Here is a 1,153,433-nt window from a genome sequence, read left to right as displayed (position 1 = left end):
CGATCCAGTGCTGAAAAATCGTAGCACTTAATGGAAGGTCAGACATTTTGCACATAAAATTCACAATAGGATAGTAGCGCAGGCACATTCTAGACAGTTCCTGGTGTGCATGTTGCAGATAATCTTTCGCAGTAATGCAGGAGTACAGTTTGTTTTTTAAACATTAACAGATTTAATGTAGCTTGTCTTTTATTTCACTATTTTAATTATTCTCTGTTTCTTCCACAAATTGACTTGTAGACTATGTTTAAAAACAATTTCCAGGTCAGTCTTTCATGTGCTTAAATTCACCATCTCCCAGGCTTGAGACTAAAAGCTCCCATGGCCGGCACTGCAAACCCTTTCCCATTACACTTTCAAGGAGTTCAGCTCTATACATCGGATCCCTGCTCCATCCTCTGTGGCAACCCCTCCCCCTCCTTTCGATGTGCAAGGTGAGGGCTTCCTTTGTCATTCTTGAGGCCCAGGAAGAGGTGCGAAGGAGCGCTGTCCCGCACAGCTCTGAATGACAAAGAGCCGGACCTTGACACTGCCAGCTCCAGCCGAGCCGCTTTGACTTCTAACCCCAGTGTCTGTAGATTTCTACCAACTGCAGTAACATCCCAAACTGGAGTCCACTAACATTAGTGCATAACACAATTTTAAAAGCAAAGCATAATTTACTGTGAAAAAGAAATAACCAAGTAACATTCTTTACCTTATGTGATGAGGCTGGCCCCCACATAAGCAAACCCCCCAAAAAATAACTGCATATTGCAACTCGATGTGATAATTTTTTTCCTCAAGCCGAGCAAAGATAGCTCGGATTTAAACATGCATTTAGGCACAAATGTTGACAAAGTGCCAATGTTTGTGTGTGCTTTTTAATGGTCTTTTTTCCATATAATATACCTTTTACAAGAACACCATATGAGTAGCATTTCTTTGAATTAAAAATCTTTCATATCACGTGGTGTTCTGCTCCAAGGTCAATGACATAACTGTACATTAGTAGGTAGTATGTTTGCCTATAATAATAAGTTGTTTGACTACTGCTGAGATCCCTAACTTCTATTCTTGCCCATCTGGCATAATTTTTAGGCCGCCACTAGCTAGCTGGAGGTAGTTCTTCACCTAAGGGAGGACAACTGTGGCATAAAGGCATGACAATCACGAAAAAATGCTGGCACTGACACACTAGAGGTATTATTTCCAAACAGATGTTCCCCTCCTGCTTCCCACCGCCATGGTTCATGGATGGCCTTAATGGCAAAACTTTGTCAGTGCCAAATTCTATGTAATTATTGGCATGCTGGCATCCATGGCATATAGGGGGCACCCATCCACACTTTGAAAAAACGGGAAGCATCAAGATTCATTGATTAGGCACGCTATAAAGGATTTGAATATTTAATGAGTGTTCCTATAGTGCCTTTGGCTTTTGAGCAAATGAATGTGAAAATTGTGCTTCAAATGCAGCATTTGAGTCCATTTTATTCACAATGTTCTCAAGGGGAGACACCATAAACCACATCTGAACCCTTATATAAGAGGCCTGACTCACTTACTTTGCTCGCTACAATTCATGGCAAGTATTACTTTCCATCACTTTCAAAGATCACACCACCATCCTAATATTGCACATTTCTGTGTAGTGTTGTCATAGTAATCATACAACTATTTGGGAATTTCAGCGCTGTCAAATACTGTTTGCCATTATGATATAGTTATGTGGCCTCACTTACTGGGAAGATTCATTGCATGGTCTCTTCTTGTGATGCCATTAAGGTAAAAGGGTGTGTCATGTCACTGTCATTACCCCTGGCATTTTGGTGTGTCAACGTCCATGTGAAGTCTTTGTCGCAAGTGTAGCAATAAGTGCATGTTTAATGCTGAAGCCATATTGTAATCACATTATTGCGCACACAATGTACAGTAAACACATGCTGGACATATGCAGATATGCAGGAGCCACATGCCTGAGACGGCAGCTATGCAAACAATGCACAGAAAGCACACTATGGTGTTTGCTGCTCTGAACATGGCACTCCATGGAACTTCTGTTATGGAGGGATGTGCACTCAGTACTGAAGCTGAGCATGAGGAGCAGGTGCCACTAAAATTATGCATGAGGCACATCTTTACACGCTGTCTGGGCATGTTAGACGCTGTAGATGAGGGTAGCAACTAAGGGGCAGATTTACAAGCCCCTTGGGCCACGTTTACGCCGCCTTGCGTGACGCAACAGCGGCGTAAACATGGTTCATCCCTGCGAGGCATTTACAGCGTGACGCATCTAGGGAGATGCGCCACGTTTTAAAGCTTAGCGCCACAATGGGGGCGTTCCCACGCAGAGTGGGCGTTCCGGCGCCTGTGAGCCTCACAAAAGTGCCTGCGTGAAATCTACAAGATTTCACGCAGGCACTTCCGTGACGCTGCTATGTCAATTCCTTACGCCTGCTTCCTGACGCAGCATGTTGAGTATTGGGCGGCCCAGAGCATCGCTGAAGTCGCGTCGCGCTTGCGACGCGACTTCAGCGATGCGCCACCCTTACGTCACGAGATGCGTCACGCATCTACCTACCCTTGCGCCACGGCGCACCGCATTGTAAATGCGGTGCTTCTGCCGTGACGCAAGGGTAGTTTTGCGTGACGCATTTGTTCTGGCGTATCTCTGCTGATATGCAGAGATGCGCCAGAACTCGTAAATATGCCCCTAAAATTTCAAGGCAATCTTTTGCCAAAGGTATAATGAAGATAAAATGAAAACACAAAATGAAAACAAATAATGGTGTACAGAATGTGTCTATAAAACGGGTGACTCGGTTAGTAAGAAAGAATTTGTATTGAAAAAGAAATAGTACAATATTAAAACTAGAACAGAAAACGGGGTAAGTCAATTGGTAAATTATGAACAGGTCTCTGTACCCCCAAGCCGTCGTGTGACTGAATGGAAAGAAACATTTATGAAATTGGGATATTGCAAAACCGTAACAGAAAAATGGTGGCTGCATGCAGGTGCGCTGTAGGTGCTTTAGCAGATTCCTGACTTTACTAACTTTTCCAGCTGTAGGTAATGTAGGATTGTGGATGAGAATTTGCAGGTAACATTGCTACAACTTTTCTTCCTCTGAAGATAAGAAACCCTTCCGTGCCCAGTTATTTGAGGCAATCCTCCCCCATACTCCTGTTAAGCTGCGGGTGAGAGGCCCTTTGTCAGCCTCTGCGGTCAGACTGTGGCTGAGAATCAGGTGTGAATGTGCTCTATTCCGAGTTCAGCATAACAAAGGGTCGTGTGCATGATGCTCCCAGCTCCATTCAGACCTGCTCCACGCCCTGGCCCCGGCGCCCACATAGCAGCAAGCAATGGAAGAGAAACCCGGCAGCACAGGGCTGCAGCTGTTGGAAGGGAATCCGCTTGGGCTGTATGTATGGATGTCTGCACCCCTTAATGAAGCCGTATGCAGACAAGATTACCAATTTAAATTCCGGGTTATATTAAACTGTAACTTGAAGGAGATATTTCGTACTAGTTTATAACATGTTCTCAAGTGGATTTTATTTTTTCAGAACCTTTTACCATGCAATACAACTAACCCTACTTTAGAGGCAGGTGTCCAACAAAAGAATAACAAGTGCACCTAATCATATAACTCATTTTAAAAACTATTTTCTGTTTTATGACAACATATATTTCTCATATTAGGCCCTCTTTCGCCACATATACAATGCTGTGATACTGCAAGTTGCTAGTTATCTATATTTTAATGCTATACTAATTTGTTTATAATTATAAAATGTTTAGGGCTCATGTAATGGGCACAGCAGCAATCTGAATTTGACAAATCTATATCAGAGAGCTCCAAGAAGGATGAATATTCACACGAATAGCATAATTAATGGCTTAGCATAAAGCCAGGTTATTTGTAGTTCCAGGTCTGTTCAAAGCCTGTATACAAATAAGCATGTAAAGTCTGTAATGTGTGATTGTGAACTGTGAATAATTAATCTTGAGAGGATAGTGTAAAATGCTAAATTTCACACCTTGTCATCTGGGTTGAAACTCAGTGTTCTCCACTAGACAAGAAACATTTTGCAGATTGTGCACGTCGCTTTATCTGCACTCTTCACTATTACTCTCCAAGTTCCTATCACATCCTGGTTTCTGCATTACAGTCACCACGGAGGCTGCACATACTTTTCTGATTAAAGCGCCCCCTTTTTGGAAGCTCCTGCTACAATGAAAGTGTATTCAGTAGTACAAAGTCCAGCAATTCCTGGAAAATACAGGTCTAACCTTCATTGAACAGATGATTTGCTGCTGGGTTGCAGTCAGCCACTGTGGATTGAGACAAGAGGAATTATGGGTAGAGGTAGACAATGACAACGAGAAGGGGGAGGTTGATGTGGCCATACATAAACATGGAGTGGTGAATGCAAAACACGTGGACACAGGAGACACAGGGAAAATTAAACAATAAAACATGGATCTGAGAGAGACAAGGGCATCCATTAAAACAGGGAGACATAGATGCGAAAACAGGCACAGGAAGTCAAAAGAACATTGAGCTGCCTAAACAGTGATATGGTGAGATGGACATGGACAAATATTAACATAGAGAGACATGGACATAGAAAGACGTGCATATGGGAGGCATGGGTAAAGCAGGAAAACGCTTTTGGACAGAGAGAGACAATTGCAATGAGACAGGGTTGCATTGATTCCAGTACATTGAGACACAAACTTTGGGACATGAATAAATGTGCCCTGGCGAAGAGACACTGGAACAAGGAGTCACAAATTCCAAGACATGGCCTTAGACCAGGGCAATGGTAGAGAGACAGTACAAATAGCAAGGCAAACATATATCATACTGGGACATTGTAACTTTGACACTAGTTTAGGGAATTAAAAACCTTTAAGATAACAAGAGAGAAACGCTAGGACAATATATAAGGGCCTGATTCACAAAGATTACTTTCACTTTTGAAAAAATGTAGAATTTTGAGAACATTTACTTTTTGGCTAATCACAAAATTCGAGTCTAAATAACACTTCTAAGTACATTTACACTTAGATTTTGTAAATAGCCAAACATCATTAAACTTATTCAGAAGTGTAAATTACTCAAAAGTATAAATTACTCAACAGTGTACAGCCACCAGCCCCTTCGGCTTGGAGTAGACATGTATTGGGAATTGCCAGAAAGTAGTAAACATACTCAAATGTTTAATTACTCAAAATTGTGAACAGCCAAAAAGTAGTAAACTTACTCAAAAGTTTAATTACTCAAAATTGTGAACAGCCAAAGAGTAGCAAACTTACCCAAATGTTTAATTACTCAAAATTGTAAACAGCCAAAAAGTAGTAAACTTACTCAAAAGTTTAATTACCCAAAATTGTAAGTTACTTTTGTAAATCAGGCTGATACATGTGGCCCTTGGTCCTAATTCCCATGTCTCTGCGCCCAAGTGTATGACCATTTTTAATGGTCACAACCGGAGATGCGGGGCATCTGCGACTGCTAAAAAGGGTTGTTGCATGTATCAACCCTACTTCGCAAGTCGGTAGCCTGTCGTAGGGTGGAGTGTCATAGAGTATACTGTCGTAGGTTGGAGTAAAGTGTCATAGATTGGAGCAAAATGTTGTAGATTGGAGTAAAGTGTCAAATAGTGGAGTAAAATGTCTTAGATTAGAGTATAGTGTCATAGAGTGGAGTAAAGTGTTGTAGAATAGAGTCTAGTAGAGTGGCAAACAGATGAGTAGAGTGGTGAACAGATGAGTAGAGTGGTGAACAGCTGAGTAGAGTGGGAAACAGTTGAGAACAGTGACATAGAGTGGCGTACAGTATAGTACAGTAGGTTGGTGAAGAGTAGCATAGAGTAGCGTAGAGTAGAGGAGTGCACAGTGGATTGGGCTTGAGAAGAGTGGAGCAAAATGTTGTAGAGAAGGTTGCACCGAGTGGCATAGAGTGGGGTGGCATGGAGTGGAGTATTGTATAGTGGAGTATTGTATATCATTATTGATGAGGTAGGTCAGTTGCGACTCCACTAGGAATTGCAAAATGCAGCTGAGACACATTACTACATTTCCTTTTACTACTCACTAATTGCGAGTCATTAAAATTGACTAATTGCGAGTCGCAAATGAAAATGGTCGTAAATGTGGCCGAAAGTGCCATAAATTGCACTTTTGATCACACTGCAGCACAACCCCTGACATGTGTTTCACACTCATAAGAGCTCTTCAGAGAAGTATAGCTTTGTCCAGACACAAGGGAGCACCCAGTAAAAGTCAAAAGAAAACCCATTCAGGCATAGAGTGACGCATGAACGGGTTTACGGTGGGTATGGGTTTTATGGCTTTCAATGGAATTTTTAGCGTTTAGTATGGGTGTGGTATTTTAGGTGGCAAGGGATTTTGTAGGGTTTATGGTGTGTAGGGGTTTTTGAGTTACTAGGACATTTTTAAGGTTTTAGGTTTGTGTGGATTTTTGTGGGGCAAGGGAAATCTTATGGTTTAGGGTGAGTATACGTTTTTGGGTGATAAGGAATTTAAGGGTGCAGGGTGGTTACCGATTTTTGAGTTGTAGGGTTTGCCTTAGGGTTTAGGGTGGATATGTGTTTTTGGGTGGCAAGGGAATATTGAGAGTTTAGGGTGGGTATGGGTTTTTGGGTGGCAACGGAATTTCCAGGCTTTAGGCTGAGGATAGGTTTCTAGGTGATAAGGGCTTCTTAATATTTAGGGTGGGTATGGGTTCTTTGGTTGGCAAGGGTATATGTAGGGTTATAGGGAATGTGTGGGTATTTGGGTGGTAAGGGATTTTTTAGGGTTTAGGGTTGGTATGGATTTTTGGGTGGCATTGGACATTTTAGGGTTTAGGGTGGGTACGTTTTTTGGGTGCAAGTGCATTTTTAGGGTTTAGTGTGGGTATGGGTTTTTGGGTGGCAAGGGAATTTTCAGCCTTTTGGATGGGTGTGGGTTTTTGGATGATAAGGGAAATTTTAGGGAGTAGACTGGATGTGTGTTTTTTGGTGGTAAGGTACTTTTAGGGTTTAGCGTCGGTATCTTTTTGGGTGGTAAGGGTATTTTCTAAGGTTTGGGATAGGTATGGGTCTTTGGCTGGAAAGGGATTTGTTAGGGTTTAGGGTGGCATGGGATTTTTTATATTTAGGGTGGGTATGAGTTTTTGATTGGCAAGGGATGTTTTAGTGTTCAGGGTGGGTATGTTTTTGGGTGGCAATGTAAATTTTAAGGTTTAGGTTGGATTTGAATTTTTTTGGGCAAGGGAAATGTTAGGGTTTAGGCTGGGCATGGGTTTTTGGGTGGTAAGTTATCTTTTAGGTGTAGTGTGTGTATGTGGTTTTGGGTGGCAAGGGATTATTCAGGATGAGTATGGGTTTTTGGGAGGCAAGTGAATTTTTAGGGTTTAGGGTGGGTGTAGGTTTTTGAGTGGTAAGGGATTTTTCAGCATTGGGGATGGGTGTGGGAAAGAAATGTTTAAGGTTTAGAGTGGGTGTGGATTTTTGGGTGGCAAGTACAATTTATTGTTTGGGGTGGGTATGGGTTTTTGGATGATAAGTGAATTTTTAGGGATTAGAGTGGATGTGTGTTTTTCTGTGGTAAGGTACTTTTTTTTCGGGTTTAGGTTGGGCATAGCTTTTTTGGGTGACCAGTGAATTTTTATGGGGTTAGGGTGGGTATGGGTTTTTGAGAGGCGAGGAATTTTTTAAGGTTTGGGTAGGTATGGGTTTTTGAGTGGTAAGGGATTTTTGGGGGTTAGGGTCGCAAGGAATTTTTAGGGTTTAGCGTGAGTATCATTTTTTTGGGTAGCAAGGAAATATTTAGGGCTGAGGGTGGGTATGGGTTTTTGGGTGGCAAGGGATTTGTTAAGGTTTAGTGTGGCAAAGACATTTTTATTTCTAGGGTGGTTATGGGATTCTGATTGGCAAGGGATTTTTCAGGGCTTAGAGTGGGTATGGTTTTTTGGTGGCAAGGGAATTTTTAAGGTTTAGGGTGGGTGTGAATTTTTTGGGGCAAGGGATATGTTAGGGTTTTGGGTGGGTATGGGTTTTTGGGTGATAAGGTAATTTTTAGGGTTTAGGCTGGGTATGGGTTTATTGGTGGTATTGAATCATTTAGGTGTAGTGTTTGTATGGGTTTTTGGGTGGCAAGGGATTATTCAGGATGGGTAGGGGTTTTTGGGAGGCAAGTGAATTTTTAGGGTTTATGGAGGGTGTAGGTTTTTAAGGGATTTTTCAGCATTTGGGATGGGTGTGGGTTTTTAAGTAGCAAAGGAATGTTTAATGTTTAGAGTGGGTGTGGGTTTTTGGGGTGCAAGGACAATTTATGGTTTTGGGTGGGTATGGGTTTTTGGATGATAAGTGAGTTTTTAGGGATTAGAGTGGATGTCTGTTTTTCGGCGGTAAGGTACTTTTTCGGTATTAGGTTGGGTATACTTTTTTGGTTGACCTGTGAATTTTTATGGGGTAAGGGTGGGTATGGGTTTTTGAGAGGTGATTAATTTTTTAAGGTTAGCGTAGGTATGGGGTTTTGGGTGGTAAGGGATTTTTGGGGGTTAGGGCTACAAGGAATTTTTAGGGTTTAGTGTGAGAATAGTTGTTTTGAGTGGTAAGGGAATGTTTAGGGCTGAGGGGGGTAAGGGTTTTTGGGTAGCAAGGGATTTGCTAAGTTTCAGTGTGGCAAAGGAATTTTTATTTCAAGAGTGGTTATTGGACTCTGATTGACAAGGGATTTTTTAGGGTTTAGACTGGGTGTGTTTTTTTGGTGGCAAGGGAATTTTTAAGGTTTAGGGTGGGTGTGAATTTATGGGGGCAAGGGAAATATTTTTTGTTTCGGGTGGGTATGGATTTTTGGGTGGTAAGGAATTTTTTTGGGTTGATGCTGGGTATGGGTTTTTGAGTGTTAATGAATCGTTTAGGTGTAGTGTTTGTATTCGGTTTTTGGGTGGCAAGGGATTGTTCAGGGTGGGTATGTTTTTTTGGGTGGCAAGTGCAATTTTAGGGTTTAGAGTGGGTGTAGATTTTTGAGTAGTAAGGGATTTTTTAGGGTTTATGGTGGGTATGTTTTTTGGGTGGCAAGGGAAATGTTAAGGTTCAGGGTGGGTGTGGATTTTTGGGGGGCAAGGAATATGTTAGGGTTTTGGGTGGGTATGGATTTTTGGGTGGGGCAGGATTTTTTAGGGTTAAGGCTAGGTATGGGTTTTTGGGTGGTAATGAATCATTTAGGTTTAGTGTTTGTATGTTTTTTGAGTGGTAAGGGATTTTTCAGGATGGGTATGGGTTTTTGGGAGGCAAGTGAATTTTTAGGGTTTAGGGTGCATGTAGGTTTTTGAGTGGTAAGGGATTTTTCAGCATTTGGGATGGATGTGGGTTTTAAAGTGGCATACACATTTTTAAGGTTTAGAGCGAGTGTGGATTTTTGGGGGTCAAGGAAAATTTATGGTTTTGGGTGAATGGGTTTTTGGATGATAAGTGAATATTTAGAGATTAGAGTGGATGTGTGTTTTTGAGTGCTTAGGTACTTTTTCAGGTTTAATGTGAGTTTTTTTTGGGCTGGTAAGGGAATGTTCAGGGCTGAGGTTGGGTATGGGTTTTTGGGTGGCAAGGGATTTTTTAAGGTTTAGGGCCCCATTAGGATGGCAGACGGATCGCCCCCACCAGGCCAGCGGTAGCGACCGCCGGCCTCGCGGGGTTGATCCACCCGCCATCCATGCCGGAATGACCCCCCCGCCATATTAGTATGGCTGGGGGGTCCGCGGCGGACGGAATGACTGTCCACCGCTTCTCCGCCCCGGTCTCCTTGCGACCGGGTGGAAAAGGGTTCTGTATGGTGGCGGTGTCTATCAGACACCGCCAGCCATATTAGAATGGGCATTTTGCAATGCCTTTCCGTGGCGGCAATGCCAGCACAGAAAGGCATGCAGAGTCTGCTTTGGGGGCCCGTTGCAGGCCCTCAAGGACTCTGGGGGGCTGTGGGGTGCACATGGGGGTTACCTATGGTACCCCCCAGCAGTCCCATGCACAACATGGCAGGTACCTCGCGGTGCCTGCCATGTTGTGCATGGAAGTGCACAGCATGCCTTCCTGCCATTGTGGCAGGCGGTGCTGAGTGCACCGCCCTCCACAATGGTAGGAATACTGGATGCGCCTGCTACTGTGGTGGGCGCATCCTAATGCCAGCCACAGTACCCCCTCCCTTATGGCGGGTGGTCCATTTCCACGATGGGCCCGTCATTCTAATGGGGGCCTTAGTGCGGCAAAGGAATTTTTATTTTTAGGGTGGGTATGGGTTTCTCATTGGCAAGGGATTTTTTAGGGTTTAGAGTGGGTATGTTTTTTTGGGTGGCAAGGGAATTTTTAAGGTTTAGGGTGGGTGTGATTTTTTGGGGGCAAGGGAAATCTTATGGTTTTGTGTGTGTATGGATTTTTTGGGTGGTAAGGATTTTTTTAGGGTTTATGCTGGGTTTGGGATTTTGAGTGGTAGAGAATCGTTTAGGTGTAGTGTTTGTACGGGTTTTTGGGTGGCAAGGGATTATTCAGGATGGGTAGGGGTTTTTGGGAGGCAAGTGAATTTTTAGGGTTTATGGTGGTTGTAGGTTTTTGAGTGGTAAGGGATTTTTCAGCATTTGGGATGGGTGTGGGTTTTTAAGTGGCAAAGGAATTTTTAATGTGTAGAGTGGGTGTGGATTTTTGGGGTGCAAGGACAATTCATGGTTTTTGGCGGGTATGGGTTTTTGGATGATAAGTGAATTTTTAGGGATTAGAGTGGATGTGTGTTTTTCGGTGGCGAGGTACTTTTTCCGTATTAGGTTGGGTATAGTTTTTTTGTTGACCAGTGAATTTTTTGGGGGTAAGGCTGAGTATTGGTTTTTGAGAGGTGAGGAATTTTTTTAAGGTTATCATAGGTATGGGTTTTTGGGTGGTATGGGATTTTTGGGGGTTAGGGTCACAAGGAATTTCTAGGGTTTCGCGTGAGAATCATTTTTTTGGGTGGTAAGGGTATGTTTAGGGCTGAGGGTGGTTATGGGTTTTTGGGTAGCAAGGGATTTGTTAAGTTTCAGTGTGGCAAAGGATTTTTTATTTCAAGGGTGGTTATGGGATTCTGATTGTCAAGGGATTTTTTAGGGTTTAGGCTGAGTGTGTTTTTTTTTTGGTGGCAAGGGAATTTTTAAGGTTTAGGGTGGATGTGAAATTTTGGGGGGCAAGTGAAATATTTAGTTTCGGGTGGGTATGGATTTTTGAGTGGTAAGGAATTTTTATGGGTTGATGCTGGGTATGAGTTTTTGAGTGGTAATGAATTGTTTAGGTGTAGTGTTTGTCTTAGGTTTTTGGGTTGCAAGGGATTTTTCAGGGTGGGTATGGGTTTTTGGGAGGCAAGTGAATTTTTAGGGTTTAGTGTGGGTGTAGGTTTTTGAGTGGTAAGAGACTTTTTAGGGTTGAGCGTGGGTATATTTAATTGGGTGGCAAGGGAAATTTAAAGGTTTAGGGTGGGTGTGGATTTTTAGGAACAGGCGATATGTTAGGGTTCTTGGTGGGTATGGGTTTTTGGGTGGTGAAGGATTTTTTAGGGTTTACGCTGGGTATAGGTTTTGGGTGGTAATGAATCATTTAGGTGTAGTGTTTGTATGGGTTTTATGGGTTTCAATGGAATTTTTAGCATTTAGTATGGGTGTGGTATTTTTGTGGCAAGGGATTTTGTAGGGTTTATGGTGTGTAGGGGTTTTTGAGTTACTAGGACATTTTTAAGGTTTTAGGTTTGTGTGGATTTTTGTGGGGCAAGGGAAATCTTATGGTTTAGGGTGAGTATACGTTTTTGGGTGATAAGGAATTTAAGGGTGCAGGGTGGTTACCGATTTTTGAGTTGTAGGGTTTGCCTTATTGTTTAGGGTGGATATGTGTTTTTGGGTGGCAAGGGAATATTGAGAGTTTAGGGTGGGTATGGGTTTTTGGGTGGCAATGGAATTTCCAGGCGTTAGGCTGAGGATAGGTTTGTAGGTGATAAGGGCTTCTTAGTAGTTAGGGTGGGTATGGGTTCTTTGGTTGGCAAGGGAATATGTAGGGTTATAGGGAATGTGTGGGTATTTGGGTGGTAAGGGATTTTTTAGGGTTTAGGGTTGGTATGGATTTTTGGGTGGCATTGGACATTTTAGGGTTTAGGGTGGGTACGTTTTTTGGGTGCAAGTGAATTTTTAGGGTTTAGTGTGGGTATAGGTTTTTGGGTGGCAAGGGAATTTTCAGCATTTTGGATGGGTGTGGGTTTTTAAGTGGCAAAGGAATTTCTAATGTTTAGAATGGGTGTGGAGTTTTGGCAGGCAAGGTAAATTCATGGTTTTGGGTGGGTATGGGTTTTTGGATGATAAGGGAAATTTTAGGGAGTAGAGTGGATGTGTGTTTTTGGGTGGTAAGGTACTTTTAGGGTTTAGCGTGGGTATCATTTTGGGTGGTAAGGGTATTTTCTAAGGTTTAGGATGGCTATGGTTCTTTGGCTGGAAAGGGATTTGTTAGGATTTAGGGTGGCATGGGATTTTTTATATTTAGGGTGGGTATGAGTTTTTGATTGGCAAGGGATATTTTAGTGTTCAGGGTGGGTATGTTTTTTGGGTGGCAATGTAAATTTTAAGGTTTAGGTTGGATTTGAATTTTTTTGGGCAAGGGATATGTTAGGGTTTAGGCTGGGCATGGGTTTTTGGGTGGTAAGTTATCTTTTAGGTGTAGTGTATGTATGTGGTTTTGGGTGGCAAGGGATTATTCAGGATGGGTATGGGTTTTTGGGAGGCAAGTGAACTTTTAGGGTTTAGGGTGGGTGTAGGTTTTTGAGTGGTAAGGGATTTTTCAACATTGGGGATGGGTGTGGGAAAGGAATGTTTAAGGTTTAGAGTGGGTGTGGATTTTTGGGTGGCAAGGACAATTTATTGTTTGGGGTGGGTATGGGTTTTTGGATGATAAGTGAATTTTTAGGGATTAGAGTGGATGTGTGTTTTTCTGTGGTAAGGTACTTTTTTTCGGGTTTAGGTAGGGCATAGTTTTTTTGGGTGACCAGTGAATTTTTATGGGGTTAGGGTGGGTATGGATGTTTGAGAGGCGAGGAATTTTTTTAAGGTTTGGGTAGGTATGGGTTTTTGAGTGGTAAGGGATTTTTGGGGGTTAGGGTCGCAAGGAATTTTTAGGGTTTAGAGTGAGTATCGTTTTTTTGGGTATAAAGGAAATATTTAGGGCTGAGGATGGGTATGGGTTTTTGGGTGGCAAGGGATTTGTTAAGGTTTAGTGTGGCAAAGACATTTTTATTTCTAGGGTGGTTATGGGATTCTGATTGGCAAGGGATTTTTCAGGGCTTAGAGTGGGTATGGTTTTTTTGGTGGCAAGGGAATGTTTAAGGTTTAGGGTGGGTGTGAATTTTTTGGGGCAAGGGATATGTTAGGGTTTTGGTTGGGTATGGGTTTTTAGGTGATACGGTAATTTTTAGGGTTTAGGCTGTGTATGGGTTTATTGGTGGTATTGAATCATTTAGGTGTAGTGTTTGTATGGGTTTTTGGGTGGCAAGGGATTATTCAGGATGGGTAGGGGGTTTTGGGAGGCAAGTGAAATTTTAGGGTTTATGGAGGGTGTAGGTTTTTAAGGGATTTTTCAGCATTTGGGATGGGTGTGGGTTTTTAAGTAGCAAAGGAATGTTTAATGTTTAGAGTGGGTGTGAGTTTTTGGGGTGCAGGGACAATTTATGGTTTTGGGTGGGTATGGGTTTTTGGATGATAAGTGAGTTTTTAGGGATTAGAGTGGATGTGCGTTTTTCGGTGGTAAGGTACTTTTTCGGTATTAGGTAGGGTATACTTTTTTGGTTGACCGGTGAATTTTTATGCGGTAATGGTGGGGGGTGGGTTTTTGAGAGGTGATACATTTTTTAAGGTTAGCGTAGGTATGTGGTTTTGGGTGATAAGGGATTTTTGGGGGTTAGGGCTACAAGGAATTTTTAGGGTTTAGTGTGAGAATAGTTTTTTTGGGTGGTAAGGGAATGTTTAGGGCTGAGGGGGGTAAGGGTTTTTGGGTAGGAAGGGATTTGCTAAGTTTCAGTGTGGTAAAGGAATTTTTATTTCAAGGGTGGTTATTGGACTCTGATTGACAAGGGATTTTTTAGGGTTTAGACTGGGCGTGTTTTTTTGGTGGCAAGGGAATTTTTAAGGTTTAGGGTGGGTGTGAATTTATGGGGGCAAGGGAAATATTTTTTGTTTCGGGTGGGTATGGATTTTTGGGTGGTAAGGAATTTTTTTGGGTTGATGCTGGGATTTTTTAGGGTTTATGGTGGGTATGTTTTTGGGTGGCAAGGGAAATGTTAAGGTTCAGGGTGGGTGTGAATTTTTGGGGGGCAAGGGATATGTTAGGGTTTTGGGTGGGTATGGATTTTTGGGTGGGGCAGGATTTTTTAGGGTTAAGGCTAGGTATGGGTTTTTGGGTGGTAATGAATCATTTAGGTTTAGTGTTTGTATGTTTTTTTTAGTGGTAAGGGATTTTTCAGGATGGGTATGGGTTTTTGGGAGGCAAGTGAATTTTTAGGGTTTAGGGTGCATGTAGGTTTTTGAGTGGTAAAGGTTTTTTCAGCCTTTGGGATGGATGTGGGTTTTAAAGTGGCATACGAATTTTTAAGGTTTAGAGGGAGTGTGGATTTTTGGGGGTCAAGGAAAATTTATGGTTTTTGGTGAATGGGTTTTTGGATGATAAGTGAATTTTTAGAGATTAGAGTGGATGTGTGTTTTTCAGTGCTTAGGTACTTTTTCAGGTTTAATGTGAGTATCTTTTTTTGGCTGGTAAGGGAATGTTCAGGGCTGAGGTTGGGTATGGGTTTTTGGGTGGCAAGGGATTTGTTAAGGTTTCGGGCCCCATTAGGATGGCAGACGGATCGCCCCCGCCAGGCCAGCGGTAGCCACCGCCGGCCTGGCGGGGGTGATCACCCCGAAATCCGTGCCGGAATGAACCCCCCGCCATATTAGTATGGCTGGGGGGTCCGCGGCCGACGGAATGACTGTCCACCGCTTTTCCGCCCCGGTCTCCTTGCGACCGGGTGGAAAAGGGTTTATTGGTGGTATTGTTGGCAGTGTCTATCAGACACCGCCAGCCATATTAGAATGGGCATTTTGCAATGCCTTTACGTGGCGGCAATGCCAGCACAGAAAGGCATGCAGAGTCTGTTTTGGGGGCCCGTTGCAGGCCCCCAAGGACTCTGGGGGGCTGGGGTGTGCACATGGGGGTTACTTTGGTACCCCCCAGCAGTCCCATGCACAACATGGCAGGTACCGCGCAGTGCCTGCCATGTTGTGCATGGAAGTGCACAGCATGCCTTCCTGCCATTGTGGCAGGCGGTGCTGAGTGCACCGCCCGCCACAATGGTAGGAATGCTGGATGCGCCTGCTACTGTGGTGGGCGCATCCTAATGCCAGCCACAGGACCCCCGCCCTTATGGCGGGTGGTCCCTTTCCACGATGGGCCCGTCATCCTAATGGGGGCCTTAGTGCGGCAAAGGAATTTTTATTTTTAGGGTGGGTATGGGTTTCTCTTTGGCAAGGGATTTTTTAGGGTTTAGGGTGGGTATGGTTTTTTAGGTGGCCATGGAATTTTTAAGGTTTAGGGTGGGTGTGATTTTTTGGGGGCAAGGGACATCTTATGGTTTTGTGTGGGTATGGATTTTTTGGGTGGTAAGGAATTTTTTAGGGTTCATGCTGGGTTTGGGATTTTGAGTGGTAGAGAATCGTTTAGGTGTAGTGTTTGTATGGGTTTTTGGGTGGCAAGGGATTATTCAGAATGGGTATGGGTTTTTGGGAGGCAAGTGAATTTTTAGGGTTTATGGTGGGTGTAGGTTTTTGAGTGGTAAGGGATTTTTCAGCCTTTGGGATGGGTGTGGGTTTTTAAGTGGCAAAGGAATTTTTAATGTATAGAGTGGGTGTGGATTTTTGGGGTGCAAGGACAATTATTGGTTTTGGGTGGGTATGGGTTTTTGGATGATAAGTGAATTTTTAGGGATTAGAGTGGATGTGTGTTTTTCGGTGGCGAGGTACTCTTTTGGTATTAGGTTGGGTATATTTTTTTTGTTGACCAGTGAATTTTTATGGGGTAAGGCTGAGTATGGGTTTTTGAGAGGTGAGGAATTTTTTTAAGGTTATCGTGGGTATGGGTTTTTGGGTGGTAAGGGATTTTTGGGGGTTAGGGTCACAAGGAATTGCTAGGGTTTCGCGTGAGAATCATTTTTTTGGGTGGTAAGGGTATGTTTAGGGCTGAGGGTGGTTATGGGTTTTTGGGTAGCAAGGGATTTGTTAAGTTTCAGTGTGGCAAAGGAATTTTTATTTCAAGGGTGGTTATGGGATTCTTATTGTCAAGGGATTTTTTAGGGTTTAGGCTGGGTGTGTCTTTTTGGTGGCAAGGGAATTTTTAAGGTTTTGGGTGGATGTGAAATTTTAGGGGCAAGTGAAATATTTAGTTTCGGGTGGGTATGGATTTTTGAGTGGTAAGGAATTTTTATGGGTTGATGCTGGGTGTGAGTTTTTGAGTGGTAATGAATTGTTTAGGTGTAGTGTTTGTATTAGGTTTTTGGGTTGCAAGGGATTTTTCAGGGTGGGTATGGGTTTTTGTGAGGCAAGTGAATTTTTAGGGTTTAGTGTGGGTGTAGGTTTTTGAGTGGTAAGAGACTTTAGGGTTGAGCGTGGGTATATTTAATTGGGTGGCAAGGGAAATTTAAGATTTAGGGTGGGTGTGGATTTTTGGGAGCAGGCGATATGTTAGGTTTCTCGGTGGGTATGGGATTTTGGGTGGTGAAGGAGTTTTTTAGGGTTTACGCTGGGTATAGGTTTTGGGTGGTAACGAATCATTTAGGTGTAGTGTTTGTATGGGTTTTTGGGTGGCAAGGCTTTTTTCAGGATGGGTATGAGTTTTTGTGAGGCAAGTGAATTTTTAGGGTTTAGGGTGCATGTAGGTTTTTTTTACCTATAACCACACACCATCTCTGTGGAGACCTGTGCAGCCCTGTAATCACACATTATCTCTGTGGGGACCTGGTCATCACAATAATAACACAATATCTTTGTTTGGACCTGGGCATCAATATAACCAGTCACATGCAAGCTTTTCTGGGGGGCTGTGAACTTGACTATATTCACTATTCACACACTATCTCTGTGTGGACAGTGGTAACACTATAATCACACACATCTCTCTGAGAATTTAGACATCCCTATCATCACACACTATCTATGTGGGGAACTTGGCATCCCTATAATTACACACTATCTCTGGGGGAATCAGGGCATCAATATCATTTTGGGGAATTAAACATGACTATCATCACACACTATCTCACTGGTAACCTTGGCATGTCTATAATCACACACTATTTCTTTTGGGAGGACTTGAATATTATTATCATCACATACTATATATGCAGGGGCATGAGCATGTCTATTATAAAAGATTTTTCCGTAGAGAGACTTGAGCTTGACAGTTATCATGCACTTTCTCTGCAGGTTTACAATCACTATCTCATGGAAATGTGGGCATCCCTATTATCACACATTATCTCTTTGGGTGCCTAGTCTTCACTATAATCATATAACATCCATGCAGGACTTAAGCTTGACTTTAATCACACCCTATCTGTGCAGACAACTGGACATCACTATAATAACATATTATCATTACAGGGACCTAAGCATATCTTTATTAATACATTATCTCTCTGGGAACTTGACTATCATAACATTCTATATGTGATGACTTGAACATAACTATGATCACTAACTATCTCTGGTGGGATTTGAACATAACTATAATCATACAATTTCTCTGAAGGGACATGAACATGAATATAATCACACTTTATCTCAATCAGGACTTTAGAGTAACTATCATTAAATACTATATTTGTGGGGACCTGGGCATTAATGTAATGGCACACTATTTCTACATGAACATCAGCATGACTATCATCATACAATATTTGTACTGGGACTTGAATATGACTATCATAAAACTTTCTATGTGGGGACTTGAATATAAATATAATGACACTCTCTGCGGGGGACTTAAATATAACAATTATCACACCCCATCCCAGCGGGGACTTGTTTATGTTTTGCGATTTTTTTTAACATGACTAATCATTCAACATCATTGTGGGGACCTAAGCATTAATGTAATCACACAATATCTCTGTGTGGACCTGGACATCCCTATAATTACACACTATCTCTGTGGGGACCTGACATCCCTATAATTACACACTATCTCTGTGGGGACCTGACATCCCTATAATTACACACTATCTCTGTGGGGACCTGACATCCCTATAATTACACACTATCTCTGTGGGGACCTGGCATCCCTATAATCACACACTATCTCTGTGGGGACCTGACATCCCTATAATTACACACTATCTCTGTGGGGACCTGACATCCCTATAATTACACACTATCTCTGTGGGGACCTGACATCCCTATAATTCCACACTATCTCTGTGGGGACCTGGCATCCCTATAATCACACACTATCTCTGTGGGGACCTGACATCCCTATAATTACACACTATCTCTGTGGGGACTTTAACATTACAATAATCACACACTATCTCTGTGGGGACTTGTACATTACAATAATTGCAAACTATCTCTATGGGGACCTACACCCTTCTATAATACCACGCTATATTACCAGGATCTGCAGAATTACTGTCATTGTCCACTCTCTGTAGGGGGACATCAGCCAGACTATAACCAAACATGATTATATTCTGACACTGTTTTGGAGGATTTGAGCATGTCTAAAATCACACTATCTATATGAGAACCTGGGCATCCCTCTAATAACAAACTATCTCATGTGACTTAAACATAACTAGCATTAAACACCATCTTTGTGGGGACTTAAGTATAAGTAGAACCACACTTTGTCTATGCGGGGACTTGAACATAAGTATAATCACACACTATGCCTATAGAAACTGAGAGTGACTATATTTAAACAAAATTTCAAAATAATCACACATTATCTCTGCAGTGGCTTAAAATTACTATAATCACAGACTCTGTCAGTTGTAGAACATAACTATAATATCATACCATATCTCTGTGAATTATTATTGCACCGACATACAAAAAAATGATGCCTAGTAATGAGATTGATGAAACGGAACTAGGTAATCTCAACTTGGCTTTCCTATCAGACAACATCGCAGGATCTTTGGCCTCTAAATTAATTCAATGTTGTGTCGTTTCCTTAATCCTAAAAGTTTTTGAGCACTCAGTAACAGGCCAAATAACTGTACATCCCTTTCCAGGGACTACATATGCTATAGGCTTCTGCTGAAAAATGCATTATTATCACAAACTATATTCTGTCTGCTCATAGGACACAATGAGCTATTCACATATGACTAAACTATCATGTAATTTAAGTACAACTTTGAAAAATTACATTTAGCCATTTCTTTATGAAGACATTCAATCACAAATGATAAATATTGAGTAAGTCCCCACAAGGATGGTAACACATGTTCAAGTCCCCACAATGATGGTTCTGTGCGCGCGATCATAAAACAATATATTTGCAAATTTGAAGCAGGATCCTGTATTAGGAATTTTTTCTTAACATTTTTCTGTTATTGGCATATTTTTAAACAAATGGGAAAGGTTAGTCCCCACAAGGCAGGTGTTCACACATAGTCCCCACAAGGATGGTAACACGTGTATGGGTGTGTGTGTGTGTGTGTGTGTGTGTGTGTGTGTGTGTGTGTGTGTGTGTGTGTGTGTGTGTGTGTGTGTGTGTGTGTGTGTGTGTGTGTGTGTGTGTGTGTGTGTGTGTGTGTGTGTGTGTGTGTGTGTGTGTGTGTGTGTGTGTGTGTGTGTGTGTGTGTGTGTGTGTGTGTGTGTGTGTGTGTGTGTGTGTGTGTGTGTATACATATACACATATACACACCCACCTAGACACACTCACTCACTCACACTCTTGGTTATTCGTGTTTACTGATTGTATTACTAGATATGTTTCTGTTTATTTGCCTGGCTCATTTGCCTGGCTCATGTTTCAAATAAAAGCATTCTTCATTCTTGCTTTGCTGGCTGTCAAAATTGGGAGAACAACATTTGAATCAGAGTAAATATGCCACAGACTGATCTCAGATTTATTTTGCCCTTTTCACGTTATTAAATGCTCAGAAAGAGTTTGAATCAAGCCATTTTTATTAAATAAGTGGAACAATCAATGCAAAATAAGTTACTCGTTGTTTTAAAGATAAGTCCAAGGAAAAGGCTGAAATCTCTGAGATACAATGTAATTGATTTACAAGGAACTAAGGTGTGTTGAATATGTATCATCAGCAACAGTTCCAAAATCTGTTTTATTGACGTTATTATGGTGCAAAACCTTTTTTGTAATTTTGATTGTAGTAAGATTTGTTTGCACAATTCCATGAACAGAAGTACAAAATGATTTTCCCTGTATTTTGCAATGCGAAATTTGCCTGATGGGGCCCCAAGTAGGCATGAGAGCAAATGTGAAAACAATATTTGATATGAGAGAAGTTGTATTATTCTTCATCAAAATAGTTCCTGTTCTGCAAAGCTTCCTGCAACTCTGGCCCAGCCTTCCTGAACAGACATATTCACTTCCACCAACCTTCTAGACACCTCCACTATGCCAGTATGCCACCCTCACTCCATTATGGAGAGGATGTGGCACAGCAGCCAGAGCTGCCGACTCAGGAGCTGGGTATCCGGTTTCGAGTCTCTGCGTCAGCGCAACACCCTGTGATTCTGGGCAAATCAATATCCTCTTTCCCATGAGCAGCGCCTGGATACCCTCACGGGTGATGAGCGGCACTATATAATACGAAAATCTATAAACACACACCACGCATACACAAGAGCAGAGCAGCTGACACACCTTCTCGTATCTGGCCCATCAAGCTTGAGACAACCCATCAAAGCCCCCTCCTCCCTTCTTGACTTTCCCAAGAACCTGAAGACCTGGTCTTCGAGTAAGCCCACAGTGCTGGCTTCACACACCAGCTACAGAGCACCTAGATACACTCATGGGTGATTAGCACACTATAAAAATACTGATAACATAACATGACTACTTTACCAAGATGGAGGGCACCACCTTTAAAGGAGACACGCAGTGAATGATGTCACGATGCCTGAGACATCATCAAAGAAAACTACATTCTAGACGCCTCTTGCTGGTGATTGTTAGTGTTGCAAGACTGGGATAAGAACAGTTTTTTCCTGTTCACCAGATGGCACCTTTAAACGTTTGGAGTATTTTGTTAACATAATCAAAATGAGCAGTAGCGGCTCCTGGAGGGAGTGCTGTGGGGCGGTGAGGCGGGGCTGGGGAGGGGCAGGGTGGGGGGGTACTAAACTCCAGTGTATGGCCAAAAGGATGTAAGTACAAAAATAAATCAATAAAATGAATTAAATTGCGCACGCTGCTACACCAAATGGTGATGCAGCGTGTGCTGTGTAATTAGTTTTATTTACTCGTTTATGTACTTACCTCCGTTCGGCTGTACGCCGGAGTTTACTACCCCCCGCCCCACGGCCCGCAGCACTCCCTTCAGGAGCCGCTACCGAAAATGAGGCATGCACGCATGACCACATTCAGAATAGCTGATCCCACTGCATCAGAAGCTCTCTGTTTGCTTTTGACTTTGTAATGACAGAACATTTGGCATCGTTCACACAAGCCGAGTACATAGACGCTCCTTGGAGACCCCGAAGATATGCTTGCGAAAAGAACACAGAGGCGGGAAGCGTAAATAGCGAAAGGCATAATTAACAAAGGCAAGGTCATTTTCAGCAGCAGACAAAAGGGCCCATGTGTGAAAACTGGCAGCAGCTCACTTCTCCTGGGGTTATGCAGATATAGTTATGCAAGACACAATGTAATGTGCTGAGACAAGAGCCTTCCCCCTTGGTTCATTGTTAGGGCAGACTGAGGGCAGAGCTGAAGTGCATCACCGTTCATATTTTCACAGTGCAAAAAAAAAAACATAGTATGATTTATTGGATTGCAGAAGTGTTCTTTTTGCATTATTTCAGCAACAAGGTGAAGGTAACTTTTGTATCTCTCTTTTTCCTTTATTTTGTTTCACTGGCAACAACCCCTCTGACACTCTGTGGACAAGATTCAAAAATGTTTTTAGGTACCTGAGTTCCATTTAGGTGTAGAACGTCAATTTCTAAGGGTAAAATTTCTAATAGGTAAAATGCTATTTGTTGGACTATTACCACTGCCAATGGCATTTGAGAAAAAACACAGAAACCCATACCTTAAATGGGTATTCACAAATTTCCGGCAGGTAGTTTGCCACCCAAAATTTACCTGCAGATGTAGTAGTGGTAAATGTGTTTCCAGCTGTGTAAAAGAGGAGGGAATACATTAATGCTTAATACTCAAAGGAAATCATTGAGTAATAAATATATTATTTTCAGAAAAGATGTGATAGCTACCTTCTAATTATGCCACTCATTTTCTCTTTTAGATCTATTTTTTAATATAATGTCCCTAATCAAGCCTCTGAGTCATTTTGACATTCTCGCTCATCAGTGGTACACCCATGCAGACAAATCACTATGTTACACTAAAATAATATGCCATTTAATGCTATCTTCCTCTCAAAGTACTCATTTAATTAGCCGAGGTGCTTAGATGGCCTGAGCTGACTGGTGATGCTGTATTAAGCACCATTACATTTTTTGAAGGGGCTATTTCTTGCGTTTCTAGAAACAGATTAAATGCTACATAAACCTTACTTTGATCCCTAAAGCAAAGCAGTGACAAGTAGGCTTGAAAATCTTTAGTGATTAGTTATCTTGAAAGACTAATGATTATGGGGATTTTGTAGTAGTAGTAGTAGAGGCCTACACATATTGGGGTGGTGGGTGGGCGATGGGGCGGGGGGGTTTAGGGAGATCAAAAATAAGAAACTAATTTTAAAAATAACCTTACTTCACAGATTTGTCCCTCCTCCTTGTCCCTCAGCACTGCAGGAACAGAACAGGAAGCACATCCAGGCTCCCTAAGCCAAACACAACGCTGCAATGCAGTATTGTGATTGGTCTGAGTGCAGCAGTTATGTAGGTCCAAACGCAGTTTACCAGAATTTGAAGAAATTTGGAAGGGGGATCAAATTGTATCTTGTTGTCTAAAATCACTGAACTATACACAAGTAACATTAAATTATATAGAGAGATATTGGTTGTAAAACTAACACACACTTAAAACAGGAAATGGACAGTATTTAACATGTAATACAATGTAAAATTCTTGTAGCTGTGCAGGTAAACTTTTTGTTCAAAACAATGAATTACCTCTTAAAGCTGTGCACATCAGTGTTACGTGCAAATTATGAATGTATCCCTTAAAAGCTGTGCACATCGGCGTTATGTGCAAATAATGAATTTATTCCTTGAAAGCTGTGCACATCAGTGTTATGTGCAAATAATCAATGTATTCCTTAAGATCGTCAGCGTAATGTGCAGATCCATAGACCAACGTTGTTAGAGACAGGGCATGTTCTCCACCCAGGTTGTAATGCTGCCTGGGTGGGGAACATGCAAAGTGTGCATGAATATTTGGCCGGCCTCAGAGGGCCGGCCAAACATTCATGCGCACTTTCAAAGAGGGGCTCACCACTCCCCCTGCTCCTGTGTCAGAGCAGCCCCACACCGCCCTGTAAAGCTGCCGCAGCAGGACAAAATAAAATGCTAATAGACTTGCCTTATATCATTTTATTTTACTGCTGCACAGCAGTGGAGAGAACCTCCTCAGCTGAGCCACCACTGAGTGTAACCCACTGAAAACATATTTAAATGTGTGCACTGATGTCTATTTAGACTATGCTTGAGCTTTAGCCACACTGAAGAAAGAATAGTAAACCTACATGAATAATATTTTTTATATATGACTGGTACTTCATTTTACAGTTTCTACTTAAATTTGGATTGTATAAAGTATACCATTCACAAAACTGAACTTTGAATTAAAAAATATAGCTGCCTTGTTTGCAGCAGCAAATTCATTTAAGGGTCAGCGAAGAGGATCCGTATAGCGTCCCTCTGTTTCCATCAGTACCAAATTACGTGACCTTACACTGTAATACACTATACTATGACCGATCCAAAATATCAGCATTGAAACTTTCCACCTAGAATATATTTTTAGGGGGTGTGCGAAGTTTGAGTAATTTGCTTTTGTGTAATTAATTGAAATTTTAACAAACGTATGCAAAATGCGAATCCATCATTACTAGCTATATTGCACCGCAAAAAAACTCCTCGTGTAAATTTTGGGTGTGAGGATGTATTTAAACAAAGACACCAAGAAAAACAGGTGCTCTTATTCTTAGTGAAGACCTCAAACCCCTGGTACTGTACTCTAACAAGGCAGTCATTTCAACACTTCCAGAATGCCTTTGTGCACTGGTCACCCTGTAAATTACATTCCTTAGTGCCTTTCTGCCTTCTGCCATTCAGTTGTGCTAGCAGGCAATACATACCTGAGGCCAACTTTGACAATGATGAGTTTGACTCTGGCAGAGGGATACATGTTGCCAAAACTTATAGGAGAAATTGTTTGGGGCTGTGCAGAAATTGAAAGTAACTGCCCTTGAGGGGCCCATTCCACACCTTGCTGATTCCGTCAATTTGTCTAGCGAAGTGGAAACTTTTCCTTTAATAAGTCTGCATGAAAGTATTGATGTTGCAGTCATGACCAGTAATGTATTTCAAGTGCACATGCCTGAGAGAAAATCCATTATTGCTCTATTTTTATATAGTTATTATCTCGACCTAAAAATGCATTTGTCATTTAACTCTTGTCAGTTGTAAACAGATGAATCATTTTGGCATTTCTCATTTAATGTGAGGCCTACACTACGAAGACAAGCAGCATGTGAATTAGTTCATATGAGTAGCCATTGTGCTCTGAGTCAGAATATGTAGATTAAATATTTAAGCAACAACAGCAGCTCTGACATAGCTAATAGCAATTTGAGCTGAGCTGCCTCTGGATCAGAGTTGCAGGAATGCATATTCCACACCTTATTAACAAGATAATTTATGGTAAGAAGGTTGAGCAGTTGCCTGCATTAATCAAGTTTCATTTTCGTTTATGAAGAGTGTTGCATGTGCCTTGCAATATTTTCTGATGCAACCATATCGACTCTGCTTAATTTTTTATTTTTCCAGCTCGCATACTTCTAAAAGGAATTTTGGGGGTACGTGACCCAGTATCCCTATAGTACTGTTTTCCATATGTTTACATGCCTTTGCCTAAATCATCTAAACATTCCCCTAGGAATGTTCATATGGAATTAGTGCAGATAGAAAGGACTGTGGGGCATATTACCAAGCAATAGCGATAATTATCGCTATTGCTTGGTTAGCGCGAAAAAATTATCGCCGAGCTGCGGCGATTTTTATCGCAGATAAACCTTGGTATTACCAAGGTTTATCGCAAATGTGATAAAAATCGCCGCAATGCATGAATATCGCTGAAAAGTCAGCGATATTCATGCATTAACGAGCTAATGCTCCTAGCCATGTTATCCACCTCCCATTGGATAACATGGCTAAGAACTGCTCAGGGCAGGTGTTAGCTTTTGGAGATATTCGCGCTTAGCGCAAATATCTCCAAAAGTTGGTAATAGGAGATAGCGATGTTAGCGACTGTTTCCAGTCGCTAACATCTTGGCACGCCTACTTTGCATGTCATTAGTGATAAATATCACTGACATGCAAAGTGGGGCCCAAGATCGTCGCTATCTCCTACTAGCTGTCGCTAACTAATAGCTAGATAGTTAGGGATAATAAGGGAGATAATAGGGAGATAATTTTATCTCCACTTTCTTGGCTTTTAAAGCCAAAAAAGCGGAGATAAAACCCCTAGATAATATGCCCCTGTGCCCTTTGTGCCCTTTTACGTGAAGGAATTAGACATGGGCCAATGAGTACCCCTGGGGTACTACTTCCAGTACTCATAAATGTTTTTGTGAATCTGTCCCAAAATATAGATCTATCCACAGCAGGAGCGGGCTACCATCTATATAGCCATACATAGTCTGCTTCACTTGTCCCAACATACCTATAGAAACATATAGTTTACTAGCTTTCAGTATGTGGGCATATATCACAATATTCTTTTCTGATTGTGCAGTTATTGAACAACTTACAATGGCATAGGCCCTACAATAAAAGGTAAGCAAAAAAAGCCTAGATACACATTTATTGGCCTTCAAACCAAAACGCAGTGCAGATATTCACTACTACACGGTGTGGGATGGTATATTTGCCGTTCCCATAACCTATCCTTCCATTCCTAATTTGATGAACCCCAAATACACCTGAAAGTCAGTGTTTATAAGGACCTTTCTATATTTTAGTAAGGAGTGGGTCAAACTGGATTATTCAGCACACCACAATGAAATTATTCATCCTATTGCTCAAGTGATCATTAACTCCTCTGCTCATCTGGAGTGCCTAAAACAATTCAGAACTGTGATACCGACTTTGTTTAAATGCTTATTTCTCTCACGTTCCCATCCAAGCCACAGCAAGTCAGATTACAAAGACTTAAATATAATCAGAGGAATCAGATTTTCTGAAATGCAGCTGCTCTCCATTCCCAGGGGAATGTGAAGGGAGATAGAAATTCCACTAAACATCAAGATTCATATGAAACTCTCTGGATTCTGAAAGACCAGGGCAATCTAACTCTTCGCTCAACTTTAATAACCAAGCTTAGCCAGCAGAAGACACTCTCAGAGCATATTAAAATATCTTTCATGGTACACCTATTTGGCCAGAGTCCTGCCTCCTGCACTTATCAACTCTGGTATTTTTTTACATGGTTTTCTTTGCACATACCTAAATTGACTTTGATCACAAGGTGTGTTCATTAGCCAGTTTAAAATGAAAAAAACAAATAGACTAATGGTCTTTGCTCAGCAGCCAAGGCACCATTCCCCGGTGCTTATAACATACAAAATCCATTAGTAGCACCACGCTGAACTTGTGGCCCCTCAACCTGCATGTAAGAGAGCCCATCTAAAATCAAAAATTGGGTCAAAGTGGCCACAGGTTTAGAGCGCGGGGGAGTGCCGGCGGTTCCTGCGTTTCTTTTCCACCTCGCGATGGCCACAGGTAAGAGCAGAGAGGGTGGCCGCCACCCCCAAAACTCATTCCACCTGGGACGAATCACCCCCTTGCTAAGCCACTGTTGGGTCATGCATAACCTGCTACACACTTACCTATTCTATTAGATATTCTGTACAGAAGAACATTGCTTTTCCATATGTTTCCACCTGCATTAATCTTCCTGCAGCCATTGCAAAATGGGGTTACCCAATTCTGGTTTTTATTCTTCCTGCAGTCAATATGAAACCTTCATCTTTTTTTATCACAAAAACATATTAATTCATTTAATACTCAATCTTTGATGCACCACAATATGAATCCATCACTTATTTGAACCAGAGGTGGTCCCAAACCCCTGATTTCTAGTGAGTAAGAAGGATTGCCAGTTATCTCAGTGCATTGTTAAACATTTGTGATATATTGATATGTTATTTTTGAAAGGTCAAACTGGTCCTTTGATTACTGTCTTCATTATTAGGCTGCTAAAATAGTAAAATGTTTTACCACCAATTAATGCTGTCACCTGTAACTTTATCCTTGACTAGCAGCCCGCCCCGGCGTTGCCCGGGGCAGAAGGGGACTGGGGGCAGCAACGCAGCAGGAGAGGCGCAGCAGAGCGGCCATAAGCAGCAGAGCGTACTTACAGTGTTTCCTTGCTCTGGTTTTGTTGGTCCAGGCCGCTTCTGCCCACGCTCGTGTCCGCTGTTTCCCCCGACGTCCCGACTTTGAGGAAAAGGCTTCTGAGCACTCATGGCCCCCGCCCGTCCCACCGCCCGTCCCTTGGTGGGCACCCACGGCTCTTGTCCGTTGTTTCCCCTGACGTCCTGACTTTGAGTAAAAGGCTTGCGAGCACTCATGGCCCCCGCCCGTCCCTCCGCCCGTCCCTTGGTGCGCACCCGCGGCTGCTTCACTTACCTCAGCCGCCGCTCCTCCCCGCGCTGCTGAGTTAACCGCTCCACTGCTCCTCCGCTTCTCGCCGCTCCTCACCGCTTGTCCGCCGCTCGACGCTCCTCCCCGCCTGTCCGCAGCTCCTCCCGGCGCTCATGTCCGCCGCTCTTTCTCTTGCTCCTGAACGCCGCTGCTCCCCGCACTCCCGATGTCATCACGCACGTCACGGCCGGCACTACTTGCAAGGGACTACTTTTTTTTATTCCTAAATTTTTTAAAGAACGTATATTTTTTATTTTTATATAGCCTATGTCCTTCTGCTTGCCCTGAGGTTTTCAAAGATTTCTTGGGTGTTTGGATTGGTGGTGTACTTTTCGAGTTTACCTGGCTCAAGGGACACAGTTTTCTCTTCATAATAGTAGTATAGATAAACAGATCACTAGGAAGTTACCCTATCATGAAGTAATTAAGACAGCAAGGAAGCTTTTCCTACTAGTTCACATATACAACATATATGTAACATATGGAGGTTCCTCCTGCCACATTTCGAGAAATAATTGTTGATAAAAAAATTGCGATAATAAATGTATTTTTTCTGTCTCAATGGCAATATTTGCTCCTTGAGCTGTTAAATTATATATCTTTAAAAGTGAAATAAATATGTTTTTTTTGTAAAATGCCTATGTATTTCCCTGTCCTGTTCAAAATAATTTAATTCATAAGCTAATTAAAGTTGTTCTGCCAAACTGCGCATAGCTAATTTAATTTTCCTTTGGTATCTAGTAATGCTTCCTTTTAGAGTTTACAGAAGATTTTATTTGAAATCAGTAATTTCATGTAATACTTTGCAAGATGCCTCATCTCACCCATCATCATTCTTTAATCTATTTCGACTTTTAAAATCGTTAAGCTGTGCCGTCTACTCTGGGGATTTCTTAATAAGTACTTTACAATATTTCCCTGTGCGAGCATGATTTTTTGGGATTTGATGTCTCTGTTATGTCCTTCTCATGGCCTTGTCACCAAATGGCATTTAGTAGTAGTGTTTGTTATGGTTTGCTTCAAGATAATGGCAAAACCAAGAGACTCCATCAATACCACAAACCTTTACTCTTGATGCTAGATGAAGAACCTCTGTGTCACATGCAGTCTTACAAGCAAAGGCGGCCTGCTCTGGTGAGTGTGGTGAGGTGGTGAGTTGGAGTCAAGATAAGCAAGTCTACAAGAACGCTCAGACTAGATATAAACAACTTATATCCTCCGAAAAGAGCAGATATTATATCAGCCAAATTAATATGGCAAAACGTTCCGCCAAGAAACTTTTTCAGGTAGTCGACCACCTGTCTAACCCACCTAATCCCCCTCCTGACACCTCTCAATCACTCTGCAATTCCTTGGCAGCATTTTTTTCGGATAAAGTCACATCCATCTTTTCTGATTTTACTCCGCAACAGGGCCCTACCACTAATTCCTCTCTTGATCACAATACATCTGATTCCCCCACCTTCTCAGAATTTCAGCAGGCCCCCCTGAACTAATCACTCATTTAATTTCCACCATTAAATCTGGCTCACCTATGGACCCATGCCCACCGGCCATCCTTAACCTCATTCCAAAGGTTATTACACCGGCCATAGCCAATATTTGCAATACCATGTTTCATACTGGAATTTATCCTTCAGTAAGGAAAAATGCCATTATTAGGCCTCTCTTAGAAAAACTCACCCTAGACCCATTATTACCATCCAGCTATAGACCCATTTCGTGCCTCCCTTTCCCTGCAAAGATCTTTGAGAGCATAATGAATAGACAGCTGTCTGAATTTATTCATACCAACCACCTGCTGGACGATTCCCAGTTCGGTTTCAGACAGGGGCACGGAACTGTGACAGCCCTCATAAAGGCGGCCGATGAAATCAGAATGACCTTGGACAATGGAGGAGCAGCAGTCTTGATACTGCTTGATCTGTCTGCAGCATTTGACACGGTCGACCATACTATCCTGATCGACCGTGTCTCAGCTGTTGGTATCAGACATAAGGCCAAAGACCTCCTCACCTCTTTCCTGGTGAATCGTACCCAGGCAGTGAAATTGGGTTCATTTATCTCCCCCCTTTTCCCTCCCATGTGGGGTGCCGCAGGGCTCCTCGCTAAGTCCAACCTTATTTAACATATATGTTACGGACTTGGCGAGGGTGATCAAAGCACACGGCATTAACCTTACAACATATGCTGATGATACCCAGTTGGTCCTGTCAGTTCACCATGATGGTATCAAAGTGGCAGCCAACTTTCAAGAGGGAATGCGGGCCATTAGTGCCTGGATGTCCTCCAACTGCCTAAAATTAAACTCGTCAAAAACGGAGATTATGACATTTGGAAAACTTCAACCCAGCTGGTCCTCTAAATGGTGGCCCAATGAGATGGGTCCACCACCCCAACCCGTGACCAAGGTCAGAAACCTGGGCGTCATCTTCGATGACAGACTACTTTTTAACCACCACGTCAACTCAGTGGTATCTACCTCATTCTTTACATTGAGGAAAATTAAAAAGCTTCTCCCTTATCTCCCCCCCTCTGCAGGAAAAACCTTAATTTCCACCCTCATTTTTTCACGCACTGATTATTGCAATGCCCTCCTCCTCAATGCGCAAGAGAAGGTCCTTAACAGGCTCCAATTGGTGCAAAATGCCTCAGCTAGACTCCTACTGGCCATTCCTAAATTCTGCTCCATTTCCCCATACATCCGCCAACTGCATTGGCTACCGATTAAGAGCCGTACTAAGTTTAAGGTGTTGTGTATCGCCTACAAGGCCATTACTAACTCTGGCCCACAGTTTCTCAAACATGCCTTCAGACCACATGTAACACCTAGAACTCTTCGCTCAAATTCTGCATATCTTCTCAACGTCCCTCGAACAAGAAGGGCTAACTGGGGTGACAGGTGTTTCACCATCTCCACTGCTAGACTGTGGAATGCTCTCCCCCTCAGCATCAAAACTAGTCCCTCCCTCATTACTTTTAGAAAACAACTGAAAACCTGGTTATTCACACTCTAATTGACCTCTGTTCGTTTACTGCCCAATCCTCAGTGCCGAGACAGCCCCGGGTATTTGAGCGCTTTACAAATCACACAAACATAAACATAAACATAGGGTGTGGCAGAGGGGGAAGCCGACAGAATATGTATTATTTATTTATTTAATTATACCTATTCTTTCATCTCTTGACTTACCCCACCACCTGGCCCTACCCCAACCCCAACCCCGCCTCACCCCGTTTACCTCTGCCGGACGCCACTGCTTGCAAGGTATGTAATCTTCATTTGAGGTATCCCCACTCCTTTAAGTCCATGGTCTAAAGTACACATTAGTTCATATTTCGATATTATTTCCTCCTGTGCACCCTCAATACTCTGCATTTAGATCAAGAGTGCAATGTTGAGCTTGGCTGACAGGATACTCTTACACAAATGTAGCAGAATGCCCTATCTGCCAAACTGTTGATCCGCTCACTCTGTTATGAGTCAGGCTGACTGTCGTGTTTCTGACAGCAAGACCCCGCTGGCCCATCCATCTGAAACCTACACTGATGGCCTGACCGAATAGGTCCGTGTAAGAGCATTAGACCACCAGTTCTATTTAGCCGACGGTACAGTGTTCTTTTTTCTGTTTGGAACCACCAGGAATCTCAGAATTGTTGTTAAACTTATAACAAGTACATCAGAAATGTCAGGAACACCACTAACTGAATTTTACCCACACTCTACTTTAACCCACTCTTACAACAAGAACAAAAGAACTAAGAACTTTATATTTGGCTGAGAACAACTGTGTGTTTTCAGGTTTCCGATATAAACACATGGGACATGAAGCAGTTGCTTCAGAAAAATACACCAAGCTGTTCTCCATAAGTCCACTCCAGTATTCTAAATTCAACTTAGATAGGGCTAGTCACGTGGGAGTATCACCTTTCTTATATGTCATAGAGAGAGAGAGAAGTTTTCAAAATGAATAAATAGCAAATGATGATGTATTATTCATCCCCCACAGTTCACAAATGTGATGCACACTGCATGTCATGTATATATGATACTTGTAGTCTTGCCCACCAAGAGGGCAAAACATATGGGTCAGCTATACAGACCCCTTGAAATGTTCAGTTATAGATATTACTACCACAAGTATACTTTTCATCATCATGTGCACATTACATGGTTTATGTCAGAAGTAGTGTAACAGTACCACATCCCACACCAATTTCATCAGCACAGAAGCTGCATCACTAAATCACAGCAACTATGCACATTAGAAAGGCGCAAGGCATTCTCATCAGAATCATGCACAACCAGTTTGCAGTGCAGCACTCTGTAAAGACGTCTGCTGCAAAGGACCAAAGTTCAGCTAGAGTTGCTATGGAGACCTTTGGGGAATCAATGCCCGGCTGCAACCATAACCATGAGAATACCAAACTAGCCCACTGTGTTGTAGGCCCTTGTGAGAAAGTCGCCCTTTTTGCGCTGTTTGACTGATACGACTGTTAACTGACTCTGACTGTGCCCTGGGCTCTGCTAACTAGGCCCAGGGCCTGTGCTCTGATGAAAATGGTACATGGTAATTAGGTATGATTTCAATTGGCAATGACATACCCCTGCACGTTCCTAGTATATAATAAGGCAAGGGGGGATTCGAACAACCTATAAGTCCCTAGTATATAATAGTGTGTGGGGAGGTTTAGAGGCCCAGTAGATTTCTTGCACTGGAATGTGCACTACTGTGTTGCCTGCTGTTATTTCTAAAGGCAGCCCTGCTTCTCAGACTATCTTTGAAAGTAAGTTATATGGAAATTCGACTTTGGAATTAAAGATACTTCCAAAGCTGTAATCTACCTTATTGTTACATATAATATAAGTCACCCCAAGGTCTCCTTTAGGCGCCCCAGGGGTGGGGTGCCATGTAACTATAAGCATGGACATTATAAAAGATGTTTTAAATGCCCTGGGGAGGGAAAACTGCCACTGGCTAAGCCAAGCTGCTTTGATGAGGTGATTAGTGACCTGCATAGAGCAGAGGTTATCTGATGGGGAAGCTCTGCAGCTGCAGAGAACAGGCCAGGTCAGGGCTGGGTAAATCAAACTGGGCTTCAAAGAGAGTAGGACAGTAAGGAATGCCAGGCAGGCCTATCCCCCTCTTCCTGTATCCCCCAGCCAAACGGCAGTCCTGGGAATGGAATTTGCTGGGTCTGGAGGGGGAGTGTTAATGGAAATGAGCCACACAAGTAGGTTGGCTTAGCCAACTCTTACTCCAAAGGAGCGCAGTGCTTTGTGGGACAAGAATATGCCACACTTTGGAGGAAGCTGCCATGCTTTCGGGTGGCAGCCTGCCCCTCATTGGACAGGGGTGCTCACCCTGCTTGTCGATCATTGAATAAATATGTGAAAGCTGCATAGCAACTCAGATTTCCTGCCTGAAACTACAACAAGAAGAAGGACTGCCCTGCTGGCACCCTGGTCTGTACCACACAGGATTGCTCACTGAAGGACCGCTCCTATTGCACACTTGGAACTGTAGCCCAGAGGACTTTGCCTTGCTTTAAAAAGTTTTGGGGAATGGACTCTCTGAAAGCAACAGGTTAACAGAACTTCCCTGCACCATCTCCCTCATGAAGTCCCCAGCCTGGAGTGTGTCCAGTGGACTTTTAAGGATTTGTCCAGGTGCATTGTGGGAAATGTAGTTCCAAATTTCCAAGGACCATCTCAGAGCTTCTAGACCCTTAGATTTGTGTTTTAGACACTTTGAACCTTCAAGAGGAACTTCATGAAGAAGTTCCAGCATTTTGGAGAAGTTTGGAACAACTTTTGGAGAAAGCTTCATAAGTGGACCGACCCTATGTCGAGAGTAAAGCTGCAACAGCGATTCAGCCTGGATTTCAGGTTTGTCCTGCTGAAAGCTCTGGAGTTCAAGATGTCCGGGAACAAAGCCGGCAAATTCGCTGTGAATCTGACCTGACGAAGTGCCTTGCTCGCTGTCGAGAGAAAATTCTCCAGAAAAGTTTGTAAGTGTGAACGTAAAATTTTGGGGTCGTACTCAAACTTTGACTTTGTCACCGTCAAGCAGGACCAGATTTCCCCAGTTGGCGCGTTATGTTTTTGAGCACTAGAAAGTGGTTATTATTTAAAAATTGATATCTCCGCTTCTCTCTAGTGGATTTTATTTCGTTTTGGGGTCATTTTAAAGATAAAAATATTTCTTTCTTTTTTTAACCGGTGTGGGATTCTTATTGTGTTTTGTATCTTACTTATTTAATGTATTGCTGTTACTAAGGGCCATATGTATCATCATGACCATTTGCGATTTCTAAATAGCGATTTTTAAGGAATCGCTATTTAGAAATCACAAAATGGTATGTATGTAAGAAATCGCTTCTTTTTAGCGAACCCTTAACATTCCTAAATTGCGATTAGCAAATTGCTAATTGCAAATTTCCCATTCATTTCTATGGGCCAGGAGGCCCATAGGAATGAAGGGGAAATTTGCGATTAGCAATTTGCTAATCGCAATTTAGGAATATTTTAAAGGGTGCAGGGGTGTCACGAGAACAGCCTGCTACACCCCTGAAAATGACATGTGTGGGCATATGGCGCACATACATGCCCTAAGGGCATGTATGAGCGTCATATGGCACCTTTGGATTTTAAATAAATTGCTTTTTTAAAAGAATTCGCAACTTACCACCAACTAGAAGTTGGTGGTAATTTGCGAATCCTTATGGGAATTTTTGAATTAATTTTCCTTTGATACATTGCATTTAAGGAATAGCACAATTTGCGATTCCTTAAGTGCAATTGCAAAATAAGCAATGGCAAATTTTGCGATTCCTTATTTTGCTGCCAAAATGTTTCATATGTTTGCGAATTTCGGCCTTTGCGAATGCTAATTTGCTTGATACATATGGCCCTAAATGCTTTACATACCTGTTTCCTGAGTTAAGCCTGCCTGCTCGCAGCCAACTACCAATGGTTGAGCTATGGGCTAATGTATTGAAACCTTGTCCGGACCTTATATTGCGTTGGTGGCCTTATTGCTAGTGGTACCTGGATACTTACCCCTACTAATAACACCCCTTTCCAACAGCTGCTTTAAATGTGTTGTCAGGACTGATGCCCACTTGGGTTCAGGAGGGAAGCAGTTTTTGCTAAATATATCTGACAGCACTGTTAGTATTAATTAGGGTCACCATTGTCCCTTTTTGACTATGCCAATTTGGTGCAATCATGGTTCCTTATTAAACCAGCCTCCAGTTGATGCAGTATCTACAGATATGGTAGTGCGAGAGACACCCATGCAATGGTGTGTCATTAATAAAAAATAATTATGTCTAACAATGTTTAAAGTGTTATTCATGTAGCTCCAAGGCAGCTTGACTGAATCTGGGCAGTCAATTGTTTCATGCACTACTTTGTCCACTGCATAGCTGTTAGCTTATGAAACGTCACACTTAATATTTAGGCTTTTTAGCCACAGCAAGTTACATTCTAGAACTTACAATTTTACTTGTACCATTGGTAGCAATTGATGAACATTCTCAACCTAACTATTGTTGGATAAAATCCAGGAATTTATCACTCATCAGATGTTCTACTTGGTAACCATGACAGTGAAGGGCTTTGTAAAGGTTTTGGGGACGGATAGGGTTTAAAAGTTGTGTATAGTTTTTACACAGAGCCAGGGTTTATCCCTACACAATTTGGTGCCTGTTAAAATTTACAAATATTTGGGTAATGAAACCCATCCTATTTTCAATTTTGCATCTTGGAATGTGGAAAACATGCGGCACTGCTGTGTTATCCCCCTTTCTGATTTTTAGAACTCTCAAATTAGAAATAATACCACATAGGAGAGAAAATAATTTGTAAAGTATCAATATTTCCTCTTGCTGTAGAACTGCACAGTTATTTCTATATTTAAGGACAGTGGAATAAAGGCAGTTAGAGTGATAGGTGTTTTCAATTTGTCAAATATTTTTTACAAATTCACAGAACTTTATTTTTCATTATAGTGTGCCTACTGGGTGCAAGTCGCCCCCCCCCCCCCTTTCACACATACAAGACATGAAGCAGATTGTTGTCGTTCACCGCGTAGTCTTTTATTAAATCTTTAAGCAGTGTCATTTCTTTAATGCTTTATTCATCTTGATTAAGGTAGATCTTTAGATCTTTAAATACTTCGCTTATCCACATCACAGGATTCATTATAAATCTCAAAGTTATAAATTGTCATTATATTTGCAACCCGCTTTCCAAGGGGCCTTCTTCTTTACCTTCGGGCTGCGCCATCAGGCCCCAACCAAGATAGCCTGCTCTCCTTAAGTTGACCGCCCTCCGGTCAACAGAGCCGCAGGTAAATCAAATCTGCCACCACTTGTGACAACCATACCGGGGTATACCCCCTCGAATGATTATAGAGCTCTGCCTCTTGCAACCCAACCAGCTAGCCCCTTACTAATCGATGCTGGGCGCGTGCGTTTCAGACCTGGCCGGAAATGGCCGCTTACCAATACATGCCCCGAGGGCACTGACCACGAGGCTTCCGCCATTGTGACCCCCACAGTGGATTTCTTCCAGGTTAGCGCCATTAACGATGTGCTTCAACGCAGAAAATGACTGTAGCACTAACCGCTCAAATCTCTGCTTTGCGAGCTCTGCCTCTTGCAACCCAACCAGCTAGCCCCTTACTAATCGATGCTGGGCGCGTGCGTTTCAGACCTGGCCGGAAATGGCCGCTTACCAATACATGCCCCGAGGGCACTGACCACGAGGCTTCCGCCATTGCGACCCCCACAGTGGATTTCTTCCAGGTTAGCGCCATTAACGATGTGCTTCAACGCAGAAAATGACTGTAGCACTAACCGCTCAAATCTCTGCTTTGCGAGCTCTGCCTCTTGCAACCCAACCAGCTAGCCCCTTACTAATCGATGCTGGGCGCGTGCGTTTCAGACCTGGCCGGAAATGGCCGCTTACCAATACATGCCCCGAGGGCACTGACCACGAGGCTTCCGCCATTGTGACCCCCACAGTGGATTTCTTCCAGGTTAGCGCCATTAACAATGTGCTTCAACGCAGAAAATGACTGTAGCACTAACCGCTCAAATCAGCTAGCCCACCCAGAAAGCTGCTGTGCGTGCCCTGGCACAGTCGTATTTCAAAGTTACATTTCAAAAGGAAAATGAGGCGGCACGATAAAGGACGAAATTCAGTGATAGGGGTGCATATGCAGTGTACTAAATAAAACATACAAGCATCCGCACGGTCGTATAAATGCGGTGTATTAACTCAATAGGTTATTTTAAATTGCAGCTTCTTTGTAACCAATTACACAGTCTAAAACAAATGTACTCTCACATTTGACCTCCGTTATCAATTGTTTGCAGCAGATTTCCAAATTAAATAATTGCGTGCGTTTTAACTGTCACTCTGCTTTTCGAGCTCTGCCTCTTGCGACCCAACCAGCTAGCCCCTTACTAATCGATGCTGGGCGCGTGCGTTTCAGATCAGGCCGGAAATGGCCGCTTACCAATACATGCCCCGAGGGCACTGACCACGAGGCTTCTGCCATTGCGCTCAACATTCGCTGCTTACTTTCCCGGGCTAGGCTCCTTCTTCGGGCCTGGAAATTCTCCACGGCTGCATCTTTTCAGCTGCGCTTTTCCTCGACGAAAGAAGAGAGAAGATCATTTAGGCTATTAAACTTGCCATCATACGACAAATTACAGCTTGCTCCTTTGTGACCAACAACATTACATTACATAACTCAAATAACTGGGGACGTAAGAGCAATCGGCCACCCAGGCATCACCTAACACTTACCCTAAATAACTACGCTTTGAGGCCCTCTCCTTTCCTCCGTGTGCAACACCCAGCTAGCGCTGTAATTCCTCGCTGGTCTGCTGCCGCCGGAGCTGTTGGAAGAGGACAAAGAGGGTTAGTTCCGCCTCCCCCGAGGCTTTTGTACCCTCGGGGGAGGGAAGGTCGACCCTACCTCCTCTGATGACGTGTCTCCCTCCCCTATCCTCTTACCTCAAGGCTGTCTCTGCCGGCTCCCGCCCCCTGGTCCCACTAAGAGCGCCACGCTCCTAGGTGCGGGTGGCGCTGTTCATTTGTATTGTAGTTTTATACGAGAAGATGAAAGTATACTCCAGTATTGCATCTATGGTCATATTGTATTGTAATTGCATTTATACAGCGCTTTCTACCCCTAACGAGGCATCAAAGCGCATTTTTGATGAGTAGATATACAGATATGATACTATTCCATGATCTATATAGTATGAACAGTACAACATACCGAATTCACAGAAATTTGAGAAGGATGTGACATATACACAGCATGGCTTGAGTGTACACTGTACTCTTATGATTGAAAAGGTCAGCAAAACACTGGAACAGATCGTGGTTCAGTTTAAAATAAACTGTTCGACAAAAAACTCTGATGGAATAAAAGATCACTGCACGTTTGATTGAGGGTTACATTTTGTAAAGGAAAATTCTGCTTCCTAGAAAAGCTGCAAATAACTGCTGTCATTGTCCTGAATCAAGAAGCACAGCACCGCAGGTGAAGGCATAGCAAGTGCAGCGTCAAATCCCACCAATCAGAGAGCCATTATGGAACAGACAAAGAGAACCCAAAAACTAAGCTACATTCTGTTCTTATTTCTTGGATGCTTTTGTATGCCTGCTCTCTGTCAGCAACAATAGATTTGGCAGGAATAAAGCTCTATGACAGCCAGAACTAAAAGGGGCTTCTGTGGTCAATACTTTGGGGAGGGTCAAAAGAGATGTAAAACCATATGATTGTCAGGTTTGTGCCAGGTATAAGTTAAGGACCGCAGTAGAAATGCTTAACTGATTAATGATTAATGATCTGAGTGCTTTATTTAGCTCTTGTGCAATTGTTTGTAGCTTGGCTCAGCAGTGCAGGCCATAAGCAGAAGGCTGTTGCTTATGTAATCACTCTTTATTATACCAGTCCTTTAGAATAGATTTATAATTTATGTTTGGTTTAAAGCACCGCACTGCTGCTTTTTGGGTGGACTTTCAGACAAGTAATTCTACAAAAAGACAAAAAATCAACATTCAGGAAAACACAGACAATCACATCAGTCACAAGGGAAAATAGCCAATGGAGTGCCTCGCCCTTTATTCAGCATCTGTTATCTATCTATCTATCTATCTATCTATCTATCTATCTATCTATCTATCTATCTATCTATCTATCTATCTATCTATCTATCTATCTATCTATCTATCTGTCTGTCTGTCTGTCTGTCTGTCTGTCTGTCTGTCTGTCTGTCTGTCTGTCTGTCTGTCTGTCTGTCTGTCTGTCTATCTATCTATCTATCTATCTATCTGTCTGTCTGTCTGTCTGTCTGTCTGTCTGTCTGTCTGTCTGTCTGTCTGTCTGCCTGCCTGCCTGCCTGCCTGCCTGCCTGCCTGCCTATCTCACTGCCTACCTGCATGTCTGGCTATCTATTTTCTAATTATATATACATATCTTCATTCAATTTCCACACATTTTATGTTTACCACAAGCTGGTTTTCACCTTTTTAAACTTGACTACGAGCTTATGATGACCGACTAAAAGTAATATACATTTCTGTGCCAGATGCTGTCTATTTCCGTCACAACCTCCAGCAATCATCACCAAGGGATGTATGACATTACAACGCATACTTTTACAACGCATACCTTTACAACGCATTTTTTACAATGCAGCATCCATTACAATGCATTCCATTACAACGCATGCCATTACAACAATTTTTTAAAAACTACCTTTACAACACATTCCATTACAACGCATACTACCTTTACAACGCATGCCATTACAACGCATACCATTACATTGCATGTATGGTAAGTATTGGATAGTGTATGGGGTAAAAATTACTTTTCTAACTCCAGAGGGGTGCAACAGTAGGATAAGTGTTGGATAGTGTAGGGGTAAAAATTACTATTCTCATTCCAGGGGGTGCAACAGTAGGGTAAGTGTTGGATAGTATAAGGGTACTATGCGTTGTGATGGTATGCGTTGTAATGGTATGCGTTGTAATGACTGCATTGCAATGACATGCGTTGTAGTGGTATGCGTTGTAGTGTCATGCGTTGTAATGGTTGCGTTGTAATGGTATGCAATGTAATGGATGTTGCATTGTAAAGGTTTTGTTGTAATGGTAGTGCGTTGTAAAAGTTGCGTTGTAAAGGTGTTTCCCATCACCAAGTGGTTCACCATAGCTGTGCACTCATAAATGAGTCCATGCCAAAGGTCGTTCTGCTGCCAGTCCTCAATGCACCCTACCTCAGTCAAAATTCATTAAGTGTCACTAATACCGTCAGGCCAGGGCTTCCGGCTCAGTCCCTGATCCGACTCCTGCAATCCTTGCAGCTCAATCACCGGGTAAAGTCACCGCTTCTCTGACAGTCTCCGGGCTCACAGCTATGCAGGCCAGGGGCAAGCTAGTTGCATATCACTTCACAACCAGTTTTTGCGAAGCCAGCATGCACCAGAACAGTGGTGATGCTTGTCAAACGTGCCCGCACGTGTGTACTAACCTCCAAAGGTGATGTCTGCGGTAGAAAACCAAGCAATCAATGGATGATACCTTGTCAAAAGTGGAGAAAGGATCAATAAAAATAATCCACATAAGTATTTCAGGGTCCTCCTGTATAAAGGCTGAGAACTTTAAGACTGACATTTTCTGAAGCTATTTATGGCACGCCCTTCAAATGTTACTCCCAGGGGTGGAGTAGATTTTTTTCACAATGGTGATGTTCACATGTTTATCATGTGTAAATTGTTATTCATAGTCAATTCTCCGGTTAATATTTTCACGTTTTGTTTGATATTTGATTTGCATCTCTTTTTCTTCTTTGGTCCTCTGCTTGTTATTCATTTTTGTTATGTTGTTATTTCCTGTGCAAAACAAGTTTTTTCCTCTGCCTATAACACTTGTAAATAAACTCAAACCCCCCAAGCAGAGGGGTCATGGACAAATGATGCATGCTATCTAAGAGTGTTTCTTGAGTGCAGTAGTGACAGATGAATGCCTGAATATATACAGGATTATCATTCATGAATCCTACTTTCAAGGAGTCTTTTAACACATCACATCATTCCACTTCAGCTGCCCTTGTGCTTGAAATGTCGATTTATGGTCTAGTAATTTCTAGATTGGATCACTGTAATGGGTTACTCCTTTGCCCTTGGAACACGTGTCTTCTGTGCTTGTGTGCTGACCACAGTGCAGCCACCCCCTTGTTACCTGCCTGTGCATCCCTAATCATGCCTCTGCCGGTGGCTTCACTCCAGTTGCTGCCAAAGTCCAATGTCATTAGACATTAGCTACCGCCCTGTAATCTTACAGATGGCAATCAGGGTGTCTCCTGCCTTTTAATGTAATCCTTCTTTGTATGATTGGATAGTGTCCTTGATGAGCAGAAAGTGGCAGGAGCTGGAAGTCCTGTGAAGGGGGCCCTAGCTCCCTGAAGGGTATATTACTAGAATGCCTCCCCTCTATGTGGGTTATGCAGCTTGTTTTTCAGAGAAATTGAAATCTTCTAGGTAAAGGGATAAAACTCAAGGCAAATAGCTTTTATTTAAAGTTTATTTCAGGTGAAAAAGAAGATAAGATGTGTTTATGGCTGAGAGATGGAAGTAACTTGAAGGTCACAGGTATGATTCAAATGAAGGGTCATCTTTACCAGGTTGATAACATGAACCCTTAGGTGGGTTTATAGTAATACCTGTTATTTACACCACTGCAGCTTTGGTAAAACTGCAATAGAAAGCCTTTCATAATCAGTATCACTGTCATTATGAGTTAATATTAGCATTATTAGTATAAGTAATAAGCAGTAATAGTTGTAATTGTAGCTGTAGTATAAATAATGCAATAATAATAATAGAAAATATGATTCATTTTATTGGTATTATTAATATTTGCTTTTTATTATTATTACTGCTACAAATACCAATAATAAAATTAACCCCTTGTTGGCGGCGCGAATTCCACGCGACGCTGGGGGGCTAGGGGGCGGGCGCGGCTTTTTGGCGCTCATGACGGAACCACGCCATCATGAGCCACGGGGGGCGTGTGCTCATGATGGCGTGCTTCCGTCACAGCCCTGCCCGCTCATTAATTCGCCCACACAGGCGAGGAATTAATGCCGCGTGGGCGGAGCAGAAGCAGCATGACGGAACCACGCCGTCATGAGCACACGCCGCCCGTGGCTCACGTTGTGGATCCGTCATAATAAGGCAAGGGGTTAAAGATAATTAGTAGTATTACTGTGTTACTATTATAACTAGCACTAATACTTATTACTTTATTATAATAATTGTATTATTATAAATACTATTAATATTAATAGTGGTAGTAGTAGTGTTGTTACTTAACTATCTGTTCATCCTGACAAAATCAAATGATTGTCAAATGAGCCCTAATACATTTTCATATCTACATTAAAGTATGTATGGTGTCCTTGCTGTAACATGAATGAAATTGATGTAGACAGTCTCTTATGATGTCTGTTATAGTGCTATAAATGTGGTGTTCATGTATGACCCCTCATCCCTGTTACAAATAACTAACAATACAGGCATTTCAAGATTTGTTAAGGCTGTATGTGTTTAAAAATCATACATTTTAGAGTCTGGGACCAGAATTTGAATTTTTGTTACTAAGGTAATATTTTTGTCAGAATGCTCTTCTTGTCTATATATAAGTTATTACATGCTGTGACAGTGTAACTTTAAGGATATGGGGGTGCCCTGGGCAAGACATACTTTGGAAACCTCCTTTTGAGCGACTGTATTTTATGGTCCGTTTTCTTATAATTCTTGCACCCTGATGTCAAACAGGATTGAATACAATGTTAAAGGGAGAGATGGAGAAATAATTAGATGTGAGTAAGGTAGAAAATTAACTTACTCAGTGTCCCCTTGGAAAATGGGACCCTGGGCAATTGCTCAATATGCCATTGCCTTAAAACATCTCTGTGCTGTGATGTTTCTGTTTAAATAGCTCGTGGCACTAGCTTTGACTGGGCCAAGCCTACCACTATGTTTGCACCGTCCAGAATGCAAATGTGTTACTCTGAAATTCTGGGACTAAATGAGGGCCAGACTGGGATGGCAAACCAGCCCTGGCAATTACTTCTGACTGGCGGGTTGGGGAGGGTTGGCAGGAACACAAACACTGCTACTATGCTTCTGTTACAAGGGGTCAATTTTGCAGCACTGTAAAACCGGCGTCCAGTAACAAAAGGGCCCCCACTGGTCCAAAACTGCCCCCCACCCTTCCGGCCCACCGGGGAAATGCCTGGTGCCCGCTATGTCCAGTCCAGCCCTCGACTTAATCCATGAAAGGCAGACAGCACAAGTCGGAAACAGTGAGCGGGGATTGTCTCTCTCTGTTTCCAAGCCCTTCTGTCTGCAGTTGATGCATTTATGTAGTAAAATTCCGAGGTATGTGTAAGTGCTTTAGACACTGCTATCTCATAAAAACAGGAGCAGGGCTCCAGACTCACCCAGCACAACTGTTCATGCTCTACTACAGTGGAATGGGAAGACCGGATGCAGATAGCACCGGACGTTGTTATTGTGTATGGCTGAGATACCCGCCACCCCCTCTCAACCTAATCCCCAAGGATGGGAAACCGGAAACAGTTCTGAACTTTTGGAAGACGGGAGGGAGTGACCCTCCCGGCCGTATTTATTAAAATATGAAACAAAATTAAAACATTAAAATAACAGTTTCATATTATGTACAATTTCATTACCACATTACGATGTTTGGCTAACCTTAACATATTCTCTAATACAAAGGTTCTCCTAGCCGAACTAACATCCTACAAAATATTAACTTGCAATTTGAAATTGTACATCCTAACGTTTAAGGGCCAACGGCAAGGTCGTAACCGGTGTCAAGATCCCTAAACCAGAAATATGCCCCTCACTTGTGAGGGGCGACCGCACAGAGGTGTACCTCAAGTGCAACTACCAATTTCCCTTGACTTGACGGGGGCCCCACTAAACTCGACGCCACTTAAAGGTCGTCCGAGGACTCGTGTGAGGTATCTAGAAGGTAGCGTAGACCCCTCCCCAAACCCCACACAACTTACCACATCTGCCGTCGCAGATGTCCTGGCCCCGGGAAATTCCCCAGGAGAGGGCTGTAGCCCCTCCTACCCAGGAAGGGGCCTTGACCGCCTTTCCTTTCCTTGCGGCGGCCCATCCTTAGAAGGGACCGCCTCCCCGTTGAGGGGCCAATGGCCACCTCCCTCGAGCGCTCCCATCCGTAATGGGTGACGCCCACTCATAGGGATCTTCCAATTAGTGCTCACCGATCATGACCTTACCGCCCGACCAAAATAAATACGACAATTCTAAACTAAATGACTAAATTACCTAAAAGACAGTAACAACGACCACTTTATTAAAGCATGCTTACTGATCAAACACTAGAGCAGGATTACTTTATTTACAAAACATACCACAAATCGACCATTCTTTATTGCATATTCAAAGTTATCATGATAATAATCCCAACCTACAAACAAAATTAAAGTTACCACATCAAAACTTTATTCAAAACCACTTGCTGTCCTCAGGGGCTGGTGGGTGGGTCAAAATTGGCTCTTCGTTCCGTCTCGAGCTCACGTGCAGCGAGGAGGTGCAGCTTCAGAGCACAGGAACAAGAGGATGCTTTCTTGGCTTGTTGCTCCTTTTATCCGTCTTCAGGGCGGGCGTAAACCCGCCCCGGCCTGCCTCCAGGGCGTGGCCGGCCGCGTCAGTGTCTAGGCCAGCCCACTCCAGGGCGGGAAAAAGGCGCGCCCCGGCTACGCCGCTTCGGGCATACCAGCCGAGGCTCGCCTCCCACCCAAGATGGCTTCCCGGGGGGATCGTGGTACTCCACCATACGTTCGGGGGGACCGAATGGTCGCCCCTTTCCATATGGCTGAGATACCCGCCACCCCCTCTCAACACAATCCCCAAGGATGGGAAACCGGAAACAGTTCTGAACTTTTGGAAGACGGGAGGGAGTGACCCTCCCGGCCGTATTTATTAAAATATGAAACAAAATTAAAACATTAAAATAACAGTTTCATATTATGTACAATTTCATTACCACATTGCGATGTTTGGCTAACCTTAACATATTCTCTAATACAAAGGTTCTCCTAGCCGAACTAACATCCTACAAAATATTAACTTGCAATTTGAAATTGTACATCCTAACGTTTAAGGGCCAACGGCAAGGTCGTAACCGGTGTCAAGATCCCTAAACCAGAAATATCCCCCTCACTTGTGAGGGGCGACCGCACAGAGGTGTACCTCAAGTGCAACTACCAATTTCCCTTGACTTGACGGGGGCCCCACTAAACTCGACGCCACTTAAAGGTCGTCCGAGGACTCGTGTGAGGTATCTAGAAGGTAGCGAAGACCCCTCCCCAAACCCCACACAACTTACCACATCTGCCGTCGCAGATGTCCTGGCCCCGGGAAATTCCCCAGGAGAGGGCTGTAGCCCCTCCTACCCAGGAAGGGGCCTTGACCGCCTTTCCTTTCCTTGCGGCGGCCCATCCTTAGAAGGGACCGCCTCCCTGTTGAGGGGCCAATGGCCACCTCCCTCGAGCGCTCCCATCCGTAATGGGTGACGCCCACTCATAGGGATCTTCCAATTAGTGCTCACCGATCATGACCTTACCGCCACAGGCCGGATAGTTGACCGGCTATCCGGACCCCCCACAAAACTCCTACCTAAAGGTCATGTCTTAAAGTCTTTAGCCAAGCCATCAAGTCTCCTATGAGTAACTCGTTCCCCACCCGGGACAAGTGAACACCATCCCCCAAATACATACTGTCACCAGTAATACAACCATGCGAAATCGAATGCAGTGTATTGGAACGTAACAATCTACTCACTTTGTTATTGATTTTTCTTACTGAATGATTCAGAGCAGAAACAGAAATAGCCCCCCGCCATACTTTTCGTGGGATCATATGGGACCATGCAATCGTGCACCCTGGAACTCTCCTCGCCAACCAACTTACAGTGGAAAGCATCGCCTCAAGAAGAAGTCATCTACCAGTGGTGACCAAATCATTGCCCCCAAGATGTACTATGACTATAGACGGCGGTGACCTCGTCCGCCCTAGCAAACCCTCGAAAAATGATTGAAACTGGTCAATACAGAGTCCGCCCCTTCCGTAGAAGGACACCCTGTACCAGTATTCCCCAGCCACGTGAATCATATCACCTGCTTTGAATACGTCCGCGGCACGCCTCACGTATGAGTGGCCCACGACCCACACCTCCTCTTTCACAGCCGGTGATGTCTGACCGCTGGCCCGGTGTTGGGTCGACTGCATAGTCCGCCCCGCCTCGTAGGCTTGCGCAACTGAAACCAAACAATAACAAGAAGCGTGAGTACATCATTACAGCTTCACAACATGTGCAACCGCACATACCTTTTATAACAGTTGGAGGACCAACGCCCCACACGTTTAACTTGTTCGACATTCAGACCCCTGGCTGTAGCCTCTGTAGCAGCCCCTATCCGAAAGGAATGGGTCCCAAACTCGCCCGGGTTCAAGCCCGCAGCGGCAATCGACATCGCAAGCACCCGCTGAAACTGAAACCTCGTCAGTGGGGTGGCGTCAGCGTGTCTCAACAAAGTCCCCCCCCATGATGCCACCCTTTGTGCTAAATACTCCTCTACACAACTCACCGGGCACATGGAGGACCCGGGAATCCCTTGTATAATTATGCAGTCACCCATCGCACCCTGATCGGTCTTGGACCTGACGAACGAGACAGTCATTGTCCCCCCTCTGACCTGAACGTGCTCTCGGCACAGTCCCCCCATCACATCCTGCTTGTTCCTTGCCACTAGTTCGCTTACCCGCATAGCCCCATGGAATGCCAGCGTAAAAGCGGCTCGGAATAACACTGTTTCATACCGGGATGAACACGTTGCAGGGAGTATGGATAATAACAGGGCCAACCTATCCAGACCTATCGGGCGCCTTTCATCTACTCTGCGACCCTCAAGGCGTTGCCACCCACGTAGCGCTTTTTGCACAACAAAAGACGCAGTCGGGTCCTGGATCCCATGAGCCCTTGTCATGAAGGAAATGGCGGCCCGATGCCTCTGGGCCGTAGCCACTGATTTGCCTGCCTGATGTAAAGACAGCAGAAATTTTACTACTAGCTCTTCCTGTCCCCAAAGCTCTCCCCTAGCAGTCCCCAAAAAGGCCCAATAGGCTCGGAACGCCCCTTCATATGCCTTCCTTGTCCGGGGTGCTAAACTCTCTCCCACGAGGTTCTGTAGTTCGGGGCACCGAGAGACCAGAGAGCTTCTGGAAAGGGTGCCGGCACCGGGTCCGCTGTGGGCAGAAAACCCCAGAAGGCCTGCATACGAAAACGAGAAAGCGCATCAGCCGCTTGATTCATTACCCCCGGCACATGTCTTGCCCTAAATAACACGTTTAATTGTAAACACAATAACACAATTTCTTTGAGCAATCTCAGCATCCATTTGCATCGTGCTGCCTGGCTATTGATACACTCAACCACGGTCATGTTATCGGACCAAAACACCACAGAGTGATCTCTGAATCCCTCAGGCCAAGTTTTCAGGGCCACCAGAATGGGAAAAAGTTCAAGAAAGGCAATGTTACTGGTCAGCCCACACTCATGCCACCATAACGGCCATTTTTGAGCCGACCATTGTGTGCCGAATATGGCACCAAAACCAATGCTCCCAGCCGAATCTGTCCACAGCCCCAGCTCTTCGGAGGACACCGCCGGTTTATTCCAGACAATTCGACCATTGAACTCCGCCAGAAATGCCAACCAAATGCGCATGTCCTGGCGAACCTCAGCCGAGAGCCTCGTGCGATGATGACCCTCCTTCAGGCCGACCATGGCTTGAGCGATCGAGCGGGAGAAGGGGCGGGCCATCGGTATTACTCTTAGGGCAAAATTCAACTGTCCCACCAATTGTTGTAATTGATGTAGCTTAACCTTAGACTCATTTATACACGTTTGCAGGCATGCCCTGAATTTTAACACTTTGTCTTCTGGTAAACGAAAACAACCTTCTTCAGAGTCGAGCTCGATCCCCAGAAACTCGAGGCAAGTCGAGGGACCCACCGTCTTACCTGGTGCCAATGGCACGCCAAACTGTTTCATCAAGACACAAAATTCAGTCAAAGCCTGTCCACATGCCGGATCCCCGGCTGCCCCCAGAAACAAAAAGTCATCGAGATAATGCATAACATGTTGAAACCCCGTCTTCTTTGTGAAGACCCATTGCAGGAAACAACTGAACTTTTCAAAATAGGCACAAGATATAGAGCACCCCATCGGCATACACCGATCCATGTAATAGTGACCCTGGAACATGAAACCAAGGAGACGCTGGTCGTCTGGATGTACCGGGAGCAACCGGAACGCTGACTCGATATCAGATTTTGCCATCAGCGCACCGGGCCCCAGGCGATTCAATATGGCTACGGCCTCATCGAAGGATGCGTACCGCACCGAACATACTTCCGGGTCTATCGCATCATTTACGGAACGACCACGTGGGGCTGATAGATTATGTATCAGCCGAAACTCACCCGGGTCCTTCTTGGGGACCACCCCTAAAGGGGAACAAACAAAGTTAGCAACTGGTGGCACATTAAATGGACCGGCGACTCGACCTCGAGTAACCTCTTTCCCGATCTTTTCCTGTACCACGGACGTATGTTGCAATACCGATATTTGGTTTTTACATTTCGCTATACCCTGAAACTCCCCCACTGGAATGCGGAAACCATATGAAAACCCGTTCCGCAACACCCCAGCGGAAGCGTGATCCGGGTATTCGCTTAGCCAGGGAATCATTGCCATGGTATCAATCGGAGTAGGTAAAGGCGCCCCTCGGACTATATCAGACCTGTTTGGCGCCTCCTCTACCCCCGTTATCACCCGTTTTGGCTCTGCACATGGACTCAGGATGGGATGTTTGCCCACACCCACCACATTCGTGCCTAAATTTGCAAGACCCCTGGGGCCTCGTACATTTACCCCTGTTAAAGTTCCAACAAATCCCCCTTTTACCTGCGTTGCCGATCGGCCTCGAGTGGTTGTCGTAACTCGTACCTGATCGAAAGGGCGTCCCAGCATATTGGCGGGAGGATTCACCCACGCTACTCCCTACCAACGGCAACTTCAACATACCAGTATCCTCCATTTTGGACCAAGACACAGAATCATAACAATCCCAAGTTAAGTTTTTATCATGTTCTTTCGCTTTTCTGAAAATATTATCGTAACAAAACCATTGATTGCCCTCGTGTGATACAGAATACCCCATGATCCGTGTCTGATAAATCGGCAATTCGGACAGCAATTCGGGCCTACGTTCACCCATGATGGATGTAAAAATCCCCCATGCTCTGCCCCAAGTGCCAATGTTTTCATTTACCTTAAAGGCGGCCATCTTTGCGCGCCAAACACTCGGATGCATGAGCTCCTTCTGGCTCTTAACATGCTCCATCTCATAATGATCGGTAAGCAACGAGAAGATGTTTATATACTCATCTGCCCATATCTTCTCTTTAATAGCCAGAGGGACATGCTGACCCAACTTTTCCCTTCGTGAGGGTGCAGACTCATCCCTTGCAATCGGCAATGGCCGCTTACCTGAACCGGAAGCTGTATCTGCGACTGGACCTGTTCCAGGTGGCTTCTCTACTGCTGCAGCCGCTTCCCTTGTTTCACGCAGTTGCTTCATCAATACCTGCGCGTCGTCAGCCGTGGCGCCCTTGCTACCTTTACCCAACCACGCTGCTACTTGTGCTGCCAGATCGGGCGGCATATCCTCCCCGGACACGGGGGTGACCACCACGGGAATCGGATTCCCCTCTTCCGGTGACGGAGTTGGTTTCTCGAGTGGGGTACAGGGAACCGGGATGTCTCCCCCAGCTGCTCCCCTTCTGGGCCTCTTGCCTTTTCCTCCCGGAGCTGCTCCTGCCAAAGGACGTTTCGGTCCCCCTTCCTCATCTTTATCCGCCATTCGCCTCTTTAGGTCGGTCACCTCTTTCATAAGAACACGCAGCATCTGTTCGGTAGTCATTCGCTTTCCCGCTTTCTTGGGCATTCTCCAAACCGAGTATCTGTAAAACAAACAAGAAAGATTACAATGCTCAAAATTGGCTCTTCGTTCCGTCTCGAGCTCACGTGCAGCGAGGAGGTGCAGCTTCAGAGCACAGGAACAAGAGGATGCTTTCTTGGCTTGTTGCTCCTTTTATCCGTCTTCAGGGCGGGCGTAAACCCGCCCCGGCCTGCCTCCAGGGCGTGGCCGGCCGCGTCAGTGTCTAGGCCAGCCCACTCCAGGGCGGGAAAAAGGCGCGCCCCGGCTACGCCGCTTCGGGCATACCAGCCGAGGCTCGCCTCCCACCCAAGATGGCTTCCCGGGGGGATCGTGGTACTCCACCATACGTTCGGGGGGACCGAATGGTCGCCCCTTTCCATGAATGCTACTGGTTGGTACTCTCTGGTGCATTGACTGTTTCAAGCATATGTGAAGCCAAGTGCAGCAAAGTTACTGTATTCCAAATGTGGTTTCATAATGACCTACAACTTAGTTAACTGCATTGTAAGAGTATGTGATGGGGTGGGCAGATGCACATTCCCATGTAGTGTACATATCCACAATTGTTACTCAGCACCATCTTTGGTCATTGCTGTCATGGTGTCGTGGGCATATCTAACTGTACTTGCAAACAGATTCCACTGACGTACTAGGGAAAGTGAGACTCAGCATCAGACGCGGCCCTGCAGGTAAGAGCAGTGGGGCCGGGTTGGGGGGGATTCCACAGACCACCAAGAATAAATAATTAATTTTCCTTTGTCATCGTCTGTCGAAATCCCCTCCATCCAGCCTCATCCCCTCCACCCCCTCCGCCCAGCGGCTGCTTAGCATCACCCTTGTACTTACCTTTGCCACTCCCATTAGGAGTGATGGTTTGCTAATGCACATTTACTTGATTCAGGTACTTCTCTGGAAAGATATAGGTACCAGTTGTGCATACTCCCCAGTATTATTCACTAGAAGTCCGTTTTCTCTATTTGTACACAACTTAACAAATACACATCACTCACATCTGAAGGTTTAACCCCTCCCATGCTGATGACGAGCTCAGCTCGTCATCAGCCACAGTGCTCGTGTGCTGATGACGAGCTGAGCTCGTCATGGCCATTAGAACGCTCGCACGCTGGGATAATTCCCCTGCTGTGCTGAGCGTTCTAAGGAAACGGGTGAGCTTGTCATGAGCACAGGAGAACTGTAGCTCATGACGAGCTGAGCTCGTCATGAGGACCGGGGCGCTGTGCGCGCCCACCGCCCCCCAGCACAGCAGGAAAATTACCCCAGCAGCCAAGGGGTTAAGATTAGTAAATAATTGGGGGTTGCTGACTAAAATTGACATACATTGCAATTATTGAGCTGTTATGGGATCAAATAAATCCAGCAAATATAGTCTCTGCTTCAGAGCTCTGGCATAAAACCATCACTGTGCAAAAACAGTTGTAGAATACCCTATGACAGTGACAGGGTATATTGTCTTTGTGCCAGAACTTCCCTTAAGATTTGCATCTCTTAAAAGCGGAAACAGCACTTTTGGCCCTAGTTCTGGAGGAATGATCTGCAATCAAAAGTCATAAAAATGTGCATGCCTGTAAGTGAATGAGTTGCTAGTATTCAAAAATCGTTTCTAAGTTACTCATATAAAGCCGAGCCAGGAATAGTTTTCCAGTCATACTTGAGGAAAGGTTTTTAGAATGTCTGACTGGGCTTGCATATTGGCATTTACATCAGCATATTTTTACATATTATACGGCTACACCTACTGAAATGCCCATTTTGCCCTTGCCTTAAAGCATGTCTGTGCTGTGATTTTTCTGCTTATATATCTTGGGGGTGTACTATAAACAACTGTGCTTTGTCTGCGCTTTTGCGCACTGGCACATCATCTTATAGTTGTTCTCCACTGGAAAACGTACTTGCCAAACCCTTCCTCTACATCTCTTCAGTGCTTGGGGAGTGTTTAGCCTTGGCTCTGAAGGGCTTCTTCTTGTCCTGCAGTACCTCATTGGATCAAGGCTGTGATGATGTCAGAGAGGGTTTTATGAATATATGCTTGTGGGTTCTGTTATGTGTATTTGTAAAGTGCACTATTCTGGAGCAGAGCAGGTGTGTGTGCCTAGCCCTGCCTAAGTTAGGTTGGTTAATTAAAAAGCCAGGCTTTCAGCTTCTTTTGAAATTCAAGAAGAGAGGAAGAGGATCTGATGTGGACTGGGAGGTCGTTGATTTGAAAGACAAGGCCCATCCTCCGGATCTGGTTCTGTGTATGCGTGGTATGTGTTCGAGTAGGAGTCCAGTGATGCAAACATGTCTGGGTAGCTGGTGGATAGAGATGCGACTATTCAGGTAGGGAGATTGTACCACCTCCTCCCTAATATTGCTCCTTGTGTTTTAATGCTATGCATGAATAAAAGGACTTCAAGGTCACCTTTTATAAAGTCCTTGCATAAAGAAACCCAGCCAATGGTGCATGTTAATGAAACGTGCACGGTCAATTGCTTAATGAATCGGGATATTGTGTGTAACTAAAAAATGTTGAAGGGGAGAGAGAAGCAGAGCTTCCAAAGTTATCGATCTTGAAATCAAAAGGGAATGAGTCACTTGTGTCAATAGTCCAAAGCCTCAAGAGAATTGTATCAGAGACCCTCAACCACACAATCACAGTATGCGTTGTATATTTATGTTACACTCGTGTGGATGATTTTAACTCTCTTCATAACTGTCACTACCCAGACAGTGGGAATCCTAGTCAAGGACAGTAGACCACTTAGAGAACAGACACTTAAGTGATAGACCCAATGATGATGCTATCCACCAAACCACACAAGCGGAGAAGTGTGGCTCACTGGTTAGAGCAGACAGACCTGGAAGCAGAGGTCAGCCCGGGACCAGGGTTCAATTCCCTTGCTCTGCGGGGTCTTGAGTCCTAAAAATGTCCATGGACTCGATAATTCTCGCTCCGGTGCCTACTCGATTCATGGGTTCACACTCTGCGACTCTGGGCAATAGCTTGCTTAATCTCCACAACGGCCCCGCGCAGCGGGATGCCTGGCTTTCACCTTGCGGGGTTATCTCACAGGGGAATACCAGGACGGGTTCCCTAAGCAAGCGCTTAGAAACCGCTGGGTGATTTGCGCTATATAAATTCCTGTACATTTACATTTACCATATACTGTGAATTTGTGGTTGAGAGTCTCCAATACAATTCTCCTGAGGCTTTATTGCTGTCTAAAAACAGGGCAGGTTGAAAACACATCATTCACACATGGATTACTCGAATGCCGCATTCACATATTCAGAACGGATGAGTAATCAGTTCATAATTTTTAGAATATAGATCTCTTGTTTTAATAGTCTCATCAACAAAGTGAATTTTGGATGCAAATTTCCATGATGTGCTCATCTCGTGTCCCATCAGCCCAGAACCATTTTCCTTCTGGGAGTGCTTGCCTTCCAAATTAAAGGGATTGACAGCTCTAATTACATTGCGGTCTCTGCATCCATCCAGCAGTTTCAAAAATAGTTTGACAATATCACAAGCGCACAGTTAGTCTCCGGGCAGAATTTGCAAACTTTCCTCGAGTGAAAAAATATGCACCAATTTCTTTTTGCAAAGTACCCGCCGTTGCCTAATAGGAAATGCAGCCAACAGGGTTCACTCAGTACAGATTACATAAAGATTTGTATTCTGGACAAAATATAGAACAAACTAAGTATGCGGTTTTTGTTGTGTTTGCATTTTATGGAACCGAATAAAAAGATACAACTGTCTACTCTTTCACAGTGTGGTAGCTTATTTAATTCGGAGGCAAAATCGATGTTCTGTTCCTATTAGAAAGATACAGCCTGATTCATCATAGTGCCGTTTTGCGAGTTTGAAATAGCGAATCATAAGGAATCACTATTCCAGACTCGCAAAACGGCATTAATGTAGGAATCGCAAAAACAAAAGCAATTCCTACATATTCCTTATTTGCGATTAGCAAATTGCTAATCGCAAATAAGATAGCGATTTAAAGGGTGCCAGGGGTGTCCAAAGGACACCCTGTAGCACCCCTTAAAAGTAAATACGAACAGGTGTTGCGCACACACATGTCCAAAGGACATGTGTGTGTGCAACATGCAACTTAGAAAAATGCTTTTAAAAGCATTTTTCTAAGTTTTCGCTATTTACCACGAGGTTTGACCTCGCGGTAAATAGCGGGCCGAAATTGCGAATTCGCAATTTTAAAATGGATGATGAATTGCATTTAAGGAATCTCACATTGAGATTCCTTAAATGTAAATCATCGCAAAATAGCGAAATCGCTATTACCGATTTTTGCATTTGGGATGATGAATCCCAAATGCAAAAATAGAGCTCGCAAAGGGCCAGATTCTCAGAATCTGGCCCTTTGCGAGCCCATTTCGGCTTGATGAATTAGGCTGATAGAGTAATTAAAGCACAACAAGCATTCTTTTGTTATGTTATTCATGCAACAGATTTTCTTTTTCATAAATAAAAAGTGCTTGTTATTTTGTTGCCCTAGTTCCTAAATCCCTTTCCTCATTTTGGCCCTGGTGTAAAATATTTTTTTAATACCGGGTGTTTCTTTCCCATTATTTAAGCTGCAAAAGTGGTTGAAGAAAATCAATTTCAATTTAAAGCATTTTCCCAGAAAATCGGTATTTTGTGCTTTTTCTGGAAACATAGCTAAATGCATAAGTAAAAATATTTCCAAACTTCAAGCAAACGTATATTCACATAGTAAGCATAGGAAAACATATTTTCCAAGACTAGAACTTTGAAGTAGTACATATTTCAATGAACTCGGATCTTGCCTCAGTGAAATATGATGATCCACCGTCTCCCCTTTATGATTTTGCAATTATTTGTTTTGACTTTTGAAGAAGATGTAAAGTGTGTCTGCTCCGCCTATTAGTCTGTGTCGGTGCTGCAAGCAGATGCAGCAGTGTTCCCATGACTAATTGCCTCCAGCTGTGGCTTTAGGTGGTTCTCTCGCTGTGGAAGATGTGTTTCTCAGAAGTGGGAAAGGACACATTGTGTCCTCTGCTTGCATCAAGCTCCCCCCTTTCTCGCCCTTAGTTACTCATGCTAAACACTGCATCAGAACACCACTACGCTAACTTGAGAACAGGGCAGGACTGGTTGTAGCGGGCATCGTACATTTATCCGGAAGGCTGGAAGGGTGGGGCCCGGTTTTGCAGCTGGGGGTGGGTCGGTTTGGTTACTGGGAGCCAGTTTTGAAGCGTTGCTGCAATATCGACCCCCAGTAACAAAAGAAGCAGTTCATCATACTTGAAAATCCCCCACCACCCTTGGGGAGGGGGCCGCAAGTCCAGCAAAATTGCCAAGGCTGCTTTATGTGCCCAGTCCGGCCCTGCTTGAGAACCTTGTCTAAAGAATTTTTTTGAAGATTATCACAAAATATAAAGACTAGAGGGGTTTAGTCAGTACTTAATTTGGAAAAATCAAGACCAGGGCCCAAGGCACTTTATAGGTTCACTGTAACTCTGGCTTTCGACATGTCACTTTAATTTTTTTTTTTAAGTCCTCTTTTTGTCATTTATTTTACAGTATAGTAAATAATTAAATGCACCACTAATGAACCCTGCAAAAAATATACACACAGTGCTACCATGTGATGCTTTCTTGAATATACGTGCCAGTGTTTACAAATATGTCTTGGTGCCGAGCCCCGGCAAACACCAGCACAAATTAAGCTCTACTTGTAATCTTCCTTACCTCTGAAAATGTTCAGTTGTTTTGAAATGCCTTATCAGAAAACACAGCTAACACCAAATTCTCTCTCCCTCCCAGCTGCTGATATGAAAAGATTGCTTAACCCTTGAGAACACCTTATGTAATTCTAACCACAGCAAAACTGCAATCTACATGGAATCAGAATGCCAACCCTATGCTTTACCCAGTCTTCCATGCAAAGAATGGTGGGCCAAGGTAGTCTTCCTGTGTCTTCACACAATCCTGTGTTTCACAGCCTGACCACTCATGCTCCCTTTGTTTATTCTGACGCTGGCTAACCTCCCGCTTGCAACCATACACTGACCTCACCCTCTCCAGCCTGCACCACTACACTTTGACTTCTGTTGCTTTTGGAATTTGAACAAACTTGAACTTTGTGTAGAACAGCCTAGTGTCAGGAGCAGTGATCTTACCCAAGGACTCCTCAGGTCCCTAGAAAAGGTTAGATTAAAGTAGCATAATGTCTTATTTCTGATCGCTGTATTGTGGAATTCTTTATTTGGTTGCTTATGGTTGCCCGCTTCATTGGATCTCAGAGCACAACTTTGTGCTGTCCTTTCCCAGAGTCCATCTTGAAGAGGCATGATTAAATTATGGTCTGAAAACCCTAGTCTTCCCCCTTTCTGAGGTTCCCTAATCCCCAACAAAGAGTGGTCTGGAAGATAAGCCTCATCCTCTTCCCGGTGAGAGATTTCCATAAAATCACACCAGCCTTCCTCTTTTTTCTTCACATTATAGAACCCCTTCTCTTATTTTTCCCACTTAACCCCTCTCCCTGCTCACTCGTCTTTACTGTTTTTCCCAGCTGTTTATGATGTTTTCCTGCAGTAAGAGCTCATAATAGGAGGAAAAGTTTCTTTTTTTTAAATTAGCCAAACTGTTTTGTTTGTGCTGGAAATGGAAAAGCGAACGTGTCTGTTTGGTGAGTTGTGGGTGATCCTTAGGGCACCATTTATTCTTTCGCGGGTAGTCTGTCAAACTGCAGGTGTAGCAGAGGCCCTGCCTTTTCCAATACAGGTGCTTCCCACTTGCCAAATATACGGGTTGTAGCGGGTCCTGCAACAACTTTTTGAAAAAAGTGTTTTTGCCAACAGGCCAGAAGCACTGACTGGGCCTGGTTATGAGTTTGGCTGATGGGTTACTCCATCTCAAACGTGACAGATATATCACCCGCCGTATTATGAGTTCCACTATATCCATTGGAACTCGACATACGGCTGTTGGGATATGCTTCGCGTTTGTGATGGGGTAACCCGTCCCTCAAACTCAGCAAGCCAACCAGTGTGAAGCATGTTGAACAAACAAAGATAGCTCTTTAATTTGTGCAAGAACACCCTCATTAAAAATCTTTGCATTTGACATGCTCTGGGTGTTCTCCGTATGCACTGGGAATACTGTACTTTTTACCAGGCACTGGCCTAGAATACTATGCGCGTATACGGCGGCCATTTTAGAACTGGCATTGGTTGATAGGTCAGAAAGTATTCCAAATTCCTGACCAACCTGGGTTTGAGTTGCTTCATTTTTCATACCGTCCACTGCTACATGATGCCTTCAACCGGTTGTTCCCTTTTTTTAACCGGTTTAGTTGATTTTATTTATAGCTAAACTCACAGATTATCATGCAATTACAATAAAATCATGAAACACAATTAAAATTCAAATGTCCAATTCATTTCTGAGCCTTGGCACTTCTAACTATTCCAGGTCACTGATGTTTAAACTGGCTTCAGACAGATTTCCTCGCTGGAGACGTGATTCCATAACATTTGTTGGCGCTTTGAGCAGCATTGAGTGAAAAGTTGCAAAACATCATGACAGCTTCTTCGGATCGATAATTTACCACTACATCAGCTAAAGTAGTAGGCTATTACTAAATGGATCCGCGCCACTCCTGTATTGTGGAAGCTTCTGGAAGATTGCAAAGCACTGCATCTGCACACCAAGGATCACTCAATTAAGGCAACTGACATTTAAGAAATACCGTACTTCTTGCAGGTACAGTAATTCCGAGAATCTGCGGTCCATTTCCATTCTACATGGCTTCCACGACACTTCTCCAATTATTGAAAGGACGTTGCACCGGGGTGATTTTTTTTGTAACCCTCAAATCACATTTTTTACATTTTATTATTCCGAGTATTCAATACTTCTAAAAACAGATGGCATTTCAAGAAGTCAAAAAGAAGGTCTGGCAGAGCTGATTTACTAAAAAAACCTGTCAACGAAATAAAAAAGTATTGTTGTAGCTAGTTTCCACAAAGCACAGCATGAATGTACCGCAGTCCCCTTTCTTATCATCTTGTAAGTAGCATAAGAAAATGTATCCAAGGGAAGTAGCTGTTTGCACTGTACAGACTATTGTCAGACACCTCATTCAAGAGGATGTGGCCTAATGGCTAGGGCGGTCAACCTCAGATCTGGGGAACCGGGTACAAATCCCTGCAAGGACGTACGACATCCGGTGATTCTGGGCAAATCACCTTGGGGCACATGCATCATTGTCAATTGCATTTGCAAACGGTGCGAATCGCAATTTTCGACCGTTTGCGAATGCAATTGACAAAATTGGGATGCATCATGTTTTTCGCAATTTTAGAAATCACAATCACGTTGCGATTTCTAAAATTGCGATTGGATTTAAGAAATCGCAATTCGAGATTTCTTAAATGCAATGCATGAACATTTTAAATTTGCGAATACGCAAATAGGGAGAGGTAAATTACCATGAAGTTGACCTTCATGTTAATTTGCGAAAACTTTCAAAAATGCACAAAAGTGCATTTTTGAAAGTTTCATTTTACACGCACATGTCCTTGGGGCATGTGTGTGTGAAAAATGCACTTAAAGTTATATTTCAGGGCTGCAGGGGGAGGTCCTTTGGATCCCCCCCTGCTCCCTTGAAATTGCATTTTCAATTTGCGATTCGCAAATTGCTAATCACAAATTGAAAATGACTTCCCATTCATTCCTATGGGCCTCTAGGCCTATAGGAATCAATGGGAAGGGATTCCTTAATTGCGATTCGCAAATTGTGAATCGCAATTAAGGAAATGTAAGAAATCGCCAAAAAAATAACGATTTCTTGGTGCATAGCCGTTTGCGATTTCTTAATTGCGATTCCTTAATTTTCTCAATTAAGAAATTGCAAACGGCAACAATGATGCATGTGGCCCAGTATCTCCCTGCGCCTAACAATAATGAATATGTCCTCATGTAATGTAACTGATACCTTATACCTTCGGGTCAAGTTAGCGCTATATAAAACTCAGTAAAATAAAAAAAATAAAAAACACAGAGTACATAGCACGTATCTAATATTAAACCATGGCAGCTTACTTTAGAGCAGCAGCAATGCATTTTATTTTGTAAATGCCAGACAGACTGCTATCCTAGTAAACTGCCAGTAAGCTCATTATGTATTATCTACTGGTCAGCAGAGGAGAGTAGATCCCAGCGCTCACTTGGTTTCCCACAGCAAGGTGCAGCCCTATGCCTTCCCTAGGCGGTATCCCTATCTCTGCGGAAGGGTTGGATCCCCCTTCCTGTACGGCAGAAGGTTCAGGTGAACTGTTTTAGATTGGTTACCTACAAGTATCTTCTGCTTCAAATCCGGAGTAGGGTAGGTACACTTACCCAGTCCTGAAGAAATGTCAATGACCCGCCTGACATTTAGGGATGAAACACGTTGACCTTTTGAGCTATCCTAGTACATTACTAGCAGCCCGTCCCGACGTTGTCCTGGTATGAATTGCTGCCGACTAGTAGTATATTGTTTTGTAGGATTTCGTTTTGATAGCATTTCTTATCTGTGACAGGCCTGTGAAATGCTCCGATTCACAGTGCACTGCTGATGCACTTAAGAGTGCGCGTTCAGTAGTGTGTGAACTCGAGTTTCCCTACTTTATTTTTCCTTGCAATATTATATAGCGCGAACTCGACAACATGGCATGAGCACAATTTACATTACAGAAGAACACATTCATTTGTGGTAGGCACGGGGATACAAAACGAATTGCCTGGGATCACAGGATGTTGAGCTGATGCCGAGATTCGAACGTAGCTCCCCAGCTCTAAAGTTCGCAATTCTAGAACTTGTGGCGGGAGGTGTGTCTAAAAGTGTATGTTGGTGCTGGCCATCAATGAGAGAGACCTGTGCATTTTTTAAATGGGTGGTGAAAAAATATGAGTATGTTGCTGGAGATGTGGGCTGCCGTGCCACCAATGTACTTACTGGGGGAGGGTAAACACCCATTATTCCACAACTTTCTTTCCTCATATCATCACTCCGCATACTTTCATTACGAAAGTACCATGACTCCGCAATGCCATTATAATGCATGGCATTACATTTTATATGCTTTTACCACACATACATTTACAACGAAATTCGTTGTAAATGAATGAATGGTAAAAGCATGTTTTTTAAAAATGTTTGAATAAGGTAGGCATGGGTATATGTTTTGGGGTACTGAGGTATATGTTTTGGGGTGTTTGGGTATTTTAAGGGTTCAGATATAGTTTTGGGTTATGGGGTACAGGGGTAGTTTTAGGGTTTACGGAGAGGTATGGGTTTTGGGGTACAGGGGTATTTTTAGGGTTCAGGACTAGGTTTGGGTTTGGGGTTTAGGGGTATTTTTAGGGTTCAGAGGTAGGTTTGGGTTTTGGGATACAGGGGTATTTTAAGGGTTCACGGCTAGGTTTGGGTTTTGGGGTACAGGGGTATTTTTAGGGTTCAGGGCTAGGTTTGGGTTTTGGGGTACAGGGGTATTTTTAGGGTTCAGGGCTAGGTTTGGGTTTTAGGGTACAGGGGTATTTTAGGGTTAAGGGGTAGGTTTGGGTTTTGGGGTACAGGGTTATTTTTAGGTTTCAGGGCTAGGTTTGGTTTTTGGGGTACAGGGGTATTTTTAGGGTTCAGGGGTTGGTTTTGGTTTTGGGGTACAGGGGTATTTTAAGGGTTCAGGGCTAGGTTTGGGTTTTGGGGTACAGGGGTATTTTAGGGTTCAGGGGTAGGTTTGGGTTTTGGGTACAGTGGCATTTTTAGGGTTCAGGGCTAGGTTTGGGTTTTGGGGTACAGGGGTATTTTTAGGGTTCAGGGGTAGGTTTGGGGTTTGAGGTACAGGGGTATTTATAGGGTTCAGGGCTAGGTTTGGGTTTTGTGGTGCACGGGTATTTTTAGGGTTCAGGGATAGGTTTGGGTTTTGGGGTACAGGGTATATTTATAGGGTTAAGATGGGTTAGTGTTTAAGGGTGTTGGGCTATTTTAAGGAGTAAGGGTGGGTTATGATTATGGGGTGCAGGGGCATTTAAAGGGAGTAGGGTGGGATTAGCACACAATTTTAGACATGGCATGAAGGGCGTAACATACCACACGCCCCCAGCGTTTGTCACGCCCACAACACAACGCAGACACGCTCACAAAGGACTACTTTGCTGGCACGGTTCCTTTACCTTTTAAATGTATATGGTGGGCGTCTGCATAGCCTATGTCCTTCTGCTGCAACTGCCCTTTCCAACGCTGTATTGGGTGTTGTGATTGGTGCTGTGGTTCCTGAGATTACCCGCCTCAAAGGTTTGGGCTCTCTCTTTATTATATTAGTAAGGATTACAACAGAAAGCCCCACTGTTTTTATTGCTTGAAGGGGACCACCAGATTAAATCCTTCCTTTGTATCCCTTCAACTCTATTGATTCACTTGAGCACCACCCTACACCCATTCCCTCTCACTTCCAGTCACTATATGGCAGATCAAAAGGTCTCCGCTATTGAGGGGACCGTCAAGCATTGCTGCGCCGGCTCGACGAGGAGCGATCCATGATGAACCCCTCCTGGGCGTGTGAGGGCATTCAGATCTGATTGTTGGGATTCCCTCCCTGGGGCCTTGTGTTCAGTTCCCTGGATCCACCCTTGTGCGCCTTCCCTACCCCCAATTGGAACAGCATCCCTCTTTTGTGTTTACATTAATAAGGTATATATGATATAACATAGGCCCTGATTACCGGTGAGTTCGTGTTTTTTGACGTCTGTGTAAACCCTTTTTTGGTCATGGGTCGGGTGTTATTTATATTTTCCGGTAATTACTGGGTGTGCTAAATATCTTGATCTTCATTAAATTTCGGCAGGTCAAACATGGTGAAATGTAATGGGGAAAAGTGCAAAACATTTACAGAACCATGTAGATTTTAGTGTGATAGCCATGAACATTTAGATATTACTCCCCAGAAATAGGTGTTATTATATATATATATATATATATATATATATATATATATATATATATATATATATATATATATATATATATATATATATCACACCTGGTAAATAATGTACCACAGTGTAGCAATATATATATGATGTGATGAAAAAACACCTGAATTCTGACAAATTGGAATCAGGGCATACATGTATTGGATGTTTTAGTCATGTTTGCAATTAACATCAAAGACAATGCATTTTTTAATTCAAGATGATATGTATCCAATTTATCTTTGCAACAATGGACCAGCGTTGAGCCAACGGGTGATACCATAAGGCAGCAGTGGTTTGAAATGCAGCAGAAGCGGTAGTGGTGTCAGTGATGTCTGTTTTTATGCAGTGCTTGCCGTGGCATAACCAGTGTATCATGGGCCCTAGTTCAAGGAAGGAGATATCCTCCCCGACTCAATCAAGGTTCAGTGGCCCCTAGGAGCTCTGATCCTTAGTGCCGCTGCACCTATGAATACTACAGCCCTAGTGCTTGTTCTGATGTACACTCTGGTTTGCTTACTCCCACTAACCTCACATTAGACTGCCGATTGGTAATGATTGGAGGTCTGGCACTTGGGGTGTTATTGCACCCACAAACACCAACTCTGGTTGTGCAAGCAGTCGTGAAAAAGGATAGCTGTTTTTTGGGAATTATTATGCAAAAAACTACCAAAGTCTGAGGATGTCTGTAGGCTAATTTACAGTGAAACATATTGAAACCAACTAGAGTTTACCAGAAAAAAGACACCACTAGATTGGAATTGACTTACCTCATGAAACTTGAAACACATGCAAACTAGAAGTCAGAACAGTCTTTATTAATAAAAGCAAATCACTGGGCGCCATGATCCTTTTGAAAAGATTTGAGTTAATTTGTTAACAAAAACTGGGATATTTTTATTTTAATTCTTAATATTACTAATATTATTAATGCTATTATTATGTATTTTTTATTATTAAAACTGATAATATTACTTTTATGATTAATAATAAGAACAAACATGTTTCTTTAACTTCTATGTACACCGGATTGATCTCAACTTTTAATGTTTACGAATTGTTAATTCTTAAAATTCGTTCATAGAGGCTATGCTTCAGGCGATGTAAAAAAAATTAAAAATACTAAAGCTTGTAGAGCAGTGATCTCTATCTATTTCTTTTAGCTTGTGTGCTCTCTCTCGTCACTATACTTCTTTCTTTACCTCCTTCCATCTTTGTCTGTCTTACTCCTTCTCCCTCCCTCTTCTTCTTCTTATTCTTCCCTTCTGAGTTCCAATCTCATCAAATGGAAAAGATAAGGTTCATTTGCCACTCTTGATGATGAGCTACAGATAAGACACAGGCAGAGAATTTATAGACACAATTTCACCTGATAATAAAAAAAGACAGCAGATAACATTGTGGGAAGCAAACCACCACAATGAATAATGGATCTGGTATTATAAGGTAATAGTGAAAGGTTTCTCTAGGGAGCTGAGATGCTCAAACTTGTCAGAACTGACTGCTGTCCTCGCCCATTGCTGTTAGGCCGGATCAGAACTAAGAAGATAAGTACTGCGAGGCAATCTTGAAAAAAAACATGTCTAATACAGTAGGGAAAAGAGGAAGCATCAAGATGCCACGGTTTGGAAAACTAAGTCTGAATCATAAACCATCATCTGTAGAATGTTTATCAGAAGTGATGTCCATGCAGAGTCCTTGGCACGTGGTCCTCTATAGCTAGGAGAAAGGCAAACCATGACTAGCATACATCAAAAGTTAATGTTTAGTGTTGTACAGTGCTCAGCTCTCTTCTTAGGCTGGAGATCTGGTCAGATGGGGGATGGTCCTACTTGCTCTGTGCTGCATTAAAGCTGATTTCTACAAGTACTTACCTGTTGGATCTCGTTTGTACTTACTACAGTTAGCTTGCATCTATTGGGAGAATCTCACTGCTAAAGGAGTCGCCTCCCCCAGCAAACTCGGTCCCTGCTGGAAATCCAGAAGGCAGAATAAGCAGTGAGTACCCAACCAACAATCAATCACTGGGCCTCTTATTAGTGAATTCTTGAATTTGTAAGCACTTCTGAAGGAATTTCCGGAAAATTGAACCACCAACACTGCTTCTGGGATGCTTGGATTTTAGGATGCCATCAAATATGTAAGTTTCCAACAATCTATTGGTGATCCTGGACTAAATAATAACTCCCTTGTTGTGTATGAACAAGTCACTCTTGAGATTAAGGGTCGTTAGATCTATTGCACGAGTGTGCTGCTGCAGCCACTCAAGAGGCTGACACAACCAACACATGCCTATTGTTCTTCTCTTTCAAAAGTCCTCATTAAAGAGATCATTAAGGTTAAAATACATTAGTTTAATTGTGCTTTGTACATTTTACTCTGGAAAGTGCTATAATACAAATATAATGAACATCTATTGCTAATTCCATTGAATGTGGGCAGATTCATGGGTTTAGGGCAATCAGCAGAGACTGTCTGATTCTGATCCTAGTCTGTTATTATGGATTTGTTTACAGTTGTGAGTGAATGGAATAAATGTGACACACAGAAGGCTACAATGCAACCGACATGTCATGCAACTACGTTTGCCTTATTTCGCCTTAATTTCTCAGTGGTGAACAAAACAGACGTCTGCAACGCCTTCAGTGGGCTCATAAATGTGGAATCAAGTGGGGGGGATAACATACACAGCGGCATAGGAAGAGGGGTGCAGTGGATGCAGGCCGCCCCGGGTGTCATCGCTGAGGGGGGTGACAAAATGGCAAAGATATGTGTTTTAAACACATATTTTTTACATTTTGTCAAGCCAGGGTGACAAGAAATTTTCCGCACCGGGTACCACCTATCCTTGCTCACGGTCAGTCAGCATACTGAATGAAAAGGCAGAATGTCACATCTTCTATATAGTCCAAGGACTTCCATCTTTTTATGGTTCACAAATAGGGTGGGAAACGTCATGTTTGACGAAGGCTTGTTAACAATAAACCTTTCTAACGAGAGCAACACCATGACATAGGCATTACAATGACGTTATTCATAACGCCAGTGGTTGTGCAGATTGGCATAACCACGCCAGGAATTACAATAATAAAATATAAAATCACTCTTCAGTTAGCGCTATGAAGCTATAATTAGCCAAAAGGAGCTTTATAAATTTTCTTAAAAAAAACATAAAACCATCTCTTCTGTAAAAATCCATGTTGGCCTAGCATTATTGTTTTTATGTATTAAAAGCATTGAAAGAAGATCTCTTGAATTAAGGAAACTGCTGAGTTGGGCTCTAACCAAGTGGACAGGGAAATAAACAATCAATGTTTATCTCTAAAAAAAAAAGTTGGCATCCCTTTTGCTGCATGTTTATTGCAGCTGGAATACAGTTCTTAAACAGCCTTTTACTCTTGTCCCTGCGTTGTGACCTCTCATTTAAAATTCATTGTAATTAGAAAATATTTTCTGCTGTGAGACTCCGTTCTGCACTAATTAATTACAGAGATGTGTTAACAGTTTACACTAAGTGAGATCCGGCACTGACTGCCCTTCTCCCGAGGGCGCGGGAGAAAGATGTCTTTGACCAAAGCGGCCATTTTGTATCTAGGAAAGGTTAACAAGTCATTGCTGTGTAGGCATCGACGGGAAACATGCTCTAATAAGTGCCATAAACTTGTTATTAGTTTGTGCATCTTCATTAATCAGATGTGAGCAGCCGCGTGCCAATTAACCTTGCTCGTGAATTGCTTGTCTCAGGCATGGGGTTGTCAGCGAGGTCTGGGCTGTCGATAAAGGCGCCCGTTGTGTCTTCTTCGGGGACTTGGGGGCCGCGAGTTCAACATTCAACTCTCTTCCGCTTGTATTTAGAATGCAGCTCCGTCACAATTTATCACAGAGGAAATGAGGCATCTTTCACTTCCGGAAAATAAATGTGAGGATGCTGGAAAGCAGGATGGAGTGCAGGGCGGAAGACAAATATCTGTCAGCCAGACCCAAGGACCCCAGAGAGAGGGAAGAACAAAGTGTGCAATGCATTAAGCAGTTACCTTCTCACAGCGCTTGTTTTCCAAAGGCTATGGTCACAGTCATTTATTAGCGGTGCATGAGTCTTGGAAGGTTGATAATGTCATTATTTGAAAGATACTTTTCAAATTCTTACACTTCCATGACTTTCACAGAGGTGCTATGTAGCTCTCTTACCGTTGGGGGTTGAAGCAAATAATGTGGGATTTGAAAGAGAGCGCATCATACCAGACAACTTGAAGAACAATCTCACTGTGTGAGGAGGGGCGGGTCCTTGAAGATGCAGGGATGAGACTCATGCCGAGAAGTACGTACAAGGGACTTTTTAACGTTCCCCCCCCCCCCGCCCCCAAGAACCGACTTCCAAAAAAAAAAAAGTTGCTGAGGCTGATGCCGTTGTCCTGGGTGTTTTTTAAAGCGATCCGGAAAACCACTATTTGTGGTGGTTTTCAGCCTGTTTTTCCTGCCACCATGTGATATCGGCTACTCACCCGGAAACCTTGTGATGGGAGTCAATAACGTGTCACACGGTGGAATTGTGTGAGTTGGCAGGTATGAAATATAGGGGCATATTACCAAGCAATAGCGATAATTATCGCTATTGCTTGGTTAGAGACAAAAATTTACCACTGAGCTGCGGCGATTTTTATCGCAGATAAACCTTGGTATTACCAAGGTTTATCTCAAATGTGATAAAAATCGTCCGCAATGCATGAATATCGCTGAAAAGTCAGCGATATTCATGCATTACCGAGCTAATGCTCTTAGCCATGTTATCCACTTCCTATTGGATAACATGGCTAAGAACTGCTCAGGGGCAGGTGTTAGCTTTTGGAGATATTCGCGCTTAGAGCGAATATCTCCATAAGTTGGTAATAGGAGATAGCGATAGCGATGTTAGAGACTGTTTCCAGTCGCTAACATCTTGGCACGCCCACTTTGCATGTCATTAGTGATAAATATCACTGACATGCAAAGTGGGGCCCAAGATGGTCGCTATCTCCTACTAGCTGCCGCTAACTAGTGTTAGCGACAGCTAGGTAATAGGGAGATAATTTTATTTCCGCTTTCTTGGCTTTTAAAGCCAAAAAAGCGGAGATAAACCCCCTTGATAATATGCCCCATAGTCCTGTAATGATCGGGGTTCACTCAGGGTTTGAGGCAGATGACGACACACGCTAGCATATGAACAGGGCCATTAATTTATGCGGCAGGAAAGCATGAAATTATGCAGAACAGTTGATTAAATTATGCAGCAAGAAAATGCAAATTATGCAGCATAATTAAGGGCATTTTCTGGTAGTATTAATTGAATATTTTATAATTTCTTGTGATTTTTACTCATGGTAACACTGCCAGGGCAAATATTTCACATCATTAGGACCAGTTTAACATCCAAATAATGAAATAAACAACTGAAAGATGACCAGTTAAAATCTGCACATTATCCAGCAGATGATAGATTATGTGGCAAATGTATATTTATGCGAAAAAGCAGCAGCTGCAGAATTGCATAAATCCAGTGACACTGCATATGATCTTCACACACTTTCCTAACCTTGAGTGCAAGCAGCTTGTAAGCTCACACTCCATTTGACAGACAAGCCTGCCATTCATGAGGTATCATTGGCATGGTTAAGCTCACTCTGAAGTTGTGTTGAGGGTAAGGGTACACAGCCACCTGTATGTAGGAAGGAGACACATAGCACTATATGAAAACTCTATATAAATAAAGTGAAACATGTACAGGTTGAGTGCAGGTTCATTAGCTGACTATCCACTTGGAAGTGAAGCTCACATGTCAATAGGTATGTATGGTTGAACTCTCTGCCACCTAACAAAGAAGGAATGGCTGGCCCACAGAGCCAAAATGTGATTGCTCAGGCATCCATCAAACCCTCTGTGTACGGGCCATTGGTGTGCTGGCGTGTTAATAATGTTGAATGAATCTTAAGACAAATAATTACAACAGAAGAATTATTTAAAATAGCAAAAAGTTGAAAATATTTTAGACATATAAAGGAAATCACCTTTCTTCTCCAACAGCTGTCTATTAGACCATTTATGCAGGGCCAGGCTGGTAACAGAAACCGGCCCTGGCAAACTGCTCAGCTGCCCCTCCTGGGGTAAGGGGGAGTGCAGCCGAGCTGTTTGCAACGGCCGGTTTTGGCGATTTTGTTACAGGGGGCCGATATTGCCGCGCCCGGTAACAAAAATGGCCCCCCAGGGGCCCAAAACCGGCACCCACCCTAGCGGCCTACTGGGAAAAAACGCCCTGTGCCCGCTATGGCCAGTCCTGTTCTGCATTTATGGCATCACCAATGGGAGACTAAGAACCTGATTTAGAGTTTGGTGAATGCGATACACCCTCACAAATGTGACCTCGATTATGCCAGGGATGGGTCATATATTATGCCAGTGACACTGCCAACATGTGGTTTGGGGACAGATGCCTGAGACTTACAGTAAACTCACACAAGCACACACTTTCTCACACATAGACAAGCTCACATTTCAATGTTAACCCCTACAGAACAATTGTTTTCCCATATCTTTCTCCTCTTCTAATGCAGATCTTCTGCTCTGGCTCTACGGCTACTGCTATGACTTCTGCACCTGCATCAATTGTTTCCCTAAGCAGTAGATCCTGCGTGTAAAGCCCTGCTCTCATTCATATTTTAAATATAGTAGACATTGCAAGCTTGCAACATAGGCAGTCACCATACTGCAAGCAATGGACTGTTACCTATCCTGTGGTGCATGGTGTCACATTACTCTGCTATTAAGCCGAGGGTCATAATTTCAGCCCGCAACTCTCTCACAGAGATGTGGTGTAGCCACCTCCTAAAGTCATAATATCTTAGTTTCATCACAGAAGCAGGTTCAGAGATTTTGCCTCCACATTAAGGATTTGGAGCAGAAGGTTGCACCTCGGAACTGTAGAGTTATGGCAAAGACTTTTGGTAGGGCAGAGCCCAAACCCCCTTAAGATTGGGACATCACTGCTTAGGCTTTCCTATTGTGGTATATTACACTTGCGGTCACTGATTATATCTACATTTACAATGGAAATGACAGTGTCTCGCGGGGATCCCTGAGAGCTATTGTATTTAATAGAAGTTGATTGTCAAGGACAAAGCGAACCACCAGGAGACATGGGGTCTCCTCTGATATCACATTAAATGATGCATTAGCTTTTGTGTGCCTTATTTGAATTTTATCGTAGACTGACACGGTTGCTCATAAGTATCCTGTAAGAGGGGGGCGGAGCTAGCTCACAACTGCGATGGCCGCTTGGGCCCAGAGCTGACTATTGTCACAGCACTATCCTGAACTTATCCTGCAGCATTGGAGATTCCCTGACCACCTCTGCAGTGCCAGCGACAGCGGAGGACGAGCGGCAGCCGGCGATCTATTTGGAGGCGTGATCTGGTGCTTGAGGAGGGAGTTATACGGGGTGAAAGTGCGGCGGCGGCTGGGCCGTGAATCCCTGAGCCACATTGAGTGCTGACGCCGTGAGACGTAGTTCAACATGTGTCTGGAACTTTTCTCTTGAGGCATGGGTTGCGGTGGTAGGCTGCCCTGAGGGCCTGAAGAATGTGCACCTGCGCAACAGTGGGCAGGAGAGATCTGACCATTTGGAGAGCCCCAGTACCCCCCTGCTATATGTTCGATCTGCCCCGTGAGGTGAGCGCCAGAGGGGTGAATGGTGTGCGGTCACGGCTGCCGGGGGCCACATCGAATTCTGAATGCCACAGCCCGGAGTAGCCATCACGTGGTGGGGGACGGGGTGCCAGTGATGCGGACAGTGGCTCCCTTGTCCGGCTGTTAACGGGGGCTAGGCCATTGGCGACACTGGTGGTTGGACTTACAGGGGCAGAAAATTTGCTGGCGACGGCTGTGGGCGCTGTGAGGTGGAGAGGGGCGGGTTCACGATCCGAACCCTGAATATAGACGCTGGGGACTTGTCCTGGATAAACCACCTGCACCTCACCTAGTATTTTATTGTGGGGGTGCAGGGCTTGCGATTGGCCTCCGCCCCTCCGTTTACCTTGCTATAGCGCTGCATACACGCTCGTTGTGGTGTCTGCTGGGCCATTGTGCTGTTGTGCGGTGAGAGGAGTGGGCTGCCAATGGTCTGGAGCGAATATCAGCGAGCAACTACCCCAAAGCTGGCGGTGAGTGAGAGGGCAGTCTTGGGACCTACCTGGTGCTTAGATCGTTTTTGGTCCGTGGAGTGGCTGTGACACCAGAATTGCGACTATCAACCCTGTGTGATTGCGGCTCATCCTGTGGTGGATTGCGCTGGGTGGCCTAAGGCAGTGCTTCCCTACCTGCTGAGTCGGGTGATAGTGGAGCGTGTGTGCTCATACGCCCTTCTCTGTGGAACAAGATATGCCAGTTACGATGGGCAGGGGAGACAAGACGCAGACCCTGATGCAGAGGTCTAGCCCGGGACCAGGGTTCAATTCCCCGCCTTGGCGGGTCTTGGGCTCAAAAATTCCACGGACCTGATAATTCTCGCCTTGGTGCCTATTCTAATCATGGGCCCCACTCTGCAACTCTGGGCAATAGCTTGCTTAATCTCCACAACGGCCCCCACAATGCTAAGGATGCCTGGTCTCCACCTTGGGGGTGCCCAGGAGTGGACGCCTCACAGGGAAAGCCAGGATGGGTTCCACGGCGGTATTCGTACAAGCGCCTTGAGACCCTTGCGGGTGAGTAGTGCGCTATACAAGTATCAATTTACAATTTACATTTTGAGATGGCTGGAACCGTGTATGGACAGGGGTGTGGTTTGGGCGTTGCATGTAATGAAGGTGGAGGTCTCAGGGGACCTCTTTCTTGATGGGACGGTTCGGACCTTTGAGCAGATTGAAGGGGCTTCAGGTGGAGGCACTCTGCTGAATAACTTCCACTTTCACAGGGTGCGCAGGGCACTTAGGGCTCTGCTTGGGGAGGAAATGGAAGAACCCCCAGAAGTCGGGGAATTACCAAATGTTATTAAGACTGATTACCCCCCGAAAGAAGATCACAGCATTATACAAGCTCGCCATGACACATAGGGAGCATAAATATACCGCGGCAAAGCTGGCTTGGCAACAGGATTTGAATGTCCAGTTGGAGGACGCCAAGTGGACTTACTGCTGTGTGACCACTAGGAAAGTATCACTCCATGGCAGGCATAGGCTTGTACATTTCAAGTTTCTTAAGAGGACATACTACACCCCTGAGAGGCTATTCAGATATGGTTTGCGTGAAGACTTCAACTGTGAGAGATGCCTATCGACATCTGCTGATTTTCTGCATTTGGCCTGGCTGTACCCGGGAATACATTCTTACTAGGTGGACATATTCAGGGAGCTGGGGAGAGTGGTGGAAACTGAGCTAACACTTGATCAACTGATGGCACTCCTGGGGTACACTAAGTCTTTGCCCAAGGCTATGCGTAGGTTGGTCGACATGGGGCTTTTAATGGCCAAGAGACGAGTTGCAATGTGCTGGATGAGGGGCCCGGTGCCGACGCTGCAACACTGGTTCCACGACATGCTGTATTGTTCTACTCAATCTGAAACCTATAGTGAGTTGCTCCCGCCAAGGAGCCACCCGAAGAAGTTTTGGGGATTATATACCACGTATATGCTAAACAACACAAGGGTGCAGGGGGAAGATGCAGTGGATACAGATGGCGGGGCTCTGCAGAGGCTGACGAGGCTCCTTGAGGTGGTTGTACTTTCCCTCACCTGGTCCTTCCCTGCGATGTGTGGACCGATGCTGTGGTATGAGTTATTACTTGAAAGCTAGGTAGAAGGGCGCACTGAAAGTAGTTTACGCTTGTGAAGGTATGTGCCACAGGCAGATTGCACTAATCCCTGCAAGGGCATTGGGTCATTGTGGGGTTCGCTCAAACAACACTCCTGAGGGGCGACTGACTTTTCCCGGTTGCAATGTCTCTAGACTTTCCTAATTTCGCCGCCTGCCCGGACTGGGTTGTTGGCATTCCGGCTGTGTAAGATGTTTTGAAAATGCAAGATGTGAATTATTAGATGAAAGATGTGTGACACTGTACCATGGCATACTGATGTTTGCTGTTTCGCTAAATTGTATAAATAAATAAACAAAATTTAAAAAAGTATCCTGTAAGAGGGTTGGGCCTACAATTTCCAACAAAGGCAACTGAATTGACCAAGAAAGAGAGTGTGGCAATATTGAAAAGGTGAAAGAAAAAGATCAGTGAGAGAGGAGATGAGGAGACATTGTAAGCGAAAGAGTAAGAGAAGGAAAAATAGAAGCAGAGGCAGGACAGAGTTGTAATTTCTATGGAACAGAGGAGAGCATGACGCAGAAAAAGATGGAAAAAAGAAAAATGTGTGCGAAAGAATAATAGTAGAAGCTAATAACGACACCTTAATGTGGAAGTGTGTGTGTGTTGGTGGGCGGTGGAGGGGTCACTGGTTGATCTCACTGGCTGTGCTTTCTTTCCTGATGCCTTTTGGGATTGCTTCAAAGTGGGAGGTGTTTTATTTTTTTTCTTAATCTATTGTTGAAGCCTCACAGTTCAACTATTCTACTGTAATGCAGGAAACACTCCAGGTACTCAGGAAAGCATATTTAATGTAGGGTGCTTATGAGAGGAATGATAAGTGGCCCAGAGTCAGGAAGTAAAAGGAAGGAACATAAGCCTTATTATTGAGAGACTTCCTCTTTGATGTGACACTCTGAGAACTTGAATCAAACTTGTGTCATTGAAGGGAAGTCGTATAGTTTTCCAACAACAAGTTCAATGCATTCTTCCTGTATCAAATCAGCTAAAGTGTTTTACCACTTTGTGCAAGTCCGAAAACTGCATATTTATTCGTTTAAGATGGCGTAACAGCGGTCAGATTTGGAGACAAGATTTTTTTTGTTTGTTTGTTTTATATAGCACAAACTAGACTCGAATATATCAGGTATCAGAGCGCTTTTCATGAGCGACAGTTTTGTTACAGATGGACACATTCACCTTTTGTTAGGCACCAGGAGATTAAGGGCATCATTACTATGGCGGGTGGAATTTGCAATGGCAAACGCGACCGCCGGCATGACGTGCAGCGGTCCCGCGAAGGCAATTAGGATGCCACCGTCACCGTGGCAGTGGCATCCCGCATATGTCGCATTGCGGCAGGCGGTGCTGCAAGCAGCTCCTGCCACAATGCAATATATGCATGTTGTGCAGTGCCTGCCTCCTTGTACATGCCAATGTTGGGGGGTAGCACAGGTACCCTCCAAGTGCAGCCCCCTCCCATTTGGGGCCCGCAACAGGCCCCCAAAGCTAAAACTGCATTCCTTTCCATGGAGGACTCTCCGCCATGGAAAGGCATTGAAACTGGCACATCCTAATATGGATGGCGGTGACTGCAAGGCACCGCCACCATATTGAGGTCCTTTTCCGTCCGCCTCAGTGCCCCCCCGCCATACTAATATGGCGGGGGTGTACATGGGACATTTTGTGGGCGGATCGCCACCGCCGGGCCGGCGGTGGTGATCCACCCGCCATCATAATGGGGCCCTGAGTGATTTGCCCAGAATCACAGGATGTTGAGCATCATTGCCGAGACTCAAAGACGGTTCCCCAGCTTCTAGGTCGACCGCTCTAGCCGTATGTAAGACTACATCCTCTCCCCTTAAAAATGAAAGGATCACTCTCAGGGAAATGAAACGACCTTACATGTAGTTTTCTTAAAGATGGTCAGGCTGCCTTCGTGTAGATGGTGACAAAGAGGTTTTTTTGCAGATATCCCCCGGTAGATGTTTTTCTGAGTGTAACGTTCATGGCGCATCCCCAGTGAAAGTGACTTTATCCAAACGTTGGGGGAGAGCCCTTTCCTACGCCATAATTCGACCAGAGAAAGTTTTGCAAAAACTTAATAATAAAACCATCATTACTCTTGTGTTTTGAGAAGGATTTTCTACATTAGGGTCACAACCAATAAATAAATATCCGCTTTTTTTCACAGATAAACTGTATTATGTTCATAACCAATATTGCATTAAAAAGGTCATTATAGAAGTGTTGATCACAAAATTAAATTGATCTGAAAAGTATTTAGCCGCGTCAGCTAATCTCGATAAAGAAATGAAACTATGTGAATAAACAGATGCAAGGCAATCTCACTTCTCTACAGAGTGAAATACATTCAAAGTAATGCCAACGAGGGGATGTAAATGTACAGGAATTTATATAGCGCAAATCACCGATCGGTTTCTAAGCGCTTGCTTAGCGAACCCGTCCTGGTATTCCCCTGTGAGATAACCCCGGCAGGGTATCCGCAAGGTGAAAGCCAGGCATCCCGCCGCAAGGGGCCGTTGTGGAGATTAAGCAAGCTATTGCCCAGAGTCGCAGAGTGTGAACCCATGAATCTAGTAGGCACCGGAGCGAGAATTGTCAAGTCCATGGACATTTTTTAGGACTCAAGAACCCGCCGAGCCGGGAATTGAACCCTGGTATCGGGCTGACCTCTGCTTCCAGGTCTGCCTCCTCTAACCAGTGAGCCACACTTCTCCACTTGTGGCCTAAGGCAAAGGCGATCTATCTCAAACCTGGAGAACCGGGTTTGAGTCTCGGCAATGACCCTCAAACTCTAATGATTCTGTGCAAATCACTTATTCTCCTCGTTCCTGACAAAAATGAATGTGCAACTGGTGCTCATGTAAAGCGCTCCCATACTTGATAACTTCGGGTCAATTTCGCGCTATATAAAACTACAGGGAAAAAATTGAGCTTTTGCTGCCGTTTTCTTTTTAAGGTCGATAATACCACCTCAATGGAATTCTGTCTTTATTCAAGTACAACTTGTTTATATTATTAAGCGATGATTTATTAAACTGAATAATGCTATGCCCAAATTGACTTTGCATTCAAGCTTGTATCACACATATAGGTACCAATCCAATTAAATAAAGTACAATTTTAATGGCTGACTGCACAGCAAGCGGTATTGGTCCATAGAACTGAGGGTGTTAAAAAAGCTTACAAAGATATTTTAAATGCTTGTATTTCATTACCTCTGCAACAACATACGCTCGACTTTGCTTTTCTTAGTAAAGTTCCACGCTGACTGTTCTGACATATCCCAAAATCTTGTTTTTCGAGCTTGCAGTAAGACTATGTCGACATGTCCTTTTTACCCTTCGTACAGTTTCTCCTCTAATAATTCAATGTTTGACATATTTGAAAAAAAAATGCTTTGCAGCTGACTTCTGGGGCTGGCTCTGCAAACGGAGCCGCGGAATGACTTTCTAGTGGCCTTTAAAAAAGAAGTGTTGAAATTGTGACTAGATTACTTTCTTCACTTTGTCTGCTACACATCACTTTGTTTCCGCAATGTTATCAAAATGTGTCGGTTCTGTGGTGTTTAAGTTATTGTCCTCCTGCCACTTTCTTTTTTAACCCCTTCGGTGCTGATGACGGCTCCTAGTCGTCATGAGTCACGGTGGGCGTGTGCTGATGACGGCTGGGAGCATCATGACCACGCCCGCGATCGGAATGTCAAGAACCGGCGCAGAATTCCAGCTGCAGCCAAGGTTTTAACATACCATGTATTTGTAATTCGAGCATTCACCCAGAGGCTATCTTGGCACTGAATAACAGACGTTGATTGGTACCCAACTCAATGGTACTCATTTTCCCAACCTCAGATGGATGAAAGGCTGAGTGGACCCAAGGATTTGAACCTATGACCCTGAGGTCGAACGCAGACCCCTTCAGTGGACACATTAGTCCGCTGAGCCACCAGGCCCAGCTACTTTAAAGCGTGAACACCAAGATTGTGTTTTCAAGTTCACTAGGAGTGGAAGCATAATACTTTCAGCATTAATAGGGGTGGCTTATTCAAATCAGCAGCTATGGATAGCGCAGCCAATTAACCTACCTCTTTCCGCATTCCACCAAATGAGGTGGCTCGACCAACCCCTCTTCCCCTTATCTCTCAAAGTCAAAGGGATGGTTTCCTTGGTTATGGATTTGAGGACTTTTACATAATGCTCACCAACATTTGTAAGCATGCAGTGGTCCCTGATTGGGGCTAACACACATGTATTTATGAAAGTCTAGGCCAGTGGTTCATAAACTTTTGACTTCTGTGGACCTGCCCCTTAAGCATTAGTGGAATTTGGGTACCCCCACTGAGTCATTATTTGAATCAGGTTACCCCGGCCTTAGCAGTTGGATGATTTGAGCTTCAAAACAATACACAAAAATAGGGAAACAAGCATTCATCAAACAAATACAAAAATTGTGAAATAGTTAATTCACAAATATAAAAAATCTTAATTCAAATTTTAATAGGATGGTTGGGGCTTTTCTAAATTCAATTGAGACCACCCATTGACCATACTGTTGGCTGTTTATGTAATTGCACTGCTCCCACAAATTTTTATCAGGATTTCGACTTAATTTTAGCCTCCTATTTCACACATTGTGGTTGATGTTCCAAAACCTGCCATCACATAAAGCAAGATCAGGAGGCTGGGGATTTCCTGGAAGTAATTAAGAAGTGGGTTTGTCCACAACTTGGATGTTTGTTGTCTTAGTGCTGCATCTAAGCCTGAAGCTGAGTTGATAGTATTGACTGACATGGCTCTTGTAGCTGCAGTGTAATGCATCAGTGGTAGGAGCTGCCCTATTTTGAGAATGCAAACAAAAGTGTCTTGGCTTAGGGAGTTGCAAATGATGAGGAGGGGCAGGCGGTGTTTTGTGGGAGAATGGCTGTGAAGTCAGGTATGGGATGGTAAGGCCATGGATGCTGTATTGTTTCACTGCTTTTAACAGACAGTGTACTTTGTTTCAGATTCTTCAGTAATGGTTGATGTATTGTATGTCAAAATAAGAAGTGTGGATCCTGAGCAAAGTTTCTAAAATCTAGCATTTGTTTTCCTTACACTCTTGGAGTTACACATTGGTAGAGAGCTTGGATATTGGCACAACATATTTCATCAATGGAGTGCTGACTTGATATTGCTTTTCAGAGTTGTGCTCGGGGTATTGAGAAGTGTGTTGACTTTAGTTGTGGAGTGAAATATGGTAGTTCTGTTCATAAAGTCCTCAAAGGGATTGTAAAGTCTTGTTAGTGTTTTAAATGCAGGAGATGGTGATAAGAGCAAATATTTATTTGGTCAATGAAGTCTATCTGGGGTTGTGATGGCCATTCAAAAAGCTTGAAGGTGGTTGCTCTGTGGTGGAAAGAGGCATGTGGCAGGAGAGAAGTTCCATAGGTTTTAAGATGGCAGATTAGTGCACTAGGACTTGTGGCTTACAATGAGACATTCTTCTGTATTAGAACTATCATGCAGCTTATGTGCACAAGGACAGCTTCTACGATGAAATGAAGGCAGTCGTCACTTGGATAAAGGACAGCTTGCACAAGATTAACTCAAACAATACTGAAGTCCTCATCCTGGACTCCTCCGCCTCTGCCTGGGACAACTCTTGGTAGCCCTCAGTGCTTGGAATCTCCCACACCCAGGACCATGCACCAAACCTCTGCATCATCCAGGACTCCTCGCTGTCAATGAACTTCCAAATCAATGCCGTCATGTCCGTCTTCTTCCACACACACCGTCTCATTTGTAAGATCTTCAAGTGGATCTTGAAAAACTGTCCTCCATGTGCTTGTCAGCAGCACAATCAACTACGGCAACACACTATACACCTGCACCACCCATAAACTCCCAAAGAAACTGCAGACCATCCAGAACACCTCCACCAGACTCATCCTCAACATCCCACGCTGTAACCACATCACCGGCCACATGAGAGACCCTTCACTGCCTACCTGTCAACAGGAGAATCGCCTTCAAGCTGCTCAAGCACGCCTACACAGCCCTACACAATACCGGAGCTGCTTACTTCAACTACCGCCTCTCCTTCCACACCCCCACCAGACATCTCTGCTCCACCAGACTGGCCCTGGCCACCGTCCTATAGATCCACAAGACCACCGCTGGAGGAAGATCCTTCTCTTACCTAGTTGCGATGACCTGGAACTCCCTGCCTCTCCACCTCAGGGAATCACCATTGCTGCCGCAATTCAGGAAGGACATCAAGACTTGGCTCTTCGACTGAACTGCAGACACAGCCCTCCCCTCCCCCCTACTGCCAGCACCTTAGGACCCTCACGGCTGAGTAGTCGCGCTTTGATTGACATGTGAAGAATCAAACCATTCCCCTGTAATGAGGATTGCGTCACAATTGTGAATGGTGGTGAAGTATGTAAAGTCTGCAGCACAGTGCACTACTTATCTGTGGTGAGAGATACCTAAAGTCAGCACTTAATTTGAGCAGGTCATTGCAGGTGGAGCCCGCCGGCTTTCTTTTCAGTGAACTGGCGCATACTGTTCCTCATCGGACTTTGACCAAGAACAAGAGAGAGAAGTGAACACTAGGGGGGGAATAGAGAGTAAGAGAATTATGGGAAAACCGTGGCAGAGGGAGAAAGCAGGACACTGCAAGAGTGAGATAAAGAGGCAGGAAGTGTCTGGTGGTGAATTTAAGAGGCTTGAGGTGGAATCAAGACTTGTATTCGGCATGCCAACATTGAGAAAGGCTGGCCTTAGGCTGCTTGAGAAAACTTTGTGCACCACCACTTATTCTTTTACTACTTAATTCGCTGCTTACAGTGTTACATAGACTAGCTTCACAGGACCCACTCCCCAAGATAATGCAATGTTGGTAGCAGAAATTCTGTTTTCCAAGGCCAATCCTGTGACCATGGTACTTTGTTCTGGTACCCTTGGATAAAGTCTGATGGGGTGGAGGAGAAAGAAAAGTTGTAGGCCCTTGTTTAGTTAAAACAAATGGTGTCAAACATGCCCCTCTCCTCATGTTTCATAAATAGTGGGACCTCCAAGCTAAATCTCAGATAGCTAGATCCAGGTAGCAGTCTTTTTTTCTGAGGTCTAGGCATGAACTGGCACCTATGCATCCAGACCGAACAACCCAGAGGACATCATTATTCACCCGTAAATTACACAGAAAGACTGGGAGGATCATCATTAGAAATGGGACATATCAAGGCTCTGACACGTCTGCATCCAGTTGCACATAAACATCTTATGGCACTCATGCATTATCTGCAAACAACTAGCGAGACAACATTACGCATGACTGCAACTGGTGCGAAGTGCGGAAGAGTAAGCTTTAGAAGTGGGATTATTTCATGTAGATATTAAATATCAGACCAGAAGCCTCCAGCGGCACAAATGTATAGTAGGACATCCATACATCCTGTTGGAACAAGCACACAGATATCACTGTGCACTGTAAGTAAAGCAAAACAGCAGCTAATCCTTGTAATCCAAAAGGACCTTTCAGCTCTGTCTTCTGGAGGGCTGAACAAGCAGTTAAGCCATGAGTCTTTGATATGAGAAACGTGTGTTCTGAAGATTTGGTAAATCCTCCCTTATCAAATGTTTTTTGAACATCAATATTGTTCAAATCATATATTGTTATATATAATAAAATGTAGGTAATAATATATTTTGCAAGAGTAACGCTCATGAACATCAATTTGTATCCAGTACACTGTGAAGCATGAATTATGTATACATCTATTTTTACATTCATGCATGGATGAAATAGTGATATGAACCAGTATTTAATAAGAAAGGTATTGGAATAGCAGTAACCTCATATGTAAAAATTAATAATTCAATAAATCACACACAAAGGTATCAAAATGTCATATCCTGGCACTAGGCAGTAAAATGACTAACAGCTGAAATGTAGGCAGTAAAATGACTTAACAACTGAAATGTCAGTCTGTAAATGTTTTGCTATGCATGGTAAGAAGAACATATTTTGTTTAGGGTTATGGAGAGATGTTAGTTGTAGATTAGTGATTTTAGGTTGAATAGATAAGGAATGCGCTTTATTTCTCCTGTGATTGGTGAGCTGACAGGATGGGTGGCATTCACTCCATATTCCAATAACTTAATTAAAAACCTCAGTTTTACAATTACAGGTGGGCTCACAGTATTGTCACAATATGTTTAGATTAGATAACCATCCCACAGAGCAACCGCCGCAGTGGAGTGGAGTATATCTACATTTCTACACCATGGGAGAAAAGGCCATAGCTGCTACTGACATGGCAGGTCGCCCCCCCCCCCCTCTAAATGAGGGTGTCAATTATTTTCAAAGCTCAGCACATAGGAGGATGGGCTTCCATTCAGTCTCATTATTGAGGATTTAGGTTTCTCCAAAGGAAAAAAAAATCCTGTAGGAAAAATGTATGTATACAAGTGTAAATGAAATTTACACATTAAGACATTTCCACCTGGAAGAAATTCCATTGATTATAGTTTGCAAATTGGAATACTCCAGGGATTTCCATTACCACTCCTGGAATTATTTGTGAACAAGGTAAAATTCAGAAATGTGCAAGAAGCAGCCCCAAGTTAAGTAAAAAAGTACCCCTATATTTCCTTCTTTAGAGACATAGAGCCCAATTCCTAATTTGGCAGACGGAGTAATCTTCCATGGCCTGGCGGCGGACTTAACGTCCACCAGGGTGAGACTACTTCACCCACCAAATATAAAAATGTCCGCCAAGCTGGCAGTCATTTCTAAAGCCTTGGTGGGAACTGTCATCACAGCCATTTCTGTCAATGCTTTTTTAAGTCTGGTGCACGGCTCCATCAATCTAACGAAGTCTTCTACTAAACTGCTTTCTTTTTAAAAAGAAAATGCTCCCCTTGCCATGGGAGTCCTCTCTCATGGTGAAAGGAGCATTTAGCACTTTTCACTGCCCCTTACAGCCAGGATTTTACTGATAGGGACGGGCAGTGAAAACTGATCTATACTGCTCCGCATTCTAAATCAAATGGGTGGAACTAGAGGTCTGTCTCTGACGGCGCTTATTCCATCGGAGCTGTTTAATCATGGCAGATTGCTTACTGTCAACATATAAATCGCACCGTAGTCTTTATAAGTGAAGCACTTCATTTTCTCTATTGTTGCTCTAATTTAAAGTTTCTTTTGATACTGAGTTTTAGTTTCTGTAAAAGGTGCAAGTCAGTAGTGAGGTATGACTCAGCCATTTTTGAGTGAGATGAAAATTCTGCTCCTTCATCATTAAATTTGTGATAATGATGACACAAGTGCTATGTGGCCCTCATTGGACAGCTGCAATTTGCCTTGAGACGCCTGGGGGGGAAGGCCTCATCCCAAATCAGGAGGGAACACGTCAACAAAACCATGGTGCCTAACTGTGTAATAGTAAAAAAAAAAGATGGATGTATCTTGTTTACTAATCCCCTACCAGGCAGAGTCCTCGAAGATAGACTGCTGCATAAGCTTCAGGGAAACTGAAAGGAGAGTAATGTCTGATGGAAGGCTTAGAGGCATCCAGGAACCATGTATTTTTTGTCTGCCAGTGAAAAGCACTTAGTGGCAGCTTAAGATTTTTGTCATAAAGACGTTTCCTTCCCTGGAGTGTTTTGCCTCAGTGTATCAGCAACTGTAGATTCTGCGCCTTTGACACATTGGACTGATTTTTGCTTTGTTTAGGCACCTTCTCAAAGATTTGGGATCATACTTTTATTCACCAGCAGAATTTTCTTCCCTAAGTAAGGTGCAGAAAGACAGTCAGTGAATTCTGCTCCATATTAAAAGTTTCCTCTAGAAATTGGATACATTTCAGTTCTGAAAGCAAAATACGTTACTACGTCCATGGTGACCACTGGTTCCTTACGTAATCCTTGGGGCTTTAAGACATTGTTCATTTGCGGGTTGGTTTCACCTCTGCATTGGGTGCATTTGAGATTTCTATGATGGTGCATGACAATTATTAGACGTTCTACGTCTGATATAGGAAAGAGTACAATACAAGTTTTTGGAAATGGTGTCTTCAATTACTTTTGTTGGGACTGCTCTACCTTGTTTTCAATCTTTTGTTAATTTTTTGTTCATTTATAATAATCCTTCTAATAGTGAATTTGTACCTTTTTTTTAATAAAACATCATTTGAACCTCTAGGTTTTTTGTTATCCTTTAGCTATGATATTATTTGAAGTGTTATAAATTCCACCTTCATTTTCCCTAACTCTAAAGAGTAATTCTTAATCCTGTATATTTTTTCCAAAAGCTGAGATTGAGTGCACCTAGGGATAGGACTCTTCCTTTAGGTGAGGTCTCATTTACTAGTTTAGAAGAGCCCAATCACACCACACAGGAGGTTTTTGATTTTTCTCTCCCTCTCCAAGTATTTATTTCTTACAGAAAAATGAGGAGTTCCCTTTTAAGTACTTCATAGTGAATGGATGAAACTAGGTGGATTTCCAAGAATTGTTAAGTTTCCTTGTGTTGCTATAAAATGTAATACCTGCTGTGCCTAAATCTCGTTTATTGCATAACTTATCATTGTTAAACAAAGTTCAGTGCTAGATTTTGGACTACATTTTATCTAAAAATCAAAAGCACAATTTTCATAGATTATGTGCACAAACAGTTTATGAATCATTTCATTTGGTAGATAAAATATAGTATTTTGTAATATATTTTTTTTCTTCAGAGTTTTATATAGCATGAACTTGACCCGAATCAGGTATCAGAGCACTCTATATAGCACCATTGATTTTGGTTAGGCACGGGGAGGTTAAGTGATTTGCCCAGAATCACAGGATGTTCAGTGTCATTGCTGAGACTCGAACCCAGTTCCCCAGATTCGAGGTCGACCGCCCTAGCCTGTAGGCCAACTCCTCTCCCCCTAACCCTCCCCTCCCCTCCCTCTCCCCCTCCCCAACTCCTATCCTTTACAAATATCTTTGTAGACCTACAAGTGAAAATCTCTAATTGTGGCAGATATTCCACTGCCATAAGAGTCGGGCTATCAATGGTAAAATTGGAAATCATGTAAGTTTCAGCAGGTGATGAAACCTAGACAATTGTTTGTAACATTCACACAATCTAAACTTTCCGAGGAGTAGGCATTCATTTTTCTGGATAAATACTCTATAAAACATGCGTATATACACTTGGAAAAAAGACATCAATACATTCTGGAAGGATTTCTCCACCTGGAAAATATTTCCTTGTTAGTAATAGAGTACATTAAGGTATAGTAAATTAAGGCACAAGTTCACCTTAAATATAAATATATATCAGCACATTTTCTACAAGGGCAATATTTGACACATGAATATTAGGCTTAGAGATAAAAACCTTAATTTTTGTTGATTTTCGTGAACAGGACAGTTTTCTTGTGAATCCTAACGAAAGAGTACCTACATGACAATCATGCAGTTCAATAAGTTAATCTTGTCTCTGTTATTCTGACCCCCTACTTTAATGTTATTTTGTGCATCTTTGCTTTATATTACATCTGCAAGGGGCAAAAGAAAAAAAGCCAATGATCAAGCTATGATTAACAGATGTCACTAACATAACAATTCTGTCCTAAAATATTGGAAACTTAGAAAATGAATATTCCAGCCGCCTCTCTATCATCTGCCTTCTGTCACTGTGCAAGAAAGTAAAATATCTATGTTAGCCATCATTGTCAGAGTGACTAAGGGCTGACTTCCCCTGCTCTGGCAATGTGTACACAGTGCTGCTAATTACAAGATCTCCAGTGATGATCTCAGCTGAGAATCAATTAGGATACGCTGCTATTAATGTGACAATTGATTTGAATTAAGTGACATGACAGATACTAATTATACCAAGCAGTGGGATATACCCCTTGGAGCTAAAGCGATTGCACATTTCTAAATTAGTAAACTATTTTGACAAGCTGGTACTTCACTGATCATTAATGGTTGTGTGGCTTTCTCAGATTACAATTTTGTTCACAAAAGTCTGCGGTATTTTATGGATATACTCAAAGACATTCTAAGTGGTAGAGGATAGCATTGCTGATTAAATGATTAAATAAATCAAAACAGTTTTCAGAGAAGAAAGTCTAAAATTCACAGCATCATTGTGTAGTTGTTGTAAATCTCTGGATCCTCCATATATATTACATGTTAATCACATATACTTTATACAATTTGAGGTCTGTAAATAGGGTGTCATTTTTAACATGGTTTATTAAAGCAGGGAGTCTGAATGCCAAGCTCTGAAAAGAGAAGTGGACATGTAGTGACTAGTGCCTGTGCTTCCACTACCAGAAAAGAAGGACTTACAAGTGTAATTCTGAAAACTTCAGTGTCATTGGTAGCCTTCAGCCTTCCAAGGCAGGGTCTGAAGAAAGTTTACACAATTCACTTAGTATTCCCATGGCCGGGTAGATATGGTAAAGGTTTTTACCTTTTACTCTCTTCCTCTTCAGGACTGAGGATTAGAGAGTCTTGTGTTTTAAAAAAGAACTGGCCAACATACCATTATTTGGTACTACTAAACAAATGCCATCTGGCCTCCTTAAGTCACACGTCTTCTTTCTCAGATGTGTGATGGTCCAACATGTGATGTCACCTAAGGCTTGTATGACCAACGTAGTTGTAAAAGTCCCAAATAAAAAAATCTATATTACTTATAACAATAATACAAATTAGAACATTGGAATGTTGGGAGCTCCATTGAAAACAATGGAGTGCTCTGGGCTTATAATGGCTGGCATAAGCCTGGAGCTCCAACATTCCAATGTTTCTTTGTTCACAGCTCTGGCTGTGAACAGAGGCTTCAGGGAACCTTAGGGGATTCCAATCCCCTCACGCTCCCAAAAGACTTTGTTTTTTCTGTTAGAACATTCTGTCCTCTAGTGACAGAATATTCTAATAGCCTTATAGCCCTTCGTAGATGGGCTATACCGCTATTAAAGTCCCTCTCCCTTGTTAAAGGTCCTCGCCTTCGGCTCGGGGCCTTTAACGCTGGAGAGGGCCTTTAATAGCCGGTATAGCCCTCTACGGCGGGCTATAAGGCTATAATAACACCTCTCTTGAACAGGTAATCCATCCTTTAATCTTCAAATATTTCCACTTCCACATCCCTCTGATAAATTACAGGCTGGATGATCCCTGTGGTGTATGCAGTTCTGACATCTCTGTGTTCAGAGTGGGCAGGCAGGTGGGCTATCCACAGCACTCTCTTCACACTTGGTTGACAGTTGAATACAACGACCAGTAAATATATGTCAACTTCAATTTTTTTTACTATGTATAGATTTTTTTCAGCTAAGAAGGCAGATGGGTAATTAAATCCCATATCTTAATCATTTCACCCAACGATGTGATTAACTGCTGTTTTGAAACAAGTTGTGTATGTGTTCGATTTGAGGTTATAATTAAAAAGAGAAGTCATACAGAGAAGGGAGCAGCAGACCCTCAACTTTCTGTGAATTCTCATTGGGTCGGAGCCTCAAAACAGTCTTTGTCGCAGCCTTTGTCGCAGTTTTGGTGACATCTGCAGCAAGTGCATTAAACCAACAAGTGATCTTTCTGTCACTGGAACCTGCAACCAGCAGGGTACTCACAGCACACTGCAGCGGGCGTTCAACCTACTAAGCTAGCTCATTGAGATCGAAGCAAAAACCGAAAGGTGTTTGTGGCAAGTGCTAACTCACCAATCTATACATTGGCAGATTTTTTCAAGTTCCTATAGCTCAATATTTGGATTGATTTGAAATGTGTCAAAAAGGGTCTTTAATTTTAAGATTGCTGGACTCCCTCCAAATGGCACCCTTAACCTCTCCCATCCTTCGCAATACCACTCCAGCTCCTGATCTGCACGTGCTCTTCATCCCACCTTTTTAGATGGGTACTTCATAGTGACTCTTGAGAAATCTCCAGCTAACATCTCCAATCTCACTGATCATGCTGTCCATGCAATGACCACAGAGTTAAAAACAAACTCCTGTAGTGGCCAGGAACTCACAAGAATAGTTTTTCACTCAAATGCTCTACACCTAGTTAGTATTACTAATGGCAATGTTGAAACTATAGAAACAGAAACCCCAGAGAAACAGGGAAAAATGGGTTTAAGTTATCTGCTACATAAATATTCGGCTACCTTAGTAAAACAAAACAGAAATTAGTATAGGAAATTCATGTTTCATAAGCCCCAGTAATCAGACCATACATTTGAAGCATCCCCTCCCTGTACAGTGCAGATGAGCCTGCTCAGAATCAGAGCTGGTCCTTCCAACCTGTCACTTGAGATTTAAAACCCACCCTTATCTTTATTGCTAAGCAGTGTGTTCAGAAGCACTTCCGTGCATGTACAACTGCTTATTAAACAAAGCGCGCCACAAAAAATGACTCCATCCGTTGGTGAGCTAATTTGGAATTTATACCATTAGTTCCTGGAGTCTAAGGAGGTTTGTGAGATAACTCGGAGAAATTGAGCAATCTGTTTGTCTAATGAGCTTTTTAGGATGCCTGGGAATTTCATGGGCTGGACAAGCTAACGAGCATTAAATGAAATACACGAGCACCTTCTTTTGAGGGATTTGGGTAGTTAAGATTCACACACTGGATAACCATCTTTCTCAAGCTACATCCAGATCAATACCGATTTAGAAGAGGTTACATGAGGTCTAATGTGAGTGTCACAAAATAGATGTATGCCCAAGTTAATAACTTGTACATTTGGGCCATTGCACACACATTGTACATTGATTCTAAAAAGGGTTTTGTATGGGTCACAAGAAGACAGTGATTAAAACAAACTGAGCTTCACTATAGGTGCCAATACGGATGTATGACGGTACGCGTTGTACCGTCATACATCCGTATTGGCACCTACGCATCCCTTTACACCGCATCCCTTACAACGCAAGTCGACGACTTGCGTTGGGGGCGCGGATTTCGAATAGTATAATTTACTATTCTAACATCAGTCCCCGTGGACCCTAGGGAAGGTGTTGGGATAGTAAATTTACTATTTTTAATCCTTTAGCGCCCTCCAGCGCAAGTCGTGGTAACGACTTGCGTTGTAACGGCCGCGTGGTAAAGGTATCGCGTGGTAAAAACTTTGTGGTAAAGGATGTTTACCGCCAATACATAGTTGAAGAATGACATAATTCTTGAAATTGTACTGACTGACTACCTAGGATTGTTTTTGTACCCATTAACGATGGATTGTGGAAACCACTTGCACATTATTCCCCATGCTTTAAATAAGGAAATATTCTAAGAAGGGGGCAGTACTAGAAATCTTACTGGACAACAAATAGTATTCACTCTCCCCACACTATTGGACTTAATGCCACATCTTTTTCACCAAACTATTAATCCACCTGGCAGTGACTACTTCCCTAGTAAAGAGTTGGTTTTGTGCAACACATCCTGGCTACTGACATCAGCTCTAAAGACAAAAAATGTATTGCAGTGGGGTTAAAAGTTACTGCTGATGGAGAATCTAGAGTGAATTATGGAGAAGTTTTACACCGAGGGGTTCTCAGTGACACCAAATAGAAACTGAGAGCGGAGCTCAAGCTGTCTATGATGTCACACAGAACCCGGAAGTGAAAAACATCCCCGTAATTCACTTTTTACCCATCTATAATATTTTGATATGTATGGCTCCAAAATCATCTTCCCTGGCTTTCAACTCATACACAGGGGCAGAGGAGTAATGGGGGAGCCATATATAACAGCCTATCTTTACTGTCCTAAATTAAAAAAACCTTACCTGCAATTCCCAAACCAACCCCCACCACCTTCCCTGCCTTCCTTCCACCTCCTGCAGCGGTGCTTTCTGTATTCAGTAAAAGCAGGCAGGGCAAACAGGGAGGCCCGTCAGCCTGGCCGGAAGGCTTTTATCAGATCACAACAGTGGGCAACCAGTTTTAGTATTAACTGTTGCTAGAGGTTCTCTCGCAACAGTTAATACTAGAGGTTCTCTATGAGAGCCTTACATAACAAAAATACAGTCAGCCTGCATCCTTCCTTGCTATGGAAGGCATTCTGATGGGGGAATCCACTCATCTGTCCTTATCTTAGTGTTTAACACTGGTAACCTATTCTTCAAGAGGCGTCAGTGGTAATGGTTTGGCTTACATAAAGGCCATCTCATATTTGTTGTTACTTTTGGTGATAATAGTCTTCTTTTTAGGCTGATCTACTTATGCAAAATCTGTGCATCACCTATAAACCCTTAATGCTTTGGCTACACTTGTAAGATCATCATCAGTCGGGCCAATGAAGCATTTTTATATATTAACATGTATTTTTGTATTGTTTTATAGTGTATTGATAGAGGTAATTAATCACTTTACTCCTGGCAGTAACCTGGTGCTTATGATTTTACCACTGCATAATATTTTCCACTCCTGAGATGAGTAATTTGAAGCCACCAAATGTGAATTATACACCCCCTGATCTATTTCTATTCCTCATGTCTGCGAACAGCAAAAGTACTATCTTTATCATAGGAAGGCTCTAGGCTCCAAGGATTTAAGCAGGTCGTCGGGAGGGTGAGGGTGTGTCCATGTATTACTGGAAAAAGGATAATCCAATTTAACTTGGAATGTAATGACCATCTAAAGTAACTCAACCTTTTGTCTCTGTTGGACCTGGCCCTCTCTGCAGTGTCACCCCCATACCTTTTGCATTTACCCACCACTTTTTGCTGAATTAGTTTTGCTGGCCTTAGGACTCTGCACACTTTACAGCAGCTAACCAGGGCTAATGGAAAGGGGCGACCACTCGGTCCCCCCGAACGTATGGCGGAGTGCCTCGATCCCCCCGGGAAGCCATTTTTGGGCGGGAGGCGCGTCTCAGGCCTGCCATTGCAGCCTGTGTATGCAGTTTTTAAACTGCCATTTCGACCGGGCAAAATAAACCATTTGCCTGGCCTATACCTTTCTTTTTAAGGCATATGAATCCCCCCTTGGACAGGTTCGAAGGAGCCCACAGGACAGGCTGCAATGTAGTTCACAAGTGGGGCATGTAATTTGAAGTTTTACATGTTCTGGGAGTGAAACACTCTTACATTCATGTTTCACTTCAAGGCCTAACTCTCCTATAGGAAAACATTGAAGCTACCTTGCTGCATTTAATAACCTGTAATTTCCAAGTGGGAGCCGCTAATCAGTTCATGTTTGATGCCTTTGAAATTGTAATTCTTATGGTGACGTCAGATTTTAAATTCCAATTTTGAAAATGTCACTTTTGGAAAGTTGCCTCAGCAATTTAGTGGCTTTAGGCTGCCTCTAGGTCACATGACTGAATGAAGCTGACAGTTGTGCTTTGTGTATTTCTACTGGACAACCACACACACAATAGAGAGCGTAGGGGTGCTTGATGGGCCATCACTGCTAGAAGAAGAGGGTGTGTCCTGCCTCCACACAAAGTGCTACATACCCCTTTTAAATAGCCTGTGGCTAAGGCAGGGATGGCAGGATTACTGGGGACATCAAAGGGGAATCACTAGAAGCTTCTCCCACCTTCCAAAGGAAGAGCACCATGTTTAAATATTGAACCCCAGGCACCAACTCTTCAGTACACTTCTGGATCTCTGGATATTGTGCCAGGAAGGAGGACTGCTGTGCTGCTGAAAGGACTGCCACTCTGCTGTACTGCTGCTCTTAAGAACTGCTGCCCTGCTGTGCTGATCTGCTGCCCTCTTACCTGAGTGCGAAGAACTGGACCTGCATTTGTTGAACCCAGGTCCCCAAAGTAACTTCAAGGGCTAGTTAGTTAGCATCCTGACTTTAGCTTCACAGACAGAAGGCTCAAACAACCTTGAACCTAGCACCTGGACTCTGCCCTCTGTGAGTTTACCCTGACAAGTGCTTCCATCCCAGTCCTGGACCCTTGGAGGTGGACCTAAGGTGCTCTGTCAGTCACTTTGGATACAGTGGAACTGATGCACCTCCTCTGCTGCACGATGCAACCCTGAGCAGAACTGACACATCACTGCTGCTGCATGGATCTGCTCCGTTACAAAGACCCTCATCACATTGCACAGCCAGTTGCCTCATCTGAACTGTCGCTCACAATGTATCCTTGCTGCAGGTTCTCACATCCCTCATCGATGGTAGCCTCGACGATGACTAATGTAAATAACAAGGACCCCCTGTTCAGAAAATTAATTCAAAGTACAGGGAAATAGACAATGTAAACAAAATGGCAGATTATCGACATATAACAAGGGAGAAATCGTAAGGAAGACACCAAACTAAGTAAATATAAAAATATAAAGTCTCATTTAATAAGTAAACGAATGTTCATGGTTAAAAACAATCAATAAAATACACAAAATAAACCTGTTACATAAACAACCAAATAATTCAAAACACAATATATCCCATTAAAAATACATATAGCATAACATGTATTCGTGGCAAACAGATTGTATTGTTCGACGCGCGTTTCGGCGTTATTTGGAACGCCTTCTTCAGGGGCCACAGTAATATCAATGACATAGGATGTTGCAAATGGAAAGGATACTGAAATCTTCCTTTCTAAATCAAATTCTTGAGGAAACAATATGGGTTTCAAAGGTAATCGTTATTGACTCTCCTTAGGGGAAGGACTTCTTTGTGTGTAGTCAAGATAGATGATGTATCTATCTGGCCTGTCGTTCCTCCACTGATTCTATCGGAGTTGCCCAGTAACGGAAAACACCTAGCGCTCTGGCTATAATATTGCGGAAGATTTTGGGGTATTGAAATGATGTTTCTGTCAGATGCCTGGTATTGGGGAAAATATTGCAAACTTTGACGTAGCTACAGATAGAAAACGCGAGAATGCAGTCATAGAGCTCGTTATACAATCAATGTTTAAAAATGCCGTCTCCGGTCGGCCTTAAAAGAATAGTTGGCCGTATCTTAACGGTACCGATGTGTCCGTAAGAAGCAACCTGCGACACCCGCGCTGGAACAGACTGCTGGCGTCTCACAGCCATTGCGGGAAAGGACTCCTTTCTACTAATTCCATGAACTGTGCACCATGTAACTCTTAATAGACCACTAAATAGGGGCAGACACTGTGCCTGTAATTGCTTTCGAAATAGATTGGTAGGTAAGCTTTCCATTTCTGTGTTTTAACATTTTTTTTTATTTTTTTATTTTAGCATTGTAAATAAAGTTTAAATAAGAAGAAAGAATCACGCATATAATAGTTATACTTGTTTGCTTACTTACCCAATATATTATATATATATATATATATATATATATATATATATATATATATATATATATATATATATATATATATATATATATATATATATATATATATATATATATATATATATATTTATATTTCTTTATATGCTCTAGTGAAGCTAGTGTGTCCTAGGACCTAGTGCAAGGAAAGAAGTGGATCCCCTGGCTGCTGTTTGGATTTTAAAATACAGGGAGGGCTCCGTGGGCCCCTCTGGCATCTGAGAATTGGTGCCACTGCACCTGCTGAACCAAAGATAACTTCACCAATGTGCATATGGTACATAGGTGTTGATTTATGAGTAGTGAATGTATAATAACGCATATATCCTTACCTCGATGAGATAGCGCTACTCATTATTTTAGAGTCGATATTTTTGTGGGTGGATGGGATGAACTGGATATTGGATCAAAGCTATCCAACATGCAAATGGCCCTACATGCTCATTACTTCCAGCATCGTTGATGTGCACCCTAATCAACAACTATTGCATGTTCGTTCATTCCATTGCTGTTTTAATGAGTTGTTTTCAACAGTTTTCCCCAGAGACATGTTTATAAATTCCAAATATGCAGTGTTATTTAACCAATTGTGTTTAAATAGTTTTTCTTTCACTTAATTCAACGTGTTATATACATTTTATATTGGCAAACATTTGTTTGAAACATTTCGCTTCATTATTTTTTTTTTTAATGTAAGTGTGCCTGCAGTCACGTGCGCCAGAGAGGCCCACGCACATCTAAACATAATTAGCCAAATGTATGCATCTGATCGCGGTATTCGTTTACGTGGTTTCTGCGTAATGAGTGGATTTAAAGCACAGCCCACCGGAGTTTTATTTACACAAATTATTTCATGAATATTGAGCTCAAATTAATTTGTTTTGTTCTTTTTGGCATTTTTCCACACTCCACATGGTTCTGTAGCTCTGCAGTGAGCCATTCTGCCAGTGATCTAACATGACATGACAAGAAACTTCACTGACTTAACCTAATTATGCACACGAGATGTGCTGAGCTGACGAACAGGGTTTGGACACTTGGGGCCCAGAAGGGAGATTAAAGGCTTCGGAGAGACAGAAGCAACTTACTGCGGACAATATTGTGCTCATTGTGATATGATGTGATGAAATCTGGTCGGTGTCTCAGCGCGCCATAGTCCGTCATCTATTTTCAGCAGGCAGGTATTCATTATCAGGTTGTACAGCATCACGCTGTCACTCCCAACCCGACTCTGTTGGCCTCCATATTGTGCTTTCTCAAATATTATTTACTGTCGCCACCGTGCGTCAGGAATGAATGCGTGATAACGTCATTGGTCAATTCATCTGGACAGCTACTTGACTGACTCTACACACTAGCATTCTTAACACATAGAATGGCTGGTTTTCTATTCTTTTAAAATGTTCATTACAGTTCCATTATCACCTGGTTCCAGGATCTGTGATGCCAAAGTGCCAGTATTTTTCGCATGGTCGAATTGATTCCTAAAAGTTATTTTATTATAATGTAATTAAAAAATATTTTTAGATGTATTGTTACTCACAGGCCATTTTTAGCTAGAGACAGGGAGCAAAATATAGTTCAAAACTGTGCACCAACTTTTTGCGACCGACCTCTGATTTTGCACTGCGACTTATGTACCTATATGTCATATTGCAAAACCTTCAGTTGCTGGGAGTCACAGAATGAGCTGTTGTCAGTCAGGTCGCTATTTGTAACTCTCTGTGATTGGCTACAAACACAGTGATGGTGGCCAGTAAGGGCCATCAGACCACTTTCCTTGTGATTGCATTCCCATACCGGATTTTTCTTTTGGTAAGTATCCCATGTTCCTTCCTCTGATCTTTAAAGGAACCAGTTCTGCTTCAAAAAATCATATGGCCTCATTACATTGTCGGAGGCATTGACACCGATGCGTCATCAGTCCCACTGACATCAATGTCCGCGGACAGACCGCAGCATTACAATGTGGTTGGTTGGACCACATTGCTCGCGGGACTGACCAACAACTTCCAACAGCATTGGCTGGTCGGATCGCATTGTCCACAATGTTGGTGGTGCCTTCTCAGGCACTGCCGTGGAGATTACGATCCACCTTTCAGCCAACCATTTCATGTCGGTTCTTCCAGCATAAAAAAGCTGCATAAAAGGCATTTTTGGTGCCCCTAACAGCGACCTTGTCCCTTGTGGCCCTTTGCTACAGGCCCTGAGGCACACCTGTGCCCCCTGAACATCCCTGCAACATGTGGCAGGCGCCGCACAGTACTTGCCACAGGGTGCACTGATGTTTAAAAACATGCCTTTTGGCATTGGGGCTGGTGCTACAGCCCTTTTTCCAGGCCGCAGATCAAGCCTCAATGCAACGAGGCAAGTTTCTGAACACCTCCATGACTACCTGTAGGCCGGTCCCTTTATGTCAAAAATGCCAGTTGGATGCTCGTCAGACTGACACATTAATGAGGCCCATAGTTTCCAATTTGGGAATGTATTGGGAGGAGCATCAGCTGTACTCTAGACTACTGCCTGCTCCCCCCAACGGGATAGGATTCACAAACAGGAAGGCGGCCCATGGGACGCCTTCCTATTTACAAATGACTTACAGCTCTTTTGAGGTGTCGGTGACTGATCAATAGTTTCCAGCCACAAACCTTTGGTACATACCATTTCAACTCATATTTAGGAGAGTATGTTACTAATATTGTTACTATTATCATTATTATGATTATTAATTCTATTATTATTTACTAGTACTACTACTGCTAACTTTTATGCTGATTGAAATTCCCCTTATCAAAATCAAAGGGAGGCGCTTCATCCGCCATGTGTAAACAGGCTGCTACTGAAGAAGAAAAGGTCAGAGAGAGGGGGGAGAATTAAGCTGTTTTTCTTCCAATATCTTCAGATAAGAGCTAGTTCCTGCTCTCACAGTGCTCCCAATTCTTTGAGGGAGTACAATTGACTGTTAATTACACCTCTTGTTATGCACCATCACCTACAACTCAGGCCTATAATTACAGGGAGGATAATTAACAGCTGTTATTGCCACAGGTGTGGGTGATCTCAAATATTTATATCATTAGATTACTTTCTGCACATTAGTACCTTAGCATTCACTATAAAGCAGTGTTTCAAATCATAATTGAACAATTCTCTTTCTTTAACACCTAGTAATACACTCCTTTATATAAAAAATGAACAATCATGCAATCAATATGATGCTGTGTGTTCATTTATTCTTCTCCTGTATTTTCCACCATCTACATGGAGCAGATTACTATATAATCCAATTTGGACCAAGTGAGTGAAGGTGAACACATCTCTTTGTTTGATATAAGCTCCAGATATGTTTCTCCCTATTCTTTGTTCAGTAATTCTGATTATTACAGGGAGGTGTGATAATATAGGTTCAGTCCTACATAAATTAGTATGATAATCAAAATGACATTTCATATTAGTGCACCAATAATTGTATTAGGTTCTGATTCACAAAGCAGTGAGCACAATATTACAAGTCCATTTTCACCCTCACAATTGTGTGGCTGCAGTTTCAAAGCATGGATGGGGGGATTTTGGATGGATCGGTTCCTGTGGGCAAATGGAGGGCTAGGCAGCAATATGCGAAAAAACGTTTAATATTTCCTCTCTGAATTGTTTAGGAGACAGTGCTTCTTGGCCAGTAGTGATGAAAACACCAAAGTTTTTTATTTTCGGTTTGCTCTCCTTCAGGTTTCTAAAGTAGTAAATCATGACTAGGTTAAATAGATCTACACCTAATTAGAGTTGCACAAACAATGTGGAGGTACCCACTGGATGAGAAAAAGATTTTGGACTCACTGTGGTAGTAAACAGTGCCAAAGAACCATTAGGTTTTATTAAAAGACCCCTCACGCAGCCGGGACCACAGGAGACTGAAGCAGGTTGTAGCGGGACTTTCGTCTTGACAAAAGTGTGACTACAGGTGATTCCCCTCCCGGGCCCTGATACGCTGTTAAACACTGCATTCTAGTGTTTCCACAAGTTGGGTCATAAGTATCGACTCCTCTAATTTTTTCCACCACACCTTAGTGTGTGTGTGGAGATTTTGTTACTCACGTGACCATATTTTGCCGCTCACTTACCTTTTTTCACATGGTCCTGACGAAAGCCTTTTCCAATTCCTTTTTGGGGCTGAAACATGTAGACCTACTACAGACAATTAGTAGTCAAAACAACTCCACTAGTTGCGCTCTTAGAGTTTTACATATCGTGGGCCGCCACAAATAAACACATTTGGCAAGGATTCCCCGAGATATTTTTTACCTGCACATTATTACACCACACCAGCTCCGCTGTAATCAGGCGTCGTAGGACAACCAGGCGGCATTCGGCCACCCGGTTGGAACCCCAACGATGAAGCATGACACCAACCAGGTTGATGTGTTAGGGGTCTTTTAATAAAACCTAATGTTTCTTCCGCACTGTTTACCCCACAGTGAGTCCAAAACCTTTTTCTCATCTAGTGGGTATGTCCATATTGTTTGTGCATTACACTTGGGGATAGGGACATCCCCTTACCTTTCCTCGCCCCCTCATTTTTGTTTGACACCTTATTATAGTTGCCTGCCCCAAACCACTCTTTAAGCACCTCAGTGTTATGCATGCAAGAGAATGATGTTAATCCAGGAATACAAAGAAAACAAGAAATGAGAACAACGAAAGATGTGATTAGTGTATGAGTGAAATTATTCTTTGTTGGCCGAGTTTGTGTGCGTGTTTGCTGGGGTGGGTAAGTGGATCAATATGATAATAAGACAACAGCAGGAGGGATAAGTGAGAATATGGGTAGATCAATCAGTGACTTGGTCTGTCCATAAGTACAGGGTGAGTGAATTCAAAGATGAATGTATGACTGAATAACTGAATGACTGAATGATTCAATTGCCCGGTCTGAATCAGTTCACCTGGCTTTTATGGATCTCATGGCTGCGTTTGATCTGGTTAACCATGACAACCTGTGGAAAATACGTTTGGGGCTTGGAGGGACCCTAATATAGTTTATATCCTGCAAGACTTTCATGCAAATAGTGCCGCAACAGTTATATATTCAAATGACTATGCCTAACCTAACAGCTTTCAATTGAGTCATGGGGTCTGACAAGGGTGTATCCTCACCTCTTTTTTTGTTTTCCCTTTCTGTAAATAGGTTATAAAAAGCTTTGATTGATGCAAATGCAGACTGTCCACTTATAGGTTTGCACTACCTCCTTGTACTTCTCTGTGCAGACGACACCGTTTTGATGGCAAGGACGGCGAATAGTCTGCAAAGTCTTTTGAATTCTATTGACTCCTTCATGGGGGAAATAGAACCATCTGTTGACGTCACCAAATCATACATGATGCTGGTGAGGCCTCTGTCAGCTAGAACTAAGACGTTTACCATGAATCAGCATATATTAGCTAAAGTCAGGATTTTTCCCTATGTGGGGGTGTTATTTGCTACCAAACAGAGCTGGAAACCACTGATCGCTGTCAAGTACCAGGAGCTTAGGAAGTCAGTCTGTGCTGTTTTTAGCTTTGCATCAAGGCTGGGCAGTAGACCGCTAAATGCCTTAGTTAAGATGTATCAGGTCTATTGTGTCTCAAAACATTTGTATGGGAGTGACACCCAGGGTTTCCTTGCCTCTAATGATCACCAGACTGAGGAAAATTATTTCCTCAGTCACATTCTTTATGTCCTCCAGAACACATCAACTTGTGTGCATGAAGAGCTAGGTGTCAAGTCTCTTAACGATCAAATAGCTCTCCACCCATTACTAAGTTAGAGCAGGATGTGGTCCAAGGAGGAGCTTAATCTCAATAGTCTAATTATGAGAGATTGTATATCACTTGATGGTGCCCCAGACATAGGCTTCCTCGGGAACATGAAGGAAGCTTTTTCTGATTTGGGGAGGGAAGAGTTATTTAGAGGGCATTTGTAGAGGGTTGTTGCAATGTCAAAACCCTGCGACAATAGGTCTCCACTAGACACATTGCCCTTTATAATGTTTCCTAAATGTTATGATGCACCCAGGAGATCTTTTATTGTTCCTTGATTCAAGAGGTGAGGTATATTTCAAGTTCGCCTCGCTCTCTTATATTTACAGATGTTAGCAGATGAGTTTATTTTCTCAAATTTTGTATGTTTTTTAAGAGCTACAGTTTGCACATGGAGATTACAGGATGAATAATTAATTATGCTATATAGCCTCGGACTTTTTGGCTTCTACTGAATGCAATGTTTATTATTGTTTTTATGGATTTTTGTATATATGCTTTAATTGTTTTGAAACGTCAACCGAATATAGAGAATTTGAATATGATAATCATTCAACAGCTGGTGGGATTAGCGAGTGTAGGGGTAGATCAGCCAGTGACTTGGTCTGTGCATAGGCACGTGGTGAGTGATTTCAAAGATGCATGCGTGACTGAATAAGGTGATTCATTGATGATTTATTGGATCAGGTTGTAAAAGAATGAATGGATTAGTGACTAATTCATGGATAGCTCTAGCTAGTCAGATTTTGTCTGTTAAAATTAGTAGGACCTCTGGCTTCACTAGCAATGGGGTTCTACAAATGACAAGAATTATCGAAATTCCGGTGCAAATACTACACATTTTGAATTGACATGAAACATCTAAAATGTGAATTTACTGTTTCAAGTGTTCATGCAAATGAAAAAGAGTAGGGCAAATTGTGTAATTCTTCTGTTATTTCACATAACACGAACTTTTGCATGGATTTTTTCACTTGAGAAAGTAGTTTGACCAGAAAGGTTCCCTTTGAGGGACATTTTCGTACTTGAGCCAGTTTCATGCAGTATCTCTATTAGCTTTCCTATATGAGCTATGCTCTCACACAGAAATGTAATGAAAGGCACCATGGCAAACCTTTAGCTTCACCTAATTTTCCTGAATGTTGCGATATTTTTGGGAAAATTATGCCAATTATACACAGGCCTTGTAGTCACTTACCTTTTGGAGGTTGTTCATCAACTGGTAAAAAAATACAAATGTACTTTTCTCAAAGGTGGGACTACATACATTTCCAATTTAGGCACTGGATGTAAACATCCTCATAGGTAAGGGAGCTATACTATAAAGGGTTTCGCCCAGATGAACATTTTCACTTTAGCCAAACAGAAATAGATTGTTAAATGAGCAAATCTGTACCTGAAACATGCCACACTAGTTGCAAATGCTAAAATCATAACTGCATACATTGAAGTATGAAAAGAAAACCATCAGCCACCATGGCAGAACATTTGAAACTCTCTTTTTTCCACTCATTCCATTCCATTTTAGGTTGAGCCTGGGCAGCGCAAGCGTTGCTCTGTGAGGCATGACATATCAAGGTATGGATGTGAAGCTCCGCCCCCTCTCCGCCCATATATTTCATTGGCTTGTGTCATTGTCCACTGTAAACTGTGGCTATCCATTGGTAAATAGGCTTAATAATAATAAAGAAGTTTATAGAGCGCTATGGCTGCGCCATCCCGGCGTATTCCCTCCTTAGTACCACATAGTCTAATTTTATAACCTCCCATGGCTACACCCTCTATTTCATGTGTTGCTACTCTGTAGGCTTTAATTATAGTGTCTGAGCACTATTTTCTCAAACAGCTTTGTCCTGCCTGCTGTTGCAGGCAGGACACGCTCTCTCTTAACCCTTTAAAATTGCTATTGGCATTATAAATGAGAATGCCTTTTATTTATCTGTTTTAATAACAACACATAAATAAAATGCATTGTCATTTACAATGCCGATTGCTCAAACTCTCGTTAATGCGAGACCTGTTACATTGCAAATGCTTGTTACATTTCCTTTTAACTGTTTTCTGCTGTACCTTGCTGCTTCACCCCATAAAAAAGACCATACTGTTCTGTGTTATTTAGATGGAAGGCAACCACGCCAGTAAAATGTGTACAGTGCCATGCTGTTCCTAGGAAAACAGGATAATCTGGTCCCATAGACTAAACGCAATCGCATGTCTAAATGGGAGCTGGAATGTGAGGAAGGAGTTTTCAGGATAGGAGGGGAAGATAAGATCAAGGATAAATGGCTGTGTCAACATTTCTACTAGACCCAAGGTCAGCAATTCATAAACATATTTTGCCATATAATCTGTTGCCTCCTTTTGTACATTTTACCAAATACATTACTTAACCCTGACAGATATGGCACTCAAGTTTCTTCTCTACAAACAACCCCTCATCCAAGGGTAACCAAGAAAAACAGACAGAACATAAACCCCCATTCCACCTGCACAACAGTTCTTTATCCCTCTTCTTTACTCCTCCATTTGCTACACCTAGTACAGTAGTCATTTGCTTTTCAGCTATGTTTGTACTTTTTAAATCTCTGGGTATAAATAAATTACAAAGCTGGTGATTCATACATTAAACAGAACAATGTAAAATAGAAACAACTTGAGAGCCTAAGTTCCAAATAGGTACTTATAAAACATAAAACTGAATTGTGAATAGAAAAAAAGGCCAGAACAATATTTGACATTTGTGGTTTTTCTGATTTGCTTCCATAATATTGGTGTATATCTATTTTATCATTGTCCATATCGTTATATCTTTATACCAAAGAAGGAGCAATGCTTTTTCCCATTTTTTAAAATTTTACAGATTTGTATGCAAAAATGTTCTTTCCCTCCTAGGAAATAGGTGTGGATGTTTATAGGGTAGATTTGTATCACAGTGTTTGGACCTGTCAATATAGCATCCATTGAAGTTGAACATCACAGTGTTAATGGATGCACATACCATGAAAGTCAATGATACAAAAAAGTAGGCAAATCAAGAATGGATAAAGTCCGAATGAGGTAGAGGAAGATGCAGTCTAGTGGTTTAAATCGCTTACTGAGGTCTAATACCAGCTTTCCCGCTCGACTACAAAATTACAGTAGTGGGCTAGCATACAAGAAAACATGAAGGTCTTGACCGAGTCCCTCAACAGTGGAAGCTTTTATGACAAGTCTGGTTTACAAGGGACCTTGTGGCATGTGGAAGAGGTAATTGCCTCTTGAATCTTCCTTGTGGATTAATGTTTCCTACTTGGTTCTCGTTTGTTCTCATCGAGGTGAGCTATAAAGGCATAGCGGATTATTGCATCCGCAGCAGAGATCAGTGTTTGACCCTATAGTCCTAGATTCATGTCTAGCCTACAGAAACGAGCAGTATGGCCTTGCAGCAGGATAAGTGTCGCCTTGCTTTTTCATCCACCCTTGGTAATCGCCATTTGTAGTAAATAGAGTTTATCACCACCAGCATCCTTGTAACTGGGACAGGTCTCATTTGCATTGGTGTTCGCTAAATGATTTCCGTGCCCTTCCATCCCTACTTTAAATACTGTATCAGTATTTTAAAGCCAGGTGCAGAAGGGTACTTGTCTGAAAGATGGCAACCATTTGTTTATTCTTTTTTCTGACTGTTTGGATTAATTGCAGATAGGATCACCCTGAAGATCCCCTAGGAATGAATAATTACTGTGGTATTTTCTAATGCTCTCACCAAAATAACGTTTCACGCGGAAACTGCAGTTGGAGTAGTTTCTCTCTGCAGTGTTACTGCAGATCATGTAACCCTAACTTGTCCAGTTACTGATTACCATCAGAATTGGCACTATCCGAGACCACATAATGATGCGCTAGATGCAGGAAGACCAAGCCATCTTTCAGGATACTTTGGAGTGCACATTTGATCTGTTACAGTGCACACTACTAGATGTTCATATTTGTCCTAAGGCTACTAAGACTATCTGTCCTTCCAAGTCTCACATGAAGGAGGCTCCATGATTTTCAAGAGGACTACAAATCAGAAAAAGTGAATATACTCAAATCTAAGACATTCCTGGATGCATTTATTTAACCCCTTCACTGCGGCGGCTATTCCGCTGCAGTGCTAAGGGGGCGGGGCGGAAGAGCGGCGGGCGCATGCTGGTGACGGAACCGCTCCGTCACCAGCCGCAGTTGCGCTATGCTTATGACGGAGCGGTTCGGTCACGGCCCCGCCCGCTTAATAGAATGTTCAGCGCAGGCGCGGAATCCCCGCCGCGCAGGCGTTCCGAGCGGGCCGTGACGGAACCGCTCCGTCATCAGCACAGCGCGACCGCGGCTGATGACGGAGTGGTTCCGTCACCAGCAGGGGAGGGGTTAAAGCTTATTGTTGATATGGAGGCATGGTAGCTCCTAATTGCAGGAAAACAATATCTTTATGGGTTAATCCAAAATGTGATGTTGCATTGTGTGGTCCACCCTCAAATGTTAAGTGGCATCTTGGGGTTATGGGATTGGTGGCCTATGTTGCAGTCTATGTAGGTTTAAGAAGCGCAAGGTCTTTCAACACAATTAGCTGCAGAATATTGAGCCCAGGCAGAAATATGGGATCCATCATTAAAGTTAGAGGCATCTTTATCTCTGTGAGCCTAATTAAGTGTGCAGAAGACTAATTGCTAATGGCAGGGCCTTTATTGCTCATAGCTCTAAATGGAATGGCCACCTTTGTGGGAAATAATTACATTTTATAGTCCTGCCGCAAAGAGCCTTTCTTAACCATCCTATGGTTTTTCCAATTCGGATCTTTAGAGCAATTAGGAGCAGCGAAGTCGCCATCCCTTAAATCACATGTGCATTGTGCAGTTGCATTTTTAGCTTGTCATTGCAACAGCTGCAGAAGAGGCTGTGGCTCCTAAAATATTTCAACCGCTGTTAATCATTGCGAAACATTTGGCCTCTGCAGGGCACAGTTCGAAGAATGACTTTCCAGTGACATGAGTATTCAATGAACTGAGCCTTGCAGTCAAAAGCCACATGAGCAGGGCTCAGAATAAAAATTAGCAGTAGCTAGCAAGTCAGCTGCTGGCCCTGGGCTGCAGGATTTTTTGATGATCTGCTTATTAGTTTGGGCATCCTTGGGACTTTTCTTTGGGGCTGTTTATATGTGGGAAGAGTATCTGACACATCTTAAGGCAGTTCTGCCATGTGATGACTCACTTGAAGTCTATAATTAAATGATTCCTTCGAATAAATTCACAGAAATGCTAAATATAGCAATGCATACGAGGAAAGCTATTTCTATGTCAGTTTTTGCAGAATCTACAAATTGGCATTGCCCATATCACTAGAGGAGGTGCAAAGTGAAATATTTCAGAGTGTTAAGTACATGCTGTGGGGATGTAACAGTACATTTCTCACAGGATAAGAACGTGGTTGGTATAACCCTGCATTTCATCAGTCAATAGTTGATAAAAAAAGAGTACCATTTTCAGGGTTCCTGGATTGATAAAATGAACACCATGCCCATGCATACCATGAACCTCTTACACTCATATTCCCTGACTCTAACCCCAAACATCTGGCTGCAGAAAGTCCAGTATACTGACACTCAGACATTACAGATGCAAGTTTCCACAGGTGCTAACCTATGAATCCTGCACCAGGCTGTTTATGTTTTTGCATAGCCCATATGAACGTAATGGCATAACAACTCTTGAATAAAAATACAATTTTGAAGAATATTTTCAAAGTCGTGAATGACAAACCTATGTGACATTTACACATATTTGCCAAATTACAAGTATTGCCTTGAGTTACATAAAGATTTTGCACCTTACTTAAATTCTTCACACATATTTATGGGATGAAAAGAAAAAAGCACATATTCTGTTCAGGGAACATGTGTAAAACATTAAATTGGAAAAACCTGTGATCAGTTGCATTTTTTCCTGACCTTGCAAAAGTAGTTTCTTTCAAATAGGGAGGAGGTCATTATTTTCAGTAAAAGAGGCACACAAATTCACAGTTCTTCCGTCACATTAAAAAAGAAAAATGCTCACACCATGTTGAAACATAGGTACTCAACTTACATGACACATAGGTCAAATATTTTATTTCACTTATGTGACTCATATGGAATTTCATTTGCATTTCTTGTTGCTTTCTACGGGGAAGATTTATGAATGTTTAATGCCCGGTTACTTACCGGTAATACACATTATTCCGATTCCTGGTCTCCCCGTCCCATTCCTGAGCCCTTCCCTCCCTCCCTGGTTTGGGTTTTTATTTGGGTGATTGTCTGTTTTTTCGTTCTGGTTTTCTTTGGTATTTTCAGGATGTTGATTAGATGCACTTCCCCCTTTATAGTCACGTGATGGTGATGTCATCATAGGGGGAAGTGCAAACAGCTCAGCTAGGTAGGGGTTTCTGTACAGCAGACTAGCTGCTCACTTGTCAGGAATGGGACGGGGAGACAGGACGAGGAGGTAATGATACTCAGTGCAGCATCTAAAGCTGCTCCTCTGTGCGGCATGAGAGGCGGAGAGCAGGACAGCACAATAGCTACTAGGATATGGCATTGCTGCTCTCTTCTCAAGTTCTAGCACACTTTCAGGCTGCTTAAAGCCATGCATGCACATTTGTAAATGTAATTTTCATGATATGCAGAATTCTTAAAACGTGCACATATTATGGGTGGCCGGGTCTGGTGGCTCAGTGGGCCAATGCGTCCACTGTAGGGGGCTGTGTTCGACCTCATAGTCACAGGTTCAATCCGCGGCGAGTCCACTCAGCCTTTTATCCATTGGAGGTAGATAAAATCAGTACCATTGAGTTGGGTAACAATAAACATTTGTTATTCAGCGGCAAGATGCCTAGGGGTGAACGTGCGCCTTACAAATACACACGTTACAAATACACATGTTATGTGGCAAAGATGCTTGGCTCCCCACTGCCTTTTATAGCTCAATATCTTTTCCACCTCTGCTTCGCACCTTCCTAACGCACCTTCCTCATTTTGCACTCCCACTCATTGATTATCTTTCCCTTACTGAGCCGGCTGTATAGCCCTATCCCTTAGTCATTATTAATTCCATTTTAGGAATTGTTTTCGAAGAATGCTGCAATCAGCATTCTGCCGACGCTGAAGCGTCCCTATGGTGCCTCCGAAACGACCCCGGCATTGCCGCGCTGCCAGGTTATTTTGCTACTCCGATTCAAGTCAATATCACGCTACGTGAATCCTCTCTGTGAGAGTGGCTACTAAGTTGTCTCGTTAAGAACACTTTCGCTGGACCAATGGGATTCCAATGGATGGAACCTTTTTTAAAATTGTGGCGGCTAGGGTGGTCGACCTCGATGCTGGGGAACTGGGGCCTCATTTATGAGGCCTTGAGTCAGTTTTGCGCTTCCGATGCGTCACTTTTTGTGACGCATCGGCGGCGTAAAACATGCCTCCTGTTGCGCACTATTTACAAAGTGACGCATCTAAGCAGATGCTTCACTTTGTAAACCTCTGCGCTACATTATACCTGCATCAGGTATAATGTATGCAGGGGGGCGCACTGAGAAGTGACGCAGCGATGCGTCATTTCTGATAAATGAGGCCCCTGGGTTTGTGTCTCGGCAACGATGCTCAACATCCTGTGACTCTGGGCAAATCACTTAATCTCCTGTGCCTAACAAAAATGAATGTGTCCTTGTGTAACAAAACTGGTCCTCATGTACAGCGCTCAGATACCCGATTTCTTGGGTCTAGTTCGTGCTATATAGAACTCAAAGATACTGAATGATCTCATTTTCCAAATATTGACAATAATAACTTTTACCACTAACTAACACATGGTTTTCAAGAACTGGACACAGAACAAATTTTCCTTAGCTAATGCAACAATTTTGACACCTTCAGGGTACATACTCCACTCAAGTAAACCCATTAGGTCAACACTACTGAAACTCGCCCTTTGTAAAGTGTTGTCTTCCTATGTTGTGGCTATTTTGTTCTTCAGCTAATGCATCTGTTGGTTAAGAATTCTTCGTAAAAGATGATGCATTGTGTGATTAAAAATGTTTTTTCTTCCAGAGCAAAAATCAAATACCTATATATGTCCAATCTCTACAGTATATAGAAATTACTTTATGACCATGATCACTATGCTCACACAACAAAACAGTTATTAAGAACTGATAAAAATTGTGTCTGCGTACCTTGTGCAGTGTATTGGTCATATTGTAGACCGCTTCCTCTGAAGGACAGAACTGCAGACCGGTTGCCAAAAGCTGAAGATCATATCTAATGCAGGTCAGCAATAAACTTACAGAAGTAGCTCTATGCTTCCAGGCTGCACAAAAAGAGCCGTGGATTGGCCGTCCTTCCTCAGTGGGGGAGCCAACGTTAATCACGAGGGGAAGGTTAAGACATTTACCGTTGTACCCCAGTGTATCCATGAAGGACCCGATTCACAAAGATTGTACTGTGACTTACTCTTGTAGTACTCTCGGCTTCACCCTGATGTTCATGAGTAAGCCAGGTGCACTGAACAAGTGACAGCTACTGGTAGAAGAATATTTTAGAACTAGGGCCAATGATTCTTAGTGTAGGGCATCCCAGTGGGTCACTGGGAACAATGCAGCTACAGCACTATGCAACTGCCCTGAGAGATCCCAACTTAAATAAAGAGGGAGAAGTTGGCCTAACGGCTAGGGCAGTCGACCTCAAACCTGGGGAACTGGGTTTGAGTCTCTGCAATCTGACATCCTGTGATTCTGGGCAAATCACTTAATCTCCCTGTGCCTAACAAAAATTAATGTGTCCTCATGTAATGCAACTGGGGCTATAAAGCGCTCAAAAACCCGATTCGGGTCAAGTTTGCGCTATATAAAACTCTTTAAAACATTAAAAAATATATATATAAACAGTCCTCGCTTAGTACCAGTGGAGGGATACATTCCTTCTACCTTATGAATACATTGAGGTGTATATATTGTACTTATCTGTGTAACAATTACGGATATTCTTGACTATAGGGAACATTGCATGTGACTAAGTTGGACGTACTTAGATGCAATGGATATATTATGCCCTTCCTACACCATTTGCCAACAGGACACTTACTGATAAAGCCACTGTGTAGATGAAGCAATAAAACAGCTCTAAGGGGCTAAGTCGCTGGAAGTTTGATGTTGTAGGAAGCAGAAGATCACAAAGTTGAGCCAGCGGTGACCCTCCGGATGCGCCAGCATTAATCTCACAGGATGAGACGGTCTAAGCCACTGCGCATGTGCACAGCAATAATGGAGCCGGGGCTTGACGAGTGCTGATGCTACCAGGGATGTATAGGCTAAGGGACATATGATGCATGCACATACCATATGCTAATTCCTAAATGTGTCCCTGCTGCATGTACAGAGAAACACACATCATCTAACTGTGCAAACTTGAACTAAGCTCCATCTATCCTTAACAAATGAAAAGACTAGAGTGGAATGATATCGTATGAATGGTGAAAAGTCACACAATGCACAAAAATGCATAGGTCAAGTGGGACTTTGACCCCAAAGTGCAAAACCCAGCACCGTAGACCAGCATACATTGCAACATTAATCTGAGGACATTATAAAACAACTGTGCTAGGTTTCTAACTCAAACAAACTGTTAAGAGCTTCACAGGTGCAAAATGGCAGCATATTTTATAACCTGCCAATGTCTTTAACTCAGGGCAGGCCCGATCCAACTCATTTGTGTGCAAATTGGAGCTTACCACTCGTGCAAGCACATGTCCTACTGTGCCTCTTCAGACTTTTGGGAAACCTTCCTGGTTTTCTCTACATGTGGTAAGGTTATGTTAGGGTAGGTAAAAAAAAAAACGTTGTCAATTAAGTTTTTGAAATTCCACAAATCTATATTGTGTCACGTGAATTCAGACGAAAAAACGTACCACTGAGTGGTACAAAGAAACTTTTGTTGCACCTCATAGGCTCAGTTGTTAAAGATTTCTCGGTTTAGGTGTGACCTAAATTTTAGGTTCCCCGTTTGTAAGTGACTAACAACAATCAAGGTGAAGAGGTTATCTCTCTAAGGCTATCTGTTTCAGTGACACCGGCTCCTAAAATTAGCATGCCCTATTCAAAGTGCAAGCACTTTAAGGGAAAGCACAAGCACTTTAAAGCAAAATGATGCAGTTTGCTGAGGCAGGGACGTAACTTCCGATGGTGCAGCAGGTACAGTGGCACCATGGCCCAACGAGCCACGATTATTGATATATTTTGCATTTCATATAGCAGCCAGGAGGGGCAATTTCCTTCCTAGCACTAGGCCCCATGACACACTGACTACGCCACTGTGCTGAGGCTGACCTTCCCGACTCCCAACTGAAACCAGTGCCCCTGTCCGGAAGCATATTCAACAATATCCTTACTTTACCTGTTTTCAGCCCTTTACACCTCTGACATTTTAAAGCATTTTCCTTTGATGCAAGGCATTCCACTACAAGCACAGCTGTGTTTAGTGGTGGAAGGCGTGTGCCCGTCTGTACATTACATTGCACCATTACAGCTATAACCTTAGTGTGGGGTTACCTTTAATTGCTGTCTATGAAAAGGAACTTTGAAGTTGCTAGGAAACCATGTCCCCTCCCTCTCGCGATATTTCGAAACCTTTCATAAATGGGAGCCTTTTGACCTGGAGGGAGGGTAATTAGGAGCCTGCCAATCAGTGCTTCCGATACAGCTCACTGTCCACTGCCTATAGAGAAACATTTGGCACAAACCCATGGAAAGATGGCCTAGCAACGGAAGCGGTGTAAACACTAATGAGTGAAGGCTCGGCAGCCAGGCCCTTTATTTTGACGGGCATTAATCAATGAAGCTGCAGTTTGAGTCCAACGCCTGGATTCAGTCCTAGTATTTGATTTCCCCTACAGCAAGCGGTTCCCGTTAGATTTCATTAAATTACTCCTGAAGGGCAGATGGCTGTCGTCGGTCCTCTGAGCCCGCACTCTACGGCGGCGGCGTGAAAAGGAATCGCTTGACAACAGTCACGGCCCAAGCGTAAGCCAATTGTAGCATTAGAACTGGTGTGTGGTTCCGGCGACAAATGTGCCATTGGCAGCCGCTGTAATGCGCCTTATAAACCTCAGCGATAGGCTTAGCATTAAACTGACAATGGGGCACGCGGAATAGAATGCTTGGGTGCTTTTGCCACATACCCACAATCCCTGCCTACTCCATCTTTCACTACTGTATATAACAATGCTGTAAAATCTCTTATAAGATGTGAATAATCGCATGGATCCTACACACACACACAAATAAATATATATATATATATATATATATATATATATATATATATATATATATATATATATATATATATATATATATATATATATATATATACATACATATATACATATACATATATGTGTGCATGTATGCACATATCTATATCTATCCTCCCAATTCGGTTCCAATTACACGGGAACTGCAGCGCTCGTAGTCGGTGCGTTACCCTGCGGCTGAACCCACGCGCTTCACATTCACCAACTCTTCTATATCTATCTACATATATATATATATATATATATATATATATATATATATATATATATATATATATATATATATATATATATATATATATATATATATATATATATATATACATATTCATCAATTAAGTTTATGGGTAAAATGGAGCACAGTAGGGGTGGTGTGATGGTGTCGGAGGGACATATTTGTTATTAATCTAAAATGGTGCTCCCTTAAAATAAGAGGTTGTCTTATTGGTTCCCATACAAAGATAATGATCTACCTGCTCAGCACCAAAGCAAATATTTGTAGTGTCATTTAAATGTAAAACAGGGGACAGGTTTTGCAACTAAACTAGACCAAGGAATCATGACAATATGTTGAGTAATCGAAAAAGAACATTCAAACATACCACAATTATCCTTTTGATATTTGTAAGCTCATGAACTTAATGCAATTTTATGTGTTGGGTGACCTTAAGCCTCCCTGTGGCCTCAGGCGCAAATCACTGGAATGCCTTCCTACCTGTAACACTCACATATGCAATTGCAGTGCTATCAATATCATGACCTTTGACATCATTTACATCATGTACACAATCTCAGGTCATGCTGTGGTTGCAACTGTCATCACAGAAAAAAGTAAGACAAAGTTTACAACCCATTGGAGGTGATCCTGTACTTACAACACTGTGTTACCTATTGTGTCTATATATTATGTTTTAGACATTACTGTAACTCATGTCTCTTCCAATATTATATAGAAATAAAGCATGTTCTTGGCATACAAAATTAAGTTTAAGTATTCATTCCAGTAATATAATATGCTCATACTCTAAATTATTGGTTTTTGAATTACCAATTTTGAAGATTTACAATCATGTTTTGAAAAGAGGATGTGTTTCTAAAAATGTAAATTAATATGCAAATTGTAGTATACAGTATTAGAGTGTCCCAATCCATTTTTGTTTTGTGAACACACTAATTATGCCACACAGTTAATGCGGTTTCTTGGCCTCGTAAATTTACTCAATTATCAATAACGAAATACAGGTCAAAGACTTTGATTGTTTCATTACATGGATGTGGAAAGACTTAACTCAAAAGATTGTGAAACAGAAAATGTAAAGAAATGTAAACAAAATGAAAGCTCACAAGCTTTTGTGAGCTTTCATTTTTTTGACATTTCTTTACATTTTCTGTTTCACAATCTTTTGAGTTGAGTCTTTCCACATCCATGTAATGAAACAATCAAAGTCTTACCTGCATTCATATCGTTTGATGAAGGACAGACCAGACAGAGTTTGACTGAGCATTGCCACTCAAGGCATTTAGAAATTACCATTCAGATGAAATGCTTTACGTCTTGGGAAAATTATTAGTTGAGTGCTGTTTTGTTTTATTTGATGTCAAATCACTTAAAGGTTTGAACATTCTAAAATAGTTTTTGTGTTTGATTAAACAAATTGAATGGCACATTTTAAAACTAATATGATAGGTGAGCTGTTATGAAAAAAGACACATTTCATATGGCACTCTGTTTTTATCCTTATTGAATATATTGAATTCCAATTTCAAGTGTGTGATAAATATTTTAGGATTGAGATGCCAGTGGTAAATTCAGATTTACAATACCAGGGAACCATCTGCAATGGGCCATGCAAGTCAAAATAATCTACAAGCAGTAACAACTTACACTAGAAAACATTTACATATTTCAGGAATGACATTCAGATCTAAGGGCCTGATGCACAAAGAGATTTTGCAGTCACAAAGCCTTTGAACTACAAAACCACATAGTTTGCAGCCACAAAACACCATTGTTAAATGTACAAAAGCCATTTGGCAACTCAGAAAAGTTAATAAAAGGAGCAGGAAAGTGGTATTCCCCTCCAATTTGAAAGATGCATTTGTGTATGTCAATAGTTTAGAACAGTATTTGTGCTCACAAACTACTGGTAAGGTTGCGAAACCCAACGTGAGCTGATTTGCAAAGGAGACCAGTGCATGGTCTGTGATATTGTCTCTTCCATGTGATTTCTTTTTCCGTTTCCGTTAAAGGATGAAGGGCTGCTTTAAAATAAATAAAAGATTGAAATTCTTGAGAAGTCAGGAGTGAAAACCTGCAGTCCCTTGCAGGTCTTCATTCCTGCATTCAAATTCATGTATGTTGGTCCCAAATGCGAGGTCCATAGAAAATCAAATTTTCAGTGCGATTGATTAGTACATCAGTTATCTTAACACTTTTCCTTTATTCCTTCAATTAGTAGAAGAATATTTCACAAACATTCTGCAGACATAGGATGGGAAATAGCACTGATTTCCAAGAAGCATTTTAAACATTGATTTAAGGTTTGCTTATTCTGATAAGCAGGTTTGCCCACACTAAGTTGATTGCTAGTTGTTTCACTTGATGGCCTAAACCCAGAATCAATAGAAATATTTTCCCTTTTTTAAGCATTTAACATATATGTTTAAACCGGTGACCATGGAAGTCACCCATTCATAATTTAGTTGTTATCTAAAGCAAAATGTTCTGTTCACAAAACTGATACTGTGACTAAATCTATTACAGTGGCATTTATCCTGTAGTTAGGTAGACCTTATATAAATATTCATCTTGTGAGTTGACAAAATTGTCTCATATGTCTTCAAGATGTGGTAAATAGGAGTGTTTCATATGGACCACCTTAGATACTGGTACATTTGCATGGTAACAACCAACAATGAGGTGTTCTGGAAAAGCCCAAACTGGAACCTACGTATCTATCCAATTTAGGGTTATATTTAGGTGACCATATGTAATTAAGAGGAAGTGATGATAGAATTTCAGTAGTTGAAATGCATCACATTACTATTTGATTTACATTCTGGTACAATACCCAGCAGAGGCACCAACAATACCACTGATAACAGCAATACAGTCCATTTTCTTGTTCACTGTTTCTTTGCAGACCAATACCAATCATATAAAAATAAATCTTGGGCTCTCCTCCTTAAAAAAGGAATGTCCAGACTAAACTGTATGACTATATCTGCTGTGCGGGGTAACACCAGGGATGGGGCAGAGCATGCTCCAACTCACTGATGTGACTCAACCAGACAGAGAACATTTGGGAATTGTTTGAGTTTTAAGTGGAAATGAGCAAGCATTTTGAGCTGCATTGCCTCTTTTGTGGCGGGTCCAAGACTAATGTGCATATGGTTGGCCCATGTCTGTAATGGCACAATCAAACTAAAAACCTTATGGAATGGAGTACGCTCAGAGTACTACCTATGTTTCAAGCTGATTCATGTATTGCTTTGAAATATTTAGGGGGTCCAACCATCTTTAACATGATCACAACACTCAGGTGATTTCTGCTCCACCAAAATTATGTAGTGGAGCACTTGTGGTGGATCACTTATAAACATGTACAGAGCTTTGTTTAACTTCATACTCCATTGTGCATCGGATTATGCATACCTCTTGTTGGAACTATCAAGTATTTGGCAAGTGCTGTGCAATACTCTCCGTATTCTTGCAGGCCAGAACCAAAGGGTAGCAATGGGATGAAAGTTAATGCTTAGGGGATACCTATTACTTCCTAGCAAAGTTTAATTCAGCTTTTAATTCAACAAAGGATTAATAGGCCAATACAATAAATCCAGACAACATCGCATACAATTGCCATCTTATTTCTTTATTATATACATTTTCAATTTAAGTCAACTAATATTTAAATTAAAATAATCTGCTGTTTTAATATGCAATCTTTATAAATCGGTGCTTTGTTTATTTTACTGTTCAGCAACAGTGGCTTTAGGTTTCTGATGTTTCCTCTTGTACTTTCTTTTTCAATTTGTATCTATGCAATAGTTCTCAATAGTTTAAATGTACAATACACAGCAATTCAGAAACCAAAGTGGAGTAATGTACCACTCGTACCATTAAGTCTTTTTTTTTTGCAGAGACAGCATATTTTGTTCAGTCTACCCATGAATACTACACTCTAGTATGAAGATTACATAGGGTGACTGATTTTACACTTAGTTGCAGATCACGCAACCTTTTCAATGTCATTAACAAAATCAAAGCCATTGATTTTGTGAAGTCCTAATTCTTACAAGTTCCCAAGGATTTCAATTGAGAAACCTTGTAGCTTTGCGTTCCTCTTTTTGAACAGTGCTACTGCATTGACCCTGGCGACAAGTTATTAAAATGCACTGACCCAGGCAGCACATTATTAAAATGCCTCACAGACAAGCATGTGATATGTTGTGTAGCTGTTTCGAAGACGTTTACCACGTGTCATACTAACTGCTATTAATTATTGGCCGATTTTTGTCCCACGTCCTACTTAATTACCTTTTATATTATTCATAAAATCAATTTCATTGGTTAGCCATTTTTGAAAACATTGATTTGCATAACATATACTTCTCATTTAAGTTTTCATGAACTGTGAAACCATCAGGAAATGAGAGCCATCTAAATGTGTTCATCTTGCACTTCAATTCAGTGCATAGTTTGCTCAGTTTGACCAAATGGAGAATCTTGTAGAAAGAGCCTATTGTTATATACTTGTCATATGTGCTGAGGCATTCACACACAGATAGAAAATGAGACAGTATACTTAATAATTGCTGACAAATCTGCAGGTGATGTACATTTTTTTCACATATAAACTAAAATGTTAAGCAGAAGGCTTGGAAGTCGTATCCATACTCTCCTCTTTTACAATTATCATCAATACCATGTTTAAATTTTAACTTGAATTAGTATTGATTGACAAAAAAATACATGAGTAACATTATGTGATACACAAATCATATACTAACATTCCATTTGTTAAGTTAGATGCATAATTCTTTCTGGACAGTGAGTAGTTTGTTCTTCAAAATTGGTACAATGCTTGTCGGAACTTGTTGGGATACACAGAGAGAAAACCCCAGCCCTAAAGTGTACCCTTTACAGCAATACTAGACAAGTTTCAGTACTAATGCATTCTCAAAATCCTAAATAGTTTTGCTGATTGGTCTTGAAGATTCTTGTATTTATTTTTTTACATATGCAAGGACGCTCTTTAAAGGGTATCCTTGGTCATCCAATTTTCTTACATCCAAAAAGTCGATTTCTCAGTTTCAGACACAGGAAGGTGCCACAGATTCAGCTTGGAGCCAATGGTTGATCTGGCCTCTTAGAGGGGAAGACCTTAGCCATCTGTGCTGATTAACACCTTAATGGGCCTTCACGTGTGTAACAAAGTTCTCAAAGCAGCCATGTGATAGTCAATTGAACAAATATATGAGTCGGTAAAAGATATTTTAGGACGTAACTAGGTTGAGGTAACAATTAGCCAGTGTAAATAAATATACTTTTTGGAAATGTCTACCCAGCATTAATTAAGCTGGAGGAATGTTATATTAAAATTGGCATTATAGACTTTGCTAACAGAAACATTTTAAAATAAAGTTCAATTCCCTTTTGGTGGCAATTGACAAACGGGCAGGTCACACTGTGTGTCGCCTGCTGTAGGGTAAAATGTATATTCAGGCCAAAGAAAAGAGGAGGAAATAAACGGGTACTCCTTTCTGCAATGAAATATGCACTACCTGTCAGGAATTTCTGTCCATATCCATAAGGTTTATTTTCAAATTCTAATATTTGAATGGAAATGTACTTTCAATAAATATTGTCAGGTTTGATGTACACCTGAGCATATTCCTATTACCAGTGTACCTCAGTTGGAGTGATGGGTTTGTTCTTCACATAAAAAACTCCCAGTAGTGGTATAGATAAGCAGACCTCATTTGCCCTGGGATGTCAGAAAAGGAGGCTATAATCAAGTAAAATATGTCAAGATATACTACTTTATAGAAGATAACATTCATAATAGTAATAATTATCTAATGTTGCTACATGGCACTTGGTCCCACAATTTTTGCAGCTTCATGTGACAAACATAACAAAGGTTGCCTTCTTGCCAATGATAGTTGTTGTTTACGTTTTATTCAGTGAGAATTTTCACTCGTGTTTTTCAGTGGGCCATGAACTTATGCTGAAAACCTCATACCTCAACTCAAATTGTATTGACTAATCTTATTAACTCTTATTTTTCTGTAGCAATAATATTGTCATGGTAATAAGCATGTGTTGTATTAGAAATTAAAGTTCGTGAAAATGACCATGTCTGGTGAAACTGAGTGGCCTTTTCTGAGATAGGGTGCATGCATGAAAAGATCATATGCAAAATAATACTTGGGTAACTCTGCTGCCTACACAGATACCTGTACATTATAATCCAATTAGAGTGAAAAACTTCAATGATGTATTATACTAAAGTTAAGATGTCACAGTTATATATTCATTGTCACCCTTAACTTTAACCTGCTTACAAAAACATAAAAGCACGTGGTTTTATACTAAGCTGTACATGCAGATTTTAAATTGTTAGGCAGGGAAATACCTATGCGTCTATAATTATGTCTTGATCGGGGCAGGATGCCATGCTTTAAAGACAGTTCCCTTCAAAACTATAATAAATAAACATATAGCAAGTCAACTCAGAATTCCTTGACCTTATAAAGGCAGACAGCCTGTGAAGTGAGTAATATCTATGGTCAATCATTTGCAATTGTATAACAATACTTTAAATGTCTGTGTAGGAGTAACTTTATCCTCTATACGAACTACCTCTCTGACTTCTCCATTTACTAATTATTTGGACCATTAAACATTAATGACTACATTAGTTTCTACTCATTACAAATGCGTAAGATCAAGCAACCCTGTGCTTTATTTTTGCCCCCTATTTCTATGCTGCTGCTCACGTATTCAAATGAATAGCCAGAGTCTTCACAAATGTGCTCGGGATAGCTTGGTAGGACAGTTATGGGGTCAGCTGAAGAATATTGGAAATTGAGCAAAAGAAGGAGGCAATAGAAAATGTTGGGAGGTGGTGTTTAATTTGAGGAGGCGATTGCCAGGACTCAGCACTGGTACTCATTTTAAAGCACCAGGATGTAATTTTGAAGCTAACATTCAAGATTATTTGAATGTGCGATGCCAGCACAGGTGTACATTTTGCTCAAAAGTAACATCTCTAAAAACATTGCTGCCTGTAAATAACACAGACACCTGTATTCCAAGGATGGCACTGCTTCCATAAAGAAGGGGAAGGCACTGGTTGCACACAATGCCTCCTTCATGGCCCCCTCATACCCAAAGAGGGCGAGTCAATACCTTACTTCCTATTTGATGATTTGAAATAAGGTGGTCTAAGCCTGTACACTCTTTCTTACTTTTGTCCCACAGAATCTTTCAGTGATGTGGTAGTGACTAGCTGATCTGACTTTGGCAATGCTATATTTAGTTTAAGATTTAAAGCCCTTGCCAAATCAAGTACAAACTCCCGATTTGGCCTGTGACACATGATAATTTATGAACTTGTTTGAACTTGCACTTCTTCTATAAATTTGATATTACACATTTCAGAATACAAAGTAAAACACATCACTGAAAAAATTACTAACACCAAACGTGGAACAACTCATGAGTAAACAGTTTGTGAATACTTATGCAATTTTAGATATGTCAGCATCATCTTGAGGATTTTGGGGGTCCCTGGGCAAGAAATATTTCCCAGTCCCCTGTTTGCAACAACTTAGAATATCATTACACATTTTCTGCTAATCGTAACCTTGTGTTAACAAGTGATATTGACTCAATGTAAAAGACTCAATGTAAAAGGCTGAGATGCAGAAATACACCGAAGTGAGCAAAAGAGAAACTTCACTTTCCCAGAGCACCCTTCGAAGGAGGGGACCCTGGGCAAATGGCTGCTTTGCCATTGCCTTAAAACGTCTCTGAGATATGCGGAACAAATAGCCAAATGCAATGCATATATTGGTGCTCCTACAGTAACCTTGAAAATTACTTTAATGAAGGGATGTATGTTGCAATATGCATGATGTAGGAAAAATGACAAAAATACATAAAGGATGATAGTTGCAGCACCTGCTGCTGGCTGAGCTGTCCGTAGGAAGCACCAGAAGTCCATAACTAAGGGAATCTTGGGCCATGCCACTTATCTATATATTTATTCAAATTAGGCTTTGCGGGGAGGGACTATAATTCCTTTCCCTCCCTTTCTTCTATTCTTTCTTTTTCCGATTTCCATTCTTTGTTCACTCTCAGACACCATTTAACAATCTGGAGATATGAACTGGAATGGCTGACTTCCTTGGTATGTTGTCTACTCCCAGACCTGACTCTTCAGACATCACGAACAGTATCTTCTTGTTGCTGTGAAAGGAGGAGATGGGATGGGGATGAACCGAATTATGACACTACACACAACCTACCACGCTTTACCCCCACCTTCACACGTTCTCCCCACAACCGTGGCCAAATTGAGAGATATGACTCAGACAATCTCAAAGAAAAGAAGGCTCATCCCAGTCTTTCCTATTTGATCATCCATTTACTGATCTTCCAGTTAGGGAGGAGGAGGGACAAGCTAGGATTGAAAGAGTGAGGGGTATCAATATTCTCAGGAGTTCAACTGTATTTAGAAATAGTCTGGAACAGGTTTGCAAGAGGAGATGAGTTGAACCTTTTTATCTTTGACACCATGGTCCTGGCCCTATCACTATCTCAATTCTTAGGCCTGAAGAATTGTTTCATTTTTGTTTGGAACAGGATTGTGCATCCACCAGTCCCCAGACCAGTATATGTAATCTTTCTTGAATGTTGTCAAATCAATATCCACACCGCACATTCACTTTTCATTCACTTCTTATTTATATCCAGTGTTAACATATCTGTCTCTCAATACTAACAGAGCCATTATAATGCTGCTATCATTATAATGTGAGCGCTATTGCCACCGCGTTTGGTGGCACATTAGTGTCATTGTATCAAAAATAAACTTCGTTCTAGCATTGTTGAGTTCTCCTCTATCGAATAACGTTTCCTTTCATATGACTTTATTATAAAACGCTCTTGACCATAATACCCCGTCTGAAAGCAAATCCCTATCCCCACTGGAAGGGGATTGTAAAGGGGATTATAGTAAAGAGCCTTATGCTCGGAAACCATATGTATTGCTGGGCTTTAGAAAATAAAACCATTGAATGGATATAAGGTTGGAAAATAAGGAAATCCAATTAATGAAGCTTTCCTTGATTCATCCCTATGCAGAGCATCTTATTAGAAATGTGTCTCATTAAGCCAATGATGCAGTGTGACTCATTCGTTCAGTGTACCTCATTAGCCTCCCACCTGTAATCTTTAAAAGCTGGCACTGGATTATTAGGGCTATTGTATTCTTTAATTTACCCGTAATTCTCAATTTATTCTCTAGTTTTCCTAATAAATGCATCCCTCTGGGCTATTTAACTGAAGGTCATTCCAATGACACATTGGGAACTTTACAAATCCCCAATGCAATCACACTGCTGCCTTGGCAGTCATGCTCAAGTAAAGTTAATGAAATTATGATTTATGTGAATGGTTTTTGCATATTAAAATGCTAGGGAAAATGAAAAAACAAAAACAAGTAAAAAGTGAGAGGTACCTGTGCTTTTAGACTGTGCAGGTTTTCAGAAATATTGAAATAGTAACTTGTGCCCGGTGTTGGGGACACTTTTTTTTATTAACTATGACATAGAGATGCAAACCTATTCTAAAAAAATTGATAATGACATATAATATTTGTGTACTACATGCAAACTAAATCTGGGATTGCTTGGCAAGATTTTGTGGATAATCCATTGTATTTATACAGTGCTTACTACCCCTGACAAGGTACTGAGGCACTTTACTCTGGGCAGCGCTCTGCTCTGAAACCCAAGGTTAGTGGATAGTCCATTGTTATTGGTAGTGTTGGAACAGGGGTGGGAGCACACCGCTTCACCTCCCAGCAAGGTTCGCCCCTGGCATTATGGTAAATGCAGTTTCAGTTACTTGCTTGCTTCAAGAGTGCTCAAGTGTTTTGCCACAGTTGGCGCAGATAGTGCTGATCTCTAGACACGTGTTTCTGGTACTTTAACCGTCATCAGTAGAGATTACAGTCTTTCAAATTTGGGTTTTGCTGAGTAGGCAACTTTGTAATTACTCGAGTCAATCTTGCAAGCACACATGCTTGGTGAACTGCATTGACCACAATGCTCAGGGGCGACCTGCTGGGAGGTGAAGCAGTGTGATCCCACATTGGTTTCCTGTTTAAAAGGCTCCCTCGAGCCGGTTGAGCTGACGAGCTCATGGAGAGGCACCAGCGCCTTGAGAGGTACTGTGATCTGAGAATACTTTGGCACCCTCCTCAGCAACCCCAAATATTTGATGCCAAATCTCTACTGACGACGGATAATGATCCAGAAACACGTGTATAGAAATGGCCAGTACAACTTTGTAACTACACAGCCAATCCTGCAAGCACACACGCTTGGTGAACTGCATTGACCACAATGCTCAGGGGCGACCCACTGGGAGGTGAAGCAGTGTGATCCCATATTGGTTTCCTTATTGGCAGTGTTGGTTACTGGTATTAGTCTTGTGCACTCAAGCAAACCATTCCATACATTCACTCCACTTTCTTTACGTAGATTAAATTGATAGGAGTTAAGTGTAATCAGTGGGGGCAATTGAGGATTGTGAGTTAATGCAGATGTTTGGTGGGATTAATAGAGGATCTATTGGAGGTTATATAATGGTAAGTTGCAGGGGTATAGCTTTTGAAAAAGGAGAGGGTGTGATCTTTGAAATAAGGTCTGAGCATTAAGGCAAACATGCAAGTGACCTAATGAAGGTTGTGTCCAGAGAAAAAAGGCGCACAAAGGATTAAAACGGTAGAGGAGGGAAATTTGAATGGGAAAAGGAAAGGTGACGATCAGCAAGTTTAAGTAGAGATCAGTTTTTTGTGCCGGATTTTATGAATGCAGAGAACGCTTTTTTGAGATGACATGCAATTTTAGGATGCAAGACTCTAGAAAGAAGAACATTATTTGCATATGAAGATGGTGCTATATTTGGTACCTTTGATAGGCACTAGATTAAAGCAGCCTTTGGTAGGGGTGGGAGGAACATGCAGAGTTTTACTATGTAGTATTTAACTATGTGGAATTCAGCAGTTACATAAAAGCTCATGGGAAAATATGCAGCTTGTGTTGCAATTTAGAGCCCTTAGTGCCAGCAGTGCTGAAAAATCAGTGCAAACATCGCCTTGCATTGCAAAAGAGCATATGGCTATTCACATTGATGTTGCTGCTCCTCAAGTAGAAAATCTGCTAAAGCTGCAGAAAATCTACTTGGGCAGCAGTTCTCTGACCGTGATGGCCCTTTTTAGAAAATCATGCTAGGGGGCGCCAAATCTCGCTCGCATTTTTTGGAGTCTCGTGGGAGAAAAGGTTTGCCATGCAGCGATTGGCAGAATTTGGCAAGACCTCCATGTTCAAGAGTAATGCAGAGTGACCAAAATACCACCAATTTCATGAGTGAAATTAAACACTCCACTCACCCCTAGTCGTTGTGTGTTTTGAAAGGCTCCCACTTCAGGGAGGACAGCAGATTAGCCTATATGTTCGGTGCATAAAATAAGTGCTGCATGCAAACCTTGTAAGGAGACTCTGCAGATGTTGGAGCGGATGTATCCAGATGTGTGCAGCATGTTTAGAAAACCACAACTAAAAAACTATTTGATAAAACACAATTGTCCATTGATCATACTAGAATTTCAATTACCTAAATAATGAAATGTGAAATTAATAGGGTTGCGGGGTACGCCACTAAACACAAAAACTCTTGCAATCCAGACTAGGTTTGCACTGTTTCCTGTGTACTAAGACATGTCACCATCATAGATGGGTATTCCAGAGGATTTTTACATTATATGAGAGGTGTAGCTTCCATTGGTGCATGGGCACAGTGCCACTGTGGCCCAAAGTCATCTCTCAAATTATCGTTTTACTATGCTGACAAGATGTCGATTCGCATCAGACTCAACCAAACCTCTGGCAATGGTACCACTAAATGTATCAGTTCTGTGATAGTTATTTAGAAACAGATGCACATAAACTGTCAGAAATTGTAATTTGTACTTTTGGGCAACTACAGGTTCATAGATTAAGTCTATCTGGCTTTATGCACTTTACGGGTGTCCTGAATCGTCCTAGTCAAGAGCAAAGTTTCTTCCTTATGCCAACATTCCCCATGTACAATAAAACCTGAAATTTGGTCCAATTGTTCGATTTTCTTTTGAAAAGGACCCAAAGGCTGCTCTTCTTTACAAAACCTTAAAAAGTTGTGCAAAGGCTAGTCCTAGAGCATCTATGTTTCAAGGCCTGCTCCAAGCATGTTCCAAGACTCCTTGGATTGAACCCCTCACCACCATTTTGTATACTGTTCTGTTCACAAAAACACAGGGATTCTACTGATCTGCAGAACATTTTCTTTCTGAGATGTTTCTTCCATAATAACCACAAGACCTCTTCACTTGGCTCTCTACCTCTAACCGGAAATCCCATACTTTCATAAAAGGGCATGGATAGCAGGTATTTCCTGGTACAAGCATCTGTTCTATGGAATGGTTTTCCAGCACACCGCCCACTCAAAAAAAGCCTCTAATATTCAACAAACCGCTTAGTACTCTCGTTCTGAATGTGACTGCTGATGTGGGGGCATGCAAAATGATAGGGCTCCGCCTGCAGACTTTGAGAGGGCTCCCCATAATATCCCATATGTCACAGATATGCATTGGCCTTGGGCTGAATGGGGGCTACTGAAGGGCTGGGCGGGCCAGGGGTTGGCCTCCCTCCACCATGCCGCAGGGCCTGGTTACAACCTGGGCTGGTGTGTTCCATCAGAAGTTATTCTCATGAACCATATCAGACGGCCAAGCATATGGCCAAAGTGACTTGCAATATGCCCTGTGCCTGGTGCAAACATATGAACGACACACCATCGCATGCATATTCAGTACACACCCATTTTTATGAAGTTCAAATTTGGGGGCATATATGAAGAACAAAATCGCCGCTTTTCCGTCGCTATGCGATGGAAAAGCAGCGATTTTTACAACTCACAATTTACAAGGACTCGCCATCACGCTTTAGCACAAGTTTCCTTGAGTCAGGTGCCTTTTTGACCCTACTTTGCGTGTCAGCAATATATACATCGCTAATGAAATGCAAAGTAGGCGTTCCCAACCTAATCTGCATGGATTCCGTCAAAAACATATTTCGATTGGACAGTGACAAGGGAAAATTATTTATTTATTTAATTTCCCCTCATCATCGTTTGACAAAACAAAATCTGCCCCCCCCCCCCCCCGCTCCCCCCCACCTCCACCAGCCCCACCGCTCTTACCTGCCCGGGCTGTTTAAAGCCCCAACTGACATGATTTCACAAACATTGTAGAATGTGTTCTGGTGGTGAAATGTTTTCTTCTCCACTGTGGATGGCACTTTTAGTGAGTTCCCTATACATTTTAGCCATTGCACAATATCGATGCCGCTTTTTAATTTCTTTTTATTATTATGCGGTGAGGTGAACTCATGAATTGCAAAACGCGCTTTTTTCGTGATAGCATTTAGTTACATGTGTCCGTTTTCTTTCTTCTGGCATGCTGGGAAAGAGCGGTAGCTGTAGAAAGAAATTCACAACACACGAAAAACCATGCAAACATACACATACATTATATGAACCGTGTTGCATCCATTCTCCCTGGGAAAAAAAACACAGTGCGAACGACTTGCACTCTCGCACCCAATTTCATTTTGAGAATAGCGTCTTTTACAGTGAGACGCAAACATTAGAGACAATTCCCCCCTGAATTTAACCTCCGATTGCCTTCCACATCACGTTCCATACAAACACTGTGCCGCTTCGAGCGCGGGCCCGTTGCCTAGGAGACGTTGTCAGTGCAGACCTAAGATGGAGCTGCAGGACCAGTTTTCAGGCTGCGGCAATATGTCCTGGTTTTCTGCCCAGAAATAGATATAATAGAGAAATGCTTCACACGTGTGGAAACTACAAGTAATGCATAAACATTTCTCAATCAATCAGCAACTTTATTTGGGCTCAAAGGAGGCATAAACATTTTCTTCTGCCCAAATTAACACTTGCAGATTAACAAATCCACTCGTCTACACATTTTTATTTATACGTATAATTTTTTTTTTTATGTCATATTTTGAGGTCGAAAAACTGACAAATGGAAATTATTGCTAGCTAGCCAGGCTACTTTCGGTATTCTCACTTTTCTGACAACTTCAAGCATCACATCAAAAATGTCCACACATGAGTCAATGGAGGGACTGTGGATGGTGACAACTTGACAACTTGTTTACCAATGACACACATTGACATGTAAAGGAATGCCTGCCGCATGCCAGCGTACAAGGGACCATTGGAGCTTCATATAGAGTACATGTGACTCAGTCTGTGGGCCACACGGCGAACTGCGCACTATCATGCTATGCAAAGTTTTCTCGAAGTTCTCGTAGTTGTTTTGACACTTATAAACCAAACGAGTGTCTGACGCTTTAGTTATTTATTTATTTATTTAGTTATTGTAATCTCCCACATAATCTTGCGAAGTCAGAAAATGTTGTACCTAACAAAGAATTTTGTAATTCCCTGAATTTTCCAGAGGCTGGCTAATATATTTTGCCAACTCCCTGCCTACTGATGTCCTGCACAACATGGCTAGGCTATGAGGCTGCAGGGAATGCTGTTTCTCTCCTTCCTTCTGAGTGACAGCATGGAAGCCCAATTGCTGCTGCTCATTCACATCAACTCCTTTCCAGCTGCTAGTTTTCCCTCCAATGGCCTTCAGAAGTAGGAAAACAAGGAAGGCTGCTGCACCACTAAGAAAAGAGGTAAATGGCAGCCACCCCTGACCTCGCCCATCTGTGGTAAAGTCCCCCCTGCAGTGCAAGGTCCATCACTCCCTGGAGGTTCCAAGTACTAGGACCACAGAGGGGAACAGCATAAAAAATCTGGTTTACAGGATTTGCAGAAATCCTGGTTCCTCAGTATTCATAAGTCGGAATCCACTATGTAAATTCACACGTCCACATACAATGATGTAGGCCTGGAATCGACAGCAAAGGTCCACCGTCCATCTGCTGTCGATTGCAGTAGAATATATAAAAAAATAATAGTATTCCCAAACGCTAACTTTTTTATTCTTATTTGTATTTAATATTTAGTTTGCATAGTTAAAAGTGAGATATTTAATTGATATAAAATCTTTTTGTGTTTGTTTACAAATGGTTTAAAGTTAAAACAATTAAGATTGAATTTATTACTAATTAATATATATATATATATGTATATATATATATATATATATATAGATATATATATATGCATAGTTAAAAGTGAGATATTTAATTAATATACAATCTTTTTTGTGTTTGTTTACAAATGGTTTAAAGTTAAAACAATTAATATTGAATTTATTACTAATTAATATATTATATATATATATACATTTACTCACGCCACGGCTATATGGGTTTATATATTAGATTATCAAAGACATAAAATTTGTGATATATAAGTCTTCTGTGCACAATACTTTGTATATATATATAAGTGGAATTTTTATAGCACAAACCTAGTCAAAAGAGGATGGAGCCCTATGCAATGTCAAAGACAGGCATAACGTCAACAAGTAAAAGTCCAGGCAGCTGGTTTGTGGATTAATGTATTGTGATGTAGATTTATTAAAGAGGTGCATCTTTCACTCTTTCCTACATTAGAGAGTTTGGGACCTCCAGATTTATACAGTGTTGCAGATCACAACTGCATAAATGCAACATGCCTGCTTCCTTGAGTTTTTCTTTGTTTCCACTGCTTAATCTGTAATCTAATGTTGTCCTGGCTGTGGGTACTCCAAGTATGACCAGAGACGGTGAGCTTGTCTGCAAGATACGCAGGGGGTGCTGGGAGTCATGGTTTTGTAAATGATGCATCAGGTTTTGAAGATGGTGAAGGCTGCAAGGGAAATTAACCCATAAACACCTAGATGAGACATTCTGTGACATGTAAAACGTCCTTAACAGATGCTAGTGTGGAGTCTGAGAAGCTATGAAGCAGGGTATTACCACCACTGAGATGTGAGAGTGCAAGAGCTTGAACAGCACTTCTGAAGTCCCTTTCTGGAAGATATGGTTTCACATTCTTCTTCTTTCTTTTTTAAAGAATTTCTTCTATGAGGGCCAGGTTGTTGTTCAGGATAATTACAAGTGACGTTCAGAGAAAGTTAGGGCGTGACGCCGACAAAATTCATGTCATTGAGTCAGATTTGTACTATTTCCTCTTTTTTGTTGTTTCAAATAACAGCAATTCTGTCTTGCTAGGGTCGAGTTGCAGGTAAGCACTGGACATCCAGCTCTTTTAAGTAGAAAGTCCTTGAACGAAAATGTTGTGAAGGTAAGCATGCATAAGTACAGACTTCTTCTTATTACCTTCACATCCATGTATCTTGAAGATAAACATTTATGCTGTGTGACGTATAGTAAATCCATATTTATCTATATTCCCTTCTTGATATTTTGGTCTTGATATCTTGTCCGCAATATTTTTGAAATGCTCTGTGGTGGGGCTCCTAGGGAAGGGTTGTCTGGCCAAATCCTTTATCTTTCGTATCTCCTGGTTGTTTCTGTTTGGAGTTAGAGAACTAGGACTTTCTGTTACTATTAGGATATGCAAACTCATTTATTAATTGATTTGTGTCCTCATGTAAGGCAACTGGTGCTATGTAAAGAGCTCTGATACCCGATACCTTCGGGTCATGTTTGCGCTATAAAAAAATCTGTAAAATAAAGAAAAATGAGATTAATTATAACACCTAAATTCAAGGCTTTTTACATAGCAATGAACAACAGGTGTTGCAATGCAAAAATAAATTGGTATCTACATAGGAATGTATGTATATGTTATTTCTATAGTGTAACCTAGGCAAAAGGCAGTGGACCATTGTTCCTGTCCGAAGGCAAGTTTATTATCAACAAGTAATAGGAGAGGAAGCTGAGGCGTGGATGGTTCATGCACTGAGATATAGTGTTCTTTAAAGAGGTGAGTCTTCAACTGCTTTCTAAACTGGAGCTGCATTGGGATGGTCCTGATGGATACTGGGATATTGTTCCAAAATCTGGGGTGCATCGATGGAAAAGGTTGGTTGTCTTGTTTTTCCTTTCTTTAAGCTTTTTATTCTGCAGTCTGATGGCACCCTAACTACAGGTATGCCGAGAAACACCGGAGATGGTGGGATGATCTCCAATATAAATGGTGGTGCTGGTTGTGATGGTGTGGACCGGCAAGGGGAGCCAATGGAGTTCCATCCGGTTATGGGTGATGTGCTCATAGTTCTTCAGGCCTGGGATAAGAAGTGATGTGGCTTGCAGAATGCCCCTTAGCGGTGCCACTGGGGAGTCTGCGAGGCCATGCAGCAAAAGCATTACTGCTATCCAGATGCAAGAGTAAATGGACTTGAACAGCAGTTATGAAGTCTCTTTCTGGAAAAAAAATGATTTTACATTCTTTAAAAGACAGAGTTGGTGAGAGGCTGTCTTTCATTTTTGGCAATAAGTCCCTTGAGGTAGAGGTTGGTGTCCAGGGTGAATGTACGTGATTTGGCATTTGATTGAGAGTAGTGGTTCAAAGGTGTCAATGTTCATGTCATTGTACCAGGTTTGTATTGTAATTTATTTTTTGTTCTTGGCAAATAGTAGGGCTACTGTCCTGGTTCGGTCGAGTTTGCGGTAGGTGCTGGACATCCTGGATGATTTGCAAGCAGTGTTAGAGGCATTGTATGTATGAAGCGTAGAAGTGTTTCAAGTAAAGTTGTGTATCCTCTGCATATTGGTGAAGCTGGATGCTGCTAGTTGTGAGTGCCACTTTAAGTGGCTCTAGGTAAAGGTTGAAAATGACTGGAGACACTATGGAGCAAAAGGGGACTCCACATGTGATAGGGATCTTTCGTGACCTGGAGGTGCCTGTGTGAACAAAGTGGTGTTGGCTAGAAAGGTAGGCGGAGAACAGGTGAAGGGCATTGCCAGTGAACTCTGACTGTAGACAAAAATGCTGAGCATGGTAGGAAAAATATGAATACTAAAGTCAAGGAAAGGAGGAGATGAACACCAAAGTTTCAATTAAAGCCAACTGAATCTTTCTATTTTTTTAAATTACATGGACTAAACCATGGGTCACCACTATCTTAGAGACCAAATAAAAAAAGATATGAAAACTACAAGTTTTTGGCTTAGGCTTACAATTTGCATTGCATTTCTTAAATGTTTATGATTCGATAATCCTGCATCCGTGTGCCTGGGCAAACACTGATGTTTGTATATGCTTTTGTGCAGGTGGTTGTGATTGTGGATTGTTCATAGAATAAACACCGAACGGTCCTAATATAAGAGTCTATTTGCTATATATTTTTTTCTTATATTAGCACACGTGGACATTTCTTTTTTTAATGTTAAGACATACCTTTGTCTTCATCCCACCAAAATATGAGTGGGGTTTTTCATACGCTTTCCCTTCTGAACTGCAGAACCTATGCAAGCATATATTGGGTGAACATTGTGTCAGTCAACCCAAGGAAGATTTTAAACAGAAATTAAACAATATCCTTGTGTCAAGTCACAAAAAAACAACACAAGAATATATTTGGGAAGAGAAAAATAAACACAATCGTCAACTTTCTCTAGACCTTTGCCCATTCAAAAATGTTAGTCTGGCCACCATCATTTTCGTCTGCATTTGCTCTCACCACGTCCACATGTAGTCAAGAACTGCAGTATGCCAATTAAATATACATTGAGTGTACACGAAGTTCTTGATTAGTTGATCATAGCAAGAAATGTTGGTATCAACAGCAAAGACTAGACGTGTGGCTGTTAAACCAGCATTGGTTAATGCAAAATGTCATTAAAAAATATTTTGGAGCAAGTGAAATTCTGTCAGCTCCTCTGGAAATAGAGACCCAGGCTGTCAAAACAAACACCACACCAGCTTCCTTGTGCAAAATATACTTTGGACATGATGGGATGGCAGAATAGGCTCCGAAAAAGCTCTAATTAAATGTCAAGCCACTGCCAGTGCGGAACTTAAAAGACAAGGCATTCATAAACAAAGAAACCTTTGTACTTCTCCTAAGTGCTTGAGTGCTTTAGAAAAGAAGAGGTTTGGAGTTTACAGGCTGACCTTTTAACTCCCACCAAAGACCATTTCTGTTTCTTTAAATGCTCCATTCCCAGCTATGAAGGAATGCACTGTTTTGGGAAGAAATATTGAGCGGTTTAAAATGTCATCAACATCTTTAGGATTTAAAATCCGCATTAGACAAATATGCATCGCGACTAAGCATGAGCGGATTTTGCGGATTGGCAATCCGCGAATTTGCGGATTTGCGAACTTGCAATCCGCAAAATCCGCGAATTCCCGCGAATTTGCGGATTTTTTTTTTTTTTGTGTTCGCCCGTGTTTCTGCCAGTTCTCGAGGGTTTTTACAATTTCGCAATTTGCGAACTTACCTGTCGGGTCGCAAGTTTTGCGAACTTGTTGTTTCTACGTGTCCAACCTGTCTCTGACTACTCATGCCACCCTCTGGCCCACCCATGCCACCCTCTGTTTCATCACCACACCCTCTGGTTGTCCAGTGTACATTATTTTCGGCAAAGCAAAGCACACCTTCCCTGCCTCAAGTGACCTGAATTAATTTGGGGCTGATTAATGTGTCACAGAATATTTTTTTAGCTGGCACCTGCTTCCTTAGTGCGCCCTGATTAGTGATCTTTTGCACTTGCTAAGTGCTTTCATTGTTGCAAAATTAGTTACAACACCTGCCCTGCCCCAACTGACAATAATGAATTAGGGGCTGATTAATGGATTTTAACTTCCAGCCTGGCTCCTGCTTGTCTCCCTTAGCTGTAATTCATGACCTTTGTGGCATATGTGTAACTATTCTGAGGTTCAGAGCAGGGTCACATAATAGTTTCAACTGGCAACTGAACTCTGGAGGGGCCCCTCAGGAAGCACTACAGGAAATGGCTACTAATGATGTGCCTGAACTTTTGAACCTGGTAAGTAGTTACTTTCAGTTTTGCTTAGAACGTATTTCTGCAATTTCGCACTTATTCGCGGGGCGCGAACTCACGCGAACAGTGCGAGCAGTGCGAGCAAAATCCGCTGCTCGCGGATTTGCGGATTTTGCAGGAAATTCGCAAATCTCGCGGATTGCGGATTTCCCGAAAATCCGCAAAATCCGCGAGCGGAACGGATTTTCCGCCCATGCCTAATCGCGACTTGACATTGTTACGGTTAATTCATTATTCATCAGTGTCAATTAGTAACAAGATGATTGCGGGTATGCAGTGAGTTTTGTACATTTCCATGCGTGTGCTTCTCAAGATGTTATCAATGATTTATTTTAAATTACTGGATGCAAACAGGGAGAGGGTGTGGTCCAATGGCTAGGGCGGTCGATCTCAAATCTAGGGAACCGTGTACGAGTCTCGGCAAAGATGCTCAACATCCTGTGATTCTGGGCAAATCACTGTGGGGCAGATTTACAATTACTGGCGCATCCCTGCTAATGAGAAGGGATGCGCCAGTAATTGTGCGCCGCAGCTCCGACACCCATGATGAGCCACATTTACATTGCGGCGCACCATGGGGCAAAAACGGCACAGATGCATCACGCATCTGTGCCGTAAAGGAGTTGTGTCGCAAGCGCGACACAGCTCCAGCAATGCTCTGGGGGGCCTATTCTTCCAATGCTGCGTCAAGCCTTACGCCTGCTTCAAGCAGGCGCAGGGTTTTGACGCAGCATTGGCCTTCAAGTGACTATGTGAAATCTTGTAGATTTCACTCAGCCACTTTTAGGAGGCGTTCCTGCGTAGGAATGCCCCCCTGCGCAGGAACGCCTCCTTATGGCTCAGGGCTTTACAACGTGACGCATCTCCCAGATGTGTCACGTTGTAAAAACCCAGCACCATGGTGCAACTTACGCGACGCGGCTGCGTCACAAAAGTGATGCATCAGCGGCGTAAAAGAGGCGCAAGGGGCTTGTAAATCTGCCCCCCATCTTCCAGTGCACAACAAAAAGGAATGTGTCCTTGTGTAGGACAACTGGTGCTCATGTAAAATGCCCAGATACCTTTGGGTCAAGCTCGTGCTGTATAAAACTTCCCCCTCCCAAAAAAAAAAAAAAATGGGTGGGGTAATGCTGGCTAATGATTTAGTGAATTCAGACTGACTATTACAAACTATTGACTTTAGCATGTGGGAGTTGCTATCAAGCAGATTATTATTCTAACTGTAAAATGCACCATCACCTGTTCATAAAAGAATGCACTTTATCATCATCTTCAACAGGCACTTTAAATGTTTTGCTAAATGCCATGTGGATTCTGTGTTATATATGTTTTTCTATGTTCTAGAGTTATTGTTGATTTAAACTACATAGGGATGTTAGCCCTAACTCCAGTACACCTCCAAAGCTGAGAAGGCAAATGCATAAGAGCATAAAAGGCAGCCAACATCCTAGACAAGCTGCCTGGCTAGGGACAAGTACCTTTGAAAGTGTATGTGGTGCCAGTGGAAGCGTCATGCCGTGAAGAATTGTAGTTCAGCCACGTTAGCTAGATGCAGTGCTCTACCTGTGAAAAAATACTTTTCCGGCCCGACAGTTTTTTTGAGGAGTCTCCACCTCATATGGACAGGCACAATGGTGTATGCAGCCCCTGGAGTTCTATGCAACAATGACTCTAGCTTGTTGTGGCAAAGATGGCTTGAGCATCTGTTGACCATGGTGCTTATTTGCACTTCAACCTGTTAATTTCCCGCCTCTCTACGGTAACACCTGGCCGTGTAGCCATTACATTATAGGGTGTCTTCAGTTTTTCCTATGGCCTGACTATGGAGCTCTCATCAGCATAGAGAGACTTGTGTCACACATAGTGGACAATGCAAGGCACATCTTAGACACAAGTTCACCCCATTTCCTCATCCTTCTTGTCCTGTCAGCTGCATTTGACACAGTCAATCAAGCATCTGTTTTTAAAAAAAATGAGAGAACCGACGATCATTGGTAAGAGTTCTAAAATGACTTTCTTCTTATCTAGGCAATTGCTCCAACAACTAAAAGTTGTTCAACTTTCCTTACAGCTCATCTGACCTGTCTCGATGAGTATCATACCGTCACATCCTTTTTCCGCTGGTATTCAGTTTATACATTGAACCCCTTCCACTGTCTCCATCCTTTTTAGGCTAATAATACTGTGCAATATATAAAGGTTACTCTCAGGACATAGCATGCCCGGTACCGACCCTCAGAGAGATTCAGTCTTGGCTGTCACTCCAATATCTCAAACTGAACTAATAGAACTCACCCTTTCTCAATGCTCCACTCCTCTTGAATCTCAGTTTGAATCAATTACTTGCCTTCATTGCAGCAAGATAATCTCAATACAATACTAGACTCCTCTGTGGAATAAAATCCCTTATTCAATCAGATAAACTTTAAATCAGTAGTACAGTCACTAGGTATTTCAAGGATTAATATTGTAAATGAATTTACTGGCTTTGTGAGGGTTTTTCTGTACTCACACAACATGAGCAACATTGTATCAGTCCCATGCCTGCTCAATCTACCAGAGATAGTGATATTTATCCTATTTGTTACTGCATCCTAAGTCAAAGAAGCATTTTATGTGGAAGATGTATTTAATTTGGGCAGAGAGTTACTTATTGGGGGTATGCATGTGTTTAAACTCAAGAGACATTGGCTGACAGTGCAATATCACTTTGTCATATCATGAAAACTGAGATGCATCACTATTTAGCAGTTGCCTCTCTAAGCACAAAATGTGAAAAGACAGGTAAGAAGCGTGCTTTGTTAGGAATATGAAATCTCCTTGCAAAACGAGATATCACACTTACCAGGAGAACCATTAATGAAATGTCTCATATAAAATCCATGATCTAACTCTCATCCCTGCACTATGTGGCATTTACAATGAAGTGCCGGCCACATGGTGCAGGGACTGAGCCCACAGCCTAGGGCCAAGGGGGAATGGGGGCCATCTATGGGCCTCCAATGTCCCTTTCCACCTGCTTTTCCATGGCGGTTGAACTACCATGGAAAGGATGGCGGGGAGGGACTTCATGATCCCTACAGTGGTGCCTGGTAGACACCACCATCAATGCAGGGATTGCGTGGCCCTCCACCACACCGGCAGGCTCAAGGAGCCCGTCGGATGCATGGCGGTCGGTGTTTACGACCTCCATTACACGGCATGCCATCCTAATGTGGTGGGCGGTGAAGGTGGTCCAGATGGCAGTGAGACCGCCAATGACAGCCTGTCAGTGGTGGTCTCGTTGCCATTGTAATGACCCCCTAGGCGTGGCTTCATAGAACATCAGCATATTGGGACTGAGTTACCATACCACCTTAGTACCTGTGATCCAGAGTCCGACTAGCTAAAGTGCCTCACTTGCCATCCTAATCTTACCAGAAAAACAAGTGAATTGGCATCCCAGAACACAAGACACTCTATCCCCTCAGGGATGGTGGTAACAGAACACACCCTTTCACTCCCTCACTCGTACTTGTCCACAATAAGATAATCAAGAGACACAAAGGCACTTTATAGTATTTATCTAAACAACCGTGCCTTGAAATGTAGTACAAGTGGCACAATAAGAAAAAAATGCATAATAAAAGTACTAGTAGCATGGTCAATAAACCATATATTATAAAAGGCCCTGTCACGTTATAAGGCAGAATATTCTGAACCCCCCTCCCATCTACTAAAGCTAGATGATTATATATCAAATTATTAGCTGCAGACTGCAGTACATGCCGTAATACAAAAAAATACTTAAAACATCCCTGCACAATGTGGTAGGCACCATGCAATGCCTGCCACATGGTGCAGGAATGTTTAGGGGGCACCATAGGTGCCCCCTAAGGCCTATAACGGAGGACCAAGGGTAGAGGGGGGCCAGGCTAGGGTCCCCCAAAGTCTATTTCTGCAGGCCTTTTCATGGAAGGTTAACCGCCATGAAACAGCCAGCAGAACCAGATGTTGTAATCCCTGTGACGGTGCCTGATGTAGGGATTGCAGTACCTCCGACTGTCCAACAGGCTCCTTGAGCCCATCGGATGCATGGCGGACGGGCTCTCCGCCAGCCCACTATACGCCCACCGTCGTAACGCGGCAGGCGGACCTGCCACCCATGGCTGACGGTGGTGGTCCCACTGCCATCTTAATCAGGCCCTAAATCCCAGGAAAAGAATAGAACATGAAAACATATGCAGGATCCGTGTGAAAATACAATGTGCCACATAAGCAAGGGTGTTTATATAGTAACATGTGCAAAAAAAAGTGGCCTACAATGTACACAATTAGGCTAACATAGGGAATACTACAATGGGTCATGCAGGAAACACACAACACCACTTTCAATGAAACACTATCACACAAAAAATAATGCAGGAAGGGACTTTATTAATACCGTATGGAAACTACTATGAAAACAATTATAAATATTTAAACTATGTAAAAGTATCAATACATTCTACTTCATGCTAAAATGTATTATTTTATTTTAAAACATTGTATTACGTCATTTTCAAAGGAGTATCACATTAATATATATATAAAATAATAATTACAATACTTGTAATTAATTTTAGACATAACTTTACAATTTTTAATACAGAATAAAAACATTCAATTTTTGCTTATTTAGGTGGGGATAATTTTAATGTAAACTTCAGAAAAACATATTTTTCAAATAATGTAATCAAAATAATACTTTTGTTTTATTTAGAAGTAGGTTTTTAAATCTGTGAAATTTGTAAATTGTTCTATATTTAAGATAAATTAATTGACATTAATATTTAACATTAGCGTCTTTTTTTCTATTTTTTAAAAGTGTAATAAACTTTTAAACATTTACCTGTACTTTACCATAGAGAGATCTCTGCGCTGATTGCTGCGGTCTCTGCTAAGTGTGTGGAACGTCAGATATGTTCATACAGTCACAAGTAGTATTAACTTTATGATTGTATTAGACATTTACTGAGTCCACCTCATATTTCAGGTAGTTGGAACATATAAGTCCACAATTTTGAGTAACATCACATTCGTAAATGGTGAATAGCCAAAAATAGCACAATTACTCAAAAGGGTAAGCATACATTTACATGTAGAAAATTAATATATTTAGATGTTCCTTTGTAAATAGGCCCTTTACTGCTTACAACGTGGTAGAAAGAGTTATTTACAAACATACAATCCAGACAAGTACCAGCATTCCTCCAGCACAAGTTTACATATGCCTTTCTGTTATACTCAGAGCACTGTCCTGAGTACGACAAGGCCTACATCACCGTTAACAAAAATGATGGGCTCAATGAAAGCCACAGGAAAAACCAGGGGATCAACTTCTGTAATTAAAATGAACATAGCACCAGAGCATCACTGGTTCAAAATGAACATCTTTCTACTTTTAGAGAAAGACAAAACTTGAATGATATATTAAAGCCTTAAACTGAAGTGTATTTGTGCATTTCACCACATTATCATAACTAATGACAATGGAATCGCGTGTCTGCATTTTACAAGTAGATTGTGATATTACTTGACAACATTTCACTAAGTTCCAGTGATTAGGGACTCAGCTGAGGATGGAGATGTTGATAATTCAGGACTAAAAATTGATAGAATGTTCTGGTCAGTCAGCTCTTTGCATTGGAAAATCTCTTCTAAACTTCTGTGTGAAGTAAAGTCCTTTATGACCATTAGTTTATAGACAGGCACAATATATTGCTGTGAACATCACAACTACACAGTGTGGGTGCTGCAAATGTCAAAAGCACAGTTGCACCCATGTGAGGTGCCACACAAGTAGCCTAGACTTAGCACATACTTTCAATTAAGTACATCTGATGTGAACCACCTACAACTTGAGATCTAAAAGACATGTTGATGGCCATTTCAAACATCTGCTTCAACTTTAATCCTTTCTACACCATGCACAATTTACTTTTACCATTTTTTCAGTAATACTAATGTCATACAATCTTTAGAAGCAGAGCTCAAGTAGAGTTTGAGGTTCTAAAAAGAGAAAAGTAATTATTGCTTCTATGCACCACCAAAGCATGCATTATTACATATGCTGCACTATGCACATCAGCATACCAAGTATCATTACAAAGTTCTCAGAATTCACAATAGAGCTCATGACAATGTTTCTGGCCCCACTAGGAGGAGTGCAGAGATCTCATGCTTTCCCCACAGATTTTATAAAAACTGCAGGAAAATGACCCATTATATAGGAATCGGATGGATAATGATCAATCCACCCACTAATTACTGATTTATCAGGAATGTTCTCAAAGAATTAATAATCCCCATTGTTTCTAGACCCATGAAGATAACAGGATTCCCTTTATCGCTACCAGCATAGGTGCTGAATTAAAACCCTCTCCTCCTGGGTGCTTGTATTGAGGCCGTAGGTGAAGATTTATAGAAAAAATTTAGATATCAATTCTAAGAAAATAATGTGTGTATTAAAAATGTACGATTATAAGTAAAATTGATTGGAGACGTTTGAGGCTGAATATCACATCATTTAAATCATTGACCAAAGTGTATTTGCTGAAATACATCTGCTTAACAAGAAAAACATTGTTGAAGGGGCAAACTTAAAGGAGAATTTCCAGGTTAACTCCGGAATGCGCCTCTCTGCTAAAATAAAATTAACCCTCCTAGATTGAAATAGAAAAAAACTCTTAATTGACGAAATGGTCAGAAAATCTGTACAGCCATGAGTTAATATAATTATATTGATCTTCTCTAAATTAGCCCTTCATTTCTTAATTTAAAAGAAAATATCTGAAGACATCTTATAATTTACAATGTTCATCATCTGTAGGTATAATTAAACGCATCTCTTTATTTCAGATTTGACCAGAGGACAGGCAAATGTAGGCTCATAAAATTTCTATGCTTTCCTTTGATGAATATATCAATCATCACTATCGACCAGCAAGGAAACTAAATCTATAGCACATTTTTATTAGCCACCTTAATGTAGTATTCAATCATTAAAAGTAGAAGAGAACAGATTTCAAATGTTGCTGGCTTGACACCAGTTTTCCTTACAAGTGTACTAATTAACGTTATGACAAATTTACTTGCTGCTTGGCTATTTAAAGCTGAGAAGGAAGCTCACTTACTGATCAGTAATGATCTATTTTTACTCTAATGACTTTCACACAGTGCACTTGTGCATATAATGTGTGCTATGTTCTATAATCATAAAAGAGATGGTGGTCTGTGAAAACAAGAACAGTTAAAGGAGACACCTAGACGGATGAAGTTTGACAGCAGCTAAGAATTGTTAGGACAATTTGGTCATGCCATTGCAATCCACAAGTGAAGCTATTCTTTCAACCTGATTACGAGTCATGCAGAGTGGCACTCCTGAAAGTGATGCAACTCCGCCTGCGTTATTCAGGATTGGTGTTCAAGCATCTGGATTTTCCCGCAGCAACAACAACAGGCTTGATTTTACAGACTGGAAATTCTGGATTGTATATTCAAATGTTGATCAGTCAGATCAGACCAGGTGGAAAATAGGAGCTTTTATTCCCATGAAGTTTTTGTTCCATGCATTAATTGAACTGGAAAAACTGATTCCCCATGGTCGTTTCAGATTCAGTGGGGATTAAGGCATAATTGCACAGTACTGATGAAATATTTTTGCAAGTTACTGGTAAACACAGGGTGCAGAGTTTGTCCACTACCTGTATGATTCAACACGTTATCAGATGTTTAGCTTTCAACCATAACTTATGTTTTTTACTTCTACGAATTTCCGGATCTTGATATTCAGCATTGACAAAGCACGCACCCTCAAAAGATTCAGGTATTATGGTTGGGGGTCCAATTGTGACTTATATAGGAATGTTGCTTCAGTTATCTTTACTTGTAAGTTCAGACACAAGTGTGTAGTTACGGCCGGGTTGCAAGAATACTGGGTAGTAGACCGTTAAAAATAGTGAATAACACTTAACAATGGTTTTTCTGCACTTTTCTCCACATACTCCTCTCCAGCACTTTTTATCTGCTGCCAGTAGGCGAAATGTATAGGGCTGAAAATATTGGGCATGTGGCATTTCAGCTTCATTAATAATCCAGATTCGGCCCTTCACTTCCATTATCAACCAATTCTTCTTTGTTACTTTGGGATGTGGCCTTTTGTGTTAAACTTCTAAGAGTCCATCTGGTCTTCCACCCTCATCAACTCCATTTAAAGCATTAAAAGGTCATATTACATATTATTTTGACACCTAAATTCAAGGTCACTGGAATTATGCGATTCTGCAGCCACAGCTTTTTTTTTACATAATTAGGGATTTGCCACATAACAACAAAGAAAATGTATCTTGTTCAAATAGATCAAAAGATACTAAACTAGTGATGATACATGTTCAAGTGTATTGAAAGACCCTTCACCAAGGTTAACTGGTCATCTTCCAGTTCCTTATTTATGTTTCTGGTTATTAAACTGGTACTAAACTGGTGAAATCTTTGCCCAGAAAGTATTCCCATGTATAAAAATGACAGAATAATGAAGTTATACTGTCAAACAATGTGTTGCATTAGGTTGCATATTTTTTCTGTTCTTGCTGCATAATTTAGTGGATCCTGCCACATAATTTGGTGCAACCCTGCCACATAATTCCAGTGGCCCTGCCTAAAATCAACTTGTTTTGCAAAATATATGAGACAGTTGGATAATGATACATCCTTTATTAAGGAATCAGGAGCTGTATAAAAACTTTTTTATAATGTGAAGTACGCAAATGCCATGGTAAAAAAATATTGTGGTCGGCAATATTGACATTATAATGAAAAGCACATGGTATATATATTATTAATTAACATTAAAATATGTTAAGCAAAAATGTACATTATTTTTAATAACACACACATATTCAAATATAATGACATATAAACTTTAATTTATACAATTGTAATATTTAAAGAAAATATATACGCAACTCTTGCTGCAGCTCAACATTGTTACAAAAGAAAATCTCTGTCTTCAGCTGCATGGCTCATAAACCACACTGGTATTAATAGCAGACTTGTCCAACGGACTGCACATTTCTGAACTGCTAATATAGCCTTATAGCCCGCTGCCATTGTCTTCAAAGGAGCTCTCAACATTCCAATGTTCTAATACTGCAAATATGAATTCCTTAACCTATCTTCACTCTTCTAATTCCCCATTAATGACATGGAACCCCCATCCTTACCAATCAGCATCACGTACCTCCACTTTATGGACTTAAAATGCAAGCATCAAAACAATGGAATGAGGTAGTTTTTTTCGCAAACAACATTTGCTGCATCCTATAAACCATGCTGGTGCACTCAAGAATATGATTAATCGAAATCTGTATGCATCTCATTTGATTATATCTCATACAGAACCGTGTATTATTCTAGCAGGAAAGGGCAGCTGCCTGTAATGGGTTACCCTGAGTAATAATATGGTGCTAATCTTCTTGAATCACAGTGCTATTATTAAGTAGAGGATCACAGAGCCTTCAGACATAATTTGAAAACATTGCTGATTAATGGTCCTATGTACGGAATTATTGCCCTGTGGGTTTGTTTTCATTCGTGGAGGCATGCTGTGAATAAGTGCCTTTAGTCAGTTAGTTTTGAAGAAAATACTCCTCTGGAGCTGTTTGCAGGAAAGACTAAATATCAAAATGTTGTAACTAAAATTAGAACACTGGAATGTTGGAGCTCCTTTGAAGACAGAGGTTTGTGGCTCATGGCTTATATTGGCTGTTGGAAGCCTTCTGCTATAACATTCCAGTGATTGTCTTTCTATTTCTCACTTTTTAATATAGAATATTCTACCCTCATTGGGTGGAATATTCAAATAGCCTTATAGCCCTTTACCTCCGGCTGTGCCGGTTGTTAAAGGCCCTCTCCCTCGTTATAGGCCATCACCTACGGCTCTGGCCTATAACTCCGGTTCAGGGGCTTTAACAATCGGTATAGCCCTTGGCAGCGGGCTGTAAGGCTTTAATGATGCTCTTCTGAGCTTCCCGGTAGTAAGAATGATACAAGTAGTAGCAGGGATGGAATGTTATGTTATGCAGATTTGTAGAGGGCGCGTTCACCTGGGAGGGTATCCTGGTGCTGAGCAGGAGTGAGTCTAGCTACACTTAGGACTTATTGCAACTACTCGAAAAACAAGGTTTTTAGCTTCTTGTGGATTTCAAGAATACATGACTACATAAAACATTAGAATAATACCCCAATTGTCACGAAGAAAATCTTCATGGTACAACTCTGAAACTCTAAGCATTCTCAAAATGTACAGGTTCATGCAATATTTTTATGGTTCTAAATGCATCCCTGCAGAAGTGCTCGGGTTATTGCAAACAATGCTGGTTTGTGTATCAAGGCCTGGTAGAGGTTGCTTGCATGTAGTGGCTCCATTAACTGATGGGTGCAATTCTTTGACCAGGAGCAGGAAGCTACGATATCCCGGAACAATGTACAAAAAGTGGATTGACACAGAAGATCTATTGTCACTAAGATTCAAATAGCAGAGATATGCTGAAAACCCTCTGTATCATTCTAGGGTTGATTTTAGGCAAGTGCCACTGATGCTGACTTTGTCAATCTTGTCAACCCAGGTTATTTTGGGTAGGCTGCAGCCACATCAGAGGTAAAAATACAAGAGGTCTGGATCAGTGACAGCAAAGCAACAGCCCAAAAATGTAATGTTAAGTCCAAATGTATGGATTCTGTTTTTTCACCAGTTCAAGTGCTTTCACATGGGAGGACTCTAAAATTCTATCTTTTGGCATTAATATAGTAGGTCATACCATTTCGGGACTAGAATGCATGAGTTTGTAACCACAGAATCACTTTTGGACAACCACAAAACTTTGGATTTGTATTTGTCCTGCCTTTTGTTACCTCCTCATCTTTTCTGTTCTCTGTAACTCATGGGGATGTGGGCCCATTTGAACATCTCGTATGACTCTGTAATACCTCTGGCTCTGCCCTCTAACCCACTTTTACTTGTGCACTTACTTTTCCTGTCGTTTGCTGCCTCCAGCGTCCTTTTATACTTAGTTCCACTTTGATGAAATCAACAATGGCAAACTCCATGTCTGTTCAATGTGTCACACTTGAATCCCCTCCCTTATCCAATGCCCATCTATAATTATCATACATTCATCTGTGCCATAGAAGTAGAATCAATAATAACCACTGGAAACTGATACAGTGATCCAAGTTAAGCAGTCAATATGGAAGAGAAAATTGAATGGAAATTCCCCATTTGCGTCCGTGTTGAATGAGCAGTGTTTACAAGCGGATTTGTTTATCCCAAGATAGATTGGCATCTGAAAATCTGTGTACTGCAATCTTGTATCTTATATGCAAATTGCATCTAATGAAATACGGATAAAAAGAACCACGATTATGCATCATATGTTGAATCAATTTTGGAGAGTTCTGCAATGGAGTGAAAAATGTCTGCAATAGTAATTGTAGCAACTCAATTTATGCATGAGTGTGTCTAGCGTATGAGCATCTGCAAAACTAAGAACCTTCCTGCAAATAACACTGGGGTACATTTCCCACTTCTAGATGCTCACATCACCAAAACAGAATGCATGTCATAGAGTAGGCACAATAAAGAACAGCATTTAAAATGCGTGCATCCCCATATATTGGTGGCACTCCATGTTTTATGTGAGCATTCATCAGTCCATATATTGTTTAGCAATGATCTTTCAATCCACTAAATTTCAAACCTGTCTCGCTTCTTCAAACTATAGGCTAAAAGGCTGAACAGGTAATGTCAAACATGGTGTCTAGTCTCCTGGAACCGACTGACCTATTGGATCCACTTCAGGCTGGTTTTAGGCTAGTTAGTTAGGGTTACAGAGTCCTGCGTACTGCTCTTTATTCGGGAAACTGATAATGCACCAGCTTTGGTCCTGTTGTTCATATCCACTGCATTTTACAGGGCCATTCATGCTATCCTCTTCAATAGGCTGTTGACATTAAGGGACATATAATGAGTCAGCTGGAGTTGTACTGTTAGGCGAATATCACCCCAGCCGATCCCATGTGACCAGTTTTTCTACCCTGAATTTGTCGATGACGGGAACACCTTGCTTAATTTTATCAGATGCAATTTTACACAGAAGAGACAGTCCAAACACTTGAGCCACAAACCCATCCAAGTGAATCTCATTGGCTGCCACACTTTCATTTACCATCATCTTAATAGAGCAGGGGGTTGTTGGATTAGAAAAGTCTCCATAATTGGGGATGAGCATGCAGAAAATTATTTGTTAACCCAGGTTCTAAATTGGTATTCCCGTATTTAGGGAGTCTTTAACTCGTAAAAAATTACAAAGTAGAATAATAATTCCTGGTCTGGTAATTTTATACCCAATTCATAACTGGCCTCTAGGTATGTTTGGCACATAAATGGACTTAAAACTCCTTTTGTGACCTTTTGATTACCATGTTTTCCCTTTTCCAAATGTATTCTTTACCAAGGTACCTATCTGTGCAGTTAGGTATAGAAAATGTATAGAAACTATGTTTTACATACTTTGTCCCTCAATTTTGTTTTAATGATATTCAGTCCCATAAATATTTGGAATTCGATACTTCAAACCTACACTAACCCTGGGCGTAGTGTGCGTAATGGGGCTACACTAAGCTACTGAAAGTGGGTGAGAAACTACGGCCACCTACACACTTTGCGTAGCACCACTACGCGCCGCCTGCCCCCCTCCCCGTCATACCTTATTTTTGTTAAATAGCCTTACAAAAGAAAATAAAAAGCTCTTACCTTGTCCGCTGCGTCCGGGGCTCCCTCTTCTAATTGCGCCGCCGTCTTGGATGCCAATGCGCATGCACCGTCTTGGATACCAATGCGCAAGCGCGGCTGGAGGCGCATGCACATTTCTCGCGAGGGTTAGCCTACACCATCAATATCAATTATACATGCTGGCTGCCATACTACTTTAACTGGATCTTCAATGTTAAGTATTGAGGTATTGTTTTGGGTGAAGGAACATTAATGAACTTTCAAATTAATGTAATAAGCACTGTCCGCTTTCTTCAGCTGCTTCTTTTGAAAAGAAATGTTCTCCTCGTCCACCATAATTACATGTCAGTGCACGCAAATTCTCTTCCCAATATCTTCTCCAGTGTAGCTCCAGTGTATCCAGAACACTGTATCTGCAATTGCGTCAGTAGGGCACACAAAAGCCTCCAATGACTTTCTAAGATACACCAGAACCTCTTTAAGATTCTCAGGTGTGTAGCTTGTTCCAATTACCACACCACCAAACCTTATTTGGTGTTATATACTATCTGTCTAGGGTAAGTTCCTCCGAACATCATAGACCCTATTAGCTTTACACAATTTCAGATTCTCTCGTATTTTGGTCCGTGCACTTTTAGTACTGTGCTCCTGTCTCTGACATTACTACCCATTTGTTAAAAGTACAGAAAAAAAGAAGGTGATCTTGCTCACTGTTTCAGAGCTGTACTATCTGAAAATAAAGCACTAACTCAAAGAAATATCTGGTTAAATGAATTCACTTTATGCACTGCTGGCTTATAAAACTGGAGCTCGTTTCTGCACCACCAAAGCCATCATGGTACACCCCCATTAAATGGACAGTCCCCCGTGCTCTCCCATTAAAAGTGTGCCCATTGCAAGCACTGGCTCTGATATTTTTCTGAAGTGAACATTTTGCCAGTATGATGAATGCCCAGATGTCCCCTTGACTGAAATGCAATAATAAATTTCATGTCAGTGTATAAAACTAAATGCACAGGAGGTTTGAAAGAGTCCAAAGTATAGTGACCTATTTAATAGCAGGCCTGCACTGCTGCACTAATATTAAATGCGCTCTCTGATCTCAATAGCTCTCTGAGGCAGATCAAAACCAGGTTGCTCCTGGTACAGTACAAGGTGATCTTTCAACCATTTCTCTCCTTCTGAAAGCAAACCATTGTCAGTGCAGAATCTCTCCTTTCTGTCCGTTCCTCTTATGTATTTCCTCTTGATGCTTCTAAAGTAGGTTGCTTATATAGGGCGTGAAATGCCAAGACCTGAGAATCGCTCAGTGAGCTTAATGTTTGCCACTGAGAAGTGCGGCATTCTGAAGGTCAGAAATTCGAGATTCAACGAAAGGCAGGATCTGATTCTTCGGAGTACCTTACCGAAGTATCATATATTAGGTGATGGTAGTATCTGTTACTGCCAGCGTTTTGAAACATCCAAAGTATGCGATAAAGCACTATTAAAATTCAAGATGTTACTCTTCAGAATTTGGGTGATGGAGAAATTTTTGGATCAATTTTATTCTGTAAATTGTTTTGCAAAACCTTTCCTTCAAGATGCCAACTGATGCTGTTCGTACTGGTCCCATTCGCCCAAGTATTACAGAAATTCGTTTTGTGTTATTTGTCTTGTTTTCCTGGCATGCTTACTTACTTCTAGTTCCTCACAAATACTTCTAAATACAAATGAGGCACACATATGGAGGTTAACTATTTGCCCAAGATCACACAACGCTATCTGTATGCATGTAAGTATACGGTATTTCTATAGCACAAACCTAGCCAAAGAGCAATGGAGCACTGTACGTGATCAAAGATGAGCACAAAGTTACTGAGTGATAAGGGAGGTATCTGAGTTATGGAACGTTAATTCATTGTGATGTCGTTTTCTTTAAAGAGGTGAGTCTTCAACTCTTTTCTAAATTGGAGCAGTGTTGGAGTGGTACTGATGGATACAGGATGCTGTTCCAAATTCTGGGTTCATAAATAGAAAAAGTCTGCTGCCTTGTTTTATTTTTTATACTCTCCTTACTCTACAATGATGTCGTGCCTGTGGGTGTGCTGAGAACCACCAGGTATGGTGAGCCTGTGTGCAAGATAGTGGGAGGTGCTGGCTGTGATGGCTTTAGAAATGATGCAGATGTTTTGGAAGATGATGCTCGCCAGCAAAGGGAGCCAATAGAGTTTCACCAGGAGGGATGTGATGATATCATATTTCTTCAGGCCCTGGATAAGAGGTGCTGCGGTTTGCATGGTGCCCTTAAAGGGGTCAGTGTGGAGACCCTTTTATGGAAGACAGATTTTGGACCTCCTGGTTGCGTAGTTTGCAATGTATCTATTTGTTGACATCTAACTAGTTGAAATTACACTCTGGTATTGATGGTTGTTTCAATTTTTACTTGTGTTTTCCATTTGCATTTATAAAGAGCAAGTTCTACCATGCACGGTGCTTAAAGTAATTCATCACAATATTTCTTGCTGGCTTATAAATAATATAAAATGGAGTTCAATTATACAAATCAGGTTGGGACATAATCATGTGTTTTCTCTCAAGCTAAATCAGTTTGCGGGTCATTTATCATCTAAGGTTTACAGCGGCACACACATTTGATGAATTGTGCTTTTTTTCTAAGCATGCCTACATGTTTCAGAAATGATTTACGTTTGGATCCTCAATAGGTCTGGTTAACATAGAGATCATTAGTGGTGTGTAGCATTGATGGCATAAATGATCAATTGCAAATGGAGACCCTGTGGTCTATTCACATTGTGCTATTTACTATGCAATGATCTTATTCTGAGTTTATGCTATTTTGGGCAGATTGATTAAAGTAATTGGGGTCACAGTCGGTAGAAAGAGTATACTGTCATTAGTATGATTTTGTGTGGTTTTGTAGTGCACATTCTCATTGATCTATCCATGAGTGTTTGGTTCAAACACGGATTGTGTAGTAAAGAATTTTTCGCAGGTGTGGGCCTTCAATAAGACGGCATTCGATAAGGCCACATTGCATTGTGGTAGATGTAGTCCTTGCATCTTTTATTTCCTTTTTTTGTCCTCATTTGGCGGGAATATACTGCTAAATTCTCACTGAGTAAATCTTTCATTTCAACAGTTATTGCAGTTCAGTTTTGGCTGATTTAATCTTCTGACATGACTGACTGACTGACTGTAGGTATTTATAGAGTGCACTACAGCCAGTATGTGCAGGGTTGGGAAAAGAGCCATGTTTTAATTTCCTTCCTGAAGATAGATCTATTTGGTCAAAGTCTCAAGTGTGTAGGCAGTGAGTTCCAAAGTTTGAATGCCAAGAAAGAGAAGCTTCCCTAAAAGCTCTTCAAAGGATCTGAACCTTGTTTGCTGGTGATGCTTTTAACTGCTAAAGAGCTATTCAAGAGATAGAGTATATCCCACAGCACTTATGGTAGGTGTAAATTAGACCTAGGTGAAATTGTATTTACACCACACTAATCTCGCATATTTGCTGACAGTTGAAGTTATGATTGTTATGTGAAAGCCCCGAGAATATACCATCACACCACCTTGTGTGAGCGAGACTTCATTCAGGTACGAAACCTTTTGCGGGTGCAAGGTAGAACGTGAACAAACTGAACAATGGCTGTTCATCGTGTCATATATGAGTTTGCACTAAATATGGGCATAAGGATGTATTTAATGCTAAAACAAATAGCAACATTTCACAAAAAAATGCATAATATTGTGTCGTTTTTTGTGGATTTTGCATATTTTCAACAAGGCCTAGTAAAAATAAGCCTGCCTTCAGCTTTTTAATGCCCCCTACCTATACACTGGGTCACTGCCTCCAGTGGCTTGAAAACATTTATAGAGTGTTCTGACTAATCAATCAAAAGTCACCTTATCTTTTTGATAAATGTGCTGGTGAACATATTTCATAGTTTAAAGTTGAGTTAGCAATTTTAATTTTATTTTGCCTGACTTACTACAGTTTTTACTGTACTCCTGTCGAGAAAAGGCAGTTTTAGGATTGTCTTGGGTGATGTAGCATAGTGTGAAGAATGTCTTAAGCAGGGAAACATCTCTCCTCAAATGAGGGTGTTATTGCCATACTTGAAATACTTTTATGACTTGCCCCCTCCTGTTGGTATGTAAATGTAAAGGTGCTAAGGGATGGATTTAGAGCTGGGTGGATGCAGGACATTTGCCTAAAAGTGGTGATACTCTGTCCTCTCTATTTTAGAGTGTATTGAGGTCTACACATCACATTGTGGCAATGTTCAAAGAGTTTTAAGAATAGCCTTCCCAATCAACCTGGATATAGGTCATACTTTCTCTAAAGGCAATAGTCTTTGTGCTATATTTAACCCTGAAAGCAGGATCTGTGGGCCTGATTCACCAAGGGCCTCCACACAAGTAGCGGAGTCCTCACAGTCATAAGAGAGTCGCCACACTCGGGGCAGAATCTCCGCAATGAGAATTCTCATTGCGGAGATTCCGCCCTGAGTGCGGACACTCCCCGACGAGTGGGTGGGCCTCCGCAATGAGTGCGGAGACCCTTTGTGAATCAGGCCCTTTATTTTTTTTATTTGCATGTATTTACAACTGGCAAATAAGTGGGTATATACTTGAAATATCTATTTTTAATTAGAGTCACAGAGTTTCACAGTGATTGCGCGGTTGCGGTTCTGCCTTGTGCGCCATGGCCTGGTGCTGGAACATTTAAAAACCTAATTTCGCAGCCACTCTTGATCACGGCTGATAACTTCCCTCTGTAATCACTGAGCGAGTCGGGTCTGGAAATTCAAAGTTATTACTAAGATAATTGCATTTGAAAATGATCAAAATTATAGCCTTAAAACATAAGGCATTCCATTATTACCACTTTAAATATCAAGATGACCTACAGACGTGTTTCCAGTTCAGAATCTGAACTTGGCTCTTTAATTCCCAGTGGTTATGCAGGATTTAATTCTAATGTGATAAAAATGGATGTGCGTTTTGGTATGTAAGAGACTGCTTGCCAGATGCCTCTATGATTTTTCAAACAAATGACAGACCTCAGAAAAGAGCATTGGAGACTTAGGAATACAAAAAAAACTGCACAATGTAAATGTTCATTTCACACAACAATTGTGTATGTACAGACTGGCAAGCTACATTTGGCAGTGCAAGGATTTCACAACCTTGCAAAGCCTAACAAAAGCCAACTGGTGCATAAGATTAGGGAGCAAGATCACTTGAAAGCAGCTGAGCGGGTTAAGTACTTGTTGCTGCCATTGAGTATGCATGTGTGTAGCTTACAAATAATAGGTGTAAAGCCTGGTCATCCTTTTGAGGTTGATAAACAGAGAACCATTGTTTTGGATTGCCATAAACCTTTTAATCCAAACAGTACCAATCACCATACAAAATATTTAGATATTCAAAGACATTATTTAGATGCAGTCGAGACAATAAAAAGATTGACTTTTTTAAAAATGTTACAAGCATACCCACATCAAAGTACAGGTCATTATGGTGGGTTCACCCACTATTTTTGAGGGCGTCAGTTCTGTTCACTCCACAGTAGGTAGTAAAATGGAGAGGAGCAAAGAAGAATTGTGACATTCTTATTTGAAAGCATTTGAAACACTGTGGGGCATATTTACAACAAAATGGTGGAGCGCAGGTGTTACGCTACAACAACGCAGACAAGACGGAAGTCCTCATCCTTGGACCATCACCCTCCGCCTGGGACGACTCCTGGTAGCCCCCAGCCCTGGGCACCGCCCCCAAGCCAACAGACCACGCACGCAACCTGGGCTTCATCCTGGACTGCTCCCTCTCGATGACTAGACAAGTCAACACTGTCTCCTCTTCTTGCTTTCACACCCTCCGCATGCTCCGCAAGATCTTCCGCTGGATCCCAATCGAAACCAGGAAGACGGTCACCGAGGCCCTCGTCACCAGCCGGCTGGACTACGGAAACACCCTCTACGCCGGAACCACAGCCAAGCTACAGAAAAGACTACAACACATCCAGAACGCCTCTTCCTGACTCATCCTGGACATCCCTCGACACAGCCACATCTCCAGCCACCTGAGGAACCTGCACTGGCTCCCCGTCAACAAGAGGATCACCTTCAGGCTCCTCACCCACGCACACACGTCTCTCCACAACCTAGGCCCCAACTACCTCAACGACCGCCTGACCTTCCACACGCCCACCCGCCAGCTACGGTCCACCAGCCTCGCCCTCGCCGCCGTACCATCCGGAGAGCCACCGCCGGAGGCAGATCCTTCTACCTGGTGGCCAAGACATGGCACTCCCTCCCCATCCACCTTCGGCTGACCCAGGACCACCTCACCTTCAGGAGACAGCTCAAGACCTGGCTGTTCGAGCAGTAGCGGCCCCCCTTCCCCCAAGCGCCTTGAGACCCTTCCGGGTGAGTAGCACGCTATACAAGTGTTTTGATTGATTGATTGATTGATCAGTAGCCCCGCGCTCCGACATTCTGAAAACAAAAGGATTTGCACCATATTTACAATAATACGGTACACCCCAGAGTTTCCCCTAGCGCTGGCACTGATTTAGCTGTCTAGCGCTAATGCATACACCTTTGCACCATGCAAGGTTGCCTGTATTGCAGGGAATGATTGTTCTTGTGCAGGAAGGTGTTCCTTCCTGCACATAAACCACCACTAATGGCGATTTGTAACTTCTATGTGTGCAGCACATATAGAAGTTTCAACTCATCATGTTCTAATAATTGTTTATGTGCAGTAAGGGACTCCTTCCTGCACATGAACAATCACTTATGGTGATTTGCTCTTTCAATGTGTGCTCCACAATGCATCACACATAGAAACAGCAAAACGTGGAGAAATCATTCATTTCTCCTCATTGCTCCACTTTAGAACCAAGTTTTCCCTGGTCTTATTTTTGGGGCTGCCCCCTATTTATGCCAGCCATGTAAATGGGGGCAGCATCAAAAAGCGATGAGTGTTGCAGTGGAACGTCCACTGCCACACCCATAGCCAGGCCCTTTCATGCTAAGTGCTGCAGGAATAGGGGCATTATTAACAATGTTAACAATGTTTGAGTATCTTAATGCCAACTAGTAAATAAGATGAAAAGGTTATTGCCACCAGATCGTCACAAAAAGTGACCTTCTGATGGCGATGACCCCTTGTAAATATGCCCATATGTCTTTTTCACAGAAATGCTAGAAGTGCGTACTGGTAACAACGTCTCACATGCTGTAATCCTTTTTTCACATGTAAATAATATGATTATTATTATTAGCAAATCTTTCTGCACTAAAGCCATTTGTAAGTGATTTAATAATGGAGGCTAGTATTTTTTTGTATTTTTTATTTAACTTTGTTGGCATTTAGGAATCACTGTGGGCCTGATTCACAGAACTAACTTAAGACAAAGTCCTAAACTTACTTCTTTTGGTATTCACAGAAGTTAGGAATTTGTCTTAAGTTTGTCTTAAGACAAACTTATGACAGACCTAAGACAGACTTAATTTAGGATTTTGTCTTAAGTCTGTCTTAAGTTTGTCTTAAGACAAAATCCTAACTTCTGTGAATACCAAAAGTAGTAAGTTTAGGATTTTGTCTTAAGTTAGTTCTGTGAATCGGGCCCATAGACAGCATTTTCACAGGAATCCACTGAAGGGAGATCAAGGCTCCCCATCCCACCCCCTACAACTTTAAAGGAAGATAAGTGGCATCATCAACAAGTCACAGGTCATCCAACGGGATGAGAGAAGGGGAGGGTGGCAACATATCAATCTCAGGTAGATAGGTATTCCAATTCCAAAACAGAGGGATGAAAAGAGGAAAAAGATAACATTGAACAGGACCCCCCTCCACCATTCCTGTGTCAGGTCATCGTATCCATGAAAAATGGTGATATATACGTGGTTATCCCAGGCCTCCCAGTACGCACTCGGACATCGCCCCTTTACTATAGATCCCCAGTCAATTCTCGGGGACCAACTGTGCTCCCCCTCAGCTGCAGCATCCCACGTCCCCGGGCCTTTGGGTCCCTCAATTCAGATAGCTGTAAGACCATGCCAGGAGATCACCAGCAAGCTTATCATCCTTCTGACAAATTTCATTCATACTGCTTTCACAGCCACCCATTCACACGTCTCTTACCCATTCTTCTACTCGTGGGCAGAGGTCGGAGTCACTACGGAGGCAAGTATTATGCAATTTATTTTAGCATTTACTTTTAGAACTCACCTCCTATGAATACCACTTTCAAGTACATTTTATTTAGAGAACTGCCTGTTGCTCCGGGAAATCTATAGCCTTTGTGCAACTGCTGGTGTGGTGGTATTGAACTCTGCTGGGCATTCTCTCTCATAGCTGCATCTGATCAGTAAAGCATTTACAGCCGTATTCATGAAGGCTAAATCGGCTCGCAAAGGGCCGGATTCTGAGAATCCGGCCCTTTGCGAGTGCGATTTTTGCTTTTGGGATTCAGCATCCCTAAAGCAAAAATCGCTAATTGCGATGTCGCAAATGTGCGAGGAAATGACATTTAAGGAATCTCTATTTGAGATTCCTTAAATGCTATTCAACATCCTATTTCAATTTGCGATTTCGCTATTTCTAGGCGCAATTTACCGCGAGGTCAGACCTTGCGGTAAATTGCGAAAACTCAGAAAAATGCATTTAAATGCATTTTTCTGAGTTGCATGTTACACACACACATGTCCAAAGGACATGTGTGTGTGCAACACCTGTGTCACAGATCATTTGAGGGGTGCTACAGGGTGTCCTGTGGACACCCCTGGCACCCTTCAAATCGCAATCTTATTTGCGATTAGCTAATTGCTAATCGCAAATAAGGAATACTCCCCATTCATTCCTATGGGCATTTTGGCCCATAGGAATGAATGGCGAGTTATTCCTTATTTGCGATTAGCAATTTGCTAATCGCAAATAAGGAATCAGTAGGAATCGCATTTTATTATGCGATTCCTACATGATTACCGTTTTGCGAGTCCTTAATAGCGAATTGCTATGATTCGCTATTAGGGGCTCGCAAAACGGCCCCTTCATGAATAAGGCTGTTTGCTCTCTAGAAAGAAAGCACAGATTTTTTGGTGAAGAGAGAGTTTTTTCTGTCTGCCTGGCTGGTCTAATAATTGATTTCCCTACATGGGAGTGCAATGCCTCAAACGGTTGTGCCAACCAGGGAAACCTAGTGATGGGCACTCCACCCTAAAAGGGCGGGGTGGCAGTCACTATGGTATGGTGATCCAGCAGTCGGATCAAACGTTTGTGCCTGCCGAGCCAGTCCACACTTCATAGGTACAAACCGTTTGCTTCCCCTAATTCTAAATGGGGTGGGGAAGTGCCTGTATGATGAGGCAGGAGAAATGCTGATTTACAGTAGTTCTCATGCTCTACTAAGCCCTAAAGTACGCCTGTCCCCTTTTTTGCTCTATTTAAATGTCCACTTCTATCAATGTGTACATTTCTTTCTACTTACACTGTCTTTGAAAGCTTCCAAGTACACTGAAAATATTTTTTAAATCTGGCTTACACTTTTTGGCACAACTACTTTTTCTAATGCTAGCCTTTGTATCGAAATTACTCCAAGAATGTATCCAGAAATACCTGCCAAATCATGTATATAAATTGCATATGTGTTCACATATATATTGTGACCCCAGCTACAAAGCAATCAAGAGCTATTGAGTGCATTAGGGAAAGATATAAAAAGACTGAAAAAACTAAGTATTTTTGTGTTAACAACAGCAAATTAGATTTCTGCTCCAGCAAGCCCTGCATCTGCTCTAATACCTTTTGGAAAACATTTTGAACACACAAAAATGTGTGAGGTTTAACTTGTGATGGTTAAAGAACATCAGTTGCTATATATGCTATTTACCATTCATGTCATTGTACAACAGTCTTTTATTTTGTTGTAAGTTCATTTTCACAAACCAATCAATCATGTTGATGGTAAGATTGCATAAGGGAGCTATATTAATTTGTTAATGATAAAACAGCAAATGCTGATCTGTAGCCTAGCATGGCTACTGTTTCAAAAATGTATTCATGATTACATATTTTTAGTGCAAATGATCAGACTCTGTTCCACCTGCATTTCAAATGTGTCCAGTGACCTCAGTGTGGTGTACTGCTGATAAAGCACAAGGTCCAGCTCTTCATTTGAAATATGGTACTCATCAACCTCAACTAGAGAAACCCAGATGACCTCATGGCTCCACTCATTCCCCCTTTGAGATTCTTTTAGATCCCAAACTAGAGTAATAGGTCCAAGTCTCAGGAAAGGGCCAATGGCAAAGGTGAGAGTTTTAATAACCAATATAGACTAAGATGAAAGGACTATATTGTTTTTATCACATTCCACACACTAGGGCGCCGATTATGATGTTGGTCGGAAACTCTTCCGACTGAATCCGTTTCAGAATCGTTTCCAACCGAATTGGGTTGTCCGAGTCTGACCAACCTATTATGATGCTTCCCAATATCGTTCAGTCTGACTCGCATTGACTTCAATGGCAGCCTGTGCACCGACGAGAACACATGCTCCCATTAAAAAAAGGGGTGGTTGGGGAAAATCTTGCACGCTGTGGCAGGCGCCTCACGGTGCCTGTCTTGCTGTGCATGGTTGTCAAGAGGGGTCCAATGGGTACCCCCATGGGCCCCAACCGGAGGCCTCATGTTGAAGAGGGACCTGCTATGGGTCCCCAAAGTCAGATTCCAACAGCTGTTTTGTGTCAGGCAAACCGAATTGGAACGGCTGTCAGAATTGGCCATTGTAATCGTTCGGTTGGAAACCATATCCATACAGCTGTATGATTCAGCTCCGAATGACTCGGGCTGTCCGAATGCCATACTGAAACAAATTGGATAGACCAAACGGCTTCCCTGGATCGTAATTGGTTGCTCGCAAATCTATCAGATTCAGTCAGAAACAGGTTCTGAATCAGATTTGGAGAATCCGAAACCCATTTGGAGCCTTTCCGATCAACACTGTAATCGGCCCCTATGTGTAGAATGTTCTACGTTAAAATGGGAAAAAGAGACTAACATTGGAATGTTGGAACAAAACACCTCTACCAGCTATGAGTTGCATAAAGCCAACTCATAAAAAGAAAGTGACAACTTCAAGGATCTTGCGGTATGTATTTTTCATGTCGTTGTGTTCCAGTTAGACATTGATATGTTATAGCAATTGTTATGTGTGTGTCTTCGACACAACATCGTTCATGTATATCCTCACTGTTGCCATCATTTATGTCCTTCTGCAGATGGCTATACAGGGTTTTTGAGTCACCATACCATGATTTGGAGGGCCAGGTCTCAAGAGATGGCTAATAACAAGGATGAGGGGCTTTAACACCCAGCATAGACTAAGTCAGAAGAACTATTACATTATTCGAACATTCCACTCACATTCCACCCATTAAGGTAGAATGTTCTAAATTAAAAGGGAAATAATAGGAAGACTTACTTTGGAAAGTTGGGGCACAAGATCTGTTCTAGCTATGAGTTTCCTTGAACCAATCCACTGCTTCAATGGAACACAATCAACCTAGTGTTCTAATAATCAATAGCATAGTAACACATAATCCTATGTCAATGACAATAACATTCCACGTCTATAAGCATATCCCACAGTGGCCTTGTAGTTGAAGACAGGGCTACGGTTGACTAAAGGATTGGGGGGCAGTCTGGCTCCGCCGGTTGAATTAAGCTTCCCAGATTAGTATACGGAGACGAATATGAACTTTGTACCTATAAAGTTCTAACCCTGATATATAATAATCACATGTTCTAATTGCTGATTTTTCAAAATCGTGAGGTGCTTTTCACCTTGAAAAGTACTTTGAAGAGGATAACTGGACAAACAAGTTGCTAAAATAGAATATGAGTCAGTACTGAAGTCTTGAATCTATGACTGGCAAGCTACAGAACTAGGTTAAACATTATTCATATCATATGTACTTGTACTAATTAATACAAATATTTATGGATTTTTTAAATTTGATGAATTAATGTAGAACCCACATGCCACTTGAGACAGTTTCAAGGCTTATTTATTTGTGTTTGTATTAACATAAATAAATTCAAGAACATCGAGTCCCTCAAAAATAAGTTGCGCGGCATCTTGAGTGTAAGTTAAGCACCAGGTAAATAGAAATGTTGTGGGGTTAGCTATTTGCCAGGTTCTTAAGTAGCACCCCTTGTGCATAATTAGCACCATGTTCTGATTGAGCACTTCAGAATTGGAGATAAAGCCCTAATAGTGCATCTTCATCTTCAACCAGAGATACACAAAAAGTGAATGTGTGATACTTGCATCAATTAATTTTGCTGGGTTTTACTGATATAAACCTCCTGTGTCCAGTTTGTATCCAGGTTGTGATTCGGATTTGAGTGTTAATGGCTGCTTGCATGTAAATCTGGGTGCAGAAATATGTGCAATTGCTGCGTGTGTGGATATTTGTCTATTACACAATGCATTAAACAAGAGGCCATGCAAACATTTCATTAACACAAATGTGAAGGAAGTCTTGGAGCACCAATTTGTACATAAGGATCCCTTTCATCATTTGCATGAGAACATTCTTCAAGTAAATAGGGTATGGCTCACTATCATTGTACGAAAGTAGAGTAGTGTGTAGTCTGGCTGGTTAGGATGTACTATGTAATACTCTCCCAATACCCCAAAGATGGTCCTTGGATTCACAATAATAAACCCTTAGCTCAGTCCTAGTAGTGTGGCAAAGAGCAATAAAACAGATTTTGACATTAATTTAGACATCCAAATAAACACAATGAGGCATATATAACCAGAATTATGTTTTTTTTAAGGAAAAATTAATAACAGCAATTCAATACTGCAGAAGTTTAGCATTGCAGTCAATGGGCAAAAGCACTAGTGACAATCAGTCACTTGCAGGTTGAGTTGTGTTGAAACCAAGGAGGGTAAAGCTGATGCTGGTCCCAGGACCAAGCCACAACAGTCAGTTTGATTTTATCTGGCTTGAGAAGCCTGAGTGCAGTTGTCCTGGCTGTCCAAGGTGCTGAAGCGGGAGCTGTGGTGGAGCTGTTTTTACAGTTTACCTGGTGCTGATAGGGAAATGGGTGCCAAAAGGGCGAAAATGAAGCCTCTGCTGCTGTCAGCTAAAAGTGTTGTGGTGTTCCTTCAAGTTGCAGCATCAAGTAAAGGTGGTGTATATGGGACTGGCCACCAACAAACGTTGGCAGTGGTAAGGTCATCTAAAGTATACTTCGATGTCGAAAGGCCTAGGAAAAAGCAGTAGCCACCTGAAACTTGCTGGAGGTCAGAACTGATTTTCCACAATGGACTGGAACATTTACTTTTGGGCGATCCCTCTGAGGGCCAGATGGCAAACGATTCTTTGGTTCGGGTATGTTGTTTTACCTCCAGACTGTAGAGGACTAGTGCCACTAGTCCAAGGGATTCTGGAGTTGTCTTTGGCTCTCAAAGAGGACCCTCTGTCTGGGTAAACCGGTCTTTGGTATGGAATCAGACACAGTTGTGCAGTTCCAGGAAGTTTGCCACAGGTGCAGCCTTAGCTTTGTGCAAATTATGTTGACGCAAACACAGGACTTTTCTCAGTCCTTTTCTGCAAGTCGGATCATCAGAACTGAGGTTCTGGTGTCAGGGGTGCCCCTTATAACCGAGATATAGGGGCTTAAGAGATGTGGGGGCTAGTGGCCAATGGGCTACCAGCCCCAGTAGTTAATGTGTCCCTTAGAATATCACATTGGGGGTGTGTGTCAAATTTCCTACTCAGAACCCACTATGGTACAACTTTTAAAAATGGCGGAAGTCTTCCACAGCTGTGCAGATCAGGTAGCCCACCCTAGGGATGTGGCTAGCCTTCTGGGGGGGTGTACACCACTTGACTAGATAATTTTCCCATCTGCCTGGGTGCAAATGCGCCTGGGAGGGGCATGGACATCATTTAGGGGTCACCACTTGTGACAGCTGCCACCCCTGTCTTGCCCCTTGCTACCCCTGAAATTGCTTTTGCGACTCCTGGCCTTAGAGGTGTCAAAATCAGTTCCTGGAACACTGGGTCAGCTCTTCCTAATGGATGATGTTTGGACGGCCACTTGCCTGGTTTCTATCAATTTTCTTATTATACAATATTAGTGTAATAACAAAGGAATTTCAAAACCTGGAATATGACCCTATCTGGAAGCTAGGGTAAGTAAATAATGCTGTTAAATGTATGCTGTATGCATGCTTGTGGGTGAGACTGTGTTTATGTGTGCGGAAGTATGTGAATGTATTAGTATGTGCAAGCATGTGTGTGTGAGTCAAAGTAAAGGTCAAATGGCATGCGATGTCACTTCCAGTGCCCCAGGCATTTTGTTGAATTGACGTCCATGGTAGTCGGAGGGCTGTTTACTCCTTTGGAGGGCAGGCTGGATGCATATCAGAGGCCCTGGATGCTTTGAAGCTCACCGCCTTGATGTTCCACTTCACTAGCCATCTAGTCAGGGCGGGAGATGTCACCTCCTTCCCGTCCAGACCTTGGTTTCTTACTCCTGGGAGTGTTCATGCCTCCTGGTAGGGTATCAGATTCCTGTCTTGGTGGTAGCAGCTGCAGGCTGCCAGAGAGAGCACAGAAAAGGCTGGGGCAATCAGGTGGGAAACCTCAAAGGTAGCACCTGGGTGCATATCATTCCAGAGGTTACGTGACAAATTGTTCAATACAAAACACAACATACTTTGGCAGTACCATAATAGAGCTGGGTACCTCGGGAATTCCCGGGTGCCAGCCTATGTTATTCTATGGACGGCTGATCATTTATAGTAGTATTTAATTGAAAAGGATACTCTAGGGACATATGAGCTTTCACTTACATGTCCTCACCTTTAATATACTGCACCCTGCCTCCTGGGCTCAGGAGGCCTACTTTAGGGGTGTCTGGTATAAATTAAAGGTGCTTTGACATTGCCATACATACTGAGGGCAAAGATGAGTTTGAATAGGTTGCACTGCTTCTGCATTCTTCACTGGAAGGTCTGCTGCACCAAGGGGTGTTTACTTTGGTCACCCAGGGAGGCACAAACATTACTTCAGGCCCTGGTGACCCCTTCAACTCCTAGGCCCTGGGTATCAGTGGTACTTTCTACTTAGGGTTAACAATTCACATATATCAGTTTTAGGGAGAGAGCACTGGCACTGCGGCCTGGGCAGCAGGCTCCAGAGCACTTTCAGAATCAAAACCATCAGAAGTGGAACAAAATGTGTGGGGGGCGGGGTAACGATACAAAAAGGGCACTGCCCTACAATCATCAATGCATGTATTAATAAAAAATCATGTCCCTGTGGCTTTGTTGAATCAGTGCTGGGTAAAGAGGGGTTGTTGGACGTGGCTTTTTTTCTTTGCGCATTCTCCTCCAGATGTTTGCTGAACACTTTTTTTGTTGGCAGTTTACTGCCCTAACTATTTGGTTTCTGGTTCACATGATTGGGTGTATTTGGCAGCTGGACATTGTTTATTTTTCACAGGCAGTCACACAAAAGAGGGATTAGGCATTCCTGCATGGGCCATCAACTAGCAGTATGGGGGGGGAGGAGAGGAGCTAGGTGCAGTCCCACTTGCAACTTAGGCTGTACTCTGCCTTCACACAGATGACTTGTCACCACTGCATTGCTAATACAACCAGAGCAGGGGAGTCAGGAAAGCACTTCAAAATAAATTCTCTAGAAACTTCTCTTACTGCAAAGGAGGCTTCAAATATAAAAATAGGACCCCCAGACCCACTCTTCCATTCACTTAGTTTTCCTGTGGAAGGACTCTCAGAGGACTGCCTGCTGGTGTGGCCTGGTGTGTACCACACAAGGCTGCTTTGAGTCACCTGGAAGGACAGCGTTGCTGTCTGGAGACTGCCTTGAACCCCCAGAAGCCTGCACTGCTGTTAAAGTACTGTTTTATCACTTGAACCCAGGACTACCAAGAGCTAGTTGGCTGACTTCCTGAACAGAGCCTCAGGAACCTACACCTGGTCCCAGCCTGAGTGAGTTCTATCCCCCAAGTAGTGCCCCATCCAGTCCTGGGTCCTTGGTGGTGGTGCTAAAGGTGTTCAACAAGCCAGAAGCCATAACCTGGGACTTAAAATATTTTTGTCCAAAAACTGCTCTGAAAACTGAGAGAAGAACTGGACCAACCTACTCATCTATCTGTCCAAGGTGCACAGCCGGTAAACCTGACTTCATGACAGCTCTGACTACAAACCTCTTGACCGCAGGAAATCCTGTTCAGATGTCCTTCACAAAGGGGATCGGGCATCCTGTAACTTTATTCAGCTACAGTCTCCAGCTTTATCCAACTGAAGATTTCCAACTTCCATAAAAGAGACCAAGGGGCATGTTTACAAGTGAATGGCGAAGAGTGGCATTAAGCAAAAATTGATAACACCACCCTCCATCATTCTGAAAATGCAGGGATGCGCTGTATTTACAATCGTATGGTACATCACTGCGTTTTCCCTGGTGCTTGCATTAAACTCCGCTGCCTAGCGTCAATGCAGGCACCCTTGCACCATGGTGCAAGGGTGCCTGCATCGAAGGAATGCATCGAAGGAATGATTGTTTATACGCAGGAAAGTGTCCCTTCCTGCACATAAACAATCACAAATGGTGATTTTAACTACTATTTGTGCTGCATTGTGCAGCACACATAGAAGTTGTAAATCGTCCTTTTTTTATTTTTTATGTGCATGAAGGCACACAATCCTATACATAAACAATCATTCATGGCGATTTGCTGTTTCTATGTGTGCAGCACACAGAGGAGCAGTAAAAATGAGAAGAAAGAAAACATTTCTCCTAGTTTTGCCATGTAAAAAAACTTGTTTTCCTTGGTCTTAGTTTTGGTGCTGCCCCATATTTACACCACCCTTGTAAATAGGGGGCAGCATTAAAATCAATGGGTGTTGTGGCGGAACACCCACCACAACACCCATTGTTCGCCCCTTTCACGCTAAGTGTAGCATGAAATGGGGCATTATTTACAAGGCGGCATAAAGCCAGGTTAAGTGGCTTTACGCCGCCTTGTATTAAGGCAAAGGGCTTATCACCACAGGAAAATTTCACAAAGTGTCGTTCCTAAGGCGATAAGCCCTTGTAAATATACGCCTAATTTAGAAAATAGCAATCTTCACTGCAGCTTTCTCCAGTAGCTCCCCGATGATAACTCTCCCTCCTCACCCCGCTGAATTTGAACTTCTCAGAACATTTTCTTCAAATTTTGTTCTAAGTCAAAAGGTTAGTGCCAACTGAGCCTAATCCATGTTTTGTATCCGACTTGCACTTTATTGCGGTCCGACACATTTTTCGACTTTGACTTGCTGTGACGCGACTAGATGTCAGCGGTTGGTGCTTTGATCTCTTAGGCAGTAGGTTTTACTTTCCAACTTAAAAATATACTCCATTTTCAAAATAGGTATGGGATATTTCTTGTGTTGTGTTTTTACTTTATTGCAGTTTGAGTACTGTCTAAATACTTTATACATTGCCTCTAAGTTAAGCCTGCCTACTTTCGTGCCATGATACCAGAGGGTTAAGCACAGGTTAATTTAGTGTCTTTTGTTTTTCATCATGACAGGGATTGTGGCTGTTGTTTGAGCAGGGTTAACATCCCCACTCAATCAAAACCCAATTTCTCACAGGTACATTTAATTTACTTATCAGTCCTTAGTAAATGGTACAATAGGTACCCAAGGCCTGTTCAATAAATGATACTGGTGGGACTGCAGCACCCATTGTGCTACCAACTAAGGTAGCCTTTCAAAACATGTCTCAGGCCTGGCACCGCAGCCTGCAGAGCAATTTTAAACTGCAATTTTGACCTGCCAAAATAAACATTTTTAATACTTATAAGTCATTCCCTTATAAGTTACCTCTAAAAGCTCATAACGCATGGTGCATTGTCTTTAAAACGTTGGACATGTCTTGGTAGCGAAAAACTCCCAAAGTCATTTTTCACTGCTGTAAGGCGTATCTCCACCATTGACTAACACTAGGTTACCCTATATTCAATAAGTGATAAACTGGGATTGAGAGCAGACAGAGTTATGCAGTTTACACTTAAATGAATTATTATCTGAAACCCTCTTCAATGGTGAAATTACATTTTAAGTCACTATTCTGAAAATGCTACTTTCAGGATGCTGTAATTTTCTTATCCTTACAATTTGTGCCTTTTGCCACTGTCCTGAGTAACATGACTGGGAATGGCCTCACTGTTGGGGTTTGTGTATTGCTTCCAGACAGCAACACAAAGGGGCTAAGGTGTGGACAAGATGGGCCATCCTGGCAGGATGACTGGAAGGAGTTGCACCCAGCCCCACTTACATTTCAAAGGACATTGCCTCATGCACACACAAAGGAATCTGAGATCAGGCCTGCCTTGTCTTTTGTCACCCAAGGTTTCTTGGAGCCTTGACCTCGGAAGGGAAGAACTTTCCAAAACCAGGTGTGAGAGTAGGACAGGATGCCCCCCCCCCCGCAAAAAGGCCGGCAGCAGGTATAAATATGGTTCTCAAAGCTACTCAACAGAACACTCCGGGATCTGTGGACATTACAGAAGAAGAACTGACATGCTGCGTTTATTGTCTTGGAAGCAAGACTGGACCTACTTACCTTCATTCCACTGTCCTCATCAGAACACTCCTGGACATGCTGCTTGAGAAATTGATGTGTGAGAAGGAAGACTGAATCTACTTACCTTCATCCTAGGCTACCCTGAGTGACTCCAAGGGTCAGTTGGCTGAATTGTTTGGAGCTACAAGGACGGAACAAGCTCCAGAGGCCTCCCTACAACTATCCAGCTGGCCTGTTGCACCTGGACCTGCTTGGGCCTGCAGCTGGACCTGCCTGAGCCCTTCTGCGTTAGTTCTGAATGCCCTATAGGTGCCCCCAAAGTCCTGGACCCTTGGCTGGCATCAGTCTGAGCTCCTCCCAAGAAAAAAAGGTAACATTCTGAAGTTTAGGTTCTTCATTACTGCAAATGGGCCCCTTCGTGATCAGACTATGCCACCTGCAATGAGTAATAATGCAAAGCACCGGCAAAGACCTGCTCTTTGTGCTACAATGGCCACCAGCGACAACTGCAAATGTGATATCTGCAGTTCGTGCTACAGCAACGACAGCCCGCAGTGACCGCTGACTCAAAACTCCAGCAACGACTGTCCTTGATGCCCACACTACAGTGATGACAGCGCACAGTGCCCAGCTTGCTCTTTGCACTGTGGCAATGGCCATCTGTGATGCTCTCCCTACTCCTTGCAGGCTCATCCTCTGCGAACGGGACACTGATAACCAGACTTTGAGAAGGTAATTCTTTCAGCTGGACTAACCTGATCTCTGTATCGACCCGCGTACAATCGTGGTAGATCTTACCTTGTGACTGTTCCCTGGTCTACCATGACCAGATGACCACAGGTGGTGCCTTGTGTTTTTTTATTGTGTTGTGTTTTTACATAATTACTGTTTAAGTGCTGCATAAATACTTTGCACATTGCCTCTAAGTTAAAACTGACTGCTTTTGTACCACACTAACAGTGTATCTACCACAGTTTAATTTTGTGATTTTTGCGGTTCACCTTGACAAGGATTGTGGTTGTTGCCTGAGTGGGGCACCCACCTCCCTCAACCAATAACCCAATTTCTCACAGGGGCAAAGAGAGACAAATTATAGATGATGCCAAGGATTTACATTATGCAAACTCCATAATGGGGGAATCTGGTCGGTTGGAAATGTTCACACTCCTCCTGTGCATGGACAAAGGAGTGTAAGCACTGCTACTCTTAAGCTTTGAGAACTGTCAGGTTCATTTTCTAGCTTTTCTGTTCCCGTTGAGCACCAAAGTATCCATGGCATCCATAGGGGAATAGCTTTTAGAGATCCAACAAATATTCACAAAGGGAAAAGAAGACAGCACACAGTGCCACTATTATTCTTAATATTGCATTTATTGAGCGCACAGCTACCCGGAGGTTTCCCGGCGCTTGCCTTGGGAACCCGTCCTGGCTTTTCCCTGTGAGATAGCCCCTACAGGGCATCCCCAAGGTGAAAGCCAGGCATCCCGCCGCAGGGGGCCGTTGTGGAGATTAAGCAAGCTTAATGCCCAGAGTTGCAGAGTGAGAACCCATGATTAGAGCAGGCACCGAAGCGAGAATTATCGAGTCCGTGGACATTTGAGCTCAAGACCATGCCGCGTCGGGAATTGTGCCAAAGGCAAGTTGGGATTTGGCTTTATCATCCTATATAGTCACCATCGGTCAAAGACGAATGCTAGCACAATGGAGCACAAGTCTATGATTCTTATTTAAAGAAAAAGGATACTCATTAAGATCCAGACTACCTAAAAAGTCACTGGACACCCAGGTACACACTGTAGATTGAAAGATCTGTATTGGCTTAATATTTTCTAAGCTTAAAGTTCATCAATCCTAATCTACCCATAACTAAATGTTGGAAATGGCAAATAAGACCATAATAGGATGTTTGATAATGACGGCCACATTGGCTATGGAAAAGAGAGCTAAAACTTTGGTTTTAATTGACGGTGCGCCATATACAGAACCCATCTACTAAGGTAAAGGAGAGAGAGGGGAACATGTTTCAGGCTTGGAGCCAGCATGGATTACACATACTTAATAATTCCCAAAGGTTGCAGACAATCATTCAAAGGCTAAATGATCTTCTTGTATCCGGCCAAAGGGAGACACTTCAGGGAGATACCCCCAAAGACATGCATAGTCATGTGTGTCCCTCTATTCATTACAATCAATCAAAACAACTTTATTTTGGTCATCCAACCATAAAAGTGCAATGTGCTAATAAATACAAGATATACAGTTTTGCACAAAAGATATAAAATTATCAAATGAGTTCACACAGCCGTTGTACAGAATTTGATTGATATTAATATTGTAACTTTATCCAGCCTATCTTGTTCGATATATCAAGGAAGCTAACTTCCTCTAGTGCGGTGGGATAGGAGCACAGTTCTGGGGTCAATCCTATGCTCCAGAATAGCAGTGGCCATAATTTGGCCAAGTCAGCAATGGATTTCCTATCCATGTCCAGCTATTCGTTACTTTTTGTTAAAGCCAAGTCAGTGTCAGACATTTTTTGTATATTACCTCATGGTCTGACTGAATTCTAGCCAACATTTGAAGCATATTATGAGGTAAAATGATAATAAAAACACTATCCATCACACCAACTACATATCCTACATCTAAGGTTTCACTCCATTGTAAATATGCAATCCATATTTTATAAAGTTATCCACAATTAGACATTGCCCTGTGTGTTATTCTGCTGACAGGCTCAGAGAATTTATATTACTCTCCACTTTGATGTTAAACCTTACAAGCTCAAGACATGTTAGGTAGGTGTACATTTAACATGCCAAAATGTACTGACCAATACTAGATTTTTACAAGTATGATATTAAAACAATTGAAGTGTTTGTCAATTTAAGAGAAGCACACGAGGGCTAGGGATGTACACATTGTTTTATTTTATCTTTTTCTCAGAATACTTCGCAAAATTCAGTGAAAATTGTGCAATATAATTTAAAATGCATTTGTAGTTTAAAATATAACTCTTTAATGCTGTTTCTGGTTAGAGAGATAAAGGCAGGGAGTCAGGCTCAATCACTGCACCACCTCATAGAGTCACAAATGCGTTTCTTAGCATCAATATTGCCCTTCCCAAGTGAACAGCTGCCAAATGGTCATAAATATACATGAAAAAACACAAAAATATGAGAGGCAACAGATATGCAAGAAAGGTCAATTTAACATCAAGTCATCCATTTAAGTCAATTCCAAGATTGTTTGAAGAGTTCAATGTTGCTTTAAAAACTTCATCTCTTTCAGTCTTGAGAGTATAACGAACAGAAGCAACCAATGTGTTTTGCCCCCAGACAAGACTTTTCAGGAATTCTCTTTAGTCGTGCGTATGGTCAGCAGTATATTGCAAACCAGTCTATCTCCCAGTTTGCACAAGCAATCAGTAAATTGCAGAAACATTAATCTCAACCTAAAAAGTACTCTGTTCGGCAATGTTGTTCGGCCCACCGCATCTTAGTCAATGGACGCCAAAAGACGCAGGACTAATGAGAATCCCTGAAGAAGTTTTTTCTGGTTGCGAAACACGTCTGTTTGTTATACTGTCAAGACTGAAAGAGAAGAAATAATAAAGAAATATTCAAGCAACATTGACCTTTCTTCCTTATGTGTTGCCTCTCATCTTTTTGTGTTCTTTGCTGTTTCTGGCTAGAAATAGGTGCTAATAGGGGAAACAGCAATTACAACAACGGCCGAACTTTGCGTTGCCTTTGCAACGCAGTCAGAACAGCAAATGTGTCTCAACAACACATTCCCATACCATTATTGTCGCTACAACGACATGCCTTAGGGAAAGCAGCATTTATCTTTAAAGTCCAACACTTTCCCTACTTTTGCATCGACTGGAGTTGAAATAGTAAATTATACTGTTCCAAAGTCCGGTGCATTCACCAAAGCAATTCGCTGTAAAGATTTCCATGGCAAAGGAACGTGTGGCTATGATGCAATAGTTCTTCTGACCACGTTGTTAAGGAATGCGTGGTTTAGGCATGTTCGGATGTGTTGTATAACCGCTAGTAGGGGATCATAGAGTGGACAAAGAGTACACCAAAAGGGAATATCAGTACTAGAACAAATAGGATATCCAGAATAAAAGAGGCACACTTTTTTCTAAATGAACTGTGCACAGGTGTGTTTTCTACAGAGTGCACAATTGTAAGCTTTACATAAACTATATTATTCTGATCATTAGAAAGGGCTGTTTTAGCAATGAATTAAAAACGTTTTCCTGTGGGTTCCCTGCAAGACAAAATCACTTTTTGTTGGTGAATAACTTTTTCAATTGGATCATATGAATGTGTACTTTTTCTTCTTAAGAAATCTTTGTAATTTTCTAAACATTTGGGATGTCATTTGTATCAATATGTGTTAGATAGCATAGTCAGTTAATACTGTGACATTATGTGCAGCATAGTGTCACACTATTTGCATTTTCTTGATGCATAATTTAGTCACCATTATTGCATAATTTGGTCTTCAACGGCTGAATCATTTATGTGGCCTTGATCATAGAGTTATTAGAATACTTGCAAGGTTTTAATCCGCCCTTATTTGCTCGCCATGGTCTATTCATGATTTCGAGGCAAATGGCATATGTCCGCTGTTCTGTACAGATAAATAGGTGCCATTTTAGGATGTAAGCCAGCCTTTTTAACAATCAGAATAAATGTCCCAGTTTCTCAAGGGATTGAATGATTTGCCCTAAAAAACACACACACACACAATTATTGCACTTGGTGCTGACAGCTGGTACCAACCTTTATTGTCAGGGCCACAAATAAAATCGAGTTGAGGACACTTCCTCTGCCTTGGGCACACTCATGATGAGAATATGTTGTTGAGTCTGATGACAGCATTGTAACAACTTTAACCAATATGCAACTGATGCACATTGGATTCATGCAAAATATAACGCTGCCTTTTATGAGCGCAAGTCAGGTGCGGCTCGTATCAGGGAAGAAAGGTGGGGCGGGGGAGGGTGTCGGGAGGAGAGAGGGACGAGTTAGAAAAAAAATAAAAAAATCACGTCATGCTCTTCTGCACCTCTTTTCTTCATGCAGGAAGGCAGAGGCTCCAAGCCTGCCCTGCGGCCAATCCTGCTGTTGCTCTCATGCATGAGAGCAGCTTCAGGATTGGCCTGAGCGCCGATGATCTGCACACCAGGACAGACTGGAAGCCAGTGGTTGCTCTCTCCAACCCCAGCAATGCAGCTGTGGTTGGAGAGAGCTTCACTGCGCATGTGGGTTTGGTTGGCGTGAGACGACCAGCCACACCAAGATGCCTAGTGAATAGTAGTGCCCAACACCCCCCCCCCCCGAGTCTCGCATTACCCTAGCTCTGTAGCTCCGCCCCCAAGCCTCAGAACAAGAAACTGAAAACAATTGTAGAACGGGTTTCAATCCTGTTTTATTATTGTTTTCTTTTTCAAGTTTTTTAGATGCTGGCAGGGGGGCGACGCTGCTCCACCTTAACGGATGAGCCGCCACTGGTGCGAGTATGTCTCATATGTGTATTAGTGATACCCCAAACCATGACATGATCATATACCGAGGTTTCTTGATAAAATGAACAGGCACCTTTAGATGCAGATTTATGAATGTTTTCTTTGCGCTTACGAAAAAAGATGTGAACTATAGGAAGTAATTGCCAATGCAAATGTGAGCAATAATTCAAAAGAAATCAGCCCTAGTAACATGGAGCATCAGACAGTGAGGAAAGCTGAAAAGTAAATCAGGCTTTTTTGGGTAAATCATAGCTCTGTTAAAGGATGAATTGCTATGCTTTCGATAACGTGCACACTGGTTGAATTTTCTCAATTATAACATATATTTGGATGCCAAATCCCTCTTTGCTGCACCAATTAATGCATAGTACACTATTCAAAGGCCTTGCAAATTATGAAATGTCAACAAGCCACCAGGTCTTTTAAAGTAAGAAATCATTATGTACCCTATTTATCACTTTTTTCCTGGCAGCTTGGTGATTCTTCTACTGCCCTTTTAAAGATCTTGACAATGTCACAAGATGCTCCACACAGTACAGCATCTTCCACCTGTCAGCGCTCCCCTTAATGAGTATTGATGAAGCAGGCTGAGTGCAGAGCTGGTCTGCTCTCTGAAGGCTGTGGTTTAATTGTGTTTTGAAGCAAGACCTGATGTCCGAGTAACACAAGTCTTATTGTTAGTAAGTTTTGATTCACTAATCAAACTTTTCTGACAGATGATTTATTAAAAGACAATGGGCCCGATGTAGGTAAAATTGATTTACCGATTTTAAATTACCGAATTTTACCGATTCGGTAATTTAAAATCGGTAAATCAATGGGTCCGATATGTAGGTATTCCAGATGTGCTGGAATACCGAATCGGATGAATTCGGTATTTACCGATTCGGTAAATACCGAATCGGTAATGCCCATTCATTCCTATGGGCTTTGAAGCCCATAGGAATGAATGGACATTACCGATTCGGTATTTACCGAATCGGTAAATACCGAATTTCTCAAGGGTGCAGGGGGTGTCACTTTGACACCCTCTGGCACCCCCAAAACAGGCACGGGTGCCATGTGGCAGGCATACCTGCCCTAAGGGCAGGTCTGCCTGTCACATGGCATAGGTGTGCATGCACACATGTGCATGCACACCGGAATCGTTATTTTACCATCAAATAGGATTTGATGGTAAAATACCGATTCGTTAAGGCTCCTGGGACTCTGAAGAGTCCCACCTACATATGGGTGGCTCCGAATCGGTAAAATTACCGAATCGGTATTTTACCGAATCGGTAACTTTACCGAATCGGTAAAGTTACCGATTCTGTATTTTACAGAATCGGTAACTTTACCGATTCGGTAAAGTTACCGATTCGGTAAAATAGTGCACCTACATGTCAAATCATGTATACCGATCGGTAACGGCCGAAAATACCGATTTTCGGCCGTTACCGACCGACCTACATCGGGCCCAATGTGCACTGGTTTAAATGGTTAGTGTTAGCTCTCTTCATATTTTAGAGGTTGTGTTAGGATCAGGTGTCTGAGGCAGAAACACATTATTACACAAGTTCTGGGCAACTTTGCAAAGGCACTGAACAATTATTCACTGACACTGGTCAAAAATAGCACAAGCCTTCAACCAAAAGGACATTCACCAGCCCAGCTTTAAAAAAATTGAAACTTCAAAACATATAGTGCTATCTCGCAGAATCGTATTGAACCAAGCACTATATTTATCATGATTCGTGGTATGAGCAAAAGGACAGAGATCCTCCGACTTTACGCGTCTTGCAAAATGTCAGCAGGCAATGTGAATAATAAAATGTGATGTAAAGTGGCACAAAAAATCCTGACTTTCAAACATGTCAATCAAGAAGGAGGGCACTGGCCAGGAGGGCACAATTCTTGACTGAGTATGTTCTCTGGAGAGTTTTAGGAAGAGGAAGATGAGGTTTACAGGAAAAAGATGTCTTTGTCACATCAAGGCTCCCCTAGGCAAAAAAAGCAGCCTTCTGGAAATGTATTCTTGATAAAGTCAATGCAATGGCACCAACAAACGTTACTCTGGAGGAAAGTAATAATTGGTGCCATGATTACAAGCACAGGACCAAGGAAAAGTTGGTGCATAACCTAAGGCCTGCTGAGAGAATAGGCGATGTTCCTGACAGCGGGCAAAAGCAGGTGGCAGCAGTGAATGGCACTGAAATATTGGCATAATTGAGGGCACTGGCACTCGTGACAAAGAAGACACTCCCGGACCCGGCGGCGTGGGTAGGTCGAGAGGAATGACACACGGCATCTCAACTCCATACTCTAGGGAAGTTTAAACCCATTGTGCAGCCCGCCGGGTACTGATGATACCTGGACACTTTACACAATTGGTAGTTCCAGCATAACACAGGTACACTCACACATTAACCACGTTCTCTTTTTGTGAGTTTTTAGAGCAACACATTGGATAGTCATTGAGATCCTTTATACGTAGACAGTTACTCATGACATATGACTTTTTCCGAAGGTCCTGAAGAATCGCGAGACACTGTACATTAACGCGAGAAACATGTCGACCACTATGGACACACACTAACTAAGACTCATGTAGGAAACATTGCATTCCATCGAGTACTGGTTAATTTTCACATTTTAACTAGAGCAGGAGACCCCAGAATAAACTTTACACTGGTACTCCCAGCTTTATTTTAACTCACTGATATGTTTACGCACTACTGGCTCCACACCCACACTTCACCAAACAGCTGTTGGATAGAAGATCTCCGCCAAAGTGCCCCTCTTTGAGGTGTCGCCCGTTGGGTATTGCACCGCCGACCCAACGAGGAGCAGCCCAGATGATGAAGCATGACACCTGAAAGGGTGTGTGAGGGCAATACATCCAACAAAATGGATGCCCAACTCTAGGACTCACCGAGACCTACAACATCCAGATATCTTTGTGACACACACATTCCCCCATTTGAGGAACAGCACAGCTTCCTTTGTGTAACAGAAGACACTAGCCCATCTCAGGGTAGGCAAACTGGTCAACAAAAAATGGTAGCAAAAGACTTATGTGTCAAGACAAAGCTGTTTAAAAGAAGTATGTGCCAAACACACACCCTGACTTTGGTTGTTTTTGAGTTAGAAATTGCATATTTATACTGATGAATACTTCATGTCTCTTTACACATTAACATAAATGAAATATAGCAGGCTTCATTTTTGGGGAAAGTCCATTTTGGAGTGTTTATTAACATGTTTAGCCCAGGGTGGATGGTGTAAAACCTCAGTGGTGTGATCTTGGTGTAATGACCCAATAATCATTTAAAATAAGAAATGTGGAACCAGAGTGCATTGGTAAATCAACTTTTCAATATTTAGGGCTTAAAACAAAATAATAAACAATGTTTTAAAAAGAAATGACCACACTTTGAGCTCGATTCACAGAACTAACTTAAGACAAAATCCTAAACTTACTACTTTTGGTATTCACAGAAGTTAGGATTTTGTCTTAAGTTTGTATTAAGACAGACTTAAGACAGACTTAAGACAAAATCCTAACTTAAGTCTGTCTTAAGACAAACTTAAGACAAAATCCTAACTTCTGTGAATACCAAAAGTAGTAAGTTTAGGATTTTGTCTTAAGATAGTTCTGTGAATCGGTCCCAATGTCTCCTCTGTTACTACACCTTGTTCTCATGTGCTGACCATGTTCTACACCTTGTTCTCATATGCTGACCCTGTTTGTTTCAGTTGCTACCCATCCACTGCCAAAGTGGCGGGGCGGGTCGTAGGAGGAAGCTGGAGGTTGTTCATAAAATAAAATGAAATAAACTTACCTGATCACCACTGCTTCTGTCATCTGCTCCATCGCGCTCATCCTGCTTCTGGGCCCGGCTCCCAAACTGCACAGTGGCCAATCACGACGCTGCAGGAAAAAAGTATCAGGATTGGCCTGAGGGCTATGCATTTGCACTGCCAGGCAGACTGGGAGCCTGTGCCTGCTTTCTCCAGCCCCAGTAACCCAGCTGGGGCTGGAGAAAGCTTCACTGTGCACAAGATGTTTAGCCGGCCTGAAACGGTCGGCCAAATGTAAATGTAAATGTACAGGAATTTATATAGCGCAAATCACCACTTGTTTCTAAGCGCTTGCTTAGGGAACCCGTCCTGATATTCCCCTGTGAGATAACCCCAGCAGGGTATCCGCAAGGTGAAAGCCAGGCATCCTGCCGCGAGGGGCCGTTGTGGAGATTAAGCAAGCTATTGCCCAGAGTCGCAGAGTGTGAACCCATGAATGGAGTAGGCACCGGAGCGAGAATTGTCAAGTCCATGAAAATTTTAGGACTCAAGACCCGCCGAGACGGGAATTGAACCCTGGTCCCGGGTTGACCTCTGCTTACAGGTCTGCCTCCTCTAACCAGTGAGCCACACTTCTCCACTTCTCCAAACACCTCATGTGCAGTGAAGGGACAAGGGAGTGCACTACAGCTCCCCCACCACAGTGCCATCCTCCTGGACCTGCCCCTAAGACTCGTCAGAATCCTGGGGTGGGTCCAGGGGGATTAAAATTAAACGATAACAAAACGGGTTAGAAACCAGTTTTATTATTGTTTTATTTGTGTGTGGTGGCAGGGGCAGCGGCGCTCCTCTGCCCTAATGGCGGGGCCACCGCTGGTTTGTTTATGCTACGATTACTCACAGAAAATACACTCACCCGTGTCTGAATATTCTTGCTAAATTATTGACCTTTGGGTTATTTATTGCTGATACCTAATCCCCAGAGCCAAGCAGATGTTTTGGTCTTTGTGTGTGTCCTCAGTGGAGCAAAAGAAATTGTGTCAAATATTAGGATGCTATGACAAATTGTCAATGCCATCATGGACTTCATTAGCTAGATGATTAATTATCATCACCAATATAAGGCATTCTAGTACTTGAGGTGTTGCTTAATATCAATGTAAAATAATGTCCCATCTCTCCTGAAAACACTGCATTGTTGAAGAAAAGGGTAGGAATGTATATGATAACATCATTGTGTAATTAGTACATTACAATCAACTAGTAATCACACTCCATGTAGTCCTTTTTCAGGAAGTATGTTTGTTATATATTCTTCAGTCCCAATACATGAATATTCTGGCAAACTTAGAAGTCACACTCCAAATTAATAACATAATTGTATATTGTTTATAACATTTTAATAAACATATTCAGTGATCACACTTAAAGCAAAATATTTCTGTAGCAAATGTCCACATTAAAGCAGCCAAACATTAATGAAGGAGCATTCTATTGTGGCAACCCAATATAATGTCATTCAAAGGGTATAAAACAATATTCACATGTACATAAGTGACACAGATTGACAATCTTCCAAATAAAATATCTACTATTCACTTATGTTAGTAATCTATTTCAAAAGCTTACTTACAAATACAAATTGTTATTTAACATTCAGTAAAAATTACTAAATAAATTCATAGAAAGAGTTTGTGCCATCAATATGCTGTGAGCAGTCAGCATAATTTCAAATCAAAGCTGTAAAGGAGTAGTTTTGCTTTCTGAAATTGGCTTGTATACTATGGTGTTATAATGTACAAATGGCGCCGTCTTAGTTTGGTGTCCTGGCAGAGAGACACAAAACATTCTTACCATGATCATGTTATGCAGAATGAGGAATGGATGTAGGTATCACTGTTTAGAGAAAAATACAATATATAATATTTCAGGCTCTGGTCACATAAAAATTAGGTTTGAGATTAACATATATGTTACTGGACACATGTAAACAGAATGCACTTCCGCCCCTTTCACAATGACTGTCCCTGGTTAAAAAAAAGTGTTGGTTTGATAATAAAAAATAATGTGGTGACCAAATACCCTGCATACTAATGTAGTACTGCTTCATCAGCTTTGATATACTATGTTAACACAATTTTTAATCCAATTAAACTGTATGGTATATCATGCATATGAAACATAGGCAACATTTAAAAATTCCAACTTCACACACAGATTTCACACCCATCTTTATTTGCACACACATATATAACCCCAATATTGAATAGTAGATTAATTAAAATAAATTAATAATTATTTTAGTGTATACAATCTGAAGTACTTTTATTGGTCATTGAACCTTCATCCTCTGACCAATGTCAATTTCTCACCATGTCACTCCTAATGAATAGTTTGAATATTATTTAATGTTATGTTATACAGATTTGTAGGGGCAAATAAGAACACCATAACCGGTATCCTATTTAAAGAATAAAACATAATAATACATCCTATTTATTGCACATGTTGAGGAAGCTTTCATGGCCCCATCTGCAACGCAGATTGGGCTAGTGCTAGAAGTTGGTTCTAGCTAGTGCTAGAAGAGCTCTGGCTCTATCTTAATGGGGCATTTCCTCATTTGCATGGGCACATGACCCCATACAAATGAGGAAACTATTTTCCTTTTTGCCCTTGCCATGTTACAGATGGAGAAGCAGAAGCAAAGAAGCTGCCACAGGGGGCAGTGAGTGCATCAAAGTGTGGTGGCAAACAGTGCAGCCCCTGTGGATTGAAAGTGTTCCCCTATCGAATCAGGCCTCTTTGGCGATCCTTCTTTCAATAATGCGCTGCTACAGTGCAGGCTCATGTTTGCACTGATTCTCAGAAGGTTCTGGGTTATCTCCCCAGTTCTTGGTTTGTTTTTCCTTACATTAGTTTTGCAATACTAATATTAAAAATGTTACAATCCTGAATGGAATCTACCTTTATATCTACTTGATGCATCATTTCTTCAGATGCATCAAATAGTACCAAATGAGTGCAGATGTTCTATTGGTTTATTATGATCTACATTGTTGGGTATGCCAGCATTCCCATCCAAACATTGGATTGATAGAAGACCATTCTGTGAGTTTATAAGAGAGAAAAGTGTCTTCTAAAACCAGTGTCCGTCCACAGTGGGTATGATAAAGTTAAATTTACAATAGCATACTACATTGGAGATGCTCACAGATTTAGAAAAAAAACTAGTAGTTACCCTTAACACCAGGAATTTAGATCATAAGGCAATACCTGGGGTTCCAATTATGAGCCCCTTTCGGCCAGTCTTCTCCATAATCATTCCGAATTACCTAAAAGTAACATCCTCCTGGACCCATGGTTGATCACCACGTTCTTAATGACTAATAGTAGTAGGGTCTTCTTGAACCCTTAATATTCTGTATTTTTATTGACATTGTCCTGTATTGTGTTTGCAAATAATAACAGTGAACTACTCGTTCACTCATCACTACTTAGAGGTTTTTCTTTTTTAGGATTTAATCAATTTTTACTGATACTTAAGAAACAAGTAACAAAAACACTCGCTGGCAGTCTTTATTTTTTATAGGACAGATCAGGCCCTTTTTGTGCTTTTTATGGTTTTTTTATTTCTGTGGCTTTGCCTTTTATTAAGTATAGCTAATAAGAATTTGCAACCCTGCTGAAACATTTGCTAAATATTTATGAGAGATCACAACTCAAAGTATGCCTTCATGTGTTATGCTTTTCAAACAGGAGTCTGATTTAATTCCTTTTCCAGCTAAAGCTGCTCCCGATTCTGCGTTATGCTAATTTTTAGGATAGCCATCTTATGCTGATAAATGGCCCTATAGTCAGGAAGCATTTGCTTACACATCTATCTGAAAATATAAAGGATGTCAATATTCATTAATGGTGAGGATAGGTTCCTCAATCTGCGGCTTTCTACTAATGTGATTTTGTCTGTCATTGCACTGTTGATATCACATTATTCTTCAGACATGAAATCAGGCTATATATGAAGATGCATGCCAGAAAACATTGAGTGGATATTATTTGCATGTTCAACTACTGTAATGTTTAATTTTTTTGAGATGCCACATCAGGAGAGGCCCATGTAGGTAAGATCGTTGGCGTGGTGGGGCCGGGTGGAGGGGGGTTTCGACAGACAACGAGGGATCATTAACTATTTATTTAATTTTATCTTGTGGTCATCTGTCGAATCCTGACCCAACCCAGACCCACCACTCCACAACTCTTTCCTGCATAGGCAACTCTTGTGCCACACCATAAAATGAATTTTTACTTGGCTCTAGCAGCTGACAGTCACAAATGTCTGCTTCAATTCTTTGAAAAATAGTCTGCTTTAGGAGCTCAGCTAAATTCTATTACTAATGACCAATATTGGATAATATATGGATACCGGACCTTCAGATATTCGTAAGGTCAGCAGGTCCCCAGAACAAAAGAATCTCCCTTATTTATATCTTCAATCTTCTATAAATTCTAGCAGGATACTATCCTATGAAGAAGAGCAAGACTGGGTGGCAGTAGTATCGTTGGAAAGCATTATATTGCCAGTTCCACTTTTCACCAAAAATATGAACCCAACCATTTATTTTAAGGGCTGCACCTGGTTGTCATCACATGAAACTGTTTTCAAATGCATTGGTCATTCTAAAGCAAGAAGATGGTCAGTGGTGGAAGAAAGGCACCCATAGCCACCCAACTGGCCTACATTTTCGCTATCACGTCCTTTGCTAGTGCCTTCCTGCCATGCAGGTGTTTGTCAAATGTAGTTGCTTGACTGAACCAAAGGCCAGTGCATTCACTGAAATAATACAATAAGAGGTTGGACTATTTTTTTTGAATACCTAACCCTCATCAGGTACACCAACTCATACATTGAGTGTCTGTGTACAGGCCTAATCCACACATCTATTTGTGTAGCTAAAGGACACTTATGTGCAGAAATAGCATGTATGTAAATGCAAAGTAGTTATTCATAATATGTGAATTTGCACTTCAGAATTTATTTAAAAACCTCTAAGATTATAACACTATTATAAACTTTTTATGAATCTCAGGTACGCAGTGGGCATTCCAGGGTTTGGCACATGCAAAAGCTGGTGTACCACTAAACATAACTCATTTATGAGTATTTTCAATTATTTTCCCACTATGAAAAAAGTCAAAGACGTACTACATTTAGGGAAGGAGTAAATGTGTTTGCAGAATGAAAGAGAAAGGGGGAATACCCAGATAATAGATTATACCTAAATGGGTTTCTCCATTTGCCAACATGTTTTGTCAATGGTGAAAACATTATACAAAAAAACATATCAAGTGCAACTGCACATATGAATTACCTGTTAACATTCAGAAAAGTGCACCTGTTGCATGTCAGAATGTGCTAACATGTACTTGGCAAGTGCTGGGAATCTGCCACTGCCACAACTTCTCAGAAGAACTCCTGGAATTCTTTATGAATGCCAAGAAAGTCAGAATGTAGCTCTCATGGTAGACGTACCTCTATATGGCCACTTTTCTGGGATTCATTGCAATTCCCTCTGAAAGAGGCTTTGTGAAGTCATGGCAGGAATTTATCAAAAGATCTTACTAAGGAAGTACCAAAAATACAACAAATGGCTCTGCATATCAGAGTAACACAAAATAATTACTAGGATTTAAGAACTAACACATATTTCCATTCTGATGGTATGTACAGTAGTACAATCTTTTGAGGTTTTTCCAATCCTATAATCATGTTGAAAAAAAAGAAAGTCTGCTATTATCCTTTAAAATGAAGAACAGACCATTCAGTCAGACTGATAGCCGAGGGAAGCAAGGTTTGCTTCTCTCTGAAGTGCTGCCCTAATGGCCGGCATTGTTTATTACACACATTGCGGTGTTGAGCCAACACACAACAACTTCCCATAACAAAATGGAAAACGTGGTTTCCCAATATTGTAAGTGGTTGCGAATAGAACTGACTGTAATTATTTATAACCTAGTAATTACATTTAAGATCTACATAATATTGCTCTCTATTAAAGAGGCTATCTAGTGAAGAGAAAAAAGCTATTCTTTTTACCCAGACCTGCATCTCTAACCATCACCAACAGTAGGCATTCTAGGATATTGCATTTTTTGTTGATGTCAACTGGGTTTTTTAGATCTATTTTGACATCATTCACTGGATGGCTCCTTTAAGGTTTGTGCATTTGAAGCAAACAGAAGCTGGAAATGCTGAAATTAGTTCATATTTGGCATAATCTAAAATATATTTTCAGCTTGAAAAGAAAGGTTTTTTTATATGGATGGAGTGACAGGTCATCATCCAGTGTTGTCTGAGAAACACATTGAATGGCTCCATGCTTATGTCAATAGAGATAATTAGATATGAGCCAGGCTGCTTTGAGTTTTGATTTTCAAAAGAAATTAAGTAGTCATCAACTTGAATGTCTAATAATTTATAAAGCATTGGAAATCTGGAAAGAAAATATTCACAGCTATGACTCACAAGCTGATTTTACTGTTGTTGTCAGCAGCTCGGAAACCTTCTTCCATTTCTTCCTCTTCTCGGTCCTTTCAAATTGCGGAGGAGTCCTAGTGGGGATAGGAAAAGATTTTTGCACTTAGGGCCTGGTTTCGAGTTTGGTGGGTGTGTACTCCATCAAAAATGCTGCAGATACATTCTCCACTATTTAACATGTTCATTAGGATAAAATGCACTTGTAATAAGGCGGATGGATATTCATCAAGTTTGTGATGAGTAACTATCTATCAAACTCTAAACCAGACCCTTAGGTTTGAATTTAGCTCTTTACCTAACCGGGCTAAAATCCCTGGTCTCATGTCTCCCAACACCTGTGTCATGTATGTAAGGCAACCGATATACGTTAAGGCAATTTTGGTTGGGACCTTAAGTTCTGAGGAAACTCTCAAAGTTCTGTAGATTACAGATGACTTGAGCATTACCCTTTTATCTCTCATTCCAGCCTTTATAAATTTAGGATAAATTTAGGATATACCTTAAGCACATGGGGCATGATCAAGTGAATAATCGGAGGAGACCATGATCAATAATATGCATCCTCACCAATATACCTAGATGATTGGCTGCTCCATGCTCCATCCAGGATGCAGCTTCTGCCCAATCTACAGGTGGATTGTTCAGCCCTAAGAAATCATAGGTTCCTGCTGTACCATTAGAAATGCCAACTGGTGCCTTCTCAAGACATGACAATAATAGGGGACTGTTAGAAATGGGGTCTCTAGTTGGCAGAGGTAGGTACCTTTGTCCAAATAGGGACCCTTGCTTCTAGTCAGGGTAAGTGGGATCCACATTCTAGATATCTCCTGCCCTCCCCCTCCGTAGCTTGGCACGAGCAGACAGGCTTATCCAAAATGCAATGTGTAAAGTATTTGTACCAACACTCACAGTAACACAGTGAACACACCACAAATGAACATCAAACCAGTTTAGAAAAATGAAATACCTTTATCTAAACTGAACAAGACAAAAACAACAAATCCAACATACACAGTTAAAAATATGACTTTCAAAAGGTTTCAAGAACTTGTACCACAGAAAACTATGGATGGGTGACTTTTCACCAAAGTACCTGTAGACGCGTCAATGTTCACAAGCCAAACAGCCGGAGCGTCAGAAATCAAAGAGATGCGACACTCCTAAGACCTTGGGGAGGCGAAGCAACAGTCTCGCTGCATGCAGAGGAAGGGTTCCATCAAATCTGGTCTGTATGGGAAGTGACGCGTCGATTCTTCGTGACGGTTCCGGTTTGCGGGTGATGCATCGGAAGAACTTACTGCATAGGTACGATGCGTGGAAATCCAGGATGCATCAGCCATCGATGCAGCAGCATCAAGCGTCGCTGTGTCGGTCCTCTTCAGTGACGATCCCTAAATGTGTCTATTTCTGTAGTTCTTTGAGTTTCTTCTTGCTTCCAGCTCGAAAATAACAGCAACAACCTCCAGAGACCCAAAACTGGCACAGGCACCTCTTAGCAAGTCAGAACTCACAGCAGCAGAGTTCAGTGGAGCTGGGGGTGAAGTCTTTGTGCCCCTGAGACTTCAGAACAGGAGGCAGCACACTTCAGGCCCTTGGAGATCTCCTTCAGGCAGGGGACACAGCACACAGCAAAGTCCTTCTCGCCTCCTTGGCAGAAACAGTAACTGCAGGCCACCCACAGACACACAGCAAGGGCAGTACTTCTCCTCAGTCTCTTCAGCTCTTCTCCTTGGCAAAGGTTCCTCTTGATTTCCAGGTAGGATGTAAAGTCTGGGGTTTGGGTCTGATACCTATGTCCCAAACATGTCTTTGCTCTCTGACCCAGTTCAAACCAGTTCTGGGGGGCACTCTGCAAGTGCACAACAACATGAATTGTCAATGTGAGACTTGGCTCCAGACATACCAGAGGAGCGCAGAGCCAGCATTGTGGTAGGCAGGCACAGCCCTATTCAGGTACAGGTGCTACTTTTCTCACCACTCCAAATGCAGATTAGGCCTATTCAGCCTAGTGCTGACTCATCCAGACTCCTGGAGCCACTGCACCTCCCCACCCCCTGTCATTCCTAAGCCTGAGAGTGAATCCACAAACAGGCAGAGGGACACAGGCTGGTTGAACAAAAAAATAGCCACTTTCTAAAAGCGGTATTTTCAAAGACATAATTTAAAAACCATCTTTACTAACAATCCTGAGTTCAGGGATGCCAATCTAAATTTTTCTATCTTATCCCTATGGGAAGAAATGCTTGTAAAATGTTACAAAGCATTCCCCATTCTGTCCTAGGAGGCAAGATAGCCTTTCAATAGTGAAACACGAAATTGTCAGTGTTTCACTATCAGGGCATGTTCCACACCAGTACATGTCCTATCTTTCACATACGCTGTAACCTGCCCGGGGGGGGGGTACCTTGGGCCTACCATAGGGGTAACCTATATGTAAGAAAAGAGAAGGTTAGGGCCTGACAAGTGGGTGCACTAGCCAAGTCGACATGGCAGGTAACACACTGGCCGCAGGCACCGCAGTGGTATGCCTGAGACACCTTTTCAGGGCCACTCATGTGGGTGGCACAATCAGTGCTGCAGGACCACTAGTAGCATTTGATTTACCAGCCCTGACACACTCAGTGCGCTTTACTAGGGACCTACTGGTAAATGAAATACGCCAATCATGGGTAACTAATCACAATAGCAATTTACACACAGAGCATATGCACTTTATCACTGATCAGCAGAGGTAAAGTACCCAGAGTCCTATAGCCAGTAAACACAGGTCAGGACAAAATAGGAGGAAGAAGCAAAAGTTTGGGGATAACCTTTCAAAAAGGCCCATTTCCAACAGGGCCAGATTTCACACCGACCTGAATAGGGTGTTCTTGCCAGCCCCCAGGGCCATAGCCTTCTTGTCCTTGATGGTGAAGGCAATGAGGGGGTGCCTATTTTGGCTTCTGGGTTTCATGGCAGTGGCAGTGTTCACGGTGCCCTGGGCCCGTGTGCATCTCTGGCCTCTGTGGATCCATTTACAGGCTTATTGGGATCCAGTGTCTCAGGACCTTGATCAGCTGGTTCTGGTGTCTCCGGCCATCCTTCCCGTTCTGCACTGGTGAACAGTGTTGGACAATCTTTCCGGAGGGGTCCCATTGAAGTACAATCCTTCTACGCTCCTTACTACAGATGCCCGTGCTTTTGGGTGGTGGGCCATGTTGGAGGACAGCGTTCTAAATGGTCGTTGATCTCTGCAGGAGGGAGGTGTTCTTCCAAACGGAGGGAACTGACGGCAGTCTACAGGGCGATCAGAGGTTTCAAATGGTGGGGCAGAATGGTGTGATCCGGTCCAACAAGTGATGGTGGCTTACCTGAATCAACAAAGACCACCTGAAACAGACATACAATACATATTCCGATGGTGTTGGAATACACTCAGTGTGTTAAAATACCCCTCACACACCAAAAGGGCCCTTGGTGTCATGCTTCATCATCGGGGTCTTCCCGCCCCCGCTGCGGGACGGGGCAGTGCTGCGACAAGCGGCTACGCCGGAGCACCTTTTAATTGTGAGTACTATGTGAGTGATAATGGAGTGAGTGTCAGTGAGGTCAGAAGTGATGAACAGTGAAATTAAAGTTAAAAAATACCTGGCCTGGTGTTTAGAAAAAATTATTTAATAGGCACTGGCTGGTATCGTTAAAAGGGGTGAGGCGGAGTGCAAGATCGGGTTACTAGTCTTGCTCTCCTGTGTGGGTCAACATGTTTCGGGGCGACATGCCCCTTCGTCAGGACCGGGATGTATAGATCCCCCTGTCACTCACTAATGCGCTCCCACAGATAGAGAGTGTTGTGTTTGATCAATGTGTATAAATAATTTAAATACACGTGAAAGAAGCTCGGTCAGTAATACTGATGATGTAAGCTTATTGAATGATGAGACAATGCCCCATGAGCCAAGCTGGGCGAAGGGTATAGAGGGTCCAATCAACCCCCACACCTCAGTGCTTCCTCCTTCGTCAGTGGCTTCCGACCACGGAAGCCACTGACGAAGGAGGAAGCACTGAGGTGTGGGGGTTGATTGGACCCTCTATACCCTTCGCCCAGCTTGGCTCATGGGGCATTGTCTCATCATTCAATAAGCTTACATCATCAGTATTACTGACCGAGCTTCTTTCACGTGTATTTAAATTATTTATACACATTGATCAAACACAACACTCTCTATCTGTGGGAGCGCATTAGTGAGTGACAGGGGGATCTATACATCCCGGTCCTGACGAAGGGGCATGTCGCCCCGAAACATGTTGACCCACACAGGAGAGCAAGACTAGTAACCCGATCTTGCACTCCGCCTCACCCCTTTTAACGATACCAGCCAGTGCCTATTAAATAATTTTTTCTAAACACCAGGCCAGGTATTTTTTAACTTTAATTTCACTGTTCATCACTTCTGACCTCACTGACACTCACTCCATTATCACTCACATAGTACTCACAATTAAAAGGTGCTCCGGCGTAGCCGCTTGTCGCAGCACTGCCCCGTCCCGCAGCGGGGGCGGGAAGACCCCGATGATGAAGCATGACACCAAGGGCCCTTTTGGTGTGTGAGGGGTATTTTAACACACTGAGTGTATTCCAACACCATCGGAATATGTATTGTATGTCTGTTTCAGGTGGTCTTTGTTGATTATTTAGACGTTCATAAGAGGAGGATTAGCCCACCGCGGTGCCTTGTTGCACCACCTCTTCACTCCCTTTGTTGATATTTTTGGCTTACCTGAATCGTCAGGGTGGGATTTGGACCCATTATCTGAATGCAGTGGATGTTCCCTTGTTTTGCTTATTAGAGGGGCATTTGTTGTCTCTAGTGGTAGTACACATCTAGGGGGTCAACAATGAAGTGTCGGATGCTCTCAGTCGCTTCTTTCCTCCCTCTCAGTAAATGTCTCTCAACCAGGAGGGCTTTCAGCAAGTGTGCAGGAAGTTTGGTATTCCTTTCCTCGACCTGTTTGTTTCTTGGCCAAATGCTCAGATTTCCTGGTTTTGTACCCACATTCATCAGGTGGAGGCTTGAGGAGTTGATACCTTGACCATTTTTTTTGCCGTCCAGCCTGAATGCCTTTCCAACAATTACTCTGATTCCCCGTTTTCTGGCACGTCTGGTCCTGGAGTTCAGGGAGGTTATGTTGGTGGTGCCCTTTTGGCCTCAGCAATCTTTGTTCTCCACTCACAAGCTCCTATCGTTGTAGGGTCCCTGGTGGTTCCCTGCTTCTCCGTCCCCCAGAAGTCGCTCCCTTTTGCCCCTCCCGTGCCAGCGACCATCAAAGTGGAAGTTTTCACTAGGGGGCGGCAGCATAAGAGGCCTTCAGTAGCATTTGGCTTTGGCCATTCAACAGTCTAGCAGGCCTATGGAAGGCACTTGGGGGAATTCTCTAGCATTGGTCTGGGTCTCTTCAATTAACTACTCTGGAGTGTTGTAATTTCTTTGGGAGGATTTTGAAAAACATTTGGCAGTTTCGACCTTGCAGGTCCAGTGGGTTGCGATTGAGGCGTTTGGTTCCTTTTGTGAGAATTTGTTGAATGTGGAGGACTTGGTCTCATGGTTGCTGAGGGGTTGCTTTGTCTCATCCATTGGTATGGCCTTTGTTCCCATTGTGGGACCTGCCTCTTGTGTTGTTGGCTTTGGATGTGGCTCCCTTTTAGCCGTTGGACTTGGTGGACATCAAGTTTGTCTCCTTGAAGGTCGTTTTCCTGGGACCAACACTTTGGCCTGGTGCCTGGGTGAGTTCGGGCTCAGATGGCGAAGGAACCCTTCCTGTCTTTTTCTGTGGATGAGGTTGTCTCGTGTTTGGATTCCTCTTTTGTGTCTATGGTGGCTTCCCCGTTCCATCGTTCACAGAAAGCCACTTTGCATGCTTTGAGGGTAGAGCAGAAGTCCAGGAATAATCTTTTGTGGTCTTTGCTGGATGAAGGGAGGGCATGGCATATCTATCTGGATCATACCAATCCATTTAGGAAGTCAAACTCCCTGTTTGTTTCCATTGGGGTCTTCTCCCGGGTTGGGAAGGCCTATCCTTTGTCCATTGGTCATTGCCTAAACAGGTCATTGAGTTGACTTGCTCTCTGCCAGGGTGCAGGGGATGACGGCTTCCTATACTGAATTATGGGGGGTTTCACTGTCTGAAATTTGCAGAGACGCAACTTGGGCATCCTCTAATACTTTTGTGCGGCATTATTGGATCCAGAAATTTGCTGTGAGATTATACTAATTTTGGATTGGGGGGTTGCAGGCTGTGAACTCCTGAATTCCTGATTTCTGTTCCAATTAATCCCTTGGTTGCTGCGATGGTCATTGTTTCCTTGTGTTTCTGTTTCTATGAATGCGGGTGTGTTGCTTGGGTATTCTCATTATGTAATTAATGGGACGAGGACAGGCTGGACCTTGTGGTAATGCCCTATTACTTACCGGTAATCTTCATTACTCCTGGTTCCGTTGTCCTTGTCCCATTCGTTACTCCCCTCCCTTTCCCCCAGATGGCTTGCCTTCATATTGGGGCTTGGTAGTTCAGAAGGAATGCTGGGTAAGTACACCTATGTACTCCCTGTGGGAGAGGATGGGGTAGGGATCCAGAGTTCCTTTCGGATTTTTTCTGTCTGCAAGATAGATATATCACATTATGTAATGACTGGAACAAGGACAACAGAACCAGGAGTAATGAAGATTACCGGTAAGTAATAGGGCGTTAAATAGTATTAAGTAATGTCTTGGATGACAGACCAAGCCTTTGAATAACAATTATTATGTATTATAGTTATCTTGAGCAAGTATGTGTTTTGGTTTGTTTTCTACCAAGGGTTTTGAACAACACTTGAATTTGTGTCTACTGTTTATACGATAGAGATGGGTTTAGGGACTGAGCGAAAGCTTGATGGTCATTCAGACACTCACAGGAGAGGTGAAAACTCCCATTTCAGTGGGATCACAGACAACAGAATTACAGCTATCTTCATTACCACCGACTTGTTGGAGTATGTCAGTACATGGCACACTTACTCCATCCAACAGAATTGACTCATTTTTCATTACCGAACATCTTTCAAACCGGCCCTCACTAGCAACGTGGGAAGGTACAAAATATTTAATAGTTGAAAAAAAATTGCATATTTGACTGGCTCAGCTTGTGCTAAAAATCAACCCCAAACACGTCCTTTAACTGAAATTATATTGCATTTTGAAAAAAGTGGAATGGCAAAGTTCACCTCTGCCCTACGATATATAAAATGCACAGATCTATTGGAAATGCTGAGTCCTAAGTGGGTAAGCTTTTAGGGTAGTTAAATAAACGCACTGAATACATTCACTGTTTCTGCAATGCCCTTGAAGCCGCATACAGAGCTGATGAAAGCCACAACTGCTATTTATTTATATAGAAGCACGAATCGCCACTAACAGGTGATGCTAATGGCCTTGTGAGATTGCACTTTCCAGCCGACAATTACATTTAAATATGAATTCAGATCATACAACGCTCTTTGTAAACAACACTTCATGCCCACTTTCTTATAGGGTCCTAGAGGCTGTAAATATATCTCCACGACTGCATCAGAGAAAATAATCCAGCTGATTCGTTAATTGTGTTGACATCATGCATGGTGAAAGCTCACGTCGCCTCGTTTCACTCAAGCTGTGTCTGTTGTTTTATGCATGGCGAATGTTGCTTTTCACTGTGTGGCTTGGCTTGCATTGCAACCCATCTTCCACGTCGGCGCCATTTTCTATCTGCATGCCACATTACTGCTGAAAAGTTGTCGTCAGAAAACACACGACTGAAAGAGCCCTGGTCCCTTTTGGCAAGGCTGTGGCCCACACCGGATGATTTAAAACATGACATTCTGCAAGTTCCTCTGCTTGGCATTTGACCTTCCCCCTCGTGGCATATTTCTTGAATATTTATGGCACTATACTGACAACCCATTATTACACTGCATTAAAACCGAGAATTTATTGGTGGTCTTACCCGGATATATTAGCAGAAAATTCTTGCACGCTGGTGTGAGGAAAGTAAAGAGTCATGTCATAAAAGTCATATTCCCTTTTTTCAAATAAATATTACCATCATTGAAAACACACCTGGTATGCCAAAAAACGGTGTTTGTGCCTCAGTTCTTGGCTTTTTCTTGTAATTGATAAAATAGTATGGCAGTGAGTAGTTTAAGGGCTTATAAAATGTGTATGTGTATTCTGACGCAACATGCATGACTACTGAGAAACCATCAATGTTCTTGTGATATAAGACTGTCTTGAATGCACTCTTCAGGCTATATCTCCATCATCAGATGTTGTTTACATTCTGAGAGTGGGAATTGTATTTCTTTTGTTTCTATGAACAGCAATGTGTGGTATAAAATGGCATTTTTTTCTTCAACTGTCCATTTAAAATTAGACTGACTGTTAGATACGTCTGTTTAGCCTAAATACGCAATCGATTTCTGAGCGGTGGGATGAACTATTCTCTTTTTGTTTTTTCTCTGAGAGACAGGGCACTCTTTGCAATCACAATGTCGCTTTCACTGTGGTATGAATGCCCACTGGTACTTTATTGCTACTGGTAGAAAAGTACTCTGAATTGGCAATTCTTCTTTCCAGCACTCGCCCCAACCTCTTTTTTTCTTGGAGTGTCTTATTGACTTTTGCTATCTTTTTCTTCAATCTTCTATATTCTTGAATTGTCTTTTTCCTCCATTTTCTCCGTTTCAATCCTAGGTCCCCTTACAAAGAAACACACAGATGATTTAGGGGATAATGAAGGTGCAGAGGATGAAGGTATTTTTTATGCCATCAAACCGATTTGCATGACAAGGATCCCTGAAAATATTTTATCCCTTCTTTTTTTGACTTCTTGTACCCATTCTTAATGAATTTTTCCCCATTTTTGATGTGTTTTGTCTTCTTGCTTGTTGTCATTTTTTTAAAGACTGAGTGTTTTTTAAGTTCTATTTTTTATGCAAGTCAGTATATGTCCAGAGGAACCCTTCTTGTCTCTTGCAACCAGCTTTTGATATAGTGCATCCACTCCTCCTGACTGGATTTTGTCCCTCGGATTTGAACTAACACTCTCCCCTTTTTATTCTCGATGTGCACATTTTTGCATGTTTTCTAACCTTTCTTGTATGTATTGATGTATTTGTGTACTCACAAAGTGCACATTTGTTTTGTCAGACCTTACTGACAAACTCCAAACTGTTATCCGCTCTTAAAGGTATGTTGAGTAAAGTTTCTAATGCAACACATGTATAGTGGAATATATACTGTTTCATCGCCCATTGAAAAAAAGCTATGTCAAGGTGCTAAGCTCAGTGTATCAAAAGGCATGTAGATCATACACCACTACTGTACCATATAATAGGTCATAGAATCTGATTTGCCAAACTACTGTACAAAACAGTCACTGTGTCAGGCATCACTAATCTAGTCTTAATAGCAGCACACCATTTATCCACTAATTAGACACACCTCAAACTTAGTCTAGACACAACTTGTTAAATAAGCTCCACCAATTACAGTATGCATCTGCCATACCAACTAAGACATGTGGCCCAATTACTTGCATTTCTTATAGCAATCAAATTATCCCTGTGGGTCAAAGAGTGCTGTTGAATGCCTCTATTGAGCTCAGACTTTGTATTATAACTTTCAATGGTCTTTGCAAACATGTCTTTAATTTGTTCTTGACATAGCCCTTGTTGGGTCTAGTGTGATTATAAATCACTTGATAATTCTGTGCACATAAATGCTTTTAAGGAGTTTTTTCTTCAAGAGAATATCTCAACGTGAGTTCTAAAGTAACGCCTGAGTTATTCAGATCGACAACAATAAACTGAAAAAAACACCGAAAAATATAGATGTACACTGCAGGAAACTGATCTCACTATAGCAATGATGCTTCTTTCATTACCACATTGAATCACATGTAATTGGCAAGCATCAGAGAAAGTGCAGAAAGGTGGTGGTGTGCCTAACAAAATTCCTATTACATCAATGCAATAAAGTATGCATAACTTCCATTACCACTCACGTTAAATAAAAGATTAAAAAAAAAAATAAGAAACAAAAAGCATACATGACTAGATGTCAGGTTCTTAGAGGATTTATGGATAAACTCAACTATGTGATTTGAGGACAATAATGTAAACAATCTGAAGGTATACAATAGGCCTTACGTTACATAATTTTCATAGTAGAAGAACTGCATAGAGACTTCTAGGGAAAACTAACTATGACTTATGACTTCACCCAAGAAAAGATATGCCTTCAAAATAAAAAAATAAATGCAAAACACAAATATATATTGTTTGTGAAAGGAATTGATAATATATATTGCACCCTTTTCCACCACTAGAGAGTCTAAGGGGGCATTCCTGTGAGTAGGATTGAAAGTGTATTCGTCCTTTCCAAGCAGATGGCCAACAATCCTTTTTAATTCTGCCTCTCACACTTCCTTTTTCCAACTATGCCTTTGTACATCCAACTGCTGACTCACCTAACTAAATTTTCTCGATCAGTCGAGGACAGTTAATGATACACATACTTCATCTCCTGTCTAAAACGTAGTGGCAAACTTTCATTCTTATCATTCATTAATGAAACATTGAAATAATTGTATTTATATGTGTCAAGCAGACATAGCGCTGTCCAGTACAAATCATAGCGTTTGCCTGGGACCATATCGTAGAGAATATTTAACATCAACTTACAATTTTTTAGAGACCCAAGAGTGCAGTGTAAATCGACTGCCAATGAAATTAGCTCTCTCGGCCATCGGAACATTGCTCAGGGCTTTGGGACTGCAATCCATTCTGTTTCTCTATTCTACAACAGATGTCCTTAGAATTGGATCCACTTTGACAGTTATTTTAGAATATGCTAATTATTTTCCCATAATTCTGTTGTAGCACAGTGATTTAGGCCAAGTGGTACCAGTCATTTTAGTAGTGATGTGACATTTTAAGAAGAGCCTTAAATTGGGATGTTTCATGGACCTTCCTGGGCTTCAATTATTAGTGAGGAAGAGGTAAATAGCTTATTTGGCATAAACCCCTAGCTTTATGAGGTTTATTCGAGAGTCTCAAGCAATTAAGGCTTTAAGAATAAAGGGGCTAATGAGAAATTCAAAAATATCATCAAGTGTAAGAAATACAAATTAGAATAGTAAAATTGTTGTAAGATATTAATCATCACTCAGCACAGGATGAGATTTTTTTTCAGATGGTCTCATACAGTGATCTAGACTGATTGTCCACTTCAATAATTAGGTAGCAAGTATTTTTTTGGGTGCCTATCTGGACAACATCATTTAATGCTATACTTAAATCGGCAGATTCCCTGAAATATGCAATAATGAAGTGTTGGTTCCAGTACATAATAAGAAAGATGCAACCCTACCATCTAGATATCAATATGGGCCCATTGCTCAACATTTTTTGTAAAGTCAGTATGCATTATCTGCTGGAGTGGATGGACTAATGTTAAATTTTTCCAAAGGTACAAACAATCGGCATGTCTAGGTGCAGGAACACAGAGAAGAGAAAGCATTATGAAATACCAGACACACAATTGTGCTTGTATTTCCCTGTAGAAACTCTTACACATTTAGGTTCAGGCTTTAATGACAGATTTATATTTTCAACAAACACAAAAGGATATGGCTTCCTATTTAAAACCATATTCTTTTTGAACCATAACAATTGGTAGTAATGTAATATATCATGCCTCTCATTCATCACAGAAAATGATTATTCATGACCAGATAAGTTAGAGGCACAAGAACGTACTTTTAAACTACACACATGTCGCTTCTTAAAGGTACATCATGAGGTAACTGTATTTGATCAGTCTTCTGTTAATGCCAAATGATGGAAGGAGGTATCCCTTTGGCATCAATTTCAATGTGAGTCCCATTGAATTGACGTAAGATACTGTTTACATTGTATTGACAAAGAGGAGGGGTGTATCAACCTGCAGATTTGTGTAATTGTGTATACCCTCACATTATCCTTCAGACTCTGTACAAGGTTAAACAGAGGTTTCCTTTAGGAACATGGCCTTAGGTTGAGGAAAGGAGCAACTCTAATACTATGGTGTGCTGCTGTGACACATTATAGGATTTGCTCAGAATTTACGGTATTCCTTAGGCATAGCAAAATGTCTACATTCTTAACTTATGAACTTTCAATAACTAACCAATCATATGTGTTGAGCAACCACACTGGCCCAACTATATTATTACCTGTCCACAAGGCTTTTACATTAAAATTCTCATTCACTTCACTAAACAACTCAGATCAACTAAAATATGTTGGTACCAAACTCAGTGTTTAAAGCAAAACCCTCCATGTTTGCAACTTTAAGAAGGTACTATTTATCCAATAAAACACATCTCTCCAGAAGTGTACCTGTACCAAAAATACTTGGATGGAACTTGTAACATGTGTTCACTGTTTCTTCTTCCTGTTTGCTCACTCAATTGAAAACAATTCACTATTCACAAAAGGCCCAAGCAGTCTTATTTTTTGGAAGAGGATTAACTGTACCATAAACATTTCATTACTGCACACAGTTTGTCCTCTCTAATTCTATGTAATGTTAATTAAGGAAGAACTCGACAACAACCCCCCTCTGTGCTACCAGCAAACATGCAATTAGCAGTCTGCACATTCTGCTGTGAACTGTCAGTTAAGACTTGCAGATTAATAATTTACTCTTATATTATACTTCCCGCACTCTTTATAGGAAAGCAAAGGACAATCTGTGGTGAATATAATTTCGATGACAAATATTTCAATTATTATCTTAACCATGGTGGAAACTTGGAAAAAACATGAATGTTTGTAAAGATTTTGTTTACACAATTCACAGCTAATTATATATTTCGAATATACACATTTGCCTGTGTTGTAACTGTTTCTAGAGAGCAGATTGCACATTGTGACACAGTCCCATGCTGTGTTCGCCAACAGTTCATTTACTGGCATCTTGTGTTTTGAGATTTATTTACCACAATTTTGCTTACCTTGTTCATCACCACACTTAAGTGCAAACATCTGCACATTATGGAATCCATATAATCATTATACGGATGAGATGACCGAGGGAAGCTCAAATAGATTAGAACAGACTGGCACAAGGTGATAAAACACAAAATATAGGGGGGTTGTGAAAGGAATAAAAGGCATTATAAGATTCAACAGACAAAAATTTATCGGACTTTTGGATCAGGTTTTACATTTAATGCACAACAAATCCAAAAAATCTTGAAGCTCTTTTCCTAAAATCTTGCTAGAGAAAGTAGACCTCCTAGGCTCAATTTGTTGGATGCTCTACGGTTCAAAACACCCACACCTGAAGGAAGGTTATTTTGGAATTTTACTTGATGGAGGCATTTAATATGGAACTAAGTATAACAGCATCTGCATTAGTTATTTTTTCTTGCCTTTTCCACTGCACCCAGCATACACTGAGCATCGTGACATCCTTACATGGAGACCTAAAGACACTGAAATCGTATAATTTCAGGACTTTCTATGGTGCTCCACATTTATCCTGCATTTCACACTTAGAACATTACCAATTTCACAAAAGAAATGGCAAAAAAGCAATGCTGAGGGTTTTGAAGTCCTCTAAAGCTTGAAACTGTAATGTTACAGTCCACAATCAAGTTAGGATCACCTTTGAACTACATGCTTCTTGAGCTGTTGTGCCAAGCACCTCATTTTAACACGCATTTAGAATCTATTTCAACAATCATAATGTGTCGCTTAAGAAACTTTAGGTTCTGAAAGCTGGTAGGTACAAATCGGGTGTGCGTTGACTATTGGATTGCTCTGTCAATATTTTACATAACATGTTATCAAATTGTCTTTTTCAGACATTCGGGACAGTGGGGGGCCAAAGCCTGTGATGGTATACATTCATGGAGGGTCTTACATGGAAGGCACTGGAAATCTATTTGATGGAAGTGTTCTGGCAAGTTATGGCAATGTGATAGTCATCACGGTCAACTACCGACTCGGGGTACTTGGTAAGCAAAGGTTTACAATTTCTATTACCTGTTGCGAGCTACAGAAAATATAGTGATGATGCCAAATTTAAAACTGTGTTAATTGCAGCTTTACACATGTTTTATGGTCTTTAGTTTGGTTGTGCATAATTACCATATTTAGGATTCACCTGTTATCCATGAAGTAGAGCAGTAGTTTCAATTTATTGTGCCATATTAGGATGGATATTTTTAGAAATTTGAAGATATGCACAAAAAAATCCATATTGCTTGAAATGCATTGCAGGATTACAAGGAAAAATAATGTTGTCACCCTTTTCATATTGGGCTGTGTTGTCATGCTAGATTACTGTGATTGTGTTAATTGTCACTCTGAGTGGAATGAGTAGGTTGTCGTATTTGCATATGGTATAAGTTGTACATATTTTTTTAAAGGTGTTTCAAAATCTGGGTAGATAGACTTGGTCTTGGTCTCAGCTGTTGTGTAGAAGATGATTTGTTCAGCTGGTATCTGCCTTATTCGGTGTATAAATTTTTTTCTGGCATATCAAACAAGCATTGTGAAAAACCCAGCAACACGAGTTACACCAATGTGAATGTCAGTGCTTTTAGGGAAGGAAAGAGAAGTTTGTAAAAAATATTTGTCTACAGAGCTCTGTTGGTGCTTCGTTTTCCTTTGAAAGTCTCAAAAATGTAGATTCGCTGAAATGTACCACAATGTTTAGACGATTAATTTAATTGAGTGCTGCTTAAGTAATCAAATATGCGAAGCATGTATTTTCAGAAGGTTCCAAATAAACAAATGAACAGCATTTGTTTCATGGAAGCAATGATTTTATGGAAATTTGCTTTCTGAACATTTATGAATATGGTTTCTGAATGATAGCACATCAACGTCATGCATTCTAAATTTCAAAACTAAAATGTATTCTATGTTTATTAAGTTTTGTTTAGCTCGACAATTTGCATGCAGGAGTGTTCTTCAGGAGACTGTTGCAACATTCATTGTTTTGCAAAAATATGTAGCTAATAAGAGCAGAGGTTCTGGAGATTGCAAAACATTTGATTGATATATTCCTCCAGGTTGTTGCCCTGGGTTAAAAATGTTCCGCAATCTTTAGGTTTCCTGAAACACACCAGTATGAACGTTTAACTCCTTCCATGCTCGTGACGGAACCGCTCCGTCACGAGCATCGGTTGAGCTGTGCTCATGACGGAGCGGTTCCATCATGGCCCGCTCGGCGCGCCTGCGCGGCGCGAATTCCGTGCCTGCGCTGGACGTTCTATTGAGCGGGCGGGGCCATGATGGAACCGCTCCGTCATGAGCACAGCTCAACTGAGGCTCGTGACGGAGCGGTTCCGTCACAAGCATGTGAGCGCCGCTCGGCCCCCCCATCCCCCCTAGCGCTGCGGCGGAATTGCCGCCGCAGCGAAGGGGTTAAAAAGAAAATTTAATTGTTCCTTTAGACACACTGCTGTGCTTTGTTTCACTCCAACTTTAGGGTAATTGCTATCAAATGACAATGCTCATCCTCGGATCTGCTGGAATTGTTGACTTGTTGGCAAGGCAACACACTATATCGCGGAAAAAAACCACTGACATGATATTTCAAGTGTAGAAACAGCCATATAACTTTATTTACCCTATGCTAAGATTATTTTGTAATGGAGCAGCCCTTATGGGTAGAATCAATCAAATCCAAGATAGAAAGAACATTATCAAAATTGTTTAAACTCCATCTAAGCCCCCACTAAATGTCACTAAAGAGCAGGCAAGAGGTACCAAACTGTGACTTTTTGGCAATTTGGGAATCTCTGTGGGAATAATGTGCACTAAAATGTGCATTCTAGAAATGTGCACTTGTCCCCACAGTGTTAAGGTGCTGTATATTAAAGCAACTATTTTTTTTCTTTTGTTCCACCAGAATTAAGTGAAAAACAGAGTATCTGTGATCTGTGGTGAAATAAGTTTGTATAAAAAAATGATTCTGGAAATTTCTTAGTGGGTACCTGTGTAAAAAAGAAAATACGTACATGCGCAGATGTACGTGTCTTTTCATTTAGGCAATGAACACAATCTGGAGGCCTTACATAGATGCAATGGTAGAACTCTCAATTCATTCTAAGAGTCCCAGAAATAACACTGTTTCCATGGAACACTCACAGAATAATCCTACTAATTATACTGCAAGGGTTTTTTTCAGTTTGAACAGTAGTATTCATTTTATCAATTTAACCAATATACAGAGTTTAAGATTATTAAGGAAGTCAAATATGCAAACAATAGAACCATTTTGCTTCAACAGAGCTTCCAGGATTAAAAGCTGGTTAAAGAATGACTTTTTTTTGAATTTGCATGAAAGGAACACTGCCTGTCTCATCTTTGCTGCTTAGTGAGCATTTCCATACTTTTAATAATTTAGTCAATTAAATGCATCTCAGACTTTTTGTGCTATGGAACTGCTCATAATCAAAGTCACTCTGCACAAACTTGTTTCACAATGCTTTTTGTCTTCACAAAAGAATGTCTTTAACCTGCACTCTAAAAAAAATTAGTGTGTCTGTAGGTTTTACCTTGTCATTCAATCCTTCCTCAAGTGAAGTCAATCTGGTCTATTTGAGTATCTCCATCTGCAATTTAGATTGTAAAGAACACATTCAAATTACAAAAGCAGAAAACAACAACCACCTTTGTACCTCAGAGTTTTGTATTATTTAACACCTTTAGAGCGGCGCGAATTTTCACGCTGTGCTGAAGGTTCGAAAAACGGGCGTGGTCGTGACGGAACGGTTCCGTCATCAGCACAGCCCAACCGACGCTGATGATGGAACCGTTCCGTCATAAGCATTGAAGGGGTTAAAAGAAGCATTTGGCTCCAGATATGATAATTGATTCTCCATGTTTTTGCCTTTCTCAATTTGATTGACCCAAATCATGAAAAGGTCGCACCTATCAACGTTTGTAGCAAAAGGTATTTTGCGTCGAATGATGCCGTTAATACAGCACTGACTCCTATGCCAAATCTTCCACTAATCCTATGATAATTCGCCAAGAGTGGTCATCATTGGGCAGGGACAGCACAAACACAGCTAGAATTCAATGCAAAGCCAGAGGAACAAAAGTGATGCCAAGGAACATGATCTCGTTTTCATGGGACCACAATGCTATAAAAACATGCAAACAACAGCCAAAGGCAATCATATCATATTTCCATCAGTAGGTGTGATATTTCTGTAGAAATTACACATATTGCATGATTGACCTTTGGGCGGTCATCTGCGGGTGAAGATTTGTACTCCAGAGTGTGCCTCAAGCAAATATTTAAGCAAGATAGGGCTTGCTTGCCATAGTCTTAGACACCAATGTTGAATCATGCCAGCAAACACTGCATGTTAATGCATGTGCGACCAGTGACACCATTGGCACGCAACCCATTGTATATATGCTGCTATGATATTTTTTGCCATTTATGCAATGCTGCATTGCTAAATATTGCATTTTTTTAAACAAATAACTTTTATGTAAAAACATAGGAAACTGTCCATATTTACCGTCTGGAGTGTGAAATGGTAGGAGAGAGGGCTGACATTTATAACGGTGCAATTAGCAGCAGTTTTCCCTGCTGAGAAAAATGGGCAGTTATCAAAGGAGACACAAACAGACTTCAGTCCTTTCATCTTCGAGTAATAAATACAGCCACTGTGGGGATAATGAGTTTAAAACACTTGTAATTCACAAAATCAATCTAAAAATGATATGTACAGCCAGCTAAACACTTCTTGTACAATGGTAATCTCCACACACAGCATCATTCCCTTTATGTCACTAGGAGGGGAACATTCAGTCTGTGGACCTAAGTGGTTTTGAATGAGTTCACTTGCCAACCATCAGATGCTGGAGGATTATGTTTTAGTATTATGTCTTTTTTTAATGTTTTTTAATGTTTTTAAGAGAGTAACACTAACGGGTCAGCCTGGCCCATCGAATATCTGGCAAAAGGCATGTGCAAAGCTGTGGAATTGTTTTTGAAGCCTTTCATGAGTCCAAGTTTCAGATTCTGTTTTCTAAGGATGTTGACGCACAATGTTGGTGTCCCAAACAAAGAGGCTCGCCCAATTTTAGGCGACATTGAAGAAACACTGTGCAATTTAGTTTTTGCTGGCAGACGCTCACATCACTGTTAGATGAAGCCATTTTGTAAACAGATTGTGATAATGCTAATTCGAGGTAAAATGTTAATACATTATTATAACGACGTGCAAACCCGCATATCAAGCATGGTCAAAACAACATGCAGATGTAAATGCCATAGGGCCCCAATGTAAACCTGAACTTAAATATGTGAAGCCTGATTTACATACGACCAGACTCACAATTGAGAAAAACCATTAGCACAACACAAAAATGACAATTGCACCTGATAAATGGAGGGGCAGATTTATGTTGACTGGCGCATCCCCAGGGATGCGCCAGTTAACGTGCACCACAGTGCGCCACAGCTCTGCCACCCATGGTGCGCCGCATTGTGCCGGAAAGGTGGCGCTTTGCTGGAGTTGCGTCGCAAGCGCGACGCAGCTCCAGCAAGGATCGGGGTTGCCCTATCTTCACAATGCAGCGTCAAGACGTACGCCTGCTTCAAGCAGGCGCAGGGTTTTGACGCAGCATTGTCCTGAAAGTGACTGAGTGAAATCTCATAGATTTCACTCAGCCACTTTCAGGAGGCGTTCCTGCACAGGAACGCCCCCCCCCCCCCCCTGCGCAGGAACGCCTCCTTATGGCGCAGGGCTTTACAACGTGACGCAGCTCCTAGAGGCGCAAGGGCATCATAAATCTGCCCCGGACAACCTTGGCTTAAGAGGGCAACAGTGGCATAGGCAGTGTGTCATGGTCCCTAGTGCAGTTAACAAAATGTCTCCACTTGCTTTTTTTGAACAGTGAAATTCAGCAATAATCAGGGTTCATTGGGCCTCTGGGACTGCACCGCACTAGCTGTACCAATGGGAGCAAGGTCCCTGGATGAAGCACATATGCTGAGCAAACTGTTCTCCGTGCACATAACGTGCAAGGCATTGACACAGTCCAACAATACATTGGTTCCCAATGCACCATAAATTGGGGATGGCCCACAAATTGTCCAAAAACTTCAGTGCATTAATGCATTTAAGAGTAAGGGGCTGTAAGTCCCTCCACTGCAGTGCAAAGGGTTTGGGTTGCATTCTCACTTTCCCCTACAGTTCAATGTAACTTTATCCGTGTAAAACATAGCTTAGCCAAAGAAAGATGGTGTTAAGTCAGACGTCAATTGTCGACTTTGTGATATTTTGGACTTTTAATGATACACATGTTTTTGTATTTGTACACCTTGATTGTTCCTGGCAAACCGAATAAAGTTTGTGATCATGTTAAGTTAATCTGAAATGATAAATCACCCAATTTCTGAAATATCACCTCACCTTGCAACCTACAACATGACTACCACAAGCACCCCAAAATGATGACCAGAAAAAGATTTAATCTAGCATTAACACAACTGCATTACTAATGTGCAGGGTGTGTGGGTATCAAGCGAGAAACTAAACCCACCCACTTAGACTATGAGTACCATTGCCAAGGCAATGAGGTGAAATAAATTAGCTTTAATACAAAATGACCTGCCTGCTACAACTTAACTCCCTTATCCTTCAGAGTATAAATGCTATTGTGCCACTATGGAATTCAAAACAATTCAAATCATAAACTCTGTATAAGTAGAAACATGGCCATAAATAACAAAGAATGAATGATCATCATAACTACTGTAGCTATGGGCCCCGAAATATGATACAGTACGGAAATGAAACAATCCAATCGAAGTTCCAGTATGTGTATTGTAAACAGAGAACCAAAGCTCATTATAACAACTGCTATCAAAGAAAAGAGTATATTCACGAATACCATCATAATACAGTGTATATAAACAGTCCAAACAAATTAACTTGCACTATTATTTAAGTTGTGTTAAATGCCCTTTTACATTATAACTAAAGGCAGAGAGCCTGCCATCCTGGCTACCCTGCAACACACCCACTTTTTCCCAAATGATTATCTTAACCTGTATTAAAGCCAGCGCATGTTCCTTGACAGCAGCCACAGTGCCTCTAGCACCTACATGCTTATGAAAAGTACAGAAATGGTGTGTGGTGAAAACACCAAGAATCCCTGGCTTTAAGGGAGGCTGTGCCCAAGCTTTAATGACCCCATTTACCTGCCTCTTCAGACACTTATTAAAGTTGCAGCTGTTGAATTTAAATAATTTTGAATCTTTGACTAATTATTCTAAATGTTTCAACTAATATTTAAATATTATTTGTTTAGCTCTGCATTATTTGAATATCGGAGACCATTCTTAATCATTCTACACTATGGCCATCAATACAAGTGGCCTCCAAATTCCAATGACACTTGTAAAGCAGTTACTAGCCAAATCATAACCTGGTGTGTTTGCGTGGGTCTGATATTTTCCCAAAGAGAATTTGGTTGCGGAAAACAGACATAATTTCCAGGAGAAAATTTGGGAGAAAATAAGGTCTTCCAAATGTCCCTAGTAATTCCTCATTCTAAGGGTGCCCTCGGCAGCAGACTGTTAATGGGCTTTATTTTCCCCACGCCCAAAGGTGTCGGTATCAGTAACTTCAAGGGTGGACAATCTGGGCTATTTTCAATAAGGCCTATATTGAAGTAATAACTCGCTACATAACATAAACACTACCTTTTGATTGGCTCTTAGTGAGCCAATGTCTAACAAGGAGCTCATAGCCTTCAGCTTAGACAATCCTCATTATAACACAATCCATGTTGAGGTAGAGTGCTATTTGGATCAAAGAGAGTACCAATACTGAGATATGTGCTGCTGGAGAAAACTGATTTAGAATCTTTGATTTTCCGCATAACTGGCTAATGTGTAGCCCAAAACGTTTCTCTTGTCTATTCTCTTGTCTATTGCTGCAAGTTCTAAACAGGAGGAGGAATCTTAAAAGTGTTTTTTATTGATCCATGGCTTACATATATTTAAACATGAGTCCATATTCTTGATTTCAAAATGTACAATCCATGAAGATGTTTGTCTTTGTATTTTAACAACCCATGACATTTTCAAACTAGCAGTACTACTGCAAGTAAAAGTAGGAAGAGGTTAAGAATTTGATGAATTATTGTTGGTTTTCTTACACAATATGCTCCTTTTTGAAAATTGAGAAAAAGGTAGTGATGAAACCAAAACCCATGTAGGTTGTTTACCGATATGAGTCTATATAGGAGAAGGCTTTGAGTTCTGTTCTACAGGTTTAAACACTGAAGCTTTGGAACTCTAATATTTTTTTTAAGTGAGGGAAACAAGTTTTTTGCTTTACACTCAACGTTCTCTCTAGCAACAACTGTATTACTTATTTTAAATATTGCTAAAATGTACCATGAATGCAATTTGAATGTCATTTTTATGTTATGCATGCAGAAATTGCTTTAGAGAGAATATGGGTCTGATTTAGAGTTTGATGGACGGGTACTCCATCACAAACTTAATGGATTACCGGTCAACTTTATTACAACTGTCATAGCATATAATGCAATTGTAATAAAGTGGACGGGATAGCCACAACGTTTCGGATGAAGTAATCAATCCGAAAAACTCTAAATCAAGCGTTCTACAAGTCTCTCCAAAAGAATGAGAGTTTATTTCACAATTCTTGCTCCTTCGCCAAGGAACCAATTCTGATTGTTAGCTTTCTCATTCTAAGACCCACTGAGGGGTTGTGTGTGTTGTATAAACTGTTACATCTTTTCTGAAACATATACAACAAATGGTGGGGCAATAAAAAACTCCCATGTAGAAGGGACAGTGGAGTGTGTAAACAGATACTTTTCAAGCAGGAAAATACTAATTTTACTTCTGAGCAAATAAAGGCAGGTTGGGCACCTGTACATGCACATGCATGTACACAATTCAAGTCACCATTTGTTTAAAGTACTTATATGTATCAGAAGTGACATTCATGTTCTCTACACACAATATGAACAAAGAGAATCCCCCTAGTGCTTGAACCAAAGGGAGTCACTTTGGGCTGCTGGGGAAGAGCTTTCTCATTAGATTGGGGCTTTCTTTGTGAATGATAATCATAGTGCATGATGCACCGGTGTCATCGCTATTGAAAGTGAAATTAAAAGGGGCCTTTTGACACCTTTTACTTTCATTCTGTATGGGGGCACAGCTCAAACCCCACAAACGGAACGTAATGGGAGAGGAATCATTGGAAAGATTCTCTCCTTTCTAAGGCAGGCTCTTCCTTGTGGATCCCCTCATGGATTGCCGCAGGAAGGTGATTCCCTGACATGGATTCTCTCATTGGACCTTGAGTGAGCTTGAAAGGTGGATGGAGTGCTCCAGGAAAATTTTACACCTCCTAACAGGGTCACCAAATGTATATCTTCCCCCTGGATGGTGTGTTAGGGTGTTTACTCCAATCTGACCACCACATGGTGGCAAAAATCTAACTAGAGACTATAGCTGATTTCAAAAAATTAAAGTAATAGCAGTGGGGTTCAGCCTGTCCCAGTATCAGGCTGTACTCTAGTCCCTAAAGGAAAAACATTTGTTATGCCCCCCCTGTGGTCAGATTGGGAAACGTACCCACATCTTCCTTCATCAAGTTGACAGCAAGCCCTCTCAGAGATGTTTTAAGGAGTGGAGAAGGGGGATATTTGCCCATGGTCCCTCAACTTCCAAGGGTCCCCTGGAAAAAGTAACTTTCTCTCCAGCTCACTTCACCTCTAGCTGCCAGTGAGAGATATGTTGAAAAAAAGAATGTGATTGGGACCAGCAGTTCTTGGCATTGTGCTACATCCCCACCTCTAAATCCTCAACCGCCTTTCTGTCCCACAAAAGGGCAGATTGTGGGATTCAACCTCAAACCCACATTTCAGGGGTTCAGAAAGGCCATTTTATACATGTGATCCATTTACATTTGTTTTAAAAGTATTGAAACAGCCGTCTCGAAAACTGGATACATCCCCACTGCTAAAACACCTACAATATTCTGTCCCCATTGGAGGAGTTACCATACTCTGCACTCCCTGGGTGTAGCAGAAGGCACACTAAACACTTGGGACCATATTAGAGAAAGTCCTTCAAGAGAGCACCGGTGTTGGTGCCAGGCCCCTGCCCCCACTGGCATTTGGTATTGTAGAAGGCTTTTGTGCTTGTTTGTGCAGTTGCTTCTACGAATGATGCTGGTGATCGTCTTGAGCTGCCATGAACATGAGGGTGCGTTTTCTCATTTGGTGCATGACTCCATGCAAATAAGGGAACACTTTATCTGTCTGTTATAGCATCGGGCTACAACCCAAATCCTAGCGCCCATTCAGTCTTTCTTTCACCCTGGTGCCATTCCCCATGGCAAGTGAGAGAAAAACTGGATTCATTGGGTGCAGTTTTGACAAAAAGGCTGGCAGAGAGAGGTTAAATCCCAATTTTTTAGTCAATTTCAATGGTAAATGGATGTATTATTTGTTTTTGTGCACAGCTGGCAAATACGGAGCCCAATTGCTGCAGTGTTTTTGTAAAACCCTGTGGACCAGAGGAATCCAGGCTTGCACGGATTCCAATACATGTTCTTACCCAGAATGGCTGCAAATGCCAGAATTAAGCCTATAACACTCAATTACCTCTCGTTTTCCTCTGGGTTTGGCTACAGTATTCTTCCTCTGGGTCTGCCATCACCAAAGGAATCCTATGAATCTGAACTTTTCTGAAAACTAGAGACCCAGTGGAATCCAGAAAGCCGTGGCTTGCATGGATCTCAGCCCATTTTCTTTACCAGTATGCACTACAACTATCAAACTATGGGTCAAAAACACTATTTTTTTGTGTGGCAGAAATCTTTGGCACTTTCAGTTTAATGCCGAAGTTTTATTATCCTGCGTTTCCAACTGTCTCCCATTAAAAATTATGCTGCCCATGTGTGGGTGGACCTAAAAATCCTCTTAGGAATGGACCCATGTGAAGATCACACTAACACTACATTGACTTCACATAGTACAGGTTTTGTATGGTTCATGCCATGTATCTCTCAGCAAACATGTGGGAATGCTGCAATGAAGGACTATTGTCAATTCCCACGGATTCTGAAACTTTGTTTCACAGAAACATGAAAAGGTATGTGTCTTTACCAATGTTTGAATTTTGCAGGACATTCTGGGAAAGTAAGAAGTGGGATTCAAACAAGCCACACTACTCTGAACAGCCCAGACTGTCTAATTTTGGAAATGTTTGGGACCTTTGTTATTGCATTGGCAATGACTCTGGGCCCAGATACCACAGCTGCTTACATCTCCCAAAAAATCAAATTCAATGGAAATATCGCAATGTCTCGACAAATGGCAAGTAGTAGGAAATGTTGAATACCACTTTGAGAATTGCAACTGTTCCTAAAAGCTGGGAAGAGGGGGACATTAGCTCAGAACCACTTTTGTTTTATGCTATCTTTAGAACATAAACACACTTTCTTGCACAGCATTTTTTCCCAGCTTTCCCCCAAAAGTCCTAGATTTTAGCCATTTTCTCAGCTCCCTCAAAGTTAATCCACAAAACCTGATTACCTATAGTATCCCCAATATGTGGGGAAAATTGAAGCACATTTCGCCTGGATATTTTTTTAAGAAAACCAATTGTATAGGTTTAAGTGTGAAATGCTGCAAAAAAGGCTCAGCACAGGGGGCAAATGGTTCTGCACTTAAGAGGGTTAGGATTACTTCATTGTAGGAGGCACATTTAAATAGCAATCATGATCTCAAATGAGAACAATTCTGTGGTAAGTGAAAGTGATTAAAAAAATGGATAAGCAGCAAGCCACTTTTGAAAATGTACTTGTTTATTTCTGAAACCAGTAGCATTTTGTTTAATTAAATGTGAGGAATGAATGTTTTTTTTCCCTACTGCATACAAAAGGCCAGCCTGTTGGGTGCCCTTTATGACAACCCTCTAACCACCAGATTCTGTGTAAGGAATGCTTTGGTATTCTCAGACGTGCAGCCTTTGTGCTGTCTTCACTTTCTATAAAATATAAATAGATGGTATTTAGTAATCAGCTGTACTGGGTAGCCTGAGAAAAATCCAGTTTCATGACATTCAAACAGCAATTAGTGAGCCACCCCCATATTTACCCTTAATTTTTTTTACATTTTAATTGATAAACAATATCATTTAAATGTCCAGTGTAAAAGTTATTAAGCTACCCTTTTCCTGTTTCACTGCAGATGTAGTATGCAACATTACTAGGAAACCCCTGACAAATGTAGTGAGGTGATCCATAACTGCCCAACCACCACATTCAACCAAAGACAGACACTCAGTGTGACCTTTAGGCTGTTCCTCCAATCATCATTTTATTTATCTTTTTTCAACAACATTTTTCAGTGCATTTGTCTTAACATAGAATTGTGATATTCTGTTAATCATTGTTACATTTTACAGAAAGATGAATCCAAAAGTGTCTGAATGTATTAGTATCATTTAGCTAATACAGCACTAAGTATGTCTAAAACAATTAAACCAAACAAAGTTCACAAGTGAGTTCTACAATGGGCTGGCCCTCTCTGTTTCCCTACACTGGTGGCTGATGTATCTTTGTGGGGGGGTGCAAGAGACTCATGACCTAAACGCATATAAGTGGGTTTCTTGCCGTTACCCAAATTGTGTGTGTCCTCCCACAGTAGAGTGACCGCGGGTGTTTTCCAGTGGCGTGTCTCCATAACATTCTATGTGCCTTTGTGTTAGAGTAGCTGGCTCCAACATCTTGCCAATACTCTGCCACAGGTTTCTTGTGTGTCCCTTTGTAATCCTCTAGGTGAAGGGCAGCTTCCTATGCCCAAGCCCAGTTAATGAATTTTTCACCAACCTTGGATTACCTTTTTTATGGCAGCCAGTTTCTGGCCTGCTCATTCTGCCTAGGACCCTGAGTCGGTACCACCCAGGCCTCACAGGGAAGTGGAATCCTCTAGCATATACGCGTTATATTGAATTCTGCCGTAAGTATTTTTAAAAAATCACTCATCTGTGGTTGGTTGCTGGTAACACATATTTTAGGTAACAGTAATGCCATATAGGTTTGGCTCTAAAACTGGCAGTCAAGCCTTCTTCAGTCAGTGCAGAGTACACCAAGATGAGAGACTTGGACTGCTGTGAATTATTTTATGTTTATTTTACTCTGTCCTGTGAGTGAGAGTATACTTCTGGCTGTTTTGAGGACAACTGTAAATGACATTGGACTTTCTAAGGAAGAGTGCATATTAATTCATGACCGAGAATAAAGACTGTTCATATGTTGCCAGAACGTATATTCCTGAACATTAGTACCGCCTTAAAGTTGCACTTGACAGGAGATTTTATATGAGGCCACTTATGGATCTCCTTTTGAAATGGAATTCAGTCGGATATTTTGGGGCATTGTTTTTCTATGCCATTAATGTATAGAAAATGTATGTTTTGACAATGTTCTGTGTAGCACTGCATGCGATCTTGTGTCTACTATGACAGTCAATGACATTTAACTGTAGAGGAAGAGGTTGAGAAGGTGCTATCACAGCACATTCTGAAAAGTTTTCAAAGCAGAAATCGCACACTGATCCAATGGCGTCTATGGGTTTTCCAAATTTTAGTGGCTGGCTCAGATGTGTCAACAATAGAACCAGTCCATTCAGGTGGCAGGTGGGGGCAGGATCCCAACATTCACTCTAGAGCTGCTGATGCACAGACTGCTTATTCTTATACAGTGGTGACTACATATAAGCCATTTGGAGACGTTTAGCTTTGCAGAACCCACTGCCAGATGGATAGGAGTTTGGATATCACCCAGGTACAGATTGGAATGTAATTGATGTAATGTGACGAGCTTGACTTGTTGTACATGTGTGGTGGCAGGAGGTAAAAGACATGCCACTCTTACTTTGCTTAGAGAGGACTAATGCCTTCACAGGAATATGTGCATACTAATAATATAAAGAGAGAGCCCAAACCTTTGAGGCGGGTAATCTCAGGAACCACAGCACCAATCACAACACCCAATACAGCGTTGGAAAGGGCAGTTGCAGCAGAAGGACATAGGCTATACAGACGCCCACCATATACATTTAAAAGGTAAAAGAACCGTGCCAGCAAAGTAGTCCCTTGTGGGCGTGTCTGCGTTGTGCTGTGGGTGTGTGCTGGGGGCGTGTGCTGGGGGCGTGACAAACACTGGGGGCGTGTGGTACGTTCAACCCTTCATGCCATGTCTCATATTGTGTGCTAATCCCACCCTGCTCCCTTTAAATACCCCTGCACCCCATGATCATAACCCACCCTTACTCCTTAAAATACCCAAACACCCTTAAACACTAACCCATCTTAACCCTATAAATATACCCTGTACCCCAAAACTCAAACCTAGCCCTAAACCCTAAAAATACCCCTGTACCTCAAAACCCAAACCTACCCCTGAACCCTAAAAATACCCCTGTACCCCACAACCCAAACCTAGCCCTGAACCCTAAAAATACCACTGTACCCCAAAACCCAAACCTACCGCTGAACTCTTAAAATACCCCTGTACCCCAAAACACAAACCTAGCCCTGAACCCTTAAAATACCCCTGTACCCCAAAACCCAAACCTACTCCTGAACCCTAAAAATACCTCTGTACCCCAAAACCCAAACCTAGCCCTGAACCCTAAAAATACCCCTGTACCCCAAAACCCAACCCTACCCCTGAACCCCAAAATACCTCTGTACCCCAAAACCCAAACCTAGCCCTGAACCCTAAAAATACCCCTGTACAACAAAACCCAAACCTAGCCCTGAACCCTTAAAATACCCCTGTACCCCAAAACCCAAACCTACCCCTGAACCCTAAAATCTACCCCTATAGCCCAAAACCCAAAACTATATCTGAACCCTTAAAATACCCCTGTACCCCAAAACCCAAACCTAGCCCTGAACCCTTAAAATACCCCTGTACCCCAAAACCCAAACCTAGCTCAGAACCCTTAAAATACCCCTGTACCCCAAAATCCAAACCTACCCCTGAACCCTAAAAATACCCCTATACTCCAAAACCCACGCCTAGCCCTGAACCATATAAATACCCCTGTACCTCAAAACCTAAACCTACCCCTGAACCCTAAAAATACCCCTGTACCCCAAAACCCAAACCTAGCCCTGAACCCTAAAAATACCACTGTACCCCAAAACCCAAATCTACCGCTGAACCCTAAAATACCCCTGTACCCCAAAACACAAACCTAGCCCTGAACCCTTTAAAATACCCCTGTACCCCAAAACCCAAACCTACCCCCAAACCCTAAAAATACCCCTGTACCCCAAAACCCAAACCTAGCCCTGAACCCTAAAAATACCCCTGTACCCCAAAACCCAACCCTACCCCTGAACCCCAAAATACCTCTGTACCCCAAAACCCAAACCTAGCCCTGAACCCTAAAAATACCCCTGTACAACAAAACCCAAACCTAGCCCTGAACCCTTAAAATACCCCTGTACCCCAAAACCCAAACCTACCCCTGAACCCTAAAATCTACCCCTATAGCCCAAAACCCAAAACTATATCTGAACCCTTAAAATACCCCTGTACCCCAAAACCCAAACCTAGCCCTGAACCCTTAAAATACCCCTGTACCCCAAAACCCAAACCTAGCTCTGAACCCTTAAAATACCCCTGTACCCCAAAATCCAAACCTACCCCTGAACCCTAAAAATACCCCTATACTCCAAAACCCACGCCTAGCCCTGAACCATATAAATACCCCTGTACCTCAAAACCTAAACCTACCCCTGAACCCTAAAAATACCCCTGTACCCCAAAACCCAAACCTAGCCCTGAACCCTAAAAATACCACTGTACCCCAAAACCCAAATCTACCGCTGAACCCTAAAATACCCCTGTACCCCAAAACACAAACCTAGCCCTGAACCCTTAAAATACCCCTGTACCCCAAAACCCAAACCTACCCCCAAACCCTAAAAATACCCCTGTACCCCAAAACCCAAACCTATCCCTGAACCCTAAAAATACCCCTGTACCCCAAAACCCAAACCTACCCCTGAACCCTAAAAATACCCCTATACCCCAAAACCCAAACCTAGCCCTGAACCCTAAAAATACCCCTGTACCCCAAAACCCATACCTATCCCTTAACCCTAAAACTACCCCTGTACCCCATAACCCAAAACTATATCTGAACCCTTAAAATACCCAAACACCCCAAAACATATACCTCAGTACCCCAAAACATATACCCCTATACCCATACTTGCCTTATCCAAATATTAAAACAAAACAGGCTTTTTCCATTCATGCATTTACAACGAGTTTCGTTGTAAATGTATGCGTAGTAAAAGCATATAAAATGTAATGCCATGCGTTATAATGGCATTGCGGAGTCATGGTACTTTCGTAATGAAAGTATGCGGAGTGATGGTATGCGGAAAGAAAGTTGCGGAATAATCGGTGTTTACCCTCCCTCGGTAAGTACATTGGTGGCACGGCGGCCCATATCTCCAGCAAAATACTCATATTCTTTCACCACCCATTTGAAAAAATGCACAGGTCTCTCTCATTGATGGCCAGCACCAACATACACTTTTAGACACACCTCCCGCCACAAGGTCTAGAATTGCGAACTTTAGAGCTGGGGAGCTAGGTTCGAATCTCGGCGTCAGCTCAACATCCTGTGATTCCTGGCAAATCGCTTTGTCTCCCCGTGCCTACCACAAATGAATGTGTTCTTCTGTAATGTAAGTTGTGCTTATGCCATGTTGTCAAGTTTGCGCTATATAATATTGCAAAGAAAAATAAAGTACGGAAACTCGAGTTCACACACTACTGAACACGCACTCTTAAGTGCATCAGCAGTGCTCTGTGAATCGGAGCGTTTCACAGGCCTGTCACAGATAAGAAATGCTATCAAAACGAAATCCTACAAAACAATATACTACTGGCCGGCAGCAATTCATACCCGGACAACATCGGCACGGGCTGCTATCAACAATGAAATCATAAACCAAGGACTTATAGAAATTGAAGACTCACTGTATCTATTAAGCGAGAAGTCCTTACAAGATTTCAGCCTGCCGCCAGAGGTCCGAACTAACCTAACTGGATACCACAATATTGCTACCGCATACAGTATTCCAGTGCTAAATAACTACCTTGCTCAACACTTGCCTAACTTAATTCCCGATCAACAACTCGCCTACAACACCATAGTTGATAGTGTTGAAAAGAAGCAAGGCAAACTATTGTTCATAGACGCCCCCGGTGGCACAGGAAAGACTTACCTAATCAACCTCATACTTGCCAAAGTTCGATCTTCTGGGAATTTGGCTCTAGCTGTTGCTTCATCTGGAATAGCTGCCCTTTGCTAACAGCTGGGAAAACAGCACATTCTACCTTTGGACTGCCTCTAACAGTTTCCCTTGAAAAGGATTCAATATGCTCTATTCGGAAAAACGGGCCTTTGAGGACACTGCTTCAAAATGTGTCTCTTATCATGTGGGACGAATGTACAATGACACACCGCTCACATATTGAGGCAGTTGACAGAAGTCTCAAAGACATTAGAAATTCATACAACATAAGTGGAGGTGTTACTTTTGTGTTTGCTGGTGAGTTCCGACAAACTCTTCCTTTGGTGCCTACAGGAACGCGGGCTGATATACTAAAAGCATGCTTAAAAGCATCAAACCTATGGAACTCTGTACAATCTATTACCTTGCGCACTAACATGAGGACACATTTAGGAGGTGGAGATACACAATTTGCTGATCTTCTAATAGAAGTGGCCAACGGAGACATACCTGACACAAATGGCTTTACCAACATACAAAACTTAGGTAAGCGTCTCTGTACACTACATGAACTCATACAACATGTTTACCCAGACATCAAGCATCTTCTCAGCAAAGATTACACATGGATTTGCGAAAGGTCTATAGTTGCCGCCCGAAACTCTGCAGTGCATCATATTAATGAACACATACTACAACTATTCCCAGGAGAAACCACAATATATAATTCCATTGATACAGTATTAGACACAAAAGACGCTGTGCATTATCCCCAAGAATTCCTCCACTCACTTAACACTTCAGGGGTTCCCCCTCATACACTCCAAATGAAAGTAGGTGTTCCTATCATGTTATTACAAAACCTACATCCACCAAATCTCTGCAATGGGACGCGCCTACAAGTAAGTTAAATCTCTTTTACCTTATGTAATAGAGACTACTATTCTCACTGGCCCTGCTGCAGGACAGTTAGCCCATATTCCCTGGATACCCATGATCCCTACTGACCTACCATTTCAATTCAAACGCTTACAATTCCCTATTAACATTGCTTTTGCATCCACCATTAACAAATCACAAGGTCAGACATACAAAGTCATTGGGATAGACTTACGAGAGGACTGCTTCACTCATGGACAGTTATATGTTGCGCTATCGAGGTCGGGGAATTCCGACAACCAATTTATTCTACTTCCTGATTCTCATGAAACACGAAATGAGGTGTACCATAAAGTTTTGAAGTAAATGTTATTTTCAATACTAAAACCATTGCTGCCTAGCCTTTTTTTACCCGGACAACGTCGGGACGGGCCGCTAGTGTTGTATAAATCAATTGGCAATACAATTCTTTAACTGTTCTACAAGGGGAAGTATCCTACCCTATCCAGCACCATTGCTGACACCCTACCTCCTTTATTAGAAGTTGCAGGAGAATCCTTTATCCCCCCTGCAGTTAAGGAAACTGCCAGATACAGCATGGTACTAGACATTAGTCATAGATCTTACTCACTCCCATGCTTGAGTCCAAAGAAGGATAGCGGGCTTGGATGTGATACTAGTGATCCTGTATTGGTTTCATGGCCATGAAACCTAATATGCTGCTCAGGGTAGGCAGATTGGAGAAAGGGTGGTAGTTGATCTGTTCCCATGAATTTTTATGAGTATTATTTTGTTCCTTTGTGACTAATAGATGTTTTGGAGGATCTCACCTCATGCTATGATTTTGGCATAAAGAACAGAAACAGATTGTTTGACCCATGATACCAAAATGGGTAAATTGGCTCACACGATACTCTGAATTTCAGTACTCTTTACTCCACCAGCAGAGTACAGGTAGTTCCTAAAGTAACACAGCATGCAATTCATAATAGTCTGAGCAGTAAAAACAAACACTGTAGCATTGCAGTCTTCACCCCAAAGGAAAATGGGCTGTGGGCCCTGGTAGCCTCATCGTGAGCTTAATATGATACACACACAACTTATTCTACCTCACTGCATTTCATGGTGTTTTTTATACAATAAGCACCTATATTTCAATGGAGCCATTATAAATTACAAGTGACAATCCATATAACACTGGGCTGGGTGGGGTGCAAATTCTGCACCTACAAATGCTGGTGTGCAAGTGCAACACCAAAAACGTTTCCCTACATAAAACAAAAAGCAACACTTATTCCGCCTTTTTTTAGGCAGGGAATGCCCCCCTTTTTTCTTGCCTTCATTCACACCGCTCCTTTTTTCTGACTCTTTGAAAGATTAATTATAAACCAATATCTCATTCTTTGGGTCCAGTTTCCTACTAAACCATAAAAGGACCTTGTACAACCAGATTCAATGAATAGGGAGAGAATGTTTCATAAAGTCTCAACCAACAACAACCCCATCATTTGAAATGGTCTGCCTATTTCCAGCTTTTCAAGTTGATAGTTACATGGGTTGATACACCACTGGCCCACTGACTTTGGTCTCTTATGCCCCTAAAATGGCACTGTGCAGAGTTTATCTGTGATAGCCATAGGTGGGCTGGTATATCTCTGCAACAACCTCTTGTTTTGCACAGGGGGGATAATGAGATTAGTTGTTTTAAATATAATTTCAAACTATGAAATGAATACCAGGAAGCTATGATCCTGGTAGCCTGTGCAGGTAATACATTATTGCAGAGTCATCTCACAGGCATACGCAGCCCCTGCCGTGCAGGGAGCCCCCAAGTCTTCAGAGACCCTGCAAACCTTTAAGGTGAAACCCACTGAGCCCAAGGTCAATGAATATCTGTGAGATATGGGAAACTCAGTGGTCTCTTTTCCCATTTTGCAGGGTGGCCCCATAATTTTGGTTTATGCCACTGCATTGTTGTTTACAGATAAGATAAATACAAACCAAAATTATAGGACAATAAAAAATAACCTGCTTCATCCCATATGGAATCTTATATGAAATAGTGTCTATTCGCAGCTAGTGCTAGAAGAAAATGCTGCTACTGTAAATATTTATGTTTGAGAAAGCAATTGCTCTTGGCATTCCCCAAGTAATTTAGAATTAACTTCACGCTTTGTTTATTTCCAAGGATAATTTGTTATCTTGTCAATATATTAAAAGCTATAGAGCAGGGCTTCTACTCTATTTCCACTAGAATTGATCTCCTTATGAATCATATTAAAAAGGTATGGGTGGAAATTAATCATGGACATGACAATATCTGTGCTAGAGGCATACTTGTTGAAAATTATTGTGCATGCACATTTACAGCACAGGGGCCAAGAGAAATAATTTAAAATTGAACATCATTTCAACACACAAACTTTATACATATGTATATACATATTCAGTGAATATATATACATATATATGTATATATATGTATATATATACATATAAATGTATATATATATTCACTGAAAAAACCATAGGTTTCACACCAGTTATAGTTAGCTGGAAATTTTACTGACATAAAACCAATGAAATTCCACGTTATAGTTAGTTGGACTCACTATAACTTGCGCGCCTGCAATGCACTGCTGATGATGTCACATATTACATCACTCATGACATGGTCAGTGACATCACTCATGACACCCGAGAGCCAATCAGCTTTCTGTGCGCAAGTCGCGTGGCGCGCCCGGAGCGCTCCCCGGGCCGCGTACCAGGGCGCTGCCATAGATATATATATTTTTTAGAGCCTAAATTAATCAAAAACCACTGGAGCACATATCTTGAGACATAGCAAAGGCACATCGGGCTACCAGTCCCTACAATTTTGCCAAGTTTGGTGCAAATCCATTCAGCCGTTCGGGCTAAAAGTGAGTTTGACCGCCCTATGGAAATTAACATGGGGAAAACACGTTTTGGGACCCCCCTTTTATCTCGGCCCCTGCTTGACAAATCCCCCCGAAACTTTCAGGGAAGGACTGGAGCTAGACGAGGCAAATTTGAGGACATTTTCAGGCAGATTCGTTAACCGGCGCCAAATTTATTCCAAATAGAATTTTGAGATTTTGCATTGAAAAAAATCCTAACTATAACTACCTACTGGCGACCGCCAGTAGGTAATATATATATATATATATATATATATATATATATATATATATATATATATATATATATATATATATATATATATATATATATATATATATAGATATGCACACCTTTTAAAATTCCCAATTATTTTTTTGTGTGCATTATTTCATATGACATGCTGCTTTCATTTCCTACATCCATTATTTGCTATTGGAGTGTGTTTCAGTATGCATGACTAGCTATGTGTGGTGCCAGATTTACCCCAAGGCCGGCTGGTGTACTTTTGTATCCTTTTTAGTTGTAGTAACTTTAGAAATGCTGTTAGTTTTTTGTGGGAGTATTTTCATGACCCCTCGGAATACCTCCTTACCCCCTAAACTCCCTTCTTAACCATTCTTAATCCCCCCACTTAGTAAAAAGCATAGCCCTTCACCGAGCTATTCCACCAGGTTTCTGCCACATTTACTGCTAAAAGCTACACATAATTTTACAGCGTTCCCCACATAGAAAAGATAGGGAAGGCAGAAACTGAGGTCTCTGCACATACGTTTGTGAATAGTATTTTGGAGTATGTGAGTAGTACTATTGCAGTACTACTAAACGTAATACGCAGTACAAAATGCAGTTTGTGAAAGGCCCCTCTGTCTTCCCCTCTTTTCTCCCTGATCCTTTCTCTTTCTTCCTTTTCCTTTTCTTCTCCTTTCTCTTGCTTCCTTTCTCTCGCTCTCTGTCTGTTAGAACGGGGGGTCTCTAGTTGGCAGAGGTAGGTACCACTGTCCAAATAGGGACCCTTGCTTCTAGTCAGGGTAAGGAGGAAACCCTCTGAGATAACCCCTGCTCACCCTCCAGATAGCTTGGCACGAGCAGTCAAGGCTAATCAGAAGGCAATGTGTAACGTATTTGTACCAACACTCACAGTAACACAGTGAAAACACCACAAACTGACTCCACAACAGCTTAGAAAAATAATTTAGAAATTTTATCTGAACTGCACAAGACCAAAACGACAAAAATCCAACATACACAGTTCAAGAATATGGTTGCAAAAGAGTTCTTTAGGTTGCGATAAAAATAATCCACAGTTGCGTGAAAAGTTCACAGTTGGGCCATGCTTAGTCGACAGTACCTTTAGTTGTGATAAAGTTCCAAAAGCAGAAGCTGGTGCGGTTGAAAACAAGCAAAGCTTGCTCCTGAGGCCTTGGGGAGGAGATGCAACAAACCCACTGCAGCATCGGGCGTGTTGTGAAGAATCCGGTCTGTATGGGGAGGAAGGCCACTTGTATGGATTCCGGTGCGTAGGTTCTGTAGGAAGTTTGTTTCGCAAAGGCACGATTCGACGATCTCGCAGGGGCTGCAACGATATCCGGGGTGACGATGCGCGATCCAGCCGTGATCTCTCGCTCGCAGATCCTCGATGCGATGGCTCTGCGACGATGTTCGCAGCGACGTGATGCGGTCCGCAAGCAAGCGGTGTGGCGATCTCACCCAGCGACGACAGACTCTGCGACGACACTCGCAGCGCTGTTAGTCTTCCTGCACTGGTCTGGTGCGTCCCGCAAACGAAGGATGCAACAGCTCTGGCGGCGGCAACAGGCGCTGCGACAATCTCGGCCTTCGTAGCGGCGGGTATTTCCTCGCACTGTCAGGGATGTGCTCCGCAGCGAGCGTTGCGATACCTTTTCTGTAGCAAAGTCTTTAAATCTTAGTTTCCAGCTTCCCAGCACAGGTACAACTCCCAAAGGCACCACACATGGGCCACGCACTCCAGGAAGGACAGAACTCTCTCAGTAGAGCTCAGGGGAAGCTGGGGGGGTGAAGTCCTTTTGTTCCTGGGACTTCACAACAGGGAGCCAGCTCTTCTCAGGCCCTTGGAGATTCCTTCAAGCAAGGGAGCACAGCACAAAGCAAAGTCCTTTCCCCCTCCTTGGCAGCAAAGCAACAGCAGGGCAATCCAGCATAGCAACAGCTGGACAATCTTCCTTCTTCAGTTTCAGCTTTCCCCTTGGCAGAGGTTCCTTCTTGATTCCAGGATGATCTAATTTTCTGTTGTCAGGGGTCCTGTACTTATACCCCTAAAAGTCTTTGTTCTCTTTCTCTCAAGTGGGCCCTGAGCCTTGTCTGAACCAGTTCTGGGTGTTCCTTGAGCACTTTGTTTTTCTGGCTTCTTCTTTCCTTTCAGAGTGAGGGTCAGGGTCGTCAGCCGCCCAGCAGGAGGTAGAGCCAGCATTGTGGAAGGCAGGCACAGCCCTATTCAGGCCCAGGTGCTATCTCCTCCCACCACTCAAGTTGCAAATGCAGTCATTCAGCCTAGGGCCGACTCAGCCAGCCTCCTGGGGAATCCCCAGCCCCTGTCACTCTCAAACCAGACAGTCAATACACAAACAGGCCAAGGCATACAGAAAGGGCAGACAAGAGAACAGCAACTTTCTAAAAGTGCTGTTCTCAAAAACAGCATTCAAAAACAACCTTTCCCAAAAGGTGTGTTATTAAATTCTGAGTTCCGGGATACTAGACTTTTATGTCCTATCTTGTTCCTATGGGAAGATATGCTGGTAGCCACTGTAGCCAGCATCCCCCATGATAGCCTATGGAGCAAGATAGCCTTGCAGCAGTGAAAAACGAAAATGGCTGTAATTCACTACCAGAGCATGTCACCTGCACAATTACATGCTCTACCTTTCACATACACTGCACCCTGCCCAAGGGGGTACCTTGGGCCTTCCATAGGGGTGACCAATGTGCTCAAAAAGGGAAGGGTTAGACCTGATCAGTGGGGACACTGACCAGGAGGACATGGCAGTTCACAGACTGCACACAGGCACTGCAGTGGCAGGCGTGAGACACCATTTTGGGGTTACTCCTGTGGGTGGCACAATCAGTGCTGCAGGCCCACTAGTAGCATTTGTCATCACCAGCCCTGGCGAACCCAGTGCACTTTACTAGGGACTTCTTGGTGATACAAATATGCCAATCATGTATATCCAATCATAATAACAATTTACACAGAGAGCATATGCACTTTAGCACTGATCAGCAGTGTTAAAGTGCTCAGAGTCCTATTGCCAACAGCCACAGGTCAGGAAAAATAAGGGAGGAAGAAGCAAAAAGTTTGGGGATAACCCTGCAAAAATGGCCAGTTACAACACAGTCTCTCTGGGAATTCTCTCTCTGACACTAGCTTATACTAATAGACACACACCTGCCTTCTATCATATCTGTCTCTGTCTTATTTGTGTCTGTCGCTCTCACTCACGCACAGGCACATACACACTCACACACACACAGTCTCGCAAAAGCTATTTCACTAACTCTACTTTTCTCTTCCACTGTCTCTCTGTATCTGTCTGTCTCATCTTTGTACACATTTGCCCTGGAGAACCTCTGGTTGCTGATGGTTAATAAAGCTCATCTAAAGACCTACCCTTTGATTCATGGGGCCATCTCAAGAACAAGAGGAATTCCAACATGTATTTAGCATGTTCATTACAGTTCAATGCTGTAAGGCCAATTTTCTACTGAAGACTTGGAGCATAAAAATAAATTATTGACTGAGAGGCAGCTTCTACATGCCAAACATGAATGTGTTGGTGTCGTTATCATGTGGGGCCGTCCGTCATTTCTCTGTCTCTAAATTTCTCCGGGGCAAGGCTGCAGTAATCCGCAGCCACGTGTGCGCTGTACTTGACCTGTCGCAATTACCCTTTCTCAGGATTTATCCACGTGATTGAGTGTGGATTATTAGACGTGCACCACACTTAGGGAGTCTTAACTATACATTGTTTTGGACCTCTCATTATTTGTGGGGATCTCTTACCGTTTATTGAGCCTGTAATGGTATATTGACTTGCCTAAGTCAATATTACTACAATTCGACTAATTCTATAGGACCATATGGAATTTTGGATCGCTATTATGATTCCTGAGTTTTACTGTATCTGCCACATTCAATAACACCGGGTTATATGCGTCATACCTATTTCTTTCGTATAGCCTTGAAAAAGTCATAGTACTGATTGATAGTACTGACGAAACACGTGTCGGCTGTTTTCTTATCAACACTAATTTTATGGATCTTCAAATAAAGAAAATAAAAATATGAACTTTTTGGTCTTGTCCAATAACTGAAATCACAGGATACATAAAGCTTCAGTATTGTGGTTACTACGAGACTTATTAGTCTTTCCCTACATGTTCTCCAGGATTGTGCTCTCTTTGACCTCTTCTCTTTATATGAATGTGACTTGCCTTTTCTGGGACTCATGATATACCTCCAATCACAGTGTCTACTTTTACAACCCCTGACTCTTTGAACTAAGTAGTAAGTGTTTCCTCTCTTTACCACTATTTCACGAACATTGTTTTTGCATTTTTAGACACTTTAGGGGCCAGATCAAAAATGATTTATGACTGTCGCTATATCATGTCCTTGGTGGTAATTAAAGGCAGTGCTTGCTCCAAACATCTTTTACCACCGCACTATGAAATCAGGATTCTAGAGGTGGTTATGAGTGACATAAAGGTTTTGTACACATTTGCTGTGCAGAATTTTGGTGACTTGGAGATGTGTTTTGCTGATTTTTTTTGCTTTTGTGTTTTTGTGCTGAATTTTTACAAAGTGGTTTTTGTTGGGTTGCATTTCATTTTGAGATGTGTATTGTTTTGACTATTTTGTCGTCTATGCCATTATGTTTTGTGTTTTCATACTACTTTGTGTATGGTATTGTGTTATGTTATGATGTTTACTTTAGATGTTTCGACATATGCTGCAATGTTTGCAATGTATGTAAAGCAGCACAAACATTGAAGGTTTCTTTGAAAAGCAACCATTTACCACTAAGGTGGTGAAAACACTGCACCAGCTCTAGAACTGCTTTAAAAAACAGTTAGTCCAAAACGATAGGAGTGCATTTGACAAAGTTGTGGTGTACACACAGTGTGTCCCTATGGGCTACAAACTATGGGGCAGATTTACAAGACCAGTGCGCCACGGGTGCGTCACGTTGCATGAAGCACCGGCGGCCCAACCTGCTGAGTAATATTTACAAGTACATGTAAAGCCACCCTGGGTGGCTTTACCTGTACTTGTAAATATCATCCCTTTTCACGCAACACTTTGCATGTTAGGGGCGTGGCATGGGTGTTGCTCTAGGTGTTCCTACGCGACACCCATGTCCACTGAAGCATTTCCAGATTTACGAGCAATCGTAAATGTGAAAATGCGTCAGAATGCTACTCCCTAGAGTGGCGTAGCGAAGTGCAATGAGGAGAAATGTTTTCATTTCTCCACATTTATTTCCTCTTTCAATGAGTGCTACATTCTACAGCACACATTGGAAGAGGAAATCAACTCAATTGATTTTTATGTGCAGAATGGTTTTGCTGCACAATCTCCCCACAACGCAGGCATCCTTGCACCATGGTGCAAGAGTGCCTGCGCCGGCGCATGGCAACAGTTTGTGTTTGAGCGCAGGTGAAGCACAGAGATGACACATATTGTTGTAAATATGTTGCATCCCTGTGCTTCGAAACTAAAGCGGTGCAGCAAAATGACGTGCAGCACCCGCTGCATTTGTTTCTTGGAAATCTTCCCCTCCGTGTACAACATGCACAAATAGGTTTAAAGTGGATGTGCGGAAGTGGGCGTATCCATGGAAGTATCAGAATAGTGGGCACAAACAACTGAAATACAAAACAAATACAAAAGAATACCAAAATAAATGAACACTTAGGTAGTAAAGTAGTAATTTTTCAAACCTTTGCAAAACAATTACTGGCAATTACGACAATACAGAAAACCGCCCCCTAATAAACCATCCCCCGTCCAGATACATGCACTCCATTTACACTTGTAGGCTATGATTTGCATAATTTCTTTACCAGCTTGGTGGAAACGAGTATTAGTGATCATGAAGTCTGTTATTTTCATTTATTTGACTTGTATAAAGAATGCAAACTTGACATGTGGTTTCGAAGAAAAAAAATGGTAATTGCAAAATCAACCTCTTTGCCTTTTACAATTCCTATCGAGGAAACATTCTTCAACCATGTGAGGACAAAGCTGCTGTCTTTGGACTCCACAACCGTTTCTTAAATTCACGTGAAACTAGCGTAGCATGAATAAAATTAACATATAATACCTCTTTTTGAGTGGGCCTGTAATTTTAAACGTGTAACAAAGGGTGTTTACAGCTGAATTGTAATTTTAAAATTTGAAATCTTTGCTCACTCCCTATAATTTTTCACCTGACAAAATGGGGGGGGCACTGGTCAGAAAGATGGAACATCAGCATTAAGGGGATGCACAAATTGGCATTAAAATGAGTTATCACTCTTTTCCAGCCTCATTAACTCAGAATGGAGAGCCACTTCTTCCACAGAAAAACTGGTAAATCCACCCCATTTGAAATGACCTCCACAATTCTGAGTTTGCAAAGACAAATACTAAAACATTGCACTGAAGAAGGGCAGTTCATTATAAAAAATACTATGTTGATTTTTTTAAATCAAGTTTGGTGAAAAGATATTTAGTAAGCTTTATTGTCTTTTTTAGCGTCTGCTTTAAAAGGTTTTAAAATGTTTAGTTCAAGAAGCTTTGTGAAAGAATGTTTACTTGTTATAAATATATGGTGTAGTGCATTTCACAATGGAATACAACAATCGTTCGCTGGTGTAACTGTGGTTGCAAATCAGTGATTGGATCCTGGCACACGAAAGGGAGTGGTAGCAATTCACAAAGTGGAAGCTGTCCTTTGTGGAAGAGAGCTGTTGGAATTGGGAGAGAGAAGCAAAGATGTGAAAACTGCATGTTCCCTCCAATGTGTTTCGCGCCATGTTATTTGCATGTCTAATTGAAGACCATCATTTTCAGGTGTAGACAGTGCTTAATTTGAACCAGTGGTTTCTGGTGCTCGGCACTACATTTACAACACCCGCACTTATGACAGCCTACCACATGGTGGCTCTGCTTGTGTAATTTAGAGATGAGCTACAGTGGCCTCCTGCTGAGGGTCCTGGCACTTATTTGTTACAAATTAAGCACTGGGTGTAGAAGACAAACTTTTCTGGCATTCATCATTGGACTGTAATAAGTATGTGTAATAAATGAACTCATAAAAAAACAAGAGCTCAGATTGTTACTGTTTGAAAAGGCTTTATTGAGGAGTTACAAAACAAACAATGATGTAAATAAAACACGCAGTAAATAAATCTCACTAGAATAAAGACAATTTAACATTTCTTGACACCCGGAAGAAAATGTATGGTTAGGGCCACAAATAGCTCATATCAAATGTAATAGATGTTTTAGTGAACAAGGAGATAATATAACAGAGCATTTTACAATTTTGTAATAGTTTGCAGGAAGGGGGAGGGGAGAGGAGAAGTAGCTTATCATAAAGAGAAAGGGAACAGAGGATGCAATGGTGTTATATGATGATCCATACCAACAAAAGACTATTAAGGATGGTTGAAATGATGAATCACAGCAAGGGAGGTGTTCTGTTGTTAAGGGTTGTGATTGTTGATTCTTGCACATATCAATCTACTGGATCCTCTGCAAATGGAAGGCACTATATAATAGGCTCTGGAGATTTCCTCACTGCTGTTCGCACATCTAGCTTTAATACTACCTTACGATCGGTGTGAAGCTGCTATAAGTAGCACTCGCTTTGAGTGAGTACTTTCCCTGTTCTTTTTTCTGTGAATCCCTTGCAGGTTCAGCTTTACTATCATACTGTGCAACACAATGCATATTGTTAAAAGTGCTGACTGTTCAGGACGTGCAATTTTTTCTAATAGAGCACATGGCCTTCAGTTAAATCCATATTGAACAAGCACTTTAAAATGGGGTGGCCGTCAAGGCTCGCTGGTGGGTGGCGGGCATGCGGGGGTGCGTGGGCTGCATTGAAAAAAAATAATAATAATAACAGTTACCTTGCTGCCGTTGCAGCTGCCACCTCTGGGTCCCACTGTTTCTCTCCTGCTCACCTGTGTCTGACTCCAGGTCGGAACAGGAAGCAGGCAGCCAGGTTCCCACCCCTAATTCAATCACAACGCTATAATGCAGCATATAGGTCTGAGCACTGTGACAAGGCGCTTAGCCAGGGGCTGTAGGGGTAGGCATGTCCTCCATGCGTGCTGTAATACAGCCTGCATGGAGAAGAGGGAAAGTGTGCATGACTGTTTTGGGTGGCCGGAACAGTCATTGCGCACAAGTATTCTACCACTCCTCCCCTGCAGCTCTGCCCCGCCCCCACATGCACTGCCGCAGCAGGAGGACAAAATTGAAATGAAAATAACATTCCGTTATTAACATTTTATGTTTTCCTTTCTTTTGCTGCTTTCTGACAGATGGGTGATGCTCCTCCACCCTAGCGTAGGAGCCGCCACTGACATTAAATGATTGTGCAGAACTTGCAGTTTTGTTTCCCAATAGAGCACTCGGTCTCCAGTTGAATGCATATTGACCAAACAAACCTTAGCTAAATATTAATTAATTGAACTTGTACCATATTTGCTGCATTACACAATAGAACAAACTGAGTCTGGAAATAAATGGAAGTGAATAGATTCAAAATCATCCGCCAAATGTATTTCTGATTTTTCATGCACAGGCATTGTGAAGTTGTGACACCACATAACCATGTGTCATTCCTAGTTAATGTGGTTGTGTAGCTATCGCATGTATGGAATACAAATCTCAAGCATTCTGACTGACTCTGAACTGTAAGTTGCTAAAACATAGTTACACTTAGTTTCTTTTGAAGTAGTTCCCTCAACTGAGACTATCCCTAACAGTAAATTGCATCGTTGGCTTTGAAGGGATATAGATTCCTGTTAGCACCACTACAGTGCTACACCCCAAAACTGCTTCCTGTAAATGAGATGCCTCAAGGTCACCTGGCTCCATTCATCTCTTATGTCAGTGCACTCACTTTAATTAGCCTCGCTTTGAATTTTTCAGCAGGTTAGATAGACACCCCATGGTAATGTAAAATTGACCTGAGCCTGACCCAGCACAATGGTAAAGGAACCACCATTTTGAATGACATTTTCTTAATTTTATAGGTCAGTTAATAAGACTGGCATTAGGGTACAGATTTACTGTAAAATATGACCTGACAGCAAATCCTGGTGATGTGATTTTGTCAGAGGGAAACAAAAATAAGATGGGCTGAATAGAATTTGCATCTTCAAAATGGCAAAATGGTCATTCAAAAAAGAAAATGTTATTAGCGTTGTATTCATTTATGGACTGTTGTAGCATATGGTTAACTTTGGGTGTGGAAAACAACAGTAAACATGTATCTATTTTTCTCAGATTATACATATCTATTTCCCATTAGTTAACCTCATAGCTGCTATGGAACGTCCAACTCCAGTGCTGGACGTTTCATTGCGCAGGTGCAATTCGAACGTTCAACGGCCGACGGAAGCACTACGGAGGTAGTGGTGCCGTCGGCCGGTGAACGTGCGCAGCACTTAAGGGGTTAAACAGTCTGCTGTGGCTTGAGATAGAGAAAAACAAACCTCAGTGTAGCAAATTAGCTTTCTGACTCTCAGAGTGCACATCATGAGTCACTGTATATTTTAACAAAAAAGGGTGACACAGTGTGATTGCCTCCTAAGTTAACAAGGAAATGCATCAGTGGTCTGCTAACTTCCAGTTGCAAAGCATTGCAAGGTGACTATCTGCTCTGTCAGTTGGTAATTGTGGCATTCTGGAGTATTTATTGTCAAAGGTCAAAATGAGACCATAGGTAAATGTAAATGCAATGATAAAATTTGGTTCTAACTCTGGTAGCTGTGGTACAAAACCGTAGGCTTTTCCTCATAAGTCTTGAAGTATTTAAGCTGAATCAAATCAATATCAAAATAAAAAAAGTCAATTTAATAAGAGAAGTAAAAAACAAAAATAAGACAACATGGAAAAAATTGTTGGAAGATAGACTATGGAAGAATGGAAGAGTACAAGTCAAAGTTAGTTTAGTTGGATGATCTAAATGGGCCTTTAGAAGATACTCTTGCACCAAAAATGAAAAGCAGTTACCAACACACTGCTGTGTTCCATCTAGGCCAGGAGAGAAGAGAGAATCAGTTCCCTTAAAGGCTGGTAAATGGTAATGCCCCCAAAGTTCTTAGATTGTTTAATGGTTTCCTTCTGGTCACTCCTAAACATCCCTTTACCAAGGCATGTATAGCATTGTGAGCAACAACATTCTTCAGCTTGAATAAAAGCACATCTTCCAGTTCCAACTATTCTAATGTTCATTTAGTAAAGATGCTTAACTTACCTTTTATGTTCTACATCCAGGTCCCCAGCACAGGTCCTATCCCGCTAGCATTCTTGTTCACCTGTAAAATGTCCTATTTTCTTTTAGTCCCTGGTAGCCCAGGAAGAAAGGCAGTCTGGCCTTTGGGTAGCACTTCCCGAGCTCGGGCCCGGGGTATAGGAGGCCCACCTACAGTTCTCTTCAATGGTGGTTGGACAGACCAAGGTTTTAAGGGAGGCCCCTGCAGCCGACTCGCACTGCCAGAGGGTCCACACAGTTCACCTCAAAGGGGACCGCCTTGGACTGGCCAGCTGCAAACAAAAAGCTCAGAAGCAGCAAGGCAGTTACAGATTGGGTAATGTGAGTTCCCTCACCTTACCTTGCAGGGGATCTGCCTTAGGTTTTGTCACACCACTGCTTTGAACTCAGGTGTGCTCTGAAACCTTTGGGCTGGGGACCTTTCATACAATAGTAAATGTCTAGCGATTGTTGATAATACATCTGCCAATCCTAAACCCATTTCCGAGGATTTGTCAAGGTGAAAATATGCTGGGGACACTGTGTGCAGATTGCTCCAGCCCTCCAACAATCTATGTCCACCAGTGAATTTAATTGTGATCTATATTAGACTGCTATATATTGGTTTCCAAAACCATTACCCAGTCAACAGATCAAAAAGTTGTTTATAGTTGTATAGGAGACCTTGTTAAAATGGAAAGGGTGCTTTAACCTTACGTATTAAATAGAACCCTTGACGTCTCTTCCTGCAGAGACACTGCTGATTCCATATTTGACATTGATAAACTATCAACCTAGTCTTTGTGGGATTCAAGTCAATACTAATGGGTGACTTAGTCGAATTAAAAACATACTTTTCAACATGTCAAAAACAGTTTAATTTTATAAATGTGCTAGGTGACAGTTTTGCTACTGAACTTCAGGTCTGGAGTGTAACTAACTTCAGAAACCGTGCATGTAAATTCACGCATGTTGGTGATGGAGAATCACACTTCAGCCGACATGTGGTATCTGCTCTTGATGCAACTGTTACGCGGTCTGCAAGATACTACTGTGCCTTCACTGAAGAGCCCAGTATGCCGGATGGAATTATTAGTGCTTACCATTTCTAAGGGTCAGAAAAGATGCACTGGCAGATATTGAGTCACGGAGTAAAACAGAGCAGAACATCCAGTACCACAAATGCAAATGAGTCTGGGGAGCCGACGCAGAAAGGTTATCTTCTTGAAGTAATAGTTATTGATGTGCTAGCTGCGCATAGGTTAATATAGACTGTTAAATGTACCCTGATGTTTCTTTTATGATGTGTGACATTTTCTGGTTTTTCAACTTTTTTTTTTGTTTGTAGAGGAATGCGTCACTATACTGGCCAACTACAAAAATAAATGGAGAGGCTGTAATGTAGAGTCCTTGCAGGTCTCCATCTCTGCTTTAACTGATGCCCAAATACTTGCAGAATGAAGCCTTCCTTATTAATACGTGTAGAGTACATTTCCGCAAGTGCTTGTGGCTGGCCATTTTGGGCTATGTTGCATTATTACGTAGAGCACAGAGCAAATGCTTTATCGGGTCACACCGTAATTGCTGTCACCCCACTGACTCAGAGCCAGCAGCTGAAACATAAAGTTATATTTTAATATGGTTTTACTTTTTAGCTGCTGGCTCTGAGCCAGTGCTGTAGGGGGGTTGGAGGGCTGGTTCCTGCACTTTAAGTGCACAAGTGTGTTTAGCTGGCCATCTCTGGCCAGCTAAACACACATGCACATTTAGGTTTCTCCAACACAGTGGTATTGAACAGCCTGCTTGAAGAAAGATCTCAGGCCAATCCCCACCCAGCTCTCAGCATGAGAGAAGTGTGGGGATTGCACAGGGAGTCTATGTTGCCCCAGTGCCTGCTGGGACAAGGAAGCAGGAAGAAGACCACCGAGGCGGGCAGCAGCTTCAGGTATTTAAAAAAAGTATATTATTAACCCCCGCAGTCTGCCTCCTAAGTTCCCCCGTGCCACCTCCACCCACCTCATCATGCTTTGAATGTGGCGGCCGCCACTGGAAATTTATATTGCTCCTTCTTTTTTAAGTTGTGAGTGCAATAATTGTGTTAATTGTACACATCTTATAGAAACAGAAGAAGTAAATATTAGTTGATGATCAGAATATTTATTTTTCAATATTCTACAGTTTCCTAAAAAAACAATTTGAAAGAGGCATGAGGAAGTTTCTGCCTGCCCTGCTGAGAAGCACCGACATGCCCATCTCTGAGCGAAAGAGAATCAATATCTAACCAAATAATAAAAGTATTTCACTTTTTTAAAATTGGATCTGTCTGTGCAAACATAATAAACTAATATTTTATGGTGTCAGCAGAAAACCTTAATGTTGCATCATGAAATACACTCTTCTGTGCCAGTTGGTAGATATAAAGAAAGTTGGGTTGAACTCATTTGCTGCACAAAACTGATATAATCTCCCCCAACATTTGCACTTCATTATCCAAACTGCAATACAGGAATCGCAGCTCAATCACAAATCACATGCATGTGTCTTCTGTGCAAATATAATGATGCTTTCCTGTCATCTGTAAAAGGCATTCTCATACACTTCCACCTTCAGGCAGTTGGCAGTCTTGCTCATGTTTTGCATCTGTAATCCTTATGAAGGTTTGATGGACATGTTTTCAAATACGATTGCTGTCTCTGCTCTTTCTTTTTGTAGGTCAACTCTTACTGTAGTCCTGACCTCTACCATTCAACCATTAAATTGATAACAACTCCACACCAAACCCAGTGGTGGCTGCTCCAATTTTTGGGTGGCGGGGCAACACAGACGATGGGAGACGGTGGTGAGGGGAAAATATATGTTTTTTTTAAAACTCAACCTCCTCCTGCGGCCGCCGCCTCAGTGTTCCTTTTCCGTTGCTGCATAGGCTTCCAGGGGGCAATCACAGTGCAGCTCTCTTGCTTATAATACCAGTATGAGAGCAGCACTGTGATTGGCTTAGTTGGGCTGACTTGACGCTCGCTGAGGCCCAGAAAGCCTGGGGCTTTTTTCCAACCCGGCTGTACAACACAGCTGGGTTGGAGAAACACAAGTGCGCATGTCTGTTTGGCCAGCCTGATATGGCTGACCAAACAGACATACACACTTCCAAGTGCCCAAACACACCTCCTCCAGTGTGACGCTCTGCAGGATGGCCCCACCCTGCCCTAACCTCAGCTGGCAGTAATGAAAAATAAAATGATAATAAAGTGGTTTTATTAAAATGTTATCTTTCAGTGGGGTGACGCTCCTCCGCCATAATGGAGGAACCGCCCCTGACCAAGCCTGAAATCAAGATTGTGCTCCTTTTTGGTACCCAATTATCGGACTACCCACTCAGCCTAATATTTGCATCTATCCTGACTACGTTCAAAACTGCTAGTGAATAATGTGTCCTACAAGCTGATGGCCCAGCGGGTATAGTCATCTCGGCAAAGCACAGCATCAAAACTGAAATTGATATTTCTTTTTACCAACTTTAGTTTCATTTTGAAAAATGTACTGGTCAAGGAAAAGCTAGGACAAACATAAGGTGATGCATGCAGCGAGGTGCAGAATACATTTGGGAGCACCTTATACAGCTATTTTCCAGACGAATAGAAGCACATAGTTATCAAAATTAAATTGCACCTAGGCTGGCGGAAATCCTTTTTCGGTTAAAGACATTTATTTTGCTTAAACACGGACAGCTGCCTCTGCAGGACCAGTTGAATATCATTTCCTCTTGCTTGCTCAGGGTTGTCATTGGAATGGCCTCATAAGAATGCAGGGACAATTCACAAGAGGGTGTTACAATGTAGGCTGATTTTGAAGCTGCAAAAAATGATGCTCTTGGCTGCTGTGTTAGACCTTGACATAATCCATATGTTTGTACATACCACTGCTCTGTGACAAGCTACCAGGGAGAGAGCACAAGTTATCTTTGGTGGGTAACTTACTTCCCCTGACTAGAGTGGTGGGTTCTGCCTGGCTTAGGTGCATAACCTAGCCAACCAGAAACCCGATTTCTAACACAATCATATCAAGTTGTAGGGCTGAGCACACATGAACTTTTGCACAGATTAGTAGGGATAAAGTGCTCAGAGTCCTAAAGCCAGCAAAAAGAGGGCCAGAAAAATATGAGGAAGAAGGCAAAAGGTTTGAGGATTACCTCGCAAAAAGGCCAGGTCCAACAGTTTAATTTACACCTGTTTGGCATATTGGATTTGCATGTAAGTTCTTTGGAAAGTGGTATACCATAAACCCAGGGCCTGAAAATAAATGGTACCAGTAGGCCTGCAGCTCTACTTGCGCCACCCACAGACAGCCTTTCAAGCCTGTCTCATGCCTGCCACTGCATGGCCATCGTGTGTAGTTTACAGCCGCATTGACCTGGCATTTAAAACTACTTGTAAAGCATTAAACCCCCCTATTAACTACATATTGGTCACCCCTAAGGTAGGCCATGGGTAGCCCTATGGACACGGTGCATTGTAAGTAAAAGATAGGACATGTACCTTCATTGTGTGGCATGTCCAGATAGTGACAAACAGACAATTTTGTGTCTCACTACTGTGAGGCTTACTCCTCTGATAGGCTAGAATTGGGAATTCCCTTATATTTGTTTAAGTGGTAATTCCTGACCTGAAAGGAGTGGTGTTGCCATGTTTGGTATGTTTAGAATGGTAGTAATAAAGCCTGCTTACTGGGTAAGATGGATTTTTCATTACTATTTTAGGAATGCCACTTTTAGAAAGTTTCTCTGTGCTTATAGCTCCAGTGCTTTGCAGCCTGACTCCAATCCATGTGTAGGGCAAAGTGACAATTACACGTTGTACATGCATTCACAGGCAGCCTCAACACAAGGAGGGCTGGGTGTGACAGTAGAGGCATCTGCATCCAGCTGCATGCTAATAGTCTTCATATGCTGGGAGTAAGGGAGAGGGTCATACTTACATTTGTACAAGCTGTGTCCTACCCTCACACAAAGGGCTAATTTACCCCATACTGTATGTCTGGAGTCAGGACTGAGTTGAAAGAGGGTATTGTGCACTTCTAAGATTTCTTTGAAGTCACCTCTACATAAAAGAAACTTGGAGTAGAAGTACAGGGGCAATGACCCCACATTTTTAGAGCACTTTTGGGACTGGGACTCAACCTCTGTTTGAAGGACTTCTGTGCTTCACAAAGCTCTCATCTGGACTTCTCTTCTGCTGTTGCTCTGCTGTATGCAACTTGCTAGGTGGCCAAAAGTCTCACTGAATTGATTTTCTGTTAGTTGACCTGCAGTCAGCTACTCCCTGACTTTGGTTTTACTAGGCACTGCTGAGCTGCCAGGAAGAACCACCATATAGCCTACTTGCTTCCCTACTGCTTCCCTACTGGCTTACCTACTGGCCTCCCCAGCTCCGGTCCACTGCGGCTGCTCGTGCCGATTGTGTGGCGTGCGGGCGCCATTTTGGGTGTAGCCTGAAGGCTGGTGAGACCGAAGTTAGCGGTCCAGCTGCTCAGGGGTGCATGCCATAAAACGCGCATGTGTCCTCGTGCGCGTAGCGGACGAGCGCAGCGGGCGCGACTATTGCGGCCAGACGGGGCCAGGGGCACAGCATTATGCCCATTTTGTCTCCTACACCCCGACATACTCTGCGCACACCAAGGCTCTTGGGATTTAAATCAAGTAACATTGGGGCACATTATGGATGCTGGTATTTCACGCGTCCATCCTTCACCTCTTCTTCCACCCAATCTGCCCTCACTATCCCGACCCCCCACCAGCCTCACTCCTCCTCCCTCCCAAAAGCAAGTCACATATTGACCATCTCGGCCTTCCTGTTAAATACACGGTCGGCTGTTAAACACCATTTTTTTTGGATACTCAAAAACCGGACCTACTGTTCCTCACGGAAACTTGGTTCTGCCAGGATTCCCTGCCCAATTTACTTGCACCCCTGCCCACTTCGTACTATGCTTTACGGGCAGATCAGCATTCTGGTAAAGCAGGGGGGGGGGGGGGGGGTGGCTCTGATTATCCGTTCCGGTTTACATTTTCAACTACTATCTTACTCACTTATTCCAGCAGTCGACTACTTGGTAGTACGTTCCACCTCTTTTCATATGCCAATCACTTGTGTTTTGATGTATCGTCCTCCCCAAAATATGCCCCACTTCCTTCCGGCCTTTCAGGATTTGTTAGCCACACTGGCTGTGAACAATTCGGTGGTCCTGGTACTTGGAGATTTTAATTTTTGGCCATCTGACCCGGCTGAAGATGCCCCCTCCAGAGACTTCACTGATTTACTTCACAGTCTGAATCTCATATCACACATTCATACTCCAACCCATGTTCAGGGCCATATTTTGGACCAAGTTTGGTCTCTTAATATCCCTATTCCTGTTCCCACTGTCACCCCCTGTTTGTGGTCCGATCACTATTTGATTTCTTTTTCTTTGGATTTAAGTTTAACAAAATCCCCTCTGCCTAGGAACACCTGGGCTCGTAACTGGGGCAAAGCTGACATTTCTTCTCTCCTCTCCTCTCCTCTCCTCTCTATTAGCTTCTAGCCCAGCTATAGAGGAACTCGCCATAGCGCTCCAAGCAGAAACCATAAATAAATGGCTGTCCAACGCCTGTGACCAGGTGGCCCCTCTAAGGCGTATTAGGGTAAGACGCGCCCATGATGTTAACAAATGGTTCGGCCCGGAGCTCAAGGAGAAAAAACTGGCTGTTCGCCGAGCAGAGCGTGCTTGGAGACGTACTTATTGCACTGCCTCTAAACTACTGTACTCCTCTATTCAGGCTGAGTACAAGAAAGCCATCCTCGACGCTAAAACCAACTATTTTTCCAACAAGATCCTCAGGGCAGAGAGCCAACCCAGGGAAATCTTTGCTACAGTCTTTGAACTGGCCTCTTCAGACAGGACCACTTCCAAGCCTGTAACTTCCCAACCCCTGTGTGATTCACTGAACAATTTTTTTCATTAATAAAATTGCAGATATTAAGGCCAACATTCCCTCTCCCTCCCCAGCTTTTTCAAACCTTGACCCACCACTCAATACTCATCACCTAGATCATATAACTTCCCTGTCTAAAGAAATATTCCTTTCCTTGCTTCCCTGTGTTAAGTCTGGATCCCCTTCCGACATCTGCCCGGCCCATATCCTGCACGACATCTTCCTGACCTGTCCTTCTCCTCCTCTTATTTTCCTTAACGAGACCCTTAAATCAGGAATTGTTCCTCTCTGCCATAAAACAGCTACCATCATCCCAATTTAAAAAAAAACAGGTGCAGACCCAACAGCGCTAGTAAACTACCGGCCTATTTCCCTCCTTCCTTATCTGGCCAAAGTCCTTGAATGCCATGCCACCAAAGTCCTCAGTTCTTTCATCGAGGACAGTGGCTATCTCGCTCCGTGCCAAGCAGGGTTCCGCCCTCTCCATTCTACCGAAAAAGTGCTGGTCTCTGTCATGGACACACTTAGAGAGGGGTTAGATGCTAACCTCCCACAGGCACTGGTTCTTCTTGATCTGTCGGCCGCCTTCGACACATTGGACTATACCATCCTTCTTTTCCGTGTCGAGGCGGCAGGCATTGGAGGTTCTGCCCTGGCCTGGCTTAGTTCATTTCTGAGAGACCGCTCACAGGCAGTCCATCTGGCGGACTTTTCTTTCCTTACGCGCAAAGTGCAATGTGGCGTCCCCCAGGGATCTTCTCTCTCCCCTCTTCTTTTTAATTTGTATATCTTTCCACTTATTTTTGCTTTGCAGAGGATGGATGTCACGGTGTTTAATTACGCCAATGACCTCCAGCTCATTTTTAACCTTTCTGATTCCCCTGACTCCATTCACAATTTCCAGTCGGTGATGGTCTTTATCAGGGATTGGATGAATTTCAACCATCTTAAACTCAACCCTGATAAAACCGAGCTTCTCCTCACTGGTGGAAACCTCAACCCTTGGTCTTCTATCTTCTGGCCCCCCTCTTTTGGTCTTCCCCCCTTCCCTTCTTCCTCTGTTAAAACACTGGGGATTACGCTCAATCAACACCTTACTCTACATTCCCAGATTAGCACAGTGGTTTCTTCTTGTTTTTTTATTTTGCGCACTATTCGAAAGATCTCACGGGTTTTTCTCTTTTTCAGCTCTTAAGTTGATTCTTATGGCTATGGTTCTTTCCCGTTTAGATTACCGTAATATACTGTACGATGGTGTTCCTGCCTACGCCATTCGACGGCTCCAACTCGTGCAGAACCAAGCTGCCCGCTTGGTTTATGGCTTACCTAAATCACATCACGTCACTCCCCTCCTCAGGTCCCTCCATTGGCTCCCTATTAAAGAAAGGGCCCTTTTTAAGATGGGCTGTATTACGTTTCAGGCCCTCGCATGAACAGCTCCGACTTTTATTAAGTCCAAAATCGAACTGTACATTGATTTCTCAAGGACCCTTTTCTTAGGCACAGTCTGATGGCGCCTTTCAATGCTGCTGAACCAGAAAAACCCTCTCAAAGTGGCCCCCACCCCATGCAGCAACACATGCTAATCAAGTCTCGCCGGTGGAACTTGGCTGGACCGCCAGCCCCAACCAGAGTGTCCTAACCACGATGACGGCGCCACTGCAAGCTTCAACAGCAAGACGAGGACAGCGGACGACATTGCTGCCCCATGCCAGAGATCTGCAGACAACCTCAACCAGCCAGCGCACAATAATCAAGTTACTGTGCATATTTGAGAGGGCCCGCAACGTCTGCTGTTTGCATATGGACCTGACAGCTGCCCCATCACTCTTAAGGCAACCGCTGCATTTCCTTTGCACTGATTGGGCAGGAATGCGAAACTCTTGAGTGCTCTCCAAGCAATCACCGAGGACTTTACAATAATTTCCCTAAATGGCTATTGCTATATGTCCCTCAATGTAATATCCCAGGAAAAGAGGATAACTTGGGAAGGATACACTGCATCTTTTTCATTTTACCCTCAGTGTACTCTGGATAACCAACAGTTTTTGTGTTAAATGACCGTAGTACGTATAATAGGCGCCCAGTGCATGCAGCCCTTGCAGTTTATGACATGTGCCAATTTCGTTAGTTTAGTTAGGTTAGTTTACCTGACCTAATCCGCTGCATTTCGTGCCCTGAGGTTATAATGGATGTAATTTTTAGCTCTTGCTTGATCAGGATAATGAGTATTGTCCCAGCATTTGCATATTATGCACAGTGTTTAGGAATCATGCCATTGTTGGCCTATGCGTTATACACAATATACTATATCTATATATGTAATCCTGTGTGGAATCTCTTTTGTGGTGTGTTCATTGTGTTTCTCTTTTAGGTTACACATTGCCTCTGGGGATAAGCCTGACTGCTTTGTGCCAAGCTGCCAGGGAGGTGAACACAGGTTATCTTTGCAGTGTAACGTACTTGCTCTAACTAGAGTGGTGGGTTCTGCCAGGCTTAGGTGCATTCCCTAGCCAACCAGAGACCCCATGTCTATCACAAAGAAATCCCAGGGACCAGGAGAAACTGGACTTATTGCACTGGGCCTAACCTGAAATGGCAGAGAGCTCTTTCACAACTTGAACCCATGGACTGGACCTCAAGAACGTTTCCTAAGAGTTTTGGAGTCCTAGAATAATAAGACAAAGAAGTAATTCTGAAATAGTCTCTGTATGAGTGGGAAAATTCACCAAGTCTCTGCAAAAAGTAACCTCCAGATATATTCTAGCCACCCAACCCACTTCATATTTTTCAACAGTGAAGTTTGAAGCTACAGTTGTACTGTGAAAGTGTGGTTTTAGTCTAGTAGAGCCCAGTTTATAGACTTACATTTTGAGGATTATTTTACCTTCAAGTTTTTTTATATGTGTGAAAGGGCAAACCATCACCTTATAGCCAACAATACTCTCTTTAGCTTCAGGTGCAAAGGACAACCCTTAGACTAACGTTGAGGGCCTAATTTATGAAAAGTGACGCATCGCTGCTTGAAAACAGGGATGCGTCACTTTTCATTGCGCCCTCCTTGCCACACCAATGATGCATCATATTTACAGAATGATGCATCATGTCGCAAGGAGTTACAGATACATCAGTATTTCTGACGTATCTGTAGGTGCAAAAATGATGCATTGCTGGAGTGTGTCACAAAAGTGACGCAACTCCAGCAATGGGTCATTACACATGGGCAAGTCCCATGTGAAATGTGCCTGCGTCATACTTACGCCTGCCATGAGGCAGGTGTAAGATATTGCCGCATTTGTGTCCTAGAAGTGGCACAGTGAAATCTCATAGATTTCACTGCGTTTCTTCTACGACCCTTTCTTGCGTTGGAACGCCCACCCAGCATACATTATAGCTGGTGCAGGTACAATGTGGTGCAGGGGTTTACAAAGTGACGCATCCACCTTTATACGTCACATTGTAAATATGGTGCAACAAGGCTCATCTTTTACGTCGCTGGTGCGTCACAAAAAGTGACGCACCGGCGGCGCAAATGTGACGCAAGGGCTCATAGCCCTGAGTGTCTCTCATAGATCTGTCTTTGATTTTGCAATATTCTTCACATCTGCTTTTGAATGTGTCATCTGTGTCCTATTTTGCTCATCACATTTTCCTCTTTTTAAATAAATTAGTTTGGAAATGTTAAACATGTATTGTTGTTTTGTTTGGGTTACTCTTGCATTGCATGCATGTGTTTTTCATTGAGTAAATCCTCGTTCTTTATTCCTAACTATCAAAGTGGGGAAAACATTTCTGAGATAATAGGAAAGTATTGACCTATGATCTCTAAGGACCATGACAAGACGGCCACACTCTCTCTTTAGCCTAACAACCTAGTTACATATATATCCACTGGTCACAACTGCAGCAGGCCCAACTTGCTTGCTGTTAATAAATATATTTTTCAAATTCGCCTTTGCTTCTCTCTCTCCCGGGCCCTCAATAGTACAGTCATTGTTGAGAGTTGTGCAGAGAAGTAAGTGCATTTGGAACAAAATATCCCATTCTTCAATTTTTGCGACCTTGAAAGTTAGGGACAGAAATGGGTTTAATTTGTATTTGGTTTAATCGATGTAAAGTGTAATTTGGAATAGGTCCATAAGTACATTTGTGGTGTTCTTTACAACAGTAATCTTTCATAAGCACCGCAGGCTATACCTGCTGCACTTCAATGGGTTTCTCTCGCTGTGTTATAAATGATCTTCCTTCTGGATTAAAAAATGAAAGCACGTATTATAAGTTTCTGCCACCTTACACTTAACACTTCATACAGTACAGTGAACGTGAACACGCACAATGTACTTGTGGTCCAGGAGGATTGGAGACATCTCACCACACACAGTCCTACCATGTGTCACAAGAACGTGGCCCTGCTCACACGGTCTCCCGGTGATGACCCAATATTCCATATTAGAAGATAAAAAGAGCTGGAAAATCCTGTGCCGTGTGGATTTCTAGCTCAATTTTTGGAAACTTAGCACTGGTGAGGTTCATTGAGATTTTCGCAAACTCCCTAGGACATCATGCAGCAGCCTTGGAAGTTTTTGTTTGTGAGGGGGAAGGGGGGGGGAGTTAATGTTCAGCATGAAGCCCCTCTCTCACCACAGACCCTGCCTTGTTAAATAGTTGGCACGCCTCTATTGGCATTGGGCTCTAGTGAATGTATTTAGGGCCATATGTGTCAAGCACAAATGCGTTCTGCGAATTTCGGTGTTTGCGAACTCATTTTTGCTAAATGGTATGTATGTAGCAAATCTGCATGCAAAAACAGGAATCGCAAAATTTGCGATTCCTTATTTTTCTTTCGCATTTAAGGAATCACAAATTTTGCGATTCCTTAAATGCAATGTAAGAAGCACCAAAAAAGTGCAATTTCGCCTTAATCGCAAATTACCACCCTTAGGGCATGCATGTGCACCACTTGTGCCACATGTGCACCCATGCTTATTTCAGGGGTGCAACAGGGTGTCCTTTGGACACCCCTGCACCCTTAAAATTGCATTCTCAATTTGCGATTCGCAAATTGCGAATCACAAATTGAGAATGTCTTCCCATCCATTCCTATGGGCCTAGGCCCATAGAAATGAATGGGGAGGCATTCCTTAATTGGGAATCGCAATTTGAGATTCGCAATTAAGGAATATGTAGGATTCGCAAAATTGATTGCAAATCCTACATACATAGCATTTTGATATTCTCAAATAGCGATTTGCAGAAAAAATCACTATTTGAGAATCACAAAATGATATTTTGATACATATGGCCCTTAGTCATTTATTTATCTCAAAGTGGAATTTGCAGTTGTATGTGTTGCGCTCAAAAAAGGTGAATTTGAGCAGCTGAAATGCTGGTGGTAAAACACCATTGTGTCTGTCTCCAGGCCTCCACATTTCTACACTTGACCAAATGTCGGTGATCTTGGAAATATCAGAATATTTAGGTGTGCCTCAGTTCACTGATCTGCCAAAATATGGGGGTCCTTAGACTCAGGCTAATGTAGCATGCCACCTAAAACATAAAGAGAATCATTTTGTCTAGAGGTGTTCGAGAAATGGAAAACTGGAATTTGGCACAGTATTTCAGTGCAAAATTAAAATAAACACAAAATATTCGCAGCAAACAGCAGCTTCTCGCATTCTGGTCATTTGCAGTGTTCCTGTGCATTTGCACTAACTTTTTTAATCAAACAGCGCTTAATTACAAAAAGGCAGCATATTAGCATTGTGGTACCTGTTGATTTGGATTGTAACTTTGTCATAATTTAAGCAGACATTTTTTGTATTACAAGTGTATTTGTAAAGTGCACGTTTACCTGTAGTTATCTTGGCACTGAATAACAGATGTTTATTGTTACCCAACTGTACTAATTTTATCAACGTCAGATGGATGAAAGGCTGAGTGGACCCACAGGAATTTGAACCTGTGACCATGAGGTCGAACACAGGCCCCTGCAGTGGATGCATTATGTAAGTCTGTGGTTTGGTGAATGAGTATCCCAATGTTTCTCCTAATTCACTTTATTTTTTCAATGTAGAAATTGGGCATAAGACTTTGTTCAATTGTCAGACCATATCATTATCAGCTTCAGGATGGGGGTTGGGTACAAGTAATTTCAGTGGGGTATATTGAGGTGGCACCTGGATTTCACCTGGATTTTTTATATCCCCATAGACAAACACACACACACATACACTCGCTCTCATCAGTTTTGACAGTCTTAAAAAATGTTGGTTGATTTGAAAAATATTGTGTCTAACAATATGCACTGCCCCATAAGCCCCCCTCATGCTGTGCTTGATTTATTGGAAATCTGAATTTCACACCTTCCAATCTTACTGACCAAGCTATTCCCCTGCTCCCTTTAATTGGAACAGTAAAGTTTTATTTGTACCCTGCCGAAATATATTATAAAGAATATTTAGGGTCTTTCATAGGTATAATGCCCAAGTCTTACTAACCTATCAGCTGCAAAGTAAAGTTTGACTCTTTAAATAAGACTTAAGGAAAAGGAGAAAAATTCCAAAGGAATACAATGTTTTTTGCAGGTCCTACAGCCACGTATTTGAGGAATTCTTATGATTTGTTACTTCTTTATTTTTCCCTAGTTTGGTCAATGACTAATTAAATTTTTCTAAAAGATGTTTGTGATGCCTGGGAGTTTGGTTAGTACATTTTTTTAAATTTTTTTTAGATGGTCATTCTAAATATTTAATCTGCATTTAATAATATTATCTGGTTGGGCACCAATTTTTTTTTTGTTTCTTTTTATTGAAAAATTATAAACAAACAAGGCAATAAAATACAATATACAAAATATCGGTTCATACGAGGGAGGAAAAGGCAGTACAGAATCAGATTCAATCGACAATGGGAGAGGCAAGGAGGGGAGAAAAGAGACAATGCGATGTTAAGGTAATACAGCCGTAGGAATGTGAGTTTAGGGGGAAGCGGAGCATCAGTATTGGCCACATTAGGAGGAGTGCAAATGTCACCACGATAACTGTTCCAGGGACCCTATATCTTGCTCCACTTCCAGGGTCGCCCCCGAGCAACGTACACTGTTTTCTTCCTAAACATCGCCCAGTCCATACTCTCCCTCCATGCTTCAACTGTCGGTGGCCTCTGGGACCCCCACAACTGTGCTATATCCCTTTTAGCGATCATGTTCCCAAGGGTTGCCCACTGAGTCTATGCCGTATTATAATCTGTCGGCTCCCAAACATTTAACAAACAGCGCCTGGCCTCGGGTAAAAGAGCAACACTTGTGACTTCCTCCATCGTTTTATGCACCTCATTCCAAAAGACGGTCACCTCATGGCATTCACAGATAATGTGGAGAAACGTCCCGACCAGCCTGCATCCCGGCCTGCACAACCCCTCCTCAGAGAATCCCATTCTAACTAGAAGGGGGCAAGTTACATAAACCCTGTGGAGTATCTTAAGCTGCACTAACCGGAGACGAGCCGGAATTGCGACTTCCTTGGGAGAGGAGATCGTCGACTGCCAGTCCTCGTCGTCTAACTCTAGGCCATCTCGGGTCCATAAGTCCCGGAGCTGTATCAGTAGGTCAGCCCTATCGTTAATTAGTTTCTTGTGGATCAAGGAGATAGTACTATCAGGCACATGACCATCCAGCACCCTGTCCTCAAGCGGAGCCGACTCCGGGATCTTTTCACCCTCTGAGTAAATAGACTTCAAGGCATGAAGGACCTGAACATATCAAAAGTATTCCCTGTCACTTAATTGAAATTCTGTCTTCAGCTCCTCAAATGATTTAATGTTTCCCTTGACCCAGAGGTCCCCCACCTTGCTGATACCAATCAGGTCCCACTTCTCAAACCCCTTGGTCTTCCTCAGGTTACCCAGCCTCTCAGATGCGAAAAGCGGTGTTGCCAGAGTCATGCGATCTTTCCATCCCATCGCATTATTTGCGTTGTCCCACATACGCACTGCGGTCCTCGTAGGTCCAGACAGATCCCCTCCAGCCGATCTCGAATACAGTGCTCTATAATATTCACCCCTTGGCAACAACCACCTGTTTATAGCAAACGCAGGGTTCAATTTGGGTCCATACATGCCATGATTAATGGCGCTCAATTGAGACACCCAATAATACCGCTTGATGTCGGGGAGAGCGATACCCCCATCGTACCACAGGAGTGTTAGCTTAGCGAGCGCGATACGGGATCTACCATCCCAGATTAACTTACTCTGGAGACCCTCCACTGTATGAAAATAACTAGCCGGAACTATGTCTAGAGTGTTTTGGAGAGCATAGAGGAAACGTGGCAAAGACATCATCTTGAAAAGAGCTGCACGGCCGAGTGGCGAAAGCGGGAGCTTACGCCAACCCGTCACGTCCAATTTCAACCTATTCAACGGAGGGATCAAATTCTGCTCATAACGAGCCACAGGGTCCAGTGAGATATAAATACCGAGGTACCTAAACCCCGACTGCGTCACCTGGATGGGGCAATCACACGGAAGAAGGGGGACCTCACCACAGAGTACATATAGATAAGACTTTGTCCAATATATGACTAGGCCTGAGTTCCTACCAAAGGAGGTTAATACATCAAACAACACTATCAGTGATTTCTGGAGTGACGTTAAGTACAGCAGGATATCATCTGCATAGAGCGAGATACGATCTTCAAAATCAGGAGACCACTGAATACCCTTCATCGAGGGCTCCCACCTAATCCATGCAGCGAGGGGCTCGAGGGCCAGGGCAAACAGAAGCAGCGACAAGGGACAACTCTGTTGTGTACCTCTCCCCAGACCGAACGGCTTGGAAACCCGCCCATTAACAACAATCTGCGCCAGGGGGTCCTCATAGAGGAGCCGCACTCAGCCGATAAAACCTGGACCAAATCCAAACTTAGCCAAGGCGGCCCACAAATACGGCCATTCCACGGTATCAAACGCCATCGTGGCATCCAAGGAAGCCAAGGTGGCCGGCTCACGCAACGTTGCGGCCCTCGCGAGAACACCATGCAACCGCCTAACATTCAGAGCTGTGTTTCTGTGTGGGATAAAACCAGATTGATCTGGATGAATCAACTCGCTAATCACAGTTATTAATCGATTAGCCAACAATTTCGCGAGAATCTTAGGTTCAGCGTTTAAAAGAGATATCGGCCTATAAGAAGCACACCGATCCCTTGGCTTCCCTTCTTTGTGAATCACCACTATGGTAGCCAAACGCTGATCACCGGGAAGGGAGCCTCTCTTGTGAGATTCCACAAACATATCCCGTAAGTAAGGAGCCTTTTGTCAGGGCGCACTTTATAAAGTTCAATGGGGAGACCATTAGGTCCCATAGCCTTCCCCGATCGCAAGGAGCAAATAGCAAGAGCCACCTCATCCGCAGTTATCGCCGACTCCATATGTTCCCTATCTGCGTCAGACAGGCGTGGCAATGCGATATCACGTAATAACAAATGCGAGTCCTCCTCCTGCTGCTCCGACACAGGGGAATAGACTGCCTGAAAGTGCTCCACAAAACATTGAGCGATCTCCTCAGGGTCGGTAACCCGCTCGCCATTCATTTTCTCGATCACCGGCATCACACGACTCGCCCTATCTTTCTTATCCAGCCATGCTATCAATTTACCGGCCTTATCTCCAACATCATATAAACGACCCTGCTGCTCCCGACTCATAACCTTAGCAGCATCCATGACCAAAGCCTTTGAATCCAGTTGCTTGAGACGCAAAACATGCAGCTTCGCACGGGTAACCCCCCGCTCCAGGTCCCGCTCCAGATCCACAATCTCAGTTTCAATCTTTACGACTTCTTAATTTCTGCATTTTTTCGCACCAGCAATCAAAGGCAGCGCCTGGCCTCTAATAACAGTTTTCAAAGCCTCCCAAAGGAACACAGCGGACGATACAGAACCCTCATTTTCCATGAAATACTGGTCAAGAGACTTAACCAGGGCAGCACGGGTTTTAGGGTTCCGAAGATACCAGGGGTTGATCGGGGCCACCCGCCCCACAGCCCCAGCTTGTAATCCATTTGAAGCCACACTGGAGAATGGTCGGATATACCCCGCGCCAGATGCCTGAACTCGGTGACAGAGAGGGCCTGTGCAGCGGGCACCAGTACATAATCAATCCTAGAAAGGCTACCATGAGCGCCCGAATGGAAAGTATATTGGTGCTGGGCGGGATGTAACAGCCGCCAGCAGTCTACCAAGCCCATCATATCTATGAAACGGCGGAGCCAGGTCTGGGCACTCGTGAGGTCCCGAGGAGGATGTCGATCCTCTCTACCGGACACCACTGAATTAAAGTCGCCACCCATTAATAATGTCCCTTCAGGAAGAGAAAGGATGATTCGCCCAAGGTCCGCAAAGGTAGTTGACTGCAAGCCCGGGGGGAACATACACCGAAACCAAGGAAAGGGTATGACCCTCCCAGCTCCCAGTAAGAGCAACATAGCGCCCACTATCATCTAGAACCGTTGCGTCAATCTCTAGCAGGAGGGTATTCTTTATAAGGATACCTACCCCCCTAGATCCAGAGGTAAACCCAGCATGGGCGACCAAACGATATCCCCTCCTATTCATAGCATGACAAGTGTTGCCTATCAAGTGTGTTTCTTGGAGGAGTATCACATCAGGGGAAAAACGTTTCAACAATTGCAACACCACCCCACGTTTTATCCTATCCCCCAGCCCATTCACATTCCAACTAATCAATTTCAATCCCCTACCCCATCCCGAAAATGTAAACAGACCCATCCCTCTCCAGAACTCAGCACTTCAATCAGATGATGAGTTAATACGTTGCCTTGCAAAGAACCCAAACGCCCAAACAATAACCCCCCCACCCCCAAACCACAACCGGTTACAGACCCTCCCACCCAGCACCCCTGCGTGAGACTAAACAGCCACCCCAACTTGCAGTGTGCCTGTCGCCCTAGCATCAAACTAAACTACAAAAAGTAAAACAGAGGAGGAGAAGACCCACCAATAGCCCCGCCACCCCCCTAATTGTCACTTCAGATCACACAACTAGATTAGCGAACCACTGTTTGAGGCCAACGTGAGGATTCAGAAATCAAAGGCCAAGCGCCTACTCCTGCTCCTCCGATCCGCCTTCCGCTCCGCCAGATTGTCCCTCTTGGCCACGTTGATTGGGCAAAGTGTCTAGCCAGTCCGCCACCACCTCGGGTCGGTCAAAAAAGTATGTCCGCTCCTCAAATTCAATTCTCAATTTGGCCGGAAAGAGCATCGCATACTTTAGGCCCATGGCTCTCAGTTTCCTTTTGACACCCATGAAACCTAGTCTCTGTTTCAGGACCGCTTGCGTGAAGTCCGGGTAGAAACTCACAGTTGTATTTTCAAACTTCATAGGCCCACCTATCCGCGAAGCCTACAGAATAGCGTCCCGTTCTCTGAAGTTGAATATTCTAGCAATAATAGGCCGCGGTGGGGCCCCCGACTTAGGTTTACCACCCGGAACTCTGTGGGCCCGCTCGACTGTGAAAATCGTACTCAGTCCTTTAGGTACGAGGTGGGTGACTATGAGATTTTCCACAAAGAGATCAGCTGCAGGATCCTCCGCCTTTTCCGGGACCCCTATAATGCGGACGTTATTACGTCTAGCTCTTCCCTCGAACTCCTCCAGACGACGAGCAAAGAGATCGTTGGAGGTTCGCAGATTGCGGACCTCTGTCTGCAGGTCGGTGACATCCCCAGTCAAGCTAGCAGTCTTGATGTCCGAAGACGTCCAATCGGTTCCCAGTGTCCGATTCAAAATCCGATCACAGGTTTCCCCTCACCCGTGGTTCATCTACACGAAGTCATCAATTAGGGACAGGATATATTACAGGATAAATGCGGGAGGTAGCGAGGGTCTCGGGAGCCCTGTGCTCACGCAGCCATCTTGGTTGCGCGTGAAGCTCCTCCCTCGGTTAGTACATTTTCTATATGTATTCCATGGTGTCAAATTTTTTAACTAAAAAATGTAATCAATAGTGTCTGCTCTGGTTGTTTCGAAAAACACATAATCCCTGATCAGTTATGTAACAATGAAATGACAATCCATTGTATATACTATCTCGGTGATGGTCAGCTCACAGCCCAGCTTCCTTGAATACTAAGACCATAGCTTATGTACTCTTTCAGTTCAGATGTCTACTTTGAATTGAAGCAGCTAACCCCAAGTAGCCAATGAAACCAAGTGAAAGTCAATTAAATTGCATCAACAAATTGTTCTCAAAGAAGAGGAATCCAGGATTTCAGAAGGAAACTGTGATTACCTGCAACTATGTTGGACTCACAGCTGCCAAGGAATGTGAGTTCAACAAAACTTAAGATATCATGCGATTCATTAAGATACAATCAGAAAACACCAACAGGCTCACTTGGCTCATTACTCATATATTATGCTCACAATCTCTCTGAGGTATTTGGTCCTGTAATTAATTTATTTGGTGGTTTTAACTGATGAGGTCCTCATAAAGGGTTAAGAAGTCACATCATACCCAGTTTTGGGGTTCAAAGATTGAGCATACCACTTCCTGTCATCAAGATCTCCTCGAATAATGTACTCACTTTCAGATCCCGGCCAATAAAATAAGAATGTATTATCTTGAATACTTCAGCAGTCATATAATAGGACAAAAACATGGCAATTCTGGAATCAATGAAAAGCTTCTCTATCAATACGGTGAAATGCAATATATGCATCTTAAAAGGCTGACAATAGAAATTATTTCCCACTTTATACACCCGCAATAAAATCTTCCGTACTCCTGTTTGCGATTGGGAAGGAACTACAACGTTTCCTTTTTACAGATAATTTTGTATCATAATGATAATGAGTGTGAGTTATGGGTCACGGGTCCCTAACTTACTAGGAAATGTTGTGGTAGGGCAAGAAATGAAGTGAATTTATCAAAGCTCTCATGGACTATCGATCCATCATTCACTTAATTGAGTTTGGAGGTATATTAGGACAGACCGAAACAACAACAGCTCTTAATTTAAGCAAATTATGTATTTCCTTAACTATAACATTTTTAAATTAAGACCCAGATTCTATAATGTTCAGTAATTTTAAGAAAAGTATATCAACCAGTGCATTTTGACTATTGCACTAAATTTGTGCTGCTTGTTTACACTATTAATCACTTTATGTCTGAATTCCTTGGTACATATTTGTTAGCTTTATCCTGGAGCTCAGTTGCATTACATTGTTTGCCTCTACCACATTTACATCTGACGAGATGTGCCAGAATTTGCACTTTTTCTATCTACCCTTCGGATAGTTGTCTGTCTTATCAGACATCACTTCATAAAATGTGGTCAATCTATTTGTAATAGTTTTTATATATGGCTGTCAAAGTTAATTGATTTTAAAATTAACATTTTATTAGATCGATAACCTGTTTCAAGAGATTTTGTGGACTAATGGACTAATGGACCACCACAAAAATTATAGTGTGTGTGAGGGTATGATGTTCTGAAATAATAAATGTTCAAGGGATTGTAATGCGGAACTGGCATCCTCAACAGTGATAGCTAGTTTTCTTTCTTCATTGGTAATGCGTTGTAATGGTTTTCATTGTAAAACCTGCGTTGTAATAGCACTGCGTGGTAAAAGTTGCGTTGTAAAGGATGTTTCCCTAAGGACAGTGGTGTCACTAGGGTTGGTGTCACCCAGTGCAGGTAAAGGTGTCACCCCATGTTATAATTTAAAAAAACGTACCTTACAACCTGGTCCCGTTCCGCGCTGCTTCAACGCTCCTGACCGGACTGCCGCGTTTTTTCCAACAGGAAGGGAAGTAGGCTTCAAGCAGCCTACCTCCCTCCCCTGCGCCAATCACAACACTGCAATGGCAGCATTGTGATTAGCTAGAGCAGGGGAACTACTTCCTGCCCATAGGAGACCGGGGGGTTGCTGCATGACATGAAGCAACCCCCGAACTCAGCCCAAAAAATGGAACATGCGTGCGCCCCTCAGAGTCCTGTTCCTTCATCGCCCAGGTCAGACTCCATTTATTTCAACTATCATGACAGACTCCTGTCTCTTCAGCACCATGGAGGGCCCATATCCCTTATGGGCAGACTCTTGTCACCTTGGCATCTTTACAGACGTAGCCAGCATCAAGCCCAGGCGCACTCCCGATCCTGTAGCGCCCAGAACAGAATCCTAACCCTTGTATACCCCGGGAAGACTTCTGTCTTTCCAGAACTGTGGGCAGACTCCCTTCAGCCACCAGTGAGACTCCTGTACGTTCAGCACTGAGGACAGACTCATGGCACGTGTCTCCACAATCTGCTGACACAATCATGTCACGTTGCTACAAAGACAACCTCTATCTTTTACGCACCCTCTTCAGGCTCAGTTCACAAGGGCCCCTGACAGTCACCTCTAGACTGCTGATGCAGCTGCCCCACTAACCACGATCACCTGGGGTGACACCAATCACCTGGTGTGCGATTGGTGTCACCCCAGGTGATGGTGTCACCCTGTGCAGTCCGCACCCCCCCACGCCCCCCCTAGTGACGCCACTGCATACAGAAATCCAAATGCACATTATCCACAACCTCTGAATGCCAGACCCAGAAGTGAAAAGCCCAAGGGGGCAAGCCCAGTTTCTAACAGACCATTGAAGGCATGGGTAGAACTTCCTTTAATCCAGAGGAAACACTGACTGCCTGTGAAAGAGCAAAACATTATTTTCACAATAAATAATAATGATAAATTTGCTCTTAAAAATGTCAGTGGTTAATACTCAGTGCACTGAAGATCCATAAAAAAATCGTCTTAGAAAACCAGAAACCTTTGCAGCTTTCCAAGGTCAATGTCAGCCTTGGGTTATTGCCTCCTGACAGCCACCATTAAAATGAGACTTGAAGATGGACCAGCCTAACCTGCATCTGATAATTATGCGTGATTCCCATTCATGAATCAGTTTTATGCCATTCTTCCCTCTCCTCCTCTTTCAGCTCCAATCATTCTGGTCTGGATATTGATCGTGTTTCAGATAGTGCTCTGCGGAATTGGTTCTCAGAGGAAAGATTCGAAGGTACCACGTGCTACTTAAGTCACTGGTGATATTTCAACTTCCCCTCGAATGCATCCACCCTGCACCGCACCTTTTACAAATGCAGACAATAATTAAATTGCCTCTTGCAGTTGGTAGCCATCCAAGTTGGATTTTTTAAACATTACTTTGAATATGACATCCATAGACCTTTAAGAACCTGTCCTAAGTTATCACAGGAGAATCATTTTAAAGAGATGTTATACTGACAATGAAAGGTGGATAAACTGCAAGGATCTGATTTACCTTAATGGTTGAATAACTTACTTCAACAACCTTAGATGGTCGAATTCGTTTTTTAAGTTTATTTTTTATTTGCTCCTTTAGTTTTCTCCTAAAAGATGCCTTACGTTTAATATGATTTTCACCCTACACGTTTATATTCACATATTTACACTATATTATGCTTGCCACATAAAGCCTGTTGATACCTATCGAGGCAAGTGTGAGTCATATTATACCAAAAATAAAAAGTTAAATAATGAACCTAAAAAATTTGAAATATTCAAATTTAAACCCATTGCTTTTTGTTTTTTATATTATAACTATAACCCAGACTACTTTACAATGTTATGTTGTGTGGATTTGTGTAGAGCTCTATCACCAGCGCTTTGCAGGTGTGTTGTGCTAGCCTCGAAGGGGCCGACTCGAAGACCCAGATCTTCAGGTAAAGAGGCTTTAATGTTATGACTGTAGTCTTTCCACTCTTTACGGCAATGTAAAGAGCCCGACCTCCTGCTCTGCTTTTGCGAATACTTGAGATGTGTGCTAGAGAGAGTCCAGCTGAGCAGGTGTCTGAATGGTTGGTTGGTGGAACTGCAAGCAGCTATCCAGGTCGTCTGGGCCTATGTTGAGAAGTGAATTGTATGCGTGGGTGGAAAGCTTGAATTGTGTGCGCTTCTATCTCAGTAATTACTGAAATTCCCTTAGGATTGGAGTAATATGAGACCATCATGGGGAGTTGAGGACCAGTCTGGCTGCTGTGTTCTGGACGGTCTGAAGCCTTTTTGAGAGTTAGTTGTTGATTCCTCTGACTTTCTGAAAGGGTGTTCCAATAGTTTGTCTGTTGTTGGTGATGAGTACTTAGGTTATGGTTTTCCAGGTGTTGTTAGATAGCCACTTGAATATCTTTTTCAGCATCCTTATGGTATGGCAGCAGGCTGTGGTGATACTGTTGACCAAGGCCGACATGTCCAGCGTGCTGTCAAAATGGATTCTGAGGTTTCTTCCTTGTGTGCTGCGGCTGGGCCCAAGGTGTCTAGGCCAGCAAGCGGAGTCCCACGGAGAGGCTTTTTTCCTAAAGATAACCAATTCAGTCTTGTCCCTGTTTAGTTTGAGGAAGTTGGACTTCATCCGGGAGGCCACTTTGGTTATGCTTGAGTTGAAGTTTTTCTGGGGCATGGTGTTTTGCCTGTGAGGAAAACATCAGTTTTCTGTTGTCAGAGTAGGTGGGTATGTTGATGCTGTGTGCGAAGATAACTCCTGCCAGTGGCATCACGTAGAGGTTGAAGAGGGTCAGGCTGAGCAAGAATTCCTGTGGGACTCTGTAAATGAGTTTCTAAGCTTCTGAAGGGTATTGTATCCTGTGGACTGTTTGTATTTTTCCACTAAGGAAGGTGCATATACATTTGATGGCAGGTCCTTAGATGCCAGCCATGTGAATTCATCTGATCAAGATGAGATGTGAGACTGTGTCGAAAGCTGCGTAGAGGGCTGCGGTTTCTCCTCTATCGAGGAGTGTCTGCATATCGTCTGTTGTTGCAATGAGAACCCACTCTGTACTGCGGTTAGGTCTGAAGCCTGATTGTGTGACATCAAGGAGCTGTGGTTAGCGAGATGGTCAGCAAGGCATCTGTGGATGGCTTTTCTTAATACCCTGACTGGGTTTGGCAGGCGGAATATCAGGTGGTAGTTCACAAGTTTGGCTGGGTCTGCTGAGGGTTTCTTTAGGGGGGTGTTGACAGATGAAATTTTCTAGGCTTCCTGGAAGGTTGCTGTGTCAATGGAGATGTTGAGGACGGGGATGAGAGCTTTGCTAATGGGGTTGAAACTTTGTCAAATGTATGGGGGAGCAAATGTTCGAAGGAGCACCAGAGTGGATGGTACTCACAATTGCTTTGGTTTCCTCTGTGGTAATTGCTCGATTCTGGGCGTCTATGCATATTTTCAGTGACACAGCCACAATGGTCATCTTCCCAGAGGGCCAGGAACACCTCCTCAAGCCCAGTCCTTGTTCTGCTCTGGAAGGTCATCAAGGTGGCTATGCTGATGCCATGTGACCTTTGGAGCTCATGCAAATGGGTCTCCAGTGGCCTTAGGCTGGAAAGATTTACTTTTTCCTTAGTAGTTGTTACAAATTCAATTTTACATTGGAATTCAAATAACTATTGAAAAGAGCCTAGCTGTTGCCTAACTGAAATCAGAATTATTAATTGTAATAATGTAATCCAGTTTTTTCTTATGGAACAGCCAGCCTTGTTACCTGTGCAAATAGCTTTTGAGGCCTTTTTACTGTAAGGACACGTGTAACATTCCGTTTCTACATGTCCTAGTATTCACCTGGCCTTAAGGTTTATAAGGTTTAAATAAGGGCGACTTAATAATACTTAACAGGAAGATTTTGACCTGTCAAAAGAGTTGATTTTGACAGGTTGAATTGCAGTTTTAAAACTACCATAGCCAAGCTACCATGATAGGCCATCATGTTTGCACTGGCCATGGATTGTATGATACAACCATACATTCCAAAACCAACCATGCCTAAACAATGAAGTCGGAACCACGACTGCATCTTTATCACTCATGTCTTTACAACAAATTTTGTTGTGAAGGCATGCTTGCTAAAGGGATATGTGTGGTACATTGCACCCACCCTGTACCCTAAAACCCGATACCCCAGCCCTGCAATCCACTCCGCCTCAGCCTTTAAAACTACCCTAACTCCTGACCCTGAGCCCTAACACTCGGCCTCTGCTCAAAAAACTACCCCGATCCAAGCCACCCTGCCCTGAGCCCTAAAACAGAACCCCAGCCCTGAAAACTGCTTCTTCACCTCCTGCCACCCTGATGCCTAAAACATGCCCCCAGCCAAAAAACTACCCTAAACCTAGCCCCTCCACCATGTGCTCTAAAACTAACCCCACCCCTGAAAACTGCCCCGCCCTGAAGCCCTTAGACCTGGCCCCAGCCCTTAAAACTACCCCAATACCCCTGGCCTGAACCCTAAAACCCTGCCCCCTGCCAAAAAACTACAGTAACGCCCTCGCCCCTCGCCCTAAAACCAACTCCACCCCAAAAACTAACCCCAAACCTTGCCCCAGCCCCACTTACCAGACCACATACTGAAACTTCCTCTTCTGATCCTTCCTGTTCCCCCACCTGCCCATCCGCACATCTAGACCGCTGACTGCCTTATGTGGCTAAGGCATATGCGTGGTTACAGCAGATGCGCGGTTCAGGCAGGCGTTGCTCTGCTTGCATGGAAATGGCATGCTTGGCTCAGCCCACATTGCAAGGCTGTTTCCCCTGTCACTAGAAGGTGGCATACTGGGTGCTGCAGTCTACCAGTGACATTTAAACTAAAGGTCCTGGGTACACTTTGTACCATATACTAGAAACTTAGGGCCAGATGTATCAAACTGTTTTACCCATTCTCTGTCTATGGGAAAATGTGTTTGTACACCTGGCCCATACCAGTTAAGTTAAATATGTCAATTTGGAGTATAGTCCCAAAAAAACGTAGGGGTCATAGGAGCTGCACTAGGCCTGGTCAGCAAAGTCCCAGTGCACATGGTCAATGAAACCAGCAGCAGCATTGCAAAAAAAAATTGAGGTGATCGTGTAAAACTGTAAAAAAAAAATTATTTCAAAAAGTTTTTATTTAGAAGATTTTCTAATACAGTACAGTAGTAATGCAGGGGGGATATTTACAGCGGGGAGTTCTTGGCATCTTTCTGGTTAGATCTACAAACTCCTGAGCCCCAAAACATCAACACTGAAAACTGTACATTTTTAATAGGTGATAAATTGACCTTTTACCTGTGGAGGAGCTCAGTGAATAGGCTTCCAGATAGTTTTCTGCTACCAAATTACACATTACTCTAGTTTTTATTCTCCCGGCTCCCTTAAATATGAATTCATTTAAGAACTGCTTACAAGACGCAAACTACGACAAAACACAAACTAAAACTATGAAGAATTGTGTGTCGCTTGAAAAGTAGGCAAAACATGTAACACTCATACCCAAATCATAAATAACAAAGGCAGGGGGGCGCAAATTACGCTTTAAAGCATAGGCTAAAACAAAAGGCTTGCAGAAGATTAGAATCCTTCATAAAATCAAAAGCAATTTAGTCTTTGCTGGTTGTTTTCAGTATGCTGCAGTGCTTTCACACACGTCGCTGGTGCTGTGTTGCATTGATTGCTATGCGCCATTAAATAGAGCAGCGGCGTGGTGTTCTGGCATACATGGTGGCAGCAGTAAATTCCCCAGTTGTTTGATATATGGGCACTGTCAGAGAATGCTTATGTATGAGATTACAAAAAAAATAATTTTGAGGATTTTACAGCATCATGGCTGCTGGATGGTAAACAAGGAAAGAGGCAGTGCGGGGAATGTAATGCTATGTTTAAATCGTTAACCTATTTTTTTCCATAAAGTAATACACGATTTTATGTTCGGGTGGGGTGGGAGAATTTATTTCCAAAGCAAGAAAAAATATGCTGCATTCTTAAACTTTTTTTATTTTTTTATTAAAATGCTAAAATATATGAAAGGGGACGAACAAAACGATGAGGAAATCGAATCAGCCTGAAACAGCGCTCCATGACAGAGAGAGCGGAATAAATACAGTCTGCTACCTATAAATATTTAAATATCCCTGCGGCGTTATTCTCAACAAAATACCTTTATTAAATCATTTGTCAAACCAGTGGTGAATATAGAAATGCGTGTGTTTCTGGAAATCATCAGCATCTATACTATAATGAAAAATAGGGCTTAGAAGGGGTGCAGGTAGGTGTCTATGTTGATTGGTTTCAAGCAATGCTCTGCTATCACCCACACAGACCTGTCACTCTGTTCCTTAAAATGGTAAGGAAATTCGCAGTTGGTTGGATAATGGATGCATTTTATATTCCTGTTAAATTTGATATCATACCAGGTCAAATAGAGGTTTGGGTACATATCCATAAAGTGATTACTTGAGAAACATCAACAGACAGTAAAGGGTCCTGGTAATGCACAGTAAAGGGTCCTGCTAATGCACCCCAGGCCATAATGGACCCTACACGTTTTGTTATTCAATTAATATAGTGAAGCACCTGACCCACCTGGCTTTTTCACAGGAATTTAAGAGAATAGACGGAGTTCAATGAGCAAGTGGACTTCATTTAATTTTCGTCTTGGAACTATTTAGCTCTTTGTCCCCTGTCTAGTGCCTTGCTGGAGCAAATACTTTTCTCCATCCTTTGAAAAGAATAACCCAGCGATCTTAAAAAACCTCTTAATTGTTTTCTTGGTACCTCCAGTTTATTTTGTTCAGAAAGCCAGAGAACTGGGGGGCATATTATCAAGGGGGTTTATCTCAGCTTTTTTGGCTTTAAAAGCCAAGAAAGCGGAGATAAAATTATCTCCCTATTACCTACACCAGTTAGCGACAGCTAGTAGGAGATAGCGACCATCTTGGGCCCCACTTTGCATGTCAGTGATATTTATCACTAATGACATGCAAAGTGGGCGTGCCAAGATTTTAGCGACTGGAAACAGTCGCTAACATCGCTATCTCCTATTACCAACTTATGGAGATATTTGCGCTAAGCGCGAATATCTCCAAAAGCTAACACCTGCCCTGAGCAGTTCTTAGCCATGTTATCCAATGAGAGGTGGATAACATGGCTAAGAGAATTAGCTCGGTAATGCATGAATATCGCTGACTTTTCAGCGATATTCATGCATTGCGGCGATTTTTATCGCATTTGCGATAAACCTTGGTAATACCAAGGTTTATCTGCGATAAAAATCACCGCAGCTCAGTGGAAATTTTTTGCCTCTAACCAAGCAATAGCGATAATTATCGCTATTGCTTGGTAATATGCCCCTGGGTTTCCGAATTGCAAGTCTTCCCTTTACGACAGACAAACATTTATTTTCCAGGTGGGAACTGGCCTTTAAGGTTTTGCCTTGTCCTAAGTGGCTGGTTAGTAATGGGAGGTATGGAGTAGGTGGGACTATGCTTTTTGTGACCATTATCGTTTTTAGGGCAGCTTTAGAATCAGTGGACAGGCCAGGCTTTTGGAGGTAACAAGATAAAATGGAGGTGGGTTCAGCATTCTGAGGCTCACGTGAGCCAAGCACATGTGAACGCTTATTGCCAGGTGAAGATGGATGAGCTTGTCCTGTAGCCAATGTAATGAAGTAGAAGTGCTTGCTCTGCTTATGTTAAGCATCTGATTGTTTGAGTTAAGATTTTTTTCGTGGAAAATACCTCTCTTTCAAGGTGTTGAGGGTATGACGTTGCCATGCAAACTACCCTACGATTCCCAGCCACACAAATCGGAGGCCTCAAATTCACTTCGGTGATTTGAAGGGTGGGATTTTCTGGAAGTCAGGAATGATGAAGTCTGACTGTGAGAAACCCCAAAGAATGACAGAATAATGGAGTGATGCGAGCCCTCAGGGATGGAAGGCGGGCCCACATGGCCCCCAACCCTCCACGGGGCCCTAACTCTTAAGATGGGGCTCCTTTCAGCCCAAGTTCAATGAATCCCTATGAAATATGCGAGACTCAGACACCTCGTCACATTCAGCAGGGGAGCCCCATCATTTTGCATTATGCCACTGACTGTCCTATTGAAATATATTTAATATTACCCTTGAACTGAGCATTTGCAGAAATGTTATTTCAATATATTATACTGGTTAGGGGAATTGTGGAATGGACATTCTGTTAATGTTCCAGTAGCATTAGAAGGGCGTGGTTGACAGTCAGCTGTTGAGCTAGGTGGTCTGCTCCACGTGATTGACTCAGACTAGAATGGTTTTTATTTCATTCTCATTTTGTAATAAGAGACACAAGGCGGCATTTGAAGTGAAGTCGTGTAATTGGACTATCCTCTCTTTAGCAGCGTTAAGTAAATGAGGATCACTGAAGTGTTTGCCTAGTGCAGGGGTCTCTAACCTTTTCTGCAACAAGAGCTACTAATGATCAATGAAAATCATCCAGAGCTACTAATTAGTATTGGAATTGTAATAGTGATCACATCAGACAAGATTACATTAGTAGCCACAGCATTCAAGATTCCTAGCCAAGATCACTTTAGTGCATCAGGCAGGGTAGCCAGCATTGACGTATAAAAGGCTTTGTCAGTTTAGAATGCCTCTACATAGGTAATACATAATAGCAATAGCTCGAAGGACCCTGGCACCAAGGTATACTATTAACAAAAGTTAACTATATTTTGACAATTCAACCATGTTTCTACAAGCATCAATTTATATTCAGAAAATACACACATTTTTGTCTTGAATATACACTTTTCGATGTAGGTATCAATATATTAAATCAGCCAACCAAAAGCTTCTAATTTAGTAGACTGGGCAGTACACAGGAGAGCTACTTGCAGGTAGCAGGAGAGCCTGGCCTAGTGCATTGTGCAGTAACACGTGAAGAAAGAATGTGGTGCCATAGGCCACTGGAAAATCAGTGATGATCAAAGGGAGCATTAGGGATTCATGTAATTGATACCGCATGTGGTCTAGACTGTGGTTCAAAACCACAATCTTGCTACTAGGGCATAATTTCTCTGGAAGCATGGCCATATATGCAGATTACGCTACAACTACACATAGAAAGATAATACAAATATATTATCTGTAGGTGAAGCCAAGAATAGTGATATTTTTTGTGTTCATGGCTGCCAGTGCCCTAAAGCAGCTCTACAACAATTCAGTGGAGGAACGATACCAATTCATGTTTTGAGTAAGTGACTTCACCGTTGTGAATCCCTGTTGGTAATTTCTTACAAAAACAAATCTTAAGTGTTGCTGCACCATGCATAGAAGACCATTCTTACTAGGCATCTATGTATCCTGTGCAGTCTGTGGGAGAGGATGTGGTCTGATGGCTAACCAATAATAAATGGGGGCCCCCTGTAAACTGATGTGGGGCAGACCAGCAGGGAAAGAACAGGAAGTAACAAATACAACAATGTCTGCCCCCTAGAATGAATATAACTGGCTCAAACAGAGTCCAAGATTAATAACTAACAGAATTGACCTCACTAAGGCCCACCGCCAGATCAATGAATAATCAAAACAACATAGTAGCAAGATATCAAGATTCTTTATTTATAGAGTTTTACATAGATAAATCATTTATTTATAATCAAATACAAATAAACACATACTAAAAAGTACAACACCCCACAAGACCCAAAAATCCTACATTCACTCAAGGATACTTAAATACATTCTCCACATCATCTCAAGACTCAAGCCAGCAATTATACCCATACATCCGTCAAACAAATCATCACTCATCCTTCACCAGAATTCAGATGTAGCACATTTTAACTGTCCTGAAGCGTCTTCCCAGTTAACAAATTGGGACCAGATAATAAAGTCACAGGACAGAATAAAACAATGCCAACGTGTGTTTCGGTGCCGTGCCAGATGTACGGCCACACCTTCATCAGGGCATTCAAGAGTGGGTACTGAGAGGGGGCAGGGTAATATCAACAACAGCAAACAATTTAAAGGCGGCACAATCGTCGCATTAAACAATGATCCTAGATTGCGACAGGGATTGAATTGAATGTTTCCAGTGGAGATTCCGTAACTGCAACGGTGAGCACTTGGAAGCTCGTCGTATTTCAGACAAACATCGCTAGAGGTCAAGAGAGATGAACAAAGTTCCGAGAGAGACACACCAAACACCTTCCTATCAAAGGTCTGCAGATATTCAAACGTTCTCCGTATGAGAGTCTGATAGGTTGTCAATCGCCGCTAGCATTATGCAAACATGGTCAGGGCGTGCTGGATACGTTGCAATAAGGCAGCTTTCTTCCTTAAGAACCGACGCCTCTGAATAATCGAGATTCCTCGTGAAACCACAACCGGGAGGATAGATTCAACGACCTCCTTCCTACCTGAAAGACAGTATGCTTGCATGCAGATATAGCCGTAGCTGTAGCAGAAGTGGTCATTGTGGTCTGTGCAAAATGCAAGTACTAGTTAGGTGGTTTAAATAAATATTGCATTACAGATAATCAGCTAAATATGGATAGAGAATTGATATTTCATGGAATATTTAGTATTCTAAGCAAGTTTCAGAAAATGGGAATATTTGATAGATGAGTAGCGTAATCTAGGGTGTGATTTAGTTATTGTATGGAACCACATACCACACCCACTTCTGGGTGGTAATATCATTAATAGAATTTTAAAGGATGTGCAGTGTAGAGATCACAGAGAGGGCTGGTGATTAAGCACAGTCTTTGATCTGAGCAGATTAGTTTGGTTATCAGTTTATTTACTATACATAGCAAGATCATTAGCTCCAGGTAACTAAGCCTATTTTAAAGGATTTCCTTGTAACACCTGTCCGTAACCAGGCAGAGAACTGTTATATTTGGTCAAATACCTTGGAGCATAGCAAGAGTAGTATATGGCCCTTGGGATAGAACCCAAAATAAGCATACAGAATAAAGAACAGTGTGTACATGTTGTAATATTTTATTGAACAATCATAATTATTTCAAATAGATTGCACTGGGGATGGAATAAGTGCTCAAGCAGAGATGGAAGAAAAATTGAACACAGGGCTAGGAATTCTATGTTTGTGCTAAATTTCCAGGATATGTATAAGTAAAAGTAAATCAATTATAAACATATGTAATTTCCTGAAAATACGGATTTGATCTATCTCTCCTTTTTCCTTGATGTAAAACTATCAAATACCTAGATACCTATTATATTTAACGGAACTTTGAGTTTCATCAGTATACACTTATATAGATAGACCCCGGAATTTTGTGAGGTTGTTGTATCCAATTAGACCTAATCAGTATACATCGGAAAAGCAGAAGATTGGTTACCCTACTACCAGAATCAACCACCAGTCAGTCATAAAAGCAAATTGCATACAATAGCAATGTATGTTCCTCAATGCTTTGGCAACATTCTTCTTGCTATTTCTGGTTCAACTAATTTCAGAATTATCTTAAACACCCTTACTCTTTAGGACATAACAAAACACCACACAGAAAAGCAAAGGCCTTTGGCTAAGCTATTAACTTCAGGGGCATTTTAAAACAAAAAAACTTGCTCAGAAGTCATCACTCTTGGGGATCACATCTGAGGAAACAACCCAACAACCCCTTGCTTTTCAAAGGTACTATATAGCTATTGATTTATAAGTCAATTAACAGTTTAAGTGTATTAGTGAGGAATTACACTAGTACTCCAAAGTCTTGATGTATTTGCAGGTTTGACAACTGTTTATTCCTAGTTGGGTTAAAAAAAGCCTCACCATTAACAAAACTGTTGCATCAAAGCAGATAATAAGTGCCACACAGTGAGAACCCAATCTCATTAGTTAAAGAATGAAATTATAATTTAATTTGCATGTACTGTGGTGTCTCACACCATTTTCATTTGTGGCTTCAAATATACGAACATATTCCTTTTTTAGAAGCTGTCATGTGTTTCTAGGATTTTCTGCCCCCTGTTTTGGTAGGAAGAAATGTACATGTTTCCATATTTGTAAGCATCATTCTTTTTCAGAATTTTTGCTGTCCAAAACCATGTTCCCTCTATGCCATACTGACACAAATGCTACTTTCTTTCCCCATGTACTGCTCCCTATCCAATCACTTTCTCCATCAATACCCAACTCTTTCTCCCCATGTGCTGCTTTTCCCACAACAGCAGTTTCTAAGTGCACTGAGATGAGCATGACTGTGTCCATGTATGTATATGTTAGTGTATGTGGGCATGCATGTATTTCTATTTTTATTCAATAATGTCTGGAGATGTCTACAATATGTGGTGAATCAAAGTGATCTTGGTGGGCAGAGATTGTTTGAGTGAGGTAATTAGGAAATTCTCTGTAAATAGACAGACATGAGCTTCCATCTCAATGAGGGTACTTTGTGTTTTAATTGTTGTGTATATTGGTCACCCAACTAAATGTATACAGTTTTTGTGACACCATTCAGAATAAAGTACACACACACTGCTGACAAACAATTTTTCTTACCTGCAGTGCGAACCATCAGAGGGTCTTAAATAGAATTTTTAAAAAATGCACCTATTTCTGAAGTTTCCTTGAATCTCTGCTATCCATGTCTTGGTATAATCAGTTTTTATTTAAAATACTATGAAAACAACAATCTACTTAAAAAGTGAAAATAGGGGAAAGGAGATGCGAAAAGGGAATCCCACCCTTTTTGCAACCTTGCCTGGGAGACAATCCAATATATGGGATGCAGAAAAAAAAGCTACCTTGATTGAAATGCATTGTTTCTTACGCATATTCTTCAGCATTTTTAAAGATTCTAATTTATAACCCTGTATAATCATGCTTGCGTCAGGCAGTTTTTGCATCACTTAACGTATGATGGACACATTATATCACCTTGAGCATCTGTGCAGATGTTGCTTGTCTGTCAACAACGGCAAAGACCGGTATTCGAGCCTTCAATTTAATAAACAAAGAACAAAAATAAAGTGCAACAGCCGCTGTCAACATGCGCGCTCAGCAATATTATCAGGAGAAAGCAGAGCAGATCTAATTAAAATGCATTGAAAGGCAGTAGTACCGCTACTGATAGCAGCCGGGACTTACCACGCAGCATCCCTCTTCTCACTCCACTGTTTATGCGGGTCTGATATCTGGTAATGGACTCCATAAATCATCTCCACCAAGGAAAGTCACTCTGGCAGATAGGCCTTCTCTAGCCGCAATGATCTGAGCTCTGTATACAACTCCTGGTTTCGATACACTGTAAAGGGCTATGAATTGACACCAAAGGGCAAATTTCCAGGCGATCCTTGTTGATTCAATTGAATAATAAAAAAAGAACATCCGTAATTCTTTGATCATCTGTCATGAATATTTATCTTCTGTTTAGAAGCTGGACTGTTTACTAAGCGTACATTATAGATCGGTTTGATACATAATATTTCTCCTTAATTGATTGTATGAAAAGCATTTTTAGAATCCTAATAAACTAGTTAAATTTATCCACCTAGTTTTTAGAATCCTAATAAACAAGTTAAATGTATCCACCTAGTTTTTTAGGATGCAAAATTTTGCATGAAATACCATGAATAATAAAGGCAGGGACTGTGTTGTGAGAATTTATTTCATTTTGCTTGGCTTATTTTTTTATTTAGAATAATAACAAATTGATATAATGCAACAAAATATGAAATCAATAAAATACATATTTTTACTAAGTATATAATAAAAATTCCTTATATCATGATTATCAATATAATTAGCATGTTTGTAAATTTTGCACGCATAATATAGCAAAGTCCATTATAATAGTATAGCATGGTGCAATTTCCCTTGTTCTCCGTTTTGCTTGCTAGACTATATATATATTGTGTCACCGAAAAGTGCAGATAAGTTTGCATTTTCAAATTACTTTTGCACATGTCTCTGCAGCACCTTTTGCATGACAAACAGCTAGGTACTTTTTTCATGTGTGCCATATATTTGGAGTTAGATTATATTTAGATTGTATATGTATGCAAAATTCTTTAGCACATGCACAAAACATTTTAGCTCATGAGCGAAATGTATAAGCAGTAATGGTAACATAGAATTACATTATTCCAAACTTTGTATTAGACCAATTCCCCATTAGCGCTTCCACTGCTCCATTTCGCTGTTAGATACGCAGCACACATGATGACTTTACCTGGTCTGGAAGGGCGAAAGCAATACTCATTCGACAGCTGAAAAAAAAGTTATTTACCCTGCATACCTTATGCTTACCCTCTAGCGGTACGGTATTTTTCTTTTCACTGTAAGTTACATTGCATTGTAGCTGATGCATGAATAGTCCCAGGGCGGGGCTTGGCCCCCATTGATTACTCTGAAGAGGAGCAGCTTAGGAAAAGTGAACATAACATAAGGCATAAGGTCAACCAACGCTGCTATGGAAAATGTGAGGAAACACAGTGCTTAGGCCTGAGACTATGACGAACGCGGATGAATGAGGGTAACAACTCAGCAGCTCAACTTGTATGGTAGCTTTACCACATTCTCCAGAACAAAAACAATATTACTGCTCTCCAATAGTTTTATCAGTGAAGGAGTGCTGAATGATGTGGGCAGATAACATATGGAATTATACATGGGCAACATTGAATTATGGAGATGTTTTTCACCTCAGGGTTTTGAGTGACAGCAAAGCTCAACTTGTCTGTGATGTTACTCAGAACCTCAAAGTGAAAAACATCCCGTAATTTACTTTTTGCCCATCTATAATTGTATTTTATGTATGGCCCTCAAATCATGTGCCCCTGCTTTCAGCTGCTACATCATAGCCTCTGTTATGGATGTCTGTGCAAAGAGGTAAAAGAAAACCTTCCCTGCCAGCCTGGTTCAACCCCAATCACTTCCCTGCCTTCATTCCCCCTGCTATAGTTGTTTTCTCCTTTCATGAGCAGGAGACAATCAGAGATGCACTCTCAGAGAGCCCTGCCTGCTTGGCCTGGAAGTCCTTTATTACTTCACAATAGTGGGTAATTGTTAGACCTCACAGCCTTATGGTGGTCTTCCCCAGACTATTGCCAGCTTGCCTCATATTTTTGCTGATTTCTTTTTGTTGGTTTAGGACTCTTAGCGCTTTACCATTTCTAACCAGTGCTAAAGTGCATGTGTTCTCTCCCCTGAGCCTGGCTTAATTGATGTATCAACAATAAGCGCATTTAATTTACTTATAATTTCATAGCACAATACACTATATGTTCCCAGGGCCTGTACATTAAATGATACTAGTGGGACTGCACTCAAGTAGCCCATGTCTCAGGCCTGCCATTTCAGTGCCTGTGCATGTTTAGTTTACACTGCCATGTTGACTTGACATTTAAAACCCTAGTGGCAAGCCTTAAACTCCCCTTGTATTACATATAAGTCACCCCTAAGGTACACCCTAGGTAGCCTAGAGGGCAGGGTGCTATGTAATCAAAAGATAGGACATGTACATGTACGCTTTACATTTCATGGTGGTGATAAACTCCCAAACTCATTTTTTCACTATAGTGAGGTCTACCCCTCTTATAGCATGACATTCATGATTCCTTATTATGTTTAATAAGCTGTAATTCCTAATAGAGAGAAGGTAGCTTTATGTTTAGTACCTATGGAATGGTAATAATAAAATCTATATAATGGCAAAGTTTAATCTATTGTTACTATTTTGAAAGGCCACTTTTAGAAAGGTAGACATTTTCCTGCTCTTAGTCATTTGGCATCTGCTGCCTGTCTTTGATCACTGGTTGGGCTGGGTGACAGCTGAACTTTGACTATTCCCTCTAGCCAGTTACATACAAAGGTAATCTTAGAGTGACTTCATGGATCTTCCTGGGAAGATGAAAGGGAGGAGCTGGGCACAGCCTAAGACTGATGACACACAAAGGACTGCATGCCCCCTGTAATGAGTCTAAAGCCAAGACAAGAAGAAAGGACCTCTGTGCACTTCAAAGACCCTTCTTTGAAGTCACTCCCACTTCAAAGGCACACCTGGGTAAAAGTAATGGACCTCTGACTCTACTAACTCAATATACTTCTGGACCTGAAACCCCTCTGACACGAAGATGAACTACTGTGCTTAAGGACTGCCACTCTGCTGGTGCTCTTTAAGACTGCTACCTTGAAGTGTTGCCCTGCTGCCTGCTGCTGTCTCTGACTGGGTAAAGATTGGAACCTCATCACCTAAACTCAGAGTTACTCAAAGACTAGCTGACTAGCCTCCTGATTTGAAGACTCAGAGTCATAAGTCTTCCTTCCTGCTCCTGTGCCTGGCCAAAGGTAATTTCCCCAGTGGAACTGAAGCATCCTATGCTGTGAGAGCAGAATCGACACATTGTTGCTGTTGTAGGAAGAGAACGTGTGTATAACACTTGGAACCACTGCTTCACCATTGGAACTGCTGCATTGGAACCACTATGTCTCTACCACTGCACAGAGACGTTGACAGCAGCCCCTCGACTGCATGGAGAAACCTGCCACATCAGCTTTGCAACCATCGCATTTCGGAACCAGCGCTTCATCTTCATAGATTTTGCATCAACATCGTTGGAGAAAATAGAGGCATCACCTCGACTGCAGGTTCAACACCAATGCAATGCTAGGCTGCACCTCGTATCTCATTGTTGTGCCCAGGATCAAGATACTTTGTTTCAGCAGGCCTTGCATGGTCCCTTTATCCAGCCCGCACTCCATTGTAGTTGGCCTGAACTCTTGACTTTGCCCCTGTACGGCACAACCAGATAACCCCATAGGGTCTTATTGCTTCTAGCGCTATTTTCACATTTAATCTTTAGAAATTAATATCTGGACGTCTACTTATTTGATTATTATTTTGCTTTGGTCTTGTTTTATTTATTACATTAGGAGCAATATTTATATCTTGATGTGAAATCTTTTTGCATGGTGTTTTCACTGTTTTATTTTTTGAATTGTTGCACAAATACTTTACACATTGCCTCTTAAGTTAAGCCTGACTGCTCAGTGGCAAGCTACCAGAGGGTGAGCGCAGGTAATTTAGGGTGTGTTTGTGACTTAACCTGACTAGTATTGTGGTTTCCTGTTCGGACAGGGTACATATCTCTGTCAACCAGAAACCCAATTTCTATCAGTAAACAGTTGCTGCATCATAGGAGTGAGTTATGACATTTGAAAACTGAAATAAATAATACATACCAATTCTATTGAGAATGACACAAAACTAGAGCTGTCATATGCTTTGGCCACAGTAGTCATCAGAGATTTTGAAAGCAGTGGGTGACGAGAGGTCAGGGCATACCACAGGTAGGAGGTGGTAATGGCTTACAGGGAATGCCTGGCAGAGTGTGGGACAGCATGGAGGCATACCTAGAATCACTGATATCAAGAGTAGCAATAGCAGAAGACAAAGTAAAACAGTTAACGTTAACTACAGACACTTGTAGAATCAAAATTAAAAAATTCTTAATGCAACCAGAACATGTGAATGTCATCTATTTGCAGCAGTCTCACTTGTAATGCTTGAATATAATAAAGGAGTTGTTTGCATTAGCCTAGTATTGCAAATTTGTGATTGAAGGGAGCATAGTTCATTTCAATAGACACATATCTGTGGTAGAACCACTGTAAATGATTATAACTTATAACATAATGCCTGAATCCAAGAGTGAAGCAAATATCTCTACTGGAAGGTGTTATAATACAATCACTGAGAGATGGTATGAACAATTGAAACCAAATATATACAGTCTTGGCAGATGTTGCTAATAAGGGATGTATGACGTTATAACGCATACCATTACAACTACCTACCATTACAACGCGACCATTACAACGCATACCATTACAACGCATAGCGCTTAGAGGTGCTGAATAGTGGTAAGTATAATTTACTATTCCAACTCCAGTCCCCGTGGACACTAGGGAAGGTGTTGGATAGTAAATTAAACTTATTCCCTATCCTAGAGCGCCCCCCAGCGCAATGCGTTGTAATGGTATGCGTTGTAAAAGTTGCGTTGTAATGGTAGGTAGTTGTAAAAGTTGCGTTGTAACAGGTGTATACCGCTAATAAGTGGCAGTGTGATGGTGTTCTGAGGTCAATTCCTAGAGTCCTCACTTTTATTATTCACTCTGAAGAAAGTGATGCCCAGAATTAGGAAACACTGCTGGAGATGAAGGTGAGGTCTGACATCTGCAATTTTAACAACTTTTGTTACAGTCAAAGGCATCTCGAGTACTACTGGAGTAATTTAAGGTAAAACAATCTGATATCTTCACTGTTGTATTGAATAGTATTCCTCCCTTCATGCCCATGTGGTTTAGTTGAAATGGGAGATATCATTTTTTGGGGGAAGTGTCTTTGGTCATGTAGGCCAATACCTCAATATTTGCATTTGAGAAGAGAACTGACAAGCATTCAACTTAGCGGCATGAGACACAATAATCCAAATACCATGTACCTACCTCAACTAAAGAGCTATTTCACTTGAAAAAATAATCATAGTTTACAAGAGTGATTAGGCACTATGATGCATAAAGTGGGGTAATATTAGTTCAATTTACAACAAATAGATTCAAATATTTTGTCAATGCAACCTAGTCCAATGGTCAAGATATAAAACGCTCCCACCCATACATCTTCAAAGTGTAACTTGTAACACTTTCAAGTGGTCTCAGTGCATATTCATCTTTGTGCTGCACCAGGATGTGGGAACACTGGGAGGAACCATGAGCCCACGCGAACTGAATCCTAGCATTCCTGAAACAGACTGAAGGGATATGCACCTTGGCATTCAACTTTGGAACCAATTTTTAAGTAGTGAAGTGTATCTTTGGGCCCTGTGAGAATGAATGGTGTTAGTAACTATGACCACATTTGCTGATACCTTCATGGCACTTCTAAAGGGTGCGGACCCATCACCGCCCCTTGAAGTGCAGCTACGAAGCAGATCAGGATAATCACATGCTACATCAGTAGTTGAGGTTGACCTACAGGGGGCCCCAAGCTTCTATGAGTACCAAGTGCAGAGTGGGTTAAAGTAATATCAACCACAATATTACTTTTTTCGATCCTGCTTCTTACGCATTATATTTTCTTTTTCTAAAGTGTGTATAGTTGTTACTTATTAGAAGCACGCAAAGCAATCAGGACAACAAACCCGAGCAAATGCCATATGCTGCGACCCTCTCAACTGGTTCCATGTCTTACCTTCCCTTTCTGTGATTCCATCAAAACCAGGAAAAATGAAAAATATCAAGCAGAATTTCAGAGACACTTTTCCGTCTGAATCTACTTCTAATTCTTCTAATTAAATGTTGTTCCGGAATAGTGATTAGGCTGATTGATATTGTGCTTTCTAATTAATTTGTCTGCTAATTATCTTACCATGCTGGTAAGACTAGCAATACACAGTTTGCCCAAATGTTGCATATCCTGTAATCTGACACACCATAATTGCTGGTCAGGTTCAAGGATTACCTGTGGCTTGGTAGTTAAATGGCAGCATTTAGTCAGGCTTTGCTTTGATGAAGCCTTTTCTTGTTCATTGTGGCTGCTCATTAAAATAGGTCATCATTTCTTCTATCAGTGGATATCCTACAGTAAACACAGAACTTTAATTTCAGAAGGTGTCTGGCAGCCTGATTCCCAGGGTAATCCCCAGCCCACGAGTTATTGGTTTTCATTTCATTTTGAATGTCAGTTTTAAACCTTTAAGTACTGAGCCCAAATGAATTTTTCATGGGAGGCCCTTTATTCATCATTAGGAGTAAATTGTATTGAATAGGTCACAAGCATAGATCTGGATCTTTGCCGGAATCTTTGAAAAAGCTGCACTTTGGCCTGTCTCTTATCCTCAAAGCAACCTTAAAAGGTGATGCTTGTGATAAAAAGGACTCCTAGTATCTCTTTTTACTATATGTGTTCACACTTAGATATCTTTTAGGGGATGGAATATTGTTTTGCTTTAACTGAATTAAATTGGTTGGAAAATAATTATTTTAGAATATGTAGTCATTTATTTGAATACTTTCTAAACTAGATATAGTATAGAAGAGGCCCTTTAGGGTCATGGGAAATGTTCACTGCACATTGGTTAGTGTAATTAATGGTTCACTAACAGCCCTGTAGTCTGGATTGATCGAACCTTTTATGGGTGGCATTTTTCACAGTAGGTTTTAAGACTCCTGTCCTGCCCATATTTTAATGCATAGACTACGGTAACAGTGTCTGCCTTGGGGGTCTCAGACACTCTATCACCAAATTAAAAATGATGTCAAATGTAGGTATGTCATTTCCACTTGATCTTAAGCTCCACCAGTGCAACACCTCAGCCTCTGCAAACCTCACAAGCATCAGAATGCAAACTGTCCCTCTGTAGGCCAAGGAACAATAAAGCTTTTGTGAGGCCTGAGACCAAAGTGTCCACATGTAATGCAATTTGTAATGCAGGCAGCTACCCCACAGGGTTTCCAGGTGCAGGATAGTGCACGGGTCTGATGAAAAAGCTAAAACAAGTTTTCAGGAGGGAATTATAATTCCTTAAAGCTGAGGGGAGAGAGTGCCATAGTTTAGGGCTCACATATGCAGAGGAGCGGACTTTCCTGCGGGTTAAATGGAACCTCGGTACAGAGAACAGAGTTTGATTGGAAGATCATATGGAACAAGTCAGCTGGGAGGCAGCCACCAGTTTCTGAATGGAGCGAGGTCCAAACTTATGTTTGGCTTTAAACATGAAGCGCAAGGCTTTAAACTCAATGCGCTTAATGATCCTCAACCAATCCAATTCCCAAAGCGGCAGGAGACTGAGGCAAATTTTGGTAAGTTGAAGAGCAGCCTAGCTGCATTATTTGCACCACCTGAAGGCCCCGAGCCAGGGTCTTGTGAGCGCCTACTTACTACACGTTACAATTGTCCAGTCTGGATATGATTAGGGCCTGGAGGACCGTTTTTTGCTCTGCTAAAGGGATCAGCAAAAGAATCTTTTTCAGCCATCTGAGAACTGCAAAGCAAGAAGCAGTGACTCTAGCCACTTGCGATTTCATGGAGAGTTTATTATCCATGAAAACACCCAGATTTGTCATTATCTAGCACCATCTTGTAGTGTACACCATTAGAAGCCATGAATAAACAGGGTGAGCTTGCTTCAAACGCTATATACATAAAATAGGCAGCATGGATACGCGCCCTGAAAAAGCTTGGGACCAGTGGATAATGCCCTTTCTGCCCCCCTTATCATGAGATTGTGTATGCCCCTCAACCCATTCCATGCTCGCGTTGGCCAACGGCTGTCGCAGGCACTACCTCGCTAGTGCTGCACACGTCTGTTGGGCGACGCAGCTCAGCCCACTGATTAGAACTACCGCACTGCGGCGGAATTCGCGCCGCTGTTAAGGAGTTAAGGTTTCTTACATTACACACTGCAAATTCTTTGTAGGAGCTCACTGAACATCAGACTACCCCATGCTGCCTCTCCCTCTGTTTTACTTACCATTCCTCACTTCAGGAAATCATGAGTCAACAGCTGAGCCTTCTGGACTGTGTGCAGAACCAAACTACATGAAATTCATAAAACTCCTGAAAAGTAAATTATTTCATTTTACCTTCAAAGGGGTGTAACCGAAGAATGTCAGTCAGGGGTTGCAAACCACGTGTCACGACTAAAGTCTCCCCACACCTTTTGCCCATATTGTCACTTTTTGCATCACACCTGATGGAAGTGAATTGACTCAATAGTGAGGCATAGTGCTTTATAATATCAAACATCAAAATAGATATTATGAATTACTGCTCTATACTCCAAATGTGTGGAAATCCATACACCAAGCATTATCATTTGATGGTGTTAATTTCAAACATACAACACACGACGCATGCCCCCTAAAAGTGGGTGAGGGTTTTAGTCTAAAGAAAAGATTGCTGCTCGAGTCACAGAGACATAATTCTAGCATCCTAGTGGGCACCACTGTGCCACTTGAATAATTGGACCTTGAGTACCACGTGTACTGTGTGTTTAAGCATGATACTCCCTGGCCCCTTTTGTGTCTCTACTCTTAATTTGAATACTTGTCAATCACTTCAAAACATGGCTCTGTTTGCCGACGTAGATCCAGGCTCTTTGTATGTTTTCTTTCTTTGCTAGTGGTACCACTTACATACCTGAACAGATAACTGACGTATCTGTAGGTCCTTGCGACATGATGCGTCATACATTAAATATGACGCATCATTGGTATCGCAAGGAGTGCGCAGTGAAAAGTGACACATCGCTGTTTTCACGCAGCGATGCGTCACCTTTCATAAATGAGGCCCCTTGTTTGTCAGTAAAGACAGTTCAGTTCACTGATCAGTCCTGCAGGTGATCCAAACGAAAATTTGAGTTCTCCCTACTTTGGATTCCCCAGCTTCCTGGTATTCTTTTCTAGGTCACTCATAAATATTACAATCACATAAAAAATATAGCAGAATCACCAGGTGACAGCTTGACTCAGCATTCTTGGACCCAAAGAGCACTTTGTATTCTCTGCCTTTCAAATGCTCTTTAGATTTTCAACCACATTACTTTGACCTCTGTGCACAGGAGCATTTCACATACACTACAAGGCATCTTTGTTTGCCAAGATGCAGCATTTTATTGTTATGATGTTAAATAAAGTTTGCAAGGTAAATGCATTGCATTTCCTTTTCCTGTTATTCTGAGTGATTGCTTCCATTGACATCAAGTTAACTATGTGTCTTTGTTAAGTTAAGAAGGCAGCCCATTATTTTCAACAGTGACACTATTTGGATTTCACTGGACATTGCAATTAAAACGGTTGGGTACATAGGATGAGATCAGTGCCAATACTAAAAGGACAGGACACAATGACTGGCATCTGAAGTTTGAGTTTTGACTCATGCCTCTCTCACTTGTCAAAGGTCAGACCCTGTCTCCAAGTGTACACTTACCTAATGAACAATACATGTTTCTGTATGTTTCGGTAAATTTCCAAACATCTAAGCCACACCTTGCTAAAATTTGAAAGGCTGACCAATAATGTTGTCTAATTACAGAACATACTCTCATTTTTCAGGGGTAACTTATATGGTTTGTTTGTGACTGAAAAGTTATCATTACACAAGCAATAAAAGAGAAATATATCACATATCTTTGGCAGAGATATGGTCATTCCTACTAGTAAATTAGAAATAGGAGTGTGTGACATGCCAAAGGTGGCTTAGTGGCCTTTAATCCTAGATGTAAAGTATTCCTGCCACTGCTAAGGCCAGGGAGTGGAGTGTGTCCACACATAACATGCCCTTAAAATTGCCACTGCCTAATGTCTTACCCTTGAAGGTGTGGGATGATCTGTCTATTCTGATTACTACCTGCCAGGAAGGACTATGAGTAATCCTAAATGTTGCGGGGTCATTGAAATTCCCCTGTTGTGTCTCTGCAACATTTAACTGGTGCCAGTTAGCTGATATGTGACAGTCAGCTGCAAACAATTCTGTGGAAGAGAATGTACCTATCCTAGTGAGCTGGTCATATGACTGTAGGCCAGGCGGTCTAAACGTTGCCTCCAATAAAATTAGGCAGAATTGGGAAACTTTGCATGACTTTGTAAAGGTTGAAGTTTTCTTACTATAAACAACATTAAAGGCATAATGTTGAGCTTTACCCAGCTGTAATTATCAGCAAAAAGATAGCAGATACATGCAAAAAATAAGAAGAAATCTGCAATGGTAGATTTTTAAACCTAGAGCACTTAAATTATATTAGGTCGTTATTAAATGCGATTTTTAATAGCTGAATATCAAGTAATGACACTGAAACTGGTTTTGGAGATCAACACAATTCAGACTAGGGATAAAATATTAAGACTGAGTGCATGCGAGGCAGGGCTTGGGTACAGAAGCAATTCAATGCTACAAAATTACCACAATCCAGCAATTGCTTCTAAACTGTGATCCATATTTATGAAGATTTTGAATTGTCCTTGCATTGTGCAAGGTGACAGAAGGAACACACAAAGGCTTCAGTAATATTATCAACAAGCAAAATATGATTTGTGCTGCTTTGCATGTCTTTGTAAAGAAATGTAACACAACTCAGCTGCTTGCATGTTATGTGGAAATTAAACTTAGGAGGCATTCCGTGGGTGAAACGTGGATGTCCCCATGCATCCACCCATGGATTTTGATGCCTTCCCAGATTTACTAAAGCTAGTTAACCTGGGTATGCATTAAAATCCCACTCGTTCCACGGTGAGGCATAATGATGAGAAATATCTTTAATTCTCTTCATTATTATCTTTTTCAACATGTTCCCCATTCTGTAGCACACAAAGAAAGAGAAAGACGCCACTAAGGATTTATTTTGTGCAGGAACGAAATTCAGTACTACCTGTAACCCTGGCACCCTTGCACCATGGTTCAAGGAAGCCTGCATTGGAACTAGTGAACGGGTAGAAGTACCTTCAAGGGATTTTACTATTAATTTTTATATATTGATTTTAAATATAAACTTCCAGACCCCAGTCAATGTTGGTCTAAATCCAAACGTGCAAATAGTTGTTATTCATTTAAACTTTAAACAGTCACACTGTGTGATCGAACCAAAAAAGACAATAACGGGTGTATGTAGAAAAATATAGATATTATTATTCAAAAACAGGGTACTCAAATAGTATATCAACAATGGTACAAGAAGTACATAATTTCAGAAATAAACCAACTTCATTGTAGCAATTGTGTAAGCCTTTCTTTTGTTATAAAAAATACAGGGAAAAGAAAAGGCGTAGGTCGACGTTTCGGTTTCTAGAAATTGATTGCCGAGACCATCTTCAGGACAAAACGTAGATATGCAGGAAGACCCCTGAAATAACATAGAGTAGAAATTACTACTTCTTCTGTCTTATATTGTACAATTTTACACTATTTACATTTATTCAAAATCATAACACCCGAACATCACCATCAAATTGAAAAATTAAAACCTAGAACTCAATCTCATTCATTATTCTGTACTTTATTAAACCCTAAAGTCTTGACAACATAGACTTATCCATTCTTGTATACAGTGACCTAGGTCACATTTGAGATAGTATTGCTTTTTCAAAGATACAAGCATTATTTCTCTTAAATCCCTACATTAGCAAGTGGTGTTTGTACCTTTTACAGTATGTAGAGGGCTGATTATTGCTTGTCACAGTTCCAAACAGCGATTTTCAAATGGTCAATATTATATTAGACCTTGGAAAGTAAAAGTTGTATCATGAATCTTCAACCGATATAGCCCTCTCAGCGAAAAAAGCCACTCAATTCGATTTAAGTTAAAGTATGCATTACCCACTAAGCATTCACGTATCGTAAACCTGTAGCGTGTTCAACATTTACATAAGCTATTTATTCACCTTATAAAGTCTTGGTGTAGTACAATATTGTGAAAGGCGGACTGTCTTTGTGCATATTTGTTCAGGATATCTATCAGAAAAAGCAAATGGAAAATAACTATTTTATGGCTCTGTAATTTAAAAGTTATACTTGAAACACATTGTCCCAGAAAAACTTTCAAGACATAAAGTCTACATTTGCTGCACGATATAGCCAAGCTACAGGTACAGCAGAGATTTTTTTTTTTTTTACATATTGTGAAGTGAACTAAATCTGAGTGTAATCGTCCACTAACGATTGTATAAACCTCAAGGACAAGTGGGTGTGACTTATAGAGATCATAAAGCGCATGAAAAGATTAAGTTAAAAATCTAATAATGCCTGAAAGATCCTTTACCATACCAGACGATATAACTAGAAAAATTGTTACAAAGATCACCTGAATTTTTTAGGTTATTCGCCGCACTTAGCGTCCAATTTGCAAATGATCCATATTTAAAACAAAAGTACAAAAAATGGTTTTAATTGCATGGTCCATCGCACCGCTTTCTTAAACGCTAAGAGCTCTGGATAGAGTGTGGACATACCTCGCTTTAGTCGAGTATTTGCAATGTATCCTCCGTGACACAAAGTTGCAAGTGTCCGCGGTTGTTTGTTTCTCGTATTATATTAGTGTTTGGAGCTCGAAATAGGACTAACACGCTACGTAGCGGCCATCCTTTTTTGGCTGCGTAAAGGCGTTCTGTATTAATTTGAGGAGCGGCCATATTTAACTAGAGATCAGTATATGAAGATTTCATAAATCTAACAGGTTATTCGCCGATATAGGTGACTTAATATTTTGGCTTGTATTAAAAATTATTTTTGAGCCATAAATAATAAAACTAAAGTTAAATGGAAACAAAATTTATAATCAAAATTAAATCGAATTGAGTACATCCGATCACATGAGGAATACATAATTGAATATGATCTACCATAAAACCTTATATCGTCCATCTAGTGATGAAAAATGGGTGAACATTTAAAGGGACACAATACAACTCAACGTATAATGTGTCTTTTTACAACAATCAAAATCTGACAAATATACAGATGTTACAATCGCATATTTGTTGATTAGTTCTCCTCCTGTAGATTCTTCTTACTCTTACACTTTTCGACGAACATTTACTAAATACATAATTCTATAATGTTACATTCAGTTTACATTTATACCAAAAAATCGAAAGATGGACATTCAATCTGGACATAACCATAACTATTGCATTCTCATATCGATGGCACATATGGCATTATCAGCATCATTTAAATGAACCATACTTGGTTATAGGTAACATTCAGTATTAAGTGCGAGTCCAATAGCAGTAGAACTAAACATTGGTCAAAATAATGTAGTTTCTACAGACAATCATTATAGGAAAGGTCATTAGTTGGCACAATGCAAAAAAATCAAGATATAACTAGTACAGTGAAACCTTAAAATGGCCTAGTAGACATTTATAAACAGGCTAAAGCATAACAATCTAATAATGCCTGAAAGATCCTTTACCATGCCAGACGATATAACTAGAAATATGGTTACAAAGATCACCTGAATTATTTAGGTTATTCGCCGCACTTAGCGTCCAATTTGCAAATTATCCCTATTTAAAACAAAAGTACAAAACATGGTTTTCATTGCGTGGTCCATCACACCGCTTTCTTAAATGCTAAGAGCTCTGGATAGAGTGTGGAACTAGGAAACATGCAATGTACCAGTCCAAGGAGAGTGGGCAGAAATGCTCTATAGCTATGTAAATATGAAGCAGTTCTGCTTTCTCCCGTTCATGCAATGCAGTGCACTAACTTGGCTTGCTGCCCTACATTGTGTGAAAGATTAGTAAATATTCTCTTATATATGTTCTTTTGTGGTGCAGTGAAGAGGTCAAGCCATTTCCTGTTCAGCCTTTCAGATCTCACAACTTGTTCCAGCAAAGCAGTTATGCATTGTTTGAGGTACACACTCTCAAACATTTGCCATATGCCATTAATAATTGCTTAAGACCCTGTGGGCCATATGTATCAACACATTTACCCATAGACACAGAATGGGTAAAACCCTTTGATACATCTGGCCCTAAATTTCAAAACTGCACCAGGTGCAGAACAACTGCATTACTTCTTTATGCGTATACTTGCTATGCCTGGCTGGTAGCTTTCGATGTATTTCAACTGTTGGTGAGTTCCTCCCTGTGAATTGGGTGCATCTTGATTTAGATTCAGGAATAACAGTGGCAGTTTGTACACACAAAATCACTCACAATTAAATTTCCGCCATGCTGCTCTACTACGATACACAATTTCCTGGCCCATTCATCGCCTGGTTGGAAGATGTGGAGTATTGAAAGGTGATGTGGCCTTAGGCTCAGGGGCTGGTATGTCTGTACATTCTCCTAATGGATAAAGTATGAATATTTTACAAATACTTGCCTACAACTATCTTAATATAGAGACAACAGTGGCTGCAACAATCTCCCATTGGTCCACATTCGCACATGGGGGTAAACACCAATGCAATATTCTGTCTATTTTACAGATTCTGCAGGTATCTGTTTCTTTAAGATGGGTGCAAAACCATCATATTGTAACGTGTGCCATGTGATGCGTCAGAAAACAGAAAATTGTTACAGGAATTGAAGTTACTTTATCTCACCGGCAGCAGTTCCACATTTTTCACCAGCCTGCATTGAAAATGTACCTGCTTATAGATGGTGAAATATTCTAGGAGTCTGTACTTTGGTATTGCTGCTAGGGCTACAATTTCTGGTTTGCCTGGAAACAGTGGTTGGCCTGTTCCTACAGTAGCAGAGCCAAGACAGAATTTAATTTGGGTGATCTCTGCTAAGAGTGATACAGTGGGCAGCATGATGAACTGGAATGCAGTCCCAAGAAAAAGCCAGTAGCTGAGATTAATTTGAACACTTCTTCCATCACTTTGTTGTTTGGTTATGTATGCCTACTCTTTGTTCAGTGGATCAGAAGTTTGTTACAAGGAGGGAGGTTGTAGTAGTTTCCAGAATTCTCCTGCACAGGGCACTAGTCCGACACTTTACAACCAAACTGGCCTGACATGTCTCCAAAACTGCGTTTCCACAAAATGTGCAGTAAGTTGGGTAAAGGTGGATACATGAAAATGATGTAAGGAAATGACCTCCAAATCTAGCCACCCTTTCCATAATTGTCCAAAATAAAATTTCAGGAACAGGCCATGTATATTATACACTTTGCCCTAGATATAAATATTAATGGCACCAATGTACCAAATGTATTTAATTTTATTTATTTTGAAGATTTTATATCAAATCAACTATTTCATATGCTTTTATTCTTCTTTTAAATTTGAAAAACTTAGAAAGGTGACTGTAGTTTCTACAATCAAAGGGCCTGGCCCAAGTTACCAGCATACTGTTGTTACTTACTCGTGTAGTACTCCTGACCTGTGTCTGAAATGTTTTGAGAGAGTATCCCATCTGCTAAATTCTAAATAAGGGCCGAAGCCTAAATAGGTCTTGCTGCTCCAATTAGTGCTTAGAACAGAGGCAACATTGTAAAATACGTCCTGATGTATGCATGGCTAGCATTGTCTCTCAATACCTGACATGACCAAGAACTCAATTGAAATACAGGCAGGGCTTTATTTGAGTCAGTGGTTTCTGGTGCTGGGTACCGGCACTTAATTCCCAACACCGGCTATTATGAAAGTCTGCCACATGGTGGTGCTGTTTGTTTTATAAAAAGATGCATACAACTACAGTTGTTTTAAATTCAATGTACATTAAAAATGACTAATACCTGCCACCCTATCTATTCTAATAGCTCTGAGGCCAGGAATGGGCGGGCTGAATTGCCTCATTTGTAGAAGGTTGATGGTTTATAGTTGTGTTAAACCTGTCATTGCCAGTGCTGGCAGGGGCAGTGGGTGGTGTAAGGTGCAGTGGGCTCTCGACGCGTGGCCCTGGCACGTAATATTTTACAAATGAAATCACTGAATAAAGGATAGTCGCCACCAGAGTGAAGCACCCGCCACCACACCCCAACCACAAAGACACCATAAGATTCCAGCAGCACAACCTCTGCACTTGCAGTTTGCTCCTCCACTTCATCAAGTGAAGAGCTGAAGCTGCACTTTACCTCAGGCCCTACTCAATAGAATGATTTTCAAACCACACAATTATTGGACTGCAACATATTGACCCAGTGAGGTGGTTAAATGATACGCTTGGAATTGTTTTTTAAACAGACTGTACAATCTATCTTTTGATTTTAGACAAGTCTGTGTTACAGGAAGCTAACCTTTGCTTCTGCTGAGGAAATGAGATTCAAGCAATGTGTTATAAATGTGTTGCAGTTCATTGCTGTACACCTAATAGATGCGCATATTGGCAATTTGCTTAGCAGATTCTAATTTACTGTCACTGTTTTAATTAAAATGTGATCTTCCTTTGTATTTAATCCATTTACATCATGGATGACAAATGTAAGTTCCCAGGACTTGATCTTGCTGTAAAAGCAAGGCTTGTTGCTGTGGAAAATCCTTAACGTTTTTTAGACGTAAAAGTTTTTGAAATTCCATTATATATTTATACATGTTAAATAAGGTTGCCGATCGGCTCCAGGTCATTAGAATATTCAGAGAGTATGATCGACAATGCATTATTTATTGAGTGACTTGCAAAGTTATGCCAGACTTCAAAGAGTCTGCTGTAAATTGCATCAGCACAAAACAACTTTAAAGAGACTAGAATGGCAATGTCAAATAATCAGTACTTTTGAAAGTTATGTGTATAAAAAGTTCATATATGGAGAAGTTACATAAAGTCACTGTAGCCTCACTAGTGTTAAACATTTATCCCCACATATTGCGTTTAGGACTCTGTGGAGGATGGATGGGCCCTGTCTTTCACAGGGGCCATTTCAAAGCTTTCACCTGAGGCTCCAGGCTTAGGAAAGTACACATTAAATCAGTGGAATTGTAAGCCCACCTTTGAAATTAAAAGACTGTCTATAAAGAATGTGTTACCTCTAGCTTTGGGTTTGAGCAGAATTGTGGTCCCTTTATAGAGATCGGATATTTATTATCTTCAATTGAGATCTCTACATTATAATGTACTAATATTGCAAAACACTACAATGGGCTATACCAACCATTGGAGGCCTGTCTAACCTAGGCCTCAGATAAACTAGGGCCTTTAACAGTTATTACAACATTGGAATGTTGAGCGCTCCGTTGAAGACAATGGAGTGCTCCGGACTTCTTATGGCAGGTAGAAGTACGTAGCATCAACATTCCAATGTTTGTTCACAGCTGATGCTGTGAACCAAAGGCCTCACAGAGCCTAATCGGATTTCAACCCCCTCGGGCTCAGTGTGGGCTTTGTTTTACAAATTAGAACACTCTGCCCCCTGGGGCGGAATGTTCTAATAGCCTTAGAGTCCTCCGTAGCTAACTCTACCAGCCATTAATGGTCCGCTCCCTTGTTAAAGGCCCTCGCCTTCGGCTCTGGCCTTTACTGGCTCTAAGGTTATTGTATATCCAGACGCTGAGGACTTTATTGGTTTTAGAACAGCAGAACGTTGACAGCTCAATTGAAACCAATGGTAAGGCAGAGGGTTATAAACATTGGTTTAGGCCTGCTTCTCTCACCATGACAATTTCCTATTCTATAGCCTTTCTTCTACCTTTCGTCAATATGTTGATTACACAGGGGATGAGAGAAGCATAGGCTGTAGACGAAGGCAAACAGCAGCCTTCCCCTTCCCTCCTTAAATGATTCTCAGTGTCATGGGAGGCAGAGATGGAGGGACGAGGCAATTGTCCACAGCTTTTTTGTCTCCCTCAGTCTTGGCAAATGAAGAAAAGCATTTTGGCAGAGCTGAGGGAGAATCATTGGCTGGCTTCTGCCTTCTTTCACAGATTGTGCTGTTAAAACTATTTATCAAAACAAACTAATGGAGAAAGACAGAAAAAGAAGGACTCGCCCATCCATTAGTGAACAAAAAGAAGCTGCAACCCTATTTTGAATGCTATGACGAATCCCTCAGCAGTCCTATCGAAAACTGTAAAAACTAAATTGTTACCAGTGTGGCTTATAAAATAAAACACAAACCGAGAGTTTATAGTGTATGCTGCAACACAAGAAACTGTGAGTTAGAAATACCGAATAACATGGATATCTTTTGCAATGTCTGCCTCTGACTACAACCACCTGTTTCAATCTAGCAGGTCACATAGTCCATGGAGTAGGATCTGGATGCATAAGAAACAGTTGAAATGGGGCCATTTGTATGTAGTGTAAAAACAAATGTTACTTTGCATCATTCCAGTGAGATGGATAGCAATTGTAGTTCAGATGCACCTGACATTGGAAGGTTCAAATCACTAGGCCTATATCAGAGGGCTCACACTAGCTTCATATATCAATCGCTACACTTTCACACATGCAAACATGTATGTTACATAAGAATGAAATTGAAAGCATCCTCAATTGAAAACAGCCTCCTTTGTAACTGAACTTGGTGGCAAAATGGTTTATAACAGGCAACAAATACTGTAACCCCTTATTTTTATTTATTTATTTTTAATTTCTTCTATAGCGCAGGAATCAATCCCGTAAGGGTATCTCCGTGCTTTGCCAGCTATAGAGTTATCAGGTAGAGCATCCTGGGAAGTTATATGAACAGAAATGCTTCTTGGTAGAGAAGGGCTTTTAATGTCTTTCTAAAGGACAAGTAATTGGTAGTTGTTCTTAGGTCGATGGGAAGTTTGTTCCACAGGGCAGGGCCAACAGAGGAGAAGGCTCGGTCTCCTTGTCTAGGTTTCTTTGTAGCAGGGGGTTTTAAAAGGGCTTGGTTGCTTGAGCAGAGAGACCTGCTGGGCTGATACAATTCCAGGGATTGAGATAGGTATTTAGGACTTGCTCCATACAGGCATTTATGAACCGTGCAGCAGATTTTAAAGTTGATGCGCTGCCGTATGGGAAGCCAATGCAGTTCTTTCAGCAAGGGCTTAGAGGGAGTCCTGGAAGGTGAACCCATGACCAATCTTGCTGCCGTATTCTGGACTACCTGCAGACGACCTACTGCATCTGCATTTGCTAATGTCAGCAGGCCGTTACAGTAGTCCAGGCGACTGGTTACCAAGGCCTGTACAAGTGTCTTTCTACAGGTGGCAGGGAGATATGGGAAGACACGCCTGAGTAGGCCAATGGTGTGGAAACACAATCCTGCGATGTAGTTTGTGTGTTCCTTCAGGGTCAGCTTTTGGTCCAACTTCACTCCAAGATTTTTTACATGAGGTTTGGATGCAGGTACTGGGCCGAGATCTATTGGCCACCAGTCAGGGGACCAAAGGATACTTGCTTTGCCAAAGAGCATGACCTCTGTTTTTGTCACATTACACTGGAGGCAGTTCCTCGCCATCCAGTGTGACACCGCCCTCATACCCTCAGCAAAGTTCTCCTTGACTTTGGGGCCAAGGGAGCTGAAAGGGTGGAGGAGCTGGGTGTCATCAGCGTAGGAAACCGGTATGAACCCATATTTCCGCACAATCTCAGCAAGGGGGGCCACATAAACATTGAACAATGTAGGACTGAGGCATGAGCCCTGTGGCACCCCCTTCATGAGCACCCTTGAGATGGAACGAAAGGGGCCCAGGCTGATGGATTGCGATCTCCCGGAAAGGAAACTCTCCAACCATGATAATGCTGAGCCTCCAATTCCTACTCCCTGCAAACGGCTGAGAAGGATGTTATGGGACACGGTATCAAAGGCTGCGGACAGGTCCAACAGCACTAGAATCATGGAGCCACCTCTATCTTGTGACATTTTGATCTGATCTGTCACAGAGAGAAGGGCCGATTCAGTGCTGTGGTTGGGCCAGAACCCAGATTGAGATTGGTCCAGGCCCCCTGTTGCCTCGATAAAGCTGGAGAGAGTGGTGTTAACGTGTTTCTCTGCCAGTTTGCTGATGAAAGGAAGGAGAGAAATCGGGTGGAGGTTGGAGAGTGCTGACCAGGGCAAGGTGGAATTTTTACGTATAGGGTTCACTACCGCTTCCTTCCAGGCGAGTGGGAGTTGACCCTCGGCAAAGGAGAGATTAAGTAGTTTCTGAATAGGAGGACCTAATATCTCGTTTAACGGGGAGATGAGTTTGGCGGGTATCAGGTCAGTAGGAGAACCAGTCTTTATTTGGTTGATGAGTGTGGTCAGGTCCTTAGTGGTTATTTCTGGGATGACCTGAAGAGTTTTTCCAGAGGTCAACAACGGGTAAATTTCAGGGACCTCAGTTTCCAAGGTATCTGAGACTACAGTGATTTTTTTTGTATATCCCTTCTATTTTGTCCTCAAAGAACTGGGATATTTCGTCACATAGATCTTGGGTGAAGGTGTCTGGGCTCTCACATACTTCAGGGCTGGTGAAGGTCTGAATGATTTTAAATAGTTCTCTTGTAGAGTTGCCTGCCTCTGCAATTTGGGTGGTGAGGCTTATTTTTCTTGCTTTTTTTAAATATTTTTGTAATAGGAGGTCATAGCCTCCAGGTATCGGCTCTTATCTTCCCTGTTGCCTGTCCGTCTCCAAAGTTTTTCCAGTTTTCTGCATCCCTGCTTTTCTGTTTTAAGGGCTTCAGTATACCATGCTTCCCTTTTAGCTATGGTGGTTTTTTTTACATTTTTCTGAGGGGCCAGAGTGTCAATAGCTGTCATCAGTGTGGAATTGAACTTGGAGAGAGCAGTATCGATGTTATCAAAATTGGAGAGTATAGGCTGTTCCCATGTTTGGGTAAGTTTAGCAAGAGTAATTTTATGCCATGGTCTACGTTTAGTGGAGTGAGTAGCTGGGCGGTTTATGGAGTTGGGTAAGTGTGGTATAGAGAAATCTATCATTTTATGGTCAGACCAATTAATATGCTTGGGGGGATGGCAGTGGACATTGGGTTGGGTAGTAAGGATCAGGTCCAGGGTGTGACTGCCCGAGTGAGTGGGACCGCTATTTCTTGAATGTAGCCCTAACAGGGCAAGGTCTGCCAGAAATACATTAGTATCCGGATGATCATCAGTGTCAATATGAAAATTAAAATCTCCAAGTAGAATGAAGTTCCCGTTAGCTTTCATGTGGGGGGCTAACAATTCAGTGAGGGCAAGGGAGAACCCAGCATTGGGTCCAGGTGGGCGATAAACTAGAGCTCCTTTCCAATGTACCTTGGGATTGATTTTTAGATGAAAGATGAGTACTTCCATAGTAGGCAGCATCACTTGTTCTAAGACTCTAATATTCAGAGTGTCTCTATATATGATAGCGATTCCGCCTCCTACCTTCACAGGGCGGTCTAGGCGAAGAATTTTATATCCTATGGGTATTCCTAGGGTGATAGTAGGGATAGTGTGGGGTTTCAGCCATGTTTCAGTTAAGAAACATATCTTAGGTTGAGTGCTGTGAATGGTGTCCCATAGTTCTATATAATGTTTAGGGAGTGATCTGACATTTAACAAAAAGCTTTCCCAGCCTCCCTGAGAGTCTATGCTATCTGTGGGCCGTCCAGCAGTGATGTGGGAGTGCGTAGCTTGAAAACCGCATTTGATGCAAGAGAAGGGACCCTCGGGACATTTTAGCGTTTTATTAGTGCAGCTATATTTTCCCTGGGGTTGCAATACCCTGAGAGCATGTGGTGCGTACCTGATACAAGGGGTGGGCATGGGGCAGTCCATAGAAGCAGGGGCAAGATGGGTGGCCCCTGGCCCCGTCCTGTCGCGGACGGGCGCAGACGGGCTACTCTTTGGCTAGTCTTCGGCGTTGTCTTCGGCTCCACTGCGTGCGACCGCTGCGCGCTCAGTAGGGGGCGGGGGCTAAATAGCCCCGGTAGACTCAACTGCTAGGGCGCTAACCGCCAGCAGTTCGAAACAGGAAGTGGTTTCCTCCCCCTTCCAATCAGAGGGAAGACGAATCAGCGCTCTTAGGTACGTTTTTCAATCTCAAAAGTACACAAAAGTCTCAATTGTGGTAAAGTGTGTGCCAGAATGTGATCAGCGAGTAATTTTAAAAAGATTATTCCGTTTTGTTCACAGAATTAAAACAATCAATTCAGCGTAAGACTTTACAAAGTGATTAGAGCAGGGCTCAAAATGATATTCTCTGGCGAGCTAGCGGGTCAGGAGGTCCTGCCACAACCCCTTACCGCAGCGTCTATGAATCAGGCTCAGCCTAAATAGCCCCGGTAGACTCAACTGCTAGAGCGCTAACCGCCAGCAGTTCGAAACAGGAAGTGGTGTCCTCCCCCTTCCAATCAGAAGGGAAGACGAATCAGCGCTCTTAGGTACGTTTTTCAATCTCAAAAGTACACAAAAGTCTCAATTGTGGTAAAGTGTGTGCCAGAATGTGATCAGCGAGTAATTTTAAAAAGATTATTCCGTTTTGTTCACAGAATTAAAACAATCAATTCAGCGTAAGACTTTACAAAGTGATTAGAGCAGGGCTCAAAATGATATTCTCTGGCGAGCTAGCGGGTCAGGAGGTCCTGCCACAACCCTTTACCGCAGCGTCTATGAATCAGGCTCAGCCTAAATAGCCCCGGTAGACTCAACTGCTAGAGCGCTAACCGCCAGCAGTTCGAAACAGGAAGTGGTGTCCTCCCCCTTCCAATCAGAGGGAAGACGAATCAGCGCTCTTAGGTACGTTTTTCAATCTCAAAAGTACACAAAAGTCTCAATTGTGGTAAAGTGTGTGCCAGAATGTGATCAGAAAGTAATTTTAAAAAGATTATTCCGTTTTGTTCACAGAATTAAAACAATCAATTCAGCGTAACCTTCAACACCACAATCTCCCCTACTGGCCCTCAAACACGTAGACCCGTGAACATTCCTATCACACGTTTAGGTGAAGCCTGCTTAGTAAGGGTGACATGCTGGAATGGTCAGCACCATTCCTCAAGACTGCCGGTGTGGGCACCCCAGAAGAACCATATTCATCCCTGATACCATTCAGTTTGCAGAAGTGACAGTGTGAGAGAAGCTATTTCCTCTCCTTGCTAGGAAAGGTCTGGATGTCTGTAGGAAAAGCACCGCAGCTAATGGGAGTCAATAAACCAGAACCAGAGAAGCTTCCTTAGGAGGTGTATGATGGATTTCAGCAGAGGAGAGGGAGGCGCTAATGGGCTTGATAATATGCCCTTGTGAATTCCCATGGAATCCTAGGTTCTGGTGTTAACCTTAGGCTTCTATGGGAATTCACAAGGGCCTATTATCAAGCTCATTATCGCCGCTTTAGCTGCAGTTTCCTGCCAATAAAAGCGGCGATAATGTATCGCCCTATCTTGATAATATGGCCCAAAGAGAGAAGCAGTAATAACAATGATTGTTTGGATGTTCTAATAAAGGACAGTTGATACCAGAACCTCAACATCAGAAGTGATTTATTGAGTGCTCAGAGAACACTTTTCAATTTCCAACACATCAGTTTGTCAAGTATCTACATTATATATTTTTAAGGGATTAAATTATTACTTTATTTCAGCCAATGTTCGACAAAGAGTTGTGTGTAATTGGGGGAACATCACTTACAACGCATTTTTTACAACGCACTACCTTTACATCGCAACCATTACAACGCAAACCATTACAACGCATTGCGCTGGGGGGCGCTCTAGGATAGGGAATATATTTAATTTACTATCCAACACCTTCCCTGCTATCCACGGGGACTGGAGTTGGAATAGTAAATTAAATAATTCACTATCCAGCGCCTAAAAGCATTATGCGTTGTAATGGACTGCGTGGTAAAAACCGCGTTGTAAAGGCATGCGATGTAAAAGCATGCATTGTAGTGACACCAATCCGTGTAATTGGTGTATGTGAATTTGTTAAAAAAATAAAACTCAGTAAACACATTGGAGTAAACCGAATCATGGAAAAACAATTTTACAGAAAGACAATTTAAGGAAATACAAACAAATTAAAAATTAAGGGAAACAGTTTAGAGAAAATATAATTTAAAGAAAAATCCAAACTTGGGTGGAGCTTAGGACTAGTGAGGGATTTTTGGGTTCAGAGATGGGTAATGTTTAGGTGTGGTCAGGGGTTTTTAGGAGGTAGGAATGAATAGAGTTCAGGCATGGAAAGGGGCTTAGATGGCTCAGAGATGGGTAGAGTTTAAATGTAGCTAATGTTTTCTTAGGTATGACGAATGGGTGAAGTTTAGTGGTGGTGAGGGGTGTTTAATGTTCACGCATGAGTAAAGTTTTGAAGTGCGAGGTGTTTTTAGGATGCAGGGATAGGTGGATAGGTAGAATTTAAGGCTGTTGAGGGTTTTAAGGTTCAGTGATTGGTTGTTTTTATGGGTGATAAAAAGATTTTAGGGTTCAGGATTGGGTGGAGTTTTTGGGAGGTGTGGGGTTCTAATGATTCAGTGATGGGTGGAGTTTATATGTAGAAAGATTTTTTAGGGTTCAGGGATGGGTAGAGTTTAGATGTAGTGAGTGGTTTTAGGGGGTCATGGATGGGTGGTTTTAAAGGGTGGCGAAGGTATCTTTAAGGTTCAGGGATGGGTGTAATTTGGGTATGGTGAGGGGATTTTAAGGGACAGTGATTGTTGTTGTTTAGGGGTTGTCAATGGTCAGAGATGGATGGTGTTTAGGGCAGATGAGGGGTTAGGGAATTAAAAAATATATAAAGTAATTGTTTGCCAATGTTAACGATATACATCTGAAATAATGTTCTCTCAACTAAAGCACTGAAACAAATACCTCTGATAAAACTGTTTCTGATAAGACCTGCAACTATTGTATTTAAACCTTAAAAAATAAACATGCAATATCCAATTTAGAACTAAAATAAATTCTATGAGTTGATTTCTATGAAATAGGAAATGTCATTCATTATGAAAATTTCCATTAAACAGTTTAGGTAAAATGGGAATTCCCTGAAATCATTTCTCTATGAATCACATAAATCATGTCTAATTTTACCTGAAACAAAGATATGGAAATGTAAATGGATCTGTATGGAAAACACCTGGATAGAACGTCTTAAGTGCACAAATGAACAATTCTCATTTGCCTGTTAATTAGTCACAATGATGAGCCTAAAACAGGTTCTAGATCCGCTAAAAAAAGGTTTATGAGTCACACACGTTAGATTTAAGCTTTTCCTATAAATACCTGTACATCAAGGTTTTAATCCCTGAAGGCCGCCTGACAAATGATAAGAATTGTTCCAACTTAATACTGAATTCTTGTTGACTGAATCCTTGCTATGAGTATAGGATCACCCAATTCCCTGACAGACCACTAGACGCAGTAGAGTCCTTGATCTGCTGTTGCACACAGTGTGTTAGCTATGCAGATCTTGAACATTCTTAGTTGTTGCATATGCCATTGAGCTATGTGGTTCTGAAGGCAGACAAGGCAGAAGCACAGATAATGTTGTCTGCATCTCATCCTGACCAATGCCTTGTTTATGAAGTGCTTTATACTTGTCTCCATAGTCAGTAGTTGTTACACAGAAACTATTTCCACGTGCATTGAATTCATAGAAATAAGTTGTGATGATTTCTAAAAATTTGCTTGGGCATGCCTCTGGCTATTAACCCCTTCGCTGCGGGGGTTAATAACCCCGCTGTGCTGGGGGGAGGGGGGCGCGCACAGCGACCCCATGCTCATGACGAGCTGAGTTCGTCATGAGCTACGGCGCTCCTGTGCTCATGACAAGCTCAGCTCATCACAGGTGTATTGCCTCCCGTGGAACGCTCAGCACAGAGAGGGAATTCTCCCCGCACCTGAGCGTTCCACGGGCCATGACGAGCTGAGCTCGTCATGAGCACTGGAGCGCCGTGCCTCATGACGAGCTCAGCTCGTCATGAGCATCCAAGGTGTTAATTTCAAGTTTTAAAGCTAGTACTGAGAGATACTCCTACTCATAATTTTTGAAGATCAATTTTGACAATGTGCTACCAGCATCGGGCCATGAAGCTCATCTGAGCTTCACCTCATTAGCATTCCCTGCTGAGTCAGTCTAAGCACTACAATACATTCTAAGGTAAACTTTTCCATACTCTGACATCTTTGCATTGGACATCAGCTGCAGGAGAGCACTGGCATCTTCATCAAGATTTTGTCTTCAACATTGATCTTCTCCCAGATTTCGCACCAATAGTTTTTAAATAGGAAAACTAATTTTAGCTATCACCTGTAGCCTTGCACTAGTGAAATGATTTTTGCTCTTTGCAATGGATTATGTTTGAAGGCAAGTTTCCTAAATGACAAAAGCCATCGGTAAACTTGTTTTTCCACACAATACTCACACTTACCTTGGCTGTAATTAATGATGAGAGGCCTCTAAAGAGATTCTTCTCACATTTTACCTTGTATATTATTGTTGTCTTTACAACAGAACCAGACTAGGTTGCACATGTTTTAGTCCCAATTACAAGTGTGTCCAGGCCTGGAATTATCAAGTCAGAAAACACCAGACCCAGACCTTTGAGACTTGCTGCCATGGTGAAGCCGCAAGCAGCAGCAGCATTACCCCATCCTCACCTTCCCCTGCAGAAATCTGGGGGAGCAGATAATGGTCCCACCAGACAGACACAAGTGTTTCCGGCCACTCAGAACAGGTGGAAAATGCCTGCGGTTTTGCACTGAAATGGTGAGGAATATTTGGCCTATAAAGCACCCAGTAAATCCATGTATGAGCAGTTTTTCCGTATTTTAATTAAAAACGTGTCTCTGCTGCAAAGAATGGCCAACTCATAACTATGCCCTAAGTGATGTACCTAGAATCACAGGATATCGATCCAAGTCTGGGATTCAAACCTCAATTCCCATGTTTCAAGGTCAGCTACTGGTCCACATATCCTCAATTATTGAGGTATTCATTAGACATTTAAATACTTCATTTCTTAACTGTACCTCTATTGCAGTTGTTGTATCAAAGGCTCACATTTTGGGAAGGGTAAGTCTTGAGCTCTACATGAGCCACCAGAGGGTACGTTACATGATACTTATGGGGGAATTGCATTTGCCTTTATGAGGTGCAAGGAGCAAAAGGTTTTCTAGGAGCTTTGTCCTAGCAAATGCATTTCTTTTAAATCTCTAATCTAGCTTGACCAGTCTCTTTTAACTAAGCTGTTGTCATTGATTCCCCAAAATTGAATGGACAGCATTTGGGGTCTTGGTTTATGTCAAATGGCACTGTGCATAAAGCAGCACAACTTCATGTGCTTTTTTATGTTTCTAACCACTTTTGTAATCATTTAAAAATATATTATATCAAGAGGATATGTTTACTTAGTGTTCAGAAGGCATTTAATAGTAGGTAGCCTTATGTGCCATCACGATAGACTGCACAGTATGATTTAACATACTTATTTTTGACTGGTGTTATGGTACTCATCTGCAATACATGTGCTCTAGTATTATATGGTTCTCTTGCCTGTGTAAATCTTACTTTTGAGCCTCTAAAGTTCGATTGCTCCAGACTATAAAGCATGAGAAGCAGCCAGTACAGTACTTCTTTATCTATTATCACAATAATTAATGGGTCTTAAGGTTTTAAGTATCATGGCTTGGATTTGACTTTTTAAATACAGACAAATCGTGAGATTTGGCCTGTCCATGGTGTGTTACATACTGGGGCAATGTGGATACTGGACGACTGTTGTGTAACATTTGTTGAGCCACAATGCCTTATTGTGCAAACACCATAATCAGACACGTTTTTATTGTAATCAGATATGTCAGGAACCCAATGAATGTAGCCAGACTAGAGGCGGAGCTGAAGTTGCAGCCCTACCCATGCACCAGACGATATCTCATGACATACGTTTTTGCATGCAACTTAGTTCTACTTTTCAGACAGTATCCACAAAAAAACATTCAGATTCAACTTGTTTCTTGCACTGCACTATAAGGTGTCAAAAATCAGCCACCAGTCTACAGTGCTCTTCCTCATCACTGAGACCCTATTCACATGGCACTCAGTGCAAACATGTTCCAAAACAGGAACAATATGCCTGCAACAGAATCAGTTGTGGCCCACCTATACCACCCAGCTTGGGACTTCTTACGGATTTTGGGGGCCCTAGGCCAAATGGATTTTGGGAGCCCCTGTTCGGAACAGCTTTGAATTTATGATCCAGTTTCAGCTCTATCATACCCTTTTTGGCCATCACTGCCACTGCACTGACACACTCCTCCAAATTTTAAATGTGTTTAGATCTAATAGTCAGGGATAGTGACTTGTGTTTTCAATACTGTAACACAGCAGCAGCTCACTAATGTCACTGTAAATAATGTCTGTGATACCCTCCCCTTTCTCATATGTGTGGTCCTGTTTTGATCTAAAAGAAACTTTTTTATAGCTGTTGCATGAAACATAAACACAGCATTTCTCTGCAAAATGTCCCTAACTTACACACATATACCCACATTAAAAAGACATTAAAGGAAAACAGTATTTAAAACAATCAGTTTAAGAATTATTCAGTGTCATCAGGACAAGACTCTCTGAAGAACAGAGCTGGATCTATAAGGGGGCCCCATGAAAGGCTGGGGCCCTGGGCCAGAGCCCACTTTGCCCAAGTCTTAACCCCTTCGATGCTGATGACGAGCTCAGCTCATCATCAGCTACGGCGCTCGTATGCTGATGACGAGCTGAGCTCGTCATGTAACGCGGTATTTTGAAAATAGCCGCACACAGCGGGAAAAGCCGCTGCAGCGATGCGGTTAAAATGTCTCTGCACCCAGCTCCATTACTCAGATACCAAGTATAAAATATCTAGCCGACGTCTTGTAGACACATTTTACTCGACAATACTAGGTCATAACAATGTTGACAATTGCCATATATTCGCAAAATATGCAACTAGACCATGGTTGATGATTTGCAAAAATACCGACTTTCAACCGTAGCTGATATTTCTTTGGTAGGTACCATTATACACCAGGTTACTATAGTGGCAAATTTTATAGCTGACAGCTGAATGCCCCCTCATGGCGATCACGTAGAAACCAGACTTGCAGAGGCACGCGTGCACCGCAGTGGAGCTGCTTTGCCAGCAGTTTCTCCAATGTAAGTTCTTTGTGTCAGTGGTTCCTATGAAAAACACTTACCACTTGATGTGATTGCACTGCAGGATTTACAGTAGCAGCTGTCATGATATTTACATTGAAAATAGAAAATAATAAAGCAATAAGGCATGTGTTTTATGATCCCATTTACAGTCTTCATCCGTACCTGGCATGCTCTCAAGTAAAAAATCCCCACATGCAGTTCAAGGCTGAATATAAAATAAGCAAACACAACGTAAAACAGCCGCCAAACTCACTATACCATTTTTACAGCTGCAGTTTGTTTATGAAGGCATAAATAGAACTGTTGATCTGCAGTAAAATAATTGTATATTATTCTGGATGACAATGAGAACTAATTTCTATTTGCAGTATTTATCTGCTTCCAGGCGGCCATGGCCTCGCAAGTAGATTTGAAATGAATAGTGCATAGCCTCTGTGCCCGCCTCTTGGTTTTAGGTATATTGGGGCACTGTGGGATTGTTTGCTGTAGGGCATACAGAAATTGCTGGAAAACTAGGTAGAATTACTTCTGGGAACTGTTAACCTTTTGTGTTTAGGGAGAGGGCAGGTGTCAATCTCACTCACAGGCTAGGACCAGGCACAAAAGTGGCACCCCTAGGCATCTTCTTCGGAACATTACTGGACCTGTGAAATGACAAAAGAAGTACTGCACCTGCTCTTGTTCCCTGCGAGGAGAACCTTAAGCGCTGGTCCTGCTCCTGCAAAGGATTACGAATTGGATTTCAAGGCAGTTGACTGGCCTCTTGTTAATGTACAGAGACACAAAAACTGTAGGAAGACCCTTTGCTGAGAGAGTCCAGCTAACCAGTTACAACAGGACTTGCCATGGACCCTGCTGGTCGCTTCTGTGGAGAGAGTCATCACACCCAAGTGCTGTTCCTGAGGTCCTCAAACGCTTGACTGGTATCGTAGAGTACTACTTCTGCCTAACCCTAAAATCTGGGACGTAGAAACCATGCTTCAGAAAAGAGTCTCAGACCGAAGGAAGACATCTTCACTCGATCTGATGCCAAGTAGCAGCCAATCAACTTCTCTGTCCTCCTTTTTAGCTAAGATCGTTTCCCACCTTCATCAAAGGCTTTGCTGAGATCTCGGCATTCCACCATTCATGACCCTGTGTTCGGATCCAGGCTGCTGCCTTGCCTCGCTGATAACTCTACCTTCTCAGAACTTTCCTAAGCCAGAAGGTATGCATTTGAACAGGACCAGCCTGGTCTTTGTATCTGACCCATGCTTTTTTAAGGTTGGCCTCAAAACCTACCTTTGTCTAGGTCTACAGCGACTAGTTCCCAGCAGTTGGCCCTTTTCACTTTTCGGCAATTTTTTATTTAACACTTTAACACCACATATCTCCGGTTCCGCTTATTTGATTTTTTTTTGTTTTTGTGCCATTTTGTCAATTAAACTATTCTCTGTTGTCAGAAACTGCAGCAGCATTTTTACTGTGTTGGGCTTTCAAGTTTGTAAGTTAAGCCTTTCTGCTCTGTGCCTCAGCTACCAGAGGTTGAGCTCAGGCTTTACTTACTGAGAACTGTACTGGATATAACAAGAATAGTGACATTATGGTTTGCAGTGGACTACCAACCCCCAACTAATAACTGCTTTCTCAGACAATACTTGATGCAGTTGAAACTGAACATAATTTTTAACTTGGTGAACTGGGTTGTTTGAGACCCCTGTGTGAAGAATGACATGACTGCAGTCTCAGATTTGAGTTTTTGTGCTTTTTCATTACTGTTATTAAAGCTTACTTCCTGTCAGTGTGCTCTTGGGTCCATCATGATGCAGTGAGATTGGTTTTTGTAGAGCACAACTGCGAGGGGGAGTGATTGTTAAAAATGGCTTACAGTAAAGTTTGTTTATTGCGGGAGGGAGCTAAATCCGACTTTGTAATCGGTTGATTGCCAGAAATAAACCAACATCACAAAATACAGTGATGGATAGAGTGTTGAAACTGTTCAAACACTGACCTCCAGTCACAGATCTGGATTTCATCCATTGATAATTTGCTCGACACACGTCACCCCAGTTTCGACCCTGCCATATTAAAAACAGTTTTCACCCTGCTCCCCATTTGAACAGTCCAACACGGACTGCCAAGCCATGTTCTAACTGGACTGGAAGCAAGCATCCTGGGACTGCTTTTGGGGTATCACCCCTCATCAGCCAGGCTAGCTTGATTCCAACGGCTCAGCAAGCAAGGGACCCACGTCTGAGCATACCCTTAGATACTAAGAGATATATTCAGGTGCATGCCTGTAAAGAAGCATACTGTGTAGTTATGGGTTTAAATTAACTGTCGTTAGTTGTTCATATAAGGGAGATTAGTATCAAAATAATGGTGTGGTGTGACATATAAAGTCTTGTTAGACCAGTCGGCCCTGGGTGGTCTTTCTCCAAACATTTTGCCTTGCCATCCACTTTTTGCTGAAATTCATTTTTGTTGGTCCTAGGACTATTCCAACCAGTGCTATAGCGCATGTGCTTTCTCCCCTAAACATGGTATGATTGGCTTACATTTGAATTTAATATTTATGGCTTACACCTGCTTTCAATATTTAAATTAACATTTGAGTCACTATTATAGGGGTACACCATAAACCCAGGACCTGTAAATTAAATGCTACTGGTGGGCCTGAGGCACGTCTTACCCTACTCACGTAAGTATCCCCTTAAAACAATTCCCAAGTCTGAAATGCAGCCTTAGTGCAGTTTTAACCATCCAATTTGACTTGGCAATATAACCCTTTTGCCAAGCCTCTGTATATAGGTCACCACTAAGGTAGGGGCTAGATAGTCCATAGGGCGGGGTGCATGGTAAATAAATGGTTGGACAGGTGCTTTTACGTTTAGTTTTTATTTTCACCCGGTCTCTCTTGACTTAATATCTGTGATTGACGATTTTTATCTTTTAGGCACCAGATTTGACCTTAAACTTTAAAACATAATACCCCCAGTTCTACTGATTGGATTTTTGTCATTTTAGTGTCAAATAATTCATAACATTTACTCTATTTCTCCAAGTGGATGAGAGATTTTTCTTGTGTTGTGTTTTCACTATATTACTGTTTGAGTGCAGCATAAATACTTTTACACATTGCCTCTAAGTTAAGCCTGACCTCTTTTGTGCCAAGAAACTACAGGGTTAAGAACAGGTTAATTTAGTGACTTTTATGGTTCATCCTAAAAAGGATTTTGGCTGTTGCTTGACCAGAGTTAACACCCAAGTCAACTGACAGCCCAGGTTCTCACAAACCTAATTACAAGACCACATGGTTGGGAATTGATATTGTTGGCTTCGAGCAGGGTTGTTCCTATAGACTTTATGGAGTATTTGCTTAGGTCCAAGAGGAAAATGGTGTTCGATTAGATGATGTGTGAGATGCTGATGATGTATTTGATTTCCTTGATGAACGGTTTTGCTGGCATCAAGTGTGCAGTTCAGGTAAATAGTTTGTAGTTTGAGCGACTGACACGGGGAAGTGGCTGGTTAGTAGTTATACAGAACAGGAATTAGGCTTTTTTAATCTGTAGTCCATAGATACCTGTGGATACATAATCACCTACTCAGGGGGTCTACAATTGTTTAGCTAATTAAAACATGCTAGCAGATTTATAAAGTACATATTACATAGAAAATACACATGTAAAACTTTAAAAATGTAAATGTTCTGTAAGTGTTTAGGAATTTCAAGTAAGAGGCTAAACAATACGAACCTAATTACAACTACAGTGGTCCATACGACCACCAAAGTCCCGGTGATGGTCCGACAACTGCTGCACTTCCAGACCGCCCACAGTATTACAACTGCAGCAGTCGGACCGCAACTAGACCTCCTCAACCACCAGCAGTCCCCCTGCAGTTTGAGGGCCACACCAAGCATATTATGGCTTTCCTCACTGCCAGCGGTGTCATGGGGGTTCTTCCTACATGTTACAGCTGGCGGTAAAGGAAGACAAGGGGCCTCCTCTTGCCCCATGAATGAGAGTGCATGCAAGGGAGCACATGCCTCCCCTGTCTTTTTGCACCCCCAGTTCTAGGACGGCATGGACTTCACAGTCCTGGAACAGGATGTGGCTGACCCACAATGCTGCCTTTCTGAGGCTCTCCTATGAGGCTTTGAAAGGCAGCGCAGTGGGCCAGCACCGCAGGAACTCCCGCCAGATTTTAACTTGTAATCTGGTGGGCAGTGTGTGGATGGTTTCGGCGGTCCTGAAGGGGGGGGGGGTGGCAGTGTGGCGCCCCCTAACCAGGACCACCAAAATCATATTCAGGCCCTAAGTTGGTATTCTTAGCTTGATTCGTAGAAGCATTGTAGTACTGCAAACTGTATCTAATGTGAACAATAGGTGTCCTCAACTGAAGCACATGTATATGCTAATAAAGGGGGAGCAGGCACACGCATTTTCCCTTACCTGCTGCTGGGGCCCTGACGCTGCTCGTTCCCCCTGCCGCCGTAGTTTCCAGCCCCACGGCCGCAGTTGGGGGGAACTACAGCTCCCAGCAAGCCTTGGGCGAACTTTCGGTCCCGCCCACACAGCCACAGGAACAGCGCGCCCGGAGGCGCTCAAATTGAGGAAGCTCCCACAGAGGAGCGGGGGTCATTTCTTCTGACATCGGGCTGAGGAGGGGAGCAGGCACACGCATTTTCCCTTACCTGCTGCTGGGGCCCTGACGCTGCTCGTTCCCCCTGCCGCCGTAGTTTCCAGCCCCACGGCCGCAGTTGGGGGGAACTACAGCTCCCAGCAAGCCTTGGGCGAACTTCCGGTCCCGCCCACACAGCCACAGGAACAGCGCGCCCGGAGGCGCTCAAATTGAGGAAGCTTCCTCCGCGTCGCGGACGCGCGCGGACGCCGGGCGAAGCCCGGGCAAAGGGCGGGCTCTCTGTGGCCCTCAGAGGCACGAGGAGGATGGGACGGGCCACATCTCTTGGCTCCAATGCTAAAGAAGTGATACATAAGGGGGCATACGAACTTTCTATACTACAGCCAGAGAATGGAAAAACTTATTCTGAGCTATGCATCTCCTACCACTACTTGTGAAATGGTTATTGATGATCGTCGTCAACTGCTATCCCCGTCACCAACCCCTGTTAATCTGCCAAACTTGCCCTATTGGGAGGAACTAAATGCACTGTGCGGGTCTAACTTTGTTCCAGTGACATCCCCCTCCCCCATAAAAGGCCCTAGTATTAACACTCCCCCTGACAGACCATGTGAACTTTCCCTATTACCCAATAAGGATATCATCGAGGCAACTGCTCTTTCGCTGGGCCAAAGAGGGAAAAGGAAACATGAAGGGGCAATTGATTGCGAACTCCAACCTAAAATACAAAAACGTTGTATTGATCCCCCATCGCCTGTTATAAACTCCATCACACCCAGGGGGGTCAGTGAAAATTTGGATGTCAAAGTACCATCGTTGCAATTGCAACTACTGCCCCAGCTAGAACATTTGTTAAATTCTATAATAGCATCCCTGCTAGAACAAATTTCCGCTTTAGGGGATAGGCTGACAAGTATAGAGTCCGCCATAAAAGCCAACTCCTTACCTGTTATAAAGATGACAAAACCCAATTGCTCTATTCCACGATCTGTACCTGAAGTGCCTTTGTTAATTGATACAACTAAAAATGTTCCAGCTCCAAGCAAGTTACCCCCAACCGCTATTAAAACCGCGCACAAACCTTTGGGTAATACAAAAAAGATCCAGATTGATAGACGGCCTCCCAAGAGTCAACCCCCACCGGTCACTAAAGTTGCCCCCATTCCTTTGCTAACAAATTACTCTGCTATTAGAGCAGAGCATAACAGAACTGCACATATAGACCTACCTCCAGAAGCCGCCCCCTTTGTGCTAGTTCTTTCGGGAGTTCCAGCTCCCGCTCACAGGAAACCCGAGAGATACCAGGACCTATTGTACAAGGTCATTTTCTGGCTAGATAAAAATAGACCCCTGCCACCAAATATGGATGGTGGTATTCTGAGTGTTAGAAGGGTGGGCTGGTTAGGGTCACTAGCCAAGGACATTCCGGGGGACCTTATCCTTGTTAAATTTAGGAATAGGAACATCGTCCCCTACCTATGATCCTCACAGCCCCATGAAGGTGACGGTCCCATCTCCATCTGGGATTTGTATGATTTTTATCTGTGTACCCCACACATCCCCTTATTAAGATCTACAGCAGTATACAATTGTTTGCTAGAAAGGGGTGATATTAGCCCTTCAGCCCCCCATAGACACGACATACCCTAATAATACTGCAATGGTTGAATAGCTGTTATTAAGGGTCTAGTTTATATTTTACCCCAGTCAGTAATGTGGTTTCATGTAGTATGTTCTTAGACCAGGTATAGGCTCCTATAGATTGGGCATATGTCTCTTTTTAACTTATATTATATGTAACTACGAAGTGCTAATAGCTAAGTGTCTAATTTGTCAAACTATTTTTTCCGGGAAGCATTCCTAAATAGACCACTTATATCTGTATTAACATTGACACTAACGTCTTTCTATGCAATTTAATTGTTTTTTAAACAAGATTCTTGAAGGAATATTTTAATTGTCTGTATAAATCTGTACATATTAGTTGTGTGTTTTGTGTATGTTTTTTATATGCCTGTCTTTTATGAAGAAGAACTTCGAAATAAAGACGTTAAAAACTGAACTGCTAATAAAACAAGAGCATACACCAAGACCAAATAATTGTAAACAAAATGAAAATTAAAATGTTTACTTTTGTATATCTTTTATTTGTAAACTACATAAAATATTTCAAAATGGGTTCATTTGTTTAATTTATACATGTTACTGTATTTTGTGTATCGTTTTAAAGTTCAAAACATGGAAATTGTTTGGCTGGGGTGCCTGTCATGCTGTGGTGATTCAGTAAGAGTCCACAGAAATCAAAAGTTTAAAATCCATTGATATAGATGAAATGGTAGTGAGCTCCTAGAGAGTACAAGGCAATATTGAAGTATGGGTGACCATGATGTAATGGAAATAAAGTTTTGTAACACTAACTGCGAAATTCAAATAATTACACAAAATAATGGCAAAATGATGCAAGATTTTGTCAAAATCACACATAAATCTTTTTAATGTAAATCCTTAATTTGAAGCAAAATGCATCAAATTCATATTGCAATAAAAAAAAGTGCAAAGAAGGGAATGGTGTGTTCATGGTAAATATTTTACAGCGAATGTCCTGTATTTTAGTAAAGTGGGACAATGGAGTATTTTGTGAAAGTTTGGGGTAACACGTGCAATGTGAAATTCCTGAAATTACACAAATTAAATTGGTGTCATTTAGATTGCAGCCAGGCCTAATTAACATCCTAATTTTCCAAAAGGGTCCCCAGAATATTTTCCTCAAAATCTTAAAGATATCTCCAAATAAATGACAACTGAGTAAGTTTTCACTTCATATGCAAATGATATGCAGACCACTCTTTTGCAACAAACAAGAAAGTGAAAAAATGAATGTTTGTATTAATTCAAGCCACTAACTCAATTTCATCCTGTGTTTTCGGCCTACTGTGCCATTATAGACCGAGCCAAGCCATATGTGAATCAGTCTTGGTTGAACCAGGCTGCCAGACTGGCATTTAAAATCCCTAGATGGCAGTCGGCCAAACCTCTGTTACATCAACTACACTGGCTACCAGTCAGTGAAAGAATAGCCTTCAAGGTCTGTTGCCTGGTCTTCAAAGCCTTAACTGGTCCCTTCCCTGCCTTCCTGAAGTCCCTGATCACCCCTTACTGTCCTCCCCGCACCTTGAGGTCCACCCACCTTCAGCTTCTAGTTATCCCCCGGTTTAAACTCACTAAATCTGGCGGCCGCAGCTTCTCTCACCTGGCTCCCAAGCTATGGAATTCTCTTCCACTGTCACTCAAGACCTCTTGCTCCCTCCTATCTTTTAGGAAATCTTTAAAAACACTGCTCTTTTCACATCCCCACTAAACTCCTCTTGCTCAACCTCAGTGTCCTATCAGCGCCAGGAAACTCATGGTGACAGTGCGCTCAATAAATTTCCCTTAACATTAACATTAACATTGTACTCCATTAGGAAGAGTCAAACCTGAACTTCCAGGCCAGGTACCCTCAAGAAGGGAACACAAGCAAGCCCAGACCAGTAGTTCCTTATTTAGGCATCATCAGTGAAGTAGCTTGCCTTCTGTGGCTGAGATCATTTCAACCACTCCACTCATCACATGGTTGTTTTCCTCAGTATGAAGTTTTAAATGCTCATGTATGCCCAGATGTGTTTCCTGTGCACAGTGCCCATTGGAAATCCTGCTGCACATCACTAACAAGAGCCAAATAGGCCAACTCCTGATTGGGGGTTACTTGACTCCTAATCAGAGAGACCTGGTTTAGCAGTGCTGTTGCACTGTTCCTAATGGAGCTGGGGCAGGTCTGAATTTCACAATGAGGGTCTGGACTGGAACGAGGCCTATGTAATTACAAGTGACTTAAATTATTCAAACATTCCAACCATCACCCTCTTATTTTTTCTGGACCACTCTTCTAACTCATTGATGCAAATGTCCATATTATACACCCACATAATTGATGGATAACTTACACAGCATCAATAACAATATTGTCAGGCCACAGACCTTACAAGGTGCTAGTATGGCCCCACCCTATCTCTCATCCATTTCCCCACCTATCTATCCCGAGTTCACAAACTTTGTTCCACAGACACCCGAATTTCATCTTTTTCTAAAATGAATTAATGAACTCTATGTAAATTAGTTTAAGTAAGATGCTTTTATAATTGTATACCATTTGGCAATGTAAAGTGAATTTACACTGTAAGGTTTAATAATGCCCTTCCCATGTCAAGAAGCTCTATATAATAGAACTTAAATAAATAAATAATCCATACCCAGAAAAAGCTTTTCATGCATTGGGTCTTTAGTACTTAAGAAATACATTTAAATGGCATTTTATCATATATCACATTGCTACGAAAAATATATAATCTTGCACATCTTATAAATTCTAACCAACAGAGCTCTTGATGAACATTTTGATTGCCACTTGAAAGCATGAGGTTTAATGTTTTTAAACTTACCAAATTAATAGTAGGCCTTGAAACACAATGTTAATAGTTGAATCTAATGAAACTTGTTTATCAAGATATATACACTAAGGACAACTAGATGTCTGTGCAAACATCTGGTGTACAGTTACACAAATGCTGATGTGAAACTGTTAACATGGGGGTTTTCTACTGTCATATCACCAAAGGTATTATCTGATAAGATGGTAGTAATGTATCTGATGCATGCCCTGAGGGATAGTAAATTATTTAAATGTGGAAAACAGTAGAAATTAAAATGAGGTAATGGTTATGTATATCCCCTTTCACCTAGAAGGAACAACCAAGAGACTGAAATAAAGAAGAGTGACTTTGTGGAAGTTATTAGGAAAAGAAGATTCATTTCTCAGGAGGAAATTAGATTAGGTTCAAAGGTGATGTTTCCTTAAAGACACCCTTGGTTAAAGAGGATATATTTCAACCACTTCATTATAGTAAAAGATGCAGGTATTTTTTGAGTAGGATGAATATTAGAATAAAAAGGAACCCTTTAGTAATCAATGTTTGGGTCTACCATCGTAAAGCAGCCATGTTCTGAACGGCTGAAGGGCTCAACTGTTTTCCTTAACAGGAAATAAGTGCTGTTGTGTGATTATCAACAAATAGTTCAGTTCAGTAGGATTCTAAGCAACCAAATTGTGTAATACTGTGGGGACTATGAGCCAAGAGAAGACAAAGCATTGGGGGCTGATTTTTAACAGGTAGATTAAACAGTAGACAGTCGAGGATGATTTGAAAAAAGCTGTGAAACACAAAATCATCCGGAAGAAACTTGAATTGTAACAAATAATTCTAAGAAAACACAACATAACAACAAGCCCCGTAGAGAAGTGTGTTAGAGCACAAGTCTGTAACCTGCTCAATGCTTTTAGATCAATTTTTGAGCAATTATTACACATGACAAAGAGTGGATCCTTTCAAAGGTAGGCACATGGGAGAATGCATCAATAATAATATCAATAACTTGTTTTAAAATGTGAAATTAATGAAGAAAACGTTATCTAGTGCTAATGCAGTGCAAATTAATTGTTTTTAGCTTTTGCATGACCTGCAGTAGTACAAGCTGTCAGTGGAAGACATTTACAGTATTTTGTCAAAAGGTGCTGAAAAGTATCAGCACCTGTGTCTTGATTGTCTAAATCTCAGTGCTAGGAGGAGATTTTCAGAAGCATAGTGAAGAGATATTTGTTGTAGAGTAGTTAGGTATAAGCTCTTGAAGATAAGGAGGAACAGCGCCAGAGATGGCTTTGACGTAGAAAGAAAGAGAATGGTTTAGAGACTGGCAGAAGGGTTACATACACATGACAAGTGCGTTATATCCTATGGCACTTGTTTTAACACGGACGGATAGCCATCATGTTTGAGTAACCTGTCCGCCAAAATCTAAATCAGTCCATAATTGACTTGAAATTTCAACAGCAGTTCCCTGCCAGCAATTGCCACAACTATGAACGGTGCCTGGCTGGACTGTGATGACGTCCCAAAGCGACCAATGAGCCCAGGAAGAGCAGAGTACACAAACACATGCTCTTATCACCTTAGCTGCTTTGGAACGTCCAGCTCCAGTGCTGAACGTTCCATTGCGCAGGTGCAGCTGGAACGTCGAACGGCCGACGGCAGCACTCCCGAGGTAGTGGTGCCGTCGGCCGTTGGTATAGGCGCAGCACTTTAGAGGTTAAGTGCCGGTAGCATCCCACAGAGTGGGTGTGTTTCAACAGCAGTTCCCTGCCCGCAGTTGCCGCAACTCTGAACTCTGACTGGCTGGAGTGGGACTATGTTCCCCAGCGACCAACGAGCCCAGGGAGAGAGAGGCACAAGAACACACACTCTTAAGCACCTGTAGCGGCTCACAGCATGGGTGTGTTTCAAATGCGGTTTCCTGGCGGCAATTGCCGCAAGTCTGAACACTGTCTGGCTGAGGTGGGACTGCGGCTCCCAGTGGTCAACGAGCACAGGAAGGGCAGAGCATATGCATTCTTTGATGCATGATGCTAATGAGGGTTGTATTAATAAGGAGGGAAGTTCCTGCAGTATGCCAGTTAGGATATTGGAGGATGTGGATCGGTGTGACACGTTTACCTTGGGTAAAACAAAACAGCCACCTTTGGATGGGGGGGATTCCTAAGGATCACATGGTGTAATACTACCAATGCTGTCCCCAATGTAATTTCTTCTGGGTTGGCTGCCTCAGCTGTAAATGAGGCTTTTAGTCCTACTGGCATTGCATAGAGCCAAACTTCATTGAATTAAAGTATTGCCGCTGATGTTCCCAGATTGGGTGCTTGGATTGTGGCAGGAGTAAATTGCAAAATATTTTTTCCGGGTTGGTTGTCATATCTCAAATCTTTTGCCATAATTTGTCTCCCGGAGACATCGGCAGCTGAGAGATCTTTCTTTCTAGATGCCCTCTTTAAAGGGACGTCATAAAGGTGGTTTGTTAAACATGGTTTCTCTCTCCTTAGACTGTAAGTATGGAGAATATGGCTATAACTTCCTCTAACCTGCAAGCTAGTTTGTTTTCCTCACCAGTGGTTGGTGGTTTTGTGGTGTTGAATTTTTATAATGCAACCAATGGTCACAATTATTGCTGCATAGTTTTTGCCCTGCAGTCTCAGTTACTAGACATTGATTCCGAGGATGTCGCAAGAGCTGGTTATATTTTAGTGGGATGTTGTAATATACATCCATGTTTAAATTCCTTTACTCTCTGTGACCAAATGTACAGTGAACATGTTTTACTCTTTGAGCATAGTCAAGCTGGAGCCTGTTAGAATAATATTTTGGTGGAGCTCAATTTGAAATGTGTCATGACAAAAGCATTTTTAAATCCAGATTGTAGTTTCTCCCCAGCTTTTGTTGGGTGTGGTGTGAATTCTACATTAGTTTCATCTTTGTAACTACATCTCTACAGAATTTGTTAGGCCCATTTGATATAAGTGTCTCTGATTGTAGTGACCACTATTGCATTTACGTTTGCATTAATAATTTCTTTGTCCGAGCTTCGGTACAAATAACCACCGGCAAAGAAATTGATCAGTGTTGAAGAATAATGTTGTCCAAAATGATCGTTGAGAACTTATTGAAGAGCCTTGCGGCTGCTAAGGGCAAGGAATTTGATTTGTGCATAGGGAGCTTGTACCATGATGATGCTTTTTTGAGTGCTTATCATGAGATTGAGGCAGATGTTAAGGGTAGACTGTCCCCTCCCAAAAAGATTGTTCTGATGCCCATACATTGTTACTTTCTGAGCTCCAAGCTCAGCCCAAAGATCAGTGTCTGATATCTTCCAGACGTGTTTTATGCAAAAGGGCGATAGAGAGGAGGAAAAGGGAGTTTAAAGAGGACGATTGGTCTGATTTGATGCAGGCATCAACTAAGACTGACAGTAGAACATTTGGGGATATAGTTAATCACCCCCTATTCAGCAGGAATGGTCCTCATTCCATTTGCTTTCACATTCCTCCCTGAGAAATGGATTGAGCATTTTGAGGGCATCTATGATGCTGAGTTTGTGCTTCCTTGTACGAACCACTAGTTTCAGTGACCTAACATTTGATGTGGAGGAGGGTGTATAGCAATAGAATGAATGGCAGACCACAAGCCACCAGCCCAATGGGATCCGCACTGATCTGTTTAAGATGTCACCTAGTATATGGGCCCCGATTTTAACTCAACTATTTCATTTGGTTGTATGTACTTGCCTACGCATTCATGGTCCCAGTCTATTATTATCGCTGTATATAAAACTCACTCTCAAGAACTTCCCTGTTGCTACAGGCCCATTTCTTTGATAGACTCAGTTCCCAAAGTAATGGGTAGGGGGGTCTTAGAGAGAGCCATGCCGCAGGCCGAGGATGCGTCTGTTCAACCAGATTTACAGTATGGCTTCCGTTCGGGCCTAGGTACTTGTGACCTGTGTTTACATTTCTACATGCTGATCAATAAGTACACTGTGGCAAACAAACGATCATTCTTCATTGCATAGATGGGCCTTGTTTCCGCCTTTGATAAGGTGAATAGATCCAAACTGTGGCTGATTTTGTTGGATATGGGTTTGGTTACACCCATCGTTTATTTTCTTAGTGAGTTACACAAGTACGTAAGAGAGGCTGTCTGATATAATATGGATGGGTCTTGTTCAGGTGCCTTTCTCTTGAGGAGTGGAGTTTGACAGGGGTGTATAATGGCCCCTTTTTGTTCACTTTCTATGTGAATGGCTTGGGAGCTTGGTTACTTGATAAGCAGGTGGCCCGCCCTCCAATAGGTTCCCACTAGATCCCTGTATTGCTATATGTAGATGACACCATCACAATGGCAAGAACTGTCCTGGGTCTCCCGACATTGCTTGACGGTTTTGTGCGATATACGAATAATTTAGACCTTTCTAACAACTATATTAAATCATAGGTAATGGTGCTGGGACCCAGAAAGGCCTAGTTTTTATTATTTCATATTTAGAGTAATAGGCTGTTTCGGGTTCAGGTTTATAACTATTTAGGGGCGTTTTTTTGATGACTGGCCTACGTGGGCCCCTTTGATAAAATCCAAGAGATAAGCTCTGTCAAAAACTGCGGGAGCACTCTTTTCTTTCTCCCCCAGAAACGGTAGCAAACTATTGAGTGCCCTGATTAAGATATATCAAGCCAAATCTGTTCCAGTAGCCACATAGTGTAATGATTATGGGGTTCTGTTAATCAAATGGGACTTCAAATGGTTGAAATCAGGTTCTGTAGGTTATTTTTAGCAAGACCTGCTTCTATCTCTGCTTTCATGGATGACGAGGAATTAGGACTGCCCTATTTGTCAGAACTCTTTGCACTTACTTCAGGTATCTACAGTTAATTCCATATGTACATTCAATTGACACTGCTGCTTGCTTTTTTGCCTCATCTTTGATGCTGAAAAAGTCGTTGGATGAGGGCTATGACCTCAACTGAGCATTTTACATCCCCATATGGGGGAATTTAATCTGAAACACAATGCATTTCATCATGTTTTATTGTTTTGATTATTATTATTATGTCTTAAAAAAATGATACGCTCATTTATCGGCTAAAAATTATGTGCAATATCCTTATTGGATGCGTTATTAGTAGGGCTTAAACACTGTGGTATTTTATATTAAAAAACCACTATTAGTATTGTTTTATTGCGAGCTGCCAATTGAGGAGTTGTTTTTGGTAATACTGATTTTCACGTTTAATTTATCTTTTTAATATGTATTCAGGGCCCTTTTTAGCCTTATAATGATGTTAAATGATTATTCAGTTCAAAATAATTTTATTAGGATATAAGGAGGTGTCAATACATAGAAAAAAATAAAAACATGTTGTCAAGAGTAAATAAAGCAAAGTACAATTGTAGGATTGAGTCATAACAATGAAAAGGCAAGTATGAGAATTACAAGGCTATCAGATACGTAACACAATGATGGGTAATGTTCATGATGGGGATGGTAAAAAGTAAAAAGAAAAAAGTTAAATGATTATTAAGACAATTTAGTTGTGCTTATTAATCTGGATGTAATGCATTTTTTTTAATTTATTGATGTATCCATTCATGTTTTATGTACTTGTACAGTCTTATTTAGAGTGAGTATAGTTACTTTTGACTTTGAATTGAAGACTTAATGTTTGATCTCCTGTAACCATTGCAGAAAGTGGATATGTGCAGAGATAGTGGCATGAGTGGGAGCCCGAGTATCAGGCTCGGTCCAGCATTTTGTGTTAACTGAAGCTAAATAGGGAAACTCTAGTAAAAGGAGTAGCAGCAGCCAGTCCTTGCCTTGATAATTGCCTGTGTGATGGTTTTGCCATAGTCAGAAGGCAGAAGTGGGATACCTTTCCCTAAGGGACCGAGATGGTAGTAACCTGTAGTTGCCTCATTTGTTACAAGACTTGTGAGTAAAAGAAAGGTTTAAAGGCTATATCCAGATTGGGAGCTGATGGAGTAGGAGAGAAAGATCACCCAGTTGAGATGGCCACCAACCTGAGGTCCAAATAGATGGTGGACCTGCAAAGATGAGAATCTCAGTCTTATCACTGTTCACGTTCAATGAGTTGTGTTTCATCCACTTTGCAAAGTCAGACATGTATTATTGAAATTCAGCCGAGATATCTTTCAACTATGATGATCTGAGTGCCACCTGCATAGGACATGATGTAGAAGTCAAAGAATTTCACCAAGGGATTTACAGAAGAAATAACAAATGTAAGACTGAGAGAGGAGCCCTGTGCAAAACCACAGGTAAGAGGTTCAAATGTAGAGTAAAAAGTAGACAATTATACAACCTGTTCATGGTAATTTAAAAATGACTTACAGTAGAAATGGTGTATCATGTTACCAAGAAGGTACATGTGTTGAATCTGTATTTCATGTGAAACATCAAAAAAAAAAATCCTAATGAGATGAGTCTGACTTTTTTTCTCTGGTCTAAAGTGAATCGAAGATCTTCTGTGACTATTAACTTGGGAGACTCTTACTGCAGGAGGGGTGAAAACCAGACTGCACATAATCTGACCGATTCCTAGATTCAATACAACACAATAACAGAGTTTTAGGGTGAAAATGGTAACTGCTGTAGGATTTTTCTTCAGAGGTACGACTTAAGATTGTTTTAATAGAACATGATCTTTTGCAGTGGGGAGGGAATAGACCTGTTATTTCTAAGTGCTGTAAATAACAGATGTTGCTATTGCCCAAATTAGGGTCCTCGATTTACAGACCTTGGAAGGATAGAGAGCTGAATCTGCCTATCCAGATTTCCAAAGGATCCCCTCCGGTACACTGCATTTGTTAGCAAAAAGCATTGAGCTCCTTGACCTTTCCCCCTTAGAATAAATATGGAATCTCATGAAAAATATCTTTGACAGAGACATAGGTTTGCTCAAAAATATCAAAAGCTGGTACAGTCACCTTAATGCTTTGTTATGATATACCTTACCAACCTACCATAGAGGTATGGACAGGGAAATTATCAAACCCCCCTCTTTGGTTACCCCAAACAGGTTCTGGGAACAATTCCCATCCCACTGAGAAGAGTGCTTGGCTTTTTAGGAAGACAAAGGGAGGCAGGCCCAGGAATGAGCTACATCTGCTAGTGACAGGGTAGGCATCCTTTGAGATTAATTAAGTTCCTGTGCACCGGACAGATAGCCATCTTGTCAGAGGAAGGTCAACCTCTCCAACATACTCAATGCCTTTTTTCTCAGCCCTGGTGGCCAATTTACTCCTAGTCAAATAGCTATTCAGCTCCTGGAAGACAGTTGGAATCTCAGGCAAATTTGTTCTAGAGACTTAGGCAGGCTAAAGGTAATTTGGGCAATTTTGGTTGCAAATCTGATTATGTTATTGAATTAATTTGATTTGAAAAATATATTTTAACTTTTTATCTGGTTCTTAGGCGAGATAACTTTATATACTTTAATAATGGAACAGCAAACCCTGCTAAACTGAAAATAGTTTTTAGGGATTTGCCACTGTAAAGACATGTTTTACATTAAGGTTTTACATGCCCTACTTTTAAATATCATGCACTCTGCCTTATGGGCACTTAAGGATTACTTAGGGGTAACACATTAATACTTGAAAGGAGGGTTTAGGCCTATCAAGAATGGTTTATTTTGTCAGGTCAAATTTGCAGTTTAAACCTGCAGAGCCAAGCTACTGGTGGCAGGGCTCCAGTCATGTTTTTCATTGTCACTTTAGTAGTTGCACACACCAACCTTGAGCCACACACATGATTAATTCCCGGTAAGTTTGGACTGCCTCCTGATTAACTCATTGGTCAGTTTGGACCGCCTCTCCTCCGCGCTGCGTCCATCCTGCACTTCTTGATCCATATAGACTTTCAGGCATTGCCTCTCGGGATTCCCACAGCACCGGACCCACAAGACCTTGACTCAGCCCAACCCAGCACCATCTAGTAGCCACAACTTGCATACCGTCTCTTAGACCACGTACATTGTCATTGGTAAATACACATCGGGAGTCAGCCCCCGGCTGCTGCTCTCCTTTCCTGTTCACAACCCACCCTCACTGTTTTCTTTCCTTTATTTCCCCACTCTCCGCAGGGCTTTATTCAATTCCCATTTGGTGGGACCAGCCTTGCTTCCCTATCTAAATCCCCTCTTTGGTCTTCAGTTAGGCCTCACCACCTGCTTCTCCCTTCCACATACTTGCTTTCTCCTCGTGCCTCCCCTTCCCCATATCTCACTTTCCCCTTTCCCTCCCCTGTATAGCACCTTCGATTGGCAACCTAGTCCTGATGATGATCCCAAGTAACTAGGATCGAAACGCCGTAGACATACCAGCGCTACCTCCGGCACCTGTCTCTACCATGGTTCACTAAAAATGTCTGAAATATATGATAATTCCTTGTAAATGATTCTCCTTGAACCATATGTTTTTCTGTATATATTAGTCCCTTTTTTACACTGCGCCTATGCTGTTTTTTCCACTTGTCACTTGCGCCATTTACCTTTGAGTGTCACGAGCACTTGCGTGCACAAAGTCTTCGGGTTGTCTATACAATAATTGTTTACAGCGCTGATACAACTGTTTCCAATTGTCTTCAACAATCACTGTATTCTACTGCTCCACTAATTTCTTGTACCCATCCAAATATATGATGCCTTGAGCACGTTTAAATCAAATTATGAGTCTCCCTATTTTCTTTTCCTGTAATGTCGTGGACATACTTGATAATTGGTTCTCTCAATATTATCAGTTGAGACATTGTTATTTTTTGCAATGCACTAGTGACAATTGACTTACAGGCCCTGGGTACATTTTTTACCATAAACTAGGGACGTATAGGTAAGCTGAATATGCCATTTAGATATATACCAATTTTATATATTTTTAGGGATCTGAGCACATACACTAGGCACCGGACAGCAGTGTAAACACCAGCAACAAAATTCAGCAAAAAGTGGGGGTGACCACGGAATAAGGGTCAAAAAAGGGCATTTTCCTACAGGTTGCAACAATTGGACACCAGAGCCATGTGATATGAAACAATTTAGTCAATGCATCCCTTTCTTAAAGCATCTTCCCACATGCAATCAAAACTGGAAAGATCCCCTGCTACTAAAAAAAAGCAAACCTCAAATGTGAAGGTCCTTCCAGCTATCAACCCCTCAAAAGCCTACCATCTCTATGAAACATAATTAACAATGTAGATGCTATTCAATCAAAAGAACAAAATAACATTCCTTTCATCCTACAAGACTACATAACAAGTTTCAGACCATGCTGCAGCATGGAACTGAAATAGCCACCATCTGTGTCATTAACCCCTTCCATGCTCATGACGAGCTCAGCTCGTCATGCAGTACACTGCTCTTGTGCTCATGACGAGCTGAGCTCGTCATGAACAATGGGATTCAAGGGAGGACAGCATTTGGGATGAATTGCCTTAGCATTCAAGGTGGTAAAGGCTTTATACAGAAGAGCCACTATATTTTGTTCATTTCCCCATTTGATCTCTCAGCTGCCTTAGATACAAATGCCAAATAATGGCTGATATGGTTATCACTCGTGAAATCGAATGAAAGGACACTACATCGGGACTTTCTTTATCTCTGCAATCAACATCAACACGACCTTCAGATAGGCATTTTCAAATCATACAGGCTACTGGTAATTTGAGGAAAACTCCAAGGAGTGCTAGATCAGATCACACACTAAACCATCACAAGTAAAGCAGTAGCTGTGCAATCTTCCTTTAGACACACTGAACAGACAAAGCACAGGACAAAGCTATTGAAAAGTCCCTACCACAGCATCTGCATGTTTGTCTTTTACTGCAGTCATTAATGAGACCCTAGGACAGCTAGCCATTCTTGTATATTGTGACCATGTATGGCATATGGTAGAACTGACATTAGGAGGTCCAACTTGGTATATTGTGGGCTTTCTAGGCACTATGGTAGCCGTGGTATTAGCCAGCCATCACTGATCTCATTTCACCACACCTCACATAAAGGTATAACTAAGAATCCTTGCCATATTTTCAGTATCCTTGACATTATTGTGGTTATTATAACAATAGTGGTAGTATCCTTGTATGTTGTACTATATCGGGATGTGAAGCAGATTCTGTCTTTGTAGGCCAGTAGAACCTATGCGTACTTGCCAAGCTAGTGGTCATTATCAAACTGCAATGCTGGTGCCCTGGGGTTTCCCACACAAGAGGATAGGGTTTTTATTTGGTCTTGAACATCGGGTGGTTGGGAATGTGTGTATCCCAGAATATTATGGAACTTTGGCACAAAGAAGTTTGAGTGAAAGGGCTGTTTTTGCATATATTTGTATATTTTGATGTTCATTGTGTGTAACACAAGATAGAGGAATCCACACAATACACACCACCCTGGACCCTCTTGATTGTCTACTTTTCCACAATGTATGGGTTTAGTAGGTTTCATTGGGTGGCATCCAGGCCATAAATCTACAGGTAGCCTCTTTGCAAAACAAAAACCTGGTTTTAGTTGTTGGAGTGGTTGGAGTTATTTTGTCTCATAATAAATACATTCCTTCAAAACCTCATCAGCAGCATTTTGGGTAACTGGAAATTCATACAAATTGTCGGAAGCTTTTTCTAGTTTGGGACCCTCACAGATGTGTAGTGCTTCAAAAACTGGAGCCATGCTGCCCTGAACACATGCAGACTTTCTCCAGCAAATACCAAATAGTCAGATAACCTGGGATGAGAACAGTGTAATAGAACAAGGTGATGTCAGGCAATTCACATTTAGCAACAGCACTCATGCCAAATTCTCCCACACATCTCCTGTTTTTTTTAGCCCTCTCTTGTAGACAATGAATAGGCGAAGATGGTTGCTCAAAGTCAATTGTATGCAATTAGGGTTGGGAGCGTGGATTCTGCAGTCAGTGGAATCTTATGGTCTGGACTTATTATGGTGTCCTCAAAGCTTTTGCTTTGTTTGCAGTCTGTAAATGAGACTATAGCTTTCCTATTATATACTGGCACTATCTGTAGGCCATTTTCTACTCCACTGAGGAACAGCTGTGAGAGTTAATTCAAGCTCGTGAATTTAAAGCATCTAATCAAATACAACACCTATATGTTAATAACAGTAAGCATATGCATCTCTTTTCCACCTTTCTCTTTCTTTCACCTTGATTGTCTTTGTTTTTTTATTATATACATTGTCATTATCTGATATATTTATTGTTATTCTTCCAATGTATTAACATATTGGAAAGTTATTGTGTAAAAGTGAAATATCAGCTTCCAAATGAAATAATAAATACTGAAATAGAGATCCACATAACTACATTTAAAAAAAAATATGTTCTATCTTTAAAAGTGCCCTAAAAAGAGATCAATAGACTTTGTCTCCAAAATTGAATAAAATAAAATCAAGACTCTGCTCTGGCTCTCTTAGTTCCTTTCTCTCGGACAGAGAACAGTCAGTCACTCCGAATGATTTTGTCTCCAAATCTTTCTCTCTCCCCTGCGGAGTCCCACAGGGATCATCGCTTAGTCCCACATTGTTTAATGTATATGTTACACATCTGGCTAGACTGATTTGATCTTTTGGGTTAGTATCATACAGAGTTCAGACATAAATTGTTGTGTCCATTTCAAGTGACAATCAGGAGATGGTGAATAGGTTTATAACTTTGTGATGGGAATTGGAAAACGGATGGAAAATAACTGCCTTAAACTTATTTCTGAAAATACAGAAGTTCTTCTGTTTGCTAATGATACTTCCTTCTGGTCCCCCATCTGGTGGCCTTGGGATTTAGGAGATCTTTGGCTCTCTACTAGAAAGGCAAAAAAGGTATGAGTGTTATTTGATGGTAAGCTGACTCTTTCAGACCTGATCAATCAGGTCGCAACCAGGTCACTCTGTCCTGCTTCTTTCCTTTTAATCCTTTTCAGCTGCAGAAAACAGTAATAGTTGCCTTAGTACTATCAAGAATTGACTATCAATCAGTCAATCAATCATATCATTTGTAAAGCGCACTACTCACCCGTGAGGGTCTCAAGACACTGGGGTGGGGAATGCTGCTACTGCTTGAAAAGCCGGGTATTGAGGAGTTTTCTGAAGGTCAACAGATCTTGGGTCTGCTGTAGATGGATGAGCAGGGTGTTCCAAGTCTTGGCGGCGAGGTGGGAGAACGATCTGCCGCCGGACTATTGCAATGCTTTTTATTTCAATCTGTGACAGCAACTATTACATAAACTCCAAATTCTTCAAAATGCAGCTGCGAAGCTTATTCTAAATTTCACTCTGCATCAAAAGCATTACCTAAGCTTCACTGGCTGCCTATAAATAAATGGATTGCTTTTAAGGCTCTACACAATTGTGGTCCTGAATTTATTAAGCTTAGATTCCAGTGGTATGTTCCTAATAGGACACTGATCTCCACATCTGCAAGAAATTTGGTGATACTTAAAGCAAGGATGACTTTATGGGGTGGCAGAGGTTTTACCTTTACCATCGGTAAATTGTGGACCACTCTTCCTTTGCATATCAAATCTCAGACCAATCATATGCATTTTAGAAAGCGCCTAAAATCTGGTTGTGCTCAAACTAACATTTCCAAGAGGGGTTTTAGACCTTTCTACAACAGTTTCTAGTGCCAAGACAACCATTGGCATTACAGTGCTCTATACAAATATCATCCATTCACTCTTAGCACTGTTATTGTAGTTAAAATAGATTAAAAACTAGTTGTTACTATTTGCAGATAAATGCTACAGGAGGTGAATTTAAGGAGTAACATCCAGTACCTGTGACTTCGAATGGGTATAATGTTTTATACAGAGTCAGAGTTAGTCCTTGAATGGTTCTAAATGTCTTCCTAATCAGTTCATGTATGTGGTTCTGACTCCAAATCCTAAAGAGAGAGACTGAGGATACACATAAGATCCAGCATACATGCTCCCTGAGTCAATGTATAAACAATAGGCATACAGTTCCTATAGTATAAACAAATAGGAGAGGAACATGTCGGAGGGATCTGATAAATCAGTGGCAAGAGCCCTCACACACCCAGTTGGGTGTCATTCTTCATCATGGGGCAGCTCCTTGTTGGGCTGCCACTGCAATAACAAATGGCCCCTCAAGGGGGCCCTTTGCTGGAGTCTTTTAAAGATTTTGTTAGCCATGATGAGATATGTGTGGAGATGCTGAGTTTGTAGATTAGTGATAACGTGAATAAAAAATGACTAAGAGTAACCTATTAAATGTTTATTAAGCTGGTGTCTCTTGTCATGAGTAAAAATAATATGCAGCGGTGTAGGACATAATGATCCTTCACAGCTCAAATAATGTGTTTAAAAACAAAAAGGGGTCAACGTGTTTCTTGCCACTGGCCGGTCATTATTGATCAAGGCAATTCCTCAGGACCATATAAACCTAATCTACAACTGATTGAATTGGAAATATAATGTGCTTAAGTTAAGTACCCAATCGTGAATCACCCACTTACAGTGGAAGCAGCAGCAGCAGCTCTTCCCCAATAACACAGGAACATTGCCCCACTGCCTGGCGCAGAACCAGCTAATGAAAAATAAAACAGTGTACCAATAGTTTTATTTTTTATTTGCCAGCTCTTAGCCAGTTTGTACATGGAGGGGTGGAGCATGAGAGTGGGGGGGGGGAGTGCTTGTTCACTCTCTGCATGCGCATATTTGGCCGGCCGTCTCAGGCCGACCAGAACACACACATGCACTTAGGTTTCTCCAGCCCATCAGCAGCTGGGTTGTATAAACCCCACAGACTCCCTGACCTGAGCAGAGCGTCTTTCCAGCCTGCTTAGGCAAATCCCTGCGCTCGATTGGATGGGAGTCTGTCCCAGGGGCTATTGGGAGCAGGAAGAGGACTGCAGGAGTGACGAGGCGCGGGAGGCAGCCAGCAGCTTCAGGTAAGTTCTTTTTTAATTATTACTAACACATGCCTCCCACGCGCACTCCGCCCACCCCCACCACCCCTTTGTTAGTGGTGTTTGCCACTGTACAGTGGTGAAATTGATACCCTATGTAGACTAGTAGTAAGTATTTCAACCTTATGTAAGCTAGCAGTAACTATTCTGACCTCATGTAGGCCAGTAGTAAGTAGTCTGATCCTCGCTAAGAAAGACAAATACCCCTTAGGTGTTTGCAGAGGGCTGCGCAAGGTGCGGCATAAGAGGCATCCAGGGCGGGAAAACATCAGCGACCAACCCCGCTCTGAAACCATGGACGTTGCACTCATTCCCAGGACTAATCATCAAGCTTCTATTAGTTGGCAATGCTTTTCCTGTGACTGTTCGATGTAAGAGGAAAGTAAATTACTGTTTGTACTTTCATTTATATGTGTAAATATTGTTTTATTATTTATAAGAGTATTTATTTTCACTTTTTAGTATAGGAAATGTTAGTTTAATAGCAGAATATAGTTCAGCAAGCGTTTCAGATTTCATAAATTATACATACTAATTTGCATTTCTTTAAGAAGAGATGTAAAGCAACATTTCTACTGCATTTGATGCACTGGCTCTAGTGTATATTATGTAAAACTCAAAGATGCACGCCTTTTTTTATAGAATAAATACTTTAATTTTCAAAGCAAAAGCAACAAGCAGGCTCATAGTAAATGTTTATTTTACAATAAGTAGACTTTGCTGAATGCAGAAATGTACTTTGCATTAGAAGAAAAAGCTGGGGTGAAGAAGAAATGATAAGGTCAACGACTAGTGGCATACAATAGTTTGAACATAGTTTACATTCCAATGTACTAGGGCTTGTTGTAAGAGTCACAAACATTCATAATTTAGAGTTTCTCATAGTTTGTAATTGCCATAGTTTACTGATACATATAAGGTAATATTTCTGCTAAAAAAGTAAATATGCATTTATTAATAAGGGACTCTTTAGTTCAGCTATGAAGGATATTTGTGTTTCTCAATTCTAAAGTTTCAAAGCCGAAACAATAATATGGTGTTTCAGCTTCAAAGCATCTCTAAGGCAAGGACAGCTTCTTCATCTTAAACCCCATGTTATCACCATAAATCGGGAATTTTCTATACCCCTGGCATTATTCAGACACATCCAGGTGGTGTGTGGGCATGCCACAGAGTTGTAGTCTTAAAAAAATATTATTTTTCAACTGCATACTACAGAACAGTGTACAATTTGGAATACAATTGTTAATCTGATTATTGCCAAATCTGTTAATTGTGCTGCTATATTTCTTTAATAGGAAATATTTCTGCAGAATTTCAAAATGAAGCATTAAATATAGGATCATATATTGCCTGGACTTGGGTTTCGGTTATGATATCAAGGTCTCACCCGGGGGCGAAGCTTAGGGGGGGGGGGGCGTTTGGAGTGTTACACCCCCCTAACAAACGCATTCTGTAGTAAATAGTTGGGTACAGGTGCTTTAAATCGAGTATGTTGAGTTATACGCCGGATTTCGCTTGTGATTTTTACATACACATGCAGACAAAAACACACACACTCTTGTCTCTGTTTTAAAGCTCTTAAGAATGTTTATTTTACAAAATATTGAGTTATAAGCACCCCTCACAATTCCTTCCTACTGATACATAAGACCCCCTCCTCCTGCTTTGCTGATCGTATAATGCATTTTAACCCAGGTGATTGTTGGAAAATCTGAAGCTTACAACCCCCCAATCTTACTGACCAAGCTACGCCCCTAATTTTACTCACAAATGAAGTCATTGATGCGCAGATGTACTACAGAGAAATATCTATAGTTAAATGAGTCACAATCTTCCAGGTGTACAGGAGAGGAACTTGAAATCTGGGAAACATTTGTATGTAAATGTTAGTGATTTGCATTCGTCGATGCTGTGTATGTTTTTTCATTGTTTCACACATTTCTCCTGAACTGGAATACAGCTATTTTCAAATTATATCTGTTCCTTTTCTTTTTATGTAAATAACTTTTCAGTGAAATGCCTTATTTTTCCTACGCATGTCATGGGCCATTAGGGAATACAGGTGCACGTTGCTATTATATTGTAGCACTCACACCTGGATCATTCAGGTTTCCAGTTAGAAGTGAAAATATGTATGAAAATACATTACCAGCGTTTCTGAATATTCACTCAATTAGAATTGTGTGGGTGTGGCTACAGCAAAAAAGTTATGTGTTTAAATATTAAACAATCAGGGTGGACATGATGTAAATATCATTCTGCAAGGCTGTTCCCTAATGGAAATAAGTGCTTTGGGAGGCTGAGTGAGTGGACACAGAGTAAGCACCAAAATAAAGAACAGTCCTAGTAGGCAATAGGGATAAGCAAAATAAAAAAAGGCCCACCTTTTATTGCAAGAAGTGTGCCCATTCAGTTCAGTTTTTTGATGAGTCCAGTAATGACATTTACATGAATTATAAAAGATAGCATTCATACATTTGTTTACCCGTGCTTCTGTGCAAGACTAAAATATTAAATGATGAACATTGTAATCGGAACTGATAAATAATTATACTTGGTTATTAAATAAACTTCATGCTTCACATAGTGTTTAGTTTATATTTTATCAGCGGGTTTTATAATGACAAAACGGTGAGATGATTGCTCCACAAATATAGTGCATAATGCTGTGTAATTTGAGTCTGTCTCCTTGTCGCTTAATTTAGACAACCATGCAACATTATTTACCCTCCAAATCTGCATAATTGCAGCAGTCCTACTTATATTATAAGAAATTTAATAGGAGTACACAGCATTCCAATTTACTATATGTAAAGGCATAAACAAATATAACTTACACTACAATGCTTTTATTAAGGCATATGCATTTCAATTAATGTATATAATGTCAGAAACTTAACACATTCTGAAGGAGATTAAGTAACCAGGTGTAGGGGTGTTTAGCACAGGTTACTAACCTGTGCAGATAGGTCATTGCAAATATCTCCATTTAGAATACCCTTGTGCACCAGTCAATCTTATGTATTGTCAAGAGAAGTTTGGGCATGGTTTTTGCATGCTCCTGGAGCTAGTGGACTATTTTTAAGAGCAGGTATTATGAGGTCTTGCTTTCACTAGTCACACCCTGCTGCCTGACTTATAAGTCTTTGCAGGATGTTGATGAGTTTCTTTGCAAATCACAAGTTAATATTGTTACAATAGTAACTTTGACATCATCAAGTTTATTGTTTTATCCACATGTGGTAGAATGTGAGAATTAGAAGCATTTGTTGGGGTAGTTATTGTTGAACGTTGATGTCCTTGACCACCTTATGGACTTGAGGAATGGAAATGACACTAGGTAAAGTGTACATTAAAAGTTTCTAAGTATCCAATTTATGATGCTCCAAGGATTGGAAGCCAGACAACGCAAATTGGGGAAGTTCGATGCAACTACCTGACATAAAGACTTAACTGAGTGAGCCTCAGCTTGGCACCTTTCAATGCCCTGTGTGCCATGGAGTTAATAGAATAAACAATGCATATGTCCAAGCCTTAGAGTCATGAAAAATTTAGCCCTACCAATCCAGCTCTCTAATCATAGTTTCTCTGGTGTGTCTCTGGTTTTGGCTCTTATGGGATAGACACCTGACTTAAGGACAACTTAGGAGATATATCTGACTCAGTGATTCAGTCTGATACACAGAATTGCATTGGCTCATAATCAACACCCACCTCTTCAGTTTTGAGAACATGGAAAGCCGATCTCCCCTATGTATAAATCTTACATTAAATGTATATTATTTGCTGTTTATGTATGGGACATCTTTGCATTAATCACAGGCACCACAGATGTATCTTACCACACGTTTTGTCTCTTGAACCCTTTTATGATGCTATCTGCAATATTTCTTGTTTAAATATGTACTCAATAAATTAAACTAAAAACAAATAAACATGCAAAAAAACACCAATACACAAAAAGACAGATGGTGATACAAACAAACCAAAACACTGAACAACAAATGCACAGTTGTTAACATACGTGAAGGTAGATAACATAAAGTGGTGCAACTATAAAATAGAATCAGAGAGACAGAAGAGAACCTCTCATATAAACAGATAGAAAAATACACTGTCTCGAATAGAAAAACACAAACACATGGGTACATGAACACATATGCAGAGGCACATTTACGTCCTCATCTCAGCACTATGCTAACATAACTGTCCACTAGTACCGAAACATCAGAGTGATTTTAAGCCAGTGTCTTTTTTGAAGCCAAGCGTACTAAGCAACTTGGAAATGTGTGCCAATGTGTATAATGGGTAAATTGAAACCACCATCAGCCATTATGCTCAGTGTTGGTATGGCCAGCTGATACCTAGCTATGCGATGGATTCATGCATCTGGTTGTCAGGTAAGAAAGGACAGGCTACAGCAGATGACTTCGGTTTAGCGTGGCTCAGTGGTTAGAGGCGGCAGACCCGGAAGCTGAGATCGGCCGTGGACCAGGGTTCGTTTCCCCACCTCGGTGGGTCTCGGGCTCAAAAATTCCATGGAGTCGACAGTTCTCGCTCCGGTGCCTACTCGACTCACGGGGTCACACTCTGCGACTCTGGGCAATAGCTTGCTTAATCTCCACTACGGCCCCTCGCGGCGGGATGCCTGGCTTTCCCCTTGTGGATACCCGGCCGGGATATCTCACAGGGGAATACCAGGATGGGTTCCCTAAGCAAGCGCCTTGGGACCCCTGGGTTAAAGTGCGCTATATAAATCGAAACACATTTACATTTACATTTACATTTAGTGGGAGGCCAAAGGGAAGTCATCCATCAAAAACCTATGCGTCTGGATGGATAACACCTGGTCCGTTGATGCTCTAGCCAAATTTGTAGCTGGCACTTGTTTTGGGCTCTTGAGATGCCTCAAACCCATTCTGGGACCTTTTGACCCATGCACTTGACAAACCATTATTGAGGTGGTAGTTCTGTCCTGATTCGATTACTGCATCACTTTATACCTAGAAGCCATCACATCTGTCACAAGAAGACTCCTGCTACACCAGAATGCTGCTATTCCCCTCACAACATTCTGTTCCACGTCTGGTCTTCTTTGAATCTGCACTGGCTCCCTGTGGACAAGATCATTTGACAAACATTTTCTTAGAAATGCAAGAACACAAAGCATAGGTGATGACAAGTGCCAAATTGGCTGATCCTTTCAAATAGATTTGTACCTTTACTCCAATGCACAAAATGGATCCCCATTCCTTACCAAATTCAGAAATACAAAAAATGACAGAAAAACATTTTATTGGAAATATCTATCTAGGATTTCTAACAATAAGGTAGCACAAATTGCCTTTCTGTGGACCGTTTTGCTGAAACAGGTTTGAAAACACTATATGATGTGTATTTTAACACTGTGGGTGACATGCTCTGTATTATGGTCTACCTTATAGGGAATTCCTTACCGTCATTACATTTACTGTCACTATTGCATTTTAACATCAATTCCCATTGGTTAATTATATATAAAGGACCGTTAGCATAAATGTTACATGAATACAAATGTTACATTCTTATAATAATACTCTGTGTATGCATGCCTGTAGATTGAACAGTACTTGACAAAAAGAGGCATGCTCTTTCTCTCTTCCGACATGACATTATTGTCTTGCATACAGACAGCTTTATCTATTTTAGCTATGTATTTTATATTATAGATATCTGTATACCTATATCTCTTCAGATATACTTATTGATTCTAAAACATATGATGTAAATGAAGATAAAAGGCTGGTAATCAAGTATATGGCATTTATTATGCACTACAGAGAATAACTGGTGATCCCATCAGAAAGCAGGGAGCTAACTGACAAGGCAGAACAGGATAGAGAATGACATCAGGGAAATGGAATGTCAGGCTTAAAGGGATACAGCAAAACATAAGTATAGAAAATACAACATATCCTCTCCCCTTCATAAGGAAGAAGCAAAAGAAAAAAAAAACAAAATACAAGCATATGCTCTTCATTACAGGGAGAGAACTTATTTGCAGACAAAGTCATTCAAGTAGCCTGGAGGTCTCCTCACCCTGTGAGCTCCCTGGGCGCCCATATCTTTAGGGAGAACCTCACGGCCAGGTTCAGCTTGGGCACTGGCTCCCTTAGAATGAATCTCACGGTCACATTCAGCCTTCTTGTACAACGCCACGCGCCTCAAGTTCCAACTCTCACCGTTGAATAAAGTTATAAATCTTTTGTGAACAGACCTGACTTTAAATGGTCCCCTGAACTTTGTCAAACCAACGCCAACTCGGCCAGGTTTGACTTTCACCCAATCATTTACTGCAATCTTACAACTTCCCACCGGATCACTCGCAACAGCAGGATTGTCAGGACCCACATTTAACAACTCTTTCATCCAAGCAGCGACCAGCTTGGTTCCAGCAGAACGTCCCCTCATAACGTTAAAAGGAATCAATCCAGTCACACCATTTTCAGTAGTTCTGTAGGCCCAAACCAGGTCGTTAACCAACCCTCTCACGTCTAATCTGGAAGAGATTGCCATCTGAATTGCGCCCTTTACCATCCGGTTAGCCCTCTCAACTATTCCGTTCCCTTGAGGGTTGTAAAGTGAGGTTCTTGAGTGTGCAATGCCACACTTCTTCAAAAAATTAGCCATTTCTAGGGAAGTCAATTGCGTTCCATTATCGGTGACAATCCTTGTCGGGAAGCCTTCCTCTCTAAAAATGTCACTCAACACAGTGATAGTGTTAATCGTGGTGATCTCCTTCATAAATTTAACAACTAACCATTTTGAAGAAATATCAACTACCACCAACCCAAACCTCATATCTTGGCTCAGCTGGTGAAACGGGCCAATAAAATCAAGACATATAGTGTGCCATGGACACCCAGGGTCAACTATAGAGCCACAGCCAACGTGACTACCGACCTTGAGCCTCTTTTCACTCTCCAAGCAGTCGGTACATTTCTCTACCCACTGAGAAATTTCTGAGTCCATCCCGGGCCACCAAAAGTTCTCCCTTATTCTCCTCTTGGTGAGGGACTGGCCCAGATGGCCCTCGTGAGCTAACTTGAACAAAGTAAACCTCACATCCTGTGGAGGAATAAATTTGTCTTCCATTAAAATCAAGAAACCGTCTCCATCCAAGACAGACAACTGTTCAAGTACTTTTAGATAAGGTCGAAGAGCGGGGGACAGGCAACTCTCTCTCCTTGGACCCTTCACAATCAAGTCTTTTACCTCTCTTAGCACCACATCCTTATCCATAGAGGTGTTCCACAGGCTCTTACTAATCGCTCCAGAACAAATATCCACCACCTCATCCACAGCAGCTACAGACCCTTCAGAATTGAGTGATTCTACTCCCAACTTGTCTACCACCTCCCAAGGTAGTGGAAGTCTAGAGAGTCCATCTGCTTGGCAGTTCCTCCAACCCGGAATGTACTCAACCGTGTACAGGTACTCTTGGATCCTAGCAGCAAGTCTAGCTAACCTCGCAGAACCCTTCCCAGCTCCACCAGGTGACAGGATTTTAACTAAAGGTTTGTGGTCCGTCAGGAGTGTGAATTTGAACCCCCACAGATACATTCTGTAATACTCACAACCCCACGCTGCAGCTAAGGCTTCTCGTTCGATTATGGAGTAGTTCCTCTCAGCCGTTGTGAGTGTCCTTGAGGCAAAAGCGACAGTCTTAAGCCCAGACTCGTGCACTTGAGCCAACACCGCACCAACACCCACAGCACTCGCATCAACAGTCAAGACTGACCTACGGTTGGTATCAAATGGTGTAAGGATGCCCGCATCACAAATCTCCACCTTGATCCGTTTAAAACACTCTTCTTGTTCCGTACCCCACACAAACTTGCATCCCTTCCTCAACAACACCTTAATATTTTCAGTCTTCTCCGCAAAATCCCTCACAAACTTGGCGTAGTATTCAATGAGGCCGAGAAATGACCTCAATTGATCTTTGTCGCCTGGAGCTGGTGCATTCCTAATGGAGTCTAATAAATCCCTCTTGGGTTTCACACCATCAACCGATAGGGTGTACCCAAGGTACTCAACTTCCTCCACTGCAAATTTACATTTCTCTTTTTTCAGAGTCAGTCCAGCTTGTTCCATCCTCTCCAAGACAGTTTTTAAGATCACATTGTGCTCTTCGATATTCTCTCCAAATATCAAAACGTCATCTTGGAAATACACAACGTTGTTCACCCCCTTCAGCACAGCCCCCATCATTCTTTGAAACACCCCAGCTGCAGAGGCAAGTCCGAAGGGCATACGAGTGAACTGATAAATGCCCTCAGTTGTTATGAAGGCTGTTAATGCCTTGGAATCCTGATGTAATTTTATCTGATGATATGCGCTGCGGAGGTCCAGTTTAGAAAAGTACTTCCCTCCTTTCAGTGACAAGACTAGTTCGTTGATGTTCGGTAACGGGAAGTTATCTACAACAATGTTCTGATTCAGGGTGCGAAGGTCCACACAAAAACGAAATTTTCCGTCAGATTTGGTTGTGATAACTACGGGAGAAATCCAGGGTGATGTTTCAATCTGTTCTATTACTCCCTGATCTAGCATTTCCTTCAACATCTTCCTCACTTCTTCACGTGCAATGAATGGAACCTTCCTTACCCTGTGTTGCATGGGCACAGCATCATCACGCAGTCTAATCTTATGCACATAGCCTCTCAACTCTCCAATGTGTTCATCAAACAAGCCATTCATTCCTTCAACAATTGAATCTGTGGTGATACTGTCTACCACCATCACTTGTTGTGCCGCCCTAGGATTAATGATAATACCGAGGTCATACTGTTGCCCCCATCCCAAAATTGCTGGACCAGATCTGGCCACATACACCTTTCCTTTGACAGAGCGGTCTTGAAATGATATTACACAAACCATAAATCCAATAACATCTATACTCTCACCTTGGTAACCACAAGGACTAATATCACTGGGTAACAATTGTACTCCTTTCCAATACTCTAAGTACATATCCTTGGGAATAATGGTCCACAACGACCCTGGATCAACCATTAACTGGATCTCTACTTCATCGATAAGAAATTGAGCTTTTGGCCTGAATCTTCTACCAGGCACGCCTTCACTCACGCCATCATCACCCAAACACAATATTTTGTTGGCACCCTCAACACCAACAATGTCCCTTACTGTTTCCCTGTTGTCTACAACAGCTACTTTGTCTGTATTACCACCTCTACACATCTTAGAGAAGTGTCCTTTCCTCCCACACTTCCTACAGACTTTATCAATTGCAAAGCATCTCCTAAAATCTGAGTTATGAAAAGTACTCCCACACCTACTGCACATCCTTCCCTGAAATCTGTTTCTATCATTGCTAGAGAACCCATTGTTGAACCGCCTCGGACCTCTATCATTAAAATCTGCGCCTTTCTTGTTCACCGCAGCAACTTCATCCTGTTCAACACAAGAAACACCATTCCCTTGCACATTATCTTTCCCATTATCTCTCTTTTCCATCTCTTTCATACACGCATTTGACTCCTCAACTACCTTCGCAATGTCAATGGCCATCTGTAAGGTAGGATTTTTTGCAGCCCACAGTTTTTCCTGCATCTTTTTATTGCGACATTGCACTATTAACTGATCTCGTATCATTTCGTCTCTTATCTCTCCGAAGCTACATTTGATGGACAGTTCACGTAGCCTAGCTACAAATTGATCTACAGATTCATCGCTCCTCTGGGGTTGGGTATAAAATTTATGCCTGGCCATAACGATATTTACCTCCTTTGCATATTGCTTCTTCATGCGAGCTTTTGCTTCTGTGTATACATTGGTTATTGCCCTCCCATCTTGGTTTAGTCCCACTGGAAGGTATTTAAATGAACGCTGTCCTTCTTTGCCTAGAGCGCTTAATAAAAGGGCTTTTTTTCTTGTTGCGCTGAAATCCTTACCATCAAGCGCTTCTATATAGTTCTCAAAGATATCTATCCATTCATCCCACTCAATGGGTGGATCCCCAGTAGTTTGAAGGAACATGGGAGGAACAATGACATTAAGGTTTTCCATTCTTATCAATTAAAAAAAAATGTAGACACTACTGTTTTACACAACCTGGAGGTGATTAATCTAAACTGAAATCGGTACAGTCATTACTTCATTTTGGTAATATGTGCTTCAAAACTACTCGTTTTTTTTTTTTAACTCTACTTTTTTTTTAAAAACGAGGTGTTTCTTTTACGTGGTTTGTAGAAGCCGGTTGATTAGTGATCAGCCTTGGGAGTATCTTGAAATTATTTTACCTCTTGCTCGTTATACTGGTAAAGGAAAACAAGGGTGTCACTTTTCACTTGCCTGGAACAGCGCTCGTTTAGCGCAGTTAATTGCTGGTTAGTTGGAACAATGTTTTAGACTTTCCTTCGTTAGACTCTCCAATGTTTTAGATTCTCCTGTGTTGAATCGGCAAAAGGGAAAACGAGCGTGTCACTAATCACTCGAAACAGCGCTCGTACAGCGCGTTGTCATGGCAACAAAATGGCGTCTACGTTGCGTGCTTACGTAGTTTCCGCCTAACGTTGCCTGACGCTGGTCGCCTGACTTCCGGTAGTGGATTTGTTGCGACGTCCACAAAGGCTGGTTCGAGCACTCGTCTACAATGGCTTGTTCGAGCACTCGAAAGGTAAGCGCTGATTGCTCGCGCTATCTTCTGCTTGAACTTCAAAAAAAAATGCAGAGATTTAAAAGATGCAAGTCTTTCCAGTAGATCGCGTCTTGTTCCAACAATCAGTAAAAACGATAAAATTAGTGCTCGGCCGATTAATAAGTAATTGAAGGAAAGTAGGCACAACAATTGTTCAATTTACTCCAAATATATTCAAAAGAGGAACGATTACCACTGTCAATAAGTACAGTTGAGCAGAGGAATAAGGTTAAGTCTCTTAAACTCACCAAAAGTTTGGATATTGCTTGGATTCCGCAAAAGTTCGAATATGTAGTCAATTCCTTTAGTCATTGATGTTGATTATACCAAAATTGTCTTGTTCATTTGTGAGTTCTCCCATAAAGATAAGGTAGTTTCTTTCCCAGGAAATTTAAAGTCTTGTGAATTCCACTTACTTCTGGTGATCTCTTCCTCTTTGAATTTCCTTTCCAGTGGAGAATCTTTTCTTTTAGTTGTTCAGCAAACCAGGTATTTCTTAAAAATAATTGCGTGGTTCCTCTCTCACCAGTGGAGTTTTTCTCCCTCTGTAGTTGTTTAGCTCACGCTGCTCATCGTCGCCATGTGATGTAAATGAAGATAAAAGGCTGGTAATCAAGTATATGGCATTTATTATGCACTACAGAGAATAACTGGTGATCCCATCAGAAAGCAGGGAGCTAACTGACAAGGCAGAACAGGATAGAGAATGACATCAGGGAAATGGAATGTCAGGCTTAAAGGGATACAGCAAAACATAAGTATAGAAAATACAACAACATATCATTTAATTAAGTGTGCTTTCTGTCAGCTCCTTGCTCATAGTTGGCTGACTTTGTTGCCCATCTCAGGTGTTTGCTTCTGATTCGCTGGTTGTCTTCCCTATTCTTGTGTTTGTCCCTCCCAGTAGCATTTTGGCCTAACAGTTCCCTAATCTGTTAAATTGCTTCTTTCCACTGCTTACTTGGAAGGGCTCTTTTTTTTTAGTTTGCATTGAGTAATCAATGGCAGTGCATGAGTGTCCTTGCTTTCTTCCTGTCTGCTGCTGTGGCCCTTCACCTCTGTTTCTACTCCCCACACCTGTGCCCCAGTGCACCCAGTCCCACTCTGCCATGCCCCCAGTCCTCTTCTGTTATGTATTTAACTACCTCTTGACCTAGAAACTGGAAAGTGCTAACCAGCCACTGCTCACTTCCTTTTTTGCACTTATGGGCCCCTTGGTTTTCAATGATACTTTTAGTGTATATACTGTTCTAAAATTGCTGCCCGCTATTTTGGCATGGAAATTGAAAAGGGGGTTTCATGTGTCACTATGCATGTGCATGAATGTGGCACAACACATGCCGGCATGCATTAGGACACAAACATGCTCAGTGCTTATGATGCTCACTTCCACACCTACAGCAATTTTGAAATGGGATTTTATCTATTGCAAAGTTGCCCGCAACACATTCACATGTGCCCAGGCCTGAACTGGTTGTAGCGGGCATTAGACATTTGCCTGGGAGGCTGGAAGGGTTGTGCGGTTTTGGAGTGGTGGGAGTCGGTTTTGTTACTGGGGGGAGGTTTGCAGCGATGCTGCAATATTGGCCCAGGTAACCAAAGCAGCATTGCTGGGGGACGGTTTTGTTAAGCCGCAGTGCTTCACACTTGTCCCCTTGCAGGGTGGGGGGCCAGTCCGGCAATATTGTCAGGGCTGATTTGGGTTTCCAGTCTGGCCCTGTATGTGCCATGGACCGTGCCCTTACATGCAAATGCAAATAAAGTAGTATTTGCAAAGCCAATATTTCAGCCTTTTAAACCCAAGAACAGTGCTGAATTTGAGCATGTGGTTGCCAGTGGAGGCCATTTGTCCACAACAAATTTTTACTGAGAGCAAGTAATGGAAAAATACACAAATCCGAAAGATGGAGGAAGAGAAAGTTGGAAATCCAGCAGAAAGCAGGAACCTGTAAGAGTTAGATAAAGGGGCATGGAGTGTCTTGGGGTGGAGTAAAGAGGCCTGAGGTGAATTTAAGACTACCAGCATTGGTATTCAGGGAGCTGACTTTTTTGTTGTTGTTGTTGTTTTTTTGATTGTTTTTATTAAGATTATTGACCATACAATACAAACATGTCAAGCCATATCAAAACTGTATCATAGAGTATATAGCAACTATACTTGATTTGATACAATTGAAAGAAAGAAAACAAATTCAAAAACAAATTAAAAAACATGAAGAACCACATTGTTGACTGGTGCATCTTATCTTGGATAGATTAATAAACAATAGATCTTATCCGTAGCAATACACCTAAATGACATCACTTGGCAGTGTCTGGTACGTGGGGACCTGTTATAGCTTCCAGAGTTCCAGTTACAATCTCTATTAGGAGTGAGCTAGAGTCAAGCAGTGCAACACAATGGGATGAACTTGATTTGCTACATATGACAACCAATACCGTTATAAAAGTATAATGTTTATATCGAAGTATTTGGGTTAATAGCCAGCTCACATCTTAAGTCCACAAACAATTTTCTGTAATACAAACAGAACAGATTTGTAACTATAATCTATTCGGGGGTATTTGGATACTTTTCCCGCTAAATAACTTTGATAAAGACCCCAGAAGTTTATTAGGCCGTGAGATAAGTACTCCACTCATAAATGTGTCATCTGCAATGATTAAGACATCCGACCCCTTTAAGCAAAGGGACCTGTATTTGAATTCACATTATTTTCTTATCTTATTTTATTTGATCTTCACACGGATTGTCTCATGCATGTATATATTATTTTTGTATATATTATTTTTGTACCTTGTTTTCTTTTCCTTTTATTGCTCAATAAAAAAGATTTGAACAAAAAACAAAGAAGTTTTTAGGGCGAATCTGGGGAGGGAGTAGTCGCTGTATACCTCTGTTTGTGTGTTGCAACAGAGCATTCAATAAGAGTAGGAGACAGGCCACGCCCCCAGCGCATTGCGACTCTACGCTTTGCAATCAACAGCCCCATCTCCACTATCCGACGAATACTTTTCTTTATCTGTTTCGAGTAGGGCCAGTAGAGGGTCCAGTTCTATTGGGGTTTCTACGATGCCAATCAATTCCCGGAAATCAAGCTCCAAAATTCTGCTATACTCAGGCATAGCCAGACTGTATGTATGTTATGTTATGTTATGTTATGTTATGTTATGTTATGTTATGTTATTTAATCTTTTCTATAGCGCTCGGCTACTCAAAGAGAGTGTCCCGGCGCTTTATAGGAGAAAGAAAGGAAACTGCGACATACTAACATAACACCAGATAAAAAAGAAGAAGAATCAGCCAGAAAATTTACAAAAGACAGGCTACTGAGTGAACAGCCAAGTTTTAAGGTCCTTCCTAAAAGCCAGCAGGCTAGTGGCTCCCCGCAGAGCCAGCGGCAGAGAGTTCCACAGCTGTGGTGCCAGCAGTCCAAAAGAGCGGCCGCCGAGGCGCGCTTTCTTAACCCGTGGGACAACAGCCAGGTACAGGGATTCCGACCTCAGAGACCTGGTCGGTTGATAAAAGACCAGTCTCTTTTGGAGGTATTTAGCTCCCCCCTTGTGAAGAGCTTTGTAGGCCAAGGTCAATGCCTTAAAGGCGATCCGCTTGCGGATGGGAAGCCAGTGCAAAGTTGCCAACAGGCCTGAGGCACTGGAACGCCTATTAAGACCAAAAATTGCCCTGGCAGCGGCGTTCTGCACCACTTGAAGCCGCTGTAGCAAGTACTCTGGAAGGCCCAGGTAAAGAATGTTGGAATAATCCAACCTGGACCCAATCAGAGCCTGGACTGTCAGCGTCCTATGTTCCTCGGAAAGCAGGGGAAGAAACCTCCGCAGCATCCTAAGGATGCAAAAGCAGGTGCCCGACACCCCCAGGATCTGGGATTTCAAGGTTAGCCTGTTATCCATCTTAACCCCCAGATTTTTGGCAACCTGAGAGGAACAAGATGGAGGGAACATATTCATTGGCCACCAGGTCTGCCAGTGTGGCTCTGTGTCACACCCAAAGAAAAGCACCTCGGACTTGTCGGAATTGCACTTGAGGCTGTTCAGATGGAACCAATGAAAAACAGCCCCAAGGCAATCCCGAATACTCTCCCCATCAAAGTCACCTCCTCTTTTACAAGAAAAGAGGAGCTGGGTGTCATCCGCATAGGATACGAACTGGGCGCCATGCGACTCCACCAACGCCGCCAATGGGGTCATAATGATGTTGAAGAGGGTCGGGCTCAGGATAGAGCCCTGAGGGACCCCGACTCCCAGAGGCGGCATCGCGGCGGAATCAGGCGGAGCCCAGATCGTTTGCCGGCGGCCGGCTAGAAAGGAGGAAAACCAGTCGAACACCGTCCCCCGTAGACCTATCTCGAAGAGTCTAGCGAGAAGACCATCATGGGGATCATGTATGAAATCCGCTGGGGAGGCTCTGCACCTGTCACACTCCGCTGATTCTCGCAGACCATATCTATGCAGTCGGGCAGGAGTATAGTACACTCTGTGTAGGTATTTAAAGTGAACAAGCCTATGTCTCCCATTTAGAGAGATTCCCATCACCACAACAATAGTTCAATTTATCAGCATCAATAACTATATCTAAATCCGTCTGCCACTCAAGTCTTGAATTAGTGTAAAAACAAATCTGATAATCTTAAACTATCCCATAGATGCTAGAAACCAGTTCGCTGGGTGAGACTGCTTTTAACCTTCATGAGAAAGGAGTGACCTCAGGCAGCTTCAACATATCCGATTCCTCTCCAAGGAATTCCCACAAGGTATGCCGAACTCTATGGAAATGAAAACGCAATTACGGCGTAGCATTTTGGGTTTCGGCTCCAGAATCATCCCAAGTACGTACACATCCGTCAAGAAATAGTTCCTCAATTTTAGTTATATTGATAACCTTTAACGCCTGAGACACTTCCTTTTTCCAAATAATGGGCAGCCAGCCACACCATTCCATTGGGGTTCGCTGGGACTATAATATAGTGCTGCCTTGTCACTTTACCAGGTCCTGCCACATGTGGACAGTAACATAAATCGAATGAAGCATACTCAGTACCGTGAAACAATCTAGTTGGGAGTATGTCAGGGGATACCACTATCTTCTCTATGTGTAGATGAGGGGGGTCTAGTTGTGGATGCATCCAGTGATAGGCATGGGAGCATTGTGCCACGCTATATTAATGCTCCAGGTCTGGGACCCCAATCCACCCAGGGCATAGGGAAGAGTGAAAACTCCCCATCGAACCTGTGGTTGTCTTCCCGCCCATTCCAGTTTTATCAGTATTGTTCTTATGCTTTTAAAAAAGTGTGACGGGAGAACCATTGGTATATTTAAAAACAGGAAAAAAAACCTGGGTAGAATCACCATTTTCATTAGTGATATGCGGCCAATCAGAGACAGGGGAGGCAAATCCATCTTTCAACCTCTTCCTCTAGCGCGGTGACTGCCCTGCCATAGTTCTCTTTGATGATTATCTCCGGGTCAGTATGAATCAGAATTCCCAGATATCACACTGGTTCAGTTGTCCAGGTTACGGGGGAGTCCATGTCAAAGGGCACAGTAATCTCGGTTATTGGGAATAATAATTACTTAGTCCAATTAATCTATGGTCCGGAAAACTCCCCAAATCGGACAACCTCTCTGAGGACGGGCGGTAAGTTAGTCTCAGGGTGTCCTATGTATAAGAACGTGTCATCTGAATATGATGATATCATTAAATTATAATTATGGAATCAAATTCCTTGCCATCCATGATATTCCCTAAGAGTGCAGGTCAGGGGTTTCGCTACTATTGCATAAAGGAGAGGGGACAACAGGCAGCCCTGCCTGGTACCTCTGGATATTTTGATTGGGCAGTGTCCATGTCTCCAACCCTTACCCTTGCGGATGGGGAGGGGTATAGTACGGACACCAGCTTGATAAATAGTTCACACGCACCATGTTCATAAATGACTACTCCACAGAGTTAAAGGCTTTATTCGCGCCTAAAAAGACTGCAGCTGCCTTGACTTTTGGGTTAGTGTGTTGTACTGTACCAAAAAAAGTAGGCAGATTTTATGTCAAATTGCTCCCTGGGACAAATCCTGCTTGTACCTTGATAGCTAGTCTTGGCACCAGGGGGTCGAGTCGGTTAGCGAGGCCCTTGGCATAAATATTGATATCAACATTCAACAGTGATAATGGGCGAAATGAGGAGCACTTGTTTGAAGGCTTACCAGGTTTCAATATAGTGACTATCAAGGCTTCTGTCATTGTGGGGGGCATCTCTCCAGTCTCACTTATTTCTTCAAACAATGTCAGTTGATGTGGTACTAGGAGATCTTTAACTTCCTTATAAAAAGTCCTTGTGAGACCGTCCTGCCCTGGGGCTCCACCTGATCGCATACTTATCAAGGCTTCATGAATTTCCCAAGCCTCAAGCGGTCTCATAAGATATTCTCGGTGTTCATTGGTCAGCCAAGGTAACTTAATGTGATCAAGGTAGTCTAGGATATTGCTCTCGTTTTCTGACTTTCGGGAGCGATACAGTTTGGACTAATACTGACCAAATTGTTTTGCAGTATCCTCAGAGTCAGTCAATATGTCCCCTGTCTCTGTAGGAATTGTATTGACCCCAGCAGCTTCTCTTTGATTACGTAGCAGAGCCGCAAGTGTTGCCCCTGGACACTCCCCCTCCCCATATACTCTGGCCACTGCATATTTACCCATATGTTTGATCTCATTATCTGCGGTTTCATGATATTCTTCTAATGCCTTTTTTAGCTCTTCAGTGGTGTCCCTCTCCTCTCCCGGAGAACTGCTCTTTCTAGGTCTGCTAGCCGTACGTCCAGGCTATCTAGGCGGTTTCTGATAGATTGCAGCACTCTCAAGTGTTTGGAGATTGCAATGCCAATGCTTCTGATATAATTTTTTTAAGTTTCCCATATTGTAGAGAAGCTATTTACTGAACCAATATTGTTTGTAAAAAAAATCCTTAATGTCCTCAAATATAGCAGTTTTAAAGACTTTGTCCAACAATGAGTCGGAGGGGAAATGCAACATAAACGGGGCTGGTCTTTTCGACGGGTAAAGTAGCTCATATATTATTGGAGCTTGGTCTGATAAGGTCCGCGGGAGTATCGTGCATTCCCTAACCATTGGGTATAACATTCTAGTTAGCAGCCAGTAATCTATTCGCGTGCGTAATACATGTGGGCCTGAATAATGAGTGAAACCCCCCTTCCCTGTGAAGCGTGTGCGCCAAATCTCCACCAAATCGAGGCGCATCATAGAACCCACTACATATTTTGCTGAGGACAAATCGCGCCTAGTCGGACCCCCAGACCGGTCAAGTGTTAGATCAAGGACACAGTTAAGATCTCCCCCAACTATAAGTGGTATGTTAGTATTTATGTGTGGGCATGCTAAAAGTGATTGGTAAAAATGCAGATTGTCAAAGTTTGGGCCATAGATGTTAACCACTGCATCTAGAGATTGTGTACCATCCGTCAGTATCTGCAGCGATTGGTTCTAGTGTGATTCCTGATTTTGGATTCACCCAGGTGAGCACACCCCTAGCATGGGTCGAGAAACCAGCAGTATGAAAGTGCCCTTAAAGTTTCCTCTGTGTTAGGATCTTACTGTCTGTAGGAATTGAGTTTCCTGCAGAAGTGCAACATCTATATTATGCCTTTTGAGACAAGCAATTATATTTCGTACGTTGCGATGATTATTGAGTCACCTGACATTCCAGGAGATAAGTCTCACCTTATTACATTCATTCTGTCTCATTTGTAAAAGGGCCGGTAGTCTATAGCCAAGTCACCTATACCAAACATAGTTAGTGTAATCCGCTGCCTGTCATCACTTTTGTAGGTGTTACTAGCAATGCAATCACCGTGGTTCAAACAACAAACAAATGCAGTCCCCCACCCCCTCACACGCCACGTCATCCCCAACTTGACGTGTACAGAATAACCCTCCCTCCTAACCCTCAAACAATAGTGGCTTAACACCATCTAGTGGAGCACACACGGGGAGGATGTTGCCTCTCCAACTGCTCCCACTCCACCACAATAGAGTGAGAGACAAAGCCATTTAGTAGCTTATTTGCCATGTAGCCATTTCAAGATCAGTAACATATCCTTGACCTAAGGTAGAGGAGCGATAACTATGTTTCACTTCACATTGCTAGGCTACCAGTGATTTAAGAGCCGCTGCCTGGAGCGATTTCAAGCTAGCTAACAATGATCTTGTGTTTGGTGTGAAAGACAAATTGGATCACCTCTCTATATCAACAATAGTTGAATAATTAACTTCTTCTTTATGGAGCGGCTATTAGGCTTGACCCCATATAATTACATGCAAAAAACTTTAAACACCCCTCAGTTTCCTTGACCTCTTCATAGCTCTACTGTTTAAACCATTGGCAAAAAGATTTGTTTGTTAAAGTATTAAGAACCTCTCACACTTCCCGCTTATTCCAATTCCCTTGGTAGAGCACCCTCAGGTCATGTCTCTAGTCCTGATCATCCAGAGAACCGCCTGCTGCCTTAATGGATTGTTCAGCTTCCCCCTTGCTTTTTTGTGCTTTGGAGTAATCTTTCAGTGCTTTCTGTAGAGACTTAGGGTCCATGAATATCTTCGAGATGCCGTTCATCATTACTCTGAGGCGCACTGGATAGAGCATGGTGTTTTCAAGGTTTTGGGCACACAGTGTGCGTTTCAATGGGGCAAATTGCTTTCTTGCCACTTGGACTTTAAGAGTAAAGTCAGGGAAAAGTGATATGGAAGAGCCCTCATTTTGTAATTCACCTAATTTTCTAGCCTTCTTGAGTGCCGCATCTTGATCCCTGTAATTTTGGAATTTAGCTATGGTCGGGTGTGAATGCGCTCCCGGGGGAGGTTTAGGGCCTAGAGAGTGGTGCTACTCGCTCTATCACAAAAAGGGGAGAAAAAATGTCTCTGCACAGTAGATTTTCCAGTAGCTTTTCAGTGAAGGTCTCTATATTCCCAGTGGGTGTGGATTTGAGAAGACCAGTGATGCAGATATTGCATCGTCTGGACATGGCTTCCAAATCCTCTGCTTTATCTTGGAGGTGGGTAAGGACCTTATTGATTTGTTTTTGAGCTGCGTCAGTCTCCATGTGAATCTTCAGAATGAGAGACCAGGGCGTCCCCACGAGAAGACAGTCACGGACTGTTTATCACACCTAGTTCCTGGAATCTAGGGTGAATGTTCCATTTGTCAAAACGACTTTGTATAGCATGCCAATAATCTGGCGGGAAAGGTAAAGTTACAATAATTTGTGCTCAATTTCTATCCGTGTATGTTCAGAAGGAGTTACGTATATTTACTGTTCTAGTACTTGTATCTCTAGAGATGCCAACTATTACTGGAAGGAGACTGTTTTCTCACCATATAACCAACATTTAAAAATGACAGTTTTCTAGCGATAGCCACAATGCATAAAAAGACCTAAGTTTAAACCAAGAGTGTGCACATAAGTCAATATCTTCAATCAATGTTAAAAAGGAAAAGAAAAGTTTACCACACCATGAGTTGCTCTGTTACACATTTATTATACATACAAATTTAAAAATTTCATCATTACACAGTTTACAATTAATCAAGATAAACAATGTTAACACATTTGCATAAAAAACCATTAAAAACAAAGAATCACAGGTCGACGCGGCGTTTCGGTTTCTTGTATTTCTACCTTCTTCAGGACAGATTCTACATGAATTTAAAAAGAGATTTTAAAAAAACAGAGTTACTCTATGTTGCATTGGTGCAGACCATTATGTGTACATAGGTACAAGTAGTCACAGAGTAGTTAACTGAAGCTTCATTTTTAGGCATCTCTAGTACAGGCAGACCTTGTTTTGTAGCCCAGATTTTTCTATACCATATTTCTGTTAATGTTAACACACAGTTAGGGTTGAGACCCTCGTACTCCTTATTCTAAAAAACATTTGTTAAAAAAACAAATCAACCTCATTTTTCTAATCATACACTTCGTACAAAACTAGTGGTGTTTACCTCTCCCGTGGACTGTATAGTCCAATGCTTATGTATCCCAGAAGGGGCTTTCTTATTAATAAAAACTGAATGATTATGAATCTATTGCATACCTTAAAACAGTTGGAGTAGATTTCCCCACCCGACAGTACTTTCTGTTTCAAAACCTTGTTGCCGTCTTAATTCTGGGCTTATTTTCGGTTTCTGTTCGGTGTGTTACCTCTGGATAGAATAAATTCAATCTAAGGATAACAGATACTGGTCTTATATCTTAGGGACTAGATGAGAGATTTTTTGATAAATTCATACCTTCAAGTGTAATATATAAGTGTTATTATGTACCTTATATTTATACTTTACACGCTTGGTCGTCGACTACCAGGAGGAGCCACCGTATTCTCCTTTGTGGGTTTCTTCAATGACCCTGCGAAGTGTTTTTATTTGTTTAATTATGGATTTTTATAAGTCCAAAAAACGGGCTCTATTTAATTTCCAGTCCCCAAAGTGTCACTCACCATTAAACAAAGTTGCTGCTTGTTGCAGTTTCTTTTATGTTCTGGTTCTCAGGCACCTCGTTGTGGATGTCAGAGTGCTGCATAAAATGATGGAAAAGACATTTTGTTGTATTTTTTGAATTTATGGAGGGTTTTTTTTCTTTTTACTTTATTGCAGTCTCTGACTTTATTATTGCCTGTGCTGCCAAGTTATTTGTCTTAAATACAAGAACTCATTTTTAAGAGATTGCTACTAGATTGTTGTCAGGCTATCTGTAAGTTTATAGCGTTTAGCCTTATGCCCTCTCTTTTTTTGGGTGTCTTTACCTTTGTTAATGTAATCGGCCTCCCTGCTCCTGGGTCCTGGTAGTCTGTCCACAGCGTCCCTCTGCCGGTCTGATCCGATCCGTCACAGCGATAGAATGGAACGCTGGTTCACACGCGGAATTTATATAGTAACCGCGCGGTGATTGGACTGTTATTACTGCAATGCGGATTGGTTCTTTCTCCGCCTATCGGATTGCGGTTACCATGGTAACCGAACGCTTTCCGTCGTATGCGGAACCGGCGCTCGATTTGCCTAACTCTTTGTCGAATCTTTCTATGGTTGGCTGGGCAGGTTGCTCAGCAACCGGACGCATTTCTGTTTTCCCCGACGTATTCCCATGTGGTTTGCTTACGTGGGGTTTCCTTCTTTTTCGAGTGTACTCCACGAAGGGAAAGAGGGGGCGGGGGGTTCAATGACTGTGCCTCCCGCTACTTCTAAACCATTGTTTTCCTGCACTACACTCAGGTAATTCGTTTAGCTTGCTAGAACTTACATGAGGTAATTAGCAATTCTCCGTGTGAGCTAAATGGAAGACTCATATGGGGGGGACTTTAAGGATGTGTCTCCCGGCATTTTAAAACATAGCTTTATGGGCTTCATGATCGCTATTAACCCCAGATGAGGTGTTTACTATACAGTATGATGCTGGGTTTTTTTCTCGGTGGACTCGCCGTTACACTAGATATCCAGTACTATTTGCACATCTAATTAGTGATGTTACTAATAATTGTTCTTTGCAGTGTAATAGACCCGCAATTACACTAAATATCCAGTAATGTTGCCCATATATTTAGTAATGTTGCTAAATCATCCCTTTTAGTATTGCTTGTCGTTCCCTTTGTAATGTAGTGCTAGATTATTTACGCGGAGAATCACTCAACATAGCTTAATGCTGCGTGTCTTTTTGGTAGTATTACTATGTCATTATTTCAAGTATTTCTTTCTACTCACTTAATCTATACTTCTCTGCTAGACAGATCTATGCAGTCTAACTCTACCTCCACAAGTTTTGTTCAGATCTTGTGTGGCGGGTATATTCGTCTTGTATTTACTCTTATCCCTGAATAATTCTCTCCCAGTCTTCCTTAGACTGGGAGAGAATTATTCAGGGATAAGAGTAAATACAAGACGAATATACCCGCCACACAAGATCTGAACAAAACTTGTGGAGGTAGAGTTAGACTGCATAGATCTGTCTAGCAGAGAAGTATAGATTAAGTGAGTAGAAAGAAATACTTGAAATAATGACATAGTAATACTACCAAAAAGACACGCAGCATTAAGCTATGTTGAGTGATTCTCCGCGTAAATAATCTAGCACTACATTACAAAGGGAACGACAAGCAATACTAAAAGGGATGATTTAGCAACATTACTAAATATATGGGCAACATTACTGGATATTTAGTGTAATTGCGGGTCTATTACACTGCAAAGAACAATTATTAGTAACATCACTAATTAGATGTGCAAATAGTACTGGATATCTAGTGTAACGGCGAGTCCACCGAGAAAAAAACCCAGCATCATACTGTATAGTAAACACCTCATCTGGGGTTAATAGCGATCATGAAGCCCATAAAGCTATGTTTTAAAATGCCGGGAGACACATCCTTAAAGTCCCCCCATATGAGTCTTCCATTTAGCTCACACGGAGAATTGCTAATTACCTCATGTAAGTTCTAGCAAGCTAAACGAATTACCTGAGTGTAGTGCAGGAAAACAATGGTTTAGAAGTAGCGGGAGGCACAGTCATTGAACCCCCCGCCCCCTCTTTCCCTTCGTGGAGTACACTCGAAAAAGAAGGAAACCCCACGTAAGCAAACCACATGGGAATACGTCGGGGAAAACAGAAATGCGTCCGGTTGCTGAGCAACCTGCCCAGCCAACCATAGAAAGATTCGACAAAGAGTTAGGCAAATCGAGCGCCGGTTCCGCATACGACGGAAAGCGTTCGGTTACCATGGTAACCGCAATCCGATAGGCGGAGAAAGAACCAATCCGCATTGCAGTAATAACAGTCCAATCACCGCGCGGTTACTATATAAATTCCGCGTGTGAACCAGCGTTCCATTCTATCGCTGTGACGGATCGGATCAGACCGGCAGAGGGACGCTGTGGACAGACTACCAGGACCCAGGAGCAGGGAGGCCGATTACATTAACAAAGGTAAAGACACCCAAAAAAAGAGAGGGCATAAGGCTAAACGCTATAAACTTACAGATAGCCTGACAACAATCTAGTAGCAATCTCTTAAAAATGAGTTCTTGTATTTAAGACAAATAACTTGGCAGCACAGGCAATAATAAAGTCAGAGACTGCAATAAAGTAAAAAGAAAAAAAACCCTCCATAAATTCAAAAAATACAACAAAATGTCTTTTCCATCATTTTATGCAGCACTCTGACATCCACAACGAGGTGCCTGAGAACCAGAACATAAAAGAAACTGCAACAAGCAGCAACTTTGTTTAATGGTGAGTGACACTTTGGGGACTGGAAATTAAATAGAGCCCGTTTTTTGGACTTATAAAAATCCATAATTAAACAAATAAAAACACTTCGCAGGGTCATTGAAGAAACCCACAAAGGAGAATACGGTGGCTCCTCCTGGTAGTCGACGACCAAGCGTGTAAAGTATAAATATAAGGTACATAATAACACTTATATATTACACTTGAAGGTATGAATTTATCAAAAAATCTCTCATCTAGTCCCTAAGATATAAGACCAGTATCTGTTATCCTTAGATTGAATTTATTCTATCCAGAGGTAACACACCGAACAGAAACCGAAAATAAGCCCAGAATTAAGACGGCAACAAGGTTTTGAAACAGAAAGTACTGTCGGGTGGGGAAATCTACTCCAACTGTTTTAAGGTATGCAATAGATTCATAATCATTCAGTTTTTATTAATAAGAAAGCCCCTTCTGGGATACATAAGCATTGGACTATACAGTCCACGGGAGAGGTAAACACCACTAGTTTTGTACGAAGTGTATGATTAGAAAAATGAGGTTGATTTGTTTTTTTAACAAATGTTTTTTAGAATAAGGAGTACGAGGGTCTCAACCCTAACTGTGTGTTAACATTAACAGAAATATGGTATAGAAAAATCTGGGCTACAAAACAAGGTCTGCCTGTACTAGAGATGCCTAAAAATGAAGCTTCAGTTAACTACTCTGTGACTACTTGTACCTATGTACACATAATGGTCTGCACCAATGCAACATAGAGTAACTCTGTTTTTTTAAAATCTCTTTTTAAATTCATGTAGAATCTGTCCTGAAGAAGGTAGAAATACAAGAAACCGAAACGCCGCGTCGACCTGTGATTCTTTGTTTTTAATGGTTTTTTATGCAAATGTGTTAACATTGTTTATCTTGATTAATTGTAAACTGTGTAATGATGAAATTTTTAAATTTGTATGTATAATAAATGTGTAACAGAGCAACTCATGGTGTGGTAAACTTTTCTTTTCCTTTTTAACATTGATTGAAGATATTGACTTATGTGCACACTCTTGGTTTAAACTTAGGTCTTTTTATGCATTGTGGCTATCGCTAGAAAACTGTCATTTTTAAATGTTGGTTATATGGTGAGAAAACAGTCTCCTTCCAGTAATAGTTGGCATCTCTAGAGATACAAGTACTAGAACAGTAAATATACGTAACTCCTTCTGAACATACACGGATAGAAATTAAGCACAAATTATTGTAACTTTACCTTTCCCGCCAGATTATTGGCATGCTATACAAAGTCGTTTTGACAAATGGAACATTCACCCTAGATTCCAGGAACTAGGTGTGATAAACAGTCCGTGACTGTCTTCTCGTGGGGACGCCCTGGTCTCTCATTCTGAAGATTCACTATCCCCCCAGTCCCTTATTAGTCTGTGTGGGGTCCTCCTTTGTCTTTTTAATTTCAGTCTCCATGTGAGCCACCTCAACCTCCACTATGCGTCTCTCCACCATGTCAAGTCTCTCCGTCTGCTTATCAAGTCTCTCAGACATTCGGTCCATGCGATAACATAATAAACCTATTTTGCCTTTAACTGAACTAAGGCTTGACTGCACGGCTGCTAGGGTCTGGCGCCAATCCACCGACATGTCCTCAGGCATGTCACCCTTTTCAGGAGAAAGCTGGGAATCCCCCTCTATCCTGGACCTTATTTTCCGCTGAGTGTAACTTAGATTGGGCCTTATCCACTTTCCCCATCATGAGACGGTCCGCGTTGCCCCCTGTCGCACTCTCAGACGCCCAATCGGGAGCTCTCACAGCATTCAAGCAGGTCTAAATGGGGCAAGGAAAGTATAGTCGCCCACCTCTCCACTGTTCAAACCATGCAATAATTGAACTGCAGTGGTGAGTAGATCACACTCACGGCCACAGCACTCTCTGAACTAAAGAGCTTCCAGCCTCCAGCCAGCGCAGGCATCCACTAAATGAGAAAATGGGGGAATGTGTACATCAAAATGTTCCTCATTGGTAGCAATTGTCTGGGGGGTAAGACGCTATTTCCCCGTCTGAGAGCTGACAAATGGGGCCAGCATAGCCTATAGGGGAAGCGTACTCACGATGGAGCTGATACCTTGGAGGCTATTTTGTATCTGCCCCACAGTCCCTTCTCTCACTTCACTTGCGCACCAAATGGTGCCGCTTCAATTATGGTTCTAGGGCAGGCGAGGTAGATCATCACTCTCTCCTCAGCCAGCAGCTTCGCACCCCCTCGGGGATACACAATTGTTCATGGGGGTCGCGGGGCATTGCAAGCTGGGTCGCCTCCTGCAGCGCTGAAGGCCGGTGAAGCTCTTTGCGGGTCTGGCAGCAAGGAGATTCGTGAAAGCGTTCCCACTGGCGTAGGGGTTTCAGGCAATGCCAGCACTCCTCCCAGGGCCTCTCCCACTCACCTTCGGGAGCACGGGGGGGGCACAGGCCCTTCCGCCAGGACGCTGGTGATCCAGCGTCACTATAGAAATTCTGTCACACATGCGTCACCATTCACTACTTAATACTCACCATACTAATCAATACCTAGGCCCATACGACTATGACAGAAAATCATGAAGCTGAATCATGTGGCTTAATTATTCATTCTATTTAAACTCATATGTACAATATTTACAACTGCAGTATAACATTTTATTCATAAGTATAAAGGAATATCATTTAACTAGACCACTTTGGCCGATGTTTCTAACTAATGGTAACGACTAAATAATCAAGACCAGCTTGACGTTTAAAGTCTTTTATTTTTTAAAGTTTCAAAGTTTTCAAATCTTTATTTGCTCATTTATTAATTTCAAACATTTTTATTAAATCAGTTTTATTCATTAGATCATTGGCTCAAAAGGTCTGGCACTTCAAGATAGCACTGAATTATAGAATTAAAATAAACATCAACCCCTAACTCCCTATGTTAAGCTTTCTGACCTGAAAAAGAATAATCATTTATTAAGCATTCAAAGTTCTTATGTGTCCAAAGGAAAAACGGACAGCACTTCGCCCTCAGGAAACAGTCAGCCCCGCTCCCTTCAAGAAGCCAATTTTTTATACCTATTCTTGCTCACTAATCTAACTAAAAAATGATATTTAGTAAAAAGCAGCAACCTAATTGGTTGTCATCCATCAGACCACCGAGAGGCCAACGCATCAGTTCTGGTGACATCATTATGTCATTGTCCATTGACACGAAGCAAAACTGACTTCCCAGAGTTGTAACATTAAACTAAATGTTCATAGTTATTTCCTCCAGGATTTTAACCAAACTGCCTCTACACGCTTCCTTGACCTTGACGCTTTTGCTTTCAGAGCTTGATGCACACACAATCCAATGTTTGAGCTTCTGCACGTTTCCGTGGAAGTTTTTCAATGAAAGCACCGTCACTGCCGTGCTCAGCTCCTTTTAGTCAGGCCAACCAACTTTCATTAGAACTAGGCCACAAGCCTTTCCCTCGGGCTAGTATTTAAACAAACACAAAATAATGATTAATTCAGGTAAAATAAACCCTTCTGTTACCCACCCTTCATTGCTAAAATTTAACCCATTAATATAAATCACCTAGCAGAAGCACACAAATAAAGCAGCACATTTAATATCTACTATTCTTCTTAACGTCCAGCTGGATTCTTTATATATCTGAAAGAGTAAAAAGATAGACGAACAAGACATGGATAAACAGTCACAACATAGACAAACACATAAGCACACATAATGAAAGCACATGCCATAAAATGATCAGTCGCATTTAATAGTGACAAAGACAATAGGACAAACAAGACAATTTTAATCATGTGTTATAAGACAAACTCGCAAATTCAACATGAGCACATAAATGTTAGTCCCACGTGTTTGTGAATGCAACTTTACTCTAGGTTGGTTTAATAATACAAATCATGCAACAATTCATTAATAAATTAGTTCATGTTACAGAGAATTAACTTCACGAGTCAGAATAAAATGAATTCTGAAACTCGCTCCATCACTGGCTATGCGAGCACCCCTCAGATTGGCTGCAGGCCTCAAGGTCAAATCAGGCAGGCCACACCTCTCTGTACAATTGCAGCTCCTCTTTGCGGCTTCACTGGGCAGCAAAGGTACGTGGCAGCTCCATGGGGTTTCTGCAACATGAGAAATAGCGGCTTGAAAAGGGGATAGATGTGCGAATTGCTTTAGGATAGTGTAGATGGCTTGAAGGAGCTCCTCTACAGTGCAGCCATTTTCCTAGCTGCAGTAATTTCTAATCGCTGATTTAAAAGAAACACATTATTTCACATATATGAATGTTTCCAGTGTGTTATTGAAACTGTAATCTCTACTCCATCATTCTGCTTACTTTGTACCATTTACAGAAACATCAGTCAGAAGGAGTCTTTTTGAGTCTCTAAAAAATGCTATAATGATGGCCAACTTTTGTAGGGCTGGCTGAGTTTTAAATCCCTCATCTTCCCTTTTTATTGAGATGAAAATGTCATTTTTCTCGACAACATGCTTGAGGTTTTATCTGGCACATCCATCATCCTAAATGACAAGCAATACTACATTTACAAAATAATGTTCACATTTATTATTCTTCATTAGTTTCTGTGTGCTGTCTCACGGTATCTAATATTGCTTCATTTCCATGGATTGCCCTTGAAAGCAAAAGCAGCAAAGAAATACGTATTAAATTGGCTTAAACTGTCTCTACTCCTGCTAATCTGTCAGGCTGCCGATTGCAAATGCTAGTGATGTATATATTTCCCCATCTCTCTGCCTTTAGACTGTCTGCTTGTTTGGCTTGTCCATCAGCCTGTCTGTCGGTAGGTCCACATGGTTCACTAACTTGAGCCGATCAGAAACCCACATACATGTAGGGCTAACAATCTGATGCCCACACTGGCATTGTAATGCATTATTTCAACACTTAATCTTTATCTGGAATAATAAAAGTCCCTTCAGTCAACACATTCGCTTCATGTGACCCAGTTCTTGGGGAAATGTTCACAAATAAGTGACCACAGTAGCAGGCTGTTTCTGTGAGTCATTAATCACTGTTCAATGACACCAGCATGATTGATGTCTTACCCTTAACATCATGTCAATCAGATCCTTCAGCAAGCTTGACCTTCCCTGCCATGCTGCCACTCTGTGCTACCATGTCAGCGAGCCAACGTGCTTCCAGCCCTCCTCGTCCCTACCAATGTCTGCGCTTCCTCTCTAGGAAAATGTGAGACTGCAAGGAGTACTATTCTACTTTCATCATTTCACAACCAGACATCTTATGTATGCGACCGCAGGGTGTATGTGTACTTTCTGCTATGCTCAAAATTAACAGACAAGACATCAACAGGCGTGGCCGGTACAGGTAAGAGCAGTGGGGCAGGACAGGGGCGGGGCACGGTGGGGAGAAGTTGACAGATGACAAGATAGGGGAAATACAATTTAAAATAAATAAAACCAATTACCCTGAGCTCGCCGCAACGCTGACTCAGCGATGCGGCAAGCGCAAAGTAAGTGGTTTTATTTATTTATTTTTACTTTTATTTTCCCTATCCCGATGCCAGTCGACTCTGCCCCCCTCCCCCCCCCCCTGCCCCAACGCCCCGCCGCTCTCACCTGTACCGGCCGCGCATGGATATGAACAGTTATTAGCTGGGAGTGGGCACTCAAAACCTACCAAGAGATGTGTGAGAGTGTCATAAAAGAAGGGGGAATGGAGTCACAAGTGGAGAGAATGAATATATGAAACATGTTGCCTCTGAAATGAAGGGAGAATAGGGCCAACATTTGAGACAATGAATATATGAAACATTTTTCTCCTGTTCCCACAATGTATTTAGCAATCACAGATTCACAATGCACATTCAGTGTAAGCCACAAAACCTGCTCTGGTGTCTTCGCATGCTCTGATTTTTAAGAGTCAGAAGTTCCATTTCTCGCTGGACTCATTGGCAAATATAAGAAGCATTGGCAAAGCCAATTAGCCAGGTGTGGTTGCCTTTATTTTGAGTTTGTCAATGGTTGTTTTGTTATGATATTTGTTAAAATATTTTGTTTTGACTCAAAAAGCACACATTGTTAAATTGTCCCTGGAAGGAACCACTGTGTGTGTGAATGCCTTCCTTATGAAAGATCAGAATGTTGTCACACAGTGAATTTCAGCCAATGGCGGAAAAGGGCTGCCACAGTACCCCATGCTGTATGTTGTGGGTAAAAGAAAAATGTGAATGACACAACAGCTGACCAGTGGATGAAAAGAGATGACTGTAAATCCCTATAAATAAGTATATTATATGCATAATTGTATTAAAATCCAAAGGTCTTTGTTGTTGAAGGACCTAACACTGGAGTGGTAAAGTGCACTTTAAAGACATTTATGTATTGATTAGTTGTTCTCACTTTGATACCTCAATCATGTAATCTTTCTAGAGCAATAAGCAAGTGATTCCTCTGCCTCTGTAGGCTTGCTGTAGGACAGTGGATCCAGAACATTTTCTTACAATGAGTATCTATTGAATGCTATTTGTACGATATTAAAAATTCCCTTAACAATCTTCAGTTAATTGAGATATACACAAATCCATTCAGTGGTTTCTGATAGATATAACAAAGAAAACAAGGAAACACATGTATATGTGAATAATTACATTTGTTAGCCAGTTTGTGAGCTGCCAAAAGTTTATATTCAAAATAAAATCTGACTAGGTAACATACGTTTTTCTCCTTTTGGCCATGGAATGGTAAGCAAACCTCATGCTCAGGTGGTGCCAGTTGTCTCTCCTATCTTTCCTAGCCATAAAATGGCAGCAAGAGATTTCTCATGAAAAATATGTGCTTAATTTCCCTTCTCTGGACTGCCCAAGATCAGGAGCCATTGGAATGTGTTATCATTGTAGTTGGAGCTACTTTTTATTTGCCCCTTTCTTAGCAAATGACTAGGGAGCAATTTGTGTGTTTGTGCGCACTCACACTCCCCATACCCTCTTCATCTGGACGATGGGACTGCTTACCAGAGCCTCCTCTACCAACTGCTTGATTGGGTTGAAAAAGACCGAGACAGCTGTCATCTTGACATGGCCCTCTCTGCAGCGTCACCCTCAAACTTTTTGTCTTCACCCATCCTGGTTTACAAACCTATTTTTGTTAGTTTTTAGGACTTCTAACCAGTGCTGAAAAGCTTGTGGCATTGGCTTACATCCAATTGGCACATTTATTTACTGATATGTCCAAAGTGGTACTACATGTACCCAACCCCTGTAACCTAAATGCTACTAGTGAGCCTGTAACACTTATTATGCCACCCTACCTAAGTAGCCTTTTTTAAACATGTGTTGGGCCTCCCATTGCAGCCGGTGTGCAGTTAAAACTGTCATTTTGACCAGGCAAAATAAACCTTTTGCCAGGCTTAAGCTTCTCTTTTCAAGAGATAGAAGTCATCTTTAGGGTAGGCCCTAAACAGCCCATAAGCCAGGGTCCATTATAGTTATGATATTGGAGATGTATGTGTTAGGTTTTACATGTCCTAGTTGTGAAAAACTCCTGAATTCATTTTCACTACTGTGAGGCCTACCTCTCCCATAGGATAACATTGGGTTACCTTATTGCACTTTTTTGATTACAATTTGGAAAATTCCAGGAGTTTCAAGGTGCCTGGGCCTGTTAATTGCTCCTGCAACAGGAGTACTTCTAGGCCTGAACAGTGAACAGTAGGACCTGTGTGTAGCTGGGAGAGGGCCATCATGAGAGGGGTGGATGTTTTCCCTGTCCCACTCAGGTTTAAAAGGAGCTGCCTTGGCCCACTCACAAAGCACTTGATACAATGCTTTTGACATCCCAAACATCTTAGGACCTAGGCAGGGAAGAAGGAAATTCCAGAGGGAAAATCTCCAGAAGTTATTTCCACTTCAAGACTGCCACCAGGCATAAATAGTGGAGCATCAGATCAACTCTTCAGTGGACATTACAGAAGAATTACTGGCTTAAACCCCAGAGGACTGCCCTGCTGGTTGAGGCCTGCCTTGCTTACCTGTTGATTGAGGCGTGCCTTGTTCTCCAGCTGGCTGCCCTGCTGCTTTAGACCTTTCTGGCTGTTTGAAGGAGAGAGGACATCTCTTTAAACCCAGGAACACCAGAGTGACTCCAAGGATCAGTTGGCTGAACACCTGTTCTGAGTTACAGGGACACAAACAACTCCAGGGGCATTCATGCAACTGCCAAGCTGTCCTGCTGCAGTTGACTGTTCCTGGAATTACAAATGGATATGCCTGAGCCCTGCTGGCCTCTGTTGGCATGAGTTCCTGATCCCCAAGCGTTACCTTCTCAGGTTCTGGACCTTTGGCTGGCACCAGTTAAGCCCCTCCTGTGAAATCCTGAGGTTTTGAATTATGCATGCCGGACTTTGAGAAGGTAACTTTTCAGCTCTACTAACCTGGTCTCTGTAGCTGGGCAGCACTCCTATCACATTCAGCCTGAACTGGTGACTTTGTCCCGGTCCATCCTGACCAGATACTCGCCAGTTAGCGATTTCTGCTTCTTGGCGCTATTTTTTACTTAAATCTTTAAAATTGCATATCTTCTATCTACTAATTAGATTAGTGCAATTTTTGTCTCATTTTATTTATAACATTTTACTCTATTTCTCTAAGTTAGTGTAGGATTTCTTTTGTGTTGTTTTTTCACCTTAATTCTGTTTCTGTGCTGTGCTGCATAAATACTTTACACATTGCCTCTAAGGTAAGACTGGCTGCTTTTGTGCCAAACTACTAGATGGTTTAGCACAGGTTAATTTGGGGTTCGCTTCTGCCTCATCTTCACAAGGATTGTGGTTGCTGCTTAAGTATGGTTCACTTCCCCTCAACCAACAACCCAATTTCTCATGTCAGGTAGTTTGACCTTCTACTAAACAGACATTAACAGTGTCCTGACAAGATTGAAAAGCTAGCGGGTGTCTGATGTGTAGGAAGACACCTCATTACTCAATAAAATCAGGTGGCCAGGAGTGCCCAATCACAATGGGAAAATGGAACAGATGATGGCTGCCCCTGTTCTTCTCCAGCAACACAAACAAAGCATAGAAGAGAAATCTGGCACCTAAAAGCTAGCCCAACGTTTTTATAGGAGAGGAGAAAGGAAATACTGTGCAGGGGCATCCTGCACAGAGTGGAAAACAAGAAAAAAAACATGAACCTGCAGGGTCATGCGCATTGTGAAGAAGAACAACATTGTATCCTTATTTGGTTTGGCCAAAGACTTTATTCTGCTTGCTCTGTGAGCAGATGTAGGAGGATCTTGAGGGAGGATTACCCAACAAATGTCATGGTCAATAACTATGCCCCCTGCCAGGTAAGCACAGTCCCAGGCTGTGACACAATTCATTGGTGGACGGGTAGTTGGCTTGGATATGCAGGGCACTGTAGAGTGCTGCACCAGGGGCCGCATTATACATGCAAATGAAACAATTGATGGACGGAATGCTAGACAATGCAAACATTCATCCCCAGTCACAAGAATCTGGGTTAAATCCATCATTCTTTTGCTCACCACACAACCCCAGTTTGGAACCAGCCATTTGCAAATCAGTCTTGACCTTGTTCCTTGTGGGAACAGTCCAGCCCGAACTGCCAAGCCAGGTCCTCCCTGGACTGGAAACAAGCATCCTGGGACTAGTTTCAGGGCATCACCCTTCCTCAGCCAGGATAGCTTGAATCCAGTGGTGTAGTGAGCACGGGACCCAAGTCTGGGCATACCCTTCCCACTTAGGACGACCTATGCAAAAGAAACAATGGATTTAGGCCCATATCTCTGTACTGGGGTGAATGTATGACATTGTTCTGCATTCTGTCTATCAATTGTTCTTTTTGCCTTATACACTCTGCACCTTTTCCTTTTAGGAGGTGCGCCCAGCGCAATGAAAGTAATTGCACTGTATTATGAGGAATGTGCTGCCCTCAGGGCAGCCGTGAACTTGCATTGCCTTGGGGCAGGTAATTAATTTGAAAAACTGAGCAGCTGCTTTGAAGCTGCTCCTTGTTTTCACCGTGCCTGCAGCAACCTGCCTGCACCTTTAAGCGGGATTTGAGATCCCCCTTACAGGCGGATGCAGGCGGATGCAGTTACTGACTGCCCCCGCCTACAAGGAGATGTCTGGGGGGTCCTAGCTCCCTCCAGAGGGCTTTTCTCAGGTGGCACACTGACCGTGGGATTCCCTCAGGGACAAAGGGGTTCCCTCAGTTGCATAGGGCATGCCCCCATGGAAATGAGGGAACTCCATCTTGAGAAAGCGCTGGTGGTGTATGTGCGCCATCTCGTTCAGTATTACAGAAGGGGCCACACAAGCGTCTGTGGCCCCTTCTGTAATACCAAAGTGCCCCGGGAGCATGCAAAGCGAGCACAAACGCCTTTTTCGCACCTCGGGCACTTCGTGTAATACGGCCCCAGGTAAGGTATCTGTTGATGCATTCTCACACCATATGCAAAATTCATGCTGGGCACATAGCCTTTACCCAGATTCTTTTGGGGCTAGTAGTACTGAGGAAAGGGTGGGGACACCCTTAGCCCACTGTCAGTCGAGGGCTATTCCCAGAGTGCGCTGAAGGCAATAGTACAGATACTCCCTACCTACTTTAAATATATCATTACTTGTCCCCTCAAAAATGTCACCATCAGTATCCAAATATTTCACAGTTGTTGCATTTTCCACTTCCATTAAATTATGTTGGTAATGAGGTGATTTGAGTTAAGGAGACACTGAACTGAATCCCTTCCTTCTAATGGTGTGAGAAATTGCATAACCTAGTTCCCAAAATTATTTCAAATGTCTGGAAAACGATGTGAAAATACGTGTAAAATCAATAAAAAACGAATATGAGGACCCGGCCAAAATTTCACAGAAGATACCAGCAAGGGGAGTGATTCACAGAGAAAATGGCTCTCACAAAATAGTTTCTCCTCAAGCCAGTACTTGCCAGCAAAAAATAGTGGGAATTGCAGTGCTGGTATAATTTTCAAAATGTTGTTAAATTTCTGTAACGCGAAACTGTGCGAATTATGCAAATTATGGGGCAGTAATGAAAAAGTTCACACGGACCTTCAGTCACCGTCGGAGCGACGGTCACAGTGGCAGTAAACATACGTCATCATTTAATTATACATTTAACGCAAGTACTCCGAGTTATCGATGAGCAGTGAAGAAAGACTTTTGAAGAACAAAACACTAATAAAATAGTATATAATAGTATAACATCATTTATAATGCGCATCACCAGTAGAAAGGGCCTGCTTATGGCAGACATGATAGTAATTGCCCTAAAAGGGATGATGTGCGTCCGGCAGGTGTCTCAGCCACCTCTGGGGTGCCGTGACCCCGTGACCTTGCCTTCAGACAAGCTGCATCTGGAAGTCTGGTGCGTCCACCTCCTCCAAAGAATATATTGACAGGCAGTGCATAAAACGAGCTGAGCTCCGAGGGTCACAGTTTTCCTCCCAAGAGACCGCAGAGTTGTTTTTCATTGTGGCAAACCCTGAAACTAGAATATATAACTGCAGATGAGCCGTTTCGCCATATCTACTTCTTTTAAGACTTTTTTTCGCCCCAGCAGCCCACAGAAGGGAAAAAAATAAATGTTGTTTTTTAAATGTAATCTATTTAATATGGCCACATATTTTCCAAAGGTGCGTGCGTCCCTTGCAGCAGTGAAGATGAAATCAATAAAACAAACAGGAGGGCTGGCAGGGTCTGAGGGCAAGCAGTTTTGCTGCCAAGGCGAGCCGTGGTTGGGGCCGCTTGGAACAGTGGGGAAAGCTGTTTAATTCAGATATGTCCACAATAATAAGCTTCCTTTTCCTAGGCTGTGCGGCGTGAGGTTTAGGGAAAACAAGAGCTTGGCAGAGAAAGTGTGACAGCCTGCTTTCCTCGCTGGCGTAAAGCTCCAGGGCCCACATGCATCAAAGTCAGTTTTTGCGATTCCTAATTTGCGATTTTTACCGAATCGCAAATAAGGAATCGCAAAACGGGATGCATGATTGAAAGTGCATAAAATTTGCGATTCGGTAAAAATCGCAATTTTTTCCGAATCTCAAATATTATGCGAATTTCAATTTGCGATTTCGCAATTCCCATTGATTCCCATGGGCCAAAAGGCCTATAGGAATCAATGGGAATTGCGAATTCGCAAAATGTTGATGCATTCCATGGGTGCAGGGGGGTCCAAAGGACCCCCCCCCTGCACCCCTGAAATGTATTTTGAAGTGCATGTTTCAAACACACATGTCCTAAGGACATGTGTGTCTGTAACATGGCAGTGTTTAAAATGCTAATTTGAGCATTTTATACCTTTTTTGCAAATTACCACGAGGTTCACCCTCGTGGTAATTTGCCCCCCCTAATTGCGAATTCGCAATTTTAAAAACAATCATGCATTGCTTTTAAGGAATCGCAAATTTGCGATTCCTTAGAAGCAATCGCATTTTTGGAAATCGCAAAAAAATAGCGATTTTTCCAAAAATGCTTGATGCATACTAAAAAGGTATTTAGGAATCGCAAACGGCCGATTTTACCGAATCGCACGGTTTGCGATTCCTAAATACATTGATGCATGTGGCCACAGAATTCCTTCACCCACGGGCAACAAAAGTGAGGAAAAATGAGGAATTTTGTGGAAACCAGAGTGCTTAGTTGCCTTTTCGCAAAGGTATAGCGTTGGAGTCTTTTTTTTTTCAGACCTGAAAATTGTTTCAAGTTTACCTACCATCAGCAAAAAGAAAAATATATCACTGTCGTTTTATATATCGAATTCCCTGTTCAATATTTAATCCTTTCCTAATTTAGCATAGCGTGCTGAGCATAGACAGGCAACATCAAGAGGAGACAATGAATTTTGAGAAAATTGAACATTGATTAAGAAGCCTTTTGCACAACAAATTCAAGAAGTCTTTCCTGTGACCTACCTGGCCCCAGGGTAGCACTGGTAGAAACAATAACATATCACTGCTCACAGGCGCGCGCCCTTCACTGAGCAGCATGGTGAATGACATTGGCAAAGGTGTACGGCGTCCTAATTGTAAACACCTGCAAAGAATACTAAGCTACATTTTGTGCACGATGCTTTTTTTTTATTCTTCATGAAACAGCACATAACGATTTTTTGATGCTATTTTAATGACTTTTTGCCAGCCACACTGACTTTTTTTTTTAGCTCTGGCAAATTGACTTGCTTCGATATTAAAGTTGAAGTTTGCGCAGGTAAAACAAATAAATCCATATAAATCACAATGGAAATTTAGTGAAACGCGCCTGGCGCAATTTGGGCTTCACTGTCACTTCCTACGTGCAAGCTGCTGAGGTGCAAATTGTATGCAAGGTGAGAAAAAGTAGGTAAACACTGGGTGTGACAGAGTGGTGGCCAAAAAAGGAAATTTAATTTAGCTCAACACCTTAAAAAGTGTAAATCCTACAAAGCCTGTTTACAATTTGTTCCTTTTCCAACTGGAAATACGTTTGGGTGTACTTGAGAGGAAACAGCGTGTGAATCCATCAGTGATTTTCATGCCATTTATTTATAGACTTTTTTTCACTGCACTGCGGCAGCAGAGATTTCAGTGGGGCATCAGGGATTTCTCAACGGTGGCCATAGGGATTTCACAACAGTGGCAGCAGTGATTTTACAAAAGTGGCAGCAGTGACTTCACAATAGTGGCAGCAGTGACGTCACAATAGTTGCAGATGGGATTTCACAACAGTGGCAGCAGTGATTTCACAATAGTGGCAGCAGTGATTTCACAACAGTGGCAGCATAGATTTCACAACACTGGCAGCAGTGATTTCACAACAGTGGCAGCAGTGATTTCACAACAGTGGCAGCAGCGACTTCACAGCAGTGGGAGTATAGATTTCACAACAGTGGCAGCAGTGATTTCACAACAGTGGCAGCAGTGATTTCACAACAGTGGCAGCAGCGACTTCACAACAGTGGGAGTATGGACTTCACAACAGTGGCAGCAGGGATTTCACAACAGTGGCAGCAGTGATTTCACAACAGTGGCAGTAGCGACTTCACAACAGTGGGAGTATGGATTTCACAACACTGGCAGCAGTGATTTCACAACACTGGCAGCAGTGATTTCACAACACTGGCAGCAGTGATTTAACAACAGTGGCAGCAGTGATTTCACAACAGTGGCAGCAGCGACTTCACAACAGTGGGAGTATGGACTTCACAACAGTGGCAGCAGTGATTTCACAACAGTGGCAGCAGTGATTTCACAACAGTGGCATCAGTGATTTCACAACAGTGACAGCAGTGATTTCACAACAGTGGCAGCAGTGATTTCAAAACAGTGGCAGCAGTGATTTCACAACAGTGGCAGTAGCGACTTCACAACAGTGGGAGTATGGATTTCACAACACTGGCAGCAGTGATTTCACAACACTGGCAGCAGTGATTTAACAACAGTGGCAGCAGTGATTTCACAACAGTGGCAGCAGCGACTTCACAACAGTGGGAGTATGGATTTCAGAACAGTGGGAGTATGGATTTCAGAACAGTGGCAGCAGTTATTTCACAACAGTGGCAGCAGTGATTTCAAAACAGTGGCAGCAGTGATTTCACAACAGTGGCAGTAGCGACTTCACAACAGTGGGGGTATGGATTTCACAACACTGGCAGCAGTGATTTCACAACACTGGCAGCAGTGATTTAACAACAGTGGCAGCAGTGATTTCACAACAGTGGCAGCAGCGACTTCACAACAGTGGGAGTATGGATTTCACAAGAGTGGCAGCAGGGATTTCACAACAGTGTCAGCAGGGATTTCACAACAGTGGCAGCAGTGATTTCACAACAGTGGCAGCATGGATTTCACAACACTGGCAGCAGGGATTTCTGAAAAGTGGCAGCAGGGATTTCACAACTGGCGGAGCAGGGATTTCCAAAAAGTGTCAGCAGGGATTTCTGAAAAGTGGCAGCAGTGATTTCACAACAGTGGCAGCAGGGATTTCTGAAAAGTGGCAGCAAGGAGTTTACACAAGTGGTAGCAGGAAGTTTACATCAGTGGCAGCAAGGAGTTTACACCAGTGGTAGCAGGGAGTTTACATCAGTGGCAGCAAGGACTTCACGATAGTGGAAGCAGGGATTTCTCAAATTTTGTTTGTACAGAACTTGGCTAAAGTTCTATGCACGGGTCTGTTGACCAAAACTGCTTCCGGACTGCGCCTGATATGTTTGGTCTATTAGCATTAGTGCATATTCTTGCTTTGTAGAATTTGTTCCATGTGCAAACTAACATTTTCAAAAAATGCACAATTTACTTTTTACACAGTTTTCTCCTGCCTGAATCCCTTGATGCTAATCTTGCCATTTGTCTTCGTGTACAATAGTTGTCACAAAAAATGAAAGAAACTTCACTATTGAACACATTTCTTTATGTATGGAGAATCCACCTAACAGTTGCTAACTGTAGGTTGCTAGACTTCAAAATAAATTGTTGAGGTTTCTATACAACAGTTTGAGTTAGGACCATGCAAGAGAGCTGTGATTGTGCATTGTTTTGGGGGAACCTTTTAAATAAAAGGACTATAGTCCCTTTCACAAATTTCAGATACACGCACATGCCTGAAAAATGTGGTGATCAGGTACTTGAGGAATGAAGCATGGTTTTGTTGAAATTTCAGTGTAGACATGTGTTTTCATGTGACGTGTAATGATGTTCTACTAATTTGTTACACACTTAATCTATTTAAGTTTGGATTGTACAGTGGACCGGGGGTTGGTGGATTTTATAATGTGAAACTGGAGGGCATCATAAATGGCAAAAATAATAGAAGGATAATAGAGGGATCAAAATCTTTCTTCTCCCCTGAGCTTTATATTACTGTCTTATGTTTCATGCTTTCCTAACCTTTCTATCTTTACCCTTCTACTGTTATGATTTTTTCTTGCTCTATGAAGCAATCAATGACATACAAATCTACATACATATATAATTTAAGGCAACACAGACACCATGGTGCACTCACCTTTGTGCCTGGCCGATAATGTGATTTGGGCCAATTCACCCTGATCACTAGTGGGTTGTTTTATTCCAACCCATCTGTAAAGCCCTGTTCACGCATTGGTCAGAATTATGAGTTTAAAGGTTTTTAATGCATCAGATAATTATCGGATGCGTTCAATAACTCAACCGTTATTAAATTTCAGGAGGTCAAACCTGCTGCTTTAAACACTAAAATCTGTCCCCACAAACTCGTAATAGTTGTTATATTATTGTCCTGATAAATGACGTACCCTAAGGTATTGATCTTTATCAGATGCTTTAAATAACAACTAATCTTGTAATTAGACCCCTATGTGTAAAAAATGTTGACTAACGAACCAACTTTATTTATATCTATTTTATGCACACAAATACCTCTTGAGCAGGATTGTTCACAAGCACTTACTATGGAATTTTGTTGTCCTCACAAAGGGCTGTAGACTGGAATAACATGTTTGAAATCTGGAGTCACCAGAATATCAAAGCCACACTTTAGAAGACCAAAGTATTGAGGCGATAGGTGCTTATAGGCATTTTTAAACATGCTCTTTATTGGAAGTGTACCTGAGGCTATACAACACAAGCAATATGTTGTCATATGGTGAAGCAGTGTTACTAGACAACATCTTGTAAATCGAGAGAGTAGATATATATTTCATCAAAGTACACACATATGAAGTTAAGTGTAATAAGCCTATACATTCATTATAGTAACGTGAGATTTCACACTCAATATTATGTCTCTGCACTCTTATGGAGTCCTCAGAAAAGAATTTGCACTCAGCACATACTAGAAGCTGTGTTTAGAAAAGGTTTAAATAAACTTTACACATTTTTCTAATACCTGTTTCCATGTCCAAATGGGAACAAACATTATTCCTCTCAATCGAGCACACAATAATTCCACCTGTGCAATGGTTGCACAAGCAGTTATGCCTGCCAAACCAACAGCACAATCATATTGTAATCAGCAAGCGATAGGCACCTCGATTAACTTTGCAACTACAGTTAGTTGTCTTTTATAACATGCAGCCCACATACAAATGACAATATTATTGCTTACATAAGCTATCTGCCTCCCGTCATCTGTCATCAATGTATGACTTCTTGACGGTCAAGCAGTTGCCCTGCCTATCCTCCTCCCATTATGCTTACAAACTACACTAATACATCAGTCATTAGCTACCCAAAGCACTGGTCCCATCCCTGTTACCACCTCTGAGTTCCTCAGCTTTCACGATCAAACCCAACCCACATCCACCATCCCTCTTTTCATATCTCTTCCTCCTTACAGTTTACAGAGCTGAGTTGCATGTGTCATATCGTTATGCCTGACCTCTGTCTAGGGACAGGGCAGGCAAGTAGGAAGGGGCGGGACCGGAAAGGGAAACAGGGTTTGGGAACAAGTTTAGTACGAGATTGGTAGTCACAGAATAAAGACGTACCAATGCATGCTCTGACTCCGGTGTCTTTCTTTGGGGATCGCGACACTGGCGACGAGGGTGGGATCCCTGTACACCCACCACAACATAGCGCAATTCTAGATAAAAGCTTTCTCTAGCTTTGTGTTTTCTGGTAGTCGTTGATGGTGTATGTCCTTCTGTTGAAGGTGACAAATTCTCCAGCATCATTCAGCCGCAAAATCTAGAGAGAGAACCCTTTAGACATTGCCTTCAGAGACATCAACTACAGTGAACAAACAAGCCCAAGTTCTGAAAGAAACTGTAAAAAACAATTTTCTTCCAAATCTTTGTACACAAAATGTACACAAATTGCATACCTGATTCTCAAGGGAATCTCTTAGAATCAGACAGCACAGGGTAATTTCGATCTTTAGGTAAAACACTTATGACTGGGCAGAAATTACATCTGCTCAGAATATACACTTGCACTTACCAACAGCATTTGGTTGGTGATCACAGTTGGCACAAATCACGAAAACACTAAACATGTGTTAATACTGTTCATGTGTATTTACTCACATGTACATTTACTAAAACGTCTAGGAGTAACTCATCATGTTTTACTATTCGCCATTTCAGAGTTGAGACTTACCCCAAGTCACAGACTTGCATATCTCCACCACTGAAATCAGGGGTAGAACCTCCTATAATAGAATTTATGAGTGTAAAATTACTATTAGTTAACAGGTGAGGCTCACCACCATTGGGATCGAAATATCCCTATGATAAGCAATAGAGACAAGTATTAAAAAGTATTATGGTTTAAAAAAGAGCATAGCAATATTTTAATTTATAAATTCATTAACAATATTTATACAGACCTAGAACTGACTAAATCAAATGTTGCAGCATCTTAATTCATCAAATTCCCTGTGTAATAAATAATAATTTGCATATATTATTTTGATTTAGAAGTATTTTTTAAAATAATAATTAAAAGTACCCACATTTCCTGACATTTGGTCAGTAATTTGTAATGTTTTAATCAACGTTTAAATACATAATTGAATCTCTCCTATTATGTTTATTGTTAATTTTAAAATATGAAAATAAAGAATCAATAATCATGTATTATTTTTCTCACTTAGATATTGATAAATATATATTGAAACATAAAACTAATTTAATTTATTTGACATTAGTTAAATTGAATTTGAATTTAAAAGTATTTATTAAGCGCACAACTACCACGCGGTCTCTTGGCGCTAAGGATTCCAACCCTGGGCAGAGGAAGTGCTGAAGCTAAGACGAGAAGGCTTGTGTAAAAAGAAAAGTTTTGAGTGCCCTTCGAAACTCTATGTAGGAGGTGTATTAGTTCTTATGGGGTGTTATTTTAGTCTCCTGCCTTCATTAGTAGGTTGGGTCTAAAGACTTCTTTAGCTGTCTTGCCACCCTCATGTTTTCCAAACAATATCATACAAAAATACGTACATTATAGGGACTCGTAGTGAGCGCTCTTTCACAATTGGTCTGTTCTGTTCAAATGTCACTGAAATGCAACTCCATCCCACCCAGGCACTAAACATATGTTAATGGACCAGCACACTACAGCATTTGGATGCTTTGCACATGTAAACATACACCTAAAAATAGATCCCCCATAAATAAAACATTTTAGACACTTGTACTTCTCAGTCTGTGTTAGTAGGGTGTCATCCATTATTTTCAGTACACTCAGGACATTTAGTGCGAGCTGCAATGTTGACTCATCATTATCAACCAGATTTAGTATATTTTTAACCCCTTGCGTGCTGGTGACGGAACCGTTCCGTCACGAGCCTCGGGTGGGCTGTGCTGGTGACAGAACGGTTCCGTCACGGCCCGCTCGCCGCGCCTGCGTGGCATGAATTCCGCGCCTGCGCTGAGCGTTTTATTAGGTGGGCGGGGCCGTGACGGAACCGTTCCGTCACAAGCACAGCCCACCCGAGGCTCGTGAGGGAGTGGTTCCATCACGAGCACGGGAGCGCTGCGCGCCCCCCTTCCCCCTTAGCACTGCGGTGAATGGAAAGGGGCGACCACTCGGTCCCCCCGAACGTATGGCAGAGTACCACGATCCCCCCGGGAAGCCATCTTGGGCGGGAGGCGAGTCTCGGCTGGTATGCCCGAAGCGGCGTAGCCGGGGCGCGCCTTTTCCCGCCCTAGAGTGGGTTGGCCTAGACACTGACGCGGCTGGCCACGCCCTAGGGGCAGGCAGGGGCGGGTTTACGCCCGCCCTGAAGACGGATAAAAGGAGAAGCAAGATCCGAAGGCATCCTCTTGTTCCTGTGCTCTGAAGCTGCACCTCCTCGCTGCACGTGAGCTCGAGACGGAACGAAGAGCCAATTTTGAGCGTTGTAATCGTTCTTGTTTGTTTTTCAGATACTCTGTTGGAGAATGCCGAAGAAGGCGGGAAAGCGCATGACTACTGAACAGATGCTGCACGTTCTCATGAAGGAGATGACCGAACTAAAGAGGCGAATGGATAAGAACGAGGAAGGGGGACCGAAACGTCCTTTGGCGGGATCAGCCCCGGGAGGGAAAAACAAGAGGCCCAGGAGGGGAGCAGCGGGAGAAGACATCCCGGGTCCCAGTGCCCCGCTCGAGGCACCAACTCCCGTGTCGAAGGAAGGGAATCCGATTCCCGTTGTGGTCACCCCCGTGTCCGAGGAAGATATGCCGCCCGAGCTGGCAGCACAATTGGCAGCGTGGTTGGGAAAAGGTAGCGAGGGCGCCACGGCTGTCGACGCGCAGGAGCTAATGAAGCAACTGCGTGAGTCACGGGAAGCAGCGAAGGTGTCTACGCCGGCTGCAGCAGTAGAGAAGCCACAGGGGACGGGTTCAGTAGCAGAGACAACGTCCGGTGCAGGTAAGCGGCCATTGCCGATTGCGAGGGATGAGTCGGCACCCTCTCGTAGGGAAAAATTGGGTCAGCATGTTCCTTTGGCTATTAAGGAAAAGATATGGGCAGGGGAATACGTAAACATATTCTCGTTGCTTACTGATCACTATGAGATGGAGCATGTCAAGGGCCAGAAGGAGCTCATGCATCCGAGTGTTTGGCGCGCAAAAATGGCCGCCTTTAAGGTAAATGAAAACATTGGCAATTGGGGCCAAGCGTGGGGGGTTTTTACATCGATCTTGGGGGAGCGAAGGCCCGATCTGTTACCCGAATTGCCGATTTATCAATCACGAATCATGGGGTACTCGGTATCACACGAGGGTAATCATTGGTTCTGCTATGATAACCTGTTTAGAAAAGCTAAAGAACATGATAAAAACTTAACGTGGGATTGTTATGATTCTGTGTCATGGTCCAAAATGAAGGAGACTGGTATGTTAAAATTGCCATTAGTAGGGAGTATCGTTGGCGAATCTTCCCGCCAGTATGCGGGGACGCCCTTTCGGTCAGGTGCGGGTACAGACAATTACTCGAAGCCTGCCGGTAACACAGGAAAAAGGGGGGTTTGTTGGAACTTCAACAGGGGTAAATGTACTAGGCCCCAGGGATCGTGCAAATTTAGACACGAATGTAGTGGGTGTGGGCAATCATCCCATCCTGAGTCCACGTGCAGAGCCAAAACGGGTGATAACGGGGGTAGAGGAGGCGCCAAACAGGTCTAACATAGTCCGAGGGGCGCCTTTACCTACCCCGATTGATACCTTGGCAATGATTCCTTGGCTCAGTGAATACCCGGATCGTGCTTCTGCTGGGGTGTTGCGGAACGGGTTTTCTTATGGTTTCCGCATCCCAGTGGGGGACTTTCAAGGTGCAACGAAATGTAAAAATCAGCTATCGGTCTTTCAGCATACGACTGTGGTACAGGATAAGATCAGGAAGGAGGTTACTCGAGGTCGAGTCGCCGGTCCGTTTAGTGTACCACCGGTTCCTAATTTTGTTTGTTCCCCTTTAGGTGTGGTCCCAAAGAAGGACCCGGGTGAGTTTCGGCTGATACATAATTTATCAGCCCCACGTGGTCTTTCCGTAAACGGAGCGATAGACCCGGAAGTGTGTTCGGTGCGGTACGCATCCTTCGATGAGGCCGTAGCCATTTTGAATCGCCTGGGGCCCGGGGCACTGATGGCAAAATCTGATATCGAGTCAGCGTTCCGGTTGCTCCCGGTACATCCAGACGATCAGCGTCTCTTAGGTTTCATGTTTCAGGGTCATTATTACATGGATAGGTGTATGCCGATGGGGTGCTCTATATCTTGTGCCTATTTCGAAAAATTCAGTAGTTTTCTACAATGGGTCTTCACAAGGAAGACGGGTTTCCAAAATGTGATGCATTACCTTGATGATTTTTTGTTCCTGGGGGCAGCCGGGGACCCGGAATGTGGGCAGGCTTTGGCACAGTTTTGTGTCTTGATGAATCAGTTTGGCGTGCCATTGGCACCAGGTAAGACTGTGGGGCCTTCCACTTGCCTCGAGTTTCTGGGGATTGAGTTAGACTCCGCAGAAGGTTGTTTTCGTTTACCAGCTGACAAAGTGTCAAAGTTCAGGACATCCCTGCAGATGTGTATAAGGGGACCTAAGGTTAAGCTGCATCAATTACAGCAGTTAGTTGGCCAGTTGAATTTTGCCCTGAGGGTCATGCCAATGGCCCGCCCCTTTTTCCCGTTCGATCGCTCAAGCCATGGTCGGCCTGAAGGAGTGCCATCATTGCACAAGGCTCTCGGCAGAGGTCCGCCAGGACATGCGCATATGGTTGGCATTTCTGGCGGATTTCAATGGTCGAGTCGTCTGGAACAAACCAGCCGTGTCCTCTGAGGAGCTGGGGCTGTGGACAGATTCGGCAGGGAGTATAGGTTTCGGTGCCATATTCGGCACGAGATGGTCTGCACAAAAGTGGCCGACATGGTGGCATGATAGTGGACTGACAAGTAACATTGCTTTCCTGGAACTTTTCCCCATTTTAGTGGCCCTGAGAACTTGGCCCGAAGGGTTCAAAGATCACTCTGTGGTATTTTGGTCTGACAATATGACCGTGGTCGAGTGTATCAATAGTCAGGCAGCACGATGCAAATGGATTTTGAGACTGCTCAAGGAAATTGTTTTACTTTGTATGCAATTGAATGTGCTATTCAGAGCAAGACATGTCCCAGGGGTAATGAACCAGGCGGCTGATGCACTGTCTCGTTTTCGTATGCAGGCTTTCTGGGGTTTCCTTCCCACAGCGGACCCGGAGCCGGCACCCTTTCCCGAAGCTCTCTGGTCTCTCGGTGCCCCGAACTTCGTAACCTCGTGGGAGAGAGTTTAGCACCCAGGACGAGGAAGGCATATGAAGGGGCGTTCCGGTCCTATTTGGCCTTTTTGGGTACTGATAGGGAGGAGCTTTGGGGCCAGGAAGAGTGGGTGGTGTATTTTCTGATGTCCTTACATCGGGTCGGGAAATCGGTGGCCACGGCTCAGAGGCATCGGGCTGCCATTTCCTTTGTTGCTAGGGCTCACGGGATCCATGACCCGACAGCGTCTTTCGTTGTACAGAAAGCGCTACGGGGGTGGCAACGCCTTGAGGGTCGCAGACTAGATGAGAGGCGCCCGATAGGTTTGGATAGGCTGGCCCAGTTATTATCCAGACTCCCTGCTACGTGTTCATCTCAGTTTGAGACAGTGTTATTCCGAGCCGCTTTTACGCTGGCATTCCATGGGGCTATGCGGGTAAGCGAATTAGTGGCAAGGAACAAGCAGGATGTGACAGGAGGATTGTGCCAGGAGCACGTCCAGATCAGAGGGGAGACGATAACGGTCTCATTTGTCAGGTCCAAGACCGATCAAAGTGGGATGGGTGACTGCGTAATCATACGCAGGATTCCCGGGTCCTCCATGTGCCCGGTAAGGTGTCTAGAAGATTATTTAGCACGAAGGGTGGCATCATGGGGGGGGACCTTGTTGAGACACGCTGACGCCACCCCACTGACAAAGTTTCAGTTTCAGCGGGTGCTTGCGATGTCGATTGCCGCTGCGGGCTTGAACCCGGGCGAGTTTGGGACCCATTCCTTTCGGATAGGGGCTGCTACAGAAGCGACAGCCAGGGGTCTGGATGTTGAACAAGTTAAACGGGTGGGGCGTTGGTCCTCCAATTGTTATAAAAGGTATGTGCGGTTGCACATGTTGTGAAGCTGTAGCAATGTACTCACGCTTCTTGTTTTTGTTTGGTTTTCAGTTGCGCAAGCCTACGAGGCGGGGCGGACTTTGCAGTCGACCCTACACCAGGCCAGCGGTCAGACATCACCGGCTGTGAAAAAGGAGGTGTGGGTTGTGGGCCACTCATACGTGAGACGTGCCGCAGACGTATTCAAGGCAGGTGATATGATTCACGTAGCTGGGGAATACGGGTACAGTGTGTCCTTCTACGGAAGAGGCGGTCTCTGTATTGACCAGTTTCAATCATTTTTTGAGGGTTTGCTAGGGCGGACGAGGTCACCGCCGTCTGTAGTGATAGTACATCTTGGGGGTAATGATTTGGTCACCACTGGTAGACGACTTCTTCTTGAGGCGATGCTTTCCACTGTAAGTTGGTTAGCGAGGAGAGTTCCAGGGTGCACAATTGCGTGGTCCCATATGATCCCACGAAAAGTGTGGCGGGGGGCTATTTCGGTTCCTGCTTTAAATCATTCTGTTAGGAAGCTTAATAACAAAGTGAGTAGGTTGTTCCGTTCCAAGACACTGCATGCTATTTCACATGGGTGTATTAATGATGACAGTATGTATTTGGGGGATGGAGTGCATTTGTCTCGAGTGGGGAATGAGTTACTCATAGGAGACTTCTTAGCATGGCTAAAAACGTTACACCATGACCTTTAGGTAGGAGTGTGTGGGGGGTCCGGATAGCCGGTCAACTATCCGGCCTGTGGCGGTAAGGTCATGATCGGTGAGCACTAATTGGAAGATCCCTATGAGTGGGCGTCACCCAGCACGGATGGGAGCGCTCGGGGGAGGTGGCCATTGGCCCCTCAACGGGGAGGCGGTCCCTTCTAAGGATGGGTCGCCGAAAGAAGAGGAAAGGCGGTCAAGGCCCCTTCCTGGGTAGGAGGGGTTACAGCCCCCTCCTGGGGAATTTCCCGGGGCCAGGACGTCTGCGACGGCAGATATGGTAAGTTGTGTGGGGTTTGGGGAGGGGTCTACGCGACCTTCTAGATACCTCACACGAGTCCTCGTACGACCTCTAAGTGGCGTCGAGTTTTATTGGGGCCCCCGTCAAGTCAAGGGAAATTGGTAATTGCACTTGAGGTACGCCTCTGGGCCGCCCCTCACAAGTGAGGGCGATATTTCTGGGTTAGGGATCTTGACACCGGTTACGACCTTGCCGTTGGCCCTTAAACGTTAGGATGTACAATTTCAAAATTTCAAGTAAATGTTTTGCAGGATGTTAGTTCGGCTAGGAGAACCTTTGTATTAGAGAATCTGTTAAGGTTAGCCAAACATCGCAATGTGGTAATGAAATTGTACATAATATGAAACTGTTTATTTAATGTTTTAATTTTGTTTCATATTTTAATAAATACGGCCGGGGGGGTTACTCCCTCCCGTCTTCCAAAGACTTCAGAACTGTTTCCGGTTTCCCATCCTTGGGGATTGTGTTGAGAGGGGGTGGCGGGTATCTCAGCCATAATAGCCACCCCAGCTAAGGGGTTAATCTTTTAATAAAATGAACGCAAGTCATTTAAGGAGAATACATGTCCTTTAAGGAGAATACAAGTTCCTGAAACCAGAAGTTATATATTGCTAAAATATGTCCTCAAGGGGAATACAATGGAGCTGAAAAGCTGCAGTCATGCTATACTACCAATAGAGATCATTACAGAAGAATGCAATGGAGATAGAAAGCTTTTTGCACCATCCTAACAACAGTGGTCCTTACAGAAGAGTACAATGTTTGAAAAGCCGCAGTTGCACTTAACTACCATTAGAGCACCTCACAGAATAGCACAAGGGAAATGGAAAACTGCAACTGAGCCACAATACCAATCAAGGTCCTCACAGAAGAATGCAATAGAAACAGAAACCTTGTAGCACTATACAACTAACAGAAGTTCTTACATCAGAATACAATGGCATGATTGTCCTTCCTCGTGTCTACTTACACTTTGAAAAAGCAAGTTATACAAAGCACATAACCTCGATATCTTGAGAAAAAACACATAGCACTGCTTTGCACCGAGGTCAGTGTTGTACCTCAAAAGAGTGCAATACACAAACATATTAACTTCTGAAGATCTCGTTTGCCATAAATTGACTTTAACCATTTCATTTTTCCTTTCATTTTAAGATTTAGGATGTGCACTCCAATAGTGGAAGAAGACTGACTTGAAGCTCCTTTTTATATGTATGGGGTTCTATTGAATATGATATGTTAGCTAAAATGGTGCAAAAACCATTATATGCCAAACCTAGCACTGGTGCAAGCACCGTTGCACATGAAGCCTAAACTCATAAGTACAATGATTTATTAAATATATATCATGTATTCAATATTGCTAAATCAAAGACTCAGACCTGTTGGCTTTGCCAATCTTTATTCTGTATGAGATCATGTTATATTACCAGTGGTGGGCCCTGTGTTGTGCTGGGGCATATTACAGGGCTGGGCAAGAGGACATTTTCACCTGTTTTGACACCTATATGCCTTTAATAACTTTAGAAGTGTGGTCTATGAATAGCAATGATCTTGCGCCTGAGTGGTGTGTTTTAGCATGCTCCTCCCTAGAACACGCCTTATTTTCCCCAAACCCCTCCCATTTAGTCAATATTCCCCTTCTTCTAACCACTCTGCCTTAGCATCCTATATTTACTATTAAAACATGCGCCTACGTGTGCGGACGGTGCAGGTAAGAGCAGTGGGGCGATGGGGACGGTATGGGTGGGATTCGACAGACAACATCGAGGGGGAATTAAATATATAATTCATTTCCCCCATCGTCATCTGTGGAAATCCTCCCCTACTGCCCCACCATTCATACCTGCACAGGCTGCGGCGGTGTGTGCAAGGATCTTCGCCACTGTGGTGGTGTTCCCCAGTCCCCACACTGAAAAGATATGAAGGGTGGAGATCTCCAGCTATGGGTTTGAGAATTGTAGTACTGCAGTACTACTTTACATACTGCAAAATGCAGTGGGGCAGATTTACAATAACTGGCGCATCCCTGCATATCAGCAGGGGTGCGCCAGTTATTATGCGCCGCAGCTCCGCCACCCTGGATGCGCCGCATTTACAATGCGGCGCACCATGGGGCAAAAATGGTACAGATGCGTCACGCATCTGTGCCGTAAAGGCGGTGCATTGCTCCAGTTGCGTTGCGAGCGCAAAGCAGCTCCAGCAATGCTCTGGGGGCCCTATCTCCTCAATGCTGCGTCAATCCTTACGCCTGCTTCAAGCAGGCGCAGGATTTTGACGCAGCATGGGCCCGAAAGTGACTGAGTGAAATCTTGTAGATATTACTCAGCCACTTTTGGAAGGCGTTCCTGCGCTGGAACGCCCCTCCTGCGATGGTACGCCTCTTCTGGCACAGGGCTTTACAACGTGACGCATCTGGGAGATGTGTCACGTTGTAAATACCCCGCACCATGGCGCATCTTTTGCGCCGCCGCTGCGTCACAAAAGTGGCTTGTAAATCTGCCCCAGTGTGCGGATCTGGGCCATTGTATTTCATACCTGCCACTGTTAAAGTCCAGCCTTTTATCTTCATTCTGAGCAGAGAGTATGTAATATGAAATTAAATAGACCTGAAATAAATTCACATTAACCTCAGCACTGATGTCTTCAATGACGAGAGACAAGGTCTCATCAGAATGCAAAAAAAACTATTTAACATAACAGAGCCATCAAGATTGTTTGACCAATCTTAATTAAACTGTAAAAAAAAAGCTGAAACACATCACCGGCGCGTTCCTTGTCTCCCTTTTTGCTATGAATCCCAAGCTGTCACGTCAGTGAGTCCAACAAATAAGTTCAATCAGGTATTAACTTGAAATTGGGAAAGCTTCACCGCGGCACCTTCCAGGACAGAGTCGGAGGGAATGCTTAGCAGAGACAGGCTAATTTATCACTGTGCTGTTGCTATGGCGACAGCAATTTCTGGCGCCCACGTGACCTGAGGCGGCTTCTGTTCCCCGGCTTTCTCGGTTCAGCAAATGTTTCTCTGTTTTCCATCGAAATGGAGGAGAAAGCATTGAAAAGCTTCAGTACCGTTACACTCGGAGCGCTTTGTTTCCTTTCTTGCGAGAACTTTCGTTTTCATCCACATTGAACAATGCGGCATTTGTTGATTTCTAATAAAAGCCGAGAACGAGGACGTGAACAAAAGTATTTCTGTTTGTTTTAGCTGTGCCTTTTAACTTTGATTTAATAACCGTGGATGTAGGATGACAAGAACTGCATTTTTTAGGTTTAGCAAATGTAATTGAGAATTGTAATACAAGGTTCCAAATGCCTGTCTATATGTATTATACAATATAGAAACATTAAAAAAATGACAAAAAAGTGCAAATCACGATGTGTCTATAATAACATTTAGTAGAGCTAGTTTAAACGTTCTCTTGTTCTGAAATATTGTACTTTAAAAAGATTTTTTCATGGTTTGGTCATCTGCGTGAGAACGAATTGCATTCTAAGCCTTAGGACCGTGTGTACTTCAAACTGTGGCTTGGAGGTTATTTTAGCTGGCTCTAGTCCTATAACCCACTTCTGGGTTTTTTCATAGCATCTCATCAAACTATTGCATCTTCTCAGCATTTTGATATGCATACTGCCGAAAAAGATATTGACAGTTGTAGAAATGTGAGACCCACAGGGTTTATTTGATGTGTGGATGAGCTGCCACCAATCAGAGCACTCCACAGAGTTAACTGTTTTAATAATTAGAAAATTAGGGTTCATTGTGTTTACATGACTGAGCAGCTAGATTGTGTGTAACAAGCAAGCCAATGAACAGTACTACTTAAGAAGGTTAAGCTTGACACCAATTAAAGAAAAAATGTCTGTGCACTCTATGCCACTGCATTGTGCGCCACTGAACTCTGCGTCACTCTATTCAACTCTGCACCACTGCAGTCTACGCCACTGCACTATATAATACTGCACTCTGTGCCACTCCACACTGCACCCATCTACTCTGCACTGCTGTACTCGATGCCACTGCACTCTATGTATGCCATTGCACTCTACTCTAGGCCACTGCACTGTATGCCATTTTACTCTTGATTGCAACACTCGACTATAGGCCACTCCACTCTATGCCACTGTACTGTACGTCACTCAACTGTACGCCATGCCACTCCGCTCCACACAGTGCCACTCTTTGACACTCTGCCCCACTCCACACAATGCCACTGTACTGTACTGTACATCACTGAACTGTACATCACTCTACCATATACCACTCTACTTCACTCCACTATATGCTACTCTAAACCACTGTATGCCACTGCACTCTAGTCTGCGCCACTCTGCTGTATGCTACTACATTCTACACCACTCCACACCACTCTACTCAACTCCAAGCCACTGGACTCCACTGGACTCTACAATACTATACTCAATGCCACTCTACTGTACACCACTCAAATCCACTATACTCTACCTCACTCTACTGAACTCCACTGTACTCTACTATGCACCAATCTACTCCATGCAACTCTACTTTACTTCGCACCACTCTGCTGTACACCCTTCACTCTAACCACCTCTACTGTATGCCACTTGACTCTAGGCCATTCTACTGGAGCCCACTTCAGCCTACCCCACGCTACTGTATGTCACTCTAATCTATCCTGCTCTATTCTACACCACTTTACTCTACCCCACTTCACTCTATGTCACTCTACTCTATGCCATTCTACTCTACTCTACTCTACTCTACTCTACTCTACTCTACTCTACTCTACTCTACTCTACTCTACTCTACTCCACACCACTGTATGCCACTGTACTCTAGTCTGCACCACTCTACTGTATGCTACTACATTCTATACCACTCCACACCACTCTACTCCAGTTCAAGCCACTGTACTCCACTGTACTCCACTCAATGCCAATGCACTGTACTCTGCACCACTGCACTCTATGCCACGATACGCTATGCTACACCACATTACTCTACCCCACTTCACTCTACATCACACTACTATACACCACTCTACTTAACTACAATGGACTCTACTCCACTCAATGTCAATTCACTCTACTCGCACCACTGCACTTTATCTCACTCTACACTACACCACTGTACTCTACCCCACATTACTCTACCCCACTTCACTCTACACCACACTACTATACACCACTCTACTTAACTACACTGGACTCTACAATACTGTACACAATGCCACTGTACTGTACGCCACTTAAAACCACTATACTCTACTTCACTCTACTGATCGCCACTGTACTCTACTATGCACCAATCTACTCTACTTCACTCTACTTTACTTTGCACCACTCTACTGTACCCCTTCACTGTAACCCACTCCACTGTATGCCACTTGACTCTACGCCATTCTACTGGCGCCCACTTCAGCATACCCCACTCTACAGTATGCCACTGCACTGTGCACCATTCCATTATACTTTGCAACCCTCTACTCTAGGCCTCCCTGCACTATGCCACTGCACTGTACACCACTCTACTGTATGCCATGCCACTGCACTCCACACAGTGCCACGTTATGCCAATCTTCCACAATCCACTCCACAAAATGAAACTGTATTGTATTCCACTGTACTCCACTGTATGCCACTCCACACAACTGTATGCCACCTCATTCTACACCACTGAACTATACGCAACTGTACTCTAGTCTGCGCCACTCTACGGTACTCTCCTGCACGCTACGCCACTCTACTCTGCACCACTCTACTCTATGCCACTCTATGCCACTGGACTCTACACCACTCTATTTTACTCTACACCACTCTACTTTATGCCACTACACGCCTTTGTACTCCACTCCACTCTATTTCACTGTAATCTACTCTACTCTACACCACTGCTCCATACTATGCACCACTACACTCTACACCACTCGACTCTATGCCACTCTACCCTATACCACCCTACTCAACGCCACTTTACATTACCCCACTTCACTCTAAGCTACTCTACTCTACACCACTCTTGGACACTGCAGTCTACGCAACTGTACTCTATGCCACTCTAATGCATACCACTCAAAGCCATTCTACTCCATTCCACTCTATGCCGCTTTACTCTACTATACTGTACGCTGTATCACTCTACTCTACCCCACTCTACTCTACTCTGAACAACTCTCCTGTACCCCTCTTCACTCTACTCCGCTCTAGTTGACACCACTCTACTGTACCCCACTTCAATTCACAATATTTAAAAAAATTTAAAATTATATATGAAAGAAGTAATACCTAAATAAGCAACACTAGAAACCGGTTTGTCCAAACAAAAAAAAAAGGAAATTCAATGAAAAAAACAAAGGTTAAAGGAAACATTATAGTTTGTAAAACTTTATTGGTTATTTCTGTAGAAAAACCACTTAAATTACACAAACCTTTAAAAATAAAATAAATTGTAACACCTTAAAGTTATAATTTCTGCCTCTACCGAAACTTTCTATAGCTTGCTCACCTTACTACAGAGTGTTGTAAATACGATAGACAGACTAAATCAACTATCACCGGTGCCTGAACCATTCACTGCTTACACTCTGTCATAATATATCACTCAAGGCCTGTTAAATCATTGCATTCATAACAAACCTCATGGCATTTCAAATGACATCATTTACAAGAACACTGTGCATGGTACAGGGCTGAGTTATAGTTGATTGAGTCTGTCTGTTGAGTTTTCTGTTCCTCAGTTTCTTTTGACTCTCTTGAACTCCAGGGATATGTGTCTGACCAGGAACTCATCTCCCAAATACTTGTGCACCCAGGGAAACCATGGGACTTAACTCCTCCAGAAGACCCCTCTCAGTAGTACCCTGCCAGTACCCCAGCGGCTGACACCCTGACAAAAAGCTAAGTCATTAAATGTGAAGGTTTGTTGAGGTAATGTTATGGTTGAAAAGGTGATGTTCTAGGGTGGCGGGAATCCTCAGCATATTATCCACAGGGGCTCCACCAACAAGTCTAACAAATTGTAGGTGCCAGTTAATGTGAATGGTTGTGTATGCTGGAAGCATGGGTGGATGGGAGCTGGCTTTTTCGGTGAGGTGATGCATGCTGAAAAGTAATTGATTTATTAGCAATAATGGCGAAATGAACTGAGGTGTATTGCAGTGCTGGGGTGGTAAAGCGTATGTGCAATCAGAAACAATGTAGAATAATGAACTCAGAAGCCTATCCCCAAAACCTTCAGCCTTGTAAGTGAGTTGTTAGAATGCAGTTTGCCCACAGCCTCTGGGTGTTCTAGAATCCCCAGTGTAAGCACAACTACCTAATACAGTACATTATGGGTGGTCTGAGTCCTGTTTGCTACAACATATGCTGTCAGTCAGGAATGATGTGCAAATGTATCTCCCATGGATGTGTTTGCCCTATTTGTAAAGGTTTTTCTGCTTTGCTACACAATTGGGAAAAGCTATCTGGGTTTCTTCAGCCAACAAGGTAGATATCTCATTGGCAAAAAAATGCCTGTAGGCTGCATTGTGTACCATATAAAACTCAGAGAGAATTATTTATTCCTTGTTTGCATGGCACCACCTGTTAAATTATGCACACACTTATGGTCCAACGTTCCTTTTGAAATGTCGCCTGCGGGAATATCAATTCGGCACCACTTTCAACGCGGAGGCATGATCCCTGCCTCTATTTCTTAGACACAGTTTAGCATAAGGCATGTGCAGACAAATGCAAACAGCCAGGGCTTGTTTTTTTCCAGCTGAGTGTTAGAAGATGCTGTTTGCTGCTCATTGCGTATTGTAAGAGAAAAATGTATAGGATGGAAGATAGATCTCTATGAACTGACTTTAATAGAGTCATTCATTACATGGGAATGTCTTGGGGCTCTGTTCTGAAAGAGATTTGTTTCTCTTATCACTAGAAGATGCTTAATATAGCCTCACTGGAAGAGAGTGCTAAAGATTAAAAACAAAACTGCAATTTCTTAATGTTTAACATGTGCTAAAATAACCTTGATTAGGCAATGAAAATGATAACATTAGTTTTTAGCTGCATTTTTTATCTTACACTAAAAAATTTGAAGACAATGTTTTAGCCTTCAGCTAAATAAGTTGCAGACTCAAATAGACAATCCCATCAAGATAGAATACATTAGCTATGTCTTCCACTGTTGCCAGAGCAATAAGAATTGCAAGAGCATCAATAGTTGAAGAGACTATGCTATGCGCATTGCAAGTGTAGATCAGAGAGAACGGTCCGTCACGGCTCGAATCAATGGAATAGTCAAGAGATTCATTCACGTTCAGTGGGATTGGGCAATTTTTTTCTTTTTTATGTTTTTTATATTCGGCATTCAGTAGTGAAATGGTCCTGAGAGATTCCAGGTTCTTAGGACTATTATTATCTCTTCTGGCAACCTTACTGTCATTGTTACATATCAACTACAACGTGATCACCATGTGACCATTACACAATTAAACATATAGTCTAAAAACCTCGAAAATTCTGGATGTATTCAAAGCCTGCTGCCTAAATATGTATCTCCTGCTCTGTTGATTTCAGGATTTTCATTACTTTGACTGCTTCTTCTTCAAGTGTCATATAATGATAAATTGTTTGCAGAGTTTTACTTAAATAAATATATCTTCCATTATAGTTAGGGTTAACAAAATTGCTTTATTGTCAATCCCAGAATCAATCCCAGGCTGTAATACAGATAGAACTTGTAGATATTGCATCAAATGCTTCTTTTTGAAGCTATTCAACTAAATGTCTCATGCATAACACAGTCCAGTTGTAGGCTCTTAAAAAGAAACTAGTTTTATTCCACACCAAGGCATCTCTCGCTTTGCCTCAATTCCACTGACACAACAACACACGGTCAAACATGCACTCCAAAATAGACACAAACACACATGCATCCTATTTATATCTCTCTGTCAAATGACAAAGACACTACCCACTCAAACAAATGAAAGTGAAAGCTTTTTTAAATGCCCCAACCTCCAAACAATATATTAGGAAAGGAGTGAAACATAAACTCTGGCCCGACTCTCAATCATGTTATATATGCATGGAAACGTACATGGGTGGAAACGTACAAAACTGCATGCAGTATGTGTTCCTGATTTTTGGGTTCATGGTTGTTATATTTTTGCATGCAAAAAGCTAACTTAAAAGTCTGTAATGGTAATAAAACCTATATGTTCCAGTGGATTAGGGTCTGGCTTGTTTTTCTTGAAAATTAGATGAACACCTGCAGAGTTGAAACTTTGTGGTATCAATAAACATTTCCAGAGCCTTTTCTAAAACCTTTCAAATATATCTGCCTTTATGAACTTACACCTAAATCAGCTATGTCCAAAGTTTTTTTTAACAAGGATTGACATATTGTGAGATTTCTCAGGATAGCTAATGATTATACAATTGACTGCCATTTACATTCATGTGGATATCCCTCAATTCAGGCCCTCTTAGGTCAATGTTGGAAAACATAGCCCTACATGAACTATTGTTAGATGGTGCAAGAAACATGGTAGTGCAAGTCAGATTTCTCCGTATTTATAGAGAATAAGCCAAAAAGGCAAAACAATTGTGTTTCCAATTGGAAGGAAAAAAGCAAATTAAAGTCCTTAGTAAAATAGTACTTTTACCAAATTCTATGTTCTTTGAGACTTGAATATCTTAGAGGAAATACAGCACTTTAGGAGACCCACAATCTGCATTCTTTTGGCCTAGTCCAGTTGGCATCATTGACCTTGCAGAAAAAGGGTCTCTTTCTCAATATGGCATTTGTGCCAATGAAATTTGTAGCTGTAGTGGCATATTGTTATTGAGCTAGTTTGTGCACTACACTGTTAACATCTGAATTTGTCACCTTTCTGCACTGTCCTCAGGCACTCCACTGCACTCAGTTTTATGATTGTGCTTCGAAGAGACACAGTGCCTTGGCTGGGCGTGAATACTTGCAATTCTTGGGATGCATCATAGATCTGTGGTAAACCTGATCTTCATTTTTTTTCTGGATCATCTGAATTATCAACTCATCTCTTTCTGATTCCATTTAATGGTTCCAGATCCAGTCCTTGGATCCTAATTAATATGGGAGCTCCCAACCATTTAGACAGAAGACTTCTGTTGGAAATTGGGTCTCTAGATGGCCCATTTTCCAGTGGGAACACTCCAGCCCAAACTGCTAGGTCAGGTCCTCCCTGGACTGTAAGCAAGCATTCTTGGACCGGTTATGGAGCTTTTCCTTACATCAGCCAGGCTAGCTTGACTCCAGTGGCATGGAGAGCATAGGACTCATGTCAGGGCATACCCGTCCCACTCAGAGTGACAAATGCAAAAAGGGCAATTGATGGACAGAATGTCAAACAGTCACCCTAGTAGATAGTTCTGGGCCTAAATCCATCGTTTTTTGCTCCCCATGCCATTCCAGTTTAAACCCAGCCATTTGCAAACCAGTCTTGACCCTGCTCCCAATGGGAACAGTCCAGCCCGAACTGCCACGCCAGGTCCTCCCTGGACTGGAAACAAGCATCCTAGGACCGGTTTCTGTGTTTCACCCCTCATCAGCCAGATCTGCTTGATTCCAGTGGGACCCACGTCTGGGCATACCCGTCCCACTCAGGTGACAGATGCTTGTTTCTTGTCCACATTTGTGTGTCTTTTGCTTAGCACTACCTAGGGCCTACCTTAGCACTTTGGCTGCTAGAGGTTTTCCCCTCCTGTGCTGAGAAGTGGGATTTATCATTGTTCATGACGAGAGTACACGAGCAGTGTTCTGCATGACGAGCTGAGCTCAACATGAGCATGGAAGGGGTTAAGGGTGGTTTATGTGTAATAAAAGTGGGGCTTAAGGCTTGGCAAGGTATTTTAAATGCAAAGTCGAAGTGGGATAAACTGCACACACAGGCCTTGAAATTACAGGCCTGAGACAGGTTGGAAAGGCCACTTGTGTGGGTGGCAAAACCAATGCTGCAGGCCCACTAGTAACTTTTAGATTCCAGTCCCTGGGAATATGATATACCACTTTACCAGAAATGTATTTGGTAAACTAAATATGCCAATCATGTATATACCAATGTCATCATGTTTAGGGGAGAAACACATACACTTTAAAACTGGTCAGCAGTGGTAAAGTGCGAAGAGCCCTATGGCGATTAAAAAGATTCAGCAACAAGTAGAGGTAAGCAGGCAAAACGTTTGGGGGGGTAAAACACCCTCAGAATGACATGTATAACAACTTCTAAACCCAACAACTTGAGAGGGGTTGGAAATGTTGTGACACTTTTTTCATTACATGTACAGTGGAAAAGGCTGCGGCTTATACAGGAACTCCCTGAGCAAGGAAAAACTGAGCTTATTGGTTACATTTGCAGCCAACTTATGCACATGTCATTTTCTGTTAATTTCTCTTTTTTGGATAGTCACACCTTATCGCACTTTATCATTTTCTTAGGATGGTAGATGTTTAATGTTAATGTCCAACTCAGTGCTCACCTCGAGGGCCCATACTGTAAAAAGATGAAAGCAATTTGACCCCTTCATTATGTAAGCCTGCAGTTATAATGTCACATATTGACCTTTGTTGCAAGGGTCATTAATCTAATGAGGTACTTTACTCCTTCAGGGTAAATCACTGACAAAAATATATATCAATTTAAAAAATGTAAAGTAATAATTACGATATAAATTCTTAGTGCAAGAGTGATGATGTCATATATAGCTGAGCATGCCTTATACCTGTAAACATGTGCTGTGCCATTTGCAAGTAAAAGAGTGTTATAATGCATTAATACCATCATTTTTACTGTATAGTGTTCTAGACTTGCTGTCAGCATTGCCCACAGAAAAATGTTTTCGTCATCTAGGTGAAATCAGTTTAAATGGGTAACATTTCAGTTATAAAAAGCAAAACGTGAATCCGCAAGTGACTTTGGGAAGAAAAGCGCCCAGGTTGGCTGAAGACTGCAGAAGCGTTTCATAAATATTCATGGCGGACTGCTTCACTGCAAATGAAATGTAAGTACTTAAGGTGATGGAATAAAAAACAGGTGAATAGCTATTTCATATCAGCTTAGAAGCAGGGTTCACAAAGACAAGCGATTGGAGCCGGAAGCGTGGGGAGATTTTTCTTTGAATAGACTAGGTTTGAAGGGTGTATAATTCTATGTACGTTGGCCATATGTTAGTAAATCTAAATGACGGTGGGTCAGATAATAATTAGATTGCATTTTGAAATTCATGATTACACTTGGCTCTACTTCAGTGCTCATGGACAATACACTTCCTCCGTGCATAGGGAGGCTGCATAACTACCCTATGGTAAGTGATGCTTCAACACAATTTTATATCAGAGAAGCATTTTTTTTGATTACCTCTAACTATGTCCTCATCAACCAACCTCCACAAAATAGTCTTAATTAAATATTTTTCAAGCTACATTACAATGAGGTTAGGTACATCCAACAACGTACGTGTGTGTGCGCACGCGCATGGGTGTGAGTGTGTGTGTGTGTGCATACGCACATGTAAGCCAGTCATGGAGCAGGTTTAAACAAGCATTGCAAAGAAAATAAGTCTGGGTCATATTGTGCTTTACAAGTCACACCCATTGCCTTTCCCAGTGTTTTTGTACAGCTGGAGGAAGTAGCCAATTGTGCTTAAGAGTAACAGCACTTCAGTGGCAGAGGACAAAAGCATCCAAGTGCTCTCAAAATGTGACCAGAGTCCTGCTGCAGGGGAATGAAGGCACTGGGTAAGAGGTAAATAAAAGCACTGGGCATGGAGAAAGAAGGCAGCAGCCCAGAAGTAGTGGAAAAGAGCTTTTTATATCAAATGTGCATTGTGATCATACTTTTCAGAAAAATAGTGAATGTGTGAATATTGACTATAGTTTTCAAATTTAAAATAGTCTCTGACGCACCCCAATACAGGTGGCCAAATACATCCAATGAGAAAACCGAATTACGTTGTGATCAACATAGTGCTATAAACTACTCCAACATATTATTGACAATATCACAAGCCAGAGAATGAAGTGTCCAAAAAACTCCAGGGGCTGAAGGAGGCTAACCCAGAGCTCACTGTATATATATATATATATATATAGATAGATATATTATATACATATTAAAAGGATTTAGCGTATATCAGACTTAAAAATGAAAGCGAGAACTAGGCTTTCAGCTTTTCTGAGATTTGTTCTCTGAAAATTGAAGCAATTCACAAAAAGCACACATCTCGTGACAGTATGCTTATATTTTTCCCTCTTGGAGTGGGCATTTTATAATAATAATAATAATACTGTGTTTTATAGAGCGCGAACAGCTACCTCGCGAGGAGGTGTCCCGGCGCTAAAACGTACCACAGAGGTCCTGGGGCAGGAGTGGGAGACCTATCGAGGCTGGGAAAAGAGCCAGGTCTTTAACAGCTTCCTAAAGCAAGGTTCAGATGGAGCCAGCTGGATTGCTTGAGGTAGGGAGTTCCACAGCGCTGAGACATTTACTGAAAAGGTGCGACCACCAAGACGTGCCTTTTTTGCTCGTGGGACAGCCAGCAGGATACGGTCATTAGACCGTAATACACGGTTTTGGGTATACCTCGGAAGGCGTTTCTTTAGGTAGAGTGGGCAGGAGCCGTGCAAAGATCTAAACGCGAGTGTCAGGGCTTTGAATTTTATCCGGTTGGCGACAGGGAGCCAATGCAGGGTTCGAAGATGCGGAGAGACTGACTGTTTGAAAGGAATTCGCAGTAGCAGCCTCGCAGCCGCATTTTGAACTACCTGCAGTTTATGGATTAGGAATTTTGGGAGGCCCAGATAAAGACCATTGGCGTAGTCCAGCCGTGAAGTGACAGTTGCATGGACTACCATTTTTCTGCAGCTCTCGGGTAGAAGTTTCAGAAATTTTCGGAGGTTTCTTAATTTACTGAGGCAGCAGCCGGCCACTTGTTGGATATGGGAAGAGAAAGACATCTTATCATCCCATCTCACTCCAAGGTTTTTTGCCGAATGACTGGGCAAGGGGGAGGAGCCCATTTCCGCCGGCCACCATAGCTCTGGGGCGGGGACAGGGCCTTTACCGAAGAAGATGACTTCGGTTTTATTGGCGTTTAATTTTAGTTTGTTGGTATTCATCCAGTGTGCAATGTCCTGGAGACAGCCTTTAAAATTTGCATAGGATTCCTGTGTCATTTCCGTGTAAGGAAATACCAACTGGGTGTCGTCGGCATATGAAATTGCCTTAACGCCCCAGTTGGCAATAAGCGTGAAGAGGGGGGCCAGGTAGATATTGAATAAGAGAGGGCTGAGGGCCGAGCCCTGCGGGACTCCACAGTTGAGGATTTTAGGTGTGGAGGAGATCGTCCCGAGTGCCACCTTCTGCGTTCTCTGAGATAGATAGGAGCTAATCCAGCTCAGCGCGTGGTCTTGAATGCCTATCTCTGCCAGCCGACTGAGTAATCTGGCGTGGTCCACCGTGTCGAAGGCGGCCGATAGATCCAGGAGTACCAGCATAGCTGAGCTTCCTGCATCCATCGACCACCTTACTGACTCGGCTACCTCTAGGAGCGCTGTTTCAGTACTGAAACCGGGCCGGAAACCAGATTGAGTTTCGTGGAGAATGTTGCTGGTTTCCACAAATTTACTCAATTGGCGTTGTATCACTTTTTCCAGCATTTTTCCCGGAGCGGCTAGAAGGGATATTGGGCGGAGGTTCGTCAGATCATCTGGGTCCCCATTTGGTTTTTTCTTTAGAGGGAGGAGCGTGGCATGCTTCCAGACGTCAGGGAAAATTCCTGACGTAATGGAAGAGTTCCAGATACTTTGGAGTGTGGGCGCTACTGAGTCCGCTATGGTGCTCCAAAGTTTAGCCGGACATGGGTCATCAGGTGAGCCGGATTTGCAACGGATGAGCTCTTGCCTCACCTCGTTCAAAGGGACATGCGCGAACTGAGTGAGGGTTTCTTCTGACTCGCTATTGTACGCTGTGTCCTGTTTCTCAGTATTTATTACTGGACCAAAGGAATCATATACTTTCTTGATTTTATGATCGAAGTATTCAGAAATTTGCTCACAAAGTAATGGTGTGGGGGTAACCTCTCTTTCAATACATTGCGGTTTAAGGAAGGACTGTACAACTTTGAACACTTGTTTGCTGGATTGGCAACAGGGTCTTCCTCAAACACGTACAAGATGGTATCCTGTTCTGTGTTGTTATCATCTGCACACCATTAATACAAAGACTCTTTTCAGAGTCAACCCTTTTCCCCAAAAATGTCTTTTTGTTTTTTAATCTTTTTTCCGAATTTCTCACTCAGATCGGCCGTTGATCCTTATCCAAATAAGGGATCTGCCGGCTATGTTGCAAGAACCACAACTGATCTATGGATGCGTTCCCAACCAAACAAAAACAAACATTCAATTCAAAAAATTTAAAATAACATATGCTATTACAATTTATATAACAGTATAAATGCCTGTGGTTGTCATTACAATGCAGTCATTACAATGACCCCATTGTTACAACGCAAGCCATTACATCGCAAGTTGTTTCTACGACTTGCTGTTGGGGGTGGGCTAAACTAAGGAATAGTACCATTTACTAACGCAACACCTTCCCTACTGTTGCACACACTGGATTTGGCATACTAAATTATACTATTCCTAAGTCAAGCGCGTCCACTACAGCAAGTCGTAGAAATGACTTACAATGTCGTGGCTTGAGTTGCAACAACGCATTCGATGTAACAACCGCGTTGTAATCGCATGTGTTGTAGCACATTTTGGGACTCCCTCTTTTACTTGGCCCTTACTTGACAAATCCCCCTGAGACTTCCCAGACAGCAACTGAAGTGAGTGGCAAAATAGATTTGAAACTAGGGTGAAGGTTTGTCAAATGGTACCGCCAACCAAGAGCGCCACCAAATTACCCGACCTGGACTGCTCTCTGTTAACTCAGCAAAACCGAACCCCAGGGTAATTGGCTGCCACCAGACACCGGAGTCTGGTTATGGTTCCATGCGAACGCCACACGCGGATCGCAACAGGAGGCACACCTCTGGAAACAATCTTCCAGTGAGACGAAAAGGTGAAACTCACCGGAAGGAAGGAACTGGGAATTCGGGACCACAGTATCCATCATGCCTGGCGATTCCGAACATCCGGGATATCCACCAGAGGCCCGGCAATGAACAACGCAAAATGAACATAACCAACAACACCTGTGATTCCTGCTCAGCACCTTCCTGCCCATGAGACCTTTGAGGAAGTTCAGAGTACTGAACGAAACGTGTCAGGACATTCACCTCATCACTCAAAATAAATGCTGCTGCATAGGTGCTCCGTGTGCGACTCACCTTCTTTTCCGAATGGGGAAGAATTATTTGTTGTTTTATATATATATATATATATATATATATATATATATATATATATATATATATATATATATATATATATATATATATATAACAGGTAACTCCTTTGCACTTTCGTCATAGCGCGAGAAAGAAAAGAGAGTGGACCACGTTAGCTAGTTATCTTCAAGTTAATTTATTTCCATCCGAGGTGCAACAGCAGCCATGAAATAAATATATATATATATATATATATATATATATATATATATATATATATATATATATATATATATATATATATATATATCAAAGCACTTTCCCAAAAGAGAAAAATGAGTCGCACTCCCCTTCACGGATCATTTGGCTGTTTTTATTCAAGGTATTCATTTATTCTTTTAGTATATATATATATATCAATCAACAATCCTGAGGCGCAAGGGAACACGCGGAAATCAGGTACAGACCACAGAAGTTGAAGTGCAAGATGAGTGGTTTATTCCAAAATGGGCAGCAGCATGACGCGTTTCTTCCGGGAACCCCGGACTTGATCACATGACAATGCTCAGAAACACCACATTTAAATACTAGCATCAATTACAATAAGTCCCACCTTCTGAATACCATAGATATTGAAGACATACTCCGTATTCTCTTTACAGAGTTTCAAGGTCTGGTCAAACAGTCAAAGTAATTCAAATGTAAAAGATACATAATAATACTTTATACAGTCTCTAGTGTGGTCCTTATGATCTAGCTTTATAGATTAATTTACATAGTGTAAAATATTAATATACAAAACATATTGAGGATGTAGAATCGGGTTTTGTAACTAGATCACCAGAAAAATTATTTTTTACAACAATTAAAGAGTAAAGGGCAAGTGCCCAAATAAATATACTAGACCAATGTAAAACCAGATATATAAACCCTATTAAGGCTAATTAAGGGGGACACAAAAAATCGAATGCAGTAACTGGGAATAATTACAGAAAAAAGTGCAAAATAGTGCAATGTTACAGTTTCTGATAATGTAGAGAGTTTAAATACCTAAAACATTGTAAGGTAAAAGTAGCAATAAAGTGCAATGTGTTTGTGCAAAAAGAAGGACGTGATAAACCGGAGAATAGCGGCATACGAATAGATAAAGTGCAAATTTCAATGTATCAATACAATAATCCATTATTGGTTTAAAAAAAGAGAAATGTAAAAATACAATATACATAGATTTTTTTTTCTTAAATGCGTTAAATGCAGGTTGATCACAGTGTTTAAAGTGTCAAATGCTACAACCCAAAACGTACAAGATTTAAATTCATGTGAGGGAATTCATAGCAATTATTGTTTCACAGTTGATGAAAAGCCCAAAGAAGTTCAAAGTAATATAATCCTCAGCACGTATAAAAACTGGTAAAATCATAAAATAGTAAAACCAATATAAAAAACGCGCTATAAGAACCGGGCAATAATAAATACAATTAAGACTCAATAAACTGAAAAGATAAAAAGTTTCATATCAATGCAGTAGATGACGGAACATACTGAGAGGACTTAAAAAAGGGAGACACATCTGTCACCTTAAAAACTACTTAATAAAACCTCTTAGATAGAAATACATCCTAAAAGTGTTAAAAGGGTTAAACGAGTAGTTTATAAAAAATTATGTAAGTCCTCCCCCATGTTAAGACCATTTGGAATCTTCGTATTAAGCAGTACAATGTAGTGACTCTCTAATTGTCTTAATTTCCTTTCTCTAGCTCCACCTCTTTTAGAGAACGATTTCCTGTATAGGAAATACCACACCTAAAATTTGCAGGGGCATTTTCACACATATTCTTTATAGCTGTAGCTGGTTCAATCACGAAGTACAAGAAATAAATGGTACCATTCATGACCTAGGGTTACTTGGCACCATGCACTTAATCATGTGGCAACTGCGCTGATTGATAAGTGCTTTTGGGAATCCATTATTTGAAAACAGGATTCTCATGATATTTGTAGTGATCAAACTTCCTGATGCCATAATCTTTTTCACCCACCACTGAATATGCAGTTGTAAAGCTCAGCAGTTTTCTGGAATTGAAATGGGTTGAAATGTATTTGTTTTGCATTAGAGCACAGAAACACTGCACCATGTTTTTTCAACCTGAGGAGGTACCCAGTGGAGAGTGACCTTTATTGTTCAATAACATCCTTTAGCCTTGAGAAATGGCGCGGCTGCATCTATCATTCTTGTGCGTCTTTGAGGTCTGTGCTTATTTCTGACGTCCTGTGTGGCTTTCCAATAATAGTTTCATAGCCTTGAGAGACAGGGGAGAGATTCACACAGATACAGAGGAATAAAACAGATGGATAACAAGAATTGGGGACATTGCCCTCTTCTTTAGTGCATTTATAGCTTACTGATAATTTATTTGCTGTTAACAGATGCAACATGGAACAGGGAGACATAAAGATGCCATTGGGTTTCACTTACACATTTAACTAGTGTACGTCCATGGCAGAGATTTTATTATAATAGTTGTCAAGGTATATCTGCATGGCTTGCTTTCTAATGCAGTGTTATATACCACTGATAAGTCCATCTGTAGTATTGTCACATCATTCATCAGTAGGGCCCAGATTTTCTAAAACCCTATGCCAGAGCAAAATTGTGCATGGTATTTACTTTCTAGTGCTAAAAGAATTTTGAGCAGGAAAGGAGACCTTTTCTCAGCAGAAAAAAACACTTTACACTACTTTGCGTTGCTTTTCATCAAGGGGGCATTACTGTGGTGTTGCTAGTGCAGCTCAGCTTAAACACCCATAGTTTGTGACACAAAGCACAAGCTACTAAGACCAGACGTTTTTTCAAAACATAATGCTTCCTTGAGGAAGACATTTGCAAGGAGAAATGTTTTTTTCTCAAAAACCCTACTCATTTTATATCTGTCGAAGAGCAAAGCACATGCCCAGTGCTTGAAAGTCCTTTATTTTTGTCGAGACATAGGACTAGGTACTGGAAGGAACAATTCCAAATGCATAAATTATATACTGACACTCCCTCCCTCTCCAAGCTGGGCTTGCATTTTATTGAGAGTTGAAGGTTAGCTACTTGGTTCTAGGTGACTTCAATTTACACCTAGAATATCCATCAGACAGGGACACTGTTTTTATTAACACTATGAATAGAATATGTCTTACTCAGCAAGTAACCGGTAGCACCAACTTAGCTGGGCACTTACTGGATGTTATTTTTTCCAACAACAGTGCTCTGTAATGTGTTCCATCACTCCAGCTCTCTTGGTCTGATCATAAAGCTGTTATGTTTTCTCTTTCTCCTCATCAATTAGGATTTCAAAATTTAAGAAATAAGCATACTAGGCGCTTCCGACCATGGAACAAAATCGAACCTGTGACTCTTGAAAGCTCTCTAGCCTTGATTCCCCCAAAACACAATAACGACCCCAACATAGCAGCAGTTGCCTTTCAAAAGTAGATTCTTAACTCAATTGATCAGGTTTTACCTAAAAAATCTATCACTAACCAAGGAGTTAGAAGCTCGGAGCCCTGGCTCACTGAACAACTTAGACTCAAAAAACAGAACTGTCACCGTTTGGAAAGGAAGTGGAGGTCCAACTGCGATACGAGTGACAGATCCATATATAAACAATCATTATTAGACTATAAACGACTAATACATGAGGAGAAGACCCGTTATTTCTCTTCAGCCATAATAGCAGCTAAGAATTTGTCTAAAGAGTTATTTGCTACAGTAAAAAAGTTAACCAAACCCCCTGAAACAGCCAACACTCCAGAAAGCCAAACTTTCTGTAATGCCTTGGCCATTTGTTTCCAGGACAAAGTTAAATCAGTTTACAGTTGAACAACGAACCACACACGGTAGTGGTGGATATAGTGTCGCACTTCAAAAAAAGTGTTATCAGATATAGGTACAGATTAGCTATCACCTCTTCACATTTAATCAATTCTAGTAGGTGCCACTCAGGGTGAGATACCCCACTACCCAGAGTATCGGTTAGAACAAGGCAAATAATGACTTATTCAAGAATACATAAAAGACAGAACCCCGGCTCTCTAAATATTACACATACAGTTTGTGAATAAGTTTCTACAGCAAAGGAAACCCCATATGATAATGAGAGAAATGTTCTATCACATGGATTTAGTAAACAGAATAGAATTGGATGATTCAACAGTGATTTATTGCCTCAAAAACACAGAAGTTATATTTCAAACAGTCTTAGCATTAGCAAAGTGCAAATTCTTTGATGTGATTAGAATTCCGGTTTCTTGACTTTGTAGCACGGAAACAGCCAACGGGCGTTTTGTCACCAGCGTGACTTCCTCAAGGCTGTAAGGAATAGGCATGAATACAATATCTGGCACATGTATCCAAAGAGGGAACTTAGGACTTTGTGGTTGTGTATTGAGTTGAAAAGATGTGAGAATTATGAAAAGAAAGTCGTGTCACACCAAAGAAACAAAGATAACATCACCCAAAGCAAGAAAAAGTTTCCAAAGTGAGAAAACGTCAGAAGGATGTGTGAAACTTAGAATCACATAGCTCCAAAAGTATGTGGCTCTATCAGATATAGAGACCAAATTATGAAAAACCAATATCTGAAAAGATAGTTTGAAGATTATAAAGTATTTGACGGGAGAACTATGAGTGTATCAAAACACCAGGTATAGTTCTATGAGTTACTCATACACCAAAAATATCCTAGAAGAAATAATATTAAATAACCTTGTAATATAGTAGCAAATAAGCCTGGAAGGATGCTCCAATTGTGGCTCTATAGTCTCAGACTACCGAAGATCCTTTATCAGAGATAGTGGAAAACAGGCTGAAATTGTAAACGTAGACTTAGTTAGTGCCAGAAGTGGTATGCATACAAATGTGAGCCTAGAATCACAGGTACACAGAATAGTTTAAGCTAAAAACAAGTTTTAAGCAAAATAAAGTATAATAACCTTAAAATGTGCCTATGAATATGGAGGAGTATATTTGATATGTTGTACACCATGATTGGCCTACCTGTATTGTAGACGGCTCTCCGTTTAGGAACCGATAAGAGGAAGTGGGTTGTTGTGTTCAGAGGGGTAAAATAGAAAATACCAGCTTGTGCACCGTAAAGATTTACTACTGTCATTGTTTTGATAATACAGCTGTGAATAAAGAGTTTATAAAAAAAAAAAACTTAAAATGTGGTAGCAAGTAGACCTAGGAAAGTATTCCAGATAGTGGCTCCGAAATCCCAGACTGCTGCAGAGTCTATGTAAGCGCTAGTGGCGGACGGGCTGAAATTACAAGAAAGGCTTATTCAGTGCCGGTATTGGTATGTATACAGAGGTAGGCCTTAGGACATGAATGTACTTTATAATTATTACCTATGGGAATTAAATCGTTTTGGTAGCAAACCCTCTCTTGTCTGGTTGTGTCCTGGACACTGGGATTTGAGAGCAAGTGTAAAATCAGGCAGCAAATAACTGTTGATTGAAACAAACATTTGAACAAAAAACATCCCATAATTGTGTAAGCCCAAAAATCTTTAGGTGCTGGATCTCTATTAACAAATTACTCACGCTCTTGCAGCTAATAATTCTCCAAGTTCGGGCAGTATTTTTTATATAAAACTTGGAATTTAGAAGGGATCCTTAGTAGCAAAGAATAGAGAAAGGGGAAAGAAACTACCTTAATGTTTCTTTACTCTAGACCTAAAAACAACAACATAACAAACATTAAGAACCTAGGTCTCCCATGAAACTTACCCTGAAAGTATTTAAGGATCTGGAGTGTGGTCACTAGTTTAACACTAAAAGTCCAAATATTGTGTATTTCAAAGTAGAACTCTGTTCTGTAGAAACAGATAAAATGAGATGTTGGACTTTCAAAGTAAAGTAAAAGCCACAAGGAAGGATATTCCATCTACATAATGTGTGCTAGCTCAAACTTACATTCGAAGAAGTAGTGATCTCTTCCATAATTAAATCAGGATGTAAGATAAGACCATCTGATTCAGGTACTGAGATAAGACCCTAAATAGCAAAGAAATATAGAACAATGTAATCGTGTGCAAGAATTTTTAGATCAAACTGTTATAGCAAAAATGGCTTGAATATCAACCGCAAGCAAGTGAACGAATAGAGTGGTGCATTAACCGCTGTATATATTAAAAAAATTGTCACAATGAACATTAGTTGTCTCGTAACCAGCACGCCTGTTGTTTATACAAGCGTGCGAAAAAGCATTTTTTGGTTTAGAGCACATGTCAGGTATGACTTACACAGCATGCAAATTTCACAATGTCGCGAACCGGAGTATGAGTATGAGACTACACAAAGCACGGATACCCAAATGTTATCCAGCTCCTGCTACCATAGTATTCCTAGAGCCTGTGAGACCGTTTCGACATCCCAGGACTTCCCTCCCAGCAGTATATGACCACTCGATAACGTCCTACAAGCAAACAATGCTCCGAATCCCCATAGCCCTCCCATTGGTCCGGAAAGTCCACGCTCGTCTCTACATACACCTCGTCGCATTCGTATTGTAATGTCGTTATGTCGGACGATCAAGGTCCGACAGCATTTATCCAGCAAGTTCCTATTCCACAAAGGGAAAGACGGGTGAACGCACTCACCAGTAATGGTATCTCCAAGCGACCCCAGCAACCCGCATCCGTCCATCTCTCGTATCTTGTAAGAGTTAAAACGCGCCCAAATTTAATTCAGAAAGGTCACCCGGAAGTAGACGAAGCTCTACTTCGAGAGCGATAACGGACTAATTGCAGCCGGTTCTACCCGGCGCGGCCATTAATAAGTGATTAAATATTTGCAAAACGTCTGTTACCTTGGTCTATTTTAAGTAACAGTATGTAACGCCCTGAACGTCTCAGGATCGTTTAACAGACACGATAATGAGGACGCAACCACTTGTGAAGGGTTAGTTATTTTAATGAAGGCAAAAATAATACAAAGAGTAAACAAAAGTTATAGTCACTGGAATCCTCCAGGCTAAGTACGTTACCAGCCCACAGCACGGATGGTCCTAACCGTCCTCTGCATATACGCCGATCCCGGCGTATGACAACAGAGGGCAGAAATGAAATGGCCGACAATGCCAATCGGTAGGCTGTGAGGGGCACGAAGAGTGTTGGGGAGAATCGAGGAGTCAGGGAAACACCCAGCCGGGGTCTCTACCTGAAGGGAGCAGCCGCTCAACCTCTTCCTCAGACTGCACCGGGACGCGAAGTCACCTCCTGGTGATGCGTCACCGATACCCCAATCAAAAGCAAGAAGACTGAACCGAGAGCAGCCGCTCGATCGATCCTGTGGACTTCCGAGTCTGTAACGCGGCAAACACCTCCTGGTGTGCGTTACAGCTGGCAGTCCCTGTATCTCTGGTCGGGCTGGGAGTTACGACTCCAACCAGCAAAAGCGCCACTGCGCTTTGACTCAGCCGAGTCAAAAAGCGAAGCTCAATGGTTGACCGGTAGAGCTTCCGGGTCCTTCACAGGTGACGATGGGGCAAGACACGGCCCAGGGAGTAACGACTCGACCTACCTCCGTTCTTGCCTTACTGGAGCACCACTCCGGAACACTGCTCTTCACGAAGCAGGTACGTCGGTGTAAACACAATATCCGACAGCGTTGTACCTCCCGGTTCCTCCCTTTATAGGGCGTGTTTTCCTTGAGTTATGTAACAGCTCTCCTGTTTACATAAGGGCATGTTTTCCTTGAGTTATGTAACAGCTCTCCTGTTTACATAAGGGCGTGTTTTCCTTGAGTTATGTAACAGCTCTCCTGTTTACATAACCTCTCAACCGCTAAGCATCCTGGGAGATGTAGTCCGTTGTCGCTGGTTACCGTTTTCCTCCCCTCGCATGACAGGAATTCTTGACAGTACATCCTCCCTCTCAGCGGCTCCCCACGGGGCCAGCGCTGGCAGGAAAACGCCGATGGAACAAGGAGACCAAGCGCGGAGCATGAACCCCTTCAGCCGGTTCCCATGATTGCTCCTCAGGGCCATAGCCTTTCCACGCAACCAGGTACCACAGCTTCCCCCTGCGCCATTTGGACGCCCGTATGCCCGACACTTCATACTCCACCTCCGACTCCACGCATACCGGCCTAGGTGTCCCAGACGGCTTGGAGGGTGCTGGTTTGAGCAATGATACATGAAAGACAGGGTGCATCCGCAATGACTGGGGCAAGCACACCTTCACGTTCACGGGACCCATACACTTGGTAATTCGATAGGGGCCCATGTACTTGGGATGGAACACACTGTTCTTTCGAAACCTCATGTTTCTTGTGGATATCCAGACGTAGTCTCCAGTGCGGTACAGTGGCCCGGGCCTTCTCTTCCTGTCTGCCGCAGCCTTGTATCTTCTCTTGGCCTCTATTAGGACAGCCCTTGAGCGCATCAACGTGTCTTTTATATGTGCCACCCTGTCTGCTGTGAAGGGAATCCTGTCCTCTCTGAACGGATGTAGAAATGGCAAGAACCTGGGATGTTGCCCATAGTTGCTATAGAACGGAGATGACTGTGTGGAGCTGTGAGTGGCGTTGTTGTAGGCTATCTCTGCAACCCATAGCAAGTCGACCCATTCTTCCCTGCCCTGGTCCACAAAACATCGCAGATACTGTTTGAGCGTTTGGTTCAGGCGCTCGGTTTGGCCGTCCGTTTGAGGGTGGTAGCTGGTGGACAGGGCGGTCTTAACATGCAGCGCAGTGCACCAAGTCTTCCAGAATTGCGCAGTAAACTGCGATCCCCGGTCCGACGCGATCACCCCAGGTAATCCATGCAGTCGTACCACATTCTTTAGGAGTAGTGACGCCAATTCCCCGCCCGTAGGGACTCTCTTGCAGGGGATGAAGTGCCCCATTTTCGTCAAGTAATCCACCACCACCAGTATTGCCGTCATCCCCTGGTCTACCAGTAGGCCCACCACGAAGTCCAGTGATATGCTATCCCATGGTCTATCCAGGGTTGGAAGTGGATGTAAGAGCCCTTGGGTTCGGCCACGGTCGGCCTTCATGGTAGCACACGTAGGACACTCCTGTCCCCACCTCCTGACATCCACTCTCATGGTTGGCCACCAGAAATGCCGTCCCATGCTAGCCACCGTTTTTTCAAAGCCCAAATGACCTGCGCATGGAGAGTCATGGCACCAGATGAATGCTTGTTTCCTTAGCCTAGGCGTGGGTATCAATAGGCACCTGCCCTTCAGGGGTATCCCGTCCTTCAGCTGCCATTCTCTGTGACTGAGGAGCCACCTCCGCCATGCGAATGACCTGATCCCTCTCTTTATTCCCCTCAGGAAAGTATCCGGTTGGATAACCCCCAATACCATCCTCGGGGAAATGATGGAATGCTCGGTCGCAGGCAATGGTTCCTTAACTGCAGATTGACGGGACAGGGCATCCGCCTTCCGGTTTTCCGTCCCCGGCCGATATGTGATGCGGAAGTTGAACCCCGCAAAGAAGATCATCCACCGCAGCTGCCTGGGAGAAAGGTGTCTTGTGGCCGTCATAAACTGTAGGTTCCGATGGTCCGTGTACACCGATACCACATGTCTTGCCCCCATCAACCAATGCCTCCATTCGGTGAAGGCGTCCTTGATTGCGAGAAGCTCCTTCTCCGCAATATGGTAGTTGCGTTCGGCGTCGTTGAGTTTGCGGAACATGTACGCAACGGGATGAAGCACCCCTGTGTCGTGGTTGCGTTGGGACAAGATAGCCCCCAGCGCCACATCCGATGCGTCCGCTTCCACCACGTAGGGGAGATCCGGATCGGGGTGAGCCTACACCGGCGCCTTACCAAAGGCGCTTTTCAGGGCCTCAAAGGCTGTGTTCGCTTCAGGGGACCAGACAAACTCCTTGGACTTCCTCAGTAGCTGTGTGATTGGGGCCACCAATCCTGAAAATCCATCTATAAACCGCCTGTAAAAGTTGGCGAAGCCAATGAAACTTTGGACGTCCTTCACGCTTTGGGGCACCGGCCATTCTTTCACCGCCTTGATCTTTCGTTCTGCCATCTCCTGTCCCTCTGGACTCAGCATCACTCCGAGGAATTCCACGGATGTGACGTGGAAGTCACACTTGCTGAGTTTACAAAACAGCATGTTTTCCCTCAGCTTTTGGAGCACAGCTTTGACGTGGTGTACGTGCTCCTCCACACTGGACGAATAGATGAGGATGTCGTCGATATATATGACCACGTAGATATCCAACTCCTCTCTGAATACCTCATTCAGAAAGTACTGAAAGGCTGCCGGGGCGTTGCACAGACCGAACGGCATGACGAGGTACTCAAAAAGGCCGAACCTGGTCTTAAAGGCGGTCTTCCACTCGTCTCCGTCCCTCATGCGTACCAGATGGTATGCCCCTTTCAAATCCAACTTGGTGTAGATACGAGCTTTCTTGACCTGTTCCAGAAGTAGACTGATGAGAGGCAAGGGGTACCGATTTTTTATGGTTATCGCATTCAATGCCCTAAAGTCCACACAGGCTCTCAGCTCCCCATTAGCCTTCGGGATGAAGAAGAGTGGCGAGGCGGCCGGAGACTTGGACGGGCGGATGAATCCTAGCTTGAGGAGTTTATCCAGGTACCCCCGGAGATGCACGTTTTCAGGCTCCGTCAGGGCATACAGCCTGCCGCTGGGAACGCTGGCTCCTGGCACCAGGTCGATCTGGCAGTCAAACTGTCTATGTGGTGGTAGCACTTCTGCCTTCACCTCATCAAATACATCCTCAAAACTGTGATAAGCCTGGGGGAGAGCCACATCTTTTTCTGCCGCTGTAGCCACCGTCTGACTCCCGCTCTCATCTGCGTCAAGGGATTCCGTTTGTATTCCACAATGCAGGGTGCAATACGGTGACGTCATTTCGATGCGATGTGTTGGCCAATCCACAGAGGGGTTGTGTTTCTGTAGCCACGGCAATCCCAATATGACGCCATATTGGGGCGCTCGGATGATGTTAAAATCGATTTGTTCCAAATGGTTCCTCCCATATCTCATCGGAAGGACCCCCGTGTGCTGCCCGATGGGCCCGTCACCAATCGCCTTCCGTCTACAGCATAGACGTCTTCGGGTACAGCTTTGGGAAGAAGCACTAGCCCTAGCCTGCATGCCTCGTTGTGGTCCATAAACATGCCAGTGGCCCCTGAATCCACCATGGCCACAACGGGTATCCACTGGTCATGCACTCCCACGTGCACCGTGAGAAACAGGTGTCGTTGTCCCTTAGTGACCGAGTTGGAAAGTGAAGGGATGGATGAGTGACTCCGAGATGCCCCTTCTTTGGTCTGGGAGTCCTCTAGTTTTCCGCCGGTATGTCCACCACAGCTGTTACCGACCGGTTGGCCCGATAACGTGACGTCTTCGGTTTGGCAGGGCATTCACGTACGTAGTGGCCTTTTTTGTCACAATATAGGCACAATCCTTGTTTACGGCGTGACTCTTTCTCCGTGGCTGTGAGGCTCGCTCGTATTGCGCCGATGTCCATGGGTTCTCCCTTGGATGCAGTGGAAGTTTCAGGACTTCCCACCGTCACATAGGATGGAAGGGATTTTCCTTTTCTCCCATGATCCCCCTTTCTTTCACTTAGCCTATGTTCCAGCCGTAATACCAGGTTGATAAGGCCCTCACATGTCTTGGGTTGAGGGTCAATATGAGCCACGGCATCCTTGAGCTCATCGCACAGCCCTTGATGGAAGAGCGCCGTCTGTTTAGCAACAGGCCACTTGGTTTCCGCAACCAGCCTTCGGAACGCGTTGAGATACTGCACCAGGTCGTTGGATCCCTGTCTCAACTCAAGCATTTCACGGTACGCCGTGTACGAGTCAGCCCTTCTGTCGAATACCTTCAGGAATTCCTCGCGAAAAGCACCCCAATCACATAAGATGGGGTCGTCCCTGCTCACCAGAGGTACGGCCCATTGTGCCGCGTTTCCAGCCAAATAGGAAATAAGGAAAGCCACACGAGCCTGACTCGTGGGGAACGCCTTTGGTTTGCACGATAAATGTAGCGCCACTTGTGTGAGGAATACCTGCACTATGTTAGGATCCCCACTGTACCTCTCTGGTGTTGCCAAGGGGATGGCTACCGGCATTTCCACTACTACCGCAGGGGTCTGGTTCGTGAGGGAGGTGCTGGGCGTGAGCGGGTCCAATTGGATAGCATCCAGTCTGGCTTTTACATCGGCTGTTTCTTGCCTAGAGGCAGCCAATTCAACTTGCACGGTCGCTAAAGCAGCCAGCACATCATCAAGTGTTGCCATGTCTGTTATCGACCGGGAGATAGTTAGTGTTATTAAGGTCGGATATTTTGTAACGCCCTGAACGTCTCAGGATCGTTTAACAGACACGATAATGAGGACGCAACCACTTGTGAAGGGTTAGTTATTTTAATGAAGGCAAAAATAATACAAAGAGTAAACAAAAGTTATAGTCACTGGAATCCTCCAGGCTAAGTACGTTACCAGCCAACAGCACGGATGGTCCTAACCGTCCTCTGCATATACGCCGATCCCGGCGTATGCCAACAGAAGGCAGAAATGAAATGGCCGACAATGCCAATCGGTAGGCTGTGAGGGGCACGAAGAGTGTTGGGGAGAATCGAGGAGTCAGGGAAACACCCAGCCGGGGTCTCTACCTGAAGGGAGCAGCCGCTCAACCTCTTCCTCAGACTGCACCGGGACGCGGAGTCACCTCCTGGTGATGCGTCACCGATACCCCAATCAAAAGCAAGAAGACTGAACCGAGAGCAGCCGCTCGATCGATCCTGTGGACTTCCGAGTCTGTAACGCGGCAAACACCTCCTGGTGTGCGTTACAGCTGGCAGTCCCTGTATCTCTGGTCGGGCTGGGAGTTACGACTCCAACCAGCAAAAGCGCCACTGCGCTTTGACTCAGCCGAGTCAAAAAGCGAAGCTCAATGGTTGACCGGTAGAGCTTCCGGGTCCTTCACAGGTGACGATGGGGCAAGACACGGCCCAGGGAGTAACAACTCGACCTACCTCCGTTCTTGCCTTACTGGAGCACCACTCCGGAACACTGCTCTTCACGAAGCAGGTACGTCGGTGTAAACACAATATCCGACAGCGTTGTACCTCCCGGTTCCTCCCTTTATAGGGCGTGTTTTCCTTGAGTTATGTAACAGCTCTCCTGTTTACATAAGGGCGTGTTTTCCTTGAGTTATGTAACAGCTCTCCTGTTTACATAAGGGCGTGTTTTCCTTGAGTTATGTAACAGCTCTCCTGTTTACATAAGGGCGTGTTTTCCTTGAGTTATGTAACAGCTCTCCTGTTTACATAACCTCTCAACCGCTAAGCATCCTGGGAGATGTAGTCCGTTGTCGCTGGTTACCGTTTTCCTCCCCTCGCATGACAGGAATTCTTGACAGTGTACGCTATTAATGAATAACTATTTCCAATGCAGGCCCAATACTTCACTCCACTGTATTTGATATGTGGAGCGCAATAGAAGCCGGTTCCCAGCTTATCCCGGATTACACATCCCCTACCAGGGGACCATAGTAAACATTTACGAAGGTGTCAATAAGTGTGAAAGAGAGGAGAAAAGGGGGACAGAATGTGTCATATGGGTACATCCATGAAAAATATGAAAAACAGATGTGTATCACGATACATCAGATAAATAATTTAACACACGAATAACAGCAAGTTAGATATTTCCTAACACATAGATGACAGCAGGTTAAATGTTTTCTATTACATTTCTTGCCACAATGTCAATTTCTTCAGTTTCCAGAGTATCAGTTCTGTAGTATTGTAACAAAGCAAGTCAGACTAGCCCATTATAAACTAGCTAGTCTTCATATATCAAACATGCAGTTCGTATATTTGACTCGAGATATTGAGCAACTACATACGTACCCAAAGCAAAACATAATTAGCAATAACAATCTATAGTATAATTATATATATATACATACAGTTCAAATGGACCTGTCAGATATTGTTTTTATAGTTATATAGGCTGTTCATAATCATGAAAGACACATACAGGTGCAAGGATCTAGGCAGCTTAAGGTCAAAAAACATCATTCAGATAAAAATACATGTATCTCCCTATCGGAATTAAGACCCTGTTCGACCGCTCTCAGCCTAATGATCCATTGGGTGTCCGACCTGCTTAAATTCAGAAGCCGGTCCCCCCCTCTCTGTTGTAACTGCGTCTGGCTAATGCCATGGAACCTCATGCCCATTAAGCTAGTCAGGAGGTGTGACTCATTGAAGTGTACTGCAAAGGGGTAGTCTGTGTTGTTATTTCGGACTGCCCTAATGTGTTCCTGAATTCTCTCTTTCAGGGGATGTAGTGTGCTTGATACACTCATGGTTCTCCCGTCAAATACTTTTTAATCTTCAAACTATCTTTTAACATATTGGTTTTTCATAATTTGGTCTCTACATCTGATAGAGCCACTTACTTTTGGAGCCATGTGATTCTCAGTTTACAGTGGCTTCTCTACATCCCTGTAGCAATATACGACCGTTCCACAAGTTTCGTCGGTCACCTCTAACTCAATAGAGGAAGTCATGGTAGCAACCCCAAAATCTATTGAGCCTCCAGAACTATCACATTTTCCACTCCTAACATCTGATCTGGTCATCAAACTACTATTATCTACCAAATCGGGATGCCCTCTAGACCCTTGTCCCCCAAAGATCTTTCATCTTCTGTCAGGAACAATTGCGCCTTATCTTGCCCCCATTTTTAATGAAATGTTCTCTTCATGCATTCTAAAGAAAGTTAATCTTGATGGGGGCTGATCCTAATAGTTACTGGCCAATCTCAAGACTGCCTTTACCCGCTAAGATAGCTGAGAGGGCCATGAACAAAGCACTATCTGAATATATCGAGACAGATGCTTTCCTGGTCGCAACCGAGTTTGGCCTCCTGAAACACCACAGCACTGAACTGGCACTGATATCTGCATCAGAACAGATTAGGCAGACGGTCGATGCAGGGGGTAATGCAGAACTTGTGCTGCTTGACCTTCCTGCTGAACTTAAACTTGATACCATCAGTCACACAAAACTTTTGGAATGCATTGAGAGGAAAGGCATAAAAGGAAAAGCTCTCACCCTACTTAGATTCTTTCTGTCTGACTGAGAACAATTTTTGCACTCACTGAATTTAAGTCACACAATTTTACACTACCTTGTGGGTTCCCTCAGGGCTCATTATTGAGCCCTACCCTTTTTAACATTTACTTTGCCCCTTTAGCGCAGCTGATTAGATCATTGGGTTTCTCAGCTATATCCTATGCTGATGATACCCAAATTGTGGTGCTGGTGACAGGGTCACAATCAGACACGACATCTCAAATTTATACTTGCCTCCGTCCAGCCAGAGCCTGGATGGCTACTAACTGTTTGAAGTTGAATTCCAACAAAACTGAGGTGCTACTCTTTGGCAGCAATGCCACCTTTTGGTCCCCAACCTTCTGGCCATCTGAACTGGGCTCGCTGCCCACCCCCTCAAATAAAGTAAAAAACCTAGGTGTCACCTTTGATTCAAAGCTCACCTTTGAAGGTCATGTAAGCCAGATTACCTCAGCATCTTTTTATATGTTAAAACTTTTGAGAAAGATTCTCCCGCTTATTCCAGCTGATTTACGTAAGCTGGTGATCACTGATTTGGTCTTTTTCAGAGCTGAATATTGCAATGGTCTTTTCATCAACCTCCAGTCTAAATGCCTGACTAAACTACAGATTGTGCAAAATGCTGCTGCCCGTCTTTTGTTGAATATTCTTAAACATAAACCAGCCACTGCAGCCTTAAGAGAATTACACTGGTTACCAGTGAAGCGACGCATTGCGTTTAAAGCCCTTTGATAGCATTTAAAGAAACCCATGATATAGAGCCACTCTTTTTTTTAAGGAAAATCTTCGCTTGTATGTCCCCGCACATCAACTACGCTCAGTTGAAGACCACCACCTGGTGGTCCCTAGGTTCAAGAAAAGTGCTTGGGGCGGTAGAAGCTTTCTAGTCGGGACACGTAAAAGAAATGAGGAAGTTATTAAGATCTTGGAGCTGTTTATCTCTTACTTTTATGGGGAGAGCCAACGTTATCAAAATGGCGATCCTGCCAAAGTTTACTTTTGTATTTAACACTCTTTCTTTGGAGTTCAAACCACATTGGATAAGAAAGATTCAGAGCTAAATAAATACCTTCATCTGGACCTCCAGAGGAGTAAGGATAGCCTGGAAAAAGCTTTGCCAAAAGAAAAATAAAGGGGGGATAGCCAGCCCAGACCTTATGATGTACTATAGAGCCTTCCATTTGAAGAACATCAGGAATCTTTTCCGACTGCATGATCTTTACTCTGCCTATTGAATGAATGAATGAATGAATGAATGAATGAATGAATGAACAACGTTTTATAATGCGCTACTTAGCCCAATGGGCGTCAAGGCGCCTAATCCAAATACCTGTCTTATGCCCGGTGAAAGCTTACTAATAGGCCTCTTTGAAATACCAAGTTTTTAAAGCCTTTTTAAAGAGGGACAACGACGGTTGCGCCTTAATCTCCGCAGGCAGGGAATTCCACAATCGAGGAGCCACAGTGATAAAAGCCCTTCCTCCCCATCTGACCTTCCTAATACGAGGAATGCACAGAAGATTCATGTTGGAGAAGCAGAGGTTCCTGCTGGGAATATAACACGGTAGCAAGGAGCCTAAGGCATCTGAGGGGCCCGCAAATAAGGCTCCGAAAACCAGACATAGGATTTTAAACGAAATTCTAAACTGGATCGGAAGCCAATGAAGGTCCTTCCTGGCTAGCGTGGCAGAGGAAGAGATGGGAATGTCCAGAACAAATCTGGCAGCCGCGTTCTGAACACTCTGCAGGCGTTGGATCAGGGCCTTATTGATATTTGCATACAAAGTGTTGCAATAATCTAGCCGGGAAGAGACCAGCGCGACCACGGTCTGTTTTCTAGCCTGGGGGAACAGATAGTGAGCGATTCTTCTAAGAATCCTAATGACTCCCCAGCATGTGGCCACTGTTCCATCTACCTGAAGGTTCATAGACAAAGAAGTGTCTATAAGAACACCAAGGTTCCTGGCTGAGTGCGATGGAGTAGGACAGGCTCCCAATGAAGGGGGCCACCACTCACTAGACCACACATCCCCGTCCTTGCCGAAGATCAGCACCTCGGTTTTATCACCGTTTAGCTTTAATGAATTTTGAATCATCCCTTCAGAAACTGCTTGCATGCAGTTCCTGAAGCTGAATGCAACGGTGTCGACCGAATGAGCCAAGGCACCATGATCTGAGTATCATCTGCATATGATACCACCTCCATCCCCTGCGATTTTACTAACCTAGCAAGTGGGGCCACATAGATGTTAAACAGGGTCGGGCTTAACGCCGACCCTTGCGGCACCCCACATTGCACTGGTTTGGCAGGGGAGAGGAACTCTCCAAGCTTGACCCTCTCCTCTCTTAGAGCTAGAAACGAGGACAGAAGGCCAAGCGCTGGGCCCTGTACCCCTAACTCCCTCAGACGAGCTGTTAAAGTCGAGGGAGACAGGGTATCAAATGCAGCCATCAGATCAAGTAGGACTAGCAATGTGGTCTGTCCTTGGTCCACCTTTGCTCGAATGTTATTCATCACCACCGTAAGTGCAGACTCAGTACTGTGGAGTTTCCTGAACCCATGTTGGGACTGGTCCAGGAACCCAGAGGAGTCAAGAAAGGTGGTAAGATGAAAATTAAGGTGGGATTCCAACATTTTAGCAGGTGCTGGCAACAAGGAAATGGGTCTAACATTTTTGAGTGTATTCGGGTCCAGGGTGGGCTTTTTAAGTAAGGGCTTAACCATCGCTTTTTTCCAGGATACTGGGAAGATTCCCTGAAGTATCGCACCATTCATCACCTCCAGTAATGGAGGTAGCAAGGTGTCCCTACATTCCTTCAAAACTTTCAACGGACAGGGGTCCATTGGAGAGCCAGATTTAGTTTTATTCAGTAGGGAATCCAGATCTTCAATATTAAGAGGAGGAAAGACTGTAAGAGTCTTAAATGGATCTCTAGTCCAAGAACCTAGGCTAGTGTGGAATGGGCGGGGGCTAACAGCTAACGTCCTTCTTTGTGCTTATTGGAAAGTAGTAACTGATTATGACCATATTCTCTATAGGTTTGGCCACACCAAGTACTTTAAAAAAAAAAATAAAGGTACTGGGGTCAGCGTACGACTATGGTACGAGATAAGAAGAGTATGTAAGTTTCTGTACTACAGTCCGCTAGCACCAATATGGAATTCACCTGGAACCATGGAATGCCTGAAAGACTCCCTAGGTAGGTCGTTCACAAAAAGCAGGAATAGAGAAATGGGAAGAACTTTTAGAGCTTGACAATTTAAAGAGCTGGGACTTACTATCGGAAAGGGTCAGCGGACTCGATAATTCTCTCGCCTCGGTGCCCACTCTGATCAGCGATCACACTCGGCAACTCTGGGCATTAGCTTGCCTCATCTTCACTAACGGCCCCACCAGACCGCCGGGGATGCCTGGTCTCACCCTGGAGTTACCCATTAAGGGACCATCTCTCAGGGAAGCCAGGAAGGGTTTCGCAGCGGTCGAAGCGCCTTGGGACCCTCCGGGTAAGTAGTGCGCTATATAAATGCCTATACATTTACATTTACATTACATTTACAACACAGAAATCTCAAGGTTCAAATACTATCAGTTTGCTAGCTGGTCTAAAGAACAAGATATAAATTCAGAACATATTGGGAAACTGGAGGAAGAAATACAGAAAGATCCAGCCTGAAAAGAAATTTCGAAATGGTACTGGTACCTGGCCCAGAGGGACGAGGTTGAATTTACCACACCAGGCGATATCTGGAAGAACATCTTTCCGGCTCAAGACTTGCAACAACTTTGGCAAGTATCCTGCCCTTATTTAGGTATATTATAGTTTCTGCACCCCTTAGGAAAAATCATCTTTTTACTTTACACAGGTCCTACTGGACGCCTGAAAAATTATCTAAAATGAATAAGCAGGTGACGAAAAAATGTCCAAAATGCAGTGAGATAAAGGCTAACAACATTTATATAAGACCACGATGCTCTGGTATTTTACTCCAGCCAGGCTGCGTGCTGTGCATGGTGGGCATGATCAATGTTGGAGGAGGTTCGGGTGTTAGAACATGCTAGAACATATTTAAAGCAGTTGCTCAGTGGTGCCAACATTTTGGAGGGAGAAAACAGGTGAATTATCAGAGATATTTTGGGTTGAGATCTTCAATTTTGCTCAGTGCTATATACCTTATGCCCTGTGCCGGCAGTGAGGGACCTAGACTACCTCTCATCACTCGCCAACATTCCCCCTTACTGCAAGATTCAGCATAGCCCAGAAATCAAAAACCCAAGAAACAATCCCCACAGAAATTATGACAAATATCTAGAACATATTCACCATGAAACACCCATCAGGTGGTTAGGGACAGAACAAAAATGTTGGAAAAGTGTGGATCTACTTTAAAGCATATTAAAATTGGAGTAAATTCTCATTGTAGTTCTTAGACCTGATCTTCTTGAGGCAGAGGTGGCATTAAACTGTCACTCATTGTCTAACTTTGGGATTGGTAAAGTCAGCAGTGGATTTCTGTTCTAGAGCTGTGAAACTGTCTTGTATATATAACCTGCACACCTTAAAAGATGTGAATTTTATTTTGGAGTCATCTGAAAAGCATAGCAAAAAATGTAAAACAAACCATTTGAACCCACTCTGATACTTCTAGTGGATGCATTGCTTACTTCTGAGTCTTACACAGCAACTCCCCTGAGTAAGGCTTGGACTGCTCTGCCTCACTACCTAAGAGGCAGGAGCTAAATACCAGAACTTGGTTACACCTCTCTGTCCCACATTTCTCACAATTAGGTAATCTTTTTATTTTTACTAGTGCATTTGTAAAGCACTTTTTGGAGTTGGAAGCTACTTTATAGCACATTGGACCGGATAACTTGAAGATTTCAGTTGCATGGGTAGTTCTGCAAATTGGGGCAGCAACCCTATTGTGTTCTAGCGAAACCCCAGGCGACCACTGTGAGAATGATGGAAAAACTATAAAAAATGCCTCCGGGGGCATGCACTGGACCAGGAAATGGTCGTACACATCTGAAGAGGCGGGAGTGCAGGGAAGATAGAATATTAAGAATGATGCTGGTCAACTAATGTCCTCTTCTCTTCTAATATGCCAATTCTAAATTTCCTGCTTTAAATGTGTATTGCAGTAGTTCTTACTTTATTGAAATCACTAGCACTGCATTTGAAGACCTCACAAATTACCTGTGTCATGGAAGGGATCTTTATCATCCAATTCGCACATTTCTTCAAGGTTCCAGTTTGGGCTCCCTTTGTTTATTACAACGCAAAGTCTCACCTCCATGTGTTGTCTCCTCAGTTGTTTTTTCTTTGTGAACTCTGCATTATGTGTTACATGTGTTGTGGTATGAGACCCACAAACCTGTGTTAAATCCAGGGATATATGTTTAACGGCTAACCCTATGTCCACCATAGACTAGTGTTACCATGATTATGGCTTGACATTCAACAAACGTGTAAACTTTTGGCAGTAAGTATAAAGGTTAAAACAAAGTGTAACTTGACAGCATGTACCTAAGGATAGTAGTCATATTTATATACCTTTTAAAAGTTGACCTAGCAAAAATTTGATATCCTCACTGGGCTTTCAGGGAATGTACTTGGAGCATTTGTAAGACTCGTAAAGTTATATTTTATTCTTGAAGGTAATAGTAAATATAAACCTAACATTTGAAAGGTGGCAAACACAAAGTGTGATTTTTGCAATGTTATTTAGAAAATATATTTTGGTTAAATATTTTACTATTAGTTCAGTCAATGTCAAGTATAAAGAGATAGTTCGCCATGTGTCTTTGAAAAAAATCTGCTATAAAATGCAGATCCTCCTGCCTGCAAAAAATAGGACTGCTCTCAAGCTTGATTAGCAAAATAATTGTGAATACATCCATGCAGGGGAATCCTTTGTTGCAATATTATTCTGCTTGGCTCAGTGTTCCCAACACTAGTACCTTATAAATCTATGTGGTTATAGGAATAGGGAAACCATAGAAATTCACCCATGTTTTACACAAGCTAAGATCTTGACATATTGGAAACAGAAGGAAACTAACTTTAAAAAGCACTAGAGCAGGCCTCACATCATTTGATGGTCTCATACTGTGATAAATGTGCATGATAATTAGCTTAAGTAAAGCTAATTATTGGCACAAGAAAGGGAGAGCTGTTCTTGCTTACTTGTGTCGCTTACTGCTAGAGACATGATAACAGAGCTGCACGTTGATCTCTGATCCTCCAGTCCAATACAATTCTGTACCACCTGGAGGGTTTCCTTCATTAATTCTTCCTCTCTGTGAACATACAATTAGAGTGTCTGTAGTTGTGGAGACTTGTTCATAAACCACCTGAGTCCGTGTTTGCTCTGGTAAACTGATGTTTCTCTCTCTGAAACAGTCTAAGACTGAATGCAAAATTTTTGACCGACCCAAGTCCATTGTTTCAGATCAAGCAGAAACAAGTTCAGTGTGAATCTGGGATTCCTTAATTTCTTGGTATAGCTACGAATGTAGAAAGTTTTTCGCATAACAGAAGCCCCACTGAATCTAAACGGAACACTTGTACATATTCACTTTTGCAAATTATGTTCTGTCTTTTCATCTTTAGTTTACACTCCTGAATATTATGTTAAACGCTAAATGTGTTGCTAAATCTGGAACACACATTTTCACTTGTGAATGCATTTCCATTTGAGTTGATTCTGGCCCTTACCTTCATATATGTGAAAGATCAATCTTCAGTTTGGTCTGTGTCATCAATAGGTTATGCAAGAGATTTTGTTGATAGGTTTTGGTGGCCTCTGTGTGGTCAAATGTCCAGTTAGTTTACTGAGATTTCCATGGCACATACTAAAGTCATGACCACTGAATCCCTTCTACCTTCTAGGGGGGTTGCATTAAGTTACTATATACATGCCTCCTGATTTAGTCTTCAGTTGTGGAGTACATTGAAAATACTTTATTATCCTTCTTTGAAGGGTAAGTGGTTATCTTTCATCCTAATAACTAAGTCCAACAGAAATTTAAATCATACCAGCCACATTTTGAAAATGTCGCATTACACTTGTTACCCAAAATTCGCACAGTTGTGTCACTAAACCACATCACGTAATTACTTGTCAGTTCCCAGCAAATTTATAGTGCAAGAACAACCCAAACAACCACAGCATGAGTGGCTAGGGATCACAGTGATTTTGTTTTTAGAGTGAAATGCCTCTTCTTGTCAAAATCGGCACAAGTAGAAACTTCGGCCTAGATGTATCAAGCCTTTTGCGATTCGTTAAGGCCGAAATTCGCAGAATTTCGGCCTTAACGAATAGCAAACGGACATTTTGCATCTTTTGGGATGTATGAGAAATTAGCAAAATAAGGAATCGCAAAAAATTGCGATTCCTTATTTTGCTTAAGCATTTAAGGAATCGCAATTTTGCGATTCCTTAAATGCCATGTATGAAGCAATTTCAATTTGCGAATTCAGGTTAAGAAATCGCAAATTAACACCAATTTCAGGTTGGTGTTAATTTGCGAATTCCATTCAAAATTCACAATTAAGCAATTTTGAAGGTGGCATGTGGCACACATACATGCCCATAGGGCATGTATGTGGGCCATATGCACACACATGTAAGTTTCAGGGGTGCAGCAGGGTGTCCATGAGACACCCTGCACCCTTGCAATAATTCTCAAATTGCGATTAGCAAATTGCGAATTCGCAATTTGAGAATTATTTCACAATCATTCCTATGGGCCTCCTGGCCCATAGGAATGAATGGGAAATTATTCCTTATTTGCGAATTCGCAACTTGCGAATTCGCAAATTAGGAATAATAAGGAATCGCAAAAAATAAGCGATTTTAAACATACATCCCATTTTGCGATTTCTTAATAGCGATTCGGTAAAAATCGCTATTAAGAAATCGCAAATGGGAACGATGATACATCTAGGCCTTAATGCTCTAACATAGTTCTAAATGACAGATTTCATTTGACATAATTTTGCATACTTTTCCTCATAGTTCGCATAATTGTGCTCAAACAATTCAACTTTCATATACCCCTACTATTAATCCAGAAGCATTGGTGTCTTGGACCGCTCTTCTTGATGTCTTACAAATGGAAAGAAACCTCATTCCTGCCTTGACTTTGCTCTCTGGCACATCCAGTGATTCCCTTACACCACCTGCGAATGCCATAGATGTTCTATTTAAAAAATAATGTATGTCTTATCGTCACTTTTCTTTTATTCAATAATCTTTTGTTAGGTTTTTATAGTATGGTGGAGTACAAACACAGTTATTCTCTGAGTCTCAGTACCACACACAAATAAGACATCTAACCATTCTATCTCTTTGCGATAGAACGGAGTCATAGAAAAACATGATTAAATACAGATAGATGTGTATGAGTATACCTAGCAAGCAAAGTATGTTAACTTATTGTGAAAGTCCATGTGCTCCATGGACCTGTAATAAAACAAACATGACTATCTATCCTCAAACCTGTTATGTGGATCACTACAGCATTAGATAACATCATATAACATGTTGCACCTTCCCGGCCTGTTAACAAGACCATATTTAGACAATTTGTTCTATATATTATGCTTTAATATCCCTTTTCAAACTTTGGTTGTTTGAAGGTAATAGTGTTTCCTTTTTTTCCTGTGCTCTTTTTTTTAGATTTCACCTCCTCGATTTGGAATGTGCTGTGTTTTGCAAGACATATTGTTAGCTTACCATTGGTTACCACTGGCTGGCTTTTTTGCCCTCAACTATGCTTGCTTTTACTCATTTGCATGTGTGGGCTTTCCTTCCTCTTCATTTGTTTGTCCCTCCCCTGAGCATGGATGAATTACTATGTCTCTACACTGCTCACATTTTCAGGTGCTACTTTTTTTCTTTTTATTTAAGCATTCCACAAGAGTGCATGTGTTTTTTCAGCATTCTTCTTAGAGCATCTCTTTCACTCCTCCCCCTCCCAGGTTCCTTTCTTTCCCCATCAAGACCCAGGCTACAGTCTTTCTTGGACATTTACTTTTATTCCCATCCCTAAGCCCTCCACGTTGCTCTCCTTGTTGCCTGTTTGATCTCCCTCCGTACCCTTAATCTTTTTTCCCCATCAACCACAACTTCAATTTTTCTCTGGCCCCCAATGATGCTTCAACCCTCATTCACCCTTTGTGTAGATTCTGAGCCCCTGCTCATGTTGCTTCCCCGACCGCCGTGCCCCAAAAATGCTTTCACATTTGTTTTTATTTGCCAATCTAAGTTTCAAAAGGGAAAAATTGTGGTTTCATGATTTAGTAGGCATGCACATGTGTGACCTGCTCGCTTACAATATGACTCAATAGGCTTTTTTCCTCTTTAGCCATGCTGCAAAGCATCAGCGATGGTGTGTAGAATTCCAAAAATATGTTGAAAAGGTCAATAGTTCCCAAAGGTGAGACAAATTGGCTTTCTCAATGTTTGTTTCATTTGGTCATTCTGCTGCATGTTTTTTGGGGGCTTTTGTTTCCCAGTCCCAACACCTTTGCTTTTGATGTATTTTCTCTGGATTATTTTAAGTTTTTGTCACTCACTCTGAGTCTTGCAGTTGTTTGCTTCATTATATACCCTCTAAAAAAGATATAAGGTCTACTTTTTTCTATGTACCTTGTTTTTGTTCAATTAATCAATCACTCAGGGGGTTTAAAGCTCGCTACTCAGCTATGAGGGTCCCAAGGCGCTGGGAGAGGGGAGTGCAGCTCCGGGTCAGCCAAAGAGGCAGGTCTTGAGGGTCTTCCTGAAGGTGCACAGAGTAGGGGAGCGTCTGATGTTGACTGGGAGCTCATTCCAGACTTTGGCTGTGATGTTGGAGGAGGCTCTTCCACCTGCTCTGGGTCTGCGGAAATGCATGGTTTCTGCCAGGTCAAGGTCGGCAGAGTGGAAGTTCCTTTTGGGTACGTGGAAAGAGACCCTCATTGAAGTATTTGGGTCTGTTGTTGTGGAGGGGTTTTGTAGGCATAGGCGAGTAGCTTGAATTTTACTCTCTTCCTAAAGGGGAGCCAGTGGAGGTCTCGCTGGTGTTTGGTGATGTGCTCATGCCATGGGAGGCCGAGTACAAGTCTGGCCACGGTGTTCTCAATTGTCTGGAGTTTGCGTAGCAGGGATTTGTTGGTTCCAGCATAGAGGGCGTCTTTGTAGTCCAGTCTGCTTGTTATGAGTGAATAGGCGACGGTCTTTCTGTCTTCAGGGGGATTCCACTGGAAGGTCTGGCAGAGGATGCGGAGGGCATTGAAGCAGGTGGAGGCAACAGCATTGATCTGTCGGTTCATGGTGAGGGAAGAGTCGCGTATGATGCTGAGGTTCTGGAAATGCACAAAAGGGGGTGGTGATGGACAGAGCATACGAACCAATCAAACACTCACACCCAGTCAACAGATCTGGGTTTAATTTATCACCGTTCTTTAGCCCACTCTGCCACCCCAGTTCAGACATGGCCATATGCAAATCAGTCTGACCCTGTGCCTCATGGGAACAGTCCAGCCCGAACTGCCAAGCCATGCCTTCCCTGGACCGGAAACAAGCTTCCGAGGACCAGTTTCCTGCATTTCAGCCGTCTTCAGCACGGCTTGTTTGAATCTAGTGGCAAAGTGAGCAAGGGACTCACGTCTGAGCATACCCTGCCAACTTATGGTGAACAAAGCGGTACAAAAGGGGGTGGTGGTGGACGGAGCATCTGAACCAATCACTCACACCCAGTCAACAGATCTGGGTTTAATCCATCACCGTTCTTTAGCCCACTCTGCCACCCAGTTCAGACATGGCCAGAGGTTCTGGGCATGGTCTGTGGGGGTGATTAGGGTGGAGCGACACCAGGAGTTGCCCCACGCAGAGGGTGCGGGTCAGAGGACTAGGACTTCTGTCTTCTCCGAGTTGAGTTTCAGACAGCTGCTGCTCATCCAAGCTGCAACGTCTTTCATTCCTTCTTGAAAACTGAGTCTGGTGGTTTCGGGGTCCTTCGTGAGGGAGACTATGAGCTGGGTGGCGTCGGCGTAGGACACAATGCTGAGTCCAAGCTGTCCAACGAAGGCGGCTAGGGGTGTCGTGTAGATGTGGATGAGTGTGGGATTGAGCGATGATCCTTGCGGTAAACTGCTGTTGATAACTGTGGGTTCGGAGGCACACACCTCATACCTAATTTCGTAAAGCTCTGTATGCCCTTTATGGTAATTTACTGGCAATATATATTTAAGTATTTTCATTATATCACTATATAAATACAATGTAAGGTAATGAAAATGGACAGGAGAATATTGAATGTTCTTACATTTACCAGCACAAGTCTTGATTCATCTACTCATTAATCTAACACTTCACTGCAACTCAATGTTTTCTCTTTCAGTGTGGAAAAAACTCCTTATGCTTTGACTTGTTCATAATTGTTTTAATATTCTGCTTTTTAGCATGAAAACACCAAAGTCAACTACATATCTCTGCTATTCCTTTCTACCCAACATTAGAAACTGGCTTACTTGCACACATTATCAACTATGTTAGTAAACAATACAATAGAAAAAAGTAACTATGAACATTTCTAGAAATGTTGTAAATTTTGCAGATTAGATTTTAGAAAGACCTCAAAGTGTCTATTACATCACTAATCAGTGCAAACATAATATGCCCAGGCACCTACCTAACCCTGTCAAAACACTTTCAAATTGTATTTTGGACACTTTTTATTGTTTATGAAAAACTGAATAAATGGCCTTCCTCACACCACATGAGAATCATAAAAGAAACTGGGAGTTCATTTTAAACCTGGTTTAGCACATCTTCATCTAATGGAGATACCCCTTTGTCCCACTGAAGTCATGCATCATAGGTGATGCACTTACTTTGTATCAGGCATCTCCAAATGCTTGGGATTGACAGCTGAGATCAGTAAGTGTCCCCACTGAATTTTGATCCAACAATCAAATGCATTTTGAGTGTCTCAGATAACAAGGAGCTCAAAGGTTCGCTGCATGCGGCTTTAGAATGTGACAGATACCGAAGGAACTGTGAAATATAAAAATTGCACATCCATAAACTGTAAGAAAATTGATTCACTGTTTCAGACTAGAGCAATCATTGATATAATGGATTCTAAAGAAGTGGTTGTTTTGTGTTTTGCATAACTAAGAGTTAAATAACAGCATTTTGGGAGTACAAATTTTAAACTACTGCCACTATCACTTGAAATGTCCCCTATGCTTTAAATTATTATTGCATTTGATGCTAAGGGAACAACCTGCATAATAAGGGAAGACTTTAACAAATTCTGCATTTCATACTATGGAGTTAATGGAGGCAGCAACCACTCTTTAAGATGAATTAGAAATTACATGGAACAATTTTTGATCGGAAAATTTCATGAATGTGGATTTTGGTATTTAAAAAGAGGGCCTTATTCTTACTTTAGTTTGATAGATTTTTGTAGCTGTATTCATTCATATCTTTCGATGAGCATTGCTCACTATTGCTTTTTTTTGTTTTTACTGTGCAACTATGAGAACTCCTGTCAGACCATATAGTGTTAATATAGTTGCTAGGAACCTCGGTCACAGGGTCTCTAGGTAGAAAGTGGGTACTGAGCCGACTTTGTAACAACCAAGGGGGTATATTATCAAAGGGGTTTATCTCTGCTTTTTTGGCTTCAGAAGCCAAGAAAGCAGAGATAAATCTATCTCCCTATTACCTAGCTGTCGCTAACACCAGTTAGCGACAGCTAGTAGGAGCTAGCGACCATCTTGGGCCCCGCTTTGCATGTCAGTGATATTTATCACTAATGACATGCAAAGTGGGCGTGCCAAGATGTTAGCGACTGGAAACAGTCGCTAACATCGCTATCTCCTATTACCAACTTTTGGAGATAGTCGCGCTAAGCTCCTGTAGGGGATCTGCCACTCTCATGCCAGTCCCCGAACTGTTGGCCAAACTGGCAGGGTACTTAATATATACAAAAGTGGTACAATACGTCTTTGAAATAGGAGGAGCCATCACTTTGACTAGTGGCCAAATGCTGTTGTCATTGTGAAGATTAAAGTTGCATTCTTCAGGAACTAGCCTAGTTATCATAAAAATCCTTAATTCATATCTCCCTCTGGGAAGATACTAGCAATCTATTCACTTAAAAAAAAAATTTAGTGGTATCAGATTTTTTCTAGCTTTAATGTAAAGGTAACTTTATTAACTCCTATTTTGTCCAGCTTGATCTAAGACTCACTCACAACTAGTTTTGACACTTACCTCACCTCCAGAGTGCGCATTGCACAGTGGAGTTAATAAACCTGTTCTTCCAAGGACAGTTTTTGGTCTCTCAGCCTATGAAGAGGTGTTTCTGTGAACAACTGCACACTTAGCAAACACTAGCCATTTGGGATGGGGACAGAACAAGGTGTCAAAAAAGGGCAGCCTTGACACTACCTATACCACTACGTTACCTCAAGGGTGCCTGTGTGGCAGACAGGATTGTTTTCTCGCATGAAGGGACATTTCCTGCACAAAAGTAATTTTCTGAGGCAGAGTGCACCACAAATAGAAAGAGGAAAAAACAAGGATAAATAAACATAATATTCCTTGTTACGCCTCTCCTGGGAAGGTGGAGAATTTCAAGCATTTCCAAGTTTCCTATTATTGTAAATCTAGAAATGCTCCAAAAACCATGGGTGGAAGCGTGGGGACACCCATGCAAAATCCATGGAGCGCCTTCCTGGGGCAGAGTAATGCAAAGTCATCGACTTGCGCTGCCTTGCATTACTCCCGACTTACTGTGCCCCGCAGAGCCATGTAAGGTGGCTATGTGTGGCCTAGTAAATCTCACTTACGGGCTAGGTTGCCCTTGCGTCACCTTGCATGACATAAAGGCAACACAAACCCTTTGTAAATCTGGGCTTTGGTGAGTAAAAGCAGGCCTTGCGGATGTGATGGGTCCATGAGGAACTCGGGTTAGGTTTACCTCAAGTTTATGAAAAGTGGAATTTAGACTAGTGTTTATTTCAAACTATGGAGGTAGGGACAACATTATGGAGCTCGCCAGGGATTTTTTACCTAGTGTAGGCAAGCAAAATATTATTGTCCATCACCAAACTTTTTGCAATGCTGAAAATGGTTCAATGACACCTTGGCCTTGTGGAGCATACCTGGCTACAGCTTCAACCCTTTCTCTACTGGAAGATTTTGAGAACCAAAAAAGTGACTAAGGCCTGATTACTATATTGGCGGATAGGATACTCCGTCACAAATGTGGCAGATAGCTAGTCTGCTGAATTACAAGTTCTAGAGGTTATAAACAAACTTGTAATATGGTGGATGTGATATCCATCATGTTTGTGATTGTAATCAGGCCCGAATCCAAAGATATTACCTTGGAATGAGGCAAGGTGGTAAATCTGTCCCAGCAGGGAAGTTATATAGGTAACTACATAATATAGCCCACATAGAGCGTTTTTGTGCTGAAACCAATAGGTTTTGTGGTAGCATAAAGACAACTAGTCTGGGTTTAGGGAACATCACCAGATTCAGTCTTGGGATTTGCCACTCTGGAAGATTTTGACTTCCATAACTGAGAGTTATGGTCTGAAGGTAAAAACTTTGAGCAGGATGACAGTTTGATGTATCAGAAAACTGCTCCTTTATGGTCAGCCTGGAATGGTGCCTAGGCCAGGTCACCACAAACTGATATTTTTCAATGGTGCTTCACTTTTCCAGGCACTGTTTCCTTACAATTTTAAGCATTCATAGCTATAGTTCACCTTTTCTGATGGTAATTGTTTATTTGTCTTATTGCTCATTACATCTGTCTCTATTTTTCTGTTTTTATTTAGAACTGTTATTTTATTGTCAACGTTATTGTTACTGTTTGACAATAACATGCATTTATCTGGGAATTGCCAATTGTTTGTGTCCTAGATTGAATGAATGCTCTCTAACAACTAGGAGTAATCAGGTTGTGTTCATTTTTTGCTAAGGGTTGCACCTTCTCAATATAAAAGCTCCATTTCTGGCAAGATAGTAATATATTAGGGCACATTTCTGACTGGTGAGACCACAATGTAAGTCAGATGGAAATATATTAATTAGTTATGCTTTTACATAGTATTAGGTCTAATCTGTGTCCGTTGTGATGTCTCATTTGGGTAATATATTGGTTTACAATTCAGACTAGTCTTAGCACTCACAAATTCTGACTGAGGTTGGTGGCAGTGGTGGTTGTTGAAAGCTTGCAATGTTTTCAAGTAGTAACTCTATTTGATGATGAGGAATCTCTGCATAATGTAATGGACACCTAGCGATGCTCCCCATATTTATGTTTTTTTCTGTTAAAGATTTGCAAATTAAAAGCCCGAAAATCTTGTGTGACCCTTTCAATGCAGCTGGGTGCATACACTCGCCATTAAACAATCTCTGAACATTAAAGGCACTCTGTTTCCTCTGGTTCCTGAGGGTCAATTCAATGTTTTAAGAACATAGAACTAATATTTTGAAAATCTAATGGATATCTTTCTTATAGTGTGCCTCCATAACACATTGGCAATCCAGGTTACAATATAAATAGGCTGTGGGGTTTTAGGTTTAAACCTAAAATAACTGATAAAACCCCACTGAAAGAAAAATAGCCCTCACTGGGGAAAACATATAAACACTGAAAAAACACCTGCTTAACCACAAACTAAATGCCATTTAAAGAAAGAAAAAAGAAAGTGAAAGTCATTTTGTTCTTACTGAAGGGGTCAATAAAATGTAACTTTGTTATACAAGCTAGCAGTAAGAAAGACGGAATGCAGTGTCACTTATTATGCTCTGCAAAAAAGGTTATTTCCAAGTTCAACAAAGATTAGAGTGATATTGTTTGTATTTGTAGTGATTCAGCTACGTATATAAAACATTTGTGTGATGACCTGTCAAAATTGATACCCAAGCTGAAGTGATTCCCTGTAGGAGATCCTTGCCACTTGTTAGATGGTATGCTGAAAGCATCTTTACAATCTTCAGAGTTAATGAGGTATGCTATTGACTTTTTAGTCCATTCTGGTGCACTGTTTTCTTATACCCAGGAACTAAAATGAAAATATTTATCATTTCGTGCTTTATGTGGCATCAAAGAAAGAGTCATCCCAACTGTGCCCCTTAGCTGATGGTTCTCAGCCCAAGGGGCTATGAATGCTGTGAGGGCCTTTTCACAGAAGTTTACCTGGGAAGGAATGCGCGAGCGCACATGACCAAAGACTCACTGAAGAAGTATTGTATGGTGTACTACAAACACATTAATTTGCAAAAATCTCTTTGGACCTCATATACACTATACGTACAATGTCTATATACCATGTTCTTTCAGTGCAGAAAGCAAGCAATGATAAAAGCAAAACGTTCCATTAACACCGGAAAAACCCTTTTTCTGTTGTTTTTAGTGGCGTGAAAATGTGTAACCACTGATAACAACTGTTTTTTAAGATATTGAAAACACTGAAAAAACCCCACCAGAATGTACCAAAAATAGAAACTGAAAACAGGACAGCCTAAATATAAATGAATACCATGTATCAATTTTGGGAGACAAACTGCAATTTTGTGTTGATTAGATTCCATAAGGGTGGCCAGTTATCAAAATTTGAATAGATCTGGTAAACTGATATCTTCGGTATGATGTATTTTACTTTAAAACACCTACCTCTTGTTAAATAACAAGGCAGTTGATAAGTACCCTGTGTGTTACTAGGCATAGTATGAAGGTAGGCCTATCAGCTCTATGAACTGTTATATGTAGAGCAACTGCAACCTGGGTGCACTTCACCACTTGTTGTAGAAATAGCAGATGGCAGACGAAGAATATGCATTGATTAATTGCATCATGGGGCCCTCCTGCCAGCATGGGAATAGACATGCAAAGTGTCTGACTGACAGCGGGGCTCAACCTGCATAGCTTCAAAAACTGTACAGCCACTTGAAAGCCAACAGATTAACATGGACTTGCTTATCCAACTTCTAGGGCCTCGTTTACGAGGTTTTGGCACATGGCATGCAACAGGAATCTTGCTGCGCTGGCCTGCACCAAAAGAAAAGGCAGGAATGTGCAGTATCTATGAGTTATGGGGCATTCCTGTCCTTTTTCCCAAAAATGGCACCCAAAAACAATCACAAGATGTGTTTTCCTCTTTGTATATGTGATGCAAATTTAAGCAGACATAGAAGGAGGAATAAATGAGAAGAATGAAAGATATTTCTGCTTGTTTCGTCTCCCTAACGCCACTCCTGGGGCGGTGTTAAAAACTGATGCATTCCCAGGTTTACGATATCTCGCCCCATTTAGGAATGCTTCAGATTCCATCTGTGTTGCAATGGAACGCCCTACAGCAACAACCATGGAGCACCCCTTTTCATTCAGTGTTCTGCCTGAAAGGGGCACATATTTCAAAATATATTATATTACATATATATTGGATATATATTTAGAAGACCATGAAAAGCCACGCAAAGTGGCCTTACGTGGACTTGTAAATATGCTGCGAAACTTTGTGCCACCGGAGAGTGAAAAAAGTGGCGGTCTGGCTGCGCAAATGTGTCGCTAGGGGCCTTGTAAATAAGGGCCCTGCTCCTTAAATGTTTTCACATGATGACGAGGATGGCACATTAGAAATGGCTATTAATGACATGTCACCAATGTTAAACATGACTCCTAGTCCTTGCACCCCCACCACTCCCTGCCGCCAATGCCACGTTTAGCCTAGTGAGCTTCTGAACCTATATTTTCTTTTCTCCATGCCTGCCAGACACTGTTGTCCTCAAATAACTCAAGCACATCTCAGCATTTGTGGTTGTTCATTGTATATTTATTGCTACTTTCATTGCACAGTGTGCCAATTCCATCCTCACACTAAGGAGAGTAACACCATAAAAAGTAAACATAGAATCATTTGAGATGATTAAATTACTAAACAGATTTCTCTGAAACAAGTTACAAATCATTTAGAAATAAATAACGTGCAAGCGGGAATTCATCAAGAATGCCAGCACTGTGCAAACCATACTTTTTAGCATGCATAAATGAAAAAAAAAATGCTTCATCCCTAATGATTCCTTAAGAATAGAAGAGCCATTACAAAACTTTGCTTTTATTAATGTCTGCTTCCTGGGATCAGTTGGCAGACATCCTATGCAACCGAGGACACATATATATTATTAATTATTCTATTACCACTGTGACATTTGCCAAACCAGTTCTTCATTTTTTGGAAATTAAAATGGTGTGTCCCCTGCACTCCTGCCTTCCAGGCACAGGGCTAGGCTGACGCTTCTGAGTGAAATCCCATCATATCCAGGAGCCTCAGGTCAGCAGTGTGATGCAGTCAAAGGTCACCTGCAATCCATTACATGTCTGTCTTCTCCCAGCAAGGAGACTGAGAAGATTCTTGCTGCTTAACATTTTTGTCTGCTTGGCTACCTCTCTGTTTTCTTTTATTAATTGTTGACTAGAAATATATTTGAAGCTTTGAGTTTGTGGGCTTCTAGATTGATGTATGGACACCAACACAACCTCTTAAAAAACCAATTTATAAGTGAACTCATTATTCTACCACCTCTATTAAAGATGGCTAAATGTATGATAGAGGTTAGAACACAGGTGCTTCAACAAGTTTCTTATGACAATTGAAGCGGAGAACGCCAACAGATGATTCTGATATTATTAATGTCTCTAAATATATGCCATTATACAATAAAGGCAACTGTATTTACCTGTGAGCCTATTATGACGAGTGCTGCTACATTTATGGGTATGAATCATAACTATAATAATAATAATGAATAACAATAAAGCCAATGATAATATCAACTATTATTATTATTTTCATGTCATATTTTGTTTACATCCCTGCTGGGAACATGTGAAATAACAGAATAATGAATGGAAGGCAAGATAGATTGTACTTTTGCCAATACACTCAACCATTCCAAATCACTTCTTTGTGAGTGTGTTTCTTTCTGTGTTACATTCACAGAATGTATGCAAGTATTTTTTCCCAGGTATAGAGAGCGCTCCATAAGCCTAATGTTGGCTAACTTTCCTTGTTTGCGGCCTGGCACACCTTAAAATAGGTGCGTTGGTTGCAAATACATGTGTGCTGCCCCAGGGCAGCTGCAAACTTGTGCTGTCCTGGAGGCAGCGTATTAGTGAAATACGGAGTGGCTTTAAAGCAGCCGCTCCGTGTTTCACTGTGCAGGCAGCAACCCACTGGCACCTTTAAAGGGGATTAGAGATCCCCTTGCAGACACTTGCAATGAGTGACTGCACTCACCTGCAAGCATTTGTCTGGGGGTCAATAGGACCCACTTGCCCCTCTCCAGAAGGCTGCTATCATGGGACGCACTGACAGTGCACCTCCTGAGAGCTTCTTCGCCTCTGCGATCACTGTGAGTTTTCCTACCTGTAGAGTCAAAGTGTAGCTCCCGCACTGCCAGTTGTCGCTTGTGTGTGCTGTAGAACAAAGACTAATGTCCTACGGAGGTTTACTTCGATGGTTGTGAGTGGCAACATCTTAGCATTTTCTAGTCCCAAAGAGCCCACAACTTTAGGAATTCTCCTTTTCTTCACAGAAGGAGCTAAACTCAGACAAGAGTCTAGGATCTTGTAAGCCATCTCTTTTGGATCAGAACTCACTCCACCAGAGGCCAGCAGGGTTCAGGCAGGTCCATTTGCAAGTCCAGGCAAGTCCAGTGCAACACGTCACATGAGCAGTTGCAGAGAGGCCTCTGGAACCTATTGTATCCCTGTATCTCAGTACAAGATGTCAGCCACCTGACCCTTGGAGTCACTCTGCCTGGGATGGAGGTCCAGTCTTCCTTCTTAGAGGGCAGGTCAGGACTCAGGCAGCATGGCGCTCCTTCTTCTGTAGTAGTCATAGTTACAGGAGCGTACTGAAGAGTGGTCCTGATGGTCCAACTTTTATACCTGTCCTAGCTTTGAAGTAGAAGAAGCTGCTGGAGTTTCCCCCCGACAGATGGTTCTGTAATACCCTTTCTCCCTGCTTTTCTTCCACGATGCCTGTGGTTACAAACTGTGTGTGCTGTGGCAGACCCTATGAAATGTATGTTCGGCTGTACATAGCTCTGCACCCCCATTCTGGCAGGATGGCCATCATGCCAAAACATAGCCCCCCCCCTTTGTGTCATTGTCTGGGAGGATAACACAAATACCAACTGTCAACTACACCTCGTCATGTCACTATGTATACAGCTGCAGTGACAATTCATTGGGACAGAAAAATGCAATTAGCATTTTTAGATTTTTGACTTAAAATCTGACTTTAATGCTAAAGAGGGGTTTACATTACAATTCATTTGAGTGTAAACATGACATTTCTTCTAATTCTCAAACAAACGTTATCACATATTAAATGTAATAAGGTAGCTAGATGTTATCCTATGGGAGAGGTAGGCCTTGCAATAATGAAAAACATATTAAAGAGTTATTTTACTACTAGGACATGTAAAACTTAAAAGTACATGTCCTACTTTTGAAAACACACTGCACTCTGTCCTGAGGGCTGTTTAGGGCCTACCCTATGGACGAATTATGTGTACTAGAAAGGAAGCTTTAGTTCTAGCAAAAGGTTTACTTTGCCATGTCAAGATGGCAGTTAAATGTGCTGCTTAAGTGGGCGGCACAATAAGTGCTGCAGTCCCACTAGTACCACTTAATTTACAGGCCCCGGATACATTTAGTACCAATCTACAAGGGATTTACAAGTAAATTAAATGTGCCATTTGGGTGTAAGCCAATTTCATCATGTTTTAAGGAGTGAGCACAAGCACTTTAGCACTTTGTTGCAGTGGTAAAGTGCACAGATTCCTAAAGCCAACATAAATGGATTTCAGCAAAACAGGTGGGGAAAAGGCAAAAGGTATGGGGGAACACCACCCTGAGGCTGTCAGGTCTGGTCTAACACCCCTCAAGAAATCTGCTTCCATTATTCTGTGGTAAAGGTGTTTGCATCAAGCACTGCCTTAACTTACCGCCAAGGATCCTAAATAGCGTAAGGCACAATTGTTTTGAGATTTGGACCTAGGAAGCTTCAGTTAAGCAACAGTCTCTGATACTGTTTAGTGCTGATTCACGTCTTAAGTAGTTGAAGAGCTGGAGCTGCACAATTTTCCCCCCGTAGACCGTGAATAATGGTTGCTTACCATAGCACCTTTCAAGGCATAAGCTGCTTTTGAATAACAACGTAGCAGCAGTTGTTGACACATTTAAAGTAAACAACAAAGCATACCTTACACAAAGCAACATAACACAGTTCAAACAGGGTAACATAGAACCCAATAAGGGTAACATAGAACCCAACACAGCAGCTGCTGTACAGCAAAACATATTCACATTTAATAATGCAACATAAATACACAGCCGCGCCACAAAAAGACAGAACACAATGTCACAAGAAAAACATGAACAAATATGGATTAGCACTGCCATAACTTACCACCATATACAATAGCACCAGTAAAAAATTATTTGTGATGCGTTCACCACTGCTCCTTTTGAGTGACACAGCTGATGCTATCCCTGTAAATATCCCAAAAATGTTTAAAACTTACTTCAAATCAAGCAGGAAAACATGTGAGTGGATCCCTGGTTATTTAAAGTCCTGATTGGTGAATTGATCCATGTTTGCAACTCCTGCAGCCTGCGTGACTTTACACAAGTGGGTGGGCGTCGCCCATCTTGGGTGGAGTATCCCTTTCAGTTTGGCTGCTAGTCTGGTAGTAGCTTTGGATGTTTTTGTGTTCATTTTGAAAGATGTTAAATTTTTGAATTTTTATTTCATATGTTTAGGGATCTTACCTTGTGATATTGCTTGATAATGTCCACGAATGGTATGTAGTTAAATTTTTCCACTTAAATTATAGGTTTAAAATATGTTCTGTATAAATTTCATAGGTTTCACAAACTTCTCCTCAGTGTGTATTTACGAAGATGCATTTCTTTTCAAAGATGCATCTAGAAACATTAACCATGCATACTTCTGAACTCTCAATAACATGCATAATTCAGAACCTCAGATTGTGTTTGAAAACAAAAACAGCAACACAAACTTTGCTAGATGAAATTGATTCCTTAGCTACTGCTGGTTCGAATTACTTATATGCTAAAATGTTGATTGCAATTAAAAATCGCGGAAATCCCATTTGATTAGAAGCACACTGACAGACATGGCTGCTGATTTCGTCATGCCTTTGTTTGATCCTTCATAGAAAAAATAAATTGAGGCTATCGTATACACCTGTGATACCTTCCAACTGGATTAGAAAACTCATTGTTGACATTGTCAAGGCAGCAGCTCTTTAAACTTTGGACCAATAAGATTTTAATCGGGATAAACAAGAAACGAGATCATCAAATCATTGTACCCTTGACAACAACCTTGCATGCACAACACTTACTATGCAATGATATGGACAATGTAGGCATATTAGGAGATTCTAAATTGTATGCAAATATAGGAAAATCAAAGCAGTCTCCTGTTTTGCATCCTTCAGAATGGGCAGTGCAGGGTAGAATTAAAGAATATGCTTTATGGACCATTCCACAAGCCTGAATACAAGAGTGATGTTGCAACACTGCTGTACTCATGGAGAGGGTGTTCCCACATTTGCAAGATGGTGTTCCCCATACAAATTACAGCATCCAGAATCCCAGTTTGCATGCTCTTTCATAGTTATTGTTAACATGGCGAAGATTGAACTTCACATGGATGCCTGGAGGATTGTACAGGCTAAGCAACTGGCCAGTTGTGAAAGGCAGCCCTTGACTGTCCAGAAACAGAAAGAAACAGTATCCTACCATGTGCCTTTCCTCCCACCCAACCACCATGCATAACTTGAAAGCCAGAGTTGCCAGGACAACACCTAGCTTGAGACCTATCTGTCAACATGCCAGAAATTGTGAAGAGTGTCATCAAACACAAAATCAGTGCGCCGCATTATACAGTGGCAAAGATATAAAACAAGCACTGTGTACATTAGGGTGCTGTTTTATGCACTATTTATCGCTTCAGTGTTTACAAAAGTAAAGAACTTGTGTTTAAGAAATAGATTAAAAGGCAGGCTGCTTTGGTTTTGATTTATATTATCTGGTTTCAAAAAACAGTGTAATAATTTGATTTGCAGGCAAATATTTGGCTTGATATAAAGACAGATTTTTTTATATAATATGACTAGGGTTTCATTTCTTCATAAATGTACAGAGAAGAATTAAACTTGTACAACCCAAGGAACAAATGGTGGTACGTCATTGATACAGTAGTCAAAACCATAGATTATGGCACCTTTTTTCTAAATACTCCATTAGCAGAGGTGCTGAGGGTAGTGGTAAGGACAGCGCCTGCACGAGCAATCAATGGTCGTGGTTATCTGGTCCAAGCAACAGCAAGGCAAGCCCCTGTGCCCGATTGGACCATCAACTTGAGGTGGTCCGACTCAATTAACACATCCCCCTCATTAATCCATGTTTCCTAACCTGCCTGTTCATTATCGGGATTCGGCTCTGCACAATAAATTGATTAATTTCCAAGATGAGTTTCGGGTATTGGTAATTTCTATGGTCTCCATTGACCACTTTAGGTTCTTAAGGAAATGGCATGAAATAAATTGTGAAGGATAGAAAAATTATATATTTTCAATATGACTTTTAGTTTCCGATCATCCAAAGACGAACGATTGTGGTTGGAAAGTACAGTTTGTGGAATCGTGCTGTATCTGAGATTGTTGTGCATAGGGCCATGCCATGTTTGGACTGCATATTCTAATGTCAAATGGAATGTTTGCTACCTGCATTACTTTATCTGTCTTTAGTGTGAAGCTTTTTGTCTGTTACAGTCCCGGCCACTGCCAGTCATCCCAAGCCATTGTTGTTCGTCCACCATGCCAACTCAGTTTTGACCCAGCCATGTGCAAATTGGCCTTGACCCTCCCTGACCTGAAAATCAAGCAACCTAGGACTGGTTTTGCCCTTGTTATGGGCTCTTACACAAGGTATAGCTTCTGTTCCAGTCAAAAGAGCACAAGATCTGCAGCGCTTTACAGTACACTGACCAGAAGGACTTAGGTTTCAGTTCATCCAACAATAAACTAGTGCTTGAGCACTATGATAAACCCCAACCTGTGCAACCATACTGCTGCAACAAAACATTTTGTTGACTTTGGACAAGAGAGTAAAAACACAGTTGTGACGTTGTTTTTACTCAAGGCACCAGGGATATATGCTACACTGAGCTGGTGAACCATTTCAGTAATCATTCAGTCAATTGCCTAGAAATATTTAAAGGATGGTATGCATATTATTGATGGAATTCTGCACTATATGCCCTGAAAGCCATGGGGTCCTGTCTGAGTCTACCACCTTCGACTGTTATGATTTGCTGAAGATAAAGTAATACTATACGTGCTGGGACGTCCCCGGGTAGCTACGCGCTTTAAAAATCCACTGCAAATTCCTATAGTGGGCAGTAGGGCCGACGTTAGTGCTGATGGCACTCGGTAGGACAATCTTTGTTGACACCCACCTATGACCTCCTTCTCCACATATTTCTTCACCGCCATCCTCCAAGGGAGTCCTTCAACTCTCTATAGCCGCTCTCCCTCTTGTTTTAGCTTCTTTAATGGGGCTACTCATACCAATGCAGGGTGTCATTGCACTTTACATTACACACACATTACAATGTGTACGCAATGCTGCATAGGAAAATGAGGACATTAATGTGTAGGAATCCCCCTTAGTGGTAGGCAATATATTTTAAGAGTGCTTGGTCTGAAGAAGCACAAATTCAGGATTTAAAACGTAACACAGGAAGTGCATTGCCTTTATCAGTTTATTTCTACCCAAACAAACCAGTTTTAGCAGACATAGGATAACAAAAGACTGGGGAAAAATGTAAGGTTCTAAATCTTTGCCATGCATTTTACATGCAATGCTTTGATGCCAGTTCATCGAAGGGATTATAACTTATGAAGGTCACGTAACAAAATGCTGTGACTAAAGCACTAACCCACTGAGCTATCAATGAAAAATACAATTCTGTGATGTGGATGTAACATGTGCTTTACAGCAGGCACATTAACCCTCTGTGCTACTTTATGATGAGCTAAAACGGCTATTAAACTAAACTCGTATCTCTCTAGCAGGTGCATTGATCACCAGAGTTCTTCTGACATATTTATTATTGCCTCGAAAATTCTGGACACACAAGGACCTCTGCCATATGTGTTTTTAAATCCATACCAAATTTCAGAATGCAGCGCCCCCTAAGCTCGGTGCGTGGTGCGATGGCACAGTTTGCACAGCCCTGAAGCCAGTACTGGTGGGCAATTAGATTGCAGCAGATAAGACCATGAAGAAACATATTTCATAGATATGATCTATAATCTATGTGTGTATTGAATTCTCCAATTGAACTCTACTGTCTTTGTCTACATTTGATTAAGTATCTAATTGTATAGAACATTTTTCTTATGTACCGTCTTCTTGGCTGTTAGGGACAGCTCTGCAAAAGTGTTTCTCACTTAAGAAACAGGAATGCAGGAAAGTATTTGTACACACACATCTGCAACCATAAATTAACTGTTAAACTCTCTGACGGTTAGGTATATAAAAAGTTAAAACTTTTCAAAGGATCGAACACAACCCAATTGCTATGGAATGGAAGCGCCTATATCAGTTTGCTCAGAAAACAAATATCATTAGTCCAACAGTGATCCCACTTAAAAAAGACATTTTCTCTTTTATTAGTGTTGGACTTGGCCCTTTTTTCAGGGTCATTCCTGAACTTTTTGCCTTCCTCCTGGTATTTTTTTCTGACCTGGGGTTGGTGGTTTTAGGACTCTGGGCACTTTATCACTGCTGTCCAGTGTAAAGTGCATGTGCTTTCCATGATAAACGTGGTAAGTTTGGTCTACACCTGTTTGGCATATTTAATTTACCTTTCAGTCACTTGTAAAGTGGTATTTCAGATACCCAGGGCCAGTAAATTAAATGCTACTGGTGGGCTTGCAGCGCTGCTTGCGCCACCCACCAAAGTGGCCTTTCAAACCTGTCTCATGCCTCTGCCATTGCAGGGCTTTTGCGCACAGTTTACTGCAGCTGTGACGTGGCATATAAAGTGAGTGTCACGTCTGAGACTCCCCTTTTACTACATATCAGTCCCCCCTAAGGTAGACCCAAGCTAGCCCTATGGGCAGGGCGCACTGTAGGTAAAAGGTAGGACATGTGTCTTAACTGTGTGGCATGTCCTGGTATTAAAAAACAGCCATTTTGGTTTCTCACTGCTGTGAGGCTGCCCTCCCATAGGAATGCATTGGGAATTTCCTGATGTGTGTTTCAGTGGTAATTCCTGATATGAGAGGAGCAGCGTGGTCAAGTTTGGTATGTTTGGAATAGTGGTCATAAATGGTGCATAATGGTGTTCGCAGATTTGTTATTAGTATTTTAGAAATGCCACTTTTAGAAGTGGGCATTTCTGTGTGCTATGTTTCTTTGTGCCTGCCTGTTGTGTATTGCATGTCTGGCACTGGAGTCACAGAGACTGGGGAGGTGCAATGGCTCCAGAGGGACTGGGTGATTCAGCGCTAGTCTGACTAGTCCAATCTGAATTTGAAATGGTGGGAGGAGAAGCGCCTGGGCCTGAATAGGATGGTGCCTGCCTTCCACAATGCTCGCTCCGATCCCCTGTGGTGTGTCTGGGGCTAGAGCCTACACTATCACAGGATGGTGATTGAGTACTGAAAAGATGTTTATAAGTGCCCCCCCAGAACGGGTTTGGACCAGGCACAGAGCCCTGTGACAGAGGGAGAACAAAGACCTAGCTGGTAAAAGTATTGGGGCTGTGACCCCATACGAGGGGTGCTGTTGTGCTTACTTGGGACTTGTGGCCGGCAGGCTGCCGGATTGCCAGGAGGATCCACCGCTAGGGACTGACCTGCTGCCCTGCTTGGCAGCTGAGGGGTCTGCTGTGCTGGCTGTGAGACTCAGTGTGCTGGCCTGCCTGTCCCAGCTCTGCCGTTGCCATTGCTGAGGAAAAAGTGCTCCCAGTTCCCTGCTGGTGTCTGGAAGTAGGCGACCGGCAGAGCGCTGTGTGTTTTGCCTATCGCCCTGGACCTAGGCCGTAAGCGCTCTGGAGTGGTTGGGAGCACTTGCAAGTACAGTCTCTTTCTCCTGCAGTGGAGAAGAAGCAGTGTGGCAGCCGCCCCAGGATTGCTGTGCCCAGGGGAGTTTGGAGCCCTGACGGGGGCTTGTGGGGAATGATTGCCCGGCGCCGCAGATCGAGTAGTTGCGCCAGCTCTCCCAAATTGCAGGAGACCTTGCTCCACAATTCACTGTGTGCCATAAGTCAGGTGGGGACTCTGCCTGACTGTGGGCGGGGCCCTGCAACAAAAACAGATGCTGAGGGTAGGACTTGCCTGTCACTGGAGGTCAGGCGACTGTAGGCTGGTTCAGGGCATGGCTGGCAGGCTCAACGGAGACAGAGCCCTTCAGGCTTCCGAAGCCAAATCGAGGAAGTCAGAGCAGCGATTCCCCTCTGAGGATGTGGACCGCCTGTTGTTCTCCAGCCCGAGGAGGCCCTGGGCTGAATTTACTCGAGTGTGTGAGTAGCACCAAAGCAAGGCCCACATTTCCCATATGTGGGAGCTGTGCCGCATGGCAGCTCCACATTGCTTTGGTGGCGGGAGCAAACTCTGTGATGCAAACAAGACTAATTGAGGTCACTCTGACTTCCGTGGGCATTCTTGTTCTTGAGAGCGTGAAAGCAGGTTGGAACCTCAACGGAGGCCCCCAAGCCTGGGTGGAGCAACTAGTCTCCACAGAACTACCTTACAGTCCAGGTAGAGGGTGCAGAGGCGTTGGGGAAAAGTGGGCTCTCAGAGATATGGGGGCATACAATGCGTTATGATTATGCCTAAGAGGGTCGAAAAGTCTGCTGATTATATTTTGCATCATATGCTCAGTAATACTATTATGTGCATAATGTGTTTACGTTGTGGTGGTAATGTGTGCACTTTGCAGATTTATTTTCCTATGGTGCACTGCTAATTATGTATGCCTAACGTGTGGATGCTAAGTGCGCCCTTACCAGTAGGTACTGGTTGTCTCCACTAATTGTGAGTGGTGATGTTATAACAGTTGCTCGTTTGGCCCTGTGATGTATATAATCCCTGTAAAGTAATACCAAATACCTGGTGGCACAGTGTATATATGTGATATGCTTTGATGTGTTTTATGGATAATACAAAAGCTATTTTTATATAACCTTGTGTGGAGTTTCTTTTGTGGAGTGCCTAGTGTGTCGCTGCTGTGTGTGTTGCACAAATGCTTTACACATTGCCTCTGGGATAGGCCTGACTCCTTGTGCCAAGCTACCAAGGAGGTGAGCAGGAGTTATCTTCAGTATGTAACTCCCTTTCCCTGACTAGAGTGGTGGTTTCTGCCTGGCTTAGGTGCATGTCCTAGCCAACCAGGAATCCCATTTCTAACAGTTAGTATGTGGAATGTATACCAAAGTGGAAACATTTTATAACTGAGAAAACAACATCCTTTTACAATTTCATGAAACTGATTCTTCTAAATCAAATATCTCTTTGGGAAATTCTCTAACAAAATGCCAGACTGTAGATTTAATTTAAAGTACTATATTTCACTAAATAGCCACAAAAACATTATTTATAAAACATTTTGCTGGAAAGAACAATTTACAAAAATTACTTCCAACAATGTAGCATGCCCCTTGAATACAAAATATATCCTGTGCTGTGAGGGAAAAAAAACATTTTTTCGCTTTAAGAAAGGTAATGTACAGTACTAAACGACATCCATCCACAAACTTAATATACGAGTATAAATAGCTGCTATGCATTTTCCATGAAGCAATTGGCAAAAGAAAGAAATCTGAACAGCTAACCTTCTTTGTAATTGTTTGAGCAGCCAGCAGCTAATGTTGTACTGGAAGGATTGCTTTTCACTCTGTCTCCAGGCAGCAGGAGTTATGCTGTGAAGTGCAATAGGTCAATACACAAGTCTAGTGATGCCATTTTCCAGTCACCCATATACGTTAATGTCACAGCTAGACTGTCACATATAAGAAAGTACCACCATGCTCGTTATTGAGAGTTACAGAGAGGCCATGTGACCCAATAGAACAATGCTAAAGGCTGAGGTTTTTAGGTCGAGCATGAGCAGCGCATGCGCTGCGCTGCGGCATGCTGTATTGGAGTATGGAATAGAAGCTCCGCCCACTCTCAGCCCATATTTGTAATAGGTACGTGTCATTGCCCTTCGTAAATGCTGACTTGTGATTTGTTAATAGGCTCGTTTGTCCCTCCTTAGCATCACCAGGTCTTCATTTGTAACCTCCCATGAGGACCGGTTCTTTACCTTCGGTTGTTACACGGTACGTCTTTTGTAGTCTGTAAACACTATTTTCTTTAATGAGTTTCTCCTACTGCAGGCACTGTATGCTTACCTGCAACAATCAGCGTGCCATGCGCGCTTTTACTTTCTGGGACAATGGTGGCCTCTTCTTTAAATAGGTCGTGCATTTACAAGAGTTTGAGTTATTGGCATTGTAAATGACAATGCATTTTATTTATGTGTTAATTAGCAAAACAGATAAATAAAAGGCATTGTCATTTACAATTCCAATAACTTAAATTCTCGCAAATGTGAGACCTATTGCATTGCGAATGCTTGTTTTATAAGGTCACAACTCTGGGATGACTTGCAATAATCTTTATAAGTAGAACATTTGATTATTTCTTCCTAATAATAATTGTTAGTAATATCCTTTTCCCTAAACCTCAATTAAGTACATGGTTTCCTCCTCCATCTGATGGAAGACTTCTACTTGCATATATTCAGCATGGGTGTGTAACGTGTACTTCAAATAAAAACTCCAATATGCAGCTTGTAGTTCATTGCTAAGTTATTTTTGAGCATTTCGATTTGTCTCCGTCAAAGCAGGCGTTGCAACCTGCACATGAATTATTTCCTTCCTATGATAATCTTCAGGAGTACTAACAAGAAACATACCTTGCAAATGCCCAGTGGCTAATATTGTATGAAAGAAAAAAACAAGATGGCTCAAAGGTTACTCTTTTAGCTGAATAAGTGACCCTCCGCTCAGGAAGTTGCATTGGACCTGCTTAATATTGTAGTGTAGTGCTGTTGTTTTCTTCTTACATTGTAAGTGCATTTCTATAGCACTTCTTACCGCTGATCAAGTGTCAAAGCACATTTGTACATGAGCCGCTCACCACTCCGTTGGGGTGCTATGTCTGGAAGAGTGTCCGCTATGTTGGCTATAAGATTAATGTTTTGATGATGTAGGTGAGGATGGGATATGTGCTCTTATTTTTTGTTGGTGTTCCTTGGTATGGAGCCTATGAAAAAGTGATAAGGCACTTAACTTACTAGTGTATGGTTAGGTAGATAGTGTGTGATTACAGAGTGACCTATATGGGTAGTGCTTTCATTGACAGTGTGCATAGCAGAGACTCTTCAAACCATGTGCGACAAACTTGAGAGACTGCTCTTAGCACAAATGTTTAGGAAGCATGTGAGAATGAATATGGGTTTGAATATTTGCAAACTAATGAAGCCACGCATAGACTGTTTCAGGTTTTATACAAGGATTGCATGCCCTGGTTTATTGCATATAAAATAGGCATAGTTAGTGAAGGTAACTATTTACTGTGTCTACTTGTTTGCTGAGAAGTTGTTTTTTGAAAATATATTATAGTACCATTTATTTAATGAGGCATCCCTTGTGTATTTGGATGTTCAGACCATGTCCAAGTGCTGTCAACATAATCTAACCTCAGCCCAGGCATTAATTCATGGATATGTCCCTACAGTATAGCAAGAATTGAAGATCTGATGAGTAAATTAAATATAAATCATCCGAAGTATCTGGTAGTATGAAATAGATATTTTATTTAGGTTTCCTGTGGCAACCCATGATCCATCAACCACATTGATTTCAAATGTTAATGCGATATGAAGAAAATGTAAATGATTTTAACCTCAGTTCTTTCCATCATATTGCAATGGAAAACCAGTCCTTTGAGAAACTATGCAAATGTGGCAAAAACAAGTCAAAATTGGATCCAAAAGGCATACTTATTATTCGATGACCGGCCACACAATTAGTGTTTAATATTTTGTGTTTCTAAAGTGAGGCCAGAGCTGAATTTTCACAACTTCTTGGAAAATACAAGGGCTGAAGAGGAAAAATTGAATTTATCAGACTTTGTCAGAGTGTGCAATAAATCTGGAATTAGCAAAGGCAATAGCATTACTAATGTCCTGCTTTGCTGCATCAATTACCTGCTTCAGTCTGTCACTAGAGTGAGGGCTCCAATAAATCCCATCCCTTGCTACTGAATGCTCTATTCCATATATTTGTGGGAGGCATTTCATTTGCAGATATGTGGAAATTTGTTTTCTGGGTCTGAGGATAATTTGTTATCTTTTTGAAATTATGAAATAAGCTCTCTGTTTTTCGTGTGCATGTTGACCTCAGGAGTAAACGTTACTCCTATCTCATGCCACTGACTCTTTGGTCTAACAAAAAGATGACATAGTTATTACTTCATTTGTAATCTAAATGAAACTTATAAATAAGGAAGTCAGCTAACAACTGGTATGCATGGATTACTTCCCTTGCGTAGAAACTGTACATTTTCTTCTTTTTTAAGCACTAATTAAAAAAAAAATTAAAATACATTAAACAAATTAATTTGATAATACTATTAAAAGATGTCACTTTGCAGTTCTGGACACTCTGTTCCACAAAGTAAAAGCTTAAGGCATACTAATTAGCCAAATATGATTGAATTGAAGACTAGTCGCTCGCTGTCAATTACCTGATTCAAAATGTCTCCTTATCTCAAGCAAATCATAACACTTTTACAGTTTACCGACTGCTAAAAGACTAGGCTGCTTTGGTAATAAACTCTTTCTGACAGATGATGACAGATATACACTGGGGATCTGAGTATGTGCGATTTTGGACCTCATAAGAATTGCCTTATACCTTACAGTCACAGTTTGTAATTTGTATGCATTGTGTATCAAAAATATATATTGTGTAGCCAAAATGCCCACCCTTAGGATTCTACGTGCGCCTGGTTATTCCATCTCCTCTATTCAATATGTTTATTTAAGCATTAGAGTAGCTTACGAAAAGTGTGGACCATGGGTGAAATTAACATTCAGTCAGTGTGTACACTGTTATGTTGTCATAGACTATTGCCACGTTTATTTTCTATTTCACATGAAAATCACCTTACACTTCTGGCACTCTGTCTTTGATGAATGCAAAAACAACAGTTGATGGACAGAATGCAGAACAATGTCATACATTCACCTGAGGACAGGGATCTGGGCCTAAAGTCATCCTTTTTTTTACTCACCATGCCATTCCAGTTTGAACCCAGCCATATGCAAATCAGTCTTAACCCTGTGCCCCATTGGAACAGTCCAGCCCGAACTGCCAAGCCAGGTCCTCCCTGGACTGGAAACAAGCACCCTAGGACCGGTTTTGGGCCTTCAGCCCTCATCAGCCAGGATAGCTTGATTCCAGTGGCATGGAGAGCACAGGACTCACATCTGAGCATGCCCGTCCCACTCGGGGTGACAAATGCAAAAACAACAGTTGATGGACAGAATGCAGAACAGAGTCATACATTCACCCCAGTCCAGAGATCTGGGCCTAAATCCATAGTTTTTTTGCTCACCATGCCATTCCAGTTTGAACCCAGACATATGCAAATCAGTCTTGACCCTGTGCCCCATTGGAACAGTCCAGGCCGAACTGCCAATCCAGGTCCTCCCTGGACTGGAAACAAGCATCCTAGGACCTGTTTCGGGCTATCCTGCTATCAAGCTATCCTGGCTGAAGAGGGGTGAAACCCTGAAACCGGTCCTAGGATGCTTGTTTCCGGTCCAGAGAGGACCTAGCTTGGCAGTTCAGGCTAGACTGTTCCCATGAGGCACAGAGTCAAGACTGATTTGCATATGGCCAGGTCTATACTGCGGTGGCATGGTGAGTGAAAGAATGATGGATTTAACCCAAATCTCATAACTGGGGGTGAATGTTTTGTTTTGTTCTACATTCCGTCCATCAATTGTGTGTCTTTTACTCTGTCTTTGATGACCATGATAGCACAGATTCCATGGTTTAGGTTCCTGGAAGAAAAATCAGTGGTATTATCAATGACAATACTATAGTCAACATAGAGAAAAGCACACGCTAAGATTGTCTATGGGCATAATAAACTGCTTCATAAGCCCAGATTAAACTGTACATAAAATAGTCAACACCCTCTTCTTCCAGATCCTACCACACCTTGGTACTTTGGTGGTTTGCCATTGATTTCTCTTTGTCAACTGCTAATTAAGGTAAAGGCAAGGAGGAAGTTCAGTCACTAGCAAATTGTTGCCAAGATGAAATATTTAATTACCAAACTGATCTTTAGCTAGACTCTATATATATCAGTTGAATTATAATGCAGAGGGCCATACCTCCCATGCCGGTGTGTACGGTGTGTGATATCCCTCGTCTATGCCTTTTAAGGGATACTCCTCACCCACACCTTTCTGATTTAAATTGATTGAAACCACTAGTTTTGTGAAACACAAATGTCTGGCTCCTAGATCTCTTCAATTCAATGACTATATCACAAATTGCAGTTTAATTATTTGTTTTCCTGTAGTGATATACCATCTAAAACATTTAAAATAATTAGAACCACATGTGATATTTACTTCATTAAAAAAAGTAAATCCAAATCCTTTCATTGCTAGTATAATATCCCACAAAGCAAACGCTATCTAAATAACTTGGTGGACCCAAACATTCTCTACTGGTTGACAAGATATGAACAATGGATTGGTGATAATTATAAAAAACAATTTTTCATCCCTAAGTTTGAGATCATGCTTTTGAAGGAGGACTGATCTTGCCTAGGGGTTTAATGCAACACCCACATTCTTTCCCTGGGCATTTTTTAAAGAATTACCTCCAATTAATGTGCTTGAGATTGTGTCTGTGATCCTCCAGCCTGCTATGGAGTGGCCCTTTAGGACAGACTGCTGCAGACGGACAGTACCTTCCTGGCTCACTGACAAAGCACCTCTCGTTATAAGGCAAAATTGCACCCCTCACTCCATTTGACCTTGCAAGTCTTCCATAAAAGCTTTGCTGGTCAGAGACATGTTCCTCAATAGTAGTATGCACTCTCCATATATAGACATGTATTAATCTATACTACTATTATAAAGAGAGAACTGTGTCCTTTGAGCCAGGTAAACTCGAAAAGTACACCACCAATCCAAACACCCAAGACATCTTTGAAAACCTCAGGGCAAGCAGAAGGAAATAGGCTATATAAAAATAAAAAATATACGTTCTTTAAAAAATTTAGGAATTAAAAAAAAGTAGTCCCTTGCAAATAGCGCCGGCCGCGACGTGCGTGATGACATCGGTAGCGCGGGGAGGAGCGGCGTTCAGGAGCAAGAAGAACAGCGGCGGACATGAGCGCGGGGAGGAGCTGCGGACAGGCGGGAAGGAGCAGCGAGCAGTGAGCGGCGGACAAGCGGTGAGGAGCGGCGAGAAGCGGAGGAGCAGTGGAGCGGTAAACTCAGCAGCGCAGGGAGGAGCGGCGGCTGAGGTAAGTGAAGCAGCCGCGGGTGTGCACCGAGGGACGGGCGGAGGGACAGGCGGGGGCCATGAGTGCTCGCAAGGCTTTTACTCAAAGTCGGGACGTCGGGGGAAACAGCGGGGAGGGACGGGCGGGGGCCATGAGTGCTCGGAAGCCTTTTCCTCAAAGTCGGGACGTCGGGGGAAACAGCAGACACGAGCGTGGGCAGAAGGGACCAGGACCAACAAAACCGGAGCAAGGAAACACTGGAAGTACGCTCTGCTGCTCCCGGCCGCTCTGCTGCGCCTCTCCTGATGCTATGCTGCTATGCTGCCCTGCTGCGATGCTGCCCCCAGCCCCCTTCTGCCCCGGGCAACGCAGGGGCGGGCTGCTAGTGTTTTTATAAAGCTTTGAATATTATCCTTTTGTCGGTGCTCAGATATCAGGGCCAACAGATGAGTCCAGTTGTTTAACATTTGAGACTCTCTGCGCCCATCATTGTGTTCTCAACTAGCTACATATTTACTGCAACATAACAGCACCCCACATAGAGACACACACCTTTGCAAACTACAAGGGGGGATCTCTACTGAAATGCTTATTATAAATGAATAGCAAAGTTGAATGAAACATGGCACAGTCACTATATTGACACTACATTGAACTGTGGCATTAGATTGCCATTGGAATCTCCATAAGAGCAAACAATTGATGACATTTGTAGTTATTTGACTACAGTTACTTGGGAAACTACGCATTCTTGTAATCTATGATAATACCTTTTTTATTTTTATATTCTTAAAGGATATCTGTTTTCTCCATGGTAATGGTATCCGTGTTTGTTATTACTCCTTCAATGGTTCACTATGAGCATAGTTTTACCTCTCGGGTGCTTACTCACTGAAACTGCCCTTGATAAACTATTTGCCTTCATTAGTAGCCTTATCACACTGTACTGTTCCTTCTCATATATTTGACAATTATTTTGTATTTCTTAGTTGAGGCATACTGTTGATTCAGAATTGTTTGAATGGCATATTATTTCCTAACCCACTGTTTGTTAAATATAATATATCATTATATTACCACCAAGTGGTGGTGAACAATTCCCACAATATATAATATTTTGGTTGTAAGATGCAGAGCCTGGTAGTTATGTGGAGAAGGTAACACATGTCACAGAATATATGTCCTACATTGCATTAGACACCTTGCATGTGGAACAGTACTACATAATTCTGATACATTTTTTATTCAAACTGAGTTACTCTGAATATGGGTTTGGATGTCAACTTATGCTTTTCAGTTCTTTGAACTCTTTAAACTTTAATTCAGGGGAAAATGGTAATAGCAAGTTTATTAGTATTAAGAGTGTTGTTGTAATTATTATCAATATTATTTAAAGTAAAGTTATTGGATTATTGCTATTATGTTTAATATTATTATAATTAAAATAGTAGTAGATATAGTAATAATTATACATAGTAAGTGCAACATGAGATATATTAGTAAGAGCATTATACTAGTAGACAATTAGTAAAGAATCATCATTAATTTAATGTAGTTATCTTGTGATGTAAATGCATTAACTTACATCTTTATATTTCACCAGTGACGAAAACAATATGCCTGTTATCAAATGTATGCATTATCTTCATTTACCTTTATAAGGAGGATAGTAAAATAGTTTTTTTCAAAAAATGAAGTTTATTGCATTCAAATTCCCTTTCACTTACAAGAGACACTCTCATCCAATATAGATGTACTTGATATTCTGACCTTCCATATAGAGTAAGGAACTGCTATTCAAACCCACCATCACTATCCAGATCTAAGCATGCCAGCGATAGTCTGCAACACAAAACTAGATGTGGATGAAATTGTGCATAATTTCCTGGAAAATGAAAAGTCGTGTGCAAATTTCGCTTGTGTGGACTTGTGTATAAAATTGTAGGTGAGGTGTACAAGACACAAAAGGTATAACTCCTGTAATTTCTATACATTTGCTAAAATTACCCACTGAAGGGTGCTGGTGTAGCGTATAGTGCATACAGATACATTACACACACAATGTCACTGTTCACGCATGGGCCGGCTTGAACCAAGGCTGCTGCAAACAAAAATTATGCAAACATATGCATAGCCTAATAATGAGTATTTCGAGAAGACTACACTTGCATAAAACATATTTAGCACATTCTTCCTAAAGCCTTTCTTTGAATATATGCAATGGATTTGCCACATGTGCCACTGTGGTCTATTACTGATATGTACTTGGCATTTTTCATACTTGGGCATTGGTACTGAAAATCTCTACATGTTTTGCTAAATGCAGGATTTTCCAACTGGGACTAACAAACCCACATATTGGTTGCAAAAAAATATAGTTCTTCCGGCATTTAACATGGTTGTAATTTCATTTTTGTACACACTGATAACTATGATGCAACATCTTCCACTGTGGTAGGCCCTGCATGAATCCTTCTATGTACAGCAAAGCACAAATGTGAATGGTAATAAAATGTACTAAATTATTATCTAGCAGGAGCTATCTCACAGACAGATGGTCGATTAAAAAAAAAGCAGGCAGTGCAGTTAAATTATTGCATGAGCTGATATGATTTATGCAGAGATAGATGCTTCCACTATATATCAAACGCTGCAATGTAATTATACAATATTTTCTTCCATCTTCAGGATTGAGATGTGCATTGTAATTGAAAGTTGGATATAGATTTGTCTTTTTAAGTAGGCCTCCTTTCATTGTAGGTTGAGGATTGATATCCTGCTGCCATTCCTCTTTCTGAAAATTATTATTGTATAACAATCACAGTTTCACTTCCAAGCTTATGAAGGTTAAATTGTTTGCAAAGTTATCAAAGAGAAAGACATTGCTCACCCAAATATCAATCCTGTGGCGTGTGACACATTATACATTTGGGAGATTCTGACTCAGTAAAGGTATCCTGTGAGAAAGAAGATGAGAATTTAATTTTTGATCAATGATAGAGCAAGCATACTTTGTGGTTTCACTTCTGTAGTTGTAAGTTTATAGCTTGTCAGCTTCTATTGTCTGATGCTTTTATTCTTCAGATGTAATCAATTATATGAAAAATGCTAGGGCTACTAATTTTAGAGAACATTTTGTAGTGACAGGAGTGGGAACTAATGACATGCCCCAGTTTACTCGCTCATGCGTATAAAACTTCTTAATTTGCAACAGCATAATGGTTGCTAATCATTCGAGTCAAAACTGGCAGTTTCAAGTACTTGGTAAAGGGAATTTTAAGTCGTTCTAATTAGGCCTAGGCACTGAAGCAGTGAGCTCTAAAGAGCCATTGGGAGTCTGTTTAAAGCTTCTCCTAAGGTTCGCTTGAGAAATAGTTGCTAAGGAACAGAACCAAGTGCAGGAGGTCCTTGAGGTCACATTAGTTTACACTCGGTCACAGTGACATGCTTAAGACATTTCTGAAATGTACTTCCTTTTACAGACTATGGTGATTGATTCTATTGTACAATACTTCTGAGGTGAGGGGAAACTGGTATTTGTTTATTTGGTGGTGGTATTAGATGTGGGCTCTCCTACAACAAACGTGAAAAGATAACTAAAACATCTTGATAGGAGAAAAGTCTACCTAATTGGCTTGATTCATGGGCCAGCAGAATAATTGATTGGCACACCCACCATTAACTAAACAGTCAACTAAGGGCATCGGATTAATGAAAACACATAGCAATTAAAACCTTGGAAGCAGAAGTCTGAATCCATAATGGAGCAGGAGGATAAATAATCAGAAGTGTTATCAAAAAGCAATTAGAGTTAATAAAAGTACTTTTTTGCATTTTGGGGCCGTGGAGGAGGAACTTTCAAAGCATCTGCTATGCTTTTAAGACATGATTCATTACAGTTGTTAGCAATATAAATTGTTTGTAAAATAATGGCTTTTCGCTTAATTCATTGCTGTACCAATGAGATAAACAGGTAAAACAATATTGTGTAATTGTCCTGAAAATTGCTGATTGTAGTCACAAAGCTTTGGGTGCTGTTTTGAAAAGATTCTACTGATATGTGGGAGATCCACACAAGCTAAATGACAATTTCTTTAATTTCCTGAGGTGGGATAATTGTATGCCGTAGGGATCACATCAAGTAATTTAGTCCACCCTGATCACATACAATAAATTGTCCAAAGAACTTACCCTACACTGGACTATATTGTTGAAAGATTAGTTGATAAGCAAAATGACTGCATTAAGCAAGTCAACAAAACTGTGCTAATAATTCTTCCTGGAAAAAAATACACCTAGTATAGCTTATGGCCGGGATACCCGTCACCCCTCCCAACACAATCCCCAAGGATGGGAAGACGGACACAGTTCTTGACTTTTGGAAGGCGGGAGGGAGTTACCCTCCCGGCCGTATTTATTAAAATATGAAACAAAACTAAAACATTAAAATAACAGTTTCATATAATGTACAATTTCATTTTCACATTACGATGTTTATTGGCTAACCTTAACACATCTCTAATACAAAGGTTCTCCTAGCCGATTCTAAACATCCTGCAAATGCATATACTCAAAATTAAATTGTACATCCTAACATTACGGGCCAACGGCAAGGTCGTAACCGGTGTCAGATCCCTAATACCAGAACTCCCCCCTTACTTGTAAGGGGCGGGCGCACAGAGGACTGTACCTCTGTGCCAACTTCCAATTTCCCTTGTCTTAACGGGGGCCCCATATTTACTCGACGCCATCTTAGTGGTCGTCCGAGGACTCGTGTGAGGTGTCTAGAAGGTAGCGTAGACCCCCCTCCCACCCCACACTGCTTACCACATCCGCCGTCGCGGATGTCCTGGCCCCGGGAAATTCCCAGGAGGGGCCCGTAGCCCCTCCTCCCCTGGGAGGGGCCTATGAACGCCTTCCCTTTTTCGGCGGCCCCATCCTTAGAGGGGTACCGCCTCCCCGTGTGAGGGGCCAATGGCCGCCTCCCCCGGGCGCTCCCATCCATAATGGGTGGCGCCCCACCTCTAGGGATCTTCCAATTACTGCTCACCGATCATGACCTTACCGCCCGACCAAAATAAATACGACATTTTGAACCTACTGAGGACGGAATAAACGGTTATACTGGATATTACACAATAACCTTTATTTACACAAGTAACACCTCATTCAACTAGCTGTGATACTTCGCTTAAGAACATGCTAAATAGCAACCATTTTATTATCCTCCAAAAAAAAAAAAAAAAAACAACAGACTTTATTAAAACAACCTGAAAAAAGAGATAATATCACTGTTAATCGACTTTATTGCAGTACTAATCGTTGCCATAAGGGGCTGGTGGGTGGGTCAAAATTGGCTCCTTGTTCCGTCTCGGGCTCACGTGCAACGATGAGGCGCAGCTTCCAAGCACAGGAACAAGAGGATGCTTCCTTAGATTGTTGCTCTTTTATTCTTCCTCGGGAGGGCGTGTACCCTCCTCCGATCCGCCTACGGGGCGTGGCCAACGGTGTAGGTGTCTAGGACAACCCCTCTTGGGCGGAAAAAGGCGCGCCCCGGCTACGCCGCTTCGGGCATACCAGCCGAGACACGCCTCCCGCCCAAAATGGTTTCCCGGGGGGGTCAGGGCACCCTACCATACGTTCGGGGGGACCGAGTGGTCGCCCTTTTCCATATGGCCGGGATACCCGTCACCCCTCCCAACACAATCCCCAAGGATGGGAAGACGGACACAGTTCTTGACTTTTGGAAGGCGGGAGGGAGTTACCCTCCCGGCCGTATTTATTAAAATATGAAACAAAATTAAAACATTAAAATAACAGTTTCATATCATGTACAATTTCATTTTCACATTACGATGTTTATTGGCTAACCTTAACACATCTCTAATACAAAGGTTCTCCTAGCCGATTCTAAACATCCTGCAAATGCATATACTCAAAATTAAATTGTACATCCTAACATTACGGGCCAACGGCAAGGTCGTAACCGGTGTCAGATCCCTAATACCAGAACTCCCCCCTTACTTGTAAGGGGCGGGCGCACAGAGGACTGTACCTCTGTGCCAACTTCCAATTTCCCTTGTCTTAACGGGGGCCCCATATTTACTCAACGCCATCTTAGTGGTCGTCCGAGGACTCGTGTGAGGTGTCTAGAAGGTAGCGTAGACCCCCCTCCCACCCCACACTGCTTACCACATCCGCCGTCGCGTATGTCCTGGCCCCGGGAAATTCCCAGGAGGGGCCCGTAGCCCGTGCTCCCCTGGGAGGGGCCTATGACCGCCTTCCCTTTTTCGGCGGCCCCATCCTTAGAGGGGTACCGCCTCCCCGTGTGAGGGGCCAATGGCCGCCTCCCCCCGGGCGCTCCCATCCATAATGGGTGGCGCCCCACCTCTAGGGATCTTCCAATTACTGCTCACCGATCATGACCTTAGCACCACAGGCCGGATAGTTGACCAGCTACCCGGACCCCCCACAAACTCCTACTAAAGGTCATGGCTACACATACTCTTTAACCAAGCTAAGAAGTCTCCTATGAGTAAGACATTCCCCTCCCGGGACAAATGGACCCCATCTTCAAGATACATATGATCCCCTCGAATACATCCATGTGGAATACAATGCAACTGGTCTGAACGAAACAACCTACTAAGTTTGTTATTAACTTTCTTTACCGACTGATTCAAAGCTGACACAGAGAGGGCCCCCCGCTACACCTTTCTAGGAATCATGTGTGACCATGCAATTGTGCACCCCGGAACCCGTCTCGCTAACCAACTCACTGTGGATAAAATTGACTCGAGAAGTACTCGTCGACCAATGGTGACCAAATCATTGCCCCCGAGATGTACTATGATTACAGACGGCGGTGACTTCGTCCGCCCTAGCAGTCCCTCAATAAAAGTTTGAAACTGGTCAATACAGAGTCCGCCCCTTCCGTGGAAGGTCACCCTGCACCCGTATTCCCCAGCCACGTGAATCATGTCACCTGCTTTGAATACGTCCGCGGCTCGCCTCACGTATGAGTGGCCAACGACCCACACCACTCTTCCCTCAGCCGGTGATCTTTGACCGCTGGTCCCCAGGTGTCGGGTCAACTGCACAGTCCGCCCCGCAAAGCCTGCTCGCGAAACTGTAAACCAAACAGAAAACAAGAAGCGTGAGTGCATGGCATTAGCTTCACAACATGTGCAACTGCACATACCTTTTATGACAATTCGAGGACCAACGCCCCAACTGTTTCACCTTTTCAACACCTGGCTGTAGCCTCTGTAGCAGCCCCTATCTGGAAGGAATGGGTCCCAAAATCGCTCGGGTTCAAGCCCGCTGCTGCGATTGCCATTGTCAACACCCGCTGGAACTGAAACCTAGTCAGTGGGGTGGCGTCGGTGTGCCTCAGCAAGCTTCCCCCCCATGATGCCGCCCTCTGCGCTAAATACTCCTCCACGCATTTTACCGGGCACATGGGAGACCCCGGAATCCGCTGGACTACCACACAGTCCCCGATCGCTCCCTGATCGGTCTTGGACCTGGCTATTGAGACTACCATCGTCTCGCCCTTAATTTGGATGTGTTCTCGACACAGACCTCCCCCCGTATCCTGCTTATTCCTCGCTACCAGTTCGCTCACCCGCATAGCCCCATGGAATGCTAATGCAAAAGCGGCCCGGAACAGCACTGTCTCTGATTGAGATGAACATGTCGCAGGGAGTACGGACATTAACAGGGACAACCTTTCTAGACCTATCGGGTGCCTCTCATCCACTCTACGACCCTCAAGGCGTTGCCACCCACGCAGAGCCTTCCTTACGAGAAAGGACGATGTGGGGTCCTGGATGCCATGAGCCTGCGCCATGAAGGCAATGGCGGCCCTGTGCCTATTGGCTGTTGCCAGTGTTCGGCCTGCCTGATGAAGTGATACCAGAAATTTCAAGACATACTCCTCCTGCCCCCAATACTCCCTCCTAGTTGAACCCAAATATTCCCAATAGGAACGGAACGCCCCTTCATATGCCTTCCTTGTCCTGGGTGCTAGACTCTCTCCCACGAGGTTTTGTAATCCGGGGCACCGAGAGACCAGAGAGCTTCGGGGAATGGTGCCGCCACCAAGTCCGCTGAGGGCAGAAAACCCCGGAAGGCCTGGATGTGGGAACGAGAGAGTGCGTCAGCTGCCTGGTTCAGTACCCCAGGCATGTGTCTTGCCCTAAAGGGGACGTTTAGTCTCATACACAGCAGGACAATTTCTTTCAGTAATCTCAGAATCCATTTGCAGCGTGCTGCCTGATTATTGATACATTCAACAACTGTCATATTATCAGACCAGAACACCACAGAGCGATCACGAAACCCTTCTGGCCATGTTTCCCAGGCCACCAGAATGGGGAACAGCTCAAGAAACCCAATGTTACCTGTGAGCCCACTATCGTGCCACCACGTCGGCCAAGTTTGCGCCGACCATTGATTACCAAAGATGGCGCCAAAGCCCACACTCCCTGCCGAGTCGGTCCACAACCCCAGCTCCTCGGAGGAAGCTGGCGGTTTGTTCCACACAACGCGACCGTTGAAATCCGCCAGAAATGCCAGCCATATGCGCATATCCTGGCGAACCTCTGCTGACAGTCGTGTGCGGTGGTGAACTTCTTTGAGGCCAACCATGGCTTGTGCGATAGAGCGGGAAAAGGGGCGAGCCATCGGTATCACTCTCAGGGCAAAGTTAAGCTGACCCACAGCCTGCTGCAACTGATGGAGAGTTACTTTTTTCTCGCTGAGGCATACTTTAAGTGAGGCTATAAATTTCATTACCTTCTCCTTGGGCAAACGGAAGCACCCCTCTACCGAATCGAGCTCAATTCCCAGAAACTCGAGTGAAGTAGATGGCCCTACCGTTTTGCCTGGTGCCAGTGGCACGCCAAAACGTTCCATGAGATTACAGAATTCCCTCAAAGCCTGTGTACATTCAGTGTCCCCAGCTGCCCCCAGGAACAGAAAATCATCAAGGTAATGCATAACTTGCGTAAAGCCCGTGGCTCTGGTGAACGCCCATTGCAAAAAAGTACTGAACTTCTCAAAATACGCACACGAGATGGAGCATCCCATCGGCATACATTTATCCATGTAGTAGCGTCCTTGGAACACAAAACCTAAGAGATGTCGATCGTGTGGGTGTACCGGGAGCAACCGGAACGCTGACTCGATATCAGATTTAGCCATCAGCGCTCCGGGCCCCAAGCGATTCAACATGGCGATGGCCTCATCGAATGATGCATACCGCACCGAACAGACTCCCGGGTCAATTGCATCGTTCACTGAAAGACCCTTAGGAGCGGACAAATTGTGGATTAACCTGAACTCACCCGGGTCCTTTTTGGGGACTACTCCCAACGGTGAACAAACAAAGTTAACAACCGGCGGGTCTCCATATGGACCCGCAACCCGACCTCGGGCCACCTCCTTTGCAATCTTTGCCTGTACCACTGCCGAATTTTGTTGGACCGATAGTTGGTTCTTACACTGTGCTCCCCCCCGAAAATCCCCCACCGGGATGCGGAAACCATATGAGAAACCGTCTCGCAACACCCCGACAGAGGCATGATCAGGGTATTCGTTCAGCCAAGGGATCATTGCCATGATATCAACGGGAGTAGGTAACGGTGCCCCTTGGTCGATGTTAGACCTGTTTGGCCCCTCCTCTACCTCCTGTATCACCATTCTTGGCTCTGCACGAACTCTCGGGGTGTGACGACTGTCCGCACCCTGCACACTCATGCCTAAACTTGCAAGTCCCTTGTGGCCTAGTGCACTTGCCCCTGTTAAAGCTCCAACAAACCCCTTTTCTACCCGAGTTCTCGTTATGTCTTCTGTGCTGATCACTGTTGGCGCCCGCCCTAAAGGGCGCCGCCATAAAATGGCGGGAAGGCTCCGCCCCGTTCCCGCCGAAGGAGGACGACCTCGTCGTGTTCGGCATAACCTGCTTCTGCCAGGAAATGGAGTCGAAACAATCCCACGTCAGGGATGAGTCGTGCTCCTTGGCCTTACGCAATTTGTTATCATAACCCATCCACTGATTACCTTCATACGATTCATAAAATTCCATTATCCGTGTCTGGTAACAGGCTAATCCCGACAATACTTCAGGCCTACGTTCCCCCATGATTGCAGTGAACATTCCGAACGCTCTGGCCCAGTTAGCGATCGTTTCATCTACCCTGAAACTTGCCATTTTTGCACGCCATACACTCGGATGTAACAACTCCTTCTGATTTCTAACATGCTCTATCTCATAGTGATCAGTCAACAGCGAAAACATGTTCACATATTTATCCGCCCAAATCCTTTCTTTCACATCCATCGGGATATGTTGAACCACCATTTCCCTCCTTGAGGGTAACGATCCCTCCCTCGCCATTGGCAATGGCTGCTTACCCGAACCAGTAGCTGGATCTGTTGTTGCTGCCTTCCCCGCGCTCGACGCCGGTTGTTCCGAGGGTTTCTGCGGGGAAACAAGAGGACAAGGCGCCTTCGCAGCATCTCTCGATTGCCGCAACTGCTTCATTATTAACCTGGCCTCCTCGGCCGTATCTCCCGGTGCCACAGCACCCTCGTTTCTCTTGCCTAACCATGCCGCCAACTGGGCGGCCAGCTCGGGAGGCATATCCCCCTCGTTAACGGGTGTAACAACCACAGGGATCGGCTGCCCGTCGTTCGGGCTCGGAACTGGGGCCTCCACTGGACTGACCGGGCTTGCTGGAGGAGACTCGGGAACTGGGGCTTCCCCCCCTGCCGCCCTATTCCTGGCCCTTTTACCTCTCCCGGTAGGGACTACTCCCGGCAATGCTGGCCCGATGACTTTCTTCGGTCTACCTGTGCCATTCATTGCCGCCATCTGCTTCTTCATGTTCGCCATGTCTTTCACCAGCATGCGAAGCATTTGCTCGGTCCCCACCTTCTTTCCGACCTTCTTGCCAGGCATCGTTGACGGCTATCCGACTCGAGGTCCTGGATCCAAAGCTTCGGAATCACTGAAAGGAGAAACACAAAAATTACAAGTTTCAAAATTGGCTCCTTGTTCCGTCTCGGGCTCACGTGCAACGATGAGGTGCAGCTTCCAAGCACAGGAACAAGAGGATGCTTCCTTAGATTGTTGCTCTTTTATTCTTCCTCGGGAGGGCGTGTACCCTCCTCCGATCCGCCTACGGGGCGTGGCCAACGGTGTAGGTGTCTAGGACAACCCCTCTTGGGCGGGAAAAGGCGCGCCCCGGCTACGCCGCTTCGGGCATACCAGCCGAGACACGCCTCCCGCCCAAAATGGTTTCCCGGGGGGGTCAGGGCACCCTACCATACGTTCGGGGGGACCGAGTGGTCGCCCCTTTCCATTCTAATGGGCAACTCCTGTCCCTTGCATTTGAATGTAATCTCTAAACACTAGCAAAAAAATGGCCATAAAATATAAATAGTGTACTTTTCCCAAGCATGCAGCACAGATTGGGAATGTAAGCAGCCAACAAACCTAGTGTATCCATGATAGTTTGATTGTTTAAAGAAAAGCAAAGCCAAAGGCTATGCATAGAAAATGGCTGTATGCTATCCCTTTCACACACGGTTGGCATACATTTGCAAAGGATTTATTCAAAATAACTCTTTTTACATTGCCATTATTTAACCTGACATTATGGTATGAGTTTTGACTTGGTGGGCTAAAGTGTACCTTTCTAACTGTCTATTGGCCTCTATCATGAGCCTTCAACTTTATTGCTCTACAAAGACAATACAATCTACCTCTACTTTCTTTTCTTCTTTGTTAGTGGTTGACTACTGTACTGCAATTAAGTTGCCTGTAGTTTTACCTTAATCACCTGTAAGTCTGTGGGTTAAAACACCTTTGGTCAGCTAAAAATAGCCATAAACGTCAATACATAAAAGTTCACAAATAAATGCCTCCTTTTCAACTCATCAACTTATTTCAACCTGATCCTTCTGTCACTTGATCATTTAATTTTATGCTCAACCTGCCTGTATTATTACCTTTATTATTGATTGTCTATAATGTCATCTACTCGTTCCTTGGTTTCCATTTTATTTACATGTTACATTCTGCTCAGTTCTGCTCCTTTATCACTCCCTTCCCTTGAATATTCCTTGTGTATTATCTACTTAGTCTTATGTACTTCAGTTTTTATAAGCATTACTGTCGTTCACTGTACACTGGTAACATTTGCTTTCATTGTAATGTGTTCTAATTCCTTTGGTCCATGTTTACGCTGCAGTACACTGAACAAATAAATAGATGGGGCCATTATTGAAAGTAAAGTAAGGCAGAAGGAGTCAAGGAAATGTCTCAAAATTAAATGGTGTACTGAAATTAGTGTACAAAGTTAGTCATTTTTTGAGTGTGATGATTTATAGGATCAATTTATAAGTACGCTTTTAGAAAACATCCTGGCAATACTTTAAAGTATTATTATTTCCTTGTTAATACTTTAAAGTGCCACATATTCAAAAACCATCCTGGCAATGCTGTCGAGCGCTGCATATTTATTTTAGGAATAGCCATTCTAATTAACAACAAAATGTCTTTCTGGTCACTGTAATGACCTGCCTGTATGTTATTGGCAAAATAATCACACATTTTTTAAATGCATGAAATGGAAAATATATTGAACAGTCATGTAGATCAAGAATTTAAACTAGATAGCTGTCCCCATAAAAGTAATTAATACGTATGGCGATAGGGAAATTGCAAACTGTATTTCAATAAAAAAAAAATTTTGTTTAAAGTAAACATTTGGAAATAAATATGTACGTACTACCTTAGGGCAATAGAATGCATTGAAATATTTCACATTTTGAGAAGTCATACAAGTATGGATGCCTACCCACTCTACCAAGAAAAACTGAAACATGGTCAGGCTGTCTGTGAAATGACACTTTACCTTGAGACCAAGTAACTTAGGTCCACATCTTCTGAAGATTGGAGTAGCAGTTTGCAGCAATGTTTGCAAACTCAGAGTATTAGGTTTGGCCTGGTAAATGTGGATATGCCCACATACATTGCCCTGAACCAATCAATAAGAACATATGGTGTGTTTCTGACCTACTTATTGTGTTTTAAAACCATTATCACACAAATGGTCATCAGTGACAGATAAGAATGGGACATATCTTTTAGCCATTTACATGCAGATTTAAACAAGTGATTGCTGATTCTAGAGCAGAAGGGAAAAAAGATGAATGCAACTTTGCAGTTTTGCATAGTTACTGAATCTAATGAGAATTTCAGACCTTATGTAGAGCTTGGCTGACTGGATACTCTGTTACAATTGTGGTGGATAGCCCATTTGTATTACAAGTGCATTACAGTATATCACAATCACAATTTGATTAACTGGATATCTGCCTGGGGTGTAGCTTTTGTTTGTGCACCAGATGCAGTGGCACTGGGTCCCAGTGGACTGACGGGCCCAAAGAACTCCCAACTATTGCTCTATTTCACAGTTCAGACAGCAACCAGGTTCCCATTCCCTTTCCCTGCCCATGACATTCTAGCTATGCCAGTGGTATCCACCATGTTATTTGTGGAGTATCCAGCTCACCAGACTCTACGTAGGCCCTTAATATTACTGCAGTTCCTTTACCCGGCATGCTGTACTAGGTCCTGTGGGCTAGCCAGAATCAGTATGGCCACACATAAACTTGATGATGCCAACTGTGAAGCAATGCATTTCATATCTCTGGGATCTCTATGGCTTTAAGTAGCTTTGTTTTCAGGCATGTTCTATTTCAATGGGGATTTGACGCTCAATCACAGAGGAATTGTGCTGTATACCACACATAAACTTGAGAGTGCTTAAACTATGGAACTATTAAGATAATCATAAGCTACCTAGAAATGTAATACATGCTGAAATATTGCATGTTTGCACATATGCCTACTGCTTTGAGTGCCGCGTGTGTTTGTCGGTACATCTTGTGTGACGTTCTTTAACTTCAGTTGTAGCCTGAGGTATTAAGTGGTCCAGCAGTATCCAAATCCAAGACTTCATAGTGCAGCTGACTACACAAATAGCAACTTCATTACCTCATCCCTTTGCAGAATACAAATGGCAAGAATTGGCCTAGGGTCAATGTCTAAATCATGGAAGTTATGAATTACAATGTTACTCTCATTTGCAGAAAATCCTAGTAGGGTGAGCTGGCCCATTGATGAACTTAATTGTTTTTCACATTATGAAGTTGAAATGTACATATATATATATATATTTCTTGTTCTTTCTGCAATGCCTCTGGTATGCACCGTTGTAAAACATTGGTCAGTAAATTCGGCAGTAGCCTACTTCCAGTAGCACTACCTTCAAAATCTAAATGTCTTCATATACATTAAAAATATATGTGAAGTGATGTATAATCATTTACGCCTTCTGGAACGTTGTGCAGTTTGGTAATTGTAGCGAGGCTCAGGGCATCATTCCTATTCATGAAACAAATATTGTAATTGATATGTAACTGGTGATAATTACTGTGTGCTGTAATTGTTGTATGCAGTCATATTTCTTCCTAGGCTTATTAAAAGTATAGTGGAAATTGTTTTACATTGGAGCCCTGTCAAAGTCTCTAAAGAAAATTGTCTCTAGAGAGAATGTTTTGTGCAGACTAATCATATTTATGTAAGCAAAACAGTTTTCCACATATCTACTTATCAAATATTTGGTGACTAATTATTTGATGAATGCTCAGGGGGAATTTAAGTGTCAAGTTAATAGACACATTTAAATATGCATTACGCTGCTGTACGCCACCCATTGTAAGCATTGTAATATTTTATTTATTTTATACAATACTTTCACTAAACCACTATTTTTAAGTGCTTGGTGCTATGCTCTAAAAGTGTCAGAAAACCATTTCTACATACACACACAAACACACACACACATATGCCCTAACAGCGAAGTCATAAAGAGAGTGAGAACTTTGAGGGCATTTAGGGAAATAGTGTTGAAGCAAAGGATTAATAGAATTGGGGGATATCGCAAGAGTCAAAACTAAAACAGAAAAGACACAATTTTGAATGAACAGTTATCATTGAGAGGGTATTGTGTGGTTGTAAGTGCAAATATGGATGACATCCGAATTATGAGGAGAATTAAACAATGAGGCTAAGTGAACACACAGCACAAAAGTGCAAGGTCCAATGCGTTATTCAGTGGGAACATCTTCAAATTACTGTGGTGCATTCCATGTCATAATTTTTTTGCTTCTCTGTACACTTGGCGAAAGAAGCCAACCAAATCCAAATATATCTTGAACTGCTAGGTTGTTTTTGAGAGTAAACGTGTAAGGGAATAGTATGGTCAGTGGTGGAAAATAATAGTTAAGATGGGAGGAGACAGTGGCCGTGGAAGAGTACATGATCATGTTTAATGGTTTTGCAAAGGTAGAGCAGAGGAAGTGAAATGAAAGAGCAATCGGGAAAAAGATTTCGGGACCAATTTACATAGGTAAACTTACACATCTGTGTAAATTGACTCTTTTTGGTCTTCACAGACAAACAATTTAATAGTAACTACGGTTGGGGTGGAGGGTAGTGCACATAAAAAGAAAGGCCTGACCTATCTTGTTATGTGCTGAGTTCGTCACCCCAACTGCAGACTCTCCGCAGTCATAAAGTTACTATTAAATTGTTTGTGAATACCGAAAAAGAGTGAACTTATACAAAAGTGTAAGTTAACCATTTTGTCTTCTGACTACAAATGGAACATAAAGCTAAAATATGTGATTGTAGAATTGAGGAATTCTGTAAAAGTGGCTCAGCAAGGATCCAGTGAATGAGCAGTTCTCATTTGAGAATCCCATGAACATTTGCATTGTTAGAAAAGCAGGTGAAAAAACAAGAAAAACACAGATGAGAGTGGAAAATTGTTTGGAGGTGAAGGAAGAGGAGAAACAAAAGTGAAAGAAAGTAGGCCTGTTTTAATCAGATGGCAGCAAAAAAGCTGTAAGAGGTGAGAGAAAATATAGGACTGAGGAAACAGGGAAAGAACGAGATTTGCATGGAGTAGTTATACACCTTTGCAGTTTTGTAGGCCATCACCTCCAGCTCAGAACTATAACTTGGGTTCAGGACCGTCAGGTTATCAGATGTTAGCTATAAGGCCATAGTAGAACATTCTGCCATAAATGGATGGACATTCTGATAGTGTTACAGCCTGTTATCTAGTGTACTACAGCTGTCATTTATGTCTTTCCCCCACAAAATAAAAGTTAGAAGATGCAGTTACCAAATCCTGACATTGTGCTGTGTGTCAAGGACCTTCATGACACATTTCAGGAACATAACAATCTAACATCTTGGACTTAATCCTTACAATAGGAGCTATTGGGAAAGTCATAGTTGCTTAAGTCTGAGGCTTGCAGGGGACTGGATAAGCATGTAAGAACTAAAAATGTCAGGAGGCTTTTTTCAAATTAAAAATCTGGTGCAGCACAAATTTTCACTTATCAATTAATGTCAAAATGACTTTTGGGCATAGTAAAGAACTGAAGATGAGTGTGAACTAAGTCTCTTCTTGTCTTTGACCAGTCCTTAGTTTAAAAAAAATAAGTGCTTGGGCCGTCATCATGAGGTCACATCCACCTGCATTGCCCATTGCCACTGTCAGCGCTGCCAACTACAGTAACAACACAATTACAAACCATCACACTCCCACAGTTGTGAACATTCTGACTATTCCAGGCCCCCAAAACTACAAGAAAGGCGTTGGCAGCAGATATTAATCATTTGTAATGCATATTGAATTAATAAACAACTGTTGTGCTTGTCTCTATATTAGACAAAGAGTGCCACCATGTGGCAGACCCTCATAAGTGCCCGTGTTGACAGTTAAATGCCGTGCTGAGCAACTGAAACCACAGGCTCAAATTAAGCACTGTCTATGACAGTCTTCTGGGGTTTTTTTTTCTCAGAGATATATTTTATTTGTTTTTTTGCCTTTTTATTCTCTGCTGATATACCCTTTGGAAACTAACTGGAATTAAAAATAGAGGGCATTTGGAGTCGACTCTATGCCATAAATAGGCCAAGGGTTACATTTATATGGAGCTCGTCTTCATTAATGTGACATGTTGAAATCATTCTGAAGAATATCAAACATTTATGTAACGAAGAGGGAGGAAAGATGAACACATTTTTAATGTACCGCTGCATGCTTTTTACTTTATTTAAAAACTCATAAATGTTTGTAACTAATCATAGAGCAATTACTTTGTTACTTCTTTCCTAAATCCAAGAATTTCCCATGAAATCAAGCCCTCAGCTGTTTATGCCTTAATGTTCAGCCCAAGCCCCTCCCCACAGCCTTGCACACTTCCGCTTACGCGTCCTTGAAACCAATCATCCTGTCACCTCGTTTTATGGCTGTCCCTTGTGGCTCCTTACTTCCTTTCTTTAAGTTCCGCTGTACACTATGGAATCATTGTTCCATAGTCAATAAATGTACATATATTCATGACTCAGCCATTCACGCTGTCATCACTCTTTTCCTGCTAACAGAATCTTGGCATCACCAAATGACAAAGTGAGCTTTGGTGGGGGGGTAACATTTTTTTTCCTTTGTACTTACATATCTTCTAAGGACCTTCGTTTTAATTATTGATACAATCTTTCAGATCAGTTTGCTATTTTTTTTTCTCCTAGCAAACACTTCACTAATTTGCATTGTTAAAAAGCCAGTCCCACAATTTTTCTTCCTTTGCTCTCTGGTTGCACTGCCTCCTATTTGTTTTGACGTCACCTCTTTTTAGAATTTCGAGCAATTTTATTATAATACATTTGTAGCCACCTACTTGCTCGTACCTACATCTTTCTCCCACTTTTCATTTCCCATATCTGCTATTATTTCGTTTTTATAATCACTGCACACCCTTTAGAGATACTAGTGAACACATTTCTCAAACACCTATATTCAGTTCTTCAGCAACAGGGAAGGACGCTGCTAAATGTATTGTTCTACAGACCACTTTTGCATATGGATGAGAAATGGGCCAAATTGGGTTCTTCGCTCTTCTAATAATTAACAAATATCTCACTCCTGATTTACATTGATGAAAAAGCTTATGCATTCCTTACCAAGCACTTTTCACACATGTGCCTGAAACATGAATAAATCAATACAGCCCACACAGGGCTGTGAACCGTAGATCCGATATGGTTGGATGTATGGGAGATTTTCATGCTATATCCAAAATATATATGGGCGTGCAAGGACTATAAATGGAAATCATTACAAAGTCAGTGTTATCCTAAAATCTGACAGACATATGGTACTTTTGGACTTCAATTAGACATACCAGTAGAAATGTATTCCATCTAACCTGTAGTCATTTGGTAGTCAAATTAGGAAATTGATTTTGGTGGCAGAAACGAACTGCCTGATTCATGCAGTACTACCATTTGCATGTCATCTCTGAGTACACAGGTCCTGCATGGTCTCCTCGTGAACCTTGGTTTTCTCTGTACATTTTTTTCACTGTATGTTACAGCTCCTTCATAAATCAATTTGACATTTATGTTTCACAACATTTTCTAAAATCATTTTTGCATGCACCATACCTCCTTTAATACATATTGGGTGACACTGTATGTGAATCTGGAGAATAAAACATGGGGAAACGCCTTTTCTATGAAACAATATGTTTTAACCCTATTCCTTAGTACCTCTGCCCATACCTTTACACTAGTATCTCTCCTTACAACTTAACACATGTACACCTGCCTATACTCTTATGTTTACAAAAACCCTTATCCTAGAAGCTCTGACACTGTCTATACCCTTAACTTATCGCTACTATCTCCATTGTGCCAATAATGCCATGAATAATCTAGTACCCTTATACCTACCTATACCCTGGTATATCTACCATTGCTTATTGCCTCAAAACTCCAACCCACACCACCCCAGCTCCCCTACCTCTAATGTGCTATCTGTATTGCTCCTAATATTCTTTCACCTTAACTTCTATGCTTCCTAGTAACTATATTTTCGTATTTCTACACTTGCTTAAACGTATTAATTTCAACCCCTGCCCATGCCTTAGCACCACAACTTTATTTTTACCCTCATATATTTCCCCCTGCGTATACCTTAGTACTTCTTGCTCTAACCTCTTTTTATTATGCCTTCTTTTTATACTTACCTGTATTCTGTTGACCTTTCTTGTATCCTGCGTGCCCCAATTTTATTTTGTTTCTTTTTAGACCTGGCATCCTTAGTGTGGTTTTCCCTGATGTTTTTTGTTCTGACCTCCTGTTTTGACTGTTGTGCTGACTTCGCTTTTTCTGGCTTTTGGAATCTGGGCACTTTACCGCTGCTAACCCGTGGCAAAGTGTATGTGCTATTAATTAAAACTTGGCTTACCCACGATTGGCCTATTTAATTTAATATAAGTAAGCATGGGTGGATTTCGCGGATCCACGATCCACGAATTTGCGGATTTGCGTATTCGCAGGTTTTGCGGACTTTTTAAATGGGGGGGTCTTCCGTGCGAGTTTAAGTGCCTCTTGTGTGTATAAATGGTCAGAGACCGATCAGAACAGCAGATGCGAAGGGCGCAGGGGTCCCTTGAGTGAGCTGTCCAATCATAGTGGGTAAATGGCAGGAAGACGGTGCACACCGCGAGTGTGTGAGCGGGGCCAAACGGGCAGGGCTTCCATGCGAGTTAACATGCCTCTGTGTGTATAAAAGGTCATAGACCGATCAGAGCATCAGATCAAGAGAAAGAAGCTCCTGGTCATAGGAACAGCATGAGGATTGCGCTTGTGAAAGTCAAGGATACAAAGGCCTCTATCCAGCATCACAGATGATTTTCGACGGTAGATTTGGGAAGAAGGCACACCTGCCCAGCCTCGACGACGCTCATGATTGTTTTTGGGATGATGAATGAGTCAATGAATTTGAGCTTCAACTAGTTCCAGCGGCCATGTGTGAGTTACTATGCACACCGATGTGCGCAGGGGTCCCTTGAGTGAGCTGTCCATCCATCATCCTGTAACTATTTTAGGATGGCGCCGGCAAGCTGCCAGCGCCATCCTAAAATATTTACTAAATTAGCTTAATCAGGAAGCACTAATAAATGGAAATCATTACAAAGTCAGTGTTATCCTAAAATCTGACAGACATATGGTACTTTTGGACTTCAATTAGACATACCAGTAGAAATGTATACCATCTAACCTGTAGTCATTTGGTAGTCAAATTAGGAAATTGATTTTGGTGGCAGAAACGAACTGACTGATTCATGCAGTACTACCATTTGCATGTCATCTCTGAGTACACAGGTCCTGCATGGTCTCCTCGTGAACCTTGGTTTTCTCTGTACATTTTTTTCACTGTATGTTACAGCTCCTTCATAAATCAATTTGACATTTATGTTTCACAACATTTTCTAAAATCATTTTTGCATGCACCATACTTCCTTTAATACATATTGGGTGACACTGTATGTGAATCTGGAGAATATAACATGGGGAAACGCCTTTTCTATGAAAACAATATGTTTTAACCCTATTCCTTAGTACCTCTGCCCATACCTTTACACTAGTATCTCTCCTTACAACTTAACACATGTACACCTGCCTATACTCTTATGTTTACAAAAACCCTTATCCTAGAAGCTCTGACACTGTCTATACCTTTAACTTATCGCTACTATCTCCATTGTGCCAATAATGCCATGAATAATCTAGTACCCTTATACCTACCTATACCCTGGTATATCTACCATTGCTTATTGCCTCAAAACTCCACCCCAGCTCCCCTACCTCTAATGTGCTATCTGTATTGCTCCTAATATTCTTTCACCTTAACTTCTATGCTTCCTAGTAACTATATTTTCGTATTTCTACACTTGCTTAAACGTATTAATTTCAACCCCTGCCCATGCCTTAGCACCACAACTTTATTTTTACCCTCATATATTTCCCCCTGCGTATACCTTAGTACTTCTTGCTCTAACCTCTTTTTATTATTCCTTCTTTTTATACTTACCTGTATTCTGTTGACCTTTCTTGTATCCTGCGTGCCCCAATTTTATTTTGTTTCTTTTTAGACCTGGCATCCTTAGTGTGGTTTTCCCTGATGTTTTTTGTTCTGACCTCCTGTTTTGACTGTTGTGCTGACTTCGCTTTTTCTGGCTTTTGGAATCTGGGCACTTTACCGCTGCTAACCCGTGGCAAAGTGTATGTGCTATTTAATTAAAACTTGGCTTACCCACGATTGGCCTATGTAATTTAATATAAGTAAGCATGGGTGGATTTCGCGGATCCACGATCCACGAATTTGCGGATATGCGTATTCGCAGGTTTTGCGGACTTTTTAAATGGGGGGGTCTTCCGTGCGAGTTTAAGTGCCTCTTGTGTGTATAAATGGTCAGAGACCGATCAGAACAGCAGATGCGAAGGGCGCAGGGGTCCCTTGAGTGAGCTGTCCAATCATAGTGGGTAAATGGCGGGAAGACGGTGCACACCGCGAGTGTGTGAGCGGGGCCAAACGGGCAGGGCTTCCATGCGAGTTAACATGCCTCTGTGTGTATAAAAGGTCATAGACCGATCAGAGCAGCAGATCAAGAGAAAGAAGCTCCTGGTCATAGGAACAGCATGAGGATGGCGCTCGTGAAAGTCAAGGATACAAAGGCCTCTATCCAGCATCACAGCTGATTTTCGACGGTAGATTTGGGAAGAAGGCACACCTGCCCAGCCTCGACGACGCTCATGATTGTTTTTGGGATGATGAATGAGTCAATGAATTTGAGCTTCAACTAGTTCCAGCGGCCATGTGTGTGTTACTATGCACACCGATGTGCGCAGGGGTCCCTTGAGTGAGCTGTCCATCCATCATCCTGTAACTATTTTAGGATGGCGCCGGCAAGCTGCCAGCGCCATCCTAAAATATTTACTAAATTAGCTTAATCAGGAAGCACTAATAGATAAAATAAAGCAGGTGCTCGAGCACCAGCTTTGTTTTATCTATTAGTGCTTCCTGTTGAGGCTAACTTAGTAACTATTTTAGGATGACGCTGGCAGCTTACCGGCGCCATCCTAAAATAGTTACAACAACTTCAAGCTTGAAGGCTTGAACTTTTGCCCCCCGAATCAGCCGCTCGCGGATTCGCGGATTTTCGGTTAATTCGCGGGAGTTCACGGATTGCGGATTTACCGAAAATCCGCGAAATCTGCGAGCGGAACGGATTTTGCGCTCACACTTAATTATAAGTCCCTAGTAAAGTGCACTCCATGTCACCAGGGCCTGTAAATGAAATGCTACTAGTGGCCTTGCAGTACTAATTGTGCCACACACTTAAGTAACACTTTAAACATATCTCAGACCTGCCACAGCAGAGCCTGTAAGTGCACTTTTGAATTGCCATGTCGACCTGGTAAGTTAATTTTTTTTCCAAGCCTAAACCTTCTATTTTATTACACATAGGCCACATCTAAGTTAGGCCCTGGACAGTCCATGGGCAGGGTGTAGTGTATTTAAAAAGTAGGACATGCACTTTTCAATTTTGTATGTCCTAGTAGTAAAATACTCTTAAACTCCCATAGGATAACATTGGGATTGACGTATTATTATTTTATAAGTGTAATTTCCAATTGGAAAGAGATGGGAGCCCCACAAGTTAGTGTCTCTGGACAATTTAAAAACACAACTGATGGTGAATTTGTATTTCCAATTCAAGTAATTAAATCCCACTTTTAGAAAGTTGGCATTTTCCTACTTAGACCACCATTGCCCTCTGCCTGACTCTTGCTATACACGTTTGGGATGGGTGACAGCTGACTTCCTTCATTTCCTCTAGACAGCCCCACTCAAAGGAAGGATAAGTTGTGATTGAGTAGCCATCTGCATGGTGATGGGTTATTCTGGGCAGGATGGGAGGGTGGAGCAGAAACGTCACACCTGAAAGGGCTTTTCCTGCCCCACACAAAGGATTACACACCTCCTAGAGTGAGCCTGGCGCCAGCACAGGAAAGGCAGTGTCTTGTGCACTTACATCTCTTTGAAGTCTCCCTACTACAAAGGCCCAAAATCGGTATAAGGTCTGGACCTCTGACACCACCAAATCAGAACACTTCTGGAACTGAGGACATTCTACCAGGAAGAAAGGCTGCTGCACTGCCATGAGGAACTGCTGCCAGTTGCGTCTTGCATGGCAGTGAGAAGGACTGGGCCTGCATCTCTACATCGCAGAACCTAAGTATCTCCATGGGTATTTGGCTTTGCCTCCGATTTCTGAAGTCTCAGGGATATCAAAGACTTCATTCTACAACCATCACTTGCTCTGCCAAGTGGTGCCAGTCCAGTCCTCGGCCCTTGGAAGTGAGTTTTTAGGGCCGCAACCCAGAAAATCCACAAATTGACGATGCTGCACTGATCGTAACCAGTGCGTTTCCTTGGAAACCGCTGCATCGCCACTGCTGCATGAGCCGCCGACACCACATCACTAACAGCCCCGGTGTTCATCTCATCTTGACTCTCAATGCATCCCAGATTTTGCTCAGCTCAGAACTAATGTATCGCCCTATCTTCAAGATCAACAGCGACGTATTGCCTCCTATGTTCCACAAATCACCCTCTGAGTCAAAACATCCAAGGTACTGTTCAGAGGGCAAAAGCAGGTCCCTGTATCCGGCCTGCACTCCATCACAGTCGTCATGAACTTTTGAATTTGCCCCAGTGAAGCGCAAACAGATAGCTCCGGGTTGTGCTATTTGTTTCCAAGCACTATACAACAGTTTATTCTTTAAAAATTCATATCTTGACTTATGCTTATTGGATTTTTGTTGTTTTAGTCTTGTTTTATTGTGAAACTGTGTGTTGTGTGAATACATCCTTTACACATTGTCTCTTAGTTAAGCCTGACTGCTCTGCCAAGCTACCAGAGGGTGAGCACAGGTTAATTTAGAGTGAGTTATTGGCTTATCCTGAGTAGGACTGTGGTTCCTGCTTAGACAAGGTGCATAGCCCTGCCAACCAGAAACCCAATTTCTATCATTTGTATTTTGAAATTTCTTAATCACTCAAGGAACTCATCTTGGAAGTTCAGAAGAATGGAATTTCAAAAGTATGTGACATCAGGTTTGTGTTCTAAATTTTTTTGTTTTTCTTTCACTTTCGGTATAATAGGCACATTAACGCCGTCTAAATAAAGCCCAGACAGTTATGTTAACTTTTTTGCAAAAAGCTAGATTTTCCATTATGCTAGAACTTAAGATTGCTTGTCCAAATAGCGTTTTTGTTTTAACTTTGAACATCAAAAGCTTGCATTCACCTGGACTAGGAGGATGAACAGATGCTGCCATAAGAAACGTATGTTCTGTTCACATAGGTCACATTGTGCATTTGGAGAGGCATTACTTTTGAAATTAAAGGATAAACCTCCACAAGGTTACAACGTGGACATGCTTTTTTGCATATGAATATGCCCTCACACAATTGTATGCTCCAATTGCAGAAGTGTGTTTAGAAGCACACAGGCCATGCTGGAGAAGACTGCATGCCTGACATTCAGAAAGAGGCAAACATTTAGCAGACTATATGTGAAATTGACCTGGGAAGGTGTCTGAAGGCTGACAATTCCTATTACTTTCTCTTCTATGCAACAAGACATTAAGGAGTCCAAAGTATTTTTCTGGTAGGGACATGGGGGAGGGGGGCCCTTTGGCCGTCCAGGACAGCCAAAGTTCCCATTCCAATCAGATGTCATGGATAGCCATTTGATCACTATATCAATAAAGTAGGTAGTGCAAACATATCTTGTGAATGCTCACCTTGCAACCCAGCAGTCGAGGGCACTTTCAGGGACCCCAGATTTATAGTTGAAGTCTGGGATTGCTTCTGACCTTGTATAGGTTTTCAGGATGTGGTGAGACCCCAAACAGACATTCAGTGCACATGCAGTGTCCTAAAGGAACACACAGTGTTTTTGTTTGTGCTAAAGAGACATGTGCCCTTTAAGTGATAGTAATTCCAGAAGTATATTTTACACAACAGCACCACATTTTCAATAAAAGAAAAACTACATTTTATTTTCATTGGCTCTCCACTTTGTCATTTCACCTTGAAAAATAGCATACTATATGATTTGACAGGTCTGATGTTTCCACTGATTAAGGAATGATCAATTTCACCCACGTAAATTGAGTGTCTTGATGGTTTCTGTCCTGTTATTCAGAATCTGTCACATTGCTTTTGTTGTAAAGCGTCTCTGTGTTGAATCATGGTGTGTGGGGGATTTGACTGATCCAGTAAACCAGAAATTAAGCATTCGGAACAGCAGTTCAAATTATATTGTATTTTAGATTTTATAAAACAGATGTACTAGTCCTCCCAAAAACACATGCTGCTTTCTGCTTGCATGCATATGTCCCAGCACATTCTCATACTGATTGAAATTGTGAGGTCAAAGGCATTTTGGAGTACCTAAAGATATACTCCTGAAATGTTCTTTTACATAATATTGCATGCCTTTGTTAATTGGCCATAAAACATCTAAAATATTTATATACAGCTAGTTTAAATAAAAAATACTTCACTCTCTTTGCATTTTTAATAGGTGGGGCATTTTCACCAAGGCATGTAGGACTACATAAAAGAATGTTCATGTAGTACTACTTCCTTTGCAAATAGATGTTATTGAGAATTGTCCCATAGTAGAGACATATTCGATGAACACCAGAGTAGGAGGGATGTACGTTGTTACAATGCATGCTTTTAGCACGCATGCTGTAACAACGCGGTTTTTATAACGCATTCTTTTACAACGCATAATACAAAGGGGTGTTGGATAGTGAATATTTTAATTTACTATTCCAACACCAGTCCCCGTTGACACTAGGGAAGGTGTTGGATAGTAAATTAAAAGTATTCCCTATCCTTGAGCGCCCCACAGAGTCATGCGTTGTAATAGAATGCGATTTAAAAACCGCGTTGTAATAGCACTGCGTGCTAAAAGTTGCGTCGTAAACAACGTTCTCCGAGTGGGAGCACAGACACAAACTCCCGCACACATATACACAGACAAATATTCATTGTAAAGCTACAAATAAAGGGTACAACTATTCCATGAAGATGGCTGTTTGTAAAGATTTTCTGGGGCACATTATCAAGGGCCATATCTCCGCTTTTTTTGCTTTACAAGCCAAAAAACCAGAGATACTATTATCGCCGTATTAACAATCACTCTCGAGAGACTGAGCCACGCCGAAGGAATCTTCTACAAAAGTTTGCACTGTGACAGCGGACAAAACTACACTTCAACACTTCAGTGCAATACGAATTTGGAAAAATCAGACAGGCACGGTTGACACAAAAGAAATATAGGTCCTGTACCATATATACACAAACGAAGCTGTCTATAAGGAGACTCAGGGGGTCTATCTTTATTAAAGATTGAAAGTCCTGAGGATGGCCTTGAGGATAAATCAACAATAAGGCCGAAACGTCGACACATCAGTCCACATCTCTTCTTCTCTTTATGTTTGATTAAGTTCTATACAACGTCATCTTTGGTTATAGTGACATAGTTTTGTTGTGTGTTAACTTAAAAAGAGTGGACTACAACGCAAGTGGATTCAAAAGAACAATTTGTATATGTCTTGTCCACTTGTACATTGCTGAATATTATTTATTGCTTTTTTATAAAAGTGTACCCCATGAAATGAAATTTGATATATAAAACTTTTTTCATAAAACTACTTCCCATGTAGCATTTTCTATAGTAAGTTGTCACTACTTAGTCAAAGCAATGAGTGTGGAATCAGATAAAAAACAGGTTCTTTAATTAGCTTAAGTTGATCTCAAAATCACTGCCAGTCACGCTTGATCAATTTCCTGTTTCCAAATCATTTTTAATTTAATACACACAAAAAAACCCTTGCAAGCAATTTTGCACTTACTGTATTAACAAGGCTGCGGATTGCATGCATGCAGTGCGCCGCATGCTGCTGCATGCCGCATGCATGCTGCTAACATGCATTAGCGCATGTTAGCAGTCGTTTTCCCCACGCCTCGCCTTGCATCGCTAATGAGATGCAAAGTAGGCATTCCTTTACAAAACAAAAAGAAAAAGATCGCTAACTGTTTAACAAGCCGGCCCAGGACAGCCATAGCGATATTAAAAAGCGTGCTAATCGTGGTTATCGCCGGAAGCTAAAGTCTGCTAAATATCAGACTTAGCTATATGTATAAAGGGAGGTGGATCGTCAGGCTAAGTCCACCATGGCCTATCAACAAGGAATTCCCTATCGCTGCAGGGTTATCGCTGGATTTCCAGCGATATACCCGTATTTCACTGCTATCACCTCGGAGATTAGAGTTGTTAATAATGCGCTAACCGGGCAATAACATCCAGCAATAGCCTGCGATAAATGGAAACACGCTATGCTCGCTTTGCGATATTCATCGCCATCTGTTGATAATATGCCCCTCTGACTCTATGAGATATATCTGATTTTGGATGATTGCATCAAGATAAACACATTGCAAATACTTACTGTTGTTGTTCTGATATTCTGATGGACAAGGTTGAAGACAGAAACAGGAGATATTATTCACAAAAGGTTTGAGCACCAATTTGTTTCAAATACCATTTTACGAATAAATACATTCTATACCCTGAGTTACAAAATATATATAGGCGGGATTTATGAATAAAGTACTCTTGCGAGTTTCGCAAATCTAATAGTACATGGAATTTCCACATCTACAGGTTTCACAGTTATTGACTGTGCGGACACTCCAGGGTCAGTGCCTTGCAAATTGACGTAAACCCTTAAAGATACATACACTTGTGGACATCATTTTATATGTTGATTCGGAACTTAGAAATATATGCACATTTACTTATGAGATAGGCAGCAGTGAGTACCTTCCCAGGGTTAGAAAGAAGATGGAAGACCCTCATGTTTAATGGTGGAAATGTAACATGTGAAAGTGAATATTTCAGAATTAATTACTTGTGCTGAATAGTTAGCCTTTGTGGAAGTTCGACATGCATAAATTTGGGAGATTGGAGTCTTCAGGTATTTAAATATATTGAGTAATTCCTGAAGTTCTAATCGGAACATTTGTGAATGCCTGCAAAGTTGCCAACATAGTAGTAACAATATAGGTGTAGATTTCCTTCACTTTTTAATTAAGGGCCATGAGTTACATGACACAGAAGCACCCACTGTTCATGTTATATAAATCCATAAATTAAATAAATAAACACATTTTTAAAGACCTTCTTTGTCCGCCTTGAATCTAAGGTGAAATCCTTTAATGAAATAGTTGAAGAAAGCCTTGAAGATGTAACCAGGAGAACCGTTAATGTTCCTGGTGCCCAGTATCATGCATGCAATAGCCACAACTACCACAGCCTTAAAGTTGTTTGATATAGTTTGTAAAAGAAATCCAGAAGCCAACTGTTTTTTTCTTCAAGTTATTTTCCTCCTTGTCCCCTCATTGCCGCAATGAAAAAAGGGGCATGATTTGTAACAAGTCTGGATGGAGCAGTGGTCTGTGAGAAATGCCATTTATCAAGTATCTGACAACAATATTGCTTGTGGATGACAGGCAGTCATGTATCATTGCCACTTCATTGGAAAAGGCAAATATAGCATTTTATGATACTTTTGAGATGGCAAACTTTTTTATTAATCAGTGTGGAAAAATATTTTTAAACATATTTTGCTCTTTTTGGTTATCTCTACATAAACATACGTATGTTTGACACCTCTATTTTTCCATGCCTATACCATGACAAAAAATATTTAATTATTTCATACCAATGATGTGTGAAATCCTATTCTGGATATAAAAAGGCAAAAGCGGTGCTCACGATGACTAGCTCTTTACACTTAGACACATACATGTTTAATTTAATGTCAGCCAACCGTTTACATGGAGGGTGGAACATTGTTGCCGCTGTTTGCAGAGCCTTTAGGTGCTCTGCACATATTAACTTGATGAACTAGCAAACAATCAGGGACCGGGTGGGCACCTCCCTCCAGTGCTTAATTTGTAAAATATTAAGTGCAGGTGCTCAAATCTTTGTCGGAGGCCACACCTACTTGTCTCTGGCTCCACCCACTTCCTCAATTGGCTCCACCCATTTCCTCTATTAGCTCCACCCACATCCTCAAGTGGCACTGCGAAAAGACAGAGTGCGTCATGCGGGCAATTGTAAAACAATTCTAGCCACGCTAAAATTATACATGCCGCTCAGACTCACTCAGTACATTGAATTCGACATTTTACCCACTACTGATATTACCCAAGCTAAAGATGGACTGTCATAACATAACACGCACGCCATACCCAAGTAAACACTAGAGTAAAGCTGAAATTTCGAACAGATCGATTACTGCACTAATAAGAACACCTCATTTGATTGAAACTTTGCTTTTACAAAAATAAGAGGTTAGATAAATAACGGTGACCTGAAAGAAGACATTTACAACTTGGTGCGGATTGGTACAGAAATGGCTTTCAAAATTACCATATTGACTGATGTCACTGTCACATTACTTTGATACCATTTTGATTTTTGTGTTGTGCGATGTTATACATTGTCAGTTCAGTCACTTCTGAAGTCTCTAGTCTGGCCCCCTAGTGCTTGGCAAGGAATCACCGATAACCAGATCAGCATTTGGAGTTTGCATTTCTCTTTTCAATGTCCTTATTCCCATGAGAAAGCTGTTCAGCTGCTGATCGAAATTTGTGTCTGTCACGTGTGCTTGTTCTAAGCACTGTGGGTAAACATCCTATTACAAAGTATTAGGAATTTGGCAGGGGTTAGGATAGCAGTAGAATGATGCTTACTACCAAGACCACGCATTACATCTTTCAAATGCCATAGAAGTTGTACATTCGCTCAAAACATAGATATAAACCACGTGATAAAATGCGCAGCTTTAATTCTGGGAGTTTTTTATTCGACCTTGGAGATTGCTGTCTTCAGTAGTGCTTTGTAGAGTGCTTCAGCGTTATATAAATGCATACCACGTATCTCCCCATGGGCCCTGCCGCCTAGATCGGTGAGGGGGCTGCACCCTGGGTCCAGACCCTCGCCCCCCCAGCAGTGGGGCAATGTGCACCTGCCCCGGTAGCTAGGCCAACCGGAGCCCAGCTGTGCTTAATATGCCAGCCGGGAGGGTGTGACAGGAAGTGTGATTAACACTAGAGTCTAGCAACTAAAGAAAGGAAATGGCATCATTCCTACACCCCCCCCCTTAACCCCCACCTGCTCCCCTTACACCTGCAATCGGAGAATAAGATGCCCAGATCTACAGCTGCAACCCCTCCTGGCTGCTATAAAGATGCGAGCTCCCTGGAGCTTTGGGTCTCGGAGGGGCTAACAAGAAGGAAACAAACATACTCCAAGAGGAGAAGTTTCAATAACAATTGCTGCCTTGCACCCTATCACCCCACCACATGACTCAGAATCTGGTAATGCAAACCTTGCAAATGAGGGCAGGGCAGGCAACTGCGATGGCTTAGAGCTTTAAGTACTATTCATACCATCAACAAGCTGTGCACTCTGCACTCAGATGTCGACAACAACTAAACACAAGAACAATGAACCGAGGACCTGCGGGAATCAATTTAAAAAGTAATATATATTGCTGCCTCCCTCACTATCCGTTGCGAAGATGCCACACCACACCTGAGAAAGAAAGTGACACCATTACCATTGGGATCGCATAAGCCGCCATGTTTGGACAAGATAGTCAGCGAGCAGCTGGGCGGGTAGGCCAGGGCAGCAGGGCCAAGTAGTTTTTCTGTGCAGGTCAGTCCAGCAGTAAGTACTGCGGCGCCAGCACAACGATACACCGCTACGGCCGATGGGCCTTTAGTGAATCTGAATTGCAACCTATTTTCATTCCTAATAAATAAACAGTATTATGGGGCTGCCTCTTTCCCACCCCCCACCTGTCATACAGGCAGGGAAACAGATGAAAGAATTGAATTACTCCCACATGAAGGGAGCTGAAGATTTATCAGCTCCCTGTGTGCGGGAGCCATGCTGGCTCCCACAGGAGGTGGGGGCCTGACTTGGACCACGGGGCATTGTGGCTTCTCCCCATGGTCTCCATCAAAGCACTCTGGATGCCCTAGGTAGGGCTAGGGCACCCTGGTAGATGTGGCTGGGCCCCTGGAGATGAGGTCCCCGGGCTGAAAGTAGTCCGGGTAGGGGGCTGCATGGTCCCCCTCCTTCATTGAATTTTGGCCAGACTGGGGTCCCCGGGGCCGAAATCCCACATTGCACAACAGGCAAAATAGAGGGCAGAAAAACAAGCAAACAAGGAAAAACAGAGCAGAAGAGGCAAAGCAAAGGGCAGTAAAACAAGCAGAAAAGGCCAAAAAGAGGTCAGACAAATGAGCAGTAAAGCAAAACAGATCAGAAGATAGCATACCAGAGAGCAGAAAATGAGCAGAAAAGGAAAAATGGAGGGCAATAAAGCAATCAGAAAAGGCAAAACAGAGGGCAGTAAAATGAGCAGGAAAGGCATGGCAGAAAAACGAGTAGAAAAGGCAAAACAGAGCAGAAGAGGGGGTAACAGAGAGCAGAAAACAAGCAGAAAAGCCAAAACTGTTGGCCAAAAAATAAGCAGTTAAGGTACAACAGAGGGTAGAAAAGTAAGCAGAAAAAGGCAAAACGGAGGGCAGAAAAACATGGAGAAAAGTCAAAATAGAGGGCAGAAAAACAAGCAGGAAAAGCAAAACAAAGCAAGAAGCGAGCAGGAGGGCATCAGTTACACAGGCAGCAGAGGGTAGCGAACTGCGGGCAAGCTGGAAAGGAGGACTGCTGCAGGGGAGTTGGCATGAAGATCTGCTAAATTTTAACAGAAATTAAACCTCAACGGAAAACACTTAGATTTATAAACATATCAGGTGCCCCAATTGAAACTCCACTTCCGTAAAGAACAAATGATCTTGACCTCCTGGGTATGACAAAGGCAAAGCAAGTGTGTTTTCTCAGCAATCCCACACCGAAAGACGATCTAAAATGCTTTGTGGCGATGAATGCATTGTTGATCTATTGGAGCGCAATGTGTAGGGACTGTGATGATTGGGGGGGGTTTCTCATCCTCATCTGGTGAAAGCAGAATCCATGGTTCTCCCTTTAAGTGACTAGAAGTATGTAGTCATTTAAAGGGAGATGTGCAAAATCACCTGAAGGTCCGCCCATTTGGCTCTCTCATCCACCTTAGTAGTATGCAATGGTCTTCCTGCCTTTTGCCAGGGTGATGGGTGGCCTAACGAAAGGCCCCAACGCTTTTCCCGACAGTTTTGGTGACACATTCTTATTGCTGGGAAATATGAGGACATCTTAACCAAAAAAATTAGCACTTACTTCGTATAGTTAGGAAGAAGGACCCTTGTTTGGAGGAGATTTACCTCTTTGTCATCTTCTCTATTGAAAGGTTCATGTTTTCACATATTTCTGGATAAAGAAACAGGGAGAACAAATACATTTCCAAAACGCACACAAGGTCCCTGGTGACATTTCCTTGTGCTCCATTACGGAGCTGTAGTGCAGAATGCATACTGGACATTTATCCAAGGAAGTAGAACTTAGAAATTAACCAGTAGAAAGTACTTAACTTTGGTAGATATTTAGTGCACAACTGTGGACTCTTTTTGGATACAGGGGCAGGTGCAGTTCTGTTTTGGCCCAGTCACTGACACAGATACTGACACATCCACACATACACTTATACACCCACTCACTCACTCACAAGCTCACTGACAGACCCACTCAGACACTGATACACCCACTCATAGATGCACTCAGTCACTCACACACCCACTGTTAGACCTGGCATCCTTGGTGTAGTTTTCCCCTGTATTTTTGCCTCAGACCCCCATTTCTAACACCCTTTTACAGACCTGCTCAGACACTCATGCAAACACTGAAAGACCCACTCAAATATGTACACCCGCTCACGGACCCACACAGACAATTATTAACCCACTTACAGAGCCACTCATACAATCTCACATCCATTCACAGACTGGGTGAAATTTAAAAGTTATAGTTACCTGAGCTAACTACAACTTACACCCCAGCAGTGCACTCCTTATGACCTCACATATTACATCACTCATGACATGGTCAGTGAAATCACTCTTGACATCACAGATGACATTTTAAATGACATCACTGATCACATCCTCCATAGTACCACTCACCCAAGTCCCTATACAACCTCTCATACACGCAGTCACACACCCACACAACAACTCACATAACCATTCACAGGCCAATACAATTACTCCCACAACCACTCACTCATCCATAGAGGCACTCACACATCCACTCACTAATCCATACAGCTACTCATACACCCATTTACTCACCCATACAAACACCCACGTATTCACCTATACAGCCACTTACATGCCCATTCACTCACCCATAGAGCCTAGCCTTCTTCTGAAGCTTTCTCTATAAAGTTTGCTGAGAGTTCTCAAATTTACACATCTTCTTCTGAAATGTTCCTTGAGGGTGAGAAAAAGTGCACAGTACCAGTCAATATTCTGAAGCTCTGGTTTGCCTCTTGGGGGTCTAGGACTCCAACTCCCACAATGCACCTTGTCAGTCAAGGGAAATCCAGATGAAGGTCCGCTGGAGTAGCCCTCCTAGTGGATGTTGCAGGTGGCTTCATCCAGCACTGCTCTACCCATTGCTGGTCAGAGAGTTTGCTCCGTATCTTTGAAGTGTGGCAAAGACCTTTAAGTGTAGAGCCTTTAAAGTACAGCAGGTGTAGTCCTTCTAGGTTCAGTCTTCTGTTGTGGAGCCCAAGGGTCCAGCAGGGCAGTCTTTCAGCTTCAGATGTTTCAGGCATGAATCTGAGGTGCTCTTGCAGCTCTCCCATATTTGTTACCCATTCTGGGCTGCCAAGAGGAGGAACCACCCCAACCAGGGGGTTTAAGGGGTTTAATGTGCCACCCTTTGCCACTTCCTGTAATGTGTGGCATATTTATTGTCCCAGAATGCACATCTTTTTAAAAAGCAAAATGGGGACTATCTCTCCGTGGCGTTGAGGTCTGGCTAACCAAACCCACAGGTATGGTTAACTTTTCCCTACACTCCCCTTCCAGCCTAATCAGGGAGTAGCTTGGTTCAGGCTGTCAGAGGCTGGCTATTCAGGAGTGGCTGCTCCCGGGCTTCTTTTTGTAGCTTTAGGAAAGTAAGTTCTAAAACTACTTGCCTGCAATAGTTATAATAGATCCAACCATGGCAAGGTGTTGGATTTAAATTAAGATACTAGCTAGCTCCTGTCAAAGATTACACGTTATTAAAGTGTAATAACACTTTACCATGTTAGCCTATAGAGCTAGCAGCACTACAATGGGGAAAATCACCTTGGCTGTTTTTTTCCTCACCAGGGCATATGAAACATATTTTATACTGTCCCTGCTTTTGTAACAAGGTAACCTACCCTTGGGGCATCAAGGGCAGACCCTAGGGGTGACATATGGAATAAAAGGTTTTCGACTTTAGAAGTACTTTTAATTCCAAAGTCAAATTTGGACACAGTTTTATTTTAAAACCAGCCTACAAGGGAAGGAAGGGCTGGCTTTAAAATTACACCAGACACCACATCAGTGCACCCTTAAGTGCATTAAGCCACTGAAGTCTATAAACCTACATGCCTTACCATATACTAGGGACATACATTTGCCTTGTCTGTGCCAATTGTAATTACACCAATTACCATATACATTTGAAGGATTGAACACTGGCCCTGGGCCTGGTTAGCTGAGTCAGTCGGTCAAAAAATGAGGGTGATCTTGACAAAAAGGATGACTTTCCTACAATATGTATTTAAACATTAAACATATTTTGAAGACAAAATGTATGTGATATCAAATTTCTGATGAAACATTTATATGTTTTTAAAAATCAAATTTTACGACATTGCTAGTTTAAAATAAATTAAACTATTAACATTTAATGAGTTTCAGGTTCCATTATAGCCTTATAGCCCTCTGTAGAGGGCTATGCTGGCCATTAAAGTCCTGCTTCAACGCTAAAGGTCTGACCCAAAGGTAACAAGGGAGTGGGCCTTTAATGGCAGGTATAGCCTGCTACAGAGGGCTGAAAGATTATTGGAAAATTCTGCCACTATTGGCCAGAATGTTTTAAATAGTAAAACAAAGGCCTCGTGGAGCCCAAGGGGTTTGAAATCCCCTTGGGGTCCGTGAGGCCCTTGTTCACAATAACAGCATGTCGATGCTCCGGGCTTCTACCAGCCATTAGAAGCCCGGAGCACTCTATTATCTTCAATGGAGCTCCCAGCATTCCAATGATCTAATTATTCTGTACTAGTAAAACCTGTAAATGATAACACTTGGAAACAGCAAAAATATGATGTCAAGCGCTTTATGAAAACAGTTTATGTAAAAAAAATAGCTATATTAAGCAGAAACTGCTACACTTTGTGTGTGCCACTTTTTCAAAAATGTGCACTTTGTTTTAGCTTGCTTATCTATATGTAAAACAAATAAATGGCCAAAAAAGAAAAAAAAAAACATCAAAACCTGTACACTGCAACAGGAAATTTCTATCTCATGGGTCAGTGAGAATTATGATAAGCATTTTCCCGGCTCACCAGGAGCCGCTGATCAGCCAGTCACAGTGGAGGCTCATCGCTGGCAGCGGGGCTTATCTTCATAAAATTGCCACTTGACATGAGAGAGCGCAGGGATGATGCAACGAGTAGAATCAGGCATTGAAAGACTGTCCTCGGGGAGTTAACGCTTTAATAATGCAGAATCCAGGCATGAAGCCGCTATGCAACAAAAGGTGTATGCTGGATAATAGATGCTTATTATTGCAGAATGATAGGTGGTGGGTGGGGGGGCACGCGGGAGGTCAGTGGAAAATGTGGGCACTATAATTTTCTGAACTGAAGGTCAGCTGGTCTCACAATTGGCATTTCTGCAGGATGAAAACTCACTGGTTAACTGCTGTCAGCATATGCATGCACAAAACTAGGAAAATCCCCAAATATTTTCAAATGCTTCCTAAACGTATATGAGCTAAATCTATTGTGACCATGCACAGTTTTCTGTGTTGCACTTCTAAATATGTGGCTTAATTTAACCTCAGAATCACTCGCTATGACCCCCGCTCCAAGACTGTGGCCAGACTAACAACTGGTTGTGCACTATATAAAAGAACATCATATCAATACAGTATAGATAGTTGCAGTATCTGTTTTATTTAAAAAAAACAGGTTTTCAATAACACTCTTATAATATTCCTCAGCGCCATTCACAAAGTATATTCCACATTAGCAGTTTTAACAATAAGGGTGTATATTTCTTTCTTTCTTTCTTTCTCTTTCTTTCTTTCTTTCTTTCTTTCTTTCTTTCTTTCTTTCTTTCTTTCTTTCTTTCTTTCTTTCTTTCTTTCCTTCTTTCTTCCTTTTTTCCTTGTTGTTTTCTTTCTTTCTTCATTATTTTTTAAAAAAAGGAAAGCTTCAGCTAAAGGGAGAAAGTGATTATTAGGATAGGATTCATGAACACAATTTTCGACAGCTAGCACTACCCAGCAACACTTTATATTTAATTAGTCTGACCTCTAGAGCCATATTACAATATTTGGGTGCGGTGATAATTGGTGAATATAGTTGTATAGTTGGTGGTAAATAGCACTGACAATTATGGAATTTGCCACCTAAGATTAAATCAATGCTGAAATACTATAATATGATCATGTTTGGTATTAGGTACTTCTTCCTGAAACATGTAATCTTAATACCGCAAGATTTCTGACCACCAGAGCAACTATTTTATTAAAGCTGGGATTTGTCACCAAGAATGTATTTATTTTCAGATTGGGAATAATGGTAGCTGTTACTAGTTTAAGTTGTTGTTCTGTTGCCTGTTAATTAATTTGTTGCAGTCTCACCATTACTTGCAAATATTATTACCCAGCTGTAGTGAAGTAATAACATAGCCACTTTTGCTACCCATTTGATTTCGGCATATGTAAACTCGTATTACAAAACTGACTATGACTATGGGAGGGAGTAGTAGTGAGTAGTAGGAAGCAGTACAACAATTGTACTCTTTTGTATACTCCTACATGCCTTAGTGTAAAACTGCTGCTGAAGCATCCAAATCCCTATTAGTAAAAGTGCAAAGAGGGCACAGTAATTTCTTTTTGTGCTAATTGTATGTGACAATTCCTTGAATATTCCTATTTCATTTCCATTTTTTATATTTTGGGACAATTCACAAAGTGCATAAAAGAGTACTTTAGTAGTACTTCTTAATGTACTCATAAAAAACATTTGTGAATGAGGCACTAAACAGAAAATTTTAATGTATGCATTTAAAACTAAGTGAACCCTAGTCACCATGCTAAATGTATACATTTATATTTATTACAAGTAAACTTACTCTTACATGTTTAAGTAGTTTTACAACATTTTGCTGGTCACCATTCAAGTGTAAAGTTACTCAAAATTATAGACTTGTATGTCATAACCCACTGAATTCAGGGGGATGAAGCAAAGTTTTCCACTTATAAAATGCATATTTATAGACTATGTATTAAACATTATAGAAAGGTATTTACACAACTCATTTAAATTGATGTAATTCATATAATTATTTAAAAAAGACAATGTCTTATTTACATATATTTTTTAAGATTAATGAAATCCTTTTATATTTTTGAAAGGTTAAAATGAAAGAATTTAATTTAGCTTTAGTTCCTATTAGTTTTTATTTTACTCTCTCTCCATTATTTGCAATGGGAGAATGTTGCTGTAAATTGACCACTCTTCAGGGTCCTTTTAGGCTGTAGTTAATATGGAAGTGCATTTATGATGAGCAAAGGCATTATTCTTTTGCGGATGGGTGCATATACCTCCTTAATCCCCTCATTACCCCTGCATAAACCCCTCCTTATTCTTCCCTTAGCCCCACTCATTTTGAAGTAAGTATTCCCAGTTTTCCAGCCACTTTAACATGGTAACATCTCCCCTGGCATTTTCTACCATAATTAAATTAGGGATCTTGCAACTATAAAAAAAAGCTTTGAAAATTCTTATTTATTGATCATTTGTTGGATAAATGCATGCCCCTAATGATATAAATACAAATGTGACAGAGTACCCTGCCAAACCATTGGTCTGCATGCCCTATTCTGAGTTGGGTAGACTCTACATTTTTCAACAGCAGTGTTCCTGATGGCTCCTTCATTGGAAAACTTACTCTGACAAAGTAGGGGCTGGTTGAGTAAGGACATCAAGCCGCTTGACCTTTTTAGAGATGACAATCTGTTTTCTTTATTTCTCTGCCTGTCGTCAACCTGGTAGCCATGGACAGAATCAAACAATGATGACTCCCACACCCTGGGAGAAAACTATCTAGGTGTTGGGTTCATCTGTTTTTCGTTTATCAAAAACAAGAGGAAGTTTGTTTCTGAAAAACAAAATATTTTGGTGAATGACCTCCTAACAGATGGCAGTCGTCCATCAAATGTGTCCTGCTTTGGAAGAACCACTGAATTGGCAGGTTCTCTGAAGTACAGGCATCGCTGGGATCTCTAACTATGGGAGACTTTTATTCATCAGGGTGGCAGATGTAATGCTCTCCATCACCCAGATGCACAGAGTGAAGATGGTCCTATTCTAAATCAGGCCAGCAGTCTCACTTGATGGCCTAGAAATGTGATTAGCCTTCAATTCATGCTTACTAATTTGAAGCAAAAAATACAAACCCTCCCAAACAATATTAAATGGATTGAGCTGGTTGAAACCGTTGTATGGATTTGGGTTTGGTAGCACAAATTACTTAAACCTTCACGCCAGTCCTGAATAGGGCTAACAAAAGTACAAGAATCTGCATTACATGTACATTGAGTGGTCAAAGAAATGTTAAAGAATGGTCATTCTTGCATAACTATTTATAAAACGCATACCCCCATGGTTTGTTTATAAACAGAATAATAAAGGTTATTTTCTACTTTTGTGGCACTCCAAGACCACATGATACACATTTGTATGTGGGTCACATTATCCTTCTCTACAGCCGTATGTCTCTGGACTTGGTTGATCCTCTATCCCATTACTATTATCTGTGCTGGATGTTAATATTATTGAACACCACTGACTGTCAGTCTGGTGAGCACAATATCAGGTCAGTTTGTTAACAGGCGATGCTTTAGAAGCAAGTTAGTCTCTGTTATGCTTTGTTAATCACAAAGACTTATGGTTGATGCCTGAAAATCAAATGCTAGAAAACAAGTTCTATAAAAAAGTTTAAAAACTGGTATCAGATGGAATTTCTCAGAATACCTATGTAATATTTTTCCACAGCTATCATTCAAATTAATAATTTTTCATTAAATATGCGTTCTATTCATCCCATTGGGTATGTCATGCAGCTGAATTACCTTTCACAGTCCCACACATTCATCAGACAGATAAGAGCTTGGCGCTCCAACCTTTTTTTTTTACTCATTTCTTTTATATGTACCAGGTATCCTTTTGTAAGCCCTGCAATGTTTACTTGCTTCAGCTGTTCCCTGATGCACATGAGCACACATCCACTCTCTCCAACAGTTGGCCTCAAAACCTTGGGTGTAGCATTAGCCCAATAATTGATTATTCATCTGACTTTCAATGACACTATTCGAACACTACCATCTTAAGTCATCCTGCTTCTCTTTATATGTGACAGGATGTTTTCATGATGTCAATGTTTCTTCTTCACTATTGTTTTCATTGTTTCCTGTGCCGTTTGATGCATAGTTGGCAGTATTTTGACCAATGTGGGTGTTATGAGACTAGTGTGTTTTCCACACTCTGCATTACATTACCTAACAATTGAAAAATGCATTAGATTTGAAGACACCACATTGAAAATTGCATGCTACCTGAATTTTGCAGACATTCAGTGGAAATGAAAGAAAAGTATGTTGTTTTGGCGCTAGGCATTTTCTGTGCTAATCAATTTCCAATTGTCTAGTTTTCTTTCCCTCTGCTCAAAATCCCCATTTAGCAGCACACAGGTAATCTCTTCCTCTCTATGCACACATTGAATACAATATCTGCTGTTGAATCCAAAAGGAAAGGGTCAGGACTGACAGGTTATTTAGGGAGTGGAAATGCATCCTATTTTATATCTTTGTGCAATGCCTTTGTCATCTGCTTTTTGAGAGTTCTGGAGAAGTGCAATCAATACCATCCATCATTCTTAGTAAGTCCTGATATCTGACTGAATCCTATCTCTGAATCTAACAATTCTGTCATTTTTTGCAGAAATACATGTATTTCACGCTTCGTGAGAGTACTGTAGCTTGAGCTGCTGGTAAACATCTTAAAAAGGAGCTGTCGGAGATTAAAGTAACAGCTGCCACGTTCAGAAATTCTCAATAGGCTTGTGGCTTAAACATGGATTTTCACTGGCACGGGCAGCATCCTATCTCCCCCTTCACTTCTGAGTCGCCCCTGATTAGTTCCTGTGAAGTTGCATTTGTCTCCGTGGTCAAATAGATTTTCCCTTCCTCTTTCAGCTGTAGCAAAGCCTCACTTAGCGATTGCCTTTGTGGCCTTTCACGTTTACACGTCATCAAGAGAGAGGCTGACTTTATCCTACTTTCTCGGTAACTGCAGCCCCCCTCTTGCCCCAATGTTGCAGCTAACTTACAATTTCAAGGGGTGACACCTATTTAGAAACTATTTTTTTATTTATTTCACATTGTATATCCCACAGCTATGCCAAGGCAGGTGTCAGTGCGCTTTTCTTCAACGTGATAGTTCAAGTCAGCTCCATGTAAATATATATTTTTCTACAATAAAAAATTACAGAAATAAAAAAAATCTTATATCTTAAATGTGTTTGATTGGCAGCACTGGTTGTGATAGATAGAGAGATATATATCTAGCTAGATAGCTAGCTAGCTAGATAGGTATGTAGGTATGAAGGTAGGTAGATAGATAGATAACAGTACGGCTGGTGAACTTTGAAAGTAGTGAGGCACAGAAACTTGGCCTCCGTAAGCAAACCGGCTTGCCCCAATTGGGAGGGGGGAGGGAGTGTCTTGCCCTAAGAATTTTTTTTTTTTTTTTAATAGAGTTTAATCATATATTTTGTAGCTCAAGCCGTGCACCAAAATGTAATTGTTTGCAAGCATATTGGTAGAGTTACAGTGAGTCTACCTGTTTGTGTTGGTTAGAGTATGTATTGCCATAACTTTGTGTGTATGTGTTGTGTGTGGCTTTGGATGTTTGTGTTGGTTGTTTGTGTCTCTGTGTTTTTGAGGCTGTTTATCTGTTTCTGCATAGTTGGGTGTTTCTATGTCTCTGCATGTTGTCGTATATAACTCCGCTTGTGTATCTGTGTATAGACTTGAGTTTCTTTTCGGGCAAATTAGCAAAATTCTTATGTTACAGTGAAAACATTTTTTTTGAATGTTTAAAAGGACAATCTCATTCCCCACGAATTGTTGGTACACCCGGCTGAAAAGCATGCTGAGCACTTTCAGGATGACTATTTATGTCCATTTGAAAGCCTTCTCTCAAGTAGGAAGCATTTCAGATTAAAAAAAGCATTTTATATTTAGTAGAGCTAAATACAAAATGCTTATTTTGAGCTCAATGAGTTGATTATTTTCAGTAACAACTATACGTGTCTGTGTCAGAAAGAATACTCACAAGAGTCCCTTTGAGCAGCATCCTATGGTTGCACATCTGATGATATATACACATGAGGTGGAACTACAGGGAGATTCTAAACATACCACAAGGCCGCTCAGAGGGTTGAGGGTCTGCTGCAGAGATCAGAGAGCAGACTGCAGTAAAGTACACCTGCCCAAATCTCTACACACGTCTAATACATACTTAAAGTAAATGTTGCAGAGTGTATTTTGTACTTTAAAATGTTAGTCACACTGAACTATCTCTGCGTTGCTTTTATATTGTTCTAACGCAAATTACTTACCGAATCTGGTGCATGATGGGACATTGTATACATGATGTTTGTGCACAGGAGAACACACCGCAGCAAATGCCAGGGCAGACATTGTTAGCAGTTAGTTTTATATAACCTACCTAGTTCCAGGACCGGACTGGGAACCACAACCGGCCCTGGCAAAGTGCTCGGCTGCCCCCCCCCCTCCCCACTCGGGGGGGGTGGAATTTGGAGGTGCCGCCAAGCTCTTTGCTGGGCCGGTTTTTTGCCGATTTTGTTACAGGCCCAATTTTGCAAACACAGCTCTGTAACAAAAACGGCCCCCAGGGGCCCAAAAACGGCGCCCACCCATGCGGCGCACCTGGGGATTGCCCGGTGCCCGCTATGGCCAGTCCGGGCCTGCTTAGTTCAACAGCGACGAACCCAGCCCAGAAGATAAACGCTGCTCTTTCAGGCACGATCAATGCGACGCTGCTGGGTGGGGTTAGTTCTTCCATGCCACACGTGATGCTAGAGGGTGGGGGTGTGGCTCCCCTGATTGACATGCAGCCTCGGAACTTCAGTGATGAAGCCTGAAACACCCAGGACTGACTTTAGGAACAACTTCATCTGGGGAGGCCCTTCATCACTGAAAGTCAGGGCTTGGCTAAGCTGATGACCTCACAGGCCCCAGGGCTGAGGGACCATCAGCCTAGAAATTGAAGCTCAAGAGGCCGGGCAAGTGCACCAACAGATGGAATTTGCCTGCCTGACACTGACCTACAGGTAAAATAGAGGCAGAAAACACAGAGTGCGCAGCCCATGTGCCCTAAGGAAAGAACCACTGCTGCTGGATGGATGGATGGACATATAGATAGATAGATAGATAGATAGATAGATAGATAGATAGATAGATAGATAGATAGATAGATAGATAGATAGATAGATAGATAGATAGATAGATGGATAGATAGAATGTTTGCAATTCTTACAGTACTAATGGTGGGGATTTGGCTGGTAATTATGTTATCCCTGTCAATTAATTCTGAGTAACAGTAATATTGCTATGAATTACAGTTATCTTTTAGGTGTCCTATACGCATTTAAAAAAAGAAGCATGAAGACATTGTACAAGTCAATTTATGCCTGATTGTGGCTATTAATGGGTACAAATCTCCAAGGTAGGGTAATAGATACAAGGTCTCCCATATTTAGGCCTGTTTCCTCAAATACATTTCATATGGGATGTTCTGTGTCTTACTAGAACAATTAGACTGAGTGATTTTGTTATTTGTTTTACATACCACTCTTTGAAGAGGCACTGGGCCAGGTGTACAAATATTCCTACCCAAGGAATTCAGATGGAACCAGGGAAGCAGGGGCCCCTTACCTGCCACTTTTAGCAACACTGGGCAATAAAGCTGATGTTTTCTGGCACCACAAGCTTTCTAACCTCTCGGAGAGGTGTGGCGCAGCGGCCAGGGCAGCTGTCTCCAGAGCACGGTGCTCACGGTTCGATCACTGGCAGCAGATCAGCTCAGGATCATGTGACTCTGGGCAATAGCTCACTTAATCTCCCATACAGTCCCCAGCGCCTTGAGACTCTTTGGGGTGATTAGTTCGCGCTTTACAAATAATATCGGGTTTAACCCCAGAATGCGTCTCAAACACCATCAGAATGGATTTAGTCAATGACAGCCAATAAATCCTCGGTCGCACTCACAAACATGAGATCTACAGATTTTCACAACTAGCTGACCATCTCAGAAAGTACCAGTGACTCAGCTGTTTGAACTCTGGCAACGCATTCAATGCTGACGTAAGGAAGGAAACAACAGCGGCATTTTGCATATAAATATTTTCTTATTAATTTTTTAGGTGTGAGGTTACATTTTCCACTTCGACCTTTAGATTTGTAATAGGCAATTAAAAGTCCCCTTGATGAGCACCATCTCAGCATTTATAGCATAACCACCAAGAAATCACCCCAAACACTGTCAGCATTGAAATATTAAAATATGCCCTATTAGGGTGCCAGAGTCACCGCGACAAAACAACCACACCTGATTGTTTAGCTCACTCATTCATTTTGGATATTCAGATTTTAGGGTCCTTCAATCCTTTCTAAAGCAGTAAAAAACATTTCTGCTCCTCCAAGATAGGCTATTACACATTTAGAATCAAGGCCTCCTGCCCCTCTAAAGCTCATTTCTACATATAAAACTCCTTATTAGAATGTGGTTAAGCATTGCATTTAAGGACGATTGGCTACACAGCAGGTCTGTCTGCCTTTTGGACCTCAATCATCCCCATCTTTCGGGTAATGGCCACAGGGACATCAGTTGCAGCCATTCCACCGGCAGGAGCGGCCCTTGCGGATAAGAGTGGTAGGGCAGTGGGGCCAGGTTGGGGGGATTTCGACAGACAACGATGAGGGAAAATTAATTATTTATTTCATTTCCCCTCGTGGTCGTCTCTCGAATCCCCCCCCAACCCAGCACACCGTTCTTACCTGCACGTGCCGCTCCTGTTCAGCGGGTTCTAAAAGATGTGCATCAAACGTATGTTGGTCACTCATGTGGCATCGACTCAAGCTAGTGCTTTAAGCCTGATGCTACTGTTTTGGCTTTAGTCTGGTTGCTCGACTGCAGAATATTTGGCTGTCGTAACAGCTAACAACTGAGTCACATCTGCACCAAACATTTTTCCTAATACAGCAAAGTATCACCAACCACCCTGCAAAAGCAGCTATATTTTACCTGCTGTGCTATGGGACTCTTCCTATAAATTCACTCAGTGACACCCTCTTACCTGTAGAACAGCACAATTCACAGAACAAAACACAACAATCAAACATTTCCAGCTTTGGGGAAGGAAAATACAAAGCATTGGCTGTCTATCAAGCACCTAAAAATCCTGAATTTACATGATACTAGAGTGGTGAACGAAGACAATGCTGCAAAACACTGATTCAAGGTAGTATTAATTCAAAGATATACCAGCGGATTCTGATACATAAAAAGAGATAGCACAAATACATAGCACAAAAATGGCCAGCAGGAACTACATCCAATGAGTAATAAGTCTATATGCAGCAAAGAACAAAGGAAACCTCCTGGCAGATCAGTAACAATATAATAAAACGGAATTCCCCATAAATCAAATAACTCAACCATTGCAACTTCCCAAGGGCAGGAAATACATCAAGAAAAACACAGATGGCTGATCCACAGGAGGCAGTGAATGCAGCAAGAGATTTCAAGCCCTTTATTATTTAGAGAGCTAATTACTGACTGTGTAAACAATCCATGGAAAACTGCAGGGCACTGCACGCCAGAGGCAATAAAAAACAATCTCACAATACTGATAAAAGGAAACTGTGCTGGGACTGTATTGCATGCACAAAAGCGATTCAATCAAAACAAAAAAGTACCAGTTGTAGTATAGGTGGCCAACACATAAAAAAAGTACAGAAAAACAAATGCACTAAAATAATATCATGAACAAAGTTGGTTGCCCTGCCTTCATTATTTTAAAAGGGGGAATGGTTACTCTTACACTCTTGAGTAGCAAGATTTTTGCAGAGCATTTCCAGGTGCATCTCACTGTTCTGGAGAGGAGAGGCTCCGTGCTGTAGTGCAGTGTACATTACAAAGAATGGGGTAGCCCAATAATGGTCATTCATTAAATTCATCAAAAAACAATCAGGTTGTAATAGCTGTGTAACTGCTCATCCGCTCATTGGATAATCTCATCCTTAGTTTATATCAATTTAATGTATGCTTTATAGTATGTCTGGTTTATTTATGCAGGGAATTCAATTTACCTTTCCGTCATCAGCTATACACACATTATCACACTGAATGATTAGTTTAAAGGAGCTTGAAGACATTGACCCACGTCTAATCCACAACAGAAAGCAAAGAAAGAAATCAGTAACTAAGCCTTCATTCTAATATGCTGCATTCATCCTATGTTTCTCAAGGTCCCTTAAAAGCTAGGATCTGATAACAAACTAAGTGGATGTACAATTTGGAGGAAACCAACAATTGAACAGAATTGAGTCACTGTATGACAGCCACAACCTATAGGGGCAAATTATGATGTCGGGCGGAATCACTTCCGTCCAACACCGACTCAGTTATGGGACCGACTGACAACAGGTCGGCGGTCCCAATCGCCTCATTAGGATGCAACCGAACACTGTTCGGTTGCATTCCCATATTTCACTATGGGGGATTGTATTATAGCCATAAACTGGCCTTAATGCATGCTCCCAAAGTGAAATGGGAGGTACGGTGCATTCCTGCACCCCAAGGCAGGCACCGCAAGGTGCCTGCCAAAAGGTGCAGGGATCAACAGGGGAGCACAATAGTTGCCCACTCGGCCTCCAACTGAAGGCTGTGCACCCAAGGGGGCCCTGCTGGGGACCCCCAAACAAGATTTCTGACATGGTTTCCATGTCAGACAGACCGGGATGGAAACCATGTCGGAAACCGTGATCGTAATCTCAAGGGCAGAAAGACCGGGCCTTGAGATTACTTGCCGGCTTCTGACTGCAGATGGGCTCTCCGAGCCCGTCGGAAGCCACCCAGAATGACTGGCCGGAGTCCTTTCACCGCCTTGCATATGGCCATGTCTGAACTGGGGTGCCAGAGTGGGCTAAAGAACAGTGATTCATGAGACCCTTGCTCACTTTGCCACCGGATTCAAGCAGGGCCGGCTGAAGACGGCTGTAATGCCAGAAACCGGTCCTAGGAAGCTTGAGTCCAGTCCAGGGAAGGCATGGCTTGGCAGTTCGGGCTGGACTGTTCCCATGAGACACAGGGTCAGACTGATTTGCATATGGCCATGTCTGAACTGGGGTGGCAGAGTGGGCTAAAGAACGGTGATGGATTAAACCCAGATCAGTTGACTGGGTGTGAGTGTTTGATTGGTTCAGATGCTCTGTCCAGCACCACCCCTTTTGTACCGCTTTGTTTGCCATAAGTTGGCAGGGCATGCTCAGACGTGAGTCCCTTGCTCACTTTGCCACTGGATTCTAGCAAGCCTGGCTGAAGACAGCTGTAATGCCAGAAACCGGTCCTAGGAAGCTTGAGTCCGGTCCAGGGAAGGCATGGCTTGGCAGTTCGGGATGGACTGTTCCCACGAGGCACAGGGTCAGACTGATTTGCATATGGCCATGTCTGAACTGGGGTGGCAGAGTGGGCTAAAGAACGGTGATGGATTAAACCCAGTTCTGTTGACTGGGTGTGAGTGTTTGATTGGTTCAGATACTCCGTCCATCCCCACCCCCTTTTGTACCGCTTCAACATAATGAGGCAGTCGGAAAGGAAACCGACATGCCAATTTCAATGCAGCCCTTATCCTTTGGTTGGAGCCTTTTACGGGCTGTATCATAATCGCCCCCTAGTGCTGAATCGGCGAAATACCGTTTTTATTCTTCTGAAGTTCCTTGGGGAACATGTGCTTCCCACTGTACGTTTCCTACTGAAATGTTTACCTAGAGAAATCTTAGATCTCTGAAGAGTGCCAAATGTTCATCTAGAACAAGAGCTATATTTGTGGCAGCACAGAGGGCAGCCTTTATGAAGGGTACCGGTAGAGATGGTATCCTATTGTAGAAAAGCGTATCTTTAATAGGAGCTCACTGTGTATGCAGACACTTGACATTAGCAAGCCGCCCCACCCAAAATTAGAGTGGGGCATTCCACACATCATTATGAAGTGGTAGGTGATGGAACCTCTCTGAATGTATGCTCATGCTCAGGTGAACAGGAAAACATTCAAACACTTTCAATCAGCCCCCCAAGCAGGTCCCACTTCAAGCAATGATTCCCCTAATATGAGGCACACTTAGTCCCAGGCTAATTTAGCTCATGTCTGGTGAAGTATACTGTCAAGTGAAGCTGATGTGCCTCTACCTAAGAGTCCTTTAGAACTAACCGTTATTATGCAATTTCACATCCATGTCTGAGTTAAAACAAACTAAAAAATCATTGTTCTTACATTAATGCTCGTGGCATAGGTTTTTTGCTCAATTTCCAACATGGATATGATGCTTGAAATAATCATATCATTTTTATTGTCTAAAAATTCTAAAATACCTACAGTTATGAAATGGTTAATATGTGTCATTCTCTCTCCTTTTCCTTTTTGTCCCATTAAAAAACTTGTATTGAGTTCAAATGAGACCTAACAACTGAATTTACAATTTTTTTTTTTTGTTCAGGAAATTTTTATTAGGCAGTTTAAAAGTAGTATAGAAACATGGCATAAGTAATTAGGTAAAAATACATAAGAAAGTAATGTGAAAAGCCATGACCATATCAAAATAAGTATATGAGAAAAGATAAAAGGGGGAAAAGGACAGTAAAGAAGGAAGAAGAAAAAAGGAAAAGAAAAGGAAAGAAAGAGGGAGGAGGGGGAAAACAAGAAGGAAAAAGAAAAGAGAAGGAAATATCATGTGGGATTAATAGTACGAGTTAGGGGAAAAGGATTGGAGGAAAGATAAGAAGTGAAAGGGAGCCATAATAGATCAGACTTAATTTTTAGAGGGACAGAGGTAGAGGATGCGATAGCAATTCTATGTTCATCACAAATATAGTTCCACCAAGTATGGACAGAGAGTTTAGAATTATCTTTCCAACACGATAAAATAACTTTAAATGCAAGAGCAATAAGCAGGTCTAATAATTTAGCAGAAGAAGATACATCAATATTCATCTCATCTGATAAAGAACCTAAAAATATATTTAAAAAAGATAATTGAGAAGAACAAGAAAACATTGGCATGCAAATATTCCATATTTCAGTCCAAAAAGATAAAACAGGGGTACAATCATATAATTGGTGTTTAAGGGTACCCAGTTCCTTGGAGCAAGACCAACATAAAGGTGAAGAAGCAAGAGAGAATTTATGAATACTAACCGGGGTAATAACAACTCTATGATATATAAAGAATAAAGATTGCGTAACGCGTGCAGCAACAGACACTTTAAAAAGTTTAGACCATAATCGATCCCACAATGCAATAGATAAGGAGACATCAAGGTCAGTCTCCCAAACAGTCTCTACATTAGATTTAGGACGATCTGAGATAGTAGATAACAAAGTTAAATAAACTAGAGCAGCTTTAGGTAATTGAGTAGAAAATAGGGGATACAATGGAGTGGTAGGGGTGAAGGAGGAGAAAGGCTCAGTAGAAGAAAGGGAAGACAAATAAGATTGAATTGCAGAAGTTATAATAGTATATTCAGTGAGACACGATGCAGGCAAATGAAACATATTTTGCAATACTGAAAAGGAAATGAGGGAGGAACCAATAAAAAATTGATGTACAAAGAGGATATCCTTTTCTTTCCAGTGTTTAAAGTAAAAAGATTTGCCTTTGTATCTAAGAAATTTGTTGTACCACACCACAGAGGATAGAAAACATTGAATAGGGGATAGGGTAGAGAAGAAGACATTTTGTAATAAAGCTTGGGAGTATTTCAAAATAGGGTATTTAGATAAAAAAGTACAATTTGACATGAAAGTAACATGCTGGAATGAAAATTCTTTCAAAAGGGAGCGTTCCACAAGAACCCACTTAGGAATCGGATTATCCATGAAGTCATATGCCAAGGAGAAGGATTGCTTAATCAAAAAGGCCGAATGGTACGAATTAAAGTCGGGAAATTGAACACCACCTTCATTTTTGGGTCGAATTAACTTATGTAACGCAATTCGTGGAGGTTTGTTATTCCAGAGGAATTTTATACACAGAGAATTAATACGTGCAAAATAAGATTTAGGAATTTTAAACGGAAGCATGGAAACAGTGTAGAGAACATGAGGGGTAATCATCATTTTGATGGTATCCAATCTACCCCACCAGGAAAGGAATAAGGGGGACCAAATTTGAAGAAGGGATTGAATTTTCTTAGTTAGAGAATCGAATGTCAATTTGAGGGTATCTTTTAGAGAGGAGGAAAACCAAATACCGAGGTATTTGATTTTGGAGGGGCACCATGCAAAATCAGTATTATTAAACATGTATTGAAAACAAATTGGATTAAGGGGAAGAACTCCAGCAAACAACTATTTTTAATCACCAAAGCATTATCAGGCAATTCCCCAGACCTCACCCAGACCTCACTCCCCCCGTCACAATTTTTGTGTGACTCTCTTGCCTCTTTTTTCTACACCAAAGTAGATGACATCTACCAAGCGTTCTCTTCCAAATCACCTCCGGGTTCAATCTCATCTACCACTTTCCCTCCAGTTAATATGTTCCCTTGCTTCCAACCAGTCACCCCGGACCAAATAAAAAATACATTATCGACCATCAAATCAGGTTCACCCCTGGACTCTTGCCCTTTATCTGTACTCAGACCAGTTATGGATGCCATCATACCGGCACTCACGCAGGTTTGCAATTTAATATTGCTGTCAGGCAATTATCCCGACCCTCTCAAAAACACTTTACTAAAACCTCTTCTAAAAAAACCCTCACTGGACAAAAGTGAGTTAAAAAACTACCGACCAATTGCTAGTCTACCCTTCATGGCAAAGACGATTGAAAAAATCATGAATACCCAGATTTCCGAGTTTATTGAAAAACATCAGCTTCTCGACAACACGCAGTTTGGGTTTAGAAAACATCACTGGACCGAGACAGCCTTGATTAAAGCCGCTGATGATATCAGGGTCATCAGGGACCAGGGTGGCACTGCCATACTGGTTCTGCTAGATTTATCAGCGGCTTTCGACACGGTCGACCACAACACCTTGGTCGACCGTGTCCAAGGACTTGGCATCTGCCACACTGCCAAAAACCTAATAGCGTCCTTCCTAGCCAAAAGAACGCAGGCTGTCATTCTGGGACCCTTTCAATCAGCTCACTCTCTGCTCCCTGCGGAGTTCCTCAAGGCTCATCCCTGAGTCCGACACTTTTCAACATCTATGTGTCGGACCTTGCTAAGACCATCAAAGCACATGGGATGAGCCTAACCTCTTACGCCGACGACACCCAACTAGTGTTGGCGATTAAAGGCGACGGAGAGCAAGTAGCTGAAAAATTTAAGAAAGGGCTCCTAGATATAGGAGACTGGATGGCTACAAACTGCTTAAAGCTAAATTCGGAAAAAACTGAGGTACTCATCTTTGGTCCACTCTCTCCAGCCTGGTCCACCTGTTGGTGGCCAGAGACCTTCGGTACTCCTCCTACGCCCACCTTGAAGGTCAGGAACCTTGGTGTCACCTTTGATGATGGACTAAATTTCATGAACCATGCCAACAAAACAGTATCAACAGCACATTTGAAGTTAAAAATGATCCGGAAAATACGCCCATTTCTCCCTGACTCTGCCATTAAGACATTGGTTTCTGCCCTTGTCCTCTCATCCCTGGACTACTGCAATGGGTTATTCCTCAATGCTCAAATCAGAGTAATTGCAAAACTTCAAACAATACAAAATGCAGCAGCTCGCCTTCTCACCGGCAAAACAAAGTTTGAACCCATTTCCAAAAACATAAAAGATCTTCATTGGCTGACTGTACAAAAAAGAATTCATTTCAAAGCACTCTGCATAGTATTCAAATCAATCAATAATCAAGGACCACATTTTCTAAGAGACCAATTACAATCCTATAAACCCACAAGACTTCTACGATCAGCCACTCTTAGCCAACTGGTTGTCCCTCGCACCAAAACAGTTACCTGGGGTGACCGACGCTTTTTGGTGGCGGCCCCCAGACTCTGGAACACCTTGCCACTCAACATCAGACAAAGTGTTACATTGCTCCAGTTCCGCAAACTCTTGAAAACCTGGCTGTTCTCTCATTAATCTCTTTTTCTTCTCTTCTGTCACATCTGTTCTATTTAACTGGTTTATCCCCTCACATTTCCTTAGTCAATATTGGTTTTTAGCGCCAAGACGCCTACGGGTATATGCAGCGCTTTACAAATATTAAAAATAAATAAAAAAATAAATAAAATTATAACCTGATATGGAGGAATACAGATGCACTTCATCGAGAAAATGTGGGAGGGAGGATTCTGAGTTGGACATGTAAATGAGGACATCATCAGCATATGCAGATAACTTAGTTTCTACAGAGGAAAGTTTTATTCCATTAATACCAGGGTTGGAACGAATACATTCTAAAAAAGGTTCAAGACATAAAATAAATAACAAAGGGGAAAGGGGACAACCCTGTCTTGTGCCTCTATTTAATGAAAAAAATCTGGAAAATTGGTTGTTAACAAATATACTGGCACGAGGGGAGGAATAAAGGAGTTTAACCAAGGATATAAAAAATGGGCCAAAACCAAACCACTTGAGGGTATGAAACATATATTGCCAATTAATGCAATCAAAAGCTTTTTCAGCATCTAGAGATAAGGCTGCCAATGGAACATTAACATTTTTACTATGAGCAATGACATTAGAGAAGAGGCGAGCATTATCAGCAGCAAGTCTACCCTTCACAAATCCCACTTGGTCTGTATTGATTAAACGGGGGATAACTGAATCAAGACGAGAGGCAAGTATTTTAGCAAACATTTTACAATCATAATTAATTAAAGATATGGGGCGGTAGTTTTTACACTGTGAGTGGTCTTTGTCAGGTTTGGGGATAATGACAATGAGAGCATCCAAAAAGGATCCAGAGGCTTTGGCATCTGAAATAAATGAATTAAATAATTGAAGAAGTTTAGGTGCAAAAAAAGAATGAAAAGAGGAATAAAACTCAACAGGTAAACCATCAGGACCAGGGGCTTTTGACTTTTTAAGAGAGTTAATGGCTGTAGTAATTTCCTGGAGAGTAATTTCCCGCTCCAGGAGAGCAAAGTCTACTGGAAGGGAAGGGGGGAGACGGAAGGCCCTCAAAAAATGTTGTTAAGTTCGATTCTGAGGGATGAGTATCATCAGAATATAAGGTTTGGTAATAATTGTGAAATACTTCAGCAATATCTTCATCAGAAGTGACTAACTTATTGATAGAGTCATTGAAGATGGGACCAACAGTTTTACGTTCTGATTTTATTTTTAAATAATTTGCCAACATTTTCCCTGCTTTGTTCTGGCCACCCTGGAATTTAGATTTGATTTTGAGAAGGGTGTGACAAGCTTCATTGGTAATAATTTTATTAAGGTCAGTTTTGGCAAGAATTAACTCCTGAAGGGCAGAGGAGGATTTAGAAATAAAATAGGAGTGTTCAAGGTTTTAAATTTTTTTTTAGCTGGTCCTCATATTTTTGTTTATTAAGCTTCTTTTTGGAAGCGACATAGGATATAGTAAAAGCTCGAAAAGAAGCCTTAAAAGCATCCCAAGTGATGGGAATAGAGGTGTCCAAGGGATTATTAAAGGAGAAATATTCATTGAAAAACTCTGCACTTTTTTTTTCATAAAAATGGTATCAGATAAAAGAAAAGAATTAAATTTCCAACGACTAAATGTAGGGGAAATAAGAGAAAGATCCAGGGTAGTATAGACAGGGGCGTGATCAGAAATAAAAATAGAACCAATATCTGATTTTTGAATGGAGGGCAAAAGAGACTTACTAACCATGATGTAATCAATTCTCGAACGTGTGTGATGAACATTAGAAAAAAAAGTATATTCTAATAAATCAGGATTACATACTTTCCATGAATCATATAAAGGGCGAGAAGCAATGGCAGATTGAAAACTCTTATGAGACTTGTCCGGTTGAAACTTACTGGAGGATAATCGATCTGAAAAAGGGTCTATCCATTGATTAAAATCACCAGCAATGATGAAATCTGGGCAATCTATGGAAACAATTAGAACTTTGATATCTTTCCAAAATGTTGGATCCGGACGGACTGGACCATATATATTAAGCAATACTATTGTCTTGTTATGAATAACAACCTTAGCCATTGCCCAACGCCCTTCACTATCACTTTGAGAAGAAATTATCTGAACATTTAAGGCTTTATGAAACAATATAGCAACCCCTCCTTTTTTGTGAACAGCAGGTGAAAACACAACCTGACCAACCCAATGTCTTTTGAGCTTAAGAGATTCAACATCAGAACAATGTGTTTCTTGAAGAAATACAACCTGCGAATGAAATTTGGATAAGTGAGACAATACCTTTTGACGCTTGACAGGATGACCAAGACCTCGAACGTTCCAAGAGACAAAGTTACACATGTTGGAAGGAGGGGAGGATGGGCAACAAATGGATCAGACACATGGCAAGGAGATCACTACAAAAGGGAAGACAAAAAATACCTGTGAGAAAGTGGATTGCCAAAACGCTCACAATATCTAGACCAAATAGACCCATAAATAAGAGAGATGACATTACGAAAAACAAAAACAGAGGTAGAGATCGTTTAGGACTAGAATAGCATTGAGACTGGGAAACAGAGTAAAGAAACTAAAAAGAGAGAGGGAGAAAGAGAAGAGAAAAAGAGGAAAGATAGATAAGGACAGAAAGAGAGAGAATGAACAGATCAAGGCACGAAGGCCTGATCGGAGAAAAAGAGAGCAACCAAAACATCTGAGGCGAGGATACACCAGAGAGAGAACGTAACCCACGAGCTACCAAAGAAAAGGACTTTTACAGATAGAAAAGACACAAGGATGTGAGGATAATACCTCAAAAAGGAGGTCAGGAAGAGAGGAAAGGATCAGAAGAGGTCAGAAAGAGTAGAAAAAATTAAAACAACGATAGAGAGTAAAACATGGAGAAAAAACATTAGTTAAAAGTGTCCATAGTGGAAGGAGAGACACTCAGGAGATAATCATGAAGTTTCTGCGGATCATCATAAGATCTGGTATGGCCACCATGCGTGATCTTGCAGAAGCAGGGATGCAGAATTCCATATTGAATGTTCAGCTGTCGCATCAACGGTCGAAGATTCAAGAATTCCTTGCGCCGAGCATTCGTAGCCGATGAAAGATCCTGTGAAATAAAGATGTTATGACCAGACCACTGAAGACGACGTTTGATCCTGGCGGCCTTCAGGACAGTCATCAACTCCGTGAATTCTAGGAACAGCATGATGATGCCACGTGGTTTGGAGGAATTGGAGTTCATACGGCAAAGACGATGGGCTCTTTGGATATTAAGAGGATGTGACGATGGTTGAAGGTCCAAAGTTTTTCAAATCCTCGGTATGAAGCTTGAGTTTATGGATCTCTAGTTCCAACAATGGAATTTTAGTGGATACATCCTGGATATCGCTCACACGCTGTTCCAGACTCAAAACCTTACCCTCCATGACCACCCAACGCTCCTCAATTTGCTGTAATTTTGCATTAGTAGCAGTCATAAAAGGTTGGAGACCCCGCACCTCCTCAAGGATGGAATCCAGGACAGGGTTAGACGTAGAGTTAATGGGGGAAGGCGGGTCATTCTTAGGCCTCTTAGGTTTAGTTCCAGTCTGTGACATTTTTGGTGAAGTAGAGACATTTGCCATGATAGTGAACACCTGTCAGGGATCCACACAGTAGTACGAATAACGTATGAGGGCACCACCCTGAACAGCAGGTCACAATAAAAAAATGAACATCCACTGGCTTAGAGACGTTGGTTAGTAAGAGGTGCAAACCATGTGCGGCAGAAATGAGGCGGCAAATAGAGAACAGTCAAAAGCATGCACTACCCTTGAGTGCTGATGTCTTCATTGGATTGGAAAGGGTAAGAAGAAGACATATGACATATTGGTGATACAAGCCACTCTGCACAAAAAAGGTGCGTCTACCAATGCCAGTCCACAAATAAGGTGTTAAGGCGAAGGCAATGTCACATTGATGGTATTAGCGTCGAAAGAGGCAAAATTTAGATCAAAACCCAGCAGGACTCAAAAAGGCATTAGGGTCTCCTCAAATATAATACGCAAAAACAGCAACAAAATGTCAGTAGGAAACACCAGAAGATAAGAGGCGATGGGTCTGCATGCCAGCAAATACATTCAAGTAACCTCTCCAGAGCGTGTACATTTTTAGGGTAAACAAAAAGAAACAGAGCTCTTCACATGGAGGTGTTCTAAAATGGCGGCCAAAATTCCTCAGAGGAACTGCAATGAGAGCTGGACTCGACAGGTACAGTGCATTAGACCCATACAGAGCACTTAAAAACGAGTCTAGATTGAAAAAAGTGACATAACACTATTTCCTGAGTCATTAGCGCCTGAGTATAGAAGCAATGCTGAGAAAACGATGTAGGAAGGCATTCACGATGTAAACAAACAAAATAGCGGCCATCCGTGATGAGGAGACAAGCTAAAATTACCGATTTAAAACTTCCGCGTTCCGCTGCTTAAATAACGCGCAGAAGTGCACCATTATTGTCTGCCCACCTTCCGACGTTGTTGTGTGCTGAAAGCGCCGTTCAAAAAACGGCAGAAAAGGTCCTCACGGCATCCGTGATTAAGCCCAGAGCGGAGCTCACGGGAAAGCCGTCCTCTGCCGCCGGCGCGCAAGCCACGCCCCCAAATTTACAATTTTTAAACCTGCTGGGACTTCAAAATAGATTCTTGGCAGTAGACATGCATGGTGGTGAGACACCACTTAAATTATTAATTTCAGCTTCAAGCTTGTAAATAACCATGATCCCTTGATGAATGTTATCTACTGAAGTATGTGTCTCAAAAAAAGTTTTGGACATTTATGAAATCCTGCTTCCTATTAAAACTTCTATTAAGGTTATTAATAATCAAAATGTAAAGGCTCTAGATCCTGAGATAAGGGTCGTCCACATTGTGAAAAGTGAAACCCTAATGACATGTCACAGCTCTCCAATGTGTGTACACACATCCCCTGGCTCTACCTGATAGTGTTGTCACATTTCACTCCTCACTATCATGAATAACCCCCTGTGTATCTCTTCTTTAGACATAATTTACATTTAATTTTGAATCATTATTTCAAGTTCTAATGGCACGGATTATTTGATTAGCAGTGTTCTTTTTATTTACGTAGTTGCTATTTACTTTATATTGTGGCATAAATGTACTCCTTGTAATGCTTTTCTATTGTTAAAAGACCCTCTTACATTCTTTTTTAAATAATGATTTTCAGTTAGCCATTATTGAAACTATTTATAGAAGATTTGTAGTCAGTGTCAAACTGAAACCATATCTCCACAATGTTTCACTGCATAATCCTTAGAATTCTAACATTACCTTAACCCCTTCTGTGCTGCGCGAATTTTCCCCCGGTGCTGAACGTTCCATTGGGCCTATGGAACCATGACGGAACGGTTCCGTCATAAGCACAGGCCACCTTATGCTCATGACGGAACCGTTCCGTCATGAGCATGGAAGGGGTTAATGGATACCCTACTTGTGTATGTATGTTCACAGCATCTAAAAAGAGGATAAGAGAAATGATAGAACATAAATGATGTATTTCAAGAGTGTTGTTATCGTTGATATGCTAACCAAGGGTCCCTTAGGGGGCACTAATGGAAACATTGGCAACATGAATTTTAGCCAATAGAAACAAGAATTGTTAATATCTAATCTTAATTGGGAGTATTTTACTATGCAAAAGAATGAATTCAATAGCAAGAAAGAGGTTTATGTTTCAATCACCTCTTTCACCATTCAATCAATCAATCAATCAAACATTTATAGAGCGCGCTACTCACCCATGAGAGTCTCAAGGCGCTAAGGGGATGGGGGAAGCAGCTACTGGTCAAACAGCCAGGTCTAGTGAGGTCCTGGGTCTGACGCAGGTGAGCAGGGAGGATGTTCCATGTCTTGGTAGCGAGGTGGGAGAATGATCTGCCAACAGTGGTCATTCTGCGGATGCGTGGGACGAGGGCAATGTTGGCGGAGCGTAGCTTGCGGTTTGGGGTGTAGAAGGACAGTCGTTCGTTGAGGTATGCTGGTCCGGCATTGTGGAGTACTTTGTAAGCATGGGTGAGGAGCTTGAAGGTGATCCTATTATTGACCGAGAGCCAATGCAGGTCTCCCAGGTGGGTGGTGATGTGGCTGTGGCGAAAGAGTCCGAGGAAGAAGCGTGCGGAGGCGTTTTGAATGCGTTGGAGTCTCTTTGGGAATCAATAGAACTTAATTATTAGACAAAATGAACATTTTCTGAGAAATAAATGTATTTTCTTAGTAGTTGCTCTTTTCAAAGGACACATTTTTTAATTGACCCAACCAAAGATTGGATTGTGGAAACTTTTAATATTTCCAGTGATTAGCTATCAGCATGCAAAGTCAATGTTCTGTAGTATAGTGAAACATCACGTTGGCCGTTAGCTCTCCATAAATATTCCTACCAAAGTCACGAATGAATGCATACACATGCCAGACGATAGTCAGTGAATGAACAAAACTGTTTATTACTTCTAAACAAGCAATTAAATTCCCTTTATAAAAAGTCCTTTGATGACCATATTTGGTTATAAAATACACTATAACTCTCCTCTCATTCTTTCAAAAGTCATTGACTTGTGTCAGTTGTAGCATTCATGAACATATTTTACCCAGAGATACAACAGGAATGGCCATCCACTCTACAGCAGTTCAACTTCAAAACTGCTGTTCAATCCTTCATACAACTGCAATGTGCCTTAGCAAGAACTTGAATAAAAATGATCTCATGTCTCGCAGTGTACAACCTCAAGAGTTACTGTGGGTCTATATGTACTCCCTGCTGGGCAATGTCTGAAACTCAACAAAATACTGAAAATGGAAAACCAGAGTGAAATAAGTATCACAGGATACCTCAACATTTCTTGCAACCTGCTGGAACTAAACTAGCTCCCCTTACAGGCCCACCTCACAACTGGCCCTCCAAAGGCTCTCGGCACACACTCAGTCAGGACACAATTAATCTTGAGACAAAGAAGCAGAAAAAAGGTACCGAAAACAATGCAACAGGCTCCAATTTAGGAAAGAGCTGAAGACATACCTCTTTAAAGAGCACTAAATCTCGATAAAGTTACAGTGCACTTCCACAGCCACCACCCAACTACCACTCCCCTCACTCGTTGACTTTATCAATAACTTTGACCATGTGCGGTGCACTGCTCCCTTCTGGTTAGGTTTGTGCTGTTCAAACATGCATATATACATCCGCTTAAGCAACATATACACATGGACTGCATGAATTACCATACATGCACCATAAGTATGAAGTGTCATCCTTACAACTAACCTCTCTCACTAATCAAGCATGATGCTTACCGGGCCCAAACATTCCACATACATAAGCGAGAACATGGATCCAGAATTCCTTAGCAAAAAAGGATAATCAGTGTTTGAAATCTCTCAGGGGTACATTGAAGACTGCACTCCAGAGGGGATTGCTTCTGTGACACACCCATGCTAGATTTGTATTATTCACTTGCCTGCTGCACCAAAGCAACTTCTGCTGTACACTGCACTACCAAAAACAATGGTCCTTGACCTGTATTCTTAGAAAGAAAGAAATCAACTCCTTCGTAGGATTAGTCATGAATTGTTTCAAGAGCTAATATCGTGAGCTCCTGGGTATTAAATACAACATCTTGAGAGAAAAAGGGGAATGTGCAACAACCTGTAATTCAGAACACCACGGGGCATATTATCAAGGGGGTTTATCTCCGCTTTTTTGGCTTTAAAAGCCAAGAAAGCGGAGGTAAAATTATCTCTCTATTACCTAGCTGTCGCTAACACCAGTTAGCGACAGCTAGTAGGAGATAGCGACCATCTTGGGCCCCACTTTGCATGTCAGTGATATTTATCACTAATGACATGCAAAGTGGGCGTGCCAAGATGTTAGCGACTGGAAACAGTCGCTAACATCGCTATCTCCTATTACCAACTTATGGAGATATTCAGGCTAAGCGCGAATATCTCCAAAAGCTAACACCTGCCCCTGAGCAGTTCTTAGCCATGTTATCCAATGGGAGGTGGATAACATGGCTAAGAGCATTAGCTCGATAATGCATGAATATCGCTGACTTTTCAGCGATATTCATGCATTTCGGCCGATTTTTATTGCTTACGAGATAAACCTTGATAATAGCAAGGTTCCTAAGCGATAAAAATCGCCGCAGCTCGGCGATAAAAATATCGCCGCTAAACCAACATAGAGATAATTATCGCTAGTTGTTGGTAATATGCCACCATATGTTTTATTTAAAAAATGGTGGAACCGTTATTTCATAACACTAAAAGTAAGCATTCTTCCTTTAGATTTATTCGAGTTAATAAGTTAACTTATGAAGATCGAAGACACTGCAAACATTTGAAATCAGCTAACATTTCATAGCAAGAATCTGAGATGACAAGTGTTTTGCCATCTATCTATTCAAGTACCAATCTAATACGATGCACCTTAGCTAAATCATTGTAATGGTCTATATAGTACGACTTTACTGTTCTTTCTTGCCCAAATGTCTAACCTCAAAGGCTCCCAATTGACCAGGATGGGAGACAAAGTGGGTCAATGAAAATAAAGTCCCAATTGCATATTTTTCTGTTTCTCCTGTACCTGTGAAGCACACATGACGAGATGTATACTTTTAGAAAATGACGAATGTTCCCTATGGATTTATTTGATCTCCAATTGGTTACATTAGAGAGCACATTCATTCTCGATACTCACTACTACTCAACCTAAGGGGCCATTTGTGTCAGCACAGCATCCCAATGTGGCTTGTTAAGTGTAATACATAGGCTTTAGAGCATTGGCACTGTTATTTTACTAATGATGGCAGGGTCTGCAGATGTCCTTACAATAAATAGAGCAACATTCTGGTACTTGTGCACCCATTACAGCTGCCCTGTGCAGTACATCAAGTATATTAAGAATGGAAATGAATTTATGTTCGCTGCACAGCATGAAATAGAAAAGAGTGCACATGGGGATTCATTCTGAAAGACAAAGTGCAGATGTTGGTTTCGGTTTGCTCTATTTTGATTCCCATACGTTTTATAGTGGGAAAGATGGCTTATATTCTTGCTGATAGCAGGCAGTTCATGCCCCACACTGACCCTAAAATTCGTGTGCATATGGGAGACTGAAAAACCATTGACGAATTTCTTTTCCTCCTTCCCTAACTTTCTTGTAATTTTCTAAAATGGAACTATTTTTTATTATTTATAAATTGAAAGTTTTGGGTCCCATGCCTTTGATCTATTTATAAGCAATGGGACCTAAGGCACTGCATTGTAGCTATTAAATCCTCTTAGAACAAATGGCTCCTGTTTTAATGTAGTTGCATCCCCGCGAGACTTCCATGGCATCAAAGGCCTCCTTTCTTCAGTGGATCTCTCCGCAGCTCTAAACGAGGGCTCGCAGAATATTCCGGTGTCGGCGACGAGGTTCACGCTAGGCAATCTGCTGCGACCTTGGTGTTGTGCGCCATTCTGTGCATCATTAAAAGGCTGTAATGAAGTTCTGCGGCACACAGATTGTAAAAGGTCAAGCAGAATGTTGGGAACCAATGAGGTTGGGAAGAAAAATGGCGCTTGCGGCAGAGGTTGAGGGATTCATTATATTGATGCTGCGGGGTTTTCTACAGAGTAATAACTGGGTTAGCTGTAGAATGTAAATCTTCCCAGCCACTTAGTCTACGACCGGCTTTTGCTTGATTTGTGGGGATATATTTTTAGTGGAGTACAGGAAAAGTCATTACCCTTCCAGGGAAGCCACAGAAACCTGTAAATGCATTGTAGATGGAAAAGCAAAAGACAAACAGTACTGTGGCTCTGTGGCATACACAGCATCTGACATTCACAGATCCACAGGCATGCATGATGCACAGCTAATCAAATGGAAAGCAAACTAATGGGCAAAAAACTGCTCTCAATTAAAGTTTTAACATAAATTATTACATTCCCCTCTAGATTAGACTGCAAGGATGAAAAATTGAAAAGGGTAGATTTTGCTCTGGACTAATGCACCTTCTTGACAACCATAACTGGCTCCTGAAAGTTGGCTTCACTCCAGTGATTTATCAATTTAAGTTCTCAATTTAAGATTAGCATAGATTATTGGGTTTAAAGCAGTTATTCTGCAGGGTGAATCTGACTGGTTCGATTAAAATGAATACGCAACTCTTCAACATTGAAAAGTATTATGCTATGGAATGTTTTTGATATAAAAATGAAATATTGAGGGGAGTTTATGGCACATGCTTATTTATACCACCCGCTCCACTCCTGTTTCTACTTATGTTCATCAAACTTCAATAGGAAGGAACTGTGAATTAGCAATGCATCTCTCTTGTGCAGATTTTGCCAATTTCCCACATATTCCCAGGTATTGTATTATTAATGTTTGCAATTCTTGTTAATCTGGGCTTCCCCAGTTTTATTTTTTCTATTTCTTTTTGTCATCTTTTCAATCAGTCCAGGGTTGATCCTAAAGCACACCAGATTTTGTGAGGAAAATACCAAATATATAAATGCTCCCCATTTATGGGCCAACCACCAATAACCTACTAACATCAGGTGGCTATTGTGTAGTCTATACTGTGTGATTGCCCAGTGTTTACAACTTTTGGGTGAGTAGTTAGCACCTGAGTATGCGTTTTGGGGTAAAACCGGCTAATAGTCATGGTATTTTCCAATTTAGTGCATCAAAAAAGTCTGTGGCCTGGATTCACAAAGTTAAACTTACACGTTAGTGTAAGTAACGTGTAAGTTTATGATTTTATTAATTTACAAAGGAACTTTATTATTATTATCTTTCCAACTCCCTATCTTTTTATGTGTGGAGTCTCAGCCACGTGTGCGAAGTCTCCAACACGAGTGTGGAGGCTCCTCACTCGCAAAGCCACTACTCTTAAAATTCCTTTGTGAGTTCCCAAAAAACATGAACTTACACTAAAGTGTAACTTTACCTTTGTAAATCAGGCCTAACATGTTCTTTGCTAGCATCATTTTAACCAAACAACACCTGCTTCACATTGCAGGTACAAACACTGAAAGTAAAAGCTTGGTTTGGAGCAAGGAGGCAAATGTATCCCTGTGGGAAAGCAACCTCGCTGGCTACGCAGTTCAACTTTGCCCCGCTATGAGCTTTTAGCACTAAAACCAATAGCTTCAATAGGAGGTCCACAACAGCATATCTGACTTTGAGGGCCCCTAACCAGCTTTCCATTGGACATTGCGTCGTTAAAAGAGTTTGATATGTTAAAAAAGTACAGTTAGACAAAATGTAAAACCTTTAACCAACATTGCTCACTAGGCTTATCTAGCCACTGCTCAATTGTGGTCACCGTGAAATTGACATTTTTCATTGGTGCTTTGTTTTCTTTGCACTTTTTGCCTTAGAAACTTACAAAAAATATATCTCTGGGGCCCCTATCTATCTGGTTTTGATAATTTTGCATTTCTTAATACATTTTCTCTTTCTTTTTAAATTGATTTTAAAATTGTATTGTATTGTTTCCTTGTCTTTAAAAGTGTTGGTGCTACTTTAACTTACCTTTAACTGTTTGTAAGGAATCACTTGCTGCTGGTCCCATTGCCAAAATGGACTCTGCAGAGTTTCTCTGAGGATAGATTTGAGACCTAACCATGATGTGAATATTAATTTGGAAATTGTCCCTCCTTCACAAAATAGAAATCTACTTTCTGACAGTCCCCATCATTCCTGGAGTTGCTGGGGAAGAGGTTGCTTGTGGAAGAATATGGTTTCCGAATGGCAAAACAAGGTGACATTGACTTGATATAATATTTCCTTCCATGCAATTGTACTATATGTACGCCTGTATGTCTGGAAATCGGAGTCTGGAAATAGTATGTCTGGAAATCTGCAACTGCCACATGACTCTATGTGTAACCTGGGAAATCTTTGTGAAATCCAAACATTCAGAAATATGCATTCAGGTAACATTGTTAACCTGCAGGTGCAGACATTACAATATTTCCATGACTCAGGCCACTGATGTGTAGGATTAGAGGATTTCAGATATTTTATGGGAGTTTAGCCAGAGTGTTCAGTGCAATTCAGAAGCGATGATGGTTTAATTAATCCAAGGAATATAGTTGCTGGGGTTTGAAATGCATGCTGCTATCTAATTAGGTTTTTCAGGGAATCTATTAGTGCATCTGCTGTTGGATTAGGTGACATCCATTGCAGCCAATGCCCTATTTTCACAAAGTTTTAGAAATAGTCTGGTGAATATGTGGCAGCTGGAATGTCTATTTTAGGAATTTATGTTCGCTTATGCACTATAGGCCTGATTACGGGTTTGGCGGTCAGACCACCCGAACACAACTTCCGCCAGTAGACCACAGCATAATATGGGTTTTCCACAGTACCAGCAGGGTGGCTGCGGAGAATATTTTCCCATATGTATTGATGCCTGTCTAAACATTTCAACTGCATATGTGTCAAATGCACACATATGCATGCTACTTATGGAAAAATACCCCCATCCCCATTGCCAGAGTCTGGCCCGTATGTGGACAGTCCAGGCAATGAGTATATAGCACAAAATGGACTCACCTGTATATCGCTGCAAACAGGGTTGTAATTCTATTCTATTCTGGGTTTGGTGAAGCGCAACGGTTGAAGCTGCTGGAGTAAAGGCGGGACCTGAAGAAAGGGATCCACGTCAAACTCCTATGGGAAGAACAGGAAAGAGAGGAGTTCACCCCCCGAAACATAAATTTTGGCCAATTTTAAGCTGGCAGTCCCACCGCTGTGGTCGTCTCGCCAAAAAGCCAGCTCATAATACGGAATGCGGTTAAACTGCTCTGTACTTCCCTATGATAGCTGCTTTTTCCCAACGGTGGCCCTGGTGGTCTGTAGTGTGCTGGTGGTGTCAGTGGTTCAATAGCAATCCACCAGTAATATGGCGGTCAGACTGCCAAACTCACAGTGGTCGGACCATGACCATGGGTATGGCGGTTCACGTACCGCCAAACTCTTAATAAGCCCCTATATATTTTACATATATCCTACCCTCGCAACCCACTTTGTAAGCTTATTTTATGGGAAGCAAAGCAATTTCATAGCTCATGATAAATGAATGAGGCAAAGGTTAGTGCAAGTAGCAGGGTGCACCTAATGCAGTAATACTTTTTAGTAGGTTGCCGACACTGAATGTCATCATATTGGCTTTACTGGGAAAAGCATTGTGCTTTAAATGCAGACACTTTGATTGAAATATCCTAATGGTTAAAGATGACTTTATTTTTTCTGAAGACTTTTGCTAAATCTCAAGCTGAATATGTTTGAGATATAATTTATTAATATACTTGTTTTATTATTTTTTATTTATTTATTTTTATTTGAAGATTTATACAGCAAATATAGCAAGAACTAGGCACAAAATGGTGTCAGGAACCTGAATCTACACTCATTTCATTGTATTGTGAAGATCAAAATAAGAAGGATAATGAATGAAAAAGCAATATGTTTTCATAAGTTAAAGCAGCCAAGAGGTAGAACCAACATACTTTGGGATCTATTTAGAGTGACCTATTACAAGAAATCACCATTACCTAATTACTCATTATGAGTGAATGGGTATAGGGTCCAGCATGTCACCCCCCACCCCAAAGTTACCACGATGGAGGATGTATTGTGAGAAATTGGGTTATTCGTTTTGTAGGGAGGTACTCATAACAACCTAAAACACTGCCTTATTTAGGTCACAACAGAGCTCTACCAGAATCTCAGTGAAATCCCTGGTACCAATGACACAAGCATCGGGCTTATGCCCAGAAGATATGCACGTAAAAATCAAGCAGTCCCAAACAATTGAAAAGTCAGGAAAACAAAAACCAAGGGAAACCTAATAAGTAAACAGAAACCAAAAAATTTAAATTAAAAAATGGGCTCTAGAGATATGAGTTTTTAGGCAAAATGTGCCTTTTAAAATCAAAGTGACAATTAGAACTCAGAGTTTGCGGTTGACAAGCCACTAGGTGTGATTGCATGGCAGCTGTGAGGAAAAGAACAATGAGTAAGCAAGGGAGACAGTAAAGTTTTTACCTTCGAACTTAGCACTATTTTGGAAATTCAAGCCTGTCAGACGCACAAATCAAGAAGTCCAATATGTTGTTGTTTGGCTCTCACTCAAACCTTCCCTTTTAGCACCAAAAGTTCACCGCTCAACAAAGTATGATTCTGTAGCCACCATGGTTGCTATACCAGTGCAGTAGATTTGCCCCCTCAACCTACCCCAAGGTTTTACTTTTAAACTTTTTTAGTTCTTGAAATTCTACAGCAGAGTAAGGCTGGAAGCTGAATCCAAAAGGGCTCTATAACGTCAGCTACTTTTGCTGTGAGTTCTGCTGAAGGCTTTGTCTTGCCGGCAATAAGCTCAAAGTTGGAACATGCCCTCCCAGGGGAAGCTTCCACACCTTGTGCTGGTTCTTAAGAAGTGAAAAAGTGACAAAGAGCCATATTTCTCCAACTGGTGGGAAACATCATCCAGTCCTCTCTGTAAGCCTCATGTCCTCAGGGAAAGCTGCAAGCCACTGAAATCTCTCCAGCCTGTAGAGTCAGGTTTTCAGTGTTCAGCTGGGCCCGCTTGTAGGCAGTAATACCTCTGTTTCAGTGTGTCCCTGTAGCAGTTCTAGTCCCTGGATACCATCAAAAATCTGGAGTCCTGGGTTTCTTAATTCCAGCAGGCAGACAGATGCTTCTCTATTCAGGATATTGTTCTCCAAGGTGTCATTGTCTGAGAAGGTAGTAGTGAGGAGCCAACCTTACCTTGTGCATGGGTCTGTGAATGGAGAATTCCTTACACCCAATCATAGCTACTGTCAGTCAGTTTACTTCAAACCTTCCCAGAATCCTGATACATGTGGCCATAGCTTTTTTCCAAGCAAAACAGCTTAGTTCTTCCTTCTAGACTCTTCCCTATGGAGGCCAGGTGTCCTTTCCTCTGTTAATGCTAGAACTGCCCCCCACCCCTTGCTGGGACATATGGAGAAAGCCCCTGGTAGTTCTGAAAATCAAGAAGACCTGTGAAAGCTGCCTTTTATGTTGCCAGCTTTTCCTTTCTGACACCCAGAGGGTTAATCCTTATTAAGTGGATACTGCTATCATAACTTTTGTGATCTTACTGCCGAGGGCTAAGCCATTGGCTTCCAGGAGGAGGGTTGTTCACAGCCAGTCAGTGAGTTTCTTTCTGGCGGCTGCTCTAGAGCAGGGCGGTGAGGGAAACCTGTTCTTAACCAGTGTACTCTCAAACATAGCAAACTAAAGTTCTATGAAGTTACGTACTCACTGAAGTTATTTAAAATACTTTGGAAAATAACTTTATTGATCACTCAAGTATAGTCCTTCTCCAAGATAGGAAAAGCTGATTTTATTCATAGATAGCCCTATTTAAAAAACAAAGTTTTACCTTCACAGTGACAAACAGACTTTTGCAGCTTCTCACTGTTGAGGGACCATTTTCCAAATCATGCATAGTTTTTAATTTTCAAGCTCCTAGCTTCGTTGGTCTACAAGGCACACTATAGGGACTACTAAACCAACATATAAAAGTCATATTTTCTACATGGCAAAGGCAGGTTTTCTTGTCATGTGTTCATAATATATAACAATAGGGCTTTGATGATCATCACAGACCTCCGAACAGTAAACCACCAGGCAGTCACTGCCAGAGGCCATCTGGCACAGTGTTTATTACTCCACTTTAGCAGATTGGCATATGCAACTGTTGTTGTTGGACTCTACTCTTGTTCAGGGTACAACCATAGTGGTAAGATGGCTAGTTTGGCTTTGTATAGTTTTCTTTCCCATGTACCTTTATATGAACACTTATGTGTAAGAACAGATATCTGGAGAAGTGTGGCTCAATGATTAGAGCGGCAGACCCTGATGCAGAGGTCTAGCCCGGGACCAGGGTTCAATTCCCCGCCTCGGCGGGTCTTGGGCTAAAAATTCCATGGACCTGATAATTCTCGCCTCAGTGCCTATTCCAATCATGGAGTCCCACTCTGCAACTCTGGGCAATAGCTTGCTTAATCTCCACAATGGCCCCCACAATGCTAAGGATGCCTGGCCTCCACCTTGGGGGTGCCCAGGAGTGGACGCCTCACAGGGAAAGCTAGGATGGGTTCCACAGCGGTATTCGTACAAGCGCCTTGAGACCCTTGTGGGTGAGAAGTGTGCTATATAAGTATCAATTTACATATATCCTCACTTATCACTATGCAAATTTAGAAATATGGATGGAAATGTTCACATTAGACACTTCTTGCTTTTTTAGCCTGCACATCATCCACAGCCGGCCTGCATATGTTGCGGAAGCAAAGATCTTATCCACATTTAGAAGATAAAATGATGTCAGTAAATAGCCACTTACTTGGAGCTGACCTTTCTGATATTTTTTACCAAATGTATATTTTATAAAGGTTTAGAACTTTTGCTTTACTTCAGCAGCTCATAATACACATTTCTACATTTCTGACAGTTTGTGAGAAAACTGAACTAAATTCTAATGAATATCACTGGGAAACCCATAGCCTAGGCTGAATATCAGAAAGGCCCATTTTGGTGTTATTGAACCACCAACATGCCACTGGCACCAGGTACAGTAGTTTCTCCCCTTCTGCACACAAGTAATATACTTCATTGAATCACATTGAATTTCAAAGTTGTTAAAGCATTGTTACTGATTTCCCTGCACCACAAGGAGAAATGCTAAGATGAGTGTCCATGCCTTCTTACTGTTCAGAACCCCAAACATCAATTCACTTGAGAGCTGGTTCCCGGTGACGTCTGTGAGGACAGGCACATTGCAAATAAAACAAAGCAGTTTCTTAAAACTGAGAGCCTGCTTGCTAAATGACCTGCTCAAACCAAGGCTCAGTTTATTATGCTTGATTTCACTGCCCGCAATTTTGTGTTAGGTCTTGGAATTAATGTGACTATTCTGAATACTTGTTTGATATTGGAACACCAACTCCCCCTCACCACACACTGTTGAACCTAGTTTAATGGAACTAAATTCTGTAAAACAGAGAGGTACATTTAAGATCTACTGCATTTGACCACAACAGTTCCATTCTGATCCACATTTCCACTCCATGCTTGGACCTTGCTGACGAAGTCCATTTCTCATTCATTTTTTTTTTTTTTTTGTGTCCTCATATTCGCCCTTGGTAACCATATAGTGACGAAGAGATATAGAAGATGACTGAGGCACTGGCCCAGGTATACTGGGGGGGATTTAGATGGTACCTAGCAAAGTATCCCTCAATGCCACGCATCCCAACTTTATCCTCATCTGATGGTACCAACAGGGTTGGCGAACTGCTATATACAACCCATTTCATAGCCTGAGTCGCACGTATAGGGTATGTATAGCAAAAGGGGATCAAGAAAAATGATCCTTCCAAGCAGCACAATCATAGGACTTGGGGGAAAAAAAAACAAACAAAAAAAAAAAACATGATGTTCTGGCCTGTGATTACCAATTCAAAAGTAGCCAAAATCTCCTCTTATGTTGGTTGCCTACTCTAGCCAAATCTAGTTTAGACATCTGTAATATAGCTGCTCGCCAATCTGTATAGAGAGGAGGTGTCTTGTCTTTCCACCGTTTACAAATTTCTCTTCTAGCTAATAAACAGCTATAAAAGACCAGTTTTTTACTTATACCTTCAAGCTCGGGTATAATACCAAAGAAAACTAACGTGGGGCAAGGACTAACTTGTACACCAATTGCTAGTGAGAGGGAAGCACAAATTTCATTCAAAAAAGATGTTATATAAGAACACTCAAAGAACATATGTGTATCTGATGCTGCTACGAGACCACATCTAGGGCATGAGACCTGAGCAATATCGGGGAACTTTGATAAACGTAGTGGAGAGTAGTACGCTCTATGTATTGAAAACAAGTGGTTACGACGGAGCCAAGATGGTTTCACAATCTCCCCCAGAGTCTTAAATGATTTAAGCCACAAGCCCTCTACATCGGCGTTAGGTATATATGTTTCCCAGAGGGAGTGGGGGAGCTGGAATTCGCCATCAATCTCGTCTAGTATAAGGTTATACCAGAATGTTATCTCTTTTTTAAAGGGAGGTTTGTCCATCAGATAGGTTAGTAGATTGTTATAAGCACCTAATTTGAGCCTACCCCTACCTAGACTATAAGCTTGTTCTCATTCATATCAGCTCTTCACCATTACCGCCACGCCCCCCTCCCCCAAGCTGGATCTGAGCAACATCACTAAAGATTCCTTCATTTCTTTATGTTGACCAACTCTGTCATTATAGTTCATACCACATTGCCATTTACTAGTCGCATATCAGTATGCACCCAACTAATTTTGTTGCAAGACACAGCTTAGGTATCCACAAAAGTGACTAACGTATAGTATTCCTTTCCAATGCAATAGTCTTCTTGTATGCTGAAATATATAACAACTATTTACTATTTATTTGTATTGTTATATGTTCAGATAATAACCTGTTTGTTTCATTCAGGAAATTACATGATAAAGCAGACTTGATACTGTGATATCATTCTGAAGGTGCCTCTAATCACGTGACCGTCCTTGCTAGGGGCAAGGTCTGTTTTGGAATTTCTCAATTTCTAAACGACCTGTTCACATTTCAAAATATGACCTGCAGACAGGGATCAATACAATTAATGTGAATTCTCTTGCAGGGATAACATTGCAATTTTGCACACCCACTGAGTCCTTCACCTTTGCAAGCAGAACATTCAGAGCTAATCTCCCTTTTACAGGGGAAGAATCGAGATAGTGAAATGTTTGGCAAGAGACCATCAACTGTTCTTGCCATCCTAATCTTTATTTAAATCATACACAGTTCCTGCATGGGCAGGATATTATGGTATTAGTGGAAACAGTATTGATTGAGTGCAGAGTAAATTCACAGTTAGGTTAAGACACTAGCTTAAACAATAAAATGTTGCTATCTAATCACTTTCTCTTCTAACCTATTATAGCAGGTACACATTTCTTCCTAGGAGAAATGGCTTGAATAAATAATGAGATTATTTATGAAGATAAACAGTTCTATGTTCCACAGACAAATTAAATATTCATGTTTACATTACTCTCAATCAGACACCTTTCAGGGGTAATAATCTGTGCACTAAGATCATACTAATGTCTTGATACAGTTAAGTAAGCATTTGCAATGGACTGCCATCCATAATCATTACCTCTGCACGTGCTGCACTTTCAGAGACGATTTTTGTTCCAGTGGATACCAGCTCATCCCCAGGAATCAGCTCTTTCTCCTGATGTGTCCCTTGATGAAAAAATAGACCTGTAGGCAATGCATACATCTCAATAGGATGACATTGACAACAATTAGGAAACTAACCGTTCTGGAAACAAAATATTGGTTGCAGTAAATGAACAGATATTTTGATGTTCATATGAGTGATAAAGAATTTAAAAAATCATAATGCACAATGACCCAGAAACAAATTCGAATCTCCATAAAAGGGATAACATTGGATGTCACAACAGCCAATGTGAGGGGCACTCAGAATTGGCTATTGTTCGTGTTAATTGTGCTAACTGTGTTTTTCATCCATGTATAATGATTCTGCAGCAGTCAGGAAGCGGTATGGAAAGGTTTAGCAAAAGTAACCAAAATTACCAATGCCCTTTTTGGCCATAAAGGAAACTTTACAGATGCAAATGGTTCCATGGCAAAGAAGTGAAAAGACATTTACAAATGCATAATTGCATTGAGACTACATACAATGGTGCTGTACTAGAGTCCATGGAATGGGGTGGAGGGGTGGTTTGTCTTTAGAGTTTGTGATTGCCCCCAAGCCAATGCGTTTATGAACTTTCATTAACTCATTTTTGACCTTTCCCAACAATGTAAATGGTCAGAGATTTGCTCCAGCAAAATATTAGAGTAACTCTCTTTCTAATATAGGAGTGCTACAGAAAACACCCTAAACCATAGTGAAGGTTTATAAAGAGAGTTTTCTCATTGGGGAAATAATTTTCCTCAAGGAAAAATATGAAAATCATAAAAGATGCAATTGGAATGAAATGTTTAGAAACCTGTGACTGGTGTTGCTTTCTAAGTGTACTACTGTACATTTTTGTTAATGGGAAACAGGGGTAAACTGCTCTGATGTAGTTATACTTGCATTTTTACAGCTATTTTAGTGTGACGTTAGCTTGGCTTGCACAAAATATTCAAGAACGGGCTGCAAGACAAGGCAAATTCAAGAAGAAGTTCTAAGTGGCATATAGTGAGGCAGATGTTTCTTTTTTTTAAAGTTTGGGGTGGGTGCATTGTTTTACTAAAGGTTTTGGCTCCTCAGACTGGATATTCCTATTAGAATGTTTCAAATGGCCCATGGCCTGCTGGGATGGTGTTAACACCACACTGTGCTTCAGTGGGTGAGCTTTACAGCTTATTGTCCATTATGTAATTCCACTGGGTATCAGAATATCATCACATAGTCATTTGCAGGAGAACCTCAAGGTTAAATACTTTCTCTTTCCTTCTCTCTACAGTCCAGTTACTCAAGCTTCTCTCACTTGCATCATTAGTGTTTGTTGCCAAATCTGGTGGTTATTTTCTGACTCTTTTTCATGGCCTCTGGTTTGCCCTTCAGTACCCAATTCATGCATTATGTTAGATGCTTTTGCACACTCAACTTAAGCTTGAGTTTCTTAATCAAAATAACAGAACAAACTTGAAACCTTGCAGAGTGAGTATCATTGGATAAAACTGTGTCTAAAATCTCAAACAATGCTTGTGCAATTTGTAGCTGAATATCTTTCCCATATTCAGAGTTTTGTGATGGTGTAGCAACAGTGGCCTGGAAGCCAGCCAGAAGTATTGCTGATTGGAAAGGTATACAGAAACAACTGTAGTACAGCAGTCCCTGGATAGCTCTGCCCCCCTCCCGGGTGGCACTGCAACTGTTGTATTAATGGTAGCTACACCTCAACAGTTATTTTTATTATGCCCTAATTTGGTCTGTGACATTACATCTATTAATATGGTATAGAATAGAATCTTAGGGCCTTATCTAAAGTTTGGTGGATGAATTACAGTCTCTCAGGGTGGTTGAAGAACATTACGTTCGACACTCTGATGGGCCATAGTCCGCCCAATTTAAAGATCACTGACAGGCCAGCAGTGATCTTTGCACCTTGATCAGAATCACTGTTATGGTGTTTCCTGTCAAGTTCAACAGGTTAAATGGACAGCCACAATTGGTTTTGATGGCCATTCACCAAACTTTACCAATGTATTTAAAATGTTTTTATAAAACAAAAGTGGAAGTACATTACTGACCCAATGATGCTCACACAGAGGGAGCTTTTTCCTTAGGTGTTGGGGTCATTATTGGTTGTTTCTGTCTCTCAATACCAATTTGTACCTGGCAATGATGGACACAAAAAAAGGGCATCACACAGTCCGCCCTAAATACAGTGGGCAGTTAAATGCCATATCCCATATGGCAATTGGGAAAGCTTTCTATCTGGTGCTCCATTGAGAGAAAGCTGGTTGTCCTACTAAGCCTAAATAGTGCAGGTGGAACATTTGACCAACAGACAAGGTACTCTGCCACGTTTGTGATGGAGCACACTACTTGCCAATCTATAAATAGGCATCAGCATTTTCACTCTTGTCACTCTAAAGTCTTGCATACAAACTCTTCTCCTACAAACTAAGTGACACATCTATCATTTGTCAAAACTTTGGTGACGAGGAAAACACAAAGGTGACCAGTGGAATACTTTCATAAGTTGCATCGATTGGCATTCACTCTGAGCTCTGTCTGAAGTAAATAGTGAGTAATAAATGATGGACTGGAATGTATTCCAGAGCAATTGCCAGGTACTTAGGCAGCCCCTATTGCTTCTGTATTTTTGCCAGTTATGTTATGGTATGTTATGTTAAGGTGTCTTATATAGAGCGACAGCTGCCCCAGCGAAAGGACGTCTTGGCACTAAAAGGAAGACTGACAAATCGCAGAGCAACACCAGCTAGTTAGTGGGGAAAAGAAGGGTCTTAATGGCCTTCCTGAATTCCAGGTAGTTATGAAGACCCCACATCTGCACAGGAAGTGTGTTCCATAGCATGGCTGCTCTATAACTAAAAGAGCGGCCACCAGCCCGGGCTCTTCGTATCCGAGGGACCACCACCAAATACTGGCTCTCTGACCGAAGGGGGCGTGATGGAACATACGGTGAGAGAAGATTGGCCAAAATAGGCAAGGGGGCAGATTTCAAAACCTTAAAAGAAGTACATAGGGCCTTGAATTCAATATGCCTGGCCAGCGGAAGCCAATGGAGGCGACGGATGGCACTAGACACAGAGCAGGACTTGCGCAAGCCTAGAAGTGTTCTGACTGCTCCATTTTGTATCCTTTGCAGCCTCTGAACCTCTGCTTTATTGGACCCCAAATAGAAGGAGCAGGCATATTAAAGTCTAGACAAGACCATCGCTTGAATGATGACCTGACGTATAGAGGCATCAAAGAAGCCCATCAGTGGCCTGAGCCCCCGTAGAAGTCCAAAGGAAATCCCTGCTGTTTATTTGGTTTGGAATCAATAGTTTAAAGATGAGTCAAACCAGGCCCCTAAGTTCTTTACCGCTTGCTTGGGGTAGGGGGGATACCTTACATGCATTGGGTAAGCCTACACATGGGTCCTGTGTTCACTCTGCCACAGGACTCAAGTTAGTACTCACTGATGTGGCTAACTAGGCAACAAATTGTCCAGGGTTGCTTGTATTGACGTTCAAAGGGGACAAGGGCTAACAAATGAAGCAAATGAGGCTCTTCTGTTCCTATCAGAGATGGATCAAGGCTAATTTGCATTATACCGGTCTCTGAGTGAAGAGGCATGAGTGACAAACAACCTTGGAGTGGAATGCAGTCATGAGTGATTGTCAGTGGCTTATACTTTTGTATGCATTGCACTGACATTTTTAAATGCCAGTCAAATGCTGAGCATCACTATATAGCCACAATGTGCAGTTTTTTGTACAGCTCCCACCTGAACTACTGCTAGAGAACAAGCATTGGCAAAGCATGGGTCACATTTGAAAGGTGTTAGCTGACCTTTTGGATTAACTAATGGGTATTGCCAATGCTGTATAACATCCTCCAAAAAAACGTCTGCCACAGAGCGGTGACTTATGTGCGCACATTGCGTCACCACTCACTGTTTTAAGATAGCAGTCACTCATTGTGCAGTAGTAGATTTAGAGAACAGTAAGGAGTGGCCCAAATGTTATTTACAGCTGCTGGGCCCATACAAAAAAAATAGAATGGGATGGGTGGTGGGTGGTGGAGCAAAAAGGAGTGGGGTGTGACAGGTGACACACCCAAAGGGTGGACAAAGGAGACAATCACTGCTGCTGAGCAGCAGGAAGAAGCAGAGGAGCTGAGATGTTGAGAGGAAAAAGACCTGGTGGTACAAGGTAGATTGCAGGAAGAAACAGATGATACTGGGGAGCAATGCCAAGAACATTGGGTTGGATGTGTAGGGAAGCACATGGAGGGAGAGCCAAAAAAGCACAGGTACTCCCATGGACAGCTGAAGCAAAAAGACAAAAGTAGTTTAATTTTGTCAGCCTTGTAAGATTACAACTTATCCATTTAAAAGGATGGTAAAGAGGCTATACTCCAGGGAGGGACGAGAACATAATAAGAGGAAGGCACGTCATCAAAAAAGTGGCACACATATATGAGACTGACAAGAAAGTCAATAAGTGATTAACAATAGGCTGACCCAAAGCGGACTCTAATTATTACTGTTGTACACAATAGGTCTTGAACAACAGACAGCGTAAAGCTGTCTGTAGATTAGACCTAAAAACGAATTTCAATACATCCCATAATCAGCACTTGAATTCTGAAATTTGCATAAGTGATGGTATTAAGCAGGATGTTTACATTAGCAGATGGCATGTTCAGATTTCATTCTCCTTTATTGTTCTCATAATTTTTCAAATGATGAAGTCACATTTAGGCATTGCTCTGAACTCACTTTTGTGCCTCTCATTAATTTATATAGAAATAATGGTTTATGATGGGTGCTCTGTATGGCATCTCGTGTGTGGAGGCTTTAGTTATCATTAAATAACGCATTTCCTATGAAGCATCTCTGTGCATTTTGATTTGAAAAGTAGATCAATCAAAAGCATAGAAGAGATATTCAGCCTGATTCATGAAGCCGAAATGGGCTCGCAAAGGGCCAGATTCTGAGAATCTGGCCCTTTGCGAGCTCTATTTTTGCATTTGGGATTCATCATCCCAAATGCAAAAATCGGTAATAGCGATTTCGCTATTTTGCGATGAATTACATTTAAGGAATGTCAATTTGAGATTCCTTAAATGCAATTCACCATCCATTTTAAAATTGCGATTTCGCAATTTCGGCCCGCTATTTACCGCGAGGTCAAACCTCGTGATAAATAGTGAAAACTTAGAAAAATGCTTTTAAAAGCATTTTTCTAAGTTGCATGTTACACACACACATGTCCTTTGGACATGTGTGTGCGCAACACCTGTTCGTATTTGCTTTTAAGGGGTGCTACAGGGTGTCCTTTGGACACCCCTGGCACCCTTTAAATCGCAATCTTATTTGCGATTAGCAAATTGCTAATCGCAAATAAGGAATACTCCCCATTCATTCCTATGGGCCCTTTGGCCCATAGGAATGAATGGGGAGTTATCCCTTATTTGCGATTAGCAATTTGCTAATCGCAAATAAGGAATATGTAGGAATCGCTTTTGTTTTTGCGATTCCAACATGAATGCCGTTTTCCGAGTCTGAAATAGCGATTCCTTATGATTCGCTATTTCAAACTCGCAAAACGGCACTATGATGAATCAGGCTGTAAATCTTGGTTGACTGAGGTAGGGGAGTGTATTGTTCCATTTAAAGGAAGTGCTCTCATCAGAGTGGATGTTATTTATAAGCAATATGGCTTTGGAAAAAAGGTGATCATTTTTAAATGAATGCCACCTCACATTACATAGAAAATAACCCCTGATCGCTGCATTGGAAATAATATGCATTTGTTTTTTCAGTGGAATTGAATCCTGTTGTTTCTGTGTATTTCATCTAGGTTTTTATTATAAAATATTATGAACTATAACCCAAGGCAAATTACTTAAAGCAACCACTGTGTAGCAGCTTAAGTTGCTTTTTTTGTTTGACCCCTTTAAGTATTTTTTTATGTTTCTATTTAGGACTTGTTCTTGTATTAGATGTGTGTATTGTTGAATCTTCAGACTGCGACCCTTCATTTGTGATTAATTCTATAGTTCTGATAATTAACTTCTCTAGCCTGGATTCAGTGTTATAACTTACTTTGGACTGATCTGAAACCTTTACACTTAGGAAAAAGTAGGAAAATATGTTTTCACTAGCTTTGTTATTTTGGTAGGAAATTGAACAAATGGATGTTATTGGTGTTTACATTACATACAATTATTTAAACCAGGGCAAATAGACCAAACATATTTTGACTAGGGTATACAAGGTTTATTCACAGCAGCGAAGCAGTGTGAAGTTCTTGATTTTTGTCATTAAGGCACTCATTATGAGTTACATGGTAGTAGCAGGTTGCAGATTCCATGCCCTGTTAGTTGGGGTGCAGGGACAAGGTTGAGATGGTGGAGTGGAGCAAAGAAATGCTATGGCCGGGTAGAGCAGGTAGCTCCCTCACTTGCCTAAAACAAATATTGGCAAGGACATGACAGAGACTTGGGTGCAGTTGCAGCCAAAGACTCAAGTGATTTTATCTGCTATTTTTTTAGACTGGTAAAACAGGTGCGGTGTACATGCAACTAGGAAATTGGGTGCGGAAACAGTGGTTGATTTCCACACAGTAATTCCTGTCTGCCTTACTTGGAATTAGGGACTAAGTATGAAAAGTTTCTTCATTTAGGTTTGATTTCATTCATGCAAATATCATTTTCACTGCATAGTAAGAGAATTTTCAGTCTAGTCACTCTCACTTAAAAGGGAACATGTATTAAAAAATATTACCATAAGATTACCAATTGGGACATAAATTTTGTTAGAAATTTGGTTGTTGGTTGGGGGAGGAGGGGTGATCCATGTTCAAACAACAGCCACAATTCCTGTTACAGGGAACCACAACATTTACAGAATTCACTATATTAACCTGTGCTTAACCCTCTGCTAGCTTGGTACAAAAGTAGCCAGGCTTAACTTAGAGGCAATGTATAAAGTGTTTATGCAGCACACAAACCGTAATAAAATGTCATATGACAAAGCTCACACCAATTTAGAAATATTAAGTAAATCCTATTAAATTATTTGAAATGAAAGCAACACACATCCAATCAATAGAACAGGATTTATGAATTTTTAAAGGTTTTAGTAAAATATAGCTCCTAAAAGAGCAAAGCGCCAACTGCATACATCTGATGTAAGTAATTACCATCCGATTGCAGCATTAAGATAAATATACCTGGAATGCTGGCTGAATGACAAAGGCGGACACTTAATGCATTTAAATTCACTAAAACCCAATGCTGCCTCACTTAAATTTGCTTTGCATACCATCTTCAAACATTATTTGCACTCTAGGTTATAGCTTGGAAGCTTTTCTGGGGAAACTGGGAACCTTTTTTAAACTCAGCACAGAGTTCCATTTTTAGATCACTGTTCAAGCTCCCTCTTCATACCTCTGCAGCCCAGATCGGGCAGGAATTTATGTTGTGCAATCTATCTTTAGCAGAGATAACCAGCCTTCTTAAATATCTGCATTGAGCACATGCTGCAAAAGATGGCTCTCTGAGGAACTTATTTTGGCTGGAGGCATCATTAGAGACCAACTCAGCACCTCAAAATCCCTGGAAGCTGACCCTTTCTGATTCCTTGAAGCTCAAAAATGCAGAAACGTACGGGAACCAAATTTTTCTACACCAGCACTTCAATTTCCTTTAAAAAAGTGGGACATAATGAATCTTTAGAAAAGAATCACTGGTCTTTTAAGGGCAGAAAGCTTGTATTGGGGAGCTTAGGCAAAAAAGGAGTGCAAAAAGACATCATCAATACATTTTCCTTGTACTACCAAACTACGTTTTGCTCTATCTGAATAGACTAGAAACAACTAGGGCTGGCTCTGATCAGTAAGACTGAGCCTAATAAACAAAACTACAGAGGAGAGATGCCAATACTGATGCTGTAATTCATATATCAATTTGTCATCCAAATAAAGATTTCTATTCAAAACTGGGAAATGCTATTTAATAGCTGTTTATTCTACAAAATATATTGCAAGGTACATTGGGTTTACCTTAGTACATCATGTCAGTTATAAATTGGTGACAATAATGAAAAGAGGACACGAGACAAGATACAATCTCAACCATACAATCACTAGTCCGACATATCACAGTCATACTACTAACATTCACACATTCATACTAAGATACTTCGCACAAACTGGGGGGTTCAATACACCAGTGTGAAAAGTAATAGGTCTGCTATACACTGGAAGAAGAATCAAAAAAGGTTTTTTGTGAAACAATACACTCCTTACAGTTCAATTAAATCAACTTTTTCAAAATTTCAACACAAGTGGGTGTATAGTTGTAAATCCTGGTGTAACACAATTAAACACTACGGTAACAAAAAGCAGACCAAGGAAAGGCCTACGCGTTTCGAATCCCTAGCAGTCTTGGGGATTCTCCTCAGGGCCAAACCACTCTGGAAAAGAAGAAAAAGAACCTGTGTATAGAGGTTTTTGACAAGAGAACACTTGAGAGCACTACAACACCTGCAGACACACAGCTTACCAAAATGAGTGTATCCAAGAACGCGTGTTCCTGGCAGAAGAATCCTTCAGTCATTAAGTGGAGAGAATCAAAAAGAAAGAATACAAAAATTGTGTAAGAGAAATATGGGTAAATGGTGTAACCTATAAAGAAGCACATATTCTAGTCATGGAATGTAGCCTGTAAAAATTGCCTCTCTCACGAAGAGCAGCGTGTCCTGAATGGCAGAAGGAATGGTGAATGCTGCCAAAGGACCTAAGGACAGGGTGCATAATTAGTCACAAGTCCCTAATTTCACAAAACAGGCATTCAAATGCCAAGCGATGCGTCAGGATCTTACCGAAGGGTCCAGGGACCGCGGGCTGTAGAATGGGACTTGTATCGCCTCGTTTGAAGTCAGGTATGCAAATCGAGGGAATCGTGATATCGCCACGCTGAAAATGAAATGAACGGATTTGTAAAAAACGGCCCAGTAGCAATCCAAACATGTCGTGCTAGTGGGGAACAGCTACAACAATACCGGGGGGGTTTGACTTACCGGGACAAAAATGTCTCAGTAGCCGCGTAGAAATTCGTCAGCGTTCCAAACAGCGCTGATCTCTAGTGCATGCGCAGTACGTATCTATGGAGGTGGTGGCATTCCTCTAGTTAAAAGGCTGCAGTGAAAATCCACGCCCCCGTATAATGCGGGGGGCTGACATACAGAGGGCAGCTAGTCAATTACTGGAGTGCTTTCCCCCAGCTTCACTGAAAAGATGTACCCATTGTGTGTTCTATTGAGAAAAAAGCCTGTTTTGAATTTTACGCTAGACTCTTTAATGGCTCACTCAAAGTTTGAGTGAAATGATTTTCCCACCACCTCATATCTTCCCAAAATGAATACATAAAACTACATAATCCTACATAGAGAAAGTAGCCTAAGGGTCAGCCGTTATTTGCCATTGATTAGTTTGTCTTGAAAAGTTGGATCAGCCTCCAAGACTATAGATAGAATGTCGGACTATTTCAGCCTCTGTGAGCCATTTGTATTCTTGGTAGTCTTAGCTCTGTGTCTCTTCTGTTGATATGTGAGCCATTAACTAATTTCCTTGTCAGTAAAGGTGGGTGAGAGAATTTGGCCTATGTTCCTAAGAATTATATTTCATTTGCTGGCAATGATGTGTTCTTGCCTGTGGGCAATTTTTTTGTGTAACTGTAATTTGCTTTCAATTTCTCGTGTTTTGCCCTAGAAGATGTTATTCACTTACTTGTTTATACTATTTTTCTTTGGTAACATAGTGCTTTGTCCATTCCAGATCATTTAAAAAATATTTTTTTACAATCCATCTGTCTTTGTGTTGCTCTATTGGCTGCTGATTTGATTTCTCAGTCTGTCTCTGTCCATCTACTCTTGTTTTTATTCTCTCTCTATGTATTTCTATTTGCCTTTGTCTTTATGAATCTGTCTCTCTATCCTTCTATATCTGTCTGTGTGGATCTCTGTTTTCCCTATCCTGTTGTGCTTATCGGTTTTTCATCAGTTTATATCTATTAGTTTCTCCACGTTTGCAACTATCTATTTCTCTCTACTTATCTATCTCTACCACTATCTTCCTCTGTTTATTTACTTTTGTTGGTCTCCTGTATCTGTATTTATGTGAGTCTGCCTCCTTCTATTTCTGGGTCCGTCTCTGCCAGCCCCTGTCAATTGCTATCTTTCTCTAACCATGGCGTAGTTGATTGCTATCATTCTCTATCCATCTGTTTGTCTATATCTGTCACTATTTCTTAATGTGTCTGTATCTCTTTCTTTCACTACGTGTTGAATAATACATGTCTCTCTTAGTTTGTCTCTGGCTGCCTCTGTCTTCATATGTCTATATTCATATCTATCTGTTTATATGTCAATTTCTAGATAACTGCCCTTCTTTTATCTTTCAAATGTGTCTCTATTTCAATTGATTTTGCCTGTATATATGAGTCTGTTTGTTTCTATTTGTCTCCATCTCAAACTGTTTCTATCCCTTTCTGCCTCCATCACAGTCTACCTATCTCAATCTGTCTCGATCTGGAACTCTTTATGTATCTTTCACTGTATCATCCTCTTTTTCCATCTGCTTCTGTCTTATATGTGTGGAATTTTAGTTTGCGATCTGAACATCATCTGCGCCAGCTTGTCACCTATGTATTACGTGCACGGCAGCCATTTTAGATATCATGGTCTCCCTGTCCACGACCGATCGCCAGCGCGCCCCTCTGACCCAGCAAGCATCCTCCGCGCACCCTGACTCCCCCCTCCCTCCTCCTTATGAGCATGACCCATCTGCATGACCCTGTCCTTGGGAGTCACGCTAGCGCCTGACCAACACCTCCTCTCTTCCCATGAATGCCCCTCTGTTGATAAACCTCCCCTCTGCGCTGAATTGTCCACGCAGCATGAATACCACTCCATTGATGGCCCCTCACCCGGTGTCCGACTGTCCACACAGGTCCGAGGCCATTGCCTAAGCCGAGAAATACCATTTACTGCCCTTATTGTATGAGGTCGCTCTCCTTCAAAGGACCCTCTATTGATCCAGGCCTCCCCACCCCCTGTGACATGATCAGGCGCACACATCCTAAGACTCGACGAAACACTCAGCTGCGTGATGACCCTCCCTCTTATCAGCAGGTTGAGGACCTCCATTGTGAATGTATATGGGGGTGGGATTAACACGAGGATTACGGGGATGTCTTTTTCCATGCCTTACAAAGTTGTGATTGTATTAAAAGAAGGTCACATGCCATAAACCAGTGTATAAGAGGCCAGGCCTCTGAGTGGCTGTTAGAGCACCTCGAGACGATACCTTGTTGTCTGATCTGATGTGTTCTGCTCCGTCGGAATAAACTTCTGTTTCCTGCCTTCTGGTCTCCGGCGCCTGCCTCATTGCTTGGTAAATTTGAATGGTACAAGGGCGGTTAGCGCCGGGCAAATCTTGAGAAAGGTCCTAGCCCTACCTTTTTCTACAATTTGGCGTCCCAAAGCGTGGGGCCCATCAGCGACACGTGGATCCAGTGGGAGAGGTCCCGATGACAGAGTGAACGACTGCAACGATCGGGAAGAGCTCATGTCCGATAGACCCTCGTCTGACAGCCGATCATCCGACCTTCACTAGTTCTGAACAGACCTCTCTCGAGTGATCTACGGTCCTGACTGGGAACCATCAGGAGTGCCGCGAACATCACGAAGGAGAGAGGACGATCGGGCGCTGGATCCAGAGGACAGGAAACCGTCCATGCGGTCCGGGTAAGGTCGTGTAAACACGACGAATTGAGGAAAATTGTTTTTGTTTGGATAATACTAGTATTACGCTTTGTTGAAACCTCTGGAGATTCGCTGTCTGCAAACGGGGAAAAACAAACAGGCTCTCTCTTTGCAAACAGTGAAGGATAGGTAACGCAGACTTTTGTCCCCATTGTAATCCGTCGTGCCTATCTTCCTCCCCCACTGTTTCCCGAACTGTCGTTCGTGGATTATTGTCTGGAGATTCTTTGTCTGCAAACAGGGAAGAACAAGGTCTCTCTTTGCAGGTAGAGAAAGAGTGGGTAGCGATAACTTTTCGTGCCCACTTATTCTCCCCACTGAATTGTTTGATTGGCCGATTATTCGGTATTGGTTCGTTTGAGGTATTCACCGCCGCCAAACAACGGAGAATAGAAATATTCTGCCTAGTCTTTGCCCGCTGTGATAAGATAGGGAGTGCAGACTTTTGTCCCCGGTGTAAACCGTCATGCCTATCTTCTCCCCACTGGTTGGTAGCCTGTTTAGCCCGGACCGCTTATTAGAGATGAACCATCCAGCTCCACTGGAGGGCACCCCTAATAAGGACATGTTCACTAAGTATGGACTAGTCGCTATAGCTTACACTAGACTATGGCATAAATATACGAAAAAGAACCCTGAAAGTCAGTGGCCACTGATAGGTTCCTTTAACGAAAATAAAATAAAAACATTAGAAATAGCGCTCCAGAAGAATAAGACCACGCCCACTATGCTCGACAGTATCGGCATGTGGCGCAAAGAAACGGAACAACGAAAGAAAAGAGAAGAAGCAAAAGTAGGGAAAGAACTACGAAAGGCAGCCCACCTAGCCGCTAAGCAACTAGAAGAAGAAATAAAAGAAAGAAAAGAAGCTACACAAAACCAAGAATCAGGGTCAACAGGCCAATGTCCTGTTAGGACCCCCTCTGCGCTCTACCCTGAACTGCCCTCCAAACAACGGGCAAACGATGAGTTACTGCTAGGTCCCCCAATCATCTACATGCCCCCTCCATACGCTCCCAGCCAACAAAACCTGCAAGCCCCGAGTGTGGGTGAAAGTGACCCTAGTGCTAGTGCACCGGCCCTTACGGCCTCCGCACCAGCCACATTAACAACTTCGTCAGACGACCCCGAGGCTAGCAAACAATCATCAGCCAGGTTAAGTAGGTTAAGCAAAGATGAGCGGGATGGGATCAACGAAATAGCAAAGACATTGGTAGACCGAAGGGAGAGCGAAGAATACACAATGAGTGTATATAATTCACACGCCGACAGCCACAGACGGCATTTCATTTTGCGATTCAGCTACCACACCCTGAACGCGTATGAAGATAGGTATCAGAGTAAGGGTCCCGCTAAACTAACAACACTGTATAGGAAGGTTGATGTTGGAGATGGGACTGAACGTGAGGCGACGGAGCTCTTCATGCAAATGCTTGAGGTCTTCCGCCACCTCGCGGAACAGAAGCCAGAAGCCAAGGTTACGGTCCCTGAAACAACCTCGGCAGAAGTAGTCAATACTATGATGCCTATCAGAGAAGCGGCTCCTTACTGGATCCCGCCACGGGGCCAGGGGACGAGCGATGATATTAATAATGAACATGCAAAGGGAAGGGTTGTGTACAATTGGGTCTACCAACCATGGGACCGACAAGATATCCTAACCTTCAAACAAACCCTGCCCGACTCAAGAAAGAACCCAACGGCATTTTATACCGAATTAGGCACAGCCTTGGGTTCGACAATAATGACTTTAGCAGATATTGACTTGTTCTTTGGGTTATGCCTGCCAGCTGATGTGTGGAAGCAAATCCGGAAAGTCGACCACACGGATCTGTTTGGACATACCTGGGACCAACTCGGTAAACTAGATAGACAGCGAGAGCCGGGGAGTAAACCAGTGAAGGACATACTGGAACTCCCAGACAAACTGGTCCAGAAGTTGAAAACCCTGGTCCCGGAAAGAAAAGTAGACTGGTCGATAGTCACAGCCTGTCGACAGAAACCCCAGGAAGATGTGTCAGAATACTTCTCCCGATTTGAGACAGTGTTCTCCGACTACAGTGGCCAAGACATGACCACCGCAACCGGACAGCACCTGTTTGTGCAAAATTATGTAAAGGGACTAACACAAGAAGTCTCCCAAAAACTGCAGACGAGCGAGAGTAGTTGGGGGGCCTCCAAACCCGCAGCTATCCTTCAGATGGCTCAGTATTACGAGCACCAAAAGAATGAGAATGATAGGGCGTCCGAGAAAAAGAAGAAAGATTTAAAGGAAAGGGTAATGATAGCCCAGATACAAGGTATAGCGCTTGGACGGGAACACCAAAGGGGGAACTACCAATCAACCACCCCCAGAGATCTACCTCCTAAAGATCACACCCCAGCACCCCACACTGGACGTAGAGACGTTAGCAATGACCAATGCGCCTTCTGCAAAGGGCTCGGCCATTGGAAATTCCAGTGTCCAGTTCTGCTAGAAATGAATAGGAATAGGGATTCCAGGGATGTGACGGGTGGTCCGAGGAATAGAGTACAGGGACGAGGGAGCCCCAACGACACCAATAATGACAGATCAGGAAGACCGAACACATTTGACCGTCCCCGACAGAACCAATATCAGCTATCTGAAGGTGAACATGCCCCCGACTTTGCATAGGACTGCCAGGGGCAAGGGAGGGATCCAGTCGAGCTCTGTGTTGACCAGCAAGGTCCTTATGTCACCGCTAAGGTCTTGGGTACAGAGTCTCCATTCTTGGTAGACACTGGGGCGACACGTAGTGTGTTATCAAAACGACTGATTCCAAGGGCACCCTTGTCTGGCTCACACATAACGTCGATAGGTTTCGATGGGACGCCCTCCACTAACCCCCTGTCCGTACCTATTACCTTTGACCTAGAAAACAACACTACTGACGCGACATTTCTACTCTCCTCCAACTCCCCTGACGCCATTATGGGTATTGACTTACTGAAACATTTTCGAGCTACCATTAGGTGTTCCCCAGATGGAATACGAGTCATCCTGTACGACAACCCAGACATGCCCAGATCCCCTCCCCCACGACACATGTGCTCCGTAACTGACGCTGACCTGTCCCTGCTTGACACCCTACCCCCGTACCTGTGGGCCAAAAATGACTCTGATGTGGGGCGAATGATGATTGATCCTATTCACATAACTGTACGACAGGACGCTATGCTCCCGAAACTCCCGCAGTATCGGATATCACCAGAGGGTGAGAAGGCACTGGTAGCGATCATTCAGTCTCTGGTAGATGCAGGAGTGGTTGAAGAGGTGGTTAGCAACGTCTGCAACAGCCCAATCCTACCTATTGTTAAGAAGCAAGGTGAAGGAGATGAGAAAGCGTACCGCTTCATCATCGACCTGCGGGAGATTAACAAAGTGGTTGTACCCCAATATCCTGTGGTCTCTGATATCACCACCATTCTGACCCTCATCCCGTCCACTGCCACCACCTTCACTGTTATCGACCTTAAGAACGCGTTTTTCTCTATCCCCATTCATCCAGATAGCCGTTATCTGTTCGGCTTCACCTTAAAATCCCGTTCGTACTGATTTTGTAGAGCTCCCCAGGGGTACACTGAAAGTCCCAGCATTTACAGCCAGGCCCTCAAAAGACAGCTGGATGCCTTCCAGCTACCGGAGGGAGTGGTGTTGATCCAATATGTTGATGATATCCTTTTGGCGGCCGACACCACCCCGCTTGCAACGACAGCCACCGTCCAACTCCTACACTTTCTTGCAGAGAATGGCCATAAAGTCTCCAAAAAGAAGTTACAGTTCTGCCAGCCACAAGTGACTTACCTAGGCCATCTTCTGTCCAAAGAAGGGAGGAAACTCACACCCGACCGAATCCAAACCATCCTAGATACCCCCATCCCGAAAACACAGAAGCAGGTCCGCTCTTTGGTTGGCCTAACCTCTTTTTGCAGACAGTGGTTGCCTAATTACAGCCTCATTGTGAAACCATTACTTGCCCTACTGACCAAAGATGTCCCCTCCCCGCTCCCTTGGACCGTTGAGTGTCAAGCCTCCTTTAAAGAATTACGGGATGCACTCTGCTCAGCGCCTGTCCTAGGAACGCCGGATTACTCCAAACCCTTCTCCCTCTTCACCCACGAAAGGGAGGGATGCGCATTGTCTGTCCTAACTCAATCAATTGGTCCTAAGCAGCGCCCTTGTGCCTACTTCTCCGCCACTCTTGATCCTGTAGCCAGAGCCTTGCCTGCCTGCCTTCGAGCAGTAGCCGCCGCTGCTGTCTCTATCCGTCAGAGCGAGGGAATTGTACTTTCCAACTCCCTCACAGTGCTAGTACCCCATGCAGTTGACACCCTCTTGAATCAGACAAAGACCCAGCACCTGACTAGTGCACGACTGACAGGGTACGAGTTGACTCTACTTGCACCCCACATCACACTGAAGAGATGCACGACTTTGAATCCTGCCACATTACTGCCTCTGCCTGAAAATGACCCCGACGTACCTCCCATACACGACTGTGTGACCCTCACGGACGAACAAACTAGGAGTAGGGTTGACCTCCGAGACACTGCTTTTCCCGACCCCGATGGAGAGCTATGGGTAGACGGCTCTTGCATCAAACTCCCAGATGGCACCACTTCAGCTGCCTATGCAGTAACGACAGCCCGAACAGTAGTCGAGACAGCCTGCATCACACAACGATCTGCCCAGGCAGCAGAGCTGATAGCCCTCACCCGAGCATGCATCATAGCCGCAGGGACCACCACGAACGTATATACGGACAGCCAGTATGCCTTCGGAGTGGTCCACCATTTTGGGCTCCTGTGGAGGGAGAGGGGATTCCTGACATCCCACGGCACCCCGATCCTCCACGGAGATCTAGTTTCCGCTCTATTGAAGCAGTTCTCCTCCCCAAACGACTAGCGGTGATCAAATGTCAAGCACACAAAAGGGTGACAGACTTAGTTGGGCAAGGGAATGCATTGGCCGACGTCACTGCACGAACCACAGCTGAGAATAGGACGGTGACGCGCATGTACATGACCAGGTCACAAGCAGAAACATGGAGTGACACAAGGATAATGATTAGAGACATACAATCGGCCAGCACCCCTCACGAGCTGACTAAGTGGGCAAGGATGGGTTTGAAGGATGAGGAGGGCTGTTGGCGAACGAAGGATGCAAGCAAATGGTTGCTGCCCGACTCATACCTGATCCCCATACTGACAATGGCTCACTCCCCCGCACACATAGGATCTGCACCCATGATCGAACTCATTTCCAAAGTCTGGCACAATGACAAAATCCCTGACTCAGCCAGACGCCTAGTTCAGCAGTGCCTCATCTGTCTGCAACACAACCCCGGGAAAGGAACTGTAGTGCCCCGGGGAGGGTTTGGGACCCCCAATCACCCCTTTGAGGTCCTTCAGATGGATTACATCCAACTAGAGAGATGCCGAAGCCTGAAGTATGTACTAGTCATCGTATGTGCCTTCAGCAAATGGGTAGAAGCCTATCCAACCCGTGACAACACTGCCATGACTACTGCCAAAGTACTACTGAAGGAATTCTTCCCTCGCTATGGCCTTTGCCGAATTTTATGGAGTGACAATGGCCCCCACTTCATAGCTGAGGTTATCCAGCTAATCCTGAAAGGGTTGGGGGTGAAGCAACGATTCCATGCGGTCTTCCACCCCCAATCCGCTGGTCTAGTGGAACGCCACAATGCCACACTCAAGCTGAAACTGGCAAAAATAGTGGCCACCACTGGACTTAACTGGCCGGATGCCCTCCCACTGGCTTTGTTATCAATGCGCTCCACTCCCACCAAGCACCATTTGACCCCCTATGAGGTCGTGTTTGGGCGGCCTATGAACCTCTGGACTGCTCCCAAACCGACCTCCATTCATGACGTCCCAGACGTCCTACTATCTGATTATTTGTGCAAGTTGACTAAAACGTTGTCTGTCATTCATCAACAGGTGCAGCAGGCCATCCCCGATGCTTCCAGGGGCCCCGGTCACGACATCCAACCGGGAAATTTTGTATTGATACGAAATTTCCAGCGAACCAAGAGTCTGGAACCTCGGTGGACGGGCCCCTGGCAAGTGCTGATCACCACCCGAACAGCACTCCGAGTGGAGGGGAAGAAGCACTGGCTGCACGCGCATCATTGTCGGAAGGTCCCTGCAAACCTGGCCACGACAGAAAACGTCAGCACCCAAGAAGAGCTCCTGACCAAAGACCGACCGATATTGGACTGTTATCCAGATACTGGGGCACTCGAACTTGCAAAATTCTCTGATCCTACTGTGCCATCCAGAGAAGGGTATTTCCTGCGTCGAAAGGAGGGAGTCTCGGCTAAGTAGGCCACGGACTAAGTTAAAATCTCAGAACGGTGACCTACACACAATCAAGGGTTGCCGGGAGAGAAGCTAAACGAAGTCTGTGGTCCTGCCCACTACCGAGCCCCTTGAAGGTGATGGAAGCGCCAGATAAGAAGATGATGGAAGCGCCAGATAAGAAGATGATGGAAGCAACGGGAAATACCCAGTATAGGAATCCAAAGACTGACAACCTGCACAAATCGAAGACAATTGCACTCTTCATTGTCTTCCTCTTCTGCCTCCTTCTCATGACCTCCCTCTGGATTCTGGAGGAGAGCACACCGGCTCATGAGACATTGCTACCTACTGCACAGCCAACACCCCTGAAAGAGCATCACCTAATCTCTCTGTCGCCTCAGCTCCGAGAAAGGCGCAGGGAATTCTGGAACAATTCCTTTGTGCAACTGTTGCACCAACATAACCTTGCTGCAAATGCTACGAACTGTTGGATCTGTGGGTTGCTCCCACATGCCACTGGACACTCCATCCCCTTCATCCCTTCACCCTTCTCAGTTCACGGCTCTTGCCTCGCCTGGTTGATCCTCATGCAAGAGAGCCACAGGGACAACGCCACCTCCAGCCGGACAGTGTCACTCTTCTACTCTGGGTTCTGGCTGAACAAAACAGGAAAGACTCCAGCAGCCCTGTGTCCAGCACTCGCAGGCACCACCTTCATCAAAGACATTCCAGCCAAAGAACGAGTCGAAGTACAGGTGCTCCACAATCCAGCCAGAACCACCTTCTCTCATCTGCAGAAACAAACTACCGCCACCCTGACTGTGGCTCTGTCCGTGATCAATGTCACTGGCCTTGTGTGCCTAGAAGGCCAAGGAACGCAGCTGGTGGGTTACAGCGCCTGCCGAGTCACCAGAACATTGGACTCAGCTGAACCCCCTTCTTTTGTTGCTTCTCCGAATATGTACTTTGTGTGTGGCACCAAGGCTTACACCTGGCTCCCGAAAGGATGGAAGGGCACCTGTTATATTGCCTTCGTTCTTCCACCCACATATGTAGCCCCTGCCAACCACCACCGGCAGAGGCGTGCAGACGACCTTGGGCAAGCCGACTCCACTGGAGCACAGTTCCTGGATGCAGCAAAGGGACTTGTTCCTCTGTGGGGCCCAATGGCTAACAGCCGTGCTATCCGACACCTGACCCAGGCAGTAGAAACAACGATCAATATCACGGCTGGCATCCTCGCCAACAATACTGCGGAGCTTCAGGCGGTCCGCCTCGTGACCCTCCAAAATCGTCTTGTCTTAGACGTGGTCCTAGCCGACCGAGGAGGAGCATGCCGCATCATCGGATCCAGCTGCTGCACCTACGTGCCTGACAACTCGCCTTCAGTCTACAAAGCCATTGAACACCTCCACAGACTGTCCTCAGAGGTTCACCAAGAGCAGGAAGGATGGTCGCTTGGGAGCTGGTTTTGGGACACTTTGAAAAATTGGGGTTGGAAGTTGTTTTCCTTCGTGCTGATACCTATTGTAATATTATGTGTGTGTTGCTTAGGTATCCAATGTCTGCCACCATTGTTCGGCCTTCTTTCTAGCTATATGTGCCCAAAGACTTTGGACTTCCGAAATGAGCACATGAGCCCCCTCTATGAAGTAGAAATACGTGGCCTTATGGGGATAAATCCGAACTGACAAGTTGGCGAGACATGTTAAAAGGGAGGACTGTGGAATTTTAGTTTGCGATCTGAACATCATCTGCGCCAGCTTGTCACCTATGTATTACGTGCACGGCAGCCATTTTAGATATCATGGTCTCCCTGTCCACGACCGATCGCCAGCGCGCCCCTCTGACCCAGCAAGCATCCTCCGCGCACCCTGACTCCCCCCTCCCTCCTCCTTATGAGCATGACCCATCTGCATGACCCTGTCCTTGGGAGTCACGCTAGCGCCTGACCAACACCTCCTCTCTTCCCATGAATGCCCCTCTGTTGATAAACCTCCCCTCTGCGCTGAATTGTCCACGCAGCATGAATACCACTCCATTGATGGCCCCTCACCCGGTGTCCGACTGTCCACACAGGTCCGAGGCCATTGCCTAAGCCGAGAAATACCATTTACTGCCCTTATTGTATGAGGTCGCTCTCCTTCAAAGGACCCTCTATTGATCCAGGCCTCCCCACCCCCTGTGACATGATCAGGCGCACACATCCTAAGACTCGACGAAACACTCAGCTGCGTGATGACCCTCCCTCTTATCAGCAGGTTGAGGACCTCCATTGTGAATGTATATGGGGGTGGGATTAACACGAGGATTACGGGGATGTCTTTTTCCATGCCTTACAAAGTTGTGATTGTATTAAAAGAAGGTCACATGCCATAAACCAGTGTATAAGAGGCCAGGCCTCTGAGTGGCTGTTAGAGCACCTCGAGACGATACCTTGTTGTCTGATCTGATGTGTTCTGCTCCGTCGGAATAAACTTCTGTTTCCTGCCTTCTGGTCTCCGGCGCCTGCCTCATTGCTTGGTAAATTTGAATGGTACAAGGGCGGTTAGCGCCGGGCAAATCTTGAGAAAGGTCCTAGCCCTACCTTTTTCTACATATGTCTCTGTATCTAACTTTTTCCCCTCCATTTTTATCTTTATATATTCCTCTCTGACTTTAATTCTGTCTGTCTCCATCTCCTATTGTCTCTAACGGTATCTGTTTTGAATCTGCTTCTAGATGTATTTGGGACCGATTCACAAAGGTAAACTGAGACAAAAATCTAGCTATACGACTTTCAGTATTCACTAAGGATATTTACGAGTAGTAAAGTTAGACTTTTGTCTCAGTTTTGGTCTCAGTTAAACTTAAGTCCAAAATTTAAGTTTAACTGAGACAAAAGTCTAACTTTACTACTCGTAAATTGCCTTTCTAAATACCTAAAGTCATAAAGTTTGAATTTCGTGTCAGTTTACCTTTGTGGATCGGGGCCTTAGTTTTTATCTGTCTATATCTTTGTCTCACTATAGCTCTCACCATCTGTATCTAGGATGTGGCCTAATGGCTAGGGTGGTTGACCTCAAAGCTGGTGAACCTGGTTCGGGTCTTGGCAGGGAAGCTCAACATCCTGTGATTCTGGGCAAATCACTTAATCCCCCTGTGCCTAACAAAAATGAATGCATCTGTCTGCAACGCAACTGATGCTTATGTAATGATACCTTCGGGTCTAGTTTGCACTATATAAACAAAAAAACCTGTCCATCTTCCTCTATTTCTACATTCCATCTTTATCAGTATATCACTCTCTAACTCCCTTTGTTTCATTCTGTCTCTTTCTTTATGTCTGTTGCTATTAACGTACACCTTCAAATTCTTCAGTGGAAACTGTGCGTTTGTGGGACAGCATAAATGTTGGGATGGTTCAATAGTGATTCTATGCACCCCCTCAGGATATGTTGGCCTAAAGTCCTGCTGCTCACAGAGCCTCCAAAAGTACCCCCAATTCTAAGAGGGCGACAAATGGATGTGACAACCTCAGAACATGACAACCCTGACTCCCCAAGGAATCGTGGTAACAGATCAAGAACCTTTTTGCTCTGTCACTTGTGCATACCTAGAGAGATACACAAGAAATACACAGAGGTGTTTCAATATTTATTGAACCTTTGTGATTGTTGGGTAAAATATATGCACTGCAATGATTAATAGACAGAAGCAGATGAAAGCAATTAGCAATATGAGAACAGTGAAAAGGATAACCAATTCCACCATTTTGCTAAAGCAGTATATAGATGCAGACATGCCGGTATGGTGTATTGTTTACTCCTTCTATGATCTTCCTAACCTAGTTACCTTGATTGGGTGATCTGCCAAAATCCCCTACTGGATGATCTAGCTCCTCATTACCTGTGGGTGAATGTGTTTGGGTCCCTGTCTTGGTCACAAGTTGGTCATTCCTCCTCGTAAACAGGAATCAGCTGGGTCGAGATTCTGACAAATGGCAATCTCACAGTGACAGCAGAGTGGTCCTCTGATGAGGACACATAATTGCATGTGTAGATATAATTACCACATTCATGCTTCTTTGTCAAGGCCTCAGCCAGGCTGTCATTGTTTATCCTCTTTTGATACCTGTGTCACCTTACAGACAAACAACAAGCAACAATATCTGCACAATGGACTTTGGACCTTGTACTAAATGTTCAAGGTGTTGTGAGAGTGTCCTTATGAAGGAGAAATGTAAGCAATATGGTTTTGAATAGACTAATCCTGCACTGTCACATAAGTAAATGTATTTCAAAAGTCATTGAATGGAAAAGAAGGCAATCTAAGAAACATGTGCATGTAAAGTGGCAGTGTTTCTTCCTGGGCCTAACCCATACACATTACACTATCTTTAGTATGTTTATTGCTGTCTCTTTCTGTTTGTTTTCTCTCTTTGACTCAGTCTCTATTTGTCTGTAACTTTTGTTTGTCCCTCCTTATCCCTAGCTGTTACTATCCATCAGCCTCTTTTTGCCCATCTCTCTGTATCTTTCTTTATCTAGTTAATTTTTCTTTTTGTCTTATCTGTCTACTAATCTGCCTATCTTATTACTTAGCACATTTTTTTGTATTTTTTTCCTTTTAAATTTCAAAACTCTATTTTTCATTTAGACATTTATATGTATGTGCAACAGTTTATAACATGTGTTTCACCTTCCAACAACGAAAACATAAGAACATTAAAAACATCTATTGATAGTTAATTCCTTGTTATTTGACAGTTTAAGTATTAATCTATAAATATATCAACCAACCATGGTTATATTTATGTTTCTGCATTTAGGAAGCAATAAGGAAAATCTATGTAGCACACTGTCAAGGCCAGACCTGCTGGCTCTGCCAATTCCATGCCAATGCGTGTTCCATTACTCCATTGTTCCAAAAAACAAATGTTGTTTTTTCACTGCAGTCTGTTCCTGGATCGATCTAAGTGCCTTGTAGGCCTTTTCCATGGAACTCACCTATGACATCATCTGTTTTCTATTTCTTAAATATATCTTTAAGCTGTGTAGGACTTTACATCTAATATAAGTTACTTAGTGCTGCTATCGTATGCAAAGTCCTAACATCAAAATGTTACAGATGTTGGGTGACTAATCTGAATAACAAATATTTATTGATTTATTTATTTAGTGGTAGTTTTTAAATGGTTACATGCTCTTAGCATTTACATGGGAAGGGCATTTCACAAAGAGGTAATAATTCAAATGCTGTCATAGCATTCGGTTGCCTCTTGAGGCAAGCTATAAACATGAAAAATTCCTTAGGAGAACTACAGTGATTTAGAAGGAGACCTTGTCTGCAGTCTGTTAATTGAATATCTGGATTCTTTTTCATACATAGTATGTACATTGTGTCTATAAAGGCACTCTGACTCATCTGGTAGCCAGTGAAGTCCAAGTCTGATCTTTCCATGATGTGTTCTTTGTGTCCAAATTTGTGCAACCACCACAAACCAACTGGTTTAAAAGTCTGCTGTGTGTTTGTTCTAGCTGTTGTATACTCACTTGGACAACTCATTGCATCTGTGCTATCTTTCTTCCTATCCAGAAATATGCACATTAATATACTTCGTGTGGGTGGAATTTCTACTTTTGGTCACCACTGAAAGGTTCAGTGGACATCCCTAGTGTGTGTTACTGTATTTCATTGTTTCAAATTATTTTTTTATATATATAGTTATTTATGGGATCTTACAAGTTACAGCATTATTTTTAAGGATATGGTTGAGTAGAGGGGTGATTCTTTTAATAAAATATGCAATTCAAGGCACTTTTCAAATTATGATAAATACGGCTTGTAAAATATACCATGTGGTCAGTTAACTTGTTTTACACTTATTGACTATATTATATGCTTGCCAAGTATTAGTGCACCATTGTCAACCCACCCTATGTCATGGCGATAACTTTCAACCAGTCCTTTTTTTTCAGCTTTAAGCATGCCAGGGACTGCAGTTTTAAATTCCTTTCCAAAGTTACAGTATTCTTATGGTTGTTGGCAGAAAAACAACATTGTTTGACATTCACCATCTGACTTGGAACTTTACATGTTTGATCTATACAAAGTTCACTAATCAGCAGTGAAAGCACTTGGTGCTATGGATTAATGAATCATGAATGCACAGAACAGTGTCAGATCACTCTGGGCTTCATTTAAAAACATTCAACAAGTATGAAATTCAATTTATGTATCTTGACAAAAAAAACATTCAGAAGTGCTATTTATGTATCTTGACAAGTGAAAATCGAAAGGACCACATTGAATGAGTCTAGCATTTACGTTATACTTTATGGTAGGAACCAGGGAGAGAACAATTGATCCTGCCTGTGAAACTAGAGATATTGGGAGATTGTGATTCCTGAAAGCTGGCAATGACATTTTTATGATCAGGCCTTTCATGTGTTGCAGCATTGAGTTTCCATTGTGTGTACTTGATTTCTTTTACATGATCCAATTTCTATTATTAATTGTGATGTGCTTTCAATCTGGTTACAAAAGCACAACTGTAGGGGCCTTGCCAATGCTTTATTTGAGCCGGTTGTTTCCATTGCTCAACACTGGCACTTAATTGTCAACACCAGATTTTAATGCTGAGCACAACAACAGTAGTTTATTAATTAAATATCCATTACAAATGACTAATATCTGCTGCTCAAGTCATTTGTTTTGCTTTTAGGGCATGAAATAGTCTGAAATTGTGAGTGTGATGGTCAGTAGTTGTGTAAGTATGGCATTTGACAGTTCTGGCAGGGCAGAGTGGTGCATGCTGCAGTTGCTTCCCGACAAGGGCCACTGCACATTAAGTTCAAGTTCAGGAATTTGTATAGCGCACTACTCACCCAGAGGGTCTCAAGGCGCTTGAGGGAGGGTGTATGTATTACTTATCGAATAGCCAGGGGTTTAGCTGCTTTCTGAAGGAGAGGTGGTTCTGTGTAAGGCGGAGGCGAGTGCTTACAAACTAAGCACTGGGTCTTGCAGATATCTGTGGGAGTGTTTAGAAAGTTGTGGTACACAGTTACTGAAGAGAGACTGCAGCTTTTACTCTTCCATTTGGTGTGAGTGTAACTAATAAGTAGCTTCTGGCAGAGGAGTGTGTACAGGTAATTTTATGTCAGTGCAATTTAAGCTAAAGGAACAATAAAGTGGACATCAATAGAGATATATGTTATAAATAGATTTTGTTTGTGATTAAATTTCTTTTTTGATACCTGCCTAAAAATTATTTTTTTACAGGTTTTGTGTATTGAAGTTATGTTTTTCTATTGTTTAATGTGTCCAAGTTTCTCTTTGTGCACAGTTGTGATTTGTTTCAGTGGCATTGTGCCTTTTATGTTAGGTCATGATTTATTGAGCTTGTTGTTCATTTAGGCAAAGGTGGTAGCTGAGTTCATTGTGACAATTGCCTACATGTCTAATTTTAACCAGGGAATGTTCCTAGGTTAGCCTTGTGTTGCAACACACTTTTCACCATACAAGTTGCATGTCGTTGTCTATGCATGCTAGTGTTACAGTACATTCCAACCTATTCCTGTGGAAGATTCAGATTACTAACTTTAAAAAAACATATTTTCATTTTAATTTTTGCTTGAAAACCCATACAAACAATAATAAGCAACACACATTACCACAATGTATTCAACAATTAAAGACAAAGTTAAAAACTAAATTAATAATACATTCCAAAAACTCATAGGAAATACACCAAATCTGTACATATTGCACTAATGATTATCATGTCATTAGTATTCATTATATACATATAAACAGAATATGTGTTACCAAGATGATCATTAAATGTTATGCAAGAACTAACACTGATCTCAAAAGAGGCAAAATCGCTGGATGTGTATTTGAGATGCATTCTCTTGTGAGCCAGGAACCTATCATCTCAAGGATTCCTTTAAAGGATCCCATTGGCTGAGAATTTTGATAAGGCTCAGGTCAATCGTCATGTGGTGCATAGCATCATGCTCAAAATCTGTCCAGCCATTTGTGAAAAAATGATGTAAAGAAATGGAATTTAGTGTAATGTTGCCAGAGAAATCCAGGTAAGTTAGGACTAAGAAATAATTCACAACAGCCGTAGCTACTTTACTAACCAGATAAATGTGGCTATCATAAACAAGTATTATACTAAGGTAATATTGAATTCTATCTGCAACACATATTGGAAACAGACTATGAAAGGTGGAAGAATCTTCTGAGTGCTCCTGCATCTACTTTGGCAATAAAATATTAGTACTCTGGTACCCATGTGTGCAAGATATAGGCAAGAGAAGGAAAATGTTGAATTGAATACCATTTTAATATATATATATATATTTTTTTTTTTCAGGCCAGCGTTTTTTGTGCTGAAACCTCAAGCTGCATTACCATTAGTATTTACATAATTTTTCTGCAGCTTATAATTAGCTCTGAACTGAGTTTGCTAATCACCAAACATGTCCAAGTATTCCTAACTCAAAATATGCTGCAGCTTAACTTCATTAATATACTCAACTTTCTACTTGACCCTTCACTAATGCACATCTCCCAGGTCTTTATAAAATTTACTGTCACTAGGTTGAGGCCAGCATGTTTAGAGACACCACTGAGGGCCCTCTGTAAGTCCAGAAAAGTGAGATATAGCAGGATAATATTATTGGAGTAGCAGATGTTTTGGTCTGGAGAAATACAGCACATAGGATGGAATAAAACTCTAGGCAGAGAATTGTGAATTTAATCACAAATATAGAGATTAAACAACAGAAGTGCAAGGACACCGCGTTGTTTTACATCACAATGGCAGTTAATATTAGTTCCAATTCTGTGGTTACATAGATTTATATTCCCCATTCTGTGAGTAATTTCACTAATGGTTTCCTGTCTACAAAATAAGGCAGAAAAGGCCAGATCCTTGCCAGACCTTCAGGATATGGAAATACATAATGCATCTGATTTAGCTCATGTATGTAGCAATTAGTTACCCTGAAACTCTAGACTGAATCCTGTCTCACCACACTTGATATTCAGGTGATGCCAAGTAGTTGCAGTCATAAACAGTCTCAATGAAATTGAAAAACGGTTATCCGGTGACAATATAGACATTAAAATCACAGTTGGCTTTGTGAAAGCAATGCAATCAAACTATAGATGTTGTTTTCAATTATGTTCTCACTGATCAAGGACATGCAGGCTGGTAATGACTCTAAGATTCAACTGTATCCACATGAAATATGTGTGGACACCCTCTAAGCTATGACTCATATTTGCACATTTCTAGAAGATCACTCACTTTTCAATGAACATATCAACATCTGTTGTAATGTTCTTAAACACTGCCACTTCCCAGCAATTCAGAAATTAAGATGTTATAAGATACTTGTATTCAGATAGACATCAGAGTTGTTGAATCAAGCTTGACAACAGTTTATGTATCATTAATTAAATAGACTGATATTGTTGTGCTTGAAATTACTTTGACCATATTAACATTTCCAGAACTAATTACCTAGTTTCCAGGGTAGAAATTTGCTGCCGCATAGATGCATTTTTGTAAGCCGTTTAAAGTGAGGCGTTCTCCATGTTTAATATCCTGCCATGGTAATGTTAATATCTGGGATATGAGGAAAGCACAAATAAACTGTATTTGCTTGATTGAACAGGTACTGGTGTGAAACTGAAAACCATTAGGGTGGATGAATTACATTATAAAATTGTTACACCAAGCTAATGCAACATTGTTTCCTATTAAAAAATCATAAACATGAATAAAGGAATGCTAAATACAATAGTTTTTATTCAGTTTTAGCAGGTCAGTGGTCAGGTCATCTACCTACAGTGTTCTATTTCTGGAAGTAAATAAATAAATTGACCTTAAATATATGCTAAATAAATTGAACTCCTTTGCTGGAACTACATCGGCAATAGATTTTATAGGTTACATAGTACATCTTTTTCAAATAAATGATACTTTCTCGTGCTTGCTGTGTTCGAACGTATTCACACTATAGGTAAAATATTTATATGTTCTGAAAATCCATTTCACACATTCAGTCTCATTCATAATATTTATGCAAAAGAAAACAATTTTATCCTGAAGTTACTCTTGTTTAGGCCTCCAACTTATGACTTTGCTAGAAGACTTGGTTTATTGAGGTATTTTGAACTTCACTTTTGTTTGCGAACTGCTTTGTTGCAATTGAACTTCTCTCATGGAAGCATTTGGGCTTGGAATCTTAGAACACTCTATAAGTAGAGTTTTGTGGTATAGTGTGGTCTGTGAAGTGTGTAGTTTGGTCTGTTGTGGATCTCTGCAATTAACTTACCTTGTGGATAAGGGCAAAACCCTCTTGCAACATTGGATGCCTGTTGCATGTTTGAAGGAATTTGCATTAACTGAAGCATTGGATGAGTTTTTGAAGTTCCTTCAAGGGATTGGATTTCCAGCTATAACTGTCCTCAAGCAGTCCACGTTCATTGTGTCAATCAAAAAGCGACTAGCAAATGAAAGTAATCCAGTGACAAACATACCAGAAAGCTTATATTTTACCACTGACAAAAGCCAACCTCCAAACAGAGGGTCCCATTAGGATGGCAGGCGGAGCGACCCCGCTGGGCCGGCGGTAGCCACCCCTATGGTACCCCCCTCTGCATTTCCATTCACAACATGGCAGGCACTGCGTGGATCATTTCTATTTATAAAACACATATTCTGTTTTTTTATGGGATTAAGATACTATGATTTGTTTCAAGTGATTTCTACTTGAGCCATTATATTTTTGTATTTTTGGAGGGGGATTTATGGATAATATTTACTTCTCTTTTGGTGAATTTCTATTCTTTATTACATTGATACAGGGAAAGATCTGCAGCTATAGAACAGTAAGTTTTTTTGGGGTGGGAAATGTGAAAATATATTGTTTATGTTAAAATGTTCTGTTTTATGAAGTTGTGTGGTTCATGTGTTATGTCTTGGTCAGTTTGAATAATTGTTTGACTGATCAAATAAAGTATATTTATTATAATAAACAGTTTGATATCTTAGTTTAGATTTTGTCATAGCTTTTGAAGACTTTGGTAGGTTAGTATTTTTTTTATAATGTGCTTTTGGCCATGATTTCTAGGTAATGTAGTGTTTTGTTATTTACAAAGAGTTTGACTTTAAATTGTAGCATGTCGTACATTCTTTTGGTTTGTTTGCTAAGTTTGGGGGGGGCAGTTCGGCTAACAGATTGTTTCATTTGTAGTTCTTGGTAGTTTGAGTCTTTTGGTAAAGGTTCTATAAATTTGTAGAGTGTAGGTTGAGTTCTGCCTTGATTGGATGACATTTTGCCATCCTTCCACTGCGTTGTTTGTTTTGGCTTCCTGTGCCAAGGTGCTTTCATAGACATTCTGCCATGGTATTTGAAATGTGGGTTAGCATCTGTACCCGGAGTGATGCAGTCTGCCAACTCCTGTGTTTTCGAAATAGTACATTAGGTGACAATGTTTGTCTTTAATTTTTTTGGTATATGGGGCTTTCTATTAGTAAATTGTAGTGGTTAGCTACTTCTTGAAAGGGACATAGGTTTGTGTTATCATTTTTTTAATTTCAAAGGCAAATTGGCTGTTTGCAGAATATTCTACACTTAGCGCAGAATTTTGGAAGGGTCTTCATATACATTGATTTAATTGATAGTAACAGCCTTTTATGGCTGAGAGGGGGTACATTTTCACAATGGTATGAATCATGGCTTGCTCAAACTCCATGATTATTTTTTGGGGTTATGGTTTAAGAGGTTATACTAAGTGCTGATTTGTTTATTTGATAGTAGGGATATATTATTGGATATTTGTGTTTTGATCTTCACCATGTATCATGAATATCTGAGTGAATGGTTTGGGACACATTTGGAAGGTTACACAAATCATCCAGGTTGACATTGGCAAGTTGTCAGCTGTAGAGAATACTAGGATTTGTTTCTCATTATTTAGGTTGTCATGTAAAAGGAAAGGTTCCTCTTTGTGAGTTATTGTTAAATGTTCAAGTGTGTGTATGTTTTGATATCTCCTGGGGCAGGAGGGGTCTCACTGGTGACTTTTTGACTTATTTAGTCATAGATTTTTTCTTTAAGTCTGTAAAGAGAAAGAAGTTGGAGAGTGTATTAATATTTATTTGCTATTATACATTCTTTAGTTTAAAAACAGTTATCTTTTAGTTTAAATATTATTTAAGTGTTACTTACTTGGTTAGGTAGTCGTTGAGATGTATATATTTTTTATTTAATGGTCTGGTGAGAGAATCCAGCAGTTTCTTCGTATTGCAGAATGTGTGTTTTTTGAAGTATTTAGCTGTTTAAATGTGTTAACCTTTTATATTTTACTTAATTGTGCGAGTTCATTGGTTTAAGTTGTTTATAGTTTTGTTTTATTGTATTGGTTGGTTTAGTTTAATTTGATTTTTTTATCAGTTGAGTGATTCTATAGTAAACACTAATTTAGGTTTTATATTTGATGTATAATATATAATGATATATAGTTTGATATTTCTGGACTTAAATTTATTTGTACATATATTTATTAAGATTAATATTTAAGGTGATTTTTGAATGTTTGTCGCAAATGCACATTTTTTAGGGGGTTGTATTGTTAAGAATTTGGATATATCATTTGTGTGGGTGAATGGTAAATATTTTGTTGATGCAGTATATTTAGATTTAATGTAAATATGTATGTAACAAATTTTGAGTTCATTTTCTGTAAAAGTGTTCATTTTTTCTATTTATGAGTGATTGTTTAATTATTTTGGTGATAATATTGTAGTTTATATGGTTTAAATCGATATTTCTGATATATTGTATGTTTATGTAAAGGTAACAACATTTCTGTTACCAATAGGTAAAAATCAATACTTTTGAGATCGATATTTGAATTCTTGATATTTGGTGCTTTTTTTAGTTAGGCATAGGAAGTCGAAATGTATGTGTTTTGATATTATATGCATTCATTTTATGTCAGTGATCACTAGCTTCAGGATAGCATTAAATGATACCTCTGATTTGTTAATCGCCTTTCCAATGATGCTCTCCAGTTCATGTTACTTGCCTATGTTAGACCCTGTTAGGTAGTGGAGTTCACCTTCTTAAACTTTACATGCCCTGAAGTTGGAGGTTTTGACCCAGATCTTTCCAGAAGATTATTTGTGTCTTCTGGGTGTTTAACTCCAAGCCATTTTTTCACAGTCTTTTGTCTGTAGTTGTTAACTGCACTTCTACACTTTTGGAGTGTTGGCAATGAGAATGGACTCAACTGCATAAACCAATGCTGCCACTGGGGGAGTATCTTCAAAGTAGTAGACTAAGGGAAGATTGAAAGGCCTTATTGCATGCAGGAAAAATTAGAGGATGGAGAAAGTAACCACGGTCTAGGCCAAGGTTGATAGAAATGCATTGCATGAATCTGATAGAGCATGTGTAACAGAATCCAAACGCACCAAAGAAATGTAAATCCATCTATAAATAACTCAGACACATGTAAATATGTGGTCTCTACAAAGACTAGATCTCCTCCTCCTCTTGTCTTTTCCTCACTTGCCTATGCACAAGACAAGCTACTTGTCACTTTCTCTGTGAAAGAGTTTAGCATCACATCGCTATTGAAGCTTTGCATAAACTCACCAGTACGGAGCTTTACTTCAAACATGAGACCTGGAAAAGATGGGTTATACAAGGCGAAGATGCCTCCAGTATAGGTATGGGCGGAAAATCCGTTTCGCTCGCGGATTTTGCGGATTTTCGGGAAATTCGCAATCCGCGAGATTCACGAATCTCCCGCAAAATCCGCAAATCCGCGAGCAGCGGATTTTGCTCGCACTGCTCGCACTGTTCGCGTGAGTTCGCGGCTTCCCAGTACAACTTCGCGCCCCGCGAATAAGTGCTAAATTGCAGAAATACGATCTTAGCAAAACTGAAACTACTTACCAGGTTCAAAAGTTCAGGCTCATCATTAGTAGCCATTTCCTGTAGTGCTTCCTGAGGGGCCCCTCCAGAGTTCAGTTGGCAGTTGCAACTATTATGTGACCCTGCTCTGAACCTCAGAATAGTTACACATATGCCACAAAGGTCCTGAATTACAGCTAAGGGAGACAAGCAGGAGCCAGGCTGGAAGTTAAAATCCATTAATCAGCCCCTAATTCATTATTGTCAGTTGGGGCAGGGCAGGTGTTGTAACTAATTTTGCAACAATGAAAGCACTTAGCGAGTGCAAAAGATCACTAATCAGGGCGCACTAAGGAAGCAGGAGCCAGCTAAAAAAATATTCTGTGACACATTAATCAGCCCCAAATTAATTCAGGTCACTTGAGGCAGGGAAGGTGTGCTTTGCTTTGCCGAAAATAATGTACACTGGACAACCAGAGGGTGTGGTGATGAAACAGAGGGTGGCATGGGTGGGCCAGAGGGTGGCATGAGTAGTCAGAGAGTGACAGTGGTGACAGAGAGTGGCAGTGATGAAGAAGAGTGTCCCAAACAGGCTGGACACGTAGAAACAACAAGTTCGCAAAACTTGCAACCCGACAGGTAAGTTCGCAAATTGCGAAATTGTAAAAACCCTCGCGAACTGGCAGAAACACGGGCGAACACAAAAAAAAAAAAATCCGCAAATTCGCGGGAATTCGCGGATTTTGCGGATTGCGAGTTCGCAAATCCGCAAAATTCGCGAACGCGAGATTCGCAAAATTCGCCCATGCTTACTCCAGTAGCCATAAACAGGGGCTGTCTGCTATTGACAATAGTGGTGACAATATAAATTGTTGTTTATCTCTATAATGTAAACAAATGTTCTTAAAAATGCCTTTCATGTGAAACAGTGTGATGTTACAATGGTGAACAGTGATGTTCATATACCATTTTTCTTTCCAACAATAACATTTGAAGAATATACCAAGTAAAATTTGTCAGTCTCATTCAGTAATACTGTTGCACCAAGCTCTGTCAAATAAACACATTAATTCCTATCCATGCTCCTCTCTTGCAGGCCTCTAAATAAAATAAATCACTCTTTTTTGATATTCATTACTCCTCCAAGCCACCCCTTCTAGACTCCCTTTAAAAATTCACTGGCATGTGCAGCCTTTGATAGGTTTTTTACTAATTAATGTACATAACGTAATTTATCGATACCAGCATTCTGGCACTTTACAGTTTTCTTTTTATCATTGATTGTTTTTGATTAGTCATTTGTACTGCTCTTCAGTGTAAATACCCTAATCAACAAATGTAAAATAAGAACCATGAAAGCGAAATCAGTGAATCAGGAGGGATACCTCTTGAGCATAAGTGCTTCATAGGTTATGAACCCTGCTAGACTTTAGCACCAGTGCCACCTCTTTGTTCTGCATTTCCATGTTTCTATAATTACAGAAACTGCAAAGAGTAGATACTTAAATGTTACTTCATTTGAAGATGAAAAAGTATATAAATTTGGAATTCTAGTAATATTCAAGAGTTTGCAACCTACGTTTGCTTATGTCAAGGCAAATTAATTATGGCAAAAAGGTGCAAAATGCAAAGAAAGAGCGTGAACAAACTATTTAACTAAATGTTTTACTCATAATTCATTCAGAAATTGAAATCGTAGTTTGTGTTTCCTCCAATATAGTAGATAACCTCAACAGTTGCAATTGTTCAATATAGTTTGAATCATTTTATTATTGTGGATTTAATACCAAATGTACTTGCATAGACATCTGAAACACAATCTCAAAATGGGAGCTTCTTATTACCAGTAGTTATATATTTTTATTGGCCAAATAATTTTTTAACTTATTTAGCAGGAGCATTTGACAAGTAAAGCTGCCTTTTGCACAAAGACAGTACGTTTTTTGCAAAAAAATAGAACAAAATGGAGCAAATAAGAACAAACAATAGTCATTCATAGTCATATGTGAGCTGACTCAGCCTATCTGGATGATCCAAATGTTTATATAGGTGCCGTAAAAACATTTTCTTCCCGTGTATAGGTTGCTTGGTTATTTTAGTTCCTTATTTAGTAGAAAGTACATCCTCTTGACAAAAGAGGCTTTATCGATGAGCATCTGTCCTGATAGGAAGGAAAATTTTAAATCTGACTTTACTCTTATAAAGATGGCTTCCAGCACAAGGAATATAAAAGCAGACACAAACTGTTTCTTCATAAGAATGTCACTAAACTCTTGAATATGTTGAACATAGACCATGTTGAAGCAAAAGAGGTTTGTCTCCTCAAATAGTTAAATTAAAAAATCCTAAGCACAAATGACTGTTTGTTACTAGAGATTTGGGAAATTAATTTGGAGTGGGCACATATTTCCCTGACATGAATTCTGTTCAGACTGCCATGACATACAGAACGCAAACATTTATAAACTGTTTGAACAATAAAAATTATTTCACTGAACACAAACTTGAAATTCATATGTCTACAAGTGTGTCTATATAGAGCCATGGTAACTGTAAACAATGCATACATCAATGTGACTGAATCCGTTACAAGGGGTATAGTTTACTGATCATCACAGATCGATAAAGGCATCAGTTAAATGGGTTATTCAATGAGCTGTGGAGTAGAGTGATGGGGAAGGGCAGACTATAACTGCATCAGAAAAAGCAGCACATCATCTAGTACTAATAATGGCATCAACACAGTCACATGAAAGACTTAACAACAAACAGTACATTTTATATTTCAGAAGAAAAATGACCCTTTGATGAAAACTAATCTTACAGTTTCCAAATGATTTTTCTTCTCACAGCATAGAGAAATAATTAGGCAGTGTGGGACTATAATTCAGAAAGAATTTCAATTAATGGGTATCACAAGAAGTAGCAAGTCCTAGAGGATGACTGACAGTTAAATGATTTTCTCAGCTGCCCGACTACAACAAAGTGTCAGAGGATGAAGGCATCAGGCATATCCATGTCATACTCATACAGCTTGTTCTGGGCGGCCGGCACTGCCAATTTCCTGACTCTATGATCTGTTTGTGTTCATTAATAATGCCACTGAATGGGTGAAACACAAAACACTGTTCACAGGAGAATTGGTTCGACTAACATACACAGACTGCAGCTGAACACAATGAAACATGATATTGCAGCTGGCTTTGTATTTCTCTTGCTCTTAAATGTACGATCACTCTCATGAGGACCTACTGGGAACTGTGGATCGTCTTCTTTTTCATTCAGGTTTCTTGCAGCATAATCATTTGGCTGGTGTATTAGGAAGAATTTGATCGAAAGGTAAACATTACTTTCCCCATTCTAAAAGATGAATAGAAACGTATGCATAATAGTAGAAACAGGTAGCCACAGAATGTTTGCCTCCAAAGAAATATGTGCATGTTCTTCGTCAATCTCCTTGATAAATGACAAATTAATATTCGTGTTTGCTGGGGATATTAGTATAGAACACATTTTAGATAAACTTTTAAAATGTATTTATTATTTCATATCCCTCTATAGCAAAATACTAGAATTACATTGCTAGCTAAAATAATGCTCATTTAGTGCCCTCTAACAGAATTTGGATTATCACTGCAGTGATTAACACCTGCAAACTCCAGTTATGACACACATATCATCAGGAGTCATTTAAGTTATGTAGTGATTCTATTGGAATTTTGGTAAAAAAGAGTTGGTAGATTATGAGAAATGGGGGTCTCTAGTTGGCAGTGGTATGCACCCTGTCCAAGTAGGGACCCTACCTTCTAGTCAGGGTAAGCGAGTTACACACCCAAGATAACTCTTGCTCATCCCCTTGGTAGCTTGGCACGAACAGGCTTATCTCAGAGGTAATGTGTAAAGCATTTGTACATACACCACTCAGTAACACAGTGAAAACACTACAAATGGAAAGGGGCGACCATTCGGTCCCCCCGAACGTATGGCGGACTACCACGATCCCCCCGGGAAGCCATTTTTGGGCGGGCGGCGAGCCTCGGCTGGTATGCCCGAAGCGGCGTAGCCGGGGCGCGCTTTTTCCCGCCCTAGAGTGGGCTGGCCTAGACACTGACACGGCCGGCCACGCCCTAGGGGCAGGCAGGGGCGGGTTTACGCCCGCCCTGAAGACGGATAAAAGGAGCAGCAAGCCAAGAACGCATCCTCTTGTTCCTGTGCTCTGAAGCTGCACCTCCTCGCTGCACGTGAGCTCGAGACGGAACGAAGAGCCAATTTTGAGCGTGGTAATCTTTCTTGTTTGTCTTACAGATACTCTACCGGAGAATGCCTAAGAAAGTTGGAAAGCGAATGACTACCGACCAGATGCTGCGTATTCTTATGAAAGAGGTGACCGACCTAAAGAAGCGAATGGCGGATAAAGAGGGGGAAGGGGGACCGAAACGTCCTTTGGCAGGAGCAGCTCCGGGAGGAAAAGGCAAGAGGCCCAGAAGGGGAGCAGCTGGGGGAGACATCCCGGCTCCCTGTACCCCACTCGAAGAGCCGACTCCGGTTCCGGCAGAGGGGAATCCGATTCCCGTGGTGGTCACCCCCGTGTCCGGGGAGGATATGCCGCCCGAGCTGGCAGCACAATTGGCAGCGTGGTTGGGTAAAGATAGCGAGGGCGCCACGGCTGACGACGCACGGGTATTGATGAAGCAACTGCGTGAAACGAGGGAGGCGGCGAAGACAACACCGCCAGTCGCAGATACAGCTTCCGGTTCAGGTAAGCGGCCATTGCCGATTGCGAGGGATGAGTCTGCACCTTCGCGAAGGGAAAAGTTGGGAAAAGATATGGGCAGATGAGTATATAAACATCTTCTCGTTGCTTACCGATCATTATGAGATGGAGCATGTTAAGAGCCAAAAGGAGCTCATGCATCCGAGTGTTTGGCGCGCAAAGATGGCCGCCTTTAAGGTAAATGAAAACATTGGCACTTGGGGCAGAGCGTGGGGGATTTTTACATCCATCATGGGCGAACGTAGGCCCGAGTTGCTGTCCGAATTGCCGATTTATCAGTCACGGATCATGGGGTATTCTGTATCATATGGGGGCAATCAATGGTTCTGTTACGATAACATTTTCAGAAAAGCGAAAGAACATGATAAAAACTTAACTTGGGATTGTTACGATTCTGTGTCATGGTCAAAAATGGAGGATACTGGTATGTTGAAATTGCCATTGGTAGGGAGTAGCGTGGGTGAATCCTCCCGCCAATATGCTGGGGCGCCCTTTCGATCAGATACGAGTAGTGACTACCACTCAAGGCCGAACGGCACCACAGGTAAAAGGGGAATTTGTTGGAACTTTAACAGGGGTAAATGTACGAGGCCCCAGGGGTCATGCAAATTCAGGCACGAATGTGGTGGGTGCGGGCAACCATCCCATCCTGAGTCCATGTGCAGAGCCAAAACGGGTGATAACGGGGGTAGAGGAGGCGCCAAACAGGTCTAAAATAGTCCGAGGGGCGCCTTTACCTACTCCGATTGATACCCTGGCAATGATTCCCTGGCTCAGCGAATACCCGGATCACGCTCCGCTGGGGTGTTGCGGAACGGGTTTTCATATGGTTTCCGCATCCCAGTGGGGGAGTTTCGGGGTGTAGCGAACTGTAAAAACCAAGTATCGGTCTTGCAACATACGACCGTGGTACAGGAGAAGATTGGGAAGGAGGTTACTCGAGGTCGAGTCGCCGGCCCATTTAATGTGCCACCGGTTGCTAACTTTGTTTGTTCCCCTTTAGGGGTGGTCCCCAAGAAGGACCCGGGTGAGTTTCGGCTGATACATAATTTATCAGCCCCACGTGGTCTTTCCGTAAACGATGCGATAGACCCGGAAGTGTGTTCGGTGCGGTACGCATCCTTCGATGAGGCCGTAGCCATATTGAATCGCCTAGGGCCCGGTGCGCTGATGGCAAAATCTGATATCGAGTCAGCGTTCCGGTTGCTCCTGGTACATCCAGACGATCAGCGTCTTCTTGGTTTCATGTTTCAGGGTCACTATTACATGGATAGGTGTATGCCAATGGGATGTTCTATATCTTGTGCCTATTTTGAAAAGTTCAGTTGTTTCCTGCAATGGGTCTTCACGAAGAAGACGGGGTTTCAACATGTTATGCATTACCTCGATGATTTTTTGTTTCTGGGGGCAGCCGGGGATCCGGAATGTGGTCAGGCTTTGAATGAATTTTGTGTCTTGATGAATCAATTTGGTGTGCCATTGGCACCGGGTAAGACTGTGGGTCCCTCGACTTGCCTCGAGTTTCTGGGGATCGAGCTCGACTCTGAGGGAGGTTGTTTTCGTTTACCAGGAGACAAAGTGTTAAGATTCAGGGCATGCCTGGAAACATGTATTAGTGCGTCTAAGGTTAACCTGCATCAATTACAGCAATTGGTGGGACAGTTGAATTTTGCGCTAAGAGTAATACCGATGGCCCGCCCCTTTTCCCGCTCGATCGCTCAAGCCATGGTCGGCCTGAAGGAGGGTCATCATCGCACGAGGCTCTCGGCAGAGGTTCGCCAGGACATGCGCATTTGGTTGGCATTTCTGGCGGATTTCAATGGTCGAATTGTCTGGAACAAACCGGCAGTGTCCTCTGAGGAGCTGGGGCTGTGGACGGATTCGGCAGGGAGCATTGGTTTTGGTGCCATATTCGGCACACAATGGTCGGCTCAAAAATGGCCGTCATGGTGGCATGAGGGTGGGCTGACATGTAACATTGCTTTTCTTGAACTATTTCCCATTCTGGTGGCCCTGAAAACTTGGCCCGAGGGGTTCAGAGATCACTCTGTGGTATTTTGGTCTGATAACATGACCGTGGTTGAGTGTATCAATAGCCAGGCGGCACGATGCAAATGGGTTCTGAGACTGCTCAAAGAAATTGTGTGCCGGGAGTGAGGAATCAAGCGGCTGACGCGCTTTCTCGTTTTCGTATGCAGGCCTTCTGGGGTTTTCTGCCCACAGCGGACCCGGTGGCGGCACCCTTTCCCGAAGCTCTCTGGTCTCTCGGTGCCCCGAACTACGAAACCTCGTGGGAGAGAGTTTAGCACCCAGGACGAGGAAGGCATATGAAGGGGCGTTCCGTTCCTATTGGGCCTTTTTGGGGGCTGCTAGAGGGGAGCTTTGGGGCCAGGAGGAGTTGGTTGTAAAATTCCTGCTGTCTTTACGTCAGGCAGGAAAATCAGTGGCTACGGCCCAGAGGCATCGGGCCGCCATTTCCTTTGTGGCTAGGGCTTATGGGATCCAGGACCCGACAGCGTCTTTCGTTGTGCAAAAAGCGCTACGTGGGTGGCAACACCTTGAGGGTCGCAGAGTAGATGAAAGGCGCCCGATAGGTCTGGATAGGCTGGCCCTGTTATTATCTGTACTCCCTGCAACCTGTTCATCCCAGTATGAAACAGTGTTATTCCGAGCCGCTTTTACGCTGGCATTCCATGGGGCTATGCGGGTAAGCGAACTAGTGGCGAGGAACAAGCAGGATGCGATGGGGGGACTGTGCTGAGAGCACGTTCAGGTCAGAGGGGAGACAATGACTGTCTCGTTTGTCAGGTCCAAGACCGATCAGGGTGCGATGGGGGACTGCATAATCATACGAAGGATTCCCGGGTCCTCCATGTGCCCGGTGAGTTGCGTAGAGGAATATTTAGCGCAGAGGGTGGCATCATGGGGGGGGACCTTGTTGAGACACGCTGACGCCACCCCACTGACGAGGTTTCAGTTTCAGCGGGTGCTTGCGATGTCGATTTCCGCTGCGGGCTTGAACCCCGGCGAGTTTGGGACCCATTCCTTTTGGATAGGGGCTTCTACAGAGGCTACAGCCAGGGGTCTGAATGTTGAACAGGTTAAACGTGTGGGGCTTTGGTCCTCCAACTGTTATAAAAGGTATGTGCGGTTGCACATGTTGTGAAGCTGTAATGATGTACTCACACTTCTTGTTTTGTTTGGTTTTCAGTTGCGCAAGCCTACGAGGCGGGGCGGACTATGCAGTCGACCCAACACCGGGCCAGCGGTCAGACATCACCGGCTGTGAAAAAGGAGGTGTGGGTCGTGGGCCACTCATACGTGAGGCGTGCCGCGGACGTATTCAAAGCAGGTGACATGATTCACATGGCTGGGGAATACGGGTACAGTGTGTCCTTCTACGGAAAGGGCGGGCTCTGTATTGACCAGTTTCAATCTTTTTTCGAGGGTTTGTTAGGGCGGACGAGGTCACCGCCGTCTATAGTCATAGTACATCTTGGGGGCAACGATTTGGTGACCACTGGTAGACGACTTCTTCTTGAGGCAATGCTTTCCACCGTAAGTTGGTTAGCGAGAAGAGTTCCGGGGTGCACAATTGCATGGTCCCATATGATCCCACGGAAAGTGTGGCGGGGGGCTCTTTCGGTTTCTGCTCTGAATCATTCAGTGAGAAAAATTAATAATAAAGTGAGTAGATTGTTCCGTTCAAGTACACTGCATTCTATTTCGCATGGTTGTATTAAAGGAGACAGTATGTATTTGGGGGATGGTGTTCATTTGTCCCGGGTGGGGAACGAGTTACTCATAGGAGACCTGATAGCTTGGCTAAAGACTTTAAGACATGACCTTTAGGTAGGAGTGTTGTGGGGGGTCCGGATAGCCGGTCAACTATCCGGCCTGTGGCGGTAAGGTCATGATCGGTGAGCAGTAATTGGAAGATCCCTATGAGTGGGCGTCACCCATTACGGATGGGAGCGCTCGAGGGAGGTGGCCATTGGCCCCTCAACGGGGAGGCGGTCCCTTCTAAGGATGGGCCGCCGAAAGGAAAAGGAAAGGCGGTCAAGGCCCCTTCCTGGGTAGGAGGGGCTACAGCCCCCTCCTGGGGAATTTCCCGGGGCCAGGACATCTGCGACGGCAGATGTGGTAAGTTGTGTGGGGTTTGGGAGGGGGTCTACGCTACCTTCTAGATACCTCACACGAGTCCTCGGACGACCTTTAAGTGGCGTCGAGTTTAGTGGGGCCCCCGTCAAGTCAAGGGAAATTGGTAGTTGCACTTGAGGTACACCTCTGTGCGGTCGCCCCTCACAAGTGAGGGGGATATTTATGGTTTAGGGATCTTGACACCGGTTACGACCTTGCCGTTGGCCCTTAAACGTTAGGATGTACAATTTCAAAATTTCAAGTTAATGTTTGGTAGGATGTTAGTTCGGCTAGGAGAACCTTTTGTATTAGAAAAATGTTAAGGTTAGCCAAACATCGCAATGTGGTAATGAAATTGTACATAATATGAAACTGTTATTTTATGTTTTAATTTTGTTTCATATTTTAATAAATACGGCCGGGAGGGTCACTCCCTCCCGTCTTCCAAAAGTTCAGAACTGTTTCCGGTTTCCCATCCTTGGGGAGTGTGTTGAGAGGGGGTGGCGGGTATCTCAGCCATATGGAAAGGGGCGACCATTCGGTCCCCCCGAACGTATGGCGGACTACCACGATCCCCCCGGGAAGCCATTTTTGGGCGGGCGGCGAGCCTCGGCTGGTATGCCCGAAGCGGCGTAGCCGGGGCGCGCTTTTTCCCGCCCTAGAGTGGGCTGGCCTAGACACTGACGCGGCCGGCCACGCCCTAGGGGCAGGCAGGGGCGGGTTTACGCCCGCCCTGAAGACGGATAAAAGGAGCAGCAAGCCAAGAACGCATCCTCTTGTTCCTGTGCTCTGAAGCTGCACCTCCTCGCTGCACGTGAGCTCGAGACGGAACGAAGAGCCAATTTTGACCCACCCACCAGCCCCTGAGGACAGCATGTGGTTTTGAATAAAGTGTGATGTGTTAACGCTAATTCTTGCAGGTGGTGATGATTATCGTGATAACTTTGATTATGCAATAAAGAATGGTCAATTCGTAGTATGTTTTCAAATAAAGTAATTCTGCACTAGTTTGAGCCGTAATCTCGCTTGTTGATAAGCTGTAATTGTTACTGTCTTTTAGTAATTTAGTCATTTTAGTAATTTAGCTAGAATTGTCGTATTTATTTTGGTCGGGCGGTAAGGTCATGATCGGTGAGCAGTAATTGGAAGATCCCTATGAGTGGGCGTCACCCATTACGGATGGGAGCGCTCGAGGGAGGTGGCCATTGGCCCCTCAACGGGTAGGCGGTCCCTTCTAAGGATGGGCCGCCGAAAGGAAAAGGAAAGGCGGTCAAGGCCCCTTCCTGGGTAGGAGGGGCTACAGCCCCCTCCTGGGGAATTTCCCGGGGCCAGGACATCTGCGACGGCAGATGTGGTAAGTTGTGTGGGGTTTGGGAGGGGGTCTACGCTACCTTCTAGATACCTCACACGAGTCCTCGGACGACCTTTAAGTGGCGTCGAGTTTAGTGGGGCCCCCGTCAAGTCAAGGGAAATTGGTAGTTGCACTTGAGGTACACCTCTGTGCGGTCGCCCCTCACAAGTGAGGGGGATATTTATGGTTTAGGGATCTTGACACCGGTTACGACCTTGCCGTTGGCCCTTAAACGTTAGGATGTACAATTTCAAAATTTCAAGTTAATGTTTGGTAGGATGTTATTTCGGCTAGGAGAACCTTTTGTATTAGAAAAATGTTAAGGTTAGCCAAACATCGCAATGTGGTAATGAAATTGTACATAATATGAAACTGTTATTTTATGTTTTAATTTTGTTTCATATTTTAATAAATACGGCCGGGAGGGTCACTCCCTCCCGTCTTCCAAAAGTTCAGAACTGTTTCCGGTTTCCCATCCTTGGGGAGTGTGTTGAGAGGGGGTGGCGGGTATCTCAGCCATATGGACACCACACCAGTTTAGAAAAATAACAAATCTTTATCTAAACAAAAAAAGACCAAAATGACAAAAATCCAACATACGCAACTCAAGATAACACTTTTTAAATGTTTACAAAATTCAGTCCATAGACCTCTATAGATGGGAAAAACAGCCCTGAAAGGCGATGCATGGAGTTTCAGCTCTTGATGCAGCAAAATCGCCTCCAAAGGCCCATAACTGGCAATGGCACCACTTGGCAGGTCAGAACACCCAGCAGAGGAGATATGGGGTGCTACAGATGAAGTCGTTGATGGGCCTGAGACTTCCAAAAAGATGCAAGCACACACAAGCCCTTGGAAATGTTCAAAAGTAGGATTTCAGAAAGCAAAGACCAGTTCTTTCACTGCTCACAGACTAAAGTAGCAACTGCAGGCCAAGCCAGCAAAGCAGCACAGCAAAGGGGAAGTACTCCTCATAACAGCTCTTCAGCTCTTCTTCTTCTTGGCAGAGGCTTCAGTCCAGAAGTGTTGTAAAAATGATGGGTATTAGGTCCAATACTTATACCACTTTCTGCCTTTGAAGTAGCCATACTTTAAAGGATAGTCTTTGTAGAGCACAGATCCGGCCTTGCCCTGTTCTGGCCCCAGACACACTACATGGGGTAGAAACAGCACAACCCTATTCAGGTGTTAGTGACAACTCCTCTCACCACCCTAGCTCAGGAAGACCCATCAGCCTGGTGATGGGCAATCAGGATATGCAGGGCAAATGTCAGCTCCCTATGCGTGACTGTCCAGAGTGAATGTTCAAACAGCCCAACTGTTAGTCTAAACCAGACATGGATTCCACAGGCAGGCATAGATACAGGATGGTAGAGCAAGAAAATGTCCACTTTCTAAAAGTGGCATTTTTTAAACACACAAATTTAAAAACCACGTTCACAGAAAGATGAGTTCAGGGAATCCAGACTCCAATTCTCTATCTCTTCCCAATTCAAAGTTACACCTGTAAGAATGCAGCTCTAATAATAGCCTATGTGAGAGATACAATAGCAGAAAACGAAATGGGCAGTATTTCACTATCAAGACATGTAAAACACACAGTAAAATCCTACCCTTCACATACACTTCACCCTGCCCATTGGGCTACCTTGGGCCTACCTTAGGGGTTCCTTGCATGCAATAAAAGGGAAGGTTTGGTACATGCACTTGCCAGGTAGACATGGCAGTTTAAAACTGCACTTGCAGACTCTGCTCTGGCAGGCCTCAGACATGTTTGCAGGGCTACCCATGTGGGGGACATAATCAGTGCTGCAGGCACACTAGTAGCATTTGATTTATAGGCCCATGGCACACATGGTGCACTTTACTAGGGGCTTACCAGTAAATCAAATATGCCAATCATTGATAACCAACCATAAACATAATTTACAAAGTGAGCACTTGGACTTTAGTACTGAACAGCAGTGGTAAAGTGCCCAGAGTTCAAGCAGCTACAAAAACAAAGTCCAGCATACAGCCAAAAATACAGGAGGCAGAAGCAAAAAGACAGGGGAAACCATGCCAAGGATGCCAGGTCTAACATAGGCATACACTAGTTATTGTACAGTGAATGTCATCGTTAATTAAGATATCCCGGGTTATTACGTTCTGTTTTAATCCAGAAATGCAAAACGTCATGATTGCAACTTTCAATTATTAGGAGGGATGCAATTTGTTGACTGTGATGATGTTCCGATACAAATATAACTGGATCTAAATTTTCAATTTATAATAGTTAACCAATACACCTTGAAAAGTCTATCCATGTGAAAGGCAGGAATATATTTGTAAGTCCATTACCAGGAGCAATATTTTGAGTTTGGCAGAATAGGTAATCCACCACAAATGCGGCAGAATTGCTTGCCTACCAAAATTGTTGTTTACCTATTCAACTTACAATCAGGGCAACCGTCTGGTTTCTGCCAGTGGAATCTAAGTGAACTCCACTGCCAGAAAACTAATAGCCCAAGGAATATTGGGCCTCCAGTCAGTGGACATCAGACCAGCAGCCCTTTTGAGAGCAGATGTTCTGTAATCATTTTTTACTCTTTGGGACTGCCATGTAAATCCTAGCCATCCCAACCAGAAAATAGCAATATTTAGCCCTCTTTGTTGGAAAAAGTTTTCAGGGTGTGAGGGCTATTATTTTTTTTTGTTTTTCAACAACAAGCTCCTGTTTCAAGTGTTTATTTAAAAGAACGTGTTCTATACTGTTTCATTGAAAATGGACCCTGCAAAGCAAATCTTCTATGCCTTCTGAAGACCTATCATAGATTTGGCCCATCTTAAGGCACAGAGATCCCTTCTTGCCTGGTAGAGATCTTCACTTGTGGCAGGCCGTTGGCCCCAGCGGCAGAGGAGTACATCTGTATGCTACTATTGTGGAATCAAGTTTGGAGCAAGCATATATTTCTCCCATTAGCTCCTCCATCCACTTCTCTTTTGTGGACAGAGTGCTGGACAAAAGGATGTGGTGGAACAGAAATCCTAAACAATAAAGATAGGGTACAATTCATTACTATATGCTGGTTTTATGTCTCATCAGATTCATATGTAATTCAATAAGTCACATTCATCATTCATTCCAGGTCAAAACCACAATTTATTTCTTAATTGGTTAAAACCAATAGTCATTTTTTTCTGTCAACTTTGATTAAAGGATTACCTCACAGTATTGTACTTTAGGAACAGACACTTTTTGTGTAAAAATATGGGTTCTAAGAAAATTATTATTTTTGTAATTTTGTATGTGTTTTATATGTATGGTGTACATATTTTTGTTGGATCTTGTTGATCAAAGTTGACAGAAAAAAGACTAAAGGTCTTAACCAGATATGAATTAAGAAATAAATTGTGGTATTGGCCAGCCACTCATCATGTGTGGGTAGGTGAGGAGAATGCCCCTTCCACTTACTAAGCTTCACCATGGTCAAGGCTGTTAGTATCAGTCATCGTTCATTGGTTGAGAGTAAGCATGGGCGGAAAATCCGTTTCGCTCGCGGATTTTGCGGATTTTCGGGAAATTCGCAATCCGCGAGATTCGCGAATCTCCCGCAAAATCCGCAAATCCGCGAGCAGCGGATTTTGCTCGCACTGCTCGCACTGTTCGCGTGAGTTCGCGGCTTCCCAGTACAACTTCGCGCCCCGCGAATAAGTGCTAAATTGCAGAAATACGATCTTAGCAAAACTGAAACTACTTACCAGGTTCAAAAGTTCAGGCTCATCATTAGTAGCCATTTCCTGTAGTGCTTCCTGAGGGGCCCCTCCAGAGTTCAGTTGCCAGTTGCAACTATTATGTGACCCTGCTCTGAACCTCAGAATAGTTACACATATGCCACAAAGGTCCTGAATTACAGCTAAGGGAGACAAGCAGGAGCCAGGCTGGAAGTTAAAATCCATTAATCAGCCCCTAATTCATTATTGTCAGTTGGGGCAGGGCAGGTGTTGTAACTAATTTTGCAACAATGAAAGCACTTAGCAAGTGCAAAAGATCACTAATCAGGGCGCACTAAGGAAGCAGGTGCCAGCTAAAAAAATATTCTGTGACACATTAATCAGCCCCAAATTAATTCAGGTCACTTGAGGCAGGGAAGGTGTGCTTTGCTTTGCCGAAAATAATGTACACTGGACAACCAGAGGGTGTGGTGATGAAACAGAGGGTGGCATGGGTGGGCCAGAGGGTGGCATGAGTAGTCAGAGAGTGGCAGTGGTGACAGAGAGTGGCAGTGATGAAGAAGAGTGTCCCAAACAGGCTGGACACGTAGAAACAACAAGTTCGCAAAACTTGCGACCCGACAGGTAAGTTCGCAAATTGCGAAATTGTAAAAATCCTCGCGAACTGGCAGAAACACGGGCGAACACAAAAAAATAAAATCCGCAAATTCGCGGGAATTCGCGGATTTTGCGGATTGCGAGTTCGCAAATCCGCAAAATTCGCGAACGCGAGATTCGCAAAATTCGCCCATGCTTAGTTGAGAGGTCATATAGGTCATCTTTATCATTCAGCATAGTTAAGTGTTTTGGAAATGAAAAGAGTAGAGCAAAAAAAAGATCAAGGGTGTGGCCTATGTGTGTCCAGAGGTGGAAGATGTCCAGGTAGTCAAATAGGATGTGTGTGATACCACAGTCCAGTTGTGCACATTTCCAGCATCATGTGTGGTGAAGAAGACCAGAGGCAAGTTATTGGGGGGTCCAGTACCAACTGTCTATTGTTTTGAAGAGGCAGAAGTTCATCCATGCCTCCTGTGTCCCTCTGTCCAGATTTGCAATCACTGTCCCCCAGTTCTTGTCAGTATACTGACTTGCAGTGTGGCTTGCAGCGAGTGTGAAGGTGGGACAGTAGAGGGTGGGAGTGAAAGTGCCAGATTTTTAAGCTATAAAGTTCCAACATCACCCCCGGGAAGTACCCCAAGTCACCAGGCAATGTTGTATGAGGGAGACAAGAATGTCCATGGCCTGAGCCCTAGTATACTACTTAGACAATACTGCAGTTGGGTATAGCGCCAGAATTGAAGATGGGTTAGCCGGAATTCATTCTGTAGGGATGCCATGGGCTTGAGTTCTCCTTTTTCCATCCCTTAGGGTTTTAATTCCTACCAAGTTCCAATCTTCTACAGTATATATTGTGTGATTAGGTTGTTCCAGAGAGGGGCTGTAAGCTGCAGTCAAACGGGACTACACAATAGTTTAAAGAAATGGTTCCACAGCCTCATTATTGTGTCTACCATAGTATTGGAGGTCATGGATGCCAGTGATTTATATTGATAGATGATATCAAGGTCAGGGAACTTCAGGGCCTTTTACTCCAGTTGGACCAAATGCAAAGCCTGGTAATAATGTTATATGCTGGGTGCCCCCAGGCTATTGCATTTTCTTTTTGCTATCAGTTTAGAAAAGGACAAGCAAGGTCTCACGCCCCCCCCCCCACATAGAAGATTTGATATCTTTATCTGTTGCACGGAGGGAGGGGGTATGGACCAGAAGGGGCAGCATACCCAGAGCATATGTAAAGTTGGAGGCTAGACCATCTCATTCACTTGTATTTTCTCCCTAAGCGACAGTTTGAGATGTGTCCATTTCTGGAAATCTGCATTAGTTTTGGCTACAAGGGGGTCTAGATTATCAAATACTATGCCTTTCAAGCCTCTATTGATAACAGTACCAAGGTATTTAAGTCGCCATTGCTTCTATTGAAATGAGAATACGGCTATAGCCACCTTCACGGTCATGCACACGATGGGCGCCACTTCACTCTTGTCCCAATTGACCCCACAGCCTCATAGCGTGGAGAAGGAGGCACTGAGGGACATTAGGGCTGGTAGAGATCTGTTGAGGTCTGAGAGGGTAAATAGGATATCGTCTGCATATAAAATTATCTTGGTAGTACCTGCAATGGTTGAGATACCCATTAGCTGGAGGGAATGAAGGATGGCAGCTGCCAGAGGACCCATGGCCAGCAGGAACAGTAGTGGAGTAAGTGGGCAACCCAGCCTGTTTCTCCCTGTGAACAGGGAAGGCACCTGATAGAAAGCCCCTACAGTTGACCTGATCCATCAGGTTGGTATATTGCCAACGTGCTTTCATGAAGAAAGTGTCCCCCATGCCCAGACGGTGTAACACTTTGAATAAGTATACCCACTCTATTCAATGAAATGCCACCTCCACATCAAGCCTCCGGAGAGTCTAAAGAGAGCCAGAAAAGGTGGGTCAAGGTATGTAAATGATTGCACAAAGACCTACATGTGATGAATCCCACTAGGGTATCATGGACTGAGCTCAGAATAACTTGCTTCAGTCATACCAGAATACCCTCCAAACATTTTGTGTCAGTGTTCAAACGAGAGATTGGGTGGTAACTCCCACAGAGCATGGGGTCCTTGCCCAGCTTAGGTAGAACTGTGACCATGTCCATGTTGGCCCTGAGGGGGAAAGAGTTGGTCAGCTCCACCTCCCAGAAGCAAGCCCAGCGCATCATCTTTGAGCCATCTGTAGAATTTACCCTGGAAACCATCATCACCAGAGGCTTTCTTATAATGTTAATTGTAAATGGTCTGGGTCACTTCCTCCTTAGGGATCTTCCAGTTGAGGAGGCTGCTGCTGTAGTCATTGAGGCAGTGAAGATTTAGATTGACTAAGAAAGTTTCCATCCAGTTTGCACAGTCATGAAGTTTAGAACTATATATGTTGATATAAAATCCCTCGAAAGTGTCTGCTGTGCACTCCAGGTTAGGAACTGAATGACCAGCAGTGTTCTTGATGGCTGTGATAGCAGTCAGGCTTCCCTTTGACGTAGTTGTGCCACCAGTAGTCGCCCTGCCTTCTTCCCTTGTTTATAGCGACGGGCCTTAAGCCTGTAAATTCCATATTCTGCTTTGGATGTAAAGAGCGAATTGAGCTCCATCTTGGCCCTCTCTAGAGCACATCTGTTCTGTATGGGAGGCCTCAGAGTGTATGCCCTGGTGTGGGTTTTAATGTCACATTCCAAAGAAGTTGGTGTTGAGCTCATAGTTTGTTACCCATTGCCGCAACCATCATCAGTTGTTCACGCAGTGTATCCATGGCTACACCCTAAAGGGCCTGTGGGGGAGGCAGTCCCCAGGTTACAAGGAAGATGTGAAGTCTTGTGGTATCATAGCCGTTGTTTCTCCTGAGGGGATCCATAGTGTCCTACATTAAAATTCCAGGGTATGTGTATTGGAAACTGTATGTTACAGTCAATAGTCGGTCAAACCTGGGAGTGAGCTGATTATAAGCCCTCAATTATGGTACAGTCTTAGATGATGGGCGAGGCTAGGTGGGAAACAAGTAAGTAGTCTATCCGAGATGGTGTAGAGTCAAAATATTGAGTTTTTATATCGAATGACATTAATATCAAAAATATAGAATGAACAAAATATCAAATGGACAGAATATAGACAACAAAAATATCAAATTAGAGGTAAGTAAGTTAATATCACATTTTTAAAGTGTTTTTATGTTACTATATGTGTGAAAAGTGTATATTTAATTTATAATTTATTTTAATTAATTAATTTTATGGTATTTTATTTTTGCGTAATATAAATCAGTAGCAAGTTGTGGGTTTATAGGGGAATAGGGTGGGAAGTAATTTAATTCTAATTAATTAAATATGTTAATTTATTTATTGGTATTTATTTTGAATTAATTGTTAAGTATTTATTAATTGGTAATTAATTAAAATGCAATTGGTAATTCATTTTAATAAATTGATTAATTGATATTTATGTTGATTATAATTATGTATTTTCTGTAGCGGGTTGTGGGTTTATAGGGGAATAGGGAGGGAAGTAATTTAATTATGATTAATTAAATATGTTAATTTGTTTATTGGTATTTATTTGAATTAATTGTTAAATATTTATTAATTGGTAAATAATTAAAATTTAATTGGTAATTCATTTTAATTAATTGATTAATTGATAATTATGTTGATTATATTAATTTATTTTCTGTAGCGGGTTGTGGGTTTATAGGGGAATAGGGTGGGAAGTAATTTACTTATAATTAATTAAATATGTTCATTTATTTCTTGGTATTCATTTTTTTTATTAATTTTTAATTAATTATTAATTGGTAAATAACTCAAATTAAATAGGTAATTAATTTGAAATAATTGGTTACTTGATAATCATGTTAATTATAATAATGTATTTTCTGTCGCGGGTTGTGAGTTTATAGGGGAATAGGGTGGGAAGTAATTTAATTAAAATTACTTAAATATGTTAATTTATTTATTGGTATTTATTTTGAATTAATTTTGAATTCATTAATAATTAGTAATTAATAAAATGTAATTGGTAATCAATTTTAATTAATTGATTAATTGGTAATTAATTAAAATAAAATTGGTAATTCATTGTTAATTAATTAATAATTGGTAAGTAATTAAAATATAATTTGTAATTAATTTTAATGAATTGATTAAATGTTAATCATGTTAATTGTATTAATTTCTTTTCAGTAGTGGCTTGTGGGTTTATAGGGGAATAGGGTGGAAAGTAATTTAATTATAAATAATTACATTTCTTAATTTATTTAATGGTTATTTTTGTTGAAATTATTAATTTATTATAAAAAACTAATAATTATTTTAAAAAATTAATTGGTATTCATATTTAATTAATTTTCATTCATATATGAAGTATTTATGTTACCAACTGTTGCACTCTCAGGAGTGGGAATAGTAATTTTAACCCCTACGCTATCCAGCGCTTTCCCTACTGTTGCACTCACTGGAGTGGGAATAGTAATTTTTACCACTACGCTATCCAACGTTTTTCCTACTGTTGCACTCTCTGGAGTGGGAATAGTAATTGTAACCTCTACCCTATCCAACGCTTTCCCTACTGTTGCACTCACTGGAGTGGGAATAGTCATTTTTACCATCCCGCTATCCAACGCTTCCCCTACTTTTGCACTCTCTGGAGTGGGAATAGTCATTTTTATCCCTACGCTATCCAATGCTTTCCCTACTGTTGCACTCTCTGGAGTGGGAATAGTAATTTTAACCCCTACGCTATCCAGGGCTTTCCCTACTGTTGCACTCACTGGAGTGGGATTAGTAATTTTCCCCCCTACGCTATCTAACGTTTTCCCTACTGTTGCACTCTCTGAAGTGGGAATAGTAATTGTAACCTCTACGCTATCCAACGCTTTCCCTACTGTTGCACTCTCTGGAGTGGGAATAGTAATTCTTACGCTACCGCAATCCAACGTTTTCCCTACTGTTGCACTCACTGGAGTGGGAATAGTAATTTTTATGCCTACGCTATCCAACGCTTTCCCTACTGTTGCACTCTGTGGAGTGAGAATAGTAATTGTTATCCCTACGCTATCCAATGCTTTCCGTACTGTTGCACTCTCTGGAGTGGGAATACTAATTGTTAGACCTACGCTATCCAGCGCTTTCCCTACTGTTGCACTCTCTGGAGTGGGAATAGTAATTTTTACCCCTACGCTATCCAACGCTTTCCCTAGTGTTGCACTCTCTGGAGTGGAAATAATAATTTTAACCTCTACGCTATCCAACGCTTTCCCTACTGTTGCACTCACTGGAGTGGGAATAGTTATTTTCACCCTCCCGCTATCCAACGCTTTCCCTACTGTTGTACTTTCTGGAGTGGGAATAGTAATTTTGACCCTCCTTCTATCCAACGTTTTCCCTCACTGTTGCACTCACTGGAGTGGGTATAGTAATTATTATGCCTACGCTATCCAACACTTTCCCTACTGTTGCACTCTGTGGAGTGGGAATAGTAATTGTTATCCCTACGCTATCCAACGCTTTCCCTACTGTTGCACTCTCTGGAGTGGGAATAGTAAGTTTTACCCCTACCCTATCCATTGCTTTCGGTACTGTTGCACTCTCTGGAGTGGGAATAGTAATTTTTACCCCTACGCTATCCAACGCTTTTCATACTGTTGCACTCACTGGAGTGGAAATAGTAATTCTTATCCTCTCGCTATCCAAAGCTTTTCCATTTGTGGCAATCACTGGAGTGGGAATAGTAATGTTTATGCCTACACTATCCAACGCTTTCCCTACTGTTGCACTCTGTGGAGTGGGAATAGTAATTGTTATCCCTACGCTATCCAGCGCTTTCCCTACTGCTGCACTCTCTGGAGTGGGAATAGTGATTTTTACCCCTACGCTATCCGTTGCTTTCCCTACTGTTGCACTCTCTGGAGTGGGAATAGTAATTTTTACCCTCCCGCTATCCAACGCTTTCCCTACTGTTGCACTTTCTGGAGTGGAAATAGTAATTGTTACCCACCCACTATCCAAAGATTTCCCTACTGTTGCACTCACTGGAGTGGGAATAGTAATTTTTATGCCTACGCTATCCAACGCTTTCCCTACTGTTGCACTCTGTTGAGTGGGAATAGTAATTGTTATCCCTGCGCTATCCAACACTTTCCCTACTGTTGCACTCTCTGGAGTGGGAATAGTAATTTTTACCCCCGAGCTATCCAACGCTTTCCCTAATGTTGCACTCTCTGGAGTGGGAATAGTAATTTTTACTCCTACGCTATCCAACGCTTTTCCTTCTGTTGCACTCTCTGGAGTGGGAATAGTAATTCTTATCCTCTCGCTATCCAACGCTTTTCCAACTGTTGCACTCACTGGAGTGGGAATAGTAATGTTTATGACTACGCTATCCAACGCTTTCCCTACTGTTGCACTCTGTGGAGTGGGAATAGTAATTGTTATCCCTACACTATCCAGCGCTTTCCCTACTGTTGCACTCTCTGGAGTGGGAATAGTAATTTTTACCCCTACGCTATCCAACGCTTTACCTACTGTTGCACTCTCTGGAGTGGGAATAGTAATTTAAACCTCTACGCTATCCAACGCTTTCTCTACTGTTGCACCCACTGGAGTGGGAATAGTAATTTGTACCCTCCCGCTATCCAACGCTTTCCCTACTGTTGCACTTTCTGGAGTGGGAATAGTAATTTTTACCCTCCCGCTATCCAAAGATTTCCCTACTGTTGCACTCACTGGAGTGGGAACAGTAATTTTTATGCCTACGCTATCCAACGCTTTCCCTACTGTTGCACTCTGTGGAGTGGGAATAGTAATTGTTATCCCTACGCTATCCAACGCTTTTGCTACTGTTGCACTCTCTGGAGTGGGAATAGTAATTTTTACCCCTACGCTATCCAACACTTTTCCTACTGGTGCACTCTCTGGAGTGGAAATAGTAATTCTTATCCTCTCGCTATCCAAAACTTTTCCAACTGTTGCACTCACTGGAGTGGGAATAGTAATGTTTATGCCTACGCTATCCAACGCTTTCCCTACTGTTGCACTCTGTGGAGTGGGAATAGTAATTGTTATCCCTACGCTATCCAGCGCTTTCCCTACTGTTGCACTCTCTGGAGTGGGAATAGTACTTTTCACCCCTACGCTATCAAACGGTTTTCTTACTGTTGCACTCTCTGGAGTGGGAATAATAATTTTAACCTCTATGCTATCCAACGCTTTCCCTACTGTTGCTCTCTCTGGAGTGGGAATAGTAATTTTTACCCCTACGCTATCCAACGCTTTCCCTACTGTTGCACTCTCTGGAGTGGGAATAGTAATTTTACTCCTACTCTATCCAAAGCTTTTCCTACTGTTGCACTCTGTGGAGTGGGAATAGTAATTGTTATCCCTACGCTATCCAACGCTTTCCCTACTGTTGCACTCTGTGGAGTGGGAATACTAATTGTTATCCCTACGCTATCCAGCGCTTTCCCTACTGTTGCACTCTCTGGAGTGGGAATAGTAATTTTTACCCCTACCCTATCCAACGCTTTCCCTACTGTTGCACTCTCAGGAGTGGGAATGAGAATTTTAACCTCTATGCTATCCAACGCTTTCCCTACGGTTGCACTCACTGGAGTGGGAATAGTCATTTTTACCCTCCCGCTATCCAACGCTTTCCCTACTGTTGCACTTTCTGGAGTGGGAATAGTAAGTTTTTACCCTCCCGCTATCAAAAGATTTCCCTACTGTTGCACTCACTGGAGTGGGAATAGTAATTTTTATGCCTACGCTATCCAACGCTTTCCCTACTGTTGCACTCTGTGGAGTGGGAATAGTCATTGTTATCCCTATGCTATCCAACGCTTTCCCTACTGTTGCACTCTCTGGAGTGGGAATAGTCATTTTTACCCCTACGCTATCCAACGCTTTCCCTACTGTTGCACTCTCTGGAGTGGGAATAGTAATTTTTACCCCTACGCTATCCAACGCTTTTCCTACTGTTGCACTCTCTGGAGTGGGAATAGTAATTCTTACCCTCTCGCTATCCAACGCTTTTCCAACTGTTGCACTCACTGGAGTGAGAATAGTAATTTTTATCCCCTTAGGCTATCTAACGTTTTCCCTACTGTTTCACTCTCTGGAGTGGGAATAGTAATTTTACTCCTACTCTATCCAAAGCTTTTCCTACTGTTGCACTCTGTGGAGTGGGAATAGTAATTGTTATCCCTACGCTATCCAACGCTTTCCCTACTGTTGCACTCTGTGGAGTGGGAATAGTAATTGTTATCCCTACGCTATCCAGCGCTTTCCCTACTGTTGCACTCTCTGGAGTGGGAATAGTAATTTTTACCCCTACCCTATCCAACACTTTCCCTACTGTTGCACTCTCAGGAGTGGGAATGAGAATTTTAACCTCTATGCTATCCAACGCTTTCCCTACGGTTGCACTCACTGGAGTGGGAATAGTAATTTTTACCCTCCAGCTATCCAACGCTTTCCCTACTGTTGCACTTTCTGGAGTGGGAATAGTAATTTTTACCCTCCCGCTATCAAAAGATTTCCCTACTGTTGCACTCACTGGAGTGGGAATAGTAATTTTTATGCCTACGCTATCCAACGCTTTCCCTACTGTTGCACTCTGTGGAGTGGGAATAGTCATTGTTATCCCTATGCTATCCAACGCTTTCCCTACTGTTGCACTTTCTGGAGTGGGAATAGTCATTTTTACCCCTACGCTATCCAACGCTTTCCCTACTGTTGCACTCTCTGGAGTGGGAATAGTAATTTTTACCCCTACGCTATCCAACGCTTTTCCTACTGTTGCACTCTCTGGAGTGGGAATAGTAATTCTTACCCTCTCGCTATCCAACGCTTTTCCAACTGTTGCACTCACTGGAGTGGGAATAGTAATTTTTATCCCCCTAGGCTATCTAACGTTTTCCCTACTGTTGCACTCTCTGGAGTGGGAATAGTAATTGTAACCTCTACGCTATCCCTACTGTTGCACTCACTGGAGTGGGAATAGTAATTTTACCCTCACGCTATCCAACGTTTTCCCTACTGTTGCACTCACTGGAGTGGGAATAGTAATGTTTATGCGTACGCTAACCAACGCTTTCCCTACTGTTGCACTCTCTGGGGTGGGAATAGTAATTGTTATCCTTACGCTATCCAGCGCTCTCCCTACTGTTGCACTCTCTGGAGTGGGAATAGTAACTTCTACCCCTACGCTATCCAACGCTTTCCCTACTGTTGCACTCTCTGGAGTGGGAATAGTAATTTTTACCCCTACGCTATCCAACGCTTTCCCTACTGTTGCACTCTCTGGAGTGGGAATAGTAATTTTTACCCTCTCGCTATCCAACGCTTTTCCAACTGTTGCACTCACTGGAGTGGGAATAGTAATGTTTACTGCTACGCTATCCAATGTTTTTTTTACTGTTGCAATCACTGGAGTGGTATTAGTAAATTTAACCCAACCCTCTCGCTATCCTATGGTAAATACATTGTATACTTTATTATTAATACTATGTATATATATATATATATATATATATATATATATATATATATATATATATATATATATATATATATTCACAAGTACATTTCTCCATTTGGAAAAAACGTCGCCAACACACGAAAAGTTGCTGTGCACGGTAAATTTAATGGCAGGAAAACAACGCGTTTCGCTTTGCAGCTTGATCACGTTTACAGTGAAACACCAAACAATTGTCCTTTTACAGTTTCTTCACCTCTAGAGAAAGGACAAACCACCAAGTGTCTAAAGACATAGGTATTTCCATGGCTGCCATGTTTGAAAGGTCGACATTTGTCTTGTGTGAATCAAATTGTACCCTAGTTGGTTTAATATCAACATAAATTTCAAAAGAATAACAGAAATTTAACAGGTCTGCCAAGCAATGCGTGAATGTAAATACATTTTATGATACATGCGCACTGATAACCGATTTTATATTTGATCATCAGAAGTACTTGTAGTGCAAAAAAGGGGGTATTAATAATTACTGTATATACTCGTTTTGTTGTGCACATAGGTCTTGGTGTACAAAAGTCTAGCCCCAGTGGGCAATGACCAACAATTTAAGCGTCATACAGAAATCTAGCCCAAGTGGGCAATAACCATGATTTTAAATTAAAATTGCAAACAATGATTCTGAATAAATCATTGTTTGCAATTTTAATTTATATACATATACATATATATATATATATATGTATTAATTATATATATTTTGATTATATTAATTATCTATTAGTTTTAATGTTATTTAAGTATTTTAAGTATTTTTAAGTTAGTTATATTTATTATTTCATTAATTTTAAATTACTTTTAACTATTTAAAAAAGTCGATATTTTGACTATCTATATTTTTTACATCGATATTTTTGATTCAATATTTTTGTACTTACCTGTTTGGAGATAGGAAGTCGATATTTTGTCATTCTGTATTTCTTACTCGATATTTTTTACATCAATATTTTCGACATCGATTTTGTGTCAGTGATCCATCTGAGATTGCATACCATGGACTGCAGAAAGGAAAGAGAGGTGGGGAGGTGTGGTGCAGCGGTCAGGGCAGCTGACTTCGGAGCACACAGTTTAGATTTTTATTTTTTATTTTTTATGCAAGGAACAGAAGAAATACAGAAATAATAAACATGCAACGTCACAGATACAATCTAAACATATTAGACAAATCAAGGGATAACAAAGGGAAGATTTACATGATTTTAAATTTCATGAAAACAAAAGGGAAGAGGAAAAAAAAAAAGAGATTGTATAAAGGGATACAATTAATGTTTTACCCAAATAAGCAAAAGAAAATAGAAGCAATTCTACAATCCATTAAATCCATTTGGTTATAGCGCCCCATATTTTTAGCCCTCTTGTCCTCTTGCGAGTAGTCTTAGTTTTAAATATGTTTCAAAAAACAGTGGTCCCTACTCGTGGACACAATGGTATACTAAACTGATAATCACACACCTGATAAGTGTTATGTCTTTTGTCCAGCCGGACAAGGAATTTATTTAACAATTCTCTTAATAAAACAGAATGAGTACATTAATAACAAGTGGGCACAGCTGTGAACCACAACATTCAGACAAAACAACGAACAGAATGGTAAAAGGAGGAAAGCAAAAATATGTCTGTGTACTTGTAGTCAGTGTTACAGACAAAGATTGTTATAACCACACCATTGCATTTCACAATATTTTAAACGGCATATTGCATAAGGGGTTTTTTTAGTCGACGACGTTTCGATGCCTTAAGTTAAATGAGGGGCATCATCATCAGGACAAGATTATAGTCATTGTTGTCCTTAAATATTACACTGCCTTTTAACGCATTTGCGTATTATAACAGGCAATGCATCGGATCAGCGGATACCGTGAACAATGGAGGAATCGGTACTGCCTCGTCCAGCGAGGAGAGTCGTCTCGATCGGGAGCGTAATAGCTCGATATGCAGAAGTCAACGGCGCTGTGGCAGATAGTTTTAAATATAGCAACTTCAATATTGTACATGGATAATAACTGAGCCCTCCATGAAGCAAATAACGGAGGATCTGGAGAGATCCAATCCTTGGTGATGCAGGCACGCAGGACAGCCATACAAATAAATCAAAAGAAAGGCACCAATTGCCTCCGGTCTGGTTTGCACATTAGAATCAATACCTAACAACACCAACTCTCCCAAGATACATATTGGGGAACCTAGTATTTCTACCAAAAACTGTTGAAATGACATTAAAAAAACTGACAGCTTGGGACATAAGAAGAACATATGCTGCGCATCAGCAGCATAGCAGCCACATCTGCTACTACTGGCTCCAGCTCCTGTACACCATTTAGAAAGTTTCCTGGGAGAGTAATATAAATCATACAAAACCATATAATGTTGTCCCTGCATCCTGCCAGAAATCAAAACTTCATTGGCCAGAGTGATCGAGGGATAGAGGTCAATTGTCCCTACATTTAAGTTAATTCTCCATTTATCTTGGCATTGCTCTAAATCGTCTGGCAATATCTGTATTAGGTTAGAATAAAAAAAAACAATGGACATTCCTTTTCCAATGCTCTCTATCAAAGTAAATTTCATAAACCGAGAATTATATTGCCCCAGCGAACCATAATAGCTAAGAATTTGTAAAAATATAAAAAAAATCCTTCTTTTGCACATCAAAATTACGTTGTATCTCTGTAAAGGACAGTGTTTGGAGGTCTTGAAATATATCCGCTAAATAGCTAATACCTAGCTGGCGCCACTTCCTGGTTGTTGCATCTCAAAAAATAATAGGGAGGGTTCCGGCTGCTTCAAAAGAGGTATAACCATTTATATGAGGAAGCCCCAGTTGACGCTTAATTTGTCTCCAAATCGAAGGCAGCAATCAGAACTTTAAACGTTTTATAATAACTAGGTTCCAGAATTTTCAAGAGACAACTGTTAACCTCTTCACCAATTGCAAATTTGTATATTGAGGGGTTATGGCATGGCAATGATTTGGCTTTTTCACCTACAACTAAAGGGGAAATACATTGCCAAACAGCTGCCCAATAATAGAATAAAAATAAGGAATACCCCAACCCCTACTAGCTCTTGGGAGTACCGTTTTTTTAAAAGCCCTTCTATGTCTTTTATAGCTCCAAAGAAATCTAGAGGAAATATTTTCCAGTCTTTTAAAGCAAGTTAAGGGGAATTCTAATGGAACGGATCTAATTAAATACAGAAATTTGAGGAGAACCATCATTTTTAAAACATTTGCTCTTTCGTATAATGATAAATGGAGATGATTAAGACGCTCTAAAGTAGAAGTGACTTTGTCTAAAACTGGATTGATGTTAATTTCGGGAATCTTATTAACTGGTGAGGTGATTTTGATCCCTAGATATGTTGCCTCTGTTACAACTGTTATATCCCTCGAGGGATCACCCCCCACATAAAGGATCTGTGTCTTATTTATATTTAACTTTTACCCGGAGAATTGACCAAACTGCCCGGCCAGATCTTCTATAGTTGCCCGGCCAGATCTTCTATAGTTAATAGGGCCAGCGGTAGATTGGTGGTTATGACAACAATGTTGTCTGCATAGGCAAGAGCTCTATATTTGACATCACATATGTTTACTGGTTTAATATATATAGATTCAGTTAATTTTGCCCAAAAAAATCGATATATAACGCAAATAATAACGGTGAAGTGGAACACCCTTGCCTTGTTTCACGTAGGATCGGAAAGGAGTCAGAGTCTCTTCCTGCTAAGCGAATTGATGCCATAAGAGCTAGATATAAGGTTCTAATTGCCTGGAGAATTCCTGGCCCAAACCCCTTCAAATGTAGCACCGCCCATAGATAAGGCCAGGCAACCCTACCAAAGGCCTTCTCAGCATCCAGCAGGGTAACACCTATAGGGGTTTTGTAGCCTCAGTCCAATCCATCAGAGCAATGACTCGCTGCACATGATCTGTCGTATCACGACCAGGAATAAAACCATGTTGTAGATGTGATACCAGAGAAGAGATCTTTGAAGAGAGTCGAGTAGCTAAGATTTTAGACTAGAGCTTACTATCAGCATTAATTAATGAGATCGGCCTGTACGAGGATGGAGATAGAGAGGGTTTATCCTTTTTTATGAACATAGTTATAATTGATTTCTGGCAGGAAGCCAGAGGTGAGCCTCTTTGTGCAGTCACACAGACTTTCAGCAGTTGTTCCATCAAGATTGATGAGAAAGTTCGAAAAAATTCCAAAGGAATGCCATCAGGACCAACCGCTTTCCCTTGCGCTAAAGATAAGATCGCAGACTCAAGTTCCTCTGCTGTAAAATCCGCCTCTAAAGCTTCACTCTGGGTAATAGTAAGCTTAGGGAACTCCTGATCCCCTAACAACTCATCAAGCTTATCTACAGTATCAAGAGAATCCTCATTTAAATAAAGATTCCTATAAAACTCCTTAAATGTTCCCAAATTTTTTTCTGGATCAGTATGTATTAGACCTTTTGCATCTTGTATGGCATCTACTTTCCAAGCCACTTCCTTCTGCCTTAACCTTTTGGTTAATAGTCGTCCCGAGTTTTCACCCACCTCATACATATCAGCACGATGGATCGCTATTTGGGCAGCTAATTTATCAGCAAAGCATTCGTATATTTTCATTTTTTGAATAGCGAGATCACGAACCCTCTGTTCATATTCTTGATTAGTACTGTCTGTTTTCATCAGTCCAATCTCTAAATAACACAATTTAGTCAGTTCCTTATCTGTTTAGTCCTAATCTTGCACTGCTTATTTATAGAAAAACTGAGTGTTTCTCCATGGACTCCAGCTTTAAAAGCGTCCCAAACTATGCCAACTGAAGTGGAGCCAGAATTAAACTAAAAAACTCGGGTATCCAATTGGCCATATGTTGTAACTAAGCCCGATCCACCAGTAACTGACGCTCAAAAGTCCATGAGCTCCTAGTGGGACGAGGCAAGGTATCTAGTCATTCAAGAATGATTGGATTGTGGTCTGATATAATTTTAGGAAAAATATCAATTTTGGCTTTTTTTAATAATTCTGAATGGGCAAAGAAATAATCAATACGAACGTGCTATTGTTGTGGGGTGGAAAAAAATGTATACCCAGGAGCTCTAGGATTTTTAAACCACCAAGCATCCACTAACCCAAACTCTTTGATAATACCCTTAGTAGCTCTAAAGATCTTGTGCTTCCTACCGGCATATCAGCAATTGTTACGAATATCGAAATCTCCTGGTAAATGCAATTTACAATCCCCACAAATAACAAGGGGTGATGGCCAAGAGGCCACCTCAATATTAATATCGTTGAGCATGTCCGGGTCATCCAGATTGGGACCATATAAGGAACAAATATTAATTGGGGAGCTATTAACCCTAAGTTCAACAATCACCCATCGCCCATGCTGATCTGCTTTTGCACGTTTACACTGTCCCCAACCCTATTTTTTTAAATGCCCACCCCTCTCATTGTCGATCCCTGTTGTGTACAGGCCAAGACTTCAAATCCCAAATCTTTCAACCAAACCCTGTTGTTCCAGACGATATGTGTCTCTTAAATACAAAGGAGTTGAACCCCCACAAATAGAAAAGTTATCCATTGTCATACAAAAAACGAAAGAACAAAACTAAAGATTTATTGTTGCACCGATTCAGCCTCAAATTTAAATGACCCAATTTCGCATCTCTGTTCCATCTGCTCCTTGCCCCCTGTCCCCCATCCCCACCCGCCACCCCAAACACCCTTCCACCCCCCAACCCCCCCCCCCCAACAACCCACCAAACCCACCCATGTGAAGCAAAGGGACTGGAAAGTCCCTATATGTGATGGGAAGAAAGGAGTGAGTACTCTCCTACCCACCCCACCCCCCCTGCTCGGACTAGAAATCATACAACAACAAAAATTAAAGCGAAAGAGACACATCATGTGTGACCTGCCGAGAAGAAAAGTAGACACAAGCGATTTACAAGAAAACCAATATACCAAAAAATGGGGCTATTCATTAAAGAGTATCTAGGAACTCCTTTTCCTTATTCTCCGATGTGAAAAATACTGTTTTCTCTCTAGAGATAACCTTGAGCTTCACAGGATTTAATAAGAATACTTGTGCCCCTTTTCCTTGGAATGATGAAATGAGTTTGCGCAAGTGCCATCGTAATTGTACCGTAGCCTGACAGTAGTCAGGGCTAACAAAAAATTCACAACCTTTAGCCTTACGCTTACGGTCAGGTCGGGCCAGAGCATATAATTGCTCACGTAATACAAAATTGTTAAGACTTATGAGGATTGCCCTTGGTTTAACCTCGGCTCCCCTCGACCCCCCCAAATCTGGAAGGGAAATCTATGAACCCTTTGGAGCTCCCATTCCCATTTCCATTCCTTTAGTTCGGGAAAGGCTTCCATACACAACTCAATAACAAATTGGCGAATATCTTTCCCCTCCAAGCCTTCGGGAACCCCCAGTAATCAGAGGTTATTTCTCCTCGCCCTGTTTTCCATATCGATCAATTTCAAGTTTATGTCGTCCCGGACTGAGTGAAGGGCAGAGACATCAGCTTTGCAAGCAGAAAAGTCAACCTCTATTGTAGAGATTTTACCTTCGGCCTCAGCCACTCTAGTAGAGAGTTCTGAACTTGTTTTTGCATTGCGACGCACTGAGTTCTGAAGCTTACGCACAGCACCATGAATACGAAGACTCTCAGCCTTCGTCTCCTCCAGATGTGTCATGATGGCCTGATAAATTATGGAGTGAGTGATACTACTATCCGTTTAATCAAGGGGCAGCCTTTGACTCTCTGTATCCCCATTCACATCAGGACCCTGCGCTACATTCCCGGGGTCTAATAGAGGAAAGCCTTTATCAGTGACGACCTGTAATGGTCGAGTAGTACCAATCTCCTGTACAGTTAATTCTGTGTTATTGCCCCCAGCTGAATTTGAAAAATGTTCCCCTTCCGCCATAAGAGCAGAGCTTGCTAAACTTCTGTTGTTCTCCCCAGTCAAGGTCAACACTTTCACCCTCACCCTCTGATACCACCGAGACATCAGACATTGAATAAGATTTCCCTCCTGAGTCACAAGAGTCTAAATCATTCACGATTTCTTTCTCAAGGGCGGGGTTCAGCACATCAGACATTGTTCTTGTATCAGAATAAGTAGGACCAGAACCAGTCCTGGGGGAGCCAGGGAATTATTGACCAAGGAGTGCTGAATGTTTCCAGCTATTGTACTAACGCTTCTATCAGGCAAATCAGCAACAGTCACCGGCTCACTCGTTTCCTTTCGTGCCATGTTTTTTTTCTTATTAAAAGTGGGTGGAATTATTACCTTTGGACCTTGTGTGGAACTGCTAGGATCAACTGTCCCCGAAGGTCCGGCTGAGGAAGCTACATGATTCAAGCTCTCGTTACGGCCATTATCTCCATTCTTAAATTTGTCAGCCTTCCTTCCATTCTGCGGATTACCAGTAAAATCCATATTTCTAAGACCAGGTAATGCCTGCACAGTACAGGCGAGTGAGACCGGAGTATTTGCGGCAGCCTCCGCCCTTGTTGTTGCACCTTTTGATATTGTATTGGAACCTGTATTCTTGGGTCTCCTTGTGGGTAGTTCACCACTTCGCTCCAGATTTTGCCAGGACCCTCTAACTGCTCCCTGGTAGGAAGATCAACTCTCTTCTGACTCAAGTTATTCTCTCGGGAAAAGAGCGTCCTGCTTTCGACGCTGAGCTGTAGCCAGACCACCCCTGTGCCTCCGCTTCGTATGCCCCGCTCCGCTACCACTTACTGCACCGGAATCGCCAGTTGAGGGAGAGCCGGAGCACACACGCTGGTAACCGGCAGTAAGTAGCAGCTGAATTTGGTGTTTCTGGTGGGCTGCTCCGAACAGAGCGAGGAAACTCAGCATATCAAGGTGAGATAAATTATTGTGTCCTTATCCAAGTCTTTTGTGTTTACGTCCCAAGACTAGCAGAGAGAAGGGAACCCAACGAAGTCCAGTCACAGTCCAGCCACACCGCCATGAGCGAGCATAAAATATGCCAACACGCCAATCTTGCACCAAATGCTCGGAATTCTTTTCCCCAGGTTCGTTGATTTCGATGATCCATTCAAAAAGCGAAATAAAGTGTCTCACAGAGGCAGGGGGTCAAAGGTAGGGCAGCGGTAGGAGAGCACTAGCAGCCTGACTCACTCGTACATGGCCGTGTCTGCCATCTTGCCTCCACCTGGCCTCACCACCCAGTCCCTCCTATGTTTATCGGACTCTTTGGGGGGGAGGTGGGTTTATTGTAGGAAGGCAATGTCTGCCTTTTGCAAGGTTAGGTAGGACAGTACCTTTTATGCTTCACATAGTTCATCAGTCTGTTCACATTGAGTGAAACAATAGTGAGGGAACAGGACTTCATTGTTGGAAGAGTAAGAAGGTGGGGTGCAGTATGCCTGTGAGGTTGTTGATGTAGTCGAGGTGATCAATCACTGACTCACCACCATCCGGCAAAGAGACGAGTGGAAGATGGAGAAGAGAGGTAGATGAGAGGTGAAAAAATCAGGAGGGGGAAGAGATAGGGGTAAAGGAGTCGAAGGAGAGGGATGGGTGGCAGTTAGTGGATAGTGGGTTAGGGGTGGCCTTTCGATGGGGGGCGAAGACCAGTTGGGGAGGGAGTGTGCGGTTATCATGTAGGAGGCAATGCAGTTACAGAGGGAAAGTGTATACCACACACTTAACTGTCTTCGGTTGGTCTAGGCTTTCAGACTAGTACAAGGCCATTGAGAGAGCGGGTTGAGTGCTGGCTGGTGATGATAACTATATTATCTTATATTATATTATATTATATTATTAAGGAGGCCCTGCTGGGGAGGGGAACTGCGACTGGGCCAGACAAGATTCCCTGCCCGTAAACTAGGCCTGGAGCACCACCGACAGCCGGTGCTGGCAGCGGGAGGACGGAACGAGGTGAGGGGCCGCAATTTTCACCCGCAGGCCGAGTGAGCATAAATCGTGTGGAATGACAGTTTGCCCAAGTGTTCGAAACACATTCAACTTTATGCCAGAACCCATGTTCGTGACATTTTACCTTTAATTGAAGTGAATCACGTTTCAGCATCAAATCTTCCACAACACTGCCACCTTGTGGAGGTTTACTTTATATCCAAATTTAAAAAGTGTATATGAGCTCGTTTAAGAGGCAATTATTCTGTGTCTCTACATGTTAGCAGTTTGAGGAACTGTCTGTTTCAGAAATAAAAAGGGACGGTACAGTGGTGGCTCAAAGACAAATGTCATGTAACAGGAAGAGGATTGTTTATTCCACTTACAGTACCTAGAACCCAGAACAAAGGAGGCATAATATCCTTGAAATAAAACTACGATCAGGTTATCAGTTCTTGGAGAGTCTGCGGAATAAAAGAAGAAATTAACTTTGAGTCTATATTTTAAAAAAATATTACATTATCGGAAGTCCAGAAGCAGTATTGAGCTAGTGACTGCTTGTTTCAATTATATGACAGCTGGCCCAGGAGAAGTTTTGTCAACATATCCGGAGGAGCACACGCCATAAGCGCTACTTGCCCTGGATTAACTCCTCACTACCTATAAATGTGTATTCCCTACAGACGGCGCAGCGGGCTGGCGCAGCGGGCGCGCCGAAAGCGCGCCGAAGTCGAGCCAAAGTCCAGCCCGTCTGCGCCCGTCCGCGCTGGGCCCGTGCTGAGTGCCAAAACCCCTGGTTCAGCGACCAGATTGGTCTACTCGTCCTCATCCCTCTCTTTACTTCGGTCACCAAGCAGTGATTGCTGTGTTACTTATGACCCACTTTCCATCACCGATGTATCCTGCCAATTATCTTGTTCACACTGTTCATTTCGGACACACATTGTCAACTCCAAAATTAAGGCCCTGACTACTCCGCCCCCTCCTACCACCACTTTTCACTTATCACTTATCAATGCCCGATCCATGTGCAAACATAGGCAAGAAATTGCAGACCTAATAACAGATGCCCACTTGGACGTCCTGTTTATCACGGAAACCTGGACGGATGGTGCCTCGGACCCCGACTTGGTTATAGCAGTCCCTAGTGGGTTCACCATACATAGACAGGACAGAGTAGGCCAGCGGGGAGGTGGGGTAGCAATTATTGTCAGGGACTACCTCCCAATCAGGACCACACCGATACCATCCACATGTTGCGAAGCCCTACTATTTAGTATTAAGCTCACACCCCTCTTCAATTTTAAAGGCGTACTGGTATACCGCCCACCTGGAGCACGTGCCCCATTTTTATTCAGCCTAGGGTCTATATTGGAATCCATAGCCCTTGAAGATCACTTTGCAGTGTTAGGCGATTTTAATTTCCACCTTGAATCAAGTAGTGACACAGACACTGCATGCCTCTTAGCGGACATGGAAACACTAGGTCTATATCAACGTATTTCTGCCCCTACCCATGACGCTGGTCACACTCTTGACGGCATTTTTACTAATATTGAGTCGCTACATATTGCAGATGTCCTCCCCCTGGCATGGACCGATCACCACGCCATTTTAAGTCATTTAGCTATCCCCGATGCCTCTAAGAGGAGGGCTGTTAACAATAGCCCCAAACAGGTGAGAGCATGGAAGGACATAAAGGCGGGGACATTGAACACATTCCTGGCTAGAACATCGCCATTGCTGTCAGATGACCCCACCGCTGCCATAAATCAGTTCAATACCTGGATCAATCAGGCCACACTTGAGCTAGCGCCCGTAAAATCTATCTCCCAGAATCGAGCCTCCCCCAGTGCTCCCTGGTTCTCGGATGAACTTAAAAAACAGAAACAATTAAATAAACAAAGAGAAAGACTTTGGCGGAAGCGCTATGACCCAGAAAGTAAATCATTATATAAAGACTCACTTGCCCGGTACAAACAGATGATCGCAGAGGCGAAAAGAGCCTATTATGCTGCACAAATTGAGACTGCCAAAAACTCGTGCAAAGAGTTATTCGACATCACTAAACTCTTGTCGGGTGGCACGCACGACCTCACACCACCTCCCTCACAACATCTTTGCGACGCCTTATCTGATTTTTTCTTCAAAAAAGTTAACGACATCTATCAGGCTTTTTCTCTAAACACGGACTCTACACCACTATCCTTGTCCTCCACCTCACGGGATAACACACTGACCTGCTTTGTCGAGCTCACTATGGATCAGACGAGGAGTATTATTTCAAGAATCAAATCAGGTTCTGCATTAGACCCGTGTCCGCTCAAAGTTCTTATGCCAGTTGTGGACACGTTGATACCGGCTATAACTCATGTTTGCAACACTATGTTTAGCTCCGGAATTTTCCCGGCTTCTCTGAAACATACGTTGGTCAAACCCCTCTTAAAGAAAGCCAATTTGAATAAAGATGACCTGAAAAACTATCGTCCGATAGCCAGTCTTCCTTTCCTGGCTAAGGTAATAGAAAAAGCCATGAATCAGCAACTGTCGGAATTTGTGGAGCAGCACCAGTTGCTCGATAACACCCAGTTCGGATTCCGCAAATGTCATGGCACGGAAACTGCCCTTCTAAAGGCTGCGGATGACATCAGAGCCATACGAGACCAGGGGGGGACAGCACTCCTGGTACTGCTGGATCTTTCGGCGGCCTTCGACACGGTCGACCACAAGATCTTAGTCGACCGTGTCGAACGACTGGGGGTCCAGAAAACTGCTCTGGACCTGCTTGTATCGTTTCTGGCCAATAGATCACAAGCAGTATCTCTAGGACCCTACCAATCATCGAAGGTGTCTCTGCCGTGTGGGGTCCCTCAAGGCTCATCCCTGAGTCCGACACTATTTAATATCTACGTGTCGGACCTTGCAAATGTCATCAAAGCATTTGGGATGAGCCTGACCTCCTACGCCGATGACACCCAATTGGTACTGGCTATCAAAGGGGACGGGGAGGAAGTGGCCAATCGATTCACGAGAGGAATGATGGCAATAGGTGACTGGATGGCCACGAATTGTCTGAAACTCAATTCAGAAAAAACTGAAGTGGTCATCTTCGGTCACCTCTCCCCGGGCTGGTCACCTGTCTGGTGGCCACCATCTTTCGGTCCCCCGCCGAGTCCAGCTAGCAAAGTGAGAAATCTAGGCGTCATCTTCGATGCTGGCCTCAATTTTATGGCACATGCGAATAAAACTGCGGCTTCAGCTCATATGAAATTGAGAATGATTAGGAAAATACTACCTTTCCTACCGAACACGGCCGGGAAAACACTGGTCAGCTCACTAGTCCTGTCCTCCTTGGACTATTGTAATGCTCTATTCTTAAATGCCCAAGTCCGAGTGACAAATAAGATGCAGTCAATCCAAAATGCAGCCGCACGAATGCTGGCTGGGATCCCCAAGTTCGCACCAGTTACAAACATCATTAGGGATCTCCATTGGCTCCCGATACGCAGCCGTATCAAATTCAAATCGCTGTGTATTGTTTACAAGTCACTCAATAATCAAGGTCCCCACTTTCTCAAACAGAATCTTCTCCATCATGTCCCAACCCGATCTCTTCGTTCCTCTATTCAGAACTTCTTGGCTGTGCCTTGCACTAGAACAGTCACCTGGGGCGACAGGCGTTTCCTGGTTGCCGCCCCTAGACTCTGGAACACCCTTCCTGCACATATGCGAGCAAGTCCCTCCCTGTTCACATTCCGCAAACAGCTAAAGACGTGGTTATTTGACCAATAGCCTTGTATATCTTCTTTACCCAGTTGCTGATCCATCCCTTAACTAGCGCCGAGACGCCCACGGGTATTCGCCGCGCTCTACAAATGTCAATAAATAAATAAATAAATATTATATTAGAATGAAATGTGCGTCTGCCTTGGCCGAAAGGTTGGCGGAGGAAAGCGAGGATGGCGAGGGAAAGGAAATTGTACAAGAATACAAATGCAGATGGAGGTATAAGCCAGAACATTAGATGGTGGAGGTGTGGCCAGATGTAAGTGTTGAAATACAATTGGCACAGTGCATTACAATACAATTGAATTGGCACGGAGGAGCGTGGCTAGACAGGAAGAACATAGTAGGTACAGATTATGGGTCACAGCAGCACCTGTGGTTGTGGTGATTTACTTGATGCCCAGGGTCTGGGGCAGAGGGGTGTTAGGGGGTGTCACCTAGCTGCCTTCATAGGTGGACATGAGGTGCTGAATCCCAGCTAAGCGGGCGGGGAGGAAAACATATGTGAGAAGTAAAGCCTATCAGGGCGTCAGTGAGAAGGGGATGAGAAATCAATGTGATTTTGGAAGATGGAGATATTGTGTGCCAGAGGGGCTTGGGTATGGGGAAAAGTCAGGGAGGGAAGTGTCAGCTAGCAAAACGGTGGGTGTCATACAGCCAGATGGGGGTGCAAATGATCAGGGGAAGTGCCAGGATGGAATAGAGAAGGCTGCCCAGTCTGTATCCCATATAGCAGAGTGTAGCTATATGATGTAAAACAAAGATAAGCAGTACAAATAATTTCAAACATGTAGGGCAAAGGCAATCTCTGTTGTGCAGGGCATGGGGAGAGATCTGCACAAGGTGAGGGGGATAGATGGTGGGTGGGGAAGTGAGGGGAACTAGGAAGTGCTATCACAGATGGTGTCGGGTAAGGCGAGGGTAGGGAGAAGTGATTAACATAAATAGGAAGGATCACAACATAGACATTCCCTTTGAACACAAATCATCTCTATTGAAGTTCAAAAGTTCCGTTGTTGAGGATGTGTCTCAGATGCAGTTCATGGGGGTAGATCACTAGTGTTGCTCTGGGAGGATGTCAGCTTCAAAAGGGAACAGGATGTGTCTCTGTCCTCTGTTCCTCCACTGTTTTACCAATTTCTCTCATTCTTTGAACTTCTATAAAGGCGGGTCCTGCTGGTGTCCTTGGCAAAGCATATCATGTGGAAGCGCAGCAGAGGAATCCACAGGCAAGGGTAGGGAGCATGAGGTATCCATGCTGGACTCACGCAGGGAGTCTAGAAAATGGGCCAAGTCCTGTGGATCATAAAAAGGTTTTGAGCATCCATCCATGGTGATCCACATGACAGCAGGATCCAACAGGCCATACTTGATGTCTACCTTTTTTTGTTGGGAGCTAAGAGCAAAGAAGGGGCACTACTTGGCATGGGTATCCGAGGAAAAATAAGCTGCAATATGGATCCGGTATCCATCCATGTGAAAAGGATATTTTGAGTATGGGAATACCGTAAATGGCAGTCAATGATGGGGCGAGGCCAGGCGGTGCCAGGTGTAGATGGTCAGCAGGCCCATATCCTGTGAACTTATTGGATTTCAAGAGATGGGAAAAGGACAATTAACTCAGTTTCAGAATGAGATCAAGCAAGAATGCCTATCTGGTACTTCAAGTTTCTCAAGAATCCCATAAAAACATATTGTTCTGCGAGACCGGTTCTCCAAGTCAATACGTTTTTGTTTGATGTGCCTGACGTCTTGATGGATGGTCTCATTAGCTTCCCCTTCACAGTAGTGAGGCATTGATCCAATGAGTCCACTCTGGCATGGAAAAGCACAAAGTCAGTTTTAATACACCATATTTCCTGGGTAATATCTGTGATTTTCAAGTCTGTGGTGGAGAGGTGGGTACCAATTGAAGCAATTTCCATGAGGATATCATCAAGGGGTCTGTCTGGTATGGTGGGGGTCGCTGGTGGCCCAGCAGTGGGACTTTGTTTGCGGCAGCCCATCACATCAGTGAAGAGGAGTTGTCTGGAATGTTTATCTGTTTCCATAGTTGATCAGGGAGGGATGGCAAGCAGGCCAGGAAAGACAAAGACAGGTATAATAGAGGCTTCCCAGAGGGGTCGGAAGAAAGAGGGACTCCCCAAACACAGCTGCGCACAACTCCAGAGCCTTCTTTAGAGCAGAATCAGCTGGTTTTCACGCATTCAGGGGCCAACCAGGAGCCGCCAATAGTGAGTAGTATGTTTTGGCTATGCGCACCAGTGGCCTGGACAGCCACCCAGTCTCTGGAGAGAGAAACTGTTCCCGAGGACCGTAGCCAGCAGTGTCCTCGGGCCCTGGAGTGGATCCTGGATGAGGCACATCTGAGGAGGGCTCCGGCATATGAGGTGGTGCGATTGTTGCGCTCAGCAGAGGGCAACTCATGCTGTAATGCCGGGTCCTGGCTGAGAGCAGGAGAGAACGTTGCAGCAGGCAGTATGTGTCTCTGGGCTTGCAAGGCTTGCATTAGCCCCGGAGATGAGAAAGCACGGAGCTCATCCTATTCTGCAACCACTCTGTGGCCAAGGTGGCAGCGGCGTAGACCTTGCTTTCCCACCAGGTGGTATCAGAGGAAAGCACCCATCTTGGGCCATGACCTGACTTCACTCTGCAACTATATATTTTTGTCATATTTGTGGGTGATGTAAGTACACACTGCAGGCCACATATGATGTAACTACCATGCCATTGGTGTATTTTCTGTGCCACTTAGAATAAAATGATAGGAAGATTAAATAGACCAATTGGGAGTCTGCGTTTTGCTATTACTAGTTTTAGGGCTTGAACACACACTCTGTGGCAATCGTTTGCAGTGCCGCAGTGCATGGAGGCCTGATAATATAAAAATATGGTCTAGAAAAAGGTGACAAATCTGCGGTGCCCATGCAGCAGAGAAAATTTGCCATGTGTTCAGTGACAGCAAACATACCTACAAATTAAAATTGAATATACATTGTTTGCTAGTCAAATCTGTTAGTCTGTTTCAAATACAATTCAAAAAATGTATTTACTGAAAAGTCACACCAAAAAACTAGATGGAAAGCACAAATCATTGCAAGGTTGTCGTATGCATGAGTAAAGGATTAGAATACCTTCCAGTGAAAAACCTGCATGTGGGTTGTTCCTTGTTACAATGGTAGCAGAACACAATCAACACTGTTTTACAGCTTGACACAAGAAATAACTGGTGTCATTTAGTAAGAGTGTGCGCTCGCCCTTATTAAGTTACATTATAAAATATAAAGAATTAAAGTGATTGTGAAGGTACAAAGTAGCTACCACCAGTTAAATGTCTTGCTGTACAACAGCATATTTTGCTGGTTGTTTTTATGAGCCTATGTAACTTTATGGAAATATGGACTTTATGGAAGCTTTGCGTGCATTTTTTGTTCTCTTTATTGCACATAATGCGTGGAAAGCGATTTTAATAGATTTGTCAGATAGCTACAGAAAATTCGAATATCTAGCAGGCAAAGGCTTTCGGCCAGATTCATGACGCTGAATTGCGCTCGCAATGGGCCAGATTCTCAGAATCTGGCCCTTTGCGAGCGCAATTATTGCATTTGGGATTCATCATCCCAAATGCAAAAATCGGTGAAAGCAAATTCGCTAATTAGCGAGGAATTACATTTAAGGAATCTCTATTTGAGATTCCTTAAATGCAATTCACCATCCATTTTCAAATTGCGAAATCGCAATTTCGGGCCGCAATTTACATCGAGGTCAAACCTCGTGGTAAATAGCGAAAACTTAGATAAATGCTTTTAAAAGCATTTTTCTAAGATGCATGTTGCACACACACATGTCCTTTGGACATGTGTGTGCGCAACACCTGTTTCAATTTGCATTTAAAGGGTGCTACAGGGTATCCTTTGGACACCCCTGGCACCCTTTAAATTGCTATCTTATTTGCGATTAGCAAATTGCTAATCGCAAATAAGGAATACTCCCCATTCATTCCTATGGGCCTTTTGGCCCATAGGAATGAATGGGGAGTTATTCCTTATTTGCGATTAGCAATTTGCTAATCGCAAATAAGGAATATGTAGGAATCGCTTTTTATTTTGCGATTCCTACATGAATCCCGTTTTGCGAGCCTGTAATAGCGATTCCTTATGAATCGCTATTACAGACTCGCAAAACGGGTCTATGATGAATCAGGCTGTTTGTCTTTACACTGAGCAATAAACGTTGGTTAAATCATCCAATGAAATTGAGGTGAACTTCTATGGCAGATTTTAAATAAATCTTGGTTAGGCCATACGAATGGAATACCGTCTCCTTTTTGGAGAAAAAAATCAATAACTTTCAAGCCCACAACACTTTGAGTGGTAAGATTATATAGCCTGGGAACGTATTATGGATGCAAGCAGTGCCTTCTGTTACAAGAGGTAAATGAAAAGAAGTCTCCCTGTAGCAGCTACTATGTTTTTTCTACATTTATTATATGTATGATTATATGTCATTGCATAGAGCTAGAAAATCCTGAGCATTTAATTCAGTACTGTTCACATGGAGCTATTTTTGAAGAAAATAATCTGTACTTCAGTCTGTGTCCTTAAAATGCTGTTGCTTAATAGTAGGTCTGAGGGTGCTTGCTGCTGTTTGCTGTTCTGTCGAATTTCATGATTTTTCTTGGTAACAGCAGGGTCAAAATAAATTGTGTGATTCAGCAGGAGTTGCAAAAATAATATATTTGATGATTTTGAAAGTGCTATATTGAAATCATTTGATCTGTAGCCCCAACCCAAGGGTTAACACTCCCATACTGCGTGACACAGTGCTTACAATTGTTTGAATAATGAAATAAATAGCAGTGTTTATGACATTTGGCTATCATAAAATAAGATGGATGTACCACCACCCCGAGACTTCAGGGAGACATGAGACCTACAGATGAGAATTTTAGTTCTGACTCAACAGGAGTACATAAAAGGCATCATTGACTTTTCTGTATTCAAATGGTTTATTGGTAAGACCTTTCAACATTTCAATAACTGAAGTAAGACATCTAAGACACATTGTTCAAATGTGGGCAAATGTGGTTAATATTAAACACAAAGGCCCTTATTACAAGTTGAGGGCTAAGGGCCAGATGTAGGAAGGCTATTACCGGTCGGTAACGGCCGAAATCGACCATTACCGACCGGTAATAGACTTTTCCTATGTAGGTGGCAAATTTACCGATTCGGTAAATAACGAATCGGTATTTATCGATTCGGTAAATGACATGTAGGAAGCACTTTAAAGAGTGCTTCTATGCTTTAAGGATTCGTTATTTACCACCAACTATTAGTTGGTGGTAAATAACGAATACCTCTGTAAATACAAATCTGTGCATTTACACCTGTGCCATGTGACAGTCATATATGCCCTTAGGGCATGTATGTGTGCCACATGTGCACACAAGCACTATTCAGGGGTGCAACAGGGTGTCAAAGTGACACCCTGCCACCCTTGACTCTTTCCCTATTTTACCGAATCGGTAAATACCGATTCGGTAATTGACATTCATTCCTATGGGCCTCCAGGCCCATAGGAATGAATGGCAATTTAAATACCGAATCTTAACGATTCGGTAATTTTTACCGATTATTTAACTACATAGCATTTACTGATTCGAAAATACCGAATCGGTAAAATTCGGTATTTTTAATTTGGTAAATCCTATTTACCTACATTTAGCCCTTAATTCCAATCCCTGGGATTACAGGTTGAGTGATAATTAAGATATCCTCTTAGTCCCCCCGTCTCATTAATTCTGGGAGGTCAAACTTGGCGAAATTTATCTGTGGGCAAGGGCCAGCAAAAAGGCAAAGCAGTTGGAATTTGCTGTGGTTAGACAGATTCTTCATATTACGCACAATTTGTCTCTCAAAACTTGTAATAGGAGGAATTTACCAGGCTTGGTGAATATCTAACCCTGGGGTAAGGATATTCACTGCGATTGGCAAATAACCCACCAATTCGGACCAGCTTGTAATGAGGGCCATAGACTGTTCAGTCAAGCTCTCAAATAGCTTTTGCACAATTTGGTGGGAACTTCAAAATTCTAGCTGTAAGAAATCAGGTGATTGGTTGAGGGTGGGGGAAGCCCCTATGAAGCAACAACTGAAATCCCTGTCAGAGTGAAGCAGAAGGAGTCACTAAATTAACTTGTGCTTAACCCTTTGTTTGCTTGTCACTGAGCAGTCTGGTACAACTTAGAGGCGCTGTGTAAAGTAATTATGCAGCACACAAACGTAATAAAGTGAAAACACAACACAAGAAAGATCCCAAACCAAATTAGGAAATAGATCAAATGGAAATTTCAAAGTTTTAGGTAGATATAGCAACTAAAAGTACAAAGTGCCATTCACGGTTTTAGTTATGCTAGAGCAGGAGAAGGCTACAAGTTAAGGCAGACTACAAAGGAGCATGGCCAGATACAGGGACCAGAGTAGTACCACTGAATAAGTTACCTCCTCAAAGTCTGGCACGAAACGTTCTGTCTGCGATGGAAGAGTCCACAAGGTGCAAGGAGAGCATCATGTATGGTTGGCACTGTAGTGTGAACTGCAGGCCTGGTGTCTATGATGGACTTTGAGGGAGCTTTGCTTTGATGGTCACTGAGGGCTGTCTTCTCAGTAGCGGTGGTGCAGATCTTGTGTTGCCAGTCTTCGCTGATGGTTGCTGCAGTGCAAAGAGGCAGAGTTATAGACCGTCGCGGCCGCTGCAGGTAAGACCGATGGGGCGGTCGAGCTGGCTGAGGGAGATTCCGAGAGAAAACCATGAGGGAAAATTATTTATTTATTTCATTCTCTCTCACGGTCGTCTCTCAAAATCCCCCATTCCCCCAGCTTGCCCCACCGTGCAACCACTCTTACCTGCAGCAGCGGCGGCTGTTTATAGGTGACTGAGTCTTGGAACAAATGGCTCAAAACTTAAGGATTTTTCCTTTCTTCACAGGAGGAGTTCAACTCCAGCCAAGGGTCCAGGACATGGGAGGAACCACTAGGGTATTCGGAACTCACTCCAGCAGAGGCAGGTCCGGTTGCAAATGCAGGCTTGTCTAGTGGAGCAGGTCAGCTGGGCAATTGGAAGGAGGCCTCTGGAGCTTGTTGTGTCCCAGCAGCTCAGACAGGAGGCCAGCCAACTGACCATTGGAATCACTCAGGTAGCTGGTATGGGGAGAGCAGGTCCATTATTGCTTCTCAGAGAGCAGGGCAGTCCTCAATCAGCAGGCCAGCCCTCTGGGAGACAATGCAGGCCTCAAGCAGCAGGACGTTCCTCGGTGTAACAGGGCAGGCCTCTGGGGAACAAGGCAGGCCTCTAGCAGCAGGGTAGTCCTCTGGAGAACAAATCAGGCCAGAAACAGCAGGTTATTCTTCTGGGGAACAAGGTAGGCCTCAAGCAGAACAGCAGTCCTCTGGAGCTTGTTGTGTACCTGTAGTTCGGAAAGTTGTTCAGACAAGTAACCCTTGTGTCACTCTGGCAGCCTGGGATGAATGGAGCAGGTCCAGCCTTCCTTCTCATAGAACACGGCAGTCCTCAATCAGCAGGCCAGCCCTCTGAGGGTCAATGCAGGCCTCAAGTAGCTGGACATTCCTTTGTGGGCCAGGACTGGCCTTAGGCAGCAGGCCAGTCCTCTAGGGAACAAGGCACGCATCAAGCAGCACTTCAGTCCCCTGGAGCTTGTTGTGTCCCTGTTGGTCAGACAGGTCATCCAACAATACCCTTGTGTCACTCAGGTACCCTGGGATGAAGGGAGTGGCAGGTCCAGTCTTCCTTCCCAGAGATCCGGACAGTTCTTAAGCAGCAGAGCAGCATCCTGGGGGTCAAAACTATCCTCATGCAGCATGGCAGCCCTCTGGAAGTAGAAGGGCAGTCCCTTGTAGAGTAAGGCAGTCCTTCCTCTGTAATATACACAGGTCCAGAAGTGTATTGAAGAGATGTTCTGAGGGGCCAGTATTAATAGCTGGCACCAGCCTTTGACATGGAGGGACATATTGGGCTACCCCCTCGTCTGGTTTCTGGAAAATTATTTCATTCCACTGCCAGGCTCCAAGAAGTCTGAGGTAACAAAAGGTGTGTGTCAAGTTCCATTGAGCATGCTGGAGGCACAACCTTTGAAGTGTAAGCGAGGCAGGGAACAGCTCAGCCCCCAGAGACCAAGGCAGGATGGCCCATACTGCCCACACCCAGTCTGCTTCATCTTACTATCAGGCAGGAATACATACCAAAACAGCAGAGCAATTCATAATCATGTGACCCAGGACACTGGTAGAGACACAAATATTATTAGGGGAGGAAAATGCTAACTTTTTCTAAAAGTGGCATTTTCAGAGTTGTGGCTTAAAATTTGACTTTACCATTGAAAAGGATTTTAAATTCCAACTCATTTGAGTCTAAACAAGATATGCCTGCTAGTAATCAAACGTTAGCACTTACTACATCTAATTAGGTAAACCAATGTAATCCAATGGGAGAGGTATGCCTTACAGTAGTGAATAACATCGTTTTTCACTATCAGAATATGTTAAACGTAAACCCACGTGTCACATCGCTGTATGGGTCTTTAGGGCATACCTTAGGTTGACTTAAATGTATTAAAAAGGAACGTTTACACCTGGAAAAAGTTTTATTTTGCCAGGTTAAATGGCAGTTTAAAACTGAAAAGCAAGATGCAGTGGCAGGACAATCTGTGTATTCCTGCCAAAGAATATATTATATCTTTGGTGGGTCATTAGGGTCATGCTTCATCAAAATCTCTTTTACCCCTCTGATATGAGTTCAGGATTTGGAGGTGGTAACGTGATCATGACTGTTTGTAGTGGGTATGTCTACTGTTGTTTTTCGTGTTGAGTGTGTTGGGGTGCATTATTGCAATGTGATTTTGTTGTGTTGTAAGCAGTTGGTATGTTATGTTCACACAGCCATTAGGGCCTGGTCTGCACAAAAGGAATTCCTATAAGTTACAAAAATTATTATAGGAAATTCCCAATAAATGTTGATTAAAAGTGAATTACATTATGACAAGATAGCACTACTTCCATGCACTCTAAACTGTCATTTTCTAAGCTGTTGTAACGCTGCAAATTATGTTATGTAAAAAAAGAAAATTATATATGCAGCCATCTTTGGTGGATGTCAAGTGCTTTGCTACAAGGACATAAAATATGTAAGAATTTCTCTGGATGTTTTTTACAAAGATGACTTCGATCAACTTGGTAGGTCTCTAATAGAGACCTAATAAATACATGTTGTGGAAAACTGATAAATTAAACCAAAAATTGATATGTCACTCAAGGTTTTAATCAGTGCATATGTAAGTGGAAGCTTTAAAACAACAAAGAGACTGTAGAATGTTCCGTTCCAGAGGATTCTATCAAAAGTGTGAGACCATAAACTTTTAAACATATGTATAAATAAAACATACATTCATAGATCATACTGTGAGAGAGCTCTAATTGCCCAGTTAAAGAGAGCATCTTCTATTATCTCTTGCACTAAAAATGCCATTAGATCATCTCGTTATTCCTTCAGTCTGCTTTTCTTTAATATTTTGAAGGTTAATCCAATAATTTGCAAACTGAGTTCACAAACAAGGACAAAATGTAGTTGATTGGTCAAATTGCTCACCATCGAACTTAGATACACTGGACTCTTTCTAAATAGCAAGAAAAGGAATAAACTGCATTTGTACCTATAGAGTTTCAGTAATGGTTTAAAGGGGTTTGTGTGCATCATTTATTCTAAGGACATTTCTCGACTTTGGCCATCCACTAGAAGGCAATGATGTGTTCCAATCACCTGAATGGCATAATCCCATTCCCTTCCCAATTGTAGGATGATTTCTTTAGTGGACACCCTAGACACAAGTTCTCTATGTACAGAACCTCATGTTCGAACTGACGTTGAGGATCATTCAAAATGTACACTCCAAATCACTCCACTGTCACATAGAACCAGGTCTCGTCCTTATCCAAGATCTGAATAAATGTGTGTCGCAGTGTCAAGTATGTTGAAGTTCCAAAGCAAAATGAAGGGTTATTTATAAATGTACTGACCTGTTCAAATGATGGTAAATGCTCATGGAGTGGAAACCCTCAATTAAAGTAGAAGTTTGTCAGAATAATACTGTAGTTTTTTATAAAGTCAATTTAAAAAACACATATTTCTACATTATTTAGTTTAACTTACTGCAACATGTCTTACTTAATAAAGAGATCTAAATTTAATTTTGAAAGTTCCAAATTGCAGATCAGCAAAACAATTTGGAAAAGAACCGCAAAGATAAAATGAATGAAACGTATATGTGTCAGGTAATCTACAATTTAACTTTTTTTCTGAAAGTTCAAATTCCAGCAGTGACATCCTTCTTCCTAGAACAGCACAAACATGTACTTATGCATTCAGCAAGGCAGGCGCTTTCATCTGATTGTATATGAATGCTAAGGAGAGAAATGAATAAAAGATTAGAAATGTCCAAGATAGAAACAATGGCCTTGGCGCAGAATCTCCCAGGGATACATTATTGCAGGCTTTCTCGGGGTGTTGATTGGCTGAGTGGGCAGCCCTTGAGGTGTCGACAAGCTGTCAGGGCAGGGAATTCAAGTTAATGGACAGCTAATATCATGATTGAATGGTAAAAGTGGAGCCTGATCTCTTTGAGGAAGGAAAATCAATAGTCTATTAGATTTGTCAGGAGGACAGGGAGAGAAAGTGTGCTGTATTTGCTTGAATTGCAGAGACTGTACTAATTAAGCGCCCACCTCAAGACGGAGGAAAGCCGGGAGAATTGGTCTGTTAATGAGATTCGAGCTTGAAGTAAATGAGGCAACTGCACCATAAGGTACACTGACAGACAATTAAACCTCTTTATCAATTCAGCATCTTCCCAGAAATAAAATATCGGTAAAAAATGTCATTGGAGGCGGCTGGTTCTATATTCAATGGGAAAAAACTAGTATTTTTAATAAGCTGGTGTCTTAACAAAAGGTCTCAGAAGGATGTGAATAAGGGAAAAACAAATACAATACTGCCTAAACACATGTACAACCAGTGGCACAGTTTAGGGTTTTCATTCTGGACCTTGCAAAACCTTTGATTTATTTCTGCAAAAGGCAAGAAGGTAAGGCATGCATGTAATGATACTATATATATGATATATAATACTGTACTATTAATTGCCATTTTTGAGAGTAGGGAGGGACCATATTATATGTGTGTGTGTGTATGTGTGTGTATATATATATAAATTCACAGAAAAAATCATAGGTTTAACACTCGTAATAGTTAGCAATTAGCATTTAAAAAACCTTTGAAATTCACTGAAAAAACAATAGGTTTCACACCAGTTATAGTTAGCTGAACATTTTACTCATACAAAACCATTGAAATTCCGACGTTATAGTTAGTTGGACTTACTATAACTCGCGCGCCCTCAATCCACTGCTGATGATGTCACATATTACATCATTCATGACATGGTCAGTGACATCACTGATGACATCTCAAATGACATCACTGATGACATCACTGATGACTTCTCAAATATATATACCGTTATAGTTTAGTTATAGTTAGTTATAGTTAGGACCATGTTTTCATAGAAAAGGCGTGTTTTGTCTTGCCTATATCTTTGGTGCCTTTTGACGAATCTTCAGTATATATTTTTTTTAAATAGTGCACCACTAATTCTAGTTGTGCATGGAAAGTCTTGGGGTGATCTATCAAGCTGGGGCAGAGAAAAAGGGGGATCAAACAAAAGTGTTTCCTATGTTAATTTCCATAGACTCTTTACACACGCGTGCAGCCTGAAAAGCTGGAAGGAATTAGGCCAAATTTGGCAGAAAGGTAGCTTTTGGTCTGCACATTACGCTATCAGTTATTGCTGAAAATCGAAATTTGTATGTCTTCAATTGCGAAGCATTCACGATTATTCACAAGCTCTGCAGAGCTTTGATTGGCTGCGAACACTTCAACCATGAAGTCTTGGCAGCAGTCTTGTGACTCAGCTTCACCATAGTCCCCCAAAAAAGGCATAAAAAAGAAAATAAGGCAGGGTACGGATACCAAATCCCCTTAGCCTTGGTCTTGGTGTCGCAGAGGGCCCCTCAGCAGGGCAACAAAGCCTTTTCTTCTACCTTCACTGAAAACTTCACGCATCATCGTGAGTTAAAAAAATAAAATAAATAACAAGCTTTGTCTCCCACAGTTTTATAATTGTAGCTCCAGGGTGGGCCACGTCCCTTGGACATACAGAGTTTAATTGTAAAAATAGAGGGAATAACACGTTTCCCCCTTCCAGGGCTTAATAATTACCCGGGGACCACCACCTTCCCGGTGCTCATGACCATATTAATGCGGAGAAGCTGTGCTGACCCCCCCCCCCCCCCCCCGGGCTCCGGGAACCACCAGCTCCCTGGGACTATACTTTCAAAAATAGATAGGAGGTGGCTGCATGGACCCCCTGGGCTTCCAGGGACCACCACCTCACTGGCGCCAAATACTTTTTTTGGAGTAAGGAGGGAGGCGATGCGGCCCCCCTTCCGGCCCATATAGGGCCACATGAGCACCACCGCCACAGGGCTGGCCCATGCACAACAAAGGAGGGGGGCCACGCAGCCCCCATTCTGGAGCCATTAACGGCCCTGGAGACCGCCTCCTCCCAGGGCCATCTCCTGCTATCTCCAGAGGTGCCCACACTCAGGAGATAGCTGTTTGATTTTGCTTGTCAAGCAAAAGCAAACACTACGCTTCCAGCAAGCGGAAGTTATCAAAGGGCACCCACTTGCTGGGAGCAGAGTTTTAATCGTTTTCACTGCCCGCAGACATGTGGGTAGGGAAAGAGATGAAACTTTTACTCTAGCATGCAGGGAGCTGCATTTCCAGCAGCTTCCTGTGTGCAACATCAATGCCGGCTCCTGCATGGGGGAGGGAGCTGGCTGGGACACCAGGGGCCTTGAGGCTCCCCTATAGTCCAATAGCACACTGGGTGCCACGGGTAAGCTCCAGGACACCCAGGGAATCGTGGCCTCTCCCATTTAATTGTAGCCAGACCCCAGCGGATGAGCCCCCCTCCCTATATAAGTTACTAGTACGCACAGTCCTTCCCGCCTTTTCCCACATTGATGGCCAGCTTAACAAAAGGCCCCCAAGCGTGTTTCCTGCTGATTTTGGTGACATGTTATAGATGCAGAGGAACATGAGGGCATCTCCACCAAAGAAGCATTTACTTAATTTAGTAAAGGGGAAGTACCCCTGTTTGGTTGACACACACCTCTTTGCAGTCTTGTCACCTTCTCTTGTTGAGGATTCACATTATCACAGAATTTTGGGTGAAGACGCTTGAGGAATAATCACATTGCCGACGTTACATGCACACAAGGTCACTGGAAACATTACCCTGCAGCCCTTTACGCAGCTGTAGTGCAGAATATGCACAAGACATTTGCCCAGTGGTTCCGTTCTGGCCCTGGTGCACATTTCACACAAAGTATACCTCAATGGTAAGCAATCACAAATATAAACATAGCAGGTGGCTCAGTTGAAGGTCCACTTCAGTAAAACACAAACATTCATAACTTTGTGGGCTTGGTGAAGGCAAATCAAATGTATTTCCTCTCGTATTCCACAGTGGAAACAATCTGAAATCCTTAATGCAGGTAAATGCATCTTTGATCTAATGGAGCTCAATCTGATATGTAGTGACTGTGATGAGTGGGTTCTTTCTTGCTGTGTCATGGTGAGAGCGGAGTTCATGGGTCTCCCATTTAAATACTCTAAGTATGCAAATGTCCAAAATCCATAGTGCCACTCACACACCTACTCACAGACATACACAGGCACTCACATACCTACTCACAGACCCACACAGGCAGTCTCACACCCGCTCACAGACCCACAAAGCCACTCACACACCTACAGAGGCACTCACAGTCCCATACAGTCACTCATACACCCATTCGCCGACCTATATATCCACTCACACACCCATTCTCAAAGTTTACAGGTTACAGTTGGGAAATAAAATGTAAATTAAATTCACTGAAAAAAACAAAAAATTAAGGTTACTGGGAAGTTATATTTGCAAAATAGAATTAAAAAACCTTAGAAAGTCACTAAAAAAACAAAAGGTTACAGGAACATTATAGTTAGGCTCAGATCTCAGTAGTACAAAACCATAGAAATGTAGGAGTTATAATTACCTGAGCTAAGTATAATTCACACCCCCATAATGTACTAATTATGACCTCACATACTAAATCACTCCTGGTCATCTACTTGAGAGTGATGCAAAAGGAACAAGACAGTGTGCCTTCTCTTTCCGGCAGCCTTTGATACCTGTGAACTAGTAAATTCCTCTGGAAGATCAATAGTGCTAAGTCAAGAACGATATTTTTGGAAATTTGCACATACATCCGGCTTGTCTGTCTTCAGAATTCTATTTTAAATAACTGTGCTGGTAGGATGAGTCACTCCCATCTGCGATATGTTATGACTCACTTAGGGAAAAGCTCCTATTCACAGTGTGTTAAGATAACATTTTTGACCGATGCTTCTTATGATAAATAAGTTACAGAGTTATGGGTTAATGATGGGTTAGGAATAGAAATCAGAACATGGACACTTGACGTATGGTTGTATGTGTAATGGAAAACATCCAAGGCAACAACAGGTTGTGCCTGACATACATAATTCTAAAATGACAAAGAACGCAACATGGTGTCACCATTTCACTGGATAATTACTACAGTTTTGTACAGGTGCTCATGTGGCACAAACCAATTCAGAGCAATGCGTGCATATACTTATCATTATACTTAGCAGCCTAAGTGCTGACAGCACTTAAAATTGTACTGTGCTCCATGAGCTCCCTGCACCTCTTAGTAATTAACAACCGCTGTATTGCATTGATATCTGTTTACTGGTGCTCCTGTTTAAAAAGTTGGATGATGGATGGATTGGATGTAGGTATTAAATGGATAGATGGATAGACAGATGGATTGATAATTTTATTTGACTCTCTTACCCTTCCAGTTCTTGTATGGAATTCTGAGTTTAGAATGTCGTGCCCATCAACAAGTGTGAATAGATTTTCTGTACCTACCTCCACATAAATTTACAGTGAAGATATATATATATATATAGACATATATATTAGGACAGCGGAGCTTTAAGAAAGGTTAAATAAATTGTTGAATCCTACCTGCGGAACTTCTTTCCGTGAGGAGAGGCTCTGGGTAATATAATACGGCCAGGTCATTCCCGCGAGCGACGCACCACCAGTGAAAGCGCGCCAAAGACTGCCCGCAACTGGATCATTTTTTTGATGCTGGCGAAGGCTAAAGATGGGCAGTGGTAGCCACCAGGGACTGGCCCTTGGATTGGACCTCGGCGCACTTTAAAATGGTGCGCAAGGGGATCGCAGGACAACTTTATCAAACAAAACAAAGATGACATCGCCCCCTGAAGGGAAGTCATTGTGGGGCCAAAGACGCACTACAAAGACCAGCATGCTCGACACTGCTGCCCATCTGGGCACCCACCTGAGGGTAATTACCGGTAATGGAGCAATCACCGGGTCTATGTGTGTTCGGGCGGCCCTTGGATGTTTAAAGCCCCTCCTCTGAAGTAGGCCAAGTGCGGCTGAAATGCATTAGGACAGTGGAGCTTTAAGAAGGGTTAAATAAATTGTTGAATCCTACATGCTATGTGTGCGAATTTGTCCTACCTACGAAATTCACACTCGCACTCAGGGAAGGAATCATCATCAGATTTATTCTGTGTGTCTGTACATCAGCAAAGAAACAAGGCATGTTTCAGCATATCAGCCTTGCTCTCATGTGAACAAGGCTGAAAAATCTAAACCTGTCTTGTCTCTTTACTGACACACAGAATAAATTTGCATGTGATTCCTTCCCTGTGTGCGCATGTCATGTGGGTTGGGAGGATAACATATACTGCTGGCTTGCTTCGCCAGCATCATGTGACACCCTCATTGGGCAATTTGTGACTTTGTGGAGCTAATTGATATGGATATTTATATATAAATCTCTCTCTCTCTCTCTCTCTCTCTCTCTTTCTCCATCTCTCTCTCTCTCTATATATATATATATATATATGTATATATATATATAAATATATATATATATATATTTTTTTCAAAGTATGTAGAAGTGAAGTTCAGAATACTAAGGGGCAAATTTACAAGGCCTATGCACCAGTTTTGCGTCATTTTTAACATGGGAAAAGTGAAGCAAAAGTGGCACAAGGGGCTTGCAAACCTGCCCCTTAATAAATACCTCCAGCTGGGCACTTACGGGTCGATAAATGTTCCTCATTTATTCGGCTATGATATTAAGGTAGCACAATATTTTATACTACAAAACTCTCTTCTTATAGCATTGTCAATAAGTATTTTCTAAAATACAATTTTAGGTTAATCCTATCAAATAATGGAATGTTTCCTTTAAGATGCAGTTATTCTTCATGCTGCTTAATGCAGCATTACTATTGTGCCTGAATATCATGTGGATGGATCTTGCTCCAGGCATAGGCAGAGTGAGCAGTTAAGTCATTCATTCAAAATTATCAGGTTTATGTTATATATATTTTGTGCTTTTGATTGTTAGGTGAAGAAAAGTGACTCAGTGGAGTCTGATTTTTTTCTCACTTCAACTTTAATGTTTATCTAACCAATTAAAGTAATTAATCAGGCAAACCACCTTATAGATAAAGAATTTAGTAGGTGTTTAAATTAGGGTGACCCCTATTTCTGGACAAAATAAGGTAACACCAAAAAGCTGAAAACATTAACTCTAAAGGAAGAATTTTTTTTTTATCTGGCAATTTAGAATGCATAAATGGGTGTACAAAATGTATTCAAATATTGGTTCATATCCCATTAAGAGTGGAAATCATACTATATGTCTAGGGTATACAGTTAAATCAATAGCCAAGAGTCATGTGAGAAGTTCTAGGAAGCAATTGTTTTCTCATTTACGTGAAATCAGTATGGAAGTTTACCATCATGTACCACTTCAACTTGTTGAGTGAGACCTATCATGTCTACAAGGAGGACAGGCGAATACTCTTCATCAGTACAAGTAAATTGTCATTATCATTATAAATATCTTAGCTATTTCTTAGCCCAGAAGTCCACATCTATAACATACATTTGTAATATCATCAGTGCAGCAAAACACTGGCTTAGCTTCTCTTAGGTGCCCACCAAACTCTACGCCACCACCTGCACCACCGGACATATTACAATGCTTCCACCACATGACAATAAGAGAGAACAAGGAAATCTATGTCTATTACTCTTGTTCACAATAACTCAATTTGTGTAACAGCACAAAACGATTCCACTCATTTACTGCTGACATGCCAACTTGCTAGCTATGGCAACTTTACAGCAAACATTTTTTTCTTTAAAAAGAGTACAGATTGATAGGACCTGGTCCCATGACTTCTGGAAATTCAAATGTCAAATACCAGATGTTTGGGGCAGGGAGAAGGGGGAAGAAGGGAACAATATGTATTTCCACATGATCTAGTGTTGATAGATTGTTGTGTTTAGTTGATCCACAGCCAGCTTGTTAGTGTTTTATGGAATCTGGATGATTAGAGCCTGGTATTGTACTCTAGGTTCCTCTTTATGAAAGTGTGCATTTGTGATTTAGTGCTGTGACAAGTGGTATATTTTCCAACTGTTTGATATCTGTATCTTGACACAGTAGTGGTGGAGGTGATGAAGAATGTTAGCTTTACATTGGAATCTAATTGCACCTCAAGACTTTCGAGAGCTGGTGGCACTAGACTTCCCTGTTGAGTCGATCACTGGAGGTCTTTTCCACTGATGAATTATCTTTTAATTACTCAAACTGACCAGGTGTAATGGGCACAGAAGTGGTTTGTGGGCATGTTGGGTGGATATACACCCAGGGCCATGAACCAAATTGCAATTAATTTGCAAGCAACATGTGGCTTGTACACTATTACAATGTTTTGAAAATGAAAGGCAAATGACAAGGTGCCAAACTCCATACATTATCAATTTGATTCTTGGTCATGTAGCAAGCTATCAATGGTTAAGCATAAAGTGAGTGTTGTCACTCTATTATTGAGTAATGAAAAAGTGGATCTGATGGACATGGAGTGGGCCAAACGGGAAGCAGAGCTGAAGTGCGGCTGGACCTAAAATGGGAGAATTGATGTTGCAGAGCAGATCGAATGTGAAAAGTGTGTGTACATTGCACTATTTGGCTCCAAATATTTAAACATTTTATAGAGGGAAACCTCTTAGAAGAAGTTGGACTTGTTTATTCCGTGCAGTTTGGAACAGGTACTTATGACTCACCTTTATTAAAGCTCACCAGACATCACTGCTACATTGTCACAGCACTAGAGCGGTCTCAGTAGTGGGAAATCAGTGCCTGTTTTGGGTTGAAATACTTGTGACTACCAATGTTTGAATAAAGCTAAATAAAGGAGCACTGTGTGAGGTCTGTGGGTATCCCAATGATGAGACAGCAGTGTCTTGGTGTTTGTCAGTAAAGTGGTGGAACTTTAGACCTCTGTGGATGGTCCAGGACTGTGGTATCAATATCGACCAATAATATTTGAAAGCGGTGTTCAATTTTAATGTGCACCCAAGATCCCAAGGCCCTTTAAATCCATAGGCCTTGTCTTCAGGAAGAAAGTTTTAGGAACATTGTGGCCAGACAATTGCATGTTATAGCACGTTTTTTCCACATTTATTCATTAAGAAGCCTCAGGCTTTACAATTCTCCTGAATGGGAAGGATTGAAAGTAATGAACTACTCCCATAGTTCAGAGTCTGTAGTTTATAGATAATTGTGTGGTGTACAGTTGCAAAATTAAGAAATATAGACAGACTGACAGACTGACAGACAGACAGACAGACAGACAGACAGACTGACAGACAGACAGACAGACAGACAGACAGACAGACAGACAGACAGACAGACAGACAGATAGATAGATAGATAGATAGATAGATAGATAGATAGATAGATAGATAGATAGATAGATAGATAGATAGATAGATAGAGTAACAACTAAAATACAATTTACTTGCATAATTTGAATACCTTACAATGTACAGATTGCAATATTGTTTCCTTGATTTTATTTCTAGAATTATCTTATCACAGCTCATTTTCATGCATAACTCTTTTGATTCCACAGCCTTCCTCTGCCTCTCTCTCTCCCCATTTAAAAGTAATCACATGCACATTTCTGTAACAGAATTGAGTTCTTGGGTTTTATTTCGCGGCAACCTTAATACAACAGGGCTTCTATCTAATAAGTAAATAATGAATAATAAAAGCAGCTTCTGTCAAGGTTGAGCATTTGCTCATAATTTTCCAAATTGCAAATGATTCTTTACAATCAGAAGCAGATTACAGCTATCACCATGAAAGGCAGGGAACTAATTCGACCTTGAGCCTCTGCCGGCATTGCTCGGGGCTGCAGGTTTTGAAAGCATTTAATTCTCAGCCAGTGGCTCACTGGGGCATGGAGGGAGCTGCAGCAAGAGGCAGGTTGAAAGGGTCATTTGCAGCAGTCACAGTCACTTGGGCCAGACTTCATGGAATTTTCCATTCAAAAACGTTACTTAAAGAACAGTGTGGTGACAGAAACCTCGATTTGCGATAAGGAGGGACAGGGAACATGTCCACATTGTGTGCAATTCTCTGCACAATTGTGTGACCGATTGTGAAATGATCGGCAGCAAACTGAATAACACTTGACACCTGAAGACTCTGGCGATGCTAAATGTTATCTATCATGCATATTGTGTAATACATATATGTTAGGAACAGGAACTTATAGTAGTCTAGATAGAGTGTTTTTATTATTTAAATTTGAAATGCATAACATTTATAAATAAGTGAGATAGTGTGTAACGTGTATAGTATCTGAGTTTAAAAAAATCTAATTATTGTGCAAGATTGAGATAGAATCTGGGCTAGTCTGGAATATCTGTTCTGAAATACTTAATGCAATCCATCTTTGACAGTTGTGGTAGCCTTTTCTTACTTTGATGCAATATTTCTGTTTGCTAACTTTTGAGTCCTACTGATGCAGAAGAGTTTGTGAAAACTTTATTAAGACCATTTGGGGGGAGATGTCGGAATCTGTGATACATTACAATTGTATTTCTTTTTTGTAACTAAGTAGTGTTTTACTTTCCTCTGTAACTCGAAGTCATCAATGCTCTTATATTTCATTTAATTATTTAATGTGCTCTGAAACCTCTAAATCTGGTCTGCAAAACCAGAAAAATAAAATGAACACATTGTGTGAAAATCTACAATCCTTTGCTGACTTGTGGAGTTTAAACTTTGAGATAATATGAATAAATCCAAATACACATTTATGTAATTTAGCGGATTGGAATACCTGAAAATCAGGAATTTACAATGTTTTAAACACTTGTTGGCTTCTGCAACAGACTTGGCAGCTTGCAAAGACCCCCAGGTGACTCCTTGCCAGTAAATACGAAATGCATTCAGGACATGCATTTCCCTCATGCCATTTGCAATGAGATGCAGGAATTCTTTGCAGCTGCTGGTGTAAACACAAAGCATTCATTAATTAGTGCCTGTTCATGCAGGTGCTGTTAGCTGTGTGGAAGTGGTCCCTGCAGACATCAGCTTTTTGGCACCTGCAGTGGCATAGCTTTGAGAGAGCAAGTGAAAGAATTGCTGACTGGTTGAATTCTCAAGCAAGGTGTGAATTGTCTAAAACTTCATGTATTGACTATGTCACCAAACCTTTGGATAAGGCATTTTTTAATTTTTATTTTTTGCATTTTTAAATAGCATGGACATGGCCCCACGGGAATTAGAGCACTTTACATGAGCATCAGAATATGTTGCCCAATTTAAAGCCATAAGGAGATTAGGGCCAGATGCATGACCCTAAATTGCGGTCGCAAATGGGCAATCGGCCCGTTTGCAACTGCAGTTTAGGGCATGGCCATGTACAAACCTCATTTTGCGAATCAGTAAATATTACCGATGCGCAAAATGAGGTTTGCAACTCGCGATTAGGATGGGGCGTGCCAAGGGTGTCCCTTCCAAATAGCGACTCTTATTTGTATGTATAAGTGTTTTGCGACCTCAATTGCGGGCGCAAAACACTCGCAATTTACCACCTACTTCAAGTAGGTGGTGAACCATTTGAAAACGGGAAGGGGTCCCCAGAGTTGTGAATATGTCAAACAATATTTTTTAAGGGCAGGCAGTGGTCCCAGGGACCACTGCCTGCCCTTAAAAAATGAAACTGAAAAGTTTAATGTTTAATTTTTTTTAAATGCATTCGGTTTTCCTGTAAGGAAAGCGGGATGTATTTAAAAAAAGAAACTGCTTTATTTAAAAGTAGTCACAGACTTGGTGGTCTGCTGACCCCAGCAGGCCACCATCAGTGTGAGTGCTAGCCATTCCTATTGGGGTTGCAAATTGCACCTGTCTGAGACACTGTTGTACATCCCAATTTGCGAGTCGCAGATTGGGAGTCGCAAATGCAACGCAATTTGCGAATCGCAAATTGGTGGGTTGTACATCTGGCCCCATGTGTTTTGCCCAGAATCACAGAATGATGACTGTATTTGGAGATTCAAATATAGTTCCTCAGTTTAATTATTTATTTAGTTGAGAGCTTCATAAAGCGAGACAATGATCCAAGAGCATCAAAGTGCTGTGCAGAGTAAGATAAGCATGCAGAATACAGAGTACCAGAGTGTTTACCAGTATAAAGCACTTTAAGCATGACATTAGCAGTTAAACATGTTGGTTACAACTTGAGTAGGTAGAATACTATTTATTCATGTTATAGTTTGATAATGTAGGTTCTAATATATTACAATATATACAGTTAGTTTGCAGAATAGATCAACATGTAAGTAAGATACAGTGGTGTAGCATGGGGGGGGCGGTCCGCTCTAAGTGGTATGAGTTTTGGGGTGGGACCCCCCCAGCTCATACCTGTGACCGTCGAGGACGGCAAATGCAGGAATCGCCAGCACTCCCCACTTACATGCAGCCACCTCAGGGCAGCAAACCCAGGGACCGCCACAGGCGGGTAAAGGTCTTGCTACGCCACTGATAGGATGAGTCTAAAAAATCTACAATTGTAGTTGGAGGCAGTGTGTCTGATAAGCAGAGCCTTGCAATAGCAGGTGGGGTTATAGTTACATTGGATGTATCCAAAAGTCCGCAGCTTTGGCTAAAAGGCCCCTTCATACCAGACAAATTAAACACAGTTGATTGCTCTAGGTGCTTATTACATGGAAATACGTCTGTTCATTAGTTTGGTTGAACATGTTACATGCCCTGTTTATGATGATCTTCATTCACAAAGATTGTGTAAAACTATGCATCACAGATGTCCATCGCTGATTTCTATAGATTTACATATTTGAACGTGATTAACAAAACACAATAGGAGTATGTATGGAAATATATATATAAATCAAAAATGTTCATTTGTGCTCGCTGTCCACTGTATGTACTTCTGTGGATTATCCATACAAAGAATAATTCACTGTTGAAAATAATGCCATGTTCTGCATTATAATTTTTCCACCCTGGAAAGGCATTATGACACCTTTTAGCAGGAGTATGTTTGTAAATGTTTTCCAGTTTGGGGAGAATTTCACAAAATGCTTGTGAATATACAGAAACTAATTGATTTGTGGGTTCTCCCTACATTTCACATAGATGCCTGCAGAATACCTACTTTCTCACACCTACCCCTTCAATCATGACTGCGGGCAATCAGCCATACTGGTTCATAGCTTGTAAATTCCAATCTAGGAGCATAAATTGCCTCTTATTGTTTGACGCAGGATTGAGGAATTTATGCCCGCAGATCAGTTTTTCTGCAAATAGGTTTTGCTTACGTACATATCAAACGATTTCAATTGAGTCCAATATGTTTAACAATCAGAAATATATATAAAAGTAATCAGAATCTGCAACCTGTATTTCTTGTCACAAATCTATTTGAAATTTACATTTGTCAAATGAGTCTTGGTTCCATTTCATGCCTGTTTCTTTAACTACCATATTGTTCTTGTCCGTTACCTCTCTCCTTACCCTTTTCCATTTGTCTCTCTTTAAATATTTCACACTACCTTCATTCTCAATTTTTACTGTCACTCTCTTGCTCTGATTCAAAGTGTCATTAAGAAAAATAAGTCCTAGCTTCTAAGAATGAGTGCTAGAAAACCACATAAAATACTGGCACAAAGTAAGCACTGCTGAGCCAATCATGAAAAGCCTTAGCTATTATCTCAAGGATGAGCATTGACTATCTTTGACAGAAAATATAGATACTTGAATCTCAAAAAGCATCTGATCTTAATTCTCCTCCAGCCCCTGACCGTAGTCCTGTTCCGGGTCCTTCTTATTTCGCTCGTGGTCTCCCTACCACCCCTGGTCCCAATTAGTCTTCTGGTCCAGCCCCTCGGTTCCACTGGTACTCTTGGTATGAGTCCACCCAACCTTTGTCCACTTGATCTACCTTCTCTTAACCCTTTCTTATCATTGGTCAGTGGTCCTTATTTTTTATATGATTGTCCTTTCAGACTTTTGGGTTTTGGTCCTCCTGATCCTAGTCCTCTGGAGTCTCCTGGTGATGACCTTGGTTCTAATGGTTTTTGCTCTGCTTGTCCTCATGGGTTTGACCATCTGGGTCCAAACCCTTTTGGTCTTGATCCTGCTACCCACACAAATATCCTGATTCTATTTCTGGTCCTCTAGGCCCTGGTCCTGCTCCTGTTGCTTCACCTGATTTTTATTAGCCCTAATCCTTGTGAAGGTGCCAATTCTTAATCTTGTTCACATGGTCCTGGTCTCTTGGGTCCTGTTCCTCCTGCCCCTGCTCAAGTCATGACCAATTATGCAGTTATAAACAGTAACAGTGCAAGGATTTTCACTACTTGGGGCAAAGTGTAATTTTGCTCTTTATGCTAAGTAATGGCTGCTTTCTGCCTTCTGTAGTATTTCAGTGCCACCTCTAGGCAGTACCTTAAAACTGCTGCCTTACATCCTGCTATTGAAGTGCTGCACACGGTCATACAGATATTCAGTAAATGCTGACACTGTAACAAATAAGTTACAAGTGTTAAGTAATGCCCTGTGTTTTTTAGAAGCAGCTTGAGCCATTCCAATTTTTTTTTTACTCTCTTCATTCTGGGACTTCCAATTGTGTGTATCCTACTAAATCTGGGCCAACAAACCCCAGTGTCTGTATGCTGTTCCCTAAAAAACAGGACTGGCTGATGGTGTTCTTGATGACATGGGGCTAATTTGCCACCATGGTGAACTTAAGAAAGGGTAGGGCAATATTCTTCATTTTTTTGGATACTTCCATAAGGTAAATCAAATTAAATGGAATCAAATGGAACTAACACAATTATAATCTTGCACACTGCTATGTGGAATAGTAACTATTCTGTTGCCAAGCTTCCAATGCTTAATTCATTCACTGTTGTCAATGCTCGGCTGTTATTTCTTGCCACTGCGAGTGGTCCATTCACAGCTGTGCTGATGCGACCATTAACTGCGCAGTAACAAGGATACTAGCATTTCTCTTGCTCTGGGGTTAAAGCAGGAGCTGTTTGACATTTTCAGCTCCTGCTGCCAACTTGCAGGAATCTTAGATCTTTACCGCCAGTGAGCTGGCACACACATTTTCAGCATGTTCTCAAATTGCCAGATCTTTAATTAATTGGCATGATCGTTGCATCTGATTGGTTAGGGGTTACAGCAAAGGCATGCACAATGGTGTATATATTTTTTTTATTAAAACGGGTAAAACTATCATTTGCACAGTAGTCAAACAGCATATGAGCTATTACCTTTTTTTAAAGAAGATAATCTTCGCCCAGTAGGTGTGTAGATATACAGTGACTCACCACAGTTCCAGAAAAGTGCATGTCTCTACCACCCACATTGATGCAGTCAGTGCTACCTGTACATCACATTTAAGAGTGTGACATTCTTTTCTGAAGGTCTCCGCCTTTTCTGCCCATTTATCCTTCAGGAGAAAATCATCTTGACTGTATGTGCTTTATTTTGTCCTTTGAGGAATTTCCTGACCTAGTTAAGTAACAATCAGTCAAGTTAATTGCTTAATCCTTTTGTAAAACCATGCAAAATGTTCTCCATCTTGTTTTGTGGATATGGACACATTTTGGAGATTTCCAAATGTGTTTAATCTCTCTATGCCTTGGAGTCTAATGTGGTTGTTTGATCTTGTTCGAGGAAAAAAATTAAATCATTAAGCTAATAATAAAGTATACATTTGCTCAAGCTATTGCATGATGTGATGGATGTTTTTTACCAAATGTTTATGAGTTTTGAAAATGAATTTCAGCCAGTGGAGTATTTGCACACCCAAAAAAAAAATAAGATCCAAGGCCGGAAATATTTCTCAGGAGGCCACTGCAACTTTCACCACTCACTGTTCCTACCAGCACTGCTAGATACCAGTAAGCTAACTGTAAACCATCATAATCCTACAAATGTGACATGTTGGACTTTTCCAAGTCACGTAAAGTTGTAAGAATAGCCTGGACGTGCTAATTGTATTACGTTTTTTAAATATGGATTGCATTTTCAAACACTTTGCTGATCTGCTCTTTTTACAAATAGTCAGAATGTCTCACCATGTAGTAAACTGTCACAAACATGCACTGGTATTATGAAAAAAAGTTCCGGTGCTGAGCGCCACCAAACACTTGCACAAATTAAGCACTGGTTTGAGCATGCTCGAGAGAAACTGTTAGATTTTAGGAGGCCATAGATGCGAGTTTGAATTCTTTACAGTGAGCGAGTGACTGGATATACATGGTTTAGCTTGTTTTGATAACCAAATCAACCAAATTATAAGAGTCCGAGGGGCATATTACCAACAACTAGCGATGATTATCGCTATGTTGGTTTAGAGGCAATATTAATATTGCCGAGCTCCGCCGATTTTTATCGCTTAGGAGCCTTGCTATTATCAAGGTTTATCTCCTAAGCGATAAAAATCAGCCGAAATGCATGAATATCGCTGTAAAGTCAGCGATATTCATGCATTATCGAGAAAATGCTCTTAGCCATGTTATCCACCTACCATTGGATAACATGGCTAAGAACTGCTCTGGGCAGGCATTAGCTTTTGGAGATAATCGCGCTTAGCGCAAATATTTCCAAAAGTTGGTAATAGGAGATAGAGATGTTAGTGACTGTTTCCAGTCGCTAACATCCTGGCACGCCCACTTTGCCGCCTAAATGCCCGCTATCTCCTACTAGCTGTCGCTAACTGGTGTTAGCGACAGCTAGGTAATAGGGCGATACAATTATCACCGCTTTAGCTGGAAAAATTCTCTGCTAAAGCAGCGACAGGTGTAGCAACTTCTCGACAAATTACTTTCCGTACTTATCGCACTTATGTACACAAAAGTACAATTTGTGGTAGACATCACAATTTCCTCGCTTAAGGTTATGGACATCAGATCAAATAATTTCTTCAAGGAAACCTCAGCCATAGGACAAGTAGGAAGAATATATGTTGTATCTCCAACAGTTTTCTTTTGAGATTACATTGTGCCTCATTTGGAAACAAATGTATTCATACTAACAAGGTTGGTATGTGAATCTTTTACCAAGTGCACACAATTTAAATTATCATTTGAAATGACCATGCAGAGCTTAGAAGCACAGGATGTTTTCAGTCAAGCAAGAACCAAATACAGGACCCTTTTGACTCTTTGAGAACCTTCGGGCGAAAGCAATGTACAGAATGCAAAGCATAATCTGAGATGGTTCCATAATTTGCACTTGGGACACATGTACGTCTTTTGTACACATCTATTGGACACAATCATGTCCCTTTGGAAAACATAACCAATACACAAAATTACAGAGTTGAAATTCTAGCAGCAGGAATTAACACTGAGCTTGTAACATTTGCAGAGTTTAAAAGATGAATTTGAGCCCTGAATATGTGAGGACGCTACCAAACATCCAAATGACACTAGTGTTTTTGTAGAAAAAAATTCTGCCACCCAAGGCTTAGGGGTGTAAGGCACTACAATGTGTTATGGCTATGGTCCTGACCACGAGTATGGTACTCACTGTGGCTGTCCGGCTGCCATATTACTATGGTGGCAGTGGGACCAGCACAAGAGTACCGCCACAACAGGACCCAGGATCCCACGGTGGTGGCAGTGTGGAAAGCAGGCGGAAATCATGGCAGTGTAGATGCCGGCGCTGCCAGCAGATTCCGACCTGCCTTTCCCCCAAGCATTTCATGGCCAGGACCCCACTATGAAATGCTTGACAGAAAGGCATGGAAAAGGGCAAAGGTAGGCAAATCATTTAGGATAAGCTTAATATTGACCACACACTAACTTTAATACAGTCCGCCATCAGCGAGTAACCCCAAGAATGTATAATCAGTGTTGAGGCATGGGGCACATTAATTAGAGAAAGACTAAAGGACCATTAGCAGAAAGTTCATCTTAAGTGGATACATTCATACCCCAAAACCTAACTTGCTTTATGAGCTCATCGAATTCTCGAGTTTTACTTAATCGCAAATTAATTTGTGTTTTTGCCACTGATTGAAACTGACTATAACCGTCATGTGAGAAATTCCTTATTTTAGAGAGATGCACTAGGCTAGAATTGCACTAAAAGACTGCATCTTAGAGTGTGTCAAATAAAGTAGTGCAGTAGAGAGAAAAGTCTACTCTTGGTGTCTCAAAATAGCAATTGGGTATTGTTTATCCTCATAAAGAAAAGCCTGTGATGCCTTTGTTTTTCACTCATGCTTTAAAGCCAATATGACTCCATGGCTATATCAGATGAATGACTGATTTTCAACATAAGCTCCTACACGTCACTGGCCACCGAAATGGCTCTTATCCGCATTTCTTACTTCACTGCCTCTGCGTAATGCAAGGCACTGTGTTCAATTCTACCCTCTTTATTTTATTTATGTACTTGTTTATAAAAGTCAACTATGTCTGTATTGTGTCCCCTACAGAGCACTGTGCTGCACAAATGCCAAATCTACTTACACTTCTAAAAAACTGTTTATTGTGATATAATAAAAAATTAATTGTCCATATGACAAGGGTGGGGGGATGATCAAAGAACCACATGTGGAGCAAATTAATAATTTGAAATATATATATAGGATAAAGTACAACCCTGACATACATGATAAGGATATTGCAAGCAACAGAGGAGTCCAAGACCGTATAGAGGAATCAGCCTGAAGGTCGAGGCTCTTTAGAAGGGCATGGAACTCCTAGGACATGCCTGGTTCAGCCACAAGCGATCTTGCACCATTAATTGGTGATTCTTCAATTAGGTATAATTGTGTGAGGGATCATAGTCTATTGATGTAAAAATAAATTTGGATGTGGATGGGAACAAAGAAAAGACAGGAGTGAACTTACTTTCCCATCCAACTTTGGCTGCAGATTAACCCCTTGAAAGCTCATGACGAGCTGAGCTCGTCATGAGCCACGGCGCTCAGGTGCTCATGACGAGCTCAGGTCGTCATGAGCCGTGGAACGTCCGCATGCGGGGATAATTCCCCTGCTGTGCTGAGCGTTCCATGGGAACGGGTGTGGCCGTGACGAGCTGAGCTCGTCATGAGCACAGGAGCGCAGTGCCTCATGACGAGCTGAGCTCGTCATGAGCATGTGAGCGCTGTGCCCGCCTTCTCCCCCCAGCACAGCGGGGGAATATCCCCCGCAGCGAAGGGTTTAAAATGGGACAAAGTAAATGTCAGACAGTTTATACTGGACTTAATACAGGGAGAGCAGTTGGCACTAACTACCTGCCTGTCCTCTGATGCGGATCCAAGAGTGAATATGACCGGGTTTGGGACACTTTGTTTTAAGGGTCTCCAATATATTTATTGATAAGCCTCGGTGAAAAAACCATGCTTGTGGATAGTTTAACAAGCCTTATAGTGTTGCTCACTGTAAACTGAAAGGAGCATTACAAGTTTTTTCAGCAGCATGAGCCCCTAATCTACTTGGCCAGCAAATTATAAAAAGATAGCCTAGCTGCTAAAAGGGCATACATACAAAAAATAGCTTCGGATAAACTAAAAGTAGCAATTCAGACTAAGGACTATTCTAGCTTCTGGGAAATTGTTAACCGTCATTTTTTTCAGAGTGCAAGTTAGCTATGAATGATTGCGTAATACCATCTCATTCCTGAGTTGCTCATTATCATTATTCTGAACATTTTACCCAGGAACTTGACTTGGTAACTATTGGGGGTGAGCCCTTGAGTCCCCCTACTGATATGAGGGCCTTTACTGCTTTAACCCCTTCGGCGCGGCAGCGATTCTGCGCCTGTGCGGCCGTTTTAATGAGTGGGCGGGTTCATGACGGCCCCCAGCCGTCATCACCACACGTCCACCGTGATACATGACGGCATGGAAGGGGTTAAGCCTCTCTATTTACTATAAGAAGGTGGAAGCGGCTAAACAACAGAGCTTGTCTCATATAGCCCCAGACCTGGATGGAGTTCTTATCGAACCTTTTAAATCGAATATTGACCAATGGGCCCCACTCATTTAAAATGTTGTTGCATGTGTCCCTATTTTTAAAAAGGGGACAAATCAGACCCAGCTTGATATAGAAACATATCTTTATTTGGGTCAGGTTCTTCTCACGCAACAGGAATAATGGGCGCAGTCTAAAAAAATTCTTACACTAGTTCAGTGTGGTTTCCGTCCAGGGGTGGGCACAGTGGAACAATGCCTAAACGTAGGCACTGAGAAGTATGTCAAAACCAGGAAAGGTGCATTACACTTAGCATTTATGGACCTCTCCTGTGCTTTTGATGATGTAAACTGTGCCAAGTTATGTACTATGATGGAATCTATGGGAGGAGACGGGCCTTAGTCGATGTCCTGAAAAGGCTGCACTTTAACACCACCATCAAAGCCCATTTTGGCAAAATTGGGGAATTTACTGACCTTTTGAAAGAAATTGAGTAATGATGCTAGCCAAGGATGCATGTTGGCCCTTTCCATTTCCACCTTTACATGAATGTCTGGAATTATACTTGACAAAGGCTGGAAAATATTTGACAGTAGTGGATGTACGTAGGGTTCCCTGTCTCCTTTGTGCAGCTGACGCTGTGCTTATAGCGCAAACAGCTAACAGTTTGCAGTGTCTCTTGGAATCTTCTACAACCTTTATGAGCAAATTGGATTGAAAAGTGAATGTTGCAAAATCTTTCATGATGATTATGGGACCCAGAAAGACGAAATCCAGGTTACACGTGGTGGAGGAGGGTTACTATTCTGAGAGTTCCAACTTTTAACTCCATAGGTATACCTTTCAACATCTCTTTAAACTGGATACACTTACTTAGAATCAGAGCACATTAATTTCAGGGTGCCATTGAGGCAATTTTCTAATTTTCCTTAAGGTTGGGTGTAAACATAACAACAGAAATGTTGCTTTTGTGTAAAAGTAAATGTATTTAGGTGGGGCTCTATGGCGTGGGAGTATGCGGCCAAATGGCGGTGGAATTTCTTCAGACTCTGGTAAACCTTCTGCTTTCAACTCCCACCTCAATAGCCTCTTTTATTGGCCACCTTGACTTAGGACTAAACTATTTGGAAGATGCGGTCCATCTTTCACCTTTACTCTCGTAAGTTAAGGTCTGGTCCTCCCCGGTAACGGTGTTTTTGAGATTTATTCTTAAGGACTGCCTTGCATTGTATGCAGTCATTAGGATCCCCTGGTTGTTTTACCTAAATCAGTCTCTGGGGAAATTGGGTCCCAAAGATCTTTATAATAAACCCACGATGATAACCCATCATAGTAAGCAATTGATTAAATATCAATACTATGATTTTATTTCTACAAAGAGACTTGAGAAAGTTTACAATATGCCTACAGCAAGAGCTTACCTAGACGTGAGACAATCTAGTGACTTTGAATGTATCTTGCATTTTTCCGGAATACTTAACACAGATTCTTTTTGAGTAGCTTGAGGTTGAGTACAATCCATTTCCTTTGTGTTTTTCTGATCCAGTGCACTTGGTTCAAATTCTTTCCCAATTTCCTGTGGGATAATTGTACTCCACAAGGTGTTATACATTTGATGCTTTTCTGTTCTTTGTATGTAGTTCCCTGGAAGATGTTTTTAATACCAGTGTTAAAACAGCTAAATATTAGACAACACAGAAGCTTCCTGATCTATTTACAACTGTGCTCTGCAATTGTAAACTTCATTGAAAACGTGCTCTGCATGTTAGAATAAGAGCCTCACTTTAATTGTGCTGCACATGCCAATCTGCTTTCTCTTTTTTAATTTTGTTTGTACTGTAAGATGTATGTAATTAGATCGGAGCTTTGAAATGTCTGCTGAGCTTGCACATTTTCTGCAGTTCTTTTTATATTGTTTCATGATTATTGTATGTATTTGTTGTTAATGGAATCTATATGATGTCTTTTTATGGTCATATTCTGCCCGTAATAAAAGCACATTGATTCTGACTGGTGCAGTGCACAAACTAATTAGGCGGCTATAATGCAAATTAGCAGAACCCTGATGTTGGCTGTGTCTGAGCTTCAACACCATTCTGGATTGACAGACCCAAATACATACACCAATGCTCCAAAATGGTAAGGATAGTGTATCTTTGCTTGGACAGCAGTGCATTTCCTGGAGAATAATGCCAAACGTGTTGTATACAAAAAGCCAATCAAGCAATAATACAGTTCATAAAAAAGAACTAAACTGTCAAAACTAAATTCAGTTAAAAATGCAAGTCTTGGGTTTGCTGGGGTTAAAGATGGGTATGTCCATTTGGCTGCTGACTACTCATGGTTTCCATCCAGTGCCTAATTTGAGCAGGTGGTTGCCTGTGGGCCCCCGTCACTAATTTATTTAGACCAGCTCTTATTTTTCCTCATCAGACATTCACCAAGAGCAACAGAGAAAACAACAGGCACAATGGAAAGAAAGATGGAGAAACTGTTGCCAAAAGAGAAAGCCGGAATCTGAGATTTCAACACATAGGGCCTTATTAGGAGTTTGATGGTCCTCCGGTTGGCCCGCAACCACGGTGCCAACAGGAGGACAGCAAATCCCATAGTGCGCCTGAGTGTAATCCATGGCGGATCGGAGAGTGCTGCGTTGGTCTCATTGTGGGGGGTCTGTAGGGCTCCTAGGGGAGCCTAAAATGCTGACCGCAATCATGAGAGCACCGACTGCACATCCCTGGATGGTGTGGCATACACCATGTCATGCATGCCACGCAGGAACAGGGGTGCAATTCCAGGGGGCTAAACATGTGCCCCCCTGCATGCTCTCCTAGGCCCAGGAGTGGTAGGGGTTGTCTCTACACCACCCTTTTCACTGCAGGCTCACCGCCATGAAATGGGCAGTGGACAGGCAACTCATAATATGCTCAGCGGTGCCACAGCAGCACAGCCAGCTTATTACTGCTCCTGACTGCTGCCCACTGCCGGGGGACCCTAGGTCCCGGTGGAGGCAGTGGTCCTGTGGCAGCCCGACTGCTGCACTCAGAATACTATAGTTGGGGCCTCAGTGGTGGCAGTCTTCGGACCGCCACCCTAAGTACCTGATAAGGCCCATAGTATGTATTTAACACAGTTTGGTGTGTGAAGGGAATATTACAGATCGGCCTTTGTACCATGACATAATGACCCATTCGGTTTAGTGTCATTCAAGCACAGATATATTTTCGTATGCTGATGACATCATTGGTCCGAAACACATTGTGCATATGATGCAGCACACATTTTCGGCAATCTGACAGTGCAGGACATTTTGATACAGTATTTTGGTGTGTGAATCTTGGTAAATTTGTCCTAGGATGCTCAAAACACCCGGTACTACGACTCGGTAGAGATTTCAGCAAACATATATTGTCATTGTTACGGAATGTTAGCACTCTGAAAGAAATCGGCTATAATATTTATAGAATCATGTTAACAGTGTGGCTTTATATTAAATAGTAACATAGTAAAGTGCGTTATCAATGTTATGAAGATGTTTCATTCTCATACGCTTACGAAGATTAATGTATACATTCAAAGATACATTTCTAACTCCATACAGAGCCACTTCAAAATTTAAAATCTTTGCTTAATTTTTACAAGAACATTTTCAAATATTTTTCTCTAAGTATCACACTTCAATTTGTCACTGTTAAGCCAATTTAAGAAAATGTTTTTTGGCATTGATCACTATGTCAGTCTGATCATTAGAAGTGGTGTCTTTCTATGTTGCAAAATCCTTATACAGTGTGTCGGCATTGAACCTCGATCTGTCTGGCATTGATGCTTTTTAGAAACCAAAAAACTGCACTGAACTGTAAGAAGCCCTATAAATATGACAGATCAGCATAAAATTCAAGGAAAGAATACACATACCGCACAGGGGGGCGAGAGTTTTTATGTCTGTCTGTCTGTCTTTTGCTTATCTCCTGTATGCCAACTGTAGTATAACTAAATGTGAAGGCTGCAAATGAAACTGTATAAAACATATTTGAAAATAGTCTATTGTGTTAGTTTTCGGATACCTTAAGTATTACACTATGGCCTCCATGTTTTCAGGTTCAATTGGGAGTTTGCATCTCCGTTAGGACCGCCGTTTCTGCAGTAGTATTGTATTGACCTGGCTGTTTTCCCGGTAAAAATGAGTGATTTAAAACCTGGTGAAATCGGTGCCCAGAAAAACAGCAATATTTTAGGTTTTGCAGCACGGGACAGGAGAGGACATGCATCTTACGATCTAATCTCTGTTACTACCTGTGGTACTTGTAATGATACTCTGCCAAACCTCACCCAGATAAAAACAAAAGGGCAAATTAGCAAGAACCTCGTTAAAATTATCGCAGTTTTAGCAGCAGGAAACTGACGCTAAAACAGCGATAATGGGCTTGATAATATGCGTTATAGAATTCCAATAGAAGCCCAGGTTAAATGTCCTGCACATCTAACCTGGGCTTCTATTGGAATTCTATAACACATATTAGCAAGCCCATTATTGCCGGTTTAGCGGCAGGAAACTTGCGCTAAAACAGCGATAATTTTAACGAGGTTCTTGCTGATATGCCCCAAAGTCTTTAGTATGAACATTGAATCCATATCACTGCATCATGTTACCAGGGCATGGAGAATGAGTGTCAGTCTCAGGTCCTGCTGTTGGGTAGATCTAGAATGAATCTCCCACAGTGAAAGGAGTTGACGTGAATAGAGGGGCTCAATCTCAGTTCTAAAAATCAAAATAGATTGTAAACTAAAGACTATGGGGCATATTTATGAAATAGTGGTGCAGGGCAGTGCGGCAAGTCCCCTTGCTGTGCTGCGTCTCTGGGAAAAGGCAGGAATGCATCGTATTTAAGGCATGTGGTACATTCCTGACTTCCCCGACTTGCTGTCACACAATGGGCTGTATAGCGCCAACACAGGCACCCTTGTGCCATGGTGCAAGGGTGCCTGGCACCATGTGCGTGGGTGCCTGCGTTGCATGCAGGATTGTTTTTGTGCACAAAGGGACATTCCTGCATAAAAACGATCCTAATAGGAATATTCCTCTTTGTATGGGTGCTTCATAATGCAGGTCCCACAGAAAGAGGAAGTAACAAAGAGGAATAAAGACATTTCTCCTCATTACACCTTGCCTGGGGAGGCATATCTTTTCGGCACATTCCCAGTTTTATGAGTTCTTGTAAATATGGGAATGCACCAAAAACCTTGAGAGTTGTATGGGAAAAAACATTCATTGTTCATGGAATTGCTTCCCAGGGCAGGGTAACGCAATGCAGCATTTGCGCTTTGTTGCATTTCTCCAGATTCCTGGAGCCACTCAGGGCCACGCAAAGTGGCATTGAGTGACTTCCTAAATCTCTTTTTTTGTGATGTGTCACTCTTGCACCACACTGCGTGGTGCAAGAGCGATGGAACAGCGCTTGTAAATATGCCCTTAAGTCTTTTCATAATTACTTATAATGCTTGCATGGTCTCTGTGGAGCATGCTTTTCCTATTCCTCTAGCTATCAGGTGAGCATTTTTCAATACATATTCATTTCTTTAAAGTGATTGTTTGCTATCATTTATCCATAGTCTATGTTATACACTTTATGTTGATATACAGATTAATTATTTAAATTGTGTATTTTGCCATGAATAAACACTCTTTCAAATGAAATGAAAGTCTACTCAGAGCTCCATATATGTTCTGTTTGTAAATACTGTTAATAATTCATTAAGATGATTGAAGATTGCTAAGCACGAGCATAACATAGTCTTACCACTCTTACTGATAAACATATAGGACGTTTTATCGACTAATCAACACACATAAAACTGGCAATTATTTTGCTATGTATTTACTATCTTGTAGTGGCTGCATAATGTGTTTCTCCTACTATAATATTTCTCCTAATATTATTTTTTCTTTGCATTGTTATTTTGTTTTTATTGTGTCTAAGTCACCTTCCACTATTTGATCATTTTATAGCACAAACAAATGGGATCTAGGCCCATGTTTATCTAGGTTTTGCATTGCTGTTGCCGACGCAAGGGGACGCAAGGGCGACGCTAAACCTAATGAGATTTATCAAGCCATGCAAGGCCACCTTGCGTGGCATTGTGTGGCTTGATATATCTAGAGTAATTGCAGGCAGCGCAAATCATTTTCTTGCATTACTCTGCAGCAGGCAGGCATGCCACGGGTGGAGCGTGGGTGTTCCAATGCATTCACCCATACATTCTGACACATTCCTAGATTTACCAACACTGGTAGACCTGGAACTGCATCAAAATGTATGCCTCGCCACCAGAGGAGCAACAGGGAGAAATGTCTTGTTGTTGTTTCCTCTTTCTAAGTGTACTGCATTCAGCAACACATTTAGAAAGAGGAAAATGGCTCTGAGGATTGTTGTCTTGCAGGAAGGTTCCTCTTCATGCACAAAAACTATCCACCTTACAATGCAGGCACCCTTGCACCATGGTGTAAGTGTGCCTGTGTTGGCAACAGGCAGCAGTTTGTGAGCAAGAATGTGCTGTTTAATATATAGGGGGTCATTATGATTGCGGATTTTCCGCATCCTCGGGGCCGGCGGAAGCCACCGCCGGCCCCAAGGATGCGGAAAATCCGCAGCGGACTGACCAAAGACCCACCGCCACATTAGGATGGCTGGTGGGTCCTGGTTTCCGTCCGCAGCTCTTCCGCCGCGGCTGGCTTACAACCGGGGCGGAAAAGCTCTAATATGGTGACGGTGTCTGGAAGACACCGTCAACCATATTAGGATGGCCAGTAAAGTATGCTTTTCCGCGGCGGGTTTTCCGCCGCGGAAAAGCATACGGAACTTCACTGCGGGGGCCCGTTGCGGGCCCCCTAGGTGAAGGGGGGGTGGGGGGTGCACATGGGGGGTACCTATGGTACCCCCCTGCATTTGCATGCAGAAAGCGGCAGGCACCGCGCGGTGCCTGCCTCTTTCTGCATGCAAATGCAATGCGTGCATTTTTCACATTGCCGCGGGTGCAGCTTGAAGCTGCACCCGCGGCAATGTTAAAAATAGAGGATGTGACCGCAACCCTTGCGGTCACATCCTAATTGCACAGGAGGGAACTCCGCATGCCATGCGGAGGTTCCCTCCTGCTCTGGGGTCGCGGACGGACGCAAGTCCGTCCGCGATCCTAATCGACCCCTAAATACGGCTCCTTCCTGCCATTTCCCTTTCATGCAGCACAGTCAGGTGACTTGCTGCATTGTTTGGCATGAAATATTGATAAATATGGGTAGTAGCTGGTAAATAACAAAGGTGGCATTAGTGCTGCTCAGAGATACAATACATAGCAAAACAATGGAAAGGCCAAAACATTATTGGTTCAACATATTGTATGGTCAGTTGTAGTGACTACTGTGTGAATTTATTTAAAGGTCTGTTTTGAAGTCAATTGCGTTTGGATTTATTTTAAAATTCACCAAGCTTATGTATGAATTTGAAGTCCAAAAGTGCAAAGGTACAAACAACAATTACATTGTGAACAATAGTGTTTTTGAGTCCAATGTACACAGCTATATTTAACCGCTTTGCTGGCAGATTTGACGCGTGCACAGATCGGACGGCTTCTGGCTGTCTTATGCACACACCCACAGTGACGTCGGACGGCCGGGGGCCATCCGACACATGGAAGGGGATAAATATGGGAAGTAATATGGCGTTCAAACATTATTTCTGGATTCGTTTACATTTTGCCCAACCATTCTTGCTGGTAACAAACTATGCAAACTGAGAAATAGTGAATAGCAAAAAAGTGAAAATTTATACCTAGGTGTAGGAGTAGATCTACATGTGATTATCTGCACAGGCAAGCTTACCTTTGTGAATATGGCACTCCATATTTATATCTGGACTTTCCTGTCTTACACAAGGAGAGTGAACTTCACTTTTTGGGGGTGTAGAAAATGAATAATTGGTAGCTTTTTTTACAACTAGCATCATATGGGGCTGTAAATCATATAGAGTAGTGTGGATTATGTTGCGGAACATGTAGAGCTATATAAGTAGTGAGAGAGTTAGTATTGTATGGTATGATGTCCATAGCCCTATGATTAATTGGTCAGCTTGGTGTGGACTAAATGTCATTTGCTTACTTGTTAGGGAGGCCTCAATTTATTTTATGTTTGTAATACACTTCAGAAGTTGTTTCTTTCAAACTGTGTGGTACTTCCAAGGGGCCAGGATTGGGGTGACACTACTTGGCAGGGGAGACTCACAGGTTACGGAGCCCAAGTGTTGGAGCAGGCTGGGTGGAAGTCTTTTATGTCCCTGAGACGTCAGCTCATCAGGCCAGTCAGCCCTTGGAGTCACTCTGGGTTCAAGTGATGCAGTTCGAGTCCTTCTCACCCAGGTGAGTGAGAGCAGCAGGCTGCAGGGCAACACAGCAAGACAGGAGTCCAGCATACATCAGTCCATCAGAGTGGCAGTCCTTTAGCATTACAGTAGCTGTTCTTCCTGGCACGGTGGTCACAGGTTCAGAAGTTTACTAAAGTCATGGGGTCATAGATCCAGTACTTATAACCAGTTGTGCCTTTGTAGTGGGGGAAACTTAAAAAAATGGTCTATGAAGTGCACAGAGATCCTCCCTTCCTGTCCTGACCCCAGACTCACTACAGGGGTTTCGCAGCCCTTTTTGTGTGGATAGGACACAGGCTAGTCAGATGTAAGAGTGAGGCTGTGTCAAACTCCTCCCTCCCATCTCCCAGGATTGCCCATCAAGTCACACCTAAGCTCCATTTCTATGTGGCTGTCTAGAGGGAATACACAAAGTCCAGCATCAGGGATCAGGTACCAAATGGAAAAAGTAACAAAAATGGCAACTTTCTAAAAGTGTCATTTTCAGAATTGCAATTTAGAATCCAACTTCACCATAAGTTGTGATTTAAATTGTGATTCCAGAGATACCCGACCTGGGTGGTCTTAACTCGTCCCAATTAGAAAGGACACTTATAAAATGTAATAAGGTAATCTCAATATTATCCTATTGGAGGAATAGGTCTTGCAAAAGTGAAAAACAACTTTGGGAGTTTTTCACTACCAAGACATGTAAAACTTATAGTACATGTCCTGCTTTTTAAAAACATTTCACCTTGCCCTGTGGGTTATACGTGGCCTACCTTAAAGGTGACTTATATGTATAAAAAGGAAAGGTTTGGGCCTGCCAATAAGGTTGTTTTGCCAGGTCGAAATGCTAGTACAGCACTGCACATACAGGCTCTGCAGTGGCAGGCCTGAGACATGGTTAAAGGGCTACTTGAGTGGTTAGCACAACCAGTGCTGCCGGCCCACTAGTAGAATTTAATTTACAGGCCCTGAGTACAAGAGGTCCAACTTTACTAGGGACTTATAAGTAAATGAAATATGTCAATTGGGGATAAAGCATAATCACCATGTTTAGGGGAGAGAGCACAAGCACAAGCACTTTAGCACTGGTTTGCAGTGGTAAGATGTGCAGAGTCCTAATACCAGCAAAAACAAGATCAGAAAAATGGAGGGAGGCAGTCAAAACGTTGTGGGAAAGACCACCCTAAGGCTGTCAGGTCTAACAACAGTATATAGAAAAGGCCAGGCTAGGGATACCATGACCCCTAGCCACTGTTTTGGGTTCTCAGAGGGCCCCCCCCCCAAGGGACCAAAATCTTTTAAATAAATTGCGGGATCATCACTGATTCATAGCAATTCTGTGGGAGCCAGCACAGCCCCCTGTATGATCCTGTGGGACCCACCTCCGCAGGAGTAAAAAATATTTTTTTAAAGAAAATGAGTTTCGGGGGACAAAGGCTGTGCATGGCGGTGGTGAAAGGTTGCCTGCAGGGCCTAGCAGTAGGCAAGCACTTTTAGCTGCCACGCCCCTACTGCGCAGAGTCAGAGCTCAGTGTTCAGACTGTACATGGAGCCCAGTTCCTCCAGAGATCCTAGCCCGATTTGGTTGGAGAAGCTCCTACTACAGGCAGTTAGCACTCGGTGTGCTGCCTGTGCATAGAGCCCACCTCATTCATAGACACAAGCTCCGTCATGGACCTTCATTTTCTTGTGGTGCTAACATTTGGTAAATCATGTTGAATACAATATTAAAGGGGGCATATTAGTTCATTAAAAATCATTAAATTAGTCGTAATCGACGACCATGAACTAATAATGGTAAAGAATACCTATATAATTTACAGTACTTTGTAACACTAATAATCACACTGTGAACACCTGTTAGAGATATTGAATTCCACCAGTTCCTTGAGATCACTGCAATGGTAAAAAGTTAATTTTAATTGAAAAAAAGAAAAAAGTAACCTATATGAAGCAGCAAAACCTTTAATGCAAGGCAAAACTAACCACCTTTCCTTTTTCTTTTAATAAAATTAGAACAGGTTCTGTTTTCAAGTTTGCTATTAGAAAGAAAGAGTTTCAACATTATGTTAATAGCATTATATTACATCAAAAAAGAGGCAAATATTGTATTTATTTATATCACAGATAATTTTTGGCAAATGTTCACTATTACTAATTTCTTGTTGGATGAAAGTAAATGTCTGCTCTGACATATTCCAGTGCTCTTGCATCACACCGCAATGCTAAAGGTACTTGCTGATAATGCGGCAGGTTCACATGGCAGAATCTGAACCTGTGAGTGCTGTACCTCATCAGCCGCTATAAAGAAAACCCAACATCTGTTAGGAGGTCTTCTTGGGTTATTATCAAAAGAAATCCTGCTCTCTGCCTGACATCCATGCTGCTTTGGGCCCTCCTCGCGTGTGTGTTTCTGTCTCTTTGGAACTCATCAGAGGAATAATGCCATTCCCTTGATATTAGTGAAGCCTGGATGGTGTCTGATATCAAAAACTGCTCTCTAACTTAATAATGTAAGCCTGAGGTAGTGGTGTTTTGTCCTAAGTCAAATTGGCAAAGGAACAGCTCATGGTAAAAACATGATCCACGTTTGCCTCATATTCTGGGGTTGACAGATATCTAGGGAGTGAGTTCATTCCTTTAACAAAGTCTTAAGAGACTTGGAGGAGACTGCAAATGTTATTCACAGTGCACTTTCACACTTTGGGAATTACAACTGGACAGTATGAAAGATGTGGCTATTGCTAATGAAGACTAGGTTACATGTGTATTTTTATTTCATTTCTTTTATTTTCACGGTATTGCATTTTGGGCAATTGTTGAAATTCATTTCTGTAAGATACAGGATTGACCACAGCATAAAAGGGAATTAGTTGGTTACCTTTGCTAAAAATGTAAAACACAGTTTCATTGCTAAAATCAGATAGATTGAAACCAATAATATTGCATAAATTTCAATCTCTTTCATTGCAGGGTAGTTCAATTTTTAGACTTGTAATGACTTTAATAAAATGTTCATTAGAGTACAAATTTTACACATTGGAGATTCCATTTTACACCATGAAATTTAACACATTTCCCTCCTGATCCAATGAAAGAACTGTCATTGATCTGAGAGTGGGTAATAATAATGCCATATTTTGAAGAGAACCTCACGTTATTGTTTTGAAGATTGAAAACTCATGGTTTGACTTCTGGAGAAACACACTCTTTTAAACTATATGCTATTTATTTTGCCGATTTGTGATGTGTACTCTGATGGAAAAGTGAACTGCTACCCTGCCCATTTATTGATGTAACCGCCCAGAGGTGACATCATCTTACAAAGAGAACTGCTTGCATGCAAGACCCAAAAGCTAAACTAAATCACAAGTATTCTATACTAGGACAATATTTACTGACAGCCAGTCCTGATTTCTAACATACTCGAGTCTTATAATTGGTTAATGAGTTTGTGAGAGTGACTGGGAGAATTGTCCTCATATTCATCCCCCATTTCTCGAACAGCATACTTGATGTCACAGGTGAAATGCAATGTAAATACGGAAGATAAGAGCAAATATTCTCCTACAGTTGAATTGACTAGATTATTATACACAGAAGCCGTAATCAAAAAACATGCATTGAATGTAAATTGTGTGCAAGAAGATTATTAATTTACAAAGAAGTGTAAAACTAGGAATGATAAGACTTTTTACACTGACCCCTGTCTATTCAGTCCAAGATTCATAATAGGGAGAGGCAATGCATAGCTATAGTTGTAGTTGGAGATGGACAGCTATATATATATATATATATATATATATATATATATATATATATATATATATATATATAAACAAAGTCCTGCAATGCATCTCCTCACATCCCCATGGAACAGATCTCAAAAACACCCAAGGTATGATTTTCAAGAATGTGGCTTTATTCTTCCCTCTCCATCGGCATGACGCGTTTCGGCCGTCACAAAACGGCCTTGATCACAACATATATATATATATATATATATATATATATATATATATATATATATATATATATATATATATATATATATATATATATATATATATATATATATATATATATATATATTCACTGAAAAAACCATAGGTTATAGACCATATATAGTTAGGGATTAGCATTTAAAAAACCTTATTTTATTTGCACAAAACCATTGAAATTCCATATATAGTTAGTTGCACTAACTATATATCGCGGACCCGCAATCCACTGCTAATGATGTCACATATTACATCATTCATGACATGGTCAGTGACATCACTGATGACATCACTGATGACATCTCAAATGACATCACTGATGACATCACTGATGACAACACCCAGTGACTGTATGTTTCTGTAAAGTTAAAATATGTCTTACATATTGAAGAATGAGTGGATGTATAAGTGTCTGGATGAAGGATTTAGTAGGTGCATGACTGACTGTATGAGAGAATGATTAAATGTGTCTCACTGAGTGTATGGGTTAGTGATTAAAGTGTCTTAATTTGGCAATCATTATTTATGTTGTTCTGTAAACTGCTGCATGTTTAAATCAGTAGCTATATCAGTAACTATATGGGTTATTGAATGGTTGCCCAAGTATTTGTATGGGAGACTGAGTATGTGTGTGGGTGGCTGGGAGGTGTATAACTCTGTGCATAGATGTGTGAGCAGTTGATTCCCTAGGTGTATGGGTTCAAAAGTGCATGTAGAAACAGCTGTATGGACAGTTGACTGTGTGCATGAGTATATTGGTGAGTGAATGGATATCTCAGTGCTACATGTCAAAGTAAGTACATATGTAAAACCCACTCCATGTGAGAGTTGACATATATAAATAACTGAACATAAGAGCCAGTGAATGTGTGAGTGGCTGTATGAATCATTGTGAACTTGTATCAAGGATTGTATAAGAGAGTAAATATGTGTTACTATATGTTTGAATAAGTAAGGTGTGTATAACTGTATAGTTGAGGAAATGGAGATGCGATTGATTCTTTGCATGACTGACTAGGTGTGTGAGTAACTCCATGGATGTGTGACAGTCTGTGAGTGCCTGTTTACACTGAGTGTATCTAAGGTTATATTAGAGTCTGAAGATGTATTATCACATAAATGATATCATCAGTGATGTAATCAGTAATGTCAAATGAGATGTCAGTGATGTCATCAGTGATGTCATTTGAGATGTCATCAGTGATGTCATCAGTGATGTCATTTGAGATGTCATCAGTGATGTCATCAGTGATGTCACTGACCATGTCATGAATGATGTAATATGTGACATCATTAGCAGTGGATTGCGGGTCCGCGATATATAGTTAGTGCAACTAACTATATATGGAATTTCAATGGTTTTGTGCAAATAAAATAAGGTTTTTTAAATGCTAATCCCTAACTATATATGGTCTATAACCTATGGTTTTTTCAGTGAATTTTCAAGGTTTTGTAAATGCAAATTCCTAACTATATATGGTCTATAACCTATGGTTTTTTTCTGTGAATTTCATTGGTTTTTTAAAAGCTAATATCTATAGCTGTAAAATATATTCTTTATTAAGTGACGTATCACGTAGCCCGTGAGACGCCTCATGATGCATCGCATAACCGTGACGTATCGTCTCTGCAGCGCAAACCAAACCCAAAACGTAAGCGCGCCAGAACACGCTTAAAGATATATATATATTTTTTTAACCTTAATTAGACAAAATCCACACGTGCACATATCAGAAACGTTAAAAAAACACAATATGTCAGACTCCCGTTACGCTGCCGGTTAGCTGCCCGGTTAACGTACCAGGAAGCACCTTTACCGCGAAAAATCGCAATTTATTTTTTCTTTTGCCCCGCAGGGAACTTTAATAGCACCCTCATCAATCCTAGGGGTTCAGAAGGGGTCTGCCTTACCCCTTTCATTCATTTACACCTTTTTTTTTTCCACCTCTTGTCTCTCGATCCTACCGAGAGACAAGATGGCGGCCGCTCCGGACTGTTTACAATGTTGACAGCCAATCAGCTACTCCTCAGACTCCCGTTACACTGCCGGTTAGCTTCCCGGTTAGCTGTCCGGTTAGCTGCCCGGTTCGCTTACCAAGACGCGTCTCTACGGCGAAAAAATCGGATTTTTTTTTTTTTTTTTTTGGGGCCCCGCGTGGCTCTATAATATCCCCCTCATCAATCCTATGGGGTCAGAAGGGGTCTACCTTGCCCTCTTTCCTTCATTTCCCCCTTTGTTTTGGTCTCCTCTTGTCTCTCGATCCTACCGAGAGACAAGATGGCGGCCGCTCCGGACTGTTTACAATGTTGACAGCCAATCAGCTACTCCTCAGACTCCCGTTACACTGCCGGTTAGCTTCCCGGTTAGCTGTCCGGTTAGCTGCCCGGTTCGCTTACCAAGACGCGTCTCTACGGCGAAAAAATCGGATTTTTTTTTTTTTTTTTTTGGGGCCCCGCGTGGCTCTATAATATCCCCCTCATCAATCCTAGGGGGTCAGAAAGGGTCTACCTTGCCCCCTTTCCTTCATTTCCCCCTTTGTTTTGGCCTCCTCTTGTCTCTGGATCCTACCGAGAGACAAGATGGCGGCCGCTCCGGACTGTTTAGAATGTTGACAGACACCGGAGAGCCAATCAGCTTCGCTTCGCAAAGTTCCGATACGCGAAAAGTTCGCTAACCGGATCGCTGCCCGGAGCGCTGTTACAGATATATATCTTGATTTAAACGTTAATTTCTCAAAATCCACTGAAGCACATATATTGAGACCTAGCAAAGGCACATCGGGCTAACAGTCCCTACAATTTTGCCAAGTTTCGTGGAAATCCATTCAGCCGTTCGGGCTAAAAGTGAGTCCAACCGCCCTATGGAAATTAACATGGGAAAAACGCGTTTTGGGACCCCCCTTTTTTCTCGGCCCCCCCTTGACGAACCCCCCCCAAATTTCCAGGAGCTGCTCAGAAACAAAATGTGCCATTTTCCTGAAAATTTCAGCCGATTCCGTCCACAAACGCCAAAGTTATTAGACATAGAATTTTCAGAAATCCCATAGGGAAAAAATCCTAACTATATATACCTACTGGCGACCGCCAGTAGGTAATATATATGTATATATATATATATATGTATATGTATATATATATATATATATATATATATATTTTTTATTCCAAAGGTCCACACTTTCAGAAGGCACACAACAGCTTTCTCATTCCTCAGTGATGCGGTGTTGCGATCGTCAGCCCTACGCGTTTCGAGGCCATCCGCCTCTCATCAGGGGCTTGTTGCTCTGTTCTGGCGTTTCTGATATTTCTCTGATGCACGCATTTAATTAGTCAGCGTTAGTACGTCACATGTTTCTATGCATGCTGGGTTTTGTAGTCCTATTAGAGAAAATAGTTGTTTGCCCATGGTGGGCTCGTCGCGCCAAGAATCATTTTGAGCTGTTTAGTTTTTCACTCGTGCACTGGGACATTTTCCTATATATATATATATATATATAGCTCTGACTGAACTATTTTTCAAGAAGAAAATAGAACATTCAATGAAACTCTTGGTTTCTTAAAATATGATTTGTTGGGTACATTTGGGGGGCTCCCCGAACTCAGAAGTGGTTGATATGGCTTACGCTGTCGACAGTCAGTACATCATTGCATTTAAGCATGTGAATAATTGATGTACATTACCTATGCGATGCTGCTTTCTCCATGAATTGCATTTTTAGTTTTAATGTTTATACCAGAGAGTATCTTTGAACTTTTTTGCACTTAGCACTTTCACTGTTTACACTTCCAGCTTTATGCATTTTTAACAAGGGCATGTTTAATAATGCCTCATACTGGAACACTCCAATGTGAAATTGTAGGTGCTTTATATATTTGATATAGATAATAGATTTGCTGCTCTATTGAAACATCTATTTGTACTATCAATTTTGCTTTTTTGCAAATTTTTTCCAGGTGCTCACAGAATGTTTTTAACATCAATCGATTGTTTTAAAATTCTGTGGTAATATTGACATGTGTATGTTTTTTTTTATTAAATATGCATTTAAGCATAGTGATAACATCACTGACCTTTGGTGTAGATAATACATCCAATTATATCATTCAATCTATTTGTCTACTTCGAATTGGACTTATACATTGCATTATCACTTGTACATTGGAAATGTTGCACCTGGTTTTAGCATTTGAGTAGCTATGATGTTTTAAGGTTTTTTCAATTTGGATGTGATACTTGGCACTTATATCATGTACAGATTTTTTTCCTTGTTCATTACATCAGCTGACAGCTGGTCATATGATACTCTGGTACTATTCAAAATTTTCACACTCACCTGATCAGCGCTCATGTGATCAAGGCCACTGCGTTGGCCGAAACGAGTAATGACCGCTTGCACTATTTAATTTAATAAAGCACAATTTCCACAACAGCAGAACAGCTTATTCAGTTTTTCTCCATTTTGTACCTGCAAGCGTCTTGGAGTGTAAACTAATATATATATATACATATATATATAAACATATACACAAACTCCGGTCTCCTTCCAGAAATCGGACGAGTTGTATATAGCCCGAACTTGACCCAAAGGTATTGGACCTCTTCACATGAGCACCAGTTATGTTACACAAGGACCCATTAATTTTTGTTAGGCACAGGGAGATTAAGTGATTTGCCCAGAATCACAGGATGTTGAGCGTCACTGCCGAGACTCGAACCTGGTTCCCCAGATTTTTGATCAGCCACCTTAGCGTTAGGCCATATCCTCTCCCCCATAGCTATATGTCTACTGGACTGTTTTGTGTTGCTGACCATGGCCAACCACTGACAGTTTTGCCAGCTACCTTTATTGAAAGTCCACACTTTCCCTTACCCAATCTTTTTGGCAGCCCATTGCCAGGCTCAAGGAGTGGGTCTGTACCCTGGTTATGGCCATGCCAAAGTCTATGGTGGCAGAGTAGAACAAGATTGCCCTGAGCTTCTTTGCCCATGGTTTCACACTGTTTAACGCAAGTGTTAACAGTTTTTTCTGTTAACACTTTATAGACATTTAGCCTCCTTTTAAATTGCATCTGTCCATTGTAAGTATAATATCCATATTTTATATGCAAATCCTTTTACAACATGAATTAGACGTGCTACTCTAAATTAGTGGTATGTAAAATATCCTTGCTCTGTGAAACCAAAGATGTACAGAGTTCAATAATTCTTTTTGTAATTTGCGATGAAAAAAATAACAAAAAACGTGTGTTTGAAAACCTTATCTTCCAAGTATGTAAGTATTAAAATGTATAAACAAGCTTACACAAAAGTCCCAAGTTAGTAGGTCCTGTATTCTTACACATGTATTTCACTTTCTGAGAAATACATTGTATAGTACAGAAATCATGTCATTTGTATCATACGTGAATATGTTTCAATAAAAATGCTTATGAAATTTCTATTTCATTCATTAGAGCGTTGATATTCATCAGATGCTTTCATGTTGCCCATAAATAAAACATCATGATTACTTATGCTGTCTTATGATGGCTTCCGCTTCATAAATATTAATCAATATGTAAATGCAAACATTAATCTCTTCACACCAATGAATAATTAGCAGCCAATATAGCAAATGGAATTACTTTGTTTTAAGCACTATTGTACAATAGCTCCTTGTTGACTAAATTCAATTCAATAATAGTACGTAACTAAGATATACAATACAAACATTACATTTTACGCTGCTTAGCAACTCTAATGCAAGCACTCTAACATACAATGGCCTTCGATATAATAATAAACATTTTTTATATATAATGAGTGTTTATAATATAGGTTCTGCCTATTCCTCATTTAAAACAACAAAAATATAAAATAGGGCGAATTATATTGACAGATTTTGAAGAAATAGGTAGGACATGTGTGCTGTGCTAAAGAAGGGTAGATTTACCCAAAGAAACAACCACAATCAATTGTATGTGTGAGCATTTGCATTATTGGTTGAGTGGAGTTATAACCCTGTTCAGGCAATAGCCACAAGGTCTGTCAGGGTAAACGACTAAAGTCACAAAATTAACCTGTGCTTAACCCTGTGGTAGCTTGGCACAAAGCAGTCAGGCTTAACTTAAAGGCAATGTATAAAGTATGTTTGCAGCACACAAACAGTAATGAAGTGAAAACATAATACCAGAAAATTTCCAAACCAATCTAGACATATAGAGTAAATTTTTATAAATGATTTAAAACCAAAATGACAAACACCCACTCAGTAGGATTAGAGTTATCAATTTCGAAACTTTAAGGTAAAGACTAGTGCCTAAAAGATCAAAGTGCCAAACGCAGACATCTAGTCATGTGAGACTATGTCAAAGTAGAAAAATTCGGCTGACCACAATGAAGCGCAAGTCAAACTCAAAGAGCGGGTTCAGCCTGTTGGTGATTACCTTTGGAAGCAGAAGTAATTTAAAATAGGTAGAAGTGTAGTGGGGCAATTTGCAGGATTGTCCTGGGAGGGGGCAGCATTTTCGAGGAGCTGATGGATGAAGTTACCTTCAACATCCTGCGCATGCTATATAAGATCTCCCGGTGGATTCCCACCGAGACCAGGAAGACGGTCACCAAGGCACTCGTCACCAGCCGGCTGGACTACGGCAACTCCCTCTACGCTGGAACCACCGCCAAACTCCAGAAGAGACTCCAGCGGATCCAGAACGCCTCAGCACGACTCATCCTGGACATCCCCCGTCGCAGCCACATATCCGGACACCTGAGAGACCTGCACTGGCTCCCGGTCAACAAGAGAATCACCTTCCGTCTCCTCACCCACGCACACAAAGCCCTACACAACCAAGGCCCAGGATACCTCAACAGCCGCCTCAACTTCTACGCTCCCAAACGCCAGCTTCGATCGACCAGCCATGCCCTCGCCGCCATCCCCCGCATCCGAAGAGCCACCACAAGGGGACGGTCCTTCTCCTACCTCGCCGCCAAGACATGGAACTCCCTCCCCACCCACCTCCGCCTGACCCAGGACCACCTCGCCTTCAGGAAGCAACTCAAGACCTGGCTGTTCGAGCAGTAGCGGACCCCCTTCCCCCAGCGCCTCGAAACCCTCTGGGTGAGTAGTGCGCTATATAAATGCGATGATTGATTAATTGATTGATTGACCTTTGAAGTCAAACATCTCCAGCGGGGCAAGGCCAGACGCGGTACGCAATGAGAGTTCTACACAGCCGGATACCTTTTTGGCAAATCACCACTTCACAGAATTTACTTCTGTGGAGAATAACTTAGCGATATCTGCTGTGAAGTCAGGCCGACTGGCGATGCTCCTTGGGCAGATAGACGATTATGTTGGTTCTGGTGTCCTCTTGGTTCCCAGTGTTTAGTCAAAAATGTTCAGTTCTAAGATTTGTGTTGTGGCTAGTAGGGCACCTTAAACACCACCACTGTGGGGAAGAACATTGCAATAGATTCCATGAAGTGAGTCCGACTGGCTTGTTCCAATGTCCTCTCCAATGTTGTTTTGGTTCTTAGTTTTCAGCAAAAAAATTCTAACCACCATGAGTTCGAGTTCAGGACTCGAGGGGCACCACTTGGTGATTACGACTCACTCAGGCTGGATCAAAGTGCAGGTTAAAGATAGTTGGAGCCTTCCTTTCTGTTCCTGGGAATCTTATCATGAGGCCTGTCAACTAGCCCAAGGAGTCACTCTGTTAGTCCTGATTTAAGCAGTGGAACTGGGCTCAAACAGCAGGGCAAAAAGTTTCAAAAGGGCTTTTAGTTAGGGAGAGAGAGGGTGCACTGCTAAAAGTAGTCGCAATTATATCTGAAAGTTCTGGGTGGGAATGTGGTGCAGTAAGGGTGAGTGGATGAGCCCTATAACCCCCCAATTGTGTGTCAGCCAGAGCCAGCACACAGGAAACTCACAACAAAATACCCCTGCACAAAACAGTTATGTGCAGAGAAATTTGTCAGTGTGGACACTAGTACATTTAGAAACAAAACCTATGGATACACAAACAATTCGTCATATGGTTCATGAGAAATATAATGTTTTAATGTTCTTAACCCGTTCGCTGCTGATGACGAGCTCAGCTCGTCATCACCCACGGGTGTCGTGTGCTGATGACGAGCTGAGCTCGTCATGGTGCCAGCAAAATAGTAATTTGCAGCACAGCGCAAAAATCCCTGCAGCAGCCATGTGGTTAAGAGCGATCCAGCCGACACATGTTTCGTCGCATATGGGATTGTCCTCCCGCGTCTCCTCAAGGCTATGGTGAGAAGAGATATCTCTGGGGAAGTATCACCGGTGGAGCGACTTCCCCAGAGATATCTTTTCTCACCATAGCCCTGAGGAGTCACGGGAGGACAATTCCATATGTGACGAACACGTGTCGGCTGGAACGCTCTTAAGAACATTAAAACATTATACTTCTCATGAACCATATGACAAATTGTTTGTTTATCCATAGGTTTTGTTTCTAAATGTACTAGTGTCCACACTGACACATTTCTCCATACATAACTGTTGTATGCAAGGGTATTTTGTTGCGAGTTTCAAACAGCAGGGCAGGTCCTGAGGGTTCAAGGCAGATTCCAAGCAGCAGAACAGTCCTTCCATGAGCAGCAATCTTCTGGGGTACAGAGCAGGCCACAGCTTTAGGCGGTTCACTGAGAGTCCTTCCACTTGTCCAGAAAGGAAACTGAAGAGTTGGTCTGAGGGTTCAATTTTAAAACCTGGTGCATTTTTTATAGTAGGATACAATTTGAAAGAATTCCCTTTGATGTGCTTGAAGTTCCTGCCTCCCCTGACCTAGCTTCTGGCTGTTTGAATGGACAATGCTGTGGTGACAAGTCGTTTGTGTGAAGGCAGGGAATTCCCTATTCAGTTGCAAGTGTGACTGCGCCCAACTCTGACCCTCACTTCCTGTCAGTGATAGCCCATTCAAGCACACCTAATCCCTCAGTTGTGTGGCTTTCTGGGAGTAATAAACAAAGTCCAACTGTCAACTACACCTTGTCATGTACCCAGGAAAAGGCTGCAGGCATCAAATATTTAGGACAGAAAAATGCAAACTTTCTAAAAGTGGCACTTTCAAAATTGTATTTCAAAATCCAACTTTACTATTAAAGAGGTTTTGAATGACAATTTCCCAGCCACCAAACATGAAATGTGCACCTGTTGCCATTCAAAAGTTAGCACTTATTAAATATAACACAATGTTATTCTGTGGGAGAGGTAGGCCTCGCAGTAGTGAAAAACAAATGTAGGAGTTTTTCACCACCAGGACATGTTAAAACTTAAAAATGCATGCCCAGCCTTTTAAATGCAATGTACCTAGCCATTTGGGTTACCTAGGGCCTACAGTATGGCTAACATATGTAATAAAAGAGAAGCTTAAGGCTTGGCAAGGGGTTTATTTTGCCAAGTCAAATTGTCAGCTTAAAACTGCATTCAGGAAGCAATAGGCTACCTAAGTGGGTGGCACAATACGTGCTGCAGGCCCACAAGCAGAATTTAATTTACCAATTCTTGGTATAAGGTATACACTTTAGTAGGAACTTATAAGTAGATTATATATTCCAAACGGGTGTAAGCTAATTGTACCATGGTTTAGGGAGTGAGCACAATCCATTTAGCACTGATTATTAATGGTAAAGTGCACAAAAACAAATTCCATAAAAATTGGAGGAGTGAAGGCCCACTAGCAGAATTTAATTTACCAGACCTGGGTATATGGTATAGAAAATGAACTCAGAGCCTGGAAGTTAAAAGCCTGCTGTGGACTGCGCATCTATTGTGTCATCCATGGAGCTGACCTATAAAACGTGGCTTCAGGCCTACCGTGTGTAGCCTGGTTGATGAAGAATAACTCTTTTTTTGACAGGCAGTAGCCTCTGCTTTTGAATATTTAGAAGTCACACTTAAGTGCTCTTTGTTATCCACAAGGTAAGGTACCTGATATTTCAAAGTGGAAGATATGCAAAATTGAAGTTGGCATGTTCCTTCAACAACTAGCCCCCAAAATGTCTATTGATTGGCACAGCTGTAGTTGAAACCAAGAAAATTTAGAAGGACTAATTATTGAATGTAATCCGTAACGTTTGACAGAAAATGTCTGGAATACTCATTCAACAACTATTTTTCATATTTATTACAAATCAAATTCATTGGAGAAGTTAATACTTTGATTATTATATTAGGAAAAGTAACTTTTATTAACTTTTACCTGCCTGAAGTGCCTCTCAGTTATTTTGCATTAGCCTGCCAGCAACTGCCTGGCCATTGTATAAACTTAATAAAGTTTGAACATTTTTTCCCAGAAACTGACAAATGCCTATGCCTGGTGAAAGGATGGGCTGAGTGTGGGGCATGTGATCCCTTTCAGCTCAGAAAGGACATCTGTTGATGGTCCAGGAGCTTCTCTAACTTGAAGGGAGCAGAGGTGAGTCTTGCCCATTCATATGTTAATTTAAATTGAGACCTGGAGAAGGGTAAACCATTTCTCTACTTATTCATACTAGCCAGGCTTGCTCTAAAGCCAGTGGGAGGCAAAGTACCCCTCAAACTAATTTGGAGTGGACACAGGGGAGAGGAATGCTCATTTCCCAGGCAACACATCTGGATGGAAATAAAGACTCTGCACAGGCAGTTACCCCCATGGACCCCTCCTAAGAAGACTTTCTAGAACGGATGAAGATCGTAAGAGAGCTAGACCTTGTTTTCTGTAACCTGAAGAGAACCGTGAAGGAACTTGACCTGCTCCCTCTTGAACCCAGTAAAGTGGATGCAAAACGTCAGTTGTTGACCTCCTGTATAGCTTCATGTGCACAACAAGCTGTAAGAGGCCTTTTTCCAGGATTAACCACTTTTCCAGTACCAGTTGGACCTGTACTTGACCCCACTGTGGTCTCTGCTGGAGTGAGCCCTGATGCTGAGGCGTTCTGCTCAAATTCCTATGAGCCAAAAATTGAGCCAGAGGAGCTGTTCTAGGAAACCTGAAAAGTAGGAACTTCCAAGAGTTGGATCTTGGGGCAAAGGCTCTGGTTCTGATGCAAGTCCCACTGGATCGAGCTTCAGGCAAAAAAATTTAAAGGTAAAATCTTTGAATCCGCTTGGTGTGACTGAACCATGCTCCACTACAGTCGGCCCGATATCGGTCTACTGCTTCCATAAACTCTTAGTAGCACTATTTTTACTTAAACATTTAAAATCTTAGATATCGGTTCCCCTAATTGTATTTTTGTTGTTGTGGAGTCTTTTGTTTTTAATTAAATGTATAATATTTTTATAATTCAGTTTAGGATTTTTTTTTTGTTTCTTTATTTTAATTTTATTAATGTGTTGGTACTGCGTACTTTACACATTGCCTTAAGTTGAGCCTGTCTGCTCTGTACCCTAGCCAAAAGATGATTTGAGCTGAGGTTAATTTAGTGACATTTAGCATTCAGATTATTGCTATTATTCCTTGAGGTTGGCAACCAGCCACCCTAAATAATAACTGGCATTGTCATGCCCATTTTACCTCATATATGTTAAACTTGTAGTACTCTTTGAACACTCATTTCTGATTTTACTACCATAAGAGTACATTTGAAAATATAAAACAAACCAAAAGACTAGAACCTTTGTATGGGTCCAACTACAGGAGGCCATATGGCTGAGATACCCGCCACCCCCTCTCAACACAATCCCCAAGAATGGGAAACCGGAAACGGTTCTGAACTTTTGGAAGACGGGAGGGAGTGACCCTCCCGGCCGTATTTATTAAAATATGAAACAAAATTAAAACATTAAAATAACAGTTTCATATTAATGTACAATTTCATTTCCACATTGCGATGTTTGGCTAACCTTAACATATTCTCTAATACAAAGGTTCTCCTAGCCGAACTAACATCCTACAAAACGTTTAACTTGAAATTGTACATCCTAACGTTTAAGGGCCAACGGCAGGGTCCTAACCGGTGTCAAGATCCCTAAACCAGACATATCCCCCTCACTTGTGAGGGGCGACCGCACAGAGGTGTACCTCAAGTGCATTTACCAATTTCCCTTGACTTGACGGGGCCCCAATAAACTCGACGCCATTTAAAGGTCGTCCGAGGACTCGTGTGAGGTATCTAGAAGGTAGCGTAGACCCCCTCCCAAACCCCACACAACTTACCACATCTGCCGTCGCAGATGTCCTGGCCCCGGGAAATTCCCCAGGAGGGGGCTGTAGCCCCTCCTACCCAGGAAGGGGCCTTGACCGCCTTTCCTTTCCTTTCGGCGGCCCATCCTTAGAAGGGACCGCCTCCCCGTTGAGGGGCCAATGGCCACCTCCCTCGAGCGCTCCCATCCGTAATGGGTGACGCCCACCCCTAGGGATCTTCCAATTACTGCTCACCGATCATGACCTTACCGCCCGACCAAAATAAATACGACAATTCTAACTAAATTACTAAATGCTAAATTACTAAAAGACAGTAACAATTACAACTTTATTAAAAGGCATGATTACTGATCAACACTAGTGCATAATTACTTTATTTGCAAAACATATTATAATTCGACCATTCTTTATTGCATATTCAAAGTTATCACAATAGTCATCACAACCTGCAAAAAATTAGTGTTACCACATCAAACTTTATTCAAAACCACTTGCTGTCCTCAGGGGCTGGTGGGTGGGTCAAAATTGGCTCTTCGTTCCGTCTCGAGCTCACGTGTAGCGAGGAGGTGCAGCTTCAGAGCACAGGAACAAGAGGATGCTTTCTTGGCTTGTTGCTCCTTTTATCCGTCTTCAGGGCGGGCGTAAACCCGCCCCTGCCTGCCTCAAAGGGCTTGGCCGGCCGCGTCAGTGTCTAGGCCAGCCCACTCCAGGGCGGGAAAAAGCGCGCCCCGGCTACGCCGCTTCGGGCATACCAGCCGAGACTCGCTTCCCGCCCAAGATGGCTTCCCGGGGGGATCGTGGTACTCCGCCATACGTTCGGGGGGACCGAATGGTCGCCCCTTTCCATATGGCTGAGATACCCGCCACCCCCTCTCAACACAATCCCCAAGAATGGGAAACCGGAAACGGTTCTGAACTTTTGGAAGACGGGAGGGAGTGACCCTCCCGGCCGTATTTATTAAAATATGAAACAAAACTAAAACATTAAAATAACAGTTTCATATTAATGTACAATTTCATTTCCACATTGCGATGTTTGGCTAACCTTAACATATTCTCTAATACAAAGGTTCTCCTAGCCGAACTAACATCCTACAAAACGTTTAACTTGAAATTGTACATCCTAACGTTTAAGGGCCAACGGCAAGGTCGTAACCGGTGTCAAGATCCCTAAACCAGACATATCCCCCTCACTTGTGAGGGGCGACCGCACAGAGGTGTACCTCAAGTGCATTTACCAATTTCCCTTGACTTGACGGGGGCCCCAATAAACTCGACGCCATTTAAAGGTCGTCCGAGGACTCGTGTGAGGTATCTAGAAGGTAGCGTAGACCCCCTCCCAAACCCCACACAACTTACCACATCTGCCGTCGCAGATGTCCTGGCCCCGGGAAATTCCCCAGGAGGGGGCTGTAGCCCCTCCTACCCAGGAAGGGGCCTTGACCGCCTTTCCTTTCCTTTCGGCGGCCCATCCTTAGAAGGGACCGCCTCCCCGTTGAGGGGCCAATGGCCACCTCCCTCGAGCGCTCCCATCCGTAATGGGTGACGCCCACCCCTAGGGATCTTCCAATTACTGCTCACCGATCATGACCTTACCGCCACAGGCCGGATAGTTGACCGGCTATCCGGACCCCCCACAACACTCCTGCCTAAAGGTCATGTCATAAAGTCTTTAGCCAAGCTATCAGGTCTCCTATGAGTAATTCGTTCCCCATCCGGGACAAATGAACACCATCCCCCAAATACATACTGTCCCCTGTAATACAACCATGCGAAATAGAATGCAGTGTACTTGAACGGAACAATCTACTCATTTTATTATTAATTTTCCTTACTGAATGATTCAGAGCAGAAACCGAAATAGCCCCCCACCACACTTTCCGTGGGATCATATGGGACCATGCAATTGTGCACCCTGGAACTCTTCTTGCCAACCAACTTACCGTGGAAAGCATTGCCTCAAGAAGAAGTCGTCTACCAGTGGTCACCAAATCATTGCCCCCAAGATTTACTATGACTACAGACGGCGGTGACCTCGTCCGCCCTAACAAACCCTCAAAAAATGATCGAAACTGGTCAATACAGAGCCCGCCCTTTCCGTAGAAGGACACACTGTACCCGTATTCCCCAGCCACGTGAATCATGTCACCTGCTTTGAATACGTCCGCGGCACGCCTCACGTATGAGTGGCCCACGACCCACACCTCCTTTTTCACAGCCGGTGATGTCTGACCGCTGGCCCCCCGGTGTCGGGTCGACTGCACAGTCCGCCCCGCCTCGTAGGCTTGCGCAACTGAAAACCAAACAAAAACAAGAAGCGTGAGTACATCATTACAGCTTCACAACATGTGCAACCGCACATACCTCTTATAACAGTTCGAGGACTAACGCCCCACACGTTTTACTTGTTCAACATTCAGACCCCTGGCTGTAGCCTCTGTAGCAGCCCCTATCCGAAAGGAATGGGTCCCAAACTCGCCGGGGTTCAAGCCCGCGGCCGAAATTGACATCGCAAGCACCCGCTGAAACTGAAACCTCGTCAGTGGGGTGGCGTCAGCGTGTCTCACCAAGGTCCCCCCCCATGATGCCACCCTTTGCGTTAAATATTCCTCCACGCACACCACAGGGCACATGGAAGACCCGGGAATCCTTTGTATGATTATGCTGTCCCCAATCGCACCTTGATCGGTCTTGGACGTGACAAACGAGACAGTCATTGTCTCCCCCCTGATCTGAACGTGCTCTCGGCACAGTCCCCCCATGGCATCCTGCTTGTTCTTTGCCACTAGTTCGATTACCCGCATAGCCCCATGGAATGCTAGCACAAAAGCGGCTCGGAATAACACTGATTCATACTGGGATGAACACATTGCAGGAAGTACCGATAACAACAGAGCCAACCTATCCAAACCTATCGGGCGCCTTTCATCTACTCTGCGACCCTCAAGGCGTTGCCACCCACGTAGCGCTTTTTGCACAATGAAAGACGCAGTCGGGTCTTGGATCCCATGAGCCCTTGCCATAAAGGAAATGGCGGCCCGATGCCTCTGGGCCGTAGCCACTGATTTGCCTGCCTGATGTAAGGACAGCAGAAATTTTACCACTAGCTCTTCCTGACCCCAAAGCTCTCCCCTAGCAGTCCCCAAAAAGGCCCAATAGGATCGGAACGCCCCTTCATATGCCTTCCTCGTCCTGGGTGCTAAACTCTCTCCCACAAGGTTCTGTAGTTCGGGGCACCGAGAGACCAGAGAGCTTCGGGAAAGGGTGCCGCCACCGGGTCCGCTGTGGGCAGAAAACCCCAGAAGGCCTGCATACGAAAACGAGAAAGCGCATCAGCCGCTTGGTTCATTACCCCCGGCACATGTCTTGCCCTAAATAGCACGTTCAATTGCATACACAATAACACAATTTCTTTGAGCAATCTCAGTATCCATTTGCATCGTGCTGCCTGGCTATTGATACACTCAACCACGGTCATGTTATCAGACCAAAACACCACAGAGTGATCTCTGAATCCCTCAGGCCAAGTTTTCAGGGCCACCAGAATGGGAAAAAGTTCAAGAAAGGCAATGTTACTTGTCAGCCCACACTCATGCCACCATAACGGCCATTTTTGAGCCGACCATTGTGTGCCGAATATGGCACCAAAGCCAATGCTCCCAGCCGAATCTGTCCACAGCCCCAGCTCTTCGGAGGACACCGCCGGTTTATTCCAGACAATTCGACCATTGAACTCCGCCAGAAATGCCAACCAAATGCGCATGTCCTGGCTAACCTCTGCCGATAGTCTCGTGCGATGATGACCCTCCTTCAGGCCGACCATGGCCTGAGCGATCGAGCGGGAAAAGGGGCGGGCCATCGGTATTACTCTCAGGGCAAAATTCAGCTGGCCCACCAATTGTTGTAATTGATGCAGTCTGACTTTAGACTCACTAATACATGTTTTCAGGGAAGCCCTGAATCTTAACACCTTTTCCCTTGGTAATCGAAAACAACCTTTCCCTGAATCGAGCTCGATCCCCAGGAACTCGAGGCAGGTCGAGGGACCATAGTCTTACCTGGTGCCAGTGGCACACCAAAATGCTTCATTAAGACACAAAATTCATTCAAAGCCTGTCCACATTCCGGATCCCCGGCCGCCCCCAGAAACAAAAAGTCATCGAGATAATGCATGACATGTTGAAAACCCGTCCTCTTTGTGAAGACCCACTGCAGAAAACAACTGAACTTTTCAAAATAGGCACAAGATATAGAGCATCCCATCGGCATACATCTATCCATGTAATAGTGACCCTGAAACATGAAACCAAGGAGACGCTGATCGTCTGGGTGTACCGGGAGCAACCGGAACGCTGACTCAATATCTGACTTCGCCATCAGCGCCCCGGGCCCTAGGCGATTCAACATGGCGACGGCCTCATCGAAAGATGCGTACCGCACCGAACACACTTCCGGGTCTATCGCATCATTCACGGAAAGACCACGTGGGGCTGATAAATTATGTATCAGCCTGAACTCACCCGGGTCCTTCTTCGGGACCACCCCCAAAGGAGAACACACAAAGTTAGCACACGGTCGCTCATCAAACGGACCGGCGACTCGACCTCGAGTAACCTCCTTCCCAATCTTTTCCTGTACTACGGTCGTATGTTGCAGGACCGACATTTGGTTTTTACATTTTGCTAAACCCTGAAACTCCCCCACTGGGATGCGGAAACCATATGAAAACCCGTTTCGCAACACCCCAGCGGAAGCATGATCCGGGTATTCGCTGAGCCAAGGAATCATTGCCATGGTATCAATCGGAGTAGGTAAAGGCACCCCTCGGACTATTTCAGACCTGTTTGGTGCCTCCTCTACCACCGTTATCACCCGTTTTGGCTCTGCACATGGACTCAGGATGGGATGACTGCCCACACCCTCCACATTCGTGTCTAAATTTGCACGACCCCTGGGGCCTCGTACATTTACCCCTGTTAAAGTTCCAACAAATCCCCTTTTTACCTGTGTTGCCGTTCGGCCTCGAGTGGTGGTCGTTACCTGTACCAGATCGAAAGGGTGTCCCAACATATTGGCGTGAGGACTCACCCCCGCTACTCCCTACCAATGGTAACTTCAACATACCAGTACTCTCCATTTTCGACCACGAAACAGAATCGTAACAATCCCAAGTCAAGTTCTTGTCGTGTTCTTTCGCTTTTCTAAAAATATTATCGTAACAGAACCACTGATTGCCCCCATATGATACAGAATAGTCCATGATCCGTGACTGATAAATAGGCAATTCGGACAACAACTCGGGCCTACGTTCACCCATGATGGAGGTAAAAATTCCCCATGCCCTGCCCCAAGTGCCAATGTTTTCGTCAACCTTAAAGGCGGCCATCTTTGCGCGCCAAACACTCGGATGCATGAGCTCCTTTTGGCTCTTAACATGCTCCATCTCATAATGATCTGTAAGCAATGAGAAAATGTTTACATACTCATCTGCCCACATCTTTTCCTTAATAGCCAGAGGGACATGCTGACCCAATTTTTCCCTTCGTGAAGGTGCAGACTCATCCCTCGCAATCGGCAATGGCCGCTTACCTAAACCGGAAGCTGCGTCAGCCGCTGGACCTGGTCCTGTCGATTTTCCACCCGCCGGAGACGGCGTGATAATTGGCGATGGTGCCTTCGGCGCCTCCCTATTTTCACGCAGTTGCTTCATCAACACCCGTGCGTCGTCAGCCGTGGCGCTCTCGCCATTTTTCCCCAACCACGCTGCCAATTGTGCTGCCAACTCGGGCGGCATATCCTCCCCGGACACGGGGGTGACCACCACGGGAATCGGATTCCCCTCTGTCGGCACCGGAGTTGGCCCTTCGAGTGGGGTATCGGGAACCGGGATGTCTCCCCCCGCTGCCCCCCGTCTGGGCCTCTTGCCCTTCCCTCCTGGAGCGGCTCCTGCCAAAGGTCGTTTCGGTCCCCCTTCCCCGTCTCTAGCCGCCATCTGCTTCTTTAGATCGGTTACCTCTTTCATGAGCATACGGAGCATCTGGTCGGTAGTAACTCGCTTTCCGACTTTCTTAGGCATTCTCAGACAGAGTATCTGTAAGACAAAAAAGAAAGATTACCACGTTCAAAATTGGCTCTTCGTTCCGTCTCGAGCTCACGTGTAGCGAGGAGGTGCAGCTTCAGAGCACAGGAACAAGAGGATGCTTTCTTGGCTTGTTGCTCCTTTTATCCGTCTTCAGGGCGGGCGTAAACCCGCCCCTGCCTGCCTCAAAGGGCGTGGCGGGCCGCGTCAGTGTCTAGGCCAGCCCACTCCAGGGCGGGAAAAAGCGCGCCCCGGCTACGCCGCTTCGGGCATACCAGCCGAGACTCGCTTCCCGCCCAAGATGGCTTCCCGGGGGGATCGTGGTACTCCGCCATACGTTCGGGGGGACCGAATGGTCGCCCCTTTCCAAAGATCACCTAAAAACAAGATGCACTTGATGAGCAGAGTAGGTGATGGGATAAAATAAAACAGTCTGTTTGAGACTTGACAGGCTTTACAGATGTTTAAAAGGTATAACATTTCTCCTAGATAGAATATATTACAATCATATCGTACATCTATAAATTACTTAAAATGTAGTGAACATGAAAAAAAGAGGATTCGAGGAAAAGTTGTAGATAGTAGGTGAATCTAAAATCAGGTAGGTCCCTCAATTGAAGGAAAAAAACTGACTTCACCCTTTGACATTATAGCACTATTACGTGGTAGTTGTTTTTGTTTTTTTCTCTTTTATTTCTATCCCTCTAAAAATGGGACTGACAGCAGATTCATGACTGGTAAACTTATTCAGAAAACTAAGCAATGTGAGAAATGTCATCAAGTTTCAAAAAGTGTGAAAGTTTTGAACCCCAAGATTCATTTTGTATAATGTTCTAACTAGTCTCAGACACATAATGATACAAAATTCTGAATGCGGCAAATCCGTTATTTTATGCTAATCCTGAACTATTGTAGATTAGTAATTTCACATCACATAATTTTCAGATGTGTGCTGAGATGCCCAATTAAGTAAAAAATGTGGGAATTTGTAGTTTGGCACATCGTTCCATTTTAGACAGCACAGTTCAATGACCTCTTAAGAAACAACGGGGCATATTACCAACAACTAGCGATAATTATCGCTATGTTGGTTTAGCAGCGATATTTTTATCGCCGAGCTGCGGCGATTTTTATCGCTTAGGAACCTTGCTATTATCAAGATTTATCTCCTAAGCGATAAAAATCGTCCGAAATGCATGAATATCGCTGAAAAGTCCGCGATATTCATGCATTACCGAGCTAATGCTCTTAGACATGTTATCCACCTACCATTGGATAACATGGCTAAGAACTGCTCAGGGGCAGGTGTTAGCTTTTGGAGATATTCGCGCTTAGCGCGAATATCTCCAAAAGTTGGTAATAGGAGATAGCGATGTTAGCGACTGTTTCCAGTCGCTAACATCTTGGCACGCCCACTTTGCATGTCATTAGTGATAAATATCACTGACATGCAAAGCATGGCCCAAGATGGTCGCTATCTCCTACTAGCTGTCGCTAACTGGTGTTAGCGACAGCTAGGTAATAGGGAGATAATTTTATCTCCGCTTTCTTGGCTTTTAAAGCCAAAAAAGCAGAGATAAACCCCCTTGATAATATGCCCCAACATTTCTTGCATCCCATATTTCTTTGAAAATAAGAGGGCTCAAACATTGATACCATAGTATTATGTAGATAGTTGTAAGCAGCCTTCTGGTATTCCTGAGTACTTTATCCGCACATGCGGAATGCATTACTTTAAACAACAACTCATTTGTCAAAGGGAGACAGTTCATTAAAATTCAGCAACCACATGGACAGGATAAAGTAGTGGCCATAGGAAAACTGATGTTGCAAAACCTAACAAATGAGAGAATGAGGAAAAGTTGACTGTGGATATAGGAGAGTAGCCCTCTAGGGCAAATTGTAGGTCAGTTGTCTCCATTTTAACATTAGAATTGTTTTACAGACGCGTTCCAAGATATTGCACTGGGAGGGGAGCCAATTTGCAAGTAGGTGACTTTTTCACCGAAGGGATTGCATAAATGAGAACAGACCCCACTTGGGATCATGTTCAATTGAAGTGGGTGTAACACTCTTGGTTAGCATGCTGTAGGCAATTTTCCTAGTGACATTATTCAAATATGTAACAAATGAACTTCAGCACTTCAATTGATTTAAAAGATGTAAATCTAGGGATCAAAAAGCATCTAAACTTGCCCAATCCCAGTTTGCTGCTTCCAATGTGTTTTTATCTTTCATTACCTAGTACATAGGAAGAAAACAAATGAAAAAATCACTAAGTGTAAATACACATTTAATAACTTTTTTTCCAGGGAAGCAAAAATAAATAGGCCACAAATGAGGGCCATTTGCGATGCTTTTGGAAAAGGCCCTGACTGTTCGTTGGAGCCTTTCCGACAGCATTGTAATGTGCCAGTCGGATTCCTTTCCACCCGTGTCATTACAATAGAGGCGGTCAGAAAGGAATCCGACCGGTCTTTCCGATTGGCTACTGATGGCCTCAGAGAGCCCTGTCCGCCAGTCAGAATGCTGTCAGCAATCCCAAGGGCAGCTCTTTCTGCCCAAGGGACTAAAGATGTCAGATTTTGGCAGTCTTTCTGTGCCTGCCTTTCCTACACAGAAAGGCTGTCGGAACTCGACTTTGAGAGCCCACAGCAGGTTGGAGGCAGTAGCGGCACCTATGGTGACCGCCTGTTGATTGTTGCACCCTGTGCCAGGAACCTAGAACTGCCTGCCACAGGGTGCAGGGATGAACTGCACCTCCTATTTAACAATGGGAGCATGTATTCCGGCCGGAATACATGCTGTCATTGTAAAGTATAGGAATGTGACCGGACAGTGGTCGGTCAAATCCTAATTAGTTGGTCTGGACCGCCGCCGATGTCGGGCAAAGGAAACTCCCCCAACATCATAATAGGGCCAATGGTATTTAATGTACGTATACAATTAGCACATAGTTCTAAATGTGTTGCTATAGGGCAAAGTGTACATTCCATGTTATCACCATAGTGCAGTGAAACTGACATGAGAAAAAAATCTGTTTCAAGCCTCATAAAATGGATTTTAGAATGACAATGAAGAAAAACACGTGCAGAATATCCCAAATACATGGATTTAACCCAATGTGGTCTGGAAATTGGTGTATAGCATTAGCTATACCTGCTTGACATGAAAACTCAGCATCAGTTATATGATCAGTGATGTCATCACTTATGCCATTTGAGACATCATCGGTAATGTCATCAGTGATGTCATTTAACATGTCATGAGTGATGCAATATGTGCGGTCATAAGCAGTGCATGGTGAAGGGGTGCAAGGTATAGATAGGTCAAAAAAACTCTAACTGGTGAATTTCAACGGTGTTTTGTGTTTTAAAAGCAGTTTGTTTTTATTATACATGACCTAACTCTAGAATCGCTTCAACATTATGATGTAAATCGTGTGGTGTCTTCTAGAACATTATGTATGAGGTCATGGGCAGTACATTGCCAAAGGTATGGTTGCATTTCTCACCATAACCCACTGACTTTGGTGTTTTCATGTTTCTACATAGGAATCAAAACATATTTCAGCTGGACTTTATTAGGGTGTTTTCAGTGTTTTAGGACAACATTTTTAATAATTATCGCTATTGCTTGGTTAGAGACAAAAATTTACCGCTGAGCTACGGCGATTTTTATCGCAAATAAACCTTGGTATTATCAATGTTTATCGCAAATGCGATAAAAATCGCCGCCATGCATGAATATCGCTGTAAAGTCAGCGATATTCATGCATTACTGAGCTAATGCTCTTAGCCATGTTATCCACCTCCCATTGGATAACATGGCTAAGAACTGCTCAGGGCAGGTGTTAGCTTTTGGAGATATTCGCGCTTAGCGCGAATATCTCCAAAAGTTGGTAATCGGAGATAGCGATGTTAGCGACTGTTTTCAGTCGCTAACATCTTGGCACGCCCACTTTGCATGTCATTAGTGATAAATATCACTGACATGCAAAGTGGGGCCCAAGATGGTCGCTATCTCCTACTAGCTGTCGCTAACTGGTGTTAGCGACAGCTAGGTAATAGGGAGATAATTTTATCTCCGCTTTCTTGGCTTTTAAAGCCAAAAAAGCGGAGATAAACCCCCTTGAGAATATGCCCCCATGAGACTGGTTTTGGTACAGTGATGATAAACATTAGCCCTTTCCCAAAGCGCGGAAAGATGAATTTGGCCTTCATGTGTATCCGCTACAGATCACCCTTAAAACCACTGTGCCAAGTCTAGAGTTTGTGTGTGGCAAAAAACCTAAGATACATTATTAGAATTATTGCGAGTGGAGTAATTGTCACTTATATGTGAGCTTGCTATGCCCCACTGTAAAAGGCGTAAGGCATTCATTCTTCTGGAGTCAACACATCAGTGTAATTCAAAGGGAGCATGTAAACCAACAAAGTACCAGCAGCTCTCTTTTAGCATTTAGCATAACAAAGTGTAATTGTCATAGTCCATTTTTCCTAAGACCTTGGCACTTTCCCATTAATGTTTTATGAACTCGACAGCTAACAATGGTCTTACACCAACTGAGTATGTGAGTTATGTTGACACATCCAGCTAGTACACAATGAAGACATATTTAGACAGCAATTAGTGGTACAATATTAGCTTGTGTTTTTTGGAACTGTAATGCACCTGTGGACCCCACAGAGCAGTGAAATAAAGCTCAGTGGCAATATAAACATGGCTGTGCTGTTACTGATAAGTTCGTTATGTAGAAGCACTCGTGTAGAATAAATGAACGGCCAAAACAAGATTTATCAATGTGGAACCCTGAGGACAGAACACAACACATATAAAACCAATTAGAAATGCAAGGAGTCTGTCGCATCTTTTAATCGGCATTGCAGGGCTGCAAAAAAATATTATTGCCTACTATTTAAACTTTATGATTTCATTTTATTCTGCTCAGAGCTCTTTGCTTTGCCAACGCAACTTGAAAGGATAGCAGGGGGAAAGATAAAACACCATTTATGACCCTGACATCTATATATAGTGTTTTGTTGCATGCACGGTAAGTACTATTGTGAGAAAGATGAGGGAATTAAAAAAGGCGCTCAGATGGCTTGTCTGTTCCCAAACAAATTTGATTTGAACTTGTCCCAGAAAGACTCATAATCTCTCGAAGTCCATTCGAACTATATTAAAGTTTGGATCACTCAACAATGAAATTTCTTTGGAAATCCATTTTCTATGAGCCCTCTTAAAAATAATAAAATTCTATAAGGAAATCATTTTCTAGCCAATCATTTTTATCACAAAGTTAAATAAGGATAACAGAGCGGGTGCTTTGTGTTAAAGGACCTAAATGACCGCTGTGACATTTTGTTTGCTCTTTGCCACTGGCTAATTTTGAAACCTTGTTTGACCTCCTTATTTCAAAACATGAGATGCTTCAGATAAATAAAGGTACAAGTAGAACCCCGAGGGAAGATAAAGCACCTAGCAAAGGAGGAGAAGTAATTTCAGTTCAATAAAAAAAATATAACATAAAGGAAAGTCCTTTTTTGCACTCAGTTGGAATTTATAGAATTCGATTGCATTTAGAAGCCAGGTATGTTTTACAACCATTGATATGCTGGGCTGTTTTATAATTTGTATATCTGCTTTTTATTTAAAGGGCTTTGTTGGTCAACTTCTCTTACTTTTTTTTTTTACTAAAAAAGAATTTGCAACAAAAGTCTAGGGGGCATATTACCAAGCAATAGCGATAATTATCGCTATTGCTTGGTTAGAGACAAAAATTTACCGCAGCGCTGCGGCGATTTTTACCGCAAATAAACCTTGGTATTACCAAGGTTTAACGCAAATGCGGTATAAATCGCCGCAAAGCATGAATATCGCTGAAAAGTCAGCGATATTCATGCTTTAGCGAGCTAATGCTCTTAGCCATGTTATCCACCTCCCATTGGATAACATGGCTAAGAACTGCTCAGGGCAGGTGTTAGCTTTTGGAGATATTCCCGCTTAGCGCGAATATCTCCAAAAGTTGGTAATAGGAGATAGCGATGTTAGCGACGGTTTTCAGTCTCTAACATCCTGGCACGCCCACTTTGCATCTCATTAGTGATAAATATCACTGACATGCAAAGTGGGGCCCAAGATGGTCGCTATCTCCTACTAGCTGTCGCTAACTGGTGTTAGCGGCAGCTTGGTAATAGGGAGATCATTTTATCTCCGCTTTCTTGGCTTTTAAAGCCAAAAAAGCGGAGATAAACCCCCTTGATAATATGCCCCTACATTTTCCCTCATTATCATGTGAAATAATAATTTCTCTTTTAGTTTAAAAAAGAACACACCCAGAAACCTCTTCTGTTATAAGTCGCTAAAACTGAGTCCATCAAAAAAATCGTTTTATCCTTTTTAACAGAGGTCGAAAACCTTTACATTTGTTTCAGAAAGAGTATGTTAATGATGTGCGCGACTTTTTTCCATAACTGGAAAATCTTATCGGCTTGATATCAAGCAGGGTTTGTTTCACAAGGTTTTAACCATATTTTGATTGCTTAACCTCTTCGATGCTGATGACGAGCTCAGCTCGTCATCAGCCACGGTGGTCGTGTGCGGATGACGAGCTGAGCTCGTCATCTAACGCGGCTTTTCGAAAAAAGCCGCGCAGCGGAAAAATAACCGCCGCAGCGATGCGGTTAAGACAATAGTAGGGTAGAACAACATGCTACATACATTTGAATCTGATGGCTAAAGTGCATTCAGTTGCCCTGCCATGGTCTAGAAGTATCATGTCTATTGTCTCTGAATAGTGATGAACTACAAAGCTATAAATCAACTTCTGCATTATTTTATGTGTCAGACCAAAATATATGACCTGCCTGAAAATACATTATTCTATCAGAAAAGTAGTTATGTTTTAGTGGAAAATTATTTTTAGAAAAACAGATCTTTACAAAAGAGATATGCATCAACAAATTTTTTTGTAGTTTGTTAGTACTGAACAGCATTGAATTAGTGTAGCAATTATTCAATTTCTGCAAGGTTGCACCTGATTTTTTTGCCCATTTCCAGGCACGGCCGGTAGTAGGTGTAACTGCAGGGCGGTGACGTAGGGAGGGGGAGGGGCAGGGTGGGGGGTTGTAATGTATGGATTACGGACTATAACAGGTAAGTAACTTATAAATAAATAAAACGATTTTCGTTGTGTGCACTGCATCACCAAATGCGATGCAGTGCACAGAACGAAATTCGTTTTATTTATTTTTAAGTTTACTTACCTGTTATAGTCCGTAATCCATACATTACAACAGCCACCCTGCCCCTCCCCTCCCTACGTCACCGCCCTGCAGTTACACCTACTACCGGCCGTGCCTGCCCATTTCTGGACCCTAATTTTACTTGATGTAGGACTCTGTGTACATTATCACTTCTAACCAGTAGTAAAGTGGAACTCCCTATTTAGCCTATTTAACTTCCCAATCAGTCCAATGTAAATGATACTTAAAGTACACCTATGGCATGGAAAGTTAAATGTTATATGTGGTTACAGTACATATTTATACCACCCATATTTGTGACTAAAATGTATTACTGACTGAATCACTGCCTTGGTGGGCCTTCTTCCTTGTGGTTTTGATGAGGTGGTGGTGTGCAGTGGTGGCTGCTTTGAAGGCGATGTGGGCTTCTGGGGTTTTGTTGTTTCTCCATGTCTTCTTGAGCTGCTATAGGTGCATCTGGACGGGGGTAAACCAGCTTGACATGTTGTTTGCCAGTGGCTTTCTTGAGGGGGCATGGGTGTTGGCGCAGTTTATGATCCATTGCTGGAGGTTACATGCTGTGGTGTTGATGTCTGAGGATATAGGTGGCGATGTGTCGTTGAGGAAGGTGGTGAGTTGGTCTTCTGTGACTCTGTTCAAAGTTCTGTGGGGTAAACGGTGGGCGTGCTGGTGGGTGATGGGTTTGATGAAAGAGAAGTGGATGCGGTGGTGGTCGGTCCATAGGAGTTCGGTGGTGTGGGTGTAGGAGAAGCTATTTCCTGCGGCGAAGATTGGGTTGAGGGTGTGTCCTGCTGTGTTCATGGGAGGGGTGACTAGATGTTTATGTCCTACGTTGGCGATGTTCTTAAGGAGGGAGGTGGTGTTTGGAATGTTTTGGTTGTACAGGTGGAAGCTGAGGTCTCCAAGTATGATGTAGTCGGTGGATGCGAGGGCCTGGGATCTGATGAGTTCAGAAGGTCGAGACCGATTACGTTGAATAATTTGCCACTCATGTTGTGGAAGCTACCGCTTGAGTAGAATATCTACTTGAGTGGCAGAAAGAAGCAGCGCCCTCTGGCGCGACACTGTAGACTTTACAGCACAGGACAAAAATCAGTGTGATGTACTGCACTCTACTGCTTGGTGGAATTCCGTGCAGCAGAGTGTTTGGGCACTTCCCAGAGTCCCGCATAGCAGACTCCGTCCAGGCCTAGTCAGACCTTATGCTTTGAAGTAAGAAAACTGAATGCATCTTTATCTGGTAAATGATGCCTTGCTACTCACCCATTACCTTCATCCCCCCTTCCTTCTACTACACTTGCAAGCCAATATCCACTTAGGGATGCTCAATTTTGCCAATGGTTTTTCAGCCACCACACATAACCACACCACTAGGACACTATCACCAGGTAGACGTAACCATGGACTTTTTGCAAAACAAATAGAATCAATTTCCATTTCCAAGTCTCTCAGTGAAACTGTACTATTTTCTGCTTCAAAATCATATTAAATGTCTTCACTCATTTTCCAACCAATGCCTTAAACATATGTATCCAGAGCCCCTTCTACAGTCTCTGCTCAATTTGAAAGAAATGTGTCACCTGCATACTAGACCTGACCCTGAAATAATGGAATATACTATTTACATTAATATTATGGCTTTTACGGCAGTAAATGTGAAATATTCTGCTAGAAATTAAAACGGTGAGTCTCATTTCTGTAATTAAACTTTCATAGAAGGGGGACATCCTGTAAACAAGATTTAAAAAAGCTCACTCGCTATACGCTCATGCTCAGTGCATCGCCGATTTTAGCTCCCAATGTAGCCTTGCGTTAGAAATAATTCTCTGGTAATTTCTGCTACATCACATATGTGCCTGCAGCCTGTAACAGCCTGAACATGTACTTCTCTGTACTTCCCTTTTTACATCCAGGAACAAAATAACAACTTCTGTTAAAACATTTTGCTCTCTCCCCAGGTGAGGCCAGCATTGGGCTGTATTTTAAAGATTTTCTTTCTCAGTGTTCTAGATTTATTTCGCGAGACTTTCATTGTGTTCCGTCAAATACCTCCTCCTCCTTACGCTCTACTTCCTTTATTATTATTGTCCCGTTGGGCATTCCCCACAGATGTTTTTAGATTGTAAAAAAAAACGTGACGAGGTTGGTTCGAAATTCATTAAATATGGCCAACTTGTTCCTTCTAGTACAGAGAAGAGTTTTAAATGCGTGCATATGCCAAAATCTAGAGTCCTATTTCTATGTCTAATCAACATTATTTGTAACTTGATTCACACAGCACGTAGGAGCACAGCTAGACATGTGACCTGCTTCTAAAATGCTCATAATGGACAAATGGCAGACATCATTTGCAGGTCGAGCTCTTAATGTTACAATAAGATAAAAGGTGCTTTGCTGCGTTTCGAAATCACCTCTTTCCGTCCATTTGAAGTTATTTTGAAAATGACTCCTTCATGCTTGTTCATTATAATAGCTTGATATATAAGTATAGTGGGCATTTCTTAGACAAGATTGTAATTGTAATTGCATTTATATAGCGCTTGGTATCCCAGATGAGGCGTCGGATCGCTTTTTCGGCGAATAGCGCGCTACTCCGGAACCCAAAAAGGATTAGTGGTGAATTAGTATACGGAAATGCGAATTTAATTTGAGCAGTGGACATAAGAGTATATTATTTGGGTTGAGCATTATAGTGGAGGGATAGAAGAGGGAGGGGTTTGCATCTATATTGTGCTTGGTACCCCTGATGAGGCATCAAAGCTGCCTGAGGGACTTAACACTCCGGGCTAATCTGATTGTCATGTGATTGAATCCCTCACCCAGAATAAAGAAATAGCCAGGCTAGGCTATTATGAAGTATTTGTTTGTTTTTCCTATCGGTAAAATTCTAAAGGCATTCATTTCAAACTTTGAAAGGCATTTTACTGATGCCTCCCAAAGAAAGGGCCTGATTCAGGGGTTGGCAGGCGGGTGCTGTGTCATAAAATTAACGGATATTTTCAATTTAGAAATGCATTGAAGTATATCTGGTCTGCATGTACAGACGGGATATTTAGCACGATGAAAAAAAGAATAAGCAAAGGATCATTTTTTGAGCTCTGAACAGACCTAGGTAACTCAAAAGGCTGATATATTCACAATGTATAATGAAAACTAATACAGGCCCAGAAATCATCGGATGAGCCTCACTTCTTGAGATCAGAAGGAAAGCTAAGAATATGACACTTTACAATGCACGCGTTACAACGCATGTCATTACAACACATTTTTTACATTGCAAAATACATTACAACGCATGTCGTTACAACGCATGTTGTTGCAACGCAGGATCCATTACAACGCAATTACTATTCTAACTCCGCTGGGGCATTACTTTGGGGAATGCTTTGAAATGGATTATGCGATGTAATGACATGCGTTGTCATGGATTTTGTGATGTTAAAATGTGTTGTAATGACACGCGTTGTAACGCATTTGTTGTAAACGATGTTTCCCCTCTTGGGTGCTTAGTGCACTATACAAATCAATATAACATACAGAAGAAGGGCTGTACATAATCTGCCTGACTCTACAAAATTTCAGGGTAGGTATGTGAATGTACATGCATGAAATATTTCTGCATGATATTGCAAGTGACTTTCCTAGGCGAGTTCATAGGAGAGTTATGCAAGGTACTGGTATAAGACCAGTCTGAGCATCATGTCTCAGCAAAACATGTCCAGCTTCTCTGCAGGCTTCTTATCAGCTGGCCAATGAGTGCCAAATATGGCTCTGGTCGCTACAATCGGATGTACCATGTTACAACGCATACCATTACAACTACCTACTATTACAACGCGATAATTACACCGCATACCATTACAACGCATAGCGCTTAGAGGTGCTGGATAGTGGTAAGTATAATTTACTATTCTAACTCCAGTCCCCGTGGACACTAGGGAAGGTGTTGGATAGTAAATTATACTTATTCCCTACCCTAGAGCGCCCCCCAGCGCAATGCGTTGTAATGGTATGCGTTGTAAAAGTTGCGTTGTAATAGTAGGTAGTTGTAAAAGTTGCGTTGTAACAGGTGTATACCGCTACAATCACATTGACATATTTGAGGTAAGAATGGTATGGCTGAGTTACTTTAGTGCTCTCTGATGGCAATGTTGTGGTTCGTGTGCCACGATTTTGCACCCTCACAGGCCCACCTTAGCTTTTCATTTGTCTGGTGTTGATAAACTGAGGGCCAATAAATCAGTTTAAGGAACACTTGTCATTTAAAATGGCTTGAAACAGTACAACGGTTGCAGTAAGCACTATGTTAAAAATGGATTTATGATTCTATGGTGCAATATTGATAAGGCGCTAAAAACCTTTACACATGCTCGCTATTTTCATGAAGAACCTCTGACCAAAATGTAATTTAGTGTTAATTAGCAGTATGCAGGCATTCTGCAGAAGTCATAAGGAACAGGGGCTCGAATCACATAGCACAACAGCATTTCCTAACTCAGTGATACAGCATTGCCAAAGCATTTAGAAAGGCATTTCGGAAAGCAATGCACATTAAGTGCAAAATAAGCATATTTTTTAATTTAAAATATGAATTCACAGAGTAATGGCTGTGTCCTCTGAATGGAATTGAAGAGAGGCCGTGAAACTGAGACCACCATTAAATAGCTTTATCAGGACTCCAGAGGTCCACTTTGAGTTAATCAGTAATTTTTCACTGACGACATCTAATCCATGAGTATAAATTACTTTGCAGTCCTATTATTCCTTAATTGAAGTGCACCTATTTGAAATTGCCACAGATGTAGCTGGAATGATGCGAGCCGCAATTAACTTGGGCGCAATTGTAGCCTTTTTCGCCGATATGGGGACTCCGGGTTTGACCTTCTGTATTTATCTAAATAGGCGCTAGCTAATTCTAGCATTTCACGGAAACTACACGTTTTATAAATGTTATTGGTGCAAAATATATATTTTTATTGAACTTCAATTTTTAATAATGCAGTGTCCACACTTTGCGAAACTACAAATCGAATATAAACTCAATCTTGGAGGCCTTTGGCTTAAGGAAGATGTTTAAAAGTTATGGGATGTATGAACCTTTCATTTTGTTATGAAGGTTTCTTGCTTTTGTTCCAGTCAATGACTGTGGGCTGGTGACATAACAATCCAAGGTTTCCTGGCTTACCACCCTTTAGGAAGTGCCTCTGTCTATCTTCTTCCTCTGAAACATAGTGGAGATATATATATATATATATATATATATATATATATATATATATATATATATATATATATATATATGTATGTATGTATATATATATATATATATATATATATATATATATATATATACATATATATATATACACATACAGATAGATAGATAGATAGATAGATAGATAGATAGATAGATAGATAGATAGATAGATAGATAGATAGATAGATAGATAGATAGATAGATAGATAGATAGATAAATATTTTATACACACACACGCACAGACACACACCAATGGTTACAGGGACGTTACACTTGGGCTCAGATTTTACAGACACAAAACCATAGAAATTCAACAGTTAGAGTTATCTCAAGTAAATGTAACTTGTGCCCTAAGGTAACAAGAACTCGCGCCCCCATCATGTAAAGATTTCCCATCAATAATTTTACAGCAAATGTAGCAGCAATACATTGTGTAGTATGCATTATGAAAGAAACAACAACAATTCAACTAAAAAATGCATATGTTACAAAGTAAAGAGACCAATGGGAAAATGGAGGAATGCCTACCTCTTATGCGTTTGAAGATATGTGGCACAGCTCCATGTTGGCACTTTTGGAAGGCCTTCTCTTAGTGGAACCTTTAGGAGGGCTAAAGGTAAAATATATAATCCATATTTGCTTTCATTTAGGAGCTCTGACACTTTTTCATGGTTGGGTCTTCACATGTGAAACCATGATAAGCAAAGGAGGGCCAGGCCCCCTTGGTAGGATTGTACACGTGCATTCTGCACTGAGACTTTTAAGAGGAAGGGAATGAGTACTCTTGCGAAGGTGTAAAACTTCAGAAGTTGCAATGGTCATCCGCACACCCTAATACACTGGCGGGAGAACCAGCCATTCCATCATGGTTACCTGTGCTCCTTCCCACCCTCACACACACTGGCACTTTTCCTGCATTGGACATAAGGTGGGTACTTTTTCATGCACTGTCATTTGCACATTGATGGGATCAGGGCCCAATTCATGTGAAAAAATCACAAACATATGTAGGTGTAAAGATATGCGAAAGACTTTTCTACCTAGTGACCAGTGTACCAGGCTTAAAAGAGTATTGGCTGAAAGCTGTTGAATTTCGTATTTAAATGTATTAAATCCATCTACATGTAGTGTGTTGACCTGTTTACTTTATTTAGAACATTTGCATTTGTAGGCATACTTACTGGGTCTTTCTTCTCACGGATTCCTTTCTAAGAAGGTGGATTGGTGTGTGTTACCCCACACACTTTGCATCATTCTCTCTGAATTTAAAAGGTTTAAGTTTAGAACTGCAAACATTTGTTGAAAATACACTGTAAATATTTGTGAATATGAATATATTTACATCATTGCAGGAGTTCACAATATTTGCATCGTTCACTACCCAACAAAAATACCCTATCGTGCAGCACAAGGTGTAATTTGTAACTATGTTGCAACTTGTGCAGTCATACGCTGCACACATGGCTACCCAACGGTGGTGACGTTTTCCCATCAGGTACAACTGTTCTGCGAATTAGGGATCTTAAAAATGTATGTGTAGGGTCATCCTTTTGGAGTGACCGGGACCAGCAATGTTTTACCTTATGTTGCTGCTTGCAACTCTTGTGGATTACGGTGTAGTCTCTGTGATTCAACCAATCTTGTCAATAACCATTTAAAATGAAGTATTGCTATGGTTTGTGCTTGTTGTCTGTATCTGTTACCACTCACTGGTGATAGATGTGCAAGATGTGTTACTACCTCCTCTATTTTACAGATAATTATCAAATAGAGGTGCAATAGTTTGTCACCCGGAACAAAAGTCATGTGCGTTCCCCTCTATCTGAAGTCATCAAGGACAAAATTCATGTCATGTCACATTTATGGCTCAAATAATTTTGGTTTTAATGATTTGCAAAAACAAAGCATCAAATAGAGAACTCTCCACAAGATCTATCAATTTGTAAGTGTGCATTTCCGAAACAACCTTGTGGGTTATTAGCCAAGGATGGGCCCATGGCTCAAAGCAGCACAAAGCATTGCGATGATATACTTAGCATCATAAAAGCCTTCAGTCTCAATATAAAATTGTAAAGTATGTAGAAGCACCAGCACAACCCATATTATAGAACTCCCTTTGCTTTTTGAGAATTTAAAAGGGTGATCTTCCGTGCAAAGGTGCACCTTTTTAAATGTAATGATAGGAAATTCATATACCACCATTTTTGATTCCTCTGAAATCCCCACCTTCAAAATATTGATTTGAATTACATATTCTTCTCCACAAATACTCGGAATTACATATTCTTCTCCACTAATACAAGGGAGTCATTACTTTGTGCTAGATGTAGTCAAATATTAGACTAATTGCAGTATTTCAGTACTACCTACTTAATGCTATTTGTGGATTAAAGTGTGTACTAGTCGTTTTAATGTATTGTGAGGTGATCATTTTAATACCATCTTTAGACCAGGGTATCCAAGGTAGGTTAGGTAATGCAGGATCTAGTTGAAATCTTCGGGATAATCACCATATATGTAAATAATGTCTATCAGAGACTTTGGGGCCTTTTAAGTAAGAGAATGTACGGAAATTACACTTTAGTACTCTTTTGTGTACTCTTAAAAGTCTTTGTGAATTGCCTAACACAATTTTAAATGGGAATAACATGGACATATTCAAATAATAGCAAAGAAAGAATTGGGTCTGCCTTCTTTGCACTTTTAATAATAGGGAGCTGAGAGTTTTGTGTACTATTCACAAAGTTTAATTCACAAAAGCATGTTTAATGCTATATTCCATACTCATAAATGCTTTTGTGACTTGGCCCCATATTATGCATGTGTATGTTCTTCGAATCACATGAAAATCAGGCACCGGTTTGGCTGACATTGACCAACTCTAATCTCTCCTGCTTTAGAACGTGACATTGATTGGGTGACCGTGATGTGACAACTTTCTTTCCTTTTTCAGTTATTAGGATAATTCAACACTTCCTATTTGTACATAACTATTTCCAATGTGGACTGTGTGCAAATTAGTTAGTAAATAATGCCAGGACTTTCTACATAGCAACCTGTAGTTGAAGGAAAGCATGGCTTTGGAAATCAACATTCTTGATTGAGTAGACATTTCGCTGATCTTTTTGGGTTGCACACCATAGTGAGTTAATTGATAAATGTTAGTGTTTCAATGGTTTACATTTCTTGGTGTTAACTTTATTGTTACAGGGCTCTCCTCATCTGGTAACTTCTCAAATAAGGAAGCTTTAAATCTATTGCCTATTAGGTAAATGTATGCCTTCTCTCTTCCTATCAAATAAGTGATCCAATATTTGGACAGGAATGCTTCTGCAGGCTGATTTACAATACTTCTGGAGCCTCAAGTGTTGGTACCAGGGGTCGTTTTCCTAAGAACCAGTTTCTCAAAAAGTCTACATTTCTCTGCACTACACTTACATCTTTCTTTTGAGTAAAATTCCCACTTTATTGAAATTCATAGTGAATTCCCTCCTTGCTCCTTAGAAGTTGTGACTGTTGCAGCTTTGCAGATATAGTTCCGGTATTCTTTAAAAATTCCAAGTTGCCCATTGAGAAAAACATGTTCACATGTATATAATCAGCTGTACATTTTCACATGTGTAAAAATTTTGGAAAAGTGAACTCCTGTTACAAAACGTGTTTTCTCAATAAGACAATAAGAAAACACCTCCACGATTTTTGTGGGCGATCCCTTTATATTTCCATCTCCGAAAAGGACTAAGGGGCATATTATCAAGAACAGCGTTAAAAATTATCGCCAGTTTAGCGGCATACAACTGCCACTAAACCGGCGATTACTTTAACACCGTTCTTGATAATATGCCCCTAAATACTCTCCTTGAAAGGAGTCATTCTTTAACAGCATACAGAGTATGAATTCACCTGACACAAATTTTAGAATACCCGAAACTCACTGATATATGTAATTTACCTGCTCAATCAATCGTATATCCTCGCCCTGGCATGACTACAACAAACACCTTGACATGTATTTGTTGTGATGTTACATGTAAGCAAAATCTAAGAAATGTGAGCTTACACCCATAAAAATATCTATTTGCACTCCTAAGTTGAACTAAAGTGCACAAAACATTTTGAAACTCTAGCCGTCAGAGATTTGCATTACTCCTTGAATGGGTGCAAATGTCTTTAGCCCCATTTACTCTACTATCAACTGTTATACTTTGATGTTTGCACTATTTTCCCCATCAGTAAGAAGGTGATAAAAAAAGTAATGAAAGAGTGATAAAAAGGTCGCCTAAAAAGTGGAAAAATATTTGCACTGATTATGCCCCACTTTATAGCTAAATCAAAATCTAATGCAAAATCTCAGTGATCCCCTAGTGAAAATTATATTTGTGTATGAATGTGAGGAAATGCTTTTGTGCACAATGTTTTTCTTCATTAATGAAATGGCTTTATGCTGTGACATTGACTGAGTCTAAGAGCATTCTATTAGTTTTGATGTGGGCTTAAATACCTTTACATCTGTGCTGTCAGTGTTCAATTTCTGACGGCTGGATTGCTTCTCAAGACTCCTTTGTCTGCGTGCCAACAGATTTTATAGACTCTGAAGATACAGTATTACATCACTTTGTTAATGTAGCAACAAGGGGAATTGGGTAAATAAACAATCTGAAGCAATCAGAGTCCACATGTAAAATGTATTTGTTGTACAATATATTCTTCAAATGCATATTGTCTTGTCAAACAGCTCTGTGTTATAAATGCTCACTTACTATTTCTAAAGAATACAGGTCCTATTTTTCTTTTTTAATTCTGACTCCCTGCCTTGCAGTGAAGGCTAATGCCATAGTTCAGATAATCTCACCGCATGAGAAAATACTCACATCACACATATTTGCAAGTTCAGTCTATTAGGCTAATCACACAGATGTCTATTCTTTGCTGTAACACAAATTCATTAATTCTCACATAAGTACAGAAGAGAAATCTGTTCACATAGCATGATAAGCTATTACTTTGAAGGTTATGGAATTACATGCTGGTAAAATTGAGATTTCCAGGCATGTGGCAATAATCAAGGGCACACATTGCACTCCAATAGTTGGGGGGTAGATTACTAGGTCATACATCTTATTCTTGTGGAGAAATTAAGCCTCTGAATAGGAATTCCAAGAACTCTGCCAATAGCAGTTATACAATAACCAACACAGAGATTGCAGTTTAATTGTTTTGTGTTCTGCTAATCTACAAAAGAGGCCAAAGTGTTTCATAAACATACACCACAGCAGTTTACCACAACACTTGACATCCCATGAATGGCCACTGATTTGAATCACTCTTGATTTATTTTAAAGTTTGTTCCACCAGCTTTAACACTGATTTTGATGAAAAGCCTCTAATTGAATCATTAATCAACCTATTGGTGGGCCCTATTACTGGCTTAAGTATTTTCCTCCTACATTTCAAAGGCAGCTTTGCACCACTATACTACAGATTTAGCCTCATACAATTTATGAAAGCCATCATTGTGCTAATTAGTATTAGGAATGCAAATCTGTTATACAAGTTTGTGACTGCATTATATTACAAAACAGTAGATGACAAATGAGGGAGGAGGAAAGGAGGAAGGTTATGAATCAGAATAAGGGTGAAAGGAATCATAGTGATAGTGAGAGATAGTGTGGATAGTTAGGGATAAGGAACCCTCACTCTGTCGTCTGTTAGCATGTGTGCAGAAACGAAAGAGGGAGAAAAAGGGGCATCTAATATATACTTAGGTATACAAAGTTACAAGTATCGAATCACTAACAAGTGGTCCTATAATTCAATTAGTCATTCCAAATTTCAAACTAAATGTCTAGTTGATCAACAGATTTATTTTCCCTTTTTGTCCTTGTACTACTTGTTGCAATTCCAGCAGCCATTCGTGTTTATGTGGGGAGCGGGGTTGATCAGTGCCTCAATATATATAACCTAGCTGTTGCCAATGAAATGACTGTCCATCGGTGCCTATGATTGATACTACTACATTGTCAGATTGTGTCATGCAAAAGGACTAATTGTGGGGTGGGTTCAAACTCTTTATGCATTATTTCCCTTAATTTACACAATTCATTCTTCAACCCAGTTTTATAGTTATACAATACTATCGGACATGGTATATGGCACACTTGTATTACACACAGCAGTTACCTAGGATGGTACAGTTTCTTAGGGATCCTTTATGAGTTATGAATTAGCTTGAAATTTAAAAATGTAAGCTTTGCCTCTGAAAGGACTTATCTTGATTGGCCAGCAATAGATTTCAGTCTCCCAGAGAGTATTTCTTCTTCGAATTATTTTGCCAGTATATCCATACTGTTCCTTTTGAGTTGTAGGAGTATAATGGGGTTATAATGGTATTATACAGGAAAACACTAAGCCTTTTTATTGTCCCCCAGAGTTTCAAATACTGAGAAATAGGTGGTGTTTTAAATCCTGTGAAATCTTCTTAGGGCACTTTCCATTCTATGTTCTAGTTGCATATGATATAGCACCATTGATACAATGGAAGTAAACCACATTCAGCTTATAAAAAGGGGAATGGTACTAATCTGTCGTCTCAAAGAACTTGGTCTAATTTATGAATACCTTTGAGTGACACTCCTGAAAGGGATGTCTGCATGCAACTAGAACTGAACCTGGTTTGAAATAGGCTTCCCCTTTTGCTAATGTTGATATGTTGCAATTGAAGGGGCAACTGCACAGGATTCAAATGACAGGACTGACTGTTGTTAATATATGATGAACCAACAATAAATGAGCGCACACTCCATTTAGCAATTACACAAGTATTTTCAGTGTAGGAAAGTGTCTCTTGACATGGTTAGCCCCACGTTTTGCCTAGTCTATGATGTGATTTCGAACTTAAAGTCTGTGTCGCTGCCAACCAGGTTTCCAGTGTCAGATCTCTTTCCATAAAACTGTACCAGGATTGGCACAACTTCAGCCACCCCTGTTAAGACCTGGTAAATCGTACGCTGGTACCTAGGGCATTGGGACTGAAAGGGCCCACTGGGGCTACAGCGCCAACTGTGCCACCCCAGAGAACCCTCACCAAGACTATCCAAGTTGCCATTGGAGCCTGTATATCTTGGTGCAGAGAAAACCAAAGAGTCAACATGACACACAGCCATGTGTGCCATGCCCCCATACACTGCATGAGGTATAGGTAAGTTAATGCTACTGCAGGACTTACAGCCCTAAGGCATGGTACACTACATCCCATGTATGAACACATCTGCCTGAGCAGATATGACCCTACAATATCAAGTTAATTCTTGGACATTGTAGGTGTACAGGGAGGCCATAGAGAGTACATGGGTTGGATACTTGTCATTACAAGTTTCCTAGATCCATGATGGCTTCACTGTACCCTAAGATGTTTGGTACCAAACATCTTGCCTTAATAAATCCTCACTGATGCCAGTGTTAGATTTATTAATAAATGCACACATGAGACCCTTTAGAGGGTCCCCTGAAAACAAGTACTTACTGTAGAACAAAGTTCTTGGCCTGAAAAATAACAAAAAATCTGTGTTATTTGTATAAATTGGTCTCAGATTTATTCTTGAGTGTGTGTTTCATTTATTGGCTCTGCGAGTCCAACACATGCTTAGCACTATCCTCTGCTAAGCCTAATTGCTCACCCACTCTGCCACAAGTTAGTGTTATCTAATTTTTTCTCTGTATACCAATCTGGGTCTCTCAGGACTCTCTGCACAGCATAGTCAATTTTATTGCACTAACTAGAGAGCCTGTGTCCTACACTCAGTGACTAATTTGTAAAACAAGAGTGCTTGTGTCCTAAGCTCCACTTAGAAGCCTGCGGCTGGGCTTGCTAAATACCAAGGCTGGTAATCTTTTGTCCAACTCATGCTTCTTTAATCCACTGAGAGACACTCCTTTCCCCTTTTTCTCACTCTTGCATGTTCCTGCTTGCTGCCTCTTTATAATAGTTTTCCATCTGTCTCTTTCTCCATCTTTCTGATTTCTGTGTTCTTCTCATGCCGGTCCCTAAAAATAAGTGTGGTAGCCTTAGCGGCAATCATAGGTCAAATTAAGCACTGAGTCTCCTAGTCAGTCCTCTTGTGGTGTTCCTCATCTGACTGGCCTCTTTTTGTGGCTAACACACATTAGGTTAAGGCAACTGTCTTAGATTTTCATTCAAAAGGAATAATTAAGTATTGCCTAATGTAAGATGACCTCCTCATAAAGTGAATGGTTAGAGTGAAATTAGCTATGCATTTCAAATGAGACGAACAGTAGGCACTAGGATTTATGTCATAATGTAGTGCAGAAGCCTTCACATTTACTGAAGGGAGGGTAAAAGCCATTTTTTAAAGCAATCTCTCTCTCTCTCTCTCTCTCTCTCTCTCTCTCTCTCTCTCTCTCTCTTTCTCTCTCCTCCACATGTGCACATTCTAACATCGCAAGTTAGTACAAGTAAGTTCCTGATGAGTGTATTTGTAGTTATGAAGTAAATCAGGACCGTAGTGGCTTAGTGATCATGTCTCAGAGAGCGATACTGCTTAAAAAATGGATGCATGTCTTCATTCACAAGCTTTTTGCCTGTGGACACATGATCATAATACAGGCCTATGGGCACAATCTGAAACAATAAACTGGTGCAACCGCAGGCCAAATCCACTTGCACAACTGTGCTTTTTTTGTTACATGGAATGAGGAAAGCAGATTTTACGTCAGTCCATATTAGAGAATTAATCTTGCACCAGGCAAAAGTTCAAAGAGGTAAATCATAAATTGTGCTTTCAAATCATATTGTTGGTTCTTGTGTAATACCAATTTGTGCAGACTCATTTTGCTTTCTCTGCACTTCCAATTATGCAAACACACCACAAATAGGACCATATGTATGTACCTTTTGTAAGGTCGCTAATGGCTTTTCCTATGTACCAAAACCCTGTTTAAGATTCGGTAACCCTATTACGGAATCACAAATAAGGTTTGCGATTCAATGTGAGGAAGGAGCATGTTGAGGGAGTCCCTGCCTAATACTGAATCACAGTGGCATATAAAAATGTTTTTCGACCAACTTCACGTTGGTGGTACCCTTCGCAAATGGGAAGGGGTTCCCAAGGGTCCTTTTCCACTTTGTGAATGATGTACAAACATTGCTTTCAAAGCAGGCAGTGGTCCTACGGCCCACGGCCTGCTCTTAAAAGATTTAAAGACATATTTTCTTTTCTTTTTTAAAGCAGTACGTTTTCCTTGGCTGCATTTCAACAAAAAATGATTGCTTTATTGAAAAGCAACCACAGACATGGTGTTCTGCTGACCCCTGGAGGCCACCATCCCCATGAATTTAGCAATTCCTACTGGGTCGCAAATAGCAACCTACCTCATTAATATTCATAAGGCAGATCGATTTGAGACCCCTGGGATTTGTTAAATGAAACTCATGGAGTTTCATACATTAGGAATAGAGATTACCTAATTGTGTTTCGCAGAAAATTGCAATTAAGTAATCACTATCCTAATATTGGTAAATGTGGCCCATAGTGTGAAATCCATTTACTTGCCCCAGTCCAAGACTACAATCTGTAATTCAATCCATTCCATATAACATAATAAATGAGTACATGCTGCCAGCTTTTCCTCTTGAAGAAAGTAAGGGCCAGATGTAGGTCGGTCGGTAATGGCCGAAAATCGGTATTTTCGGCCGTTACCGACCGGTTTACAAGATTTGGCATGTAGGGGGCAATATTTTACCGAATCAGTAAAATTACCGATTTGGTAATTTTACCGATTCTGTAAAATAAAACATCGGTAAATTTACCGATTTTAAGCCACCCATATGTAGGTGGGACTCTTCAGAGTCCCAGGAGCCCTAACGAATCGGTATTTTACCATCAAAACCAATTTGATGGTAAAATACCGATTCTGGTGTGCATGCACATGTGTGCATGCACACCTATGTCATGTGACAGGCAGACCTGCCCCTAGGGCAGGTATGCCTGCCACATGGCACCTGTGCCTGTTTTGGGGGTGCCAGAGGGTGTCAAAGTGACACCCCCTGCACCCTTGTGAATTCATTAATTACCGATTCGGTAAATACCGAATCGGTAATGCCTAATCATTCCTATGGGCTTCAAAGCCCATAGGAATGAATGGGCATTACCGATTCGGTATTTACCAAATCGGTAATTAATGAATTGTTAAGGATTCGGTAACGAATCCAGATGTTGGGACCTACATCCCATTTACCGATTTTGAAATACCGAATCGGTATAATTCGGTATTTCAAAATCGGTAAATGGGATTTACCTACATCTGGCCCTAAAACCCTTGCTTCCACAAACTTGCCTCGAAACAGCAGAGCAAGCTGTCATCCTCACCTTCATGGAGGCATTACTCTGCTCAACTCCAAAACATAACACTGGCACCCCTAAAAGGCATTAAACACACATTTGGATGCCTGGATAGATTCGTGAGTAGGGCGCAGAGTCCACATCCAGGCTTTTGTCATTTTAAAGACCAGGTGCATTACTTACAAGGCCATCAGCAACAACACTCCAACACATCTGACCAAGAACCTAAACACAGCAGAGCCAGAACAGCACGAGATTTGAGGCTAAAAGATGCAAGAAGTTAAAGATACTCTCGTTTTCTGGATCATCCATTGACATCAGAACTGATCAGGTCATCCTTTCATTCAGGGAGAAGTTGAACAAGCATCTCTTCAAGATGTCTTCACACCCTACGCCCAGACATGTTTACAGACATATCACCACCCTCATCCAGTATAGATTCCTATGGTGTTTTGCTGGCCTGCATTAATGTCCCAGATTTGTTGCATATGTTCTCTTATGCAGATTTTGGATGAATGTCTCAAAAACTACGAATATAATCCCTCATTTATGGATATGTATTTTCATTGCCAAGGCGTTAGGGTAAAATATTATACGGATTGCATAAATATAGCAGAATTGTAAAATCAATAATTGTATAGTGATTTATGCTACTGTGGTAACTGCCAATGTAAATGCCATTCAATGATTAGCCATTTTGACTCTATATTTAATTGTAAAATATGGCAATACAATTGCTTCCCTTATTTTATGAATATTTGAAGGATCCATCATTTATAATGTTACTTGAAGCAATGCTAATGTCAGTAATAATGATATGATGTTAATGAAATACTTACTGTTCATGTCACTTCGCTCAGTTTGTTTTTGTCCTCTAGGGTCAAACCTTTTTTTCACATTTGTATTTTACATTTCACATTACTTCTTGTATGGTCTTCTGTACATGTTTTTCTCTCATCACTTGCGTTTTATAGTACACATATTAAAGCTAACTTCATTTACTGCACGAAGAAGAATATAGTTAGCTGTCAATTTCTCATTAGCATTTTCAATTATTGTTATTTCTGTGCTAAAAGTCATCAGTCGACCTAAATACATTTGCGAATATTGTGGTCGTTATTTCTCCTGTGTAAATTCCTTAGAAACCAGGGGGCATATTATCAAGGGGGTTTATCTCCGCTTTTTTGGCTTTAAAAGCCAAGAAAGCGGAGATAAAATTATCTCCCTATTACCTAGCTGTCGCTGACACCAGTTAGCGACAGCTAGTAGGAGATAGCGACCATCTTGGGTCCCGCTTTGCATGTCAGTGATATTTATCACTAATGACATGCAAAGTGGGCGTGCCAAGATGTTAGCGACTGGAAACAGTCGCTAACATCGCTATCTCCTATTACCAACTTTTGGAGATATTCGCGCTAAGTGCGAATATCTCCAAAAGCTAACACCTGCCCTGAGCAGTTCTTAGCCATGTTATCCAATGGGGGGTGGATAACATGGCTAAGAGCATTAGCTCGGTAATGCATGAATATCGCGGACTTTTCAGCGATATTCATGCTTTGCAGCGATTTTTATCGCATTTGCGATAAACCTTGGTAATACCAAGGTTTATTTGAGGTAAAAATCGCCGCAGCTCAGCGGTAAAATTTTGTCTCTAACCAAGCAATAGCGATAATTATCGCTATTGCTTGGTAATATGCCCCCATATTAGTTTCATATCGTTTTACAGACAGTATAACTGTGTGGCCCAGTCACTACTTTTATCCAGAAATGTGTTCTTCATAGATTACCTCATGCAATTTTAGAAGGTTCCTGAAGTTAAGGAGATTCACAAACAAAAGTCATGCAAAACTACATAAGTTGGGGTTAACATGAGTACTTCTGCTAACTTGCCTTTACTATCACCAATCTGCAGGTCTAAATGTGGTTAGAACATCTATTAGCAAAGCAAATGTTCACTCTCCACATTTTAACAGAATATGAACTTTTTAGTGCCATGCTGAAATTCCATAGTGGGGAAGGAATTAAAAAACAAGCATTGGCAATGCCGATAGGTCTGGCTTGAAAGGAAGGTTGTATGGTAATCTGAAGTATTAAAAGCAGATAGCATGGGAACGGATATGTATTTGTGTGGAAGCCAAAAACTGTAGAATACATTCTGGTTAAAGTCAAAAGGTCAGGTGACTGTTGAACGTTCAAGCCAGACCTGAACAAACATGCCAGCCCAACCAACATCTTTCCTAGTGCTCAAAGAAAAACATTATCTAAGACATTTTAATAGCTTTTCAATGTTATATGTGTGCCCTAAATGTTCAAGTTCAAGTAGTTGGATAAATAAACAAAATGATCACAGCTGCTTGGAGGGCAAGCATTTTTTTTGTGGAAGCACACAACTTATGACCAGTCAAAAAATGTACTCCTGCTCTCAACATGTGGGCGGAGCCAAAGCCCCTCGCTGGCGGTCCTCACATAATTGCCTGGTGACAGCTTTACTGTCAAGCCAGGCCATAAATAGGGATGGTAGTCCCATGAGGTGGATCGTTGGACTCAAATTAACACATTAACACATCTTCTTAACGTTCTATAACATAAATTAACAATCTTAAGCAGTGTCATGGAGTAAGTGAACAATTTTCGCCCATAAAAACTCAGATAAAATACAAACGCATTTAATTGTGACACACAAAACCTCAGACTGCCCTGACCTTAACAAGTGCAGTAAACTGCTTTGATAAAGAGTCCCAAATGATCATGTTTTTAGCTCACTTTTCTTAAGACTTAGCAGCCTCTGGAGAAGTCTTTGTAGGTAAGGTGACAGCCCAATTTAAAAAGCGCTGACAAAATCAATTTTGTAGCAAATACCTATGCCAATCTCTACTTTTTTAAAGGAAGAAAGAATAGTATGCTTTAAAATCCTTGACAGAAGAAAATGGTATAAATTACCTAAAATGCATATGGTAAGTTTTAATTGATAAAGGTGGTTACTTTTCTTGGTACGTTTAAATGTTTGTTCAGTGAAACATTTACAGAATATGATGCTTTCGGCTGGAAAGCTGCTGAATTTATCAAAGCCTGCATGGAACTAGATAGCACAACAGAACACACCACATAATAAAACAAAATAAAATACAATATTGGAATCAAAACAACTAATATACTGTGCATAAAACAGATCAAAATAACACAAAACAACACCCACTAACACAAAAATTCAACACAATCACAAATCCCAACACAAAAAATAACCAAGCATTGCAATACAAAACAGCACAACACAACACAAAAAGCTCAACACAGTAATAAGACAAAAACAGATAAGTAGATCTTAGAACACAACAGGGCACAACAAAACTACTCTAATGATAAATGCAGCATGAAAATGACATCTATTCAATACAACACAATAACAACTCAAAATTACACAACTAGAATTGCACACAAAGAACAAAATGGAAGCTTAACGAGGCCACAGGGAAATTTTGCCTCAGTCATTGAATATACATTGGTATCAGGTCCCTTGTCCTCTTTTTTTTTTAAAGAAATTGTGTATCCTGTCCAACTGAGAGCAATCATAGTAATCTTATTACTGACCCCTAGCCAAGAGTGGGATGCAACAAAGTGTTCAGGCACCAAGCTGGAAACTGATGGCTACATGATAGTAAGCAACAAACCGGATAGTCGTGTATTCCTACTCTTTGAGCAAGCAATGTCACACTCATGTCATCCCAAATGTGGTAGGGTGTTTAAATATCGATTACAAAAATATAGTTGACAAAAATATAGTTGTATAAATATCGATGACAAAATATTGACTCCCTATAGCTAAACAGGTAAGTACATAAATATCGACTCAAAAATATAGATGTAATAAATATTGATGTAAAAAATATCGACTTTATTAATTAATATAAATTACATTAAATAATTAAAAAATATAACTATTATTAACAAAATACATTACATCACTTTTATATTTTAACTATTTATAAAACATTAACTAAATTTTATCATTATAAACTTAATAAATGTGTACATATACATATATTTAACACATAAAAGTATATAACAACAAAAATACATACATTTAATAAAAATATGGAAAAATTAATAGTTAAAATATTTGATAGCGAAGGGGTAAAAATTACTATTCCCACTCCAGAGGGTCCAACAGTAGGGAAAACGTTGGATAGTGTAGGGGTAAAAATTACTATTCCCACTCCAGAGGGTGCAACAGTAGGGAAAACATTGGATAACGTAGGGGTAAAAATTACTATTCCCACTCCAAAGGGTGCAACAGTAGGGAAAGCGTTGGATAGCGTAGGGGTAAAAATTACTATTCCCACTCCAGTGAGTGCAACAGTAGGGAAAGCGTTGGATAGCGTAGGGGTAAAAATTACTATTCCCACTCCAAAGGGTGCAACAGTAGGGAAAGCGTTGGATAGCGTAGGGGTAAAAATTACCATTCCCACTCCAAAGAGTGCAACAGTGGTGAAAGCGTTGGATAGCCTAGTGGTAAAAATTACTATTCCCACTCCAGTGAGTACAACAGTAGGGAAAGCGCTGGATAGCGTAGGGGTAAAAATTACTATTCCCACTCCAGAGGGTGCAATAGTAGGGAAAGAGTTGGATAGCGTAGGGGTAAAATTACTATTCCCACTCCAAAGGGTGCAACTGTAGGGAAAGCGTTGGATAGCGTAGGGTTAAAAATTACTATTCCCACTCCAGTGAGTGCAACAGTAGGGAAAGCGCTGGATAGCGTAGGGGTAAAAATTACTATTCCCACTCCAAAGGGTGCAACAGTAGGGAAAGCGTTGGATAGCGTAGGGGTAAAAATTACTATTCCCACTCCAGTGGGTACAACAGTGGGGAAAACGTTGGATAGCGTAGGGGTAAAAATTACTATTCCCACTCCAGTGAGTGCAACAGTAGGGAAAGCGCTGGATAGCGTAGGGGTAAAAATTACTATTCCCACTCCAGAGGGTGCAACAGTAGGGAAAGCGCTGGATAGCGTAGGCATAAAAATTACTATCCCCACTCCACAGGGTACAACAGTAGGGAAAGCGCTGGAACTCCAAAAAAATAATAAACCATCTATCAAATTTAGTATAAAATTTAATGTAGATTATAAACATATTTAATATATGCATTTAAATATATTATTATTAACAAACACCTACACACCTAAAATTAATTACTCAATTACATTTAATATTTACTAATTAATTAATGATTATTATTGTATTTTCAAAATGTTTAATTAATTATTTAATTGACAGCTTTCACACCATATACACTTATAAACACCACAACACAAACTTAAATTTATTTACTCTTTTAAAATTAATAATTATTTAATTATAATTAATTTATAATTAATTTATTAATTATTCAATAAAAATGTAATTACGTCACTACATTTTCACTTAAAAAGTCCACCACACACACCTAAAATTAAGTAAACAATTAACATAATTAATTAACATAATTAATTATCAATTAACTAATTTAAATTAATTAACTAATAATTATTAAACAATTTGTATTAAATTAACACATTAATTAATCAATTAGTTTAATATATTTAAATTACTTCCCACCCTATTCCCCTATAAACCCACAACCCGCTACGGAACTATTAACACTAAATTCAACATAAAATACATTAATAACTAATAAAATGCTACAACATATTATTAATTAACAAACAATACTCATTAAAAACACTAAATTACTCATAATTAATAAAAAATCGATATTTTTGTTAACTATGTTTTTGTAAACGATATTGATTGCAACTATATTATTGTTATCGATATTACTTACCTGTCTGTCGATATTCTGGTCAAACTATATTTTTGTTGACGATATTTCTTCTTGTCGATATTTCTGCGGAGATATTTATGTAACTCGATATTTTGCCGTCGATATTCCCGCTCTACACCCCAAAGGTATCGGCATATGACGTAATAACACAAAATGATTTACTGTTAGCCTTAGTAACAGGCTGTTACTAATACAGGTAAGTAGCACCGGTTCAAACAGGGTACATCATATCCCACTATGGTTTAATGCCAAATTAAGGGTTGCCTGCAGAAAGCCCTTTAACAAAATCCACCAAGTCAGGAGATACTCAAGGTAGTTTAGTGCTTTTTATAGGAAGGGTATAGATTCAAAAGGAAAGGCAGGGATGTAAAAATCCCTTCAACTACACAAAAAATGGAAAGGCTCAGTTACTCTGGAAAGCAATGGCCAAAGGGATGTGTCAAACCAGCCGCGGCCACCGTGATGGAGATAGCCCCAATTCAACTTAGATCAGATTTATAAAGTCCCTGTTTCATTCCTGAAAGTGTTCTGTAAGCCTTCTCAATTTCACATTACCTCTGATGCTATTGTTGCTATGATTTTGGGCCTGAAAAAGCTGTTGGCCTACATGGGTTATGTTCACACACTCTTTTAAAAGGCATGTTGCTTGAAGGGCTGTTATACTGAACATCAGACTGAGGTCTGGGATCAAGTCCCCGATATGGCAAGGGGCCATATTAATTCCCATCCCCGAAACAATTATTTCATTTCCCTTCAAACGTTTCTCTGATGTACATGCTTTACCCCTGTATGAATGCCTTTTGCAATATCTGGATGACTAATTTACAGGAGTGGCACAACAATTGGGGTATAGTCCCCTATGTTCAAACTGGGTTTCGAGTCGGGCCTTCCATAAGCCTTAATACTGAGCCCATGGTATTTTTGTTGAACTGTGCTGTCTATGAAAGAGATTTTTTATCTGTGGCTTGTCCGTCGTATTTGACACTAGAAATATCATTCTGTGGAAAAAGATATCAGTGGGGAGATGTACAAGGACACATGGGCCGTGTTGAACCCTTCTGCCTATCCCCAATTCATACACCAAATATATGAGCTGCGTCAAACAGGGTTGTGTGCTCCCTGCAACCCTTTTTAACATTTACATAGGCGATCAAGCCACGGAGGAGTGTTACTCAATGTTTTCATCAAAACTTGGAAGGGAACACATTAACTCACTGTTCTAAATTGTCAACGTGGTGCAAATAGACTAGACACCTCTTGGCCTGCAATGTGAGCTTGACCACCTGTTCAAAGGCAAATAACTTTGAGGTCATAGTAGATAAAACCAAGAGTTGGTTCATTGACAGAGTCAAGCATCGGTAGAGGTTAGGTAAGAGTAAAAAAAAGCTGATCAATTCATATAAATCCCGGGAACTGACAATCAATAATAAATTGAAGTAGAGATCAATTATTTCTGAGAAAAAAATGATCTGTTGCCATTCTTGTTAGAAGCCACTTGTGTTTCATTGCAAGCATGGAGAATACGAGAGCTTGATCTAAAGGAAGGGCTACTTGGTACTGCCAACCCTGACATATGGCACCAAAGTATAGTTCACCTGAAGCAAATTGAACTGAAATACAATCATCATTACAACTTATAGGAAGGTAGTGAGTCTGTGAAGCTCACTGCCCCCTAAAGGCCATGAGGTGTAACTTTCTCTTAGGTCAACCTTGAGCTTTGCCTTTGCTGGGTATTTAAGCTGGTAGTACAATGTACTCTGGGAAGTTCCTGACTCACTCTTGTAATTATTCAAGATCAAACAATACAATCCAGCTGTCCATTCAAAGTAAAATGTTCCATGATCTTAACTTCATGCTGGAAATGATGGGCGTGAAGGAGGCAGTTCTAACAGGGCAACTAGTCACTGATGGGGCCAAAAATCATCACATATCAATACATTTTCAAGGCTTTGGGACATAGCATCGCTACACATAACATGTATGATCACAGAATCAAAGATATAGAAAACAATCCTCATCTGACCATTGACTGGACAGGCAATTCTAGTCGAACTTACATGATGTTCTGATTAGATAGCGTTCCATTTCTGAGGTTTGATGTTTCCTGGTTATCACTTCTCAAAACTTTGTCCATATTTGATATCATATAGAGAGAAGGTATTCTGCCCTATTTTAGCAAAGAGTGGTCTGCGGCCAGTGGGATATAGAACAGGAGATCTTCTGGTCCATCTAGAATCACCTGGAGCATTTAATTTCATCATCATTTCCATACATGCGTGCAACCATTTGAGTAAAAGTGACTGTAATAAATTGGCATATTAGTTGAGTGGGTGAGAAACCACCTCAATTTATAATAACAATCCTTGTCAGGGTGAACCACAAAATCACTAATTAAACCTGTGCTAAAGCCCCTGATAGGTTGGCACAAGCAGTCAGGCTTTACTTAAAGGCAATGTGTAAAGCACTTATGCAGTACTCAAAAATAAGAAAGTGAAAACACAACACAAGAAAATTTACAAACCAATGTAGAAAAATGGCATACATTTTTATAAAGAAATGACACCAAAACAACGTGGGCCCGATTCACAGAATTAACTTAAGACAAAATCCTAAACTTACTACTTTTGGTATTTACAGAATGCACTTACTACTTTTGGTATTCACAGAATGGATTTACGACTACTAACTTTACGTCGGCACTCGGGCCGGAAATTCCGGCCCAGAGGCGGTGCTTCCGGCATGGAGGCGGAGCTTCCGGCTCGGAGGTGGGGATTTAGCCATGGCTGAAATCTCCACCTCTGGTCCGGAAGGTCCGCCTCTGGGCCGGACGCTCTGCCTCCGGGCCGGACGCTCTGCCTCCTAAAGTTAGAAGTAAGTAAGTACCAAAAGTAGTAAGTTTAGGATTTTGTCTTAAGTTACTTCTGTGAATCGGGCCCCAAGAGTTTAACATGAAATATGAAATTAAAAGTTTGAATTAAAAATTGCACCTACATGCCAACTATAGTTAGTGTGGATGGTATTGTGCTTTTGGGTTTTATATTGGTTTCCTGTGTTATTTTGATATGTAGTCCCAGTGTGTTTTTCTGTTGCCACCGTGAATAGAGAGCTCCCTGCCTCCCGAACCCAGAGGGCCCAGGCACACAACAGTAGGCCAGAAATCGATGAGACCTTGGGGCTCAGTAGGCAGGCTGGGCATGAAGGAAAGAGTAATAAAATGAGCAAGGATATGCTGGATCAGCAAGCGCTGTCTTGCACGGTTTTCAGATCCTACCCTTCCCATTGGTTGAATGTTTGAAAGGTCAGCCAATGTGAGGAGACATTGAGTTGTAGAAATCCATTAGCACATATCAGTATCCAGGATGAACAATGAGCTAAGCCAGAGCCCTAAAAGAAAAATGTTGCTCTTGGCAGGATTTCTCTGCCTTTATTACTGCCTTTAAGATGAATACTGGACATATGACATTTGAGGGAAACTGAAGTTGCCCCCTTGCATATCCAATTTGTAACTGCCGACAGTTCAGCTGTCCTTCTAGAGGCATACATTGGAAGTAGAAGGGCAACAAACCAGCCTGTCATTCTCCTCCTCCTACTTCCTTCACACCTGATGAAGCTGCACCCCCTCCATCCGCAATAATGGGGTGCCCCTATGTTTGAATGTGTGCCTTACAACAGAATACACTATTTAACAATAGTTAAACGTGAAAGAGCTCTTGGAAGATATGTTGTGAATGACTGGCTGCAAGAAGTAGAAGGATGATTGCTATGTTTAATAATGTATGAGTCAATAAATATGACTTTGTCTGCTGACAGTCTCTTGGATTCAATGTTAATTTATAAACATTACCACTGCCAGTATCAATTTGCAAACAAACAAATATTGTCACAATTAAATTCAAGTTATTGACTTAAGTGTATATGAAGGAGAGACTGGCATACTATATATATTCTAAATTTGTGTCAATACATTCAATATCCCATCTGGTATGAACCTAATTAATTACATTTATATATGTAGATGCAAATGGACAGCATTACATAGAAAATTAGATTTCAAAAGAAGAGACATATGTCAGAGGATTTAAACATTAGAGGAAAAGAGCAATATATTTTCATCGTTCAGATAGTGAACCTCCTGCCCTCCCTTGTTATTTAGAATCCTCTCATTTGCTAGGATCCCACACAAGTTTCCTCATGCACCAGTATTGTTTGAAATTCTCCTATTTGTTAAAATTTTGTAGTTGTCCTGTGTGTGACCACAACCTACAATCGAGAATTTGAATGCAGGCTCATCCATACCATCTCCCTGCATTGATCATCAGTTAATTCCCATGACCTTTCTGGCTAACTGTCTCTCTGACTGGTCTCAACATTCACCCAGAAAACTCTTATATTTTGATTTAGATACAAACTTAGCCCACAAAGAGTGCAAACCTTGGCAGCAGGGTATCTGCACTGCAGGTGAGTATTAGAATTATGTTTCTTTCAAGTAGTTTAGTTATTTTGATGCATTCTACAATTATACTAACATTAGTTAAACTGAAAAATTGCATCCCTTTTCAGAGGAACTCAAAGAATGATATGCCACGAAAGAGCAGTGGTGAGACTTCCAGTGTCAACTGGAGCAAGGGTAACTCTATAGAAAATCAATATCATGATAATAATTTGTAATTTGTATTTGTAAAGCATGAACATATCACCCCTCAAGTGTTTCAATGAGTTAGGGCCCATTGTGGAGATTAACAGCCTGATTCATCAAGCCGAAATGGGCAAAAATCGGTAATAGCGATTTCGCTCTTTTGCAATGAATTACATTTAAGGAATCTCTATTTGAGATTCCTTAAATGCAATTAATCATCCATGTTAAAATTGCGAATTCGCAATTTCGGCCCGCTGTTTACCGCGAGGTCAAACCTCATGGTAAATAGCGAAAACTTAGAAAAAGGCTTTTAAAAGCATTTTTCTAAGTTGCATGTTGCACACACACATGTCCTTTGGACATGTGTGTGCGCAACACCTGTTCGTATTTGCTTTTAAGGGGTGCTACAGGGTGTCCTTTGGATACCCCTGGCACCCTGTAAATCGCTATCTTATTTGCGATTAGCAAATTGCTAATCGCAAATAAGGAATACTCCCCATTTATTCCTATGGGCCTTTTGGCCCATAGGAATGAATGGGGAGTTATTCCTTATTTGCGATTAACAATTTGCTAATCGCAAATAAGGAATATATAGGAATCGCATTTGTTTTTGCGATTCCTACATGAATGCCGTTTTGCGAGTCTGGAATAGCGATTCCTTATGAATCGCTATTTCAAACTCGCAAAACGGCACTATGATGAATCAGGCTATAGTGAGCTATTGCATAGAGTCACATAATGCTAAGCTGAGCTGATGCCGGTGAGCGAACCAGGATCCTCGCGCTCCGGAGTCAGCTGATCTGGCCGTGTTGCCTCAACTCTCCCACCATGATTCCACTGCAGATTTCTTCTCATCCTGAGAAGCATGAAAGACTGCAATGGCATTTGGTCCCAGTTTCAAGAATGGTATGAGAACGGCATGAAGTGTGCAAGAAATCTGTCTTTTTCACATGACCAAACCAGTATGTTTAACCTTTTTTGGGACCCTAGTTTTGCTATTAGTAGTAATGTGTGCGGTGATAATGCTAACCAGTGCCACAGTGCATGTGCTCTGCCCACAAAAAACTTACTGTAAAATTGGCTTTAGACAATTGTCCAGTAAGGCCACTATAAGTAAGCGCTGAAATTGCACAAGTGGCGTGGAAGATCAATCTCATAGCTGGTATGCAGCCTGTTTTCACACCACCCACAGATATGATAAAAATGTATGGCTACCAGAAGTAACATTGTGCTCTGGCTGGACTGAAGATGAAAATTACTGCAGTGACACTTGGAAAGTAAAAGTGACTTTGCCATGTAGAAAAAACCCATATTTATAAATTAATAAATCCGCCCTAAAGTCTGTCATCTAAGCAAACAGGGTTGGATGAAGACTATAAATAAAGTGGCACCTCTACTCATCTTTGGTAACTCCGAACTCACAACTCAGTAGATGTATTTCTGCCAATTTCCTTCCTCCAAACGATGAACTTGAATATTTGCGACTGCCAGTAGCTGAGACGTTTCAAGCAATTCAACCATCACCTACTGTTGTTTTAATCCCTTCCCAAAATGTCCCTCACCATTTGGTCAACATCACTAATAAAGACAGATCACAAAACATCAAATAATTTTTTCCAAAGGTTTGGGGAAAAATTGTGTAAAATATTTTGTCAGATTTCCGGGAGATTGCACATCCCTGAACAACAAAGGGATGCCTTGCCTATTTTCTGTACTCCTTATGATGGGTGTCTCTGTGCTCCTTGCAGTAATAGTGGAGGCACCTATACACCACCCACAACATGATTAGTAATGTAATGGATGCTGAATGTTTTGACAAGATCGAGGTCCAATTTGTACCAGATGTAAAGCCAAACAAACTGCACATTTTGCACAATGTCGAGAATTTATTCAAATGTATACCTTACACATGTCATAGTTGTGAAGAAATGATGTGTATTAATTCGTCCTATTTTTGTCTCCTGTTTTCTAGGTTTTTTGAGCACTGGTGATCAAGCTGCGAAAGGGAACTATGGCCTCCTCGATCTAATTCAGGCTCTACGATGGACTAGTGAAAACATTGGGTTCTTTGGTGGTGATCCCTTAAGGATCACTGTTTTTGGATCTGGTGCTGGTGCTTCTTGTGTCAATTTGTTGACTTTGTCCCATTACTCTGAAGGTAACCGCTGGAGTAATTCAACCAAAGGTATTCCGCAGGATGCACATTTTGAATATTTTGATGTCTGCATGCCTCTATCCTTTGTGCAATGTGAAGTTAACTGTATGTACTTTTCTGTTTGTTTTGAGTGCACAACTAAAATGGTTGCAGTCATAATATTATTGCAATGAAAGCATGCACATTTTTTTTCTTCTGAAAAATGTAGTAATGCTACTAGTAATAAATATAGCAATATTTATCTAGGTTAAATGCATGGTTAAACGGAATCGCATGACTTTTTCTTTGTACAGTAGTTGTAATTCCTTAAGAATTAAAGGTTTTAAGAATATATTATGCAGCGTTCTGTGTCTGTGTCAAAATCTAGACTTTTCAGAATTCGTTTTTTCGCAAAATCCCCCTTTTTGCCATTTTGTTTGCAAGTAGAAATGATCTCACAAAGATTTCCCATACACTGTGCATTCCATCACATGACATTCAGTTACAGTATAACCCGTGAGGTACCTAGAGCCATTTAGATTCTGTAAATCACACGGTGCGTATTTCTAGTGCTGCACCCGCGGCCGACAGTTCCCATCAGAAATCTTCTGCTTGAACTCAAGGAAAAGTGATAGGTTCATGCCTAAAAAGTTCCCAGAAATTATGAGATTTGATTAAGGCAATATTACATTTGTATGATACCTGTGCACAATCCTTGCTATGTTTGCAGTATACCTCTTTTCTGAAATCTAAGTTAAAGAATACATTTTAAAAGGTGTCAGTGGCAGAACATGTCTAAATGATTTCAAAAGCATGACACCTATTTTTCACAGTGTAAATTCCTGGAGTCATTTCACTACTCCAACCCAATAATTTTCTACCTATCACTTCACTCATTTCTTTCTTTCTTTCTTTCTTTCTTTCTTTCTTTCTTTCTTTCTTTCTTTCTTTCTTTCTTTCTTTCTTTCTTTCTTTCTTTCTTTCCATCTTTCCTTCCCTTTTTCTTCCCTCACACTTTGCATTCTGCTCTTCCTGTCTTTGTTGTGTTTTGGCTCCTTCCATAATCCCTTCTTCCTCCCTTCCATCTTCTTTGTCTTTCTCACTCCTATATTTTTTATTTACACATTTTCAGCAAGGTACATTGCTTTATATACATTGCAACAACCTTTGCTAGTCACGGTTGACAATTGTTTTTATTTTTCTGCTCGCTGGTTTTTGTCAATGAAAATCATTTTTACTTGCTTTAGTTTTATTGGATGTGATTATCTGATCAAATATTTGCCATACCTAAAAAGTGCATATAGCAATGTGAAATGTAGTTGAACACACTTTTAGAAGCGGGGAGAGAGTAAAATCCTACCCCTATCTCCCCTGGATAAACTTGTATACACACAAAAGGAGGTAGGACTGTAGCTTACACACTCATTAGGTTTAAATGGCATGTGCCCTGTGTTGAAAAAATGACCTCACCCACAAATTGTGGCATGCTTCATCATTGGGCTTGCTAATTAACACCCCTGTGCAGACCAACGCCTGGGGTGGAGCTAAGGGAAGGGGAAGACAATACAAACACAGAAAAAATCAATAGAGGGTTGAGGAAAATTAAATGTGCAGGTTGTGAAGTCTAAAGCTAGTTCGGATATATCCGCCCTTTTTGCTTTATTCCTGGATTATCCAGCCAGGATTAAAAAAAGAAATTGGGATGGGAGTGTTAGGGATTTTTAGTAGCCACTCACCCCACCTCACTGCACACTTGTCAACATGTTTCGATTAGCCCTACAAGGGGTCAATAAGGCTTTCTTCAGGACCCTAGATCACATGTTTTTATCCCTGCACTCCTACCTTGATTCTGTATGAGTGGCTAATTAGCCCTTCAATCAGTGTTTTTATACAAAACACACCTCGGTGTCATCGATTTTCAACGCTATGTGTGCTCAAAATGACGTGGGAGCGGGTCCCTGTAGTCACACATTTATCAAGGTGAGTCCACCGCCTATTGAATGCCCTCCTGACGTCATGGAGCTTCGCAACGTGAGGAGGGTATTGAAAGTTATATTTTTCCACTCTACCAAAAGTTAGCATAACTCATAAAGTAATTGCAATGGGACATACTATTTTATACAGAATATTTTGTATGATGGTAGAACTTTGATACTCCTTTAGAAACTGAAGGTACATTTCCCATTGAAGGAGTGCCTCAAACCCGGAACAAACCTGACATAATGAGATGGAAACCATTCCAGTAAAAGGCCTAGCGCAGAACATGATCAGTGCCAGCACTGACACCGAAACAATCCCTTACTGAGTATCTGCCAATCTGCTTTCAGAAACTGTGACTGCTTGCACCAGTGACATAAATGGGACTGTGATTAACTAGTTCTTGTGCTGTGCCCATTTCAGAGGCTGAGGCTGATGTGTGTTGTGTCCTGCCTACATTCAGGTGGGAAGGACTGATGCATTTGAGTCTTTGGCAAACATTGGTATCTGTGATAGGTTTCTGTTATGAAGTGTAGATTTGAGGGGTTTCTGGAATGGCTGCTCCTGATGACAGCTCATGGCTTATATGAACTATTACCTGTGATGGTCCTGAAACATGCAAGGCCTGCTGAGGTGGACAGTTCCTTCTATTAAGAAAATCAAAAACACATCAGCATTGACCACAGTTGGAGTGGATTAGAGACTAAGAATTGTTTGGTTATGATACAGGCCTCATAATTTAATTGGGCCTCCAAAAAGAAATATTCTCTTTCTTTTTGACAAAAAAGAAGTCTCTAGTGCTTAAGTGTATATACACTTTGGATCAAACTTTGCAAAATACAACTTTAGGATAGCTCACTGTAGAAAATTGATTGACATGAATATTTCCATGTTCAAAAGGGTCACATGTGCATATGAAATATAAATTTGCCAACGTTACCCAGCATGAGGTACTTGGCATGTATTCTGTTTCCCTGAGATTTGGTTTCTGAACTACCCTGCTGGGCTAAGAGAATCACTATGCAGGACAGATGGCAGTTCAAAACATCTCCTGGGCAATAAATCCATTTTGGGGTGATTCCCCTTCTCCTAGCACGCCTATAGTAGCAGAAAACCAAAATCTAGATTAATTTCACCGACTGGGGCTGAATATATCCATCTGCAAAGTATTCGCACATATGCACATCCCCTCAGACGTCTGGTCGAGACATCATAATTGCACCTCAGAGCTGTGCTTTTTTGTGTTCTCCTGGAAGATCAGAGCTGCAAATGCGGAGTTGAGCTATAATATTTTATCCCCAATTGAGGTGGGTGGACAGCATCTTCTGTCTAGTTGCTTGGAAATCCATTGAACCTGTATGGAGGGTCCCTATGATAAGTGGGGGTCCTGCAGTCCCAGCACACATGTGTGCTTGCTCCCTCCTCATGTCTGTGTCCAGGATCACGTTCACAATTGCTTATGCTAATGGAGGAAGTTCAACAAAAGAAGAAGCAGAGCCTGGTTTCCTCTCATGTGCAATGATTGGTTTCCTCTCATGTGCAATGATAAGTGTGCTGCCTGGGCGTGAATGTTGTCTGGCTGCATAGGCTCCTGCATGGTCTGCCTTAAGTTGTGTGCGGTACCTTATGTTGGGGAAGTGTATCCTCTTCTGAAAAATAAAAGAACAAATGCACCAAGAAAATCAAGAAAGAAAAATATACTTGCATGTGTCTGATATTTGAAAGGGCTTGCAGCCAGTGGTGAAGATTGCCCATAGAGCCTGTGGGCAGAGATAAATAAATCATATTAGAAAAAGTGAGTCCCCAGGAGGGGCAGGAGCATCAACCCTGCTAATGTGCTGTTGGCTATTGGTTTCAAGAGAAGATACTCATTACAATATCTGCAATTAGTGTTTCTTTTCCTGGGTGACCGAGGTAAAAAAAAGTTGGTACTCAGGGAATTAATTCCATTGAGAACAAGCTTCCCTGGAGTTGGGTATTTTACCCACAAACTTTGGGATGTTAGGACCATTGTTGTTAGACTCTCTGATGTTGTTAGGGTGTAAATGAGACTCTGACACAAAATGTAAAAAAAAAATGCACTCACAGCTGTGTGAATTAAAATAAAATGCAACAAATACTCACTTCTCTTGGCTCCTCCTCATGTGTAAGGAGGCACTTGTTTACTGTTCTGAGAGGCACCCAAATATCCAGAGGTTTGGCAGAGTTTTGAGGCATGCTCTTTCACCCCTCAGTTGAGAAATGCAGAAGAGTGCGTTCATTGTACACTGTAGACACAGCATTCAGTTGAACAGGGTCCAATAAGCCAGGCACACCTTCTAACTTGAGTAGACTGCTGACAGTCAGATGGGCTGTCCATCTGCTACTTTGCTTGTTAGAAGGTGTGTGCTAGATAAAATAGGTGAAAAGAAGGTTGAACACCCAAGACTGCAGGCTGTTATATGTTCGGAATGGAAAACAAAGTAAAAAAGGGCTTACCTGGAGCAGCCGGCACTGTCTCTTCTCCGTCCTCTCAATCTTCTATCTCCCTGTCTCCTGTTTCGGCTGGCAGCAGGAAGCGCCCAGGCACACAGGCTTCCCTGAGCCTGCAGTACATCAATGTGATTGGTCTGAGTGCCATTGATCAGCGCTCAGACAGGGACAGGGAGCCTGTGCATGTTCCTCACCAGGCTGTGTAATGTAGCCTGGTGGGGAGCATGCAAAGTGCACATTAATGTTTGGCCAGCACTTAAGGAGTGCAAACCACTCCTCTCCCTACTCTGGCCAGTCCTGCCTTGGCACTGACTGCAATAGAAAAAATAAAACGATAATAACGATATGTTATTATAATTTTATTTTTCCTTTTGAGCAATGGGGCGTATTCCTCTGACTTAGCGGAGGAGCTGCCAATGGGTTACAGGTAGCGGATGGTAACAAGGTATCAGGATAGCCCCCATGGGAGCAGCATCCTTGCTGCTCAGCCCATGAACTCTAACTGACCTTCACCCCACCAGGCACACATCAGCATTCATATAACTCACACTGACAGAGGCTGACCAGCAGGGGACATAAAACTAAGGAGAGAATGCATTGCATAGAAATGAATATCCCACACATTTCCATGTGTCAGTCTGTAGGTATTCGATTATTTTTGTATTATATTTGGGCATAGCTCTGCCTTGCTACCCTTGTAATCATGGGCTAAAAAGAGGTACCTGGTTTTCAATCTGGGGGTCCCCAGTAAGGTGGCTCCAGGACACCAGAGGGGAAAAACCACAGGAGTTACAATTCAGGCCCTATATCTTCTTGACTGCTCCTGGACCCTCTCACAGGGACTTTTCACAATTACCTCTAACAAAGTGAATCATTTTTCTCTGTTGTTTTTCAATATATTTGTCATGTGTGCCAATTGTTTTTGTCAATGAACCACACAAATTCTTTGCAGTTCATTAGCTTGTTTTCTAGGCACGATAAGTGATTTTTAAAAATGGTGAATTTCCTAATTATAAATTGCTAGCCAACCATGACACTCGCTAGAAAAATGCCCATGAAAGTCAAATAATTCCTTCTAAAGTATATTTCTAAGTGAGGACCCTCTTTTCAGGAGGTGACCTTGAACAGAGTAAATACCATCATATTATCTCCCCTGCACCATCCTCAGTATTATTTGGCGATTCCATGAGGTACCCTAATAAAATATAGACTACTAAACCCCTGCAACCTTCTACCTAAACTATGTTCAATCTCGGTAGCCATGTTGGAAGTAAAAATGGCTGACCATTGGTCCGGTTTTAACTATCACATACCTATGTAGATGTTCATCTGTGCAATATATGTCTCTTTTTTTGGGATGTAACTGTGTTGATGGATTTTGTTTGAATATTTTCTAGTACACTACTTGCACGTAGTAGTAACTGTTCTTAGGTCAAGAGCTTGGTTCACAAATAAATAAAATATATTATAGGCCATTAACAATGGCCATCATTTGAAACTTGATAGTACTTAAGTATTACTGCCTATTGAGAATTTGAGTAGCTCCCCAAATTATATAATTACTAGTAAAGGGTATGGTTCTTTAATTCTCTGTCTTTCTCGCACACAGGATCTCTCTAATGCATGTATCTATGTATCTAATCACATGCACACACACTCAAACAATTGCAATAAATAAAACAATATGATGTGACAAGCATACACGCAATGGAAATGAGACAAAACCTGCCCATAAATCCCTCCTATGCTTACTAAATTTAAAGCTAATATAATTTCAGTACCAATGAATACATGCTCTTATTAGGCTTAGCATGGTCTTCTACCAATGGTAATGGAAAGAAGATGTGTCAACTAAGCCTATTCTGCAAGCAATATAGAGAGTGAGGTACAGTCAAACCTTCTTTGAGTAGAATGTATTGGGAAAACGCTTGTATCTTCTACAATAATATAGCATGGGAGATAGACAATATGTCCCTATAATGTTTTCCGTTTCATAACAAAGTACTTGCTATTTTAACTTGAGTTTTAAATCATTGTATCAATATTTCAATTTATTATTTTCTGACAGGACTCTTTCAAAGGGCCATCGCTCAAAGTGGAACTGCTCTTTCCAGCTGGGCAGTTAGTTTCCAGCCTGCCAAATATGCCAGGATGCTGGCAACAAAAGTTGGATGTAACATGTCAGATACTATAGAATTAATAGAATGTCTACAGAAAAGGCCTTATAGAGAGCTTGTTGACCAGGACATTCAACCTGCACGATACCACATAGCCTTTGGACCCGTGATTGATGGAGATGTGATACCTGATGACCCTCAGATTCTGATGGAACAAGGGGAATTCCTCAATTATGATATCATGCTTGGAGTTAACCAAGGAGAAGGCTTAAAATTTGTGGAAAGTATTGTTGACCATGAGGATGGCATATCAGCAAGCGATTTTGACTTTACTGTTTCAAATTTTGTGGACAACCTTTATGGATACACAGAAGGGAAAGATATTATGAGGGAAACCATCAAATTTATGTATACGGATTGGGCGGACCGGCATAATCCTGAAACGAGAAGAAAGACCTTGTTAGCTTTGTTTACAGATCATCAGTGGGTGGCTCCAGCAGTGGCAACAGCGGACCTTCACTCAAACTTTGGATCTCCCACATATTTCTATGCCTTTTACCATCATTGCCAAACTGACCAGGTGCCTGGTTGGGCTGACGCAGCTCATGGAGATGAAGTTCCCTACGTGTTTGGGATTCCGATGATTGGACCTACTGAATTGTTTCCTTGTAATTTTTCCAAAAATGATGTCATGCTAAGTGCAGTGGTAATGACATACTGGACAAATTTTGCTAAGACAGGGTGAGTACCTCCTTACAAATTCTTCCAATGAAAATATCAATGGTTGCTCTTTTCATTACATTTTGTAAATTCTAGTACTGTTAGACAATTATATAAACATAACGATTAATGAGGACTTCCTATAATTAATGTTTTTTTCTTGTCTGTATTTGCATATAATTTTTTGAATTAAGGTCACAATTGGACATCTGTGCGAAATATGAAGCTGATTCACAAGACTGTGATCGGTACTGATTTGTTTTAAGAGATGTCACTTACATATGAGGAGGGTCTATTAAATGTGTACTTTTTTCAGTCATTGTTATACTTAAGGGAGGAGTTACTGGATTAGATCCAGAAATTGCCTGTGAAATGTGTAGATATGAATAAGCATTTCCAAATCCTTTTCCTCACTCATACGTGCTTTTAAATTTACACCACAAAGAATCTTGCATATTGGATCCACTAAGAGGGTAATATTGTGGTATCCCAAAACTGTTATTTCCCTGCTTCCTTTGAAGGTGAAGAGTTGTTTAGTTTGTTATGACAGAACCACAGAGGGCTTACTGTTAACGATTAGCTGATGTCTCAATCACTAAATGGCCAGGCTCAAAAACGGTGTGAGTTATTTTTTATCAAACTACTAGCAAAGAAATAAATGAAATCACCATGATAATTTCTAAGGTTTAACTAAGTTTATTTTACTATTTCTTATTACATTATTTTTACCCAACCCCAATTGCAGAGCATAGTGCTAGGGTTGGGTTTGTTGAGCCACTACATAGTAACATTGAGTCACTATACCAAGATAGCTTCAGAGAACACATATGGGGGAAAATCTGGATATTTTAAATACCTGATGCAATTGCTTAAATATTGTAGGTCATTCTGTAAATGTGCATGATTTTATTATTTTGTAGCTCAGAATTCCCGATCCTTCTTAGAGACAAATACACCCGTTTGCCAATGATATTTGAATAAAACTAAAGTTTTGAATGGTCTAAAGCAATTTTCCATCAGTAAATTACTTTTAATAAAGCATTAAGAATGAATTGCAGACATTTTCATACAGAATGACACTTTGTGTGACTGCACAGGTCCAAACCCTTTATAAATATGGCCTGGAATCTTCCTCTCTCATGGTTTTTTTGTACTTTCTTTTTATGCTTGTCACTGTTTTCCTATCTTTTTATGCCTCCTTCGTTTTGCCTTTTACTCATTGTTCTCTCTAGCTCTGCCTCTAAGTCTGATGATGAAAAAATATGTTTTTTTTAATCAAAAATGTGTGCCGGTGCTCACCACCTGCACACATTTAGCACTGGCTAAGCCAGTACCGCTTTGTCTTCTGTTTATAGATTGCACGTGAGAGAATCTTGGGCTTTGGAAACCTCATGAGTAAACCAGCCATCCCTCATGGATAAAATGCATTGGTGTCTGCGGTCTCCTCGGTAGATGTCAGCCTGAGACAGAATGGTGGAAGCTGTGAAAACGAACAAATGTCCATGCAAAAAGCTATGATTTAAAAAAAGAGTAGCAGATAACAGACATTACTAGTGGCTACTGAAAGGCATTTGAAATGGGATGAGAACTAAAAGATGAAAAGAGAAAGCTGCTTGGAATAATCTACTAGGAGTAGAGTCTAATGAAACATTCAACAAAAAAATAAAATAAAATAAATCAAGTTTGTCAAAGTGCAATACACTCCACATATTTTTTCTGTTTCTGTGTAAGCCCCTTAATAGGAAAACGTCTCTGATGTTAAAATATGTTCAGATCCACACCGTTTTTAATGATCATATAACTTTTCTGAAATCGCTGTTCATTGAGAGATGTACCAATGCAGCTTCAGGTACAACATGCAACAATTCAAGAAAGGCAGTGTTCATATGTTGAAGCTACCTTTCACACCCCTTTTACCTCCATTGAACAGACAGGTTCACTGCATGAGGCTCCTCACTAACATGCCTATATTTATACTCTCACGGCCTGCTAAGGCCATAAGTGTGCCTGAAAATGCAGTAATCAAAAATATTTGAGGACAATAGTAAATAATCTTGTTTTTGAATTTATAAATATATTTCAATGCTTTTCTATGTTTTTCAGGAGAAACAAACTAAGTGGCCACTATGAGATCTGCAACATGCAGTCCAGTTTATATTTTGAAATGGCTGACTTGGTCATTCATCATTCTAAAATCAATACATTGAGTGATAATAAGATGAATAGTACCAATTTGCATGGTTGCAAAATGGCAAAACTGTTGTAGGAAGTCGTGTAGGTAATTAAGTTGATATTATTTTTGTTTGTACTAGTAGTAGTAGTCTGTAAACATGCTTAGTTCTACTATGATTATTAGTGTTGTGTTGTATAAGTGCACATAATCTGACTAGTGCATCAGCAGCAAAAAAGATTTCTTTGTAGCTTACTAGCTAGCTCCCAATGTTGTACAACTGGAGGCTCTCACTCATTTTATAGTTATAGAAGTCACAAGGGCACCATTTTGTAGTCCTTTTTTGTAAATCAATAGATTCTAGCCCAGCCATACCAACGGGATATTCAAAATAAAAGTTAAACCCGTCCCCACTCAGCTCCATGAATAACAGAGAGCCACAGGACAAGCACTGTCACCATGTTTGAACTATATAACAACAAATGGAGGAGTGCCCTCTTGGAGGTTGGTTACAACCCCAAAATTATAAGGTGCTTATCTTGTACCCCTAATCAGGGACAACCTTTGTCCTTAGAAGACCCCTCACTCACCAACCTAGTTGGTGACATGCTTCATCATCGGGGTCCCACCCAGACAGCCGAATGCCATCTGGGTGTGCTGCGACACCTGACTACAGTGGAGCTGGTTTCTGTAATTTTATATGTGCAATTAACTGTAAGTGAGTGTGTTTAAATATTGCCCAATGCTACCCACTCTTGGATGTTATTCCGGAGTGATTGGACAATGTTAAAAACAATGAGACACCTTTGCCTGGTTAGGTAGGCTGTTGGTGTCAAATAAAGACGTGTGCTAAGATAAAAAAGTTAAAATGGTCTACATGTTTCAACCTATGTGTAATTGTGAGGTTTTCCTCAGGACCAGGATGGCGGGATCTGGGTGGTGTACACGCCCTAAGGTGTACCCTACCCTAGATTCCTTGGTGTATAAATCACAAAATGTGATTCGATCAAAAAGTGTTCTTCTCCTTGAATCTGGAAAAAAAACCTGTAAAGAAATAAAGGAAAGGGGGGTGTGGGGTTGTTTTTCTGTGAGAATCAAGTAAACATTGCGAGTAGATGTTATACTTGCATTCTCTTTGCACCTTGTGACAAAGCTCTCATGGTATCAGCTATGACTCAAGACTCTTCCCAGTCAAACGTGCTGAATAATGTGAAACAGAAGGCAGCCGTACCGTTCCGCAATGGCGTGTTTATGCGTAATCCTGTTGTAATTTTTTCAGTCATACATGCTTGTAGTTCTCTCAGGCTAGCGTGCCTGTTGTTAGACATCGGTCCTTGGAAAGTAGAAGTGGAGTAATCACACACACTCCTATTGTGTCACGGTAAGTGAGTAGTAGCAAGGCTACGTGTATTAAAAAACGTGCGGTATCAACAAATTCATACACGGGATTGTGATGAGTTTAAAACATAGCGTACTAAATATTCAGAACACACACGTGACATACAGAACACATAGTTACTAAGACAGGGTTACATGCTCAAAGGAGTGAAAAGATGCTTATGTAAGCTTCCTTACTTAAAGCGCTCGAATTACGGGTTTCATGGGTTCCGGACCTGCCGTGGTGCAGTCCAAGATCTAAATGGTATGGGGAAATCAGGAAATTTTCAACCCCTGAAATTGGCGTCGTGGGCTGATTCTAGGGTATGGCAGGTCGCGGTATGCGCACTTACTTGAGGTAGTTAGCACAGAGGCGGTAAACCTGAGCGGTCTGTGTCGGGAACCCCGTGGATATTATATGCCGCCCGGCACCGTGAGTTTAAAGTGAAATGTTTCCGAGTATGCGGGCCGCCCATGTCACGTGGGACATGGTTGCTATGGGGACCGCGCGTGGCATCCGTGACGTCAAGGTTCTCGCGCTGCTTACGGGATCACGCTAAACATCAGGTTATGGAGTGGATGCATAAAACAGGGATTGTTCTGAGCATGCAAAAGAGGCATAATCACAAGGAAAATTATGACGGTGATACTGTGCATACACCAGAGATTTTCAGGAGCACATATGTGCTTGTATGTACCCAGCATACAGAGAAAACATTAAATTAGAATTAAAAGAATGCTCCAGATAGGGGGGTAAGAAGTTCATGCATCTGTGCCAGATCATACAACGTACTTCACTCGGTCCCTGTGTGGGCGTGTTACTGACGCCATGATGCCAGTCATACCAAGGTGTCCAAGCATTCATGTCTACTGCAGAGAAAGAAGTAAAAAGAGGGGGACCAGGCCTGCACAACCATTCATACCCAAGAATCCAGTTCTGCATTTTCCCCTGTAGAGTGACCAAACCGATGTAGGTCTAGCAGGTTTTTATCTTGGGAGAACTGAATTCCAGGGAATATTATCATTGAGACCCAGTCTATGGGGGTCATTATGATGTCTGGCGGTGGCCACCGGCAGCCTGGCGGAGGAAATCCACCCGTCATCCACTGGCCAATTCCCCCCACCATATTTGGATGGCGGGAGGGACCGCGGCGGTGTCAAACACCGCCCGCCTGTTTTCCCCCCCGGTTGGCTTTGCGCCCGGGGTGGACAATGAGTTACATGGTGGCAGTGTCTGTGAGACACCGCCCGCCATATTACTATGGGCATTTTCAAATGCTTTTTGCCCCTTGCGGACCCCCTGGGAGTCCGGGGCTTGGGGGGTGCACAAGGGGGGGTACCTATGGTACCCCCCCCGCATTTCAAAGTGCAACATGGCAGGCACCGCACGGTGCCTGTCAAATTGTGCTTTGAAATGCACAACATTCATTTTTACCATTGCGGCGAGCGGAGATTTCAGCTCCGCCCGCCGCAGTGGTAAATATACAGGATGCGCCCGTCTGTGTGGCGGGCGCATCCTAATGCCAAAATCGGGACCCCCGCCCTGTAGGGGAGCGGTCCACATTACCGAAAGCCCGCCTGCCATCCTAATAAACCCCTAAGTGTGGAAAGACTATAAATCCACTGTTGTTCCTTTTCGAAAAGTCTTTGTTGTAGTCTTTCCCCAGTACTTATCTGTTCAATGACAGTCCAGCTCAGGTCATTGGGGGTATGGTTGGATGTTAGAAAATGTTCTGTGAGCTAGGTTATGGATTTTTTGCACTTAATTGTGCTTCTGTGCTCACATATACGTTGTAATCTTTTCCTGCTCGTCATCCTTATGTACTGCAGGTTGCAGGGGCACTCTATTCGATACACCGCATTGGTGCTATTGCAATTGGTGTGTGCTCGGCGAGTCCCCGTTTTCTCTGGTTCCAGGGACAGAGTTTTTGTATTCGTGGTGAGGTGGCACACACTGCAATTTCTGCACTTGTAGTGGCCTGTGATGTTTGGTAGTCCCCAGGCATTCAAAACTGTTGGTGGTGTGCTCTTTGTGTGTTTGGGTCTGGTGTTGACCACATTATCCCTTATGCGTCTGGCCCTTTTGAACTAACAGTGAGCTGCTTGAACAATACTGTATTGAACTTAAAACACACATGTTACAATGTTTTGAAACTAAGGGAACATTTGACAATGGATGGTTAGAAAATGTTTCTAGAATGTCTCTTTAGACAATAAAAAAATAAGACAAGAGGGGGTATGGCCAACCATCAAGGCCAAGTGGCAGTAATCCACCAGTGCTCAGCTGAATTCATCACTAAATCGAGGTGAATGCACCTTATCCCCTCAAATAGCTCCAATTCAACATGCCTCACTGGTAAGGATGTTGGCTGCACCGTGGGGGCCACTTTACAAGCACTAACATTGATCAGACAAACAGCAATGCCAACTTCAGCCTGTGACACTCATCGACTGAGACAGGATCAGCTGCTTAGAGTAGGTGATTCACCTGGTGGACAATAAAGAGCCTGCAAGTTACTGACCTGACACAAAGACCCTGCCTATTGGGTTGATGGTGGTAAGCTGAGGACTAAAAGGCCTATGGGAATGGCCTAGGAGGTAGATGCATACATGGTTGCCTGACCCTAATATGGTGACGGCGCCACAGGGCAGATCTGTGGCAGAGCGATTTGTGCTCATTTCAGCAGCATGCCCGCAGTGTACCACCTTCTGCATAGATGGAATACTCGGGCCCGGCCACTGCATCTTGGACCATGGCAGAAACAACATGAGCTAACACTTGTGATTGGGTGAATGCGAAGATCCCCTGATTTTTTGTGCACCTATTATCACTGGGCCCACAGCGCCAGGTGATTTTGTCACTGCAGACGCATCACCTCTCCTGAGCAAGGGGTTAACTTCAGGGTTGAAGACTGGAGCCTGGTCTGCTATGGAGGGGATATCAATGAGGAGGACCATGGTCACCCTCCCTGCTACTTAGAAGATTACCACTGCATTACTCATGCCTGGGCCCACACCTCATAATATTGTTAGCTATGATGGTGGGAGATGTGTAGAGGATACCTTGAACCCTACAAGATTCAAATTTGCCTCTGGGATCTGACCACCCAACAATTCCCTCTTCCCTGGGGCCTTGGTAGCTGTGGAGAGTACGGCGATCTGCTACCTCAAAATGACCTCTGGAGAGCCGTTCTCTGGCATTACTCTCCCCAGGGACCACTATTTTGTGCCCATCTACATCCTTTATGCCCCAGAACAAAAGGCATAATTCAACAGGGTACCAAGCTACTTTACACCAGTGAAGGCCAGAGACTCACTCTCCTCCATCTCCCAAGGTGACTCTATGGCACTAATCAAAGAAGACCTACTTTCCTCCCTCCAAGACTTCAAAAGGGAGCTATGAGAAGAATTGAAGGCGGATCTCTCTTTTGAGGCTCCCAAGTCTGATATCAACTCCAAAATCACTGGCTTACAACAAGATGTTGACTCAGTGGACACCTGCACCCTGGATCTCGACACTAAGGGTCAAGGACTGGAACACTGAGTTGGCTAGATAGAGAACACCTCGGACCTACTTAGGACCCAATTACAAGACACCCTGTAGAAATGCAAAAACCTGGAAAATTGTTCATGACGAGGCAACATCAGAATTTGGAATTTGGAGAAGGGGGCAGAGGGTCCTGATCTAGAGGCCTTTGTTGTGCGCATGTTCTTTTTGCTCCTGGGTGACGACCGAACAAAGGTTAAATTGGACCAAGTTTACAGAGTGGGTCCACTGACGTCTGGAGGGGGAAGACAGCCCTAGAATGTATTGACGAAACTCCTTTCTTTTAAAGTGAAGGACTCGATATTACAAGCTGCTCGTAAAGCGGAAATTCCAAGGCACCAGGTGTTCACTATTTTACGATATCACTCCTGCTACACTGGTCCGACTACTACAATTTAAGCTTTCACAGACAAGCTCAACCATGAACACATCAAATACAGATGGACTTAAATGTTTGACCTCTCCTTCAATTATCAGAAAAAGACCCATCAATTCACAGACCTTGGAAGTGTCATCCCCTGAGCACCAAGTATCCGAAGGTGACGCGTACAGACCAGCTACGTGCAATGCAAGTGGAGCAGACAAGGGGTAATGCCAATCCCAGTGATGGCCAAAGCATTAAGGGAAATTTAGGGCCTAAAGCTGGCATGGCACAGCGGAACTTATACACCATTTCCTGCGATCTCCGCGAGAACTAGTTATAATACACAAATGATGCTTGTCTTGTTGAAAGGCCTTACCAGACCGGCAAACTTGTGAGTGAAGTTACCATCATGTACTTCCCTGCAGTTTTGTGCCGACCTCTAGGGACAGACCTCTAAGATATATGATGGTAGGTGCTTACCATTAAACCTGGCATCCTTTGCATGGTTTCCCCATTCTTTTTGCCTCTACCTCCTGCACTTTTGACTGTAAGATGGACGTTTTTGCTGGCTTGTGTAGTCTGGGCACTTTACCACTGCTGAGCAGTGCTAAAGTTCAAGTGCCCCCTGTGTAAATTATGATTATGATTGGTTATCCATGATTGCCATATTTAATGTACTGGTAAGTCCCTAGTACATTCCACAGTGGGAGCCCAGGGCCTGTAAATCAATTGCTACTTGTGGACTTGCAGCTCTGGTTGTGACACCCAGATGAGTAGCCCTGTAAACATGTTTCTGACCTGTCATTGCAGTGTCTGTGAGTGCAGGTTTAAACTGCCATGTTGACTTGGCACCCAAATCATCCCTTTCACTTTGAATAAGGCACACCTAGCCTAAGGTAGACCCTAGATATCCCTGTGGGCAGGGTGCAGTGTATGTGAAATATAGGACATGTACTAATGTGTTTTACATGTCTTGATAGCGGAAGACTGCCAATTTTGTTTTTCACTATTGTAAGAACTAGCTCTCCCATCAGGTATCATTGGAGCTGCCTTGCAACATCGTACAAGTGTAACTTTCAGTTGGGAAGAGCTACAGATTTAAAGTTTGATCTCCCTGAGCTCAGGATTTAAAAATACATCTTTTAGTAAAGGTTTTTTTAAGTTGTGTGTTTGAAATGCCACTTTTAGAAAGTGGGTATTTTCTTGCTTTACCGTCATGTGCCTCTGTCAGCCTGTGAAATCAGTGTCTGGTTTAGACTGACAGCTGGGCTGTTAGTGCATTCACTCTAGGCAGTCACTTAAGGGAAGCTGAAGTGTGCCCTGCATATCCAGATTGCACAACACCGAGCAATAGCGATGGGAGGAGTTGTCACTGACACCTGAATATGGCTGTGCCTGGCCTCTCACAATGCTGTCTCCACTCCCCTGTAGTGTTTTTGGAGCCAGGACATGGCAAGGCAGGATCTGTGCAGTGCAAAGACTATCCTTTCAAGTATGCCTACTTCAAAGGTCAAAAGGGGTATAAGTATTGGACCTGTAACCCCAGACTTTTAGAAAACTTCAGGAGCAAGAGGAGACGCAAAGAGGAAGAGATGAAGAGCTGTCAGGAGGAGTACTGCCCCTGTGCTGTGTTGCTTTGCTGGGTTCGCCAAGAGGTTCTGCTTCTGTCTTGGAGAGGACGAGTACTGGACTTTGCTTTGGTTCCCTGCTTGAGAAGATTTTCCCAGGGCTTGTGTGTGCTTGAGAAGTTTCAAGTCCATCAAAGACACCATTTGCAGCCCCCCCTGAACTCCTTTGCTGGATGTTCTGACGTGCCAAGTAGTCCAAATTCCAGTTCTGGGCCCTTGGTTTGGCTGCTTTAAAGACAAAGAATCCTTGCATTGACCTTCCAGAGACTTTTTTCTCTGTAAAGTTCCATTGCGAATGAAAAACCAATGCATTGCTGTGGTGCGGCTGAAAAATAGACACAGCGCCTATTTGCGACCAGAAGCACTGCTGCATTTTGAGTCCAGAACACTATGTCTCTAACTTCAGATACCTCCTGTCTGACTCCGACGCAGGCCCTGCTGTATGGCTGAAAGAATCAATGCATCCTGGTCCGCTGCTAGAAGAATTGACGCAGCGCCTGTTTTGCTGCAGCCGCATCAACCCCAGCACATCCTGACTTTCCTCGCATCACACTTGTGCGGCAAAAGTCCCAGTACATTGCCCTTCAGAAAGGAACTGCTTTTGGATTTTGAGACATTGCTTCTCCTCGCAGTAAGGAATTGATGCAACACTTCTCTTGCGTGCCACAGAACTGACTCCTCCATTCCCGTGGGACTCCAGAATCGGCATATTGCTGTGTTTTCTGATGCTTCCGTCCTCTGCAGCTGTTTTTCACTTTGGATTTTGATGCACCAAAGGTACTTTGTGCTCAATCAATGCATCCATACAGGTCTATGGACAGAATTTAAACCCATTAAAAAGTGATATCTTGAGTTCTGTATGTTGGATATTTGTCATTTTGGTTTTGTTTGGTGTAGATAAAGATTGTTTATGCTTACAAATTAGTGTGGTGTCCAGTTGTAGTATTTCTACTGTGTGTCTATGTTCAAATGCTTTACTCATTGCCTCCGAGATAGGCCTGCCTGCTCATGCCAAGCTACCAAGGGGTTGGAGCAGGGGTTATCTTGGGTGTTTAACTCCCTTACCCTGACTAGAAGGAAGGTTCCCTACTTGGGCAGAGTGCATACCACTGTCAAATAGAGACCCCTATTTCTAACACTTATCTACATGGTACAATTGACTATTTAACACCAGCATGCCTTAAACTTGAGATGCAAACGGTAGAATTACCTAAATGCCTGATCCTATGAAACCTTAAGTTAAAACTCATTTTTGTTGGGGAAGTAGGTTCCCGAGTGTTATCTTTCTGTTGTTCTTGTTTGTGTTATATGAGAACATTACTTTGCCCTGGGTGGGAGGCAGTGAGAGGGGCAAGGGAGATTTTGGAGTGATGTTACATTCCTTATGTGTTCGGTGCAGGGGCAGAAGGAGACTACAGTCAGTGTCCAGTCTACGACTATTAGGGGAGCATGTTTATAAGGAGATACTGCGGTCTTAACTACCGTGATATGGAATATCAAAGGTCTAAATACTCCAGCCAAGACAAGATACTTGATATAGCAGCTTTACGAGAAACACATCTCAAGCGTGGTGACAATCAGAGACTTTGCCACAAGGCATGTCCCATGATCTACAGAGCTGTTGCTCCAACTAAGCACAATAGGGTGGCTCTAATATTCCATTTCTCTTTAAATGTTTAAACCAGTGGGGTCTAAGTCTGACAAAGAGGAAGACTAGTGTTGCTTAAAGGAACCATTGTTGGTCGGATTTGTACAATATCTGCGGATTATGCCCCTATAGTTGTTTATAGTCCTTAGGGGGTTTGCAGAAGGGGAGGTCATTATGATGGGAATTTTTTATCTTATGTGGGATCCAGTGTTAGATAGCTCACATTGACCTGGATCCCATGCTAGGAGTTTTCTTAAACCCCTGAAACAGGCCATCATGGATGTAGGTCTAATAGATGCTTGAAGGACCACTCACCCTATGACCTGGGACTATACATTCTTCTCACACTTCAACGGCATATCCTCTTGACTTGACTATACCTTCATAAGTAAATCTTTAGAATATTCTATCATGGAGACCAGATTGTACCCTGTCACACTCTCTGCCCCTGTAGAGCTTACACTAGAGTGGGATGGACATTTGCCCTAATTTCGCTGGTGATTTTTTCTGGGGTCTCCTGCTAGGGAACTCCTTTTTCACAACAAACTTCAGAAAACCAGAAAGGAGTTCTTTCAAATGAACGATCTTAGAGATACTATGGCTTCCACCACATGGGACGCCTTTAAGGGGGAAATGTACCTTGTTGTTGTCTACCCTAATTAACCTCATAGATGCTATTAAACATCTCTCCCCAGTGCTGCGCTGTCCATTGGAACTAGTGCTGAATGGACGTCCAATGGTCGTGCGCAGCACTGGGGAGGTAGTGCTGCCGTCGGCCAATGCACCGAGGCAGCACTTAAGGGGTTAAACAGAAATCTCAGGACTGACTAGCCATTGAAGCTGAACTTCAATTGGCCGAGTAGGATTATAAGGGCTCCCCGAATGTGTCACTACAACAGAAATCCATGGTACTACTGGGAAGCTGCAGGCAATATATACAACTAAGGGAAAGAAAATGGGATCTAATCTAGAGCAGCAACTCAGGGCCAAACATGACAAGGAATACACTGGTCAGATTAATTTGTAGACTGAAGAGATAGCTACTTAGGAGGTAGTTAAAGTGGGAGCTTTCGTGATTTTTACATACATCTCTGTTCTTCTAAGCCTCCTTAAGACACTGCACAGCTGGACTATCTGACTTGAGTAAAACTTTCTCAGGTGATTGCTGACTAAAATTAGTTTATGGGGAGTCTAATTAGATATTATGGAGTTAAGGCAGCCATTGGCTTCCTTAAGGTTCACAAATCACGGGGGTAAGATGGGTTCACAGCCCAAGTTTACAACACCTCTAACTCCAATCTGATGCCTTATTTGACTACTCTTGTTAATGACATAACCGATACTCGCAGGGTGATGCGTACAATGGGTGAGACACTGATTTCGGTCATCCCAAAACTTGGGAAGGATCTTCACCTATGTGCTTCAGGTCCATTGCATTACTGAACCAAGATGCCAAACTTTACAAGACATTGGACAATACATTGGAAGAAATAATACCAGAACTGATACATCTGGATCAGTCCTGGTTTGTTTTTAGGGTAGGAAGCACATGTCAATTGAGGGTGGTCCACCGGTTCAGAAAAGCTCCTAAAAAAAGCATTCCGGCAGTACCTCTGGCAACGGATGCCAAAATAGAGTTCATTTCAGGTGCATTGGCAGTCCTTCTCCCATACCCTTTGCAGTTGTGTCTGTAGTGAACAGTGTATACCCATAGTATAAGCCAATTACGCCAATATGCAGTTGCAGGTACTGGTAAATAGGGTGGGCTCAGATTTCTTCATTCTAGAGCAAGTCACAAGACAGGGTGTTCATTATCCTCACTTTTATTTACCCTCAGAATTGACCCCCTAGCTGGCAAGGTGCAAGCCATACAACCCATTCAAGGCCTCCCATTTGGATCTGTAGAACATAAAATCTCAACGTTCGCAGATGACGTATTGCTTTCACTAACATCCATTCAGACATTTCTGGCCGCCCTGCAACTTGTACTGAAATCATATGAGAGGGTGGCAGGATTTTACATTCACCTACATAGGTCATTCCTTCTTAACCTGACTCTGTGCACCCTCAAGAAGGAGGCACTAGTTAATTCCACCCCTTTACACTGGGCTAAATAGACCTCACCTACCTGGACATCAAGAGCACCCCCAGAGTGGCTGACCTTTACAGAGCAAATTATCCTCTGTTCCTACAACAACTTAAGGCAGATTTTAAGGGCTGGGCGCCCATGTACATCAATGCAATAAAAATAACTGTATTAGCTTGGCTGCTGTACCTTTTCCAAGGGCTCCTCATTGAGCTGGAGCGTGACTTCTCCCCTGCTCTTTACTCTCTGGTAAGCCAATTCATTTGGCAGGATCTTACCTATAAATTGCTTACATTCCCAAAAGATGCTGACAGACTGGCTCCACCTGGCTTCCAACTTTTCTATGTATCTGCCCAATTGCAGGTGATTTCAGAATGATCCCTACGAGAATCGGGCAAACACTAGCTACACATAGACAGAGCTGGAATGGGCCCATACCTAGGGGATATTCAATAGAAGCAGAAGTCAGATTGCCCCCTAATGCCAATCTTAATGCACCCACTAAGACAACCCTTAAGGTGTGGTATGCAGTGTACTGATCCACTGAGTAGGCTACTTTCTTCTCACCCTTTACCACTATACACTTTAACCCAGCATTTACACCTGTGCTTACACCCGTCCCTTTCTACCTCTGGAGGAAATGGGGTTGCCTTACCATATCTGATCTATTTCATGGATGGTACATCCTCATATTCGAAAACACTCAGCAGGATTTTTCTCTCCCAAGTTCCAGAGATGATACACAACTAAAATATTTGGCACTTCACCTGAAGCTGGAGTCTGCGGCCCCTAGGAAACTCTCCCCATAGAGAAATTTGTACGACAGGTGGGTGAGTCCAGGGGTTACATTTTCTTCTTCTATTCACTATTGCTAACCTCCACCTCTACATCTAAGCCTTGCCATATAGCTTTTTGGGAACAAACACTTGAGGAGACGATCGCTGATGAGAAAATGCGGAAACTATGGAGAGATATTCTCTGATTTATTCATTCTGTTAGGAAGAGGAAAGCACATTATAAACTGCATTAGACTGGTATCTGTATCTTTCCAAACTTTAAAAAATGTATCCAAACATGTCTGATCCCTGTAAAAGGGGATGCAGGTTACTTGAGGATTTTCAAATTATATTGTGGATTTTCCCCGGCCCTTCAACCTTTTTGGTCTCAAATGCTAGCCCAGATCAAGGATATTTTGGGGTATCCGCTCCCACCTACACTGGGATTTTCCCTTTTTGGACTGTAGGATGAGACCCTTAAGCGAATATGTGACGTTACAACGTGATCAAAATGATTGAGGTATGTTACATCGCAGTTTTTACAACGCAAGTCATTGCAACGACTTGCGCTGGAGTGCGCTGGACTTAGGAATAGTATGATTTACTATTCCAACACCAGTCTACGTATAGTAGGGAAGGTGTTGGAATAGTCATACTATTCCTTAGGTTAGAGCGCCATCCCGAGGAAGTCGTTGTAACGACTTGCATTCTAATACCCGCAATGTAAAGGCATTGCGTTGTAATGCCCACTTGGTAATGGATGTTCCTCCCTTAAACACCAACCCTCTGGCGATCGGTCGATTCTGTGGGTTTGTCTCAGAGCAACTAAGATGGCCTTGGCGGCTTCATGGAAGAAGACAGAAAGCCCCTCGATATCCCAGTGGCATGCGTGACTTTGGGAAGCCATAACTATGGAAAGGATGGCGGATATTCTTTTGAACAATAACAAAAACTTCAAATATATCTGGGGCCCATTAGTGCGGTTCCTCTGGCCCGGCCTGCCATACTTTACATGACCCACTCATTCTCAAGCGCTCCACCTCTTTCAGATTTAAAGCTGCAGGGAGCTGTTGACTGGCCCATCCATACCCGATACTCCGCCCCAAAGCCCCCCCTGCTACTAGTTAGCTTTGTTCCATATATGTAGCATGCAGCTTTCAAATCACCATTCATGTATTTGTGTTTGAGATATTTGGGGATGGGGGTATCTTATTGGGCAACAATGAATTGAATTTTGTTGTAGAATGAATTGATCACTGAAATACTATGTTTGTATCTAGGAGACCATTCAGTGGCTGAAACTGTGTTGTGCAATACCACTTACAATGTATATCCATGGTATCCTATACCTGTAATACTGTCAATGTATGGATATTTGCCTTATAAAAATTCAATAAAGAAAGCTTGAGGAAAGACTCTTTAATCTAAAATGTTAGGTTCTTTGCATGAAACCCGTTTGGAGTGTTCTAGGTCTGTTGTGGCTGTACTTAATTTTTGAAACATTAGTTTTAGAACACAGACTGCTGTTTGAATGCAGTTTAAAGGATGAGTACTTAAACTGTTAATGGCCAAGACAAGGTTGAAATTAAAAAACACATTCTTTGGGTCAAAGGTTATTGCGCTTATATCTAATTACATGCTTACACTATATTACCCCTTTTTTTAATAAAAATATACTAAACATATTTGAATAACATTTATATTTACAATGTAAGGCTTTTCATCAGTTTGTCATGTTTATAATGTAAGATTCCTAGTTATAAGTCCCGATAAGACATTTCCCTTCTTTGTAAATGTGTATTGAGGGAACAACAGGGCCTATAAAATCAGTACCATGGAGTGTGCGTGGAATAGCAAGATTACTCAAATCATTATGATGTTGGAACGGACATATTACTATATTTTTAATTTATTGTTTGAGGTGTTATAGTTTAAAACTGATGATGTTCTGTGAGGAGTCTGATTGTGAGAGAAACAATATAAAATATACATAAATATTTGCAATATTAGACCTTATGTTCTTTTTATATCTACATTCAATATGGCTTCTCTAGCACTATATTATTTATTATCGGTCCCTTTTTCAAATTGACCTCCCGCAACAAAACAACAGGCTTCCCTAAATTACTTTGCTTCTGGATTTAAGGGTAGAGATAAACTGAACCTCAATTACGAATATTCACAGATGTAACACATGTTTTCTACATGTGTTGTAATGTTTCCAAGTACAATCTTCTGTAGAGTATATACAAATAACTTCGATTTTTTTATCAATATTAAAAAATTTGAATAATGTTGAAAAGGTGTCAAAAAAAAGTCTATTAGAAAGCACATATAATGGAGAGTCAATACCATTCTGGTTAATGTAAATATTTCTCATTATTTTTGCAGGGACCCAAATCAACCAGTTCCTCAAGATACAAAATTCATCCACACAAAGCCAAATCGTTTTGAAGAAGTGGCATGGACCAGGTATAATCAAAAGGATCAACTGTATCTTCACATTGGATTAAAACCACGCGTGAAAGAACATTATCGGGCCAACAAAGTAAATTTATGGTTAGAACTAGTGCCTCATCTGCACAACCTAAATGATATATCTCAGTATACCTCAACAACAACAAAAGTGCCATCAATGGATATTACTTTTCGGCCTACGCGAAAGCATCCAGTGCCAGTTACATCAGCCTTTCCCACAGTTAAACAGGATGACAAGCAAGAACCGAGTCCATTTTCAGTTGATCAGCGGGATTATTCAACAGAGTTGAGTGTTACTATTGCTGTAGGAGCATCATTGCTGTTCCTGAACATTCTGGCATTTGCAGCACTATACTACAAGAAAGACAAGAGGAGACATGACGTTCACAGGAGGTGTAGTCCCCAGCGCACCACGACCAATGATATTGCTCATGCACAAGAAGAGGAAATAATGTCCCTCCAAATGAAGCACACAGATTTGGATCATGAATGTGAATCAATCCATCCACATGAGGTGGTGCTTCGGACCGCCTGCCCCCCAGACTACACCCTAGCTATGAGAAGGTCACCAGATGACATCCCATTGATGACCCCTAACACCATCACAATGATTCCTAGCACTATACCCGGAATTCAGCCGATACACACATTCAATACTTTTACTGGAGGACAAAATAATACCTTGCCCCATCCACATCCTCACCCGCACCCCCATTCACATTCAACGACCAGGGTATAGCCAGACAAGAAGCAACTACAGACTATATTTTTGATGAATTACCACAGGTGACTTTACTGAGTATTTCTTGGTATTTACCCTATGAGACTCGCACTATTTAAATATGAAGAACTATTATGTGCATATACATATCAAGAACTTTGAAAGTTTTGAAAAAATATTGTACAGACACAAATGGATTCAAAAGGAACACATTACAGTTGCTTGAAGCAATTGCTCTGAATGATACTTTTCATTCATATTCAAGAGTTCATTTTTTGAAGTTTTAAGTTACGTTACAAAATTAGGCATGTGCAACACAAACAGGAAAGAACTTTGGCTACAAATTTTAAACAAAATTCTATAAATATGCACAAGAGACACACCAATGGAATGTCAAATAAATTACACCATTTTTTAACTGTTTTATTGTGTAGATCATATTTACATATTTGAATATAAGTACACAAAGCACCAATGCTGTCAAGGTCTTAGTAGAGGCCCTATGCTGAGGTCTACCAGCAAGATAAAGAGGTTACAGGCACGCAGATACAACATTATCACACAAGTGCTGTGCGTGTAAGTTGATGGGGTGAAACAAACTGGATATTTTAGCACGAAGTGCATGATAATTTATATGCTTGGTGGCTGTGCTGCTAATTAAGAGCCGTAATAAAATAAAATCTTCTCCTCCCATTGGAGTTTTGAAGAGAAGCTTACATTATCAATTGGCAAATCTGAAAGATAATTTGTATGGGGCAGAAGTAATTTTGTTCACAATAGCTTCAATGGTAAAAGAACTAGTTGCTGGTGGTTTGTGATCATAGGTGTAGTGGTGAAATATCACTAATCGGAATCCCAGAGAAAAATAGTTCTGAATTCTGAATTGTGTTTCTTTGGCCCACTGAAATCATTTGTAGACTTAAAACGTTAATGGAAATTGTGTTGAAGGAACTATACTTTGCTGTGGTTTAGTTACAATGATATTAGTTACTTTTGGTATTAGGTCAAGTGTGTCCAAAGATTTACTTGCAACAGTATTTACAAAGATGCCCCCCTCTTCCCTGGCTGATGCAACCAACTCTGATTACAGATCCGAATATTTTACTTTCACTCATTCTGCATGTCAAAAACATTTTAAACAGTATCTTGGTCAAAATGTATTTCTCCTTGCAAACTACATATTGTTGCCAGCATTGACTTTGAAATCACTTGACTCCAGTGATGAGATATATACATATGTAGATACAGAGGCTACACAACAAAAAAAGAGTGCCAACAACTGGAAACGTTAAAATAAGGTCTTATATATTTGTGTGATTTTAAATGAATGTTCTAAAATCACCAACAATTCTTCATTCTCCTGTTGTTTACCAGTAAATGTATATCTCACAGTCCTTTCAAAATGTTTGTATATGTAATCAGATGTACATTTATATAAAAAGAATTGAGGTGGATTAAGAGCACATCCCTGAAAATTACTTTCTCTCTTACCTGTACTATATTTCTATTTGACTACAGTTATGTGATTTTTTTTACATTTTTTTCAGACTACTAGCAATTTTGATAGTTTGTAAGATAATGCGAAGAACTTTCTCTGACAAACTAACTGCAGTAACAGAAACATTTCTTTTCAGTTACTCTTTTTCAAGAATGAAAGCTTATTACACACAATCAATTGTATACTACTTGATGGAAATAAATACTTTGTACTTCTGGGCAAGACAACTGGCCGCTAAGTGAATAAAGATAATCTGGACAAAAAGTATTATTCCACTGCTAGAATACATGATCTTTGCTCATTAAAGGAGCCAAAATGGTTATCGCGTGTGTCATTTTTAGTGATTTATATTGTAAAATTAAGTTTCTGTATAAGATCCAAAATTGCCAAGATGTGCTACAGCTCCCAAATAATCACAAATATACACAACTATATGGAAGAATGTTAACAACCAAGAACCAACATTCACAGCATTTTGAACCACTTAACATATTTATGAACTCTAGATCTTAGTGTAATGTTTTACATTAAACACTATACAGAAATCCCTATTAGTTAGAGATTGCATATTTTTACATGTCATCATGTTGATTTCAATTTTCTTTGACATCGGGGTAATGATTTTCTAGGATTGTGGGGTATGCCCCCAACACACACACCCTTGTATGCTTTTCACAGCAACAATATTTTTGCAAGCAATATTAATGACCAATACTTTTAAAGACAATGGGCTAGATGTAGGAGACCGAATAGCGGTCGGTAACGGCAGATTTCGCCCGTTACCGACCGGTATTTGAGTATTGAAATGTAGGGGGCCTTTATTTTACAGAATCGGTAAATTTACCGATTCAGTAAATTTTCTGATTTGGTAAAATACAGAATCGGTAAATTTACCGATTCTGTAATTTCAGATGTAGGTGGCACTGCAAACAGTGCCACAGGCCCCATAAGAATTCGTTATTTACCATGTAATACTATTGCATGGTAAATAACGAATTCCTGTGTACATGCACATCTGTGCATGTACACCTGTGCCATGTGACACACATACATGCCCTGAGGGCATGTATGTGTGCCCTGAGGGCATGTATGTTTGTCACATGGCACACAAGCCTGAATCAGGGGTGCAACAGGGTGTCAAAGTGACACCCTGTCCCCCTTGTAAATTTGGTAATTTTACCGAATCGGTATTTACCAATTCGGTAATTGACATTGGTTCCTATGGGCCCCAAGGCCCGTAGGAATCAATGGCACTTACCAAATCGGTAAATACCAATTTGGTAATTACCGAATGTTACAGATTTGGTAAAAAAATCGGTAAAAATACCTACATAGCATTTACCGATTTGTAAACATCGAATCGGTAAAATTTGGTATTTATGAATCGGTAAATGCCATTTACCTACATCGGGCCCAATATTTCTTACCTTAAAGTTGATATTCTTGACAACGATATTCTTGCTGTCGATAGTTCTGTGCCACGATATTTCCAATTCAAGATTTGTGTAAATCGGCTTTTCCATCTCGATATTCTGTCTACATACCATCTTGTCGATTACCACAGATATATTGAAACACTGTTCAGAATGCACTGACTGCAATGCTCTTTTATGGGAAATTACTAATGTTATCTACAGGGCAGCATCTAAATGTTGCTCAGTCAGTTTTCCAAAACCTAAGTAACATACTATGGGGCATATTTATGAGAAAATTGCAAAGCATGTCATTAAGTCAAGAAGGATAACAACATGCTTTGTCACTTTAGAAATGCAGGGCTGCACCATATTTACAAGAATATGGTGCAACACTGTGCTCCCTCCTGCACTGGCACTATATGTAGCTGCCTAGCGCCAATGCAGGCACCCTTGCACCATGGTGCAAGGGTGCTTGTGTTGAGGGGAAGATTGTTTATGTGCAGGAAGCTGGAAGGTTAATGCAGCACACATAGAAGTTGCAAAGCTGCATTTTCTTTAAATGATTGTTTATTTGCAGGAAGGGGGACCTGATTTTACTAGTCGATAAGCCTAACCAGTTAAATTGCAGGAGACATCGACTGCAATAACAGCCACGTCTCATCGCTAGCTCCACCCTAACTTTTGTACCTGACATGAAGGAGGCACCCAGTGCTCCCCCTGCCAGACCTAACCATCCTATTTACTCCCGAACATTCCTTACCATCCTTACTCCATCCCTGCCTCACATAGAAGCCCCGCACACATTTACCACCTGATTATAGCAGGTGGGAAATATGTGCTTTAAACCCATCAGAAAAGGGAATATAATCTGAAGTACCACCCTTTATTACTAGAGCTGCTTAGTTATTACCCATCACCTGGGGATTCACTTATAATTGCATGCGACTGGTGGGGTGATAACGATAATTAGGTGTGCAGAGTTTAAACCCTGCCAGTACCATACATCAGGGCCTTTATGATGAATGCAACTCTCAACTATATATAAATATTATACGTTGATATCAAGCTTCCCAATACTAACATTCAAGACAGTTTACCTAGGATATTTTGATTTTTCTACCATTTTAGGTTAGAATTTTTAGGTTACCTTGACATTTGAGTATCTCACAGCTCAAATATTGGATCAATGTAATTCTTTCGAAGTATGCTGTCTTTCACAATGACCACCAAGAGGTGCAAAAAAACCCACACACTGAACCGTCTTTGAAAGCAGGATCCATACAACTGCAAAGCTTTGAGATTGCTTATACATTTTTTCATCTTCTGAGGGTTTATAAGTGACATCCCAGTGCTTCATTGTACACACTTTGAATGATATTTTGATACTCTTGTAAAGGACATCAGCTTTGCCCTTCTAGTGAGATAAATTTCACAAATACCTCCTTTATGTACTTTGAGGTAGTTTAACAACTGTCTTAGAACAGTGCATCAATTCGAAAGTGCTTATGCAAGATCACTAACTTACAGTGCCTTAAGTCCAGCGCTGACGTTTCTAAAATATCTGTATGTTATGTCACATATATATTTCAATTAAAGGAATTGCTAAGTTTTGTCATTTGCATCTGTCATAATCATCATGTGGTAATCTCTGATACCCACCAACAAAGACATCTGTGAAGCCCTCTACCACTTTCCAAGTAAATGACTGCCAACCACCTTAGAAGACGGATAGGAGCCCTTGTGACATGTAGTAGAGAATTTACATCTGATCCATGAGGGATTGACAGCACAGGAAATCATCCGCACCAGAGCAAGGAAGCCTGATATCCAATCAATGTCAGTATGTGAGAGAAGTAAATAAGTCATAAAACCACTATGTACATTATAATGTGTATGTCATAGGTGGAGGTGGACAAGTCATGTGTGACACCCCAGCCAGACTGCATATTTGACTAATGCATGTTAGCATTCTGGGATTTTTGGCTCAAACAGGTGTGGCCGAGCAAGCGATCAAGATAGCCGCCTGACTCTGAAACTCCGGAGCCATCATCAGCATTACTCCACCAGATGCCTTCAAAACCGGTGGCTAAGGTGCCGAGCGGGTGCAGATAGCGTGGACGGGCGGCCGTGGAACAAGCCGCCCGCGGATTTGATCAGTGCCCATAATAACCTCATCGGGCTGGTGCGCTGCAGGGCCTGATGCAGCCCTAAGAGGCCCTGAGACAACAGGGTTCTCGGGTGAGCCTGAGGGAGGGGGTCGGAGTGCGCAGCCTGGCCTTGCACGCGGCCCCACTGGCTGGGCCGTTTGGAGATACGGAGCAGTTCTGGAAGCGGCCGGCAGTGTGACGAGATCTCTGCAGGCGATCCAGTGCACTAATATGTAAGTGTGCAAATTGAATCCCAGCTATTTGGGTCGCCTTGTTCCCGGTCGCTAACGCCTACCAACCAGGAAAGCATGACCTGGGTTTCCTGACACGTCTGCTGCAGCAAACAGGTCTATGTAGGACCTAGGTGATGTAGAAGTTTTCTAGAGTGTTTTAGTGGTGTTACACTCTCAATATCTAGATATCAATGCATTCATGTCTAGTGTATTCTGTGAGTTTAAAATGAGTCAATTTGATTATCAGTCACTGGTCCCATCCTTGATAAAAGATGAAGGTAAGTGATGGAAGTCAAATATACTGATCTAAAAAAAATAGTTCAACCAGAGGATCAAATTCTTCTGACCATGATCTACTAGGGGGAGAAAATAACGCCAACAGTGTCAAATTAAAATCATTGCTGCCAAGGGACTCCAAGTTAGTATATTACGTGGTTCTCCATTATGAAGCCAGGAAATAGCTTGCAAGTAAGTGTGACACAAGAGTTTAAATTCTTTAAAACTGGAAAAAAAGCATACAGCAATGGTTCTTACAGACAGTATTAAAATAAAAACATTTTGCAATTTTAAAATACCGTAACATATCCCGAAATATGCAACAATATCATGCACTAACGTGAAGCTAATCTATATTTGATGGTAAGGGGATAAGTAAGTCATAACAGAAGCAATGTTTTTCATGAAGAGTGTAAGCCAATGAGGGATTGTCTCAGGCTTGATGACTGAGGAGGAGCATCCTATGTTCAAGACCATAATACGAATAGAAGTGAAAATTGGGCTGCGTTCAACCACCCCAAGCAAGTGAGAGTTGGAAAAGCCAACTGCCCAGTTGGGCATCCTGTGATGGGAATGAATACAGTTTGGGTTTAGTAAAAATAAGCCAGCTACAAATTTGAAGTGCACAGAACATCTGATGGACCCAGAAAGGGCTAACGCTTTTTCTAGGGTTCACCCTAGTTGACAAAATTAGATGCTCCCCTTGTCCTAAACATTTACAAATTCCTTGAACACTAGGTAAAAATGCATTCAGACCAACTGTGTGTGTTTGTTAGTAAGTGTTAGAAATGGGGGTCTGTAGTTGGCAGAGGTAGGTACCTTTGTCCAAATAGGGACCCTTGCATCTAGTCAAGGTAAGAGGGCTACACTACTAAAATAACCCCTGCTCACCCCTTTGGTATCTTTGCACTGCCTTATCTCAGAGGCAGTGTGTAAAGCATGTGTAAACACATACAGTAACACAGTGAAAACACTACAAATGGACACCACACCAGTTTAGAAAAATAAGTCATTGTTATCTACACCAAAACAAGACCAAGTGACAAAAATCCACAAAACAGTAATAAAAATATGACTTTCAAATGGTAGAAATAGTTCAGTTCAAAGCAAATTGCAGATGCAAAACTTTTCTCATAAAGTACCTTGGATGCGTCATGAAAAGAAAACAAAATGGCTGCAGATAAGGCGATGCACCTGTTCCTTACAGTCATGGAACGTGATGAGTTGATTCCTTGCTCTGGGGGAGGTGATGCGTCTGTTCCTTACTGCAGCGCCGGGAAGGTGATGCGCCGATTCCTTGCCGGAGAGGAGGCGATGTGTTGATTTCTCACTGTGTGAGGAGTTGATGCGTCTGTTTCCTACTGCGGCCCCCAACAATGCGACAGTCTTGGCACCTCTATGCGATGCGTCGATCCAGTACAATTCCCAGCAAGGAAATTCAGGGGAGCGGTGGGGAAGTCCTTGTGTCCCTTATACTTCAGAACAGGAGACAAGCTCAGTTTTAAGCCTTTGGAGATTCTTCTTCAAGCAAGTGACAAAGCAAACAGCAAAAGTCCTTTTCTCCTTTCCTTGGCAGCAAGCAGCCACTGCAGGCCAACCCCAGACAACAAACAGCAGTGGGCCAGGTTATCCGGCTCTTCTCCTCGGCAAAGGTTCCTCTTGATTTCCCACTAGTGATCTAAATGTCTGGACCCCTCTTTTTATGTACCAAAAGCCTTAGTTCTCCTGCAGAGAGTGTCTGTACCCAGCCAAAACCAGTTCTGTCCTCACTGGTGCAGTTTCCGAACAGGAGGTGGAGACAGTGTTGTTGAATGCAGACCAGGCCCATTCAGGTAAAAGGAAATGTCCTCCCCCTACTCTAAATGCAGCCCAGGTCTTTTCAGCCCAGCCCTGACTCATTGGGCTTCTGGAGTTGCTGTCCCTCTCCAGCCCCTGTCATCCGAAATCTAGACATGTAATACACAAACCTAGCAGAGGCACACTGGATCGTTGGGCAAGAAAATACCTACTTTCTAAAAGTGTTATTTTCAAACACAGAATGTAAACCCTCACTAAAAGATGCATTTTAACATTCTGAGTTCTGGCATACTAAACTTTATTTTTCTACCTTGTTCCCAGGGCCAGTTATGTTTATAAGATGTTATAAACACACTCCCCATAATGTCCAATGGGAACAGGTAGCCCTGCAATAGTGAAAAATGAAATTGGCAGTAGTTCACTATCAGGACATCCACACAAATCAGGGCATGTCCTAACTTTCACATATAATGCACCCTGTCAACAGGGGTACCTTGGGCCTACCTTAGGGGTGACAAATATGTAGAAAATGGAAGGTTTAGGGACTGGCAAGTGTGTGCACTTGCCAAGTCGACATGACAGTCCCAGACTGCACACAGACTCTGCAATGGCAGGCCAGAGTTATATTTTACAGGCTGCTTCCGTGGGTGGCACAATCAGTGCTGCAGCCCACTAGCAGCATTTGATTTACAGGCCCTGGGCACACACAGTGCACTATACTTCGGTCTGACAAGTAAATCAAATATGCCAATCATGGAATCACTAATCCATAACAACAATTTACAAAGGAAGCACTTGCACTTTGGCACTGAACAGCAGTGGCAAAGTGCCCAAAGCATCTAGATTTTCACTTTCTAGCTGCCTCCCTGTGGAACTCTCTGCCACTGACACTGAGACTCCATGAAGACATCCTGGCTTTTAGACAAGCCTTTAAAACTTGGCTTTTTAGGCAAGCTTATCCATAGTTAATTCGGTCTTTTCTTTTGTTGTGTTATATCTCTGCAAATCTTCCAATAGCGCCATGAAGCCTACGGGCGTACGTGCGCTCAATAAATGTTATTTAACATAACATAACATAACATCTAGATCAGCAAAACATAGTCCAAACTCAGCAAAAACACAGGAGGCAACAGCAAAAAATGGAAGGGTGATCCACGCTACTGGTGCCAGGTCCAACAGTAAGTATAATTACCAATTAGCTGATGTTGTTTGCAAACTATGTATCTTGTAGTTGGTTATCGCCATCAAGAAAATTGTGTGCTTCATCTGCTTTGAATTACAGACATTTTTATATGAAACACTCTATTTCACCAATAAACTACAATTGGGCTGGTAGTATAAATGTGCTATTCCTTCACAAATGCTGATCATTTGGGCTGTATTTACAACATTGTATTGAGGGCGCCATAGGTAATTGAAGAGGAAGTACCAGAAAAAGGATCAAAATACAAAGCACAGAGTATGAAAAATGTAGTAGATCATTAGACATTAACAGACACATGGGTTCAGAAGACTGGTACATTGTCCATACCAAGTTGATAAATGTGGCAGGTATTTCCAGCTTGCTTATGACTTCCAAGAGTAATCAACCCGCACTGTGGTGAGAAGCTTTCTTAGTGTCCATGATAAGAAAAACACTGATTTACCCCCCAGGCCATAAGTGATACAGTTATTGTTGCATTGACTTCTGTCCTGCCCTACGATAAACCTCTATTGCCATGGTGAAACTAGAAAGAGATGGAAATATACATTAGAATAATTAACATCAGTGCTCAGTAAAGTCATTGGTTCTAAGAGGCACAGAGGTTCAGTGCTACATTTATTTTAATGAATTCCTTGGTGATATTCTAAAATCAAAGCATGCTTGCTCTGGTACGTGTGTTGGTGATGAATAATTGTGGGATACTCCCAACAGTTATAAAGCTCAAGGGAATTCTATCTAGACTGGCCACATTGTAGTGCAGACGAATGTGATCACATTAATTAATTAAATCATGCAGTGTTGACGGCCAATGAGATTCAAAATCTGGGTTGGTAAAACCATGTAAGGAGAAACTGTTGGAGAATTACCTGGACATCAATAGCTAGAGAGCCAGGTGGAAAGCACTTATAATACTGTTTAAAGATTTCTAGACTATCTAGCTAGTTGCTCTAGCAATTTTCATCTATATTTTAAATTCCAAATACAGGGTTTTGGGAGCACCTTTCCTTATTCAAAGCAGAAAGTGAAGAAAAAATATTTCCATAAAGTAAACATTTTGTGCTGTGTAGTGCATTATTGTGATCAGTTGTTGGAGTTATTTAAATACATAGGCAAAATTTGCGATAGGATACAAATTATCTTTAAAATTACCAATGCAAAGGAAAAATACGACATTTGCAAACAATCTCACAGTACCAACTGAGGTCAGGGCTCTCGTGTTTCTTTGGTGATTTCCTGTCCCATTTCCTCCTAGCTCTAGCAATAATGGTTATTCCCCATTTTCTAATGATAAGATTCAGGGTATGTCTCACTAGTACTCCGAGTCTCAATAGTCCACTTTGACTATAATTAAAAATCAATAGTATGCAGGGCTGCAGTGCTAACTAGCAGTAACTTCACCCAGAGCCGACAAGCCCAAAATCAGTCTTACCCTCACCAGTAGGTGTGAAGAGTCTGGGGTAACTGAGCCCACCCTGACCATGGGCAGCATCTGAGTTCAGGTGAGTTCACCGTATGTGGTCCCAGTGGGCTCCACTCAGCAGGCGCAGATTTCCTCCCATGCTGCCGCTCTCACAAAGAGGTCCTTAACGGTTCCTCCTACAGGGTAGGTGTTTCAACTGTCTCCTCTGTAAGTCATTGCAATAATCCTGATGTGGATTTTTTGTCTGGGTGATGCTGCGCAGGTGCTCCCATGGGGTTCTCACTTCTCCAGCAGTGATGGCAGGCCAGGTTGCAGTTCTTGATGCTCCCTGTTACCCCCTCTGGCATACGGGGTCATCATATCCTTACAGTACTCAGCTCCTGCCCGATCAGCATAGTGAAGTCCTTGGCAGAAGCCTCTCAGGACAGAATGCAGCGGCCCTTACCACACAGCAGTCTTTTCATTGGGGTCTCGCCTCGCTGACTTGGCACTACGTACGCCACCAGCCCGATTTGTAGACCATGACACATGGCTCAATTCATGGCAGCCCTCCTCTGGCATACAGTGGGTCGCTGACTGTGTGCTGCACACAGGAAATTCCCCAATTGGTACAGCAGCCATCTCCTCACACCTCACAAAGGCAGCCTACTCAACTGGCCTCCAAATGGACCTCACTCCTTACAACACTTTCCTCTTCTTCACAGGGCCCTCTGGTCTTGACAAGCAGTGGCCACTGGTGCTCCAGGCTCCAGGAAAAGTGTTCTTAGATTCCCTGGGTGAGTTCCTCTCACCCAGCAGGGCAAATAGCAGGCCTTGGACACCAGGTCTAACTACAGGCAAAACTCTTTAGGGTCCCAAACACCCCTTCTTGTAGTCCATTTCCAGTCCACAAATGTGATTTAGAGTCTGAGTCTTAGAGGTGTTATGTTGAGGGTCTGCTTCTTTTAAAGTGTACATTCCTCTCCTCTCTTTTCTTCTGAAAAGCAGTCTGTCAGTGCAGGATGAGCCCACAACTGATAGCCACACAACACAAACAATGGGAGTGGCTAGAGCTGACACTGGATGTCAGCCACAGTGATATGTGTTTCATACGATTAGCCCATGGCCACAGCTCTACTCTTTAGGAATCTCTTTTCAGCCCGATTTGATTTCTGAGATGAGCCTAGACCCCGTCCTTGTGAACGCTCACTTAATTAAAAAGCACGATTTTAAGTGTACAGGGGGACCAGGTTCTCCCCTGACAAGAGTCTGTCTCACCCAGCTTACTGGAATGCAGCATTACACAAATCTGTCTTGGGGGAATTTCTCCATCTCCTTTCCATGTTTCATCATGCAGACCTGAGTCTCCCAAAATGGAGCTCAGGGCTCTCCATGTAATGTACCATCCTCAGGCATACATACACCTAGTCCATATATACAGCATACGGACACTGCACAGCACTGTATCCTTTATGTACTGTACCCATCATAGGCACACATGCATCCAGCACATGTATTTAACATGCATGCACTGCACCACACTGCATCCTTTATGTACTGAACCACTCATAAGCACACACACATCCAGTACATGCATTTATATGCACGGTCTGCACAGCACTACATCCTCCATGTATTGTATCACTCATGGACATACATACACCCAACTCATGCACTCACTGCTCAGTACTGCATTATCCCTTTAATGTACCCTTCACAGGCACACATGAATCCAGTGCAGATACACTACTCCTGCGCTGCACAGCACTTTACAGCAAACCAATTTAGGCTGAAGGCGAGTTGAACACACAACAGCAGAACTTTGAAAAAGAGTGAGCAGGAGGACTCACTGCAGTGACACAAAATAAAACAAACCTGTTCACTCCTACTAGTCAATATATTGTATGCTGTCACCACTGCTGCTTGATTCCTGGTGAAGGCAGTACATATCCATTCCCTAGCAGCAACTATACAGTCCCATACTCCATCGAAGGTCCACACTCCCCTCACTTGTTGTACTATTATCAAAGATGTTAAGGAAAAGTACTTCATAGATACCTTATTTAGATAGTAAGACATTACACTTTGATTGTCCACCATGCAACATCATCATATTGTTTAAGACTTAAAGGTTAAACATAAATATTGCCTATCTCAAGATAGTTACTCTCTTTATCCTAGGTCTTGCAAAGAACAGACCAATTCTCCTCAACCACTAGCAGTTCTACCCTGGCAAAGCTTGGCAGGCACAGTATAAAGGAGCAAGCTTAACCTAACTGAGATGGTGATCATCAGTAAGGATCAAAGAGGAATTAGCAGTTTTGAACATTTACTCTGTAAATCATTTAATTAGTCTTCTGTTTGAGATTAAATTACACAAAACTAGGTATGGCCTGAATGTATAATTTTAAGGTTGTCATCTGTGGAAGGTGTAATTTGGCACTACATTGCATCAGTGGCCTGATACTTTATTTCATTTCGCATCTTTTCTCAAACATTTTCTTCTATAAAGCCAGATTGAAGAAGAATGTTTGTTCTCACATTCATGTGGATGTACAGCCATACAGATGTGCTTCAATGCACCATAACATAGAGACACTCTCTGACAGAGAAGTTGAAGAATATGAGCATTGGAACCCTGGGAAATGATGTTTATTACTTTGTTTAAGAGTGAAAGAACCGTACGAAGCTCATGCACGAATGGAAACTCAACCCAAATTGTCACTGCCTGCTTGGGTAATTGAATCACAAATAATCAGTTATCAAAGTTTTTGGGTCCTTTCTGCATCCTGAAAAAAATGAAGATGACATCGTTGATAACAGTTTTTGCTATGCTGTACTTTGGAATCGATATTATTAATGATATAATTGACATTACCAAGGGAGTTTACATTCCGGGAAAAGACTTCCTAAGCCAACAAGTTTCTGGAATGATCTGATCTACAGATTTTTGGATACCAGGAATCGATTGCAAACCATCATAACTTTCTCATTGGTGCATTTAGAAGGGAGCCTGATAGATGATTCCCTCATGCCTTTCCTTCTGATAAATGTGTGCCTATGGAGAAGGCATCCCGCATATTTGGCCATTGAGCCCATAGTTTAATAAGATTGGGGTGTAGCTGAATTAATAGAGGGACCAGTAAGGCTTTAGTTCTTACCCTTTTTACATGGCCTAAATGAATACTATTTCTTTATTACTCTGAAGTAGTCGCTAGACCTTTTAGGCTTGATTAGTGGTTGACACATGTTGGTAATGTAAAGATCCTAGGTCAGGTGATTTATTGTATTTCACCATACAATGACATTCTTTTAGTGTTTTTAAACATACCAGATGTATTTGTCGAATAAAGAAAACGGAGTATACCTCTAGGTACATTTTAAATATGTTTTTTCTTGCCCACAAAAACAGGACCAAGTGCTTTGTTCTGCACATAGATTTATAGGAACTTCCAGGGTTAGATTAGCTTACCTCAGTTGAGTCCACCGAGATTGCCAAATGATGAAGTATGCCTTGATGAGTGGAGGGTGAGACAACCTCTCAAAATGTTTTTGATGACCCTCATCTTGACAAAGTACAAAAAAAAAATTATTTCCATGTTGACTTTAATTCCCTCACGTGAAGTTGTTTGTGTAGTGTAGCTTTTGGTGGATACACTTGAGGTTCAACCTTCCTTACTCACCCAACAGGGATATATAGTAATGAAAATAGGCATGATTTAGAAAGGGATCATAATGGAAAAACCCTGTGATTTCTTGAGGTAGCATTACATTGGGAGGCAAACCCCATGTGGAATTACCCACTGTGGAGGAATTTTACTGGTGGGTTCCTCGCTAGATTTTTACCCTTGAAATAATTGGATTTTCCATTACACCCAAACTCTAAAGCAGAATCTAAGAATGGCTTCATGGATCGGTTGTCTTTAAATTTTTATAAACATTTGTAGAATGCCTTGCCATGACTTGGAGTTGGTAAAACAAGGTAAGTACCTCTACATCATGATACCTAGCAACCAGATTCATCAAGGCTGCTACAGCAATTGCATTCCCAGGCTCAGTAGACTCAATTGTGAAAAGAAGTGTGGCATCATCCACATGCTTTTTCTATCTTTAATGAGCCACATTCAGCTAGAAATTACATTCAGGACTAGCCAATCAGGCTGCCAATAATTACAACTTCAAGCTCATTGGGCTGAGACATTAAAAGGAAATGCTCATCTGTATGTGCACAACCCATTTCTTGCAGGATGATGCCTGACGAGGTGCCAGAATGGACCAATGTGAAGGGTACTAGTTCAATTCATGGGATCTGAACAACAGTCATGCCAGAGCACCATGTCATCACAAAGACTGAATAGTATAACTGGGAAAGCATTACCAGTTACACCGGTGATATTGTTGAGACTTGTAAACTGGTGGGGATCATGCCAGGAGCTCAAGCAGCTGTCAATGACCACTCTGCCACATTCCCAGCTTAGTCTGTACAACTTTCATAGAGTATTCAGTTGCAATTGGAAATACACTGCTTACATATATGTTTGAGCACATAACTTGACACTTTTGGGGGGTTTTGTATTTGTCTAAAACTTCAAAAGGCACCCAGGAGTGTGGCTTTTATTGCACATCAAATTATTTAATTTAGACAATAAAATACTTAATATTCCTGTTGGACACTTAGGGGGCACATTATGATGGCGGACGGACCTGAGTCCGTCCGCCACCATAGAGCAGGAGGGAACCTCCGCATGGGCTGCGGAGTTCCCTCCTGTGCAATTAGGATGTGACCGCCACCCTGGCGGTCACATCCTCTATTTTTAACATTGCGGCAGGTGCGGCTTCAAGCTGCACCCGCAGCAATGTTAAAAATGAATGCATTGCATTTGTATGCAGAAAGAGGCAGGCACCGTGCGGTGCCTGCCGCTTTCTGCATACAAATGCAGGGGGGTACCATAGGTACCCCCGAAGTGCACCCCCCACCCCCTTCACCTAGGGGGCCCGCAACGGGCCCCTGCAGTGAAGTTACACATGCTTTTCCACGGCGGAAAAGCCGCCACGGAAAAGCATGTTTCAGTGCCCATCCAAATCTGGCTGACGGTGTCTGAGAGACACCGTCACTATATTAGTGCTTTTCCGCCGCGGTTGTAAGCCAACCGCGGAGGAAAAGCTGCGGACAGAAACCAGGACCCACCAGCTATCCTAATGTGGCGGTGGGTCTTTGGTCGGTCCGGAGGATGCGGAAAATCCTCCATCCTAATGAGGCCCTTAGTTGGGGTCATAAAGTATGCTAGAAACTTACCTGAAAAGGTTCAGACTGAGAATTCAAATGATCTCACTCCAGTTTCCTTATTCTGGTAATCCAGTACATACAGGAAACCAAGTTCCCTGACCTAATCACATGTGTGGAGGTAGAATGGCTTTTGACCCACTGAACTAGTACATTCTTTGTACAGTTATGGGTCATGCTAGAGATTTGTTATGGGTAGGAATGGGTCTACATATGAGCACATCATTTCTAGTTGGCCAGGGAGGCTGGTGACTACCAATATGTGCGCATTGTGCCAAGTCTTTGAAAAAAAATACTAATCTGGAAGTGCCAGAACAGAGAATAAACTGATGATATCAAGTCCACTATAGTCCACTCTTCTGATCTACAGGAGTCAAGAGACGTTGTTAGATTTAAATGTTAGTGATGTTGCTTTAAGGTCATACTGGAGTTATTTGAGGCCACTTAAAGACATTCTCTGAGTTGTGTCTCACACTGTCATTGTCATTGCCACGCCTCAGTGCCTTTCCTTATAATTTGAATGTGAAGGACCAGGTCCATACACCTACTCAGGAAATTAGAGCCACTGTGGAGCTGCTGCAGAAAAGGAAGGTAAAATGTGTTCCGCCCTAGCTATGTCCAGATGCCAAACAAAAAAGTTGCCACCATGTCTTGCTGTTGCTGCATTGCTTCCCATAATGTTGCCATTTTGAGACAGAATTGAGATGGTGCCTGACCAGCCCACATTTCAAACCTCACCAATATTCCTACTGTTGTTCCCAATACTCGTGTACACAGTTCTCCACATCTGGTTAAACAAAGGTGTTGTGAGGGGGAACGGGGATCATGGATATCTTAGATTTGCAGGTCATTTGAATGGCTCCACACTCAACCTAGTACCTACGACAACAAATGTGGGTCACCAGGTCATAATTAGCATTCAGTGTCTCTAGGCCTTGACAGGTGTCCTTAAATCTGTGTGACCTACTAAATAACTTGGGACCACTAATGAAGACCTCTGTAACACTCCTTAGCCTTGTGGTCCCCAACTGGTGATTTAGCATATTGGGTCATACTGCAAGACCAGCAGCTTGGTGCACCAGAGGCTGATAGGATGAAGCCAGAAGATGCCAGCAATGATAAACACTTGGGGCAGCTATGTAGAACTGCAATGTGAGGGATCCAGAAAACCCCCACACACTTTCAAGAGCAATTCTCCTCCAAGAAAGAATAGCTCAACTTAGCTGGCATTTTAAGAGGCAACATTAGCTATGAAGCGGTGATCAGTAACTCTTTCTCTACTACTGCTGGGCTTCAGGCCAGCAGCTCATGCTAGAGTAAATTACACAACTTCCTTGACCAATACGTACAATGTTCACGGACCAGTAAATTACATTTGTGAATAAACTGCTTGCTTAATTACATGTTTTAGCATATAACTTGACTTATTTTCAATAACTGTGTGTTCTGTGCTTCTCTAAAACTTTACAAAACATGCCCAGAAATAGTATTCTGTTCACAATGTTTAATTCAGACAATAAAATATGTATTACAAATGATTTTGGACCATTACAGAGAATCATTAGCATTGTATTGGGGACAGAGTTAATTTTGGAAATCCAGTTGAACCCTGATTCTTTTAATCTAGTATGTGAAAAAAACAGATTCCTTAACTTAATATCACTTTATATTTAAATAATTTTTATTACAATGTTTAAATAACGTAAATTTTTGGTAGACACCGCCACAGAACAAATCCCCCAATGAATGACCCCCTTCATACACATCACCTCCCAACCCCAAGATCCTCCTGCTCTTCCACTGTAAAATGTGACAAGTCCATGATTGTCCTCTGATGATATAAGCCTCTTGTCATGGCCTGTTCATTAGTTCCCCTCCTTATAGGTATCAAATCATCTTAATACTCTAAGACTCTTGGGACAGGTTGATCATCTAACATCATTCAGTACTGTTATTCACAGCTTGTGGAATATTCTATTGAGACCTATGCAATAATAGTTCATTTTCCCATGTCTAATTGACATCCAAAGTCTCTGTTTGTTTTGCTACAAGAAGGAGCTGTGAAATAATGTCGCCTACGCTGGAATGTAATGGGTATAGCCACGATTTCATTTTTGCCTAGAAATACATGGCCTCATTTATGAAAAGTGACGCATCGCTACGAGAAAACAGCGATGCGTTACTTTGCATGTGACACCTGTGATGCGTCATATTTACAGTATGATCCATCATGTCGCAAGGAGTTACAGATACGTCAGTTTTTCTGACATATCTGTAGGCGCAAAAATTAACCATTGCTGGAGTGTGTCACAAAAGTGACTCAACTCCAGAAATGGGTCATTACACATGGGCAAGTCCCATGCTAAATGTGCCTGCGTCAGTATTATGCCTGCCATAAGGCAGACGTAAGATATTGACGCACATGCATCATAGAAGTGGCGCAGTGAAATCTCATAGATTTCACTGCGTCACTGCTACATTCTTTCTTGCGTCGGAATGCCCCCCCTGCATACATTATACCTGTCGCAGGTATAATGTGGTGCAGAGGTTTACAAAGTGACGCATCTACCTAGATGCGTCACTTTGTAAATATGATGCAACATGGCTCATTTCTTACACCACTGGTGCGTCACAAAAATGTATGCACCGATGGCTTAAAAGTGACGCAAGGCCTCATAAATAAGCCCCACAATTTCTGGACATCTTCCAATTTCATTCTGTTTCTTCTCTAATGTCATCTAGTAAACCTGTCCAAAATATGTATGATTCTGGGCATTTCCAGAGATTGTGTACTCACACCCTCTTCAAAATTCTTGTGACATTCAACAGTCTAATGTGAGTAAACTATGTAGCCTGTAATACCACCTATATTATAGTTTGTCTGTTTATATTTGAATTCCTATAAAAGTTACTTGCCCTAATTAAAACATTTCCCTATATACTGTCAAGCCTGATCCCTATCTCTTTTTCCCAGTGTTTCTGAAAAAATGTTTGTCTCTGCCAGGGTAGGTCTTTAAAATGGAATATATCTTTGAATGCACCAGTTAGATGTTAGTGAGTTTTTTTAGGACATCTCAAATTCAGTAAGATCTTGTGGTTTCCCCTTTTTCACCTCCATTGTTCTTTTCAGTTTCCAAGTTTTAAGTAGTGGAAACGTTCATTTTCAGGGAAGCTGTATGTTTCCATATATTCTGAAAAGGTTTTTATAGTGCTACTCATAAAAAGGTCGGTCAATTTACAGAAACCCTCTCTTTTCCCTGGTTCAAACTGGGAGCAAACTTTTTTCGGAGCAGGGTAAAGAGTCAAGGGTGAGAGGTTAGTTATGCCCTGTGTGTCAAGTGGTCCAGTGTGGGTAATGTAACGCTTGTGGCTTTTGATATGCAATAAATTCTGTTTTTATTGGCCCAGAGGCACCCAAGGTACTTCTCCAAGAAGATAGTTGGCAAGATTCTGGTCGATCTAGTACCAGAGTTTGTCAGATTTGCCTTGCAGCCACTCCACAAAATAGCTAGGTTGAGATGCTAGACAATTTGACAAAATATGAAGGACCCTCAGACCTACCTTCCTAGAGTGTTTTTTTATTGTTTCCTGTGCAACCATGAGTATCAAGTGGCCTAAATGAAATTATTATGTATTTCCTTCAGCTAACAGGGAAAGCATTTCTTCACTGGGTCATTGGCAGTTAGGTCCTCTAAGTAACAAAGTATATCTTGTAAAATCATAATTTTCCATGTCATGATCTGCCCTACCCTTTACCTCTAGGACATAATGGCACTTTGATTCTAATGTTCGTATACCTCTCTATAATACACAGTCACAGGTGGGGAATAATCATATACTCAACAGAAGGGGTCTAGTATAAGGCCCTGAGATTTATTACGAAACCCTGAAAATCCTAGAGCAGTTTGACAGCTATATCAAGAGTTCTGTGAACGAGGTCTAATAATGACAAAAGAGGTCATCAGTAAATGAAGTTAGTTTGTATGTTGCAACTCTGAAATATTTGAACTTCCTTGGCTCTCCTTGCCAACCTGGATGATCTTTTAAACCAGCTGCATCATTTATAAAGCTCTCATGACCAGAATCCCCCGCTTATCTTGCAGACAAGCTCACCATCTCCGGTGGATCTGAGAGCAATCTCAGCCAGGACACCATCAAACTGCTGACATAAAAGTGTTAAAAAATAAAGCAAGAAAAATAAAACAGCATCGCTTTTCTACCTATTCAACCAGGATCTGGAGCAACATCTCCATATCTATCAAGATAGCTGCAATGTTGTTCCCATTTAGGAAAGACTTGATGTGTCAACTCTTTACAGAACACTACCTTACAAATCTGTACCATTCACAACCCAGCTTCTCTCCTCTTTGTAGTTCAATTTACTCTTGTCTACGGTGACGTACAGCATTCGCCTGCCTTTTGGCTAGGTTTGCGCTATAGAAATATCATATACAGGCATACATACATGCATATATATATATATATATACCCATCATATGAACCCAGTTTCATTTGTGTGAACTGGAAGTCTGAGTAAAAGGTCAGGTTCTTCCACTCAGTTTAAGATTTGATGTAATGGGAGGAAGCCTGTGAGTTTTCCCTGCTCTATCCCTCCTTATCTAGGATGTCTATGTCTCAGAAGGTAAAGAGGCTAACTTACAAGGATAAACTTAAACATGAGTAAATCTACAACTGTGAATTTACTATTACACTTTGTAGTAATTTTACTTCTTTTGGATGTACATGATTTCCATGTGAAAATTGACTACAGAAAATAGACCCACATGTCTCCACCTCCTGAAATGGGGGGTGGTGCTAAATCTATGAGTATAAAGTTACTTCTAGTAACTTTTCACATGTAGGCTAAGTTCTCTGCCACTGTAGAGAGTGGAAAATGTAACTTTGAAAAAAATATATATTTTTTAATGTTATGTGTTAATGTAAATTAATGGTATATATTTAGTTTAAATGTACTCCAAATAAAAAAATAGACAACACTAGCAACTTAATTTGGAATTAAATATTTCATTGATCTAAATGTGTTAAAATAAAATAATTTTTTAAAGATGCATTAAAATATCCACCAAAATTAAACTGTTTGTATTAAAATATATATACAAAATTACAAAATGATATATAGAATACATTAACTTAATTTAATTATTTACAAAAGTAGTAAGTATTCCACATTTTCTAGCCATTCCCCTTATTCCCTTCCATATTTACGACTATGTAGTAATCATAAAATTGTGAGGATCTCTGCATCGAAATGATAGCTGGAGATTTCCTCTTGTAAGTTTGTGAATTGCATTTTTTCATGAGTAGTACTACTGTGGTATTTGTTAACATAATGCACAATGTAGTTTGTGGATCAGGGCCAATGTATTCTGCAATTGTTTCTTTCACTGTGTAAAGTAAAACAATTTCATTTCACATAGAGTTGTTTAACCTCCCTGCTTTTCCCCTCTTGCTGATGAGCAGTTGAATATCCCCATGACCCATCTGTGATCAGACAACAATTGTTAGCATTTCTCATCCTTGTCCAGTGCATTCAAAAGATGTTAGTCTGTTGGAATAGAATTTCATCTATTCTCACATAGATATTGTGTGCCACAGTGAGGTGTGTGTAGCCTAAACTCAAAAGGAAGCAATGTCTCCATGTGATTATTGAACCTAATTCTTTTAGTTTCCCCTTCTCGTCTAGCAATAGTTCAGGGATCCTTGCCAAATAAATTTTTCTTGCCTTTGGTTTGGGGAAAAAATGGATGCAATTGGTATTGGTATAGGTTGTCCACTTAAGTGCCCCTCTATCACAACCAATTTCCCTCTCTGTATCACATCACTCTCAGTTCTGCCCAGAGGCAAGCTCCCCTTTTCAAACCTGTCCAAAGGATATGAGTCTCCAGTTCACAGATTATAGTGACCTCCAGATTGGACGCCCCTTGAAGGATGCTTAGGCATTTTACATGGATGTTCAGTTATCTGATCTTATCAGAGAAAAGTTTTCAATTTCTTTCTGGACTGTTGAGTTTAATGTGATTTGGGTGTCCAGTAGTTCATGCCATTCCTAACTGTGTGAACCATGATCAGCATTTCAAACAACCTATAAGAACATTTAACTGTGGCGCTATACTTCACTACTCTCATATTTTGCTCTTTACTGCTCTCGTATTTTGCATTTTTCACTTGTATGTTCTTGTTTTCAGCTTCTTCTCTGATGAGAGAGGTATCCCTCATGGAATGAAAGTGTGAGGTATTATCACAGTTAAAAAGGCCATGTATGCAACTCTAGTCCAGTGATCCCCAACCACCATACTACTCCACCATTCTCTTACTTTTTCGATTCTCCTACTATTTTGGGGTCCTCTCTTGTGACCCTGAAGTAGGTCTTTGATTCCCTTTATCAGTTACCTATCTTTTAGGATATGATTTTCTCATAATACACCTCTTATACATATATTATTCTGCCTAGAGAGGTTTTTTGATGTATGTACATGTGGGGGCACATTTACACAGAAATGTCGGGGTGGGGAGTTGTGCCAAATTTGGCTGCGCCGCGCTCCGACATTTCCAAAACACAGGGATGTGCCATATTTACAAGAATACGGTGTGCCACTCTCTTTTCCATCCAACACAATTTCTCCTCATTTCACCATTCTAATGCCTGCTATTTTATGGTGTTAGTTTATGGCACTGCCTCTGATTTACACATCTGGTAAATCCAGGGCAGCGTCAAAAATCTTTGTATGTTGAACATTTATAAGGCAAGTAAAAAAATCTCATTAGTGCATTTACAAATAAATGGACTTGATTGGAAAAACAAAATTCAACTGCTTCCTAACATTTGCCTCAATAAAACACATTTGTAGATAGGAATTTGGTTTAACAGATTAGGACAGCTACATATAACATGATATATTGCTGCTTGTTTATAACCTCATAAATTGCAAGAGCTCTTATTCATGAGAGTAGGATTCCATGATTTCTCACACTGAGTCATCATAAAAACTTTTATTTGGTTACAATTTTGCATAACCATAAAAAGTACATACACTGATTAAAAGACTACATTTCTGAATACATCTTAATTAATAAAAGCACAATTCATTAAATACATTTAAAAAAAAAAGATTAAAAAAGAACTTCGTTTAACAAATAACGTACATTTAGAACAATAGACTGGGCCTTGGATTTTCTGCGACGAATTTTGAGCGTAGTTCTAATATACTCATTACAGAATTGGCATTCTGTTCGAGTTCCGAGAACAACACTAAACAATAAGAGTATAATTTAATCAAAGGTAGCTAAGCCACACAAAGACTGCGCCAAATATTTAAACATAGTTTTAAAAAGCCAGCTACACATTTTGCATTATATACGGAGTCCAAGGACTGTAGTGCCAAGTAAGCGGGCCGACACGTTCTCAAACCCATTGCGCGCAATACAGGCAAAATCCAGCGCTTACGTGGGATCGTGTAATATCTACAAAACAGTATTATATGAATTGTTGACTGATCCGAGATCCCATCGCAGGGACATTTCATTAAGTTGTGTGACCAGTCTTGCTGCTTTGGATATGAGACTAGGTGGTAAAATGTATTAAATCTAAACCTAGTCAATAAGTATTTGTCGTAGGTACTTAAATAGAAAGTTAAAAATGGCTGGATCCCCAGAGTAGTCTGAAGTGTTAGGATATGAGCGTTTGAAGGTTTGCTTATTTCCTGTGCCAAACGTAGTTCCCTGAGATGAGAGAGGCAAAGTTTTTTCAAATTTTTCCTAGAAATGTCCATCAATGTTGATGGATCCCGGAAATATACAATACAATCCAGATCGCATAGAACGTTTTTTACATACCGGAGCCATGGAATATTATGCCAGTTATCTAGGGCCAGGCAGTCTGTTAGGAGTGAGCGGGTTAGGTGGCACTGCGTTTTGGTCCAAACGCGGTGCCACAAAAGGATCGGCTGAACCTTGATGTTATCGGTCAGATAATCGATTCACAGCTCAATATGGCAACCGTATGTAGGGGCGCTTTGAGGTACAGCCAGCAGATATTTTATAAACCCATTCTCAACTGTTTGAAGGGCTTCCACTGGTGCATACCCCCAGACCCCTGCACCGTAGGTCGCTACACTATGGCATTTAGCATAATAGATTTTTAGTAATTCCGCTGCAGCGGGCTTACCCAGTCTACTTGAAAAGGAAACTAGGGCTGAGGTTGCTCTCTGAAAAAGCAATTTTTTACTGACTAAACCTTGCTTCCAACTTAACTTGTCATCCAGTAGGATTCCTAAGTATGGGTACTCCCTGGTTGGTTCCAACCTGACGTTATCAATAACTATTGGTTTGGTTTTCTTTGCCCTAGGCCCAATATGCATTACAAAAGTTTTATTTTTATTTACTTCTAAACCCAGGGAAGACGTAAATTTGCAGTACTTATTTTAGTTGTAGTTGGAGTTGGTTGAGTGTTCTTGCTAATATAACAGAATCATCTGCATATAATAATGCAGGGATAGGGCGATGCTTAATAGTTGGAAGGTCCTGACTCCCTTCAAGCATGGCCACTTCTAGGCCATTTGTGTACACATTAAATAAGAAGGGAGTCAGGACGCAGCCCTGTCTAACCCCCCTATTGAAGGCAAAAGATGGTGATAGTTCTCCATTCACTCCATATCTGACGCAAGCAGAGGCGTTAGAATAGAGTTCGCGGAGAAAGTTGATGAGAGGGGGGTCGACCCCTAGCTCGCCTAGTATAGACCACAGCTTTGAATGGATGACGCAATCAAAAGCTGCACTAAGGTCGACGTAAACTAGATATAAATTAGCTCCTTTAACTCCTACATACTTGCCAATCAAAAGAGCTAAATTTAAAGCCTGCTCCACAGTGCCAAGGCCCACCTGGAAACCATGTTGCAGGTCGGTCATGATGCTATTCTTAGTTGCCCAATCCTGGAGACGCTCCAGGATTAACTGACCCGCAACTTTTCCCAAGGAATCCAGGAGGGCGATCGGCCTGTAACAGGCTGGGTTGTTACGCTCGCCTTTCTTAAGGATAGGAAGGAGAATTGAGGTGGACCAGGAGTCTATTAGACCTATGTTTGTAACAGCGGACATAACCTGAGTGATAAGAGGTGTCCAAAGGTCTGGACAGTATGCAAAGATGTCCAAAGGGACCCCGTCCGGGCCTGGTGCCTTGCCAGTCTTAGAGGAAGATAATGCATTAGTAACCTCCTCATGGCTAAACGCAAGATCTATTGGATAAGTCTGGCTTAAACTTCCATCCTCCCTACCTTCGGTGATGGTCTGTGTAACTGAACCACCAAATATTTTGGAAAAGGGTGCTACCCACTCTTCAGCCGACACCGCCACATCAAGATGGCGGGAAGTGGTGGTATCAATCAAAAAGGGTGATTTAACCGTGCGCCAAAACAGGGAGCTGTCTTTTGTTAGACAGCTCTCATGAAGTTTGGCCCACAGTTTTTTCTTAATTTCTTTCCTGCGATTGTATTGAGCTAAGTTATAGCCCTTTCTGAGTGATTTAATTTTGTCTTGATCTCTAACAGGTTTATGCAGGGCTATTTTTAATTTACTCAGGGCTTTACGACAATCCGAATTAAACCAGCCATTAGTTTTTGATTTCTTGGACTTTTGATTGCTAGTCAGCTCTTCCCGTATTATTCTGACAATTTCCAAAAAACTGTCAATGATCAACTTTGGAGAAGAGTCTAGTGCTAGACAAGTGTTCAACCAAGGAAAGGCTCTGCTTACAACTTTACTAGAAATCGCTGCTGGGTCGATTTTAGGCCATTTTACTGAAAACCCATTTACTTTGTCCATGGACAGTGATTGTTAGTTCAATAAACTCAGCCTATCAGGTTCAAAGAGAACATTTCTGAGTATTAGTGAAACACTGTTAGGAAAATGATCACTGCTGGTATCAGAACCTGTGGTAAAATTAGTCAGATGGCCCTTTATATTTTGAGAACAAAGTATGTAGTCAATTACACTTGACAGACCCCTCCCATGAAACGTTGGCATAAAATCAACAGGGGGTTCGACTAGGTCATTTGCAAAATCCATTTCTAAAGAGAATAAACACTCATTCAAACAGTTACCTTCCTTTGTGTGGTGATAGTGTGTTAGTGGAGAACCATTTACATCCATAAGACCACAATTACCGTTCTTACAATTGGTACATAATGGCATGTTAAAATCCCCTCCCCATATCAAGTAAGATGCTTTGGTAATGAGCTTAATCCGCTGTTCATTCAAGAAAGATGTTATGTTAGTTAGAGTGTTTACACAGTCTGCCTGAGAGAGATTGTTGTAGAAATTAACAAGAAAGAACGTCACACATTTTTTAAATGTAACCCTTAAAATTTGATAGTTCTCGTTACACTTCAAGATATTGAAGACACTGAGTCAAAGTGAATTAAAGGAGTCCGAATTTCCTATTGACTACAGATTCTAGGGTGGAATTGAAATACGGTTGCTTAACAATGAGATATGAGTTATAGAGTAGATCACTGTGCTTAGGTATTTCTGTGACCAGTAAAAACAGAGGGATGATGTTGAGGATCGAGGACCCATGGGCTGCTGTTAGGTTTCTGATATATAAAGCAGCAAAGTAAGAATGTAAAGAACATTTATCCAAAATATGTATTTGCTTGAGTGCTTCCACAGTGTGCCGCTCCAATATCACTTATGATCTTAAAGGTTGAGGGGAAACCTGGGGTTCTCTTTTCAAGATGAGAAACAGGACATTTATTGAATAAGGTTAATATCTGGAATCACTAGATGATATGTAGTTGCATTTTGTGAACCTACACCCCCCTGCCTTTTCCTGCACAAGCAGGTGTGAGGGGGTGAAGATTCCCTGTAATGTGGAGAGTGTTTTTTCCAGGTCAATTACCTTCTAGTTAACTCTCTGGCAGAGATTTGTGCTAAGCCATTGGGAGGATCAATTGTCTGCATGTCTCTTATTGGTTCTTAAGGCTAGTATTCATGCATGTGTTTCCTGTCCTTCTGAATCAAGGTGTGTATGCTTAGTTCCCCTGGGTCTTACTTATTTTTCTGGGGGCTGAGGCCCACCTCCTCGTCTCTTTTGATCTGGGTCTCCTCCTCCCTACTTGGATGTAAAGACTTCTTAGTGCCTCCTTTAGCAGTGGGCTTCTGATGTCCCTTGGCTTATTCCACACACCACATCCCAACACACTGTGAACCCAACCCTACTGATCTTTATCGGATCACTCCCTACAGAGGTAGGGGGTCTCAAGTAGGGACTGCCTAGGCCAAATCTCATTCGCTCAATTAGGCCCCTGGTCTCCCTTGATCTCTCGGTTCTTGGTGGGATAATAGCCCCAGTCCTTTCAACCTTGCTTCCATGAGGGTGCTTCTAAGCCTTATAATGGGCCTTGGAGGGATACCACCAAGTCCAAACATTGCCAGAGCTTTTCATAGGTCCTTGGGTGCCAAAATTCATCCTCTGCGTTGGATCAGGGCCCCTTAGTTAAGTTTGGTGCTAAGCGTAGCCCTCCTGTAACAGAGGATGCACTGATGTCTGTAGATGGAAAGCAGAGATGCCCGCCATTGTCTTTCTAAGGTCAGGCGGAGCTGTTATCTTTGAGAGCAGCCAACCTGGATGTCTGTGCTCCTCTTGTTGTTCGTATGGGATGATGTAATATATCAGACATCATCCACAGTTCTGGACTTCTGTCTCATCACATGATCCCCTCCAAGAATTTTGGGGGACAGTCATCTGTCTACAGGGTGGCATTAATGGTCTGCCTTCTTCTTGGGCTTGGCCTCAGCCCTTCTAATGTCACTTTATAGCGATAAAGCTTGGATCTAGGAATGTTTTTGAATAGAGATTGGTCATGTGAGAGTTCTGTCTTTGCTAGGAATAGTAGTATCTATTGGACACTTGTTCTTTAAATGAATAGCATTTGTTTATCTGCATTTAGTCTCTTGATGTTTGGTGGTGCTTTGTCTCAAGAATCATCAGTCAGGGGTCCAATAACATTCAGTCGTAACACCTTCCTTCTTGTTTGGTGTGAGAAATGCACACAAAATAATGCCTCACAGACTTTTCCCAATAGTTAATGTAGTTTAATAAATATTATAGTGGTTCAATATGTTTTTTAACATTATGCTATTGCATAATTATTTTGCATTTTTCACCATTAGTCAATTATTGCAAAATGTTTTAACCACCTCAAAGAGAATTGAGGTGCTTTTAACTTCGACTGTAACAATGCATGTTTTTTGTGCGCTTCAAGTAGATTTACCTTTTCATGAGGAGTCATTTCTACAGTTGCCAACATATAATTAGAAAACAAAGCAGCAGTTAATAATGGATTTCACAATATTTGAAACCAGTAATATCAATCATGTACCTACATTCAATATGCAAGCAAACTTAGTTCATGAACAATGCTGTTCTGCATGTCATGCTGTATCCACCATTACGCAATCCTCTTTTGCCTAAAAAATTGCTGTTTATTTAAGCTGATAACCCAGTCTATTTTGTGTCATAAATAGGTTGAAAGCAAAAAGAACAGATGGAATGCTGAACAATACAAACATTCACCCCCAGTCAGTAGATCTGGGTTTAGTCCATAGTTTTTTTGCCCACCATGTCACTCCAGTTTTGACCCAGCCATATGCAAATCAGTCTTGACCTTGATCCTCATTGGAACAGTTCAGCCCACACTGCCAAGCCAGGACCTCCCTGAACTAAGACAAAGATCCTGGGACCGTTTTTGGGGTACCACCTCTCTTCAGCCAGGGTAGGTTGAATCCAGTAATGCAGTGAGCCCTGGACCCATGCCTGGGCATACCCTCCCCACTTAGGGTGACAAAAGAAGAAAGAATAGATGATGAATAGAATTCTGCAAATTGCAAACATTCACCCAAGTGAGCAGATCTGAGTTTAATCCATTGTTATTTTTCCCACCATGCCACCAGTATTGAAAGCACTAAAATTGAGTCCCAAAGAAGAACAAAATACCTTGAACACATAAATTGTTAATGCAGAAATTAAAAACACTTATTGCCACCTCAGAGATAATACAATTTGCGACAATCATCAAATAAATACTAAAGGGATTCAATTATGCAATTATACTCATTAATTGATACAAAATATTCATATTCAGGCACTTTATTGAGACATTCTGTGAATTCAATACTTTATTTTGACTGTCCATGAGCAGTATTGTATATGTGATTTGGAAGATCATTTAAAACTATTTATCAAGGATTAGCAGCTGAAGTAATTTCAAATGAAGGCATTAATCTTTTCATCATATTGACCAGGGGAGTGGGAAAAATGACCTTTGCCATCTCTTCTTTTTTTCTTTGTTCTGTAATCTATAGCAGTGAATGAATGGCAAGATTGTTGTTCCTATACCAAAGCAGACCATAAAAATTAACTGAGATGCAGTTGATCTCACTTTATTTAAAATGGATATAAAAAATGCTATAAAAACGAATATATTTTTACTCAATTTTAATTTTTATAATTTGCTGACAAAGCTGCAGGCACATATTGTTAAACTGTTGTTCATTTAAGAATTTGTGGTTCTCTACCATTGCCTTCATTTGGGCCGATGAATTGTAATTCAAATGGTTATGCTGCCCACATTTCTTATTTCACTTAGAGTTTTTTGTTATCCAAAATCATTTCATAAGGATCTTTTTATCTGATGGTTTACATTATAGGGGATAAATTGGCAGAATATGTCATGTCAAATATATCAGACACATATTCAAGCTGGATAGCCACCCCCTAATTTAAAAAAAAACACAGTCCCTCAACATTGTTCCATTTGAAGTACTTATTATGTATTGAATTCAATGTATCACCATAGCCTTTTCGCTTGGTGACTTAACACCAACAGCTAAATGGGTGACTGGATGAGTGCACGAGTATTGCCTGGGTGACTGGATGAGTTTATGAGTAGTGCCTGGTTGATTGGATGAGTGCATAAGTAGTGCATGGGTGATTACATGAGTGTACGAGTAGTGCCTGGATGAGTGCATGACCAGTGCCTGGGTGGTTTGTTGAGAGCAGTGGGTCTGTTAGTCTGTGAGTGGGTCTGTGAGCAGGTATGTGATTCTCTAATTGGGTCGGTACATGGATGTAAAAGTGTCTGAATAGGTCTCCAAGTGGACTCATGAGTCTTTGAGTGGGTCAGCAAATGGGTACATGAGTTTGTGAATGGGTTTGTACCTAAGTGTCCTGGTCTTTTTAAAGGTATGTCAAGGAATGCATCAGTGTCTCTGTGGGTCTGTTAGTGGGTGCATCAGTATCTGAATAGATGTGTGAGTGGGTGCATGAGTCATGAGTGGGTTAGTGAATAGGTGTCTCAGTTTCTAAGTGGGTCAGTCAGTTGATTTGTGAATCTCTGATTGAGTCTGTACTTGACTGAGTGAGTCTCTAAATGGGTCTGTACATAATTGTATTAGTGTCTGAGTAGGTCCAAAAATGGCTACACAAGTTTCTGACTAGGTCTGCAAATGGGTACATGCATAAGTGAGAGGGATTGTACCTGGGTGCCTATGTCATTCATGGGATAATTCAATGAATGTATCAGTATGTGAGGGTTTGCTAGTATGTTCATCAATGTCTCACTAAATGTGTGAGTAGGTCCATAATTCCCCCACTGGGTCTGTGAGTAGGTGTATCATCTCTGAGTGGGTCGGTACATGGGTGTATAAGTCTCTGAATGGCTCTGTATGTAGGAGTATGAGTCTCTAATTGGATCTACGAATGGGCGCATGAGTGTTTGAGTGCATGTATTAGTGGTGGAGTGTTATTGTGAGCAGGTGTCTTTTGCTGCGTATTATTAGGTGTATGAGTGCCTGTGTGTGTTTGTTTATCAGTATGTAAGTAAAACTAAGGGTGTGAATTTATATATTTTCTTATTTATTAGTGGAGTGGTGTGACTCACTGGTTAGAGGCGGCAGACCTGGAAGCAGAGAACGGCCCGGGACCAGGGTTCAATTCCCGACGCGGCAGGGTCGTGGACCAGGGTCAGCGGACTTGATAATTCTCGCCTCGGTGCCTACTCTAACCAGGGATCACACTCGGCAACTCTGGGCATGAGCTTGCCTCATCTCTACAACGGCCCCCCACATTCGCCGGGGGTGTCTGGTTTCACCTTGGAGATACACAGTAGGGACCATCTCACAGGGATAACCAGGACGGGTTTCCCAGCGGTCTACAGCGCCACGACGCCTCAGGGCAGCAGTGCGCTTTACAAGACACATACATTTACATTTATTTTCACCATATTTGTGACAATGACACAATAGTCACAATGTGGCTGCAACATTACATGGGGCGTGCTAGCGATTGCTTTGTCATCACATATATTGCGTTGGTGAAAAAAAAATCTATTTTGGACACATAACTTGCCTCATTAACACATCCATTTCTCGAACGTGGGAACAGAGTACCACCTCTTAAACCCTTATACCACTTTTCACACAGATTTTTCACCCTGAGAACTTTTCCCGAGTGATAAAATGGCAGATGCCCCTTTCCATCACCTTATGGCTGTCCAATCACTGCATTCTTTTCGGCGCATGTGACGAGAATAATCTCCACACCTCCACGGAATATCCACAAAGATATATAAACATTCTTCTTCTTAAATGTCCCAAAAACTACTGCAGTTATTTGCACCAAATAATTGAAAATGTAATCTGCATAACCAAATCTAGCTTTCTGCCAAATTTGGTGTAATTCCGTTCAGTCGTGTTGACAGGTTCCAATTAAATTTAAAATTGCAAACACACCCTTTTTTCAACCCCATTTTTTTCAGCACTCGCTTCATGAATCACCCTAAAATGTTCCATATGTAACAAGATTCCTGGAGTACTTTTTTTGTGAGGATTCACCAAACGGCACAAAAATTATAGGCAAATCAGAAAACACTTTTCCTGTGGAAAATAGGTCCTAACTATAACTATCTACTGGCGGCTGCCCTTAGAAGTTATGCATATACATATTTCCTACTGGCAGTTGCCAGTAGCTAGTTATAGTTAGGACCTATTATCCATAGGAAAAGCGTTTTTTGATTTGCCAATACCTTTAGCCATGCTTAACGAATCTTCGCGAAATTTTCAAAACTAATGGTGCGCTCCGGTCAGCTCCTGTCTTGATGTATTTAGGATGATTCTTCAAACGGGGGGCGAGCAAAATGGGGGGCTCCAATACTCATTTTCTCCATGTTAATTTCCATAGGAATTTTGAAACAGGTTACGGCCCGAACTGCCGAACCGAATTCCACCAAATTTGGCAAAAAGTTAGGTCATGGTCCAGAAGTGACCTTTTTTTAAATGGTGTAAATCCTTTCAGTAGTTTCTGAGAAATTAAAAAAAGAAAAATATCGATATCTGAGCACAGAGGAGGAGTCGCGACTCCTGCTGAGCACAAGCTGACTTCTGATTGGCTGCCAACACTCCAAACTAGAAAGTGTTGGCAGCCATCTTGTGACTCGGTAACAGGTAAAGGGGGAAAATAGTGAAAAATGAAGAAAAGGGGCACGGTAGAAACACCCTGACCCCGTAGGCCTGAAGGGCTAAAACATTTTTTTTAAACAACCAAGTTCATACTGGGTGTGCAAATCCGGCTGAAAACAATTTTAAAAATAAAGCAAGGGCTCTTGCACTTCGTTTATTAATGTCCCCAGGTGGGCCTGGTCCCGGGGGCAATGCCAAATTAATTCGCGGGGACCCTGGGGCTTTATGACAATAATGACAGGGGCCTCGCAGGCCCCCAAGCCCCGGGGACCACCACCTCCCTGGGGCTGAGATACATAATTTGTGTGGGAAGGCTCGAGCCCCCCACACTTCCCCAGGGACCACCACCTTCCCGGGGCATTGAATATTTAAATACACAAGTTCTTTGTGGAGTCCCAGCCCCAGGGACCACCACCTCCACTGTGCTATGCAATTGGAGAGAGGGGTGCCGCTCTGTCCCCCTCCTGGAGCCCTCAATAGCCCTGGAGACCACCACCCCCCAGGGTCGGCTCCTGCAATGTTCCAACCATGCAGCCCCCCTTCCCTGTAAATATTTTTTAAAAGTAAAGGCCATGCCCCAGAGGATGTAGTCCCTGGGGACAAATGTGACCCAGGGAAGGGGGGCAAATTGGCCCCCCTTCCCTATAACTATATATTTATAAAAAAGAGGCCATGTCCCTGGGGATGGGGGCCCGGTCCGTTTTAATTTTTTTATTTTTTACAAAGGTCAGGCCCTGCGGGATGGGGTCCCCATGGTCCCAAAAATACTAAAAGAAGGGGCGACACACAGTCCCTATTCTAAAAATATATTTAAAAAGACGGCATCATGCCAGAGGCCCCGCTCCCTTCCTGCAGCACTCTGCAAACGCACCCCTGGTGCGTTATAATTTGGGAAATTAAGTCAACTAACCCACCAGGTACCTCAAGTATGCACCACACAGCCAAATTGCAGAGAGGTGGTCCAAGGCCATGCCCCTTTTTACACCACTCTGCAAACACGCCACTGCTGATGGGGCGATGAGGTCCTCTTTTGTCCTGAGGACCACAGGACACAAGTTGACTTAATCCCTTGAGCAGCTGTGCTCTGGGAGCCACGTTTGCAGGGTGGTGTAAAAAGGGGGCCTGGCCTCAGACCACTCTCAGCAATCCAGGTGTGTGGAGCTTACTGGAGGTACCTGGTGGGCTAATTGGCCCCCAGCGACCCTCAGTATTGAAGAGGACTTAATACCCCAACTTAGAACGTGCCAGGAGGCGCGTTTGCAGAGCCGTGGGGAAAGGTTCCAATGAAATTTAAAATTGCAATCCCACTATGTGGGGCTTACTGGAGGTAAGAGGTAGGCTAGTTGGCCCCTAAAGGACCCCCAGCAGCGAAGGGGACTTCAATCTCTATCTAAAGAGAGTGCCAGAGAGAGCGTTTGCAGAGTGGTGGGCGAAGGGGGCATGGCCTGCTATGAGAACTCAGCAATCCTGCTGTGTGGGACCTACTGGAGGTAATAGGAGGGGGGGGCAACTACCCCTATTGTTACCTACAGTAAGTCCCACACAGTTGGATTGCTAAGACGTCCTTGGAGGCCATGCTCCCCTTTCTCCACCACTCTGCAAACGCGCCTCCTGGCATACTACGGGATGGGGGATGACGTCCAAATGACTCCTGAGGGACTCTGGGGCCCAGAAGCCCTCCTGGTACCTCCTGTAAGTCCTATACAGCTGAATTTCTGAGCGTTGGACCGAGACCGAGCACCCTTTCTCTACCACTCTGCAAACGTGACTACTACTTATATAAGCATCTTTCTGCACCTCTGACTTAGACGTAGTTTTATTCCCCCTGCCCTAATATTTACTAAGGCCTTACACAGGAGGTCATGTCAATCACAGGGGTACCCCAATGCCTGGTGTTCCCTAGTACATGTAGATGTTTTTACTGTACTCTAAGTGTCTTTTAACATAGCACTGGCTCTAGGCCTGGTTAGTCAGAGTCAGTTACCACCAGTACCCGTCAGCAAAAGGTTGGGAGCACAGGATGACTTTGCAACAAGGCCTCTTTTTACTCCTCTGTTGGTTCTTTGTGCACCTTTATTCGTCTTTCTGGACTTCTGTTACCTCTTTCTGCATTTCTCTTACTTCTTTCTGCGCTTTTCTTCCGCTTTCTGCACGTCCTACCTCTGTAGGCATAGTTAGAACTTAGCATTTAAAAAACCTTTGGAATTCACTGAAAATACCATAGGTTTCAGGGACATTATAGTTACAAATTAGCATTTAAAAAACCTCTGAAATTCACTGAAAAAAACATTGGTTTTAGGGACCCTATAGTTAGAAATTAGCATTTAAAAAACCTTTGAAAATCACTGAAAATACCACAGGTTTCATGGATGTTAAAGTTAGAGATTACCTTTAGCATTAGCTCAGTTGTTACGCGTTTCGATAGTAACACTGTCTTGATCACACACCAAGTGCTTGCATGAGTGTGCATTTCATAGAATAAGGTAACAGAAAGAAAGGACTTTTTCGCACACCATGTTTCAAAATCAATACAGTAAGGAAGTGTGAAACTTGCAGCCATCTTGTAAAATGTACATTAAGTTAAACATACTGTATGGATGTAGTAATATTGCTTCTCAATGCCGGTGGCACATCATGTGCATACAGTTATCTGTTCAAACTGCAAAACAGAAAAAGACACAGTGTTGGTCATCAACAAAAGAAGGGATTCAAAAGGCAGAGATACCACAAGTGGTAATCGCCCTGTTGTGCCTGAAACTAATGGGTCTATCACTGATGGCGGGACCTATATATATATATATATATGTATATATATATATATGTATATATATATATATATATCAGCGAGTGGACTCCCTCCTACTTCCTTGCGCATCGGAAAGAGAGACACGGACCCAGACTTTCCCGGCAGAAACAGTTTATTTCACAATAGCCGTATGACGCATTTCGGGCAATGGAATGCCTATACATACATTCATATATACATACATACATATATATATATACATACAAATATATAAATCCAAAAAGAAGTTGCAGAGCCTCTCCTTCCGCTAAATCCTCGGAAAGAAAACGGGACAAACTCCTCTTGAAGGTACGCAAAAAGTCTTTATTTTAGCATAGGTTGCAGTCACTACCCGTTTCGGTAACAGCCGTTACCTTGATCACATTGATACCCTTCATTTCGACCAAACATAAATACCTCCTCCTACTGATGACATCACACTATAGACATAGTCAACGGACTTAACTTCGCTACTTTCATTGTAGGTCCGAAATTCGGGACTTAACTCTGCCATGACATAATAATTATAACAGATCATTTAAGTATACTGGTAGATATCCTGGCTGAGCAGACGTATGCAACTACAAATTAAGAATGCACATATATAAAAATAGATCTTGTTCCAATACAGTATCAAGTTTTACAGCATTACATCATCTGTGTTTATATGCTATATCTAAACTGTATTAAAACCCGCTCTTTGTGCCTGCATATAAGCCAAAATGTTCTGCATAAATATTCATAATAAATACATAAATACATAAATATGGTTCATTTAAAACTCATAAATATAGATGTAATAACTGTATAAATACATCATATTAAATTAATGAATGGCAGAATAAAAAGCATCTAAAAATTATCTGGTCCTATTAAAGTACTAATAAACACTTGAACAAATATCTGTATAAATACATATTAATCTAGTGTAAAAATAGCAGCGAAGTTAAATGTTATAATTTGGTTTTGATTATTAAAGTGCTAGTGTGCCTAACTTCACAAAAGAGTGCTAATATTTAAATTGCTACTGTGCCCAGTACTATAGTAGGTGTCAAGAAATAAGGAGAAATGGTAAAATAAACTAAAGGTAAGAGAACTAAAATCTCTTAGTTCATATTGAAAATATTTTTGAATTTTTTAGTTGAGTTCAGTTAAAAACAGTGGCGGGCTGGGGAATTAAACTGATAATCATTAAAATCTGAGTTGTACAATGACAGGCTCCCCAAAGCTAATATTCTTATAGGTAATTGTGCATATCTTCATTATTATTCAGACTGTTCGGGGTTTTACTATCCAGCTCCGGTATGTAACATGTTTCAATCTGGCGCAACATCTTTTCTCTATTACCCCCTCTTCCTTAGCTATGTACAGAATCTATTACAAAATATTTTAGACATTCAAGCTTATTATTATGCATAGCTTTAAAATGCTGGCCACTGGATATGTTGCATCACTATTAACTATGGCTCTCAGATGTTGCAAAATTCTCATGTGCACCTGTAGCTTGGTACTCCCAACATATTTTACCACAGGTGCACATGAGAATATAAACTGCATATATATATATATATATATATATATATATATATATATATATATATATATATATATATATATATATATATATATATATATATATATATATATATATATATATATATATTTATTACCTACTGGCGGTTGCCAGTAGGTAGTTATAGTTAGGACCTAGTTTCCATAGGAAATCCGCAACATTCTATTGGGAATAACTTTGGCACCGGTTGTTGAATCTTCGCAAATTTCTCAAAGAATATTGCCCACTCCGCTCCTTCCCTTAAAGTCTCGGGAAGATTCGTCAAGTGGGGGCAGAGATAAAAGGGGGTCTCAAATTGTGTTTTGCCCATGTTAATTTCCATAGGACGATTAGACACGGCTACAGCCCGATTGTTGAATCTTCGCGAATTTCTCAAAGAATATTGCCTGCTCCGCTCCTTCCCTTAAAGTCTCGGGAAGATTCGTCAAGTGGGGGCAGAGAAAAAAGGGGGTCTCAAATTGTGTTTTGCCCATGTTAATTTCCATAGGACGATTAGACACGGCTACAGCCCGAGCCGCTGAACGGAATTACACCAAATTTGGCAAAATGGTGGAGTCGGATTCGCAGATCACGCTTTTGGGTAAATGGTGTAAATCCTTCCAGTAGTTTCTGAGAAAATTAAAAGAAAAAAAATATATATATCTATAAGCGCGCACGGTGCGCGAATTAGGTGTGCGCGAGCTGAATTCTGATTTGTTGTTAGATGTCTGTCAACATTCTAATCGGTGGAAACTAGAAAGTGTTGGCCGCCATTTTGTGCCCGAGGCAGAAGTGAGCCAAAAACAAAAGTGGAAAACGTGAAAAGAGGGCAGGGTAGAGACTTCTTGACCCCCTAGGCCTTCTCAGGGGGTCCATGAAGGACTCCAAAGGCCAAAAAATATGCGTTTTAAAAAAAAAAAAATTGCGAGGTGCGCGCACTGTGCATGCACCCTCGAGGCAGATGAGAGCTCAAAACAAAAGTGGAGAACGTGAAAAGTGGGCAGGGTAGAGACTCCCTGACCCCCTATGCCTTCTCAGGGGGTCCCTGAAGGACACAGAAGGGCAAAAAAAACATTTTATTTTTTAAATACCGCGAGGTGCGCGCACGGTGCACGCACCCCCTAGGCAGAAGTTAGTCAAAAACAATAGTGGAGAACGTGAAAAGAAGGCAGGGTAGAGACTCCTTGACCCCATAGGCCTTCTCAGGGGGTCACTGAAGAACCCCGAAAAGCAAAAAAAACATTTTTTCTAAAAATATAGCGAGGTGCGCGCACGTTGCGTGCACGTTAGAAAAAAAAAGTTAAATAACAAATTTTAGTGTTTATATGTTGATTGAAGATGTTGACTATACTGTTCAACTTTATCCAAATCATAAAAACTAGCTGTGCCGTTGCATATTTCAGGATACAGTCAATGTATTACAATATACAAAGGCAGTTTGTGGAAAAATAAATATATAAAAAATAATAAAATTGATACAGAAATTAGCATTTTAAAAACCTTTGAATTTCGCTTAACAAACCATAGGTTTAACACTCGTTATGAACTGTTTTTTCTTATCTATTTTGGATTTTTGATTCTTGTTCTCATGTGTTTATTTATTCTTTTTGTATCAATTTTATGCATTCGTGTATTTAAATTGTTTATGTGACTCTTTCAAAACTTTCAATAAAGCTTATTTTGAACTTAAAATAGTTAGGAATTAGTATTTAAAAAACTTTGTAAAATCACTGAAAAAACCATACATTTCACACACGTTATAGTTAAGAATTAGCATTGAAAAAACCATAGAAATTCACTGAAAAAACCATAGGTTTCACACACGTCATAGTTAGGAATTAGCATTAAAAAAAACTTGCAAATTCATTGAAAACACCATAGGTTTCACACACGTTATAGTTAGGAATTAGCATTTAAAAACCTTGCAAATTCACTGAAAAAACCATAGGTTTTACCAACGTTATAGTTAGGAATTAGCATTTAAAAAACCTTGCAAATTCACTGAAAAAACCATAGGTTTCACACACGTTATAGTTACGGATTAGCATTTAAAAAACCTTGCAAATTCACTGAAAAAAACATAGGTTTCACACATGTTATAGTTAGCTGGACATTTCACTCATACAAAACCTTTGAAATTCCCCCGTTATAGTTAGTTCAGCTAACTATAACTTGCGCGACCGCAATGCACTGCTGATGATGTCACATATTACATCACTCATGACATGGTTAGTGACATCACTCATGACATCACTGATGACATGTCAAATGACATCACTGATGACATCATCCTTGTGACAAAGTGGCAGACCTCCTCTAAGAGTAAAATAACCTTTGACACACACATTCAAAAATAGAAACTAACATTTTCTTAAAAATGGAGATACCAATACGAATTACAACAACCTATTAGGTAATTCCAATATCTACATACACATCCACTCATTCACCAACAGTTCTATTTACTCACTCATACATGTACTTACTCATCATATATACTCAAACATCTATACATCCTGTTACACACTAATACTTATCCATAAAGTTACTCACACATATATTCACACTTCCAAATAAAATCAAAAATCCATTTACTTGATTATACTGCTATATACACACACCACTACACGTACTTCTACAGAAACGTATACATATTTACTCTCTTAAACAATCAATTATAAAAACACATACTTATTTATATAGGTACTCTTCCAAACTGTCCCTCTCACATATACTCAGTTATATACATCAATACTCACATATACTAGTTTAAAACATATGTAGTTACTCATGAATACACTATTGAGACAGTCATTCACTCACTAACCCACCAATACACACAATCATCCACCCATACAGTCTTGCACACATGCTGTCGTCAAAATACATACAAATAATGAGTCACTCATTCATGCATCAGTGCACTAAGTAATATCGCCGACCGAATAATACCGACACTCATACTGATACTCAAAAAAAATACCCCTATACACACTCATGTAGCTACTCACTAACCCATGCAGCCACTTATACACAAAGTGAGACACTGATACATATATTTAAATATTTAAACATTAGTCGCTAATACATGTATTCACTAAGATACACTTAATAAGTCAGTTAACCAATCATTTTTACAAAAAAAAATCCATTTAGACACTTATTTTACCATTTATTCTTCCATCGACCTTTAGATATACACATATAAAAAATATTTATTTTTCAGAAAGACACACATTCCTTGGATGATATCATCAGTGATGTCATCAGATGTCATTTGACATGTCATCAGTGATGTCATCAGTGATGTCACTGACCATGTCATGAGTGATGTAATATGTGACATCAGCAGCAGTGCATTGTGGTCCCGCGAGTTATAGTTAGCTGAACTAACTATAACGGGGGAATTTCAAAGGTTTTGTATTAGTGAAATGTCTAGCTGACTATAACATGTGGGAAACCTATGGTTTTTTCAGTGAATTTGCAAGGTTTTTTAAATGCTAATTCCTAGCTCTAACATGTGTGAAACCTATGGTTTTTTCAGTGAATAAATATATATATATATATATAAATATATATATATATATATATATATATATATATATATATATATATATATATATATATATATATTATATATATATATATATATATATATATATATATATATATATATATATATATATATATATACATATATATATATATCTGTCAGGTACTGGATCCCACCAATTTCGAAGGACACAGAGACGGCACAACAGGAAATCTTGCACAAATCCTTTATTGTGCACTCTTTAACCAAGGACGACGCGTTTCGGCGTAAGCCTTTTTCAAGTAACCACCATTTTGTGTTTCATCAAACTTATAGTCCTACATTTGTGTCAACGTTCAATAAACATAAAGAAAACACTTTGCGATGTACATGATGTCGGATAAACATATTAAACATTCAACACTTTAGATACATTTGAATTCATAAAGGTAATAAAGGTTGATCACTCCCTACTCATCAAGGGCTAACGATCTCAGAGCCATGCTAAAAAAGAACTGGCATATCTTGCAAACAGATAGTGTACTGAAGGAAGATCTACCGGCATGTCCTCTGTTGACATTCAGTAAAGCGAGGTCTATAGGAGACATGCTAGTCACCAGTCACTTAGATAAACCCATACCCAAAGCAAAGACTCTCAAAGAGATGAAAGGGTTCTTTCCCTGTGGGCGCTGCAAGGCCTGTGCCGGCATCAAAAGAGTCCTGTCCTACACAATACCAGATACAGGGAGAACTCTGGCCATCAAAAAGTTCATAACCTGCAGTTCTCAATTTGCAGTATATTGCTTGCTTTGCCCTTGTGGCCTTCGCTACATCGGCAGTACAATCAAGGAACTGAAATTGAGGATACTAGAGCATTTGCGGGCAATCAAAAAGGCGGATCCTGCCTACCCGGTGGCCCGGCACTTCGCCGAAGTACACGGTAGGGATCGAGACAAACTTAATTTTTTTTGTTTGGACATCGTCCCACCTAATGCCAGGGGAGGTGATCGCCTGAGAAGACTCCGCAGGTTGGAGTCGAGGTACATTCTAGATCTCTCCACTAAACATCGCAGAGGGCTCAATAGTGGAGAAGAGATGGCGTTTCATTTAGGAAAGTGATGTTACATCTCTCACGTATATACACCATCTCTGAAGGGACCACCGAAACATATAGTGATGACCCATTATCAATCTGCTATCCCTGGGACTAATGAATCTCATAACTTCGCCTGAGAACAATAATAATATATGGAATGATGTGTTTTTATATACATTGACATATACACACAATTTCTTGTTTTTTGTGTTTTTGGTCTTTTCTTTGGTCTGACTTGCACTTATTTACTTATTTAGTTGTTATTAGGCTGGCGAAAACATCACATAAGTCATGTGGTTACTGTTATCCGAATCTTTAAAATGAGTAAATTGTATTTACGGATTGAACCAATCTATTACATGTATCATCAATGTATTTTGCAACTGCCCTTGCATTTTGATCAGTTTGTATGTCGAATTTAATGAATTAGTGTATCTTTCTCGGTATGTTTTAACTGTATTATAATCATGATGGGACCATCCTAACATAGGACATTAGCCGATCCACGGCTTTATTCCCTGTCGATATCTTTAGACATACGAAATGAATAGACCCTCCAACCATGAACATGTAGTCCATCAGTGGACGTAGTGAGTCTTTTATAAATGCAATATAGCTTTGGAAACACATTCCAATATGGTGCTCATGATGTTGTTTGAGGGGTTAGTCCTATGTTTGTGTCCATGATTAAGTCAAACTTTATCAACATGCTGACTGTTTGCTGTTTGGTGTAATTGACACATTGACGAAGGCAGCATGCCGAAACGCGTCTGTGCAGTTTCCCTGAATAAACCTTTTTGTGGTTTCAACAATCCTCCTTGAGTGCTGTGCCTTTTCTGAAAAGACAAGAAAAGTTCGAGCGTAATATATATATATATATAAATATATATATATATATATATATATATATATATATATATATATATATATATATATACTATATGTATTTTCAGTAAAATGTAACTGAAAAAAGTGCTCTAAATCAATTGAATTGATACAAACTCGGAGTTTGTTCAATATATTTGTTTCAAGAAAGGTCACATGTTTATTTAAGCTACATGTCTTAATGCAACAGAATCACTCGTGAGCAAGGAGTGCAAGCTCTGAAACACATTGAGTTGTGGCCATACAAATAAAAAAACCCTGTCTTGCAATCTTGGGAGTCCGTGGCTTGCTGATATTTTGGATGTCAGAACAGCGTTTGTTTCATTTACAGGGATGCACCATCCCACCACGGAATGCCGTCATCTGAGGCTCAGGTAAGAGCAAACTTTCTTGCTGTGATATATATATACACGGAAAAAAACAAAGGTTACTGGGACATTATAGTTAGGCTGACATTTAATTCGTACAAAACTAGAGACACTCAGCTGTTATAGTTACCTGAGTCAACTATAACTTGCGACCCCACAATGCTCTGCTTATTACCTCATATATTACATCACTCATGATATGGTCAGTGACATCACTGATGACATCTCAAATTACATCACTGATTACTTGACTAGCGCTGGTTGATGAATCTTCACAAACTTTTCCCCAAAAAACTTACATTTTCACTTCAACTGATGGGTGTCATCAGTGATGTCATCAGTGATGTCACTGACCATGTCATGAGTGATGTAATATGTGACATCATCAGCAGTGCATAGCGGGCGCGCGAGTTATAGTTAGCTCAACTAACTATAACAGGCGATTTGCTCTGGTTTTTTATGAGTCAAATGTTCAACTAACTATAACGTCCCTGAAACCTATGGTTTTTCAGTGACTTTCTAAGGTTTTTTAAATGCTAATTCCTAACTATGACGTCTGTAAAACCTATGGTTTTTTCAGTGACTTTCAAAGGTTTTTTAAATATTAATTTCATTATTTAACGTTTATAAAACCTATATTTTTTCTATTATTTTTTAAAATATTTTGGAACTCTTTTATACTTTAAAAATTATGTAATGTTTTATATCTTCCCCCCAAAATATGTATATATATATATTATTAATTTTTTAGAAAACTGCACTTCCATACCGGTAGCGTACCAAGCTCCATCACCACGCAAATCCGATCCACTATATTGCTAAACTCGTAAATGATGCTCATTTCGTATTCGACAAGTTCGTGGCAGCGCATCCCGCGTAACATCAGATACGCATGAAGTGGCCCCAGCTGCTACTTTGGTATCCAATGGGTACGCAGTACCAAGCCACGCGTTACATCAGGTACATATGGGGTCGCACCCACTGGGCGTTGCGTATGCCACGAGTACACGCTGCCAGGCCCTATGTTACGTCACACATGTATAGTGTTGCGCCGGGCACGCCATTCCCTCGTTTTTTTTTTGTCTCAAAAGTATATCTAAATAACTTTAAAAAATACATGAGAGCAAGCGATAATCTAAAATATTTTAAACATTTGTATATTTCTAACTGTAATAAACTTATATTATGATAAATATATTTTGTCAAAATCGTGTCGGGTGCGGCCTCCTTGCACGCTCGCTGCGCGATTGCCATGTGACCTTAAAAAAAACATTTGATTGCTTCATTATATTTCCCATTGTAACAGTTGGAGGACCCCACCTATTTTAGTCATTCTCTCTACAGCGTTTGATGAGAGACACCTCTTCTGCTTAGAGAGCTTTTTTGAAATGTTTTTTTCCTGTATATACATATCTCACACTACAAACAACATGCAACAATCATCTTGATCAATATTCATGGTCTGTACAGTAGCCTTCCACGTGTGATGGCCATGCATCTCAAAAGTTACATAAAAAAACAAATGTGTGTTACACGATGCTGAGGTTCCGTGACGATCATAAGTGGTGTTTTCGACTCGCACGAATATGGTCGAGTCTGGTATCTACGAACCGCAAATGACGAGTTTAGTGGGTGTACGCAGTTTCGCTGTACTAGCCTAAACCGTTCGTCTGTTTCGTGGGTTTATCTATCTGTGCCCACGGGTTCCATCTTAGATACGGCATCCATTTTGTCTCTTGCCCTCAAGTAGCCAGCGAACGGACGCTGTCCGCTTCGCGACCCTGGGATTCCCAAGACTCTTGCGGAAGACACGTTTCCTTTGAAAGTGTCTTTATGACGAGGGGGATGGTACTGTAAGGCAGCTGGCTCCGCTTGAGGCACATCTTGCCGTGCCGGTCTATTGTCTTAGCCGTGCATCTCATTAAGCACGTCCCTTTGATGCCCGCAACTCGTGTTTCCCGATACCACCCCTTTTACACCCTTTTCGATCTCCCCACTGTTTCCGTCTTCCTCTACACCTGTTCCTGTTCCTTCTTCGATCTGTTTACTGCCGATTGGAATGTACTAATGGGGGGAAGATGGGTTTTTACAGTTGGGAACCACCAAATGTCTCCGTACTTATGTTCCGGGCCCTGAATGCATGAAAGTAACCCCTTGTGGTTTTTACAATGGGAACCAAGTTGTAAACCTTTGTGTACCATGTTAACCTATGAGAGAAAACTGTATAAAAAGGAGCGACCCACAGTAGCAAATTGAATCAGACTCCGCGAACTTACATGCTGTGTACTTCACGTGACTTCTGTGTTCCCTGCAGTAAATAAACCTCGAATCTTTGACGCCGAAGGAAGTGTCCCGTGTCTCTGTCATTTGTACGCCGGAACAGGTAACCCACGAAGGTTTCAGGTGTTATCCCTGGCACCGCTGGGTCTTAAATAACCCAGTCCTTCAGTTGGCGCCCAACGTAGGGCTGCATCAGTGGTACCGGTCCAAGCCCGACGATCGTGAGGAACTTCGTGTGAAATCTCCGAGGGAAGGTGCACCCCGCTTCATCGATCCTGTTGTCAAAATAAGTGGCCCGACGACTTTTCCTGCGAAGATTCCCGCCTCCTGACGGCTGCGACGGACTGCTGCCCTGACTGTAGACCTGTTTTTGCGCCTGGCGTAGACCTTGGTACAGCGAGACGATTGACGGGCCTTCCTGGTGACGCCATCGATCTTTGAGTTAAGTATTTGTGGGTCGCTCCCAGAGTCCTTAGTTGTGGGTGCTTAGTTATTGCATGGTTCCATTGCATTTGTGGTTCTTAGTACTTGGTTCTTTGTTGTGATATTTGACGTCTGCAGTCGCCAAAAACCGAGGGTTTTTGCTCTTTGCAGGGACTTGGTAAATCCCGTAACCCTTGAAGTTTGTGAAACTCGGATAGTGTGCAAGATGCCTGGTCGTAGTACTTTGTTTGGTTGCTTTAGAAAATGTGGTGCGGATTCCCGACTGGAGGACTCGTGTCCGATACCTCCGGTTGGAACTCCAACTTATGAATTATATAGCAAGCATGGGTTAGGTCCGATTACCTTTAACGAATATTGGATTCGCTATACCAAAAAGGATGGTGTCCTTAGTTGGCCACCTCATGGTAGTTTCGAGACCTCGATTTTAGACAACCTTGAGGCTAAATTGTTTAAGAAGAAATCTAGGCCGGCCATGTTTGATGCCTTTCGGTTGTGGCGTAAAGAAGCCAAACAGAAAGAAATCAGACAGACAAAACGTAATCAGAGAGATGGAGTCGCTACTATAGTAAAGAAAGCAGAACAGTTCCAGCGAGATAAGGAGGAAAAGGAAAAGGAAGTTTTCGATAGGCTTCAGCATATGTCTATAGATAAATGTTACCCCGCTTTGCCAACGGAGTCGGATAAGAAGGAGGAATTAGTTGAGGATCCTTTAATGTCCTATCTTCTGAAGTCACCACCTCCGTACGCACAGGGTACCACAGCTCCTGTGGTTCCTCCTGTACTTCCTCCTATACTTCCTCCTCAACCTCCTCCTCAACCTGTACCCGTTCTTCCGACTGTTCCTGCTCCTTTGCCTACTTCTGTTCCTACTGCTCCACCGCTTGTACTTCCTCATACTCCTGCCCCCGCTGCTGCTCCTGTTCTACTTACTCCTGCTGTTTCGTCTGGTTCAGACTCTTCTCTTGTTAATCCTTTATATTATACTTCTCCTTCTACCCGACGTCGTACCCCCTCTGTTGCTGCTAATTTCTTTAATTCTCTTGGCCCTATTCTTGAGTCCGCTGGTTCGGACGGTCCTCAAAGACGTAGTCAACTTCCCGGTAATCGGGAACGTGCTGCATTGCATAATATGGCAATGGGTTGGATGAGACACCCCCTTAGAAATCCTCCGCGTGCTGTGCTTGATACGTTCTGTCAATTCAATATACCGACACAAAGATATGTTTTCGAGGAAATGTGTAAGGTTTTACGTGATCAAATATCGGCCGATGCATCTGATGATGTATTGACTGCTCTGACTAATCTACAGCTTCAGTTTTCGAGTGGAATGATAGTGGATTCTAATGTTCGACGCGCAGTTGAGCAGTTGTTGTCTCTTCGTCCCTCTATAATGCCTCGAGCATTGTTTGTGGAAGACATTGAGGGACCGCTAGATGCACCTGGTCAGTATCCCATGCGTGAGGTTCCACCAGTGTGGATGCCAGGTAATGCTGCAGCTCAACCTCCGATCTTGCCACATTTCCAGAGAGTATGGATACACCTCCCATGGAAACGATCGGAAGTTTGCAGGTGAAGCAATCTTTGCCTGACCCTCGCAAAAATCCTGCTGGGTATTATAAGGAATTATCGCAGCTCGTGGATGCTACGATAATGAATCTTGCTGATATCGATATGCTGTTTGGCAATGTCGTACCGCAACCGGTATGGGCAAAGATTCGTCAAGAAAATCATGCAGCAGAATTAGGTGGTGATTGGGCTGCTCTTGTAGCAGCAGATACACGACAAATTGGTGGGGCTAAACCTGAACAGCTCATTACGGCTCTGCCTCAAAGAATTATTACCCTAATGAAAATGCTTATGCCAGCTATGAAGGTAAATTGGGACAAGTTGTCCGCTTGCAAACAGAAGAAGGACGAGAGTGTCTCTGATTTCTTTACGAGATTTGAGGAGGCGTTCATCGATCATAGTGGTCAGGATATGGGTACCGAGGGTGGTCAGAGGTTGTTCGTGGACAAATTTGTTTCTAACTTATTACCTGATTTGAGCAACAAATTAAGAAATTCTGAGAGTGCGTGGGCTGTTTCTACGTCTGCTCAAATACTGGCTACGGCACAGTATTATGAGAATAGGGAGAAAGAGGAGAACGATCGTGCTGACAAGAAGACGAAAGAGCTCAAAACTAAAGTGTTGTTGCAGCAGGCGTATCCTCCGCGTTCGAATCAGAATGATTCGCAACAACGTAATCGATCGCAGCCGCAGTCTAATAGGTCGCAATCACGAAATGACTCCTCTTCGCAGAGATCTTCGTTAGGGTACAATCAGTGTGCCTATTGTAGGAATGAGGGTCATTTAAAATTTGATTGTCCAGTTCTCAATGAGCGTAATAGTGGTAATTCGTCTAGAGGAGATCGTGGTGGTTCTCAGCAGACGCCACGTGGTAGAGGACGTGGTGCTCAAAACGATCGTTCCACTAATACTTCTGACTCTAATAATTGTTTTGATCAGCGTGGATCGTCGCGAGGGCGATCTGCTCAGTACAATGTGGATGATTATTACGTCGATCAAGACGCTGACGACGGTAATTACTAGGACAACCATAGACAAGGAGGGGGAGTAGTATCAGTTCCGGTTGATCAGAGAGGGCCTTACGTCGCAGTTGCCACCTCGGGCGTCGTTGAGCCTTTTCTGTTGGACACTGGTGCAGCAAAAAGTTCCATAATGCATTCGAAACTCCCTGGCGCACCTTTGTCTGGCTTAACAAATGTTTCCGTTGGATTCTCTGGCGCCCCTGTTAGCAATCCAGTTTTGTGCCCTTTGCCTCTTACCATTGGGCCACGTGAGCTACAAGCTCCGCTGATTTTGACCACTGGGTGTGGTGAAAATCTTTTGGGTCTGGATTTGCTAAAACGTCTGTATGCGACTTTGTATTGTTCTCCTGCGGGAGTAAAGCTTACTTTGGGTGAGAGAGTTATCTCTCCAATGTACTTATCTCTCGATAAGCTTCCACCGGAATTGAGTTCTCTTCCATCATCTTTGTGGGCAACAGGTCCCAATGACGTGGGCCTGCTTGACATCTCCCCTTATGTTGTTCACGTGAAATCAAATGTGCGATTGCCACGTATTCCCCAGTATCGTATCTCCCTTGATGGTGAGCGAGCACTGTTAGCGATCATTTATGATTTGATCGAGAAAGATGTTATCGAGGAGACACGGGGAAACGTGTGCAATAGCCCTGTACTGCCCATCTTAAAACGCACAGATCCATCAAAACCACCTGTTTATCGCTTTGTTATCGATTTACGGGAGGTAAATAAAATTGTGATTCCTCAGTTCCCTGTTGTGCCTGACATCACGGCGCTACTAACTCTGATTCCAGCCTCTGCGTCTTGGTTTTCGGTGATTGATCTGAAGAATGCGTTCTTTAGCATCCCGATTGCCGAAGAAAGCAGGGACCTTTTCGGTTTCTGTCTCGGAGGTCGCAGCTTTAGGTTTAAGCGCGCTCCTCAGGGCTACTGTGAAAGTCCATCTATATACAGTCAAGCTTTGAAGGGCCAACTAGATGCGTTTGTGTTGCCGGCCGGTGCGGCCTTAATCCAATACGTCGATGACTTATTGGTGGCTGCAGATACTCAGGACATTTGCAAAATTGCCACGATATCGTTGTTGCAACATCTCTGTGACTTACATCATAAGGTGTCGCCTTCTAAACTTCAATATTGTTGTCAAGAAGTAACCTATCTAGGTCATTTATTGTCAAAGGAGGGAAGAAGGTTGACCCCAGAGAGAATTGCAGCGATTGCGCGAATGACTGTGCCAACTACTCAGAGAGATGTGCGTGCCTTTCTAGGTATCACGTCATACTGCAGACAGTGGATTCCAAATTTTTCATTGTTAGCGAAACCATTGGTGGCTCTTACGTGCAAGGATGTTCCAACTCCTTTACCATGGACGGAAGAATGTCAGAAAAGTTTTTCTGAACTGCGTGACGCATTGTGTTCGGCTCCTGTGTTAGGTACCCCTGACTACAGTAAGCCGTTTACACTATACGTTCACGAGAGAGAAGGTTGTGCGTTGAGTGTTTTGACGCAACCTTTTGGTGATAAGCAGCGTCCATGCGCATATTTTTCTTCGACCTTAGACCCAGTAGCTAGAGCATTGCCGAGTTGTCTGAGGGCAACAGCGGCAGCTGCGGTGTCCATCCGACAATCAGCAGGATTGGTCATGGATAATATGCTTACGGTAATGGTTCCGCACGCAGTTGACACTCTTTTGAATCGTACGAAAACTCAGCACTTGATGAGTGCGAGGTTGTCTGGGTACGAGTTAACGCTGTTGGCAAGTCATATTCAGATAAAACGTTGTAATGTCCTGAACCCGGCGACTTTATTGCCAATTAGTATGGAATCAGATGAAGTAGCAGCTCATGACTGCTACTTACGGACAGAAGAGGAAACAAAAGGTCGTGTGGACCTTAAAAACACTCCTTTGGAAGATCCCGATGGGACCTTGTATGTGGATGGTTCATGTTTTAAATTGCCGAATGGTGATCTGACGACTGCATATGCTGTGGTAACTTTGAATACTGTTGTGGAAGCTGCGAGATTGAATCAGAACTCTGCCCAAGCTGCAGAACTGATCGCTTTAACTAGAGCGTGTGTGTTGTCGAAAGGGAAACGTGTGAATGTGTTTACCGACAGCCAATATGCTTTTGGCGTCGCCCATAGCTTTGGACGTTTGTGGAGGGAGAGAGGTTTTATGACGTCGCATGGCACTAAGATTCAGCATGGACAGCTTGTGAATGATCTTTTGGATGCACTTACATTGCCTAAGCAGGTGGCGATTGTTAAATGTAGTTCACATTGTAAGGTGACGGATGATGTTGGTCGTGGGAATGCGTTTGCTGATGAGACTGCTAAGGAGACTGCCCGGAACCTTAGCACTAGAATGTATGTGACGAGTTCGGTTAGGTGGCCTACAGAGACTAGTATGTGCGAGGATACCATCGAGAGTGTGAAAACGATACAGAACGAGGCCACCGAGACTGAAAAGACGAAGTGGAAAGAGAGTACGGGAAAACTGGATGCGAATGGTTGTTGGATTGATTTGTCGGAGCATAAGAGATGGATGTTGCCAGATGCGTATGTGCTAGCTGTTGTGACGATGGCACACGGGTTAGCACATATCAGTGCGAAAGGTATCTGTAAGTTGTTGTCCCCTGTGTGGAAGAATGATGGTATCACTAAGTGTGCTGAGAGATTGGTGAAGAATTGCATGGTATGCATGATGTACAACCCGGGAAAAGGAACCCCTACACCTCCTGGCCATTTTGCTCCCCCTTCATGTCCCTTTGAAGTGATCCAACTAGACTTCATCCATATGGAGCGATGCAATAACCTGAAATACGTTTTAGTTGTGGTTTGCGCATTCTCCCGATGGATCGAAGCCTACCCTCTTAAGGACAACACTGCTTTGTCCACTGCGAAAATCCTTCTGAAGGAATACTTTCCTCGGTATGGAATGCCACGGATTGTATGGTCTGATAACGGAAGTGAGTTTGTGGGGAGTATGATGAAGAGTGTGTGTAAGGGCCTTGGAATTACTCAAAAATTCCATAGCGCCAACCATCCCCAGTCAGCAGGTTTGGTTGAAGGGTATAATGGCACCCTTAAACTCAAATTAGCAAAGATTCAGGCTACGACTGGTCTCTCGTGGCCTGACGCTTTACCTCTAGCTTTGTTATCAACAAGGGCAACTGTACACTCCCGAGTAGGGCTTAGTCCCTACGAAATAGTGTTCGGTCGTCCTGCGAATGTTTGGGGGGTTCCTAAACCGAGTGTGTTTTCAGATCTTGAGTACCCAATGCTGATTGACTATCTTCATGATCTGACTGCTAAACTGAGGTTAATTCACCAACAGGTCTTTGAAGCACTGCCGACGCAGACGGAGGGTCCAGGCCACCAGCTCCAGCCCGGAGACTGGGTGGTGACGCGGAACTTCGCACGCAAAAGAAACCTTGAGCCCCGCTTCACCGGACCCTTCCAGGTCCTCCTTGCCACGAGAACCGCTGTCCGTTTGGAAGGCCGTAAGAATTGGGTGCATGCCACCCATACTAAAAAGGTACCCATACCTTTACCAGCGGACTCGTGGGTGAGGAAGGGCATTGCTTCATCTGAAACCGAAGGATTGCAGACCTTTGTACCTTTTAGCGACGCCCAGCCTGTCGGAGAATCCTCAGTGCAGCAGAACGACATTGTTGAACATTTGTCACCACAAGACTCAAGATCTGAACAATTGACTGATCAGCAGAACTCTGTTCCTTCATCGGATCCATTGTTTGACGAACAGACACGTCCTGGAAAAACCCGATACTTTTTGCGATCTAATACCAAGGACAAATAAAAGATTTGCTTTTGTTCCTCGACAATTACGTTACCCCTTTGCTACGATCAGTCTAAACACTTGGATAACTGTGCTTTTGTAAATATTGAGTTTTTATCCACATCTGTGTTTTTGCTTCCACAGCTGAGAGACTTTTGTATATATTTCTGAATAAGATACCTTGCATCCAGGTGTACCGTAGGGCCGCGCGTGTACTTCCTTCTGGTTAGTAGGTCTTGACACTAGGTCGAAGGCCGTCGATTCCTGGGAACTCCTGGGGATTGACTACTGCTACACAGAACGAAGTGCGTCAAGAAACGTTGTGGACGGTCTTAGGGGATGGCGTTTTTAAAGCTGATGGACTTGGAAGAAGCTCAGGCGCAAAGATCCAAACTCCAACAAATTACTCGTACCAAATGCTTTATGTTTCAGGTGTTCCTTCTGTTTCTAATTGTTTCCTCGTTATTGGTGGGTGGGGTGTATTTTATGATACAGTACTCCCTACCTTCTGCCATACCTACTCCTACTTCTGAACCTAAATCTATCACCACTGTGTCCCCTCATTCCTTTCATATCTTACCCCAACACGAGCAGGCTAGACGTGCGGAATTCAGAAATAATTCCTTCATCCAACTCCTTCATCAGCATCAGTTGGTTGTAAACACTACCAATTGCTGGGTGTGTGGGTTAATGCCACATACCACGGACAAGGGAATTCCATATTTGGTTCTGCCTTATAGTTCCCAGGGTTCAGCTCGAGCATTGCAAACAATGTTTCGAAGTGCACTAGATTCCCACCCCAATTGAGAGCCGCGTCCTCCCCACTTTGGTCCTGGTCCGTACCATAAGTCTTTGGCCATAGCGATTGCGGACTTAGATAGGGATATCTACGAACCGTCGCTTATCCCGGACGAAGAGGTGCGAGCCTATAGGGATCTAAGTGAGGTTGAGTACAGTGCGCTCGTGGGTGAAAGACAGCTTAGAAGCTCGCCTCCGATATGGATCGTACCCCACCTTGGTAATTTCTGTCTACTAGGTCGTGGCCGAAGATCGAGAGCTCGTCTTGGAGAGAGCGCTTGCTCCGAGACTTATATCCTACCGATGCTCTCTTCCCCTGTGTTTCTGGCTGCCAAGGGTACATACTTCGTCTGTCATGATCGTGCGTATACGTGGTTGCCCCCTGACTTTGTGGGCTCATGTTACATCGCAAATCTGTTGCCTCCGACGTTTACCGTTGATGCAGATTATCACAAGACTAGAATTGTGAGGGGCGTGATTAGCGAAGAGGACACTGCCGGTCAAGAGGCAGGAGACTTTTTCAAGGGTTTCTTTCCGTTTTGGGGACCTATGGTCAATAGTAGGAACCTGAGACAGTTGACTCGAGTGGTGGAATCGACAGCTAATATCACTGCCAGTGCCCTTGGTAATATCACCACAGAACTTCAGGCGGATAGGCTTATGACGTTACAAAACCGTATGGTTTTAGACGTTGTCCTAGCAGATCGAGGTGGAGTATGTAAGGTGATCCATTTGAGCTGCTGTATTTTCATTCCAGGTAATGCTCCGACTGTCTATCAAGCCATCTCAAAGTTGCATAAGATCTCTGAGTCCATACACGTGGACATAGGGGATTGGACGCTACTTGGGTGGTTTTGGGGCCTGATGTCGACTTGGGGTTGGAAGATTCTGATGATCATCGGGGTTGTTGCAGCGTTTCTGTTCACGTGTTGCCTTTGTGTGCAGTGTGGTCCTGCCTTATGTGGCCTCTGTGCTACGACGTGTATAAGACAGCCGCCTGTTACCAAAGGAGCTCAGATGGATAGAGTTATGTTGCAGCAACATCTAGATGGTCTGATGAATATCGAGTATGATTCTGACTAGTGCTTGCCTACATGAGGGCAAAAGGAGCGTCTGAGGTTCCGTGACGATCATAAGTGGTGTTTTCGACTCGCACGAATATGGTCGAGTCTGGTATCTACGAACCGCAAATGACGAGTTTAGTGGGTGTACGCAGTTTCGCTGTACTAGCCTAAACCGTTCGTCTGTTTCGTGGGTTTATCTATCTGTGCCCACGGGTTCCATCTTAGATACGGCATCCATTTTGTCTCTTGCCCTCAAGTAGCCAGCGAACAGACGCTGTCCGCTTCACGACCCTGGGATTCCCAAGACTCTTGCGGAAGACACGTTTCCTTTGAAAGTGTCTTTATGACGAGGGGGATGGTACTGTAAGGCAGCTGGCTCCGCTTGAGGCACATCTTGCCGTGCCGGTCTATTGTCTTAGCCGTGCATCTCATTAAGCACGTCCCTTTGATGCCCGCAACTCGTGTTTCCCGATACCACCCCTTTTACACCCTTTTCGATCTCCCCACTGTTTCCGTCTTCCTCTACACCTGTTCCTGTTCCTTCTTCGATCTGTTTACTGCCGATTGGAATGTACTAATGGGGGGAAGATAGGTTTTTACAGTTGGGAACCACCAAATGTCTCCGTACTTATGTTCCGGGCCCTGAATGCATGAAAGTAACCCCTTGTGGTTTTTACAATGGGAACCAAGTTGTAAACCTTTGTGTACCATGTTAACCTATGAGAGAAAACTGTATAAAAAGGAGCGACCCACAGTAGCAAATTGAATCAGACTCCGCGAACTTACATGCTGTGTACTTCACGTGACTTCTGTGTTCCCTGCAGTAAATAAACCTCGAATCTTTGACGCCGAAGGAAGTGTCCCGTGTCTCTGTCATTTGTACGCCGGAACAGGTAACCCACGAAGGTTTCAGGTGTTATCCCTGGCACCGCTGGGTCTTAAATAACCCAGTCCTTCAGTGCCCCTGGTGTGTGTGTGTGTGTGCATTATTGTGCTCCCTTTTGACTTGGGTATTGGTGGCTCTAAGAAGTATCAGAATCCACGGGCAGAGGGCACATCCTAGATCACATGTGACAAACAGTAAACAGCAATGTGTAGATTTCTTTTGCTGTACGCTCTGTTGTCAGGCTTTACCTTTATAGTAATGTGTTATATGTGAGACTTTCAGATTCACATTTGACATACATTGCTTGACTGTAATGAGCGTTATCACTATGTATGACGTGGGCTCACTGCCGATCCTCCCTCAATCCGGGCACATTCACATGTGTACGCTTCCCGATACCAACTCTTTCAATAATACCGCACACCATTGACATGCGTGTCTGCGCATATCCACAACCTTGACAACGACATGTGATGAATGCCATTCAATCTTTTTGAACAGCATCTCATTAGCAATAGTTGCCGCCCTCTCGACACATGCTACGTTAATGTAAATTGTGCATTTTGCAACATCAAAACTACAAAAAAAAAACACAAAAGTACACTTCCTGGCCATGCAAGAACTGAACAACGCCCAGGTCCCCGGAATAATTATTCACACCATACTGTAGTGGGCAGTGCTGCCCTATCGACACATGGTGTTAGCTTTTGGGGCACTGTAGTGAACTGATTACTAAATGTACATGCACACAGGCTTCCGCCACTGCATTACACGCGCAAATTATGCTTCTAGCATGCGCTCTGTTCCTTTGTATCTGAACCTTTGTATAACATATTATTATTTAACCTTGTGTATTCTCATGCACCCCCACTCCTCTTCGAACCATCATTACCACTAACAGTTGGTAGATCGTACTTCAAAAACAAAGGATGCACTCAACTTGTGTTTTCTATTAAGCTTGAAATAAACCTTCATTTACCTCCAGACGTTTCGAACATTAAATTATTTCTCCCTTTTCAGACACTGAATTGATGTACCCAAAATGGGCAGAACGGGAGTTCACCCCACGATGATGCCCTGGGCATTCTGACGCCTTCCATTGTGGTATCAAGACACCGTCCCGGACCCCAACCGGAGACCTGCTCTCCTACCCAATAAATGTACCCGAGACTCGGAGCTTGCACCAACACGCCGGTGGACACACCGATGGTGGCAGGTGAACAGTGAAGCCTTGGTGCGCAAGACCTACAATTGTGCGGGGGAAGGGGCTGGGGTGCAGCACCCTGGGTGCACAGGTACAGGCAAGCTTTTTTACTGTAGCTAATAATGTAATCTCTGGCCTCATTCATATGTTTCATTTTAAGGACTTGCTGCACCACACTCTTTCTCGCGGACCCCAGCATGCTAGACAAACGGGTGATGGGAGGGTAAACACTGAGGGCTGGATACAGTAGGATGATGCTAGGTCTCCTCCTCCCTCTGTTCTTTTGACTCTCCCTCCTCTTGTCCCTTCCACCCACTCCCTCTCCCTCCCATTCTCACTATTGTCCGTTCATTCGGACTACCTTTCTTTACCTCTTCCACATGGCACACATATTTATGTTTCATTTTTGTCTTTCAGGTTTTGAACGCTGCTTCCACAGGAGTTGACCCCACATTTTTTTTTACAATATAACTGAGTGTATAGGTCATCTTTTTCTGACAGCACCTGTTTCTAGGAGGTTATGAGGGAAAACATTTTTTATTTACCAGTGTACCTAACAAACATAATCCAACTGACTATTACACAATTGCAAGATTTTTATGAGTGTATCACTTTATAATACCATGAGAACTTCCCATGTGATTACAGAACCAATAAGGCACTGGCTAGGACCACAGAGGCTTCAGGGACTGCTGAGGCCCATCCTGCATATTTAAGTACAGCCCCGGAGGGTGGCGATCCCGGACTTCAGTTGGCCTGGAACCCCCCGAACAACTAGTAAACAATGCCCGGGAAGGAGATGGTCCCATAGGCTGCGAAATGTTTCTGTGCCCTCCCGCGCCTAATTTACATGTAACATTAAGATCCCCAGTCCTACAGAGACCCCGCAATATAATAATAGGATTGGCCACGGAACATTACCAACCAGGGGCCTCATTTAAATGAACGGGTGAGACTCCGCTGTTTTTTTTTACTTCTCTTTTTACCATCCGGATTGCTCTATTAAAGTGATACAAGTTTTTCCTTCTCTCGCTTCAACAAGTCACAGGGTGGAAGCCATGCACCCGCCCTTTAAAAACAAACGCACATGCCCCGCGGTTGCACACCCTGGGACATTGTATGAGCTGTGCCTGGGATTGCGCTCCCTAGGACCATGATACATTGGCTAGTATAAACACATACTAACACTACTTATACATGTGTAGTACAGTGACCAGAGTGTAGTGAAGAGGCAGAGGAAGCACAAAATCTAAAAATATAAATCCTACCAGAGGTCGGATGACATAGTTAAATGAGCCGATGACCCTGGGATGAGTAGAAACAGCTACACGAAGAAAACGGGTCTTCAGCACAACGCAAGCAACTGTAAAATATTGGTGAGTGCTGCCTTCTTTTTACCTTCTCCCGCTCGCCGCCAAATTTATGTAGTGAAGCGGCAGACAGCAGTGGATCCGATAAGTTGATTTATTACAGGAAAACAAGACACCTTAAACAGCCACCAACAGGAGAAGACAGCAAGGCAAACGTCTTCTCCAGCACCATGTACAAACTCCCCAAGGTTCCCCTCATGACAGCCCTACATTCTAACATTACATACTTACATTCTAATAGAATTACATACTAACATTCTACTATGACTTACATTGAAATACTACACAGAGCACATGACTATACAGCAATGAGCTAATGGTTTCATTCACAAGTCTTGAGACCGGTAAGGGTGAGTAGTTCGCTTCCCACTCCCTGTATTGTATAAACGCAAACTAACAATACTTCCAAAGGTATACTACATTGTCTAGAGCACGTCACTTTACAGCAATGAGTTCACGATTTAGGGTCACAGTTTAATCACTGAGTCTTCAGACCAGTAGGAGTGACTAATTTGCTTCCCACTCCCTATATACTATAAACTCATATTAACACTACTTATACTTACACAGTTATACTATAGCAGTTAGTATCCTACAGCGCCCAGAGCCCATCACTTTACAAAAATCAGCACGGTTTCATCCCCAACTCTTCACACCAGTAGGCGTGAGTACTTCGCTTCCCGCTTCCGGTATAGTATTAATGCAAGAAAGCGGTTAGTAGTTTGCTTCCCACTCCCTGTATGCCTACTAACACTACTTGTGCACGTATGCTACAAAGACCAGACCACATCACTTTTAAAAAATATTTTTTTTTGTCCTCGTCTCACCAGCAGACATCTGCAGATTTAACAAGCTGTCATACTTTACAACTGGGCGCCTCAGGGCTCACTGCTTTTGTCTAGGTCGACCCAACAAGCCGCGGGTTTTAGAGGCTTTGTGTAATCATAGGACTGTGGGGGGTGTGGGGGGGGACCAGCACTCTTAAAAAGTTACCAAACACAAATCCCAGCCCCAGTTTAGCAAAGGTTGCCAAATGCTAAGCAGAATTTGCTTGCTTCCTCCTTGCTCCATACGTGCCATACCACATGATGCTTTAAGCCCGCCCTCTCCATTCGAGGGGGTAAGGTCTTTCCACTTTATACAAATCTCCCTCTGAGCGAGCAGTATAAGGTATAACAACAGTCCCCTGTGGATCTGAGATAAGACCCCATTAGTAGAGTCTTTACCCCCCAAAAATACCACATAAAGATTAATCTCGATGTTAGTTTCAAAGATGCCCGATAAGGAGTCCCCCACATATTACCAGTACAATCTTAACTCTGGACATTCAAAAAACATGTGGATGTGGTCCGCATTTGGTGTTTTACATCTAGGGAATGTCGGTGGGGGGAGCGGAGCAAACTTAGCTATCTTGGCCGGGGTGTAATAGAGTCTATTGAGTACAAAGAGATGATTCTTTTTTAAGCTGGCTGGTGTGATTTATTTATAAAGTAATTTGAAAGATGGCTCAGAAAAGTCTTCAATATTGTGACTAAGCGGTGATTGGTTCCAAACCGATGATTGAGGTGGGATGTCTGTATCATCTGCTTCAAAAAGCCTTGTATACCACATGGATATTTCTTTCTTTTTTGGCTGGACGTTTTTTAGTAGCCGCTCTAGTTCCCATTTCCCAGATATTTCACCCACTTCTGCCTCATACCATGATTTGAGTTGAAGATACTTGAACTTAGAAAGTGTGGGACCTATCTTAGCTCTTAAGACCTCCCATGGAAAAATCCAATCTACATCCAACAAGTCAGATCATTTATTGACACCAGCTCTCCTAATTGGTATCTCTAAGCTATCTCTCAGGCAGAGTGGGGTCCCAGGGGAATCCCATATGGGAGCGAAATCAGAGAAGTATCCAATACCCTATCTACATCTTACTTTAGGCCATGTCTCTAGGGCAGCTTTAAGGACCTTAAGACGGACACGTTTAACGTATCTTGGGCCCCAAACTTATATAGAAACCCTTCACCTCCTCTTCCCCCTCGGTCATTGCCATCTCACCCAGAAGCCTACCCCATGTTGTATCCTCTGGTATAGACAGCAGCATCCTAATACCCTTAAATTGAAAGGCCATTAGATACCAACTGATGTCCAGGAGGGCCAAACCACCTTTTAAGAGCTTTCTCCTCAGTTTTTTTCCAGGACATCCTGGCACTTTTATGCCCCCCAAATGAAACTCCTAATTTTCCCCTGGATTTTACTAATGATCTTACTGGGGAAGCTTAAGGGAATAAACAATGTAATAACAGCTAACAAGTAAATAGTAAAGCCAGGGAGAAACAACATGTAGGAAGCACAGAAACCAATTAAAAAGTACAAAATTGAATTTATTTGTAAATATACACATTTAGGATAAAAACATTTGAAATTTCGAAAAAATACAAAAACAAATTAAGAAACCAATAAATTCAATATAAAGAGATTATTTTTGTAACACAATTGTACAGAATTTCATAAAAAAGTGGCAGAAATAATCATCGACGCGCGTTTCGGCATTTGGACAAGAACGCCTTCCTCAGGAGCCACATTTAAAATCTGAAAAATATACACAAAATGAGTTAAAAACACACAGAGGAGTCTTGACACTCCTATCATCAATGTATCAATATTTATACTAGGAACTTTGCCCGAGGCTGTGCTTACCAAACATTTCTTCCCTACTTATGCAGTTAATGATTCTAACTGCACAAGGTACAACCTAAATATTTTATATTTGAGCAGTGTCATAGTCATTGGGCAGAACAAGGCATGGAATAGGGCCCCCTACTCAATTACGTTCACACAAGGGACTATCTGTACTCATTGTCAATGACAAACCACTGAAGGCTTTCTTGATTACTTATGAACATACCTGACAAGGAGGGGACATAGGAAAAGCTAATCATTCCCTATTATCACCGATTAAAAACTTGCTGTAAGTACAAAGCGACTGCACCTATTTGATAAATAAGAAATATATCTTCATTTCATCCGTGATATTTCTTTAAAGGAATAGGGAATGATTAGCTTTTGTTCTGCCCAATGACTATGACACTGCTCAAATATAAAATATTTAGGTTGTACCTTGTGCAGTTAGAATCATTAACTGCATAAGTAGGGAAGAAATGTTTGGTAAGCACAGCCTCGGGCAAAGTTCCTAGTATAAATATTGATACATTGATGATAGGAGTGTCAATACTCCTCTGTGTGTTTTTAACTCATTTTGTGTATATTTTTCAGATTTTAAATGTGGCTCCTGAGGAAGGCGTTCTTGTCCAAACGCCGAAACGCGCGTCGATGATTATTTCTGCCACTTTTTTATGAAATTCTGTACAATTTTGTTACAAAAATAATCTCTTTATATTGAATTTATTGGTTTCTTAATTTGTTGTAATGTTTTTGTATTTTTTCGAAATTTCAAAGGTTTTTATCCTAAATGTGTATATTTACAAATAAATTCAATTCTGTACTTTTTAATTGGTTTCTGTGCTTCCTACATGTTGTTTATCCCTGGCTTTACTATTTACTTGTTAGCTGTTATTACATTGTTTATTTTCCCTGCATAACAAATCCAGTTGTCTAGCAGGGGGTCCTTGTTATTTACGTCGAAGCTTAAGGGAATAGCATTAAACAGGAACGTCAACTTAGGAAGAATAGTCATCTTTACCAGATTGACCCTCCCATAGCCCGTCAATGCACCCCTTCTTTGAATTATATGGCATTGTCTAAAGTGCAGATGAGACGAGGAATCTTTTTCTATTTTTCACCCTCTACTCTGCATCCAGTGACCCCCGCATCCACCCCCTCCCCCTTGTGACCCCCTACCCCCTGAGGAACCCTCCCTTCCAATAGGCTAAGCCTATTCGGTCACCACTCCCTCGGGTTATATGTTACTAATAGTCAGCCCTTGAGATTTGGGAGCTTGAACCCGAGCCATCCTGAACTTCTAATCCTCCCCCTATTTCCCTTCCTCCTTTTCGTGTTGAATCGTAGCGATAAGAGCATCCACCTCTTCAGTTGCACGAATCATATACATATGATTTTTCCACATCACACGTAGTGTGGCAGGAAACCTTAGTTGGGCCTTTGCCCCAAGACTATTTAACTCTGCTAACCTCTTCCCCAACTCCCACTGTCTTGTAGTCGTAGTGTGTGAAATATCGGATCTAATGGAAAAGGAGGGCATATCCGAGAAGGGAGAAGATATCATCCCTTCCTTAAGTGTGGCGGTCAAGATAATCTCCTTATCTGAATAGGACAGAAAATTTACAAGGATTTTCCAGGGTGTCTGTCTCTCTGGGTTCCTTTTAAAGGGATCCCTATGGGCTCTTTGGATCTCATATGCTAGATCAATATTTGGACATTTTTTGCAGAAAGAGCTTTTTATTAGGGAAATCAGAAACCCCTTTATATCCCCCCTCCAGAGCTTCCAGGATATTTAGAAACTTCAAATTGTTTTTTCTGGAGTGGTTTTCAAATCGTTCAAGATCGTCCTTCAGTTCCTTCTTTTAGTCAGGTATTTCGGCCTCAATTGCTCAGTCCTCAAAGTGACTTCCTCCAGCTTCTGAGCCAATACCTCGCATGATGAACGGATTGCAGCCTGATTCGTTTCAGATACAGAGAACCTACTAGCCAACTCCGCTTGATTCGTCTCCGACACAATAAACCTGCTGGTCATTTCTTCTTTTATTGCCAGAAGTAAATCAGTTAATGAATGGGTACTCGGAGCTGAGCCCATACGATCCTTTACCATATGTTCCTGGGGGTCAGATGTATTTGAGCTACCGCCTAGATGAGCGCTTTCTGCCCCTCATTGATGTTCGTGTCCCCACTCCTGCCCTTGCTCTGGTTCATCATGTAATTCCAAGACTGAGTATCTGTTAGATTAATCAACGGATAAACCGCAGACTCAGATTCAGTATCAAGCAATGTGTTGGTGATGGAGGGGGCCGGAAATTCCATTACCACGCGGCTAGTCTGCATAATGTTATTTGAAGGCTCACTGCCTTTAGAGATTGACACCTTCTTTGTTAAATTCGCTGAAACCTCAGGCGTGGAAGTGGACATGGACGTAGATATCAGACCACATCACTTGACAGCAATGAGCTCACTGTTTAGTCTCTCGATTTCATACCCGAGTGTAGCACCATATCATATCAGCACCATGTCACTCTGAGCAACACTGCACTTTCAGACCGGTAAGAGTGACTACTTCGCTTCGCACTCCCCCACAGAGATTACAGTGCTCCTACCCTCCTTTCCAACTTTTTTCGCCATTTTTTCCCCTTACTCGCTTCAACAGAATCACAACATGGCGGACATCTACTTCGCTTCCCGCTTCCGGTACAGTATAATTGCACGATAGCCATCAGTAGTTCGCTTCCCACTCCCTATATGGTATAAACGCCTACTAACACTACTTGCACACGAATACTACAGCACCCAGAGCCCATCCCTTTACAGCAATCACCTTGGTTTCATTCCCAAGTCTTCACACCGGTAGGGGTGAGTACGTTCGCTTCCTGCTTCCGGTATAGTATAAACGCACGATAGCAGTCAGTAGTTTGCTTCCCATTCCCTGTATGGTATAAAAGCCTACTAACACTACTTGCACACGTATGCTACAAAGACCAGAACACATCACTTTACAGAAATTAGCTCACGCTTTAGGCTATCGGTTTTATACCCGAGTGTAGCACCATATCATATCAGCACCATGTCACTCTGAGCAATAAGCAGCAAGCTCGTGCTCATAACACCTCAGCCAATCAAATGGCGGAAAACCAAATATTGATATCTGTAAATTTTGATATTTCTCAAAAACTACTGAACGGATTTACACCAAATGAACAAAAGCGTGTTTTCTAGACCAACACACGTCTCCCTGTCAAATTTGGGGTAATTCTGTTCACCCGTTCGACCTGTAGCCTTGTCTAAAGTTTCCTATGGAAATGAACATGGACCCCCCTTTTATCTCGGTCCCCTCTTGACGAATCACCCCCAATGTTTCAACATAGGAGCTGCTATGAAGAATTAATTTGTTTTGAAAATTTCATGAAGATTCATCAAACGACACCAAAGTTATAAGCAAAACAAAAAAATGTCTTCCTATGGAAACTTGGTCCTAACTATAACTATAAATATACATATATCTCCACCACCAAGCTTTACACAGATCCAGTAAGCACAAGCCACTCAAATCCCAGAAGTTTACAAATATTCTTTATCCGAGCACAAAAAGACACGTTTCCACCTTGACAGGTCATGGTTACATGACCATAGTTTTAAGGTTTGCTTTATTCGAGTCACACACAACGCTTCAACATAGAAAAAAGACTGTGCATGTATTACCCCGAATCCTGTGACATTTAAACAGTAACATAAAATACAAAAATCCCAAAAACATAATAATTGATCTCACATACAAGTCAACTTTTAAACGATTTGTAATGTTAAAGTATTGTTTAAATACACCCTTGTTTTAAAGCAGAGATGGTAGAGGGGCTGCTCCACACATTCATTTATAGTTCTCCTGCGCACCATACAGGGTAAAATATCCTTAATTTCAAATGTCAATGACCCACTCTGTGAAACCTGACACCATGCATTTTGGTTAAAGTATCAAACTAAATCTAAGGATTTGGGTCGTGGGGACCGACAGAGGTTGTTTCTTCTATAGACGATCAGTAGTCTCGAAGAGATCCCTCACATATATAGGTACCACTCTAGCTGTTGACTTCTGAAGCTGGAATGTGTTTTGAGAAGGCGGTCCACCATCTGTTAAACTCATCCATCTAATGTTTACGTGCACTCTTATTGGTTGTGTTTCAAACTCAGCAAGACTATGACTCTTCTTATTACTCAAGTGATCTATGCAATTAACACTTTCTATCATGTATTTGTCCGAGGACTGATCATGCCTTTGTTTCCTCACCTTAAAGGATCTCCCTTGTTTTGGATGTGGAGGTCTCCAGGAAAGAATACCACAATGTGGTCATGCTTGCTTTTCTGCGAAAAGCCATCACTAAACTGCAGAGCTCTTCTGTTTGCCTCCTCTGTTGATTGAAACACTGAGATCGGATAACAACCACTGATATTGCTCCAATGACTCCATTTAACAAATGATTAAATTCAGTAAATTTTTCCTTGTGCATCAGGCCTTTCTTGACTCAATGCCATCCTGTGTTACTAGGTTGCTGATGCCTTAGTGACTGACCAAAGGACGAAGGTCGAAGGCACAAAACAGCTCCACCCTTCACCTGCAAGATTCAAGTGCTTTGGTGGTGGATCAATTCATTTTGAAGGTGCATTACTTTGCAAATTGATGCTTGGATCCATATGGCCGGGATACCCGTCACCCCCTCCCAACACAATCCCCAAGGATGGGAAGAAGGACACAGTTCTTGAACTTTTGGAAGGCGGGAGGGAGTTACCCTCCCGGCCGTATTTATTAAAATATGAAACAAAATTAAAACATTAAAATAACAGTTTCATATCATGTACAATTTTCATTTATCCATTGCGATGTTTATTGGCTAACTTAACAAATCTCTAATACAAAGGTTCTCCTAGCCGAGTCTAAACATCCTGCAAATGCATACTCTCTAAATAAAATTGTACATCCTAACATTACGGGCCAACGGCAAGGTCGTAACCGGTGTCAGATCCCTAATACCAGAACTCCCCCCTCACTTGTGAGGGGCGGGCGCACAGAGGACTGTACCTCTGTGCCAACTTCCAATTTCCCTTGTCTTAGCGGGGGCCCCTTATTTAACTCGACGCCATCTTAGTGGTCGTCCGAGGACTCGTGTGAGGTGTCTAGAAGGTAGCGTAGACCCCCCTCCCACCCCACACTTCTTACCACATCCGCCGTCGCGGATGGCCTGGCCCCGGGAAATTCGTAGGAGGGGCCGTAGCCGCCTCCTCCCCTGGAAGGGGCCTATGACCGCCTTCCCCTTTAGGCGACCCCATACTCAGAGGGTGCCGCCTCCCCGTGTGAGGGGCCAATGGCCGCCTCCCCCCGGGCGCTCCCATCCATAATGGGTGGCGCCCCACCTCTAGGGATCTTCCAATTACTGCTCACCGATCATGACCTTACCGCCACAGGCCGGATAGTTGACCAGCTATCCGGACCCCCCACAAACTCCTACTAAAGGTCATGAACTCACAAACCCCTTAACCATGCTATGAAGTCTCCTATGAGTAAGACATTCCCCTTCCGGGACAAATGGACCCCATCTTCGAGATACACGTGCCCCCCCCGAATACATCCATGCGGAATACAATGCAACTGTCCTGAACGAAACAACCTACTAAGTTTGTTATTGACTTTCTTAACCGAATGATTCAGAGCTGTCACAGAGAGGGCCCCCCGCCACACCTTCCTGGGAATCATGTGTGACCATGCTATCCCGCACCCTGGAACCCTTCTCGCCAACCAACTCACAGTGCTTAGAATTCGCTCGAGCAGTACTCGTCGACCAATGGACACCAAATCATTTCCCCCCAGGTGTACTATGATTACAGTCGGCGGTGACCTTGTCCGCCCTAACAGTCCCTCAATAAAACATTGAAATTGGTCAATACAGAGCCCGCCCCTTCCGTGGAAGGTCACCCTGTACCCGTATTCCCCAGCCACGTGAATCATGTCACCTGCTTTGAATACGTCCCCAGCACGCCTCACGTATGAGTGGCCAACGACCCACACCACTCTTTCCTCAGCCGGTGATCTTTGACCGCTGTTCCCCAGGTGTCGGGTCAACTGCACAGTCCGCCCCGCAAAGCCTGCTCGCGAAACTGTAAACCAAACAGAAAGAAGAAGCATGAGCGCATGACATTGGCTTCACAACATGTGCAACCGCACATACCTTTTATAACAGCTGGAGGACCAACGCCCCAATTGTTTCACTTTCTCAACACTCAGACCCCTGGCTGTAGCCTCTGTAGCAGCCCCTGGAATGGGTCCCAAAATCGCTCGGGTCCAAGCCCGCTGCTGCGATTGCCATTGTTAGCACCCGCTGAAACTGAAACCTAGTCAGCGGGGTGGCGTCGTTGTGTCTCAGCAAGCTTCCCCCCACGATACTGCCCTTTGCGCCAAATATGCCTCCACGCATTTGACCGGGCACGTGTGGGACCCTTGAATGCGCTGGACCACAACACTGTCCCCGATAGCACCCTGATCGGTTTTGGACCTGGCTATTGTGACTACCATTGAATCACCATTGATCAGAATGTGTTCTCGACACAAACCTCCCTCCGTATCCTGCTTGTTCTTTGCCACCAGCTCGCTTACCCGCATAGCCCCATGGAATGCTAATGCAAAAGCGGCCCGGAACAGTACTGCCTCTGACTGGGATGAACATGTCGCAGGGAGTACGGACATTAACAGGGACAATCTCTCTAGCCCGATCGGGCGCCTCACGTCCCTTCTACGACCCTCGAGCCGTTGCCAACCACGCAGCGCCTTCTTTACTAGAAAGGGCGATGTGGGGTCCTTGATGCCATGCGCCTGCGCCATGAAGGCAATGGCGGCCCGGTGCGTATTGGCCATTGCCGCTGATCGGCCTGCCTGGTGGAGTGACACTAGGAACTTCAGGACATATTCTTCCTGCCCCCAAGGATCCCCCCTAGCTGGACCCAAAAATGACCAATAGGAACGGAACGCCCCTTCGTATGCATTCCTTGTCCTGGGCGCTAGACTTGCTCCCACGAGGTCCTGTAATCCGGGGCACCGAGTGACCTGAGAGCTTCGGGAAATGGTGCCGCCACCAAGTCCGCGGAAGGAAGATAACCCCTGAAGGCCTGCATGTGGGAACGAGATAGTGCATCAGCCGCCTGGTTCAGTACACCCGGCACGTGCTTCGCCCTAAAGCGGACGTTCAACCTCAAACACAGTAGAACAATTTCCTTCAGTGATCTCAAAACCCATCTGCAGCGTGCTGCTTGACTATTGATACATTCAACCACAGTCATGTTGTCGGACCAAAACACTACAGTGCGATCTCGAAACCCATCCGGCCATGTATTTAAGGCCACAAAAATGGGGAACAGTTCAAGAAACCCAATGTTACCTGTGAGCCCACTGTCGTGCCACCACGTCGGCCATGTTAGTGCCGACCATCGATTACCGAAGATGGCGCCAAATCCCACGCTCCCCGCCGAATCGGTCCATAAACCCAGCTCCTCGGAGGAGACTGGTAGCTTGTTCCACATGACACGACCGCTGAAATCCGCCAGAAATGCCAACCATATGCGCATATCCTGGCGAACCTCTGCAGACAGTCTTGTGCGGTGGTGCCCTTCCTTGAGACCGACCATGGCTTGTGCAATAGAGCGGGAAAAGGGGCGAGCCATAGGTATCACTCTAAGGGCAAAGTTAAGCTGGCCCACTGCTTGTTGCAACTGATGAAGAGTAACCTTTTCTTTGCTGATACACAATTCTAGAGAGGCCCTAAATTTCTTTACTTTCTCCCTGGGCAGACGAAAGCATCCCTCCACTGAATCGAGCTCAATTACAAGAAACTCGAGTGAAGTAGATGGCCCCACAGTCTTCCCCGGTGCCAATGGCACGCCGAATCGTTTCATGAGATCGCAAAATTTCAGTAACACCTGTGCACATTCCGTGTCACCGGCTGACCCTAAGAACAAGAAATCATCAAGGTAATGCATAACCTGCGTATAACCCGTAGCTCTGGTGAACGCCCATTGCAAAAAACCACTGAATATTTCAAAATAAGCACAAGAGATGGAGCAACCCATTGGCATACATTTATCCATGTAGTAGCGACCTTGAAACACAAAACCTAGCAGACGCTGATCCTGAGGGTGCACCGGGAGCAACCGGAACGCTGACTCAATATCCGATTTGGCCATCAGCGCTCCGTGCCCCAGGCGATTCAACATGGCGACGGCCTCATCGAAGGATGCATACCGCACCGAACAAACTCCTGGGTCAATCGCATCATTCACCGAGAGACCCTTCGGAGCCGACAAGTTATGGATCAACCTAAACTCACCTGGGTCCTTCTTGGGGACTACTCCCAACGGTGAACAAATGAAGTTAGCGACTGGCGGTCGCCCGTATGGGCCAGCAACCCGGCCACGGGCCACCTCCTTTGCAATCTTAGCCTGCACCACCGCCGTATTCTGCTGAACCGATAGTTGGTTTTTACACTGCGATTGCCCCCGAAAATCCCCCGCCGGGATGTGGAAACCATACAAGAAACCGTCTCGCAACACCCCAGCGGAGACATGATCAGGGTATTCATTCAGCCAAGGGATCATTGCCATGATGTCTACGGGAGTAGGTAGTGGTGCCCCTCGGTCGATGTTAGACCTGTTTGGCCCCTCCTCTACCCCCTGTATCACCATTCTTGGCTCTGCACGAACTCTCAGGGTGTGAGGATTGTCCGCACCCCGCACACTCATGCCTGAACTTACATGACCCTTGTGGCCTCGTGCACTTGCCTCTGTTGAAGCTCCAGCAGACCCCTTTCCTACCCGAATTCCCACCATTCCTTGATTGATGGTCACTATTGGTGCCTGCTCGAAAGGGCGCCGCCGCATAATGGCGGGCGGGCTCCGCCCCATTCCCGCCAAGCGAAGACGACTTCGTCGTGCCCGGCATGAGCTGCTTCTGCCACGAGATGGAGTCGAAACAATCCCACGTCAGAGATGAGTCGTGCTCCTTGGCCTTACGAAACTTACTATCATAACCCAACCATTGATTGCCTTCATATGTCTCATAGAAACCCATTATACGTGTCTGGTAGCAGGCCAATTCAGTCAATACTTCAGGCTTACGCTCCCCCATGATCGCAGTGAACATCGCAAATGCCCTGCCCCAATTAGCAATCGTCTCATCCACCCTGAATGCCGCCATTTTTGCGCGCCATACGCTCGGGTGCAACAAGTCCTTCTGACTTTTGACATGCTCTATTTCGTGGTGGTCCGTTAATAGAGAAAACATATTCACATATTTATCAGCCCAAATCATTTCTTTCGTGGCCAGCGGGATATGTTGGACCACCCTTTCCCTCCTCGAGGGCAACGACCCCTCCCCTGCCATCGGCAACAGCTGCTTACCCGAATCGGTGGCTGATCCTGCTGATGTTCCCACGCCAGACGCCGGTCGTTCCGAGGGAACCTGGGGGGAAACAATAGGGAGATTCGCCTTCGCAGCATCTCGCGATTGCCGCAACTGCTTCATTAGTAACCTGGCCTCTTCGGTCGTGTCTCCTGGTGCCGTAGTACCGTCAGTATTTCTTCCCAGCCATGCGGCCAACTGGGCGGCCAACTCCGGAGGCATATCCCCCTCATTATTGGGCGTAACTACCACGGGGATCGGTTGTCCCGCGTCCGGGATCGGAACGGGGGCCTCCACTGGACTAACCGGGCTTGCCGGGGGTGACTCGGGAACTGGGGCTTCCCCCCCTGCCGCCCCATTCCTGGCCCTTTTACCTCTCCCTGCGGGGACTACTCCCGGCAATGCTGGTCCGATGACCTTCTTCGGTCTGCCCATATTATTCATTGCCGCCATCTGTTTCTTCATGTTCGCCATGTCCTTAACCAGCATGCGAAGCATTTGATCGGTCCCAACCTTCTTTCCGACCTTCTTGCCAGGCATTGTCATCGGTTATTCGGAACTTGCTGCTCGACACGGTCCTGTTTCCAAAGATTCGAACTCGCTGAAAGAGAAACACAAAAATTACAAGTTCTCAAAATTGGCTCCTTGTTCCGTCGAGGGCTCACGTGCAACACGGAGGTGCAGCTTCCAAGCACAGGAACAAGAGGATGCTTCTTTGGATTGTTGCTCTTTTTATTCCTCTTCGGGAGGGCGTGTACCCTCCTCTGGTACGCCTTCAGGGCGTGGCCAATGGTGTAGGTGTCTAGGACAACCCCTCTTGGGCGGGAAAAGGCGCGCCCCGGCTACGCCGCTTCGGGCATACCAGCCGGGACACGCCCCCCGCCCAAAATGGCTTCCCGGGGGGATCAGGGCACCCGACCATACGTTCGGGGGGACCGAATTGGTCGCCCCTTTCCATTTGTTTGGAGTACAATGTCCACAAGATTAGGGATTTGTAGAATACTGTTTGACTTCGAAATTTTGGCCTTATTCAATGTTACACAAAGCAGTGGCATCACTATATTAGTTCAAATAACTTAACTGTGTTCTGCTTTAGACTAGTTTGACTTTGTCAGATCGTCTTATCCTACTGCCTTTTCTCTTTAGCATCTCTCTTTAAAGGCTTAGAAGTGATAAATGTATTTCCGACTCACAAAACCGTTTTGACTTAAACTGAAGCACATTTCGGAGGGGAGGTGAAAGGAGCATGGCTTCCTCATTGAAAATCATTATGTTATGCTTCAATTTAGTTTCAAACCATTGACCACGAGTTACCAACACCTCGAAATTATTTACACGGGGAAAGGGGTCCTCTGAGGAGCCCATTCTGCTTTGATAATCGAGTTGGGTGACTTAGGTAGCAGCAGGCAGTTTTCAAGGGGAATTACTACCAGGCCAGCATTGCTGAGTTGGTAACCAATCACTAGGGCTGCAAAGAGTGACCAGCTAAATTTTCATTAGGCGGGTCCATTTACGACCCCCAGCGACTGGAGATTTCCCAAAGCTACGTATTAGCACATATGTTGCATCACTAAATTGGAGATACGTTGTAAAAACACAGGGGCATATATCGCTATTGCTTGGTTAGAGACAAAAATTTACTGCTGAGCTGCGGCGATTTTTATCGCAGATAAACCTTGGTATTACCAAGGTTTATCGCAAATGCGATAAAAATTGGCCGCAGCTATTGGTCTGCTAGTGGTCGCGAATATCTCCAAAAGTTGGTAATAGGAGATAGCGATGTTAGCGACTGTTTCCAGTCGCTAACATCTTGGCACACCCACTTTGCATGTCATTAGTGATAAATATCACTGACATGCAAAGTGGGGCCCAAGATGGTCGCTATCTCCTAGTAGCTGTCGCTAACTGGTGTTAGCGAAAGCTAGGTAATAGGGAGATCATTTTATCTCCGCTTTCTTGGCTTTTAAAGCCAAAAAAGCGGAGATAAACCCCCTTGATAATATGCCCCACAGGGCCTCATTTATGAGTTTTTGCCATAGGGCAGCAACGCAGGCCTTGCTGCTGTACTGCCCTACGGCAAAGGAAAAGGGCAGGAATGCACCGTTTCTATGAGATATCGCGCATTCCTGTCCTTTTCCCCTGCGCCAGCGCCCAATTGGTTGCTATGCGCCAAGGTAGGCACCGCTGCACTGTGGTGCAAGGGTGCCTGCTTTAAGGAGGGGATTGTTTTCGTGCAGGAAGAGAAGCCTTCCTTCACAAAACCAATTACAAGAGTCTTTTTCCTTTTTCTGAAACATGAATAAAGATATTTCTCCTCGTTGTGCCTCCCTTACGCCTCCCCTGGGAAGTCGTACGTTTTTGGCACTGCCTCAGATTTACGATTTCTTGTAAATCTAGGGCAGTGTCAAAGTTCCATGGATGTTGCTGGGAATGCCCCCTGCAACACCCATTGCACGCCCCTTTAATGCAGAAAACTGTGTTAAAGGAGGCAGCATTAAGCCAAAATAGTGGTTTCGTGCTACCGTGAATATAGCACGGCCTTCTGCACTAGAGAGCATCACAAAAAGTGACGTTCCAACGGCTCAAGGGTCCCCATAAATGAGGCCCCCAGTGTACAGTTTGTGACCTCTATTTGTGACCTGTCCCTTTGTATATCTGGACCCATATAAAATAAATGAAGCTGACTATAAACTACTGAGAGATGTGTAAATGTTTCCCAGAACTCAAGGCAGTTTATAATTCTGTGCAAAGGTTCCAGACTGTTTGAAACTTTCTCCAGTCACCCACTCTTCTGAAAAGTTCTGAATTTGCTACAGAGTTTCTCAGAAAAAAATGGTTTAAAAAAAGCTTAAAAGGAAGAAAGAGGTGACAGAATGGAGCAAAGGTCTGGGTGAAGGAGAGGTCTGGTGACACGCAGAACATGCTGGGAGCTTTCTGCTAAATGAGAGAATGATTTCCATATTAGAAAGCACAGGAAATGTTGCAGAAAGAAAGTTCAGAAGTGTCCCCTGCAGCGATCTACGTGCAACATTATCTAGCAGGTTAGAACCCAGGAAGAGAAATGGCAGCCTTTCATCTATCCGAAAATCATTAAAGCAGCTCCATCTCTTTGGACATTATTAATAGTAAGGACCTTATCTCGATTGCAGGGCAAATAATAGTGAGTTGGACACAGACTCCTGTTTGTACCTGGCTCGGTGTTTTAACCTCTGCCTGTCAAGGGGTTCTGGCATAGTCAATTTCACCCAAGTAACATCTGTAAAAAAAGAACAGAGCTCAGAATAACATGTACTTCTGTTAAAATGTTTTCCATTACGAGGCATGCAAGCTGGAGTCAGGCGTACATTTGACTCTGTAAATACCCAACCCAGCGCAACTGGTATTTTGTCAAGTGCACGGATTGTACCCTAGGGACCACAAAACTTGTGTCCGTCTAGTAATATAGGGGCATATTATCAAGGGGGTTTTCTCTGCTTTTTTGGCTTTAAAAGCCAAGAAAGCGGAGATAAAATTATCTCCCTATTACCTAGCTGCCGCTAACACCAGTTAGCGACAGCTAGTAGGAGATAGCGACCATCTTGGGCCCCGCTTTGCATGTCAATGAAATTTATCACTAATGACATGCAAAGTGGGCGTGCCAAGATGTTAGCTACTGGAAACAGTCGCTAACATCGCTATGTCCTATTACCAACTTCTGGAGATATTCGCCCTAAGCGCGATTATCTCCAAAAGCTAACACCTGCCCCTGAGCAGTTGTTAGCCATGTTATCCAATGGTAGGTGGATAACATTGCTAAGAGCATTAGCTCGGTAATGCATGAATATCTCTGACTTTTCAGCGATATTCATGCATTTCGGCTGATTTTTATCGCTTAGGAGATAAACCTTGATAATAGCAAGGGGGCATATTATTAAGGGATTTATCTCTGCTTTTTTGGCTTTAAAAGCCAAGAAAGCAGAGAAAAAATTATCTCCCTATCAGCAACAGGGTGCTAACACGCAAATTTGCATGTTAGCACCCTTTTTCTCTACGCTTCCCCTTGCATCTCTAATGAGATGCAAAGAGGGCGTTCCAGAGGAAAATAATATGGGAAAGGTATTAAGCGACATTTCTCCTATTATCAAGGATATTGCTAACCCTGTTAGTGATAAAAAAAAGCAGCGCTAACTAAGGTTAGCGCTGCTTTTTTTAAACATGGTATTTTCCTGACTTAGCCATGATATCCTATGGAAGGTGGATATCATGGCTAAGTTTGTGAGCCCCTATCATCAAGCTAACGCCAAACTTTGAGAGATTATCGTTGGTTTTCCAGCGATAATCTCTCATTTGGCAGTTTGCGTGAGGATTTTTATCACTTCTGAGATAAACGTTGCTAATAGGAAGTTATCTCAGCGATAATTTCCAGCGATGCTTAGCGATAAAAAAATTGTTGCAAAGCCTAGTTAGCTATAAATATCTCTACTCGTTGGTAATATGCCCCAAGGTTCCTAAGCGATAAAAATCGCCGCAGCTCGGCGATAAAAATATTGCCGCTAAGCCAACATAGCGATAATTATCGCTAGTTGTTGGTAATATGCCCCATAATTTTTTAAAACCCTCAAGCGATAGAAATACAATTCAGTTTGTATTCTGTGCAAGAAAAATTATAAAATTGTCTTATCTGTTCTTTGATGGGGTTTTTTTTGTTTGAAAAATGCTTTATTGGAAATGTTTACCAGAACCATCACAAACAATTTTAGGTAATCAAATGAGTAATTAAATGCACAATAAAATAAACACAGCAGTAGATGGTCTGTAATAAGAAAATATAATATACAATACGAAAGAGCAATTTCATCATTTTTGCGTGAGGTAATGAAAAGTGAATTGAGAAAGGATTACATACATTTCTCTAATCCAATGACCAAGTAATATCTAGATTATAAAAATACAGCTTAGTAAAACATATTGAGAGAGAAACAATGAAGTCTAACGAAAGGCTTATATAGTATACAAGATGGCAAATAACTCACAAACAGAACATAGAGGCAAATGGGTCTTTGAAGACTTAAAGTGCTCGTATATTTATGGAGGATCAAAAACGTCTTGTGCTGACTCCCTAAAACCTGGTGAAATTAGTTTACCCTTATTGGCATGTTTTTGCTATCTAAAAGTCCCTAGTAAAGTGGTAGATTGTATGACCAGGGCCTGACAATCAAATACTGCTCGTGGTCCAGCAGCACTCATTGTGCAGCACACTTAAGTAATCCTGTAAAGTCCTACCATGGGAGCCCATCAGCAGTTTTAAACTGCCAATTCTACTTTGCAATATAATTACCTAGCCAAGTCTGTTTTATTGCAAACACATTATCCCTAAGGTAGGCGCTAAACAGCCCACCCAAATAGTTAGACTTTTAAGTTTTACGTGTCCTGGTAGAGAACCAATCACAAACTCATTTTTCACATATGTGAGGCCAACATCACCCTTAGGATAACATTGGGTTACATTATTACATTTAATAAGTGCTAACGTTTGATTGGAAACAGGTAGGAGTGTCCTGTTTGGTAGCTGAGGCATAGTAATTTAAAATTATCTTTAATGGTAAAGTCAGCTTTCAGGTCAGAATTCAGAAAATGCAATTTTTTATAAAGTTAACACAAGGAGATGATGGACGGAGTGCTGAAACTTTTCAAACACTCACCCCTAGTCACAGATCTGGGTTGAATCCATCATCATTCTTTAGCTCACTTCGCCACCACAGTTCAGATCCAGCTATATGCAAATCAGTCTTGACCCGGTGCCTCATGGGAACAGTCCAACCTGAACTGCCATGCCAGGTCTTCCCTGAACCGGAAACAAGTATCCTGGGATCGGTATCTGGGTAACACCCTTCATCAGCCAGGGTAGTTTGAATCCAGTGGCAAAGTGAGCAAGGGACCCACCTCTGGACATACCCTGCCAACTTAGGGCGAACAAAGCAAAGACAAGGAGATGATGGACGGAGTGCTGAAACTTTTCAAACACTCACCCCCAGTCACAGGTCTGGACTGCTTCCATGAGGCACAGGGTCAAGACTGATTTGCATATGGCCAAGTCTAAACTGGGGTGGCATGGTGAGCAAAATAATGATGGATTTAACCCAGATCTATTGACTGGGGGTGAATGTTTTGATTTGTTCTGCATTCTGTTCATCAATTGTGTGTCTTTTGCTTTCTCGCCCTAAGTGCACAAGGAATGCTTAGACATGGGTCCTGGGCTCATTGTGCCACTGGAATCAAGCTATCCTGGCTGATGAGGGGTGAAACCCCGAAACCGGTCTTAGGATGCAGTTTGGGCTGGACTGTTCCCATGAGGCACAGGGTCAAGACTGTTTTGCATACGGCCAGGTCTAAACTGGGGTGTCATGGTGAGCAAAAGAATGATGCATTTAACCCAGATCTATTAATCAGGGTGAATGTTTTGATTTGTTCTGCATTCCATCCATCAATTGTGTCTTTTACTGTTATAAAGTTGACATTTTCTTGTCTCAACGATTTGGGCCCTTCAGCCTGTTCCTGGGTCACATGATTAGTTATCAGTGCCAGAAGGCCTTTTGATATTCTTCCCAGACAGCCACACAATAGAGGAACTAGGTGTGTATGAAAGGGCCATCACTGCAGGATAGGGGGGCTGTGCACAGCTCCACTTACATATCATTAGACTGGGTCCTGCTCACACACAAAGAAATGCACTCTAGTCTTTTGTGCCTATAGCCAAGCTAGAGCCAGAGAAGGGAAGCAGGAAATTCCAGACACTTCTGTGGGGTAAGCCTTCAGAAGTATCTCCAACTTCAAAGAAGGGTTGTATGTCACAACAATGACTTCCTCTACCCTGCCTACTGTTACAATGCAGTCGCTACAATGACCACAAATTGCTGTACCATGCACTCATTTACCACATATTTTCTTGGTAAAGTCATGCATGGTAAACGCCTATCTGTGCCTAAGGGTACTATGTTATGTTATGTTATGTTATAAACCGTTTTGTAACGCGCTCTGTTACTGGTGAGTATCCTGGCGCGGGGAAAGGGACAAATCGGCAGAGAACAAGACAACGGGGGATCCTCCTAGCCTACACTCGTAAATAGATGAGTTTTCAGGTGTTTTTTTAAAGCAGTCACTGTCGGCGTGGAGCGTAGATAGAGAGGGAGGGCATTCCAGGCCCGAGCCACCACAACAGACAGTGACTGACCGCCCAGTCTGGCACGTTTAAAACGGGGAAGGGACAGTTTAAACAGAGAGGCAGATCTCAGGGTGCGTGCCGGAGTGTACCTTGTGAATCTCTTTCTCAGGTACAAGGGGCCTTGGTCATGAATTGCCCGAAACGCCAACACCAAAGATTTAAACAGAATACACTGCGCTACGGGAAGCCAGTGAAGCGAGCGCAGCTCCGTGCGAACGCTCTTCCACCTGGGGATGTTAAATAATAAGCGTACAGCCGCGTTCTGAATAATTTGGAGGCGTTTGACCAGGTATGCCGGAATGCCACTGAACAGTGCATTCGCGTAGTCGAGGCGAGCCAGTATGAGCGCTCTGGCAACCGACTCTCTGGCCTCCCTAGGGAGCAAGGGGAAGAATTTGCGGAGCATTTTCAGAGTGGCAAAGCAGGTGCCTGTGAGTTTTTTGATGTGATGCTCAAATCTGAGATCCTCCGTAAACCAAATGCCCAGATTTTTTGCTGGTCTCCCCATCTCTATTGGGCAAGGAATGTTAGAGGGCCAAAGTGTGCTCTTAAATGAGGGGGGAAGGAGCCATAAAAGAGCACTTCGGACTTGTCCTCATTGCACTTCAGCTGGGCCTGTGTTAGCCAGCGAAATACTGAGGACAGACACAGGTGGACTGTAGACGTGTCCAAATTGTCGTCTGGCCAGGTAAACAACAATTGGGTGTCATCAGCATACCCTAAGATTTTAGCCCCAAACTGTTCAGCTAGGTATACCAAAGGTGTTATGTACACATTGAACAGTAAGGGGCTAAGTGTGGACCCCTGCGGGACCCCTGTAAGCAAAGGTTATGCTCCGAGGCATGCGGAGGCATCCAGACCTGCTGGGTCCTATCAGATAGAAAAGAGGACAGCCCTTCCAGCACCACTCCCCCAATACCAATGCCAGACAGCCGACCGAGAAGGAGATCATAAGGGACAGTATCGAAAGCGGCAGAGAGGTCCAATAAAATTAGGACCGCTCTACCACCCTCCCTCTCCACCTAAAAACTACCCTGAAACCCCCACCCACTAAAAACTACCTGAAACCCCCACTCCCTAAAAACTACCCAAACCCACCATCCACCCCCTTAAAACTACCCCAAACCCCCACCCCCTAAAAACTACTCTGAACCCCTCTTACCTGCCCTGTTTGCATACCAAAGCTCCTCTCGCCCCTCCCATCCCGAACAATAGACAGACTTTGCCTTAACCACGCAAATGCCTGATTAAGGCATAGTCATTGTTTGGGCAAGTCGTTGTTTGGCTTGTGGGCTTCCAGAACTCGTGGCTCTTGCCTTGTTGTGCCGGATGTTTCCTTCAAAGAAGGCACCAGGTATAAAAAGGGGACCCTTAAATACACTCTTCAGTTCACTCTGGACCTGTGAAAGAACTCTCAGAGGAATGATTGCTGTTGTGGCCTGCTGTGTACTTCAGAGGGATTGCTTTGCTTGAGCCCTGTTCTTTTCCTTGAATACAGGACTTCCAGAAGTTGCTCCAAGGACTCGTTGGCTGGCTTCCTAATGTAAGCTGCAGGGGAGAAAAGGCTTCGTCCATCTTGAACCTACACCTAGACCCTTCCAGAGTGAGTCCTGACCCTCCATGTGCTGCCTTTTCTGACTCTTTAGAAGCGGGGATAAAGGTGCTCAGATAGCCCAAATCCAAAACTTGGTACTTAAAAAAAAGTATTCTCAGAACAGAGAGGAAGCCCGGACCTACCTGCTTGTCGATCTCCTTAAGGTACATTACCAGTTGGCCTTCCTTTGCAGCAGTTTCCGCTATATTTTTCTCTGCAGCAGCAAATCCCGTTATTCACCTCCTCCTAGCAGGGGCATTCATCAGCTACATCCTGCATCTTTGTCCCATTTAAGATTTTGACTTCTCAAAAAGATACTAAGCCTGAACGTAGAAATATTTTCTGTGACTTTGTCCCACGCTTCTACGAAAATAATGTCTCCTCCTCAGATTCCACCAGGCTACCTTCCCTGCTGAACCTTATCTTCTCAGACATTTATCTACAGAATTCTTCTAAGTCTGTAGGTAAGCGGAAACTGAGCCCAATCCTCTTTTTTTATCTGAACCGTGTACTGCATAAACATTTTCACATTGTTTCTAAATTAAATCTGTCTGCTTTTGAGCCGAGCCACCAGAGGGTTAAGCAAAGGTTAAGACTCTAGTGGATCACCCTAATGGAAATTGTGGCTGTTGCTTTAGAAGGGCACCAACCCTTCTCAAACAACAACCCAATTTCTGACACTACATAATAATATATATGCCTTTTGGAAAGTAAAATAAAATGCCAGAATCTTATTCCAAATTTGTGTCCAAAAGGATCTAACTAACGGGCATTTGAAAAACATATGTAACAAGTGACTATGCAGTGCACCACAGACCAACATTTATGATCCATGATGAACTCCATTTTATGTGAATTTAAGGTGTTAAGAATAGTCTGTTATAAAAAAATATTTTAAAAGTGGGGGGTGCTATCAAAACGGGAATTCATTTTTGCCCATATCTTGTCCCAAGTGGACCTAGAAAAACCTAAATCTGTTCCCATTGTAATTCAAAGTTTGTTTTTGTTCTGTCAGTAGTATGGAAAGTAAATATGTGATATAGAAACAAATTCTAATGTTGTATCAAAATCAAAAGAGTACTGAGGATATGTGAAAGATTATAGATCAAAATTGGAAAACTCAGACCTAATGTGGGAAATGTAGACTGTTAATTTATCAAATTTCGGATGGCAATCCCTGGAAATACTATATTGTGTTTCTAATTCATAAAAGAAAATAATTGAATCATCTAGAAATAATTGATAACTATAAATAGTACCTTTGCCAATTCGTTCTCCCCTATGAAGAATTTTATCGAGAAGATGCAATTTACTATTGTATCAAATAGGAGAATGCATGACATCTTGACTACCAACTTCAATATTAAAAATCAAAGATTTAGCAATCTTACAAGAATAGTTTTAAAGGAGATGTGAGACATTTTGTTTTGTGTGACATTAGAATATTAGTATTACACGTAAAGGGTCAGAAGAATGAACTTTGTAAGTGTTGCCATATTGTCTTGAAATGGGAAGTATCATCAGAAAGCCTGGCCCATAAATGCTTGAGGATAAAGGCTTCATAATAATTACTAAGATCAGAGAAGTTTACTTTGCCGCTTAAGTTGGGTTGTTTAAGTTTTATGAGAGAAATTCAGGTTCTTGCCATATTTCATTAACGTTTAGATAAAATGCTGTCAATGTGTTGAAAAAATATAATAACTTAACTGGTAGAAAGACAGATGCTAACTAATACTAATGAGGCACATCCTTTTTTTATTATCCAACTTCCCCCACCAAGATAAAAATAAAGGACACCTTTATTTGGGAAGAATATTAAGTTTAGTTGTATGTGCATCCACAATACTGAAAGAGGTTGTCAAATGAATTAGAGGACCAAACTCCACGCTTTTAATTTTAGTAGTTTTCCACGAAAAGTTAGTGTCCTTAAATATATCATGAAAACAACGCTTGTTAAGAGACATGATTTCTTATTTGTCAATATTGAAGTTATATGTAAAACCACAAGCTTTAGAGAAAGAATTTAGCTCTGTCAATAACTTGGGGATGGAAGATTCAGGATTAGAGACACACAACAATGGATCATCAGCATATGCAGAATACATTATTTCGCCCCTTGAATAATTAAAAACTAAAATGTGCAGAGAACAACAAAGTTTTTCTAGAAAAGGATCGAAAGATAAAATAAAAAGCAAGATAGACTTAGGGCAACTTGAAGAGATTTAAAGGGTGATTGAGTATTAGTAACAAAAATTAGAACTTTTAGGAGATGCGCAAAAAAAGTTAACATATTGTAAAATATTTGGTTCAAACCGTTCCATTGCAGTGCTCTAATAATAAAATTCCACTTAACTCTGTCATAAGCCTTCTTGTCATTTAGAGATGTTATGGCTAGGGTGAATGCACCATGGACAATATTTAAGAAGGTCATGATTTATCAGTAATAAAACTGCCTTTGACACATCTAGATCGTTCAACACCTATTAATTTGGAGGCAAATGCAATAATTTGCATTGCTATTATTTTAGAATAGATTTTAGCATCAGTGTTGAGAAATTGGGCAATAATTTGCAAAATAAGATACATTGTGGGCTTTCTTGGGAATGAAACAAAGCCTGGCTTCTAAGAATGACCCACCACCCTGCCTGAAAGAATGAAAGTTATGAAAAAGGGTAAGATGTTGGGGATCGAGAATGTTTGAGAGTTTGAGATAAAATTTGAATGGAAATTTATCAGGACCAGGAGCCTTTACCTTTACGAAGTTCAGCTGTTGTTCAAGAAGCTCATTACATTCAATGACTTGTTCCAATAAATATAAATCCTTTGTTTGATCATGGCCATTCCTGAATGGAATAAAAAAAGGAACCTGATGAGTCAGTAGAGTTTTATAAACATCAACGCCAAAGTGTAAAATATCTTGAGCATTATGAAATGAGTCACCCTATTTGTCAGTTATCAAGGCTATATCTGATTTTTGTTTTTTAATAAGTAAATAATTGGCTAACATATTATCTGATCTATTCTTCCCAACATAATATTTTGCTTTAATTCCAAACTGCTTGTTCTATATACTTCCTATTAAATTCAAGCTTCACTTTGGTCAATTGTATTTTGGAGGCAATATGGTTTGAAGAATAATATTGAATCTCTAAATATTTGTTCTGCTGTTAAAGGTCTTTTTCTTTTTTTTTCTTTTTTGTAGGCTGCGTAGTGAATAATGAAACCTGCTTTGAATTTGTCCTATTAAGTTTGAATAGAGGAGACTCTGGCATATTTAAGAAAAAAAAATATGTTCAGCTAACACTTCAAAATGTTCAATGTGTGATTTTTCAGAAAGTGAAGACGTTTTGAAGTGCCTCCTAGTTAAGGAAGAGTGGTGTAAATTAAGCTCCAGATCAATAGTCACTGGGATTGATCAGACATCAAAATAGCACTAGTCTAAGCTTTTGGTAAAGATGTGGTTACATTTTTACAAAGAAAACAATAATCTATCCTTCAAGTGGACTGATGTGCTGGGGCATAAACGGTATGGATTCACAATCCGCCAGGCATCCACCAATCTCCTATTGGAAATAAATCGTTTTTTGCATGTTATTTGTTTGGAAGTGCATATTCTATCCAAGAAGGGATCGTTCAGTATATATAACTTTCAGGTATGATGACTTATGAAACAGAATGACCACCTCATTCTTTTTTGCAGGAGCTGGAAAGAAAAGTACCTGATCAGCCCCAAAAATATGCATTTCAGAAAAATGACATTTCATCTGGGATAGTTGTGAAATCACTCTTTGCCTTTCAATGGAACTACATAAGCCCTTAACATTCCAGTTATTAATATGTAAACCATGTATGATATTTAGTATTTATGCAGTGTTTGCATATGATGGAGACTATAAAAGAGGGAAACAAAATAACTTATTACTACACAAAATGACATTTGTAAACCAGATAACTGTGAATCAATGGATCAAATCACTCAAGATATCAACATTTCCATTGATTCTCCTTGCTTCACACTTTTGTGAGTGTGCAATGTTACCTGTAAGAATCATAAGTCTTAGTTTTGTCCTTGTAAGTGACTTCGAAAAACATCGGTATACCAAACTGAAACAATTCTTCCTAGCTCAAAGTGCAAGTAAAAAGGGCGCATATGTTGGGAGACTCTTTTCTTCTAACCACTGTACCTCAAGAAACATCTTGTGAAATGAAAACTCTTTGACCCAGCTATATTTGTTTTCCTTGTTTAACACCTTGTAGAATAAATATAATATATGTGTATAGTAGAGAAAAGACAATAATGCCTCTTGCTTTTAAAGTAGTATTGGAAGATGAAGACCTTGAACCAATGCGATGAGCACTTTGTATGTTGAAGATAGTACCTAATCACAGGCCAGCAAGCTTAAAATGATTGGATTGTAAAAAAGAGATTATAGTTGATCCCTCAGCACCTTCCGGAATTCTATAAATATACAGATCCTTTTTCCAATTTCTATTTTCCACATTCTCTGTAGTATTTAGAATTTTTCTTTAGTCAGCTTTAGCAACAACACCTAGAGCATCACTGATGCTCTGTTCCCTCTGTATTGAGGGTCAGTCATTTATCTTCAATTTGTTGTATGGTTGCTGTGGTACAGACTACAAATGCTTTTAAATTTCTAAGCTAATCCATTACATCCTCAAGTGTCAGAAGTGGTGGTGGTTTTGTTTATAAAGTAGCGTCCTTTCTTTAGTCTCTTTTGAACTTCCAGGGCCAAGAGTATGAAAGTTGGTAGTTATGAAGTGGTCCTAGCAGATTCAGGAATTCCAGTCACATTATCAGAAATTGATCCCATAGCATCCGCTATGTTGACTTTCCATGAGAGAATCCTGTGATATAAAGGTTTGATTTTGCCTATACACCACTATGAGAAGGAATGTTATGAAAGTAATGTATTCCGGTTTGCAGGTACTGTGCTTAAACAAAGTTTTATTGGAGAAGAGAAGCCAATAAAAACCTCAATCATTTCAGATTATACTGATAGGTTAACTATGAATTTTAATCTTAGGGAAAGGTGCAGCTTCAATAATGTACCTCAAAGTCACTAGTGCTGATTTGAATTAGGTTATCCCATTAAAAGGTGATGAAGAGAAACAAACAGCTTGTAGATGTGGGTGTGAGTAGAATGCCTTTCTGTGAAATCAGCAAAACAGCACAACCCACATATAAAATGGCAATTGTCTGAAGGAAAGTGGAAAGGAGCCTACCTCTTAAAGACTGACAGGGATCTAAAGAGTACTAAAAGCACTGAACACATCTATTCAACATCCAGCATCCATCAGTCCTAATTATTAGAAGTAAGTAAGAGGTTCCATATACAGCGCAATGTATATTTTTGAAGAGTGCTGAATAAAATACATGTGCACCGTGTACAAACATCGCGGGCAAAACGTTGTTTAGAAGGAGTGGCAAGCAGGATAAAATGTATAGACATTAGATGACAGGGTTGTAAAATAAACTAACTGTACTACTTCACATTCACTCAGCATCTGAAGGGCATCAAAATAAATTCATAGAGATTGATGCAGCGAGAATACGACTCCCTGAGGAGAACGGAAGACTACAGGGTGCCTTGTTCTAGCTGCTACTTTACGAGTGGTCAAGCCACGCCCCCTGCTATTCATTAATGCAATATTATCGATGGTGGCTCTGTGGGAAATGTAGGTACAATATATTTCTAGTAATTTAAAAGATACAAATTAACATCAGGCCTTGCACTTTTCTGGGCTATTTATTGCTGATTGTTTTGAATACTAGACACTGTATTTTTGATATGGCATAGATGTGTACTGTCTCTTGTGATCCTTGGTGCTTAGTTTCATGTTGCATTTTTAACATCTGATCCTTAATCTAGTTTGATGTAAGAGTAGTGCTGCTGTATCTTTGCAGTAGGAGTTTCCAAAGAGTGCAAAATACATATGTATTTTGTTTGCCTGTCTTCTCTTAGGAGGATTGTTTGATTAGAAGGCTGTGATTTACATTGGCTTCCTAATCATTATTTTATTCATTTCTGTCCTACTGTTTTCCTCTTTTCTTGCCAAAATGTAATTATAATACTGGATGCCAGTTCTTTATTTGCGACCAAAGCAAAGAGCTAGGAGCAGGCTTTACAGAGAAGTTTTAGTACTGGGAACTATTCACAGTAATGAAGCCCACCCACATCTAATCTGGACACCATCCAAATTAGAATATGATTCTGAAAGGGAGGTGAAAGTAGTTTTAAAAATAGAACAAAAATGAGAAGAAAAAATTAATGTGGCTTCACATTGCTTAAGCAATTATTTAACCAGAATATATAAGTAATTCTACTGGCTTTATAAAGGAAACTGTTTTATACATTCGAATTGCTAAATGCAGACAGTCAGATTTTTTAAAGTAAAAGATTGGTGGTAGCTCTGAGCACTTCACTGATTTTAGTTTAACAGTCTCAATGTGAAAGAAAAAATAGATTTACCATTTTGCTATGGTACTGGATTTTGCACACATGCTCCTTAAATATGATAAACTTATTTTTCTTTTTTTTTTTTTTTGTATGTTCTTATATAGCACTCGACTACCCGGAGGCATCTCGGCGCTTGCCTTGGGAACCTGTCCTGGCTTTTCCCTGTGAGATAGCCCCTAACGGGCATCCCCAAGGTGAAAGCCAGGCATCCCGCCTGTATATGGATACATTGTGGCACACCCATTACCTTTCCAAACACTTTACAATTAATTAAATCTGTGCGATTGGTGCATTGTCCCACATCTGTGCTATGCGTATTTACTGGTTTCACCATTAAGAGCTAGGATTGTGGGGTGTTCAGAAAGAAGCCCTTCAAAGGGCATGACAATATTCATTTACAAGGGTTACACCGTGCATGGCTGTTTTAAGGTTCCTGCTGGAAAATGAGACCTATGTTGGCATGAATCAACACAAAAGTAAATTATATAAAACGTATTTGAAGGGAGGAATAGGAAAGATGTAAAGGGAGTGAACATATCATTTGACAAGATATATCTCATCATGCATTTTTTAGAGGAAGGGTAGAAAAACACCTTGGTGTTACTGCCTGATCAAGTTCTGCAAATGTTGGGCCATTAGGATATCTAAACATATGGGCGTGATGTGCGTACAAAGATCCCCTGACTGACTAAAAAAGTGTATATCTCTGCATGTGAAAGTAGGAATATTGTGTGAGTTTTACGTGCTCACATCCACCTTTCCAATAGAATGCCTGCCCGACATGGCTCATTCCGCAAAAAGGGGGCTTGGGGTGTCCTCCTTCTCTCTAGGGACCAATACTGCTGCTTCCCCAATTTGTCAGGATGCTTTTATCCTCCCCAGAATTCAGAATACCCCAGTAGACTTAAGGGAGACTTGGAGGTGTCTCTGTACACACCACTTTAGAGCAGACCAAACCAATGGGATTAGTGTGCTACCTTCCACTTCTGAACCTACCTTCCAAAACTGGTGGATCAGTATGGCGACAGAGACAGGACCTCAATTGCATGAGTAGCCATCCTCCAGTGGAGGATCAGTAAGGCCACCTGGGTTCACAATGTGATGTTCCCAATCAGAACAGCTCTGTTGGGCAGGTGGTCAAACTTTTCATTGATGTGCCCCATGCAAATATTGTCACACCCGGAAGCTTGGCCACCACCAATCAGAGGCAGGGTCTCAGTCCACATGACATTTGTACAATGGGGTGGTAAATGTTACTCTGAAATACTAAATACTTACGCCATTAACAGTGCCACAGAGTTACTGCCTACTCTATAATGCAGCCACAAATGTCTATGCATTGGTTTGATGAGCCTTGAAGAGATAGTATTTTCTAAACTTTCAAAATGGCCGACACATTGTGTGATGTGATCTGAGGTAGCTTGTCATGTTGCATTGCACAATGTAGCCATCTTGAAAGTACAGACAATGTTTTTCTGTACTTTTAATATATGCCAGTCCAGCTTTGTGAAAGACACTTACATCACTCATTCTGATTATACAAAGTAAGATTAATTGGTTTTACCAATGCTTGTTAAACCTTCAAATGGCTTTACATCATGGGCGATTTGTTTTGAAATTAACTGAATAATTTCGGTAGATATGTATTTATTTGTTTTAAAGCAGAGAAGGTGTCCTACTCAGTCATGTTTGCCTGCTGCCCTTGAAAAGCTACTGACATGTTACTAACTGCATGTCCTTAAAAACATATTTCTTTCTGAATGTGACACGTGATGTTCATCTTCCCTGATCTGCTGCCTTCAGGTGCTCTCATTGTGATCTTTCACTATCTTTACAGTTGACTGACATATTGTATCTTATGTCTCGGATTTTCTTATAGTAAGAAATATTGGATGAGATTGTCGCAAATACGGCTTTAGTGATAACGTGTGGAATATCCCTGCTTGCTTTCCGCCACTCACATTGTGGATGCAAATGTTGTATGCAGCTTTGGTGTCATGTTTGGTGTTGTTAAAGCAGGTGCTCTGCACAATTTTTACTGAAAGTTTCTCTGCACTGCTTCGAACAAGGTTCTCAAAGTACCTCGTTTGACTCATAGGGCCATGGGGCAAATGCAAAAAACCCTTTTTACTTGTATCAAACCCTTTTTTGCAATTCAGTAACCTGTTACTGAATCGTAAAATGGGTTTGCCATTCGGTATTTGGAAGGGGTCTAGCGTCCCTTCAAAATACTGAATCCGAACGGTATGTATGAATGTTTTATGACTGTGAATGCGGTTGCGAAACATTTGCATTTCTTCAAGTTGATGGTAGCCCATTCACAAATAGGAAGGGGTTGGTAAAAGAGCAGGCAGGGGTCCCATTTTGTTCCCCGTGATTTTAGCGGTTCCTTGGAAGTCGAAAATTGCGGACTACCTCATTAATATTAATGAGGTAGGTCGATTTGCGACCCACTAGGAATCGCTATATGAAACTCATGGAGTTTCATACATTGGAAATAGTGATTACCTAATTGCGATTCTCAGAAAATTGCATTTTGGTAATCGCTATTTCCAAATTTGATACATGTGGCCAATAGTGATTTATTCTTCAGGTTTTCTAGATCACAAATCAGAATACCCATGTCTTGCCCTCATTATCTTTTCCCTTCCTGTGTTATTCACTGGATCACCACCCAAAACAAAATACATACCAAAATTCCCACATTGCTGTCTCAACATTTTCTTATATGGCTGAGATACCCGCCACCCCCTCTCAACACAATCCCCAAGGATGGGACACCGGAAACAGTTCTGAAGTCTTTGGAAGACGGGAGGGAGTAACCCCCCCGGCCGTATTTATTAAAATATGAAACAAAATTAAAACATTAAATAAACAGTTTCATATTATGTACAATTTCATTACCACATTGCGATGTTTGGCTAACCTTAACAGAGTCTCTAATACAAAGGTTCTCCTAGCCGAACTAACATCCTGCAAAACATTTACTTGAAATTTTGAAATTGTACATCCTAACGTTTAAGGGCCAACGGCAAGGTCGTAACCGGTGTCAAGATCCCTAACCCAGAAATATCGCCCTCACTTGTGAGGGGCGGCCCAGAGGCGTACCTCAAGTGCAATTACCAATTTCCCTTGACTTGACGGGGGCCCCAATAAAACTCGTCGCCACTTAGAGGTCGTACGAGGACTCGTGTGAGGTATCTAGAAGGTAGCGTAGACCTCCCCCCAAACCCCACACAACTTACCATATCTGCCGTCGCAGACGTCCTGGCCCCGGGAAATTCCCCAGGAGGGGGCTGTAACCCCTCCTACCCAGGAAGGGGCCTTGACCGCCTTTCCTCTTCTTTCGGCGACCCATCCTTAGAAGGGACCGCCTCCCCGTTGAGGGGCCAATGGCCACCTCCCCCGAGCGCTCCCATCCGTGCTGGGTGTGGGCTGGTGGGTGGGTCAAAATTGGCTCTTCGTTCCGTCTCGAGCTCACGTGCAGCGAGGAGGTGCAGCTTCAGAGCACAGGAACAAGAGGATGCCTTCGGATCTTGCTTCTCCTTTTATCCGTCTTCAGGGCGGGCGTAAACCCGCCCCTGCCTGCCCCTAGGGCGTGGCCAGCCGCGTCAGTGTCTAGGCCAACCCACTCTAGGGCGGGAAAAGGCGCGCCCCGGCTACGCCGCTTCGGGCATACCAGCCGAGACTCGCCTCCCGCCCAAGATGGCTTCCCGGGGGGATCGTGGTACTCTGCCATACGTTCGGGGGGACCGAGTGGTCGCCCCTTTCCATATGGCTGAGATACCCACCACCCCCTCTCAACACAATCCCCAAGGATGGGACACCGGAAACAGTTCTGAAGTCTTTGGAAGACGGGAGGGAGTAACCCCCCCGGCCGTATTTATTAAAATATGAAACAAAATTAAAACATTAAATAAACAGTTTCATATTATGTACAATTTCATTACCACATTGCGATGTTTGGCTAACCTTAACAGAGTCTCTAATACAAAGGTTCTCCTAGCCGAACTAACATCCTGCAAAACATTTACTTGAAATTTTGAAATTGTACATCCTAACGTTTAAGGGCCAACGGCAAGGTCGTAACCGGTGTCAAGATCCCTAACCCAGAAATATCGCCCTCACTTGTGAGGGGCGGCCCAGAGGCGTACCTCAAGTGCAATTACCAATTTCCCTTGACTTGACGGGGGCCCCAATAAAACTCGTCGCCACTTAGAGGTCGTACGAGGACTCGTGTGAGGTATCTAGAAGGTAGCGTAGACCTCCCCCCAAACCCCACACAACTTACCACATCTGCCGTCGCAGACGTCCTGGCCCCGGGAAATTCCCCAGGAGGGGGCTGTAACCCCTCCTACCCAGGAAGGGGCCTTGACCGCCTTTCCTCTTCTTTCGGCGACCCATCCTTAGAAGGGACCACCTCCCCGTTGAGGGGCCAATGGCCAACTCCCCCGAGCGCTCCCATCCGTGCTGGGTGACGCCCACTCATAGGGATCTTCCAATTAGTGCTCACCAATCATGACCTTACCGCCACAGGCCGGATAGTTGACCGGCTATCCGGACCCCCCACAACACTCCTACCTAAAGGTCATGGTGTAACGTTTTTAGCCATGCTAAGAAGTCTCCTATGAGTAACTCATTCCCCACCCGAGACAAATGCACTCCATCCCCAAATACATACTGTCATCATTAATACACCCATGGGAAATGGCATGCAGTGTTTTGGAACGGAACAACCTACTCACTTTGTTATTAAGCTTCCTAACAGAATGATTTAGAGCAGGAACCGAAATAGCCCCCCGCCACACTTTTCGTGGGATCATATGGGACCATGCAATTGTGCACCCTGGAACTCTCCTCGCTAACCAACTTACAGTGGAAAGCATCGCCTCAAGAAGAAGTCGTCTACCAGTGGTGACCAAATCGTTACCCCCAAGATGTACTATCACTACAGACGGCGGTGACCTCGTCCGCCCTAGCAAACCCTCAAAAAATTATTGAAACTGGTCAATACAGAGCCCGCCTCTTCCGTAGAAGGACACACTGTACCCGTATTCCCCAGCTACGTGAATCATATCACCTGCTTTGAATACGTCTGCGGCACGCCTCACGTATGAGTGGCCCACAACCCACACCTCCTTTTTCACAGCCGGTGATGTCTGACCGCTGGCCCGGTGTAGGGTCGACTGCGAAGTCCGCCCCGCCTCGTAGGCTTGCGCAACTGAAAACCAAACAAAAACAAGAAGCGTGAGTACATTGCTACAGCTTCACAACATGTGCAACCGCACATACCTCTTATAACAATTGGAGGACCAACGCCCCACCCGTTTAATTTGTTCAACATCCAGACCCCTGGCTGTTGCTTCTGTAGCAGCCCCTATCCGAAAGGAATGGGTCCCAAACTCGCCCGGGTTCAAGCCCGCAGCGGCAATCGACATCGCAAGCACCCGCTGAAACTGAAACTTTGTCAGTGGGGTGGCGTCAGCGTGTCTCAACAAGGTCCCCCCCCATGATGCCACCCTTCGTGCTAAATAATCTTCTAGACACCTTACCGGGCACATGGAGGACCCGGGAATCCTGCGTATGATTACGCAGTCACCCATCCCACTTTGATCGGTCTTAGACCTGACAAATGAGACCGTCATCGTCTCCCCTCTGATCTGGACGTGCTCCTGGCACAATCCTCCTGTCACATCCTGCTTGTTCCTCGCCACTAATTCGCTTACCCGCATAGCCCCATGGAATGCCAGCGTAAAAGCGGCTCGGAATAACACCGTCTCAAACTGAGATGAACACGTAGCAGGGAGACTGGATAATAACTGGGCCAGCCTATCCAAACCTATCGGGCGCCTCTCATCTACCCTGCGACCCTCAAGGCGTTGCCACGCCCGTAGCGCTTTCTGTACAACGAAAGACGCTGTCGGATCCTGGATCCCGTGAGCCCTGGCAACAAAGGAAATGGCAGCCCGATGTCTCTGAGCCGTGGCAACCGATTTCCCGGCCCGATGTAAGGACATCAGAAAATCCACCACCCACTCTTCCTGGCCCCAAAGCTCCTCCCTATCAGTACCCAAAAAGGCCAAATAGGACCGTAACGCCCCTTCATATGCCTTCCTCGTCCTGGGTGCTAAACTCTCTCCCACGAGGTTACGAAGTTCGGGGCACCGAGAGACCAGAGAGCTTCGGGAAAGGGTGCCGGCTCCGGGTCCGCTGTGGGAAGGAAACCCCAGAAAGCCTGTATACGAAAACGAGACAGTGCATCAGCCGCCTGGTTCATTACCCCTGGGACATGTCTTGCTCTGAATAGCACATTCAATTGCATACAAAGTAAAACAATTTCTTTGAGCAGTCTCAAAATCCACTTGCATCGTGCTGCCTGACTATTGATACACTCGACCACGGTCATATTGTCAGACCAAAATACCACCGAGTGATCTCTGAACCCTTCGGGCCAAGTTCTCAGGGCCACTAAAATGGGGAAAAGTTCCAGGAAAGCAATGTTACTTGTCAATCCACTGTCATGCCACCATGTCGGCCACTTTTGTGCAGACCATCTCGTGCCGAATATGGCACCGAAACCTATGCTCCCCGCCGAATCTGTCCACAGCCCCAGCTCCTCAGAGGACACGGCTGGTTTGTTCCAGACGACTCGACCATTGAAATCCGCCAGAAATGCCAACCAAATGCGCATGTCCTGGCGGACCTCTGCCGAGAGCCTTGTGCGATGATGGCACTCCTTCAGGCCGACCATGGCTTGAGCGATCGAACGGGAAAAGGGGCGGGCCATTGGTATAACCCTCAGGGCAAAATTCAACTGGCCAACTAACTGCTGTAATTGATGCAGTCTAACCTTAGGTCCCCTTATACACATCTGCAGGGATGTCCTGAACTTTGACACTTTGTCGGCTGGTAAACGAAAACAACCTTCTGCGGAGTCTAACTCGATCCCCAGAAACTCGAGGCACGTGGAAGGCCCCACAGTTTTACCTGGTGCCAATGGCACGCCAAACTGATTCATCAAGTCACAAAACTGTGCTAAAGCCTGCCCACATTCCGGGTCCCCGGCTGCCCCCATTGGTATAACCCTCAGGGCAAAATTCAACTGGCCAACTAACTGCTGTAATTGATGCAGTCTAACCTTAGGTCCCCTTATACACATCTGCAGGGATGTCCTGAACTTTGACACTTTGTCGGCTGGTAAACGAAAACAACCTTCTGCGGAGTCTAACTCGATCCCCAGAAACTCGAGGCACGTGGAAGGCCCCACAGTCTTACCTGGTGCCAATGGCACGCCAAACTGATTCATCAAGTCACAAAACTGTGCTAAAGCCTGCCCACATTCCGGGTCCCCGGCTGCCCCCAGGAACAAAAAATCATCCAGGTAATGCATCACATTTCGGAAACCTGTCTTCCTTGTGAAGACCCATTGTAAAAAACTACTGAATTTTTCGAAATAGGCACAAGATATAGAGCACCCCATCGGCATACACCTATCCATGTAATAATGACCCTGAAACATGAAACCTAAGAGACGCTGATCGTCTGGATGTACCGGGAGCAACCGGAACGCTGACTCGATATCAGATTTAGCCATCAGCGCCCCGGGCCCCAGGCGATTCAAAATGGCTACGGCCTCATCGAATGATGCGTACCGCACCGAACACACTTCCGGGTCTATCGCTTCATTGACGGAGAGACCACGTGGGGCTGATAAATTATGTATCAGCCGAAACTCACCCGGGTCCTTCTTTGGGACCACACCTAACGGGGAACAAACAAAATTAGGAACCGGTGGTACACTAAACGGACCGGCGACTCGACCTCGAGCAACCTCCTTCATGATCTTATTCTGTACCACGGTCGTATGTTGAAAGACCGATAGCTGATTTTTACATTTCGATGCACCCTGAAAGTCCCCCACTGGGATGCGGAAACCATAAGAAAACCCGTTCCGCAACACCCCAGCAGAAGCACGATCCGGGTATTCACTGAGCCAAGGAATCATTGCCAAGGTATCAATCGGGGTAGGTAAAGGCGCCCCTCGGACTATGTTAGACCTGTTTGGCGCCTCCTCTACCCCCGTTATCACCCGTTTTGGCTCTGCACGTGGACTCAGGATGGGATTATTGCCCACACCCACTACATTCATGTCTAAATTTGCATGATCCCTGGGGCCTAGTACATTTACCCCTGTTGAAGTTCCAACAAACCCCCCTTTTTCCTGTGTTGCCGGCAGGCTTCGAGTAATTGTCTGTACCCGTACCTGACCGAAAGGGCGTCCCCGCATACTGGCGGGAAGATTCGCCAACGATACTCCCCACTAATGGCAATTTCAACATACCAGTCTCCTTCATTTTGGACCATGACACAGAATCATAACAATCCCATGTTAAGTTTTTATCGTGTTCTTTAGCCTTTCTAAACAGGTTATCATAACAGAACCAATGATTACCCTCGTGTGATACCGAGTACCCCATGATTCGTGATTGATAAATCGGCAATTCGGGTAACAGATCGGGCCTTCGCTCTCCCAAGATCGATGTAAAAAACCCCCATGCTTGGCCCCAATTGCCAATGTTTTCATTTACCTTAAAGGCGGCCATTTTTGCGCGCCAAACACTCGGATGCATGAGCTCCTTCTAGCCCTTGACATGCTCCATCTCATAGTGATCAGTAAGCAACGAGAATATGTTTACATACTCCCCTGCCCATATCTTTTCCTTAATAGCCAAAGGAACATGCTGACCCAATTTTTCCCTACGAGAGGGTGCCGACTCATCCCTCGCAATCGGCAATGGCCGCTTACCTGCACCGGACGTCGTCTCTGCTACTGAACCCGTCCCCTGCGGCCTCTCTACTGCTGCAGCCGGCGTGGACACCTTCGCTGCTTCCCGTGACTCACGCAGTTGCTTCATTAGCTCCTGTGCGTCGACAGCCGTGGCGCCCTCGTTACCTCTACCCAACCACGCTGCCAATTGTGCTGCCAGCTCGGGCGGCATATCTTCTTCGGACACGGGGGTGACCACAACGGGAATCGGATTCCCTTCCTTCGGCACGGGAGTTGGTGCCTCGAGCGGGGCACTGGGACCCGGGATGTCTTCTCCCGCTGCTCCCCTCCTGGGCCTCTTGTTTTTCCCTCCCGGGGCTGCTCCCGCCAAAGGACGTTTTGGTCCCCCTTCCTCGTTCTTATCCACTCGCCTCTTTAGTTCGGTCATCTCCTTCATGAGAACACGCAGCATCTGTTCGGTAGTCATGCGCTTTCCCACCTTCTTCGGCATTCTCCAACAGAGTATCTGCAAAACAAACAAGAACGATTACAACGCTCAAAATTGGCTCTTCGTTCCGTCTCGAGCTCACGTGCAGCGAGGAGGTGCAGCTTCAGAGCACAGGAACAAGAGGATGCCTTCGGATCTTGCTTCTCCTTTTATCCGTCTTCAGGGCGGGCGTAAACCCGCCCCTGCCTGCCCCTAGGGCGTGGCCAGCCGCGTCAGTGTCTAGGCCAACCCACTCTAGGGCGGGAAAAGGCGCGCCCCGGCTACGCCGCTTCGGGCATACCAGCCGAGACTCGCCTCCCGCCCAAGATGGCTTCCCGGGGGGATCGTGGTACTCTGCCATACGTTCGGGGGGACCGAGTGGTCGCCCCTTTCCATTATTGAAGTGAAGTATTGATCCAATTTGGAAACCTGTGTGACATCTCTGGCATCACTGTAACATTTCTGAACGGTATGTTACTGTTACATCGCAACTTTTACATCGGAATGATGTTACAACGCAGCTTTTACAACGCTGGTTCCATTACATCGGATGCCATTACAACGCAGGATATTACATAGCAGATGCTATTACAACGCATACCATTACATCGTAAGTATTGGTAAGTATATAATTTTTTTTTATTTTATTTAATATTATATAATTAATTTAATTATTATTAATTATAAATAAATATATTTATTTATGTTTTTTAATATTATAAATTAAATATATTAATTTAAGTAATTTTTAAAATAAGTATGAGTATAGGAGTATATGTTTTGGGGTACTGAGGTATATGTTTTGGGTTTTGGGGTACAGGGGTGTTTTTAGGTTTTAGGGCAGGGTTTGGGTTTTGGGGTACAGGGGTGTTTTTAGGTTTTAGGGCAGGGTTTGGGTTTTGGGGTACAGGGGTGTTTTTAGGTTTTAGGGCAGGGTTTGGGTTTTGGGGTACAGGGGTGTTTTTAGGTTTTAGGGCAGGGTTTTGGGTTTTGGGGTACAGGGGTGTTTTTAGGTTTTAGGGCAGGGTTTGGGTTTTGGGGTACAGGGGTGTTTTTAGGTTTTAGGGCAGGGTTTGGGTTTTGGGGTACAGGGGTATTTTTAGGTTTTAGGGCTGGGTTTGGGTTTTGGGGTACAGGGGTATTTTTAGGTTTTAGGGCTGGGTTTGGGTTTTGGGGTACAGGGGTATTTTTAGGTTTTAGGGTTGGGTTTGGGTTTTAGGGTACAGGGGTATTTTAGGGTTCAGGGGTAGGTTTGTGTTTAGGGCTAATTAAATTATATTTACCATTTATAAAATAATTAAAATATATTTATTAAATTAAATTAATTATATTACATTAATTACATTTTTTAATTAAATTATTAAATTAAATAAATTATTTTAATTAATTTAATTTAATTACAATTTAAAAAATATTTAAATTAAATTAATTTCATTATATTAATTAAATAAAATTAATTACAATTTTTATTAAAATTAAATTAAATAAATAGATTTTATTTTATTAAATTAAATTAATTACTATTTTAAAATGTATTTTAATTAAATTAATGAAATTAAATTAATTAAATTAACTTAATTACATTTTTTTTAAAAAGGTATACTTACCTATACTTACGATGTAATGCCATGCGTTGTAATAGCATCTGCTATGTAATGCCATGCGTTGTAATGGCATCCGATGTAATGGATCCTGCGTTGTAAAAATTCCGATGTAACGGAATGCGTTGTAAAAAAACGCGTTGTACTGACACCAATCCTTCTGAACATCTTCCTTCTAGTTTGGAGGAATCTTTTCCTCCCTCTGCCTTATAGCCTCAGACATCTTACTAACATCAAACCTGTCACTTTATCCTTCTCTTACACTGCAATCTTATTCTTTGCTTGCAATCTGCTGTACAGTATCAGCTGCCTCGTGTCTTGGCAGAGGTGCTACTTGTGTTACCAGTGAAAAAAAGCTACACGGCTGGACAAACACCTGCCTATTTTCAGTGCAATATGTAATAAGGGCCTGATATGCTACAAAAGTAAAATTTATACTACATATTCAGGGACCTCAGGATTATGAGGGAAGAGAGGGTCGAATTATGTGGCAGGGCTGATTAAATTAGGCAGCAACAAAAGGTGAATTATGTGACCTAACGCTGCATATTTTGTAATACCATTACCTCACTATTTCATCATTAGGTCAAGCATTAGTATATACCTATTATATACTTATATGTGTATGTACTATGTGGGCTCTGGAGATCAGCCCTAGGACTTGTCTACTTCCGCTTAGGGATTTTTTTCTCTTCAACTGCCTCTATTTAACTGTCTTGATAGAAAACGACCAGCAGAGGTCAGTAAAATACCAGAATCATTTTAGCATTCTCTAGATTCCAGTCCATAGAAATTGTCTTCCACGAGCACTCATGGACAATATTTTTTTCAAATCTTGTATTTTCAGTGATATGATTACCGAAGGCACTGATTTTATATTAAAAACAGCACTTTGGACTATACCATTTCGGTATCATTTGGTGCTTACTGTCCCTCTGTGTTAAAGAACATGAGATGTTTCAGCACCCAGGCTAATGTGCTGCATAGCTAAATACATATAAGGTCCCAAAGGCGAGACCGATTGCATTGCAAATGCTTGTTTTTAAACTTGGTAACACTGTCTGGGCATTAGTTGCACCCCATTAGTACCATTTTAATATCCAAATATAGTAGTAAGCATTGTAAAAGTGACCAGTCCAGCTTTGCAAAGGGCCTTTCAGTGCGCAGCGCCATATGTTGCTGCATTTTTAGCAACTTTTTAACCTTTTCATCTAAAAACATTATTTATTGTTAAAATCAGCAGATTATGTGGCAGATGATGAATTGTGTGGCAAATATGGCAAATCTGTAATTATACGAATATCGCCACTGCCGCACAAACGTATACTTGCAGTGACCCTGTGTATAGGTAATCCAGTATGCCAAAATTATTTAAACCATTAGATTTCGATTACTTCTAATATTAATCCCAATTTTAAAGAATTGCTAGGCAGAAGCAAACAATTGATTCTCATCCTGGCCCACTATCTGAACCTTCAATCCTAATCTTCTCTAGTATGGCTTCAAAGGAAAGCCACAAAAGACGGTTCAGAAAAGGACTTTCTAAAACCCCCTTGCCTCCCAAATCACATTTCCATAGGAAAGGTATCGCCAATTCAAAATGTATTTTGAGATAGGAGACCCACTTCAAAATAGTGGAAAAGGGCCCAGCATAAAAAGAGGAATAGATAGGTCATAGTAGTTTTAGTATCTTGGTGATCTTTGGTGGGAGTAGCAGCCCAGATTTGGGTGTGATTAAAGGAGCTAGAGAGATGTGCAGAAGATATGGCTGCATCCCCACAGGAAAACAGGACTCTCTGCTGTCACAGATGAATACCTGGAAAAACTTGTAATTTGGCATTTTGTTGTACACCTGCAATTGAGTTTTGGGGAATCATTCTGCAACCAATAGATGGTGGCCTAAACATTTTTTTCATAAAGTCTAAACTTTTGTACCATTGGAAGGAAAATGTTAAAGTAATATTTCAAATGAGACATAAAAAAGCATCTCTTGAGGATGAGGACATGTGCAAAGGTTTCCTAAAAAAGCCACATTCTTGGCATTTACATATTGGAAATGGGCCCACTTTTTCTCTCCTACGAAGAGTATGAGTCTTAGAGTTTCCTGCTTGGCTGTCCCTTCCAGAAATGTGCAGAAGAAGGATTTTGACTCCAAACATTTTTCCAAGTGCACATGTGCATCTTTTGATTAATGCAAACCACAAGAATGCACCTTATTGTGATCATTAAGACATGGCTTTGTTCCTCCTCTTACAGGAACAGTGCAGCCCAATCTACCAGGCCAAGTCCTTTTCCCAACAGGAACGCAAGCAACACCCAGACTGATTTTTAGCCTTCATATACCTCATCAGTAAGGGGCAGTTTGAGTTGAATGGCACTGTACTCATGAGACATACTTCTAGGCATCCATGTTGCACTTAAGCTGCCTACTGTAACAAAGGGATACTTGTATTACACTATTCCTAGATATTTTACCTTTCAAAAGACAATAATAATGGTGCTCATTGGTATGCCTTTCAAAAAGCCTGTAAAATAGGCAGGTCAAGAGTTGTCCTTCAGAAGAACGAATGTGGATATGTTATCTTGCTCTAGGCTTGAATGGTGGTATTTCATTTCTAGTGCATATTTTGCATTTTATAATACTTATGAGGAACCAGCAACTGAGTCATCCCCTACCGAATTTGAAAAAACATAAGGACTGGGAATAAAAATTTCTTCCTTAAAATATAAAGGCATGTGGCTCGTTAGCTTTGTTTCTAATGAAGATCATAATTTTGAAACAATGCCAATCATTTTCTTCATGTATTGGTACTGGTTGACTCTGGTTCTTCTGGCAAGGCTATTTAACACTAAAATATCAGTTGACATAATCACAGAAAATTATTTTTTATTGTTTACCAAGCTATATCTATGAAAGCCACATTTTCATAAAGTTAAGATGTGAAGGCTTTAGAAACTATGGACATAGTTCAGAATCAAAGTAGATATAGTTTATTTTACTTAATTTTAAAGTAGGAGTTTGGTGAGAAGATTCATGACATACATTTAGAATGCATTTCAATAACAGGGCTAACAGTGTGCTGATGTCCCACTATCTCTAAAAACAATGGCATGAGTCATGAGTTTTGAAGGTAGTCTTTGAATAGCAAATATGTATACACCAATGCAACACCTCCAAAATAAATTGAATGCATTGCACCATGTGCAATAACCCAAGTTATTTATAATTGGGTTTGAACGAATATTAAATTATACAGTATCCGAAAAGGTACATTTGTAGAAAATATTTGAGTTCTGTTGAGAGCAAATGAGGTTTGTGCATGAGGAGCTGAACCAGAGAAACCTCTTGCAGAAATCAGCACACTCTTCTATCATGCGTTCATGGGATAGGAATTTAAATAATAGAGGAAAATGCCGAACTGTAACAGGCTGAAATGAAACAGAATCATTGTGCACAGAGTCACAACGATGACTTAATACCACAAACCTACAGCCAATGTACAATCATTTCATTCTCAAATATCAGCCAACTGAATTCGATTCCCGGCGAGTTCATAAATGGACACTGTACCAAAATGAACCATGTTGCAATACAGGCTTTCCCACTGAGGATGCCAAATAGGACTGTCCTATTAGCAACTAGTGACCGAGAAAAGACGCATAAAATTGTGTTGAAAATCAATATGTTAGCTTGAATAGGGCGCTATCAATTTTATTATATTTTATCTTTTTGCAAAAAAATCATAATGTACTCTGATTTGCCATGAAACTAAACGTAATTTAAAGAAAAAATGTTAATGAAACGTTTTTAAACTACTAGACCCATAATGCATCATAATGTGCTAATAGGAGTCTCTGATATAAATACTGAAACTAAAGTAGGACAAATGTTTAACACTCTGACCAAGACCTGCCGGTCGAAACGCGTAGGTGGAAGAGAGAGCTGGTACTCGCAATGGCCTTTTGAAATAAACCTGTCAACTACAAACCTGGGCGAGTGCAAGCGTATACTTTTGATGGTGAACATATATATATATATATATATATATATATATAGGTAGTTATAGTTAGAACTGAGTTTCCTTAGGAAATCCGCAACATTCTATTGGGAATAACTTTGACGCCGGTTGAGGAATTTGTTTGTCATTTTCCAAAATTTAGGCCAGCTCCGCTCCGCTCCTTCCCTTGAAGTTTCGGGGGGGAATCGTCATGCGGGGGCTGAGAAAAAAGGGGGGTCCCAAAACATGTTTTCCCCATGTTAATTTCCATGGGACGTTCAGACACGGCTACAGCCGGAACCACTAAATGGAATTACACCAAACTTTGCAAAATTGTAGGGACTGGTACACAGAAGTGCCTTTTCTATATTTGGTGAAAATTGCTCCAGTGCTTTTTTCGTAAATTAACTTAAAAAATATTTATAGTTAACTGCTTGTCAGTTAAGTGCATATCTTACATTCTTGGCTAAATCTGACGTCGTTGCTGTTTGTATAGCGGTTTTCTGTGCACGTTATTAGCATTATTGCCTTGGTATTGTTTCATATTCCCTGCGCAGCAGTCTCTTGACCGAGCGCGTTCTCCCCCTCGCAGTTTCTCCCGCTGTGCACTCTGCGCACAGTGAGATCCTATCAGGTGCGTCTGGTCTGAGCAAGGCAGGTCTGTCGAGAGCTACCGATGGTCTTTACCCGCGTTTGGGAATCCGGTCGCTCCTTTAGTGTCCGCTTGATTCCTGACCAACCCTCACCTAATTTTGACACCGCTACGAGGTGATTTCCCCACACGGCCACGTTAGTGACCAGTGCCACCTGGTGGTGGTAATTGGTATTGTGCCTCAGTCCATTCTTATAATAGCTTCGGGGAAAGCCCAGCTGTTGGAGCACTGGCGAGTGGGCTGCCTTAAGGATTTTAGGAATAAACATAACAGACCGCCAGTACTGCACATTTCTTTAGGCATTTGTATGGATGATGTAAGGATGCACGTATGGATGTGATGCAATTGATGTATGACTCTGACACAGTGTGTATGCTGCGTATGAAGTTTGTATTTTAGAGAGTGATTATTAAGTTTATCCTAATTGGGTTCCTAAAAGTAAACAAAGAGTTGGGTCCCTAGTATAGAGTAGCTGCGTGTTTTTTATAAACTTTGAAAACTTGTAAAATTTGTGACAAATTGGTGTTAATAAAAGATTTGATTAATTCAAAAGGAAAAAGTGGTTTTGTGAGGGCAGAAGCTTGTTTTACTGCCTTTAAACAATCGGTTAAAGAAAGGTGCAATACTGGCGGTCTGTTTATCGATATTTTGGCTTGGCCTTGCTGCGCATAAGCCAAACTCTGTGTCGTTTTCTCTTTAAGGATTTTAAGGCATATTTTCTGTGCACACACCCTCTGCTATCATGTCTTTTCCAGAATACCATTTTTACTCCTCCTACCAGGAAGTGGAGGAGGAATGGCCCCCAACTTCTTCCTCCAGCAGTGGACCAAGCCCCCTCTGTGGCTATTTCTAGGGTGTTGGCTCTTCTTAGGGATCAGGTTGATGAGCTGGTGGAAAGCATCCCTGGGGTGTTCAGTGACCCAGATCTGGTGGTGGCGGTTCCAAGTAGCTCCCAGATGGGGAATAAAAGGGCCGTTAAGCATAACGCGGGGTACTATAAGGATTTGATAAACTTACGGAGACCTTCCTAAAGAGTGCGCAAAGGCCAAAATATGCACACTGCCGGGAGGAGGAGGAGCCCAGAGAAAATTGCAATGCTGTCACCGCTATTGTAGACCCCGATGGCTGGTTTCCCTTAGAGGGAGAAAGTGTATCGGAGGACGATTTCTCCTCCGATGAGGATAAGGACTTGGGGCGTCCCTGGCGTCCAGAGTCCCACTCCTCTCAGTCCCCAGTTGGGGACGGGGTCCACTTGGACATGTTTGAGCCTACCCAAATTTACCATCCTAGGTTGGCGGAGTGGACCCTTGACACCAAAGTGGCAGAGTATGTGGTGGGGAAAATCCATCAACCCCTTGAAAGGGAGGTCAGGAATAGGATGAGGGGAGAATGCCCCAGGCCCTCACTGAAGGGGAAGGTGGCACACGCCTGAAATTGATGAGAAACTATGTACTTTTTTCTCCAAGTATATGAGGGATCCCAAGAAAGGAGTTGATAGGTCTTGAATGTGGGAGGGCCCTTGACCCAAATTATTCAATTGGCGGAGTGTTCAAAAGTCAGGATCTCCTTTATCCACGGATATTGTGGCTGGTTGGGTGCACTACCCTAAACCCTAAAACACTACCCCCTCCACTACCCAAACAGCACTGCACTACCCTAAACCCTAAAACACTACGCCCAGCACGACACCCTACACTACCCAAACATAACTGCACTACCCTAAACCCTAAAACACTACCATCAGCACGACTCCCTACACTACCCAAACACCACTGCACTACCCTAAACCCTAAAACAATACTCCCAGCACGACTCCCTACACTACACAAACACCACTGCACTACCCTAAACCCTAAAACACTACCCCCAGCACGACTCCCTTCAGTACACAAACACCACTGCACTGCCTTAAACCCTAAAACTCTACCACCAGCACAACCCCCTACACTACACAAACACCACTGCACTACCCTAAACCCTAAATCGACCCCCAGCATGACTCTCTACACTACACAAACACCACTGCACTACCCTAAACGCTAAAACACTACCCCCAGCTTATAACAAGACAAGGGGTGAAGGTTTTTGTATTATCAACGTGTACATACAGAAAGGGGAAAAACAGGAGTATAACGCAGAGCGGGATCGTTTAAAAAAAGATCTAGAGTACTTACATGAACTCTATCCAGGAGATGTGATTTTAATACTGGGAGACTTTAATCATAGATTGAATCCCATAAAAACGGATGCCTAGAATAGTGACATACTAAAAGCGTATAACATAGAGTCTGCAAAGTTTATCAGCACTGAGCTCTCAAATCAGGATGTGGAGCTTGGACGGCTACTAGGGGGCATGGGTCTGGTTTGTGTGAATGGTAGGAAAGAAACAGATCGGCCCGCCAAGCGCACATTTAAAGTAGGCCACCAATTGTGCCCGATAGACTATGTATTTACCCAGGCCTGGTGTTTCCACACAATCCAACATTTCGAAATACTTCAAGTAGAGGGCAGCGATCATTTCCCACTATTGATAGAAATGTATGTAAATAAGGTCCCGCCAAGACAGAAGGTGTTGCATGTAGAGGTTGAATATCCCAAGTGACTTACAACCCGGATAAGTGAAGAACATCTATATAAACTGAAGGACCTTCAGATAGTAGCTGACTTAGGAAACCTAGTAAAGGGGGAAGAGATACCCTGGTATGAGGATATGATAAGACAACTCGTAGAATGCCTCAGAATAAACATTAAACGGGGGAAGCATAGCTTGGGAAGGAATCTTCCACTACATGCAACTAGTAACCCATGGATTGATGCAGATTGCCGTAAAGCAAAGGCCGTTATTAGAAAGAAGGAAAGAAGCCTTAGGCGTAGCGATAATGAAGTAGAATTTCTAGCCCTTAAGAAATTAAGGATAAAATATAAGGCATTGATTAGAGACAAAAAAGATCTTTCAAAGAAAACTGCTGGAAGAACCTACTAGTGAAAAGAATGTCAAAGGCTTCTGGAAACTGATACAGGAATGTGCGGGGAAAACAGCAGGGTCCTTGCAATGTTCTGTCCCAGAGGATAAGTGGGTAATCTACCTTGAGCAGATCTATGGCAAATGGCCAAGAAGGGAGGCAATAGTACCATCTAGTTGGCCAGGAGTGAGGGGTGAAGTAATGGAGCAGTTCTCCCAAGGTCGTATTAAAATCGTGATAGCCAAATTAAACTTAACACGAGCTGCTAGTCCAGACAATCTACCCGCCATTATCATAAAAACAAATATAGATTGGTGGGCAGATTTGTTTGCAAAAACATTCTTAAGAATACTAAAAACAGGAACGTTACCAAATAGCTGGAAAGGGGCTATTATTAGACCCATACACAAAAAAAGGCGACGTAAACTCCCCTAAAAACTATCGCCTGATAAATCTCTTGGACATTGGGGAAAAAGTCTTCTCTAAAATCATTCTGGGTCTATCAAAAGATTGGGCTGAAGATAATGATATAGTACCTCCTGAACAGGGGGGTTTTAAAGAAGGTCATTCAACAGTGGATCATTGCTTTGCCCTCTGGGCGGTAGCGCGGAAGTCTATAGAGCAAAGGGGTAATCTGTTCTGCTGCTTTGTAGACTTTCGCGCAGCATTTGATCTTGTAAGCAGGGAACAGCTATGGTCTACCTTGAAAGGCTATAAGTTACACGCAGACCTGTTAGCCCTTATCCAGGCCTTGCATACAGATAACTGGGCCCAGAAGATCCAGATTGGAAATGGCCTGAGGCAGGGGTGCGTATTAGCCCCGTTGCTATTCTCTTTGTTTATAGCGGACCTACCTCGGAATCTAAAAGAGGTTAGAGGGGCTAGCCAAAAGCTAGGGGGTAACCATATATCCTGTCTGCTTTATGCCGACGATCTGGTGATCATGGACCAGACAGAGATAGGCTTGCAGAGGAAACTAGATATGTTCCATAAATACTGCTTAAATAAAAAACTGGTAGTAAATATGGAAAAGACCAAAATCCTATGCTTCGGCAAAAGCAAGACCCGTTTCTCTTGGTATTTAGGTACGGAACAACTTGAGAAGGTAACGGAATACAGATATCTGGGAGTATGGTTCACTAGTAACTTGAAATGGACCACCCATCTGGAAGCGTTAAAAATCAGGGCAACAGCCTCTATAAAGGGCTTAAAAAGGTTTAATAGCTTCTACGGAGACTTGTCAGATGGGCCGGCTATAAAGGCCTACCTGGCAATGGTCCCCGCGCAATTCCTATATGGATCAGAGGTTCTCCTCCTTAGCGGGAAAAAAGGTTGGGATAATGAGGAGGGTATGATCCTTAAAAAGCTTGTTCTCGTTGCCGAAATCAGCAATGGTACAAGCAGCAAGATTGGAGATAGGAGTTACTTCCTGGGCAATTGCATCCAGGATGGCACTAATACGGTTCTGGCAGCGTCTGGAGACAGGGGAACCTCCCAGAAAAATATCACAGTGGTGTAGAGAGGAAATTGCCTCCAGCGAGTTATCGTGGGCTACAGAAACAAGACTCTCACTAAAGGAAGCCTATGGGAAGCTAGGGATAGAACTAGATACCCAGTTAGGACATACCAATATAGGCAAAAAAGAACTACGGTCATTGGGAGCGGATGTGTCCTGCATATGCGATCAAGAGTATCTCCGACAAAAAATATCGGTGTCCCATATGATCCAAGTATAAATTTCAGAAGTCCACTCCTACCCTTACTTGGATAGGTTGCCGAATCAGCACTTAAGAAGAGAGGTTTTAAAACTGAGAATGGGCATAAACCCCTGTTATGTAAATACCAGGGTTAAAAATTACATGATAAATAGTAATGGCAATTGCACATGTACGCTAGGTACCTCCTGTGATATTATTCATATTTTATTAGACTTTAGGATGACCCTTGATATACGTAAGGAGATTTTAGGCCCGCTATTCAAAACTTATAGGATTATGAATAGAAAGCAAGCTGTAGATCTCCTGGTGGGGATGGTAAATCTGGATATAGCCTGCGCCTTGGGTAAATACATGAGCCGAGTCAGGGGGTTTCTCCAGAGTACAGAGGTATAGGCGTATGGTAACGAGATTGCACTTCAATGTATGTATTATGTTTGGAAGAACTGGTCACATATGTTTTCTCATGTTCACCCTTGTAATTTTCACATCCTAGGAGGATACTGATTAATAACAAAGTTACTGGGGTTTCCTCCCGGAAAGGACTGATTTGCAATTTTACAAATTTTATATATTTTGTGTTTTTATAAAGTTTTATAAATGTATTGTGTATACTTTTATGGTTGTAATAACCCGAATAAAGTTTTAATGACTGACTGACTACCCCCAGCTTGACCCCCTTCACTACTTAAACACAACTGCACTACCCTAAACCCTAAAACACTACCCCCAGCACGACCCCTTCACTACCCAAACACAACTGCACTACCCTACACCAAAAAACACTACCCCAGCACGAACCCCTACACTACCCAAAAACCACCGCACTACCCTACACCCTAAAACACTACCCCCTACACCACGCAAACACCACTGCACTACCCTAAGCCCTAAAACCCTACCCCCAGCATGACCCCGTACACTACACAAACACCACTGCACTACCCTAAACCCCCTACACTATACAAACACCACTGCATTACTCTAAACCCTAAAACACTACCCCAGCACAATCCCCTCACAGCACAAATACCACTGCACTACCCTAAACCCTAAATCTACCCCCAGCACAACCCACTTCACTACCCAAACACCACTGCCATACCCTAAACCCTAAAACACTACCCCAGCATGAACCCCTACCCTACCCAAACACCACTGCACTACCCTAAAACACTACCTCCAGCACAACCCACTTCACTACCCAAACACCACTGCCATACCCTAAACCCTAAAACACTACCCCAGCATGAACCCCTACCCTACCCAAACACCACTGCACTACCCTAAAACACTACCTCCAGCACAACCCCATACACTACACAAACACCAGCGGGGAAAGTGGTATTGGGCAGGATTCTGGAGTGGGTGGATGAAAATCAGATATTGTCTGATTTCCAAGCGGGTTTTAGATCAGGGACAGGCACCGTCGAGCAGACATTCCGCCTTTTAATGCTCTATTGGAAGGTAGTGGTGCTAGGAGGGGGCAGTTTATACTTAGTCTTCATAGACTTAAAAACAGCCTTCGACCTGGTCCCACGAGCATTATTGTGGAAGGTCCTTGATGGGTTAGGTCTACCTCCCTACTTGCTGGCCTTGCTGATAAAATTCCATGACAACAACTTTGCCCAAATCAGATGGGGTGCCCAGGGAGAAAAAACATTGTGTATCCCAGTAGACAGGGGCGTCCGCCAGGGGTGTGTGCTTGCCCCCACTCTGTTCTCGCTCTACGTCAATGGAGTGGTGGAGCACCTTCTCCAACATCCTGCAGATGCACCATCCCTGGCTGGAAGGAAAATCCCGACGCTCCTGTTTGCGGACGACACCCTCCTGATTTCGAAATCACCTGCAGGCATACAGTCACTACTTTCCAGCTTTAAGGCCTTCTGTGACACCAAGGGATTAGCCATAAATATTGGCAAGACCAAATTTCTTGTCCTCAACCCCCCCAAGAAATCTGTTAAACCCCCCACTCTAGACTCTGTCTCATTAGAACGGGTCAAAGAATTTGACTATCTAGGCATACGTCTTTGTGATAGTATGAGCTGGAAGGCCCACCACCAAAAAGTGTTTTTAACCCATAAGAGGGTTGTTGGTGCTCTACTCAAAGAACAGCGTGCTTCCTCCATAAAACCGATTGGGGCACTTCTTGATATTTATAGGGGTAGGGTTGTGAGTGCAGCACTGTATGGCGCAGAACTTTGGGGAACCCAGAGAGTGGACACCTTGGCCCACCTAGAAAATAAATTTCATAAAGATCTGATGAGGCTACCCCAGAGCACCCCCACAATCCCACTCTTGCTCGACGCAGGTACTCGCCCAATCTGCGAGCAAGCTAAACTACGCCCTTTATTACTGTGGTCCAGAATTTGGAACGTCCCCGAACTCCACAGCTATGCAGATGCCCTAAGAGATGTATTGTCCTTACCTGGCTGGCACAAGATCGCCTGGCTTAGAGAGGTCAAGAAGGCACTGTACATGCTTGGTCTAGGAGCTGCGTGGGAAAATAAAACCGCACCCCCCAAACAAGAACTGAAGAAGGCTTACTGGTCTTGGGTGGATAACGAGAGACTTGGTAAATCAAACCATCCAAAAACTGTTGCCAATTTCCTGATGGTTAAAGATATCCCCTTCAGAGAACCATATTTGGACCTGATCCACAGTTCACATGATAGGGCATTATATTTTAAATTTAGGGTTGGGGTCTTACCTTTATGCCAGTTTACCTCTACCTGGAAACCACCCCTGCAAACTGTACCCTACTGCCCATTCTGTGAGCTAAAAACAGAATCCGTCGCACACTTTTTATTTGAGTGTCGAGCCTATTTGGCCCCTAGACGGAGGTGGTTGAAGCCTCTTTGCAGGAGCCTGGGAACTCGTTCACACCTGGAAGCTATAAGAATACTGCTCACAGACGCAAGACCTCTTTTCGCCATCTGTTTGGCAAAATTCTTAGGCTGGGCTTGGCGCATAAGAACCGCTAAAGAACTGACGACCCAATAATGTGTCCCCTTTTTTAAAGTCATGTTTTCCTCGTGTAAAGGATCAGATGTTTTTTTTAATGGTATAATGAATTGTAAGTTGCTTTGTTTCGATTATTGTTTTTATACTGTGATGTTGTGCTTTTATGATATGTTTTTATATATCGAAATAAAGCTTACTACTACTACACAAACACCACTGCACTACCCTAAACCCTAAAACACTACCCCAGCATGAACCCCTACCCTACCCAAACACCACTGCACTATCCTAAAACACTACCCCCAGCACTACCCCCTACACTACACAAACACCACTGCACTACCCTAAACCCTAAAACACTACCCCCTACACTACCCAAACACCACTGCACTACCATAAACCCTAAAACACTAAACCCAGCACAACCCCCTGCACTACATAAACACCACGCACTACCCTAAACCCTAAAACACTACCCAAGCATGACTCCATACACTACTCAAACACCACTGCACAACCCTAAACCCTAGATCTACCCCCCAGCACGACCACCTACACTACCCAAACACCACTGTACTACCCTAAAACATAAAACAATACCCCAGCACGACCCCCTACACTACACAAACCACACTGCACAACCCTAAACACTAAAACACTACCACCAGCATGACACCCTACACTATTCAAACACCACTGCACTACCCTAAACCCTAAAACACTACCCCAACACGACCCCCTACATTACCCATACACCACTGCACTACCCTAAACCCTAAAACACTACCCCCAGCACGACCCCCTACACTACTGCACTACCCTAAACCATAAAACACTACACCCAGCACGACCCCCTACACTACCCAAACACCACTGCTCTACCCTAAACCCTAAAACACTACCCCAGCACAACCCCCTACACTACCCAAACACCACTGCACTACCCTAAACTCTAGAAGGGAAACCCGCACCCCATGTCCAATACCCTTTACCTCTCACTCCTCGTGGTACCTCTCTCCTCGTGGTTCTTGCTTCACATCGTCTCTGGAGGGCGGTACACGTCGTTGTGAGGAAAAGGAACAGCCTCTGTTTCCATACAACAACGTGGATCGTCCACATGTTTTTTAGAACGCATGGTCATTTACCATACATACCTTTACAACAAAATTTGTTGTAAAGGCATGCATGCTAAATGGCCATGCGTTCTAAAAAAAATGCGTACTAATGACTTCGCTATGTACAACGCATGCGTGGTAATGCATGCATTGTAATGGTATTGCGAAGTAAAAAAGGCGTTTTAACAGCTATTTACCGATCGAAGCTGGCCCCTGTTCTTCAGTGAGACGTTTATTTGATTAATTAGGAGGAAGGAATGTGTTTTTTCCCGTCTGTGGCATTGTGAAAGTGTCCACGTGGCCTGGTTTCACTTCCGGTCTGTTTGGATCTAAAGGTGTTCTGTTGTTGGACGGATACGCACGATACGTCATCAGAAAACATAGCTAATAGAAAGCATCCTCCCTGAGGTGTGGAGCAGTGCCATGAGAGGTTAAAACGAGTGTGCGTCCCACCAAATAGAAAGCATCCTCCCTGAAGTGTGGAGCAGTGCCATGAGAGGTTAAAACGAGTGTGGGTCCCACCACAGTATGACCCTTCCACGTGACCCATGTGCCGCCTCCAGGGTACGGGAGGTAGTAGCAGCATCGCAGGTCCTCTTAAAGACCGTTGTAGCACTAATTCAACATTTTGGTACTAGGGCCTTTTAACTTCGTTGTGCCTGCCAGATACAAAGAGAAGATCCGTGTTATTCAGTGCCCTCGTTACCTTTTTTTGGGTTGTGATGCTTGTCACATCACTGCCCCGTCAGTTCACACGACTGGGCTCCCCACCTCATGTCCCATCTGCAGGGACTCTGCCCTCGGGTCACTGGTTTCGGTTTCCGGAGTGGCAACATAAACAGTTGCTCCCAAAGGACTAGCCTGAACATTCAGGTGAATACCCCTGCACCAGCATTCCCAGAAAAGTCTTTCCTAGCTCTCCCACGTCGACGAGGACATCATAATAGCAGGGCTCCACTCGCGACACTGTATGATGTCATCGGACCCCTAAAAGGACCTCATCGGCGTGCTGACGTCAGTTCCACCCATTTTTTTCCGTGCCAACGGGGCAAACAGGCAGACCGAGACATTTTCACATGTATACATAGTATAATACATATATAAGTATATTCACTGAAAAAAACATAGGTTTCCAGCACATTATAGTTAGAAATTAGCATTTAAAAAACTTAGAAATTCACTGAAAAAAACATAGGTTTCAGGGGTGTTATAGTTAGTTGGACATTTAACTCGTACAAAATCATAGAAATTCTCCCGTTATAGTTAGTTCAGCTAACTATAACTCGCGTGCCTGCAATGCACTGCTGATGATGTCACATATTACAATACTCATGACATCACTGATGTCATCTCAAATTACATCACTGATGACATCACTGATGACATCATCCAGTGAATGTGTGTTTTTCTGAAAATTAAATATGTTTTATATATGTATATCTCAAGGTCGATGGAAGAATAAATGGGTATATAAGTGTCTAAATCGATGAATTTTTTTGTAAAATTGATTGTATAACTGACTGATTAAGTGTATCTTAGTGAATATAAGGGTTCGTGAGTAATGTTTAAATATGTAAATATCTGTATCAGTCTCTCACTTTGTATATAAGTGGCTGCATGGGTTGGTGAGTAGCTACATGAGTGGGTTGTTAGTTGGTTTTTTGAGTATCAGTATGAGTGTCTGAGTGTCTGTATGGTTCGGTCTGTAGATGGATGAATGAGTGACTCACTGTTTGTATGTGTTCAAGACAGCATGTGTGCAGTACTGTATAGTTGGATGAGTGTGTGTATGGGTGTGTTGGTGAGTGAATGACTGTCTCAATAGTGTCTTTATGAGTAACTACATATGATTTAAACTAGTATATGTGAGCATTGGTGTATATAAGTGAGTATATGTGAGAGGGAGAGATTGGAAGAGTTCCTGTAAATATAAGTGATTGTCCAACAGAGTAAGTATGTGTACGTTTCTGAATAATTAGGTGTGGTAGTGTGTGTATAACTGTATATGCAAGTAAATGGATGTTTGATACTTTGTTTGCATGTGTGGCTATGTGTGTGAGTAAGTGGATGAATGGCAGTGTGTAACAGGATGTATAGGTGTATGAGTACATATGATGAGTGAGTACATGTATGAGTGACTGTATAGGGACTGTTGGTGAATGAGTGGATGTGTGTGTATATCTTGGAATTACTGAATAGGTGTGTTGTAACTGGTATTGGTATGTCCATTGTTTTGAAAATGTTAGTTTGTATTTTTGAGTGTGTGGATCAAAGGTTATATTAGGGTGAGAGGAGGTCTGCCACTCAATCACAAGGATGATGTCAGAATAGCTAGGTTGGGAGAAAAAATAGCTCCCATTGAAGTACACCGTACCTGACCATAAAATTGATCCTCGAACAGAAAAAAGTTGTTGGTCAGGCAGATTTCCAAGAGTTGTAATATAAACAAAGTAGGTACAGTGTGTGGACGTGGGCGTCTATTAAGGACTCGTTCAATGACATGTAATTACTCTATCTGTGGGATATTAGAATAGAGTGATTCCACATCCAGCGTACACATTGTGCTCTCTATGTCACCTCACTGCGCCGAGTAATTTTTTCATGTTTTTAATCTTTCACGATCACTGGTTTTAAACGTATATACGCCCCTCGCAGCACTGACTTCCTTCGGGGCTTCAAACTTCCTCCCCTCACTGCGCGAAGTCACTGTTAGATCCAGTTCTTAAAACCTTTAAAGTATTAGCCCAAGTATGCTTATTTTTTATTTTTTGATGCATAGCCATCCGCCATTTCCGGTTTTATTTATTATGCTGAATAAATTAATACTGCGCCAAGTCACTGTTAGATCCGGTTCTTAAAACCTCCATTTATTAGGCCTTGTACGCTAATAGTCATCTGTCCATTTCCGTTTTTCTTTATTATGCTGAATAATTTAATACCGTCCACGCGTGCTTCACCTCTTTGGCTACCTCACTGCGCAGAGTAATTTTCTCACCCAAAATGTTTTTAAATCTCAATTCGTCCCACGCACCCGCAGCACTGATTCCTTCAGGTGCCTCCACCTCCTTTCTCTCTCACAACCTATCGTGCTACTGAAGTCACCGACCTCCGTCATGGGTGGCATGTTTTCCTCGACACACGAGCCCTTGCCGCTAGTCGCTCTTGAGTTCACCATCACTTTACATTGCTCAATTATCAAATTTTTCGCATGACCCTCGTGATTGAATGGTTAGCTCACATTTCTCCACTTTCCTTCCCCACAGTGTGCCTATCCATACTAATAATATAAAGAGAGAGCCCAAACCTTTGAGGTGGGTAATCTGAGGAACCACAGCACCAATCACAACACCCAATACAGCGTTGGAAAGGGCAGTTGCAGCAGAACGTCATAGGCTATACAGACGCCCACCATATACATTTATGGGTAAAAGAACCGTGCCAGCAAAGTAGTCCCTTGTGGGTGTGTCTGCATTGTGCTGTGGGCGTGTGCTGGGGGCGTGTGCTGGGGGCGTGACAAACACTGGGGGCGTGTGGTACGTTCCACCCTTCATGCCATGTCTCATATTGTGTGCTAATCCCACCCTGCTCCCTTTAAATACCCCTGCACCCCATGATCATAACCCACCCTTACTCCTTAAAATACGCCCACACCCTTAAACACTAACCCATCTTAACCCTATAAATATACCCTGTACCCCAAAACCCAAACCTATCCCTAAACCCTAAAAATACCCCTATACCCCAAACCCAAACCTAGCCCTGAACCCTATAAATACCCCTGTACCTCAAAACCCAAACCTACCCCTGAACCCTAAAAATACCCCTGTACCCCAAAACCCAAACCTAGCCCTGAACCCTAAAAATACCACTGTACCCCAAAACTCAAACCTACCACTGAACCCTAAAAAACCCCTGTACCCCAAAACGCAAACCTAGCCCTGACCCATTAAAATAGCCCTGTACCCCAAAACCCAAACCTACCCCTGAACCCTAAAAATACCCCTGTACCCCAAAACCCAAACCTACCCCCTGAACCCTAAAATACCTCTGTACCCCAAAACCCAAACCTAGCCCTGAACCCTAAAAATACCCCTGTACCCCAAAACCCAAACCTAGCCCTGAACCCTTAAAATACCCTTGTACCCCAAAACCCAAAGCCACCCCTGAACCCTAAAAATACCCCTGTACCCCAAAACCCAAACCTAGCCAAGTACCCTTAAAATACCCCTGTACCCCAAAACCCAAACCTACCCCTGAACCCTAAAAATACCCCTGTACCCCAAACCTAGCCCTGAACCCTAAAAATACCCTTATACCCCAAAACCCAAACCTACCCCTGAACCCTAAAATACCTCTGTACCCCAAAACCCAAACCTAGCCCTGAACCCTAAAAATACCCCTGTACCCCAAAACCCAAACCTAGCCCTGACCCCTTCAAATACCCCTGTACCCCAAAACCCAAACCTAGCCCTGAACCCTAAAAATACCCCTGTACCCCAAAACCCAAACCTAGCCCTGAACCCTTAAAATATCCCTGTACCCCAAAACCCAAACCTACCCCTGAACCCTAAAAATACCCCTGTACCCCAAAACCCAAACCTAGCCCTGAACCCTTAAAATACCCCTGTACCCCAAAACCCAAACCTAGGCCTGAACCCTAAAAATACCCCTGTACCCCAAAACCCAAACCTAGCCCTGAACCCTTAAAATACCCCTGTACCCCAAAACCCAAACCTAGCCCTGAACCCTAAAATTACCTCTGTACCCCAAAACCCATACCTATCCCTAAACCCTAAAACTACCCCTGTACCCCATAACCCAAAACTATATCTGAACCCTTAAAATACCCAAACACCCCAAAACATATACCTCAATACCCAAAAACATATACCCCTATACCCATACTTACCTTATCCAAACATTAAAATAAAACATGCTTTTACCATTCATGCATTTACAACGAAATTCCTTGTAAATGTATGCGTAGTAAAAGCATATAAAATGTAATGCCATGCGTTATAATGGCATTGCGGAGTCATGGTACTTTCGTAATGAAAGTATGCGGAGTGATGGTATGCGGAAAGAAAGTTGCGGAATAATCGGTGTTTACCCTCCCCCGGTAGGTACATTGGTGGCACGGCGGCCCACATCTCCAGCAACATACTCATATTTTTTCACCACGCATTTGAAAAATGCACAGCTCTCATTGATGGCCAGCACCAACATACACTTTTAGACACACCTCCCGCCACAAGTTCTAGAATTGCGAACTTTAGAGCTGGGGAGCTACGTTCGAATCTCGGCATCAGCTCAACATCCTGTGATTCCAGGCAAATCACTTTGTCTCTCCGTGCCTACCACAAATGAATGTGTTCTTCTGTAATGTAAATTGTGCTTATGCCATGTTGTCGAGTTAGCGCTATATAATATTGCAAGGAAAAATAAAGTAGGGAAACTCGAGTTCACACACTACTGAACGTGCACTCTTAAGTGCATCAGCAGTGCACTGTGAATCGGAGCGTTTCACAGGCCTGTCACAGATAAGAAATGCTATCAAAACGAAATCCTACAAAACAATATACTACTGGCCGGCAGCAATTCATACCCGGACAACGTCGGCACTGGCTGCTATCAACAATGAAATCATAAACCAAGGACTTATAGAAATTGAAGACTCACTGTATCTATTAAGCGAGAAGTCCTTACAAGATTTCAGCCTGCCGCCAGCAGTCCGAACTAACCTAACTGGATACCACAATATCGCTACCGCACACAATATTCCAGAGCTAAATAACTACCTTGCTCAACACTTGCCTAACTTAGTTCCCGATCAACAACTCGCCTACAACACCATAGTTGATAGTGTTGAAAAGAAGCAAGGCAAACTATTGTTCATAGACGCCCCCGGTGGCATAGGAAAGACTTACCTAATCAACCTCATACTTGCCAAAGTTCGATCTTCTGGAAATTTGGCTCTAGCTGTTGCTTCATCTGGAATAGCTGCCACTTTGCTAACAGCTGGGAAAACAGCACATTCTACCTTTGAACTGCCTCTAACAGTTTCCCTTGAAAAGGATTCAATATGCTCTATTCGGACAAACGGACCTTTGGGGACACTGCTTCAAAATGTGTCTCTTATCATGTGGGACGAATGTACAATGACACACCGCTCACATATTGAGGCAGTTGACAGAACTCTCAAAGACATTAGAAATTCATACAACATAATTGGAGGTGTTACTTTTGTGTTTGCTGTGTGACTTCCGACACACTCTTCCTGTGGTGCCTACAGGAACACGGGCTGATATACTAAAAGCATGCTTAAAAGCATCGGTATGCAACGGTTACCACGCATATTTTACAACGCGGTACCGTTACAACGCTACTGTTACCACGCAGGTCATTACAACGAAATGCGCTGGGGGGCGCTCCAGGATAGTAAATACTTTAATTTACTATCCAACTCCTTTCCCTAGAGTCCACGGGGACTGGAGTTGAAATAGTAAATTAAATAATTTACTATCCAGCGCCCCTCCACGCAAGTCGTTGTAACGACTTGCGTGGTAAAAGTAGCGTTGTAACGGTACGCGTTGTGAAAGTACGCGTGGTACCATCATACATCCAAAGCATCACACCTATGGAATCTGTACAATCTATTACCTTGGCACTAACATGAGTACACATTTAGGAGGTGGAGATACACAATTTGCATACCTTCTAATAGAAGTGGCCAACTGAGACATACCTGACACAAATGGCTTTATCAACATACAAAACTTTGGTAAGCGTCTCTGTACCCTACATGAACTCATACAACATGTTTACCCAGACATTCAGCATCTTCTCAGCAAAGATTACACATGGATTTGCGAAAGGTCTATAGTTGCCGCCCGAAACTCTGCAGTGCATCATATTAATGAACACATACTACAACTATTCCCAGGTGAAACCACAATATATAATTCCATTGATACAGTATTAGATACACAAGACGCTGTGCATTATCCCCAAGAATTCCTCCACTCACTTAACCCTTCCGGGCTTCCCCCTCATACACTCCAAATGAAAGTAGGTGTTCCTATCATGTTATTACAAAACCTACATCCACCAAATGTCTGCAATGGGACGCCCCTACAAGTTAAATCTCTTTTACCTCATGTAATAGAGACTACTATTCTCACTGGCCCTGCTGCAGGACAGTTAGCCCACATTCCCTGGATATGATTCCATGATCCCTACTGACCTACCATTTCAATTCAAACGCTTACAATTCCCTATTAACATTGCTTTTGCATCCACCATTAACAAATCACAAGGTCAGACATACAAAGTCATTGGAATAGACTTACGAGAGGACTGCTTCACCCATGGACAGTTATATGTCGCGCTATCGAGGTCGGGGAATTCCGACAACCAATTTATTCTACTTCCTGATTCTCATGAAACACGAAATGTGGTGTACCATGAAGTTTTGAAGTAAATGCTATTTTCAATACTAAAACCATTGCTGCCTAGCCTTTTGTTACCCGGAAAACGTCGGGACGGGCCGCTAGTACATATATAAAGTCACTGGAAACTTGTCAAAATTGGTCTGTATTTGCTACTGGTTTTAATATTGCTTTATCTTTTCTCCCTTCCCTCCTCCTCATCTTCCTTCTTGTAACTTGTTTGTGTTCAATGCCTCCATGTAAGGGTTTCCTCATTTAATTCAAGACAGGCATGTTCATTATTTACTGTCCTGAAGATGATCCCATGTATCTGAGTTAAGGGATCGAAACGTTGACACCAATGTACCATATGGCTCCAAATATTATGAATGTAATGCACAATGGTACTAATACACAATCAAGTCTGTCTACTGATTACTAGAAAACAGACCTTTGCTCTCCTTGCCTGAACCCTCTCCCGACAGTTTTGTTTTTTGTTTTGTATGTGTGGGTCGCATGTTGCACTCCACTTGAAAGATTTCTGTCACTGTAAATATTGTTTAAATAAATTCTGTCTGGCTGGACAAAGAACAAATTGTCTATTTAGCAAATGTTGATTACGTTACTTGTACACGTTTTCTAGGGACCCAAGTCTTTAGTAACAGTTACTCACCCAAGGTCCCTAGTGTATCGCCTTTGGGTTCCGAATTGAGTTAATGTTTAACGTGTCCTAAGAATTTATGCCTGTATTTCACCCTACAGTATTTCCTAATTTTTTTTTCCATTTTCTGCTAACATGACACTACTTGCAGGTAATCACATGCATTGTTAGTTTAGAATAGATACACTACTGTACCAGAGATAAAGGTAAGAGTCTGAGAAGAAGACCTTGAGGAAAGTACATGGGGATGCAGAGCACTAACTGAAAACCCCATTCAGCAATGTGTCAAATTTGCTCTGAGTGTGAGAAGGAGATGTCGTTCCCATGGTCAGCGTGTGAATCTCTCTCATGTAACAGTCTGCAATGTGAGAACTGACAAGGACTTTGGACCCCTGATGGTGTGATCAAGGGGGTGTTAACTATGGACTTAGTACAATCCATACTAATAATATAAAGAGAGAGCCCAAACCTTTGAGGCGGGTAATCTGAGGAACCACAGCACCAATCACAACACCCAATACAGCGTTGGAAAGGGCAGTTGCAGCAGAACGTCATAGGCTATACAGACGCCCACCATATACATTTAAAAGGTAAAAGAACCGTGCCAGCAAAGTAGTCCCTTGTGGGTGTGTCTGCATTGTGCTGTGGGCGTGTGCTGGGGCTGTGTGCTGGGGGCGTGACAAACACTGGGGGCGTGTGGTACGTTCCACCCTTCATGCCATGTCTCATATTGTGTGCTAATCCCACCCTGCTCCCTTTAAATACCCCTGCACCCCATGATCATAACCCACCCTTACTCCTTAAAATACGCCCACACCCTTAAACACTAACCCATCTTAACCCTATAAATATACCCTGTACCCCAAAACCCAAACCTATCCCTAAACCCTAAAAATACCCCTATACCCCAAAACCCAAACCTAGCCCTGAACCCTATAAATACCCCTGTACCTCAAAACCCAAACCTACCCCTGAACCCTAAAAATACCCCTGTACCCCAAAACCCAAACCTAGCCCTGAACCCTAAAAATACCACTGTACCCCAAAACTCAAACCTACCACTGAACCCTAAAAAACCCCTGTACCCCAAAACGCAAACCTAGCCCTGACCCATTAAAATAGCCCTGTACCCCAAAACCCAAACCTACCCCTGAACCCTAAAAATACCCCTGTACCCCAAAACCCAAACCTACCCCCTGAACCCTAAAATACCCCTGTACCCCAAAACCCAAACCTACCCCTGAACCCTAAAAATACCCCTGTACCCCAAACATAGCCCTGAACCCTAAAAATACCCTTATACCCCAAAACCCAAACCTACCCCTGAACCCTAAAATACCTCTGTACCCCAAAACCCAAACCTAGCCCTGAACCCTAAAAATACCCCTGTACCCCAAAACCCAAACCTAGCCCTGACCCCTTTAAATACCCCTGTACCCCAAAACCCAAACCTAGCCCTGAACCCTAAAAATACCCCTGTACCCCAAAACCCAAACCTAGCCCTGAACCCTTAAAATATCCCTGTACCCCAAAACCCAAACCTACCCCTGAACCCTAAAAATACCCCTGTACCCCAAAACCCAAACCTAGCCCTGAACCCTTAAAATACTCCTGTACCCCAAAACCCAAACCTAGGCCTGAACCCTAAAAATACCCCTGTACCCCAAAACCCAAACCTAGCCCTGAACCCTTAAAATACCCCTGTACCCCAAAACCCAAACCTAGCCCTGAACCCTAAAATTACCTCTGTACCCCAAAACCCATACCTATCCCTAAACCCTAAAACTACCCCTGTACCCCATAACCCAAAACTATATCTGAACCCTTAAAATACCCAAACACCCCAAAACATATACCTCAATACCCAAAAACATATACCCCTATACCCATACTTACCTTATCCAAACATTAAAATAAAACATGCTTTTACCATTCATGCATTTACAACGAAATTCCTTGTAAATGTATGCGTAGTAAAAGCATATAAAATGTAATGCCATGCGTTATAATGGCATTGCGGAGTCATGGTACTTTCGTAATGAAAGTATGCGGAGTGATGGTATGCGGAAAGAAAGTTGCGGAATAATCGGTGTTTACCCTCCCCCGGTAGGTACATTGGTGGCACGGCGGCCCACATCTCCAGCAACATACTCATATTTTTTCACCACGCATTGGAAAAATGCACAGCTCTCTCTCATTGATGGCCAGCACCAACATACACTTTTAGACACACCTCCCGCCACAAGTTCTAGAATTGCGAACTTTAGAGCTGGGGAGCTACGTTCGAATCTCGGCATCAGCTCAACATCCTGTGATTCCAGGCAAATCACTTTGTCTCTCCGTGCCTACCACAAATGAATGTGTTCTTCTGTAATGTAAATTGTGCTTATGCCATGTTGTCGAGTTAGCGCTATATAATATTGCAAGGAAAAATAAAGTAGGGAAACTCGAGTTCACACACTACTGAACGTGCACTCTTAAGTGCATCAGCAGTGCACTGTGAATCGGAGCGTTTCACAGGCCTGTCACAGATAAGAAATGCTATCAAAACGAAATCCTACAAAACAATATACTACTGGCCGGCAGCAATTCATACCCGGACAACGTCGGCACTGGCTGCTATCAACAATGAAATCATAAACCAAGGACTTATAGAAATTGAAGACTCACTGTATCTATTAAGCGAGAAGTCCTTACAAGATTTCAGCCTGCCGCCAGCAGTCCGAACTAACCTAACTGGATACCACAATATCGCTACCGCACACAATATTCCAGAGCTAAATAACTACCTTGCTCAACACTTGCCTAACTTAGTTCCCGATCAACAACTCGCCTACAACACCATAGTTGATAGTGTTGAAAAGAAGCAAGGCAAACTATTGTTCATAGACGCCCCCGGTGGCACAGGAAAGACTTACCTAATCAACCTCATACTTGCCAAAGTTCGATCTTCTGGAAATTTGGCTCTGGCTGTTGCTTCATCTGGAATAGCTGCCACTTTGCTAACAGCTGGGAAAACAGCACATTCTACCTTTGAACTGCCTCTAACAGTTTCCCTTGAAAAGGATTCAATATGCTCTATTCGGACAAACGGACCTTTGGGGACACTGCTTCAAAATGTGTCTCTTATCATGTGGGACGAATGTACAATGACACACCGCTCACATATTGAGGCAGTTGACAGAACTCTCAAAGACATTAGAAATTCATACAACATAATTGGAGGTGTTACTTTTGTGTTTGCTGGTGACTTCCGACACACTCTTCCTGTGGTGCCTACAGGAACACGGGCTGATATACTAAAAGCATGCTTAAAAGCATCGGTATGCAACGGTTACCACGCATATTTTACAACGCGGTACCGTTACAACGCTACTGTTACCACGCAGGTCATTACAACGAAATGCGCTGGGGGGCGCTCCAGGATAGTAAATACTTTAATTTACTATCCAACTCCTTTCCCTAGAGTCCACGGGGACTGGAGTTGAAATAGTAAATTAAATAATTTACTATCCAGCGCCCCTCCACGCAAGTCGTTGTAACGACTTGCGTGGTAAAAGTAGCGTTGTAACGGTACGCGTTGTGAAAGTACGCGTGGTACCATCATACATCCAAAGCATCACACCTATGGAATCTGTACAATCTATTACCTTGGCACTAACATGAGTACACATTTAGGAGGTGGAGATACACAATTTGCATACCTTCTAATAGAAGTGGCCAACTGAGACATACCTAACACAAATGGCTTTATCAACATACAAAACTTTGGTAAGCGTCTCTGTACCCTACATGAACTCATACAACATGTTTACCCAGACATTCAGCATCTTCTCAGCAAAGATTACACATGGATTTGCAAAAGGTCTATAGTTGCCGCCCGAAACTCTGCAGTGCATCATATTAATGAACACATACTACAACTATTCCCAGGTGAAACCACAATATATAATTCCATTGATACAGTATTAGATACACAAGACGCTGTGCATTATCCCCAAGAATTCCTCCACTCACTTAACCCTTCCGGGCTTCCCCCTCATACACTCCAAATGAAAGTAGGTGTTCCTATCATGTTATTACAAAACCTACATCCACCAAATCTCTGCAATGGGACGCCCCTACAAGTTAAATCTCTTTTACCTCATGTAATAGAGACTACTATTCTCACTGGCCCTGCTGCAGGACAGTTAGCCCACATTCCCTGGATACCCATGATCCCGCTGACCTACCATTTCAATTCAAACGCTTACAATTCCCTATTAACATTGCTTTTGCATCCACCATTAACAAATCACAAGGTCAGACATACAAAGTCATTGGAATAGACTTACGAGAGGACTGCTTCACCCATGGACAGTTATATGTCGCGCTATCGAGGTCGGGGAATTCCGACAACCAATTTATTCTACTTCCTGATTCTCATGAAACACGAAATGTGGTGTACCATGAAGTTTTGAAGTAAATGTTATTTTCAATACTAAAACCATTGCTGCCTAGCCTTTTTTACCCGGACAACGCCGGGACGGGCCGCTAGTATGATATATAGTGTTCATCTTCTTGGACTCCAGCTTCCTTCAGGTTCAGTTTGACTTCAGAACTGCTTTACTGAACCCTTCAGCAGACTCTATGAAGATCGCTCCTGTGGATTCCTTGCAGACACCTTCCTTTATTGCCTACTACCTGAAAGGATTTTGAGGGATTTCAATGCTGTTCCTTGATTCTGTCCTAAGTGTGATTTAGTCTAGCGCTTATTCATGACCCATTGAAGACTCTTGACCGAGCTTCTGAGATGCTAACACCATTGTTTCTTGTTTTACTTTGTCTAGACTTAAATTTTCTTCATGGAACTTCCCTGATGGAGAGATTTTAGGTTACTGAATCATCCCCTTAACCTGGACCGGATTTAGGAGATTTAGATTACTAATGTATAGGCAAGAGTCTTAGACAATATTCTGAGCACCAAATATTGATGCTGCTCTTTTATATTGCCATTACAGAATTGTTTGTTTTTTTGATAAAACTCAGCTTCAATTTCTTTAGGCAGTTGGGACTTAAGGTTTATATTCTGTAGTTTTGCAGCAGAGTCTTAAGAGTCCCATCACCTCTCAGTCTGATTGAAAATGTCCATTACCGGACCAATGGTAAGCAAGTGGACCCGAAAACGCTGTACCATTGGCAACATATGAGAAGTCTAAGGAACATATTCCTGCCTACTTATGAAAACCCCTGTGGGAACTACTGCTCATTACAATTAACATATTTCTTGCTAGGATGAAGATGGATGTGGCAAGGGAGAGGATAAAATAGCCATCCTCCCTCCTTTGAATATGGTCAGCAAAGGACCTAAAAGTATTTATTTTTCCTTATATATACCTTCCAAGAATTTCCTCAAAAGGACTTCTGTTAAAGGATTAAGAACCCACACCTCCACCTATCTCATATGTGATACCTGATTACCATCACCATCAATAACTAAGCTATGACAGTTCGCAGAACACAATCTATCCATTTAACTAGTAGCACATAAATGACTATCAGTTCCTGATCAGCACAAACCTATTAGCCAGCTCCATGTTAAGAAACGTCAAAAAAAATTGAACTTGTGTGAGTTCACTATTAGCTAGGTGATGGAATTCCAGAGTTCCATATAGGACTCCCTTCACTTCCTGATATTAGATTGAATGGGAAGGAGAGAGTACCAAGTAAAATAAAGTGTTGGGCCTGATTCACAGAACTTACTTAAAACAAAAACCTAAACTTACTACCATTTTGGTATTCACAGAAGGCACTTACTCATTTTGGTATTCACAGAAGGCACTTACTCGTTGATGAATAAGTGCCTTCTGTGAATACCAAGAGGAGTAAGTGCACTTACTCATTTTGGTATTTACATAAGGCACTTACTCATTGATGAGTAAGTGCCTTCTGTGAATCTGTGAATCTGTGAATCTGCACTCCCATATTTACAACATTTTGTAAACCTGAGAATGCATCAGATTCCTACAACTCGAGAGGAGGCATAAAGAGGTACAACAGGGAAAAGTACTTTTATTTCTGCTAGTTTTTTCCTTTTTTTATGCGTGTTGCACTTCGCAGCACACATAGAAAGAGGAAAACACCTCTGATGATTGTTTTTGTGCAGGAAGGTGTCCATTCGTGCACAAAAGCAATCACCCCTAAAACACAGGACCCCTCATATTGTTGTAAATATGATGCATCCCTGTGCTTTGAAAATAATGCAGAACGGCTCAGTCAAATGGCTTGCTACACCGTGCTGCGTTACTTTCTTGTAAATAAGGTCCCGGGATTTTTCCTAGTTAACAGATCCTTGAAGTTCACCAATTTGAACACCCTTTTAAGTTCCCTGAACTCTGCTTTTTCCCATGTTGCTCTTGCTTGTAAATGCTTAGTTTGCACACATCTGCCAAATCACTGGTTATGTCCAACTGCCAGTTTCCAGAATGCACACATTTGTCTTTTCTTTGATTACAAATCATTCCCAGTTCCAAATCAGCACACTTATTTGCTCCCAAATTGCATGTATCTGCCTCCAGTCCTCAGTTTGTGTACTATTTGTAGTCCCATTTTCCACACCCTTTCAAGTTTTCATTTGCACATCCTTGCTAGTGCTCAGTGTACACCATGTACTGGTTCCAGTTTGTGTACACTTGCCATTTACTAGTTTACAAACTCCTTTTAATCCTAGTTTGAACAGCAACCAACACGCATTGTTGTAAGTTCATAGTTTCAACCTTGCTAATAAATCCAGTTTGCAGAGTATTGTTCGTTCCCAGTTTGCACACAGGGTTCAGTTTCCAGTTTGCACACACTTCTAGGTGACCAGATTCTAGTTTCTAGTACTCTCAGGATTGCCACTTCAATGATTCCGCACACTCTGGGACCTGTTCACAAATTACATTTTGTAATATGTAGTACTACTATGAAGTGCTATTAACAAACCTATGCCTAGAAGTCAGCGACGGCTCGTGGAGGGAGTTACGGTGGGGCAGGAGGGTGGGGAGGGGGAGGGGCAGGGTGGAGGTTGCTAAAAACCGGCATATGGATAATTGCAGGTAAGTAAACAATTTAATTATTAAAACGAATTTCGTAGCTCGCACTGCATTGCATTTTGCGATGCAAGGCACACTACGAAATTCGTTTTATTAATTAAATTGTTTACTTACCTGCAATTATCCATATGCCGGTTTTTAGCAACCTCCACCCTGCCCCTCCCCCTGCCCACCCTCCTGCCCCACCGTAACTCCCTCCACGAGCCGTCGCTGCTAGAAGTCCATATCTCCAACTCTCCCATCTTTTCTGTGCAAACATCTCAGCTATGGACATCTACCGAAACCTTAGTATACAATTTCGTAACAAATGTCAGAGGGACAATATGGAGAATACTTACTAATTAAATAAATTGGTTAAGGGAAAAGTAAGATGGGTTTTAGAGAGGGTTATTGAGGCGTTTAAGGAACGGCTGGCACCCACCCTTAAAAGGCCCAGTGCTATCCACAGACTTCCCTTCTATAGTTATTACAGCCCCCAAGTTCGGACATAAAGATAGTATTTGTAAAATGTACTTTGTGAATTCCTAAAGTTATGAACTTAGACGTTTGGTCTAGGTTTAGATCAAAAGTCTAATTTACCTTTGTGAATTGAGCACTGGTACTGTAACAGCCTGCTGCAGAAAATAATGAAGGTAGGGACATAAAATAAAAGCCCCTTGGAACTAATGTTAAAGTGCATTAAATTATATTGTGTTAATATATTTTATTAACCTCTTTCCAATTTAAATATGAATGTAACATCAATATTAATTAACAATTATTTGATTACTTTTAACTAATTCTATATATCAGTTTTTGTAACGTTAATATATAATAACTATTTTACTTTAGTCATGATTTTTTATAATGTAAACTTCAGACAAATTACTTTCTTTTAATTTAATGAAATCAAAATAAATACATATATAATTTGAAATTAAGTTATTAATGCTGTATCTTTTTGTATTATTCTGCATTTAAAATAAATAGAGGGTTATTGAGGGGTTTAAGGAACGGCTGGCACTCACACTTAAAAGGCCCAATGCTATCTACAGACTTCCCTTCTATGGTTATTACAGCACCCAAGTGCAGACATAAAGATAGTACTCAGAAATGTACTTTGTGAATTCCTAAAGTCATGAACTTAGACGTTTGGTCTAAGTTTAGATCAAAAGTCTAATTTACCTTTGTGAATTGAGCACTGGTACTGTAACAGCCTGCTGCAGAAAATAATGAAGGTAGGGAAAAAAAATAAAAGCCCCTTAGAACTAATGTTAAAGTGCATTAAATTATATTGTGGTAATATATTTTATTAACCTCTTTCCAATTTAAATATGAAGGTAATATCAATATTAATAAACAATTATTTGATTACTTTTAACTAATTCTATATATCAATTTTTGTAACGTTAATATATAATAACTATTTTACTCTAGTCATGATTTTTTATAATGTAAACTTCAGACAAATTACTTTCTTTTAATTTAATGAAATCAAAATAAATACATAAATAATTTTGAAAATAAAGTTATTAATGCTGTATCTTTTTGTATTATTCTGCATTTAAAATAAATAGAGGGTCTTTGAGGGGTTTAAGGAATGGCTGGCACCCACACTTAAAAGGCCCAATGCTATCTACAGACTTCCCTTCTATAGTTATTACAGCACCCAAGTGCGGGCATAAAGATAGTACTCAGAAATGTATTGATTGAATTCCTAAAGTCATGAACTTAGACGTTTGGTCTAACTTTAGATCAAAAGTCTAATTTATTTTTGTGAATTGAGCCCTGGTACTGTAACAGCCTGCCTCAGAAAATAATGAAGGTAGGGACATAAAATAAAAGCTTCTTAGAACTAATGTTAAAATGCATTATATTATATTGTGTTAATATATTTTATTAACCTCTTTCCAATTTGAATATGAATGTAACATTAATATTCATCAAAAATTATTGGATTACTTTTAACTAATTCTATATATCAATTTTTATAACTTTAATATAAAATAATTATTTTACTTTAGTCATGATTTTTTAAAAAGTAAACTTCAGACAAATTATTTTCTTTTAATTTAATGAAATCAAAATAAATACATATATCATTTGAAATTGTTATTAATGCTGTATCTTTTTGTATTATTCTGCATTTAAAATAAATATTTACAATTAATTATAATTATTAAGTAAAATAAACATATTTTTTTCTTTTTCAATAAAACCTTTACACTTTTCCCGTTATGTAACCATATAGAGATCTCAACCCAATGAAGAGGTCTCCTCCAAGTCTCCTCCAAGTGAGCAGGATGTCAAATACAGTGGTTAAGTCACTACTAGTATTAGATTTACTGTCATATTTGAAATCTTTACTGAATCCACCCGGTGTTTCAGGCAGTGGGGACATGTAAGTCTGCACACTTGAGTGACTTTTCACTCTTAAATAGTGAAAAACCTAAGTAGTAAGAAGAGTAAGAACAAATGTACTTTTACTAAGCCTACACATGCAGGTTTACCTTTGTGAATAGGCCCACACAGTTCGCAGTTTGTTCACTCTTCTCAGTTTTCACTTTGCCCATGCCTTCCCTTTCCAGTTTTCAGTTTGTGCATTGTTGCCACATCATACCCTCGTGACTCAGACTTTGCACAACCTTCCTATTCCCAAATTACTATAACCTTACCAATTCCCAGTGTGCACAAAACCACAAATTCCCAGTTTGCCCACTCCTTTCAGTCTCCAGATTGTATAGCCTTGATATGTACACCTTTAATAGCTCACAGTGCAATCAAACTTGCCAATTGAAAATGTGCACACAAAAGCTAGATCATGGCCTGCACACTTTTTACAACTTTTCCATTTACACACCCTTGGCAAATTCCAATTTGCCCACACCTGAAAGATTACAGTTTTTGCATCCTTGACATCTCAAAAGTAACTCACTTTTGCCAGTTCAGGTGTTGCTCACCATTTCCGGTTTATGCTCTTCCTGAGATTTTACTGCCTGTATTCACTTACAATTCCCATTTTGCACAGACCTATCATTTCTCATTTTGTATACCTTTGCCATTTCTCAGTTTCATGGTTGCACATCCGTGCTAGTTTTCAGACACTATTCTTCAGTTATTTTACACACTTGCAAGATTCCCTGTATCACACCCATAACAGTTCCCTGCATGCATTCCTTTAGTTTCCCAGCTTGGACAGTTTGCCATTGATCCGATTCTGTACCCTTTACTCCTCTCTGCATGCACCCACTTTCCATTTCCCAGTGTGCACACTGTTTCCTGTGGTCTAGTAGGGGCCTGGCTAGGTTCCTAAATGTAGCACCATGTTCCTTTACTTTACACCAGAGAAAGGGTTTGCTTCCCTGCTTGTGTCCTCAGTGAGCATCCAAATATTCGGCCAGATTTACTAAAGGTATCTACTAGGTACGCCAAAGGTATTTGTCACCTCAAAGGTGGCCTACTCACCAAAACCAATTTGCATCAATGAGGCATTACTGTGGGCAGATCAGCTTATGCACCCACATGCCTGACATGCTAAGAAAGCCAGACTGGACATGCTTTGTGTAAAAAAAGTAACCCCTCCTGGAATCATATGCACATAAGGGACAATGTATCAAAGTTCACCAAAAAAGCAAAGCATTGCAAATGTTCTGTAGCGCACAGCACACATCCAATGCATCTTAAACCCTTTGGGCCCGATTCACAGAACTAACTTAAGACAAAATCCTAAACTTACTACTTTTTGTATTCACAGAAGTTAGAATTTTGTCTTAACTTTGTCTTAAGACCGATTTAAGACAAAATCCTAACTTAAGTTTGTCTTAAGTCTGTCTTAAGACAAACTTAAGACAAAATCCTAACTTCTGTGAATACCAAAAGTATTAAGTTTAGGATTTTGTCTTAAGTTAGTTCTGTGAATCGGGCCGCTTGCACTTGAAGAGCATGCTTCCATGAAACACCCTACACTGGACAAGCCACACCATGATGTGATCATGCACCACCGATTGGTACAAAAGCAGCATCAGGCCTATCATGAGCTCATTCTGCAAAGTGTGTTCCTCTTCTGGGCCAGCATCCTCTAAATTAGCTGCACGAAAAATGTGTAAATCATGGGCCCCAGTTCTACTGTTTTTAAGGGGGGTGTTGGATTGGCTGTTTAGAGCTTTCACTTCTCTTTAATCTCCTTTTCATCCCAATCTTGATTGATATATGAGCAGGATTGAAAGGATTACCTATATCTTCAGCTTGATTTCCAAGACGGTATCTCTTTCTGCCTGTTTACACATCCCCTAAAAAAAGCACTCAGACAAAATTCAATTCCCTGTTAGATATTCATTTTAAGATGTAAATCGTTTCCCACTTAAATCTTAGAATTGCTGGATTATTAAAATGCAGTCTTTTTATTTTGGCATACACAGCAGGGCGTTCATTCATTGTCCTTTAAAAAGAAATCAGGAGAATAACACAAATCTTTAATGATTTTGCTGGGAATGAGATTTTGATACCCTTTTTAATCGCCTAGATACTAATCTCATTCATCAATTTGGATCGGTTGTTTTCTGTCATTGAGTAAAAGACAAACCCCGCATAGGTTGGATCAACCCCATTAACTGACGCAACTCTGAAGAACCACTTACAACTGATGAAGTTTTGAAAGTTTTATATAAAAATCAGAATTAAATGTATATACCATCCTCTCAGGATAAATCTCAATCAGTATACATAAGAATACAATTAAAGTCAATTCCAAATCTCCAGATTAAAGCATCGATACAATGTGGTCCTGTTGCGTCATCTATAAAAGAATAGACAAGTTAATTCTGTCCCTACTCTGTACTAAGTGAAATCCCTACTTCGCAAGTTCCTTACCTAAAAAGGTGTCAGCAGTTTGACTTCCAAAGAAGTTCAAACTCTCTTAACCCCTAATGGTAATTTCTATCGAGAAGCAGTACCCTCTCTGCCTACCCATCCGTTCTCTAAGGGTCCTCGGCCTACTGCTCTCTCGCGCTCTGATCTCTCCGTGCTCTGAGCTCTTCGCCTCAGGACATCTGCGCTGTCTTCTTCCCGGGGTACTGTCCCTAAAATACACAATCACAGTATGGGTGGAACGCCCCGTGACGCCCACCACGTACTTTCTCCATGATGTCATTCTTTGCTCTTTCCATGGCTTCACCTCTTCGCGTCGTCCGTTAAGTTGACCCTTCTCCTTAGACGCCATCTTCGTCTTCTTGCTGGTGACTTCATTTGACATTACATTTGACACTTTCGGAGCAAAGTCTATCACCTCAGCAGACCTTTAGTTCTTTACGGCTGTATTCGTAACCTTAGTTGGTCCTGTGAACAGTCATTTCTAAACAACTCTCAAATTCCAAGCGTCTCCTCTCACGTTTAGGCAATAAACTTTGTCCGGCATTGTCACCTTAAATCTAGCAAGACCTCAGACTTTTGTCTCGCACATTTAGATCAAGGCTATTCACGACTCCTGTGAGCCCACTAAATTACATACAGCGGACTACACTCCTGCGAACTCTTGGTCAGTTAGGTTAAAATCATACATGACCTAAACCCTTCTAACATTCCTACAAAAAGCTTTCTACACAGTATAACCTTTAACACACATTTATATATAATCGCATTTAGTAAATCCTTTGATTATAAGTGAATACATTCTACGTATAACGCAGCATTTATTTTCTCCTTCTTGCATCGTTATACATGTTCTCTACACATTTCGTCACTTTACGTTCGCCGTTTTCTCCATTTAAAGTTACACACGTATATGAATTCTACCTTACACGTCCTTCAGTTCGGTAGCATCTCTACACATCTCTATATTAGCCCACTGTGTATACGGGCCTTCTAAATCTAATGCATTTTAGATTAAATACGGAATACATTTCCTATTACATTGTTTACATCTGCTACAAGTGTTAACTTCACGTTATAGTTTCCACATTTATACGATATGCTTGTGAATATGGCTCGGATATACGTTTTATTCAAATTGCGCTCTCTCAGTTCCCCCCTTTGATGACTTCCAGGAGTCATCACTAAATGCAATTTGAATAACACTTTTACACAGAACTAGTTACAACATTCCCTCTTTTTATCGTCTCGAGAGCTCTTAAGCTTTTGTACTGTTGATCTTGCAAAGCAGCTAATCTCCTTTCTTGCTCTCTCATGGACCTTTGTAACCGGTTCGACCTATAGCATTTATACAATTTCACTAACCCTAATAATGTGATTATGCAAATCAATACTATTAATACAGGTTTTAATATATATACCACACAATGCTTTTACCAAGGTTGGCAAACCAACTTCCAACCTTTCCTACTCCATGACCTACTTTTTCCCATACATTTGCTTTTGTTAAATCTTCGATTTCTTTATGTATCTGTGTAATGTTTTGTATGACTTTCTCAAGTGGTTTTGAATTATCAGGAATGTAAGTACAACATTCTTGGACCTTCAAAGCCTTGCAAACTCCGCCCTCTTTTGCTAGCAGTACATCTAAAGCAAGTCGGTTCTGAAGAACCATTGCACTAATCGACTGCATCTCTCCTTCTACTAGCATTAATGACCTTGCAGTACTTGCAGATAATCTATCTACAACTGTAGCTAGTCTCCTGATCTTAACATCGTTAAGTATTAAACCTAACATAGGAAACATTGCTCCAAATATGTCTCCAACTACTTCTGCATCTCCTACTTCCCTTTTCGCTCTTGTCGAAGCCTTTCCTTCTATGATCACTAAATCCTTTGCATGATATATTTTGGGGAAGACAATTGCCAAGTAACACGAACCATACGAATTGTCAGGTAGTTTTACATAGGCATTTCTTCCACATACAAAATATACATTAGGAATCGCTTGCATCCCTTTCATGAAATCTTTCGTATAGTACTCTAACCTAAAAGCATGTTCGAAATTTACTTCACCTACAAATACACTCTCATAATACGTCTTGCTTCGAGTTAAACATAACTTTCCTTTCTGCGTTCTATCCAAAGCTATTGGACCATTGCTACCTTTCTTCTTATGTGCTTTTTCTTCTTCGGTCCAATCTGTTTGCCACTGTCCTGACATTTTCAGAATCTTCTGCCTTCTGTATCGGTCATCTACTTGTCCTATGAACTTTTTCTCAACTTCTGACACTTTGCAAGTCAGATTATTTCTACGTGCATATGATGTATCTAATGTATCCCAAGGAAGAAAGAACTTGGTTAGTCTATCTTCCTTTTTGTAATAGTCCCACTTATTCATTTGCTTATAATTCGGGACTTCAGGCAGTACCGAATCATAATTTGAAAAGTAGTACTCAAACCCTTCTCTACCATAAAATATACTGAGCAGTAAACTACATGTTATCCCATAAGTCAGTGGGAGATGATGATATCTGATGCCTTCGTCTACGGAAGCCGGCAATTGCATACAAACATAGCATTCTTTGGCCTCCATGGCATCGATATATTCATACAATAGCTTGGCATATGCATTTGACCTAAAATTTCCCTGTGACTCGTCTACGTGTAATCTACGAGCTTCTTCGGCCAGTAACGCTTTTTCACGGATGACATTGCTCTCCTCCTTCTTCCCAACAAGAGCAGGTTTCAAAGTCGTAACAGGCTTTACATCTTTTGTCTCTTTTTCACTTTCATGTCCTACTATGTATGATATGGTTACTACTGTAATAATAAGAAAAATTACTACTGTTATTAGTGTACCTATTATGCATCTAGCTTTTCGGTTTGGGTTGCCGTTCTCCATGTCATCAAACAGCGTCACTCCTCCTTTTGCGAGAAAAAGTTTCTTTTCAAGTCTTTGGTTTGCTTTATTTGCTTTCTCAGTCTGTAAAGTGCTCTTTATCAACAAAGTCTCTTTTCCGCAACAATGTCTTTTATCTTTGCAATAGACAACCCTAACCCTTCTCCGTCCTCTAAATGTAATCCCTAATTTTATTCTTCTTTCCACTCGGCGCTAGGTTATCTTCTTTATAACTTACACACAAAGTCTTTATGTATCTATAATTATTCTCGTACCTGCAGCTTTAGCAACAAGTTCCAATAGTTCAAAACGAATGACTTTTTCTTCTTGTTCTGGTATTTGATGGCCAAAAGTCGGAAACTGTAGTCGATTTAGCACTAGATCTTTGATCCGACTTAGGTATGGGGGTATGGGAAGTGTGAAAGTCAGTAACCCCTCAGTCTCGAGTCCAGGCGTCAACATCCATATCTCCACTGCCACAAATGGATCGAGATCGATTACCTTCACTTCTTTCACTCTCCCAGATTTCTGTCCCCAAGACATCTGCTAGATAAGTCCACTCTGGGGTGGCGTACCTTCTGCAGGGCACACGTACCCTTTTTGATCGTCTCGGACTCTCAGAGCCTGAATCTGTAGTTTCTTCTTCTTGATCCGATTCTTCAGAGATCGGGACAAGGGTTCTTTCTTGATCTGCTTTTAAGCTTGGCCTTCTCCTTCTCTCCAGCCAACTAGCTTCGTCACTCCTTGTCCTCCTGCTCCTTGTTCTTGGACTTGTCTCTTGGTCACTCACAGCTTGTTCGTTATCTGATTCGAACTCACATGTACTCTCTTCTTCTGAGACGACTTCGGTCCCACTGGTGTCCTGACCATCGTCGGCCTGTTCCGACACCGGCTCAGCTTCTTCGGTCACCTCTACAGCTTGGCTTTCCCCCTCTGTGGCTTCTCCGCCTTCTGCTGGATTCTCTGAGAGAGGAGCTGTTTCTTCCAGAGGTGTTGGCACTCTTCGGGTGTGTGAGGCGTGTATCCAGTTGGGCAAACCTCCACACTTTACTGCAGTGTTCGTAACAAGTATGACTTGGAACGGTCCTCTCCAGCGCACGTCTAGACAGTTCTTCCTGACGTGTTTTTTCACCAAAACCCAGTCCCCCGGACACAGGTCATGGCACAAGTCTTGTGCTGATGGAACCTCTGCAGCCTGGACCTGGAGGGACACAGAATTAATGGCATCAGATAGTCCCTTGCAGTAGTCCAAGATCAAATCGTCTGTGATGTTCAATAGCGCTGCAGTCGGAACCGATGGCAATCTCATAGCTCTTCCCATTAGCACCTCGTATGGAGACAGACCTGTTTTCCTATCTGGTGTGCTACGTATGCTCATAAGAACCAATGGAAGTGCATCAGGCCAATTCAGGGATGTCGATGAACAAACTTTGGCAAGTCTGGACTTTATCGTACTGTTGATTTGCTCTACGATCCCTGAAGCTTCTGGTCGATAACTGCAGTGTAACTTCTGATCGATACTCAAAGCTGAACATAGCATCTTCACTATTTCGCTATTGAAATGAGTTCCTCTGTCCGATTCCAAAGAGGATGGCACCCCAAACCTTGGTATCAACTCTCTAAGTAACAATTTTGCTACTGTAAGTGTATCGCACCTACGTGTCGGGTAAGCTTCAACCCATCTAGAAAATATACAGACAATCACTAAAATGTATCTGAGTTTGTTGCACCTTGGCATTTCAATGAAATCCAACTGCATTCTATTGAAAGGCCCCCCAGACCTCCCAATATGACTCAGTGTGACTGGTGTTCTCTTTCCTACGTTTAGTTGCTGACAGATCGCACATCGCTGACATACTGCTTCTGCCGCTACTCTAAATTTCGGATTAAACCACGTTTGTCTGAATACTCTCACCATAGCATCTCTACCTATGTGTGCTGATCCATGCAATTTCCTTGCCATTGGACTAACAAGTTCGTTTGGTAAAACTGCTCTCCCATCTGCAGAAATCCAAAAGTTAATTTCGCTTTTTGTACATCCAGCTGTCTCCCAGCCCTTTTTCTCATCATCTGGTGCATTCTCCTGAACACTCTTTAACTCATCCCACGTATCTACAGTGTCTAACAACATCGTCAATTCAGTTCTTTCCTGTATTCCCCCCACTTCTACATTGGTGTGAGAATAACCTTGTTCTGCGCAATATCGTGCTACCTCATCAGCATAACGGTTGCCTTGCGACACAAAGTCTACGTTCTTCGTGTGCGCGGCACATTTGACAACTGCTATGGCTGACGGACCTTGCAATGCCTCTAACAATAATCTCACGAATTCTCCATTCCTAATTGGAGAACCGGAGGAGGTCATGTAACCTCTTTGAGACCATAACTGCCCATAGTCGTGAACTACCCCGAAACCATACTGGCTATCGGTGTATATGGTGACTCGAATTTTGTTACCTGCTAAACAGGCACGCGTCAAGGCAATAATTTCAGCTACCTGAGCGGAATGTACTCCTTCCAGGCAGGCGGCTTCCACAACTCTGGTAATAGTACAAACTGCATAAGCTGCTCTCAGCTGACCAATATCGTCTCTTACGCACGAACCATCAACAAAGAATATTTCATCGGGGTCAGTCAATGGCTCATCTACGATATCTGGTCTCGGTTTGGTGCATAGTTCAGTCACATCTAGGCAGTCATGATCTGTACAAATTTCATCATCAATCTCATTTGGAAGTGGCATCAAAGTTGCAGGATTCAAGACGGAGCATCTCTTTAGGGTCACATTCTCGGCAGCCAATATGACTTGCTCGTAGCGTGTGAGCCTGCTATTCGTCAGATGCTGAGTCTTAGTCCTGGTCATTAACAATTCTACAGAATGCGGTACGTACACCACTAACTGATGTCCCATTACCACACTTTCGCATCGCTCAATGCTGACACCCGTTGCAGCTACGGATTTGAGACATCCGGGCAACGCTGCGGCTACTGGGTCTAATGTAGCCGAAAAATAAGCAACTGGCCTACGCGCATCCCCGTGTATATGGGCCAAAACTGCTAAAGCGCAACCCTCTCTTTCGCAGCAGTAAAGCAAAAATGGTTTTGTGTAATCAGGCATTCCTAAAGCCGGGGCACGACATAAGTCCTCCCTCAGCTGTAAAAACGCCATCAAACAATCCTTGTCCCATGGTACCGGATCACTTACTCCTTTGTGCGTCAGTTGTAGTAAAGGTTTTGCCTTCAGTGAAAAGTTAGCTATCCACTGTCGACAGTAACCGACCATGCCTAGAAACATCCTGACCTCTCTTTGTGTTTTAGGCGCGTTCATTTTCATGATTGCCTCTATTCTGTCTGGAGACACCTTCCGTTTTCCCTTTTCAATCCTATGGCCCAAGTATTGCACTTCGGTCAGACAATACTGCAATTTACTTGGAGACACCTTGTGTCCGTTCTCGGCCAAGTGATTTAGTAAGGTGATGGTGTCTACTCTGCAAGCTTCCTCAGTTTCTGACGCAACTAGGAGGTCGTCTATGCACTGGACTAGAACCGAGTTCTTGGGCAGTACTAGACTTTCAAGATTTTTCTTCAGCAGCTGGTTAAAGATCGATGGGCTTTCTGTATACCCCTGAGGGATACGACACCATGTTAAAACGCGATCTTCCAGCTTAAAAGCGAAAAGATACTGGCTCTCTTCATCTAAAGGAATCGAAAAGAAAGCCTGGCATAAATCTATCACGGTAAACCATTCAGCTTGGAACGGTATCTGAAACAATATCACTGATGGATTCGGTACCACTGGACAACATGAAACAACGATATTATTAATCTTTCGTAGATCCTGCACAATTCTGTATTTTCCACTAGGCTTCTGCAAACCCATAATCGGGGAGTTACATGGACTACCCACGATTTCCTTCAGTATTCCCTGTTTAATCATAGATTCGATCACAGGCTTTATTCCTGCAATCGTCTCTGGTGTCAACTTATATTGTGGTATCCTCGGATACTCGGCATTGGGTCTTACTATGATCTTTACTGGCTCTACCCCTTTGATCAATCCTATTTCTTCTCCAGTAAAATCCCATACCTCAGCTGACACTTTCTCCCTCAAATCCTGTGGAAGCTCCTCCACTGTCAAGGTAGGATATAGTTCTACGCATTCCTGTGAGTTTACAACTTTAAAATCGGCATCCTCATCGTTCGTCTGCACTTCTACTCCTTCAGGTGTGCAATGTATTGTACAATTCAGTTTACACAACAGATCTCTTCCTAACAAACACACAGGGCTAGAATCACAGATTACGAACTGATGTTCATCACTGTAATTCCCTATCTTCACTGATACTGGTTCTGTCAGAGGATTTGTCATCCTCCTGTTTGCGACTCCTACCACCTGAATCGTCTCTCCCGACATTGGCAAACCTGGGACTACCGCTGATCTCAACGTGGATCTAGTGGCACCCGTGTCCACCAAAAAGGTCGTAGGACATCCAGCTACCTCAGCCTCTACGTATGGTCCTCTCTGGTCTACTTCCAGGGCTGCTCCTAGAGTACAATCTTCTTCTCTATTCACTCGTTGCCCTGTAAGAGGATCAACGTAGTAGCATTCTTCTCCTCCTACGAACAATGGCATTTGTCTATAGGTTTTTCCTCCATTCGTAATGCGAGGCGGTTGAGGGAACGGCGCTCGAGGAGTCTGATTCCCCCCTTTGATAAACTTTCCCTTCGGGACTGCTGTTCCCTTTACCATGCTGGGTTGAACCTCATCCTCTTCCTGTTCTAATTCCCCCGTCTCGACATTATATGGACACTCGCGTCTCCAATGTCCCACCTCGTTACACTGATGGCACCTCGTTGTCTTTTTCAGTGTCGCGATATCTATTCTCGGTCTCGGTCTTTCTTCCTCATCTCTGCTCTGATTATTCTGTTTCTTTACTGGTGTTCCTGTTCCCTGTTGCCGCTGTCCACCCTTTCCAGCTGATTGCATCTGCACCAACATCAGCTTTTCCTTAAGTTTCTTTGCCTTTGAGTCTATTTCATCGCTACAGTACCTCGCATACCTCAAAATCTCATCTAACGGTTTGTTCTGCCAACAAATTAAATGCTGTTGAATCATTAGGCTTATGTCTGGTCTTAATCCTAGAACAAACTTCGACACAAACTGTCCTATGTCTTTAGGATCCATTACATCCAACCCACTGTACTGTTTAAATGCTTTCAGCAATCTCTCGTAGAACTCGTGAACTGTCTCTTTAGGTTCCTGAGTTGTTCGATCTATCTTAACCCAGTCTATGTCTTGCACTGGCACTTTCTCTTTTAACCATGCAATAACCCTTTCGTACTTTTCCATGACTCTATCTGATGGACCATTCGTCTGGGCATCTCTCGGAGGCTCACAAGCAGGCCATTCAATACTAAGTTTGCATGCCGTCCACAAATCTCCGGGTACTACGATATCGAACAAGGTGTTCAAATCGATCCACAGCACCTTAGAGATCTTCACGAACCTCTCTACCTGCTTGTACCACTCTACGGGGTTTTCTCTTAACTTGGGGAAAGAATTAGTAAATGCCGCTAAATCCCCCCTACTCCAGGGCACATGGACGTAGTTTCCGTTCGCGATTTCTCGCAAAGGAAAAGCTTCCATTCGCATTAGCTCTCCATCCTGAGACTTCGCAAGTGTACTCCTTCTGACGGACCCCTTCTTGGACCATCTTTCCTCCCATCTATCCAGATCCCTCCATATCCTAATACACATGATTAGTTCCCTTATGTGTACTCTTAGCCCAATCGTCCTACGCTCATCTAGATCCTGATCCGTGCAATTTAGCCTATGGTTGGCCTGTAAAGCTTTAGTCCGTGACATGTCTATCATATACCTGTCTGCTAATTCAGATAATTTTTCATGAGCTGCCCTTGCTTTCCGAGTAACATCCTTAGATAAAAACAGTATTTCGTCTGGTTCGTACAGTTCTAACCTTTCTATTACCACTGTGCCGTCAATTATCTCATCCAAGTCTGATTTTAAACTCATTACATCAAGCCGTCTTGCTTTTATTTCAGCTCTCAATACGTCAGTCCTAGGTTGTTCACTTATACCCCTCTCACCTCCACTATGCGCCCTACGTCTAAGCACAGGTGAGTTATGAGGAGTTCTTCTTCCATCTCTTTGTTCCCACCTCTCTAGATCCCAAGCTTTTCCATCTTCCCTTGGGGTATGGTGGAACGTTGTTCTATCCCCCATCACTACATTCCGTCTTTTCGGCTCAGTTTCTCTAGATACAATATAGGATCCTCCGTGCTGTTCTGTATCATTGCAAATCCCTTGCTGTCTGGTGTCGCTCAATAAAATGAAGGGTCCTCTACGGTCCTCCATGTTCCCGCGATCTCGTTCGTGGTCACCGGATGCATGGCGAGACGTTTCGCGACTCTCCATATTCCCCTGACTTTGTCCGTGATCACCGGATGCATGGCGAGACGCTTCGCGACTTTCCATGTTCCCGTGATTCCAATGTCGCACATTTTTGTCCGGGGCATGGTGAGTGCACTTGAAACTATTTCGGTATTCCTGCGTTCTTCGTTCTCCCTCACTAAGGATGACGCGAGGCACTCCCCCACACCCTGCACTCCTGTCGTCGCACATTTGCCTATTGCCACTGGCAGTATGGCAAGTATCTCCTCTGCTTCCTTGACTCCCTCCCTCCCACTCAGGGCTGCTTTCGCCAGCTCCGCAGTGAGAGAGGATCCTGTTATCCTGATCACTCCATTCTGCTCCTGTTTCTAATCTTTTATTCCGAGTCTCTTCGGCAGCATCCCATTCTCTCAAATATTCCCTTAATTCCTTATAGGATTTCGGTTTCGGTCCCCTCAAGTCCATCTGTCCTCTTTGACCCCCCTGTTCTATCCAGGGACTCGTTGCGGAATCTAATGGGGTACTCCGACTCCTTGGTCCTAGCAACTGCCTTTGGGAATTGATCGTATTATTCCTTCCCTCTATCTCTGCCCTTTCTCTGTCCCATCGCGCCTGTTCCTCCTTCTGGACCCCCTCTGGGTTGTAGATTGACACTATGGGGCCTATGGTAACAGGTACTTGTAAAGCGTCGGGCATTTGATACGACCTTGCATGCTGTGTTTCTGGCACCTTCTGGACCTAAGCGTGGGCGGAAAATCCGTTCCGCTCGCGGATTTTGCGGATTTTCGGGAAATCCGCAATCCGCGAGATTTGCGGATTTCCCGCAAAATCCGCAAATTCGCACGCAGCGGATTTTTTTGGCGGCGCGCGGCGTTGGTGATACAATTTTTGCGGCGCGCGGCGTTTATCATCGTTTGCCGAGTTGTTTTTTTCGATAGTTTGCGAGTGCTGCGCCATTTTGGATCTTGCTGTGTGATCCCGCGGGAATTGGCGAGCGCGATTACGTCATCGCGGCTTGCCAGCGATAGTTTGTCAACGCGAGTACGGCGAGATCACGTCTCGCGGTACTTCGCAATTGCGAGATTTGAGATGCGGCGAGCGAAAATATAAATTTGCAATTCTGCACAAGAAATCCACCAGCAAGCAGCATAAACCTTCTAGAAATGATGATTTTTTATGTGAATAACTCCTTAGTTTGACATTTGCCTGCACTTTTTTAGCGAGGAGTCCATTTTGGGGAGGGGGGCAGGGGGGTGGGAGGAAGGAAGTGCCCCATAGTCTTCAACTTCCTGTTCCTGTTCAGCAGGCTCCTCCCAGTGCTTTGTCCATCTCCTGGTCACTTTTCATTCGGATGTGGACCTGGAAGGATTACTTTTTGTGGATGCTGCTGGATCTTTGGATTTGAGGCCTTTTTGACTTTCTTTGGATCACTGTTGGATTAGAAATTTTACAAGTAAGTTTGTTTGGGGCATTACAGTTGCTGCAACTAAAATTTTGGGATTTTCGATTTTTGGGCTGTTTTGGGGCCTTTTCCCCAGGGGTACTCAGTGGTGGGTGGACTGTGGTTGTCTTGAACTTAAACATCATGGAGGCCATAGATGAATTGGGATTGTGCTGATTTTTCTGTGTTTTTCGATTTTTTTTTTTTGTAAAATTTTGTGTTTTTCGATTTTTGACCTGTTGTTGGGGCCTTGACCAGGGGTAGTGAGTGGTGCATGGGCCTAGTCTTTCTGTGGGCTGTCTTGAATTTAAACATCATGGAGGCCATGGATGGAATGGGATTGTGCTGATTTTGCAGTGTTTTTCGATTTTTGGGCCTGTACTTGTGGCCTTTTCACCAGGGGTATTTGAGTCTAGCATGGGCCTAGTCTTTCTGTGGGCTGTCTTGAATTTAAACATCATGGAGGCCATGGATGGAATAGGATTGTGCGGATTTTGCAGTGTTTTTCGATTTTTGGGCCTGTACTTGTGGCCTTTTCACCAGGGGTATTTGAGTCTAGCATGGGCCTAGTCTTTCTGTGGGTTGTCTTGAATTTAAACATCATGGAGGCCATGGATTGAATGGGATTGTGCTGATTTTGCAGTGTTTTTCGATTTTTGGGGGTGTTCATGGGGAGGGACATGCCATGTGGCTGGTGGCCATTTTGAGTGCAGCTACAGGCACTGGCCATGTGCTGGCAGGCAAGTGGCCATTTTGAATGCAGGCTTTGTTGTTAGGCCTCCAACCATTTTGCCTACTTTTCAACCTTTATTTATGCCCAGGGGTAGTGAGTCTTGCATGGGCCTAGTATTTCTGTGGGTTGTCTTGAATTTAAACATCATGGAGGCCATGGATTGAATGGGATTGTGCTGATTTTGCAGTGTTTTTCGATTTTTGGGCCTGTACTTGTGGCCTTTTCACCAGGGGTATTTCAGTCTAGCATGGGCCTAGTCTTTCTGTGGGCTGTCTTGAATTTAAACATCATGGAGGCCATGGATGGAATAGGATTGTGCTGATTTTGCAGTGTTTTTCGATTTTTGGGCCTGTACTTGTGGCCTTTTCACCAGGGGTATTTGAGTCTAGCATGGGCCTAGTCTTTCTGTGGGCTGTCTTGAATTTAAACATCATGGAGGCCATGGATGGAATAGGATTGTGCTGATTTTGCAGTGTTTTTCGATTTTTGGGCCTGTACTTGTGGCCTTTTCACCAGGGGTATTTGAGTCTAGCATGGGCCTAGTCTTTCTGTGGGCTGTCTTGAATTTAAACATCATGGAGGCCATGGATGGAATGGGATTGTGCTGATTTTGCAGTGTTTTTCGATTTTTGGGGGTGTTCATGGGGAGGGACATGCCATGTGGCTGGTGGCCATTTTGAGTGCAGCTACAGGCACTGGCCATGTGCTGGCAGGCAAGTGGCCATTTTGAATGCAGGCTTTGTTGTTAGGCCTCCAACCATTTTGCCTACTTTTCAACCTTTATTTATGCCCAGGGGTAGTGAGTCTTGCATGGGCCTAGTATTTCTGTGGGTTGTCTTGAATTTAAACATCATGGAGGCCATGGATGGAATAGGATTGTGCTGATTTTGCAGTGTTTTTCGATTTTTGGGCCTGTACTTGTGGCCTTTTCACCAGGGGTATTTCAGTCTAGCATGGGCCTAGTCTTTCTGTGGGCTGTCTTGAATTTAAACATCATGGAGGCCATGGATGGAATAGGATTGTGCTGATTTTGCAGTGTTTTTCGATTTTTGGGCCTGTACTTGTGGCCTTTTCACCAGGGGTATTTGAGTCTAGCATGGGCCTAGTCTTTCTGTGGGCTGTCTTGAATTTAAACATCATGGAGGCCATGGATGGAATAGGATTGTGCTGATTTTGCAGTGTTTTTCGATTTTTGGGCCTGTACTTGTGGCCTTTTCACCAGGGGTATTTGAGTCTAGCATGGGCCTAGTCTTTCTGTGGGCTGTCTTGAATTTAAACATCATGGAGGCCATGGATGGAATGGGATTGTGCTGATTTTGCAGTGTTTTTCGATTTTTGGGGGTGTTCATGGGGAGGGACATGCCATGTGGCTGGTGGCCATTTTGAGTGCAGCTACAGGCACTGGCCATGTGCTGGCAGGCAAGTGGCCATTTTGAATGCAGGCTTTGTTGTTAGGCCTCCAACCATTTTGCCTACTTTTCAACCTTTATTTATGCCCAGGGGTAGTGAGTCTTGCATGGGCCTAGTATTTCTGTGGGTTGTCTTGAATTTAAACATCATGGAGGCCATGGATTGAATGGGATTGTGCTGATTTTGCAGTGTTTTTCGATTTTTGGGCCTGTACTTGTGGCCTTTTCACCAGGGGTATTTCAGTCTAGCATGGGCCTAGTCTTTCTGTGGGCTGTCTTGAATTTAAACATCATGGAGGCCATGGATGGAATAGGATTGTGCTGATTTTGCAGTGTTTTTCGATTTTTGGGCCTGTACTTGTGGCCTTTTCACCAGGGGTATTTGAGTCTAGCATGGGCCTAGTCTTTCTGTGGGCTGTCTTGAATTTAAACATCATGGAGGCCATGGATGGAATAGGATTGTGCTGATTTTGCAGTGTTTTTCGATTTTTGGGCCTGTACTTGTGGCCTTTTCACCAGGGGTATTTGAGTCTAGCATGGGCCTAGTCTTTCTGTGGGTTGTCTTGAATTTAAACATCATGGAGGCCATGGATTGAATGGGATTGTGCTGATTTTGCAGTGTTTTTCGATTTTTGGGGGTGTTCATGGGGAGGGACATGCCATGTGGCTGGTGGCCATTTTGAGTGCAGCTACAGGCACTGGCCATGTGCTGGCAGGCAAGTGGCCATTTTGAATGCAGGCTTTGTTGTTAGGCCTCCAACCATTTTGCCTACTTTTCAACCTTTATTTATGCCCAGGGGTAGTGAGTCTTGCATGGGCCTAGTATTTCTGTGGGTTGTCTTGAATTTAAACATCATGGAGGCCATGGATTGAATGGGATTGTGCTGATTTTGCAGTGTTTTTCGATTTTTGGGCCTGTACTTGTGGCCTTTTCACCAGGGGTATTTCAGTCTAGCATGGGCCTAGTCTTTCTGTGGGCTGTCTTGAATTTAAACATCATGGAGGCCATGGATGGAATAGGATTGTGCTGATTTTGCAGTGTTTTTCGATTTTTGGGCCTGTACTTGTGGCCTTTTCACCAGGGGTATTTGAGTCTAGCATGGGCCTAGTCTTTCTGTGGGCTGTCTTGAATTTAAACATCATGGAGGCCATGGATGGAATAGGATTGTGCTGATTTTGCAGTGTTTTTCGATTTTTGGGCCTGTACTTGTGGCCTTTTCACCAGGGGTATTTGAGTCTAGCATGGGCCTAGTCTTTCTGTGGGCTGTCTTGAATTTAAACATCATGGAGGCCATGGATGGAATGGGATTGTGCTGATTTTGCAGTGTTTTTCGATTTTTGGGGGTGTTCATGGGGAGGGACATGCCATGTGGCTGGTGGCCATTTTGAGTGCAGCTACAGGCACTGGCCATGTGCTGGCAGGCAAGTGGCCATTTTGAATGCAGGCTTTGTTGTTAGGCCTCCAACCATTTTGCCTACTTTTCAACCTTTATTTATGCCCAGGGGTAGTGAGTCTTGCATGGGCCTAGTCTTTCTGTGGGTTGTCTTGAATTTAAACATTATGGAGGGCATGGATGGATTGGGATTGTGCTGATTTTGCAGTGTTTTTCGATTTTTTTGTGCTCTATAACTGAACTGATGTTCCTCTGTCTTCCATTTTTTTTAGGTGCACAAGACTCAAGAGAACCACCAGTGCCAGGAAGAAGTCCTGCAGCGGTGTGTGTGTGCAGCATAACGTCACGCGACGTCACGTCTGGCCTCAGACAACTCTACAATTCGTGCAACTGCGGCCTGCTGTCTGACCTGCTCTGAAGAAGATGGCCCCAAAGAAAGTTCTCCGTAGCTCCTCTAGCAAGAAAGTTGCTAGTAAGGAGCAGAAGAAGCAAGTTACCAAGGAGGCTGGTGTGCCACCCGCCACTTTTTTTGGGAGCAAAAAAAAAATACGCCTGCAGCAGCAGGATCTGCTGGGGACCAACCTGAGAGCAGCACCCCTGCTCCATTGGGTTCAGTGCCTCCACCACCACGCCAACTTAAGTCAAAGCCCTTGAGTGCTTCAGAGGCAGTCAGTGTACTTCTCCAATCACCATCGACCAGTGATGTTGGCTCATCGCAAGAAAGTAGCAGCAATGTCCCTGAATCAACACAGGTTGTTGTAACTCATCTGACAAGTGTTGAACAACCACAGCCGCAACAACAACACCATGTGCAAGTACACGCCCAAGTACATGTGGAAGGAGAGGCAGCAAAAGGAGATGCGCAAGCAAAGGTGCATGGACGTTCACAAGTGCCCACAATAGTTGTTCCTCCCGAAGTAGGGGCACATTTGGAAATCGACAATGAAGCTGAGGTATCATTGGAAGCCACTCCTCCTGATGATCATTCATTGTCTTCCACATCCCTAGCAAGGAAAAGATCAAGGGGGGTGTCTACATCTTCTTCAAGCCCACCTCGTTCTGGTGCAAGTGATCTGTCTTGGGAACCACAACTGCGGTCTGACAGTGAGGCAGAGGCACACCATGATCTGACACCGTTACCTAAGCGTAAAAGGAAGGTCGTCCAAAAACTCAAACCTATGGAGTGTGATGAGGCTCAACAAGAAGTGACAGATACTGCTGGTGATGAAGCCTCTCACGATGACGACGAGCCAGTCATCACAAAGGTCACTGCAGCCCCACCGGGCATGCAGCAAAGAGACATTTTGACCCTATCCCGAGAAGCTGCTGAGCGTGATGATGATGTCGGCGAGGAGGCAATGGAAATGGAATCATTAGATTTGGAGTTAAGTAGTACACCAAAACCTACCGCTTCCATATTTCTTCGCAAGAAGGTACCCACCTCGTCCTCGACCTCAATTCGTGGTGGTGAAAGTGCAAAACGTACTGAAGTTCGGCAATCCACATCCTCCACTTCATCTGTCATTAGCAGCAGGACCACCACCACCAGTATCGCCGCCTCCTCCGGCCCCCGAAGACATTTCAAGTCTCCAGTTTGGGACTTCTTTAGTGTTTGCCCAAAAAAGGAAAACGTAGCCATTTGTAGCCTTTGTAAGCTTCGATTTAGTCGTGGTAAGCTTGGTTCTAACTATGGTACCGGAGGCCAGAGAGGTCATCTTGAGAGAAGGCACGCTGTCGAATGGTTTCCGCACCTAGAGGCGGTCAAGAAAGCCGGAATTGCACGTAATGAAAACGTTGATTTGTCATCTGCTGATGACGAGGAGGTAGAAGAAGACGATTCAAACACTTCACTTACACCCAGTTCCCATGTCAGCAGCACACCCCATGGGAGCCACACTAAGAGTGTGGGAGAGAGTGAGACATCAATGCGGAAAAGTGCATCAGCGAGCGTAACTGGGTCGAAGAGATCATCATCATCCCGTAAATCATTGGTCCAGGGCAACATTAAAAAGATGTTGTTTACAGAAGCGCAATATGAACGCAACCACCCAATGACCCGTCTGTATAACACTAAGCTGGCTAAAATGCTAGCTCTGGACCTTCTCCCTTTTTCTTTTGTAGAAGGGGTTGGTTTTCTAGAATTAGTGACAGCGCTCTGCCCTAAATGGAAGGTTCCTAGCCGGTTCTATTTTGCCCGAGTTGCGGTTCCAGCACTACATGAAGATGTTCTGAAGGTGATTGGGGCAGCTTTGCAGAAGAGTGCTGTTCACACTATACATCTGACAACAGACATGTGGACCAGTGGCGCAGGCGCTGATTACATGTGCATCACTGCACACTGGGTCTCTTTTTCAGGGGCTAAAGCAAAGCTAAACTCAGGTGTTGACACTAACATTGTTTTTAAAGGTGCTCGGAAACATGCAACACTAGCCATGTTTGGTTTGGAGAAACGTCACACAGCAGAAAACATTTTGGATGTCTTTAACACAAAGGTCCTTAACTGTCTGTCCCCACTAAAACGCAAGGTTGGTTATGTTTCCACGGACAATGGCTCCAATATAGTTAAGGCCATGAGGGACGGTTACTATTTCAGAGTGCCGTGTTTGGCGCACTGTATAAACCTGGTTGTCCAAAAATTCTTGGGTAATAAACGCAGTGCAGCGTACAGTGTATTGGAGAACTGCCGAAAAATTTGCAAGCATTTCAGGCATTCTTTTAAGGCCCGCAAGCAGCTGAGGAGCATGCTATATCAATGTCAAATGCCAGTGAAAGCACTCATCCAGGAGGTGGTAACACGTTGGAACTCAACCTTCTACATGCTTGAGCGTCTGTATGAGCAGTATACGCAACTCGATCAATATTTCTTGAAAGAGGGTATAGAGGAGCTGAGGATGGGTGGGCCGCAATGGAACATAGTTGAAAGCCTAACACGCATGCTTCGTCCTTTTGAGGTCTTCACACGTGCAGTCAGCAAGGAGGACTCTAATTTGGGAAAAGCTATCCCATTGTTGTACATGCTGGAGGACCAACTGAAGGAGGTGTGTTCTGTGTTTCGAAAAGATGACAAAAAGAAAGACTCTTTGCTTCTGGCTGAGAAATTATTAGAGCTCCTACAAGGTGATGAACGTCTTCAAAAGATCCACTCAGAACAGCATTACATTTGTGCTACTATTCTGGATCCACGCTACAAAAAGGCGCTGGCAGGCAGAGCATTCTTTCCTTTTGCTGATGAAGATGTTACAAAGTACAAACGTTGGCTAGCCTTGTCAGCCAAGAAGTTTGAAACAGAACGGCTGGAAATTGAAGGAAATGGCAGTACATCAGCAGGCCATCCCCAGTCAAAACAATCCACTTCTGCACCTGTGGCTGTGGCACAAGTGACCTCTCAGCCGTTAAAGACACCGGCAACCGGATCATCTGCACGAAAGACAACAGAAACATTGGAGGCTGAAGAGGATTGGCTAGCTCTGCGTGGGTTTGGTTCTCAAAAGGTCAGAGGCACAGCAAGAGCTACGCAAAGTGGAGGAACCTTGGAGGAGGACCTTGAGTCGATGGTGAAGGACTATCTGAATGACTCCACAGAGGTCTATGTTAATTCTGACCCATTGGCGTATTGGCATGGGAAAAAAGAATTGTGGCCACAGCTCACCAACCTGGCTTTAAACTACTTGTCTTGCCCACTCGCAAGTGTGTCTTCTGAACGGGTTTTCAGTGCGGCTGGTGGGATTGTAACTCCCAAACGGAGCCGCCTCTCGCCCAAAAATGTGAAGAGGTTAACAATGATCAAGATGAATCAGCACCTCATACCACCAGATATAAGAGTACGAGAGAGCGTGCCGGATGAAGAGGAGGTGGCCAGCACCATAGATGAGGGAATTTCTACTCTGTCAGGTGGCACTGACCTCACACGGGCTGAATTCGCAGAGTATGATGACGAAGCCTTATTCTTATTCCTGGACCGTGATACCGACTTCGAGCCCTGAAAATGAGACAACGAATCAATAACTTTCTTTTTCATCCTTATTCACTTTTATTCCTGTGTGTCTGTCTTTCTTTGTTGTGCACAGTTAATATAATTCAAACTTTAATCAGATAATCACAAAAACAAGCCCATCAGCAGAACTGTCTTCACTTGTTTGCTAATTTATTTGAAGGTGCCGCAGTCTGCATTCCTCAGGTTCACAAGTTCAGAAGAACATGCTCCTCTATCCTCCTCCTCCAGACTCCTATTTCCATCAAAGCAGAGGGCTGGTTTACGCCCAATGAAGAAAGACTCAGCACTTGTGGGGGTGTTGTTCTACCTCTTTGCAGGTGAGTTGACGGGTCTGGGGCCATTGCTGGGAAGCACTAAAAGTGGTTTGTGCCAAATCCGAGGCGGAACATTTTTTGTGTTTTTGATGACTTGCTTGCCTTTGAGGTGCTCTTAGGGGGGGTTCCGTCTGTTTGTGGGTGAGTTTCGTGGTCTGAGAGCATTGCTGGGACACTCTAATCTTGATTGCATTTGCTTTTCAGGAAATCCGTCGTGCCAACCCCGACTTATGGCCTAGCTACGCAGCGCGTTTGGACCGAAGGCCCAGAAATATTGCAAGTATGAGATTTTGCTTTTGGCCTGTTTGGGGGTGTTATGCTTCTTGGCGGGTGGGTTGCCGGGTCTTGGGGCATTCCTGGGAAGGTCTAATACCGGGTAGAAGTGGTTGGGACAAAATCCAGGCCGATTTTTTTTTGGGCTATTTCAGACATTTTGCTCTATGTAGCGTTTTCGGGGGCCTGTTTGGGGGGCTTCCTGGTGTTTGTGGGTGAGTTTCGTGGTCTGGGAGCACTGCTGGGACACTCTAATCTTGATTGCATTTGCTTTTCAGGAAATCCGTCGTGCCAACCCCGACTTATGGCCTAGCTACGCAGCGCGTTTGGACCGAAGGCCCAGAAATATTGCAAGTATGAGATTTTGCTTTTGGCCTGTTTGGGGGTGTTATGCTTCTTGGCGGGTGGGTTGCCGGGTCTTGGGGCATTCCTGGGAAGGTCTAATACCGGGTAGAAGTGGTTGGGACAAAATCCAGGCCGATTTTTTTTTGGGCTATTTCTGACATTTTGCTCTATGTAGCGTTTTCGGGGGCCTGTTTGGGGGGCTTCCTGGTGTTTGTGGGTGAGTTTCGTGGTCTGGGAGCACTGCTGGGACACTCTAATCTTGATTGCATTTGCTTTTCAGGAAATCCGTCGTGCCAACCCCGACTTATGGCCTAGCTACGCAGCGCGTTTGGACCGAAGGCCCAGAAATATTGCAAGTATGAGATTTTGCTTTTGGCCTGTTTGGGGGTGTTATGCTTCTTGGCGGGTGGGTTGCCGGGTCTTGGGGCATTCCTGGGAAGGTCTAATACCGGGTAGAAGTGGTTGGGACAAAATCCAGGCCGATTTTTTTTTGGGCTATTTCTGACATTTTGCTCTATGTAGCGTTTTCGGGGGCCTGTTTGGGGGGCTTCCTGGTGTTTGTGGGTGAGTTTCGTGGTCTGGGAGCACTGCTGGGACACTCTAATCTTGATTGCATTTGCTTTTCAGGAAATCCGTCGTGCCAACCCCGACTTATGGCCTAGCTACGCAGCGCGTTTGGACCGAAGGCCCAGAAATATTGCAAGTATGAGATTTTGCTTTTGTCCTGTTTGGGGGTGTTATGCTTCTTGGCGGGTGGGTTGCCGGGTCTTGGGGCATTCCTGGGAAGGTCTAATACCGGGTAGAAGTGGTTGGGACAAAATCCAGGCCGATTTTTTTTTGGGCTATTTCTGACATTTTGCTCTATGTAGCGTTTTCGGGGGCCTGTTTGGGGGGCTTCCTGGTGTTTGCGGGTGAGTTTCGTGGTCTGGGAGCACTGCTGGGACACTCTAATCTTGATTGCATTTGCTTTTCAGGAAATCCGTCGTGCCAACCCCGACTTATGGCCTAGCTACGCAGCGCGTTTGGACCGAAGGCCCAGAAATATTGCAAGTATGAGATTTTGCTTTTGGCCTGTTTGGGGGTGTTATGCTTCTTGGCGGGTGGGTTGCCGGGTCTTGGGGCATTCCTGGGAAGGTCTAATACCGGGTAGAAGTGGTTGGGACAAAATCCAGGCCGATTTTTTTTTGGGCTATTTCTGACATTTTGCTCTATGTAGCGTTTTCGGGGGCCTGTTTGGGGGGCTTCCTGGTGTTTGCGGGTGAGTTTCGTGGTCTGGGAGCACTGCTGGGACACTCTAATCTTGATTGCATTTGCTTTTCAGGAAATCCGTCGTGCCAACCCCGACTTATGGCCTAGCTACGCAGCGCATTTGGACCGAAGGCCCAGAAATATTGCAAGTATGAGATTTTGCTTTTGGCCTGTTTGGGGGTGTTATGCTTCTTGGCGGGTGGGTTGCCGGGTCTTGGGGCATTCCTGGGAAGGTCTAATACCGGGTAGAAGTGGTTGGGACAAAATCCAGGCCGATTTTTTTTTGGGCTATTTCTGACATTTTGCTCTATGTAGCGTTTTCGGGGGCCTGTTTGGGGGGCTTCCTGGTGTTTGCGGGTGAGTTTTGTGGTGTGGGAGCACTGCTGGCTATATATACTTTACTTTGCAAGAGGTTTGAAGCAAATCCATGGTGGCTGAGGGGACTTAGGGCCTAGCTGCAGAGCGCGCGCGGAGTGATTTGGGAAATTTGTGAAAAAGTGACTAAGTCCCCATTTTTGTACTTTTGCTCTTTGGCTGTTTGGGGGTCTTCTACTCTCTTTCTCCTGGGTTGACGGCTCTGGGGCCATTGCTGGGAAGCTCTAATACCGGATAAAAGTGTTTTGGACCAAATCCCAGGCGGAATTTTTTTTGTGTTTTTGATGACTTGCTTGCCTTTGAGGTGCTCTTAGGGGGGGTTCCGTCTGTTTGCGGGTGAGTTTCGTGGTCTGGGAGCACTGCTGGGACACTCTAATCTTGATTGCATTTGCTTTTCAGGAAATCCGTCGTGCCAACCCCGACTTATGGCCTAGCTACGCAGCGCGTTTGGACCGAAGGCCCAGAAATATTGCAAGTATGAGATTTTGCTTTTGGCCTGTTTGGGGGTGTTACGCTTCTTGGCGGGTGGGTTGCCGGGTCTTGGGGCATTCCTGGGAAGGTCTAATACCGGGTAGAAGTGGTTGGGACAAAATCCGCGCGGAAAAGCCTTTAGTTTTGGCACTTTTTGTAACTTAGGGTTCGTTAGGGTTAGCCCTAGCAGCAGGATTGCATGTGTTTCGGGGTGTTCTAGATTTTTCAAACTGAGTTCTGGGGTCTTAGAGCACTCGTGAGAATGTGTAATTTTGGTTGCAAGTCATTTGAAGAAAATCCATGGTGGGAAAGGGGGGATTTGGCATAGTTAAAGAAAGCCTTTGCCACTATTCTTAACTTAGGGTTCGTTAGGGTTAGCAGTATTTCTATTGCATGTGTTTGAGTGGGGGGGATTTCGAGTCTTGGAGCGATGCTGGCTATGGCTACTTTTGCTTGGTTGCTTGCAAGTGGTTTGAATGCAATCCACGGTGGGTAATGGGTAATTAGGGTACTTCGGCCTACTTTTACTTTCAAAGTAAGTTTTGTCACCAGTTTTCTGCTAGGCCTCGTTTTTTGAGATTTGATTGGGGGTCTTCTACATTTTTGCGACTGGCTTTAGTAAGGGTCTGGGTGGGAGCACTGCTAGGAAGATCTAATTTTGTTCTAAAACACAGTTTACAGTACACCTAGCTTGAGGGGCAAGATCCGATACATTAATTTGCCCATACTTATTTATCCTTCAAAAGGTGACTCAGAGTACGCACTTTCAAAAACATTGTACTGTCTACTAGGAAAAACAAATTGTGACTTTTTGCACTCCACAGCCTACATACCTTATATTTATTTATCAGTGGTGTTGTAATATTATATCACTTCCTGTTTTTCGTTGAATAATTACAGGCCGGGTTTCAGTCTCTGCAATGGGGAAAAAAGGATGGAGTCAGGCTTCACAGTAGCGAGCCACAATTCAGCATCAGGCAGGCAGTGGACAGGGTGTCTTCTGGTGACCAACATCGATGGACGAAGCGTCGGCTGCAATGGAGGAGTGCCGCTAATAGGAGGATTTTTTTTCTGCGGGCAACTTACTTACCACTTCCAACAGGACCACTACAACCACATAGATACAGTATCCCTTGCCTTTTTCTCTGACTGTGACTGCATTTCTTGGCTCTCTCTCTGCTTCTACATTGATCCCTTAACACATCACTTAGTCCACTCCACTATCACATCTGCACCACACATAGTCATTTGTAAGTGCTCCTACGTAATTCGCAAGTCGCAGCACGCCCCAGGCCGTAGAGGACTGGGATGGCCCCAATGATGAAGCATGTCACCAAGGGGCAACCCTGGTGAGTGAGGGGACACCTAGAAAAAAAGCAATTTCTCCTTTTCTATCTACTATACCTTCTGTCAGGTTACGCAGCCCCTAAGCGCCTACCGTACTATGAAACTACATTTCCCATGAGTAGGCGGGAGACTTGCAGACTATTTAGTGAGACTATATGAGAGTACCCTTGTATGTTAGGACAGCACTTCACTGATGCCTGTCTTGTCTTCTGTTACAGGTATCCTTTCCCTGCTGACCCTACCTTTACCCATCCCACATTTTTTATTTTAGTTTGTTATTTTTCTCCCCCGCCTAATGCCTCGAACACCCTGTGTTTACACTTCTGGGTGTTGGTGACATTTGGAGGTGGAACCATATTTGCATCGACTGGATCACGGGGAGTAAACCTGACACCTTCCGGACCAACCCCATTGAGTGTTGTTGTGAATGGATTTATAGTGACCAGCAAGGCTCTCAGGTATCTGGCTACAGAGACCTTATGTTGAATATAGTTATCAATATTTCCACCCACGCCCTGTACTGTCGCATTCTTTCTTCCACAGTTGTCGAAAGTACTAATTACTTTTAACTGACATGCATGCAGTTACAGTAGTGTATGCACTTTCAAAGATTGATGGATAGGTTTGTACCCAAAGATTTGTTTATGTTCACAATTGTTCGTCCATGCTGTGCTACTTTTTCTTGTCTCCCAAAACCTTTCCCAAAAACCCCCGTACCCATCCATTTTTCAAACCCTAACCCTCTTCCCCCGGGCTGTGTGGTTTTGATTGATGTGTGACTAAATTACAGCAATAAATCCACACACTTGCTGGGGAGGATAAGGTGATAGCAACAGGCTGGTGAAGAAATCCGAGGATATATTCTTACTCTGCTTGACAAAGACCCATGGCTAATGTCAAAGAACTTCAACCGAATTAGTTATACTTTAACATTTGTTAGGCTACAACGTGGCACTGTTCTAGTGTACTTCTGTCACCTGCTATATTCTGTATTGTACCTTTGTATTGCTCAGGAGGACAAACCAGATTTCATTTTCTTTTTTTCATAGGCAAGCAACTGCCACTGTGTCACACCACTAGTACCACCGCTATGAGGAAATTTTATCCGCCCAGGATTGCCAACCTTATTTGCTGTTTCCCGTGGAGCCAGCCCTGGGCCTAGCCCTACTTGCAAACAGAAATTACAGGTAAGATAGGCGTTTGGTTGGAGGTAGTATAATGGAGTATTAGGAGAGACGAGAGATTTGATTGACGGTAGTACTACTAAAGTCCTAGGACTATTCAGGAAAACAAACTTACTGTTATGTTAAACCCCCACCCACCAGACTCAAAAGCAGTAAAAAACAGGTATGGTCAGATAAAGTTTCAAAAAGTATATTTTTATAGCCCTAACAAAAGAATCTCCCGCAAGACCCTCCCTAACCCCAACGATTGTCCTTCAAAAGTCCCCAAAAATCACAACTCCCAATTCCCACCCCCCAAAAGTCTCTAAAAAAGGGGCAAGGGACACTATGGCAGGGTGCTGTTGGAATTAGCAGCCAGGGCATCATGCTCCTTGCGGAGGGTGGCAAGTTCGAAGCGGAGGCCCTCCACCACGTTCTTATAATTATGGACCTCCTGCTCCAGGTAGGACAGTCTGAGGGATAAGCGGCGCCGGTGTGCCTTGCAAATCCTGTGAGGGGCAGCTGCTTTCTTTGCTGCTGGGCGGTGGCGTTTGGCTTTGGTAGCCCGGCTCCGTACCGCTGGAGCACTGCGCTGGCTGGCAGCCCGCACGGAGGAGGAGGCAGCTGTCCCAGTGGACGTTGTTGTTGTTCCAGACTGCGTCTCCTCCTCCTCCAGGGCCACCAGCCGCCGATATTCAGCAACAGTGGCATCCAGCCTCCGTTGCCGGGCCATTCGAGCCTGCTCCTTCCTCCTTGATGGTGTCTTGGATTTGGAAGGAGCAACTACATGAAAAAAGAAAGACATAGTCTGTAACCAATGCTCCTTAAGATTAACACAAAATGATTGAGCAGAAAGTTGTCACAGTACAAGTAGCAAATTGAAAGCACAGTGCATAACTATTGAGGACAGTATCTATGTAACCTCCGACTTCTTCATCCTTGCTCTAACATTAGTGGGAGTTTAAGGAACAAATTCTACGAGCACTATGGACTTCTATTACAGTCGACTATGACAGTACACCACTCTTATTCTTCTTCTTCTCTCTTGTTTAGGAAAATTGGTACGTTATCTTATGCAAGCCGGCATAATGCCAGCGCAGTGAACTTGCACCCGAGAAAAACAGACGCACACCATGGTGAGTGAGACAGACTTGCGTTACTGTACCGGTCCAGTACATGCAGGTGGTGAAGCTCTTACTTTTCTGTTACGGGTGGCACTGAGAATACTCTGTTAAAAGGGCTACTGCTTAATTAATTTAGCTTTCACCCTACAGTGCAAATGAGTATTAGAAAAGGAAAATGAAGAAGCTAAATTATCTGATTATCTATCACTTCACATGGGATGTATTTGATGACATATGGGATGACTTTAGGTGCTTTGCTTATTATTGAGTGAACAGTGATACCCCCACACATGAATGACGTACTACTACTAAACTAAAGTTATTAAGGGAGGTAGGGAGTGCCCACCGTAATAACTGGATATATGCTGTGCTTGCAGTTGCAATACAAACTACTGCTACTATTCATGGTAGTCTTTGGACAACGTTACAACTTCTTTTCCTTGCCTTTCCTACACTGGAACGGACGTGTGGGTGCGGTGTTACATGCTCTTCAAAGTAACACTTAGTTCATCCAGTGACCGTCTACTCTCTCTAGATTCACATATGCTATCTAAGAGTCAGATAGTACCATGAATGATCCAGGCATCCATCCATTCAAAGTATATTGCACACATACAGTTTCTGTCTCACCCACCCAGGCTGTTCTCCTTCCACCCATCCTTGCTTCATCATTCACCCAGCCATGCACCATACCATTTTCTTACCTTCCCAGCCACCTCGGGGACCAAGCAAACACATATCATTCTTCTTTGCCAGTCATCATTACATTTCTCGTGCTTCCACACTTACTTACACCCTTCTTTCGCTTTTCGTTCATCCCATCCATCAAGTTCACCTCAGATCTGATTGGGATTCTTCTCGCCAAAAACTTCACAGCTAAGTCGAAGTACATTTAGAGGAGGCTACTACCTGCTTTTTTTATAATACACCCATGCAGAAAGCACACTCTGCAGTCTTCAATCTCAATGACTAAGGAATGTATAGCTTACCTCTGCCCGCCACCACCGTGTGAACCCTCACAGGCATGTCCTTTTCCGGCACTTGCACCGCCTCCTCCCCAGAGTTGTCCTCCTCGTCCAATGCCACCACCTCCGCGCTGGCCCCGTCTCCAGATGTTCCACCTACAAAGTACATTTAATAATGTTAGAATACACCACTCACTACTATATAATATTTGGTCTAGGAGGAAGAAAGAAATGTGAAAAAAAGTGTACAATTTAATAATTTTTGACTGTGTACTCTAGAGTAAAAATGTCCCTTTTTCCAGGGAAGGCTGTTGTCTTGCTGCACTTTTTGGCACAACTGATGAATGTTTGCTTTTTACTTTTTAACACGCACCACTTTTTCTCCTAACAGACAGAACCTTGACTTCTAAGAACACGAGCAGGATCAAGTTCAAACCAGGTGAGAGCTCGGCTCGACCACAAGAAATGTGTCCAATTAATCGTCAGCACTAAGCACTTTTCCATTTTCAGTTACACGTTCACTTTTATGACAAACTTGAATTTAATAAATGTGTTTACTTTTAATAAAGCTTTTAAACTTAAATAGACTCTGTGGTTTTTGGTCCTCCAGACTAGAGTGGATGAGCTAAAGGTTTTCGAATTTTTGCAAGCATGAGTCCGTGCCTCTGCCATCGGTGACTTTGGGAGCTAAATGACTCTGCCACACTATCTAGTCAGTAAGGAGATTGGGGGTTCAACTACAAAGTCTGTTATCACTGAGGTATGTGGAAAGTCTAACAGTTACAGCACCTATTATAATTGATAAGCTAAGCGATGCATTAATTAGTGTCCATAGTTCTGTTTGTGCAGATTTGTCCCTGCAACAGTAGTAGAATGGATTGTCCTATCCAAACCAAAAGTAAAGTAGTATCTTATTATTTCTTGGTGGTGGTCATTCACCTTTTTATTGTTGGCAATGGTCAAAGCATAAACATTTAGAATACTTGAAAAGACATTATGGACAATCCCAGAGGACTACACTCAGTGCATAGAGCTATTGCTGACTAGAATGGGAGTCCAATGGAAATGCCAAATGTGCAATCTTAGTTAGCTACACAGACAGACTAATAAGAATAATCTAGTAATACCACACGGAGTCATAGGGATAAGAATTTAGATCCTGTCTACAAGAAGATCAAAGACGATTTAGAAAAAATCGAATGAGGAACGCTAGGAAAAAATAAGTACTCTATATTAAAATTAAAACTTACTGGGGCCAGCAAAGGAGCCCTCGACTGCCCGGTCCTGGCCTGCATCGACAACAGCACCCTCCTCCTCCTCCTCCTGTGTCCTCCTCTTGCCCCTGGGGGAAGCTGATGTACAACATGAAAGAAAGAAAAACAGAAAACATGGATGATATTTATTTCTCAACCAAATCAAACATTTAAAAAAGAACTAACAAAGTAACAAAATATTTTTGCGAAATAGCAAATAGGGAACGACTCCACGGGATATATTATTGACCAATCTCATGTGGTCGACTACGTCATTACTTTAGTATTGCTTGATTTGCGGACCGTCGAATTGGAAACTACCCTATGTAACTCACTAAACAAAGTACTAAAAAGGTTTGCCTAGGATTGGCAGGCAGCAGTCCGCAGCACGCAAAGTGACAGCCAAAGTCCATCGTGATTGAAGATCAGCGACAACACTAAAGTTTCCTACTACATTCACCAGTCATTAAAATACTCAAACTATTAATCCACCACCACTATTTCTTCTTATCGCCATGTGTACAAAGGAAGGACTGGACTTGAGTCTGTAGGGGCTGATTTATAAGGCCCTTGCGGCTCTTTTGCTCCATTGTTGCGTGACTTTTGTGACGCAGCGACAGCACAAAAGAGGCGCAATGGTGCGGCGTATATTAACAACGTGACGCATCTGGGAGATGCATCACGTTGTAAAGCCCTGCGCCAATAGGGGTGTTCCGGCGCAAGGGAGGGCGTTCCTGCGCAGGAACGCATCCTAAAAGTGGCTGAGGGAAATCTACAAGATTTCAATCAGTCACTTTGAGGACAATGATGCGTGACTCAAACCCTGCGCCTGCTTGAAGCAGACGTACGGCTTGACGCAGCATTGGGGAGATAGGGCACCCCAGAGAATTGATGGAGCTGCACCATCGTTGCGACGCAACTCCAGAAATGCGCCACCTTTACGGCACAGATGCGTAACGCTTTGGTGACGTTTTGGGCCCATGGCGCGCCGCATTGTAATACGGCGCACCATGGGTGATGGTGGCGTGACGCACAATTACTGGCGCATCCCTGCAACTTTGCAGGGATGCGCCGGTAATTAAAAATCTGAACCTTAGTGTGTAGCATTGCGCAGTTCTTTCAACTACACTCATACATAATTTCACAGGCCAATGAAATGAACACAAAATCTAAAACAAATAAGCATAGTAGCAACACTACTGAGAAGGAGAGCAGTGTACCTGAAATGCACAGAAGATTTTGAAATAAAATGTACCTACAATGTAATGAGCAGCATTATTGCTCTTGGTAAAAAACAAAAATTTGCAATATAATAACACAGCAGGAGAAAACATAGTAGTAAAGACATAGCTACTACTACTCACCAAGCCCGGGGATCTCAAGGCCAAGGAGGTCGAGCAGATCTCGCTCACGGGTCAGGACATCCGTCCAGCGGTGGGTGGCCTGGTTGTAGGTGCGCCAGACCCGAGAGTGGTGGTAAATGGCCTGGCACACCTTCTCCCACCGCTTCCGGCGCTCCCGGGCCCCGTACCCGGCACTGATCTTGCCGCCTCCCATGATGGTCCTGGGGAGGCGGCGCTGAACATAAAAAATGAGTTGGGCCACCTCCTCCGGGGTAAAGATCTCCCGTGGCATCACTAGCTCCCCCCTCAAACGCCCGCACGGGAGCCGGACACGGGGTGCGGGACCCTTCCCCTTCTCGGGATGCTTCCCGGCTCCCTTCACCATGGTCTGGGCGGAAAGGAATAAAGAAAATAGAATAGGGAAGAGAAGAAAAGAAAAGAGTTTACAAAAGTAGTTTAAAATTAACCAAAAGTAGCAGTAAACACAAAAATATAGGGCTAGAAAAATAGAGGGATAGATAATAAGTAAAATAGATAAAAAAAACTTCAAACAAGCAAAGGATGGCAGAGATTGACAGAGGATACAAAGACCATGCCCAGAACCATAGCAATGAATGAGAAACAAGATGGCCGCGCCCGTTCACGACCGCGCGGGTAAGTTCGCGCGAGATTTTCCTTGCGAACACGCGCGAGACTGTACTGGCAAACCGTGGACTTTGCGAGATTACACTTCGCGCCCGGAAACGGAAATACGTCAGGCAAACAAGATGGCTGCGCCCTTGAACGACCGCGAGGGTAACTTCGCGTCTTGCGCTACGAGCGGCTCGCAAAAACGCACAAAACCTTGCCAACTAACACGCCGCAAAAAAAACAAATTGCATATTCGCACGAATTTGCGGCTTCCGAATCCGATCTTGCGCGTGTTCGCACCCCGCGAACCCCGCGAAATTGCAGAAAAACGAGTTTTTCAAAAGTGAAAGCACTCGGCAGGGGCAAGAGTTCAAACTCATCATTAGTAACAATTCCCGGTAGTGCTTCCTGACTGGGGCCCCTCCAGAATTCAGTTGCTAGTTGCAACAATTGTATGACCCTGCTCTGACCCTCACAGCAGGCTCATACAATAGCTACAAGTAGGCCACAAAGAAGGTCCTGGGGAAAAAAAATGCACTGCAACAGAAAGCAAAATTACAGATAAGGAAGCAGGTGCCAGACTGGAATTTTAAAACAGTGACACATTAATAAACTAACCCCAAATTAATTCATCTGAGTTGAAGCAGGTATGGTGTGCTTGCTTTTCCCCCCCATAATCTACAGTAATGATGAACCAGAGGGTGGCATTGATGTAACAGAGGGTTGCAGTGGTGAAACAGAGGGTGCTGGGAACCTGTGATGATGAACCAGACGTAGAAACAACATAATTCGCGACCGTTGCGCGACGAAATGTAAGTTCGCAATTGCGAACTGGTACGAAACCCTCGCGAACTGGCAGAAATCCTTGCGAACACAAAAAAAAAAAAAATCCGCAAATTCGCAAGAATTCGCGGATTTTGCGGATTGCGAGTTCAAAAATCCGCAAATTCGCGAACGCGAGATCCGCAAAATTCGCCCATGCTTATCTGGACCACGAATCTTCCCACTACTCTCTGTTCGGGACTAGATTGAGGTACTTCCTCGCCTTTCTTGACATCCCACTCTGTTACTGGGAGCGATTTATATTCCCCCCATCTAGCTCCGTCCCCTTGCTGTAATGCAGGACTTTCGTCTTCTCTGTTGTATGGAGGTGGTCTATCTGTTAATAATCTCTCTATCAGTTCCTCCTCTGGCTCGCTATCCTCATCTTCTTCTCGAGGTTTCTTTTCTCCCGTAGTCTCTATCATGGTGAACAGTTTGTCTGCTTCTATCTTTTGCACTCTCCACTTTTTAGCTTCATCGTCCCATTTAGCATCCTGTACTGCTTTTACCGATCGCCTCACTCTTTCCTGGTGCCTCTTTAAGCTCTTTTCGTGTGCTGCTCTAAACCATGCACTAAGTGCTTCGAACTGTGTTGGCCTCGGTAGAGGTCTCGTTGCGAGCATTACTGCTTTCAGTTGGTTCAATACTTCTAGCTTAAACGTTCCGTATCTCGGAAACGTCAGTTCCTTATTCCCTTCCGTTAACTTATTCCACTCGGAGATCCATAATATCGAGTGTAAGCCTACATTCACTGCCATATGATAAGCTGGTGTGCCTTCTGGTGGAGCTTCTTCTCCGGCATACAAGTTTCTTCTATCTCTCTTAAAGATTGCCCTTAAACGTTTAAAACACTTCATTTTCGATAATCTACGATTTTCTTCTATTCTCTTCCTTATTTACGTCCCGATGACAAACCAACCAATCCCTACTCGGCTCTCGCTAATCGGCCTATCCCAGCGCGACTCTACGCTGACCGACCAATCTCAGCGCGGCTCTACGCTGACGTCACTCGTTCTCTCTGCAGCAGTTCTCAACTCGTCTCACGATCTTGCATGCGTTTTCATTCATACGCTGAAAAATGACTACTTCCGTCCAAGCGATCACTTTTCTCTGACTGTACGGCCACAGTCTAACTGTAATTGTCACCTCAACTGACGAAACGTCTTTCCTCACACGGTCAGACGATCGCCTTAACTGATAGGTTACTTACACACAGTAAACGTACGACCAGCGTCCGTTACTCACACACTCACTCATACGCTCCCCCTATCATCGGTCTGTCGGGCGATCAATGGTACCTCATGACCCCCTTTCAATGGTAGACAAATTACTCTGGGTGTTCGATACACCCGAACCACTTAAGCTCTCCTTAAACTTAAAATTTTATCTGGTTGCGCGCGCTTACAACCTTCCCTCAATCACACTACAGGCATTCAACTCCGCTTGACATTACAACACAAGTACAACATAAAATACCGCAATCTTACAACGCATGACCCTTATACTCACTCTCGACCGACTCTGCTGCTTTTCTCTCGACGCACCGTCAGCACCTTCTTCGGCAGGGATTCTTCTTCTGGTCGTCGATGACTAGGGACCTTGGGGTAATCTAGACCTGACCTAGGTTGTCTTCCTCAAGAAGAAAACCATCTTTCTCTGCTACCAACTGCGGGGAATGAGATTTTGATACCCTTTTTAATCGCCTAGATACTAATCTCATTCATCAATTTGGATCGGTTGTTTTCTGTCATTGAGTAAAAGACAAACCCCGCATAGGTTGGATCAACCCCATTAACTGACGCAACTCTGAAGAACCACTTACAACTGATGAAGTTTTGAAAGTTTTATATAAAAATCAGAATTAAATGTATATACCATCCTCTCAGGATAAATCTCAATCAGTATACATAAGAATACAATTAAAGTCAATTCCAAATTTCCAGATTAAAGCATCGATACAATGTGGTCCTGTTGCGTCATCTATAAAAGAATAGACAAGTTAATTCTGTCCCTACTCTGTACTAAGTGAAATCCCTACTTCGCAAGTTCCTTACCTAAAAAGGTGTCAGCAGTTTGACTTCCAAAGAAGTTCAAACTCCCTTAACCCCTAATGGTAATTTCTATCGAGAAGCAGTACCCTCTCTGCCTACCCATCCGTTCTCTAAGGGTCCTCGGCCTACTGCTCTCTCGCGCTCTGATCTCTCCGTGCTCTGAGCTCTTCGCCTCAGGACATCTGCGCTGTCTTCTTCCCGGGGTACTGTCCCTAAAATACACAATCACAGTATGGGTGGAACGCCCCGTGACGCCCACCACGTACTTTCTCCATGATGTCATTCTTTGCTCTTTCCATGGCTTCACCTCTTTGCGTCGTCCGTTAAGTTGACCCTTCTCCTTAGACGCCATCTTCGTCTTCTTGCTGGTGACTTCATTTGACATTACATTTGACACTTTCGGAGCAAAGTCTATCACCTCAGCAGACCTTTAGTTCTTTACGGCTGTATTCGTAACCATAGTTGGTCCTGTGAACAGTCATTTCTAAACAACTCTCAAATTCCAAGCGTCTCCTCTCACGTTTAGGCAATAAACTTCGTCCGGCATTGTCACCTTAAATCTAGCAAGACCTCAGACTTTTGTCTCGCACATTTAGATCAAGGCTATTCACGACTCCTGTGAGCCCACTAAATTACATACAGCGGACTACACTCCTGCGAACTCTTGGTCAGTTAGGTTAAAATCATACATGACCTAAACCCTTCTAACATTCCTACAAAAAGCTTTCTACACAGTATAACCTTTAACACACATTTATATATAATCGCATTTAGTAAATCCTTTGATTATAAGTGAATACATTCTACGTATAACGCAGCATTTATTTTCTCCTTCTTGCATCGTTATACATGTTCTCTACACATTTCGTCACTTTACGTTCGCCGTTTTCTCCATTTAAAGTTACACACGTATATGAATTCTACCTTACACGTCCTTCAGTTCGTAAGCATCTCTACACATCTCTATATTAGCCCACTGTGTATACGGGCCTTCTAAATCTAATGCATTTTAGATTAAATACGGAATACATTTCCTATTACATTGTTTACATCTGCTACAAGTGTTAACTTCACGTTATAGTTTCCACATTTATACGATATGCTTGTGAATATGGCTCGGATATACGTTTTATTCAAATTGCGCTCTCTCAATTTCAATGTTGGGCTGCAACAAAATCATTTAAAAGGAATCACTGCTGTACGTAAGGCATTAAGTGCCCCGTTTTAAAGCCAAGATGCTTAGAACAGCGTCATCAATATAATGTAGGTCAGACAGAGTTATCGCTCAGGCTGAAATATAAAATGAGTTTGTCTGAACATTCTAAAAACTGATTACCAAAATAAAATGCACAGGCATGGAATAATTTACGTGATTAATGCTGGGGCATCCAGTGTCACAGCACATTGTCCATTAGTCACAATAGTTTTGACTCATTTGTGTCAGAGAACTCGTTGTGTTAATAATCTTTCATAAAAGGGGCCAAATCTGGGACAAAGCCAAGTATTTCTAATTGCATGGCCTCAGTTTCATGAAAGGAGTGAAGTAGTGCATGCTGACAAAAAACTCCTCATTGCCATAAAAGTACATGGAAGTGTAGTTAAACAGCATTACAGAGAAGAATCACTTAATCCACTTTTTATTGGTTGACAGTAAATATTCCACCCTATTTGTGAAAGTGACATTTGAAATAGGAATATGTTTGCACTTTATAAGTAACAGAGGATAATCCACAAAAGGAACTGTTTGCTACCCCTGTGGTGAATAAAATTAGATGGTGAATTCTGCTTTGAATCTTTTGCTTTCTCCATACATTCATTCAGCCACCTCGCAATCAGGGCCAATGTTATCTTATACCCATTAGGTATTTGCACAAGTCACTGAGGAATGACCGAGAATCTAAAGCTGGTGGATATTTCGACCCATATTTATCCATGTTTTTCGTCACCCATGTACTGCCTAAGGGGGTGCAAGGGCGACACTAAACCTCAGTATGAGAAAATGGGGTTCTGTTGCAGTACCCCCCACTTTTTGCCTGGTATCTGCTGCAACTTTGGCTGTTCAGTACTGGGTCCCTGTTGTCCAGGTTCCCAATACCAGTGTTCTTTCGTCAAAACTGTACCATGATTTGCACTTCAGCCCCCCCTGTAAATCCCTAATACATGGTACCCTGGTACATCTGGACAGTAGGACTATCATGAGCTCATTCTGCAAAGTGATTTCCCCTTCTGGGCAAGCATCATTTAAATTAGCTGCACCAAAAATGTCTAACTCATGGGCCACAGTTCTACTCAGGGCCTGACTGGCCGTTGCGGACACCGGACAATCCCCCTGTGCGCCGCAAGGGTGGGGGCCGGTTTTGGGCCCTTGGGGGGCGTTTTAGTTACAGGGCCTTTTTTTGCAGCATAGCTCCAAAATCGGCCCTGTAAGAAAAAATCGTCCGAAAACCGGCCCCGGCAAAGAGCTCGTCGCATACCCCCTAATTCCCCCCCCTCCCCCCCCCCACCCCCCCCAGGCTGAGCACTTTGGTACCCAGTCCGGCCCTGGTTCTACTGTTTTTAAGGGGGGTGTTGGATTGGCTGTTTAGAGCTTTCACTTCTCTTTAATCTCCCTTTCCTCCCCATCTTGATTTATATATGAGCAGGATGGAAAGGATTACCTATATCTTCAGCTTGATTTCCAAGATGGCATCTCTTTCAGCCTGTTTACGCATCCGCTATAAAAAGCTCTCAGACAAAAGTCAATTCCCTGTAAGATATTCATTTTAAAATGTAAATCGTTTCCCACTTAAATCCTAGAATTGCTGGATTATTAAAATGCAGTCTTTTTATTTTGGCATACACAGTAGGACGTTCATTCATTTTCCTTTAAAAAGAAATCAGGAGAATAACAATAATGTTTACAAATTTCACTATTGGGCTTCAACAAAATAATGTAAAAGTAATCACTGCTGTACGTAAAGCATTAAGGGGTATATTCTCAAGGATTTATTGCCGCGTTAGCTGCACTTTTCTGCCGCTAATGTGGCGTTAATTGTATTACCCTATTACCATGCTGCCGCTAACAGCTGAAAGTGACAGTTTTTAAGGGAAAACGTCAGTTGTAAAGATCGCCACTTCTGTTAGCGATAATTATATGCAGGAGTGGCATTTCAGTGCAAAAACGTCCGCAAACCGTACTTCTCCATATTTACAAGGGAATCCTTAAAGTTCTGAAGACCAAAAAAACTGTCTTTAACTGCAGTTAGAGCCAGTTACTTAAGACCAGAAAATAGCTGGTCTTAAAAATGGGGATAGCACTTGGGGCCTCATCTCAGCATTTGTTTGGTGCTGGACAGCGCTGGAAGCAATGTTGCAGTGCTACCCTGCGACAAAACTACAGGGCAGGAATGCGCACCATCAATAAGATAGTGCACATTCCTGGGCCACTGTCATGAAAAGTGTTGCAACACTGCAACGAGACAGCGTTGCAACACTTCTCACTATGCCTTTCTTACGACAGCATGGATGCGCTGTATTCACTGGACAGCACTCCATGATGCAAGTAATGACGGATAAGTCAGGAATCCTGACATATCTGTCTGCACTAAAGTCACGCACTGCTGCAGTTGTGTCACAACCATGACACAACTCCATCAATGCATGGGGCCAGCCTATCCCTGTGGCACTGTGTCACCCTCACGCATGCAATCAGGCAGGCGGAAGGTACTGACGCAGTGCCGTTCATGAGGGGTGCCCGAATGTCGGAGCTGTTGGAGATTTATTGATGTTGGTTGCATGCTGCGGTGTCATCGTTTGGAAGCATTGGTGGAAGGTTGGTGCAGAGGGAGTTGACGTGACGTTCTTCGGTGGCCTTGATCCAGCTGCAAGGGGGTGCAATGATGGTGGTGGCGTCCGGTGGGCATGGTGAAGACGAGATGTTACAAATGATGGTCGGTCCAGGAGAGTCTGGTGTTGTGGCTGTAGTTGAAGTACGCGCTGGCAGAGGGGACGTGCTCGACCATGTGTTCTGCTATGTGGCTTGTTGAGGTGACTTGCTGCTTGTGTCTGATATAGTGGACCTTCCCCAGGAGGGGGTGGTGTTCTGGTCACTGGGGTTGTTCAGGTGGAACTTGAGTTCACCGAGTAGGATGTCGTCGGTGGATGGGAGACCCTCGGGTGAAATTAGGTCTACAATGGAATTAGAGAATGGGGGGCCATGTCCCGGGGGGCCTGCACATGAGGGTGCAGCAGAGGATGTACTTGTGCTTGGTCCAGATCTGGGAGTTGAGATGGTCAATGGTCACCCTTGGGTCATTAGAGTGCGTGGTCAGTCGGAGTGTGCTTTAGGCATGAGCGGATTTTGCGGATTCGCAATCCGCGAATTTGCGGATTTGCGGATTTGCGGATTGCGAAAATCCGCAAAATCCGCGAATCCTCGCGGATTTTGCGGATTTCTTTTTTTTGGGTGTTCGCACGGGTTTCTGAAAGTCCGCGAGGGTTTTGTGCAATTTCGCAAATTGCGAACTTACTTGTCAGGTCGCCAGTTTTGCGAACTTGTTGTTTCTACGTGCCCAGCCTGTTTGCACTTTTTGCAATTTCGCGAGTGCAAGGAAAACACCCGCAAAATCACCAAAACAACCGCAAAAATCGGAAAACACACAAAAATCACCACAAAGAAAATCAACTTATCAACTTACTTGTGAAATCAAATTTTGAATCCAAAAGGCCTCAAATCCAAATATCCAGCAGCATCCACAAAAAGTAATCCTTCCCAGTCAAGATCGAATCCAAAATGGCCAGGAAAGGAAACAGGAACAGGAAGTTGGAGACTGGGGCACTTCCTTCACCCCTCCTCAATGGGAGGAACTTGCTGGACAGGAACAGGAAGTTGGAGACTGGGCCACTTCCTTCCTTCACTCCTCCGCCATTTTTATTTTTTTTTGTAATTTCGCGAGTGCGAGATTGTTGCTGCCCGCGCCGCGGGCCGCGAGCAGTGCGAACACAAGCAAAAAATCCGCAGCGCGCGGATTTGCGGATTTTGCGGGAAATCCGCGAATCTCGCGGATTGCGGATTTACCGAAAATCCGCAAAATCCGCGAGCGGAACGGATTTTACGCCCATGCCTAGTGTGCTTCTGTAGGTAATGGCAATCCCTCCTCATTTTCGGTCGGGTTGCTCCTTGCGGGTGACACTGCAGCCGTCAGTGATGGCGATGGCGATGTTCGGTCCAGAGCAGAGAATAGCCCTGGCAGGCGAAGTGGGGTCCAGGGTTTATGGCGAAGAGGGTTCTCGGGATGTAGTGGTGGTGTGTCCAGGAGGAAAGCTCCTTCGTGCGGGGCGATGTCCAGGGCCAGATGGACGCAAACGGCATAGCCTATGGGTTGCCTTTGGCATGGGAGATGACCATTACAATGTAGGCAGTACATTGTTAACAACGCAACTCCAACAACGCAGGTGCCTTTACATCACATTTGATTACAACGCATTGTGACATCAGTTATGGGGTAATTAAAAGTTTTTCAGGTGGGTATGGGATCGGATGTCTGATCAGGAAATTAGGGTGTGTTTTAGGTTAAACTTTGAAAATTGGGGTGTGTTTTGGGTTAAAATATGAATATTGGGGTTTGTTTTGGGGTAAAATCTTAAACTTGTGGTGTGTTTTGTGGTATAATTTGATTTTTGGGTGTGTTTTGGTGGATCAAATAGGAATTCCAGGGTTCACGGTTAGGTTTGGGGTGCAAAGGTTAGTTTTGTGTTGCACTCACTGAAGTGGGAATAGTGATATTTGCGTCTCCACTATGCAACACCTATTCTACTTTTGCAATGTGCCTAGTATTAGTATGCATTGGAATAGAATGCAATGTTATGGCATGCGTCGTAACTATGTATGTGCCTTTGGCACACGAGTGGTACACCCACTGTGCATGGGTGCACAAGTGCTGGGGGGCTGGACAGCTGTGAGGTGGTAAACGCCGAAAAGAACACTGGATGGGGCATGGATGCGGTGATGTGTGTGTGTGAGCGCCTGTGGTAAAAATGTAATGAGGGAAGTCTTACCTCAAAGCTGAGTCCTGTGTCTTCGTAGCTCTTGCTCTCCTCTTGCTCTCTCAACAGCGCAACGACCGATTCCCTGACCCAGTCCTGAGGCGGAAGCCGGGAGCTGGAGGTACTGAACAAACCTTGGCAAAATCCTGTTTTTAAACCTTGTGTGGTGTCACTGTAATACTTGCACTTTGTACTGTACTTACCACAACAGTAAAAGCCTCTTCAAGCACACAGCGGAGCAAATGCTGTCGCGCTATTCTCGCTACTAAAGCGGCCGCCATTAGACCAGGCGCGCTCGCCGACCACGCCCACTAGAGGCCACGCCCCCCTTCTCTGCCTACTTAAACGCTGATCAACACCGCAACGACCGATTCCCTGACCCAGTCCTGAGGCGGAAGCCGGGAGCTGGAGGTACTGAACAAACCTTGGCAAAATCCTGTTTTTAAACCTTGTGTGGTGTCACTGTAATATTTGCACTTTGTACTGTACTTACCACAACAGTAAAAGCCTCTTCAAGCACACAGCGGAGCAAACGCTGTCGCGCTATTCTCGCTACTAAAGCGGCCGCCACTAGACCAGGCGCGCTCGCCGACCACGCCCACTAGAGGCCACGCCCCCCTTCTCCGCCTACTTAAATGCTGATCAACAGCGCAACGACCGATTCCCTGACCCAGTCCTGAGGCGGAAGCCGGGAGCTGGAGGTACTGAACAAACCTTGGCAAAATCCTGTTTTAAACCTTGTGTGGTGTCACTGTAATATTTGCACTTTGTACTGTACTTACCACAACAGTAAAAGCCTCTTCAAGCACACAGCGGAGCAAACGCTGTCGCGCTATTCTCGTTACTAAAGCGGCCGCCATTAGACCAGGCGCGCTCGCCGACCACGCCCACTAGAGGCCACGCCCCCCTTCTCCGCCTACTTAAACGCTGATCAACAGCGCAACGACCGATTCCCTGACCCAGTCCTGAGGCGGAAGCCGGGAGCTGGAGGTACTGAACAAACCTTGGCAAAATCCTGTTTTTAAACCTTGTGTGGTGTCACTGTAATATTTGCACTTTGTACTGTACTTACCACAACAGTAAAAGCCTCTTCAAGCACACAGCGGAGCAAACGCTGTCGCGCTATTCTCGCTACTAAAGCGGCCGCCATTAGACCAGGCGCGCTCGCCGACCACGCCCACTAGAGGCCACGCCCCGCTTCTCCGCCAACTTAAACGCTGATCAACAGCGCAACGACCGATTCCCTGACCCAGTCCTGAGGCGGAAGCCGGGAGCTGGAGGTACTGAAAAAACCTTGGCAAAATCCTGTTTTTAAACCTTGTGTGGTGTCACTGTAATATTTGCACTTTGTACTGTACTTACCACAACAGTAAAAGCCTCTTCAAGCACACAGCGGAGCAAACGCTATCGCGCTATTCTCGCTACTAAAGCGGCCGCCATTAGACCACGCGCGCTCGCCGACCACGCCCACTAGAGGCCACGCCCCCACACTCTAGAAATGTGCATGCACAGGAAGCGCAGCGGGAGCGCCGTTTGCGCGCCGAAGGCGCGCCTAAGGCAAGCCCGTCTGCGCCCGTCCGCGACCAGCCGGGACCCGGGGCCACAAACTCTGGCTCCCATCCTACCCAGAGCAGGACCTAAAGCTCGGCGGCCTTACACAGCATAGGTAGGACTGCCACTCCCCAGTGCTCCCATATCTATGCTCCCACAGAGCTACCTGCCCGATGTTCGGGGTGCAAACACTCCTTCCGCAAATCCCCGTCGGCCGCGGCACAAACGTACCGTATGTACGCGCTAAATTGCCGCTCCTTACCAAAACATAGCACACAGATTGCCATGCTGCTCGAGGAGCAAAAGCCAGACGCGGTTTTCCTGACAGAAACGTGGCTCACTGCTTCACTCTGAGCCAGACGTGGTTCAAGCCTTACCCGTAGGCTACCATATCCTTAGATTGGATAGACCGGTAGGGAGAGGCGGAGGTCTGGCGATCATATTGAAGAACCAGTACCGATGCCGTACTACAGCAGAAACTATCCCTGAGTGCGAGAGTGTAGCATTCTCCATAGAGTTCAACGCAAATAGCTCTTTCTCAGGCACCCTGATCTACCGCCCCCCTGAGCCTGTAAAAGTGTTCATAGGTCTCTTCCAGAAATTATAGCGGAAAGAATTCTTTCTTCCGCTAACCACACAATCCTAGGGGACCTTAATCTTCATTTTATTTCCCCCTCAGACCACATTGCTCAGGAATTACTAGATGATCTGGAAGCTCTCCAACTGTCCCAACTGGTTGCAGCCCCGACCCATAAAAAAGGCAATTTACTTGACCCTATATTTAGTAACTGCCTGGATCTAACTGTCGATCAACCCACCCCCCTTCCATGGTCAGACCATTTTCTGGTCCCGTTTACCTGGGTCACACACAAGACCCCCCAAGTACCTCCCCAAGTCACCACCAGGAGGAACTGGTCAAAACTCCCTTTGGAGTCCTGGCTGCATAACCTGGACTCCACTCGCCCTTCACCCTGCCTAGACCCCAATGTGGCAAATGTCAACTACGGAAGTTGGATCACCCACTCGCTAGACTCGATCCTCCCGCTTCGTAGATCCTCCTCGAAGAGACTACAGAAATCTGCCCCCTGGTTCTCCGACTCTCTAAGACAGCTAAAACGCCTTTGCAAGCAACGAGAGAGAGCCTGGTGTTTAGACTTCCTCCCAGATAAAAAGGCTTCCTACAAAGAGGCGATCAAAGCCTACAAAGAAGGGATCAGAACGGCCCAGGCAACTCACTACTCTGAGAAAATACTAGAAGCGAAATCAAAGCCCAAAGAAATTTTCCAAATTATAAAGCAAGGTTCCAGTGCCAACACAGCACCCCCTCCTAACAAAACCCAGGACCAATGCAACAAGCTTGCGGATTTCTTTCATAACAAAGTTCTAAAAATTTACTCTACCTTTCCAACTGCAGCCACAACCCCGGATGCGATTAATCCACTTCCCCCTAGACCACCTCTTCACCCAGACCAGCCTTCCCTCGAGCACTTCCTTCCTCTGGACCTCTACACTTTAAGTAAAGTGGCACGACAAGTCAAGTCGGGCTCTCCCTGTGATCCTGCTCCTCCAGAGGTCCTGATGCAGGCAAGCAAAGCCACCCTGCCTGTAATCCTGGATCTTCTAAACACGTCCATATCCACTTGCTCTGTCCCCACAGCTTGGAAGCAGGCCATGGTACGGGCGTTGTTGAAGAAACCCAGCCTAGACCCAGATGACCACTCCAGCTACCGCCCCATCTCACTTCTCCCTTGGGCTAGCAAGGTGTTAGAGAAGTATATAAACGCGCAGCTGGTCCAGTTCCTGGAGGACCACTCTCTACTACACACATCCCAGACAGGCTTCAGACCGAAGCATGGCACGGAAACCGCCTTGTTAGCGGTCACCGAATAAACTAGAAGGATACTGGACCAGGGAGGATCAGTGGCAGTGATCCTCCTTGATCTAAGTGCCGCCTTCGATACGGTCAGCTATTCCACCTTGCTGGATCGTCTACATAACATCGGAGTTTCAGGTGGCGCTTTAAGGTGGTTTGACTCCTTTCTGTCTGGGAGGTCGTTTCAGATCTTCGACGGTGAGACAGTGTCCTCTAGCAAAACCCCTGAGCTGCGGAGTACCACAGGGCTCCTCCCTGGGCCCTGTATTGTTCAACGTGTACATGAGGCCGCTGGCGGGTGTTGTCGAACCGTATGGCATTAAAATCGTGTCATACGCCGACGACACCCAGCTTGTGGTCTCGCTGGCTACTGAGAACAACAGGCATTCCCCAGCCGATCTGTTAAAATGCCTAGAGGACGTTAAGGGATGGATGACCAACTCCTCCCTAAAACTAAACGGAGAAAAGACGGAGCTCATGCTCCTAGGCCCAACCTCTCCTGTGCCTTTCACCTCCTTGTGGCCCAGTGCACTGGGCCCCCACCCCTAAGGAAAGTGTTAAAAGCCTGGGAGTGTGGCTGGACAACAAACTCTCCTTCTCCACCCAGGCCACAAAACTGTCTGCCACATGCTTTGGCCTACCTAGAATCTTGAGGAAGGTTCTCCCGCTACTTCCCCTAGAGGCCAAAAAGGTGGCGGTACAAGGTCTCATCCAGTCTCGCCTGGATTCGAACAATGCCCTATACGTGGGGGCACCTGAGATGACCCTCCGAAAATTGCAGGTTGTACAAAACTGTGCAGCACGTTCCCTGCTGAAAATTCCGCGCACCCAGTCTGCCAGACCTGCTCTAAAAAGTCTCCACTGGTTGCCAGTGAGGCAGAGAGTGGCCTTCAAGGCGCTGTGCTTGGTGCACCGCGCCTTCTGGAAAACAGGCCCAGCCATTAACAACGACCTTGTCATCCCCTACCAGCCTAACAGGAACCTTCGGTCGACGGAGGCGTTCCTCGCCGTTGTTCCCAGAGTGAAGCGAGCCAGGGCTGGGGGTAGGCTGTTCTCTTTGAATACCGCCAGGCTCTGGAATGCTCTTCCCCTCTCACTCCGGTCCAACCCAGACCTCCTCTTATTCCGTAAAAACCTAAAGACACTGCTGTTTGCCAAATCCTGTGTACCTTAGCTCCTCTTCCCGTCACTTCTCTGCTTCAACTCAGCGCTTGGACGCCTACGGGCAGCAACCGCGCTTAACAAATATTTTTACAATTACAATTACAATTACCTGCGTCTGCTTCCAGGAAAAGGAAGTAGGCAGCCAGGCTCCCTCCTCTGAGTCAATCACAACGCTGCAAAGCGGTGGTGGGATTTGTAATTGGCAATGGGACAAGTCATGCAGAAAGTGCCGGAGGGGTGGGCATGTTCTACATACAGGCTGTAATGCAGCCTGCATTGCGAACAGGGAAGTGTGCATAACTGCTTTGGGCAGCCTGGGTGGGCCGACCAGACATTCATTGCGCACTTGAGTGGGCATGCCAATCAGCCCATGCCCTTCTTGGAACAGTCCTACCCACACCTTCCACCCCCTGAGGATACATAGCATGAATACATCAGTTAGTTATCATTATGTGTTGATTGTTCCTCTTATGCACTGCTTGAGGCATTGGAGCCTCTTTACCTCACTCCACACAATATTCTGCTGGATACCTTCTCAGCCTTGTCATAAACTTCAAATGGGGCCACAGTGCAATGTTCTGGTATGTCTAAGAAGCAGACCAGCACGCTGAGTCGAGAAGCATTAGCACTGGCTGTATTGTACATTGTACAGCCCTCATATATACTACAATGGATAGTAAGGCAGGCCAAGCATACGCTGAGCTGCATTCAACTTCTGCGCCACTTGGAATAAAATCTGGGCAATTATCCACACACCTGTCTGTCAGTGAATCTCAACATCCACCAAGCGGTTAGAATTGTATTGATATGCAATAATTAGGACCTCTGTACAAATGATGTTTTTGGCAGGAGTTGCCTATGTAATAACTGGGGGTCTTTGTGTCAGATGCAGAGATTGCACCCTTCTCAAATTTCCATTTTATAATAATATAAACCATGCTTTGCTACAACTAGCACCAAAAAATGGACGAACCAATGAAACAATAAAATGCATGACAATAGCCTTCTCTGAAACAACTGAGGGACAACCCAAGGTCTTGGATTGGGCTGCCAGAAGCCCATCATTTGCAAAGGAAACGTCCAGTAATCGTGAGCTGTGCACGCGGACTCTGGACATTATGGTGCAAATTGCTGACCTCATCAAAATAAATTGGAAGCAGTTGCCTATTTTAAATTCACAATGGGCCAAATCCTTGAAGCTCGCCCTCTCAAAGGAACTGGGGTCACAATGCAACCAATACTTGTCCATTAAGACTTTGACATTGGGAAGAGTATTCAGGGATGTGTGGGACTGCTGTCTCCTCCTCCCAATGCATGTAGCTTCAACACGAGAGTAAGCTGCTAGAAAGTGACACCTTACACTTTGCGAAAGGTTAACCTGTGGCCTTGGCATCTGGTGACACCATACTTTGTGGCTGCAGGAGCAGACACAAGGCATGTGTTCATACCCCTTTGAGTAGTAAAGGGTTTCCAGTCTCTTCCACAGGGGGTTGGTGAAGGTATGCAGTGAATTGCCAGGCAGTGCAGTTCTGTGAACTGCAGATGGGTACGTTTAGACAGGTAGCTACATCGCCTTTGCCAGTGGGAAGTACCTTTGTGCATCAGGCTCTGTATCCAGGGACGTAAGACAAGCTTCAAGCAGCTCCCATACAGCCTAAGGCTATGAATATCTAAGGGATTTGGGGAACTCAGGGCCTCCTCATCCTATTCTGTGGGGGGAATGGGAGTCCAGGATTTTAAGTTAACCCCACTGCGTGTTCCTTCTATGGTGTGCAAATAAATAAGTGTCATATTTGTATTTGAAAACAATACAATGATAAACAGTCTACGAAGGATAAGAAAACTGCAAGGCAGAAAATCGATGTGGCCTCTTGGGCTGAAAGCATTCACCAGTTGCAAATAAATGTCACGGAAAATGAAAGTCAGGCAAAGCAGTGAGTGACCACAAATTGCTATGTTTGAGAAATGACAACAAATATCTTCACTACTTCTGTACCGTTCAACTAGTTCATAGCCACTGTTAGATTTGGGGGCCTCTTGTTGGCAGAGGAAGGTACCTTTGTCCAAATAGGGACCCTTGCTTCTAGTCAGGGAAAGGTGGATACACTCCCGAAATAACCCTGCTCACCCCCTTGGTAGCTTGGCACAAGCAGACAGGCTTATCTCAGAGGCAGTGTGTAAAGCATTTGTGAACACATGCAGTAATACAGTGAAAACACTTCAAATGAACACCACACCCATTTAGAAAAATATGTTGTCTTTACTAGACTTAACACAAGACCAAATGAAAAAATCCACAATACTGTCATCCAAATAAGTCTTTAAAATGGTAGAAATAGCTTAGTTCACTTTAGATTGTAAATGCGACACTTTTCTCTCACAGTACCTTGGATGCCTTACGCAAAACAAACAAAAGGGTCACAGGGAAGTGGATGCGCCGTTCCTTACACTCAGGGGAGTGGATGCATCGGTTCCTTACTGCTGCGCAGGGGAGTTGAGGTTTGTTTCCTTACTGTGTGGGAAGTTGACACACCGGTTTCTTACTGCAATCTGTTGCGATGACGCTCCAATGCGATGCAACAAAACGGCGTCTTGGTTACGGTGTGACAACGTAGATGCGATGTGTGTGCACCCAACGGCTTGCGGCGACTCCATGAACTTCTAAATGACTAACCACAAGGGTGACCCTAGAACAAGAACCAGCAATGACAAACAATATACTCCAAACAGAGGTTTTTGAGCAATATTATCAGCACATATTTATGTATTTTTTTGTGACATTGTGACACTCATTGGCTTTTTTTACTTTGTTGGTGGGCTCGATGAACTTCCAAGCCGCAACAGGCCCTCCAACATGCTTCTCTGGTGATGCAACATCAACTGCTGCAGCGGTGACACGCTTCTCTTCGTTGAGTTTGAGCTTCCAGCTCCCAGCGACACGCGGTCTCTTAGAAGGCCCAGCACAACAGCGGGCACATCAATTCCCAGCAAGGGAATTCAGGGGGGTAGCTGGTGGTGAAGTCTTGTATCCCTGAGACTTCAGGCAGGAGGCAAGCACAGTTGAAGCCCTTGGAGATTCTTATTCAAGATGATGAAAGCGCACTAAGTCCTTTTTCTCCTTTCTTTGGCATTGAAGCAACCACTGCAGGTCAACCCGCAAACAGCAAACAGCACTGGGGTAGTCTGCTCCTTCAGTTTCTCTGGTTCTTCTCCTCAGTAAAGGGTTGTCTTGATTCCCAGAAGTGATGTACAGTTCTGGGGCCTGGGTCCCCCTTTTTATACACACAAATATTTTGTCTTTGAAGGCGGAGAGTGTCTGTCCCTTGTCCAAACCGGTTTTGGGTGCATTCTGCCAGAGCACAACTTCTTCCTTTGTCAGGGTGGGCCAGGGTCATCAGACTCACCACAGAAGGCAGAACCAGCATTGTGGAAGGCAGGCACAGCCCTATACAGGCTCAGGTGCTACTCCTCTCCCAATGCAGATATGTCTACTCAGCCTTGTGCTGACTCACCCTGTCTCCTGGAGCCACACCACTCCCTGTCACTCACAAATCAGACATGGAATACACAACCTAGCAGAGGCAGGCTTGGATGGTTAGGCAAGAAAATATCTACTTTCTAAAAGTGGTATTTTCAAACACAGAATGTTAAAGATGTATTTTATCTTTCTGAGTTCAGGCATACTAAACTCGAATTTATTCCTAGTTCCTGAGTCAGTTATAGTTATAAGATTTTATAATAAAACTGCCCATTCCGGTCTATGGGAACAGGCAGCCTTGCAATAGTGAAAAACGACATTTTCTGTAATTCACTATCAGGACATGCCACACACATCAGGGTATGTCCTACCTTTAACATACAATGCACCCTGCCCATGGGGGTACTTTGGGCCTTCCTTAGGTGTGACTAATATGTAGAAAAGGGAAGGTTTAGGGACTGGCAAGTGAGTGCACTTGCCAAGTCGACATGGCAGCCCCAGGTTGCACACAGGCTCTGCAATGGCAGGCCTGAGCCATAGGTTACAAGCTGCTCCGGTGGGTGGCACAATTAGTGCTGTAAGCCCACCAGCAGCATTTGATTTACAGGCCCTGGGCACAAGCGGTGCACTGTACTAGGGTCTGACAAGTAAACCAAATAAGCCAATCATGGAGTCACTAATCCATCACAATACTTTACAATAGGGCGCACTTGCACTTGGGCACTGAATAGCAGTGGCAAAGTTCCCAAAGCATCTAGACCATCAAAAACATGGCAAACACACAGGAGGCAACAGCAAAAAACAGCAGGGAGACCCACACCAGTGGCACCAGGTCTGACAGCGACTTAGCGCAGCAGGTTATTCTGAGCAATACAATGACGCTGATAAAGAAAAACAGCCGAATGACAAGACTCTGCTGGCATGACACCAACCTTAGTAACTGGACCAGAGGAGGGTCATAGCTTTTAGATGCAATCCAGAAAACCGCACAAAAAAATGAACTCTTGCCACTGAACAAAGAATTCAGGTCTGAAAAGCTCAGCGATGCACAACTTCTGGTGATTGAAGATGAAGAAAGAGGACTGATCCTTTCTGCCCTTCAGACTCTTGTTTGACAGGCATCTGTTTGTCAAAGACCTGTAGAGGTGGGAAAAAGTTACATTTTTCCCGCTAATGGGCCTATGGCTAGGTATCGCCTGCTAACGCCAGATTTCTTATCGCCATCGAGCTGATGTTAGCTTCAGTATTCACTGCCATTCCCTGATACTATCGCCATGAGGCGATTAATATGCCACTAACATGGCAATAGTTTTCAGGGTTAGGTGGCGATAAGAAAAAAGCAGCTAGCTTGTGTTTGTGAATATGCCCCTAAGTGCAACATTTTAAAGCCAAGATGCTGAGAACAGCATCATCACTGTAATGTTGGTCAGACAGAGTTATCGCTCAGCCTGAAACATAAAATGAGTTTGTCTGAACATTCTAAAAACAGATTACCAAAATAAAATGCACAGGCATGGCATAATTATGTGATTAATGCTGGGGCATCCAGTGTCACAGCACATTGTCCATTAGTCACAATAGTTTTGACTCATTTGTGTCAGAGAACTTGTTGTGTTAATAATCTTTCATTAAAGGTGCCAAATCTGCGACATAGCCAAGTATTTCTAATTGCATGGCCTCAGCTTCATGAAGGAAGAGTGAAGTAGTGCATGCTGACAAAAAACTCCTCATTGACATAAAAGTACATGGAAGTGTTGTTAATGAACATTACAGAAAAGAATCACTTAATCTTCTTTTTTTGGTTTACAGTAAATATTCCACCCTAATTATGAAAGTGACATTTGAAATAGACATGTGTTTGTATAAGTAACAGAGGATAATCCACAAAAGGTATTGTTTTCTACCCCTGTGGTGAAGAAAAGTAGCCGGTGAATTATGCACTGAATCTTTTGCTTTCTCCATACATCATAGTGTTTTTCATTCAGTCACCTCACAATCAGGGACAATATTATCTTATTACCATTTGGTATTTGCCCAGGTTACTGAAGAATGACTGAGAATCTAAAGCTGGTGGACATTTTGACCTATATTTATCAATGTTTTGCATCACCCGTGCACTGCCTAAGGCGGTGCAAGGGTGACACAAAACCTAAGTTTGAGAAAATGGGGTTCTGTTGCAGTACCCCCCACTTTTGCCTGGCATCTGTATCCAAGCCGTGAGGTGAACGGCCAGCGAGCAGAGTAGTCAGTTTGACTCCGCCAGGATCACTAGCGCTACAGCGCCCTACCTAACGACGCCGTGAGGGAAACGGCTAGCCCGGCCAGACTACAATTCCCAGGAGCCCCGGCGGCGGAAGTGACGCCGCACGAGCGCCCGGAGGCGCTTGAAAGAACGGAGCGCCCTGAGCTCCAGTGGGACAACTTTCCAAGCCGTGAGGTGAACGGCCAGCGAGCAGAGTAGTCAGTTTGACTCCGCCAGGATCACTAGCGCTACAGCGCCCTACCTAACGACGCCGTGAGGGAAACGGCTAGCCCGGCCAGACTACAATTCCCAGGAGCCCCGGCGGCGGAAGTGACGCCGCACGAGCGCCCGGAGGCGCTTGAAAGAACGGAGCGCCCTGAGCTCCAGTGGGACAACTTTCCAAGCCGTGAGGTGAACGGCCAGCGAGCAGAGTAGTCAGTTTGACTCCGCCAGGATCACTAGCGCTACAGCGCCCTACCTAACGACGCCGTGAGGGAAACGGCTAGCCCGGCCAGACTACAATTCCCAGGAGCCCCGGCGGCGGAAGTGACGCCGCACGAGCGCCCGGAGGCGCTTGAAAGAACGGAGCGCCCTGAGCTCCAGTGGGACAACTTTCCAAGCCGTGAGGTGAACGGCCAGCGAGCAGAGTAGTCAGTTTGACTCCGCCAGGATCACTAGCGCTACAGCGCCCTACCTAACGACGCCGTGAGGGAAACGGCTAGCCCGGCCAGACTACAATTCCCAGGAGCCCCGGCGGCGGAAGTGACGCCGCACGAGCGCCCGGAGGCGCTTGAAAGAACGGAGCGCCCTGAGCTCCAGTGGGACAACTTTCCAAGCCGTGAGGTGAACGGCCAGCGAGCAGAGTAGTCAGTTTGACTCCGCCAGTATCACTAGCGCTACAGCGCCCTACCTAACGACGCCGTGAGGGAAACGGCTAGCCCGGCCAGACTACAATTCCCAGGAGCCCCGGCGGCGGAAGTGACGCCGCACGAGCGCCCGGAGGCGCTTGAAAGAACGGAGCGCCCTGAGCTCCAGTGGGACAACTTTCCAAGCCGTGAGGTGAACGGCCAGCGAGCAGAGTAGTCAGTTTGACTCCGCCAGGATCACTAGCGCTACAGCGCCCTACCTAACGACGCCGTGAGGGAAACGGCTAGCCCGGCCAGACTACAATTCCCAGGAGCCCCGGCGGCGGAAGTGACGCCGCACGAGCGCCCGGAGGCGCTTGAAAGAACGGAACGCCCCTCGCACCCGCGAGTCGCGCGCGGGAGCGCCCGGGGCGAAGCCCGGGCAAAGGGCGGGCCCTCTACGGCCCTCATCGGCAGGAGGAGGCAGGGGCAGGGCCAGAAACCCTGCAAGCGTGAAGACATCGATCGTCCCTCAAGTAAGTCACGTACATATATCATACAGCCTGAGCAATGTCTAAAAAACCTGTAGTAGTGCAACAAAATAAGATAAACAACTACATGGTCCAGACTGTTCAGAAAATAAACATGCAAAGGAGGGAGTCATTGGGGCTGAGCCTATCACCTGACTTGCTATGCCCACCACCACCTACATCTGCTTCAATCCTGCTCGATGGTATATTAACTCAGGACATTCATACTGTAGACTCTACAGCTGATTTTACACCCCAAGTTATATCGGGATCACCGGAGAACGCAATTCCGGCTCTTGAAGGCTTGCCTACCGATGTTATTATAGACACTGACATTGATCAAGACCCAGAGCAGGATACACAATCCCAGGTCTCCGTCCTAGATCAATCCCTTATAGGACACGCTGGTAGACCTAAACGTCAATGCACTAAGAATCCTTCCAAGCGGGGGGGTTTACGCTCAGGGACTAAGCGGAAGAGGGCTACCACTCCAAAGCATAAACAAATGACTCTTGTTGAGGAACACCCTTTTTGTTCCTCCGAGGAAGCCCTCCTTGATAAAATCGCTGATCTCATTGAGATGAAAATCAATATCATTGTCAAACCTCTCATATCCAAGATCGATAAACTGCAAGCAGAGGTCAAGAAGTTGGGCGCACTTCAAAATACAGTTGCAAGTGGTATTGAGAAATGTACTACGCTAATTACTAATCTGGATAATAATCCTAGAGGAGCTGAAGCTGGAAGTAATACGGATGTTGGAGATGAAATGGAACTGCTTGGGCCAAATCCAAATCCAACGCAACAAACACTATCAGTAGCATTTGAGGGCTCCATACCAGCATGCTCCACATCAGACCCAACTCCTTCGCTTAACATTCCTCCCGCGCAAATACAAGTGCAACCTCAAACTCATCCCACGGACCCCTTGCAATTTATTGTTGAGGCCACACCCGTGGTTTTGGTCCTCGCAAACGTACCCCCATTAGAAGGGGGCATAGCTGAAACTTCAACTTCACTCTGCAGCAAAGCCCTACACTGGTTAACTACCAATATGCGACTAGCACCAGGTGGGAAACACCATCTTGCAAGTGTGATTAAATCTGCAACCAGGGTTCCTTGGCTGGGAAACCGGCCAAAAAAATTTAAAGGGGATTGTGTGGCAGTGAGCTTCTCTAACCCAGACGTTCTTCCCAATATTCTTACAAATATTTTTCCTCCCCAACGAAGAAGAGGCACTGTGGTTCCACTTACTTTGAAATTTTTTTATGGAGAGCAGCAGAATGTCTCTTTTCCAAGGACTCCCGCCCCAGGGTGGGATACCAATTGGGAGTCTCACTTTAGATGGGGGCAAGACCTAAGGAACAACGCCTCAGTTCACCGTCATCAACCTCCAACGTTTAACCCTGTCATTCAGCCACTTGAACTTTTTAATCGCTTTGCGCCTCTTTCATTCATGGACCAAAATGATTGACTTTTGCCAGCCGGAGAAGAAAATAACTCAGAAGGTTTACAGCCAGCTCCTGGCCCTTTGGCTCATTCTTCAGTAAGTGCTGAGGTCCGAAGAATTATGAGCTGGAACATCGCTGGGCTTAGAGCTAAATTTAAAGATAAGAACTGGCTGGACCTAATTAGAAACTATGATATCCTTGCATTCCAGGAAACTTGGGAAACATCAGTGTGTCTGCCTATAGATGGTTATTCACTTTTTTATGTACCTGCAGACCCCAGTAAAGCAGGAAGAGCAAGGGGTGGGTTGGCTTTATATATTTCACTTGATGTAAAAGGAAAAGCGAGGTATATTAAGTCTAACACTAAAAATTGTTTAATGGTGGAATTGAGCTCATCAAACTCCCATCCTATTTTACTCATCAATTTTTATAATTCCCCAGCCAGTCAATTCCCTACCGAGCATTTAGCATCCCTAGAGGACCTCCTATCGACTTACGATACAAATAGTTCTTATGGGTACGAGGTGATCCTCATGGGAGATTTTAATATTCATCCTTGCCAGGCGGGTTGCCAAAGAGAAACAGAGGAATCTTTTCTATATTCTTCCACGCCGCATTTTGAACACACACCTAGTGGCGAGGCTCTGGAACTGTTTTTGGCCACCTTCAACCTCTATGAATTTTATACTTGCTCAAATGACTCACGGTTACCGACTTATGAGGGCAAGGACCGAGGCACAATCATTGATTACATTTTTGTATCTCTTAGACTTTTATCTGATGTATTTGTTTGCAAAGTTTTAATCTCTGTTTTTAGCGATCACAATCCTGTGATTTTAGAGGTTTTAGCACAGGGAGCTTTGGGTAATAGAACCTCTGATAATTTTTGTGCAACAAACCTTGCGCTGAGAGACCAAAATCGAAGGCTTAAATGGGACAAAGTTACCCCTATAACCTTCTTACAAGATACACTGGCCAAGGTAGAAGGTGAAGTTGCCATATGTCTAGACAACAAAAATTCTAGCACTACCCTGGTTGAGGCCTTTAGCACTATTTGTCAACAAGTCAATCTAGATCTGACTGTGAAGGTTAAATGCAATAAGACCATGGGCCCCAAATGGTTCGATACAAACTGTTCTAAGGCTCATTCAATTCTACTTAAAGCCTTAAAAAACAAACCTAGAAACAGAGTATTGGTAGCATCTCTAAGGAAAAAATATATTTTGGCTATTAGAAAGAGGAAATCCGAGATAAAAGATGAAGCTTGGAATAACCTGTTACTGCCTGAGACACAGAAAGATAGTGCTAAATTTTGGGCAGTAATAAATCACCCGTACTTTGTAGGGTTAGATCATCAAAGAGCGGATTGTACCATCCCAGACGAGCAATGGGTGACACATTTTAGTAATATTTATCGTCACAATGACACGAGCATAGAACGGGTATTTCCTCTTTCCCTAACGCCAAATCCCATCTCTCCTTTTACTCAGGAAGAGGTGAAAAAAGCTATCAACGATACACTCTGTAAAAAGGCACCAGGACCAGATGGGGTTCCGGCAGACTTTTTCAAGAGTGCCCCTGATTTTAGCTCGAAAATTTTAACCAATGTTTTTAATGCAACACGGGAATTTATTTTCCCCTCTAGCTGGGCAAACTCAACTATAGTGCCAATTTTTAAGAAGGGTCAGAGGACAGACCCGGCTTGCTATAGGCCAATTTCTCTTATTGACTCGAGTGTAAAAATTTTGGGCAGAGTCCTATTATCAAGACTGACCCTTATTTTAGAAAGTAGGGGTATCTTATCTAATGCACAATATGGTTTTAGATCCAAGAGAGGAACGTTAGATCAGTGCCTAAATTTAGAATTAATTTTAAATAAGTATGTAATCGGCAGGGAGGGGTCTTTATACATGGCCTTTATGGATCTGTCATCGGCTTTTGACCTGGTCAACAGGGCAAGGCTGTGGCGGATCCTTTTGGCCATGGGTCTCGACCCCCCCTTGGTCGAATACCTGGCCGAGCTACACAAGGACCTTCTGACCTCAGTCAGAGTTACTCGGGAAGGTAGATGCACTTGTCACTTTAAGTCGGAGAGGGGGGTTAGGCAAGGGTGCATACTTGCTCCCCTCCTCTTCACTTTATATATCAATGACCTAGAGGCAGTAATGATAACAGCCCACAGCGATATTCCGCGTGCAGGGGAGACAAAGATTCCTGTACTCCTGTACGCGGATGACGCTGTCCTCCTGGCACGCTCCGGAGTCGCGCTAAATAAACTCCTTGCATCCTTCGGGACTTTTATGTCATCTTTGGACATGAAAATTAACACAGACAAATCACACGTAATGATCGCTGGACCCGCAGGAAGGAAAAGAAAGTTACTAACTTTTTCCTGTGCAGGAAAGGAGGTTAAGAGAGTTTCCTCCTTCCCATACTTAGGAGTCACTTTCGACGATAGGGGTACTTGGGGCCCTCAGCTTTTGGTCAAAAGTAGCGCTGTCGCTAGAGCGGCCGCAGGGCTGCTGGGTTTTGCCAAAAAGCTGGGTGCCCGCCCCATGGAAAGCATCATTAAAGTTTATAACTCCAAGTGTTTGTCAGTTGCCCAGTATGGCTCGGTAATCTGGGGATATACCAGCCCAGCTAAAATACAGATTGTAGAGAATAAATTTTTGAGATCCTTGCTCTCTGTCCCCCAATCAACTTCGACCTTTGCAATACATACAGAGCTAGGTGTGGGCTATATCTCAGACTTATTAAAACTAGCCCCAGTGATTGGCTGGATAAAAACATGGCTCAATCAGGAGCTTACTTTAAATCATACCATCTTAAAAGATTGCTTAGCCCTGGATAGAGCCCTCTACATTCCCTGGTTGAGATACGTTAAAATGCAGCTTACCCTGGCAGGCCGTCCGGAGCTTTTCTCTTCTCCAGAAGGGATAACTTATGGCGATATAAAATTAGTCAAAAACACCCTGACAAATTTATACGCCATGGAAAGGGAAGAAGTAGAGCTAAAAAAGACTATGGTGAGGAAACATTGCACGCTCTCCTTAGCTCCAGGAATGGAACCTTATCTCCTTTTTACTACAAATTCCTATCATCGCTTTCTCTTAACGAGATTCCGCTTTGATCTAATTCATTTTGTACTGGGTAACTTCAAATCTTGGTCGCGACCCGAGGATGCCGATCCATGCGACTGTGATCACTTCTCGACACAGGACACGATGCACTTTATTATGTTCTGCGGACATTATACTGAGTTCAGGAAAAGTTATCTGCTCCCTATTTTACGCCACCAGGGCTTCATCCAGGTTAAACCAGCCCTGTTGTTCTTGCAGCTCCTCCCCAATGTACATGTAGCTTTCTCAGTGGCTAGTTTTCTGGTTGCAGGTGCACGTCAAAATAAGCACCGCACAAGGCACAGGCACTTTATCCTTGACAAATGAATTTCCTCTCTTCCTCATTTCCTAAATGAATTGTGCTTAATAAACCCTTCTTTTTTAGCTTTTTTAGATATTTATGTATGTTGCATTGCAGCTTATCTGTTTTTATAATATTGATTGAATGTTTTAGATTTGTTAAATTGTTTTGTGCTTCAATGAAATGTATTGTAACCATGTTATGCAAAATGCTTGCTCTTTTATGATTTTAAATAATCGAATAAAGAAAATTGACTGAATGACTGACTGACTGGTATCTGCTGCAACTTTGGCTGTACAGTACTTGGTCCCTGTTGTCCAGGTCCCCATGTACCAGTGTTCTTTCCTTAAAACTGTCCCATGATTTGCACTACAGACCACCCCCCCTTGTAAGTCCCTAATACATGGTACCCTGGTTCCTAGGGATTTGGTGCTGAAGAGGGTCCCCTAGAGACCACTCACCAAGGCCATGCAAACTGCCACTGCAGCCTGCATGCCTTGGTGCAGAGAAAAATGACAACGTTGAAATGGCACACTGCCTGTAAGCCATGTCAACCAGCACTGCCTAAGGTATAGGTAAGCAACCCCTCTAGCAGGCCTGGCAGCCTCATGCAAGGTACACTATATCTCAGGTTTGGGCATATCTGCATGAGCAGATATGCCCCCAGAATATTTGGGTCTATTCCCTAATATTGTGCCATGGAAGCCATAGAAAGTACATGAGCTGGAAACTCGACAACTTGATTTCCAAAGCGCCATGATGGCTTCTCTGTACACTGGAGAGTTTGGTACCAAAACGACTCTTCTCAATAAACCCACACTGGTGTCAGTGTAGGGCTTATTGAAACATGTACTCAGAGGACACCTTAGAGGCGCCCTCCTGAAAACCTACCAACCCTGATGTGGTCACAGACTGGCATTAGGCAGCCTGGCAACACTAGAAATGTTTTTGGACCCCTGGGTCGAGAGCCCACGCTCTCTGGGACCAGGAATAAAGCACATTCTGGGTGGAGGTGTCACAGATTCTCTGCCAGGATGGGCACAGTGCTCAAGAGGGAAGCTTCAAAGGCCTGGCACCTTTATAATGCGATCCCCAGCCTTTACTGCTAGCAGCTGATTGCAGCCTCTGGTTTAGACCCCTACTTTGGCAGACAAATCGGCGGGAAAAAGTAGGAAGAACCACCTCTGCCAACTCTCCCCCCTTAGGGGCAGGAGGTGAGGTGAAGCACATCTTTCAGTCCCAGCCATCTCGAAAATCTGATGACTCCTCCAAACAGGGCTAGGCTTATGTCTCCTCTTATAGAAGGGTGCCATAAATGAGGGTGTAGACACCCCAGGAAAGGTGCCCCTTGGTTCAACCAGTTACTCCCTTAAAAGGCCCCTAAATTTAGTATTTAGGTAGCTCCCCAGAACCTAAAACTAGTTCCTGCTGATGTAAGAAGAAAAAGGACAAAGAAGGCACCATGCAGTGAAGACTGTCAATACCCACTGACTTGTCCCTAGTCCTCCTGGCCTGTCTGCTGCCTACGAAGATCTTGTGAAGAAAAAACCCCATGGAGGTCTGCCTGACTCTGATGAAGGACAGCAGCTCTCTCTGAAAGAAAGCAACATTTTTTTAGTTTTTTTATTTCTTTTAGGAGTTTTATATAGCTCTGACCTGACCCAAGGCTATTGGAGCGCTTTACCACAGTGTGATTTCAGAAATTGCAATAGTAGAACAGTATTAATCATAGGGAATCTGGATTCAACGAGTGCTGTGGATACATGAGTTAGAAGATGGGTCCTGAGGTAGCTTCATAGCATGCATTCTTGAGATAGTGCAGAAGTCTAGCAGCAGTCTTGCTTCCTGGGCTTATTTGTTGGTGGTAGACTTTCGTGGGACAGTGCGATGCAGGGTCAGGAATCCACTGGATCACAATTGGCTTGGACATGGCAGCTATCCGTTTGGGAGGGATCGGTTGAGGAGGAGGGCTTTCAGGAGTTTTTGTAATTTTGTGAAGTATGTGGTGGTCCTGATATCTACTGGGATGGAGTTCCAGATTTTGGGCGCGTTTCCGGGGAATGATTCTGGCCGCGTTTTTTTTTTGCGTACTTTCATGTGGATGAGAAGGAGGGAGTTGGAACTCCTGAGGTTCCTTGTTTGGCCTGCCCTCTTTAGTTTGGCGGCCACCTAGTCCGGTTTTCCTGTGTGTAGGGCATTGTGCGTGAGGCAGGAAGTTTTGAAGCTGGCCCGCTGTTTCACAGGGAGCCATTTTAGTTTTCTTAGGGCTGGTGAGATGTGATCCTATTTTCTGATTCCGGTGACCATTCTGGCTTCCGCATTGAGCGTTGTTTTGAGGGGAGCTAGGTGGGCTTTACCAGTGCCGGTTAGGGTTGCGTTTCCATAGTCTAGTCTTGATAGCACCAGTGCTTGTTTAGCTTGTTTATGGTCTTCGGTAGGGATGAATGGTTTACTTTTGTGGAGAAGTTTCCGGTTAAGGAAGGCAGTCTTCGCATAGTTTTTGATGTGGTGGGTCATTTCCAGTTTTGGGTCAAGGAAGATTCCCAGAGATTTTACTGAGTTAGCCATGGTGAGAGTGCTGCTTAGAGCATCCATATCCTTGAGCCAGTCTGTAATTTGTTGGTTTTCTTCCTTGTTGGATATTAGTAGGAACTCTGTTTTGACTTAATTGAGTTTGAGGTGGTTTTGGGACAGCTATTGTTGAATTTCTTTAACAGTGTTATTTAGTCTGGAGATGTCTCGGGAGGTGGTTTCTAGATAGATCTGAGTGTCATCAGCGTATAGGTGGAAGGGGATCTTTGCGTTTTTGAGCATAGTGGTGATGGGTTGTATGTGTGTTGAACAGTGTTGGAGAGAGCACTCAACCTTGGGGGTACACCTCTGCTGATAGGGCGAAGGTCGGATGCAGTGTCCTTTGCACTGAAGAATGAACACATTCCCTGAAAAGAGAGAAAGAAAAAACAATCTAATTTATCAGCTCCATTGTTCCTTAGCCTCCCACCTGAGGCACAGTCAGTGGATTTTCTGATTGTGACAAAATGGTGGCAGATTCCTTGTAGCTTGTACCAATGGTGACAGTGACAGTTAGGCATTCAAAGCGTTTGTAGTTGGTGGAGTCTGCCTCCACCATGGAGATATTGTCTCTGTGGATAATTGCTATGCCTCCTCCTTTTTGGCATTTCCTGTCTTTGCAGGTGATTAAGAAGCCTGGGGGGACGAGAGTGTCCAGGAGAGGTAGGGAGGAGTCCTTGAGCCCGGTTTTGGTGATGAATGCTATGTCAACGCCATGGGTGAGGATGGATTTTTCTAGTTCGGTGGCATGTTTGATGGCTGATCTGCAGTTGATGAGCAAGCATTTAGTGGGAGTCGTCTCTGTTATAGAAGTCTTATTAAGGGGGCCCTAGGGATGATCGTGCAGGTGGACTAAAGGACTTTGGTGACATCTGGATTTTCAGATCCAGAAAATGTTTCCCAGTGATCAAGCATTGGCTGACCCCTACTGGAATCCACAATGACTCCTGCAGTGTGAATCCAAAGGCTCCCCCCCAACCCTGACCAGCTCCAGTAATAGAAACCCAACGTCAAAGGACACCCGTACACCCAAAGCCCTGGGACTTGAGAAGCTCAACCGATAGTGTTGCTACAACCTACAGCATCCACACTAACCTCTGCTGTGGCTGGGGTCCTTCATGCAGCTTCCAGTTTGTTGCCTGCAGCCTAATTCCCAAACTGAGTTCCTCAATTGAATTGTGTTGTGTGCCTGACACTGTGTTTGCACACTGCACCTGGCTGTTCCTGTGCTGCTGAGGTGTATGTTTCGTGCAGCCCTGTGGCCTTCCCTGTACTTGTTTTAACCTCCGAAGCTTGACCCCTGCAACTGATTTACTTACCTGCAAGCAGTGTGTCTTCAAGCACTCCAGTCTTCATTGAGTAACATTGGACCTGATCTTCAACTTTGACCTCTGCACCCGACCTTCCCTGTGCCACTGGTGGTGCAGTGTTTGAGCCTACCTGAACCTTGCTCTCTGCAGACCTGACAACCCGAAGACTGGTTTTGTGAGTTGTTCACTCACCTCTATAAACGCATTTTTGTTTTCCTCCATAGGTTAAAATTGCAAAGACTGAAAATTGCAGTGTCCACTTTTGAAACGGAAAAGAATTTCTATTTAAAAATGTACTGACCTTTTTGCAAAGATCTTGGTCTAAAATAAATAGCAAGCAAAGCTTAGTTTTCTAAAAATGTTGTGGATCTTTTTCTTGAGTCGTGTGTCATTTATTGGTCTTTGTGTGCAACAAATGTCTTCCACTCTGTTTTGGCCTAAGGCTGCTCGCACACACTACCAAAAGTAGAGCACTTTGGGTTTGCATTGAGCCCTGTACACTTCTGGGGGACTCTCTGGACTCCGTGCATGGTATAACCCACCTAGTGGCATACCATATACAGAGCTAGCTTTCTACACTAAGTTAGATTTATCAAGCCATGCATGGCCACCTTGTGTGGCATTCTGCAGCACACATAGCAAGAGGAAAATACCTCTCAGAATTATTTTTGTGCAGGAAGGTCACCATTCCTGCACAAAAACAATCCTGCCTATGATGCAGGCACCATTGCAATATGACACAAAAGTACCTGAGTTGCCGCTAGACAGCCAAAAAAGTGCCAGCGCTAGAAAAGGACAGGAATGCGCTATATAATGGTGGATACGGTGCTTTCCTGCCCTTTCCCTTTCATGCAGCGCAGCAAGGTGGCTAGCTACGTTGCGCTTTAGGAAAGAATGATAAATCTGCGCCTAAGTACCACATTGATAGCTTGGAGGCTAAAATGTATGGTCCCAACCAACCTCGTGTGTACCCTGAACAAGTTGAAGAGCCTGGGACTGCACACTATATACATTTCTTTGCTTGATGGGGCTTACCAATCTGCGGACTGTACCTCGTTCATTTCTTGATGAAAGGGTTGAAGGCTTCATGAGTGCAAATGCAGAAAGGTACAGCACTCATGTGGTGGAAGCTGATGCTTCTTTGGACCATGTGTAATGCTGGTGATATGCACCTGCCAACAACATACAGTAGCAGTTGCATTGCATACATCATTTTTTTCCTACGTCCGGGGCATAGTATTAATTCACAATACTCAGTAATGATTCTCAAATCAACCAATGTTTCATGTATTGGATCTCATAATGGTCCATAATGGTATTTAAACAGATATTGTCCATGGAAGAGTTAGTAACTGTGGATGCCAGTGTCTGGCGATAAAGGGTCATCAAACAGGTTTTTGAGCTGATTACAATTGCCTTGGCATTAACTCCTTTCATATAAGTCCCAGTGTAGACCTTTTTTTTTCATGGCATGTCATTGACTGGATTTGGAATAAAAAATGATTTTTTTTACCGCAATAATCTTTTTTTTCACCAACCAAACAGTGTTATAAATGCCATTGTGATGTTGATGGTTAGTAAGTTATAGTTCTACCAAATGGTTTTAATGCAAGTACATTATTTTAAGCTCAGAGCAAAAAGTAGGTAGGTTGTGCTGCAAGTTGTCTCACTTTTCTCATGGAAATTAGTATTCTGTATCACATTAGGTCGTTATTTCTGTTTATTATGTGACATGTGTTTATCATTTATCATGTTTTCATTTACCATTACCACAATCATTTGCTTCATCACAAGTAGACATTTAGACTTGATTTGATTTGATTGGGTGATTTATAAAGCGCGTGAATGCCCGAGGGCGTCTTGGCACTACCAAAGATTAAACTGCACGAAGGTGGAGCTGGTGCACCCAACTGGGCTAAGCTGAAAAAAGCCAGGTCTTTAGATTCTTTCGAAAGGACCACAATGAGGGGCTGTTTTTCAGTTCAACGGGTAACTTGTTCCATGTTTTTGCCGTGTTACCTATGAAGCTTCTCCCCCCCCACCTTAGTTGTTTGAATCTGGGGGTCATGAGGAGCTTAGCACTGCTGGATCTTAGAGTCCTAGAAGGTTCGTAGGATTGTACATTTCTTTTTAGAAAGCGAGAGCCTGAACCGTGCAGTGTTTTGTAAGCTAGACAAGCTGACTTAAACTGAATTTCAAGTGTAGGCCTCTCATTTTTTGGGCTACTGGTTCGAACCTTGGAATATTCAGAACCAGCCTGGCTGCTGCGTTCTGGAGCCGCTGAAGTTTTAGTAATAGCTGTTTTTGCAGCCCTACATATAATGCATTACCATAATCTAATTTAGATAGGACTAACAAGGTAACCAGGGTTTTGGATGTTTCAGGTGGAATGTATGGCAACGATTTCCGAATTAGTTTCAGCGTATACCAAACCGAGGAGGAGAGATTGTTTATTTGCGCTTTAAATGTTAGTTTGGAGTCAAATATGATGCCAAGGTTCCTCACGTTGTCCACCGGCGAAGGACATCTGCCGATGCTATCCGGCCACCAAAGGTATGACCAGATGTTGGGATCGGCCCCCAGTAGCATAACCTCTGGTTTATCACCATTCAGTTTTAAGTAGTTGTCCTGCATCCAGCAACCGACCTGGTCCATGCAGAGTCTGAATCTATCCGCGGTCTCCGTGGTATTGTTTGAGATTGCCACCACTATTTGGGTGTCACCAGCGTAGGATAATGGGATGAACATGCATTTTCTGATGATGTTGGCTAAGGGAGCAGCATAAATATTAAAAAGGGACGGGCTCAAAGACGAGCCCTGGGGGACCCCCCCACGGAAGACTGAAAGACCTTGATACAAATTCCCCAAGCTGAACCAAGAAGGATCTATTTTCCAGGAAGGAGGCCAGTAAGGCGGTAGCTGATGTATGTAGGCCTATATCTTTCAGCCTGTTTATGAGGATATCATGTTTAACAGTGTCGAAGGCCACCAACAAATCTAACAGAATGAGGGCGGCCTTCCCCCCTGCGTCCAGAATACTCCTGATTTCCTCAGCTGCCATCACCAAGGCAGTCTCCGTCCCGTGTTCCTCACGGAACCCATATTGGGAGTCTTCTAGGACATGAGTGTCCATGACAAACCCTGCAAGTTGAGAATTCAACAGTTTTTCAAGGATTTTAGCCTGGAAAGGGATTCTTGAAATTGGCCGGAAGTTAGCTGGAATGGAAGGGATAAGGCTAGGCTTCTTTAGGAGAGGAAGAACGGAGGCTACCTTCCATGCTTTAGGGAAACAACTGGACTGTATTATGTTGGCGAAGAGCAGCTGGAGTTGGGGGCTAAGCTGCTCAGGGAACATGTGTAAGACCTTGGGGGGGCAAGGGTCCATAGGGCCTCCAGATTTAGTAGACATAACCAGATGTCTGATCTCTTTAACCGAAGGAACTGAAAACTTGAATTTGGAAATTGGGGGGCTAGGGTCTAAGGGCTTGCCCTGACTAGGCTGGACAGGTTGGCTAGAACCCCTTGCATGTGGGTCGATGTGCCTCGGAGAGAAGTAGTCATAGATGCGTCTCACCATATCCGTAAAGAACTGTCCTAATTCATTACACAGATCTATGCTACCTGCGACCTGTTTGGTCGTGGGCTCTGTGAGCTTTTTACAATGGCGAACAATTCTTTGCTCGAGTCTTTGGCCTCTTTGATCTTTTTTACGAAAAAGCTGATTTTTCTTCCGCTATCAAATTTTTATAAGTGGCTAAGGTTTTGCAATAACATTCTTTCTCCCTTGCCCCATAGTTGGCCCTCCATCTCCTTTCTGGCCTCCTGCAAGTCTGTTTTTGCAGTCTTAATTTATCTGAGAACCATGGTTCAGAGCGTTTACTCCTTTTTAGTATTTTGATTTTGATAGGGGCAACTGCAAGAACTGCTGATTTGATCCAGTTCTCAACTTGATGTGAGGCTACGTCACAGTCTTTATCTAAGCCTGAAATAGTGCTGCCAAGATGTGCGTGTAGGTCAGCAATATCAATCTTTTCCCAGTCCTGGTATGGGCGCTCCCCCTCCCGAGGAGCCCTAACCATTTTTTTATGGCCCAGGTTTAAGGAAAAGTGTACTACTTTATGATCGGACCAGGGGACTGGCAACACTTCCCCGACTTTGATGTTGGGATTCGAAGTGAAGATCCCATCCAGGGTATGCCCAGCGGAATGGGTTTCATGGTGTACTAGTTGGGACATACCACAGCTGGTCATGGTCTCTAAGAAGGAAGACGTATTGCTATTGTCAACTTTTTCCAGGTGGATATTGAAATCCCCCAGAACCGTGAAATCTGCCCTGGATCAGCTGGACTCTAGAGCGGGACCCAACAATTGTGCCGACGGGGTATTTGCCTTTGGAGGCCTGTACAATAGAAGGCCAGTGAATGTATAATTATTAGTGATACGAATTTTAAAAGGTAGGGTTTCACACTCAGAGGAGTTCAAACTCTCCAAGCCCTGCACCTGAAATGCATCCTTGCTGATAATGGCTAGGCCTCCTCCCCGCTTCCCAGTTCTGTCTGCGCGAAGGAGCGAGTAGCCCGCCGGCACTGCTAATGCTAGGTCAATGTCCGACAATATATCTGCATAAACAAAAAAGGGGGGAGAAGGAGGTTAAACCAGACCAGGTCGGCCTCCAGTCAGTATATGAAATACAAGAACCCTATGTGAAGGGTCCAGAGACCTGGTAGGTATTGTGTGGTTACTGCTTACTAAGTCAGTGTGTACCAAAAATATGTAAGAAAGAAAAATTTCTTTCTAGATTCCCCTCACTCACCGGGGTTGCCCCACGGTGACATGCTTCATCATTGGGGCCATCCCAGTTCTCTACGAAAAGGGGCGTGCTGCGACAAGGCGACTACGCTGGAGCACTGGTTTTGTGAGATGACTATGTGTGGTGCAAGTGTAGTGATGGTGGAGTGGGTGTGGAATTAAAAGTACCGTGCTAGTGGGCCTCAACAATTTATTTTGCTCCTAGTGTGGTATAAAAAATTAAAAAGGGGTAACACTGTATTCTAACTTTTACTGAGCTAGATCAGTGTTAAGGTCAACATGTTTCAAGCTCCCCCAAGCTTTTCTTCAGGACCATAGAGGGTCCAGCCCTGTATTGCCACTCCTGTTTTTCAAATGAAAAAAGTGTTGCTAAAAACTACTTATTTATATTCAACGCTGTTGTTAAATAAAACATGCGTGTTGTTGTACATACGGTTTGTATTCTACTTGGAATTCTGTAAAAGAGAATAACAGTTGTTAAATGATTGACAATATATCTGCCCATGTTTCAGTTATAAATAACAGATCCAGATCGTAAGTGTCAATCATGTTTGCTACCTCTGTGTTATGTTTCACAAGGGATCTAGCATTCACTAGAGCTGCCTTTGTCTGTTTATTTACTGGGTGACCCTGTTGCTGACAGTGAGGTGCTGCTGCCCTACAGCGCGTGTAGGAGATCTGAAGTTGACAGCTGGGACAGTGTTTGACTTCATCTCCCAGATTGAGGGATGCACAGGTCGGTTTTGACCATAGATCCTTCAGTTGTGAGCTGTTATAGACCTTCCTGTTCCTATTAGTTTTAATTTGTGCAGGGATTACGGCCCTAGGAATCTGTTTAAATTGTCTCCGGGTTTTAACGACTAGCCTGCTCACCCCCGTACTGCTCTGCCAAGTCAGAAGTGATGTGCTCTCTACCTGCACCCTCCGTACAATCGGCACTTGCCGTGATGGACCGGGGAGCTTTGGCGGGTAGCTGCAGCCTGGGATTAGTTGCAGAGGCGGTAAGGATGTTACTATACAGTTTTAAAATCACCGTACCATTTGACTATACAGATTTAAAATCACCATACAGTTTTTTTAAAGGAGACAGAAGACAGAATAACACACACACGCACACGGTTTCTATTTATGTTTTTTCTCTCACTCTCTCTAATGGTGTAAATGTGGTGAAAGGTTCCATTAGTTATGTAATGATTTGAGATGAAAACTGTGAGCACCTTAGTTCTGAAAAAAAATGCTACTTGGTAGTGCAGGTATCCCAACTAAACATAATCAGCTTGAAAGTCTGAAAATGCTATGAATCAAAAGATTTGTCTGTTGCACCTAGGCTACTGGTTAACTGAATGGATCACTGACATAATATTGATGCATTCAATATCGAAACAACCGTTATTGTTAGCTGATTGCCTTTCTATACTTAACTAATAAAACCACAAATATCAAGAACACAAATATCGTTGTTGAAAATATCCATTTTTACTTACATCGAAAACACAAATATTGGAAAAAGAAAATGTTGTCATCATTAAATAAATATAAAATATGTCAAAAAATCAATTCACACAATATGGACTACAACAACATGGCCAAAATAATTATAGTATCATCAATAGATGTAAAAAAGCACTTTTTAAGAGGAAGAATAATTTAAACAAACTTTGGTTACACATGTTTGAGTAAAAAATAAATATATTATATCACCACAATATTTCCTAGAATATGTTTATTTTGTCATGTTGACCATAAAGCATCATATACAAATATAACCACATGTCTAAAAAATACATTTTCCATAGTAGTGTGGTATAGTACATATCAAGTCATTTAAAATATATATAAATACAATAGAAATACATTAGGTTGCATTAAAATTATGAGCAATATCATTAACTGTTCTTCACAAAGTGCTCTTATATTTCATAACTATTGACTGGGGTAAAACTCTGGTTGCTCTGTAAGCGATTTTAGGCATATTCTGCACCTGCTTATATATCGCTAAAGTCATTTTAGATATTATTCATGATATTAACCCTTATGTACTAGTCCTACAATAAATACCTGGATACTAAGAAAACCACACACTCAGTCTCTTAATATTGTACATTACACATTGTTTAGGAAACTGCCTCTCTATATAGTGTACTTAAAAGAAGTAAACAGTGTACAGAGTCCAGGGAATCCCCAGTTGGAACCAGTGTTAAAAGCAGATACGTCTAATTTTCTTTTTTTTGTAGTGTATGCAAGCAGTTTGGTTTATCAGAAGATAGAGCTTAGCATTGTTATAATCAAAGAGGAAATAAATGAGACAGACACTCAAGAATAAATCGGAGACCAATTTATAAAAATAAAGTAAATTTTTATGTACTTTTTTAAACCAAAAACAGATTTCTTGGTTTTAAATTACTTTTGGAGTTAATATTTTTCAAAGTTTGAAAAATATATCCCTTTTGTGTGCAATTACACACCATAGGAATCAATGGGAAAAGTAGGAAAAAGGCACATAATATCAGGCATTGCTTTTACGAAGTTCACCTTCTTGTTTTAGGTCGATGTTAGGACTAGGTCCAAAGTTCTAGCAGGAGAAGTTCGAGAGCAGCCACGACAGCGAGTGGGATGGGTGTGCCCAGACGTGGGTCCCGTGCTCTCCATGCCATTGGAGTCAAGCTATACTGGCTGATGAGGGCTGAAATCCCGAAACTTTTCCTAGGATGATTGTTTCCAGTCCAGGTAGGACCTGGCCTGGCAGTTCGGGCTGGACTGTTCCAATTGGGCGCAGGTTCAAGACTGATTTGAATATATCTGGGTCCAAACTGGAATGGAATGGTGAGAAAAAAAACGATGGATTTAGGCCCAGATCTCTGTACTGGGGTGAATGTATGCTATTGTTCGGCATTCTGTCCATCAACTGTTCTTTTTGGATTTTGTAACTTTCCCATACCCTTATTCTCATCCTCAGTTTGATTAAGATTTAGGATAAAATCTAGGGGTTCAAATGTTGTATTTTGTGTTGTGTTTGATATTGATATCAAAGCTAAGAATATCCTTAGTTTTGGAGCTTAGCCTTTTTATCCTACACACTATTAATGTTTTGACTCATATCTCAAGGTCTCCTCATGGCCATCCCTTTGAGGAATGCTCTGCCTCTATGCTACAATTTACATTTACTCCCCTAAATATAGGTTGGAGTGGCCATGTATCCTGAAAAACACAAATATGAAAATTATCAGTGTAAGTTCCCCACTCAGCTTTAGATTTTAGTCCTTCTACATTCCAACTAAGCAGTTTAAATTGTGATCTATTCCTTGTTTGCTGTGCAGGAATTGATGTTAGGGGTGTTCCTTCCCATTGTATTATTGTTTCCTCACATTAATCAACCTTGTATACATTTGTGTAGAGTCAGGCAGGTACCTCCCTGGTAATACAGACCCATCCAACAATACTTCACTATGCTCTGCCCAGGAGTTAGCTGTGCTACTGCTCCTCCCAAATGACTTGTTTCCCCCTTCTATCGTTATGTTTGTGTGTACTATTTGCGCTGTGTGTTCTTGTTGTAAAGAAACGGGTTGATGTCTTGCTAGTTTTACAAACCAAGGGCTCTTCTCGAGTCTGTCAATTGCATCTAGACCTTATCTAGATGGCTCACGTTTGGTACTTTTGGGACCATTATGGATTCTTTGTTCTAGGTGGCTGATATGGTTTCATTGGAGGTGCATACACTGAGTTTAGGATGTCTCTGTAAGGGGATTAAGTTTAAATTGTATTAAGGAGCCTTGGGGAGGGTTGCAGGTCTAAGATGACTAGGCCATATGTGTATTCTTCTTTGCTTATCTCAACGGCTATATAATCAAACCTCCCATCATGCATAGAGCAATGTTCTAAAATTATGAGGTCTGACCTTAATATAGATCAGCAGTGCCTGTTGTTCCATATCCAGTAAGTTACCTTATTTTAGTGACTCACTATCTGCCCTGGCTCCTTCAGGTAACCTGGGAACATTAGTTATGTATATCCTTCTGGTGGAGTACCTAGATGAGCTGTTCCTTGGAGCGGGATTACCTTATTTTATGCATAGTTGCTAACTCCAAATGAGCCTCCTGTTGGTGCCAGCTTTCAGGCCCATTGGTTGGGTATCGGGGTAGATCACAACCCCCCCCCCCCCCCCTCTGAGCTCCTTCCTCCCACTTTTGGGTCCCTGTGTAGGGAATTGTGGGGCATTTTCACGGATTTCTCACAATCTCTACCATATTGATTACCTCTCCTGGATGATTCCTGTGACAGTGTTCCATCCTTGTCACCTACTTTTACCCCCATCCCAGCAGGCCTTATTCATGGTCTCACTTGTTTCACAACTGCAGATTTCCACTTTTGCACACCTAACTCAGGGCATATTATCAAGAAAGGGCCTTACATTATCGCTGCTTTTATTGGCAGGAAACTGCAGATAAAGCGGCGGTAATGAGCTTGATAATATTTATTTATTTATTTATTTATTTTATTTATTTTTGCACTTATAATGCGCACAGATACCCACAAAGGGTTTCCCGGCGCAAAGGATGTGAGAGCTGAGAAAAAACACCGAAAACGCAGAAAACAACCCATTAGAAGCCTGCAATTATTTATCAAAAAGCCAAGTTTTTACACCTTTCTTAAAACTGGCGAGGTTTACCTCCTTACGCAGGGCTAAAGGCAAAGAGTTCCAAAGAACTGGTCCCAGATGGGAGAAAGACTTTCCCCCCATACGGGCCAGTTTAAATCTGGGAACCACAAAGTTGGCTCCATTTGAGGAGCGGAGGTTTCGTTCAGGAACATAGGGCCTAACCAGATTCTGCAGGTACTTTGGTGCGATCCCTGCCTTGATCCTAAACATGTAGGTCAATGCTTTGAACCGGACCCGGTTCTCAACCCTAAGCCAGTGAAGGTCCTTAAGGTGCTTTGATATTCTGGCAGTCCTAGGGATCTTACAAAGCAGCCTGGCAGCGGAATTTTGGACCAGTTGGAGCCGCCTAATCACAGCTAAATTGGAGCCCAGGTATAGGATGTTACCGTAGTCAAGCCTAGATGTAATCAGTGCATTGACTACGGTCTTCTGGGTATCCATAGGTAGCATCCAAATGATCTTCCGTAACCATTTCAAGATGGTGAAGCACGTACCAGCTACTTTGTTTGCCTGCTGTTTCATTGATAACGAGTCATCAATGCATACCCCTAAGTTTCTGACTTGAGTGGCCGGGCAGGGGAAAGCACCCAGGGAGGATGGCCAATGGGTATCCTGCCATAGATCTCTCTTTTTCCCTAGGATAAGAATCTCCGTCTTCTCCCCATTAAGCTTCAGCTGATTAGTGGACATCCAGCTGAAGACTTCCTGAAGGCCTGATTTCAACGCAGAGGGGGATGAAGGCTTTGCGTTGGTGAGGGAAAAAATAATCTGCAAATCATCCGCATAAGACATAAGTTCTAGACCAACTCGCTCAGCTAGATCGGCGAGTGGGCGGAGATACAGATTAAAAAACAGCGGGCTCAAGATTGAGCCTTGAGGCACGCCATGTGGAGACAGAAAGGTGTCTGACTGAGCTTGCGAGGACGAGATCTGAAACGTCCGGTTGCTCAGGTAGGACGCGATCCAGTCAAGCGCTTTCCCTCCGACACCATCATCACTCAGCCTAGCAAGTAGTCTGTTATGTGAGATGGTGTCGAAGGCCGCACTAAGATCAAGTAGGACAAGAGCAACTGTTTGCCCCTCATCCAAAAGTCCCCTAATCTTTTCGGTGACTCCCAAGAGGGCGGACTCGGTGGAATGGCCGGCCCTAAAACCTGACTGAGTAAAATGGAGAAGATTATTGTTCTCCGTGTACATTGAGAGTACACCGTGAATGTGCTTCTCTAAAATCTTAGAGAACGCAGGTAGCAGGGAAATTGGGCGGTAGTTGGCCAGCACCTCAGGATCAGCCGCCGGCTTTTTCAATAGAGGGCTGACCATGGCATGCTTCCAGGCCGCTGGAACAGTTGCCAGATGGATGGAGGCATTTAATGTATCAACAATAATCCCTAGAGCTGGGTCGTCCAGCTGCCTCAGGATGTTGATGGGGAGAGGATCACAGGGAGAGCCTGATTTAATGGACGCAGCTAAAGATTTCAAAATGTCCAAAGAAATGAGTGGCCAAGAGTCAAGCCGTGGTCCTATTTGATTTGCCAAAAGTGGGGACGGAACTTCCCCGTCGTCCCTCATCAGAGGATTAATATTGGCAATAATCTTCTCTATCTTTTCCACAAAATACGTGGCAAGATTTTGACATTTTTGCGGGGTCAGGGGAGGTGCGGCAGCCATAGAATTTGCTCCGGCCAGTTCCTTAACAGTGTTAAAAAGAGTCCGTGCTTTGTTTGCGGCTGTGTTAATAGTCTCAGTTATGTAACAAGCCTTGGCTCTAGTGCAGGCTCTATGATAGAGATTTCTGGCACTACGATAAATTTCCTTTTTTAAAGGGTCGTAATGTTTGCGCCACTTCCGCTCTAATGCCTTACACTTGGTTTTTTCTAATTGTATTTCATCATTATACCAAGGGGCTGGCGGACGATGGACGTTGCCTCTGCACTTAGTAGCGGGCAAACAGATATCGACTGCTCTCTCCAGCCAGGTATGGGCTTCACGCGCAATCGTTTCCATATCGGTGCCCAAGACGGGGGGTGAATCTTTAGTGCACTCTGCAACTCGGATAGGTCTAACCTTTTCCAATTTCTCATAAGAATTGGGGGCCGAGCAGAGAGTGAAGGCTTAGGGTCAGTAGGGGTAATGCTAAAAAGGGTTAAGAAATGGTCCGACCAACAAATGGGGTCGGTTTTCAACCATTTTAGTTCCTGTAAGTTGGATATTATGGGGTCCAGCAAATGGCCAGCTTGGTGAGTGGGACCCTCATTCCGCAGTGTCATGCTAAGAGTATTCAAATCTTCCAGAAGGTTGACAACCATGCTATTTGATGTGTCCTCCAAATGGAGATTTAAATCACCCAGTATGGTCAGATTTTGGGCATTCAGACGGTAAGGTGAAATGACGTTGGCCAAATTCGTAGCCCAAACGTTACTGCCTCCAGGAGGACGATAAATTAAAAAACCAGAGAAGGTAAAATTAGGGTTCAGTGCAATTTTAAAAAATGCGGCTTCGCATCCTGGGATATTAACCGTTTGGAAATCACAATTAATATGCCCCTCAATTTCTATGTTTTCCACTTTTTCTACCAATAGGGATACCTGTAGTTTCAAATTCTGTATTTCACCCTCCATTTGTATAATTAGTTTCTCTGACAGCCTTTAAACTCTTTCCCCACTCTCAGCTGATCAAGGTGAAAAATGATGACATTACTCCTACTGCATTCTCAGGTTGATCCTTACTTTCGGCCCTGGCCAAAGGTTCATAACGATTGGAGAATCATAGATCAGAAATAACAACAATATTTTTACTACCATTTTGAACCCCATGACTCACCTACAGACCATGATCTATGTCACTAAACTGGGGTCATTTTTGTCAGACTACTCTTTCAGTTTTTCCGCCAAAACCATTTTGAATTTCCAAAGATGTTTGGTGCCTCAGACTTATGATCATTTTTAAATATTCCTGCAATCCTTGGGCCCGGACGAGGGAGATCCAATTTTTGTTTTTTAAAATTGGTTTCACCACCGCAATGAGGTCATCTATCTCCTCAATTGTAGAGTTATCGGCAGACAGTCGGGCAACCCTCTTGCTTTTCTCATTCTCTGGGGGTCTACCAAGGGTCATCCTTTTCCCAATTGTTGTATTAGAAAAAGACAGAGGCAACGAGTAAGTCAAAGTTATTTGACCCGGGAGAAACACAAAACAGGAGGAGTAGAATCAGAGATTACACCATTAGCTGCCCTTCACAAGGTGCTATGTAGGAATTAAACAGGGGAAAATATACTTAGGAAACTAGGGGGCATATTAACAAGATGTGCGTAAAAAAATGCACATTGCACATTACACTATCGCCGGATTTTTTCGCCTTGTTAGCGCGTTATTATCAACGCGCAACACATAGGCGATAGTAAATTGTGCATTAGCCGGCGATAGTGAACATTAGCGCGTGAAAACAAGCGTTGTTTTCACGCGCTAATGTGTGCCTTGTTAATATGGGGGGGTGGATTCAGCTTTCTGATCCACACCCCCATGTTAACAATGCCTAACGCCTGGTCAGAGCAGGCGCTGGGAGACCTGCGATAAACGAGTTTATCGCAGGTCTTTTCCTCCCAACGCCTGCCTTGGTGATAGGGTGTTCCCACCTCCAACTACGTTTTACATGTGGTTGGACACGGGAACGCCCACTTTGCATGTCATTAGCGATGTTTCTCGCTGACATGCAAAGTGGGCTTGTGGCAGGCGTTGCAATGCCCTTGTTAATAGGGCGCTGGAAGAATCGCAGCTTTCTCGGCGGATTGTGCAGAGAAAGCGGAGATACTTCAGCTTGTTAATATGCCCCTAGGATTTTTGCAAGTATTATACAATCACGTTGAGAGTCCATTGTCCGCCCATATGCTCCTGATAGCTCCTTGGGTTACACGAATGGCAGTGAGTGCTCCTACACTGGTTCTTGCTACTCCTTTAACAGACAGCATAAAATATGAAGGAATACAACTAATCAATGCTGGGCAAACATTTCCCTCTTTGCCTTAATAAGAATAAGGCTTGCCAGTAAGTGAGCAGTAGGTTCCCAAATACCGATCTTAAGAGGGCACTGCTGTGCCTCTTCCTGGTGCTAATGGTTCCAGGAATGGCCCGCCCTTGGCCCTGGTTCATCCCATGCAGCGGTACAACGAGGAGAGCTTTATAGCGCTAAGCAGCATCACTCAGCTTCAAGCAATCAGGCTGGAACACAAGGCTACCTCCATGGGCCCGAGGATTTCGGGACTTGTAGACCTATAGCAATTCACTCCAAAATATTACAACTCACCTCAATAAAATATATAACGAAATTCATAATAATATAACCATAAAATATTTAGCAATAAATGCAAATATTTATACATCTCTCTCTCTCTATATATATGTATATAGATGTACATATACAGGTTAGAAGCGCCGGGACACTCCTCGGAGTAGCTGAGCGCTATACAAAACACGCAATAACATAACATAACATATATATATATATATATATATATATATATATATATAGAGAGAGAGAGAGAGAGAGAGAGACAGAGAGAGAGAGATGTAAATACATACATAAATACATACATATACATATTTATATGTATATGTATATGTATGTATATGTTACTCAGTAATTCAGGAGCGTATCATGGTAGATAATAGACTATGAACTTAATATGATGAGAGTATTGTCATATGATGTGTAATTGGAACTTTATGATTTGTAAATATATGACAATGGATTGTGATTATAAGAAATATATGCATAATAGATGAACTAGTCTAAGCAAACGCAAATAGGAGAACTAAACATGAGAAGTATATGGATGGACAATTTTAGCCCATACAGGGCGAGATTATAAGTAAACAAATGTATATGATTGTTTATAATAGATACCCATCTAGGGCTATATTGAACAAGGTTTAAAACATATTCGAACTGAACACCAGTGCAGTATATAAATGACACTATGATTATATAGGGTTGCATTGTAAAAGATATCTCTGATAGAATGCACGTTACAATATGGCGGCGCTCTAATGGTAGTGCTAGTCCTATGTTGATGTCCATGTCCAAATACCCGGAAATGTTTAAGTAAGCTTAACGGCCATGACGCCAACTGTTAAACAATTGACGACGGCTATACGCCGAAACGCGTCTTGTGGAAGTGCTGTTGGTTTCCTAATAAACATCTTTTGGAACCACCCCTACGAGTGCTGATATCTATTTCAGGAGATTCCTGGAGGATGTTTGGAGCGTGATATATGTAACGGGTACACCCCCGTTAAGCAGGCAGCCGCTCAAAGTTGCGGCAGGCTGGTGTTTTGGAGCTGTAATATATGTAAATATATATATAAAAAGTGATTTGACATACACTACAAGCAGAACTCACTGTGAATTCCTAGATGTAGCCATGCACATTGAAAATGATGAATTAACAACACCTCTCTTTTGAAAAGATATGGCCGGCAACAGCACCTCGCATGCATCCAGTCACCATCCTGCCAACTGGTTCACAGCATACCCTATGGAGAGTTCTTTAGGGGCAGGGCATGCCATAATTGTAGTAGGGGTACAAAAGGGGGTGGTGATGGACGGAGCATCCGAATCAATCAAACACTCACACCCAGTCAAAAGATCTGGGTTTAATCCATCACTGTTCTTTAGCCCACTCTGCCACCCTAGTTCAGACATGGCTATATGCAAATCAGTCTTACCCTGTGCCTCATGGGAACAGTCCAGCCCAAACTGCCAAGCCATGTCTTCCTTGGACCAGAAACAAGCTTCCAAGGACCGGTTTCTGGCATTCCAACCGTCTTCAGCCCGACTTGCTTGAATCCAGTGGCATAGTGAGCAAGGGACTCACGTCTGAGCATACCCTGCTACACTTATGGCGGCCAAAAGCGGTACAAAAGGGGATGGTGATGGACGGAGCATCTGAATCAATCAAACACTCACACCCAGTCAAAAGATCTGGGTTTAATCCATCACCGTTCTTTAGCCCACTCTGCCACCCTAGTTCAGACTTGGCTATATCCAAATCAGTCTGACCCTGTGCCTCATGGGAACAGTCCAGCCCGAACTGCCAAGCCATGTCTTCCCTGGACCGGAAACAAGCTTCCGAGGCCTGGTTTCTGGCACAAATAACTCAAAACCCATTATATGGATTGTTGGAGAAAGGTCGCACAAATTAGACCTATTCACATCAAGGGTCCCACTTTTCCCTATTTGGGTGTATCATTCGACCAACATAACAGGTGGCTTTCTTGTATTTCCAATCATTGCTCCAAATGTACACAAGCCTGTTGAGCTTTGTTTAGATTCTCTCTATCGGTGGGTAACAAGCCTATTTTGCCCCTGTTGCAAAGTTACAGAATGAAATGTCTCACAGTCTTGAAATACAGTGCAGCCATTTGGGGGACCATAGTGTAGGGTGAGCAAGCAAGAAGAGGACCGATTATGTAGAATATTACCTGAGTGGGTCCAACTAGTGCCTCTTTCTCCACCTATGAGGAATTGGGCCTAGACTATGTGGAGGATCTGCTCAACCTGGCTCCACTGTTACTTTGGATCTCAGTTTGGGTTGATGAGAGACTGTGGTTCAACAGGAGCGTGATTGAGGGCTGTTTGGAGTGTACCTATGGCTAAAAGATGCTGTTGATAAATTATATTAAAACTGCTGCCCATTCCCTAGACTGCATGGATGTTTTTAACAGGCCTGATCTTCTTAAAAAGTGTGACTTGGGTCTTTTTAACAAATGTATGTTAAATAGATTTAAAGATGAGAGGGAAACTAGAGCACTGGAGAAATACTCCAACAGATCCTACCTGCTCCTGAAATCCGTTGCTGGCACTGAACCTTATCTCAAAGTAGTTAAACATCGTAGGGACAGATCATTGCTTACAAAATTAAATTGATATTGATAAGCACATGGGTACATGGTAGTGGAGTCAGACACTGCAGGTTTTCTGTACCTACAAGGCTAAAATCTTGGGTATTTACCATTGTTATCTTTGGGAAAGACATGCTTCTCAGGATGGTTGGTAATGATACGTAAATACATGCAATTGTTGTTGTCAGGCCATGCTACTTGTGCTGCTAATAGTAATTATTGCATGTAAATGTTGACACTTGTGACAAATGTTCTTGGTCAGATTCATGTGTCATTTCTCTCCAATACACAACATACCACAGGGCAGGAAAAGGGTTTGGGGTAATCCTGAAGAGATTCAGGCACATACACCACGTATATCTTCAATCAAGGAGCCTAGCGGGTATAAGAGATACCGGGTTGCCCTCCACTCATAAATCACAACAAACTACAAAACCCATTCTCTAAGGCATGGAACATGTAGTGTATCAACCGCTATAGTTTCCTCCTCAGCGTGGTGTATACATCACCATATCTTTTAATATATCTTTACGCAAAAACCTTCTTGTTTCTTATGGTCTTTTGCAACACTCTCATGACTATTGTTTAAAACTTCTATTTCCATTGACAATCCTCCAGAAACAACATAACGGTGACTAGTTTTGAGCCCTATTCAGTACACCGATCAGCTCTTTCAATAAGCACAACACACCAAATCTAGGTGAGAACATGTGAAAGAGATAAAGTGACACCTCACGGGCGAACCACCAAGGGGGTAACTGGCAGGTACTCACCGGATAAGCCCACTGTTCTCATTATAGGTAGTCACCTTATCTCAAAAAAGAAAAGAACAAAAAAGTTCTAATTTAGTGTCCAAACAAAACAAATAGGTGCAAATAGAGTGATAGATCAATGCACTCTAACGTGGTGACGATGTGTAATTTAAAATTGACAGGCACACCTTTTGCACGATAACGCCACGCTGTGTCAATCCCGTACTGATCGATATTACGACTAAGGGATAGTCAGGGAGGAAAAAAAAAGATTTACATAAGGAGTCTTTTCTGAACTGAATACCCACCTGCAAGGTGGTATGCGAGGCAATAGCTTAGCAAGGTGTCTCTAGAATGGTGTGTACAACTCTGGTGCTGTGACGCATTGTCTAGCCCTGAAGAATTTGCCATAAATTGGAGGAAATTAAACATGTTGGCATGTGAAATGGGTATGCATGGATAGCAACCTGTACACATTTTTAATTTGACAGTTCACCCATAGTGAATAATAAAGTTATCCTGCAAAAGGTGTGCCTGTCAATTTTAAATTACACATCGTCCCCACGTTAGAGTTCATTTATCTATCACTCTATTTGCACCTATTTGTTTTGTTTGGACACTAAATTAAAACTTTTTTTGTTCTTTTTTGCTGCACTTCACACATGGAAGGGAGAAATATGCCAGAGCTAGAGTGAGCTGTGCAACATGTAACTGGGCAGTGTGACTTACATTTATGTGATGTCTAATGGTACATAACCCATATACCTGCCCTTCCCCCTGCAAATGTTGCAGTGGAGCTCTGGTACTTAGCTAGCCGGTCTGCAGGACATGACCTTTTTGTCCACATTGTACCTTGTCGCCACTTTTCCTGTAGGTCTTGTTCCTCATAGGCTGCACTGTCTTGTCCTGAAACTCCTGCCATCAACTTCTCTGAGATGACAGCTGCTATCAGCTCATCCAAGGCATCCAGCTCCTCCTGTTGCCTTGGACGCCCTCCTCCGGTTTGCATTGCCACCTTCAGGTTGTTGGCTATATTCTCCTTTGTCCCGTGCTTTATGTCATTCCAGTGTTTTTTCAAGTAAGTGTCTGTCCTCTTCACTTGTTCCATGTTGTTGACTTTATCCACTATGGATTGCCAAATAACCTCTTTTTTTTTCTCAGTGGGAATTTTGAGGTTCCTTACTGAAGTTGCACCTCCTATTCCCCAGGGAGTCTGGAGAACCTGGCTAGTGCTGAGGTAGTTGGGTCTGCTGCTCTCGTTTGTTGCTCCATGGCAACCTCCTGTGAAGTGTGCCATTTGGGAAGCCACATCAAAGAAACTACAACTTCAGCCCTTAGCAGAGCAAGAAATAGACCCCAAGCCAATTTTTGCTCTGAACCCTCTAGCAACAGGATTTTAAGTTCCAACACTTCCCCCGACCCCAGCAAGGAAGACTAAGTTAAAACAGTGAACGGTTGTCACAGAGCAACCCCATGGTGAGTAAAGGAAAGAATTCAAATAGCACTCGTAAAGAACTCTGACACAGCAAACATGTGTAAAATTGTCCCCAATAAGGCGATCCCTCACCCTGATGGTGAACCTGAAGGGTCCCAGCAATGAATACTCACCATCCAACGGAGAACTGACTAAACACAGAAAAAGGTCAAGAGCACCCTCATGGCCCGAGGGCGGGTCCCGGCTACAACAAGCCTCCCCTCTAAATTGTTATTCACTCCGGAGTACATCACCCAAGGTCCGCACAACATATTAAATAGAGGGAATAACCTCAAATTGTTCAAATTCATTCCGGAATTGAATGTATACCTATTTGAAGGCAATCAAATAACCGAAATTACACTAATCACATTAGCATCAGAGCCAATAAAGGAGCTGGTATCATCAAAGGCTAATCAATATAACAGCTGGGACATTAAAATATTTCCCCCAATTGGACCACGGTATCCGTCGGTACTCGAAAAACCCCAGACCCCCCCGCAACCATGGTAACCCATCCTTCTCAATAATAAAATCAGCCCAAAGTCAAGTCCATGAAGTAAATGATCAACTAGCAAAAGAGAATTTAGACATGATGACTTCGACTGGGCCTGGCTGTCTGCTGCACTGTTTGGGGGTACCCATGATTGAAATAGCACTCATCGTGGCCTCACAGTGTGTTCCTGAAACATTAACTGCTTTACTGCAAAATTCAAATCACCCGACACGATGAAGTTTAAAAAAATTATGACATCATACTCCTCCAGGAAACATGCTCAGAGGCAAGTATCCTTATAGAAGGTTATTTGGAATTCTAGTCCCCCGCCTTTAGACTGCACAAATATTGTAGACCCAGGGGTGGTATTTCGATGTATGACAGCAAGCTAAACATAAATATCAAACAGCTTGCATTTGAAGAAGACTGGATCACCAGCATCAGGATCATGGGCTTCAATCCCATCAAACAAATGCTCCTGATTAATGTATATAGCTCCCTAAATGCCAGGGAGAAAAGGGCTAAACTGGAACATCAGATCCGGATCAAATGCAACCTAACAAGTGAACATGGAACCACACTCTGTCTAATTTCAGGCAACTTTAACATAAACCTCTTTGAAGATGCCCCAGAAGAGCTTGACAATATATATCCAGGGGGTAAACAACATATCATGGATCAAACAAAGCCCACCGGCAACAGATATAGCAAACTAGGAGAATACATAATCCTACAATTCAGCTGCTTGGGTTATACAAGACTGAACAGCAATTTTTCCTTGGATAAACCATTAAACTGGACAAGAGCAAATCGACACACTCAATCATTCTTAGATTACACTTTATGTAACAACTAAGGGGCAGATGTAGGTCAAAAGAAATTTGCGAGTTCTTAATAGCGATTTTTACCGAATCGCTATTGAGAACTCGCAAACCGGCATGTAGATAAAAAATCACAAAATATTTAATATAATTGTGAGTCAGTAAAACTGGCAAACCCCCATACCGAATCGGAATTAGAGTAATCGCAATTTTAAAAAAATCACAATTTTGCGAATCTGCCATCCAGTTGAACCCTAATGACATCAGACACAGGAAGTGGCCACACCCATGCTGGCTGAGGCTGTGGGTGAGGCAGAGAGCAGGAGCACACACCCAGAAGTTGCACAGGAGTTTTCAGGCAGACACCAGCCTACAGGGTGGACACACAGGAAAAGGGAAAGGAGCCTGAAGATAGGAAAAGGAAGCAGAAATTTAGTGAGAAGAATTAGGAGGTCCAAATTGAAGAGGTGGTGAAGACTCATGACCAGTTATTTGGAAAGAAATTCTTGCATGTCCCAGAATCCCAGAAGAGAAAGATCTGGCTGGAAATACTAGGCAAGATCAATGTTATTGGTGTCACCCAGCGCTACATCGACAACCTGAAGAAGAGCTGGTATGACCTGCGCTCCAGGGCGAAGGAGAGGGTAGCTAACAGGCTGACATAAGCAAAGAAGACAGGTGGCAGGCCATCCACAGTGCCTGCAACCACACCCCTGGATGATTTTGTGGAGTCCACCCTCCAGCTTGAGACCATCAGTGGCATAGGAGACATGGACAGCTCAGTCCAAGACAACACCAGACAAGGTAAGATGCATACACTGCATGGCCTGAACCCCCTCAATCCCCAATTCCTAATCCCCCATGAGCAAGTCAAAATTCCACTCCAGTTCATACTTTGCAAACAACCAGCAAAGCATCATGGGAGATGTAGTCCCAAAATCCATATAGCATATCAGTGAGATTTCTGAACACAATTGCAGGGGCCTCACATCAGTCAATAACCATGCGGAGGACTGTTATTGTGAATAGCAACTCATGTAATTTAATGTACACCAATTGCTGCAAGGCAAGTCAGTAAATGGACATTCTATATCCACAGGTGACCCTCCGCCCCAGACTGAAGAGTGGGAGACATATTTTGCACCTGGGCAACAACATATTCAGGAGGAAGAGTCCCAGATACCCACAGATGTCACACCACCACCACCACCCAGACCTAGGAGGTACATAGTGGGAACCCTACAGGAGATGGAGGGCGCAGAGTAGGAGAGCACGGGAGCTTCACAGACCATGCCCGAAGAGCCAGCACAGTCTCCTGAAACACAGTCACCCATGCAGCTGAGCCACAGCAGTGGTCTGTGACGCAGACCAAGGGCACACAGTCCGTCTGAGCAGGGTGATGACTCCAGTGTCTTTGCACGTCTTGAGGGCACCATGGTGAAGGTGCAGTGGCTGCAATGGAAGACAATGCAATTAATGCAACGGCAGATGGTGTCCATGAACAAGAACATGAGGGACATTAAGGAGGGCATGCGGGACATGACTGATGCAGTAAGGCTGTTGTGCAGCAAATTGGACAGTGAACGTGCCGCAAGGCGCAGTGAAAAACAGCGCATGAAGGGATACACAAAGGCGGTCAACCACCTATGCAATGCCACATCTGTCCTGAGCAGACGCACAGTAGCCATGCATTTGGAAATGGCCCACTGCAGCTAGGATGTTGCTAGGGGGTTGGTGCAGGTCACCACTGCGGTTGGACTACTCCAGATTGCCAACATAGCTGCCACAGGGTCTGGGGATGGTGGAGACAGTGAGGAGGTCACCAGCTGCAGCAGCATAACTCCACCTGTTGCTGAGCCCAGACGGCGTAATGCAAGGCAATGGCCAGCAGCAGAACAGCCCTCAAGGGAGGGAAGTGTGCACACTGAGCGAAGCACTGCTGTGCGTGGCCACAGGAAATTAGTCCATGCTGCTGCTGACATTCGCTGATGGGTGAGGTAACCCATGTGACTCAGTGAGAGTGGATGACAATGTGCATGCAGTGTGGTAATGCCACTCTGCGCAACTCAAGGCACACAGAGGCTAATATGGTGAGGCGGTGTGCATTCATATTGCCAGATGTAAGGACAATAAAACACCGTAAACAAGTCAATAACTGATTTGTGTCATTACTTACTTAGGAATAGTTGCGTGTGATCTCAGCACGTCTGTGTCTCCCATCTGCCGCTCCTACAACACCTGCTGCGCTGTGCAGTGGCCATGGACATTCCTCATCCTCTTAGTCTGAATTGGTGATTTAAACTGGGGTTCCCTTCTTTGTGGCCAGGTTGTGTAGCATGGCACAGGTAGCAATGATTTTGCAGCATATCTCGGGCAGTACTGCTGTGCACCTCCAGTTTTGTGGAGGCAGCAGAACATTCTCTTCAGGAGTTCAAATGTCCGCTCCACCATATTCCGCGTAGACTTATGGGCAGTATTGTATCTCCTCCCATTTTGGGTAGATGGGTTGAGGAATGGGGTGAGTATGAATGCTCGCACTGCATATGCGCTGTCACCTGGGAAAGGATGAAACATCAATCACAGGCAACAACAGATACATCCAAGGTATACATCATGGTGTGTCACATGCATTTACCTAGCAGGTATCCTTCTCCAAAGTCTCGCTCAACCAGACGTGTATAGATTCCGCTGTGCCTGAAGATGTAGGAGTCATGCGTGCTCCCTGGGACTTTCGCTGAAATATCAGTTATGATGTGAGATGCATCACAAATGACCTGAACTTTGATTGAATTATATTATTTCCTGTTTCAATATATGTGCTTAGTAGCAGAGGGGGGGGCAGATTGAAATATGCGTCCCATCGATGCACCCTATGACATGTGAGAACTGGACCATTTGATAGAAAATCCATCTTGGTCTTATGCAGTTCCATTTGCGTGGTAGGAAACCGGATATAATGGTGTATTCTTTGAAGCATGGCATCTGGAAGGTGTTGAAGAAGCGTGACAGGTAACTTTGTGAGACACCTTCAGCCTCAGCTATCAACCCCTGGTAACTACCTGATGCAAGTAGGTGCAGGCAACAAAGGACCTGCACATGTGGTGGGATTGCGTGTGCCCTGCATGTCTGGTGCTCCAGGATTGGGTGCAGGTCACGTATCAGGTCTAGGATGGTAGTGGCGTAAAGCCTGTACCTCACCTGTATTTCTTCTTCTGTGAGTTGGAAAAGGGTAATGCGCATTCTGTACATGCGTTCCTGTCACATCCTCATCCTCTGTGCTGCTGCTTGCATCCGCATCCACCTTGCAATGAAATAGAGGGCCGCCATATTGTTGAAACTGATGCATTCTGGGGCTGTTTATATGCAGTGCACCTGGTTCCCACCTGCTTCGAGTTGGAGGTCATTTGCAAAAAATTGCTATTTGCGATTTTTTTAACATTGGTCTGTGATTTTTTTTTTTGCGATTCCTTATTTTACGCTTGGCTTTTTCCCGCTCCACATTTCATAGAGCTCTTTTGCGATAGCAAATGTAGAAATTCTGCGAATTTCTGCATTTGCGGTCGGTATTTCGCCTCCTACATCTGTCCCAAATTATACTATCATGGCACTGGGAGAGAGCGACCATCACCCCCAAGTATTCTTTTTTCCAGTGTTGCCCGGCACGTGACGTGACAACAAGTTCTACAGCAAGCGGAATCTACACAGAGAACCTCAAAAGTTTAAAATGGTTAGACTCTTCCATAACAATAATAATGATAAAGTGCAGAGGCCTGCTAGGTGGAAGGAGCTCTGTCGATATTGTGTCCACTGCAGCATGGGAGTCCTTTTCAAGTCAATTACTCAATAAATTCCCATCCCCCTCACAAAAAACTACAAACAGGAGCCTATTATTCACTTCTGCAGAGACTGAACACTAAAAACCTTACGTAACTCAGTTATATGACATGCCCGGAAGCGCCCGGGGGATGCACAGCTATTCACCAACTATAAGCAAGCCCAGAAAGCATTCAGGCAAGCAATATTCTGAGATAAACGAAAAAGCTCTGACCAGTTTTGGTTAAAATTAACCCTCGCAAGTAAAAACCCTAATCCAAAGGTATTCTGTTCTCTTGTGAATTAGAGGACACACTGCCCACGAGGGCAAAGTAGTGCTAATATACGCAAAAACAAATGGGTATCATTTTTTTATAGATCATTTCAAAGTGACCAAAAATGAAGAGGGACAATCTGCTAAACCTATACCATCTGCCTTCTCGACCATCCCTAACTATTCACAGCTCCCCTTGGGCACAACACGCCCCGGAACACCAGAGCAACTAACAGACACAGGCGCACAGATACAAGCTGTAACTATTATAAATAGCCCGTACCAGCAAGATGAGCTTCTGTTCCAGGCATCAAAGGCACCTGAAGCACTGATAACGTGAAATGCACAAATTATAAGCAGCGACCAATCGGATGGGGCCCACGTGCCAAATGACCTTCGTCAGGCGCTGTAAAAGGTGGATATCGAGTTGTGGGACAAACATCTGGTACTCCTTTTCTCCTACTGTTGGTCTAGTCAGCATATTCCAGAGTCCTGGTGTGGAGCCATCATCCATCCAAACTTTAAAGGGGTAGGCGATTTGACCATAAAAACTACAGAATGATAGCCCTTTTGGATGTTGAATCCAAATATTATGCGAGCCTGTTGCTCAAAGAGCTGTCATCTTGGGCCACTGACAATCACCTCTTACCCTTTAATCAGAATGGCTTTATGGCAAAATCAGGAACCACAACATATCTGCTTATACTATCAGTACTGACGGAGTAAGCATTGGTCTCAAGAATGCCACTCCATTATTGCTTTGTCGACTTCAGGGCAGCCTTAGACCTTGTGCCCAGGGGCCTTCTATGGCCTAAACTGCAGTAATGGGGGATCCCTCCTGTCCTCCGAAAGGCCATAATCCAGCTTCACTCTAACATCTGGATCCATATAAAATTTGGAGATGGATCCCACATCTCAAGGAAAATAAAAACATCATGTGGTGTAAAACAAGGGTGCATGTTGGCACCCCTTCTTTTGAACCCTTTATCACAGGTTTACCACAGTTACTTGACGATGTTAATTCAAACCCTCCAAAACTTGGCGGTACCCGCGTCAGCAGTCTGCTGTATACAGATGATCTTGTCTTGCTTAGCCACAAAAGGGTCAGCTTGCAGAGGATTCTCGACCAGCTGCTCCCCTACACAACTTGCAATGTGCTGGAATTAAATCTATCAAAGACAAAGACTATTACCTTTGGGAAAAAGAAGCTGCAAAGTGGAGGGTGGCAAATCAACGGCAAAAGCATTGAAAGCACCACCTCTTAAAAATATCTGGGGTTTATATGGACTCAAAGGGTTTACACACGAGATTTGGGCGGCAGAGACAAACACCGCACTATCTACCAGTATACTTTTCTTAAGGCTACTGTAATAACTATTGCCCACCTCCTAAAACCAGCCACCTAACTTGGTTTCCAATAACACACAATTTTTAACACACATTTGGAGAGGTAATGTTAAGATTACAATTTCTGGCTAAAATGCCATACAATTTCAACATAAAGATGACAGGATTGATGGACGCCACGCAGTTTTTATGAAGATTATAAATATTTTATTTCATTGCAGTGCATCCACAGCCAACGAGTTTCGCCCAACACGGGCTTCTTCAGGGCTTTTTGCTTCAAATGACACACAGTTGTGACCCTTACAGCCAAATTAATGCGTTTCGCCCAACACGGGCTTCTTCAGGGCTGTAAATAGTACATAATATGAACATATATAAATATTGTATTCATATAATACACAGAATTTAAAAACTAGTTTACAAATACAACTATACATAGACATATTCAAAAAAGGCAATGCCAAACATTATAAATTACATATATACAATTTTGAAAAGGACGAGAGACTGAAGAGGATTTGTTTTCTACTAGTACCGAGAAAGGGTCTCTCTTTAATTTTTAGTCTAAAGGATTCCTTCTCACAGTACTTTTATGTTCTATATTGTTAATACATGCATAAGAAATTCAAATTACCCTGTATGCTTTTGGAAGAATGAAATAATCAGAAGACCATTCTAGCTATCAGTACTAAGAACCCAGTCTCAAAGAGAAGTATATCTCACACAGAGAGAGGAAACGAGAGAGTGAGAGAAACTCCCTTCGGATTGTGCTACATGGGGACCACCAACTAGTTTGGCCATGTTATTTTCTACAGACAAAACAAGAAGTAAAGAATAGGAAAGTGAGTGTGATTCTTATTATAGATTGTTTATTCCGGACCAGCTACTTCTTTAGGTCATGTCCCAAACTATAGGACTAAGAGATGGACAAAGTAAGAATAACACTAAGAAAGAGAGAACAACATTGCCTCTCCAAATGTGTGTTAAAAATGGACTCAAAGTGCACTTTTTCCAAACAGAAGGAAGTGGTCGGGGCAAAGGCTCTGTCAATCGAGGTAGCTCTAACAAAGCTTGCAAGGCTGTTATCTGTCCCTTCTTCTAAACGTCATGAAAGCTAAAACATCCAATTATTTATATTATGGCCGGGAGATTATGCTGGGGAAAGACTCCTCTCTGGTGAACAAGATCATTTTCAAGCGCGTATGGAGTCTACCAAAATCCTCATCCCCAGCCCAGATAAGAATTGAGTTTGGCCTTTTACAACATAGGGGGTTGGGGCCGACGCTTTTATCAAGCTGTGAAACAAACTGTGCATTTCAAGCAAAGGAAGTCTGAAGGCAATGCCAGAAATATCAAACAGCCAAGTGGGATGAAAACACAGCTTCCACCTAGAGCATTGATTGCAAATGCTGTATGCAATTGAAATCTGGGGAATTAACAACTGGCAAAACGCAAAAACGCCTGGACGGTTTTATCAGGGTTCAAGCCAGGGACCATGGTGCCAAATCTATTGTGCACCTATTAAGGCTTCCCGATTACGCGTCACGTCCAACGGCTGCCGAGAGTCACTGACTCTGGGCAGCCGTTGGACGTGACGCGTAATCGGGAAGCATTAAGCGGTTGCCTGCACAGTTTAAGATTAAAGAAATTTGATTCAATCCAATCCAGGTGAACTACAGGCACTTGGGTCCAAGGACTGTCGTGCCCCACACACTTGTCTTGAGAAAGACCCGCTGCGACCGCAAACATTGGCACCTTAAAGGGTCGAAACGTCGACATTTCTACATAGTCCGTAGAATTCCAGAATTCTAGGGAGATGAAAAGAAATGTATAGAATTCTGTATAATCATATTCGTGGATGGCCTTCATGAGTTTGAATTTTGTATATATTTGTATAGGTTGTTCAGATTGAAATTCATTGTATATATTGCTTCTGTCACGTGACCATTATTCACTATTTGTCACTTTCTTTGTTGCACTTTTATTAATATATTGACAGTCAGCCCTGTTGATTGTATAAATTGTTTTGAATGAATTTAAATGGGATAAGCATAAAAATATAATAAGTTATATACAGTGTTTTTTTCATTTATTGCAAGAACCTGTGTTTGGTTTTTCTTGCCAGAGGGAGGTTTCTTTCTGTTGGTATAGTTGCATACATAAGCATTTGCAAATTATTTGGGCTGTCACCCGACGGATCAATTTTTACTTTAACTATTGACTACCCAGGTTCTGAGGGACACAGGGTTAACACAGTTTTTTTTCCATATAAATTGTATTGAGGAGACAAACAACAGGGACTGCTTATCCCAAGATCCTGAGGGCCTGGAGGCGGGACGGTCATCATCGCACCTGCAATGAATATCCTCTTTGCTACAAAGCCCCTTTTGAGGTCCCGCAGCGCAGAAGCACTGTACTGAGGAGGCCAACAGCAGGAACTGCTTGTCCCAAGATCCTGAGGGCCTGGAGGCAGGCCGAACATCATCAAACCTGCACTGATTCACCCCTGCGCTACAAAGCGTCTATTGAGGTTCCGCATGTGTACGATCGAAGCACAGACTTGGTTATCCAACACCCTTCCACAGCAAGAAACCTTCGTCTGACCAGCATAATGGGTAAGAGAAACGCAAGTACTATGACAGCCTCTGCAAACAATTATTCGGGGGCTGGGGCAATCACTAAGTACCTTCCCACCGCAATGCTGGCCATTAGCTCAGAAATTGAGTGTGTGGAAGAGAGTTTGGACGAATCTAGGAGATTGCTGCTACCTGTTAGCAGCAATGACCTAAGCACCAACTATCAGAAGCAGATACTGATTGGAGTACACACGCCAAGATGAGTGGGTTGGCCATAGGTGATCCCACCGTGGGTACAAGTCACCCCTCTGCGTCTGCGGGGGGACCTCGTGACATATTAGTGATACATGCACCAAAAAACACCCAGATACTCAAATGTGGACACTGCTGCTACCCTGCCAAACAAAAGAAGGAAAAGCAATTTGCAGATGGCCCCTGCGCTGAGGAGTGGGGGTAAGAAATGCCTGACTCCACTTGCTTGGGGTGAGCCTTCATACAAAGGGTTCTAGAACTGGTTTTGCATTGAAACTGAGCACACCAACACTGGCAAGAAACTATCATTGTCCAGTAGAATACACAAACATCTTTAGAAGTGGGATATTGTCTAACCTTCATTCAGAAAATGTCAAACTTGCTTGCAAATTCAGTGTGAAATAGGAAAAAAGTGTGCAGAAATTAATTCTCAGAGGACTAGCTGCCTGACTAATGAGGCCTCGTGTTATCTCCACAACTTGCAAGACTGCCTGTCATCTTAACTCTTTGTCTGTTTTTTCAGCCCATGCCTTCTCATGCGTCCTTACATTCCAGCACATCTCTTGAGTCAAAAGAATTGACTCTTGGTTATGGGTATTCCAATAACTGACTCACCTTTTGAGACTGACGAGTTGCAGCAAAAAATCCTTCCGGTATCTGAAGCAGGTAACATGTGAAGGAAAGAAAGTGAACCGGTCTCAGAAATCATGGATTTCCACATCCTAGAAAAAAGGGTAAACAAAATGCAAGCAAATTGTTATAGTCTTTACAGTAATAGCACAAGGGACTTACAATGCTAAATTAAGGTAATTGATTACAACGGTTTCCAAGCCTTCAGTGTTCTTCAAAATGAATTCACCATCCCAAGGCAGCCATTTTTTAGATATTTACAGCTTCAGAATTGTTTGCACTAAATCACACCGACAAGAGGTGTGATGGGATTTGTTTAGTGCACATTTATATGAGCAGTTACAATGCACTAAAGCACTCAGATCCAAAAAATACTATCTGCTATTTTTGGTAACACTACAATCGGATATTGCATGATGCTCAGGGAAATGGACAAGATGGGTAGGGAACACTTTTTCAGAAGTTAGGATTAATCAATTGATAAATCTCACGGTCGGACTTGGTAACTAAAAGCATCCCTGGCAAAAATGCTCAAAGCGACCTGGCTCCCTTCATCTCCTTGTGCCATCTCACTCTTTCCATACATCCATTCTCTCTCTCCTCGCTCTGTTTTCCCTCTCTGGTTGCTCTCACTCTACCTCTGTTTTGACTCTCTCCTTTTCTGACTTTCTTGAAGCCTGCCCATACCTTCTGCAATGCATCTCGGAGGAAAGTGACATAACCTCCTGAGTGGCAGTGAGCTTTCAAAACCAGCTTTGAAGGGCTACAGCCCACCAAGAAAATCCTCAGTAGAAAAAAAGGCCTGTCCAGTCCTAATAAGTCAAATAGCTACTTAGTGCTTGGTGGATAAGTAAGCAATCCCGTTCTATAAGAAAATATTTGACTTCTACATAAGCCTTTCAATAGTAATAATTCCTAGGCAACTCGGTACCTGTCTGAAATCAGGTATGACATATAACAGAAGATGCAAAAAATGGGGTAGCCTCAATGTGAAGACAAACAAGGAAATTATTTTAAAAGAAGCCGTATATTATCATTTATTAATACATGTAAAATACTAAAAATAATGTGGAAATCAGTTACATAAAAACTATAAACAATGCATATCAATTGAAGACAGTAAAAATTCAATCATATGTATACAAATAAAATATTGCAAGGGTATACAAACAGAAAAATCTGTTCAATAGCAATCACAAAATTAGAGGTAGGTATGATGAACGTCTCATCATACTTACTTCTAATGTTGTGATTGCTATTGAACGGATACTATTGAAAGTACTGTTACCCTGTCCTAGGAACTCTAACTAGTTTCAGGGGGTCCCTGTTTATTACATTGAACTTCTACATAAGCCTCCATAAAGCTTCTTAATGGAATACATTTGGTAACCTAAAGTTTGGCTGCTGCAGGTGCGGGGAAGTGGTGGGAGAGAGGGGGCATTTGTTTGCTATCTTTTTATTGAAACTGTAGCATCTCGACCACCTAGGCGTCTCAGATCCGAGGTACCTCGTGTGGTTCTGCGATTCCCGGGTGTCAGAAATGTCATGTTATGTTACTAATTTTTATACAGCGCTCAGCTGCCCCAGCTAAGAGGCGTCCCGGCGCTTACTAAAATAACAAGGAGGGCGACTGCCCCAATACAGCATGGCAGACCCTAACAAAACAGACTCAAGGATCTAATCTAGGGGAAAAAGGTAAGTCTTGATGGCTTTCCTGGTGGCTTAGCCACAGGAATCCCGCAGTTGCTTCACTCACCGGGGTTTGCCTTAAATCATGCTCCTGGGCTCCTAGCTGCTGACCCTTCAGGTGAAAAATGGATATCACCTAAGAGTTTGCAGCTGCTTTTTTAAATTTGCTTCACAGCTTGGCCAGTTAAAGTTTTTATTTGTGTTTTTTATTCTGTTTTTTCTATCTTGGTTGTTTCTTACATGATTCCCTTTTTTCCCCATTTTTTGTTTTTCCAATCATGTGAGGTTTCCTTCTTCTATATTATTTTACTTTAAAAAGGATTCAGGATGTCTGGAGGGTGCATCATAATAAAGCTGTGTTCCTTCTCTTGTTTCCATGTTGCCTTCGCTTGCTGATCCTGACTCCTCTCGCCTGAAGAATTCCACTATCGGATTCTGGATTCCTAGTTTTCTTCAAGGATTGTTTTATGCCTGAGAAAGTGGAACTTTTCAGTGGCACTTGCCTAACACACATTCCAGTGTGTGGCGACATTGTGGCTTTCAGAAACAGTCACCCATTCATAGAACAGCAGAAGACCCAGACCGGATCACGGGTAAATGTCTTGCCTTGAACACTGTCCCAAGCACATTGATTTTTTGGGGAAAATTCTTTCTTTGCCTATCTTGGCAATGATAGATGGGACTATATATGAATTTACCCCAACTTTCATCCTGTTGGATTTACTTAACAAATAAATATATGAAGGAAGGCTGGTGATTATAGCGAGTCATTGAAAATACATAAAAAGACCTCTAACTAGCATGAATGACAGACAGAAATTACCATTTTATTTAGCTTCAAAGAACAAATAATGAATTAACTACTGAGGTATGCCATCTATCTAAGTGCATTGCCTAGTGTGATGTAACTAAACTTTAAGAATATATTCAACCTTGCGAGCATTTGGGTTGTTGGTTGAATATAGTGTGAACCCTGTTCACTGAACAAACACAGGGGCATATTATCAAGGGGGTTAATCTCCGCTTTTTTGGCTTTAAAAGCCAAGAAAGCGGAGATAAAATGATCTCCCTATTACCTAGCAGTCGCTAACATCAGTTAGCGACAGCTAGTAGGAGATAGCAACCATCTTGGGCCCCACTTTGCATGTCAGTGATATTTATCACTAATGACATTCAAATTGGGCGTGCCAAGATGTTACTGACTGGAAACAGTCTCTAACATCGCTATCTCCTATTACCAACTTTTGGAGATATTCGCGCTAAGCGCGAATATCTCCAAAAGCTAACACCTGCCCTGAGCAGTTCTTAGTCATGTTATCCAATGGGAGGTGGATAACATGGCTAAGAGCATTAGCTCGGGAATACATGAATATCGCAGACTTTTCAGCGATATTCATGCATTGCGGCTGATTTTTATCGCATTTGCGATAAACCTTGGTAATACCAAGGTTTATCTGCGATAAAAATCGCCGCAGCTCAGCGGTAAATTTTTGTCTCTAACCAAGCAATAGCGATAATTATCGCTATTGCTTGGTAATATGCCCCACAAGTCCTGTCAGGGTGAACCACAATACTCACTAGATTAACATGTGCTTAACCCTCTGGTAGTTTGGCACAAAAGTAGTCAGGCTTACCTTTGAGGCAATGAGTAAAGTATTTATGCAGCACACAAAGAGTAAAAAACAATTTAAAAAACAACAGAAGAAAAATCCCACTACAATTTAGAAAAACAAAGTACATTTAAAAAAAGTTTTCGACAACAAAACAACAAAAATCTAATCAATTGAACTGGAGTTATGCTTTTAAAAATTTTAAGGAAAATATAGTGCCCAAATTTTCAAAGTGCCAACCAAGGACATCTAGTTGTGCAAGAGGGGTTCACAGCCGAAAAATATGACTGCCCATGGTGGAGCACGAGTCAGATACAAGAAGTGGATTGGGCTTGACAAAGTGATGGTGAAGAGTTCTACATTCAGGCTTAGCCTCATTTTTTGGAAGTTAAAAATCTCCAACAGGAAGAAGCAAGAGGCTATGGCCGATGAGAGAGCCATGAAGGTGTATACAGGGAAGGCCCATTAACCCTTTCGATGCTGATGACGAGCTGGGCTCGTCATAAAACAATGAAAATAAGCAATTTCCAGCACAGGAGGGGAATTGCCTTAGCAGCGAAGGTGTTAAACAGGATTTGGTGCTGTGGAAAAGAATATAGCGGGAGCTACCATGAAGTCAGGCCAAACAGCGATGCACCTTAAGCAGAAGAACTAGCAGGTTAGTCTTGGTCTTTCCCGGTTCCCAGAGCAGTTTTTAGCCAAGAAGTTTGCAAATACCAAGTTATGGATTTTGGCTAAGGGTCCAAGACTGGAGGGGCACCACTTGGAGGGACTCACTCAAGCTGGGTCAAGGTGCAGGTTGAAGATGGTTGGAGCCATTTTTCGTCCCTGAGGCTCTGATCAGGAGGCCAGCCAACTAACTCTTGGTGTTAATCTGTTAATGCTGTGGTTCAAGTGATGAAACAGGGCTCGAGCAGCAGGGTGGGCCTCTGGAGGTTTAAGAGAGGCAGCAAAGCAGCCCTGCAGTCTTTACAGGTGCAGCAAAGCAGTCTTGTGGAGTGTACAGCAGACCACAGCAGCACATAGACCTCAGAGAGTCTTTCCACATGTCCAGAAAGTGAACTGAAGAGTGAGACTGAGTGTCCTTTTTGTATAGCTGATGCATTCTTTGTAGTTGGAGAAGTTTCCAGAGAGTTCCCTTTGAAGTGTTTGAAATGTCCTGCTTCCCCTGCCCTGGTGCCAAGTTGGTTGCATGAACGGTTCAGTTCAGTTAACTTTATTCGGCCTTAACAATAAGGTCATGAAGGTATGAAGAGACAAAGATACAATCAAGTAAAATATCTCATTTTCATAATAAATCATCAATGATTGCAGATACAAAGCACAGTAAAAAGTGAGATTAAAAATACAATTAATAGCACATTAATAGATTATTTTAAATATACAAACTACATACTCAACAGTACAATCATCAATTTGGGGCACTTTACAGGCTAATCGATCTCCGCTTTGCTAGGGACATACATAAAAAAGACTCAAGGGAAAAACATACACATGGGTCAGGTAACATTTGAAGAAAATACAGGGCTGGGCGATATTGAGCAAATTTATATTTCTGGAAAATGGGACAAATATACTTTTTAAGCTCAAGTGTATAATATTTGCAAAAAAATATAAAATGGAGGTTGTACTGAGAGGAAATACAATCAAACGGACAAACTGGAAGTTCACTAATTGTGTATACTCCTGCGGGAAAACCCAGCATACAGGGAATGAGGTTTAGTCTAAAGCATACTAGCACGTATTGATGACGCATGTTAGTCACCACGGTCAGGTATGAGTTTAGAGCATCGGGCACAGATGGCAGTCCCAGATATAATGCTACCATAGTTTTGTTACAATTAGATGCATATCTATTGTTTTCCCTATGAGTTTGAAAGCAAGTATTGATTTCAGTTTATGGATTGTTTGGCAGTTAAGAGGTTTGTTATGAATTGCTTCTAGGCCAGACTTACTAATGTTTCTCTAACATATTTGTGCCAAGGTACCGTATGGGCCTTTTTGCACGCCATGCAATCCTTAATAATACTTTGGGTTAGGCCCAGTGTATCCTTTTTACAAATTGAAAACCATAATAAGACTGGGGCCAGTTATATAACATCTGAGATATATGGTACATTCAGTTCCTGGTGCATTGTAAAACTTGAACAGCTAATAGGTAAAGACAATCATTTTCTTTTAAAGCGATCTTCTAAACGTTGGAGATGGTCAACCTTTGAGATTCCCCAAATCCTCGCTCTGTATGTCGCAGAAGAAACTGCCTTAGCAGAGTACATTTTCTTGATTAGCACTAATGGCTTGCTGCCCAGTTTTTTTTTTATAAAGGAGAACATGGCACCCATACATTTTTCCAGGGCAAAACATCTATTTAATATCATATTTGTCCAAGAACACCTGTTATTAAAAAGATCACTCAAATATAGAAAGGACTTAGTAATCTCTACTTTCCGTTCCGCAATAAAGAATGCAATAAAGAATGCAGGTATTTATTTTGGTTGCTTTCCCCTTATTAAAATGAAAGTTTTTGATTCATTCACTTTAGATACATAATTATTTAAGAGCTTTTGCAGAGCTATACCTGTTCTTGCAAGTAAAACTGCGTCATCTGCATAGAGCAGAATGGAGACCCGTTTTATGGTTAATCATGGGGACATCCACTGTAGATTGATCAACTGATGTTTCAATGCCATTTGTATACAGGTAGAACAGGAAGGGGGCTAGCACGCACCCCTGCCTGAACCCCCTAAATATAGGGAATGACCCAGTGCTTTCCCCCTGACTACCACACCTCACACAAGCTTTACATTGGGAGCATAGTTGACGAATAAAGAATACTATACTATCGTCAACCCCCGTATCCCTCAGTTTACTATGCAACACGAAATCAAAAGCTGCTGAGAGGTCCATAAACCCCATACAAATAGTCCCTTCATTAATTTGGGTGTCTTTAGCTGTGATTAGATTTAGGTTTAGGCACTGATCTAAGGTGCCCATCCCTTTCTTAAAACCATACTGCGCCGGTATTAGAATATTTTTTCAGTTGCCCTATCTTATAGCCGATTTAAAAGCAGATGACCCATTAACTTTACGGTTCCATCTAAAAGTGAAATCGGTCGATAATTCTTAGGCAGAGATTTATCCCTGTTTTTATAAATTGGGACAATAGTAGTTGTTTTCCATGAGGCCGGAGTGTCCGCTGAGATAGTTGTATTGAATGAATTACTTAGGAGCGGGACCCAGATGTCTGGAGTATCAAAAAAAAAGGTCGACTGGGACCCCATCCATGGACATATATATTTACACTACTTGACAGATCATTTAATGTTTGTCAAAACAATTTTCGAATCAGTTGATATAAGTAGAGCTATAATTCTTTTGCAACTCTTTTGAAAAAGATTTTTCTCATAAAGGCTCTTGCAATATTTCCATATTTAATATTGGAAAACGAGGAAAATCGGAGGTCCAAAACCTTTTCAAAGATAGCGCCACCTCCGGGTCGCCTCCCCACGTGAATGGACTGCCTCCCGGAAGTTTAAATTCAAGGCGTTTGGCTGGGAGAGACGACCGGAGGAGTAGACGCACTCTGTGAGGCCCCGGGCGGTAAGGAGTAAGGGGGGGCAACAAGAGGATGGAAACTACTGACAAGCTGGGTCACGATATCATCTGGTGCACTGCGCAGGATTTTTAAGCAAGTTTTTATAAAAGCAATGAGGATAGTTTAATATGAGAGGCGCAATGTGATATTGTGTAGCAGTGACATGCTGAAGGTATACCTTTGTATTTTAATGTAAAGACAATAGTTACACCGGAACAGTTGATAGGTAAAACGGTGCCTACCTTGAAAAGTAATGATAAGTGCGATAGGCTTAGTTTGACAATCGCCATCTGGCTATGGATGCACAATTATAAGGGCAGTGCACGGGGGGTATGACAAACACAGACTCAAGGGGGGTACCTGTGTGGTTAAAAAGGGCCCTTTGTACAATGAGAATTCCTGGGGCCCCTAAAAAACGCCAAAAAAGTTGTCCTGAACACCATAATATCGTGTTTAAACAATATATGTATTGTCTCATAGATTGACATTACAGCTGATTGTTCAATCCACCGAGAGGACTCACAGATGGAGCCTCTTGTGTGACCTCAACAGACCAAGCTGGTACGTGGAACAGTAGCTTTTTGAGGGTAAATACAAACCTCAAGACAAGCGTATTATGAGGTTTCTGGATCCAAAGGAGTTGCAAGAGTAACGGGGTGTGACCTTCCTTTGTTTTTACATTTGGTAATCTCTGAAAACGGTGTATTGTGTGTCCAATACTGGTGCCTTGGAGAATTGGTTTGCCCTGAAGAATTTGTCCCAAAATTGATGTGGCAAAGAAACATGTTTGCTCAGTAAATGGTATGCATGACAAGCAACCGCTTTTCATTTGATAAAGTGCACATCTGAATAATAAAGTTGGTTATGAATAAAGTGTACTTTTTTCAATTTTAGTCATGCATGGTCGCATCGTGGGATGTGATTGTTTCACTTCACAGCACTCAGTTTTTTTTTCCTTTGATCTGGACACTAAATTCATTTTCCGAGACAAGATGACTGCCAATGATGAGAAAAGTGGGCACAACTGGTGAGTACCAACCAGTGAGCTTGTTTGGTGGTAGGCACGTGAGGGGTCATCTTTTCTCTCCACACTTTTTTGCATTCTTTTGGAATCTTTTTTACTCTGTTTACAATTTCCTTTGTATGGTGATGAAAATATTAAAAGATGTGGTGACTGCCATATGTAAAAACGGTTTTAGCTTTAAGTAAAGGCAAAAAACGGTTAGTGATTACCTCATTATGGAAAAGAGAGGAATATATGGCATTTACAGGTTATGAATCCTTACCTCAGTTTGCAATTGTTTAGCCTAAAAAGAGGTGCCTTATAAACCAGGTCTTTATGGTTTTGGATTGATTGTCGAGTGGAGGGCGACCTGGTGTTTCCTCCCTCTAAAGCTCCCATTTGTATGCTTGTTCCAAATTGTGTCACGAATGGGGAAGCGGCTTGGGGAAGGTTTAAAATTACATCAGAGTCAAGCTTTTGTAGGTAAATACTCCGCCATCCTCTCCCATACCCTGCGCCCCCCTGAGTTCTTTAATCATTTCTGGTCCTCTAGGTAGATGTGTGTCCTGACCTTTATTACTAGAAGACCCTGCGTGTTTGTTTACCATGTTTTGTTGCTGTCCATTTCTGACGCGACCACCCGCAACTGTATCTAAATACGTAGCGCCACTCTCTGACCCTCTACTTTCATGAGTATACTGTTCAAGCAAGGAAGTTACTATACTACCTTTATGCGACATATTACCAGGTAGATGGATTTTACATTTACATTTACATGAACAAATTTCAACTCCTGGATTTTCCACAAGCCTCTCAGGGGCATATTACCAACAACTAGCAATATTTATCGCTATGTTGGTTTAGCAGCAATATTTTTATCGCCGAGCTGCGGTGATTTTTATCGCTTAGGAACCTTGCTATTATCAAGGTTTATCTCCTAAGCGATAAAAATCAGCCGAAATGCATGAAGATCGCTAAAAGGTCAGCGATATTCATGCATTACCGAGCTAATGCTCTTAGCCATGTTATCCACCTACCATTGGATAACATGGCTAAGAACTGCTCAGGGGCGATTGTTAGCTTTTGGAGATATTCGCGCTTAGCGCAAATATCTCCAAAAGTTGGTAATAGGAGATAGCGATGTTAGCGACTGTTTCCAGTCGCTAACATCTTGGCACGCCCACTTTGCATTTCATTAGTGATAAATATCACTGACATGCAAAGCGGTACCCAAGATGGTCACTATCTCCTACTAGCTGTCGCTAACTGGTGTTAGCGACACCTAGGTAATAGGGAGATAATTTTATCTCCGCTTTCTTGGCTTTTAAAGCCAAAAAAGCGGAGATAAACCCCCTTGATAATATGCCCCTCAGTTCTTTCAGGTACGCAACACACGTTACCAATCCAGGCTCAACAAATTCCTCTATAGTGTTGCTATCTGGGTGGAATAAACAAAGTCCAACTTGCAACTACACCCAGTCATTTGACTGAAGACAGGCTGCAAGCACCAAATAGTTAGGGCACGAACAAATTCCAGTTTTCTAAAAGGGGCATTTTCTAAATTGTGATTTAAAAACCAACTTTAACATTAAAGAGGACTTTTAATTACAATTTCTCAGACACCAAATGTGAAATGTTTACCTGTTCCTTATCAAACATTACTACTCATCAAATGTATTAATGCATTGCAACATTATCCTGTGGGAAAGGTAAGCCAATTTGTTGCAAGACCAATTGTGCCATGCTTAGAGTGAAGCAAAAGGGGGTGGTGATGGACGGAGCATCTGAAATCAATCAAACACTCACACCCAGTCAAAAGATCTGGGTTTAATCCATCACCGTTCTTTAGCCCACTCTGCCACCCCAGTTCAGACATGGCTATATGCAAATCAGTCTGACCATGTGCCTCATGGGAACAGTCCATACCGAAGTGCCAAGCCATGTCTTTCCTGGACCGGAAACAAGCTTCCGAGGACCAGTTTCTGGCATTCCAGCCGTCTTCAGCCCGGCTTGCTTGAATCCAGTGGCAAAGTGAGCAAGAGATTCACGTCTGAGCATACCCTGCCAACTTAGGGCGTACAAATCGATACAAAAGGGGATGATGGACGGAGCATTTGAGCAAATCAAACACTCACCCCCAGTCAACTGATCTGGGTTTAATCCATCACCATTCTTTAGCTCACTGCGCCACCCCAGTTCAGACATGGCCATATGCAAATCAGTCCGAGCCTGTGCCTCATGGGAACAGTTCAGCCTGAACTGCCAAAGCCATGTCTTCCCTGGACCGGAAACAAGCTTCCGAGGACCGGTTTCTGGCATTTCAGCCGTCTTCAGCCCGGCTTGCTTGAATCCAGTGGCAAAGTGAGCAAGGAACTCACGTCCAAGCATACCCTGCCAACTTAGGGCGAACAAAGTGATACAAAAGGGGATGATGGACGGAGCGTTTCAGCAAATCAAACACTCACCCCCAGTCAACTGATCTGGGTTTATTCCATCACCATTCTTTAACACTTTGAGCCCTAAATCTGTTTACCTATTGACAACCTACGCAACAGAGATGATTCAAGATCCCACAACTGGTTTGGGACACTTCCAATTGTTCACACTCAGACGATCTTACGCATCTTGATGAAGCCACTCTTCCTAGTTGAATTATCAACAACATACAACACAGTCTAACATACTTGTAGTGGTTACTATGGGTAGGGAGGGAAGGGTTGGGGGTATGAGAGATTTGGTAATGTTTACAATTGTAAAACTTGTGTCATGTTAGTACTCTAAACTGCGTTTATTTCCATTTTATTTTTCTGCACAGAGCCATCTTGTGGGCGGGACCATCATGACAACAGGCATGGAGAAGGAATGGTGGGCACTCCTGCAAGTGTGCAAGCGGGTTTGCCGGCTGTCCTAGAATAGCCAAACTGACATGTGCACCCAGATGTCTCCAACCTGGGCTGTGTTGCCAGGTTGGATACAGCAGGCACAGGCCCCAACCTCTGTGGGAGTGCAAATCCAGCTCCTCAGACATGACCATATGCAAATCAGTCTGACCTTGTGCCTCATGGGAACAGTCCAGCCCGAACAGCCAAAGCCATGTCTTCCCTGGACCGCAAACAAGCATCCTGGAACCGGTTTCTGGCATTTCAGCCGTCATGAGCCAGGCTAGCTTGAATCCAGTGGCAAAGTGAGCAAGGGACTCACGTCTGAGCATACCCTGCCAACTTAGGGTGAACAAAGCGATACAAAAGGGGATGATGGACGGAGCATTTGAGCAAATCAAACACTCACCCCCAGTCAACTGATCTGGGTTTAATCCATCACCATTCTTTAAAACTTTGAGCCCTAAATCTGTTTACCTACTGATAACCTACGCAACAGAGATGATTCAAGATCCCACAACTGGTTGTGGGACACTTCCCATTGTTCACACTCAGACATTCTTACGCATCTTGATGAAGCCACTCTTCCTAGTTGAATTATCAAAGACATACAACACAGTAATTGTAAACCTTGTGCCATGTTAGTACTCCAAACTGCGTTTATTTCCATTTTATTTTTCTGCACAGAGCCATCTTGTGGGCGGGGCCATCATGACGACAGGCATGGAGAAGGAATGGTGGGCATTCCTGCAAGTGTGCAAGCAGGTTTGCCAGCTGTCTTAGGATAGCCAAACTGACATGCGCACCCAGATGTCTCCAACCTGGGCTGTGTTGCCAGGTTGGATACAGCAGGCACAGGCTCCAACTTCTGTGGGAGTGCAAATCCAGCTCCTCAGGCCAATCCAGCAGCATGAGAGCAGCATCTGGATTGGAAGTAGGGTAGTCTGGAAGCCTCGACCTGGGAAGCAATGAAGTCAGAGGAGCAGAAGACCAGTGAGGCGGCAGAAAAGTTCTGTTTTTTGGTATTGCTTAAATTTTTTTCTAAACACACTTACACCCCCCACACACTGCCCCACCACGTTTCCCTGTCGTTATTGAATAGGATGTCAATCTATGTATATAATATACTGCTTAACAAAAGTGCACACCATACAATTTCTTATTCGGGTAAATATACTTGTCTAACCTGGCTTTGCAAATTGAATCAACTTTCCGGATGGGAGTCCTGGTTGAGATGAATGACTGTAAAGGGGATTCTGAAAAACATCAGGAAAATTTATGGAAAAATAGTGTAACTCAGAACAGCAATGTTGGGGGAGAGAGAGCATTGCAGAGTCTTACACTAAAATTTAGAGTTGCTGCTCTCGTCCCCAGCACTGCCTAATGTCATGCACATACCATCACTCCCTGGTACACATGTGTCTGCATGAAGTCTAGCATGTGTTTTTTACTGGAAGGGTACACTTACTGTATAAAATACTGGGGCATATTACCAACAAGTAGCGATATTTATCACTAAACAGGCTTAGCAGCGTTTTTTTTTTTATTGCTGCCTTTCGTTGGATATGTTAGCGGAGAAAACATGCTATTAGCAACGTTTTTCTCCATTGTGCTAAAATATCCAGCGATAGCGGCGAAATGCGTGAATATCGCTGAGAATACAGCGATATTCACGCATTAGCGACAAAATGCTCTTAGCCATGTTATCCACTTCCCATTGGATAACATGGCTAGGAACTGGTCTGAGCAGGCGTTAGTTTTTGGCGATAGTGACGTTAGCGACTGCTTTTAGTCGCTAACAGGTTGGGTGCGCCCACTTTGCATGTCATTAGCGATAAATATCGCTGACATGCAAAGCGGGCCCTAAACCGCTCGCTATCGCCTAAAAGCTGTCGCTAAGTGATGTTAGCGACAGCTTGCTAATAAAGCATTAGAATTATCGCTGCTTAACGGCCAAAAACGGCCGTTAAACCGGCGATAATTGCCTATCGCACCCCTTGGTAATATGCCCCACTATGCTTAGACTAACTCTCAAACTTCTCACAGCACACATACAATTTGAGTAAAAATAGGAAAAATAAAAATGTTTCTCATTTTTAGTGGTGCCTCAAACCGGCTTTATTTTTGATGGCCTGACAAACAATTTCCGTAATTATATTTTTGCATCAAAACCATTGGTGACAGCACAGGAACGCCCATGTACCACCTATGTGACACTCCCTTGGTGCAAAATAGTTCAATGTACCTCAAGCCTCTATTTGCTAAGGGTTACTTTTCAGTGCAAAAAAATTATCACCTGGAAAGTAAACACTTTGCGCTGCTATGCATCACTTTCTGTGACTTTGCAGTGGCACATAGAGATGATTAATCTCCCCCCTAGTTTCTGAAGGTGTCTTGGTTGGTCTGGATCGCCCCTCGATGTGTGTCCGAATCTCAGAGGAATTAGAGAAGGGTTTTACTACATAATTGCAGAGAAAGGCCAAGGGGTATGTGTAGGAAATGTCGGAGTGGGGAGCTGAGACGAAATTGGCAGCGCCGCGTTCCAACAGTTCCATAACACAGGGATATGTTGTATTTGCAACAATACATCACACTTCTGTGTTTTCCCTAGCACTAGCTCTAAGTGAGCTGCCTAAAGCCAATGCAGGCACCCTTGCACCAAAGTGCAAGGGTGCCTGCATTGCAGGGAATGATTATTTGGGTGCAGGAAGTTGACCCTTCCTGCACATAAACAATCAATAATGCTGATGTGTGCAGAAGAATGCAGCACATGTAGAATTAGCAAATTGTCATTATTTAATGATTTTTTATGTGCAGAATGCAGCACATATACAAAAGAGCAAAAACAAGGAGAAATAAAAGTATTTCTCCTCGTTTCGCTATTCTAACGCCTGCTCTTGCATGGCGTTAGTTTTTTCTGCTACCTCAGATTTACAGATCGTTGTAAATCTGGGACAGCATCATAAAGCAATGGGCGTTGCAGTGGAACGCCCACAGCCACACCCAATTGCATGCCCCCTTCACAAAGCTACCTGTGTGAAAGGGTACCATATTTTCAAAGCAGGGTTCAGCCACAAAAAGTGACTACACGCCACTTTGTACATATGAAGCAGGGCATTGCGCCACAGTGACGTAATTAAAACCGATGTTCCTCTGGCAAAATGCCCATGTAAACATGACCCCAAGTTTTAAGTACTGTGGGGCATATTATCACTGGATTTATCTCCGCTTTTTTGGCTTTTAAAGCCAAGAAAGCGGAGATAAAATTATCTCCCTATTACCTAGCTGTCGCTAACACCAGTTAGCAACAGCTAGTAGGAGATAGCGACCATCTTGGGCCCCGCTTTGCATGTCAGAAAAATTTATCACTAATGAAATGCAAAGTGGTGTGCCAAGATGTCAGCGACTGGAAACAGTCGCTAACATCGCTATCTCCTATTACCAACTTTTGGAGATAATCGCGCTAAGCGCAAATATCTCCAAAAGCCAACACCTGCCCAGGATCAGTTCTTAGCCATGTTATCAAATGGGAGGTGGATAACAAAGCTAAAAGCATTAGCTCGGTTATGCCTAAATATCGCAGATTTTTCAGCGATTTTCATGCATTATTGCCGATTTTTATCACATTTGCGATAAACCTTGGTAATACCAAGGTTTATCTGCGATAAAAATCGCCGCAGCTCGGCGATAATTTTTTCTCGCTAACCAAGCAATAGCGATAATTATCGCCCCCCTTGGTAATATGCCCCTGTGTTTGTTTGCTGCGATATTTAAGGACTTTACCATGGATGGTATTTTTGGATGGGCTTGGCAACCTTAAAGGGGATTCTGGTTTTCATTCATGCTTCCCTAGGAAAGTGATTTCATGGTCGGGTGTTGGAGCCCAATTCTTTGTTGTCTAGCCCTTTTCACAGTTCTAAGCAGCCTTCACACAATATTTACCTTTTTAGTAATTCTTTCCAAAGTATGCAAAATAGCACATCAAAATTATTTACTTACTAATCTTGAAAATATTAGTGTTTCGTGCAATTCCTCAGTAATTAGAGAGCCATGACTACCGTCGCTATCCCTGTCTTTTTCTGCTACAGGTTCGCTCAGATTCGTCTGCTGGCATACTAATGAAACTCCCCTGAGAAACGATGATAGAATTTTGTGACATTTGCAAGTGAAACAAAATGCCATCAAGATAAATTAGGCCTACCATGAAGGCCATATTATTCTATCCATCAACCTCTCAAAGGCAGCTGTGGCATTATACAATATAATAAATATCACTACGGTTTTCCACAGCTGGGACCAAAAAGACATTCTTTTGAAATGCCTCTTTTTGGCTCAATTTATGCTTCCCTTTAACTAGATTTCGCATGCGCTGTGTCCAATTTCATTTTGTGGTCAGTTCATTTGCGGTTTACAAAGAAAACTATATAAACTTCTTATTGTATGACTGCTTATGGTAGAGGCTAATTAGAGTGTTTTTTTGTCTATATTAACTTTGAGGATGCACACACAGTCGATGAAATCTTTCGATTTATTAAAAAGGACACCAGCAGCTTCAGTCCGGTATTTGGATCCATTTCATTTTCCTTGCATCCTTGCTTTTGCTTTGTTTCCTCGCTTTTGCTGACGCGTTTCGAGGCTACAGCCTCTTAATCATAGCTGGCTTGGAATCTGCTCGGAGGGACTGTTTGATGCTTCAATAATTTTCATGCTTTTAACCCTCAGTGGGCGTGGTCACTGTGTTGCATGTAGGGACTTGTGGTCCACTCGAGCACCATTATTTCCTTATAGTAAGGTTCGTCATCTTCCTTGATTTTACAGCATGTTTGTTACCCTTCGTGGGCCCCCAGAGTGAGTTGCCGGTAAGTGAAGTCCCATCTCCTGAGCTGAAAACAGGTTTGGACATAGTTCCGACCACAGCTTCGCCATTAAGTGTCCACGATGGTGCAGCCCTCCACGGCTGGGCAGCCGTGTTAATTTATGTTACGCAATGGCCCCAAGAGCATTGAGGACGCACACACAGTCGATAAAATCTTTCGATTTATTAAAAAGGACACCAGCAGCTTCAGTACGGTATTTGGATCCATTTCATTTTCCTTGCATCCTTGCTTTTGCTTTGTTTCCTCGCTTTTGCTGACGCGTTTCGAGGCTACAGCCTCTTAATCATAGCTGGCTTGGAATCTGCTCGGAAGGACTGTTTGATGCTTCAATAATTTTCATGCTTTTAACCCTCAGTGGGCGTGGTCACTGTGTTGCATGTAGGGACTTGTGGTCCACTCGAGCACCATTATTTCCTTATAGTAAGGTTCGTCATCTTCCTTGATTTTACAGCATGTTTGCTACCCTTCGTGGGCCCCCAGAGTGAGTTGCTGGTAAGTGAAGTCCCATCTCCTGAGCTGAAAACAGGTTTGGACATAGTTCCGACCACAGCTTCGCCATTAAGTGTCCACGATGGTGCAGCCCTGTCCGGCTGGGCAGCCGTGTTAATTTATGTTACGCAATGGCCCCAAGAGCATTGAGGACGCACACACAGTCGATAAAATCTTTCGATTTATTAAAAAGGACACCAGCAGCTTCAGTACGGTATTTGGATCCATTTCATTTTCCTTGCATCCTTGCTTTTGCTTTGTTTCCTCGCTTTTGCTGACGCGTTTCGAGGCTACAGCCTCTTAATCATAGCTGGCTTGGAATCTGCTCGGAAGGACTGTTTGATGCTTCAATAATTTTCATGCTTTTAACCCTCAGTGGGCGTGGTCACTGTGTTGCATGTAGGGACTTGTGGTCCACTCGAGCACCATTATTTCCTTATAGTAAGGTTCGTCATCTTCCTTGATTTTACAGCATGTTTGCTACCCTTCGTGGGCCCCCAGAGTGAGTTGCTGGTAAGTGAAGTCCCATCTCCTGAGCTGAAAACAGGTTTGGACATAGTTCCGACCACAGCTTCGCCATTAAGTGTCCGCGATGGTGCAGCCCTCCACGGCAGGGCAGCCGTGTTAATTTATGTTACGCAATGACCCAAGAGCATTAAGGACGCACACACAGTCGATGAAATCTTTCGATTTATTAAAAAGGACACCAGCAGCTTCAGTCTGGTATTTGGATCCATTTCATTTTCCTTGCACCCTTGCTTTTGCTTTGTTTCTACGCTTTTGCTGACCTGTTTCGAGGCTACAGCCTCTTAATCATAGCTGGCTTGGAATCTGCTCGGAAGGACTGTTTGATCCTTCAATAATTTTCATGCTTTTAACCCTCAGTGGGCGTGGTCACTGTGTTGCATGTAGGGACTTGTAGTCCACTCGAGTGTGTGCGTCCTCAATGCTCTTGGGCCATTGCGTAACATATATATATATATATATATATATATATATATATATATATATATATGAAGCAAGCAGTCCAAGTTCCCAACAGTACAGGGATCCAACGGTCGAGACCTCACGACACCTCACAGCCAGCAAATCAATAGAGCCTCACAGAAGTAAATCCACAATGGATGACAAGGAAAACGTATTTTTAATAGGGATGACGCGTTTCACTCTACGAGAGAGCTTGATCTATATATATAGACTTCTTTGTGCAGGTGTATGTTAAAAACCTGAAGTCCTATGTGCAGACGTATCCTCTCTTTACACTTGTATCAGGAATAGGGATGGCATTAGAGCTGTGGAATACTTTTTAAACACTAGGCCAATCTTATATGCACAGCACACTAAAATGATACTTGACATGATGCTCTTCTGTTTGGAGGATAATTTATTTTTGTTTAATGGTCAGATGTTTCAACAGATACAGGGAGTGGCGATTGGGGCCAGCTTCTCTTCCAGCTATGCCTGTTTACATCCACCATCAGTATAGACACAGTGACATTTTTAGATGTGCAGATCCAAGTCAGAAATTACTTATTATCAACTACCCTTTTTAGAAAGCCGACGGCCGGCAATACGGTGCTGCATGCATTGAGTGCGGATGTACGTCGTTACAACGCATGCTTTTACAACGCATGCCTTTACGACCCAACTTTTACAACGCAAGTCATTACAACGACTTGTGTTGGGGGCGCTGGATAGTGAATAGTTTAATTTACTATGCCAACTCTAGTACCCGTGGATAGTAGGGAAGGTGTTGGATAGTAAATTAAAACTATTCCCTATCCTAGAGCGCCCCCCAGCGCAAGTCGTTGTAATGACTTGCATTGTAATGGTTGCGTCGTAAAGGTACTTCGTTGTAAAAGTTGCATTGTAAACGCTGTTCCCCATCGAGTGCCCATCCTCTGAATCTCAAAAAAAGTATTCCTTATGGGGAGATGTTGCGCATTCAACACATTTGCAGCAACAATGAAGGTACCAAAATAATGCAGGCAGAAATCCGGGCTTGGTTTCTGTCTAGAGGGTACAGAACAGAAATTGTGGACGCAGCAATAACTAGGTCCAAAGAGGATGCCGGGATGACCTATTAATATACATGGTTAAAGAGGGAAGTGGGGATGCCAATTAGGAAACTGAAATACAACAACCCACTAGGCTCATTCTATCTTAGTCCAGACAGTAAAGGCAAATAAGGGCTATAGTTAGGCATAACTGGCATTTCATTCAGGATTATCCGGTGATCAGTAAGTTAGAACCATCCAATCCATCTATAACATTTACGAAAACCATAAGTATGGGTAATATGCTAGTAAGTAACAGCCAAGAAGAATATCGTAAGGATATTTAGATTACAGCTAGGAAAGGCTTTTTTAAGTGTTCTACGTTTAAATCCGCCAATATGGCATTAACAAGAATTCCTATACAACTGCTTTCTCTACTAGTGTATGTGAGATCAACCAGCACCTTACTTGCAAAACAGATTTTTCTGTTTATGTATTAGAATGCAGTTGCAACCTCAAATATATAGGAAGTACGAAACTAGCAGCAAGTAAAAGAATCTTACAGCACATTCGGGCCATATCCAATAATGACTCCAGTTACCCAGTGTCTAGGCATTATAAGGCAACTCATGGCAGTAATCCGAGACATCTAAAATACTATGTCATTGAGGCAATCCCACTATCAAAAAGAGTTGTCATGAATGATGTAATATGTGATATCATCAGCAGTGGATTGTGGGCGCGCGAGTTATACTTAGGACAACTAACTGTAATGGAGGAATTTCAATGATTTTGTATGAGTGAAATGTCCAGCTAGCAACACCCCTAAAACCTATGGTTTTTGCAGTAAATATATATATATATATATATATATATATATATATATATATATATATATATATATATATATATATATATATATATATATATATATATATATATATATATATATATATATATATATATAAAATACATATATATATATATATATAAGTAGATATCTCACGCTGCAGAGGCGCAAGGAAAGTCGCACACAGGATCTCTATTTCACAGGAAAGTATTTATTGACTTGACGCGTTTCAACAGCACGGTCTTTGTCAAAAAGTCATATATATATATATATCCTCTTGCTAAATTCTAATGTATTGCCCATAATTGGTTTCTTTATTTCTGTTTTCATAATTATTCTATTTTAGACATTTTATTTTTCTTGGTATATTGTCATACAACCCTACTAACATATGGCATAAGGTGCTGTGTCTCACCCTCTTGTGCTAGTGCACCTAACTACCTTGTGCCTTGCATACATCTTACACCATAGTCCAAGGGTATATATGTGATGTCTAGCATAGGCTTTGTACTGGAAGGAGACCCTTACAGTACAAAATGCTATGCTTAGACATAGCTATTACTTTTCCAGGATTGCATGTGAGTTGTACAGCTGTACACATGCAACTCTAGAAAAGTTTAGAAAAATGAAAACTTCTCCAACATTATGACTGCCATGAGGAAACATATATTTTTGACTCAAAGCATTGTCTAACAATGTTAGTAGATAGGAATTTGCATCAAAGCGTATGGGTCATTTGATAGGAATGTCTATGTACCACTCCTGTAATGCTTCCTTTGACAGAAAGCAATGCAAAATAAAGCATAATAGGGCATTACAGTACTGTGTGTTACTTTATTGCTACATTCTAGAGCAAAATATGTTTTGTGTTGGAAAGTAAATCCCAGTACAACACTTGCCTCTTTTTTTATAATACAATCCTGACAAATGTGTTAGGGAATGTGGGCCAGTGGATTTTCTCAAAGATCATTCTGTGGATAGGCCTCGGACTGAGGTGAACTCCCTATGTCAACTAGGCCTGTAGGGTTCTTTCAACAAAAGCTAAGTAGGTAATCTTTATGACTGGAGCTAACTGCATGATAGGAGTTTTTTTGAAACCCCAGACCCTTAATAATAGGATTCTTCATTTGATACAAATAGGAAGGGGTGTGCAATGATAGAGTTGATCATATCCTGGATGATGAGTGATAACGTTTTCAAAGAGGTGGGCATATAATGAAATACATTTTTTGTGAAAACTCCTTGGTAGATGGTATATTATGGTGAGACTGTAGAACTAATTTACTTAATATTTCTGAAGACATTTAGATGTCTGACCTTTATGAAAACCATTCTATATATCTATCAGATAACCCTGGTTTCGTTCCACTTTACTGCACATGTGAGTGAAGAATTGTGTTGATGTAATGTGATTAATAACGCAGTGACTATGAGTTTATTCGCATGCAAGTTGGCAAACCAAGCTTTTCCTACACTATTGCAATGGGTAATTCACCCCGATATTGGAATAGTACTCCTGGAAGAAATGAAGAGAAGAGATCATGGAGCTCTAACCCCCTGTTAAATTCCTGCCATAAAATGGTTGGCAGCTCATAAGTGGTACCAATATAATATGTCTTTTGTTAGAGGTGGAAGGAGCTATTTGGAAGGTAATTCCTCATGGTTTTGTGTGCAAGACTAGGTTGAGCACATTTACAACTTCCGAAATTGGTTCATCCTTGCAATGAGAATATTGCAAATATAAATGAAAGGCAATGGTCTATGGACATGACCATATTGCTCATTGGTACAAAACACTTTTGCTGTTTTTTATAGAACTAAGTTCTAATGAGAAAACTTTGCCAGCATCGAGATTCCACACAGATTATATCAGGCTCCCTGTAGTAGTAGTAGTAGTAATAGTAGTAATAGTGATATAGTGCATAATTCCTCTCAAAATAACATTCCAACAGTTTAGATAATCCATAATACCTGTTAGAAAGTGTGCTACTCCATCAATTTTGTTTTGTAGCTGGGATGATCCCCTACTATTGATTTGAACGTTTAATTGCTGTGGGCCCAATAACTTCTGAATTTGACTATGAAGAAGGTATAACCTGAGAACGTTTCCCAAGTAAGGTGGGTTTAGCTGGTCTGTTTGTGTTCATATATATTTGGCTGAGAAAATAAATTCTGACTTTAGGTTGCTTAACCCCTTCCATGCTGGGCCGTTTCCGCCGCTGTGCGGTAAACAAAAGAACAGGGCGGGGCCGTGACGAACCCCAGCCGTCATCAGCACACGAGCGCCGCAGAGCGTGACGGCTGGGGTTCGTCACCAGCATGGAAGGGGTTAATGGTCACTATCCACCCTATTCCCAGGACAAAGAGGGCTAGAAAATCGCAGATAAATTACTTACACATCCAGATTTCTTCATTATGGAAATTAGGACACTGGTGGTGAAATACCAGGTGAAGAGAGGTCCTATTTTTGTGATTGTATCTGTAATCTTATTTGATTTGAAAGATCAGGCTGGGAAAACTAGCATTACGAGTCTTGCCACTAACTGTAATGCCTTTTATGCAATTCTCCTCATGAACATATCCTTACGGCAAATAAATCGATTTGCAACAGTTAACACCCAGAGAAAGTGGATATCCTAGGGATCAGGCTAGGTCTATTTCTCATTGTTGTTCATTGTTTGACAAAGTTTCTAGGGAGAAAAAGCTTCCTCTGTGAATTGTTGGAATTCATTTAGTCAGCTGGAAAAAGTAATATCTCCCAGGAGTGGATTACATTTTTTTTGCAAATGGCCATTGATGAGTAGGATCACAGCGGATGTCCAGATTTTGTGGTAAACAGTGCTGAATAATCAATTATTACATTTGTTGCTGGGATTCCCTATTCATCAGGTGTAGCTCATGATACCTCTTTGTGTCAGAATTACAAGGATTATATTTACTTTGTGCACTTAATGTAGTAATTGATGCAGAAGCAGGAAGAAGCAAACATACAGAATCACTCAGCAAAGAAAGTACTCCTTATTCCGAAGTTAAATTAATTATGACCCTCTCCATGTTATGTTATGTTATGTTATGTTATGTTATGTTATGTTATGTTATGTTATGTTATGTTATGATATGTTATGTTAAAAGTTGCTTATAAAGCGCACGTACACCCAGGGGTTTCATGGCGCTGATGCATGCATAAAGTAAACAAGGCCAACGATGGATTTCATATGAATGGATCTCTTAAATGTATAGGTTAAAGTTTGACCGAATTTCCTGACTGTTTTGTTCGATACATTAGTTCAAATCTTTGAGCAGAAGCCACATGCTCTATTTCTCACATCCAAATGGGCTTTAGGACTGTGTGGCATAGCAATGAAAGTGGACCGATGAGTGCCGCTAACGTGGGCCTTGAACGCAATGTTTGTTCATATAGTGATGGATCCCTGCACAGCTTTTAATGCTCTCAATAGATGCAATCTGTAAAAGATTCTATTTTGTTTAAAAGAATGCATGTCTTTGATGGTTTCAATTTGAATGATATTCTGCAGGGGAAACAGCCTTTACAACGGAAGCGTTACAACTCATGCCAATATAACGCATTTTGTTACAGCGCAAAAGGCTTGTTGCAGGGGGTAGAAGGTGTTGGAGTTAACTCCAACACCTTTCCTACTGTTGCGCACACTGGAGTTGGAATAGTAAATGATACGATTCCAACTTCCAGTGCACACTCCACAGCAAGTCCGGGTAAAGGTATGCGTTATAATAGCATGCATTGTAATGGCTTGCGTTATAACGTCATACAACCATTTTGCAATAATGCATTAGTTTGGAATTCGCCCAATGTTGGCCATTGTTTGCCTGCACCTAAAGCAGCCAACTTTTCTAAAGAAGCAACCTTTAAAGTCCAGGTTCCAGCCAGTTGGCCACCCATGCAGTCTAAAGAATTCTTTTGGGGGAGGGCAGAGAAAGCTCAAATGGTCTTCATATTTACTATTTGATTTCAACTTTTATCTGCTTTCTTGCCCGCTATGTCAATTCTGCAATGGATGTTTACAGTTGAGTTGGTAATGATATTGTGGGGTAAGTAATGAATTCCTAGTAACTACAAAATATTATCAGACGTTTAGTAATATGTCCATATTAGAGGGAATTTCATCATGTTAAAATTATCAAGATCATGGTAATGCTTAAGGTTTTCTGCCACAATATTTAGTGTAAATAGTTTTTATAGCTGGAATAATTTCACTAAAATGTTTTATAAAGTGCTCACTGGTAGCAATCCATGGGATAGTAGGACATCCAATGGTGAGAAGGAAACAAATTCACAGAGATTCATTTTCTGGTGTGTTTTTTAGAAGTTGTGGATGATTACAAAAATGCTATCAATGTTGTTATTAGTAAAATCTGGATGTATTTTTGAAATGTAATGATACATCAATCGTTTCAATCTATGTGAGTAATCTGTGGGATAGTACGACACCAGAATGGTGTGATAAACACTAATTTACACAAGTTTGTTTTCGGACTGTTGCTTCAAATGTGTGGATGATCATACATATGTTATCAATGTTAGAATTTGTGTTTTATTGAATTCACTATTAGAAATATAAAGAGAAATCAATTATAATAATGTATGTAAAGAAAAGTATAAACTCATAATCAATGAATTGCTTATTATGTTGCATTCTCAATCGTTTTCAAAATTGATAAAGATTTAAGAAATTGTCCCCATGGGTATGTGTGTAGGTTGTATAACGTTGTAACTGATGAGGAGCATAGTTACTATTTCATGTTTATGACATAAAAATTAAATATTTTTATTAAAACTACTACATTTCCATCTGCAGTCCTGAAGAAGCAAAAGTGTTGTGAATCACTTATTGGCTGAGGCTTGGATTGATATCATGTGAACAATAATAGATTTTTTGTAGCAGGTATTGGCAAAGTGGAATTTCTCAGATGGAGGACATTTATTTATGTATGCTTGTATGTATGATGCATGTATGTGGTAGTTCTATAGCACAAGCCAAGCCAAAAAGCAGCAGAGCGAAGTGCATGGCTAAAATCAGGGCACTTTTTTGCTGTATGGAAAGCCAATGTTCAAATAAAGTATGTTCTGTAATTTGCAAGCATCCTTGGAAGTCTATATATATTCTAAGATTACCTGTATGAAATGCCAAATTGCAGATTATTAGGGGCATTTACATGAAAATGTTTTTGTGCACATAATTCCTTACTGAATTTATGGAGCGTTTGTGCAGTGATTTTCAGAGGTCCTGACAAAATTATATATTTTTATTTTGGATGCTCTTGTCCCCTGAACAAGGCAATTCGTAAACCATTATGTTGGTCTGACACCCTCTTGTGCAATCAGGGTTGACACCATAAGGTAGCTGTTTACAATGCTCTTGCCGTGGTTCTGATTCTGTTTCTGTCCTTCTTCTACATTGAAAACAATAGCTAATGCTGGCGGTAGTTGATCTTCAACCTTTCAGGGTCTGACTGGTAAAGTTTGGTAATACCCACAAACCAGCAAGATTTAGGGTGTTCATCTTCTGTGTCAGGAATCAAATCTGGAATTAGTCACCCTTTTTCAGCAGGTTTGCACGCAGGAAAAAATCTGGTACACAGATAATGCATTGTGTATGAATAAATCCATTGAGGAGTGCATGATAGTAAACATTCCCTAATAAATTATGGTGTTTGTAGAACTCTGCGGTGCATGAAACGTTGAGATTCAAAGTCCTTACAGTATTACCTAGCAATTCTCATGTCCTGTCAAGAAAAATCCTGACTTACTATTTGCTATCTACTCTGGTATTACATTATTTAGAGCAGATACTAGCACACAGAGGGGCAGAGGATTGGGTGCAATCTTTACAGAATAGTATTCAATATGCCCTTTGACCCTTGATAGTTCTTTGTTGCTGAATTACTTGGATTCAAACTTGAGGTGTTCTGCTATGTGCTACTTCTCAGGAATTTCAATCTATCGCCCACCCTCTTCTGACCCACATTGTTGTCCCTTACTCTTAGATGTTTTGCCACTCCTAATAGTATCTATATCTCTAGTAACTATGACTCATTCTTTTTCGTCTTGGTTCCTTTAGAGATTCTGGAAACACATATCAATTGGACTGTAAATTACATTATGTACTTGTTCCCACTTAATATGGATTTAGATCACTACACAACACTGAATCCGTGCTGGCTGCAAGTAGTGGGCGAAGAGCTCTAATGGGTTCTTAGTCAAGGAGGCAGTGTATCATTGATTTACTTGACCTCTTTGCCACCATCGATACCATATCACACAATATTTTATGAATTGTGAAACACAGCATTGGGATCAGAGACCTGCTATGTGACATTACATTTAAAGGACAGGATATAAGCAGTAAAAAATTATTTCTTGTTTTCCTATATTAAAGCAGTAAACCATGGTGTGTGGCAGAGTTCTCCTTTCAGCCCCATGCTGTTTAATATCTGTTTACCCCCTTGCTCCCCTAAGATCATTTGTTCTTTTCTTCATGAGTTATGCTGATACTATACAACTGATTTCTGGCTCTATTGTCCATTGGTACACACACAAGCAATTTAAATGGTTTTCTCTCATAAGTGGTCAAATGAATGAGTACTAAAGCCAAACTCCAATATAAACTAAGTTCCTTACCTGGGAAAATTTAAATGGACCTTTTCTAGTGACCGATAGCCATCTAGCCTAGGACACTAGCCTCTCGTCAGTGCTGTGGTAAGAAATCTTGACTTCCACTTGTACAGTACTACCACGCTCAGGCTAACAAAGGTACGTATAGACTGTCGGAAACAAGCATTTCAGACCACCGTCATTTCGAGACTGGAGTAATGTAACAACCTGTACCTTGGATCTTCTAAAAGGTGTATTGCCAAGCCACAACAGATGTAGAATATAGCAGTCCATGTTATTTTTGGTCTACATGGACATGCCCATGCCACCCCTTAAAGGCTTCACCTACAGAGCATTTGTTTAAAATGTTATGCCTTAATCATTGGGCAGTATCAAAAGAGGGATCATGCTACATCCAAGAAAAAGTTCCTATATATATATACCTAACAGACCTCTTTGTTCAACCTCCTCTTCTGCTATGGTCAGAGCAGAGAAAGAGAGGGAGGGCAAACTTCACTTAGAGAAATAATTTGCCATCTTCAATTCAAGACGTTCTTGACAATGCTGCTCTTCAAGTAATTCCTGTGTTTGTCTCCATTTATTTTCTGGGTAATAGTTGTGCTTTATAAAAAGCATTACCATAACATTAGAATGGCAAAAAGGACGGTTATCACCCTCATCATTTTTACCTCTATTGGTGAAACAAAATGAATTCCTGAGTTCTGAAAAACTGAATTTCCCCAATTCCACCTATCTTTGAACACTCTTTAGCAATCTCACCCTTAGAAGTGGCTTTGAATATGCAGTGTCAGTAAATTAACGGATTTGCCAGTTCTTTCAGAATTTGCGTCTATCAAGACTCAGGGTGTAATCTCACTTTCAAAGGTTTCAGAGAAGTGTTCCTTCACTGATCACAAAATGGTTACCCATGTTTCTTTTACAATCAATCCGATTTCACCGCCTACATAACCTACAAAAGTGCCCATGCTTTACCTAAATGCCAAAATACTTTGGTGCTTAAGGGAAATGGCCCTTTTGGACAATATCATAATTCACAGCTCCGGATGTGGCCAAAAAAAAGATTTTGGGGCATGCTGCTAAGTGAATGCTGCCAGTCATCTACTTATTGAACACGTCTTCAGATGGCCTGCCATACCAATCAGTTAGTCCTACATGTGGAATAGCTTTCCAAGACCCACTGGCAGCAATGCCATTAGAAGGCCTCCCTCAGTTCATGTATAAAATGGGATAAGAACATCCACCATCATCTTTTTCTTTTGACATCAGAAAACATATATTCCAAATCCCTTTCTTCATTCCCTGTGAGGGCCCTAGACCTCCAAGTTCTCCAAATTGCATCAAACTCAGGAAAGTAAGCCCTTGTGCTTTCCTCAGTGTCCAACATGTTGCTCTTTGTCTTTTTGGAGGTGTGGTGTCAGTCACATATTTGACAGTATGACCTTGCAGCCAATGTATCCCCATGTATGGCTTTTGATAGGTGATCATGTGACCCACCAAGGGGGATAGATCCTGATGCAATCTCCTAGACCCATATCTTCTAGGAAGAGAATATTGTAGACCATGACTGAGTTGGTATGCAATGTATTCTCCCCAATCTAGGAGCACTGACATGTTTTGCGATGGGTCTTCTGCTGACAGTAAAACCTTCCCTTATCTTCTGGACCAAAGGAAAGTGCCTGAAATTGTTATGTTATTGACAGAAGGTCAGAGCAATATACAAAATGTTACTCAAATGATACTCAAGTGTTTTCTTAAGGTACACAGCCAAGGGCATACATATGTAAAACAATCTGTTTAGTTGAGTGAACCATTAATTGTAAGCTTTATTTGTTGCTGATCCAATGCAAGCTGTTAGACTTGGCATCCTTGGCATGGTTTACCCTGACTTTTTGCCTTCTGGCCTCCTATTTGGCTGACTTCATTTTTGCTGGCTTTAGGATGTTGGGTACTTTATCACTGCTGACCAGTGCTAAAGTGCATGTGCTCTTTCCCTATAAATATAGTAACATTGGCTTATCAACAATTGGCATATTTAAGTTACTTATAAGTCCCTAGTAAAGTGTACTACGTATCCCAAGGGTCTGTAAATTGATCGCTGCTAGTGGCGTGCAGCACTCATTGTGCAACCCACTTCAGTAGCCCTTCTGGACCTGCTTCGTATATTACCTTTTTGTACTGACCCAACGTGAAAGAAATGTTATGTTATTTCTTGATGAGTGCTGATTCCAATACTTTTTCTCTTTTAACAGATACAGCCACCTGGTTCCTTTTTTTTGCTTCCCAGACCCTGATTATTCCAACTAATAATATTACAGTTAGAATTGTTACTCTCTTCTAGGCCCTGCCCTTTATCATCTTCACTGATGTTGCACTGATGACCAAGCTGTGTCAGTCAATCATTTTCATCTAGTGTAGACAAGGGGAGGAAACAATTTGGAAGTAGGTTAATTTTTCCTGCATTTCTCTCAAAGAACCCTATTGACAACTTCGGGACAATAACTACACTTTGGCAAGACTCATCAGGGCAGATTACCCCCCTAGTTTTGGCATGGATAATGGGAGGATTTCGGATAACTTAATGGGACTGGGGCCCCTGGGTAATAACATCCATGGCATGTACCCCCTTAGGGGGTGAATAAAAAAAAAACAGTGGCATTGCCCTAATCCCCCCCCCCCCCCCTGCCCCTCGTAGGGACCAGCCCTAAATAACTGGCCCATGATATCTGCACTGTCGAAATTAACGACAATTCAGTCACCCTCAATTTGTTTAATCTTTGGGCACAATATTTAGGAGAGCTTGGATAATTATTTCCTTCATGTACACAAAAAGTGGGGTGAACTATAAAAGATAAAACAGTGCAACCCTTGACAAACTGCTAAATTGTAAACCTCAAGCACAGTAGAGAGGTATGTTACATGGGCATAAAACAAAATTATGGGGCCTGTGAGAAATTGAGTTTCTAGTTTAGAGAGGTGAAAGCTCCATTCAGACAACATGTACATGGGTATACATAAATTCTCAAAGTGCATTAATCAATAGAGAGGAGTACCCTGTGCATACTACTTTGCAGCAAAAACACAGGCATTCCATTTGTCATTTGGCTTGCATTAGAAATTAAGTCTCTAGTTGGAAGAGGTATGCACCCTGTCCAACAAGTAGGGGTCACAATTCTAGCAAGGGTAAGTCACGTACACACCCTAAATTAACCAGTGTACATTCTCACTCATCACAGAGTGGGATGGGATCAGTGAGACTGTTTACCCCACCCTGCTCCACTCTGTGAAAAGGTGTCACTGATTGACACGGTCCTGGGCACTTCAGGACCCATGTCCAAGGCAATTAGTGAAACTGTCCCTCGTCACATGGGGGAGGGCTTCAAGGCACTTGTTTCAGGCCAAGGAGGTCACACTCACAGGGCTGTGAAAACCTCAGCCTGGAAAAGTTCAGCTCAGGTATGGGCATCCAACATATGTGCAGCTCCTGACTGCATGATCTGAACATGTCGAGTGTGTGTCAGGCTGACCTGAGAACAATTCACACAGCTAGTCACACCATGTAAGGGCGCCCTGAGAAACACACTTCTTCATGTTGGTCATCTCTGCTACAGAGGTACCTATCTAAAAGCATATTGGATAAATCCATTTTGTTTTGAAATTGTAAAGTTTCAATTTGTTGTAGTAAAATAAATGAATCAACACAAACACTGGCCACCCCCAAATTCAATGCACCTTCAAAGTAAATCAAACTTTTAAAAGAAATATTTGATCAAATGCCATTTGTTTCCATACCTTTATGAGTATTATATTCCAGGTTTTATCTCAGTTAAGTGTTGTAAATACCTATTGTATGATTCATTAAATGTTTATTTATTCTTGTGCATCTCTTTGATGTGTCTGTATTCATTGTACAACCGTGGTTCAGCAGTGTTTTCGTATATTTAACAGAATTACTAATAGAAACATTACATGTTATACTTTTTATCAAAAAACCGTGTGGTGATCATCTGAGATGATTAGTAATAAAATCTATTTTGGTGTAATCACTCTTGAATCACCCCAGGTGAATCATTTTCAGTTTGAACTCTGCTGCTGGTGTCACCAGCGAAAAGGCTACTGGGGACACAAGCTGCCCCTAGCCACTTGAGTTTCAGCATTTATCGTACACAACGTATCAATCAAGTAACTGGTGGAAAAATGAAAAATGTCAGCCCAGGATCATAAATCTACCCTCAGCACGCTATCTATCAGAGCTGATTTGTCATTTCTCAATTTCGGCCAAAGAAGACTGTCACCTTTTGTAATTTCTACACAGACTAATAAAATTCAGGAAAATGTAATCCAGGGCCACTTCATGCAATAAAGTCACCGATTGTGTAGACTCAGTGGGTTTTATCAAATTAAGTGAATACTGCAAGTGCTAATTCAAGATACAGGGCAAAATCTCATAAAAACAGCATTGAGAGCTCTAAGTTAAGTCCCAGGGCACGATCACAAAATAATTTTGACTGGGGCTATGTCATGTCCTTGGTGATTTACCTGATTCTTTTGTGCATATTATGAAAATATTTGAAAAGCCTTCTTCCGGAAAGCAGTGAAAGCATAATGTATTCATTGCTACTTAACACATGGCCATATTTATCCTGATAGATCAGTTTAAAGATGTGCTAAAAGAATGACTTAGTAAAAGGAAAATAGTTCATTTTAAAAATGTACCTAAAAGTTTGCAGTTTTACGAGCTTTTTGTCTGTCTTTCAGTGCTTAATTTGTGCCAGTGGTATCCAGTGCCTTGGTATCAGCTGAGATTCGTTTTTATTGGCTCTACGACTCTGTGCAATTTATCATTGCTAACCAGTGCCAAAGTGCTTGTGCTCCCACCTTGGCAAAATTGGCTTGCATTTGTTGGAATATTATATTTACTTATAAAACCCTTGTAGAGAGGTACAGCAGTTGTCTAGCGTTACTGTACCACCCACTTAGGTAGGCCCTGAAATATGTCCCAGGCCTGCCATTTATGCCTGAGTGCAGTTTTAAACTGCCAATTCGATTTGGCAATATACATATAAACCTTTCTGTCAAGTTTTAAACTACTCTTTTATAGTGTATGTCACCCCTAAGGTAGGTCCTACATAGCACATAGGGCAGGGTGCATTGTAATTAAAAAGGTTGGACATGTACCTTATTTTTTACATGTCCTGGTAGTGAAAAACCTTTACATTAATTTTTCTCTATTGTGAGGCCTACCTCTCCCATAGGATAACATTGGTTTGCCTTATTACATTTAATACGTGACAGCGTTTGTTTTGGAATGGTAAACCTCTCATGTTTGGTGTGTGAGAGATTGTAATTTAAAAATCCTCTTTAACAATAAAGTTTTATTTTAGGTTACAATATTGAAATGCCACTTTTATAAAGTTACCATTTTCCTTCCCTGTTTGATGCCTACAGCCAGTTACTGGATTACATGCCTGTGTGAAGTTGGCAGTTGGACTTTGTTTATTCCTCCCACGCACCCACACATTAGAAGATTACGTGAGCGTGGATGGGCCATTAACTGGCAGGATGGGGCTGGGCATTGCCCCAGTTGCAACTGAGTAGGCTGTACTCTGCCTTCACACATAGGACTTGTCACCTCTGCATTGTTCATGCAGACAGACAGGAGCCTCCAGCCTTGTACAGTGGAGGTTTTTGACCTCCAAAAAACAGACCGAGAGGCCGATTTAGAACTTGGCCGATGACAGTGAGACCAGCACCAACGGGCTGACAGTGGCCATCCCACCACCAGTGTAATGAGTAACCCTGGGCGTAGAGTGCATAGTGCCTCTACATGTATTTCCATGGAGTTTTAACCCTTTGCATGCTGATGACGGAACCGCTCCGTCATCAGCTGCGGGTGCGCTGTGCTGATGACGGAGCGGTTCCGTCATGGCCCAGCCGCCGCGCCTGCGCGGCGCTGATTTCGCGCCTGCGCGGGCGTTCTAATGAGCGGGGCGGGTCATGACGGAACCGCTCCGTCACCAGCATAGCTCAACCGCGGCTGGTGACGGAGCGGCTCCGTCACCAGCATGCAGCCGCCCCGCCCCTTTAGCGCTGCGGCGGAATAGCCGCCGCAGCGAAGGGGTTAAAAAAACTCAGTGGAAATACGCTACGCTCCCTCCCCCCTCGCAAAAGTCTTTAAAAATGTAAAAGAAGCCACTTACTCTACCGCCTCCCCTGCCTGGCCGCTCGCCGTCCTGCTCCTCGGTCCTCGCCTTCCTCTTCTGTAATAAACAAAAACACTATGTGGCTTCTTTTACATTTTTAAAGACTTTGGGAGGGCGGAGAGAGCAACAACTCTGCTCCGCCATGGAGGGAGAGTTTTTTTCTATCCGCGTTTACCACGGAGAGCGGCATAGGCAAATCTCCCCAAACTCCGCTTGCGGAGCGGAGTTACCTGCCCAGGATTAGTAATGAGGCCCTTAGTTATTATGAAGAATGTGTTTCTTTCAGGGAAGCCTTCTTTCCAAGATGGTTTGTGAGCTCGGATTGTACTCCCCAACACCTGTGCTAAAAATAGTATACCACATTCATTGCAATGGAGTCCCTACGTAGAAGAAAGAATGATAGGCATGGCAAAAATCGGGTAATTTTTAAGCATGGGCAGAAAATCCGTTCCGCTCGCGGATTTTGCGGATTTTCGGTAAATTCGCAATCCGCGAGAATCGCGAATTTCCCGCAAAATCCACGAGCGGAACGGTTTGGGTCAAAAGTTCAAGCTGACTTTTGTAACTCTTTTAGAATGGCGCCGGCAAGCTGCCAGAGCCATTCTAAATTAGTTACAAAAGTCAGCTTCAACAGGAATCTCTAATAGATAAAGTAAAGCAGGTGCTCGAGTTGAAGGTGTAATTCAGTTACACAATCATTAATCACCCCAAACTTGTGGTGATTAATGATTGTGTAACTTAATTTGACCTCCAACTCGAGCACCTGCTTTACTTTATCTATTAGAGCTTCCTGTTGAAGCTCTTTGTAGCTATTTTAGCATGGCGCTGGCAGCTTGCCGGCGCCATTCTAAGTGGGGCTGAAGGCAGAAGGGCACAAAAGTGGGACAGAGGGCAGAAGGGGATAACAAATGAGTGGGGCAGAGGGCAGAAGGGCACAGAAACGAGTGGTACAGAGGGCAGAAGGGCATAAAAAAATGAGAGGGTGGCAGTGAATAACCAGGCAAAAAAAAAACCTGCGAACACGCAAAGCGCCCCGCGAACACCCAGGAACACGCAAAGTGCCGCTCAAACACCCTCGAACTGGCAAAAATTAAAAAATCTGCAAATTCGCGCAAATTCGCGAATTTTGCAGATTGCGAATTCGCCAATCCGCAAATTCGCATATCGCGAATTCGCAAAATTCGCCCATGATTAGTAATTTTCTTTTTACAGAAATTATGCGAAATTCCCCCCAAAAATATGCATGAGGACATGTTTCTATACTTATCTTGGTTTCATCATTTAGCAATATATTTTAGAATTAAATGTGTTCTAACTTCTATTTTTGGTGCAAGAACGCAGTTCCTATTGAAACTATATTCCAAAATTGCATGTGATGTAAACAACAGTCCTTCATGTACTATTCATTTGTTTCCTTCCTGCAATGGGAATTTTACCCCAAAGAAGTCTCAATTACGCAACATGAGATGGCACACCTTGGGCAGCAAGCATCATGCCAATTCTAAACATGGACGATTTGGCACCTCCAAGATGGCCACCATATTTACTCCACTGCCACTCTCCAAGCTTGTTGAAACTAGGCAAAATCGAGCTGCAGCCATTGTCTGAAAGCTGCAACGCAAGAAAAAAGAAATCTTGATAGGCTCTAGAGCCATTGCCAGGTCTAAACCAGCTGGAAACCTCTTCATTAACCAGGTTTATCCAGACCTCACAGGTCGGTGAGTACTTAAGTCAATAGTTTGCATGAGTGGAAGGTGGGAATGTTGAAGCAGGAGTCAATTGTCAGCACAAGCAGAGGCATCTCAGGTTGACAGCTCCATGGGACATCAGCAGTGACAGCGCTGGAAGTCACAACATGGGGCAGCACATGATAGAAAGAATGTGGTGGCAGGAGCTCTGGGGAAACACATGAGTAATCAGCACTAGATGGCACCAGAGCGAGCAGTACTGGGTGGATGGAATGAAGAGGTAATGATGGTGTCACTGAAGTGGTTCAGTGATTGTTCAAAAGTAGGGGAGAAGAAATGCTGGCAGTTATGTGATTACCAAAGGGAAATGTACAATGATGTGATGATGAGTCCCTATTCTAATTCTGACCATTTAGTGCCTTCATAGTTTAAGTATTTCTTCTTATTTATGCAGCACTGTTTCTCCACAGCATCAGCCCTAGGCCACTCACATTCCTTGACTATCTGTACCCACTGTTCTGGAGGCTGTTACTGACACATATAATCATCTTCTGCCTTTTAAAGTTAATATCCATTGAATGTTATATCGGACAATATGGATAAAGACTGTCAGGCAACAGAGCTTAATGTGTAACAATATAAGTTCAAAGGGCCTAGTCAGGTTGTCACTGTAACCCGGATTCTCCATTTCCCCTGACAGCACTGCCAATTAAAGTACCAACAACTAACAACCTACACACTCCTAAAATGTGACGGTCAGACTTTACGAGGCCACCAACGCTCTAAGAACACCCACGCAACGCCCCTGTTAGGCCTTCCCAGGGCAAAGTAATGCAATGCAGAGATTTGTGCTGTGCTGTGTTATTCTAAATTTTTGGAGCGAATCAAAGCCACATAAAGTAACTTTGCATGACTGCGAAAGTCATATGTAAGGTTTGCGTCACCCTTGCACCACGTTGCGTGGTTCAAGAGCGCCTTCAAACAGGTCATAAATATGGCCCAGGGTTCCTTGAGTTCAAGAGTTCTGAAGAGGGCATAAAAGGACATTTATCTGCTGTATCAAGATAGAGGAGCTTGCCTGAAATAACTTGCCACCTTAAACAGTAGAACAACATTTGTAACATTTCTTATAGAAAACTTGCAAAAAAAGTGATGTCTATTATTCCAAATTAATTTTCAAGTACTGAAAAGACAAAACTGAAGGACAAATAGACTTCTGGTGCTTCCAAATGAGAGCAAACAGAAAGTATAAGATTAATATATTTCACTACTCCTACCTGCCAAAGGCAGAACATGGCACACTTAAGTGACTTTACAATGCTCACACACGCGCGAGCACATGCATGCACATCCGCACACACCAAGCAATCTACTTTTCTGTGCATCCCCACCACAAATTCAGGGCCAGATGAGAATGGCGGTCTCACGCCCATTGGACCTATCATATACGCCGGCAATATTTCAATGGCGGACAGATGGGTGGCGGTCAGATAGAGCAACCGCCACGCATCCGACGGGCTCCTTAAGCTCACTGGTGCAGCGGAGGGGGCCATATTCTCTGCAATGGTGGCGCCAACCAGGCATCGCCATAGTGATTACATTGTCCATTTCCGTCCACCTGTTCAGGGTGGTTAACCCGCCCTGAACAGGGATGTGGAAAGGGTATTTGGGGGCCCATAGGGGACACCCCTTTCCCCTCCGATATGGGCAGTGGGGGGGCACCTATGGTGCCCCCCTACATATCCCTGCACCATGTGGCAGGCATCACATGGTGCCTGCCACGTAGTGCATGGATATGTACAGGGTGCATTTTTGGAATTGCAGCAGATGCTGCAGCCAACTTCCCCCGCCACAATGCAAAGACTACAAAGTGCGCCTTGCAGGCAGCTGCATTCAGAATCCTAATGGTGGGGCCGCTGACGGCTAGTCGGTTGGTCTCGTTTCCAATGGGGGTTACGTCTGCCTGCCATCTTAATCGGGTCCTGAGTTCCTTCCTAGGAAGTCCATAGCATACAAATGCTTTTTCCATTAATGTCTGTTAGTTGAAATAGTTGGTTTAAGATGAACTTACTCATTTGAGTGCCACTTACTCTTTTCTTCATAATGTGGCGAAGGACAAGTCATGGCTGAAATAAGAAACAAAAGGGCTACAAATAATGGAGTAGTTCTGGTGCTCTATTGCACTAGAAAGTGTTGTCATGAAGTGTAATTTAGGGTTTCACCCATAAACACATTCAAAAAAATAATTCTAAACGCTAACATATACAAACAGCAGTATGTATGAATGAGGTTGGCAAGTGTTAGTGCAATGAAGCCACACTATTGCTTCCCAGGCCATACAGCCTCTAGACCATCTGGGGCAAGTTTACTCATTTTTGGGAGATGCAAGGAAGCAAAGTTGCTGTGCTGCGCTTGAATGCATGAAAGGGAGAGAGCGGGACAGCCACATATCTATGGCAATATGGGGCTGCATTTAAAGCCAAAAAAGCGGAGATAAACCCCCTTGATAATATGCCCCTACGAGTGGTTGCATGGAAACTCCCTTGCATCGTCCATCGCATGCTTCCTTGAGAGAAAAGTACCACAATGCAGCACAGAGCACTACTTTGCCTTACTTTGCGCTGGAAAGTAAAACCCAAATCAACCCTTTGCAGCAGTTTGCCTCACTTTTGGTGACTTTGCACTGGGCCAGATTGTTGATAAATGTTTGTGCCCCTCTGTTTCTACACAAGGTGAAGGACCAACCCTTGCAGTATACCTTTTTTACCTTTTCTAGCTCAAAGCAAAGGCAAGTGAAGGCGTAATAATTCAAAACGACAGACAAAAGGCGGTTTTTATAGTGTTGTACTACAATATGTTGTAAACACACATCTAAAGACACCTCTATGGTGCAATTACGAATGACATTTTACACGGCCAGTCTATAAACGGTCCAATTTCTCTGAAAGCAATTGCAAATGTTGGCAAAAATAAAACCTTTGGAAGAGCTTTTGAACCCTCACTGGGATTTTACTCTGTAAACCAGCGATTCAGGTTGAAGCACTGTAGGTTGCTTTTCTGTTTAAATCACATGTTTAGTCCAACACCCATTGATCGGCCTGCATTCCAGATTTCTAAGTATGTTCTTCGAGTAGCCAAATAGCTGCTTCTCAGTATGCTATATTTAAACCAGAGCTGGAACCCAGACATGTTTTCTTTAGAAATGAGTCATGTACAAAGATTATTGAAAGGTGTGCTTTTCAATGAGAATGTGCCTTGGGAAAACAACCACATATAAATCGCACAGGTCTCTCCTCAGCTGAAAGATCCTTAAACAACAAGATGAAGGGCAACATGGCAGTGGTTGGTTTTGCAACGTTTTACCACTGTGTCATGAAAGTGGGTTTGGCAAGGGAGTACTGTGTGACAGAAAGGTTTGTGTATGCTCAAACAGATAGACTATGCAACAATGCAGGGAAATATCTCAAAATCACAACACTGCATTACAATAATACTAAACAAAACATCAGCCACGCAACACCACGCAATAACACAACATAATGCGCTAACTTTTAAGGTTAAAAAAAAACACGCAAAACACACAAATAAAACAAAATAGCTTAACACAACACAACAAAACCTCACAATACAATACACAAAATCAGAACACAAGACAAAAGTTACAACATAATTGCATCTCAATGTTGTATTACTCCTGGCCCTATTGTCCTCGTCCCATTCATCAGGAGTGAGGTGACGCCACCCCGCAGGACAATGCGCATGCGCGAGCCAGTAGTCATTCCTCTCAACGTTTCGTGAGCAGAGGAACAAATGGACCAGCATTCTAGTAAGTCTGCATAGCGGTCTTTTTGTTATTGTTGGCAGGTATTGTAGCAGTGTTGCATTTTGATGATCGGGAAGCACTCGAAGAAGAGGCGGCATGTAGTAGAGACCTCTTCCGATTTTTCTGCCTCCCCCTTCTTGTAAACGCCTTAGAGAGAGTGAGGAGGCCAGAATGCAGAGCCTGATAGGGAGACATTATTGGAGCTCACTCCGGATGTTAATGTTAATGTTAATAAGATTTTTAAAGTGCTCTGCTGCCCAGAGGTGTCCTGGCGCTGTACACTACCATCTGTAGGAAATTATGAACAACACAGTGGGCAGGAGCGGTTTACCTGAAGAGCCAAGTTTTTAATCCTTTGCGGTACAGGAGCAGTTCTGTCGAGCTCCTTAACCCCTTCGCTGCGGCGGCTATTCCGCCGCAGTGCTAAAGGGGCGGGGCGGCCGCGCGGCGGCCCCATGCTGGTGACGGAGCCGCTCCGTCACCAGCCGCGGTTGAGCTATGCTGGTGATGGAGCGGTTCCGTCATGACCCGCCCCGCTCATTAGAACGCCCGCGCAGGCGCAAAATCAGCGCCGCGCAGGCGCGGCGGCTGGGCCATGACGGAACCGCTCCGTCATCAGCACAGCTCAACTGTAGCTGATGACGGAGCGGTTCCGTCATCAGCAGGGGAGGGGTTAAAGAAAAAGGAAGACTATTCCATGCTTTAGAAGCACAATAGCAAAAGCTCCTTCCACCCCAGCTCTGTTTCACAATGCGGGGGAGAGAAACTTGTTTGGCCTGCAAGGAGCAAAGGGCCCTTACCGGAACATACCATTGAAAAGAATGCTGCAAAAAATCAGGACCAATACCATTTAGGGCTTTAAATACCAGGCACAAAGCCATAAACTGAATCCGAGAGTCAACAGGGAGCCAGTGAAGGGCTCTAAGTTCTGTCCTAACTGAGGCGAACTTTGGTATCCCAGCAAGCAGTCTGGCTGCCGCATTCTGCACCATCTGGAGTCTTGCCAACTGTCCGTTCTGGATGTTAATGAAGAGAGCATTGCAATAATCCAGACGCGAGAGAATGAGTGCTGTGACCGCTATTTTCATGCTGTCTTCCGGAAGGATAAATTTGATCTTGCGCAAAATGCGCAGAACATAAAAACAGGAGGAAAAGACCCTACTGACTTGATCACAGTAGGCCAGTTTCGAGTCAACAATCACCCCAAGGTTTTTTGCCCTATCCACCGGAATTGGAAGTGTGCCCATTGTGTCTGGCCACCAATCAAGTGTCCACAAATGGGCCGAATTCCCAAAGATAATGACCTCGGTCTTACCTGCTAAGCTTAAGGCAGTTTGGCGTAATCCAAGCGGCAATGGCCTGCAAGCAGTTGTGACAATTTACACCAATCTCTCCCTCGGTGCGATTTTCAATAGATAACACAATTTGTGCATCATCGGCATATGAGGTTAGCTGAAAGCCAAACGATCTGATTAATGGTGCCAATGGAGCGACATACACACTAAACAGTGTCGGGCTAAGCGAGGAGCCCTGCGGAACTCCACAAGGGAGAGAAAAAGGCTTAGAGCTATCCCCGCCCAAATCCACTGTTTGTGTTCTATTTGCCAGGAATGACTTCAGAAGGGCCCAGGCTTTGCCAACGGTCCATCAAAACTTTATGATGGACCATATCAAAAGCGTCCGAGAGGTTTAGCAGGATAAGTATGGCTGCCCCACCCTGATCCAAGGCCTGTCTGATCTCATCTGTAGATTTTATTCGCGCCAGCTCTGTGCAGTGCTCCAATCGAAAACCAAACTGCGTGTGGTCAAGCAGGGAGTTGGACGGAAGGAAGGGACTAAGTTGACCGTTTATGGCCCTCTCAATCATTTTACCGGGAAAGGGAAGATGAGAGATGGGTCTGTAATTACTCGGATCTGTAGGGTCCAAGTTAGATTTTTTAATACCGGCAAAATAGAGGCTGTCTTCCAAGGGCCAGGGAAATTACCTGAGTTGAAAATAGAGGCAAACATTGGAGTGAGAGCTTCCCCCACGATTTCTGGTACTACTTTCAATACAGAAACTGGGCAAGGGTCCAGAGGAGAGCCAGACCGGATTTCTGAGATCAGTTTGATTACTCCTTGCTGTTCCAGCTGGATAAAGTGATCGAATCTGGGGGGGCAACTGTTCTGGACAGCAGTTGCTGGGGACAGTACCTCATTAGAGGTTAGAGTAAAAGATGAGAAGATGTTTCCAACCTTTTGTCAGAAGAAAGTAGCTAGGGTCTCGCACAGTTCAATATTGCTCTCAGTCTTGGGGCTGGGGGCCGATGTAAGCAAAGAAATTGTTTTAAACAAGACTTTAGACGATGAACTAGCCATTCTGATTTGTTCACCAAAATAAGCCTTTTTGGAATCACTAAGGACTTTCTTATAGCCAGCGAGACCCTGTTTATACGCTTCTCTGTCAGAAAACTTATACTCTCTCCGCCAGGCTCTCTCCAATTTTTTACAGTCAAGTTAATGATTTTTTTGACTTTCGGAGTACCAGGGAGCTGAGGTCACCGATCGCTTAGAGATACATCGCTTATTGGGTGCCAATATCTTGCAGGCAGAATCCACCCAATCTGTGTAATTAATTATGGCAGTTTCTACATCATAGGAAAGTGTGGGTAGAGAATTATTTAGCGTGTTATTCAAAGCAACATGATCAACGTTCTTCCAGTCCCTGATCATGAGAGCTGCCCTAGTAGAGGATGGAGGAGGACCATGCTTGGTGTAATTAAGCTCAAATATCACCGCCAGATGATCCCTCCAAATGAGTTTTTTTTACCTTGGTGTATGTTACATTTGGATTATTAGAGATAAGGATAAGGGTCATTTGCTTGATAGACAGCTGGTGGTTTCTTCGGCTGCCTCGGACTGTGATGATGTGGCTCCTGGTGCAGAGGAACATGAGAGGAAATACACTTTAAAGGACTTATTGCTTGATTTATTTGCTCATGTGAAAAGCAATATGGGGTTTCCTGATGAAGAGATGCCCAAACCTTCCTCCAGTTCTCTGCTCAGGCAATTTCAGAGTTCTGCACCTATGGTTCTACCAGTCCCTTCTTATATTACGAAGGATCTGAAACATTAGTGGAGGATCAAGACAAAATCATTCTGCTCTGATTTATGGCACAAATCTATCCGGATCACTGACATAATATCGACTACAAAAATATAGGCATTTAAAATATCGACTCCAAAATATTGACTACAAAAATATCGAAGTCCTATCTACAAACAGGTAAGTACAAAAACAAAAACTAAAATATACTTAAAAGTACTTAAATAACCTTAAAATTATTAAATAATTAAATTAAGTTATAAAAAAAATAATACAATTTTATTTGTTAAAACATATATATATATTAACATATTAATATTGAAAAATATACAATATTATTACTGTAGGATGGCGAACGGGACGGACGTGTGAGCTCCCGGCTCCGCGAGTCGTCCGATCCTGCATCGAAATCCTGCCTTCAATCCTGTCCATACCGTGTCTAAACGGAGACACACAAGCACTGTCGTTACCGGCGTTCCTTTGAGACCTCTGCCGACTGTTTTTACGGTGAACTCGCACCGTTTGCCGACCTCCGATGCTGACCCGGGACCTGGAGCCGATCGCCGCCACTGGACGCGGCTGAGCGTCGTCAGCGGGACACGCTGGGAAGATACCGATCAAGACGGAAGCGCAGCCGATCGCGGAGATGGGTGGCATCGGCTCCTTCCGATGTGGTAAGGCTCCCTGCTGGGTCGAACTGCTTAATGGCGAGACGGAAGCCCTTCCTACAGTGGTTTTCCCCTGATGCGCTGCTTGCGGGCTGGACGGAGTCCATCTTGGGGTGCCTTCTCTGCCGTGATCCGCCCGCACCACCAGTAGGCGAAGGGGCTTTCGTTCTGCACTGCCCTAGACCTGTGAGCCGCCCGTCCTTCGGTGGCTCCCACTCTTCTTGCTCTCGCCTGCGTAGTCGCCCCCCTCTCTTCACTGCGAGCCTGCTGCATGGGTAGCCATGACACCCCCCCTGCGAAGAGGGATGGTGGCGGTCTCCCTGTCCTCGACACGCAATGCCCTGCCTGCCCTTGGACTGGTGACTGATTTGGGGGAGCAGCCGTGCAGTGTGAGCCAGCTGACATCGCAGAGGGACCCGACTCGTGGCGACATCCTGGCTGCCCTGGCCGATTTGCGGGCGACATGGCGGCGACAAGCCCGAGTATTGGAGCGAAAGATTGTGGGAGCTGCCCTGTATCTGAAACGACCGCGATCGACTGGCCCCCTGCTGCCGCTGACTACCCCTGTCCCGGAGGCAATGTTGCAGCGCGAGAGTGCGGCGGTACGGAATGATTTTGGCTACAGTTTTGGATGTTTCACTTTTGACGAGGATACTGTTGCAAAATCGCCCTCCATCTTGATGCCTGATACTGTTACTACTGAATCGTCACTATGGCATCCCTTAAAGACTTTCCAGGCGCTGGCCCCCCTCACTGCCCTTGCCTCCGTAACTCTTTCTCTGCATTTGCGGAGTGTGTGTCATCCCGCGATGGGGGGGGCGCCCCTCAACTTGGGCACTGACTGTGGTGGTGACTGGGGGCACTCATTTCCTCCTCCTCTTCGCCTTCTTTGTCGTAGGTGGCCATCTTGCTCCTTTGTTCAGCCTGAGGGGAGCGTACAGCGGCGGCCATGCCTGGAGGGATTTCGACGTTCAGGCCAGGGCTGATGGTGTTCCCCACGTTGGCTTGCCCGATTGACTGTTGATGACCTGGACTGGAACGATTTTTGATATGTTTAGTGCGCTGGGTGTGATGCTTTCCTCATTCAAGGTCGCAGTTACTAAGTCCTGCTGTTTACCTTTGTTGTTGAGATGGCGGTTCTGTGCGGGATGGGGGGTCCGGAGGTAAACCACTCTGCTCTCATTTGCAGCGATGTCTCCCAATTTTGGTGCTACATATGGCGTAGGAACCATTGAAGTGATTGTGAGTCCGGGAAGCCTGGTATTTGGTGGCTCCTCCCCACCTTATTCATTTCATGGGAGTTATAGATTAGTCTACACTCTTCTTACTCCCTATATTTCAAGGTTTACACTTTTTCCTCTTTCTTTTTCTGTTTTCTCTTCTAAATTTCGGGTTTATTGGGCGACAGACACACTGCTGGGGGGGGGGGGGGGCAGGCCGTAGCCTCTGCATGCGTGTAGGGTGGGGGGTTGGGGGACTTTTGTTTTCTGTTTCAGTTTCTATGGTGCCTTATTTTATTCGTTGTTCGTCTTCTTTCTTTATATTTCTTGGGTCCGTGTCAGGGTTAGAATAGGGGGGGTGGCGGTGAACACTGGGTACTATGCTAGTTCTGCTACTTCTGATGTAGGATTTAAGCCGCCATCCCGCCTGGGGGACCTAGCTTCTTGGGTAATTGGATCACTGGATACCACTGTTGGTAAAGTTACGCCTCGCCTGCACGGGCTTCTTCTTTTTCTTTACTGTTTATGTGAAATTATAATGTCGGACTTTAATAGTTGCATAAGAAAAAAACCTTTAAAAATGAACCTTCATAGCTCCTGAGACACGATACCACGTTGTTTTACGGTGTAACTCTCGATGTTTGCCTAGGGTCCTCATGTGCTATTGTGTCGTCGTAATGTATGCTATAATGCATCAACAGTGTTCGTGGCCGGCCGTATGGTTGTAGGCCCGTATTTGTACTTTTAATATTGCGCAATAAAGGTTTTCAAAAATTTTAAAAAAAAATATATATATTATTACTGTAGCATAGCAAGAGTGTTAAAATTACTATTCCCACTCCAATGAGTGCAACAGTAGGGAAAGCGTTGGATAGCGTAGCAGTATAAATTACTATTCCCACTCCAAAGAGTGCAACAGTAGGGTAAGCGTTGGATAGCGTAGGGGTAAAAATTACTATTCCCACTCCAAAGAGTGCAACAGTAGGGAAAGTGTTGCATCGCGTAGGGGTAAAAATTACTATTCCCACTCCAGTGAGTGCAACAGTAGGGAAAGCGTTGGATAGCGTAGGGGTAAAAATTATTACTCCCACTCCAGTGAGTGCAACAGTAGATAAAGCGTTGGATAGCGTAGGGGTAAAAATTACTATTCCCACTCCAGTAGGTGCAACAGTAGGGAAAGCGTTGGACAGCGTAGGGGTAAAAATTACTATTCCAACTTCAAAGAGTGCAACAGTAGGGAAAGCGTTGGATAGCGTAGGGGTAAAAATTACTATTCCCACTCCAGTGAGTGCAACAGTAGGGAAAGCGTTGGATAGCGTAGGGGTAAAAATTACTATTCCCACTCCAGTAGGTGCAACAGTAGGGAAAGCGTTGGACAGCGTAGGGGTAAAAATTACTATTCCAACTTCAAAGAGTGCAACAGTAGGGAAAGCGTTGGAAAGCGTAGGGGTAAAAATTACTATTCCCACTCCAAAGAGTGCAACAGTAGGGAAAGCGTTGATAGCGTAGGGGTTAAAATTACTATTCCCACTCAAAGAGTGCAACAGTAGGGAAAGCGTTGGATAGCGTAGGGGTAAAAATTACTATTCCCACTCCAGTGGGTGCAACAATTGGGAAAGCGTTGGATAGCGTAGGGGTAAAAATTACTATTCCCACTCCAGTGAGTGCAACAGTAGGGAAAGCGTTGGATAGCGTAGAGGTAAAAATTACTATTCCCACTCCAGTGGGTGCAACAGTAGGGAAAGCATTGGATAGCGTTGGGGTAAAAAATACTATTCCCACTCCAGTGAGTGCAACAGTAGGGAAAGCGTTGGATAGCGTAGGGGTAAAAATTACTATTCCCACTCCAAAGAGTGCAACAGTAGGGAAAGCGTTGGATAGCGTAGGGGTTAAAATTACTATTCCCACTCCAAAAAGTGCAACAGTAGGGAAAGCATTGGATAGCGTAGGGGTTAAAATTGTTATTCCCTCTCCAAAGAGTGCAACAGTAGGGAAGCGTTGGATAGCGTAGGGGTAAAAATTACTATTCCCACTCCAGAGAGTGCAACAGTAGGGAACGTAAATACTGCATATATTATTTAAAAAAATATAAATTAATATCTATAAAAAATGCATTAAAAGTAATTACCAATTTAATTTAATATAATATTTATTCAATTACAATTACAAATTAAAATTAATTATTACAATTAGTTACCTATTAATTCAAATTAAATACAATTAAATAAATTGAATTATTTAATTAATTATAAATAAATTATTTCCCACCCTATTCCTCTATAAACCCATTATTTGGCAATTACAATTGTATTAATTACACATAAAAAATGAATTAACAAGTAATTCTAAATAAATACCAATAAATAATTTTACATATTTAATTAATTATAAATAAATTACTTCCCACCCAATTCCCCTATAAACCCACAACCCGCTACAGAAAATAAATTAGTAAAATTAACATAATTAGCAATTAATCAATTAATTAAAATTAATTGCCAATCAAAATGTAATTAATTACCAAATATAAATTAATTAACAATTAATTAAAAATGAATACCAATGCATAAATTTACATATTTAATTATAATTAAATGACTTCCGACCCTATTCCCCTATAAACCCACTACCCGCTACAGAATTAAATTACCCAAAAATTTAAAAAACAAAATTCATTAACAACATAAATACACACTTTTCACACATATAATAACATAAAAACACTATAAAAAATTCGATATTATTAAAAATTCGATAATTTTTTATAACCTATATTATATACTTCGATATTTTAACTTTCTATATTTTTAACATTTGATATTACATTACTCACCTCAAAAACGAGATTTTTGATGTCTATATTCTGTCCTTTCGATATTTTGTCCATTCTATATTTTAAACTCGAAATTATGTCCATTCGAAATTTTTAACTCGATATTTTGACTGTTTACCCTCTATCCACTACAAGATATGTGTTGTAAGTAGCTTAGGTAGGCAGCAGGACACGTCTTCAGGATACAAGATAGATTTATTAAGATAGCACAGCAGAGCATTACACCTAGCCAGCCGACCAGACCATCAACTGACAAGACTGGAACTTTCACATCCCAGTTAGAACACTCACAAGTACTCTGGGAGGCTGGGAAGGTGGGAACACAAAGGAAGGGCTACTGACACCAAGTAGCCATATTAAAGGAAGCACAAATATACTACAATATGCAGAAATCCTTGCAAGATTCCTTCCCTATTTGTTTGTTTGTGGCAAGCCTGGTGGGTAGAAATTCTGTAGCAGAAGATGGTATCATTGAGGACCTTTGGGAAGGCATCTATTGAACCTATGTGTCTCAATGCTGATTGCAGACATTAAACAGTTTTTTAATTCACTAGAGCATTCCTCAGATTGTTTGCTGCTGGATTACATTGAGATGCAGGTGTTGAGGTGGAGTCTGGCTGCAGATGTGATAGCTGACTGATCTCCAAGGGCTTCAGCACTGGGAGGCACCGGGGAACAAGCACCAACGCACAGCGACCACTGGTAGCCAGAATGATAAAGGGGGTCTGTGAGACCACGACATCCCCCATGGTGACTTGGAGCCTGAACCCCGAGCCCCTGAGGTAGCAGAGGAAAGGAGAGGCCCTACCCTAAAAGGCTTGCCCACGATTAAGGTCAGTGGAGACTGTAATGCAGCGCGGAGTAGGCTGGCATGCTGTCTGCCGCCATATCTATCCACTCACAGCTATATCGGGGGGGGCAGAGCACCCAACTGTTACTCTGCAATGTGCACTGTCCGTTCCTTGGAGTGACCTCTGATGAAGGGTCCGGACCAGGAAGAGGGCACCATGGAGAGCTGGGCGCGAGGCCTGCTCTGACCCACGGATGGTGCAGGAAGGGTAATATGCAACAGCCAACCGCTGCTCCCACAAGCTGGGGGCTATGTGCTGAGGAGTGGCCAAGCCGGGCCTGGGGGAGCCCGGGCTGAATCCTGGCCACTGTATACTGCACCCTTTCAAGCACTGGGCCCTGTGAGCTGCATTTCTCCTCCTGTCCAGAAGGCCTGCAAGCTGCGTAACAGGGTCATTTAAAGGCCAACGGAAATTTCTCTGTTTTGTTTCTGATACCGAGACCAAGCCTCTTTGCAGAGAGTATTGGCTATGCCCGAGAGACTCACACTCTGCAAACCTTTCTGGTAGGGCGGATTTTCACCTGCTACACATGGTGGTCCCACCCTTCTCTCTTTCTCACCACCAACCACACCCACTATCCATACCCCAATGTTAGGCTCACCCGTCCTGACAATAGAGACAAAATCAATCTGTGAAGAGCTTGTCAGATTGCACAACAAGGTGAAGGGTTCGGAACATCACTTTTCCTACCTGGAATCCAGAGCTGAGTTCCTCCCAGACAGGGACCAGGGCTTAGAGCCCTGGGGGACAAGATCACCAACTTTGAGGTCCAGTGCTGCAAGGACAATGTCCACTTCTTTGGCATCCTGGAGTAGGTGGAAGGTGCTGATTCCAAGGGCTTTCTCTGTGATTTCCTGCCTGTCATCCTCTGGATCACCTTCTTGCCCCAGCTGGAAATACAGAGGGCCCAAAATATCGGGCCACACAAACCCTTGGCATTGGCGGGCATGAGGCCCATCATAGCCTGCTTCCTTCACCATGAGCAAGCTCAACAGCAACTCGCAGCTGTAAGGGCTCTTGGCCATTATGATTTTGAAGGCAATAACATTTAGATCACAGTTGACTTCTCCAGGGTGACAAATGACAAGCAGTGAGCCTCCCCATCCCTCAGACCACAGCTACACAAGTGGAACATCAAATTTGGCCTTTTTGAACTGGCATGCATGTAGATCACCATGGATGGCAAATCCAAAAACGCCTGCAATCCAGAGATGATGCAAGATTTCCAGGATGAACTGCGAGATGGACCCATAAGCATGACCCAAGCCCCCCAGGCTTCTCTGCCATGGCTGTAGACCAGCTGCCACCAAGCAGTGCGCACATGCAGCCCCGGGGGACCCATCACTAGGACAAGGTGCACTACATGCAGGGTTGCAGGGAGAAGATGGTCAAGGCTCTGGCGATGCACACACATGACAGAGGGCGTGATAAATAAATATTCAAAAAAATGAAGTTCTTCCTGTTGGCAAGCAACCTGAGGACTGTGGTCACAGCATTCATAATGTCGCGTCTGGACAATTGCAACAGTCTCTATCTCAATGTTCAAAAACAACATATGAACAGGTTGCATTGGTCCAGAATGCGACAGCGAGAATGCTGACGGGAAAACCTAGGTTTGCCTCTGTCAAAGGAAAACTCAAGAAACTGCACTGGCTTCCAATTCCACTAAGATCATGTTTTAAGGCACTTTGTGTTGTCTTTAAAGCGGTTAATGTGATTGGTCCGGAGTTCCTTAAATCTAAACTTGCGTGGTACATCCCAAGTAGAACTCTGCGTTCCTCTGGGTCAAAATTAGTCCAAACCTCCACTTTCAAGAAAACTAATTGAGGAGGCAGAAGCTTCATCCAATGTGCCTCTAAAGCATGGAATGAACTTTCGTTCCATCTTAGAAATGCTCTAGATCTCATCTCCTTTCGCAAGAAATTAAAAACATGGTTCTTCTCTCACTAAATAGCTCTATGTTCCCCCATGTTACCTGTAATTAGCACCAGGACATCCTAGGGTAACCGTTCGCTCTATAAGTATAAATAAAATGACATAACATAAATTCTGCATACCACTGAAGTTTGGACTGACTGATGGAACCTGTGCCAATCGCTGACTTTCTGATGCTTGGCACTCTGCCTGAAGGCTGAGTATGGCGTACATGCCCAATTTTGTTGGTTTAATGTTTGGTGCTTGAACTTTCCTGTTTACAACACAAGTTATGCTGCTGCCAAACGCTCCACTGACCCACTGCAGCATGTGCTGCAGTGGTCCCTTCTCTTCTCACCCTCCCTTTGATGGCATTGCACCTTGCACTGCGCTGGCCCAAACCAAATCTTCAACCACCCCACAGATGCTTGAGGGGCTGGGGATGGCTGCCGCGCTTCCCATCCACTCCCTTTAAAGCCCCACCCCCTCCATCCATGCCATTCCAGACTCATAATACTGGGCAATAGCTGCTTCCTGAGGACTCCCCTGGCTACAACCTGAGATCGACCTAGGGGAGGGGTGCCCCTGTCTTTACCCCTCCCTCAAAGACTGGCCCCCTCTCTCTCCCTCCAGTTACTAACCTTTCCCCTTCTCCTTTTGCTTGTCCGCTCATTTTTACTGATCACTCCAGTGCCCTCCCCAGCAGTACTACTGGTTGTTCCCCCTACTACCCTCTTCTCTCCCTCCTTCTGTCCTTGGGCCTCCCCGGGATGACCAGCTCCTCAGGTTTAGACCCGCTGACTATAGTTCTAGTGTGAACTGTCTTTTGATTTCATCAGTGCAATTTGTTTTGATACTTGTGTTTTCCAGTGCTTTGTTCTCCTCTGCCCTTCCTTATTCTTCCCCCTTCCGTCCTCTGTTTTGCTCCTTTCACATGTCCCTGTCCTGTGCCTTCCCTACCGCCCTCATTTATCACCCCATTCCCATCTTGAGGGCCCGTAGATGACCCTCTTCCTCATTCTGCTCCAAGTGAGTATGTTCTTTGAGCTTGATGGGGCACACTGATGCCCCATGCTCCCTATCTAGGCACCGACAATCGCAATGCCCCTGAGGATTGCCCTAAATGTCATCTCTTGGTATGTGAACGGCCTCACACACTATATTAAGCCCAAGAAGTTGCTTACCTACCTGAACCTACCAACATAGCCCTCCTCATGAAGACAGAAGCAGAGAAGCTCATGGAGCACAAAAAAGGCTCGGTGAGACTTGGTTTGACCCTGTGGGTGGCTGCAAAAGCAACTGTCAGGGGACAGTTGATGAGAGATGCCACACCGTCCAACAACAGTGAGAGGACTGACAGAGGACATTGAAGAAGACAGAGCCCACCTCAAGCATGCTTATGCAGCCCACCCCTCCTATGGTGCTAGGCCTAGCCTTGAGAACACATGTAGGTACCTCAGCACCCTCTTTATCTCCAAAGATGAATATGCACAACAGAAATTGAGGTACTTGCATTACGAGCAGGGGAGAAGGCTCCTGGTGGCCCAGTTGAGGCAGAGCTAAGTGGGGATGGCTATTCCCGCCACTGCTACCAACTCTGGTGTCCTACTCACCAAGCCCCAGGATCTCGCAGACACGTTTGCCTCTACTTACTGGTACTCTACTCCCCTGAAGTGGTCCCTGATGTGCAGCTGCTTGCCTCCTTTCTTGACACTGTCCATTGACGAGGGCAGGGAGCTGCTCCGGGGTACAATTATTAAAGAGATGATTGTGAAGGCTATCGCTAATCTTCCCTATGATAAAGCCCCCGGGAGAACTGCTTCTCAGCCAAATTCTGTGGTGGACCAAGACTGAGGTGGTGGACCTCCTCCACAACACTTTTACAGAAGCCAACCAGATGGGATCACTGGGCCTCGTTTCCAATATACCCTGAACATATTCCTCCCCAAGCTAAGAAAGAACCACCTACTCTGCAGTAGTTACCACCCCATATCCCTCCTCAACTGGAATGTCAAAAGCTTGGCCATCATACACAGTTAGGGTTCAATCTGAGCAGCTCATCATGCAATCACATACAACCACTGGCCTACGCTGTTGATGGCGGAGGACCTACCAGAATAGACCTTAGATCAGTCATTTGATGGCTAGAAGGCCTTCGACAGGATAGAGTGGTACCATCTGTTTTCTGAACTTCAGATGTTTGGTCTCTGCATGGATTTTATTTCCAGAGTTTGTCGGTTATATGGCCCCCCCTCTGCACATGTCAACTGTGGTGTCTTCCTGTTGGATCCTCTCCTGATCTGCAACGGCAAACACCAGGGATACCAGCTCTCCCCACTCTTTCTTCTGTTGTTCTTTCTCGCCATGGTGCCACTGGCAGTGGCACTGCACAAGTCAAACCGGATTGTGGGCATATCCACACTTGGTGGTCCCTCAATACTCTACTTATATGAAGATGACATCTTGCTTACCCTGTCAGCACTACCCTCTTCTATCCACATGGTGATGGAGACTATAGGGTCAATTGCGGGACAAAAGAGGCTCTCCTGCTTTAGAGGATTACCACTTGCGCAGCCATTACTGGGTATCAACTCCAGTGGAAGGCTGCCTGCTCCTTATCATCCATATTAATAGGGGGTTGGAGTGCAGGGTGTCAGACAATTTGGATCAGCTCTTGGAACTAATGTGACTTGACTCTGAGAAGTGTTCCCATCTGAAGTTGTTGCTGTGGGGAAGGACACAGGTGGTGAATGTGGTGACCCTCCTGAGGTTCACATATGTGCTGGGCATGCTCCCCCTACTGCCACCCCTTACAATGCTCCAGAAGGTGGACAAGGACATCAAGGTTTTCATCTGGGGACTGATGAGGCAATGATTGGCCATTAGGAAACTCATTGCTCAAAGGTCTGCATGGGCTCTTGGCCTTCCGTCCATGGAGCATGACTGCATGGCTCTCCACCTGGCACAATTGTTGTATCTGCACACCGAGTCCTGGACCCCCCACTGGGGAGTTCGTTGGAGAATGGACTCATGGATAGCCTTCTGGAGCTACACTCCCTCTACTTGATCAAATCTTCTGGAACCCGAACTCAGAACCCCATGCTACAGGCAATGTACAGGATATGGATGCGGGCTCACAAGGTCCTCTCAGTGGACATACACCTTCATGATAGGGCACCCATTTGGCACAACCATAGTATCTACATAGTTTGGTCATGCATAATTAAGGTAACTGATGAGCAGTGGGGATCCACACTTTGACTCATCTGCTCTTGTGAGGTGAACACAAATTCTTTGCAACGTTGAAAAATAATTCAGCCTGCCTCTTACCCAATTGCACCATTGTCTTACAACCAGCCCTGGTCCGTCCCTCCCTCCCCAGTGCTCACCTACTAGGGGCTCTTTAAGGAAGTGATGTCCAGGCTGTTTAGACTCCTGATTCACCACCTCTACTCTGAGCAGCAGAAGGAGAGCCTGAGGGTGACATGGCAAAACCACCTTCAGGTAGAATAGGAGTTGAAGAACCTGGGCTTGGGGCACGGGAGGCCTGGATGACGTTCAGCCTCTTCAAAATCCTTCAGCGGTGGGGTTGGTTGTGGCACAGCTTAGATCTGTGGGATTATTGCCCAATTCTGCCAGCTGGCAGTGCAATCATACACCTTGTAACATTGTCCCCATACCATTTAAATGTTCCATTATCCGCCTCTTTTGGACCAAGTTAGGGTCCACGCTGCGGGAGTCCATGGACATGCCCGCCCTGCTGCTGGGCCCGTTAATCCTCCACCATCACCTGGCAGACATCCCCCATTTGGCTCATCAGGCCCAGCATTTGCTCACTACTACCCTCTCTGCAGCCAATATTTGCATCTTGCATCATTGGCGCTCCTGAAGCTAATGGTGCAGATGGAATGGCTCACGGCTATGTACAAAAACTGCCTCCTATGCAATGTTATTCTGCGGTCTTATGGACAAAGCTGATGTGTTTCTTCTTATTTAGTCCCCTTTCCTATTGGTGGACTGATGAGAAGCACATCTGTGCGATCCATACCTGTTATGCCAGCCACTCACATGTGATCCAGTTTGTTCCTCTGCTGATGTTGACTGTTCCATAGTCCCTCCGAAACTTACGAGAACAGGAAGGAGGTTACACAATTGCAGATCTTATAACCCTCTGGGGGAAGGGGGATTGGAGTAAGAGACAAGAGAAACAAGAAACAGGTCCAAGCTTCTGCTGATATCTAGGATCATGTCCCTCAAGGAGATAAGGTGGTTAATGTAGTAGACCTTTTCATGAAGGGTTTTTGAATTTGATATCAGCTATATAAAAGAAAGGGCTAAATCAGTAAATATGCTCATTCATTAAACTTTCTACAGCTCTTTTACACAATAAGTACTCTGTGAGATCCTACCAGTTTCAAAGAACTATATCTACTTCTTCTGATTGGCATTCTTCAATAAGGAATGCTTTAACTCAAGGTTCTCCAATTTTCACTTTGTTCTGGCATGAAAATATATTTAAAATGAATTCTCAACATACCCGCTAATTGTTTTCATTAGAAGTATATAAGTATTCTGTTGCCAAACTGAAATATAAACAGTAAAATAAAAAAAGAAATATAAACACTTTTGCAATTTAAATTGTCACAAATATACTATTCTTGGATTGTAATGCGAAAAATTGCTTTGTGCACGAACTGTCCTCTCCACAGACTTTTAGTTATCCTTTGCGTAATTGTCTTTTTAACAAATAAAGTCAATAGAGTCCTTGTTCGTTAAAAGTACTCTTGACCTTTCAGCACCTTTAGATAAACTTCTTTGTTTCCTCGTAAAACAATAATAAAATGTTGAAGAACTAAGGAAGATAATTAAAAGCTTACTGCAATGTTCTGAAATAAAGTAAACGTGTGACCGGTCTGTTCAGGGAGTTGCTAAGCAACGATTTTTCAGGTCTTTTTCTCTATCTTTTCAGGAAGCTGGAAGACGCGCTGGGGTAAGGAATTCAGGAAACACCAGGGACTAGTACTTGCCGCAGGAGAACTGGAAGGAAGACTGGCAGGCCCGGTTCTAGAGGGTGGGCCGGGTGGGCCGGGCCCACCCAAACTTTGGCCTGGCCCACCCAAACATAACCCTTGGCCCTGGCAGTGACGTCAGCAAGGCCAGCAGAATATGGCCACTGCAAGTTAAAACGTTCTTCGAACGTTATCTTTCTTTAGGAGTTGCGTGATTGGGCCTGGGCTCGCACCCCCACACGCATCTCCTATTAGGCAGGTGGGCTGTGTCCCCGCCGACTCGTGCAGGTACATTAGGGGCACTGCGAAGGGGACAAAGCCTTTCGTTGGAACTGGATTTGTGGATAATTAATTCTTTTCTGCTGATAAAGAGGAGTTTGTTTTGCGTTTCGTTTTCCTGACCTTCCTGACCCCTTGAGCTGGTTGTTTACCCGATCCGGCTGTGACAGAGTTCATAAGGAGCAGGTAAGAGAATGTGTGGCTATTGTGTTTTTTAAATCTGTGAGAAAGACATACTTAGAACGCCATGTTTATTTCATTTTCATTTACATCGTGTGTTTAAATCGTTGGTATCATTCATGAGTGTTTCTGCAAGGATGCACGACAACTAAATGTCCAAATAACCTTGGGGATTGTTGATCTTGCTGGAGAGCGTTCATTTTTTTGGTTTGTAGTATTTAAATGCAATAGAACTGTAGTTAACGTGGATAGCTCAGTGGGTTACTGCCTTTGTCACAGAGATCCTTTGATACATAGGACAGTGTGATCAAAGACGTGTATACAAACCAGAATGGTATAATTAGATTTTTTTTTTGTATTGCTAGTTAGTTCGAATTTTCCCAGTATTTCATTATTCTAATGTTGCAATACAGAGTTTGGGCAGATATAATTTCTAATCAGTACAGCCAACCACTGGGGTATGCTTTAAATCCTGTGTTTGTGGTTCTCCAGACCCAACCCTCTTAATACATATTGCCACCAGCAGCATGGATGAGATGTGATTCCTACACCTGGTAATCTTCATTAGCTTATGTGACATTCCCTATAGGCTAATTTGGATACTTTTATGAATCATTGTGTCTGCATAATGTGTGTGTGATGTACAGTACTGTGATACCCTACACTACGTGTAGTGCTATACAAGAAATAAAATGCATATGAGAGAGGGGCTATGGAGTGATGATGGGCTCTGTTGGAGGGTGGCAATGAGGGAATCCGAGGGGGCATCATGAGGGGTGGAGATACGGAGAGATGGAAGGCACTGGTGGAGGTTGTTTGTGAGGGAGTCTGAAGAGGAGGTCATGGGGGAGGGGCTTTGGAGTGATGAGAGGCACTGGTGGAGGGTGGTAGGAAGGGATTCTGAGGGGGAGGTCATAAGGGGGAGTTGCTTGGAGTGATGATGGGCACTGGTGGAGGGTGGTAGGGAGGGACTCTGAGGAGGCGGTCATGAGGGGGGGTTGCTTTTGAGGGATGGGCACTGGTGGAGGGTGGTAGGGAGGGAGTCTGAGGAGGAGGGCATGAGGGGCACTGGTGGAGGGTGGTAGGGAGGGAGTCTGAGAAGGCGGTCATGAGGGGATTGCTTTGGAGTGATGGGCACTGGTGGAGGGTGGTAGGTAGGGAGTCTGAGGAGGAGGTCATGAGGCAGAGGGGCTTTGGAGTGATGAGGGGCACTGGTGAAGGGTGGTAGGGAGGGAGTCTGAGGAGGAGGTAATGGAGAGGGGCTATGGAGCGCTGAGGGGCACTGGTGGAGGGTAGTAGGGAGGGAGTCTGAGGAGGAGGTCATGAGGGGAAGAGGCTACGGAGAGATGAAGGCCAGTGTTGGAGGATGGCAATGAGGGAATCCGAGGAGGGGGAGGTCATGGGGAGGAGCTACGGAGAGATGAGGGGCACTGGTGGAGGGTGGTAGTGGGGGAGTCTGGGAGGAGGTCATGAGGGGCACTGGTGGAGGGTGGTAGTGGGGGAGTCTGAGGAGGAGGTCATGAGGCAGAGGAGCTTTGGAGTGATGAGGGGCACTGGTGAAGGGTGGTAGGGAGGGAGTTTGAGGAGGAGGTAATGGGGAGGGGCTATGGAGCATTGAGGGGCACTGGTGGAGGGTGATAGGGAGGGAGTCTGAGGAGGAGGTCATGAGGGGAAGAGGCTACGGAGAGATGAAGGCCAGTGTTTGAGGATGGCAATGAGGGAATCCGAGGAGGGGGAGGTCATGGGGAGGAGCTACGGAGTGATGAGGGGCACTGGTGGAGGGTGGTAGTGGGGGAGTCTGGGAGGAGGGTGGCAATGAGGGAATCCGATGAGGTCATGGGGGAGGTGCTTTGGAGCGATGAGGAACACTGGTGGAGGGTGGCAGTGAGGGACTCAGGAGGAGGTCAATGGGGGGAGGGGTTATGGAGCGATGAGGGGCACTGGTGGAGGGTATTTGTGTGGGAGTCTGAGGAGGTGGTCATGGGGAGGGGCTTTGGAGTGATGAGGGACACTGGTGGGGGGCAGGTAGGGAGGGAGTCTGATGAGGAGGTCATGACTGAAAGGGGCTAAGGAGAGATGAAGTGCACTGTTGGAGGGTGGTAGTAAAGTTGTCTATCGAGTAAGAGGTCAGTGGTGGGACACCAATAAATACTTTTGCACTGGCGCTATAATAGACCCTGTAATGTTTTTGCTTATTTAATTAGCAGTTGGGTCATTAGGGCCACTGTGTAACATAGTTTAAAGTGTGTGCTAATTATATTTACTCTTATATTCAGGGTTTTCAGTTTGAAGGTGATTTTACAAATCTTTTTAGTGGGATTATGGAGAATGAAACCAGGTGGTGCCTGATATGGGGCTGGGGACCAAGGTTAGCTGTGAGTTAAGGTGCACGGTAGAGAGATTGTAGAAAATTGATGATCAGGCCTGGAAGGGAGTGTACTGCAGAGTCTGGGGTCAGATGGAGGTAATAATGAAGAGAGATTCTCTCTGAAGACTGGCAACGAGGCAGGCTGAGTAGTGTTACTTGCCTGATACTCCCACCTCAGAAACCTCCTCTGCCCATCAAAAGGACCTTACATGGGATCAAAACACTTTTTGAGAGTGTTAACGATTAGAAAGAGATTTGGAAAATAATGGAGGGCCCTGAATCTCCTGTTATCCCCTTCTATCACACGCAGGAGTACAGTTTTTTTTATTTGTAGGCTACCTCCAGAAGCGACACATTGAGCCCGCAGTGGCCCACCCAAATGCGCCCTTGGCCCACCCAAACAAAAATTCCTGGAGCCGGGCCTGAAGACTGGACATGCGTCAGAGCAACACCGGAGCTTGACTGGAGTTAGGTAAGTGACAGGATCAGCAACGAGGTGAAGCATTTCTTGATGGGGGGACCCAGGGGGAGCTGGGCGCGAGCCGGTCTCCCCCTGGGTTGTTTCACGCAAAAGAGCAGGCCACCAGGTGCGGGGTGATGGGGCTGATTAGAGAGGCAGCAGGAGCGCGGGGCTGGAAGTTTATTTATAGGGGACGGGTAGGGAGGGAAAGGCACTGTGTCTGTAGGAGGTGGAGGTCTCCAATTTTGTAGCTCTGGGCCAAGTTTACTGTGTCTTCTGCAGCCGGGAGTCCCGGGAGAAGCATGGGTGGGGCTCGCGTGCTTCACCCAGAAAGCTGCGCGAGGAGTTTTAAAGGCAGTGGCGGCCTGCCTGTCTCTGCAGCCCAAGGACGATGAGGAATGCTCCGCTGCCATGCCGGTTGTGGTGGAGCAGGGAGAGACGGTGATCGTGGAGGAGCCTCTTGACCCCCTCGCAGCGGTCTCCGATACCACTAAGGTATGTGCTGCTCCTCTTGGTATGGCAGGGAGGCATCTGGCAGTGGGCAGGAGGAGGGAGCGGTCCCTGGGCCAGGCTTCTAAGCTGCGGGGTGGCGTTCTGTGCCAGTCTGCGCTGCAGGAAAAGATTGGCATACGAGGGAGGCGGGGAAAAGCGTTGAGGTGCCGGCGGCTCCTCTAGGAAGGATGCAGAAACCTAATGATGCACAATATGTCCAGCAGGCTGGATTTAGGTGGCCTGGGGGTTCCCAGTTGCTTAATGTGCATGGGCAGAATTACTTCCTGAGCCCTGCTTTGGCTTTGCCCAGTTTCTACCACACAGCTGTGCGCCTGGAGGCCCCGTGGTGGGGTCAGCGGGACGGTTGGCATATGGGAGTGGGAGTCTGACCCCCATCTGTTTTTGTGGCAGGGCAGGCCCCCACCAGTGAGGAAGTGGTGTTGCAGGCAGGTTTGAAAGGGCTTTTACACCAATTAGGTTGGAGATATTGGAAAAGTGGCTGGCAGCATATCCAGACACTGAAGCTGCAAATAGATTGTTTTGGGGTTTCAAAGATGGATTTAAGATCAGTTACCAAGGTCCCCGCCAGAGCCGGTGGTCGGACAACTTGAAGTCAGCTAAAGAATTCTCTCAGGTTGTTCATAAGTTACGGGCCGAGGTAGAAGCAGGCAAAGTTACTGGTCCTTTTGTTCATTGTCCAATGCACAACTTGATTGTTTCTCTTCTGGGGGTGGTGCCTAAAAAGAAAGCTGGGGAGTTCTGTTTGATACACCACCTGTCTTGGCCCGAGGGCTCCTCTATTAATGACTTCATATCACCATAAGATTCTAGTGTGTCTTACGCCTCGGTGGATGATGCATTGAAGTTAGTTAGATGAGCGGGGAGGGCTGCACAATTGGCCAAAACTGATATACAGTCTGCATTCCGGCTTTTACCCATTCATCCTTCTGATTTTGGTCTGCTAGGTATGCAATTCCAGGGAGTATTCTATGTGGATAAAGTTCTTCCTATGGGGTGTTCGGTATCCTGTGCGCTATTTGAAACCTTTGGCACTCTCTTACAGTGGTGTTTTACTTACATTAGTGGACATGAACTGATTTGTCACTATTTGGACGATTTTTTGTTCATTGGTGTTCAGAACTCAGGGCAGTGCCAAAAAGCGCTACACATTTTTCAAGGTATGGCTCAGGAGCTTGGTGTGCCGTTGGCACATGACAAAACTGAAGGTCCTAGTACAAAACTGAATTTCTTTGGAATTGAAATAGATACTATGGAAATGGTAGTGAGATTACCAGTGGAAAAAAGTACAGGACATTTTAGCCTTTTTGTCCTCATTGATGGAGGAGCGTAAACTGGAGCTCAGGAAGGTGCAGAAATTGTTCGGATACGTGAATTTCGCATGTAGGGTGGTTAGAGCTGGGAGAACCTTCTGTAGGAGGCTGGGAATGTCTTTGCCGGGGGCCTAGCTCCCACCCCATAGAGTGCGCATTTCAGCAGCGATCAGGGCGGATCTGTACATATGGAACATTTCTAAAGGACTTCAATGGAGTATCTTTGTTTTCTGGGGATGAAGATATGATTTGGCAAGTGCAGGTTTACCCGGATGCATCTGGTGCTAAAGGTTTTGGCATATTCTGGGAGGGGCGGTGGTGCGCCGAAAGTTGGCCATTGAATTGGAGGCGACAGGGTTGCAGCATCTCCTTTTTAGAGCTTTTTCCTCTGCTGGTTGCATTGTACGTCTGGGGCGAGGAATTACAGAATAGAACAGTCTTGTTCAATGTAGACAACTTAGCATTGGTTGAGTTGATCAACAAGCAAAAGGCCAGGGATTCGATAGTTTTGAGGTTGTTACGTGCTTTCATGCTCAAGTGTCTACAGCTTAACCTCATCCGTGCGGTGCCGATTTACCCCCGGTGCTGGGCCCTAATGTAAATGGGTGTGATCATGACGGAACGGTTCCGTCATGAGCACAGCGCGGCCGATGCTCATGACGGAACCATTCCGTCATGAGCATCGAAAGGGTTAACATTATTTTTAAAGCCAGACATATTCCAGGAGTCAATAATTGTATAGCGGATGCTCTGTCTCGTTTTCAGTGGGAGGAATTCCGCAGGATGGCTCCTGGGGCAGAGCCCAACAAGCCTCAGATCCCACAGTGCGTCTGGGCATGGGGGGAAATGAGAATTGTTGAGTTGGTAGAGAAATCAGTGGCAGCCTCTACAAGAAGAAGCTATCAACAAGCCTGGAATGGGTTCTTAAGTTATGGTAACAGGTTTACGGCACATGGGAGGATGGCTGAGGAACAGTTTTGTTAAGTTTTGTTTTGCACCTGATGGATAAAGGTCTTTCCCACACTACTATTTCTGGCAAATTGGCTGGCATTTCTTTTTATGGACAGTTAAGGTGGGGGAGGGATACGGTGGGGGGTATTAGTGAGGAAGGTTCTTAGAGGGTTAAGTAGGGAACAGGCTGGTAGCAAACAGTTGCATAAGCCGGTGACTTTTAAGTTGCTGCAAAGGATGCTTTACAGTTGCCTTCTTGCTTCTATAATGAGTTTGAGTGAGGCAAGTTTAGGTTATGTTTTTTGTGGCTGTTTTTTGGGGCATTTAGAGCATCTGAGTTACTAGGTTTAAGGAATAGGGCAGGCATACACAGTAATGAAGTTTTTGTTGAAGGCCACAGGCTGAGAATTTGGTTGAGGGCATCTAAGACGGACCAATTGGGTAGGGGGGAAATGGGTTTTCTTGAATGAGAGTGGAGTGGGGGTTTGTTGTCCTGTCACGGAATGGGAGGTTTTCCAGGCTTCTACTTTTTTCACCCCTGGGGACATATTTTGTCATGCACAGGGGAGACCGATTTCCATTGCTCAGTTGTTGGCAGTGTTGAGGAAGGTGCTTATTAGTTTAGGTGAGAATCCCCTGCAATTTGTCACAAACTCCTTTCGCATTGGAGCAGCAACGGAGGCTTCAAAATTGGGGTGGTCTTGGTCAGCCATACGTAGGATTGGGAGGTGGAAGTCCAAATGTTGCGAAAAGTATGTTTGGAAATAATTTTCAGTGCTTCATTTGTTCCCTTGTTAATCTTTGTTTCTCTACCTAGGTCAGGTAAAAAGGCTTGTAAGTTTGAAAAAGACAACTTGGATAGTAGGACACTACTTCGTAAAATGGGCTGCTGTTTATGCTGAGAAAGAAATTTGTGGGAGATCGCTTGGACTCACAAGTGTTAACCATGAGGTGGTATGGAAAGGAAAGGGGGGAATCCGTTGGGGGGGGGGTTTGTTTCCAGTGTTGTCTCTGATGTGTTCTAGGGGGGCCCTCCGGATTTGCTTGTCATTCACCTCGGCGAGAACGATCTTGTACACTTATCTGGCCTGACTGATCTAATTTATGAAATTGGATCTGTCTGTCACCAAAGACAAGTGGGTGAGCACCACAGTGGTTTTGGACAGAATTTATACCGCGGCTGCATTGGAGAGGAGCAAGAAATCATGCAGCTTTGGAGAAGCGAGACGAAAACTTAATAGAGCCATGAGACTTTTCTGTGGGGGTATGGTGGTTAAGGTTTTAGCTCACCCTATTATACAGAGTACTGAGAGGCATCTTTTTCGTGAGGATGGGGTACATCTGTCACAGACGGGACAAGCCTTTTATTTACTGGAATTAAGGGATTTGATTGCACAGATATGGAAGGAAAATATATGGTGCTCTAGCAGACGGTCCTGAATGTTCTCCTTGGTGAGGCAGGAAAACTCTGTTCGGTTTTCCTGGATGGCGGAATTTTCTGGGGGGTGGGCAGCCTGGAGCGGGTTTGTCTATCCTCAAAGGGAGGAATTGGGGTACACAGTAAAAGGAAAATGAGGGGGAGCTCAACAGGAGTCAGTTCCTTCTGGGTTTGGTTGGGTTAACATTGTGGGGGTTTATGTTTTGGGGGCATGCTAAATTAAGTTTGGGGATTTGCTTTATCAGATAAATGGCAAGATGTTTTGGAGGAAATATTTACTTTGCACCTGTCTTAATAAAGTGGCCTTTTTTTCTAATAAAGAAGTTGTGGAGAGTGAGTTATTGCGCGAGGGGGAACACAGGGGGACCTGGGCGCGAGCCGGTCTATCTCTGGGTTGTGTCGCGCAAAGGTGCGGGCCACCAGGTGCGGGGTGATAGGGCTGGTTAGAGAGTCGGCGGGCGCGCAGGGCTGGAAGTTTATTTATAGGGGCCTGGCGGGGCAGGAAAGGCACTGTGTCCGTGGGAGGCGGGAGGTCTCCAATTTTGTCCCACCCACCCTTCCCTCTTTTTTCTCTCTTTTCCGGGTCTTTTTCAGGTATTTGTTTTTGTCAGCCTTGGTTACTGCCAGAGCTGTCTTAAATTATTTGCCACTATAAGACAGGCTTAGCTTAGATTTTAGAATTGGTAGGTGGAATTTTCTGGGGTGTGGGCAGCCTGGAGCGGGTTTGTCCATTCTCAAAGGGAGGCGGTGGGGTACACAGTGAAAGGGAAATGAGGGGGAGCCCAACAGAATTCAATTCCTTCTGGGTTTGGTTGGGTTAACGTTGTGGTGGTTTATGTTTTGTAGGCATGCTAAGTTAAGTTTGGAGATTTTCTTTATCAGATAAATGGCAAGATGTTTTGGAGTAAATATTTACTTTTTACCTGTCTTAATAAAGTGGCCTTTTTTGCTAATAAAGAAGTTGTGGACAGTGAGTTATTGCGCGATAGCGGTGCAGTTTAAATACTCTTGCGCTCCTCTCCGCTTGATCAGTTGACTCGCGTTTTAGTTAACCCGGATGAATGATTCCCTCAGATGTGCACGTTTTGAATCAAATGCACTTTTTGACAGTTTAAACGTGTTTAACTTACTCTGGTTATTTCCTTTCTTGTTTGCAAACAACATGTACTGGGTTTTCCAGCAAACTTTCTGACTGTGCTCATGTGACATTACAATAATGTGCTCTCATGTTTAATAGTACATCTAAATCTTTCATAAAATATTAATCATGAAATTCACAATAACCTCCTTTTTACAGAACCTCAGTTTTCTTGATTTAAGAAGGTAAACCAGTCATTTACTTTGCACAATAACATTGGCTTTTTATATAGTGTGAGCTACTGTCCTGTTCTGAGGTATTTGTATTGCAGCTCAAAGTGACCTGGTGCTCAAGGACTGACAAATGCATTCAGCCCAGAAGGATTCTGATCGCCATTTGTATCTTCAGGGTACACAGTTATTTATGGAAGAGTTAGAAGAGAAACTTCATAACTCTTTAAGGAGAAGAAACAATCTTCTTCTTTGAAGCAACCAGTCTCAGAAAAACTGCCTCCGAAGCACAAATGTCCTTTTCACCAACTTTCTTGTAAACAAATTCAGCATTCCCAATGGAGAATTCAGGCACAAAAAGGTGGTGATAAGAAAGACAAATCTCCCCATAACAGAGGTCCTGAGTATATGGAGCTGCACAGGATCCAGCGATTTCTGTAGGAATGGGAGGAACCTACTTCTGACGAGTGGATATTCAAGTTCTCAGAGTGGGCTACAGTACAGAGTTTGTCTCAGTCCCAGTGGACTCAGGAGTAAGACCGGCACCTTAGCCCGCCAAAAAGTGAATTGAGTCAAGGACTCGAGGCTCTTCTCCAGAAGAAGGCTTCTATAGAAATTCCTCCAAAGGACAGGGGAAAGGGCTTTTATTCAATTGTCTTTCTAGCGGAAAAGTCCACTGGAGGTTTTCATCTAGTGCTGAACACCCTCAACAAGTATATGCCCCAGTCACAATTCAAAATGAAGACTCTCTAGAGGATAATTCTGCTGGTTGTCAAGGGCATTTCATGTGCAAGTTGGATCTCGATGATGCCTATCACCATATTACGATCTATCCGAATCACCAGCAGTTTTTGATATTTTGCATCAGGGAGAGACAATTCCAGTTCAAGGTGTTGCCCTTCGGTATGAAGGCAGCACCCAGAGAGCTTATGAAAGTGGTAGCTCCATTGGTGGCGTCTCTTAATCTATGGGGGGTCGACATTTACCTGGATGACTGGCTGCTGAATGCTCCTTCCAAGAATCAGTTGCTTCGGGACCTAGACCTGGTGTGCTCTCGAGTCCAGGCACATAGGTTTCTTCACAACCAGGAAAAATTCTAATTGCCACACACAAATGAGTCAACACAGGGGTCAGGTTCAGCACCAACCTCAACAAGGTATTTTTTGCAGATTCCAGGGCTGTCACTTTGAAGTCAATCTTCCAGCAGGTGATGGTCAGTTAATTTCTTCCAGTGCACCACTAGTTGTGGCTCAGGACCCCATGGCAGCTGCAGTATTTACGGTACCTTGGGCCCAGTTTAATATCTGCCCACTCTGGACACATTGCATGACTGTTGGAATCTGACTGGGGTTCCAGTAGTATCTGGACGGCAGCAATCATCAGGTCGGACAATTTAGTCAAAGTGGGCTATCTGAACAATCATTGGGGCACCAGGTCTCAGTCCCTGAATGAAGTGTCTAATCTCCTGATCCAATGGGTGGAGTTTCACTTACTGTCTACTGTATCTGGTGGTTTTCCATATCAATGGGGTGAATAAAGGAGTGGTGGATTCCCTCATCCAGATTTTTCTTTCTTTTCAGGAAATAGCTTTAACCAGGGTAGAGTTTTTTCAACTGTGTAGAAAGTTTGGCATTCCTTTCCTCGACCTATTTGCTTCCTGGCTCAATGTGAAAGTTCCCTTATTTTATGCCAGGAGTCCACCAATAGGAGCTTGGCAGGTGGATGCGTTGACAAATCCTTGGCTGATTCACCTCTGGTAGGCCTTTCTACTCTTACCCCTGATTCCCAAGTTGCTAGCCAGGCTGTTGGTGGAGGACTGGGAGATGGTGGTGGTTCTACTTTGACCTAGATGGCCTTGGTTTCCCTTGTTTCAAGGGATTCTTCCTCTGGACTTGACTTCTGCACCGCCACTCCTGATGGATATTGTGTACTTAGACAGGATAGACCTTCAAAGAAGTGTGGTGGTGATGGAGCAGATTTCATCTGCAGTCAGGCATTGTTTTATTATTGTGCTTCAGACAGACTGCATTTAAATTGCCACACACATTTTGGTGCAAGTGAAAACACATGGCACCTAAGACATGAAATGAGGCCTATTCAGTCTTCAAATGCTTTCGGTGAATTAACATGTGTTTTTGCAGTGTAGAGAAAAGTGGCCTTTTTAGTTTTGAAGATTAATAGAATGTGTTTCTCTTTTCCAAGCTCATCCTTGTAATCTATATTCACTATTTCTGTCTTAAAAGACTTTGGTTTGTTGCATATTTTGATAAACATTTTTTGCTTAAAACACCTTTTTATAATGTGTGTGAATTACAAATGAACCAAACACTACACATGGGGCTAAATGCTTTTTTGCATGAAAAGCTATCTAAAACACTAAAGCATGTTGCTGTGTGCGCTGTATTAACTGGGTGCGCTGTATTAACTGTGTGCGCTGTATTAACTGTGTGCACTTTTAAAATTTACACTAAAGCATAAAAATAAAAATGCTATGTTGTACATTGCACATTTTTTGCTTGTTGCACATGACCAATCATAAAAGTTGCTTTAAACTAATAGCTTGGCTAGGTAAACATTTATAAGGGGTATTAGTATGAGGGAGGGAAACATAATGGCTGATTTACATGAAATTAATATTCTCTTTTGTGTTTGTTTTATTTTTGGAGCCTAAGAAAACATGGCTGCCTCTGAATTCAGCAAGGCTCTGACTTGCATTAAAGAGAAGAGAGCATGCGCAGACTGTGCCAGCTTTCCTCAGGACAAGAAGAAGTCAAGGCCACTGTGAACTGTACATTCTTGTGATTGTGCCAATGTACCAGTTAGTTAAAGTATCCTTCTAGCCTGTGCTGTGACAGGAAGGAAGATGAAAAGATAGAAACATTTTTCTCAGCAAATGTTGCTAAACATATGAAATGTATTCATCATTTCCGCTTCTTTTGTTAAAACTGGTATAGTCAGGAATTTAGAGTGAAGTCAGGATAGTAAGACCTCATGCCATCATGGCTGACCAATCACGTACAAGTTTTCCTGAAGATGCAACATTTTTGTGTAGTCTGCAAAGAATTAGAGTATAAATAATGACCTCTTTGGAGGTGTGGTTGGCTTCTAGGCTCATTAGGCTTTAGGCTCCTAAGCTTTAGGGGGGCGTGTGAGCCACATTCCTTTGAGGTCTTGTGAAGGGCGGGCTGTCTTGTCTCACTCCTTGCTTGCTCTTTTAGACACACAGAGATGCAGAGAGCAGCAACAGATAGAAAGGCATTTAAGTTTATGCTTTGACTAATTAATTAGGTCTGAAAAGATGTATTTGTCTTATGCATTTATTTCTCTTTATGGGAGATTTTTGCCAACTACTTAATTATTGATTAGCCTTGCAAAACTATTTTTCATAGAAATTCTTCAAGAGTTTTGACTGATATTTTGCGCCACATTTTCTTTTCTACATGTAATGCTTATATGCAGTCTGTAATATGTTCTGTATTAATGCTATTTTTCCTGTTTTCCAAATTCTGTAACCTGATTGATATTTTACTAATGAAAAAAGGGTCAGAGAAAAAACTTAACTTTTGACTAGAAAATAAAACACTTTAAAATACTAAACAACTCTCTTCATTGGCTTAAATTATATAATTGCATTTTTGACTGCTCATGTTTGTTTAAAGTCTCCTGAAGGTAATACATGTGTCAAGGGCCCAACACCTTTTTCAGCGGTAAATAGAGGTAGCATGAGGGTTTTGCATTGAGAAATTACCAGAAGAAATTACTGCTCCATCAGTGGCTTGGCGATTATTTGTAGAGATAAATATGTAATTAAAATAGATACAATTGGCTCATCGGTCTGTGAAGCACTGAGCTTTTCTATCATGCTTTCAAACACCCAATCGTTCAGAGGAACCCTGCTCTACCGCCCACCAGGCTCCCGAGCTGATTTCATCACAGCTCTAGAGAGCTTGATAGAACCAGTGGCAGGAGTTTCCGACTACACCATCCTGGGAGATTTTAATTTTCCTGTAGAATCCCCAGATGACAAGGATTCTTCTTCCCTTATAATAGACCTACTATCAGCAGGCCTACAACAGCTAGTTACAAAACCCACTCACATGGCGGGCCACACACTTGATGGTCTCTTCACTAACAATAGCAATATCTCCCTATCTTCTGTTATACCCCTGATCTGGACTGACCACTCTGCAATAATTTTTACTATTCAGATTAGAAAAACTAACCGCATGTACACTGGCTCCTGCGCTCTAAACAGCTTCGGGAGTGGAGCAACATCAATGCTCATCTTTTACAAATAACCCTTTCCTCCACCCAACACAATTTTACGTAGGAATGGGAGGAACCTACTTCTGACGAGTGGATATTCAAGTTCTCAGAGTGGGCTACAGTACAGAGTTTGTCTCAGTCCCAGTGGACTCAGGAGTAAGACCGGCACCTTAGCCCGCCAAAAAGTGAATTGAGTCAAGGACTCGAGGCTCTTCTCCAGAAGAAGGCTTCTATAGAAATTCCTCCAAAGGACAGGGGAAAGGGCTTTTATTCAATTGTCTTTCTAGCGGAAAAGTCCACTGGAGGTTTTCATCTAGTGCTGAACACCCTCAACAAGTATATGCCCCAGTCACAATTCAAAATGAAGACTCTCTAGAGGATAATTCTGCTGGTTGTCAAGGGCATTTCATGTGCAAGTTGGATCTCGATGATGCCTATCACCATATTACGATCTATCCGAATCACCAGCAGTTTTTGATATTTTGCATCAGGGAGAGACAATTCCAGTTCAAGGTGTTGCCCTTCGGTATGAAGGCAGCACCCAGAGAGCTTATGAAAGTGGTAGCTCCATTGGTGGCGTCTCTTAATCTATGGGGGGTCGACATTTACCTGGATGACTGGCTGCTAAATGCTCCTTCCAAGAATCAGTTGCTTCGGGACCTAGACCTGGTGTGCTCTCGAGTCCAGGCACATAGGTTTCTTCACAACCAGGAAAAATTCTAATTGCCACACACAAATGAGTCAACACAGGGGTCAGGTTCAGCACCAACCTCAACAAGGTATTTTTTGCAGATTCCAGGGCTGTCACTTTGAAGTCAATCTTCCAGCAGGTGATGGTCAGTTAATTTCTTCCAGTGCACCACTAGTTGTGGCTCAGGACCCCATGGCAGCTGCAGTATTTACGGTACCTTGGGCCCAGTTTAATATCTGCCCACTCTGGACACATTGCATGACTGTTGGAATCTGACTGGGGTTCCAGTAGTATCTGGACGGCAGCAAACATCAGGTCGGACAATTTAGTCAAAGTGGGCTATCTGAACAATCATTGGGGCACCAGGTCTCAGTCCCTGAATGAAGTGTCTAATCTCCTGATCCAATGGGTGGAGTTTCACTTACTGTCTACTGTATCTGGTGGTTTTCCATATCAATGGGGTGAATAAAGGAGTGGTGGATTCCCTCATCCAGATTTTTCTTTCTTTTCAGGAAATAGCTTTAACCAGGGTAGAGTTTTTTCAACTGTGTAGAAAGTTTGGCATTCCTTTCCTCGACCTATTTGCTTCCTGGCTCAATGTGAAAGTTCCCTTATTTTATGCCAGGAGTCCACCAATAGGAGCTTGGCAGGTGGATGCGTTGACAAATCCTTGGCTGATTCACCTCTGGTAGGCCTTTCTACTCTTACCCCTGATTCCCAAGTTGCTAGCCAGGCTGTTGGTGGAGGACTGGGAGATGGTGGTGGTTCTACTTTGACCTAGATGGCCTTGGTTTCCCTTGTTTCAAGGGATTCTTCCTCTGGACTTGACTTCTGCACCGCCACTCCTGATGGATATTGTGTACTTAGACAGGATAGACCTTCAAAGAAGTGTGGTGGTGATGGAGCAGATTTCATCTGCAGTCAGGCATTGTTTTATTATTGTGCTTCAGACAGACTGCATTTAAATTGCCACACACATTTTGGTGCAAGTGAAAACACATGGCACCTAAGACATGAAATGAGGCCTATTCAGTCTTCAAATGCTTTCGGTGAATTAACATGTGTTTTTGCAGTGTAGAGAAAAGTGGCCTTTTTAGTTTTGAAGATTAATAGAATGTGTTTCTCTTTTCCAAGCTCATCCTTGTAATCTATATTCACTATTTCTGTCTTAAAAGACTTTGGTTTGTTGCATATTTTGATAAACATTTTTTGCTTAAAACACCTTTTTATAATGTGTGTGAATTACAAATGAACCAAACACTACACATGGGGCTAAATGCTTTTTTGCATGAAAAGCTATCTAAAACACTAAAGCATGTTGCTGTGTGCGCTGTATTAACTGGGTGCGCTGTATTAACTGTGTGCGCTGTATTAACTGTGTGCACTTTTAAAATTTACACTAAAGCATAAAAATAAAAATGCTATGTTGTACATTGCACATTTTTTGCTTGTTGCACATGACCAATCATAAAAGTTGCTTTAAACTAATAGCTTGGCTAGGTAAACATTTATAAGGGGTATTAGTATGAGGGAGGGAAACATAATGGCTGATTTACATGAAATTAATATTCTCTTTTGTGTTTGTTTTATTTTTGGAGCCTAAGAAAACATGGCTGCCTCTGAATTCAGCAAGGCTCTGACTTGCATTAAAGAGAAGAGAGCATGCGCAGACTGTGCCAGCTTTCCTCAGGACAAGAAGAAGTCAAGGCCACTGTGAACTGTACATTCTTGTGATTGTGCCAATGTACCAGTTAGTTAAAGTATCCTTCTAGCCTGTGCTGTGACAGGAAGGAAGATGAAAAGATAGAAACATTTTTCTCAGCAAATGTTGCTAAACATATGAAATGTATTCATCATTTCCGCTTCTTTTGTTAAAACTGGTATAGTCAGGAATTTAGAGTGAAGTCAGGATAGTAAGACCTCATGCCATCATGGCTGACCAATCACGTACAAGTTTTCCTGAAGATGCAACATTTTTGTGTAGTCTGCAAAGAATTAGAGTATAAATAATGACCTCTTTGGAGGTGTGGTTGGCTTCTAGGCTCATTAGGCTTTAGGCTCCTAAGCTTTAGGGGGGCGTGTGAGCCACATTCCTTTGAGGTCTTGTGAAGGGCGGGCTGTCTTGTCTCACTCCTTGCTTGCTCTTTTAGACACACAGAGATGCAGAGAGCAGCAACAGATAGAAAGGCATTTAAGTTTATGCTTTGACTAATTAATTAGGTCTGAAAAGATTTATTTGTCTTATGCATTTATTTCTCTTTATGGGAGATTTTTGCCAACTACTTAATTATTGATTAGCCTTGCAAAACTATTTTTCATAGAAATTCTTCAAGAGTTTTGACTGATATTTTGCGCCACATTTTCTTTTCTACATGTAATGCTTATATGCAGTCTGTAATATGTTCTGTATTAATGCTATTTTTCCTGTTTTCCAAATTCTGTAACCTGATTGATATTTTACTAATGAAAAAAGGGTCAGAGAAAAAACTTAACTTTTGACTAGAAAATAAAACACTTTAAAATACTAAACAACTCTCTTCATTGGCTTAAATTATATAATTGCATTTTTGACTGCTCATGTTTGTTTAAAGTCTCCTGAAGGTAATACATGTGTCAAGGGCCCAACACCTTTTTCAGCGGTAAATAGAGGTAGCATGAGGGTTTTGCATTGAGAAATTACCAGAAGAAATTACTGCTCCATCAGTGGCTTGGCGATTATTTGTAGAGATAAATATGTAATTAAAATAGATACAATTGGCTCATCGGTCTGTGAAGCACTGAGCTTTTCTATCATGCTTTCAAACACCCAATCGTTCAGAGGAACCCTGCTCTACCGCCCACCAGGCTCCCGAGCTGATTTCATCACAGCTCTAGAGAGCTTGATAGAACCAGTGGCAGGAGTTTCCGACTACACCATCCTGGGAGATTTTAATTTTCCTGTAGAATCCCCAGATGACAAGGATTCTTCTTCCCTTATAATAGACCTACTATCAGCAGGCCTACAACAGCTAGTTACAAAACCCACTCACATGGCGGGCCACACACTTGATGGTCTCTTCACTAACAATAGCAATATCTCCCTATCTTCTGTTATACCCCTGATCTGGACTGACCACTCTGCAATAATTTTTACTATTCAGATTAGAAAAACTAACCGCATGTACACTGGCTCCTGCGCTCTAAACAGCTTCGGGAGTGGAGCAACATCAATGCTCATCTTTTACAAATAACCCTTTCCTCCACCCAACACAATTTTACATCAGATCCCGATTTAGCGTCTAATAATTACTCACTCTGGCTACATAATGCCTTTAGCACTTTAGTACCGCCCAAGAACATCTCCACCATTCGAAGTGTCCCCTCCGCCCCCTGGTTCTCAGAGGCGCTTAGACTCGAGAAACAACACTGCAGAAACTTAGAGAGACATTGGCGCAAACACTACGATAACAATGCTAAAGCATTATATAAGGACGTAATAACTAAATATACACAGCTCATCGTCGCAGAGAAAAGCAAATATTACCTTAGACAAATAGAGTCTGCCCAAAACTCCACCAAACAGCTATTCCAGGTGGTAACCAAACAATCCAGTCCACTGACGAGCTCAACCGTAGATGTCCCTTTGCAATTCTCTCGCTAACTTCTTTGAAGGTAAAGTTAGTCAAATTTACTCAAACTTCTCCATCCAGGTCAATTCAGGCTATCCCAATCCAAGTACTTTAACTAATGCCTCAGTCACTGTGTTCTCAGAATTCAGTCAGGTTTCATTCTCTCCATCAAATCAGGATCCCCCCTTGACCCTTGTCCCCCTTCCATTTTGAAACTCATCCCGGATTCCATAGGCCCTATCCTTACCAATATCTGTAACTCAATGTTCCACACAGGCTACTACCCTTCAGTTTGGAAAAAGACCATCAGCAAACTCCTACTCAAAAAATCTAATCTTGATCCCTCAGAACCGAAAAACTACAGACCCATTGCATGCCTTCCCTTTCCATAAAAAAATTTCGAAAAAATAATGAACACCTAATTAGCTCAATTCATTGACCACAATAATCTTCTGGGTGACATTCAATTTGAGTTTAGAAAGGGTCATGGGACCAAGACGGCCCTCATTAAAGCATCTGATGAGATCAGAATGATCCTAGACCAAGGAGGTGCGGCAGTTCTGATCCTATTGGATCTGTCCGCGGCATTTGACACAGTCGATTATTCCATTCTGATCGACAGTGTCTCTTCCATCGGCATTCATCATAAGGCCAGAGCCCTATTAACTTCATTTCTCGCCAACCGTACTCAGTCAGTTAAACTCTGCGACTGATACCCTTCTGTATTTACGCTTCCCTGTGGTGTGCCTCAAGGATCCTCCCTGAGTTGACCTTATTTAACATCTATGTGTCGGACTTGGCCAGGGTCATCAAAGCTCACGGGATGAGGTTAACCTTGTACGCGGACAACACTCAACTGGCGCTGGCAGTACACAATGACGGAGTAGAAGTTGCCACCAGTTTCCAGGAGGGAATGCTAGCCATCAGCTCTTGGGTGGCACTCAAGTACCTAAAGTTGAACTCTGAAAAAACTGAGGTAATGACTTTTTGCAGCCTATCCCCTGGTTGGTCCCCTACTTGGTGGGCAACCGACTTGTGACCTCCTCCTCGACCTGTCACTAAGGTCAGGAACCTCTGCGTAATGTTCGACGACAAGCTTTCGTTCAACCACCATGCGAACTCGGTTGTTTCCTCATCCTTCTACACCCTTAAAATGATAAGGAAACTTCTTCCATTCCTCCCTTCCAGTGAAGGAAAAACCCTCATGTGCACATTGGTCATGTCGAAGATCGATTATTGTAACAGACTCCTCCTAAATGCCCAGGAGAAAGTCTTGAACAAATTGCAACTAGTTCAGAACTCAGCTGCCAGAGTATTGTCCGGCACTCCTAAGTTTAAACCCATCTCTCCAGTCATACCCCAACTTCATTGGCTGCCAATCAGAAGCCGAACTAAATTTAAAGCACTGTGCATCGCATACAATGCGATTAACAACTCTGGACCTGAGTTCCTAAAAAAAGTACTATGTCCGTTTACCCACAACAGACCTTTGCGCTCCTCTTCAGCTCGCCTTCTAACCATTCCTCGCACAAAGAAGACATCATGGGGAGATAGACGTTTTACGGTTGCTACAGCAAGACTATGGAACACCCTCCCGCTCAGTATCAAGGCCAGTCCCACCCTCCAGACATTTAGGAAGCTAGTAAAAACATGGCTCTTCAACCAGTAATCAATCCCCCCTACTGCCTCTTATATCATCTTCAGCGCAGAGACACCCCAGGGTATTTGTGCGCTACATAAATTGCATAAATAAATAAATAAATAAATAAATAGTTTCACGCCATAGTAGTTCAGGGGCCTTGGAAGATTCTACGTCATGTCTCCCCTCTCAGGTCTCCTGCAACCCTGACTATTCAGAGGCTTTGCCTCTCAATGTGAAAGTTAAAAGGAGGGGTTTTCCACAGAAGGGGCTCACCTGGCATTTTGCAGTGGCGCGGATTGATTATGGCAACATAATCTACAACGGGGCCCCCGCCTATGCGATCCACCACCTGCAGCTGGTGCAGAACCAGGCAGCTCGCCTGATTTATGGCCTACCTAAATTTCATCGGGCCACTCCATTACTTAAAGCACTGCACTGGCTGCCGGTGAAAGAGCGCGCCCTTTTTAAACTTGGCTGCCTCACTTTCCAGGCAAGGTCGAGCACCGCCCCCGCGTTTATATGCTCTGCTATTAAGCCCTATAGCCCAGGCAGAGAACTCCGCTCCTCTCATTTGGCCCTCCTAGCCATTCCTCGATTTAAAAAACAGAGGGCAGGTGGAGCGAAGTTCGCTGTCCTTGCTCCATCTTTTTGGAACTCCCTCCCTGTTGCCCTCCGAACATCTCCCTCCTACCCTCAGTTCCGGAAGGATCTTAAAACCTTCCTATTTGCTCAAGCCTATACTGACTAAACCTCTCCCAGCTGCTACCATCCACTGCATCACACATAGCGCCATGAAACCGCTGGGTAAAAGTGCACTGAATAAATAATTTTAAATTCAAATTCAAATTCAATCTTCTCATAGGCCATCCACATTGAGTTTTATGAGGAGAATTGGGGTAGTTCTAGTAGATGGCGTTCTTCTCCGAATCTGTCCCCATTGGATTGTAATTTGTGTGATGTCCTCCAATTTCTGTGGTAGGGCTTTGAGAAGAAGACATCAATTTTCCCCTTACATGCTAAGTGGGTAGACATTCGGGGGATTTTGGGCTGCATGGGGTAACCTTTCGGACACATAGAACTTCGTGGCTCGGTTCTTACGTAGCATTACTTTGTCCAGGCCATTGTCAAAGCCTTTTTTCCCTTCATGGGATCTGTCCATCTTGTCGAACGCCTTGACATCTCAACCCTTTGAGCCATTGGAGTCAGCTGACATTAATGTTTTGACACTGAAGGGTTTTTTTGGGTAGATTTTACATCAGTTAGACTCTTTGGGGAGTTGGGGGCTCAGATGGCAAGAGAACCCTTCTTGACTTTTTTCAGGATGGTGTGATGCTTTTAATGGATTCAAGTTAGTTTCCCAAAGTCTCTTCTCAGTTTCATTGAGACCAGGAGGTAGTTCTTTCTACATTACCTCAGAGAGGGTTTTCTGCAGCAGAAGCTCAGTTGCCTTTACTGGATGTAAAGAGGGTTCTCTTATTAAATCTGTACAAAATTAAACTGTTGCGCAAGTCAGGTTAATTGTTTGTGCTCTTTGGTGATTCCAATAGAGAGGATAAGGCTTCCTCCTTATCCATAAGTAGATGGGTCAAGAAGGAGATACCTTTTGCATATTCTTTATCAGGTACACTTTGTCAAGCAGGAATTCATGGCAGGTCCATCAAAGGAGTTTCGGCTACCTGGGCTGAATTGAAAAGTGTTTTCATTTCAGAAATATGTTGTCCTGCCACTTCGACAATTGCTAATACTTTTGTCAAACTTTACTGATTGCAGAATGTTTTTACATGATGAGGGTAATTTTGGTATGCGGGCATTGCATTCCCTAGTTTATTGATGTGTGGATCTTTAAATATTGAATAAATCACTGTAGACACATATGAAGGCTGCGGTAGGCTTCTTGGATATTCCTTACCTGTGATGAAGGGAGCAAGGGCAAGAAGTATGTGGGGGTAATGTTTCATTACTTACCAGTAATCATCATTACTCCTGGTCCTGTTGTCCTTATCCTATTCATCACGCACATTCCCCTGCTATACTTCTGCCTGTCATATGATGTGGCTTGATAGTTCAGGATGAAAGCTGGGTAAGTATTGCCTATATAGGCTCCAGCCTTATGGGTAGGGGCAATATTCACATTCTTCTGTTCTTTATTCTGTCTGGCGAGGTGGGTTCACCTCGCTGGTGATGAAGGGGATGAGGACAAGGGGGGCCTAGGGGTAATAAATGAAGACACTGCCAATGAATCACTACACAACAGACTGAAACAAATAAAAAAATCACAGCATATCACACCGCCTGAAGAACACAACACTGCATTATACTAACACATCAACACAAAAATACCATACTGCCGACTTGAGGAATGGACTCCACAATTTATTTTCCAGAAACACTAAATCAGTGCAAAATGGATTGGCACCCGGTCAAATTCTGATATTACACTTCTATTACCATGATAAATGGATGAAAAAATGTCCTTCCCAAATGTAAAATGTGGAGACAAAAGAATTGTCAGTCTGTTCTGGTTTTTATTTTTACTATGTAAGTAGCACACACTAGTGAAAGGTTAGTTTGTCTTGTCTTATTTAAAATAATAAGGGGCCTTATTAACAACAAAATGGCACTGCACCGAGCTGCATCATTTTAAAAGCACAGGGAATCATCATATTTACAGCAATATGATGCATCCCTGTGCCTTCCCCTGTGCTGATGCACAATTGGATGCCATGCGCCATAGCAGCCACCCTTGCACCTGTGTTGCGGAGATTATTGTTTTTGTGCAGGAAGGGACACCTTCCTGCACTTAACAATCACAAGAGGCTTTTTTTCTCAGCTGAATTCAGCACACATAGAAAGAGCAAAAAACGAGGAGAAATAAAAGTATTTCTCCTTGTTGCGCCTCAAGGGGAGGCATAGGATTCTGACACATTCCCAGGCTTACAACATTTTGTAAATATTGGAATGCTGCAGAATCCATGAGTGTTGCACGGCAACCCTCACAACAACGCCTATGACACGCCCCTTTCACACAAAGTGATTCGTGAAAAGGGGTCATATTTACAAGGTCACGAAAAGCTCCGCCGGGTGGATTTGCGTGACCTTGTAAATATGGGCCAACATACTGTGCCGCTGGTGCGTCAAAAAAAGGGTTTCACCGGCAGTGCAAGGGGCTTGTAAATAAGACCCAGGATTCTTACTATACTTTTATATTTTCTTGACTTACTTACAATGATTTACAATAAATACCCGCCCCATATGGATTACGAATATCTTTTCACTATCTGGTATCGATGTGGACTGGAGAAAATTTGGTGTGCTTCAATTCAAATCGAGCCAGCAAAAAAACTGGTTATAATATATTTGCCCTGTGACTTGGTGCACACTGCTGAGTTTCTTTGATATGGCTTAATTTATTTTACTAGGTTGACAAGGTATACCACACAGCTACCCTTCAAAGGTTCCAATGTAACAATTATAATAAAGGTTGAGGGGGTCTTTTCAAAAAGAGATGGTCCTTCCAATGAGATTGCAATATTGATTAGAAAGAGAAATTGTTTTGAAAAGGTCTACAGTTGATTCCACACAAGTGAAATTGCTTCATGTGCATCATCTGCTCTTTCTTTTTTGGAATTTGATGTTTTTGAAAGATGTTTCAAACTTAAAACAGTTGACTGTAAAATTGAACATGAAGTTGAAACGTGGATCATTTTCATTTTACAGATTGTTTTTTAATTTAATATTTGATGATTTTCAGCATAGTGTTGATTTTTGTTTTGTATACGTATAATGAGAGAAACCATCTGAATGCATTGTATGATTCAAATAAAGGTTTGTAGCACATGATTTTAAGTTTGGTAGTTTACCTTTTGGAAATGTTACATATAATTCTGGGCACAAATAAAGGAGAACATATTTATCTCAAAATATATATGTTTTTAAAATGAACATTAAATTAATAAAGCACCCTTAGTATACAGAATAGACAATTTTATAATTTCCAGTTTTATACTTTGATTTTATCCCATTCATTGTAATAATGCTCAACTGAAGGCAATTAACGAAATTGTATTAAAAAAAAAATCTTTTTATTGATTTACACAGAATAAAGCAAGCACTGACGCCCATCACCGAGTAAAACAGGTCAATTGTATGCAACTCTCGATGTCCCATTCAATCTCAGACTATGAATTTCATCCATCAGATATCCTCTTCGTTGACCTCCCTAATATTTCCTTCCCCACCTGGTCTATTCCCACTAGCAAGGGAGGGAGTGCATATCATTCCCCTATGTGCGTTCCATTTACCCCATAACCAGTCCCACTTCTTGGGGCATCCTCTGTTTTTGTAGACTACTCTTTCTGCAATCATGCACCAATCCATGTCTCCCTTCCACTCCACCAGGGTTGGTGACTTCTCTGCTTCATACCTCCGGGCTATGTTACGTTTTGCTATTATGAGTCTCAGTGTGGTCCACAGCTGCTCCGACTGGTTCATATCTGTTGCCTTCCATATTTTATGTATGTACAGCTTGGGGTATAATTAAATAACTCCCCCTGGCGTTATTCATACACACGTATTTCTTCCCAGCATACCCTGATCACCGGGCATTCCCATAAGGTGTGATAAAAGGGTTTTATTCCCCTACAGAACCTTCTACACCCAGCCTCCTCACTCCTACCCATTTTTCCCAATGTGGTGCATTAAATGTATGGTCTTTGGAGTATTTTTATTGAATTAGTTTCAGCCGCGATGATATTGCGAATTTTCGTGGTGAGGCAATCCTCTTCCTTGAGATTCCCTCTATCAGCCTGCCAATGTTCCCGAAGTAAAGTAAGTTATTTATAGTAGATCCGGCGATACTGGCTTTTCTCAGGGGCCTATACACCAACGCAGAAGGCCGAGTGCGCTATGGCATTGGCGGCGACCTGTCACGTCCTTTTAAAATCACGCGAGGAGTAAGGCAAGGATGCGTACTGGCTCCCTTCCTTTTCAATCTATATACCAACGGGATTGAAAAAGCAATGTTGGCAGGAAGCCAGGACCTCCCGCAAATTGATCGGCGGCCTATACCCATCCTACTCTACGCCGATGACTCGGTCATCCTGGCCCGAACAGCCAACCAACTCCAACGGCAACTGAATAAATATGTGACGTTCATGGACTCCCTAGGATTAAAAGTAAACACAAAGAAAACATTCACAATGTCCTTAGGCCCCAAATCTGGAAAATCAAAATGCATACATATAAACAACACTAAGTTGGAAAAAACGTCAGCTTACCTGTATCTGGGTATACTTGTGGACGACTCAATGACCTGGCGAAAAGCCATCGAAGCCAGAAATCTAAACTTTCGCCGAGCAACATCAGCGCTTTGCGCTTTCTCCAGGAAACTAGGAAAACCAGCTCCGTCGGAACTACTAACACTATATTACGCAAAATGCCATAGTGTGGCGAGTTACGGAGCAGGCATCTGGGGTCACGGAAACATCAAACAAATACAGGCAACCGAGAACGCCTTCATTAAGTATGTCCTGGCCCTTCCCCAAAGCTCCCCGATCTTAGCATCACATCGAGAGCTAGGGATGGAATTCGTGACAGACACCATACGCTGCCAGCCTCTCATTCTATGGCATCGCATTTGGTGCAATCCTGAAAGTCACGTAACACGCTCCCTCATCACAGACTGCCTGAGCCTAGCACATTGGAGAAAAATTCCCTGGCTTAACTATGTCTTCAAATTTTTTAAAGACCTTAATTGTGAACAATACTTTTTTGATCCACCCTCAATTGAAGACATATCCAAGAAACGGCTGAAAGATCTATGCTTAGGCCACTTGAGAGAACTCCGCAACCAGGCGGAGATAGTGAAAACGCAAAATGGAAAAATCTCCCAATTGCAAATAGGGAAATTGATACAGCCTTACCTTACGTTCTTTCTATCGAACTATGAAAAGTTTTTACTGACAAGATTCCGGTTTGACCTTTTCTTTCGCCTGGTCTCATTCCCAGAACAGAATAACTGGTCACGGAATTTGATTTGTTGTCCATGCGACGGGGCCTCCAAGCAAACAACGGTCCATGTCACATTGTTCTGCAAATATTACAGTGCGGCTAGGAAAAAATGGATTCTCCCCCTCTTACGCTCTAGCGGTCTTAGAAACACATATCCAGCGCTTGCCTACCTCCAGTCGCCGTTAAACCCTCATGAAGCCAAAATGACAGTGACTTTTTTAAAAAAAGTAATGAAAATACGACAGGACATTGTTTTATAAAACGTTTCATGTGAACTCTAGCTTAACATTGATGGTTTTTAAATAATGTTGTACTTTTTATGATTATGCAAATTTTATAATCGAATAAAAGTTTATGAAGTTATTTATAATCTTTTGGTAGGTCAAGTAGATGGCGTTTTTGTCCATATACGCGGTCTGGAAGCCTCTGGTTTTTCCTCTCCCGCAGAGACCACCCCCTTGAGAGCATTTTGTATTTGTAGATATCTAAATGTTTTGAGATGCTGAAAGTGTCCCATTTATGGAAGCCTTGATAATGGCTTAATCTTCCCAGGAGCTCTGTCTGAAAAAGGGGTGTGGCAAGTGTCACTCTATTATTCCAACCTAGTTGTTTTGTAACTCTGTGCCAAAGGGTACCAGGTTGTGCCGTGGGGCCCGTGAGTTGCTGTAGTTTTAGTTTTGGGATAAATTATAATGCTTGTCTACTCCCTCCCGTTCCCAGCAGCCACTTATCAATACGACTGGAAGGGTTGTTTTGCGCATGATGCATCCACTTGGTTATGACCCCTAACTGGGCTTCCTAGTCATATGCCCTGGAGTTAGGTAGAGAGATTCCCCCATCATACCACCCCCTAGTAAGTTTTTCGGTTGCAATGCGGGGGTTTACCGTCCCACAATAGGTTCCTAACTTCGCCATCTATGGATTGAGAGTACGTTTCCGGGACTCTGTAGGGTGCGTTTTGCAGAGTGTAAAGAAATCTTGGTAACATAGCTCTTCCCAGCAAGGAGAGTGGTAGCACCTGCGAGTGTTGCACATCTCCTCCTAAACGGATCATTGGGACGAGGAGATTGCGTTCATAGAAAAGTTCCTCACTGGTCGTGACATAGATTCCTAAATAACAGAATCCCTTTGTGGCAGTCTCTGCTTCACAGTTCACGGGTAAGACAGGGGGTGGACCCTGCACGGGGTAAACCACCGGCTTGGACCAATTTATAGTGTACACGCAGTACTACCCATAGTTGGAGCAAATCTGCAGCAATCTGGCAATAGAGGATCGAGGTGAAGCCACATATAGCAATATGTCATCAGCGTAGAGTGAGATTCGGTATTCCCACCCCTCTGTCCATCGCAACCCCTGGATTATTGGGTCCACCTGTATCCAACACACTCAAGGATCAAAGTGAATAAAATTGGGGACAGTGGACATCTATGAAATGCTGCTTATCTTCTGCCACAGTAAGGATATGGTCTATTCAGGACAGGCTGTTATGTGCTCCCGAGTGGAATGTGAATTGCTTAGCTTATGGGTGAGCAGACATAAAATTGGCCATGGTGTTTTTAGTGCCCAGGGTGTTTCTCAGTGGACATCTATCTATCTGGTCAGAGGATGTCATATTCAGGTCTCCGCCAATCACAAGCACCCCCTCAGGGAAGTCTAAGATCATTTTACTCATGTCTGGTAACCACGTTACGAATTGCCAGGGGTATGTATGCCGGCTTGATACTAACTCTTCTTCCCTTCCATGGGCCCATCACAGCTGCAAAGCAGCCTTGTTTTTCCATGTCTAATTGTGTCACAGATGCTGCAGATAGCACCTTAAATTACTTTTCCACCCCTCCGATTCTTGTGGATATGTCAGTCACAGGGATGGTCTCTATCTCTTGCCTTGCGGTTCTAATAACGGAAGCAACTGTTCTGTCTATCTCTGATATATATTTGATTTACTTGTTTTTTAGGGTGCAAAAGCTGTTCTATTGAGCGCATCAAGAGGTGTGGTCTCATGAGTGTTGTAATCAAAATATTGGACTCTAGGCAGTGGACAAAACTACCTAAACTACAACTAACACCCCTATAGCTAAGCTCTCCCCTCCCTGCCTCCCTGCAAGACGGTTCCAACTTTGCAGAGTGCCTGTCGCCCGCCTTTTCCTGTAACAGAGGAGCCGTGGTCCAGGTCTTCCCTCCCCACCCCCCTATAACAATGATCAGGTGTTTCACTGCAACAGTGCAGGCAGTCTATCATAAACTTTACTCAGCCATTCTTCCTTCGATGGAGCCAACCATTGTCGTGTTGCTACTCAGCCTTTCGCCTGCTACAGTTCTGACTTTCATATGACAGTCGATCACAGCGGTCCAGAGAACCTGTGGCCCATACATGATAAGTGCCCCATTGCCACTCGAGTATAAGAAGTGCCTTATAATCTTATGTCTTCTGCGGAGCTAATCTTCATTGGCCGGGTTCCTCTCTTCCGGTCCGAGATCCATGATATTTTTAACAGAGCCTCCGCAGCTTTCACCAGCACTATAGATTTACCATCATATTTCTATAAATGAGATATTTGGATTATTCTTGTCCACCCACAGCTGTTAAGGTTGGGTCAAGCTGGCTTTAAACTTTATTTTAATATTTATTGAATTGTTAAATTATTTGCTGATGTTTAAAAGTAGATAACAAGTGCCATTTTGTGATGGATTTTCATAATATATATTCAGGTGTCAGGAGGCGCAAATTAAGCATTGATTATCTAGCACAATAAGGCAGAATGAGGTATAGATATGAGGAATGAAACAAGTGCAAGAACTTGTGCTCCATGATGTGCCTTTGCCTCTGTAGCTGATTATGGACATAGCCATCCATAGAAACCTCTATTCAATCTCTTTTAATTATGTTTCTGCCACCAAATCATTGGTCCAGACCTTTTTATCTATTGTCACCTTCCAACAAAGAGTGACACCCTCGCAATTATTATGCAACAGTATACACAACTAATTTCTCGATAAGATCATACCTAGACCTATTCAAACTATGTCGCTTTACATTTCTAGAAATCCTAGACATAAGACAGTCATTCCGGAGCCCATTCAAACCATTGCACTAAACCTGCTCAGAAGCCCCACACATAAATCTAATGCAGTAAATACTGCTAACCTCATTAAAGTTCACATTGCACAGTCTCCTCCCACTGACTCCAAAACTCACTTGAAATGTAAATGTATATGTGTTGTATTTGTATAGCGCGAACAGTAACCCGTAAGCATCCCGGCGCTTGTACTCCTACCACAAGGGAACCCCTCCTGGCTTTTCCTTGTGAGGTGTCCACTCCTGGGCATCCCATGGTGAAACCAGGCATCCCTTGTGTATCGGGGGCCGTTGTGGAGACTAAGCAAGCTATTGCCCAGAGTTGCAGCGTGGGGCCCATGCTTAGATTTGGCACTGAGGCGAGAATATCCGGTCAGAGGAATTTAAGCCCGATCCCACCGAGGTGGGAATCGAACCGTGGTCCCTGGCCAGCGCTCTGCATCAAGGTCTGCCGCTCTAACCATCGAGCTACACTTCTCAACTGTAGATCCACTGTGAAACATGCTGCAGACATCGCTGACCTCATCCTTGATCAGGAACTCAACCTCCTAATTCTCACCAAAACTTGACTTAATGTCTCCTCTGGTCCTGTCCTTGACATACTAGTCCCTCCTAGCCACAATATTATCAGTCACCTGTACTTACCATAACACTCTCTAAGCGAAATAGTCTCCTTCAGCAACTCTCATCTTGTGAATACCTGGCATCAACATCATCAGCAAACAAAGACCCCTATGCAACCTGCACATCTTTTACCATCCGCCAGGAGACAACCTCCATCTGATCGAACAAACCATGGAAACCATCTCATCCAATCTAGGTCTCTATTGTCCCAAGATATTCCTGGGAGACTTCAATCTACATTTGAATGACCCGTATGACCTGGCCATGAAAAGTCTTAAAAACCTCCTACTTGACCTCAACCTGATTCAATTCTGCAACAGCCCAACACAGAACTTGGGCTCGACCCTCAATCTAATCTCCAAACCCAATATCATTCAGATTGAATTGATTGCCCCATGTGACTGGTCAGATCAGAACTTTATCACCTTCCTCATCCTAGAACGATGGAACACCCAGAGACATCAACCCAAGAAACTGAAAGATTAGAAAAGATTGCTGCAATCTGTCCCTGCCTCCTCCCACATTCATGGCCGACATCCATAAACTCACAGAGCATTACAATAACTCCATGCTAAACGTTATGGCTGTAATTGCCCCCCTTCAACTAAAAAGAACATCTAACAAAGACTCCAAACCATAGTTCAATAACTGCTTAAACTCAGACTGGCGCAACCTGAGACTAGCAGAATGACCATGGAGATCCTCTCCATCTACTGAGCTCCTGAAACTTTTGAGATTAAGAAAGACTCTATACAACAAACACATCAGAGCTGCAAAAGTGACCTTCTTCAGAAGCCAACTGGAAAAAGGCAGAAAACGCCCCAAAATGCTGTTTGAACTGGCAAGCGTCAATCCAACAACATACCTACTCAATCTCCAGTCACCGCCAGTTCCCAACCTAACTGCGAGGACTTTGCTGTCTTCTTCCTTGGAAAATCCAACAAAATTAAATCTGATCTAAGGTCTGCCCTGCTCGAGTTATCATCCCACCTAACACCCAAGTCCCTTCTTCCTATCTACCATACCCCTAAAAACAATGCTCATTGGAATCAATTCTCAACCTTCAATGACAGATCGATTCTCAACATTCTCTATACCATGAAACCCTCAAATCACTTTAACGATCCCCTTCTCTCATATTTCTTTAACACCTTGGCTGCTAGGTGTTTTCCCCTCCTATGCTGAATTTTCGTCATTTCCATCATTTCATGACGAGCTCAGCTCGTCATCAGCACAGCTCAACCGTGCATCATGACGAGCTGAGCTCGTCATGAGCATCGAAAGGGTTAAAGAAATGATAAGATCTCTAGTTCCGCTCTGGACCAAGATTGTGAATGCCTCCCTACTTCAAGATGAGATCCATGACTGCCTAAAGTCTGGGCTGGTTCTTCCCAAATAACCTACGGCTGACCCATGGATCTGAATAACTTCAGACCAATAACAAACACCCCTAATCTGGCAAAGCTCATTGAGAAATGTGTACAGGTACAACTATGTAACCACATTGAGTAATTTCAGTTGCTTCACAATTCCAATCGGGCTTCCGTCAAGGCCACAGCACCGAAACAGCCATCCCTCATTTAGTTGCTGACGCTTCTACATTGCTCGACCGGAACGAATCCTGCCTATTTATCCACCTCGACCTCTCATCAGCTTTTGATACTGTAAAACAGGACAATCTCCTGAGACTTCTAGAACGTGGGACACATAACAGAACACAGAGAATTAAAACCAACCAATCCCTCTCCCATTCCAGTCCTTGCACCCTGGGGGTGCCCCAAGGCTCCTCGCTTTCACCCACACTTTTTAACCTATTCATCGAACCCCTCACTGAAATCCTCAAAGCATCTAACATCCAATTCGACATGTATGCAGACAACACCCTGTTATACATGAAAATCTCCTCACCTGACGATATCAAGACACTCAACAGAACATTGCAAAAAACCCTTAACGGATTAACATTCAACCATCTCAAACTGAATGGCCTAAAAATGCAATTCCTCCTTATTTCACTGCCCAAGCAAGCCCCCATCATTGAGGAATATATGAAAAAAAAATGTTGCTCTCAACTGCACACCACATATCATAGACACTACGAAATCCCTGGGAATAGTGTTGGATAGGATCTTGAATATGCAGGATCATACCAGCGCATCTGCCAAAGGAGCGAACTTCCAACTGAGCATCCTCAGATAACTAAAACCTTTCCTTCCCCCTGATGACTTCAAGTCTGCAGTACAAGCATTAGTCATCTCATGGCTGTAATACTGCAGTACAACACTCTGCGATCTTCCAATGTACAGACTGGCCCCCCTCAGAGTTTCATTGAATGCAGACGCCAGTAATCTCAGGTTCCAAGAAGCGCAATCACATCTCCCCCGACTTGAAATCTCTTACTAGGTTACCTTTTGAAGGAAGGATACACATAACACTTGCCTGCATGACCCACACACCCCTTCACTTCAACACTCCTCTTTACCTCGCAAAGTAATTTGAGTTCTCGGGTGGTGCCCGTACCTACAGAAGCTTCAGCACCCTGTTACTTATCCCTGTCTACGGAAATGAGACTGATTCCATCAACAGTGTCCTTCAAAAAGGAAGTGAAATCACTTCTGATGCGTACTTGCCTGACCTGAAGTTTTGCCGGAGTCCTCAGTCACATCAACCTGATACGGTTGGGTCCTTCCTAGCCCGAGTGGCTACTCCTCATCTACTGTCACAATGCCTTTTTTCCACCCTATTTTACTGGCTTATTCTTTTGCACATTATTATGTTGTTATATAACTACTGTAATTTTTAACTATTGCTGTGTTCTGCCACGATTGCCTCCCCTAATATGTGTTGCATAAATCTGTAAAGCGCTCTGATACCCTCTTGGGTCATGTTCGCGCTATACAAAACTTTTTTAAATAAAAAAAGATGGAGAAAATATTTGCAGATTTTGAGGAACTGAACCGTCATGCAACATTCTATTGGACTACTTTCACAATGAAGTGAAGAAAGTATGCTTTCTCAAAAATAGGGTTAGGGTGAAGTGTAGAGGATGTGGCGCAGTGTCCAGAGCTGCCAACCCGGAGCTGGGGATCTGGGTTCAAATCTTGGCATTGGCTCGACATACTGTGATTCAGGGCAAATCACCTGATCTCCCCTGCCCATGGACAGAGCCTGGACTCACTGCCTGGATACCCTAATGGGTGACAAGCCATGCCTTATAAAATAAAATGCTGATTTTGAGGAAATTTAAATATTTCAGCCTGGACGCACCCAGATGGTGGTAGTGTAGTTAGTTTGAGACTTAATATGTTTTGGATAATCTGCCTGGAGGGATGGATCCATGCAGGTCACTTAAATTACAGAATGGGTTCTCTGCACAATCCATGTCCCCACAGGATTTTAAAGTTGGTGCTGCCTGTTTTAAATGTGCATTTCAAACAATCTTTATAGACCGGGCGGTTCCCATTAGCTGGACGTGTGCACAGTGCTTATTGAAGAAATCTAACCGAGTGTTACTTGTTCACTACTAACTTTAGGCCAATCTCACTCTTACCCATACTCTCTAAAATGTAGAAAAAGTTAATCAAGCTGTCGCAGTATATCAAAGACAATCTGATACTTCAACCAACTCAATCGAAATTTAGACCCGGTTTTAGCACGGAAACAGCTTTGCTTGAGGTCTCTGAATTTATAAATATGAGCTTGGACTAGTGGGCTGAAAATCTGAATTTTCTTTTAGACCAGTCAGTGGCTTTCAACACTGTGTCTCATCCAACTCTCTTAGAGCGGTTGGAAAAGATAGGTGTAGGGAGACTTGCCAAACAATGGCTAACCTCACTTGTGTCTGGCAAATCTCAAACTGTCCTTTTAAACTGTTTGAGATAGAAACAATTTAAAAAAAAATCATCTGCAGATTATGCAGTAGATGATGGACTATGTGGCAATGTGGCAAATCTACAATTATGCAAAAAATCACTGTGGCCGCACAACAGCATAATTCCAGTGGCCCTGTCCATCGCTAATTTGGGCCCAGTTGAGAAAACAGAAAATACAGGAAATAAACACACAGATGTTGGGTCTTCTCCATCTATGCACTGAGCATTTGGAGCGACATCCCCATCCAGATTCTTCAAGCTCCATCCTGCCATCATGTCTGGAAGGAAAAGAGGGCCCGTCTATTTAATTCTTATTTGAACTTCCCTAATATTTGGGGGCTTATTCACACAGGCATTTTGGATTAGGTAGTACTCTTTTAAATGTTCTTGTGTAACTTTGAGATATGTCCCAAAAACACCTAAAATGGAAGTAAAACTTAAATATTCAGGGACAACACATATATACAGCTCTTATTTTTCCTCGTCAGTCTTTGACCGATAGCAGTGTAGGGGAAAAGCAAAACAGGGGGGGAAAAGGGTGAAGAAAAAGACAGAAAATCGGTTGCAAAGAAAGAAAGCAAATATGGGGGGGAAAAAGTGAGATAGAGGGGCAAGTAATCAGGCGGAGGCGCGTCGCCCCACTGCTTTTTGCAGTGTACAAAAAGGAAAAATAAAAAGATAATACCCCAGGGGTATTATCATTTTAGTTTTCCCCATTGCGGCGTCTTTCTGGGGCGGGTCTACTCCTGGAGCAGGGGGAGGAGCGGTTTGCACTCCCTATGTGAGCATGAGTGCTTGGCAGGCCCTTTTGGGCCGCCTAAAACAGTCATGCGCACATACCGTGTTCTCCATGCAGGCTGCAATACAGCCCTTAATATTTTACAAACGAAGCACTGGAGTGTGCATGATGTCACTTCCGTGATCCCTGACATATTGGTCAACTGACATCTATATTTCGTTTGTGCCCTGGAGCGCTGCTATGCTATAATACAGGTTAATATATATTTAGTGCGACCCTACTGCATTTGTTTCATGAATGATCTGAGCCCTGATTTTGTCCTTAGCAGAATATGAGTTTCCTACGTTCCCTGCCAACCTGCTTCTCACTCTTGACAGCCACATCTGTTATCAGTGTACACACTTCCTCCTGGGGAAATTTGAGCTTTACACTTTTTTTTCTGCCTGTCACCTCCTTTTCCTCAGCAAGTAACACGTGCAGATGTCATTTTGAATGAGCCCACAGCCAAAACAGTTCCTGGCACCAAGCATGGATACTCAACACAAAAGCAAAGAGAGGTAACTGGCAGCCACTTTGTCTGCTTCTGTTTTCACATCATGTAATCAGCTGGAGAGACGTGAAACACTGAGGTGTTAAATAAGGCAGCACAAAACAAAGGGACGACTAGCATACCAAGTGGAAGCTCCCCTGAGCTGCTAAACATCAGCCACCATTAACATGGATGACTGCTTGGAGAATTATACACTTCAGCACATCATAATTTTACAGATCCATGCTTACGCTTCAGATCATCTGGCACAGTTGACAAACATCAGTCTTCTGGTTAACTATCTGAATGTGAAATTATATATGCATAGTGGGCAAGTACTATGTGTAAAGTGCCCCTGCTCTTACTTTTGTTTTCCAAAAATCAAAGTTTGCAAGACATGGGGGCATATTTACAAACAAGTGGTGGGGCACGGGTTAGCTTAAAAATTGCTAACTCCATGCTCTCTCATTTTAGAAATGCTGGGATGCGCCATATTTACAATAATACGGTGTACCTCCTGCCTTTCTCCCTGCGCAGGAGCTAAAATCAGCTGCCTAGCACCAACTCAGGCACCCTTGCACCTTAATGCAACAGTGCCTCCATTGACGGAATGATTGTTTATGTGCAGGAAGCTGTCCCTTACTGCAAATAAACAATCAATAATCCCGATTTGTAACTCCTTTGTATGCTGCATTGTGCAGCACACATAGCAGTTGCAGATCGTCATTTGTTAAATGGTTGTTTATGTGCACGAAGGGACACCTTCCTGCACATAAACAATCATTCATGGTGTTTTGCCGTTACTATGTGTGCTGCACAATGCAGCGCACAAAGAAACAGCAAAAACGAGTAGAAATAAAGCCTTTCTTCTCGTTTTGCCATGTTAAGTCCAGGTTTTTCCTTGGTGCTGCCCCCCTTGTAAATAGGGGGCAGCGTCACAGTCAACGGGTGTTGCAGCAGAACGCCCACCCCAACACTAATTGCCCACCCGTGGCGTTAAGCCATGTTAAGTGGCGTAACGCTGCCTTGTAAATAAGGTGAAGACCCTATTGCCACAGGAACGTTGTTAACAGTGATGTTACTGTAATATGTGGCAGATTACATGAAGCAATACAATCTGACTACATATTCAGAACCTCAATTCATGAACAGCATATCAAAAGAAATTATGCTATTCTGCTGCATGTCCAACCAAAAAGCAGTGACAATTGCCTAATAAATGATGTTAGACACTACATATGCAATGGTATTGCTCACTCTTTTTTACTTCAGTCCAGATGGAAGGTTAGATTACACAATTGCAGCAACATGCTATGAGCAACCATTGGGGAAACACACAACACACGACCACTCTTCCTGCATGGGCCTCAGTTGATACCCAGAACCCTTCCAACAACATACAAGAAGCAATGTAAACTTAAGCGACTCTGCCTCTTCTCGTCATTCCACTAAATGCTCAACTGCACCTTCATGGGACAAGATAAAGGCATCTCTTTGGTCATCACTCATGATTGAAAAAGGGCAAATAAACTCACACTCTTACAAACAATCACACGGTATAGGCAAGTATGGTAGCCATACAAATAAAGGGCCATATTATCAAGAAAGGGCGATACATTATTGCCGCTTTTATCGGCAGAAAACTGCTGCTAAAGCGGCGATAACGGGCTTGATAATATGCCCTTGTAAATACCCATAGAAGCCCAGGTTAAAACCATAACCTGAGCTTCTATGGGAATTTACAAGGGCATATTATCAAGCCCATTATCGCCGCTTTAGCGACAGTTTCCTGCTGATAAAAGCAGCGATAATGTATCGCCCTTTCTTGATAATATGGCCCAAAGTCCTTTGGTGCAGTGACAGGTGTATCCAGTTCTATACAGATTAGACTACAAGGCAATGCAGTGATTTATGGCTGAGATACTTTTCTGATAAAACATAGAGGGTATTGACTTACTGTAGAAAAGAGATCTGCTGCAGCAACAAATACAGCTAATTGGTAGAGCATGTGGAAGCACCCGGAAATAACATATCAGCAACATTGATAATGCAGAAAGCCAGCAATACTGATCTCTCTAGCCTAAATCAAGCTGCACAAATTCAAATATTCAATGGTAGACAGAATAAGGGAGTAGAATCTTATTCTTGAAAACCTCTCGAGCAGAGTGGATTATTGAAAGGAGGCTTTTGAGAAGGCACTTCCTATAAGAGAATGAAAAGAAAAGAAATACTGCATCAAGCAGCAGAACACACAAGAGCTGGACCAATCTACCTCATCTGACCTCAACATCTAAGAACATGCTCATCTCTGTGAAATCCACCAACATGCCCTGAAGGATAAGATGGCAAGAGTAGACAAGATGAAGAGTGAGCTGGTATCAGCCCATCAACATCATTGAGGAAGAAACCAAAGAGCATTGTCCAAGCAGTAGAGTGGTGTCTGATCAAAGACCCATTGCATTTGCTGAATGTCACAATTGGTTGGGACAGTGACAAGTAATTTCATGCATCGCTGAAAAGGTTGATGTTTCAACAGTTGGCTTCCAGACCCATGAAAATGTACATAACGTGTAAAAGTATGTTGGAAGTGAGAAACTGAAGCAGGATAGTAGTCTCAACACTAGCACTAGAATAGACAGGCGAAGGTAGTTATACCCTCATGCCACATACTCCGAATCACAAAAATAGGATATGACACCACATGATATCTCAACGGTGGAGTCCAACTTCATGACTGACACGAGTTAACACACTTTCAGGCTGGGAGATCACTTTCTTTAATAATGATTTCATTTCTTGATATTTCACCATGGTGAAGTTTTCTTCACGCATCATTTTATTGTTATTTTTTCTCACATTCACTACATCGTACGCTCAAATTACCTTATTTGCATGACCTTTCCCCTGATACTGACCAGCAATATAAATATGAATGAATAGTTCTACTGGGTGTTTGCATAAATACTTTACAAACTGCTTCCAAGTTAAGCCTAACTGCTTTTGTGCCAAGCTCCCAGGGGATTAAGCACAGTTTAATTTAGTGGCTTTTTGTGGTTCAGCCTAACAGTGGTCGTGGTTTCTGCTTAAGAAGGGTTCACACTCACCCTTGGCCAAAAACCCGATTTCCTACTATTGGGACAGAAAACTCATTGTTAGACCTGGCCCTTTTTGTAGGTTTATCCCCAAACGTTTTGCCTTTTGCCACTTATTTTCCTGACTCTGTTTTTGTGTGCTGTTGGATTCTGGGCACTTTACTACTGCTGATCAGTGCTAAAGTGCAAATGCTCTCTGTATAAATTGTGAATACAATTGGCTATTCACGTTTGGCATGTTTGAATTACTGGTAAGTCCCTAGTAAAGTGCACAGTGTCCCAGGGCCTGTAAATCAAATGCAACTACTGGGCTTGCGTTACTGGTTGTGCACCCACATGATTAGACCTGTAAATGTATCTCAGACCTGCCACTGTAGAGTCTGCACAGGCAGTTGTAAACTGTCAAGTTGACCTGGCTAGGGCACCCACTTGCCAGGCCTAAACTTTCTCTTTCCTCGCTACTGGAAATGTTCCCACCTCACTTCAACTCGGACAAATTACCCCCATCCCTAAAAATCCCAAAGCCGACCCTAATGACCCGAACAATCTCCGCCCTATCTCCAATCTTCCGCTCCTCTCCGAAGCCCTTAAAAAATGTGCTCTCCACCAACTGGACAATCACATTGCCACATTCAACCTTCTACACCCCCTTCAATCTGGCTTCCGCAAAGGCTGCAGCACCAAACCTGCACTGCTAGACATAGTAGATGATATTCATTTAGCCCTGGACAGGGGTGAGAGCTACCTACTTATCCTCCTTGCATTACAACCGCATTTGACACAGTCTACCACCCTACCTTACTCAATAGTACACTCAAAGATCGCTTGGACATTAATGGCACTGCCCTTGCCTGGTTCACTTCCAACATTGAACGCAACACATTAAAATTCAAAACAGACTCTCTAAACCTACTCCTGTCTCTCTAGGTGTCCCTCAAGGATCCATCCTTTCCCCCTCCCTCTTCAACCTCTTTACGGAACCCCTTACCATCATACTTAAACAAGCAAAAATCAACTATAACCGTCACGCTGATGACACCCAACTGTACTATAAAATTAGATCACATGTAGGTATCCTTCACCTTAACTCTACACTAACCAAGATCCAAGCCTGGTTCCATTCCAACCATCTTAAACTCAACCCTAACAAAACCGAGATCACCCTCTTCTCTCCCAAAAGCAACCCTCTCCCCATCCTAACATGGATCGCAGACCTTAACACCCTAAACTGCTCTCTCTCCCTCGCTGATTCTGTCAAATCAATCGATATCACTATCACCAATAAACTCACACTCAACTCCCATGTAAAAAACTCAGCTAAAAGTGCACTTGTCACTCCGCCACCTCAAAAAAATCAAACCTTTTATCCCAGCCAACGACTTCAAACTAATTATCCAAAATTGATTATGGGAATGCCCTTCTTTCTGGGACTCCCAAAATCCACCTCACCCCCATCAAATCCGTCCTCAACCTCACCGCTAGACTAACAACTAACAGTCAACGTTTTGACCACATCTCCCTACCCTCAAGACCCTCAAATGGCCCCCCATTGAAGGCAGATCCTCTTACAAAATTGCTTGTATCACTCACCAAACCCTCTATCAGGACACTCCAACATACCTCTCAACGAAACTCAAAAAACCTGGCGACACTAGATTGTTGGGAAGCTCCAACACCCTTCTTCTCATTCCACCTCTTCTCAAACAAAGCTCCTCTAAATTCCGCTCCTTCTCTGGCAAGGCCCCTACCATTTGGAACGCTCTCCCCAAAGACCTCCGATTCAACCCCTCCTAGACAGCTTCAAGAAAGACCTTAACATTCACCTCCTCACCAAATTCTTGGGGTAATTAAGAGCCTAGGTCCCCCCTCATCATACTATCGCCCCCTCAGGAGACTGTCTTACTTGTCCTCCCTACTTTATTATATAGTTTACTCGTAACAATGACTCACTGATCAGAACTATTTGCTCTCTATTGCGATTTATGCACGAAGATCATTTTGTTATTCTATTTATACTTTTATTCTCATGTGATTTTTGTTGTTATTTGCCTTATATACTGTTTATTTTATGTTTTCCTTTCATCTTCAATGTTGATGTAAAGCGTTGGGTGTAGCCAGCTCTATATAAAACCTTTTTAAATAAATAAATACAATAAATAGGATAATCCATCCTTGAAGCGGTAGCCGAGGCTACAGAAGCTGCTGGTATGCTGCAAAGCTCCTCTAATAGACAAGAGCAGTCAATGTTGTGGTGCAAGTCTAAGCTTTTCAGAGGGAAATCCAAACATTTCCTTGCTGACGGTTTCATGCACCTTCACCAAGCACTGCTAATCAGGCCCTTATCTGGTGCCCACTCACAATTTACAACAGAGTAATTCTTTATTAGTATTTTACTCTCCTTCAATTCATTATTAACCGCATTATCTTAAACCGAATTCCACATTTTATTCTCGGCCACCGTTTCATTTTCTAGCAACATAAAACCAGGTTAAGACTTTAATTTCATATTTAAGGAAATGCCAAATCTATCTATACTACCATTATAAAGAGAGAACTTGCACCTTTTGGCCAGGTAAACGTGGGAACCACAGCGCCAATCTACACACCCGATACATCTACGAAAATGTCAGGGTGTGTAGATGGACATAGGCTATATACATTTTTTTAAAAAAGTAAATTAAAAAAATTACGTTTGTAAACAAAGCAGTCTCCTGAAAGTAGCGCCGGCCGGGACATAGCGCTGGCCACGACGCGACATGCGTGATGACGACAAGGAGGAGGGCGGTGCAGTGACGAGCGGCTGTGCAGTGAGGAGCGGCGGCACAGGTAAGGAAAGGGAAAGTGAGACTGTGATGCAGGGGGAGGAAAGAAGAAGGCAGCAGTAAATGAAAATGTCTGGGCGGGAGGGGGGCGCAAGTGAGTCTGGGCGGGAGGGGGGCGCGAGTGAGTCTGGGCGGGGAGGGGGGCGCGAGTGAGTCGGGGCCGGAGGGAGTCGGTGCGGGAGGGGGTTGGGCGGGAGCGGGTGTACTGCCCCCAGCCCCTTTCTGCCCCAGGCAACATGGGGCGGGCTGCTAGTGTTTTATAAAGATGTCTCTATTTCTGAATGCAGGCCACGAAACTGAGATATAATTAACTAAATATGTTTTTTTACATCGAAGTCAGATCTCCAATAATAATTAATATGCTCTCAATATGCTGAAGATGGAATTTGCTAGCAAATTGTCTATCCACACAAAGCATAATCCAGTAAAGCAATATTGTCAGTACCAGAGGCCACGAGAACAGTCACGAGGCACCTATAGGAATACATATAAGCCACTCTTTGAAAGATAAATGAGTTTGTAAGTTATGTTTGAAGTAATTAGAGGTATGAAGCTGTGTCGTGCAAGGTTAGATCAAGGTATAAAAAATAATAAAAAATGAAACATTTTGATAAATTCCATTGAGAGACAGAGTGATATATAGAAAATTACAATCTCTTTCAAGAATGGTCAGCACATTCTTATAACATGTTGCAGGGCTGCTAACATTCGGTTTGCTGGGGCAGGGTTTTAAATATTAAAAATTGGGATCTTTTATGAGAGAAGAGTGAATCCACCAGTGTCCATCTTCATTAGATATTAAACCACTGGCATATATGAGTAAAATATGTTTCATACATAGCGGCTGATTATGACTTTTCGACGGAGTGGTGGTGCGGTGGTGCAAACTGCTGCGCCAACGTTCTACTGAAGGTCGCCCTGCCTGCCCGCCATATTACAACCTACAAGCAGTCTGGCAGGTGGGTGGTGATCCCACGGCGGTTCCTCTTTTAAATGCTGCGGTGCTCTTAAAAAAGACAAGGCAATGAGACCGCACAACAAGGTTCCTGCACGGCATGAATTCTAAATTCCATGCCGTGCAGGAACCTATGTGCATTGCAGGAGGGGGGCACATGTTATGCCCTCCTGATGGCATGCACATGCGTTTGAGGTTTTCTTTGTTTCCTCTTTTCTAAGGTTTACATGGAGGAAGAACCTCTATGTAGCTCCTGAAGGAGAGAAAATCGTAATATGCTTGGCGGGACCAGGGCAGTTCCACCAAGTATATTGCAGCCTTTGGCCGCCGCTCCAACACCAGGGAATGGCGGCTCCCTGGCAGGGCCAGCAGTCCCAGGATGGTATGACTGCCCAAGTCGTAATCGGGCGGTCGAACAACTGGTGCGGCAGTGGCTGGATCTGCCACCGCAGTGCCACCACGAGTCTCGCAGTACTCGGACCCCCAGACTCATAATAGGGCCCTAAATGCTTTGCATTTATATTGACATCAGCATGGAACATACAAATGTATTGACTGTGCACTATGCACATTTAGACTTACCATAGCTAATGAAGGCCTGAATTGTAACATAGTTAACACTGTCTCATATCACATATTTTTCTCTCCATTTAGAATTTCGATGTGTCCTTGATTTCATTATTATAACGAGTACTGAGTATGAACAGTAATGCATTGAGACGATGACCATACCAGTAGTAGAACATTTCCGCTTCCAGGTGACGAGACTCTGACATCGCGAGCAGCGACCCGGGAGCTGTGGATCCGGGAGTTGCCGAGCCGGGAGCCGGGAGCCAGGACCCAGGGCCCAGGACCAAGCTCTAGGTCAGCGGAGGCCCACAGTGGTCACAGCTGTCAGAGGTGAGTGCAGTGGTCCGCAGGGTGCACCACTGCAGCTCCTGACCTTAGTCTCCCTGCCCTCGCTCCTGGTGCTGGCGCCACTGAAGGAGGGTGCCGCAGGCTGGGGGGAGCTTTTTGGGGGCAGCAAGCAGCCAGTGGCCCATCTAGTGGTTGCTGGAAGTTATCCTCCCCCTTCTCCCACCCTGCAATGCATCACCGAAGACGCTCAAATGCGTCTAAATTATCACGGGCGTCACAGCTGTAGCAAGTTGCGGGTGAGTAAGCCTAGAGTGCCCAGTGGAAGCAGCATGGCCAGAGCCGGGCGCCACTTGCTGGGGTCATACTCAGATGGCCCTGCCTGCCTGTGCTCTTAACCCATTTTAGGTGTGGCCTATTCCCACATCATCAAAGCTCATCTGTGCCAACAAAACCATGGCAACCAAATTCATGACACCAGCTGCCTGAATCCCACAGGCCAGGCCCGGAGGACGCCATAGGAGACCAGTGACGTCACCTGATTTCCACCCAGAGTAGAATAATCAATCCCAGGACATTAAAGCCCCAAAACTCAATTCAGCAGCTTGCAGCCACCGACCAATGCCTCAGTTTAGCTGGAACGATTGGGAGTGGCCAGCAATTAGGCAGCTCACCCAGCCCTTCACCAACATGCAGCAACAGCGACCACAACAACTGCGCAGGACCCAAAACCATCAGGCTCATGGTCGCCGGTAAAAGCTCCCGAAAGACATGTGGCGCCAAGGTGGCTGGGGGGTATCCTGGAAAGAAAGAAGGCAGAGGATACAACCCGAGGCAGTAAGAGTCCCAAGGCTCCAACATTGAAGAGAGGAAGGAGAGGGTCCCCAAAGCCGATAAGCCAAAAGATTTCCTCGTGCTAGCCAGTTGACACCTCTGCATCCTGAGGCCTCAGCCCCATAGAGCCCAGGGCACCTCCCTAGCACCCAGCAAGTTCAAGGAGGAAGGAAACATCTGCTGTGGTTCCCCCCAGACATTAAAAATCAGGCCCCCTCCATCGCTGGATGACCAAAAAGAAGCCCCCTCAACGTCTTAAACTTGTCTCCAAGGGGAAAACCCCTGATCCTAGAGTCATCTCAAAACCTAAGAAGTGCAGGGAATACAGCCTAGGCAGCCTCCACCGAAGTCTCCATTAAAGGCCCCAACAGCAGGTCTTATAACACACTTCTTATATAAACACTCCCTAGTGGATCCGAGCACCTGTGTGTAGAAATGTCAAATTCGTTAGTAGGCCTGAAGTAGTGTCTCCAATCACAAGTGGCAAAAAAAATCTCTTTGCATGACCTACTCCCACACATCTGTGTGGACACAGCCTGTTTTGATGGATTATATTGATCAACATAGCATGAAGTTGGACACCATACTCACATTGCTGAAGACACATAAGAGCACAGGTCTACCAGCAACTATCCCAACCACAATGTCTGGCTCACAGTGATGGAGCTGCCAATAGGGACTCACCCCCAATGCACATGCAGCAGTTTGTCCCTCTCTATGTACGGACAATGCACATTGAGGCGCACAATTTGTCATACTAATCAACACTCATCACAGTTGTACACTGGTGAAGTTGCATAGTCTTTATTAGCATGTGTGTGTCAGTATGGGCAAGGCAAGGTCAACAACATGCAGACAAATGCTTAAGTCGCTTACAGGCAGCATGCAAATATGTTGAGGTGCAAGGAATGGGGAGTCAAAAATGAACACAAATCATTAAGGATGGCAATGGACTCAGCCAAACTTGCCTTGCTGGACGAGCCATGTGATGTTTGGCGTCTGCTTATTGACCAGTGTCAGGGGACATGACACACAGCCCATGGATCTGCATAGTGCTGTGCCACCAGACTGAGCCGACTGTGTGCTCTGCTGACAGTAAACTGGTGAAAGGGTCTGACAAAGTCACATGTAGTGCTACATTGCCATGTGTGTACTCTCCCTCCAGAAGTATATCAGATTTAGGAACATTGCCAAACGACGCCGTGCAGCTCCGCCCATGGGACTGCATCCCCTTGCACAGGTGTGTTACAATACGCATAGGTGCATGTCCTGGCGAATGCAGACATGTCCACTGTTGTAGTGGGATATGTGACCATTCCTCGAAGATGCAACAAAGTGTTGGGACCTGTGCTCTGGGTGTCAATCAGTTGTGGCTGCAGAACGTAGCTACTTGTCCATGAATGTGAGCGCAGCTTAATGGGCAATCATTTCCAGAAGTACGTCGTTCTCGAATTCAACGAATACGAGGGAGAGCAAATCCATTAACTGGTCCGGACAGATGTGCTCCGTCCACGCAGTTTCACCAATCCGCAACACAGCCCAATAGGGGAGTGCCTCGATGTGCCCTGCACACGATTACTTGTGCAATATCCCATCCACTGCTGCCGGCACAGACAAACATATCAAGGCATCCCATGCACGGGCATCTTGGTTGCACTCCTGTTCGAGGGCCAACAGGGGGCGCACACACAATTCATAATCCAGTTCAACTACTGTTGTGTTGGATAGGCAGACCTTCACGGGCCACTCGAATGTGCATGTTCGACAATGGAACCAGGGCTGGACGCATGTGACATACGCATGCTGGAATCTCAGATGGTAACTGATTCGCAACACTGCCAGTGGCACTGATCCTAACAGATGCAGCATTCATGCACGGTACAGTTCCACGTGACAGGCATTGTGCATGTGCCCGGGATGGCCTGTCATTGCGTTTGTTGGTCTCGTAGCACCAGCACTCCTCAGACCGGCGGCAGTTCTGTGGACGATATGCCACATCTCGGAGCAATGAGTCGTATTTGTGTGCAACGTTTGAATGTATGGGTAGTGTTTTGCCAATGTCTCAAGGGCATCCAATGCAGGTGTACCTCGAGCAGGGACACGTTGGTCTTATATTTGCGCAGGTCGTGGTGTGGGGGACGTCAAAGGCTGGTATGGTATCTCACTCAGGGGGTGCCGGCGGCATTCAAGACCAAGGTCGGAGGTTCGGCAGTCCTTCCACCTTTTAGTCTGACTACTTTGTGCATTTCTGAACTGTGATGTGGCCTTTGCACTGAAATTGATGCCAGGCCGTAGATTTAGGGTGCACCAATTGCGAAACACACGCAACAGTTGGCATGTATGAACCACAGGCGCGATTGGCCTTGCGCTCCTTGTCCAGGCTCTTTCTTTCTTTCTTTCTTTCTTTCTTTCTTTCTTTCTTTCTTTCTTTCTTTCTTTCTTTCTTTCTTTCTTTCTTTCTTTCTTTCTTTCTTTCTTTCTTTCTTTCTTTCTTTCCCTTTCTTTCTTTCTTTCTTTCTTTCTCTCTCTCCCTCTCCCTCTCCCTCTCCCTCTCTCTCCCTCTTTCTCTCTCTCCCTCCCTCTTTCTCTCTGCCCTTTGATGAGTGCCTGACACACCTTCTTATCTTGGATATTGTTTTGCAGGCTGTCACTTACAGATTGTCCAGGGATGACCCGCCATGACTCTTCCAAATAGTTGTTTGGAGACAAATTTGATTGTCATAATTTGTTTGGACTATTAACGGTGAATGTATGATTCTGCTTTTTCTGTACTCACATGAATGCTATTTGTTGTAATTGTGCGACATCAGGCGAATGATTTGGGTCATGATTTCTTGACATTTGATGTGCAATCTCTTGGTCCGGGGGAGGTGGGTGGTGCCTGGGGTACGGCCCGGGGGGATGGGGGGTGGTCCATGGTGTAGTGGCAGTGGCAGGGTGGCGGTGGGTTTTGTGGCCCTCTTTGGTATCCAAGCTGCATGATTGTTTGCTCCATTGCATCTGTTGTTCTTCAGGTGTGGCTCTGGGCTGGCTCCCTTTTCTGGTGCAGGTTGTAGTCCAACCTTACACCAGGTCAGAGCAGATGTAAAGTTCCTGCTGCTAACGTGCCTTATCTTGTGTTTTGTGGTCTTATCGCGGATCTGGAGAATGTTGTGGCGTGGTGTTGTCACAGCTTTTTGCACTCTCTACTCTGCATCTCATTAGCGTTAGTTGCCGGGGTCATCTGTGGTGAGTTTTTTCGCGGCTGCTATCGCAGGCAAACTGGTAATATGGGCTGTTGGCACCAGCTTCTGAATGGGGAGATATATTTATCATGACTTTGGCTGCGATAAACTCGGTGATATGTCCTTGAGAATATGCCCCCCCGGTTGCCACGCTTAAGGGAACCACTGGCAGCTCCTGGTCCATCAATATGCTGACCAACAGCAGCCCCAAACCAACAATAACTCGATTCGGCCCCCAAATCAACCCAAAAACAAACAACTCTGGCAGGCCCAACCTTGGCTGTCAATACTCCCGCCGACCCACTGAGGCAAAGCTCCAGACCCAGCACCTCACACTAGGGCCAAGAAAAACCTAGGAAAATAGCCGAAAAAGGTAAAACTTCTAAAAGAGACGCTTTTCTGCAAAAAATTCAGCCCCACAAGCCAAAAACGACATAGTTTGGGCCTATCTGAATTTTGCCAGAAAGTCTGTCTCAAAATCAACAATTTCAATAGTACCAATCTCAACAGAAGCAAAGGAATAAGTGATCGAAACACCATCTCACCCAACACCCCTGACAGGGGAACCATACTGCTCTAAAGGTCCGGCAACTGAAATTCACCTAGCCCTCCCATTAACCAAATTGAAGTTAGAGTTAATAACAACCCAACCTTGCCCACCTAGGAACCAGACTCAACCACCGGGGTGTACCCTACTTGGGGTCCTTTACCCCCTGACCCCAGTTGTTCTGAGCTGTAACCGTCCCACTGTTCCAAAGTTCCAACCTTATCCCAGATGTTAGCCCCGCGATGCAGGTTTAGGCTTCTACTCAACCTCCACTCAGGCAGGACCATGAGCTCCAACAAAGGAGAACAAAACCAGTAAAACAACCCATGAGGCAATTCTCAACTCTAAATACCACATAAATGGCCATTATCACATCTTAATCAGGGGTAACATCAGGGGTAACATACTTCGTCTATTGAAGCATATCACCACTTTGGCCCAAACACAATCGGACAACGTAGCTTCAGTCAGGTTTCTGAGCCTACCTGGGGATACCCATGGTGAATCTACCTCAATAGGTTTGAGCCGCCTCACCCAGTAAATGCTTTCAGAAAGAACTATCCCTCATGGTGGAATGGGGTATAGACTTTGCACTCCCTGCACCAGAGAAATACCCTCACATGCTAAAAGTAACTCCGCTAAATAAAGAAGTCTACTTCATTCTAATGGGTGTGGATGGCAACCATCCGTGGAACAATTCAATAGCAACGCCAAACCATCACAATGCATACAGAATAACCTGTACACATGATCCAGGGACAGTATTCTCTTGTGAGTCAATTCATATTCCCGCACACAGAACCTGGTATCGATCCAAAAGCCTACTCTTACCATGGCACCACTAATGTCAGAAAGGCTGACAGCAAGTGGAATTGGATCAGAATTCTTAGAACAATCACACAACTATCTATCATATCCAGGAACGTAGTAGGCCTTTAAAACCCTCTTAGGATCAACTCAGAAATCAAATATCTAAAAAGAAATGACATCCTTTGCCTACAGGAGACCTGGGCCACCAAACCCATAATACTTCCAGGTTTCTACGAGCTCCACACCGCAGCCACCAAACACAACATCTTTGGGTGAGCATCCAGCAGTCTTCCAATTTCCATAAATCAAGCTCACAGAATAGAGACCACCGTAATCACAACCAACACCACAGACTTGCAAGCTGCTCTCATTAGTGGGGTAAACAGCAAAAAAACCTCAACCCGTCTACTGCTAATTAACTGCTAAATTAGCCCCACTTCCCACCAGAAAAAAACTGCTTTAAAAACACTGGCAACAAAAATTAAGCATCTTCTACATAAATACGGCTCACACTTTTCAGTAATAGCCGGGGACTCGAATATCTGGAAATTGAGGAACCTACAAACCCACACTGACCCTCCACAGAGACAGCCCTAATTCAGTGCCTCTTTGACGGTCATATCATGGCCTCCATGCATGCCATCAAAGAGGCCCAGGATCCCCTCTGGCTCCCTCTCCCTTCTTTCAGGGACAAATCTACAATTTACTACATCGTCATCTCAGATCAATTGACGCCACATCTCAGCGACTTCGAAGTGGATAACAGAGTTGAGAGTGACCATAGACCGTTGAGGGCAATCCTCCAACTAGATGGAAGAGCTACCCCACAGCTGCAGACACTGGGGGACACAACTGGGGAAGAGTGCCACAAAGTCCTGAGCAGGATAATATGGTCATCAAATCTCGGCCCAAAACTCACTGAGTGGATCACATCCAAAGAGTCAAACCCTACAGCAACTAGCACCGTCCCCCTTCTGGTGCATTGGGAGGCACTCCTTGGTGAACTTAAACAAGCCCTAGAGGACGGACCCGGAATCGCCTAGACGCAGATCTCTCAAGCCCATCCATTCCACCTACATATCAAACTGACGGAATTATATACAACTAAACTTAGTCTTTTAAAGAGCCTGAAGACAAAAAGGAAAGGGAACAAACATTTTCAAACACAAACAAAGCCTGCACTTTGAAGATCGAGGCCGAATGGCTGAGAATCTTCACCTTCCTCAAAGAAAGGGAGCACATTCAACTCTGAAAGTACATCAACCAACATAGTAACACCAGTCAGACAAAGGAGAAGGGAGTGGCATCCAATGAGTAGGTCAATCACGTTAAACAGTTATATCTTAACCATCAGAACAGATCATATACAACCCCATGTCAATCTTCCTCAGCACCACGTCAGGTACCCCAAATAACCAGTATCACAGAGGCCGGGGTAACTGACCTATTAAAAAAAATGAGGACCGATGGAGCCCCAGGACCCAATGGGGTTCCCGCATCAGTGTTCAAAATCTCACATGCATTCTGGTCAGGACAGCTCACATCACTTTTCAGGCCCACATACGTCATCTCAACAATCCCATTGACATGGAAAGGATCAATTCTCTGCCCAATCTATAAAAAAAGGGGACCGTACGAAAACGGATAATTACAGTGTCATTGCTTTACTAGACCTAGAACCAAAAGCTTATGCCAGAAAACTAATGAAAGAACTAGAAGCCTGGGCAAAAGACAACAACATCCTCCCCTTTATTCAATCTGGGTTTAGGCCCGATAGCTCCACCATGGATAACATCTTAGCACTTGTCACATCGAGTTTTACAGCCGATGCAACCACCTCTTTTTTGCTGTTTTGTAAACTGTGGGGGAAACTAGATTCCTGCGGAATACCCCAACAGCTATTTAAGGCAGTAACTGCATTGCACCAGGCGACCTGGGTCCGCATAAAGACCAGCCAATCCACTGTAACAGCAAAGGAGCCCACCAATAAAGGCTTGAAACAAGGCTCTGTCCTCGCCACCCTTCTTTTTAATCTCTATAAAGCAGTTCTTGGCAAAGCCTTGGCAGGCGCTTGTCTACTAACACTAAAGCTGGGGAAGGCACGGCTTCAAATCCTCCAAAATAGTGACAACATTGTAATAATGGATCATTTGCGGACTGGTCTAGGTTAAAGTCCTCAATGCACTGCACAGGTACAATCAAAAGATCAAACTCTTGTTAAACCAGGAGAAGAACTAAATAGTCAGCTTTAGGAAGTTCCTACAAAAGAAATACCAGCTCAATGGTGGCTAGGTGACCTGCAAATCAAAACATGCATGGGTTACACCTATCTTGGCGTCAGGCTATCAGATTGGGTAAAACCAGTGGTCCACTTACAACAATTAAGAAGCAAGGGAGCTGGCATCATCTACAGCTTGAAAGGCCTAAATCAGCAGCTATACAGTCCAACTGATGAACCCATCCTTAACGTCTTGAGAGCTAAACTAGTAGACTCCCTCAATTATGGCCACCTAGCCTTTCCCGGTGCACTGCTCAAGTACATAACGAATTTCCAAATTTCCGCTTACCAGAAAAGTTTAACTCTCCCTCTGGAGGTCAGGAGAGCCAGAGTGAGCTTGGAGCTGGGTCCTGTCTGGATATTTTATGCACAGGGGACATAATACAATATTACATTAGCACTCTGCGTGCCACTGAAAGCACAAATCAAAACAATCTTCTCAGAGGCAGGCTCCCCATGGCAGGCGCAGGTGGCAGTGGCCACAAGCCTCCTTGAAATAGAAGTTCGGACTCTTCAAAACCAGGATGTCCCGGTCACAGCCTGGAAAAAGACAGTGAATGCACAGGTTAAGAAACAATAATTTGAAAGGGACTTGGAAAGTTTACGCCACCAATCAAACCATACCTCATTGCATGCCTCCTACATCTTGGCCACACCTCAGCCTTACTTCGGGCAAGCACTGACAGTCCAGGTGGGGAAAGAATCACCTACATGAGACTGCTAGCACTGCCTATCACAGACTTTAATCCATCCTGGACCCAGCAGAACAATTCAGACGCTTATCGTCTATGCAGCTACAAACACAAATCCTGGCTTCAGCTGCTGTTCTGCTGTCCAAAGATGGCAAGTGAGTGACACCAACTGTTAACTCTAACATGCTGGTCATTTCAGCCTCAGTCAATGCAGAGAAGTCTCCGATCTGTGTTTCTCCGCCATTACAACACAAACCTTGGCCAGACAGGGGAAATATACAGATGCAAATCATGCCACATTGACACAAACCACCAAAGCTATAAGCAGCAACTAGCTGGCCACAAAGCTCGAACAATAACAAACAAATGGTCAGCATAGCAAAATAACAATCCGCCATTAGCATAAAAACCAAGAGTCTTGTTCCGGATCACACTCAACACAAGAAACCCCAGGCACACAAGGAAATCAATACGTTCAAGATCAGAAGATTAAATAAGCATGCTAGATAAGTCAACTCATGCACTCTGCACCGAAATGAGAAAAATATCCTTTTATGTTATTTTAAAATGTTTTTACGAGAAACTAATGCCGGGACTGTAAATAGAAAGGTTTTGTTAATTTCGCACCGTAAACCAATATGTGCCTTCTGGGTTAAATGGTTCACCCAAAGGGCGAGAAGACCGGGACTCTAAATGCCGCTGAAACTCCTATGCATTGGCACCTTTATTCCAGACTGGATCACTGCGTCTACAATTTTTTGATTTTCACCAACTCTGTTACCCCAGCTGGAGTATGCACGTTAGTAATAATCCTAAAAGCTTTTTACCTTTATTCTCTTTACTCTTTTTTTATTCTATACATGCAAATTGACGTATTTTGTAATGATTTTAATTCATCGGACAATAAAGAACCATACATGCATGTTGAGTAGGCGATCCAGCGAGCACAAGGTAAGTGGTTTAATTAATTAATTTATTTTATTTTCCCCATTCCATTGCCTATTTACTCCCCCCTGGCCCCCCCAAGCACCACCATGCTTACCTGCTCTGGCCACAACTAGTGGACAACATTGGCCATCCTGGCAGAATGACTGGGGAGGGTTGTACCCAGCCCCACTTACACTTCGAAGAACTATGCCACCTTTCTTTTGTTAACCTCATATGGTTTGGAGCCTTCACTGGGGAAGCACTTTCCAGAACCAGATATGTAGGTTTGACAGGGAATCCCTCCAAACAAAGGTTGACATCAGGTATAAATGTTGGAACTTCCTCAGAAAGATGGTGGCTCACAGCTTATCTGATTACACCAGCTTCTCCTGACTCAGACAAGATACTGCCTGCCAGGTTTTTGTCATGGTGCCATATTAAGAAATCTCACAATCAAGAATAAGAATGCAGTTATACCATCTGTGTACTGGTGGTATTCACAATCATTATGAAGAAAACTAGCAATGCAACTACTTTTTTGACTGTGTTCTTGTGGTGGCACATCGCCCACCTAGTAGTCGGGCTCTTCGAGTGAGGATGAACCTAGGAAGTGCTGCAGCAAGCTAGCGGCAAGGACGGCAGGCAAAATCACCTACAGCACTTGGTCATACTCCTAAGGGGTCCCCTCCTGTGAGAGGGTTGCTCACCTGGGTGCCAATCCCTGTCGCAGGCAAACTGACTAGAGATGTCATGAATTTGGTGTAGCCTGCCATTGGGACTCTGGGCCTGGGTGGCATTTCTGGTGGAGACAGCATGGACAAGGCTGATATCAGATGCTCTGTTGGCCTGGGCAAGGTGTCTGCTCATCCCCCGCTGTGGGACAGCATAGCGCGGTGCAGTCTACCTTGGTAATGGCAGCACCTTCCACCACATCTCTTACTGCTTCTCGCAAGTAGACGGCTGTTGAGAAGAGAGTAGCAAGCACTCCCTGTTGTCCAAGAAGTGAGTGAAATATCAGCATTCATGGTGCCCCTTGAAATTGCAGCTGCCTGTTGGGAATGGAAAAAACATAGGGCTCTGAATTGGCAATGGGCCTCTCAGTAAGTTGTCACTCAGATTTTCTTACCTCTGTTTGCATCCTTGACTTTTCTCCTGATTGTGCCATGATTCCCACATCTGCACACACATTGAGGATGACTGAAATTAGGGGAGATGCTCTTGTGCTCCAGTAGGCAAGGAGATGCACTTGATTAACCCAGCAGTACCTCTTTTTCTGGAATTGTATGCCCAGCTGGCAATTACGCTCTAGAATGGCTGTTTGCCTCAAGAGTGCCACACTATGTTGGGGCAACCCTAGTGATAGTTGGAGTAATGGATGTCGACCCACAGGATTGGGAAAGTTTTCCCACGGGTTATAACTCTGAGAGGCCCATTGCACCTAACATTATCCCAGCTGTGGGATAGAAGGTGGGAACAAGGGTGAATATAATGACCAGGTATGAACTGGAGCCATTAGGTCTGATCCAACTGGAAGTATTGGCCATGTATCAGATCACTATGGATTCAATCCCACCTCAACTGCTCATGACACTGCGGCCATCATGAGTTCGACTCCAACAATGACAACTTAGGCGGCTTGCCCTAGGATATGTGGTAAGGGGGAACAGGATAAAAAGAGATGCAGGGTAGTCAACTGTTGGTGCTTGAAAGGCGTAAAACCATAATGAAGAATTGGACTGTCAGACTGCGTTTTCCCCTACGATCGAATTAGAGAGTCATAACTGATAGTTAGGTACCCAACTGTCAATCATGGTTCTGATTGCTGGTGAGCAGAGAGGGAAGCATGGTTCTCTGCCTGTGAGCATTGAGAGTTTGATGACTGAAGTTCATTTAACATCTCCCCCGAAGTATCTTCCCTCAACTTCCAATTCTCAGTGTAACACATCAAATAAAAAGCTGTCACTCAAAGATATTTTCCAAATAATACAAGAGTGCAAGTTGGAGTCTCAGAATCAATAGTCAGACATTAGAGGTGATATATTGATGCTTTGTGGGTATTTTAATTTGTCGAAAAGATGATGGCGGAAGGCAGAATGTGGCAATGTAGGTCTCAGTCTCCTTAATAATTATGGGGGAAATTTCAGTCCACAGGAGTTGGCCTTTTCTTTCTTTGAGGTTGATTATGATGTTGAATTTTGGATGGGATTTTTGGTTTGGTTTCTTTATCATTGTACTGTTCTATTGGATAGATATTTCTCTTTATCTTTTTTGTGATGGGTGTCTCTTCTTGGGTCAGGCGAAGCCGGCTATGGGTGTTCTATCCCGATGGCTGGGGGTAGGGTGATTTTACCCTAATTTTTACAGTTTCCTACAGTGGCGATATGATGTCAGTAGTCCACTGCTAAACATTGGGTTTTTGATTGAGGCGGGAAAAACCTACTGAAGCAACAACAACAATCCTTGTCAGGGTGAACAACAACGTCACTAATTAACCTATGCTTAATTCTGTAGTAGCTTGCCACAAAAGCAGTCGGGCTTAATTTAGAGGCACTGCGTTAAGTCTTTATGCAGCACAGAACAGCATAGCACACACATAGTAATACAGTGAACACACCAGAAAAATCCCACATCTCTTTAAAAGAAAAGAGAATATCTTAATAAATTACTTGACACCACAATGACAGTATTCCAATTTGTAGTAGCACCAACTGCAGACATCTAGCCGTGCAAGACAAATGAAAGTCAAAAGTTATGGTCAACTGCAATGGAGTGCGACTTGGGTACATGAGGTAGATTGGACTTGTTTTAGAACACAGAAGACATTTTGAGGGAAAATGCCTGCGAAGGTAAAGTTCAACGAGGCAAACAGACAGTGGTGTCTGAAGGGGAGGCGTCATCGTCATGGAGCTGCTTGACGAAGTTGCTGTGAAGATTCCTAGGTTCGGACATTGTCACCTTTTTTGAAAGTTGTAAATCTCCAGCAGGATGAAGCTGCAGGCTGTAGCTGATGAGATCTCCACGAGTCCAGTCTCTGAACAGGGTTTGCTGCTGCGTAGAAGAATGTAGTTGGAACAACAATGTAGTCAAGCCGCCCGGCTATACACCTTGGACGGATCGACAAGCAGGTAGGTCTAGGTATCCTGTGGTTCTCAGAGCACTTTTTAACTGAAGATTTCCAAGACCCAAGTTTTGAGCTTTGGCTGTTTATATTCCTTTAGCACCTCTTCCAAGGGTGAAGGAGAGAGTGGCCAATACTTGGAGAGTAGGACTCACGTCAGGCAGGGTCCACGCACTGGGTTCAAGTTGTTGGAGCTTTTTGTGTCCCTGTAGCCCAGAACAGGATGTCAGCCAATTAGCCTTTGGAGTCACTCTAGTAGTCCTAGGTACAAGCAGCAAGACAGTCCTCAAGCACCAGAGAAATCATTTTAGGGTTCAAGGCAGGCTTCAAGTAGCAAGGCAGTGCTCTGGAAGGTGCAGGGCTGTCCTCTGAAGTACATAGCAGGCATCAAGCAGCAGGGTTGACCCCTGAAGTTCAAGGTAGGCCTTCTGAGTGTCCTCTGCAGGTACATGAGTAAAATGAAGAGCTGACCTAATGTACCAATCAGTAAGCCTGGTTAGTGCATTTGAAGTGGAGAAACGTCAAAACCCTTCTACTTCTGGTTTCTGAAAGCTTCCTTCCTTAAGAACTGTCTGATATTTAAATTACTGAATGTCTAGAAAGTATTTTCTTTCATCTGCAGTACTCTTGTCAAAGTGATGCATGACATACATTTAGTAACCGCGCTAATGTAGTCAGACAATTGTTGTAGATGCTTTCATAATTTAAGGAACTTGGTGTACCGCATTAGATAAAATAGAAATGCTTGCTTTGTTTGATCATATGCTCTGTTCTATCATCTAGTTCACTATAAATTTGGCCTACTTATCTTGTTCTTTGCTCTAAGGTATGGGATTGATAGGATAGTGGTGAGCCACAAAGAAACCACAAAACCTTAAATATGTCACAATGCCATGGAAATTTGATAAGCAAAGGTACTTTGTATTTTGTGATGAATCTCTGCCTGACAATTGGTGGCTTGGCTTGAGAATCAAACCTTCCTCACAAAACAATGCATATGAGATGAGTTTAAAAGCTAGCCAAACATCAATACAGATAAAAAAAGAACTTAGAAGGTCCATACCAAGGGTGGCATTAGGCATTAGGTCTTTGACAGACAACTAGCCAGACCAGCAATGCAGGAGAACCCCCCCCCTCCCCCCGGCTGTCCAGTGCGGGAATGATAATGGTAATTCCAATTTGTAATGCCCAAACATATCACCTCTAAGAGTTTCAAAGTGCTGGGGGCTGTCGGTGAGATTAAATGAGCTATTCCCCAGAGTCACATGGTGCTGAGCTGCTGCCGATAACGGGGATTGATCGTGAACCCTGCATTCCAGAGTCAGCCACCCTTGCTGCTGAGCTACACCCCTCCCTCAATGCCTACTGTATCATGAGAATTTCGGCAGGCTTGACAGGTATTGTTGAAAGTTCTCCTGCCGGCCCTAGAGGGGCTTTCAGTAAAAAATGTATTTACAAGCTGCTGCCATGTTATGGCAATTTACAAAAAGGGGGTGGTGATGAACAGAGTGTCTGAGTTAAACAGACCACTCTTACCCAGTCCAAAGATCAGGGCTTGATCCATCACCGTTATTTATCTCACTGCCCCATCCCAGCTCAGAACCTGGCTATATGCAAATCAGTCTGTCCCTGGCCCAGTGCATCATGGGAACAGGGCAGACTAAACTACCAAGCCAATTCTTCACCAGAAAGGAGACAAGCTACCGGGGACCGGTTTCTGGCATTTCAGCCTTCTTCGGCCCGGCTTGCTTGAATCCTGATGGAGCAGTGAGAAAGGGACTCATGTCTGAGTATACCCTGCCACACCTATAGTGGCCAAAAACGATTTACAAAAAGGGGGTGGTGATGAACAGAGTGTCTGAGTTAAACAGACCACTCTTACCCAGTCCAAAGATCAGGGCTTGATCCATCACCGTTATTTATCTCACTGCCCCATCCCAGCTCAGAACCTGGCTATATGCAAATCAGTCTGTCCCTGGCCCAGTGCATCATGGGAACAGGGCAGACTAAACTACCAAGCCAATTCTTCACCAGAAAGGAGACAAGCTACCGGGGACCGGTTTCTGGCATTTCAGCCTTCTTCGGCCCGGCTTGCTTGAATCCTGATGGAGCAGTGAGAAAGGGACTCATGTCTGAGTATACCCTGCCACACCTATAGTGGCCAAAAACGATTTACAAAAAGGGGGTGGTGATGAACAGAGTGTCTGAGTTAAACAGACCACTCTTACCCAGTCCAAAGATCAGGGCTTGATCCATCACCGTTATTTATCTCACTGCCCCATCCCAGCTCAGAACCTGGCTATATGCAAATCAGTCTGTCCCTGGCCCAGTGCATCATGGGAACAGGGCAGACTAAACTACCAAGCCAATTCTTCACCAGAAAGGAGACAAGCTACCGGGGACCGGTTTCTGGCATTTCAGCCTTCTTCGGCCCGGCTTGCTTGAATCCTGATGGAGCAGTGAGAAAGGGACTCATGTCTGAGTATACCCTGCCACACCTATAGTGGCCAAAAACGATTTACAAAAAGGGGGTGGTGATGAACAGAGTGTCTGAGTTAAACAGACCACTCTTACCCAGTCCAAAGATCAGGGCTTGATCCATCACCGTTATTTATCTCACTGCCCCATCCCAGCTCAGAACCTGGCTATATGCAAATCAGTCTGTCCCTGGCCCAGTGCATCATGGGAACAGGGCAGACTAAACTACCAAGCCAATTCTTCACCAGAAAGGAGACAAGCTACCGGGGACCGGTTTCTGGCATTTCAGCCTTCTTCGGCCCGGCTTGCTTGAATCCTGATGGAGCAGTGAGAAAGGGACTCATGTCTGAGTATACCCTGCCACACCTATAGTGGCCAAAAACGATTTACAAAAAGGGGGTGGTGATGAACAGAGTGTCTGAGTTAAACAGACCACTCTTACCCAGTCCAAAGATCAGGGCTTGATCCATCACCGTTATTTATCTCACTGCCCCATCCCAGCTCAGAACCTGGCTATATGCAAATCAGTCTGTCCCTGGCCCAGTGCATCATGGGAACAGGGCAGACTAAACTACCAAGCCAATTCTTCACCAGAAAGGAGACAAGCTACCGGGGACCGGTTTCTGGCATTTCAGCCTTCTTCGGCCCGGCTTGCTTGAATCCTGATGGAGCAGTGAGAAAGGGACTCATGTCTGAGTATACCCTGCCACACCTATAGTGGCCAAAAACGATTTACAAAAAGGGGGTGGTGATGAACAGAGTGTCTGAGTTAAACAGACCACTCTTACCCAGTCCAAAGATCAGGGCTTGATCCATCACCGTTATTTATCTCACTGCCCCCTCCCAGCTCAGAACCTGGCTATATGCAAAACAGTCTGTCCCTGGCCCAGTGCATCATGGGAACAGGGCAGACTAAACTACCAAGCCAATTCTTCACCAGAAAGGAGACAAGCTACCGGGGACCGGTTTCTGGCATTTCAGCCTTCTTCGGCCCGGCTTGCTTGAATCCTGATGGAGCAGTGAGAAAGGGACTCATGTCTGAGTATACCCTGCCACACCTATAGTGGCCAAAAACGATTTACAAAAAGGGGGTGGTGATGAACAGAGCGTCTGAGTTAAACAGACCACTCTTACCCAGTCCAAAGATCAGGGCTTGATCCATCACCGTTATTTATCTCACTGCCCCATCCCAGCTCAGAACCTGGCTATATGCAAATCAGTCTGTCCCTGGCCCAGTGCATCATGGGAACAGGGCAGACTAAACTACCAAGCCAATTCTTCACCAGAAAGGAGACAAGCTACCGGGGACCGGTTTCTGGCATTTCAGCCTTCTTCGGCCCGGCTTGCTTGAATCCTGATGGAGCAGTGAGAAAGGGACTCATGTCTGAGTATACCCTGCCACACCTATAGTGGCCAAAAACGATTTACAAAAATGTAGTTTGGTTTGCCCTGTTCCCATCATGCACTGGGACAGGAACAGACTAATTTGCATACAGCCAGGTTCTGAAACTGGGATGGTGCAGTGAGCTAAAAAACGGTGTTGGATCTAGCCCTGATCTCTTGACTGGGTGTGAGCTTTCTGCTTAATTCAGAGACTCTGTCCCTCACCACCCCTTGTTGTAAATATTTTTGTCCACCCTAAGCGTGGAAGGGTATTCTCAGATGTGAGACCCTTGCTCATTGCACCATCAGGATTCAAGCAAACCGGGCCGAAGACGGCTGTAATGCCAGAAACCGGTCCCCGGGAGCTTGTTTCCTTCCCAGTGTAAGAATTGGCTTTTGTAGTTTGGTTTGCCCTGTTCCCATCATGCACTGGGACAGGAACAGACTAATTTGCATACAGCCAGGTTCTGAAACTGGGATGGTGCAGTGAGCTAAAAAACGGTGTTGGATCTAGCCCTGATCTCTTGACTGGGTGAGAGCTTTCTGCTTAATTCAGAGACTCTGTCCCTCACCACCCCTTGTTGTAAATATTTTTGTCCACCCTAAGCGTGGAAGGGTATTCTCAGATGTGAGACCCTTGCTCATTGAACCATCAGGATTCAAGCAAACCGGGCCGAAGACGGCTGTAATGCCAGAAACCGGTCCCCGGGAGCTTGTTTCCTTCCCAGTGTAAGAATTGGCTTTTGTAGTTTGGTTTGCCCTGTTCCCATCATGCACTGGGACAGGAACAGACTAATTTGCATACAGCCAGGTTCTGAAACTGGGATGGTGCAGTGAGCTAAAAAACGGTGTTGGATCTAGCCCTGATCTCTTGACTGGGTGAGAGCTTTCTGCTTAATTCAGAGACTCTGTCCCTCACCACCCCTTGTTGTAAATATTTTTGTCCACCCTAAGCGTGGAAGGGTATTCTCAGATGTGAGACCCTTGCTCATTGCACCATCAGGATTCAAGCAAACCGGGCCGAAGACGGCTGTAATGCCAGAAACCGGTCCCCGGGAGCTTGTTTCCTTCCCAGTGTAAGAATTGGCTTTTGTAGTTTGGTTTGCCCTGTTCCCATCATGCACTGGGACAGGAACAGACTAATTTGCATACAGCCAGGTTCTGAAACTGGGATGGTGCAGTGAGCTAAAAAACGGTGTTGGATCTAGCCCTGATCTCTTGACTGGGTGAGAGCTTTCTGCTTAATTCAGAGACTCTGTCCCTCACCACCCCTTGTTGTAAATAGCCATGTTATGGCAGGCAGCTCATATTTTGTCTGCATTTCATAAACAAACTCCGAAAGTGGGATGTTGTTTCAGTATTACAACACAAACAATGGCCATGTCTCATAGGGAGTTTTCTGTGGATGTGGGTCATTGATGATTTTTCCTTTCCTGCACAGTAACGCTTTGTATTAGAAAAATATGTTCTGGAAGGCCCACCCTAAATATAGAAGACATTTTGAAGCACTGAAAATGGTAGCCCTGTGGATGCCAAGAAGAGGTTTATGATAGCAAATCTTAGACCCATATCTCTTCTACCTTATGTGGCTAAACTGGCGGAGAAACATCTTAACTATCAATTGCCCCTATTCTTGGAAGAGAGACAAGTACTGCACGAAACTCAATCTGGGTTTAGACCCAGACATAGTACAGAGTCAGCTCTTCTTTTTGCCTCAGAGGCTCTAAAAATGGCTGCCAAGGAGGGTAGAACTACCACACTCATCCTCCTTGACCTCAGTGCCGCGTTCGACACAGTCTCCCACGGCCTTCTCTTAGAACGGTTGCCGGAGGCCGGGGTTGGAGGAATGATATGGAGGTGGATTAAAACTACCTGGAGAATAGATCTTTCCAGGTTCTCCAGCATCCTTTTGAATCCAGAGTCTGTCCATTGTCGCAAGGGGTCCCGCAGGGTTCGGCTCTCAGCCCTACCCTATTTTATTTACATGCGTTCCTTGGCAAATATTGTGTTGAGACATGGGGTAAAATTGGTGTCATTTGTTGATGATACACAGTTGTTTGTCACCCTGGAGCAAGAGGAGGCAGGAATGACTGCCAAGTTTAAGGCCTGTTTAGGGTAGCTCGCCAAATGGATGAAGCTCAGCTGCTTGCAGCTGAATGCGGAAAGATGGATGTGATGGTGGTAGGTAAGCAACCCTCCCTTTGGTCACACTTGTGGTGGCCGGAGGAGATGGGCCCACCTCCGACCCCTAAGGCCAAGGTTAAGAACCTAGGAGTGTGGTTTAATGACTCCCTTTCATTCTCTGAACAAATATTAGCAGTGGCTGGTGCCTGTTTTGGTACTCTGAGGATGTTGCGAACAATTTTTGATCTTCTCCCAGTAGAGGCTAGACGGACGATTATACAGGCCCTTGTTACGTCACGTCTAGACTATTGCATCATTTTGTACCTGGGGATGACCCAAAACAATTGGTACATCTTGAAGAAGGTTCAGAATGAGGCAGCCCACCTAATTCTGAACAATCCTAGGTGGGCCCTGGTTGGAGAGGCTCTGAGGAAATTACACTGGCTCCCCATACAGGCTAGAGTTACTTTTAAGGCCCTGTGTTTCACTTACAGGATCTTCAATAAGCAATGTCCTAGCTTTTTGCACCCCCTTCTCACAGCCTACAGACCTGAACGCTGCCTAAGGTCCCTGGGCACGGCAAAGTTGATCGTGCCTAAGGTGCGGATGGTACGGGCAGGTGGAAGTTCCTTTGGATTCCTTGCAGCCAAAGCCTGGAATAACCTCCCTGTTGACCTAAGGAAGTGCCCTTCAGAGACTGTTTCGAAAAAATCTTAAGACATGGCTATTCCGCCTGCCAGAAATAGGCCATAGGTAGCTGTCCCATTGGAGGGCCCTGGCTGCAGGGTGGTTTGGGGCACAGTTTCTATCTTCTAAATGGTGTTTTAGCGCAGGGACACTCCTTTGGAGTAACCATGCGCTCTATAAGCTGTATAATAATAATAATAATAGTAGCAGAGGCAGCTGAAGCTCCTTCAGCAAAACCTGCTAGTTATCTCTCATCTCTCATAGAGCCAGAATAACAATACATTTTGTTGGATTAGTGAACCACTGTTAGACCCATCAGCTTTTGGGTTGTCTTCCCTCACACTTTTTGCCTTCCTCCCCATATTTTTGCTGATCTGGTTTTTGCTGACCATAGGTCTCTGGGCACATTACCACTGCTGATCAGTGCTAAAGTGCATGCACTAACTCCTTAAAACATGGAAATATTGGCTTATCCCCAATCACCATATTTAGTTTACTTGTGAGTCCCTAGCATAGTGGTACTCATGTGCCCATGGCCTATAAATTAAATGCTACTAGTGGGCCTGCAAACAAAACAGGTGATGGACCGAATGTGGATCAATGACACACATTCATCCCAGTCCAAAGATCTGGGCCCAAATCCATCGTTTTTTTTGCACTCCACACCACCCTGGGTTAGACAATGGCGATATGCAAATCAGCTCTGACCCTGTGCCCCATGGGAACAGTCCAGTCCGAACTACAAAAGCCATGTCCTTCCCAGAACGGAATCAAGCATCCGAGGACCGGACCGGTTTCGAGGTAACACCTCTCTTCAGCCCGGCTAGCTTGACTCCAAGTGGTGTGGAGTGCCTGGGACCCACGTCTGAGCATCCCCAGCGCACTTATGGCGGCAATTGCAAACAAAACAGGTGATGGACCGAATGTGGATCTAGTGGGCCTGCAGCACTGATTGTGCCACCCACTTAAATAGCACTTTACACATATCTCAGGCCTGCCATTGTAGGCTGTGTGTGTGCAGTTTAAACTGTCATTTTGGCCTTGCAAAATAACCTTTGGCCAGGCTCAAACCTTCCTTTTAAAATACATATAAGTCAACCCTAGTGTAGGCCCTGGAAAGCCCCGAGTGCAGGGTGCAATATATTTAAAATGTAGGACATGTTCTTTTAAGTTTTACATGGTAAAAAAACACATTCGTTTTTACAACTGCAAGCATATCTTTCCAATAGGGTAACATTGGAGTTACTTATAATATTTTATAACTGTAATTTACAAATGGTAACAGGTAATCAATTTATATTTATTGTCTTTGGAATTGAATAGGAAATTCTAACTTATGGTGGAGTTGGATTTTAAATAAAAAAAAATGAAAAAGCCACAGTTGGAAAGTTGGCGATTTCCTACCTTGGCCATTTAGTGTCAGTCATCTGTCTCTGGGTCACATGGCTGGGTGTAGTTGACAGTTTGACTCACAATAGAGAGCCTAGGTGTGCCTGGATGGGCCAGCAGGATGGGAGGGAGGAGCTGGGCACAGCCCTACTTTCACATGAATGGTCTGTGCCCACACAGAGGGCTGCATACCCCCTATAGTTAGTCTGGAGCCAGGGCACGGGAGGCAGAGAACCTGTGCACCTCAAAGGAAAGACTCTAGATGTTTCTCCCCCACTTCAAATGCAGAACTGAGTATAAATATTGGACTTCAGACCCCATCTCTTCTGTACACTTCTGGTCTGTGGATACTCTTCCAGTGAAGAGGGCTGCTGTGCTGCTAAAGGTCTGCCACTCTGCTGGATTGCTACTTGAATGGACTCCTGCCTTGCTGTGCTGACCTGCTTCCATCTTGGCTGAGTGAGAAAGACTTGACCTTCACTTCTTGTGCTCAGACCCAGAGTGACTTCAAGGGCTAGACGCTCCTGATCTCCTGATCTGAAGACTCTGGGACATAACAGGCTTTCAATAACCTTGGACCTGCACTCAGCCATCTTTGATGTCAATACAGCTGGCTCCACAGAGTCATTAGGCCCACATCCAAGGGTCCAGGATGGGGGTGACATCACTTGGCAGGTAGAAGTGATGTCACCCCAATCCTAGACTCTTTGAAGTGGGCCTAAGGTCTCTGTGGATCCAGCGGTATTGACACATTACCTCTGCTGCACAGTGCAAACCCAGGCAGACCCAACACATCACAGCTACTGTGTGGAAAGGAACCACTGCAAAGACCTGCATCACATTGGACCATTGCTGCATCGAAACTACCGCTGTGTGTCGCATCCTCTGTGCAAGCACTAGAAAAGTTAGTCTACAGCAGCCTCACAAACTACAACGGACTCCGCATTGCAGCCTTGCAACTCCTTAACAACTCCTTAACAAGCCTTGCAACGCTAAACAACATTTCTCCTATTATTTTTCTCTGGAACGCCCCCTTTGCATCTCATTAGAGATGCAAGCGGAAGCGTAGTGAAAAAGGGTGCTAACATGCGAATTTGCGTGTTAGCACCCTGTTGCTAATAGGGATATCATTTTATCTCCGCTTTCTTGGCTTTTAAAGCCAAAAAAGCAGAGATAAATCCCTTGATAATATGCCCCTAAGTTAGGCAAGTGTTGAGCAAGGTAGTTATTTAGCTCTGGAATATTGTGTGCGATAGCGATATTGTGGTATCCAGTTAGGTTAGTTCGGACCGCTGGCGGCAGGCTGAAATCTTGTAAGGAGTTCTCGCTTAATAGATACAGTGAGTCTTCAATTTCTATAAGTCCTTGGTTTATGATTTCATTGTTGATAGCAGCCCGTGCCGACGTTGTCCGGGTATGAATTGCTGCCGGCCAGTAGTATATTGTTTTGTAGGATTTCGTGTTGATAGCATTTTTTATCTGTGACAGGCCTGTGAAACGCTCCGATTCACAGTGCACTGCTGATGCACTTAAGAGTGCGCGTTCCGTAGTGTGTGAACTCGAATTTCCCTACTTTATTTTTCCTTGCAATATTATATAGCGCAAACTCGACAACATGGCAGAAGCACAATTTACATTACAGAAGAACACATTCATTTGTAGTAGGCACGGGGAGACAAAGCGATTTGCCTGGAATCACAGGATGTTGAGCTGATGCCGAGATTCGAACGTAGCTCCCCAGCTCTAAAGTTCGCAATTCTAGAACTTGTGGCGGGAGGTGTGTCTAAAAGTGTATGTTGGTGCTGGCCATCAATGAGAGAGACCTGTGCATTTTTCAAATGGGTGGTGAAAAAATATGAGTATGTTGCTGGAGATGTGGGCCGCCGTGCCACCAATGTACTTACCGGGGGGGGGGGGGGTAAGCACTGATTATTCCGCAACTTTCTTTCCGCATACCATCAGTCCGCATTCTTTCATTACGAAAATACCATGACTCTGCAATGCCATTATAACGCATAGCATTACATTTTATATGCTTTTACTACGCATACATTTACAACGAAATTCGTTGTAAATGCATGAATGGTAAAAGCATGTTTTATTTTAATGTTTGGATAAGGTATGTATGGGTATAAGGGTATATGTTTTGGGGTACTGAGGTATATGTTTTGGGGTGTTTGGGTATTTTAAGGGTTCAGATATAGTTTTGGGTTATGGGGTACAGGGGTAGTTTTAGGGTTTAGGAATAGGCATGGGTTTTGGGGTACAGGGGTATTTTTAGGGTTCAGGGCTAGGTTTGGGTTTTGGGGTATAGGGGTATTTTTAGGGTTCAAGGTTAGGTTTGGGTTTTGGGGTACAGGGGTATTTTAAGGGTTCAGGGCTAGGTTTGGGTTTTGGGGTACAGGGGTATTTTTAGGGTTCAGGGCTAGGTTTGGGTTTTGGGGTACATAGGTATTTTAGGGTTCAGGGGTAGGTTTGGGTTTTGGGGTACAGGGGTATTTTTAGGGTTCAGGGCTAGGTTTGGGTTTTGGGGTACAGGGGTATTTTTAGGGTTCAGGGGTAGGTTTGGGTTTTGGGGAACAGGGGTATTTTAAGGGATCAGGGCTAGGTTTGGGTTTTGGGGTACAGGGGTATTTTTAGGGTTCAGGGGTAGGTTTGGGTTTTGGGGTACAGGGGTATTTTAAGGGTTCAGGGCTAGGTTTGGGTTTTGGGGTACAGGGGTATTTTTAGGGTTCAGGGCTAGGTTTGGGTTTTGGGGTACAGAGGTATTTTAGGGTTCAGGGGTTGGTTTGGGTTTTGGGGTACAGGGGTATTATTAGGGTTCAGGGGTAGGTTTGGGTTTTGGGGTACAGGGGTATTTTAGGGTTCAGGGGTAGGTTTGGGTTTTGGGGTACGGGGGTATTTTAAGGATTCAGGGCTAGGTTTGTGTTTTGGGGTACAGGGGTATTTTAGGGTTCAGCGGTAGGTTTGGGTTTTGGGGTACAGTGGTATTTTTAGGGTTCAGGGCTAGGTTTGGGTTTTCGGGTACAGGGGTATTTTTAGGGTTCAGGGGTAGGTTTGGGTTTTGAGGTACAGGGGTATTTATAGGGTTCAGGGCTAGTTTTGGGTTTTGGGGTATAGGGGTATTTTTAGGGTTTAGGGATAGGTTTGGGTTTTGGGGTACAGGGTACATTTATAGGGTTAAGATGGGCTAGTGTTTAAGGGTGTTGGGGTATTTTAAGGAGTAAGGGTGGGTTATGATCATGGGGTGCAGGGGTATTTAAAGGGAACAGGTTGGGATTATCACACAATATGAGACATGGCATGAAGGGGGGAACGTACCACACGCCCCCAGTGTTTGTCCCGCCCCCAGCACACGGCCACAGCACACGCCCACAGCACAACGCAGACACGCCCACAAGGGACTACTTTGCTGGCACGGTTCTTTTACCTTTTAAATGTATATGGTGGGCGTCTGTATAGCCTATGTCCTTCTGCTGCAACTGCCCTTTCCAACGCTGTATTGGGTGTTGTGATTGGTGCTGTGGTTCTCGAGATTACCCGCCTCAAAGGTTTGGGCTCTCTCTTTATTATATTAGTATGGATTACGCCCCCCCACAAGTTAATTAAAAGGACAAAATATATTGTGAAAGTGTGACAGAAGTGGAGTAAATGTGATTTCAGACTCAAAAGTTATAAAGAAAAACAAAAACAAATGTAAAAGCATTGGAAAAGGTATTTCATGTTATCCAATCAGGAATTCCAACAAATAGAACTATGTTGTTTTCAAAACTTAAGATAGCATGGCTACTTTTTACTAATGTGCTCAAATATTGGGGACTGGCTCCTTGGGTTCCAGCTCACAGTTTCCAGTTGCAAGAGCCTTCCTACGACTGTTGAGTCCATAGGAAAATGTCCAGTTGATAAGAGGTCTCCAGAAATCTTCATAACAGGCAACTGCTTCCCCTGCCCTTCAGCCCTTTTGTATGCGCTAGACACAGGAAGAAATTTCCACAAGGACATACAGGAGAAGTATCATATTGTTACTCGACCACAGGCAAGTAATAGCTTCCTTGTTCACTGCCAAGGGTCACATTTCAGAATATATTTGACCAACATTGAATGACATACACATAGAGTGCGAACTATTGTTTACAAAACTATCGTCCCATCAGTTGTAGAGTTTCTCTTATTAATTCCAATGGGGAAATATTTTCATAAACAACGTTTGGGATACACATTTTTGTCTGAAGATGTTTAGTTCATGATAATCTTGCCCATTCCAATTTCAGCCTCTTTCTCTCTTAGAACACCTGCATGCATCTGAAATGCAGCTTTGCTGACAGTACCCAGACCCCCTGTATCATTTGGGGGCAGCAGGACAAAATGCAAGAGCTATTTGCAAGACAGAGCTGGTGATAGCTATCTTCATTCCTTTGACAGGAACTGTTTAAAGCAGCATCACACAGGAACGTCCTCTCACTTCTTTAGCTTCAGATAGATGCTTTCTCTGGAATACATCCATCTGATCATTTAAAAGAGTACAACAGTCAGTAAGTGAGAGCAAAGGTTTCCTAACTGTAGCCTGCAGGTGGAAGTTAGACGTTTTTGTTGATTTTGGAGAATTTTCGATACCGTGCTGTGGGAACTGTAAAAGATATATCAGAAACAGAAAACAATTATTGAATTTAGTAAAACAAGTGTAGTGCACGTGGCCAACAAATGCATCCACCTGAGAAAGGACAGATGTGAAACAATAAGAAAAAGCACAACTGACCACTATTTTGCGAGAGTCTTTCTGTAAGAAGAGAACCATTCACCCTCTCTGTCAGTTATTGCCAATGAGGTTTAACCAATGTGAAAAACAATACTATCCACCACCACCAATTTTTGAAAAGTGATATGCACTTTCTTGGGACAATAATTTGAGGCATCTAAACTATCCCAGATATCTCTTCACCAAATACCCCAAGTGATGGACATTTGACTCCTCTGTATTGCTCTCAGCTCTGATCAAATGTCCTCCTCTACTGGCCTTCTTAGTTCAGCCCACTATGCGTCAAAGAATATCTACATCCCTGAGCTATTACTTGGTCAAGACCTTCAGAAAGGACTTGCACTTTAGAGGCTGGAACAACTACTGTTTGAATGGAAATTGTATTACTTTTGCTATTGAAATCCCTTTTTCTTCCTATCTTTTTTGTGGCCAGTATTTTGAAGTAGCAGCTGGCTTACAAAACTCACCAATGTGTGAATAAGATAAATGAAGAGTTATTCCAGACAAGAATGTTTGAGAAATGGCCCTTTCTAGGGTGCTTCCCCTCAACGTTTTGCTTTTGGCCCTTCCTGGTTTTCCACTGATCTACATGCTAGTCTTAGGACTTTGATCACTTTTGACACTACCATTCAGTGCCAAAAAGCTGTGCTTGTCATATACATACTGATGATTAGTGAATATCTGATTGCCTGATTTGGTTTAACTGTACACATCTTGTCTAGGTGTTAGACATCTACCTAGGGCATGTAACTCAAATGCTCCTCCGTGGGTCTGCAGTACTGGTTGTGCCACCTATGAAGGTAGCTCTTGAATCGTGCCACAGGTTTGCCATGGCGGTGCCTGTGTGTGCAGGTTACTGTTACTCTGCTTGGCATGCAAAAAGCTACTTCCAAGGCTCTGCATATCTCTTGCTATATTGGAGAACTCCCTAAGGGCTGGGTGTGGTGTCAGGAAGAGGTAGGGCAGGTGTGCAGGTGCGCTACATGCACCAGTAGTGAATTGGAACTAGATGGTGTGTTCGGTAACTGGTTCTTGTATTGATTGACATGAGGGATCGGGGAAAGGCTATTGAGCTTTATTTCCTATGTGCTGAAGAATGGCAGTATTGTGTTTATTATCGTTGAGTTAACAATGACAAATTCTCTCCAGTGATGCAAGTGGATTTGCAATTACTAATGGGGAAATGCAACTTTTGGAAAAGTGGGTATTTTGACCCTAGGACTCGGCGTGCTTGTCAGCCTGTCTCCACTTTATATCTGGGTGCTGGAGGTGTAGCTACATCTGTGCATTAGCTATGGGTTCAAGGGATACTGCAGACCTCTGATGCTGAGGGCCTTCCTGGGATAGATAAAAGGGGATGGAATTTGCAGTTTTCTAAAGGGGCATGTAGGTAGGATGACGAACAGGAGAAAATTAATGAGAGGGCCTGTTCATTTCAAAGGTGGCTTTTTGAACTGATTTCATCTTTAAAGTTCATTGTGGATATAACTACTGGGGTACTGGCCTCAGGAGTTAGAGATGCTTTGAGATTGAAACCATACTATGCTGGTTAGACACTGCAACATCAACAAGAACAGCCATTGGGGCATAAGGGACAGAAGCCGGATTATCCGCAGACTTGCGGGGGCTTGGGGCTTGTTGTGCTCCAGGGAGGGGACTATCACTTGGTGGATTTTGCCTGGATGTTGCTGGCCTACAGCTAATTGCCAACTTGTGTGGCCCAGGTCCCTAAACACACTCCAAAGGCCAGTTAGTTGGCCTCCTGTCCACGAGATTCCAGGGACAGAAAGGATCTCCCCACTTCCACAAGATCATATAAACTGCACAGGCTGTGGCAGAAACAGGTGGAATTGATCGCCGGTTGAAACTTGGCCAAATACGACTCACACAGTAATCACATTGTGCAGAAGAGTGTGCTCATATCAACAGCCCACCTGGGGTACCGTAACATGAGGAGTTCAAGGAGTGCAGGGAAGTTTGCTGAGTCAGAGGGCCCCAAGCTTTCAACCGGAAATCTATGCTAACCTGCACTTCATAGTGTGTGTTGTCTGAGGGTGTTGGGGGAAGTTCGTAGAGTCTACTGAACCCAAGCCGGAAGTCTGGATGGTCTCCTACCTCCAGATCAAGAGGACAACAGTGTCTGACATTGCAGCCTCTGTCCGAGGTCGCCGTCTCCCTCCCCCCGGGCCCACACCACAAGGTACTCTGTTGTTGAGAATATTGTTACCTTACCCGAGAGGTCTACTTGTGCTTTGTGTGCACCCAGAGCCGGCTTCTTGGAGCAACTGCAGCTCGCACCTCTCGCAGAGGGGAAACATTTCTCCAATTGGGAAGCACACCAGCTTCCGGTGTCACACTCGTTTGCCTAAGGGGTGGATAATGATCCCGCACTCATGAAGGTGCCGCTGGGTGCATGATGGCCTAATCTGGATGTACAAAACATGCCATTGTTCCCTTCCACTTTAGGTGGCTGCAACAATCTTATCAAAGTGTCGTTAGCAGGTTCAACATGTATCGTTGGCTGTGTGGTTTGAGTGGCTGAGGGTCTGGGTCACGAGCATAGTCAAAACCTGTGATTGCTTGACCATTACAACTGCACGGGGTATGCAATATTGGGAATGTTGTATTTCATGATAATGTGTTAGCAGGAAAGTGGAATACCTCTGAATAGCCTGCTTATATGTTTCTGTTGCTTTTGATGTGGGAGGTATTGCTTGGATCATGAATTCCTTGGGAAAGTATACACATGGATTTATGTTGCTTATGAGGCTGAGGGAATAACGAGGAAAGTGAATACCTATGACTAGTACATATATGTTCATGCCTTTCTGTTGCTAAAGGAAGAGTTCAATATTTGCATATGACTGTAAATAATATATACAATGTGTATGTCCTTTTGATTTCACTGTGTTTGCTGGTTACTGAGTGTGTTGCGAGGGTGGTGTTGTGCTAATACTTTGTACTTTGACCCTGATGATAAGCGTGACTGCTCTATGGAAAACTACCCAAGGGTGAGCACGTGTTATTGGACAAGTGTATCATACTCATTCTATCTAGGATGGTGAATTCTGTCTTGCTTTGATGCATCCCAGCCCGCTAGAAACTGCTGTGTCTAACAAGAATGTATATGATTGTCGGAAAGCAACCACTGTCATCAAGGCAAATATATTTGTGAACATCCCCTGATGCAGCAGCAAGAAATGTATCCAAAATCAATAACCCTATGCAGTGCAATTGATTTACCAGAATTGCAGTTGTTGCAATTTAAAATCAAATGGATATCCATATAAACAGAGCACATGGCACATGAGACTTGATATGCAGTACACAACTACTAATGAGTTGAAAAAGCCAGCTTTTCAAAGCAAAAATGAAAACAAGACTTCTTTCTTAACAACGGGTCTCCAAAAGGAGAGATTGTTTAGGCTACATCACATTTTCACAAAAGTGCTGTGGCTTATGTGAGGTGGCAGCTTGCACCAGCCCATTTCTCCTATTAGCGCCGCCTAAAACAGAACCAATTACTAACCATGAAAGTGGGGGAACTAGGTTCGAGTTTCAGCTTCAGTTCAACATTTTGTGGTTCTGGGTAAATCACTTAATCTTCCTGTAAATGAATGTATCCTTAACTGGTGCTCAGGAACAGCACTGTTTTTGATGATTAAGTGCCGGTGCTGAACACAATTAGGCATTGGTTCCAGAACACCCACTATGTGCATGTGACTTTGCCTTCTACACAACCTAACTCGCTCTTACAATATTTATATCATTTTGTCAAGCTAATCTTGGACCCATCAGATAGACATCCATAAACCCCCAAAATGAAGGTATGCTAACATATTATGTGGAGTAGGAAATTTGTACTGGTGTCTTGTGAACCTTTCCAAAACGTACCTGGAAAGTAGCCACTTTAAGAGCAGGTTACCTTGACAGAGATAAAAGGTATGTGTTCCTTGTTCCCCTTTACCATTACCTAGTGTCAGCATGCAAAACAAACTGGTGGCATAATGTTAGCAAAACAATTTGGGGAATATTTACAAGGAATTAACACCACCAGAATGTCACTTTTTCCGATGTTCTGGCAGCGTTATTTACAAGGTATGGGGCAGTGCCAAAAATACCGCCATGGAATAACTGGTCTTAAGAAGGCGATACAAGAAGTAATGTTTTATTTCTACTCATTTATTGCTCTTTCCACGTGTGCTGCATTCTGCAGCACACATATATAGAGCACATTGCCCATAAAGATTGTTTATGTGCAGGAAGTGTCCATTCCTGCAGAAAACAATTGCCCCTGCAGCGCAGGCACCCTAGAAAATTGGTGCTAGGGTGCGTGCGCTGGCACTAGCAGCTTTTTTTGGTGCCACTGCAAAGGGAAACGCAGGGGTCTGCTGCATTCTTGTGAATACGGTGCATCCCTGCGTCTTGAAACTGTTGGAGTGCGGCGTTACCAATTTTGGCATAACACAGCCCTCTGCCAGTTTCTTGTAAAAGTGCCCCTTTGTATTCAAAGCCAAGCTAGTACTGAACTTCTATCTAAAAATGGTATCAAATATTACAGTTATGGTGGCATTATTACGTACAAAGAGTGAAGGCATTATAAAGAGAGGTAATATGATATTTTCAGTGATTCCCTTTATTTCTGACTCTTTACTACTAAAAAGTAGAAGCTATAAATTCTGCTATGAAAGGTGTGCAGCCCACAGTTCAGACAATCCAACCGCCCACATGCTGGCTGGGTTAACATCTAATTGTCCCTGGAGCTGTATCTTCCTAGATAAATGAAATCCTTTCCTTTATCTCAGGTCATGGCTTCCTCTTTGCAGTGTTTCTCAGGACCACTGAGAGGACATGTGAGTACTGATGAACAGTGTGAAAAATCTCTAGGGATTTCTTGCAGTTTTCTATGCATGCATACTTAGATAAGAAAACCAACCAATTCTAACATAATTAGAAACCAACCCAAAATAGAACACTATACTACACCAGAAGCCATGTCACATAAAGTGAGCACTAAGCGGACTCCACAGTTTTGGACTCATTGGTGTCTGAAGTGGTTAAAAGCTGAAGCAGCACTGTTGTACTGCCTTAGAAGGTGGGAAATAGTTGATTGTTACAGCAACTTTCAAGTCACGTGTTGCTTTGGCTGGACAAATACCTGAATCTGTTGAACTATCTAAAGTAAACAACTAAATATAACTTAATAACATACTCTGAGAAACATAAACCACAATTAAAACAAAACATTGATCCAAAAAGTTATTACGTAGAGTGCAACACAAAATAATGCTGTACAACAAAAACAAAATCAAGTTGCAATAGTGCAGCATAAAAAAGTTAGCAGCACAACAAACAGCAAAACACATCACCAGCACAACAAAATGCCACACAGCCTATGCACACACACATTCTTGTCACACATTACCACCACCATAATCCTGTTTGCATAATATATTGGTAAATGATGTTTTAAGCCCCTATCTTGTTGAAAGCGCCAATCAAAAGCAATTTGTGATCCAGTCCCAGGTAAATAAGAAAATGAAGAACATTTATAAAAAAACACACTATTACATTATATGCAAACATAAGGAAAACTTTGTTGCATCATTATTTGCTTAATGCAATAAAATCACTGTGCAATTGGGGGCCTGGGGCAAATGCCACAACTGAATAGAGTTGATATGGGAAATTAATTTTGGCTTTGATTAATTTTACTTGATTTTATAGGTTTTTGAGGTTTCCTGAATGGGTTCTATGTAAGATTTCTATTAATGAAAACAGGTGTACATAATTCCAATATTTACAAGGTGGGGATCTACTACATGCTTCAGTGAAAGAGGTCTGGTAGAGAAAATCTAAAAAAATCAACTAAACAACATTGATGGGAAGGTGCAGATAAGAGGCGGGACATGAAATAAATTGATACTTGCAGTTATTAACATATTCCTTATTAAATAGTCTTGAGTCGGTTTTCTGCTCAGACTGCAGGAATGGTGTCAATTTGCCAAGAGACTAAGCATGTGTGTTGCAAACATTATGACCCTCTTTTTCTGCCTGTTTGTAATTTTATGTGTACTGCTTCTATTTCCAGCAATCTAGCATTGTGAGATTGCTAACGAACCTAGGGGGTGATTACTATGTTGTAATGATCGCCACGCCATCATAACCTGAATTACCCACCGCCATATTACGATGGCGGTGGGTATCGCGGTGGACGGAAAGTCTGTCTGCAGTTTTCCACCGGTCGGCAATCTGCCGGCCAGGAGGAGCTGGGGCCCATATATGGGGGCACTGCCTAGCAGGCACCACCATCCATATTATGATGTTTGGGATTTGAGTCCTTTCCATGGCGGCGATGAAACCATGGAAAGGCTTGTGGGGACTTGCTTTGGGGGCCCGTTGCCAGGTGTCCATGCACAAAGTTATTGCTGTCTGTACCAGCAGACTCTGATGCCTCTCTAGTGGCTATCCACCTCACTCAATTAAACAGATGACATTAACTCTTAATACCATTAGCTATGGGGTAACGTGTGACCCAAGGTCCACATCATGATCAGCCACGCATTGAAGCGGTAGGCTGCAAGGATGGTCAGGCCAACTTCTTGTATGCTAGACACTTGCTTTGAATGGCCCTTGGTCTTGTGCATTGGGGATTGACTGGTAGGCCTTCTGACCCATCTACCATGCTCCTAACTCTTGCTGGAAATAGCCCTTGACCTTGTGCATCAGGGGTTAACTGCAAGGCTTTTTGACCCATCTCCAATGATCTAACTTATTCTCACTTTGCATGACCTTTGACTGCCCGCAGCAGAGTTCTCAAACTCTAAATTGGGTTCAAGGGCTAAATTTTGAACCAGGTCCACACAGAGGCTTTTCAAACCTGAGCACATGGGATGAGCTGAAGGACGGTGCACAGGCAGAATATCGAGTTTCAAATATCGATATAAAAAAATATTGAGTTTGAAATATCGTCATACAGGAATATCTTGGTCCAGAATATCTTGGTCCAGAATATCGACATTAAGGTAAGAAATTCTATTTTTGAAAATATTGAAGTTAGTAATATAGGGGTCTATTAGTATGCCGGGCGGATCGCCACTGCCTGCATGGTGGCGGCGATCCACCTGACATTTTCCTCCGCCCGCATCCCATTTTCCCCCACCATATTATGATGGCGGGGGGGACCCCGGCGGACGGAAAGACCGGCGGCCGGTTTTCCGCTGGTAGAAGAGTCGACCGGGCAGAAAAGTGGCTGTATATGGTGGTGGTGTCTGCAGGACACCACAATCGATATAACAAATCAGGCGGAGTTGTGCCTTTCCATGGCGGCGTTGGCGTCATGGAAAGGCATGTGGTCTCTGAATGTGGGGGCCCGCTGTGGGCCCCCAAGGTAATAGGGGTGCACATGGGGGGTACCTATGGTACCCCCCTGCATTTGCATGCACAAGGTGCAGTCACAGTATTGTGGTGGGTGGTGCTTTATGCACCGCCGGCCACAATGTTGTGGATGAGGTATACCACTGTGGTGGTGGCATCCTAATTGCCAGTGCGGGACCACCGCAGCACTGGCGGCTGGTCCCGGCACCGCCTTCATCCGCCCGCCATCCTAATAGGCCCCATAGTTTGTTAAAATATCATTGTTTAATATATCGATTGTTATATTAGTGTTATGAATTTTAGTATGTATTTTAAAAGTATGTGATTTTTTTTTTTGTAAAACAATTTTTATTGCAGAGTTCAATGTCAGTATTACAACATATTTGCATTATTTTGTTGCGGGACCTTAGGCCTTTAGGCTCCATCCGGTTATTATGCACACAGCCGTACAACCCACAACCCGGAGGCCGGGCGGCGTTTCTCGCATTAATAGCATCATGCAAATCCCATTGGTTAGTGCTGTCAACTCAATTGGTCTACCGCTCTCTGCTTTTAATTTTCACCCCTCTCTCCCCCAACAACCATGAGAAGCTTACTGTGTCCTCCATTGTTACTGAGATTCACTCCCCCCCCCTCCCCCCTTGGTGTCTGTACCTGTGTCTGGTGTCGGAAGATCCAACTGTGTTGGGAGTTCCAGGAGTCTTAAGTCGACTGATGTGTTCGTGTGTCCAGTGTTGGTGCTCGGTTCGGGACCGCCTCCCTCAGGGTTCCTGGTTCTATAGTCCCCTCCTCCTCCTCCCCCTCACTCTCCACTGCACTATCCCTGAGGGCCTGAACCAGGATTTCCCACGCCAGTGCTGCTTCCTGAGCTTTCTCGTCTGAACTACGTCGGGCCAGTTGGTACCTAATTGTGCTCTCCGCCGCAGCCCATTTCAGGAATTCGTTCAACCATCGTCTGTGCGTCGGCGCCGCCCTTGATTTCCACCCTCTGTTTAGCTCCCTCTTTGCAATCAGTAAGCCCATGTCTATGAATCTGCTTGATAATTTGTTATTGCGTGTGTGCGGAAACCAGTGTAATATTGCAACCGCGCTGTCATACTGCAGTTCCCTGTCTGTTACCTCGTTCAGGGTGTCGCCCACCTCCCTCCAGTAGTCTTGCAAATGTGGACAGTCCTTCAGCATATGTAGGAGGTCTGCACCTAGTTGCGCGCATCGGGGGCATGCTGCGTCTTCAACGCCAAAATACGTTGCTATTTTGAGCGGGGTGAGGTAGGCCCTGTGGATAATGTAAAGGTGTATTAATTGGAAGCGGGCGTTTCTTGTGCTTTTCCTGCCTCTCTGAACCAGTTGGGACCACGTCGTATCTGGGATTTCTTTCTGCAGATCAGCCTCCCAATGAGTTTTGAGGCGCGTAAGAGGTTGCATATTCTCTGTATGCAGTCTGGAGTAAAGGCACGTAACCGCCTTGAATGTCCCCGCTGCCATCATCGTGTATTGGCACGCTAATATTGTCTTGGGTTCCATCAGTCCCTCCCCCCAGTGTGCCTGTATAGCTCTCGTCACGGCCGCATGTAATAAATAGTCACCCCTGGGGAGGTCGTAACGCTCTTGCAGGGACTGGTAGGGTGTTAGTACTCCGTCGTCGAAGAGGTCTCCCACCATCTGTAGACCAGCCTCCTCCCAGAGTTGGAGTCTTGACCAATCTCCACCATGTGGCAGTGCTGTTATCATGCCTATCGGGATCTCAGGCGCATAGGGGTGTTCAGGACCGGCTCGCTTCTGCATGCGGTTCCAACATAACCTCATCGTCCGTTCTTCTTGGGACAGCCCTCCAAGTACTAATCTTTGTTGTAAGGTTATATATGCTAGTATATGGCGGGGGTGCCCATGTCCCTCTCCCGCTCCGGGCCCCGGTACACTCTCGCTACCTCTTGCGTAAAGAACTGTAGTTGTGCGGCTAGGTAATAGAGCTCGAAGTCAGGGACCGCCAGTCCCCCCTCGTTCTTCGGGCGGGTCAGAGTCGCCAACGCTATTCTCCGCCTGCCTGTTCCCCACAGGAATGACACCATCTGGGATGTTAGGCGTTTAAAGACCGCCCCTGGTATCCATATGGGAAGGGTCCTAAAAAAGTACAACAATCGTGGCAGGGCAATCATTTTGAGTAATGACACCCGGCCCGTCATGGATAAAGGGAGGGTGGCCCAGAAGGACATGTTGCCTTGCAGCATTCGGATACAGCGGCCTATATTGCCATCCAATAGGTCTGCAGGCTCATGGTAGATATATACCCCGAGGTAGTGTAGGCAGGCAGGCTCCCAGCGTAGTCTGGGATGGATCAGGGAACACTGTTCCGTTTTTCGGATGGGGAAGAGGCAAGATTTCGCCCAGTTTACTTTTAAACCAGAGACATCCCTGAATCGCGCTAGGAGCTCCTCCGCACCTTCCACTGCCTCCTCGGCGTTTTCTAAAAACAGCAGGAGGTCGTCTGCGTACAGTGAAATATAGTGGTGGGTCCCTCCAATCTCCAAACCACGATAGTATTCACCACTTCTAGCCAGTGCCGCTAAAGGCTCTACCGCTAAAGCGAACAATAGGGGAGAAAGTGCACATCCCTGTCTAGTTCCTCTGTGTATCTCATATCGATCCGATATCAAAGCACCCACCCTCACTCTAGCGCCTGCTGATGCATAGAGCACTTTCGTCCATCATATGTAACCATTTTAAAAGTATGTGATGTAATTTTTTGGTATAAGTATTGATTTTTTTTAATATATGTGTGAAATTTTTAGTATTAATTTTATGATAATAATAAAATGTTGTGTTTTTATCAGTTCTGTAGCGGGTTGTCGGTTTATAGGGGAATAGGGTGGAAAGTATTTGAATTATAATAAAGTAATTATTATTTTTTATTCATTAGCATTTATTTTATTTAGATTTTATATTGTTAATTGTGGGAATTCATTTTTTTATCCATTATTTATGAACTGGTCGTTAATTTTGATTGATTAATTAATTAATTAATTGATAATTCTGTAGTGTTTTTTTAGGAGCAGGTCATGGTGGGTTTATAGGGGAATAGGGTGGGAAAGTACTTTAATTATGATAATTTTTTTTTTTTAATTTGTAGTATTTTTATAATTTAGATTGTATAGTGTTAATTGGGGAAATTAATTTATTATCGATTAATTATTAAATGGTTGTTAATTATTATTCATTACTTGGTAATTATGTTAGTTGTGTTATTTTTTGTAGGTGCAGGTTGTGGGTTTATAGGGAAATAGGGTGGGAAGTAATTTAATTTTAATACATATTATAATAATTGTCATAAAATAATATGTATTTAATTTTTAATTCATAGTGTTAATTGTGGGAATTAATTTATCAATAATTTAGCAATTGTTTGTTAATTAATATTAATTAATTAAATATGTTCTAATTAATTATGTTAATTGTGTCATTTTTAGGAATGGGTGGTGGGGTTTATATGGGAATAGGGTGTGAAGTAATTTATTTAAAATTCATTTATAATTAATTGATAATTAATTGTAAATAATTTATTACAAATTAATTATGCCAATTGCATAATTAATTTGAGATGTGAGTTGTGGGGTTTATAGTGGTAAAGGGTGTGAAGTAAATTATTTTCAAATAATGAATAAGTTGTTAATTGAAAAAATTGAAAACTTTGTAAAAATTGGGTAATGACTTATGTGTGTGTTGTGTTTATTGGGGTAGATGGTGGAAAGTATTTTATGTTTTAATAATTAATAATTATTTGCACATTATTATTCATTCTTCAACCCCTTCGATGCTCCGGACAGCCCTCTGCCATCCCACGTTACGCTGGCCATGTGCGGAGGACGGCCGGGGGCCGTTCGAACCCTGCCCACTGATTAGAATGCCATCACCACGGTGGAATTCGCACTGCGATCAAGGTGTTAATTGATACATTTTTATGGTTATTTTTTACTTTTATTTTGTGTGTGGATTTTGGTTTTTTAGGGGTAAAATTTGGTCAGTAAATACATTTGTATGTGTTTTAATTTGATTTGTAATTAATATTTGTTTATTTGATAATTGATTATGTTAATTATGGAGGTACAATTTGTTTAGAAATTTAGATGTGTGTTTTGAAATGTGTGGTGTTATTGGGTAGGAAATTTAGAATATTTATTTTTTGTAACAATTAATGATTTTGATTATAATTAACTAAAATAAATATAGTTATTTATTTGTAATTTTTTTAAAAATAAAAATATAAAATGTTTGTTGGTAATTTTTAGATTTGTACAACATTATAACCTGATTCTATTTTTTGTAATTTTTAATATTTCTATATATTTTTGTGTTTTTTACCACTTTTGTATTGTTGTTGATCTTTTGCTTGTTTTTATTTTTTTATTGACCATTGGGAATGTTAATTTTAACCCTCTGCTATCCAACACTTTCCCTACTGTTACACTCACTGGAGTGGGAATAGTAATTTTCACCCCTGCGCTATCCCACACTTTCCCCACTGTTGCACTCACTGGAGTGGCAATAGTAATTTTTACAAACAACAAACATGAAATGCTTACCTCTTCCGAATCAAAGGTAACACTCATTAAATTAAATATTGCAACCCAATGTTATCCTATTAGAGAGGTAGGTCTCACAGTATTGAAAAACTTATTTTGGAGTTTTTCACTACTAGGACGTTTAAAACTTAAAAGTACATGCACCCTGCCCTGTGGGCTACCTAGGGTCTACCTTATGGGTGACCTACATGCAATAAAAGGGGGATTTTGGCAAAGGTGTTATATTGCCATGTCGAATTGTCAGTTTAAAACTGAATTGAGGTTACAGTGGTGGGCCTGGTACATGTTTTAAGGGGCTATTTAAGTGGGTGGCACAACAAGTGCTGCAGGTCCACTAGTAGCAATGATTTACAGGTCCACGATATATAGTAAATGGTATACCCCTCGACAAGGACCTTACAGGTAAAATAAATATGCAAATGAGGTGTGAGCCACTTTTGGCATGTTTAAAGGAAAGAGCACCAGTTCTTTAGCACTGGTTAGCAGTGGTAAAGTACACAGAGTGCTAGGCCAAACAAAAAAAAAATCCACAAAAATAGGAGGATTGAAGGCAAAATGTTAGGGGGGAGGCCACCCTAAGACCGACAAGTCTAACAGCACTTGTATTACGGTATATCGGATATCAGTCTTGTTGTTGATGGCGTAACCAATCCACCAAACTCTAAATCAGTCCTTTAGTCTTTCCATTGCTCATGCTTGATTGGTTAAAAAATAGAAAGCCCCCAATAATAGAAAAACTTTACAATAGAGTGCCTGATTAATGAAGGTACTTATGTAAAGTAAGGATATAAGTGCGATATCTCTGCACTCGAATGAGACACTGCACTCGGGACGGAATCTCCGCACTGATTTTAATGGAAATAGAGAAACATCCTGGTAACCCAGTATGAGAGTGTTAGGGATATGTATTGGGTGTTTCTTTATGGAAATCAAGTCATGAGAAGACACCCTGTTGTGGGTAAGAAAGGGGTTTATTGCTGTATTCGTTGACTGATAATAATGATGTAAAGCGAAATTAGTGGGTGTTTTTGTCTGTTTTCCAGTGAAGGTTGAAATCTTCCAGGAAAATCTTATCACCGGAGAAGATGATTTGATCAGTGCTACAATCAGGGAGATTTAAAATACTTTTTTCTGCAGATGGGAAGGATAAGATGCTCACCCTCAGTTGTTTAGGTGTCATGTAATTCCATAGCAAGCAGATGGAATGAGGAACAGTGTACTGAATTGCTTTCTATTGTTCTCATTAAGAGCCACCAGTATGACTATCAAATTCTAAATCTACTTATTCACTGCTACAATGCAGCAAAGCAACTGTCTGAAACAGAACTTGACTCTGACTGTTCTATATCATAAAAGAATTCCATCTGTTTTGCCAGGACTCTCTGAGAACCTGTCAGTACAGTGCTGGTGTGCTTCTCTGATGGAGAGCTGACAGGACAGATTTGGGAGGAGAGGAAGAGGTATGCCCAGAAGGTGGTGGGGGTGTTTGGCAGTAGGCCAAGTACTTTTATTTTACATTGGCACAGGGAGGAGTGGCCACATTATGTTTGGCTCTCACTTTACTCCTCTGTTGGTGTGGCATAATGGAAAGCAGGGTCACATGATTTTGGGGGACATACAACGGCCCCCTGTTACAAGTTAAGGGCTAAATTCTGATCCATTACTCCGGGATAATAGTATTTATCAAGTGTGGTAAATACTCCATTTTTTTACAACACACTTGGGCCTTTGATGGGCAAAAAGTGGATAACTGGGATGTTCTTCACTTCAGTGTTCTGAATGACATCATAGACAACTCTAAACTTGTTCTCTTTGTCTGTTTCTTGACACTCAGAACCTCTTGATGAAAAACATCCTGGTTATTCACTGTTACCCATGTATTCCATGCAGTCAATTTGTATTCATGAGACTCCCAATGCATAAAGGCAGCATCATTTTTAGTTGCTGGTGGTCTATCGAGGTAAAGGATGAGCTGCCCTAATGTTAAGATAGTAGTAGAGCTGAACCAGGTTTCTGTGAGCTACATAATATCACAGGAAAAATAATAGGTAAAGTCAGATATGGACGTTGTATCATGACCACAGACCTATAGTCCAGGGTGTCAGCTTTCATATGACATGTGGCATGTAGAGGATGAGTTACTGGGTTTAGAAGAGATGATTCTTCTATGTTTCCATTGCAAAATAATCTTGGACTACATTTATGATATCTTGCACGGCGGATTGTGGTAAAAAAAGGTGGTGTGGAATGTGTATCCTTACAAATTATTCAGATACATGTGGCGCAGTAGAGGTAATGTACATGGAGGAATGCTCTAAGCTATTGTGATTGGTGTGTATGTTAGGGTCTTTAGGAGTAGGATTGTTTAGAAGCGTTGTTATTAAGAAGCATTTGGGAGAGTTCATATGGGAGAGAGATGGAGAATGATGTTTACAGACCGATGATGTCATTTCATGCAAGTGCAGCCTAAGACTGAAGTCAAATAGTTCCTTTTTGTGAATGGACAGTAGATTTGTACTCTAGACTATAGTAAGAAGCTATAGCCAAAACATGGGCAAGTAACCAAGGGCCTCATATAAAAGGATCTAATGTAGCGCGGTGCCACAAGCCAGTTGACTGCGCCGCGCTGCATTTATTCCGAAGCACAGGGATGCATCATAACTACAACGATATGACTGGTCCTTTTGCTCTCCCTTGCGCTGGCGTACAATCTGCTGCCATGCACCGATGCAGGCACCCTTGCACCATCGTTCTAGGGGGCCTGCACTTAAGGGGAATGATTGTTTATGTGCAGAAAGGTGTCACTTCCTGCACATAAACAATCTGAAATGGTGTTTTGAACCTTCTATGTGTGCTGCTTAATGCAGCACACATAGAAGTTGAAAAACGTCTTTTATTTTGTATGATTGTTTATGTGCAGGAAGGGACACCGTCCTGCACATAAAGAATCACAAGAAGTGATTTCCTCAGAATGCAGCACGCGTAGAAATAGTTGTGTGGGAGCACCCACAGCAACACCCATGGCATGCGCCTTTCAGGCAAAGTGTTGCATGTAAAGGGGCCATATTTACAAGGACACAAAAAGCCATGCAGGGTTACTTTACGTGTCCTTGTAAATATGGGGCAGCAGGTCCCGCCGCCAGTGCGTCACAAAAAGTAACGCACTGGCGCCACAAGGGGCTTGTAAATAGGCCCCTAAATGTCTCATGTAAATCATGCCCTTGGAGGGTTGACTCCGTCTGTGTAGTCAGTTTGTGTGTTTTTTTGTTAGACCTGGCATCTCTTGGCGTGGTTTCTCCAGTATTTTTGCTTCTGGCCTCCTGTTTTTGATTGTGTGCTGGACTTCGCATTTGCTGGTGTTTGGACTCTGGGCACTTTCCCACTGTTGACCAGTGCTAAAGCACATGTGCTCTGTGTCTAAAATGTAAAAGTATTTGGTTTTCCTTGATTGGAATATTTGATTTACTTGTAAATCCCTTGTACAGTGCACACTACATGCGCCCAGGGCATGTAAACCAAGTGCTACTAGTGGGCCTACGGCACTGATTGAGCCACCCACATGAGTAGCCTACAAACGTGCCTCAGGGTTGCAACTGCAGAGCCTGTGTGCACAATTTTTAACTGCCATGTCGACCTGGCAAGTGCACCGACTTGCTGTGCTCAAAGCTTCTTTTTTATTACATATAAGTCACCCCTAAGTTAGGCCATAGGTATCCCCAGGTGCCAGGTGCTGTGTAGTTAAAAGGTGGGACATGTCCTTATAAGTTTTACATGTCTTGGTAGTGAACAGCTCCTAAATTCGCTTTTCACTACAGCAAAATCTATCTCATCTATAGGTTAGCATTGGATCTGCCCTGTAGTATTTTGTATGGATATCTTCCAATTGGGAGCTGATAGAAAATTGGAGTTTGGTGTCCCTGGACTCACAATTTAAAAACACATGTTTTAGTGAAATTGTTTTTAAATTGCAGGTCTGAAAATGCCACTTTTAGAAAGTTAGCATTTTCTTACTTTAAAAATTTGGTGCCTCTGCCTGTCCCTAGAATACATGTATGGGTTGGATGACAGTTGGGCTCTGTGAATTCGCTCTAGACAGTCACACACAGATGGAGCTGAGGTGTGCCCTTCATATACAGATGGTCCATCACTAGGCTGATGGGTCTTCCTGAGCTAGAGTGGTGGGAGGAGTTGACACATGCACTCCAGTAGGGCTGTGCATGTCCCCACACACAAAACTGCATACTTCCCTGTAGTGTGTCTGGAGCCAGGAAGGGCAGGGTCTTGTGCCCTAAAAATATCTTTCAGTCTCTCTGTTTCAAAGGCCAACATGGGTAAAAGTACTGGACTTCTAAAACCATATGGTTTAAACAGAAATAGAAACAGAAACAATTCTAGACTGGATATTTTGCCAGGTAGAAGAGCTGGTGGACTGCCACTTTGCTGCTTGCTTTGCTGTGTTGGCCTGCTGGCTGCTGGCTGCTACTTCTTCCCTGGGAGTGAGAGGACTGGACTTTGCTCTCTGCATCCTGCTGTCTAAAGTTTCTCCAAGGGCATGAATTGAGCTCGCCTCCTGTTGGAAGTCTCAGGGTCATCAAAGACTTCACCTGCATTTTACTACCGGCATCTGTACTCCTCTGCTGGTAATTCTGCTCAGCCAAGTGGTCCCAGTCCAAGCGTCACTTCAAAAATGGCGCATCCCTGTGAAATCGGTGCACCATGCAGCCTGCGTGTGCAACGCAATGATCCCAACTTACAACACAAGCCATGAGGGAGCCGCAGCACCTCCAACGTACCACTGCTCTGTGAGTCTCGAGCACCACTTCACAGAAGTCGTGTTGCACTGCTCCAAGGCTGACGCAGCGCTTTGGGCCTGGTGGTTTATGCTGTGGAATTGATGCGCTGTGCTGTGACATAGACGCATCATCAACACCGCGATATATTTTCTCTTTCTTTTCACTCATTTTTTATTTTTCAGGGTTTTATACCAGGAAGTGCTAAAATGATCTTGGCTACATCAAAACCTGATCTTCACTTTCCTTTTTTCACAGCGTCTGCTTACACATAAAATGGTGCACTTCAGTATGCCCTCACATTTGATTGATGGCACATTGAGGTGCAAATTCATCCTTGATGCAACATCCAAAGGAGAATGGAAAACGTCAAGGAGCACACAGCACATTTATCTGCAAATTGGCCTGTAGGTGCAAAGATTACACAGAACAACATTGCTCTTAAGTGGACAGATTTAAGTGCATAATTATACCTGGTGCAAAATCAGCCAGAAAATTACATCACTTTCTGGTGTAAAATCACTCAGTATAGTGGGAACACGTCGTTGGGAAATACCATACATAGCATGTGCAAAAGGTGTTCAAGAGTATGGCATAACATTTGCTTGTCAGTACAATTAGTGTCCGATTCCGATTCGGGAAAAAAAGCGTCCGTCTGAATTGTATCCGGAGCCATCTACGTACGAATCGTACACGTCCGTCCGAATCGCGTAGTACGATCCTAATCTCGTCAATCCGTCTGAATCGTCGCAAACCGTACGAATTGCAAGGGTGAAACCGTACAACACCGACCCTCACAGGGAACTGTACAATTCGTAAACATACTGTATGACCCGACGAGTATGATCCGGACCGGGGTATGAGGATGCGATTCGTACGGTCCACGTCAGGTAAGGGCGATTCGTATGGACAACCACACAATCACATACACACCGTACGGTGCGTACAAACCATGATCGCAGGGGTATGGTGCATACCCCTGCGATCATGGGGTATGGTGCGTACACCCTGCGATCATGGGGTACGGTGCAGACACCCCATGATCGCAGGGGTACGCACCGTACCCCTGCAGACATGGGGTGTATGCACCGTACCCGGGGGGGGCGTTCTGTACCTGTTTCGAGGCGAACTCTGCTTCTCCGGACGTTTTGGGCTCCTGTAAAAAAAGCGTTGTACGGTGCATACCTGACACGAATCGTACTTGCTGGGTCTGGAAAACCTGCTTTGAACCGTACGGATGTCGCATACAGCGGGTTCCAACAGAGAATCTTCGGAGATTAGACTCGTACGGTCTTTGTACGATTAGTTCGGAGTCCAGCTCCTGGTACGATTCGTACAGGGAAAACGCTCCGTACTGCTATTCGGAGTGGTTTTTCCCAAATCGGAATCGCCCCCTTAGTGTAAAACTACAATTGCTCTATGATGTATGTAAAAACCTGGATGAATAAGAACCAACTAAAACTCATTGCCGAAAAAACTGAGATAAATATTCCGAGTAATAAACTTATTTATTGGACACTCTCCTACTGGCCCCTGAGTTAGGTTCGGCCCCAATTCCTAAACCTGCGATAAAGAGTCTGGGTCTTCACATCGACTCTGACCTCTCTATTAGTGCCCAAATGGGCTCAGTTACATCCACCTGCTTTGTCCAACTCTATAAATTGCATAAGATCAGACGTTTCTTTAGTAAAGAGGCCAGTATTCAATTTGTGATTGCCCTTATCCTATCAAAAATCTCACCCCGCTGTTGAAAGATCTCCACTGACTTCCAGTGGAGCAGCGTGCAATGTTTAAAACTGGCTGTATTCTCTTTAAAGCCATTCAAGAAACTAGCCCAAGTTTCATTTCCTCATGCATCAGTGAGCACCTGCCCCAGCGTAATCTGAGATCGGCGCATCTGAATTTTTAGACAGTGCCGAGAATCAGACGCAAAAGAATTAGAGGGTCACAGTTTTCTTACCTAGGCCCGAAGCTTTGGAACTCACTGCCTACTTCTATTAGGCTTGAGGCTGACTATGTGCAGTTCAGGAAATTACTTAATACCTGGCTGTTCACTCGGGCCTACAATTAGCTGCTCCTCTGCCTGTTTCTTTTCTGTTCATTTTCTGCTCAGACTCCTCAGGGCCAAGAGACCTGTAGGTAAACGTGCACTCATACAAATTCCCATGTAACATAACAGAACAATTCAGCAAAATCAGCATACGTTTGAAAGCTTGTAGGAGCACCAAGCATATTTATGTGCAAAATCGCATCTATGAGTGCAAACCGTTCTTGCTGCAAAGCAATCGACATTGTAATGTCACATTGCTATAAAACATTTAGGTGCAAAATCTCCCTTGATGCCACATTAACAGTAGTGTAAGACACTTTGAGGAGGTAAACACATTTAGATCAAATAAACAGTTACACCACATTTGGGTGAAAAATCAATATTCGTGCAACATAAAAAAAGAGTGTGGAGACACTCTTAGGTGAAAACGAAATTAAGAAAAAATAATCACTCTACTTGCACATATACACATAGATGCAAAATTACCCATGTTGCAAAGTCAACTGAAAAATAGCATTACCTTTCAGAGCAAAAAAACAGTTATGTGCAACTTAACTCTAAGGTGCAAAATCTAATTATTATGCAATATCAACTGAAGTTTACATTACTTTTCTGAAAACAAATTTAGGGGCAAAACCACATTTCGGTGCAACATCACACATGGAGGCAACATCTCCAACTAGTGCAGCATCAAAAGAATTATGGAAGCACTTTTAGGAAGCCAAAAACACTTCTGTTCCAGTGCATTGGCACTTCGATTCACTGTCCCTGTGCTTCACTGGGAAGGATTTTGTATTCATATGGGCTAACATAACAGGCATAAGGTAACATTGAGACTAAGATATACTCTGGACTGATCCAAACTGTGATTGACACTTTCTTCAAATGGTGGCTGAAGGGGACTAACCCAAATGAACTAATAACTGAATGGGGCTGATCTAAAGCCATGACATGAGCTCTGTCAGTCCCATAAAGCAGTATGCAGCTAGGCCTAAAAATGCATGCCTGGTTCTGCATATTGACAATGGCTTTCAGTTTTTAAGAGCTTATGCATGTTCAAAAATAAAAATTATCATTTGCCTCAATGTGTTCTGCTTATTCATCTTTAGTAAAAGCTGGGAAACTTTTCCTTCTTGGCATTAAAAGAAAAATGTAAATTGCCTCTTCTGCTGCTATGTGATTTGAAGGTCACACATTTACCTTACAATCCGAAAGTATATGATAGTCCGAAACAGAATAGGTCACACGCCGTGTATTAAATTTCAGCAAATGTAAATTTTTATTGCTGAATATGTTTATTCCCATTTGTTTCGTTGTGATTAGTAATGATGGACAGGAGAAGCTGTGGTCCTCTGAAGGTCATTTTGAAACAAGCCTGAATTATTGGTACCGGCGTTTTTCTGAGATAACCGTGTTCATATTTACAAGGATAGTTCATAAATTACCACTGCATGTGTTGTACATTAAATCTAAAATGAAATATCAAAACCAGTGGGTGATGATCCTTTAGTAAAAAAACGAAAAGACCATAATGATAACATTTAGTATATTATGAACATGCCTTAGGAAGAAAGATTAGGAGAAAGCATTGTATCTCAAGGAGTAGTTTTGATGTTGCTCCAAGACAGTCAGTAATGTTGCACTGGGTTAAAATGGTGGCCAGTCCAACTTGCTCTTTCATCACCCTCAGCTAAGTTGCCTGAGAATTAATGGCTGAGGATGGTATTTCTGTCTCCAATAATAGTGAAATCAATAAGTGAATGGTGGGAAGGATTTCTTCTTTATTAGAACGTTGGAATGTTGGGAGCTCCATTGGAGACAATCGAGTGCGCCATGCTTCTACGGGCCGGTAAAGACTCGCAGAGCAACATCCCAATGTTTTACAAAGGCCTCTCGGCGCTCGAGGGGATATAAATCCCCTCGAGCGCCGAGAGGCCTTTGTTTTATTTGTAAGAACATTCTGCCCTCTAGTGGCAGAATGTTCTAATAGCCTTATGGCCCTTCATAGAAGGCTATACCGGCTATTAAAGTCCTGGGGGCATATTAACAAGCTGAAGTATCGCCGCTTTCTCGGCACAATTTGCCGAGAAAGCAGCGATACTTCCAGCGCCCTATTAACAAGGGCATCGCAATGCCTGCCACAAGCCCACTTTGCATGTCAGCGAGAAACATCGCTAATGACATGCAAAGTGGGCCTATCACCAAGGCAGGCGTTGGGAGGAAAAGACCTGCGATAAACTTGTTTATCGCAGGTCTCCCAACGCCTGCTCTGACCAGGCGTTAGGCATTGTTAACATGGGGGTGTGGATCATAAAGCTGAATCCACCCCCCATATTATCAAGGCACACATTAGCGCGTGACAACAACGCTTGTTTTCACATGCTAATGTTCACTATCACCGGCTATCGTAGGATTTACTATCGCCTACGTGTTGCGCGTTGATAATATCGCGCTAACAAAGCGAGAAAATCCGGCGATAGCCGGTGATAGTGAAATGTGCGATGTGCGTTTTTTAACGCACATCTTGTTAATATGCCCCCGGGTCCCTTGTTAAAGTCCCTCGTCTTTGGCTAGGACCTTTAACACGGGAGCAGGCCTTTAATAGCCGGTATAGCCGGTATAGCCCGCTATGGCGGGCTATAGGCTATATTAGAACATTGGAATGTTTGGAGCTTTGAAGACAATGAAGTGCTCGGGGCTTCTAATTGCCGGCAGATGCCCAGAGCTCCAACATTCCAATGTTTGTGGTTCATAGATGTTGCTGTGAACAAAAGCCTCATGGAGCTCAAGGGGATTTATATCACCTCGGGCTCACTGAGCCCTTTGTTTTCTTTGTTAGAACTTTACGCACTCCAGTGGCGGAATGTTCTAATAGCCTTATATTCTGGCCATTAAAGGCACATTCCCTCGCTTTCGGCTTGGGCTTGGGCCTAAAATACTAAAGCGGGCCTTTAATGGCCATTATAGCATGTTACAGTGGGCTATAAGGCCATAGAGGCTCCAGTCCTGGTCATATTACATTGCTAAATGTACACAACCACCGAGTATCAACTAATTTCACCCTATATTTTGCCCACACATTTTGCCTGTTTTCAGCAGGAGAAGGGTCCATATGAAACAAGTGTGAACAGTGGCATTCCTGGAGGACTTGTTCTCCCAAAGAAGCAGGTAACTTGTTTTATCAGAGTGATCCGAGTTACTAACCCACTTGTAATAATGTCTTCTCCAACCATGCTCCTTCGCGTGTGTGAATGTCAGGCTGTATGTACCAAGGTTGCATATCAGTGATAAAGCAAATACTTCTTCTTGTTTTAAGTTTGCAAATGTATTTTATTGATCATAAATACATGTCAGAGGCATGAATAAACATAAAGGATGATCAGAAAATAATGTTACAAGCATGAATAAACATAAAAAATCTTGTATGTAAAATGGAGTACATACAATTAAAAGGGGGGGGGGGGTTTAAGGGCCAGAAAATAAAGGGATAAAAACATTTTTAAAAATTGTAATATTATTCTCTTAAAAAGCAAGCCATATAATGTCATCCGTGTGGAGATGTATCCACATTTTCATATGGGCATCATAAATTAATAAATAAATAAAGATATATATATATATATATATATATATATATATATATATATATATATATATATATATATATATATATGATATAACATTATAATGAAAACATTTATATGAATGTAGATAAATAGGCAGAATTGTGGACCACATTTATCTTAAAATGTGTAACAAGTAACAATAAAGATACTTTTTTTCATAGCAAGTCAGGTAGTTGAGATATGAGCTCCATCTTGTCCATGGGTATATCAAATGCTAAACCACCATGCTTTATATAAAATCATAGCAATATTGTTTGATAGTAATTTGTTGATTCTAAACATTTCTCCAGAATGTGTGAATATTAAACTGTTTGAAAAGCACATGAAATAAATCACTGTTTAATTACATGCCTAACAATTAGTGGAACAATCGTGACATATTTTAGAAAATGAAAGCAGTGCAAGCAATTGTCTATCATATATAAAAAAAAAAGACTGAGGGCCTGATTCACAAAGGTAAACGTACATATTTGTGTATGTTTACTCTTTATCACAAAACTGCAATTTAATAGTAAGTTTACAAGTGTGGAGACTACATAGTCGGGGTAGAGAACTCTGTATATATCACAATAGAACAGGCCTAAGAATGTGTAGAACAACCTAAGACACTTATCTGCCTTGTTGTTGGTGTGGCTAGTACTCATTAGTGCTCAGCATATCAGTAATTTCAATAAGGTCTAGAGACTCAAAAGAATCTAAAGAGTTTGGTAACCCATATTCATTAGAAGAGCAGGAAGATTCTTCAATATCAAGTTGTATCTTTAATAAACATGTTTCCTAGTGAATCCTTCTTCAAACAGGCTGTTTTGTTACTTAGCTTTACGACCTCAGAGCTTTGGAGAAATGAGCTGATGCAACTTCCATCAACTTAGCTTGATCACTTCACTTCCTTAGCTTTTGAAACTTGTTAGTGTTTCTTTCTGTGAAAGGCAAGCTGTGGGAGATGAGGTTTAAATGCAGTCCACATTAAACTCCCCACTTGCTTGCTCTAGCATTTCTATTGATGATTAATGCCTAGGTGGGAGGAGAAGGAAGCTATACCATGGCTCATTCTAGATTAATCTGATCCAAATAGGTTTACCCTAGAGCATGGGGATCAAAAAATACTGTGTGTGGCTTCCAAAGGACCACATCGATGCCAGCAGGGTGGGGTTAGGGTGTTGAAAGGTGGGCGTGGGGAAACGCAAAGTAGGTGCTTGCTAAAGATAAGTTGTCTAGAAAACATTCTGGCTTCTTTCCCTTTAGTTTAGTTAACATGCAAATAAAGCATGCAAGTTTCACAGCTTCCTGAATGTTCCTGCTTCGTCAAGTGAACAACGGCTTAGTGAAGCTGTTCACCAATGGCCGCGATTACCGGTCAGGAGGGTTGCATGGGGCCCCTGGGCCATATTTTGAGTATCCCTGCCCTAGAATTTATTTGTATGTGTGTATAAAAATACTTATAAATATACATAATTATTTTTTAAAACGCATACGCCTGTACGTCGCATGCTTATACAATGAAAATGTAAGTATTTCACAGGTAACTATTAAAACTCCATAATATCAATGCAGACACGCACGCACACCTACATATGTGTATATAAATATGTGTGTATATAAAGATATCGTAAATTGAGAATAACTTCCCATTCATTCCTATGGGCCTCCTGGCCCATGGAAATGAATGGGAAAATATTCCTTAATTGCGATTCGCAATTTGCTAATCGCAATTAAGGAATATTATGAAATCGCTAAAAAAATGATATTCTAGAAACAGCCCATTTTGCAATTCTCAAATAGCGATTCTAAAAAATCGCTATTTGAGAATCGCAAACACGGATGTTGATACATCTGCCCCACAGTGTTTTATAATGCTCTTAGTCGGCGTGCTCGACTTGCATCAAACACTCAACACAATCATACATAAGACATCCTTCCAAAGTACCTTTTGCAGAATTCTAACCAAGAAAAAAGAATTTGGCTGTCCCAGGAAGACTTTTACTCTGCCCGGAAATGACGACAAACATTGTATTTGTCAGATGTTAAACCAGATGGCAGATGAGGAGTTTCTTACGTATCAAACATTCTGCTCTTCAAAGATAATGTTGTCATATATTGCCAGTGGGGCAGTGGATGTGCCCATAGCATCATGCAATATGTTGAGGATGCTAATAGCAGTAAGATTCATTTTCCCATCAGTCCTGAGTGTTTTCATTGTTGTACTGTGCAGTAAATCTCAAGTGATTGATTTAAATTGCAGCAGCGCACTCACAGCACTGTGTGCAATACATACAATTTAAATAATGACAAAAGCAGCAGCTGAGACAGCACTTAACTTTCCCTGCCTGATGACTAATGTCTTTTTCGCAATCTTTCTAGCACGTGTATATCTTTTCTCGCTTTTATTCGACCAGGCTAAGAACATTTAGTCCATATATTCACAGTTTTCAGAAAAGTGAAGTTTTCTGGACCACATTGTGAACTGAAGGCTAATCTCAGAAATAAATGTCTGTTCATCGCCAGTTATTCATGGTATAAGTCCAAATCAGAATGAAAACGACGCCCAAAAAATGATTGACCAAGCAACTGTTCCACACACCTTGCAGCTAATGGACCTATTGACCACTCTGACCAGTCTCAGACCAGATCATGTTCTATTATAGGCCCTCATTCTGGTAGGGCTATAATCAAGGTTCAGGTGCTTGCACTTGAATCTGTATTATAACTGCATGGTAATAGCACAGCAGGGGGTATATTTACCAACAAATGTTGGAGCTTGGTGCTACGCCAAATTTGGCAATCAACAATCAATAATGGCAATTTTCTCTTTCTATGTGTGCTGCATAAAGCAGCACACACAGAAAGAACAAAAAACGAGTTGAAAGGAATCATCTCCTCGTATCGCCATTCTACGACCAGGTATTTCCTGGTGTTAGTTTTTGGCGCTGACTCAGCCTTGTAAATCTGGGGCAGCATCAAAAGGCAATGGGTGTTGCTGTGGGATGCCAACTGCACCCCTTGCACACCCCTTTGCTGCAGAGTACTGCGGTGGAAGGGGAATATATAGGAAGTGGCGTTAAGCCCGGTTACGTGGCTTAACACCACCTTGTAAATAGGGAAAATGGCCCTATGCCACCAAACAAAAGGATGCTAGGATGACAATAGGGGCTTGTACATATGCCCCATTGAGTTTTTTCCTAGCTAAACTTTTGCAGAGCAATACATGTCAGACTTTTGGTGGGGAAAAAACTCACTGTTCTCAACTCGCAAAGAAGGTGGGATCTTGTGGTATTATAACATTTCGCCCATTCAGAAGTTCTATACTTTTAGCCGGGAGGTTAATACCATGCTCTGGGCTCTCAAGAACTTTAATTTTTGCTTAGACTATGTTTTGGGGAGACAGTAGTCCATGCACATATAACTTTGTGACTGGATTACACCAATGCTTTGGTTTGGAACGCTCCGTCTTATGAATCCTTGACAAGTCCTTGGTCTTGGTCCATCGGGCCCTCTTGTCCATGGGTCCCCGGTATCACTCTGAAAAATTCCAGCTTTACCTTTCAGTCACAGCACTTCCTTCAGCCAATGGCAGTTTTGCAGTGGTGCTAAATGTCAAGTGAGTAAGAAAGGAGGGACACTTCTTCTCATATTTGGCAGCAAAAGCTTGGAATCAGCTCCCAATCAAACATTGTACCCTGAGCTGTTAGTTGGGATGAAGATGAAGATGTGGTTGTTCTCTTCTGTTTCATGTGGTGCTGGCTAGTTCAATTCCCATAAATCCATAATAGAATAAAACAAGTTTAGGGGCCAGATGTAGGTCGCCAATTACCGGTCGGTAATTGGTTTTTGAGATGTAGGGGGCCCAAATTTTACCAAATCTGTAAATTTACAGACTCAGTATATTTACCGAATCGGTAATTCCAGATGTAGGTGGCATTTAAAATAGTGCCACCGGCCCTTAGGACTTCGTTATTTACCATGACATACTATGTCATGGTAAATTACGAATTCCTGTGTACATCCACATCTGTACATGTACACCTGTGCCATGTGGCACACATACATGCCCTAAGGGCATGTATGTGTGTCACACTGCACACAAGCCAGGGGTGCAACAGGGTGTCAAAGTGACACCCTGTCCCCCTTGTAAATTCAGTAATTTTACTGATCCAGTAAATCTTACTAATTCGGTAATTGATTCGGTAAATATACCTACATCCCGATTGCCAGTTCTTAAATACCTAATCGGTATGATTCAGAATTTAAGAATTTATTTAAGAATCGGTAATCGGGGATTACCTACATCTGGCCCTAGGTGTTTTGAGCCATTTGCAGCCTTCCTGATTAGATCTACAGACAGAACAAGGGGGCATTTATAAGGAAATGGTGCAGCGGGGAGCTGCGGGAAATTTTCCCGCACTGCATCATTTCCAAAATGCAGGGGTGTGCTAAAAATAACTGCCTAGCGCCAACACAGACACCCTTGCACCATAGTGCAAGGGTGCCTGTGTTGCAGAGATGATTGTTTATGTTCAGGAAGGGACACAATCAATCATTAATGGTGTTTCACACATTCTATGTGTACTGCAGAATGAGGCACACATAGAAAAATAAAAAAACAGGGAGAAATACAAGTATTTCTCTTCATTGCGCCAATCTAACACCTGCCTTTGCATGTCGTTAGTTTTTGGCGCTGCCTCAGTTCTATACATCCTTGTAAATCTGGGACACTGTTAAAAAACAATAGGTGTTGCTGTGGAACTCCCACAGGAACACCCATTGCAAGCCCCATTTTTGCAGATTCCTGCTTGAAAGGTTACCATATTTACAAAGTGTTGTTAAGCCATGGAAAGGACTTAACGTCCCTTTATGAATATGGTGCAGGGAATTGCACCACTGGAACATGTAAAAAAATGACATTCCGGCGTCTCAATCCCCTTCCAAATATGCCCCTACGTACAAAACTTTGGCGAAATCAAGTCCTGAAGTTATCAGTGCATGGACACTTCTAGATGTAGGTGCACACTCTACAAAACACCTCACTCAATTATTCATTCATTCATCCAATACCAAAACCCATAACATAGAGCACATTTTGAAATTGTTATTTTTTTAGAGTGATATAACCACACCAAATAACAGGGTATTTGGAATGAGCTGCTTAGAAGCAAAACATCCATGACTTGACCTTAATCCTGAAAAGAGAGGTGTTTAGTTTTTCTGTATCACTACATATTAACTACATAGCAATTCTTAGAAGAATGTTTTAAAAGGGCAAGCTTTCACAGTACATCCAGTGATGTGATTCCAGCAGAATAATTTGGGTGGCAGCAATCACCAGAGTATAAAAAAGTGAAAACATATGACCTTCAAAATTAATAAAAGCCCAGTTCTTATAAAACAATATTGATCTAAAAAAACAAGTGTAGAGCAACTTAATAAACAGTGATTGGTAACAGGTAAAAACAACATGCTAGTAATACTTTGAACAGGATAAAGGTACATGTATATATAAAAATGTAATGGTACTGATTAAATCACTAAATTTTTAAGCTGTGTACTGAAGCTGGAAACAACAGTAAAGTTGGGTACCACACAACCAAGTTTCTAAATAGTATGCCAGGGATTTCCACTCAAATCATACAAGTACAAAGTATGCGGACCAAGAGTGTACTCATTATGACTCATTATGGAAGGAGTAGTCAGACTAGAAGAGGTGAAGGGGTGAAAGAGCTGGGGCGACAAAATAAATGACTGGTGTTCATAAACATCGCCTAAGTTGGTATGTTTGCATTACATGTGTCATTTAGACATTGATTAGATTACAATACACCATAATAGTGGAAGAAGGCACGTTGTGACACTTAAGCACCAAAATATATTTGTACCATCCCCACCTCCCCGTCACCCCCCTGTGGGCTGGGTGGAGGGCGCACTGCTACCTTTGCTACTCTTGGCCGATTTTGCAGCACCACTGCAAAACCGGTCCCCACAGTTGCAAAACCATCCCCATCCTTCCAGACTCCTGGGGAAATGCCTGATCCTGCTATGGCCAGTCCGGCCCTGTAGGTATCCACTTGGATTTTACTACTAGAAGATCATTGAACTGTGACAGCAGCAGCTTGTCCACAACATGCTTGCTGGGACTCAGTAGAGGCCCTATTGTTCTTTTTGGAGGGTCCTTCAAACACTGATTATTCCTGCCCTGGATCACTAAGCAGTCCATGATGAAGATGAAGAAAACCTCTTGCATGACAGGGGTATTTTACTGATTGCTTTTCATCCTGAAACCCTGCAATGAAAGTTTGTTGCTGAAAAATAAAATATAATATGTAGCAGGCTTCATCAACATGTCAAACATCTGGTCATTCAACTGAAAGTGCATTTGCCACACCAGCAGATAGCCTTTCATCACAAACACCACCACCACACTCAAGGGGTGGAGTCTCATGGTTCTGTCAAGCTAGAAGGCTGGAAGGCTACTCACCAAGGGCTAGATCAGTTTCATAATGTATAATGTTATGATAGATTTCTAGTTTGTATTCCAAAATAGGTGAGGGATAAAATGATAATGGTATGTAATATGTCATAATAGAGGTAAAGGAGAGAAAAGATGCATAGTGTGTAGAGACAAAATGAACCTTGAGTAGGGCAAGTTAGCTTACACTATGAAGACGTTATTTTCTTCTACTTCCTATAGTGCCACAGACGTTTTGCTTTTATAATTTTCCTGTGTCAGCATGCTCTTTTGACTCTTTCTTTTTATTGCTATCAGAGGGACTATTGTAGGCAAAATGCCATTGCCATATAGATTTTTTCAATATACCCAACTCTCAGGGGCGTAACACAGGCCCCCGCATCCCCCGCAGTGCGGGGGCCCTGAGCTGCAGGGGGCCCCATCAGCACTGTACTCACGCTGGAGCGCTCCAGATTAAATCCGGAGGGGGGCCCCTCTGTGTACCTTGCAGGGGGGCCCCTTCAACTTTCATTACCCCACTGCCAACTCTGTCAACGCTTAATGGAGTACTTGCAAACTCCGTCACAGAGTGACGACGGGAGTCCCACCAAGATCTAAATTAGGTGCTAAATTCTTACAAAGAACAGTTCAAATAATACATTTAATTGATTTTCCTTAATTGAACTGTTCTTCCCTAATTGACCTGTGGCTGAATGCATGCCAGATTTTCTGGACAACACCTGATTATATAACTGATGTTCATTCAAATTAATTGGATGTACACTTTTAGTACATAAGATGAGAAGCTAGCATGAAGCAGGCAATTCTTAAAATAAGCAAGTCCGGAGGTATTGATGGGTCTTGTCCCCAGAAGAACAATTATTGATATTTTTTAGTTGTGGGATTGTTAGATTGGAATGAGCAATATGGTCATGCCAAAGCTAAAAAGTCCTTAAAAATAACCCTGTTCACGTTTCATTGGTATTCTCTGAAAACCCTATTCACTGCTAATTTTGTAGGATGGTGTGTAATTCATGACTGGGTCTGTGGTTTTAAACCCTTAAAATTTTGTATATATGTCTGCCATATTTTACCTTTTTTGACCTCTTGTCAGTACAACAACATTGTTGGTGGTCCGTTTAAGCAACCCTTCATTATTGCATTATTTGCTGGATTGGAACTCCAACAAATACCAGCAGCTTGCAATGCCAGAAAAGTTTAATCAATAGGTAGTTCGCTGTCTTTTATTGCCTCTTGGGTAATAGCTTTCAGTAGGCTTCACTTGCAATACACGTTCTTGTGCATGTAAAATTGTTAAAGTATATTTGCTGAGATTGCATGAAAGAAGCATATAATTGCATGCTACATCCGGTGATATAAACTAAGGAAGTTTTGACTGGGTGCCAAACAATGCATTATGTGGCCTTTCTTTCTTTTTCTGGTATTTCTCACTTCTAATGATTTGTATTTATCGACTGGGTCTTTTCCTAATCTTTTTTTTTCTTTTTCATTTACCTAATACATACGCTGGTTATTTTTTATGTTTTGCCCAAAACCTTTGTAGTTGTTGCTGGTTTTTGAGCTCATTCTACAATTGGTGATGATTGCACTGATGTATCTCTCATTCTAGATTAGTCACACTCTATGAATTGTCATTCTTTTATACCGGACTATGCAATCCTCTGTATTGTATTTTGTTCTATTTGGGATCACACCCCTACAGTTTTGTTCTGCATATTGCTGGTCTACCTCATTGATATGGTTGTTTGCAGTTATATTGTTATAACTGAATTACTGTATGTATGTACTTATTCTTCTACTTATTTTTATTTTCCTTTTTTAATTCCTTTGCAATAGGTAGGTATTTGATCCTTTATTCTATTTCTTATTTAACTTCTTATTCAACTCCTTACTCTACCTCTTCTCTGTTCAGTGCTCTGGTCTAGGCAGTAATTATTAACATGGGATATATTATTTCATGGTGTCATTGATCACCAATGATAGTACAGTTGTACAATTGTTTTATGCTATAGTTATGATGTTTTACTTATTAAATGATATCTTATGATAGACATTATATAGGTAAGTATTCTATTCTCTATTCTTTTCTCTACTCTACTATTTACTCTATTTCCTGTTCGACCATTTACTCTACTTCTTATTTTACTTCTTATCTTTTCTCAGTGCTTTTATTTTTGTGGTCATTTATCTATATGTAATATACTCTTTAATGATATCATTGTTCAGCATTGGAATGATAAATTATATTGTTGTTTTAGATTTTTATATATATCGACCTGGAATTTATTTGCTCATTTTTTGATTTTGCTTTTAAGTATGTCTAACCTGAAGTTATATGCTGGTATGGTTATGATGGTTTGCTTATGAAATGACATTGTATGCCAGATATTCTACTTGCATTTAATTCCTATCTAATTCTTGCTCTAATTGTATAAGATTATTCCTGATGTTCTTATTCCACAAATTTACAGTTCGATTTTTATTCTATATATTGAGTGTACCCTTTTTAGATCTTATTCATATGAACTTCATGGACGGGTTTGTTATTAGCTTAAGCTGATATTTATCTGCTATTATAGTCTTGTTCTATTCACTTAAGAAGTGTTATCTTTTTTCAAATGTTAAAGTAGATTATATTTATTTAGTCTTATAATATTTAGTGTTACTAGCAAGAGGTATAGGTAATATAGTAATACATCTGAGAATACAATACTAGTGTGGATGCTCTGCTTCCTCCTATTCTTCATTCCATTCCTTTTTCTCCACCTTAATAGTGGGACATCTGCTGCATTTCATTTTGGAATATATGCCTCATTTCCTTTGGTTTTTAATTATATTTTGACTGCCATTTTACTCTTTTATCAGATGCATTCACTCTAAATGTCCCATGTATATCTATGCCTGGCTTACATGTGGTCTCCCTTAATGTTCGGGGTTTGAACCATACTGGTAAGAGGGCCTAGATTTTAGACGATTCTAAGAGTTTATCTGGAGATGTGGCCCTACTTCAAGAGACTAAGATAGGTTTTAAAGATGCTCTTCTTATGAGGAAAGAATAGCTACTCAATGTTACATGCTCGGAAGCTTCTGGGAAGAAGAATGGGGTTAATACCCTTATTTCTAAAAGTTCTGGTTTGTCTATAGATACAGCTGAACATCATAGCAGTGGCAGATGGTTACTTACTCGTCTGACTAATGGCTCGGACGATCTTTATATAATGAATTTATATGCCCCAAACATAGATAATCCACTTTTCTGGTGAGCTATAAATAAAAAACTCAGTGATATTCCACAAAAATCAAGAACAATTGTTGGAGGAGATTTTAATCTCCCATTGATCCTATTTTTGATAGACACTATGCCTTTAAATTTCGACCTCCTAGAGCGCACGAACATATGCTTATTATGTGCTCATCTCACGATCTTGTTGATGCATGGAGATTACACAATCCTAGGGGTAATGAATTCACGTTTTGGCCTCCCTATAAGATCCTGGCTTGGCGGCATCCCCTACCAATCACAACACTGCCATTGCAGCATTGTGATTGGCTTAGGGGAGGGGAGGGATGCTGCCTGCTTCCTGATCCTGACGGAGGCAGGGGAGCAGGAGCAGGCGCTGAAAAAACGTGGGACCCAGCCGGTGGACATGTACGTTTTTCTATTTATTATTAAATTAAACCCTCCCCGTGCGACCACCGCCCCCACCCGTGATAAATGCCGTCCGCGACTGGTTGCAGTTGGTTTGCCCACGGAACATCCATGGAATTTGAAGCTGCCCCAGATTTACAAAAACAAGTAAACCTGGGAAGTACCAAATCTGTATGCCTCCCGAGGTGAGACTTAATGAGGAGAAATAACTTAATTTCTCTTCGTTTTTTCCTTGTTCATGGAAAGAGGAAAACGCCTCTTAGGATTGTTTTTGTGCAGGAAGGTGCCCCTTCTTGCACAAAACAAAATCCTGTCTGCCTACATTGGCACTAGGCTGTCAAAATGGCAGCAGCGCCGGCTGAAAGGACAGGAATGCACTGTAATACTTGAATACGGTCCATTCTTACCCTTTCACTTTGGCATAGAGCAGTGAAGCAATGTGCCCTGCTTCACTGCCCTATGCAAAAATGCCATAAAGGAATCCCCCAGTTTACACATTATGCAGTAATTTTGCACCCTGTGCGTATTCCAAAAAGAAATTCCTCTAGCTGTTACCTGGCCCTATTAACAAAGGGAAAAAGGTCAAAATGAATTAACAATATGTGGAATTTAGGGCCACATGCATCAATGTCCGGTTTTGCAATTCCTTATTTGCGATTTTTAGGGAATCGCAAAAGAGGAATTGCAAAACGGGATGCATGATTTAAATCGCAAAAAATGTCTGATTCGGTTAAAATTTCAATTTTTACCGAATCGCAAATATTATGCGAATTCCAATTTGCGATTTCGCAATTCCCATTGATTCCTATGGGCCAAAAAGACCCATAGGAATCAATGGGAATTGCGAATTCGCAAATTAGAATTCGCAAAATGTTAATGCATTCCATGCGTGCAGGGGGGGGGTCCAAAGGACCCCCCCTGCACCCCTGAAATGTCTTTTGAAGTGCATGTTTCACACACACATGTCCTAAGGACATGTGTGTCTGTAACATGACAGTGTTTTAAAATGCAATTTTGAGCATTTTGACACATTTTCACAAATTACCACGAGGTTCAACCTCATGGTAATTTGCACCCCTAATTGCGAATTCGCAATTTGAAAAGTAATCATGCATTGCTTTTAAGGAATCGCAAATTTGCGATTCCTTAAAAGCAATCGCATTTTTGAAATTCGCTAAAAATAGCGATTTTACCAAAAATGCTTGATGCAGCCCAAAAACCTATTTAGGAATCGCAAACGGCCGAATTTTGCGATTCGCACTGTTTGCACTTCCTAAATAGGTTGATGCATGTGGCCCAACGTGCATTAAATTGGTTCCATGCATTATCCTTCTTTCCAAACTGAGCATTTCCAATGAATATGGCTGAGATACCCGCCACCCCCTCTCAACACAATCCCCAAATGAGGGAAACCGGAAACAGTTCTTGAAGTTTTTGGAAGTGGGAGGGAGTGACCCTCCCGGCCGTATTTATTAAAACAAAAAATTAAAACGGTTAAACATTAATGTACAATTTCATACCACATTGCGATGTTTGGCTAACTTTAACAGATTCTCTAATACAGAGGTTCTCCTAGCCGATCTAACATCCTACAAAACATTTACTTGAAATATTGAAATTGTACATCCTAACGTTTAAGGGCCAACGGCAAGGTCGTAACCGGTGTCAAGATCCCTAACCAGACATACCCCCCCCCACTTGGGAGGGGCGACCGCACTGAGGCGTACTCACGTGCAACTACTACAATTTCCCTTGTCTTGACGGGGGCACTTATCAACTCGACGCCATTTAAAGGTCGTTCGAACTCGTGTGAGGTATCTAGAAGGTATCGTAGACCTCCCCCCAACCCCACACAACTTACCGCATCTGCCGTCGCAGATGTCACTGGCCCCGGGAAATTCCCCAGGAGGGGGCTGTACCCCCTCCTACACAGGAAGGGGCCTTGACCGCCTTTCCTCTTCTTTCGGCGACCCATCCTTAGAAGGGACCGCCTCCCCGTTGAGGGGCCAAAGGCCACCTCCCCCGAGCGCTCCCATCCGTGTTGGGTGACGCCCACTCATAGGGATCTTCCAATTAGTGCTCACCGATCATGACCTTACCGCCTACCGTCTGACCGAAATAAATACGACAAATGCTACTTAAATGAAACTACATTGGCCACTATGACCGAAAAAACCTGTACTAAATGGACCTTAAATCCGAAATTCTTTAATCACACAACCTGAAAATTACACCAATCTTTATTACACACTAAATATCAACATAACACCAAAACAACCTGAAAACGAAATAGAATAACTGATCAACTTTATTAAAACAAACTAGCTGTCCTCAGGGGCTGGTGGGTGGGTCAAAATTGGCTCTTCGTTCCGTCTCGAGCTCACATGCAGCGAGGAGGTGCAGCTTCAGAGCACAGGAACAAGAGGATGTCTTCTGGTCTTGCGTCTCCTTTTATCCATCTTCAGGGCGGGCGTAAACCCGCCCCTGCCTGCCCCGAGGGCGTGGCCGGCGGCGTCAGTGTCTAGGCCAGCCCACTCAAGGGCGGGAAAAAGCGCGCCCCGGCTACGCCGCTTCGGGCATACCAGCCGAGACGCGCCTCCCGCCCAAAATGGCTTCCCGGGGGGATCGAGGCACTCTGCCATACGTTCGGGGGGACCGAGTGGTCGCCCCTTTCCATATGGCTGAGATACCCGCCACCCCCTCTCAACACAATCCCCAAATGAGGGAAACCGGAAACAGTTCTTGAAGTTTTTGGAAGTGGGAGGGAGTGACCCTCCCGGCCGTATTTATTAAAACAAAAAATTAAAACGGTTAAACATTAATGTACAATTTCATACCACATTGCGATGTTTGGCTAACTTTAACAGATTCTCTAATACAGAGGTTCTCCTAGCCGATCTAACATCCTACAAAACATTTACTTGAAATATTGAAATTGTACATCCTAACGTTTAAGGGCCAACGGCAAGGTCGTAACCGGTGTCAAGATCCCTAACCAGACATACCCCCCCCCACTTGGGAGGGGCGACCGCACTGAGGCGTACTCACGTGCAACTACTACAATTTCCCTTGTCTTGACGGGGGCACTTATCAACTCGACGCCATTTAAAGGTCGTTCGAACTCGTGTGAGGTATCTAGAAGGTATCGTAGACCTCCCCCCAACCCCACACAACTTACCGCATCTGCCGTCGCAGATGTCACTGGCCCCGGGAAATTCCCCAGGAGGGGGCTGTACCCCCTCCTACACAGGAAGGGGCCTTGACCGCCTTTCCTCTTCTTTCGGCGACCCATCCTTAGAAGGGACCGCCTCCCCGTTGAGGGGCCAAAGGCCACCTCCCCCGAGCGCTCCCATCCGTGTTGGGTGACGCCCACTCATAGGGATCTTCCAATTAGTGCTCACCGATCATGACCTTACCGCCACAAGGCCGGATAGTTGACCGGCTATCCGGACTCCCCACAAAAACTCCTACCTAAAGGTCATGTTTCAAAGATTTCAACCATGCTAAGAAGTCTCCTAAGAATAACTCATTCCCCACCCAAGACAAATGCACACCATCCCCCGAATACATCCTGTCATCATTAATACAGCCATGGGAAATAGAATGCAATGTCCTGGAACGGAACAACCTACTCACTTTATTGTTAAGCTTTCTAACGGAATGATTCAAAGCAGGTATAGAGATAGCCCCCCGCCACACCTTTCGTGGAATCAAATGGGACCATGCAATCGTACACCCCGGAACTCTCCTCGCCAACCAACTTACAGTGGAAAGCATTGCCTCCAGGAGTAGTCGTCTACCGATGGTGACCAAATCATTGCCCCCAACATGTACTATAACTATAGACGGCGGTGACCTTGTCCGCCCTAACAAATCCTCAAAGAATGTTTGAAACTGGTCAATACAGAGACCGCCCCTTCCGTGGAAGGACATCCTGTACCCGTATTCCCCAGCTACGTGAACCAAGTCACCTGCTTTGAATACGTCTGCGGCACGCCTCACGTATGAGTGGCCCACGACCCACACCTCCTTTTTCACAGCCGGTGATGTCTGACCGCTGGCCCGGTGTAGGGTCGACTGCGTAGTCCGCCCCGCCTCGTAGGCTTGCGTAACTGAAACCAAACAAAAACAAGAAGCGTGAGTACAGAGTACATAATTACAGCTTCACAACATGTGCAACCGCACGTATCTTTTATAACAATTGGAGGACCAACGCCCCACTCGTTTCACTTGTTCAACATTAAGACCCCTGGCTGTAGCTTCCGTAGCAGCCCCTATCCGAAAGGAATGGGTCCCAAAATCGCCCGGGTTCAAGCCCGCAGCGGCAACTGACATCGCAAGCACCCGCTGAAACTGAAATTTCGTCAGTGGGGTGGCGTCCGCGTGTCTTAACAAAGTCCCCCCCCATGATGCCACCCTTCGTGCTAGGTAATCCTCTAAACACTTTACCGGACATATGGAGGACCCAGGAATCCTGCGTATGATGACGCAGTCACCCAACCCATCTTGGTCCGTCTTGGACCTTACAAAGGAGACAGTCATTGTTTCTCCCCTGATCTGAACGTGTTCCTGGCACAAACCCCCCGCCACATCCAGTTTGTTCCTCGCAACTAGTTCGCTTACCCGCATTGCCCCGTGAAATGCTAGCGTAAAAGCGGCTCGGAACAGCACCGCCTCAAACTGAGATGAACATGTGGCAGGGAGTGTAGCCACCAACTGGGACAATCTATCCAAACCTATCGGGCGCCTTAAATCCACTCTGCGACCCTCCAGGCGTTGCCACCCACGCAGCGCTTTCTGCACAACGAAAGACACTGTAGGGTCTTGGATAGCGTGTGCTCTGGCAACAAAGGAAATGGCAGCACGATGCCTCTGGGCCGTAGCCACCGATTTCCCAGCCCTACGTAAGGACAACAGGAAATTCACTACCCATTCCTCGTGACCCCAAAGTCGCTCTCTAACAGTCCCCAAAAAGGCTAAATAGGCCCTAAACGCCCCTTCGTATGCCTTCCTCGTCCTTGGTGCTAGACTCTCTCCCACGAGGTGACGAAGTTCGGGGCACCGAGAGACCAGAGAGCTTCGGGAAATGGTGCCGGCTCCGGGTCCGCTGAGGGAAGGAAACCCGAAAAAGCCTGCATTTGAAAACGAGACAGTGCGTCAGCCGCCTGATTCAACACCCCTGGAACGTGTTTTGCTCTGAATAGCACGTTCAATTGCATACACAGTAAAACAATTTCTTTAAGCAGTCTTAAGATCAACTTACAACGTGCTGCCTGACTATTGATGCACTCGACCACGGTCATATTGTCAGACCAAAATATGACAGAGTGATCCTTGAACCCATCAGGCCATGTTCTCAAGGCCACCAAGATGGGAAACAGTTCGAGGAAAGCAATATTACTCGTCAGACCATTCTCATGCCACCATGTCGGCCATCTTTGTGCCGACCATTTTGTGCCGAAAATGGCGCCAAAACCTACGCTTCCCGCCGAATCTGTCCACAGCCCCAGCTCTTCAGAAGACACGGCTGGTTTATTCCAGACGATTCTACCATTGAAATCCGCCAAAAATGCTAACCAAATACGCATGTCCTGGCGGATCTCGGCTGATAGTCTCGTGCGATGATGGCCTTCTTTAAGGCCAACCATCGCTTGGGCAATTGAACGGGAAAACGGGCGGGCCATTGGTATTACCCTCAGGGCAAAATTCAACTGTCCCACCACCTGCTGTAATTGTTGCAGCGTAACTTTTGATGCATTTATACACAGTTGCAGCGCAGCCCTGAACTTCAACACTTTCTCGGCTGGCAAACGGAAACACCCCTCAATGGAGTCCAACTCGATCCCCAGAAACTCGAGGCAAGTCGTAGGACCCACTGTTTTACCCGGCGCCAATGGCACACCAAACTGGTTCATCAACACACAAAATTCGGCCAAGGCCCGGCCACATTCAAAACCCCCGTCAGCCCCAAGAAACAGGAAATCATCAAGGTAGTGCATTACATCTTGGAAACCCGTTTTCTTTGTGAAGACCCATTGTAGAAAACTACTGAATTTCTCGAAATAAGCACAGGATATAGAACACCCCATTGGCATACACCTATCCATGTAATAACAACCCTGAAACATGAAACCTAGGAGACGCTGGTCGTCTGGGTGTACCGGGAGCAATCGGAACGCTGACTCGATATCTGACTTCGCCATCAGCGCCCCGGGCCCCAGGCGATTCAAAATGGCTACGGCCTCATCAAAGGATGCGTACCGCACCGAACACACTTCTGGGTCGATTGCCTCATTTACGGAAAAACCTCGTGGAGCCGATAAATTATGAATTAGTCGGAACTCTCCAGGGTCTTTCTTGGGGACTACCCCTAAGGGGGAACAAACAAAATTCTGGACCGGGGGTACACTAAACGGGCCAGCGACCCGACCTCGAGTCACCTCTTTCCGGATCTTATCCTGTACTACGGTTGTATGCTGCAAGACGGAAATTTGATTTTTACACTTATCCACACCCTGAAAGTCCCCTACCGGGATGCGGAAACCATACGAAAAACCGTTTCGCAGCACCCCAGCAGAAGTACGATCCGGGTAGTCACTGAGCCAAGGAATCATTGCCAGGGTATCAATGGGAGTGGGTAAAGGCGCCCCTCGGACTATATTAGACCTGTTTGGCACCTCCTCTCCCCCCGTTATCACCCGTTCTGGCTCTGCACGAGGCCTCAGGATGGGACGACCCACAACCACTACATTCATGTTTGAATTTACACGATCCCTGCGGTCTCGTACATTTACCTCTGTTGTAATTAAAACAGAAACCCTTTCTTCCTGTATTGCCGGTAGGTTTCGAGTGATCGTCGGCACCCGAACCTGATCGAAAAGGCGTCCCCGCATATTGTCGGGAGGATTCGCCCACATTACTTCCTACCAACGGCATTTTCAACATTCCTGACTCTTTCATTTTATCCCAAGTCAAGGCATCATAACAATCCCAGGTTAAACTTTTATTATGCTCCTTTTCTTTTCTGAACATATTATCGTAACAAAACCAATGATTACCCTGGTGCGATGTCGAGTACCCCATGATTCGTGATTGGTAGATTGGGAACTCGGAAAGCAACTCAGGTCTACGTTCCCCCAAGATTGATGTAAAGATTCCCCAGGCATTGCCCCAATTGCCGATATTCTCATTCACTTTAAAGGCGGCCATTTTTGCGCGCCAAACACTCGGATGCATGAGATCCTTCTGACTCTTTACATGCTCCACCTCATAATGATCAACAAGCAATGAAAAAATGTTCACATACTCCCCCGCCCAAATCTTTTCCTTAATTGCCAAAGGAACATGTTGCCCCAACTTTTCTCTCCGAGAGGGTGTTGACTCATCCCTCGCGATCGGCAATGGCCGCTTACCTGCACCTGACGCTGCCTCTGTGGTCGCAATCGTCCCTGGTGTCTTGTCCCCTGCTGCAGCCGGCACGGGCACCTTGGCTGCTTCCCGTTTCTCGCGCAATTGCTTTATCAGCGCCTGCGCTTCGACAGCCGTGGCGCCCTCGTTACCTTTACCCAACCACGCTGCCAATTGTGCTGCCAACTCGGGCGGCATATCATCCTCGGACACAGGGGTGATCGGATTCCCCTCCTCTGGCACGGGAATTGGGGCCTCGAGCGGGGCACTGGGACCGGGGATCTCATCACCCGCTGCCCCCCTCCTGGGCCTCTTGTTTTTCCCTCCCGGGGCTGCTCCCGCCAAAGGACGTTTTGGACCCCTTTCCTCATTCTTGTCCACCCGCTTCCCTAGCTCGGACATCTCCTTCATGAGAACACGCAGCATCTGGTCGGTATTCATGCGCTTTCCAACCTTCTTCGGCATTCTCCAACAAAGTAACTGAAAAACAAACAAGAACGATTAAAACGCTCAAAATTGGCTCTTCGTTCCGTCTCGAGCTCACGTGCAGCGAGGAGGTGCAGCTTCAGAGCACAGGAACAAGAGGATGTCTTCTGGTCTTGCGTCTCCTTTTATCCATCTTCAGGGCGGGCGTAAACCCGCCCCTGCCTGCCCCGAGGGCGTGGCCGGCGGCGTCAGTGTCTAGGCCAGCCCACTCAAGGGCGGGAAAAAGCGCGCCCCGGCTACGCCGCTTCGGGCATACCAGCCGAGACGCGCCTCCCGCCCAAAATGGCTTCCCGGGGGGATCGAGGCACTCTGCCATACGTTCGGGGGGACCGAGTGGTCGCCCCTTTCCAGTAGTAAGGGAACCTTAAAGAAAAAAACACAAGGGGCCAGATTTACAAAATGTTCACACCACACTGTGTTGCGTGTGAAGAAGAGAGCAGGAGAGTGCCATATCTACAGAGATATGCCTCTTGCCCCCCCACTCCCTAGTGCCGGCAAAGAATGTTGCTGCTGAGCGCCACACACGCACCTTTACGCCATAGTGGAGGTGTGGGAGTCTAGCATTGGATTTGTACTGGAAGGCTTCCCTTTCAGTACAAAATACTATCCCGACATACCTTTTAAAAATGTTGCTACTTTGTATATGTGCTGTACAGTGCAGCACACTTGCTAAGTCGGAAAAGAAAGGTGAAATGAAAAAAACTCTCAATGTTAACACCTGCTTCCAAGTAGGGTTTATTTTTTACACCAAACCCTGCCTTAAATTTAGGGTAGATCACCTATAAGCATGGGTGGTTGTACCACCCATGGAATGCCCCCTTGACGCTAAGTAATGCAAAGCATCTCTTTGCGCTGCTTTGTGCTACTCTTAGACAACTTGGGTGAAAGTAAATAACAAACAAAAATATTTTTGTCACCGTTGTGTTGCAAACACACTGCAAAATGTTTGTAAATCTGACCCAAGGTGTGGTAACAGGTTTATCACGGAATAATTCAGAGTACATTGGAATGTGGGCCAAAGTATTGTAAATGATTGGGCATGATTGGCAACACAATGAGTTGATAGTATGTGTATGCAGTCAATTGGTCGATTGGTCAGTAGTTCTGAAAATCATTTCCTCAATGCAGGGCCGGTTTTAGGGCAGTGCGACAGGTGCAGCCGCACTCAGCGCTGGCCTATGGAGGGGATGCTGACTGGCGCGGGAGGCGCTGTGTTCAGAAATAGCTGGATTGGAGAGATAAGGGGCACTTTTGCCTGGTGGTAGTGAGAGGATCCAAGGAGGAGGTCATAGGATGTGGGGGCGCCAAAAATGATTGCCGCATCAGGCACCACCAGAGCTAAAGCCGACTATGCCTCAATGTGGAGATCTCTGAGTCAACTAAAAGTGTTGACAATCTACGAGACATGGGGACACACTAACCTGCAAGTGAAAATGTATTTGCTAATTTCATACGAGACAACTGCTTTATGCTTCGAAAATGTTTCTTTTCCAACAATTATTTTTGATCCCACACAGCCCAGTACTTACTTGTTCATGGCATTCAGAGTTCTGGATCCTCTGGCTTCTAGAAAAAGATATGCAGGAGAACCACAGAACTGATGACACATGTGACATCGCAATTTATGTTGTCCTTCAAGACTTACATTATAGGGTATCTTTTCTCATCTCCTACATAACAAGGCATCCATCTTCTAGTGTCATTGACTTCAACCAGGAAAATCACCCTATGCCTTCCAATTTTTTCAGTGAAGGGCAGAATCACTCTTATGCATGCCGCATGGCTTCCCTGGACAATGCAATTGCAAATCTTAAACAAGCTAGCCAACTTCAGCTTCAGACAAAACAGAGCCTTAAAAAGTGTAATGCACTGACATAATCAGCGTCATGCTCAACTTAATCACTCCACTCCGCTCCAAAGTTGAACAACGTCCCATTTGAAATCCAATACAATGACAGAACTACGATCTAATTCAAAAACAAACAACTAACATGAAATGGCTGCTCTAGGACTGCTGAAAAAAGAAGAAATAGAGCTTGAGGACTTATACTCACTGGTTATATTGTGTCCATGCTGGGCATTATTCCAAACATTGCTCTTTGAAAACTAAAGCTGAAGTGTCAGAAAGCCCTCTGTTCATCCCAGGTGAAGGGAAATCACCATGGAGTCAACTACAGGTCCTTACACAGACCACAGTCAAAACCTGTTAGACCTGACAGCCTTAGGGTGGTCTTACCCCTAAAATTGTGCCTACCTACTCCATTTTTCTGCAACAGTGGCTGGTTCATTGGGGCTGATAGGGCCACACCCCTCCACCTTTTGCCTCTCATAAACAGTGTCTGTCAGGCTGAACAAAGGTCATCCTGTTCATTTTCAAGTAAGGCAGCCAGGAGCCATGAGCCAGGAGCCAGACATGCACCTAATGCGCAGGCTCCTGGCTGCCTGATCTGAACTTTGCTCGGCTAAGGAAGTCACAGCTCCTGTGGGCATGATCTCCTCAGCTTCAGTTTTAAGCCCTGACACACTCAGGGTCGAGTGTCAATCAGTGACACTCCATCACAGAGTGGAGTGGAGTCAGCAGTCTCACTGATCCCATTCCACTCTGTGATGACATTGGGACTGCTGCCTTCCATCATTGGCTGACCCTTGGTCAGCCAATAAGGAAGGTAGTCCCAAGGCTCCTGGGACCACAGAGGCATTAGTTAATGTTTGATCTGTGCATGCTTGTATGTATGAATGTTTGGTAATGAGTGTTTTAAATGGATGTGTTTGTGTGTGTGTGTGTGCGCATGTGTGAATGCATGGCTGTTAGTACGTATGTGTATGTGTGCGAGTGTGCCCCGTCTGCGCCCCTCCCTCCTACACTTACCAGCTGCCACGCTTTTTTGAACTCATTTTTTGCTGGATTTAGGACTCTCAACTACTGCTGATCAGTGCTAAAGTGCTATTGCTCTCTCCCCTAAACATGGTAATATTGGCTCATCCCCAATTGGCATGCTTAATTTACTGATGCATCCTTGGTACTGTGAGCTATATGTGCCCAGGGCATGTACATTTAATGCTAATAGTTGGCCTGCGATTCAGAAAAGGGGGTGGTGATGAACAGAGTGTCTGAATTAAGCAGACCACTCTTACCCAGTCCAAAGATCAGGGCTTGATCCATCACCGTTATTTATCTCACTGCACCATCCCAGCTCAGAACCTGGCTATATGCAAATCAGTCTGTCCCTGGCCCAGTGCATCATGGGAACAGGGCAGACTAAACTACCAGGCCAATTCTTCACCAGAAAGGAGAAAAGCTACCGGGGACCGGTTTCTGGCATTTCAGCCGTCTTCGGCCCGGCTTGCTTGAATCCTGATGGTGCAGTGAGAAAGGGACTCATGTCTGAGTATACCCTGCCACACCTATAGTGGCCAAAAACGATTCAGAAAAGGGGGTGGTGATGAACAGAGTGTCTGAATTAAGCAGACCACTCTTACCCAGTCCAAAGATCAGGGCTTGATCCATCACCGTTATTTATCTCACTGCACCATCCCAGCTCAGAACCTGGCTATATGCAAATCAGTCTGTCCCTGGCCCAGTGCATCATGGGAACAGGGCAGACTAAACTACCAAGCCAATTCTTCACCAGAAAGGAGACAAGCTACCGGGGACCGGTTTCTGGCATTTCAGCCGTCTTCTACCCGGCTTGCTTGAATCCTGATGGTGCAGTGAGAAAGGGACTCATGTCTGAGTATACCCTGCCACACCTATAGTGGCCAAAAACGATTCAGAAATGGGGGTGGTGATGAACAGAGTGTCTGAATTAAGCAGACCACTCTTACCCAGTCCAAAGATCAGGGCTTGATCCATCACCGTTATTTATCTCATTGCACCATCCCAGCTCAGAACCTGGCTATATGCAAATCAGTCTGTCCCTGGCCCAGTGCATCATGGGAACAGGGCAGACTAAACTACCAAGCCAATTCTTCACCAGAAAGGAGACAAGCTACCGGGGACCGGTTTCTGGCATTTCAGCCGTCTTCGGCCCGGCTTGCTTGAATCCTGATGGTGCAGTGAGAAAGGGACTCAGGTCTGAGTATACCCTGCCACACCTATAGTGGCCAAAAACGATTCAGAAAAGGGGGTGGTGATTAACAGAGTGTCTGAATTAAGCAGACCACTCTTACCCAGTCCAAAGATCAGCGCTTGATCCATCACCGTTATTTATCTCACTGCACCATCCCAGCTCAGAACCTGGCTATATGCAAATCAGTCTGTCCCTGGCCCAGTGCATCATGGGAACAGGGCAGACTAAACTACCAAGCCAATTCTTCACCAGAAAGGAGACAAGCTACCGGGGACCGGTTTCTGGCATTTCAGCCGTCTTCGGCCCGGCTTGCTTGAATCCTGATGGTGCAGTGAGAAAGGGACTCATGTCTGAGTATACCCTGCCACACCTATAGGCGCCAAAAACGATTCAGAAAAGGGGGTGGTGATGAACAGAGTGTCTGAATTAAGCAGACCACTCTTACCCAGTCCAAAGATCAGGGCTTGATCCATCACCGTTATTTATCTCACTGCACCATCCCAGCTCAGAACCTGGCTATATGCAAATCAGTCTGTCTCTAGCCCAGTGCATCATGGGAACAGGGCAGACTAAACTACCAAGCCAATTCTTCACCAGAAAGGAGACAATCTACCGGGGACCGGTTTCTGGCATTTCAGCCGTCTTCGGCCCGGCTTGCTTGAATCCTGATGGTGCAGTGAGAAAGGGACTCATGTCTGAGTATACCCTGCCGCACCTATAGTGGCCAAAAACGATTCAGAAAAGGGGGTGGTGATGAACAGAGTGTCTGAATTAAGCAGACCACTCTTACCCAGTCCAAAGATCAGGGCTTGATCCATCACCGTTATTTATCTCACTGCACCATCCCAGCTCAGAACCTGGCTATATGCAAATCAGTCTGTCCCTGGCCCAGTGCATCATGGGAACAGGGCAGACTAAACTACCAAGCCAATTCTTCACCAGAAAGGAGACAAGCTACCGGGGACCGGTTTCTGGCATTTCAGCCGTCTTCGGCCCGGCTTGCTTGAATCCTGATGGTGCAGTGAGAAAGGGACTCATGTCTGAGTATACCCTGCCACACCTATAGTGGCCAAAAACGATTCAGAAAAGGGGGTGGTGATGAACAGAGTGTCTGAATTAAGCAAACCACTCTTACCCAGTCCAAAGATCAGGGCTTGATCCATCACCGTTATTTATCTCACTGCACCATCCCAGCTCAGAACCTGGCTATATGCAAATCAGTCTGTCCCTGGCCCAGTGCATCATGGGAACAGGGCAGACTAAACTACCAAGCCAATTCTTCACCAGAAAGGAGACAAGCTACCTGGGACCGGTTTCTGGCATTTCAGCCGTCTTCGGCCCGGCTTGCTTGAATCCTGATGGTGCAGTGAGAAAGGGACTCATGTCTGAGTATACCTTGCCACACCTATAGTGGCCAAAAACGATTCAGAAAAGGGGGTGGTGATGAACAGAGTGTCTGAATTAAGCAGACCACTCTTACCCAGTCCAAAGATCAGGGCTTGATCCATCACCGTTATTTATCTCACTGCACCATCCCAGCTCAGAACCTGGCTATATGCAAATCAGTCTGTCCCTGGCCCAGTGCATCATGGGAACAGGGCAGACTAAACTACCAAGCCAATTCTTCACCAGAAAGGAGACAAGCTACCGGGGACCGGTTTCTGGCATTTCAGCCGTCTTCGGCCCGGCTTGCTTGAATCCTGATGGTGCAGTGAGAAAGGGACTCATGTCTGAGTATACCCTGCCACACCTATAGTGGCCAAAAACGATTCAGAAAAGGGGGTGGTGATGAACAGAGTGTCTGAATTAAGCAAACCACTCTTACCCAGTCCAAAGATCAGGGCTTGATCCATCACCGTTATTTATCTCACTGCACCATCCCAGCTCAGAACCTGGCTATATGCAAATCAGTCTGTCCCTGGCCCAGTGCATCATGGGAACAGGGCAGACTAAACTACCAAGCCAATTCTTCACCAGAAAGGAGACAAGCTACCTGGGACCGGTTTCTGGCATTTCAGCCGTCTTCGGCCCGGCTTGCTTGAATCCTGATGGTGCAGTGAGAAAGGGACTCATGTCTGAGTATACCTTGCCACACCTATAGTGGCCAAAAACGATTCAGAAAAGGGGGTGGTGATGAACAGAGTGTCTGAATTAAGCAGACCACTCTTACCCAGTCCAAAGATCAGGGCTTGATCCATCACCGTTATTTATCTCACTGCACCATCCCAGCTCAGAACCTGGCTATATGCAAATCAGTCTGTCCCTGGCCCAGTGCATCATGGGAACAGGGCAGACTAAACTACCAAGCCAATTCTTCACCAGAAAGGAGACAAGCTACCGGGGACCGGTTTCTGGCATTTCAGCCTTTTCCGGCCCGGCTTGCCCGGCTTGCTTGAATCCTGATGGTGCAGTGAGAAAGGTACTCATGTCTGAGTATACCCTGCCACACCTATAGTGGCCAAAAACGATTCAGCATACATTGTGCCACACACCTAAATAGCTCTCTAGCCATGGCTCAGGGCTGTCATTGCAAAGCCTGTATGTGCAGTTTACACTGCCATTTCAACATGGAAGATAAACCACTTGCCAGGCCTAAACCATAGTTGTTTATATTTATTTATTTATTTATTTATTTATTTATTTATAGCATTTGAAGAGCGCTCTGTAACCCTACGGGCATCCTGGCGCTTAGGTACATAGCTAAAGCTTTGTGGGGACAGGAGCATGAGCGAGATGCTGAACCGGGTAGATTTATTTATTGCGAAGGGTTTTAGGAGGATTTTTTGGGAAAAGCCAAGTTTTCACCTTTTTCCGAAAGGTCAGGAGATCATTAGTTTTTCTGATGTCCAAGGGGAGTTTATTCCATAAGTGGGCTGCAGCAATGCTGAAAGCTCGTCCACCACAGGTGGCTTTCTTGATCCTGGGGATACTGATGAAGTTCAAGGATGAGGATCGAAGAGACCGGCTGGGCTCATACCACTTAAATTTGTACTGGAGTGGTCGGGGGCCTAGTCCATGAACTGCCCTGAAAACAATACATAGGGATTTGAAGCAGATCCTTTGGTGTATGGGCAGCCAATGCAGGTCAGCCAGGGCAAGAGTGGTGGAAGATCTACGTTCACGGGAGAGTGCCAGTTTGGCTGCAGCTGCCTGGACACTCTGGAGTCTGGAGATGAGATAGGCAGGGGATTCCAGCAGGAGAGCATTGCAGTAGTCCAGGCGGCTGAGGATAGTGCTCCTGACTATGTCCGCTCTGGTCTGTGGGGGCAGGAGAGGTAGCAGTCTTCGGAGTCCTCTTAATAAGGCGAAACAGCAGCTAACCTGCTTGTTGACGTTGGTCTCTAGGCTTAGTTTGTTATTAATAGTGACTCCTAGGTTTTTTACAGAGCTCACTGGGGTGGGCGAGTCCCCTAGCGATTGAGGCCAGAAATCTGGCGGTAGACTTTTGGGGATTTTTCCTACTGTGCAATGTAGTATTTCAGTTTTCTCACTGTTGAATTTTAGTGAGTTCTGACTGAGCCAGAGAGACTTGTCCAGCATACAGGTGTGGAAAGTTTCCGTTGAGCTTGCTCGAGTTCCGTCCAGCGAGATTATCAGCTGGGTGTCGTCTGCATAGTTTGTCACGCTGATGCCATGGCTTTTGATGATCCGCATCAGGGGTTGCATGTAAATATTAAAGAGTATGGGGCTGATGGCAGACCCCTGTGGGACTCCGTGGGGGACTTTCGTGAACTCGGATTGGTAGGGAGGGATAGATACTGCCTGCCACCTGTCCGTCAGGTAGGAGTGGAACCAGTCGAGCGCGACCCCTCTGACTCCAATGTTCCTTAATCTTTCAATCAGGATGCCGTGGTTCACCGTATCGAACGCGGCGGACAGGTCAAGCAGAATCAGAGTTGCTGATTCTCCCCTGTCCGCCCTCATTCACAGGTCATCCATAACTGTCAGCAGGGCTGACTCCGTTCCATGAACTGGTCTGAAGCCAAACTGCTCCTCTTCCAAGATGTTGTTGGTTTCTAGGAAGAGGGCTAGAGCTCTACTGACCCATCTCTCTATGATTTTTATAGGATATGGTAATAGGGATATGGGTCGGTAGTTCTTTTGGCAGTTTGGGTCCAGGTTAGGTTTTTTTAATAGGGGGGTGGCGATCGCTAGTTTCCAGTCTTTGGGAACGGAGCCTGTGTGCAGAGATTGATTACATAGTTGGTGCAGGGCTGGTAAAACGTCATCTTCGAATTTCTTGGCTATTCTATGGGGAAGAGGGTCTAGAGCAGAGCCTGAGGACGTATGGAGGGATGTTGTGATAAATTCCTGTTCCGAAGGAATCATAAAGTTTTCAAGGGTGGCATTTGAGAGGGGGTACGTATCAGAATCCGCCTTTCCGTCTTTATTTGTTGGGATGCTGTTGTCTTGCAGTGGGGAGATAGGATTACAATTCATTCCCTCTACAATTTTGCTGATTTTATCTTGGAAGAACACTGCTAGGTCGTTGCAGAGTTCTTGTGAGGGTTTGATTTGGCTATTAGCACAGGCGGGGTGGGAAAGCTCTTTGATGAGCCTAAATGTATCCCGGGATTTATTAGAGCTTTTGAGGATTACCTCAGCAAAATAGTTGGATTTGGCTGTGATTATTTCCTTCTTGTATTGTGAGATAGTAAGCCTCCATCGTACTTTCTCCTGGTCTGAATAGTTTTTTCTCCAGAGCTTCTCCGCCTTTTTGCAGGTATTTTTTTAGTTCTCTTAGTTTCTCCGTGTACCAGGGGGCGGAGGCTTTTCCCCTTTTTGTGATTGTTTTGAGCGGGATGACGGCATCGAGTTTTTTTGTGGTTTCGTGGAGAAAGGAAAGATAGTTTGTGGTGACATCATTCTCTAATTTGAACGAGGCCCCAACCTGGCGTAGGTCGAGCTTTGCCTTCTCTTTCCTCTTCAATAAGTTCTTCCAGTCTCGACCTACGAAAGTTTTGACTTGCGAAACTCGAATGTCACTCCTAAGTGCGAATGCCACTCCTAAGCTAAGCCCCGAACAACCCAGAGGGCTGGGCTTTGTGTATTCACCCTAGACAGCCACACACAATGGGAGCTTTCTGGGGAGATAGGAAGGAGGAGCAGGGCACATTCTCACATTTACACCTGCATAGACTGTGTTCTGTCCCCACACAAAGGCCTGCATACCCCCCAGTGGTGAGTCTGGCGCCAGGACAGGAGGGGGGGACTTTGGTGCACTTCAAAGACCTGTCTTTTAGGTCTCCCCTACTTCAAAGGTACTGGATCTCTGATGCTAACAACACACTACACTTCTTTAAAGACGCTGCCAGGAAGAAAGACTGCTGTGCTGCTGAAGGACTGCACTCTGTTGGACTGCTGCCTTGCTGTACTGCCCTGCTGCCTGATGCTTTCCTGCCTGGGTGAGAAGGACTGGACTTGCAGCACTTAAACCCTGCGTGAATCCAAAGGTTTGGAAGCTTGCCTCTTGATTTAAAGTCTCAGGGACTTAAAAGTTTTCCAAATCTTCTTCTGCTGCACCTGGACTCTGCCATCTGTGAGTCTGGCCTGCCAAGTGGAGCCACTCCAGTCCTAGATCCTTGGAAGTGTGGCCTAAGGTGCTTGCCCTAGTGAAACCCCCACATCTGATCTCTAATCGGCACATCAGCACCGTAGCATGGACAGCACTGGTTCATTGACCCTGGCTGTGTGACCAGAACCGGCTCATAGACCTCTGTTGCAGGGACCAGAACCTATGCATCACTTCCTTTGCGTGGCTCAGAGAAGCAGTTCCGCCTTCGTGATGAGCATCATGCAACGCTGTCTTTGATGCTGGTCTCAGGGATCAAGGCTTTACCTGATGGATGTTGAGTATGCACGATTTATAGGTCTGTCCTCTAGTTTAAGGGTAATTTCAAATATGTCATCGCAATTGAAGGTATAGAGTACAGAATATGATAAATCACTCATTTTATTTGCCCTGCAGAACCTACGTTGTGGATTGGCACTCGTAAGGAAGAACCAAAGCAAAACTTGTGTTTAGGAAACACTTGCTCCTCATTGAATGGAATGCATGAAGGACTAGTTCATTGTAAACATATACACTGCAACATGTCTTACAGACACATTAGCAGTTAAAATACAGATGAGTGAAAACCATGCAAAAACGCAAATTCAAAATCAGTGTTTAGAAGAAAAAACTTAGAGGAATGTAATAAGGACATATCAGAGTTCAAAGAGTTTGTGAAACAGTTTGTGAAACAATAAAAGATTAATAAACCGCAGAAGTTAAATCATAAATCAACACTTTCAAATGCAGCCGCTAAGTACTCTTTTCAAAATGATTCAAAAGCACCCATGTCAAAACAAATGGAAACACAGACAGAGACCGAATCATCCCATTCCACCTGAAACAGGAAAAAAGGCTGTTTGGCACTTTGATCCTCAAAAAATGGCATGCTGTTGTCACTCCTTTATGTCAGCAACCAAAGACATGTAGAGTGGAACCTGTTCAGGATAGAGAGCTTGCTTGGTGCACCCTTGTAGGTGACAAAAAAGATTCTGAACTTCAGAATCATCATTGACAGGCGTAGGTTTCAGCACAGAAGCAAGAGGTGTGTGTGAGTTGACCAGAGAAAAAGTCAGGATACCAGTTTCACATGCAGTCAGGTCATGCCAACCATTGGGACACACCTGTTTGCAGGGGACATTACAGGGCATATTTACAAGCCCCTATCGCCACCAGAACGTCACTTTTAGTGATGTTGTGGTGGCGATACAGGCTTTGCCTTATTTACAAAGCAGCGCTAAGCCACTTAACGTGGCTTAACGCTGCCTTGTAAATAAGGCACCCTTTCACGCTATAGTTAGCGTGAAATGGGAGGGCAATGGGTGTTGCGGTGGGCGTTCCACGCAACACCCATTGATTTTGTTGCTGCCCATATTTACAAGGGTTGTTATAGAGAACAGTGGTCCCTATTCAGGGAGAATACAGTGTGAAAGATAACCATACACTAGAATAGAATGTATGTCTTTTGTCCAGCCGGACAAGAATGTATTTTCATAATATTTTTCAAAAGTAGTATAAAATAAAACATTCAGATGACAAGTGGGCACAGCCGAGACCCACAGAACGCAAGACAGAACAACGAACACATAATTGGCCAAAAGGCAAGCCAAAATGGGTCTGTACACTTGTACTCAGTATAGACAGACACAAATTAATCATTTAACACCGTTGCACAATGTGTTATAGCTTGAGTCTGGTGCATAGGGTGTTTGGGTGTCGACGACGTTTCGATGCCAACATTAAATATAGATAATCAACAAAGAACAAGTGCCTATACTGATCGTAACTTTTTAGAGATGCTCGACCACCAGGACAAAGAAAGTTTATCAAAGCTGGGGTGTGCTAGTAAATAGCTTTTTATTATTATGTCTGGGTCAAAAAAAGTATATTTGTATTAATCATATACTGTTGAACAGAAACAACATTTTTTTGTAAACACAAAAGCAGTTTTGGACAAAAAACAGTGAAGCATTAAAATCCAACATGCATTCCATATTCAGTCATATCACAATCATACCTTCCATTCATACACAAAATACATACAAATACCCAGCCTGATTGGGTACGAATAAACAAGCGGGTTGAGTATTAGGTCTGCTGCAATATATACAATTATATATATACAATTTATACAGTGAATTCGTATAAGTCTAAATCAAATTAATCAGCAAAATCAAATAGCGCGGTCAAACAAAATATGTGGAACAGTTTCTAAACCAATAGTGTAACGGTATGTTCACACTAAGGAAAGAGCAAAAAGGAGCAGACACTATTTCCAGTGTCTGCTCCTTTTTGCTCTTTCCTTAGTGTGAACATACCGTTACACTATTGGTTTAGAAACTGTTCCACATATTTTGTTTGACCGCGCTATTTGATTTTGCTGATTAATTTGATTTAGACTTATACGAATTCACTGTATAAATTGTATATATATAATTGTATATATTGCAGCAGACCTAATACTCAACCCGCTTGTTTATTCGTACCCAATCGGGCTGAGTATTTGTATGCATTTTGTGTATGAATGGAAGGTATGATTGTGATATGACTGAATATGGAATGCATGTTGGATTTTAATGCTTCACTGTTTTTTGTCCAAAACTGCTTTTGTGTTTACAAAAAAATGTTGTTTCTGTTCAACAGTATATGATTAATACAAATATACTTTTTTTGACCCAGACATAATAATAAAAAGCTATTTACTAGCACACCCCAGCTTTGATAAACTTTCTTTGTCCTGGTGGTCGAGCATCTCTAAAAAGTTACGATCAGTATAGGCACTTGTTCTTTGTTGATTATTGATCACGGCTCAGCCTTACTGATTACGAGCCAACCCTAGTTGTTTTCAGGAACATTAAATATAGGGCATCGTCTTTAGGACAAACAAATAAGTCTCCATTGAAACTCCGAAGCAGATGCGGCGATACTGCCCACACTCACTGAAGTAATGCGATTGTGCATTTTCCTACAGCTGGCACACAGCACCCAACAGGACTTTCTGCCATTAAGCAAACAGAATTGATCCTGCTGGTGCCAGCAACCTCCAAAGTCCAGATGCTGAGCACCCTCGCGCCTATAGTGAACCGTTGATTCTCTGCCACCTTAGAATTGTAAAAAAGGTGTGATACATTATTATCAAGACAGCAATGCATTATTTGTTTGTCCTGAAGATGATGCCCTATATTTAATGTTGGCATCGAAACGTCGTCGACACCCAAACACCCTATGCACCAGACTCAAGCTATAACACATTGTGCAACTGTGTTAAATGATTATTTTGTGTCTGTCTATACTGAGTACAAGTGTACAGACCCATTTTGGCTTGCCTTTTGGCCAATTCTGTGTTCGTTGTTCTGTCTTGTGTTCTGTGGGTCACGGCTGTGCCCACTTGTCATCTGAATGTTTTATTTGATACTACTTTTGAAAAATATTATGAAAATAAATTCTTGTCCGGCTGGACAAAAGACATACATTCTATTCTAGTGTATGGTTATCTATCACACTGTATTCTCCCTGAATAGGAACCACTGTTCTCTATAACATGAAATTGCCCAAGGTCCCTGTCTAAATTTCCTTTGGGTTCCCTTGTTCTGTATAATAATATCATATTTACAAGGGTGGCATAAATATGGGGCAGCTCCAAAATTATGGGAAAAAAACAGGTCTTACCCTGGGGAAACGAGGACAAATGCTTTATTTTTCATGGTTGTTGCTGTTTCTACGTGTGCTGCACTGTGAAGCACACATAGAAAAAGCAAAACACCATGCTTGATTGTTTATGTGCAGGAAGGTGTCCCTTCCTGCATATAAACAATTATTTTAAAAATGACGAGTTGCAACTTCTATGTGGGCTGCACAAGCAGCACACATAAAAGTTACAAAAGGCCATTTAAGATTGTTTATGTGCAGGAAGTGACACCTTCCTGCACATAAACAGTCATTCCCATAGTTCAGGCACCCTTACACCATGGTGCAAGGCTCCCTGTGTTGGCACTAGGCAGCTGTAATTAGCGCCAGCGCAGGGGGATACGCAGAGCTGCACCGCATTGTTGTGAACACAGTGCAGCCCTGCGTTTCCAAAGTGGCAGGCGACAGCGTTAAGCCAAGTATGCTAACGCCACAATCTGTAATTTTCCTTGTACATATACCCCTCTGTTTCAACATGCTTTAGTGGATATGCTATTTTTGTACAAGTAAGGCTTTGCATTTTCAGTAAACACTGGCTAAGACATTTGCCTCATAAACTTAACATTATAATTTAATTAGTTTTATGATTATTCTTGGAAGTGAACGGCCATAACTAAACTTAGTAATTAAATACCCCACAGGGCAGGATTTTACTTTTATTATGTGCTGGTATGTTATATATTATAAGCAGAGAAAACAAAAAAATCCAGTTCTTAGAAAAAATTATGTAATTATATTAAGCTCCTGCCAATATTCCAAACCAATTAGTTTAACAGGGCACTCTGTTTAAATCTAAGAAAAGGTTTTAGACAATTTATCTTGGTTATAAACCTGTATCTAATGCAAAAAAAGTGTTGACCTTTCAAAAGTGGAGGAGTTTGCTTTTTAGAAAAGAGAAGGGTTTCGAATAATTGGGACAAGGGAACAATAACAAGCATGCAGTGCAGCTAGTTTTGGGTAGCACAAGGTAGCTTGTGTGTGAACATTTTTTCCTTATGTTTATCTATTGAACTTTTGCATTTGTGCTAAAAAAGCATAGCAAAAGATGGTGTCATTGTACTTATGAGGGAATACCCGCGAATAGTATAATGCTAGATTGTGATGTATTGATCAATCGCCTGTGAACACTTTCTTCAATATGGGCTTAAGTTTATTCTGATTTAAACAAAGATTTTAATGGCTGCTTAAAGAATCTTGGTATATAAAACATTCAGTCTCCAATGATGACTTTGGCCATAGTTCAGGTTTTTCTCTTGCACTTTATATTTGTGATTGATGGTATTATCTCTTTAGAATCTGAAGTACACACCATTTTAAAACACCCAAAAACATCTGCATGTTATTCAATAGAATAATTTACAACAGCCCAATATGTTGATGATTTCAACCACTTCTTCATTTTGTATATCCAGATACCTGACATTTAAAATTGTGTTAGGACTGTCACATGGTAATAAGTATCCTGTTTGTTGAACTAGGCCGTTTTTGTATGTTTATCCCCAAACTGTTCACCTTTTGCCTCCTATTTTTCTGAACCTGTTTTTGTTGGTTATAGGACTCTGGGCACTTTACCACAGCTGACCAGTGCTAAAGTGCATATGTTCTCTGTGTAAATTGTGATTATGATTGGCATATTTGATTCAATGATAAGTCCATAGTAAAGTGTACTGTGTGTGCCCAGGACCTGTAAATCAAATGTTATTAGTGGGCCTGCAGCACTGATTGTGCTACCCACACAAGTAGCCTTTCAAATGTGTCTCAGACCTGCCACAACAGTGTCTGTGTGTGCAGTTTTAAACTGCCATGTCGACCTGGTAAGGGCAACACCCTCCTTTTTTAGGTCTCGCCTAACGAACGCAGCACATGCACTGCTTCGCCTTGTTAGGTCTTGCCTAGTGAACGCAGCGCATGCGCTGTGGGTTTGGTGCACAAATGAAGACAAATAATGGACACGCCTGGTCTGCCCGGACAAGAGCTGTGCACGCGCACGGCATGTCTTTTGCTCACGGCGCCCGAGGTTTCCCTGCAGCAGACTCTCAGATCTGGAACCAGCCAGGGCCCTCTCACCCCTGCACGTCTTCGGACTCCGGTCCACTGCCTGCTCTGTGACTTCTCACTGCCAGCGGGGTCCTCAGGACCACTGCAGTGTCGCTTCAGCTCACTCCGACGGGAGCGGAAAGAGAGGCTCCAGATTCTGGCTCTGAGTCTGTGCAGGGAGCCTCTTCAGCAGTCTGGGGTGGGCAGGCTGGAGACAGCTCACCGGACCCGGGCTTGCATGAGTTTTCCGCCTGTCCTTCCTTACAGCCATCTGTCTTATTTCTTTCCATTTAAACCTCCCCGTCCTTTCTACCCCTCCTCCTGTTGCCACTCCTGCTCTGAAAGCATCAAACAATATGTATCTCTCATTAAGCCCCCTTCTGTGCCTCTGTTCCACTTCTTCTTGTTTTATCATTGCTTATTCCTCTTTAGTGAATGTTTAGTCCCCCACCCCTTCACACCTGTAATTCTCTCATTAACTCTGAGCACTCGCAACACCTTCTCCCTCCCTCTTGCACCTTCCACACACCCTTCCCTTTCTCTCTGCTTCCTACTTCTCCCTTAAAGAGCACACGTGTCCCTTTCCACAAGAGCAACCCACTCAGTGGTTCTCTGTTGTGATTCTGGTATTCGTAGTTCTGCATTTATAACAAGCATACTAAATGTGAAAAAACAGAACTGACAGTCAAACGTGTGGGATTTGGACTGGTAGACATGTAGCACCAAGCTTCACTCACAGCAGAGGCACAGCTAGATCATCAGCAACACAAGTGTGCTTCACATGCACAGGGCACTTAGTGCAAGGGCAGCAAGAAGGCAATATTTCCGACGCAGTGGCCCCAACGCAGTCCATGTCCATGAGGAAGGGCAGACCACACTCCCCAGCACCACAGCTCAGCAAGCAGGTTTCTTCGGAGCTCCGGCAGTGGCACAGATCAGCCCCCTTGATGTTGACCACAGCATGTGCTGGATGGTCAGCCAGGGTGATCCTTACTCCACTGAGGGCCACAGCTCCCCCCTACTTCTTCCCCAAACCGGACTGTGCAACAGTCTGTGGCAGTGATCACCAAGGCAGGAGAGCCGGTATCTTCTCTCCACCACCGCCACCAATGAGGCACAGGCCATCCCCAAAGACTGCCACTTGTTCTTTTTGTGCAGTCTAGGAGTGCATGTTTTCTCGTTGTCTCCCTATGTGCTTCTTTGCTTCCCCTATGCCCTGGATGAAGCTATTCAAATGATGATCGCCAAATATGCATTGGTGAAAATTACATACGTCCTTACCCAGACATGCTTTTTGTGTGTGTAGTGCTTGGTTTGTGGGCCCATGAACAGGTGGGTACATCCTGTTCTCCCACTGATGACCTCGGATCAAGGGCCTTGGTGTCAAGCTTCTTTGCATGGTATATTGTAGGCTGCTTAAGGATAGTGTTCTGTGCAGAGTGTCTTAATAGAAGTGTGTGTGGGGAGGAGGTGGCAGCACAGTGCCTCCCTGATCACAGGGATGACACCTGCACTCAACCGGGCTAGAAAGGCTATCGCTTTGTTTCGACCAGCCAATGTGATGAGTAGGCATTGCACTGTAATCTGCATTTAGCAGTTTGACACTACCCCACCTGAACCAGTGTTCGGGGCAGAGCAAGCAGATGTGTGGTCTGATGCTCTTTTCATGGGCTGGAGTTTTGGTCGCACACCAAGGGCATGTCTGGTCGCTGTGAAAAGGACATTTATACCTTAGACAGCAGCTAGGTAAGGACCTGCACTGGATAAACACTTATTTCGTTAATCCCCATAATTACTCTACCCCTCTGAAGACTCATCTGGCTTCCTGTGTGTTGCGTTGCTTCTAGAGGGTTTATACCAAGAGACACGGATACTAGACTGCACTGGGTCATCAGGTGGGACCTGTTTAAAGAAATGCCACAGTCAAACCTGCACATGCAACTTCGGCCACAGACTCTGAAGGTCATTGAATGTCCCCTTTGACCATGCTAAGAGGCTGCATGGTGTCACTCCATGTGCAGAGTAATATGCAGCAACGTCCTCCAAAGACTTGGCAGTTGCAGAGAGGAACTCCTTACTTTGTGTTAAATGTCATGTAAGTGTGCAGTGGCCATAACAAGAAGCATTTACAATGCAATGTGTCTCGCACTGACATAATTTTGAACTATTGGCATTGTAAATGACATTGGTTTTTTTTGTTTTTCTTTTGTAAAGAATAATTAAAAAAAGGCATTTGCTATTGCCTATTGACATTGCAAATTACAATGCCTTTTATTTGTGTTTTGTTTTTCAAAACATAAATAAGATTCATTGGTATTCACAATGTCAATAGCTTAAACTAAACTTTTAGCTAGTGGCATTTTAAATTACAATGCCTTTTGTTTATGCTTTACAAAAGAAAAACAAAAATATTTCATTTACAATGTCAATAGCTCAAAATAATGTCAGTGCGGGACCTATTGCATTGTAAATGATTGTCTTACGTGTTAGTAACCCCTAAGGTAGCCCCATGGGCAGAGTGCAGTGTATGATAAAGGTAGGACATATACTGGAGTGTTTTACATTTCCTGATAGTTAAATACTGTATATTTTTTTCCACTATTGCAAGGACTAGCTCTCCCCTAGGCTATAATTGGAGCTGCCTTGTAACATTTAACAAGTGTATCTTTCAATTGGGCACAGCTAGACCTTTGAAGTTTGGGCCCACTGAACTCAGAATTTATTAGCACACCTTTAAGTAAAGGTGTTTTTTAAATTGTGTGTTTGAAAATGCCCCTTTTAGAAAGTGGACATTTTCTTGTTTAACCGTCCTTTGTACCTCTGCCTGCTCATGGATTCAACATCTTGGGTTAGACTGACAGCGGTTTTTTGTGCATTCAACCTAGACATTCACATAAAGGGAGCTGAGGTATGCCCTGCACATGTTGATGGGCTACAGTGGTGGGAGCAGTTGTCAGTGGCACCTGAATAGGCTGCGGGTGCTCTGCACAATGTAGTTTTCACCTCCTGTAGTGAACCTGGACCAGGGAAGAACTGGTTTTCCTGAGTAAGAGAGACTTTCTGGACAAAGACTTCAAAGAAAAAAGGGGTATGGGCCTCAGCTCTAAACCCCCAGACCTTTAGATTTCTTCTGGAATCAAGAAGAACCTCTGACAAGGAAGAAGAGCTGAAGAAATGTGAGGAGGCGTACTGCTCTTTTTATGTGTGTTGCTTTTCTGGCTTGGCCTGCAGTTGCTGCTTCTACTAAGGAAAGAACAAAGACTGGACTTTTGCTGTGAAACCTGTTTGAGAAGAATCTCCAAGGGCTTTTTGTGTGTTTGCCTCCTGTTCTGAAGGACTTCACCTACAGCCTTATTGCACTCCTCTGATTGGAGTACTGACCTCCCTGGGGGTGGCTATTCCAGTTCAGGGCCCCTGGCAGTTGTTCCTGCTACAGAAAGCTGTGATGACCTAAGGAATCTGAAAAATTGATGCCTTGCTCTGCTTGGGCTGTTTTATTTGACTCTACATTGCTGTGCAGGAGAAAATCCTGATGCACAGCCCCATGCGGCCGAAGAAGCCAATGCAGTGCCTGTCTGGAACCCAGAAAACTGCTGCACAACTAGTCCTATGCACCGATCTCCAACGTCCGATATCTTCAAACGGACTACGACGCAGGCCTGGCTGTGCGCCTAAAAGAATTGGCGCATTGTTGGACTGCGGCTGAAGAAATTAACGCAGCGCCTATGTGTCCGCCACCGCATTGACCTCCAGCGCACCCAGATGTCTATGCATCGCACCTGGGCACCAAATCTACAGCAACACTGGGGCTGCAGTAAGAAACCAACGCATCACCTTCCCGCATGGTAAGAAACCGACGCATTACTTTCTCTCCAGTGAGGAACTGATGCATCACCTTCCCTGCATGGCAGTAGGGAGCTGACACATAAACTTTCCTGAAGCAAGGAACCAGCACATCACCTTCCATGCACATAAGGAACCAACGCACCACTTTGCCTGACCCCGTTTTGCTTTTGATTTTTGACACATCCCAGGTACTTTGCAGCAAAAGTGTCAAATCCATATTTTTCAAATTTTTCAATGGATTATACTGTGTTTACCCAATAGAAAGTCATATTTTAATATATGTTTGTTGGCTTTTTGTCGTTTTGGTCTTGTTTGTGTTTTTCTCACTGTTTTACTGTGGGTTATATACAAATGCTTTACACATTGCCTCTGCAGTTTAGCCTGACTTCTCTGTGTCAAGCTACAAGAGGGTGAACACAAGCAAACTTAGGTGTGTACTCATCTTGACTGGAAGGAAGGGTCGCTACTTGGACATCGTGTATGCCACTAACACCTAGAGGCCCCCAATTCTAACACTGTTCAAGCTAACATTTTGCAATAATCTAGAGGGTATCTGTTGCTTTCTTTGTTGGTAGACTGATACCTGTATTTTAGTTGTCCTTCTGGTATGCTAACAAGAAAGTACAGCATTTAACCATCATCTCCTAAAAATGCCTCGCAGGTCATGACGCTCCTTGAGAATGAATTGTAAACTTGGGTTTGGACTTCCTAAGATCAAGCTGCTCCCTATTAGTTAAAAAGGCAATTGCAGTGAAAAAAGTTAAAACCAGAGTTTAGCTCCTTTTCTAGAAAATCATTACTGAAAAAATTTGTGTTCCAGAAATATCAGCAATTTAGATTAAAAACTTTCCTGGGTGGTGTCCAATCCTAGACCTCGGCACGTAAAACTCTTGAGATAAATTTTTCTTGCCACTGTAAAGTTTTCTTTCTTATTAACAAAATTGCATTAAGGATAACTAGAACACTGGAATGCTGAGAGCTCCATTGAAGAGCCTGGTGCTCCAACATTCCAATGTTTGTCTTCAAGTTTCTCCCATTTTAAGTTAGAACATTCTGCTCTTAGTGGGTGGAATGTTCTAATAGCCTTATATCTCTACTGCCTCGGGCTATATCAGTTTTCAAAGGCCCACTCACACATTATAGACCCTCGTCTGTGGCTCAGGCCTATAACTTGGGTTCAGGGCCTTTAAAAACCAGTATAGCCCTCAACAGTGGCATATAAGGCTTTTTAATTCCCTCACATTGACTCCAATCCATGGTACAAGATTACATTAAGGTTTTTTGTGTGTGTGAAACTATCTATTCAAGAAGCAAACATCCTACTGTCACAAGTTCTTGATTGAGCCTCCTCTAATACTGTCTGAAGTCAATGACTTCTCACAGCAATTTTGCCTTAGAGAACCAACTTGAAGAGAAGGTCATGTGGGGAGCCCACTGTAAGTTTCTTGTATTGGATTCAGATTCTGTAGATCTGGTTTTTCAATTTGGTAATGTCTTGTGGAGCAAACTAAGGGCCTTATTATGATGTTGGGTGGATCGTCACCGCCTGACTGGTGGTGGCGATCCACCCGACATCTTTGTTTTCCCGCTCTTCAATTACCCCCACCATATTATAATGGTGGGGGTACAGCAGCAGATGGAAAGAGCGTCCGCCACTTTACCGCAGGCAGGCAATCATTACGATTAGCTGCCGTGCGGTCCTGGCCCATAATATGGTGGCAGTGCCTAGCAGACACCGCCCGCCATATTATGAAGTGGGCGGATTAGGGCCTTTCCATGGTGGCGATGCCGCCATCGAAAGGAATGCAGTCTTTTGCATTGTGGGCCCGTTGTGGGCTCCAGGGTTGTTGGGGGGGCGGGTGCACTTGGGGGGTACCCATGGTACCCCCCTACATTGGCATGCACAAGGTGGCAGGACCCACGCGGTGCCTGTCACATTGTGCATGTCAATGCACAACATGCCATTTTTACATTGCGGCCGGAGCTGCATGCAACACCACCTGCCGCAATGCAAAAGATGCAGGAATGCGACTGCCAGGGTGGCAGTCGCATCCTGACTGCCCCCACGGGACCACCGCACTTCTGGCGGTCGGTCCCGTTTTCCGTGGCGGGGGACAAAGTCTGCCCGCCATCATAATAGGCCCTAATGCCTTTAATAAGGAAACTAAACATAGATCCACTGTCTGCCTTTTTACTTTGGTGGCCTTGAATACTTCTTTATCACTGTCCCCTATGAAGAGATCCTTGGCAATCTTATCTGACATGATGCTTTGCTGGGCTCCCATAGTTTATGCTTAGTACAGGTTCCAATTCCCATAGGATATGAAATAGTTATGCTTATTTTTATTAGTGGGAGTCCGAAAATGTAGAACAACACAGTGACAATATTTGAGAAACTATGAATGTTGTGACATTTGTGTTTTAAAAACAAATTTAAATGTACGAGCAAACTCTGGAAGATGTTTTTTTTAAGGTGATCTGGACGGAAATTTATATTTCTATAGACATATATTGCTGGCAATTAGAACGTTTGGGCAGTGTGAGGTTGCTAATCAGAACTCACTTCATGTGTCTCTACCTAAAAACATGGGAAGCATTGAAAAGGACCCATTGGAATGCTCTATTTTCCTGTAATTCTAAAGTACATTCAAACTCTCAAAATGTTGAGAAGGTCAGCAAGCCAATGTAGGGTACAGGATACTCTTTCCTACTCATATGTAGGAATAAACATAGTACCTTAGTGGCAGGCAGACAAGCAGCATTGCAGAGAAGAAATCAAAATGTAACTGTCAAACCAATATTTATTTTTTTACATTTAAGACCCAAATCTCATATGAATCAAGTCAATTGTAAGGGTGCTTTGAAAATTCAAGACCCAAATATATAATGACCAGATTTTAAACATGGGCATTTTCAAATTTGAATGTTCCATAAGATAAAACAAACATAACTGTTATGTTACTACAGCAGTACAAGCTCAAAATAATGAATTTTAAGAATGCTGATATTCTCTGCTTTGCCACACAATGGTTTTAAAACACATGTGCTCAGGTAGTTGTTTGCTGGAGTTTCTTTCAAGGAGATTTAAGTTAGCTTCATTCCAACACAGTAAATTTAGACTATGCATACACGTGTTGCATAATTACTTTACTTCTCTCCCAGAGTCAAAAGGGATTTCTGACTCTCTGGACTAAGGCAGTGTTCAAGCTGTCAGACTCAGAAGACAGGTTTAGCAAACATTTGCAAAAGGATTAGAAGAAGTTCTCTCATCGCAGCCGCCACAATGAAGCGAATCTTTAGTGGTAGCAAATACATGTCAAAAAGGATACAGTACAGAGAATAACTCTGCTAGGTTGGCCTGGGACCCCCCTTGGTGGTACAACTGTCCTCCAATATCACAGATAGTAAAGCCTCCCCTTTTAAATACAGTTATAGTACTCACCCACCATGCCCCCCCCAAAAACAAAAATGTCAGGAAGCCTGATTAAACTAATCTTAACATATTTTTATGTGCTTTGCAGGTGAAAGCTGAATCAGCAACAGCCCTTCTTGTGGCAGGGCCACGACCAGGTCCGGCATTTCAATGTATCCATGCTAAGTATGCCTCATCGCTGTCAGTGTTATTCATTCTCCTGAGAAGTGTTAATCTGTGATTGTCATACCTCAACACTGCCATATGTGTATCTTGCTGTCATATATTCTGTAACACTGTACTTTATCACATTGTTGTATAACATGATATCATGAGTGATTGCAATTCAGATGTGCTCATCCACATCATGTCACTATCACCCTTAAAGGTCCTGTTATAAGCCTCTTGGTCACTTGTCACATGCTCCAATGCTGCTGCAGTACCTTCTTCATTCTGTGGATTGACCTTGGACCTCAAACCCCAAAAAGATGACAGAGCCTAGTAAGTCAACATTGATGTCAATTGTTAATAGCATATTTATCTGTTTCTCTCTCTGCAAAGTATAAGGATAGTGAAAATGTGCTGCTGTAATGTAATAAAGACTTATGCTCAGCATAGATTACTGGGTGCTGCTCTCGACCAATAATGATTTCTACTAAACTAAACAGGGGTGTCCCCTGTCGCCCTTTTTATTTGCACTAGCAATTGAACTTTAGCTGCAAAACTGCGACAGCATCATAAGGAATATGCACTGAGGTACCCTACCCGACATCTGCTGGTTTACCTTTAAACGGACAATATCACTCTATACCTCTGAGATCTGCAAATAAGCTTGAACCCTGTCCTACGGTAATTTAAGCGGTTTGGGTAAACGTCAGGAGTGACCATCAATTGGGGTAAACCTCAGATGTTCCCCCTTACACCGAACACACATAGAGACCCACTGGATTATCCCTTGACATGGTGTGATTCTGATCTCAAACACTCAGGGATCGTGGTGTCTCTGGATAGAGAGGCGACACTGAAGGCCAACTATGGCACCACAATGGAAGCTCTTATGTTATCAGTGTCACAATGGATCACCTTCCGCTGTCATTGGTGGGGCGCATAGCCCTGATTAAAATGGTAGTTCTGCCAAAGCTTTTATGCTTATATATCAACATACCATAACCCCTGAGATGCAACTTTTTCATACATTACAAGCACATCTGATCAGACTGACATGGGGAGGCAAACAACCCAGAATACGCTGGGATACGCTTACACTGCCCTTTGAAAAAGGCGGCTTTGAAGCTCCTGATATGTAACTATATTATTAAGAATAATAATAATAATAACAATAGGTAATATATAAAGCGCGCGGCTACTTGCTGCGGAGGTGTCCCGGCGTTAGTAGTGCTATTGACATAGTCATGGGAAACCGGTGGTGAAGAGTTAGGGAAGAACAAAGAGCCATGTTTTTAATGCTCTCCTAAAAATTTGTTCAGAGTGGATCAATAATAATAATAATACTTGGGCACTCAGGCACACTTTGAGGCGTAGTTGTTTGGTCGCCCCCGTACATGCCGCACCTAGCGATAGCGGTACAAAAGGGGGTGGTGATGGACGGAGCATCTGAATAAATCAAACACTCACACCCAGTCAAAAGATCTGGGTTTAATCCATTACCGTTCTTTAGCCCACTCTGCCACCCCAGTTCAGACATGGCTATATGCAAATCAGTCTGACCCTGTGCCTCATGGGAACAGTCCAGCCCGAACTGCCAAGCCATGTCTTCCCTGGACCGGAAACAAGCTTCCGAGGACCGGTTTCTGGCATTCCAGCCATCTTCAGCCCGGCTTGCTTGAATCCAGTGGCAAAGTGAGCAAGGGACTCACGTCTGAGCATACCCTGCCACACTTGTGGCGGCCAAAAGCGGTACAAAAGGGGGTGGTGATGGACAGAGCATCTGAATCAATCAAACACTCACACCCAGTCAAAAGATCTGGGTTTAATCCATCACCGTTCTTTAGCCCACTCTGCCACCCCAGTTCAGACATAGCTATATGCAAATCAGTCTGACCCTGTGCCTCATGGGAACAGTCCAGCCCAAACTGCCAAGCCATGTCTTCCCTGGACTGGAAACACGCTTCCGAGGACCGGTTACTGGCATTCCAGCCGTCTTCAGCCCGGCTTGCTTGAATCCAGTGGCAAAGTGAGCAAGGGACTCACGTCTGAGCATACCCTGCCACACTTGTGGCGGCCAAAAGCGGTACAAAAGGGGGTGGTGATGGACGGAGCATCTGAATCAATCAAACACTCTCACCCAATCAAAAGATCTGGGTTTAATCCATCACCATTCATTAGCCCACTCTGCCACCCCAGTTCAGACATGGCTATATGCAAATCAGTCTGACCCTGTGCCTCATGGGAACAGTCCAGCCCGAACTGCCAAGCCATGTCTTCCCTGGACCGGAAAAAAGCTTCCGAGGACCGATTTCTGGCATTCCAGCCGTCTTCAGCCCGGCTTGCTTGAATCCAGTGGCAAAGTGAGCAAGGGAATCACGTCTGAGCATACCCTGCCACACTTGTGGCGGCCAAAAGCGGTACAAAAGGGGGTGGTGATGGACGGAGCATCTGAATCAATCAAACACTCACACCCAGTCAAAAAATCTGGGTTTAATCCATCATTAGCCCACTCTGCCACCCCAGTTCAGACATGGCTATATGCAAATCACCGGGGGCAGAGTCAGCACAAGGCGTAACGTATCCTCCACGCGGCTCTGCGGCCCCCCGTTGAAAGTGGAGCACTCTTACACAACAGATTGTGAAGAGCATTTTTTCCATAAAAAAATTATGAGAAATGGATTACCGCACAAGTAGTGTGAGTAGAACTTTATGTGTAAATTTTATGTCTATTTTTTGTTTGTAAGTCCTGACGAAAGCTCCATAGACCGCCTGGCCCAAGGAGCTGAAACATGTCGACAAACCTTTTGCAACACTATCTGGCCCAGTAACTTGGCCCTCACATAGTATACCAATCTTTTTAATCAATGGAGATTTGCCCTGAAATAAAACTATAAGGTACTTTTTCCATTTTTAAAGAACTCCTTTTTTTCACTTTTTTTCACTTTTTCTATTCAACCCTCTCTGTGGGAAATCCTTTTTGTCTCTGGACACTGCACTCGAGACTGGAGGTGCCTCTGGATGAGGCAAGCAGTTCATACAAATAGGAATAACCCTATGATAACTGCCAGAATCTCAATGTGGGGCGGATGAAACATATATACCGCAATTCCATCTAAACATTGATTTTTTTGAGGGTTTCCTTATTTACACCGAACCAAAGGTCAAGCAGTGTTACAAGTGTCCATTTTCTTGTTGATTAAAGTATATATTATCTTGGGGAAAGAAACGGACACAAAATTTCCTCATCCCTCCCTGTTGATTAACTGTTATATGCAAATCAGTCTGACCCTGTGCCTCATGGGAACAGTCCAGCCCGAACTGCCAAGCCATGTCTTCTCTGAACCGGAAACAAGCTTCCGAGGACTGGTTTCTGGCATTCCAGCCGTCTTCTGCCCGGCTTGCTTGAATCCAGTGGCAAAGTGAGCAAGGGACTCATGTCTGAGCATACCCTGCCACACTTATGGCGGCCAAAAGCGGTACAAAAGGGGGTGGTGATGGACGGAGCACCTAGCGATAGAGCAGGGTTATATTGCAACAACAAAGGGATACCTCTCCAACCATAGATCAAAATAAACCTTTCAACGTCTGAGGTTACTTTTATTAACTCCAAACCTGTTCAATTTGTGTAATTTTTCTCTTTATGTAATTTTTCACATCAATCAAATGGATTACGCCAGTTTTTACTCATATGCTACAACCTTTTGGCTGTATCATACAATTAAACATTCTCTAAGAAAAGAAAGTGGAACTGCACATTAACACATTTACATATTACTCAGGACACATTACTACAGTGTTCAATACAAAACTATGACATTAACAAATCAACAGGTTTGTCACTACAAATAAACACATTAAACATTACATACAAATCACAGACATCCAATTACACATTTTATGAACTTGAAAAGAACTTATAAATCCTACTATACTTCTGGAAGACGGGCCTATTGTTTTTATCTCCACGGTACTTTCTAATTGTGTGGTCCTAATGAGGTCAGAGTACACGTATAGAACTCTTGGTCTACGCCAATTTAATATAGCCCAGACTGTTTATTGCTTAATATGATATTTCGATCTGATTGCTCTTGGCCTCAGGAATGAAATGCCAATGCATTTCAACCTTCGTGTTTGACTTAGAGGCTTTTGATTGAAGATCGTCATCAGGGCGAAAATGTTTTTTGTAGGACATGGAAATTCATGGACAGGAAGTGAATAGTGTGTGTTGGCTTGGGTCTGTCAGTGGCGTGAGTCAAGCTCATCACAAGAGTTTTTCTCTTAAACTTCTTGTCGCCATACTTACAGACCTTATGACTGTGTCCGTATGTCATGAAATACATCCTTCATTTTTGTTACCTCATTGCTACATATTTGTATATGTATGCTGCCACCCACTCAATTCATACATTCCCCAACTGTAGCTTATCATACAGTATTATGTCCTTTCTCACAGTATCTAACACTTTCTCTCAACAGTATCTGCTTTTAACTGATGCCATTCTATTAATAGCTTTCACCGCTGACAGTACTCTATGGATGTTTCATCCCTGTTTAACACTAACATGTTCCGATAGCATGATACATTTTTTGTGATATTTCAATATCCTGCATGTGCCTTCCTCCACGACTCGATAGACATCCGACACCAATTTATAAAAATAGAGCATATTTTATATAATTGTAGATACACATACAAACTTTTTTAGTATACATATAGCCCGAGTTATGGATTTTCAAAGCAATGGAAAATAAGTACATTAAATGCAGCGATCATTTAACATTGCAGTCAATGGCAAAAACTACTAGTGACAAACGGTCGCTTAGAGGTTGATTTGCGTTCCACCCTCACAGGGTAGCGGTGGTGGGGGTCCCAGGATGAGGCCAAAACAGTCAGTTCAATTTTACCTGGCCTTAGAGCCTGGGTGCAGTGGTTGTCCTGGCTGTCGGTGGTCCTAAATGGGACCCATGGTAAAACTACTTTTCCCACAGAGACGGTGCTGCCAGAAAGGGGATGCAAAATCACAAGAGCGGGGTCATCGCTAATGCCAAATGCCACCCATGTAGGATTCTGGGAGCAAGTAGACAATGGACAGCTAGTCCGTGCAGCTAATCTGCCCCTGAGGTGACCACATCTGATGGTGTAGGTCACCTTTTCCATCCAGAACACAATATTTCTGGCTTCCTAAAAATGGCAGGTCAGGCTGATCACCCTGGAGGAGTGGCCAGGCTTCCTGGAGGTGCATAAGAGTGCGTCTGGGGCAAAGGGAGGGTTGTGTCCTCCTCAGGGGGACTGCCCAGGTTCATATCAGCGATGCTGTAACCTTTGAAGCACACCGCTCTGATGTGTCACATCATGAGCCCACCTGGGAGGAAGAATTTGTGACCTCCTTCCTGCCTAAGCCTTTGTTCTGACTTCTAAGAGTGCTCACACTGCCTGGCAGGAGGTCAGAATCCTGTCTTAGTGCCAGCTGGGGCAGAAAAACCCAGCCCTGACAGCCAAATCACGTCAGCAAGGGTAACCAGGTGGGCAACAACTAGGTAGCTACCTGGTTGCATGTCAGCCTTCTCTTGACATCAGAGGTGTGTCAGGGGATACAAGAAACATTGTTTGACTCAAACCTCAATATTTGTAGGTGGTACCATAAGAGAGCTAGCAACCCAGGTCTGCCCGGGTGCAAGTCCTATGTTATCCTAGGGACCTCCTATCACTTAGAGTGTACTTTAATGGTAAAGTCACTCTAGAGACATATAAGCTTGCACTTACATTTCTATACTACTAATATAATGCACCCTGCCTCCAGGGCACAAGAAACTGTCTATAGGGGTACTGACATATACTTCAAAGCAGTGCTGTCACCCTGTCACGCATGATGAGGGCAAAGTCGAAATGGAGCAGTGAACATTGGTTTTGCAGTCTGCTATGGCAGGCCTGCTGACATCTGTTTACCTGGGTCACTCAGGGTGGCACAACCAGCGCTGCAGGCCCAGAGTACTCCTTTACCACCCATGCCCTGGGTACCACAGTACCACTTACCAGAGACTTACAAGGGATGTTTGATACAGTATGGGAGGTCTGAGAGGTATGGTCTCTGTCAATGGGACACCAATTACACATGTAACTTTTAGGGAGACGGTAAGGCCCCGGAGTCTAGTTATCAGGCTTCAGTGCACTGTCAGAGTTGAAAACCAGCATCTAGTACTCCAAATGGGGGCAACAAAGTGGGAGGACCTCTGCAAAAAGCCCTGCTTTCTTGCAGGGTGCATCCACTGAGCAAGCATCCATGACACCTACTTGTAAGCCACTATCATATTTCTTGTCCATGGGCAAATATCAAGCAACAGATACAATAAATGGCAATGTAATGTCCTATTTGTCTCATTGTTATTTGTGACTAAAGGTCACAGTACTGTGTCGTGTAGTTTGAAACACATTTTCAAGTTAAATCTATAATTTCCATTTCTTTGCACCACCTGAAGACAGTCTGATGATGAAGATGAACTTCCATGCATGGTTGGTGAATGGCATGGCGCCCAGGGATAAAACACAGTTCTCCTGTAAGCTGCCATCTCTGTGGCCTTCAACACTGCAGAGGAAGTGAATATTGCCCAACACTGAATGATACCTCAAAGATCACCTCACCTCTAGCCAGAAATAGATCTCCCAGATTAGCAGGTCTCATCTTGAAAAATTCCTCAATCTGCAGTTACCTCTGTTGCCTTCACTCTATAATTGTGTAACGAAATACCATTAAGCCATTAATTGTGAGGCCTACCTGCTGCACTGCAGTGCTATTTTAGGAAAAGTTCCTAGGAGCAATTTCCTGTATTTCCAAATATGCTGCTCACTTGTGTGGATCACTGCTGTTTAGAAACTGAGAAAGGAAATTATTTTTCAGGCTTTATAAAAACAGAAATACTTTTCAAATCCCCTTGACGTTTTAGCTTAAGCCCCTTATATGAATCATGTGTGAGAGCCATGCTCTTCGCAAGGCAATTGGCCTTGATTGAGTCAGTCTTGCTCCTGAAGACTTGATTCTTTCTTACCAGAACAAATCCAGGAACTGATACTCAATGCATCATGGTTGGAGCACCAACAACAACAATCAAGTATCTTGTATGGGTTGTAAAGAAAAAAACATGGTTAGCTAAGCCAAGCATGCAGGCAAACTAATTAAACCAAAGTGACAACAACAACAAAAACTGAACAATTATCTAAAATGATTTGCACATTGATTGACCCATTTCGAGACTTTCTGGAAAATTACTTAATGCTATTCAAAAGATCAAAAGGTACAAAATACATCACACTGTGAATAGTGCTTTGAATTAAATGATTCAAGCATAAACATGGGAATATCAATGATTACAATGAGATATTCTGATAAAACAACAATCCGCAAGGACTACCGAAAATGCTGGTGATTAACGCTGATCTAGAAATCCATTAGAAAACAAGAATGCCCAAAAGTGAGATAGAGAATATTGATAATACTGTAAATAAATGGTGAATATACTAAGGCTTGATCATTGTATATGTGAATATGTGAATTAATTTTAGTACTCAAAAGGTCTCACACTGGGATAGATGTAGTCCTAATTAGAAGATATACAGTGTCAGAGTCCATCAGTATCGCCATATACAATTTTCACTAAACCTTCAATGAGGATGAAAACTTTATGTAGGTGCTTGAATGGCAAATCAATATTGCACAATTGTGTCATTTAAGTGTGTACAGGAAGCAAAAGTCAATGAGGCAATCTGGTTACAATCAGAAGGTTGAAAGAACAAGAGAACATTTGAACCAAAGCTGAAGAGCTAAAATATGCTTTACTTTGAGCTTTATTGTATAGTTTGAGTCTTTTTGGTGTGATGATAAGTGTATATACACTGTTCCAATATGTCTGCCATACGTTTCACAATAGTCCTACGTTGTTGTTTACCCTCTTAACACAATTTATGCTGTGCTGTTACTGCTGTTCTTTTCATGTAAGCAAGCGTCGCATGAGGTGAAACGCGTTGTGAATTAAACAACGGACACCCTCAAGATCGTGTATTTGCCTTTACTGAGAGTAAGCTGACTCTATGGACTTTTGCTGTGATATATATATAAATATATATATGTATACATTTATTCACATGTATCTAATTTAAAATATTGGGAAATTAATAATTTTCATTTATATTAGAATGTAATTTTTGTTTGTAATAATATAAAAAATAAACATACATACATATATCCAATAATATAAAAACAAACCATTTTAATTACAAATAGAAAAATAAACAAAATTAAAAATGACAATTTAGAAAAAACATTGCATGTTGAAAACGTTAATAATTATAAATATGATTTTAAATAAACAAAAACATAATTATATAAATGTAAACAATATAAACTAGACTATAACATTTTACATTTAATAAGTGTGGTGCGGCGGCCAGGGCAGCTGACTTCGGAGCACTGGGTTCATGGTTCGATCTCTGGCGGCAGCTCAGCTCAGCACCATGTGACTCTGGGCAATAGCTCACTTAATTTCCATGATGGCCCCCAGCGCCTTGAGACCTGTAAGAGTGAGTAGTTTGCGCTTTACAAATACGGATTTACATTTTTTACATTTACAATGTATGCAAAAGTAGGCAAAGTGTTAAACTAGGGAAATGGATGGATTGTGGAGGGGTAACATTTACTATTTCCACTCCAGAATGTGCAACAGTAGGAAAATTGTTGGATAGAGGAAGGGTAAAATGTATCATCCCCACTCCAGTCAGTGCAACATTAGGGAAAGTGTTGGATTGCAGATGGGTACAATGTACTGTTCCCACTCCAGTCAGTGCAACAGTATGAAAAGTGTTGGATTGCAGTGGGGTAAAATGTATTATTCTCACTCCAGTCATTGGAACAGTAGTGAAAGTGTTGGATTCAGAAGGGATTACATTTACTATTCTAACTGCAGTGTTTGCAACAGTAGGGAAAGCATTAGACTCAGAAGGGGTAACATATACTCTTTCCACTACAATAGGTGCAACAGTAGGGAAAGCATTGGACGCAGGAGGGGTAAAATTTACTATTCCCACTCTAATTTGTGCAACAGCAGGGAAGCATTGATCTGAGGAGGGTACAATCTACTATTCACAGTCAGTGTGGGTGAAACAATAGGGAATGTGTTGTATTCAGGAGGGGTAAAATATACCAATCGGTGTAACAGTTGGGAAAGTATTTAACTCAGAAGAGGTAAACTGTACAATTCCCACTCCAGTCTATGCAACAATAGGGAAAGCGTTAAACTCAGGAGGGGTTACATTTACCATTCCCCCTCCAGTCGGTGCAACAGTAGAGAGAGAGAGTAGTTCACTTCAATCAAGTAACATATTTTAACAACTCTATTAAATAACAAAAAATTTAAATATTTAAATTATAAAAAAAATTTACAAAACATTTTATCAACAATTAAACAAACTACATGATTATCAAATGTTTTAATTATTGGACTCAATCAATCAATCAATCAATCAAAAATAAGTTTATTATGACCAATTGGTCTTTAAACTAAATATACCATCATAACACAGCTAAAAGTACAATTATTACAATTTTTAAAAGGAGCTAAAACCAAAGTTCATTATTTCTCATAAAAAATTGTTTTTGTAATATCACGCTATATTATTGAACTCATTTAAAACAAAAAATATTAATTTCATTTAAATATTACACTATATTGTCACTCTTATAATAGCCAACAGTTAAAATGTAGTTGCATTTAGAAAATTAACACAAATTCTAATAATGAATGCATAATTTAAAATCTATGATTACCTAAATAAATTCCCACACTATGCCTCTTTCAACTAAACAACACACACCTAAAACATAACTTAACAGATATGATTTCACAATTTACATAGATGCTTTACAACAAAAAAATAATTAATCTTCAATAATTATTTCTAAGTGAACTTCCCAAACCGTATACCAAAAAACCCAACAACCCGCACCTAAAAGATAGCTTAAAAATTATAATCATTACACAATTTATATAATTATCAGTTAAACAATTAATACTACTTAACTAAAAATTAATTATTTATTTGAATTAACTTCCCACCCTTTACCGATACCAGCCCAACAGCCTCTCCCTGAAACATAACCTACACAATATCTTAATTACACAACCTATATAATTAATTATCAATTAAATATGAATTATTAATTAACAATAAATACTAATTAATTACAATTAATTTACTTCCCACCCTGCACCCCTACAAACCCCACAACCCGCACCTAAAACATAACTTAAAAAATAAATGTATTACACAATTTACATAATTAATTATCAATTAAATAATAATAGTTTTTACAAAAATTGAATTAAAATATAATTGATTTACTTCTCACTCTGTACCGCCATAAATGCCATAACCTTCTATGACTAAAAATGACAATAAACATAGAAATCTGAATCAGCCCCTGAGTGTGTATCTAGCTTACCATGACTAGAGTGGTGGTCCCTACATAGACAGGGTCATACCACTGCTAACTGGAGACCCCATTTCTAACTATGTGTGAAACCCAAACTCAGTTGCAATTCGGGTGTTGGACCAAATACCAATTTGGTATTTGGAAGGGGTGTCCCTTCCAAATACCAAATTTGAATGGTATGTTGTTAGAAATTGGGTTATTGGTTGAGGGAGGTGCTAGCCCTTGTCAAGCAACAACCACAATCCTTATCAGGGTGAACCACAAAACTAACTATATTAGCTTGTGCCTAAGCCTCTGGTAGTGTGGCACAAAAGCAGTCATGCTTAACTTAGAGACACTAAGGGGCAAATTACGATGTTCGGGGGACTTGAGTTTGCCTGACACGTCTTTTTCCTGGGACAGATGACCTCTGGTCGGGGGTCCTGACTGCCTAATTAGGTGTTCGGTCCCATTCCTTCATTTCCCTATGGGAGCATGCATTACGGCCATAAACCAGAAATGGGAGGTGCTGTTGATCCCTACACCTAAACCTTGAGGTGCTTGCCATGGGGTGCAGGGATCAACAGGGGGCACCATAGGTGCCCCCTCGGCCCCCAACTGGAGGCTGCACACCCAAGAGGGTCCTGCTGGGCCCCCAAAAACACCTTCTGACATGATTTCCATGTCGGACAGGCCAGCATGGAAACCATCCCGAAACCATGCATCTTAATCCCAAGGGCAGCAAGGCCTGCCCTTTGAGATTACAATCTGGTTCCGACTGGCCGACAGGCTCATTCACCTGGTTGGAAGCCAGCCGGAATGACTGGATGGTTTAGTTTCCGACCGCCAGCACTGTAATGGCCTTTACGTGCCGCATCGCAATCGGCCCTTAGTAAAGTGTTTATGCAGCCCACCAACAGTAATAAAGTGAACATACAACACAACAAAAATCACAAACCAATTTTGAAAATTAGATTTTGTTTTACTCAATAATTTACAACAAAAAACAATCAAAAATGGGGATTTTAAAGATTTAGATATAAGTACGCAAAAATGCACAAAGCGCCAACTGAGGGCATCTGGTCATGCTGGGCTGGATCAAAGTCAAAAATTCAGGCCAACTGTGATGGAGAGCAGGCTGGGTACAGGACCAAGACTGACCTGGTGAGGATTGTACCTTGTATATCTAGGGGCCTCATTTATAAACTTTTGGCACACAGCAGCACAGCAGGCCTTCCTGCCGTGCATCAAAAGAATAGGGCAGGAATGCGCTGTATCTACAAGATACAAAGCATTCCTGTCCTCCCCTGCGCCAGCACACAGACAGCAGCTGTCCGCCAACACAGAAGCACTTGCGTCATGTTAAAAGGGTACCTGCATTGCATGACATCAATATTTATGTCACAATATTTTTGAATGGGGATATTTTGGGAGTTGATATTTTGTCCATGAACCAATTGAGGCATCTCCTAAGACCCACAATTTGGGCCTGTTTTCTTTCCAAAGTTCATAATTTTGGTCTTTGACAGGTTGGCAATTAGTCCAGTCTCCAAATAAATTAGTTTAAATGCTTTAGTAAATATTCAAGCAATTTTGGGGTTTGCGATAATATCACTAGGTTGTTGGCATCGGCCAGATGTGATATTTCCATTCCTCCTAGCTTGGGTGGAATACCAAGGTCTGATTTAAAAAACTATGTCAGATCAGCAATATACAAAGAGAATAATAAGAGGGACAGAATGCAGCCTTGTTTGAGCCCATTCTCAGTGTGGAATTTGGATGTAATAAGGTTTAAAGATACAACAATATAACACAACATATGTTGGGTTTTCCGCCCATGATGCCTATGGGCTCTGATAAACCAGAAACCAGGCAAATTCCAAGGACTGTATAAAATACCAGGTCGTTTACAGTCTTGGGCACGACTTTGATCTCTTGCAAGAATTACATGTATTGCAATATTAGAGAAATTGAGTTGAGCAAGCAGTGGTACAAATAGAGACTATGAAGAGGCTGTATTAGAGGTGGGGAAAGGAACGGCATGAACAGTTAGGCATCAAGTTATGCACTCAATTCTTTCTGCCTGTAAAAATGTGTTTTCTTTCGCTTCCTATTTTGCATTTTATAATGCCTTTTTTGAGGACCTCAACATTCGCCTTTATTGGATTACATTGTGGTACTTCCCGCATTGCTTTTCTGTCACGTGGTTTGTGGATATCACTTGGTTTTCTCAAAAGAGTGCATACGTTTGTAACTGTAGTCAGTGATATTTATGTTTATGGGTATAGAGCCTGAAGCAGTTGATTCGCTGACATTTTCTAGATTTCAAAAGTGCAAGGGCACCTTTTCTCCACCTGCTCAAAGTTAATACAGCAAATGGAATCAGTGTATAGCAGAATCGCTTTTTTTTGGTATATTGTTCAATATCAAACGAAATAGTTTGGGTAGGTGAAATAATATTTTTTTCCCAAACGTGCTTCATTTTGTCATAAAATTACATGAAATTGCGATCTTTGAGTGAAGGGTTGTGAACCTGCACCTTGCAAAAAAAGTCATGCTAAGGTATGCCTTCAAAAAGGTACATGAGGTACTGGTAGGCAGGGCTGGACTGGGTACCCAAAGCAGCCCCGGGAAATGTTATTAGACCAGCCCTCATACGGTGCATAGCGAGCAAACACAGCCAGAGAGCCTGACCACTATAAGGTGGGTTTGGTGTTCTCCCCACAAACAAATTTGGGAAAAATTGCAAAAATTGTGCATTCTACAACACATTCTCTTATAAAATGCCTACAAGTATGGATAACATGAATCCTGCACCTTTTCTTATGTAACATTTTCTATACACTGATTTACACACAGTTGATTCATTGCCTCTGTATCTGTGTGTGGCGTAAAGTGCTCTGACACCCTACACTGGTATGAAAGGCGCTATAAAACAAATGAAATAAATGTGAGAGAGGGGTTATGGAGAGGTGAGGGACACTGTTGGAGGGTGATAGTGCGGGAATCATTGAAGGGTCTCAGAAAAGATTGTTGTATGCAGGGGCAGAGTAAGGCCATCATAAACTATGCTTTAAAAGCTAATACAATTGAATATATAGTAAAATGTATTTTGTAGAATGCGCCATTTTAACACATTTTCATGGGAGGAGACCCACCTCAAGCCCTCCTTGTAGTGGTCAGGTTCGCTCGTTGCACTCACTATGCACTGTACGGGAGATTTTCCAGGGCTGCTTTGGGTTCCCAGTCCGGCTCTGAGAACGTAACACAGTTAGCTTTTTTACCAATAATGTATTTCTACCCAAACAAACCCTTTTTAGCAACATTAGGATGATGAAAGACTAGGAAAAAACATAACCTAGATTACGATAGTGAATTATGAACCGCACAATAAAAGAAGGATCCCTTTGATAAAAGCTGTAACCCACTGAACTATGCACATAAAATACTGTTCTGTGGTCTGCATAGTGCACACTCTGCAGCAGGCATATGAACCCTCTGTGCTACCTTAGATGAGTCAAAGCTGCCACGAGACAAAACTCCCATTCGCGGGTACATGTATCACCAGAGTTCTCTTGGCACTTTTATTTCTTGCCTGAAAGTTGTTGTATATAAAAGGAACTGTAGAGAGCTTTTCAAACTGCTGTACTGTTACAAAACCAGCCCCCGTAACAAAAACGCTGCCCCCACCCTTTCAAAAGGTAAGCCATCTACACCTTTCATGCCAAAAGCAAACAAAGATATATTATTGACGCCCCTCTGCAGAAAACACGATAAATAACTGCACCTCCTGCGAAAATAAAAATACGGGGCCTCATTTACGAGAAATGATGCATCGCTGCGTGAAAGCAGCGATGCGTCACTTCTCAGTGCACACTCCTTGCGACATTCCTGATGCGTCATATTTAATGTATGACGCATCATGTCGCAAGGAGTTACAGATAGGTCAGTATTTCTGACGTATCTGTAAGCGCAAAAGTGACGCATTGCTGGAGTGTGTCACAAAAGTGACGCAACTCCAGCAATGCGTCCTTTCACATGGGGCAAGCCCCATGTCAAAGGGCCTGCGTCAGTCTTACGCCTGCTGTGAGGCAGGCGCAAGATTTTGACACAACGGCGTCCTAAAAGTGACGCAGTGAAATCTCATAGATTTCACTGCTTCACTTCTACGACCCTTCCTTGCGTCAATACGCCCCCCTTGCATACATTATACCTGGCGCAGGTATAATGTGGCGCAGGGGTTTACAAAGTGACGCATCTACCTAGATGCGTCACTTTGCAAATATGGCGCAACAAGGCGCATTTTTTACGCCACTGGTGCGTGACAAAAAGTGACGCACAGGCGGCGTAAAAGTGACGCACAGCCTCATAAATGAGGCCCCCAGTTTCTTGTACATCTTTCTAAAAATGCATGCCCATGTTCTCCACCAACTTAGATAACCACTCCAGCAAGCATTTGCAGTTTCAATATAAACCAATCGACGAAAAACACGTCTGAAAATCTAAAAGATAAATGCGTGTCTGCTCAAGCATGGGGCAAAAGTGTCTCCTGCAGGACAGTTTGAAATCCAATCCATGGGACAGTTTTTTTTGTCTAATCTAATTTAACAGTTATATAAGCGACCATCAACAGCAATGAGAATGTCTAATCTGCCAGCGACTAGAGTTAGTTTTATAACTGGATTAAGGTGAGAAATCTATAATTGCATTTTGATACTGCAGGGTTAGAGATAGATGGATTCCCTCTGTGGGTGGGAGTGGTATTGCTGAACATTTTCCAAGGTGTTTTACTCATGTAACAACCTCCTTTAAGGTAATCTCTTCTTTGGCTCCCTTTTTTATAGCTGAAACATTTCTTTAAAAGCAGTTCAAGAGGCTACCAAGTAAAAAAGAACAAATAATCAGAAAATCTGCTGAAAATTAGACCCATTTCTTTCACTTTGTATGGAAAGTATTAGAAATAAATTAATTTAGCAGACTGGCATACTATTTGGAAGGATTATTTCTGCATTTAGACAATAATCTAAGTTCCATTCCCATGTTTACAGGGAGATATTTTTCTGTTTGTTTTACAGGAAGAGCGTTTAATTCAGAGTGGAGGCACCCCCTTTTCTGAAAAGTTTCATTCTGGTGCCTGCATTTTGGTATTCATTTTCAATCACGTTCACCGAAAACAACATTCCAGGAAATTCTCAGCCATTCTCGCGTCTAGAGACGCTTCATGATATTTACAGAAAACAATATTTCAGGACATTTTCAGTCTTACTGTGCAACATACACATATGTTTAGATGAAGCATCTAGAGCATTATAAATGATCCATTAAAGAACATGGGGGAATATTATCAAGGGATTTATCTCAGCTTTTTTTGGCTTTAAAAGCCAAGAAAGCAGAGATAAAATTATCTCCCTATCAGCAACAGGGTGCTAACACGCAAATTCGCATGTTAGCACCCTTTTTCTCTACGCTTCCCCTTGCATCTCTAATGAGATGCAAAGGGGGCGTTCCAGAGAAAAATAATAGGAGAAATGTTGTTAAGCGACATTTCTCCTATTATCAAGGATATTGCTAACCCTGATAGTGATACAAAAAGCAGCACTAACCGCGGTTAGCACTACTTTTTTTACACCTGGTATTTTCCTGACTTAGCCATGATATCCTATGGAAGGTGGATATCATGGCTAAGTTTGTGAGCCCCTATCATCAAGCTAACGCCAAACTTCGAGAGATTATCATTGGTTTTGAAGTGATAATCTCTAATTTGGCAGTTAGTGTGAGGATTTTTATCACTTCTGACATAAACGTTGCTAATAGCAAGTTATCTCAGCGATAATTTCCGGCTATGCTTAGCGATAAAAAATCGTGGCAAAGCCTAGTTAGCAATAAATATTGCTACTCGTTGGTAATATGCCCCATGGAGTTTTCAAGCTAATTTAATCTATGTCTTCCTTAAGAACTAGAAAGCCTCAGCTCTCTATGGATTGAGAGTGTCAGGTGTTTAATCTTAGCTTGTTATCTTGCATGCCAATATTACCTTCAGATTGATACATAACATACATACATTTCCAGACTTACTAAGATTTTGCAGTGGGTTTGCGTCACGCTTTTGGCACAGCCCCAAAGCGAAATATCTTTTTAAATGTACAAAGACATGTGAATCCTGGTTTTCTTGCCTCGCATGGCTTTCTAAAAATAAAGGTGATGCAATTCATGGGTGGTGCATGGGTGTTCCCTTGCATCAACCCAGCTATTTTGAAGCAAACCCATATTAATGAAAACACTAATGTCAGGTAGTGAGCATCAGCTTGACCAGTGCTAACTCGAGGTGGAATCTAAGGGCCAGATGTAGGACGCCAAATACCGGTCGGTAACGTCCGATTTCGGCTGTTACCGACCGGTATTTGGGATTTGACATGTAGGGGGCCTCATATTTACAGAATCGGTATTATTTACCATGGAATACTATTCCATGGTAAATAACGAATTCCAGTGTACATGCACATCTGTGCATGTACACCTGTGCCATGTGGCACACAGACATGCTCTAAGGCATGTATGTGTGTCACATGGCACACAAGCCAGAAACAGGGGTGAAACAGGGTATCAAAGTGACACCCTGTCCCCCTTGTAAAATCGGTACAATTACCGATTCAGTAATTACCGAATCGGTATTTGCTATGGAATCCTATGGGCTTCAAGGCCCATAGGAATCAATAGCAAATACAGATTCGGTAATTACCGAATCGGTAATTACCGAATCTTAATGATTCGGTCTTTTTACCGAATATTTTACCTACATAGCAATTACCGAATAGTGAATACCGAATCGGTAAAATTCGGTATTTACCATTCGGTAATTTGCTATTACCTACATCTGGGCCATAGTCCTTAAAGGTGAGATGCGAAAAGCACAGATTGTGCCTAGGGAGGATCACAAGTTGCCATAAGGGCGGACGTTCACTACCTGACCATGTGGGGAAACATCCATCAGTGGATCCCTGACCGAGTGGTATTCCACCCCAGCCATTGGTCTTGTATACCATCATGTTTATTAATGGTTTAGTATGTTTTCTACATGAGCCATACTACAAATCTTTTCACATTGGTCCTGAAGAAAGCTGCCAAACCTCTATGGAGGGTATAAGGCTGAAACATGTTGACCCTCGTGGTTCTATGACAGGTTGAATATACTCCAGTCATAGTTTGATTATATTATCCTGGCCCAAGGATGTCCCAATAAAGTTGACAGCGTACCTTGGAGTTAGTTTTACTTCACGTACACTTTCCTTCTTTTCACTACTCACCACACCTTGCTCATCTAGAGGTTTCAGGATACCTCTTTCTCACACTGAAATAATCCCTTAGCTCCTCCCTCTCAGAGAGGGGGCTGTAGCCTGTATTATGACCAGGTTCCTAATGCAAGGAGGTTACCCTATGATAAAGCATGCCACCTTCGGGTGGGTGAGGGAAACCATGATTTAAAAGGGACACCTCCCCTTCATCTTCTAGGCCCAGGATCCTTTTGTGGTTCTGGTTTCTGAAAAGGAGAGTTGCCCCTGCTGGTCTTTAAATCTCCTCAGGCCCTCTTTTGTGTTATAATGTCTGTTCACAACATTGTTGCAACTGTGTTTGTGACTTGTTTGCGATTAATTGATATGTGTATTGTAGTCATCAGCGCACAGTACAGCCTGCAACTTTGGCGTGCTACAGCTCTGATGATGCACGGCAAGTTAGAGCAAACATCTCAATGGAGTTATCTTTGCAGTGATGCTTTTGGGGGGAATTACAAACCTTATATTATGTTAAGTAAATAAAGCGGAGTTGGCTTACCCTGGCTGGTGCCTGCACGGCAGGAGGTGTCAATGTCTGATACTCCCACCACACTTTCTGGTTCCTGCATCTCCTCGATGAGGGGAAGAGGGGGTGTATTGAGATCCACCACCTGTGCCCCTACCCTCAGCCATTGTCCTCATCACCATTTCCTTTGTAATATATTTCAGGTCATACCGGCATGAATGCATGACGTTACAATGCATACATTTACAACGCATGCCTTTCCAATGCAGTTTTTACACCACAACATCCCTTACAACGCATACATTTACATCGCATGCCATTACAACAAATTTTTTTAAACTACATTTAAAACGCATTCCATTACATCGCATTATACCTTTACAATGCATACCATTACAACGCATACCATTACATTGCAGTTAAGGTAAGTGTTGGATAGTGTAGGGGTAAAAATTACTATTCTAACTCCAGGGGGTGCAACAGTAGGGTAAGTGTTGGATAGTGTAGGGTTAAAATTACTATTCTAACTCCATGGGGTGCAACAGTAGGGTAAGTGTTGGATAGTGTAGGGGTAAAAATTACTACTCCAACTCCAGGGGGTGCAACAGTAGGGTAAGTGTTGGATAGTGTAGGGGTACTTTGCGTTGTAATGGTTTGCATTGTAGTGACATGAGATGTAATGCCTGCGTTGTAGTGACATGCATTTTAGTGTCATGCGTTGTAGTGACATGCAATGTAATGGTTGCGTTGTAGTGACATGCGTTGTAAAGGATGTTGAGATGCAATGACTGCGTTGTAAATGTAGTGCGATGTGATGACTGCGTTGTAAAGGTTGTTTCACTACCAGCATTTGCAGATCTTTAGGATAGCCCTCTGTGTGACACCAAGGGAGCTCACCTTCTCCATGATGTTGTCCCATCTGTTGGTGTTCTGGGATTCTGGAAGAGAAAACAATGAGCTCGTTCATCTATGCCACACATTCTTGTGTTCGAAACTCCTTTTCTTTTTCTGCTGCCAGATTCCTTGTGCCTATTTTCCTTGGGCATGGTGTTTTCCAAAAATTGCAAAAAAACCTTCCAGTAGTGAGCCAGGAGCACTCCTTCCTTCCTGCACCTTCCTAGGCTTCTGGGCTGTGACCACACCCTATATTTCTAAACTTCCTGGTCTCACATCATCATTGTGCATCCAAAATGTGACTTTCCCTAAATCAACATATCTTATTTGGAAATTGCAATTAAGCAATTTCCAAAATTGTGATTTCCTAGTTGCGCTTATAAATCTGTAGAAATTGCTAGTAGAGAAATCCACTGTTACATGAATCTCATTTCGCAATTCCCTGATAGCGATTTCTACAAATTCATTATTTGGAAATTGCTAAAACAAAGTTTTGTATATTTGGCCCAGAGTTACTTGCCCCATCTTGAGGTAGTCTAGGATTTTGACTTTAGTTAGTGATGAATTAACAGTCCTATCCAGAGGGGGGTAAACAGGTGACTGATGTCCTTAGTGATCGTAGAGGGGATGGGGCCATTGAAATGTGAGGTTGATTTGATATACCTTATATTATTGATCTCATTTGGTCGAGGATTTTGAACTCCCCAAAGCACTCCAGTATTTGGACATCCTGGGATAATTATGAGAATCAGTCTTCTCCATCAGTTGACATTTCCAGATGGAAAGGGTGTATATATCAGATTCTTCTCTTTTTCCTTTCCTTGTTTATTGCAATAGACTTTCCGATTTTCATTATTTTCTCTTTGAAAAAGGCTGAGAATGCTTCACAAGACTCAGTCGTGGTGTCTGGTTCCAATTTGTTGCTTGACAACTTTGTAGGGTTTCATTGCCCATTTATTATTGATCTCAAGTTGGGATCTGAAGAACTCAGCTTCAGCATTCCGTTTGCTCTTTTTGTAAATGTTTCTTCTTTTCTGCAGTTGTTTCAAGTTCATCACCGAGGGATTATGGCTCAATGAGCTTTTAGTTAGTCTTAATGCCTTTTTTTGCTTGAATCTGGTTGTACTAAGGTGTGCTATTTTGGATTTGTGCCCTTTGAGGCGAAGTTGAGCAACAAACTCCATTATATCAATCATTATTTGGGTATAGTTAGTTCTTGCACTCCTTGTAATCCACTCGAGAATGTGAGTGACAAGGTCATCTTGGTTCACTTTATTCATGTCCCTGGTCCAGAGCTTGGGTTTGAGCCTTTGGTTTCTAGATTTCTATAAATGTTGCTGAGTAGTTTAATTGGAAGGGGTACAAGTTGCTTTTGTTAACCTTTTGTCTATTGTAGAGCAGACAGATCTAGGTCATAAAGCTGATGGGAAATGTGACATTAAACTAGTCTGACCTCAGGCAGATCAGTACTATGATAGGAGGTAATCCCGGCACAAGATCATGTTAATCCCTCCGCTGTTGATAGGCTAACCTTCCGTCAACTCAGATAATGCATTGATTGCCATTTAGGGGGCATCTTCTTGAGGCTTGGCTAGCACATGGAAGATGGTTGGGAACAATTTTAAAATATGTCTTGCGGAGCTGCATCCTAAGCCACTGGCGACTCTCCTGTGCTTGTGTAACTTACAAAGAAGAGATCTCGTTCTAGTGTACAATACTGTGCTTTAACAGTCACAATGCCTGGATCAGGTTTCCTGAGGTCACTCTTCGGACGTTGGAAAAGTTATTAGAACATTAGAATGTTGGGAGCCCCATTGAAAACAATGGAGTGCTCTGGGCTGGTAGAAGCCTGGAGATCCAACATTCCAATGTTTGGCTGTGAACAAAGGCTTCAGGGAACCTGAGGGGATTCCAATCCCCTCACGCTCCCAAAAGGCTTTGTTTTTTTTGTTAGAACATTCTGTCCTCTAGTGACAGAATGTTCTAATAGCCTTAAAACCCTTCGTAGATGGGCTATACCGCTATTAAAGTCCCTCTCCCTTGTTAAAGGCCCTCGCCTTCGGCTCGGGCCTTTAACGCTGGAGAGGGCCTTTAATAGCCGGTATAGCCCTCTACGGCGGGCTATAAGGCTATATTAAGTGAATGGATTCAATGGACATGTTCAGAAGACCTACCCCAACGTGCAATAAGGGTTTTGGCCATGATCTGGGTATAATTCCACTCTTTGGTTGTTACCAGGCCTAGCTGTTTCATGAAAAAGGTACATTTATTCAGTGATGTTGAAGGACAGACCTATAAAAATCACGGGGAGATGCTGGAGCAAGGAACTATTGGGACAATAGTCTCAGTAATGCATCGGAGAGGAGTTGAGCAGGTCTGCCAAAAGATTATATCAAGGGAAGTTTAATGTAAGAGAAAGGGCTATCATAAAAAGAACCAGGGAGAACTGTGGAAAGATATTCAGGGAAAGACACAAATAGGCATTGATAGATGTTCAGGAAGAATCCTGCTAAAGCTGTGGAGAATCCTTCACCGAGAAGCCCTGTGGGACTTTAGAGACATGTTCAGGGAGTATGCCAGTGAGGCTGTGTTGAGATGTTATGATAGGGGAACACCTTTTAATACTGGAAGACAATAACTTGCTGAGACCAAGCAGAAATGTTTAGGAAGGTATCATTTATGTATCTGTCACTGACAACAGGCAGCTTGTCATTTTGAAAACAATGTTGGTTGTATACAAATATACATTGCTGGATATTAACAATGTCATTTGGGGTACAATATCAGTGCCCCCACTTATTCAACATTCGATTGCTCTATATCTGGGTTAACATACATACATACATACATACATACATAATGATTTTATTTTAATGAAAGAAAGATCAGGATGATTTTGAAAGGTAAAATGTTTTATTAAAAAATACACAATCAGTGGATCAGAGTGTCTACTTTAAAAAAATATTTCTTATTCTTTGGAGACCCACTTATGAAATATAAAAATGTATTTTCATAACATTTCAAGCCAATATTTGTGAATGAAATTAGTTTGTCTGATGTAGTAAAAAGCTTATATTTAGGGAAACATTAGAGCATGTGCAACAAATGTTTTCAAGCTTACTTTTGAGGGATGTTTTGAAAATTCTTTTTGTGTGAAGCATGGCACTTTCATGCTGCTCAGATTTTTTTTATAAATCATTTTGAGGCATTTCCTGTTCTGTGTATCTATTCACTTTGTATTCAGACTCTTTCCTAGTGAATCTCGTGTATATGGGTATTCACCTGCATAGAAGTGAAACAATGGAAGAAAGACTTGCAGGGAGACTTTCAAAGATTTTACGCTGTGTTTGCATCACCAAAGTGACACAAATCAGCACAATTTTTGTTTCCGATTTACTGTCCAGCGCTAAACTTGTTTAGTGTGGAAATAACGTGAAAGTAACGCGAAGTAGCGCATAGCGCATTACTTAACACCAAGGGGGCGTACCAAAGGGGGGGGGTCCATGGGCATTTCCATGCAACCACCCAAGGTTTCTGGCGCGAAACCCTATTCACTAAATAAAGTAGACAGGGTTTAGCATCAGAAAAATGTGCCCTTTTGAAGTAGGCGCAAGGAAGGAAAAAGGCTTTCCTTTCTCCTTCCTTTTCACTTTACAGCACACCCACAAAGAGGGACAAGGGTTAAACTTAGTCTAAACATGGTATTTTGTACTGGAAGGGTGCCCTTCCAGTGCAAAACCTACGCTACACTCACGAAGAAACCCTTGCACTCTGGAGCGAAGGTGTCTCTGTGGCGCAAGGCATCTGGGGCCTCATTTATCAGAAATGACGCATCGCTGCGGGAAAGCAGCGATGCGTCACTTCTCAGTGCGCACTCCTTGCGACATTCCTGATGTGTCATATTTAATGTATGGCACATCATGTCGCAAGGAGTTACAGATACGTCAGTATTTCTGACGTATCTGTAAGCGCAAAAGTGAGGCATTGCTGGAGTGTGTCACAAAAGTGACGCAACTCCAGCAATGCGTCCTTTCACATGAGGCAAGCCCCATGTGAAAGGGCCTGCGTCAGTCTTACACCTGCTGTGAGGCAGGCGCAAGATTTTGATGCAACGGCATCCTAAAAGTGACGCTGTGAAATCTCATAGATTTCACTGCGTCACTTCTACGACCCTTCCTTGCGTCAATACACCCCCCTTGCATACATTATACCTGGCGCAGCTATAATGTGGAGCAGGGGCTTACAAAGTGACGCATCTACCTAGATACGTCACTTTGTAAATATGGCGCAACAAGGCGTATTTTTTACACTACTGGTGCGTCAGTGACGCACCGGCGGCGTAAAAGTGACGCCCAGCCTCATAAATGAGGCCCTTGATTTCAGCGCCGGGTCTAAGGAGAGGGGAGGAGAGAGCCATATTTTAGTAAAGAGGGCGCTCTCCTCCTCTTTCCTTTTCACGCAGCATTTGCAACTGCTTCACTGCGCTGCGTGACTACGTGTTACATCTGGCCCTAAGAGATGTGTGGAAGTGAGGTCTTTATACATTTTGAAACTTTTAAAGTGTTCCGATCAATTTACATACACTGGTTGTTTGAATACATATCGCCATGCTCTAATACATCTTACGTATGTAATCATTTCCATTCTACACACTGAGAGATTCGATATTTCATTAAAAAAACTATTTCCAATTAAGGTAATGTTCTATTCACCTAAATGGGTTAATCCGCTCTGCTCAGGTATGAAAATGTTGGGGATTCTCATGCGGCCTCTGCCTAATGTCTTTAATAAAGTGTGCAAGGCTGCGCTTGAATGCCTTTACAGTGTGACAGTAAAGGCAAGCTTCACAATGATAATGAATATTTCCATAACAGATGAGGGGCTGTAAGAACCACTGTACTATTCTTCGGTCGTTTTGCGCGAGACACATTGCCATGGCAACCATGACAGAGGCCTTTCTGTACAACATGGCAGCAGAGAGCGACGCAGCTCAGAGTATGGCAATTATAACACAAATGTAGTAAATCATGTGTTCCTGGTGCCAATAATGGGTCATATTTAAAACAAAAGAGGCCAGAACAATATCGAATAGAAAGTTCAGTTCTAAGAATGTGCTGCATTGCTGCAGAGTGATTGTAAAATGTTTTCGGAAAGGCACGTTGCATGGCTAATTTGAAATTAAATAAATTGTTGTCATGGATTCGGTCAAGCAAGTCCCTAGGTTGTGTCACAATTGACTAGTACAATGCCGCTCGCAGTGATTGCTTGTGGCCATTGGACTTTGGGGCGTTTGAGAACAGACGGGACTGCGAGGACCAGCAGCCTCGTGTTTGCCGCAGCTGTGTGCCTCTCCCCGCCCTCCCTCCCGGGACTTTAAAAACTACTCACGGCCCCCACTCCGCGGGAGCCGCTCGCAGATATTGCTTGTGGCCATTGGACTTTGAGGCGTTTGTGAACAAACTGAACTGCGAGGACCAGCAACCCAGTGTTTGCCTGCAGCTGTGTGCCTCTTCCTGCCCCGCCCACTTGCCTGTATTTCTTTGTGCGCGCATCCTGCTTCGTGGAACGCGCGCGGGCGCACGCCGGGCGAAGCCCAGACCAAGGGCGGGCCCGTTTGTGCCAGTTAGTGGCCGGTGGAGGCTGGGTTGAGCTGGGCCCCCCTTCTGACATTTTGTGTCCTGTAAAATTGGATAGTGCTATATTTTGATTCAGTGGTACAAAAGGGGTGGTGATGGACGGAGCATCTGAACCAATCAAACACTCACACCCTGTCAACAGATCTGGGTTTAATCCATCACCAATCTTTAGCCCACTCTGCCTCCCCAGTTCAGCCTGGCCATATGCAAATCAGTCTGACCCTGTGCCTCATGGGAACAGTCCAGCCCGAACTGCCAAGCCATGCCTTCCCTGGACTGTAAACAAGCTTACGAGGACCGGTTTCTGGCATTTCAGCCGTCTTGAGCCCGGCTTGCTTGAATCCACTGGCAAAGTGAGCAAGTGACTCACGTCTGAGCATACCCTGCCAACTTATGGCGAACAAAGTGGTGCAAAAGAGGGTGGTGATGGACGGAGCATCTGAACCAATCAAACACTCACACCCAGTCAACAGATCTGGGTTTAATCCATCACCGTTCTTTAGCCCACTCTGCCACCCCAGTTCAGACATGGCCATATGCAAATCAGTCTGGCCCTGTGCCTCATGGGAAAAGTCCAGCCCGAACTGCCAAGCCATGCCTTCCCTGGACTGGGATTGGACTGTATCCCAGCAGATCTCTTTAAATATGACCCAACCAACTGGGTGCCTTATAGTGTATTTCTTTGAAATGCTATTGCAAAGGGGGCATGTATCCTGGATTCATGGCGAGGAGCTGAGATCCTGCCAATATATAAGAAGGGGGATCGCTCAATACCGGGAAACTATCGGCCAATCAGCTTGATTGACTCCATCCAAAAAATTGTTGCTAACATGGTTTTGGCAAGAATTCAGAGCTGGATTAAGCTTGAAGACGTACTGTCTGCTTTACAGGCAGGGTTTAGATCATGCAGAAGTACTATCGAGCAGGTCTTTAGGTTTTTATTGATTTATTGGAGAGTAGTAAGTTTGGGAGGTAAAGTATCTATGCCGCCTTTGTTGACCTCAAGTCAGCATTTGACTTAGTACCCAGGGCTAAGTTGTGGAGGGCTCTAAGTAATATGGGGATGCCCCAGGAGCTCCTGGATATAGTGATCAAGCTACATGAAGCGAACTTTGCACAAGTTCGCTGGGGAAAGCAAGGGCAGGTTACCAAGAGATTTGCAGTGTCCTGGGGTGTAAGACAATGGTGTGTACTAGCGCTAACCTTGTTTTTGTTGTTCATTAACAGGGTTGTGCAGTACTTTTCAGCCTTTCCAATTGGTGCCCCTCTTTGGACGGCATTAAGATTCCGCTACTTATGTTCGCGGACGACACCCTTATACTATCAAAGACCCAGATGGGGCTGCAAGCGGCCTTGAATAAATTTGAGGAATTTTGCCATGGTAATGACTTACAGGTTAATGTAGCAAAAACCAAATGTATGATTCTTTCAAAAAGCAGGCCAGTGGTTGGCCATGTCACAATGAATAATATACAGCTAGAGCAGACCAATGTCATGACCTACCTGGGGCTTGTTTTGGAGAGTAAATTAAGCTGGAAGCCCCAGATTGACACTCTATCCCTTAAGTTTGCCCAGTTATCAGGGTGCTTAGTCAAAGAACAGAGATCCTCGCTGACAAAAAGGATAGGTCCCGCTTTAAATATCTATAATTCCATGATAAGTTCAGCGATTCTGTACGGCGCGGACCTCTGGGGTTTTGCAGACCTTTCCCCGTTAGTTAAGGTTCAGAATACATTTTTACGAAATCTAACAGGTCTTCCTCGCTCTAGCCCACTGATGCCACTTTTAATGGATTTAGGATGTCACTCAATCGAGGATGTGGCACGTTATAAGCCTGTGGCTTTATGGAGGAGGATCTGGACTACCCCCGAACTGGCACTCTTTGCGAAGGCAATCTTGGATGTTAGATCTTTTGTGGGTTAGGGTAACATCTTATTGTTTAAAAAAGTAAGAATTTTCCTAGAAAATATGGGATTGTGCAATTTGTGGATAGATCCTGCTAACAACCATTTTCCCCCCAAAAAAGCCTTTAAAGATCTATATTGGCTATCAGTTCGTCAAAAATATATTGCACAGTCCAATGCCTCTTCCTTGTCTGGAATGTTCCTTGAGCATAAACCTGATCCATCAATAGAAGACTACTGGGACATTATCGCTAGGTCTAGTGATAGGAAGTTATACCATCAGTTTAGGGTCGGCTCCCTTCCAATAAAAACATTTACCTAAAACTGGAATGGTCAGGAGGATGAATTTTGCCATTGGTGTACTGACCAAAAGGAATCAATCGCCCACATATTTTTTGTATGTCCCGCCTATACAGCCCCTCAGAACAAATGGCTTAAACCTATTTGTTGAAATATTGGTACACGGATAGGGCTAGAGGCATTAAGCATACTTAGGACTGACACAAAGGAACTGCTGGTAATTGCGGTAGCAAAATTCTTAGGATGGATGTGGATCAGAAGGGCGAAACACGAAGCCATGGGCTGGTCCAGTACAGTCCTGAAATGTTCATATCTTTTTATGGTACTACATTCCACATACCACTATATGAAGCAATATCTTATGCTGTAGCACCTTTTTTGGTATAAATTGTTTTAAGTGGATATATAGTTTTAACCTAATGCTTTTTAAACTTGATGTGTGTTTTATGATGTTTTTATTTCCATGTTTGTGTCTTTTATGATGAAATACTCGAAATAAAGACTTATGAACTGAACTGACTAGTACATCAGGCAAATTAACAACACCAAATGCAAGAAAATGAACATTGGGCCTTATTTATGAGGACTGACAAATCGCTGCCACAAAGCAGTGATGCAACACTTATCAGTGTGCCCTCCTTGCGACACCAGTGATGCACATTATTTTCTGTATGATGCATCATGTCGCAAGGAGTGACAGTTACATCTGTATTACTGATGTATCTGTCGGCACAAAATTGACGCATTACTGGAGTTGTGTCGGAAGTGTGGCACCACTCCAGCACAGCAGGGTGGAGGGCTATAATTATACTACTGCGTCACCCTTACGCCTACTATGAGGTTGGCGTAAGGATTTGACACAGTAGCGTCCTAGAAGTGGCGCACTGAAATCTTTTAGATTTCAATGCGCCACTTTATGGGGCTTTGAGGTGGGGGAACTCCCAACCTGCATACATTATACCTTGACAAAGGGATAATTTAGTGCAAGGCTCTACGAAGTGAGGCATCTGCTTGGATGCATCACTTCATAAATATGGAGCAACGTGGTGCATTATTTACGCCACTGTAGCGTCACAAAAAGTTACGCAACAGCAGCGTAAATGTGACACAGGGGATCATAAATAAACACCATGATATGCATCTATGGCAAATTAGCATAGTGCTGAGGCCTCCATTGCCAGTTCCCGATGGAGCCAGTATCATAGGTTGCCGCATGTGTTGGAATTCAAGTCAAGTCAAAGATAGCTTTATTCGATTTCATGTTAAAATCATAAAAGCACAATAAAATACATGCCCACAATAAAACTCGATTATACAATCAAAATATACATTTTTTTTAAATAATTCATACTCTGACATTCTCTAAAAGTGCATTTAAGTGCATTTAAGTGCAATGATACCATGCCTCATTTTGTATAGGTGAAGTACTGTCTTCTAGAGGCATTTTCTTAACAAATCAGTTCAAGCATCAAGGTTGAACCATGGTGGATCTGCATCTGATTATACATTTTAAGAACTTTGATACAGCATTTATGGTCATTTCATCTTGCAGTAGTAGTATTTTAAATAGGGCGGGTCTGCACTGTCTCATGCCCCAAATCTTTAACAGAGGTATTAGATATCTCTTCCTTCCCCACGCGTAAAATTTACAAAATAAGACACAGTGAATTGTTGATTGCGTGGAGGAGTCGTCGCATGGGCAATTAATTACATTTTTCAACCAGTCTTCTGTGATTGGGAAGGTAACCAGCCTATAATAGCTACTTGTTCTCAACCGTGCTAATAACATTCTGTTATATGTTGGAATTCAACTGTTTCAAGGTTCTCCCGAGGACTCCGGCTTCTGAAAGCATCTGAAATCTCCTGGAAAAATTTCAGGTAAGTATAAGGGATTATTAGCAGAATTTGGTGTGGTATTCACAAATCTTGGTAAATCCTCCTATCTCAGAAGAAACTCATGATTAACCTTGTAACCTTGTGACACCGGTAACTCCGCAACCCCAAGGTTTTATGCAGTTCTTGGGCAATTGAGGGGTTGTAGTTACTGGGAATCCATCTGGGGACACAGAACGCTGCCTTTTGACACCAGTGAAGGAACAATCCTAGACAGAGTGGTGGTCCATGGTGGTGCTGTCAAGAAGACATCAACAAGTGGACCAGTGGTCCACACAATTCCATTGACGACCTTGTCTCATCACAGTAGCAATATCACTCCTGAGCACAACTACAACATGAGAAATGTGCACTGGAACAATGCACTCACCTGGAAAAGGTACTGTCACTCAGTGAATACTAATGTTAAAGCACTGATGTGGTCTGACACAAGTGGACAGCATTAAGATTGCTAGGCTGGTTCGAAAAATTGCAAGAGGGATTGTATAGATATACATTTTCGAAACCCAAGTTTTGTTGGAGAAATCCTTGCAAGGGCAGTCCTGTCCTCCCCATTTATCCAGAACATGAATATATTTGCTTTGGTTTCTTCTATCGTCACTTGCGGAGTTCTGTAAAAATGCATAATTCAGCATTGAACTTGCAGAGAGTGCGGGGGCACAATCCCCTTTTTTTACTCACCTCTGGTTCTTTCTAACAGGTACCAGGTACTGAGTTATCTCCAAGATAATGATTGACTCAACTATAGTAGGCAGAATGACTTGATGTGTGGTGAAGATAATCCTGGGGGCATTATGACGGACACTATTGTTGAACTGCCCAATTTTGATTTTCCTGGCATTCTTAGGGTAGCAATAGGCCCCAATGTGGGTAAATATAAGCCTATTGCTAATAATATTGATGTTAGTCCTAGCTCAAGTTGCCTTCACCACAACGTGTCTATTAAGGGTGATTTCACATTCTGGATAGGTATTATAAATTTGCAACTTGGAATGTGGGTGAGTTAACGAGTAAGCTAGGAGCTATTGACTGGACTAATACCATATCTGGATTTGATGTTATTTGTATCTAAGAAACTTTGTGTGCGAAAACCTGATACATGTGCAGAGTTTCTCTTCCCACTTTCTGGGTGCTATACCTTCCCACACTGGGTGGGCTAAAGGTGGGCTCCAAATTCTTGTTTCCAACAAACTCCCTTTAACTGTCAAAAAGTCTTCTTAGGTGGGTCCACACGCCCAATTGCTGTGGTAAAATATTAAGGGGGGGGGGGCGTGACCTGGTGCTGGTAAATTTTTCTAACAATGTTTTTAACTCGTAGCAGAGTAGCTTAAGCACTTGATCATGGCCTTGAAGCTTTTTTATGCCCTATCCATATCAATTTTGTATTGTTATGGGTGGGTGACTTTAATATCCAGCGTGCCCTTTACCTACAACCTATGTATGTGGATATATGATTCTATCATTTCGAAACATGATTTACAGTTACTGAAGTGTGAATGTGATGTCAATTGAGAACAAATACCATCCTTTACCGGAAAAAAAATCTATCTACGTTTATTGAGTGTACATTGGTATCTGCCTCTGTGAGTGGTAAGTGTGGTACCAGTAACATTGTACAGTCCTCATTAAGTGGCCATGACCCCCATCACATTACCTTTTATTTTCTGAGGTTAAAAATGTGAATCATTCCCTTTAACTAATAACATCACTTCTACTAGACCTAATTGTGTTCAGGTTAAGTGGGCAGGTCTTGATCCTAATTGCATACCACAAAAAATAGTAATAAGAACCCTTAGTGAAATAAGTTACAGTCTACAGGATGACTTGACTAATTTGCTAATGGATAGTTATAAACGTATTACTAATTAGCAGCTCCATTAGGTCACTTATGACCCGTTCATTGAATTTCACTCAGGACAGTAACTGTGGATGGTTCAATCATGCTGTACCCAGGCCTCCCAGTGTTTGAAACAGGCTTTACGCAGTTCCCCGTGGGATATTATGGTAATCAAGTCCTTTCATTTGCAGTATAGACAGGCCCTTGCTGCATGGAAGAAAGTACTCCAGGAAGATGTGTGGACAAAACTGATCTTACCTGTGGAAATGAATGATAATGAGTTATTCCCGGATATGGTCAACACACCGTTTTGAAAGAATTACACTATCCCTGAATTGTGTTAATTTGTTTCCTGTGATGCTTGGGTGGCACATTTCTCTGAAATCTTTAAACAGAGCACAAGGGACAGTGAAGTAAACGTTTGTGAGGTGAAGCATAGATGGGATCTTCTCCCACTGGATATCACTATTGTCAAGGTTCTTTTAGTTTTGCATACTAATGCTGGGGGACAGGCCTCTGGATATGATGGGGTGCAGGTGCTACATTTAAATCTGTCAAAAACTATGGGGGGACTATCCTTATAAGGGCTTTCAATGTAACTGCTGCTGGTATGATTCCCGCCTTCCTGTGGTATCTCTTTATTTGTACTGATCTACGAAAAGGACGATAAATGAGATTCTAAAAACTATCATCCCATTTTGCTCCTGCTTTCCTCTATTAAAGTGATGAGTCGGATCTTATTTATGAGGTGGTATGAATGGGTACAAGAATATTGTAACTCATTACCCGACCCGCTCCGTTTGGTTTTAGAAAGGGTTTAGGGACCATTGAGCAATGCATCAACTTGGTTTTGTTGATAGGGACATACACTAGTGCTAAACCAGGTGCTTTTAATCTTTGTTTTGCAGACCTGAGCAGCGCCTTTGATTTAGTTGACCATACTATTCTTTGGTCATCGCTGATTTCTCTCTGGGCCCCCAGGCCAATTATAGGTTTCCTTGTACGCCTTTTTGGGAACTTATCTAGTAAAGTTTGTCTTGGTTCTCAGGGTGAATGCTCACCCACCTTTGAAGGGGGAGGGGTAGTCAACAAGGCTGTGTTTTAGCCCTGTTATTGTTTTCACTTTTCATTAACGGAGTGGATAATTTCCTGCAGCCCTTGCAAGAAGATGCTCCCTGTGCCACAAGGCGTTCTACACCAGTCTTGTTATACACTGATGACAACGTTTTGTTATCCAGGACCCCGGTGGGATGATGGAAATTGATATGTGCTTTTGGCAGTGGCCGAACCTCTGCTATGGTTGAGGTGCGCCGCCCCACGGCTTTTGAGAAGTGCAAAGTAAAGGAAATATAAAATGATAACTTTGAGTTGTTATCAATTAATGTTTATATTGTGTGGGTTGGCAAGGTGGACGGTATACTATGCCCTCGGAGCAGAGCAGGGGAGGAGTGGGCAAACTCCTAAGTGCACAATGACTATTTGGTCGGCCCTCTCGGGCCGCCAAAACCAGTCATGCACATTACAGCCTGCTTGGAGAACATTCCCAGGCCCCCATTCCCTTGTTGAGCTTCGAACCAGTAGCTCAAATTCAATCACAACGCTGCATTCCAGAGTTGTGATTGGTCAGGGGAGCCAGGGTGCCTACCAATCACAACGCTGCATTGCAGCATTGTCATTTGTGAGGGGAGCCTTGCTGTTGTTCCAGGCTTCCTGTTCCTCGAGTCCCATGAGGAGAGCAGGAGCCGAGTTGTGGGATTCGGCGTCCAGGTAAGTGTATATCGTTTTTTTGTATTGCGTAGTCCTGAGACCTCTTAACCGCGACCTACTCGCCACTCTGAGAGTCATGCCAGCCACCACTGGCTTTTGGGGAGTTTATGTCTTCAAAAAAATAGTGATTATTAAATCTAAAACTTTTATAATGATCTGCGGCTTAAAATATTTAGAACCTTTTTATTGATAACACCTCAGTTGCCAATACAAACTAAGTTTTTGGTATTTGGGGATTTTATTTATGAGTAATGGCTCTTGGGCACAAGAGATATTAAATGTTAAAGCCACAATGAGCAGAATTTCTCATGTGACTTTTTGGTATTCATCCAAACTAGGTAGCTGACCAATTAGAGAAATGGTGGGAATATACGAGGCTAGAGGGGGGGCTACAGCCACATATTGGGCCAGCCTTTAGGGTTATGCTTCTAGCACAGCCCATTTAGTTTAGGAAAATAGTTTTCTAAAATAATTAATATGCCTACCTGCTACTGCCTCAACTGTGGTTGCACTTCAGGGGGTTAGCCTACAGTACCTGGAGAACATCCTTTTGTTAAGACTCCTGCTATTATGGTTATCTTCTGAATAATTTTAGACTGTTTAATCTTGGATAACGTTTCACTCATCCCTGGGCTAGCCTATATTATTTTCTCTTTCAGTGCGTTGTTTAAATTGTCAGTATGGTCAGACCCCACTCAGGTGTTATCACTCACCAAGAACATCATTAAAGGAACTTTGAATGGACACTGACTTGATGAAACCAAGAGTTTCTTTTTACATGTCACTTACCCCAGATGAGGTTTGGAAAAGTTATTTATCTTGTGTTACTAATATGCAACACCAGTTTGTTCTGACAATACTCTGATTTGGTATTGTGCATCATTTGGTGGATTTTCCTAGTATGAAGTCTTGCCGCCAGATACAACCCCTTGCCCATGTGATGGTCTGAGCAAACAAAGCATGTTGCACTTTCTGCTGTTTTGTTACCTTTTTCTGAATTATAGGTGTTTTTCTTAAACCTATTCTTGTTGCCCAGAATATTAGATCTTATAAAGTTGCCCTGGAATTTTTGCTTGCATTAAACGATCCCTTAGAGTGTTTTAATGTTGATCTTGTAATCATGAAAGCCATTGACATGAGGAAAAGTTTTATGTATTAGCTGGTCCTTTGATTTATGAAACCTGCAATAATTATATGGTGATGATGGATTACCCATTTTTCATATGTGTTTTTTTGATTTGTCTAATATTGTTTTTATTATTGTGCCTGTTATCAGGATATGTTTTATATTGTTCTTATTATTTGTTTTAAGTACTTTTATGGCTGTTCTGAACTAGCTGAATATACTTTATGAACAGAACTGAATCCTTATGTTTTTTAACTGTTATTCATTACAGACTTAATTGGGGAAGGTAGCTAAATATGTGTGTCTTGCTCGTGCTATGAGTGATTTGAAGCATATAGTATTGAAAAGTTTATTGGTAAAAGGGTGGGTAGTTCAAATAAATCTGGACCAAATTAATTTAGATGTTTACTTATCAATCATAGTACAAAAGGCATAATCACTAGGAAACATATTGTTGTCCTGTTAGTTCTTATTATTGTAGTTTGATTTTTTTTTATGGAGTTTTATATCGCGCAAACTTGACCCGAAGGTATCGGGTATCAGAGCGCTTTACACAAGCACCAGTTATGTTACATGAGGACACATTCATTTTTGTCAAGCACGGGAAGATTAATTGATTTGCCCAGACTCATCGGATGCTGTGCTTCTTTGCTAAGATTCCAATCCGGTGCCCCAGATTTGAGGTCGACCGCCCTAGCCGTTAGGCTACATCCTCTTCCCTGAATAAAGATTGAGCCTTGACTTTGGGGCTTATTATGACCACAGCTGTCTATTGGGCTGCTGTAGTCATGGTTTATGGTCTGTGGGCCTCCAGACTGGCAGCCCACTCGTCATCTTCTGACTATGGTGGTCGGATCACCACTGAACCACTGCTACCACCGGGGATCCGCGATCCCTCCACGGTGGTGCAGCAGTCTGAGGCCATAATTAGCTGGTGGTGCAGCCGCTGCACCGTCAAGTATATTACTCACCACACATTTTTCATGGCGGTTAGCCCATCATGAAAGTGTTGTGGTGAGGAAACAATGGGAGCCCTGCAGGTCCCCCTGGTCCCTCAAGGCCATGGGTATACATGCAGGGGGGCACATAGTGTGCCTCCCTCTCTGTATGCATGCCCATTTACTGCGTGGCATGGACATAACAGTCCATCCCATGCAGTAAATTGCTTTGGCTTTCCCATTGCGGTGCCACTTAAGCCTCACATACAAGCCTTTTAAAGGCACTGCTGTGGGACCGTCAAAGCAGGACGGCCCTACCTGGATGCCAGTAAGAATCTGGCAAGCGGTCTCAGTATGGCTTTGGCGGTGCGGCATCAGTTCTCTGGCATGGCAGCCCGCTGCCGCACCACTAAAGTCGTAATTAGGCCCTTTATCATCTATGATGCATTTACAAGCTATTTGAATCTGAATTAAAAAAGTTATTAAACAAGGATCAAAGAGTGACAACCATAAATCTATCACTCCGAAAAACAAAAGACAATGTTGTCTCTGATTATAAAAAAAAGATGCACTCACCCCACCCCCTTGTATTCATCGGTCACTCCATCTGCCACGCGGCAACTCTCAGAGTTACTACAAATCTCATAATTACAGTGAGCTGGTAACTCCCATTACGGGTCCCATTTGAATTATAAGGGACCAATTTATGAGGGTCTAATACACAGAAAATGGGTCATCAGAAAGCATCCAGTGTTACAGAGACAACAGCAGTAGATGTCACTGTACCTAGTACTGATTGACCCATGTATGCATTCAACTTGCAATGTATAAGAGGCAGTATTCATGAGCACAATACTGGTTGTATGGCCACACCACTTGAATAGCTTGTTAATTACAGTAATGAACTCTTTCAATCACTTGATAATCCTCAGCATATTTGATGCAAAGCTTGCACAATCTCTTCTAAAACTGCATCTTTTCTGTCTGATGCATAAACATATCCTTGTCCAAATTCAATAATCAAGTATCCTCATTTCACAGGGGCATGACAAATGACACCCTACCAAATGGAGGCAAATAAACAAAATTGTTCTCACTGGCAGCATGCGTGTAGATCTAAATTCTATTGCACCATATTTTGTGCAGGGATTTACTATTAAAACTGTACAATTACTGACTGTACGGTATGACAATTTTGCTTGTCTGTTAACCTGAAAAATGGGCACACATAGAATTAACAAATGTCCTTCATAAAGTTCCTTGGACTCTTTTATCTACTCAATGTATAAGACTGTACAGCTAGGGCAAACTACTCCCTGAGCCACGCTGCAGAAAAGATTACCCAGGAAAGAAATACTGTTAGCAATGGAAGGAAACATCTAGGATGAAATGTATGTAATTGCCTTAAGTAATTAGCTACTAAGGAGAAAATAACAGGAGGGTACAATTACACAAAATAAATGCTCATTATGCCAAACAATTCAATGAAACAATGCATCTTAAATTCAATGAGCAAACTGCTATCGTTTAAATGTTTATCTAAGTCTACATGCTTATATAAATAGAAGAATGCCTTGAACACCTCTGTAATTCGGATTGTGAATGCCAGTGCTTGCAGTTCTGGGCATGTGTTTCTGAGTTATTGCCTGTTTTGAACAAAAGGCAGCAAATGGGTTTTGGGTGCTTGAAATGCAGCTTGGAGGATATTAGGTAAAAGAGCCCTACAAAGCATGCAGGTGCATCTCGTGGCTCCTGGATGCGCCACAGTATCAAGAGGGTGCATCACTCTGGACCCCCACTTCTCCCATTTCTGTATGGTAAGTTGTGTAATGTAATGAGTTTTATAGAGCGCACAGCTGCCCCAGCAACGGTGCGTCACAGCGCTAGAATGCAACTGTCATAGGTAGACCAGAAAACATGCACAAGATCACTTATGCAAGAAATGATGGGTTTTGATGGCTTTGTGAAAGAGTGAATGATTTTGGATGTTTCTGATATTAGCGTGGAGGGAGTTCCAAAGCTTTTGGAGCGAGTACGCGGAAGGAGTGCCCTCCAGCCAGTACTCTCTTAACCCATAGGACAACCGCCAGGTGCTGGTCCATGGAGCGCAGCTGGCTGGTGGGTATGTAGGGCACCAGAAGACTGGCCAGAATAGCGGGAGATTGAAGATTCATGGTTCTATGGGCTATACAAAGAGTTTTAAATTGAATACGTTTCTCCACTGGCAATCTGTGCAGTTTACGAATGGAGCCAGTAGTGGAACAGGTTCTCGACATGCCTAGGAGAGTCTGGACCACTGTCTTTTGTGCCCTTTGTAGATGAAGTATCTCTTCGTCCCCGTCCCTGTCAACAAGAGAATAACATTCCGCCTCCTCACCCATGCACACAAAGCCCTCTACGACCTAGGACCCAAATACCTCAACACGCGCCTGACCTTCTACACCTCCACCCGCCAACTACGATCTTCCATTCAAGCCCTCGCCGCGATTCCACGCATCCGAAGAACCACCATGGGAGGAAGATCTTTCTCCTACTTAGCAGCCAAAACCTGGAACTCTCTCCCCACCCACCTCCGCCTTACACAGAACCACCTCTCATTCAGAAAACAACTCAAAACTTGGCTATTTGATAAGTAACAACTCCCCCCCCCCTCAAGCGCCTTGAGACCCTCCGGGTGAGTAGTGCGCTATACAAATCTTGGCTTGACTTGACTTGACTTGTGGCCTGGATACTCACCCGATTCGTGGTAGGATTGAAGAAGCCCAGCCCTCTTAGGAGCCCAAAGCTTGCCCCGGCTACTGGCTTAGTTTGGGCCTGAAAAGTGAGAGCGGAGTCTACCCAGACTCCCAGATTTTTAACTGTCGATTTTGGAACAGGCTGGGGACCCAGAGAGGATGGCCACCAATGATCACTCCACAGATGTATGTCTTTGCCCACCAACAAGATCTCAGATTTGTTAGCATTAAGTTGGGGGCAATTGGCAGTCATCCAGTCTGCAATGGCTGTTAGATCTCCCTTAAACATAAGTGCATCCTGCCCAGAGTCATCAGATAATGCTGCCACCAGCCGTGTGTCATCAGCATAGGATACCACATCTAATCCTCTGTTCCTAGCTACTGCTGCTAAAGGTTGGATGTAGATGTTAAAAAGTTTTGGGCTCAGAGCCGAGCCCTGAGGAACCCTTTGGTGAACAGCATGTACCTGGGAACAGAAGGGGGGATGGACACTTGGAAAGTACGCTCTGCTAGGAAAGAAGTGACCCAGGCCAGGGCAGAGCCACCAACACCAAGATCCTTCAAGCGCTGCAGCAAGATCTGATGGGACACAGTGCTGAACACAGCGCTCAGATCCAAGAAGATTAAAGCTGAGGTGCGACCAACATCTAGCGTGCCTCTTAGTTTTTCTGTTACTGCCAGAAGGGCGATCTCAGTGTGAGGATGTGGGTGGAAGCCATTCTGGGAGGGGTCGAGCAGATTGTTGTCTTCAAGGAATCTCGTGAGGATAGCACTAATGTAAGCTTCGGTGATCTTGGATACCAGCGGGAGAAGAAAGATAGGGTGGAAGCTCTCTGGTTTGGAGGCATCCAACGTGGGCTTCTTGGCATGTTTCCAAGCAATGGGGACTACCGCAGAAGACAAAGATAAATTAATTAGTTTGTAGAAGGGGGAAAGAAGTTGAGATAGAAATTTCTGGAATTGGCCCGGTTTAAGAGGGTCTGCAGGGGATCCGGATTTGAGTTTATTGCAGATCGTGCAGATCACTTCTTGAGAAAGTGTTGGGAAGACAGAGAGTGTAGGGGTATCGCAGGATTGCAGGGAGGGGTCATCCCTAATCTCAGTGTGGGGGAAGGTCTTATAAATGTCCTCGACTTTCTAGATAAAGAAGGCAGTGAGGATCTCGCATTGCTTATTAGAAGAAGGAGGGGTGGCTTTAGGTTCCCCTGTGGATTTAAGGTCTTTAAGCAAAGACACGTTTAGCAGGATTACTGCTGCTTCTGATCTCATAGGCATAGTAGGCAGGTCTTTCCTTCTGAAGGGCTCTATGATAGTTCTTGATGGCTACACAGTATTGTATTTTCAGGATTGGGTCAAAGTCCCGCCTCCACAGCCATTCCAGCCTTTTACAGCTTTTCTGGATTGAGGCCAGGTTATCATTGTACCATGGACTCGACTGGATATTGCGGCTCTGGGACCACCTGGCAGGAATGAGAGTGTCAATAGAGTGCATAAGCCACTCAGATAGGATACTCTAAGCCCCATCCGGATTGTCGGGAAGACTAGGTGTTTGGCTCAGGAGGAGGGTACAGAACTGCTCGTAATCGAGTTTATGCCAAGGGCGCCTTTGGTAGGTGTAGTTCATAGTGTTTTTGAATTATTTAAAAATATAAATGTGCTTGCCACCATTGTGGGCACTCTCAGTTCTTGAATTTTTGCACAGGTATTTCAGAGTTCTTTTATGCTTTTATGCTTTTGGAAGAAAATACCAGCTAGCTTTGGGGTGCTCAGAATACTGCTTGGAGGATTTCAGGGGTTGTACTACAGAGTGCTGTGCATTTTCCTTGTTAGCGACGGCATACCTTTTAAAAAGTGCACTCGGGGCTAACAAGGAGAGTGCAACATATTAAATTGATTGCGTTGGCTCCACGGCAACTGTGAAGTTGTGCTGCAGCGCATTCAAGTGAAATACGGAGCAGCTTTGAAGCAGCCACCTTGTGGTTCACTGTGTAGACGGCAACCCAGCCGCACTTTTAAGGGGGATTAGAGATCCCCTAGGTGGCGGGTAAGTGACTACACCTACCTGCAAGGGGATGTCTTGGGGGTCCATAGAACCCTGTTTCACCCTTCCAGAGGGCTGCTATCAGGGGGCGCAATGACAGTGCTCCACCCATTTAGATTTCGGGAACTGGGGGGTATGGCCCTGTGGACTGAAGTGGGGTTGGGCCCAATTATGTCTATAAAGAAGAAGGTACCCACACTTCCAATTGTTTAATTTAAACTTATTTAGAGCAAGAAATGAACCAAATCTATCATGTTCATCTCGGCAATTATTTAAGCCTTTTATTAATTATTTTTACAAAAGAGCAATATTTTTAGAAAGAGAAAAAGGAGTTCTCCACAAAAATAACCACACGTTTTCGTGAATGATTTCTACAAAACATATGTGCAAACATAAAACAGCAAACAGTCAATACATTTCATTTCATGATATGACGTGAGTTTAAAACAAACAGGTGGAAAAAATGAAATCAAAGAGGATGTCAAACTTATTAATCAATAGACATCAATGCATACATGCAATCATTTCAAAATTACTAGAATGCCAACGATATTTTAAATCGATAAGGTTCAGTCCCCCTTTGTCAACAACAAACTTCTTCAGCAATTTTAGGTTCTAATCCTTTATATCAAACTTTTGGGTTTGAGTCCTTTATGCCTTTATTTCAAACTTATGGGGTTGAGTCCTTTGTGCCGACGCGTTTCAAGTGTGGGTATCCTGTGCCCACACTCTCATCAGGGCTGAGTGAATCTTTTTCCTTATCCTAATGATAAAAAACATATATGCTTATTAGAACCCCTTCCTCGGGTTTTTAGTTTCTTTAGAATTGGTGAAAAACAAGGCGCCTTACCTCTGGGTTGTAGAGGTGAAGGTCACACTTGAATCTTTGATTAGAGCTGTGTGCAATATTGTTTGTTATTTTCCTTCTATCTTAGGGTTACACAGAATCACTCTTCTCACGCGTTTCTGTGAAAATAAGTGACCAAAATGCCATTATAGTTTCTGTCTGTGTTTAAAAACGGAGCGCTGAAAGAACATTATTTTTAGTCGCTCTGGCTAGTGAGCCGCTAAGCCACTCACCGCGTTTCTTCTGACGCTTTAGATGTTGTCTTTGTTCCTTCGTGTCATTGAATACCCGTGCAGTTTTCTTTTAATCTGCAACATTAAAGGAACGTTTCAAGGGCGCTGTACTTGGAGTTGGGATTCTAAAACTAGTTTAAGCGTTCTGGGGATGTTCGCTTACCTATCCCTTTGCTTGCATCTCCTCTCGCATCAATCCTCGGTCTGAATCTTCAGTGTTGTTTAGACCGGCTGTTTCCAGTCGGGTTCTTAAAACTTTTTGGACCAATAGGAGAAGAGTGTTGCGAGAGGACCAGAAAAAAGCATTCTGGGAGTTGTAGTGAATTGAGGCAATGTTCATAGTCTATTCAATTCACTCATCGAATTTAAGCCTTTGTTAATGCTGTCAAACTTCATAATGAGGTATGCTTCCTTGCGTAGCAGCGCTTGCTCAACATCAGGCGACCTATGTTTAGGGTCAATGCTTGATAGCACTGTCCAAGTGAAATCGGTCTCCTTATGATTAAGGGACGCAAAATGGTCAACCATTGGGGCATTTGGAACTCTTTTCTTTAGTCGTGATCGGTGTTGTGTAATTCTGGCATTCACTTGTTCTTACTTTTACAGTTTGTATGCATCTCATGTCTCCATTTGATGCCACTGTGAATGAATTCATTTCCTTCTACGGTGTTACTACAGGAGGCACACATACCGGACACCACAAATGCGGTATGTGTGCCTCCTGTAGTAACACCGTAGAAGGAAATGAATTCATTCACAGTGGCATCAAATGGAGACATGAGATGCATACAAACTGTAAAAGTAAGAACGTAGTTTATGCAATAATGTGTGCTTGCAATAAAGTATATATTGGAAAAACTTGCCAACAAGTGAATGCCAGAATTACACAACACCGATCACGACTAAAGAAAAGAGTTCCAAATGCCCCAATGGTTGACCATTTTGCGTCCCTTAATCATAAGGAGACCGATTTCACTTGGACAGTGCTATCAAGCATTGACCCTAAACATAGGTCGCCTGATGTTGAGCAAGCGCTGCTACGCAAGGAAGCATACCTCATTATGAAGTTTGACAGCATTAACAAAGGCTTAAATTCGATGAGTGAATTGAATAGACTATGAACATTGCCTCAATTCACTACAACTCCCAGAATGCTTTTTTCTGGTCCTCTCGCAACACTCTTCTCCTATTGGTCCAAAAAGTTTTAAGAACCCGACTGGAAACAGCCGGTCTAAACAACACTGAAGATTCAGACCGAGGATTGATGCGAGAGGAGATGCAAGCAAAGGGATAGGTAAGCGAACATCCCCAGAACGCTTAAACTAGTTTTAGAATCCCAACTCCAAGTACAGCGCCCTTGAAACGTTCCTTTAATGTTGCAGATTAAAAGAAAACTGCACGGGTATTCAATGACATGAAGGAACAAAGACAACATCTAAAGCGTCAGAAGAAACGCGGTGAGTGGCTTAGCGGCTCACTAGCCAGAGCGACTAAAAATAATGTTCTTTCAGCGCTCCGTTTTTAAACACAGACAGAAACTATAATGGCATTTTGGTCACTTATTTTCACAGAAACGCGTGAGAAGAGTGATTCTGTTAACCCTAAGATAGAAGGAAAATAACAAACAATATTGCACACAGCTCTAATCAAAGATTCAAGTGTGACCTTCACCTCTACAACCCAGAGGTAAGGCGCCTTGTTTTTCACCAATTCTAAAGAAACTAAAAACCAGAGGAAGGGGTTCTAATAAGCATATATGTTTTTTATCATTAGGATAAGGAAAAAGATTCACTCAGCCCTGATGAGAGTGTGGGCACAGGATACCCACACTTGAAACGCGTCGGCACAAAGGACTCAACCCCATAAGTTTGAAATAAAGGCATAAAGGACTCAAACCCAAAAGTTTGATATAAAGGATTAGAACCTAAAATTGCTGAAGAAGTTTGTTGTTGACAAAGGGGGACTGAACCTTATCGATTTAAAATATCGTTGGCATTCTAGTAATTTTGAAATGATTGCATGTATGCATTGATGTCTATTGATTAATAAGTTTGACATCCTATTTGATTTCATTTTTTCCACCTGTTTGTTTTAAACTCACGTCATATCATGAAATGAAATGTATTGACTGTTTGCTGTTTTATGTTTGCACATATGTTTTGTAGAAATCATTCACGAAAACGTGTGGTTATTTTTGTGGAGAACTCCTTTTTCTCTTTCTAAAAATATTGCTCTTTTTTAAAAATAATTAATAAAAGGCTTAAATAATTGCCGAGATGAACATGATAGATTTGGTTCATTTCTTGCTCTAAATAAGTTTAAATTAAACAATTGGAAGTGTGGGTACCTTCTTCTTTATAGACATAATTGGGCCCAACCCCACTTCAGTCCACAGGGCCATACCCCCCAGTTCCCGAAGTATTTGAGCGGGTTGTTACCCGAGTGGGTCTGGACTTTGACCTTCACGGTCACTTTCCCAGATCATTTGATTAATTCAAATCAGTAGAAAATCTCCTGTAAAAGTATGTCAGAGAATGAGACGTTGTCCTTCACAGAAAGCCACATCAAAAATCTAATAGCTTCCAACCCCTTCCCAGGCCTGTCATTAAGCACCACTGCAAAAAATCAAAATGAGGCTGACAAACTAACTAGGCTTCAAAAGAAACATATAAGAACCGAGCTACACGGTCACTTCCTTCTACGGCACCTCCAGGCTGGCACCATACCGTGGGGATTACAGGTCAAGAACATTCCTGTAATCTTTGTTGAGGACGTTGAATATAAAAAAGGCTTCAGCTACATCAACACAAAATGTAGCAGAGACCTGATGGTCCACACAATAGAGACGGCCCAACGTCTATGCAGTCAGGAAGAACAGGAAATTGCAGATCTGATAAAGGCTATTGCAGATAATAAAACTGAAACTGAGGCTAAAGCCCTACTTGAGAAGATTGAAAAGGAAATACAAACCTTTAAAGACATCACGATTAGCACTAAAACTTCTCAATTTGAAAGAGATTCTAAGTCATTCAAACTTGATCAAGTATATCCCTTCTTAAAGGAGGACTACTACACAACGGTAGAGTCCAGGAGGGCCTTGAATACTTTCCAAGGAAGATCAAAAACAAGATTTTCCACCTTTTCTTCCACCTCGTCATCGGGGTCTTCTCCTGATTCACGCCAAGATAGACAAGGGGGCCAGAATAAAAGGGGTGCAAATCAACCTTTTTTGGCGAGAGGCGGACAACAACCGGTCCGCTTCAAACAACCATGGGAGATGCGCACGAGGAACAGATACTACAACAATTAGATACGTCTACCATTGTTAATCTTTCAGAAAAAATTTTAACGCCAGATGAAAAACTGATTCTAAGTAGAGGCTTAAAGTTTGTGCCCAGCCGTAGAACAGACTTCACCAAACTTAAGCTGGAGGCAATCGAATTTTGCCGAAAGATCAGGTTGAGAACCTTCTTTGCCGGTGCCGAACCCACCCCAGAGAGGGAAACCACTGGGTTAAGGGTGAAATCTAAATTTCTGCCAATGACAAATATACCAAAACAGGTCTACGCCTTTGAACAGGCGATTTTATCATCACTCACAAAATTGGAAAAAAGCAAAAGCTTCATTCGTCACAATATCAGCAAGAATCAATTGATGGCCATTAAAGATTTAAAAACAGACACTTCGATTGTGATTAAACAAGCGGATAAGGGGGGAGCGGTGGTAATTTGGCCTCGCACGATGTATCTATCCGAGGGTAGAGCACATGTGAACAACAGAGAATGGTATAGACCAGTCAAAGAGGACCCAGTGTTTGAGATTCAAAACAAGATTAGCAAACTCACAAAAGAAGGGTTGGAAAATGGGTTCCTGGGCCCAAAGGAGTTCGAGTATTTAAACAAAAAGTCACCACGAACACCGATACTTTACTTCTTGCCAAAGATCCATAAAAACCAACAGACACCCCCCGGAAGGCCAATTGTCTCTGGCTGCGATTCAGTATTGGAACCTATTTCCAAGTACATTGATTTCTTTTTAAAGCCTTTCCTTCCTCAGGTTAAATCTTACCTGAGGGATACGATTGATTTCATCAACAAATTACAAGACACTGCAGTAGACGGCGAAAATGAATTGATGGCCACAATGGATGTCAATTCACTGTATACACAGATTCCTCAAGATGAGGCGCTTGAAGTCATGGAATATTACCTTGAGCAACGTGAGAGACCTCATAGGGTCCCCACCACCTTCATCATTTCATTGGCAGAAATTTCTCTGAGAAGCAACTACTTCAAATTCGAAAATGAATTTTTTATTCAGATCAAAGGGACAGCCATGGGTTGTCCCTATGCGCCGGAAATGGCGGTACTGTACATGGCCCAGTACGAAGAAAAATTCATTTATCAAAATAACCCCTACAGTAATAACATCAAACAGTGGGCAAGGTATATTGATGACATCTGGCTACTGTGGCAGGGTAGCCAGATGAAGCTGGATGAATTCCACCAATGGGTGAATGCGAGACACCCAGACATAAAATTTTCAATTGACTCTAGCAAGAAGAAAATGACCTTTCTGGATGTGGAAGTAGGTATTGAAGGGGATAGGTTCTCAACCTCATTGTTCAAAAAACAGACAGACAAAAACACCATTCTACATTATAACACTGCGCACCCCCAAGGTCTTAAACAAAACTTACCGTATGGCCAACTACTAAGGATTCGACGAAACTGTTCTGAAATAACCAACTTTGAGACACATGCAGCTACATTCTGCGACGAAATGAGTAAGAGAGGTTACCCAAAAAAATTGCTAAAGCACTCCGCGAAAAGAGCGAGATATACCCCTAGGGAAGAGCTCCTGCAAATAAAACCAAAAAAGGAACTGAACAAATTGGTCTGTGTCACCACATATGGGACCCATACCAATAAATTCAGACAAATAATACTGCGAAATTGGCACCTACTTGAGGGTTTGGAAAACCCCCTGGAAAAACCAATTTTCGCTATGCGAAAAAATCCAAGTATTGGCCAACAAATCATCAGGGCGGACAGTTATGTCGCCAAGCCAAAAAGTGATCTCATATCACAGTGGAAATTAAAACCCATAACCGGACACCACAAATGCGGTATGTGTGCCTCCTGTAGTAACACCGTAGAAGGAAATGAATTCATTCACAGTGGCATCAAATGGAGACATGAGATGCATACAAACTGTAAAAGTAAGAACGTAGTTTATGCAATAATGTGTGCTTGCAATAAAGTATATATTGGAAAAACTTGCCAACAAGTGAATGCCAGAATTACACAACACCGATCACGACTAAAGAAAAGAGTTCCAAATGCCCCAATGGTTGACCATTTTGCGTCCCTTAATCATAAGGAGACCGATTTCACTTGGACAGTGCTATCAAGCATTGACCCTAAACATAGGTCGCCTGATGTTGAGCAAGCGCTGCTACGCAAGGAAGCATACCTCATTATGAAGTTTGACAGCATTAACAAAGGCTTAAATTCGATGAGTGAATTGAATAGACTATGAACATTGCCTCAATTCACTACAACTCCCAGAATGCTTTTTTCTGGTCCTCTCGCAACACTCTTCTCCTATTGGTCCAAAAAGTTTTAAGAACCCGACTGGAAACAGCCGGTCTAAACAACACTGAAGATTCAGACCGAGGATTGATGCGAGAGGAGATGCAAGCAAAGGGATAGGTAAGCGAACATCCCCAGAACGCTTAAACTAGTTTTAGAATCCCAACTCCAAGTACAGCGCCCTTGAAACGTTCCTTTAATGTTGCAGATTAAAAGAAAACTGCACGGGTATTCAATGACACGAAGGAACAAAGACAACATCTAAAGCGTCAGAAGAAACGCGGTGAGTGGCTTAGCGGCTCACTAGCCAGAGCGACTAAAAATAATGTTCTTTCAGCGCTCCGTTTTTAAACACAGACAGAAACTATAATGGCATTTTGGTCACTTATTTTCACAGAAACGCGTGAGAAGAGTGATTCTGTGTAACCCTAAGATAGAAGGAAAATAACAAACAATATTGCACACAGCTCTAATCAAAGATTCAAGTGTGACCTTCACCTCTACAACCCAGAGGTAAGGCGCCTTGTTTTTCACCAATTCTAAAGAAACTAAAAACCCGAGGAAGGGGTTCTAATAAGCATATATGTTTTTTATCATTAGGATAAGGAAAAAGATTCACTCAGCCCTGATGAGAGTGTGGGCACAGGATACCCACACTTGAAACGCGTCGGCACAAAGGACTCAACCCCATAAGTTTGAAATAAAGGCATAAAGGACTCAAACCCAAAAGTTTGATATAAAGGATTAGAACCTAAAATTGCTGAAGAAGTTTGTTGTTGACAAAGGGGGACTGAACCTTATCGATTTAAAATATCGTTGGCATTCTAGTAATTTTGAAATGATTGCATGTATGCATTGATGTCTATTGATTAATAAGTTTGACATCCTATTTGATTTCATTTTTTCCACCTGTTTGTTTTAAACTCACGTCATATCATGAAATGAAATGTATTGACTGTTTGCTGTTTTATGTTTGCACATATGTTTTGTAGAAATCATTCACGAAAACGTGTGGTTATTTTTGTGGAGAACTCCTTTTTCTCTTTCTAAAAATATTGCTCTTTTGTAAAAATAATTAATAAAAGGCTTAAATAATTGCCGAGATGAACATGATAGATTTGGTTCATTTCTTGCTCTAAATAAGTTTAAATTAAACAATTGGAAGTGTGGGTACCTTCCACCCATTTAGATGGCACACTGTCAGTGTGCCTCCTGACAGCTTATTTGCCTCTGTGCCCGCATCTATAGTACAGTGTGGGTACAGACGCAAAGGGATTCCATCTTTTGCATGAAGGAAGGCCCTCTGTTATAGGGCTGGTGCTATATGTGTGCCAGTGCTATATGTATTACAGAAAGGGTGCATATGTGTCTGCGGCCCCGTCTGTCATACCAAAGTGCCTCCCGGGGCGTGCAAAGTGGGCACTCATGCCCATTGATACCCAGGACACTTTCTATAAAACGGCCCCAGGTAAGCACCACTCGCTTAAGGTGCATTCTGTCGGTCGTCAACCACATGACTCCCGAAGTGCCTCACAATCAAGGGCAATAAGAAATAACCAGGGAACTAGGAAACAGACTTCCCAATTCGTCTGGTAGTTCCACATTTCTTAGGAGACGAAAGAGAAATGTTCCCATCTCGTAGTGTTATCAAAACTGAAAGGATAGCATTTCCCACCAACAATAGGTTTTGAAACGTTTACATGTACAAAGCTCAGAAGAACAACACAGTTCCATTTCTTTTTAATCATGGTAACAAAAAAATCATAGAACAGAATGGGTTGGCACAGGTGGGTGATCACATATTGAGAGTTGATGTAACAGGTGTAAGTACATGCAAATGGCACTGCCAGCAATGGCTGGCCTTATCTGCATCTAACTTCAATTCCAAAGATGTTGCTGGAGAGCACTTTGTGCCATGCATGCTCCCACTAGGATGGTGTAAGTAACAGATGAAAGGGGATTGCCATTTGCCTAATTCTTTGTACGTTTGCAGTGGGTTTATCAAACATTTTACCATAGCAAATCAATTAATAAAGTAGGAGGTTGATCAAAAGATCTGAAAAGAAAAGTTGAGAAAAATAGTCCATTTGTTTCTAAATATAAGTTTACACATCTACTGACCAATCATTTGGTAACCTACAGTGTCTGAAGAGGGCTCATCAAAAGCCCCTCTCTGTACATATTTGTTCTTGATCACATGAGATTTACCAGGCACTGTCTCTAGCTAGACCTAAAAAGTATGAGCTTGTGCTGATACAACACCCTATCCAAATGCATCACATTGAATCATCATTAGCGGCCGGATGTACTAGGACTTATTGTGGTCGACATGGGACCGATTAGCTAAGTTAGACCATTTGTGACTGGCCCTTTTGAATGTACCAAACCCAAATTGCAATTTTGTAACACATTACTGAAACGCATTTTGGGTTTGAGACTGCGTACTGAATCGGTATTTAAAAGCGACATGTTTAGGACATCTCTTCCAAATAGCGATTCAGAATAGGCTGTATTAATGTCTATGACCAGACCATTCACAATTGGGAAGGGGTGCACAGTGGACCCCTCCCCTTTGTGAATGTTGAAAAAATTTCTCAAATGGACCACTGCCTGGATTAAAAAAATATTTGTTAAACTTTTCTTTAATTTTTTTTACATTTTCTGGTTTCTTTTAAGGGAAACGGGCTACATTAAAAAAAAAATAGTACTACTTTATTTAAAAGCAATCTCAGACATGGTGGTCTGCTGAGCCCAAGATGCTCACCATCCCTTTTGATGGCACCGAATCACAGTAGGTCCGAATTTGTGAGCTACCTCAATAATATTCTTGAATTGCTGCCCGCTACGATTTGGTACTTTGCAAAGCGACCTATTAATACAAAGGTCAGTTTGCAAAACACCACAAAATTTGAAGCCACAATTTTTTAGCACATCTGACCCTTTATTCATAACATGCATAAGAGTATGTTAACAAAAAAAGGGCAGAGTCCCACGAATAGCCACAACCAGATTGATGTGTAATCGCTTTGTTCGTAATGTAAAGTTTCGAGTAGTGATGCTGGGAAAATGGGGGGATTTGCTGCATGTTGTGATCTGCTCCTTGAGCAGTGCATTCAAGGGTTTTAAGAATGTGTCGGTGATTAGGCCATAAAGTAATATAAAAAGGAATCTGCTTCGAAGGTGGCTTTTTATTGATGAGTTGTTAAAATCTGACTCATTATTTTTGTTAAAAAAAAGCTTCTCAAACGCATTTAGAGAAATAACTTCTGAATGGTGACAATTTCAATCTTAGAATATATAAATCTCTAGCTCTGTTTAGCACAGTGGTGAAGATTACTCCAGGCTTAAAGTGTTTGGGAAAGAAAACAGTTATTAAAATGTAAATAACCGTGTTTACCAGGTTGCTTTTAAAACAACTACTATAAAACACAATTACAGGAGCCCAGCAGAAACTTCGGATAAATAAGCATCTTTTTATACATAAACAATTTATTACTGAAAAGCTGCATAGCCTCATTAATTATGGTCCCCTGTGCCTTAATACATTAAATGTAAGTGGTTGACAGCTCTGAAGTGAAATTTGACATGCTAAGGCTGTCATGCAACTCTTTTTACATGAGAGCAGGGGTTTTGACAATTTTACAGTTCCTTTGAGGGCTGGTACAGCATTGAGAAGCAGGTAATATACAATGAAGGATGTAGGTAAAAACTGTTTGTATAGGTCTAATGGCGCACATGTTTTTTTAAAAGAAACATTTTATCGATTTTATTTTCCCCCAACTCGTTGCAAAGCCCCATATCTTAAGAATTTCAAACAGCATACATTTCATTTAAGTTTGCTATAGTTACATAGAAGCAGTTCACATGTCTGCATTATAAATCTTTCTTAAGTACTCTAATAAAACTGAGACCTCCCTGCCCCGCCTACTTATCCGAATCTGACAGGACAGTTTGATATCACCCTCCAATTAACACGTCAACGCATTTGCTCAATATCAGTCTCTGGTGGGTATTTCTCCAACTACCATCACCTCCCAAAGCCCGCTAAGGGACTGCAGCTCAACCTCTAAAGATCCTCACGAGAGTAGGCCCAACGTCCTCAACCATGACAGCAACTGACGAGCTGGGGGGGGGGGGGGGGCGTGACAGTAGGTAGCTTAATAGAGTTCCCAAGTTAGCATCAAAGTTTAAGTGTGTGTGTTCTAGGTTAGTAATCAATTTCATAAACCAACAAAAAGTACCTGTGGGTCTAACATAATCCTGTCTGTGGCATGAGATCAGCAATTGTTAAACTATAAGGGAGGAAGAAAAAAACTATCCTATGTGAATATGGCACAATAAGATATCTCTAGGGCAGCGGTCTTCAATCTGTGGGGCGCGACCCCCAGGGGGGTCGTGGAGTCCTGGGAAGGGGGTCGCAGATTCTGCAGAGTGCAGTTCCTGGAATTGGGCTGAGGGTGCTCACGGCGGAGGCCTAATTCACACCGAGGTGTGAAAAACATCAACGCCTCATTAACAAGTAAAAGGTCTTTTAAAGACCTGTCAAGTACTTGGGTGTGACTGTGTGTGTGTCCCTGAAGCTGTTACAGCCGGGCTCACATACACAAGCTGGGGGGGGCGAGGGGGCTGGGGGAGTGGCTGTAGTGTAGCCCTTTGAGTTGAATTGATGTTGCGCACCTGGAGCTGTGGGTCCCGTGACACGTCCCCCGCCGCCAGCAGGGAGGCACAGAGATGACCTCCCATGAGTGGGAAAGAAGAAGGAAGACGGCGCAGAGAGATACTAAACCCCCCCCCCCTCATGAGAGAGGCACAGAAAAGGTGGGTGGATGAATGATGGGTGGATGGATGGATGAAAGGCTGAAGGATGGATGGATGAGTGAAAAGGTGGGTGGATGAATGATTAGTGGACGGATGAATGGAAGGGTGGATGGATGAATGAAGGAGTGGATGTATGGATGGAAGGATGAAAGGGTGGATGGATGAAGGATAGATTGGTGAAGGATAGATGTATGGATGGAAGAATGAAAGGGTGGACGGATGAAGGATGGATGGATGAAAGGGTGGATGGATGAATGATGGATGGATAGATATGTAAAAAGATGGGTGGATGAATGATGGGTGAATGGATGGATGAAAGGGTGGATGGATGAATGATGGATGTATGGATGGAAGGATGAAAGGGTGGATGGATGAATGATGGATGTATGGATGGGAGGATGAAAGGGTGGATGGATGAAGAATGGATGTATGTATGGATGGGAGGATGAAAGGGTGGATGGATGAAGAATGGATGTATGTATGTATGGATGGGAGGATGAAAGGGTGGATGGATGTATGGATGGATAAAAGGCTCCATGGATGAATGATGGATGTGTGAAAAGGTGGGGGGATGAAAGATGGATGAATGGATGAAAGGGTGGATGGATGTATGGATGGGAGGATGAAAGGGTGGGTGGATGAAAGATGGATGTATGGATGGGAGGATGAAAGGGTGGATGGATGTATGAATGGATAAAAGGTTGCATGGATGAATGATGGATGGATGTGTGAAAAGGTCGGTGGATGAATGATGGGTGGATGGAAGGAAGGGTGGATGGGTAAAGGATGGGTGAATGGATGGATGATGGATGTATGGATGGATGGATGTGTGAAAAGGTGGGTGGATGAATGATGAGTGGATGGATGAATGAAAGGGTGGATGGATGAATGATGGATGTATGGATGGAAGGATGAAAGGATGGATGGATGAAGGATAGATTGGTGAAGGATAGATGTATGGATGGAAGAATGAAAGGGTGGACAGAAGATGGATTGATGAAAGGGTGGATGGATGACGGATGGAGGGATGTGTGAAACAGTGGGGGATGAATGATGGGTAGATGGATGGTTGAAAGGATGGGTGGATGGATGGATGGATGAAAGGGTGGATAGGTGAAGGATGGATGTATGGATGGGAGGATGAACGGGTGGGTGGATGAAGGATGGGAAGATGAAAGGGCGGATGGGTGTATGAATGGATAAAAGGTTACATGGATGAATGATGGATGGATGTGTGAAAAGGTGGGTGGATGAATGATGGGTGGATGGAAGGAAGGGTGGATGGGTAAAGGATGGATGTATGGATGGAAGGATGAAAGGGTGGATGGATGAAGGATGGATGTATGGATGGAAGGATGAAAGGGTGGATGGATGGATGTGTGAAAGTGTGGGTGGATGAATGATGGAGGGATGTGATGAGGTCTAACAGGCGCATTTATGGTTGTCAAAAGTTGATGATGAGGAGTACCAGTTTCTAGAAACTTTTGTCGGAAGGGGGTCCTTACGCCTAAAAAGGTTTTACAAGGGGGTCTCGGCATCAAAAAGTTTGAAGACCTCTGCTCTAGGGCATGAAGTATACCCATCCGTTACCGTAAGATACCGCCCTTGTCATCATCTGGGTCTCCTCACACCAAGGAGAGTATAATTGTAGCCACTATGTTTGGAATTGGGTACCAATGAACCAATGATATTGGGTAAGTGTGAGGGCATCTGCACAGGTATGTGAAAGTAACTGATTTGCAGTGCGTGAAAAAAATAGTGAAAAACAGGTGATGTGAATTAAATAATGTGAATGAAATTGGAGATAAGAGGGAAAAATTATTTTAATGATGTCTCTCTGTCTTCCAATATTAAAAACAGAGCAGAGAAATAAGCAGGTTTAACAAATATATGCTAATTAGAACTAAAGGTCAACATGTTTCAGCAGTAATAGGACTAAGATTGTCCGCTGCCTTCTTCAGGACCAACTACTCGCTACTTCAAAAAGAATATTGTAGAGGTGCAAAAAAAGGGAACACATAAATATTACGACCATGTCACTTGGAAACCCTAGGTGCATAGGGTATATCCTCCGTATTACTGGATAGTGTCCAGAAGCAGAAGAAGTCATGCCAAAGTAATCAGGAAGCAATGAAAAAAGAGAAAAAACGTTGGTGTTATAATTTTCACAACATCAACACACAATAAAAGAGGCTAATAGTTCTAGCAATGTTAGGAAATATACACACTGGCCTCATGTGTACAGATATCTCATGTACTCGCTTACCTATTAGGTAGGAGGAATAGGTTTCACCTCATCTGGCTACGGCTCAGGTAAGTTGGAGCACCACTCTAGTAAAAACAAATGAGGAGGAAAGTGAAGGATCATAGAATCACCGAACATAACCTCATCCATGCACAATATCACCACCACCTAATGTGAAGTCCCAAAATCCCCACATCCGTACTAGCACAAATTGGAGGAGGTAGGATACATCTTATGCATTTTTGCAAAGATATAATGGCAGTCATATATTACTTTATAGTGAATTTCTTTACTGCATAGACTAATAGAGCTTTTATGAATTTCCCTCCTAAGTAGATCCCATTGTCTTTGACCAAGCATGTTTTAGTCCTCTGTATTACAAGTCAACTATATCCTATGACACTGTTAATGGTGGACAGGATATCTGTCACGTTTGAGATGGAGTAAACCGTCCACCAAACTCTAAATCACGTCTTTTGTCTCTCCCCTAGAGAAAATGTCTGATATCATACGACATCTGCACTTTTTTGAATGATCAAACTGGCTTGACTGCAGTCCAGGTGTAAAACATGGATTATTTTGGATATATTCATTACAAAAATGGTAAGTCCTGTTTTCCCCACCAGTGCTTCCCGTACTGCTAGAGATGTAGCCAGAGGGAAGAACAGATACACATTAGGCGGCATATCTTTTCTGTAAAGCCATATTAGATCCAACAGGGGCAACCAATCACTGTGTGATCCATGATGGCCCATTTTTCTGTTTCTACCTTTAACCATTCTGTCACCACAATATGCCCCCGTCTTCCCTGGATTGATGTAAAAATGTTGGTGGGACAAGGGATGATGCTGCAAGCCAGCAAAACTTGGTGATGGTCTTGCAAAAGAGGTCAAAGAAGGCGGTTTAAATTTTTATGGGTAGATCCCGAAACACATAGAATACTCGTGACAGAAAATTCATTTTTATTGGCCTCATTTTACCAGACCACAAGAGCATTAAGTTTTGACACCTTGTAAAGTCAATATTAATATATCTAAGCAACCATGGTTTATTAACTTTCTAAAATAGGTCAATTCTAACCATAATTTGGATCTCTACGTAGTGGGAGCTTTGCTTTTAATGTATTCGCTTTTAAATGGGGCGAGTCAAATACAGGATCTCTGAAATTTCCCTATTTAATTTCAGTCCTGAAAGCTGTTTGTAAAGCTTTAAATGTTGGATTAACACTGCAAGCATATACCATATATTGTTCCTAACTAGGGCATTTAGTTCTCTATTTAATAGGAGAAAATTGTGGAGGATCACCTTAAACTTGCCCTTGACTGTTTTTTGACTAGCACTTACTAATAGCTGCTTCATAAACATAATAAAACTTTCCAATTCATTTCCCATCCAGACTTCAAGGTTTCCAAGTGTAGCTTCTAGGTTACTTTTCAAGCTTGTGATTATCCTATTGTCCCACTGTATCCTCACTGTTTTTGTTAATAAAATTTAGATAAGGACCCTTCAAACCTCTACAAACTGATATGGGGCATTTAATTCCAGGGGAATTAATCAACAAACTATGGTCACTGATGGAGTATCTATTATCTTTAGGCCGCATCAGAAAAAATGAGATGCAGCGTACCACCACATCCCCTTGGAGATTTATGTGTGTATGATACTGGGGAATCTGTGGGTAGTCTCCAATTAGCTGAAAAAATGCATTAATTGTTGTTCAGCTGATCGAATAGGAGCTTCCATCTTTTGTTGTTTCTTATTGGTGGAAAGAAAATTGGGGGAATTTGCAATGCTTCCTCTTTTTCATCATCACACAGTTGGTGCTAGGCATAATTTGATATTTTGCAATTTAGATCTCCTACAAATACTACGTGGGAGACCTGTCCTTGTAAAGAGATTTTCTAATAAAAGATAAACTTTATGTACAAGTAAATTATAGGTAGCATCTAGAGAAATGTAAGCATTTACCAATAAAAAGAGTGATACACCCAGCTGCCCTCATGAATTGAACAGCCATAAACAAATTGCTGATGTCCCTATAACATTCATACTTCCATTTAAACCTTTTGGACAGTAGTCATGCCACTCACCCCTTTGCATGACCCCTCCTAAAGGGCCTAACGTTGCAATTAAAGATTAAGTAATCTTCACACAAAAACTCACTTCACACCATGTCTCCTGGAGACAAACTCGTCTGCTTTTAGCAAACTCAAAAAGTAAAATCTCTCCCCTCTGTTCTTTATTCCTGTTGAGTTCCAGGAAACAACCTAAAGCTTATTGCTAATTATAAGGCTACAGCAAATGACTGGTCAAGCATGCACTATTTAGAACACCAGGTAACCAGTTCCATCTATATATTTCATCATTTATATCTTGAACAGATGAATTTATAGCTTCCATAAGTGACACCTACCTGCCATTTTTCCCTAGGTGAACTTTCAACCCCTGATAGTCAACTGGGGACCCACCACTGTGTGAGAGATGCAAAAAGAGGAACCGCCCACTACCCCCCTCACCACTGCGATGAGAAACTATACCTACATCGTGTCTCCCCTTCCCTTCCAGTATTGAGTAGACATCAATGCCCCTGGCATAGCAAACATTCAGAGTTTTGTCATAATGTATTTGCAGTGAGTTTAGAATAAAAGGTCACCCTAGATTTATATCCTGAGTGCAGTAGAGAAACCAAATTAATAGGGCTACTTTGGATTAAATTCAAAGAATAAATGTCAAAGTAGCATTTGAGCAGAGAGGATCTCGTCAAAATGAAATCTGCAAGAAAGAAGGGGAATAAAGTCTAAAATGCAGGAATCCATATTTCACCACATGGAGCTTTTTTCTACCGGTTTAGGTGACTTCAAGGGACCCTTCTTCATGTCTGAGTCCACAAGCCGTGTGGCCATTGGATTCAGAGAAGACGACGTGCAAGGAGGTGGAACAGTAGAGATCTTCTCATTTGACAGGGTTGGGATCCATAAACTGGGACTCACGGCCAAAAGGACAGATTGAGGATTTCACACTTGCCCTTCTGGAAATTGTGGAATATCTGCATCCTCCCGAAACCGTAATTTCCTCTGTCCCTTCTTTGAGATTCTGCAATTGGATCTTTTCATTCCTTTCCATTTTTTCTTCTTGTCCCTATGCTTTTGCTCAGGTGCACATAACTCACAGAGCGGGATTTAAAAATTGGAAACACTTCCTGTTCCACACTGGGGTTTTTTCCAGCTGAACCTCTCATGGAAGGTATGGTGTAAAAGATAAATCTTATGGAGTCAATTGGACTTTCAGTAGAGGGAACTTCTTTGGGGGGCTCTACACTAATGTTTTCTTGACTGGGAACCAAAGACAATTTGGGTACGAGAGTGTTTATGGTCAGCCTTCCTGGCTGTTGTTGGAGTCACTTCCATTGGGACTAGCTGTCCATGGCCATATCCCTTGTCCTTCTTGCCATTGTCAGTTCCTTCAATATTGCTGGCATAGTATCGAAGATACTGTCCAACCCTCCTACAAATTCTTCCAGGAAATTTAAGATAGGAGGTTCTCTAAGTAGAGTAAAGAGGTGGAAACCTTTACTTCTTGAATTGGGGGATCACACAGCTGATTGTCACTTACTTCCAAATCTGGTGCCAGAGACAGGTGAGATAACAAAAATTAATGATTTGAGAGGATAGTACTGAAAAGCTGCAGCCCTGTAGGTAAAATCAGGGGAGGAGTCACCACATGCTGCAAGTTATGATCCTTGTCTTGTGGTCCTTATCTCTCGCATAGATCTATAGCCAGATCTGGCAATGTGATATCCTTATCCTTGAGACACTGAATCTATTCTTTGAGGGAAACCCTATATAAATGCTGTAGAAGAGTTATCCGCCACATCAGAGACTGGTAATTCAGTATCCGAAATAAGGTGTAAAGGGGAAGAGAGCATAGAAGTAAGTGTGGGGATCACCCTATGAAGACCATGGTTTTCTTTTTGCGGAGGGACTGTGTGAAGCACTGTAGTTGCAATTTCCTCCTCTCTGGGTATTTCTGGGTAATGTGGTTAAAATAATCCCTGCAGATCTTGTCCCACTTGGGCTTTCAGGCCACATATCTCCATTTAACCCCATATGAGTTTGTGTTAGTTGTCAGATCCTCTTGCTTTATCTTTTCTTTTTCCCGTAGGGTAAAGATTGGATTCTTGCCCTCCAATGCCGTGACTAAAGACTCTATGTTCTATCATGAGTTGGTTTTCATTTTTGTGCATGCCCTCCTTAAAAGCAATACCCAGATCTCAGGATCCTTGCGGTCATCGTGCTCCTCAGGAGCCTCAGATGCCTGTATTTCAAGCCTGTTTCTAATATTCAGGGGGATAAGTGACTCCACAGGTCCCTTTAAGACGGAAGGCCTTGGTCATTATATCTGTCCCACCCTCTTTCTATTGAGAGCTGCTGCCCTTTGCATTCTCCATTGATCTTAGGAGCTCATCACCAGCCTGCAAATCCCTATACGCCATCCCAATATCCTCCAAACCAGGAGAATAGGGACAATTTCTACCAAACGTCCAAGACATGGGTAACAACTTTCAGCTTTTTTGAGAGTCACCACCTCGCAGACAGACAAAGTTGCATTATTAGTCCGCTATCTGTGCTGCCCCTTCCCTCAGTGTCCTTTCTATCTGCTGCAGGGTTAATGAGGAAAAGAGAGATTTGGATAGAAGGGGGCGGGGCAGCAAGCCGCACAACAACCTAAACGTGGCTGCCTCGTCTGCCTTTTGTGCTATTGCCCTGGCTAGCCCCTCCCTCCCAATTAGGGAACTTCAACCGAATGACCACTTCCACCGCTCATCTCTCATCCTCATGATAGTTGCAAGGCCAGATTTCATGATTGCAGACTGGCCAAAATTCCTGCTGGATCATCACCTGAGCACGCCAGGAAGCTAGATCCTCTACCGACTGACCCGGTCCCCTGGCTGCCGACGGATACCACTGAGTATCGCGGCTACCGCCGCCCGATTGTGGGCGGTCGCTTAATATCCGGCCTCTACCCCCCGAGGCACTTTGGTAAGCATCACCCTCCAGACTCACTCGGCCTCTATCCTTCGAGGCACTTCGGCATTTAGAGGCTAAATCATTTTTAAGGCTTTTCATTGTAATTGTCCTGATGATGGACCCTGTGATTTACTAGGGGTCCGAAACGCCGTCGACCTTTTAAGCACTAAAACTAAAACGTGATTACTATGTGTTTTAAGGTGCTTAGTTGTGATACTCTGTACAATTGCATTTATGTCAGAGAAACTTGCTTTGCCTTATAAAGCCCTTCTTTGCTTTCTATATCCACCCTTTGTACCCGTTCTGTAAGTGCTGGGCACAGTCTTGTGTTCCACACTGGCTGACCTGTGGAAGGTACTCTGTGTGATTTAACTACATGAAATTTGAGTAAAACCTCTGAAAGACCACTGTCCGGCTGACACATCTCTCTAAATATAGATTGACTCTGTCTATATTTTATTTGTTCTCAACTCTCTTGTATGCATGGGACCAATGTTGTTTGAAAAAAAGGATCATCACCTGTGGCAAGAAGCCAGGGCTGAAGGCAAGGTCAAACCAGTTTTCAAGACACGGGTATGGGTAGTATTCAACCCTCAAAATCTTTTGTATGGCGGTACGTTGTCCGGCCCCTTGTTGTCCATTTAGAGGGATGGCGGAACATCTGTTTAGGTGGTCAAGTATGGTATGGATTGCGCGGACACAAGAAAACGCCAGTAGCCTTGCTGCTGCTTCTCCCTGCACTTAGCTCCTTCGCGTCACATCAGTTCCGCTTCTGATTCATCAATCAATCCATGTATCCATGACATTTCACAGATGCTGTTCTGCAGATAGAAAACACAAATATGTGTTCAAGTGTCTCTTATAGACCCCTCTTTATATGGCCAGATTTCCTATTGTTCAAGTGTTTGTATAAAAATATCTTAATGCCGCTGGTACAAATTTGTATTATCCGGTGCACCATAATGTATACCTCTGTTCCAGGGCAAACCTTTGCAAATTGCACTCCCATGCATTTTCTAGGTATTAAATATGCAAAGCTGTCTTTCTTTTCTGTAAAAATCTATTGGTACTATGTATGGAATGCTGAAACAGGATGAACCAGATTGTGTATATTACGGCATTAAATGCATTTTAACTTCAAGGAAAGAAAGGACACAAAGCGGAAGGGGGGGGTGCGGGTGAGAACAGAGGACAGGAGGATTAGAGATTTTGAGTAATAACAGCTGCAAATTTCTTCTTTTACATCTTATCTCTTCTTTGAGTTGATTTGGGAACATAACTGCAAGGTGGATAATTAGCAGTAGTTAATGCCCTGTGTACAGAGCACTAACAGCTATTATCACTAGGACAAAATAATGCTACTTCAGTACCCTTGAAGAAGCAATGTCTGAGGAAATTGTGACTAATTCAATGAAGAGCATCTCCATTTAAATGTAAGATTAAAGTCTTAACTGTAAGTTAATCTTATTTTTTGATTTACATTATAGTGTTTTGCATGGAGAGGCAAAACATTCACCCTTATTTCATTTGTTGCCATTCTGTTCTGCATATTCCATTGCCAGATACTTTTAAGTTCAGCAGATTCATAAAGTGTGCTGGACAAATATGCAGAGACGTTTTTGAAGTTGCTTCAAATATCATATTAGAAATTGTGTTTAATGAACCACTGTTAACAGATTCAAAATCATGCAGGTGAGTAAAATGTCAGGTCAACTGTACCAGCATCAAAGAAAGGCTGATCCGATTTGACATCTGCAGAGGAACCTGCCATATGGATATGTTGTACCGGGGATGCATGCTAATGTCCAGGGCTTGTTTTCTCCAGGCTGCGCGCTATTGATCTGCTGTTCTCCGGGAATGTCTCCAGAGAGAAGGCTATAACAGAAGCCTTATGCTGCAGTAGATTGCAAACATTATCCCCCGGATGAGTATTGGGATGGTGGTCGGCCATACCCAGGGCCCACAGAAAGACTGTACAGAATGGGAGACTTTTAAAGAAAGTACAGAAAGTTGGAGTGAGAGAAGTAGTTATGGAAACATTTTCTTTTTTTTTTCTTTTTTCTTTTTTTTTGGGGATTTTGTGTACATACAACAAAGATAAAAATTGTTATGTGGGCTACCCGCCCCTGAGGTTACAAGGTATATAATTAATGGTATACATCTGGGCAGGTTTCCCCTTTGCTGGTTATAAGTTGCTGGTAGGATCTGATCAACATATTGAAATCTTTCTTTTCGGTAGAAAGCCAAACCAGGCTGATCACTGCCTTTAACCCAGCTAAGAATGTTAAAATACCTTCCTCAGTATAAAATGTGTTGTTTTAAGGGAATGTTTATCTTTCCAATTGGGGAAAGATGTTTAATAAATTGTGCTTATGTCGGATAATGGAAAAGTTCTAAACCCACACTGACAGCAGGCACGGCCCGTGCCAGGCGTTATACTGGGGTGGTGATGTCAGGCAGGGGAGGGTCAGGGTGGGGGGTTGTAAAATGCGGGATATGGACCGTTTGAGGTAAGTACCGGAAAAAAATTTTTAAATTTCGTTGCCCCGCTACATCGCAAAATGTGATGCAGCGTGGGCAACGAAATTCGTTTTATTTATTTTTTTAGGTACTTACCTCTAATGGTCTATATCCCGCATTTTACAACCCCCCACCTTGACCCTCCCCTGCCTGACGTCACCGCCCCAGTATAACGCCCGGCACGGGCCGTGCCTGACTGACAGCAAAGCTAACCAACAGAAAAACTGTACGACAAGCATTATGAGATGCTAATCAATATGTTAAGTTGATCTCACATAACATTGCATTATTATTATTATCATTATATGTTTGCATGGCTCTAAATCTAGCAAAAGGAATTTGAAGATAGTTCATGGTCCAAACATGGTGGACATATGAGTTCAGCAGGAGAAGGTCTAAAGGAAAAACATGAGGTGTCAAACGGCACAAACAGACAGGCGCTCTCCCAGGGCTCGTCCCAGGTCTTTCCATATCTGGAACTGCTCTACTATTCTTCCACCCATTTTAGCCAGTGGTGACTGGCACAGGTAAATGCGATAGGGCGGTGAGGCGGGGTGGGGAGGGGCTAGTAGACAGACGACGGAATAGGTATAATTAAATAAATAAATAATACTTATTCCTTTGTCAATCGGCTTCCCGCCCTGCTGCTCCCTGTGCATACATGTTTCCTAAACAGAGCCTGAACAAAGTGAAAAGCTGCCTTTCTTAAGTATGTGTGAAGAGCTAAAAAGGCGTGAGCCTTTGTTTCCCCTCTGCTGCATTTGCATCTAGGTGTGAGGCTCCTGACTGCCGCCAGCCAAGAGATTCAAACAAAAAGAGGGCTGGTGACCCCTCAAATTCGGGCTTTCTTATGGGCCCAGCAGGAGTGCAATCAGACAACGTGCCGGCGCTGCTGATACTGTCCCGGTGTTTGGAAATTACACAGGGACGAGTTCAACATCTTTTTCAGTGGGGTCCAACTTCTTGGCAATGTCCACCCTATGAAAAAAGTGGGTGGACGCCATCCAGCCGTGTGTACCTCCGACTCGTGCCCTGGAGCAACCAATCTCCCTAGATTCCCTTGTTCTACTGCATTCCTCCAACAAAACAACACTCCTCTTACCACAGACAGAATCCACATCATCAGTGACTCGTTATATTGAAAATTGTCCCTTGCTCTTTGAAACATGTCTCGATTAACACACTCTTGTAAACAACAACTGCTGGCCCAATGGTACCATCCTATATCAAGCTTCCTTTTGTTTAGCAAAATCAGGAAACTGGGAGGCATATTATCAAGGGGGTTTATCTCCGCTTTTTTGGCTTTAAAAGCCAAGAAAGCGGAGATAAAATTATCTCCCTATTACCTAGCTGTCGCTAACACCAGTTAGCGATAGCTAGTAGGAGATAGCGACCATCTTGGGCCCCACTTTGCATGTCAGTGGTATTTCTCACTAATGACATGCAAAGTGGGCGTGCCAAGATGTTAGCGACTGGAAACAGTCGCTAACATCGCTATCTCCTATTACCAACTTTTAGAGATATTCGCGCTAAGCGCGAATATCTCCAAAAGCTAACACCTGCCCCTGAGCAGTTCTTAACCATGTTATCCAATGGTAGGTGGATAACATGGTTAAGAGCATTAGCTCGGTAATGCATGAATATCGCTGACTTTTCAGCAATATTCATGCATTTCGGCCGATTTTTATCGCTTAGGAGATAAACCTTGATAATAGCAAGGTTCCTAAGCGATAAAAATCGCCGCAGCTCGGCGATAAAAATATTGCCGCTAAGCCAACATAGCGATAATTATCGCTAGTTGTTGGTAATATGCCCCTGGGTTTTTTAGACATCTTCAAGGTGATATGGTAGTCAACTACATTTTATCTAGATCCCCCACAACAAATAACGTCACCTAACAATGGAGTTATTTGCATTTGTGTGCTTGAATGTGTCCTCAGACCACAACACTTTGTGAGTATGTGCAATGCAGCTGTTTTTCATACTGGATTCTTAAGAGCGAATCTTAGCAAACCTACCTACTGGTATAGAAAATATTTTTGTGTGTCATTAGTAGGCATAAAGAATATTTTAAATAAACATGCAACTTTTAGAAATGGAAAGAAATAAAGTTGTGTTCTGCAAGAATAATGCACACAATGTATTACTCTTTTGTTTGTTTACGCTTTTGAAAAATGAAAGCGCTGAATTTGGTGTGGTTTCAATCTTTACCTTCTGTGTATTGTTGCTTCACTTGTTGGACCCAAGGTTGCAGTTTAAAAAAATAATGGCAAGTCATCTCAATCTTTGGTTGTATAGTCTACCTCTTTGTACAAGCAAGCCCGGGAAATTTGAAGGAGCGACAACTGAGTTTGTCAACATAATTAACACATGCATTGCACCGTCTCATGAAATGTGGATCATTTGATTGAAAACAACATTGTGCACTGGCTGTTATTTTCAAATGTCAGCACGCATTTGTGCGGGTGCAAGTTATGTGATAGAACCATTTCCTATATGAAGACCAGACATTTTTAGCTACTTTGTATAGCATGGATGCATGCATTACTATTAGAGCGCTCTTTAAAATGTAGCATCAGAACTAGTTTAAGTCTAAAATGTGCTTCTTCAACCGTGTGGAATAAGATCAAACACAAAAGATCTTTTACGCTTGGATTAAGTTAAAGCGTGCCCCGCAGTGGTGCCTGAGGGACGCGGCTATTCCTGCAGCGCGTACTTTAACAATTGATGGCGTCTCGCGGATGCGCCGTTTCTATAGTTAGCTTCACGTGATTAAATCAAGGGGAAACCCCTTCGCAAAATGGACGCCACTATCTATGCAATCTTTACCTCACTGAGCTTCACTCATGTGAAAAAATGAAAAATTATAGCCTGCCAAGCCGAAAAGGGAACAGCATCCATTTAATAAAAAATAAAAAAAACGATTCTTCAGAAGAAGAAAAAAAAATGTGCTGGCCTGTTTAACTTTCCCTCAGTCAAGGTCACTGGATGCGGGCGATTTGCTCGGTGACTTGCAAATGACGCTCCACTGTTTTTTCACGGTTAATCAAGATTGAGATAAGAGGAGCGCAGGATTGTACTCAAGGTTATACATCATTTAAAAAGGAAACTGTGGTTCCAGGTGTCTGGCTTAGGTAGAGCCGGAAGCGTCTCAGTAGCAAAGACATGAAAAGCCTTGGCTGCCCTTTATCATAGGATAAGGCACCCGTGGTGTTATGGAAGATGCACAGAGGCCTGACGTTATTGGCGCTCCCTAGGAAATGTTTCCCCTTGCAACTGCCAGTGTGGCTATGGTCGAGTTTACTAGGAGTCCCATATCATGCTGAATTAATTCAGAAATGAAGGGTCCACTTCACAACTGTATTTCGAATGATTCAGTCACTGGGTTAGTTAATTCATAAGAGTTTAACCCCTTGCATGCTTGTGACGGAACGGTTCCGTCTCAAGCCTCGGGTGAGCTGTGCTTGTGACGGAACGGTTCCGTCACACCCCGCTCGCCGCGTCTGGGCGGCGCCAATTCCGCGCCTGGGCTGACGAAATAATGGGCAGGCGGGTTTGTGACGGAACCATTCCGTCACAAGCACAGCTCACCCGCGAGCCGTGACGGAGCGGTTCCGTCACAAGCACGGAACCGCCGCGCGGCCCCCCACCCCCTTAGCGCTGCGGTGGAATAGCCGCCGCAGCGAAGGGGTTAAAAACAAAGGAGTTTTCAGCGGATTCCATGTATCTTTCACGCGTCTGATTAGTGTCTACTAGGCTGCCCAATTGAGTTATGAACACACGCACTCACTAACATACGTACATATTACACAGTGGTAGTCGCCACTGTGTGGATGTGCTTCAGCCTATGTTCCGTTGTAAAGGCATTTTTTTGAATTTGCCTATAACTTTGATATTTTAACACTCAATTACATTTGAACTTTTTGACAAACGTGACAATTTTTTTCCAACATCTTGAAAAGCATGAAAAGAGACATTCTATGGAAAGTTGTGGGAAAAAAAGTCTAAGTTAGGGTAGGGCATTAGCAGAGGTGACTTATTTCATGAGAGTGTCTCGAGACACTTAGAGGCATGAACACATTTTTTTTTTAAAGTTTTGTAAAGCGCTAGCTAGACCCGTAGGTATCAAAGCGCTTCACATACATATTGTGCAAAGCAGAAGGGCCTTACATTACCTCGAAGGCTGACAGAAAGTAAGCAAACCATGGATAAAGAATACAGTATGAACAATAAATGACTGTGCAACGGAGGGGGAGAAAAAAAAGGAAAACAAAGTGATTAGCATAGTCCGTTCGCCAACAATCCTTGAATGGGAGTCAACTCGAGATATGGAGGTCTAGGTTAGTTGACGTTGTTCAGGAAAGTATTTATTAAGGAGATGGAGTTTGAGGTCTCTTTTGAAACAAGAGAAGGAGGGGTTGCATCTGAGGACTCCTGGGAGTGTTGCCAGAAAACAATTATTAATGGGTGGTTTTCTTTTTCATTTCTGGCACAATGAGAAGGAGTGAGTTGGAGCTTCTCAGTGTTCTGATTTGACCTGCTCTTACCAGTTTGCTGTTCAGGTAGTTGGGAGCCGGAGAGTGGAGGGTTTTGTGTGTGATGCAGGCCAGCTTGTAAATACATCTCCCTTCCATGGGAAGCCATTTGAGGGAGTTGAGAGCTGGAGTGATGTGATCAAATCTTTTTACTCCAGATACAAGTCGAGCGGCCATGTTCAGCACTGCAACAAGAAATTGTAGAAAATGTGTTTTCAATGTCAAATTTGTGATTTAAAAAAAAAACAATTCTCCAAAAATTGTGGTTCTTTTTGACAACCACAATGTTGCCCAAAAAATGGCTGAAGAAACCATGATAAGAAGTAAAGGACGGTGCTGATGCAAAACCCAGATGCACTTGGCCACCTGAAATACGCATCACCAAATGGGTACTTGCTAAGTGAATAAAGAGCATCATAAAAAACAGTGAAATTGACTGAAAAACCATGGCTAAAGTGAAGTTAAGGTTCAGTGGATAAAAAACCTATAAAAATAAATACTCTACCTTAAATCCTTTCGCTATGACATGCAAAACTTGAAACACACACCACAACTCATGCTGTCTGCCAGGTTTTGCTCTTAAAGAGAGCTTTTTTAATGAACCATTGGCAAAGAGGTACACTGAACATGGCAGATGGCCTGAGTTGTGGCATGCATTATTGGAGCACACAATATTTATATGTATTGATTCTTGTCCACTCACAGTTTTGTCACACATTTAAGAATTTTCAGACTCAGTGACCTTGTCTGTGTATCTACAACAGATATTGAGTAATCGGCAGGCAAAATCAAAATCTTATCTGTGTAAGTCACACATTACTATAAAAACATGTTTGTTTTAATTCATTCTCTTTAGAATTCGGCAAATGTCTTTCCAATATAACTTCTTTGATCCATCGTATTTGCAAAAAGTTAATATTTCTTATTCGTTAATTAACAGCATCTTGAAGTGTTTCTGGAAATACATCTCCTTCATCAGAAGAACCATGAAATGCATGTGTAAATTAATTACCTCAAGTATCTACTTATCAATATACATATGGAAATTAATCAAGCAAATACTCCAAAAAATTAAATCCCTCCTAATTCTTCTGTCAAATAAATGACCTCAATAAATCCACTTGAGTCGGCGGTTACTGTATGTGACACCATACAATATGGTTAGTTTTGAGCAAATCAAAAAGTTGTCTTACTAAGTGAGAATCGTACCTGCTGTCCATTGTTTTTTTCCGGGTGGTGCCTTTCCCCTCAATCCTAATGTCTATTGTTTATGTTGATTCATTGCATACCACAAATATGCATTTTATGTCTATTGCAGTTCTACATTGTTTGTGTGGGATATAATAACAATAACCAACAATATGTATTAACCTGCTCATAATAAAAAAAATGATATTTCCAAACAGCCATTTAAACCCACTGTTTGTTTTTTTTGTGAAAAATGCATCAACCAACAAATTTGGCGCAACAATTAATTACGTAGTTCACCTGTCTGTATTAAAACTTGTACTTGATCACAGATTTGAAAAGAAATATGTGTGATTAAGTTAGCTTGTTCACAGATGTGTCTGGATAAACTTATTTTAATTCAAAAAAGTTTATATTCAATTTATGTTCATTTGATTGTATTATCATGGGTCATGGTATCTGTCTAATATACATAATTCCAAAAAGATATTTAAAATATGCATATTTCAATATTTCTGTTGCAAGTGGGGTATCCAATGGTTTGAATATCCTTCTCAGTGTAAGAGTGACTTAAAACAGGAGCTTTGATTACATTTTTATAGTTCAGAGAATTTAAACAAGTATAAGTCACACTTGCTTGCTTTCCTAATGTTTGCTATAAATCCACAGATTTTGAGTGTTGTTCAGCATGAACATATTTTTCATGTGTGGACCAACAAAGATTTTGTTATAGTGTTGCTTATTCAATTCTCATCATATAATAATGTTCCAATGTTTTATTACAGAGCTGTATATATTTCTTTTATTTTGTTTGCTAAATGGTAAAATTAAATTAATGTGATTCTCAAGCCTTGTGGTTAAGTTTTTAATAATTCCGTAAAATGTCTGCTCTGTTTATTTATGTTATTCGATCTTCAGTCTCTATTAATAATTGGCCATTCTATTCTCTTTTTCAGAATTTTGGTATAAGTTCTTGTTTATTGAGAAAAATGCATTTTTTTAAATTATTCTCCGTACCCTTAGTGGTTGACTACATGGTAACATTTTGATTAAAAAATGTTAGGGAAAACGGATTCATGGTCAGAAAATATTTATTTGCCAAATGGACAAATACTGCACTGAAAAATCAAAAAAGTAAAAACAAATATATTACAGATTTGACAGATCCAATTTCAGGACAACCTCATATGACTTAGTCGGTAAATCGACACATTTTTTAAAACGAGGAAATCCATGTATCTCTTTAAATGTTAAAAAAAGTTAAAATAACAAAAAATCACAAAATACACAGTGCTGAAAAATGCCTCTTTTTGCAGGAATACCCCCATTTTTTGGACTGATGCTCTTTTCTTTACTTTGTGCAATGGCATTCTGATAACCAGTCTCCTGTGCATGTGCCCTGGCCTCTACACATGTAAGACTGGCTATACTTCTATTTAGCATGCTTAAATTACATATAAGTCCCTAGAAATTTACACAAAGTGTCCATAGGACCTGTAAGTTAAATGGTAATTGTAGATTTCAGTATCCAAAATGCCGCCCACTACAGTTACAGTGCAAACATGACTGAAGGCCTACCAATGTAGCCTGTGTGTGCAAATTTAAAAGTGCACATTTGACCTGTCAAAATAGCAGCTTTTGGCAAGCTTAACATCTCCATTTAACTACGAACAAAATTCACAGTATTTAAACGTAGGATATGAAAACATGTAGTGTTAAATATGTCCTTTAGTGAAAAGGCCTCAAATGTTTGTTCACTCTAGCAGGGTTAACATTTCCATGTGAAAGCATTTGGATACAATTCTGAATCGAACAATGCTATATTTACCTAAGAAAATAAAAATTTTGGAAAAGGTTGATTTTAGAAATTATTTGACCTGTCTAAAACCACCAGATACTGGTGTACATATGCTTACAAGGAGCTGAATAGTCCCCTTGATGAGGTGTGAACTTGCTTCCAGAGCTGAACCAAAGGGCTTGTTTATGGGAGGTGTTCTATTCCTTTATCAGGATGACCATCTTGGCTTTGTCTAGGAGCTTAATTAACTTCAAAGAGGCCTACCTTGTCATAGGCACATTTAGCTAACACATACTCCTGCCCCCTCCTTTTTCTTTCTAGCCAGCCAGCACCAATCCCAATTGGAGAGGAGCTTTCCCAAAAAACAGAGGAGGGGGTTGATCATTTCCTTGGCCACTTTTTCTGTACTGGTTTGGGAGGGACAGGAGTCACCCCACCCACATGCTATTACAGGCATAAATATCCCCCCTAGAACATGCTCTTCAGAGCACTCCTGGACTTGTGGAAGAGAGAAGAAGTCCTTCACCTGCTGCTGAAACCTGTGAGGAGACCTGAAATGCTGGCCCTACTTCAACTTGTACCCGGGGCCAAGAAGTGGAGTCCACAGATCAATTGGTTGACCTTTTGTTAAGCTACAGAGACACAACAAGCTCCTAGAAGCCCTATTCCCGAAGAGCCCTGCAGACAAGTTCCAACTGTACCTGGCCTGCACTCTGCTGGTATCTTCTGCTTGAGTGAGTCTTGTCCTCCAAGTGATTTTTCCTAAGGTCTTGGGACCTTTGACTGTGTCAAAGTAAACTCATAACATCTTGAGAAACCTGGGACTTAAAAACATTTTGCTCAATTGACCTCTAGAGGACCAGAACAAACCTGTCAAGTCTATCCAAAGTGCATAGCCACTAGGCCAAAGATTCAGCTTTCTCCCACAATGAACTTTTCCGCAGCAGTAAATACATTTCGGAGGTACGGCGTGGAGAAGGTATCTGGCATCATGGAGTACTGCTCAGCTATAATTCAACATAGCAATCTTCACTAGATAAAGATGCTTAAAGTATCTGGCCAATGAGGTACCTTCTTTGGGTGCAACTGTTGAATTTTTCCTACTCTGAAGCTTCCGGTGAAAAGTCAATTTAACTGAGACCTTGCCTGATGGCTATCGGGCCTCATGGAGCCTTTCCCATCCACAGTTTTCTTTGTTGCCCTGTTGAGGATTTTAGACCTTAATTTCAAAGACTAAAGGCCTAATGTACAATGGGCCTCATTTATAAAAAGTGACGCATCGCTGCGTGAAAACAACGATGCGTCACTTTTCACTGCACCCTCCTTGCGAAACCAATGATGCGTCATATTTACAGTATGACGCATCATTGCGCAAGGAGTTACAGATACGTCAGTATTTCTGACGTATCTATATGGCGCAAAAGTGACACATTGCTGGAGTGTGTCACAAAAGTGACGCAACTCCAGCAATGTGTCCTTTCACATGGGGCAAGCCCCATGTGAAAGGGCCTGCGTCAGTCTTATGCCTGCTGTGAGGCAGGCGTAAGAAATTGACGAATTTGTGTCCTAGAAGTTGCGCAGTGAAATCTCATAGATTTCACTGCGTCACTTCTATGACCCTGTCTTGCGTCAGAACGCCCCCCGCATACAATATACCTGGCGTAGGTATAATTTAGCGCAGGGGTTTACAAAGTGACGCATCTACCTAGATGCGTCACTTTGTAAAAATGGTGCAACAAGGCAAATTTTTTACGTTGCTGGTGCGTCACAAAAAGTGACGCACCGGCGGCGTAAAAGTGACGCACGGCTTCATAAATGAGGCCCAATGATTTGTTGTAGGGCAGAGCCGCAAGTGTTTTTGCTGTGCTTATGCAAATTTCACATACCCCTACTGACTAGGACTGGAAGCAACAACTTCACAGTATCTGCTAAAGCAGGGTCATATATGGCATGAAATGTTAATGAAGCACACAATGTTGAAAAAAGCAAACTGTGTTAGAGAATGAAGTGAAGGGTTACATTTTTATCCCAGTCATGAACACCCACTCACAACATGACTATCTGGAGGCAGCTCAGATTACAGTACCCACTTAACACGAGTCATGTGTTGTATGAAACACTTTTAGGGAATAGAGGATGAAGTAAAGGGTAAGATGAAACTAGGTGCTGTTTAATTTCACATAGACCCTCGTTTAGTGAATACTATGAGTGGAAAACATTGTTTACCACACACGCATTACAACGCCTTTCATTACAACAAATGTTTCACAACGCGAAAATCATTACAATGCATGTCATTACATCGCATAATATGTTACAACTAGCAGCCCGCCCCAGCGTTGCCTGGGGCAGAAGAAGGCTGGGGGCAGCATTTCGGGGCGGGAGTGCACCCAAGCCTGAAATGTTGCCGCCAGCCCCCTTCTGCCCCAGGGCAACGCTGCCGCAATCCGGAAATGCTGCCCCCAGCACTTACATACCGTTTATTTCTACACGTAGGCTTACACATGAGACCGTAGGCTTACATATGAGAAGGCAATATATTCTGTGAAATATTGCTGTGGTAATTCAAAATACCCAACGTTTCCGTTTCCTCATGTAACCTTCCCAGACCACCTCCCGGCCGCCACCCGCCTGAAATATTGCTGTGGTAATTCAAAATACCCAACGTTAAAATACCCAATGTTTCTGTTTCTTCATGTAACCTTCCCAGACCGCCTCCTGCCCGCCCGCCTCCCGCCTCCCGCCTGCCTCCCGCCTCCCGCCTCCCGCCTCGCCTTTGCCTTTTCCTAACACGCCCGCCCCGACATTGGCCAGACTGCCTCCCGCCTCCCGGCCGCCTCCCGCCTCCCGCCTCGCCTTGCCTTTGCCTTACCTGAGCCGCCGCTCTTCCCCTTGCTCCGGACTTCGCCGCCACTCCTCGCTGCTCGTCACCGCTCCTCCCCGCCTGTCGTCATCATGCACGTTGCAGACGTCGCTAGCGGCCAGCGCTACGTCACGGCCGGCGCTACTTTTAGAGGACTACTTTGTTTATAAAGTTTAATTTTTTAATTTACGTTTTTTTTTATTTTATGCAGCCTATGTCCATCTACACACCCTGAGGATTACAACAATGTATTGGGTGTGTGGATTGGCGCTGTGGTTCCCGAGTTTACCTTGCCAAAAGGTTTCTGTTCTCTCTTTATAACAGTAGTATAGATACATTCCCCAAAGTAATGCCCCGGCAGAGTTAGAAAAGTAATGGCATTGTAATGAATTATGCGTTGTAATGACATGCGTTGTAATGGATTTTGCCATGTAAAAAATTCTTGTAATGACACGCGTTGTAACGTGTGCGTTGTAAAGTGTCATATTCCAATGAGCTGAGATGCCTCCATGTAATCTGGGTGCGGGTGAATGTTCTTCACATCCAAGAATATGGCTGTCAGTTTGGCCTGTATCTCCTTTTCTGATTGCCTGTCATTGAACTTCAACTGGAATATCGCTAGTTCAGCAGTGCTTGTGCTGGCAGAGCCTACATTACTTCTGGCATTGGGTCGTGCACCATGTAAAACAAGTTGGTCAAGTTGATACAGGTTGTTCCCTTCTTCATGCTCTGAAGCTTCCTCTTCCTCTGAGGGGATCTGCACTTGGGGGGCTTCCTCACAAGCCTGAGGGTCTTCTCAAAATCCAATGTCTTGGTATTCTGGCCCAGCTTTAATTTTCTTTCTCTGCAAATGACTTCACCGCCAACACTGTCAGGGAAGCCAGATCCAACTTAATGTTTCTTTAGTCCTTTAAAAGGAGCAAAATTGGAATAAAGATTTTTGGGAAAAAATCAAAAATTATCCAGAGACCTGAACTCACATTTATTTGCTGGTTAGTACTGCCAAACACATGTTCTGGGTCACACTGCTGAACACAAATGTGAGAAAGGAGATTATTAGATTTGAGAATGTGTATAAAATATATTTTTCAGAGAAAGCAGTGGTCTTAAGTTAATTTTTTTTCCTTTTAAATGCATTGCATTTTCCTTTAAGATAAACAGGCTGCATTTAAACAAAACAAGATAAGAATGCTTTATTAAAAAGCAATCATAGGCATGGTGGTTTGATGATGTCACCATCCCTGTGATGGCTGTGATTGTTAATGGGTGGCAAATTGCGACCTACCTCATTTATATCATTCATAAGGTAGGTCATTTGTACTGGTTTTATCAGGAGAACTGTGGAAATACTGTGTGGTATGAATTATGTTGCTCTGTAGATATTGGATCTTTATCTCACAGAAGACTGAGAAAAACAAAATGTGAAGTCTGCAGATCATTGTAGGTAGTGGTATTCCAGCACACCGGATCACACAGGGTCCCCCTGTGTGTGTATCTATCATAAATGTCTGGGTTTTCCCAGGAACACCCGACCACCCTGGACTCCCCTGGGTAGCTAGTTCTCATCAATTTCTGATTTTGGTAGGTTTTACTGGGTGGAGGCTGAGCCCTGAGTGTATACTTTTCTTAAATATCTGAGTTTGTTAGGTTTCATTGGATCATGGCAGAGCCCTGGACTAAAATCCACATTGCCAAATAGTTTGATTTTAATGGAGTAAATTTTATGTTACCAGGCAAATCCACACGAGTGTGGTACTATTTTTATAATTAAAAGTTAGGAATCCCAGAATATCAGACCATTTGTTATTACCAATTGAATTTCTTTTCGATTTTGGATTCCAAATGTAAGCCTGTGCCCAAGAAAGGACGCAGTTTGCCAAATTCCCTCTGAACAACAATGATTGTATATGTATGAGTAACCTCATGTTCAGAGGTTTGAAAAATAACGACTGGTCCTAATCTCAGTATTGTGCACGTATCAAAAATATATAGGTTTCCTTCATACTCATTTTTTATTAATTAGATTTTGTCATCTGAATTGCTGCATGGTTGCAACACAATGAAAGTCTATTATGGCTGCAGCTCAGTTGTAGGCTCTGTGTATTTCTATATGGCTGAGATACCCGCCACCCCCTCTCAACACAATCCCAAAAGGAGGGAAACCGGAAACAGTTCTTGGAGTTTTTGGAAGTGGGAGGGAGTGACCCTCCCGGCCGTATTTATTAAAACAAAATTTAAAACATTAAACGTTTCATGTTATGTACAATTTCATACCACATTGCGATGTTTGGCTAACCTTAACATATTCTCTAATACAGAGGTTCTCCTAGCCGAACTAGCATCCTACAAAACATTCTCTAGAAATATTGAAATTGTACATCCTAACGTTTAAG

The 1,153,433-nt window shown here is 42.7% G+C and overlaps 1 protein-coding gene across 1 annotated transcript; it reads left to right on the top strand.

The window, feature by feature from the left end:
* Positions 1-184,854: 184,854 nt before the first annotated feature.
* Positions 184,855-683,540, top strand: NLGN1 (neuroligin 1). The gene is made up of 5 exons (XM_086944382.1): positions 184,855-184,909; positions 190,011-190,163; positions 657,497-657,709; positions 664,176-664,965; positions 680,932-683,540. Exons 2-5 carry the CDS (start codon positions 190,043-190,045, stop codon positions 681,755-681,757), a joined length of 1,950 nt encoding a protein of 649 aa, XP_086800508.1. The 5' UTR covers positions 184,855-184,909; positions 190,011-190,042; the 3' UTR covers positions 681,758-683,540.
* The last annotated feature ends 469,893 nt before the right edge of the window (positions 683,541-1,153,433 follow it).

This window comes from Lissotriton vulgaris, chromosome 11 (assembly GCF_964263255.1).
Source record: "Lissotriton vulgaris chromosome 11, aLisVul1.2, whole genome shotgun sequence".
NCBI lineage: Eukaryota > Metazoa > Chordata > Amphibia > Caudata > Salamandridae > Lissotriton > Lissotriton vulgaris.
This window is presented reverse-complemented; position numbering and strand designations above follow the sequence as displayed.

Bases quoted from the DNA above. Each gene is read 5' to 3' on its own strand.
- NLGN1 (XM_086944382.1), top strand. From the start codon at position 190,043: ATGGTATACATTCATGGAGGGTCTTACATGGAAGGCACTGGAAATCTA. The intron at 190,164-657,496 runs GTAAGCAAAGGT...CCTGTTTTCTAG, and splicing joins CTACCGACTCGGGGTACTTG to GTTTTTTGAGCACTGGTGAT. The intron at 657,710-664,175 runs GTATTCCGCAGG...ATTTTCTGACAG, and splicing joins CTGGAGTAATTCAACCAAAG to GACTCTTTCAAAGGGCCATC.